Source organism: Dermacentor albipictus, chromosome 1 (assembly GCF_038994185.2).
Source record: "Dermacentor albipictus isolate Rhodes 1998 colony chromosome 1, USDA_Dalb.pri_finalv2, whole genome shotgun sequence".
Lineage (NCBI taxonomy): Eukaryota > Metazoa > Arthropoda > Arachnida > Ixodida > Ixodidae > Dermacentor > Dermacentor albipictus.
The window spans coordinates 32,775,954-33,872,272 of record NC_091821.1 but is presented as its reverse complement, the minus strand read 5'-3'; the positions used below and the strand labels follow the sequence as shown (position 1 = coordinate 33,872,272).

The following is a 1,096,319-nucleotide window of genomic DNA, read 5'->3' as shown; positions in this document are numbered from 1 at the left end:
TCCATGCTCCCGTTTTGTGTAAGAATGCCCGCGTGTAAGGGGTTAGGAAAGGCGTCGTCCTAAGCATCATACTCTTTGTAACGAAGTGTCCACTGTTAAATAGAATACTTGAGTGCAGAGTGTGTCCACATTTTCCTCTCTCGCAAGACTACAAGCGCCTAGATATGCACCATATAACTTGTAGTTGGTAGCTCCAACTCCTTTCGACACACCTGTGCAGTGCGCTGACATTGCCTCCGCAGCCGCTTGCAACTAGGGCGCCAACAAAGTAAGAGGAGCATGTTTGAGTGTTCCCTTTAACAGTGTACCGCACTGTGCATGTAGCTCACTGCTTTCTTCAGCTAGTGAAATCCTGTGGACAGGATCATGCCTCAATAAAGCTTGCGGTTTGCTCCAAGAAGTGCTAAACACTGAATATTTCTAGTTTCTGTCCTAGCTAATCAAGAAATTAATCCTCATTTGTGATTGGTGAATCCACGCATGTGCGCGCCCAAATAAGAAGCCACGGTAAACTTGTGTACCGAAAATTTACTGTAACGGGTCAAGTAATCTTAGTTCACATCCGTACGAAAGCAATGTCAGTTTGACGTTCGGATTATTTCGAGTTGTACGCATTCGAAAGATGCTCCTATATATGCCGCGCCACATCTTCTGCCTTTCTATTAACCTTACGTGGTTGAATATTTACGAAAAAGGAAAAAGGAAAGTATCGCGGCATGTCCGCTATATCAAAGACGCTATTGCAAGCCACGAACAATATCAAACTCAGCTTTCTACAAACAAAGCTTTCATAACTTCTAATGTACGGGAACGCGGACGGTTTTCACAAAGCGCCTCTCAAGGAAAAGCCTTTCCTTATTAGCCGACGTTCCATCGCCCGCCACTAATGATAGCGATAGCGGTACTAACGATACGATCGTTTTGGCCAAGGCCAATCACCGTTAGCACTCACGTAAGTGAAAAGGATAAGATAAACAGACGGGCTCGATTTTTGACAAGTTGCAACCATATGAAACCATATCAAGCCAACGTAAAATCAAGGTGGGGAAAAATATAGATGAAGTTAACTGTTACATTAAGCGTGGTGCCGTTAAGCCCAAGGGCACGGGATCAGGTCTCTACCGCGATGGCTGCATTTCGATGGCGTCAAATTACAAGAAACCTTTGTTTACCGTGCATTAGTTGCAGGTTAAAGAACCCTATAGGTTGTCAAAATTATTCCGGAGTCCCCCATTGAGCCGTGCTTCATGATCATATCGTGGTTTTGGTACGTAAAACTCAAAAATTTAACTGCTACTTTTAATTGAAATACAGGAATATTAAGGATAAGGAAAATAAAAGTGTCTGGAAAGTCATCTAGCTGTCTTTTCGTACATTGCGAATGCAGGCCTTGCGAATACAGGTGCAGGTTTCTGGGCAAGTATGTTTCGCCTATACCTACTTGAAGTGCAAGCCTCTTAACGTAATATTATTTTCCTTTCACTGACTCATCATCGCTGTCTGAAAATTTCTTACGACGCAATTGAATTCGTGTGCGCTTGCCTAATTCTTGTCCCTTTGCCAGATAAATACCATCGGCACTCAAACAAAGCATTCAAAACATTTTCGTGACTCGGGAGTCAGCATTCATGGGCAAGTTCACCGTAAACTGAAAATGGTGCAATTCGTCTACAGTACACACAAAAGGAGGTGGTGCGTTGAAATTTCGAAGAACGTGAAAAAAGGAGAGATCCATTCTCTATATGCGTCAAATTGGCCATATATTAAAAGCCTTAAGTGTAATATGAAAAGAGGATTAGGTGTTGTATTCGAAGTAAATTGTTAACATGGTGGACTGAGCGCAAATATTACGTCCGGTGCATCTTTATGCTTGGTGTGCAGATAGGTACACCATATGGCTTGCTTTCTCGGGCAAATGTGCCTCACAGTCTCGTTTGCATGGATATACACGTGGTATTATTATTATTTCTTTGACCGCGTTCACGCCGAACACAGCTGAAGGACCGCTGCTGAAGGTTCAGCTGACGTGGCCTCCTTCGTCACAGAAGATAGAAGATACGCTAGCGCTAGCTTCCCCTGTCCTCGAAGCAGGCTGCGGAAACTGCCACTCTTTCTCTTTTTTTTCCTTTTTTTACCTTCCTGGTGTGGTCGTTATCTCCTCGGCCCCCTAAAATAACGATTGGGGAACCCGAAAACTGAGAAAAAGATTGTTTTCAGGTTGCTGCCTGCTGTGACGTTGGTGACTACTATAGCGCTATCGAAATCGAGAAACAAAATGCAAAAAGTCCCATAACGTGTAATTCCCAGCACTTAGCTGCTTGTGCTTTTGAACACTTGCTCAGTGTTATCTCAAGAAGACAGTATAAGAAGAAGAAAGTAGTAGACTAAAGACCTGCGGCCTAAATTGATATAGCTATATTCCGTCAGAACTGAATCTGTCCGAATAAAACAGGCTCTACGCGCTTCATTTAGACGGCAGGTAAGAAACAGACGTGAAAGTGCCAATATAGATGTCATCCAAGCCAACTCGTGTGGGTTATGCAATGAATTGAACGCATGTCACAAACCTGTTGAGCAACCTGGCCCTTCGCAATGGCCAACGTCAGCCCATAAACAGTAAACGAGAAGACAATTAAGTTTGGGTCATTAAGGTTTCACAAGGTACATTAGTGATCACAAAGGCCATTAAGATTTCACAAGGGCTGTGATTGCATTGCGAATTGTTCAGGATTAATGCTTTCGTTCTCTTATTCCTTTCTTTGTTTCTTTCTTTCTTTCATTCATTTATAATTTTTCTTACTTGCGTGCTTCCTTAATTTATGTAGTTTCCGGCTTGGATGACAGCGACGGCTGGACGACCCTATCTATGCGAGCTAACTTTACGGCCGAGAAGTGTATACGTATACACTGTTCCTGAAACTTTATCCCAGGCAGAGCAAACGGCGCATGCGCAAAAACATAGTCAAATTGATTTCGTTGTTTCCAAATATGAAGTCCATTGTAAGTCCAGTACCCCACCTTCGACTCTGTCTCTGTGTTCCTATCGTTTTTTTCGTCTCCTTTGGCGTTCCTTTTTTTTCTGCTTATGTTTTTTTTTCTTACCATCGCTTATTTCTACCGGAAGCAAAATCCAAGTTCGTCTCGTTAACGATTGACGTCACTTGTCAGCAACCCTGCTGCCTTGCACGGCTCACAACAGGGGCTCGAGCGCCCGGACGCGCACGCCTCAGCGCATCAGTCGGAATCCATTGGGACGCTGACCAAGAGGATAAACGAGCAGCGCCTCGCGGAACTGCCGCGCGAGGGATGCGGCCGCCGGTCGTTCGCGCGTGCTGCCTCCCCCTCCGTTAGGTTACGCCGTCCCACGCTTCATTTCTTCCGCGTACACACAAACGCACACGCTCACGCTAGCCAGCGCATCGTTGTGGATGCAAGCCTGTCTTGGCTAGTGATTTCGTTCTTCCTTTTCCTCAGCGGTCTAACGATGTCGTTCGCCTTCTTTTTTTTTTTGTCCTGTTTGGCACGTTCCTTATTTCTCTCTCTCCTGTTGAAGCTGGCTTATGCAATGTTCTTCACCGAGGCGTGCTTTGCACTGTTAGTCTTCTCTCGAATAGACGCAGGGGAGTGGCCCGAGAGCCACCACGCTCGCGCGGGCGAGGAAACCGGCCAAATGGACCCGCACGAAAGAAAGCACCGTCGTGAAAGGAAGACTTTCTCCGGCTTGTTCAATAGATCGGCCTTGGATATTAGCGTGCAAACGTCACCTCTCTCACATTCATGTATGCATCTCAAGATAGGCTTTGAAAACGTTACATAATAGCGACGCACGAACCAAAATAAGTGGTCATAATAGAGTTGCTATTTAGAGTGGTCACATGAGCCACGTAAGCGGATGCAGACTTAAAGTGAGCTGCGGAACCAACCGACGTTAACTGACTTTCTTGTGCCGCGAATGCAGATTGATTACGTCAACCAAGAGACGAACTCACTAACCCGGCCGTAAGCCTGGCCGTAAGCCTGGTCGTAAGCAATTGTTCATGCAAACAGGCCCCGGCTGAAAGTGAGTGCAAACAAGGAAATCGATGGTTAGCGGCGGACGTCAAAAATTCTAAAGGAGTGAGCACTAAACAGCTATAGCGACAAAATGAATGATGAGGTTTAACGTCCCGAAGCTGTAGAGTGAGTTAGGAAATATGCGATATTGTAATGTTCCAGATTAACTTTGGCTAGTTGGAGTACCGTAAAGTGCGCCCAGAGCTGGGTATACGCGAGGTTGCGTATTCCGCTCCTACCGGAATGCAAACGCCATGGCCGGAAGTCGAACGTGCGACCACTGCACGGAAGCAGAATTCCATGGCCACTGAGCGGGGTATAGCGCAATTTGCCGATATCGACACAAGGTTATTAGAATTTTTGTGTATGTCCGACACTTGAGTGGCACGATGGGTAACCCAGTTCTTTGTATATGTCACCAACTCCCTAGCTATACTTTTTAAACCCCTCACTTCTCGCGACATTTATGACAAAGAAAAAATAAATCTTTAGTATCGAAAACGAACAAAATGAGTAGTTGTAGTGTCGGTGGGCTCCGCAGCATTACCCCACAGTTATTACTCACACAATATTATCGACACTTTTCGCTCGAGCTATTGAAACCGCCTCAAGAGGTCAAAACTGAATTTATAGTAATCGGAAAGCTGACGTACCGGGTGCAATGGCCATTCAAAATTAGTGTACGAATATATAGGCGAGATTCGCCATTTTTTTACGTTCTACCTCATACATGAGCGTAAACAGAAGCACCGAATGTTACAAACCCCATGATCCCAGCTTCGCTGACAGCTATAGGCGCTCTTCGCGCGACAGACGCAGTAACCAATATCTATACCTGTGTTACCCGACGGCGCAGCACACGTCTTTGAGGATTCCTTGGTGCTCTGACTTATCGACAAACCGGACGGAACGAGACCCCTCGCTTTGAGTACGGTCGTGCATCTGCGTACACGTGCTGTGCACCACCGGGGTAGATGAAGTGCCCGCTTCCGTATATCTTGGCGTCTTTACTTCCGGAGCTGCCGATTTCGTTCGCGTAATCCCCACCGGTGCTCATCTCTGTTCGCTCCACATTGCGAGTGCTCCTGTTTCCGGTTTCCGGTTATACCAGCCGCCTGCTCGCGCGCGCATTTGTGTGCTCTCGATTCCAAGGAAAGTAGGAGCTGCGAATACGCGCTGATTTGCATCCTCTCACGATGCTCCGTCTTCTCATGTGGCTAGCTTTCTCTTTGCTACCGGCCGTCTTCCGCTTGAGATGGTAAACACCAGCGCACCTCTACATGTGGCCCATTATACGAAAGGAGAGAGAGAGTTCTAGGGCAGCAGCACAAACCACTCGTCGTGTTGCGGGTGCAAACAGGGACAGCGGATGCGCACTGTATAGCTCGAAGTGCCGTGCGCTCTATTTTGGCGCGATAATAAACTGTCGCTTAGTGGAGGGCATCGGAAGGCGACGGAGGAACACGTTACTCCGATAACAGCAGTCACTAGTGCCTGTATGCGAAGCAGTGCAAAGTGAGAAGGTGCGCATTTATAGCGTTAGGGCAAAGTTTATTTGCGCGCGCGGCTATTTTGAGCACGGCATCCAAAGCGCCTATTCGCTAACTACCTACGTTTAAGTGCCATTATTGCGCAAGTGGTAATTATAAAGTTCTGCTCTTCAACTTTCTTTTGTTGTTGGTCTGATTTTCTTCCTTTATTTCATCTTTTAGTGGATGCATGTCATTGCGTTAAGATACACTTCCTGCCTGCGAGCGAATTGTCCAGCATATCTGACGCTGTGTTTCCCACTCCTTGCGGCGCGAGTACGGACGCAAGAAAACACGCTGGGGCAGCGTAGAAAGTAAAAAGGCGAGTGCCTTGGGCACATATTAGCAACGATAGCACTCATGCTGGAAACGCAACTTCAGCAGTTTATGCAGACATTGAATGAATAGCATTTATTGATAGGAAAGACAGAGAGGTCGACCTGAGCTAGTGCGCTCTAGTCTGCTACTCTGCACTGGGGAAGAGGGAAGGGGAGTGAAAGTATTGGGATGGATGACGATGATAAGAGAAGTGGTGAGTGCTTATGTACATGAGACAGTTGCCTCGCTAGAGCCGCTCGTCGAGCTTGGTGTCCTGCAGGAACTTCAACAATACTTTTGTGGCACGCATTGAAATTGCAGTGTCAGGCCATGGGCCGAGAATAGCTTCCTCCGACAGTAGTTGTCTGCCAACGCTGGCTAGGAAACTGTCTAACGTCCTTCGCTCCAGCATATATGCTGGGCAGTCGCACAGTACGTGTTGCAGTGTTTCGGGCATCTGGCAGTGTACACAATCAGGGTTGTTCGATTGGCCGATGAGGTGTGCGTAGCGACGGGTGAAAGCAACGCCGAGCCGAATCCTGTGTAGCAATGATGTTTTGCTCCGTGTAAGCTTCGGGGGCAAACAGAATTTACCGTCTGGGTCAATCGTATGTAGACGTCCGTGAATATTATCAGAGTGGGCTCTGTAAGCCTTTGTAAGGTCCTGCATGAGTGCCTTGATCATGGAGTTGATCATCAGAGGAAGAGGAGGCCGATCTTGCCTCACTATGCAGACAAAGCGCTAAGAGGGAAGGGAGCCGAGGAATATGTTCTTTATACTACCTTCCAGAAGTGCCCGCTTAGCCATGAACATGAACTTCCTTATCTCCTGCACACGAATATGATGCAATAAAACGTTGGCAGTAAGAGCGTGAGATTATTCATTGATGTGCGGCCGCTAAAGTGGCACCTTAATATACCCCCTCCACCTCCACCTCTTCCTCCGCACTGCGCGCTGGGTCACTACACCCCCATTGGCCGAAACCATCCGTACCTGACCTTTTGGTGAAGCATAGGAAAAATGAGCATTTACGGCTAAAACCAAAGGACAAATATAAATATACAGAAGGTACGCTTCTCCGTTGCTAGGCGACAGCTGGCTGCGCAGAGCACACGCAAAACGAGACCTTTCTGGAACGTACTGTAAAGAACCTTTCCCGCCGAGCGAGCTTGTTCTTTAGTATTGCTTGTATACCGTATCTACACGAATATACGCCGACACCTTTTTTTTTAATTAATGCATGCGAAAGTATAGGGTTGGTTTAGATTGGAGGATGTGGTTTGGCCGCAAGCGCCAGGTAAACGGTCACCTTGCGGCCACAATATTATACTTGAAGAAAACAGCGCAAATGAGACTAGGACGAAAAGAAGACAGGTGACAACGCAATATTATAGCCTGTAGACGCTTTTCGGTGCGCTTCCGTGGGCGCCGCTATTTTTGGTCACGTGATGACACTTTGATCGTTGCTTGTCTCAGCCTGCCTCCGTTGCCTCTGTTCACGGTGACAGCGCTTGACGGTGGTGCGGGTGACAAGCAGCTGTTTCGGCGACTGTCGTCAACAGTGACTGGGTGAACGAAGCGAAACTTTTCCCTAAAATTCAGAGGATATGTAAATGTCGCATATCAAGCTTTCCGTGCTCATTGCGCCTTCTACAAATGATACAAGGATTGTCGTATGACGTGCGCACTATAGAGAACAAGGCTAGAAGCTAGTCTAATACCCCTGTCACACGAGCACTTTAAAGGCATTTGAAGAAAAAGACATCTCACACAAAGGAGTTGCATCCGCAGACACACGCCAAAGTTTAATCTCTTTTTCAGAAGCGGTCTTTTCCGAAACCGGAGATCACCGATCTCTTTTACGGCTGGAAAGGCGTAGCCTCCAACGCAGTGGGCACCAGTAATTATCATGCAATAAAGAAACGAAGCAAAAGTGCATTTTTATTTCAAGTGTACACATCACAAAAAAGGGTTTTGTCTTTCGTTGAACCTTAAGTAGGCGCAGTTTTGCACTTTTTGCACGGCACTCTCGTAAGCAGTTCGAAAATATCACGTGACGCTAACAGACGATGCAAATTCGCGCCATTTTCTGCGACCATGGCTACGGCGAGCGGTACCGACGAACAGCCTCCGGCACGCCAAAGAAAACCGCGGGTACAGTGGTCGGAGAGAGACACCTGGGCGTTAATCAAGTTATGGGAAGACAACCTGCCCTCGCTGCGTGCGCAGAAGCACAACGGAGGCGTTTACGATGGCATTGCACAAGCATTGACGAGCATGGGTGTACCTCGCACAAAGGCGCAAGTGCACAGCAAGATAGAGAACCTGGGACAGACCTACAGGTAAGACAAAGCACAGCAGTAAGCTGTGAGCGCTAAATTTACCTTGAAGCGGCTTCAGGCTGTGGTCGCAAGCTGCAAGCTCTCGTTTGTGGTGTCGCGACCTCAGCATCGAACGTTGTTTCCGTAGTAGGCAGCGACGGAACCCTAATCTAGCGGACGGAGCCGTAGTAACGAAGGTTTTAAGGCAGAGACCCTTCATTTCAGCTAGCGTCGAATTTTGCAGGGCTGAACTGCGCCCTGCACACACGAAAGTCGACGACGCGCTAAAGGCTGTTTCTGCAATTCCTTTACAGTGCGAGTCGGTCTGAGTAAACGCAAATTCGCCTTCACATGCGGCGAAGAATGACAACCCGCGCAGGTCGTCAATAGCATGATTTCGTTCGTCACAAGATAACGGGAACCTTAACTTATGGACAGGCGCATTTCACATTATATTGTACGCCTTCTCACGGCAACATATAATACGAAGCAGGAAGTCGTCTGCATGTTTTCATTTCTGCAGATGTGACTACGGTTTGCATTTTTCTCGGACCATGCGCAAGCGTTGTTCTCAGACAAGAAAACATGAGAAACTTTAAATTTTTTCGAGTAAAAAGGGTTACCTTCGCTTCTCAGGCTTTCTGTACCATCAAGTCGCGTTTGTATCTATCGGCAAACGTTTTGCTCTGTGTATATCTTTACATTTTGAGTATATAAAATTTTAGTTCTTTCGTTTTCTTATCCAGGAGCTGCCTGAAACACATGACAACAGGGTCATCACCGCCGAGCTGGCCATTCTTCTCCGAAGTCCATAGGTTTCTAGGATCCCTGCCTGTTCACGATACATCTTTAATGGAAGAGGCTGGGTGCAGCGAGAGCACAACAAGCAGCACTGCCTCCGTCGAAGAAGTAAGAAATGCATAGTGGAGACTATATATGCTTTATTACAGTCAACTAAATTTCAAGACATAATGTAGCATCAGCTGTGCTGCCAAGCCCATAATCTGCACAACCCTGCAGTGTAGCGGACTGCTCTTGTTAATACTGTGGTTCATTTCTGCTTGTGCTCACGCGCTGTTCATTTTGCAAGCTTGGCAGTGCGCTGTTTGGAGAATAAAAAAAATGCAGACTCTAAAATAAAAAAACGTGAATACATACACGCAAGGAGAGGCAGCTCTCTTGCAAGTAAAAACCCTGAACTAATTGTTTACCGCTTCACACATCAACTAATGTGGTCAATGTATTTCGGATCCCTTCTTCAAACGCAGCTGATCTTCGACATGCTTGATTCCGGCTCTGCTTCTTGTGAAGACGTCGCCGAAGATTGTTCACCTTCCGAGTCGCCAGTACAACAGGTTGAATCCAGGAACCTCGCAAGTGGCAGTTCCGAATGTGCCCGCAGGAAGAGAAGGCAACCGGCTGGCGACTTTCAAGAAAGGATGCTTGAGGAGCAGCGACGGCAGAGAGAGCAGTTTGCTGATGCGCACAAAATGGAAATGGATCTCCGTAAAGAGGGGCTCAAGTTGCAAGAGAAACTTGTAGATGCAATGTTGAAGTTTTTTAGTAAAAACTGACATGGTGTTCCACAATTGTTGCTGATTCTTGGGACTCTTGCGTTCAGTTCCTTCGCTTGTAATATTCCACAAGTGCTGTCCTGATGGCGGATGCATTTCCAATTTCAGCTTCTGTTCTGCGTGATGGCTGTGGAAATGTAGCATTGGACTGCTGCACCTCACTTAACCACTGTGGGTGGACACTGTCGTTGAAGTGCTCGCAAATGTTATTGAGCACGCAGCATGCTCGTATAGCCAAACGGGCATTGCCAACAGAACACTCCATTCTTTTCGCAATGAAACGGAACCGGGCCTTTAGCCTTCCGAATGCGTTTTCAACTATCCTCCTTGCTCCAGATAAATGACAGTTGAAATTCCTTTCAGCTTCACTGATGACAGTTCGGTGTCCAAATGGCTTCATGAGGTTTGGGGTTAGTGGAAATGCTTGATCGCATAATATTATCGGTGGGACTGCTGTGGTACCCACTGCGGCAACAGGTGCTTTGAAAAGGGGACTGTTGACAATCTTCGACAGCCGTGAAACACCAAACACATGTGCGTCGTGGCAGCGTCCTGGGGCACCGACATTGCAGTATCTGAATCGATACTTGTGGTCGACCAATGCTAGTAGGATAATACTGTGCCTGCAAGAAAAAACAAAGTGCAAAGTGAATAAAGGTTAGTGCAGCATGGCACTGCTGAGTTCACTGCCTTTAGTTACTGTGATGCGATTTTACAGTTTGCTTTTATTAATAGCTGTGAGTGCAGCTCGGATTACATTATTTCACATAATGCCACAACCGGTCGCTGTTAGCGTACTCTACATCGTATAGGAGTTGCAGTCCTGCGGAGAACTCTTTTCGTCGTCGCATTAAAATTGTCGCTGCTAAACACTGCAAGACTGCGAACCAAATTACGCGTTTTCTTAAGAGCTGCTGGTAAAATTGAATAACATTTTACTTAGCAATAAAATATGGGTCAGTCAGTTACTTTTTTTTACTACTATAAAAATGGGCCCAAACAGAACACTTACATGAAATAAGTTAAATCGTGGCCACTTACCAGCCCTTGTAGTTGTAGTAGTCGGTGGCGTACTTCTTTGGAGGCGAAATAGGGAAATGGCAGCCATCAAGGGCACCGACAGCTTGAGGGAAATCGCACACGGCTTCGAACTCTTGGATGTGCCTAGGCATTTCCTCTTCAGTAATCATTCTGATCCAGTCACTTTCGAGCACAGAGACAACAGCTGCGCAAAACTCTCTGTAAATGACGTTGACGGATGAGCGCCCAACGCCGAAGAGGTTTGCCACAGTTCTATCTTCGGCAGAAGAGCACAATTTGTAGAGGCCAATGGCGACACGCTTTTCCGCAGTGATCGGGTCACGCATGTTGGTAACTTGTTTTTCGAGCACATGGCGCAGACTTTCCACGAGAAACCGGAACGTTGAGGGGTTCACTCGAAACGACTGCTTGAAGTTGTGGCCACCGAGGTGAGGCACAGTCTCCTCGAACCACTTTTCGTGGCGGATGAAAGCCCACGTCGATCGGTTGCAGACTCTCGTGGGAAGCGCCAAGGCATAAAATGTACACCCGTTGAGTAGCAACTGCCGCTTAATACGGTCTTTGACTGCCTTTGCGGCGTCTGCTTCGCTCTCTGCAGCAAGAATCCTTGCCAAAATGCATGCTATTTCGACTTTTTCCTTCGTGTCCGTGCAGTCCCCCATATTCTCGACCTCCATGTTGACTCCGATGTAAACAGTGGCCCAAGGTTGCTAGACGAACATGTAAAATTTGCTACTTCTGCGAAGACTCTTGAAGCTACCTTATTAAATCTTCTTTAATTTAACCTTTTCGAATAAACTGTATCTAAATTCACTAAAACAAGCATATTATAGTACGTTTCTAATTTCTATATTGAAATACGTTGGTTTATTCTAACTGGTTTTGTTTCAGAATCTAGCGCCATGCTTTCCATAGCGTGTTCGGAAGGAAACGATAAAAGGAGATCGCCCGCGCCGTGTGTCTGCAGCGCAACTCCTTTTAATTAGAGGTCTTTCAACTCGGTAAAGGACCGCTTAGGTAAAAGAGTTTTTGCGTGCTTGTGTGGAAAGCATGTAAGACATGGCTGGTGCCCACTTTTCATTTGTGAACTAAATCTGCATCACTCTCTCTTCCTCTTTGCTTCTGTTTTTTTTTTCATTTACCAATCATTTTGAAACCACAGCTTATCATATTTTTGGATAAATAACCTTCTTGGGAGCGATGTCACCTAATTACTCATTTTCTACCTAATCATGCGCAAGTGCGCCCAGTTGCGGTATATTTAATTGCCGCGCTCCGGGCTTGGAACATAAACGTCTTCAACTTCTTTAGCAGCTTGCAGAAAAGATGTAATATCCATCATCACTTGTTTATGTCGTGACGTAAACAATCGTTATGTAACTGATGCGAACAGCACATTTGTTGGCATATTCACAAATGAGGGCACTCATTTCAAATGTGCGAGAGTTGTAATGGGCGTCAGGGTGAGTCTCATTGAAATTGAGGGAGTGGGAGTGGACGGGAGAGCATACACCCGTAAAGCAATATTGAATAGCTTTGCTACAGCAAAACATTGGCCTAAAGTATGTGCATGGTTCAACATTTTATTCTTGCGGTGTCGTGGCGCAAAGAAACGAGCACGAAGAAAACGCATCAAGGCAGGATATGCCATCAAGAAGAGTTAGAAATAGGCGACATTCACGAGTTGTCCTGAGGGGTATACATCTTTCTTCAAAGCTTTTCTATTGTGCTGCATCTGCCAGCCCACTAGTCAGGAAGCAGCGTTACTGTTGTATGCATACGTGCACGCACATTTACCAAATTACGTTAAGCAAGTTTATGTATGTTGACTAAGGCTAAGGCTTAGGCTAAGCATTCGAACTAGTAAGGGCTACTACATGCGCTGCACTAAAGCCACTAGTCTTAACGTGTGTTTCAACTGTCCATGGTTATACAGAGTGTTTCAGCGAACACTTTCAAAAATTTTCGAAGGTTGCCTGCGGCAGATATCACAATTCTAGTTCGTTAGCTGGCCTACTCGAAGAGGCGGACATAACTTGCCCAAAAAATTGAAAGACATAATCGACTAATTAACAGAAATGCACAAATTAAGTTTATAACTAATTACATTATGGCCCATATTGCTATTTGCAAATTCTAGCCGAGGAGTTCGCAAGGCGGCTCCAGTTGGAACGAATTCTGAAGATCAGACCAGCTGCGAGATATTAAGTCCCGAACTTTGCGGACAAATGCTTTGCTGTTCCAGTTACTTTTGTGTTTGAATGCATAAAAACGACGTTTTTTAAAGAAGGTAACTGGAACGCCAATGCACTTCTCCGCAATGTTCGGAAATTAATACCTCGAAACCGGGGTCATCCTGAAAATTCAGTCCAAGTGGATCCGCCTTGCGATTGCCACGGCTACAATTAGCAAATTGTAATATGGGCCATAATGTTATTATTAAAAAACGTAATTAGTGCATTTCTGTTAATTATTCGATTATGCATTTCAAGTTTTTCTGCAAGTTATGTCCGCCTCTTCGAGTAGACCAGCTAGCGAACTAAAATTGTGACATCTGCCGCAGGTAACCTTCAAAATTTTTTTGGAAAATGTTTGCTAAAACACCTTGTATAGTTACATAGTGTCTGCCAGCTCCACCAATGCAAGTCATTCAGCAGTTGTGTGAAAACACATAGCTTTTCTTTATGTGGTGACGCGGTTTGGAGAATAATTTTGTCAGTGCCCGAGGGTAGGGTATGCAAAAGCTTTCGTTGAATAGGAGCATGAACGCCTGCTGATTTAAAGAAACATAAGCGCAGTAACTTGTAGCATGCATGTGTTTGGCTTTTCTTTCTTTTTTTTCGAATTTCGTGCACGCATAGCGTGGCACAACCATTTGTCAACACCAGGCTACTTCGAGTTAATCAGATACCGCTGCCAGGCGACCCCACAAACATACGTTTTGACAGCGGTGACATTTTGGGCTCTCAACAAGACGTTGCATTTGGCCATACGCATGAAATAAAAGAAGAAAAAACGAAACTGAAAAAGTCCGGCAGGTGTTGCACTCTTGTAACACAAGAAGGTGAAAGCCTGTTGCGCATTTGATAATACATTATGTTATACATTTGGGGTTAGACTTATTGCAAGACATATTCGTAATGCATTAGGTTGTACAATCGGGGCCTGACGTCTTGCAAAACATAACGAGCCGCAATAGGAGGTACACGTGTGGCGACCTCTTCACTCAGGGGCACGCGCTTCTTCCGCAGTGGCGTACTTGCGCGGACGTCCTCGCGAGCTGCGAGAGCGTGCACGCTGCTCCATCGTTCGCCGCCGACAACCGCCGCCGCCGCTCCATCTGTGACGTCAAAACGCAGAGCGCACGCACCCGCTTTTCTGCGCAACAACACCTGGCGCGACAACAATTACTAAACTTAAAATTCGGCAGACACTTAAGACTGCTTGCGTGTGGGAATGCGTAAAGCAGAATACCATTTGTAGACCTCGGAATGTCATCAACGCGCTCATTTTATACACTCATGACGTGGCGCCACCTCCTCCGTACTATCACGTGCGCCGCCCAGTGACGCGCGCACTGGTCAGCGAGATGGCTGCAACGCGACGTGCGCAATCAGGCACGCACTAGGCACACCTTTAGTAAGCGACAGCCGTGGAGCCGCCGTGGCGTCGGGGAAGCGTGGTCGTCTCGCACCCAGGAGCCCCGGGTCCCATTCCCACCCAGACCGTAATGTACCAAATTTTCTTTTCCAAAGCCACTAATTTGCTTTGTCACAGGAACCTCACTGAGAAACGTAACGTCTGTCCGAGCAATTTTCGACGTGTTCTTACTCTCTGCGGCGTCGGCCATTTTTCGACACGGCGCAGTTTCGCCAAGGGCACCGCGAACATAGACACCTGAGGCTTTTGCCTTAAAAGCGAGCAAGACACATGACTATCCTCTCTGTAAGGAAAAGAGTGCAATAAATATTTGTTAGCAGACAGTCTTCGGTTCATGGCGCATTTTTTATTGCGCACACGCCCGCCCACGCGCACATCGACAAAATACATGCACGCGCACGCAGGAGCACACAAGCGATCTGCATCAGCAATCTCCACTCCCGTATCGACGTTCTGCAAAACGCAATGGTCATCGTTTCAAGGTTCACGAATCGTCTACGGTCGCCTTATCGCTATCACTTCTATCTCTAGCAGCCACCCCCCAGTGGCGCGTCCACGTGGTTTTATGCTTCGCCCTTTAATGATGCCTTCGGCGACAGGAAAGTCGAGAAGCAGGTGATTTGATCTTTGGGCAAACTCACCTTCCGAATTCCATAATAAAACGTAGGAACTGAGATATCATTGTCTACGTCTGCGCCCGTCGATTGCAGTGGATCAGGTTTCAGCTGGTTCTTAGATTTCTTTAAGAAGTTTCATCATAGTATTCGAAAGGTCTCACTTCAATTGCAACGGTGACCTTATTTGAGGTAAACTCAGTTTGTACTCCTTCTCACTGTCCAACCTCTATCGCTAATTCCCTAAAGCTATTTACGAAACCACTTCTTGTTGAAACCGTGCAAGCGCTCACTACTTCATTTATTTGCATGGTCATGGCTTCCTTGAAATTTTCAATATCACTGAAACGCTGATATTGCGAAGTCAAAATGAAAAACAAACTCTATAAATCCGCCGGAAGAGGAGCAGCGGGTAAGGAAGGGAGCAGTGCCAACTGCAGTGAATAGGGCGAGTGGCCTAAAACCCGAAATCAGGGGCCTACCTGAAATCGACTTTTATTAGTTGGGCGCTTATTCAAAATTCGGGTTTACGCATTGATTAGAAAGTGATGCCTATTCTTAGTGATATTTTGCTAGGGAAAGTGGACAAAGCTTTCGAAAGTTATGCGAACGCACTCACAAAGAAAGTTTTTAGACAAGAAAGATATAGACGACTATATTGTTTTTGCAGACGGGCTTAATGTTGCCGATAAATGATAAATATTTTGAAAACCTCCAAGGAACAGGGCGATCGGCTTAATGTTGACATGCGCAATGTCTTAAGGGTATGTTAGAGTTATTAAATTTAAGGCTGGTCTTTGGTAAAACACACAGTTGCTGGGAACACGATCTTCGTTTTTCAAAGTCACTGCTTTGCTTCAACTCTACCCACTGCAAGGTCATAAAGAATGACATCACCACTTTAAACATAAGGTCGTTGACGGCCAAGTCGTGAGAGCACAAAATGGCCGCCAACGTAAAAGCGCAGATTTCAGGCTCAAAGAAACCAGGTACCCAGCCTGTGTGCTATTGTTAGCTTCTGGGAAATCTGTCCTGGAGTGTAAGCTTGCCATGGAGGGTAAAATGGAAATAGAAAGGAATGTGGCCATTATACACTACGTCCATCAGATTTCACACAGGTTAAAAAAAGGTTTGAACCCGGCATGCCACGGCGTAGTTTATTCTCCCCGGAAGAAAGTGGGTGGTGTCTTCAAAGCAGTCCACCCGAGTGTAAAACAAGGCATGGTGGCAAAATATACCTGCCCATGTAAGGCACGCTAAGTTTGTAAACTGCACCACTGCCGTAGTATACAGCATCCCTCTCACATGCGGTCGAGTGTGCGTAGGACAATCAGTGCGATGTTTAAACGTGCGCCACAGCGAACCCAAAAACGCGCTAAAATGCCCACTGTGTTCCTCACACTTGGCATTGCATTGCCGTGACTGCAGGTATACAGCGGAATTAGCGCGGACCAAAATTATGTTTCGCCCTCCAGACCAATTGACGCGATAAATTTGTGAGGCATATAACATACAGAAAGCAGGGCCAAGCTGTGTGAGTCAGCCCTCAGTAGCCCTACAGACAAAGAAGGTTTTTTCCTTGATTACGCAAATCGATGATAGTCGAGCGCCACACTGATCTTGTTGTTTTGTACCGCCTTTCCTTTTTTCTTTCGTTGAGCAGTTATATTGTGTTTACTGATTTAGCTATTATCTCTGTCATGTTCTTTCGGAGCCTCGCAGGCACATGCGCGATTGAAGTGCATATTAACTAGTTCGTTTGCTCAATAGATTTTCCAGTTGATAGTCAGTGTTTGTGTTGTGGGTGTACGCCATCCTTCTTCTTCGTTTTCAGTGCTCTGTTTGTTATTAGCCATGAATGAGACAACCGGTTTACCATCTACCGGCAATTGATTGATATAAAGTTCACCGACGACTGCGATACTCCCTAATGCGAAATTTCAACGCAGCTCTATACGTGTTTTCATTGCGCGATATATTGACTGGCGCGGACAATCTGTGTCGTGCGGCACATTACAAACAGAGTGAAGTGTGGTGCGATTGCCTCTCTTATCGGGAGATCGTTAGAGGCAGTGCGTGGGTGACGTGTGGGCTCGACTCAGAGCAGCCACCGTATACAGACCTCCGCTCATGCACCCCTTTCTTTCCATATATGGTACCGGTGGACGCGCTCGCCGCATATGCCTTATCGATGGCGCCATCGGTGAACAGAAAACGGCGTGCTACTCTGGCACCATCTCGTAGCGGTGGTCGCTACAGGGCCCGTCTTACGCGGCACTACGCTTTTTTTCTCACGCTAATGTCATACCCTCCTCCTCCGTTTTCGTTCTCGCGTTCTATTCGCTATCGCCGTCTTTCATCCCACGCTAAGCTCCATGCTCGCTCGTTCATCCTTCGCTGGGCTCATTCGTTCCGTTATGCCGAGGACGCGGAGGGACGCCGATGCTCAACGCATGAACGGGCGCCTAAAAGCTGCGCTCTAAAATTGAGGATTTTATGAAAGCCTTGCCTCCACCCGAGTTCTGCCTGGCGTGGCGGCCGCTGCTGCCGATATCTCGGCGGATGCAACAACCGACTTATGGTTGGTCGGTTTCGCATTAGGGCAATGCAAAAAAAGATCCTCAAACAGAACCAATCTTTCCAGCCTCAGGAAAACTGAACTAAAAATATCATGGAAACTGAAACTGAGCGGCGAATCTCAGCGGCATAGGCGACAGCCAACACTGTTTGCGCCTTTTCGGATTTCCTCGCCAATTATCTACGTTATCGCGAAGCCGGCTTTTTCTGGCTTTTGTTACTGTTTTATTTGGTGTGGCTTGTATTGCTGGATGCCACTTCGCCGCTCGCCGAGCCGGGCGCAAGTGAAGCCAGCGGAAATGCGCCGTCGTGCGGTGGCTCGTCCAGGAAGTATAGAACGTATGCTACACTTACTAGTGCGATTGGTCGGATAATATTGCGACCGTAACAATTTTTCTTCTTGATTTTCTGCGTTTTAGTGGTTGTTGTTGTCTCTACCGGTCCGATAAGAGCTTTTAAAATAATCTTAACCCGTATGCGATAGTTTTACATAAAGTGTTTTTTGAATCACCAGTGTTTCCAGCACGCGCCACTGATTTAGCGACAATCTCGGCAATACGAGGTAATATTTTCAGCGTTTTTCTAAAAGACTTCTCCGGCCTGCTTCGGTGGTTTACGGCGAAGAAAAGAAGAAATACGCAATTCCCCATGCGCGCGAAGAGCCGCTACAAAGTCAGGAAGCGCAAACTTCCGAGACAAGGCTAGCTTCAGTCGAGGACGCTGATGCGCTTTCCTGACCCCCATAGTAGAGATCCGTGGGCTCTACAGTTGTCGTGGCTAGCTGTGGTTTCTTTGTAGCAGAAATGCCGGTGAGGTGTGAGTTTATTTAGCATTTCCGATGACGGGACACAGTGCGCTCAAGCTAAGATGGAGATCAAAGTTATCAATTACTTCGAGAGTGACTGTTTCACTAAAATGACTATATTTTTACTAAATGACTATTCTTCTTTCTGTAATTATGTGTTGTCCTGCAAGCTCTAGTCCACGGTTGCAAAAGTTTCTATAAAGTAGAAACATTATAAGGTGAAGCGTTGTAATCGGATCTGTGGCACCTATTATCTGCTCTTGGCAATAAAGTAAATGTCACTTTGAAAAGAGCACCTAGCATATCCTCGAGCTCAATCTTTCACTAAATGGGACTCCTGATAAACGTAATTTAGTGAACTGCATGGTGCCTTGAGGTTCTGTTTAACAAACGAGAGAGACAGAAGAAAGAGGAAAGGCAGGGAGGTTAACCAGAGGGGAATATTCGATTTGCTACCCTACGCTCGGGATATATGGGAGGTGGAGGCAAAGTGGCAGGAAAGTAGAGAGACTGAAAGAAAGGGAGCACAGGATACAGAGTCACAGTCGGTCACTGCCACCGCGTACTATCACCGTACATCACAATAAACACTTACAGCAGTATAAACATCAGTTCAGGCTGCAGCCGCTTGTCCAAGTCTGTTGTCCTTAAAAACTGAAACAGTGCCCTCGTCGCCCTCCGCGGCTATAGCTTGTGATGTCGGCATTCTAAATTTAGTTGGTCAAAACGCACTATCGCGATTGCGAGCGATCGTCTCTGTAAATTGTAGCGAGGACCGTCACAGAAAAGGTTTTGAAGAGTCTCCTCACTACCACAGTCATCACATGAGGCGTCATCAGCCCATCATATGCGCAATGCAAAACATTTCGTAAAGGCCACTCCTAGCCATATTCGACAAAGCAGTGTACCTTCGCGTAAGCAGAGTCCAGCTAGGATGCGAAGGCGAAGAGAAGAAGAGTCTATGTAGCGCAGCTGGTTGCTGTTTAACGAGTCCACTGTAAGAATCTATGTATGTATGTATGTATGTATGTATGTATGTATGTATGTATGTATGTATGTATGTATGTATGTATGTATGTATGTATGTATGTATGTATGTATGTATGTATGTATGTATGTATGTATGTATGTATGTATGTATGTATGTATGTATGCATGCATGTATGTATGTATATATGTGTGTGTGTATGTATGTATGTATGTATGTATGTATGTATGTATGTATGTATGTATGTATGTATGTATGTATGTATGTATGTATGTATGTATGTATGTATGTATGTATGTATGACAGCACACGAAAGTGCTGTCATGCGTTACTGACCAGTCCTGTACAGTGCAAACTGGCGCCGAACTTTAATGCCAAACCAGACAGCCCGGAGCGGTATGTGATGTGCCCCGACGTGAGCTCCTACACAATTACGCCGCTATCTTCATTCGTCGTTATCATTTAATCACCTTCATTCCGTTGTGATCAGTCCTTCGTTGTCATGCCATCGTCATCGTTCCGCCATATTAACTCTGTCGTCCACTGCGTTGTCAATTCGTCGTCATCACGCCGTCTTCGTCATTCCGTCGTCACAATTCGATCGTCATCATGCCGTCATTGTCACACAGTCGTCATACAATCGCCATGCAGTAAGCGAACTCGCGCCGTAATGCAATTGGCACGATTTTGACGTAATACCATCGCGGACATTCTACCATCCTCATTCCAGCTTCGTCATCACATTTTCATTGTGCCCGAGTCCTTATTCTAGCATCGTCACTCCATTGTCATCCTGACGTCGTTGTTACGCTGTCGTCATCCCGTTGTCGACATGCCCTCGTTGTTCTAGCGTTGTCGTCTTTCCATCACCGTCACTCCTTCACCGTCATCCCATCGTCATCATTGCATCGTCATCGTCATTCCATCGTGGTCGTTTCATCATCGTCATTCTATCGTAGTCATATCAGCTTCGTAATCCCGTTGTTGTAACGCGATTATCGTCATGCCATGGTCGTCCCGCGGTCGTCATTTTTCACGCCATTTTCGTCATACGATCGTCGTCATGCTGTCGTGGTCGTTCAATCGTCGTCATTCCAGTGTCATCATGACGTCGTCATCACACCATCGTCTCCTGCCGTTGTCGTCATTCTTTCGTCTTGGTACGTGATATCCGCATGTTACAGTGCCACAAGCGTATGTTGAGCGAGGAGTTTCCCGATGAAAATGCATTTAACTTGATTGACAGAGATAGAACAAGGGATGAAATGCATAAGTGTCCGGTTGGGTAATCAGCCCAGGGGATTGGGTAAGGGTAGAAAATATAAGGAGAAAAGAAGAGAAGGTTAAGAAATTTCTCCGGACATGTAGTTTTTCAGAGTTCCGAAGCAGTTATGGCCGAGATCGGCTGGTATCAGGGTCCAAGCATTCTGGCTTCCGTAAAGGGATGGTTATCAATCTTGTCGAGTGGGGTGCTGAGGCCTGTTATTTTGGCACTGAAATGACGAAAATCGCACAGTAGTTGCCCACCGTCCCTTTGCACCCCCACACTCCAGCTACACTCCATCTACCCACAAACCCCAGCTACTCCAAGCCACAGACGACAAATGATAATTACCTCCCGTCGTGGTAAACCGTGCGGATGGTAGAGCTTTATTTTGGGTTTCAGGGAACAATGGGGCTGGTTTCTAAAGTCTGAAGAATTCCACTCGACCAACGTAAGCTAGCGTGCAAGAGCACGGAGCTATCCCGCTGTATCTGTTCTTGACGTGGGGATAGCAACGCAATCACCACCGTCATGGGCAGATGCAGCGGCTGCATCTGCTCGCTCGTTTCCACAAATGCCACAGTGACGTGGCAACCACTGATAGACAATGTCATGTCTTTTCTCAACTGCCTGATGGTAAATTTCTCTTGTTTCCCCGCAAGTTGTTCGGGGGGTCCATGGCGTGCTTATTTATGCTCATTCACCGTTTCAATAGAGAATAGCTTACAACATCAAGCGGGGCGCCTTCGATTAAGCATCTGCGGAGCAAGATGCACCTCAATTTCAGAAGATGACCATACCGCAACGCAAGAGAGAAAGAGTACACAGCTACAATTTTGCATAAATAAATATGTTACCACTATTATCAACAGAGAAATAGCAGATATCAAAACTGGATTGTCAGACTCCGTTGCAGCCAACTTGAACAACACGCCGAAGTTCATGGCCAATCACGCGATATAAGGGACAAAAGCAAAACGAAAAGATAAAAAAAAAATGGGACCCCGAATGGCAGCTCAATTAAACTATCAATTGCCGTTCAATACAGCGGCCGTAGGCCCGGTAGAGATAACGACCCCAGTACGTGGGCTTCTCTGAATCTTCACGGTGCCTTAGCCCATGCAAGATTTAATATTTATTTTACATTTGCCATGGCGATGTTGCTATGACCACATGGAGATATTCTAGAAGAGCATGCTGCTGGCCTAGTTGCGCTCGCTAAAGGATGCAATGAGGGCTAGAGAGACGAACTCGTAGAAGGAAATGCATTAGCATGCATATCTTGTTCGACCACATATATGGGCAGTAAGTTTTAACTGGTTCTTTCAGGTACCACAATCAGTGCTTATCGGCATACATTTATCAGGGCCCCTGTACGGATGCATGACCTATGAAAGCACCCATAACATATGTCGCTGGAAAGTCCATATAGCTTTGAGGAAACCTGCTTTTTCTATCGCATAGGGCAAATAGCTTCGAATTATGAGGTACGCTGCAGTAGTCGAAGGCACAACTGCAGTGCACCTTCAGAAAAACAAGAGGGAGAGAGTTGCTGACGAGGACTACATATTTACCTTTGTTTACGGCATGACATACTACTCCCTGTACTGGGTGCAACTTATCATATTCACAGTGATCAAACACCAAAATGGCACAAACACCCTCACATACGCACACACACTTAAAGTCTTCATAAAGCCTCATGAAGGCCTTTACTTTAAAAAAATATTCAAGAGAGTGAGAGAGATAGAAAATAATGGAGAGAAAGGCAGGGAGGTTAACCAGAGGTAGTTCCGGTTGGCTACCCTGCGCAGGGGGCAGGGTTAAGAGGGATAAAAAGAGAAACAGAGTGGAAGGGGGAGATAGAAAGAAAGGGATACAAGCACGAACAAAGCGCGTACACTACAGAGTGGTAGGGGGCGGCATTCTTAGAGTCTGTCGTGAAGCCCCCTAGACCGCAAGAACCTTAATAGCGCGAGTAAGGCCTTCAACGCGGATGTTCTTTCGGAGCATTGGCCTAAGGCTTTTAGTACTCTGCACATCACTTGTCTCCCAGCACTGTATCGCGGTCAGACACCGATAATGTGTGCGAGCGTCTCGTCGATGTTACATGTGTCGCACGTAGAAGTGGCGTAGCCAGAAATTTCGTTCGGGGGGGGCTCAAGTTGCAGCTCGGCCTCCACCTTATGAGGAAGCATTAGCTCGAGTGCTCCTATCTAAATACATGTAAAAGGAAAATTCGTTTTTCTCGACAACCACAGCACCAAATTCGACAAGGTTTGTTGCATTTAAAAGAAAAACTTAAAATGTAGTGTCTGTTGGTTTCGAATTTTCGAGTTAGGTCGGCAATTTTTTATTAAAATTGGCAATAATTGAAAATCTTCAAAAAACGAAACTACGAAGTTTACAACTCTCTAACTCAACAACAAAAAAGGGTAATTCAATTCTGTAAATTGCCTCTGATAGTACATCTAAAGCGAAGAAAATTGATATGTCAAACATGAATATAAAAGATTTAATAATATGACAATACAGCTTTTACAGAACCCTTGTACCCAACGTAACAAATTCACGTAAGATGCGAAATGACATATCGAATTTGTCCGCTTTGAATGATCTCGTGGATACCGTTTACAGAACCGTAATATCTGTTCTTGACGCAGAGCTATGGATTTGTAAACTTCGCGCTTCTATTTTTTTTTCAAACAGTCGTATATTTGAAAATCTTTTAAACAAAATTCAGGACATAACTCAAAATTCCGCTTCCAACAGTCGCTAGAACTTGACTTTCTAGCTCAAATGCAACAAATTTGATTAAAATCTGCCCAGTGGTTATCTCAGAAAAACGTTCTTGCATTTTTCATGTATTTGAATAGGCCGCGTCAGAGTTGGGCTCGACCTAAAGCTTCCTCTTAAGAGGAAGCTTTAGCTCCCTTAAATTCCTCTTTCTCGAGAACCACTGCACCAAATTTGAAGAGGTTTGTTGCATTTAAAAGAAAAACTTTAGTTCTAGTGACGGCTGTTTCGAATTTTTCATTTAGGTTGTCAATTATTTTTTGAAAATCGACCAAAATCGCACATTTTTCGCAAACGAAACTACCAAGTTTAAAACTCGAACTCAACAATGAAGAATGATAGCACAATACTGTGAATAGCACCTAATAGTACATCTACAGCGGACAAAATTGATTTGTTACACTTGAATCTCAAAAAAGATAAGTAATATGGAAATGCGGCTTTTGCAGAACACTTGTACACAACGTAACCAATTCATGTAAGATACAAATTTACGCGCCAAGTTTATCCGCTTTGACTGTTATAATATATGCCGTTTACAGAGCCGCGATATCTGTTCTTGATGCAGAGCTGCTACTTTGTAAACATCGTGCCTCCATTTTTTTCGAACTTCCGATTTTTTCAACATATTTTAAACAAGATTCAGGCGCTAAATTGAAATTCCGCTTCCAAGAGACACTAGAATTTAACTTTCTCAAATGCAACAAATTTAATTAAAAGAGATACAGGGGTTATCTTAGAAAAGCGTTTCTGCGTTTTTCATTTATTTGAATAGGCCACGTCGGAGTTCGGCCCGAGCTAAAGCTTCCTCTTAAACAATTTGTCAAGGGATCAAATACATGAATAACTGCGCTGCCATTGGCAAAGATGCTGCAAACGAATTCTTGAACGCTACGCAATGTCAAAAAAGTAAAATATTTGTTTTTTCAAAAAAGAATATACTCGTATGTGCCAAAAATTGTGCCCAAAATAACTTATATCAATGCTTTCATGTTTTTTTGTCTATTTAATAAGTAAAGAAAATATCACACGAACTTTAGAACTATATCAGTTAGAAACCAGCAAAGGAGCGCATGTAGCTGATATGAAATATGTAAAGGCCATGAAATGAACAAGTTGAGGACAAATATGTTAATGAAACTGTCGTTCAAGAACCGCGTGTTTACATTCTTGTACATATGCAACGACCAGTGAAAAATATCAATGACGCTGTCATTTTTCCAATGTATTACGTAGGATTAGCCGTCACCAGTCGAGTATCTTGAGTAATTGCACCGAAATTATAGTCGCAACAGAGAGAACGTATAAAAAGCAGGAGTTTTTCAAAATAAACGAGGGCGAGTCAAATGAAAGTGAGCCAATGCGAATATATGACAAGCGGGGTACTTCATTTAAACGTAGTCTCCAAGAGCATTTAGACAATTGTCCCATTGACTAACGAGTCGCGTGATTCCCGTCGCACAAAATGTCTTGCGTTGCTGCTTCAAAAAGTCTGCAACCGACTCTTTCACGTCATCGTCTGACATGAATCTGGTTCCCTTTAGCTGTTTTTTCGGTTGGACCATTATGTGGAAGTCGCAAGGTGACAGGTCCGAGCTGTATGGCGGATGCTGCAGCGTTTCCCACTTGAACTTTGCCAGTTTTGTATTAACCCTATCAGCGACGTGGGGACGGCCATTGTCGAAGAGCAAGATGACCTCCTTCGTCAATTTTCCATGTCGTTTGTTCTTGATTGCGACACGCAGCCGTTCCGGCGTTTCACAATGTCGGAAACAATTGGTAGCCTCTCAAGATTTAGCAAATTCTATCAGTAATGGTCCCTGACGATCGAAAAAAAAGTCAACAACACCTTCCCGGTGGAAATGACAGCCTTTGCTTTCTTTGGGCACGGTGAATTCGAATGTTTCCGCTGTAAGTTTTGCCATCGTGTTTCAGGCTCGTAGTAGTGGCACCATGATTCGTCCCCAATCACAATTGCAGAAAAGATGTCGTCACCCTCATTGCGTTACGGGATCAGAATTCTCAAGGCAGCGCCGAACTGCTCCGCCTTCTGGTGGTGGTTCAAAATCTTGGGCATCCATTGCGCACACAAGAGCCGATAACCGCGATGTTCATTAATTATGTGACTTCTGGTACCTGGGCCTTGGCGAGAAATCCAGCCTGAGTTCGCAATGTTCGCGGTGAAATGTCTTTTCGAGCGTGAAAAAGACATTCTAGACAAAATCCAGAATGATTTTCAGCGCCGGGGGTTGCTTTCGTCGGCGGTGCATAGACAGCACGAAAAAATTTCGGGGGGGGGGGCTGAAGCCCCATAAGCCCCCCCCCCCCCCCTGGCTACGCTCCTGGCACGTAGGGCTGTTGGCCATTCCTATGAGGAAAGCATAAGCGTTTCTAAAGGCAACGCCTAGCCACAGACGGTAGAGCACGGTCTGTTCACGTCGTGGTAATCCAGGCGGGAGGTGCATCCGTATGTCCGGAGACAACGAACGAAACCGACACATGGTGAAAACATTTGAGTCCCACAGGGGCAAAGTACACTCACGGGACATCAATCGCAGCTTAGCCGCAGCGTCTGTTCGCGAAAGCGGAATGAAAACTCGTTGACCACTTTCATGCGCAGATCGGGCGGCTTCGTCGGCGTGGAAAAAATATTCACAGCGTTTCACTGCGGTCATTAGCGAGCAGGGTTTCTCCACGGGTCAAGAATGTCCCACAGTTTCAAGCTCTAGTCGCAGAAATAATAGCGTAAGAACACACACATCACGGGCATACAGGTGCTGTGCGTTTTAACCTCCTGAGACCCCGCTATGGGGATTTCTCCAATATATTGGACATCAGATATGAGACAGTACTCCTGTGACAAGGCTTTTATCCTCATAAAACCACACTGTACAGCTTATTGGACACCTGCTTGCGCCATCTATGCAGCATTGATGAACATACATCGTTCAAATTCCCGCCGAAACAGTTCCACAATGGCGGCATTAGGCGGCGCGGTGTTTTACGGCAGCTGCCGGAGAAGTAAGCACTGTTTCTCGTATTTCTACCTGCGTTTAGGGCATATCTTTGATTTTATATGAAAGTTAATACAACAGCGTACGCGCAGAATACAAAATTTTAACTGTTCGCACGCTTACTTTTTTTTACTCTTCCTTCGATTTCGCGTGTCCATTACGTTGGACGCTAGGACTCAACCCGGTAATTTTGACCGCGCTTTTGCGATGGCCTTGTTATGAACAGCAGGCGAGTACTGTTGGCGTTTAGCGGCTTGTGGACGAAATCACGTCTCTTTTTTTCTTCGGGGGACCGGCCTCGCGAGTCTGATGAATTAAGCCGATAACGTTTCTTTTTTCAATCCATGGCTTGGACTCGCCAGACACCTAATGTCGCAGGTAGTCTCGTAAGGGAAAAACATATCAATATCCCTCTACCAGATATTGTTCGCATGCACAACGTCAACATGGGCGGTGTTGACAAGGCAGACCGAATGATAAGTTGCTACAGGATAAAAGCAGGCGTCAACAAGTGGACAATCAGAGCCATCTTTCACCTCTTCGACATCGCCCTCAACAACTCCTGGGTGAGAACACGCGGGACATGCGCTCCCTAAAGGAATAATGGAAAGAAATACTCAAATATATGCAGTTCCACCAATCTGGTTCTGAGACTCTCGTGGCTCAAAAGAAGAAGCAGGATGAAACGGAGAGTGAGAAGGAAGCCGAGTGGCATCCGCCATCAAAGCAGGCTCGGCTGTCTCCTCGAGAACCCCAAGGAAAGAGCACTACCCACTACTCAATACTGGCGGACACTGCAGGCGCTGCCCGTTGCAGACTACAGGGCTGCGACATGAAAACAAATTTCTTTTGCACCAAATGTTGGCTCTTCTTCTGCATCACCAAGGACAAACAAGTGTTTTGAAATTGCCCACGGGAAGCGAACACCAGAGCAAAATTTTTTTTGAGCGGAGGAATGCTCTTCTTATGTACTTTATTGACTACTTTACCTTTTGAGTTAATAAAATGTTTTTGCACACAAGTTTTGCGTAATATCTGCGGTACGTCATTACGTGCGCGCTGGGTGAAGAAAGACGGGGTAGCATCCCAGTGTCCAATATATTGGACATCACGCTGAGCTAAAATTATCGCGGCTATTGAAAAAACATTTAACACTTTTCACCTTCATAACCATACTGATTTATTCTGAAAGTTTGGAAAAAATCTGTGCACCCAAATGCATCCCAGGTCTCAGGAGGTTAAAGTTATTCTGTTCCCGTCTGTCCTGCACCACAGCCCAAGTAATGCTCAACCAACTAGCTCACCAACTCGAGGAAAAGTATCTGCATAAACTCGTGCTGGAGTGCCGTAATTTGTTGTTGTTGTTGTTGTTGTTGTTGTTGTTGTTGTCTCGGCAGCCTTGAACGACACTGTAACAAAACTTATCGAGTTAAAAAGTTTGCGGGTTCTTGCAGTGTAACTTGCGAGTTATACAAAATTAAATTACTGCCAGCGCAAGTTGCAGAGCAGCATGGTCTACACGAGGGCTTTTCGGCTGCATTAGACCACAGTAGCTCAGCGCGGAGATTACGCGGCGGGAATGCGTGCACAAGGCGTGTACAATAACTGTAGCAGCAATAAGGTTACACGTTGATTAATTGCAATGTAATTCACGGTGGATTAACGCATGCTGCGTTAGCAGTACGTCGTTTTGCAGGAGGCAGGTTTGCGCAAACACCAATCTCTGAACACCCCGTTTTCATCTTCAGGGCAGCAGTTTGTTTTCTGGTTTTGTTTCTCTCTCTCTTTTTTTTATCTTTCTCTTCTTCCTTATCATTTTTCTTAATAGCGGCTATACCTCCGCTGCTCCTCGAAGTGGAGCAACGGGCCAAGTGCCAGTTCTTCTTTATCTGAATAGCCGCAGGCGTAAAACGTAAACAGTGGCCGGCTCTGTAGCTCTGGTATTGCGGCTGTGGCAGCGGCTTGGGGCCTGAGATAGCGTAACGCGCAGGCGCCGTGGCCGCAACTGCAGACGTACCGCGTCTATACGTCTCGTTTGGTGTTTTTTTTTTGTTTTTCTATGTCTTCTCTCGCGCGACTTCCTCCGTATCCTCGTCGTCGTATCGTTATTCTTGCGTCTTCTGAGAATTCCATGTTCCTCTGCTGAGCATATTCGATTCTGGCGGAAGAAACAATAAAACTTCCTCAACCATCTTTCTTCGCTGCTTGCATCTGTATCTGCATAAAACGAAGAGAAAGCAAAAAAGAAAAGGAAAAAGAGAAGCTATATGAATTTTCTTGCTAAATTCCACTGTTTCTCCTTGCACAAAGTTTCTTCAACATTTTTCTTTCAGTTTTTTTTTTTGCTTTTTATCACTTGAGAACTGCACGCGACTCCTGCCGTGCATGAAACGGAGGAAGAAGGCCATCGCACCCCAGACCATGACAAATTATCTGGGCCAAAATTGCTGGTCCCTTACGCTTAGGCAGAAGGTACCGAAACAACGTGTTTTACCGTGCATCCTGCATTGCTGTACTGTGTTGCTTTCGATGGCGTGACATGGAGACTGAAGGTCGCCTTCCAGCACAAACTCTCTTTCCCGTCTCGTCCTCCTTTCTTCTTTCCTCTTTCGTCGCAACCCCGCTGCACACTTCTTGCGTCTTCTTTCTGGCTGCGCTTATCCATGACAACGCATTTATATTCATCATTTTTACGTCAGCGCTTCCACGAATGAAGGAGCACTTTTGCCTGCGTACATGTATAACCGTTCACTTTATTTAACTTGAGTGCTGCGGTACATTAAAGTTTGGCTTGTGTCATCCGATGTCGAAATTACGAGAAATGTTTGTATCCGTTGTAGAATTTTGGGACCTGGGAATGCGATCCAATTAAACGGGCGTTCATAATAACTGGTGTCGAACTAAGGGGAACATTTGAGTTTGTGAAGAACACGGCTGCCAATTCGCACCTTCGGACACTAAACGAGTACATAAAATTACATTGCTGTGGCAATATCGTAGTTCCATAAGAGCCGGTTTGTCGTCGTAATAACGTGTCCTTTATTATCAGGTGTACTTATAGGTTTTCCTTTCTTTTTTGTCTTTTTTGTCTTTTTTGTGCTATTATTAAGAGAGAAATCTATTAGTGGCCGTTTGGATATCTCGAACATGGTCTCAAAATGTTTAAGCACCTCAGAAAAAAAACGGGAATGAGTCTAATTTAATGCGTATGTCTGTTTCTGTGTAAGTATATATATCATAAGAAGCCAACAATGACACCAAGGACAACATAAGGGAAATTACTTGTACTCACTAATTGAATTAAAGAAATGATAAATTAATGGCAATGAAAGTGGATGACAAAAAAATACAAATTGCTACAGTTGGGGAACGACACCACGTCTTCGCATTATGCGTGCGATGCTCTACCAACTGAGCTACCACGGCGCCGTTTTCCCATCCACTTTCTTGGGTATTTACGTTTTACTATTAGAACTAACCCTGGGAGTGTTAGCCAGCGCCACTAGTCCCAAACCTTGGCGGCGGATGTGGAACATCCTTTCTGCCGCAGGCGTCGGGAGTACGTAATCTTTTTGTGTCAAGGCAACTCGTCAATGAACCCACACATGCTGCCTGAACGCATCAATGTTGTATATATATATATATGTGTGTGTGTGTGTGTGTGTGTGTGTGTGTGTGTGTGTGTGTGTGTGTGTGTGTGTGTGTGTGTGTGTGTGTGTGTGTGTGTGTGTGTGTGCGTGTGTGTGCGTGTGCGTTTCTTATTTGCTGATGAGATTTCATGGGAGCACTCACTTGGATCACTATTGAAAGACTAATACCGCCTGTATCCGCCTGTATTTTCTCGCAATGGCCTACTGAGGTGCAAGTACACGCTTAATTTGCGCGGGTGTCCCTGCAACGCTACGTATTACCCTTTCGCTGATGATAGTTGTGCGTCAGCCTGCACGGAAGCATTACTGACGACATGCTGCATGCGTTGCCGCCACTGACGGACATCTTTCAGTGCTTTTGCTAATAGTGGCATTCATTAGAATCATCAAGTGCGAAAAACATTAAGAATGGTATTATGGTATAAAATTTATTCGCCCACAGTGAATTCTGCAAATGAATATGTGGTAGCGAACAATTGTTATAACATTAGTGATCCTCAAGTGACCAAGGCACAGTCGAGCCAAAATGCTTTATGGGTTCGGAAGCCAGTTTTCGGATTCACGGCCGAGTCGGATCGAGTAAGCGACGTTGCGGGTCGGGTCAACTTGCCATGCAAGCAAAATGACAATGTGGGTGAATTTCATTAAATTTCTTTTACTTATTTATTTGAAATTATTAAATCATTACATAAACAAATAAATAAATAAATAAATAGCGCCCGAAGGCACTATTGCATGAAAGGGGGGCGGGGGGGGGGGTACATAGTGTTTGCGTGAAGCTGGCGTGGAGCAAATAACAAACTACCGCGCATGCCGTTATACATCCAAGAACAGAGCTCCAAACGAGACTTCAGTTCCCCATTCACTAATTTGTTGTCGCGGTTGATTCCATTGACTGATGATGTACGGAAAAAAAATTAGTCATGATAGACCTTCGTTCTACAATTAAATTACCTTATTTTCCATTGATAATCACGTATTTGAGATGTAAAATGAGGGGGCAAAAGGTGTGTTTCCTTGTCTAATTTAATCACTCCGCAATAAATTTTGAAAAGCATCGCTAAATGCATGTTTTTTTTTCTGCGTCTGCTTAATAATTCTCAGCCCACCCATGCTTAAGTGTGGTAACACTAGAAGTAAAGTTATAATTAGTAGAAACAAAACGAGCTGTGCACTTTTGTGCAAGTTCAAGCATATTAGAAAGTATTTTAGTTTGCGGGTCCCAGAGTGCACAAGCGTACTCTAATATGGACCTTGCATTAGTTGATTAACGTTGTTCTCTAATTTTGGGAGTCGCGATTCTGGAGTTACGTTTGACGAAATTCAGCATTCTGCAAGCTCTCGCTGTTACATGTTCAACCTGCTTAGTCCAAGCTAGTTGGGATGAAAAATAAACCCCAAGGTATTTATACTCACCCACGCGCGACAGCTGTACAGTATCTAGTGTACAATCAAACAAGTATGCGTTGTGTTTACGGGTGAAGTAGATGAACTGACACTTATAGGCGTTCAGAGACATTTGCTACTGAAAACACCAGCGCTGTATACAGTCCAAATTGTGTTGCAGATACTCGGCGCCAGCGGAACCCCTAAGGCAGTGATAAACCACGCAATCATCGGCATACAGATGTATTTTGCGTGGCACTTCCTAAGCAATATTATTGCTGTACACCAGAAACGGCAAGGATCCCAAAACGGATCCCTGCAGCACTCCCGAAGTAATCATGACATAATTAGATTGTGAGCCATTAATTACAACACGGTCCATGTGATCCTGTAGATCACACTTAATCCAATCAATTAATGAAGGAGGCAGACCAAGGAAGGATATACTGTAACAGAATGGATAACTGTGCTAGTTCATTTACTTGCATCTTGAAACTGTAGAAGCGCACAAAGACGAGAACGAAGAGAGTGGACAGGACGAAGCATTTACTCCTACCCCGTTCTTGTGTGCATATATTTGTTTCCTTTCAATAAAATTTTTCACTTGTGAGTAAGCGCTTCGTCCTGTCCACTCTCTTCTTTCTCGTCTTTGGGCGCTTTTATAGTTCCAAGATGCAAGGAAGAATTATTCCAGGAATATGTCATCAATATATACACCAAGGTCAAATGAAAGAAAAAGATCATGGCTGAATTCTAAAAGCTGTGTCGAGCAAGAATGTCCAGCCTTAAAACCATGCTAGAATTCCGTAAAAAAATAACGTTTTTTTATATGTTTTATTACTGCGCTGTACACTATGTGCTCTATTGTTTTGCTACACAGCACATGTTATAAAAATTGCTATGCAATTGGAGACAGTATTTTTCGTTCCAGTTGTATGGATGGGAACTATGTTCGCAAGTTTCCATTCCCACGGCAAAGATGGAGAGCATAGCGGGAGAGAGCAAATGATAAAGGAAAGGTAGGGAGGTTAACCAGGACTGAGCCCGGTTGGCTACCCTACACTGGAGAAAGAGAAAAGGGGACGGAAAGATTAAAAGAAGAAGAGAAAGTCCACTGGGGATATCGTTCGGTCACTCAGTCCGGATCACAGACGCTGACTCAGTCCAGTAGCCTTCAAATATCGCAGCAGAGCTTTTGTGGCCTTTTGTAGCTGCGATATGTGAGGCCATGGTCCCAAGATCTTCTTCAAGGTGAACGGTGTTCTATCTAGCTGATTCAGAGCTGTGCAGAGGTCATGTCTTTCGTTTTGAAAAGATGGGCAGTAGCACAGTAGATGTTCTATAGTTTCCTCCGCACCACAGGCATTACAGTCGGCGCTATCAGTCATTCCAATCAAAAATGTATATGCATTGGTGAATGCGACGCCCAAGCGTAAGCGGCACAGCATTGTTTCCTCATTTCGCAGAAGTCCTGGTAACAGCCGCAGTTGCATAGAGGGGTCGAGGGAATGCAATCGTTCTTGGGTGAATTCAGGTGTGTGCCACTTCTCTAATGTCATACGGTGTGCTACCTTGCTTAGGTGTTGGGCTGCGTCGGTCCGCGATAAAGGTACAGACACAAGGGTTGCTCCTTCGTGTGCTTTCCTAGCAGCCTCGTCAGCGAGGTCGTTGCCAGAGATACCGCAATGGCCAGGCAGCCACTGAAACACGACGTCGTGTCCTTTCGCTATCATACGATGGTGCATTTCTCGTATCTCCGACACTAGTTGTTCACACGACCTGCGACGAAGAGATGATAGAAGACATTGCAAGGCCGCCTTCGAATCGCAGAATATTGCCCACTGATCTGCGGGTTGGTTGTTAATGTAATCAACGGCACCTCAGAGGGCAACAAGCTCCGATCCGGTCGATGTTGTCAAGTGAGAAATCTTGTATTGGACGCTAATTGATCGTGATGGTATAACCACTGCGCCGGTGGAGCTGGTCTGAGTGGAAGAGCCATCCGTATATATGCGAACTCGGTCAAAGTAGAAAGTGTTCAAACAATCCAGAGCTGCTTGCTTCAGGGCCAAGGTAGGCAGGTCGGTCTTCTTTCTTATCCCTGGAACTGTGAGACGCATTTGAGGTTGTTCTAAACACCACAAAGCTGAGGTTGAACGTGCTGAGGGTGTGAAGCCCGATGGTAGACAGGCACGATGGACGTTGACCTCGTTGGAGAAAGACGCCTGTGGTCGTCGTTCTGGCAGGCAGGCAAGAGAGCTTGATTGCATGCGTGAAACATGACGAACATGGGCCCTAAGCGTGTCGATGCTAATGTAAGTTGTGATCGGATGGTCTCGAGCCATTATAATGGTTCCTGCTGTTGAGGCGCTCCGCGGAAGTCCTAGGCAAACACGTAGTGCCTGTGCTTGCACGCTCTGTAGTTCTCGAAGATTTGACTTGCATGTTTTAGCAAGCACGGGAGAACTATAACGTAGCAATCCGATAAAAAGTACTCGATATAACTGTAGCATGGAGCCCACTGACGATCCCCATGTTTTCCCGGCGATAAACTTGAATACATGAACAATAGATGTGAGCTTCTTCTTCAATTGGGCAACATGAGGGCTCCAAGAGAGGTCCCGGTCCACAATGACACCCAAAAACCGATGATTTCTCTTGTAGGAGATAGGCTGGCCATTAATGCATACTGGATAACGAGACATTGGTTTTCGTGTAAAAGCGACTAAAGCACATTTTTCTGTTGAGATGGTAGGGCCTTGTGTCTGAAGATAGTGAGATGCCTGTGTTGCTGCTTTCTGCAGCCTTGCGCGAACCTGCAGACGAGTGACCGCTGATGACCAGATGCAGATGTCGTTGGCGTAGATGGAGACACTCACTGTTTCCGGTAGGGATTCGGCCAGCCCAAGAAGCGCGAGGTTGAAAAGAATAGGGCTTAGGACCCCACCTCGGGGAACTCCTCGGCATATGTAGTGGTCGGTAGTCGGACCATATTCCGTACGTACGAACAAGGACCTTTGTGTCAAGTAGTTTCTGATCCATCGATATACTCGCCCTCCTAGTTCAATTGTCAAAAGTGCGTCTAGAATGGGTTGATGGGAAACGTTGTCGTAAGCGCCTTTCACGTCCAGAAAGAGCGCTACTGATAATCGTTTCCATGATTTTTGCTGTTCTACAGATGACACTAAATCGATGACACTGGCAATCGATGAACGGCCTCGTCGAAATCCCGCCATAGAATCAGGGTAAATCTTGTGGTGTTCTAGGTACCATTCGAGACGCATGAGGATCATGCGTTCCATGAGTTTCCCGACGCAACTAGCAAGTGCTATAGGGCGATACGATGCCAGTTCGAGCGGCGACTTTCCTGCTTTCAGTAGAGGTACCAGGCGGCTGCGTTTCCACTCCTGTGGGACGACACCATCTTGCCATGAATTATTAAAAAGGCTGACGAGTTCTCTTCGTGCTTCTCGGCCTACGTGGCGCAAAGCAGTATATGTTATGCCATCGGGCCCTGGTGAAGACGAACACCTACAGAGCGCCATAGCAGCTTCTAACTCTTCCATAGAGAATGGAGCCTCCATACTGGTATCTCGTGGACCGAGGATGTCGCTTAAAGCCATGGCAGGGACTGAAACTGTGCCGCCGGCGATTTTCGCGCAAAATTCCTCTGCAACGTCTATCTCGCGGCGGTTTTGATAGAGAGCAAGGGCGTTAAAAGGGTGTCGTTGCTGGGGTCTTGAGCAAAGACCCCGTAGGGCACGCCACACACGGGACAATGGCTTGCGGGGGTCTAGTGACTCGCAAAAGCATTTCCATCTTTGATTCGCTAGCTTATCCATTCGGCGTCTTATCTTATTTTGCATGCGCCGAGCTTCTCTGAGGTCAAGAATTGACTTTGTGCGCCTGTACCTCCTTTCAGCACGGCGTCGTATTGTGCGAAGCCTTTCCAATTCAATGTCATTCTCAGTACGCTTTTTCGAATGTGTGAAGCAACGCGTGCAATCTTGCATTGAGTCTGCAATTACGTCTTCTAATCTGCGGGCGATATGTTTCTTGCAGGTGTCTTCTACTCGATCTTGAAAGACTGACCAGTCGATTTGGCGAGATACATCCGGTAATGTGGCGTCTAGTCCATCAATTCTCACATAGGTCGGAATATGATCACTGCCATGTGTTTCAATATCAGTGAACCACTGCGCGCTCGAAGTCAGGCAACGTGAAACCAAAGTCAAGTCAAGGCAGCTGCTGTACGTTGTTCCTCGCAGAAATGTCGGACTTCCGTCATTTAGAAGACACAGGTTGTGGCCTGATGCAAAGGATATTAGTGACCTGCCCCTAGAATTTATCCTGGGGCTTCCCCATATATGGTGGTGAGCGTTGAAGTCCCCTGTTATTATTCAAGGACCGGGAGTAGCAGCCATAATATCTTCTAGTCTCTTGCTGTCAAACTGAATTGTTGGGGATAGGTAGACGCCAATAATAGTAAAAGACAGCCTCTTCTTTTTCACACTAACACAGACGTATTGATTACCGTCGTGTGGCGCTATGGGTTGCGAAAAATACGTGAGGTCCTTGCGAATGTACACCAGAACCTTACTACTATGGACACACGTTCTTGACACAAAAGGTTCATATCCTGATAGTCTTATGGAAGCTGATAAGTTTGGTTCACAGATCACCAGTATAGGAAAGTGGTAGTCAAATACGAACTGTCGAAAATCCGAAATACGTGACCTTAGACCTCTCGCATTCCATTGGAATATGGAGGCACTTCTGACATCATCCCGGAATGATCACTGTTGCTGTCGATGAGCCATGGTTCTGCTTTAGAAGTTCTCAAGCACTGGACTTCTGAAGGCTCGCTAGAACCGGATTGATGGCATCCAGCACTTGCAACGCACTTCGAGCTGTTGGTGTCTGTATCTTGTCCAGAAGAACACGAATAGCACTCACCAGAGAGCTGATCATGACAACAATTTGTTGATCTTGGTCCGTCAGTTTATCAGGAACAGTCGAAATGTCCCTTTCTGTAGAAGTCTGGTTTCGCTCAGTAGGAGCATGTAGCCTCGGGAGTGCAGGCCACGCGTCTGCAGCAGGGCTGTTCGTTGCATCTTTGTCCTTTGATGTGACTGCGTTTGGCTTGGGCGGAAGAGTGGGTGGCAGTGTACGTGGCTGGCGCTCTGCAGAGGCTTTGGAGGTTCGTGATCGACGTCGGCGGCGCGATCGTCGCCGCCTAATAGAAATTGCTGCTTCTCGGTGAGACGAGTGGTCTCTAACCATTTTCCTTAATATTGCCATTTCCTTACGAATTAAAGGGCATTCCTTCGATGAGGCATCGTGAGGGCCGCTGCAGTTTGTGCACTTCAGCGCACTGGCTTCGCATGTGTCAGTGGTGTGGGGCCCAGTGCAGCGAGAACAGACGGTAGTGTTCTTGCACGCACTACTCACATGCCCAAACTTCATGCACTTCCAGCACTGCAGCGGTTTTGGTATGAAGGGGCGAACTGCGTGTCGGAAGTGGCCCACTTTTACATGCGAAGGTAGGGATTCGCCTTTAAATATGATTTTGACACACCATGACGTGCCGAGACAAAACGCGTTTGTGATGATGGCGTTTTCCGTAGCTGGCCTGATTAAGATTGACAGATCGGAGTCGACAATGGTCTCATCAACATCGTAAATTACGCCACTACTGATCTGTTTGCCCAGCGGAATATGAGGGCGGACTTTCATCCCGTCAAGCTCCGTGACATTGCGCAAAGAATCCAACGCAGCCGCGTGTTCTACGTCAATCGCTAGGACGTTCTTACGGGTATTCACTCTGATGTCTTTGATTTCATTCGGAACCAGTGCCTCTAGATGTGAAGACACGGCTTGCCTGTTGAGGCGTCTCAGGTTGTCAGTAGCGAGAACTGGCGTGAACAGGATGGTGAGCTCCTCGGTATTGCGCGAAGATCTTACGGTGGACTCACTCGAATTCGAGGATGCGCTGAGAAACCTTCGTTTTGCTTTACGACTCCGCACCAGCTCGAAGGCTTCGTCACAAGAATCTTCACCGCTGACATAGTACTGCATGGTGTCGTCGCTGTCAGTGTCGCTCTCGGTGCCGTTGCGCTTCCTGGAGGCAGCCGCCGCGGGCACTGCCGAGTCCGGTGGACGCGCGTGAGACTCCATCTCCATCGCAGTCAAGGAGGAAGTAGCAGTCCACTAGCAAAGTCTAAGAAATTCACAAAAAATAAGTAGAGCTGGAAGACTCCGCGTTCTGCCTGAGAGGCACTTCGTCTTTTTTTCAAATAAGTAAACAAGGTAGTGGGCAATTATGTCGGAACGAGTCTTTAGCACATACGAAGGTATGCCATCAGGACGATTTCCAGAGGAGGCACTTATATTGTTAGGTATTTGAGTACATCACTGTATGTTACAGTAAGTTCGGGCTTAGGTTCGAACACAACGTTACCGACATCCCGAAGTTCATGTAGGCAGGAAGTTGTGAAAGTAGACTGAAAATAGAGGTTAAAGCAGGAGGCCTCATCAAAGTCATCAGTAACAAGTACATTGCCGTTGTTTATACTCGGAACCCCTGAAGATTCTGTGGTGTTTGTTTTTAAGCACTTCCACATTTCCTCAGGGTCGCTTTTTCACTTATGGCTCAGTGCTAAGAATTATTTTTCTTTAGTGACTTTGTTTCTTACTTTTATATTCTTTCCGAGACAATTTAGCATGCCAAGTATTGCAGGATTACGATGCTTTCTGTAAGCATTTAGGAGATGATGTCTCTTATGAATCGAGAGTTTGATCTCCCGAGTGACCCACGGTTTGTCTTTACGTCTTTTTGCTGTCACAATTTTATATGGAACGTGTGTGTCAATTAGTTGCGTTAAGGCGCAGCTAAATGTCTCCCATGGGCTACTGCAATAGGAGAACTGAGCTAAGTGACTGAATTGCTGCAGCTAATTAGCAAGCTCATTAGCTAACGAAGTATAATCACCCTTATAAAAATAAACCTTCCTTGGCTGATTATGTGGGCATCGGAAGGGGATGGTTCGAGCATGGGCTAGAATGCAGTCGTGGTCACTAATACCGGGAATGACGCCGTTATCAGACACAAGCGACGATTGGTTTGAGAAAAGCAGATCTAGAACAGAAGAGCTGTTAGGACCACGCCTATAGGAGGCTCGGTAACAAATTGATAAACATCATTTAGCACTATTCTCTGGCGAAAGGCTGAGAAAGTGCAGGAATAATTATCAAGGACAGGTTTATTGTTCGACCCGCATGCATGTCAGACATATTGAAGTCACCGTCGATAAGACAGTCATTGTAAACTGTAGACAGAAAATCAGAAAGGGATCGAAATAATTCAGAAGTGAAAACGGGAGGACGGTAAAGAGAATCAACTCTCAGTAACTTCCGATGGTCGAAACGGATACTGCACCAGACAGAGTCGGGACGTTCAGTTGGAATCACTAGAGGAGACGATTGCAAGCTCGAATCAACAAGAAGAAAGACATCACCGGGCTGTGTATGGCGATCGGAACGGTATAGACGTGAAAACCTGGAAGAAAACTTCGGGACTACCAGTAGATTCAGTTAGTCGAGACTCTGTATCTATAATCACATGGGGTTTAACTGAAGAGGCCAGAGTAGCGAAATCATCTGTTTTGTTTTTTATGTTTCTGCAGTTCGCCACCAAAACGGTAAGCTCTGGAATTGGGTGAGCCGAACGCCCTTTATGACTACTTCAGTTTAATGGTTCTAACCAGCTCACTCAAAACAAGGGCATAGATCCCAAAAAAATGCATCACAACGTGGTCAGTCTTTGGCCTCGTTTTGTCGCCGAAAGATCGCCATCAAACAAGCGGCTGAGCGTTTCGGTGTAGTGCACGTAACCGACGAGTCTGGTACTACATGTAATTCCACCCAATGTCGGAGAACACTCTCGCACCCTTTACACTGCTCAACTGGACTCGGGGCACCTCTGCTGACTCACTTTCTAGACGCGGGTTCGTGTGTGCACGCCCGTCCGTTCGCTGGACCCGACTCGCCATCATCGTGTAGATGTTGCTGTGATACTGACTCCCTGCCATTTTTCTTTTCATTCCATTGATAATGGCGTGTCGTCAAGGTTTCCTCGCCCCCTACCCGATGCTGCTGTTCATGCATGCGCACGTTACATAGTAACGGGCTGAACTTTAGACGCTCAAGTGTATGTACTTATTAAACAGCTAAAGCAGAGCCTCGTATCGAGTGTAAGTACGAGGCTTGCGGAGCTGTGCCAGAATTTTTGTCAGCTGACCGGGACTAAACTCTCGTCTCTAGAGCTCACATACTCGGTGTGTTATGTGATCTTATCTAGCATGGTGTGCTTTCCTCTACTTTTTCCCTTTTTCTTTTCAGCAAAACTGTTAGGGGGAACTTTTCTTTTTCTGTTTTTTTTTTTTTTCGTGCAGCGTGCGGTGACGGTAATGTGCGGCAGTAACGTGTAGTGGCATGGTCGGAATCATAGGCGCTGATTACGGGGGCGCTCTGAGTCCCGAGTCCTCTCCAAAGTTTTTCAAGGGAGCGGGGAGGCAGAGCCCCCTCCCCCCAGCGATGCCGAAGGCAACCCCCCCCTCCCCCCACTTCCAACTAAAGTGTAATTACAGTAGAGCGGCAAGTTGGGATAGTTGGTGGAAGTTCATCTTGTAATATGGGGGTTACTGCGCTCTGAACACACGGACAACAGAAGTAGAAATGGACAGGACGCGCGCAAACTCATAACTGAACTATATTGAGTGAAACATGACATATATATACAATAATCAAAATGACATCATCATGCCGATAGGCCATCCAAAATCGCTGCCATCCCAATCTTGCGTCAAGAATTTGCACCCCACAATCAGCCAGTACAGTGGAAGGATCGCTAACACATACGCGCGCTTTCTCCTTTAAAACATTTTATCCCTATGACGGTATAAAATTTTAGTTTTTTCTAGACACGGAAGGCACACCTTCTCCGTCTCTTTTTCCCAAGCCCTGCAATGTTTTGCTACGTGGGAATGCTCATGTCGCTTTTCACCCAATAAAATTCAGTTTTCGGTCTGCGCGCGTCCTGTCCATTCTACTTCGGTTGTCCGTGTGTTTCCAGCGCAGTAACCACCGTATTACAAGATGAAAGTGTCATTACCAGAGTTTTGTCATCCAGATCATTTGAGGTTTCTTTTGAGTTGCCTGTACCTTTTCACCTGAAATTTTATTGTGGCTAAAAGCTTACTGCACCATTGTTGGCGCGGACGTGCACGGTATTTAATTCATACTTTCGCTTTATTTCTGCATATTCTAACAATAGGAGGACAAGCGCATTAGAAGTACCAGCGGCGGCTACCTTATACGTATTTTCTCAGTTCAACAATGTGTTGAATTTCTACTGTAAACACCATGTACATAGATATTATATTTAAATATGAACACAGGACAAAATTTATTATATTTTTGAAAGAGAAGGCTGTAGCCAGTTAACGATTATTCGTGAAAGTATGAATAGCCTATGCCTACAGTATGAATATGCTGCGTTATGTTCACCTTGCTTCAAATTGCTTTGCGTGCTTTTTTAACCTTGAAAAAAAAAAAAACCTGCAGACTTGAGTGGCTCTTTTAGCAATGGCATGTGCAATACATGTGAATGATATGACTCTCAGTATTGCCTCTCTTTCCAGTAAGCAATACTAACGACTCATGAAAACAATTAAAAAAGGAAAGAAAATATTTTTCAATAATTTACAACGTTTATTAGGGATGGGAACATCGCTACTTGCATGCAGAGGTCATAAATACATAGAGAGGGTGTCCCAACCATCCTGAACCAAGATTTTTAAAAAGGGCATTTTTTTATTGAAATGAATATTAGGAGAGGTTGGCACCTTTATGGTGGCCCCGGCTACTCCTTGTCACTTGGGAAAGGAAACCAATTTGCGTAAAAAGGTAGAATAGTGACAAAATATTACACTCAGTAGAACACTGGATGAATAAAAAATATACAGTCCAACAGTAAATGAATCGCAAAGCTTTGTGCATGAGTTCAATTCAAGTACGCATATATAAAGTCACATATTTTGAACACCCAAAACACACAACACATGTATAATACACTGCAAGTACAGAACAGAATTTTACATATTGTGTAAAAGTTGCGATCACCACATAAATCAATTTTGAACCGAGAACAACATTTATGTTACTCATTTAGCGTATTAGGATCATCTGAAACTTAATATTTTTCCAAAATGTTGGTGTCACCCGCCGTGGTTGCTCAGTGGCTATGGTGTTGGGCTGCTGAGCACGAGGTCGCGGGATCGAATCCCGGCCACGGCGGCCGCATTTCGATGGGGGCGAAATGCGAAAACACCCGTGTACTTAGATTTAGGTGCACGTTAAAGAACCCCAGGTGGTCAAAATTTCCGGAGTCCTCCACTACGGCGTGCCTCATAATCAGAAAGTGGTTTTGGCACGTAAAACCCCAAATATTAAATTAATGTTGGTGTCCTCTAAAAACTTTTTGAGAGCAAGAAGGGCTCTTTTCTGAAGGCCCGCAGTTGGCCATGGGACAAGTATCTTTTTTAGAGTGAATGGTCTTCTGTCTAATATCAACAAATTTGCTCGAAGTACCCTTCTTTGTGGATCGTATTTCGTGCAGTCGAGGAGGAGATGATGATGCACATCTTCGTCTGCATGGCCACAAGAACACTGTGGACTAGAGACACGTTTTATCCTGTACAAGGAGTGTTCAGTGAATGCAGTACCAAGACGCAGGCGATGTACCAATGTTTCAAATTTTCTGTTGTCTCTTAGATTTTCCGGCATTGATAAGTTTAGACGTGGGTCTATAAAGTATAACTCCGAGTTCTTAGTTTGCTGATCAAACCAGGTAGTTTTGCTGAGGCGACAGGAAAGCTGTCTCAGGATCAGACGGACTTCACTACGCAATAGGGGAAGATTAGCAGCTGCGCCCGCTGCAGTATTACCAGGAATATTGCAGTGCCCAGGTGTCCACTGAAATGCAATTACGTGGTTCATTGCGCTTGCTTTTGTACGTTCTTTGAGCCTCTCATACAATAGCAAAGTGTTCAAAGAATTTGTCTTATTGCTCTGTAGTAAATTGTGTTACTCGAAGAATTATTTCCAGTAGAGCGGAGTAGCCGCCAGTAATCTTTTTGTTACTGAGATTTAATTAGGCCATTGTAATTAATTATCTAACTCGAAACGTACTGTCCTAATTATCAAAGTGTCAACGAGGCATTTAGGTGTTTCTTTCACAAACGCCTAGTCATTCCTAATGGGAATGGCAGACAGTCCCAACTCCAGCAGATGTGATGTCGAAAGAACGACCAAACATCTCCCACGTGACTGCCCCACATACGAAGACGAGAGGAGCTTCGTACAGCTTTGGGGCACTTAGATGACCGTCTTTTCACAGAGGAGAAGATCTCGGGCCCGTGGCCTCGTGCGTCTGCTATGCGCAAGGCCACAATGGCGCTGGTGGGTTTCTTGAAATGCACCAGCCTGTATGACCCCCGGTGACTGACTCAGTGGTGCACGCTTGTGTGCGTAACAGTGGAGACTGTGTCTTGTAGGCACAGCCAATAGATAGCTAACTGCGGTATTTTCAGCGATGTACTAATTGCGTACTAATTTTCTCCGACTGATAAATGAACGCTGCGAAATATGCAAAATACCACGTGACTGCTATATATTATATATATGGGGTTCGAAATGCTTGTCGGGCCCCAGCCGCCCTGCCCCCCCCCCTTCCCACATAGATGAATACTTTCAGCCTATGGTCGGTATCGAACATAAGCCAGATATTGAGCCAGCAACTCAGCCTACGCCGTAGTCCCGAAGCGGTCGTATGACCAGGACGTCGGCCAAAACCCGCAGCCGGATGTCTGCATCGGCAGTGCTGGTGCAACATACAGGAACATGCGACAGATGTAGCATAGAGTATAGAAGTACTGTGAAGTACTACAATTGTACTCGGGTATAGTGAAGCGTCCCTATAGAATCGGCTATAACGAAGGAGATGTAGTGTATATATAGTGAAGCGCTTGCTATGACTTGAGTAGAAGCTGGGCAGTGGCAAACTAGACCCGTATGATTTCCAAACTGCCCGAGGACTCTTTTATACAGCTTCCGCTATCTTTAATGCACGAGTCGCTCGGATTTACATACATCGGCGAAGGTTTTCGAACTTACTCCGCCAAAACAACTCTTAAAAGCCGCTGTAATCTACTATAAGCAACCTTGTTAATCCGGTAAGTATTCGCCATGATATATTTCACTGAGAAATGACGAAGAAAAAATGGAGATGCAATTTTTTTTTATCTTCTTCCGCTTCTTTTTTCCTTCTTATTTTCTTTTCTGTTGATTCAGGTCGGCATGCTGTTCCTATCAGGAGACAGGTGCACGCCTGTTTCTCTTTATAATAATAATAATAATAATAATAATAATAATAATAATAATAATAATAATAATAATAATAATAATAATAATAATAATAATAATAATAATAATAACATTCACATATTGTATATCGGCAACAGTGGCGCGAAGACGGTGGCTGTGCCCTCTCGAGTAGTCATTGTTCGTTTTGTGCTGCGTCACATAAACGAAGCACTAGAGTACGTGCTTGGCAAAACGGGTTTCAGTCATTCCTAAATGCAGTAATGTGGCAGGGCGCTCAAGGAAAAAGAATTTCACGACCAGTTAGAGGAAGCCGCGCGCTTGAAGTGACGAGGTTTCCGTGCGCGCTCTTAGCTCCAACCTTGCCAGGAAGTTCCAAAGTAAACTTCAACTCCGAGTGCGACAGTCGTATTCCAGTGCTATGCAATCGCTTGCTTCCAATCTGCGTGTGTTGAGTTTAACGCGGCGCTACAAGAGGGAACTTCCTTTGAGGTGGCTCAGTAGCTACCATGTCATCCAGCTAAACGCGGAGTCGTGTGCAGTATTGCCATAATTTGATAAAGCGCATCACTAAAGTGAGACGCAATATTCGCCAAATTTCCGCTAAATTTTGCTGCAACGTCGCTAAAATTGCCGCTATAGCTGTAGAGTAAATTTTAGGGAACATAAGCGTTTTGAAACAATATAATATACGCTCGCATGGCGTAAATCAGCTACCGCAGTGTCTCACGTGTGTCTTGGTCCGTGTGAGTCAGGAACAAGAAGTGAATTTACCAGCCGTGTGTGGGCTTTTACTTTACTATTATACTTGCATAACGGCGTACGATGACAGCTGGAGTTCGGTGTTTATACTAAGATTATGACGTTCCAAATGCCACATGGTTCAAAAGAACGCAAACAACTTGATTATCCTAGCACGCAGGGGCACTTCGTCCCACATTATCCCCGAAAATTCTGTAGCTCTCGGCGCTCCTGGAAGGACAGCGAAATTCTGCAAGACGCACGAGGTCGCATGTTAACACTGCGATGACAATTACGTGACCTTCATGCACGTCACATAGTATACGCTTCCGCCCCTTGGTCTACTTTAAGGCTCTTCGCAGTTCTAATTTGACCAAAACTGGTGCGATAAGGAAGCAGTTCGTTAAGGCTCGTGTGAACGAGCCCAGCAGTCGCTGTGTGTACGCCTGTCTACAGTCGATCTATCTTATTATTCCCCTGCTACGTCCTAAATCTCCCAACAAAATTTGTAAAAGTTCACTAATCAAATGCATTCTCCTTCTCATCCAGCTTCGGATCTGCTTTCGAAAGTGCAGAACCCTGAGCTTTAATGCCCATTCAAATCGGTTTCGTAAGGAATAGAAAAAAAAGCATGCATTTTGTGAGCACACTGTCAATCCTATGAAGGCAATTATTGCTTTATTATGGTCACAGGGCATACGCGCCATATGCAGCTGATTTCGGCTGCTCACATCTAGCTTTTTAATAATGAAGTGCGCTGTAGAAGGCTGTGTTCAATGCAACTTTCCTAATTTCGAAGTCACTAAAGTGTCGCCAATTGTTTTGTCACATTGTTAAAAAAACGTTGCCGGTCGTTAAATTGAAAAAATTGTCGCCAAACAAGAAAGCCAGTAAATCTAGCGTCATAAGTGCTAAAATGACAACACTGCTTGGATGTTTGATTATCGGCGGCGGCGGCGGCCGCATTCTAGTGCGTCAGTGTACGCTGGAATTTATATGCATACTTCAGAACCCCTGCATGGTGGCCAAAAGTAACCCGAAACGTTGTTCTACGGCATTTCCACAGTTAAGCTGCTCCTCGGAGACCTATAGGGCACTTGAAGGATTAAAACCAAGTAGCGAATAATCGCTGCTCCCCGTTGCAGAAGTCTACTTCGAGGGAGATCTTTCAACGAGGAGTACCATTGATCTAAAACGAAATAAACTCAGGATAGCTCTCAATATTACGAATGCGGGTTGCCGAACTTTGTCACCAGAAAAGACACGGCCACGGAGGGTTCCCTCATTCCACGGCCGTTCGTTGGTCTCCGTTCTCTTCGAGGATGTAGCTCGCGAAACGTCGACACACGCACGCGCTCGCTCGGCAACCAATACGTGTCTGTGCGTGTGTGTGTACGCGCGCCCTCTGGAGTGCGTTCCTTTATCAGAACGTTCTTTCCCGAAACCGTAAAGGACATAGCGACGAGCTAAAAGCGATGGCTTGAACTTTCACCTGTCTCGAGAAAAAAAGTCGAAAGTAATAGCCCCGCGCCGTTGTTTCTTGTCGGGCGTGCTCTGCGCCGAGGTGACCTCGTTTGCTCTTCATGCCTTTCACGTCTAAAAACAAAAACAGGGGGAAAGGAAACCAATTTTAAACGAAACCATCGCGGCGCTTTCTAGCTGGATGCGCTATGATTCATATTCATTTCTTTGCTCCCTTTTCTTTTTCAACTTCTTTCTGTGGTGAATTTTTCACTGTCACTTTTTGTTTTTTTCTTTACTGGCCTTCACACGTATTCGCTTTTTCCGACAGTCTCTCAGTTGTTTTTTTTTTCATTTTCTCTTTCACTCAAGCTATCAGCTCGCCGTCTCGCAGCCTCGCCACAAGCTTTCCTCGAGTGGCAGCCGTGTGCCGCCCCTTGGCTCAATAAACGACCCGTCATGTACACAAGGCAGCGGCGATGTTTCGAAGCAGCCCTGCAAAGTATCTTCTTTCGACCAAACCGCTAACCTACACCGACCCAATCTTTCTTTTTTTTTCCAGCTCCTTTCTCCAGAAATAACGCGCCTCTCAATTTCGCGGTACGCTGCCGACGGTCGGTCTTGCACAGCGCCATATCGTATAAGGTCAAGAGACGACGCCTGTTGATGGCCCTTCTCTTTTCTTTCTGCCCATGCGCCAACCACACCGGCAAAGAGAATGGCGCGCGTGTACGATGCTCAGTCGCGGCAGCGAATTGACGTTTCCAAGGTCAGCGTTCCGCATTACGGCAGAGAATATCCAGCGCCGCGGACAAGGACGCGACTCCGCGAGGTTTCCTTAAAAGTGGTGATTGCTGAGATCTCTTTCATCGTTTTCTTTTATTCATTTTTGGGCGAGAAAATTCGTTCCTTATTCGCCTGCGGAGGATATAGGTAAAAAAAACTTGGCTTACACCTCCTGTCGAAGGGTGGTTGCGCCGTCGCGTGGCACGCACGAACTGTGTCGCGATTGGCAGCGTCGATAGCCTTAGTAGGGAGACGGTTACACTGCTTGGCGGAGAGTATAGAGTCGGCGTGTATTCCCATTTGTGGGCGAACGATCGCGTATACGATATGCAAGGGTCGCAGTGGTAGAGGCTCCTCGCTACGCGGGGGGAATTGTTGAAATTGCAAACCGGTGGGACGTCGCCGCCTTACTTTTGCATTTAGGGGTTACCTTGTGGATATCGGCGACCGAACGCCATGTGAATGAGCCGCTCACTCAACAGCTCGTTGCGGCGCGAGCGCATTTATGCGACCCACTCCGCCTAAAGTCGTCACGTTTGCCCTCGGAGGAACACCGAGCAGATTCGAGCGGCTGACCTCACTGTGATGGCGACACAAGAGCCAGGAGACGCTGCTGGGCGTTTGTCTTAGGGTGAAGCGGCACTCGTCGTGGTGGCTCGCTAGCTATATGACATTCTCGTACTGGAATTAAGGTCGCAGGTTCGATTCCCGATTGCGAATACCGGGAACGAGAGTTCGAAAAGCAGCGGAATACAAATCCCCTTGTCTACCGAGCTTTCGGTATGCGTGAAATAAAAGCCGCAGGGGAACGATGTTAATGTGCAGCACTCCGCTGCGGCGTCTCTCATTGCCCCCTATGGAATCTTAAACTGTATCTATCAATCACTCAGACCGAAGCGAGGATTCGTTCCTCTCGTTCGCCCCTTGCTGAGCGTCGTCCCCACGCCACGTTAGCCGGTGAGCGCACTGAGCCTTTACGTAAAGCGCTAGGTTGAAGCAGCTGGATAGGCAGACTGGACTTTCCGCCTGCTCCGCTCATGTGACGAACGAACGTTGAAATGCGCAGGCTAGGAATGCTCACTATATATATATATATAAGGATACACGTCGTTTTGAGTATCTAGTATTACAGTGTGCACATACCTGCACACATAATTTCCTGCAATAATTACTAGAAGGATCTCTGGCACTGCGTTCGTGCAAACAACGTGGGAATGATGGTTTCTACATGGATTTGTCTTATCTTTGTGCTTTCGACTTCAGACGTGGTTGTGGCTTCGTTCGTTATGCTTTATCTTGGCCTAAACTACAAAGCAAGCTATACTTTTGTTTTAATGCAGAAGAAAATAAGACTCCGTGAACACGCATAATGGTAGCTAATTGCAGAGGTTCTGCTTGTCCATGCGTACGTAGCGTAGCTTCCTCCCGTTCCGAACGCTCCCGTTCCTGAGTGTCTTTCGCATCTGGACGCTTGTCCTTGTTTGTCCGATTTGCACTGTAGCAAGTGTGCGTTTGTTTTTTGTATGTATGCCTAGATGTAATGTAGACAACATTACTCATATTTCCATGAAATAAAGCAAAAGAATTTGTCCGTAGCGTAATGGTTTCAATATCGGGCTTCTGTGCCATAAGTACTGTGTCTGAATCCTGCTGTTGAAAATTTTAATAATATTTACTAATTACTTATAACGCAGCACTTTCTTGAAAATGATCGATTTGGAAAGTTGCCAAGCTGTATAAAAACGGACGCATGAAGTTTGGGCAAATCCTTGTACTAAACATCATTTCCATGCTGGCTGAAGCGCTCTGTTTGCGGTTCAGTATAGACACTAGCGGCCACAGTTCTCTCTAGTAACTATATGAAACTGTATGCCTTTACAGCTCTTGTATCGATGCTCAAAACGCTTGTTGACGGCGGCCACATAGATAAGTTGAGTGTGTGGTCGATCTATTCAATGTTTCATTCAGGCATGTTATCAGACTTTACATGAGTGGCACTTTTAAGTGGAAGTGAGCAAGATGACTTCTGAATAAAAAGAAACACGTATAACGAAAACCTAACGCCTTTCTTTTTGTCCCCGTTCTTCTTTCCGTCTTTACTTCCCCTCTTCCTTCCTCTAGTGCAGGGTAGCAAACCAGAGGCTTTAACTCTGGTTAACCTTTCTGTCTTTCTCCCACTTGCATCTCTCTCTCTCTCTCTCTCTCTCTCTCTCTCTCTCTCTCTCTGTAGGCTCCCCTGACGACCCAGCAAGGAGGGCTGCTTATCATGGTGCAGCCCTCGAGTACACAAGTGCTTGTTCTAGTGCCAAGCGCATGTTCTACGAAATTAACCCTGCCGTCATTGTTGAGGACTAACCCACGCAATTTTTGCCATGTCGTCAATGGTGATAATGGAAAATAATTTCAACTAACACTTGGTAACAATAGAAGTGGGCCCTGTGAAAAAGTTCGTACTATTCTTAATGCAACCTTCTCAGCTTCTTTTTCAATCATTTCATCTATGCTACTAGATGTTACCGTGCGTGATTTCTTCTTAATGGAACTTATTATTTCTGACTGGAGCGGCATACGCAACCTAATTAAAATTTTGAATGTGCGTTCTTCTCCAGGTGAACGTGCTGTAAGTCCGAAATGTTGGGAAAACACCGACACTTTAAATTTTGTCTAAGCTCTTCTCGCCGTCCCTGGATTCCTGCGTGCTACCGGACGTCTGGAAGGTTAGAAAGCCTTTATTCCGTTTCACACAAAGAGGAGGAGAAATAGACGGAAAGACAGGGAGGTTAGCCAGTTCTCAGACCGACTGTGCTGGAGAAAAGGGGTAAGGGGAATAAAAGATAATAAAAAGGAGATGTTACGAAAAAAAAGGAAATAAGGTTCACACAAGTTACTACTTCTAAAACTAGGCCTGCTTGACACTGACCATCATGTCTTGAAATTGATCAAGTGCTTTCTTCCTAACCGCACGCAGTTCGTAATAGCTAACGATAACTAATCGCCTTTAAACAAGGTAACATCTGGTGGGCCGGAAGGCTCGCTATTGGGAGCCTACCATTTCTTATCTACATTAGCGAGATTCTAAATAATATTTCCTTATGTATAAAGAGAGAGAGAGAGATACAAAGAGGAGGAAAGACAAGGAGGTTAGCCAGTGTAAGTACCGGCTGACTACCCTGTGCTGGGGAAAGGGGTAAAGGGAATAAAAGGAGAAAGAAGAAGAGGAGAAAAAATAAAAATAAGGAAATTCACGCAGTAACGCGATACTACGCGATACAACACTCAAAGGCGATCGCACAATTCGCATGTCCTTAAAAACTTCAGCTAAGCCCTTAAGGCCTTGAGTGCCGAAGCCCGTCTGGACCAGTGTCTTAGAGCTTTCTCCTCTGTAAAGGGGCGATTGTCCAGTTTTTCGAGCGCGGTTACGAGCACTGTTATTGGCACTTTGTTCCTTATGTATAAAACCTTTGGCAGACGACTACGGTAGCTATCGTAAAAGTTTAAACCACCCTAACCATCTTGCGCTTCAAGCTGATCTAAATAACGTTTCTGTTTGCTGCGATTGTAGTTCAAAGCAATTTACCATAAATACATGTACGATGAGAGTTTCGTTTCGTATTTCCAATAATGAGTCTTTCATGTACTTAATAAAGCTAGTTTAACGCAAGTGAACAATTGCAAATATATCGGCGTGTATATCTCTGACAATATTTCCCGGCAGACTCATATTGATTATGTAATCAGTAACGCTAACCATGCTCTTGGCAACATTCGGCGGAATTTCTTCTTTGCGCCCGCGAATCTTAAACTACTCCTATACAAAACACTCAGACGATCCAAACTACAGTATGTTTCATCCATCTGGGACCCACATATTAACACGCAGATTATTAAGCTCTAAACCATTCAAAATCACGCTGCTCGCTTCATCTGATGTAACTATTTTCGCGCTGCTAGTGTTAGTCAACGGAAAGTAAATCTTAGTCTATCTAACCTTTCACTGCGCCACAAAGTCTCATGCCTTCTTCTTTTTCACAAATTTTATCGCTTTAACCTAAGTATAAGCAATTTTCTTTTGTGCCTTCACCGTACATGTAGGTTCGCAGTTACCGTCATTTCAAGGTTGTGCCCAACAGTCGCACCAACATGAAATTTAATTCCTTCGTTCCAAATAATGGCACTGAATGGAACCACCCCCAGCCTCCATCGCCTCCATATCCGAGGTCAATGCCTTCAAGACGGCTGTTTCCGATCATGTTGTGTAAGTTTGTTTCGCTTCTTAGTAACCTGTGTTATGTACACGTTGATAGTTTTTAATATATTTATGTACTTCTGTGACCCCTACTCTTCTTTGCAATATTTCGGCCTTGAGAATAAATAAATGAAATGAAATGAAATGTCATGACACTAAGAGCTGTCGTAACAACAAGAAACTTCTCAAGTATTTGCTTTTGTTTTGCAGGAGTTACCTCATGTTCCATAACCGGATGGCGCCGATTGTTAGGAGGTGCATCGCCTCCCAACTGTACGAAACAAACTTTTGAAACATATTTGCTGTGTTGGTAATATTGTGAGGCTGAGTTCAGGTTGAGCATAAGTGCAGTTAACCTCAGGAGATGTTCTGTGAAAACTGAGTAAGTGTGTTATGGTTCTCTCCACTCAAAGTTTGTCCGCTAAGCTCAACAGAAAACACAATAGTTCATGTTTCCTAGGACTCTTTTATGGGAAAAAGCAAACGGAGCAGGGTCACACCCATAAGCACAGTATGTATCTCTCTTCTCTTTTCATTTGCATTTCTTGTGAACTTTGATATTCACAAGTGCATGCCCAGAAACGTTATCCTGAAGCACAACCGTAAAAAAGATTATAAGCAAAGCTGCTGAGCGCACCTTACCGACTGGCTCAGAGCAAGGACTGTAGCGAGTAATAAACTGCCCGTAAGCAGCTTCATTTTTTCTTCACGTCACGGGGTTCTCGTTCTCAACGAACGCTGTCAAGCGTGCATCAGCCTCGCTAAGGTAAGGATGCACTTTATCAAGCGAGAGTTTCTCAAACTACGTTTCTGCGTGCATGTTTACACATCCGTACGCATGCTTATATATCTCAGCAGCCAAAATACGCACCGTCGTCTGGGAACGACCTACTTCACTCAAGTGCATACGGCGCGCTAGATGCGAGCTCACATAACCCCTTTTCACACTGTATAGTTTACCTTTATCTAAGGCACCGACGCTATTCTTTCGCCACTAATGGCACGATAGGCTCGGTAAGAAAGGCCCACCCGTTCAGTCTGCTCTTCCTAAGCACTTCGGTGTAGATTTGCAAATTATCATGCAAATTAAATCGAACCGCGGGCCATCCGCAGCCGATGTCATTTTGGCGCAGCATTTTTGTCATTTATAGGTAAAAAAATGCGCCGGTAGTCGAACATATAGGAGTATTGTTACTAAAAGGGAAGAAAACAAGAGCGAATATGATTATATTCGTACCTGCCGGCAAAACAAGACAGAATCTAGCCATCTTGCTTTCTTCACTGCTCATGCACAAAGCGGCCAGGTATGGCTAGGGCACACAGCACATACGATTCAGTTTTAGCACAGTTAATTATGCGCTGAAGTGCACTGGTCTAAGCGGTATTCGACTGGAAATAATTTGTTATGATTCCTTTCTACAGATATGTGTCGATTTTTCCCCTCCCGCCCGAAGCCACTGTCAGCCTTCTGCATGCGATGATTTCTTTTTCTCGCAGCAAGCGGTTTGCAGGAGTAAACTTTTGCAAATGAACAGAGATGACCTACACGCGTGCGTATAACCTGGACTATATTCGGTTCAAGTATACTAACTGTACTTACTGTCCATCGGATATTTCGGAGATAGGCTTAGTACATTCCATATAGCTATGGTCACTGAAACCTGCAAGCGTGCCGCCCGTTGCGTTACCCATCTGCGCGCCGGAGGCCAGTACGTGCGCAAAAACCATGAGAGCGTGAACTTGACCTTCCCGACCGCGATTGTTTTGCTTTTTTTTGCAACAGCAGCTTTCACTCCCCTTTCGTTTTCTATAGCTAGTAAAAGCCCTCCATACCTACCCCAACCGCCGCTTGCTAACCTCCACGCCCACCACCACCCCTCCCCCTTTTTGTTCTTAACTTTTGCATGTTACTTGCGTCAGCAATAACAGGAACGCGAGTAGTACCAGGGAATGGCAGGAGGTCGGTCGTTAACAGCGCGGGTGCCTGCCCAATTCAAATAGCGAGCGGCGAAGAGAGACGACGGAGGAGGGGAAGGGGGTAGGAGGCTATAGAAACACGGCTTTACAGTCATGTCCATGGCTCTATGCGGCAAGCTGCGCTCATCTCTGGCTTTCTTGTTTATTTGCTGCTCATCTTACTGGGCTGTGAGTTCGGGAAACAACGCAAGAGGTTCTCTTTGCACCACGTGGCCACAACGCTCTCTCTCCTCTCGCCGCTGGCGGTCGCAAATGACCGGCAGTCTCTTCTCCTGACGGCCGCATATGTAATCAGGAACCCAGAAGGCAGCGAAGAGGCAACGAGCGTACTGCTGTGCAAAGCGGTTATCGAAAGGGAAAAAGAGAGATGGAAAATAATAAAATGCTTAGCTGCCTGTAGTGAAGCCCCTACTGCGACCCTCCCTCTATTCACTTCGCTCTCGCTACTCCTTCCACGGGCCATATATTGCTATTGTTGTTGCTATAGTTGATTTCTTTATATCTTTCTGTTCCTTTTTTGTTTTCTTTCTGTGAAAGGTTCATTACGTTCCAAGAAACGAGCCCACTCTTTGCCGAACATTCTCCAAGCATGCATCGTGACAAGGGAACAAGAATCCTTAAAGATCGTGTTTTATGCATTTACTTTAGCTCACAGCCATCTAGTTTGCGCATAAAGCGACCACCCGGAGAAGCACCGAACGTTTTCGGGCAGACGACACTTAGAAAAGGCGAACGCACCGGCGCTGTGCATCGGCTGCAAGCGGTAGCTTGGCAGGAACGAACGACGCACATGCGTGGGCTTCTGTCCCCCCTCCACTTCGGTCGTGCTTTGCGTCTGTTTTCTACCACCCGCTCGTGGCGGTGCCCAAAGGGCCCGCAACTTTGTCCGACCTGAGGACACGCTGGGGGAAAAACCCTTGACCGCAAACCTGTTTCGTACGCCAACAGAACCGAGGATGTGGTAGTTAGGATATACTATGTTTTTCGGGGTTTCCTCGCCGACTCCGGAGCCGGAGAAGCGCGCAATGTTTCACCATATAAAGGTGCCTGCACAACCGGCATTGTATGCTTAGCGTGGATGAGTATGGAACACAAAGCTGGTATCTTCTTATCTTATTCATTTATTTATTTGTGTACGACATAGTAAAATAATACGCGACACAGGTGCGACCCATAGCCTTATCGTTTAGTCCAGGATGCACAAAAGAATTAGCGTAAACACGACAGACCTTGCATCACTAAATCAATTCCCGTGCAAAGTTTAGGCAAAATAGTGTGCTTAAGTACTTGAACATTGTTGGAGTTCACAGAGTGAGCTAAAAATAATGCGCGAGAGGCAAATGTACAGCAGTTTGCACTCTTATATAAAGAACTCAAATATATTATCCAAGACAAAACCTTCCCAGTGACTCAAGCATGAATTTGATCGACGATAAAAAAAAACTCCTGAATTTTCAAATTTCTGGGCATTTCGTTCTAAATAATGGCTCCAGCAAATTATATACGCCTCCGTTTATACCTGTTGTGACGTGGCGCTAAGTTAGTCATGGACCGCAGCTCTGATTTCATGAGTTGGGGGTTTAAATGGTGAAAGGGACAGTGGGTCATTGGGCATTATAATAGTGTTAACTGTATAAGCGACACTTATCCTATATAACTTACTGCTTGGGGGTGCAATTGACACCTGTGTCGAATTATGTCCGCGCCATCGTTTCGATCTAGTTTGGGATTTCGTGATTATCGAGGGATACTACCTCTCTTTTCTTATTGGATATCTGTGTATTTTCGTGGCCATACTTCGCACTTCTCAGAGCCAAACTTGTCACTATTCTTTTACTTGCATTCCACATTACGTGAGTACAAAGAATTCTTTCAGTCACCCAAGGTATCTTGTCATGGCATAAGCGGAAATGCATAGAGCTTTTTGTTTTCAATTCCAAGACCTGCTTTAAAAAAAGTCAGCAAAGGTTACTCTACTTACGTCACTACAGATTATCCACCCAGGTGCGCATCATTTACAAGATACCCCAATGCAATCCATTCACTAGTTCTAATAATTAAATTAATTAATGTGGTACATGTTTATATTAGGACGTGGAAGGGCATCATTAGAAAAGTCTAGTTACGTGTTTTAGAGCGCAGCTCTTAGGCGCCCGTTCCTGCGGCGAGCGTTAGCGTAACCGAGCGAACGAGCACAACAGCGAGGGATGAAAGAGTGAACGCGGAGCAGGCTATGAAAGACGTGAGCCGCGAACGGCCGAGACCAATGAGACCGACCCCTTCAGTGACGTGCGCACGAGAAACTGGTGTCATGAGGACCCACCCAACCGCTCGATGCGTACTCGTAATCGGCCTCAGCCGGACCGCGCGTTTCGTACGATCGTCTGCTCGCGTCAGCTCTCGCTCGCGCTTGTTTGGTTTGCTTGGTTTGGTCTCTTTCGCGCTTGTTTGGACTGTCGTGGTTTGAGATTGTTCTTTTCAATGGTGTCTAAACCAAGATGTCCTGACGGCAAGGGTTTTGGAAACAAAGTGTCATATCTGATTCTGCACGACAAGATGGACCCCAGAACGTGGAAGCGACACCCAGTACCTCATTCTCCTTGACTCTGGAACGCGGCGACGCCGCAGCAGAAGAAAGAGATCACACAAACATGATTATGATTGGTGACATCCACGTCATCTTCATGAGACATGACTCGCGTTAAGAACGAAAGGCGAAGAACGTAAACACAGCGCCGACCTGTCAGCAGACGAAGGAAAAAGTACACGACATCTCGCACCTACAGAGACGCGGCGAAATTTTCAGGCTGTCACGTAACTGCTGCAGCAGCTCGCCACCAGTTGGTGTGGCGGCGCTGCCGCTGCTGTGTTTTAACGCCGGCGCCGTGCCGCGCGCGTTTTACCGCTAGTGTGTGGGGGGCTTTCTGCGGTGACAATGGCTCCAAGATAGCGCCGTAGTAGCGCGCATCGTCTATTCACCGACGACGCTATCGATGAAGCATGCGGTGAGCGCGTCAAAACAAACGCGCTGCATGAGCAGAGGTCTGCCTGCGGCGACTGCTCTGAATCGCGCCCAGGCGTCACCCAAGTGCTGCCTCTTGGAATCTCGCGATTACCCCACTTCGCTTGTTTTTAGCGTGCCGCACAAGACAGATTGTCCGCGCCAGCCAATATATCGTGAAATGAAAGCACGTATACAGCTGCGCTCAAATTTAGCATTAGAGAGCATCGTAATCGTCGGTGATTTTTTTTTACATTTCAAAACGGCCATGTAAACCAATATAACGGGCGTCAAATTATTCGTCCGAATTACCTAATAACGCACGCAGCCCTGAGAAACGTGGCTCGCAGTGCAACCCCACTCTGTCGTAATGGGACAGCGTAAAATGCAGCTTCGCTGCAGGGCTTGACAAAGAGGTCCATTTCGCCCTTGTTCCTGAAGTGGCTATGCAACTAATTGATACTTGCGCACAGCGGAAATCGGAATAACATCGTCGGAAGAGACGGAAGTGCGACAGAGCTTCATCTTTCAATCCATGCTTTCGCATCACACAGAGGTTGGACGGAGAGGTGCTTTTGGCGGGGCGGCGTGCGTAATAATGTAAATTCAACGAATAGTTTCACGCCAGTGATTCATTTTATTTTATTTCAATTGTTTACTCTCAGGGCCGAGGCGTTACACAGAGGAGTGGGTGGTATGAAATATATATATATATATATATATATATATATATATATATATATATATATATATATCATACCACCCACTCCTCTGTATATATATATATATATATATATATATATATATATATATATATATATATATATATTTCATACCACCCACTCCTCTGTGTAACGCCTCGGCCCTGAGAGAAAACAATTGAAATTATATATATATATATATATATATATATATATATATATATATATATATATATATATATATATATATATATATATATATATATATATATATATATATATATGTATATATATATATATATATATATATATATATATATATATATATATATATATATATATATATATATATATATATATATATATATATTAGCAGCATAGTAGCGTTACAACGAATTCTTAACAAGGACTTTTTTTGAATTCGTTGGCATTCACGATTGAAACAACAGAAGCGGGAAGGTGGTTCCAGTCGCCGCTTTTTGTGGGTATGAAGGAATTGAAATGAAGGTTAGTGCGGCAACATGGCACGTCACCCTTGAACTGAAGATCATTTCTGGAAGAAATGTACGATGGTGGTAACAAAAGTGAGTCGCTTAAAGTGGGATTGTAGTGATATATTTTATTAAATAGAGAGACACGTGAAATTTTGTGACCAAGCGACCGGTTAGGGAAATCAAGATTGAATTTCATTGAAGTGACACTTGCTGTAAGGGGAACAATTAGATAAAATAAAACGTGCGGCGCGGTTCTGAATGGCTTCTATGCTGAGGTTAAGTGAACTGACATGAGGAGGTGGAGGAGGAGGAAATAAAGAGAGAAGGCAGGGACGTTAACCAGAAATGCGTCTGGTTGGCTACACTACTCTGGGGGACGGGAAAGAGGGAATAGAAAGATGGGATAGAGAGAGGTAGGGGAGGGGGAGGAAAGCCGCGGTGAGCTCGCGCACGCACGCGGCGGGCTTCAGCTATACTCAAAGTCATTCACATAGGCCAGTCGCCCTCAAAAAAGACAAAAGTGTCTTCACAGCTTTGCGGGCCGATGAGCAATGGGGACGGTCTTCAAGTAGCACTTGCACAGACAACGGCCTATCGTCCAGTCGTCTCAATGCGATAGACAATGTTTGTCTTTCCGACTGAAATCGATTACAATGACACAATAAATGTTCGATGTTCTCTTCCACGTGCAGACGTCGCATACAGCACTGTTGGTCAATCTTGTCAAAGTAGTGTACGCCTTCATGAAAGCCCCTCCCAACCACAGCCGGTATAGAAGCGATGCCTCACGTCGGTGAAGCCCGGGTGGAGGTCGGAGTTGTAACGAAGGGTTCAGTTCGTACAAGCTGGTGTGGCTTATATTTGGGGTGTTCCACTCTGTTAAAGACAGCTCACGTGCGAGGTGACGAAGCTGCCTTGCAGTGTCCGTCCTGGAAAGAGGAATGGGGACGACGTGTTGTCCTTGATGTTACTCTCGGGCAGCTTTGTCTGCTTGATCATTTCCAGTGATACCGCAATGGCCAGCTAGCCCAATGAGGATCCTAAATGGAAGATGCTTATTCAAGCTTGGGCATAAATAGTGTTTTATAACACAAGAGCTTTAAGTTGGTGGGAACTAGACTAAAATTACGTTTGATAGAACCAAGAGTACCACTAGCATTACTCGTTATGTGATCAACATGAGTTTGCCAGGAAAGGTCCTGAGAAATATAAATACCAAGGTATTTGTAAATGGAAACCTGAGTTAGGAGAACGTTATTAATAGAATAAGTACATGGTGTGTCTTGAGAAGTACGGCGAGTAGCTCTCATTGCCTTACATTTATTAATATTCAGTTTCATTAACCAAGTCTCACCAAATGCATTTATATTACTTAGGTCCGATTGTAGCGTTAAATGGTCATTATCAGTTAACATTTCACGATAAATAACCCAATCATCCGCAAACAGTTTTATGGACGAACAAAGTTGTTAGATAAGTCATTGATGTAAACAAGAAAGAGCAAGAGTCCTAGAACTGGTCATTTTGAAATGCATAAGCGTAATACTAGACTATTACGCCGACACCCTTCAGCTTTTCAATATAACGTGGGCCGTAAATTACGTAATTAGGAAGATTTTAAATTTAATTTGCTTAATTACTGAGTGAATTGCTTTGTTTTTAGGGGCAACTTTGGCCCCTTTTGACAGATAATTCATCTGTAGTGACGTAATTCGAGTAATTTTTGTAGGTATACATTTTTTAATTGTATTCAAAGTAATATAAGCGCACTGTACACAGGGATGTATGCATTTTTACCAGCACTAATGTATAACTTAGGCGAGTTTCGCTTGTTCGTATTCAGGTGCAATTGTGGGCAGCACCAAGTGGTTTTTTTTTCTTTATTTAATTCATTGCATACACACAATACACAATACTGTTTGGACCCATAGCCTTGGCGGCTGATTTGGGGTCCACTAACAAAATATACATAAGAAGAACAGCGTACTTATTGTAGGAGACACCTTAAACACACGTTATTAAAGCATTTTTACACGGAAAACATAGAATAACCAAAATACTATGCTATGACATCAGGGGATACAAATAGAAAGACACTGTCAGCATTCATGAAAGCACTTTTTAAGCATTGTTCAAAGCCTGGGCTAGTCTTTACACTGAGTGGGAGTGCGTTCTATGTTTGAACACCATTGAACTCCACGAGTATGTGTCCATATAAATTGTGACATGGTGGTAAGTTAATACAATTGTTAGTAGCTGCCCACGTGTTTCGTGACCGGAAAATTAAATATTGTGAAACGTAGCGGATTATTAAAACGCATTACTGCAATAACTGCATGAGCAACATTTACTTTACACGCCTCACTGAACGGCAGAACACGAAACAATTGAAACAGAGGTTTACTTGGATCAGCATATTTAGAAAAGGTAACTACTCGCAGCGCCCATTTTTGAAGGCCGACGACAGGTTCTACATAGGTTTTCTACGTACTGCCACAAGACTCTAAGCCAGGCACGTAGCCAGGGAGAGGGGTTCGGGCCCTCCCCCTTGAAATTATTTGGCATAACTCCCCCACCCCCCTCCACTCCTCACACACATTCCTAAAGCGCAGCCAAATCAGTCTTGAGACTCGACAGCCATTCAGCGGTCAACATTTTGCTGCTTTTTTTCACTCCTTTTGGATGGCGGTAGTTATCGGCATCTCCTTGGGTGTGCAGTTTTCTCATTGATTCCGTGCCCGCGCAATTAACTCGCGTTCAGTTGTCACCATGTATTCAACGATCACGCGCATCGCTGTTGCTTCGTTAGTTCAACCATGTTTGTTTAAACAGATCCAGAAACCAGGAAAGGGATTCGGTTTGTGGTCAGCTGGTCTGCATGCTCGTGGAACGAGTTGCGGCCGGAGAAAACGCTAGTTGCGTTTAAATTTTCCCTTTGCTTCATTATTTACTCGAGTGACCGTTACGTTACGCAAGAACCGTTAAACCCATAAACGATATGAATGTAACCCGTACCTCACATGGTATTTCCCTAACTGTACAGCCCTTTTCATGCAAAATTGGCAATCGGAAACAAGAGTCGCAAGGATTTGAGAAATTAATCGATCTACTAAGGGAAAGAGCCACGGCAACAGCCAAGCAGGAAGGAAAAGCGAAAAGTAACAAATTTAACCGTTGTTTGGGAAAGTATTTATGGGTCAACATATATTTATTTAAGAAGGAAGTAGAGAAAACGCCATCGGAAGTGAAGAATAATTCCGTGTGTTTTGAATGATGCTTCTACAGTTATCAGTCGAGCCGCCTGACGTAGCCACTTCTCTGCTGTGCTTATGTGGGCGTTTTTTTTTTTATCTTTCGTGGTGGGCGCAGTACGTCTAGAACTGCAGCGTCCTGCGCTTTACGCGGTTGTACGGGACTGGCGGCCACGCATCTTTATGCAACTTCCCAAATAACAATACGAGCCTGTTTTGACACTTAATTTGAAAGAGCAGTAAACAAGACATCCAAAAGAACTGTGATTGTTCCGCAAATACATATTTCTCTACAATTCTTCCAGGGCTAATTGAAAAAACGCTACTATAGTCGGATACAACTTAAGTCTGCAGTGAAGCCCCGCCCATGCCCTCATAACTACCAGCCACTGTTCCTCCGCGAGTCTACAAATAATTCGTTCTTCAAACTTTTCCTGTTACCTAAATAAGGCGGTAACAACAAAAGTAAAGTTAGCGCGTAATTTTATACGTTTTCACTCGTCTATTATAGTATAATTTCGAAAGCCTCATTCTTTATTGTACTGAAATAAAATGCTTGCTTCGCTGCAACTATTTATTGTCAGAATAGTGGCTAGTTGGGCTTGTGGTATGAACACATTCTTTAGCAAACAGGGCCAATAACGGGACACAGAAAAGAGGCACACGACACAGGTGCTGACTTCCAAGAAGTATGTTTACTGGGCGAGCGCAGGATACATAGGTACAGAAGTAATAGTGAAAACATAAAAGGCGTGAAAACATGAAAAGAATGACTTGAAATTGCACGTGGGTGGAGATCGGTTAAATTTGCAGATACGCGATTTCCTTGTCTAATAACTGGGTGTATGGTGAACTGGTGCATGAAGGACCCCGTTGGGTGATGGCAAATGCTTCGATAATTTCACACGTATACGCTGGTCAGCGTGCTTTTGGATGACAGTGATTTTTCTAAAACAGGGGATGCATTTACACGCGCTTTTCACGCCTTTTAAGTTTCTGCTAATACTTCTGTGTCTCTATATTTGCCTGCGCTCGCGCAATAAACAGATGTGTTGCTTGAAGTCAGTACCTGTGTCGTGTGCCTCTTTTCTGCGTCCCGTTATTCGCGCTGTTTGCTAAAGAATATTTATTGTCAAGTTTCACTTCAGTTGGCAGTGAAGTTTGATGAGTAAAACGGGCTCAGCTGTGAAGTGTAGTGTACTGCAGACTTTGGAAGATTTAATTATTTAATTATGGAATTTTACATGCCAAAACCACCTTCTGATTATGATCACCGTAGTGGGGGATTCCAGAAACTTGGACCACCTGGAATTCTTTAACGTGGCCTTAAATCTAAGTACCACGGGTGTTTCTGCATTTCGCCACCATCGAAAATAACGGCCGCCGTGGCCGGGATTCCATCCCGCGACCTCGTGCTTTGCAGCCCAACACCACAGTCACTAAGCAAGCATGGCAGGTAGGCTTTTGAATAGTGAAGTGCTCAGACTCCATACACTTTGTAAATGTCTGTTGCACACCTCATTGCTTCCGTCCATGAAAAGACTCTTCAAGAACAGCAGACGCTCCGGAGGTATCAAGTACGACGCCATAGCGAAAAGGCCGCATGACGACGATTTTGTTTGCGTCAACGATTGGATGGCTGAGTAACAGAACCCCGCGTGGTCCGTGTGCCTTGGTTGCCAACTACTGCTTTTTTTTAAGTTATATGCTACTATAGAAATCTTTATTTTACACTTTCGCTTGTTTACTTGTTCTTGGCAGTATTCTTCCTGTGCGCTTCTTTCCTGCGCGAGTCCATGTGATGTGGTTCCTTGTTTGCCAAGTAAAGGAGAGGTCTATCTCAACGGCTTACCTGTGACAAACACCTTATTTCTTTTCTCTTTTGCGGGTTTAAGCGTCCTTATGGCGAATGGCGGCCGTGATTCACATGTGTATTAGAGTAAAGGCACCCCCCCCTCATTTGCATAGAAACGTTACCTTGGTTTGCCCCACCTCCCCCCGAAGAAAAATCCTGGGTACGTGCCTGCTCTAATCAGTAATAAAGGTGACTCTTTATAAAAGCAAAGTAAAGTATCTGTAAAACTTGAGGGTCCAAACATTGACTGTCTTTTGACAATACATGACAACCATATGCCAGTTTGGAACATACCTTACCAATTTCATATTTCCAATGCATATCAGGTTCAAACCAAACACCTAGATACCTGTAGTGGCATGCTCTGCTCAACAAGACATTATTCAAAAATATAGACAGGGAGTCACAATTCGTTTCCTTCCTCCTGGCCTGGAGGACTACAAAACTGGTTTTGTCGATGTTCAGCGTAAGCTTATTCTGCGTGAACAATTTCGCGACACGACCGAGTTCTTGATTTATTTTGCCCTACAGTTCTTCAATAGTGTCTCCAACAAAAATTAAAACCCTATCATTCGCGTATAATAAAACTGGGAGCACGTTAACACCGACGGAAGATCATTGACGTATAGGGAGAAGAAGACGGGCCAAAGGACTGAGACTTGCGGAGCCCCCCTCGAAACACTATGTGAGGCTGACATGAGGTAATTAATTACAACATGCTGCTTCTGGTCAGAGAGATAACTATTTCGCAGATCCTATATACGCCCCATAAAACCATAAAGTATACAAATTGTAAAATAATGTTGTATGATTAACCGTATCAAATGCTTTTTTTTCAAGTCTAGAAATACAACAGCGGCAATCTTATTATCCTATGATGCTGTATTAATCAATTGTGTAAGTGCAAGAACTGCAAATGATGTGGATCTATGAGGAGGAAACCCATGCTGATTAGGAAAAATAATATTATGTTTACCTAAAAACTCCTGCATGCGTGTACAAATTATTTTCTGAAACAAAGTATTAAATATGCTCAAAACAGATATTGGTCTGTAGTTTCTGGGGGCAGAACGATCTCCTTCCTTATAAATTGGTACTACTTTTGCTACTTTGAGGGCGTCAGGGTATTTTCCCGCTTCCAAGGAGGGATTAAACATCTACAACAGATGAATACCTAGTAAGTCTGTATTATCTTTCAATAACCTGAAGGAAATTCCATCTAGTCCCGCCGCCTTATATACTTACAGAAAGGTTTTTCACTACCATTACTATATCCACCAACTCTACACCATGCATCACGAAGCTATCACTAACAGACTGTATTGGTAAGGAGGGTTCATAAGCGAGAGGAAACTGCGCTGCTAATGACGGCCCTATGTTAGAAAAGTAATCATTAAAAGCATCTACCGTAGCTTGCAGACCGATTTGAGTGATTACTGATTACATCATTTACAATAGACCATATTTTTTGCGTGTTTCCGCCGGCCTGCTGCACCATCGAGGAGTAATATCGTTTTTTTTCCTTTCCGCATAAGAGATACTGATTTATTCCTCATCATTTAAATTGGCTTCTGTATAGGAGTTAGGCCATTGTTCCTTCCATTTGTGGTACCACTTATCTTTTTATTTCAACACAAATATAATTTCATTGGTCATCCAGGGATAGATGGGCTTACTGTAATTATTACGCGTTATCAGGATGCTACCTAATATTTATCAGATTTCTAAGAATTTCTTCAAATTTCAGATATTCAGTGTTAACGTCACTGTCATACAAGAGGTAAAAATCAGATTGTTCGAGGTTTCTGCGAAGAAGCTTATAATCAACTTTCGTATGTACGTTCAACCGGCGACTTCTGTCTGGGTGGATTGGTTTGTATAATGAGAAAAATAGGTAAATGATCAGCTATTGCATTAGAGTAAGTTCCAGCCAACACCTCAGTATCTATATTGCATAGAGCGTGATCTAATAAGGTGCTAGACGTGTCAGTAAGGCGAGTAGGCTCTGTGATAAGACTGCGTAAGGCAAGTGAGTGGAGAAGCAACGTATAGCTGTTCTGCGTATCACCAGCTAGATCAATGTTAAACTCACCTACCATAACGATATTTCTACCAGGCCCTCGAGATAGTTCTCCCAGAGTAAACTCAAGCCTGCTCAGGAAAGGTGCCATCAACGAGTCAGGAGGTCGGTAAACCACATCTTCAATTAAACCGAAATCGAGTCTTATAAATAGGGCTTCCATATATTCATCAGTACTTGAGAGAGAAGGCAGAACTTGAAAATGGATGTTTTGTTTAACATCAAATGCGACGCCTCCCCCTCGCGAACGAGAATCGCGGGGTTGCGACAAGAATTTGTATCTGTGAATATCGATTCTTTCATTAGACTTAAGCCATGTTTCCAGGACAGCAATTAGGTCAAACAATGATTTATTACGTGAAATACTTGCAACTAAGGAGTTTAAATTGTTATGAATACTGCGAACCATTACGTTAGCACTCCAAGTAGAACAAAAGTAGAAAGAAGTAATTCTTATTTCATTCCCATTGGAGAGACAGGATGTTCTATTTCCAATTTCCTTATACTACTGACCGAAGAAATCAGCTAAATCTAGAATTATTTTGACCATGCCTTGTTAACTGTGCAAATCCTGACAGCAGAAGTCGCTGGCACCCATGTGGCCTGAACAACTTACAGAGCAGGACTTTTCCATTCCCACCCACGACGCGCTTACGCAAGTTTCGGCAAGGTTTCTTACAAACTGTGAGTTCCTTGGACAGATTAACCTCGTGCATACGACTACTTCTTCCATACCTGGGCTGCGAGGATGGTTTCTAGGCTGCGCCTTGGCCACAGGCGACACGCAGGGGTGTAATTACGTCATGCCCTCATATCCTCTCGTACTTCAGGGGGTGGTTCATTGCTTAGCAGGTGCGCATCGCCTTTGCTGCCAACCCTTCCCTTTGAGTGAATGAGAGCGGGGACGCAAAGGCTAGCAAAGCGCGACGGTGCGATGCAACAAAACGAGAAGGCAGAAAACAATCCTAAGCTTTATTCTCTCGTTTTCCTTACCTCTTTCGTGTTCGCCTCACATTGCGCAATCTGGCGGACGGCAGATGCTACTACGGGACCACTCCGTTCCATCCATCTCGCGAGGTCTAATTGCGGCTGGCAGGCCCCAGAAAGATCGCCGCCAGATACGGTGGCCGAGAAGAGGGTGAGCAGGCCCTCCAGCTGCGCCACACGGCGGGCATAGCCCGTGCGATTAAGACAACTGCGCGAACGGTGCTGCGTGGCTGCGTGCTCGAGCGCGCCCACCCCGACACCACGTAGCCAAAGTCATTCGGAGTTGGGCCCGCCTAAAGACAAAAACAAATGGGGCTGCGACCTCTGTGCACTTCACACTACGTCCCTTCCGAAAAAAATAAAGGAATAAAGAGTGAGGCAACGTTCCCCTAACGGTACAAAACCAAAGTGTCATGAGCGAGTCCAACGGTGCCACAATGAACTGAATATAGCAGGTTAATTATTAAGGTAACAGGTTCTTTAAATGAATATGCCAGCTCAACGTTTTCCTCCTTCTTTCTTCTCATAATTAGTGTGAACAAATATACATGCAGAGTGCCACGTAAAGGCATGTCGTAAGAGCAACCCAGAACCGTGATAGCTGGCCCAACAAAAAGCAAGTAATGCAAGATGACAACAAAAACGACGATGACAGATTGACAACGAGGATACCACATCATGGAGCTGGGTTCTAATCCTGAGAGTGGACAGAGCTTTCCCTCTTTCTGTCTTTTTTCGCTTTTCCCCTCACGCTTTCTTCCAGACAGGGCATTTTAATGACAATATATAACGATACTAATACGACACATGCTATGAAAGCCAAACTGAGTAACCTCAAAGAGTTAACTGTAATGCTGTAGAGTAACGCTGTAGTTAACTCATTAAATGTTTATTGGTAGAGGATGGTAGACGGCCTAATAAAAGGCCAGAGATGAACTCAAAGCTTCGCCCCTATTTCCAGGTAGCCATCTGTGAGAGCTCACGTCACATCAGCTCATTTTATTTTCTGTTACAGCACTTATAAGTATTTTCGCTCGAGAATAGCTGCGCACCGATTGATTCGCGAGCTGATCGTTGCGTGAGTGTGTGCGTACTTGCGGGTGCATGTCTTTCGAGGAACGCAGACCTGTGGATCGGTCGGCACGTTCTATGCTTGGAAAGCAGTGGAAGCGTGAACAAAGTAATGATAGGCTGGTTCCAACGCTTCGAAGCAAACAAGTCAAACATAGCAAACGAAAGAGCACGCCCTTCTCCAATAACACCTGCTACATCCCGACGTCGGCGAGCAGCACGTCTTATTAAATGGGCCGCTGCCCCTGTCTACGGTTTCTGATCGCGAGTATCATCCTGCACACGATGCCGTACCACACAATTCTGTTTTTTTTTTATTGTTTGCTTGCCTCGCAGAGGACACACGCCGTTCAAAGTTAAATGAGTGATTGCTGTACAGAAAGCGAAGTCGAGGTTATTGTCCGGCCGGCCACAGAGTTCGTAACGCACGCTAAGAGAGTCTGAAGTAGCGAACGATCCAAGACCATTTTATTCCAAGGTTACTGAAGCGTATCGTTCGTAATTATGGGAACAGTTTGCGTCGTGATCGGTATAGCAGCGCATTTCGGGGTATCTTATTACTTACGTATGACCCTCGTTTCGGGCGAGTCGGTGTTATCCCTTACGGCAACACCACTGACTCATTCGATAAGATTGTAAGATTGTGAAAGAGAGAGAGAGAGAGATACAAGCTTTAATTATATGCTAGAGATGTTAGCCTGGCTGTTCACCTGACATGCTACTCCAGGTGCTGGGTAACGATTATTCTAATAAACACTTAACAGTACATACAGTCACACACGCACATAGGTCACCATTATGACTGTATAACATGCGTAGCAGCTAACGTTCTCTGTCCGTCGACCGGAACAGAACAACTGGACAGCATGCTTTCCTGCACGTAAATATAAACGCGCGAGGTCAAAATAACTGAACATGCTCCCATCTTCCCAAGAATGAAATCTGTTCTCTTAAACGCATTGATGTCGAAGAGTTTCCCTGTCTCCGATAGTCGTAACAACCGACTGTAGCACTTAGCAGAAAGGATTGAATGTCGCATTGCTGTCAACTTTCTCGCAAAGAGGAACAATGAAAAACAAAAGCATAAGGGTGCAGATTCAAATATACATGGTATTCTGGGGTCATTTTTTTCCTGCTGGCCTGACATATCTTCTGGCGTGATATTTTTCTTTCCAGGGCCAAATGGCTATAGCATCACTGCATCGGCAAATGACATAATTAACAGTCTAAGTGCTTAGACAGTTAAAAATTATTTATGTATTAGCTGTTCGAAAAGAAGAGCTGTTCTTTCCCAGGCCAAATCCACGGACAAAAAACAACGTTCTACCTAAACAAAGTTGAATTTGTAACGACTTGGTAGGAGACCGAAAAAGACTGGACATGGACGTCTGAAGTCAAAGGGCAAGGCAGTTACGACCCGTAGCTTTCCAAAACTTAACTGTTTATGTACATTGTGAAGGTCAGAAACTGTAGTGAGCAGAAATCGAAAGAGGGAGGGGGTGATTATTTTAAAGGATGGATAGGTGGAGTAGTTTGTAACAGGGGCGTAGCCAGGGGGGGGGGGGGGGGGGGGTAGGTCTTATGGGGCTTCAGCAACCCCCCCCCCCGGAAATTTTTTCGTGCTGTCCATGCACCGCCGACCAACAACCCCCGGCGCCGGAAATTGTTGTGAATTTTGTCTAGAATGTATTTTTCACGCTCGAAAAGACATCTCAGCGCTTACATTGCGAATTCGCGCTGGATTTGGCGGCAACGCCCATGTACCTGGAGTCACATAACGCACAAAGTTTCAAGGGCGTTTTGATGGCTAGCGGGCTCGTCGCGGCATCTCGCGGAGGCCGCGGAATCTATGGAGCGCATGGATTTCAATTCCGTAACTTGTGTGAGCCGGCGATGGTGGATTAGCCTTGTGTGCGCAAGGGAGAAAAGCGGGCAGAAAGCGTGCCGCCTTCCTTCACGCGCGATACGTCAGGCGGGGTAGAGGGAGTGGGGCGGGCCTCAGGATTCTGTGGTCTGTGAATCTGTGATTGCTCAACATGTTTATTTGCCTTGTTTTACGCTTTATATACCATGACCTTTCTTAGATACGTAGACTTATTCGAGACTTAAACGTATAATATTTAAATATCTTATTTGCGAGGTTTTGTGCATACGTGCAGTGAACTTTGTTTACAGAGACACTTATTTTGCCCTATATCAAGCTGTATTTCCGCATTTGTATATTCGATGGTGTCTTCGCATTTGTAATGTACGAGGGCGAGTCAAATGAAAGTGAGCCAACCAACCCCACGCAATAACGGTTTGGTTCATTATCTGCAAGGCATGCACGTAGAACGTAGGGATCTCTCATTTACAAAAGTGACAAGCAGGTGGGAGGATAAATGTTCTTTAAAGCGCTCATACACTGGGTTGAACGTGTTTTCGTGACATAATGGACGCTTAAAAAGTTGAATAGCGTGGTGTCGTGAGGTTTCTGACAGCTGAAGGCGTTTCCCAAAAAGAAATTAGTCGCCGTGTGGCTGCCATGTACGTTGAACATTGCATTTCACTGGCCACTGTGAAGCGTTGGCGGAAACGGTTCAATGAAGAAAGTGAAAATTGCAAAAATAATCCAAGACCGCGCCAAAGCCACCGTGCAATCACCCCCAGAGCAATTGCAAAGGTTGATGAGGTGATGAGACAAGAACGGAGGATAAGCATCGGTGAACTGGCAAAGCGTGTGAACATCAGACACGGTTCGGTTCCCACCATAATTCATTAACATCTCTGTTATCGACTCTTGTGTGCTCAACGGATGCCCAAAATTTTGAGGTACGTGCCGCCTGAAAACGGAGAAGTTTGGCGCAGCCTTGACTCATCTTATCTGGTATCACAATCAGGGTGACAACTTCTTGTCTGCAATCGTGACTGGGAACGAATAAAGGTGCCACTACTACGAGCCTGAAACACGATGGCAAAGCCTACAGTGGAAACATTCGACGTGACCACCCCCAAAGAAAGCAAAGGCCGTCATTTACGCCGGAAAGGTGTTGTTGACTTTTCTTTTCAATCGTCAGGTGCCATTACTGATATAATTTGGTAACCCTGGAGAGACTATCAATCGTTTCCGGTATTGTGAAACGCCGGATCGGCTGTGTGTCGCAATAAAGAACAAACGATGTGAAAAATTGACGAATGGGGTCATGTTGCTCCACGACAATGCCCGTGCCCACGTCGCTGATGTGGTTTATACAAAACTGGCAAAGTTCAAGTGGGAAACGCTGCAACATCCGCCATACAGCCCAAACATGTCGCCTTGCGACTTCCACATTTTGGGGCAGCTGAAAAAACAGCTCAAGGGAATCAGATTTGTAACGCACGATGACGTGAAAGAATCAGTCACAGATATTTTGAAGCAGCAACCGAAGGAGTTTTATGAGACGGGAATCACGCAACTCGTTAGTCAGTGGGACATATGTCTAAATGCTCATGGAGACTACATTTAAATAAAGTGCCCCGTTTTTCATGTATTCGCAATGGCTCACTTTCCTTTGACTCGCCCTCGTATATTTTGCAGAACTCCTGCTTTTTATATGTGCTCTCTGTTGCGACTATAATTTCGGCACAATTACTCACAATACACGACCGATGACGCCTGATCCTGAGCAATACATTGGAACAAATGACAGCGTCATTGAAAATTTTCACTGACCGTTAGGAGTTACAGCTCCCGGTCCCAACGTGTGAGTAGCCCGTTCTATTGGACCTTGCGCCCCGTAGCTCGCAGGACCTTTAATTAAAGTTATTCCAACCATCCACTGGCCATTGCACATGTGCAATAATGTAAACAAGGTTCTTGAATGGTAAAGTTTCATTAAAACATTCGTCCCCAACTTGTTCATTTCATGTCCTATACATTTTTCATATCAGCGGCATGCACTGCTTTGCTGGTTTCGAACTGATGTAGTTCTAAAGTTCGTGTGACATTTTCGTTACTTATTAAATAACAAAAACCATGGAAGCATTGATATCAGTTATTTCGTACACAATTGTTGGGACATACGAGTGTATATTTTTATGAAAAAATACATATTTCACTTGTCTTGGCATAGCGTAGCGTTCAAGAATTCGTTTACAGCATCTTTGGCAATGGCAATGCAGTTATTATTCATATATTGGATGACTCGACGAACTGAACGTGACCCTCCCCCCCCCCCTCCCCCCCCGAACAAAATTTCTGGCTACGCCACTGGTTGGTAACGCGTATTAATAAAAACTTAGAGCGCTAAAAACACGAAAGACGTAGAAAAAAAACGCACACCACACGTGCTCGCTCACAACTTCTCTTTAATGCACGTATGGAAAAATACATACATAGAAAGTTGACGCTTCGCGCATGTCGAGATGAGGTATAAAAACAGCATGCATTTAAGGCAGGTGTGAATATCGATTATTAAAACTGAATTCTTTTGCCAAGTAGTAATATAGATGGTTGGCTTACACAGAGCGCGGCACTTTTGGTGATATGATAGGCTTCCGAGATTTCTCGTGTGATTTGGTTAGGGTGACAGAACGGAATGAATGTGAAGATGAGCTTACACAGACATGTTTTACATTGTAAGGCGAGGTGAGAGGATGGCGAGTCATTTAATAAATTTCTGTGTTCTCTTAGCGTATGTTGACACTTCTGCTTGTTTGGTCAACGTACGTATGACCACAGGTTAGGGTAATTCTGTATACGACTCATGAGACACAATCGACGAAACGATTAACATGTTTCTGGCTGCACCCTCTATCACCCACTGACGTGACCTGTGTCCTTCTGTGCACAAGAGAGCAAATGCGACTAAGCCTGTGTGGTGCAGAAAATGCCACCCAAACACCATGACGATTTGCCACTAAGGTGTTCTGGTGGCATTCTTTTGTTCTGTCGTTTATACTGGTCGTATCAAGTTTGGTAACATTGATAACGACACCGGGCTGCGTGGAGATCGGCAAGTGGCACAGTGCTTACGCATACTTATGCAACTTCGAGAGGAGTTTCTGCGTGAATTCTTATTGCGATAGCAGTTATAGGAACAATCCAGGTGCATTTCTGCCATCATCGTGATGTTCCCTAAACCGTCCAAGGGTGGTAACATCGTGGCCGCGCGCCGTATGCGTTATGTGCCAGTGAAAGCGTGCGAGGTTGCGCTGCCGATGGTGGCGCGCGCAAGAGAGGAAAGCGGGGAGGAAGTGCGCCGTCATCCGTCGCGCTCAAGGCAACGGGGAGAAGGGAGAGAAGTGGGATTTCTACTCCGGCGGCGGCTTAATGCACGCACCCTATCTCTAAAACGATCTGCGACGCATTAGACAGAGTGCATCGAGTGCTTATACCTTCGTGTGCGCTGGGCTCTCGCCGCTTCGCGTTGAAGCGAGAGGGAGCATGAATTTCAGTTCGCTCGCTGCTGCTGCCATGCTTTCTCACTCTAGCGTTCTGACAGCGAGAGTATCCGCGGTCATCGAGTGAGATGTGTTCATGTTTGCTTGTGCGCGCGTGACACTATGATTGTTAATTTAGTTAGTAAGCGAATGTTTACAAGTTTACACTGCTGATAAACCAGTATCCTTACTTCGTATAGTTGTCTACTAATTTGCTATCGCAATTGATGTTTCGCCTTCCGGGCAGAACTGCGACTTTTTCCAGATCCAAAAATGTATATCGCTTGTCCGGAGAACTCGCTTCAATTTCCCCATTGTATACGATGAGCCCCACTGCAACTAAACGTTTATAAGGCAATGTGTTATTTTTTTTTGTAAGTTAGCGACTGATTACCCTGTGTCACCCGTCACCCCGCGGTCGCCAAAACTAGCAGCATATCTTTGAAGGAACCATCCTGTTATTTCAAAGCATCGATATTTAAATACTGCTTAAAGTATTCGTAAAAACACCCTCTATAGCTCCTTAGGACGTGGAACGGACGGTTGTGTTGTGTTGACGGCATCTCTTGGACAATCTGTAGAGAAAACCGGGAGTTTATTCACGACGTAACTCTGTCCAAGGTGAGGCATCGACACGAGCCGATGGCACATGTCACGCGTTATGAGTGTATATTGCGTCATTTTAACTTTCTCCAAGGTTATCTAAGCAAGAGCGGGAGGGGATACAAATGTACAAATTAGCCTTACGTCCACCCACTACAAAGCTGCCGCCATGTAGGCGTAAATACCACCCCGCAAATTTGTCAGAAAAATTATAACAGTGGTTGGACAATACTGGGAAGTCACACGGTTGTTGAAGGGATGTAAAGAGCTTAAAGTATAGCGAAGCGTATCAATGGCAACAAAACGTGTCAAAATTGATACGTTCTAAATAGAGTTCAAAAACGTGCCAAAATTTGTGCGTCTTGCCTTTGCTTCGAGTAGTTGAGAAATTCGACTTCGCTCTGCCATCTGCTAGCCGCCTGGTTAGCTCAGATGACAGAGCGAGCTGCCCCGGAAAGGCGGTAGTCCCGGATTCAAGTCCCGCACCATGATTAATGTTTCTTCAACTACTAAGCTGTTCTTTCGATGGACGCGTATGGTTTTCCTTTGTAGCAATTGCTACGATTGGATGGAGGTCTCATTTTCCCTTAATTAAAAAAAACGTAGTTTACTTTTACCGTTTAATAGCGTAATCATGTGAACGAACAAGAGCTGGATGTCCTCTTTGCATGGACATGTCGTTCCGAACATGTGTAGCAGACCCACACGCTCCCGTACTGCAAAACATAGAGTTCTATACAATAATTACAGGAGGTACCCTGGCGCTAGTGTCTACAGGCGCTGCAATGGGAATGATTGAGCCAGCAAGGGCAGCACATGGATTTGCCTAAACTTCGTCCTTCTGGCTTCAAACGGCTTCGTGACTTTGTAAACTCGTCATTTTGAAGAATGTACTGCGTAATAAATAGTTCAATAAACATTATTAAGGTTGTTCGAGTCCAGGATTCGAGCACAGGACCTCTAGCACAGATGTCCATTATTCAAACCACACGGACGCATGCCTCGAAAAGCGATACGAAACGCCCTTATGAATTTATCGCGGGCAAGACAGTGCCTTGAGACGCTTGGTGCGTTTCTGTTTGGCCACCACGACAAGTTGAACCATTGCAATTAGTAGCGATCATGCGTGTTCGCAGCGTCTTCTGCACTTGGAAAAGTATAGAGTGCTCTGAAATCTACAACGATGAAGGCACACAGAGCGTAATAAACGAATCAGCAAGAACTTCTGAATCGACAAGCACGAAGATCAGACAAATACATGTACTTCACATCATTCTCATGGTGGCTCAGATATTGCAGAGTCAGAGTTCCTTCTAGGATACTGTAGTAAACTATGCTGCAGCGCACCATAAGGCCGCCGGCGGTAGGCATTGCTCTCGGTGCCACCACGGCACTTGCGCTCAGCACAATATAGGCAGTATTATTCGGTTCATCTGCTCCTGCCGCTCTCTGCCCACGTGCGCAGCTTGTCAGTCTACTGTGCGCTCCATGGTTTTTTTTTTCTGTACTCGCCAGCGTTGCGCCAATGTCTTTAAAACAGAGGAAAAGCCGCAAGGCGTACTGTACGGTCGTAGGGTGCGCCAACTCTGGGAGGGAAAACAGGGCCGCCTTTTCCGATTCCCAAAGAACAAGAGGCAAGCACACTTCTACATTCGTAATGAGCCAAACTGCCGCTAACGTTATTGAAACGGCTTTTGGACGACAGCGAGGGTCTTCCGTACGCGGCACATTTGTCTGTAGTGTGCGAAGATCTTGAAGCTACTTACAAGGACCGCCCCTCCTGAGCCGAGTAAATGCTAGCTGACCTAATGACGGAAATTGCCCGTCGTTATATCTTCTATCGTTTTTTTTTTTTTGAAGAATATAAAACTGGGAATTTATCCTTGCTGAAGGTGTTTAAAGGTGTATTGCACGGACAGGATGGTTATGTTAGAGAACAGCGCTGGCCTATTGTTGTTGGTTGTGATATAGCAAGCCTACTGTCGCGCTCCACGAGGTGCAGAAACCAACTGAGCGAGCACTGCACTGGCGTGGAAAGCACGCCGAGTGGGGTCTTATACGGCACCGGGCGCCATGTGACGTTACGAGGTGAACATTTCTTGCTCGTAAAGAAACAGCCTGCTTGTCTGTTCCCGCTTATCCGATATTCAAGTGGCATGTTCGCGGATGTTGATTATGACCTAAGCAGTCCAGCAGCGTTTGCTAAGAAGGAGTGAATTCAGCTCCGCAGCAAATCGCGCTGCGCTTGGTGCTGTATCTGATGGTAGTGCGGAGGCAGTGCTTGCCGGATTCTTCGTCCAATGCGTGCGAAGGTGCAAACGTCGGCGCCAGCATGTGGCGCTGAGCGAGCCACACGTACCTTTGTTCCTACTAGGTTTTCTTCTCTCCGCACAGCACACATTCTTCTAGAGCAAGACATGCTGATGCACAGCTGCCCAGTAGCTTCAAGTTTTTCAAAGCTAGTCTTTCTGTAATATGTATTCTGTAGAATGGGGAAGATGAAAAAATGTTAAACAGTCTAACGCCTTCTTAACAAGTTCAATTGGAAAGTTACGGATCAATATAATTGAGCTGCAAAAGAAACTTCTCCCAAGTACATATTCTCAGCCAGCAATACCAAACTTGCCACTTCAATATTTATTTGCTTACAGGTACTACCAGCGTTGTTACCAGGGGAGCTATTCTGTAAGAGTCCACCTAGTGGACATGTCCATTTCGTCTGCTGCTGAAGGACTGATTGGCTGTGGCGCCTCGCTGCCGGGGATGCGCAGCCCTGCCCAGCCAATTATAGCTTATATAACCGCGGAAGCAATATAACAGCAGAAGAAATGGACACAAGTAGGTAAACTCTTACAGAATACTTTCGCAGGCCTTAAGTTTAGGGCCTAGTAAGCCTGAGGTAGTGGTTTGCACAGGCAGCCTTGACACCGTAGATTTTGCACAGACAGCCTTGACATGTAGGATCCTGAAACACTTGTGGCATTGAAGCGCCTTGGGCACAAGTGGTCGAACGACGTGTCGGAAGGGACCGACTTTGACATGCGAAGGGATGGTGTGGCCCTTGAACACTATCTTCACTCAGCGGCTGTTTCCAATGTGGCATACGTGCGTTATGACCACTCCTTCATATGCCGGTTTGATCAGAATCGGCAGGTCCGAGTTCGCAATTGCCAGGTAAATGTCGTAGATGACGCCGGCGGTACAGGTGTCTTCAATTGGTATAACGTGGCGCACTTTGATGTTCCCCGAATCTGTAACCTGTCGGAGCTTGTCTAGCGCATTTCCACGGGTCGTGTCGACAGCCAAGACATCCTTTCGCGTGTTTAGTCGTACCTCCTTAATTTCCTTTGTTCCCTCAAGGAAAACGGAGAGAACTTGCCCATTTAATCCTCGAAGGCTGATGGAAGGATCCAAAGATATGAAGAGGATGGTGTGCGGCCAGCGCTCACGCTTTGCCTGCAGGATTGATGTACTCCTAGGTGATGACATCTTGATGACCCTCCTTTTGGCCTTGCGGCTCATCACCGACACAAAGCTGTCATCTGACGAGTCACCGCCTGAGACTGAGTAAACCTCAGTGTCTTAGCTGGTCCTAGACCAAGCTCCTCGCTTCCTTTAAGAGCTCATCAAAGTAGACCTCTGGCCTGCCGGGTCGGCAAGCTCCGCGTCCATGGCCATGAGAGCAGGAGCCTCAGTGGAGTTCACTGCTGGCGGACCAGGTGGCATGTGTCAATAAAGAGCTCGCTGTCGTAGTCCTCTGGCCGATCGGGCCTGTGGGAGGCTTCGCGACCATATCTGCAAGACAGGACGCATAGAGCGCCGCGGAAATCGTGTAAAATTGGACGACGTAAAGCTAGCCGAGAGAGATAAGTTCCAGCAAAGAGCAACTTTTCTGGATGCAGATAATCATTAAGGTTTAAAAGTTATTGCTGCGGTTGCACAAATGTTTCAACAGGCTTTCAAAGTAAGCTTTCAGAAATTTCGCTACATCAAATGTGTGTCTTATTGGAAATAGTTGTGCAAACTTCAGAGGGTACAGTTAAAATATCATTTAGAACTCTTTAACTATTAACGTTACTGCACAGCTACACCATGCTGCCGCAGGAAAACTGATAGGCACTAGCCACAACTGTCACTTCTGATGAGGCGCCATCCGCCGCCAAAACCTCCTCGCTCTTTACGCATTCTGTAAACAGCCAAAACGCTTAGAGCTTCAAGAGTTGCTCTACGTTATTTATCGTATACCCCATGGCTCCGTTTGGTTCGTTGCCAGTAACGAAAGATCGCTCTTTACCCTACGGAATGACGATTCATATTCACAAAAGACCCCATAATGGAACGCTCGTAGTAATGTTTTTGAACATCAGCGAAGGTCTTTGAGCACCTGCTGACTGGACATTTAAAGCAACAACTGCAAAGATGCTTTAGTTTCACCGAATGTAGGAGTACCTGTCGCAGCTATCATCAGTGTGCTTTCTTGGCAGAATTCGCCAGAAAACAAACATTTGTCATCGATCAGAATGAAATCCTAGGTGTGCGACGTTGCCGCCGTCATTTTTACCATTGTTGTCATTCCTTTTTGTGACATTGTCGTCGCCGTTGTCAACGGTCCAACTACCACTGAATTAGGTGGAATTCAGGGTTTCTTTTCAATATTTTCTTTATTTTACGTTGTGCAAGCATTGCAGCAATGTTCGTTTGGTACGCACGCCCGAATTCAATATCCGCGCAATCAAAGCATTCGAAAGCTTAGTGCTCCGGCATTGCTTCGGCTGGCGCATACCATTTATATTAAAAATAAATCTAGTAAGCATAAATAGCTGGTTTTTCATTGTGAAACGTGGCGGCAAGGCGGGAAAAGATGAAACTAGAGGAAAGTGTGAAATTTGTGCCACAGAGAATCGGGACAATGCGTCGTAACAACATAGACAGTGACGACCTTGAGGTGAAGCGCAGCAAACATTTGGAAACCGTCTTTGCCCGTTACCTTGAACGAAACAAGGTCGCCAAGTCAGATAATTGCCGCAAGTGTCTGCCGCTATAGTATTGCTCCCGAACTATGTTTTGTAGTTTCTGGCACCTGTAGAAGCAACTAAAGGGGCCTTCTTTCCGACTTCCTTCGTTTCACGCTCTTCCCTCAGTTTCTTCTGCCCCTCCCCTCTCCCTTTTTTTTACTCGCCTCGTACAAAACGGTCCATCGTCCTGTTGCTTCTGCTGCGGTTCTCTGCATGGAGGTACAAGAAGAAAAAAAAATTCAATTTCCGGACGAGCAGGATCCGCTAGCGCAATGACGGAAGTCGATAATTTCCTTGGTGAATCGACCTTCCTGTGCTCGGCCGAGTAGAAAACAAGACGCCGGGGAACATCCGTTTTCCTGGGACCACGCGGTCATTATTACCACCTTACGCGAGTTTCCCGGACTCTCCTCCATTTTTTCTTCATCATTTATGACAGTTACCAGTCCTTAAAGGAACATCACGAGCATATAGCGACGTTATATCCTTCCCGACAGCGCTCTCAGGAGTCCTCGACTCGAAAGGACTTGATTCAAAGGAGCTCTTAGACTGTTCTCGCCGACATCGCTACAATATGCACTGGCCACGGACATTGCGGTGAGGGAGGAGACAAAATTATTGTCTACGGTCATCTCAACAAAAACATTTAGCTTGGAAGCTTGGGCTTGTTGGTGATTCATAGGAAAAAGGACACAGCGCAAAAAAGACAAGGATAGATGAGAAGGTGAGAAAATATTTTTCTCACTAAAGTATAATCCGAAGCCAAGAGGCTTTGCAATGCACTTGGCCTTGACAAACTAGCAAAATCAGTCGAAAAATCAGCAAAGCTAAGTTTGGACTTACTTTTTGCCGCCAAAACTCACAAGAATGACTGCCCTTTACGAGTAATTGTAACCGAAAAAGGGACTTGGCAGAAATCTGTCGCCATATTTCTGCAGAATAAGCTTAATCTACTAAACAATGACGACCCCTATCTGATAAGAGACTAGGACGCTGTCATAAGGTTTTTAAAAGGAAACTATGAGGGTCTGAGGCCTTTTTAGATCGATGTAAAAGACCTGTATTACTCCCTCCCATATGATGAGATGCTAAGATGTGTAGAAGGATGCATAGACAACATTAGATTGATAGAATTTCAGAACGAGACAGGAATTGCGGTTAGGGGGTTTTTAGAATTGTTGTCGCTTTATCTTAAATCTGCCTATGTGTCTAGGGACGAAAGCCAGTAAATAAAAAAAAGTGGAATTTGCATAGGTTCATGTCTTGCTCCTCTCCTCAGCGATATTTACCTCTCACATAAAGACCGCATTATTCAAACGTTTCTTGATATGACCCTGGTTACAAACGTGTGCAGATATGTAGACGATTTTTTAGTTCTCATTGAATGTCCGGAGGAGGTGTCTGAGCAGGCTGCAGGAAAAGTGTTAGATGTATTCAGAAAAAACCTGCATCCGTTAAAGCTGACGCATGAGCTACCCGAAAATTACTGTTTAAGGTTTTTGGACGTCAGGCTGTGCGTGTCTATAGTAGACATTTGTGCTGGTCGTTCGAACCAAGGAGCGGGACACCGCTTCTCTCTTTCCAGTCAGCACATTCTAAATTAGTCAAAAGAGGAATCGTTAATGTGTGCCTTGTCGGTGCCCTCAGTAGGTCATGTCCGTATTCCATGCAAAAAAGTTTTGATGCCCAGGTTGACCGCTTGTTGTCTGCCGGATACACTAAGGCTTTAGTATCAGCTGTCGCGGAAAAACTTTTTAAGCAAATCAAGTATGGTGAAGCTGATCGAGCACCGCGTCCACCAGTGGAAAAGAAAAAAACTTGCAGGACTTTCGTATATACATGATGTGTCCCACAAACTGAAGAGGGTAGGGCAACGCGATAGCGTTGCGGTGGTTTCTTCCGCTCCAGAAAAAAACTAGCAAAGCTTTGCAAGTTTGCTTCACAAGCCAGACGTGGCCATTGCATTGTGAAACACGGGAAGGGCTTCGTGCCCTGTATCACTGGCGTGGTGTATGTGATTCCGCTTTTCTTTTTTGTGGAAAAAAGTACATGGGACAGACAGGAAGGTGCCTCAGGGAGCCCCATAACGATGTATACAACACGGTACAGAGCCGTCTGGGTATTCATTGCCGTGACCGCGGGTGTAAGCCCTACTTTGAAAAAATCGAAGTGCTGGCTTAACATAGTTCACAGCTGACACGTGAAATCATTGAGGCAGATTTCATTCGGAAGTTTGATAACTCGTGCGTCAGTTCTCCTTTAATTGCACTGTCATCTCGGGAAATGATGTATCTTGAAAGGGTTTGAATGGCTAGCATTCCGTGTTTAAAAAAAAACGCCATGTGTGTGTCGCTCTCTCGTCGTGTCCCTGTCTTTTTTTTGCGCTGTGTCTTTTTTCCTATGAAAACATTTACCCGGTTTTAACCGACGGGAAGAAACGTTACTGTGCCACCTGCTAATAGGAGTTTCTTTCACAAACGCCTAGTCATTCCTAATTGAAATGGCGGACAGTGGCACTTGCAGCAGATGTAGCGTCGAAGAAACGACCAAACATATGCCGTGTGACTGCCCTACATACGAAGACGAGAGGAGTGCCCTTCGTACAGCTTTGGGGCACTTAGACGACCGCCCTTTCACAGAGGAGAAGATCTTGGGCCCGTGGCCTCGTGCGTCTGCTATGTGCAAGACCACAAAGGCGATGGTGCGTTTCTTGAGATGCACCAGCCTGTATAACCAACTGGGACTTGACTCAGCGATTGACGCTTGTGTGTGTAACATTTCAAACAAATTGTGAACTTCTCTCTTCCTTCTTCTCTTTCAATCCCCTGTCCCCCTTCCCCAGTGCAAGGTAGCCTGCCGGGCTCAGCCTGGTTAACATAATGGCACGGATAACACAATGGCAAGGTTAACACAATGACAAGGTTAACACAATGGCAAAGTTAACGCAATGGCAAGCGCAATGGCAAGGTCGATTCACGCTGGTCGCGAAGCTTGGGTACGATAGGCGGTCCCGAATTACTACGACTCTGCGAAAAAAAGTGAATTTTGAAATAGGCATTAGTGTGCGCCTTCAGCTTAGACGGGAATTCCCAATAGTAATTTTACAGAGCCATAGTTACCAGGTACTAGCAGTGTTATATGAAAACAGTGTGTGCATGCGCACGTGTGTGGTGGAGGGGAGAGAGAGCGGTCGGGCCCACGTTAATAAATACAATACACATATAAATATATTTATGTACATGTATTTGTGTTATAAGGCTTTGTAATTTATTAAGCCTTCTAAATATAAAAATCTGGCGCTCTGGCTACACTGGCTAAAAAAAGAAGAGCTTGGCGAAACTGATTCCTACTTTATTCGGCAATAGTTCAAAGTGTTCAACAAAAGATATGCTTTCTCAAATGGCTGCTCAAGTAATTAGCAAGGACCAAAATTACTGGTGTCAAGTAAGACCATTTGACATCATTAAAACCGGCAGTGGACACAGATTGGTTTCTAAGACTTGTTGTTGGGGCGTTACAAAACTCTTATGGCGCAGCCTATGTTTTTTCATCCCTGACTCGCTTTGTTTATACTTTTAGTTTCTGATTATAATGTAATGTCAGCTACACATTTTTTTCCGGAAAAGGCTGCTTTGACACAGCAATGGCATCCTGTACACTGTAACCGGTAATGTAGAGAACTCCACAGTCGAGATATATATGAAGGATATAATTGCTATAACCTAAACTATTCTGCGCGTAGCTTACAGGGGCGGGCAGAAGTAATTGTAACGCTGGAGCCGAAGCAGGCCAGTCAAACTGAATTTTCGTGTCCTAACTACACTTTGATAACGGTCGCCGCTGGACACGAATCCAACAGCTGGAGGCGCACCGTTGTTTCTTTATTGATAAATTCAATAATTCTGTAAAATAAAAGCTCGAAGCTTGGTAAATACAGCTAGGAATAAAATGCTAGCAAAGTGATAACATTCGAAATGTCCCTTTAGAATTCATTTTTACTGCGTTAACTCGGTTACTGCTGCTGGCTTTGCAATGGCGCAGCATCTACTCTCGCGAGTGGCGACTGTCGCCGAGCTGTCTGCTCTCGCCGTCGCGTATCGTCTGCGTTAAAGGCGAGATATTGCCGCAGCCCATAGAGATTCATGCTATTACTGCTGGGAACTGTGGCGCTAGTGTCGAGAGCTGCAAGCAGGACAGCTTCAGCCAGCATGGAAATGATTGCATAGATTTGCCTAAACTTCGACCTTGTGGCTTTAGATGGCTTCGTGACTTTGTAAAGTGATCATATTTAAGAAAGTACTGCGTTATAAATAATGAAATAACATTATAAAAATTGTTCGCCTTTAGGATTCGAGCACAGGACCGCCAGCACACAAGCCCGATACTGATACCATTACACCAGAGACGCATGGACAAGCGGAGCCACTGCAATTAGCAGCGATTATGTGTGCTTCTAGAGTCTTATTACCCTCTGCATTAAAACAATGTATAAATTGCTTTGAAATTTAGGTCAATTTATGCCCAGATAAAGCGCAATAAATGAAGCCACAAGAACGTCCGAAGCATCAAGCACGAAGATCAGACAAATCCATGTACTACCCATGATTCCCATTGTGGCTGAGCGATCGCAGTGCCAGAGTTACCTCTAAAGGTTACGGGAACCTCTATGCAGCAGACGGTAGGAGTGGCGTGTATGCCGGTATACTGTGCACAAGACAGTTTTGCGGCAACAACGAATCAGTAAACGACGTTTCTTTCTCTGCTCTTTATATATCTGGACATGCAATTATCGGGAATTTCCCGCCTAGCCGTGAATTTTGGACTAATTCAACCATAACCCCGAGAAGCCATTTCACCTGGCTATCCCCAGGGATGCAAAACGCCACGAAAGTTCTTCCAAATTTGAAAGAACGAAATGTATACAGTATATTATTCGTTGTAGAGTCGTTACTTAATGTGCATGCTAGAGCTATTAGCCTGTTGCGGTATAAGGCAAAGAATGAAATTATTTTGTCCAAGAAGTAGAAGTGTAAGCAGTTCGAGATGCATTTCCTACGCAAGTGGCTGGATGCATCTGAAGGTATGTACGTACCTACGTTTGAAGTCACGTTTCTTCTTTTTTTTTTCGTTCTAATGCTTGCATCGACGTCAGCTTGGTCAGTGAAAAGCTCCATGCACCATAACGTGCCGCGTTTTATGTTGTTGCAACGACAGGACACTCAAAACAAATTTGAGCAATAGTTATGGGAAGTTAAAGAGTAGCAAATCGTGTGACCTCAATTTTATCGTTTCGTTATGTGACAGCACCCTTCGATTTTTTTGCTTATCGGTTATCTGAGTACACCTGCTCCACCTCAACAGTTCCGTGGAGGGATGCGAAAGCTACAGGATTAACTCGCGACGAACATATTCAGAATCCGCAAGAATTAAGTACCTGCTTCTCTACGGGCTCTTAGCAACGGCAGTGCGCAATAGGGACGCCAGTTATGCATTGATACAAAGTTCTGAAGGATTCCTGGAACTTCAAACTTATTCAATGAAAGACCGAGAAACACGAACCAGCATACCGTTGCACCACGTGTGTTTCGCCTCTCTATATTAAGTATCTTTTTTTACATCAATGTCAGCAATTTATTGCAAAGAGCCTTTTGAATTCTTGCAAAGGCGTACAGATATTCTCCTGTAAATGTTTCCTGTCATATTTTTCAAAACAAACGAGAAATAATTTGCTGTTTTACTTACTCGTTTCTGTATACGCGTGCTGGTATACAGAGCGAAATCCGAAAGGTGAAATAAAACATAAGTGAACGGTGACAAGAAACGATTTGAATTTGGCACCTGCTTTCGAGTCTTCTTGCAGTCCCAAACGCGATGGCGTCTCCCAATGGGTATTAGTGAGCTGCCATGTTTGCTGCAATAGCCCCTACAAACACGAGGCCATGTGGTGCTGCGAACGCTGATCTCGGGGTCTATGAGAGTATAGGAATTTTCATCAGCTTGTTCGAACTGCATCCTAATTCCCTCTAGCAGCCGTGAGGCTACTAGAGGGCCATTGGCATTCGCACTGAACTCCTATGGTCACGGGCCTGTGCGCATGCGCAATTTAATTTATTTTTCCCCTTGAGGCTGCTAGGGAGAATTGGGATGTAGTTCGGTTGCAGCTCCCGTGTTCTAATTACTTTTGCCAGTACCTGTACATCTAGAAATCTCAAACGTATCACCGTGATGATTCTAAAAAATTGAAAAATTCTTAGTTATTTTCTCTGCTGGCACCCTTCAAAAAGATTGTCGTTAACCGGCCGAAGTGTGACAAAAAAAGCAGCAAAACTTATTGCGCAAGTAACGACGCGATAAATAAAACATAGGCTCATTTGTTTTATCAAACGTGTAATTACTTGAATGATACCAGCAGTAGCGGCGGACATTGAAAGCTTTCCTTTATAGTTTGCCGCAAGAAACCTTAATCATTCCGGATTCTTAGACAGTACTTCAATTTGTATTCTGCTGCCTAAGCTGCCATTATAACTGTTGTTGTGTGTTGTTAACCTACCTTGACAATGACTGGAGAAGTTTATGCCTTTAAACGTGATCTTAAATAAATGAGAGAAATGAAAGTTAGTACGCATTTCTTAAGAAAGAGTTTGAATCTTTGATAAATGAGTGCACTTAACTAAAGAATGAAAATGCGTCCCTCAGAGCAACGAGGGAAATGCTCTTGCAAGAACCTGAGGCACTGAAGAAGAAAGTTCAAGAAAACGTACTAAGTGTTACGCACGGGAACAATATTCTAGAAATAAAACATCGAGGTCAAGGAGATTTCGCAGGAATTGAATGAGAACCTCGAAGGTATACTTGGCAAAGTGGTCGATATAATTGGTGAACCGACAAGGAAAGATGATATTGAAATTTTCCGTCGGTTTCCTGTGCGAGGTACTGATTCTGACCCGAACATTGTAGTCGCTTTCAACAGCCGCACTAAACAAGTTACTATCATTGAAAGGGCAAGAAAAAGTAGGTTCACTACATCAGACATCCGCTACACAAGAAAAGCAGCCTGTCTATGTTAATGAGCATCTGTGCCCGCGACTGAAGAAACTTCTCGGAATGACTATAGCAAAGAAAAGGGAGCTGATATGGCGCTTCGCGTGGGCTAAAGGTGGCAAAGTTTTGGCGCGCCGAACGGAAACATCCTCTGCGTGAGGAAGTGCACATGAAGCTTACTTAACCCGACGTGGTTGCTCAGTGGCTATGGTGTTGGGCTGCTGAGCACGAGGTTGCGGGATCGAATCCCGGCCACGGCAGCCGCATTTCGACGGGGCGAAATGCGAAAACACCCGTGTACTTAGATTTAGGTGCACGTTAAAGAATCCCAGGTGGTCAAAATTTCCGGAGTCCTCCACTACGGCGTGCCTCATAATCGGAAAGTGCTTTTGGCACATAAAACCCTATAATTTTATGAAGCTTACTTACAAAGAATGTTTGACCAAACGTCTACTCGCTAATCACGTCACTGTCGGTGCCACAATTTCTCAGATTTTTTTGTGTTATCTATGCTTCGTAAAATACAAATGGTAGACTATGGTGACTATCTCAAATTTTTGCATTGCAATGCGCAGTCCGCGAGAAATAAATACGAGGAGTTGACTTTGTGTTTTGGCGGGTTTTCTTATAAATTTAACGTAGTAACGTTATCAGAAGCTTGACACAAATATGAAGTCGACGTGCTTCGTGTCCATGGTTATCAAACTTTAATTTTAAACAGAGCTACACGTCGCGGTGGGGGCTTGTTGCAGTTGGTCTCGAGTGAATTGTCATGCACGATGATACCAGAATTATTCCTTATAACGCCAGACTATGACGTCTTAAGCATACAATGCAAAAAACAGGTTTTCATTGGGATGTACCTCCCATCATATGGGAATATGGACGGATGTCTTTTTTTCCATGACTTGCGGCTAAGTTTCTTTTACCTAAATGACTTACCTGTATATCTCGCGATCGGTGGTGACTTCAACGCTAACCTTCTGCATACTGCTAAATACGTGCGTGATCTGCAATTTTTTCTTGAGTCATATTATTGTAGAAATGTGATAACAACACCCACCGGCCTCAGCCACACTTCCGATAGCTTTTTTTGACCTTTTTATAAAAAACTGTTCTAACGTAGACACAATATCTGGTACTAGCGTGGCTGATATTGGTGATCATTTATCCATGTATATATTCTCTCGGTTCGGTGCAGATTTTAAGGGTGCTCGTCACTCCGAGACATTTCTTGTCCAGGAAATAAACTGCGATACACCAAACATGTTCCTTGATTAAATCGCAAATGTAGATTGGGCCCCTGTGTTTCAATGCCATATCAGATTATATAACACGTTCTTGCGCATTTTGAAAGATTTATATGAGAAGTGTTTTAAGTTTAAAACCGTTAAAAATGTTCTAAGGTTCGTAAACCATGCTTACTAATGAATTCGTCGTCATGATAAGGAAATAGCATTCATTATACAATAATTTTGTAAAAACAAGGGATCCAAGTGATTTTACAGTGTTCCTGAAATATCTCAACAAGGTAACAAAGTTTTTGCGAAATGCTAAAAAACTATATATTGAAAACCTTTTCAGTCAAATAAGAAATCGGAGTGACAAGCTATGGCGCGAAATTAAGAAGTTACTATACCGCAATATTTGCCAGACTGATGAGCTTGAACTAATTCAAAATACCAGGAGCCTAAAAGGCGAAAAATTGCACATAAATTTGACGATTACCTTACCAATTTGGAGAAAAAAAAACGATCACAATGCGGCTGCAACTGCATTTCTAGGTCCGCACAATGTAAATGCAGTTTCATTTGCGCCAACAACTTCAGATGAAGTCTCTTCCACTTTTATGTCCTTGAAGAATAACAAAGCATGTGACATAAATTGGTTAGAGATAAGGCCAATAAAGTTTTGTCCTTGACATCTCATCAACTGCTCTTGCCCACGTTTTTGGCATTTCAATATCTACTAGAATCTTTCCTTTAGAAATGCAGTGTGCGAAAATTAACGTCGAATTCAAAGCTGGGGACAAAAATGTTTTCTGCAGTTATCGGCCAGTGTCCGTCCTACCCGTCATATCAAAAGAATTGGAAAAAAAATTTATTTGGAAAAGAATAACGTCTTTTTGCGAAAAACACTCAATCATAATGGCGCAGTAGTTTGGCTTCCATGAAGGAATGTCAAGGGAACTGGCTTTACTAACACCAAAGGAGATAATCTTAAACAGTTTGGAAAACAAAGAATTTATGTTAGGTGTCTTTATTGACTATTCTGAAGAATACGATAAACTTAATCACCAAAACTTATTTCAAGAACTTGAGCATTACGGCTTTCGTGGTGCGCCTATTGCGTTGTTAATTTCATATTTAATAGTATGGAAAACAATGCGTTGTCATCATGTCAGAACAGCCTGACATGAGAGAAATAGCTCGGGGAGTACCGCAAGGTAGCATACTATGGCCGATACTGTTCAATATCTACATCAATGATATACTCGTAATAAACATTTCTAAAGACACCTACTACATAGTTTATGCAGATAACACTGCGTTTTTTTTTTACAACACGCAATATCAGCAGCCTTTCGGTCATCTCCAATGCCACGCTAAAGCACTTGGCTGAATGGAGCACAGTTAACTCGCTAAAACTAAATACTACAAAAACTACAGCTAACCTTTTCACCCCGCCACAGCGGCATATCCATGAATAGTTGAGATTGCAGCTTGGACCTGATAGTATAGAACTCGCATCAATCGGTAAAACCTTGGGAGTTGTTTTTACTGATCATCAGGCCCAGAATGCTCACGTAGAACTTATCGCTACACGTTTAGCTAAAGCTTGCGGAATGCTCTGTAGATAGTGATACATTCTGCCACGTAACGTTAAACAAATTATTTACAACACCCCATTTTCCGCTCACTTAACGCATTGCCACTTACTATGGGGTAATACCTACAAAAGTCAATTTGCAGAAGTCTGACTGTGCTCCAGAAGAGAGCAGTTGCCCAGTATGATATGAACAGATGCCCAGTATGATACCCATACTCGAGAGCTGTTTTCCACCCTTAAAATTTGCCCCCTAAACATTTTTATAGTCTTTAACCTTGTTCGAAAATGCCAACAATACTTCCGCTGCAACAATCATACATTCTTGCAGTTACCTAACTTTACTACACCCATAGGTATGTCGTATAACGTTAGAGAGAGAGAAACGAAGAGCGAAAGATAGGGAGGTCAACCAAGGACGTGCCCGGTTGGTTACCCTACACTTGAGGAAGGGGAAAAGGGAAAAGCAGATAAGGAGAGAAAAGAAAATAATAGTCAGTCACTCACAGTCAGTCGCAGATGAATCTCCACTGTCACTAGCGTTCATACAATCCAGTGTCTTTCAAGAAGCGCAGAAGGGCTTTTGTTGCCTTTTGCATGCAATATTGCATAGGCCAGGGTCCAAGGAGCTTTTCTTCTGAGAGTGCTCTATTATCTAGCAGGTTGAGTTTCGCTTGCAAAGTGCGTCGTTGAGTGTCAAAAGATGGGCAGTGACACAGAAGGTGCTCTAGAGTCCCATCGTACCCGCACAAATTGCACGCTGCACTGTTGACCGTTCCTATCGGTAACGAATAAGAATTTATAAATGCTGCGCTTAACCACATACGACGTAGTAAAGCTGTTTCATGATGGGAGAGTCCAGGTGATAGGCGAAGACGCAAGTTAGGGTCGAGAGAGTGCAAGCGTGAGGTTGGTGAAAGCCGATGAATTCTATCGTAGAAGTGTGATGCGGCGAGCAAGTGATGGAAGTGGTCGCGCACCATCAGTTCTTGAAAGTGGTATAAGAACTCGCTGATGTTTTTGGTGATCCGAACGCGCAGCTTCACCTGCGTTGTCGTTGCCGACAACTCCCCAATGGCTTGGCAACCACTGAAATAAATGTGGCTTTTCTATACGACGTCGACCACAGTAGAACTTGCGGCTGTTCAAGGTTCTATCAATTACGTGCTCCAGCAGCCACCAAATCGTTGGGCCATTTCCTGCGATTCCAAAGCAGCCCTACAATCTCTGCAGTTTGCCCTACGTCATGGGTTACGCGAGCAGCTAGTGTACGAAATAAGGCACGCTCATCATCACGCGCGTATAACATTAGAGAAAAAGCAAAATAGCTGTCACCTTTCTCACATATCAAATATAGGTTCAGTAGATTATCATATTGTGTACCAAGCTTGCTCAATAAAATGGATAGAATTGACATAAAAAAAACTTCAAGGAGTGCAATAAAACAGTATATTATTGAACACCTGCCTTCGAAACAATAACATATTTTTTGTATTTATTTGTATAAAAGGTAGTATGACTGATTGTCTGTAGTGTGCTTTGTCTTGAATCTTTTGAGTTTTCTTTTGCGTTTCTGAGATAAAGGCTTTTGCATTTTTTACATTTTTTTCGCTTGCGTAATTATGGTGTTTCTGTATCTAATAAAATAAAATCATCACCATTTGCTATACATATGACAATCCTCGTAATGTTGTCAAACCTGCACTTAGGTATCTGAAAAAAAAATTGATGGATTTTTCATTCTAAGAAATTGTATATTCTTCCTGCTTTTTTTGTGCAAAATTATCACATTGCTTATATTTTATGTGAGGAAACGTATTTTGTTAGAACAATGTGGGTATTGCTAATTGACATATATTTTTCGATGTACTTTCTTTTGTACTCTAATATTCTGGTTTTGCATGTACTTTAGTTGAGCCAAATTGGTATATATGCGAACTAAAACATGTGTACTTATGTAATGTATTTATGTGTGCTGCTGTTTTTGGCTGCTAACGGTTGGAGCAAGAGCCATGGGGAGCTGCTACTGAGCAGCTTTTTATCCTCGCGTTCGTTATGTGCAGATGATGTGAGGATTTATTTATTTATTTATTTATTTATTTATTTATTTATTTATTTATTTATTTATTTATTTATTTATTTTTGTTAACTCTTGCTATAGGTCATTTGTATCTAATAACATAAATGCAATTTGCTTGCTTCCGGTCAATTGCAGTTGCTGAGTTTTACATGCTTAGTTCATGCTGCATGTGTTTTGTGCAATCATAAGATTGCTTATTGCCCGACCATAACTCCCTGCAGCAGTTTATTTTGTTCTCATATGCTTCCCACGAGTAATGAGATTCTTTCACTAAAAACTTCAATTTCCCTATATTATTTCGGCGCCTGAACCAACAATGCTGAACCGCATATAAGTTAAACTAAATATGTACAACGAATAAACGAAATATAGACTGCTAAGCGTCCTGACATGCACGGTATCTCCAATAAATACGAGGTGCCCCAAGTACGGCGATACTATCACAAGACCGCCGTCGGCAGGATCAAAATAAAACACTTTCGTCATGACGCGATTTCATTATGCCGCGCACTAAGCCCTCTGTAGCTGAAACCGCAGTTCTCTGCCGCGACAGGCGCGAAGTGCATGTACTGCATATTTATGCGCGCAAGTGCCGTGTTCCAAGGGCTTTATACCACCTCGGGCGACAAGCTCTACACACTGCGCCCTTGGCAATAAAGACGACAAGCCTTTCGCGGTTCGCCCAAGTTCCTGATACATGGCAAACTTCACAGTCTCGCTGCTTCGGGACAACAGCGCATCTTCTTAAACACACAGAGACGTTCGCGTCTTCGCCAACAAGGGGGAAGCGCGTAGAAAGAAGCTGTAGAAAGATGGGCACCGCTCGGTGAACCGCGAAGAGGAAACCAAAAGCAAGCACACACGCGCGCGCGCGTGCGAGCCAAGCAAGATTGAGAGAGACCCCGTTCTGCCTCTTTACACGGTCGGCTGGACGCGCGATCCGCATCAAACGCGCCCGAGACGATGCGACGACCGACGTCTCGCGGGGCCACTTTCTCTCTCGGGTACAGCGCTCCGCCGCCGCACATCGCTCACTCGCGGTCAAGTGCGCCCGAGCGGTCGGGGTTGCGCACTTGAACGAGAAGGAAAGTCTCTACCTGCGACCGTGCTTGCCGTGCTATGCACACAGCGTGACGCGCATACGTCTCCGCGTTCCTCCTCCCTCGTCATCCCTTCATTCCCTTTTCGCTTTTGCTTGCTCGCCTATCTGGCGTTTCTCGGCCGCCTTTCTCGCTTTGTCTTTCACTGACGTCTCAATGCTTTCTAGTACGTTTGCTCGCGCGCTTCAACTTTCTACTGTTAGAAACTCCTCTCTCTGGGAAGCCAAGGAGGCAAGTTCAGGCCAGCGGTGGTGGGTAGAAACCAGGGGGCGTGGGCAATTTTTCTGCACCGCTGACGTAGACCGTCGTTCGGGTGGTCAAATTCGCTATTCTGAGCAAAGGACGCGTTTGCTGGGACGTAATTAGTAGCGGTGAAGCTGTTCCGCCGGGGAATCGTGGCCCGGACAGAGCAACGTGACATTGGCTCCTCCAGCTACTTCCACTTACCAAAGCCGAGTGGCCACAAATTATTGTAGGCGTACATCTCTGCCATTCAGCATTCCGGAAAACCCTTTGCATGATGCGAAAAGATTTACAGGAGAAGTGGGAGTAGTATACAGCGCATTGCTGTCATTTCTATCGTCATAAAGCATAAAATGAATCTAGGTACGTTGAAATTACTCCAAGTATAATGAGTGGACGCTGTCACCCCGCATTGTAGCCGTATCCGTAATGTGAAAGCAATTACGAAGTGATCACACGAAGTGTAGAACGATATGCATGAGCACAGGGCCATATGTATCGCTGTCTGTGCACCACTGCAGAGGGCACGTAGATTCGAGTACGAGCTTCAACGAATCCACACGCTCAGCGTAATCACTGTTTTGATGTCGGTGCGTCCCAGAGCACCGTTCATCGTTCCCTCATTTATTGCCAGCCGCCCGTATTCATAGTTAGGAACAAGCCCTAAAAAGACGGTGGGGTCTTTGGTAGAGGTTTAACAGAGTTCCAGCTGGAGAGATTTAAAGCAGCAACTACTCGCAAGCGCTATTTAGCTTATCGGAAAATAGCAATTCCCGCTTATTCCTGTCGTAGACAGCATTCCGACTGCCCAACTCGCCGTTGTTCTAGATGCCGCATGCATATTTTTGGCTACGCGCTCGATGTTAAAGAGGTGCTAGGGTACCACGTTCTCCTTGCTTTCTCCTTGAAAAGAACCATGGGAGGCACTGGTCATTCAGCCATTTCTTGGTTGGCTTAATTGTATCTTGACTTCTTATCTTCTTCGTTACTACTGTTATTCCGGGAAAACTTTTGTAACTCATTCCCTCGAAGCCTACGTATACGACGTGCATTGACATATATAGGATTTCATATACGAATTGAGCCCGCGGTCCAAAATGTAATTCCGAAACGTCCCAAATTACACATTTTCTATCAGAAGCTCGTTATCGGTTTTATGCTACTGTGTGCCGCACTTGGAAAACGGGGGGTCGTCGCCCCGGGTTTCTCGCTAAAACGGCACCGCCGTCTCTGTGCCGATGCACGGCACAGATCTAGGCAGGCAGCCATATAGGTACCATTATCAATATTTCCTCGGTCGAAGTGCGGCCTTATGGCTGCCAGCCGGCACGGTACCCTGAAATATTCGGCCGAGCCAATTGCCCTTGAACTTTCGTGTAATATCATTTATCCTAATGCGCCCTACTTCTGTGCTCCAGCAGTTCTCTTTGTGCGCGCACTCGCTCTCATGCAATTGACACTGTCTAGATTACAGCGTATAGTCAATCCACAGTTGCATTCTCGGCTGTGGTTTTTCTGCTCGGTGCACCGAACTCGCCGCGGTGGCTGGGTGCCGTTCCCCTGGATGAGAGAAGCCCCGCGCCCGCAGCGTCGCGCGCTTCTGGGAGGAGGAAGTAGCCCTTCTTCTAGGTCAGCATCCCGCACGGGGCGGCTGCCCGCCCCCGAAAGGTCGCGGGGCCTTGGCCTCGCACGGCGGCCGCAGAGCACGCCGCTGCCCTGCGCGCTCTGCTCTCCGTGCCGCGTATATATTAGATAGACGCGCGCGCGCGCAAAGAGATGCGCCCAGATACGGGACCGAGCGCCTGTGGGCGCCCCTCCTCCTGGAGCAAAGGAGTGCGCGCGTCTTCCACGAGGCTCTGTGCGTTTTACGGGGAAGTGATGCTGCGTTGGGGGCTTTTCCTTACCGCATGGGCTCAGCTACAAGACGCTAAAGAGAGTTGCAACAGCCGGCGAGAAGAACAAAATACGCATGAACTGATTGATAATAATGTGTCCAGGAGGACTTTGTAAGACCTCCCCTCCCGGGAAAAAGGAATATGCAATGAAATTGCTAGCGCTAAAAGAATGTTTCAAATAGAGAACCATAAACTGGTCGCTAGAAACAATACTCATGGGTATCGCGGTAAGGTAATGCTTGCGAAAATATCACCAAAAGACACTACTGCGCGTCTTCCGGGGATGGCCATCGCCTACTTTAGACATACCCTGGCATAATGACGGTCTGCGAAAAGGCGCACATGGTTGGGAAGTTAAGAAATGATCAACATGAAGACATAAGCGATGGCTCACGGGCAATGCGTTTCATAAGGCTAATGAAAACAAGAGGTCAATAGAAATCTAGTCCAAAATAATGCAATTCGAACAATCGACCAAGTCCTCCGTTCAGCTTATGTCAAAGTGAACAAAAGCTTTACGAGAGAGAACACCAGCTCAAAGTGCTCGACAGTGTAGCATATTGCTGAAGTGCAGTTGTTGTGCGTTGCGCGGCGTGCTCGGCGTAATCTTAGATACTTGCATGAAATATGTTTCAAAGCGTGAGGCGACAGCTAATAGCGTACATAGATTCAAGTTCAAGTTCAAGTTTATTCATCAATGATGTCAGATTTACAAGAATTGTATGCAAAATGAGCACTACACAGGTGATGCATGAAGCATGTTACCATTCCACAAAATTGGAGTTGTACATCTTTTGTCAATGTCGCCGCACTGAAGGAGAGCGATTGCACTTCTGCACTGACAATGAACAGCAGCAGCCGCTAAACCAACAAAAACGCTCGTATGTTTATACCCCCCACGTGCAAAACTACACCCACGAGGCGATTTTTCATTCAGAAAAAAATTATGACGCATAATATATTACTTTTCGAATTTGTAGCTGGCCCTCTTTGGCCATGCTTTGCCCTTGCGCCGCAAAACATCACATTCATCAGCATCATCTTCGTATTTGTGTTATAGAGTTGTTATAGTTGTTTTTTTACACAACAGAGATATTTTACAGAATTGCTATGACTGTGAGACACCTGTCGGCTTCCCAAATGAGCTCTACGGCGAAGCGGAAATACTTTCCCGCTGCTTAAGCTACTCTAAAAATCCTAATTAACGAACAGTTGTTAATTATGTTTTTATTATTAACCTGAGGGCCGTTGTTCTTTATAAGGAAGGATAATTAAGAAGGGTGTAAGATTGGCCTTGGTGGTAAAACATGCTTTAAAGTTCGGTTAACCGCGCAAGGACAACAGAGGGGCCAGAAGAGAGAACATAGCAGTGGTGCTATACCGTAAAACTATTCCAAACTTTTCTATTTCAATTCTGCTATCAGCTCTCCACGATTGGTCAAAAACTTATTTCGCCCACGCCCACTTCACCTGTCTTTCACGCGGCGTCACGAAAACCGCGATACCTCCCCATCTGATATGATGTGTACACACTGATTATGCATGATTTGACAGAAAAAAAGAAAAACAGTTATTTCTGATTCGACCCCTTTTCGCCATTAGCCCTCGACTATTGGTAAAATGTTTTCGGGCTGCACCCACTTCACCTGCCTGTCAGGCGACTTAACCGCACAAACCCACCACGTCAAAGTGACGTGTACGCGATAAAGTTGCATTAATATGCCGAACAAAACTGAATTTTCTTCGGAATAGCCGCAGGCTTCCCCTTTCCGAAAGGAATAAAAGATGGCTGCCGCCGATTGCTGAGACGCTGGCTACTCGCACCTGCCGGAGAGCATGGGTGTATTTGCGTATAATAAAACTTCTTGCGTGGCCGTGTAACGTTTTCGAGCACTTTCGGCACGTTTACCACGTCATTCTGTCAACTCTTCTTTGCTGAGGGTCAGTTTTAGCGTCGTTCTTAAGCTTCCGTTGCATGCAGCCGTGATTTTCGACCAGCCACCACAAGCTAAGTAAGGGAAAGCCGACCAATTGCAGACGCCGGCACCACCTCCTTCATCCTGTTATCGATTTTCAGTGCACTGGCTCTGCCCCAGTGAATCCCTCTCCACTTGAGCGTTCTCCTCGCCTCTTGTCAACCAATTAGATACGACAAGCCGCTCAGTGTAGGTAATGTTATTCGTTTTTCAAGCAAACAAAAGTGACCTCCTATGAACGAGGAGAGCGTTTGATTGGTCTGTTCAGAAAACCCTGTGGGTGACCGCCCGGTGCATGCGTCGGTGGTTACGCAAATTTGACGTCAGGAGATTGGAATAGAAACATATTGGAGTAGTTTTACGTTATAGGGCCCCAGCTCTCTTCTGTCCCATCAGGCGTATTTGCGTTGTCAGTCGAACTGTCAAGCATGTTTGTAAGGAAAATTTGTAGGGCACCTCAATTTATGCCATACGCATTTTTGTTTAGAAATCTATGTTATCGCACACAATTTGAGACATTCATCTTCGAAATTGAAGGCCAAATCGAGGAAATACTTGAAGAGAGCGCGCGGGGAGCGCAGGAAAGGTGGCGGCTTTGTTACGTCAGACGGAAACGCCCCGTGCCGAAAGGAGGGACGAAATGCGAATGAAGGCACGTCGCGGCCGAATCTTGTCGGGTAAAACGGCAAGCCATCTGCGGTGCACGAGTGGACCGCGTATCGTTCGCACGCGATGTTTGGTGCTTATCTGATTCGCTCCGAACTGAAATATATAATAAGCGCAAGGCACTCTTTCGCGCTGCGTGCATGAGGGGAAAGGAAGGAAGGAAGGAAGGAAGGAAGGAAGGAAGGAAGGAAAAAGTGGAGAAGGAAGGGCAGGGAGGTTAACCAGTTTAGCTTAACAGGTTTTCTACCATACACATGGGAGAGGGATGGGGGCGATGAAAGATGGGGATGGAGAGAGAGAGAGAGAGAGCACATAGCACAGCACACACACATCGTCCGTTAGAGTCCATCAATCTGGCATGGTACGTGATATCACTGTCACAACCGCTTGTCCAATCCCGTCTCTTTCAAAAACCGAAGTAGTCCCTTCGTTGCCTTCACCTGCGATGCCTTCTGTCGGCGGCATGTGATAATCGTGTCGAGCGACAATGGTAGGTGCGCTAGAACAGATGCCAGGGATGTCGCGGAACATTATATAGGACAGCAAAAAATCAAGCAGGGGAAAGCGCCGCAATGGTTACTACCCCTGGAAGTTTGCGCTACTCAGCGAAGGAAAAGATGGAAAGGGTCATGGTGCGCACGGAAATGAACGGCAACTAGGCTCCCGGGTCCCGCAATCCCTTGCAAATTTGCTTGCAAATTTCTCAAAAGCCTCACTCAATATATCCCATATGTAGGCCTTAAAGGTGAGATTCCCATCGAAAAAAGTAAGGTCCAATAATTAGGTCTGCAAATATACCACACCACGCGTTCACAGACTAGCGTAACATTGGTGAGTGTGTTGTGTCAACCGCGCAGGGTTCTGCTCAGACCACTAGCACGCGTTGTGGGTGTTGACATTGCCGTCCCGAAAGAATTTCGCCTAATTTGTCCAAAGCACCCTGTCGGAGAAGCTTTATTCGTCCTGTTCTTTCATATTGAAGGCCCGGTTACGAAATCCCGCTCTTTTCTCGAAGTCGGCATCCGTGAGATAATGGTGTCGGAAAACGGCGATAAGGGGCATGACTATGCTTTTTCAATACCTTGCACACGGTGTACGCGCTGAAATCTGAGCATCGGGCAGCACGGCGTACACTTGCTTGAGGGTGGGCTCCCACGCACGCACGCCACAACTGCAATGTCAAATTTTTCATCCACGACGACACCTTTCCGACGTCTGCGGTATATAGCAGACGGAGCCAGCTTTGAGGAAGTGCTTATAGAGAGATGAAATCGTGGCATGTGCAGAGATTGGGAGACCCGGGTTACAACAACGAGTGAAACCGCGTGGCTAGCCTAGAGTTGCCGTTCATGTCCTTTCACACCACGACCATTTCCATCTTTTCCTTCGCTGAGTAGCGTAAACTTCCAGGGGTAGCCATTGCGGCACTTTATCCTGCATGCACGCAACCCGAAAGAGTGCCTTGCGCCTATTATAAACTTCACTTAGGATACGATCAGATAAGAAGCAGACATCACGCGCGAAGCATACGCGGTCCACTTGTGCACAGCAGATGGCTTGCCGTTTTACCCGACAAGACTCGGCCGCGACGCGCGTTCATTCAAATTTCGTCCCTCCCTTCTTCACGAGGCATTTCTGTCTGACATAACAAACCGGCCGCTTTTTCTGCGCTCGCAGCGCGCTCGCAGCGCGCTCGGTTCCCTTATTGCCTGTATTTGGCCTTTAATTTCGATTATGAATATTTCAAATTATGTGCGATCTTTTGGACTTCTAAAAAATGGGTAAGCTAAAATTGCGACACGTCCTAGAAGTTTTCCATATAAACAACTACCCTCAAGTTAACAATAAGACAGTTCATTAACAAATTGTCATTAATCAGTCTTTCGGGATAACTTAAGCAGCTAAAGTAATCCGCCTCGTCGTAAACCTCGTCTACGAAGACGACAGGTGTCTTGTAGCCTTTTAATAAATAAATCTGTATTGTCTAAAAAAAGCTTGCGTACCATAGCATGCCAAAGGATTCTGGAGCACTATCTTCTAACAATTCAGTTCATTTTCGATTTATTTATTTATTTTTGTTCTCTATGACCGCGACAGTATCCGATCGGTCACAGTATCCGATCGGTATCCGTCGTCTTCGTCGGGGCGGCCGCGTGCATCGGCCACAAGAAACACGCAATAGGCATGTATCATTATCCCTGGCGGCAGAAGCACCGTCCCGGGGCGTCTAAATGTCGGTGATAACAGGCGAGTAATATGGTTTGAGGCGGGCGACATGCACAACGTCAGGGGAATTCGTGTGTGCGTGCATGCATGTGTGAAAATTATAAATACCTGCCGACACTTTTTCAGCTAAGTACAGCAGCATTCCCTTGAGTTTTTGATGCGCTACTGAGCTGACGATGCTGCACTCATAATCTTTCTTTCCTTTGCCTCACGCGCCGTCTACCTTCCTTCTCGGGCTGTATATCCGTGATATAGTGAACTTGAATACTTTCATATATTCTTGTACACTGTACCCGTGACTCCGGTCACGCGCTGGAGAGATTTTGTTTTCTTCTTCTTTTTTTTTCGTTTTTGAACCACCTATGCGCTCTCACGAAGGGGGCAAGAGGCGCCCAGATACCTTTGCAAATCTCTATAGGGTCCCGATTTCTTATATACTAAATTTGAAAGTAGTAAATTTGGAGAAAGAATTGAACACAAATTAAATAATGCCGCAAGCTAATCAAATCGAACAATTTTCAAATAGTTTTCTAATATTTAACGGACTTTTCCTTCGCTAATATAACACAATGTTCACGTCACACTATTCACGATGTTAGAAGGTTTCTGCCATTATGCGCAGTCTGCCATTGTGCTGCGCATTATGAAACGTGGTTTATTGAAAGCACAAACGAAACATTAGGTGCCAATAATAGATTCCAAATAATAAAGCTTAAGATATTTGATTCGATATGCAGAGGTCGATCCTCCTGAATATTCGCATTTGATTTGATTTGAAAATTTCACTATTGGAACACCTCTGTGGATTTCCTAACTGAATAGTCCCGCTTCCTTGTCTTTTTTCACCCCCTTTTCTTATCACATACAACTTTCAATTGCTATTTCACAGCACGAAATTTTTTCCTATGCCCCCTGTAACTACCAAGCTACAGGCTTGCGTGCGCTCCGGGGAATTGCGCATGGTAACTCCTTGAATTTGCAATGCCCAAGGCTCCCTCCAAGCATTAGGTGTTTACTTCTGTACTTGGGTTGCAGCTGTTGGATTATCGTGCCATACCGTGAGTTATTTCTAGCCACCATCGGTTCGGTATGACTTCCCCGCTGCCCTGCAGCAGGTGGCAAGCTTTCTGTTGCTCTGTCATTGGCGAATGGATGGCGTACGTTCGTGTCTCCTTCAGTAGATTGTTGATTCTAATTTCAACCGACTCGGTTGCTTAGCAGCTATGGTGTTTCGCTGCTAAGCATGAGGTCGCAGGATTGAATCACGACCGCGGCGGCCGTATTTCTATGGGGAGCGAAATGCAAAAAAAAAAAAAAAACGCCCGTGTCATGTGCACTTAGAGAGAGAGAGAGAGAGAGAGAGATGCAAATCAGAGAAAGGCAGGGAGGTTAACCAGACTTAAAACCTCCGGTTTGCTACCCTGCACTAGGGGAAGGGAAAGGGGAAGTAAAGACGGAAGGAAGAGCGTGACAAAAATAAAAGCGTGAGAAAAAAATATGAAAAGGGATGAAATGGGGTCATTACAGTCTTTCTAATAGGCCACTGTCACGTAGAAAAGTCAACAAAGCCTTGACCGACTTTTGCTGCGACGACAGTTCACGTCGGCATTCCAAAACTGACTGTTCTGAAAGTGGCCTGTCGTCAAGGCGTGCCAACGTGGTCGCTAGTGACAGCCGGTGCGCGCTGTATTGAGGACAGTGGCAGAGCACGTGTTCGATGGTCTCCTCGCCGCCGCAGTGTCTGCAAGCCGCGCTGTCGTCCATACCGACTCGGAAGGCGAAGGATCTTGTGTAGGTGACACCAAGCCACAGTCGGCAAAGTACTGCTGTTTCTAGTCGAGAGAGTCCAGATGGGGGTCGAAGTCGAAGGGATGGGTCCAGTCGGTGTAGACGTGTATGCTTTAAGCTTGGTGTGTTCCATATAGTTTTGATGGCTTAGAGCACTTAGAGCACATTAAAAATCCCCAGGTGGTCAAAAATTTTTCCGGAGTAGTCTCCCACTACAGCGGCGTGCCGAATAATCAAATCGTTGTTTAGGCACATAAAACCCCAGAATTCAGTCGATTCTAACGACCGAAGCGGCTCAATGGGTGGCGACGACGCATACCGGCGCGTAAGGTTTTTTGCGTTCTTTGCACTGATGTGATGGCTACATTATAAACGACACGCTGTGCTCCATAATAGGAGATTTTACGTGCCACGACCACTATCTGATTATGAGACACGTCGTCAGGAGGACTCTGGATTAATTCTTGCACATTTCGTTCGTGGCGAAATGCGACCGCCGAGGTCGGCAGCGTACCCATATCTTCGATCTGTATCAACGCAAGAGAGAGAGAGAGAGAATCAACTTTTGTGCTGAGCCCTTAGTGACGGTTGGTGCGCGCTGGCACCAGATGGGGTGGAACCTTCTTCTCAGGTCCCATATGCGTCCAGCAGTTCCTGGCCCCTAGCCGCCAGCGCGAGCTGTTTCGGTAGGTCGGGGCTGGACAAGAAGGTCTCCCATCGCTCGGGGAGGTTGGGGCTGGGGAGGGTCGGGGGTAGGGATGGTGGGGGGTTCTTGAGCTTAGTGCACTCTGCAAGGATGTGTGCTAGAGTGCCTTTTGACCGTCTGCAAAAAGGGCATGAAGTGTCATGCTCTGTTGGGAACATCTTGTGCAAGAGCATGGGATGCGCTAGCGACCCCGCTTGCGTGCGTCGCACGATCGTTTGCTGCATTCGGTTGAGTTGCGGATGCGGACGGGGAAGCCTACATCTGCCGTTTCTGTACATTTGCGTGATTTCTTTGTAGCTTGTCACGGGGTGCGGTAGCTCTGGCTCGTCCTCGGCCCGGATTGACAGTTCTCGGGCATAGTGGTCGGCGAGTGCGTTCCACTTGCGAGTGAGCCGGGACCCAAACGAGCTCAACGGCCCGTCCCGGTGATCTGCATTTGGTGAGGATCGCTAGTGCCGCGGGAGAGATGTTCCCCTTGCGGTAGCTTGCGTAGGCGGTCTGGAAGTCTGTGACCACGGTCCTCACTCCCGGTTGTGCGAGTGCGAGGCCCATGGCCACTTCTTCTGCTTCGGCTGTATTCGTCGTCCGTATCGACGCGCCTGTGACCAGTTTATCGATGGTGATGACGACCACCGTTGCTCTGGTTCCGTGCTTGGGAAACGAGGCGTCCGCGTAGAGGACCTCGGGGTCCTCTTCCAGCTGTCGAGCCAGTGTGCTCTTGCAATGGAGTTTGTCGCGGAACTGTATTGCAGAAATGAAAAAAATGTAATAAATGCACGAGAACAAGCAACGTGCGAAAGGCGAACACAGGCATAAGCTAACAATGAGGTTCTTTTTTTTCGCTAAATTTCACTTCTATATACACTCTGTCCCAAAAATACTCACAGGTGCATCTCAGAGAACATGTTCTTTGTTTTGTTTTTTTTTACTAAGCCCGCCTGTCGCCTATATAATTGGAATGAATCATGTAACCGCGCAAACAACAAAGGACAAAGAAGGAAACACACAGGACAGGCGCGGAACTTCAACTGAGATTTACTCCGGGAAATCCCACATTTATACATGTATCATAATCACACTTGCTAATCATTAGACAACCTTCACTCGACGTTGGCATGCGGGCATGAGTGGCATAAGCTTGCATGTAAATATTTGAACTCTTTATCACACAGTGACACTTAAGAGCTGCTTACGCAGCTCTTCAGTGTCACTGAAAACCGGATAACCGGTCTACGGCGTTGCGACTCTACGCTTGGGCGGAGCTCTGCTGGACCCCGCGCTTCCTTGTCAAGGGTTTCTAGCACCGAGGTGACCATCTCATACTGAAATCCTACGCTGTGCAGTCTTTGCAACTGTAGGAACACGCTATGTTGCATTTCCTGCTGGCAGGACTTATCAAGAGCAGCACGCACGCAGTTTTTCGCAGTTCCCCTTTTTACAAGCTTCTAATGAGCAGACTGGTAGTTTAATATACCTTTTTTTGATCGAGGCTGATACCTCCAGCACGCATGGGATCCAGCAATAATAATGCAAATGTCCAGGAACTGCAGGCATCCATAAGAAGACAACTCAAAAGTGAAACTCAACCCAAAGGCGCTCTCTCGGAAAATTTCAAGAACATGGTTTACTGCAGTTGAACCGCCTCCTTCCCATACCCCTTTTAAAAAAAATGGCATTATCGTCAACATATCTAAAAATCTTAGCCGAGTAGGCTGTGTCAAGGCGTTCAGCAATTCCCTTGTCACAATATGATAAAAATATATCACTTAATAAAGAGGCAATACAGGAACCAATGCACACTCCGCGCTTTTGGACAAAGTTATTTCCTTCAAAATTAACGATGGTCGATGCCAGATAAAATGAAGAATTTCTAAAAAGTGATCCACACTTACGCCACATGCGTTCTGAAAGGCCACTGAGCCGTAGTCATCAATGAAATCCCTAATGGCGCATAGCAAGCTCGACATTTGCCACGTCCTTCGAGGAGGAGCAAAGCGGCGAAAGAATGAGGGTCAATCATATTATGCTTTAACCATATTATTATTATTATTATTATTATTATTATTATTATTATTATTATTATTATTATTATTATTATTATTATTATTATTATTATTATTATTAAGTATTATTATTATTAAGTATTAAAGATTAAGGTCTGCCATATTGCGCCGAAGGAATAGCGGGGACCGGCAGACCGCTTATCCTCCCACTACTCCGGTTACGAAAATACGACTCGCTCATCTAACGCCAAATGAAAAGTATCGAACGCAAGATATATTTAAAGCATCTCTTTTCTGCATTATTACAACAAGAGAGAGAACAAGTATAAGAAAAGTAATACAGCACTTGATATTTGCTTTACCCACAAAGTGATAACATTGAAGGTGAAATTCTGTCACCTGAGTTTTCTCGAAGGAAGAACTGTCGGATAACGAGCAGCAACATCAGTTAACCCGTATTTTTTATCTCAAATAGTACTTGGTATCAATTTCACAGAAAAAAAAACATAAGGAGGCGGCCTCGCCTCTGCATTACCGCCAGCCAAAGGTAAAACAGGAAGGGGCATTATAACCAGTTGCCAGATTGCACGTGCAGCCTTTGTAATTTGACCGTACTGATGTAAAATACAGGCATACTGAAGCTAATGATTAAAATACTGAAGCTGTTGATTTGTATAAATATTTACCACACCATGTTCACTAAAGAAGAAGACTGGGTGGACACCCTGCGAAGCGACGACCACCAGACCCAGCTCCGGGCCGTCCAGAGGGCTCACGAAAGGGCGGAGGCTCACGGGCTTCCCGTCCCAACGTGGGTGCGGCCCGCGACCCCTGCCGACCACTAAACGAAGAGCGGGTGGGAAGGGGTTCCTCAGGACCCAATAAAGTTATTTCCTCCTCCTCCTCCTATCTGTAACGCCTGAACGGCTCTGGTAGTAATCAAATAAAGAAATAAACAAATCGAAGGCATAGGGAAGGTTTCGTTTCTCTTGTTGTTCCATTATGTATAGGAATAGAAGTGTATTCGAAGGCACTTGCCTGAAGAGAAACGTCTTAGGTGAGGCAACTAAGTGCTATAAAAGCCGTAATATAACCATGTAGTGAACAAGAGCACGCGTGAATTAAATGTGCTGTAATATGACATTTATTTCCGTCAGCAAATAGGAAATTAAATGGAGGAATTTAATACAGGCAATCAGCGCAATCACAACAAAAACCCCACTGAAGAAAACGTAGGCACAGCGCTGACATTCAGCTAAGCTTTACTCGTATTTTAACGGTTGCGCACAGGAAGATGTGTATGAATGTAAAATATATGTGTCTTTATTTTACTAGCACCGTGTCATGGTCTCATCATATAGATTATAGCAACAAAGCACTGCAAAAGCTGCATTACTTACGGCGTACTTTGTGCACAGCTCCCCTAAATATTAAACTAGACACTTTCAAATCAGTTATCCAGCCACTTCGGGAGTATGCGCAGTATGCGCTTGTAGTATGGAATCCATATAAAATATTTGACGTTGAAAAGTTGGAAATTATTCAGCAAAAAGCTATCAGGTTCATCTACCGTCCAACTTTTATCTGTCATTTAAACTTTTTGCGTCAAATCTGACTACACCCAGCACCTGTCGCTACATATAAAATCGCTAAACCTTTTGCACGCATTAATTAACTCACCGAAGTTTTCCTCTCTTAGCACATACATAAATTCGCTGAACTTTCCTCATCTGGAAGGTATCACCATATTAATATTCTACCCTACTGGTCACGAACTGAAGCGCTTAAATACAGTTTTTCAAGCGAAGCTTGTTTTGCCTCATTTGTGTCGGCGTCGATGTTGGTGTTGCCATAAAAAAAAAAACTCAGCCGCGCGAAAATAAAAAAGCGCTTGGCGGGCTGCGAGACCACCACGCTAACCGATTCACCACTGTCGGGTTTTTTTTTCTTTATTACATGAAAAACAAAACTGAAGATATATTACAAAGCGGCCACAGCTACACACTCAAAACTCTGGCAAACACACACATGTGTCCAAGAAGTGCATCCAGTCTGGCGGAAGTTCCCGCACAGCGTACACACTTCTCGACTCGTCATACGCACCCTTTAAAGCGGTGTTTCGTGTGCATGAAGAAGCAGACGCAGCGCAAAGCGCGAGCCAATAAAAGGCGTTCCCTCCCTCCGGAGGAGGGAAAGGGTGTGATCGCGTGTTCCAATTCAGGCACGGCAGACAGATGGGGGGGGGGGGGGGGCGTTTGGTTCGTTCTGCCGAAGAGCAGGCTGCGCTGAAGGAACGGCAGCGGGAGCAGGCCGCGCGTCGTGAGCTCGGCCGAAGAACACGCAGCGTTTGGTGAACGCCGCCGGGAACTCTCTCGAGGAAGGGCTCGTCGTCGACGTGCCGACCTCGCCGTGAGGGAGCGCGAAGCCGAGGCGTTACGACAACGAAGAGCCGCGGATCTCGAGCTTCGCTTGCACCCCTCTTCACAGTAATAATAATAATAATAATAATAATAATAATAATAATAATAATAATAATAATAATAATAATAATAATAATAATAATAATAATAATAATAATAATAATCTTTATTACATCCAGTCATGTCATGGTTACAGATCCAGCCCGCATAAGCAACATTGCTTGTGTGCGAGGCTGGGCAGGCAGCTGGTAGTACTAATATGTGTACAAATAAATTAATAAAAAGAATATAGGAAAAAAAATGATATTGCAAAAGTGAACAAAAGATATTATTTGAACAGAAGATGTTATTTCATCTACAGGGAAAAAAAATACACATTGACATTAGAGATGAGTTCGCAATCAGGTTCGCATGCTTCAAATCCCGAAGAAAACGTCAAAGAATGTGGGCATTACTTATCACCCATGACCTTAAATGTGATTTTATTTGTTTAAATGTTCCCGCGATATCATTCTCATTCAATTTATTGAAATTAGCCGGCACGTAGAAAGCACGAGTTCTCTTGCCGTAGTTTGTGTACACACGAGGTACCACATATTTTTCTGTCTGACGTAAGCTGCGAGATTTCACGTTCAAGTTTTTGAATTCAGTAGAAAAATAATTTTTACACATGGCGTCGAACAAAACTTGTTGCTCGACAAACAACATGCCTGACTGGTACATGCTCAGCAAGTGATCTTCCCCGTGACCAAGTGTGCCATACGAGAGGCTATAGGCAATTTTTTTTAGGATGCGGTTAATTATCGTAAGTCTACTAGAAGAAGCAAAGCCATAAATTGTTATTCCGTACTTTATGATCGATTCCCCAAGTGCCTTGTAAACCATTTTACGAATATTTACATCACAGAAAGATTTTAGGGCATACAAATGAGCGCACACAGCACGTAAGTGCCTTGCGAGCTCTTCAATGTGGATATTCCATGACAATGTGTCGTCGAAGTGTAGTCCCAGGTATTTTGTGCTATTTACCAGAGCTACCGGAGGACATGAGCATGCAAGGCAGTCACTGGTGTGGAGATAAACAGGGGAAATATCCGCAACTGCTTTATATGGGCTGTGAAAACATATCATATTAGTCTTCGATTTATTAATGAACATTTTGTTATTAATGAGCCAACCAAGTAGTTTACAGACATCATACTGTAACACTCTAGCGGCTTCGTTTGAAAATTTGTTTCATACAACCAAAGCCGTTTCATCAGTAGTGGAAGGGCGGTCAATTTTTGAACCTTGCTTACACGATATTGGACTATAGGCTTACTGTTTTTCCCTATTTTTTTAGAAAATTAATCTGTGCCTATTCGTTCATTTATCACGTAAATCGGCATTATCGCGTGCGTGGGGAGTGATGTATGCAAAGAACTTCAGCATTTGAGAGAACTTTTTGCCCCTCTATTGAATATTGAAACTAATTGCTGCCTGGAGTCATTCGTTCTCATCCCTTAGGCAATTTCCTGCTCAAACTTGAGGGTAACTGATCTTTTGGTTTATGTATTTCTCTGCAGTGCTGTGTATACTTGTACCATGTTGCACAACTGTATAATTCCCCGCTCCTGTCATAGTCCTAAATAGGGCTGCAGTATGTAAAAATAAATAAGTTATGCATAACACTTACGTAAATTTAAAAATTAAATTATGGGGTTTTACGCGCAAAAACCACTTTCTGATTATGAGGCACGCCGTAGTGGAGGACTCCAGAAATTTCGAACACCTGGGGTTCTTTAACGTGCACCTAAATCTAAGTACACGGGTGTTTTCGCATTTCGCCCCCACGAAATACGGCCGCCGTGGCTGGGATTTGATCCCGCGACCTCGTGCACACTTATGTAAGTTATGGGTGCTGTAAGTTAAATCCTGTCCCCAAAGAAACAAAGCAAACAGTGCAAGAAAACGGTATCTTTCTAGATAACTAAGGTCTGATAAATGACCGTATGTGTCATATCCCTTCTACGCATGCTAAAACGTGTCACTTTTTCTTCTTGTTTTTGTTTCTGTATCTCTGCTACCTTGTTTCTTTTACCAATTCATCACCGTATTGCATCAGTATAAGTGCGATGCATTATTGAAGTGAAGATTAGTTGAAAGACAGCGCTGTTTCTACGTCCCTTTTCAGTGAGGTTCTTGTAGTGTTTGCGCTTATCTGTCATGGATTCGCCTATTCCGACTCGCCCAAATCAATGCGACGTTGAAGCGGATAAAATTAGCGGGTAAAGACAACACGGCCGCAGGCTGAGGCGCGGTATACTACAGCCTCTGAACATCGCGTGCAGTGCGCTATACTGAATAGATACGACGGCGGCGCTCCTCCTTAATGCGTTGCTCCATGATTTGTGCGCATGTATATGTAACCTATATCCCGGAGGGACGTATCGATAGCCTCGCTCCTGTTCATAGTAACGGACGCGAACCATCCTATTAGTGCGGCTTAATAAGATGTTCCACATATGCGCCGCCCGATGGTCGGCAGCCATGGCCGTGATCGAGGCAACACGATCACGACCCCGACCGGACGGCGCGCGGTAACAAATGTTTGATCTTCGAAAATGTAATGTGCTGCATAAATCAGAAGTGGCCGCTTCACGTGCAATTTGGGATGAGGCTAAGCATGAACGACGCGTCTCGCCTTATACAAAGCACAATGGTTAGTGAACCGCCGACTCAAATTTAACTAAATAACTCTTTCTTTGTTCAGTGTGGTGCACACATTCAAGTGAGACAAACCATTCCCGATAAGAAGAGGTATTGCAACTGAGGAAATTTGCCGCAAAGAACATCCATTTGCTGTCCCGAACTAGAACCAAAATATTTCGGTATAGTTTCACCTAGAGCCTCTGAAAACGGATACGTGTCAAACATTCTTGAAGGCGAAAACAAAAACATGGCCTAATTATTAATAAGATAATAATTCTGTGTTTCTTAATTATGTCTGTTCCCTGCTGGTTCTACTGGTGAAAAAAGAAAAAAGACAGAAAAAGTCATTATTCCGATACCCGCCACGGTGGCTCGGCGGTTATTTACGGCATTCTGCTGAATCGAACGAGGTTCGCGCGTTCGATTCTCAACCAGGGCTGCCGCTTTACGCCACGGATGAAATGCGGAAACGCACCAATACCAAGCTGTAGACGTATATTAGAGAGCCCCAGGTGGCGTCAGGAGCCCGCCAGTATAAGGTTTTCATAGCCTCTGTGTCGCTCCATAAGACTCTAGAGCCAATCGATCAATCAGTCAATCTCCATCGTGGTATTATTACACCTATACATTTTCTGAGCATGAACAAGGAGAGCCTCTAGCGACCGCCATCTGGAACTGGCGCGGCTTTTAAGAAAAGGCAGCTTCTTTGGCGTCTCACAGCCAACGGACTTGTATGAAATTGAGGAAATCTATTCTGCACTGGTATCCATCAATCGCGGAAGAAGCGGTGCCGAATTACTGAAGTCAAGGAAATCTTCAAATTTGACTCAGATGAGTGGAACGTGAGAACTGTGGACAGCATGGCACTGGAACTCAGAGAGAGGTATAGATATATAAGAAGGAAAGACATGGAGGGTAACCATGGTCAAGCCTAGATAGCTATTCTACACGTGGGGAGAGTGTAACGGGGAATGAAAGATAAGAAGGAAGGAGAAAAGGACAGTCACTGTGGCGTGCACCCGCAGATGAATGTTACAGCCACAAGCACTTATCTAGTCGGGTTGCCTTTGACGCACATCAAACGATATATAAATGTAGTCGTTGACCTTGAATATTTTCTTGTACATTGTATATTTACTTTCCAAATAGTTGTAAAAAAGAAACGTTGATTTAGTTTCTAGAATGTCGTATTGCATCGATTTTCCACATGAAGTAAACCATATGCATACAGGTGTGCTTAGCAAAGTAGAATTCGCGAACTGCATGTATATGGCCACCGAGGAGGTTGGAAAGACACGAACGACATGTAATTACGACAGGAAAAGAAAATCTATATTTCTTATTCTAGATGTTTCTAAGCACGGAATAGAGCTATTAAATGCCATTCTCCATGTAGATATGTGTACATACTGTTCATTTGTGCACATTCTTTGTAATATATATGTGCCTGAGCAGAAGAGACTGACGGGCCAGTCGAGCCACGCATTACGCGACGTGTAGCGCAAAAGGGGCACGCTTGGTAACAGTGAAGTCTGCGTCTTTTCATATGTGCCCCATATGCGCTATGCGTTACGTTCATATTATATGTCTAAGTTTTAATAACCCTACGACCAATAAGGCAGCCGTTTTTGTTCTTGTTTTTGCAGTCGCATATGACATACGTTACGCCAGACTTCCCACGCTTAGCATACGCAGTGATGAGTACAGTGTTGAACTGCATAACATGCGCCCACTATTCTATCGATTAAACGCTGTTGACGCGGTCTTGTGGTAAGGCATAACAGCAGTGACACGTATTGATTGACTGTCAGGGCCGCCTGGCTTAGCTGCAGCATATGAAGCAGTATCAAAAAAGTAATGAAGGCATATCACTCGGGAAAGCAAGGACAAGAGTTTTAATCCTGCTGTAGGGCTTTTTGTTTTTCAGCATAGTGTCCTTCTTATTATCGCATGAATCTATATTGTCGTTCGCTCTGATATAAATTAATTGCGATTATTGATGCAGAATTTATTTGCAAATATGAATAAAGAACAAGAACGTTTTCAAAAGCTCCCTTCAAGAAGTTTTCTAGACCTCTAATAACGTGTGGTTAGCACAGCTACAGGAGGTTTTCAGGAAGTGTACATCCAAACAACGTTTAAACTGAGACTTCCTTTAAACGTTCCGCTTATCTTTTAAGGAAGTATTTTATACGTTCTTTAGCTCTTTCTGTGGGCCATTCGAAGCCAAGTACCCAAGCTAGGACACAAGTCCAATGTTGTCCCTGTTCTTTTGTCACTGCCTGTATTGTTCGTCTCGCATTCAGGGATTACCTATCTAGATTTTTCCAGCCCAGAACTTGCCGCAAATGTAGATTTCCTTTTGAGCTTCTCGCGCTTGCAACTATACTCTGCCTATGTCAATCCATGCTTACAGGTAAGTAGGCGAAGACAGACAAAAACAAGCGAAGACTCGGCGTTGGAGCGCCTCAAAAGCCTCATATGCCAGTAGATGAAGATGGTCATGCTGATTTACGGGGCAGTGACAAAAGATCACCTAGCCTGCTTTAGCTAATAAAGTAAGCTTTACATGCTTATCAGTCTAGCCATTATGCCTATATATCTCATTAATCTTTTGTCTCTTCCTTAAAAAGTCTATAGCTACCGTGTACAGTTACCTATGTTTGCAACTGATCCGGTCCTATCAGTCTCTTCCATGCTTTTTTTTCCACCTACGCTAAATGTCTTTTGCTTATCTAGGCTGCTGACTGTTGAATACTTCCATTAACTTTAACCCCAGCGCTTCAGGAAGGTAAGTGTTATGTGCAGGTCTCTCTGGGTGAGTACATTGACATTCCATTAGGATGTGCTGTGTTGTCTCTGGAATTTTACTGCAGCATACCCATGCATCATCCCGTTGAGAATATTTGATCCGGTATGTCTTTATCCTTAGGCAACCAGCTCGGGCCTCAAATAGCAAGGTACTGCCCTTTGTGTTAGCGCACAGGTTTTCTTTTCTCATCTCTTTTTTTGCCATACTTGTAAATCTCCATGGCCTTTTTTTTATCTATTTCCACTCTTTGCTTCCAATTTACTATCTCTGCGTGTATGTAAGCAGCGCCGTCTACAGGAAGACGCCAGCAAACTGCGCTAGCCTACTTCAACGCTGCCTCCAGAGATGGCGCATCAGCCGTCATCTTTCCGTGTTTAAAATGCCAAGCGGTGCCAAGGCGCCAGACTTAAATATCTCTGTTTGAGACGTGTTACTTCTCCTTTTTCTTTATTTGTAACGCCAGACGCCCTGTAACTTTTGGCCACGGATATAATGCAACACCGGGGCGCAAAAGATTTCAGTGCATGCAGAGGAAGGTGCTAAAATTTTAAATCTTGTCACGGCTTCGCAACCCAGCCTGAAGTACAAGGACTGGCATGTTTCATTTCTAGGGCGGATGCGTTGACTGTGCAATTAGATGTTCATTTTGTATTCTTGCGGATCTCTTGCTCCGTAAACTTTTTTGCGGTCAGGGTCGCGAGAACGTAGGAACGGGCGAGCGTGTCTTTCACTGCGGCCTTTGCAACACACAACAAAGCGAAAGTGCAAACTGAGACAACGTTTACGTTTCCGATTGACGATCACAGCGCTTTTTGGCCACTGTCATAGATTGCTCATTAGAGAACGGTCTAGTCACTCTGATTATTACTTTATTTTACTGTTCTGACACACGTTTGACCAAAATAAACTGACTGGCAATGATATGTACGTATATATCGAAACATAGGTGCTCCGTTTTCTGGTACACTAATTACCTTGCTTGAACTTCACTTCCACTGTGTGCTCGCCCCCTCCACCCCCACCCTCCTCTTCTATGGCCTGTCTTCCTGAATTTATTTATTTTGGTATTGGAAGGGGGCAGCAAATACACCATCGTACGTCTCGACTTCAGACAAACTGTACATAGCAGTAAGCAGCAAATAAGAAGTTTTAAATCGATGGCACAGGCGCTCTTGGCGTTTCAGGAGTGCTTAACGCCCATATGATACTCATAATTATAATATTAATATTTATTACACTATGAGTATCGCAGTTTGAGCGCTCAGTGTGCAAATAGTCGTGCACGCAGTGTTAGATATGGAGCTGTTTCCTGCGATTACTTCGAGTTCCCCAGACCACATCGGATTGCAGTACAGCTAATTGAGGAATGCAGAAGCAGGAAAGCGCATTCCAGAGGAGACACGTGCAAACAAGTTTGTGGCACCCAGGTCGTGTGCCGCCGGGATTAGAAGGGGCCCTGGGACAATGGAGCTCAATCTTCCCCCTTCGCCTTTGAAGAAGGCATTTGCCACCGCTGCGGAGCCGAGTCACCGGGAGCAGGTGGGCCCTTGTACAATGGAGCATGAGCCCCCCCCCCCTCCTTCTCCACCTTAGAAGTGGATTGCAATTCTGCGAGGCAAGAGCGCAGTACCGGGAACAAGTGATCAAGAGTGGAGGACCAGGCGCTGACTCTCTTCGCCGGGTATGACGCCATCGCACGGGCGCCTGCCATTGGCGGAAAGTGGCGTCATCGGAGCGGACTCTCCTATTGGTCGAACATGACGTGACTTCCAGTGCTCAAAGGGTTTATAAGAAGCCTTCCAGAGAGACCTGAGCATTCTGGGATATTCCCTGATTCCCTGATTCACCTCTCTCGAACTTCTTGCCGCTGGCCGCAGCGTCCGAGTTGCTGCCGGCCCGTAATGACTGTACGACTGGTACTTGTCGCTCACCTCCTTGTAAATAATGTAAAATAAATCCCTCCCAAGTTGTGTTTTCATCCCGAAGTCCGTCCTACAACCCCTACATCTGGTTGGCAGCGGTGGGATCGCCTCCGAGTGCATCAGCTGGTGGCAGCGCTACGGATAAACCTTCGTCGAGAAAGATCCTAAGGAATCGGGAAGAGCGAAGAAGAGAGAGCCTTCGTCGAAAGAGGTCCGAAGAAACTGGGAGTAGCGAAGAAGGAGCGAGCCTTCGACCCAGGGAGTCCGGAGGAACCGGGAACAGCGGACGAATGAACCGGATGGCAGGGTGCTGCAACCGTAAGTGAGCGCGTGGTTTTTTTTCCTTATGATTCGCCAGACTCAAATGTTGTGTGTTCATTTTGATAGTTCTGGGAATCGGGAGTTTGATGCATTGTGTGTTTGCACAAATTAATTAAGGAAAACAGTTTTAACCACCTGTCGGGGCAGCTGCCATGGATCTTAGAAGGTTGACGAGGTTAGACTTGTTGTTGGTGTGCGACGATTTGGGAGTTGAGGTGGACGAACGGATGGAAACGCCAGCTATCATAAAGGCGATTCAAGATAGTGGCAATGATGATGAAAGCATTAGGCTTGCTTGGCAGGTGATACAGGAGCCACGGGAGCGTGTGCGTCGTGTACGTTTGCGGGAGCGTCGTGAACTTAAGAGTAAGAGTAGGCGTGAAAAACGCGAGAATGAACGGAAGCAGGAGCTTCAAGAACTTACTCTTAGGTGTCAGCGTCACGAACGTGAGAATGAACGCGAACGGAAGTATCAGGAACGTAAGCATGAGCGTGAGCAAAAGTATGACAGAGAGAAGGCAGCACTGATCAAAGAGATACAGTATTGTGATCAGTTATTGGCACAGAGAGAACGGCTGTCTGAGAATTCTGTAGGTAGTACAGAGCGAAAGAATGAGGAAGTGTCTAGCTGACTTTCGCCAGAAGCCGACGAGAAGAGTAGTGCCTGTGAGATTGGCTGCCGATTCATAAGCGAAGGGAAAAGGCTAGCTGCTAACGATGCCTTAGTGGCAATAGAGGCCGTTAAAGGCCAGAGTGAGAGCGACGAGGTGCTGTGCCAACAGATGACTGTGGAGACAGCTATGGCCATTCATTCATTCATTCATTCACAAAACTTTATTAGCGTCCTGAAGCCCGGTCTTTTCAGACCGAGGCGGGCCGCGTCCACGTCGGCACCGCCAGGCCGAGCCTTATGGCGTCATCGTGGACCCTCTGGACAGCCCGTAGCTGATCTTGATATGAAGAGCTTGTTATGAACTTGTGCCAGTAAAGCCATTTTTCTTCGGGGTCGGTGAGAGTCGCGGGACAGCCCGCCAGCATGTGTCTGATGTCAATGATGCCATCGCACACGTTACATTCTGTCCTAATTTCTCTTTCTTGGTGAATTTTATTTATGAAATACGGAGTGGGGTACGTCCCGGTTTGCAGTAAACGTAGCGTCACTGCCTGAGCCCTGTTCAATTTTACGTGTGGCAGAGGGAATTGCCTACGCCCCAAGTAGTAATATTTAGTTATGTCGTTGTAAGTTAGTAAGTGATCTTTATGTTCCCCGGAATGGTAGTGGGCGTCGGTTCGGTTCTGACCGGCACGGCAAGCAAGTCCTCGTGCCAGGTCGTTCGTCACCTCGTTGAGGTTGGGCCGAGTCTCGTCCACTTGTCCCATATGTGCAGGAAACCATCGGATTTCAGTTTTGATAGTTTCGACCTTGTCGATAATTTTAGCCGCAGTCCCAGCTACATAGCCTTTGTCAAAGCTCTTAATTGCTGCTTTGGAATCGCTATAGATGAAAGACCATTTACGGTTCCTGATGGCTAGAGCAATCGCGGCTTGCTCCGCCACCGTGGAATCCTTAGTGAAGATGGTGATGGCGTCCCGTACCTCGCCCCGGCTGTCGACCACCACGGCGGTGTAGGCATCTTTGCCTTTGACCCAGGCAGCGTCTACAAGGGCCGCCTGTTGTCCTAGCTGTTCAATTTCTTTCAACAAAGCTTTCGCTCTCGCTTTTCTCCTGCTAACATTGTGTTCCGGGTGCATATTTCTCGGGAGGGGGGTGGTTCTGATCGCGTCTCTAAGTTTCGCGCTCAATTCTACCTCGGATTCCTTCGGGTTCATTGATCTATTTGGGTCTGTCCCTATCGCTTTGAGTATAAGCCTGCCCGCTCGCGTTTTCGTCAGTCTTTCCTGCTGCGCCATCTGTTGCGCTTCCGCCATCTCTTCTATCGTATTGTGCACGCCTAGGTTCATGAGCTTCACGTTCGAGGTGCTGATGGGTATACCTAGGGTAGCCTTCACTAACTTTCTGATCAGAGTGTTTAGCTTGTTCAGCTCGGCCTGCGACCATTTAAATAGACCTGCCACGTAGCTGAAGTGACATAGAGCGAAGGCATGCACTAGCCTTAGAGCGCTGTCCTCACCCAGGCCTCTGTGTCTGTTGCTGATTCTCCTTAGTAATCTGATGACTTGGTCCGTCTTGTTGGAAATGTGCTGAATGGCATTCAGGTTGGTACCTCCCGCTGCTATGTGGAAGCCTAAAACTTTAATATTTTCCACCTGCCTGATCGCGGATCCGTCGTGACAGCGTAACATAATCTTGGGTTCCTCCCCGGGGACGTAGCCCCTGGGTCGTCGACCCCTGCGTCGATGTTTTAGGACCAAAAGATCCGACTTTGCCGCCGAACAGTTGAGTCCCATCTCGCCTAGCGTGCTTTCCACGGCGTGTATGCTCTCTTGCAGTCTGGTCTCCCTTTGGCCTACGTTACCGTTGGCGCTCCATATGGTTATATCATCGGCGTATATTGCAAAGTGTATACCTTCTATGCTCTCCAGTTTCCTCGCGACTCTGGTCATTGCTAGATTAAATAGCATGGGCGAAAGTACGGCCCCTTGCGGGGTGCCCCTGTTTCCCAGGTTCATCACCTTTGATTTTAGTTCACCTAGCGTGAGGCTTGCTTGCCTACCGCCCAGAAACGCCTTGACTACACTGTATAGCCTCTCGCCCAACCCCAGCTCGGACAGGACCTCGAGGATGGCCTTGTGCTGTATGCGATCGAAAGCTTTTTCGACGTCTAGTCCCAGAATCGCTCTCGCGTGCACCGGGCTAACGTGTATGAGCTGGTGTTTGATCAGGAGCATGGCGTCCTGAGTCGATAGTCCGGGGCGGAAACCGATCATGTTATACGGGAGTATGTCATTTTGCTCGACGTATCTAGTGAGTCTGTTAAGAATAACGTGTTCCATAGCTTTACCTATGCACGATGTAAGCGATATTGGACGTAGGTTATCCAGATGGAGTGGTTTGCCCGGTTTCGGTATGAGGATGGTGTTAGCTATCTTCCATTCCTCCGGATAGTCTCCCTTTCTCCACAACTCGGTGAAATGATCCGTCAGGAAAGTGATCGACTCATCGTCTAGATTCATTAAGAGTTTATTGGTAATACCGTCGGGTCCGGATGCCGATCTACTAGAGAGACCATGGAGGGCGGCCCGTACCTCACCCTCGGTGAAATCGCGGTCCATTTCCTCGCACGGTCCTCCCATGTACTCCACGCGTTCGTCGCTATCGCCCGGTTGTTCGAGCGGGAGATATTTGTCCGCGAGCTGCCTCATGACTACCTCCTGAGTCGTGCACTGGCTGACTTGATGTACCAGTTTTGTAATTGCTGTTCTCTTGTTTGACTTAGTGTCGCTCTCGTTCAATAGATGTTTGAGGATGTTCCAACTGCCTCCATGTTTGATTCTGCCGTCTGCCAAGTGGCAAACTTCGTCCCACTGCTGTTTCACGAGCGTTCTCGAATGCTCCTCGATCTGTCTGTTTAGTAACGCTATCTTTTTCCTGAGCTTTCGGTTCAGTCTTTGCGTTTTCCATCTTTGCAGAATGGATTGTTTGGCCTCGATCAGATGCGCGAGCCTACTGTCCATGCTCTCTATGTTTTCTTCTGTCTTAATTTCTTTAGTGGCCTCCCTGAGGTCCTCTTCGAGCTGGTTGACCCAGGTCTGGAAGGACTGTCTGCCCGCTTCTATCGGTTCCGATTCTAGTCTCTTCGCTCTAACTTTCCTAAAAAGGTCCCAGTCCGTGCACCGAAAGGTTCTAGCCTCTTGTTTCGGCATACCTATACCTATGTGTATGATATAGTGGTCGCTGCCTAGATCGGTGCCCGAGTTTTCCCAACTAGCTTGTTTAGAGTTGTTGACAAAAGTTAGGTCGGGCGTAGAGTCCCTGCACGTGGACGTGCCACAGCGGGTGGGGAAAGTCGGATCTGTGATCAGGCACAGTCCCAGGTCCATGGCAAGGTTCCATAACCCCTCACCTTTCTTTGTATTCCAAGCGTATCCCCACGCTTGGTAGGGGGCATTAAAGTCCCCTCCGATGATGAGCGGAGAGCTCTTTGCGACAGCGAGTGCCTTGTTGAAAAGTGCTCTAAAGCTTTGTTTCTTGTAGGTGGGACTGCTATAAATGTTCAGGCAGAAGATACTCTGCGCCCTGCCCTTGTGCCTTTTGAGTACGACTTCTACTAGGATATACTCGATTTTACTCAGTCCGAGATGGATATCGTGTTCGATAAAGGGTAGCTTTTTGTCAACGAGGGTGGCCAATCCCCTTCCGGAATCTTTTTCTCTACATACCGATTTGTACCCGGTTAGCTTTACTTCGTCCGCTAAAGTTTCCTGCAGCATAATTACTTTTGGTTTGACCCCCATCGATCTAATTAATTGGCGCAGCGATGCCTTTTTGTTGTGGAATCCGCGACAATTCCACTGCCACACACTAAAACTGTGGGCGCTATCCATGATTATTGAATGGGTTAATTTTGCTGTTACCCGCGATCGATCTCTTTGGAGCGCCCCCTGACGTTCCGGAGAGCGATTTTACGCTTTCTGATTCTGACGGCAAGAATTCGTCGTCGTCGCATTTCGTTTCGAGTTTCTTGAATCGCTGTTCGGCCGTTAACCTCCATTTCCATAGTTTATCCACTTTAAAGTTAGTCCTTTCCGTCGTTTCTCTAATTTCTTTGATTACCTCTTTCAGCTCGCTAAGGACTTCGAAAACCGAGTCAGTTTCGGGGCTTACTGCTCTTTTTTTCGGGGCGGGGGAGTTATCTCCCTCGCCTGGTTCGTTGCTTTGACCTACTGGTCTTGCTACTGCTACGCTGGCAGGGCTCGGCTGTGCCTTCTTTTTCAGTTCTGCTACCTGTTTGGTCAGCTCTGCATTAGCTTTACGCAAAGAGTTTACCTCCCTAATCAACTGTTCTATTCTGGCATCATTGCTTTCAGTCACCGCCGGCGTAGTGGCGCCACCAACGATTCTCACCGTACCTTTGACTTTATCCGCCCAGGCGGTCCCAACTGTCGGCTTGGCACCGGGTGTTCCATCTTCTAAGAGCGCCTGGGCTCCTCCCGACTTGGAGCGGCTTCTCTCCCTCGCGGCCGATCGCGACCGGGCGTGTTCCCTTTGCACCTGCGATCCTCCCGACTTGGAGCGGCTTCTCTCCCTCGTGGCCGATCGGGACCGGGCGCGTTCCCTTCGGCGAGCTCGTACCACATAGGGTGTTTGAAATCTCTGCTTGCACACCTTGTCTCCGGTGGGATGGTCTCCTCCACAGAACTTGCACTTGGGCGTGCAAACGTGGTCCGCTCGTGGGTTGGGGGCTCCACACCCTCTACACTGAACAGAGTCCGGCGTGGGGCACACGTCCGAGCGGTGTCCTACCCTACCACAAGTGAAGCACACATCAAATTGTTTCCTGTAGAGATAACATCTCAACAAGGTCGGCCCGTAGCGCACAAAGTTTGGCACTTTCAGTCCATCGAAGAGGACGATGACTGAGCCTGACGTCTTGATGCGCTTGGCGGCCAAAGCGAGCGGGTTGCGCTCATGCACGATATTCCTTGTGATAGTAGACTGGGAGTCCCTGATGTCGACTTGTCTAATCACCCCTTTGCACGTGGCGTGCGGGGCCGTCTCGTACGCATTGACCTCGTACTCCGTTTCCACGATTTTGAAGGACTTCATTCTCACGTACCTTGCCGCATGTTCTGGTTCAGGAGTGCTCACCACCACGATATTTTGCGTGAAGTTGGGGCACACCATGTCTTCACTTGCTTGCTCTGCCGTTAGGCCTGAAGCCTCGATCACTGCAGTTCCAATAGCGGTGGTACTTACTTTGCTCAAATTTAGTCCTCCTCGTGGCCTGATTATAATTTTCCGATGCTCCTCGGGCAGTTGGGGCATCCTTGAGGCCTTTACTATACGGTACTTGATCGAGCCGGTGTTGGTGGCGGGTCCCTTGCTGCCGCCGGACGCTTGCGAGGTACTTGGCGTCGCGTTCGCCGCGTTGCTGCTCTTCTTTCCAGCACGGGATCGTCGTCCGGTAGCCACTTGCCAACCGAAATCTTCCTCGTTGTTGTCCTCTTCGTCTTCCATACGGGAGTCTGTCATGTCCCCCTGGCGCGTAGGCCGGCAAGGCCTAATGGGCCCTGCTCCTCGCTAGGGTTAGCTCCGCACGTAGTGGGGTGAACAGAGAAAGTCCAATAAAATTGTCAAAAATTGGTTCCCGCCTCGAAACTTCGTATCAGTCGAGTCTGGGCAACTTCACGAATCTGATGATGTGCTTGAAATCGTCGTACCTCGAAAAATTGGCCAGCGGAACATCGAAAAAGACGGAGCCGATGTGAGAGACGTGTCTGCTCCGTGCACTTCTTCTTCTTCTCTAGCTAGGCCAGCTGCGAACAAATTGGCACAGTCACCGCGTGTGTGCGTCGCTGGTAATGTTAGCGAGGTTGCTAGCGAAGAAAAGGGTACTGCTGACCCGACAGACGCGAGCACCCATGTAGAGCCAGATGTGCGTGCAGAAGTGAAGTGCGAACTGGACGATGCAGTTGAGAGTAGTTCTCGGGATGGCGAGCTCCGTAGTCCACGAGAGAACAACTGCATTGTTCAGGGATCGGTGCGGCTCTCCGCCAGTCTAGATGGCCTAGATAGGGATGATTCAGTTGTTAATCATTCGGACTGTGCGCGTGAGACAGTGATCGATACCGACGGGCTGTGTGCCGATGCACAGCGTGAGCTGGGCAATGTAGTAGAGGGCAGTTCGCAAGAGTGCGAGTTGTCTAACTCGAAGCCTGCTGCATTGTTCCAGAGTCGGTTGGGCTGTCCGCCAGTCGAGGCAAAGTGAGAGTAGATTTAAATGTAAATCACTCAGACTGTGCGGGTAAGAGGCCGATCCGGGCCGACGAAATGTGTACCGGCCAGCACGAAACACGAGAAGGCGACATGAAAGCGAGTGCAAAGAGAAAGCGCCGTAAAAAGAAGCGCGGTAGAGACCGAAAGTCGGTTATTAATGTAGCGCCGCCAAAGATGGCAAGAACCCCAAATGGGCAGGGCGCGAGGAGAAGAAAGGTGCGGTCGTCACTGACGATGTTGACGCATCCTAAACGTTCAAACCACCGGTCCAAGGGGGACCGCGAAGCATGTTCTGCACGGACGCGGACAAAGGGCACGAGGCTGTTAAACTACTCGTCGTTCCGTAGTTCTTTTCATAGCTCAGCGTGCAGTTCGAAGAAACGCAAGGTGGCAGGACGAGGCCAGGTGGGGAGTGGCGACGCGGTCAGTCGAGTTTGTGTTGAAAGCGGGGCGCGAGGACGCAAATCGGCAGGAGACCGTAACGTCTTGGGGGAGCTGATAGTTAGTCAGCCCTTTTGTTGTCTCTCGGCAGCCAGAGTAGCTTTCAAGCCGCGACCACCGCGAGGACGGCTCAGAGTATGAGTCAGACATAAGCGTTTGGAAAGGGAGGCGAAGAGCCCTTCCGTAGAAATGGAGTGTCTTGTTTTTTTTTTTTTTGAGCATCGGAAAGTTTTTCGCGATTTGAGACTAGGATTTCTTTCAATGTGTAAGGTTTGAGCTTTGTTTGTGTTTTCGTTTGAGAAGCTCCGTGATCTGAAAGATGAGGTTTATGCAAACATGTAGTCTCGCGAGATGCTCATTAATAAGTAGATAGGTTTTTTTCTAACGCGATAGCGTTAAGGAGCTCGTGTCGCAGAAAATCCGGTGTCGTCGGCGTCGGTGTCGGCGTCGGCGGCGTTGACCGTGAGCGATAAATCACGGCAGGCGCTTCATAAATAAATAGCAACTTCCAAGATTGGCCCGGTGGGAATCGAACCCGGGTCTCCGGAGTGTGAGACGGAGACGCTACCACTCAGCCACGAGTTCGATGCTTTCAAGCGGTGCAAACGCGCCTCTAGTGAATGCGGTGTTGCCTTCGAAACGAGCCGTGGAAAGTTATACTGCGGTGTATATCGGTAATTATGAACATGTAACGTACAGAAGTCACAATTACACGAGTTGCGAAGTCCGTTTCCGCTGCATTTCTTCTGCGCTTTCCGCACACGCAGAGCCATCTTGCGGCAAACACAGAAGACCCCCTCCTCTCAATGTACGGCGCTGCCCCGACAGGAGGCGCGCCGCGCGCGCATTGGGACCGCTGCCAGGCGCGTCGCGGGACTCCCTCTCCCCTGACGACGCTTCGCCGTGCTCCCGGTTTAGATTACTATCTATCTCTCTGCCCGTGCCGATCACGACGTTTGGCTGGCGTAGATCGTTTCCCCTCCGAGACACCGAGTTCTTTGGTTCGTTTCGTTCGCTCAGGCGCACGTTTCGTTGCCGCGCCGAACGCTGCGTTGCTCGACGCTCACCGCGTGATAGGTGGGCGCTAAGTCCGATGCGGGGCGCATCGTAAGTGATTGCTGTGCCGTAGCGCATTGTCTTATACCCCTTGGCGGGTCGACGGGAACGCTGTCGCGTCCCACTCTTGAAGGCGAAGCTTAAGCGTCCTCCAATTTTTGTGTGTGTGAGTAACCTGAGGGTCAAGGTTATTGTTGAGAGGCCTATCGTAACGCGCGTGTGTTTTATTTAACCTTCTTTCTTTTCAAGTGTTGAATTTTCTAAGGTTAAGCGCGTAGATTTTCAGTGGGTGCATTATTTGCACGGAGAAGCGTTCTTAGTTCCATTAGCGCGGGTCCTGTGTGGACGGAAGGAAGCAGACTTTATGACTGGGTTGCTAGTGTGTGTGGAGGGCAGCCGTATTCTGACTTCGCTGATAAGTATGCGTGGAACGAGTTATTAAAAGACGCATTATTTTAAGGGTTCTGCGGAGTGTGTAAGTCCCGCAAGTTTAATTGTTCGTTTATGTCACGTGTCCTGCAGGACTTTCAGGGAAGAAACGTGAGTAAGCATAAATGAAAAGTTTGCCTACAACGCAAGTACGCGTTTTGTTTAGTGACCACAAGGCTAGTGCGCTTGTGATTACGTACTTGTGAGGTTGACCAGATTGTTCAGTGGCACCAATACGTGCGATAAGTACGCCACTGCGATAGATTGGAAACATGCTGTTCGTGTAGTTAGGCCACTTAAGTTATGTTCGGCTGTTTTCATTTGTTGTTTGCATCGTCAGCGACCCTTTTGTGTTGCAACAACAATAGTACTCTGGTCTTGTCGGCATTCGAGGAGAAATGGATGGCTGTTTGGAAGGGTGGTTGGAACTGCTTTGTCAAAATTGGGGAACTAAAAGATCAGGGTTGATTTTGACTCAGTAATAGCCTGGCGAGTCAGGGGTGAAGAGCCTGCGCTTACGCGTGGTGCAGCGCTGTGTTGTTTGGTTTGTTTGACGTATGTTCTCCAGGGCCCAGGATCCCGAGGGTTGTCAAACGAGGCTCGACCCCAGTACCCTGCAGCTTCTTTCAGCGTTCCTCATGGCCAGCGAATTGAGTTCACCGGCCATTCAGAACAACCGGGGCGAGGACGAGCTGTTAGATATGGAGCTGTTTCCTGCGATTACTTCGAGTTCCCCAGACCACATCGGATTGCAGTACAGCTAATTGAGGAATGCAGAAGCAGGAAAGCGCATTCCAGAGGAGACACGTGCAAACAAGTTTGTGGCCCCCAGGTCGTGTGCCGCCGGGATTAGAAGGGGCCCTGGGACAATGGAGCTCAATCGTCCCCCTTCGCCTTTGAAGAAGGCATTTGCCACCGCTGCGGAGCCGAGTCACCGGGAGCAGGTGGGCCCTTGTACAATGGAGCATGAGCCCCCCCCCCCCCCTCCTTCTCCACCTTAGAAGTGGATTGCAATTCTGCGAGGCAAGAGCGCAGTACCGGGAACAAGTGATCAAGAGTGGAGGACCAGGCGCTGACTCTCTTCGCCGGGTATGACGCCATCGCACGGGCGCCTGCCATTGGCGGAAAGTGGCGTCATCGGAGCGGACTCTCCTATTGGTCGAACATGACGTGACTTCCAGTGCTCAAAGGGTTTATAAGAAGCCTTCCAGAGAGACCTGAGCATTCTGGGATATTCCCTGATTCCCTGATTCACCTCTCTCGAACTTCTTGCCGCTGGCCGCAGCGTCCGAGTTGCTGCCGGCCCGTAATGACTGTACGACTGGTACTTGTCGCTCACCTCCTTGTAAATAATGTAAAATAAATCCCTCCCAAGTTGTGTTTTCATCCCGAAGTCCGTCCTACAACCCCTACAGCAGATAAAAACAGTTTGTGACGACTCTGCCAAGCGGTCTCAGTTAAGAGGCCGGGTTACACGCATGTGCAACTTAACCATGAAGCTTGGCAGGCAGCAAGTGTAACCTTGCAGTGCGCCGAGTCGTCGGAACTTTCACACTCAATATGGTGATGCATACTTGCAGACAGTGTAGTGTGTTGGAAGGGAGGGAGGGGGGTGACACTATGTAGGTACTGGACTTTTCACAACATATATGCAAAATGGCATGTCGAAACAAAGTTTTGCTGATGATCCGATAATTGTGCTATTGTGCGGTTAAACTCTGGCATTGCATATTTCTGCAGTGATTAGTTGGTGGCGCGATCGCAGGTTTCTGCACAGTGCGGTGCTACTTTAAGGGGGAATGTAATTTTTCTAAGAGAAACAGATTGGCCCGTACATTGAATTAAAATTTATTAATCAAAGGAAAATATTGATAACCGCTAAATTTTGAAACCAAGATGACTAAATAAACAGCTACACAGAGCGTATAGATAAGGTTTCCCTCCCATCTGCAGCTTATGGCGGCCTTAATTACGCCGTTGACAAGCAAAACAGCAGCCGGTTTAAATGAGTAAACCTGAAGCACATTCCGTGTCCTTCTCGAGAGATGAAATAATTATTTCGAACGACACCGGAAAATTAACGTGAGATAACTTTTATGTACAAATTAGCGTGTTTTGAAGAAATTATTCCCATCCGCTGGCACTCTCCTTGCCTGATTTCTTCACACCGCAAAAACTATAGTCGCAAACGCTTTACGTGTGTTTTCGTATAGGTTTCGTGATGGATACCTCGGGGAAAACATGCACGGTGTGAGCATCTTTTGCCGCGTTTGCATCTCTGCTCGCGCGTCCCGCAACACATGTCTGTTCAGTCTTCGATATACAGGGCGATCATGTTTAAGTTTTATGAAATGTTTAAAAAATCGCCTGTGACAGATAACATAATTCTTGTCCTTGAGCTGGATCATTCGAAGAGGCGGGCGTACATTAAGAGCACGAGAAATCAGAACGCATGTTCGACTAATTAACACAAATGTAATAATTTACTTCTTAATTAATTATTTTACGACATATATTGCAATTTACGGACTGTAGCCGGTGAGCTTGCACGATGCATCCACTTCGAATGAATTTCCAGTATGACACAAGTTTCGAGAAATTATTTCTCAAAGTGTGGAATGAATACATCAGCGTTACAGTTAATTTTGTGCTTCAATGCACAAGAGAGCGTTTTAAAAAGATAAGTGGAACAACAGGGCATTTTTACGGCGACTTTGATGTCTCATATCTGCAAATTAGTGTCATTCTTGTAGTTCATTCCAAGCGGATACGCTTTGCAAGCTCACCGGCTACAATTCGTAAATTGCGATATGTGCCGCAAAATAATTCGCGCATGGTGCAAAAGCGAAGTCTGTGGGCCACGTCCAGTCGTAAACGTTGTAGAAGATCCATTCGAGAATTTGATAAAGCATACTTCCCACTGCGCAGCTCAATGACAGAAACTTGCTAATGTAGCAAAGGTATGTCGATTCTGGGATGTCAAAACTGTTTATATTAATGTTATACAAGGCTTATACGAAAGCTTTTCGAAAGGCATTGGATATTCAATACCGGCCGCTTTTAACACCATTTGATTCCAATTCGATTCGGTCTCCAAATTCCTATTCGCACACCCCTAGATACTTGCTGTCCACTCAACGACCTAGATCACACAACGAATTAGTGCTTAAAATTCAAGAGCTTCTATATCATCTTGCTGAGGTAGAATACGGCATCACTTTTCGGTGGCCCCCAGGAAACTGGCATCATGGGAAAGAAACATGCCGATGAAGCTGCGCGGTCTGCTAACGGAGATGGAGTGCTGGAAACCATCCAGCTGTCAAGAACCGATAAAACAAGAACAAAAATTTGGTACTCGCGCATGATGTTACATGATCCATGTAGACACCGCCAAGTATCCGGCATACCCCGCCCGCCCCTATCCTGTGAATCCTTCCCTCCGATTCGGTCTCCCATCTTATTCCGAACCGAGACAACTGCTCTTCCCTGTCTGTCGATTGGTTTAGCTTTAACTGAAAGTAGACGACCGTGACAGTGAGAAAATAATCGAACAGCGAGGAAATCTTGGGGGTCGTTGTCATCGCTGTAGCGCGCAGAGGTGGTCATTCGCGACCGTGCTAGCTCGCTTGGATGACCGGCCGCCTTCGGAACAGGTAATCCTGCATGGTGAGCTACATATTCAACACAACCGACGGTGATCATGGCGCTACTAAGCTTCTTACGGTCAAGCGACTTATGTAAAAGATTATGACACTCCCGCGATGTCTCCACGTTTCTTTTCATGTTTTCCCTTTTATCATACCCTTCTCCCAGCGTAATGGTGCCAAGAAAACGTGCACTCGCTAAGAATAAAAGAAAAAAATTCTTTTATTTTCCTTTTACTTTTCTTTAATTCTTGGCGAGTGCACGTTATCTTGGCACCAATATATTTCCTCGCCAGACGAATTTTCGTCGAACACTTGACTATCTCCCAGCGTAAGTTAGAAAGGTGGATGTTTCTATTCTGATTAACCTCCCTGCCTTTCCCATCTCATTTATTTATCTTTCTTTCTCTCTCTTCTGAATGATGCTGACGTCTTGAGCGTTCTAGTAGAATGCTTCAGAGGCAAACACTCGTCACCTTTTTTTAAAGCCAGAGGCGTTTCTTGTAGTTCCACTTGATGAAAATAAGGCACATGAACTAACATACATCGCGAGAGGACAAGCGTGGACAACCAGATGATGTCAGCAGCAAAGTTTCCTCTAGCGAAAGCTCTCTCTGTCTCTTTTCTCGTCCACTGCATTACAGTGAAGCTTTCTTTGCCTGACCCATCGGTGTTTGGTGAACGTAAGTGCGTAGGTAACGTTTTTCGCCGAACAGACTATACTTATGTTGACTCAATGTCGACTGACAAAGTTGTGCCAGTGAGCGCACTCGCCGTGCTGCATAATCAAAGAATAAATCACGCCATAAAAGATGCACATATAATGTTGGCTCGTCGGTATTTCTGAAGCACACAGACTTCGTAATAATATAGTGCGTGATATTGAACTTCTTCCTTTATTATCTTTATATTTAGGCTACCAGTTCCTTAGTCAAATGGCCATTTGCCACCGGACGCTTCGGCTTATATATAGGTATAGCATAAAATTGGCACTCAGTGCTTACTCTCTCTTTCTTTCCTCTTTATATTCCCCTTTCCCTCGCCCCCTATGTAGAGCAGCAAACCGGGTGCTCGTCTGGTTGACCTCCCAGCCTTTCTTGTCCTTGCTCATTCTCTCTCTTTTGACCGCCAAGGTAGTGCCAGTGAGCACATCTTTCTTCGGCGGAATGAAGCAATACGTCACATAAAACATATGTACATTATAATGTTGGTTGTATATCTAAAGCACACAGACTTCTGAATGAAATAACACATGATATTCAATGGCTTCTTCGATTTTGATGAGTTTCTTATACTTGGTATACTCCGGCATAACACAGAATGGTTATTTGGAACCGTGACACAAGAGATACATAAGCCATAAATGTGTTTAGATATGTGTCGTATTTTTCTGCACACATCGCTCATCAACATTCTTCGCTTGACAAGCATCATACATTGTCTTCCTGCTCGTGACACGTAGCACTGACAGCGACAGCTATAGGTGACACGGCTGTCCGCGTGTCATCCGTTACTGATGCAACTACGCTAACTCGACCATGCCTCGCGTCCGTTAGATCACAAAATTCTGTTCGATCTGCCTCGTTTTGTACAAATGCAGTTAGTTTTCGTTCTTTGCAGAAAGGCAAACTAAATTTGGTCATTTACCCGTAAGTAGCACGAAGTTACAAGGGAAACCCATACGGGTTTCTCTGAAAAATGTAGCAGTGTTCTGATGGTTATCTGTGCAGGTAACGGTCGAGTCCGAGTTCCGAGCCCCCATTGCTGCCTTGCTCTTAAGGGTGAATGTGTGGAAGTGATTCGCCGCTTACTAATACTCTCTGGCGACGTTGAAACTAACCCGGGACCGTTGTGTTGTGACGAACGTTGTGTTGAAAGAATTGCAGAAGATTTCAGCCAGTCAGAATACACTAATCAGTGAAGTTCAAGGTTAAAAAAATCAGATTTTAAACACTGATAAGATTCTAATGGACCTGAACAAACGAATGACCGAACTGGAACATCATTACCAGGCCATGATTCCACTTCAAGATGAATTAGAAGCCCTCAAATAAGCCGCTGCTCAAACTGCCAGCGTGATATCCGGCCTCGAAAATCGCCTAGACGATGCAGACAACCGGTCCCGAAGGAATAATGTAATTTTCTATGGCCTTCCTGATACTAACCCTAAAGAAACCTTTGCACAATCAGAAAAGTTGATCATTGATGAAATCACGGATATCATGAAGGTAAACCTTAAGTCGAAAGATATTGAACGTGCTCATCGCCTTGGACGCTTTTCACCTAACCGGCACCGTCCCATCATTATCAAATTCGCGTCATTTAAAATAGAAGAATCTGTACTGTCTAACGGCCGCAAGCTGAAAGGCACAAATTATAGCGTGAGCGAAGATTTTTCACCCGCAGTTCGGAACACCCGAAAACATCTTATCGCCTACGCCAAAAGCCAGTCTATGCCTTTTTTCATGCGTTTCAAAACGCTCGTTATGGGTTCCCAGCGCTATGAATATGACGATTTGACGAAATCAGTTAAAAATATTCAGTAGCAATCATTGCGCAAAATTCATGCAGTTAATAACCGCCCTTCCGCCGCTAAGAAAAACCTTTCCTTATTTATCGTTTACACTGATGCCCGCAGTTTCATTCCCGAACGTGACGCAATATCAAATCTCGTGACGTCATCTAACAGCAACTTGCTAGTTATAACGGAAACGTGGCTCACAAGTGAAATTAGGGACGATGAAGTAGCCCAAGACTTGCCAAACTTCGATGTTTATCGCCGCGACCGTCAAGGTGCACGCGGGGGGGGGGGGGGGGGGGTGAGGCGTTCTTATTGCCTGTAGTCGTGAATTATCCTGTACACCAATTATTACTTCTTCAAACTTAGAAATACTATGCCTTCTTATTCGCTCTTCCCCTCGATATGTCCTTCTAGGTGTGTGCTACAGGCCACCTACCAGTATCCCAAACTTCTCACCAGAACTTAACAGTACTTTATGCCAGATTACAGTTAGCCATCCTAACGCTCATATCCTTCTGTTCGGTGATTTCAACTTTCCCATTATTGATTGGAATAACCTAACTTCCACAATAAATAACACTGAGGCGAAGGATTTCATCGACATCTGTTTGAATTTTAACTTAACACAGCTTTTCTCAGAGCCGACACGTGTAACGCGCGACTGCGCAAACATTTTGGACCTTATACTTACTGACCATCCAGACTTATTGTCATCGCTTACCTACCTTCGTCCTATCAGTGACCATAGTGTAATTCATGCAACATTTGACTTTGCCCCAGCACCCCGTGTTTTTTCCAGCAAAACTATCAACCTGTATGAAAAAGCAAATTTTGAAGCCATAAATGAAGAATTATGCACTTTTTTGCCGTCTTTGAAACCTCATTCAATGAACGATCTGTTCAAGACAACTGGGAGCTGTTTAGAAATAAAATGAATGAACTAGCAAGCAAGTACATTCCGAAACTAACATTCCGTGCGAATCATCAGAATCCCTGGTTCAATAACAATTTAAATAGGTTGGAAAATAAGAAAAAAAGACGTTTCCGTAGTGCCAAGTTTAAACCAAGCCCAACTTCATGGGATAAATATTACGCCACTGAGAGTGAATACTTACGTGCTGTCCGCAATGCCAAGTGGTCTTTTTTCAATAATGACTTACCTAAAATGTTAACAGACAACCCCAAGAAATTTTGGAAAGTTATTAACCCAAGTAACACACGCACTGTAACTCTTCTTGATGATATGGGTGAAATCGTGCCTGAAACTGAGTGCGCACTCATATTTAACAACGCATTTTCGTCAGTATTTTCTAATGATAATAACGTTCCATTGACTAATGTCCCCTGCAACATAGTTTCTAGCATGCCGAGCGTGGTGTTTTATCCTGATGGTGTTTTGCGCATAATTGAAAACCTTAAACTTTCATCCTCAGCAGGTATAGATGGTATAAACTTTAAACTGCTAAAAAATACAAAATATATTTCTTCATCATTTTTGTGTCTTATATTCTCGCAGTCACTTTCTACAGGTTCCATGCCTCACGACTGGAAGGTGGGGAAGGTCATTCCCATCTACAAGTCTGGTAATAAGAACACACCGCTAAATTATCGACCCATCTCTCTAACTAGTCTTCCATGCAAAATCATGGAACACGTCATCTACCCCCTGATCATAAATCATTTGGACGCGAATCAATTTTTTCATTCGGCACAGCATGGGTTCCGCAAGGGTTTCTCTACCGAAACGCAACTAGCTCTATTTCTACACGACTTACATGTAAACCTTGACTCTAACCAACAAACTGACGCTATTTTTCTGGACTATGAAAAGGCCTTTGACAAAGTTTCTCACCCCCACTTACTACTAAAGCTTTCTTCTTTGAACTTACACAGTGACGTACTCAAATGGCACGAAGCATTCCTAACTGATCGCTACCAATTCGTTTCTGTAAAGGACAAATCATCCACTCTTCTCCCTGTAACTTCTGGAGTCCCTCTGGGATCAGTTCTCGGTCCTCTTCTTTTTTTAATTTATATTAACGATTTACCCCAACACGTACCTTGTAAGATACGAATTTTCGCCGATGACTGCGTGATTTACCATCCAGTTTCTAATGCTACTGACGAAAACACCTTACAACAAATTCTTAACAACGTGCAGTCTTGGAGTGAAAATTGGCTGATGACTCTTAATCCCAACAAATGTAAACATATATTTTCACCAGTCGCCGTAACCCTTTCCTGTCCTCTTATACTATAGTAAACGTTCCCTTAGAATCAGTAGAATCATTTAAGTACTTGGGCGTCAGACTTTCTCGTGATCTCAGTTGGGGGTATACGCATATTTCCAACATACTTTCATCAGCTAACATAACTTTTGGCTTCATGAGACGACACTTGCGTGACGCCCCGCAGAACGTAAAACTCCTAGCTTTCAAATCCCTTATCAGACCGAAAGTTGAATACGCATCACCCATCTGGAATCCATATCAAGTCTATCTAGTTAACGAGCTCGAGTCCTTTCAAAACCGCGTCGTCAGATACATCCATTCCTCATACTCATACGACGTAAGCGTATCATCCTTAAAGGCAAAATCTGATCTACAGCCCCTTGCACGTCGCCGTGCTACTGCTAGCCTTTGCCTCTTTCATAAGTTTTTTTACGGTACCTTATTTCACGAGCCATATATCACACCACCCGCACGCATATCTCTACGAACTGGGCACCCATTACAAGTCTTACGCCCACGCTCCCACACAACTACATTTTCCTCGTCTTTTTTTTTCCGCACAGCATCAGATTGGAACGCCCTTCCCCCCCACGTAACTGCAATCACTTGCCCGACGTCGTTTCTGGAAAATGTGTCCTTGCTGGCTAATCAATAACCTGCTTTTTCATGTGTTATTATTTCTGTTTTTATGCACTTGCGAAATTGTAGCTTCCATGTACAATTTTTTCTGTATACCTGTGTTTATATTTGCATATTCAACTGTACCCACCCCTTATGTAATACCCCTAGCAAAGGGGTCTTTAAGGAAATAAAACTGAACTGAACTGAACTGAACCAATAGTTTTCTTCCTTGAACGCTCTGTCATCCAGTTGGCTTAAAGAGGCACGCAAAGACTGTCTTTCATCATCAAAAGAAGGGCAGTAGAGGAGGATATATATTCTATGGTCTCGGTCTTAACCACAAAAGTTGCACGAGGCGCTGTCAATGAAGCCGATAGGAAGACAGTAGGGATTTGTAATATCCACGCCCAGCCACAAGTGAAGCAGCAAAGTGAAGTAAAAATGACCGGGCTCTAGCTGCGACCGTATTTGATTGCGTGAACGCTGTTATGTGTGCGCGGCGCATCACTTTTTATGCATTTTCATTGTCCCCTTCCCACAGTGTAGGGTAGCAAACCAGATGCAACCTGATTAAATTCCACGCATTCCTTTTTTTCTCTCTCTTTGTCTTACACTGGTTTCTAAGAAAGAAAACTTCACAGTTGAAGCAAAATTTGTCCTGGTTCAAGGATCGACATCTGAGCTGACCATGAAGCTAGCAGATATCAGCACGAGGCCGAACTGCTTCGATCACAGGAAGTGCGTGAACATTGAATAAAGAACACTGTTCTGCGGGAATCCGCAAGGTGGACTTAGTTTCATGAAATTAAAAAAAAAATGCAGATTGCCGCGGAACTTATCAGCTAATTTTTTCTAATATTCTGCCATCGTATCCACTCCGATATCCTGCGTTTTATCCAACACCACCTGCATTGACAGTTCAAAGGCTACCTGGGACCTGTAGACGTTCACATCACATGCCGTAATTCCTTCATTCTTTTGTCTCAACACACACCTGGTAGTCTCATGTACGAATTAAAATAGACATTATAACATTTATTATATGCCTGAGCATGCACATGTGCTTCTTTTTTTTCTAGAGGCGCAAAGATTCCAGATTTAACTTTAAAAAGATGGGTATCAAGTTTGCGCATATCAATGGACGAGCAGCATGCTGAAGATCAGCGTGCAATAAAAAAAAAGCTCGTTGTAACTTCAAGTGCGCCGCAGCATGCTCCCGGTCAGGCTTAACTTTTTAGGCATGAAACTCTACGGAAGAATTGATGATTTTGTTTACACAGAGATAGGGCTCTCACTACACACGCAACAAACAGAGTGGGAGAGAGAAAAGAAAAAGGAACGCCGCCCTAATTCTTTGCCACCATGCACGGCTTTAGACGCCGTGTGGAAACGAGCAATTATACTGCGTATCCAAGCGCCCAGCAAATTGCCGTCATTAACCTTCAAAGTCTGCCTCTTCAATTCTCGCCATTGTGCCGAGAAGCGCGTTTTCACCTGGGCAGAGAGAAAGAAACGAGGTCTGTGTCGCGAATCAACGCATCGTCGCTATAGCCGTGGCACGCGTCGCGCGAGCATTTCGACAAATCGACTTCTCCGGTCTGCGAGGAGTAAACAGCGAAGGAAAAACGAACGAACGGCAAAGAAAGAGCCACGAAGAACGGGACCCCGCGTTGGAAGCGGCAAGAAATTATGAGATATTTAGGACGCGCGCCCTAACGACGCCGTTAGCGCGTGAGCGTGTGCCGCGGATAGTGGCTTTCGTATAAAAACCTTTCGCCAGACAGGTCGTCACTGTCAACGCGTCTTCGACAGCCCCCGGCATACGCGAGTTCGGTATGAGGCTGTTTTCGGTGAGTCGCCTCTCGCAGTTCTAGGAGTTGCAGCCCGCACGTTACAATGCATGATCTCGGCGATTGGCATACTTGCACTAATTCTGCCCTTTAGGGCGTCGGTTTGAATGTTTCCTGCTAGTCTGTTTAACGAAATCCAGCCTGCTTTCTAAACCCTGGCGCCAGTCCGAAGGGTTCTTGAAAAACAGAGGGTTGAATTAACTTGCGCATGTGACATAAACACGGCGTACCATTAAGCGCAAACTTACACTAGCATTCAATGTAATCAGTGCACAATTTGCCAAAGCCTTAGCCCACGGCGAGTCTGACACCGTCGACGCCGCGAGCTCGTTATCGATATGTTTTCTTGGGGATTTTTTCGGTACTTATTAGCTCGTATTCTTTGTTCTTGTGTCATTCTGGTGCTAAAATGCATTACGATGTATCAATGATATCAAGGAATATCATTTTTAGAAATGCCACATGCGGTCTTTTTCAACAGGTCGCTCTTCTGTGTTATTGTCGTAGTAGTTACTTCTGTGCACGTTATATGTTACAGTATTCACTTTTGGAATTTTTGGTAAATATATAGAGATAGCTGATGACATAATAAATTTATGTGCTCCGACAAGCTTATCCATGGTCAGAGCACAGAGGGCGCTATGCGTCGAAGTCCGCAAATAGTCTTAAGCTGCTATAATGGAAACTTTTATTCTACGAAACGAAACGACGCGACCTGGGATATTGCCGACTCGTTTAGTCAAGCTTGCCATCGTAAAACGCCATATGAAAATATGCACATAAGCAGCAACAAAGGACAAGTGCATTCAGAAGTTGGAAGATTAATAGGAGAGCAATTTTACTTATTTGGTGTGTTCGAGAAGAACTAGGTAACTCTAGGAGGCGCTGGTTAATCCTCTTAGATGTGAAAGACAGCTTAAAAGCAATGTTACAAGCAAATTAAAAAAAAACGGAGAAGAAGTCAAGGGTACTACTTCCTAAGTTCACAGATGTTCTCTGATAAGAAGCAAACGTGGTTTTGCATAAGCGTCACAACCTAAACAGATTTTCCATGTGCAGGAAAAGAAACGCAGTCTGTTGTCCCAACAGAAGCGTCACAACATGTCACTGCGAACACTTTCCATAAAACAAATCATGGAAGACGTGCCGATGAAACATGTCACATAATAAATGCACCCACGTAAACGTCACTACGAACGTGCAATCAAAAAGTTGAAGCCTGCAGTAGAGATTTAATAATGGGATAATATAATTCAAGGTTTATATGTTACATATAATTTGTTACCAGCACATTTAAGACAGCCCTAACTATGAATTGGGTAGTGCATTGTGGGCTGTTGTCTTGTTCTGGTGTCACCGACTATCACTTACATAGGACGTCAATTTTCTAAGAGAGAGATAAAAGTAAAGACAGGGAGATTAACCAGATGATGTATCCAGTTTATTGCCCTTTACGTGGGAAGGAGTACGAAACATGAGGAAACAGGGAAAAAAGAAAAGGAGACTAAACAACATACGATTATATGTGTGGCCAGTTTCACACAGTCTATCAACTCGCCACATATTCACACACAGTGTCAGTGTCATATACGCAGACACGCAACGTATGTGACGCTGACAGAAGTTACAATTTTTCACATAAGTTATCTTTATATAGCGCAGTAGCGTGTTTGTAGCCGCTCGCGCTGATGTCCGTATAATTTATTCGACTGTTGGCCATATCGGTGATATATGAGCACGCGTTGGTAAGGGTTGCCCCAAGCCATAGACGAGCTTGAAGGGCGCTTGCAGTCACGTCATGAGAGGATGGACGGGGACTTATTACATAATGCAAAAAACTATTTGAAATGTGTAAATTAATCAAATTCCTTACTGTCCTCCGGACATCTGGAACCAAGCATCATTCGCGAATTAATGGTATATATGTATGTATGAACGTTAAATGTTCTTTTTTTGTTGTTGTTGCTTCCTCTCCGCAGTAAGATCTCAGTTGGAACAGTAGTATAGTACATTATTTGTTTTAACACTCTGGAAGCGGTGTTGAAATGTTATAAAGCGATGAATTCACTAAAGGAAAGTATTATACTTTCCTTGTAAAAAAGAATTCAGCGGCGATTACAATCATACTCCCTATCGTGCATTTCGAGCGCAGCTGTTTAGGTGTTTTGAATTCACGATACATTGTGGCAAAGAATTTGATTCTGAACGACAGGGAGCCTCTGCTGGGGCAGCTAAACCAGCAGCGGCAGACGAAGCATTGCCACTGGTTGCGCCGTTCATTGTTCAGAAGCAAAGAGTGATCCCGGGAACGCGTGGCTCGCGCGGAGCCCATTCTGTGACTGCGGCGGCGGCGCCACAGGCGAAGTAGCGCATGCGCTGTGGGTCTGAAGCCCACGCCAGCGCTGTGTGTGCTGTGTTATGTGATCTCTCTCTCTACCCTTCCCCATTTTTCATCCCACCCATCCCGCTCCCACGTGTAGGGTAGCAAACCGGTTTAGCTAAACTGGTTCACTTCCCTGCCTTTCCTTCTCCACTTTTTCTTTCCTTCCTTCCTTCCTTCCTTGTTTCCGTGCTGGCCGCGCGGCTGGTCGCCACTGGCACTTCGTTTTCCTCCTCACCCTTTCGCCATACCCTCCTCCACTTTCCTCCTCATGTTTTCGCTGCACCATTCTCTCCGCTTTTCTTCTCGCTTAAGTTGCAACGAGGTCGTCGTTGAGTAGTGTGAAATGCGTGCATGCGCTATCACCGAATATCACCTCGCTAAAATCGTGTCGGAAGTGTTTTGCATAAGGTAACAGACGATTATATGAGATTTTTAGCTGTTCCTAACAGCGTCGGTAGCACCCAATGGCAACGACCCGAGTGATGTTGTCTCACCCACTGACGCACGTCGATCGGTGGGTGATGATAAACTTGTCGAAGCGGTAAAGCTACACTGGGGGCAAATAAAAGCTTGAGAAAGATTATGCGTACTAGTTTTGTCTGTTTCACGTTGTGCAAAAAAAAAGAACAAACTTTTTTTTTTAATGTATACCGTATATTCCACAATACTCATTTACTTCTGCTCTTTCGAGGCAAACCGAATAATTCATGGTCGCGCTCGTTCCGTCACCCGTTCACAGGTTGCTGCCAAGTCATTTCACGCTGTTTCTCTCGATTTTCTCTCGTCTTTTTGTGCGTGGTAGATCAAGCTCCGATGCAAAAAAGTCTCAAATGGCCCATTGAGCGAAAAAGCCGCCGGCGTCTGTATCAGCGAGAATACGGCACCTAACTTCCCATTGGCTCGCGCTTACTGGGTCGGGCAGCACGTACCGCTGTGGGAGTCCGAAGCATCTGCATCGTCGGTGGCCGGAGCCTCGGCAGTAGCGAAACATGCCCGTCCACGATTTTACACCGTAGACAAAGTAAGGGAGCGGAGGAGCGCAGTAGAACGAGCGATATGTTATTATTATTATTATTATTATTATTATTATTATTATTATTATTATTATTATTATTATTATTATTATTATTATTATTATTATTATTATTATTATTATTATTATTTCAATGCCCAACGCGCGCGGCTGACCTGCGTACCTAATAGGCTTAGGAACGTTGGAATCCCCATGGCATATGTTAGGAAAGCAGGAATTTATTGTGCAAACGACGTGGTGGAGGACCGGCGACGAACGTGTTTAGCGACATCAAGTTGTGAGCGCCACGCTAACTGCATGCGTGACGGACGAATGCGCATATTGTGACGAGAGTGGCTGGCACATATGAGCACCTCCGTGTTCGCCACTTGACACAAGCAGTTGGGAAGTTGCAGCTGACCGCAGGCACGTCAAGTATACTTTTCCGTCAAAATAATGCCTACTGCTTGAATATATTACGGCAAACACGCGAGTAATGAACACCTAAATTTTCATATTTTTCTTTCTTTACTTTTTTTTTAATGCAAGCTTATCTCGAACTTGAACGTGTGTGAGGCTGTAAGCAGCCAAGTGCTTCGGATATTGTTAGGGACACTTGTGATTCTTCAGTTGCCTAGTTTCCTTTTTCAATAATAAAAAAAAATGATCCACATACACAGATTTGTTTGAAGATAGTTATAATTTCAGATTCTGAAGTTTTACGCGCCAAAACTACAACCTGATTATGAGGCACGCTGTATATATTGGGGGACTCCAGATTATTTTAACCACATGTGGTTCTTTAACATGAACCCAGTGTACGGTACACGGGAGTCTTTGCATTTCACCCCTGTCAAAATGCATCCGCCGCGGTCGGGATTTCATCCCTTGACCTCGTGCTTAGCAGCGTAACGCCATAGCAGCTGATGATGAATTCTTGTAGCAAGATATATGGCTCAGCTACAGAGTCGCTGAAGGCTACTTTCTAGCCTTCAGCTACTGTGTTAAGTCCAGAAGGCTACAAAGTAGCCTTCTGGATCTCACAGGTGCGCACAACGCTATAGATTCACATATTGTATTTCGCACGTCTTTAAATTATCTTATCTGCCGCGGAATGCTATTCTTAGTCCACACCATGAGGACTTGGACTGCAAAGTGGCACTAACGTCGTGGTCCCTTTATACCCTGTGTCTCACGTAACTCGTGCCAATATATATATACATATACATATATAATAATAATATATGGGGTTTTACGTGCCAAAACCACTTTCTGATTATGAGGCACGCCGTAGTGGAGGACTCCGGAAATTTAGACCACCTGGGGTTCTTTAACGTGCACCTAAATCTAAGTACACGGGTGTTTTCGCATTTCGCCCCCATCGAAATGCGGCCGCCGGGGCCGGGATTCGATCCCGCGACCTCGTGCTCAGCAGCCTAACACCATAGCCACTGAGCAACCACGGCGGGTATATACATATATATACACACACACACACACACACATATATATATATATATATATATATATATATGCGTGTGTGTGTGTGTGTGTGTGTGTGTGTGTGTGGGCGCGTGCCACGTAGCTGCACAGAACCAAGATAATCTTGTTTGCCGTCGCTTGGAGCAAGTTAGTCTATTTATTGTATTTCATCTTATTACATAATCAGTTATTATAACGTAATCAACGTCTGAAATATATTCAGAGCAAAAGCCAGCGACATTTTATCGTGTTTTGCGGGCTTTCTTTCTGGCTTGGAAGAATATTTCATGTAGCTTGTATCGAGCAAAAGAAAGCTGGATCTGGCGTTTGTCAGGATGATCTGCAATGTTCTCATTAAGACTTTAGCTCTGAATATAATATTTTCGAAGTTTGTTAATTAATAATAACTCATTATGCAATGAAGCGAAACACAATAGACAGTCTGACTCGCTCCAAGCGAAGGCAGACAACATTACCTTGGTTCTGTCTAGCTACGCGGCACTTGCATATATATATATATATATATATAATTTTGGCACGAGTTACGTGTGACACACGGTATATACGCCTCGCTATAGTACATGCCGTAAATACCTCTGCTTACACTATTGTAATTATTCTGATATCTCATCCAACTTCCAGCCATTTGTAAAATGAAGCCCCATCTCTATTTCCCTCCCTGCTTTTTAGGAATTCCTGCTGCTGGCCTCGATTCTCGTTCGAGGCAGTCGCAGCCATCAGCCCGTCTTCCACGCTCCCCACGTCGTGAGCCTGGAGCCCATCGGCGCGGCCGCACCCGCCTGGCTTCATGGCAGTAATTACGCGCACACGCAGATACTGCCCTCGGGACCAAACTACGCGCTTCGGCGCATCTTCACCCACGGACCGCCGGTGATTCACTACCCGCACCAGGCACCAGCCATCGTCACCGTCCACAAAACTGGTGCAAGACCTCTTCTCTACAGTGGGTGGCAAGCGCCCATCGCGGCTTGCGTCAAGCCATCCACCATCGAGACGCACGTTCCGGCGCCCGTCTTCACAGCGCTGGCATTCAAGCACCCGGTGGCTACCACCAAGTTGTTCTACACGCATCACCCCCACCACGTGGTGACGGCATCCCATGCCCAGACGTACGTGCCTCCGGTTCCCATCGGGCGCGCCATCGTTACTAGTTACTTCAATGTACCCGGTTCGGGTGTTTCAGGCGCTCCCGCAGGCTTCCCGACGTTGGACACCAACGACCGCACCCCCACCTTTTCCAACGCCAATCCGCAAGCCGGTTCGGTGTCCATTGGTGACCGCAACGAAGATTACAGCCGCCGCGGCTGGATCAAACCTTCGGCACCAGTCTACAAGTCGCTTAGGGGTGTACGCGCCGAAGACAACAGAATTCGTGGCTGGACAGGACCGTCTGGCCCAGCGTACAAGCCGGGGAGAACGCCTCCTTTTGCCGGACTAAACGACCAGGAACAGTCATCCATGAGGGAGCACCCGAATTTCGAGACGCCTTCGAGACAAGTGCCGAGCTATCCTGTGCCTACAACGCTCGACGAGTCGTCGTCGTGGCCCGCATCCTTGCAAGACGATTCCCAACTGGCGCAATTCGGCTCCAGGGTGCCCCGCGGTGCGGCGAGAAGACGCGGTGAAGGAGTGAGCCCCGGCTTTGGAGACCGCGGAAAACTGCGTTGGCCCTTCGAAATCGACTTCGACGCCCTTAACAAGCAAGCAGCAGAGGAAGCAGAGGCCAGAAACAAAGCAGAAAAGGCAACCTCTGACAGGGACAGTGTCGAAAGTTCTGCGTAGTTGTTTTTGTTGTTCCAGTGCTGTAATTATCAGAGACGCTATAACGCGAACGAAGCAGGCGTGTAACATTGGCATATTACCGTGTCTCGTTTACTGTGGCAGCGAACGGAAAGAATGAGAATGCGTGGCGCAAAACATAAATGCAAACCCACTCGAATTAACCATGCGATTCAACCGCTTGAATTTCCGGACGCTTTCCCTATAGCTATCTTACGTGTAGTCCGTTACCGCTCCCTTTATCGGGCTTTGACGAGCCGATACAAACGTGAAGCTGAACCGGAGCCATCACTACCGTGATTACTATAGTAGGATACAACTTTAAAAAAATTACCGACGATTACGTTACTTCCTAATGCGAAATTTGAGCGCAGCAAATAAGCTGTTTCACCTTTTCGATAGATTGAGGCAAAGAAATCGAGCAACACATGTATGCGCTATCACAGAATTTTTTTTTATTTTTCACACGTATTCCTTTAACAAAGACTCCACTAACAGTTCTTGACAGTCATGAAGGAAGCTTTGTGGTCGGAGGACTTCCATCGGTCGTCTCGCTCATGGCTCAGAAAGAACTGGCAGATAATTTCGCAGTGGCGAACGGCAGCGGCAATTTCGGCTCGGGCGATGCACATATACAGATCCGCCGCCACCGATCTGGCTCTCTGATTGCCACCGCACAGGGCGAACGGCAGCGGCAATTTCGGCTCGGGCGGTGCACATATACAGATCCGCCGCCACCGATCTGGCTCTCTGATTGCCACCGCACAGGGGTTGCATTGGAGGAGGAGCGAAGAAAGGAATTAAGTTCGAGCCGGCGCTTTGACAACCGGAGACTCGCAGGAAGAGGGGGGAGGGGGGTGGCGTGTACACCCAGCGGCAAACGATGGGGGCAGAAGCGCGCGCAGCAAGCGGACAACACGGTAAAGGGAGGAGGGAAGAGATAGCAGCGACTGACTGATGCCGCTGACGCCGATAGTGAGTCAACCCCAGCTGCGGAGTTGGTTTCAGGGACAACGCCGCCGATGCCGACACAAACAATATGATACCCTTGCTTCCGCAGCGCTAAGAACCAGGTCTAGCCGTGGGAAGGTGGTCACGTATTCGTCGACGTGCCGGGGCCTACGTGAAATAACCGGCGCGTCGGCAACTGAAGAGCACCCTATCCGCCACACAAGAACAGGGGGGGAGGGGGACCCTTTCCTCCTCTTTCTGCATGGCGGCGACGGTGTTCTATGCAGTCACGTTATCTTGACTCTCTAGCGGCGTCAGCGGCATCCAGCGGTATCAGTCGGTCGCTGCTAGCGCTGGGGGGATGAAAGGGGGGCGGAGCTGGTTACGAGGCCGACGACAACGCCGACGACGACGCGAAACCCAGGAACGGACGCCAAAGAGCTGCGCTCTAAAAAAAAACAGCAGTTGGCAGCCAAGGCATATGGACTGCCCGGCGTTGTTACTTCGCCAACCAATCACAGAAGTAAACAGAGAAGTCGTCATGCGACCATTTCAAAATGGCGTCGTACTTGATACCTCTGGAGCGTCTGCTGTTCTTGAAGAGTCTTTTCATCGGGAGAAGCGATAAGGTGTGCAACAGACATAGGCAAAGTGTGTGGAGTCTGAGCCTTTCACTCTCCAAAAGTCCGCGGTACAGTTCATTTCACTGCTGACCCTGTTTTACTCATGAAACTTCACTGCCAACTGAAGTGAAACTTGACAATAAATAGTTACAGCGAAGCAAGCATTTTATTTCAGTTCAATAAAGAAGTAGGCTTTCACCGTTCCTTTATAATAGACGATAAAAACGCGTAAACTTACGCACTTATAATTTTATTTTTGTGCTTACCGCCTTATTTAGGTAACAGGGAAAGTTTGAAGTACGACCTATTTGCAGCATGGCGGAGGAACAGTGGCTGGCTGTTATAAGGGTGTGGGTGGGGTTTCACTGCGGACTTGAGTTGTATCCGACTATATATAAAAAAAAAACTTGGGCTGATCAACTAGGTATGTTACACGCAATACGCCCAGTCTCGCTTTGTGGTTCCTTTCTATACAGTTCACTGCCTGATAATATTATTCAACAATTGCTTAGTTACCCGCCGTGGTTGCTCAGTGGCTATGGTGTTAGGCTGCTGAGCACGAGGTCGCGGGATCGAATCCCGGCCACGGCGGCCGCATTTCGATGGGGGCGAAATGCGAAAACACCCGTGTACTTAGATTTAGGTGCACGTTAAAGAACCCCAGGTGGTCAAAATTTCCGGAGTCCCCCACTACGACATGCCTCATAATCAGAAAGTGGTTTTGGCACGTAAAACCCCATATATTATTATTATTGCTTAGTTGTATGAGATAATACGGTATTTGTATGTTCAGTTTAACGTTAAGAACTATCGTGTCAGTTATTGTATAAGTTGACGCTTGCCACTCAGGCATCGTACTTTGCCCCTTATTCATTTTATAAGAGAAGCCTATGAGCTCAGCGCGCAACAAAACTGGAGCTCATAACTGTAGATTTTGCAATAGCCCACCTCGTTAGTAAAAGAACAGACAGAACTACGAAATGCATGAAAAACGTCTTGCTCTTATCACTATAGGAACGCTGGATTGCACCAGCATGATAGATTATTCATAGCATTCCTACTGGTCTCAAGGTTTGCTCCATTCGTTTCCATGGGCACCGTACTTTACACTAACATTTTCTTGTATGTGTCAAATAAACAGTAAACTAATCCTGCCTTGTATAGAAACGAGAGCAAAAGGATGCCTAAAAATGCAAGGAGGCTTAACCAGAGGTAGCTGCTTCTGGAAGGATGAAAGTAAAAGTACGAAAAACTGCGCGGTCCTTCGAGGGAGGTCGGGGATGGGAAGAAAGTGTTGTAACTATGCCTCACTTTAATTTCACATCCATTTTTTCCCCTATGTATCCATTCCTGATAATAATCGCATCATCTTGCTTTCTGGCTGTTTCATCGGCTCAGAAGGCAATGAAGGCACTTTTGTGCTTTCTGAGAATGTATGGCTTGTGCGTGCGTCTTTGACTATGTAGCGTGATCCGTGCACATCTCTGTACCCCACTCTCTCTCCCGTCTTCCTTTCCCCCTCTCCCGTCCCCCAACGTAGGGTAGCCAACCAGACTCCCGACTGGTTAACATCCCTGCCTTCCTTTCATCTCTCTCTGAATGTTTTAAATCTATTTTCTACCATTATTTGCAGAAATTAAACGGTAATATCTATATACATTATCACCTACATAATTGATCTTTGCTGGTGATCTCCATCAACCTGTTTTCAGATTTTGTTTTCACCATCAATTTATGATTTTCAAGTTGGACGTTTAAGCAGTGGTTACGACTTCTCTGTACTTCAATGTAGCTTTGCTAAATAAATGAAATAAATACTCGTCGTCACTCGTGTTTCTTATTAAAAAAAAAAAAGATGTGACCACTTAGTGGTTCCTTCTTCTTAAGAGTTGAATTTCCATAAATGGTCTTCTCGGCACATTTATCTCGAATCCTGGCAATTAACATTTTCACTCGATGACTTGAGTGCACAAAAAAATTACGACTGAATAGGCATTGGTATTTCCTTGTTCTCACCTGGAATGCCATAGTCACAAAATGAGTGGAGATCTCTACTAATGGGGCATTGACTTAAACATTCCAAACACCCTAATCATCTTAGAAATTAACACATACGAATAGCCTCAGTGAACTTACCTGAAATCGACATCATAACACACATCAGTGGGTGAGATTTCTTGCCTTTCACCACAGTCTGCAGGTCTTCGTCGTTTCGGATGGAGACAACCTATCCAAGATGTACTCACATTCTTCCAGGGAGTTCCTCCTAACGTTTACATTCCTGTTGAACAAATTGATTTTGTAGGCACACACGAGGCATCTTCAATTCACATTACCCACAACAATCGATGATTAGGAATGCGTTCACCAACGACAGCAAGCAGCGCGAAACTTAGCTCCGCTGAAAAGATTATCTTGCTCTACGAAAAAAAAAAGTGCATTCTGGGGTTTTACGTGCCAAATCCACAATATCATTATGAGGAACACTGTAGTGATTCATTACGGATTAATTTTGACCAGCTGGTGTTCCTTGTCATGACCCAATACACGATACCCCTAGGGACGTTTTTGCATTTCACCCCTATCGAAATGCGGCCGTCGCGGCCGAAATTCGCTACACGTAGAGTGTGCTCGCGAAGACAGGGGATGAACTCGTCACACACTTGCCGTTCGTGAACCGGACGGCTGGTCTATGTATTACAAGCAAAGAAGTTGACGCCCGCACGAAGGCGCTCCTCGATTTTCTCGCAGAATGTCATCGCATCGGCGGAACCCTGTTGGTATGCAAAGGCGGAGTGACCCGTGACGCGATGCTGTCAGCTCTAAAGACTTCGTGGCTTCCTCACAGAGAACGTGATGTTTCGAGTCAACACGAGAAGTATTCTGCATTAGTTGCACCACGCTCTATCATGTTGCACAACCGTCAAGCATGCTTTACACTATTTTCGTGCAAGCAGATCAACATGCAAAAATATTGTTTGTTTAGGTTAGTAGAGGACTCTTTCTGTTCAACGCACTTTCATACTATACCGGAGACCACTCGGAAGACATTACTTTGACCGCGTAGCAATAAAAATATTGTTACATAAAAAAAAAAGAAAACGGAGGAACGCCTGCGAACATTTTATTGCGCCTTTGTACGCATACCCTTCCCCCACCCTCACTGCTCCTTTCTTTTTTTTTTCCTGGTGTGTTTAGCGCTCCAGCTACTTATTCGCTGAAGTACCAGCCAGCCTGAACTTCTCAACTTTCTTGTTTTAGTTTTAGATACATATGATGTGCTTACAGAACAAAGTATATTGAAAACGATGATCTAAGCAAAGGCTGTCGCCTGGTTTGTTCTTTAGCGCTAACTCTCATCGCTGGACGAACCTCGCCCGGAAAACGTGCTCGCTACCCATAGAAGGAGCAAAGAAAGAAAGGGTTACGCTGAACCGAATAACATGCAGGGGCGAGCTGTGTAACGTTGGAAGTAATTCAGTTCAATTAAAATTATCTTGTGAAGTTCAGCACAGCAGCACATGACTGCGTAATTTTGTTTGTCCCTCTAGTTTTTTCCGCCCTGCTATCAGACGACCCAGACCGCATTCTGAGCCAATCCTGCTAAATTAGTGCATGCATTAACGCGGCGCAGCGACCACCTCGTTTTCTGATAATGGCATCGAACGTATTTCGTGATTTGCTTAACACGTTGGGCAGCAATAAAAGTGGAATGTCTGCGGCCATCGCAGTGGGCGGCAGAACACACAGCGCGCGCTGGACAGACAAACACATGCAGTATTACAGCGCAGACGCAGTAGCTGAAGTCCAAGTGCTGCAGTTATCGTCGAAAAAGGGCCGACAAATCACTATGAGTGAGCCGCGACAAAGGAACACCAATGACGAATAACCAACACCGTACACACATGTATACACATTCACCACCATAGCAAACGATGCCAGGAGCAACCGACACTAAGTGTGGTGACGATGGCGACTCCGCTCGATTTAGCAGGAAATAGTTCCTGGAACATTCCATATATACCGTTCTACAAGCCTGCAGACACGCATTTCAAAAACTCGAACAGAACAGGTCGGTCGACAGCGCCAAGTTGCCTTCACGTAGCGAGCGCGCGCGTGGCGCGGCAGCGGAGTACCCCTCGGACGTCACACGCGAGAGGGCGCCACTCAAAGTTCTCGAGGCTAATAAAGTCTAAGAACAATAAGATCTCGGCCGCGCGCCATACGCAAAGGTGAGCCGAGAAGGATGGTGGCTTGATGCATGGCGTCTTCTCGCGCGCTCAACGGGGGCAGTGAGGAGATGACCGTGAGCGAGGGGGGGGGGGGGGGGGGGGAGGACAGGCTAGCGCACGTGTCCTATTAAACTCCGGCCGCGGCTGCACATGACGTGGCTGAGAGCGCCCATGCGGCCTATCTTGAAGGTCATCTGCGGTGGGTGCAAAGAATGGCGACCCGAGATGGCTGATGCCTTTGTGTGCGCTGTACTCGCGCGCCTTGTCTTTTGCGCCTTGCCTTTACTCATTCAAGAGTGCATAGATCTGTGTGGGCTGAATCCATGCTGATTTGTGCAAATAACACTGTGCTTTTTTAAAAAGTACTGCATACGTTTGCATAGTATATTTTCAAACAAGGTATTATTTACACTTAGAACCGATATTGCTCTGTATATAGAGATTCGTCCCATCTTTTTAGACGGGCACAACTTTTGCACCCTTTGGCACCTCATATTCACATCTATACCTGGCATCCAGAAGAAAGTAGACTTGTCATCGCTAGCTCTCAAAGGTCTTATCATGCTCCTCTTATATGGAAAATATAGGAGTACATGCTCATATACAGGATGTCCAACGCAGCTTGAGTCAAACATTAAATATATGCAAATGCCATGTAGCTGCACAGAACCAAGGCAGTGTTGTTTGTCGTGGCTTGGAGATACGCGGATGATTTTTTTTCATTCCGCCTAATGATGTAATTAGTTTTAAATAATTAATCATCTTCTCAAATATTCTAATTAGGTGAAAGTGTCAATGACAAAACTCTAGAGCAACATGAAAAACTCCCGATACAGCTTTCTGTTGCTCGATAAGCGCTACATAAAAGTTTTTTCCGATCGCAAAAGAAGCCCGCGAAAGCACGCAAAGTGCCTTGAGCGGCCCCTCGCGCGGCAATTTTGCATGTATTGGCAGGCTTCTCGCGCCAATTGTATCAAAGAGCTAGTTGGTGCTGGCTCGAATACATAGGATTAGAGCATAGGGCTGTGAGTGTGGAAAGAGAAACTATTGTACAGAGGCAGGCATGAGCCACTCGAGTGCATGTATTCTCGAAAATGAAAGTCTAAGACAAGAACAGTAAAATAACATTTGCTTTGCGCCAAGCACGTTTGTATTACGAAAGAAAGTGTTTGCATCAGGGCCAGCACTCAAGAATGTAAAGCTGGAACAGTTGGCAGTGGTTCATGATGTAGGAGAGAGAGAAACAGAGGGAAGGCAGGAAGGTAAACCAGAAAAAAAGTCTGGTTTGCTACCCTGATCAGGGGGAAAAGAAAAATTGATTTAAAGAGATAGGTATAGGGAGAAGTTGAGAAGCCGATTACCCTTTCGTGACGTAAGGTTGTGCAAAACACACGGGGACACAAGAAAATAAGGCACGTACGACTTGAGCGTAACTTTGAACTGGTATTTCAATTTAAACCCACTAATACAGGTGACGGAAACGACAGCGATTTGAGCGATCCCCTTTGAAACGGAATGGGGGTGCACTTTGTAGCACGCGTGCTTACGTTTGTTGTTTACGCTCAAGAGATGCTACGTTCAGCATTTCATTCGCTCCCATTTACACATAAAGGACACAGGACACATAAAGACTCATGACTAGCCCATATGTCCTCTGCCCAAGTTTCTACGCTTCGATTTGCTATAGCTTAACGCTAATTCGCCTAAAGCTGGGCCTTGCTTATTTATTATGGTCATTATTTCGTATTCTGGAAGTCCACTTCGTTCCGTTCCCAGCCTGCTCCTTTCGGTGTTGTGACCGCCCGAATTACACACGCAGGTCAAGTGCGCACTCTGGCGTCGCGCTACTATGCATGCGAGTGTTGCTTCGCACCGCGGGCACATGGCCGAATCGATACCATTCGGCCTGGTCCGCTCTGGTGCGATGACGCACGCTTGGTGCGTCAGCCACCGGGGCGAGTCGCACTTGACCTTCAGCTCGCCGCGGCCAGTTTACGCGACCTCCTGCAAGCGTTTCCTTTGGCGATTGCACTGCGAGCGTGAGCCTATCATGTCCGCGGACTGCACGAACGAACCGCGCATGCCAATGCACCAAGCGGAGACCTCCACCCACGCTCGGCCACGGGCCTCATCTCAAACGGGCTACGCTCCGGCGACCGCCACGTCCTGTGGCCGCCCCTGTCGCGGTACAGCCGTCGGTGGCCAACACGAAGGTGGAGTGGCGGTGCGACATTCAACTGACGTGCGCGTATCGCGGGAGGACTGTTTGTTTTGTCTCCCACAAATCGTCGCGCGAAAGACTTCCCGGCTACCCGGTAATCACAGAACGAATTAAAAGCACTGGTTAGAAAAGCTATCAGTTTTTAAGCGAACTTATTGGAATCGTGCGAATCAAACTATATTGTTAAATATGCCCGATTCCTTCTTTTTCACAAATTCGCAATCATCAGAGCAATAAACGGGGCTAGTTGGTTGAGATGCTTCGTGGTGTTTCGGGGGAAAAGCGAACTTCAGGCCCTAGAAGAAAGAAACAAAGACCGGTAGTTATCCCATGTATTCACAACATAGCGGCTCAAAAGATAGCTGGCAAACATGAGGTACCCGTCGCATTCTCCGCACCGCAAAAAACTGACAAGTTTGTGTAACAAGGTCAACGGTAAAAAAACTGATAGGAGAAGGTAAAAGACGCACCGTTGAACATGCGAAGAAGTTCGTTGGGTGTCAAGTTGAAGTCGTATACAGCATACCGCTAACATGTGAAAGGCAGTATATCAGACAAAGGTCAAGATGCATTAACGCCGGAATTAGAGAGCACAGAAACAATTGTAAGCAGGTAACCCGCCGCCGGAACCCTAGTCCCGCACTGTAATCGATGCTAATGTGCACCGGAATTTTCCAAAACAAAAATCGTTGATCGAATAAAAGAGGACAAGGAAAGAGTTATTTTCTAATCCGCAGGCTGTCAGGATTGGGGGCTCAATCACATCGCTCGTGATTCGTTGTCAAGACTGGAGTCCGGCATGAATTCGAAGGTAGCTGGCCCATGCCGTCGTCCAACATATCCACGCTGAGGACGTTTATGAAGGGAAGAACTGCTTCTCATCGAGAACGAGGAATATGGGTTTATTTACAGTATTTAAATCAGTCTAACATGACTGCTTGAGAAAAAGAGTGTCAGTCCAACATGACTGCACGAGAGAAGTGTATCAGTCTAACATGACTGCTCAAGAGAAGTGTGTCCAGCATTCGCACCACAGCAGTTTTTATACACTCGGTCCTCCCGCGATACAAGGTGACGCGAACGTTCGATTACTCATTGTCAACTTACCGCCGCCCCGCAGAACAGTTTACGCACACATAGGCGCACACATTCCGATGTCCGGCGCCGACGTCAGAGGGGCGCCGTTCCGGGAAGCAACAAAAAACCGCGGCAGCTCGTTCACATGTAGCAGATCAGGTCCGCGCTGGAGAGCTCGGGCACAATAGTTCGCCCGCCGAACTCGTTTCGTCACAACGGTGATGGGGCTGGAGGAATGGCGGCGGTGTCAGCACAAAGCCCGCTTCATCGAACGCATCCTAGCTGAAGCGACGGAGAGTGGGGGATGCGTGTGTTGTTCCCCGGTCATAACTGGGTGGCAATCTTGCCTTGCAGCTCGCCATTCTTAACAAGGCATGGGCTTCACCTGGGGGAACAAAAGGTGTGTGAGTGCACCATCTATCTGCTCATCGCATGTGGAAATTGATTTGACTGCCGGAGTGCGGAAAAACAATATGGTGTAGGGGTGTGCAGTGATGTTCTATCGCTTTCTGCCCATCATGTACCAATATAATTTTCCCAAAAGTAGGAAAAATAAACAGTTGTTAGTCGCGCTTTGTCCCGTCTAACTGTGTTTCCGTCTTGTTTATCCGTGTAGTGTTTTTAAGTCAGCGCGTTATTAAAAGAAATCGCAATCACCACACGTTGACGAAAAGACACATCGTGTGCTGCAACGTTGTTTAGCGTACGCTTGCCTAGAATATGTAACCTGTTAATGTCAAATGGGCATTCATGATTGAAGAAAAGATGGCACCACGTACCACCAAGCACCCATTCTTGTCCGCCTTCACACTTGCGTATAAAATATAATTGATTATTACCTTCAAAACGATCCTCGCATACACGACCCGAGATTGTTGATGTAGTTTACAAGGGCACTGCAACCATGCCAAATAGCAAAATCAAACGGAAGTTGGCATTGTTTGACGCTAAGGACGCATTTGTTGGGGGCTCGGTTTAGCGGAGGCAAGGAATGCACGTTTTGACAGCTTGAGAACGGAAAGTCGACTGGCTTTATTCAAAAGAAAAAGCAGGGTTGCCGAGTGGCTGTGGCGGCGCCCCTGTCGGGCGAGCAAAGGGCAATGACCTCCCACGGCGAGGCAAACTGTATTTCCGAGGACCGGGGCCAACGAAGTGACGAACGGTCGCTATACATCGTTTGAACGCTGAATAAGGGTTTAATTAAAAAATTGCAGCGCGAGCAGAATTAATCAACCTCAAAGTGGCTTGGCCTACAACTCATACTACGGCTCTTGGTAGAAATGGAATCCGTGGGCAACGGAAGTGGCACGATACCAGATTTCCGTGGAGTTATTACTTTAATCCGATGATGTTTAAGGTCCGCAAAACAGCTGATTGCCACATTATATTAAAATAATGTGAAATGCATAGGTCGGCGCACTCAGTCATAAGTCAACTTACTCTGACTTACTTACGCAATGCCACCCGTGAGTCTGAGTCTGAATGAGCCCAATTAAATACGAGGGGGTGTGAGTATGAGCCCAATGAGCCCGACTGAGTCTTAAGACGTGCAAGTCGGAGTCTGAGTGAACCAAAGGGAGCCCAAGTGCCCATGTAAGTCGGTGAGTCGAGATAAACCGGAGTAATAATCTGAGTCATTGTTTCGTGAATTTTGATTCAGTAATATATTTTCCCACCGGCTGCTGCTCCACAATATACATATAAATTATTCAGGGGAGACAACAGTGCAAACTGAGACATTCAAGTATAAACCAAAGGACAAGCGCTACTTTTATAAATTATTCAGAGATCAAAGCATAATAGCATGAGGTGAATTAAGCACATTCCAGCAATAAAGCAATTCTTGCAAATGCGCGTGGATAGTCAATTGAAAACGTAACAGAAAGAAATCGCAATGAAAACAAAAAAAAAACTAATTCAGGGGTTTTGCGAGAAAAAACCACGATCTGATTATAAGGCAGGCCGTAGTGGGCAGCTCCGGAAAAATGCCGACCACCTGGAGTTCTTTAACATGCGCCCAATGCATGAGTGTTATTGCATGTCGCCCGCATCGAAATGAGGCTGCCGCAGCCGGGATCTGATCCCGCGACCTCGAGCTTAGTAGCACAACACCAAATCCACTATACGCTACCGCGGCGGGTATCTTCATTACTAGAACAACACTAGAGTATGCATGGAAAGTTTGGGATCCGTTCACTGTTAAGGCTAACATTGCTGCCTTGGGGATGATCCAATGAACAGTTCTGCGATTCGACGTAATAGTTCTGCGGAAACCCGCAAGGTGGAGAGTAGTAATTCTTTAAGGGAAAATGAGACATCCACCCATTCGTAGCAATCGCTACAAAGGAAACTCATATGGGTTTCCTTTGTAGGAATTCCTACGCATGGGTGGATGTCTCATTTTCCCTTACTTAATTACTGTAATCAATTTTTTTATGCGAGCGCCCCCTGGCACGCTTCACCCTCCGCGGCTCCAAGCTACGCGCCGCCCTGCTTCCAGCTTCGATACCCCCGCTACCTCTTGGGTGCCCCGGAGATCCTGCGCCCCCTGCTTTATTATAACCTCATGTGCTCTCCTGGGGCCTCCGTTTGCCGGTTACATGCGGCCTCCTGGAGCAGTGCTTGTAAACATGCAACTATCGTCGCGACAAAAAAAGCGACCCACGATTTTATACAACACCATTCAGAACCTTGCCCCTTCAGACACAGCGATGACCAAATGGGGCGTCCGTGCCCACTGCCTCACCGCACGGGCAGCCAGCGGTGGAGCTTAAACAAACTCGACCGCACTCCGCAATGCCGGCATGTCTAGGGGACAAACGATACAACACGCGCTAAGAAACCTCCTCCGTAGTGCCTATGCAGAGTCACATATTCAAGGAGCAAAGGTCCCCAGATTTTCCCTCTAGCACCCACTCTTACTCGCGCCTGCACAGAAACGTCGAGCGCCGCGAAAAACGCCACGCCACGCCACGCTGTACCTACTAGCAATTGTAAAAATGCTCCCCGGTGGAGACACCCGTGACGTCACACGAAGAGGTTCGCTCGGCTGCTCAGTCAGGTTGCGGTTTCGTTTTTGAGCTTTTTTGCTTATTTAAAGTTATTTTCGAATTTGCGGAACAATTCTACTATCAGACGCGTGACAGGGGAGGTCTAAATAAACCTAAATATTCTGTTACCTTGACATGGTAAAAAAATCGACGGACTTGCACTTTAAGAACACTTTAAGCAGAAGTCGGAATGCGTTCGCTGCACTAACGACAATACGGCTAGACAGAGCAACATACGCGTTAAGTTTTCATTTTCCCGGGGAGGGGAAAATTAAAATTGCCGCAAGACTGGCCACTCGAGGCATTCGCGGGCTTCTTTCACGCTCGGAAAAACACTTTGGTGTAGCACGTATAGAACAACATAAAACTGTATCGCGAGTTTTTAATGTTGCGCAACAATTTTCTCATGGACACTTTTCATCTAATTATAATATTTGAGAAGTTGATTAAAATAATTATCTAATTAGGTGGAACGAAAAAAAATAATCTTGTGTATCTCCAAGTGGCGGCAAACATTACCTTGTTCTGTACAGCTACGGAGTATTTGCATGCCTTTAATGTTTGGCGCAAATTACGTGGGACGCCCCGTATATGCGTATATATTACATTTAATAACAACTGCACTTGAAGGAAACTTCATGTGTGACCTCGCAGTATCGTTCCCTTTAGTTACGGCCTTGTATATGAGTATTTGCAACAACAGTCCCCTTTCCCCGCCTGTATCTCCTCGCGCCACTAAAGGACTGGCATCTCTCGGATAAGCCATGGTACAGGCTGATTCATTTAGACACGTTAGGGAGATATATGCGTTTTGTGCGGGTTAAGACGTACAAATTTACCGTCAACAGCAAAAGTTTACTGGGCGCAGGATCTGCCAAGAAGCTGAATTCTGGCGAAGCATGGTCACACAGCTTCGAATTAAATGTTCGAGCATGCCTTTGCCACGTACACAGTGATTCATTAAATTAGAAGTGTCGTGCCTTAACGGTGCAGGAATTCACATTTGCAGGGGAAACCGTATCCAGTAAACTTTTGCTGTTGGCTGCACATCAATGAAAGAAGCCATGTGACGCCTTGTGAAAGTTTTAATATGCAAAAATACAATCAAGAAATATTTTCCTCGCACCGAACGTGATTGCTTCGTGGTTCGATATTTTTTTTTAAATTGGCTGTGAAGTTGGGGGTGCGGCCTTTACACTCATATATACGGTAAGAATCCTCCTTCGGGTAACTGTCTTTCTTATACTTCGCTGTCACATTCGCGTTTCCGGCAAAACTGCAGCCTCTCTCTCTCGCTCTCTCTTTTTTTTTTTCTGTGAGTCCAAGTATAAGGGCTACTGCGCATGCTGCTGTTGATTCTGATTTCAAGTGAATCCGGCTTGGCCTCATTTCAGTTACTGAGTGAATAATATGTATTTATGGCCTCTGCATGCAAGTGGCGATGTTTCCATCCCTAATAAATGTTGTAAATTATTAATTTTTTTTCTGTTTTTGTTTTTCATGAGTCGTTAGCATTGACTACTGGAAACAGAAACAATGCTGAGACGCATATCATCCATGTGAATTTAAAACTCCGTTGATGAAATGCTCTGCGGAAAACGCTCACTGAAGTCTGTAGATCTTTGTTTTTTCAGCGTAAAAAGAGCACGTAAAGCAATTTGAAGTGAGGTGAACACACAGCAACATATTCATCATCTAGGCATAGGCTATCTATACCATCAGAAATAACTGTTAGATGGTTAACTTCTTCTATTTAAAAAATATAATGAACTGTGTGCTGTGTGTATATATAGATATATTGTGTCTGTGCATGGCACTCACAGCGAAAATTTAAAAAAAATGTTGAAGGGATTATATACGGATGAGGTAACCGCCGCTGGTGCTTCTAATGAGTTTGTCCTCCTATTGTCAAGAATTCCAGAAATAAAGCGAAAGTATGAATTAAAAGCGATGCATCTCCGCGCCAACAATGATGCAGTAATCGAAAACAGTGTTTCCTTTAATGATCACTGTTCTCGCACAGTACCAGTTGACTCTGGTGTCCCTCAGGGCTCTGTTCTCGAGTCCCTTTTGTTTCTTTTATTTATAAATGATATAATACGAGACATACCTGTAAAAGTAAGGTGAAAGGATGCAGATGACTGCATCCTTTACTCGGAAATCGAAAGCCAACAAGATCAAATTCATTTGAATGAAGCACTTCAAATGGTCGTTCGTTGGTGTGATAAATGGCAAATGTCTATAATTTTGAAAATACCATTTTCATGAAATTTCCCATTAATGGAATCCTCTTCATTACACATATTCAGCTTGTAACGTCTTTCTGTTAGGACGGGAGCGCTACAAGTACTTTGGTCTTTGGATTTCACATGCCCTTAACTGAACGAAACACATAAACGCGGTAATTAGCTCATCTAGCTATAGATATAAACTATTTTATCTAAGACGAGCTCTCAAACTTTCTGCTTCTGCTGTTCGCCTTATTGCGTTTAACGCGATTGTTCAGCCAACTTTATATCACGCATCTATATATGATTTGGTACCCGTACACTCAGAAATATGTTAACCAAATAAAAAAAAATGCAAAAGAGAGTGGTGAGATTTATTTATAACAGCCTTGGGCGAACTTCGATCACATCATTCTTAGTAAAAGCCAACCACCCAACGCTAACGCAAAGAAATCGGGTCTTGAGATTGAAACTTTTGCTTCAGTTAGGTAAAGGTTATTATAAGGTAGCTATATCGCAGACACTTTCTTTACTTTCTTTTTCTACAGGTTATATCACAAGGCAGAGACACACCTTGATCATAACTCCTTTTTCCACTCGAAATAACACTTTTAAGTATTCGTTTTTTTCCTAGGACAATAACTGAATGGAATAAACTTACTAATGAAGTCGTTTCAAACCATCCGTAAGCCTTTTTGCTGTACACCTACAGCAGGGACTTGTCTGGCATGTCACACTAAGCTTATTATGTGCTCTTGTACTTGGTTCCGGCACATCATTGTGTTTACATCACCATATTATGTACTTCCTTCTCGTGCATTTCTTTTATTGTTACAATTGTTTGCCGACTTGCAAAACCCAACAAATGTAACTCCACTCTGCTAAAACCACAACTCGGGGTTGCAGTATTTATAAATAATAAATAAAATAAACAAAGATAGCAAGCTTTTAGCCACAGTAAATTTTTAAGTGAAAAGGTAGAGTTAACTCAAAAGAAACGTCAAATTATGTGGGTAACATAACTCTGGTAATGAGCGAGAAGAAAGGGAGTTAACCGAGGGGCCCGATTTTTATTAATCGTATCATGAGAAGCCAACAAACAAGGACACCAAGGAAAACATAGGGGAAATTACTTATATTTACTAATTAAATTAAAGAAATTATAAGTTAATGGCAATGAAAGTGGAGGAAAAACCAACTTTAGGGGAAGGGGGGCAACGGCATCACCGGGGGGGGGGGGGGTCACGCTCGGAAAAACACTTTTATGTAGCACGTATCGAGCAACAGAAAGCTGTATTGGACGTTTCTCATGTTGCTCTACAATTTTCTCACTGCCACTTTTATCCAATTCTAATTTTTGAAAAGTTGATTAATTAATTAAGAATAATTTTCCAATTAGGTGGAATGAAAAAAAGATAATCTCAGTATCTCCAAGTCACGGCAAACAACATTACATTGGTTCTGTCCAGCTACGTAGCATTTGCATATTTTTAATGCTTGGCTCATGTTGCGTGGGACACCCATATGCGCAGACAGCTCGTTCAACGGCTGCAGTTTCGTTCATCGTCATTGTCGTCGTCATCTTCGTCTATGCGACGGCGCTGATACTTTTTTTCGACAGGTACGTAACACGTTATCCCCGGTGGCCAAAGTACTGTGGCCCACTGTTGCGAATGCAGTCAGGAGATGTTTCTCTCCTGTCAGCCACAGAAGTCACATTTTTGCTGACAAGTCGAATGTTTAATGACCTGTCTACTCCTAAGTGGCAGCGGAAATGGTGGATGTCGTTGTGTCGACAATGGCAGGCAGCTGCGTCACGTATGATGGACTGACCTGCCGTTAATCCCAAAGGGACGAGCTCTCTTGAGTTTCTCCGGTGATATCTTGAGCTCTTGTAACAGGCTTAACTTCTTCCTATGAAGACGACACCTCTAAAAATTCGAAATATGTCCATCTGCACCTTCCCCCTGCTCCTCCTCCGTTTTGCCACCTCCACACTCTTAAGGAAAGAACATGCAGCGTTCTCGCGACACGCTCTCTGGGCATGTGCATATTCCGGTACGTCCGGTCCAGGCACGCTGATGAAAGTGAGAAGACCCACTCCTCAACGGCAAGAGAAGGCGGGTCCAAATAACAAGTAAACGATTCCCTTGTAGTGACGAGTTAAAAGTGTTTTCTTCCTCTCCTTTTGGTTTCTGGCGTTCCAGAACCACTGTTGCACTTCTTCTATATCTATATACGTATAACTGCGCGCCCACGCACAGATGTGGCTTTCCAATGGACTTCACGTCGACCGCAATCGCGCCTAATCTACTTCGCGCTCAGGGCTGCACCCGGACTCACGGTCCGGTCGCGCGCCCTGCTTGGCTTGTCATGCGCCCTGGGTCGATCCATTAGCGGAAATGGCGCAGCCAACGGACCCTGCACCGCTGCTGCCACGACCGCGGCTTTGCACTCCAGCGGTGAGCAGGCGCACGCTTCCACAGAGCCAGGAGAGACTGTTAGTTTGCCTCACTCGTTGTCCCTCAGGTGGAACGGTCACCTTGGCGCTGCTGGTATTGCTGCTGTTGCTACCGCGTGGCTGTACTCTCAGTTTTTGTTTTCTTTCTGTCTGTGCTTCTTTCTTTATTTCTTTCTTCCTTTCATTCTTTATCCACCCGACCGTGTTGCGTTTTCTCGATTCGCCTAAACTGAGGCGCCACTGCGAACCCCGCCGTCCCCCATCTCTTCTATACCCTCGTCCTGCTCCGCCCCCCCCCCACCCCGCCCCCTCTAACGCCCAGCTCGGCTCGCAAGCGGTTGTCGGAGAGTGCACAGTGAGAGGAGTACGTGTGCACACAGTTCATTTCGTGCACTGTCAAAAAGAAAATAGAGAGGCGGGCTCGCGGTACTGCTGGTTAAATGTGGAAGGGTGCCCTTAATGATGTTACAGCTGACTGACCCGTTTGATCCCTTTAAAACAAGTGGGCTTAACGCTTACTTTGTTTTAAGCTCTTTTTAATTTTGGACTATCGTTTAGGCACATTTTTCGTCATGCGTCGCTGCGTCACAATTATTCTCTTGATTCTCCCTCGCCGTAGAAGAGGCCTTTCATTTGTGCTATTTAGTATAAAGGCTGGGTCCGCTTCGTGTAGTACTTCTTTCTTTCTTTCTTTCATTGTCTATGTCAATATTGAAGTATTTATCTTGTTCAGCGAAGAACGTTCAGGTCATAACCGTAAACATGCGATTGCACATACATACATACATACATACATACATACATACATACATACATACATACATACATACATACATACATACACACATACATACATACATACATACATACATACATACATACATACATACATACATACATACATACATACATACATACATACATACATACATACATACATACATACACACATACATACATACATACATACATACATACATACATACATACATACATACATACATACATACATACATACATACATACATACATACATACATACATACATACATACACACACACACACATACATACATACATACATACATACATACATACATACATACATACATACATACATACATACATACATACATACATACATACATACATACATACATACATACATACATACATACATACATACATACATACATCTTTATTTCAGCAGCTCACAACTTATTACACATATCGTGCCCGCACAAGCGCAAGTCGCTTGTGGGCGGGTCACGGCAGACATGAGGTGCTGCTAGTTCGCTACTAGCAAAAGTACAACGTATATTATACATATCGCAACAGCTTGAAAACAGCACTAAACATGAATATTTTACTGTATTAGTAGCGCGAGAGAAAAAAAAAGCTGATTTGATAAAACAAATTTCCCGCTATTTCTTCGAGAAAATGGTAAAGAAATACATATATTAAAAGAACACAATCTTTTTGTTTACAAGACAATAGTGAAAAATAATGATTGGAACTGTTTATCTTAAAAAAATAATAAAAATAACACGCATCGCAAAAGCTTTTCAAGATTGTGTACGGATACAAGTGTACACGTGCGCTCTTGAAGTGTGGCTGACCGTCTGCCAGGAACAACCGTATTCTGGGCAATACAACAAGCGCTGTCTATGGTGCCGTCACAATACCTAGAAAAGTGAGTCCGCATTTACAAAGTATTTCTTACGCCATTAGATCGGTTCGTGTAAACAGGCACCGATGAATCGGGATATAGCGAACGTGGCATATCAGCGGAGGCGCAACCGGCAGATAAAAAAAAAAAACACTTCTTGCGACTGAAAAGATCTGTGAATTCGTCACTTTGCTTACTTGTCTATTCCAAGAAACGAATAGTGAAAGTACGCTACCATACTCGCCGGCCCTCGTTCATGTTTTTTTTTTCCTTCTCTCAGAACCCCCAGTTGGTCAAAATTAATACCGAGTCCCCCATTGTACGGCGTTTTGCCTGTAAAATCTAAAATTTGAATTTTTTTTTCTCTTGCCGCCCATGGCTCCCTCGTTGTCCACTCTGACTACCGGCACGGGCTAGCCCGCTAATGCTTGAGCGAGAAAGCGATGCATGCTTTGTCTCGGCCATCCCAGTATTCCGTTCGATGTTGCTTCATGCGGTTGTCACACGATTGTGGAGGCGCAACTTCCTACACACGAAATCACATCTCCTCCACTCAATGAGAATTGCCAATATTTGCTACCATTCAGCCAACGGGAAACGTATTTTCGGACGGCTGCTTTCGAAGACATCACTTTTCCGTGCACGCTGATTGACTTGTCGAGCCGCTCGAATCACACCGCTATAGAAATCATACAACGCGCCGTGTACTACGTCACGCGAAAGTGATAGCATCGCCGAATGCGAATCGCCTGAGAATGCGTTCTCAAGTGTTTGTAAATTTCTCAGTGCAATGCCTCCCCTGAAAGGCCCGCGCGGCGGTGCACGGTATTATAGAAAACCAGACAGTGGATGAAATGGTTTCCCTATATAGCATCAATTATAAATTGTGGGGTTTGATACCCCCAAAATTGCAAGCGGGTTATGAGTAACGCCATATGTGGAGGGATCTGAATTACTCTTGAGCGTCTAGGTATTTTTCAATGGGCACCCAATGCACGGTACATGCGGGCGCCTCGGCGGCTAGAGGAGGACAGCGGGTGTGAAAGCATTGTATCGGGTATCCTTTTATTATTATTATTGAAACTAATCTGGTGCAACAAATAGAAAAATTGGCAATTTTTCTACATCTTGCGCAATCTGTCCCATGAAAATACAAACGTGGCAGCTTGACGCAAATTTGAAAGAGCGCCTTTTTTCTTGACTGTTTCAATTATTTCGCAGCCATTTATTACTACGTATAAACCAGTTTTTGTTTTACTTTTTTTTGTAGGCAACCCATGTATTGACTCACTAAAAAAAAAAATCGGCAGCATGTTACATTTCTGTGCCGTCTCGCATTGTCGCGTTGTTGCTTTCGCAGTTCGGCTTCTTCGGTTCAGTTTCGACGCTTAGCTGCGGCTTCGCGCGTTCGTATAGCGGGGTCAGAGTCACATCAATGACGTTTCTCTTGGACTTTACATTGCATGCTCTCAGCAGGGGACTGAAACGTATGCTGTTCTGTGTGTTGTATGGGTGATTTCAATAAATGTATGCACTGTTCGCTTCACTTTGCTGAGCGCTTGTAGCCTCCGCCTTACGGAGGTATTGCATTTTTTTGCTTGCTGAGGTATGAGCTATTGAGAAGGTCATGTGGATTTTTTAAATCTTTTTTTGTACCACTCGACTAGATGCCGCGTTTCCGTACGGTGCATGAGTGATTCCAATGAATGCAATCACTGTACGCTTCACTTTGATGAGTGCTTGTGGCCCCTGAATTACGAGGGATGAGCCATTGCATTTTTTGCTTGTTTAAGGGGGTATAAGAAATTGCTGATGATGATAGTTTTTGTACTATTGGGATGGACGACGCGATATTTAGGCCATCGGAGGTATGAGCTCCTTAAGGTTTCCGCCTTAAAAAATAAAAATAAACATGTGTCGTTGCGACTATGTATGGTTGCGATGTAGACGGGCAATCTAACCCTTTTTCTAGGAAAGTGCGGCATTGAAGAAAATTTTATTGCTTCGATACTTTCTATACATAATTGCTTTACATTTTTTAAAGCCTTAAATTCGAGTTCTCCTTCAGACAGGCACTTTTAAGGTTACTGTTCCTGTTTTAATTCCATGTTATCGATACAACGGTTGAATTTGTTGCTGAGCAATAGCCCCCACACGCTATACGCATTCTCGGCGCGGAACTATTAAATTACTCCTTACAGTGGCTCAGTGTATCTGGCGCTCTGCTGGTGAGCCCGAGGTCTTCGGTTCGATTACAGGCCGAGGCGGCCGCATTCCGATGGGGACAGGACGTAAAAACCATCGTACGTTGTGCCTCGAGGAAAAAGAGAGAGAAAGAGTTTAGGCTGTCCACTGAAAAATCAGTCTGTTACGATGCTCGTGGCCTTTCCCTTTCTTTTTTCTCTTCCTGTTTTCAATATACTTGTGCGGCTGCTACAACAAATATTCCGGATTTCCGCATTTCGTCACCCTTCGTAGCCCATGAGTCTCGCTCCGGGACCTAGAGGCCTGTAATTTAAATGTCGCAAATGAAATATGAACGCGTTTGAAGGAACACTTGTCATAAGTTCATAAATCAGGGTCGTTCGCTGCGATCAGCGAGGATTTGTTTGCGCGGCAGCAAAGTAGTTGCGTTTCTTCGCAACCGGCGTCATACCGTTTCCAACAAAAACAAAACGAAGCGCAAGTAGCGCGACAGTACCTTTCCCCTCACTCAGCCGTGGAAACAACGGGGACAAGCCACAACGTGCTGCCCTCGCACTTGACTAAATGGGCCTCGGTCGTGATCCCACTCCTAACAAACACCCCGAGCCCCGCCAGCCGCACTCTGGAATGACGTCACCTCACTCCTGGCCAATCGCTCGTCGAGGGCAGCCAACCTCGAAGGAGCGAATGCTGGCCGCTCTCTACTTCTACATTTCGGTTTTCTGATTCAGCACTCTGCCACTCTTGTGACTCGATACGAGCTGCGTCGCGCTGAGAGTTGGGTTTCGTCTACTACACGAAACGCGAGACAGTCTCGATCGCTGGGCATTTTCTCGTCGCAGGAGTTAAAACAGGGTATGAGCAACCCAGCAAGTAATTTGACCGACTCCTCTCGGCCGAACAGTGGACGGAGGCCGCGCAGCTCCGTCCGACCCACCAGCGCCGGTCGTCCGGCCTGGAACACGGCACAGCTCACGCGCGAAGAATCGCGAGACTTGGAAGCTTTCGGCGCGAACGACCAGTTCGAAATCGTCGACGACAGCGAAGTCGTTACCGTTCCCGAGCAGAAAGGATGCTTCGTAAGCTGCTTGAGAGGCCTTCGAGGTGAGTGCTCGTTTGCCCACTCTCTTTCCCACGGCTGCCCGCATGCACGGCCAAGAAGCAAACGATCGTTCGCTTCTTGACCTCCTTGCGCGGCGATAATGCGCTGACAAGTCGATACAATGCCGCCTTCAATAACAGCGAAAGCTATGCGCAAATCTGACCAGAGCACAGTTTGAAGAAGCGCGCTGCCGTTTACGCGCGGTAGCGATTCAACGATTGGCTGGCGCCTGAGCCGCCGTATCGGTGACGTCTTGCGATAGCAAGTGGCGCGGACTTCGAAGGAGAAGAAGCACCTATATCGGCTGAAATGCGCGTCACTCGAAAGCGCTGCGGTCGTTCAGTGATCCGTTATCTGCTTTTGCGCTCTGTGTGGCCTCAAGAAGCGAGATAGGGGCTCTCATCGGGTAATGGGGATTGTAATTGTAAGAAAACGATTCCCAGCAGGTGGTCCATTCGCCTCAGTCACCATTGTCATGCTACATCTAGTACAAGTACGACAGCAAAAAACCTGCTGATGTCGAATCGCCTTAGTGTTAAAATATCCTTGCGCATGCCAGCGGACATACTTGCACTAAGAGAGAGCAAATAAAGGAAATGCAGGAATGTTAAAGGGGTTAACTGGGCGTAGGTCTGCTTACCACTTAAATTGACAAAGGGGTAAGCGCGTGTCAAGCTTTCGTTTTTGCACGCAAATTTATACGGGAGTGTAAAGCTTGGCTGTATGATTAAGGAAGGATTTGGTGATCAAGGAATGACGAACTGTTCATCACGACTTTAATGTGTTAGATAGATGGAGCATAATCTGGTCGCAGCATAATAATGAGCGCTCCATTTGCGCACACGCACTGCTGTCAACGTTCGCGAGAGATAGTCAAACTTTAGAGACACGACTTACAGCATTGCAGAAAAAAAAAAACGAAGCTTGACCTCTGGTATGGGCCTCCACCAGATGCCAAAATTGTTTTTATTTTTTTTTATTTTTGCGGTGACTGAAAGGAAGTCCCGTCAGTGGGCAAAGTACATTCGCACAATTGGAAGTCACAGCGCACGCGTGTGTGTATGCGCGCGCGCGCGTGTGTGGGTGGGTGGTTGTGCGCGTGCGTGCGTGCCTGTTTGTGTGTGTTTGTTTAAATGTATGGTCCTCATGGGAGCTTACATTTCTCTCTAGTGCGCCATGATTCAGCTGTAACATCAATAGCAATGACGTAACATGTTACCGACCACAAGTACGTACAAATATTAGATAAACGCAATATTTAAATCGGCAGCCCCCAGCGAAAGTCGCGCATTATGACAGGTGCTTTAAATTATTGCCGCAAGATTTGGTGTCCTGTCGGCACCATTTTATCGTTTCGCGCGGTACAAGGGGAAATAATGGTAGCACCTGAGCACGACCTGAGCAAGAGCTTCGGAACTGCAAGACCAAACTGACAGACTTCTATATAGAGCAAGTCAGGCAGCTCCCTTATAGGTGAGGTTGCTTCGGATTTATTAATATCTTTTTTTTTCAAATACGCTAAACAAAGACTAGATATTCTTTGTAATCTCGAAGTGGCTTCACTTCGCGCTAGCATGGTAACTATTCCAAATGGCTACATGTTTATTTCCCAGTGAGACAGCATGTGCTCAACAAGATGGTTGCTCAGCGTTGCCACATTTGCATAAGCTGGCAATAATTCTCGAAACCTTGAATATAGTAGTGTTTCGTAGCGGTGTTCAGAGAACCGAAGAGAACTTGCCAATATAACGGTATCTATATAACGGTAGTTCTGTAATTTGTACCTCTCGAAATACACTTGCTCTGTAATAATGCTTCATCCTACTTCGCTGTTCACATGTAAAATAAAAATAAGCAAATAACGAGCATGTTGTGTATTGGCGCCGGCAGCATTCACGAAATGCGAAGCGCAAATCTTTTTTTCAGATCTCACTATGCCGGAAGGTGCATTCGTCGGCGTTTCAAACAGGTCCTCCCGTTGCTCTACAGTTTCTACCGGCAGCGACGTCGCTTGTATCACAGAACGCTTCTTGCTTCATTGAGAATGTTTTTGTCTCCGCAGGCATTTTAGTTACGCGTTAGTAATCTCGTTTTCAGGTCCGATTTTCATTGCACAATATCATTTTCGCCAATCAAAGGCAATGTGATGCGACCGCGGTAGCTGTGGCCTCCCATCACAGGCGCCGTGATGGAATGTTACGAGAGATGCACATGAGATTCTAAAAGACCCCCAGGTTAGGGCCTCTATCGCTGCTTTCGCCAGTACCGATTCGAGAAACACAGCTGAGTGTCGTTGATCTTGGCGACCTGAGCCAGCCACCTGGTGGGGAAGTTGGGGTGGTGTTTTTGAGAAGAGGAATGCGCGGGTGGTCTGGCAGTACCGAAGTATGTTCTCTGTGAGGGGCATTTTTTCGGCATTGTTTAAATTTAGGATGTGATGTGTCTGCTGAGACTCGGATGCGGCGGAATCTAGCAGGGGTATTGGGTTGTGCTTGTCTTAGGAGGGTGCCCTGTCTGCGTTAGACAGGAGGCTGAGGCATTTTGTAAGTGTCCACTTAAGTGGACTGCCCATTTGAGCGCGCGCTGAATGGATAGGGTTGAGAGCTGGCGTTGGCGATTGGCGCCTGCCCTATCAACTCCGGGCTCCGTGCAGTCAGTGCGCGCTGAAATGGACAGTCCACTTAGTGGACACTTACAGTCTCCATATTTTTGGAAATACCCGTCTGGTCTCTCGATATTGCTTTAATGTGAGGCGCCAACAGACCTGTATGTTCTATTTCTTGAGTGGTATTCTGTATTTGCCAGTGCAGACTGATTCACTATAGCTTAATTTTGACCACCTATAGGGGTTTTGTAACGAGCCCCCAGTGCTCGGTGCACAAGCGTTTTACAGATAGCCACAGAGCCACCGCGACGGGTTTTGAATTTAATTTAATTATGGGGTTTTGCGTGCTAAGACCACGATCTGATTACGAGGCACGCCGTAGCAGGGGGCTCCAGATTTATTTTGACCATCTGGGGTTCTCTAACATACGCCTAAATCTAAGTACACGTTGAAAGGCATCTGTATAGCGCAACAAAGCAAGGACACAAGAAGAAACGAAGACGAAGACAAGCGCTTTGTTGCGCTATATACACTGATACCTTTCAATGATGACCGACCATCAAGCCCATATCGCCACCCTCGTCTAAGTACACGGTAGTTCTTTTTTTTTTTCCATTTCGCCCCCATCAAAATGCGGCATCCGTGCACCGCGACAGATGATTGCAATTATACGACAATCGGGTTCATACATGGAATACATTACTTTGTAGGCTATATTATGTAGCGATATAAGAAGAAAAGGAAATCAGACGCACAATTTTTATCTGCAGTGACGACAGCGTTAGTTGGACCTTTTGTGTGCACAGTCGTCAACACTCGAAGCCTCCCTCCCACCGCGGCGGCCGCATTCCCATGGGGTCGTTGCGGAATGCAAAAAAGAACACTCGATCGTGTACTTAAATTTAGGTGCATACGTTAAAGACCCCTAGGTATTGAAATTTAATTCGGGATCATCCACTACATCGGCTCTTGAAAACAACATCTCCAAACATCAGTAAATGCTCGTTTATTAAAAATTAATTGCTACCGAAATAACTATAAGTCGCATAGTTATAGAACTCAGCGTTGTCTCGATCTATCTTCAATTAATATTCGGTGAGAAGGTCGTGTTGGGAGGCAATGCTTGAAACTCCTTACCTCTCCCCTGTTTGTTACCCTGTCCGTCATCAAAAATCAAAGTATTATGGCGTGAGCGTAGGAGACTTTCTTATGGACGAACCAGAGAGGATCAAAGCGTCCATTTTTATGCCCTTTAAATAACAGCAGAAGATAGTTGAAACACTTTTCAAACAATATAGTGTCCGACTGGGTATGAAGGCCACAATGTGAAATTATTTCTAAGCTTTTCATTGCGTTGCGTTGTCTTCTGAAGAAATACGAACGCGTTGTCCTAACTCGTACCGATGACACGAGTTGTCAAAAGTTGCTGTCCCGACATTCGTTTTGGGGGTGAGTCAACACCGTGCCCCAGGGTGGTGTTTGGTGAGAGGACGCCTGTTTGTCTATATACGTGCTTCGGTGAGACAGCGTCATTACAGCAGAAAAGCGCCAACTTGAACGCGCAGATTTGCGGCATCTTTTTATTGATTTTTATCGTGATTTTATCGTAATATATGCGTGTTTTTGTGTGTGGGCGTGTGTGCGTGTTTTTGTGTGTGTGTGTGTGTGTGTGTGTGTGTGTGTGTGTGTGTGTGTGTGTGTGTGTGTGTGTGTGTGTGTGTGTTTTCCATTTCGCTGCTCGTTGGAACGTAGGCGGTGGGTAAATATATAGACTGAAAGATTTCACAAATTGCGCTAGACTACATTTTTTTGAAAAGTCCTTCGATTTTTCTTAGAGCCTCCATCATAAATCTCCTCGCTGACAAAAAAAAAAAAACAAACGCTGTGGCACGTGTGGTTTCTGCTCATGCCGGCTCTCTCGTTGTGCGTTGTTGCGCGCGACCCCGAATGAGAGCCGCAGTAACGTGATGCTTCTTGTGGACCTGCCCTTAAGTAGTGTGCCAACATCCGCAAAGCTCCTTTTTCAGATGACGAAGTACACTTCTATAAGAAAAGTGTATTGATGAGCATTCAGTTGACATATATAGTCTCAACCTTTTGTAACCGAAGGAAACTTATAAGGAAGCTATGTACGTAAAAATTTACTAAAAAGGAGAATATATGATCGGCCTCTTCCTTTTAATGAACTTCTCTCATTTGCGTAAACATGTCAGATCTTGCTTCATGTAGCGCCGCCGTCTCCATTTTTCGAACCTTCGTACAAAAATATATGTTGCATACTTTCAAGGCGACGTGATCGACGGTGCTTTCATGCGACCACAGCGTTAAAAAGCTAAAATGCTCACCAACTGAAGTAAGGGTTAGCCCGATTTTATTGCACGTCCTGCACTGCGCACCTTAGGTGAAAATTATTTTTATTCGACAGCGACGACGAGTTTTTACTCTCTTCGATGTCACAGTCTTGTTATTGTGCTCGATTGAAGAAACTTAATTATTTGCTAAAATAAAGTCATAGCTTCTTTTTTTCTCCTTTTTAATTTGTTAGCTCGTAACGAGGCTGTTTTTATGAATCGCCTCCGAGGCATCTACTGCCAACGCCAAAATATTGAATTTCCTCGAATGCAGCCTGGAATTGAACATTTAGCACCGACTCACATAACGTACGTGGTAATTGGTTGGCGCATCGTCTTTTCATTTATAGTTCGGCAAACCGCACCTCTGTTCAACATACAAACAAATTCTAGCTTTGTAAGTATACATATAAGCTGGTAGAATGTACTTTCACGTGAAGTCAAGCGCGCTGGTAGCCTAATCCGCGAAGCCTTGGATGTGATAAAACGAGGCTTTGGTTTTCTGACACAATGCAAGAGTGGTGTGCTGGCCCACCTTACACAAGTGTCACATGGCGCACTTTCGATCGCAATCGAGCCCGGCCGGGATCGAATTTCTCGGTGGCGATTGGCTCCTTTGCGCAAGCTGCGGGAGGGCGACAATCACGGTCGAGAATTTCGATCCCTATTGTGCCCGATCGCAATCGGAAGCTAAAGACTGTGTGACACCGGTACTACACGCCAGTTTCGATCATCATTTGTTTTCCCCGTGCATCTGCAGCAGGACTGCAGCAAGGCGGTTTAATTTGAAAAAAAGAAAAAAAAAGTTTTGAGTGGAGATGATGTCCAAAAAGTGAAGCCGACTGCCGCCATACAGAAGCTGTAGACAAGTACAGTGATTTTCTTTTCGCTTCCTGCGGCTTTATTATGGCAAATTTTGCCGTATATATATTTCTTGATGTGTCTGTTTGCAATGCGCCGCTGGTTTTAAGATGAAACTTGCAAGAACGTCTTGGCGAACAATAGGGGAGATCGTGACATCACTATTAATCAGTCAATGTTAATAGTTCAGCGCGAAACACTGAACTTTACTTTTCCCTAGAATTTGCACTAACGGAACAAGGGCAGTTAAAATGTGACCGATTTCGATAGTATAGGAGGTGGGGGAGGCGGCACGCTTTAAGGTGTGAAGTAGAGGTAAGCGCTGGCTTTACCTTTGCTGGTAAGAGTCTGTGGGAATATTTTTTTAACCTTCTTGGGCTGCAGCTGTAGGCCAGGAACAAACCGGAGAAAAGTTCGATCATGTCCTCTTTTGTGCCGCTCAGTGGGCTTCGTTCCAGTAAAATTGCCTGAAATCTTTGGTAATCTTCAGCTGTAATTATTTGTTAAAGTCATAGCATACAAATGAGCCTTCCAGCGTGGCGGTGTTTGATGACGTCAGACACGGTGCGCTTTTGCTGGTGGCTACTAAATGGATGGGTTGGATGGATGTTATGAGCGTCCCCTTTGGAACGGGGTGGTGGGTTGCGCCACCAAGCTCTTGCTGTTATACTGCCTAATGTCCTACCTAGGTTAAACAATTAAAAAAAAAAACTATGAACTTCAACAACCAAATTTTCTGATCCCCTATTGCGAACTGTGCTTTTGTACGTCTCCGTTTTTTGTCGTTTCCCTACTTTTCTTCCACCAATCCTCCAATCGCCTCTTACTAAAGCCCCTCCATCCACGCGCCACTGACGCGGCGACACATTCGCATAAATATTTTACTCTTGATGAGGCAGGACGATGGACTCAAAGTTCCCGCGCAATGTCGTATTGACCGCTCCGCTGAATTTGGCGAAGTTTGCGGTGGCGCACAGCTGAAGCCGTCAACATACGCGGGCGCGCTGCCCTTCGCAACTTCACGCAACGCGATGGACGGCGCGTTTCTTGATTGCATGTGAGTAGGGGCGCAGTCCGAAGAAGAGGAAAAGGAAACGCGGGATAAAATGCTAGGACCCAGCTTTATTGGAAACACAAAACTTCAATTAGCCGTTCTACATGTACGGCCACAAATTATCCACGGGAACGAGAGATCAAGTCTGGATCGAGTCCGGAATATGTAACGATGATCTATTTTCCAGTTCCTTCCCTTTCCGCACTTTGTGAGTGATCCGAACCGTACATGGTCCGAACGACACTCTACTTACATAATCACCAGGATCGGTTTGTCTTAAGCGATGTACGATAAAGGGATACCCCAGTCCAATGCCTCCTTTTCCCAGTCACGCGGGCCATGTTCTATCGTCTCGATCGCTATCAAGCTCGATTGAAAGTGCTCCGTAGGACGGGGAGTATCGAATTGAGTGAAAAGAATCGGCCCTACTGGACGAGAGTGACAAAGGCAGCGCATCAACAGAAAAACACAAGTTGCTGCGCAGATGAGCGACTCGAGAGCAATATTCCAATTTATTTTTGTAGTATATGATACTTTCCCGTTTGAATCACTACATGTGACGGATTTGTTGCTTGTTTGTTTGTTTGCTTGCCACCACCAGGACCGCTAAAAACATCTGCAGCAACCGCCCGTCCACTCTCGCGATTGCTGTCGCGGTTTTTGAACATTTCCACTTGACTTAAAATTACGTAGGCCGCAGCCTACATTTATAAGGCTATAAGCTCCTTGTCCTTCTGGGAGATGGAGCTGTATAAGTACTTCCAAGGAAAACAGCCATGTGAACCCTTGCCAAGGCTAATCAAGGCATTGATTCCTTTGTCAAAATTGCTGCCCGACTGACTGCTTGATGCAGTTGGCGTGTGTTTGCGGGCTGCACTCACTTTTGGAAAAACACTTTTATGTAGCACGTATTAGCAACAGAAAGCTATATCTAGAGTTTTTCATGTTGCTCTACAATTTTATCATTGGAAATTTTCATGTAACTATAATATTTTAGAAGTTGATTAATTAATTGAGACCAATTGTGTAATTGGGTGGAATGCAAAAAAATCATCAGTTTCTCCAAGTGACGGCAAACAACATTACCTTGGTTCTGTCCAGCTAAGTGGCATTTGCATATTTTTAATGTTCGGTTCAAGTTATGTGGGACACCCTAGATATATGTACATAGTAAAATACTCCAACTTGTTTATAGCACAGCTGTTTATTCTCATCACCAATTAAGGAAGGACTTCAATATTTTTGGACTAGTACAGCCTTTACCAGTGTGATGTTTATCCTCACGCCTTCCTTTATTTTATTGCAGGACTCTGGTCCACCCGTCAACTTGGAGGGGCCAAAGCAGATCGAGAATGGTACATTCGAACGACCCTGCGAGAACTATTGATTTATGTTGTCTTCCTCATAGTGCTCTGCATATGTAAGTTGTTACACTTATTGGATAATGGTTAAGATGATGGCAAGAAATTTACTGTATGCAAGAAGTGCTAATATGTGGTCAGCTTGCCAGAGGATATATTCTTTTAGTGTAAATGCAAAAAATTAAAACTTGTAGCCCCAGGCTGTCTCACCTTCATTGTAGCTGTTTTGATCACTGGACAATAGAAGCATTAATTCATATTTCAATGAAACTTAAAGGGCCCCTTACCAAGCCCCATTGCAAATTTTGTTTATACACTGGAAGATGTAAAAAGATATCTAAGAAGCATTTTAACGAAATAATGTTTTAGATCAGTTCATTATTAGGAGATAGAAAAAATTAACGGCCCTGTTACCATAGTGTTGGGAGGCTACGTCACTGCCAACAGAAACACTCTCTCTCTCTGCCTCTAGTAGCATTGCCAAGTGGGGTTCCTTCCATGCCTTCTCCCATACCGGAACCGAGGGACATACTGCAGTGTCGAGTCCCTTGTCTTTTCTTGCACCGTTGTGCTTTCCACATTGGATGGTTAGTAATTGCAAGTGACGAAACACATACTGAGAAGAGGCGTGTGTGACCACAACTCTCTGGGCAGGGAGCCAACGCCTTCAAGAGGGAAAGAGCGCAACGTTTGGTTTAGAATATCAGCTGTCATTGCACCGTGCAGCATCATAATACTTTGCAGAAACAACTATCAGCACGTCATGTATACAGGGTCCTGAATATCTGGCTGTACATGTTCAAAAAAGATATTGCGCTCACCGCTGCACTGTTCTTGCTCAAATTTTGCAGAGTGGTCGCATTTTGGCGTCGACTTCGTTTAGTATAACACTTGGCACAGTTAATTGCCTGGTTTCTAAGAAGAAAAAAATGGAAATTTGCCTGCACTTATGGGGATGCGAGCTGCTGCCACGACGGTGCAAGCATAAACTTGTGTCGCCACCTGTCGTCGTCTGCAGAAAGCAGTGTTTCAGAGAGGGCAGTCGCCTGTTCCAGGAGCGGGCAACACATGGCAGCCCTCCCTAAAATGCTGCTTTCTGCAGATGACAGCAGGTGGCGACACAATTCTGTGCCAGGGCCAGCTTTTTCAGACACCATTTTTCCCATAGACGAAAACAGTTTCTCATATTTGTCTTAAAAAAACAGGCAATTAATCGTGCCAAGTGTTATACTAAACGAAGTCGACGCCAAAATGCAACTGTTCTGTAAAACTTTAGCAAGAACAGTGCAGCGGTGAGCGCAAAATCTTATTTTGAACACGCTCAGCCAAATATTCAGGACCCTGTGCACTATGCTTGTTTGTTAAAGATGGGCAGACCTGGCGAGGAAGATTCCAGTGTTCACATTGGTTGTTTTCTTTCTGTTTAGGTACAATTTTTAGAGCCTGCAGTGGAACAGTTTCTTGTCATGCCTACTTATCTGTTCAGTCTTGTTGTAGTGTAGTAGTGTAAATAAATTTGGGTTGTGATAAAATGTTTAAATTGAACTAGAAACACCTGCTTAATTATATCGCATATCTGGTTCACAGTAACAGTGCACAATTTTATGTTCAGGAGTTTATTGCTAACTGCACTATGTGTAGTTGGCTGTCGTAATTGTGTAATAGTTAGCAAATAAAAAATATAAATGTTGCAAGTGATACCTTAACTACAAAATTCGATTTAAGAACTTATTTAGTACTCTCATGGGTATATAAAGTAAAGATCTATTGCTTCTAACTGGTTTGCCTTCTAACACAGGCCACTTCACTTCTAATCAGTGATACTGATTTTGGATTATTAAGCTACAGTTGCATAGTCTTTGTGTTTTTTTTCTTTTGTTTTTTCTACCTGCAGGGAGGGCAGAAAGAAATTGAAAAATGAAGAGAAATCTGCCAATGGCCATATCAACTTAAGGGAGCTATTAATTTTTGCTGCAAAGCTCAGAGATGTTGGCTTCATGTATCTCAAAAGCATTTTTAAATGGAATCTCTATCAAGCACACTTGATATTTATGCACATTTTCTAACACCAAACAACCCAGCTTTTTACACTCATAAACATGCTAAGTGTTCACGAAAGAACTAAGGTATGCCCATTCACTTTAAACAGTTTGGCCTCCTTACCTTAGCTTCCAGTAGATTGCTTTGCACATCCTGTTAGTCAAAGGTGGCTTATTCATCCGTTTACTATTAGTGCAGGAGGGGGCCCTGAAGTGCCAAAACTGTCGGGGGGGACCTCATATGAGTATAAACTACATGTATAACATGCATATACGTGTATCAATGTTCCATGGTGCAGTGAACCATGTACCAATGCACTATGTTATATAGATGTGTATTATATCTCCTTACAGTGACCTTTGGCATGATGAGCCCTACTATGTACTACCAAACAAAGGTTATGAGCGACCTCTTTTTGGACTCTACCTACAAAGACAACACCAGCAACCTCAGGGGCTCGACTAGCCTTGATAATTTCTGGTCGGTATGTACATTTTTCTGCTGTTCACATCACCTTTCAGTTTATAAGTGATACCAGTTATATCCAAGTAAGAACAATGCTTCTTCTGTAGAGGGTGTGAAGTGGGCACAACGAAAAAAACCCTAAGCAAATGCACCTCACTAAAAGGTGCATAACTGTAGCACTCTTATGGTGCGCAAAACTGTAAAAGAAAAAACTCTGCAATTTTATTGACAGCTATTGCATGAACTTGTGAAACTCGTAAGTAGTATTTTTATTCCTAGAGGAGTACTGGTGCAAAATTTTGAGGTTCAGATATCAGTATTGTTCAGTTTTTCCTTGTCCTAAAGACTGTCTAGGTGGCTGTCTTCAAACTGCAGGACCTCATGATATGGACATGAACACAGCAACTTTAAGGCATTCTGTGATGTAGACAATGTAACTTCTCCAATTAGTTTGCAGCGCGCTTCTACATGCCACAATGGTCCGGTCATAAAAGACGACGAGGACATGCCCAGCACGCTGACGGTGCGCGAGCGAAGGAATCGGTGGAATCAGGCTTCTGTCTGATTGAGCGGGCTTGGCTAAAAAATATAATTTGTGGACACCAGGCACCGGTGTCTGTCTGGTTTTTATTCACCTACAAATTGGTGACCTGGACGTGATTGCCTGGCATTCCAGTCAAGATGAGGAAATGAATACTGAGCCCCCCGAGTTTGCCTGTCTGAACATCCACAGTGAGGCTGCTGTGTGGCACAACCTCTGGCCTTCTACTGCACCTCCCACCAAATTCTGGTTCTCAAATATGCATCCCTTGTTAAAGCTTGTCTCGTCAATAAAGTAACTGGTTACATGTGTGAGTTTATGGGTGAGAGGCAGGTAGGCAGGGTGGAGAGGATGCAGCTATGCATGGATGCTAGGGACAGCAGACCACCTGCTGCCATCATCTCCCACTCAGGCTATGCCTTTTCCTTGAACTTGGGCTGCCCCCTCACCTTCTCTTCCTTTAAAGGGGCCCTGAACCATCCCTTGGGCTTGGTGAAAAAATAGTCTGCAGATAGCATACTCTGCTGTGAACATCTGACACAAATTTTGCAGTCACGCGTGACACATGGATCTCGCAAGTGGAGCATGAAGTCACCTTTCTCTCAAAAGTTCTCTTTTCAACAAAAACCTGCTCCTGACTTTTCTGAATACTTCATTTCGTAATACATCAGATTCCCATATACAGCTGCTATTGGCCAATAGCTGACAGCAATCAAGAAAGGTGTTTGGATCAGTGTGCTTCTACCTACTGTTACTGTGTATATGTATTGGTGCAGTTTAATAAACAGGCTGCAGTAAACGAAAATCTGCTTTTGAATTTTGATAATAATTACGTACTTCTGGGAGAAGCCCACTATCGTCTGCTCACACTTGGCCGCAGCCGTCCACATAGGAATTAAACTTTGACCACCCTGCTTATCAGTGTTGTAGCCACCGGGTCTCACTAATTTTGATTAGTTTTGAACACTCAACTATCTTTGAATCACATGAAACTCAAGGTCAGACCACACACACACTTGCCAGCATGCGCTCACTCCTGGCCATTCCTGATTAGATGCCTTGTCATGGCATACTTTGCTCTGTAATGAGCGCTTCAAAATGCGCAAGTTGGATGTGGCTTCCATCCATCGGTCAAGCTCGTGCAGGTCAAAGTCGGTCCACACCACATAGCACAGCCACACAGTAGCATATGAGCGCGAGCACGCACTCTAGCACTGTCATGTGCAAAGCAAACGTTTCCATTCCATGGAGCTGTGGTCTGCTATGTAGCGTAGATACCGCGGCCGCCGCAGGGTGCCGTGATGAGTCCACTGGCTAGGCGCACTGCGGCTCGCTGAGGACAACAACCACATTTGGTGCATCATAGGCGCCAAAATCGGAAATAGCACGGCATATACGTGAACATCAAAAATCAAATTTAACCTGCGCACCATGGTGACGTTTAGTAGGCGGAGCGTTATGGGCACACCCCGCTCCACCGTAGCCTTCGCAGTGCAAATCATTGAAGAAGCACTGGAAGCAGCATAAACGGTATGTTTGATTGTCAGCAGCTCCGCTTCTGTTGAATGCATTGAACTTTTTGTGGCAAAATATTTCTGAAATAGTCAAAATTTGTTGTAAAGTGACGTCAGTTGCAATCAGACTGCCTTGCAAGCGCTGACGGCACATGCGTTTATGGTTTGATATCTTTCCCTTGTTCTCCCTTTCCCCTTCCCCCTCTCTGTTTCGCATATATACGAAACAGAGAGGGGGAACGCGGACGATCCTTGGTGCATCTCATGCAAAAGGCATAAGATGCGACGTCGCGCCTCCATCGGAATGACTACTCACCAGCCCCAGTATAATAACCCGTGGGCCAAAGAAAGCTCCAATTTCTTGTCAAAAAAAGGTGTGATACTGGTGTTCAAGCCTTTCGTGCAGGGCGGCCAACTGTTCTTAGTGAATCGCATAACTTGACTCGGAGCAAGGTCACCAGCAGTTAACTGCATTAGCTCCTCAACTGACACAGTTCCCTCATTGAACACAGTCAAGGCCAGCAGATAGTCTGGTGGGTCCACTTCTGGTGGCTTCGGCTCAGACGTCTGTTATGGCAGTTTACTAAGGGCGTCAGCATTGAGCAGTTGTTTATTAGGAGAGTATTGAAGCTGATAGCGGAATCCGCCTAAGTACTGCACCCAGCGCTGCATTCTGGCGGCTGCCAATGCTGGAGTTGGTCGATTCGCCTTCAGCAGGGCCACGAGCGACTGGTGGTCGGTGACAAATACAAACTCTCGCCCTACGAGGTAATCACGAAATTTGGACACTCCAAACACAAGAGCAAGGGCTTCCCTCTCAAGCTGGCAATAATTTTTCTCAGCCCTTGTTAGCGTTCTGTAACGGGACCCGACAGGTTTGTTTATCTTTCCGAATGTATGGAAAAGCACGGCATCTATTCCGTCCTGTGAAGCATCACACTCTAGCTTGAGGGATCTCTTGGGATCATAGTGAGCCAGCACAGCCGCTTCCCAAAGGCATTTTTTTGCTTCACTAAAAGCTGCTTCTTGAGCATGTCCCCAGAACCAACATGTGCTGTTCTCTAATAACTTGTACAGCGGTGCAAGTACGGAAGACATGTTGGGCATGAACTTTGAATAAAATGTAATCATGCCCAGAAACGACCTCAACTGCTGAACATCTTGTGGGTTGGGGACTCACGCGATTGCTTCAACACGCTTCTCTATTGGATGCAGACCTTCACGATCAATTTTACGACCCAGCTATGTCACTGCCTCTTGACGAAAGCTGCATTTCTCAAGTCGGAGCTTCACTCCATGCTCACAAAAACGCTTCAGCACTTGTCGTAACCTGTCGGTGCTACCAATTTTCTGATACGAAAACGTCAAGGTAAGCCTGAACACTTGTCAGGCCCTGCAAAACTATTTATATTTTCCGCTGGAAGATGGCAGGCGTGGAAGCTATGCCGAATGGCAGTCGGTTGTAGCAAAACAAACCACGGTGTGTATTGATTACGCACATCTTCCTTGAGTCCTCTTCGAGGGGGACTTGGTTATACACGTCTCATAAATCCAGCGTGCTGAAGCAGTCCCCACCGTTCAGGCATGTGAAAATGTCATCAATAGCTGGTAACGGGTACTGCTCCAGTTCACAGACGGGATTCAAGGTCACCTTAAAATCAACACAGATTCTAACCGCGCCGTTTTTCTTCATTACAGGCACAATGGGAGTAGCCCACTCGACATGTGTTACAGGTGACAGTACTCCAAGGGTTATGAGCCTATCAATCTCTTTCGAAACTTTGTCGCGTAAAGCAAATGGAAAGGGACGGGCCTTACAAAATTTCGTCATGGCGCCTTCCTTGAGCTTCAGATGGACAGGGTGTCCGTCGATTAGACCCAGCTCAGGGCTGAAGACGTCTTTGAACTCTGACAGGACGGGCTTGCGTGGCGGGGGTACGGCTGCTTCCTGGACCAGAGCTTTGTTGCACTGACACGTTCAACACCGAAAATCCTGCTTCATTGAACTTGGAAATCAACTCTCGTCCGCAGAGGCCCGGACCTGAACAGTTCAGGAATATCAAGGAACTCTTGACTTCCTTGTCGTTGTAGCACACTGACATACTCAATTTCCCTAATACTGGAAGTTCTCCAAGATAATAGGACAGTTTAATGCATGCAGCTTCTAATTGCGGCCACTGTCCACGGTTTTTCTCAAAAATCTCTTTGGACACAACATAGACGGGTGAGCCGGTGTCCACAATCATAGGTACGTCAATGCCACACCGTGTGAAAGTACGAAGAATAGGTGGTGGTAGCCGACCATTGGAGGGTGCGGTTAGTGTCCAAATGTGCGCATCGTCTCCATTTTCCTTAGTGACATCCGCTGTTACTGCAAACGCTTCTCCTTGCCTGCATTGTGAATGTGCTTTTGGGCGTCCTTTCAGCATGTCGCTTTGGCACATCTTCGCCAGATGGCCGTATCCACCACAGCGGTAACACCTCGCTTTCGCCCAGCCACAGGCGTTTCTGTTGTGTTTCTTACTTCCGGAACGCCCACATACTGACACCGGTTCATCAGCTTGTCGTGCATTAACCTTGAGCACGGCTTCAATGTCAGAAGACATCTCCTTTGTATCTTTTTCTGCTGCTTCTGCTGATATGGCAATTGCTTCAGCCTCCCTCAACGTCAAATCTGTTTTCGCTAATAGCTGCTTCTGAACAGCGCTTGACCTCATTCCACAGACGATCCTGTCGCGAAGCATCCGGTCTAGCATGCCACTGAAATTACAGCCATCCGCAATCCGGCGATCTTCAACGATGAACTGTTAAATGGGCTCACCTTCCAACTGGCAGAGATTGAAGAACCAATAGCTCTCCGTTATTTCATGACGCTTGGGGTCGAAGTAGTCATCCAAAACATTGACTGCTTCCTCGTACATCAGCGAGTTTGGCTTCCTTGTTGCAACCTGTCCTGAGAGCACTTGCACGGTGCGTGTACTTAATGCTGCTACCAGCAATGCCCCCTTCTTTCCCAAGTCGCTGACGCCAGTTGCCTCAAAATAAGCTTCTGCCTTCATGATGTAGGCCTGCCAGTTGTTGGACTGGTCATCGTATTCCGGTAGTTGATGATGAGCCATGGTCAGTATTTTCGCGGTTGCTGTTTCCTGCTTAACTGCTTGGCTTAATTCATTTTTCACCTCGAGGGTTCTGTCTGGCCTCGCCGCCACTGTTACATAGTTACGACACACGTGGCGTGTCTTACCATATATGACAGCACACCGTTCGAAGGTTGGAACATGAATCTTTCTTGCTTCTGTCACAGAGCGCATATATGCGAAACAGAGAGGGGGAAGGGGAAAGGGAGAACAAGGGAAAGATATCAAATGATAAACGCACGAGCCGTCAGCGCTTGCAAGGCAGTCTGATTGCGGCTGACATTACTTTACAACAAAATTAACTTCAAATTCATTTCTCAACTTCGATAAAAAGTGGTTCAGGGCCCCTTTTAAGGTGGCTTAGCATGTGTTTTCAATATGCAAAGGAACTTGGAGTGAAGCATTTGGGTAACAATTACCTGTTAGACTGTCAACGTGCTTTAAGGCTGATTGCAATGTAACTTTAAACCATGTAAAAAGCTTCATTTTAGATAATATAGACATAGGGGAGCTTCTATGCAAAATGTTATTTTTAAAATCCAAGTTAATATACCAGCAGTCATAGAGGCATTACATAATCAAGGAGTACAGACCGCCTACATATATGTCTTGGAAAATATCTACAGATTCCACAGCTACCTTAATTCTGCACAAGAAAAGTAGGAAGATACCTGTAAAGAAGGGGGTCAGGCAAGGAGACACAATCTTTCTAATGCTATTCATTGCGTGCTTGGAAGGAGTATTCAAGCTGCTAAACTGGGAAGGCTTGGGAGTAAGGATTGATGGCGAATATCTCAGCAACCTTCGGTTTGCTAATGACATTATTCTATTCAGCAACACTGCAGACAAGTTACAACAAATGATTGAGGAGCTTAATAGAGAGAGTAGTGCAAGAGTAGGGTTGAAGATTAATATGCAGAAGAAAAAGATAATTATGAATAGCCGGGCTAGGGAACAAGAGTTCAGGATCGCCAGTCAGCCTCTAGAGTCTCTGAAGAAGTATGTTTACCTAGGTCAATAATTCACAGGGAACCCTGATCATGAGAAGGAAATTCAAAGAATAATAAAAATGGGTTGGATCGCATAAGGCAGACATTGTCAGCTCCTGACTGAAAGCTTACCATTATCATTGTAAAGGAAGGTGTTCAATCAATGCATTTTACCTGTGCTGACATATGGAGCAGTGACTTTGAGACTGACAAAGAAGCTTGAGAACAAGTTAAGGACCGCACAAAGAGCGATGGAACGAAGAATGCTAGGCATAACGTTAAGAGACAGAAAGAGAGCGGTTTGGATCAGAGAGCAAACGGGTATAGACGATATTTTAATTGACATGAAGAGAAAAAAATGGAGCTGGGCGGGTCATGTAATGCGCAGGTTAGATAACCGTTGGACCATTAGGGTTACAGAATGGGTACCAAGAGAAGGGAAGTGCATTTGAGAATGACAGAATACTAGGTGGGGCAATGAAATTAGAAAATTCGTGGGCGCTAGTTGGAATTGATTGACACAGGACAGGCGTAATTGGAGATCGCAGGGAGAGGCCGTCATCCTGCAGTGGACATAAAATGGGCTGATGATGATGATGATGATCTCATGGAAAACTAGCAAATATATATGTTCTTGGTTCTAAAACTAAAAAAATGCCACCATTTCCTCTTGCTGAAAATAAAGCAGAACCAGCAACATTGAGAATCAGCAGGGGCTGCTGGGCATGACTTGTCTGATTGGGTGGCACTCGTGGTGTACTGAAGATCTCTGAGGTCATATTCTAAGGTCTAAGTTAAATCCACTAATGACCAGGTGCACCCTTTGTCTGCTAAGGTGTCATTTAAAGGTTGTTAATTTTTTGAGATTAGACAATTACCAGTCCTTCAGCTTTGCCAAGATTGTTTCTGTAATATATAATACTACTACTAATTGTAACCAATTTGGTAAGAGAGAAATTTCATTGTATGTAGTTAGTCTCTGAGGCACCTGAGTAAGCTAATAAGCTTGTACACACTCAGCCTTCTGTGGCACAGTCTGGATGCCTCCCATATGAGTCAGCACGTTGTGATACTATGCCGTAACCTGAGCTGTATTTCCGGTTATCACTTTCAGAAATACTTTTGCGTGACATAATGATCTGTACAACACTGCAGTGGAGTTATGGGCATCACGTTTGCTGGTTATATCCGATGAGTGCACCTTGAAAGTTATTGACAGAATACAGCCCCTGTTGTACTATTAACCAGGTGCCCTGTGATGTCATGCTGTTGTTAATCTTCAAAATCAAAACTGGCTACAAGACTGGCTACAATGAAAGAGGATGTAAATAATCACTCATCATATGCAAGAGAAAATGAGGTGCCATACAGTGATTACTGGTTTAATAGCTGTAGATTGCAGCAGAAAAAAACAAAACTCTCTTGAACATTTGGGCTGGTACTCCTCTAAGGAAAACCCAGAGACATCGTTATGGCGATAGTACAGGCAGCAAGAGCTACTGGATGGCTCCAGTGTAGTCTATAATTCAGCTAGAAATATCTTAGGTTGCACAAATTATATCTGCTTCAAGGTGCCAAAATAGTTGCTTGTTGCCTAGAATGAATACTTATGTCTCGAGATAAAGTGAGCAGTGCTGTACCGATAAGATAGCTCTGTGCAGCCGAACACACTCGCAGAATGAAAGAAACTGCCCTTTCGGACAGGACCAAAAGTCAGATGACACACATGAGTGCTGGTGTTCTTTGTTTAACTGAACAAACTAATTTGCTTCATTTTTGTCTATTTCTAAAATGCAGTTTGTGGAGGATGTGATGCTGGGTGCTCTCTACTGGGAGAACTGGTACAACAACCAAAGCACACTAGCCGATGACCGCAACATCCTGTATGAAAATCGGCTTCTGGGGAGCCCCCGTATTCGTCAGTTGCGTGTGCGCAACGACTCATGCAATGTCCACTCGGACTTCAAGAAGGCCATCACCCAGTGCTTTGACAACTATTCCCCGCATTTTGAGGACAAGGGGCCCTTTGGGCTTATGAATGGCACTGCGTACGTATCTCTGCATTTGTCCTGCCACTTCTCTCTGGCTCTCTCCAGTACCTACTCCTGTAGGCTCAGTCACTCTTTGCAACCTTTGACAAGTACCTTATTAGAGACACTGATGCCATAGACTGAATAACGCTAAACTGGTTCAGTAATTCTTTAGAACTCCCACAGCATTTGTTCAGTGAGAAAATTTGACTTTGTTAGCAGAGAAATTTACAATTGAAGGCTGAACCTGGCTAATATATCATGACAGTGACGTCATCATTCTGTCGCTTCCCACATTTTGCAGTCTTTTCAGTGTTGAGCCCTGTTTGTACATATAATGCATATTTTTTCCTTACGTATTGTTTGTGCATTATGATTGCTTCTCACAGCACCTGTCACATCTGTGGTTTCTGGGGATTATGTTGTGTGTGCACTTTATTACATACTTTTACATTCATCAAATTCCGAGCAGTAAAATGGGGCACTGATATATTGCAGTCGATAATGGAGGAGAGCTTTTATCTTTTTTTTCTAAAGGCTGTTCAATGATTTGCATATTTCTTCACATTAATTTTACAAGAAGAATCATTAGTAATAAGGAAAGCTTACATTTTGTTCGATTTTATTTTCACGATTGACGTAGAGAGTGTTAGTCCAAGAGAGTATTTTACAACTGACATTTCTTGCCTTTATTGTGTCTTTTTTTTTCCCCCAGCTTCTTCTGACACACATTATGAGTTCCCAGACAGGCCTATGATAAGTGAATAGTTGGCTTTGGAGGTTTTATAAAGTCATACAGATTAACTGCTTGTTTTCATACCTTCAGATCATTTTTATCTTACTGTATGCTATTGTGTATCCTGGTTGGAAGCTTAAATTTGCCCCAAAGTCCTTAAGCAAAGCTTACTGATGGCACGGCACAGTTTGATAGCAGTGATGGGACAGCCTTGACCTTACTGTGTTTATTCAGTTGTTAAGAGTTTGGGAATAGCTTCCTGAAGTTAAATGTTGATATGGTGATCAAAGTGTGGCAGCAAAAGTGTGCCATGCCAGATTGTTGTTCATAATATTAAGATTGGCTGAATCACATCCCTGACCAAGGCTTTGTAGGTTCAAGAGCGTTCATTCTTGGCAATTTAATGTTCTCTGGGGAGCAGTTCCAGGGAGGAAATTGGGATTAAGCTGATTTGTATGGGATCAGGCTGGGTTGCAGTAGTTGGGAAGACATGTACTTTTACACAAAATGAAAGGGTCCACTCACGTCCATGCCTTTGTGCTGACCATTCTATTCTACTAAGGTCAATTGGAACTTTGGTAGTTGGTTTAGGATTTTACCACACTCTTTAGGACGCTGATTGGTATGCCAGAATACACACTAATTCTACTCAGTTCCTATAAAAGATTATCTTTGATGTGTCTTCTGTTCCGCTTGTGGTGATCATTTTAATATTGCCTGCCGGTTTCTGCTGAATGAGCATAGATGAGTGCATATGGGGCACGTCATCAGGCCCCATTGGTAATGTTTATTATGCACTGGAAGTTGTAAGGTGCCATCTAGGAAGTGTTTTAAATAACTTTTCAAATAGGTTCATTGCAAGGGGAGTTGAATGTTGCATTGCCATGCTGCGAGGATGCAAGCTTCACTGCCAACATAGGCACTCTGCCCATTTCCTTGACTAGTGCCCACAAGCGACTCTCTTTCCCTGCCTCCTCCTATACAGTAGCACTGCAGCCAAGAGACCGCACTACTTTTACGTCACAAGCCACGCCTCCTTTCTTTCTTTTTTTTTCTTTCCCCCCCTCTTTCTTTTTGCTGCGCTGCGTACCTCCTGTTGCTGGTACTGCATGTCCTGCATTGAATGATTTACCAAGCTCACATGCCATAATCGGCGACAAAGCAAGCAGTGCATTTTATGTACAGGCATTTGTGCATGTACTTGACTCTTTGGCTAGAAGTGGGGCTCCCTCGAGAGGAAGGATGTGCAGGGTGTGTGTGAAATTTTTGCAGCGGGTTTGGCACCATGCAGCTGTTTGATACTCTGTGCACAGGATTGCCACTCTGTGATGTACACGCCATTCTTGTTTGTTTGCAATGCTCAAACCTGGTGAGGGGCCCTTTAACAGCTGACACTGCCATGTGCGTGTGCCACTCATGTGCATGGCACCAAAGTAGCCAACCAAGGGAGGAGAGGATAGGATGCGACTTCTTTCAGTGCAAGTGGTCCAAAAAGCTGATGCAGGTCCCTATTCAACTGCTGCACCACAACATCAATGAAATGCAAGCACTAAAAGCAGCAGTGACTCACGAGGTAATTGTCGTAGTACTATACCAAGTGTTTCACGTAACTTGAGCGAGAGATTTTAAAAAAAGTGGTAAACCACAGCTGGATCACACCAATGACATATTGTTTGCCGTCGTGTGGCACTCCTCAGAGTACTTTCTATATTATGCTTAAGTAGTTAATTAACTAAGATTAATTATTAAAAAGAAATATTAATACTATTCACTTTAGGGCCAAGTGCGTTTTGTTACGTTGTAGAGGAGGTTCAAAAACAACCGATTCCATCTTCTGGGGTAACGCACGTCCTGCATATTGCTTTTTTCGGCTTTTAAAGAAATCTTGGGAAATATGAAAAAAGAAAAAAAGCACACATGAAAAAAAAATCATGTGGCTGCTCTCATCGAGCAAAGCATGCGCCGGACCGTGGCAAAGTGCCCTGCCGTTACTTCCAGCATCAGCTTGATAGTGTGTCGAAACTTTCCACGGGGGGCATGTCTTTTCATATTTCGCAAGCTTTCTTTAAATCTCGGTAAAAGCACCACACAGGAGGTACGCTGGCACAGAAAATGGGATCGGTTGTTTCTAAACCCCCTCCTCTACAATGTAATGAAACACACTTGGCCCTAAAGTGAATATTAAATTGTTTTTCATAATTCATCTTAGCTAATTAACCAATTAAGTGTGATATAAAAAATACCCTGAAGAGCACCACATGATGGCAAGCAATATGTTGTTGCTTTCATCCAGCTGCAGTTTACCGCTTCTTTTTAAATCCTCTGTTCAAGTTACGTGGAACAACCGGTATACATTAGACTCCCATTCAGACAAATTCAAAGGGACCATGAACATCTGCTCGTCTTAGCAGAAGTTCGTCTTAACAGAATCGATCCACAGAACTATAAATCTACTATTCTTGGTGCACTCAGATATACATGACATAAAACAATAAATGAAACAGCATTACGACAAAAAAGCAGATGTAAAAAGGGATGTTTATTTTAGTTGCACGATACAAGGCATTGCTTCATGCACACTTGTTTTGGCCATTGAGTAATTGTCGCTTGGTGGCACTGAGCACACCTGTGCATTCAGACAAAATGCTGACATTTCACCTAGTTTGCTGAAAGATTCTTCACTGCCTCCATATTGCTAAAATAAATGAACCAAAGTATTCAGGGCTTTTTCTGCATTATGTGTAAAGACTGCCAGTTGTTACGACTACTGTGCAGTGTGCTCACCATAATTACCAGCCTGCAGAAGCACATCGAAGACTTCCCCAATTATTGTTTATATGGTGTCTACCCTGCAGGTTGCACGTCATCATCAGCAGTGGCATTGCCATGCGTGTCCACAGAAACACCATTTGCTTCTTGTGTAGCTAGCGGAGCCCCTCCTCCAAATCTACCCATGGGGGCCTCTCAGTGAGCTGAGTCGCAGGCATCAGTGACTGGAAGTTTGGCTTAACCAAATTTACAGTTTGTGTTGGACAGAATTTAAATTTCTTTTTTTTTAGCATTTTGTCTTAAACTAACCAAATAGATGTTCACACAACATTCCTCATAAATGGCTTACAGAAGTACTGGCATAATATTTTTGACTTCATTTTTTGCATTGAGTAAAAATTCTAGACCTATAAACCCTAAGATATGGGCAAGGCTCAGAGCACCCCAAGTAACTTAATGCACCATGTTTTATGGACCGTAGTCCACGTACTAAACAAGTTGTAAAGTTGGAATTTCACGTGGTGTGGACTATACATTACCTTATTTCTTCAGATTGGAGATGCACTTGAAGATAATGAAGCCAGATTGTCCGTGTGAACATTTTCTGTGCTAAATCACCTAGTAAATAAGCTCTGCAATGGTCGTCGTGGCACACAAGCAATATTTATTGCTCATTCTGGCAGTATGTGATATTGTTAGGGTGTATGAAATATACACCATAAAATATGGAACACTGTGCCAATATTCAAGCGAATGCACACCATCACGGCATTGCTTAAGCTCAGTGTAGTCAACCGTGTGCAAGAACTAAAGATTCTGAAGGTGATAACAACATGGAGGAGTTGTTTGTCAAATCCGACATGCTTGATTTGTTTTTGTTCTGGCAGCCCCAACAAAAGTGGTTTTGATGGCATTTAGTATTGACTCATATATGTATGCAGTCTAATAAAGGACCGAGGTTTTTGCTAGTTGAAAATAATATTTTTGTGTACCTACTGTTTACTTGTTGCACACAAGCTAAAGCATTTAATTTCTGTCGAAGTTCGTCCTTGCGGACTATATAGCAGGTGCGGACTCATTATCATCATCATCATCAACCTGTTTTATGTCCACTGCAGGACGAACGCCTCTCCCTGCGATCTCCAATTACCCCTGTACTGCGCCAACCGATTCCAACTAGCACCCACGAATTTCCTAATTTCATCGTTCCACCTAGTCTTCTGCCGTCCTCGACTGCATTTCCCTTCTCTTGGTGCCCATTCCATAACTCTAATGGTCCAACGGTTATCTAACCGGCGCACTACATGACCCTGCCCAGATTCATTTTTTTCTCTTGATGTCGATTAGAATATCATCTATACCCGTTTGCTCTCTGATCCAAAATGATCCGACATGATGAATGCGGACTACATAAGAAAAACATTTTATTTTAAGCCCTAATTGGCACTGGATGCGGACTATAGTTTAGAAAATACAGTAATAGACAGTAAGACAGTAATAGCTTTTCTACAGCCAGTTTCGGCTCCACTTTTACTGTGTCATGCCGTCATGATGCTGAAGGCTGTCACATGGAAGTTTGACATTGCGACATCTTGACACTTGGTGTGGCTCACTCAGTTGCCTCCTGTGCTGCTACTCAATGTGAGGGCCGATGTAGCAGCATAGCAGATGACCAAGCGAGCCGGAGCGAGTGTTATAACATACTCTTTATAGGATTTTAGAGATCCTGGGCCTTCATTTACTGCAAAAAGAAAAAAAAATGAAGAGTCAATAACATAATGTCAGTACTCCTTTAACAGGGTTCTTAATAGGAGTCTACTGTATTCTTTTGCCCCAGGATGTTGCCTGCACTCACTTTGTAGCCTGCACTGTGCTAAAAACAGCTTGTGAGACAAGAGTTTATTGAATGCATTTCTATAACTGAGGAATGCACTCATAAGTGGGTCACAGTTTAAATCCTTGTTTTTCTCTCTTCTCCCAGTTGGACATACCACACTGAAAAGTCGCTGAATGGGGCGGATCACTGGGGCCTACTATCATCTTACAGCGGGGCTGGCTACTATGCTGACCTGGGCATCACAAAAGAGGCAGCAACACAGGTCATGGCTGAGCTCAAGGAGAACCTTTGGATTGGACGTGCCACACGGGCTGTCTTTTTGGACTTCACTGTCTACAATGCGAATGTCAACCTCTTCTGTGTGATCAAGTACGCATCTTTTAGTTCCTTGTCTCATGAAGATAAAATGAACACCTTTTTTGTTTATTGAATCTCATGTTAATTTTGTACCCGCTGTGCTTGCATAGTGGCTTTGGTGTTGCACTGCTAAGACGAGGTCGTGGGATTGAATCCTAGCCATGGCGGCCGCATTTCGATAGGGGCGAAATGCAAAAACACCAATGTTCTTAGATTTAGGTTTGCACTTTAAAGAATGCCAGGTGGTCAAAATTAATCCGGAGTCCCCCACTACGGCGTGCCACATAATCATATTGTGGTTTTAGCAGGTAAAACACCACAATTTAATAAATAGAAATTAGTTTCATGATGCACAGCTTTTCTGTCTGGCCTGTTTTCTGTGCATTTTGATGAAAGAGCACTTCTGTGAAGATCTAACACTTTCGGTTAATGTGCATTAACTTTTAAATGTCAGCTAAAAATTCTAAAAAAGCACTCACAAAATGACATTTTTTGTAATTGTTCATCTGGATAGCCAATTTTTTTGCAGATTCGGAATATGTATAATATGGGAGTAGTCAATTCACAGCTTGTGCCTCAGGATACGAAATAACAAGAACCATGTGTGTTGACTAGATGCCAGAGTTGATAGGGTTTAAGTTCCGTCGCAGCTGCTCAATGCTACAAGTGTATTTTAGAGCAAGCATTTGTTGAGAAAGACTTGCAAATGCGAAAAGTCAAAGTTCTCGAAGGGTGGTCATGGGGGATTAGAATGTTGCCTTCATGTGATAGATGTCAAAACACGGTACGAGGCAAAGTTCCACACCACACTCCTTATGCCAGAAGCATGCTACTTTGCAGACTTTATTATCATTGTTGCTTTGGCGGTTCCGACAGACAATGCACCACCTTGTTCGACATTCTTTGCCTGCAGTAGAAGAGATAAAGTCCATGAAGTGCTGTGCCGTCAGACGAGTAAGGCCAGCTACTGAAGAACAGGGGCAGCAACATGTGACTTGCAGCCACTATATTTTAACCCTCTGTTGGATCAATAAAGTCTGTAGGGGCCTTAGCGGTCAAAGAGAGAACTCTCCAGAGCGTCAAAATAGATTGGAAAATCCCGGCCCCTTTACCGGTACTTAGAAAAAGCACCCAAACATGTAAACAAGTAAGACTCATCGACAGCACTTAAAGGGTTAAGTGTTGCTAGCATGTTGCTAGCAGTGTTGGCTGAGTGCTTACAGTTCTTTCTGTGGCTGGTCGTAATGGCTGGCATATTATATTTGTAAAGTGTTGGAAACAAAAGAGCAGTTTTATGTGAGAACCATGTATAATTCTGGTTTTAGACCATACAATTTCTGCTCTTTGGTTTATGCACTTTGACGGAAGCAATTTTCATGGACATGTACAGTCAGCATGTGAAAAATTAACGCTTTGGCTGCCAAGTTTTTTTTCTGACTTATGGCTGCCTGGTTTTTTTCACGTTTTGGTTCAATGGACATTTCATGCTACAAGGAAGCTGGGTTTTTTTGTCGGCGTTTTCTCCTATTTTGGTATTTGTGAACAGTTCATAAATTCCTTTGCCTGTCATAGTCTGGACGGATGGACATGCCACGCTGGTTGTAGTCGTGGCTGACCTTCCGATACTTGGTCCCAGCCATTTTTTTCTTTTCTCTCTTGTTGGCTCAGCGCACATTACTTGCTTCTACATACAAACTGGTTCTCCGTTATCAGTTTCTTTCGAGTCATAATTCATCAAGTATCATAAATCTCTGTGCCTGTCAAAGTGTGGAGAGACCTGCCACACCAGTTTGTCTTGGCTGCACTGCCTTGAAAGAGCGACAGAGCACCGAGACATTTGCTGCACCTGCGATCACTAATTTAACTTTCAAGGTATTTGTGTGTTTAGATTACCTCTCCATAGATGGAACAACAGCTATGCAATGTTATTTTTCACACAAGTTGTTTCTGGAGAGGCAGGGACTACGCTGAAAACACAAGACGTGTATACTCAGGAGTGGCAGTGGCTGTGTGAGTGTAGGTGACCGAGTGATCTCAGGATTGGCAGTCAAAGGGTTAATAAAAATTTGTGAATTTACTTTTTTAATTTTGTCAGTATGATATATTATATGCTTCTATTAGGAACTTGAAGACCAGTTGTATTTGAAGACAACTCTATTCTGGTTTGGTTCTTCTAGAGTGCTTCTATTTCAATATATTCATAATAAGATTTGATCCTCAGCACGTAGCCAATTTTGTATTTAGAGGCTGGAGTGCCAACACAATTGACATGCCCACCATCTGAGGTAGCTGATTTCGTATAGCACACCAGTCCAGAAGCTGGGCAGAGCTGATAAACAACACTGCTCTTGACTGGCAAAAGAAAGACAGACTTTCTTATCCCCATAGTAATCTACACACATGGTGGGTAGCTAAAGAAAATTCATTATATGATTTATCTGCTGCTTGATCTCGGCTGCAGACCATTGTGGGCCATGAAAACCACATGCATTTAGCAAGTGAGTCATGTTGCTGGAATGCGCAGCATGCCACAGGACAGGGAGAGCATAGAAAGTGCCCACAATGGGCAGTTGGTTGCTGGTCCCGTAGCAGCTTTTACAATTACCAGGTTCCTCTATTGATAGCAAGCACTTCAGCATTGGCCCTAATTGTTCTGACTAGGTAGGTAGTTGTGAGCTTGCCGTCTGGATTGATGAAGTTCATCTCATCTGCAAGCTAAGGTTCCTGTCAGTGTTTAATGGTCATGGCTTGACCATGCCGTGGAGACTGTTGCCACTTGCTAAACACAGTTTGAGAGGTTGGCTGCATCGACACATTCCCACACTGTGGTGTCAAAATGGACAGCATCTAACAGACTTGCCTTTACAGTTCCATTCTTATTCATTTTTTCAAGGAGATGCAGCACAAAAAGCCCAGGTCGAATGAGGTGAATAAAATGCATTACAATGCCACTGTGAGCATTGCACAGACAAGGTGTGACACTGACAGCATTGCCCATTGTGGTGGCTCACGAGCTTGGCCACTCATGTCACCACTTGCAGCCTGGTGAAATGTTGGTTTTGTAGATTGCCCATCATGCATTATGAATGTGAAATCTTGAAAATCTGTAATTTTCTAAAATTTGTATCAGTATAACCATACAGTCAAGAGTCTGCTTTATTGCACAACGTCTGTCACATTCTCACAGCTAGATACCATTACTAAATCCGGATTTCACATTGTTGACCTTGTCAGCAATGGTCAGCCATTTATGAGAGTTCTTATACAAATGTAGTTTTCATTAACATCGAACCCTGGAACTTGGTAGCACTGATACAGAAGAACGTGCCTGCATCCATGGTTACAAGCGTGAATCTAGATAAAAATAATTTTTCTTCTGCTGTTTTACCTTGATGTGAGCTGACACTGCCTTTTGTTCACAGGAGCTGCACTATTTTTCTTTTAAACCCTCTTTTACTTTACTTCTTTTTCTGTAGACACTGTGACTGAGACAGGTGGTGTGGCTTGGGTTTCCAGAATTGTTTACAGCTGTAGTGTGAACAAAGTTTCTTTCTTTCTGTGTGCAGGCTGGTGTTTGAATTTCCCGCCACGGGAGGAATGATTCCATCGTGGAGCTTTCGGACAGTCAAGCTCCTACGATATGTGTCAGTTAGTGACTACTTCATCATGGCGTGTGAGTTCTTCTTCACGCTGTTCATTCTCTACTACATCGTCGAAGAAGTCCTTGAGGTGAGTGTCTTGCTGCTGAAGTTCGCACTTGGTCACTTGAGCATATATAGTTCAAAAAGTTTTTACAATGAATAGCGGTTAATGATAGTGCAGCAGTCCGCACCAGATCTGTCCAGCCATACTCTTATGAAGAGATCTGATCAACATCATGTCATCCTGATGATAATAAAATATAAGACTTCAAAAAAGAGACTCCACCAAATCCAGTATCGAATGTGAGACCTTGTCCTCTTAAAATTGATGCTCAAGCTAATTACGCCGCTACAGTATTGATGACACATGAGGGCTAAAAGACGATGAGCAAAACGAGAACAAGGTGAAAGCAGGAGCCAACGTTTCGACAAGTGGACTTGAAGACAAGTCCACTTGTCGAAACGTTGGCTCCTGCTTTCACCTTGTTCTCATTTTGCTCATCGTCTTGAATTTCCATCTCCCGCCTTCCCCGTGTTTTCCCTATGAGGGCTAAAAGTAACATAATGGGTGGTACCCATTGGGGGTACCATTGTGGTACCCTGTGACCACAAATGCAGTGTAGCTGCTGTTCACGAATCCCTCAGCCTCTTTACTGAGGGTAAAGGGGAGCTGTAGTACAGCCCTTGCTCCTTGTTGCGTCACTGTGGTGCCTGAGATGGTCATAACCAGCAGCAAGGTGAAAGAAGTTAGGTGGTACTGGCAGCTGGGGTTATGGTGTGTACGATGTGCAGCTTGTATGATGTGCAGCTGCTGCAAGCTGCACAGATAAATATTGAAGGCAATTTTGTCACATGCTAGGCCTTGGGAAACAGGCTTTTTTCATAATTGTAAAGCTAGCTTTTTCCCGAGGCAGATAGCCACTCTAGTGGTGGCTTAGTTGTTCTTGCAGTAAGTGTGTATAAGCAGTTTGCTTGTCCTGTGACATGGAAAATGTAGACGTGGCTGTCGTGATGATGAAACCGTGTGCAAGAAACAAGCCTCAGCATGTGCAGTTAGCTGTTCATCTTCATTGAACCACAAGCATGGCGCCACGATTAGTTGGGCAAAAGTATAGTGCAAAGAAGTGCACTTGCTGATTGGGAAAAACTATCTGTATTATTACTGCGAAAACTGTTGAAACAGAGTGCAGCTATTTCTTTCAATGCTAGGAAAATTAATTGGTGGGGTTTTACCTCCCAGAGCTGCACAGTGGGCTATTAGGGACACTGTAGTGGGGAGCTTGAGATAAATTTCGACTGCTCGAGATTCACCTAAGTATGCTTAAAAGAGTTTTTTTGCATTCCACCCCCGTCAGAACTTGGCCATGATGGCTGAGAACCGAAGCTGCGTCTTTATGCTTAGCAACAGAATGCCATAACCAACCAAAAGAATAACTATCAATTCATATGGACCCTTCAACAATTCGTTATTGGACTTCCTGCGTGAAACAAATATGTTTGGGCACTTGTAAACATTTTACCTACAGGTAAGCCCCTGAAGGAAAAATAAAAGAAAACTACGAGAAAGAAGGAAGAGGGCAATATGCTAGTATGTGTGAGCCAAGCAGTTGGGCAGACCCTTAGCATTGTTCCCTGTTCCTCATCCTACCTATCTACAAGTTATTATTTATACTTTTGGCTCTTATGATTGTTGATGCCTTGTGTATCACTTGAGGTAGAAACAAGCTGGTACTAATTGTTGATTTATACTACTTATGACACACAAGAAAGGAGTAGGTATAGTGCATTTTCTTGCATGCAGGTAATGTATTCTTTTGATACCTCTTGACAACCTAACAACCATTTGCACTCGCAACTACTTTACATGAGCATCGTGCACTATGTCCACATGTATTTCTTGGGGATCTCTTTTTTTCAGATCAAGAGCAACAGGACTAGTTACTTCAAGTCTATATGGAACATCCTTGACATCCTTGTCATTCTGGTAAGCTTGAAGCAGCTGTTTAGCTTCCTTTTAATTGCTGCATGTAGTAATATGCTCCAGGCCATGTATCAAAGCTCATTATCCTTAATTGTAAGTACAAGGCCTGTCTGAAAAGTATCCAGTCATATTTATTCTAGAGAAAACTATAGGGCATAGGTTGGCCACACTGGGCAATGTAGAAGGTGGGTTCATGATGTCTTTAGCCTTCAGTTTTGTTGGCTATTATATAGGAGCACTTGTGTTAAGTACTGTCACCTCATCTCGGCATGATTTTGAGGGAGCGAAAATGGCAGAGTGAATTTAACAAAGATACTGCATAAATTTATGCGCAAAGCTTGGTCATTACCAAGCAGATGCAGTTCGGAAGGTCTAAACAGTGTTTGTAAATGATGGTATGGTTATGAATCAAATTAAAATGAGGTACAACTGCTTCAAGGAAGGCCAAACATCTGTGGAGAGTGAGCTGCACTGTGGGAGGTCATCAACAAGCGCTAATGATGCAATTCTTTATCAAGTGCAAACCACAATAAGAAGAGATCATCGGCTTATTGTCAGAGAAATTGCTCGGCTGGGGATAGCAACAAAGATGCTATGGATGCCTTTTTAAAGACAAATTGCGTACACAGCAGGTGCCAACAGAATTTTGCCAAAGATTTTGACCGAGGAATTAAACGACCTGGCAACTGCACCAGGATAGCACCCCTGTTTGTGCGGCTCAGATTATTCCATCTCTTTTGGCATGGCACAGAATTTCATTGTTTCGTCAAACTTCCTAGCCTCTGGACATAAGCCCACACAATGTTTGGCTCTTCACAAAAATCTAAAGGCAGCTGAAAGGAGCACACTTTCAAGCCCAAGAGGACATCAAGTGCAACATGGCGGCTGCCCTAGCAGCACTCCCTGAGGAAGGGTACCAGAACTGTTTTGAAAAAGGGAAAGGGGCCTGAAACTTGGTGTTTGGAAGCAGGAGTTTGAAAGGGATTAGGACAATGAAAACACGAAGTGATGCTTCTATTTTTTAGGTAGCATAGTCGGATACTTTTCAGACAGGCCTTGTATGTTTTCTTTGAACACTTAAGAATTAATGTTGTGAGAGGTAGCAGTGCACATGGCCTTGTCTACTTGACGTAGGCACATTTGGTTGGTGGTTCATCTTTTAGGGCACTGTATATGTAAGATCCCTTGTTTTCAGGTAAAACTTGAGTTACCCTGATTTGTGCACCCTCAGTGATCCTTGTAAGAACTAGGATAAATCGAATTCCTTGCTCAAAAACCACCTTAATAAATATGTAATTGTCAGCAAGGAGACTTCCAGAAAAAATTGGCAATTTTGCCTGAAAGGTGAAGCACTGACTACAATGGCAAGGTTTAGCGTTGCGCTTGAACTTCTCGGACGATGTTCTAACTATACACGGATCCGACTAATGCGGACACAACATAGAATGTCAGAGGCAGCTAATAGAATGTGACGCATGGTCGTAGAGGTCACAAAACATGTTTACAAGACACACATTAAAATGCACTTCCTTGAACTTCAGGCAAAGTACCCGTACAGGAAATATTCCACAGACGCATCAAGGTCACGTAGAGGCATGTCTTATGGAGTGTCCGGCCCATCCTTCTCTGAATCCAATGTTCTGCATCCAGAAATGAGTACCTTTATGGCTGAGGCCTATGCAATTCTGTTAGCTGTGAAAAATATCAAGAAAAGAAAGATACAAAATGTCATTATACTACACTTACTAACTCCTTAAGTGTCGGTACAGTCTTTAATGTCTTTCCGTGAACTTAAAATCCCTGCACTAAATGACCTCTATTCTTTCTTGGGAAAGCATACACGTCTAACCAGCATGTAACAATATGCTGGATGCCTGGGCATGAAGGCATTGAGGGCAATATGCTTGCAGACGAAACCGCGACATCAATAGCCATAAAAGCTAGCAACTTCTCTATAGCTGTCCCTGCCATAGACTTGAACTCTTTCCTATGGAAACATCTTAGAAGCACCTGGCAGCCCTTGTGGAAACTGAAACATCTATAAAGCTGCATGTCAATAAGCCACATTTAAGAAATTGTCCACTCTTACTGAAAATATGACAAACTGAGGCAAGCTTACGAGTTGTGGCTGGTGAAAATGATGGTTGCGTTTAACTTTTCCTTTTGCTTTATAATTTTCTAGAGTGACAGCTCGCCGCGACGCAGGCAGATCCTCAAAACTATACACCCGCGATATGGGTTAGATAAGGTGGAACACAAAATAATGCAAAACAGCGTCCATCATCAAACCTTGCAATAACCGTTAAACCCATAACCAATGTGACTGTCACCCGTTACATCGTCTGGTTTTTCCCTAATTGTACAGCACTTCTTGTGCAGAATTGGCTACTGGAAACAAGAGTCCTAACGAGTTGAAAAATTAAGTGATCTACTAAGAGAGGGAGCTAAGGCAACAGCCAAACAAGAAGGAAAAGTGCAAATTAACAAATTTACCTATTGTCTAAAAATATATATGGATCAACATCTTTTTATTTACACCTTTATTTTACACCTGCCGACTTCGAATATGCCACACTTATAGCACACTCTTGTACCTGTTGACTGGCGATGAACCACCTGTCTGTGGACTGTGGTACACGTGGCAAAATGGTGACTGTCCTCCATGTGTTGCTGGGACGTTGTGAATCAGAAGATTACAGAAAAAAGCACTTTCCGTTACCACACCGTCAGCAAATTTCCCTTCACCCAGCAATGTTCCTTGGAAATGACTCGCTTTTTGACAGTACTATGTAATTTAGTCATTGCTTTTTTAAATGGCGTTCATGTAAACTGCATGTTATACTACACCCAAGCAATCCATAGCACAGCCCCTCATCAGAGGTTGCTGCTGCGATAGTAGTATTTACTTTTAAAGGGGCCCAGAAACAATTTTTGAACGCAAAAAGAAAGCAGGCACGTACCCAGGGGGGGAGGGGGAGGGGGCAGGGGAACCCTCCTCCCCCATCCTGCCCATGACACCACTGCTCACACACATTCCTAAAGCGCTGCCAAATTAATCTTAGACTTGACAGCTATTCTGCGGTCAACATTTTGCTGCCTTTTTCACTCCTTTTGGATGGCAGTATTTGTCAGCATCTGGGGTGTGAAGGCCAGTTTTCTCATCGATATGGTGCCCGCGCAATTAACTCGAGATGCGTTCAGTTGTCACAATCTATTCAACGGTCACGCGCATTGCTATTGCTTGGTTAGTTCAACCTTCTTTGTTTAGACTGATCGAGGGACCAGGAAAAGGATTCAGTTCGCAGTCAGTTAGTCTGTAAGCTCGTGCAACGAATTGCACGAGCTTACGAGTTGTGGCTGGTGAAAATGACGGTTGCGTTTAACTTTTCCTTTTGCTTTATTATTTTCTAGAGTGACAGCTCGCCGCGATGCTGGCAGATCCTCAAAACTATACACCCGCGATATGGGTTAGATAAGGTGGAACACAAAATAATGCAAAACAGCGTCCATCATCAAACCTGGCAATAACCGTTAAACCCATAACCAATGTGACTGTCACCCGTTACGTCATCTGGTTTTTCCCTAATTGTACAGCACTTTTTGTGCAGAATTGGCTACTGGAAACAAGAGTCCTAACGAGTTGAAAAATTAAGTGATCTATTAAGAGAGGGAGCTAAGGCAACAGCCAAACAGGAAGGAAAAGTGCAAATTAACAAATTTACCTATTGTCTAAAAATATATATGGATCAACATCTTTTTATTTAAAAAAAAGTAGAGAAAACGCCACCGGAAGTGGAGAACAATTTCGTGTCTTTTGAATCACGCTTCTACAGTTATCAGTCAATCCGCCTGATGTAGCCACTTCTCTGCTGTGCTTATATGGGTGTTTTTCTAACCTTCTGCGGTGGGCGAAGTACGTCTAGACCGCAGCGTCCTGTGCTCTACGCGGTTGTACGGAACTGGCGGCCATGCATCGTTACGCAACTTCCCAAATAACAATGCGAATCGGTTTTGGCGCTTAACTTGGTAGAGCAGTAAACGAGGGATTCAAAAGAACTGTGATTGTTCCACAAATATATATTTCTCTATAATTCTTCCACAGCTAATTCAAGAAACGCTACTCGAAATCTTTATTTTACACTTTTGCTTGTTTACTTGTTCGTGACAGGGTTCTTCCTGCACTTCTTTCCTGCGCGCTAGTTCATTTGATGTGATTCCTTGTTTGCCAAGTAAAGGAGAGGTGTATCTCACAGGCGTACCTGTGAGATATATACACCTTATTTCATTGCTGTTTCGCGTGTTTACGCGTATTTATGGTGAGTGATGGGCATTATTCACACTACAAATTTACTAGTGAAGGTACCCCCTCCCCTCATTTGCATAGAAATGTTACCTTGGGTTCCCCCTCCGCCCCCCCCCCCCCTCGAAAAAAAATCCTGCCCCAGAAAAAAATTCCTGCCTGTAAGAAAGCATTGCCGATCTGTTAACGAGACTCCTGGGAACATGTCGTGTCGTCTCGTGTCAAAGCAGTGAAATATTGCTTGCTCTCACTTCCGCAATGTCGTAATGCGGCGTCATCGCAAGCATCTAGACCCACAACAGCTATTGGCTGATTTTGTGATTGCAAGAACATTATCAGTAGTACAATTATTGCTAATTTTAGTTAAATAAGTAAAAAATATATATGTCTGAAATCTCAAAAAGACAGAAAAGCCATTTCATCTTTGCATTGCCGGTCTAAACACGACAGTTGCCGCATCTGCTGTGTGTGGCCTCCGTGGTGAAAAGCGTAGCATAGATACTGTGGCTGCCAAGGGGTGCCGCCACGAGCTATCTTGCATTCAACCTTTGGACGGGGCCAGCATGGCACTGCTCTCTTGTGCCCCTTTGCCATCTCCCCTGTGTAGCTTCTAGCACGCTAGTGAAAATGAAAGGAGACAGAAAACTGCTGATTGGTCTGATAAGTGCAACTAGCTTTGCTTGTGCATGAAGGATGAAAATCATTTTTTGGCAGGAAATTCGTGAGGTCACATAATCTATTAGTCGTATCATTCCGTGATTAGGTATAAGCGTGCTTCAGGGCTCCTTTGAAGACAGCACCGGGAAGCGGGACAAGACAGCATTTGTGTGTGTCTCACTGTCTTGTCCTGTTTCCGGGCACTGTTTTTCAGTTTTTAAATTATGTACCAACTAGCCCAACAGCAAACTCTCCTAAAGTAGCATTTAGAACACGTGCTTCTCACCCTTGCTTTTAATGGCCCGGGTGAGGCAATAATGCTACCAACAAACTTCTATGACTACCAAAGTTTTTAACTTACAATCACTTTGCAACATATCTTCTATGTCCATAGCACACCTCACCTGTCATGGTCATGTTTTTAATGCATATATATTTGACACATTGATACAGGGACTGATTTTAGGTCTCTGTACAGCCATGTTACATCCACACTTCATGTGCCATTGCCAATTCATTATTCTGCGTCTGGCACTCCTTATGCCAAGAAAACCCATTAATGAATCAAAAAGTGCCATTTGCTTGAAATTACTTTCTCTGTGCATAGAAATATTGTGCGTTGCACTTGAAAGGCATTTGTCTAGTACTTGTCTAAGACTTGTTTGTGTGCCCATGAAAAAAATTCAGTGGCACTCATTAGCCTTTGCCAAAGATCCACTTGTTTGCTGTTAAGTTCCTGTTTGTCTGAACTGGTTGCCATCAAATTTTTTACAAAAACTAATTGGACCCATGGCTCTAGTGTGCTCCATGATGCACATTGGTTTGTTGATATCGAGCAGTGCTAGTTGCACATTTTTCTTCTTTCTAAGACAGAAATGGGTAAAGGTGCATGAGACACACCTAGCTGCATGGAAATTTTGCCATCCCACAGCTGGCATACACAAACCATGTGCAAAAATGTGTCCCATGTCAAGTTTCGCCATAAGCAGGAACTAAAGTGTCGGGAGTTTCTCCAAAAAATCTTGAATGTTCCATGCAAATCTTTACACTTGTGCACTTATCTTATTTGCCTCTTGCCCATTCCAAATGTCAGTTTTAGAGCGGAGCTCTTACGCGCGCATTCCTGTGTTGAACGTTGGTGGTGCAATACCTCGTAACTGAGCAAATGTGGAGCACAGCGGCAGATGAAAGAAGTGCACGCGAGGAGGAAAGTTGGAGGAAGTGGCTACAGTGAGAGCATGAGGCAGGAGTGGAGGAGAGATGGCCAGAAAATGCACTTAATTGCCGGTGGCTACGGCATCTTCAGCCATGTGGGCGATTTCATCTGTGCTTCCAACGGGGGGGGGCAGGGTGGCATGAAGTGGAGAGGGCTACGCTCATCCACGGCATCAGCTGCTGAGGTCAGTCCACGGTACCAGCGTGTGTGACGGGGATCACTGCACCTGCAAGGGACGATGGCAAGAGGCTATGAGTAAGGCTCGATGTGACACTCCCTTGGGTGTGGTCGCCGCTGACACTGGTGGCACGATTTCCCCACGACGAAGGGCCGCTCTTGTCATTGGGGGAATGAAAGCGTGTGAAGAAAAATGTAGTGCTGCGCGAGATTGACTGTGCGATGACGATGGCTACGATGTGGCGCCAGAGTAGCGTGCATTGTCTATATGGAAACGAAGCGCTATATGAGCTGCATGGCGACTGCTGTGAAGCGGCACCCACGCACTGCCTCTCCATATTAGGGAGGTGGTCGCGCCACACTTCGCTCCGTTTCCAGTGTGCCGCATGAGACAGATTGTGTACACCAGCTACGCTACTCACAGCGTTCTGTTTCTAATAAAAACTGTGTACTTATATAATCATAAGACAAAATATTGACACGTGAAATGAAAACGTATATGGAGCTGCGCTCAAATTTTTCATTAAGGAGTATCGTAATCGTCGGTGAATTTTTGGAATGGGAAACAGAGCTGCCAGAAAATGCCAAAACCTTGTTTGGAGTGGTGGCGCAAGTTTTATAGTAGCTTTATTGAACTGTATTATGGCCATGACTTGCTCACAGGATCATGAGCTCTATGCTCATGTTAGATCACAGAAAAGACCATCAGCCTGCAAAATCCCTTATGAGTTTCTACGAGTAAGCTGAAAAGCCAATGCAGACCTAATTTCCTGAAACTAGTTTCAATTTCACATGCGAAGTGAGAAGTGTAAATAGTATAGCAAGCATTGGCTTTACAGAGCACTGGCAATCACTGTCCGCATGTTTAGATGGCTCCCACTATTACTTTGCTAGGTGGTAAACCTTGCATCATTCAGTTGGAAAATCAAAATATTTTTGGGAGACCAGCTTGTGCTTCGTGCTCATGCCGCACACTGTTATTTGTTTTGAGGCAACACTACTCAGAAAGGGAGACGATACACAACTTGCCCTTTGAGGAGTAGAAATATGGAAATTTCACAAATTTACTGAAGGTCCTTACTGGTGCAGCATGGCCTTAGTTGCTTTTGCACCATTAAACTCGAATGAACTAATTAGGGTCCTTGCATTCCATTACATGTCTGCAGACATCCATAATGATCGCTGTCATTAAATATTGATTCCAATTACGTCATTCGTGAAAGTTTACCAAACGCATCTAGATTCAGCGAACACTGTGATCTTACAGAACCTTGCATCTTTTCTCAATATTTCTGAGCGCCCCATGAATACAAGCTGTCTGCACTGCTGAGCACAAGTGCAATGTGTCTGCTGCCCAACATAGGGCTCAGCAATGCATCTTCCTGGCCACTTTCGAGTGGGACGTTCTCGCATAATTGCTGCCAATTAATGGAAGTCCAATTTACATACACTTTGTTAACTTAAAGTTGATGCAAAGTTACTTTACTAAATTGAAAGCAATGATATGTGGCCTTACATGAAATCATTGTAGGGGGTTGAAAAAAAATTTGATTGATAGTTATGTTAGACTAAAGTTAATTAAATCAACGTTTGATTGTATATCTATGAACGAAAACCTCAGCAAGGGCAGCACTGCAGCCATGCTGCTATTCAAAGTCGAGGCAGCACTACAACCTGGTCACCTTGTCCCATTTTGAGGCACAATGAACTGTTGTTGCCAAACCTTAATTCAGTGATAACTGGAAAAGGTAATGATACCATGTGTATTTTATCACTGATATGAAAGAGTGCCAGAGTATACAAAAACAGTAGCCTCTGAGAGTTCTGCTCTAAATCATGCATCAAATGGGCCTTTGTCACAGCATGTAGTATGTACAATGAAAAAGAAAAATTCTCCAAAACTGTGGAAATAGTAAAGTGCATACCTGACCTGATCCTAATTTAGGAATCTCTTCTGTCTGTCCTGGCACAATTTGAAGCCCTTTGGGATTAGTCAAGGCAGGAGTAGCTTCACTTTTAAGTGTGTTTGAAGTGTGACTATTGAAGCAAGTCTTCAAAAAGCAAAACCCTATGTTTCCCTTGATTATTTCTATTTATTTATTGACCTAATATTTTATTGGTGTAACTGCATTTTGCACCATGATATGTGAAGGATTACTGCTGTAAAGCTGTTCTATGTGTTATGTGGTAGCTCTGATAAGCTTTCTTTTTACTGCCAGTTCATTCTGTATCTAAAACCAACCCAAAGCCAGGTCTGGGACAGCTTATTGAAAAACTTGATTTTTCTGCAATCAGCTGGGAAAATGGTACTTAATATTTGCGATTTGAGTGTAAGGAAGTGTGGAACCTGGAAAATGAAGAACCCTTATGCCCTAAATGAACATAATTTGCATAAGCATCAACTCCCTCCATGCACAATAAACATGTCCCACTGCCTGCATTGATGTGTTATAACTGTAGAAGCTGCTCTAAGTTGTATGCAAATGAGCCCACGTGTGGTGCCTTTGCTTCAGTTGCATAGCAGCTAGCAATGATGTAACAGTGCCGATGTGCTTGTTGACTGTCGTACCTCATTAGGTTTGAGCATATCATTGGTGCATGAACAGCTGCTGTCAGACTTGACCCAAGCAATGAATATGCATCTATTGTGACTCAAATTTATTTACAAACGTGTACTGTAAGAAGCAAACATCAAATGCTTTGGAAGAAAGATGAAGCTAGTACATTCCAAGCGCCCGAACCATAAATCTCCAGCACCCTCCTCAGGGGTAGCAAAAAGACATTTAAGGCGTGTTTTGGTGATGCATGACAGTTACTGTGTGCTTTTTTCATGATTTTGTGTTATAAAAATGTTTAGAAGGTTTATTTCAGCATAATAATGTTTGGAATGTTTATTTCAGCATAAGCCTGCCAAATTAATGTTTTGCTATTCATGTTGTTTACATGTGCCATTTTACATGCAAACCCCACCCCATATGTAATGTGGTTGGAAGGTCTTTAAGAGAATAAAAACTGAAGTGAAATACTATTTTTAGTAGCAAAATCTCAAAAATATTTACCAATGTGACTGATAGCCTGCCATGTTTGTCCTCTTCTTAGATCTCTCTGGTATGCATCGGATTCAGCATCTATCGTACTGTTATGGTGAATAAGCTTCTGGCTGGCCTGCTGGACAAGCCGGATGAGTTCGCGGACTTTGGCCGTCTGGGTTTCTACCAGACACAGTTCAACAATGCTGTAGCATTGGCAGTTTTCTTTGCTTGGATTAAGGTCTTCAAGTACATCAGCTTTAACAAGACCATGACGCAGCTTTCATCCACCCTTTCTCGGGTAATGCTTTGGCCATTTCACAGCCTACCACGTTGGGCTTCTCACCTGTCTTTTGTGCCTCCTTTCCTTTTTCTTGGTATTTCGAAATTCAACCATTAGTCACACATGCGTTTACCTAAAATGTTCCTTAAATGTGCTTCACAAGTTGCCCATTATATGAAATAATATGTATACAATTTCAACTTTCAATATATGAAAGCACTTTATGTCGGCATACTCCCAGAAGCATCATTGTAAAGCACCTGTAGCTTATCTTTAGCTACACTATACATTTTAGATACCTGTTTAAGCATTACAGTAGGATCAAGTTTTCCTAATGCCTTGTTCTTTCTTTAAGCTATTATTATCCATAAGACTAGCAATACTATATATTCATTATCGTCGTCATCAGCCCATTGTATGTCCACTACAGGATGAAGGCCTCTCCCTGCAATCTCCAATTACCCCTGTCCTGCACCAACCGATTCCAACTAGCGCCCGTGAATTTCCTAATTTCATCGCCCCACCTAGACTTCTGCCTTCCTCGACTGCATTTCCCTTCTCTTGGTACCCATTCTGTAACCCTAATGGTCCAACGATGATCTAACCTGCGCATTACATGACCTGTCCAGCTCAATTTTTTTCTCTTAATGTCAATTAGAATATCGGCTATACCCATTTCCTCTCTGATCTAAACCGCTCTATTCATGCATAAATTGGCCTTGCAGTCATATTGACACACATACTCACAGTTTCATAAGTCTCTGTAACTCATTCATTACTCACAGTTCTACCACTGTCTGGTTCTTCACTGTCGCTACAACATGACAATATAATGGTTGCATAAAAATGTATTTGGTACTTAGACTTTGGAATGTTACAGAGAAAAAGAAGACTTGTGTTATATATTTTAATTCCGATTTTCGTAGTCCAGATAGACTTTCAAAACAAAATTTTAGTTGGGCAAATTACCTACTGTGAGTTAATTTAAAATCACTGGTTTTGTAATGCTGCCTCGTTCATATACAGTCTGCGCTCGTTACAACGGACCTGTGTACAACAGACTTTCGAATATAACGGACCACATGTCAGCCTTAGTTTATTCTACCTATTTTATTAATGCAACGGAGTTCGCTTTTAACAGACCGTGCTACAACGGACTATCAACGGCTACAGCGGATGCAATTAGCGGTAATTTTCAAAATCGGGCGTATAAAACATACGTTTGCCGTGTCGACATGGGCTGACAATTGACTTGCAAGGGTCAGCTGACGATCACGGCTCAATATCGCATGCGCTAGGCACGGGGGCGGGGGGTGGGGGTGAGAGGGGGGTTCTACTCTGGCAGATGCTGCTTACAGTGTGGCCGCCATACCTTGAAAGCGATCTGCGATGGGAACAAAGTGCACGCCCCTGTGGGCCTCATCTTCAAAGCAATCTGCGATGTGGGCAATGTGCACCCAGTGCCAGTAGCTGCGTATGACCTGTGCTTTCAACGTTTAGTTCGTGTTGAAGCGAGAGACAACACAAAGGTCCATTTGCTCGTTGCTGCTGCCGCGCTTATCGTGCTTAATTTGCTATCGCAATCGATGCTTCGTCTTTTGAACGAAACTGAGACTTTTTTTGTTTGTTCTTTTACTTTACGTTCATCACTCACACTTTGCAATAAAGTTGTAGACGTCGCAATGAAAGTTTCAGAAGTGAGGAGTTTCAGATATATTACAGACTTCGAATAAAACGGATGCTTTTTGTCGGATTGTCAGGGTCCGTTGTAACGAGAATCGACTGTATAGACAGAGGTTGTTGTAACTGCATGGATTGTTGAATATATAAACACACTGTAAAAGATTACAAGTGAAACAACTGTAGGAGTATGCTGCATAAATGTGTGAAATTGTTTTGTTACAGTAGAACCTGTTGAGCAAAACGAGAACAAGGTGAAAGCAGGATGACAGCAGGATGTCTTTTTCAAGGCCTTGAAAAAGACATGTCCACTTGTTTAAACGTTGGGTCCTGCTTTCACATTGTTCATATTTTGCTCATCATCTTGAATTTACATCTCCTGCCTTCCTCGTGTTTTCCCAGTAGGACCTGTTGTGTTACAGTAGTAGCAGTGAACTTTTAAAGGTCATATTGCTAAGAAAGGCAAACTAGCATACATATGCGAGACAGCATTTAACTGTCATATAATTTAGAAGCTAATCCACATACTGTGAAAGAAGACAGCAATTTACCAGGTCAGCCAGTGTTATAGAATTTAATATTGTACTTTCACGTCACCACTGGCCACATTTGAATCATCGTGCTCTTAGAGCTTAGTACACTATTATGCTTTGAAATGCTTAGCAAGCGCTTATCACACATATTAGCTTTTACATTAATTTATTTTGACTTTGGAACTCAATAACCGTGCACTTTTTAAGATGTTATTGTTCTTCCATAGTTGATCAAAATGTAGCATCCAGTGCAGATGAGATGATTAAGCATGTCATTGTGTGCTGTAATGTACACCTTCACGAATTCTGACCAGTACAGACACATGAAAAGCAAATAAGTGATCATATCACATTGGACTAGGAAGATGAAAGAATCAAAGTTTACATCTTTCGTTTGGTATCAGAAGGTCACATTTAACAAGCGTTCAAGAATAGGATAAATCATTTCTTCTCTTTGTGTTGGCATGACTACTTAAACTGGCTCTCAAGCAGTATGGCGGTTTGCATTATTCGATACCCTTATACGAGTCTGTGAGCATTACAAGCTGTTATCTTCCTTGTTTACATTCACAGTTTTGTGGTGAACACAACTGTGCATTTGCACTGAGAGTGCATTTGCATTCTTTCTTTACAGTGTTCCAAGGATGTGGCTGGCTTCAGCATCATGTTCTTCATTGTGTTCTTTGCTTTTGCCCAACTGGGCTACCTTCTGTTTGGAACTCAAATCCAAGGTTTCAGCTCCTTTGTAAATGCTGTGTAAGTGTAAAGCTTTGCTTATACTTTATCTTGCTAATCTTCGTGTTTTCTATGTTATATTTCTTACACAAACCACTAAAGTACACTGGAGAACTAAACACCAATCCGTCTTTAGCTTACCTTTCTATTTTCGTTATTGCATGTGGTGAAAATTTGAAGCACTTTGCTCGTCCTTAATAATTGCCACATGAACGTGGCAGTTGGTTGTAGGTGATGAGTTTCTTCATTAACTTGCCAGTGCACTTCTCAGTGTTTTTGAAAACTACGCTTTTGTTGTTTAACAAAGAAATGTTGGCTTTTTATGTCTGCAGCTTTTAGTACTGCAGTGTACTTTAGCAAACAGATAATGTATGACAATTATTCCCCTCTTTACTAAAGTGCTTTTATAGTAATGGTGGCAATAGCCCTAAAATATTGTCTGAACATGATAAATAAAGCAGCCTGGTTGTTCACTTATACCTTCATAAACATCTGAACCAATAGTAGTAGTATTACCATACTAGCAAGGCAGCAAAACTTCAATATTTCTCTAAAGTTTGTTTGCTTTTATCCATGCCTCTAGAAATCCCTGTCATTACTTCCTACTTAAATCATTAAGCCTATTTCTTGTGCTGACAGTTTTGATGTAGGGAATGAAATCTTTTGCATGTGGGTTTAATTCATCCACAGCAAAGTCAAGGAGACATCAGAATTTTTTCAGTAGTCAAGTTAGATGAAATCACTTAAATTCCAGGCTCTAGGTCTAGGTAAGCTTTCATCTGCATATCTGCATTTTGTTTTAGCACTTGTAACACCCTAAAATTTTGTCACTATTAATAACAGAGAAGCAGAAGAATACATCGTCTGTTTAGGAATAATTTTGTTTGTGATACGGGAACAGGTTCTTTGATTTGTAGAATGCTTGCTGTCATAATGAAATTTTCACTCTTTCTGCATACATGTAGCTGGCACATTTCACTCGCTTAACTTGTACAGATTTAAGTGGGCATTTCTGAGCAGTGATTGGATTTTAGTGGCAGCATACCAATCAGCTCTCTCATGTTCTTTGATTAACCAAACAGGTTCACTCTTCTGCGCCTGATCCTGGGTGACTTCGATTTTGAGGAAATGGAAGCTGCCAACAGAGTTTTGGGCCCTATTTATTTCCTCAGCTACGTCTTCTTTGTCTTCTTCGTGCTCTTGGTTTGTACTTCTGCTTCTTTTCTTTTTAAATTCTGAATATTTGCTGCAGTTTTTATTGCAAGCTAATGTTGTCTCCCTGAGCTTACTCAGTCTAAATGGAACACATATTATTATAACCTGGTCAGTGTGTATGTAAATAGCATTTTTATGACTTGCTTTTTCCTACCTTTTAATAAAAAATTGCCTTCATTTTGTGACCACCGTGACTGAATGAAATATATTTCCGTAGCTATATAATTCTCCTGTATGGGATGCCTTAAAAGCTAGGCTGTGATAGCTAATCATAGCACAAGCACAGCTCAAAAGACATGGAAAAGATAGAAAGTCACACAAGGCACTGACTTCCAACCTGTTTGGGTTGGAAGTCAGTGCCATGCATGTCTTTCTGTCCTCTCCCCGTCTTTTGTGCTGTACTTGTGTTATGATAGATTATTAACATACCCAAGCCTCTACCCTTGTCATATAACTAAAGTTTGATATTCATGGTCCATTAATTAACTAATTATTCACTCATAACGTCTTGCTAAAATCACCAATACCTGTGTGCAGCTTGGGCCCTCTTTTTTTCTCTTTTCTTTCCTTTCTTAGTTTGTGCACGTGCGTGCATGTGCGTGTGTGGGTGTGTGTGTGTGTGTGTAAAAACGTATCAGGTGTTGTCTTATGTGGTGAAAATGAGCATAAGAGTTTGTGTATCAAATCTGTTGCTCTCTCTAGTACCTGTAGCCTAGTGCATTTAGTATTGCTGAAAACTTGTAGATACTGTATTCATTATAACTGCAGTTTTTAAATGATATGGAATGAGAAATTTTCAGAAAACGAGCTATAAAAACTTTCTGTCATAAACTTGTTTACTCTAATTGAGATGTTATAATAAATTCTTGCCTTGTTTTTCTGTGATTGATGGGTTATTACTCTATATTTTTTATCCTCACAGAACATGTTCTTGGCTATCATTAACGACACCTATGCTGAAGTAAAATCGGAGATCTCGCAGCAGAAGAACGAGTTTGAGATCGTTGACTACTTTAAGAAGGTAAGCCTTTCACTTTTTCTCATTCTTTTCTTGTCTAGCCCAAACTTAACCCTTTCAGGGTCGATTTTTTTTGCCATATGCGACCGCCCCGGTCGATTTTTTTTATTGCAGATTTAAATTCTTCAGAGGGACGTATTTTGAGAAAAAAATTTACCAATTTTTCTAGGGTGACCGTAACATGAGAAAAAAAATAATTTGCATTGGTATATATGTACTGTTCATTAATGAATAACAACAATAAAAAAAGGAAATAAACTTGTAAGAATTAAACATTTGATGCATTGTTAAACACATAGTAGTTCAAGGCTTAGAAAATGCGCACGCAAGAATATTTCGCAAGTCTCAAATGTTCCTGCTCTTACACTAATGTTTATGTCTGTAGCCTACTCGAACTGCGTAGGTAAGCGCACTCAAGAAAACTGTAGCTGTATGCCCATCAAAAATGCAAAACGTGTGACAAACTTCCACTTATCTTCATCTAATATCACCAACCAGATGCAATTAGTTTTCGCGAGTCTCCAAGAAAAAAAAAAAAAAGGAAATGCATGCATGGTGGCATCCTTCATAGGCACACCCCTCTAAGCAATAAACGAGTAACAGGCAGTCGCCCTTGAACGATTAGTAACAAGATAGCCATCAGTTTTGCGAGCACAAGCAGCCGAAACTGCTCATGGAACAAAACCCAAACTATCTGTCCCCCGCCCGCGCGCATGCCAATGCGCGAGTGGTAGTATATAGACGCGCCGGAGCAAACAAACTATGCAACGAAAACCGAGAGAGGGAGGTGCGAGAAATAAATTCCCTGTATTCCCGCGTAGTGGCAGCACATGGCAGGAAAGAAAAAGTTAGGAAATTGGCGCGCTTTTTAGACGTTCAGACGCCGCCGTAAATATACGGCATCAACCATTTTGGACTTGTTCGTGGTGCTGTATATTTACTGTGGCAGCCATTCTCCCATTGTGATGGCAGTACCGCAGCCTCCTAGATCAGGCAGATGTTGGAGGGTTACGATACACGATGCTGAGGTCGTGTGGACTAAAGCTCGGCACAATGATAGAGGAAGCACAGCAAATATAGTCATTGACCCTGAAAGGGTTAAAGGGCCCTGCAACAATTTGTTTACATGGCACGTAGGCTTGCTTAGTCATTAAACAATACTGTCATGAATAACTGAGCCAAATATTACTGTACTCGCAGCAGTAGGGAGCCTACAGTTTCACTGCAAAAAATGTCTGCTCTTTCCTTCTTGCTGAAATTCCTGCTACTTTTCATGTGTGTTCCTATGAACTTTTTTTTCAGGCATCATGACTAAGCAGTTCTTCTAGCAAAAGCATAAGTGAAAAATCTTTTCAACGATGAGACGATGGCACTGTTCGGCAGTAAAAAAAAATTATAGCAATGTGACGATGAGTGTGATGAATAAGGGGATCTGAAGCACTTGGTTTTTTGTTGCATGGTGGAAGTTAAGTGTTACATTTAATTGAAGTGTAAAAATACTAATTAGGTAAAGGGAAATGAAAGTAGATGAAAAGAAGGGTGGGAAGATGGGTGGGCAGGTGGGAACTGAACCTACATTTTCTGCATTACGTGTTCGGTGCCTTACCAGTTAAGCTACTGTGACAGCCATCCCTCCCAATGTGACGGCAGTACTGTAGCCTCCTAGACCAGGCAGGTGTTGCGGAGGGTTGCGCTACACGATGTTGAGGTCATGTTGTCTAAAGCTCAGTGCAATGATACCGGAAGCACAGCAAATATAGTTCAGTAGTATGGGAAGATGGTGCGCCACAGGTTCTAGCGTAGCTTGAACAACGAGGAGGAGAGAGGCAGGAGAATGTGGCAGTAACAGCATTTGAGTGCCAATAACTTTGTTCATAGGGGGCACATTCAAAACCTTAATGTTGGAAAAGATTCACAAAGAAATGCTGTTTAATGATGTGCAAGTTCCACTTCTCTCAGAAAAAGCATTGCAGGGCTCCTGTATTGCTGCCGTTCTTTTGTGATAGTTGCATTTTTTCATCCCAGCCAAGTTAAGTAATCTGTATTGTCGAATCTTCTAAAAAAAGGAAGAGATAATAAGGAACAAAGGCACTGGCAATGACTGCTCCAAGCAAGGGCTTGATATTACGGTTTAAGAAAGCTTCTGTTTCATTTCTGTGTTAGTGTGTTTGTTAACACTGTAGTCATTCACAAGCAAAGATTGAAGGAAATGCTTCTTCCTATAAAAATTTGCTTCGCTTACTCTCCTTTTCTTTGTGCTTAAAGAAGAGTCCGTGTATGTCTCATGCAGACATGGAGACATGGCTTGCCTCTGCAGTGAATAACAAGCGCACCTCTATCAGGCATGTACAGCCAGAAGAGTAGGAAGGATAGTAGCTGGTGCCGCAGATGATAAGATTTGCGCCACAAAAGAATGTTCAAAGTGCTGATAACTGTTGCAGCATCAAGTAGAGCTGGTGAAGAGACCACGCCCAGACATGCTGCTATGCTCGTGGACAACTTTCTGTGACAATGAAGGAATAGCTACAGGGTGGAGCTTGTGCACATGTATAAGTACAGTAGAATTTCGTTGATAAGATCATGTTACGCACGATTTCCTGGTGCCGATGCTTGCGATAGAGAACACAAAAAGATACCCAATACAGTTACGTTTATTTTTTACCGGTTCATACGTTCGCTGAAAACACAATCTTTCATGACCAATGTTCAGTACATCACCAAACTGCAATCGTATGATACATCTTCCTGCCGCTAGATCACATTTAAAAGAGAAAATCGGCGAGGCGTGCACAATCAAGAAGAGTAGGTACCTGCCTGGTGGCTTCACTGCAATACTTGCCCGCCCGTCTCTTGTGAAAACGTCCACATGCATTCGGTTTCTTATTCCGGTACCAGCAAATCCCCTCCCGGGTCGTTGCACGCCGCATTCACAGCTATCGCCACCGACCGTATATTGCAACAAGCATATTCAGCTATGTTTCACAGCACATTGAGCCGTTAGAAGTGTACTGTGCGCTTTTAATAAGCCATAACCCAAATGCACCGTCGTTTTCTGCTGCAGACTGCAATCGTATGACACGTTTTCCAGCGGCTAGATTCCGTGTAAACAAGAAAAGGCGCAAGGCGTGTGCGGTCGAGAACAGTAGCCACCTACCACATTAGCTTCCCTGCAATACTTGCCCGCCCGTCTCGCGTGGAAACGCCGATGCACACTCAGTTTCTTATTCCGGTACCAGCAAATCTCCTCATTCGTCGTCGCACGCCGCATTCACAGCTATCACCGCTAACCCTATTGGAATAAACATCTTCACCTATCTGTTCTACATTCACGTGGGGCATCGTGCCATTGGAAGCGTACTGCACGCTTTTAATTGAAGATAACCTAAACACGCCGCCATTCCCTGCTGCAGGCGGCACAATTTGAGCGTCACTTTCGCTTCGGCGGCATCCGGCGTTGCCTACCATCTCGATTTCTTTCCGGTTTCCTGATGCTGTCTGAAAACGCCACACAATAGGAAAACAACACAAAGTGTCTCAGGCCACCAGAGCCCCACCACTTTGATGCATGTTGGCATCTCATGCCGTAACATTTTGCGCAATGCTTCGCATTGTGCAGATGTCAACTACAGTCGAGTCTGTCAAATGTTTTTGTACTTTGGATCGTATGTTTCCTGGTTAGTACGTTTTTTTGCACATTTTTTTCCCCAAGACGTATGAACGAAGTTCTGCTGTATTCTAGCAACGATTGACAGCGTTCTTGGTTTCTTGGAACAGACACTGAGTCAGAGTAACGTCCATGTGCGATGGTTTTGCATTTGCCGAAATGGAAGGAAAAATGCAGAAAAAAAGTCAGATTTAAAGCTAAGTGGTATATTCTGCCTTATTTTTCCTGTTGTAATTAAGACATTTATGTTTTCCCTACCCTGGCCTAAGGTAGTGTGGATAAGAATGTGGGACTATATTCAGGAGTGCACTTACTTGCACGTCCTTTGCCTCCGTACAGCTTCCCTTTCCTCGCTACAGATAGTCGTCTGTGAGTTTAGCCGGACGTGGACGCTTAGCACTGAATAGATTACAAACATACGCACACAGAGGCAGTACACAGTGCTGGGCTATGTGTCTTAAAAGAGGTAAGGAGTGCAATGAAAGCTTCTTTCTTGTATTTGCCCAACCCAACAACTTCCCAGAGAGAAATCCGGTGATTCTTGCTGGGGAATTGAAATGTGCCTTTGCCTAAGTACTAGGGAGGACGATGCATTTTGCTTTGCTTAATGGATGCCTAAACTAGCGTCCAAATGAGAGCATAGTGGCTGGTAGAGTCTGCAATGGCATAGTGTCACTTTTTTGTCTTCGCTGTGTGGCCCACGTCACTGAGGCACAGATAACATAAGGTTTTATCACTTTGCACTGTGTCTTCGGTGCTCTGCCAGTAGCACAGTAATCAGCAGCAGATGAGCACGCTCTGTGTACGTGCCACCCAGCCATGAGCAAGAACTTCAGTATAACCTGCAGTTGAATATCTAACACTAAAAATTTTTGCAATAACAGCGTGTTACCTGCCACGGTTGCTTAGTGGCTATGGTGTTGGGCAGCTAAGCACGAGGTTGTGGGAACGAATACCGGCCGTGGCGGCCGCATTTTAATGGGAGCGAAATGTGAGAACTCCTGTGTACTTAGATTTAGGTGCTTGTTAAAGAACCCTAGGTGATCTAAACTTCCGGAGTCCCCACTATGGCGTGCCTCATAATCAGAAAAGTGGTTTTGGCATGTAAAACCCTATAATTTAATTTTTTTAACAGCGTGTCATTATTAATTGTTCTGTGGTCACTAAAGCGGCATCTACCTAAGTCCCCCCCACCACTTCATTTTGCTCCCCTTGACAAGAACCCTCCGTATCAGGTCCGGCAGTGAAGCACAGGAAAAGAACATCTACTGCAGAAGTCAAAAGGGGAAATGATATAACAATGCAAAAACAGAGAAAGGAAGTTAAACAAGTTTATAGAACATGCAATACCAACAGAGAACCTCCCTGTCACGAGTGCAATGCTTCCGTAGTATTTATACACTGTTGCATAGTGCAGCTCAGCTAGGGCCAAACTGAGCAAAGCCCATCCTTCTCGGTGGTGTAGTTCAGTAGTACATAGGGAAATGCAGATTTCGAGAAGCAAATCTGCACAGATGACTCTCGCACAACTCATGCATACGTACAATGGTCATGCAAATGCGAGGCAGACAGCGTCATAGGAGTGTGCTTCCGCAGGGGTATTCTGTAAGAGTCCACTTTGTGGACTGCTCATTTCAACCATGGCTGATTGGCTGAAGCATTACGAACAAGGAGGAAACTGGCTGGGAGCGCCTGTCTCCTTCTCGCTAGTACAGCGCCTGTCAATCAGCAGTGGCCGAAATGGACAGTTCACCTGGTGGGCTCTTACAGAATAGCCCCCCAGATCTACCAGCAGAGGAAATACATGACGGGTCACTCTAGTAATTAAATGGGAACAAAAATGTGTGCACATGCTGGGAGATGGTAAATGAGCAAATTACCTGGTCACAATTGTAGATTTTCCTAAATTTACCAACGTGACTTCTATTTGCTGTTTATTTTTCATGGTATCTCGGCACTTCTTTCCTTAACATGAAGGTTCCGCTGCACATCAGATTATTCTAGGTTAATGACAAGATGATTTCTCTGGTGGAAGTCTTTTGGTTGTCAACTCGAAAACTTTCATGTTAAAGGCGTTGAGCCGCTGATTCACCATTCAGGGAATTCAGCACATTATGTTATGTGGTGCACGTGTGGAGGTTGACAAACATTATTTGTTCATTTGTGCATTGATGCTTGTCACTGAAACTGTTTGCATGTTGCTGTAGTGATAAACTTATTCACTTCTCCTTTTATTACATGTCTGTGTCACATTCATCTAGCTTGTGCGGTACGCTGAGTTTATAAATGCACACCTGCTTAATACATGTGTGTTAGCAATAGAACAGTAATGTACTCGGTTAATATTAGATTCTAAAGTGTAATCTTAGACTGTCTCACTTTTTTTTTCCTGAATTTATCTATTTGTTTGCATCATGTTACATTGTCAGTTTAAATGCTTTGCATTTTGTTTCCAGGGCTACAACAACATTCTTGGCAAGTTGGGCAAGCGTGATCAAATTGTGGACATTCAGAATGCACTCAAAATGGCAGACACCAACCATGACAACAAACTGACCTTTGATGAAGTCCGCAAGACACTCAAAGCGTAAGCCATTGTGTACTTGGGAACTAGATAGGCTGGCAATCTGTTGTGCCTTCTTGAAGATAAAAAGTCATTAAATGAGAATGGGAATTTTAACTAGGTAATTAAATACACTTACACAAAATGGTGTGAAATTTGGCTAGTTTGGCTTTGTCTCGAATGACAGGCATCTTGTACAAAAATTGGGCAAGCACAATATTTGGAAAAGGAAAACAACACATCACTTTCAAATAAAGCTATGATAACAGCTAGTGGTGAGTTGAGCCTCTGGTCCAAGGAGTTCTGTATACAAATGGTCTAACCAATCATGGTAATAGAACATGTGATGTTATACCTGTGTCACATAGCTCATGTAGCATCGGTAAAGTAACAAGTGGATACAGAGACTGACTAACTGGTTTGAGGATGCTTTTGCAGGAACTAACCTGATCAAGTCTCTTCAGCAGAACATATATACCAATATGTGTGCTGACCAAATTCGTGAAATCTCTACGCCTTTACATTTAACATCAAGTAAGCTGATGTACAAGCTTCAATAGGACATTGCTCATATGATTTGGTAAAATATGCGAGAAGAAATATAATAGCTGGGAAAAGGTATGACCTGCAGTCATAAAAAAATTTGGCGTCTCTACAGTATTGGCGTCTACGTAATGTGAAGCATTGTGCAAATTATTGCAGCAAGAAACGAGACACCGACGCGCACTGAGCTAGTGGGGCCCAAGTGGCCCAAAGCATGCATTGTTGATTTTGCGGATTCGACAAGCTTACGTTTGCACTCCTCGAATTTGTCCTGGATCAGCAGCTTCTTCGGGCGGGGGCATTTTGGCGGGAAGTTTTAGCCTGCTCATTTGGCAAAAATTGTTGCAGCACATGGTGCTGACGTGCATCGAGCTGATGAGGCCCAAGTGACTCAAGACACACTTTATTGTTTTCCTATTGCGTAGTGTTTTAAGACAGCAATGAAGGGAAACCGAAACAAAATTGAGCCGGTGGGCAAAGCCGAAATATGATGCTGCTAGAGTGAAACCTGATGCTTGGTTCATGCCGCCTGCAGCAGGTCACAGTGGTGCATTTGGTTTATCGCATATTAAAAGCATGCAGTATGCTTCCCACGGCACTATGCCACATGCTCGGTGAAACAGATGGGCGAAGGTGCTTATCGCAATAGGTTTGGTGGCGATAGCTGTGAATACAACGTGTGACGAACTGATAGGAGATTTGCTGGTGCAGGAAGAGGACAGAGTGAGTGCCAGCATTTTCATGTGACATAGGTGTACTGCGGGGAAGCTGTTGTGGTGGGTGCCTTTTTGTGTTCGCATGGAATCTGGTGGCTGGAAAACGTATAATGCAAGCGCAGTTTGTCGATTTACTGAACGTTGGGGCCGAAAGATTGGGTTTGCCGAGAATGTATTCACCACTAAAAGAGAAGTGCAACTGTATTAGGTCATTTTTTGTGTTCTCGATCACGAATGTTGGTGCCAGGAAATCGTATAAAACAGGATCATATCCACGAGTTTCTACAGCACCATTTTTTTCAAATCCTAAGCACCTTCTATCTCAGGACAAAAGAGAAAGAAAAAAGCTTTTTCATGAACATAAGCACCTTTCTGTCCTCTAGTGTTGGCTATTAGTGCTTGATCCAATGTCATATGGTGACATATTACAGGCTTGTTGGAACAGGACAGTTTATTATGGAATACTGGTAAACAATTGAAACTTGAGAAATGGCACAAATAACTCTGTGCCAAGTGACAGTGCCAGTCAGCTGCCTTTAGATAAGTGTGGCAATGGCAAGCGAAGGGGGATTTACCTATCCAGCCATGAATTTTCTTATGTTTGAAATGACATTGAGCTGTCTTACTGGAGTTTGTCTATGACAACATTATGTTTCTTGACCGGGCGTCACAACATTAGTTTATTTGCTTGAAATCTAAGCGCTCTCCTTCATTCTGGCCATTGTTGACTCAGTTAAAAGAAAATGCACCCACCATAATTACTTTACCTGTGAGAAGGCTGCATCTATGAAATTGGTCCTCTAGTTTGAAAGATAACGAAAAGGTAAAATCCAATGTGAGAACAGGTGTATGCTTATGTATGTTTCTTGCCCTGCTCTCGTTACTGAAACTGAATATTGTCTGCATGCAGACAAAACTTCAGCGATATGGAGATTGAGATGCTGTTCTCCAAATATGATGTGGACGGCAACCGTGAGCTGAATGAGCAAGAGACAAAGGAGATGATGGCGCACCTTGAGGGACAGAAGGTTCTGCTTGACGAAGAGATTCAGCGTGAAAAGACCTCTGGCAATGACAGTACTGGTGGTGGAGGTGGCAACGGTGGTGGTGGTGATGGGGGCGTCTCTTCTGACGAGTTTAACATGTAAGTATTGAGCATTATGCATTCCATTTGTTCTCAAGAGTAGTAGCAGTAGCAGAAATTGAGAAACCAAGGGATTGCAGACAGGAAGAGGCACTATATATTGCACTCCTTTAGGGAGCATGGCTCAGCACCTAGGGAGAGGGAAGAATGGCATGTAGAGCATAAAAAGGAAGAAGAAAAAAGGTTGTCGCTGTCGCAGAACTCGTGGCTGGCAGCAGCAGGCAGGTGGGACATTTAGAGCTTAGACACCAGTTCTGTGTCCTCCAGGAAACGAATGAGGTGCCTGAAGGCAATGCTCTGGCTGGGGAAGAGAAGTTATGACATCAAATCTACAGGAAGGCCCAGGCATTGAAACAGTGTGGAAAGAGAAGCCCTTTTCATGGAGTAAGAGAGGCAGGAGCATAGCAGGGGCTCAATTGCCTTTGTCACACCACATGATGAAAAAGAGGGAGATGGAGTGAGGCCCTTGTTGTATCTAGTAATTTATTGTTTTCCAGTAGAGAAAAAGCCAAAGGAAATAGAAAGGCAACGGGCATCCTAACTATCTCACTTTTCAGTGGACACCTGAACTGTCTCATGGCCATGGAGGAGATGCAGGGTAAAAAAAAATGCAGAAAGGACAGAGCAGTTAAAGTTACAATAAATGATCTAAAGACAGGCAATAGGTGAAACTATAAATTATACTAAAGCAATATAGTTTGTTCTCAATAGTTTGTCACTACATAGTCGGTCCATGACTGGAGAAAGAACATTAACTTCACAAAGGGATTGTGAAAAGATCAGCGAATGCATACAGCCTTAATGTCAGTGTCCCAGGCCAAAATAACGCCACGGCCATATGGCCGTGGCGCACACCCATATGGGCTGGACCCGAACCATTGTGACTTATTGTGGAGGGCTAATGGCTGATTTGGAATAAAAAGAGATTGGAATAGTTCTACATTACACCGGCCCTGGTCCCATGTGCTTACTTCTCCATCCATCTTTCATTTCCTCTGCATCTTGCCCAATCTGTGATAACATGCATTCGCTGTCTATTCACAATGTGGTACACTGATTCCCATGTAGTTTTTATTGCATTTTCTCAAGCTCTGTGAAGTTTGATTTAGGCAGGTCGTCAGCATTTCTAGTGATAAATGAAATTTTAGCAGTTAAGTGGTAAAGAGCACGTTAGGTGGAGTATGCTGTTGATAGAAAGGAAGACATGATGCATAACTTTTAAATTAATTCAGCTCTTGTCATGTGGCAGTCTCATTCCTTTTCACATAATGCACTTTTGCATAGTTGTGGGCTGAATCCTCTTTTAAGAGTGTTAACTACAATAATTGGAGCCGTTTAGTACATAGCATGTTGTGTAAAAATTCTTAGCTCTAGTGTCTTTGTAGCTTTCTATGCGTGCCAGTAAAATTGAATTTCATTCTTTCATCCATAGTTTCCTCGAAGCAAAATATTGTTCTGCCTGTCTCCGGATTTTCTGTTTTCAAACTCATTGAACAGTAGAGAAATTTGCAGACCTTGCTGTGTTCTTCCTGTGTGATAGCATGCAGATGCATGCTATCACTAGCTTTAGAACTAGCTTTAATGAAAGATGGGTGCCATGCTTCTACTTTTCTTCTCTCGTCTTTGGTCTACGTTGGAGACTTTACCAGAGAGATCACACAAGTCTACAAAAGTTTGCACAGACTTTGAGAATGCTCTCCACCGGCTACTTTGAGAAGGCCTTTGTGGGGTCCATTCGTTCTAACAAGGTCAATTAAAAATTTTGGCGATTAATTTCGGATTTTACCACACAATCTTTAGGGTGCTGACCAGTATGCCACTATGCGCACAAGCTCTACTCAGTTCCTTTGAAAGTTTAGCTCTGATGTGTCTTCTCTTCTGCCTGTGGTGATCATTTCATTATTGCTCAACGGGCATAGATGAATGCTTAACAGCTGACACTGCCACATGAACATGCCTTGTATGTGCGACATGGCACCAACATAGTAGTAAAGCCAGACAGGAAAAGATAGGATGCGACTGGTTTAGGGATGGATGAGATGTCACAGCGCAGATGGTCTTAAAAAATTATGTAAAACTTGTGCTCAACTGCTCCACCACAACGTCGACAAAGCATCAGCACTTCGTCAATGTTATGGTGACTTGGCAGCAGTGAATTAGAAATTAAGGCAATCATTGTGTTATATAATATTATGGAGCAGGTATAAACTGGCACCAAGGACACAGAAGTTAAACAAAGCTCCCAGAACAAAGCAAACAGGAGCCAGAAAAGTTGAAGGCAAAGTGATGTGTAGGGCAAGAAAGGGGGAAAGAAGCAAAAGCTGTTGTTCTCCACACATACATACAGTGCCCGACAATGATGCACAGCTTCTTTCTGTGCTGCTTCAAATGTTTTGTGCAACTTATGGTACATATGAAACACTATGAGTCTTACATACTGCATGTGGGTTATTTCTGTGCTAGCTGTTGCTGTCAGCGCTTCTCTTTTGACAAAACTTCAACATTTTTTACATGCCTGTATGTCATCAACTTGTGACAGCTCAGAGGCTATTTTTGACAGCATTGAAGCAGTGGAAAGGGTGATGGAAGGTTGTTAACATAGTAGATTTTTATAATTGCATTGCATGTGATCTCTATTTCTTTGAGGCTTGATGTATGTCCATGTTGTGTGCAGTCTCACCCGGCGTGTGGATCGGATGGAGCACTCCATTGGTAGCATCGTGTCCAAGATTGATGCGGTACTGGTCAAAATGGAAGCTATGGAGAAAGCCAAAGCCAATCGGCGAGACACTATGAGCAAGATCCTTGACACCATCTCAGAGGTCAGATAGCCCCCTTTGACTCTTCTTCCAATTATGAACAGATGCCACTTGCACGTAAATTGGTGCCCCAAGCATATTGAAAATCAAGTCTTATGATGCAGCCAAAATGAGATTAACATTGTAGTTCTTGCAATAGAATGGTTGATGTAGCTTAAAGCAAACTGCACTATGTCTGCTGGCCAGTGGATGGCATCAGCATGAATGTGGCAACATACTCAAAAGCCTTTTCTCTTTTACTTGTGCCCTTATGCTACTCCGACTGGTGTCATTATGCTCATTGTCTTACTTACTGTATGCAATTGTAGCCTTACAAGGGCTATTGCAGGAGAGTCAAGCAGGATTCTTGTAGCGAAGCAGTAAGAATCAAGAGAAAAAGGAATCTGTGAATAGAAAAAGCACAGTAAAAAGAAGGGATGGGAACAAAGTCAAGAAGACACAAAGGTGACCTTGTGCTACTTATAGATTGCCAACTCGCCCAAAGATTTAACCTAACAAAATTTCATTTAGAGAGATGGGAAACCTCTTTATGCTGAAGTTCAAGGGTGAGCCAAAATTACTTCATTAAAACCATTACTTCGTAGGAACTGTTGTCTGCTCTCATAGCCAACATTGCTTGCCAGAGTAAGGGAAGTTACAACTGAGTAAACTGAACCTGTTGTAGCAGTCCGCTGCACACCACTGAAGGACCAAGAAAAAAAGAAGAAAAAAGAAAAGAGTGCACATGTGTTAATTCATAATTCTAAATTGTGATACATGCTCTTCCTGACTGAGTGGCCACGATAAACTGCTGCATACGTGCACTCAAGTCAATGTGCGGCTCGTTGCTTTGTGCCCTGCGCTTACATTCTAGCGGCTGATGACTCGGATTGTCAATGTTTCATGACTGTGCCGACAGAATGCTGCAATCCTCTGATTTCCTACTGAGCTTATCATTGGATGCAAGCAGATGTTGCTAGTGACAACGAAAAAGCAAAATTTTTAACTGGCCTCTAGTGATGACCATTGTATGAGATCAGGGGCTTCCAGCACTCTATTGCACATTCACAAAATGCTGGTGAGCTGAGTCATGGCCAATAAAATATGACACAAAGGATGCAAGCCCCTTTACTGTGCATGGGGAGTAGTTTATCGCAGCCACGGTTAGCAGTTAGACTACAAAGTATTACACTGCAAGCCGCATGCTTGTCTGTTTGTATTTCGTTCCATGATCTGGCATGATGGTGCACGACGTTCAACCATGGTGCAGCATGTCGTGTGCACAGAGTGCGGTAGTCAGTGGTGTCAGTGGGGAGGCAGTAGCAGTGTAGTGTGGGAGTGGAAAGAGTAGAGTGCATAAGTAATGTTTTAACTAGCTTGAAACTGCAGCATCAGGCGAGTAATTAGCAATGTCATGTGCTGCTTGATTTTGGACCTAATTAGCGTGAACCTATCAGCGAGTCTTAGTTATAGATTAAAGAAAGGTTCATTATGCCTATTAGCAGAAATTTTTTGCTTTGTTATAATGGGAATTGAAATGCGTGACTTTCCATGAGAAATTCAACGGGAGTTACAATTACTTTGTTATATGTATCCATTAGTTCATTGTAATCCGTGTTATTGTAATGAGGTTTCACTACATGATGAGCAAGAAGGTTGGATAACACTGCAGTCAAAGCTGAACTGCTTTGCTGCAATGTTCTCTGGCACGGTGCCTACTGTCTGTGTCTGCTGTCATTGTAGTGATGCCCAATAATTTGCCTTGAATGTGCCTATTCGACATTCGACAGCATGGGAATGTATTTTTTACTACTGCTCCAATTACATCCAGATGTTCCATGGGACATAGATCAGATAGTGTTATGTAGGGCAGGATCACTCAAAAAGATGGCTAGTGACACAACACATGTTGCTGTACAGAGACCCAAAAGATGTAACTGGTGATCCTTTTCGCCTGTGCACTTATTAACTGGTGACTCACAGAACAGCCATCATTGCTTAGCACTACACATGTGAGATAAATCCGATCATTGTGAGTCATGTTACAATATGTGAAGTCTGGAATCTTGTTTTCCCAAGTATATTTGGCATGTGATCCAGATTATTCAAATCTTGAGTGCCTTCTGTTTATAATTTTGCCATGTGCTTGCTGGCTTTGCAGAAGTCAGATCACAAACAGAGAAATAGAAAAGTTGTCTCCAGGTATGGTAGTTGATGAAATGTTGTTGTGATTTTATTGTTTGCCAATGCAGAATGAGGGTTTGGATGAGAAGGGCAAGCGTCAGCAGATGGAGAAACTGGTTCGCGAGGAGCTTCAGCATTGGGATTCTGATGCTTCATTGCACACTCCACGGAGGGTGAGTGTTTCCTTCGCGATACGAAGCAATGATAGTGTACAGCAGCTCCCTTTTTGCATTTCTTTTTCTTATGATAATGTGATAAAATGATTGCCTCTAGTAGCCATGGCATTATGTATTACATAGCTTCCAACATACTACAGTAGGACCTTGCTAATACATTCTTCGCTAATTATTTTTGCCAGAAATTAATGTCTATAAACTCCACTCCTCATGACATTAACAGCATTTTCATGATTTTTCACACGAATGTAGATACCATATTTTTGTGCGTATAGCCTGCACCAAATACTACAAAAATTTAACTGTAAAGTCAGAATGCGGATCATATGCAAATTTGACCTTGAAGTGTAGCTTCACAACAGCGCTGGGCATGCTGCTGTGAAATCGCATCTCATGACAAAATTTGCCGGCATCTAAAGTTTCGTTATCTCCTAGGAAACCCCACTCCTATGTGTTGAAGCTCCCCTTCCCCTCTGTCATGTTTGCCCATTCTCCATGTCTTTTCGGATCGTCATTTTGCGTCTTTGCTGTTTTAGCATTTGGCGAATAGTGCACGTGGTGCAGGTGAATCAGAACTAGAATTATTTGAATTGCACTCTACGAGAGTCCTTTACAGTGTAGCAGAATATTATCAGCATTGCAAAGAGGTGGGGAACAGAGCTGCTAGCCAAAGATATGACATGGAAGAGCTACACATCCGTGAGATTGTTATTATAAAGACTTGAGTGTCGTTGTGTGCTGTTATTTCTGGTAGTTATATGCACGGATTATTTTTGTTTCTTTTCAGGGCGTTGTAATTGAGGGTGTGAGTTATATGAAGACGCAGGCTATCCACGGAAAAATACGGCGAAAATTGTGATATACAGGGGTTCAGACTTTCAGCTGAGTTTATTTTATAGCCGTTGTGACATACATCAGCATAAGTTTAAATGCAAACAAGAAAAAAAAAACTAATGTGAGCACCTCTTATGAGGTGTTCATATTCAAATTCCTATTACATTTGGAATGTAATGTGCAATCACTCCTTAGCCAGTTTCTAAGCATGGTGCAGTCCCAAGTATACAATTTGGAGCCTAAGTTAAGCCAAGGCTACAAACACAAGCAAACCTGCAAGCACAGCAACGCACTCTAGTAGGGTAGTCTTCAACTTTTTTGTGTTTGAGTTCATGCTGACATAGTAGCACATAATGGAAAGGTACAAAGATATCAATGGTAAGATACTTTAAAAAAAAAAAACTGTGAAAGTGAAGTGTGAAAAACAGAAAAGCAGAAAATATGAAAGAGGCAGCACTATAGGAAACAATAACCACATGTTTCCTAGGTATACTTTGTGACGCAAAATACATTTCTTGAAAAGGGACAGAAGAAAGGGAGACAGTGAAGCGCCAAACTACCAACTGTTTAATGACAGCCTGAACAAACGTATAGAAGAAAATACAACTTCCGCTCATTAAACTGTCATTACCAAACTACCAACTGTCATTAAACAGTTGGTAGTTTGGCGCTTCACTGTCTCCCTTTCTTCTGTCCCTTTTCAAGAAATGTATTTTGCGTCACAAAGTATACCTAGGAAATCTAAGCACCAACTTGCCCAAGAAGAAGTCCTTTTGGAATAACCACATGCTTCATTCTGTTTGATGCAGCCCTTGCGGAATAATCCTACTTTTATTTTTTTTGCTGTATAGTACTAGTATTGAATCCGCACATACACAGCTGTCTTCCGAGCGGTTGATCTTCATAGCCTCCATGATTTTTCTGGTTGTCGGTTGAGGTGTTTAGTAGCAACCATGAACTTTTCAAAGGGGAGCTCCTGTCAGTGGTTTTTTAGGTGTCCTTTGCTTTGCACAAATATGTCTGCATTGTACAGTAAAAGCCTTGTACCAAATGAACACACTAATACATTGAAAACAGTCATTATATTAGTACTAGTCCAATATACTATCAGGGCTTACTGCAGAAAACATGTTAAGAGCAATGACAATGGAGCCACTAGCAGTTGCAGTGAGGCACTGCTTTATGGCAATAAAGGAGGGAGAACTGCTTCCTTTGGCACTGCAGCGCCATGGGGAGTGTGTCCCAGGATATTCTGCTGGTCCCCTTACTTCTCGGCAAATGTGAACACACAAGCATTTGTAAATAAGAGGTGCTTGCAATCTGTTACAAAAGCCTTGTGTCACCTTGAGTAAGCAGTATGGCATGAGGTGTGGCACAAGGCAGCGCGAACTGTGGATTGGTGTGGGCACTCATGGTTAGTATGCCCCGAAGTGCACCCCATCATGCTACGACACCCACGAAACGGCTGCTTCCCAGCCATTGTGTCAGCCAGTGTGCTCACAGGCATACGGTTGGCTGGCCACGTAAACATCTGTGGTGAGCCGTGCTGCCATTGACATACATGTAGGCGTTCATGCTACTGCGTTCATGCGTTCATCCTAATGAATGTGCTGCACAGTGGCAGCACATTCATTCGGCATGTTCATGTAATGTTTTCCTGGCTACTATGTTCTGTTTATATGCTTTAAAAAATGTATCAAAGTGGTTCTACTCTGTAATAAATGCTGCACTGCCATAAGAATGTGCTTAATAATAGCCAGTAAAGATGTTCATGTCCATAACTGGGCTGACATGCTAATGCTGTGATTTTCTTCTTGTTTTAGGAGAGGAGCAACACACCTTGAGGCTAGACTGCTTTCGTCAAGCTGAGCAGGCATGAAGCAAGAGAGACAGAAAGGCATCTGCCTTGTGCAGAGCGAACAGCAGATATTCGCACGAAGCATCAATCTCTCGTGAGCTTTGTTGTGGCAGGCTCTCTTTAGTACGCTACCTAACACTGTTGCTCACAAGCATAAATGCTTGCTTTGCCAGCTTGCAAATTACTATGTGAGAAAAGTTAACTGAAAGTTTACTTTTGGAAGAATGTATACTACCAGTTTATGTGTGCTATTGGCAGTTCCTCTATTACATAGTTCATCTGTTTCAGCCTAGCTGACAGACCTCCGGTGTTCTGCCATGGCATTATTGTCAATGGCCCAGTAGGGTGCCGTTAGTACCATCAGTAACACATTTTGCCTGAAAGAGTTGTGGTAGCTTAGGGTCACATCTGTACTCATTCAAAATGGGCTCTTGCCGCCCTTATTGTTGGCACTTTTACAGAGTTTACAGGTTTGATGCATCGTGCAATGGGGCTTTGGTCTGCCTCAAACTTCTGAACTTTCTTTCTGCTTTATTGAGAGAGCACCTGGATTTGCACTACTGAGCTGTACTGTTTGTTTGTATTTAACTAGTGTAGCTTGAGCCTTGGCAGGCTGCATTGCCAAGTGGTTGTAGTGCAAACCAGTCCCAACTTTAGTGTTTCCATCATGTGCTTCTCACTTAGCTGATTGAAATATATGTCCCTTATATCACACAGCAATGTAAGTGAAGTTGGTGATAAAAAAAAGAGATTTCTTCTTCTAAAGGACCTGCAAGTACAGTAAACATGAGTGAAAAAGCATATGCTAAATACCATCTACAGCATTTCAGCAATCATATGCATTCCTGTTTAGATGAGGCAGCTTTGCAGTCACGATTCCACATTGTTTTGGGAGCCTGAGTTTTTAGTAGGTACTGTTACCTGCCTTTGATGTGTACTGGTTTTACTATAGAGGGACAAAAAGTACCATTCTCATTCTGGCTTTGCATGTATATTCCCATTTTCCCCACACATTTGCCTTGGCACATTATAGCCTGCACGGCTGCCGCGCCATACAAATCCCAAATCATCATCACCCTCCACATTTGCTGTCATTCACAATGCTAGCAAGTTACAACTGATAACTGTAGTTGTGGGAAGCCTGTTATTGGACAGCTTTTGCCTTGTAACATTGTTTGAAGTTGTTCATTGTTTGCTTGTATTAACCCCCGCTGACTGTTGCTGCCGTTGTCGCAGAAGCAAAAATCAGCCATCCCTTATTCGTCCAGTATTGGACTCAAAACTGCTGACCTTGAAGGTTCAGCAGGCACAACCACCTGACCCAATAATCACTACACCATCCTATTTATTTACTTACTTTCTTATTTACTTATTTACTTAATAATTTATTTATTTATTTATTCTGCATGCTAAAGCTTCAAAGGGGCTATTAGAGGAGTAGAGAGCGTGAAGTGCAATGCATGAACAGATTACACAACCAGACATGACCATGCAACAGGTTCCAAGTGGTTTACTTGGAACCTGTTGGAACCTTGGTAAGGCTAGATACAGCCATATTTATTTCCATGGGGCCTCGCAACACTGTGCCACACAGGTGTAAATGTTTAACTCAAACTGGCTGACAAAACTGATTATTTTTGAATTTCCATTTGAAACAGTCGGCAACTACAAAAAAATTGCTCCCACACGGCAGTTAGGACAATTATCCAGATACGTTAGTTAGTTAGTTCACCTGAAGTAGTACTTGAGGCAGTTGTTGTGGATGAAAATTGAGGCAGATCAATGAGAGATATGAGCTACAATGTGTGCTATCCAGCTCATAAAAGAGATCATCGCCTTCTTCCAGTGGACACATGCACATGCAAGTGTGCTCCCGTGTGTGAAAGTAACAGACCCCCTCCTTCGGTATTAATTTAATTTTTTCGTCAGCTAGGAAAGGTGTCATTATTTCAAGTTGAAAATGTTCTTCAAGTATGTGAATGCGTACAGCCTAAGCTAGAGTGGACAGTAGCTGCTTCATCAAGTGATGCCCAATCATGGCTTGAAAAATGTTGGAGAGTATTTAACTTTTGCTCACAATAGTACATCCTTGTCAAATTTCTACCCTGCTCTATGGGACAGTGGTGTGATATGTCACCTTGGTTCAGGGCCAGTTACCTCTTTCCTTACAGCGCCGTAGATGACCAGTCGATTTATTTGATGATTTTAATCATGCTGTGAAACAAGGTCAGAACGATTTGTGCACCACGTGCCGCCACGTGCATAACCTGAAGGCTACCGTATTTACTCGAAGATGGGCTGAACGCAAAGATAGGCAGAGCCCTATACATTGAATTCGCCGAGAAATAAAAAAATTATAATTCAAATGTAGGTTGACCTATATCTTTTTAGAAAAACAAAAAATTTAGAGCATGACGCACCTTTACTTACAGCAAGCTCGGCTACTAAGTCTTGCTAGTCGATGCGACAAGCTGCATCCTCGTCAAAAGTGCCAGAGAAGTCATCCTCGTCAGATGCTTCACCGGCATCCTTGGCACACCGAATGACGTCGCCCTCGGCGCATTTGTGTGTGTCGGGTATGCAGCATTTCCTAAAGCCAATCTAAATAATCTCCACACTGGTTCTATGGCGAGTGTGACAGAGAAGCTGCATTAGCTCGGTACTTTTGCTTTGTTCACGAATGTAGGTCGATAGCTAATTTTGGGTAACATTAAAAAAGAAAAAAAAGGTCAACCTATATTCAAATAAATATGGTACTCTCTTAGTTTTGGCATCATTTCTTATCTATAAGTACATGGAGGAGAGCAAAGAAAACTGCAGCTGGATGTAACCACTTTCGTCATGAGACAAGAGCCTGAAGTGTAGTTTCCGGTATAAAAGAAACAGCACACCCTGCACTTTGGATAACTGCTTCAGATGCAGTAATTCAGCATATTCTTTTGCTGGTCCTTTAGTGTGCGAAGATTCAGCGAACTATGTTTTACCAAATTCACAGCTCCCGCTGCTATGCTTTACTTACCCTCTATGGGGCAGCAATACATATACATTTAACTTATAGCCGGTAGTTGTATCGGGTTTTGCACAACTCGTAAAAGTATATAAAGCCTAATATGTCACATTGCTATCTGCTGAATGCACAGTGCATCTATTGGTGGGGTATAGGACATTTGCCTTTGATCAAGTTACATTGGACATGTATAGGATCCTGAAGTATGAGCTTGTCCTTGGTTGGAGCAAACCAAACACTGTTCACCTTTGTTGAATGGCATGGCAGAAGAGTCAATAAGCATACAATAAGTATTTGTTGTTCTGCAAGTTTCTATGATGATGAAGAATTGCAGATGTTAAAGGTGGCACTCAAATCCTGCAGCTGCCTTATGGTATTTACATTGTAGCAACATATATGAATTCACCTTTATCCCTTGCCAGTGTCCCTTCTTTCTCCAAGTTTGGCTTCTCAGTATATTATAGTGCTATTTAGGAAAAATCGATGGTTGAAGATGAGCTTACAAGCTCCCTTCAGCATTCCAAGTCATAAGAAAGTGATGTGTGCAGCAAATACACTAAATATCCATCTGCTGGACACATTATCCAGGAATTCCCAAAGTAGCTCATGGTGTCCAGCTAGACAAGCTTGCTTGCATAGAGATGCTGATCGAGTGGATCTTCAGTCATAAGACAGGCGCATGCTTTCTGACCTCGTAATCAGCGCATAACAAGCCTGAAGGAGACAGAACAAATGGGACTGGAAGCTCTGCTACGCAGCAGTAAAAAATATATGCTGCACAATATTGCACAGAATGTTTCACAGTATTCTCTGCAATGCCTTGTGTTCTATGCCAATATTTCACGACTAAGAAATGGCTACTTGACCCAATGACACAAACATCGCATTGGTAAACTTGCCCACAAAAAATAAAATGGCATGATGTAAACTGCATAAGGTAGAAACCATAGGCACACACATGCCATATCTGCACAAACACTTCCTTACCACATTGCGAAAACAGCTCACACTATGTTTGAAGCCATGCTGCAAAGAATATAATGCAAGGTGCTTTTCTTCTTTTTTTCTGCCTTAAGATACAGGAAACTTAACTGCTAGTGACTGACGTCAGTGTGAGAGTCGACCTCTCGATTTCCTAGTGAGAATGAGGCTCGCATGCGCAGAGTGGAGTGTGGATTAGTGGAGTAGGGAAAGCACAACAAGGAGATAGGGGGAGGCGGAGGTAAATGGCACAAAGCAGCCTTCGTGTGGTGGGTTTGAGGGTGTCGAACATTTTCACTTAGTATGATGTGCAACTTGTTATCGCAGTGTACCCTGCAAAATTGCCCAGTACATATGCAGGTGGCCTGTGTAGGTGCTCACACACACAATTCTGAAGTGTTCTAGTCTAAGCCCATGGCTTTTGTCACACTCAAAGTGTTAGTTTGTGCTTTAATTTTGATACAATATTTTTGCTGAGTTGTCAAAAGCCCCCCCTCCCCCTGCCCTGACATTCCAAATAATTGCTCAAAAAGATTTGACTGCTTCTGAATTCGATGGGGGCGAAATGCGAAAACACCCGTGTGCTTAGATTTAGGTGCACGTTAAAGAACCCCAGGTGGTCAAAATTTCCGGAGTCCTCCACTACGGCGTGCCTCATAATCAGAAAGTGGTTTTGGCACGTAAAACCCCAAATATTATTATTATTATGCTTCTGAATTGACTACATTTAACAGGCAAATGAATAATTTACGCTTTGATATGTCACATAACATGTTCTGGCTAGCATTTTTTGAAATACTACTAATAATAAAGTAAAATATAAACCCTCTGAAAATCAGCATCTTTGACTGCGGTAAGGAAAGAGTTAACCATACAGTCCAACCAGATGTTTGTTTCGTGTGCTTTTGTTCTGTAGCTTGCTTACTGTGGCCTGTGTACTTCAAGTTGTGGTGTAAACATGATTATGGTACTTGTGGCATTTAAACTGCATATACTTAACTGCCACTGAGAGACCATTGCTTCAAATTTTTAAAATATATCGAACAGAGGTTGGATTTGCATGCGGCATATGCACAAATTTGTAGCATCTGAGAACCAAACAAGAACTTATTGGAGAACAATGTATTGGAATGTGGTTGTCTAATGGAAGCATTTTTTTCATTTTGTACAGTATTTATTCCATATTTATTGCTCTGTTTGTGGAGTTGACAGCCATCAATGACGTGTAAGGAAATCAGTCCCTGTGGAAAGCAGTATAGAAGAGCGTTTTCACACTGCTTGATTGACCAAGTTTTCTGCATAATGTTGAAAATGTGTTTTCTTGCATGTTTCATTCCTCACAAGATCTAGGCAATCTTGTACAATGCTATAGTATTGCCATTAGCTGCTGGTTTGGTTCATTTCTGCCACTGACACGGCATATAATATCTAGTGCTTTCATGTCAAAATACGTAGACCAGTGCAGAAATGCATACTACAGAGCCCACAGTCGGGCATTAGAGTTGACACATATGGCATAACATGACATGTCTTCCTTTTTCGGGAGCATAATATTTTTTGTTGTTGTTGTTGTTTCCGTAAACCAGCTCCAAAGAGGCATGGTGACACATAGCGTAAGCAAAAACCAGTTGACTAAGCTAGCACTTAATTTCATTGCTGTACACCAGTTCGAACAGTGAACTTTTCTGATTGACTTTACAAAAGTTGCCCAAGTATTAACCTTGCCTTAGTATTAAGTAGTATTAAGCATTAAGCTTGTCAGAAGTCTGTTTTGCTTATGCTGAAATGCTGCCACTTGTTCGTGACAATACGTAGATCCACAGCTTACCTGTAGCACTCATTAATGGGGTCACTGCATGAAAGCAGCTCACATGGGACTGTATACATTCGTCAGTGCCATGAACCATTTGTAGTAGGGCTGCTGCTTCTAACGGATAGAGTTTGAACTTTCTGGCATATATTATGTCATAAATAGCCAGTTCAAGTCAATCTGCCTTAATTGCTTGCAGTGATACTGTTATTGATTATGCCATCTTTGACACGATGACACAGACTGTTCCAGGCATCACATGTTGTACTGGAATTGTTTTTAGTCGTATAAGAGAGTTTTAGCCTGTCTGTACGTGCATTGCATATTATGGAAATAGGAGTACGTCAGGCACCTGATAATGGCTGCTGTAGCACTGGTAGTGACCTGTGGTTCAACCACAAAGCATCAAAAATGTTTTTGTATGTCATGCTGTTCTCACTAAAGGAAAAGAAAAGAACCACTCTACATTCACAATTGTGTTGCTTCTAAAGCCTCTATGCCAGCAGTTAAGTAACACAGGCCTGTCATTGCAATAACAGTTTCATCGCAAAATGATGCCACTAACGCCACTGCTGATAATGTATTGGTGCCTTTTCTTTTGCAATGAGTGATTGTCAGATAAATTTCAGATTTGGCAAATACAAAATGTCCTCAAAGTCACTGGTGGCAAGGTACTGTAGACTGGGTGTGCCTGACCCTGCAAGTCTCTTGCACGCCACCAGTGTTGCAGTCTTCTTCTGCATTTCTTTGCTGCATCCCAGTACAGTTGTTTTTATGTGGGCTGCATCCCAGTGTCATAGTGAATCCCAGTACAGATGCTTTTTATGTCAGCTCCTGGAAACCCTGCATCATCGCTAGCAACCACTGCTTCATTAGGCAGGTTCATGTTCCCATGCTTAGGCATGTCCCCGGTGAAGCCATGCAGTTTGAGTGCTGAGTGATGGAGTATAACATGTGGTATAGACTCCTCAGCCAGGCCGCAGAGCAGGCACATAGCGTCAAAGTTGTGTGTGTACATTGCTCACAGCAGTCAGGTGTGCAGCATTCTGGATCTAGCTTCATATGGGAGCTTGCTTCTTTTTGAGTTTTTGTATAGCGGTTTTCATTAAATTTTTGGTTTGACCTTATATGTACAGGGACTCAAAGCGAGTTTCCTTGCTGCTGTCACCTTCCTTTTCCTTTTCAACATTGACGCGGTCCCGCACTTTGCCTTGCCTATCTTTTTGCGGTGGTTCCATGAGGTGGCTTGGTAGAACTCCGTACGGCCCAGCAAGGCGATCCATTTGGTGTTTCTGCAGTTCAGGTGGATACATTTTAACGCTTCACGCACCCAGCACCTGTCCGGTATCTGGCTTAGCCTTGGCTCATACGTGAGCTTTGAGACTGTATCCTGTGCTTCAAAAGAGGACCATTCCATGTCTCCTCTGTATCGCTTCCTTAAGTACCCCACCATAAACTTCTAGGGGCGTCATACCCGCTTCTCTCTATCGTGTTTCTAGTCATTGGCTTGTCACATAAGACAGGCACAGCACAGAGTTCACGAACATCAAAGCTGGTGCTGCAACTGCCTTCCAGAGCTCTCTGGCGACTTCAAGTTTGTTGGAGGGCCAGAGTGGCCCTGGAGCTCAGAAAGGTACACTTTGAGATAGCTTTTTATGTCAGCTCAGTTTGATAGTGTCGACCGTAGTTCATTGCTGGAGACAGTGTCACTCCCATGCGCTTGTGGCAGGTCGTACATTTATCAGTGTTTCCCTGGAGTATGAGCTTCATTTTTGTACATTGAGTGGTCCTTTCGTGGTTCATCACCATGCATGATGACTTAGCACAGCTGAAGAGTAGGCCAAGGAATTGTGCCTCCTCTGAACACATGTCCAACAACCGCTGCAGGTCTTTTGCATTGCTGGCCAGAAGCACGGATGTCACAAGCATAGAAGAGGGCAGGTAGGCAATGAGGGCAAGCAGTTCCCTGATCACAGTAGCTGAAAGCAAGACCCATGTCACATTCAATTAGCTTCTCCATGCCAGCAACAAAAAGCATAAAGAGCAGAAGCTAAAGAGGGCATCTCTGGCACAGCCCTTTGAGTAATCGTACTGGTTACATCCTTTTGCCTTCTCGGTGGATTACAGCTTCATTACTCCTGTACAGTGCCTCTAGGATTTTCTATAAGTTTGCAGGTATAGCTTGTTCCTTTAGCAGTGCCCACAGCAGGTAATGCTCCACCGAGTCATAAGCACGTGAGATATCCAGGAAAGCTGGTAGTACAAGATCCCTTTCCTCTTTCGCCACGATCTCAATAGCTTGTGCCACCACAAACACATTATCTTCCAGGCATTCTCCCTGTCAAAAGCCATTTTGGAACTCGCCAAGAACCCCTTCACCACAGATGCCCATACATCTCCACATGATATGGCAAAGGAGCTTATACAGCGCCAATGTAACAGCAATTGGTCAGTAGCTGTCCTGTTGGTTCTTATCGCTACTTTTCTTCAAGATAAGCCTAATATGGGAGCACTTTCAGCTTTTGTGGATTTCACCATTCATCAGAACTATGCCACCAGTGTTCTGTAAATGGTAATGCATATATGGACAAGCTAAAGCTCTCTATAGTTAGCACATGGTATTTACACAGGTTGTAGGTTTCTTAGAACAGTATATTTGATGAGAGACTACGGCGTCCTTCTAACCCACTGTGAGGTTTCAGAATTTTAAACCCCACACATTTTTTTTCTATTTAACCATGTTTGAAGCATTACATAAAACTAATGCCCCCTAATACTTTTACTTTGAACTCTGGATCGTTTGGACCTGCTTTGCATGCTGTGCATGGTGTTCTGTTGTAGGAGATTGATAGTACTATAACTGGTGCTTCAAATTTGATTGTGCTTTTGAAGTAAGAACTGGAGAACTTGAAGTTTTTGTTGTACCTATTGTTCCTTGATCTGTGCATGCTTTTTAAAAGCAAACTTGCAACATTTTCATATATATGAGGCAGCTTTATTCTTGCAAACATCACTGACTGCTCACAATGTAATAAGAGCAAAACATTTGAAAGTGTCATGCCGCATTCTTTCTTGAAAATAGAGCTGTATTGAAGCACTCACTGAGCAACATATTCCTTTGGTTGAAGGGGCATGACACAGTTATCCTACTATTCTCAGTTTATCATTGTAACTGTTGTAACTGAGAGTAGAGGGGCCAATATGGCTACACACGCACAAAAAAACTGAGCTTTCAGCGCACATTTAAACTTGAAATTTCAATTTGAAATTGCTGCCTTGTAGCCCCTCCAACCGACAGAGATCACCATTTTGGCCTATTGACTGTGTGATGTTCGGAAGTGTGGGGCCACCACTGTGTTGTCAACTTCGAAACAGTCCAAAATCACATCAGACATCTTGCACTGAATGCTCTTGCACACAATGGTGCAGCAAGGGCAGCACCGTTGAATTGTGGCCACTATTATTTCACTATTGTGATAAAAGCAGCATAAACCAGAGAATACATGCAGGAACTATCTTGTGCTGATTGTGGAGATGCACATGTGAGAATGAAAGGATGCATGGCAATCATGATGTATTTCTGGCTCCTGCAATCAATTCTGGCACTTGCAATACAATATAAACATGGCTTTTGAGGTTGGCTTCCATTACTTCGAGGGAGCCATTACTGGGAATGAATTTTCATTTCATCACCAGTTAGTGTTGCCAGATTGCTGTGTGATTGAACTGTGGCATAAAAAAATTCAAATATAAACTTTCTGCTGCACTGAATGCACATAAATTATGCCAGCTTGCTGTGGGACTTGTACGGTTTAACATGTAATGCATAATTCAAGCTAGAAAATTTGGTGTGATGGCCCCTTTTGTTACCCAATTCCTGTGTTACCCAGTCATTTTATATGCTTTTTTTGTGTGAGGGTCATAGTTTAATGTGCCTGCATGCTGATATCACAGATATGTTTTTGCTATTGAAGCCTGGACAAATTGAAACGTTTGTGTTTTACATTACTGTGATCATTGTTGTTTTATGTATGAGTGATGCAGCTACATGGGGCCCTAGATGCTTGACCAGTGCTCAGCACTTTATGGTCTTGTAGCTGCACATGCTTGAAAAACACTAGTCTACTGCACATGAACATTCTCACTCAGAAATATAGCTCAGACTTGTGTCCCTCTGTACATAGTGTTGATTTCATAGCCATGAGCAACCATTTTACACTAGCTATATATGTAGATACAAATCGCATCACTGACAAATAAAGTGGTTCTTCACTGCAGCCTTCATTGATTGCTCTAAGTGCTTTTGTGTGTGTGAATTCTCCGACACTTACTGTAATAGCTGCATCAGCGACATTTTTCAGGGTCTTTTCCATTTGGAGTTGCTATACTACTAATGCAGATTGTGCACCATAACCTACATAATGAAAAACAATAGTACCCACAAGATTCATACTCAAGTCCTGCAGACTGGAATGCTGGCCTGGCCACTTGACTAGGTCAAATTGAGGCCTTTGCAGCGATTAAAGAGATTATTTTCGTGTGCCTTGCTGGCAATAGCTTAGGTGAAGGGAGTGCAGAGGCTCTGGCTAGCTGACAGTGGCATGTGCCCGCTCTAGACAAGTTCACGTGCATAGTTATAAAGCATGTGCAGAAAAAAAAAAGCAAAAGCTTGTGCGCTGCTGTAAGGCTTCCGATTTAATTTCCAGAGCAGAACACTGGGCCATGTTTTGTAATGATTCTTTCTGTGTAGTTGCCTCCTTTGTGACTTCTTTGTATGCCACTGCACCATTGCCACATGCTGCAACAGATGGTAAGAATGTGCCGTATTTACTGGCATAATGAACACACTTTTTTCCCCAAAGACGCGCATAAAGCTGGGGGGTGCGTTCATTATGCGGGGTAAAATTTTGAGCGATTTCTTTTTCCGTGGCCACATTTAAGAACCTCAGTTTTGCCTGAAATGCAAACCATCGATTGCTATAGCAAATGTGTGGATAGCTACATGAAGTAAGGGGAGTACTTTTATCAGCCGTATAACTTGCAAACATTCACTTCAATGCAAACTGATTGGCGAGAATGCAGCATGCACAAACGTATGAGGCACCATCAACTCTGCACCCTACGCAGATTGCTTTGAAGATAGGGCACACCGCGGCCATGCAATGCACAGAATGTGGGGGGGGGGGGGGGGGGTGCAGGTGGTGTGTGGATGTAGGTGGTACACACATTATCTAAGGTATGTGCCTGACATGTGACATCAAAAAGTGAGTTGCTTGATTCAGTATACTTGACTGAGGGTTGCCATCAGTGTTGCTTTTTGAGTAGCTATATTATGCTGAGCTGAAGGTCTGAGCAAAAGGATATTAGAATTATCCTGCTGCTCGTATAAGCTGCAAATTTTCCCCCAGTTTGTTTTCTTCTCTGTTGCCGAATTTTTTGTACACAGCAAGAATAATTCTGTTCAAAAACTAGTTGCTGTTCTTCTGATATATATTCTTTTAGGTCAGGGAATTTGTCCTGCAAAAGTCAGGGAAAACAGAAAAGTCGGGGAATTTTGAAAATGAGATTTGCTAGACACCTTGAGTTAACCCAACTTGAAAACAAGCCGTCTGGAAATTTCTTGGGGTGCACAGATTCGCTGCAGTCACGACATTCACTAAACTCGTGCTCACCCAATTCCAGCGATCATTGTTTACTGCGTCACTTCGTTTCAAACTTTCAAGATGCTCGCTGCTTTTGGTTCATTAACAAATTATCCCACTTTTGTGCACTTCTCTAAGCACTAGCATAGGGTGCCTCAATCGCACCGCACAGTAGCGAGAGTCCAGAGAATGTCAGTGACTGGGTGAAGATATACGGTGAAAGCACCAAAACCTTGAAGCATCCATGTGCATCCCAAAGCGCATGTGAGGATACTGGCATGCACGCTCTCCTTTGTACAGTAAACTCCCGTCAAGACGAACCAGGCTATCTGAATCTTCAAATATGCTGAACAATGTGCAAGTGCTGTTAGTTTTTGCACAGACCTCCATTTAAAAAAAAAACCTTACCGTGAATTCTTGGTAAGGTTGTGTGATTTTTTTTTTTTTGTAGCGAGCATTGATGATGGCAACTGAATTCTAAATAGTTCTAAATCTGCCAATTAAAGAACTGCCCTAAAATTTCTAAATAAAGAAAGTTATTAATGACTTTCTATAAACAAGTCTTCTGAAACTCGCATTATTAGCAGCAAAGTATGTTTGCCTGGCCAATGGACTCCTATGCAAAAGCTTCACGTTGCTACACTCATAGCCTTTTAATAAGAAATCTATATAGTATTTTAAAAAATGTTCATCTGCAGAGGTTCCAGCATTGCGTTTTCTTTTTGCTGGCGACTATCGCCTGTCCCCTTCCCCTGCATAGGGGTCATTGAGGTCTTTTGTCGATCGCCAGAGATGCCCAGCTCACAGTATGCCACATGGATGCAATCCCTATTGCTATCCATCTATGTCACTGCCACTTTCTTTTACTGTAGCTCAAATATGTGCCTAGTTTATGCAAGTCTCTGTAAAATATTTATATTGTCACATGCACGTATATGCTTCGTTGGCCATGTACATCTCATTGGTCACTACATTGTGCCATTGGCTGTGTTAAAAGCTGTCAAAAACTCGGAACTGGAGCAGACACATAATAACCGCTATAATTAGATTGGTATATACGTACGTAACTGCACTTGTATTAACTGCAGCTCACATATGAATGCATGTTAATTCCCTCATAATTGTAATTGGTCTAGCTTGTTGCCGCTATTAGCGGCGATAATTTGGAGTGGCACCCTCTCGCAAGTGACGTCACAGCTAGGACGCCGCTCGCTCCGACTCGCTGCCGTGTGCGCTCATTCCCTTTGTGTATGCTTGGGGTAATGGTGGCTCGAGCCGTACTTGTTGAAGGATATGTCGGCTTCGTTCTGCTGCCATGCCTGAACCAGCGTTCATTCTTCAAAAGCGTGTGAGTCGAGAAAATTTACGGCTTGGATATTGCAAGCTATGTAGCGTTAAAGGGGTCTACTGGTTTTGCAATGCATATATGCGCCGTGTCTGTTCATAAATTTTGCGTAAGAAGAATGTCTGCTAATTCAACACGCGAAGTTGTGTATGATGTTTCACATTCCCTTAGTACTTAGCTATGAGAGACATTGGAGAGTTTTAGGTTAGGGGACGCAAGCGGCTTGCGTCCCCTAATCTAAAACTCTTTATTGCATTTTACATGGAAGAAAAATCTTGATGTCTGGTGCCAACATGTTATCCATGTTTGAAGGACTCTGCCCAGCGAAGCTGTCATCATTATTTTTGTTACTCTGGTAAGTTGTTCTAGTCAAATGTGGCCACTTTATTAATGCATAAAAGAAATAGGCGCGCATTTTGTATGAGAAAGTTAGCTGTTACTTTCACCGCTTTCTGAAACAGGCCCCCATAAAATGAATTGCTCTTGGCTGCTAACACGACAGCGCGTCATATACAGAGTAGTTACATATATAGTTAATTCACAAATACCATAGTAGTAATCACATGAAAGAAAAGTTTCGTGGTTAAGATCGAGAGCCAATCAATTGCAAGCAATGAAATGTTTCATGGTGGCCCTCAGCAGGATTTATCGAAAATATGGCACACCCCTCACGCAACGGTATAGCAACCGACTGTCATTATGGCTAGGCACGCATTCTTTGCAAAACCCATCAGTTCACTACAACTTTGATTTGAAACCATGAAGCAGTTTTTTACAGCGCCAATTCAATGCCTAAAGTATACTCGAGGGTACTACAGCACAGCTTAGGGTGCCTAGAAAAGAAAAATTCAAGCACCTTCTTCCTCACCATGTCTCGATCCAGCATCGTTTAATTATAAATTGAGAATTATTCATTTCGTCAGTACATAAAAGAAAACCTCGCGAACCTTCATAGAGGGTAGTCTGTAAGAGTCCACCTAGTGAACTGTCAATCCGCCTTTTGCGATGCATTGTGGCGCCATCGTGCGGTGGCCACAAGAAACAATTTGGCAGGTGCCGCTGCGGGCCGCCGACAGCCGCCCCACGCAAGACTCTCGTAGGGTGCCTCGATGCCTGCCCGCCGCGCCGCCGTTCAGGGTGGTGACAGCCCCGCGGCGCCGCCATATTGGTTTGAAGAAGCGCCTCGCGCGCCCGCCGAGCTATCGTTGCAGAGGGCAGGATTCTCACCAATCGCATCGGAAGCTGAAAATTTCTGGCATGTGTGGAATTATGCTTTCGGGCTGAAATACAGAGCTCATATTCTGTTGTAAAAAAGCACAGTAGTCATGTTGGCAGAGCGCTGCGGTGTTACAAGGAGAGGCGATTGGCGAGTCGGAATGTTAATTGAGTTTTCACTGTCGCAATATTATTTCGTTTGGACGGTGGAAAATTTTTTGACAAAACCGTTTGAGAAATTACACAACGCTTATCTGTTCACGTGTTGGTAGGCTCCCTCGAAACTTTGAAGCACATGTTTCGTTTGCTGCGTTTAACAGCAGTTCACGGCCTTATATCACAGAGTCCCAGCCGTAACACAGACGCAACACTAATTTTAAAGATGTTCTTGTGCACGCCAAACTACAGAAAAAGAAGAAGTTGGGAACCAATCCCTGTGGTCGCCCCAGGTGCTCTACATGCAAACACATTCAATCCACTACTACAGTAAAAAGTACAGCGTCGAATTACACACACAAGGTAACTTCGGCTTTCACCTGCACATCAAGCAATGTAGTCTACTGTCTAGAATGCGCCGCTTGTAGCAAACAATACATAGGTGAGACCGGACAACAAATCAATACAAGACTCAATGGTCACCGCGCGGACACAAAACACAATTTACACAAAGCAGTAGCCAGCCGCTTTAATGAACATGGACATATGTTTGACAAAGCAAGGCTCTATATACTACAAACAAATTTCCGTTCCCCTCGCGAAAGGAAGTACACGGAATCATACCTCATACACAAGTTTAATTGCCTACACCCGACAGGAATTAATTTGGCACGCGGCAACTTAGAATCTTTAAAAGCTGTAACTTAAATCTGAAACTCTCATATCATCAACCAATACACAAAACACATTAGGCCACCAGCCAACTTTAATTCTTAACCTCACCTACTCTTTCATTTCGGAGGAAAAAAGGGGAGGGAGGAGGGAAAAGAAAAAAAAAGAAAAAAAATTTCCTGCCTACTACTCAATTTAATGTACTCTTTCAGGATTTTACGTCTATACCAAGTGTACGATCCCCTCCTTCCATGTACACGTGCCCGTGCCCGCCTCTGCACGCGTCACCCTCCTGTTTGCTATACCGATTTCGCCCCCCCCCCTTCCCCCTGCCCCCCTTTTTTAGTCCTTTTTTTTGAAACCCCCTCGACAACACATTCCGAAGTCAATATGCCTTTTTCGGCGCCTCAACCCAGAGTATCGCCTTCTGGATGCCGCCGTAACGACACCTACGTTAAGCGCGTGGGGCAGTGCCCCTTGAAAGACCATGCCGCTGCCTTTCAGTCTCTCCACACATTGCACCGCAGACTCCTCGTCGCCACCTTAACTATTTCAAAATTACTCGACCTATTGCTTTACCGGCCGTTCTAATGCCTCAAAAACATGCCGCCAACGACTCCCCCTGAATTACTCCTAACCTTTCGCATCCCCAACACGCTCCCAAGCCCCCGTATTGCTTAAAGATTTCATTTTTCTCTTTCTTTTTCTTTCACCCCCCCCCTTTGTTGTGTCTTGGTACGGCCCTGGCTCCCCGCTCCTTTTTTTCCTTTTTCCCCTTTTTTCTGCTTCTATTTCTTTTCTTTCCTCTCCGCGTGCCCACTCTCACGCTCTTGTCCCTTCGTCTTGAGAATGAGGCTCACAGACGTCGGACGACAGCGCCTGTTCTCTCTTGTAATCTCTCTCTTTAAAACCAGCCGCCAGCGACAACACCCGCACGTGACGTCACTGCACTAACCCTTTAAAACTAACACGCCGAGGATGACGAGGCCGCCTTTGACGAAGATAGGTCCACCTATCGAAACGTTGGCCAGCCTGTCTGAGGTACTTCAACCCTGTTTAAAAAATTTTATACCACAGTGTGCCATTCCATCTGCCAGCCCCTTTCTTGTTTTTGGACGATAAGAATACTGTTACACTGCAAGAGCGTGTGCGAAAATGTTTTCAATGTCGGTTGCTCACGAGAGCACGAAAATGCCGCCTCACCAACTCGTCGACCGCACGGGAGACACGAGCAGCGGGCAGCAACGTCGAACCAATATGGCGGCGCGTCTGCCGAACGGCGGCGCGGAGCGGTACAAAGGCTGTCACCACCCTGAACGGCGGCGCGGCGGGCAGGCATCGAGGCACCGCGGCGGGCAGGCATCGAGGCACCCTAGACTCTCGACCAAACAAGCAGCGTGTGAGACAAGACCGAAACAACGTGTACGCGCTGTCATATTTTGTCATTGTTAGCTAGCCATTGAGCCCGCTGGTGGATGCTTTAATGTACTCGAAGGTTTCTTCAGCATGACATACGGCTAGAAGAAGAGCTCCGGCAACACTTTACAAGCTCCTCCTTGGCCTTAAACCGCTGCACCTGCGGTGTAAAGTGAATAAGTAGTAAAACAGTTTGAGTGCGCACAAAAACACATGACTCGAATAGGGCATGAGGTGTCGTTCTTAGGGTGAATATCACGTTTCACCACTGCATGTCTTGCTTTATGGTGTGCCATAGTGTTAGGCGTACAGACATTCACAGGCAGTGGGGAGGCCAACAGAATGCCAAGTTGCATACGTTATTTACACACATAAAGGGTGTGTACATCTACAGAAATGCCAAAAATGGTCAGAATGACCAAAATCGATGATACCTCCTGTTTGTGGGGCACCTGTCTTCCTCATAGAAAGCGCTGCTGTACGAACATAGTGGTCGACCGTGCCCTTTTCTTTTTTTAACTGGTGCGTGTACACAAACGGCATCGGTATTGTCACGTAGTAGTGACGGCAACGAACACAGCAGCAATTGTGAATGACGAAACTAACTTTTATTGGCTGAACCTGTGCCCCACAAAAACAGGATGCACTTAAAGCACAAGGACAGTGGCGAGCACAGTCGGCGATCGGCAAAATCTGATCAGCGGGTCGATCAAGCACGTCAGTTTTTATAGGCGAGTCATTGAAGGTTCCGGAATAATCGCTGGTGACCACGTGTCTTCCAGAAGTTCTACACCATTCGCGTCGTGCATACATGCAGTCAAATTACACAAGGTTCGGCGACAACAGACAGCGGATACAACGATCGATAACATTCGAGGAACTTCCGATGAGCGATAACGTTTGTTTGACGGTGAAAGGCGGTCACTCGAAAAAGATAAACAAGTACACGTGTCAGTATGAAGACCAGATGTCTGGGCGACAGCGAAGGTGCCCCTGAAATGTGTCAGTTACACATTAAGGCGCGCCACATATTCCAGAAATGCTGCACAGGAAAATGAGCCTTAGTACATACCGTATTACATCCAGATTCGCTAAACGAACATAAAAGCCTTCTGCAAGTAAATATTACTTGGTGCCGACAATATCATAAGAAGCCAACAAACATTGACACCAAGGACAACATAGGGGAAATTATTGTGCTTAATAAATGAAATAAAGAAACGAAGAATTAATGGAAATTCAAGTGGATAAAAAAACAACTTGCCACAGGTGGGAACCGAACACACAAGAATGATGAAACAACAACCATAGCAACGATTGCTAACTAGCACTATCAGCTACTTCCACAGCGCACGCTGTTTCCCACGTCAGCCCGGCAGTGCAAGTGAGCTTGGCTCCGACACATAACTACGCCGACATCACGAGCATTCACTGAGCGTTTATAAAGCTGCAAGTGTGCACGGTGTGAAATGCGAAATGATGCGAAATGACGGCATTCTAGCGACGGATGCACAGAGACGATAGAAGAAAAAAAAAAGAACACTTCGCGTTTCATTCAACCAGGTCGCGCTAGCTCAAACATACATTTTCGTCTTCGTCTAGATTATTCACATGAGTCAGTAATGACAAAAACAGAGAGGTAAACTGCACATGCCAATACACACGTCACAAAGTGCAGCCCTACTCTAGGCTTCACGGCGCTGTCGATCGAGTTTTACCGACGGAAATCGGAAAATCCGCATTGCCGTGCTGGGATGGTACCGAGAGGTGCAGCCATAAACGAGACACGACATTAGCATCGCGCCGAATTTCGATGGCAATAATGTTCGAAAGGCGTTCCGTGCGCGCGGCACCGAGAATGGCAAGGCTGACAAGTGGGTGAAATAAATTTATTGGAGTTCCGGCGAGCACGCAAACTCGTCGCGCACCCGGCTGCGTATTTCCAATTTTTCCAATTGCTAGTTGGTACAGCGGGGCGTGTCACTTGCGCAGACGACGGACGTTGGCACGCATGCGCGAGTAAGAGCGGGTGCGAGAGAGGAAATGTGGGGACTTTTGCTCCTTGAAAATACGACTCTGCCTAGGTACTACGGAGGAGTTTCTTGGCGCGCGTTGTATGCGCTTGTCCCTAGGCGTGCCGGCAGAAGTCGCGGGGCGCGGTAGTGCTGAACTTAGCATCGCAAGTTGGCGGCTCGACGCAATTTATATTTATTGAATCATGTTTTTACTAATGAAAACAACGTGTCTTTCGCATTATTGGCGGCGCCTCCAGGACACCAATGTGGCAACAGGGACATCAAAGTTGGAAGCCGGACTGGCTCGTGGGTTGGGGCTCGCAGAGGCCTGCGCGTGCCAGAGGGTGTTCGCATAAAAAATTGGCTGTCCGCGATACTCTCCTGGCACGCGTCCCCAGCTTTGATCCCCCCGCTACCGCTTGGGTGCCCCGGAGATCCTGCGCCGCCTGCTTTAATATAACCTCAGGTGTTCTCCTGAGGCTGCCGTTGGCCGGTTACATGTGCCCTCCTGGAGCAGTGCTTGTAAAAAATCCGATCTATCGTCGCGACGAAAAAAGCGACCCCCGACTTATACAACACCATTCAGAACGTTGCCCCTTCACACACCGCGATCACCAAGCGGCGTCCGCGCCCCATTCCTCACTGCGCTGGCAGTCAGCAGCGGAGCCTAAACAAACTCGACCGCACTCCGCAATGCCGGCATGTCTAGGGTACAAACGAATACAACGCGCGCTAAGAAGCCTCCTCCGTAGTGCCTAGGCTGAGTCATATATTCAACGATCAAAAGCCCCCAGATTTTCTCTCTCGCGCCCGCTCTTACTCGCGCCTGCGCAGAAACGTCGAACGCCGTAAAAAGCGCCACGCCTCGCTGTACCTACTAGCAATTGTAAAAACGCGTCCCGGGCCCGTTGTCTCTACGGCAAGGAAATCTCGCCGTTCGCGAGCAAAACCGCTGTCGCACGGGGGTCCGCGAACGGCAAGCGGCGTGCGGCGAGTTTCCGTGTCGGTAACGTGGACGGGCCTTCACATTGAGAAAGGCCAAGCGAACGAGAGACCGCTCCGAGCTGCCGAACAATGCGACTATGCGAGGAGATAAACGGGCAACACGAACGCCGCATATCCTGGTCCCTTTCGGAGTCGGCCGGACACTCAACGTGAAGGCCCGTCCGCACTCCAACTCGTCGCACGCAGTTTGCCGTTCGCGGGCCGCCGTGCGGCGTTCGTGTTGTCCACTTCTCTCATTTTGTGTCCGTGTCTGCACGCCTTACCCCTTCTTTGCATTAAGAAAGGATTTCTATATGCCTGTAGCTCGGTCATAGTGGAGGCTATGCTCGGTCGCTCGGCTCAGCAGGCTCCGTAATCGGCATTTCATCGCTACTCATCATACGTCACGTTTTTGTGCTAGTGTGCTATGACGTCAATATTTTCGTTCCTCTGTGATGTCATAACTGCCGCGCTAGCGATGGGTCTCGACCACGAGAAGGAGCTTTCAATGACTTTTTGGAGCTGAATTATAATTATTTTGAATTGTTTGCAGCGTCCAATACCTCGTTGTAGGTGTCCTTGCATACGGAAGCAGACTACAACATACTTTTAATAGCCTTAAAATTTGGTGTCACAACCCCTTTTACTTGCAGGTCATGAAGATATGGGTTTAAAAGTGCCATATTCCCGTATTTTTCATCCACGTAGAAGAAAACTACGCTAGGCTTCCCGCAGTTTACAGCGATGTGTCTGAGTTTGTGGCACTTAAAGCAGTGGATCGGTCTAAAAGATTCGAATTTTCTTTTCTGCTCTATTTGTACAGTTTCCCTTTTGATTTCTCCTCGCTCTTTTCTGAGGGCATTTCCTCCATGTCTACAGGCTCCGGTCGTCTAGTCTGCGAACCCTTTTTGACAGGAAATGGTTTCCGCGGTCCATTTCGACCGTCCCAAGTTCCGTCCTCGGCGTTCAGCTTTCTACGCGTTGCGTAGTCTTCGGCTAATTCAGCCGCCCTTTCCACAGTGTTTCCATTTCCGCTGTTTTGCACCCACAGTTTCACAGATTGTGGGATGCTTCTGTAAAACTGCTCTAGATACATCCATTCAATAATCATGTCTCTGCTCTCGTGCGCTTCTGCGCTATTCAACCACTCGACTAGGTTCGCCTTTAAGCTATATGCCAACTCCGGATATCCCTCACTATCCTTTTTGCCTGTGCTTCTAAACCTTTGCCGAAAAGCTTCGGCTGAAAGGCAGTACTTCAAAAGGCTAGCCTTAACTTTCGCATAATTATATGCCTCCTGTGCACTGAGTCTGGCGATTACTTCCGCAGCCTCACATGGCAACATGGACAGCAACCACTGTGGCCGGAGCCTCACTCGGACCGAAGTTCTCGCAAAACCTTTCTAAATTTCCTAGGAACAAGCCTATGTCGTTCGCGACCTCAAATGGCTTTAACAGCCTGTCCATGCGGTATGATTCTGCCTTACTTGATCATCCCAGAGCCCCTTTACTTCTTTGAGACAACTCCAAACGTTTTCTATCAAGCTCAAGTTGCATTTTCTCAACTCGTGTTCCTCTCTGTCCGGTTCTCCTCTCTCTCTGTCCCGTTTCTATCTTTTTGTAAGAAGTTCTAGCCCAATTTCTATGTCCTCCTCACTGGCCTTTTCGAAAATCAGCTTCAATAATTCCCATTTTAGCATTTCCTTGTGTAACTCTAGGCGCAGTTCCTCACCAACAATCAACAACTCGTCTCCCAGCAGTGTCCTTAACTCCATGATTGCTGCTTTACTGCCTTGGTCCTGCTCGCTAAACTTACCTAGGTAAACACAACCTAGCTAACAATTAACAATCCAGCTTCGCTACTGTTGAAAACAGAACAACCACAAAGCGAAGCCTAGAGAGTCAAAGCAAGAACCAAGCACTCACCTCAGACACAGCACCACGTCGCAAAGTCCGTCTCACCGCTGTCAGCCAGTTGTAAGGATTGGGGTCTGACATGAAATAGATGGTAACTTGCCCATGCCGTCGTCCAACTACTCATCCACGCTGAGGACGTTGTTGAAGGGAGAGACTTGTTCTCATCGATAACAAGAAATATGGGATTTATTTACAGTATCTACATGAGAACATTGCAGTTCATCAGTCTAGCATGACTGAAAGAGAATGCACACTCAGCAGCCGCGCCACGGCTGCTTACAAATACTCTGTCCTCCCTAGATCCCTAGGTGAGGGAAAACGGCCGTGCCACCGTCAACCAATTTCGTAGCTGGTCCGCCTTTGAGGGAGAGGGTTTACACACTCACTTCAGCACAGGTTTCACTGAACACACCAAGGTGAGCGGGTTTCCGCAGACACGGATCTTGCCCTCTTGGTCCCAGAGTTGACCCCGCAGACAGTGGCCGCGCGTCTGTCCATTGACTGTGACGACTTCTGGGGCCCGCGAGAAAGCAGCGCAAAACATCCTTTTCTAGGAGTTATCTTGCTCCAAGCAAACCGTGAAGGCGACAGCGAATCAGCTAACAATACTCGGTCCACCGAACGTGGCTAGATATGCCGGCGCCGTTGGGCTGTTGAGGAGGCGCATTGTTGTCTTTACAAAGCGAGTCGTTGCAGCGGGCCGGGAAAATTTCGCAGGTCGGTACTCCTGCAGGCCGATCGTAACAGCGCATGCCTCGCAGATAGCGAACCGAACCGTTATTGCGAGGGGTGGGTTGGCTTATTTTCATTTGACTCGCCCTCGTGCATTAGCAATGCGAGGATACAATGGAATATACAAATGCGAAGATACAGCTTATAAAGGGCAAAAACGTATCACTGAAAACAAAGTTCACTGCACGTATACACAAAACCTCGCAACAAGATATTTAAATATACGTATAAGTCTCCAATTATTCTGGGACCTCCCAGCCTTAATCTGAGGCGGCGGCACCCGCCCCCTGGCCTGCGTGTCGGGGGGTGGGTAGATCCCCTTATCCGTTGGAAAATAAAGTTTATTCTATCTATCCATCTGGGGGGTGGGGGGCTAAAGCCCCATAAGCCCCCCCCCCCCCCTGACTACGCCCCTGATGACTACCGGAAGCTGAACTCCGTAATGGTGCTCGACCTCTAACTCATTCCGCGAGTTTACAATGTTCTTGACCAATTAAGGAATGCAACATTTCTTAGTATGTTGGATGTAACTTACGTATGCTGCTATGTCCGAATGCATCCAGATGACATTCAGAAAATCAGTCATGACTAATTGACATGAATCTCTGGTGATGCCGTTTGAGCACTCCAGCTACATTTGAAAGAGCCATGAAGTCAATAATTGCAAAACATCAGCAAATATAGCAATCAACTGCTTTGATGTTGTCGTATACAAAGAGCCATTCGACGACCATCTGCGAAATCTCAAAGGACTGCTGAAGGCTTTTAGTGTCAAGAATGTAAAATTAGAAATGCTGGAAGTGTCAATTTTCCAAGTCCAGCATTGAGTATATGCTGGACTTGGAAAATAACGCAAGGAACTGCGACAACTAATCAAAGCAACGTTGTTGCGATAATCAATTTTCCGCCACCCAAACGAAAGAAAGACTCCCACCGTTTTCTTGGCCCCACAATACCATCAGTAAATCCTTCATTACAGCGTTATCGTTCTTACACTCACAAAACTACTCTACAAGCCACCAAATGGGCATGCAAACATTTCGCATGCAAACAAGCATTTCTGGAACTTAACAAACACGTAAATAAAGAACCAGTGTTTTGCATATAATAACCCTTTTATATTTTTTTACATTTCCATAGAGGGGGAAAGGGGTTAGAATCAGGCGTTATTTTTAAAGAGGAAAGCTTCGCAGAAGCCCAGCGTTTTGTTGACTGGCAGTCCAAAGTTTGAGATTTTAATGGTAACATTAACAAACTATTCATACAAGCAGTTCTCTACTTTTCGACATGAATTAAGATTCTATTTAAACAAGCAAAATCACGAGTAGTAGTATGTAGTGACAACGTGACCTGCTCATCAATCTTAAGATGAACTAATCAATTTAAATCGTTGTGGGCAGGCATTATTAATACACTTTAGATAAAGCACAATAACGAAAACAATAAATAAAGGAGTATTTGACAATCTCTTCTTCGTTATCCGCACATTTTAACACAGGGAAAGGTACAAAGAATAGTGCACACAGGCATGTTTTGCAGGGTGTGTGATGCATTTCCATATCTTACAAGCCTTTGTAGATGTGCATTATCATTATCATTGTAAGGATTTCTGTGTCCGTGCTAGACCTGTTGAGTCTTTGCTCCTCGTCTATTATCGTCCCATTTTACTGGTTTCCACTATGGTTCCCGCGTGTTTGATTACAGCTGCTAGTATATAGAGGGTGATTACAGTGATAGAAGCAGGCTTTACCCGAAAATTCGTGCAACGAACACAAGCCGCGATGCATATAAGTCCCCTGAGTTTTCACAGAGCGCCAAGGCACCCAGTCAAAGCGATTGACACAACGTTCATAAACAGGCATAACAGAAGAGGTCGTGATACAGTGATATTTGCAGCACACTGTCCTAAAGGACGCGACAGCAAACGTTCTTGGTTCTTCGTTTTGGTTATTATAAGCTGTATTCACGGCAGTATCTTTTTTGTTTTTGTTTAATTATCTTTTCTTTTTTTTTTTTTAGTTGGGAGGGAGCACAGAAATCGTAGTATCGCCTGAAATGCGAAGCGTCGATTGTGATATCAAATTCTTAGACAGCTATACCAACTAAATATAGTAGTTTTAACGGCCGTATAATCTTGAAAACGTTCGCGCACTAACTACATTAACAAGCATTGTCTCCCGCGCGCACAGAAAAAAAAATCAACGCATCTGACTCGATGACCACGGACACGGACCACGGACCACGAAACACTGGGGTGAGGACGAGCGGCAGCAGCAACGAGCGATTTGACATTCATGCTGTCTTTCGCTTCAACGCGAACTAAGTGTCGAGAACACAGCGCACACAAAGCTATCAACCCTCTGTGCACCTAGACCCTATACTCATCGCAGACAGCTTTCAAGATAGGGCCCGCGCGTCCGCGCCATACGCAACCGCTGCCGGAATGGTGGAGAGCTCCACCACTGGTAAAGCCGGCGCCGCCGTCGGCGTGACGTGGTGTGAGGGATCACCTGGACACAGCGGCCACGTCGGTTGCTTCGAAACCGCCGAAGCGAGCTTAAAACAAAATTTTAAAGTCCCACATGCGCTGTGGTTCTGATTAAGTGGGGAGGTTTTCCCGCTTAGGGTGTGTTCTTGACAACATTTGAAAGTCCTATTATAGGTAGTGACTGCCTTTGAAGGCGTCCAACATGGTAGGCTACTGCTCGGTGCCGCAGGGCCGGAGGTACGCACCGGGGCCTGGTGTCAGCCTTCACACGTATTCGCAGGACAAGAAGCTGCGTGAAGCTTGGATCGCGAAAAAAGCAGCCATTGGCGGCTTTTTTCGGTTGTGCAACTCGGTTGTGCAGCAAGCAGTTCCGCGAGGAAACTTTCTGATACGGCATCGGAGCTGCGATATTCGGTGACTTCATTGTAAGGTTCGTAACAGCGCAACACAAAACATGGACAAAAAACGACGACATGGCGCTGACTCTCAACTGTTGAGAGCCTGCACCATGTCGTGTTTTGTTACCTTATATTTTGTAGGTGTCTTGTGCTGCGCTGTTACGAACCTTACAATGTATCCTCACCAACTGGCCCAACTTGCCGTCTTGATATTCGGTGTGTAGCAGAAAGCGCGCACTGGGACGCTCGGCCGCCCGCGCTGCCCGGTTAATGTCATGAAGCTTTAGTCTATGAACATGTTGATGCTAGATACCCGTAAGTTCGCTGGAATGGAAAGCATATTAAATAAAGGCATGGCATATGCCCATGTTTGTGTAGCGCCAAACAATGAAATGTACTGTAATATTTGAAAGGGAAGCAGCGGGCTGTAATTGCTCGCAGAGGGGACCGATAAACGTAGTGCGACGCAACTTGAGAAATAATATTGAAAAGTCCAAGCCTTTAGAAGAAAAGAAGAAGAAAAGGCTGAATTGTTGCGACAGGGCATCAGTCGCGTAGGCGTCGAAGTCCCTATAGTTGTAACGAAATTATTTTTCAAGTTCTGATAGTGTCCACGCAACAGTGGTTGCTTTTGTACTGTCATATGCTCATATACTGCGGCCTAAAGCTCACGGCACTGTGGGAAAACGCGTTCGCAGCGAAAGCGAAACATTGTGTGCGGACATGTATACAGACGCGCAATGGGTCGCCGTGAATCCGTGCGATCGCTGCATTGAGGCTTCCCCCTGTTATGCTCCATATGATTATACAGACAGCCCACTAAGAATATATCTCACGTAGTTCGCTCTCAGCGATTGCCGACCTTTCAAGCAAGAAGCCGGTTCGGGTGACTCCATCACGGCGACCGCGTGCAGTGGGCGTTCACTGTACGTATTCGGTAAGAGATGGTGTGCGTAAACCATTCTGTGCTTTCTGTTGGCCCAAGATTATTAATCTGACAGTAAAAATCTTCCGTCGTTTCGAGAGTACTTACAGAAATACCCAGGAGGGCTCCCGCGTGGTGGTTTTATTGGGTGCCGACAGCCAAACCTACGAGAAGCACGCCGCATTATCCCTCATAGTACGGAAGCGAGGCGCTTTTGACAGTTGGTGACTCCCCAAGTCCTCGCCCCCAATCGAACGCCCCCCGGTGCCTTGCGCGCGATGGTAGACGGTGCACTTTATCCCCGCCTTCCTCCCTTGTGCGCGCGAGATCGAGCCCCATCTTCGGCTCGATCTAGTACTAGTACGCTCTACCCACAGCATATGGCGCGCGGTCACAATGTTATCGCACTTGGACTTTGTACTGAACATCATGGCGACGCGAACGATGACGTCGGAAATGTACCTGGAGTGTCCATATATATGCTATCGAAATAAAACTGGACAAGAACTTGCGTCGATCTTGTTGCCATGGCTGCGGGTACAATAGGGCCTTACGGGTAGCACACTCGACAAAGGAAAAAGAGCGACGCAGAGCACACACATACATGGTGCTAACTTTCAACGAGTTTATTTCTGGGATCGGAGCAAACATATACACCTCACTAGGTGCGTAACAGAACACGTGCTCTGAGCTCTGAGCTCTTATAGAATAAAGTCAGATTAGCCATAGAATAGCCAGATCTTTCTTTACGCCGCAAATTTGCTCGTCTTTGCCTATTTCACAAGCTTTATCACTCAAACCAGGTGCTCAAGAATCAACTTATCACCCCACCTTCCTACACTTCATCCCGTTCAGACCACAGATATAAAGTTGCCGTCCCATCCTCCCGAACGAACAAGTATCATGATTCTTTTTTACCCCGCACAAGTGTCGACCTTCCTGCTTCCATCGTTCAGATCACAGATGTAACTTCGTTCAAAACAGCAGTCTACCACGCTATCGCTTAACGTTTCCTGCATACCATTGTCTGCATATTACATTGCTTTGTATGTACCACTCCTTTCTGTAGTGCCTTAAGGCCTTGAAAGTATGTATAATAAATAAATAAATAAATAAATAAATAAATAAAGTAATGAAGCGTGTTTGCATCTTGCCCCAATCAAAACGCGTTTGTCGCGCTGTGAATAAAACCTCCGACCTAGCACGCAGCAGCAGCCCCCCTTTGTCACTGTCCCACCACAGCGGATCTTTTTCATTAGGGGTCACGATGTCTGTGTTAATGGTCCAAAAGTTTGTCAGCTACCCCTGCTAGATGGGTTAGCCCAAGATTCCGACTACACGAAGTTTCACTTTGCGTCATCGCATTCGCCAAATATTTGCCCTCAGTGATGGTTTATGACTGTTTCTTGCACAGCAGTGCACGTAACAACGCTTCCCTCGAGAAGCATTGCTGCTCTTTATGACTCGAACTTTCCCGTGGCACTTAAAATACACAATTAATCTGAGCGTAATTTGCTGAAGTGATAGACACGCACGAAGACGGGTGATTACAGTTTTCATAGACATATTATTTATAAATCAATTATCACGATTCAACGAAACTACCAAAAAGTTTTATCGAAGACATGTTCAGAGCCGCAGTGATGCTCTGCGAATAAGCCCCGAGCAGGTCGAAAATGCTGCTTTACACGCCTGTTGTTCAGCGCAGATCACTATGCAACACACAACGAGCTGGGCTCGAGCGCTCGAGATTCCGATACTGGGCCCATCTCCGTGATAGGCGACAGGATGGGAGTTGTGGACAGGACGTCTTTACACCTCAACGGACCACTGCCGCTACCGCTGCGGTCTTCCGAGCTTGCAGCAGGGCGACTTGACTACCAGATCGTCTTCGAACTCTCGCACCTCAACCTCCACTACATCAGTCCACCTTTCTACCTCCTGGAGCTTATGCTAAAGCCTTCCACTTTCTCATTTTACTCCTCTAAGAGCGCGCTCTCTGTGCATAGACATGCGCACGTTCACATTGAGCACATTCTTCTTGGCCCGCAGCTCGATCTTCATGGCCCGCTCAGCTTATACTACAGGGTGTTATACGTTCCCGTGGAGCTGAACTTCAGCGCCGTCGCTGTCCCAATCAAGAGGGTTTTGCTCGAGGTACCGAGCGAGTCCTTGAGGATGTGGGTCAGCTTGGAGTCCTGGTACGGCCCTTGCTGCGTCCAGTTCTTCGAGCAGGCGTCGATGCAGTTGCCGAGGGACAGGAGTGACAGGTTGAGCTTGGCACCCTCGCGGATCTGATCCTTTATGTTCCTACAGGCCGCAGCTGCGCCCTCCAAGCTGGCAACGTCACCAGAGCACATTGACGCGCGAATTTCTTTGCTCGGGCTCGTCACATACTCCGCCAATGCGACGTATCTCTGGCAGATGGCGTGCGACCATGCAGATTCAGCATTCACATCGGTGACATGATGCGTCCGGCTCTTGTTTCCTTTCAAGAGCAGCTGGGGGAGGGTGCCAGCGTCATTCACCTTGTTTTTGGTGAGGTTCAATAAGGCAATGGTCTTGGCCGGGTCAAGGTACAGCAGGTCTCGAACAACGTTGTTGTAGACTTCCAGATAGGCGACTGCTACGTCGCATGTCTGGCCCTCTGACTGGAGCTTGTCCGCGCGTTGGTACAACTCGCTGGCTATGAAGGAGACCACTCCGGGGCATTCCTTGGAGCCGAGCATTGGGAAAGTTTTGCTGGTGACGGTCGAAATGCGCGTGTATACAGAGCAATCGCACCCTTCAATGAGCATCGTCAGCATGTCCTTGGTGGTGCTCTCAAACGCACACACATTGTATTTTGTTTCATCAAAGAACTGACCAAAGAAGAAGCCTTGGCCTTCATTGGGTTTGACGAGAACCCCACATGTCCGCTGTTCTTGAAATTGGAAAGACTCCGCCTCACCCCTTGGGTCGAACACATGGCACCTGTCGTCCCCAACGCGGACGATGCTGGCGATCTCAGAGCCACGATCGCTCAGTAGGCGCACGCGCACTGCCACGTTCGACCGTGCCCATGGGGACGGCGGGTCTTTGTTCGATTGGCGACGTTTCAGGCCTGACGACTGCGCAGTCCCGTTAGAACGCCGGTTTGGCGGCACCATTGTAGATTCCTGCGTGGTAGCGTATCTCGATGTTGCGGGAGTCGGCCTGACCATGGACGCGGGCGTTATGACCACGCAGACGATGCTGGCGGTTTGAGAGTCACGATCGCTCGGCAGGCGCACATGCACTGCCTGTGTCCAGCATGGTGGTGGGTCCTTGTCCGAGCGGCGGCGTTTCGGGGCTGACGACTGCACCGTCTCCATATGAAGCGTTTCTTGAGGTTTGGCGGCGCCAGTGTAGATTCCTCTGTGGTAGAGTGCCTCAATGTTGAGGGATCCGGCCTGATCAAAGACGCGGGCGTGGTGATATAAGATGGCGATCGTCCAGTCGGGCACGGGCGCGTTCACTACCACGCGTGCTCGGCTAACTTCGTCCTCCTCATCACAGTTGGAGCAGTGGCACTACAGACGGGCATACCAAGCCCGCCGTGCCTTTCAGGGTGGCAACGACCACATCGTTTGCTACTGCGTCGGTCATGTTAGTGCACAGCGCACGGGTGACGCTCGGATATGAGGTTTTCAGAGCAAAGAAAAATATTTTGTGCATAGAAGAATGGCAGTAAACTGAACAGGTAAACGTTAGCAGGTAAGGAGTTCAATTGTTGGCAGTGCTACAATTTTACAAAATTGTGAAACAACAGAATTAAATTTTTCAGTGCATACATAAGGAATCCTCGTGCTCAGAGTCCACAGCCTACTTCCACCCCTTTTTCGATTTTACTACGTATTTGTAAGTGAACGCAAAGCAACGCGGTGAAGTACCCTGGTTACTCACTATTTAAATAAAGAATAATGGAACTAAACACCAGCATTTCCGCCACGAAATGAACATTCTTGTACCACTCTATATATCGCAAAGATGGCGGCGCATCCATCTTATGGAGATGAATGGCGAATTCAATGTTATTGGCTATTATATTATGATAGGCGTGAAATGGGAGATTAAATATATTTCATGCAATGATTTTTCTCAGCAGTGGTGATAAATTACGAGGGAAAATGCACGACGAGCGCAACAGTCAGCATGCCAGACGTAGAAACAGCATAGGAAATAGTTCCCGCGTTAGCCATAGCACAAACACAAGCGGACATAATCATCAGTGATTCCCCGACTGCGATACGAAACTTCGCCAGCGGTCGAATCTCCCCAGATCCACAATGACATCTCAAATTAGGAAATAACCACGACAAAAGTGTACATCTCATCTGGACACCCGCTCACACACTACCAGAAGGTAGCAATGAGGCGGCGCACTGCATGGCTCGAGGGCTTGCGGACCGAGCCTCGGTTAGCCCCGCCTCACCGACAACCGCTGAGTGGGAGTGGGAAGATCGAATCACCAGATTTTATAAAATTACACAGCACCGTCGCTTGCAGAGGCACATATTCCCACCACCGCACCTTAAATTCAGTCTGCCGAATGGCGGCAGTTACAAACCAGATCCTATCCTAGTCCAACCATCATGCACCTAATACACCGTGATTTACACATGACTGACAACTGCATACATTGCGACTCTAGAACCACCCTAAAGTATATCCTATGGCGATGTAGGGGTATAATACGCAATAACTGTGATGCAGCCTCAAACAGCGACAGCCTCCGCGCGATCGAAGTCTGCGTTGCTCAGCTCGGACTTGCAGCGCCAACCCAGTGCCATTCAGCGAGCCGAGGAAGTAGCCAAGGGCCAAGAACCCTTGGCTGAATCCTAGGCGGTGTCTATGCCCACCCCGTTAAATCACAGGGCACTCAATATATTAAGTTATTTGAATGAATTAATGATTATTCTGAAAAGCGGCACAAACCCAGTGAACCAAGTTGTGAAATAGGTTAGGCGCGGGCATACATACATACATACATACATACATACATACATACATACATACATACATACATACATACATACATACATACATACATACATACACACACATACATACATACATACATACATACATACATACATACATACATACATACATACATACATACATACATACATACATACATACATACATACATACATACATACTGTAAGAATTGGGGTCGGGCATGAAATAGATGGTAGCTGGCCCATGCCGTCGTCCAACTCATCCACGCTGAGGACGTTGTTGAAGGAGAGACTTGTTCTCATCGAGAACGAGCAATATGGGATTTATTTACAGAATCTGCATGAGAACGTTGCAGTTCATCAGTCAAGCATGACTGAAAGAGAATGGACACTCAGAAGCCGCGCAACGGCTGCTTACAAACACTCTGCCCTCCCTAGATCCCTAGGCGAGGGAAAACGGCCGTTCAACCGTCGACCAATTCGGAGCGTCCAAAGTGATTGTAGCCGACCCGCCTTTGAGGGGGACGGTTTACACACTCGCTTCAGCACAGGTTTCACTGACCACACCAAGGTGAGAGGGTTTTCGCAGACACGGGTCTTGCCCTGAGGAGGCGCCTCTTGGTCCCGAGTTGACCCCGCAGACAGTGGCCGCCGCGTTTGTCCATTGACTGACGACTTGTATGACCCGTGAGCCGGCGCCGCAAAACACCTCCTTCCAGGAGTTCACCCGCTCCAAACAAACCGTGACGGTGACGGCGATTCCTCTAATACTTGGTCCGCCGACTGCGTCTAGACATCCCAGTGCCGCTCGCTTGGGGATGCGGCGTATTGTCGTCCTTACAAAGCGAGTCGCCGCAGCAGACCTGCCGGCGCCAACGGGTTGTTGACGAGGCGCATCCTTGGTTTCACAAAGCGAGTTATCGCAGCGGGCCGGGCAGAGTTCGACGGTTGCTTCCGCGAAGATTACCAGCCCCGGCAGGTCGAACGTAACAGCTCCTCCATGGCCCGGAAAATCTCGACTGGCCAGTGCAGATGACCACTGGGCAGGAAGATATTGGCTGGTGGCAAGGGGGGATGCTTAGGCTTGCAGCGAGCAGTTGTGAAATGATGACACCGCCCCAAAACACAAGGACAGGCAACTGCAAAGCTAACCTCACAACACGACTCTGCGCCGAGATTACGTATCTTGGATCTCACTTTAGACCCGCTAGGCTTCAAAGAAAACACAAGTGCAGAAACAAAAAATGATGCATTCCGCTACGCCAATTTTTGAAGCAATTTCGTGCTGACAAATTGAGCAATCATCAGTTTACGATAGGTACCGAGGCACTGGAAGTGGTAAGGGAATACATCTACTTAGGACAGGTAGTGACTGCGGATCCGGATCATGAGACTGAAATAATCAGAAGAATAAGAATGGGCTGGGGGTGTGTTTGGCAGGCATTCTCAGATCATGAACAGCAGGTTGCCATTATCAGTCAGTCAGTCAGTCAGTTTTTATTTGCAGGAAAATCACATCATCCTGCGGGAGAAAATTGTATAACAGCTGTGTCTTACCAGTACTCACGTCCGGCGCAGAAACCTGGAGGCTTACGAAAAGGGTTCTACTTAAATTGAGGACGACGCAACGAGCTATAGAAAGAAGAATTTAAAAAAATTAAATTATGGGGTTTTACGTGCCAAAACCACTTTTTGATTATGAGGCACGCCGTAGTGGAGGACTCCGGAAATTTCGACCACCAGGGGTTCTTTAACGTGCACCTAAATCTAAGAACACGGGTGTTTTCGCCCCCATCGAAATGCGGCCGCCGTGACCGGGATTAGATCCCGCGACCTCGTGCTCAGCAGCCTAACACCATATCTACTGAGCAACCACGGCGGGTAGAAAGAAGAATGATAGAGCTGATTGGGTGAGAATGATAGAGCAGATTGGGTGAGGGAACAAACGTGAGTTAGTGACATCTTAGTTGGAATCAAGAAAAAGAAATGGGTATGGGCAGGACATGTAATGAGGAGGGAAGATAACCGATGGTCATTAAAGGTTGCGGACTGGATTCCAAGGAAAGGGAAGCGTAGCAGGGGGCGGCAGAAAGTTAAGTGGGCGGATAAGATTAAGACGTTTGCAGGGACAACGTGGCCACAATTAGTAGATGACCGGGGTAGTTGGAGAAGTATGGGAGAGGACTCTGCCCTGCAGTGGGCGTAACCAGGATGATGATGATGTTGACTCCTTTAACATTGTTCACGAAATTAACACGCTCAAATGTTTTCTTATGACTACCTACGACACTTCGTACCACTGTGTCTACTTGTGTCGTCTGTAAAAACATTAAAATTTAAATAAAATGCAAGCTCCGAGAATTTGCAGCTGAATATATTCCACTGAAACGAATTGATCTGTAAATAATAAATACAAAAGAATGTAAAACGCTCTTCAACAGGAAGTCTTGAATGCTCATTTGTGCGTCAACTGCGGTGGCAAATGCATCTGATTTACCAACACAGACACAGTACATTGTTCGTGCGCTTTTCCGACATGTCAGTTAAAAATGGCCGTTCTGACGGTATTCAATACCTTTAATCTGGCTTTCATAGCAGCTTGTCGAACCTGTGAGCAATGCATTCGCAAGTTCGCTTTTCGTAAAGACGTTGCAGAATGACTTTATTTCATTGGGTAGTCTTGTACAGTGCTAAAATAAGCCTAAACTATGTGTTTGAAAAATATACATTGTAATCATTTTTAAATTTTACGCAATTTTTAATAATCACCTGTTGCACATAGTATAATTCTGGTCGATGAGCTGGAATATTCGAAGTGGCGGACATTACTAGCATGAGAAATCGAAACACACATTGAACTAATTACCAAAATTATTAATACTTTCTTAATTATTTACTTTACGACCCATGTTGCAACTTACGAATTGCAGCCGTTGAGCTTGCAGGGCGTATCCACTTGAAATAATCTTCCAAGATGATACCAGTTTCGGTTTAATATTTCCTAAAGCGTAGTACGAGATACATGGGCGCTCCAGTTACTTTTGTGCTTCAGTGTAAAAAATGGCTTTTTATTAAAAAAGTAATTGGAACGGCAGTGCTTTTTTACGGGGAGTTTGATTGATAGCGCATATATCCAAACTGGCGTCATTCTGGAAATTCGTTCCAAGTGGATACGCCTTGAAAGCTTATCTGCTACAAATCGTAAATTGTGCCGTAATTCAGAAATTAATTAGTGATGTTTCGTGAATTAATTCAATAGATGTTTCGAATTATCGTGCGAGTAATGTCCGCCTCTCTGAATATTTCAGCTCAAGGATCATATTTATGTAATCTGCAAAAGGCTATATTTAAAAATTCCGTGAAACATAAAATTTATCCTGTATAGCAGTTTAATTCGCTTTTTAAGCCTGCATCTCAAGAAACCATCCGTGAAAATCCGCCGGAATTGAGGACGGGCAGTCAAACTCGGCAAGGGCCAGTTGTTCGAATGTTTTCGCGTCCAATACCACCAGAGCGAGCTTCTCGTTCTCCTCGTGCAAAAGGGAGCTCAGGACGACACCATCGTCTTCCTCAACAGAGCCTGGACGCGCTACAAAGACAGGTTCTGAGGGGAACCATCCTTGCCTTTCCCAGCGCAGCCAATCACCCGTAGTGACGTCAAGCTTGGAGACGAATGCCATGTGTTCTTTGCCTTCGACGTTGCTGAGGCTGTAGCAATACTTGTATGGTTTCCCATTGCGGCTTTGGTTGATTCTAGGAAGTTCCCCGCGCAGCTTGCCCATGGCTAGTTCCCGGGACTCGATGATCACACGCTCTCCCGGGTCTCGCTTCAGAGGCAGTGAAAAACGACGCATTTGTCCCATTTTGAACACGACGGGCTTTTCCACCGTGTAGTCGAGGGACCTGATGATGCTGTCGTCGGCGAAGCATATTAGGTCGACCACGATCTCGTCGCCCTGCTCGAAGGCGTTGATGTGGTGGAAAGTGAAAAATGCGGCGGACTCAAACACGGCGGGGTGAAGCTCCCCCGTTTTCTTGTTCATCACGTGAAAGCGGACGTTCTTCTGGGCATCGAAATTCAGGGAGTTCATGTGCGCCTTGTAGCCCAGGTACTTCGTCGCTAACATGGAAGGCAGGTGCATGGAAAGAGACTGCTCCAGCACGACCACCCACTTTTCGGTCATTCCAAAACTGTGGATGTATGGCACGGATATGCGAGATTGCAACGATATCGTGCCCACGGCTCTGACACGATCCACCGAGCTTTCGGATCCGCCGGGAGGAAAGTGCACAAGCACGAAGGAATGACGCGCACCTACGTGTGTACCGATATTGTACGTAGCGCCGTCGTCGGGGTCCAAATGTGGGTGGGCGGTGGCACTGTGCACAGCCACCATTTTACTCAAGGTTTTCTTCTCCATAGTCTCCAACGACGCAGGGTCTACTCGAGTCATGTGACATGTCTCCGTCATGGCGTACACCTCGTCGCCCACGGGCATCACGTTCACCAGAGCGTTGTCCGTGGTGTCCATGGAGAAATACGACGCCACCCGTTCGAATACGGTGGCACAAGGGTCAGGGTGCGCCGCGGTTCCAAACTCGGAGACGACGATTCTGTTGGCCCTCCGGTTGCGTACGTATGCTTCGGTTCGCAGGAAGCGGTTCTGGTAAACCACTCGGCCATTCTCTATGGTGAACTGCCTCAACAGTGCGGGACCGTCGAATACATGGTTGTAGTGGTCTGGGCCGATCGAAGACAATCCCGGACCGTTCCGTAAAAGCCTACCTCGAAGCCAAGTTGGCAGCTCACCGCGTAGCAGGCCCGTGACCGGCTGCGAAACTTCGGGCACGCACGAGCGCCTGTAAAACGTTCTCGCATCGATGCCTGGAGCGGTTGCTTCTTCTCTTGCGGCCATCGCTTGCTGTCGCTCGCTCCTAGTCGGAGAGAAACGCTCCCCGGCCTTTGCAGCAAAGCTACAGCGAGAATCGCGTTCGCGCCTCCAATGGCGCGCCAATCAGATTATGCGAGCGAGAGTGTTGTCAAGAGCTCAACGTCTTCCCCTCTCTAGTGGATCCGCTAAACAGGCTGCCCCGTGTAAGCTGAGTGATAGCGGGCAACGACAGCGACTTAAATAGAAACTCCTCCTCTCTCCCTTATCGACTCTGCTCTCGAACCTGTCTGGAGAGTGCCCCTGCCGCTTCTTCGTGCCCAGATCACTTTCTCGGTACAGGGGCCTTGGGCCTCGTGACACACCCCGCGGCTCGAGAGAAGACTTTTAGCGTGTCCGGTATTCGGGCAAGCGCGGGCGGTTTTCCGGTTTAACGGGGGCGTCAAGGTGAGCGGCCAGATTGGTGGCGCCAGCTGGTGGCGCAAAGCTCAACCACACAAACACAGAGCTAATTACTATATTCTGCTTAGCTGCTGGCGTAAATTTTCGACAGTGGCGTAATCGTGTTCACAATTACGCCGCTGCCAAAAATTTGCACGAGAGCAGGATATGGTGAGTTACTGCAGTTTTAGCTATGCGTTTGTCTGCTTGAGCTCTAGAACACCAGGCGGCTTCACCGCTCCGGCCCGCCTGCCCGCCCCGACCATCCGGTAATCAGCCCAAACCGCTCCCGTTTACCGGAATAGCGTACAAGCTAAAAGTCTCTAAAATGTGACTCTGCTTAGGCCCTATTGAGGAGGTTTCGAGCGCGAGTTGTATACGTTTCTCTAGCCCTAGACATGCCGGCATCGCGAAGTGGGGTTGAGTTTGTTTACGCTCCGACGCTAGCTGCCCGTGCTGTGAGGCATTGGCACGGACGCCCCATTTGGTGATCGCTGTGTCTGAAGATACGTCGGAAAGCCTTTCTCGCGCCTGCGGTGTTGGTACTGAGTCAGGCATGCCGGAATAAACCTCTCTTGCTTCTTACGGCGCTCTACCTTCACACAAGCATCACTTATTTTCCCCGCGGAGCAGTAAGGGCCGTAGTAGAGGCCCGGCTTGTTCTCCGGGTGCAGTATTCTCTCTTGGCAGGCTTTTCCTGTTTCGTTATGCCTCGTATAGTGTACGATAGGTCAGTAGACTTTGGTTAACTGAGGTTAACTGGGTTTATTAAGCATGGAGTACACAAGAATGGGTATGGGTACATGGAGGTACAGAGAGTAGAAAGTTTTGAGACGGGGCGGCCGACGAGCAGGAGAGGAGCGGGAGTGGCTGACGCAACTTGATATGTCGTCTGCTCAGAGTTCATAGAGGAGGAGGGCTGCCGCGACTGTTGGAGCGAAGGTTTCAGAAGAGGCGCGTGGCCAGTGTGTAACACTGCACGTGCAGGATGGTGGCGCCATCTCTTGACCCTTCTTGTAACATACTTCCTTTTTTTGCGATAACCCTTTACCGGACGACGAAATCCTCGAGCCTCTTGGATGTCTTGTGGTTCTTTGAGGTCTGACGGCAGGGCGGTTTGACTGATTTGTCGCTCTGGTATCCTCTTCTGGTTGCGCTGGGTTGCGCTGTAGTGTCGTGCTGTTCGTGTTGGCTTTTATCGGCAGTCGCGGAAGGCCTTGGTCTGGTAAATACTCGGTTCCTTCGCAGCACGCTTTCACCAAGTTGAACTTCATACGATCTTTCGTCAATTCTTCTAGTTGTTGTCCCTTTGACCCATGTCCCGCCTTTCACTGGTCGAACTGTGACACTTTGACCTTCGCTTAGGCTCGGCAAATCCTTGGCTTGTCTGTTGTAGTACAACGTTGCCTCTTGCCTTTTCGCCTTTCTTTTCTCGCTCACGCCGACTGCTTTGGGTTGCAGTAGCTCCGATGTTGTTGGCAAAGTTGTTCTCGTGCGGTGACTCATGAGTAATTGCGCTGGACTAGTCTTGAGTTATTACAGCGGAGTGTTTCTGTAATCAAGAAACGCCGTTTGGTGGATCTGAGTAGCTGTCTTCTGCTTTCTTGACCAGCATTTTTGCCGTCTTTACGGCTGATTCAGCCATTCCATTAGAACGCGGGTATCTTGGGCTTAACGTATTCGCAACTTTCACCGCCTATAGGTGGCGCTACTTGAAATTCAATATGGCGGTCGTTAAGGGGATCGTGTAGACGCCACCGGCTAGTGTACACGCTGGATCGGATCGCATAGTGTTTCCGACCGCAGCGTGGTATTGTCATGTCTTCATTTCAAAGACCACTGACTCTGGGATGTATTATGACCCACATCGGGGGTACAGAAACGCGTGTTCGGTGACTGGTTGAAGGTGAAGAAGTGTTGAACGTAGGACACATCGTTTGCTGCGGCTTGAAAGAATGCACAGACTCGTCGTACACCGTCCAAAGATTGTGCCTGCAAACATGACAAGTGCGGCAGAAATCGCTTGAGCTGTGGTTCGAATTTAGGAGCGACGAAACCATAAAGATGGGTTTATGTGCTATTTACTGGCTTTGTTTTTTGTTTTTTTCTTGCGAGTCCCTCGCCGAATAGCCTTCAGTGGCCGCACTTCAGGAAATTAAAACAGCTCATTGTATTTACTGCGGAGGCGTGAGCGGGCCCCAACGCTCCGTGAGAATGAATAGCTTGCTGCTGGTCCGTGTGGCATGGTGAACGTGTACTACATATTCGGTCATCCACTCTTAGTTTGAACACGCGATCACATGGCTGCGCTCTTCAGCCTGCAAGTGCGACCGACACTTGTGCATTTCCAGGCAGACTGGTTTATGCGTAAAGGGACCACGAGTTGCTGCTTCACGAAGTCTGCATTTTTGCTACGCTGTGAGCACGGCTACACGCTAAGAGGGGCCCCGTGTACTGCCGCGGCTTCGGTGTCGGAAACCTTGCCTCGCGTTGCCTGGCAAACTATGCTACCTTTATCCGCTAGTAAACAAAGGGTATTCGCTCGCATTCATTTGCTAAAGCATCGTCTATGCAGTCGTACAGCACATGGAAAACGTTTAATGATGCCACAAAACTGATTTCATCGCCGTAGGAGCATTACATTGATATGGTCATTCTCCGATGAACCGTAGAACTCGATTCGCGTGCCCACACCTCAACAGTGGTTCTTCCAGTACTTACTTGAAGTTTTTTTTTTTTTTGAGCTCAGATGCGAAAAGCCGCTAAGAAAATACTGCACGAAGGCAGCGCGAAAGGAAAAAAAAAGATAAGCAGTGACACGGGACGAAGAGCAATACATCACGTTTATTGACATAACATGAAGAGTGCCTGTCCTGCATTGGAGCAACAAATTTTTTATCTTACAGGGCCACTGCTCTTGCAAAGCAGGCAAGCAGCAGGCAATACAGCCTGAGAGCCGTACCTGATTGTGCAGCATATCCTCACCAACCAGCATGCACAAAAGTTTGAGGAACTTCTCTTTATGAAGTCGCATTCAGAGACTGGGACAAGTTAAGAATTTACAGAGCTGATATGAACCATTTGAGTGCTCAGCTAGCGAAATTTTATAAGGACATGGTTGCTGTGAGCTCAGCAGAAGCAGTTAGAATTTGTGCCGAGACTGCTGGGCAAAATAATACACAGTTGTAAAGAGAGCGAATGCTCAGAATACCAGGAAGCAAGTGCCACACATTGTAGATTTGTGCCATCAATAACAAACAGCTGGCAAAACAAAATTGAAAAACTGCTGACGCAGAACTTCTAAGGAAACGGCGCCACGAGATAGGGCAAGGCGTGCGAGAAGCCAGCTCTCGAAGAGTATGCACTTAACACATTGTTTTCGTGACAGGCTTCCCAATGCGCAATTTCACTGCCCACTCCTTTTTCATTCGTTCGTCGCAAGGAAACGAGTGAAGGCGTACCTCGCCTTTGACTGCACGGCGTGTGCACTGAGGCACACAGCCCATTTTGTTGCTCTTGTTTATCAAACACGTAACCCGTCAAAACAGTGTCACTGCGAAAGGCAACCTGTGCCTCAGCTGCGTAGATCACTGCAGAGCTCTGAAATACCGCTGTAAAAAGCGACCCCAATCAAATACAAAACAAAGGCTCCAGCGCACCGCACTAACTGAACACGGGCGACGCGGGTACGAAACGCGGGCATCCCCTCGTTGAGGCTTACGACGGCTGCCGCATGGCGTCGCTACCATCTGTGAAAGTTGCGAATTTCCAGCTTTTTAAAAAGTTGTCGAATTCCTCGCTGGTGAATTGTAGTCCGTTGTCGCTTATCAGAATTCTTGGTATTCCGTGTCTTGCAAAGTGAGACTTTAGTTTGAGTATTACTTGATTGAAGGTGATTGATTTCAGTTGGTCCACTTCCCAAAAGTTGCTGTAGTAATTACTGTGATCAAGAAGTTATTTCCGTTCAATTCGAAAATGTCGCATCCGACTGGCTCCCATCGAAAGCTTGGTTCTGGGTGAGGAGAGAGAGTTTCTCGTTGCTGGGAGTGTACGTGCTTTTGACACATTTCGTACCCTGCGATGAGGTCTTTTAATTCTGCATTCATTCCTGGTCAAAAGATACATTCACGAGCGCGTCTTAGACAGCTCTCAATCCCAAGATGTGATGAGTGAAGGGTTGCTTTGATCTGAACTCTCAGAGAAATTGGGACGATTAGACGTACTCCCTTGAAAATGAGGTTCTCTCAACTGTAAGCTCATCTCTGTATGTGAAGTACATACGCGTGTCTTGGGGTAGATGACGCTTTTCTTGTAGCCAACCTGACAAGATGATAGCGTTTAACCTTTGCAATGATTCATCTCTCTCAGTCGCAGACCGAATCTTTTCCAGGGTTTCTTTTCTCACAGGAATTTATTACAAGAGGTTGATGTTTTCAAGTTCTTGTTCATTGCTTTCGTTGGGAAGGAACGCAATTGACATTGTATCAGCCAAAAGTAATTCTTTGCCTGGTCTGTGCTCGATGACAATGCTGTATCTTTGCGTCTGAAGAATCACGCCTTGTTGTCGCCTTGGAACTTGATACAATCGTTTTTTCATGATCGCTTGTAGTGGCCTGGGATCGCTGATGATCTTTGTTTCTCTTCCGAATGTGTACTGGTGGAATTTGTTTAATGCGAAGACGATAGCCAACATTTTCTTTTCAATTTGTGCATAGCGGATTTCTGCCGGTATAAGTGATCTGCTGAACGAGATTGGCTGTCTGTCTTGAAGAGCTACTCCGAGTCCAAGATCGCTTGCATCACATTGAATTTCTAACTGCTTTCGTGAGTCGAAGTAGGCCAGAATTGGAGCTCTTGTCACAGCGTCCTTTGCCTGCTGAAATGCTTCTTCTTGCGGTTTTCCCCAGTGGCATGGTGTATCCTTGACAGTGAGTTTTCTCAATGGCTCTAATACACGCGAAATTTTCGGCACGAAACTAGAGAGATAGTTGATCATTCCGCAGAAGCGTTGTATTCCTCGGACGTCGACTGGCTTTGGCATTCGTTCAATTGTCTTGACTTTATTTGGATCAACTTTTAGTCCTTCTTTTGTCAGCACGTGTTCTAGGAAGACAGTTGATGAAGCTCTGAGCTAAGTTTTTCCTTTGTTGAGATGAATTCCAATTTGTCGGCATCTCTGGAGTAAATTCTCTAATTTCTTTTCAAAGAGCGTCGACAGCAACTTTTTTATTTTCGCCCACTCCATAGACAAGAATGTCGTCTGCAACGCAGAGAACTCCGCTAAGTCCTTCAAGTGCCACTTGAAGTCCTTTCTGGAATCTTTCGCTGCTTACCGCAAGTCCAAACGGCAGGCGGAGCCATCGATAACGACCGTATGGTGTTTGAAATGTGGTCATAAAGCTTCACTCATTATCGAGAGAACATTGCCAGTAGCCTTCTCGCAAGTCTAGTTTTGAGAAGATTTTTGCTTTGGCAAGATCAGGTAGCAGATCATCGAGGATCGGCAATGCGCGACGTTCTCGTTCGAGAGCCTCGTTCAGTGCTTGTGGGTCAATGCATATTCGCATTTCAGCATTTTTCTTGGTTGCCACAACCAATCTGCTCAGCCACTGCGTTGGCCCTGCTGCGCTTTTATAGAAACCTCTTTTTTCTAGGCTTGCCAAAGTTTGTTCTAATTGCGGTTTAATGCTGACAGGCACTCTGCAACTTGTTATAGCTTTCGCAGGCGTATATGACTTAGTAACCAAGTTTACATTTCCCGGGAGTGTTCCTAGAGTGTCTCCAAAAATATATGGGTATTTTTCCACTGTGTGAGGAGTGAAACTTTCTTCTGGAATTTCATCGAATCCAGCCACAAGGTTGTAGTCTTTGATTATCAGACCCATTTTCTCAGCTGTCGATCTTCCAATGAGAGGAGTGAAGTCGTCTTTAACCACTATGAATTCCACAGAATGTCTCTGGCCGTTTGTGGTTGTAACTTGTAGTTGCGCCTTGCCTGAACAGTGAACTTTGCTTCTATTCCACGTTCGCAGTGTAGTTGTGCACGGTTGTATTTTGTATTGCTTGACGTGTCTAGCCGGAGTGACGTCAACAGCTGAACCGCTGTCCACTTGAAGCTTCATTGTGATCCGTTCACACTCAGAAACGTGTGGACTGAGCTTAGTTTGCGTCTTTGAAGTGCCAGTATGTTTTCATCCTCGATATCTACTGCCAGGCCAGCAATTATCTGTCTATCTTCTATCTTGCTGCTTTTACAAACTGCCGCGAAGTGATTTCGTTTTTTGCACTTGCTGCATGTTTGTTTCCAAGCTGGGCAGATTTCTCTTTTGCGCTCGTGGCTATCACCGCAATACCTGCATTTTGGTACGTTAGATCTTTGTGGTTTTCCTTTTGCGTTTTTCGAGTTGGCATTGGTTCAATAAACGAATTTCTTCACTGCGTGCACGGTCTCGTTGCTTGAAGGAGTGCCCTCTTTAAATGCCTTCATTTGAATTTTCGTTGCTTCATGTGCTCGACACAGCTTTTGAACCTTCCCTAATGTCGTATCTTCTAACTTGAGAATGTCTGCATGGGCTTTTTGGTCATAGATATCACAGACGATCTGGTCGCGGATCATTTCTTTCTCTTTAGTTTCTGAATCCAAAATCGCGCGCTTTGACCTTAAAATCTGTTACGAAGCTGTCGAACTGCTCTTCCTCCTGTTGCATGTGAGTTCGGAAGACGTACCGCGAGTACGGCTCGTTGTGCTTCGGTAAGAAATGCGCGTCGAGGAGGCTGATGACATATGCATAGTTAAATTGTGGATTTCGTCTTTCCTCAGTCGGTCCCCCGAAGTCCAAAGCGTTGTAGATATCAAGCAGTGAAGAACCACCGACTGTGAAAAAAAGTACTACATGCCGGTCAGATGGCACTCTCGCTGTGTTAGTTGCTTTGAGTTTCAGCGTGAAGCTTTATTTGAAGGCTCGCCATTGTTGCGCAGCGTTTCGTCTGAAGTCGAATTTCGCAGGTGCAGGAATCTTCTCCACCGCTGATGCGCTGACGTTAGAACTAGTTCACTTCTGACACCATGTCTCGTTATGCCTCGTGCAGGAGACGGTAGAACACTGGACTTTTGTTAACGGAGGTTAACTGGGTTTGTTAAGCATGTAGTACACAGGAATGGGTGTAGGTACAAGGAGGTACAGTGAATAGAGAGTTTTGAGACGGGGCGGCCGACCAGCAGGAGAGGAGCGGGAGTGCCAGATGCAACTTGCTATGTCGTCTGCTCAGAGGTCATAGAGGAGGAGGGCTGCCGCGATGGTGGGAGCGGAGATTTCAGAAGTGGCGCCTGCCAGTGTGTAAGACTGCACGTGCAGGATGGTGGCGACATCTCTTGAGCCTTCTTGTAATATTTGCTATGCTGCTATCCGCGACTTTTCAGGGGCATTCTTGAGTGGTCACCTTCGAATGAAATAAACGCACAGCGCCTCAGCAATCGCAGTTGAATGCCAGCTGCCTGATGTCACGCTGTGAGCGCCCGCGTTAGGTTAGGTTAGCTTAGGTTTAGGTTACCTTGGTTAGGTAACGTTAGCGTAAAAGGCGCTAGGGAGGCGCGGCCTATTCTCACAGCGGTTACGCCGTGAGGATTATTGTTCTTTCGTCCCGGCCACGTTTGCTTAGGTTAACGTTAGGTTAGGTTAGCGTAACAGGCGTTAGGGCAGCGCGACGTATTCTCATAGCGGTTGCAGGGGCGTCGAGCGTCACCGCCGGCCTTTCAGAAACTTGCGTTCAAACGCAGTTGCTAAGGCGCTCTCTCTTCTAGATTTTCAATATATGCGGTCCGGCCTCTACTACGGTCCCTACTGCTCGCACGGAAACATCTGTGATGTTATTTGCAAGGCACATCGCCATAAGGCGCGAGAAAGCTATGGTCCGACGCGAATGACTTAGCGCGAACGCCGCAGGTGCGAGACAGTCTGTCCGACTCAGCGGTCGCGAAACGAGGCGTCAGTGTCCGCTGCTTCACCTATTTCACCGCGCCGGCAGCCAGTGTCCGAGCGTAAACAAACTCGACCCCACTCCGCAATGTCGGCACGCCTAGTTTAGAGGAGCCTACGAGCTTCACCCTCTCTGTTGAATAAAAGTTTTCACCACCAACACCACCACCTAGGGACAAACGCATACAACGCGCGCTCAAATCTCTCAAATGAACGTCTCGTCCCGCGACGCTGCTCTCAAATCATACGGTGAACAATGTCCGGATGTTTGGCGCGACCGCCCCGTAAACAACTTCGCCACACAGCCTTGACATTGTGCTGTTTACCTTTTTTATTTTCTGCTGTGCATTAACACATGAACGCGAATATGAACGGGCTAGCAAGTCATACATTGAAATAATAAACGCTAGGTTACCTATACAATTAATTTATATACCGTGTTTGCTACTTAAAAGAAGTAACTAAATCACCGTTGGTCACACTCAAAACTGTAGCATATTCGAAAGATGTGCGACGAAAGATGAAGCAGAAAAATATTCACTCTGTCCGCCGTATTTTGCGCCTGCTTGAGGAAAAGTATGAACCATTACGGAGCCGGCTAACCTTTATTTCCGCTGTAACTGTAGTCACTTTAACCTTCTTTTAACGCATCGGCGTGTTCACACATGCTTCCTGCGTAATAAAAATGCCGGGTGTAACAATACTAAGATTGCACAATCTTTTTTCTTGTTAACATTTTGCCAAAAGAAAGAGAGAAGCAAGAACAGGCACGGAGGTTAATTACAACCGCGTCTGGTATCTTGCGTTTGGGGAAAGGGATACAGGGGGAAAAATTATACAAAGTACTGGTAGAAGAAAAGTACCTGTCTTGAAGTACAAAAATTAAGCACTCGTATTAAGAAGACACGCATGCACACACATTGAACTATTGGGGTGTATATCTATAAGGTTACTTTAAAATGTGACTTCTCGATATCGGAATCTCGATAAACGGAATCGCCGCTTATATTGGAAAGCCTCATGGTTGGTTTGTTTTGCCTAAAGGAAATGCACACAAAAAATAGTTCGTTAAGCGAAATCACTTTTTTTTCAACTCGGGGCAAACGCCAGTAAAACCAATAATTAACATGAAACTGAGCGGCAAATCTCAACGGCGTCGCGATACGCGCCACTGTTTGCGCCGTTCCTGCCTTTCCATTTCAAGTTTTCTTGGCAGTTCTCCACGTTATTGCCACGGCGGCTTTCGTTAATACCATGTTTACGTGGTTAATGCGGCTGCAGGGACTGTAGTGTTGCTTTACCATGGTCATGGCTGGCGGTGTTTTCTTTCTGTTGGTTGGTAATGTCGATGAGCTGCGAGTTTGCATAGTGTTTCCGATGGTGGCACAGAGCACAGTGCCTGACGCTGGAGATGAAGGTCCGTGTTACCGATGACCTTGAGAGTGGTTGCTTCACTGAAACCGCTATTTTGTTTTCGACATGACTGTTTCTTTATTTATATTTTGTGCTGTTAGCTTTAGACATCGGCTGCGTACAAGCAGAAACTTTGCAAGAAGAAGCTTGTACTCAAAACTGCTGCATCTATTATCACTGTCGACAATAGAGCATCTGACGAATTTCAAAAGAGAATATGTGTCCCCATGAGCTCAATTTCTTGACAAATGGAACTCTTGATAAACGTAACTTAGTTTCATAGTCCCTTGAAGTTCCGTTTACAGAGAGTCCACTGTATGTTGGAGCATCTACCGCGTGATAACAAGGTACTCACTTGTTCTGCTGCAAAAGATATTCCGACGACGAAGAAAAGCCCATAAGAACGGAAGGACTGCCAACATTTGGAGACGGTTTTATTTCCAATAGACTAACTTGGACGGTGCAATATGAAGTCATAAGGTCCAATCAATTTGCCCTTGTTGGGAATGAAATACTGAAGATATTCGTCGCAGGGCTGCTGTTAAGATCAAGGTTGCCAGTTGTATTAACAGCCGAGCTGGTTGCATTTAGATGATGCAATAACGCTCGCATATTTGGTTCAGATACGCTAAAAATAATCCGGAGCGCCCTTCCCGAGCGCGCCTCTCATAGCTCCAGCGTCCCTTGAGGACGTTAAAATAAATAAATAAATAAATAAATAAATAAATAAATAAATAAATAAATAAATAAATAAATAAATAAATAAATAAATAAGATTCTTCAAATGGCCGCCTGTCAAAATACTGCTAGGACGCTTATCTTTCTGCTTAACTGCGTCGCCAAATCTGGTTTGTCGGTCACACATTACCCTTGCTGCATTGTTAAATCTTTACCGCAATAACTTCCACAGCAAAACTTCACTGTAAAAACCTAACCAGAACGACCCTTTAGTTGAACCTAGTCTTAACTGAAGCGTTTGTCATAGGCTTTCATCACGAACCAAAGCTCTGTACAACCGATACTCTGAATCAAAAGAACCAAAATTGTGAATGTGTAGACCATTTGAACGATTTGTGACAATTTAAGAAACAGACGGGGGGGCCCTCCTGCCCCCTCCTCGAAATTAAGCGTCATAGCCTCCTCCCCCCCCCCCCCCCGCCCCTCCGCGCGCCCACGTCACCGCTACTCACACACATCCCTAAAGCGCCGCCAGATCAATCTTGAGACTTGACAACTATTCAGCGGTTCACATTTTGCTGCCTTTTTCACTCCTTTTGGACGGCGGTAGTTACCGGCATCTCTTGGGGTGTGAAGGCCAGTTTTCTCATCGTTTCAGTGCCCGCGCGATTAACTCGTGATGCGTTCAGTTATCACCATCTATTGCCACGGTCACGCGCATCGCTGTTGCTTCGTTAGTTCAAGCTTCTTTGCTTAGACTGATCCAGGGACCAGGAAAGGGATTCGATTCATAGTCAGCTGGTCTGTATGCTCGTGGAATGGGTTGCGGCCGGAAAAAAACGTCATTTTCCTTTAACTTTTCCTTTGGCTTCATTATTTCCTACCCGCCGTGGTTGCTCAGTGGCTATGGTGTTGGGCTGCTGAGCACGAGGTCGCGGGATCGAATCCCGGCCACGGCGGCCGCATTTCGATGGGGGCGAAATGCGAAAACACCCGTGTGCTTAGATTTAGGTGCACGTTAAAGAACCCCAGGTGGTCAGAATTTCCGGAGTCCTCCACTACGGCGTGCCTCATAATCAGAAAGTGGTTTTGGCACGTAAAACCCCAAATATTATTATTATTATTTCCTCTAGTGACGGCTCGCTGCGACGCTGGCAGATCCTCGAAACCATATACCCGCGATACGGGTTAGATAAGGTGGAAAACAGTGTCCATCATGCAAACCCATAAGCAATATTACTGCCACCCATTACCTCGTCTGGCTTTTCACTAATTGTACACTGTAAACGGAAATAACTCCGAGGTGGGAGTATAACGCTTGTCCTCTAGCGACCCCCCGGTTCGGAGTTTATTATGCTCCGTATGATCGGAGTATAATTTTTACTCCGTGCGAGCGGAATTTTCGCGTGGAATTATGGGAATTGTTTTTTCTATCTTTTTTCCTTTGCAATGGACGGAGTTTTTTCGAGGTGCAACGGGAGTATAAAAAGAGGCATCACGTGAGTTTGCGCGAACATCTTTACATACAGAGGCTGCTGTCAAATTTCGAAATATGCACACGAGACCGCGTCAAATTCGACGAAACAAGTCAATGAAAGCACATATATCATGACATACACAGATATTTCAGAAACACCCAATGCAGAAACTTGAAAGACATCCCACGTACACGCGATACCCAAGAAGCAACGGTGCCAGTATATATAGCCACGATACTGTGTGCCTCTAAACCGCCTAGGAAGCAGCTGTGCTTCTTTCACAATTACGACTCCCATGCTCGTTCATACGAGATGTGCCTCTCTGATATTAACAGAATACCTTAATCAACACAAAACTGTTAATTCAGAATAGTGAGAGAAAAAAGTTAATGGCGTAAATTTTCACAATTAGCATGCCATTCTGAGTGCTGGAGCGACTTCGCACACTGCCGGCGTTCGCGGCCAAAAAGTAGTGCGTTAGTTACAGTAAGCAAGAAAAATGTAAGTGCGTTTGCTTCACAGCAAAATTAAATTTTTGCGATATAGTGGTAGCGTAGCAACAAATTATTACGTGTGAGCATGACCCGCAGCAGCCGACGTAACACCAAAAAATGCGCAGTCATACATATTATACACCGCACTACTTGCTCCGCGTCCAAGCAATACCTCTCGGTTGTGAAAAGGAGCTACATAGCTGATCTGTCGAGTGAATGCTTAAACTCGGAGCGAGCAGGCATGCGTCTAAATCAGTGTCTCGGATTGAACGTAATGGTAATGCAATATCGGAAGCAATGACGTGACCAAAACCTATATGCGCGATAACAATTCGATGCACATCGCTCAATAAGAAGCTTTATTTACAGTACGCTTACTTATGTCCTACCGTTTTTCTTCGGGTGAAAATATCCGTTCGCAGATACATAAAAACAGTTGCTTGCACTCCGATCTTTCTCACTGGCAACACAGCACCGCAACGAACTTGGGGTACGCCATACATGTGCGACTAGCACGGACGTCGTCGCTCGAACAGTGGCTGCTGTTGCCATTGCTACGCGGTCCTTTCAAACATTACACCAGACGTTGTCAGCATGTACCCAAAAGGACATAACAGTCGCATTTCACGTACTGAACAACACAAGCCAGGGTCACGCACTACGAAAACACAGTCAGAACCTGAGCCGACATCACGAGCCAGTGAGCAGCTTCGAGGTATACCTAAGCCTTTTTCCGCACTTGAAAGCGTTGCTCTTGCATTCATCGTTGTCAGCAAAGTGATCAGAGCAAACGTACTTGAAGCTCAGAAACAGCGAGCTTCAGGCATGCCTATAACACTTTCTGGAAGGAAATACGGGAAACAAATTGACGAAACGCTCTCACGGAACGACACTTCACAAATGTAAACAAACCGTCAGCCATGAGCACTGCCGACTCCGCCGAATGCGCCCGGTCGCTGGCGAGGCGCACAGCCTCATGGGAAGCGCCACGTGACCAAGCTCTTTCGGCGGAGGGGAGTTTTTAAAACTCCCTGTCGGAGTTTCACGGGAGAACAAGATTTTTAAGCGGAGTAAAATCGCGTCATGTCGCCCTAATACTCCCGCAGCCAGCCAGCGGAGTGAAACGAGAGAATGGCGCTGTTTTGCTCCCATACATCGGAGTAAATACTTGAGGAGGGGAGGTTTTAGGGTACATCACCTGTTAAAAACTCCCAGGTGGGTTTATTTTCGTTTACAGTGTACAGCCCTTTTCGTGCAAAATTGGCAACTGGAAACAAGAGTCGCAAGGAGTTGAGAAATTAAACGATCTGCTATAAGGGAGAGAGCCAAGGTAACACCCAAACAGGTAGGACAAACGAAAACTAACAAATTTAACCATAGTTTGCGAAAATATTTATGGATGAACATATCTTTATTTAAGAAAGGAAGTAGAGAAAACGCGGCCGGAAGTGCAGAACAATTCCGTATGTCTTGAATGGCGCTTCTACAGTTATCATTCGAGCCGCCTGACGTGGCCACTTCTCTGCTGTGGTTATGTGGGTGTTTTTCTAACCTTCCACGGCAGGCGCAGCACGTCTAGAACCGCAGCGTCCTACGCTCTACGGAGTTGTACGGGACTGGCGCAACTTCCCCAATAACAATACGAGTTGGTTTTGGCCCTTAGCTTGGTAGATCAGTAAACGAGGAATCCAAAAGAGCTGAGATTTATTTATTTATTTATTTTATTTATTTATACAATACTGCAGGCCTCATTGAGGCCCAGGCAGGAGGGGCATACAAAATACAGAATAATTGCATTTGCAGACGTAAGAACAAAAGGACCAAATTAGTGTGCGCAATAGCAATGGAGTCCACCAGCTGCGAGAACCAAATGGGTAAAAAGAACACTCGGTCTTGAAACCAAACAATTCCCAAAACAAAAGTGAAGAGTAAATGTACAAATGAACCATCAGTACAATTTTAAGCAATGAGAAGGAATGTAACACAAAGATCAATTTCAGTTATTACTATGAAATCAGTAGTTCAAACGGTCAATGGAATCAGTACTGTTTAGTAGCGACTGAGGTAAATTATTCCAATCGGTTATAGTGCGTGGGAAAAAAGAATATTTAAAAATGTTAGTTCTGGCATTATAGGGAGTTAGAGAGTCAGCATGACGATGACGTGTTCGGCGTGCTGTCATTGGCGTTACATAAGGCTCAGGAGTGAGGGCGAGGAGATTATTTTTAAGAAGAAAAAGAAATTTCAGCCGTTGTATTTTTCTTCGTATTTCCAATGTCTGAATGCCATGTTGTCTCATTATTGCTGTCGGGGAATCAGTCATACGGTATTTCGAAAAAATAAATCTGATTGCTTTACGCTGTACTCTTTCTAGTGCATCAATGTTCGTTTTCGTGTAAGGGTCCCACACTATGCAGGCATACTCCAGTTTTGGCCTTATTATTGATGTGTAGGCTAAAAGTTTAGTTTCAGCGGGAGCTTGTTTTAGTTTATGACGTAGAAGACAGAGTTTACGAAAGGCTGAGTCACATACGTTAGAAATATGAATGTTCCAGTGCAGGTTATGAGTTATTGTGACGCCAAGATATTTGTATTCCCTAACCTCGGTTAATGGTTCAGATCCGAGAGCGTGAGGAAAAGATAGGCTATTTATTTTTTTAGTTATCTTCATGTAAACTGTTTTGTTAGCATTTACCTCCATGTTCCAACGATTGCACCAAGAAAGAAGGTTTTGAAGATTATTGTTCAGGGTTATCTGATAATCGCAACCGGTTACCTCACTGAACAGAACACAATCGTCAGCGAACAGTTTTATTTGAACTGGTGCTGTGACAACGCTGGCAATGTCATTAATATAAATTAAGAATAATAAAGGCCCTAAAACACTACCCTGAGGGACGCCTGAGGTAACTGGAAGTTCATGGGAATGGTAAGTATCGATACTAACAAACTGTTTTCGGTTAGTGAGGTATGCTGAAACCCAATTAACAATGAAACAAGGAATGTTAATTAATCGAAGTTTTTCAATTAACTTGGAGTGTGAAACAAGGTCAAATGCTTTCCTGAAATCTAAAAATATTACATCTACCTGGCTGGATTTGTCTAGAATATTCGCAAAATAATGAATAACCGATGTTAATTGGGTGACAGTAGAAAAACCTTTTCGAAAACCATGTTGCTCAGGTGAGAGTACACTGTTATCACTTAAGAATTTAGTAATGTAGTTAGCTATGATGTGTTCTAGCATCTTACAGCATGATGACGTTAGCGATATTGGGCGATAGTTACTTATCAGCGTTAGGTCCCCTTTTTTCGGTACAGGTACTACGCGTGCAGTTAGCCAGTCAATAGGAAGAGTTGCTGTGGATAATGAAGCACGAAAAATGATCACAAGAAACTTGGACACCATTTCTGCGTATCGGCGCAGAAAAACATTCGATATATTGTCAGGACCAGGGGTTGATTTGGTTTTTAAGTTAAGAAGCATAGAAACTACGCCAGGTACAGATACAAGGTCCGAGTTTGCAACGGACAAAGAAAAAATGGGAATCGATGTATCACTTGTATTTGCGAAGACACTATGGAAGTATGTGTTGAAATGCTCTGCAATACTTTGCTTTTCGACGATAAGAACGCCGCCATCCACTATTTGTTCAATTGGTTTGTTTTTTTTTACTCAAATATGTCCAAAATTTTTGTGGCGCGGTACGAATAAAATTGGGCAGAGTGTGGTTAAAATATCGCCGTTTAGCATGCCCAATAGACGAGCTTAATTTAGCTCTTGCGGTTTGAATTTGCGTTATGGGGGCGTTCTTTCGTCTCCAGCGTTTAATCTTTCTTTTCAAGTGAATGACTTCCCGCGTAACCCAAGGGTTAACTTTCGCTGTTTTCTTTGTCTTGTTTGGTACAAAATTTTGAACACAATATGTGCAAAATTCTTTAAACCTTTCCCAAAGTTCTATAACATTGTTTCCTTTAAAGTTGCTGAGTTGCTAAGTTGCTGTTCCGCAAATATATGTTTCTCTAGAATTCTTGCAGAGCTAACTCAAAAAACACTACTAGAAATCTTTATTTTACACTTTCACTTGTTTACTTGTTCTTGCCAGTGTTCTTCCCGCGCTTCTTTCCTGCGCGAGTCCATTTGATGTGGTTCTTTGTTTGCCAAATAAAGGAGAGGTGTATCTCACAGGCGTATCTGTGAGATACACCTTACTTCATTTCTCTTTTGCGAGTTCACGCGTCTTTATGGCGAATAGTAGGCATTTTTCACATTTGTACTAGTAAAGGTACCCCCCCTCATTCGCATAAAAATGTTACCTTGGGTTGTCCCCCCTGAAAAAAATCCTGGGTACGTGCCTGGCTGCAGGCGAATAACGCTAATTAACACTCTTGCAGCAAGTGTCTCTTAGGTTCCGTGACTTAAAACTGTATGCAGGCGCCCACGGAGGTGTACGACGGCGGCGACTGTATGACCGCGGCGAACGGAATAAATCCAAAAATGGGCGCTGAACGCAAAGAACAAAACATACAAGGTATTTCTTTACCATACAGAAGCCTTGTCTCTAAGTATGATTAAATCCGACCAGACGAGCTTCGTCAACCACCACCCTCTCGTTTCCCTTCTTTACTTCAAACTAAATTAAATAAAACATTGCGGTTTAGTACCTGCTCTTCCAGCTTCGAATTCCATTAAGGAGCGTTTGCCTCTTAAAATTATAAAATAAGATAAATTTTTCCAGTGACAGGGAGATTTTGCTGCGAAAGCAGTTATTAAGAGAGCATAGCAACGGGTGTAATGGTGTTTAGCGCATGTAATGAGGCCATCAAACTGCAATATCTCCGCATTAGGTACTGACCGACTATGACGTGCTTATGTGCTGACGCTTGAGAAAACCAGCGAAAAAATTGAGACGCAGAACACGACAGAAAGAAGAGGCACCACAACACTGGACTAGCAACTTCCAGCGTTGTGGCATCTCTTCTTTCTGTCGTGTTTTGCGTCTCATTTCTTTTTCGCTTCTTTTCCCAAGTGTCAGAATGAACCAACTGGACCAGCAAGCAGCTGGCCCAGTTGCTTCGAATCCGCTGCAGTTGGTGGCCCAGTGAAGTCGGCGCCACGGCAGAGACACCCGAAAGTCTCGCAGCCGGGCCTTGAAAAGTGCACAGCAGGCGGCGTACAGCACGGCCACGTTAAAGATGTAAATGTCCGCACTGACGGCGTACACGACCGATTCAGCGGCCCACAGTATGTCTGCCCCCGCTGGCTGCAACCGTGGCACAGCTTATGTGCTGCCACGACGAGGCTTGTGGTGTTTACGCGTTCCCTTACAAGCATCCGCCAAGTTCGCCGCTATTGCCTATAAGACGATCGCGCGCGTGGAGAAAGAAAAGAAGTAGGAGGGATTACTCCAGCTATTCGAAATGAACAAACTGGAGCACTATTACGCCATACGTCACGATGGCGCCCAGCACGCGGATAAGAAAGCCGCGCGCGTGAGGTCGAACACCTTCCAGGCGGTCAGCCGGGCGTAAGGTCTCGAGAAACGGGACAGCAGCGAGAGTACCCGCAAGTGTGCCCCGCAAGTGTCGGCGTCCTCTGCGTCAAGGGTCAGTCTCTCGACCTCCGACAGCGCCAGCTCTCCCTCCTCGTTTACCGCTGCCGCCGACACCGAGAAGGAACGAGCAGAACCACGCCAAAGCCAAAACGGGCGTAGACCGCCCAGCGCCGGAGCCAGTACACGCGGTGAATGGGGCTAGCGAAGTTGTTCAGGTTGTGGTCGAAGAAGTTGTACACATTATTACAAATGTCTGTCACGCAGGCCACGCAAATCCAGAAGGCCATGGGTGATAATAGGTCCGCGAAGCGCCCTGTGCTTGAGCGAGCTAGATGCCATTGCAGCCGCTCCACGCGACGCAGCTCGTTACAGAGGGCTTCGAATCCGCTGCAGTTGGTGGCCCAGCGATGTCGGCGCCACTGCAGAGACATGCGAAAGTCGCGCAGCTGGGCCTTGAAAAGCGCACAGCAGACGGCGTACAGCACGGCCACGTTAAATATGTAAACGTCCGCACTGACGGTGTACACGACAGATTCAGCGGCCCACAGTATGTCTGCTCCCGCTGGCTGCAACCGATTGGCCTTCAGGCCAAACCATAGCTCGGCGAAGTACGCTTCTCGTGCCCTGGCGTTCATATCCGGCAAGAAGCTGTGGATGGCAGCGAAGAGCACGTTGCAGAAGGAGAAAAACCTGGCAATCCACATGAGTACGTTTAGCCTCCGTGGTCGCACGCTCGGAGGGCCCAACTGCGGAAAAGATCGGTAGAGGGAGGCTAATTGACACTTCGTTGCTGTGACCGAGGTGTCTCGTCGGAACATGATCGACGCGACGACGACGCTGCAGCCTACACGGAGGCACGCCAGAGCCCGGCGGATTCCGGAGTGTTCCTTACGCTCAATAATGGTTAGGACCAGGAGAGTCACGTGGTGCGCTAGGACTACCGCCAGCAAAACTACCCCGGTGCAGGCTTTGGTCTTCCATTTGAGGTTGCACGTAGAGTCCATGGACGTAAGTCGCTGTAGCGTGCTGGAGTTGCAGATAACGGAGTTCAGTAGCGACTCGATGTTTGGTGGCAGTATGGCTTCTTGATCCCTGTGAGGCAATATTATTGCTGGTCGTGGCTTCATGACTGCGTGCGGATCCCCCGTATTTTTTTTTTTCTGTCTATAGGGCTCTGAAATTGAACTTTATGAGTGGTCTTACAAAGAAACGTAAGTCGTCGATCGGTATAAAAACCCTGAGAGCCCTGTGCGTGCAAGAACATACGCATAAGTGTGGTCTATAGGCCCGAAGTAGCGGACTAGAATGCTTGGGCTTGCATATGCGACAAAAGAGTTGACAGGTGGGTGGGACGGCCATAATGACGTCCAGCAAGCATGGTGGTCGATTGGCATCGTTTATTAATATCGCAGTCTCGTATTGATTACGGCTTGTAGAAGGGAGGAACGGTAAGCGAAGTTGACAGGAGAGCCATGATCGGCAGGAGCCCATAAGCAAATGACCAGAAACGTTGCGCAGTATAAAAGCACCGGGGGCTTTTCTCTTGTTTGTTGAGGTCAAAAAAATTACCGACGATTACGTTACTTCCTAATGCGAAATTTGAGCGGAGCAAATAAGCTGTTTCACCTTTTCCATAGATTGAGGCTTCGGCGGTGCGAACGGCAAGGTCTTCTCGGCGGCGGCGATGAGCTTCGGCTTCAGCCTCGCTTACTGCTGGTTGCTCTCGACGGCGGCGATGAGCCTCCGCTTCGGCGGCGCGAACTGCAGGGTCTTCTCGGCGGCGGCGATGAGCTTCTGCTTCAGCCTCGCTTACTGCTGGTTGCTCTCGACGGCGGCGATGAGCCTCCGCTTCGGCGGCGCGAACGGCAGGGTCTTCTCGGCGGCGGCGCTTAGCCTCTGCTTCGGCGACGCGTACTCCTGGATCATGTCGACGGCGGCGACGGTAAGCTTCTGCTTCGGCGGTACGCACCTCTGGATTCTGACGGCGACGGCGCTGGGCCTCTGCTCTGGCAGCTCGTTTAGCAGCAGCAGCAGCAGCAGCAGCAGCAGCAGCAGCAGACGGAGGACTTCCATCGGTCGTCTCGCTCATGGCTCAGAAAGAACTGGCAGATAATTTCGCAGTGGCGAACGGCAGTGGCAATTTCGGCTCGGGCGGTGCACATATACAGATCCGCCGCCACCGATCTGGCTCTCTGATTGCCACCTCACAGGGCGAACGGCAGCGGCAATTTCGGCTCGGGCAGTGCACATATACAGATCCGCCGCCACCGATCTGGCTCTCTGATTGCCACCGCACAGGGGTTGCATTGGAGGAGGAGCGAAGAAAGGAATTAAGTTCGAGCCGGCGCTTTGACAACCGGAGACTCGCAGGAAGAGGGGGGAGGGGGGCGGCGTGTAAACCCAGCGGCAAACGATGGGGGCAGAAGCGCGCGCAGCAAGCGGACAACACGATAAAGGGAGGAGGGAAGAGATATCAGCGACTGACTGATGCCGCTGACGCCGATAGTGAGTCAACCCCAGCTGCGGAGTTGGTTTCAGGGACAACGCCGCCGATGCCGACACAAACAATATGATACCCTCGCTTCCGCAGCGCTAAGAACCAGGTCTAGCCGTGGGAAGGTGGTCACGTATTCGTCGACGTGCCGGGGCCTACGTGAAATTACCGGCGCGTCGGCAACTGAAGAGCACCCTATCCGCCACACAAGAACAGGGGGGGGGGGGACCCTTTCCTCCTCTTTCTGCATGGCGGCGACGGTGTTCTATGCAGTCACGTTATCTTGACTCTCTAGCGGCGTCAGCGGCATCCAGCGGCATCAGTCGGTCGCTGCTAGCGCTGGGGGGATGAAAGGGGGGCGGAGCTGGTTACGAGGCCGACGACAACGCCGACGACGACGCGAAACCCAGGAACGGACGCCAAAGAGCTGCGCTCTAAAATAGCGGAAGTGCAAGACGGCTAAACTAGCCATAAAGCGACGTGTTAAACTTCAAAAATGAAACGTTGTGGTGGGGATTGGAGGTAGGGAGGAGGAAGAGGAAAGAGAGGGAGAAGGAACGGATGCTAACTAGAAATGCGTCTGTTTGGCTACCTACACTGGGGGAAGGAAAATGGGGAGTAAAAATATGAGATATAGAAAGAGGGGGGAGGAAAGAGAGGGTGAGGCTAGGGGGCTTAAATGCTATTAGTGCTAGCAAACCAAATAGTAGCATAAGTTCCATCTGCTTTCGTCATAAGCCTCGTCAAATGGGGCTGTGGACGCTTTTCTTCACCGTATAGAAGCTGCTCATGAGGGATCTGTAGCTACAGCGTTAGCCCAGACCAGGTTGTTTCTTTGCGACCAGCATGTAGGCGAGAACGCTTTCACCTGCATGGGTCCCTTTACGGCAGGCTCACTCCGTCTCACTACTTTCTCCAACCCACCTCCATCTTCGTGTTTTTGGTCGCTGTACCATTCACACCTTCCTCGATCGATAATGGTCGATAACTTACATGCTAAAATCTGCAATATGGCAGTTGCGTAGTTTCATTAATATACCCGTGGAGCGGCGTCTGCAAGTACTTTGTGTTCAGAATTTTTCTGACGTATGTATCTATAGCACAGCGTATGAGAAGTTGTTAAATAGTGCTTGCACCTTTTTTTAAGGGTAATCACTAGTAATGAAGTAACACAGCATGAAGGCACGCTAGGCTAAACCGATCGGGACGAATAATGTACCACGCGAGCAGCACGCGACACATAGAGCAGGTGGAAAATATGCACTGGAATTATTGTGTACATATCCTGATCCGAGACAATGAACATTAGAATATTACTCTTTGCGAATGTGAGGAAACCCAAGTGTCGTGCACAACCATGTGCTGCGCGTCAACTCAAATTGCCTGATGGAAAGTTCGGACGCGTGCTCACTGCGAGTGTGTGAGTGAAGAAACGTTTTTGCATGTCCGGCGAGGACGCGAACTCGTTGCGTACTCGGCTAGTCCCACGTCGGGACCGGCAGGTCTAGCCCACCAGCCAAGTCGCGGGCACGCCGGACAGCCAGGATTTGCTTTTCTAGAGCGGGGCTACGCAGAAGCGAGTTCCACTCGTCCTTGGTGAACTTGGGGTAAGTCCACCCGTACTCCCAGAGCATGTGCGCTAGAGTGGAGGTCTGCCCGCAGGACGGGCAGGCGTCGTCGCGATACACGTCGGGGTAAGCCTCGTGGAGAACGGACAGACACGGATATGTGCTGGTCTGTAGATGTCTAAGTGAAAGTTGGCTTGCGCCCTATTCAACTTGAGGTGGGGTGGGGGGTGGAAAGACCCCTCTAGACATGTAGAAGAATTTAATAACCTCGTTGTCAGTAGCGGGAGCGTCTCTGTGGCAGTAGGGAGGAGGGGAGTCGGCGCTCCTTATAGAGGAAGCGCGATCGGTGAGGTCACGCGCAGCTTCGTGAGCAGACTCATTAAGGTTCGGGGGAGCACCCTCGGCTGACCCTACGTGAGCGGGAAACCAGTGGATTGAATGATGCATGAGAGCATAGGGACTCGTGCTGCTAAGAAGACGAGCAGCTTGCTTGGCGATGCAACCCTTTTGAAAAGCCCTAACAGCCCTAACACAGGCTGGCGAGACGATGTGGTGTTTCACATGTTCCCGAAGGACAAGAATCTTGCAGCACAGTGGGTCCGTGCTGTGAGGAGAGAGAATTTTGTGCCGACGAATTCAACTGTGCTGTGCTCGAACCATTTCCGCGACAGTGATTATCATCGGAGCTTGACAACGGTGCGGGCAATCGGTATTTCAATTCCGGTGTTCCGGTACCCACATTGATGCACTCGAGAAGTGCGAACATTTGAAGCCATGAACGTTTGGTAACACAGTTTTAGCGCAGCCGGATAGCCTTACGACCAATGCGGAAACGTGTTGTTGCTAGCGTTGCTAGGCTTGCCTAGCGACATTCGACGTACGGTTGCAGTTACCGTAAGGTTACCGTGTTTACCACACGGCGGTGCTAAAGCTTCCTAATATCTGTATGTCAGCACTAGCACGCAGCACGCATACCGATTCTTGATCGAGCCACAATCGCAAAGTCGTCGAACCAGAGTCTGACTATTGCACATACAACCTCCCTGGCCATTTCGATCTGGATGTGTATGTGTGATAGGAGTTTGGACTATTTGAATGTCGCGGCCGAATGCGCGTGATTGCTGTGCGGCGGCGACGGACGAAGAAGAAGAGAAGAGCCGGTGTCTGGGCGGAGACGGCAGCCATGCGATCTGCCTGAGCTGCTTGGACTGGCCTTCCGAACGAGCCGAGCAGTTCGTCTACCCAAGGCCGGTGTTCCTGGGTGTGCTGGCAGAACAGGCCGGGCTGTCCTTGGTCTTCAACCGGCCTGCTCCACTGCTGGGCGAGCATCCGACACCGGCATGTTCCGGTGCAGCTAAGCCCTCCGAACGGTCTACCCTGTGGCGGGCCGACGTCCCGACCCTGCTGTCACGCGAGTGGCTCGTCGTGTGCCGGGCACCCGCCCCGGCCTCCAACACCTGCGCCACTCGCCGCTCCAGATTCATCTCTGCGCCTCTTCGTGCCGTGAGTGTGTGAGACCGACGCACTATCGGACGCCTTCCTACATTGACGCTGAGCGCGACGATACTTACGCGACAGACATTTAGGAAAGGAACTGTGTGTGTGTTATCGTGCACGTTATCCTAGTCCCGTCCCCGTGTAATTAAAGCCTCTCTGTGTTCATTGTGCCATCCCTGTGTGCTTGAGGCCTGGGCCCACATCCTCCTATCACAAAATTTTGGCGAGCCTGCCAGGATATTCAAACGCACAGGAGGAGCGATGGAGATTGAGAGGTTGTACGCCATAGGGAAAGAGCTAGGAATGACAGGAGCGGAGTTAAAGCGTTGGATTGATACAGAAATCGTGAGGGAACGCGACCAGCGCGCCCAACATCGGGAAGACGCGAAAGCGCAGGCGCTAGAGGCCGAAGCGCAGGCAGAACAAGAGCGTCTACGACTAGAAGCGGAAGAACGAGTACTAAAGCTCAAGATCGAGCTCCAGGAAAAGACTGCTGGCGTACAAAGCGCACAGAGAGACAGCACTACGGAACAGTCGGTTACCAGGGCGGCTCCTGAGCTATTCAGTCCTCATAAGTTGATGCCGCCGTTTAACGAAGCCCGGGATGATTTAGACGCTTACTTGCAACGTTTTGAGCGAGTGGCAACAAGTCAGGAATGGCCCCGCGCAAAATGGGCGCTCTCCCTCAGCCTCTGCCTGACAGGAGAAGCGTTGACGGTCATAGGACGGCTTGATTCTAATGCAGCCCTAGACTACGACCAGCTGAAGGCTACTCTCCTTCAGCGCTTTCGGTGCACTGCTGAGGGATACCGAGAAAAGTTTCGAAACGCAAGGCCCGAAGACAATGAGACTGGCCTACAATATGCAGGTAGAATATCAGGCTACTTTGACCACTGGCTTGAAATGTCCCAAATTGAGAGGACCTTCGACTCCCTCAGGGACACCATGATTGCTGAACAGTTTTTGAGAAGATGTTCTGCGTCACTGCGAGTGTTCCTGAAAGAAAGGAACTGTAAGACCCTCGCTATGTTGTCAAAGAATGCCGATTGTTTTATAGAGGCACAAAACTTAACCAATCTAGGTCGAGAAAAGTTATCCAAGGAGATCGTGTTAGACTCTGCTCGCAAGAATGAACCTCCAACAGCTATGCCACGTGCAACTAATCGGTGCTTCCTGTGTGATAAAGCGGGACATCGAGCTTCGGAGTGCTGGTCCCGGACTAAAGAGAACTCTACAGGTCGCGGATGGTCCGGCAGAAAGGGACAAGGAGGTGAAACCTCAAGAAGGGAAAATCAAGGAGAAGCTTCGTGTATTCTGGCTCCGTCGCAAGCCGGAAAGCCGACAGAAGAGGATGGGGGATACGTAGTGCTTCAAGGTGGCGAAACGGTCCCAATAGTCAACATGACGTTAATGCGACAAGGTCCCAGATGTGACAGTGGAAATCTGCCAGTGAGAAGAGGCTTTCTCGAATCACAACCGGTGTCTGTCTTACGAGACACTGGCTGCAATACCGTGGTCGTGCGACTCTCTCTGGTACCTGAGGACAAAATGACAGGAACAAAAAGTCCAGTGTTCTTGCTAGACCGTACAATCCACTACTTACCGGAAGCCATAGTATACTTAGACAGTCCGTTCTTTACCGGCGTCGCACGAGTCAAATGTATGCAAGATCCCCTGTATGATGTGGTACTAGGAAACATTGAAGGTGCCCGTGCACCTGATGACCCGACCAATTCATGGTCTCCGCTGAAACATAATAGCGACAAGATTGGTTACCCTACCAACAGGATGTCATCCACCGCTCAAGCAGAGCTACCAGACGTAGGGGGCCAAACGTTGACCACAGCAGCTAAAAACGCAGCCGGATCCTCGAGACATAAAGAAGACTACGAATCTGGTACCGAGCTCGTTGCTGTGACAAAAGAAACGAAGATACGGTCCCTGCCTACACTGCCTGTCCCGCAACTCGCAGTCACTGGGATAGAGCAAGGCAAACTAAAAGCTTTACAGAGAGACGATGGGTCTCTGAGGACATGCTTCGAAAAGGTCGGCAAGATGATGGTCGCGGATGGCCGCGCAAGCGAATATTACCTACAGAACGACATTTTATACAGGAAGCACACAGTGCAAGGTGGGAAAATACTAGATCAGCTAGTGGTGCCAAAAGCCCTCAGGGAGATGGTCATGAAGTTGGCTCATGAAGGGATCCTCGCCGGTCACCAGGGTATGACGAGAACGGTGGACCGAATTGTTGCTGAATTTTACTGGCCAGGGGTCCAGTCGGAGACGAAACGGTTTGTTAAGTCGTGCGACGTCTGTCAACGAACGGTGCCGCGCCATTTAGTCGGACGCGCTCCACTGGGTACGATGCCTGTAATTGAGACTCCCTTTGCTCGCGTAGGCATCGATATTATTGGTCCTTTATCCCCAACTTCAGATAAAGGCAACCGTTACATCCTCATTATGGTTGACTTCGCCACCAGATACCCTGACGCTGTCGCCCTGCCATCAACCGAGTCGAGAACTGTTGCGGAAGGACTCGTCGAAATGTTTTCCCGAGTGGGCTTACCGCGGGAGATTGTCAGCGACCGCGGATCCTATTTCATGTCAGCTGTGATGAAGGAGTTCAGTCGTCTCTTGTCAATTAAGCAATTGCCTACCACGCCATACCACCCCATGGCAAATGGATTAGTGGAACGATTTAACGGCACGCTAAAGCGCGCGCTCGGACGGATGTGCCAAGAGCGACCTAAATGTTGGGACCGCTACCTCGGCCCGCTACTCTTCGCGTACCGAGAAGTGCCACAGAGCAGCATCGGTTACTCGCCATTTGAACTGTTGTATGGGCGCTATGTCCGTGGTCCGATGGCTGTGCTAAAGGAATTGTGGACAAATCCCCGTTTGGATAACGACACGAAATCTTCTTACGAATACATCATGGAACTGCGTCAACGGCTAGAGCGTACGTGCGCCATCGCCATGCAAGAGCTCACGAAAGCGAAACAGCAACAGAAAACGTATTATGATGGGAAAGCCAAGATGCGAGAGCTCAATCCTGGAGACAAAGTACTTGTTCTCCTGCCTGGTGAAAGGAATAAATTGATACTTATGTGGAAGGGACCTTTCAACGTTGTAGAAAGGAAAAGTCCGTTGGACTATGCTGTTGACCTTGGGAGCAGAACAACGGTATTTCATATAAATATGCTCAAAAAATATGAAGAGCGACCCAATAGCGAATTGCTTCAGGTAACAGCGACAGCGGTGGGTACAGATGACGCAACAGGGCTAGAGCTTGAAGAGACGACGCCGCCTTACCCGTCACTTATCCGAACACAGACATCAAAGGACATCGCCATTTTGAACCAACTGACTATGGATCACCGACTCAAAGCTGAAGTCGAGAAGTCTCGGAGCAGTTCTTTTGCAAGAACCCGACGGGCGTTTGCATCCCGTGTCCTACGGTAGCCGCAAGCTTCTGCCGCGTGAAGCTGTCTACTCCACAATTGAGAGGGAGTGCCTCGCCATAGTGTGGGCTGTACATAAATTTCATGTGTACCTTTACGGTAAACTGTTCATCGTGCAGTCCGACCACCAACAAGTGCCATACCTCCATTCGGCGAAGCACGTGTACAGGTGCGTACTACGTTGGAGTTTACTCCTTATGGACTATGACTTTCATGTGGGGTATATTCGTGAATGTGGTAACGTTGGTGCAGACTATCTAAGTAGAATTGTACGAACTTGGACTAATGTGTCATGAGAGTAATAGATTGAACTGTGTGACTTGTGATACTCCGTAGTGCTACCCTCCTCGACTTCTTGAACTTGGGGGGAAATGTGATAGGAGTTTGGACTATTTGAATGTCGCGGCCGAATGCGCGTGATTGCTGTGCGGCGGCGACGGACGAAGAAGAAGAGAAGAGCCGGTGTCTGGGCGGAGACGGCAGCCATGCGATCTGCCTGAGCTGCTTGGACTGGCCTTCCGAACGAGCCGAGCAGTTCGTCTACCCAAGGCCGGTGTTCCTGGGTGTGCTGTCAGAACAGGCCGGGCTGTCCTTGGTCTTCAACCGGCCTGCTCCACTGCTGGGCGAGCATCCGACACCGGCATGTTCCGGTGCAGCTAAGCCCTCCGAACGGTCTACCCTGTGGCGGGCCGACGTCCCGACCCTGCTGTCACGCGAGTGGCTCGTCGTGTGCCGGGCACCCGCCCCGGCCTCCAACACCTGCGCCACTCGCCGCTCCGGATTCATCTCTGCGCCTCTTCGTGCCGTGAGTGTGTGAGACCGACGCACTATCGGACGCCTTCCTACATTGACGCTGAGCGCGACGATACTTACGCGACAGACATTTAGGAAAGGAACTGTGTGTGTGTTATCGTGCACGTTATCCTAGTCCCGTCCCCGTGTAATTAAAGCCTCTCTGTGTTCATTGTGCCATCCCTGTGTGCTTGAGGCCTGGGCCCACATCCTCCTATCACAGTATGATAAGCAACTTCCATGACTGTACCTCGCAGCACAGTATGTTGTTGGAGTTGTAGGACGATTCCAGCGCTGACATCCAGTTGTTGGATCTGGAGGACAATTCCAATTGCTGTCCCCCAGATTTTGGACCTTGCCGTTGGGTGCGAAAGTTGGCCGAGGTTGAGGAGGACTTTGCGATGAAAACCGGAGGTTTATTTACATTATTTACAATGAGAGTACAAAGAAATTAACAGTAATAAAGTTATTACGGGCCGGCAGCAACTCGGACGCTGCGGCCCGTGGCAAGAAGCTCGAAAGAGATGAATGAAGGAATGCTCTCTTGCTGCTCCCGGTCTCTGGCTTTTAACCCCTTCGGTGTCTCGAAGTCACGTCCCGTTCGGCCAATCGGCGAGCCCGCTCAGGTGTCGTCATGTTCGGCCAATGGCAGGCGCCCGTGCGAGTGTACGTGACATTCGGTTCAGAGGGTCGCTCCTTGGGCTCCAATTGTCCGAGGGATTACTTGTCTGCGGTATTGCCTTCCTAGTCTGCAACTACCGTCACCATAGGCGGATGGGGGAAACAGTTTGTCTTCGCGCGACCTTTCAGTGCTGCAAAGAAGCTTCGCTCCGAACCAAGATTATCTGGAATCGCGGCAGGCTCCCCTTGCACTTTCAGGAAGAGTCAAGCAGTGGGACAATAGCTCCCCATGCGGCGCACGAGGAGGGGGGGGGGGACGTCAACTTGCTTGGACAAGCTGCGCATCGGGCACGTGGTAGATGTGCTTCTGCGCTCCTTAATTAGGTGGGACGCGATTCGAAGTGGTCTGGTGAACTCGAAGGAGGCTCAGGAAAAGGTCCCGTATCTAACAATGTGCGCGCTTTGAAGCGCGGTACTTATGTTCGCGATGGTGTATCAACACGCAAAAAAAACCACCGAACTTTAGACAAGCAGCGGCAAGGTGCTTGATATCGCTGAATTGCACTCGTGTTTACAATCTAATGAGAAGTCAGTGCTTCGGCATTCTTCCAGCAGCAAATTCCCAGTGACACTTTAGTGCATTTTTCTCCTGTCATCGCAACGTGCTGCTACATGAAAAAACATACGTATCAGCTAATATTTCCAATGCGCGAGAAGATGCACACATCGTTCTCGCTGTTGACACACTCAACATCGTCGATGCCGCCATCGCTTTCTGTATCGGCTGTCGGTTCGAACATGTAAGGCGAAAATACAAGCTGTCCGAGACATCGAGAACGTCCAGAATCTTTACAACTCATCTGTGAAGCCAGACCAGAACAACGTGCTACGCTCTGAAACAGCGGCGCCGACCAGTGATCCCCGTGAATGACGTCACAGCGGTCCCGACCAATCACGGGCAACAGCGGCGTTCGCGCGATGCCCTGAGGCGCTGGTGCGCGTTTTCTTCCAAGAAACAGCCGCGTTTGTTTCCGCGCATTTAAAGCTAGATATTCGTGTTCAATGGTCTAAAAACTGTAGAATGCCGCAAGGAACTCATTTTTTTTCGAAAAGTGTTTCAGCTTCCGTTTAAGAGGAAGCTTCAGCTCGGGCCGAACTCCGACGCGGCCTATTCGAATTGTTAGATGCGGGCCTTTTTTCCTAGCATCCTTGGAGTTCACCAGACCACATCGAATCGGCGTCGCACCTAATTAAGGCGCACAGAAGCGCATCTACCACGTTCCCGTGGCGCAGCACGTCCAGACAAGTTGGCGACCCCAACCCACCTCGTGCGCCGCACATGGAGCTATTGTCCAACTGCTTGACTCTTCCCGAAAGTGCAATGGGAGCCTGGCACGGTTCCAGACAACCTGGGTCCCGAGCAAAGCTGCTTTGCAGCTCAAAAAGGTCGCTCGAAAAGAACCCGTCTGCCCCCGCTGAGCGCTTGCAAACCGGGAGGGAACGCTGGCTGTAAGTCACCGTGAAGCCCTCTGAGACACATCATCTGCCGATTGTGAAGGCAGTTGCAGACCTGGAGGCAATACCGGTGGCAAGTCATCCCTCCGACAGTGAAACCCATGGAGCGACCCCCTAAGCCGAATGTGACTGCACTTCCACGGGCGCCTACCATTGGCTGAAAATGACGACACCTCAGCGGGCTCGACGACTGGCCGAAAATGACGTTACCCCGAGACACCGAAGCGGTTAAAAGCCAGAGAATGGGAGCAGAGAGAGCATTCCTTCAGTCATTCATCTCTTTAGGGTTGCTTGCCACGGGCCGCAGCGTCCGACTTGCTGCCGGCCATCAATGACTTTATTACTCTTAATTCCTTTGCATTCTACTGTAAATAATGTAAATAAACCTTCCGTTTCATGTCAAAATCCTCCTCAACGTCGGCCAACTCCCGCACTCAACGGCGGGATCCGACAAAATACACGTCAAACGCAAGAACGTTTTTCAGAAAGAACCACTGCACCGATTTTGATCCAATTTGTTGCACACTTGAGAGAGAAAGTTAAATTGTAGTGACTGTCGGAAGCGGAATTTCGGTGTAAGGCCTCAATTTTCTTTGAGATATTCCAAAATTCGAAAGTTCGAAAAAAATAGAAGCTCGAAATTTTTAAATTAATAGCTATGCATTAAAAACAAACATCGCGGTACTGTAAACGGTATCTATTAGAAAATTCAAAGTGGACAAATTTTGATATGTCAATTTATATCTGACGTGAATTTGTTACGTTTTGTACAAGGGTTTTGCAAAAGCTGTATCTTCATAAAACAAAATTTTTTGAGATTCACAAGTAACATATCAATTTTGTCCGCTTTAGATGTACTATTAGGTGTAATTCACAGAATTGTGATATAGTTTTTCATTGCTGAGTTTCAGAGTTGTAACTTGATAGTTTCGTTTTCTGAAAATTTTTGAATTCGCCAATTTTTAATAAAGAACAGACGACATAAATGAAAAATTCGAAACAAACAGTCGCTAGATTTTAAGTTTTTCTTTTATATGCAACAAACCTCGTCACATTTGATGCAGTGGTTGCCGAGAAAAACGAATGATCCTTTTCTATGTATTTAGATAGGAGCACCCGAGCTAAAGCTTCCTCTTAAAGGCGAAGCTGAAAGGGACACTAAAGGTTAATATTAATTCAACGTGGACTGTTGAAATACCATCCCAGAAACCTTGAAACGCTTGTTTCATGCGAATAAGAGACTTACTTTAAGAGAAAATGCGTTCTGTAGCGTCCTTGTACCTCTAGCGTAGTTCAAATCGCCCGCCCTCCGATCGAAGAGTGGTGACGTCATGGTCTCATAGTGACGTTGCGCCGTCGGTGAGTAGAACGGCGCCCGCAGACGGCGCTACGGCTTTTCTGCGCAAAACGCAAACGCGCGGCCAGAAACAGAGCCAAGACAGAGCCGACAGCAGCGCGAAAGCGCAACTATGGTGGCTAGCGGAAGCGAAAGCGCGCGACGATAACCGGGTTCCTTATTTTATGACGCCAACTTTGACGCTCGTTGCAATGGACGACCCTAACAACGACACATTGGCTCGCGATGCTGGGCTCGACTTCAGTGATTTAAGCACTGATGAACGTGACCTGCTGCAGAGGGCTCGCGTTGCCGGCGTCGTTGCATACTACTACGACGGTAACTGTATGTCATGGCTGTACATATTCGCACATTTGTAGCTTTTCCTTCGTGAAAAACTAAATGCCGCACTCACCACCTCGTCTTAGACCTGCAGTTGTTCTTGCGCTTCGGAGAATGCAGGCAAGACCGACGGAACAGCGCTACGGGAAAGCATTGCTTTGAAAGGCACTCTTCACGACTTCAGTAAGTCGGCGTTGAACTCGTAATCCTCTGGACGAAAGTGCGGCGAGCACACTATGCGATTTTTTCGGCTCTTTGCCAGCGCGCTGTGGCAGAGGTACGGCACTTAACCACTTCGAATTGAAAGGTTCACTCGTTGGCACACAGTGATAAGTAACGTTGGATTCGCCGCTGCAACTGCCCTTGGCCAAGTTCCGCGGACCGTTCGCGCATCCCACGACATCACATGGACGTGGCATTCTCGCTGCTTGTTCCAAATGCAAGTTTCGTGAGCCAGTAGAACCAGCGCAGCTCGACGCGATAACGAAACAACTGAAACTCCAAAGCTCGCGCGGCGCAGAGTCGAGCGCGCAGAGTCGAGCGAAAACGAAACCTTTCGACCAACCATACTACTCAAGGGTAACGTCAAAATGTTATTTTTCCATAGAATCAAACAGAAGTAGACAAGTAGCATTTTCTTCCGTCTTATAACCTAATGAAATGATTTTGTTAATGCGAGTAATTGAGTAGTAGGGACATAAATTATGATGACGAGTGCCTTCGTCATCGGGCTAGTACCGGAATGTCGCTGGGGGGTCTCAAATCGTGTCATGCATTTACTACAATTTCTCGGTTTCTAAAGCTCTGTTCGCGATTATATTGACGCCTTAGACGTTCTAGAGCATTGCTTTATCACTTGAACTTGACTCCATATTAACCTTTAGTGTCCCTTTAAGCGTCGTCCAATTTTTTTCATTCCTCTTTTGCGGGTTTACGGGTCTCTGTGGCGAACGGTGGGTGTTATTCACAATTTCACTAGTAAAGGTACCCTCCCGCCCCCTCCCCCTTTTCAGTTTTACTTTGAGTTGAGGGCCCCACCCCCTACCCCTAAAAAAAAAATCCTGAGTACGTGCATGCCCTGGTGCCCAAACAGTCTTGCAAAACAAACGCGCCTAATATAAATAGAGACGAGCACGATTGTGAAATCAGACGGTAAGACCCCCCGAGCTGTAACATAAGTTAGGCATTCCAGCTTTCTAATGCATGAAACTTGAGTATTTGGTTACGTGATTTCTATGCTATGGTGTGCATACGCCCCCCTGCAGCACGCGCAAGACGTTTCCCGTACCACCTGCGGCTGCGTCTCTGATACAGCCTACCCAATTTTTTTTTTTGCATTAAAATATGATGAAACGTCTACACCAGCAAAGACGCAAGATGGGACCGTTTTAGGGGGTATGTAGGATCATAAAAAATTCTAGAGCTTTACGCGCAGAACCACGTTCTCATTATGAGGCACGCCGGAATGAGGAACTGCGCATTAACTTTGACAACCTGGGGTTGTCATCCTGTTGTCAAAGTTGAGAACCTTGGGCAACCTACGCTAAATCTAAATGCGATAGCATTTGTGCATTTCGCCCCCTATTGAAGTTCGGCCGCCGCGGCCGGGATCGCAATCGCCAGCTCGAGCTCAGCAGCCCAACGCCATAGGCTGGGCAGCGGATGTGCATCATTATGCGACTAGTAATTTTTGCGAAAGTATGTCCAACACACTCATAAAAAAATTGCACCCGTTGGCGCTTACGCTGTTACCTATCGACAATCGTCATCAGTCTTGCGTGCATTTTCTTTAGGACTTGGAGGTTGCGTCCCTGGATTTGGCACGCACGTATCAATGTGACAGAAGGATCCGGACAAGAAAGTGGCATGGGTAGTGGGTCAAGTGATTGACTTGCGCATAAGACCCCCAACGATTATTGTTGGGGGGCAGGATCAGTAGCAAAGGGTGCTAAATGTTTTAGAACGAAGTTAAACTGTATTTCACAGATCGAAACAACCGAGTAACTTTGACATTTTCTTCGCGAACGACGGTACGTACGTACAGTATAGCGCTGCAAATAGCGTTGTGTGACTTGTAAAGCGTGCGTAGAATGAGAGTTATTGCTACGGGCCTCAAGACGAGTTGACTGAAAATCTAAGAGACATGGCCGGATTATTTGAATAAAGCACTTTCTGCCAGCGAAACAAAAGCTGAATTTATTATGCCACGCGCGGGCCGCAGCGGTTGCTCAAGGAGTTCCAAAAACTGGTGATGAAAGCTGCGTCGAGTTTTTAGAGAATCCTTTTCACCATCAGTGTGTGCAGGTAACATTTGCTCCATAAAAAAGTGAAAGAACGACTGACTCCTCAAAATGTTGCCGGTGTGTTGGAACTACTCTGGAACGCTTCATACGCCGCAAAGAAACTAAGTCCAGCCCACATATAACGAACTTGATCGTCACGTGGCATTTGTTCGTTGTATCCAAAGTTCGTACTAAGTGGACCAACTATAATATGGGAAAAAAGAGCAAGCGAGACGAAAGTTCACTTTATTTTTGAAAAAAGTCCGTGATGCATGTCTGCTTCTTCAAAGCTGATCGCATCACTGCCGTTTCTAATTTTTCCAGCGCGGTAATATGTTCATCGCCAAGGCCTCTGCTGCACAAGAGTTCCTTAAGCGACGCGATGTAACCGATCGCGGTTGAAGCGTTCACAGCAACCGGCGGTAGAGCAGCATCCTCGTCATAGTCCTCGTCGGTCTCTGGGCAGTCAGGAAGGGCTCGCACTTCACGCACTATAGCTTCGTCAGTGCATGGCTCCGCAATGTCGGCGTCGTCATCAGCAGAAACTAAATCGTCCCAGGCAACGTCAGGTGCGGCCAGCTGCGTGTCAACGACGCGTTGCCACAAGTCCTCGTGCGACCGGCCTTCCGGTGGGTGATCTATGGCGTCCTCGGTGCCTGTGCCCATAAAACCCGCCTTGCGGAAGCAATTTTCTATGCACTCCGCGGTGAGTTCCATCCACGCCGCTTTTAACATGTCCACGGCGGCAAGCAAGCTGATGTGAACTGGCATGGCAGCGGTTTCGCATGGCAGCGAAACCGCACCAAACACCGCCGGCTCGGTCAACTACAGGGGCCCGACAGCTTCGCGTTCGCTCTAACCGAGTGTTGAGGCCACAACAGTTCGTTCTATGTGAGACACTGTGCCATTGCCCCAATATATATTTTGACGGTAGCACCACCCTCGTTCGTACTAAGCGAGCGTTCGTTATATCTGCGGCTGTTATAAGTGGGCTGGACTGTATAACACAATGCAACTCGGGGACTTGTTGAAATTCAGTAACAATTCAGACAACCTGCCGCAAAATGCTCTTTCTCCGGGCATTTCAGCTAAGGATTTTTTGTGTGCGATTGTTCACAGAATTAACATTGGTCACGAAATTAAAGGAGTACTGACATAAAAATTTTCGATCTTGTTTTTTCTCTTGCAATAAGTAGCTAAACACCCAGTAATCACGGCACGAAACAACATTGGCTTCAGAGAGCGACAGGTAATTATTTGGAGCCGTGTTTGCAGCACTTTGTAACACCGTGGTTTGTAGCGACCATTCCATGTTTCGGTTTGAGAGAGCGAGGAGATGGGCCAGATAAGGAATGTAAACACAGTTGGACACGTGATCGCGCAAAACTGACGTACGCGCGCCGGCGTGTGAGCCATCGCGAGCTTCGTGTTGCTAGTTCGTGTGCTACGCCTGCACGTGTTTTTCGATGTCCTCGCCATCATCGTTGTCCTCGTTTTCGTCCTCCAGCGGCGTTTATTTCCTGCTTGCGGTAGTCGACGTCGACGTAGCCATGGCCAACCACATTTGAGTTGATCCACTACAAAGCAGCTACTCGGAGGAGGAGGAAAAACTTTATTTGCTCTAATGGTGTAGAAATTAGCGGTGGCAGATGTGGTCGGCCATCTTCACGGTCTTCTTCCCCATCTGCGCAGTGTCGACGCCCCTATTGCAGGGCACCACTGAGGGTGGCTACTCGGCGAGCGTTCCTTACTAGTCCATGCTGGACTTTCGGGTCGCTGCTGGAGAGCACCCTCTCCCACTGCTCCGCACTCGGGTTTTTTATTTGAAGCAATTGCTGATTCTGAACGCATTCCCATGTAACGTGATATAAGGTGGGCTTGGCGCCGCACCAGGGGCAAATGTCTCTATACTGGGTGGGAAACATCTTGCTTAGTGTGTTTAGGTTTGGATATGTTCCTGTTTGCAGCCTCCTCCAAGAGGTTGCTTCATGCTGATTTAGGCTGTTGTGGGGTGGAGGGTATTTGATTCGGACCCCCTTATAGTAATTCAATATGTCTGAGTAGCTTGGGTTGACTGGTATGGGTTCCTCAGGGTTGTGGCCGCTCGGTTTGTGTGCTCTCGAGCTGCCTTGTCCGCCCTTAGGTTCCCTTCTATTCCAGCGTGTCCCGGTACCCAGAAAATTGTATGCCTGACTTTGTTGTTAGCCCTGCAGGAGCGGAGGATGTGAAGCGCTCTGCGTCCTATTCTGCCGTTCATGTAATGCCGACACGTAGTTTGCGAGTCGGTGAGTATTGTTAAAGACCTTTCGGATCGGTAGCCCTCCACTGCCGCTAGAGCTACGGCTATTTCCTCAGCTTCCGTTACCGAGCAGTCCTTCATTGACGCGCTGCTGATCTCTTTGTAGTCCTGGCTTATTACTATCGCAGCTGTCTTTACTATGTTTGTGCCTCTTTGCTTGGCGTATACTGCAGCATCTGTGTATACTGTTGTGTTTTTTGTGGCCAGGTACTTTTCGACGTATTTCGCCCTTGCGTCCCTTCGCACCGTGTGGAGGTTTGGGTCCATGTTTTTGGGTAGGGGGCTAACAGTGAATGTTTTCCGATATTCATCAGGAATCCCCTCCGTTCTTTGGGTTTCTTTGATTGATTCCGCGAAGCCTAGCCTTATTAGCAGTTCCCTTCCCGTTTTGGTCTGCTGGAGTCTCATGAGCTGTGCGATACCTCATGAGCTGTGCGATACCTGACATACATCCGGGGAACAGACAAGGCGGTATGGGAAAACCTGCTGGAGAATCTGGGCAGCGATCACTACATCCTAAAAACGCAATTGGCAACCGGAAGAATAAAACGCAAAATTGGCACCACCAAGGTGACAGATTGGAATGCCTTCAGGAAGGAATGCAAAACTATAGAGGGAAACATCGAGTCCCTAGAAGGCTGGGGAAACAAGCTCAGGGAGGTGCTCGACAAGTACACCAAAGAAATAGAAAGAACAGAGGAAATACCTGAGGTGGACTCGCGACTACTCAAGCTATGGGAGGCAAGACGCGGGCTCACTAAAAGATGGAAAAAACAAAGGCTAAACAGGAAGCTCAAAAAGAAAATCGCAGAGATAACCAAGGTGGCGGAGGACTATGCGGCTCAGCTGACTAGGCAAAACTGGCAACAGTTTAGCGAGTCCCTAAACGGAACGCTTAGCACGGCAAAAACATGGCACATACTCAAGGCGCTCCTGGACCCAACAAAAACAAAATCTGAAAACAATAAGGCCATACACCGCCTGGTACACCAATTCGAGGGACCGGACTCTGAACTGCTAGAGCAGGTCAGAGTCAAATGTTTCGGACATGACCACCCGGCGGCCTACACACAACAATACAAAGGGAAAGAAAACGAGCTGCTGGACAGGCCAATCACAAAAGAAGAGGTGTACGCGGCCATAAGAAGCGTAAAAAAGAATACAGCAGCGGGCGCGGACAAAATCAGAAATTCACTTATTCGAAACCTAGGGGACGAACAGGTGGAACAACTCACCGCCTTCCTCAACAAACACTGGGCTGCGGAAACGGTACCAGAGGAATGGAAACACGCCGAGATTGTAATGATTCCCAAACCAGGTAAAAAGCTACAGGTAACAAACTTACGACCAATCTCCCTCACATCGTGCTTAGGCAAATTATATGAGAGGATAGTAACAAAAAGACTACAACATTGCATGGCGGAAAACGAGCTATACCCCCATAGTATGTTCGGTTTCCGATCCAAGCTTTCGACCCAGGATGTCCTTCTCCAAATTAAACATGAGGTTCTCAGCAACATACCATACAACGGAGAACACATTTTAATGGCACTAGACATAAAAGGAGCTTTTGACAATGTAAGCCACGCGGCAATCGTGGAAGGCCTTAACAGCGTAGACTGCGGGAAGAAAGTACACGGATACGTCAAAGCCTTCCTCTCTAATAGAACAGCAACAATAGGTTTGGGAGAGATTCGATCGCAAAAATTCGCCACACCAAACAAGGGGACACCCCAAGGTTCAGTAATTTCCCCGATACTCTTTAACATCGCAATGATTGGCCTAGGGCATAAACTAAGCAAAATCGAAGGCATAAAACACGCCATTTATGCAGATGACATCACCATCTGGGCCACTAAAGGCTCGCTGTGCCAAAAAGAAAGCTATCTGCAAGCAGCAGCCACTTGCGTGGAAGAATACGTCGGGGAAAGAGGCCTTGAGTGCTCCACAGAGAAATCCGAGCTTCTGAGAATTACACGGGGCAAGAAAAGCAAAGAAAGCCTTAACATATGGCTAAAGGGGCAGCCGATACCGGAAAGCCAACAAATCAGGGTCCTTGGAATGTGGGTGCAATCCAACCAGCGCTGCACCCACACGCTGAAAACACTCAAGCAGTCAACAACCCAAATAGCACGCATCATCACGCGGGTGTCACAAAAGAGATATGGGATGAAAGAAGGAGACACACTTAAGCTGATTGGCAACCTGGTGGTCAGCAGGGTCGCATACTCACTCCCGTACTTCAACTGCACCAAACAGGAAATACAAGAAGCGGACACAATTTTACGCAAAGCGTACAAAACAGCACTTCACCTGCCGAACAATACATCGACAGAGAAACTAATGGCACTTGGTTTAAGCTACTCGGAAAGTGCGGCTAGCGACAGCTATCAACGTGCGTACGCATCTGTACAAGTAGTACGAGCCATTCGTCGAAGGCGCTTTGGGAATGAAGCATATTTCGGAGCAGATCACAAGGCGAGGTAAAAGTAGACACAGCACCAGGCTTGGGGATGCGTAGTCTTGGCGGAAGATAATAATAATATTTGGGGTTTTACGTGCCAAAACCACTTCCTGATTATGAGGCACGCCGTAGTGGAGGACTCCAGAAATTTTGACCACCTGGGGTTCTTTAACGTGCACCTAAATCTAAGCACATGGGTGTTTTCGCATTTCGCCCCCATCGAAATGCGGCCGCCGTGGCCGGGATTCGATCCCGCGACCTCGTGCTCAGCAGCCCAACACCATAGCCACTGAGCAACCACGGCGGGTTGGCGGAAGATCATCGGACTGCTGTAAGCTCGGCCAGTTTTGTTTATACTATAGGCACGCTCAAAATGAAACGAGTAAATCTGGCAGCTCTTCAGTGGGGTCCATTCTAAGCGTCCAGCGGCGCGCACGAACTCGGACCACTTCTGCCGCTAATCGACGCCGACGGTATAGCCAACGAGCAAGCCAAGCGAGCTGGCGATCGCTGGGAAACGCTCGCTGGCCGTCGGATCCAAGGCGGACGGCCCTTGCGACCCATCCGCAGCTGATAATAAAGCATCTATATTCGTCAACACAAACAACGTCGGCACATTGATGTCGCTCATGAGTGACAATACAATTAGTCTTCCCGATGCCGTTGGTAGCGATGAGAAAACACGTTAGCCAGGCGAGCCGCTTCGCAGTGACGATTGCAGCTGCGGCTGCGCTGACCGCTTGCGAGTCAAGGGGTGCTATTCTCGACACGCATGGCGGCTGCACGGCCGCCATTATCCGCCATGTTGACTCTCTGATTGGTTGTGGAGCTCACGTGCCTTGAAATTTGTACAGGGAAACGGAAGTTTTGCGAAATGTCATTTTGCGTTTTCATCAAGGTGACGAAACGTGACGTGGAGCTGCAAATGTTATGGACTAATACATTTTTTTGGTCCTTGGCAGATATATTGTGATGTTAGCGCTTCAAAAAGAATGTGAGCGGTAGCGTGCAGAAGCCAGTGCAATGCATCTGCAATTGCGCGAATATGTGGTGGCGATCCAAGATATGCGCCATGCCAGCTTGCTGATTGGCTGAAGGAATATCTCGTGAGGAGCGTCACCGGAAGGGCTGTTTCGTAAACGTCATTTTGACGATGCGTGAAGTTGCGCTGGGCCGCCATTGCTGAGATTTTCCGCCATAATTTTTGCTGCGACGAGCCGCGCGAATTATGCTAATGAGCAGCCATATGCAATGGCTGCCGAGAGGAATGCGTATCGCCCCATTTCCCCCGTCGTTTGGCACCACGAAAATATTTTGTTCATAACGCGTGCTCATAGTAGTTGCATCGCTTTCGGGTGGTGTTGGCATTTGTGGTTGGGGCCATCATTTTTTAAAAGAACGCGTTTATACGAAATAATATTGGTTGAACATAGCAAACTTTCGGCAATGTTGTCCACTTTTCACTGCTGTATTTGTATTGTAATCAAGATTAATGCCTTTTCGTACAATCAAAAGTTATGAGAACGGCCTCTTTCAAATTTATAAAAAGAAATGTACGCAAGGCGGCGCCTTGAAGTTTCCTCCCTCGGTGCGAGTAACCAGCGAAATGAACAAGAGATGGCAGCGCCGGCGCTTGCGTCGCTCTAGTGAATATCTCTGGTGCGCGCAACGCTATCGGTGATATTCGGCCGTTTCTCAGCCAGCCGAGTCGGACTGAGTCACTTGCGTTTCACGAGATAGCGATAACGTGGCCTAGAACGTGCGCGCATCACCACTGGTAGGTCGCGTATGTTGTCTCAAGCAAGAAAACAAGCGCGTTGGCGCCAACATGTGATGGCTCATTCCATTTTCCGGGGACACGCATCCTAGCTATTGAAGCAGACGATGGCTTGTACGCAGCAGACGACGGAAGCGCGAAGCGTTTTCGACAGAATAATCATACGCTTTGAGATAGCTGCTTTATTTTTACTGCGGAGGAAAACTGTTTTGCTTTACCGATAACGCTATATTCAGTGCCTTCATTTCAATTTCTTAGGCGAAACGTCAAGTTGGTGTCACGTTACGTAAACAAAACGGGGCCACCAGCGCCATTTTGTTTGCGTCGCGCCTACGTCACGCATCGAAGAAAATGGCGGAATGTCCAGAATAGCGCCCAAGATCACGCCACCAATTTACTATATCGCGCAACGTTCTATAACATGCACACTTTCGAGGTCACTTTACGGGTTATATCGTGACAGAAACAAATTTTAGCCGATTTTTGTGCCGCCGTCAGCGGCGAAAGAGGTCAGCGTCACGACCAGGAAAAAAAAAAAGAAAAGACCGGCACCATCGGAGCGGTGAGTAACTTGCCCGTAGGGCCCGCCCCGACAGCAGCGCAAACTCGTGACGTAGCGTCTTTTCAGTTGTTTACATTCCTTTCTTGATGTCGATGTCGCGAGGTGCTGCGTTTTGCGGTTGGCTGCGCGCACGTACTTTAAAATTCATTTTAAATATTTTCTAAGCTGTATTCGCCATTGATATATTGCAGACGATGTGTGTATGCCCACATAAATTGATCTCACACGTTAACTCTACTTCGAAATTTTGTGTCAGTACTCCTTTAACATTGTTCACGAAGTTAACACGCTCAAATGTTTTCTTATGACTACCTACCTTACTTCGTACCACTGTGTCTACTTGTGTCGTCTGTAAAAAACATTAAAATAAAAAAAAATGCGCGCTCCGAAAATTTGCAGCTGAATATATTCCAGTGAAATTAATTGATTGGTAAATAATAAATACAAAAGAATGTACAACGCTCTTTAACAGGAAATTTCGAATGCTCATTTGTGCGTCAACTGCGTTGCCAAATGCATTTGATTTACTAATGCGTAGTTGAGTTGAGTTGAGTTGTTGTAAGCTACTGGTGGGATTAGCCTTGCAGTTGCTGCCAGCAATTGATCCACCGTAGCGACACTTAAAATAAATAAATCACATAATCAGACACAGACCTAACAATTATAAGTGGTCACTCCTCAGTTCACCACGTGGAAGCCAAATCCGTGTCCTGTAGGTAATTTAACAGAAAGCGAGAGACCTCCTTCCTACACAACCGGTTCCCTCGCAGGAAAACAATGTCCTGAAGAGAACTGTGAGGAAGTCCTGTGTTCTTGAGGGACCCGAATAACACCCTCCTTTCCGCGTTATGCACACTACAGCACATTAGGTAATGTTCTATGTCACCGCACACACCACACGTTGAACATAATGGTGTTAACGCCAGGCCAGTCTTGTACATCCACGCAGGGGTACGAGCAGAGCCCGTGCGAATGCGGAGCAGTAAGGTTGGCTTGGTTTCTTTTGAGACCCTTGATCACACATGGCTTGTGAGGTGAGCTCCACAAAGAACTGAAGTGGCACGACACCGCTTCTCTGAAGAGTCTCTTGTCTTCTTGAGGCACTTTTCTCAAAGGATTCCCAGACAGCGCTCTATGGGCGAGACTGTCCGCCATCTCGTTGCCTATGATACCTATGTGTGATGGCACCCATTGGAATCGTATGGAGAAGCCTTTGACACGGAGATTTTGCACCGAACGTAGGGAGCTTAGAGATAAGGCATCAGTAGGGAACCCGTGCTCTAACCTTTGAAGGGCGGATTTCAAATCTGTAAGAATGACAACAGGTTGAGGCGTACAAAACCATAGCTTTTTGAGAACTGCCTCAATGGCAACGCTTTCGGCCGTTGTGGAGGACACGACTGCAGTGAAGCGAACGGACCAATCATACTTCAAAACGGAATGTGAAAAGCAGCTGCACTAGATCCTCTGACCTCGTCCACAGAGCCATCAGTAAAAATTTGAAGATGACGCGCATATTCAGTTTCAAGATGTTCCAGTACGAGCGAACGCGTTGCCACCAAAGGAGAACTCCGCTTAGCACGAACGTGAGGAATTGCCAACGAACAATCGAGGCTCGCGAAAGACCAAGGTAGTTTTCAACCTCTTAGTTCGAACTCTAGCGTCAAGACCCAGGTAACCAAGAGTATTAAGGGCCAAGTACGCTCGGGACTCGGATCTCTTTCGAAGGCGCTGTAGAAGGGCTCGGCCGGCTGCCGTCTGGTTGAGCGGCCAATTTGCATCAATAACCTTTGTGAAGCGACTAGGCTAAGAGGTCTCGATAGAGACTCATAAAGTACTGCATTGTTAGGAGCAGTCTGCGGAACGCCAAGAGCCCTTCTGATGCCGTTTCTGTGCAGAACCTCAAGTCGTTCCAGCTGTGATATCGATGGGGAAATTAAAGGGAGCTAATACATTATTCGACTCGTCACTAGTGCAACGTGCAACCTAATCATTGAAGAAGGGTGATTTCCCCACTGCTCACTTGCAACTCTACGGATCACATTGAGACGCGAAAATATCGATGTCACAACCGAGTCCACTGCTCGTCGCCACTGTAGGCGGTAGTCAATAATGACGCCCAAAAAACGCTTGTGTTTCAATTGCCGAAGACAAGATTGAGTAAGGTCTATCTTCAGCCGCGCATACCTTCTTCCTCTACCTGGAAACATGATGAAGCCAGATTTTTCCACCGAGAGAGTCAACCCAACACCTTGAAGGTAATTTTGAACTGAAAGTAATGCCTGTCGAGTTATCAGAGCTAAACGCTTGTGTTGATATCCGGTTAACCAAAAACAAATGTCGTCCGCGTATATCGACATATGGACATGCCTGCAATGTTTTTGCACTTCAGCGGGAATACCAGCCATTGCAACGTTAAAAAGCGCTGGGGAAAGAACACTTCCCTGAGGTACACCTCGCGATACCGCCCTTTCGGTGCTTGTGGTACTTCCTAACCGCACTTGAATTTTACGATCACTCATAAATGAGTGAATGAATCGCAGAAGATCGCCCTGTACGCCCATGGCCTGCAAACTATTTAGTATTGAGCTCTGAAGGACACTATCATAAGCCTTTGATACGTCTAGGAAAATAACTAGTGTTGAAAGGCCGAAAGCTCTATGATGTTCAATATGGCTTATCAAGTCCAAGACGCTATCTTGCGCGCTTAAACCTGTTCGGAATCCAGTCATGCATGTTGGCAGAGCCCTATCTTCGAGCCACCAAGATAAACGCTTACTTGCCAGCTTCTCCATGAGCTTAGCCACGCACGATGTCAGTGATACAGGACAATACGAGGCCAAGTCTGTCATTTCTTTGCCGGGCTTCAGCACTGGGACAACGCAAGCCACCTTCCATGAAGGAGGAACGTCGACAGTCTCCCACACTCGATTGAGATAGCTTAGGAGCATCTTCCGGTGTTCCAGAGGTAGGTTCTGCATCATCTGGTTGGTGATGCCGTCAGGACCTGGTGCACATCGAAGCCGCAGGCTGCTGAATGCTCTCTGTAGCTCTCGAAGTGTAAACGGGGCATCCATCACAGACGTAGATGTTGCAGGCAGAGCGCAGGGATGAATTCCTGAACTTACAACTACAAATGCATCTGCAAATTCCTCTGCCAAGCACACGAGAGGTTTCTGCTTGCGCAGTGCAAGCGCTTCGAAAGGTTTACTAGGACGAGAATCTCCAGCAAGACTGCCAATGACTCGCCAAATTATCGTCATCGGTGAGAAAACCGTCAAGCTAGCGCAGAAGGATGCCCACTGCGACCTACAGAGCTTGTTCGTATGGCGTCGAATGGCAGAGTTAAGCCTATTGAAGGTCGTCTTCAAGGATCTGTCGTCCTTCTTCCGCATCAGTTGTCGCTCCGCCCTTCTAAGCGCTGCGCAAAGGTTCCTGAGTTTTAAATCCGGAGTCGGAAAATGATTAGGCAACTTGAACGCTATGGTAGCAGCCATCTTACCAGAAATCATTTTGTCTATCACATCACCAGAAACACATGCAAGTTGCTCCCTGTATTTGTCCCAATTAACAACATGGCTAATTTTAGAGTCGCGCATATGGAAGTCGGCAGTAAACACGAAAATTAGATAGTGATGACTTCCCATGCGGTCAGGTGCAGTTGACCACTTCACGCGGACGTCAGATGAATGCAAGGTTAGGTCTATGGATGTGGCTGAGGCTGGAGGCCGGAAGAAAGTGGGACTTCCGTCATTGGCCCCGCACAGGTCCAAACTGTCGATAACGTCTACAAGTTTGCGTCCGCGGGAATATGTGTTCCTGTCACCCCAGACAGACTGATGGGCGTTGAAGTCCCCGCAGATAATTCGGGGCGCTGGGCAGCGGTCACAAAGCTGCTGGAGAAACAAGTCCATTGCAACCTTCTTCCACGGAGACACGTATACGGATGCAACAGAAAGAGTTCGGAAGCCAAGCCGTATCCTCACAGCCGCTACCTCAATACTATCGGGGCAAAGATCGGTGACGTTCAAAGCCATATGAGGAATCTCTCTTCTTATGTAGAGGGCGGCACTTCCCGCGGGAAATGACATTATGCTGCAATTCTTATGGGCGACATATCCAGATCTCCCGCTTGGTAGGCCAGCCTCCGAGAGGGCTAATACTGGAACACACGTATCTTTCAGAAATAATTTAAGTTCTGCTAATCGACTTATAATCCCAGCGCAGTTCCATTGCAAAATAAACGGCACTTTTTGGTGATTTTTTGTTGCACGAGGTTGAAGAAGACTAGCCATATTATAAGGTAAAGGTCGCTTCGAAGGTGGTAATCATGGGCTCAAAGGAAAGAACGAGCTGTAAAAAGTTCTTCAGGGTGCCAGTCTGCATCGCTTTAACATATGAACGCAGGACTTCAAACAAAACTCGCAGAAGGTCGGACAGGTCCTGATTTTTGAGCTCTTTATTTTGCTCTACGCACTGCCTCACAACTTCAACAAAGGTTGCGGACTGGGACCCACTCTTGGCCACTGCAGCTGGTTTCTTCATCTCTTTTGAGGCGAGGGAATGTCCTCCATGTTGTCGAGTCTGGCTGTGGTCTGGTCGCTGAGAAACTTGGACACTTTTTGCTGCAGCAGATCGAACAACCAACTCACCCACAGAGAACTTTGTCGTCTTGCTAGGCTCAGGTCGCTCACTGACGTTGCTTGTCACCACGCTACGAACTTCCGACTCTAACGCAGGGTACTCAACTTCCGAATCTAACGCCGGGAACTCGTCACTTTCAGGTATCCGCTTCTCAGTAGGTTGTGGTTTGGGACCACTAATGAAGGACACTCCGCGGTGTAAGGCGCTTACACGGAAGGGGCAGCCACCGAAACTCGCTGGATGGTCACCACCACAATTAGCGCAAGCAAAATCTGCCTTGCAGGCTATGTAATCGTGGGCGCCACCGCATTGTTTACAACGTTGATCTTTGATGCAAACTTTAGCTGCATTCTTTGACTGCATGCTTGGTAAAACCGAGGTCAATTTTTTCGGGGCGCTCGGTGTTAGGAGCAAACGTTATAACAACAGAGTTAGTAGGTTTCGCTGCCCATTCTTTTTCTTGAGTCTCCACCCGGCGCATGAGACGTTTCACGTGCAGAACACCTTGCGGTTTCAAGTTGTCAAGAAGGTCGCTTTCCGAATACCACACTGGTACTCCCCTAATAACACATGTGTTAGTCATGTAGGAGTGGGGCAGCCGGGCTTTAACACTTATGTCACCAATCTGAGAGCACCGGAGAAGAATGTCAACTTGCCCTTCCGTTGCGATATCTAAATAAAGAGCGCCTTGCGTTGTGAAGCGGCTGCGAATCGGGGCAGATCCCAGAAGTACTTTAATGTCTTCGAAGAGCCTGATAGGGTTCCGCTCTCTTAAATCAACACCTTTCTCTTTTGGCAAAACTACCACTGGGATTCCGACCGTTTTTTGCTTCCTAGGACTCACCACCTTGAAGCCGTCGCTGTCCACTTCCGCCATATCAACCACTTCCTCGTCAGGGTCGACGATAGTTGTGTCGTCCCCACTGATCGATGATGACGCGCTGGACTGCTCATCGTCCCTGATGTCTGGAAGCTCCACACCTTGCGAGGCCATGGCCACCTCCGCCATGCACGCTGGCTTCCTTCGGATGGCGCTGTCCCTTTAAAGATGCCGGCGCCGGAGCAGCCGTACCCTTCCCATACGGACAGTACCGCCTTAAAGATGCGGCCGTCTTCCAAGGATATAAATAACTCAGTTAATGAATAGCAAAACCTATGCAAAAAGTACAGAGCTGAGGTGACAACAGATCGAACAGCGTCGCCTTCCTCTTACTAATGCACACACAGTACATTGTTCGTGCGCTTTCTCGACATGTCAGTTAAAAATGGCCGTTCTGATGGTATTCAATACCTTTAATGTGGCTTTCATAGCAGCCTGTCGAACCTGTGAGCAGCGTATTCGCAAGTTCGCTGTTCGTAAACACGTTGCAGAAAGACTTTATTTCATTGGGTAGTCTTGTAGAGTGCTAAAATAAGCCTAAAATATGTTTGAAGAATATACATTGTGATCATTTTTAAATTTTACGGAATTTTTATTAATCACCTGTTGCACATAGTATAAATCTGAATGAAGGGAAAATGAGACATCCAGCCGTTCGTAGCAATTGCTACAAAGGAAACCCATACGGGTTCCTCGAAAGAAAAGCCTCATGGTTGAAGAAAAATTCGTCCTGGTCCGGGACTCGAACCCGGGACCACCGCCTTTCCGGGGCAGCCGCTCTACCATCTGAGCTAGCCAGGCGGCTAGCAGATGGCAGGGCGAAGTCGAATTTGTCGACAACACGAAGCAAAGGCAAGTGTTAGACGTAGTAGTTCTGCGGAAACCCGCAAGGTGGAGAGAAGTAATGAATGAAGGGAAAATGAGACATCCACCCGTTCGTAGCAATTGCTACAAAGGAAACCCATACGGGTTCCTCGAAAGAAAAGCCTCATGGTTGAAGAAAAATTCGTCCTGGTCGGGGACTCGAACGCGGGACCACCGCCTTTCCGGGGCAGCCGCTCTACCATCTGAGCTAGCCAGGCGGCTAGCAGATGGCAGGGCGAAGTCGAATTTGTCGACAACACGAAGCAAAGGCAAGTGTTAGACGTAGTAGTTCTGCGGAAACCCGCAAGGTGGAGAGAAGTAATGAATGAAGGGAAAATGAGACATCCACCCGTTCGTAGCAATTGCTACAAAGGAAACCCATACGGGTTCCTCGAAAGAAAAGCCTCAAGGTTGAAGAAAAATTCGTCCTGGTCCGGGACTCGAACCCGGGACCACCGCCTTTCCGGGGCAGCCGCTCTACCATCTGAGCTAGCCAGGCGGCTAGCAGATGGCAGGGCGAAGTCGAATTTGGCGACAACACGAAGCAAAGGCAAGTGAGACGTAGTAGTTCTGCGGAAACCCGCAAGGTGGAGAGAAGTAATGAATGAAGGGAAAATGAGACATCCACCCGTTCGTAGCAATTGCTACAAAGGAAACCCATGCGGGTTCCTCGAAAGAAAAGCCTCAAGGTTGAAGAAAAATTCGTCCTGGTCCGGGACTCGAACCCGGGACCACCGCCTTTCCGGGGCAGCCGCTCTACCATCTGAGCTAGCCAGGCGGCTAGCAGATGGCAGGGCGAAGTCGAATTTGTCGACAACACGAAGCAAAGGCAAGTGTTAGACGTAGTAGTTCTGCGGAAACCCGCAGAACTACTACACATGAGGCTTTTCTTTCGAGGAACCCGTATGGGTTTCCTTTGTAGCAATTGCTACGAACGGGTGGATGTCTCATTTTCCCTTCATTCATTACTTCTCTCCACCTTGCGGGTTTCCGCAGAACTACTACGTCTAACACTTGCCTTTGCTTCGTGTTGTCGACAAATTCGACTTCGCCCTGCCATCTGCTAGCCGCCTGGCTAGCTCAGATGGTAGAGCGGCTGCCCCGGAAAGGCGGTGGTCCCGGGTTCGAGTCCCGGACCAGGACGAATTTTTCTTCAACCATGAGGCTTTTCTTTCGAGGAACCCGTGTATGGGTTTCCTTTGTAGCAATTGCTACGAACGGGTGGATGTCTCATTTTCCCTTCATTCATTACTTCTCTCCACCTTGCGGGTTTCCGCAGAACTACTACGTCTAACACTTGCCTTTGCTTCGTGTTGTCGACAAATTCGACTTCGCCCTGCCATCTGCTAGCCGCCTGGCTAGCTCAGATGGTAGAGCGGCTGCCCCGGAAAGGCGGTGGTCCCGGGTTCGAGTCCCGGACCAGGACGAATTTTTCTTCAACCATGAGGCTTTTCTTTCGAGGAACCCGTATGGGTTTCCTTTGTAGCAATTGCTACGAACGGCTGGATGTCTCATTTTCCCTTCATTCATTACTTCTCACCACCTTGCGGGTTTCCGCAGAACTACTACGTCTAGTATAAATCTGGTCGATGAGCTGGAATATTCGAAGAGGCGGACATTACTAGCATGAGAAATCGAAACACACATTGAACTAATTACCAAAATTAATAAATACTTTCTTAATTATTTACTTTAGGACCCATATTGCAACTTACGAATTGTAGCCGTTGAGCTTGCAGGGCCTATCCACTTGAAATAAACTTCCAAGATGAGACCAGTTTCGATATAATATTTCCCAAAGCGTGGTACGAGATAGATGGGCGCTCCAGTTACTTTTGTGCTTCCGTATACAAAATAGCTTTTTGTTAAAAAAGTAAGTGGAACGGCAGTGCTTTTTTATGGCGAGTTTGATTGATAGCGCATATCTCCAAACTGGCGTCACTTTTGGAAATTGCAAGCTTATCTGCTACAAATCGTAAATTGCAATATGTGCCGTAAAGCAATTAATTCAGAAATTAATTAGTGATTTTCGTGAATTAGTTCAATAGGTGTTTCGAATGATCGTGCAAGTAATGTCCACCTGTCTCAATAATTCAGCTCAAGGACCATATCTATGCTATCTACAAAAGGCTATTTTTAAAAATTCTGTAAAACATAAAATTTATCACCCTGTATAAACGGAAGAAAGGGGGTTAACCGAGAGGCCCGATTTTTATTAGTCATATCATGAGAAGCCAACAGACATTGACACCAAGGACAACATAGGGGAAATTAGTTCTGCTTAATAAATGAAATAAAGAAACTGCGCCGCGGTAGCTGAATTGGTAGAGCATCGCACGCGAAATGCGAAGGTTGTGGGATCGTCCGCCAACTGCGGCAAGTTGTTTTTTCATCCAATTTCATTTCCATTTTTTATCGTTTCTTTATTTCATTTATTAAGCACAAGTAATTTCCCCTATGTTGTCCTTGGTGTTAGTGTTTGTTGTCTCTCATGATATGACAAATAAAAATCGAGCCCCTCGGTTAACCCCCTTTCTTCTCGTTTATTAGAAAACGAGGGTCTCGAATCCGGCATCATTGATGCCTTCAGGTAGCATGTGTGGGTTTATTGACCAGTTGCCTTCACCCAAAAAGATCACGTTCTCGTGACGCATGCGGCAGAAAGGACGTTCCACCTCCACTGCCAAGGTCTGTGAGTGGTGGCGCTAGCTAACACTCCCAGGGTTCTGATAGGAAACATAAATACCCAAGTGGATGGGGAAACGGCGCCGCAGTAGTTCAATTGGTAGAGCATCGCACGCGAAATGCGAAGGTTGTGGGATCGTCCCCACCATCGCAAGTTGTTTCTTCTTCCACTTTAATTTCCAATAACTCATCGTTTCTTTATTTCATTTATTAAGCACCAGTAATTCTCACGATGTTGTCCTTGGTATCAGTGTTTGTTGGCTTCTCATGGTATCACCCTGTATAGCAGTTCAAATTGCTTTTTAAGCCTGCTTCTCCAGAAACCATCCGTGAAAATCCGCCGGAATTGAGGACGGGCAGTCAAACTCGGCAAAGGCCAGTTGTTCGAATGTTTTCGCGTCCAATACCACCAGAGCGAGCTTCTCGTTCTCCTCGTGCAAAAGGGAGCTCAGGACGACACCATCGTCTTCCTCAACAGAGCCTGGACGCGCTACAAAGACAGGTTCTGAGGGGAGCCATCTTTGCCTTTCCCAGCGCAGCCAATCGCCCGTAGTGACGTCAAGCTTGGAGACGAATGCCATGTGTTCTTCGCCTTCGATGTTGCTGAGGTTGTAGCTATACTTGTATGGTTTCCCATTGCGGCCTTGGTTGATTCTAGGAAGTTCCCCGCGCAGCTTGCCTGTGGCTAGTTCCCGGGACTCGATGATGACACGCTCGCCCGGCCCTCGCTTCAGAGGCAACGAAAAACGACGCATTTGTCCCATTTTGAACACGACGGGCTTTTCCACCGTGTAGTCGAAGGACCTGATGACGCTTTCGTCGTCGAAGCATATTAGGTCGACCACAAGCTCGTCGCCCTGCTCGAAGGCGTTGATGTGGTGGAAAGTGCAAAATGCGGCGGACTCAAACACGGCGGGGTGAAGCTCCCCCGTTTTCTTGTTCATTACGTGAAAGCGGACGTTCTTCTCGGCATCGAAATTCAGGGAGTTCACGTACGCCTTGTAGCCCAGGTACTTCGTCGCTAACATGGAAGGCAGGTGCATGGAAAGAGGCTGCTCCAGCACGACCACCCAATTTTCGGTCATTCCAAAACTGTGAATGTACGGCAGGGATATGCGAGATTTCAACGATATCCTGCCCACGGCTCTGACACGGTCCACCGAGCTTTCGGATCCGCCGGGAGCAAAGTGCACAAGTACGAAGGAATGACGCGCACCTACGTGTGTACCGATATTGTATGTAGCGCCGTCGTCGGGGTCCAAATGTGGATGGGCGGTGGCAATGTGCACAGCCACCATTTTACTCAAGGTTTTCTTCTCCATAGTCTCCAACGACGCAGGGTCTACTCGAGTCATGTGAGGTGCCTCCGTCATGGCGTACACCTCGTCGCCCACGGGCATCACGTTCACCAGAGCGTTGTCCGTGGTGTCCATGGAGAAATACGACGCCACCCGTTCGAATACGGTGGCACAAGGGTCAGGGTGCGCCGCGGTTCCAAACTCGGAGACGACGATTCTGTTGGCCCTCCGGTTGCGTACGTATGCTTCGCTCCGCAGGAAGCGGTTCTGGTAAACCACTCGGCCATTCTCTATGGTGAACTGCCTCAACAGAGCGGGACCGTCGAATACATGGTTGTAGTGGTCTGGGCCGATCGAAGACAATCCCGGACCGTTCCGTAAAAGCCTACCTCGAAGCCAAGTTGGCAGCTCTCCACGTAGCAGGCCCGTGACCGGCTGCGAAACTTCGGGTACGCACGAGCGCCTGTAAAACTTTCTCGCATCGATGCCTGGAGCCGTTGCTTCTTCTCTTGCGGTCATCGCTTGCTGTCGCCCGCTCCTAGTCGTAGAGGAACACTCACCGGTCTTCGCACCAAAGCTATATAGAGAGAATCGCGTTAGGTCCTCTAAGGGCGCGCCAATCAGATTATGCGGGCGAGAGGGTTGTCAAGAGCTCAATGTCTTCCCTTCTCTAGTGGATCCGCTAACCAGGCTGTTCTGTGTCAGCTGAGCGACAGCGGACAACGGCCGCGACTGAAATAGAAACTCCTCCTCTCTCTGTTATCGACTCTGCGCTAGAACCGGTCTGGAGATAAAGCCCCGTGATAATTTGAAAGTAGCGACACTCTCCTCCTCGCGGCGCTTTCCTTCTCTAGTCTCCTCGCCTTTTCTGCTTGGCTCCCGCGGACGAGCCGCTGCATTCTCTGGAGGCGCGTTATTTTTGGTCAGTAGCACGGCCCAGTGGCGCTGAAAATTTTGGGAAATGTTGATAACCGCATCGATAGACTCAAGGCAAGGTTTCTCTGGAGGTTGGTTTTTTCCTAACGCCGTATGAGCGGGGCATACTGATGTAAAAGGAGCTTTAAGGCTAATTCGATACTGCAGACAATTTTTCTGCCACATGATGAGATGCTTTACTTCGTGCGTCTAAACTAGTATGGCTTGTGGCCCATCCCTCTGTGTGTGGCTTATTAAACCAAAGCCCTAAATATCTTATTCAAGGTAGCGTTGTGAGATATTCAAAATATTCACGTGACCTAAGGAATGCCGGTAACGCACCAAAGCATGTCCAGACGTGTATAAGAGATGATTACTGATTAGCAAAGTTAATTAATCATTGATTAGTGATTGTATTATTATACATTAAGGTTATTAAGGAGGAATTAGGTGTTTTAAGGAGAATGAAGGTCGACGAAGGTGCATTAAGCAGGATTAGGGAGGATTAAGGTGGAATGGGATGAAATATGCTGAGGTGCTAAACATTATTGCCTGCAGAATATTTCTTGCATTACTACTTCATGACCACAATCAAGATTGTTTGCTCAACCTTCGTAATCAAAGCGCATTGATGCAATGATTTCGGCTCGTATTAAATCAATGAAAAAAATTTCCCTACAGAACAAAACCGCAGAAACGTATTTTTAAACATTCGCTATTAAAACGAAGATTTCCGGCCTCCGCCTAGAAGACCCTGCGATGAGGTATTTTAATTCTGCATTCATTCCTGGCCAAAAGATACATTCGCGAGCGCGTCTTGGCTCTCAATCCCAGGATGTGATGAGTGAAGCGTTGCTTTGATCTCACTTCTCAGAGATATTGGGACGATTAGGCATAATCTCTTGAAAATGAGGTTGTCTTCAACTGTAAGCTCATCTCTGTATGTGAAGTATACATGCGCGTGTCTTGGGTTAGTTCACGCTTATCTCGTGGCCAACCTGACAAGATGATAGCTTTCAACCTTTGCAGCGATTCATCTCTCTCAGTAGCAGACCGAATCTTTTCCAGGGTTTCTTTTCTCACAGGAAGGTAGTGCGAGACATTGACGTTTTCAGGTTCTTGTTCATTGCGTTCGTTGAGAAGGAATGCAATTGATATTGTATCAGCCAAAAGCAATTCTTTGCCTGGTCTGTGCTCGATGACAATGCTGTACCTTTGCGTCTGCAGAATCACGCCTTGTTGTCGCCTTGGACCTTGATCCAATCGTTTCTTCGTGATCGCTTGCAGTGGCTTGTGATCGCTTATGTTCTTTGGTTCTCTTCCGAATGTGTACTGGTGGAACTTGTTTAATACGAAGACGATAGCCAACATTTCCTTTTCAATTTGTGCTGGCGAACGAGATTGCTGTCGGTCTTGAAGAGCTACTCCGAGTCCAAGATCGCTTGCATCACATTGAATTTCTAACTGCTTTCGTGAGTCGCAGCAGGCCAGAATTGCAGCTCTTGTCACAGCGTCCTTTGCCTGCTGAAATGCTTCTTCTTGCGGTTTTCCCCAGTGGCATGGTGTATCCTTGACAGTGAGTTTTCTCAATGGCTCTAATACACACGAAATTTTCGGCATGAATCTGGAGAGATAGTTGATCATTCCGCAGAAGCGTTGTATTCCTCGGACGTCGACTGGCTTTGGCATTCGTTCAATTATCCTGACTTTATTTGGATCAACTTTTAGTCCTTCTTTTGTCAGCACGTGTTCTAGGAAGACAGTTGATGAAGCTCTGAGTTGAGTTTTTTCTTTGTTGAGATGAATTCCAATTTGTCGGCATCTCTGGAGTAAACTCTCTAATTTCTTTTCAAAGAGCATTGACAGCAACTTTTTCATTTTCGCCCACTCCATAGACAAGAATGTCGTCTCCAATGCAGAGAACTCCGCTAAGTCCTTCAAGTGCCACTTGAAGTCTTTTCTGGAATATTTTGCTGCTTACCGCAAGTCCAAGCGGCAGGTGGAGCCATCGATAATGACCGTATGGTGTTTGAAATGTGGTCATAAAGCTTCCCTCATTATCGAGAGAACATTGCCAGTAGCCTTCTCGTAAGTCTAGTTTTGAGAAGATTTTTGCTTTGGCAAGATCAGGTAGCAGATCATCGAGTATCGGCAATGTGCGACGTTCTCGTTCGAGAACCTCGTTCAGTGCTTGTGGGTGAATGCATATTCGCATTTCAGCATTCTTCTTGGTTGCCACAACCAATCTGCTCAGCCACTGCGTTGGCTCTGCTACGCTTTTATAGAAACCTCTTTTTTCCAGGCTTGCCAATGTTTGTTCTAATTGTGGTTTAATGTTGACAGGCACTCCGCAACTTGTTATCGCTTTCAGAAGCGTATCTGGCTTAGTCACCAATTGTACATTTCCCGGGAGTGTTCCTAGAGTGTCTCCAAAAACATCTGGGTATTTTTCCACTGTGTGAGGAGTGAAACTTTCTTCTGGAATTTCCTCGACTCCAGCCACAAGGTTGTAGTCTTTGATTATCAGACCCATTTTCTCAGCTGTCGATCTTCAAATGAGAGGACTGAAGTCGTCTTTAACCACTATGAATTCCACAGAATGTCTCTGGCCGTTTGTGGTTGTAACTTGTAGTTGCGCCTTGCCTGAACAGTGAACTTTGCCTCTATTCCACGTTCGCAGTGTTGTTGTGCATGGTTGTATTTTCTATTGCTTGACGTGTCTAGCCGGTGTGGCGTCAACAGCTGAACCGCTGTCCACTTGAAACTTCATTGTGTTCCGTTCACACTCAGAAACGTGTGGACTGAGCTTGGTTTGTGTCTTTGAAGTGCCAGTATGTTTTCATCCTCGCTATCTACTGCCAGGCCAGCAATTATCTTGCTGCTTTTACAAACTGCCACGAAGTGATTTCGTTTTTTGCACTTGCTGCATGTTTGTTTCCAAGCTGGGCAGGTTTCTCTTTTGCGCTCGTGGCTATCACCGCAATACCTGCATTTTGGTACGTTAGATTTTTGTGGTTTTCCTTTTGCGGTTTTCGAGTTGGCATTGGTTCAATGGACGAATTTCTTCACTGCGTGCAAGGTCTCGCTGTTTGATGGAGTACCCCCTTTAAATGCCTTCATTTGAATTTTCGTTGCTTCATGTGCTCGACGCACCTTTTCAACCTTCCCTAGCGTCGGATCTTCCAACTTGAGAATGTCTGCACGGGCTTTTTCGTCATAGATATCACAGACGATCTGGTCGCGGATCATTAGCTGTTACGAAGCTATCGAACTGCTTTTCCTCCTGTTGTATGTGAGTTCGGAAGACGTATCGCGAGTACGGCTCGTTGTGCTTCGGTAAGAAATGCGCGTCGAGGTGGCTGATGACATATGCATAGTTAAATTGTGGATTTGGTCTTTCCTCAGTCGGTCCCCCGAAGTCCAAAGCGTTGTAGATATCAAGCAGTGAAGAACCACCGACTGTGAAAAAAAGTACTACATGCCGGTCAGATGGCACTTTACATGTGTTAGTTGCTTTGAGGTACAGCGTGAAGCTCTATTTGAAGGCTCGCCATTGTTGCGCAGCGTTTCGTCTGAAGTCGAATTTCGCAGGTGCAGGAATCTCCTCCATTGCTGATGCGCTGACGTTAGAACCAGTTCACTTCTGACACCATGCCTCGTTATGCCTCGTATAGTGGATGATAGAACACTGGACTTTTTTTTAACGTAGGTGAACTGGGTTTGTTAAGCATGGAGTACACGGGAATGGGTGTGGTTACATGGAGGTACAGAGAATAGAGTTTTGAGACGGGGCGGCCGACGAGCAGGAGAGGAGCGGGAGTGCCAGACGCAACTTGACATGTCGTCTGCTCAGAGTTCATAGAGGAGGAGGGCTGCCGAGATGGTGGGAACGGAAGTTTTAAATGGGGCGCGTGGCCTGTGTGTAACACTGCATGGATAGATGGATGTTATGAGGGTCCCCTTTGGAGCTGGGCGGTCGGTTGTGCCACCAAGCTCTTGCTATTATACTGCCTAGTGTCCTACCTAGGTGAAACAATAAGAAAACAAGGAAAAAAAAAACACGATGAACTCCAACAACCAAATTTTCTGATCCCGTATCGCGAAGTGTGCTTTTCTACGTCTCCGTTTTTTGTCGTTTCCGTAACTTTTTTCTATCAATCCTCCAATCGGCTCTTACTAATCCCTACTGCGTGCATGTTTACTTTTCCACTGCGCTCGCTGAACCCATGGGCTTCAAGGAGGCCAGTGGTGCCTAAATCGACCGCTGGATAGACGTCTTCACATTCCAATAAAACAGGCTCCATAGTTTCCTTAGCTTTACCGTAGCAAGCACATACTTCTTCTTCCTTCTTATATCTCGCTTTACAGGTGCGCGTTCTGAGGCATCCTGATCTCGTTTCGAAAAATAATGAGCTTCCCTTTGAGTTATCATAAAGTCTTTCTTTCCTGATTTCGTTTTTTCCTCTTAAGTAGTTACTCATGGCAGGTTTCTTTTCCATTGCTGCCACCCATGAGATTATTTCAGCCTCTCTGACTTTCCGCTTGACATTCTTTGTTGCTGTGTTGCCCACCCTACAGGCCGCATACTTGCTGGTAGGCTTCCTAGTTCATTTCCTCCACTGTGAATCAATGTTTTTCCTGTACAGATACCTCAACACTATCCCAGCCCATTTACTTTCTTCCATATTCCTTAGTCGTTTTTCAAAGTCAATTTTACTACGAGCTTCCCTCACTTAAAAACTAGTCCAGCCCGTATCAACCTGCACAGCTTCATTTGTAGTCTTCCCATGAGAGCCCAATGCGAGACGACCCACTGACCTTTGGTGCCCATCGAGTCCTGATTGTACCCCTGATTTACAGCAAACAACCGCATTTCCAAAAGTAAGTCCTGGAACCATTACACCTTTCTACATACCTCGGAGCACCTCGTACATATTGTATCCCCATAGCGCTCTGTGTTTCATTATGGCTGACATTTCTCTTCGCCTTCACTGTTATGATTTTCTCCTGTGTTTCCACATACCTATTGCCTTCGTTTATCCATATACCAAGGTATTTATATTCTGTTACCCGAGGTATTTCCTGGTCCTGTATCGCCACTCTCTGTTCACTATTTTCATTGAATGCCATAACATCTGATTTTCTAACACTAAATTTCAAACCTAAATTGTTGCCTTCCTGCCCACAGATATTAGCCAGACGTTGCAAATCACTTTGCTTGTTAGCTAGCAACACAATGTCGTCCGCATAAAATAAACATGGGAGCTGCTGCTCCACTACTGTACCCACCTGTTTATGTGAGGGATCAAAGCCGATATTACTTTCTTTTAGCGCCCTCTCCATCCTCACCATGTACATCATAAACAGCAGTGGAGATAAATAACAACACTACCTAAGTCCCTTGTTGATATGAACTTGCTCATCGCTCCTCATCCCTTCCCATTCAACGGAAATTGTATTTTCTAGATAAATCTCTCTCAAAAGCTGTAGACAATCGTCACCTAAGCCTTCCCCTTCCGGAATATCTCACAAAATATTGCGGTCTACGTTGTCATAGGCTCCTGTAATGTCTAGAAAGGCCACATATAACGGTCTGCTTTCTACGTTTGATATTACAATACACTGAGTAAGAAAAAATAAGTTATCATCTAAACGCCTGCCTATTCTGAAGCCATTCTGAAGTTCTCCCAACATGCCATTATTCTCTGCCCATGCTTGCAGCTTTAGTTTGATCGCCTGCATTGCTAGCCTGTATATTACCGATGTAATGGTCAACGGTCTATACAAGTGAATTCTATCTTTCTGCCCCTTACCTTTGTAAATTAAATTCATTCTACTTTGTCGCCAACTGTCTGGTACTCGTGTACCTTTTAAAGTTTCTTCCAGTGCTTTCACCAAAGCTTCCTTACTTTTTAGTTCTAGTTCATTAATCAGCCTAACGGGAACCTCGTCTAGCCCTGTGGCTGTGCGCTTAGGAATTTCTCTTCGGATTTCGTCCAGTTGAAATTTGTCAGCACCAGCTCCTTTTCCACCTGGGTCTCTTTCATGCTCATTTTTTCTTCAAGTACAACCTCGTCATTGCCTTGGAAAGATTCGGCTGTTATTTTGCGGATGTAATTTATTACTACACGTGCAGGATGGTGGCGCCATCTCTTGAGCCTTCTTGTAATATTTGCTATGCTGCTGTCCGCGACTTTTCAGTGGCATTCTTGAGTGGTCACCTTTGAGTGAAATAAACGCACAGCGCCTCAGCAACCGCTGGTGAATGCCACAGCCTGATGTCACGCTGTGAGCGCCCACGTGCGTTAAGTTAGGTTAGCATGGTTTAGGTTACCATAGATAAGGTTACCTTAGCGTAAAAGGCATTAGGGCGGCGCGGCCTATTCTCAAAGCGGTTACGCCGCGCGGAATTCTTTCTTTGCGTCTCGACCACGTTAGGTTAGGTTACCGCAACGATAGATTAGGTTAGCGTAAAAGTCGTTGGGGTGGCATGGCGTATCCTCACAGCGGTTACGCCGTGAGGATTATTGTCTTTTCGCCTCGGCCACGTTTTCTTATGTTAATGTTTGGTTAGGTTAGCGTAGCAGGCGTTTGGGTGGCGTGACGTATTCTCATAGCGGTTGCAGGGGCGTCGAGCGTCATCGCCGGCCTTTCAGAAACTTGCGTTCGAACGCGCTTGCTAAGACACTCTCACTTCTAGATTTTCAATATATGCGGTCCGGCCTCTACTACGGTCCCTAGTGCTCGCACGGAAACATCTGTGGTGTTATTTGCAAGGCACATCGCCATAAGGCGCGAGAAAGCTATGGTCCGACGCGAATGACTTAGCGCGAACGCCGCAGGTGCGAGACAGTCTGTCCGACTCAGCGGTCGCGAAACGAGGCGTCAGTGTCCGCTGCTTCACCTATTTCACCGCGCCGGCAGCCAGTGTCCGAGCGTAAACAAACTCGACCCCACTCCGCAATGTCGGCACGCCTAGTTTAGAGGAGCCTACGAGCTTCACCCTCTCTGTTGAATAAAAGTTTTCACCACCAACACCACCACCTAGGGACAAACGCATACAACGCGCGCTCAAATCTCTCAAATGAACGTCTCGTCCCGCGACGCTGTTCTCAAATCATGCGGTGAACAATGTCCGGATGTTTGGATCGACCGCCCCATAAACAACTTCGCCACACAGCCTTGACATTGTGCTGTTTACCTTTTTTTTCTGCTGTGCATTAACACATGTACGCGAATATGAACGGGCTAGCAGGTCATGCTTCGAAATAACAAACGATAGGTTACCTATACAATTCATTTATACCCTGTTTGGTATTTAATGAAGTAACTAAATCACCGTTGATCACATTCAAAACTATTCGAAAGATGTGCGACGAAAGATGAAGCAGAAAAATATTCATTCTGTCCGCCGTATTTTCCGCCTGCTTGAGGAAAAGTATGAACCATTTCGGAGCCGGCTAACCTTTATTTCCGCTGTAACTGTAGTCACTTTAACCTTCTTTTAAGGCATCCGCGTGTTCACACATGCTTCCTGCGTAATAAAAATGCAGGGTGTAACAATACTAAGATCGCACAATCTTTTTTCTTGTTAACATTTTGCCAAAAGAGAGAGAGAAGCAAGAACAGGCAGGGAGGTTAATTACAAGCGTGTCCGGTTTGCTATTTTGCATTTGGGGAACGGGATAAATGGGGTAAAAATTATACATAGCACTGGTAGAAGAAAAGTACGTTTCTTGAAATACAAGGATTAAGTACTCGTATTAAGAAGAGACGCATGCACACACATTGAACTATTGGGGTGTATATCTGGAAGGTTACTTTAAACTGTGACTTAGACTGTAGAATCTCGGTAAACGGAATCACCGCTTATACTTAAAAGCGTCATGGGTGGTTTGTTTTGCCTTAAGGAAATGCAAAAAAAAGTTCGTTAAGCGGAATCACTTTTTTTCCAATTCCGGTCAAACGCTGGTAAAACCATTAATGGCGTCGCGATACGCGACACTGTTTGCGCCGTTCCTGCCTTTCCATTTCAAGTTTTCTTGGCAGTTCTCCACGTTATTGCCACAGCGGCTTCCGTAAGTACCATGTTTACGTGGTTAATGCGGCTGCAGGCACTGTAGTGTTGCTTTACCATGGTCATGGCTGGCGGTGTTTTCTTTCTGGTGGTTGGTAACGTCGATGAGCTGCGAGTTTGCATAGTGTTTCCGATGGTGGCACAGAGCACAGTGCCTGACGCTGGAGACGAAGGTCCGTGTTACCGATGACCTTGAGAGTGGTTGCTTCACTGAAACCGCTATTTTGTTTTCGACATGACTGTTTCGTTAGTTATATTTTGTGCTGTTAGCTTTAGACATCGGCTGTGTACAAGCAGAAACTTTGCAAGAAGAAGCTTGTACTCGAAGCCATGTTTGCTCAATGGCTATGGTGTTGGGCTTCTGAACACGATGTCGCGGGATCGAATCCCGGCCACAGCGGCCGCATTTCGATGGGGTCGAAAACACCCGTGTACTTAGATTTAGGTGCACGTTAAACAACCCCAGGTGGTCGAAATTTCCGGAGTCCTCCACTACGGCGTGCCTCATAATCAAAAAGTGGATTTGGCACGTAAAACCCCATAATTTAATTTTTTTTAAAAGGTTTGCGTCAGCAAACATGGCGGCACCCATCGAAGCGACGGCTCTAACCTAGCAATAAACTGGGTTCGATTCGTGGTAACGCGTGAAGTTCGCAAGCTAGGAGAAGTGACTGCGGTTATCACTTTTTCTCAACTAGCGTGTGTTATGAAGATTGATTCATTAGACGCCGCCGATTCTGAATTCGAGTGTTGATTTTATGGCTTGAAGACCTAACACGGCTAAGCTTAGCTGGTGAAGGCACATAAAGTTGGTTTGCTCAAAACTAAGCGCAACTAATTGTTTGCTACTTACAGAATAACCTCTAAATTGTAATTAAACGTGAATACACGCAAGTCAATATTACTATTCCTATCATAAAATTGTATATTTTATTTATTTATTTCTAATTGCTTTTCTTTGACGCCGTACTGGTGCTGTCAGCGCAAGACGCTATCCGCAAACGCAAAGCCCTATTTTAAAACACTTCACTCCTGCGTGCACCAACGCTAAACCCGCAAAGGTCTTTGTGGCCCCAAACTATTCGGGCCCCTATTCTAAAACTCTCTATTAAGAGAGCTGCGGACTATTACGAGTTACCCTCCTCCATAGTCATGCACTGTCTCCTCAACTCGTTCGCCGAGTGATCAGGGCTGAGTCCCGCCTTCACTGGCTCTGCGTCGTGATGGCACGTCGTGTCGTCGACTTCCGGTTCTCTAGGAGCGAGCGCGCGAAGCCTCTCCAAACTCTCCGCCAGCTGCCTGGCAGTCGACCCCAAGCGAGAGCTATCGAAGCAGTGTGCGTTGCGAGCATTCTGTCGCAGCGCCGAACCTGTCTGGTATTCCGGTAACCACAGGCGAGCTGGGCATTTCGACGTAACAGTGGATGCATAAACTCAAGCTGATGAAGCAACTTTAGCGTAGACGTACGTGAGCTGCCTGATCAGTCTCACGGTCCAGCCACCCATTGGCGCAGAGCTTAACCAGCAAAACAAAGAGATTATATTGCTCTAATCAAGTGCAAAACATTTTTAACATTTACAAAAACGACGTGTTACCGATCACACTCCTGCGAAATATGTACACGAGCCGCAAATAAGAATATATTTCGTTACTGCTACTGTGTGTGGTTGAGCTCGGTGCCACCAAATGGTTGCACCGTGCAGACCATTCACATTTGCGCTTCTGCTCATCCTGTGAAACGGCACGGTCAAGCGGCCAGGTCCTGTCTCCTTGCGCTTGCGTTTACCCTAATACCGGACTCGCGAAACGCTATTGCGTTAGTAATCATCCAGTGTAAAGTGACGGCCGCAAACGCGCAAATCCTGGTGCCGATCGGAAAACGGCAGTCCGATGCGCAGCAGCCAGTCCGCTCGCCTGCTGCCTTGCAGAGGGACACCATGTCGCAGCTTGACATATCGCCAGTCACTACGTTTTCAGTCTACAACGCAACAAAATCGAATCATAGTGCTCGCGAAAAGACTGAGATCGACTCTGACTGTGGAGCTATCGTCAAAATGGAGAACGTTATAACACAAGCAGACGACGTTTGCTTTGTGCCGGAAGTGTTTAAGTGTGGTGAGAAATTGTTATTGTGTTCTCTTTCTGTCACTTTCTTTTTATAGAAACAGATAAACTAACATTCAAACTATAACGAACATCATTATTCACCATAAAGGTGGAAGAATTATAGACGACGCGACCTGGGCAGCCAATCGGATAGCTCGCCCACATGACGTCAAATGGGTGATTCACGTCATATGGGTAGGGCGCCTGAAAATTCCGCCGAGCAGTGCTCTGCGATGGGCAGCGATGTACATTTTTAAAACCTTATAATAAATTACACGCTTTACGCGGAGCACTTAGATGTGTCAATTAATGATCAGAAGGACCTACTCTAACGACTCAGTACGTTTGTAGAAAATCGTCAAAAGCGTTTCAGGGTCCCTTTAATACCATGTTTACGTGGTTAGCATGGTGACAGGGACTATAGTGTCGCTTTACCGTGGTAATGGCTAGCGGTGTTTTCTTTCTGTTGGTAATGTCGATGAGCTGCGAGTTTGCTTAGTGTTTCCGATGGTAGCACAAAATCGCCCGCACAGTGCCTGACGCTAGAGACGAATCTCCGTGTTACCGATGACCTCGAGAGTGGTTGCTTCACTGAAACCGCTCTTTTGTGTTCGACATGACTGTTTCTTTATTTCGCGCTGCTAGCTTTAGACAGCGGCTGCGTACTGTGGGGATGCGCGACTCACACGCGTCCCCTGATATGTTGTTTTTTCCGCATAGCTTCCGTCTCCTGCAATGCGGCTTCGCCGCGTGGCCTGGGGCCCGAGGCGGTCGGTGTGGTTGAAGCGTAGAACGAGAGATGGCGCGAGGGTTGCGCTGCTAACGCCGCCTACCGGCGGGGTTACTTGGGCGCGAATAGGAGAAGGCTCTTCCTCTTTGGCTCGGGTTGGCAAGCAGCGCGGACGTGCTGCACGTGCGCCGATCCATGCTTTTGTGAGACCTTCTCGCGTGGCCTTTTTCGAACGTGCCACCGTTCGTGTGACTGTACACGCGAACGACCAGGCGTTGGGATGCAGCATGGGGGAACATATTCGCTCGCTATCCAGTCGCGGTGAGTCGGACTTCCTAGATTTGTCGCGCGCCCATCGGCATGTTTTGGGGATAGCAACTCGGCTAGCAAGCATTGATCTATGAAAGGTGTAATAAATGCCCTTGTGATTGTTTCCACTACTGTGTTGTCGTTCCTTTGTCCCAAGAGCACGACGGATGAGAATCCCACAGTACTATAGCAGAAACTGCAAGAAGAAGCTCGTACTCAAATCTGCTGCATCTATTATCTGGTGTCGACAATGCAAAAGCAGAGAAGTGGCCTGACGTAGCCACTTCTCTGCTGTGCTTATGTGGGTGTTTTTCTAACCTTCCGCGGTGGGTGCAGCACGTCTAGAACCGCAGCGTCCTTCGCTACACGGTTGTACGGGACTGGCGCAACTTCCCAAATAATAATACGAGTTGGTTTTGGCCTTTAACTTGGTAGATCAGTAAACGAGGGATCCAAAAGGGAATCACCCGCCGTGGTTGCTTAGTGGCTATGGTGTTGGGCTGCCAATCACGAGGACCCGAGATGGAATCCGGGCCTTGGCGGTCGCGTTTCGTGTGGGGCGAAATGCGAAAATATCCGCGTATACTTAGATTTACATGCACGTTAAAAAACCCTAGTGGTCAAAAATATTCCGTAGTAGCCCACTACGGCGAGCCTCATAATCAGACTGCCGTTTTGGCATGTAAACAGCAATAATTTTTTCTTTAACATTGGGAGGGAAATGTGCGCGGAGCGGCTGGCAAAGCACCCGAACAAGTGCGCGTCCATTAGAACCTACCGGAAACCAAAAACAGTGAGCTGAGTCTGCCGAGCGCAGTGGTGCGGTGTCATCTATAGATGTTCTTGGGTGTCGTTTGCGTTGGCCCGGCTCTTTTGAGAGAGAAAAGGCGAAGGGGATGACTTCAGAGAGAGTTGGCTTGCGATGGCTGGCTGCATGACGTAATTATTCCACGTGCCGGACGCGTTCGTTCGCCGCCGGGATGTGCTCCGTGAGATGCGAGGAAAGCCCGCGCCGTGTCTCGTATCATCTTGCGCTGCGTCTTGCCTGCTCAGCATTTGCGTCGTGTTGGCAGATGCACCCCACCCGCCTCCAACATTGTGTTTGTTGTGCGTCCGCGTCGCAAGTCACCAAATTCTGCTTATCAACTTGCAAGAAGGAAATGATTGGTTCAAGTCTCCCCGTGCGTCTACGATTTGTGTGCCTTCGATGAACGATACCGCAATCAATCAATCAATCAATCAATCAATCAATCAATCAATCAATCAATCAATCAATCAATCAATCAATCAATCAATCAAAGTGGAACTTTATTATATGGTTTTTCAATTTACATACAAGAACATGTCAACCAATGATCTACTGGATATGCTAATAAATTTAATTCAGAAAACAAAACTAAATTGGGTCAAGCAGGGCATTGAATGTGAAGCGGTCAGAGTAAGGTATCGCGGCATTGTTTTGGCTAGATAGTGTGGCTTACAATTGTCAAGACTGATTTTTATCGGCATATAAGAAAACAATAATTTACATCAAGAAGAAAGAAAAACGAACTGAAGTCGGTAGCTACTTTCTACGTAGGAGCAGTCCAAGTCGAGTGCCGACCTTGCCCGTCGAGATCGCAAATGTGCAAACTCTAGCTTCTGCTTTCTCAGCGTCGTGTTCGCGGCAGTGTCTTTATTTATCGATGCGGGAGTAGCAGCAACTATAGTCACAGTGCCGTAGACCGTACACACAGACTTACACTACAGAAGGGGGAGAGAAGGGAGAAGGGAAGAAGGAAAGGCAGGGAGGTTAACCAGACTGAGCCCAGTTTGCTACCCTACACGCGGGGAGGGGAATGGGGTGTGAAAGAGAGAGAGAGAAAACATAAGTCTATAGCGCACTTGCACATGTACTAAGCTAGGTGCAGCATGTCTATAGTCGGGCACTCAAGTCTGTTGCCCTCAGGTAGCGAAAAAGCGCTCGAACTGCTTTCTGGGCTAATGAACTGTGAGGCCAGGCTCCCAAGATCTTTGCTTCTGTAAATGGCCTGTCATCCAGTCTATTCAAGGCACACTGGAGAGTCTGACGTGGGTTGTCAAAGCGAGAACAGTGGCACAGAAGATGACTGATGGTCTCTTAACACTTGCACTTAGCGCACTATTTGCACTATTTACACCATTTGCGTGGTAATGCTTGGCTTCTGCTGTGTGTGTGTGCGTGCGTGCGTGCGTGTGTGTGTGTGTGTGTGTGTGCGTGCGTGCGTGCGTGCGTGCGCGCGCGCGCGCGCGCGCGCGCGTGTGTGTGTGTGTGTGTGTGCGTGCGTGCGTGTGTGTGTGTGTGTGTGTGTGTGTGTGTGTGTGTGTGTGTGTGTGTGTGTGTGTGTGTGTAAGCGTTGTCTCGATGCATTTTCGGTGACGTGTATGATTTAGGTTATATTGATTACAGTCGCTATATTTAGGCCAGCAGTTTATCAGGTGTACTGTAGTAAATGAAATGAGGAAGGACCCGGGTGTTTCTTTTTCTTAAACAGGCTAATCTGCTTTCAGATGATCTGCTTGAAATGATGCTATAGATGCCTGGACGATTGAGGATTATTTCTGGATTTGCTTTGAGATGATTCTATAGATGCCGGAAAGAAACAGGTGGCTTACTTCCTGTGCTATACAACCCACAGATTCTCTGTGTATATGCGTATATTAAGGTCGTAGAACCTGTCGTGTGCGAATTATTGCCATGCTACATAAGTGTGCAGGCTCATCGCTGTCGCTCGCTATACAACAATGTAAAAAAAAATATCAGAAAAAGTGTGCTCCGAGCTAAATCGATCGATATAATTCACCAAACATTGACCAAACATTCAGCAACGTTTTTTGTGTGCGCTTTCGTAGGCCTCGGCTACTGCATACATGCGCGTTGTCTCTGTACCACTTTACTTCTAATGCATGGCGCCTCGGAGCTCTCGCACAGCATAGTCGCAGGTGTTCAAGCATGTATAAGACGCGTTTTTTACACGAACGACCCTGTAAATTTTTCTATTTCGATTGCTGTGTGTACAGTGGGCAAATTATGTGGGATTAAGGGCCACCGCCATTGATAGGCTCCGGCAAACGTAAATGATAACATGGATGTAAACATTGAAACCCCGAAGTGGCGTAACTCATACTCAACACCACATCTTATGTACGCCTGAACGCCGTACTTCGAAAGGAAAAAGATGCAGACATACTTAGCAGCAGCATATCATATGGCGGGGAGGATATTCTAGCATGCATGTATAAGCAGTATATGACTTCTTACCTGTGAGGGCATGAATGCCGGAGTTAAAAGCGGGTATGTATCACTCATACTTCCATACTATATTGAAACTGAAGTGCCGCAATAATTTCGTCTTTTAATTTCAGTGAGTGCAGCGCGCGTGACGCCAATGGCGTGGCATTTGTTTTCTTTCGCTCCAATTTATGCAATAAAAAAGCTGACGCACATACGCGGTGGCCACTCCCTCACCTTAATGAGTGGGCCATGCATGCAGCGCTTCATTTCTCGCCCCTGCATTACTCCAGCTATTCGAAATGAACAAACTGGAGCACTATGACGCCATACGTCACGATGGCGCCCAGCACGCGGATAAGAAAGCCACGCGTGAGGTCGAACACCTTCCAGGCGGTCAGGCGGGCATAAGGTCTCGAGAAACGAGACAGCAGCGAGAGTACCCGTAAGTGTGCCCCGCAAGTGTCGGCGTCCTCCGCGTCAAGGGTGAGTCTCTCGACCTCCGACAGCGCCAGCTCTCCCTCCTCGTTTACCGCTGCCGCCGACGCCGAGAAGAGAACGAACAGAACCACGCCAAAGCCAAAACGGGCGTAGACCACCCAGCGCCGGAGCCAGTACACGCGGTGAGTGGGGCTAGCGAAGCTGTTCAGGTTGTGGTCGAAGAAGTTGTACACATTATTACAGATGTCTGCCACGCAGGCCACACAAATGCAGAATGCCATGGGCGAGAAGAGGTCCTCGAAGCGCCCTGTAACTTGAGCGAGACGCGATTGCAGCCGCTCCACGCGACGCAGCTCGTTACAGAGGGGTTCGAATCCGCTGCAGTTGGTGGCCCAGCGAAGACGGCGCCATTGCAGAGACATCCGAAAGTCGCGCAGCCGGGCCTTGAAAAGCGCACAGCAGACGGCGTACAGCACGGCCACGTTAAATATGTAAACGTCCGCACTGACGGTGTACACGACAGATTCAGCGGCCCACAGTATGTCTGCTCCCGCTGGCTGCAACCGATTGGCCTTCAGGCCAAACCATAGCTCGGCGAAGTACGCTTCTCGTGCCCTGGCGTTCATATCCGGCAAGAAGCTGTGGATGGCAGCGAAGAGCACGTTGCAGAAGGAGAACAACCTGGCAATCCACATGAGTATGTTTAGCCTCCGTGGTCGCACGCTCGGAGGGCCCAACTGCGGAAAAGATCGGTAGAGGGAGGCTAATTGACACTTCGTTGCTGTGACCGAGGTGTCTCGTCGGAACATGATCGACGCGACGACGACGCTGCAGCCTACACGGAGGCACGCCAGAGCCCGGCGGATCGCGGAGTGTTCCTTACGTTCAATAATGGTTAGGACCAAGAGGGCCACGTGGTGCGCTAGGACTACCGCCAGCAAAACTACCACGGCGCAGGCCTTGATCTTCCGTTTGAGGTTGTACGTAGAGTCCATGGACGAGAGTCGCTGTAGCGTGCTGGAGTTGCAGATAATGGAGTTCAGTAGCGACTCGATGTTTGGTGGCAGTATGGCTTCATGATCTCTGTGAGGCAATATTATTGCTGGTCGTGGCTTCATGACTGCGTGCGGATCCCTCGTATTTCTTTTTCTCTCTATAGAGCTCTGAAATTGAACTTTATGAGTGGTCTTACAAATAAACGTATGTCGTCGATCGGTATAAAAACCCTGAGAGCCCTGTGGGAGTGAGAACCTACCCAGAAGTGTGATCGCGAACTAGAATGCGTGTTCGTTGCTTGGGCTTACATATGCGACCAAAGAGTTGGCAGGTGGGTGGGACAGCCATAATGGGGGGGGGGGAGGGGGGGCGTGACGTCCAGCATGCAGGCTGGTCGATTGGCATCGTTTATTCATATCGCACTCTCGTATTGATTACGGCTTGTAGAAGGGACGAACGGTAAGCGAAGTTGACAGGAGTGCCATGGTTGGCAAGAGCCCATAAGCAAATGGCCAGAAACGTTGCGCAGTATGAAAGCACCGGTGACTTTTCTCTGGTTTGTTGAGGTCGAAAATAGCGGAAGTGAAACACGGCTAAACTACCCATAACGCGAGATGTTAAACTTCAAAAATGAAACGTTGTGGTGGGAATTGGAGGTAGGGAGGAAGGGCAGGAAAGAAAGGGAGAAGGGACGGATGCTAACTAGAAATGTGTCTGGTTGGCTACCCTACACTGGGAGAAGGAAAAGGGGTAATAGAAATATGAGATATAGAGAAAGGGGGGAGGAAAGACACGGCGATCTAGGGTGCTTAAATGCTATTATTGCTAGCAAACCAAATAGTAGCATAAGTTACATCTGCTTTCGTCATAAGCCTCGTCAAATGGGGCTGTGGACGCTTTTCATCACCGTATCGAAGCTGCTCATGTGGGATCTGTAGCTACAGCGTAAGCCCAGACCAGGTTGTTTCTTTGCGACCAGCATGTAGGCGAGAACGCTTTCGCCTGCATGGGTCCCTTTACGGCAGGCTCACTCCATCTCTCTACTTTCTCCAACCGCCTCCATCGTCGTGTTTTTTTGTTGCTATACCATTCACACCTTCCTCGATCGATAATCGTCGATTAGTTAGATGCTAAAATCTGCGATATGGCAGTTGCGTAGTTTCATTAATCAACCCGTGAAGTGGCGTCTGAAAGTACTTTGTGTTCAGAATTTTTTTGACGTGTGCATCTATAACACAGTATATGACAATTTGTTAAATAGACTCTGCACCTTTTTTTTAATGGTTATGCACTAGTAATGAAAGAATACAACATGAAGGCACGCTAGGCTAAACCAATCCGGACGGATCATATACCACGCGAGCAGCACGCGATACATAGAGCAGGCGGAAAATACGCACTGCAATTATTGTGTACATATCCTGACGCGAGCGCAGGCGCACGAGACAATGAACATTAGAATATTACTCTTTGCGAATGTGAAGAAACCCGAGTGTCGTGCACAACCATGTGCTTCGCGTCAACTCAAATCACCTGACGGAAAGTTCGGACGCGTGCTCACTAATACGCTTCATGGTGTAAGGAGTATCAAACCACGCAATCAACTTTAAAGGCCAATCATGTGATCTCTAGTGCGGAAACGCTTCAGTCTCTCGCGTTTCCTGACGTTCCTCTTCCTAGCATGACTCTCGCATCTCCTGGAATTCGGCTTCACCGTAAGACACAAGTGTCGGCGGGAGTCGGTGTTGTAGTTACGAAACTACCACGAGATATGGCGCGATTAACAAAAAATAAATTAAATTATGGGGTTTTGCGTGCCAAAACCACGACTGATAATGAGGCACGCCGTAGTGGAGGACTCCGGAAAATTGGACTTCCTGGGGTTGTTTAAAGGGTCACTAAAGGCAAATACTAAGTCAAGCTAAAGTGATAGATTAATGCTCCAGAATCTCTAAGGCGTGAATATTATCGCGAACAGATCCTTAATAATCGAGAAATTGATGTAAATGCAAGACATGATTAGAGACTCCCCTAGGACATTCAAGCACTTGGCCGATCGCGAAAGCATTCCTGAGTTCAATTCAGTCTTTAATACTGAACTACTTGTTGCATAAACATCCTCGTATTGTATTATCAGATGAACTAGAATGCTACTTGTCCCGTTCCATTTCATGTTTAGAAAAAAGAAATCATTGAAATTACCGTTGATAACGACGCGGGTGGCCGAAAGGTTTCGTTTTCGCTCGACTCTGCGCCGCCCACGCTTTCGCGTTTCTGTACTTTCGTGATCGCGTAGTGCTGCGCTGGATTTGCTGGCTCGCGAAAACTCCAAGTAGGAGAGAATTCAACTTCCATTTGATGTCGCAGGATGCCCGAATGATCTACGCCACTTGACAAAAAGCAGTTGCAGCGGCGAATCGACCGCTCTGTCTTTGCTCGGTGCCGCCGTCTGTCGGGCGCCGTTTTACTCACTGACGGGGGGAGAAAAGGGCGGTGATGGCGTAGGCATCGTCACCACTCCCCCGGTTGTGTGGCGGGAGATTTGAATTTCGAAATAGGTATCCGGACCTATATAATTTTCTCGTAAACTAAGTCTTTTCATGGAACGAAACAAACGTTGCGAGGTTTCTTGGAAGGTATTTAAACAGTCCACGCCGACTTGGTATTTGGCTTTGGTGTCCCTTTAACGTGCACCTAAATCTAAGTAGACGGGTGTTTTCGCATTTCGCCCCCATCGAAATGCGGCCGCCGTGGGAGGGATTCGATCCCGCGACTTCGTGCTTAGCCGCGCAACACCATAGCCACTAAGCACTAACGGCAGGTGAGATATGGCGCGATGATGCGGATAATTTTTATCGGCATCCCCTTCGAAACGCGGCGGCGGCAAACAGATCACCTATATTCTGCTTGGAACCATTCCGCGAGGGTTCCAATCCAAGCACCTGCTGACAGCGTGGATAGTTCGGGGCTGTGAGGAACTAGTTTCCTCTTGATTGGCTGTGGGACGTCGGCGAGCGTGCACCCGTAGGTGCGCGTCGCGGGACTGTCGTGCCGTAAGGCTTCTCGTTCGACTTCGGAGCGAAGCATGGGCTAGCACGACCGCTCGGACGGGCTCTCGTTGCGAATTCGCTTCATTTTCATTTATTTGTTTACTTTTATTTATTCCGTATTTCTTTATTATTATTATTATTATTATTATTATTATTATTATTATTATTATTATTATTATTATTATTATTATTTTGCTGTAGAACACAGCGAAATAGACTAGACTATCTACTTCAATATCTCCACAACAACCGATGTGTGACAGAACAGAGTTAAAACACGTTGGCGGGCTTGTTGGTTTCAATCCATGATAGAGAGTGTGAGCTCGACTGAACGAGGACGTAGAAAGAAACATACGCAGAGACATAGCTGTCTCTGTGTACCTGTTTCTTTCGACGTCATCGTTCAGTCGCGCTTACACACTCTATCATAGACAGAACAGACTTACCTTCGGTGGTGAGACGAAATTTCATCGACTCCTCAATGTGTTCCACTGAGGAACTATTCCCTATGCGCATATATTGGCTGTATTTGGCAATGCTCTATGGGAAGAACAATAAATGCCTTTTTTGTGTGTTCTCACTACTGCGTGCTGTGTCTATTGTTACCAAGAGCATTTTCGACACCACTCGTAGAGCACATAACTAGATTCACATGTCGTCGACTCAGTCTTTGTTATTTACTGCGTCTTTCGGTACTCGCTGCTCTATTGTGTGCAGTGTTGTGCGGTCGCTCCATCCCCGACCTTTTCAAGCTTAATGCCGCTAATGGCGACGCGTCCATGTGCTAAAATATGGCCGCGCCTCCATGCCACTGCGGTGCAAAATAAGGAAGTGTCTCCGCGCTCTGAATGTGGCGTCACCTAGGGAGGCGAACACTCCCCTTTTGTTTTTGATACATGATATTTAGGAGATGCTGGCGTGTTTAGGCTGGCACCGGCTACTCATGTTCTGCTTGAAAACCATGCTTTTGAAGGATAACCACGCATCGCTCGCGCCTTGTATTGGAATATGGGGTTATCGGCCTCCCCACGTGACGTCGCAATGTGGGCTTGTTTCTGATGCTGATAATGTGTTATTATAATGGGGGAAGGAAATAATAGGAGGGAGCATGCCGCAACGCGATTGAATCCGTTGTGGCGGCCCAACATGTGATAAAAACATCAGAGCGCGCGATAGGTTTTAGTAGTCCTGGTTATTATCTTTTTTTTTATTCACATTCTAAACCATGTGAAGCTCTTCAAATAAACAAAAGCATGGCTACCACCACGGCACTTTCGCTTAGTGCCACGCTCAAGTTTCTGGAATGTGGCATCGAATCGCGGTGTCGCGCTATGCGTGTCCGTTCGGCGAGCCGCATCAGAGAGAATGCCTCTCAAACGTGTCGGAAGGTGACGGCAAATGCTGCAGGCCTTTCCGAAAGGTGCGCGGCGTTGCTACACTGCTGACTGCTCTTTAGGTACGTGTGCGCTGCGGTTCGTGTTGCAGTAAACTACATAGTAATGTTTGCTGTCATTTCAGAAGCTAAGCACGCATATCCTTCCCTTATAAAGGGAGGCTAAAAACTTTTTCGTAAGCTGGTCAGTTCTCGTGTGAGGGATAAAGCAAAGTTTAGTTTGAGTTGGAGTGCACCTTTCTTTTTCGTTCGCCGATACTTGTTATGTTTTACCCGCCGTGGCTGCTTAGTGGCTATGGTGTTGGGCTGCTAAGCACGAGATCGCGGAATCGAATCCCGACCACGGCGGCCGCATTTCGACGGGGGCGAAATGCGAAAGCAGCCGTGCACTTAAATTATTCCACAGTCCTCCACTGCGGCGTGCCTCATAATGAGATCGTTGTTTTGACACGTAAAACCCCATACTTTTTTGTAATAAGATGGTATACGTCCGATGACCTACCGCTTGTTCGTATTCGCAGTGTTCGAAGCATGGCCAGTGCTTGGGAACATCGCGGTGACCTCGCGCATGACCCGGCCGTATATCGCTCTCAAACGCCAAAAACTGGAACAAACGCTGTTTGCAGTTTTCTTAGGCTATAGGGTAAAACCGGACAACTTTCTGTTCGCTTTTGTCAACTTTCTGGAAATCTACGCGCGCGGAGCTTCTGCACGTGTGTTACTGCGCCAAGTATTCCGGCAGCGTTTGACAGCGCTTTTGGTTTCTCGAATCATATAGTGATCAGCGTATCTTAGACGCGCGCTGGTTTCGCATTTTTGCAAACACGGAAGAACAAAAGTGAAAAAGCAAGTCAAACCTGACACTCACTGTTGTATATTGTTTGCTATTGTAAACAGTATGTTTGTATTTCCTCTGCCCCAGCTTAAGCTAATGCGGGTAAGATTGTAGGCCGTTTTTCAGGAGAGCTCCTGTGTGCGTTTTACTTCCATAATTTTTGCCTTCATTGCCGCAGGAGGTTGTCCGCGAGTATAGCATGCATACTTCTCGGGACTATGGAGGCTATGGATAGTTTGCAGGTGACGTCACGTACACAACTTCGCACCGTGTTAGTCCGCAAACATGGCGGCCACGATGACGTCAGTGCACCGTATCATCACACGTACATCGTTTTTATTTTTTCTCAGTGACCGTTTTTCACGGCATTAACACTGATAACACTGATTAACACTGATAGCAGTCACGATGATGTCAACCATATATGCAAATCATCTATGCTGTTATAGCACCCGCTTAGTGGCTATGGAGTTGCACGGTGCTAAGCACGAGGTCATGGGATTCAATCCCCGCCAAGGTGGCCGCATTTCGATGGGCACGAAATGCAAAAACGCCCATGCACCGTGCATTGGGTGCACGTCAAAGAACCCTAGGTAGTCAAAATCAATCCGGAATCTCCCATTATGGCGTGTCTCATAATCAGATCGTGGTTCTGACACGTAAAATTCCAGAATTTAAATTTATTAAAGCTGTTATAGCAAATAGGGTTACCTCTTGTTCGTGCAGGTTCTCGGCGAACTAGTACCCTATGATGGCGGCCACAATGGCGTCAATTATCTACGCAAACCACCTATTAAATTAAAATTAAACACTTGGGCTTTACGTGCCAAAAGCAGTAGTTCATTACGAGGCACGCGGCAGTTGGGGACTCCGGGTTAATGTCAACTACCTGGGGTTCTTTAACGGGCACCCAATTCGCGATAAGCTGGCGTTTTTGCATTTCACCCTCATGAAAATGCGGCCACTTTATACCCCCCACCCCCAACACACTCCCAGGATGAGCCAAACATCTCCCAAATTCCTGAAACATCTCCTCCCGTCTCTCTTCCTCATGTGGAAGACGTATGTTGCCAAATGCCGGATATGCTGCACATACATAAGGGCAGACAAACAAAAGAAAAAAGGAATGTCCTTGCGCCTGTTGTCTATTGACCAATGGTTCACCAGCTTGCCTAGTCAGAACGTCTTCAAAGAAAGAAGTCAGCGAGCCCGAGTCTATGGCGGCCGTCTCAGCGGCAAGAGCGTGCAACTCGTCGTATACGAAGAGCTTCTCGAGCTTGCCCAACACAAGGAAAAAATAATTGTTCCGTTCGACTACCTCGACCTGCACTTATGCTTTGCAGAAACGTTTCCATATGTTCGCAGGCCTGGAGGGTATGCACGATGTCGGCTAGGACGATGGGCCACTAGGGGACAATATTTGAGGTCGGCGCGCCGATAGCCGTTTACCTCACGTGTAGCGTGTTTTGAACCGCACAGTTGTGGCCGATACTCTTAACTCCTTCACAGAGGAACATGCCAGTGACCATATGTGTGGAAGTTCATTGTAGGAGGTGCGGATGCCGACCTGAATTTGACAAATGTGAAGTTTTAGCAGTAGAACAGCAACCAAGTGACCCGGGAAATACTCGATTAAATTTAATCAAATTTCAAACTTTTATGTGCCAAACGCACAATCTGATAATGAGGCACGCGGCTCCGGATTACTTTTGACCACCCGACGTTCATTATCGTGCACCTACACACGGTACACTAGAGTTTTTTTTTTTATTCGACTCCATCGGAATGCGGCAGCCGAGGGCGGAATCGAACCCGCGACCTCGAGCCCAGCAGCGCACCGCCATTGCCACCAGGCTGCCGCGGTGGGTGGGAAGTGATCGTACGCCATCTGTTTCGATATCTGACGAGGAAATTGCATGTTTATTTGCTAAATTAACCAATATAATTATGACCAGACGTAGTTACCGTGCGGATGAACCATTGTGTAACGATAATCAAGCAGCTTCTTCCTTTGATGTTTTTCTTGAGTTTTTATGCTTTTGACGATGCGTTCTAGCGTATTTGGCTGTTGGTCTGTCGCAACAATAAGTTGTTAGCGCTACGTGTCGTTTTCCATTGTGCATGCATCTGTGGTCATGTTAGCGCTGTTCCCGCCTAAATATATATAACGAACTCGGATATGCTGTGACGGTAATTAGCCCCATGCAGCCATTTCAACCTCACGATATATACTGGGGCAATAGTTCGTACAGCCTTTTATTCGGACCGAGGGACACGGTGAAGACAGCGAAGCCCACGATGATTATGATCACACACACAGGCGAATAAGAGGAAATACATTCGGCTGATCACGACGTACAGATAAGAAAGTGGCATAATAAAATCTCTCTCTCTCTCTCCCAACTACTCCCCCCCCCCCCCAAACCCGTCTTGGTAGCACTCCCCCTTCCGTAGCTGTCGTGGAAACCATGTCCCGTAAAGTTTTGTGGCCGATGGTAAATTCTGTAGGGGGGGGGGGGGAGGCGGCACTAAGCCGATAGTGAAATAAACACGTGTTAAAAGCTGAACGTAAGGTGTATCAAAATGTTTTATTGTACACATGGAAACATGATACATAGTCAGTACATGATATGATAATATCTCTCAATCTCACTCTATCGGAGGGTGGCCAAAAATAGTCATTTAGGTAGCACAAGGCAAAAGTCGACACATGCTTGGTGTGAAAAAATGCAGCGCACAAAGCGCCGGGTCTGCCGTCGACATGCAGACTCTCACGCACAGGAATACATGCATACTACGTGTATTGCGCGCGCACACACTCACAGACACACACACCCACCCACCGAGCTCCGCATAACAAGCGATCAACTGCACGCCCATCACATATGTAGCTCAATTGTCTCAGAACCTTCGCGATCCGAAACGTCTGGTCCGTTGATGGTTCGTTCACAGTCAAGATCCAAAGGATTATACAATACCGTGCTCATATTGTGAGCTTCCATCTAGTTCAACGAACAAACCAGAATCATTCGTGTATACAGTAGTGCGATGCTCTGCAAGGAAATATAAAATCTGCAGGCACCACACACAGCAACTTCCATGACGTTTATTTTTTTTTCAACGCGTAATAAAAACAACTCGAAAACGTTCTTTTTTTACAACTCCTCATTAGACTATCAGCATCGTAGGTAAGTATGTGAAGCTGACGGGCATAATGGTACCATGGTGCAGGTATCAGGCCAATTTGCAGAGCGTTAATCTGAAACTGCAATTCAGCAATACGACGACGACTGAAGCAAAAATTATCGCGACAGCTAAGCTTGCGGTACCTTAGACCACAAGGTATGTTGGATGGGTTTCCACGGCAATTTTTGTGCGTATTATCGTGAACCATTGGCATTACTGTACACGCATCAACGCTGAAGATAAGAATTAAGGGGGCACTCAAACAAATGATCGGAGTGGCACTACCAGTGGCCATTTCGGGTTTTTTTCATCGCCCTCGTTTGTGTTGTGCTGCCTTTCTCACGATGCCATCAAATACCAACGTGCCGTGACATCGGTTCTTTTGACAGAAACGAATCTCAGGTAACAAGTGAACAGGCAGAAAGACTTCCGGCTCTGACGATCAATTTCATATATCACAACGATCCAGCCTAGAACGCAGCCGACCAAGCAATCACTCAGTCAGTGAACAACATTCTACTAACGTGCAGATATATTTACTATAGCACACTGCGGCCCTAACGCAATGAGAACACAACAGGCAGTGAGAGTATGGGAAAGAGCGGGTTCGCTGAGGTAGTGGGCACACTATAATAAATACATAACTAATTTCTTAACTGAAGGCAAAACGGCTTCATATGTCTAAAAGTATCAGGAAACTTTCAAGAATGCGTTTGGGAGGCGGATCTTTTTTTGGCGAAATGAAATATACGCTGTCTCGCTGTGGAACGTTGCAGCACTGTGACAGCTGAGCCATGCCAATTGCAGGACTGCTGTACCACTGCACACCTTCTATATATGAATTCAAAGCCTGCGGGTCACATAACACGTCGTTCCTTAGATTACACTGATGCCCCTACCGCAAGCTATACTTCGCAGAAATAAAAAAAAATGAAAGGGAAGCGCGGCAGGCATAGCCTGTGTGTAACATTGGATGCCGTTTATGTAGAATCAAGCACCACGTCGTGTGTTGGATTCTTTAACAGGATGTGCGAATTGCGGCGTCACATTCGAGCGCGCACAGCGGGTCGTGGAACTTGCTTAACATAATCATTTCTGAACAGCAGTGGGTTGGCATGTACAAAAGCTCGTCATATTTTGGTCGGCATAGACAACTGAAAGAATGCAGAAAATGCGCACATAACTGATATTGAACACTGCCCTAAACAAAACAACTCAGAACCTGTTCCCTGAAGTGCCTGGCATGCTAAGCTCATTTGTAGTAGACGAATATATTTTAACAATGATCTTAAACTGGTGCAACGCAAAATGGAAAGAAAGAAACAAGCCGAGCCGGCTGGAAGAAGGAACAGAGCGCTGTTCCTTCTGTCTGGCTCGGCTTGTTTCTTCGTTTCCCTCTTGCGCTGTATAAGTCTTAGAATGCAATACCAACTCGCCCAATCCTCAACCCAAGTGAGCAACTATCGACTCGGATAAAAGAATAAACAAAAAAAAGAAGAGAAAGGAGAAAGGAAGAAAGAAATCAAAGACGAAAAAGTTAAATCCTGACAATATGAGCACCATACTCATTCGCGTATCTTATTTGTCCAGAGTGCTTGCCACGCTAAACACTCGATCCCCGTCACATGATCTTATCCAGCCGTATTACGACGTTGTTCATTCTGTTTATGTTTACCTCAGTGCACAAACAGTCGGAGCAACGAAAGTGACAGAGAACTTCTCGCCCTTCCTATGCACCTTTCTCATTCAGTATGTAAATAACAAGCGCTTCATTAAGAGTATTTCACAATATCCCTTGCCCTGAGAAACAATAGGCACGAAAAAGTACAAAAGGGGATGTGTTACGAACGCGGCTTTCAAAAATGAGCGTGGGGTGTTTTGACTACGCACGGTAAGCTAAAACGCGGATAACTTAAATAGAGAATAACTTATGCCATGCGACCTAGTACCTAGAAGTCAACGTAATAACGCGCTGACTTTCTGTGAACACTTTATGTGTAAAAGAACACATCCGAGTAACGCGAAAACGGCGACACCGATAACTGAAGGAAACGCGCGTGCGCGCATCCTAAAGATATGTGGTCGTTTTTTTTTTGCAGAAAGAAACTTCGTAATGCTTGATTGTTCACTTCACCTGCCTTAAGTATACCTTCAGACCACAGCTTAAGCTCTGACCCTTTGACTAACGGATATTTAACAAGCGTTCACTTTTCTAGACTCGTGATTATCGCCTCTGCCCGATATGGTTATTGACGTCGCTCAAAGAATTAATTACCTGGCTTCGCACAGTGCCACAAGGCTATCATGATAGAGAAGGGTATGAGGATCATGAAGGTTAATAAAAAGTAGTGCCGGTACAAGGGTGTGACCATAAGTGGATGCGTGAGATTTGTTATACACTATAGCATACACGTCGTCTACGTGTGCTTAAATACTAGGAGGATGTCTGTACGAAAACGCGATGTGTCGGATAATTTTTAGAGAAAGAATAAAGCCTTTCTGCGGCTAGAAGAATGCATGAACACGCGGGAAAACAAACACTTTAAGTTTTTGACTATCGTCTACAGATGCGTACCGTAGTCTTGAAGAACGTCTTAGAATGCACGTTTGAAAAAACACGAGGGAGATTGCTGCTTCGTGCAGACTCGTGTGGCGCTGCAGCGGCAAAAGCGCAAAGGACAACGTTGGTTCGCATCGCCAGGAAATGCGAACGAGGAAAACGCGGGATAGAAAATACGCGTCAACTGCAGGCTGGGCAGTCAGCGTGTTTCGAAGTGATGACAAGTGTCCTCGTAAGTGTCATGAGTGTGCAGTTGGAACGATTGTGAGAAGTGATGCGGCGCACGCAACTAGGTGCTTTTTTCTGAGGCTGAACTGCTCCACTTCCTCTCCAGGGTACCGAAATTCACGACACCATTGCACAACAGTTTGCGCCGCAAGTCTGAAACTTGGGTTTTTGGGTGACGAGAAAGGAGTAATAAAATCACACAAGAAAAGCTTCCCGTCACATACTAGTCATTCGAACAGGTTGCCTCTTCGGGCCTAAAAAATCGACGTAGGTTAAATTTTGTAAAACTGTTTTACGCTACCAAGAGAATGGAAGATATCGTATGCTATAAGAGTTAGGGTGGGTCTGTTGAGTTCAAAATTTTTTTCGGCAAGCTGAATGAGCGTGAAGTAAAACAACATTTACAGGACCAGGTGCAAGTCACTTGGCGCCACCTTCCACACGATGTCTACAACTGTGCGTGTTGAACACTCAGGACATAATTTTATGTCGTGAATCATTGTACTTTAAATTCGAAGCATAATAATGCAGGACTAATGCAGGAAGATCATCGAGACCCCATTTGCTTGGACGCAGAAGGTTGCTTCACTCTCGTCATAAAAGTAAGGGATTCAATCATTCACTGCCCAGCCAAATGGCGAAAGCAACATCCCACAGGCAGGGATCAGCGTGACGGAAAAAGAATATTACTTCATTCGGAAATATTGTTTCTCGAGCCGTGGGTGCTAAACAAGGGGAACTAGTGAGATTTTGGGGCTCTCAGAAAATGTTGGTCAAAGTATATTCATAGGTTCTTTCGGGCGCTGCAAAACACTTCCACTCCTCTTAATTTAAAATAGGTACATCCCTGCTTCGGCGCGAAGAAGTTAAGCAAACCGTTACAAAACATTTTCTTAAAGAAACCAATTAATTTCAGTACAAGATGCAGCAAACTTCTTTGTGCCTCGCTTCTCGACTGCTTCATTTACGTCGAGGAAAGCGCATACAATCAAAAAGCGGCGGCATTACAGTACGTAGGAAAGATGAACGTCTGCCGTTTCGTGATGGCAATGTTCATGAAAAAATGAATGTTCGGGCGAACAGGTTTTGTTTTCACAGCATGACTACAGCTAAGATGGCATCTTAGGAACAGTGTAAACAAGGAGCTGAAATACAACGCGAGCACAAGATGCAACAACAAATACGGATTTGTCACTACACGTTTCGCTCCAGCAAGCACCGAGTAACTGTATCACTTATACACAAGGCAGGCTGAGTGACGCTATCGAAAGATGCAAAGGCTGTGCGTAACATAACGTTTCATTCACTAGCTACCTTTGTATCGAAGAACGCGTATATTTACAGAAGGACTCATCACATCAGCATGTTTTAGCATTTTTACCCTCACAAGCCACATATCACAAAGGCGCCATTTAACTGCGTAACATAAATAGCGGCGGCAAGAAAAGGCGCTCACACATGTGGTTTGTGTCGCGTATAGACAACGACACTGCATCATAATTCGCTGGTGTATTTAGCAACAACCATCCTACTCGTCCCATTAACTCCCAAAACGGCTGTGAGTATACAAGCGGGCTCTCATATGCGACACAAAAGAGGTAATGTCTCGATCACAACTGCTCTCTACCAGAGGAACGCGACAATGCACAGGGCTTAAAAACAAAGCCAAGACCTCGGCATCACAAGTAAGCACACGATGAAGTGGTCAGAATCTGAAGTGGCTAGTCTAACCACAGTTGGGCAGGCATACTCGCAGCAGAATTTAGCGTGGTTGCCGTGATGAGCGACGTTTTCTGTCGGATGACGCTTGTGAAGCAGCCATGTTTTACTCTGTTGCGAGCGTCACCACTGACAAGTAAACGCTACTGTGAAATCTCTTGCAAATCGTGAATGGTGGTTGACGCAGCCGTACGAATGCAGCCATATTTCATGTGTAAGCAGCGTCTTTCTTCCGCATGCCTCCCCCTCTCCCCTCTGCTTTCTTCTCCATATCTCTGCGCCTGCTCGAAGTACTGAGTACAGATGGCACACAAAAAAGTAGAAGACGTGCTATCGTATTTTCCAACACAAATTATCACAAAAGCTGGCATTTCACGCATAAAGTACTGTAGTGTTTTGTTATGGCCAGAGAAAATGTCCCAACTCCCGTTCAAGCTTAAAACAATCAAAGAAGCCATGTACATAGGCACACAGAATAAAACAAAATGTTCCATTGCTCCACTGCTTCATTAAGCATATGTGTATGATAATGGTGCATGAACCCTTACGTTGCAAAGGCCAGGTATGGCCATAAAGCACCTCCCTTCCGAAGGGTAGGCAGGCGTTGTGCCCCTTCCGGTGGCAGTTGCCAGCCTCCTCCTAGCTTTCCCTTTCCTGTTAAATGTATATATGTGTTCAAATAAAGCACTAGAGCAATGTATATTGTTCTATACAATGTAGTGTCTGCTGAAACAATTTCTGGAGATCTTGAAACAATCTTCACTCGGCAATTTGAGGTTAATCACGAGTATTTTCAGTCCGACGCTCATTACGATCAAAGCCACGAGATTTCACGTAAGACTTGACGCTGACACAATAGCTAAATAGAAGTCTCATGGATATGACGTCGCGCAGAGATATAACGCGCAACTTCTCTGCTGAGAGCGAAGTACTTTTGAAGAAAGTAGTTCATTTTTGATTAAGGTATTCCATACAGCATTCAAATTAAATTCGCTGAAGTCGCGACCAATCACAGTTGAAAACGTCACAGGTGGTGGAAGTGCACAAAGTGCATGCTTACAGCGTTGTCTTATGTGCGTTTATTTTAATGGGATTGCTTATCTCGCCTTGCCTCAAGAAATGGCTGATGTTTGAACTCGATGCCATGCCACAAATTTTTCGCTAGTGGCCAGAGAAGCTGCGAGCTCACCCTAGACAACGCAGCGCTGAAGCACAGTAGAGTCGGGTGGTGGGATGGGAGCTTTATGCCTCCCATGGTGCCAAGAAGGCATCGCAAAGGTTCTCACTGAAGCTCACCCGTCTTGAAACAACGGCGCCGGCAGGCCACACCATAATGCTGGCGCTAGGATATGGCACTCTGGTCAACAAGCACGCGCGGTGCCTCAGCAAACGCGTCTCTCGCGGGCGGCAAAGCAAAGTGAAGACTGCTGAAAACGTACGCGTACCAGACAAAAGTGCCCGACAAGAGATTTTGAGTTCGGCTGGCACGCGCGGTTCCAGTGTCACACTGGTACTGTCCCTGCCGTCAGGCTCAGGAAGAACAGTGCAAGCAAAGGACCTGCGGAGCGCTTGGAAACGCCCAGAAGCTCTTTGAAAACCACAACATCGACGCCTTGGGGCGCATGCGTTGATTTTCGCATGCGTGTTTCTGGAATTAGGGGTTTGCGCTCGACTGGTTATGGCCATGCGCAGAGCGCAACTCAAGCGCGCTAGACCGTGGCAGGCGCGCGGCGTCTCGCGCACTGCCGAAGGCGGCGTTCGTCGAACTTGCGACATGCGACGCGGTTGCTCTGCGAGCCCGCCTGCAGCTTGAAGTTCAGCTGCGGCGTGCACGGCTGGTGGACGCGCGTCTTCTTCCTGCGACGAGGGGGTGAAGCTCTTCAGTTGACCCTATGGCGTGCCCTCCATGCCAGAGGGAACCTCAGCTGGCGTCATACGATCGTCCCTTGGCCCGTCGACGAAGGAGTCGCGGCCGTCACGTGGACACTGCATTCCGACTGCTGAGAGAGACGGAGAGAAGAGAATAACAGAGCAAGCGCGTTAGTCCAAGAGTAAGAAAAATTACGAGACGATTCGCTCTTGAGAGCGAACAAGATGTAAATACTTTTTTTCTTCAAAGGGTCCCTGAACCACATTTTATCGAAGTGGAGAAAGCCATATGAAGTGAAAATAGGCTACTTCAGAAAAACTTCGCCGCAAAAAGTACTTCAATGCGTTCAGCAGAAGTGGAGTTATCGGCAAACACGGCCTCCGCTGTGCTCCCGCTTCTTCTTCAATGCCTTGCTCTGCGAAGGCTACGGCGCAGTGGGGCGTGCCCACAACGCTCGATCCACCGCGGCGCCCAGTTCAAATTTAATTTCGGATGTTACCGTAGACGCCACGACTCCCGCCTTCGGTGCCTACGACGCGCTAAACATAAGCCAAATGCGGTTGTCCTCAGCGAGCCGCAGTGCGTTTAGCCAGTGGACTCGTGGCGGCATCTCACTGCGGCCGCGGTATCTACGCCATGTAGCCGACCGCAGCTTGATGTCAGCTATCGGCCAATAAAGGGAATGACGAAATAGCGCGTCCGATGATGAAATAGAGCGTCTAGAAGAGAGCGAGGACAGCACCGTCCGTGGAAAAGAGAGCGTTTGAGAGAAAGGTGACTTCGCGATCCAATTGCGAGCTCCACACACCGCGTACGACACTAAAACTTGGGTGAGATGTTCACAGCAGCGTGTGCTACTCGCATACTGCGTTATTTCTCCAAGCTCGAGGAATGGTTCAGGGCCCCTTTAATTACTGCAGATAGATGCGAAGGTTGGCTAGAATAGATTCGGCTATGTCAATACACAGTTGAGAAATTAAACTACCCATTTCTCCATACATACTCACACACATGCCACAAACAAACATACTAAGTCAAAATTTTCAGATAGTAATATTAGCAATGATAACACTTTAGGCGTCATGAGATTGCATGTGGTTAATATCTACTAAAGACGTTCAGGATAACGGTCTCGCTTGTTGGACAGAGAAACACTGTCATAGACGCTGGAGATGTTTGTCTGGCCATGCTATCATGTTACACCATGAGTAGCATGATAGCATGAATACCATGAGTAACATGAATGGCCATGCTACTGCTAGCATGATACCCCATGATGACGAGGGTGACATATAACATGACACATTCATACATCGTACGCACACAACATACGCAATCGCACAGTGTACAAGTAAATGAAGTGTCTAGTCGCGGCCAGTGTCTCTGAGGAAGACTAGGAGTGCCTTCGTTGCTCGCGAAGTACTACCAGCGCTGTTAGGGCTCAGGTATAGATAGTGCAACTCGAGGAGCTGCCACGTAACGTTAAGACACGTACGTCTGCCCGTGCTATGCGGCGTCAAGGGCTACTTTGATATAATTTGCTGCAGCGCACACATACATGTCGTAGAGGCCAGTTGTGCTTAATACACATCCGAATAATAGCTAATTGGAGATATGGCCACTGATACTGCGGGCTTGTCTCCCCCAATCAAAACAAAGAAAGACAAGCCTCTGGAGAGGCGTGCACCAACCTCGAATGCAGTCTCCTGCGGTGGCTTCGGTGGGCTGAGGCCACCGTTCTCTTGGACAGGCAGCGAGTCCGACTTGTGCGCGCTGAAGTTGAGCCGGAATGAGGGCTTGGAGCGGCCGCGCGTCGACGGGTTCTCCCGGCGGCTGGGCCTCGGCGTCTTGATGCGCACTGAGCCGTGCTTGAGGAAGATGCGCTTGCCCGAGATGGGGCTCGGGCGGATGAGAAAGCTGCAGCCGCGGAAGAGACAAAGACCGATTGAGGCGCGTGTGAAAGGCGACGAAATGAACTAGTTCTTCCCCCTAAGCTTGACACCCAGGTCGTTATGTTATAGTGAGAGATGGCTGGTTTCCTGAACTTGATGTAAGCATTCTTGGCCAGGTCGAAAGATACTGAACATATACAATTAAGCAGAACTGAAACTAAATTCTTGCCTTGATCTGATGAAATGTAGTAGTGCTTTCGTGAAAAAAAAATGTTATAACAACAAAAGGTCGAACAGTATCATTAGGACGCCACTTTGTCATCCGGCATCAATCATTATGTGCAGAAAAGTTACTGTTAAACGGAACACACAGCTTAGCCCCTCGACTTGTGTTTAAGCCGACTATGCTTTATAAGGAGAAATTTAGATGTAGTCTTCTATGACCGGCAACCATTACGTTATCGCTCTATTTGTTGGAATAAGAGAAGTATGGGATTGCAGCCGCGCAGTGCTCAGGGCCAGTACTCGCAAAAGCTTCTTAAGCTAGAATTCTTCGTAAGAGAATTCTAGCCAGTCCTGATGCTGGACATACATTTAGCGAAAGCGGCCGACCAACGCAAAGGGCACTTACGAAAAAAAAAAACCCTTTGTGAATGTACCCTTTGTGAAAAACCCTTTGTCAAAAACCCTTTGTGAACACTTTGTAGAGCTTATGTACGCAAACACATGAACATGCTATACTATCTAAGTATATATCATTGGTCATGTGCAAGTCGATGAAATAGTCAAACAAAGGTATGACTTACATGATGTCACCTTCTTCGAGCGGTAGGTCACAGTTTGGGTTGATTATCACATACGACAAACTGTGCCGCTTGTCCGATACCTCATCTGAAAACAAAAAAGTTCATTCAGTAATTAGGATGATTTACCCAGAGTCAGACGTATTTGCACTAAACTGAGTGAGATGCACATTGCAGGCATTCAAAAGTGTTCTTTTCGGTTTATATTGTCTTTTCTTTACTATTATTAGTTTAACACACGTTCAGATTTTCACTGCAAGTGAAGTGCAGTGGCCCGAGGAATGCTGATTCCATCTTGTAAATTTGGACATTGGTTAACCCTGCCGTTCTTTCTGATGCATCATTTTGTAAGGACTTTTTCCTGTTCGATTCTATACGTCGCAGATTTTCCGTCCCACTGAATGACTGATCCTTGCGAGAGTGTGGGCGTGGTTCGACTGGGCCAATGGCGAAGGGCAAAAGAGGTGATGCACTTATGATCTGAACTGTGTGCTTGGGCCTAGCATCCATTTAGCACGAGGAGGGCTCTCGTACTAATATATGAGAACTAGAAAGTGTGTACAACATTCGGTTCGCGTCATGGACGGACATCGAGGGAACTCTCCGTTGCGGCGTTATCTTTATTAGTTTCATTGTCACTTTTTCATGTCTATATTTATTTTACAGTTGTTTATTTCTTAACTGTTTCCTGTATAACATAGAAAAAACTTGGAGGACGCTTAGGCATCGCCTTTAAGAGTGGAACGCGATAGCATTCAAATATCCCTGACTGCTTCTCACGCTTCCCGGCAACTGGAGCGTATGTAACCGTAATGTTTACCGGCAAACGCTGGCCGGGAACGTTATGCGCGAAGGCGGGCTTTGTGGTGGAAACGCGGCCTCTTGCGTGGGTCGTGATGCGGTGGAGGCGAGCGCCAGATGGAGGTATTGCAAGGAACCCAGCGCGCCGCTCCGTGGCTCCTAAGACACCGACCCGCGCCCCGGCGCGCGCCAATGGCCGACGCCGTGGCCGGTCTGGTAATTGTAGAAAGGCTGCAAAAGGGGTTTCTTTGGGTTTTCGCGTAACGGAATTATGTTTTCTCGTATAGTAAAATTACAATCCGAGAGCTATCATGTCTGTAGGTTGTGTGTAAGTCGTAGTTTACGATTTTCCGCGTAATTCAGCTTGAAAAAATTCGATTATTTCTGTAAATTCCTTGCGTCACATGGAGGGCATGGGTATGTGTGGTTTGAAGATTTCTTTACCGAAACGACGTCCGACGCCGACACCGGATTTTGTGCGACACGGGCTTCTAACGCTATCGCGTTGAAATGGTGTAGTCGAGTACTCCCTACCTCAATCTCTCTACAGTAACCGATGTATAACAGTAGAAAAAAGCTCGAAAAAGTGGTTGCAAATTACGACCCCTGCATTACAGTACGTTTGCGTGCGTATAGGAACCAGTAATTATTTTTTCACGCTACGGTCCAATGTTCTTGCCCTTGATGCGTTAAATAATTTGCCCAATTACAACATCCCAGGGGACGGTAAATATAATTTTTATCTTCTGTCGCAAAAAGGAGACGCTCAAACTGCTGAAAGAAAGATAGCCCCCGGCTTCGCCCAGCCGCATTTAGAAAAAGCGCGCGTGCATCTTTCAAAAGCTGATTCATGAGCTGGCAGAGTCGTTAATCTTTCGTTTTCACGAGCCTGACGCGAGCGGGTTGAGTCGCGAATTATTTTAGAAGCGAACTAACTGACACACACCAATCGGGGAAGAAGCGAAAGAAGAAGACGACAGCACAGCGGTCTCTTGTTTTGTTACCCCTCATTGTGTGTGTGTCAGCTGCAACGTTTCGAAAAAAATGCTTCACGACTGACATCAACCAAATGGCCCGTCTTGTCATCTTGCGGGTTGAGTAAAAAAAAAAAAAAAGCCAGGCTTCCACCGGATCGTTTTTGCATTAGCTCGTTTCTGTTGGGCTTGTGTCGCAACGACGTCGAATGTCGAGGCAAGAAAAAAGCGTGCGAACAGGGCTTCATGTTAGCCTACCAAAACTATATGCAAGCTCTCAGTATTTAAAAGCGTCCGGCGCGTCTCGACTGCGTTTGAATGTGCCTCTTAAAAGGCGACACAATCTACCTCTCTCGAAGCGGGTTGACGCAACCTTACAACGCACCCGCTCAGCCTTGCTCGCCAGCGTTCAGGTGAACCTTGCAGCGAATTCTAGCAGGCCGACTAGATCCGCTTTTCCTGAGTTCACGTGAGTGCTCCTCACAACGAAATATAATGCAAACGCTCTCTGCGATAACTACCTGGGCTATAATATATATCCATTGCAGTCTATTAATAGGCGATGACGTATTTGCTTAGCTTCTGCCGTGGGCTTCATTGAACGAAGCTGTATGTCTGAGCGCCACATTCGCTCAGACATACAGCTTCGTGTCTATGAGCGAATGAACTCGCGGGCAAATCGAAACGGCATGAAGCCTCGAAAGCATGTGCACGCACCGTAATCTTGAACGGGCAGGCCCAGATCCTGCATACGCGTGCGCACCAAAGTGCTGATCTCCTGGCGCTCGATGTTCTCGTTGAACGTGGCCTTGTCGTCTAGGAGGTCCAGAGAGACCTACCGTCGAACAAAGAGGCATTCTGTTAGACAGGGAAGCACTTATGTTCAAGTCATAGGCCCCAAACTCTGAACTCTGGAGGTCTCAACAGCACCAAGAGTTTTCAGGTAGGAGTCGTGCTCGTCAAATCTTGTTAATTCGTTGATGCCGAAGAAATCCGCATTCGTAGCACTGTTCAAAGATAGGACCTGGTTTACATGGGGGTTGGCAAAAAAGCGCAACGCTGAAACGCAGGGACAAGCGCTGTGACGCACGCTTATAGCGACATTCATTGTAACTTAAACGACCAGCATTATACACCGGTTGTAAACCGGTACAGTACCACACGTATGCTGACGCCTTGCGTAGGACACAACACTTCATCGAAAACACGTGGCTGATGGTGTTCTTTCACTAATTTCCAGTGTTGGCCAATAAATGGTTCCTGTGATGTCGCAGTTCGTTCCAAGGCGGCGGTGGGACACATGTGCACGCTCTCGACTCTCGACTGCGAGCGCTGCTAAATTTTGAGATTTACATTGTGCCACTTAATGCTGTACTGCGAAAATCGTACGATAATCATTTAACAACTCTCGTCTTTCCATGGTTCTGTCTCCCCTTAACCCTCTCCCAGTGCAGGGAAGCAAACTGGATCTTTCTCTTCCTGTTATCCTTCCCTGCCCTGCACATTTCTTTTCTCTCTTTCTCTCTCAGTCTGATAGCATCACTCAAATAATCCTGCAAGAATTGTTATTTGTTTTGAAATCATATATGCACTAGACAGGAAAAGGGAAGTGAGGAGCAGGCTGGTAACTGCCACCGGAAGGGGCACAACACCTGCCTATACTCTCCAAAAAGGAAGAGACAGAAACATAGAAATGGAAGATAAGAAGAAGGAGAAAAAAATTCTGCGTTTCATGCACACCAAGGAAATGTAACTCCAGAAAGGAACATTGCGTTTGTGTCACAAGAATTGCAGGGTAGTAGGTAAGCAAGCGCCTGTGAAGGGCAAATTTAAAGTGGCTAAAATGGGCACTGAACTCGAACTGCGGGCAGACATAGGTGCATGGTACATGCATCATTCATGAGTTAACGGGAGGTGCACAATAAAAAAGAGCACAATGCGCGATTCTAGCAGGTGACCGAGTTAGACTGCTATTTTTACATTCAGAAAATCAAAACAGTGACTTGCCAACAATATGACACAACATGCGGTCACTGTTCATGCTTCATAAGTGACGCTGTGAAATACTAATGAAATGAACCGATTGCTTGCACAAGTACAGTATACTTTTTTGAGTGTTCCTTTGGCTTTATTTGACCCTTGCCTGTTTTAAGGCATGTGGTAACATATTCCAGTGACATTGTAAGAGACACTCGGGCTGAGCCGTTGCGGGCGTCGATAGCCAGCCTAAACCCGTCTGTAGCTACAATTCACCACTACCTGTTTTAAAGATGCGACGGGTGCTGTCAGAATGTATAGGAAAGCAAACGCAACTACTGACGCTAAATCTCTTTGTTGCGGATGGAACGTTGAAGGGTCGGATATTATTTGTTGCGCTTAGGACATGGCTATAGTATATGTACGTGAAGTGGTCTTCCGTCGCATTACATAAGTTATCCGCTGTGAATTACTGTACTCTGTAGCTTTTTTATGTGTTCTACCTCGATACCACTGGCGCTTCCTCTGGAAAAATGGAAGACCTAGATAAAAAGAGTAAGTACGGTGAACGCGCAAATAAAATTAAATGCTATTTGTAATACGGTACTGTGAACGCGCACATGCTGCTGCTGTCCGCGGTATGGAGATTAATTACAGTATATAGCGTACTTCAACTGCATAAAACCACAAAAGCATATCATTTCTGGGGCCAGGCACAACTGTCGTACTTATAAGGTGGGCTTTAGTCAATGTCGGTTATTGCACAGATTCATCTAGGTGGAAGTCCAACCAGATGATTCCCAGCCACCGGTCAACGGTTTGCATGAGCGGCAACTCATTTTTCACCGGGGTCGCGTGTTCGCGCGACAGATCGTCATCCTACTTTTCGAATTTCGCTACTAGAACTTGTCATCCTTTTATCTTAAGTGGCTGACGTCGCAATCCCTTGACTCATTAATAAAAAAAAGAAGTGTGTACTTCTCGGGTAAAAAAAGAAAAAAAAAAGAGGCGCACATATGTTTCAGGCCGGCAGGCTTTGTTTCAGTGGTCAAAATTTAGCAAGATGCACACCGAATTACAGAATTAAAGAAATAAATCAGTTAGTGTAATAAGATCATGTCTTGCCAGCAGAGTATCGTATAAATGCTGGTGCGCAAATGTTAATATCTTGGGTGATGTCCTCTGGAAACAAAGTCCGTTGCTTTGTCGCAGAGGTAAGTATACCAATATGGGAGTGGCTGTGGAGACGACACAATCGACGCTGTAGTTGCGTGTGCGCCCGTGTCTACCTAAAGCACTTGACTGTGAACTTTATGGGTATATTACATATTATATGCATATTTAATAATACATGTAATGTATTAGGTATACACATTACATCTATATTACATTACTGGCCCTAACAGAAGACCTGAAAACTAAGCAAAACAAAACATAAGCGTGCGGTGACAGCGTTCTGTGGGCTAGCTTGAGTGCTTCTCTCTCTCTAGCTCTCTCTCTCTCTATATGTATATATATATATATATATATATGAGTGTTGCAGTGAGTTTCTCTCGTGGTATATAATGCAGCGTTAGATCGAGAGAACATGGCCAAAAGAACAAATTCATGTTCGTCATTGTATAGTTTCCTCGTGGCACAAAACTGTCCGTAACGCTCGCTCAGATAAAGCAACTGTAAAAAAAGGCTGAGGTATGCCTTGTTTTCTTAGAAACGAAGAAGTGAAAATAACTATGAAGGAAAAAAAATGACGAAATTTTACTGCGTTTCATCTTACTGCTTTATACCGGCGCACTTTTTTCCCACGTATTACGTGGCAACGAATACGCTGTCACTTGCATTAGAGAGACCTAACGTGGAGCATCACTGAAGTTGATCCAACGTCAGTGAATACAGGTTGCATAAATCACTATTTTGCCATCAATGTACAGGCATTACAATATTTGTGTGACCACTACTGTCATGAGATCAAAAACGAAGAGAACGTCAGATTCAAGTGGGTACCAGTGTATTTGGGCATCTCCGTCATTAGAACAGTCATAAGCCGTGCTACCGACATATTATGTGGATGCGATGAGATAATCAGACACGTGATTGGGTTCTGTCATCGTTACAGAGTGTAAAGAAAAGTGGAATTAACCGCATTAGACCAACAGGGCAATCGGCGCTTATAAAATGAAAGGATTTTGGCATATCCGACGTCTGCACAGACGGTTTTAAACATGCTTTTGCTCTTCTTGACGACGTGGGGATTGCGTGATAGGCCATAACTCGTCGTGCGCTCTCTTGAGTTCATGCCGGGGATTTTTTATATATTTGTATTCGTTTGTCTATACGTTGTCATTAAGTTCGTTTGCCTCCTTTTTCCAATACAGCATATAGCCAGCGTTTACTCTGGCTAGCCCTGCTGCCTTTTTCTGGTTATTCTCTCTCTCTCATCGGGAACGACCGCGATGTTGACGCTGCTTCTACAACACATAAATGAGTCCATGGTTAATCTCCTTCCATTCCTCTATTACCTTGTCAATGTGTGTGTGTATGTTTGTGTGTCGCGTTTTCAAGCATAAAAGTGATAAGACGGCAAGCCGAACTTGGCTTGACATCGCTTTATAGTCATAAAAGGCTGGCAGGCACGCAAACAGCAAGCGCGTTACGCTTTGGCTTTACACACCACAACACCCCCTTACTACTTAGTGGTAATGTATTTTCGAGCAGAAGTTTGAACGATTGTTCACGTCGTTATTTGTGACACATCTCCCAAGACACTGGGACGTTGCTCCTCCCATCTTGGGCGGCGCACGTGATGTGAGTGCTCTGAAGAGGCAAACGTTGTCCAGTGCTCAGGCTGGGGGAGGGAAGTGGGGCAGGCCCTTCAGGAGCGAGTTGTGACGGGGTGGTGCTGGTGGTAATTGTGAAAATTGTCATCACGTGAACAAAAAAACGTGTATTAGTGCTTATTAAGGGTGAGGAGAAGAGGAGCTCTGTGCGGACACTGTAACTTTCTCGCCCAAGGCGGACACCTGAACTATATTGCGCTGCGAGGGCAGCCATCGATACTCCGCTTATTCAGCATGACCGTAATCACGTGAGCGGCACACTCGGGACCACGTGACATCTTTATTCCTCTAGTTGTGCTTCTGTGGACGGGCTCGACATGGGAGAAACTTGCTCGGTGTTGTCATATATGTTCAGACACATTGTATTGCACATAAGTCTCACCGATGGCAAACAATTTGATCGTCAACTGTCTGCAGTAGCAGCAAACTTCACCAGGAATGTTTACCGGGTCGAATACTAACAACTCTTGAGGCTGAATAGCGGCGGCTGAGTGCATAAGTACAGGAATGGGTCCCCTGAAAAGCAGAAGATTTCGCTGTGACCAACAAGGAAGGAACTAAAATACAAGCGCCCATCTGAATCTGAACAAATGGCCAACAGAATTTCTCCACTGGGCAAATTAGATTCCTCAAAGTACAATCAATCTACACGTAAGCTTTGACTTAAGCTGCGATCGAGCTACGAAGTGTGCATTTAACCTCGTGTCCGTGCTTAGAAAGACGTATAGAAATATATTAATGGCGCGCACGTTCAAACACATGTAGAACAGTTCCTACGAGCGCGTGCCTTAGAATGGAACACCCTGACAGAGACCGCATTTTCACACAGTCCAACCATATGGCCTAATCGTAGGAAGGAGACAACACAAAGGAGCATGCGAGGGCCTCTTGGAGCAGTCTGCCGATCGCGGTACGCACAGTTTCAGCACGGTTGCTGATAAAGTTTCGAAAAAGAGGAACCGCGAGAGCATGGTGCCGGTGGTTTCGTGGTCCCGCGATCGGTGCGGTGCGCGACACCGTCGCAGTGCGCCACATGCTCGCATTCCTCCGCTGTGTGCCGTCCGGCGGTGCACGGTGTGTGTGTGTGTGTATGCGGGCGGCTCACCTCCTCGGCCGAGTGTACAAGGATGGGCGGAGGATACTGGGGCAGGTAGGGCTTTCGTCTCACCGAGCCTCCCAGCAGCGGATGGAGCTCGTCGGGGCAGACGCAAGGCAGCCCCGCCGCAACGCCTGGCGCACCGGCCGGGTACGGGGTGCGCGGGTCGAAAGGGCGGCGTAGCTGCGGGCTGCCGCTGCCCCCTTTGGAAGCTGCCTCGCCCTGGCAACACAACGCCATTCGCACCAGCTGCTTGCTCGCTCGAGTCGCGGTTTCGGCCCGACTGCTCTCGAGTTTATTTGTTAGCACACGAGCGATGCAGAGTCGGCACACACACGCTCGCAGCTGGATTTGCCCGATGCGGGTCACCAATTGCTCTACGCTGGGATATCTAGGCCCACGCTCGTGGAGAGCATCCAGCTGCACAGCATCTCCTCTTCGCACGGACATCATCTAAAGTTGAGCGTCGTTCAGGCGTCTTCTAGTGGGATAATTAACTTGTAGGATATTTGCGCACAGAAATGGCACTTTTGTTTCGCGTATCGTTGACGCACATGCATGGCTCGTGGCATGAACTAATTGCACACTGAATTCATAAATGGTCGCGCGAGCGATGGCTCACCATATATGCAGGCAAGCTGCTCTGAACGTAACCTCTCAGTGAAGCGATTGGTTCTCGTGTTTTGATTTGCGGGAGCGCGCAATATCGCAAATAAATGGACTTCACAGGCCACCCTTTTCAAGAGTGAATGAAAACGACATGGAACAGATTTCCAACCTGTTCTTGCTACCAGCCATGCAAAAAACGGACACAGAAACATCAGCCAGATGGGTTATTCAGGGCACCAGTACAGGTTATTAGTTGAATATTGAACGTGTTTGGTTTATATGGGATGAAAAACAGACATAGGACTACGCGGCAGAATAATGATTTCTGCAGGTTTCTCCTCTCGTATTTCCGCATCTAACGGCAGGAATTGCAATTTTTGCATTAACTAAGCGGTCAGTAACTTAGAGGTCAAACTTTTGTCTGTGAGAGTGAATTTTCTTTCACTAAGATAAAAACGAGAAAACATACAGCTATAGTAACTAAGAAGCTGCGCGCGCCACGCATACCCGAAGCATTAAATGGCAGTGTAACTGCAGCCGCAGGTAGCTGCGATTGGCCGCAGTCCAATGCAAGATTAGGTATTTTGTACGCTACTCGATCGAGCTGCCGGCTGTTTTGAGAAAAAAGCTGGAGCCCAGCGACTTCAGGGTTAACGACAGCGCCTTGTTGAAATTAATGACCTGCAGCTCTTGTACTATACGCAGGCCTTCTAATGCTTGTCTGCCAGACCGGGATATAAAGTTGTAGTGTAGCCCGGTTAGAAAAAGGGGCTTCACTACAACTTTAACTGAGCGAACTTGCGCCAAGGAATATGTTATTATTCTTTCCACCTGAACGCTCCCTGCTACGCGCACTTCGATTCTTCGTCGGCAAGGATGTTATGTCCAAGTTATTCATCGCTTCATACCGAAACTATGGCTTTCTGTAAGACAGAAAGGGAACACAGCAAACTGGTTGCTAATATTAAATATAAAGACTTCGGCTGCCGATGACGACTGAAACGCTTCATGCAGACGACACGAAAGCACAAGGACAAGAGTGGCAACCGAAATTTGGAGGCAGAACGCACTAGGTTCTTACGGGAGGAACAGCACTAGTCACTAGCACAAGCAAAGGAGTCCAAATAAACTTGCAAAAGAAAAAAGTGAAATGTATTTCACTGAATGCGAGAATGTAGATGCTGAAATTACAAGCGGCTTTGCAGCAGAACAAAGCACGGTCAGAAGCGTTAAAACCGCATGGCGAATTTTCGCAAACTGAAAGATGCCAAGCCCCAAATTCATGCTCATTCACAACGCTCTTATTTTGTCTCATTTACCGCTTTAAAAAAATAAAAGAGAAGCACTACCCCCTTCATTTCTTTTCGCCCTTGAAGTAATAGTGAAAGAAACAGATTTAGTCACCCGAAATGCTGACGGCTGCTACTTTTCACATAAGAGAGTCAATCAATCAATCAATCAATCAATCAATCAATCAATCAATCAATCAATCAATCAATCAATCAATCAATCAATCAATCAATCAATCAATCAATCAATCAATGTGTCCAGGAACAACACTGAGGTCTGGGTGCTGGTGCGCAATAATAATAATAATAATAATAATAATAATAATAATAATCGCCTTATGCCTAGTAAGCTGCCTCATGAACTGAGAAATGCATCCTGGTAGGTACTCACGGTGGATCCTTCGGGGTTTGTTGTGCTTTGTGTCCTGTAGATGCCGATGGGAATTTCACATGTGGTTGAGCAAAGTTTTTGGTATAGACGTCCGTATGTCCTGATCCACAAGTCGTCCTTAGTAATTCGCATCTAGGTGAATGGAGTGAAAGGAGAGAAAGAGAGAGAGAGGGAGAGAATTATGATTGTGTCATTGACACTCGCTGACAGCTTCAACAATGTCATGTGCTATAGTAACAGTACAGAGAACCATGCAATAAGAAAAGATCGTAAAATGAGCGACATCATGCGCGTAAACAAAAAGAAAACTTTCTGCGCGCAGTTAATGTTGCTGTTGTTTATTTCTAATAGGAAGGGCTTGCAGGCCTAAGGAGAGGGAAAGAGGGATTAAAACAGGGCGGGTAAGCCGGCGGCATATACGATGTCCAGGGGGTTCCGGCGACAGGATTTATGCTGCCAAACACAATATGTACTCAATGAATCCAACGCCGCAGTGTTAGACTTTTGGCTAGTTATTACTATTATCATTGGGTATTCCAGTAAAATAGGCAGACTTTTATGTCACGTCGTGACGATGCTGCTAGCATGAAGGCGAGTAGACAATGTATTGTGAATGTCCGACGAAATGCATTGGCGCTCCAGTTACTTTTGTGCTTCAGTGCATAAAACAACGTTTCCCTAAAAAAGTAAGTAGAACGCCAATGTATTTCGTCGAACACGTTGAAAATTTAATATCTCGAAACTGGTGCAGTCCTGAGAATGCGTTCCAAATGGATACGCCTTGCGAACTCACCGGCTATAATTCGTAGATTTAGATATGTGCCGTACAGTAAATAATTAATAAGGTAATTAGCTTAATTATTCGAATTATTTATTGAAGCGTCTTGATTTCTCGTAGAACTAATGGCCGCCTCATCGCGTAATTTAGATCAAGGGTTAGAATTGTGCTCTCTGCCACAGGGAGCTTTCTCAAAAACGTATTGGACCTCATAAAAGCAAACACCCTATAGATGAACTCAGAACGGGCGCCTTTGAATAATAGCCGTACCCACAGGCCTTAATACAGCTGATAAAGATCTACTTACTTGAACATTTTGCACGTGAGGAAACAATCTGCTTACGAAAAATAATCATTTGGAACTCTATGCAAAATCATATTCGCATTTGCATATGCAATCTGTAAACCAATCTATATAGACAGCCTGCGGAGTTATGACCGTATATTTTGGACCAGCTAGAGTCTACAGAGGAGGCGGAGGAGGAAAAGGAAAATTGAGGAAGGAAAGGTAGGGAGGTCAACCAGACGCACGTCCGGTTTGCTACCCTACACAGGGGAAGGGGTTTAAGGGATGAAAAGAAAGGAGAGGGAGGGAAGAAGGTACTATCGGTGTGAATACGTGCGGATGTCCATAACTTCGAGCCTCGAGCCTATAATTGGTCACTGAGGCCAGTCGCTTTCATGAAACTATAATGCCTAGAATATAGGCACTATAATGCCAATACATTCTAGGCACTAAAATGAAACGTAGCAGTGCCCGCGTCGCTTCGTAAGCCTGCGACGCGTATGGCCATGGTCCGAGAATTTTAGTCTCAGAAAATGGTCTGTTATCTAATCGGTTTAACATCCTCCGAAGAACGTCGCGTTCGTTGTCATAGAGAGCACAAAAACACAACACGTGCTCGATCGTCTCTTCACAGTTGCTTGAGTCGCAGATCGGTGTGTCGGACACTCCACCAAGGAATGAGTAAGAGAGTCCATGGAATGTCTATGAGGTGGTGGGTGAAGGGACTTGTACACGTGTACGTCTTTCGGTTGTCCTCGCGTAACGTTATGCTGCTGAACCTGTATGCACCAACCTGTATGCACCAATTAACTACGAAAAATGTCGAGTTACTGTGTGCATGTAGCGTGCACATATTTTGCAAACAGTTTAGACATATTCCTTAAAGGACAGCAGCTGAAGCGGCAACGTATAGCTCGCACGCAGAGTGTGGTTCGTAAAAGCTGGCGCCACCTAGACGCGGTAGGGAACGACATGATGACTAACGACACTTTTTGCGACCGAAGTCCTTTGGGTTTGGGAATGCGACCTCACACGCAGCGTGCCACGTCTTGAACACCACAATGAAATGATTTTCAAGATGGCCGCATAGACCTTGGGACGCAACAATGCGTTATTCGAAATCGTGTTTAGGCTAAACACGCTCTATTCCACTCTGAAGGTTCCAGGAAAGCCCACACGCCGCCCACGTCTGCGTCCTGAACATCAGGACCACATGGCAAAAAGTTAATATAGTAAATGTCTACGGCCACAATTTTATTATTGCTGCACGATTGTAGCATATATAGATGAGGACGCAAGAAGGCACACGAAAGATACAGACGCGGCGCCACTTATTGCCTACTATTGCTGTTGCCTTTGGAGTCAGTAGACACGTGTCTTCCCTGTCTTTTTTTTCTGATTTTCTTTTGCCATCAAATGCCAAGATGACAATAAGAACGCCGGACTATGCGTTGAGTGATTTTATTAGACTATTTCAAAGTCGTAGTCTTCATCAATAAAAAAGTGCATTTTAAATGTGCGAACAATAATAATCTTATTTATTTATTCATTTATTTACACATACTGCAGCCTCGGTGAGGCTATTGCAGGAGTGGGTAGTAAGGGAGTGAAAAAAATAATAATGCTAATAATAATACAGTCTTAATAGGCCTATCACCTGTATTTTTTTTTCTTGTAGAAAAGCGTCATTGTGAACTGCTGTCAAAATGCTTATATGAAGCGGCCGAAGCAGGATATCGCCTACAGCTTTTCGAATGCAAACAGACAATCTGAGCAGCCCTAATGTTAGCTCGATTTTCACCAAAAACGCACAGTTACAATAACTGCCTCATAACAGACTCATGTAGCGTCACCTAATTGTTCTGCTCTACACAACTACTCGAAGTGAGGATCTGCATGCAATGGCCCACCGAGCAGCAGGAAATTCTTAAACGTCAAATGACATAAAGTTGCCTTGCCACAGTATTTATCCATCTGACAGCTCGCAAATAGCATTCAAGCTGAATTCATTTGTCACTTACGCTTAATGGAATATGCTGTGCTCGTGCGGCATTCAAATATAGGTATCACATACAAAATTTACTGATTTCAACATGTACGGCACCTCGAGACCGACTGGATCAACGCTGCATGCTGAACAAAAATCACTGTGCGACACAAGTTGGACAATTTCTGAATATTCTTCGTGCGGGCTAAGAATGCTATTAATAGACAATCCAGCGCGAAAGAAGCTGCATGTCGACAGAGAGGTCAATTTTTTTTTTATTGCTTAGCATCTTGCGCAAGCAAGGCACTGTCACATCAGTGCATAGAGCTATTGAGTTCGCGTTGGAAAAATGTAATCACTTCACAGTCTTAACCAGAGTGCCGTAATAAAGCAACTTACCGAAGACAAAAATCCTGATCCCGGTGCTTGGTCAACGCCCAGAAGCAAACGCACAAATGTTATCACATAGTCTTTGACAAAGGCCTAGAAAGCATAAAAGGTTAAAGAAGAAGAAGAAAAAAACATTTGAGAAACAAAAGTGGCCTGTACACACATGTAAATGCATTCTGTACTCATATGTGTATATATATAGTGTGATTTACTTTGCACACTTCAATGCAACAACATTCTCGAGACAGAAAATCTGGACAGTAAATAAAAGGGAACGAGTTTTCGAGCGCGCTTAGATTTAATAGCGTTCCCAATGAAGTTCGGAAACTCCAAGTCTGAGCAAAGTTTAAAGAATTCTCTAGTCTTACGTGCAAAAATCACGATATGATTATGGGGCACGCCGTAGTAGGGGAATCCGGATTAATTTGAACTACATGGGCTTTTCTAACGTGCACCCAATGCACGGTACAAGGGCGTTCTTGCAATTCGCTCCCATCGAAATGCGGCCGCCGCAGCCGGGATTTGACCCCGCGACCTCGTGGTTAGCAGCGCAACGCCAAAGACACTAGGCAGCCACGGAGGTCTGAGCAAAGTTTTAAAGAAGAAGCAAAGATACCGACCTTTAAAAGTTATCCGAGGTTGTGAAGGTTGTGTACAAAAATGTACGAATCACACTCGGGCAGTGATTCTCTCTACGTCATAAAATTTCATCACGCAGACCCAAAGCCCTTGCACAAACTCTTTGTAAACTAGCTTTGCTTTCCCTAATTTTGCAATATGTTTTTTATTCAGAAGTTGCATCCAAACAGCGTGCTTCGTTTGCCTTCGTAGAGCCTGACCAGTCATGCCTTTTTGTTCACGTTACGTTGTGCCATGTGTATCTATACAGTTGTGTAAATTGTCTTATTCTTCGTATTTTCTAAAAAAAAATCTGATTTACCTTGTCAGCTGTGGGTTTATTGTTGAAGATGCTGCTACAGCGGACTCTTGCGACGCCAGTTATTACAGGATTTCATGATTTAACATAAAGAACGTCCCGTGTTGCAGTGTAACGTGTTAACGAAAAAAAAATTATTAGACTCCATTCTAATCGTTCCCTAAAATTGCGCAAAAATTAAATTTATGCCGCACTAATGTGATGCACACGAATAAAACTCAATAATTTGATTACCGTGAGCCTAAAGGCACGTATAGTTCTGCATTATCAAACGTGGTTACAGCGCTAAGGAAGACTAAGACAAACACGAGCTGCCCAGATATGACGCTGGAGGACCTGCCGCGGTAGCTTAGTGGATATGTGGTGTTGCGCTACTGAGGTCGCGGGCTCGTGGAATCCCGGCAGTGGCGGCCGCATTTCAATGCGGGTGGAGTACAAAAAAAGCTTGTTTACTTAGATTTAGGTGCCTGTTAAATAACTCCAGGTGGTCAAAATTATTCTGAATCCCCCAGTACGGCGCATCTCATAATGACATCGTATGTTAGGCGCGTAAAGTTCCAGAATTTAATAAAAAAAATTTGGCGCTGTAGGTCGACTGATTTTATTGAAACCAACGCTTACATGCATGAAAGGCACACTCACATTGAAATTGAGCGAACAGCTTTCGACGCAGGGAAATACTCTTTTTTTTTTGTATTAGCGCGGACATGTGCTCGAAATACTAGGAGCGATTTTACACATTGTTTGCCTATATAATGTGTTACTGTTTCAACGTGCCAAACTGTCATTCTGTTTTGCTTTGAACTTATTCGTTGTTTCAAACAAATTTATATTTTTCCATACAATTCAAATGAAGTCGCCCGAGGTATACTGCTTCCGGTCTTTCCTGTGCGGCCCCATTTAACGATAACTACTTAAGAAGTCCTGCCGTCCGCACTCACTTACCTGATACAAGAGAGTGTCCAGCATGCTCGCGCTGAACACATTGCCGGCGGCAAAGGGAAGCCGAAACATGTAAGAAATGTGTGAGCCACGGTCCCTTTCTCGCTGCGTGGTAAGAAGAGGGAAAAAAAAAGAGAGACGAGCGAAAGATAACATGTTTGCAAGGGTTTGTTAACACCACTGAGTATAGGTATTACGTGCAAAAAAGCGTGCGGCACGAAAACTAACAAGTGTATATAGGGGTAGGAATTGTTGTAGACATTTATCAGAATGCACAACTAACATAACGTAACCTTATCGTTTGCCACACAATACTCTATTAACGAGTGATACTGCATTGCGCAGGAGAAACAAATAAAGTTGCGGTGCTCTTCTACTTTGTTTTCTTGCATACGTGCGCCGACGGAAGAGTGAAATTGATTCGATAAATCTGGTGGTCTCTACAAAAAGTCGAAAATATGTAAACTTTAAGGCAGAAGAAGAAACAGAGCTTAATCAGCGCTAGCTAATTACACTATGAAACGTCTAGATATAAATACTGCGAAGTACAGCATTGTCTATAAGGGACCAAGGAAAAAAACGTCTTATACTTGCATGGCTGGCAGTTTTTTGTCACGGTGACTGACGCCGTTGGTTCGCGCCGACTTAAGCCGAAATGCTAAAAAAATGAGCCGAAAGTGGTAGTAGCAGCAATCCGACGTAGAAAAGTAATTCGCTTTGGCCGAGAAGGCCTGAGAATAAGATGTAAAGTAGAAGAAAGAGATGGAGCAGGCTCCCATGGCATCAGTAGCATCCAAGAAGCAGTTAAACAAATGATAAAGAGCACGGTGTCATCTCCAGTCTCCCTCGTTGAAAAAAAAAAAAGTAAGAATGCTCAGCGAGCGCTGGCGCCTAGAAAAAAAAAGTTATAATTGAAAACGATACACTGCAAGCAGGAGGGACGCTAACGAGACCATAACCGTTTAGCCATGGTGTAGTCACTGCGTTAGCTGCCAGCCAGATGTGCTACTTAAGCTAAAATTCTCTGCAAACTGAATAAAATTGTTGCACCGTCAGCCGCTCCTGAAGAGCATGGTTACACACGTGCACTGGAATATTACACAAATGCGGCGCGCATGCTTGTGCAACTAAAGTGCGAAGCATGCAGCAGCACTTGGCACCTTCCATTGGCATCGAAGGGGACGCGTTAGGCGGCGCTTGCGAGATTAACCAGATTAGGTCTGAACTCATTCGTGCTTTGTGACACCTGAACAGAAACACAAAAATTGAGCACAGTTTGTTTCCAGCCCTGCAGCCCACGTGGGTGGTTTCGAAAGTACTGAATATGTTCGTTACTCTGAGTGTTTGGCATTTCTCCCTGCTGCTGGTAACACAAACCGTCTGTTTTATTTTTTACAGAACTGCAGTATGCTAAACGTATTCTAAAGGAAAAGAAGTTGCACTCTGTGCAGAATTGTGGTAGCCGGCGTCGAGTAATCAGGGGCGAATTAGCGCGGATGTCTGAACATGCGTAACCAACCGGGTCACGACCGACCAATCAGGGATAAACAACCATACTATACTTTGGTTAATCACGAATATTTTTATACCCAAACTCGATCCGTTCATTCACGCCCTATAGTGATGACTCGTATGCCTCATAAACCTCATATCCAACAATCGCTTTCGATCATACGCGTTTTGTATAGGATGCATACGAACATTTGAGATTAATCAATAATAACGCTGTAGAACATATGATTTCTTTTTTTTCAACGGAATTCATTCATTTATGGTGCGCAAAGTACATTGATTGGCCATGTACATTGCTGATAGGTATTTTCTTTTTCTTTCAAAATTTTCTAATGTACGGGACGCGACCTTCGCTGAACGCACTCTTTTCTATTCAGGTGTCTGTTGTTAGTAGAGAGAAAAGGGCTTGCGTTGGTCAGTTATAGCGTTAAGTTAGCGTTAAGCGCCAAGCCGGAACAAAGCGAGCGTTGGGAAAGACAAGCGGCAGGCGTCCCGTGTCCGAATGGAAGGCGCCATGGACATAAGCATAGGAGCCTGCCACATTACCTGGTTGAGCAGGCTCACCTTCTCCATCTTGGAAAGGTGAAGCGCGTACGTGTCGAACGCCCGAAACTGCATGAAGCGCATGTTGCTGCTCTGACTCAGCTCGGTGATGATGCGCACGCTCGGGAAGAATCTGACACAAAGTATGCGAGAGGAGAAAGAAAGTCGAGAGGGAGAGAAAAATAACACATTAGAAGAAGAGTAGGACTCGCTTTGAGAGTTTCTTTGTAATGCTGGACTGGTTTGAACAATACCAAACGCTATATATGCGAATTTTACATATGTATATTGTTTACGAATACAGCCTGTTCGAAAAAAAAATTTTTGTTCGAAATTAAAACAAAAAACCATAAAATAGGGAAGATACGATAACGACGCGATTTCCGCTGGATGGTTTTTTACCACTGAGGCATACATATTAAAAAACCCTAATTTTGTATTTAGATGGGTAATTAGGAATATTACACCACTGGCATTTAAACTGAAAGAGTCAGACGATTGATCCTAATGTAAAACTTGAGGCCAGTCATTCTACGAGTTGATAATTAGCTCCGGACATGTAAAAAGCTAACTCTGAATTTCTAAAGCGTAATGAATTCCTGTCAATTGCACCCTAAAGACCGAAACTGTCACGTCCTTAGCAGACGCCCGCGAGTGACGTAACTGCTTGTGCCTTACCGTCGGGCGAGCATGAAACTGTCGTGGTTGGATTAGGGCTCTGACATAAATAAATAAATAAATAAATACCGTTGATGACACTGGCAACAATGTTAGTTCGGGAGTAAGAGTGACAAATTGGCTTGAGAGCAGGAGACGTTCTCGCAAGTTATACCCTGTTCAGAATCTACTCGATGCATATATCGGCAGTCCTGAGTGGGAAGGAATAGAAATAACCAATTGTTTAGATCATAAGAAGCCAACAAACAATGACACCAAAGATAACAAAGGGCAAATCACTTGTACTTACTACTATTGTTTAGAGTTATTCCAAACGAACAAGACGTAACTTAAGTAAATGAAGAAGTAAATAAATGAAGTAATTTAAGTTGAGCATGTAGTTTTCACACTGTCAGCCTATAAACATGGATAGCTTAATGGGTACGCTAAAAACATGGTAATTCGTCTCCTTTTCTTTATCTTAATTCGAGCCTCATTACTGTACTCTATTCTGTAGCGTGATGGTGCAGCAACGTAGACAATAGTGGGTGTGACAGTACAGCTGCAATGACTTGTGAAAATTGTATCGGGGGTCAAGTACGGAACCATTGACTACCACTCGGAGCGCGTGTTCGTATGATCACGCGCTCCGAGCGGCAGTGAATGGTTCCGTATTTGGCCCCCTATGGAATTCTAATAAGTGTACCGGGCTCGGTTCAGGAAGAAAGGCATGAACCGAATTCATGAAGTATTTCTTTTGTAACAACATTTTGTTAGTGCCCTGGTCAGCTTTACCAGTAACATGTTCGCTATCATGGTTGACAGGCTCATGTCCTAACAACTTCATAGTATGAAATGCTTTATGAAAACAGGCCCACATGCTCAGTTGTACAGCTCGAAGAAACAGTAGGTGAAAGCGGTATGAATTTTACAACATGTCGAGAATGTAGCAACGAAAGAAAGAAAGAAAGAAAGAAAGAAAGAAATACTCGGCGGACAAGGCTGACCCCTAAGACGTCAGGAGAAAGTTGTCGTTGGCGACTACAGCAGCGCGGTTTCCGTGCAGCTAATCTCAGCTAGACTGACGAAACCGGCTCTTCCAACAAGTTTTATGTAATACTGGATAAAGCTTTCACCAAATTTACGCTAGTCGGATGCGGGGCGATTTGCTTTGCGCATGGTGCACAAGTATTTAAAATGGGTAATGAAAAAAAAAACGACAAGAATAAGAGGAAGACCACACAGGACAGACCCCCCAAATGGTTAGCGCAAAGCAAGTTCCGTCTTCTATTCCTGTTATGCGTGCCGCTGTTCGCGCAGATCATATTAGACGTATGGATCAACTAACCCAACGTCATATCGTGCTGAAGGCACAGGCATAACAGAACTGAATGGCGTCATTTGTCCCCCCTCTTTTCTTTTTTTGCCATGGCAACCACACAGGCGCGTCTTTCTTTCTCCATATGGGGAAGATAACTACGTTTGCTCATGCCGCCGCGCTGTAATAGAAGCCACAGCGACCACATTATTTCAGCATCACGTGTCGCGCGAGATAACCTGTACAGCCTTACTTGAACATCGTTTGCACTGCCACGATGGTGTTGCAGTCAGCCAGGTAGTCTTCTTCAGCTGAATTGGACGACTCCTTGTTCACTACTACCACGCTGTCAGCTAGGTTGATGCCTGCCCGAAGCAGGTCGTCCAGGCTGCAATGTAGGTGGTACCAGTAGCCGTGAATGTCGCGTTAGGCGAGTAATGTGGCCGTGCACTGACCCCATTGCAGCTGACTAGCTCACCGAAGTTTTGCTATCAGAGCTACGGCTTTGCTATCTGGCAGAAAACATTTGTTAAACACAGCCTGTTCAGGACTTCGCGCTGACAGATAGGCAGGACATTATGAGCCGCGGCTCGTGTGTAATGTTTTACGCAGCTCCTTGTTGACCAATGATTCTACACATTGACACTGATGCACTGACACTGATACACTGACAGTCTGCTGCACATACGCTAGTGGACTGTCAGTTGCCTACTAAAGTGGCCATCCTTGATGCATAAGAAGCACAAGTAGTGGTGACCTGGCCATTTAGCCCCCCATGCTCATGAGTGAGATATATTGAGCCAGAGGATGCGAGCATATTCTAGAGCACACATATACCCAGTGTTCTAGACAGCTTTATTGAAGGCTATGCGTTTGGTCAGGCACGGACACCGATAAATTAGTGAAAAGATGACTCACTCGTCTATAGAACCCTGCATCCAGTACACCAATGGGAAACATGAAATCGCATCTAGGAACGCCGCGTGAGGTCTGAAAAATAAACAGAACAGAAGCAGTTATCAACGTCAGGAAACTACATGGTCGCGACGAGTAAACTTGCAAAATCCTGCTCCTCATGGTAGCTTATAAAAAAAATTAATATAATGACCTAACGAAACAAACTGTTTACTTTCACGAGAAAAGCAATGAACCACTTCGTCAAGGGTAATGGCTACCGGACTTGCAAGCCAAACACATCCCTGCACACTATGCCATCCTTGATCGCGAAAGAGATGGCAAGAGCGTACACACGTGGTGTTCCAGCGAACACTTTCAAAAATTTTTGAAGGTTGCCTGTGGTAGATAGCACAATTCTAGTCCATGAGCTGGTCTACTCGAAGAGGCGAACATTACTTGCACAAAAAGTTGAAATGCATAATCGGCTAATGAACGAAAATTTCCCGAATTAAGTTTTAACTAATTGCCTTACGGCACATATTCAGTTTACACATTTTAGCGGGTGAGACTGCAAGGCATATTCACTCGAAAATAATTGTGTAGATGACGCCATTTACGAGATATGCGCCGTCAAACTTTATCAGCATGTTATCAGCAAGTCTTCAGAGCTAGCTTGTCATATGTGACCCAACTTGTTGAATTTTCACATGATATTTTCTTATCTTTTGACAATGGTAAACAGGTTGATTGCCTATTGCTGGACTTTCAAAGAGCGTTTGACACGGTATCACATTCATTGCTGTTGTTTAAGCTTTCTTGCCTAGGTTTACCGAGTAATATCTTACATTGGATAAAACACTACCTTCATGACCGCACTCAAAAAGTCGTAATCAACGGCACACAATCACACTCCGTAATAGTAACATTTGGCGTGCCGCAGGGATCTGTCCTCGGCCCACTTTTGTTTTTAATCTTTATGAATGATATTGGCTCAGGCATGCATCAAAAATTCGTCTATATGCAGGTGATTGCGTACTGTATCGAAATATAGAAAACGAGGACGATACAGCTGTTTTGCAAATGGACCTCAGTCGGATTATTTCATGGTGCAGCAAATGGAATATGACTCTAAATCCTAAAAAATGCTGCCACAATATTTTTAGTAGAAGAAAGGCAAAAATACTCAGTAGCTTCTTTTTACATAATCATCAAATAGTCACATATAAGGATGTTAAAAACTTAGGTGTGTATTTGTCCCATAATCTAACCTGGAACAAGCATATCGAATATATAGCGTTGAAGGCTGGTCACGTTTTAAACTTTATTAAAAGAAAGTTTCGCAATGTGCCTAGTGACGTGAAAGAAATTCTGTATATCTCCAACGTACGCTCAATATTAGAGTACGCATCAACAGTGTGGGATCCACCCACTAAAATGCTAATAAAGAAACTTGAAGCGATACAAAACCATGAGGCGCGTTTTATTTTAAAGTCATATGACCATCACAGCAGTGTCAGCGCGTTCAAAAAGCAGCTAGGCTGAGACTCCCTGCAACTTCGTCGTGTGTCTTTCCGAATAAATCTCTTAAGCGACATTATGAAAAAAAAAAAAAACAGGCATTGACCACGGAGCTTACCTAGAACCTCCCACGTATATTTCCCGAAGAAAAGACCATAGCCCCAAAATACGCGAAATTTCCTGTCGGACATCTGTATTTAAATCAGCTTTTTTTTCCACGCACGATATCCGAATGGAACAGCCTACCAAACGCAATAGTTACATTAAATGACAATAGCTTCTTGGCCGCGCTCAAATAGCTTTTACGAGGACAAAGTGACGCGTAAATGTGCACTGTACCATCTCATCATATTACCATTGTCTACTATATTAATTTGAGTGATGTCTGTGAGTTACCTGTTATCTACATGTTAAACTTTTTTTCATACATCATTTAGGTATTTGTTCATGCTTTTAGCTGCAGTGATGCTGGGTGCTGTCGACCTTACTTGTGTACCAGTGCTTTCGCTTATTCCTTTGTGCGCCTCCAATGCCCGTATGGGCGATCTGTGCGTACAAAAATAAATAATATAAATAGAAAACTTCCGGTAAAAATGCATTGTGGTTCTACTTACTTTCTTAACAAATCGTCGTTTTATGCATTGAAACACAAAAGTAACTGGAACGCCAATGCATTTCTCTGTGAAGTTCGGGAATTATTATCTCGGAACTGGTGTCATCCTGAGAATTCGTTTCAAGTGGATCCGCCTTGCGAACTCCCCGGCTAGAATTTGTAAATTGCAATATGTACCAGAAGGTAACTAATTAAAATCTTATTAGTCATATTTTCTTAATTAGTTGATTATGCATTTCAATTTTTTATGGAAGTGATGTCCGCCACTTCGAGTAGACCAGCGCATGGACTAGAAGTGTGCTATCTGCTACAGGCTATTTTTAAAAAGTTTTGAAAACGTTCACTGAAACACCCGGTATACCTAAAGCAAGCGCTGCTGGCAGTAGTTTCTCTATGTGTACTTTACTGAAAGTATAATTCTTGATGTGTCAGAAATGAACAGTTACTTTGGTTAACATATCTTCCTTTCTTATTCTTTTGATGTGTCAGTGACTTGTGCACGGAAAAATATTTCACAATTTTTTCGTCTGGATGCCTGTGCTTACAAATAAAAAAATATTGTGCACATCTGCAGGCTACGATTGGTGCGTATACGAGAGTTTGTTTCACTCATAGTTATTTAAGTTAGACCAAACGTGAATTGCGCGGCAGCTATACATATGATGATGATAATGAGCATTCCCTTCGAAACAGGGTGGTCTCACAGGCCACCAAGCTCACGCTCTTTAAAACTTTATGCCGCATTTAAATCTTTAAATATTTTTATACTAGAAGCTACAATATTCACTGTTAGAAGGCTCACTTTATTGCGTATTGTAAATTCCTTTGCACCAGTGAGGTTCCAGCGGTACTTTTACTTGTCTCCACAGTTCCAGTTTCATTTATGTTTCCCCTACTGTCCTTAAAACCTATAGTGCCTCGGTAAAGTGTAAGCTGCTTGCACATTTATCGCTGGATGGATACTTTGACATCCCAACAGAATATGTTCAGTGGTTTCTGCACCACTTCTGGTGCGTGTACAATGCCATCTGACGGCTCTTTGCTAACTGATGGGGAGATATGGAGCAGACACTGACAAATTTTCGCTTCTAAAGCGACAAAGAAAAGAGATATGAACGAAAACCATCTCCTTACTTCTTCTCAAGGAGTAGCACGATGGGTCTGAGGCTGTTGGGGCTGTGGAAGTGTGCCCGAAGGGGCACGATAAAGTTGTAGATGCCTTTGCTGGCGAAGTCGGCCGCCAGGATAACGCATCGGTTGGGCCAGTTGTACTGCTTCGCGTTGTGGAACTCGCAGTGGTCGCATTGCTGCGCGGCAGTAGGTAGAAATTGAGTACATGATAACTAGAATGCAAGCACTTGCTGATGTCTCCCAATATTTTCCAAATGTCTAGAAAAACTTCTTGCAAAGCAGTTGTCCTCATTTGTCTCGAAATACCGACTCCTCTCAAGGGCTCAGTAGGATTAAAAAAAAAAAAACTCTGTCACCGGAGTTTTCACTTTTTGACCAAATATAATTAATCCTCCGCAACTTTGAACTCAAACTTCTGACAATTGACATATTTGTAAACTTTACCCAGGCTTCCGACTTTATTAATCCCCAAATATTATTTCAAAACCTTGAAAGGTATGGTATAAGAGGCCTCACACTATAAATTTTCAAGTCCTACTTCACAAACAGACAATAGTTTGTGTCAATAAATAAAGTCACATTTAAAGGAAATACCTTCAGGTGTCCCTCAAGGGAGAATACTCAGCCCGTTGCTCTTCAACCTCTACGTGAATAATGTTGCACATATCCATGAAGAGGCAATGCTCATAATGTAGGCGGACGACATTAGCATATTTATATCCTCCTCCTTTCCCAGCATGTTAATTCGCCAAGCAAATGTATTTCTTCGAAAGCTGAGCACATGTTCCATGCAGAACTTCCGCAATATTAACGTCACCAAAACAAACTCCCTTATTTTCCACACTAAAGGTACACGTATTCCATCAGACCTGAACGTAACATTCAATTCAGCACAGATTGAAATAGTTGATACTGTTAAGATTGTTGGCATTTATTTTTTTTGCCATATCTATTATGGGATGGCCAAGTTAAGTTCATCGTTCAGAAAGTTAGCCGTACTGTAGGCCTGTTAAGTCGAAATAGATATACTTTTCCTGCGTCAGTAAACTCTTAATATACAGTGCATTATTCGCCTCCAATATTCAGTACTACCATTTGATATCGGGTTCGAGAACTGAATTGAACATTACCAAACTGTTACCACTGCAAAAAAAAAAATCTTGCATATTTTTGAAAGCTTACGTTATACAGTAAGTATAATCTTACTACAGTTAGACAAATATATACCCAAAGGCTATTAAAGCACTTTTATTTCAGTCATCGCAGACGTTGCAAGACATTCGCTGAAATAGCAACTTTAGAACAGTATCAACCCACACGACACTCGTCACACAGAAATACGTAAAGTTCCCCTGTCCCGTACTAATTATGGCGATCAGATGCTTCAGTGTCACCTAACAAAACTTCTGAATAGTTTCTGCGACAGAAGCATAGAAATTCGCAACCTAACTCCGACAGAATTCAAGTTGCTCACGAACCGCCACCTATAGTCAGTATGTTCAACCACTCGCTAACACATTTTAATGCTGCATTAATCTGACCAGATTATTTGACCTATTTCTGAATTGTTTGATTTTGAAGCTACATATCATCTCGAAGTTTGCAGTCGGTGGAGGAAATTTGGCCCGATTTAACCATCACTTTTGCTGCAGGTGAAGCGCCAAATTGCAATTTTCATTGTTAACCATTGTTTTTGCTTGCCACTCACTGCACTTTCGCTGCATTGCGTATGTCCTGTGCGTGAATCATGACGTCTGAGTCCTATTGCGCCAAATGTATGAAAGCGTTGCCTACTGAAGGGAAATTTTTGATATGCACAGAATGTGATGCTGGATTTCATTTTGGCAAGAGCTGTGCTGGTGTAGCTGAAAATGCCATGTCATGCAAGGGAGCTGCCAAGCGTGGCTTTGCCGGGACTGTCGCTCCCAAAGTCGCACGCCAGCTGAGGGTGATGCGGCGCAAAACTGCCATTCGCTCTCAGAGCTGGCCGCTAAAATTGAAATTCTTCTGCCATTGAAGGACGCTATCAGCTTCTTTGTGCTCAAAATTGATGAGCTTTTGCAACTCAACTCGATTGTAGTAGTTCTTCAACACTCGGTTGATTCCGTTCAAGGATCAATTAACTTAAAAAAAAGATGATTAGGTCATTGCTACTGCTGCTGCGCGACAAACCGCAGTGGAACAATTGCAAAAAGAAGTTCATGCCTTAAAATCCACTGCATCAGATCAATCATAAGAACTGGTGAGCCTTCGCAAAGAATTAAATGACGTCGAACAATACAGCAGAAATCCGAACTTAGAAATTTATGGTCTGCCGCAAAAGAAAGGTGAAAAGCTTCTACCTATCATCTCTGAATTGGCACAAAAGTTGGAGGGAAAATACACAGAATCTGACATCGAGGCTATCCATCGCCTTCCTGCCAACCGAGATCGCCCGCCAGTTCTGCTCGTTAGATTCACTTCTGTTGCGCTGAATAAATCGTGGTGGAGCTGTAGTGGCAATTTAAGGGCACTTGCGGAACAGGACGTGATCCCTCAACTTTATTTTGCAGACAACTTGACCACACATAACAGAGCACTGTTCTGGGAAGCTCGCCAAAGAGGAAAAGAAAAACTGTACAAGTTCGTCTGGGCTAAGCACGGCAAAATTTTCGCCAAGAAATCTGAGGGATCGTCTCTTGTCAGCATATCGGAGCATTCTGACCTTGATAAGCTTTTTTTAAAAATGAACAATTCCATTGACCTTAACTAATTCCACAAAATGAACAATACATTTCATATTATTGAGAGCTTGAGCGGCTTCATCAGTTTATCAAGTCAAGGGAGACGGTCCTTCAGAGTTTTACACGTTAACATCCGCAGTATCCGTAGGCGCTGCAATGAATCCCTTGGAATCACACAAAATATCGATGCTATCGTTGATTTGTTTGTACTAACCAAAATTAACCTTCGTGAAGAGCTCATTTCTTCTTTCAAACTACCCAATTACTCTAGTTCTGCAAACGCGTCGCCTCAGAAGGGGTGATGGTGTCATGGCTTTCGTACATGAACGATATGTGACGTCATCTGTGCTATCAAGGTTCACCTCAGCTGAATGCCTGGCATTGCATATTTCCTTGCGAGATACAGATATAACCCTACTTGGAATTTATAGGTCACCCTCCGGACATGCAAACGTTTTTCTAAATGAACTGGATTCGTTTTTACTGTCTTTGCCTTCAACCTTACTCTTTGGTTTGGCAGGCGATGTTAGCATAAACACTTTATCTCTGTCGCGCCGGTTGTTTGCAATTATTTAAATGTATTAGCTAAATCGGGGGTTCTTCGGTCTATCTGTTCCTGCACAAGAGAAGAATGCCTTGGAACTAAACTTAATTGTGACATCATGCATCGATCACATCCACGTCTTTTTTTAATTATGGGGTATTACGTGCCAAAACCACTTTCAGATTATCAGGCACGCCGTAGTGGAGGACTCCGGACATTTAGACTACCTGGGGTTCTTTAACGTGCACCTAAACCTAAGTACACGGATGTTTTCGCATTTCGCCCTCATCGAAATGCAGCCGCCGTGGCCGGGATTCGATCCCGCGACCTCTTGCTCAGCAGCCCAACACCATAGCCACTGAGCGACCACGGCGGGTCACATCAACGTTAGAACTCCCTTTTATCATGTTGATTCGGCTGTAATCAAGCAGAAACTGGCTGACCACTCTTTTCTGGGCTGCCATATTTATTTGCCCTTGCATAAAAAGGTATCATCGGAACACTTCCAGGCATCAATCCTCGACATAGCCAAAATTCGATAGTTTGGTTAATGACTTTGACTGGAATACACTTATGGAACGGGAAACCGTACAAAATCTTTACACCAAATTTGTTACTGTTCTTGATACATTTAAATACAGGGCACGAAATACCATAACAATTAAAAAAAAGACGCAGTACTAACTTGCTTTGGCTTACACCGGAGATCTTTAAGGCGATAAAAGAGAAAGATAAACTTTGGGAAAAATGTAAGAACTCGCCTAACAACAACGCTCTGAGCAATTTATAAAAAGTTAATAGAAATAGGGTAACTGCGTTACTTCGATCTGAGAAGTGCTCACATTACAGTAAATCATTTTACGAAAATAGGCAGAACTCTCGAAAAATGTGGTCGACGTATAATCAAATATTCGGTCCCCATCCGGGCCAATCAGTCGACGTTTACGGCAAACTTTCGATAATTTGGAATCAGCCGTTACTGATTTCGATGTTCACTTCGCTAAAGCATCGTCGATTACTCAGCCAGCTCACACTAATGATTACGATAATATTATCAGTTGAGAGTCCTCTGATTTCTTCCTTTCATCACTGCTTGCGATCTGCGCAGCATATTATCCAGTTTTAAAGAAAAAAAGGCACCTGGTTTAGATAGCATATCTATGTACGAGCTGCAACGTGACCTTCCCGTCCTAGAAAATATACTTTTATTTATGCTGAACGGTTATATTGAACTCGGTTTTCTTCCAGATGAGCTGAAAATTGCAGTTGTTAAACCATTACACAAAAACGGCTCTTTTAAACAAGTTGAGAACTACAGGCCGATTTCAATTTTACCCCAACTATTCAAATTCTGGAGGAACACTTATCCAGAGTGATGACTGGCTTTCAGCAAAAACACAATTTACTGTCAACTTCTCAATTTGGCTTCGTTCCTGGGAAGGGGACTGTAGTACTCTTGGAACAATTAGCTGATTTAATCTTCTCTGCTTTCGATAACAACGAGGTAGTAACGGCTCTTTTCCTGGATGGAAGCAAAGCTTTTGACTCCGTAGTGTACACATTACTTTTGTGCAAACTACATCTCTTGGGATTTCGGGTGCCTTTTAACAAATTATTTACTATCTTTTTAATCGTTCACAGGTATTCAAGATAGGGGATCACGTTAGTTCGAAGGTTTTCTTAAAATCTGGTGTCTCGCAAGGATCCATGTTATCTCCACTACTATTTAACGTTTATGTAAATGACCTGTCTAAAGATACATCCCAATGTCAAATGTTTCAATACGCCGATGACACTGTTCTTCTTGCCACACTCTGCTTTCACTTCATCAGTTGCAATGCTACAAAGTGACATTGTGTTTGCCATGGACTGGTTTTCCATAAACTCTATCACCATTAACAAACAAAAAAACAAATCTGCTTTATTTCCAGAATCCAAATAGACGAATTGGTCCCACAACCTCAATCTTCCTTCATGGCTCACGATGTACCAATTGTCAATGCTCTCCTCTTCTACCATCGCCGAATGTAAAGTACATGGGAATTATCTTCGAATCTGATATGACATGGAATAGTCACCTATCTATTCTCTGTAATAAACTCAGGGCGTTATCATGTACTATTTACAATAGCCGCTTCATCCTCCTTTTTTCAGTGCGCAAGATAATCATTCATGCCCTTGGTTACAGTATCCTGAGATACGCTATAACCGTATTTCATCATTGTTCTTTCACATGGCGTTCAAAAATAAACTGTATATTAAAATGACTGCTACGAAATGTGGCCTATAATGTTAACATTCCAGGTGGTATTAGCTTACTTTCTGCTTTACAGTTGCCTTCCTTTGATGCATTATTTTTTCAAACTGTTATTTGCCATCATCTCTGGAATAGTGATATTATGTTTCCTTTTGTGCCCACAAGACCACTCAGGCGTCATCCCATGTTTTGCACACCCCACTGTTATATGCGATTTGGACGTTTTGTGCGAAATTATTATGTTCCTGATACATTTAATTCCTTGCCCAAGGAAAGTTTGAAATTTTTTCCACTTCATCAAAGCGTGCTCTGAAATTGTACTTAAGGGAAAGTTCATCTGACACTGTTTGATGTCTGTTTGCTTTCAGTATTTCTTCATGTAGCATTGAACCCCAATTTACTGCCTTCTGTTCTCTTTTTCTGTGTGTGTGCTTTATGCCTTTTTTTTTCCTCACTCCTGTAGTTTATTGCATCCCTGAAACTGACTGCCGGGTACAACCCGACAAGGCTCATTGGCTTGGGCTGACCCGTTTTGTATCTGGTGCTCTTACGACAAATAAAACGTTTATTATTATTATTATTATTATTATTATTATTATATACAATTCTGTTTTCCGCATATTGTAATCCATATTGGTCTGTTACCCTGTGAAAGTGCTCCAGAATTATGTAACCGCGGGAGTATGACTCTCACTATTGCTGCTGGTGCGGGAGTCGAGGGCTCCTGCAGCTACTTGCATGGAGCTTTTACCTCAACCTCATCCATTCAGGAGAATAGGAAATAAAGAATAAAGAATGAAAAGAATGTATCGCACCAAATGACACAGCCACCCTGTGAGCTATAGACGTGGTATTGAGGGTTAATGTTTTATTGAAACATGTGACTTCAACTCTCACTTTTCTTCCCTCTTTTCACTCTGATTATTAGTTGAGAAGGAAAGAGTTTCGACGTCGCTGAGAGTCACTCTTCAATGGGAAACCTTTTATCTAGCTTCAATGAGGGAAAGAAAAAAGTATTTTTGTAGGCAAAAAACTTCTGGTCACAGTAAGTTGCAAGTAAGCTGCAAGTACTACTGTGCTCTGCGGTGACAGTATGTGGCAGCAGTGATCGACTGTGACTGGATGTGTGTGCTCCTTTCTTTCTTTAGCTCTTCTTTGTTATCACTTTACCTCCCCCTGCCCTCTTTCTCCAGCGTAGGGTAGCAAACCGGATTTTTCCCTCTGGTTAACCTCCCTGCCTTTCCCCTTTCCTCTGTCTCTCTATATCTCTCATACAGCAGTGGACGGCGAATGCATAGAAGCTTTGAAGAACTTTGAAGAAGCTGGGAAGACGACGAAGTGTCTTCTTGGCAGAACACTTGTTTCTGTGCTCTGCGAATTTTTGGTGAAATCTTCGCTATTCGAGGTGCCTCGCCTCCCCGTCTTGCGGCCATGGACGCGGAGCATGCCAGAGACCCGCCTGGCCAGAAGTCATCACGGCCGTCAACCGCAAGGAAGCGAGTTGGCTCCCCCAGTGACACCGAAGACACCGAGCTGTACTCTATGTCGGAAGACGACTCATCCGACGACGGCTTCATACCCGTCCGGAGTAAGAGGGCGAGGAGAAAAATCACCAACACAGCGCCGTCAACTCCTGCGAGCACAACGACTGTGAAGACAAGGCCTGCGCGCTGGCCACACGTCATCATCTTTATGCCGACAGAACCGTCAAGCAACCTACGATTGCTGAACAAGCAAGCCCTATCCATTTTTCTGGAATGTGTGGTGCCGGATCAAATTAAAAACATAAGAATAAATCCACGCAAGAATATACTCGCCATAGATGTGTACCACGCGAGTGCGCTTGGAAAACTCCAAGAAATCACAGAGCTAGACGGAATCAAAATGCGCCCCTTTATCCCGATCGACGACACATCCATAGCCGGTGTGATTTACGACATTGACATTGCCATTCCCAATGATGACTTACCTAGCCTCATCAAGCCGGCATACGAAGGCACGATCATTACGCAAGTGCGCCGTCTTGGGAATACGCGCTGCGTAAAAGTAATATTCAAGGGGGATTGTATCCCATCCCACGTTAAAGTCGGGCATTTCCGTCATCCGGTTCGACCATTCATCCAGAAGCCGCTTCAATGCCATCAGTGTTTCAGGCTAGGACACGTCAAAGGCGTGTGTCCCAACTCGCTACTGTGTCTCCGTTGCGCTGAACCTCATGCAGAACAGACCTGCGGTGCCACGGTCCTGAAGTGCGTCAACTGTAGCGGCCCTCACGCGGCCTCCTCGAAGGACTGTCCCCGCATCAAGAGGGAGCGCGCGGTTCTTAAGCAAATGGCCAGAGACAATTCTGCCCACAGGGAGGCAGCCGAAGTAGTCCGGCGTCGGCGACGACGTAGGCGCCATCGTACGTCTTCGAAGAAGGCGCATGAGCGAAGTGACAGTACCCACTCCACTGCGGTGCCAGTTAGCCACGCCGCGAAAAGGCCCACCACTTCCACGAAGGAAGCAGAAAAGACTCTATCTTTAGAGGAATGGCCTACGCTACCAAGCCGCTCCCTTGCGAAGGAACCTCAGAAGATCGGGGTCCCACCTGATCCTTCTCCGGCCATGGACGATTCACCTAAAACAGACCGCCAAGTCATCTCGGTGCTACGTTCTCTCATGGAGGCCATTCGAGCAATTTTAGTGGACATCGGGACACCCTGTGCTCAAAACGCACTTAAAGTGCTGGACGCCTTAAGCCCAGTGCTTGCATCCCTCAACTAGAAAGATGGCTACCCATACCCCATCCTTCCGGAAAGAAGTCAAGGCTGCGTCCGTCATCCAGTGGAACGCCAGCGGGCTAAAATCACGAATTTCAGATTTTCGGCAGTTTGTGTACACTAATCTGTTTCCCCTCATCGTCATTTGTGAGCCCAACTTGTCGAAATCAATAAGACTGTCAGGATACGAATTTATCATGTCATCAACAAATGGTGCATGCAGCAAAATCGTCATTTTTGTTCGTCGTGAACTCACCTATGTTTTGCAACCAATTGCGCCCCACGACGACAATCAATATATATGCATCACAGTTAAAAAGAACAAACTCTTGTTTACTCTCATAGGCGTGTATATATCGCCTTCCTGCAATTTCGATACCAAAAGATTTGCGGATATCTTGAGTGTTTGTCCCGCCCCATGGGTCATCATGGGAGATTTCAATGCACACCATCCAGCATGGGGAAGTACAAGGACAAATGCAAGGGGACGAAGATTAGCAAGCATCGCCCAAAATTATGGCCTTACTCTCCTGAACGATGGTAGCCCCACCTTTCTTCGAGGCGTGACATACGGCAGCTGCCTCGACCTTGCTTTCGTCTCCAACTCTCTCGCCAGATGTGTGAAGTGGTTTCCAGACATTGAGACACATGGGAGTGACCACATTCCCACCTATCTGAACATCAAAGGCTTGTCGTCTAGATCAGGCTTACGGAATACCATTCGGACGATTCAATGGGCCAACTTCAAATCTGAGATGGAAGATGCCTGCCGCGAGGGCCTACCATCAGGGTTAGAGCAAACAATTAAAATGACGATGCAAAACGCCACTCGCATGATGACGACCTCTTCCATGCGGAATGACTTCGACATAGAATTAGAGCGCCTTCGAGCGCTTCGTCGCCGGGCGGAACGTCGATATCGGCGTACAAAATCAATTCATGACCTTAGGGCAGCCAGGAGGATGCAAAAGAAGATTCAGCGTCGTATGAATAGATTAGCGTCGGAACGTTGGGCAACGTTTTGCCAGAAACTCGACCCCCGCAAGCCACTGTCTCACATTTGGAAAACGGTGCAAGGTCTGCGTTGCCTTCCGGAACGGCGTTTCCCATTCAAGGCGCTAGCGCTTTTCCAAGGGCGGCAAGACATCGATGTCGCAGAAGACTTTTGTGCGCGGATCGCAGACCAAGCGACTCGTCCAGATCCTCCAGCCCGAGCTGACGTCCCCAATTCCCGTGATGGCCGCATGGACCTTCCTTTTACAATGGAGGAGCTCGAAGCGGCTCTAGCTCTCTGCAGGCGCTCATCATCTCCGGGTCCGGATGGTATATCATACCGGGCCTTGTGCTATCTCGGAGAGTCCGCACGGATAGAGTTGTTGAGCCTTTACAACTCCTCATGGCAGGAGGGAAATGTTCCTGACGAATGGAAAGTAAGCCGCCTGGTGCCACTCTTAAAGCAGGGCAAATCCCCATTAGAACTCACCTCTTACCGCCCAATAGCGCTGGCCAGCTGTGTAGGAAAGATAATGGAACGGATGATCCTTGGCCGCCTGGAATGGTACCTTGAATACTACAAGATTTATCCGATTTCCATGGCTGGTTTCCGACGTGACCGCTCTTCTATCGACGATGTAGTTGATCTCGTTTCCTATGTCCAGCACGAAAAGTCCCGTAAGCGTTTATCTGCAGCTTTATTCCTAGATGTGAAAGGGGCATACGATAACGTACTACATGAGGCCATTCTCGACGCCCTTGCGACGGTTGGCCTAGGTGGTCGAGTTTTTTTGTGGATTGCAAGCTACCTATCTGCAAGATCATTCTTTGTGTTAACTGACGATGGCCCAACTACGCGACGCTATACCAGCACGGGCGTTCCTCAAGGCGGTGCTCTCAGCCCGACGCTATTCAACCTCGCTCTTGTTGGACTTGCTTAGTACTTGCCAACTACCATCAAAATTTCAATATACGCTGACGACATCTGTGTCTGGACTTCGGCAGTCACACGTCCTCAGATACGTGCGCGACTTCAAAGAGCGGCCACTTTGACAGCGAACTACTTGTGTAAACAGGGTCTCAGCATATCACCAGAAAAATGCGCACTAGCAGCATTTACTCGCAAACCGATGACGCCTTATATCATTTCAATCAATGGGCGGACCATTTCCTATGTCCGAACCCACAGATTCCTTGGCGTAATTATTGACCGAGACCTCTGTTGGAGCCCGCACGTGGCCTACATGAAACGGCGCCTGACAGCAACTTCCCAGTTGTTTCAATACTTGGCAGGAAAGACGTGGGGGATGTCAGTAGACGCAATGCTTAAACTCTACAGAGCTCTCTTTCTCGGTTTTCTAAGATATAGTCTACCTGTACTGACCAACACCTGCAAGACAAATATTCTTGTTCTGCAGGCAGCACAAGCTCAAGAACTCAGAGTCTGCCTTGGTTTGCCCAGATACACCTCAACAGAGGCAACTCTTGCGATTGCTCGGGACCATCCAATGCGAACTCACATTACGGTGGAAGCCCTGAGAACGCACATCAGACATTTTGCACGTGCCACCTATCACCACCTTGCAGCACTACCTTCAGACAGGCACCAATCATCATTCGCTAAAACTATCATCAAATACAACGACAAACTTCCATCGGGCTTCACCGCTGCATCTAAACCATCGATACCCCCTTGGTGTCTTATCAGCCCTACAGTCCATCTCAGTGTACCAGGAATCGGAAAAAAGTCTGAACTGTCGTCGCCTGTGCTGAAACAACTGTCTCTGCTTCTTCTGCACGAGAGGTACGCGGACAGGGAACGCATTTATACCGATGGTTCCACAAACATCCAGTGTTCGTCCGGTGCTGTGGTTGTCCCAGCAAAAGCTATTACCATCAGCTTTAGGACTGACCACCCAACAACATCGACGTCTGCTGAACTAGCTGCTCTTCACGCTGCACTTCGTGTCGTCAATCGGGAGCCACCTCGACAATGGTCAATCTTCAGCGATTCAAAGGCAGCCCTACAATCTGTACTATCAGCTCTGCATCGCGGGCCATTCGAAGAGCTCGTATTCGATATTAGATGCCTACTCCATACATCACAGGAGAAAGGACACCACGTGACGTTTCAGTGGCTGCCAAGTCACTGCGGCGTCAGTGGAAATGAAGACGCCGATAATGCCGCTCGGGCAGCTCTTGAAGACGCACAAGAAGAGGCCATACCGCTTTCACGATCCGACGCAGCTAGCAGACTTCGAGTGCTTGCACATGAGATCACGCTATCTCTATGTTGCACACCAAACAGCCAAACCACCCAGAGCAACCGTCAATACCACCTGCCCTCTTTGATGCATCTCTATATGCCAACTGGACTGCGTCGAAGAGAGGCGACTCTGCTTTATCGCTTATGGCTGGGGGTGGCTTTCACTAAATCTTACTCCTTCCGCATTGGAATGGCCGACAACGATCTCTGTAATGCCTGTCTTTGCGAGGAGACGCTGGAACATGTTCTGTGCGACTGTCCTGAATATAATGTTCAGCGACAGTCCCTGGCATCTGTTCTAGCGCGCCTTGACAGTAGACCATTGTCCCTCGACACGATTTTCACATGCCGCCGACAGAAGATATCGCAGGTGAAGGCGACGAAGGGACTACTTCGGTTTTTGAAAGAGACGGGATTGGACAAGCGGCTGTGAGAGTGACGTCGCGTACCATGGCAGATTGATGGACTCCAACGGACGATGTGTGTGTGCTGTGCTGTGTGCTCTCTCTCCCTCTCCCCCTTCCCCATCTTTAATCTCCCCCATCCCTCTCCCATGTGTAGGGTAGCAAACCGGTTAAGCCAAACTGGTTAACCTCCCTACCTTTCCTTCTCCACTTTTTCCTTCCTTCCTTCCTTGAAGAAGCTTTGAATGCATAGAAGCTACAGGATGCTGCATCTACTCACGTGATACGTGTTATCTTTCGAATTTTCTGTCGATATACAGCACCCTCTGTCACTTTTATTAGATGCCACTTAGCGGAGATGACTTTTGCAGAATGTGTAGAATGGGTCACCGAAGTAAGATTAACGGATTTGATATTGTGGAGCAAGTCAGCACTTACCTGAGCGAGCTGCATGCAGCAGAGAGGCTTTTTGTCTCTAAGTAAGTAGCAAAGCTTGGGACTGACGCCGATGTACGGAGTCACTGGAGGGAAGCCTTTTACAATCCTGACAAAGAAAAGAAAAACAAAAAAAGAGTCAGTATTGCACGTTCACTCCGAGAGTATGCTCAAATCACAGCTTTTATACTAACTGCATTTGGTAAAGTCTGCTGCAGAAAGCCAACACTGATGCCAAAACTTATTCACTGCACTCTTGAGAGTTCTCTCTCTCTCTCTCTCATCTTTCATAACGCTTGTGTTGCGTTTTCTGTCGACCAGCTGGTTGCGCGTAGCCGGCCGATCAACGAGGGCAATGCATGTGCGGTGCGGTTGCCACGAATAAAATATTCAAACAGTTTGCAACGACCGAGAAGAGAGGAAGCCTCGGATACACAAAAATGACGCCGTTAACGGACACCATTTGAAGGCGCATTTCACAATTTCACGACTGTTCTTACGAAATTATGCGCCTATGGTCTACTTATGCACGTTACCTTTGAGCGACAAACATTTTTCCCCCGTACGATCGGCAACTTTTTTCTTGTGCAAAGTTATCATCCACGTCTCGGCGACACTCACTCGGACTCCTCGGCCGGCGTGTTCCAGGAGTTCTCGAGGTACTTCTCTTCCTCGATGCCCAGAGCATCGTCCTCGCTGTCGAGCTGCGCGCCCTCCTCGCTCTGGCCTAGGTCGGGCACGGGCGCGATGCTTGGTCGCCGACCGCGCGCCTCCTCGGGCTTCGGAACCTCCAGGTGCTGCTTACGGCTCCGAAAGTCGAACCGCGATTTGCCGCTTTCTGCCGTGGGAAGCGTGGCAAAAGAAAAGGACGGAACAAAATACAAATGCCGGCATTTGCCGCAACCGCGAGTAAACGCGTGGGCCACGAAATTCTTTTCTGACGCCCACTTCAGATGTGTCACAAACGGCAATGGACCAAGGGGTATGTGTACTGCTGGCACGAGCGCTTGGTGCTGCCATGCAGTTATACTGTCATACCCGATGCGCACGAAGCTCAACGTGCCTTTAATGTTTCGCCCCGTGAATCTGATGGGTTTGCGTCTGATCACGCGAACGCATACCGCGTCAGATGGGTTTGACTGCGGTATACTTGACTCGCAAATACTCTGCCTTTGCTGCCGCTTTACGGAAGCATGACCGCGACTTTCGGTAACCTTACTACCTGCCGTTAGTGAAACAGACCGAGCGAAACACTGATCATGAGTCCTGAAATTCTATTTCGTGCGCTGCAGGTGCTCCAGGCAGAATTAAATAGGCACCGATCTTGTTAGCGGGCTGGAGCGGCCATGGCACAAGAGCTATATGCTACCAGGCTTCTAGCAACTTGTTTTGTACTTAAATTATAATCAAACTTCAGCGCTTCCTCTGGCGCTCACTAATTTGCTGCAGCAAGTTTTCACTGCGGCCATCGCAATATTTTCTGCAACTGCGTTGCGGTGCTCGCAACGCGTCGTGCTCGTGCGCTGCAGTATGTTATTTTACGGCCTCCGACATGCATCCCCAGACTCGAGCACTCTTGAGGTCTCCGTGGAGCGCAAACAATACGTAGCGTGAATGTTGTGCGGTAGCACATAGGCAGTGCGTCTGGGTACCAAGGGGATTGCCGCAAGGGCTTCAATTTGATCCCAATGACGGTGGTAAGGTATAGGCTTGCTCGGTTGCAACCGTTTACATCAAGCGTGCGCTAACAGGTGGGTAACAACAGCTACTCAGGCTTCGATGTGCGGCGACAGCAGACGCACGTGGCGATAGAAAACAGGTTTTTTTCAGAAGCCGAGTAACTGCTGAACAACTTGTGGCGGTGGGTGGAGCCGATAATAATGATGAGCTGCAGTCGCCATTGGACTGCAAGACGCGACAGTAAACATATCTGTTTACAACATTATCGTAAATATGTAATGCCGTGAACCGTTATGACGGGCAATGATGAGCTGCAGTCGCCATTGGACGGCAAGACGCGCCAGTAAACATATCTGTTTACAACATTATCGTAAATGCGTAATGCCGTGAACCCGTTATGACGGGCAATAAAGAAGGTAATTTCCATGCGTTCATTTTCTGTGATGATAGATCCTTATCTATGCAAACCTGAACGTGCTCGCACCAAAAGCGAGTTGTTGATATCGTGAGCTCTCTCTATATATAGTATATTGGCGGTATAGCACCGAGCCATACACGCAACAGCGAATCGATACGACGAGCGATACGTTTACCTCCACCACTCCGCGCGTCAGATCACGCAGCGAGTTATAAGCGCTCACGCGAATCGCGAAGCTTCGAACCGTCATCTTACTAATATTTAGAACGCGAGCATGTGCGGACACCGACCTGTCCTGGCCTTGGCATCGGCGGCGGCCTTGTCAACGGCGTCCTGAGCCTTGGCGTCGTCGCCGGCGGCGGGCAGGAAGGCGCTGTTCTCCTCCTTGGTGATGTTCATGTAAAAGCAGATGTCCGATCCTTTCATGATGTAGGCCGGTCCCGGGTTCAGCAGCACGGGCCACTGGCCGTGCACGTCTGTCTGCACGCCCACCAGCGCCACACCGTACCTGCAGAAAGGCGATGTGGTGGTTGAGACATTTGTACTCACTGGTCTTACTGTGTTCGCCTGGTTCTTTTGTTTGTATCGTGAATTGAGATACTCCAGATGCTCTGCCGTAAGAACGGAACGGCGCATCCCTCCGCCGACCGCTTCTCCGTACCCCGAGAGTCTGCTAAAATTTTCGACTTTGGTTGGGCTTGCCGGGGGCTATGCCTCGGCTGTGGAGGCGGGGCTTTAAGAAGCTGGGAGAGTGGACGGAGGCAGAACGACTCGGAGGAGTTGGTGCGCAAGCACTTTGTAGAACGGCCGCTATGACGAGATCTTAAGATGTTAAACGAAGTGCTCGTATTTGTGTTGAACATCTTATTTGTGTACATCGTATTTGTGTAACTGTAACTTGAAGAATAAACGACAGTATATGCATCAAACGGCAATGCGCTCCTGAACGATCATCAACGACAACAACGATTAAGTATTACAACAGTGGTCAATGGAGCGCGCGAAAGTGAGAGGAGATGCCGAGCTGCGCTTTTGAAAGCCGCCACTGATGATATTCCTGTGCCACGGATGACGACGCTTACGCGCGGTGAGATAATCCACAGATTACGGATTTGGTGGCTGAGCACATAGCCTCACCATCATGGCGAAAAGACAGTCTACAAAGGCTCAGGACTCGTTATGAAGCATAGCATAATCTTAGCTCAAGCGCATGTCGAAGGCCACTCTTGCACATCGTTTCTTGTTTTTTTTTAAAGAATAAAACAAGCTCAGGGCTCGTATTCACAAAAAATTTCTCACGCAATAACGGTTCGAAAAAAGGAGATGCCAGTCAATCTTGATGCTGGACATATTATTAAGAAAAGCGGCTGGCCAGTGGCGAAGGGCACTTTCGAGCAAAAAGCTTTGTAAATTGGGCTCCCAATTCCTTAAGAAAAAAAAATTCTTCAGTCTCTAGTCGCGCCTTCAATGAAACACACACACACACACACACACACACACACACATATATATATATATATATATATATATATATATATATATAGCGATAATGTTGACAACAGCCTACCCTATACCTTTTTTTTCATCACCTTTTGAGAGCCTACTAAATAGCTGGTAAGCTCTCGCAAGTAGTAAGCCAAATAGCTTACTAAATAGAATCTTTCCGCAGCTCTTTAGATCTCCTCACTTACCGTATGCGTGCCTGTTTTTATCATAAAATTTATACGCCTATAACTTCGTCTTTAACTCACATAAGCGTTCAATTTCTCAAGCGAGCCGAGAAGGTATTCTTTGTAATACACTCTAAGAAAAGTTTAATACAACGATAATCGTCATCTGCCTTGATGCGTTTCCTTTCTTTAACGCTGCGAACCCGGTGCTTTCCAGTAACGAACGGCATGCGCGTTATCAGCATGATAGCATTCCCGACAGGAAAGTAGCGGGCGCGGCGTTTTCAAGAAAGGAAACGCATCAAGGCAGATGACGATTATCGTTGTGTGGCAGAAGGGGCACTCCAAAGGGTGTAAACTTTTCTTAGAGTGTACACTCTAAGGCAAAGGTGCACCCGTTTAGGGTGTATATCTCCCACACAACAATAATCGTCGTTGAGTTGAGTTGAGTTGAGTTGAGTGGTTGTAGGCTACTGGTGGGATTAGCCTTGCAGATGCTGCCGGCAATTGCTCCACCGTAGCGACACTTAAAATACATAAATCATATAAATCAAACACAGACCTCACAACTACACAAAGTATAAGACTGGCCTGGCGTTGTCTCCATTATGTTCAACGTGTGGTGTGTGCGGTGACATAGAACATTACTTTATGTGCTGTACTCTGTATAACGCGGAAAGGAGTGTGTTATTCGGGTCCCTCAAGAAGACAGGAATTCCCCACAGTTCTCTTCAGGACATTGTTTTCCCGCGCGGGAACCAGTTAGATAGGAAGGAGGTTTCTCGCCTCCTTTTAAATTAACGATAATCGTCATCTGCCTTGCTTGCATTTACTTTCTTGAAAACGCCGCGCCCGCTACTTTCCTGTCGGGAATGCTATGTCATGCTGATAACGCGCATGCTGTTCGTTACTGGGAAGTACCGGGCTCGCAGCGTTAAAGAAAGGAAATGCGGACAAGACAGATGACGTTTATTGTTGTGTGGCAAGATACGACCCAAAGGGTGTAATTTTGTTTTAGAGTGTACACGAGACGTTCGCCTTCTAAGCCTTGCACTCGGACGGTCGTGCTGTTCGTTCTTCGCGGCGATAACATAACTTTGCGAGCGCCAGACGACTGCACCTCGCACATGCATCACGTCGTAAAATAAGTGCAAAATATAGCAAGCACACACCGGCGCTCCACTTGTACAGCGGTATATCCTGTCAACGCAACAACGCTTCCTTTCCCTTCCCTCCTCCATGCCTATAATCTCTCGGAAGACCTGGCCAGGCTATAGCAGATGCCACCTTTATCGGTGATTCGCTCTCGCCGACAGTGAGAAATGCAATAAATTTTCGCGTGCTTGTGCGCTACGATCGGAATCTGACGGATTAGGCACTCCTGCAATGCGCTGTTTACGGTGCGGCGCCTGTCAAAACAATGTCTTCTGTTGCGCACGAGTTAAGGGGGTTTAAGGATTTAACTTAGAAGGGTGATGGTTTGGGCTAGTTGGTTTGTCATTAGCTCAGTATTTCACTCATGTACCGGTGTGAACTTACCAAAAGTGAAGGCTAAGGCGAAGCAACTTTGCCGGGATTTAGATTTACACGCTTTGGAAAAACGAATCGAGAAAAGCAAGAAAGCGGGTTTGGAGATGTTCTTTTCAGCAGAAACTCATAAATCTGAGGTTCCCTTCCCCGGCATCGTTTCAGAAAGAGGAGCGTGGCAGAAACAACTGGAGTTGTTCCTGCAACAAAATCTGAAGTCGTTGTCTGCAGAATACCCGTTTTTGATTAATAACTCCCAAGAGGTGATTGATTTCCTTAAGCTTAATGAATGTCGTAAGCTTGCCGCATTCTCGATCGACCTTACGGACCTTTATTACTCGCTCCCTCACAATAGGTTGTTGGAATGCATCAGCGAATGCATCGAAGATTTAGGTGTGGTCGACTTTCAAAACCGAGCAGGGTTAAGCTCGGGAAATTTCCTCAATTTGGTACAGGTTTACCTTGAATCCACATACATGCAATGCGATGACGAAATCTAGCTTCAGAACAAAGGAGTGTCCATCGGGTCTTGTATTGCGCATTTGTTGAGCGACCTGCTTTTGGCAAAATCACACAGAGCCTAGCAGCAATTATTAGAAGGAACTAAGGTTCTGAGAACCTTGAGATACGTGGACGACTTTTTGATAGTTTTACAGTGTGGTGTCTCAGAGCTGTTTTTCGCTTCCTCACAACTAGTCGGTATACTTGAAGAATGTCTATCCCCCCTTGTCTTAACACATGAAATGCCACAAAATGATTCCCCTCTGTTTCCTCGACCTCAAGCTCGTGTTTTATAATGATCATGTCCGCTGGACATATGAACCCCGTGCGCACAAACCACTCCTGCGCTTCCCATCAGCACATAATAAACTAGTAAAGAGGGTTATTCCTCATGCTTGCTTCTCTAACTCTTTAGACCGGTCCTGCCACCGCAGACTAAATGGCAGTTTTCAAGCATAAGTTACACGCCTAAAAGCCTCGGGCTATCCTGACGGATTATTCGTCTCAGTAGCTGAGGCAATCCGCAGAAAAAGAAGAAAACTTAACAGCGAAGCCATGGTCACCGAAGAGCTCACACAAAAGGACCGTAAGGTCGCGGTGATTCCATAGAAGCATCAGATCACCTATCGACTTAAAAAAACCGGTGAGCGGGTTGGTGTACCTGTAATGTTTTCTGCCCCACACAAGCTTTGTCCGATATAAAGGAAAAGCACCCCTACCATGAAACAAAAGCACAGTTTGAAGTCAGGCACCGCAACCGTTACGTGGATTGTGTGCAGAGGGTTGTGTACAGAATCCCCTTGAAATGCTACGCATGCTACGTAGGTCAGACAGGCAGGTGTCTGAACGATCGTCTGCGTGACCATGAGAATAATGTTAAGAATGGAAAGGAAGGTTTCTTAGCCCTGCATTGTAGCGCATGGGGATGTACCTTTCTGTTTGGAAAAACAAAAGCAATGTTCACACACAGGGATGATCGAACGCGCATCATCGTTGAATCGGCTATAGCATAGCACGTGAAGAATGCCTGTGCATAAGTAAGCCATCCCTGGCCTTATCACGAAAGGAGATGGCATTCTTAGACAATGGAAGGGCGAACAATGAGCGGTGATGGCATCTTTTTAATGTTTTTCTTCTTGTTTTTTTCGTCTTTAGTGTTTGTTTTTTACATATATACTCTTTATGTGGTTTTCCCTCTGTTTTTTTCTACATAACACCTTACATCAGGCAATAATATTTCAGTTGGCAGCAAGTGCTTGTTTTAGTTTTCTCATGTGTCCCCTCGCTTGGCGCTGTACCACAGCCTAAACTGCACGTATTGCGTGCGAGAGAAGAATCGCGGGCTCGCGCTGCGAGCTGCATGTTAATTCTCCCCAAGCGCGCTCCCAACCAACATTTCGCTTCCGGCACACAAGCGTCCGCCAGACACTTTCGTCCGCACGAAATCGTCTAACGGGAACAAACTATCCGCGAAGCGTCCCAGCCGCACAGAGCCCGACAGTTTGAAGCTCGCGCACATGTTATACCAAAAGGCTGCGAAAACGTGCCCTACTCTCTCGTACGCGCAGGGGAAACATGCAAATCGGAAGCGAGAAGAGACGCGCTTACTTTCTGTGCGAATGGAAGGATGCGTAGGTGAAGCTCTTTCCCTCGTATTCGCCAAAGAAGCGGCTGTCGGCCAGCCGGATGTGGTAGATCTCGTTGCCCGAGCACTTGCCGTACAGTCGGTGCCACTCTTCGGCCGACGTCTGGCCCTCCCTGCAGGACAGTGCAGGCGGCTGAGTTAACGCCGCTGCGAGACACGCAGGTGGGAACGCGACACACTGCTGAACCGAAGTTTTAGTGATGCTCGTAAGGGGCTCCATGACAAAAACACACAAAACATGCTGAGCGAGAGAAAGCTATTTAACGAAATGCAGATAATCCTGCCGGCGTATATCTAGGCGCCCAGATGTTACTCTTCATAGGGAAGTCGACTGAAGACAAAAAGCCCTAGAAGGATGAGGGCAGGAAGAGAGAGAGAGAGAATAAAAAGGCAAGATAATATATGATCATTGTATGTACACGTACAGGTGAAACAAAGGTGTTGATGTAAACACGCTAGAGCTTGTAAATTAAGACAGTGTCTGGAAGGAATTAGATTACAAAATGTAAAGCATCACGTACGCCAAGCAACGTTGCTTTGAAGGAGAAGGTATATGACCTAGAATGTTTCCTAGATACGCGCGTCTATATTCGCTGTTGTCCAATATTGCTATGAAGATTTTCTTTTTCCTTTTTCATCATTGTGATGGACGGAACACTGAAGCAATCGTGGACGTTTTCTTCGATGTTGCAGACTTCTATAGTATCCATCGTGTAACTTTATCACAGGTATTATATATTAAACGCATGCCATTAAAATGTGGGCTGCATGCTCATTTGGCAGAGAAATGGCAGATGGCCCGGCATAAAAGTAGTCTCCCCCAATTTTTTTATTTTTCTGTGGGGGAGGGGGTTTGTGCTGTCCAAACAAGTGTCTCCTAACTTCCCGGGAAATATGAGCCAAGTAGCTCAGATGAGAACAATCATACTGGCGGAGCTACCATGTCACCGAATGCCGGATATAAACCAGCTGGACGGTTGCGCTGCGTTCACTTATAGAAAATAAAGGCGGCTGAAGAAAAGATGCCGTTCGTGCTATTGGTTACATTATACATCTCCGCAAACTTCGAAGCAAAAATACTATTTCCTTTACTTACTCGTACCGAGAGCATGGACTCGATGCGCGGGACACGTGTTTGTTAAACTTATGGACGAAACTTGCTTGAAGGATTTTGCTCGTATATGTAAGCACAGGGTCGCAATTTACGCGCCTTGTGCGCCTTTGAGTTCAACAGAGACACAACGCCTATACAACAAGAAATAAATTCAATACTGTGTACTTTACGCGTCAAAAATATAGCCACAACTACAAAACTGTCCTAAGGTGGAGAAATTGCTTCGTTACACTCTCATTGCTTATAACTATTTAATACTAATGCATTTAATTTTAATGCTGACGCAAGTGCGTGGGTCACGCGACGACACCCTGGGGGTGACAAGTAGATAAGGCGCGAATGCGCCGCACTGCTGCAGAAATTCGTTTTTTTTTCTTCTATTATTCGTTTATAACTAGTTTAATATGCGTCTCGTTTTAAAGCTATGAAAGAAACTAGTGAGAAGCAAAGCTTCATCTCGGTAGGTGCGAACTCGGAAAGATTGCTCCTGCACTTCTAACAGTACACCAGACAGGCTATAGTTATTGTATTCTATGTTTGAGGCCCGCCGACTATAGCTCTTTCGGAGTTGTCAAGCTAGACCTAAACAGAATTTTGTTTTATTTCTCTTTCTTTTTTTTACATTTTACAATATATGCTACTTTGGCTGGAGTATCTTATCGAATGATATCGCATTCAGATAGAGATATCTGCATCTTATCGGTGCCAGAGAATGCCAGCGAAAAGGTGCTAAAATGAAAACAATATAAAACAAGCAAACAAGCAAAGAAGGGAACCCTTCCGTGAGAGCAAAAACGTGGATTTACGGTTAAGAGTCAGGGGTTTACCCTTTTATTTTACTCAACCTCGCCTTCTCCTGCCATGTCCCATTGCGAACTGACGTAAAATGAAGACGCGGTAGAACCACCTTACTTTCAGCTGCGTTCGACGATTGCGCTTGCGGTTTACTTGGTTATTTATACTGCAAGCCAAGTTTGGCCGAAGCAGGAGAGGATTACAAAGTTCACAAATAATAACAGCAAAATACTTTATAGAGTACAATAACTGTATAGAGGCAGTGTTCACTCCGAAGTATAGGCGATAGTAAGTTCTCAAGCAGACGACTCCGAAAGAAGCTTTATCAAGTGGAGAAAGGCCAGCTGGCACCTCATTTTGATGTAGTATATGTATATCACGCGATACGACGTCTGCTCACATCTTGCTTATCCGAACCCATGTGGGCCAACAGCAAAAGATGTTTCAAGGCATGTCATTGCAACAAGCCTTGTCGCATAAGAAGGAGAACTGAGCCCGTCTCTCCTTGTTATGCTCGTGCTTACTATATTGGATACTGGCTTGTTCTTGCTAAAAATATGTACCGACTCCCGCATCAATTCACTTTGGGAACTGCGTTGCGCCTCATTATTTCCAGGGCCCGATTTAACCAGTATTAATGGGACATGCCAAACGCCATTACTGCTTAGTTTCTTCAGACCCACACCATGCCGCATGTTACACTTTGATATTCCTCCTCTGGTCACTAAAGTGGCTCGGGAAATACATGAATAAACCGTATGACTTGAACACTTTAGTGCACGCGCACTCATTTTGGGCCGTTATAAAAGGGGTGAATTCAGAGAGCGCCTCGTTAAGCAGAAAGGAGTGCGTAGATTTTTGCGTATTGCGTAAGTTACCGAAAGACACTTGCCTCATGAGCTATATGTGAGGTTTATGAGCCGACGCTAACAAATCTTAATGAATTTATTGTTCCTTCCCCTATTTCTGAAGGGAACGTATTGCATATTTGCTACAGCATCTTACATCATTGGGCGCCATAAGCCGTTACATCGACAAATTCGTCTTTTAGTAGAATGCTTTTCACCGTAATTTTTTTCTTTTTCTTTTGTTTCTCTAAAGGGGAGCGTGAATTCTTCGGTGTAGAGGAGGAGGCCGTTTTTTTTTTCGCCTTCTAAAGAGGGTTGTTTTTGGTCAACAATAACGGATAGTTTCTTTTCTTACTGAAGTGACTGGCAGTTACGTGCTTAAGTATCAGCGTTAGGTGGACTTCGTAAGCTTCTTCTAGAATCGATGAACCAACATTTGATTGAAGAACAGAACCAAGATATACTGCCTGGCAAAAACAATCTGTTTGAAAGACGCATACTTTACAGGTCGGCAAAGGTTCGCCCACTTCACCACACACTGGGCTGCAAACAGCGTGCGATCCATGCCTTATAGGCATTTCGTCATTATACATGAGAATTCGCGACACGTGAGGAAACGATATTATTGCCTTTGTAATTCCCAAGCAACAAAATAAATAACTCAAACGCTCTAGGATACTACAAGGCAGCCTGCAACCAAAAAAAAAAAACAAGTATTAGACCCAAAAAGAAACTCAAATTCAAATGTCGCAGCCTGTCGCGTTAGGGGGAGTGATGTCCGTGCTTGTTATCGGCATCTATACTCTAACCAACAGACCACGCATATGCAAGTTTCTGCTTAAATATTAAAAAAAAAAACGACCGCTGAAAGGCGTAAACACGCTCAGCAAGCGGTTGTGCTTCGGCAAGAGTGCCCCGCGACAACAGCCCAGCTGTGCGCATTTGTTACGCGTAGGTGGGCTTCATGCCGAGAACATTGTGGCTAAATGAGCCCATCGCAAACTTGTCTGCGCCTGGCGCTTCTCATAATGACAGCTTCATGTTTTGTCGTACGGCGAGTGGGTATATACACTTTGCTTTCGGTCCATCTCATCAGACAAGCATAGCGCTGTTTTGTTCTTGCAAAGTTTGAGACGCGGAGATCGACTTGGTAATGCAGCGACGAAGATAAACTTGCTAATAGCATTACCGAAGTGCTTTTCTAGCTTCTGTTTCATTACGCGATATAACTGAACTCCCATTGAAACCGAAAGGAAAGGAGAAAAAAAAAGGAAGGCTGATTGGTATGTTACACCTGTCATGAAAGGCGCTTCCACTGCTAGAAGAGCATGCGGCCGCTAAATAAATCTCAGAGTGCAAAAGACGAGAGACGTATCTGAAAGAGCCGCAAAGCCTGCACCGGAAAAAGAAACCACTCTTATGGGAGACGTTAAGAAAGGCTACATCAGCGGGATCGCTTCAAAAATAAATTTACCTGAGCAAACAGAAAGCTAAATGATTAATCGGGAAAGTAGCTTGTAAATTATCGACGTTTGCTCGCGTGTCGCATACGTGAAAGCAAAATGCAATCCCACCCCAAAAAAACTGATGTAGCAAGTCTGTTGCTTGAATAAAGAGAGATAAAAGAAAAAGTGCTGCTGTGAGACATAGTTGCGTAATTTATAGCAAAACTTAGATTACATAGATTACACCGGAACTATGCTTGCAGTAGCTGCTACTTTAGAGCGCAGCTCTTAGGCACCCATTTTTGCGGTGAACGTCGGCGTCGGCGTCGGCGGCGTAACCGGGCGAACGAGCACAGCGAAAGATGAAACAGCGAAAGCGGAGCAGGAGATGAAAGACGCAAGCCGCGAACGGCGGAGACCAATGAGAGCGGCCCCTTGAGTGACGTGCGCACGGGAAACTGTTGTCATGCGGACCCGCCCAACCGCTCGATGCGTACTCGTAACTGCTCGTTTCGGACCGCTCGTTTCGTACTATCGTCTGCTCGCGTCAGCTCTCGCTCGCGCTTGTTTGGCTTGGTCTCGTTCGCGCTTGTTTTGATTGCTACGGTTTGCGATTGTTTTGTAATCTGAATGTATAAGCGCGATTGTATGTGTAGTACTTTCTGGAAGCTATGCGGGCACCAGCGATTACACTGGGACCTTCGATGAGCCATGTATAAAAGCTGACGCGCTTGACCACTAGATAAAATTAAAAAAAAAATTATGGGGTTTTACGTGCCAAAACCACTTTCTGATTATGAGGCACGCCGTATATAGTGGAGGACTCCGGAAATTTCGACCACCTGGGGATCTTTAACGTGCACCTAAATCTAAGTACACGGGTGTTTTCGCATTTCGCCCCCATCGAAATGCGGCCGCCATGGCCGGGATTCGATTCCGCGACCTCGTGCTCAGCAGCCCAACACCATAGCCACTGAGCAACCACGGCGGGTCACATCAACGTTAGAACTCCGTTTTATCATGTTGATTCGGCTGTAATCAAACACAAAGAGGCTGACCACTATTTTGTGGCCTGCCATATTTATTTGCCCTTGCTTAAAAAAATATCATCCGAACGCTTCCAGGCATCAATCCTCGACATAGCCAAATTCTGCCCTGCTACATGACTCTACAGACTCTGCTACATGTCTCTTTCAAACTATTTGCCTCAGCATGCCACGAAAGGAAAACACGTATAGAGCTGTGCTCAGATTTCGCATATAGGAAGTCTGTGAATTAAAAAAAAAATGTTATTCATGTCACTTCCAGGAAACATCGACTGAACCCTTCACCGTCATATCGGTTACGTTGCACAGTGAACGTTCATGCAAAAAAAAAAAAATACTAAGAATTTTCGCTGCCAGCCTCAGCCGATTTTATTATGAGTGGTTGCGGTGCACCACGATGAAGCGTTAACAATGCTATTAAGACGTTAACTCAGTTTAATCAACGGGTTGTACTGACCACTGAGCGGTTGCCACGAGGGGAAAAAACGTCGGTTCTGTCCATGCCTTTTGTTTCATTGTCTAATCATATCGCTCGCTGGCTGAAATGTCTCATGCTCTGCCATGGTGCTGACTGCTCTCGTGCACCTGACAGCAATCACCACCGACTTCTTCTCTTTTCTTTTTTGCAAATGAGTGAAGTGTGCAAAACGCAAATGAGTATTTGCGGTATAGCCAGATATCCGGGAAACCACTTCCTGTATCGTCAACGCAAAGGCTGCAGCTGCGTGACAACTATGTGGCTCGCATTTAAAAGAAGATTGTATCAGCCCTAATCGTCGTCGCTCTCTCGATGCTCCTCGTAGGGCGGCAGTTAAAGTCCTTCCTTTGAATGATCTTCTACAGATGTGTTTTGTTCTTTTTCTATTCTTTTTTATTGCTTACAACTGATTGTTGCATAAAATGTTTATCAATAGAGCTTTAGAGAATGTAAACCTCACACAAGCGAAGAATGCGTCCAAGGGCAAATGGGTCATGCAGTGGAAGTCCATTACTGCTACCACGAGCAGAAATTTTCCTTGGAGCTTTCAATATTTTTAACGGCCGTTCCGTACAACACCTCATGGTAAGTGCAGTTCAAAGTAGGCCACCGTTGCTGCTTCAAATCACAGGCTTACCTTTTGCGTCAGTATGTGTGCTCACTAACCATGGAAGGGCATAATTGTGTCACAGAAACAAGAAACATATGACAGGAAATGAATCGGACGACAGGAAAGAGGTAGATTCAGCGTCTTCAGCACGATCAATGTAATCTTTCAAATACGATTAAAGTTCCCCTGCAAAAGAATCCCGTAGATTCTGTCGCTTTCAAATACTGCGCAGGAGCTTTTACTATAGGTGTCGGTATATAAGCGTCCAATTTAATACGAATTGAAAGCCAAGTTCTCTGTCTTAGACTTGCCGATGGAGATTAAATGCACATGTTCATAACAACATTTTATCGTAACTCGTCCAAAACCGACAGAGTTGGACGGGCTTCGAATGGAAATTTTAATTTAAAATACACCGCATGCCAGTGAAGCTGCACAGCGCTACTCCATCTGTCTGACGCTGTCCAGAAGAATGGAAGAAACTTAATTAAGAAGGAAAGAAGATTTATTTAGCCTTGGAAATAAGCGTCATCTTGCGAGCCTTTTGGTGTAGTGAAATCCCCGTGATGGCGGCTTGATAAACAAAAGCTACGGGGGAAAATGCACAGCCAGTCGAAAGAAAAGCTTATTTTCGCGTGACCTCGCTTCTTCTTTCCACTGACTTCGTACAGGGAATCCACAATATTTCTTTTGGCCCACAAAACCACGGTATCCAGAATTTGAGCGAAAGCGACGCGTTTTAAGCTATTCATCAAGGAGCGAGCCAGTTTCACCCAACTTATTTAAGTCATCCAGATATTGAACAACAGTCTGAATACGCGCGTGTGCCCTAGATAAAGCGAGATTTAAAAAGATCAAGACAGACTGAAAGATCAGCCAAAGCTATTGTATACTCGGGCAGTGAGCCAGGGAGAAGCGAGCAATACAGTCACCTAAATCGGCATGAACGAGAAGAAAGGGAACCGAGGGGCCCGATCTTTATTTATCATATCATAAGAAGTCAACAAGCATAGACGCCAAGGACAATATATGGGCGATTACTTTTACTTACTAACTGAATAAAAGAAATGATAAATTAATGGAAATGAAAATGGATGAAAAAAACCAACTGACCACAAGTGGGATACGAATCCACGCCTTCGCATTGCGCGTGCGATGCTCTTATTTATTTATTTATTTATTTATTTATTTATTTATTTGAGAAATACTGCCAGCCTTCAAGAAGGCCGTAGGCAGGAGTGGACAGTACATATGAAAAAATGATCAAAAATAACAAGACAAGAACACATTACACAAGGCTCGCACTACGCAATGAAAAGCAGCGAAAGACCGACAGTTTGCACGTCGCTTGCATACAAACCCGTGCTACAGATATAATAATTGTACAATGATATATTGATAGAGTGCTTGACAAGAAAAGATTAAATCAGAACACGGACCATTCAAGCTACGCATGCGCGTCGCTCGATATGACAAACTGCTGTAATTCATCGCTTTATCGAAGCATTTTGCGGGAGAACCATGGCATATGTCGCGAGATGATAAGTGTTGCTGAAGATTGAAGGCTGATGGAAGAATTATAAAGCACTTAAGAATGACTGCATGGTGGGTTTCTCGACAATCTGTGCACTGAGACAGTTCCATTCTCGAATAGTTCGAGGAAAAAATGAATTACTGAAGCAATCGGTTCTGCAGGCGAATTCTTGAACCTTTTTCGAGCGATTTCCTCGTGTGGAACGACGAGTCACCTGTTGAATGTACAATTCCTTATTGATACGCAAATTACGAGGATATATTAAATACATATATTTCAACCTATCACGATGGCGTCTTAGTTGAAGTGTTTCTAAATTAGCTTTTTCTAGCAGCTGAGTCGGAGATGTGTGCCAGCTGTATGAATTAAAGACGAATCTTATTGATCTTCTTTGGACACTTTCGAGTTTACTTATATTTAATTCAGTAAATGGGTTCCATAAGACGGAAGCATATTCAAGAATCGGCCTAATAGATGTTTTATATGCCAGTAACTTTATTTCTTCTGTCGACTGACGTAGGGAACGTTTCAGATACCCAAGTTTCTGCATGGCCTTTTTTTTATGTAATTGATATGCGTGTTCCACCTGAGATCAGGCGTGATCATGACACCCAAGTACTTATAACTCTCTACTGAAGAAAGACTGCGGCCATTTATTGAATATTGGAAGTGTAGGGGAATCCGTTTTCTTGTTATTGTCATTGATACGGTTTTCTTCTCATTTACCTTCATTTGCCACTCAGAACACCAACGGTCTATTTTAGATAGAGATGAATTTAGAAGAGCCTGGTCATTTGGATACTGAATTACATTATACAATATACAATCGTAAGCAAAAAACTTAGTTTTCACTGGTATGCCTTGAGTAATGTCATTAATAGAAATTAAATAGAACAGTGGTCCCAGGATGGATCCCTGCGGTATGCCTGACAAAACTGGGGCCGGACTGGAACTAATGCTGTCGATGGAAACACTCTGCTGTCGCAATGAAAGATATGCTTCTATCCAGGATATTAATGTAGTGTCTTGCCAGTTGAGCTACCACGGCGCACTTTACCCGCCCACTTTCTGGGGTATTTATGTTTTACTACTGGAACGAACCCTGGGAGTGTTAGCCAGAAACCTAGGTGACGGATGTGGAACATCCTTTCCGCAGCAGGTGTCACGATTACGTGATCGGCGCAGTGAACAAATTGGCTTGGTGCATTTTGTGACATCCGTATGCCGCCATTGCTGAATCACAATTCGGCATTAATTAAAGTTACTCGAAATAGACGTGGAAAATAAAACGAAGGCCCCGAGAGCAGCCGGCAAGCAGCGCTGGCCCAAGCTGACAAATAACTGAGACGAAGTGGTTCCAACACGTACACTAAAGGTATACGCACGTGCATGATGTCTCAACGGTAGAATAACGCGCTTTCATAAGTGACGCTTGGTCTGAGCAAACTTTAGCTGTGATGCACTGGGCGCCAGGAAAATTTGACTACAAAGAAGCTCCTCGACGAAAATACGAAATGCGAAAAGAAGGCAAGCGACGCATGCCAACGGCGTGGCAAGCACACCGTTGGAGCCTCCACCGAGGCACCTGTCCCTATAGACTTGACAGCAAATTATAACCCCCCTCTCCCTTTCTTTTCGCCCCTAAGTCTTCGGCTCTTCGCTCCTTTCGCGTGCTGCATGTTCTGTCCACCTTTGGTGAATGACTTTTAGAAGACAAAAGTAATAAAAAGAAAAGCCTCGAAATAAAATGGGCACAAATAAATGAAAGCCTACAATTAAGAAAACATCTGGGGCGGCCATGCGATCTCGTATTATTAACGGGATCATTAAAAGGACGAACGGCGGGGACGCCACTTCGATGCTCTTCGATGCTCTTCGATATCGATGCTCTTTCACGCGCATTCCGCATTTCCTCGTCCCGGACGTGACACAGCCGGCAGCTTTGCGTCCCGCAAACATTCTCAAACATTCTCAAACATTCTCAATCTGCCCCTGTGCTGTGACGTAACACTGCTATCAGTGACGTTAAGTACACCGGTTTCAGCAGCCGTTGTTTGAGTTCTAAAAAGAAGTTCGAGCTGTCAATGAATTATTTATTGAGTGTTGGCGAATTCTGCGTTGTGATACAGGATGCCAGTGTTCGCGCATATGGCAGTTCTATAGAGAAGACGAGCGCAAGCAAAACGTTGGATGCACGAATCACTTGCTTCGAGTGCACGACCGAGAGGAGCCATGCCGTCGTGAGATGATGCCCGTGGTGAAGGCGTGTACTCACTGCCCGCGCGACGTGTGCAGCAGGAGCGTTACTAGGGTGGAGGCACCGGGGCAGAGGCAGTTGTTGGCCAGCAGGGCGTACTTGAACTCGTCCTCGCAAACCACATGTTCTGCGCGGAAGCAACACAGCGACGTCACAGTTTCTGCGGGCTTATACGATATGCATGCACGTTACCTCCACAGTGAATCCGTGGAAACACCCCCCCCCAAAACACACACACACACACACACACACACACACACACACACACACACACACACACACACACACACACACACACACACATTCGCATGGTTACGTGTGTTCATACGAGATTATTGCATATTCATGATTGTACGACATATGGGTCTCTTAAAGGTACCATCGCTACAATGTGTGTGTATATATATATATATATATCAGAAGAAGCCAACAAACACTGACACCAAGGACAACATAGGGGAAATTACTTGTGCTTAATAAAGGAAATAAAGAAACGATAAATTAACGGAAATTAAAGTGATAAAAAAACAACTTGCCGCAGGTGGGAACCGAACCTACAACCGCCGCATTTCGCGTGTGATGCTCTACCAATTGAACTACCGCGGCGGCGTTTCCCCATCCACTTTCTTGGGTATTTGTGTGTACTAGTAGAACCCTGGGAGTGTTAGCCAGCGCCCCCACTCACAGACCATGGCGGCGGACGTGGAACGTCTTTTTTGCCGCAGGCGTCACGAGAACGTGATCTTTTTCGGGTGAAGGCAACTGGTCAATAAACCCACGTATGCTACCTGAAGGCATCAATGTTGCCGGATTCGAGACCCTCGTTATGCAATAAACGAGAAGAAAGAGGGTTAACCGAGGGCAACATTCGGCGATTCGAAACATTCGAATCCGGCAACATTGATGCCTTCAGGTAGCATATGTGGGTCTATTGACCAGTTGCCTTCACGCAAAAAGATCACGTTCTCGTGACGCCTGCGGCAAAAAGGACGTGCCACGTCCGCCGCCATGGTCTGTGAGTGGTGGCGCTGGCTAACACTCCCAGGGTTCTACTAGGACACACAAATACCCAAGAAAGTAGATGGGAAAATGGCGCCGCGGTAGCTCAATTGGTAGAGCATCACACGCGAAATGCGGAGGTTGTGGGTTCGGTCCTACCTGCGGCAAGTTGTTTTTTCATCACTTTAATTTCCGTTAATTTATCGTTTCTTTATTTCCTTTATTAAGCACAAGCAATTTCCCCTATGTTGTCCATGGTGTCAGTGTTTGTTGGCTTCTTCTGATATGATTAATAAAAATCGAGCCCCTCGCTTAACCCTCTTCCTTCTCGTTTGTATATATATACATATATATGTGAGTGTGTATGTGTGTTTTACGTCGAACATTTTTTAACAAAGAAGCCCATAAATATACTCGAATCATGTTACTACAGAATAATTGGTTGCTCAGGTGGACATTTCTTTCAAGAAAAACGACCTCAATTATTTCACTAATTCATATAATTACGCTAATCAAGTTAGTTACAACCACTACGGCGTTGGAGAGTTGAAGGAAATGGGCATAAATGTTTAGTCCTGCGTTTCTACATTTCAAGATAGGAATGTAGGCAGCAATCATCAGCCTATTTTTTTTTTGGTCCATTGCAGGACGACGTGCCACTTCCAGCGATATCCAATTACCCCTGTCTTGCGTTAGCTGGTTCCAACTTGAGCCTGCAAATTTCCTCATTTCATCACCCTACCTAATTTTCTGCCGTCCTCGACTTCGCTTCCCTTCCCTTGGCGCCCACTGTATAACTCTAATGGTCCACCGGTTGCCTACGCTGCGCATTACATGGCCTGCCCAGCTCTATTGTTTTCTTTTAATATCAACTAGAATAGCGGCTATGCCCATTTTCTATCTGATCCACACCACTCGCTTCCGATGTTTTAACGTTACGCCCAACATTTTTCGTTCCATCGTCCTTTGCGTCGTCCTTAACTTGTTCTCGAGCTCTTCTGTTAACCTCCAAGTTTTCGCCCCATATGTTAGCCCCGGTAGAATGCACTGATTGTACACTTTTCTTTTCAACGATAGTGGTAAGCTCCCAGCAAGGATTTGATAGTGCTTGCCGTATGCACTCCAACCCATTTTTATTCTTCTGTAAATTTCCTTCTCGTGATCAGGGTCGCCTGTGAGTAATTGACCCGGATAAAAGTACTCATGTACGGGCTCTAGAGGCTGACTGGCAATTCTGAACTCCTGTTCCCTTGCCAGGCTATTGATCGTTACTTTTGTTTTCTGCGTGCAGGCAGCAATATGTGGCGTCAAATTATTCGTTCAATTATTTCCCTGATTGTGCACGCGGCACCACGAGGCGCGGCTCTCCGTCTGAACCTATGCGTAATGTAAAAAGCATGGTCTGCAATGAAGCTGCCGTCACACTTCCCGCTCTTACCACTCCGGTTGGCGCTTTGCGCAGCTCGCACAGCCACTTCAGCAGCAGGAACGAGACAGACCGCTTTCTCGCGCCGTATGGCCAAGCTTTATTTTACGCCACATCACTACGTCACGGCGCCGTTGCATCGCGAGCAGCGCTTCGCGGTGAAACCAATATTATTCACAGTGTAAAGATGTGCCGTAAGTTCGCAATTAGAATTTTTATTGATGTAATTAGGTTAAGTTGTCAATTGACTGTTTTGGTTTACTGTATATATATTTTTTGGTATGTGATGTCCATCTGGGCAGATCATTCATCTGTATAGTAACGTGATTCGAGTAAATTTTATATGAAATAAAAAAAAGTTTTCGAATTAAAAAAAAAAACACTGTATCTGTGCACCATCGGGACCCACTGAGACGAGTCAGAATCAGACAAGCACTTATTGTGGAGTCAAATGTACAGAGCGGCTGAACTTGAACTGATCAAGCTGCGTGTTTGGGCCTGCCATGCATGCAAGTAGGTGGGGGACTCCAACACCAGCTGCTGCTAAAGACTAGCATTTGGTAGCGGCGCGGACAGATATTAGATGTCGAATGATCTCTCTTCTTGCGGGACCGTTCTTATGATTAGTTTCATTGTCATCTTTTATTTACTATTTTATTAGTATTAAATGATGTCTCTATATTTTGCTGTTTAATGTATAGAAAAATATATAGAGTAGCCGAGATACTCTCTACCTCAATATTTCTACAGCGACTCTCTGTTCGCCAGTGCTTGGGAAGTTTGCGTGATTTGGTGCATGGTATTTTGGGCACTGTTCCATGCTAGGAAACAGGCAGCAGAGCGGATACGCATCGCAACTCTGAAGTGATTGCAGCATCAAATTTTGTTTCTTTCTTTCCTGATTACGTTTACACTAACAGTACGTGCACGCTCCCGCGTAATAACTGGTCACGTGAGGCAAGGTACGAAAAAGGACAATGAAGCGCCGCTTACGATGATTTAGAGAGATGTTCAGATGGTAACAAAAAGGTGGCTGTCGCGGAAATGCCGCTCAAGACGTCGAACTGTTTCCCTTGATGTATCAACGCGCTCAGTATGAGATAGAACGCGTCACCACTTTGCCACACGCTTTCGCGTTGTAGCTCATACTGACCTCGATAGTACGGAAGGAATGTGATTGCAAGTTGCTATATAGCAACAACTTGCATACTCATGATTCATCTTCAAGTACTCAAAGAACTTCCCGTGTTCAGGAGGCGTTATGTGAGCACCGCCCTGTACATATCTGTCGTCATCGCGGGAACAACATTTGAACATAATAATAATAATAATAATAATAATAATAATAATAATAATAATAATAATAATAATAATAATAATAATAATAATAATAATAATAATAATAATAAAGGATTGTGATTTGTAATATTCCATATTACACTTATTTCTCTCTTTCGCGATGACCCTCTTCTTGCAAGTTGCGCATTCATTGCACGCGCAAATCGGGGGTTCCAGCAGAAACATGCAGACGCAGGCATGCAGGCGAGCGTATAGGCGCATGCAATAAGCCCGGCGAGTCTCCTGTGCCAACACTTACCCGCGAAGGCCACGTGCACTTTATTTTCTGGACGGAATATTTGAATGTACTGGGGAACAGTTGGTGCGAAGTCGCGTACTGCCCACGACCGCAAGATGGTGTGCTGGTCCTGAAAGGAACGACCCAGAGAGAATGCGATAATCACCCACTTCAGCCCCACTTCGCTGCTCGTCATCATCATCGTCATCATAATGTCCTCAGCTTCAGAACAATAATCACAGACCACGTTATGTATCTGCCCGTGAGTGCTTCGCTAGACATCCGTACAAATCTCAATTATTCGAACGACGCACTAAAGGAAATGCTTGCTTCGTTTCTTGTATGATGAGAATAATACACCGCATATTGGTTTTTCTGTCTTCATTTATCTTTCTCTCTGTTTTTTGTGTGTGTGATTTTTGCACACTTGGGAAAACGAGATTTTCCTCTGCTCTTTGCGAACACACGGATTTTCAATGCGTGAATCATGGGCGCAGTTGGAGTTCTCGGCAAGCAGTAGCTGAAGACAGCAGGAGCAAGTGAAAAAAAAGAAAAAGAAAACAAAAAAGAAAGAAAGAAACTGGATCTTACGGCGGCTGCGAGGTCGGCGTAATTTCGGGCTGCCAGCATGAAGCACGCCTCGGCTGCATTCATTCTACGCGGCGGCGAGCGTGAGAAGAAAAAAGAGAAAAAAGAAACCGAAGAGTTAGGACATATCACAAACTCTGTTGGAAAGTGAAAAGCAAAACAAATGACAACACTTTTTTTGAGCAACTCTTAGTACTCAGTAGTTCTAAAAAAAAAAAAGAAAAGACAATGTGAGAATACATTTTCTATTGTTTTGCTGTGGACTGACTTCACAGGAAGTGAGAACACAAAATTCGGCCCTCAGGAAATGCGTGTATAGATACATACATTGCCCTGTTTTCTTGCGCTGGAGACCTCTGCAGTAAACGAACCGAAACATTCGCCTCCGTCATTAAAAGCAAAATGAATTCTTACAAAATAAAGAAAAAAGAAGTAAAAGGAATAAGCGTGAAAATCCACTTGTACGAAATTTCCCAGAGGTGCTCGCAACGCGCACACACTAAATAATAAAAAGAAAGAAAACGAACTTCGCTGAAGCGTTTTGCTAAACTGGAAAATGTGAACACTGCATCTGCAAAAATGAAAGGTCCGTTCTTGAAACTTGTTCTGCATTGGAGTTATTTTTTAGCCTCTTATCCGGTCATGTGTCCGGTACAGTGCCCGTGCTTTCACTTAGCTCTTCTGAGATGCGCGGTAAGAAAATGCGTCTTGTCATTACGTCAAGCTGCCCGGAGAAGTTAGGCATTCGGAACACTTTTATGCGCAGCGTCAGTGTCAGTAATGATGAAGCTGGCAAAGGTGCATACGCCATCTCGCTAAGGCCCCGCATTTAAACGAGATACTTTCATCGGAAATGGTCACATTTTCGTGTACGTGTGCCAGAAACCGCGAGTTTTAATGCTTACGGCGCGATAAAAATATTGCTATTCGGGCAAGAAGTAACGTACACGCGGATATTTCTGCTCAAGAGAAGGAACGTGGCATGGCCTACTGTACTGATAGGAACAGGTCGCTATATACCGCTTTGGTTACGCGCGCTCTTGCGCAGAGCAGTCGCTGTAAGCATAGTGTCTAAAGGAACACTAAAGAAAGAAACGCTAAATCACTTTAGATTGGTAAATTATTTCTTTTTTTCAACACCAGTATATTTTTCGTCAATTTCGCGGCAAGAGGTTGATTACTATAACAGGAAATGAAGGCCCAGCTTCCATATACATATTTCTTTTCTACTTCGCGCCGGAGCCTCAGCTTGAGGTTTCGTCACACTGACGAACCGCGCGGGCATGTCAATGTGACGTCACAAATTTCAGCATATCTTGTTGTTGTATTTGGATGGTTGTGCCGCGGCAAAAGTTTTCAAAACTCGCTAAGTTCGGCCTTTGGCTCCTTTAGAATACGATATAATCCATCGTTATCAATAACAAGTTAACTAGGCCCAATCAGACACCGCCCAAATGCATGACGTCAAGGTTAGTGGGTGTAGAAACTTCCAAGGCGGCATCACCGCCAGTCTTTCACTTTTGTTTTTGTTATAGTTTTCTTTCATTCTTTTTTGTTGTTTTTTTCTGCGCCATAAAACCCCCTGTCAAGGTAGAAGTGACTTTTGTGTATTGTAGAAGAGTAATTTATTAATAGAGCTAAACTGATTTTGCTCCATTAGTGTCCCTTTAATAGTATCACAAATATTAGACGCAACATAGTTCTCAGCATCGACCAGTTCACGGTGTATGAGAAGAACGAAATGTGAACTTCGCAAGTGCACAAAGCAACGGGCTGCATTTTTTTTGTGAAGCTTTCCTTGTGGTATAAATGTTTATTTAAATAAAATCGTGGATGCACATTTACTCGTGAATAAATTGCAGGAGTGGCTTAGCATGCACACGAACGCTTTCGCTCACTTGGCACGCGCGGGAAACGAATGCATTGAACCAAGGCGCGTGCAAAGCACCGGCGTACCTGGCCCTAGTGAGGTCGGTGTCCTTGAGCGCAGAGCCCTGAATGTAGATGACCCTCTGCGCCCACATCGGTATTTGAAGAATCATCTTCATCGTCGCGTCCACTTCGCATGGCGACAGAAGTACAACGTAATAGTCCTGCGCGTAGTGTAGGCGAAGGAAAAAAAGAAAAAGATGCGCATTACTGAACTAAAGAAAGCCGCAGTTACTAAACCTGTAGCACACAATAACCTGGACATTACATGAACTTGTATTACGAGATCTTGCGGTTCTTGCTAAAGAAAATCGCAGTTTATCGCAAGGAATTCACTCCCTTCTCGATGCCTCTTCAGCTTTATCCCATATGCACTTCTTCGCTATCTCAGCAAAAAGACGCTAATGCATAAGCTGAGTCTTTTTCAGTTGACATTGCTCCCATGGTGGTTTTAACTTTCCGAAACAAAGCAAAGAGTGTGGTGGGTAATTATTACAAGGCTAACTTCATACATACACTTCACAAAATGTCAAACTCGTCAACAGATGTAGAGAGTATACAAAATTAGACATGTCTGCAGGCAACAATAACGACTGCAATTGTGATAACGAAGCAAAGTAAAAAAAAAGCCCCCCGAAAGGTTCAAAACATACGACTAACACGTGCTTTTTTTTTTTTGAACCTTTCGGGGGGCTTTTTTTTTTTGCAGTCGTTATTGCAGTCGCACAGCAACTAGCACTCTTCCAAAGTTACTCATTATATCCCCAGTACATCCACGTTTATACAGATGGTTCATGTCATAAAAATTCCTCGACTTCAGCATTCGTCATTCCACATTTAGCGCTAGAGCAAACATTCAAATTATCCCGGGAGACATCTTCCACCATGGCAGAACTATTTGCAATCCTGTGTGCTTTGCGTTTCATAACATCAGAAAAACATTCGCAAAAATGGGTTATCTTTAGCGATTCGCAAGCCGCTCTCACATTACTACAGAGCAATAAGAAAAATTCTTTGAACACTTCGCTATTGTATGAGACGCTCAAAGAACTTACTAAAGCAAACGCAATGAACCACGTAATTGCATTTCAATGGATACCTGGGCACTGCAATATTCCCGGTAATACTGCAGCGGACGCAGCTGCGAATCGAGCGCACTATAACGCAGAGACAACCAATCTTCCCCTATTGCGTAGTGAAGTCCGTCTGATCCTGAGACAGATTTCTCGTCGCCTCAGTAAAACTACCTGGTTTGACCAGCAAACTAAAAACTCGGAGTTATACTCTATAGACCCATGTATAAACTTATCAATGCCGGAAACTCTAAGAGACAACAGAAAATTTGAAACATTGGTACACCGACTGCGTCTTGGTACTGCATTTACGAAACACTTCTTGTGCAGAATAAAACGTGTCTCTAGTCCGCAGTGTTCTTGTGGCCATGCAGACGAAGATGTGCATCATCTTCTCCTCGAATGCACGAAATACGATACACAAAGAACGGTACTGCAAGATAATTTGTGCATATTAGACAGAAGACCATTCACTCTTAAAAAGATACTTGGCCCATGGCCAACTGCGGGCCTTCAAAAAAGAGCACTTCTTGCTCTGAAAAAGTCTTTAGAGGACACCAACATTTTGGGAAAATATTAGGTACCCGATGATTCGAATACGCTAAATGAGTTACATAAATGTTGTTGTTGATTCATAAGTGCTTTATGTGGTGAGCGCAACTTTTACGCTATATGTATGATTCTGTTCTGTACTTGCAGTGTATTACATGTGCTGTGTGTTTCGGCTGTTCAAAACATCTGACTTTATATATGTGTACGTGGACTGAACAAATGCACAGAACTTTGCGACTCATGTACTGTTGGACCGTATACTTTTTATTCACTCAGTGTTCTACTGAGTGTTACACTTTGTGTCGCTATTCTCCCTTTTTACGCAAATTTGTTTCGTTTGCCAAGTGACAAGGAGTAGCCGGTGCCACCATAAAGGCGCCAACCTCTCCTAACATTCACTTCAATAAAAAAGAAAAACCTAACACGTGCAGCATGCTTTACTGGCATCTAAAAAAATCGATATGCCTGGTAAGTCCAACACGAGTACCTATAGCGACCACTGTGTTGCATGCAACACAGCGGTCGCTAGCCACGAAGCAAGCTTACGCTTATCGACCCATCCGATGGGAAAAAAAGAGAGAGAGAGAGACGAGAGCGCGTGGCAGACAACTACGCCAAGGCTGTGCGTTTTTTGGCTGCACCTGTAGGAGCGGGTGCGCGTAGAACTCGTTGAGGAAGTCCATGACGGTGTCGGCGCGCAGCGTGGTGGAGCAGACTACGACGTGGCGCTCGCTCTGGGCTCGATGCATGCTGTAAGTGCCGCCCAGCTTCTGACGCTCCATCCAGGTGTAGGCGAGCTGCTCGAACTGCGTTGGCAGCACTATGAGCGCCGCGCAGATCATGGCCACCATGAAAAGCTGCGACGGCCAAACGTCTGGCTTGAAGTCGCCGTAGCCCACCGTGGACAGCGTCACCACCACGAAGTAGAAGCTCTCAAACAGGTCCACGTGCTCCACGCCGGCCCTCTGAAAGTGCTGGAACCCGCACACGCTGCAACGAATGCAAGAACGTATTTAACGCCGATGCGTCAACTTTCGTTTGTTTCCACCGAGGACGATGGAATAAAATTCTCCTAATTTGCCGTCGTTATTATAACTCTTCAGCTTCGTCGTCACTCTTGGGTGTTTCAAACTTTACAGTACCATAATGCCTAACCTCATACTTGTGTGGGTTCGTCTTTTCTTTTGCGAGTCTATTTTGTGCGTTTACTTTGTTAATAATATTTGGGGTTTTACGTGCCAAAACCACTTTCTGATTATGAGGCACGCCGTAGTGGAGGACTCCGGAAATTTTGACCACCCGGGGTTCTTTAACGTGCGCCTAAATCTAAGCACACGGGTGTTTTCGCATTTCGCTCCCATCGAAATGCGGCCGCCGTGGCCGGGATTCGATCCCGCGACCTCGTGCTCAGCAGCCCCACACCATAGCCACTGAGCAACCACGGCGGGTGCGTTTACTTTGTTCATCTACCACATTGCTATTTCGATTGAGCACTTATGCGAAGTTCTCTAAGCCTCACTCAACCCAGTTGTAACGATCGAATACTTGCGTTTATGCCTTATGGTATTATGTTCTGCCGAATACAGAACAACGGCGCTCTTTACGTAATGTCATTCGTTCGTGGTGAGTGTATTCTTACTCACTAGAGTACGCTGCTGACTTTAGTTTATCTGTGAATTATCTTTAATGCCCTCTCCTGTCCCAGATTGAAATGGGTGTGCATGACGTAAAAGCTAAGATACAAAATAATAAGAGCCAAATACTGAGCATATCATCGATCTATTTTTACACTTTCGAGATTAGTCTCGAGCTTCGAACTTTTATTGAGTGGTTTCAGTTTTTGGACGCCTGGCGCAAGACGCGCACGCATGAAATAATGGCGACAGGTCTGGTGTTGATTGTGTCGTATGGATGACTAATGGCTAATATATGCATTTCAGCAATAATAATATTTGGGGTTTTACGTGCCAAAACCACTTTCTGATTATGAGGCACGCCGTAGTGGAGGACTCCGGAAATTTTGACCACCTGGGGTTCTTTAACGTGCACCTAAATCTAAGCACACGGGTGTTTTCGCATTTCGCCCCCATCGAAATGCGGCCGCCGTGGCCGGGATTCGATCCCGCGACATCGTGCTCAGCAGCCCAACACCATAGCCACTGAGCAACCACGGCGGGTGCATTTCAGCACGTATATTCATGCGCTTCTCAATCTGTCATCCACGCTATCTGGTGACGTCGCGTACGACATCAGAAAGTTCTCGCGCATATTGTAAAGCTTCTTCTCCAATATTGCGGCGTACTTCTTCTGTCTAGGTTTGATCATCTTGGAAATGCCGCAAGTTACGCTGGAATAAAAATAAAAATATTAAATTATGGGGTTTAACGTCCAGAAACTGCACAGTGGGCTATTATAAGTGGAGGGCTCCGGCGGGTTCACTCTGACCACTAGAGGATCCTTAACGCGCACCAAAAAGAACGGTGCACAAGCGTTTTACTATTCCGCCCCCATCAGAATCCTGCTGCCGTGGCCGGAAATCAGGAAAATAACGTTTACAAATATACTGACCCCGTCATTGCTCACAATCAGTGATTGCATGCGCAGCAAATAAGCAAGAATTGTCCTCACAAAGCACGTGCTACATTTTCACCACCACCTATGTAGCAGCACTTTTACAGCGATGGATGTTATGGGCTCTTAACGGATTTGAATAAGTTCGGAGAAGTGCAGGCACGTAGTCGTCGTCTTTCGTAACACGTCGCGCAGGTTTCCGAAAAACCGCAGCGATTTCGCGAGGAAAGCACTGTGCAACACCTTATATCGGTTCGCACCGGTATACTATAGGGCCTAACGCTATGAGCCGTGTGCCTTTAGGTACACGACTGATGCGTCATTACTTGTACGCAATGGCTTGGGCCTGAAACTTGTGCGCGATCCATTCGCTCACCTAGTGAATATGAGGCAGAGTAAGGTGGCGGTGAGGATGAGCAGCCGCTGTGAGAGTGCGGACTGGGACTTCTGAAGGGCTCGATGTAAATCGTTCTGGAAAGACAAGCGGGAAAACTGCCTCACTTGCACTCACGAGCACTCACGCGTCGCGAGGTGTCAGTCCGTCGCACATAGGCCGTCTTTTGGGGCCACGGCGTGGTTAACGACCGGCTATATGGAGCGATACCACATCACAGCCTCAAGCAATTGTATACAGATTAGAGGTGCTCCCGTTTAACTTCGCATTTCAGGTCATGCTAGTAGCGTATCATTAAACACACTGATAAAAGCTATTAGAGCTTAGAGAACGCGTCATTTTTAATACTGCTTAGAAAAAGTTAAAAGGAAAACGCTAGATGGCATGCGCATCGGGCTAAGAGATTGTTGTTCAGGCCCAATTAGAGAGCAGTGTGACGAAAAGCGCCATGAAAGCGCAAGGTCGAGTTGTTTATAAAGCGTACCGAGAGTTACATGCCGTTATAAAAAAGCCTCGCGGCGGCGTTTCTTGAAGGTCCTCTATTTTTTTTTGCCAGCCCATCTTACACAGGTTGACTCGCGAACTGAATGTGAAATTGCATTAGCTTCCGCCGTGGCTACCGTCTACATACGTTTGATTAGACGAGATCAAAGTGCAAATAAGAGAGAATTGGGCATATACTTACAAACATGTTTTCCAGTACAAACTTCGCAAGCCAACAGTTAAGAAACACTGGTATAAATACATTCCGTAAAGGTGCATAAAATATCTGGAAGAAAACAACAAAAGGACGACGAATGAGATGAGGGTGACACTTTTTGTAAGCAAAGCACGGACATCGCTTTCTGGCACAGGTAAAGAAAGCCCCACTCCGCGAATGTCCAGACCCCGTTACAAACACATATTCATAATTTGTATAGGGACCAGTGTGGCCAATTTGAAAACACGAACCTAGCAGAGTAAATGAACAAACACGCACGCGTACACGTTGCTGCTGCGTAAACTAACAAATATAAGAACTACAAGAACCAACGAGGACACACGTCAATTGATGCGCTTAAAAGTGAAGCGGGAATATTATTAGCGTGTGTCTTTCTGACTGTTCCTGATCAAATGAAAAATGAATAGATAACGTGCTACCAGCAGAAAACGAACGCGCGGTTTGATCGTGAGGTGTGCCGTACGATACCATTTAAGGGCTGTCATCTCGTCAACGTTTGCGCATGAATATGCACTTAATGGGGCTTAAGGGTGTTCACTAGCGCCGCTCCTACCACCACACCATCGCCGGCAGATGTTAAAGCATAATGTTAAAGCATGCATGAATGTGCCTCGTAGAATGCAGCAGAAATTCTGGGGAGGTACATAATCTTTCAGTGGCTTCCAGGGTATTGCAGCATCAGCGGGAATGACCCCGCCGACGGAACCGCCCGATCTGCACATGAAAGTGGTCAACGTGACTTGATTCCGCTTTCGCGAAAAGACGCTGCGGCTGGGCTGTGATTGATGTCCCGTGAATATACTTTGCTTCTGTGGGACTCGAACGTTTGCACCATGTGTCGTTTGCGTTCGTTGTCTCCTGACATACGGATGCACCGACCGCCTGGGTTACCATGACGTGAACAGACCATGCTGTACCGTCTGTGGCTAGGCGTTGCATTTACGAACTCATATGCCTTCCTTATAATAATGGCCAACAGCCCCACGTGCGCCACATGCAACATCAATGAGAAGCTCGCACATATTATATGTGTCTGCCCGCGATATAGTGCCCAGAGACAAGTGCTGTGCAGAGTACTGGACCAGTTGGACAAGATTCCACTTTCAGAACTAAAAGCTTTAGGTCAGTATTGCACAGAAAATCTGCGCTGAAGGCGTTATACTCACGTTATTAAGGTTCCTGCGGTCTACGGGGCTTCACGATAGACTTTAAGAACGCCGCCACCTACCGCTCAGTAGTGTACGCGGTTTGTTCGTGCTCGTCTCTATTTCTCTCTATCTCCCCCTTCCACTCTCTGTCTCTTTTTATCCCACTTCACCCTTCCCCCCGTGCAGGGTAGCCAACCGGAACTGCCTCTGGTTAACCTCCCTGCCTTTCTATGCGTCCTTTTCTCACTCTCTCTGTGAGCACGTGGTCTGAGGCTAATAAATAGAAAAATCCAAGAATGATTGAGGCGAAGTATTCGGCTAAGCGCAAGTGCAGCACTTAAAGTGATGATTCATTTTTAGATTTTTGACATTGTGGTTTGTAGAAAGCACAACATGTTGCATAACATGATCACTGTATATTGTATTAACCGAACCTTAGGCAACAGAAAGGAAGTTCAAACCACATATGCATGAGCAACATGCTCCCTCGCTGTGTGTGCATGCATTCGCGTGGATGTGCGCACGTGTTCTCTACAGTTACACTCTTTTAAATCCGAATGCGCATGAAAGTACAATAACGTTAGCCGGTGTGGATGAATGCTTAATTTACATACATATATATATGAAAAAGTATCATTGCCGTTTTTTTTTCACATAGCTGGGAATTCATAACGATGACGCGTGCATATGTGTGTGTCTCTTTCTCCCTCTGTTCACTGGCAGAACTGCTTTATGATCTCCTTTGTTCGGTATTTCCACCAAATAGTTTTGAGCGAGAGAGAAAAGGATAAGTGAAAGGTAAGTTGGCTAAGCAGGACTGAACGCGATTTGCAACCCTGCACTGGGACAAAGGAGGAAAAGGTTATGAGAAGTCGCCAATGTAATGAACATTGTCAGCGCTGTGTCAAAATAGTTTCGAAGAAGCTGTCATATTACATGCGTGTCACCGAAAGCAGAAAGAAATACAGACGCAAAAAGAATGTATTTGTCTCTGTTAGATGTATACGTGCGGAACATTTCTCAGTGATAAGATATTCAAGCATCGGTGTTGCAGAAACAAAATGGTCAATAGCTCTATAGGCCAACTCAAGAACAAATGCGCATCTGACTGCGAAATGCTCAGCTCTGTAAGGAAGCAGCAGTAAAAATAAGAATAACCACCACATGAATTCGCCGAATCTCCTCTGCATTCTTCCACGCCTACAATGATGGTGATGCCTCAAGAGGCACAGGCCAGACTGGTCGGACAGAGGAGACCACGGCGTTATAGGAACAAAGCTTTAGGAATGATTAGTTGCATCGTTGTAAAGTCAAATCTCCCCTACTTCGTTCACTGCTGGTCACGGCCAAAGCGAAATTGCATTACACTTGCAGTACGTTATACCCGACAATGTATGCGCATTCGGCCGGTTCTGGGGAGCCGGAAGAAAAATGGCTTTTTGCTCCATTAGCATTCTTTGAGTTGCCGAGTGCTTCGCGTCTCGAATACCACGAGATACGCTGACCACAAAAGGTGGCACTGTATCAGGCAAGTGAGCAACTAAAAGGCGATCATCTGGGCATGTTCGAAAGCTATGCGATGTTTGCGCGTCCTCTCGTAAATGTGCTCCACTTGAGCGATGAGGCATGCGACGTCCGTTATGTGGTGTGGGCGGGATCATACTCTTAGGCAGACAAAGCAACGAAGCAGGAATTGTGAGAGAAGTGTAGTTACTCACAGTGACTATAAATGGTACATTGTTGACAATCTCCAGAAGGAAGCGGAAAGACAGGAGTTGTCTCCAAATGTTTCCCTGAAAGGTAAAGTGAACAGCAGGGATGAGAACTCATGAAGCTGAAAGCGTCAAAAGAAGTGAAAAACACATAAGGCTATCTACACACACAATCTTCCCTTCGATTGATTCGCGGTCGATTACAAGTTCGTGCATCGTCCTTATACACAACTGCTGCTTGTGAACAACTAGTTACGAAACATTTTGACTGTAGGCTGTGGCAACAAGCAGTGGGGTGAAGGCTGACTAAGTACCAGCATTATTACACTACGACACCGGCCTGCTATGCGATGTTCCGTTGTTGATCAGGAAAGCTTAAAGATTAGTCCCGCTGTTTACGTCTCCAATGTTTACGTTCCTTCAGTGAATATGGTCCTTACGGTGACCTCATTTCTGCATTTTGGCAGTGTGCAAATTTTCTCGACAGTGTCACTCATACGTTATACAGACCCTTCGACTGCGCATTCTTTTCTTTTCTTCGTTTTTTCAGTGGTGAACTCAAAGGATAGTCGATACCACATTTGTCTACGTAATTTTGCGCCATATGGTTCGTTGTGATTCGGAATTAAACACGATCTATTTGCCTCGTCCGTAAACACACCGCTGCAATAAGACGTTGCGACTAGCTCAAGCGATTCTCAGAAAGTACCGAGAAACTTTCATCAAACGCCTTCGACTATTTGTTCTGGAGAAACTCAGAAAAGTCGCTGGTCGGCATGTTCTTTCGTCTAAAGTCGCTGTGCGAGTGCTGCACCCTTATGTTGTGGCACAGCTCAAGCCATGTTTCGACGCGTGAAATGTGGCCAGACAACGAAAACAAATGGAGATGTCTAGGCGTAAGGGTGATTACCCCAATAAGGGCCCGGGATGACGATGCCAAGAGACAAGTCCGAGCCAAACAAACGAAACAAAAGAAACCAAGAAAGCTGAAGCATTTTGGGCTCCTTTTTGTCGCTGTACGACCCCCATATCATGTCCAGCAATCTCTGCGTTTATTGTTAGATTGTTTCTTGAACAATATTGCTTCTTTCTCAGCGCATGCACAATTATAATTAAGGCTTCGTGCGAATACCCTCTCTGGCTCACCACTGCATTAATTCAACGCCATCAACACAAAAACACTTACACACAACGCCGAAAGTGCCTGCTAATACTGGCTGTCACCTCTCACCAGTCGCATATTGACTGCGACTTACCCAACGACAATTGTTATAGCGACTTTCCAACAGCCTTCGTGGCGTCTCCAGAGGTCGTCGCCGTTTCACCTCCCACGTAATTATCATCATCACGTCGTCATGCCATACATAAGATGAGACGTTTGAAGAAAGAAAGCAAAATAGCCATTATCGAACTTGGGGACTTCACTCTCTAAAATTAACGCTCCAGCGAACTGCGCAACAATGACATCAGAGGAAAGCAAGCGTGCTAAGTGTTACCATTGGTTTACAAGCAGCTGGTTGAGTTACGCACTGCGGTGCGCAAACATAATAAAGCAGCACCGAGCTGAAAGAAGTTAAGCTACGCTGGCGACAGGAGACATATTGTTGAGAAACAAGAACAACAACACAACAGGAAACAAAAGACCTGATAGGGAAGAGAGGGAAGCAAGAAGCCGCGGTTCTGCAAAAGCAGATTGTTTGCGCGCCGCTGCGAATGTCTTCTGCAGCTGGTACATTGCGCCAAATTGAGCAAAGGTTGGTGCGCGTAATAATGCGTTAACCATCGTTGTTATGACTCGGCAGTTTGTACAAAACTGCACTTTTTTTTCTAGTCACGACTCTAAGTAATGGTATCGTTCTACTGCACTTCAGAAACAGCGCAAGGAGAATCTTTCGCAGTCGGCCAATTCGTATGGCCTCCTTTGTTTCGAGAGCTCCTGTCTTTTAATCTCGGCTCCATGTGCTGTTCGTGATTTTAATCCAGCAATGTGCAAGGGTGTCTTTCTAGTGTTTTATTCAGTCTGTGCTGCTGTGATCAGTTAGGTCTCTCGTGAGAGATTTTGCCGGCTTTATGCAGTATTTGAGCACGGTGGCGTGCTTCATTTGATGAGTATCCACTACGTATCCACTACACTACGTATATCGCCGACGAGTGCTTCGTAATTTCCCTTGAATTCCCTGTTTCTCTACCTAATCGCAAGTGAGCTGGATTTCGGCCTGACGTAGCCCGTACAACGCCTGTGAATCTTCGGTGCCTCCGACGATGATTTTCTGTTTGCTTGCTTAGAGTTGCTCTGAGCGGGGTGGTTCGTTCTCCCCTCCGCGAAACCCTATACTGATGACGTCTTTGATCTTGAATGACGCATATATGCGTACATTAGCGCCTAATATTATAGGGTAACATTGATTGCAGTGCCTGAATTGGCGAAGAGGGTAGCTTGTTGAATTCCTAAAAGTGTAAGAGTTGCGCTGACGCAATCCAAGTTCGGAAATTATGTAGCTCTTCTCCGCTCCCTAATCCACCGTAGCGTCTCCAGCATCCCTCACTCAGTTGGCCAAGAGTCACGACGCCGCGACGCGTAGTTTCACTTCAGAATGCACAAAATATTTAATATTGTTTCAAGCAACGCAATGCATGTCATTATCTCTATTTATTTACCACCGTCATTTATTTCCGCATTGATTTGTTTTTTTTTCTTTTTTTCTCGTTACTGGGCTCATGCTGGCGATATACCTTAATACTGTAGTTCACTTCCCGAGTTCACCTCAAGGCGCCCCCATTACGCATCACGTTAGGAGAACCGTCTTGAACGGATGAACCGTATGCCCTCTGCTGAGACCCATTTCTCGCTCTAATGGCCGCAGAAGCATAGCTGTTATGCTGCAAATACCGCTTCTTCGATGAAACTTTCAGGTACCAAAAAAAAATGAAGTCTGTAGTTTTACTGGCCAAAACCTCCGGTCTGGTTATCAGGTATGCCGCAGTGGAGGACTCTGGATTAATTTTGACAGCCTGGAGTCCTTTAATGTGCACCCAATGCACGGTACTCGAGTGTTCTCGCATTTTTGTTTTCATCGAAATGAGGCCGCCGCAGTTGGAGATCGAACACACTCATGTGTATATAAGCATACCACCGGAATCGAGAATATCTGAGAGAAGTGCCCAAGCACGTTCGCCTTACTCTAACAAACTTGGCGCGCGAACCCATGCAATCTTTTCTTTTAGCATTCTCGTGTACAGAGCCTTTCCGCAAAACGCATTCAATCTTGCGCGCTTCAATTTCCCCCCTTCCAAGAGCGCCCGCGAGGAGCTCATGCAGCTGTGCAAACCAGGAGTTGCTATTGCTCATCTCAGATTCTCAGAAGTGTCTTAGTCTTTTTTGTCGGGCTCGGCGCGTGTTCTTTGGAGGCACGCTCGCTTTCGGCGACGTGAGCCATTATTTATGATGGAAATTAAGCGACGAGAAATCTAATTAAACGAGAGCTCATGCAAGAGAACTACATTATCTCCGATGAGAAGAACACGACGAAGGAAGACGATACAACTTAAAAAAATATATGTAGTTTAACGAAATGCGGCGGTTGTCTCCTGCACGCATCTATGAACATGGTCTGATGCGAATAGTATAAAAGGCCATCCGAGAATCAATATTGAATTTAATTTGCAACGACTTTGTTTTCCACGCGTCTGGAACTTAGTTACAAAAAAAAAAGAAAATCACTAAGAGAGTCCTTGTGGCTGTATACTGGCGATGGCTACTCGATCTGTAATAAAATATACAAAATAATACAATATGCAGGGAGCTTTCTTAGAACATACCGATTTTTCAAATAAAAAATCCATGAGCGTAGCGAGCGTGGCGTTTTTGCAGAGGAGTTCCTAAGTGAGGCGGAAAGACATTGTCGCCAATAGCGTAAATTCCCGAAGAATAATGAAGAAAATATTTGCTAATTATCTTTTTACTAGAACTTTGAGGGCAGTTGTTTATATGGCGAATTTGGAGACGATCACATTTCAATGCACCCCCATTTATTTAAATCTTGAAAATCCCACATAATTGGAAATGTTCATCATCAATTCCAGGCAATATCGAAACCGAGCGCGCCGGGAGCGCATAAATAACCACCCCACTGTCATACGAGACGGAAATTCCCCGTGACGAAAAGCAGGACGAAATTTTAAACTGAACGTCACCGTCAGTCGCTGCACATACTGATGCATCAAGTTTTGCCTGGAAATAATCTGCCGCAACGTCACATCAGTATTTACCGCGACATGCGATCATTCAAACATCGTCACACACTACGTGACTGCATGTTACACTTGGACCGAGCAGCCAGGCGCCGTTCGTCTTTATGTTGAAATTCAATAATGAATATCGCGAATTAGATGCGATTTTCAAAATGGTGGCACATTAAAACGTGACTGCCTCCAAATTTGACACAAGGAACTGCTGCCAAGGGTCTAATAAAAAAGTTAATTTGCTAATTCTTGTTGACTAGTCTTCTAACGCTTACGTTATTAGAGGAAAAGTATGTCCGCCTCGCCTGGTGACACCTCGTCGGCAAGTACGGCACGTTCACTCATACCTTTTCTTTTGAAAATTTTGTAGTCTGAAAAACACAACAAGGTTTAGGCAGTCAGTCTCCTCTTTATTCTCCCGAGTGCGAGCCCTACCACCAGGCCCCAAAACGGTGATGATGTGTATGTGCAGATGAGAATATGAGGCGTATGCAAGATGCTCACACTAATTTCTCCGCGCGCGACTTAGCCAGGAGGGAAACGCCGAACGAATCGTCTGAGACGCGAAACGTGAACGATTTTCAAACCATGATAACGATGGTCCGAAGAAACGACTACGGGAGTAATGCGATAGTTCACGGGGGATGTTTGTTCATTAATAATGTAGGGTCCAAGGAAGCGGGATTCAAACTTCTCACACAAACTGGGTGTACGAATGGGCGTTCAAAGGAGCACCTCTCCAGGACGAAAGGAGACGTCGCGACGAAAGATTTCATAACGTTGCTTGTGATCTAGTTGACTGACTTCTGTGTTGAAGCGAGCACGTTGACGGCAGTCCTCAAGTCTCGAGACGAACTGTTCGGGTATACTGGCCGAGATGTTAGTTGAGGCATTGAAGAAAGCGACGTCGATGGTGAATGTCGGTGAACGGCTGTAAACTAGGTAGAAAGGTGAGTACCCCGTAGTTCGTTGGATAGCGGTATTGTGAGCAAAGGTCACAAAAGGTAAAAGTTTGTCCCAGTTGTCGTGGTTTGGCCCGATATACATTGATATCATATCTGTTAGTGTGCGATGAAATCGCTCTGTTAAGCCATTTGCTTGAGGGTGATATGCGGATGTCGTCTTATGAACTGTGCCACAAGCTCCGAGTACTTCTTCGATCATTGTTGACATGAAAGTCTTGCCATGGACGCTTAACAGTACACAAGGTGCACCATGACGCAGCCCAATGGCATCCAGAAAGAAGGTGGCAACGTCTGAGGCTGAACTAGAGCGTAGGAGAGCGGGTTTCTGCCTAAAGTGTGAGCTGGTCAACAGCTGTCACGATCCATCGATAACCTGCGGGCGTCATGGGCAGTGGGCCGACTAGGTCTGTCCAAAGGATGGCGAAGGGTGTGTCGGGACATTGAATGGGCTGTAAAAGGCCAGCAGGAAGCGAAGTCGGTCATTTCCGCTGTTGACACTGGACGCAAGAAATGACGTACTTAGCCATAAAGGTACACATGCCTGGCCAAAAGAAACGGCTCCTAATGCGGTGGTATGTCTTGTGAAAACACAAATGGCCAGCAGATAGGTCGTCGTGAAAGGCTTCAAGGAGTTGTGTGCGCAGCGAACGTGGAAGAACAGGAACCCGGCGGTGTCCGTCGGAATTGTAAATGTGGCGGTGCAGCACATCGTTGTCGAACTTAAGTAGTCGCAGTTGTCGACGTAATCTGGCATTTGGTGCAGAAGTAGTTCCGCACAGGCGTTGGATAATGCTGTTGCAGTAGGGATCAAAACGTTGACACGAGGTGAGCTGAGGGACGCGATTGGAAGATAACGTGCCAGTAACCGCTAGAGGTAATAACAGGAATGGAGACTTAGTCTCATCATCAAGTGGCGAGCGATGGAGAGATGTATTCGAGGATAATAGTGGCAGGGGGCAGCGAGAGAGAGCGTCGGTATTCTGATGCTTTTTCCCAGACTTGTAGACAACGTCAAAATCGTACTCTTGCAAGCGGACCACCCAGCGACCAAGGCGTTTAGACAAAGTTTTCATTGACGACAACCAGCATAAGGCGTGGTGGTCGGTTATGACCGTGAAGTGGCGCCATAAAGATATGGTTGGAATTTTTGTATGGCCCAAACTACTGCGAGGCATTCCTGCTCTGTGATCGAGTAGTTCTTTTCAGCAGCCGTTAATGCGCGACTGGCATAGGCAACAACTCTCTCTTGTGTGGTGGTATCACGCTGTAGAAGGACAGCACCGATCCCATGGCCACTAGCGTCGGTGTGCAAACAAATTGGTGCGTTTTCATCGAAGTGACAGAGGATAGGGCCGGCGGTTAATTCTTGCTTGAGGGCCTGGAAAGAAATTTCGCAGTCGTCTGTCCAAGGGAAAGCAGTGCCCGACGTAAGCACCTTGTGCAGCGTCGACGACATGGCAGCAAAATTTTGACCGTTAAAGCGGCGGAAGTAGGATGCCAGGTCCAAGAAACTTCTTAATTGTTTTTGATTTTCAGGGCGAGGGAAGCGAAGCGCGGCAGCAACCTTGTCGGGATCTGGTCGAACGCCATCTTTACTGATAAGGTGGCCGTCCAAGAAGGGGTTCCCGAAGGAGCAGGCAAGGTGGATGTAGTGGTATTGGCCTGCTGGTCTTGGGACGTGGTTGAGTGCAGTTGGTAGAGGTGGCGGCCTGAGCGGAGCTCCAGGGTTGTGGCGTAGGTGAAGCTGGAGAGAAACCGGGAGCGAGAGGCCGAAGGAACCGGACAGCACACTCCACCACTTGCGAGACAATGTTTAGGCAGCCAGGCTCTTCTTTATTCACCCGAGTGAGAGCCCCACCACCAGACCCCAAAAAGGTGATGATGAGTATGTACAGGTGAGCATATGAAGCGTATTAATAACGCTCACAATATATATATATATATATATATATATATATATATATATATATATATATATATATATATTAGTCACATAATGAGAAGCCAACAAACACTGACACCAGTCAGTCCTGGCTAACACTCCCAGGGTTCTACTAGTACACATAAATACCCAAGAAAGTGGATGGGGGAACGCCGCCGCGGTAGCTCAATTGGTAGAGCATCGCACGCGACATGCGAAGGTTGTGGGTTCGGTTCCCACCTGCGGCAAGTTGTTTTTAGAGCGCAGCTCTTTGGCGTCCGTTCCTGGGTTTCGCGTCGTCGTCGGCGTTGTCGTCGTCGGCGTCGGCCTCGTAACCAGCTCGCCGACGAATCTGCTGCTCCGCCGCCGCGCATGCGCGCTGTCGGCTCTCCGGGCGAGGGTGGATGATGGAAGGGAGGAGGAGAGACTGTGGAGGATGGCTGGCTACACAAATGGCTCTTTGGCGTCCGTTCCTGGGTTTCGCGTCGTCGTCGGCGTCGTCGTCGGCGTTGTCGTCGGCCTCGTAACCAGCTCGCCGACGAATCTGCTCCGCCGCCGCGCATGCGCGCTGTCGGCTCTCCGGGCGAGGGAGGATGATGGAAGGGAGGAGGAGAGACTGTGGAGGAGGGCTGGCTACACAAATGGCTCTTTGGCGTCCGTTCCTGGGTTTCGCGTCGTCGTCGGCGTTATCGTCGGCCTCGTAACCAGCTCCGCCCCCCTTTCATCCCCCCAGCGCTAGCAGCGACCGACTGATACCGCTTTCGTGAGTCCGCTACCGCACTCACGAAAGACGTCGTGCACTTCCTGCAACTCGCATTAACCGTCCATCGATCCACACCGATGTTAGTAGTGGGGGACTTTAATGTTGACATAAAGACAAACAGCAATTTCCTAACACTTATGCGGGAGAACATCCCGTTCCTCTCGCTCGTAACGCGTCCCACGGCTGTGACAACCTCGCGAGGCACTTGTATAGATCTCGTCTTTGAGAATCAAGCATTGGTGTACCAAGTCGAACATATATCAGTCTATTTCTCCGACCACAAAGCTTCCTTCATGACTGTCAAGAACTGTTAGTGGAGTCTTTGTTAAAGGAATACGTGTGAAAAATAAAAAAAAAATTCTGTGATAGCGCATACATGTGTTGCTCGATTTCTTTACCTCAATCTATCGAAAAGGTGAAACAGCTTATTTGCTGCGCTCAAATTTCGCATTAGGAAGTAACGTAATCGTCGGTAATTTTTTCATCCACTTTAATTTCCAATAATTTATCATTACTTTATTTTCATTTACTAAGCACTTGCAATTTCCCCTATGTTGTACTTGGTGTCAGTGTTTGTTGGCTTCTCATTATATGACTAATAATTATCGGGTCCCTCGGTTAACCCCCTTTCTTCTCGTTTATTACATAACGAGGGTCTCGAATCCGGCAACATTGATGCCTTCAGGTAGCATATGTGGGTTTATTGACCAGTTGCCTTCACCCGTAAAGATCACGTTCTCGTGACGCCTGCGGCAAAAAAGACGTTCCACGTCCGCCGCCAAGGTCTGTGAGCGGGGGCGCTGGCTAACACTCCCAGGGTTCTACTAGTACACATAGAGAGAGAGAGAGAGAGCAAATGATAAATGAAAGGTAGGGAGGTTAACCAGGACTGAGCCCGGTTGGCTACCCTACACTGGGGAAAGGGAAATGGGGACGGAAAGATTAAAGAAAGAAGAAAAAGTCCATCGGGGATAACGTTCAGTCACTCAGTCCGGATTACAGACGCTCACTCAATCCTGTATCTTTCAAATATCGCAGCAGCGCTTTTGTGGCCTTTTGTAGCTGCGATATACGAGGCCATGGTCCCAAGATCTTGTTCAAGGTGAACGGTTTGCTATCTAACTTGTTGAGAGCTGTGCAGAGATCTTGTCTTTCATTTTCAAATGATGGGCAGCAGCACAGTAGATGGTCGATAGTTTCTTCGACACCGCAGGCATTGCACTCGGCGCTATCTGCCATGCCAATCAAAAACGTATATGCATTCGTGAATGCGACGCCCAAGCGTAAGCGACACAACATTGTTTCCTCATTACGCGGAAGCCCTGGTAACAGCCGCAGTTGCATAGATGGATCGAGGGAATGCAATCGATGTTGAGTGAAATCAGGTGTGTGCCACTTCTCCAATGTCATACGGTGCGCTAGCTTGCCTAAGTGTTGGGCTGCGTCAGTACGCGATACTAGTACACATAAATACCCAAGAAAGTGGATGGGGGAACGCCGCCGCGGTAGCTCAATTGGCAGAGCATCGCACGCGACATGCGAAGGTTGTGGGTTCGGTTCCCACCTGCGGCAAGTTGTTTTTTCATCCACTTTAATTTCCAATAATTTATCATCACTTTATTTTCATTTACTAAGCACTTGCAATTTCCCCTATGTTGTACTTGGTGTCAGTGTGTGTTGGCTTCTCATTATATGACTAATAATTATCGGGTCCCTCGGTTAACCCCCTTTCTTCTCGTTTATATATATATATATATATATATATATATATATATATATATATATATATATATATATATATATATATATATATATATATATATATAAATATATATATATATATATATATATATATATATAGAGAGAGAGAGAGAGAGAGAGGGAGAGAGAGAGAAAGAGAGAGAGAGAAATTGTACTAGCTGTTGCGCGAAATAACACATCTATAGCCCTCCAAATAAGGCTAAATATCTCCCACGAAGAAGGCAGCCACATAAATTGTCCTGAAATAACATGTTCCCTGTGCGCTATTGATCGCTCCGCAATTTGTGTCGGGTTCATGGAATACCATGAGTTTTGACGGCATTTTAAGGGTATACGTTCCTCGAACCACCCAAGTTATTGCAGGAGTGCACTGTAATTGAAGCGTTTAACTCTGAATGCTGGCTTTGGTGGCAGAAATACGATGAGAAAGTGATACGGGGACTGACTGTCCACCTCCTGGATTTATATGAAAACGACATAGCAGTTGTTGCTTTTTTAGGCTATACAGAATTTAAAAAGAAATTGCCGGTGGCAGAAAGCACAATTCGAATCCTTAAACTGTATTGCTAAAAGAGACGGAAATAAATTTCGCGATAAATAAAATTCGTATTTGAATAACTAACAATATTTAACTAATTATGCTTTACTTAATTACTTTGCGGCACAAATTGCAATTTACCAATTTCAACTGATGAGATAGCTGAGCATATCCACTTGGAACAAATTATGAGAATGTCACCAGTTTTGAAATATGCGCCGTCAAACTTACCGTGAGAATGCACTGTTGCACGTTCCACTTAATTTTTTTAACAAAACACCGTTTTACGCATTTACGAACAAAAAATAACCGGGACGCCAATGTATTTGATCACACACTTTGGAAATGAATATATCTCAAAACTATAGCGTCATTTCCGGAATTCGTCCCAAGTGGATAAGCGCCTTGTGTTGTCCTCTCCCTTCCCGTCATCGTCTTACTGCGCTGTTTCGCACTTCGGAAGCCATGCAACAACAATTAGGTCAACGTCGCGCACTGTTGTAGTACCCATCTCATAGCCAGCTAGAGAGACCTTGATGAGCACACACCCGCAGCGGACACAGCCGTAAGGAAGGCGGAAATTAGAGAGATTTAGCCTCTCCATATAAGCGTTACCGTTTATAGAATAGGTGGTGTCGAAATCCACGCCCCTGTAACGGCTGTCACTGAGTAACAAAAATAGACCTTGAAGGCTATGCTTTTGCTGGCTGCATGTACCGGAAGCAACTACGGGAGCCGGAAACACGTCATAGACGCTATATATTGGACACCACTTCTATTGGGATATAAACAGAGACGTGGACGTGAGCAGCCGCGCCATCAGCGTAATCTTGTTGCACCGGAATCAACCAATGTACAATTATTTATTGAAACAATCGACTATGTTTAACTAGGCAGCTGCAGTAAAGTCTGTGGTGGCAAAATAATTACAATTTTTATAGAGCGGCGCTGCTGTTTTTAATTTTTCCTTCGGCGAGAACACTCCCGCAAGACGAAGTCGTTTGTAACGTGTTTGAGGCTGAATAAAGCGTCGCAAGATGTCACTGCCAGTACTACTGCTGGTGGAACAGGAAGATACGAGAAGTGATCGCCGAACGACAGAAAGCATCCCGACAGCACAGGAAGGCAAAACAAGTGCAGTTGAAGCAGGATGAAATAGCCAGGAAATGGGGAATATACCGGGAAAAAAATCTGTGGTTCAAATACTGGTGCAAGCAAAGATAAAATGGGAAAGTGAACGTTGGCTGTCAGAAATACGTGAGAAAAAGAAGGCCGCACCTAGAATACTTCGAAGTCTCATAAAATTATTAGGCAGGAAGTCTGAAATAATACAACAACATATCCTAGACGAAGATGGAAACTAACTGGGAGGGGACGCGGCATTAAATAATATCCAATAAATAAAAGCCGAATCTTTCCTTGGCAATGACGAGGATGTATATGAAGAAAAAAAGAGCATGAAAGAGAACCAGATGGAAAAAGAGCTGGTGCTGACAAATTTCATCTGGAAGAAAGCCGAAGACAAAATTCCTAAGCGCACATCCACAGGGCTAGACGAGGTTCCCGTTAGGCTGATTAATGAACTAGGACAAAAAAGTAAGGAAGCTCTGCTGAAAGCGGTGGAAAAAACTTTAAAAGATAGACGAATACCAGACGGTTGGCTACAAAGTAGAAGGAATTTAATTTATAAAGGTAAGGGGGAGAAAGATAGAATTCACTCGTATAGATCATTGACCGTTATATCGGTAATATACAGGCTAGCAATGCAGGCAATCAAATTAAAGCTACGAGCATGGGCAGAGAATAATGGAATGTTGGGAGAACTTCAGAATGGCTTTAGAATTGGTTGGCGTTTGGATAACTGATTTGTTCTTACTCAGTGTATTGATATATCAAGAGTAGAAAGCAGACCATTATATGTGGCCTTTTTAGACATTACAGGAACGTATGACAACGTAGACCGCAACATCTTGTGGGTTATTCTGGAAGGGTAATGCTTAGGCGACGACCGGCTACAGCTTTTGAGAGAGATTTGCCTGGAAAATACCGTTTTCGTTGAATGGGACGGAATGAGGAGCGAGGAGAAAGTTGATATCAACAAGGGACCGAGGCAGCGGTGCCCGTTATCCACACTCCCGTTTACGATGTACAAGGTGAAAATTGACAGGGTGCTGAAAGGAAGTAATATCGGGTTTAATCTTTCATACATACAGGTGGGTGCAGTAGTAGAGCAGCAGCTTCCAGGTCGATGGCGCAGCCATCTATACCTAAGCTTGCTTTAGTCCCGACTCCCGTCACGAACGGTAACGACAGTGCGGGCCGCCCGCAAAGAAACGCGTGGCGGCTGGCTCCGAGTCTCAACAGCTCGACAAGCCCGAATCATCAGTAAGTGATTGGCGCAAGGCACATGTCACGATAAATGACTGGCGGAAAGAACAAGAAGTGAGGACCCTGCTTTCTGAAATTCAAACCGGGATCCGCAACATCGGTGTTGCGGTCAATAACCTCACTGCGCGAACAGACATGGTTGAAACCCATATAGAGAAAATCGAGACTCACATAGGCACTCGCCGAGGCATGGAAATGATTCCCACCATGGGCCCTACAGTCATTCACACTAGTCCTATCTCAGGTAACGCACAAGTACAGCACCATGATGGCCAGCCCCACTAACGAGCTCCTGGTGTGGCAGTGGAACTGTTGGGGCTTCACTAAGAAGCAACCACTTCTGCAATAATACGTACGACACGCGCAATCCAAGCCCGACGTCATAATAATACAGGAAACAGTAGGTACCGTACCAAAGCTTCCAGGTTACACTGAGCATGCCTCGCCGATTTCCGTTGATCGCGGCCTCGCAATTTTAATTCGGAAAAAGATAGTAGTTCAAGAACACATCGTACGCGGCACACATGCGGAACACATGCTTGTAGAGCTCCTTCCCAGTAGGACACGCAAACGCAATACATTTCTCCTCAACGTATATAGTAATCCGGCTCAATCGCGGGGTTGTTTCCTCCCTTTGTTTCGAGGGGCGCTTGCCTTGGCGGGCGCAAGCGCGTTTCTGGAGGGGGGATACTTTAACGCCTCGAACGAGGCCTGGGGCTATGGCTACACTACAGCCAAAGGTAGACGCCTGCGGCAGGACTTGCATGATGCCGAATTAACTCGTATTACCGATCCCACGGGGCCGACCCGCACTGGCATATCAACGGCAAAGGACACGACACCGGACCTGACAGCGGTCCGACACATCCCCCAAGCAGCGTGGTGCAATACCTTTGAAGATCTCGTTAGTGACCATATGATCATAGAAACACGAATTCCTCAGGCGGGTACACCCCCTCCCCCTAAGCTATTCAAATGGACGCACTGGGACAGTTGGTGTATCCGAAAGCAGCGAGTCGAACAGAGAGATGAAGAGAACATCGATTACATCGAGGCATGGATGAAGACGCTCAATGACGACATGAACAAGGCGACACAGACGGTCACACCCGAAGTCCAAGTTGACAAGATCGACAGCCGACTAGCCCATCTCTGGGAAGCCAAGACATCACTACACGCAAGATGGAAGAAGCAAAGGTGCAACCGAAAGTTTCGTAAGAAGATCGCACACATCAATCGCCAGCTTGAAGAACATTGCTGGACCTTAGCCACCAACAGTCATATGACATCTGCAACGCAGTGGATGGGCAGCTCCACAATGGCAGCACGTGGCCTCTCCTTTGTCACCTCTTGCGGGAAACGCAGAGCAAGTCTGCTCAGCGAGCAAACCTGCAACGCCTTTTGCTCAAGGAACGGGCTACCACGAGTGATCAACAGCTCATGACACGCCTGCTGGACAAGTACTTCCCTCAACGACCCGATGTTCCACCCGGCGATTACAGTGGAGAGACAAATGTGACACTCGATGAAGAATTTCACAAGACAGGGATCCGCGCGGCTCTCCACGACCTTAATGGCAAATTAGCACCTCGTCCCGACGAGGTTACGAACAAGACTCTACGAAACCTCGATGATGCCTCGATAACCGGTCTTACGGCAGACGTCAACAAATGCTGGCGAGCAGGTCGCATGCCAGAGGCGTGGAACGCTCTAAGGCAGTCCTGATACCGAAGCCAGGTAAGCCGTCCAGCCTCGATCATTTGCGGCTCATTTCCCTCACATCCTCCGTTGGCAAGGTGATGGAGCACGTGTTCCTCTCCCGCATCAACCGCCACTTCGAGGACACTGGAGCCTACCCCCCCCCCCCCCCCCCCCGCTATGGTGGGCTTCTGGTCACACCTGTCCACTCAAGTCGTCATGCTCCAGCTCTACCACCAGATTATCAACGACCCAACTAGCGAAACCGGGCCATCCTCGGCCTAGATCTGGAAAAGGCATTTGACAATGTAGCACATGCAGCAATCCTGAGCCGAATAAGCAAGCTCAACATGGGCGAGCGAAGCGATAACTACATCAAAGACTTCCTGTCGTGCCGCACAGTCACCCTCGCGGTCGACAGCATGACACCCGACGAACATGCACTAGGAAGCACCGGCACTCCTCAATGGTCGGTCGTATCCCCGCTCCTTTTCAACCTGGTGATGCTGGGTCTCTCGGCCTACCACGACGAGATTGACGGCCTCCGTCACGCCTTGTATGCAGATGACATCACCCTGTGGGTCGACAAGGGCAGTGACGGTAAGCTAGAATCCACCTCCCAAGCAGCGGTCTCTGCCGTCGAAACCTACCTCCAAGACACAGGTCTCCGACTATCTCCACTCAAATCGGAACTGGTCGTCTACCGCCCGCGCCACCGGCCCAAGCCTACAGGCGAATCGCGCCAGTGTGACGAAATAATCCTCCATACACAAGACGGCTCCTGTATTCCCAGAGTCCCGAAGATACGCATCCTCGGCATGCATATAGCAGCCAACAGATCAAACATAGAAGCTATCCGCAAAATCGAAGGCAAGGTCACAGCGGGTTACGCGCCTGATCAAACGCATTACAAGCAAGCACACGGGCATGAAGGAGGACAGCGTCATGCGCTTCATACACTCTTTCGCAATCAGTCACATTGCTTATGTGGCTGCCTTCCCCAACTGGAACGTCACCGAAAAGGAGAAAATCAACACCCTTATACACAAGACTTACAAGATCACCTTTGGCCTACCGGAATCCACAAGCACTCCTCGTCTGCTACAGCTGGGGGTATACGACACATTTGAGGAAATCGTGGATGCTCAAAGAGCCTCGCAACTAGAACGCATGTCCCTGACAGCCACGGGCCGGTACATCCTGCAGAAACTCGGCTTCAGTTACCACGTCCAACACGATCAGAAACAGGTCGTTCCACCCGACCTCAGCAAGACGCTGATTGTCGCCCCTATCCCTCGAAACATGCATTCCGAATATAATCGGGGCCGACGCCAGGCCCGTGCCAAGGCATTGCTGCGCTCCTTGGGCGGGAAGAGGACTACGCGCTTCGTAGAGGCGGCAGAATACACACGAGAACACCGGTTCACGGCGGTAGTCGTGGACGTTAACTCCCGGCTTACGCACGCGTGTAGTGTCGCAACGGAATACCCAGAAACAGCGGAAGAGGTAGCGATTGCGCTTGCGCTTAGCGACCCCGTCTGCGAGGTAGTTCTTCGCGACTCACAATCCGCGGTTCGCAACTACGCGCGCTGTTTCATTTCCTTCGAAGCTCTCCATATCCTAAGGAAAGCTGGTCGACAGCACTTCGATAGCACCGCGATCATGTCGCGGTGTCGCGGTGTCGATCATGCCGCGACCAAGCTCACGTCGCCATCCCCACTGACAAGGGCCCCCCTAACTTGAACGAGGTAGCACACCGCTCTGCGCGAGAAGTGACCCGCCGCGCAGAATTGGAGACCGCCTCTTCGAGTTCGGAACTCCTGGTTCAAAACACGCGAGCACGCTTGGTCAAATACAATGATATCACCAAGCACTACCAGCTAAACAGGCGGTTATTACCCCTACCACACTCGAAACTGAAACGTCGCCAGGCAGTCGTCTGGCTACAACTACAGATACAAACCTTCCCCAGTCCGGTGCGACTGCGGCACATTTTCCACGCGCAATACCCGATTGCTCTTTGCAAGTTATGTTAGGAAACTAGAGCGACGCTCTCACATATGTTGTGGGAGTGTCGTGTTATATCACCTACAATGGCAGTAGCTCCGGAGGCTCTTACGTCGAAGGGGGCCGCCGCACTGTGCAGCTCCAACCTCAAGACGCAAGAGTGGGCAGTCCAGCAGGCCCGAGAGGCGGCGACGAGGCAAGGCCTCGAAGTCCCCTCATGGGAGACCTGAGCCCGGGTCGTTAAACTTTTCCGCATTAAAAAAAAAGTTGTTTCCATCCATCCATCCATCCATCCATCCATCCATCCATCCATCCATCCATCCATCCATCCATCCATCCATCCATCCATCCATCCATCCATCCATCCATCCATCCATCCATCCATCCATCCATCATCCATCCATCCATCCGTCCATCCATCCATCCGTCCGTCCGTCCGTCCGTCCGTGTTTATTTTATGCGGACGACATTGTGTTGCTAGCTAACAAGCAAAGTGATTTGCAACGTCTGGCTAATATCTGTGGACAGGAAGGCGAGAATATAGGTTTAAAATTGAGCGTTAGAAAATCAGGTGTTATGGTATTCAGTGAAAACAGTGAACAGACAGCGGCAATACAGGGCCAGGAAATACCTGGGTAAAAGAATGTAAATACCTTGGTATATAGATAAACGAAGGCAATATATGGAAACACAGGAAAAAACAATAACAGTAAAGGGGAAGAGAAATGCATGTCATATTGAAGCACAGAGCGCTGTGGGGATACAACACGTACGAGGTGCTCCGGGGTATGTGAAAGGTATAATTGTTCCAGGACTTACTTTTGGAAAAGCGGTTGTTTGCTTGAAATCAGGGGTACAATCAGGGCTCGATGAGAACCAAAGGTCAGTGGGACGCCTGGCATTGGGCGCTCGAGGGAAGACTTACAAATGAAGCTGTGCAGGGTGATATGGATTGGACTTGTTTTGAAATGAGGGAAGCTCACAGTAAAATTAATTATCAAGAACGACTGAGGAATGCGGAACAAAGTAAATGCGCTGAAAGAGTGTTGAGGTATCTGTACAGGAAAAACATTAATTTACAGTGGAGGAAAAGAACTAGGAAGCTTACCAACAAGTATGCGGCCTGTAGGGTGAGCAACACAGCTACAAAGAATGTCAAGCGGAAATTCAGAGAGGCTGAAATAATCTCATGGGTGGCGGCAGTGGAAAAGGAACCTGCCATGAGTAACTACTTAAGAGCAAAAAACGAAATCAGGAAAGAAACAATTTATGATATCTCAAAGGGAAGCTGATTACTTTTCGAAGCTAGATCAGTATTCCTTGGAACATGGACCTATAAAACGATATATAAGAAGGAAGAAGCATGTGCTTGCTGCGGTGGAGCTAGGGAAAGGATGGAGCACGTTGTATTAGAATGTGCAGATAGCTGCCCAGCGATCGATTTAGGAATCACTGGCCTCCTTGAAGCCCTTGGGTTCAGCGAAAGTAGGGGGAAAGTAAACATGTCCGCAGTAGAGATTACTAAGAGGCCATTGGAAGATTGGTGGACGAAAAGTAGGGAAACGACAAACAACAGAGGCATACAAAAACAAAGTTCACAATAGGGGTTCAGAAACTTTGGTTATGGGAATTCATCGCGGTTGCTTTTTCCTTGTCTTATTTCTTTTTAACATAGGTATGACATAAGACAAAATAACAAGAGCTTGGTGGCGCAACCCACCGTTCCGTTCCAAAGAGGACGCTCATAACATTCATCCATCCATCCTGCCGTCTATTCCTTGGTGTTCCAGTGTTTATGGATGGCAGCAGCACATATTCAGCCAGGCTCAAACTCTAATGAGTCGGATTGCGCACTTCGCCAACGTCGCTTTCAAAACCATCTCATGTGCGCTTTATAAGAGAAACAGCGTATCGCCCTCAGCGCTTCACCGCGTCCTTTCACTGGAAGCTGAAATCTCTATCTTTGCTAATTGTGCTAAATACGCGATAGAATTGCAAAGTTTCTACGCAGACAAGGTAACTCTATCGGTTTATTGTGGCATTCTTAATATAGCCTCCTCTTCAACTCCTCCTCTGCAGGTGGTTGCTGGTCGCTAGCGATGCGGCTCGCCGCAAGTATTTACTACTTTTCGTAGAAATTGAGAAACTATGTAGTGAAACTCGGCACATGCATGGGATCGAAATTATGGTATTATGTTTTTGCTCTGCGGTCTTGCCCATATTATTACTGCAAGAAAATGAAGCACACCGGAGTTCACTAACCGGCGCCTATATATGCCATGGACCCGCATACAACTTTGGAACTTTTACCTGGTTATAACCCACGGGAAGAAAACGCTACTGTGCCGCTTGCGAGTAGGAGTTTCGCAAACGCCTAGTAATTCCTAATGGGAGTGGCGGACAGTCGCAACTGCAGCAGATGTGGTGTCGAAGGAACGACCAAACATCTCCCGTATGACTACCCTACATACGAAGACGAGAAGAGTGCCATTCGTACAGCTTTGGAGCACTTAGACGACCATCCTTTCACAGAGAAGATCTTGGGCCCATGGCCTCGTGCGTCTGCTATGTGCAAGGCCACAAAGGCGCTGGTGCGTTTCTTGAGGTGCACCAGCCTGTATGACCCCCGGTGGCAGACTCGGCGATGAACGCTTGTGTGTGTAACAGTGCCAACGGTGAACTTCTTTCTTCCTTCTACTCTTTCAGTCCCCTTTCCCCCTTAGCCAGCGCACGGTAGCCTACCAGGCTCATCCTGGTTAACCTCCCGGCCTTTCCCTTACGAATCCTCTCTGCCTGTCTTCTTTTATGCGAAGCATGTTACTAGAGCTCAACCCAGCTCCTCAGGCGCGGCGGTGTCGCCTTCAATACCACGTGACACCGTGACGTCACGACAGAGGAGAAACGGGGCTGTAACTCGCGCCGTCGCTCGCGGCGACGCGGCGGTATATAAGCAGCTGCGCTTGCCTCTGCTAGACACTCACGAGGTGAGATGCCTGCTGGAGACAGAACTGCTCGTTGGAATGAGAAGCGAAGGTTGCGGCGTGCTACAGAGTCTGTTTCTAGGTGGCTTTGCTACGGCGCAGCGACTACGCGCCCCGCATCGGACGCGGAGAGCGTCGAGCAACGGAGCGTTCGGCGCGACAACGAAATGTGCGCCTGAGCAAGCGCCGCACGCCTGAGCCGACGCCGACGACACCGGCTTTTCTGCGACACGAGCTCCTTAACGCTGTCGCGTTAAAATAAAGGCTAGTATGCTTCGCATCCTGCGCTTAACCTTAGCTAAGCCACAGCCCTTTTTTTATCGAGACGCGACTTCCACAGACAGAAGTGACATTCGCGCCAGCTTTCTGACCGAGGGCAGCTTAGCCAGAGCTCCGAAAAGCTACAAGCGTACGGGAATATTGCATTCGGCCCTCGACGTTTCGTAGTTAGTTTCTGCGCCTGTTTTACGAACGATCGACATAGTCTAGTCTACAACGAGAAAATGCACAAAATGAGACAAATGAAAGGCGAGCACGGGGGAAAGGGAGAATATATGTTTAGACGGTCGACGAACAAATTCAAATTGGCCAGGAAACACGCATAAGCCATTCAAGAGCAAGCACGAGGGAAACGGAGCAAAATCGAAAGCTTTCGAGATGGCCCGGGCAAGAATCCGGTAAAAAAAAATGTTACTGGGACAAGGAGCAAGGAAAGGGGAGTGTAAAAGGCTGTGTTCTATTATGCGATATGCCGAGTTTATAGGCCGACAATGGTATGGCGTCATCACGAATTCCACGAAAGTTAGGAGCACGCACTGAAGGCACTTTGTCGAGAGCGCTCGCGAAATGATGAAATAAAGTACGGAGAAGCAAAAAAAGAAGAAGTTACGTATTGAACGGAGCATTCTTTTCCTCACGACAATGCCGGCCGGCGCACATCGACCGCGGCCTTGCGCAAGCGAGGGGCCGAACGCGCGCGCCCCTATAAGCGCGCTCGGTCGCGCGACGACGCCATTCGTCACCGTCCCCGTCAGCCGTTCGCCGTCCTCTTCCTTGTCCCGTAGACGCGCGTAGATCGCGCACGTCACGTGCACAGCGTCGCTCTTTGAGACGCAATGCGTCCGCGTCCACCCACTTGGCGACGGCGGCGAGAGGCCGGCTTGTCCGAATCGCGGTGGCGCGCGCACGTCACGCCTGCACGCGAGTCTGTCACGCCTGCACGCAAGCGAAGGCGATCGCGACAAGGGCGCCCGCTTCGCGCCCCCGTAGCGCTGCCTCAAGTTTTTTTGTTGTTGTTGTTTATGACATTGGAAAAAAAGACGAAAAAAGTAAGGAAAAAAAAAACACTTTTAAGGACGGACCGCGTACCATAAAATAAATCGGTAGGCCTAAGTCCTCGCTGATTAATTCAGGAAGTAAAAAAATAAGAAAATATAAAATAATAATAATAATAATAATAATAATAATAATAATAATAATAATAAAAATAAAAGAAAGACAGAAATAGGAGAATATGGAAATGTACGTAATAGGAGAACAAAATATTCCGTGCGGAGGAGGTACATATATACACGGTGTATTCTCACGCAAGAGCCAGCAGTAATGAGCCTTCGTGGCGCAACGTAGACACAGGACGGGCTTTCTAAAGTCCAAGTCTCAAATACAAACGTCTCACAAAATACAAAAGTCTCCAAAACACAAACGATACCGTCGCCTAATAACAAACTCTCCAGTCAGCGGGTCGTACATACATCGTGTAAATGCATGCACAACAGCACAGTAAACATAACATAATTCACAAACACATGCATATATACAGCCACATTGAAATGAAAGGAACAATACAAGCGTTAATAACGTCCAACAATGCCACTGTCTTCAAGAAAAGTCTTTAGTGCTTTTAAAGCGCTCTTTTGCAAGGACGTTGTTGGCCAAGAACCCAAAAGTTTCTTTAATCTGAAAGGTCCGCGGTTTAATTTGAGGTATGTCGTGATGTGGGTAACCTAGAAGGAGGTGATATATATCTTCGCCTACAAATTCACAATCACATTCGGGGGTTTCCGCACGGCCAATTTTGTGTAAGAAATGCTTTGTATAGGCAGTGCCTAGCCTTAATCTATGAATAAGGGTTTCCATAGTTCTGTCTAATCACAGTGAAAATTTGAATTCAATAAACCTATCAATATGGTATAAGTCCGAGCTCTTAGAATTCTGGTCAAACCAAGTGTTTCTACCCATTTTGAAAGACGTTGTCCTTATAATGCAGTGTAATTCATTCTTTGATATTGGGAGCGGAACCGCATCATCTTTGAGGTGTGCTTGTCGTGCTGCTTCATCGGCTGCTGTGTTGCCAGGGATGTTGAAATGCTCTGGTATCCACTGGAATGCTATTGCAAGTTTCGCTTCACTTGCCTTGTGATGTTTTTAAGTGTTTCGTATATTACACTATCACGGAATGTTTTCCCTTTTGTGCTGCAGATTGATGTTGGAGCCACCTGTGAATCGCTGGAAATTACCCATTTTTGCGCAACTATTACTGACAATATAAATTTTATCGCACATACGATTGCGAACAGTTCGGCCGTTGTGGCCGAAGTCGCACGAGATAACTTAAATGATTCATGTTTGTTGAGGTGTGGTTTATTGAATGATGAAGTTCAAGATGTTGCTGTACTGGACCCATCTGTATAGACGTGCGTGTATCCTGAATACCGCATATATATCTGGTAAAGGGCTAGTTGTTGAGCAGCTTGAATGAACATGTCTCTTTTTCTGAATATCCCATCTACTGACAATTCGATTTTTGGAAGTGTAAGCAAGCAACCATGGAGGATATTCGACATCTGAGTTCCAAAATTAATTTCTTGGCAATATGTGAAGATTTTCTCGAATTTCTGTATGAACATAAGTTCTACCTCGTTTCATTATGTCTAGAGGCAATGGGTGGCTTTTATGCTGTGTTTGAAGACGGAAATAATGTCGGCATGTTTCTGTAGTTCGCATAACTAGAAATGGTGATTCGCGAGCCTCAGCTATTACAAGAGAGCTAGAAGTCGCTCGTGGAACTCCTAGAGATATGCGTAGTTCTCTAGCTAAAAGTCTTTGAAGTCGCTCTTCTGACATGTGGGAAAGTCCGTGTAAGATGGGCGCGGAATATGCAATTTTTTGTCGTATTAATGCATCGTAAACAGTCAGCATGGACGATACTGATACGCCCCATGATGTGCCTGCAAGTCTGCGAAGTACAGTAACTGTGGCATTTACCTCGTTTTCGAGTTTTTTTTTTATGTGGCGTGCCCAGGATAGCTGCCTATCGAGTATTACGTCAAGAAATCGATGCTGTGTGACAATCATTAGAGGGTGTCCTTCCAGATTAGGAGTGCAATTTTTTAACTGCCTCCGAGTGAAGGGCAATACAGCTGCCTTTGTGTGTGGTAGAACCATTCCTCTCTCCCTAAAAAGTTGGTTAATGATATTTATGCCGTCTTGCAATGCCATCTGAAGTAATTGAGCATTAGACACAGATGTCCAAATACACACATCATCTGCATACAGCGAAAACTTTAACTGTGATGGCAGCCTTCTTGTTAAATCAGTCATGACGCAGTTAAAAAGAAAGGGGCTGAGTACGCTTCCCTGTGGTACTCCCTGTTTGACAACATGTTCAGCACTCTTTCCTTCACCCACCTGAACAAATATTTTGCGACCTGATAAAAATTCAGAAATTCATCGTAAGGACCTGCCAGACAGTCCAAGTTGCAACGTACTTAGCAGAACATGAACGTGACTAACAGTGTCAAATGCCTTCTTAATGCATAGGAATACTGCTATCGTCATGTTTCCACGTGCACGCCCGTGTTCCGCACAGGTTACTATATGTAATATTGAATCCATTGTGCATCTATGTTTTCTAAAACCTACTAAGTAGTTGGTCAACACATTCGTTTCATTACACCTCCATTGAAGCCACGCGTCAATCATTTTCTCCATTACTTTGCATAAACAACTTGTCAAACTAAATGGGCTGAAGGATTCAAGGCACAAGGGCGTCTTACTCAGTATTAAAATTGGTATGATTCGAGCGACTTTCCAAGAGTCAGGTACAGTTTCTTCTATCCATAAGTAATTGTAGATGTCTAAAAGAGCATTTCTACCTGTCGGTCTGAGATTTCTTAGCATATTTACGTAATGCCGTCCGGCCCAGCAGCGGACTTTTGGCGACATGATGAAATTGTATATTGAAGCTCGCTTAATGTGAAAGTATGATCTAATTGAGGATGTTGGGTCCAGTAGCAAGCAGTAATTTTTTGCTTAGCTAACATTACTGAAATATCAAATTCTGCACATTCCGATGAAAATGGAGATCTGGAAATAAGCTCACAAAATTTATCTGCAACTATTATTTTACACGTGTCCCGGGCTACAGTGAGAGCACGAAATGGGAAGCTTTGTGTTACAGGTCCGCTTAAAGAACGAATTACTAGAAAAAATTCGCGGGACAGACGTGTGAGGAGACAGCGTGCCGCAGAAATCGCGCCAGCGCCGTTTGCCTAAATTTTCCATTCGTCTGCGCATTACATTGTGTATTTTCTGAGCGTTTCTGTATGCTTCTAAACTTCCGCTCCGTCGGTAAGCTCTTTCGGATCGGCGTCGGATGGCTCTTAGGTGTTCATACTCTGCATCAACTGCAGCATAATCTTTGGAATTGAGACCCTCTTTGTGCATAAATTCATATTATCCTGCAAAATTTCTGTAAATCTTTCCACTGTTGCATGTTCATTAATTTGATCCAGTTAGGCGTTACCGAAAAGCTTGCCAGTTGGTTAATCTGCTGTAACGCCTGATATCATAGTGCATGCTAGGGTGATTTACAAGGATGGGAAAATGATCACTTCCGCGCGCTTCCATATCTGTTGTCCATTCCACACCATTCACTAGATCATGTGAACACAGAGTAGCATCTATTCAGCTTGAATATTTATATCCACGAAGAAATGATGGCGACCCATCGTTTAAAACAGTCAAGTTGCATTTATCTATGGCGCAATCAATAGCGTTACCACGTGCATCACAATGATCACTGCCCCAGATAATGTTGTGCGCCTTGTAGTCTCCACATATAGATACATTAGAAGGAGCTATCTTGAAAATATCTCGCAGCGCTTCTACTGAAATTAGATTTTATGGTTGTACGTATATATTAATCACTGTTATGCAGAGCTTACCAAATTTGATAGTATGATAAGTCCTTTCTGACGCACAGGAGCACTCTGATAGCAGCACCTTGACGAGACGTCTTGTGTATCACTTAATTCGAGAGGCGAAAATCGTCACTGATTCCCGCCTCTTGAGTACAAAGCATTGGAAAGTTTTATTGTACAAGCAGTTTACGAAAGTCAGCACACTTCCTTCGAAGAATGTTGGCATTCCATTGAAATATGGGGACATTTTTGTAGCGGTTATTCATGTACTGCTTGCCGCAGTTTCGGCTCCGATTGTTGACATATTAGTGCTTCCAGAGGCAACAAGGCTTTCAATTCTGGTAGGTTGTTTGCTTCTGGTAGAGCAGATAGGATTGCCTTAAGAGCTGCGAAAAGCATTGGCAAAAGCCGCTGTGTCACTGATACGGTGGTGTGTTCGGTATTAGCTGGCGTTACTTCTGCAGTAGGTGCGTAAGGTCGCTGAGAAAATGTGTGCGAATAATCGAGCTTTCTTGTGTATTACTTTCTGCCTGTTGTCGTCTGGGTTTCCGTAACATTGATGCATGAGACTCGGCGCTTGACTGTGATCGTCTTGACTGGTTTCTTGATTGCAGTGTTGGTTGTTCTCTTGAGGAGGAATAGCTTGTTGGTTCTCTTGGCTTTGGTGGCTCCGGTACCCGCTGACGTGAGTGATCTTGCACTGGATGGACAATCTCAAGGTTTGGGGCGGGTTCATTGCGTCGCGGTTGTCTTTCGTGGATTAGTTCATGTCGACGCATTTGTGCCGCTGCCTTTTTTTGAGGGCAGCCTGAGAAGGAGGCGGCATGGTTTCCTGCACAGTTTGCACACTTTGGTTGAAGAAGTGACTTGCACTCCTTGTGGTCATGATCTTCTGAGCAGATTTTGCATCGACGTGTGCTGCGGCAGGTTTTCGCCATGTGCCCAAATCTCTGGCAATTATAGCAACGAAGTGCGGGTCCTAGGTATTCCTCGACAGGGTGACTGGTGAAACCCAAGCAAATTCTTCCTGGAATAGGGCGATCGTCTCTGAAAGTCAGAATTACCGTGTGAAGTGGATGTGACTTCACTGCTCCATCTTCTTGGCGGGAATACCTTATCTGTCTGGGTGCCGATACAACTCCTGTGTCTTTCAAGAAGTCTAGGAGTTGTTCGTCTATATACTGCAGAGGCACATATGTCTTACGTTCCCGACATTTTGCGTGTATGACTCTGGGATAAAGGGCTTGACTTCCAGGCCGCGTACACTTGAGAGCATCAAAAGGCGTTTTGCGGATGCTAAGGAAGCAACGCTGACACTGAAACTTCCATCTCTGGTCGTTCTGAAAGACTACTTTTTCTTTCGCAGCGAGAATTCGGCAGGCACTCGGTTCGGATTTAACTACCAAAAAGTAGTACCTTCACTTGTTGGGCGAAAGACAACCGGAATGCCTTCGGCTCGCTTTTTCTTATACGTGACCAAAGTGAATGGTGCATCTTCACCCATCTATTCTTCATCACTTAGCTCATAATTCGATGTTGTATTATCATATTTGCTGTCTTCTAGGCGTGGTTTCTTGGTCTCGGCTTCGCCGTCAGCCATTATTTCTGAATTCGCCGAAGTTGATTCCGAGTTGTGGAGAACCAAACGTGCCGGCTTTATGAAGCTTTGTGACACTTGCAAGGCCCCAGGCTTTTCATTATACGGCCTGTAGCATCATTCATACGGCTTGCTACACATGGACGAGCATAAGGCTCGTGACGATGTTCTCGGCTTCCGACCGTCGTAGTGGCAGGGTAATAGCCAGGTCCTCAAAAAATAAATGGCGTACCTGTAAGGCGCCTGGCTCGCTAAAAATTCAGCCGACGTCTTGTTAATCAATCGTCGTCAATCGTCGTATTTGTTCCATTTGAAGAGGAGTAGCCAGTTTCTAGTTTTTCTAATAATAATAATAATAATAATAATAATAATAATAATAATAATAATAATAATAATAATAATAATAATAATAATAATAATAATAATAACATTTATTATTATTATTATTATTATTATTATTATTATTATTATTATATTTATTATTATTATTGTTGTTATTAGAAAAGAAAACAAGAATCTAGAGATCGTAGTGGCGATTATCGCGCCGATCACGAAGACCACGCGGCTTTTTCTATGCTCGGTCAAAAAGCCCTATCATTTTGCCTCGAATCCCCTATTTTTTAAAAATAATTTGAGACACTCGTCGCCAGAAAGAACGGTATTTCCCTGTGTGGTGCAAGATGTCTGTAAACTCCTGTCATTCAAGTTACTTTCCATCTGGCGCTTCCTAGCTTGGAAATTGGACCAGAACTCACCTCGGTATAGCTCAATATACGCACATAGCGGTGTGCTGCTGAACGCTAAGTCACGGGCCCGATTGCCTGCCACGGTGGCCGCATTCCGATATGGGCGAAATGCAAGAATGCTTGCGTGCTTATTATGCGTAATCCTCCGCTATACGGCGTGCCGCATTAACGCATTCGCAATTTGTGGACGTTAACGCTTACAATTTCATAAATTGGACAAGAAAGGTCGGCGCAATGAACACGCCTGCATTTTTTTTTCCCAAACTTTGTTAGCTAAGTTTTTGTGTGATTGCCCTGTATCTCTCTCTCTCTCTTTTAAGTTTTCTGTAACGGGTTGAAAGCGCAGATGTATTGTAAAACTACCGCGTATAAGAAAATAAGTCTTCACACAATCTCTGCGATCGAATTTCCACGGATTAATAATCGCAGTGTATCGTGCTTCAACGCGGATTATTCGATGCGCAATGACAATCTTATGTGCTAGATATGTGAAATATGTACAGCTGCGCCTTTTTCCTAAGCCTACAGCAGGACGACGCGACCGTTTCGCTGTTTACACACTTAGGTCCTAGACGGCTTCCAGTTTTGTCTACTGACATAGCCCGATAAATTTAGCGCAGGCAAAGGAAGACAAGTGCTAGCAGAAGGAGTGCATTAGTCATAACATTCGTAACATAACACAACCAAAATTTTAGAAGCCATGTTTGGTTTGTGTTATACGCAAGTATAAAAGTATGGGACTTGAGGCATTACACGTCATTTTTTCTTTCGCCTGAAAACGTAAAAATAGGCTTTCGCTACATCAAAATAATTTTAAAAAAGGGTACGTAATAGACTCGTAAAAGTCGGGACCGGAAGTGCCTCGGGGCCACAGACTCGCTGCTGTTATCGCGTGCTGGAAACTGTGTACGCGTTTTCTTCAATGTATAAGTGCTGCAGTGACCGGCCCTAATGTGTGTGACCTGTACTGTGTGCTATACTTTATTCTTTGACAGTTGTCGTCTTGCTCTTTCGTTCCTCTTTCCTCTCCTCCTTCCTATCTTCCATTTATGTGTTTCTGCTTCCTCTCTTCCGAAGAGAAGGCAGACGTTGTGCCCCTTCCGGTGGCAGTTGGCAGCCTGCTCCTCGCTTTCCCTTTCCTGTCAAATATATATGTATGTTTTCAAAACAAATAATAATAATAGGCGCTGAGGCAAACATTGTCGTGTAGACTGCCTTCCAACAACGCTGTTTGTGTGGAAAGTGGGTTCTTGAGTGGTCAGTCTACAACGCATGTGCGCCTTGCATTCGCGAGAACCAGTGATACTAGCAAGTTTGCGGTGAATGATGAAATGGATTCACGCATAGACAACATTTAAAACGTCAATTCTATTAATAAATTCTGGGGTTTTATGTGCCAAAAATACGTTATAATTACGAGGTACGCCGTGAGGAGGGGCTCCGGATCATATTGATCACCAGGTGTTCTCCAGCGTGCTCTAAGTGTTAGTTGAGTACACGAGCGTTCTTGCATTTTCTCCCGTCGAAATGCGGCCGCCGCGACCGGGAGCGAGCTCGCGATCAGGGGAGGTATTCTGTAAGAGTCCACCTAGTGGACACGTCAATTTCGTCTGCTGTTGAAGTTCTGATTGGCTGGGCTGACCTGCGCGTCTGCAGCAACCAGGTGCCACAGCCAATCAGCACTTCAGCAGCAGACGAAATGTGCGGGTCCACTAGGTGGACTCTTACAGAATACCTTCCCAGGTGCGAATGATATCCAGGCCGAGTTGTAATGATAAGTGAAGCAGCCGGACGCACGTTGACATGCGTGTGGCATACCGTCGCAGTTCTTGTGATCTAACGCACTTAGCCTTCTTCTTGTTCTCTTACTCTTTCCTTCCCCTTTTCCTCTCCCCCAGTGCAGGGTAGCCAACCGGGATCAGTCCTGGGTATCCTCCCTGCCTTTCATTTATAATTTTCTCTCTCTCTCTTCTTCTAGGCTGAACGAAGACGATCATTCGTGAGTTCGCGATACGCCACGGGTGGCTTTGTAGGAAATCACGCAGGAAATCCTCACAGCTCATGAGAAAGAGAGAGAAAGGAAAGCACAAATGGAAGGAAGGCGCGAAACGCAGCGGCTCGGGCAATTGATGGCGAGGATGGACTGGTTGGTTTAGGATCACAAAAGAACAGCGCGACCTAAAATTAAATTAAATAATGGGGTACGTTTTACGTGCCAAAACCACGATCCGATTATGAGGCACGTCGTAGTGGGAGACTCCGGAAATTTCGACCACCTGGGGTTATTTAACCTGCACCTAAATCTAAGCACACGGATGTTTTCGCATTTCGCCCCCATGGAAATGCGGCTGCCGCGGCAGGGATTCAATCCCGCGACCTCGTGCTTAGGTAGCCCAACACCACAGCCACTAAGCAACCACGGCGGGTCCACAGCGCTACCTGTCGGGACAGTGCAAGAACGAGCAAAGAGACACAGCGTTTTTAATTTGGAAATGAAATGTGCAATGCATCCGACAACTGGAGACATGGCTGGTTGAATTAAGGTAGACTCCCTTTAAGACAAATGCGATTGGATCACGAAAATTGGTTCGTCTTATCAGAAGAATAATTGGCAACATGACCAGGTGCATCCAAACATCTTACTTCCAAAGGGTAAATGAAGTAGACTTAAAACGGGAGAAACCGACATAAAAAGCATTTATTTAGATGAATTCGATAGAAAACATAATAAAAAATGGAAAACGAAGCGAAGCGTAGCAGAGGAGGAAGGTAGGCGGAGGCGAACTGGGCTGACCTCGTCTAGATGTTTCTACAGGTTTTGTTTACAATACGGACGTATACAGGCTTCGTCTACACCATACTTGTTAATTTAGTTAGTAAGCCAATGTTTACAAGGGGGTGTTCTACACCGGCGGCTGCTACGTACGGCGCAGCCACGCGAGCCCTGTCTTGAATACGATCTGCGATGCAGAGACAGTGTAGGCATCTAGACACACCGAGGGCCGATAGCTTCATGAGCGAGCTCGCGGGTTGGCCATACTCAGTGGAGCCTTGGACTAGGGCACCAACCCTGTGATTGCAGACAGAAGAATCCATCAGAAGATGGAAGACGCCGTCTGAAGCCGCGAAGATCTCTTTTCTAGAGCCCAATAAATGTTTTCCGATCCGATCCGATCATGTGCGCTATAGCGCCCATAAGCTTGCGCTTCACCCGCGTTCACGAAGTGAAACGTCATTGTAACTTTTTTTCTTTCCTCCTCTTGTTTTCGTCTCTGTCTACGGGCGACGTGCGACGCAGGCCTCCAGGCGCCAAGGCCCCGGGCGCGGCGCATCGAGGCACCATAGCCTCCAGATCCGTAGCGGTGGCGGTCACTCCGAATGTTCGTCTTAACCGAAGAGTACGCCTCAAGTCGTTCGTCTTAAGCGGATTTTTTTTTGCCATTGAGTCTATGGAAAACAAAACAAACGTTCTCATGTTGTTCGTTATATGCGAGAATTCTGCTTAACCGAATTCGTCTTAATGAGAGCTAACTGTATATAAATTTTCTCCAGGAGATGCATTCAAGTGCTTGCTTACTATTCTTGAACATCCTTATGTTTGCTGCACAGTCTTCTTTTTTTAGACGGCGAAGTGCACTGCCCATTACAGTACGACTGCTTCGCTATTTCTTTTAAATAATTTCCCTCGCTGTTCTGCGGCCACAGAATGACAGCTGGCTGATTCTGCAGCCGCAGTTAAAGACAGGGTACATAACAGGTTCGTTCGCTTGCACCCCGCTTAGCTTAGCAGAGCTAGGCTATCGCGGCTGTATTTAAGTTATGTTTTTAGGTGCTCTAAAACGTTTAGACAATCGCATTATAGAAGATGATTGTCAGTTCCACATTAGTTACACAGCTCTGTCGCGCTTAATATGGGACATACGAAATACCATAAGCAGGCCTTCCTACACAGTGGACTGTGTAGGAAGATAGAGTGAACTAGATACTAGAGATAGAGAACTAGATAGAGTGATAGATCAGGCCTTCCTACACAGTGGACTGTGTAGGAAGATAGAGTGAACTAGATACTAGAGATAGAGAACTAGATAGAGTGATAGATAGAGTGGACTGTGTGATAGAGTGCTGCATACGCAGCACTCTATCATCCTCCCAAAATCAAGGCTCCAAAGAGTAACCACGTGCAAAAATCTGAAATTCGAAATCACTTTGCGTCGCTTTGGGTTCCACCGCATATGCCCTGCGTAACCAAGAGATTGCACCGAGAGGAAGCCTCACTTCTATATCGTATAAGGACATGATCTGCTAACACACCGGCCTGGTTATTTAAAACGGGGCGAATCAATTCTCCCAACTGTACGGCATGCAACGAGACAGGAGACATTGAGCACTTTTTGTGGTCCTGCCAGCAATTCCAAGATGAAAGAGACACTCTCCTGAAGAATTTGCAAAACAAGGACCTTCCGCATGCGCGCCTGCAACACCTTATATTTCCCGAGGGATCAGCGATGGCCCGCAAAGAAACTCCCCGTCTCCTGATCGAATTCTTAAGAGAGACTGGGTTGATGGACATATGGTGAAACCCATCAGCGGTATTGTGCGAGACGCTCGGGCAGAGCAATTGCCGGCCTTGTTCGCCAGGCTAAACCCGCCTGTTGCTACAATTCACCACCACCACCACCACCACCACCACCACCACCACCACCACCACCACCACCACCACCACCACCACCACCACCACCACCACCACCACCACCACCACCACCACCACCACCACAGTGGACTTGCCCTAAACAAGATGGCCGCGTTCCAACTGGTAATACTGTTAAACCTGAGACAGTTTTTTAAAGTCTGGATGGTGCGAGGGAGCGAAGGCGGCAGGATTGGTGTCACCAGCCCGCATGTTGACACCCTCAATTGCGATTCTAATCCGAAGTCCGCTCTTGTCGTTAGGCCAAAGTAGGTGTGCGGGAAGGACCGTTTACAGAATTTCGCACACCCCCTATATTGGGCGTCGCGAAACAATTTGCTGCCCCGTTCAGGCCACCAGCGAGCACCTGTCGCATCTGCGCTCGCAAATAAATTTCCGTGCAATGAAGTTTTTTGAGGTCACTGATACTGCGCAGAAACACTGAGTTTCGCTTGGTGAAAATACTTACTGCACGTATACGCATTGCACTTATGTGTACCGTATGCATTTTTCTCTCATGTGTCATTTTGTGCATCTGTATTGCAATTGTAGTGTTTGCAACATTTATAATGGTTAATTTTACTATGTACCTTTATCGTTTGCACCATTTGTGCATTTGTACTGTTTCTGTGAGGTTCCAAGCATTAACGTGAGTCAGTTAATAATGTGCCATTATATAATGTACTTTTTTTTAATCTTGTGAAATTACGTATATTATGTGGTATTTGTGATATTATGTAACTGCATTTGATTATTGTCACCCATGTCAAAAGGAGTAGCCGGCACCATATTTTGGTGCCGACGTCTTATTATTTATTCATATCAATAAAAGAAAAATAACGGGGAGGGGGAGCTGCAGGGGAGGAACTTTTGCATACGTGCTACCGAGCCCACGTGTCCGGCAGCATTCAACAACGCCTTTGTTTTGTTTTTTCAAACAAATACTGAACCAGCTTAGTCTCTACGTGTGACGATTTTGCATTTGCCCAGATGCGGAAGAGAAAAGCAGGAAAATGAGGCAACATTAACATTCATGCGGTGTGTTTTGCCTTAATTTGCTGTTATAAATAAACTGTTTACGTTTTGTCTTTCGCAGCCCAATCTAACGCGTATGCAAATGTAGAACTTTATTTCTGAAGCGCTCTCGCTTGTGCGCGCTTTGCCTCCGTAGCTTTGCCTTCGTTGCCCCGGAAAGTTGTCATTCGAAAAATTGACAAACAATTGACATTCGAAAAATCACAAAACAAAAACAAGCGTCAATTTCAGGTTGCGGTAATATATCTTATGGAACAGGTGAGCCGTACAGCCCATATACAGCGGTCGTCGTTAATAGATGTACTGAAGCGTAAAATATTTGAGTTGGAGCGCACCGACCTGTTCAATGCGTGAGAAAACAGAGAGAGAATGCCGATATCAAAGTAAAATAAAATAATAATAATAAAGCGCCGCTACGTGTGCAATAAACGATTACGTAGAAAGAAATATCTTGCAATAGAAAAAAAAAACAGAGAGCGACACTCGAAACACTCTGGATCGGCCGCGGTTCAGAAAGATTGAAAAACGCTGCTTTAAGACCCCTGAAAGTGACAGCGCACTCAGTCAAACCAAGCGCCTGCGTAGCAGGTTCCCATCCAAAGCTTTCCGAGGGGTTGCCGTGAGATGTAGTCGCAGGCACGCAGAGCGACAGCCGAAATAGCGAGGAAAGGAATAATATATAAAGAAGACGTATATTCCCGAAACACTAAGTCTGCAGAGCTTAACGCGCAATACCATCAGCTCCTTTCGATAAGACTCCGAGCAAGAATGCTTCATATTTACACGGAACAGTGGACGCACGCTAAGGTTATGTAATGCCGCGTTTTTTTGTTTTGTGTTTATTGCGATGAGATGTTAAGTGCCGGTTTCTTTCTTTCTTCTTAAGTAAGGAACAAAATATAGCGTGCTCTTTCTACAAAAAGCAACCAAGCGTACCGAAACCGAAAGCAACGGTAGAAGTAATTTGTGCGAAGATAAGTGACTGTGCCAAGAAATCGGAGCGCGCTATCAAAAAAGAAAAACAATGAAGGGCGGGCTGTTACAAAGAGCCGTATACACAAACCGTGGTGAAGCATTGCGGTCAGCGTTGCCGTGGGCTCAGACAAAATGTACGCGGAAGTTCTCCTGGCGTTCTAGAGGTGTCGGCAAAGATGTACATATTAAAGCAAATACCGACCATTTCTTCTAAAAATCCACACCATCTGCTGCTCGAGCGCTCTGAATTCACATAATTGTTTTTTCGCATGTCAAAAGCAGCGACTATTTGTTTTAGAACGTCTTATGTTGCGGCGGTGCAAGTTCCAATCTCCGTGCGAATACTGGACCAGGGGCTGGTAATTAGCAAATATTCAGTTGCTCGGACTGCTCTCAACTCTGGACAAGATCGTGAGAAGGGAGTAGGTTGCGCGGTCTAGGTGTTGGTTCAGCAGTCACTTGCTTTTCGCTTTCAGCCCCTTGAAATGACGGTCAGCCTAGGAAAGCTTTAGTACGGTTCTAAAGAGAGGCCTCAAAAGAAAACCAATGACCTCGTCTTCAGGCAGTTACCCTTATACGGGACAGAGACTTTGCAGGGAGTGACATGTGTAGATGGTTCAATGAAGAGCCTCGGGCAAAGCGCGCACAAATTAGCGTGTTCCTGTCCGGGCAACTACCACCAGTTATTTGGGAGGTGAAAGCGCGTCCTCCGTTGTAGGGTGAATGTACAGCCTCTCGCATTTTTTAGCTACATCGCTCGAGAACACTCTAACATTCTCGTGCGTCGTCCTGAAGGGAACATCGTATTAGACGACCCTTGCACAGGAGAGTGCTTAGTGGGCCTGAGAGTACTTCTGCCGTTCTCGCTGATTATCACCCCTTACGAAAATGGGTGTTGAATTTCCATTGTCGATTTGTTGTACTATAATTGAGTCAAGTCAAAGTACACGGAATTTCAACACCAGTTGACTCACCACAACGAGAGTTCAACGGAATTTCCGTTGTCCACTGCCAATGATTTTTCCGTTGAATGCTTTCCAATTGATTTCTCGTTGTATTTTCACGTTGCGATTACACCGGTACCACATGGTCACTTTCAATCGTGATCTTGCTCCATTAGGATCAATAATACGCGCATCGCGTTCGAGCCTCTTTATCGCGATCATAGGCTGACTACCATTTGTTTGATACTGTGTCTCGATGCTTAGCCAAAGGTTAGTGTGGATCCAAGCACTATAAGTAGCATTGAATTTTTTTAGGACAATTGTTTACATACTGAAGACTACTGAAATCATAAATATAGAAATGAAACAGAAAACTAAGAGAATGAAGGAATAGCATAATTGAGCGAATAATAATGAGGAGCAAGAATATGTCGAGAACAGTGTCATACAATCAGCTGATGATAACGGCCCTATTCACAATGACAAACGAAATATTTTCCTTTAAAAAATGTTTTATGTTGAAATTTTTACAGCACATTAGACAAATTTGACAAGTCCCTTGGACCTGCAACACCTGAAACTCCATGAGCATCACTTAAGTGGACAGTGTTATCAGCTGTCACTGTCAATTGCAATCAAATTTGATCCATATCAGGCTTGATTGCAATCGAAAGTGGCTCTGTGACACCAGGTATTAGATGGAATGACGAAAGCCAGGCGTTCTTCAGCTTGTGGCTGTTTGCGCTTGTTGTTCCACATGTTGACAAACTGAGCAGAGAAAACACAGACAGAAAGAATGATACGAATGCTTGTTTGTCATCTAGTTTCTTTTGTCTGTCCATGTTTTTCTGCTCTACATTTTCTCAACAGGCATCCATGTTTTCTTAATATTCCAGAGGTGTAAATTAGGATAGAGTACAGGCACACTGCAACAAGGCAACAGCAACTATCTGCAAATTACTGACAACCATAGTGATTGCTGCCCGAGGATCAGCTAGGTCACACTCGTTACAGTATGAGTATGCATCCTATCCTAAAGGGAGTCAGGATAGCCGTCTGCTACAATATGAAAGAAAATACACCTCTGACTCTATTGCACTGCTTGTTTCTTATTAAATGTAAGTGTCTATATGCAGATTTACAAGCCCCCTGCTTGTATTGATACAAGTGCAATGCTGTTTAATGATGTTTGTTAGCATGCTGCAAGTGTACATTTCAATTACCCTAGCTATTTCACTAAGTGATTGTTGAATAAGAAACGTGTTTTTGTCCTCATATGAAAAAGCTCATTTGAAATATGTCACACTGCTTGGACTTATAATATATTACCCAATAGACCTATATTTTGCAAGTTAGATCTAGCATGCAAATGATGACTGCTGTTGGCCACACAGTGTTGCTGCACCAATTTTCAGATTTGCAGACGTGGATAAGCAAATGAAGAGAAAATGAAACGCATGTTCTGTGCCACCCCATGATTTCAATGTATTGCTTGTGATAATATGAGGGGCCACTCGTGAACCTGTGTGCTACTCCCCCAAGCAGCGATTACTCAAGGAACCAGACATATAATGCTCTTTATTATTTACAGGCATCGCAAAAGTGTACAAAAGCATACTATACATGAAAAAAATCTGTATATATCACTTTTGCTCACAGCACACATCATAACAAAGCATAAAAATGTGGCACAACATCACGTAATAACTTAACAAAAGCAAGCATGGTTAAATAGGATGTGCTTAATTCAAAAGAGTCCATAGAGCTTTCCAACAAAACTGAACTCTGTTGCAAGGTAATGTAACATTTTCTATGGTGTTGGAAAATCAAAATGCAGCTGCAGTATTCATTTTGTAACAAGCGATGAAAGTGACTGTAAGGTCTTGTGAGCAACTTCCAGACAGCGAATAGCTAAAGCAAGTCTAAAGCCCTTTGATGGCATCTCATATTACTCATCTTTTATTATGTAGTTTAAGGAAAATGTTACTTCACCATGCCATTTCGACAACTATCACTCACTTATCTCAAACAAAATATTACGCAAACATCTAATTTTGCCAGCTACAGTTGGCAATCTGAAATTGTGGATATCTGATGCCATTGACTTAGCGTCTAAGTGTACCATTCAAAAATTCAAATGGAAAAAGAGGGTGACTCCACAAAGGACCCCAGTTTACGGCACTGTCGACAACATGCAAAAGAGGAGAGCATTATATGTCACGTACGTGACACCGTACAATTCCTGGTACTCAAGAAGAAACTTCTTCATCTTTCTCCTAACTGTAGCAAGCTCCTGAATGCAGATGCAAGGGTCAAGAAGGTAATGCATGATCACAAAGAATTTCAACTAATGGTTGTACTGTCTTTCTAGAATGCGTCCTATTAATGTGACTGGGGAACAAAACAGCAGCCGATTCCTCCAACCGGCAGCTTTCCACTCCTTTATGTCCTTTAAAGACCTTGGCAGCCTCGTGAGCTCCCATATGGGGGCGAGGCTCAGAAGACATTTGTCTGCATCAGGAAGATGTCGGCATAGATGAAATCGGTGGCACTGTCTGGACTTCAGCCACATAAACATTGTTGCCCGAACAAAACCAGAACAAACGGCATGCACGTAGCGTACTACAAAGGCCTCACTAAATGAAAAAAAAAATGAAAGAAGTGTCAGCACACTTGCTACTTTGATGCCACAACTAGGGGCCTGCACGGCCATTTGTGCATGGCACAAAAATGGCTCGTGTTCTGAGCTTGTTTGCAGAAGCACTTGGCAGACACACACGACAAAACCCATTTCCTTTTGAAACAACCTGCCCAGAGTCCTCACACGATGCACAACCATAAGCACTATTGAATTGTGTCATACTAGTTAGTTCACATTTGGAAACGCTGTCTACAGTACGGGGACCAGAAAATGTCTTTGACGTGTGCGATACACCCCTGCTGTCCCTCCAAACAACTCCAGTGGATGATATTTCATTCATTCTTTTCACAAACTGTATCAAAAAAGAGTTCATTGATGGCCTCCCTGTGCCAAACCACAGCCCAGACAACAAAAGAGTCTGTGCACATTCTTTGCATGGCAGTTCACTAATCATCAAAAGAAGAGACCACATGCTCGCATCAGAACTTTCGAAAAGGGGCACACCGTCAGTATTCAATGTCAATGTAATGTTATTCGAAGTCACAGGCAACTTGTACTGATAGCTTTTTGTGATGTCACACACATCAAAGGAAGTGCCTGTTCTACTGCATTGCAGCTTTCCTGATTCTAACACATCTGGAATTTGGCCCTTCAGATCCATTACAAGAAAAAATGATGAGCTTTTCAGTAAGCTGCCACTCGCATAGTTCACATTGCACCGACTGCCAACCACATCATTTCCTGGTAATTCTGGTAGTTCACCAATATACCCAAAGCACACACTGCAGTATAAGTGCTTAGCATACTGCTTTTTGGATCCGGCAAAGTGTCAAAAAAGAAGTATACTTTGATGTTGGGTACGCGACACCTTCTGGCAAGTGAGCTCTGAGAAGCTGCACTAAGCTATCGGTGGCTTCTTTTGAGCAGCCATGGCGCAAGCTGTGGGCCATGACCATTAAGAGGCTTTCGGCTTTCGTAAGCTTGGCTCCAGGAAACAGGTCTTCATCCTAAGCAGAGAGGAATGGTAGCAAACAATGGTGGTGTTAGAAAAAGTACAACATTACAATCATACACTTGTAGATGCCTGTTTTGTTACCTGCACAGTAAATTGGACAGAAAGTCCTGCCATGACAAGGGCTTCATGAGTTATCTTGTGGCACTGAGTTTATACTGGCTAACATGTTACTTAACCTGGCAACTAACTTTAATGCACCATTTTAAGCTACCCCTTTTACTTTGTGAACCTGCCTCGAAATAATGCAAGTGCCAACTGTGCATGGTGAACACCAGATGGCCACCAAAGAAACCTCTTTAAAGCAGCCATAGTATACATGCAGCACAGTGAGACTAAGCACTGTCTTGCCATGAAATGTGTGCTTCGGGACAGCAGATATTTTTAACATGTACTTTTGGAGTACTATTAAATAACGACAGATGTTCAAGGAAGATTTGAGGGCTTCATTTGCAAACAACCCCCAAAAAAGCAGGCTTTGGCCACAACACGACAAAATTACACACACACACACACACACACACACACACACACACACACACACACACACACACACACACACACACGAACGCACGCACGCATTATGTATATATGCTAGAACAGACGCCAAGATAACGCCTGAACGTTAAAGGAAAACCCTAGGAAATTCCATCAGCACATTACGTATTCTAAGGCTCTGCGGTGCTCTGTTCCTGCCTCAGCTCCACGTTACCAGCACCGGTTTACTAATGCTTTACCATCAGTAAACACAGTTTACTGACGTAAACTGTGTTTACATCAGTAATATGAATTTAACAGCGCGGTTTTCTCCTTAATTGGGAGAAATAACTGCTGCGAGCAATGATCGCATCGGTACGCTCCCTACTTCATTCCATCACGTCAATATTTTCACTATACGACTCGGTCACTACGCTGCATAAGCTCCAGGAGATAACCTGCGGCAGGCGTTACAGCGGGGCAAAATAAGACGTCACAGCAACAAAACAATATCTGGAAATTACGCCTGACACCACAACGCTTACCAAGCCGTCCTTCCAGGCTCTCGGAAAATGCTGCTCGCCGGGGTCAGGATACACGTCAGCGCAATCAGCGTCACATTCCGATTCGCTGCTCTCAGACGACGAGGTAGACAAGGTTTCATGCGTGCTTTCCAATGGATGACAGTCTTCAGTTGCAGCGTCAATTGAAGGGAATGGTGCGATGTGGCCTGCGTCTGCTTCGTTTTCGCAGAAATTCTGTTCACTTGCATCAGTAGAACCCAGTTCACTGTCCAACGCGGCAGACGAAGCACCGACTGATGTACGTTTTTGAACCTATTTTGAGCGTATGGGCACGTCGATGGACGGGTCCCATAAGTAATTTCCGAATTGTCTTCTCGGCGACATTATTCGTGAACGGCGCTGGGCCTTGCACGATTACTTTACGATAAAATATAGAGCGCAACACCCAAGTAAAACATAGCGAACAGCGAATGCGGAGTACAGCGGAGTAGTCATACAATCACGTAGTAGTGCACCCGCTGGCTAGAAAACCTAAAGCGTTGCCAGACGGTCAACTGCCTCGACGCTCAATGACTCAACAGTGAAACGTTAGATCAGCGTATCCAAGAGGTAGGTCTGGAAAATGCATTTTATATTATTAGGCAATAGTGTGTGGCTCACAGGGCCGCAAACATTTATTAAAGTTTTGTTTCAAGCTTTTGTTATGAGTTTTTAAAAAAATAATTTTAAGCCAAACACAGCCATATCTAAAAAGTGAGCAGGAAACACTGATACCATCTCTTTCGTTTGCGTATAGTTTGCGTCGTGTTTGCATTTGTCCGTCGCCATTTCGTACGTATTTTTGTTAGTTGCCTCCCGTCAAGTTGGTTCTTTATTTTATGTTCCGGCCTCGGCACGTGCGTTTGTTTGCTCGGACAGCTGGAGCGTAAGATGTCTCACGTCCTTGCGAAGTGAGTTGACGATAACAAGTGGGACGTGTATCCCGTGAATGCGTTGGCCGACACGGATGTGGCCTTCCGTCTCATATCGCAGCAGGGGTCAATTAAAGAAGTATTCAACTCATCAGTTGGAAAGAAGGAGCGCCACCGGACCCGGCAGTACTCCTTGCCTTCGGTGAGTACATCTCGTGTTTTTTGACGGCTGTCCCTACTAAAGTAACATATTTAACAGGGAGAGGCGAGCTAGTTGGTGGTCGATATTGGAATGCATCATGTAACCGCGAAAACGACAACGGACGATGAAACATCCGCGCCTGTCCTGTGTGTTTCTTTCCTCGTCCGTTGTCGTTTGCGTGGTTACATGATGCATCCCAACTAAAGGCACGTTACACGGAACCTGTCTCAGAAAAGTTTATGCGCTGTCCAGGTTGCCGGTGTAGCGTGTTGCACGTACAATCAATTGATCACTAAGACACGGGAAAAAAAAAAAACATCTCATAGCGAATATGATCGACGCGACCAGTTTGTGTGCTAGACCTTGACATTTTTCATACGTATGCCCGAGCAGCGCAATGTAATACAGCCTAGCCACAAATTCGTGCCAGCTTGCCCGCTTATCAGTCATTCTGCTCGATATTTCAGCAATGTTCTGACTGGTGTCGCATAAAAGTCGCGGGCCGCTTTTATCGTCGCGACGAGAGATTGGAGAATTTTTACAAGCACTGCTCCCGGAGGGGACATGTAACCGGCAAACGAACGCTTCAGAAGAGCACTTGATATTATAACAAAAGAGGCGGCGCAGGTTCTCCAGGGCACCCAAGGGGTGCGGGAGGATCAAAGCTGGAAGCAGGGCGGCCCGTGAGTTGGGGCCGCGGAGGCCGAAGCGTGTCAGGGGCATTCACACTGTAAGGCATTCGTATTTCGAGCTGCCGGTCTTCTACAGGTGGATGGTCACGCATTTATGAAAAAGAAGTAATATTTATTTATTTACAATATCGCAAAGACCCCAGTAAAGGGATTTTACATGAGGGGTGGGCTATTTACAAATGCATTAAGTGTTATATACAATTTTTTTTATTACTGTATTGAAGTCGGTGCTACTGGAGAGGAGCGCAACGTCAGAGGGAAGGTAATTCAAATCTTGCAATGTTTTGACAAAAAATGAAGAAAGATTCACAGTGGTTCGAGCAGATGGTGGGTATACAGCTGTTTCGTGATTGGTGCTGACTTGATGGCAGGAGTACAAGGTGACGTGTGATAAAACTTGAACAATAGGCACAGACGTGCTATTCTGCGGCGTGCTGAAAGACTTCCAAGGTTTGCACGAGATTTTAGTTCGGTGAGACTAGAATGGTATGAGCATTCTGAGAAAATGAATCTGGCTGCATGGTTCTGTACAGATTTTAGCATTTTATTAGGGTTACTTTGGTGAGGGTCCCAAACAGTACATGTGTATTCCAGTTTGGTCTGATTATTGTGTGATAGGCGAGAAGTAGGACAGAAGGATGTGGTAGATAAAGGTTACGATGTAAACAACCAAGAACGCGGTTAGCTTAATTAGTAGTGTGCATTGTATGAAAGGACCGTGTTAAATGTGATGACAAATGAACACCTACGTACTTGCACGCACTTACACATGAAATTGTGAAGTTATAGATCAAATAATTCAGTGATGAGTAATATTGCTGGCAATGAAAAGAAAGTAGTGATGTTTTATTTGTGTTTAGTGACATGAGCTACTCGTTGCACCAGATTTCGATCCGTTGAAAGTCAGACCGAAGGGAGTGAATGTCAGACAGGTTGTTAATTGGACGATATATGTAGTATGCAGTCGTCTGCAAAAAGTGTGATGTTAGAAGAAGTATCACTCGGTAAATCATTGATATATATTAGGAATAATAGTGGGCCTAGGATCGTGCCCTGAGGCACGCCCAAGCTGACAGGAAGGTAGGCAGAAGACTGTTTATTGGCGTGCACGAATTGCTGGCAGTTAGTTAGAAAGTCACAAATCCATTCAAAAGCAAAAGAATTAACGCATGAAAGTTTTAGAAACGGGCGTTCATGAGGAACGTTATCAAATGCTTTCTCGAAGTCCCCCCCCCAAAAAAGGACACACACTCACACGATATATCTCACGTGCTCCTTTCTTCCGCATTCCAAAGAAAGCCTGCGAAATATAAAAAAATACCATGTGACGGGGCAATGGTGCACTGTTATTGTGTTGCTTGCTCTCAAGCGTGCGATGGATGAAGACGTCGGCTGCAGCGAGACTGGCCCGTGACAGGGCGTTACGTCTGGTGTAGGTGTCTGGGCGTGCGGCTTTTATCGCATGACGGCACAAATGCATGCTGCTGGCTGAGCGGTGCCGAAGCGATAAAGCATCTAAGGAGACGAAAGAGAACAAGAAGATAGCTTTATTTCTTTTTTATTCTTGAAATGGACACGAGCTGGCGGCCTGCCGATGGAGTGTAATGGGGTTGGGCGGGGAGGCGGCGTTAGGGCCGGAATGATTTTGCAGTGACCTTCAATCCAAAAAGTGCCTTTCGATTATGATGCGTGTTCGAAGAGGTCACCATCTCATAGGCACATTTTCCAAGCCGTTCTTGATCATGGTATCAGGGATGGAGTTGCAAACTTGTCTTACTTTTTCTTTTAGGTTCTCTGATGTTGTAGTTGGTGTCCGGTATACTTGATCCTTGATGTAGCCCCAGAGAAAGAAAGCAAGGGAGTTAAATCTGGCGACCATGCTGGCCAAGCAATGAGCCCATGCTGTCCAATACACTGCTGCGGGAATAATTCATGCAGTCATTTGCAAGCTTTGGTGCTGCCATGTGCATGAGCACCATCATGCTGATACCAAATATCCTAGCCAATGGAACTCGGCAAAGAAAATCCTCAGGCGCCCCATCAAGGATGTCATTCATATGTTTCGCCTGTAAGCATGTTATTAAAAAACAGGGGGCCAATGATAGTGCCACCGTAAATTCCACACTACACGTTAACCGACCGCTGATATTGGTAATGTCTTCAAAACCCAGTGAGGGTTTTCGTTGCTCAAATAGTGAGTGTTGTGGATGTCCACGTGGGCATTACATGAGAAGGTAGCTTCATCAGTCCACAATGTTTTGTTGGCAAAGCCCGGCTGAAGATAATCTTCCACCTTGATTATAATCCAGTTTGCCAAGTGCTTTCGATTTTTGAAATAGCGGGGCTCCAACATCTGGTGCAGCTGCATGTGGTATGGATGAGGCTGCCTCTTCTTAAGTACTCTTCACATTGAAGAATTTGGCACTCCAGCTTCAGCACCAACACTACGAGCGCTTGCATGTGGTTCTGAAGAAAACTGACACAGTATCTATCTCCACGTCCTCGTCCAGGATTGAAGATTTATGTTGCTTCTTCGTAAAAGTCCCAGTCTGTCTGAGCGTTTCATATGCATGCACAATCATCATTGAGCTCAGATGCTTACCTGGATGCCAGTGTGGAAATAGCTAAAGTGCCCGCCTTCTATGTCCACTTGACGCACCTAGAGCCAAAACCATATCCTCCCTTTCCTCATTGGAGTAAGCCATATCCGCTGCTCAACGTTGGTCACAGCTGAATAGTGTTGCTGTAGAGAACACGCAGGGATATGTGTGCCTGAGGAGCTCTGGATATTGGGGGCGAGCTCCACCACTGGAAAAGCTCATGCCACCATTGGCGTGACGTGACATATGAGAGGTCACGTGAACACAGTGGCCGCATCGGCTGCATTGGAAGCACCGAAGCGAGCTGAAAATGAAAGTTTAAAAGTGCCACCTGTGCTACAGTTCTGATTAAGTGGTGAGGCTTTACCGCTTGACAACATTTGAAAGTACTCTAATAGGTAGTGGCTGCCTTTGGAAGCGTGCAGCAAGGTAGGCTGCTGCTCGGTGCCGTTGTGCCGGACGTACGCAGTGGAGCCTGGTGTCAGCCTTATTCACACGTAGCCACAGAACAAAGAGCCACATGAAGCTTGACTCGCGAAACTTAGAAGTGGCAGACAGCCATCACCTACAACTCCGGTATGCAGCAAACAGGTGCGAGGAAGATTTCTGCTATGGTGTCAGGACTGCGCGATGTTCGGTGAGTAGCAGAAAACGCACACCGAGACGCTTGCCCGCGCCCACTGCCTAGCTAATGTCATGACGGTTTTGGTCTAAGAACTTGTTGACTCTAGATACTGGCAAGTTCACTGGAACGGAAAGGGAGCGGCAAGAAGCACATTAAAAAAAGGCATGGCATATGGTCACGTTTGTGTTATGAATTATTGCACTGGATTACGACGAAGAAGCACAGGGAAATCGCACGCTGAGAAGACCGATAAGCATACAGTGCGATGCAACTTGAGAAATAATATTGGAACGTCCAAGAATTCAGAAGACAAAAAAAGATTTAATCGTTGCGATGGCACATCACAGTCACCATAGGTGTCGAAATCTCTATCACAAAATTATTTTTGAACAGTTGTGATAGCGTCCATGCAACAAAGATTGCCATTGTACTGTAAAATGCTCATATGCTGCAGCCTAAAGCTCACGGCACGGTGCGAAAACGCGCTCACAGCGAAAGCAAAACATTGTTCACAGACATGCATGCAGACGTGCAGTCGGTCGCCGCGAACCCGTGCGATCGCTGCATTGAGGCTTCATTCTGTTGTGCCCCATTTGGTTACACAGACAGCCCACTATAAGAACATATTTCGCATAGTTTATTCGCAGCATTTGCCTACCTTTCACGCAATTAGGGAGACTCCATCCTGGCGACCGCGTGCAGTGGCGCTCACTGTACATATGTATTCGGCAAAGAGATAGCGTCTGTAAACGATTCTGTGCTTTCAGTTTGCCCAAGATTATTATATCGACAGTCAAAAACTTCCCTCGTTGTGAGAGTACTTACATAAATGTTGAGGAGGGCCGCCACGTGGGGTTTTTTTTAGCGCTGTAAGCGAAACCTATGAGGAGCGTGCCGCGTGATCTCATACTACGCAAGGGAGGAGCTTCTGACAGATGGCGACTCCGTAAGTCCTCGCCCCCAACATTGCAGTTCGCTGGAATTGGTTCAGACGAGGTACATAAGGTATGATCTACATCCGGTAAACTGGAACAGCCTGTGGGCGCACTCTCTCGGGGACTGACACGCTGGTGACGGTGCACAAGTGTGAAGCCAGACGCGGCCACCCGATACTGCGACCACAAAGTGATGTGCATCCGTGGGGTGCGAGATAAAAAAAAAAAGTCTGGTAGACAGTAAGTGCGAGAAGGAGAGCAGACGGGGCCAGTATGGAAAGAGTTGCCTGAAGAATACATGTGTAATCTTCCTTGAATATAGCCAAGGTTTTTTTACCATTAGTTAGTTTTGTCCGCATGCGACTTATCCGCTGTTATTCGAGCCCTAAGGTTTAAAATTGTAGCATCATCGTTCAATTTCAAAACTTTTACAAGGTCATTTGTGTACAAAGGCAAAATTCCAGCAGCAGTAATTGCTTTCCATCATTCCCACGCACTTCGCCCTTTCCTTCTTTCAAGCAGAATCAAAATGCTGCTTTCATCTTTTCTCTTTTGTGGCCTTAGATGCTTTATTGCTTTGGCAACATTTGGCCAGCAGCATGCATTTGCACCGTCCTGCAATAACAGCCGCATGCCCGGATACCTACACCAGGCATAACACCCTCTTGTGGGCCAGTCTCACTGCAGCCGACACTGTTCATCCATCGCACGCATCAGAGCAGCACAATAACAGTGCACAAGTGCCCCGCCACGTGGTATTTTTTCATATGTTGTGGGCTTTCTTTGGAACGCGGAAAAAGGGGCCATGTGAAATATACCGTGTTGGAAACAATTTATTGAGAGGTTTCTGTAAATGCTCTACAACTTTGCATCTCACACTTGGGGTCTGCAGCCAATGCTTAAAAAGTTGATTAATTAAACATAAATAATCCGTTAGTTAAGGGGAAAATAAAAAAACAGCCTGAGTAACTCTAGAACAGTGCCAACATTATGAATTTGGTTCAACTTGCGTCCGGAGTGCCTTTCATTTTGAAAACTTTGGCTCAAGCTATGTGGGACAAGCTGTATATATAGTACAGGAGGGAGATTGAAAGGTTAGATGACATAGCTGGCTGTTCATTACACTATTACCAAAAAAGTTGTTTGTAAATTTAATAACTAACCCTCATTTATCACTAGTTGCGAATAAGCTCATTATGTAAACTAGGTTGGTACTTAACCAGACTTACTTAGTCAAGACAAGCATGGGCCGGTTTTTGTAGCAATGCCTTTTCCCATGGAGGAAAGAAACAAAGTAGGAGGGCTTGACGTCACATTTTTGAAGAAGTGACTAGCGCAAGGGTGGACATGAGACAATGAGACACTAAAAAGATGACAAGGACAAGCGCCTGTCCTTGTCGCCTTTTAGTGTCCACTCTTGCCCTAGTTACTTCACCATGGAATACCAACTAGCCCGGTCTCGCACCCCACATTTTTGAAGCCGGAAATGCAGCCATGTTGGTGTGCCATCTCCCTTTGTGCCTCCACTCAGTTTGCCAGAACAGTTAGGCACGAGCTTTGAACTTGCATTGCTATGAGCTGCCAGAAGTGTGTGCTGCTGATGCGCATCAGAACAATGCCTGTGAAACTTCTTGATCAGTTTTAGTGAAGCAGACGCGATCCTGTGCCCATCTGGGGCATGTTGAAGAAGATGACAAAGACCTGCACCGCAGATACTTGAGTACGTCTGTTGCTGACACTTGCACTCACAGACCCAAAACATCTTTCGAGCTTACACACCTCGCTTCAAAGTCAGCTTGTCTTGCGAACATAATGTGCTGCGAGAAAGACGCGGGTCGAACAAGCTTATTTCACTTTTCAGAGGCCTAGCACAGCAGCGAGAGCTTAAGGGGCATGGTTGCTATGGCAAGGTTTTCATTTGGGGCACCATTACCAGTGCTGCATTGCGAAAAACAGCATGCGACTTCCGTCACACTACCTCCAACACGTCTGTGTTGGCCGGCGCCTCTCCTACGCTCTCCTTCCTCCATGCCTTTTCCCGATAACAATGCCTTTCAGTGCGCTTCGCTTTAGTGAGTGGTCAAGCGAGGCTGTGTATCGGGCGGAGCTTTAAAAGAGGCCACTCATAAATGCGAAAAGCACTGAAAGGCATTGGCATCGAGAAAAGGCATCGCTACAAAGTACTGGCCATGCTCGCCACTTCTTTCTGTATAAGTAAATACAAATAAAAATTGGCTCACATATGTACAGGACTTGACACAGCATAAGAATTGGGGATAAGAGTTAATGGAGAATAGCTTAGTAACTTGCGAATCGCTGATGATATTGCCTTGCTTAGGAACTCGGGGGACCAATTGCAATGTATGCTCACTGACCTGGACAGGCAAAGCAGAAGGGTGGGTCTAAAAATTAATCTGCAGAAAACTAATGCTTAACAGTCTCGGAAGAGAACAGTAGTTTACGATAAGCAGCGATATACTGGAAGCGGTAAGGGAATACATCTACTTAGGGCAGGTAGTGACCGTGGATCCGGATCATGAGACTGAAACAATCAGAAGAATAAGAATGGGCTGGGGTGCGTTTGGCAGGCATTTTCAGATCGTGAACAGCAGGTTGCCATTATCCCTCAAGAGAAAAGTGTGTAACAGCTGTGTCTTACCAGTACCCATCTACGGGACAGAAACCTGGAGGCTTATGAAAAGGGTTCTCCTTAAATTGAGGACGATGCAACGAGCTATGGAAAGAAGAATGATGGGTGTAACATTAAGGGGGATAAGAGAGCAAGTTGGGTGAGGGAACAAGCACAAGTTAATTACATCTTAGTTGAAATCAAGAAAGAAATGGGCCTGGCTAGGGCATGTAATGAGGCGGGAAGATAACTGATCGTCATTAAGGGTTACGGACTGGATTCAAATAGAAAGGAAGCGTAGCAGGGAGCAGCAGAAAGTTAGGTGGGCGGATGAGAGTAAGAAGTTCGCAGGGACAACATGGCCACAATTAGCACATGACCGGGGTAGTTGGAGAAGTATGGGAGAGGCGTTTGCCCCACAGTGGGCGTAGCCAGGCTGATGATGATGAAGCAAGTGATCATTGTTAGCATTGTGTTCAGTGGGGCTGGTTGGTTCATGTTTAGAATAAAGACAGGGACAGCACATCACGGAGTACAAGACAGCGCTCTGTGCTGTGCTCTTTACTTGCTCGCCCTGTGTTGCGCTGTTCCTGTTTTTATTCTAAAGGGATCATTGTCTGTGTTTATATATTTTTAAATAAGGTTTCCATTGAAACCGTTCAACGGTGTGGAGTAAACAAAAATATCGGCACATCTGAACATTAGAATATTATTCATCAAACAACCATGCAGGCTGACTGATCACTGGTTGTCCAGTTTTAATCTTTGAATAAGTTGGGAATCAAGCAACCGAACAACTGGTATTGCCAAAGGCCTGATTTAATGGTGCTTTTATAGTTTGTCAACTACCATTGGCAATATTGAATTAAGGCGTGTTTGTAAGAAGGCATTATGTTGATAACTTCGATGACAGTCTGTGAAAATGCACTGCCCACAGATAATTTTCGTGCGCGTGATACTGCTAAACCAATTGTTCTTGTATGTCTTTAAAAAAATAGATGCTTTCTTTTATTTCAGATATCAACCCATGCAGCACCTGTACTGTTCAGGTAAAGGCACTTCAAGAAGAAAATCGGGAATTAAAAGATGAAGTGGAACATATGAAGCGGATGGCAGAAAAACACGATTACGTTTATGGTAAAAAGCCTTTAAACATATGTTGCCACAACATTATACAGTCAGCAGCTGTCCTAACCTTGGTGCTTGACCACTTGCCATTGGTTTTGAAAAAGTTGAAGACCCTTCAAAATAAGAAAGAAGTTAATTTCATGAAACATGTTTTTCAACGGAAAGGTTTTTGCTTCCGTTATTACCATGTGAACTTGGTCACAAAGTGCCAAACTATGTCATAAAAGGCGCTGGTAAGAACACTCTTCCTTTCCTATGAAAGCACAACAAAATTTTTCAGGTAAATGAAGAGAAAGAAGTTTTATACCATAATGCATTCGTCGATTATCAGCCATTTCTAACATATTTATAGGCCATTGAAAGGCAGTACAATGGCCTGTATTTAGGATTTTTTCCAGTAAAAGCTTAAATTTTGCATCAGGCAAATGGTCAGGACCTGTACAATGCTGAAAAAAAAATGCTTGGACGGAATATGGTACAATAGTGTACACGTGACGACCACTCAAGAAAGCTGATACGGTGTGCTAATTTAACAATGAATTGAAAAATATGCAAACACTGCCTCTTGTGATAGCTCATTGTGTTATTAAACTGAGAAAGCTTTGTTAGAATAATTTTTTGCTTAAAGGGAGAAAAAAGGATATTGAAGTGCTATTCCGCCGATCTCAAGATGTACAATACATCTTCTCACTTCAGGAAGCCTCTTGGCGCCAAAGACGGAATGCATGGATACGAGCGCTCCTGTGCCAATAAATAGAGGTTAGTCTAAACTGATTTTAAGGTAATTGCTTCATTGCTAGGGTGGTTATGAGCCTCTTCAGTCAAGCAGGGCTGCTAGATTACTTGTGTTTACCAGCATGTCACTGTCTGCTAATTTCCTGCTTGGTGCCCTTACACAGCATTGGGCAGTGCATTGATACCGACGTATTTGCTACCCGACTACTTGTGCCAGTCTAGTTAGAATTGGGCAGAATGCAATAAATAAAATAATAATAATAATTGCAGATTCTCGTAAATATCAAACGAGTAAGTTGGTGGGAATGAGCTGCCCAGTATTGCGTAAGGATGATGAGCCGGCCGTTAGTAGACAGCGACATGCTACTAAATACACGTAATCTAGCAGCTCTGCTTGACTGAAGAGGCTCGTAACCACCCCAGTACTGAAGGAATCAACATAAAATCAGTTTGCACTACCCTTATGGCACAGTAACGCTCGTGTTTAGTACTACAGGCTCAATATATAACAAGAGATCAAAGGACGAGAGAAAAGAAATAAAATGTGCATGCATCCGCTAGCACAAAAACTTTGAAAAGGACAGCAGAAGCACAATGAGATAAACAAAGTGGCGAGTGATCGCTTTTTCATTCTGCGTAACTTGTGCATTTATCCACTTCCAGTTTCATTTCACATGCTGCCATGGCTCAGTGGCTGCATTTTGACTGTGGTGCAATCCAAAAGCACCTGTCTGTTGTGATATACTAAAGAACCATAAGTGATTGCTTTCATAATTTCGTAACCAATTTATTTTGCAGAAGCACCCAAATTAGTCAAAACGAACTAAAACGGCACTTGGCAAGGTTGTAAATCAAGCCAAACAAACAGTTGGACCTTTTGTTGCTTGCCCAAAGGTGCATATATCTATCATATCCTCTGTCTTAGCTAGCTAACATAAATGCATGAAATGGTACTGTTAGAAAAATGAATTTTTCGCACTATCCTTAAACTTGTTCTCTGCAAGCTCCAAGTCTCTTCAAGTCAAAGGCAGGAACATGCACATTGGTATAGCAATGCATCATCAGAAATCGCTGTTTATTTAAAAAGGCAGGATGACCTCTCATTGATAGGCTGCATTTTTCATATCAATTTTGTCTGTGAAAGCACACATTAGGGTTGATGCCTGAGGAAACTTGTCACTGTCTTCACTGTAATTATGCATTTATGTTTCTGGCTAGAAACGTCATTTATAGTCCTAATATAATGTGTGCTGTGTAGCATCCATGTCTGAACCTGTACTTACTATTGCCAAAAAGCACTCGTCCTGTCTCCCTTTCTCATCCGTGTTTTCTTCGATGAATTCATAACAGTGAGCTTGCGTTTGAATCCTTTTAAGCCACTGATAACTTACACCATCACCAGACAGTAACTTTATTGTCATGAGCTTGTACAATTTCACTTGATGGAGCTCACTTTAGTGTTACATGACAAAAAAGTGTCACCTTATATTGAGGGCTATGGTGCTTATCAGAGTAGTATGCACTTGAGCTTTTCCTGTGCCTTTATGCTGTGTGTAGATGTCATAAATGGATATGAAAGTGCCAGAAAAACCAAACTTGCCTCCGGTGGGAGCCAAACCCACAACCTCTTCACTACAAATTGCGTTACCGCGGCAACTGTTCCAACTTCTAGATTCTTGGGTATTTTGTTTATGTGTAACTGTGGGTGTGTTAGCCAGTTCTATTCATGCCAATCCATTGGATGTGGACCATCCTTTTGGCCAATGGTGACGCATATGTGAACTTTATGAGCAGGCAGCTGACCAATAAACTCTTGTATGCTATTTGAAGACATCAAACCTGCCTGATTCAAGACCCTCATTATGAAATTAAAGACAAAGGGAACTGAGGGGCCCAATTTTGTTAAACACAATCATGTGAAACCAACAGATAATAAGCCAAATAGAGCATAAGGGAAGTTATCTGTATTTTTTTATTTAAGTGTAGAAATGATAAAGCAAAATGATAGTCGATGAAAAACAACTTGCTGCTGTAAGTCATGTCAGTAACTGCTGCAGGTTACCGCATTGTTTCTCTCCTTTAAACTTAGCTATTTGTTCCTAGATGTGTCACCCGCTGTGGTTGCTTAGTGGCTATGGTGTTGGGCTGCTAAGCATGAGGTCGCGGGATCGAATCCCGGCCACAGCGGCTGCATTTCAATAAAGACAAAATGGAAAAGCGCCAGTGTACTTAGATACAGATGTTTAAAAACCCCAGGTGGTCCAGATTATTCAGGAGTCCCCCACTACAGTGTGCCTCATAATCAGATCGTGGTTATGGCATGTAAAACAGCATAACTTAATTTTTTGTTAGGTATGTCATTGCCAGCAAATTCTGAATCTTACTCTGCAAAAGGTTATGGGCTATACAGCTCCTACATGATATTTTTTTTTTCATGTTCCCAGGTGGACATTGGGGCCGGTGTGAGTGTTGAACAAGGCACCCTAGAGAAGCTATGCTGAGCATGCGAAAGTGGCCTTGGCAAATTTGCCAGGGCTCTTTTGTGGAATGTATTCACCCCTGAGGAGCTACGGGACGAACCGCTCCTGGGTGAGAAGAGCAACTTGCACTTAAACCAGCCATTCAAGGAGGCCTTGGACCCTATTCGTATCCGAGCTGTGATTGGTATGTACGTCAGTCCTAGTGGTACAACTCCAAATTCCAGTCTTGGAACATTATTTTAAAAATTCGCATCTCCTCGTGCGTTACTTAGCAAGAGATATGCGCCAGCACAGCAATATTAGCTTTTAGTTTGACTGGTCAAGCTCGGCACCACCAGGTAGCTGGACCGTACAGAGCGATCAGGCCACTCACGGACGTCTAGGCTAAAAGCTCCTTATCACAGCAATAGTAGCATGGAGAGGATTTAGTGTACGCCTCCACCTATCCATCAAAATCTCCAAATCTTGCCTGTGGTTAACAGAAAACCAAACACGCTTGGCATTGCGACAGAATGCTTGCAACACATGCTGCTTCGAAAGCTCGCTTGGGATCGACTGCCAGTCAGCTGGCAGAGAAGTTTGAGAGGCTTGGTGCGCTGGCTCAAGACAACTAGAAGGAGATGACAGGATGTCCCATCACGATGCAGAGCCAGTGAAGGCGGAGCTTAGCCTGGCGAATGACTTGGAGAAAAAGCATGGCTATGGAGGTGGGTAACTTGTAATTGGCTAAAGTTCTCTTAAAGGGCCCCTGAAACAGTTCGGACAAATTTTGTAGACGCGTAAGATACAGCTAAAGTTAATCATTCACACCACAATTTGTGTGAAGCCTTGCTTATTAAGAGAGCCACTGACGATTACAAGTTACCCTCCTCCGTAGCCATGCGTTTTCTCCTCAACTCGTTTGCCAAGTGATCAGGGCTAAGCTCCGCCTTCACTGGCTCTGCGTCAGGATGGCACGTCGTGCCGTCTACTTCCAGTTCTCTAGGACCGAGTGCGCGAAGCCTCTCCAACCTCTCCACCAGTTGCTTGGCAGTCGACCCCAAGCGAGAGCTATTGAAGCAGAGTGCATTCTGAGCAGTCTGTCGCAACGCCGAATGTGTCTGGCATTCCGGTAACCACAGCTGAGCGGACTGATTCGTCTGCACGGTCTAGCCACCTGTTGGCGCAGAGCTTAACCAGCCAAACAACGAGCTCATATTGCTCTGTCTCGGCGTAAAACAATTTAAGCATTTACAAAAACATGTTAACGATTACGCTCGTGCAAAATATTTACACCAGCAGTAAGGAAGAATACACTTTGTTACTGTTACTGTTTTTGGTCAAGCTCTGTGCCATCAGGTGGCTGCGCCGTGCAGTTTGCGCTTCTGCTCATCCTGTGAAACGGCACAGTCAAACGGCCAGGCCCTGTCTCCTTGTGCTTGCATTTACACAAATACCGGACTCGCGAAACACTATTGTGGTTTTTAGTAATCCTCCGGAGTAAAGTGACGGCTGCAAACGTGCAAATCCTGGCGCCGATTCGATATCGACAGTCCGACGCACTGCAGCCACTTCGCTCGTCTGCTGCCTTGCAGAGGGACATGGTGTCGCAGCTTGACATTGCCAGTTACGTTTTCAGCCTTCAACGTAACAAAGGCGAATCGTGTTTCTTGCGAAAGGACTGAGACCGACAATGACTGCGGAGCTCTCGTAAAAATGGAGCACGTTGCAACACAAGCAGATGACACTTGCTGTGCGCCAGAAGTGTAGTGACAAATTTTTCTTGTGCATTCTTTTTCTGTTACTTTCTTTTTATAGAAACAAATTAACTAACATTCCAACTATTAAGAACAACATTGGTTCACCATAAAGTTAAAAAAATTATTGATGAAGCGCGCTGGGCGGCCAGTCGGATAGCTTGCCCTACCAGCATCATTAGGACAGTTTACATCAAATGGTTAGATGCGGCTGAAAATTCAGCCGAGTGGTGTGCTGTGATCGGCAGCAATGTAAATTTTTGAAATCTTATAATAAATTATGTGCTTTAACCGGAGCACCTACATGTGTCAAATAATGATCAGAAGGACCTATCCTCTAATGGCTCAGTATGTTTGTACAGAATCATCAAAATCATTTCGGGGTCCCTCTAATGTAAGATGCTTTACACAGATTGTTGTGCGAATGTTTTACTGTAGCTATGCCCCACGTGCCTACAAAATTTGTCCGGACCATTTCGGGGACACATAAGTGTGTCTTAGCAACAAGGCTGTATGTCAACGCTTATTAGCCTTCATATAGCTGTGATACTTTAGTGTTGCTATCATTGCTTCCACTTTTGGGTGAAGCTTCAACTGTTTTTGTCATTGAAATTCATTTTTTCTGATTGCCCGATAATTTGATAAGGTTTACGCACCCTTTTGGGTAAGAGAAATTTGCTGTGAGGATAAATGAATTTATAAAAGGTCAAATTTTCATTCAACGAAATTTTTATACAACGAAGTAAAGTGCTGGTTTTACTGGCTTCGTTATAGAGGATTACCTGTACGTGCAAATGAATTATATAAAATTCCAATGAATAGCTGCTAACACACTGACCTGTTCTTTATGCATGCCAAAGAGCTTGGTGCCAGTACTGAGATGTTTATCTTCATTCTGCCTCTGCTCTTTACAATATTGTGGTGCACACTTGATAACTGCAGACCCTGGCTCAAAGTACACAACGTAGCTAAATTACTCTGTGATGATGTTTTATGACTGACACTAGCAGTGTGGCCTGCACTTAAACATAGCATAAGGCTTCAATTTGTTATTATTTTATTAGACAGCTAGAAAATCCTGTATGCATCGGTAATCTTATGCTGTATTTCTTTTCCAGACTACACATGCTCCAAGTTTCCCTCTGCCAGCCTCTCCTACATAAAGAACATCATCTCCCCAGTACTGGCAAGAGAAATGAAAGAGCCTGAAGCTCAATAAATTTGTGGCCTATTGTATAAAAGGAATGATTCACATGCTTTTTGTTAATCACGAAGTTGTTTCTTTTCATAACACCACAGGGAAAGAGGCCTTGCAATGGAAAGCTAGAAAATGCACCTTGAAGATGTCCCGAGGCCAAGCCATGCCTCAATGGCGAATATCAACATTAGTTAATTTCATGTTGCATTGCACCTTAAAATCCATAAATTTAATATTGCATTCCACTTTACAATCCATAAACTTAATGTTGCATTCCACTTGAAAATCCATAAACTTATTGTTGCATTCCACTTGAAAATCCATAAACTTATTGTTGCATTCCACTTTACAATCCATAAACTTAATGTTGTATTCCACATTACATTTCATGGAAATACAATTGTTCGTCCATGGGAATTCCATAGAAAGTCAAGGCAATAACTGGTAAATGAAATTACAATGGTTTCACGGTGGCCACTTTTCAATGCTGGTCAACAAATCTGCAATAGTGGGACAATGATATTTCAACAAAAATTTTGTTGATTGAGCAATAGGACGGCAATGGAATATCTACTAAAATTCAACACTAATTTTCATAAGGGACCGTTTTAAGGCCTTAAAATGACGCGCGATGGACCCTCACGTAATAGAGCTAAAGATTCGGGAGGCTGTACATAGCATGAGTAGCGTGATCTGCGCTCCGCGCTACACGCGACAGCTGCCATCTTTACATATATGGCAATTGCTGCTCAAGAGGCGAGCATCAAAAGAGACGAAGCGAGTTTCGTCCTAAACTTTGAAAAGAAAAGAAAGAAAGAGAGAGGGAGAAAAGATCTGGAGACAGATTTCTCGGGAGATCGCGATAAATCTGTAAACGTGGCAACACTACGACATTTCCGCTCCATGCATCTGCACTCCAGCTGAGATTACGTAACATCTGCTCGGATTGTGCGATGTTCTCTTCTGCCGCATGGGGATACGCTTCGCAGCCTCTGAAACGGCCATGACACAAGTTGCCCAACACTCGTTCCCGGCTGTTGCCTCGCACTTTAGCGTTCTACTTGAAGGAACAGACACATCTGGACTAATTTTTGCTTGCAAAGTGAGTCCACTCGTGAAAATGCGCGTATCAATTATCACTCTGAAAGTCGGAAACATCGGTTCCACATCTATTGCTTTCTTTCTTCTTTGATCATACACGTTTCAAGCATAGCGGTATAAGCTTCCACCTTCTAATACAAAGGCACGTCTAGGCACCCCCGCCATCGGCACACCGGACGATGGTGGTGCTGCACATGCAGCTGTTCAGAAGGACATTTCGCAAGACGCTACACCCTTGGGCTGATCACTGTCCTCACGTACACACTTGCTGTGACTCGTGCATAAGCGAGAACACTGATCAAAGCAACTCACGCAAGAGCGCTTCCTATATTGGCTGGCGTACTGGCGCCAGCCACTCTTGATATCGATTGCTGTGATAACGGGGCGATACGCGTGGCGATGACCAATGGAGGACGGTAATTCCATAAGAAAAGTTTTGTGGGCCTGGGACCAGGCTTTCGCGAAGCACCCACACACATACAGCAGCTTATTCACTGAGCGTTTGTCTCAATGTTTTATTAGGATGCAGCTCGTGTGCAATCAACGAGTGACTGCTCTTCTTTCAATAACTTCGTGAATTATATGCATAGACTGAGACGAGAGCGAGGATATATTTCTCTTAGTCAAGACGGTCCCAGAAAATAAGTTCGCGGTTAGCCGACACTATGGCTTCAGTATAGCAGGCTACAACGACTGACCAGAGTACCAACGGCGCGGAAATCACCGATCGTTATTATGAACGAACTGCATGAACACTTCTCCACTTCCTAAGGGATGCAAAGCTCGTCTCCAGGTTGGCCAACGCCAACTTTAGGTTCTACGGTGCTGTTGATTTTAATGGTAAGTGAGCACAGTGATTCGGCGTGTGTGAAGGCAGGATCATACAAAAGTAGGACAATCAAACCCGATAAAGGCCAAGTTATAGTAACTAGAGATCAATGATACAAATGCCGAATCCTGAATAAGTACACTGCATGAATATGTATGTTACATTTTCACACAGCAAATCAGATTTTTACGAAACCTATTAAGAAACCGCAACGTTCAAGGACGTATATCCTAACCATCTGCCCAACTTTTTTTATTTCTCGCTTATAGCCCAAACAAGGGGTCACACGTTGTTTGACACATTAAATTTTTCAAACTGCCATTTAGCAGAGCTGGGTACATCTTAAGTGCACTTTGTTATTTATGTTGTTTTGCTGCACGGGTGGATGTCTTCAGCGCACCGCCATGCATACAGTTGCTGCATTTGCAAGCGTAGCACTACCTGCTCGTGATACTTCTTGCTTTGCCCATGCCTTCTAACAATTTTTGTAAGTTATCTTCAATGAACCAATGAATAATAAAATAAAGATACAAATTGCTATCTTTTTCTTTTCTTGTGTAATTGCCCATGATAACTTTAGTTTGAGTGTGCACAGAACAGTTTCCAGGGAGTCGGACCGGGATATAAGAAAGAACTGTGCAAATATGTCGCACCCACAGAGATGCAGCCTCTTGGCACATTGTTATTATGATTACCAGTAACTGAAATATTTTCTCTGTCCTTTTGTACTCTCATTCGCTTTCTGTATGCACACGGTAGCAAATGGGATGTGTTTCCAGATGACCCCTTTCTTTCTCCATTTCTCTTAAATTGCCACTTCAGCTGACATAAATGAGACCACTGCGCTTGTATTACATGGGGAGCAGTATAGTATGCTCATGTCACACCTGTGATTATTAGGTCTCGGCCATATACTCAACAAGATACCCCAGTGGGGTCACTGATCGTGCAATAGACACGTACACGCTAAATACAGACCGCGAGAGAGGCATAAAAAATACATATATCACGCAGTTCGCAGTTTTGTTGAAACACAGTCGCAAATCTTAGCAATCAAAACAGTCGCAGAAAAAGAGCGATTTGTTCACGGCTAACAGAAGGGTCTAGAAAAGAAAGAAAAAGAAAATTTGTTCTATCGTTGAGAGTGTGACTGCGCCAGACAATTGGCTAGAGCTGATTGCTTGTATACAATTTTAAACTTACGGTGCGATGATGCAGACGTCAGCGAACCCGCACGTTGACCATCGTAATTAGGCTGTCGTCTGAGTTTGTTAATGCACGATGAATATATCACCTAGCGACGCCGCACGTACCAGGAAGGCCTTAAATTTTTCGTGAAATTCCTCGTTAAAACGGTACTATTATTGCTTCATGAGTGCATAAGCAGATAGCGTCGTGCTGTTAGGAAGACTGTGACAGCGCGTTAACCCATTAGTGTTTTCTGTTTTTGTAGGAAATATTCACTGCTCGCTATAGTATGTCGTTTTCTTCCTATATATATATATATATATATATATATATATATATATATATATATACGGAGAAAAAAATTCAGTGAAATGATTCCGACCACGCCGGATCACTTCCGTCACAATGAGCGGTTACAGCCAACTAGACTATATCTTTAATAAGTGCTTAAGCAAATAAAGTTTATTAGGAAATTGGCTAAAATTGAAACAAGAACATTAGAAAGAAAGAAAATTATCAACAAAAACAAAAACACAGGTGGAAACACCTATGATATTCTGCTGGCCCCACCAGAACCGCGAAGCTTTAAAACAGAGTATAATCCACATTGCCTGCGCAGTTCAATACATTACTCATGGTGGGTACACGTTACTGACTTTGAGGTTGTCACTACCGTCATCGTCGTCATCTTCATCATCAAGAACAACAACAACGACGACGACGACAAGAACAAAGAAACATTTTCTCAGTCACTGAAATATTTGACAAGAAATATGTCTTACGTTTGACCTCGTCAAAAAGTCTACTCTCGCTACTTGAGTCTATAAACAACTATATGCATGGAATGCATTTCAACAGATACTGAGTGTCATCTCTCGATGGGACCAGCACGCACAGCCGGCCGCCAAAAGTTTACTCAGTACAGGGCTGCTTTAGAAATCTGAATTTTCTTGTAGTTTCCTACAACAAACAAAACTGAAACGAATGTAAAGGAGGGACGACAGATTGATGTGCTGCCATATTTTTAGTCCCGTATAAGCTACGCTTGTTTGCCCACTTGACGTTGAACCAAGTGATCCCACACCACACACCATTTTTTGAAGCCTAGACATGCATACTCAAACGTTGTATTCTTAACCTGCTTGCGCAATTAACCCAGCGCGTCCATTACTGACCACTCCGCCTTACTGAAAAAAAACCCGTATTTCCAATAAGTCATATATACAATACCATCATATGACATATGCGAGGAGTGGGTTTCCATATGGGATCCTATATATTTCATATCGGGTTATTGGATTTCTGTGTTATGGGGCATATGAGGTTTTTCAATGGGGTGGTTAGGATAACATTTGGCTTGAATTAATTAATTACGTGATGCTTCCGCACTCAGGGCAGCGTGGCCGTTTATGCTGCTGTTTTTGTTAGTAAACTATTTCAATGAAATGATATCGGACCTCTTATAACAGTTAACCAGTAAATTATTCTTACTTTGTAGAGACATGAAGAAGCAAACGCTGTCAAAACTGCGAGTTCATACCACGTGTTTAGGACTCTTTATTGGGTGAAACTTGTGCCCAGAAAGACAAAAAAAGGCACTTAAATCACAAGAGTAGGTCAAGTCCAGCTGCTATTTATGTACGCATCACCGTACATTGGCGAGTAATCACTTGCGCTCGAGTATATTCTAGAATGTACAGCATTATATTCGCGTCGCGCGTGAAATCTGATCAGAAAAAGGCTCTTTCGGTATAAAATCGGCGTCAACATTAAAGAAATTTTGGAGACAGTAGACGCGTCTTGCATCCGGCGGTAACTTGATACGAATAATATTCCGATGAGAGACGGTCACCGACAGAAAGCAAAACAGTGTAAGCGTGGTGGTATGAATCGGCAGCCTTACCTTGTAGGTGAGATATACAACCAGACAGGCCTCGGAGAAACTTATGATGGCCAGTATAGTCTGAAAGCAAGAGAGAGAGGAAAAGAGAAATGTGAAGTTGATAAACGGCATGAAAGACAGATGCTTTTCACTGGTAAGCGAAAACTCAGCTTAACAGAGAGCTGACACAATATTGCAGACTTGGGTCGCCATGACTGTTTGGTTCTTCTCTGTCGATATATTCAACTCACTATGAGAGAGGAGGAGAAGGAGGAGGGGTGTTACTTGCTGCAGGCGCATCTAGCCTTGCACAAGTTGCTGGCGATTGCACCGCCTGAACGCAACTTAACAACCGCGATTTATATTTAAATTACATCTTCGTCTTAGCTCTTACATCTTCGATACCTTCGAATAATGTATCGCGGCATTGTTTTGGCTAGATAGTGTGGCTTACAATTGAGAAGACTGATTTTTATCAGCATATAAGAAAACAATAATTTGCATCAAGAAGAAAGAAAAACGAACTAAAGTCGGTAGCTACATTCTACGTCGGAGCAGTCCAAGTCGAGTGCCGACCTTGCCCGTCGAGATCGCAAATGTGCAAACTCTAGCTTCTGCTTTCTCAGCGTCGTGTTCGCGGCAGTGTCTTTATTTACCGATGTGGGAGTAGCAGCAACTATAGTCACAGCGCCGTAGACCGTGCACACAGACTTACACTACAGAAGGGGGAGAGAAGGGAGAAGGGAAAAAGGAAAGGCAAGGAGGTTACCCAAACTGAGCCCAGTTTGCTACCCTACACGTGGGGATGGGAATGGGGAGTGAAAGAGAGAGAGAGAAAACATAAGTCTATAGCGCACTTGCACATGTACTAAACGAGGTGCAGCATGTCTACAGTCGGGCACTCAAGTCTTGCCTTCAGGTAGTGAAGAAGCACTCGAACTGCTTTCTGGGCTAATGAACTGTGAGGCCAGGCTCCCAAGATCTTTGCTTCTGTAAATGGCCTGTCATCCAGTCTATTCAAGGCACACTGCTCACATATACGCACCATCATGTGAATCAATATCAATCAATCAATATATATATATATATATATATATATATATATATATATATATATATATATATATATATATATATATATATATATATATATATATATATATATATATATATATATATATATATATATCTTAATGTTGACACGAGGCTCATTACGTTGCGCTCTGTCCAAACCACGACCACCCACGCGGCTCCCACCGATCACTTCCCAACCCTGTAGCACGGAGGAATTTTAGGAGGTGCCGAAGTGCCTCCCTCCTAAATGTGTAATGTCCTCGCGAGAAAAAAATATAACTGGCATTTCAGTGTGGTGCCGTCTTGAGATTGAGTTCCTCTAATAAATTCTTACATTCTGCGTCAAATTCAGGACACTTTAATATGTAATGTTCAATGTCACCAAGAGCTCGACAATGTGCGCACGACGATGATGAGACAAGTCTTGTCTTACATCGCCAAGTTGGAGTTTGCGCTGACCGCTTACGGATGCGATATATGAGAGCGGAATCAGTTCTGTTAAGTCCTTTAATCACACATGGTTGATGCGGTGGAGACCACAGCGAAGGGAAGTGGCTTAAGGTGGCCTTCTTCATGCCTCGTTTTGCGTCTTGGGGAGCCTTCTTCTTTGGTTTGAATTGCAGCCCTTTGCGCGCCAGATTATTAGTGGCCTCGTTACCTGCTATGCCGATAGGGGAAGGTGCCCACTGAAACACGATGGTAAACCCGAATTCGTTTAATTATTTAACAGCATGTAACACACGCTGAATACTCTTGTAAAGGGGGAACCCGCGCAATTATAATTGCAGCGCTGCAGCCCCTCTGCCTGAAACGACAACCATTGAGGAAATGCGTCCTTTATTACATCATTAAAGACCGTGCCAGCGACTGATTTTGATGTAGCCAGGGAACGAATTCTGTACTTGGTACGCCACTGGCGCGTCACTGGTCTGCGTGCTCACGTGATCATTAGCTGTGAGATCATCAACGGTGTTTTGGCCGACAACGTCACGGTGTAGGAGGTGGCGCTTGTTTCAAATCAAATATAGCATTCCTTGCTATACGTTATGCGTTGGAGGAAATGAGGCTTTATTTGAGCGAATAATTGTCATGATGATCATCATAATTTTTAAATTGATTGCAGGCCAGAGTTCTTCCAAGGGATTATTAGTTATTCCTGTCCATCGACGTGCATGGTCGGAGTGTTCTCCACGAGCGCGCGCACTATTAAACAGTTGTGAGTGTAACGCTTGTCTTTACCTTTTTTTTCCCATGTGTGAGTTGTCTTTTTTGTTCGCGCAAATTTTTTCTAGTCAGCGCGTAGCAAACACGCGGTCTGTGAATTCGAACTTTGTGGTGCCTGCTCACACGAGCTGCGCATAAGCGCCTCAGAATTTACCCCTCTATTGGGCGATGCTAACTAGCTAACACGACATAACGTACAGCCGATGCAAGCCAAAAGCGCTTCGTTCGCGCTTGACAGCTGCTTATACGTCATCATGAGCGCGACAAGTACTGCTTTCTCAAGTCACTTTTTTTCGTGACATAAACGCACTCAACGAGGGTGAAATTCGTGAAACGTGCTACAGGGACACAGGACCCAAATTCTAGGAAGCTAATAAACAAAGTATAGCATTGCGTCGTGCGTCACATGAAGTTGGTGAACGATCATTTCGGATATACGGTGTTAAACAGCTCCTTCTGTGAAATAAGGGCGAATAGGTGGGTGGGTAGGATGCGGCTGTGCGCAAGGCGGTGACAGGCAGTACAGATAACATACTACTAACCAGTATATGGTTAGTAGAAGATCGGCTTTCTTTTCCCCAGAAATGTAGAAGTCACGAAGTTTAGCTCTTCAACTAGAAATCAGCGTAAGCGGTTCTATGCGGCAAGTGACGTTTGCAGGAAATATTTATGGTTCTCTAAATATTGGAAGCGTGCTATTCGGTATTGCATATTGAGTAGCGTTGCAGTGCAAAAGAAAGAAGGGGATGCCAAGGACACACTCAGACAGGTACTGCGAGAGAAATGGTAGAGTCGGCAATAATGTCACATCCGCGATATATATCTGCACCAGTATGGGGTCAGTCCACCCACTTCAGAAGGAATTGGCCTTTCTCGGATCTTTCACGTGCCGTGCAGCACGTCTAGTGTTGAGTTGTGCACGCTTTGATGGTTGTCTGTTTAATGTTTTTTGTAGCGATTCCCGTGTATGTATAATCGTTCTGTACCACTGAATAAAATGTAGTTGGAAGCTAACGCCTTTGCGCGTCTGTCCTGTAGTCGTCTTCGCCTCCCTGTCACGTTTCAACGCTATACTCAAGACTATTAGGCCTCCCCCGTAGGAGTATTTGGAAGTGCAGTCCCTGCTTTCTTGGAGAAGCCCGCTGAGTGCAGCGTCTTGGTCATAACATATGTCTTCGCTGATCCTGCCGCAGTGGCTCTGTGGTTAGGACATTCTATTGCTCAGGTTGAATTCCCGGCCGCGGCTGTAGAATTCCGACGGAGGCGTAATGCAAAAACACCTGTTTCATAGAGATTGGGGTGGACGGGAAGGACTCCCCATATGGTGAAAATTATTCCGCAGACCTCCACCACTTGGTGTGTCTGCTATGAGATGCTAAACTCAATCAGTCAACTGAAGAGGTTTCCTGCGCAACCATCGGTGATTCAGTTACGTGTCGCACTTTTTTTTATATATATATAACTATAACCGCGCAAGCTCCGTAGCATCAGCGGATGGTTATTATTATTCATTCGCACTGCTTTGAGCTCATTTAATTCAATTCAGTGCTAAATTGAAGTACTTTAAGAGTGCTGTTTCTTGTACGAATTGCGTACTGGTATGAGTTGCGCTTTCTAAAACACGGTCACACTAAGACACACGGATAAAACAAATGGGCTTGGATTGTCATCAGCTGATAGTGACACACGCGCATTGTTTATCTTGACGACCACTACAACGTGACAATATGCAATTCAGGGATACGTTGATTATATCGAATTACTTAAAAAGGATAACACTGGGGGCCGATAAATTGATCACGAGTTCTTTTATTTAGCTAACGTAAGGTGTCACTGAACCCGGAAGTGAAAGGCCGATAGGTCTGCAAGGCTTTCCATGGGGCCCGATGCCGCTTTTGGGCTTGAAACAGCGAGACCACCGCAATGGTGTTACCCTGAAGGCGTATAGCACCTCAAGATTCGCCAAACTGCGTTATGGTCGGCTCGTGGGAACTCGATAAAACGGCCCCCACGAGGAATGGTTCGCCTATGCAGCTTTCAACAGCTTTCCCGCCAGCACCGCCAGTCTTTCAATCGGAGAGATCACGGAGCTCGGAAAACACGGGAGCGTTGCTTGACCTCACGTCATAAAAGATTACAAGGGAGACTGCGCCGCTTTCCACATAATGTCGACGGAGTTCAATGAAACTATTTGGCTTGACATAGTCATGCCCATTCACAGCTAGTTTCAGTCAAAATATTCGCAAGAACCTTTGAGAATGACATTTCTTCCGGCATTGTTTGAAAAATAATAAAAGGTCGCACTAAAATCGTTATTTAATGCGCTTAAACTACACATGAAGAAAGAAAAAAAAAGAAGAGAAAATGATAGGACAAGTATCCGCCTGATTGATTGAGGGATTCGTGTGAAAGAGAATGAAAATGCTACGAGTGGCTGGCGTCTCATTTTTCACGCTAAAAAATAGATGGAACTAGGGGGCCATCTGTCTGAAAAAATAAAAATAGCTTGCTCCGTGCTGTCACTCGCAAGACGTAAGGATCCGAGAGCTTAGATTCAGCGAAAGTGATTGATAGAAAATAAAGACACGCACGCTGACATTCACAGATGTAGAGTTATAAGCGTGGAAGGTAGAAGGCACGTGACTCTGGTAAAAAAAAGAAAGAAAACGAAAACACATCACGGTCAAATGAAGTCAATTGTAGAAGAAGCATGTAAGTTGTGGAATAATCATGTATTTTAGCGAAGTAGCAACTGCGGAAGAAAGTAATGTCGACGATCCTTTACCGATTTACTAACTGCTCAAGTTCCCAACCAAAGTAGGTAGACGCAGAAGCTGCAACAAACGAATCCTTCAGGACCACTGCGGTTAAATCAATATCAGTGAGTAGCAAAAAGTATTATTTATTATATAGTAGCCTTTCCAGTAAACTGTTTCTTCCACATAATAGTACAGCGTAGCTTGGCCTGGTGCTCTTCATCGTCATCCGCATCGACCTCTAGAATGTGCCCAACCTAATGATACTTGCACTGCCTGTCCATGTCTAGCAGGTCTTAAGCGTCATCAGCCAACTATTCTCCACATTGATTGATTGACTAATTGATTGATTCATTGATTAATTAATTGATTTATTGATATTCTAGGTACGAATGAATGAATGCTATTCCAAGCGAGTAAGAATCATTTTTTTCCATCACTTCGCCGACGCAGCTCGAAAGCGACATCGGACGAAATGATGACAGACCAAGCAGAGAGTTTCCAGGTTTCAGAATGGGGATCCAGCGGCTCAATTTCCATTGTTTACGAACGGCGCAGTTCTGCCAAGACTCATTGTAGTAGTTGAGTAGCTCACCACGTGAGTCACGTGCAAGGTGGCATAGGGCAGCTTACGTCATGCCATCTGGTGCTGGTGACGAAGAACGCCGGCAGATCGTCAACGCAGCGTCGAGTTCTTCGAATGAAAATAGCACGCTCATTTCTGGTACACGTGCCTCAGTGGTGTCATTCAGTGCGACGTTAGTAATGATGACCACGGACCCAGCAACCCATGCACAGGACTCTTCAGCCACTTCAAGTTCCGAGCGGAGTTGGTAGAGGGCCAGAGCAACAAAAGGCTTCCTTTGATGCGGAGATGAGCGAAGACCCCTAACCGTTCTCCATATGTGCGAGAGCGATTTTCAGGGATCAAGCGACTGACAGAAAGTTTTCCATCGCTTGTCTTCCAATTTATGCATACGACGTTGGACTTTCTTTTGTATGCGCTGTGAAGCCCTCAGATCTATGACGGACTTCGTGCGCCGATACCTTCTCTCTGCCTGTCGGCGTGCCGCACGCAGCCTCTCCAGCTGAATCTCCAAGTCTGTTCACCTTGCTGACGTTGTGTGCGAGCAGATGGACGTTTTCAATGCTTCTGCGATTGCATCTTCGCTATTGTGTGAAAGGCATCCCCGCCATGCATCATCGATATCCTTCTTAAACCTTGACCAATCAACTGTACGCAAGACTGTAGCGGAGCTTTGCTCAACTGCTCCAATCTTTATGTATGTTTGGATATAGTCGCTTCCATGTATTTCTATGTCCGTAAACCATTGGATGCACGAGGCAAAGCGCCGTGAGACCAAAGTTAAGTCCAAGCAGCTACTATAGATCGTGCCTTGCAGAAATGCAGGGCTTCAGTCATTGACACAGCACATGTCATAATCGGCAGCAAAGAAGACAAGACTCCTGGCTTTGGAGTCAATTTTACTGCTTCCCCATAGCTGGTGATGCGCGTTGAAGTCACCTGTGATAACCCAGGGGCCATTGTTCATTAGTAATGTTTTCTTAAGTCATTTGTCGTCAAAGTGACTCGCTGAGGTTATGTAGGCTCCAATTAGAGTAAATGACACATACTTTTTTTTTTTACATGCAGGCAGACATGAGGCTTTACGGCGTTAGCGACATATGTAAAGTCCGTGCGGATGTAGATGATTACTTTCACTCTCGCACCGCATGTGGACGAGGCGAAAGATTCGTAACCGCACAGTCTGAGTGAAGTTGATGTATTTGGTCCAACAATGACCCGTAAGGGGAAGCCATTTGCAAAAATGAATTGGCGAAAGTCTGCTATACGGGTCCTTAGACCTCTGGCATTCCATTGGAAGATCGACGCAACTTCATTGTGAAAGGGGACTACCGGTCGAGCCATGATGCTTAAACGATGCTAGCAAGCACTGAATTTAGTGCATGCGGTATTTGCAGAGCACTTCCAGCTGCTGGTGTTTGCAGCTTGTTCAGTATGATGCGTATTGCATTAATTAGCTATTGCAGCATTACAGCCACCTGCCTGTCTTGGTCGCATCAAATCACCGACAGTAGACGCCGGGGGTTGTCCAGCAAAAGTTTGCTGTGATTCTGTTGGTGAATGCTGTCGTTTTGGTAGGGCCGGCCAAGATTCGGCAGGTGTGGTCTTCTCAATTGCCTTGTTCTTCGCGGTCCTTTCCACAGTGTCCGGCCTGGGCGGTAGAGGAGGAGGTGGTGTTGTAGGAAGTGGCATGCGCGTTGCAGAGGCAACAGCCTTCCTTGAGGAGCGCTGGCAACGGGAACGTCGCTTCCTGATTTTATCGGCGGTCTCGCGATGAGATGAATCATCTCTCGCCATCTCTTTCAAGATGGCCATTTCATTCCTAATACGTGGGCAATTCTTCGATGAAGCTTAATGCGGCCCTCCGCAGTTCGAACACTTCATTACAGTTACGCCACGCTTATCTGCAGCGTGGGGCTCGGCGCAGCGGAGGCATGCTGCCTGATTTTCGCAGACACTGCTTAGGTGCTCCAATTGCATGCATTTGCGGCACTGAAGAGGTTTCGCAATGAAAGGCCGCACTGCATGTCTGAAGTGTCCCACCTTAGCATGCGAGGTTATATATTTACCCTTGAATGCAATCTTCACGCAGCGTGAACTACCTAGCCGCTTAACATCAACAATGACCTCATCATGTGCTGGCTTCATAAGAATCGGCAAGTCGTTTTTAAGGATGGGGACGTCTACGTCGTAGATAACGCACGTGACTACGTCGGACCACAGCGGGATGTAAGAGCGCACCTGGATGCCATCGAGGCCCGTTACGCTGCGTAGAGTGGTCATAGCAGCCGCATGCTGGACATCAACCGCTACTAGATTTTTCGGGTGTTCACTCGAATGTCTCATATTTCGTTTGGCACCAGGGCTTACAGTGACATCGACACAGATTGCCTGTTAAGTAGCTCCATGTTGACGGTGGGAAGCACGGGCACAAATATGATAATAACGGTGTCCGGCCTCTGCGTGTGTCTTACTGTTTGCGTGCTTGACGATGACGACGTCCTCGTGTTCCTTCTCTTCGCTCCGCGGCTCTGCACAAGCTGGAAATATTCATCGGAAGGGTCCTCACTGCTGAGAGAGTAAACATGGGTGTCATCGCTGTCGCTGTCGCTGTGTTGACCGATCCGCTTCCTGAAGGCGTGTGCACCGCTGACGCCACCAGCAGACGTGCGGGGTGGTCCACTTCCATCACGACCGAGCAGGGAGCGAGAACCAGCGCATGCACTTAGATTTTCACAGAAATAAACCGGAGCTAGAAAGAACAGCACTGTATAAAAAAAAATCACTTCGTAGGACGCGCACAAACACAATATGGCGTGATGGATTAAATTTTGATGTTCTTTTGCGTATTCATGCTGCGTCGCAGTTCAAATATAGACGGTTATAAACGTGCAAAGGATGCGCGCAGATTTTTTTTATTCGAATCCAATTGTCACTTAAATGTTAACGCGACAAAACGGAATGATAGTCTGTCGAACGAACCCGCTTTTCTGGCTTGGTATATTAGTTAGACGGAGTAACTTGCGACCGCCTGTAATGGAAGCCCCCGTACCTTATTTGACAGTGTAATCAAATGGCATCTATAGGACACGGAAACAGCGTTTATGTGAGCAAGCATGTGCGTATAAGCTACACGCTAAGTAAAATTGCACCCTGAAGGGTGTTTTCTCGTGTCTATAACTTTCTCCCTTACACCAAAAGAAAAGGTTGTGTATGCGAAATAATATGCCCATTTGAAAGGGTGATTTTTTGGGGGAATTGAACCCTTTCCTCCAATGTGTGCTTTACCAATATGCACACTACGTTTTATTTTTTCGGAGAAAACTTACTCTTTCGGTCGTCCACCGAACTAATCCCGAAGAGTTTTCCGTGGCGTTTTAGAAAAATAAAGCGAAGAAAAAAACAAACAAAGCCGGACAGCCTGCATTGGAATTGTGGACCTACAAAGTGCCAGTCGAAAGCGTGACCTCTGGACCAGACCGCTTCTTTTTTTTATACCCTGCCACTGTGTAGGCGGACTGGTCGAGAGGCTGCACGTGATCGTGGACTCTTGACCCCTCCGCCTACACAATCGCAAAGAATAACACAGCACCTTAGGAATTCAGTAGCCCTTCTAGCTGTTCTGACAGGCTGGCGCCAGGCTCTTCATTGCTTCAGTTTACCTATGATTCAGCACTAAGGTGAACCAATTGAAGCGAAGCCAGCAGTAATATGTGAAAGGCAGGCATGAGAGAAGAGGACAGAGTAGTTGTGCCTTTCCACTTTACTATACCGGGGTGCGCCACCTCCACAAGAAATGCTGCGTTCTTATCGGTAGCAGATTGTTCCGCATGCACTTGCGAATGTTTTTCCCAACCGATATTGCATGAAATTGCGCAATGTTTAATGCGTATAATATCGCACTGCCTCCGATGCTATATCAGAAAGAACGTGCGCCTGAAAAACTATGATTGGCTGACGCGCTATGATTCGCTGACGATTGGCAGCTGATTTATGAAACAACACCGAGTTGAGAGAACTTAAAGCCTGTGATAAAAACGAAAGGCATGGAAGAAATACGAGAAAAAGATGTGTTTCCTCTTAACTACTCAGGACGTCATCTACGCGAAGCAGCGGGAAGACATCCTTAGCTTACTGTGATCATATGACGTCCTCGAACAACAACTTGGCGCAAACCACTGGGTAATAGACACTTTTGGCTTTTTACTAGTTTCACGTGTTATGTGTATGTGTGTTCACATGTGTATGTTTCGCCCGAAACACCCTTTTAGCACCCTGAAATTATTGAAAGGGCACGCTAAGGCTTTTTATGCTAACGAATGCACCCATTTCCGAAATTTTCGGAGTAAGAGTACAAGAAGGGTGTTTCGACATCTAATTCCCGAGTCTAATCCCGTAATTTAATTCCCGTAATTTTCCCGAGTGGGTAGCAGTGTGCGCATGTTTCTGTATGTACGTGCGAATGTGTCCAAAGACAGCCGCGGGCTCTCGCTGACGGGTAAAATGACCAGACGCGTTACTAAAACCGGCCGCCTACCGCCATCACATTCGTGTGCCGAATACCGAGCCGGCGGTCGGATTGCATCCCAAATCGGCAGCTGGTTCATGCAGGAAATTAAGGTTTCAGCGCTGGAGGTTTAGCGAGGCTAATTTATTCGCACGTGCGAGGAGCCTTCGCGGTCCCACGTTTTACGCAAGGCAATTTCGCGCGCAATGCACTTTGACACTGAACGAGGGTTCGTCAAAAGGCTGCCCGGTAAGCAAGAACTTTTCGATGTTCTCTTGTCGCTTCTCTCAGGAAACGACTAGAGAGAAAAGTAAATGCCTCACGTCAGTGACCTACTTCCAATACGAGAACTAAGAGACAATACTTTTTTCCTATTTGTTTGTTCAAGGTCCCCTTGAGTACGCTGCTTTTTTCCAACCATCGCCAAATGCGGATACGTCGTTCCTTTTGAGCACACGTATGCGACTAAAATGAGTAATTGGCAAAGTTAAACGAATCGAAATCAGCACACAGCAAATCTATGTTAATGTACTTGATCTCCTTGCTGCTTGCATGGACCGCAAGCAGAAATTTTGAACTCGAGACACGAAAAAGAAAAGATCGCTAGGCTTCGTGGAAAAGCAACGGTAGATAACGCTACGTCTGAAGAATTTCTTCCGTGGAGTGTTTTCGCACCCCTCCGTTATGCCCATTCGGTTGTTTTTAATTAGTACCCTTACTTATTTAGTGAAATACGTCGATTAAGGAATGGGGACAAAGGGGTGGTGAAATTTTTCATTTAATTTCGTCAAGTGTTTGTGCATTTCACGAAAGGAAAAAGTGGCATCGTTATGAAGGTAGCACGCAGTAAAACACAAACACACGCATGATGGGAAACATGCTTATGGTTCCTTGCAAACAAACTTTTGACGCATACTATAGTTCTGTCCTGATCAGAACTTTTTTTTGTTTTTCCTTCAAACGCGCTGCTTTGTTTTTCGAGAATCAGTATAGGTTTCCTTTGTAGCATCGTGTTATGTACCCGCTCGATAGTAACTGTTCCTTATAAGAATCCACATGCACCTATAGCAGATCTCCGTTCGTCATATTGTTTGCCTTCTTTTTTCGTGACATCTTAGCTAACCCGGCTCAATTAGGGTGAGTAATAATTAATTGGTAAGCATGTTAGCCGTAGTTTCTCCTTCTTTATTTTCAAGAAGTGCGTCTAAACCCTCGAAGCAGTCAAAGAATGATCAGCACTCAAAGAAACTGCTGCTGTAGCTCCACGCAGTGCTGCGCCTTTCTGCCAGCCCGATGGAGCAGGACTTGGCTGCCACCCAGCGGAGGTCTTACGGTTTGAAATTCGACTTTCAACGATCCAACTTTCGCGTGCTGAACGGATATTTCAGTCATGCTAATTATACCGCCAGGCTGCCTGCGTGCACACACCAGAGACGTTAAGGTGGCGACATGAAAGGCAAATACTCCTCAAAAGAGCGGGAAAAGAGGATTGTGAAGCGAGAGAAGAGCGGCAGTTTGTCGCCATAATTTGCGACACGTACCTGGATGCACCAAAGCACGAAAGGACGCTCCACCCAAAATATGGCATCCCTGAAATAGAAAGAAAAAAAAATAAAGACAATGTATTAAACATAAAACAAATAGCTGACACAGAGAAAGGAGTTTATGAAGCATACCTTCTAGTGTTTATTTAGTCACTCTTTCTCAAAACGCTGAATAGACTGTGGCACGTCGGAGTCGTGTGAACGATTTATTAAAAGCTTAGACACAGAGAGCGTAGGCGACGAGTGCGAAGCTCCCCCTGTCTCTCTCCTTCCACACTCAACATGCACGCACATCGGGACAGAAAGAGAAAGAGCGAGCGAGCGAGCGAGCGAGCGAGCGAGAGAGAGAGAGAGAGAGAGAGAGACTGGTGTCTAATAAGAAATATGAAGAACTTTCTCCGTTGAGGATCTTCGAGAAAAACCAACAGGCCGATGTTCGACACTCTTCAGCATTCGTTACAAAATTTGTTGTGCCTCGCTCTTGTTCCGAGATATGTGGGAGTCTTGTATAGATGTGTGTTGTGTTGTGATATGTGTTGGATAGCTATAGCTACAGAGCGAGGCCATAATATATATATATTTCTGTTACATCCGTACTCAACGCGCATTTATTTGTTTTCCTGCTAAGAATAATGTGCTGAACGTTCACTTGATGTTTTGTTCTGTCGGCTCTTAGAGTCCACTTGACCGCCAAAGGTTATCCTTCATCTTTTTCTATCTCCGGCAACCAACCAGTTGTGAAGAGAGTACAAACGCCGACCAAGGTGAAGAAAGTATTGGAAAACTTGACATTTCGGCTCCCACACGGTAACCTTTGCACTCGTGAACGAGACTCCCGCGCGGGGGCCGAAACGTCAAGCTTTAATATAATTTATTCACATTGGTCGTCGTCTGTTCTCTTTTCTTGATGGCACTTATCGACTAGCTGAGATTTCCTCAGACTCTCGATTTCTTAAACGAACCGGTAAATCACGATACACATATTCCCAGTTTCTAAGGTTATTTTTTTTTCTTCTCATTATTTTAGTAATTCTCAGGCGTTCCTGTACCTATCTCCTTGTACACACCGAGCAGCGGGTACGTAATTATGCGCACGTTGCCTTAGCTGTATTTAATTTTCAGTGCAAAGATATAAAGTGGTTTTTATTCTCTTCGTCTAGAGGTAGCAGCTAAGCAGCTATCCCAGTCAGAGCTCATCGTTCATATGGTAATTGCCACGTGCAGTGTGCTATTACCACTTGCCGAAAACTTGCAATACGTCTGAAACCGTCTTGAAAAGCGCTAGAGTGACGTGCCACGATAAGTAAAATAATTATCATGGAAACGGATCGAAATCCGCGAGGACGCAATTTTAAGAACGGCACGCTGTACGTTCTCCCTTGTTGTAGGAAGAAGTAATTGGGTCTGCGCAGCGGCTTATGCCCTGCGTTCGAGAATTTCTTATTCTTTGTGGAAACGCCCCTATTCCTCTCGCGAAATGGTGCTTTCGAAATAAGCCTCATATGGCCCCTATTTTCTTATCCCAAAACAAACGTATCCAACCGTTTCAGGCCAACATCCAACCGTTTCAGGGCAAGATAGTTCAGGCTGTAGCTGTAAGAAAATGAAACGCGGACAGCTCTCTCACGACAGTGTTGTTATAAGAACCTTGCGCACTAAAAGCGTTGCACGCAGAAGCAAGTTTTTTTTTGAAGCTGCCTTTTTGTACCACTCTACTGCAGTAATTAATTCACGATCATTAATAAAATTATATTGACAGTATAATAATAGACTGCGCTTTTCCTAGTGAAAAAGAAAAAGTTGGGGGTGGGGGGGTGGAGTGACGAAGCACCGTATATGTTGTTGCTCCATAGATTAGCTTCTCTAAGCTCAACCTAAAAAAAAAGCAGCTTCTTAACTGGATTCGCAACTACTTTCAGGGCCGGACGCAAAGTGTTTTGGTAAATTGCTCTAATTGTGACCATGTTGCTGACATGCACGGCGTGTTACAGGGGCGTGTCAGTGATCATTTGGTATACGCGAATTTAAGTGTGCAAAACCTGACGCGGAACGAACGATGGGCTATACGCCCGACGGCCGCTTCCCTTATTGTAGTGCACAAAGTGTCCCTCATATTTAAAAACTTCAACGAGACTTAAGTAGAAGAAGAAGAGAGAGAGAATGAAGAGGAAAGGCAGGGAGGTTAACCAGATATGAGTCTCCGGTTTGCTACCCTACACTGGGGATGGGGGATAGGGGTTAGAAAGATGACAGAGAAGAAAACGCTAAAAAAAAGGAAAAAAAAACACGCACACATGGAGGCACACACACAAAAAGGCGTTCCAGTTAAAGTCGTTCACTCAGGCCGGTAGATCGCAAAAAGCGCAATAGCGCTTGCACGGCCTTCTTCTGTGACGGTAAGTCCTTTCGATGTTGTAGAATTCTGTTTTCGGATAGCGCTTGGTCGTCCAGTTTGTCAAGTTCGTGGCGAAGGCATGCCCTCTGTGTACTGTACTGCGGGCAGGCACACAGAATATGGCCAATTGATTCTTCATGGCCGCAGTGGTCACAGGTTGGGCTGTCGGTCATCCCTATGCGGAATGCATAGGCTTGAGTAAAGGCAACGCCCAACCAAAGTCGATATAAAAGCGTGGCGTCTCTACGGCGAAGCTGTGATGGCGCTCGAAGACTTAATGTTGGGTCAAGTGAGTACAGTCGCGTGTTTCTTAAATGTGGCTCATTCCATTGCGACGCGGTGCACTGCCGAGCAAGTAGGCGGAGCTTCCGTGCTGCGTCAGGTCTAGAATGAGGAATCGGGACGCAGCGCTCCTCAGTATGGGCTGAGCGGGCAGCGTGATCCGCCCGTTCATTGCCGATAATCCCGCAGTGACTTGGAAGCCACTGAAAGGTTATCTCATGGCCTGCTTCACTTATATGTTGCAAAGTCTCTGTAATATGGAATATTAGTTGCTCGTGTGGTCCACGTCGTAGAGGTGACAGTAGAGACTGCAGTGCCGCCTTCGAATCACAGAATATTGTCCATTTATGTGGTGGTTCATCACCAATGTGATGAAGGGCAGTAAAGAGCGCTGCGAGCTCTGCTGCCGTCGATGTTGTCGCGTGGGTCGTCTTAAACTTGATTGTTGTAGCTTTCGCCGGTATGACGATTGCCGCCGCGGTGCTACTTGGAAGGACAGATCCATCAGTGTAAATATGCGTAGAATCACGGTAGTTCTCGTACAAATGTAGTAGCGTGAATTGTCTAAGGGCTGGCGATGATAGATCAGCTTTTTTCGAGATACCAGGTATTGTGAGGTTGATTTTTGGTTGAGCGAGGCACCATGGAGGAATCGAAGGTCTCGCAGCCGGGGTAAAACAAGCTGGCAATGATTCGTCAAATGCGTTTATCGTCCGGCTGAAAGATGTGTGTGGTCTGTCCGCTGTTAGGGAGGCCAAGTGGTGACGAGGAGTCCTGGTCAGATGCCTTATATGGGTCCTGAGCACTTCAATTTCAATGTGGGTCTTGACAAGGTGATCTCCAGCGATTGCTATCGTAGCCACTGTTGAAGCACTCTGAGGCAGGCCTAGACAGATCCGGAGCACTTGACCCTGAAGACTTTGTATTGTGCGTAGATTTGTTTTACCAGTGTTGTTTATTGCTGGCAAGCTGTATCGCAGAAATCCTAGGAAAAGCACCCTGTACAGTTGCAACATCGCACTTGGCGACATTCCCCAGGTCTTGCCAGCGAAAAACTTGAACAGGTGGCAGATGCCTGTTAACCGTTTTTTCATGTATGATACGTGTGGGCTCCATGACAAGTCCCTGTCGATTATTACACCTAGGAACTTGTACGATCGGACCCGTCGTATTATTTGGCCATTTATCATTACACTGTAGTTGGCCATGGGTTTGCGCGTAAATGGCACTAGTGCGCATTTCTCTGAGGAAATTTCCAGGCCTCGATTACGAAGGTAGACAACAGTTTGTGTGGCGGCTTTCTGGATTCTCGCTCGCAGCTGTAGGCGTGTTACTGCAGATGCCCATATGCAGATGTCATCCGCGTACATTGATACCCTGACTGTGGCTGGCACGTGCTCAAGCAGAGCAATTAGTGTTAGATTGAATAACACGGGGCTAAGTACACCGCCCTGGGGGACGCCGCGGTAGCTATAATGTAGAGAAGTATGGCCTTCCTCCGTGCTTACAAAGAAGGATCGCATGGATAGATAGCTCCGTATCCATTGAAACATCCGCCCACCCACTCCTACCTCTGCGAGAGCAGAGAGGATGGCTTCATGCGTAACGTTGTCATATGCCCCTTTAACGTCGAGGAATAAAGACGCGCAGAGACGCTTACGGCATTTCTCATGTTGAATGTAGGTGACCAGGTCGACGACGTTATCGATCGATGATCGACCGCGTCGGAAGCCCGCCATGGCATCTGGGTAGGTGTTGTGGTACTCCAAGTACCACTCCAGGCGTCCTAGGACCATCCTCTCCATTACCTTGCCCACACAGCTCGCCAACGCGATCGGGCGATATGATGAGAGCTCCAACGGCGACTTGCCAGGCTTCAGCAGTGGAACAAGGCGACTTGTCTTCCAGGTTGTTGGTAGCGTGCCATTTCTCCAAGATTCATTGTAAACCTCAAGAAGAACACCTCTCGCTCGCTCCCTCAGGTGACACAGAGCTCGGTAGGAAATTCCGTCAGGTCCTGGCGCTGATGTGCGGCTACACAAAGCTAATGCTGCCTTAAGTTCGTGGATCGAGAATGGTAGATCCAACCGGTGATCACGTGGTGGCGGACAGCTGATCGAAGGCGACGAAGTGTTGGTAGCTATGAGTTGGCCGGATAATCTGGCGCAGAAATCCTCTGCCACGTCAATCTCCGATCTCTTTTGAGAGAGGGCAAGTGCCTTGAATGGGAATCGCTGTACGGGAAGTGTCCGCAGTCCGCGCACCGTTCTCCATAGTTGCGATAAAGGCTTGCGTGGATCTATCGACTCACAGAAGGCAGCCCAACGTTGCGATTCGAGCTTGTCTAACCGGCGCTGTATCTTCTTTTGCGTGCGCCTGGCGGTCCGTAGATCGTCCATTGTTTTCGTACGTCGGTACCTTCGTTCAGCACGTCGTCGGATTGCTCGAAGTCTTTCTAGTTCCACGTCAAATTCGTTCAGTTTCGAAGAGCATGTGAGAGTGCGCATAGTGTCTTGCACCGCGCTCTTAATTGCCTCTTCCAAGTCGAAAGATGGATTGGCGTCGCAGTGGTCTTCCATTATAGACTGAAATTTAGGCCAGTCCACTCTTTGGATTGTATCCCGTATTTTGGAAGGGGACAATCCTCTGATCTTGATGTACGTGGGGATATGGTCACTTCCGTGCGTCTCTATGTCCGCAAACCACCCTGCACGTCTGACAAGGCTTCGTGAGACGAAAGCCAAGTCAAGACAGCTGCTGTAGGTGGAGCCACGTAAGAAGGTAGGACTTCCATCATTCAGCAGCCAAAGTTCATTACTGGAGGCGAAAGATACCAGAGCTCTGCCTCTTGCGTTGATCATCGGACTTCCCCAGAGTGTATGATGGGCGTTGAAATCTCCAATGATGACCCAGGGATTGGAGGTTGAGGAAAGGATGTCTTGCAGTCTTTTGTAATCAAATCGACTTGACGGAGATAGGTAGGCGCCCACAAAAGTAAAGGCCAAATTCTTTTTCCTTACGTTTAGGCATATATATTGATTATTGTCATTAGGTGGTACAGGCTGACGAGTGTAGGTGAGGTCACGGCGAATACACACCAAAACCTTACTGTTTTCATAAACAGTTGACGACATAAATAATTCATATCCAGAAAGCCTGATTGTGTTCGTTAAGTTCGGCTCGCAAATGACGATAATGGGAAACATATTGGCGTACACGAAGCGACGGAAATCCGAAAGGCGCGCTCTGAGTCCGCGTGCATTCCACTGGAAAATAGCTGCTTGTCGGACCTCTTCCCTAAAAGACCGTGGCTGTGGAGCCATGATCTACTCAAGGGTTGCCAGCACCGGACTCAGAGCGTCCAGTACTTGAAGCGCACTTCTGGCAGACGGTGTGTGCATGTTGCTTAGCAGCACGCGAATGGCATTCATTAAAGGCCTAATAAGTGCTATCACTTGCTCATCTGTGTTCCGCGACTGCTCGGGTACAGCACCTTGCTGCACTGGGGGCGGCTTCTGCTGCGGCTCCTCTGGCGGTCGTGTACGTGGAAGTGGCGGCCATTCCTTTGTGGAGAGAGATCTGGCAGTTTTCTCCCTTCCAACATCGGTGTTCGGAGGGCTGGAAACTTTCGCTGGTGATGCTGCTTGACGAGTTGACTGTTCTTGAAAACTTGATGTTTTCCGTCGTGAAGACCTTCGACGGTGACGTCGAAGGTCTTCAAAATCGCCCAACTCACGGAGTGAAAGCCTTGTTTGTGCCACCTCGTTCAGCGCCGTCGTCTACTTCAAGTATGACTACTTCGTAGACCAGATCTCAGTGTTACTTAAGTCTCGGCGGAGACTTAAGTAACACTGAGATCTGGTCTACGAAGTAGTCATACTTGAAGTAGACGACGGCGCTGAACGAGGTGGCACAAACAAGGCTTTCACTCCGTGAGTTGGGCGATTTTTTACTCAACATGTACACTCACAAAGCAGTGCTCAGTTACTACGCATGCTCAGTGAGCGTACGTTCTCTAATCTCTTTAGCGTACGTTCTCTAATCTAATTTAACGCGGTTCCCTTTAAAGGGACACTAAAAGGCACATATTAGGTGAAGCTAGAGTGATAGATTAGTGCTCGAGAATTTCTAAGGCGTCAATATTACCACGAACAGAGCCCTCATAACCGAGAAATCGAGCTAAGTGCAGGATGTGGTGAGAGCCTCCCCCGGGACATTGAAGTACTTGCCCGATGACGTAAGCACTCCTCAGTTCAATTCTGTCACTAGTACTCAACCATTTGATGCAAAAAAACATCCTTGTATTGTATTATAAAGCGAAAAAAAAAGCTACTTGTCTGGTTCTAGTTCATTTTTAGAAAAAATAACTAATTGAAATTACCCTTGACAACGACGCGGGTGGTCGAAAGGTTTCAACTTCGCTCGACTCCGTGCCGCTAATACTTTCGCGTTTCACTAGTTTCGTTACCGCTTAGTGCTGCGCAGGTTTTGCTGGCTCGCGAAGCTCGCACAAACTGCAAGTAGCAGAGAATTCAACTTCCATGTGACGTCGCGGGATGCCCAAACGGTCTACGCCCCTTCACCAAAAAGCAGCTGCCGCGGCGAATCCACCGCTCTGTCTTGGCTCGGTACCCCCGTCGGTCGGTCACCGACGGCAGCACAGGGTGGTAACGGCGTATGCAACGTCACCACTCCCCCGGTTAGGTGGCAGGAGGTTTGAATTTAAAAAAAAAAAAGGCATTCGGACCCTTCAGATGCACTTTTCTCCTAAACTAAGTTTTTTCTTGGCGGGAAACAAGCACTACGAAGTTTCTCGAATGGTATTTCAAAAGTCCACATCGACTTATAATTTGCCTCTAGTGTCCATTTAAGTGCTTCACCAACTACCTTCGATTCCGACTTTAGCATGAAATAAAATATTTGTTTTTTTAACAGCGGAAAGCATCGCCGTGTATCTTTTACGCTTAGGTGCGCTACGCTTGTGGCATTCGACTTGTTAGATGGGCTCCCTAAAGAGAGTTAACAAGTACAAATAGTACAGCTAGCAACGACTGCTAATGCTAAGTGCTTCTAATAAGCAAATGTGAGAGTTGAATCGCGGTACTGCAGCTGGCCCGCTAAGCCTTCTACAAGCGCCAACTGAGAAGGAAAAGCTGTGCCTCGGCAAAGCAAAAATGGAAATAGGTTGGGTGCGTACCAGTTGATTGCGCCGTTCCGCACGGCTTCGTCGGTGTAGCGCGAGGTGTTCTCGATGCGCAGGGGACACTGGTAGCAAGTGGCGTACCGGGGCCCTCTGTCCAACGCCACTCGGCCCACGTAGAGAAGGCAGGCCACGATTTTCACCACGAGCCGGATCACTCGGATTCGGAGGCCTGTGGAAGGTGCAGACACGGGGCGCAAAGCATTGAGAACAAGGGCGACTTCGCGGTCATTCGCAACTGCGAATCCGCAAGTACATAAAAAGACGAGAAAAGCGGCAGCACAAAGGAAACAAAAAGAAAGAAAGACGCAGCAAATGAAAGGGAATTGAAGTTGCGGTAGACACATACCGTGAACATCTATGCTGAAGAAATTGCAGCTTTTTGGCTGAAACTAGTGCTTTAAGTTAAATGTGTGTCTATATGAGTGCGTTTGATTTCGGCCTACGTAGAACGCGCTCGTATTAACCTCATGCGGTGCTGCTACTATATATCTTGCCGTTGGCACCACCCTCAATTGTGTGGAGAAGACATAGACAGTATTAAGCAAGACGTGCACCTAACCTGCAACAGGCCGCCGGCACTACTGTTTTTTTTTTATTTACCTCCTCTTCCACTGCGCACACATTTTCTTTCTTATCATCGAGAGCAGCTGGTAAGACGACAGAAAGATTAGTAAAACTTTGTTCACCATGTTGACGGTCTCGTGGCTATTCAAGTATATGAATAGCATTACGATGGCTCTCTCAGCTTTGGATGTGTTTGGCTTTGCTATAGGCCGCCGTCCGCCCGTAAGCCCTTTTTCTTTTTTAGGGGGCAATATTCGTCGGCGTACGTGTTGGCACTAAAGCGATGCTCTGAGCAACTGATGCCGGCGCGCTCCTTGTTGTATCTCCAGGAATAGTAATGTGAATAAAACGACGGATAAATGCCACACGTGAAGTCCGGCTTCCACCGCGCTTAACACATTTATCATGTGCCAAGGCTGATGAAGACTTAGATCCGCTTGTATTACACTGCGAAAGATATCATACTCACCGTAACAGCATTTCCGCCAACCTACGCTCTCTGCGTGGGAGACCACTATATATGCTGTACCTTTCATCCCGGTAAACTTCTGCATCGGCAGACGTACGTTTTCCTTCTGGAATCGCGCATATTCTTGGTTCTTGTGTGCGTTTTCGCACACATAAACTGATGCAGCTCCTATTTTTTATCTTCGTTTCTGTAATTTGCATCATTTTGCGTCCGTCTATCGAGTCAGAAAAGATTTGGGGCGCTGTAACGCAAAGCTATTCCAAACTTTTCCATTTCTGCAATCAGCCCTCCACGATTGGTAAAAAAATGTTCGAGTCATCACCCACTGCGTCTGTATGCCACGCGACGTCACGAAAACGGCGAAAACACCCCATCTAATAAGATATGTGCGCACTGATTATGCACGATTAGATGGAACCAAAGAAACATAACAATTTCTTAGTCGACCCCTTTGAGCCAAAAAGGCGTCGTTTAACCAATTGCTATCGGTCAAACGTGTTTGGGCTACGCCCACGATACCTGTCTGTCACACGACGTCACAAAACCATGAACACTCACCAAGTCAAAGTGACGTGTACGCATTAAAGACACATTAATATGCCGAACAAAACTGTTTTTCTGAATAGCCGGAAGCTGCCCCGTTCTAAAAGGAATAAAATATGGCTGCCGCCGATCGCTGTGGCACTGGATACTCGGAGCTTCCGAGGAGCATGAATTTATTTGCGTATAAGAATTTGCGTGCCAGTATAACGTTATCGAGACCTTTTGGCACGTATACGACATCGCTCTGCCAACTCCACTTTGCTGAGGACCCGCTTTAACGGCATTTTTAACCTTCCGTTGCACGCCGCCGCGATTTTCAACCAGCCACCACAAGCTAAGTAAGGGAAAGCGTGCCAATCGCAGACGCCGGCACCACCCCCCTCATCCGGTTATCCAGTTTCAATGTGCTGACTCGGCCCCATCGAATCTCTCTCCACTTGAGCGTGCTCTTCGCTTCCTGTCAGCCACTTAGATAAGACAAGCCGCTCACTGTAGGCAATATTATTCGTTTTTAAAGCAAACAAAAGTGACCTAATATAAACGAGGAGAGCGTTTGACTGCACTGTTCAAACAACGGTGCGGTTTACCGCCCGATGCTTGCATCGGTGGTTACGTAAATTTGACGTCAGGGGATTAGAATAAAAACAGAGTGGAATAGGTTTACGTTATAGGGCCCTAGTACACGGCTTAGCCTACAGGTGCCACCACCTCTTTAAACACAGCTAAACGAAAGTGTTGTCCCCCACTTATACGAACCGCATATTTACAAACCAACGGCCTTAGTACAGGCATAAAGTACTGACGACTACGTTCACACTCCTTTTCTTCGCTGTTTGCCGCTGCAAACAATTATATTTGCTAGGCAAATTTTGTGAACTTGGCCGCGCCTATTAATTTTGCCTGCCGAGAAAATTGTCATTAGAGTTTCTCATGATTATTTGTTTTTCCCTGTGCAGAATGCGACAGCCGCGTCGTCGCAGCATGTTTGTTACGCTACGCTCTGCAGCTTGTCTATACGAAATAAATAAATAAATAAATAAATAAATAAATAAATAAATAAATAAATAAATAAATTGTCATTGCTGTAACTCTCAGCAAATAGTTTTCACTTCATGCTTCCTCTTTGATCCTACCTCCTAAGAGAAGAGCATCTCATATAAAGTCAAATTTTTTACGATATTGCAATTTGGTGCCGCTTGCTCCAAGCTGGCATTCTTATCGAAATTTTGATGTTGCCTAGAGGCGCTTGGTTTTTAAACACAGGAAGCCACGTGTACACACACGCCGCGGTGGCTTAGCGGCGATGGTGCGCTGCCAAGCACGAGGTCGCGGGATCAAATCCCGGGCCGCATTTCGATGAGGGTGCCGGTGTCCCGCGCATTGGGGGCACGTTAAAGTGGTGGTCAAACTTAATCCCGAATCCCCCACTACCGCGTGCCTCATAATAAAATCGTGGTTTTGGGCGTAAATCCCCAGAATTCAAGGAAGCCACATGTGGCTAGCAGTGGAAATGCAGTTGCCACAGTTCTATTTGCGATCATGATGGAGCTTGTTGATAGCTTTGTGGAAAGATGTACTGACAAGCATGAGAATGTGTCGTCACATAGAGTTGGCGGCGCTACTGTTGGTTGGTGTGTAGGCATACGAACACGATGGCGGCCATCCCGCAAATTGAGATGAGGCGTGCTGATGAGCCTGCGGGAATATCCTTGGGGGAAAGCCACTTTGAAAGGTATCCTGCTGAAAATTCTTGTCAAAAGCGACGGACAACGAGGAAACCGAGAATTAATGGATTCGCGTGTTCTCTCTTCTGCGTGTGGTACTCTATTCTTCGTGTCAGGTGGAGGTCGTGGGCTTGGCTAACCCTGGCAGCAAGGTGTATGTATGTATGTATGTATGTATGTATGTATGTATGTATGTATGTATGTATGTATGTATGTATGTATGTATGTATGTATGTATGTATGTATGTATGTATGTATGTATATGTATATGTATGTATGTATGTATGTATGTATGTATGTATGTATGTATGTATGTATGTATGTATGTATGTATGTATGTATGTATGTATGTATGTATGTATGTATGTATGCATGCATGTATGTATGTATGTATGTATGATAATTTCAACGAATGTGCCCCGTTATGTCAGTCTGTGAAGTTTCAAGTACGTTTTTTAGAGGAAACGCAGAACCCGTACTTAGCGAAAATAATAGAAGCGTCATCTTAAGGTGTTGCATGATTTGGATAAAAAAAAATTATGAGCTACATTCAGCATCCAGAAGCATATGCACTGAGAATACAACGATAGTTTGCCACATAAGTGAAATAGTCTTGTAATATGGCAGACTCGCAATCGCCTAGAAAGTAAGTTTAAATTAGCGTGAGTAATAAAAATGAGTGAAAAGGATAAACATTTTGCATATGTTGTTTACATTACAGCGCCTTCATTTCCCGCTAAGCGTCGCAGCTAAGCTCTCTTCGCGCACGCACAGAAGTTAATGAAGAAAATAACTTTATTTAGGAAGAGATGGCTCCGTGACTTATACTGGAGTGCGAGAAGATGGAAAGTGGTGCATAGAGAAAAGGGGTGGGCGAACTTTACCGCCGCTGCCCAAGACTGAATGGTCCGAAGAACGTCGCAGCCTCTGATGGCGACGCAAGGATCCACCCGGTCTCTAAAGGCCCAGATCCAGGCAAATATGCAAGTATCCAGGACAAAGTACCAGAGGGACAGAAATACGGTACCTATAAGTAAGTTCTGATTTCTAAATTTTCTTCTACGAAGTACACCTAGGTAAATTTAATGGCTAAGAAAGACAGAGAGAGAGCAAGGACAGGAAAGGCAGGGAGGACAACCAGACGAGCACCCGGTTTGCTACCCTAAACTGGAGTTGGGGGAAGGGGGAATAGAAAGAGGAACAAAAGGGAGAAAGTTACCACTGAATGCGTGTGGGAGGATGCACAGGGACACTATAAGCGGTCTCTCAAGCCGGTGCACTTCAAGTATTGTACTAGTGCACGAATCGATTTTCGTGCCAGTGACGGGTGTTGCCACGGTCCGAGTATCGTTGACTGGGAGAACGGTCTTGAGTCCAGTCGGTTTAAAGTTGTCCTCAAAGAGAGGCGTTGTACGTCGTAGCGAGGCCAGGTACACAATAGGAGCTCGATGGTTTCCTCGCACCTGCAGGAGTCGCACATCGGGCTCTCAGCCATTCTGATACGATAGAAGTAGGCGTTCGTGAACGCCACTCCCAGCCACAAGCGGCACAGCAAGGTTGTTTCGCCGCGGGAAAGTCTAGATGGCAGTTGTAGCCGCATGGGATCTAGTTTACGCAATCGGCAATTGAAGGCACTTGAACTCCAGAAATCTTGCGACTTTTTGCGTGCAAGCAGGCGAAGTTCCCTGGCAGCGTCCGACTTCGCCAAAGGTATTGGACGCTTCTGGGTGTCTTCGTGGGCAGACCGGACATCCCTGTCAGTAGAGTTGTTGCTGACGGTGCCACAGTGAGCAGGAATCCACTGAAAGATAATGCTGTGCCCTGTTTCCAGAGCATGGTGGTGTACCCTTCTTGATGTCGGATATCATCTGCTCGTAAGTTCTGTGATGTAATGCAGACTTAATGCTGTGAAGAGCTGCCTTAGAGTCACAAAACACAACCCATTTCTCTGTCGGCTCTTCGGTGACGTACGTCACAGCGGCTTCCAGAGCTGAGAATTCTGCCCACATAGATGTAGTCATGTGTGACAATTTGAATTTAACTCTAACCTGTTTAGTTGGAACAACGAATGCGGCAGTTGAGCTGGTAGGTGAGGTTGAACCGTCGGTATAGATATGTATGTAGTCACGATACGTCTGGTGCAGTAATAGGAGCCTAAGTTGCTTAGAGCCGGCGATGGATGATTGGCCTTCTTTGTGATTCCAGGAATAGCAAAATTCACTTGAGGCTGTCGCAGGCATCACAGGCGAGATGAAGGTTTCGCCGCCGGTGTACAAGATGACGGTATGTGCTCTTGATGAGCGCTAATCACTCGTGAAAAGGTCGCTTGAGGTCTCACGGCTGGTAGGCAGGACAAATGATGGTCGAGGATCCTTGATAGATGGCGAATGTACGCTCTGAGAGAGTCGACAGCTACGTGTGTCTGGATCATATGGTCTCCCGCGATGGCAATTCTTGCTGCTGTTGAGGTGCACCGAGTCAGCCCTAAACACGTGCGTAGGGCTTCACATTGTATGCTCTCCAAAGCGCGAATGTTCGTCTTGCGTGTATTTTACAAAACTGGTAAACTGTAACGTAGTTTTTCCCGCAGAGAAATTTCAAGACCTTAGCAATAGCAACTAACGTCTTCTTCAGATAGACGCAGTGAGGGCTCCACGAAAGGTTCTGGGTGTCAATGATGACACCCAGAAAGCGATGCGTCTTAACATAGGACACAGCTTGACCATTGATTAATACGTGATACAATGACATTTGTTTGCGCGTAAAGCCAACTATTGCGCACTTTGCGGGAGACACACGGAGGCCTTGTTCTCGGAGATAAGACGCCGTCATGGTGGCCGCCCGCTGAAGCCTGGCTCGTACCTGAGGGCAAGTAAGCGCAGAGGCCCAGATACAAATGTCGTGGGCGTATATTGAGACATTAACTGTCCACGGTAAGTACTCCGCTAGTCCTAACGGGACGAAGTTGAACTATATGGGGCTCAACACTCCACCCTACGGTAATACAACGTAATACAGGGTAATACAACGTAATACAGGGTAATACAAGTAACCCAGTTGAAAAACACAACAGGAAATTTTAACATTCTGTTGTATTTTGGGACGTTGTTTCTGTAGTTCTGTTGTCTGTAGTTCTGTTGCCTGTAGTTCTGTTGCCTGTAGTTCTGTTGCCTGTAGTTCTGTTGCCTGTAGTTCTGTTGTCTGTAGTGTGACGTCCTGTAGTTCTTGATCAATATTTAATTAAAAATTGACAGAGACGTCCGTAAGATTATGCAAATTTGTTAGCACAAAAAAGAAAAACATAAAAGTTAAAAAAAAATTAAAAAAACGTCCTTGTCTAGGATTCGAACATGCGACCTCTCGATTCCTAGCCCGGCATCTTACCACTGCACCACCCCTTTTTTTTTTTCTTTATTGCCGACTTCAACACGTCAGTTTACAAAATCAGTCCGCGCGAAGAACACAACACGTATGTTAAAAATACGTCACCCTCACTTGGGGTTACGTGATGAGATTAAAATTCACGCATGTGTAGCAAAGCTTCCATTCTTGGAAGCCACTCAGGCACTGGGTCTTGTATCTTGTATCCTTCAATAGCTCTGCTAACAGATTCACAAAAATACTGTCTTATGGGCCTGGCATCAATGTCTGCGTGGCTGACCGCCATCCTGGATCGCCAAATACTGTGCAGGCCCAATATCATAATCATGTCAAAAGGAATCCCGTCTTCACTCTCGACGGGCAGAAATCTAATTCCGAAAGCATCAACCGGTAAGTCTTTTTTAATCGTGCGTTGGAGAATGTCCCAAAAGAAAAGGGCTTCCCAACAATCTAAGAAAACATGTTCGATAGTTTCCGGCTTCCGGCATATGAAACAATGATTTCCCCAAGGCACAAAGAAACCCTTCGCTTCCAAATACGTCTTGACCTTGACCTTGACCTTACCTTGACTTCAAGAGTGTTCGTATGGAGCTTAAAGAAGAAACTTTTAACTCCGCCTGGTACAGTCATTCTTTTCACACGTTTTAGAACTGACTGCCATGGACCTGCACAGTACAACGACCTGTACAACGGTACCGGAAGAAAGACCTCACACAGGTCCTTATAAAGTTTCTTTCGCGACACCACTGACAAATATTCAAACGAAAATCGCACTTGCAAGACGCGACATGCCATGTACACCTCTTTAAGGAAGCCAAAAATGCTCCCTTGCATACTCTCCGAACTAACAACCAAATTTGGCAAAACCCTGCCCAACCTAACCTGACACACAGTTCGCAAAAAGGGGTCATTCGTGTCACGAAAAAACATAAATCGGTTAACCAACTGGCGCAGATATAGATGGGCCAAACCTAGTCCTCCAGAGCGGACGCGGTGAAACAGATTGGTGCGTCGTGTCCGCTCCCAAGTGCTTCCCCACACAAAAACCGCAAATACACGGTGCAGCTTCTGCACATTGACGCGAGAACAATGAATTGCTTGCAAGACATACCACAGCTTGGTTACAAAAAAAAGGTTACAAATTGTGGCACGCGCGAAAATAGACCAGCTGAAGCCTTTGAGCCTGTCGGCCTTCTCACGCATTTCAGCAACTTGGCATTTCCAATATGGCTCACTGTCGCGATAATTCTCCAGCGGCACTCCTAAATATTTTACTGGGGTTGCTGTCCAAGTCATGTTTGCGAAATTCGTTGGGGTTAAGGGCCAGTCGCCGTGCCAGAACCCCAAACACTTAGCCCAGTTCACAGCACTCCCGCTCACAGAACAAAAGTCTTTCACAATTTGAACCACAACACGAACGCTTTCGTAGTCAGCACAGAATACGGCAATGTCATCAGCATACGCGAGAATGCGGACCTCCGCCGCATGCAAACGAAAACCATGAACGCTGTTGCTTTCAATAACGCTCAAACAAAAAGGTTCAATATACAAACAAAAAAGCAATGGTGACAGGGGGCAACCCTGACGCACAGAGCGTTGCACTTGGATGCGCGCTCCCACCCCCTTATTTACTAACAACCGCGTCGTGCATCCTCTGTACGCCATGGTTACGCCTTGGCAGATGACTGATCCAACATTAACGTGCTCTAAAACAGAGAACAAGAGGTCATGCGGCACCCTGTCGAAGGCTTTCTCTAAATCGAGCTGGAGCATTGCGATGCTTTCATGCAAAGCATCGCAACACTCGAGCACGGACCGGGCTGTGTGTATGTTGGTATATATGGTGCGACCTTTGATACCACAGGTCTGATGTGGTCCCACTAATTCTTGCATCACGGCTTGGAGTCTTTCAGCCAGAATTTTCATGAAGATCTTGTAGTCTACATTAGTCAGGGATATGGGTCGGTAAGCGGTAACCTGTCGCAGTCTAGCTTCATCTTCGCTTTTTGGTATTAAAATTGTATGGGATGTTAAAAATGAAGGAGGAAGCATATCCTTGTCATAAGCCTCATTAAACAGTGTAGCCAAAACCGGTGCCAAATCATCTTTGAATGCCTTATAAAGCGGTGCTACTAGCCCGTCTGGTCCTGGGGACTTTCCCGGGTTGAGGTCTTCTATGGCTTTCCGCACTTCTTCTGTTGAAATGGGCAGTTCTAGCCGCTCTTTCGTATCATCACTAAGCCGCGGCATTAAAGAGAGGAAACGGGTCTTGAAGTCTTCGGTTCTTACTTTGGTGTAACCAAAGAGCCCGCTGTAGTATTCATAAAAGGCCCTTTCTATATTTCCTTTGTCTACGTAGATTACACCGTTCCACTCTATTTTTGGTATGTCATTCTTGCGGGCGTGCCTTTTTTCCAAGCCGAGAGCACGTTTTGTGGGCATTTCGCCCGCTATCAGCCGCTGTGCCCTCGCCCTCACGATCGCTCCTCGATATCGCTCCGTATCTATTGCCTCTAGTTTCTGCTTGACGGTGCGCATTTCTTCGGTGCAAGTGCCTGGCTGCTTTCCTTCTTGCATTATCAAAAACTTTAGGTCATCTCTCAGCGTGTTTTCCTGCAGCCTTTGCTTTTGCTTTATAGCGCACGATCGTTCAATTGCCATCATTTTCATTGCCTGCTTAAATCTTTCCCACTTCGCTCCCAGAAGTTCGTTGTCCGCCATTGGCAGTTCGTGTATCGCCGACGTAACGCGATCCACGAAGATATCATCGTTTAGAAGCTTCTCATTAAGTTTCCAGTTTTCCCACACAAATTTGCTTTTCGTTCCTTTTCTTTTACCTACATGGAAGACAACAAGACAATGGTCACTGAACGGCACTGGTTGTACGCTGTATTCGCCGCAGTACGGTATCAGTTCAACAGATACGTACGCCCGATCCAGACGCGCGTGACTCGTTCCTTGGTAATGGGTAAACCGAACGCCAGAACTACATCCGAGACAATCACCAACATCCTCTAGATGACAGCGATCAATTATGTCACTTAAACAGGCTGTACTCGCATCTCGGTAGGGCGTCGCACTGGTTTTGTCGCGTGCCATGCTTACGCAGTTGAAATCGCCAAGTAAGACAAGCAGACGGTCTGTGTCACAATGGTTGCCGACTGTCTCGAAAAGGTTTCGCCTCTCTTCCGTGTTAGTGTGTGCGTAAATACAGATAATACGCAATTCCACACCAGCAAGTGTGATGTCGCAGACAATCCATCGACCGAAAACGCAAGTCGCAACTCTTTCCACAATCGCTCCCAGAGACTGGCGAATCAACAGCATGCAACCTGCCGAGGTACCCACGGCATGAGACACGCAAACATCATACCGACTACTGAACGAGAGCACCATTCTGTCGGTCTGGTCTTGACTCTCGATTTTGGTCTCTTGTATCGCTACAATATCCAATTCCTGCTCAGTCACGAGTCTCAGCAGCTGATTTTGCCTCCTCCTGGATGAAAGACCCCTGACATTAAGCGTGGCTACTACGAGGTGTCTTTCAAATGCCGCCATCGTTAAGCAAGACCAGGCCGCCAGTGCGGCGCTTACCTTCATGCGCACAACGCCGCGCCGTGTAGTGCCGTCCCTCCATTATTAGGTCTTCGGGTTGTCGTCGCGAGGAAGCGACGACGATCGTTGCCCGCTGGTGACACGCTGCTTTTTCCCTTCACCTACGCCCCACTGGCGGTCTAGGAGACGCAGTCGTTGCTCCTGGCTCATTGCACTGACATCGTCGTGGCGTCGTTTCGCAGCCGCAGGGTCAGACTCCATGGGTTCCTCGTTGCTTTTTTCAGAAGGGCGTGGAATATCTTGCGGTGAATTGGTATCCATGCTCGTGGTTGCCGACTTGGGGGTGCTGGGCGCTGACTCACGAGTCCCTGGCATGGCGCCTTCCTTTTCATCGCTCAGCGCTGCGGCCGTTGGGCTCTCGACCACTGGGTTGGAGGCAGCTTGCTCAGCTTCATCCTCGTCCATGTGCAGCTCACTATTATCGCCGAATGTTCCTCGAGTCGCGGCGCGGGCGTATGACTTCGTGCATTCAGCCTCTTCATGCCCGAAGGCGTGGCACTCGCTGCACTTGGGCACCTTGCAGTCCCGCCTAATGTGGCCTGTGTTGCGGCAGCGGAGACATATCGGCGCACGCCCGGGCACGACGACTAATACTGTACCGTTTCCGATACGCAGCTGATGGGGTATGCGCTCGAGGCTTGCACCTTCTCGAAGAACCAGCCGCACAACACGAGTAGTCGAGTCGGCGTTTTCAAACCCGCCGGTCTTCCATCTATCGCTCGAAACTTCTTTCACTTCGCCGTACTCGGCGAACGCCCGCCTCAGAGTTTCGTTGCTGACGTTGAAGGCACACCAATGCACCTTCAGCCGCACTTCCTGCCTTTCAGGGTCAAAGACAACGCAAGTCTTCCCTTTAACAACAATATGCCCGATGTCGAGCAACTTTTTCTTGGCTTCTTCACTACGGAAGTTGACTAACCAGACGTGCGACATCTGGTACGCTCCGATACCGCCCACCTGTTCAATGACGCCGGCTTCTTTCATCGGCTGGCGGAAATCTTCTATCCTGTAAGGCCTTCCAGCGGTGTCGCAGTGAAGAACAACCATTGTTTTCAGTCCTTCTCCGGTTGGCAGCGGCGGCAGTACAATCCTGTAATCTTTCAGGCCGTCCAAAAACGATGTTCCGCGGCCAGAATCGGCCGTTATCACAGCTCGCGAAGAGCCAGCCATCCTACGTCCTTTCACGACCGTGGCCGGAAGCACCACCCCTGACATGCTTTTCCAGTGTACGTTTTGGCCATGTGAATAGTACGACGTGCTGATGCGCTGATGTTTACATTTGCATTTTGAGAGCCAAGATCCGCTATCACTCCACCGCGTCAAGTGCCGCATCTCTAGAAGAGCAAGAGTGTTCGTACCATCGACAGGTACATCGTGCAGTGCTAGAACATCGATTTTGATGTACGATATCCATATTAAATAAGAAATTCAGAAATAGACAACGTTGACTTTTAGGGTTATTACTGCTAGTTTCGACAGTTGTCTCTCGTTCTTTACACTTTTGAGCGCGCATATAATTCGTGTGTTCAATGCAAAATAGCTACATAAACATTCGTGGATGAGAGTTCTTTCTGACAGCATACTGGCTTCTCGCGGCAGCACTGTATCAGATTAATGAGACCCGAGCGAGACAGCTTTTCACGCAACTTTGTGGAACAACCGAAATCTTCTTTTCCGCTTCGCATAAGCTTGTGAAATATTCCTGGGAAATTAACTAATGTGTCAGTGTAACAGCACATGTAAGTCCACAGGCCTGTGTGCCACATCTTACCAAAAAAATAAACGGATACGCAGCCATTCCCGCAGACGGTATGATTTTGATCAGCGGCCGATTTCGAGGAGGCCGGTAGGGCGTTGCTGGTGCCGCGTCGTCACGGCACAATTATATCTATTCGCCACGTCGACTTTAATACCGGTGTCGGTGCCATCGGTGTCAGCATTGGCGGCTTCAGAGAAGCGCGATTGAATACCGCGCAGGAGAAAAGTACAGTGTACACTACCGATGCAAAAACATACAATTTTAAAGGACCGCGACGGGAAGCGCTTCTGTTGCGACTTCGGAACTCTTGGCCGTCGCGACCGAATGTTTCTGCTGCGACGTCAGAATTGGTGTCGTAACGTCGGAGTCGCTGTCAGGATATAAAGCTGTTGTTCCGACTTAATAACTCTTGTTGTCGCGACAGAATGCTTCTGTTGCGAAATCAGAATTTCTGTCGTAACGTCAGAAATGTCTCCCAATTAAGAAATGTCAACAACTTCTGTCGTACAACAGAATTTCTGTAGTTGCGACAGGAATTCCTTTTGTCTTTTTCAACCGGGCACTACAGAAGCTTGTCGCATCACACAATTTCAGTGCACTTCTGTTGTCATCATTGGGTATATGTTGCGGCGATAGGTTTCCGTTGTAGAACAGTTCTCTGTAGTACAACAGAAGTTTGTCCATTACTTCAGGAACACTTATGTTATGACAACTGGGGGCCTGTTGCAATGATAGGTTTCTGTCGTACAACAACATTTTTCTGTAGTACAACAGAAGTTGGTCGCATTACATCAGGAACACTTCTGTTGTGACAATTGGGGGCCTGTTGCCACAATAGGTTTCTGTAGTATTTCAACAGCTCTCTGTAGCACTACAGAAGTTTTTCGGGTTACTTCAGGAGCATTTCTGTTGGGACAACAGGGTGCCTGTAGTGATGACAAATTTTTCTGTAGTACTACAAAAATCTGTTGTAGAGCTTCAGCTTTCTGTTGTAACAACAGACATACGACAGACTGTACTTCTGTAGTAGCAACAACAAATGTCTGTTGTACATCAGAAAAGTCTGTCGCTCCATCAGGAATCTGTAGTTACTACAGAAAAATCCTGTTGTACAACAGAAATTTCTGTAGTACTGAACACAACCTCTGTTGTCATTTTCAACTGGGAATGCAAGTTAAGAAACCAAGTGCTCTTGGCACAGGCTGGCACGCTATGAGCGGCACTAAACACTGCGCGCACGAGAATCCCTTTATCTCTCTCGAGTGTTTCCAGATTGTCGTTGTTCCTGTGGAAATAGAACAAATGGTGACTCTTACGACGTTTCATGGTGCAGAGAACGCTGGCAGTAGTTATCATCACCCACGCTTGTTTTTATTATTTTTATTCTTTCTTTCTTTAATGGCATATTTAGTTTTTCACTGCACTATGCTTTCGACACTTAGTTCAATGACTTCAGTGTTCATGGCCGTCGTTATGAGACCACCGTAAGCGCGTACTAATAGAGAACCACGCGAAAGTGCTTGCGCCGCCTTTATGCTGCGTCCTCATTGACGCCGCCCAAGTTCCCTGCTCTGAAGCTAAAGGGGCCGTGAGATTTAAATGCTTCTGCCAACCACGCGTCGAGCATTTCAGTCGTGATTAGAGCGTTGCAGTTACACGGCGTGTAATAGACACACCGGCGCGCAGGCTGTAAATACGTCGGAAATATACGTTACGTGCGGCTGGCCCTTTCATTATGTAATAATAATAATAATAATAACAGAGCACGCCTAACATGTTATAACACTCTCTTCAGCACTTTTACTTATATACAGAATTGTCTACGTCTGCGTGTGTTCTTGTATTTTGTTCTTACTGGTGTGCGAAACTTCGCATGTGTCTGCTCTCAGATTGCCTACAGCGTGTTTCAGTGCATTTTGTGCTTTGAAATATTTGTCTTCCCAGCGGTATAGAATAGACGGCGTCAAACTCTCCTTCAATGTTGAAGATTGTACGAGTTGGTATCGCATATACGTGCCGATTGATAGCGCAATAATTAACAGAACTCAAAAAAAGAGCCTGTGGGTAGCGGTCTGCCTGTGTATATGCGTATTCTTTTAAAGCGAAGCTTGCTTTGCCTCTTCTTTAGACTTTTCCACTACTGCTGCTGGTGCTGCTGCTGTCTTGTGCGCCGCGTTGGGAGGTGGTTTAGAGCATGCATATACGTATCAGAGGCGTGGCAGAGAGGAAAGGCGGTGCGAGAAACTGAAGCAAATTCGGAGCTAGGGCGCATCAAAGTGCGTTCCTATATCCCAATGGATGATGCATTCACAGCAGATGTAATTTATGACTTTGATGTCGCCATTCCCAACGCGGACTTGCCTATCCTTGTCAAACCAGCAAGTGAGGGTGTATCATCACGCATATGAGCCGCCTTGGAACTTTGCGCTGCGTCAAACTGATTTTCAAGGGAGACTGCCTACCATCTCACGTCAAAGTCGGTCACTTCCGACACCCTGTTTGCCCCTTCGTACAAAAGCATCTTCAATGCCATCAGTGCTTTAGGCTTAAACATGTCAAGGGGGTCTGTCCAAACTCGTTACTGTGTCCGCGGTGTGCTGAACTTCACGCGGAGGACACGTACCGGGCTACTGTCCTAAAGTGCGACAACTGTAATGATTGACATGTTGCCTCGTCTAGAGAGTGCCCGCGCATCAAGAAAGGGGTCGCTGTTCTCAAGCAAATGGTTCGGGACAATTCCACACACAGGGAGGCTGCTGAAACGATCCGGCGTCGGCGTCGGCGTCACCGAACCTCCTCAAAAAGGGCAGAGACAAGAAAGGAGAGGGGCCCTTCAATTAAAGCACCGACATTCTCCAATCAGGCCACAAAGGGGCTGAACAGCACAAAAAAGTAAGCTGAACGGAATCTTTCTGAATAAGAGTGGCCTGCGCTTCCGGGCCAGCAACTTCCCAAAGAACCACAGATTGTTAAGCCCGCCCGGGAGCCTACTCCTGCCGCTGATAACACGAAAAAAGCAGATCGTCAAGTTATTTCAGTGCTGCGTCCCCTCATAGATGCCATTCGAGTGATTCTGTCGAACCTTGAAACCACGTCTGCTCGAAGTGCACTGAAAGTACTGGACGCCTTAAGCCCAGTGCTTGAGTCTCTCGAATAGAGACATGGCCAACCATCGCCCATCCTTTCGAGAAATCAAGGCAGCGTCAGTCATCCAGTGGGACGCAAGAGGACTAAGGTCACATCTTTCAGACTTTCGTCAGTATATATATACTAATTTGTCCGCAATAATTATCATATGTGAGCCTAACGTGTCAATACCAGTCAGATTATCTAGATACGAAGCTGTTATATCCGCAACAACTGATGCATGCAGCAAAGTCATCGCTTTTATTCGTCGAGAAGTGACCTATGATCGCCAGCCGATTCCGTCTCATGATAACAATCAATATGTTTGTCTAACAATTTAAAAGGGCAAACTCATGTTTACACTTGTAGGCGTTTATATATCGCCTTCAAATAATTTTGACCCCAAAAGTTTAACGAACATCTTGTCGGTGTGCCCTACGCCATATGTCATCATCCGAGATGTTAATGCGCACCATATAGCACGAAGAAGCACAAGGACAAATGCAAGAGGGCAAAGACTTGCAAACTTCGCCTGAAACCACGGCCTTTCACTCTTGAATGACGGTAGCCCAACGTTTATACGAGGCGTGAATTATGGCAGCTGTCTTGACCTAGCTTTCGTCTCGATCCAGCTCTTTCACAAGATGTGTTAAATGGTTTTCGGATATCGACACACGGGTGTGATCACATTCTCACGTACCTTGTCATCAAAGGGATGTCTAGGTCCTTCGCACAGAACACCATTCGATTAATAGACTGGACTAATTTTACTTCCACCATGGAAGATGCTTGTCGGGGGGGCTTGTCTTCTGGATTAGAGGAAACAATCTAGTCTGCAATACGAGACGCCACTCGCACGGTCACGGTTTCGCCGAAGCACACGGAATTGGATATATGGTTGGAGCGACTTCGTGCGCTCCGTCGTCGTGTGGAGCGGCGTTACCGGCGTACAAAGTCCTTGGAAGACCTTAGGACAGCCAGACGACTACAAAAGAAACTTCAACGTCGCATGGATAGATTGGCATCTCGACGTTGGGCAAGATTTTGCCAGTCACTAGACCCCCGAAAGCCACTTTCCCACATCTGGAGAACCATACGTGGTCTACGTTCCTTCCCTGAACAACGCTTCCCATTCAAGGCGCTGGCGCTCTTCCAGGGGCGGCTAGAGGCTGATGTTGCAGAAGACTTTTGTGCAAGGATCGCTGGCCAAGCAACCGGTCCAGGCTTTCCAGCCCCCAGTCGCATCCCTGTTTCACGTGACGGCCGCATGGATCTTCCATTCATAATGGAGGAACTAGAAGCGGCTCTTGCTCTATGCAGGCGTTCTTCATCCGCGGGACCAGATGGAATATCCTACCGCGCCTTGAACAACCTGAGTGATGGCGCACGGAGAGAACTGTTACATCTCTACAACTTATCTTGGCAGGATGGCATGGTTCCTGAAGAATGGAAGATAAGCCGCTTGGTCCCTCTCCTGAAGCAAGGCAAGTCCCCACTTGAAACAACCTCATACCGCCCAATAGCGCTGGCCAGCTGTGTGGGAAAGATAATGGAAAAGATGATCCTTGCCCGCTTGCAGTGGTACCTGGAGCACTACAACATGTTACCGAATTGCATGGCTGGTTTTCGTCGAGATCGCTCTTCCATAGACAGTGTTGTTGATCTCGCTACGTACGTCCAGCTTCAAAAGTCACGCAAAAGATTATCTGCAGCTCTGTTCTTGGATGTCAAGGGGGCATACGATAACGTATCTCACGAGGCTATCCTCGATGCTCTTGAGATGGTTGGCCTAGGTGGTCGAGTTTTCCAATGGATCTCTCATTACCTTTTTATGAGATCGTTCTTTGTCTGTACCGGTGATGGTAAAACCGCACGACACTACACCTACCGAGGTGTTCCTCAAGGCGGTGTACTAAGCCCTACCCTATTTAACCTCACACTGATTGGTCTCGTTGATCATCTGCCAACAGCGATCAAGATATCCATGTACGCACATGACATATGTATATGGATGTCAGGTGTGACACGTCCTCAGATACGTGCAAGACTTCAAAAAGCTGCTACTCTGACAGCTATATACCTGCGCAACCAAGGTCTTGAAATCTCGTCAGACAAATGTGCACTGATGGCATTCGCTCGCAAACCAATTACACCCTACGCAATATCAATAAATGGCCAGATAATTTCTTACGAGAAGATTCACAGATTTCTTGGAATAATCATTGATAGAGATCTCTCATGGAGCCCACACGTGACCTACTTGAAATAGCGTCTGACAGCAATCTCCCAGCTCTTCAAGTTTCTGTGCGGAAAAACTTGGGGAATGACAGTGCATGCAATGTTGGAATTGTACAGGGCTCTTTTTCTGGGCTTCTTGAGATACAGTTTGCCCGCACTGACCAACACTTGCCAGACAAATCTTCGTGCTCTACAGGCTCTTCAAGCTCGGGCTCTCAGGGTTTGTCTTGGTTTGCCAAAATGCATATCGACAATAGCGACTATTGCGATCGCCCGGGACCAACCCATACAAACACACATTGCTGTGGAAGCGTTGAGAGTGCACATTAGGCACGTTGCCCGTGCCCGTTCCCACCTTCTGGCAACACTACCGTCAGAAAGGCCACAGGCATCATTTTTTACTACAATTTCGGATTATTACACCTGCCTTCCATCAGGCTTCACCCTAAAAACTAAGCCATCGATTCCTCCATGGTGTTTGGCTCGACCCCCAGTGCACCTCACCGTACCAGGAATCAGGAAAAAATCTGAGCTGTCATCACCTGCTTTTGAACAACTAACTCTGCTCCTTTTGCACGAGAGGTACGCCGAACACGTACATATTTATACTGATGGATCGGCAACTCTCCAGTGCTCCTCTGGAGCTGTGGTCTTCCTAGCGAAAGCCACTACTATCAGTTTCAAGACATGTCACTCAACGACACCGTTGGCTGCGGAACTTGCAGCTCTTCGTGCTGCACTTCGTCTCGTCAGCCAAGAACAACCTCGAGCATGGTCAATATTCAGTGACTCGAAGGCAGCACTGCAGTCTTTACTATCAGCCCTACGACGTGGACCACACGAACAACTGGTATTCGAGATTAGAGAGCTAATCCATACCTTGACTGAGAAAGGACACCACGTGACATCTCAGTGGCTTCCAAGTCACTGCGGCGTCATAGGGAACGAACACGCCGATAACGCTGCTCGGCCGGCTCTTCAAGGCGATGAAGAGGAACCGATACGATTATCAAAGAGAGATTCCGCTAGAAAGCTTCGAATGCTCAGCCGTGATATCACGTTCTCCTTGTGGAATGCAGGAAGTTTTCAAGACAACTGGCTGCACAACCTAGACTCCTCTCTGCACCTTTGCATTCCAGCTGGACTCTGTCGTCGCGAAGCTACCCTGCTTTGTCGAATATGGCTAGGGGTGGCGTTCACCAAGTCTTTTGCTTTCCGAATCGGATGGGCTGACCACGCCTCGTGTGATGACTGTGGTGACGAGGAGACTCTTCAACACCTTCTCTGTGATTGTCCTCGCAATTATTTACAGAGACGATCGCTCGCAAACGCGATAGCGCGCTTTGACCGAAGACCTCTAACAGAGGAACTTATTTTAAAATGCCGTCATCACAAGCTATCGCAGCAGAGGGCGAAAAGGGCACTGTTGCAGTTCTTAAGGGCAACAGAATTGAACAAGCGGCTGTAGCATGAACAGATGGTTCATAGTGCTGCAAGTGCTAATGTGCTATGCGGTGAAAGTGTGCGGTGACAGTGACCGACTGTGATTGTATGTCTGTGCTCCTTTCTTTCTTTATTTCTACTTTGTTATCACTTTACCTCCCCCTCTCCTTTTTCCCCAGCGTAGGGTAGCAAACCGGATCTTCACCCCTAGTTAACCTCCCTGCATTTCCCCTTTACTCTTTCTCTCTCTCTCTCCAGCGTATAACCAAAATTTGCTATGGGGGATGGTGAGGGGCCCTTTAAGGAAGTCTCTAAAAAGGCTAGAATCACGTCCCTGCAGATGAATTATCTGCCCATACGAGTCATTATTAGCAAGAAAAACCAAATAAATTATATTCATGATTAAAGTAATTGCATCAATTACCTTGGTATTAAAACCTTTACGGCACAGGTTTGTATTGCAGAGTTAGAGGGAACCGAAACAAAAGTCTAGTTACGTCGTTCTATATTTAGAATGGTCACGTATATCGAAATAATTGGCCTCAAATTATTCGTCCAATTACCTACTTAGGCACGCAGCCCCGTGAAGCGCCGCTCTCGGTCTAACCCATCTGTCACCTAAAAGCGTGGCTTAAAATGAAGCTGCCGTCGCACTTCCCTTTCTTCCCACCAGCCAATTCTGATTAGAGCTTCGTGCAACTCCCGATTGAACGCATAGCAAATATAGTAGCAGGAGCGAGACTGACCGCTTTATCGCACGATGTGGTGAAGCTTCCTATTAGCCCCTCCCCCTCCCCCCCCCAACACACACACGCGTAACATGGGGTTGGGGGGTTGCGCCGCAACCCGCGCGCTGCGGTACCGTGTGCGTAATCAGGTAAATTGAATGAGTAATTTGACCGCAGCTATTTAGATCTGCGTGACCATATTGAAATGTAGAAACAGGTAACTAGTCTTTTATGACAATTGCCCCCAACTCACCATATCAACATGGGTCGTAAAGTTTGCGACTAAAAGGTTAATCATTGTAATTACGGTAATTCGTGGCATTATTGCTTTGTTTTTTCACGCAAAATAATGCCCACCTGGGCAGATAATTCATCCGCAGTGACGTGACTCACGTAAATTTAGAGCAGGCCTTTCTTTAAAAAAAGAAAAATAGAAAAAAGAACATGTTCAAAGTAAAAACAACGCACACACATATAATAGCATTGTTTACTATCTCTAACAATGTCATGACCTTGACATTATTGGGTTTGCATTCTAATTTGGAGCTACTTATTTATTTATTTATTTATTGTACCCTCAAGGCATACAAGCATTATAGAGGGGAGGGGGTCAATCATTCAACATAAGTTCACTTATTTGCACATACACAATCAAAAATTTCAAAAAATGGGAATGAATGTAATTTCTAATAACAAAAATTCACACTGTCATGCACGGCTTGTACAATGATTATGGCAAGAACATACCGTTGCAACCGATTGAGACACTAAAAGATGAACTTTCCAACCAACATAGAGAAGAAAAAAAAATGTTGGAATGCGTTAAATTTCGCTGGAAAGAGCTTGACGAAAATGGTCACAGTTGGTAATGTTAACTAATGAGGCGGGAAGATTGTTCCAGTCGAGGCTGGTTTTGGGCAGGAAAGAGTGCGAGTATGTTGCAGTGTTTTGGTGAGGGACATGGACTTTATGGTTGTGATCAAGTCGAGATGAAACAAAATTAGGCGGTTTAATCAGACGGGTCCTAAGAACATGATTATGATGATAGATCTTATGAAACAATGCAAGTCGAGATAGTTTCCGTCTATTTGCAAGCGGGGGCAGATTAAGTATCGATTTCATGTTAGTTATGCTGGAAGTTCGATGATAGTTACTTGGGATAAAACGTGCTGAGCGATTCTGCATTGCCTCCAAGTTATTGGTAAGAGTTGCAAGGACAGGGTCCCAGATTGACGATGAATATTCGAGATTAGATCGGACATAAGTGTATACAACTGTCGCTTGAGTGATGAAGGTGCGAGAGAGAAGTTTCTTTTCAGGTAACCAAGCATGCGATTGGCCTTTGATGTTACGTGCTCGATGTGGTACTTCCATGAAAGGTCATTAGTAATATGTACACCGAGGTATTTATAGGTAGTTACAGATTCTAACGCCGTGCTGTGAAGAAGGTAGTTTGGGCAAGGCACGTTATTACGCGATACTCTCATTGATTTACATTTAAGAATGTTAAGCTTCATTTTCCACGTTTGACACCAAGCAGAAATATTATTTAGGTCACTTTAAAGGATTATTGTGCCAGTGTAATTAGAAATGTTGTGGTAGATAACACAATCATCAGCAAAAAGACAAGGTTTCGCCTATATTTTCGTTTTTGCTTCAGTTTCTACACAGAAAAGCATACTACGGAGTTAGCGGCGTACGTATATTTAAAAGTCGGAAGCACATAACCATTGTTCACAAAATTCTCTAAAACTGTGGATCGCAATTCAGGAGAAGTGAGCTACAAAAAAAAAAAAAACACTGCTGCTCATGCAACCAGCCTCCCTGCCGAAAGTAATAACGCTCGGGATGGCTGACACGCTCCCCGCAAACCGTGATGAAATTGAGACCTATATTAAGCGGAAGCGTATAGGCCTATAAAGAGAGAGAGAGAGAGAGAGAGATTATTATCTCGGGCCTGGCGCCAAAATGCCCAAGCCTTAGACGTTCGAAGAAGGCGTGTTTTCATCTTGAGAGTATGACATGTGGCTTGTTTTCATTATCGTATATTTCCCATCTAACGTGCGCGGGCGCGAGCGCTGCGACATTTTTTTTCATCGTTATTCCTGCTTATACTTTTACATGTGTGAGCTATCTCTAGGGCGCCGCCATAGGGTTTTGTTGAGCTTGGGGCCTCATATGTGCTTCACGTTGCTTCGGCCCACTCAGGTCATATGCACAGCAAAACGCCATATGCATCTCGCGTTCGATAGCACTCTTCCGCTGCCCTCCGTTAGTCCACAGGCATCTGTCAGGAACGGAGGGCCGCGTGGGTCCCCTTTTCTCATTTGTTTTCTCAGAGCACAATGGACGAAGGCGTCCTCGCTATCGAGCGCGCCGGTGCACCACACCGTGTAGTATAGTAACGCCTGTATTGACAAAGCGATCGGCAACAAATAGTAGCCCGAAGCTAAAAAACAAAAAGAAGTAGAGTGGCATGCCGCAAACAGCCGCCGTATCGACCGTGGCCGAGTTCGTTATTAGTCGCGGGACGCTTATGGAGCGGTTGCTAAACGCCCCCCCCCCCCCCTCCCGCCCCCTTGCCAGTCTGCTATATAGCACCGGCCGCGGCACGTGTACATCCCGAGGCGTTTATTGTTTGCAGGAATCGGAATGAGAGAGGGCGAGGGCGTGCAACTGGGCAGAGATAGAGAGAGAGAAACAGGGGACATCACGAGACGGTGGCGAGACATTCTTTGCGGTGTAGCTGTCTCAGAGACCACAAAGAATGGGACTGCGATTAGCACGAAAGTCCACCTGACGAGACGGAAGCGGTATGGGACGGAGCAGGAGTTTCTCGCGGGAAAAGACGATGAATATAAAAAAAATTACCGACGATTACGTTACTTCCTAATGCGAAATTTGAGCGCAGCAAATAAGCTGTTTCACCTTTTCGATAGATTGAGGCAAAGAAATCGAGCAACACATGTATGCGCTATCACAGAATTTTTTTTTTATTTTTCACACGTATTCCTTTAACAAAGACTCCATTAACAGTTCTTGACAGTCATGAAGGAAGCTTTGTGGTCGGAGAAATAGACTGATATATGTTCGACTTGGTACACCAATGCTTGATTCTCAAAGACGAGATCTATACAAGTGCCTCGCGAGGTTGTCACAGCCGTGGGACGCGTTACGAGCGAGAGGAACGGGATGTTCTCCCGCATAAGTGTTAGGAAATTGCTGTTTGTCTTTATGTCAACATTAAAGTCCCCCACTACTAACATCGGTGTGGATCGATGGACGGTTAATGCGAGTTGCAGGAAGTGCACGACGTCTTTCGTGAGTGCGGTAGCGGACTCACGAAAGCGGTATCAGTCGGTCGCTGCTAGCGCTGGGGGGATGAAAGGGGGGCGGAGCTGGTTATGAGGCCGACGACAACGCGAAACCCAGGAACGGACGCCAAAGAGCCATTTGTGTAGCCAGCCCTCCTCCACAGTCTCTCCTCCTCCCTCGCCCGGAGAGCCGACAGCGCGCATGCGCGGCGGCGGAGCAGCGGCGCATGCGCGGCGGCGGAGCGCGGCGGCTGAGGCGAGCTGGTTACGAGGCCGACGACAACGCCGACAACGCCGACGCCGACGACGACGACGACGCCGACGACGATGCGAAACCCAGGAACGGACGCCAAAGAGCTGCGCTCTAAAACGTTGCTCCGGCCAGAGACGGTGATGGGTCTCGTAATCAAGAGCTATAGAGTGGAATTCGTGGCACCGAATGAACGCTCCATCGATCCTCGACGATTCGAAGCCAGTGGTATATACCGCATTGCTGCCGTGTGCTTAGAAGCGAACTGTGACTCAATGAGTTGCTTTATGTCAGTCTTTTTACCACAGAGCTTGCACCCTTGCACCGACATGTATTTATGTTGCTTGCGATTTCTGATCAGGCCACATCAACGCCACCGCGCGGTCTCTCATCGCCCATATGCATACTAGCGTACCATTCACCCGTCTTGACTCCCACATGCGCGGCGTGGCTGTATAGGCTTCTATCGCTGGCTGACTGGTGGTTGACGAGTCTCGAAATCTGACAGGATAGGACAAACAAAAAAAGAGAGAGAGAGAAAGAGAGAGGGAGAGAGAGAACGCACAAACTCTTGGAGGGAGGGCGTGTTCTCTGACCAGCGGAATAGCTGATTTCCTACGCGGCGTGTCTTAATTTGTGAACGAGTCGTGCGAACATGTCGTGGTAAACTTTATTCTATTATTTCTAACATATTTTTTTGAATATGTAACTCTCTCTTTCTTTCTCGTAGAGCGAGGCGCATGTTCCATGCGTCCACCCGGACTTATGGGAAACGCTTCACCAGTCGATTCGCATCAACTCTGCGTGGTACTGCTTTTCTTGCATCGCCGAGCAGGTGTAGATTCAAGGACGAGCCTGTCCATAAGAAAAGTGTTCGCGTCCGTATATTGAGGAACGCATGTTCCCGTCCTTATAGAGCTTTGGGGAAGGTCGTTGAGTGCCTTTGCCGCGCGAGAACTTTGGTTTCTGCTATTGTGAACACACTTTAGGCGACGACGCACACTTCAGGAGCGCATGAAAGCAGAATTTTGCTGACACGGGAACTGCGTTCCCACGAAAACCAAGGTAGCCACAGTAGCGCGTGAATGGCTTAAGTGAGATGTCACTGCGGTACGTGGTGTCGCATATCGGGCTCCGTTGTGCCACAGCTCTGAACCTTTTTTTTTTTTTTGTTGAGCAGCAGGTGCAGGAATAAGGACGTATTTTAAATATCTGCCTCTTCCACTGCATACCAGTGCTGACGACTGCGTGGTTCCTGCTGTCACCGTCTTGCGCAGCCTTCGTCAGCGGGCAGCTGCACGCCTTCCTGCACCTGCTGCCTCATTGCGCCTCCCCCTAAGCCCCACTGCACCTGCGCTGCCTGACTTTAAAGGGATATAAAGATGAACCACTGAGGCACTCGGTCAACTTCTGAGCAGCAGCTGCAGGAATAAGGACGTCTATTAAATAACTGCCTTTTCCATGGCAGGTTTTTTTTGTTTATGTTATTTTTCCCACTTTGTGCATCTACCTGAGGCTGCTGCTCACTAGTGTTTCCTTGGGTTATTGCCTGTGCCATAACATGCCTTCAAATGGCGAATTGGCTAAAAAGATGAGCAACTTGAATCGCTGCTTAATAATAAACTCGATAACGTTGTTGAAGACCTGGCTTCTAAAAGTGCAAAACAGCTTGATGACCAGTTGTCTTGGTAAGCTTACGTGTCTGGCCGACAGTGTACGTTACGTGAGTGACCAATACGATAAAGCGGGGACGGCTGTCGATGAATTGGTAAATTCAAACGAAGATTTGAGGGCCGAGAATGAAGCGCTCGCCAGGAGGATTGCAGACATCGAGCAGTACAGCCGGTTAAATAACATTGAAATCAAAGGCATCCCCTGTACACAGGGTGAGGACTGCGCTGTCATCTTGGAAAGAATTGCTGAAGTTGTTGAATGCGCCATTTCATAAACACACATCGGCGCAGTTCACCGTATCGTCAGCAAAACAGCAGAAAAAAAAACATCATCGCTCGTTTTTGCTCGCGTGACAGGAAAAATGAATTGCTTCGGAAAGCTCGGATATGTCTGACTTGAAGTAAGGATAGCGCTGTTTACGTCAATGAACACCTTGCCATTGACAACAAACGACTATTCAACAAAGCACTTGCTCTCAAAAAGGAAATTAAATGGCATTACCTTTGGACCGAGAACTGCCATATCAAAGCGTGCAAGACTGATGACAGCAAGGTCTTCAGGATAAGTGCCGAGTCAGATCTACGCATCTCCACGGAGATATCAATCTCAACATTTACCATTTTCCTAATCTGTTCCTGAAAGCATCTTTGTATGGCATTGCTCCCAACAGTGGAAACAAAATCGTTGCTCGTTGATTCTAAGTGCTCATTACTACCCATCAATGTGCGAAGTTTATGCAAAAACCAAGATAATATTACTGCCTTTATTGATCCACTTGATCATTCCTTTTCATTCTTTTTTTTTTTGCATTTACGAAACGTGGCTTGGCTCTTATGATGACAACTTATACCGTTTACGGTCGTTCCATTCCGAATACTGTCACCGCAGTTCGGATCGGCATGACGGTTCGGCTATTTTCATATCATGTAAAATCAAGTACGAACGTAGCCTTGGCCTGTGTTTAAACGTATCTAACTGTCAATCAGTGTGGATCTAAACTGACCTGTCACCTTCTAGTATTCGCGATGGTTTAATAATTGGTTGCATTTATCGCTCCCCATCTTCACCTATTCCTAATTTCTTGCACCTTTCCACAATTCGCCAGAACATATCAGCTGTAAACAAACATATTAATAGTTGGTGATATTACCATTAATTTAATGGATACTGATAATAGTTCAGTAATATCATATAGCGATTGTGTTGTTGGACTTGGGCTTGAGTCTTTAATTACTTCTATTCGACTTTCCGCTTCTGAAACTAACACTCTTCTTGATCACGCCTTAAGCAATATCACACCGTCTCCAAGCGCAGCTGCCATTGACATGCCTTTCGAAGATCATCTTCCAATTTTTATTACCTTCGCCACAGAACCTCACTATGACACTAGTTATTTTACTTCCAGCTTCAACCGGGATAACTTTGTTAATACAATAAGTGGTACCACCTAAGCATCAATTAGTACTCTGTCTGATCGTGAAAAGGTGCTCGAAAAAGTCTCCTCGTTATTTTTGAAAGCTGTGTACCCTAGGACTACAATTGTCAAATGCAAAAAAAAAAGTTAAGTTTCCCCTTGATTCTTGGATAACAAAATGTCTGTTAACCAGCAAGCGTAAAAAAAAAACATAATCTTTACAGGAAGGCTAAAAAGCAGCCGTTCAATCTAAGTCTAGCACATCGCTACCCGCTGTGGTTGCTCAGCGGCTATGGTGTTGGGCTGCTAAGCACAAGGTCGCGGGATCGCATCCCGGCCCCCGTGGCCGCATTTCAATGGGCTAAATGCGAAAACACCCGTGCACTTTGATTTAGGTGCACGTCGAAGAACCCCAGGTGGTCCAAATTTCCGGAGTCCTCCACTACGGCGTGCCTCACAATCAGATCGCGGTTTTGGCACGTAAAACCCCATAATTTAATAAAAGTCTATCATATTGCTATAAAAAATGCAATACCATGTTGAACAATCAACTGAAAAAAATCGAAACGGCTTTATTATGAGAAAGAATTCTACAGGGCTAAAAAATAATCCTATAAAACAATGGCAACTTTTTAACGACTTTTTGAATACACTCCAAGCTAGTAGAACCATTGATAAAATAACTTATAAACGTGAAACCTGCACTGAATCATCTTGTATAGTCAACTCATTTAGTAATTACTTCTATGAAGTGTACAGTAATAGCCCGATAGCTTCTCCCTATCCGTGTAACAGTTGTAATTATATATTCTTTCTTTTTCCCGTCTGAGCCCATGACGTTTGTTCTGTTATATTAAATCTAAAAAAAAAACACTTACCCGAGTCTAGATAATGTATCTGCCTATAACTTGAAACTTGTTACCCTTGTATTGCGGAAGCACTGAGCAGCATATTTATTCTAATTTTTGAATGCGGTACCTTTCCTAGTTCGCATAAGAAGGCAAAATTAATTCCCGTCTTTAAAGAAGGTGATAATCTTGTCATCCATTCGTAAACTTATTGAGAAATTATTTCCGAAACGTATAAACAGTTTCCTAACAAAGTTTAAATTCTTGAAATCTTGCCCATTCGGTTTCCGTCCTGTCAATTCGATCAGCTTTGCTTTTACTGATTACATAAGGTGTTCTATTGACTGCGGTAAATTTGTTGGCTCAATATTTTTAGATTGTACTAGATCTTTTGACACTGTTGATTATACCCTTTTATTTATCAAACTGGAATCTTTAGGTATAACAGGTCCAGCTTTAACTTTTCTAAAACATTACTTAGGTGATCGTGAGCAAACAATCTGTGTAAAAGGCGCTTATTTCGTGTCGAAAGTTATTAATCAAGGCGTACCACAGGGCTCAGTACTGGCATCCTTGTTGTTTTGCATTTACAACTTACCTGTTGTTCTTAATTTTTCTAATGCTATTCCGTATGCTGATGACACCACTATTTCCATGTCAGATAAGTATTTAACAACCTTAGCCTTCAAACTGAACAATAAACTAGCGAAAGTTGTAGAATGGTGTCAGTTAAATTATTTAAGTTTAAACACAGACGGTGCCGTGCATCCGCCAAGTAGCCCTCGACAGTCACCTTATTCTTGCAGCGGACTGTGTGTCGTTCCTTGCCATAAAATTAGATCCTGGTGTGAAGTTTACTAATCATATTGCATTTGTTAAACAAAACAAGAAAGCAGCTTCTGGGATAAAAGCACTCATTAAATCACGTGCATTTTTTTTTCAGAACACGCATGATTATATTTATACTTTGCGTTCATTCATAGTCGTATCACCTACGGTATTGATTCCTGCGGAAACGCACATAACTGTCACCTCTCGTCTCTTGAACACAGACATAACCAGGATATTCTCATAATCACCAAGAGTTCATTTTACTCAAATGCTGTCCCGCTACTCCAAGCTAACCTTACACTACCTGTATCTGGCTTGTTTAAGAATCATTTAAGAATTCTCTTTGTTGAATTACTTAAAGGGCTCCTAACCAGGTCTGGCTGTTTTGAGCTGACAAGCGCAGAGCACACATTGCGCGATAACGATCGTGTTTACAAAGTATTACATCGCTACGCGCCGTGGAAAGCCCTGAAATTTCAAACCGAACGCTGTTTTTCCTTCTCCTTGCGGCCGCCGCACTCCAAGCCTGAGGTGGACGTACACCATGCTAGTGCGCCTACTTACACGTGTTTGCATTTTGACGTCGCTAGTGGTGGCACGTGACTTCGGGTATTATTCAAGGTAACATCTGTTATTTGTGTAATGTATCGCTTGAATAGAGGAATTAAAGCTTATAAAAAAATAAAACACACAAACCGAATGTCTGCATGTTTTGTTTTACTTCGCACCGCAGCAACAGAGATTTACTTCCGTTTCGTCTGCTTGTTCCCACGTCGTGCCGTCGCGCGCGCAGAGACCAAAACTATGTCATTTTGTAACGTGTTCCCTCGCGAGATCATGCTCTGTGATCCGCTTGTGTCTGCCTCAGTATTTGTGTAGCACAGACTTATTCCTCTTGTCAGGCGTCCTCGTGCATAGCGCGCAAAATCATGCGCTGCGCGAAACGAGACAATCACAACAGCTCGCGCGCGACGCCGTCGGCGGAAGTGCGCCGCGACTCAAGAAAGCGAGGAGAAAAAAAAAAGAATGAAGGTGGGCTCGTGACGTATGCGACACGCGGTCCTCGAGGTCCGGTATGGGAGAAGGCAAGGAAGGAATTTCGCTTGCGGAGGTAAGACGGGTGAGTGGAGAGAGTGTTTCGCTTGGCAGTGGAGCTCGCCTGCTGCAATCATGGGTTCGCGGCACTGAAATATTTCAATCTCGGCTATTAATGAGCCGACTTGGATTTTTTTTTATGCGGCAGAACGCTCCCTAGAGGACACGTAACAATTTCCAGCGTATAACCAAAATTTGTTATGGGGCCTGGTGAAGGGCCCTTTAAGAAACAGCTTGTTTATGAATTTGTGGGCTACAGATTACTCACTTATAACAATCACACTAAGTTTGCTCATATCTTCAACTTTTTACTACCTAAATGTAACACAAACTATGGAAAAATTACATCCTCGTTTTCTGCATCAAAAATATGGAATGGCCTACCACATTCACCTTAACTAACGTCATCTTTGAATGCATTCAAACATGAATTAAAATGTTTTCGTTTTGATAAATAGTATAATCATCCTTGTTGTTATACCTCCTTTTTTGTTTCTCTTGCAATGTATTGTATTACGTGCGTTCATTTGTTTTCCTTGTACTTTTTTTACTTTTGCTGCTTTAACCCACGTTTTGTATACATCCTTCTTTTTAGAACCGAGGATCCATACAGTGATTGACTTTGGGACTTTCGTCTGCACACTATTTGTTACTTATTCATTGTTATTGAATTGAAAATAAACTGAAACTGAAACTGGTGTTGTTGGGTGTGGCGGAGGGGAGGGGAAGGGGGTCACCGGCACTGTGACAGGAGGGGCATATTTAGTCCTCGCTCACACTCAAATTGTTACTCCGCATGCTTTTGGCGCACGTAGAGAAATGAGTCGCTGCGCTGACACTGCCTGGAAATGATAAAGATAACGATATAGTGCGGAACTCGCGAATAGACGAAAAACTTACCTGCAGCTAATATACCCCCAGCGGAAATTGCGCTGGCGGTATGCTAACTCTGCGTCATCGGAAACATTTCCGAAGGAACGAACGGAAACTCAAGATCATCAAAAAAAAAATGTAGCCTCTGTACAAATGACTTCAAAATATTCATAGAAAGCTAATGAAAACTGCTATCTGACAGCCACCGGAGGGCACAGTCGTTGCTCCATAAAGCTGCTCTTAACCCTCTAGGAAAGAGAGAGAGAGAGAGTGAACTTTAATGAGCACCAGCAGTTTAGTCGGCTGGGCCTAGGCCTCCCACGATGGGACGTCGAGGACTTGCCTCTTCGCCGCTTCGTAGGCCTGCTGGGTCGCTCAGAGTTGGTAGTCGAGATGAGAGCGGCGCAGGGCGGCGTGCCATCTCGACGAGAGGGTCATGGAATTAAGGTCTGGGTATTGATGTTTGCACTCCCATAGCATGTGGGGGAGTCTTGCTGATTGAGTTTTACAGACCTTGCACGTCTGGCTCGGGTAGATGTCAGGGTATATGGTGTGATAGCGTGTGAGGGAGGGGTATTTATTGGTCTGTAACAGGCGAAGGGTGGTTGTCTGTGCTCTGTTTAACTTGCAGTGAGGGGTGGGGAAGGTTCTTCTTGCGAGGTAAAATGACTTTACAAGGTCGTTGTACCTTGTAAGGCGGTCGCATCCTGCGGGTGCACCTGCATTGTCTCCGGCACGGTTGACTAGTCCTCGTGCTACGGAGTGTGTAACCCCGTTGAGTTTGGTGAGGTGCGGGTGGACAACGCCGGCGTGTGCTTGGATCCCGACGAGGGTGCTTTGATTTTCAGACGAATGCGGGGCTTGTTGTAAGATACGGAGTGATTGCTGAGAAATACGACCCTTGATGTATTTGTTGACTGCTGCGCGATAATCGCTCAGTATGGTGTGACAGGCTGGGTCAAGAGTGGCCAGGGCGATGGCCACTTCCTCAGCCGTCTCGGCATTTTGGGTAACGATGCTAGCAGCATGTCGGAGCAAGCCGCCTGCTGTGGTAACCGCCGCAAACCGCCGTCCATCTTGGTACTCAGCTGCGTCGACGAAGGTGACGCCCGCGGTGTCGGCATAAGCTTTGATGAGAGAGGTAGCTCTTGCCTTCCTGCGTTCTTTGTTGAGGTCTAGGTGCATGTTCTTGGAAATAGGGTCGGCGCGTATCCATTGCTGAATGTCGCGTGGTATTGGGCGTTTGTCTCCATGTTGACGGTGGTGGGTGATATCAAGCTTAGTTAGAATGCTGCGGCCCGTTCCCGTGAGGGTAAGCCGCGCTAGTTGGGATCGACGTTGCGATTCGATTAACTTGTCTAGCGTGTTGTGGATACCTAATTGTAGTAGAAGTTCCATGCTGGTGTGGTTGGGGAGTCCTAAGGCCTGCTCATAGGCTCCTCTGATGATGATGTTCAGTTTAGTCTTTTCAGCTTTGTACCAGTTCAGAAAGGGCGCACCGTAAGTAATGTGGTAGATGATAAAAGATTGGACAAGGCCGATGAGGCTTTCTTCCTTCATACCTCCTCGTCGGTCGGTCACTCGTTTCAGCAGTCTGGAAGTATTAGCGGTTTGTCGAAGGATCTTGGAGATAGCCGTACAGTTAGCTTCGTTGGCTTCTATGGCCATACCAAGAACGCGGATGCTAGGGACCACGGGTATGGGTTTGCCGTCCCTCAGGTGGAGTTCGATTACCTCGTATTGGCGTTTATTCGTGGATCCCCGTGGGGGCCGTCCACGGAGTGTGGGGCGGTATAGGAGAACCTCCGACTTTTCAGGGGAACAGCGGAGTCCCGTGCCTTCAAGATAATTTTCTACGACGTCAATGTCGTCTTGTAGGGCAGTTTCGATTTGGCCGTCACTGCCCTTTGCAGCCCAGATTGTAATGTCGTCGGCGTATATGGTGTGTTCAATGCCGTCGAGTTTTTGTAGTTCTTGTGCTAATCCGAGAATAACCAGATTAAACAGTATTGCGGAAATGACAGAGCCTTGCGGTGTGCCCCTGCTGCCGAGGGAGAGTTCCTCCGATCGAATGTCTCCGACCGACAGGAAGGCGTTCCGATTGAATAGAAAGCCTTTACGTAGTTGTAAGTGGGTTCTCCAAGGTTGAGCAAGGAGATGCGTTCGAGGATGGTGGAGTGCCTGATGTTATCGAAGGCGCGCTCGGGATCGAGGGCCAAGATCGCCTTCGTGTGACGGGATTTGCCATCTAGGATTTGATGCTGAAGCTGGAGCATAGCGTCTTGGGTGGAAAGATGCTGTCTAAAGCCAATTATTGAGTGGGGGTAAAGAGATGTGTCTTCGAGTTGAGTGTTTACACGGGGTAGGAGTGCGTGCTCCATGACCTTGTCTACACATGAAGTTAGCGAGATGGGCCGGAGATTGACGAGGCTAGATGGCTTACCGGGTTTGGGGATGAGAATTACTTTTGCGTTTTCCATGTCGGAGGAATGAATCCTTGGCGCCAGCAGTTGTTGATGTACTCGGTGAGTTGTTGCACCGAGGGGTCATCTAGATTTCTTAGTGTTTTATTCGTAGCACCATCTGGGCCTGGCGCCGAACGGCTGTTCAGCTTGTGCAGCGCAGCATGAATTTCTGCCACGCTGAAATCTTCATCAAGGGCAGGGTTGGAGGTCCCTGTGTATGGCCCGTGAGGTTGAGTGGGCCCAGATGGGATGTACTTTTGACATAAGCAATTCTTAACGTGGTCCTGGCCATGCGTCTTGCTTTCTGTGAATAAATCTGGAGATCTTGTAGATATGAGCGGCTGATGGTGCTATCAATCAAATGTTTGAGGATTTTCCACGAGCGGGGGTGGTGGAGTTGCCCGTCTAGAGAGTGACAGAGCTCTGTCCATTGCTGTTGACTTAGAACGCGGCAGTGTGCTTCAATTTCCTTGTTGAGAAGTGCGACCTTCCATCTGAGTCTTCTATTGAGCCATTGTCCCTTCCACCTAGAGAGCATGGATGATTTGGCCTCGATAAGTTGGGCGAGTCTGCTGTTCATGCGCTCAATCGGGGCATCTGTTGTGATAATGCGGGTGGCCGATTTAGTATCAGAAAGTAGATCCCATGACCATGATTCTATGTCGGTAACGGGAGTGTCCGTCGTTGCTGTTACACGGCGTTTACGGAACGCATCCCAGTCCGTCCAAGTAAAGTCCCTTGTTCTCATAACGGCTGTTAGGTGCGGGAGAGTGATTTCGATGATAGATTGATCACTCCCGAGGTCGTGTTGGGTGTTGCATCAATGGGTGTTGTCTGCGTTTTTGGTGAAAGTGAGGTCTGGTGTCGTGTCTCGTTCAGTAGAAGTGCCGAGGCGAGCGGGGAAAGCTGGGCCAGTAATGAGTGTAAGCCCGAGATCATGGGAGTCTTGCCATAAGTTACGACCTGCAGCAGAGCTGTGTCTGTAACCCCATCCCGTGTGGGGGAGATTGAACTCGCCTCCAATGATAAGGGGGCTGCTGCCTGCAATGTTAAGGGCCTTTTTGAAGAGGGTTAGAAATCGGCTATGGCGTTGACATGGAGTATTGTAGATAATTAGGGTAAATATTCCTTCCTTTCGTTTTCTGTACAGGATGAGCTCAATAAAGAGGTCTTCGATGCGCCGATCGTGGAGATCGTCTTCGACCGCGGCAATTCGTTTTTGAACGAGTGTGGAGACTCCGTGTGGAGAGTTGTTCCCGGTGAAAGGTTGATATCCTGGAAGGTTGACCGGAGTGTCGTGCGTTTCTTGGAGTAAGATTACGCCGGGTTGACATGAAGTAGTATGGAGGTGTTGACGGAAAACTGGTTGTTTATGGAGGTAGCCTCGGCAGTTCCACTGGCAGAATGTTGTGTCACTGTTAGTGTGGGCCATGATGAAGGATAGAGGATGCCACAAGTGGCAGGGTGGCGGCGACGGTTCCTGTGGTGTACATGGCTACGGCTTGAGCGGTGGAAGCGGTTTGTGTGAAAAGGGTTTGAATATTAGCTTCCATGGCGGTGACTCTGTGCATAAGGGTGATTAGAGAATTGTGTAATGTTTCCACCGTGCTTTGGAGTGTTACGAGCATGTCCTTAAATTCGGAGCGTACTTGGCCCTGAGCTCTTTCTTGGAGGGCTCGCTTTTTTTTTGCTGGTCTTGAGAGTTCTTCGGTTTGGCTGTTGGTAGCGGGTTCTGGGGTGTTGGGTGTGGGTTGGGTTTTGAGTTGTTTGAGGCTGTGAGCCTCCTGGGTAAGCTTTTGGATTAAATCACGCATAACTGCGTTTTCTTTCTTAAGGTGTTCGATATCTGTGTTGTCTGTGTTGGGTTTAGGCAGTGGGAGGGGGGGGGGGGGATTTTACATGACCCTCTCGCGAGACGCCCGTCAGGGCCTCTGCGAAGCTCACCTTTTCTGAGGTATATCTGGCTCCTGGAGTCGACGTGGATCTTGAGCTGGAACAGCCCGCCCTCGCTCTGGAGAGGGAGCGGCACCGGGAGCGGTGCTTGGTCACCATGGACGGGAAATCTTCTGATTGAAAGGCTGAATGCTGTGCTACTCGGTGTTCTCCGAGGCGTCTTCGTATAACGTACAGCGTTTTGTATCTGGCAGTACAAGCTTTTTGCGCTGTGGGGTAGGGTCCACCACACAACGTGCATATGAGTGTACACTGATGATCTTGATCTGGGTGGCGAGCTCCGCAGCCCCGGCAGTTATTGTTATTAGGGAACGGGGAAACGTCCATGCGGTGCCCGAGACGGCCGCAGTAGTAACATATATATCGATCTGCTTGCGGTACATGCAGCATGGGATTAGTGTTGCGCCATACCGAACCATGTATGGTACGTCAGGTCCGTCGAAGGCAATGACGATGGTCGTGGTGGAACCGATTCGCTTTGCGGCCAGGGCTAGAGGATTACGATCATTTATGATGTTAGCGTCGACTTGTCTGGCGTTATCGGCGAGAGGGATGCCTCTGATGACTCCTTTCGTACGCGCTGACCTCGAGGCTTACTCCGTTGACTTGGATGGACTTGATTCTTACGTACCGGTCCACATTTTGCGGGCTGGGCGTGCTGATCACCATGATGTTTTGCCGGTTGTTCGAGCAGGTTGCGTCGATTTGACTGTCTTCTGAGCTAAGTTGTGTTGCTTGAAGAGTAGCTGCAGTCACTGTAGGGCTGCCGACCTTGGAAATATTGAGTGCTCTTTTGGGTCTGACGTTGATCATGATCTCATTTGCTGGTAGTGGGAGCATGCGCCCGACCTTGAGAACCTAAGTCCTAACTTGCTGCCTGGGTCTATAGCGAGAGCGAGAGTCTTGAGTCCTAGGTTGTTGTTCTTGGGATAGTTTTCGGCCCCGTTGTTCGTCGGGGCGACGAGCGGTACACCGACGGGAACGGGCGGTACACGAGCCCATCTCGGCGGTTAACTCTTCCGGGGAAATATCTGAAAATGAAATTATCGGTTTTTACGTGCGAAAACCACTTTCTGATTATGAGGCACGCCGTAGTGGAGCACTCCGGAAATTTTGACCACCTGGGGTTCTTTAACGTGCACCTAAATCTAAGTACGTGGGTGTTTTCGCATTTCGCCCCCATCGAAATGCGGCCGCCGTGGCCGGGATTCGATCCCGCGACCTCGTGCTCAGTAGCCTAACACCATCGCCACTGAGCAACCACGGCGGGTGGGGAAATATCTTTGCCACATACTTGGACTTCCATGCTTCGTGGATTTGACCAAGGGCTTGTGCGTTGTAGCAGAGCTCGCACGGACGCGCCCTGGAACGCGCCAGGTAGCCTGGTAGGCCGAGCACCTGGCGCACGCGCTTAGCCTTAGCGCGGCAATGGCGTGCTCATAACACAAAAGTGGTCGCAGTCTCGGAAAAATAAATATCGCACCTGATAACTTCGTATCTACAGAGTCCTGGTGGTCTCACGGTTCGAATGGTACAAAATTAGGGCTGGTATTCGCAGAAAATTGCGACGAAAATATTTCAAGAAGAGAGAGCCGATGTGAACATAAGCTATGGACGTTGCACTTTTTCTTCTCCCCTCTAGGAAAGAAAGAAAAATTAAATCTGCGGTTCCTTTTTTTTTAAATGAGAAGGTTTTCTGGCAATACTTCTGCTAAATCAGAAGAAGTACATAAATGTGAATGGTCACACGGGTGGTGACGAAGCTGCTGAGGGCAGCCCCAATGCATTACAGAATCCCCACTTTTATGAGCTAGCTCAAAGCAATGCCTATATACCGTGTCTAGCCTCAAAAGTAGTGAAAACTAAATATACAGGCGGTTCGTGGCATGGTCCACAAATACGTGCTTGACATCCTGACAGGCGCACATGTATTTTGGTTTCATGCAGCCTTGTCTTGCTTCATACCGCGGCGAAAACTACATGTGAGTTGTGATGTACATCGATCTCGTCTGTGGGAAATAGAGCGTATGCTATTATTTTTCTCTTCGCCCCAATTCTAGCGGTAGCACGCTACGCTCGCAGACAAAAGCAGAAGCAAAGGAGCTTTCATTCCTTACCATATTACCTGGACTAGCATGCCAAGCCAGTTGCTAGGCTAACCTGTCCCGATACCATAAAACTTTCTTTCTCTCTAAAGCAGCTTCCGAAGCTCCCGCGAGGCAATAAAGTCCCAGTAACGTGGTTGGCCAGGATACCTTTCATTTTCCAAGGCTGCATGCTCATGGAAACCAGCCAGCTTGTCATGCGGTTCCCATGTAACGCTTTCCCCATCACCTGGACAGTCACTCGACAACGTGGCTTTACCACATCGAAAACTTTCGCGGCAACAGAATTAACTCTTTCCATCTCGGACTACCTCACTTGTTGACGAAATCAGTCAAGCCATTCCAACACACGACCACGGGACACTGCGTCCTGCCTAGTAAACCATAACGACCAGTGCGAATGTTCCTGCTGATTATTTCTCTAAGCGTGAGAAAAGCACGATGCTCTTTCATGGCTTAATATGGAAAGCACGGTGGAATAACATCAGTACGTATACGATTGGACTTTCGCAGAGTGAAATCACGTTTCACGTTTTCTACAGCTTTAGTGAGGAAAGAAGAACAGGGTTTCGGTTTGGCACGCCACATAAAACGATTTCCTTTCTGCCTGGGATAAAAGAACATAGCGAAAGATCCGGAAACTTATTGTGAGACTGCGAAATATCCGCCTGACTTCTCCCGCGGCAGGTATCTATTGTAAACGCTCAGGGCAAAGCACGGCGGTGTTTTCAAACCTCGACGTTTTGTGTTTTTCGTGGGTTATAGCTGTACACTGAGCGAGAAAAAGAATTCGAGAACTACAGTTTGCTTGGCGAAAGGACTTTTACGGCTTCGGAGGTCTGGCGTGAAATATGGCCCTGTTGGCGTTGGTTGACGTGCCGCGGTCAAAGACGGAAATAATGGGAAGCACAGTTGAGCATCGTTGTATCCGTGTGGTCATGGTGTCCGATATCCAAGAGGCCAGTCATAGACGACTTTTCTTTTTACATAGTCAGCGACGCGTGTGACATAGTGCGTAAAGTTAGTTATCATTTTGTGGAACAGTGTCATTAAAAAACACGCAGATCCAACCTTGGAATCTAAATGACTGAAAAGTCCTTAAAATTGGTCTAATGGGGTCACTTGCTAAAAATCGCATATCACGGAAACATGCTATAGTATTATCGCTTACGTCCTTGCAACCATACTACTCACGTGCCTTACTTAGGTATCGTTGCGTAGGGGAAAAAAAGCCACGATTCGGTCATAGCCCTAAGATACCCGCTAGATGTAACATATACAAGGGAGGCATGTAAGCTTTCTTATCCATGAACAAATGCAACTTGCGTAGTTACTGATGTCATTTTTTTATCATATTGCCCATACACCCTCTGCAACACGCACAAGAGGTTTCAAGTACCCCACGTATATGGCTGAGTAGCTGATACAGCCTACCCATGTTTTTTTTTTTTTTTTTTTGCTGGAATGAAAATAGAAGAGATGCAGTCACCTTATAATGGTGACGGCCACTCATCTGCCCATAAAATTATTGATAAAAAGTATCGAATAAGAAGTGTCACAGGTTCGGGACGTCTAGAGCGGAGTGAGCTAAAGAGAGTAAACGAAGTCTGCATACTATAGTCCGTTGGCACACTGGAACATAGAGAGAACACAAACCACAAACAAAACCTAAGAAAGAAAATAGGAACACACATAGAAAGAAAATAGGAACACAAACCGCAATCCCTCCTCAAGTACCGTATGCGGCCACCTTGACTGTTAGCTGTGCCGGATACCACTAGACGAAGTCTCTGCAGGCGTATCTATCAGTACTCTCTCGCGTTGTATGTGTTTCCGGCCCTGAATGTGCCGCCTAGTTCGATGGCCCAAATGGAACGTAACCATCGCGTTGCCCGCTGACTGACTCTTGCTTTACTCCGTGAGGCGCACTCTGTTACAGTACTGGTCAAATCACGCCAGTTGCCCCTGATGCTGCAAGCAGACCAGAAAACTCTGTATCATATCGAGCGTCTGCACCGCACACCGAATGGCCGAACCCCCTCTAATCGGCTCGTTCACTGTCAGTTCGCTGGGACAAAATGGCGGCAATGTTTATATCCCTTGCTGGCAGTTCTGAAATGCCGGCTTCAGTTACTCCTCCGAAAAATACCAACAAATGTGTATTTCCGATTTATCTATGAATTTCTGAAATACACAAATAGTCTCCACTGTCTGTTTCGGCGCTATTCCGATCGGACGAGTCACACTTATTCTAGACACTCGGAGATTACCTTTATGTATTCAAAGACCCGTCTGTCCCTAGCGACGGCCAAGGCTCTTCTGCCGCTTTTCTTTTGTCATACCAGAAAAATCCAATGGGTGTTGCACATACTGCACCCAGCCTCATCAACGATTGCCGAGCTGGCAGTGATTGATGGTGGACTGTAGTGCATACAAGAGAAGCTAACAACACCGAAGATTGCCGTTCTTAGTGGTTCTCACGTTGCCCCCAACATACTACAGAGAAGTGACGTTGATGATCCAGTATTGCGCAGCATTACTGACTCTGCCAGCAAAATCACGTCTCGCGGGGTACCCTTCGTTGGCCTGTGGATATCTTCGCACGTTGGGATCGCCGGAAATGAAGAAGCTGATTGACTGCCTTCCACTTGTGCTCACGACTGTAACTAACCGGAAATTTCGTTTAAGCTTCACGACGCTCGTCTGCTGAGTCTTCGCTACCTCCCCGAGCATCACCCCGACCAGTGTGTCGTAAATGAGTCGTTTCCTCCCCGTGTTCGTGGGCGAGGCTTGCTTGTCGCGCTATAGAGAGCTGCTACGCAAGTTAATGTTATGTTGTGGCCTGGATTGTGAACTTTTACACCAAGAAGAACGTGCGGATCATCCATCGTGTACTGCTTGCTGTCCCTGCGAAAACCTCGAGCACCTGATACAGGAGTGTCCTGCTTTTCCTACACGCCGCACGCCGCTGCTGAGAAATATTATTGCCTTCTCAACCTGCGGTGTGCGACCCTCGATGAATACTTCTGTTCGAGAGGTGGTGCAGCATGACCAGGCTCATCCCAGCCTTCTTGTTAGAAGAAACTGACTCAACTTCCCGGTTGTAGCGTTTTGTCGTTTATTTGCAAGTTGTCGCGGCCTTACTTTTTTGCGTTCTTTTTGTGCTTTTATGTACTTACCGTGCTCTGCGATGCCTTTTATTTGTTCCCACTGCCGCTCTCTATTGTTTGTCATTGTTCTATTCAGCCGTTGTGAGCTGTCATATATAGTCATCTCTTTCCTTCCCTTTTTCCTATGTTTCCCCCTTCCTCGCCGTCTGTATGTTTCTATTCCGCCTTTTCTGAAGAGTAGGCAGCATTGTGCACTTCCCGGTGGGAGTTGCCAGCCTATTTCTTCCTTTCTTTTCCCCCCTCTGTCAATCGTATATATGTTTTCAAACCGAACAACAACAACAACAATTTCGAAGTATGCGTGGGCATGAAATGGTCAACCGTGGTGAGCGCATCCGTATGCACGGGAGTTTGGCTCGCGTGCAAGCGCAAAAATAAAAATGAACAGCGCCACAGAAGAGCTGTCTTATTCATTGATTCGCTACAGCAATAAACCCGCCCCTGGGCTGTGTCTAGGCCTGCGGTGATCTATGCGAAAATTTCGGAGTCAACATGTGTCAGATATGACGAGCGTCAAGGCGGTAATTTGTGCTGCAACTACAAACCAAAATGTTTTTTCCTTCATTTCTGGTTGATGCATTTCATTCCTAATTTTCGCCTTGTATCTTTACATTTTTTTGAAGACAAGGTCTTCTTTCCTGATTTCAGATGGATTTGCGTTTCATATGGGTACGTGGCCACTTCCTTGTCATGAGCTCGACGATTTCAGGCCTTCTTGTGCACGTATAGGACAACGAAAAATGCGTCAATATGAAGCATGGAAGAAAAAATACGTACCAAGTTAGCGTAGAGTTATATGTACGGGGTAGTAATAATGTGTCATCATTAAAAAAAACGAAAAAAAAGACGCCGGAAAGAAACCCATATGGTTCGTTCAAACTGCACGTGTCTAAAACCGGAACTGGAAGTATGGCTTTGCTCAATAAAAATGTGGGCTGATACCGGAGATAGTGCAGTCTAAGAAGAGAGAAAGTGAAGTAAAAAAAGAGGAAAGGTTAAATAAAGGTCTCTATGCAAGAGTAAGAAGTACTAAAGCAGGATTACGTGGCGTAGATGAAGTTAAGGCGACTCAACAGCGGCTGATATCGAAGAAACAGCGACAAGGCCTTCTGGGGGAGCCTCTCTTCCCTACCTGGTAACGAACATGAAAAAAAACATGGAACAACGATATACAGGGCACACTAATGCCCCCCGGAAGACTTGGTCTTTCTTCGATGTCAACCGCTGTTGACTCGCCTATGTTTTCCTTTTCTTGTACTTTGTTTCACTTGAGTGCAGTAGATGGGCTTTTACAAGATGTACTTTTTATTTATATTTAATAGTTCCCGCTTTTTGTCAAGGGAGAAGAAATTCAATTTGGGCAAAATAAAGTGAAGCCATAAGAAGCCTCGAGAATCTCCTATTATATAGATACGAGAAACTTTCTCTGAACTTTAGTATATACTTCGTCCCAAATGGCCTTGGAAAGAAATGGCAAATTGAAACAAAGAGATTGAGTGTCTGCTACTCTTACTCTGTTGAGGGCATGTGTAATGGGCCCTAAATACACCAGACAAGTACATCTTCCCTGTTGCTTGAAATTAACAGCGTTTTCTGTTCTCTTTTAGAGAACAGAAAAGCGAAGAGCATTCCATGTGTAAATCGGCGTATGTTAGCAGCGTCGTTAACAAATAATTAGTGCCAAGATATCAAAGAAATGTTCACAACTTTCACCTAAAGTTTTACAGAGTTTCAATTAAGTAGAAAGGGAGCCAGGATCTTTACTTAACGTGTCGAAGCGTACTTACTCTTTTATTTTTATTATTATGGCATCTCTGTTTATTATTGTTTCGACTTTAGTGCGTTATTAGCACCGTGCACCGTGCGCCTGCACCTCAATATAGTCGTTCCAGCTGTATAGGATTGGTGAAAAGCTTAAGGGATATAAAAGCCGTCCCAGTACTATCCTATAAGCTTACTTTACGCTTTCGTGACACGAGTCAACTTACACAGCGCCAACCTATCCAATTACCATTGTTGGGGAGCAAACAATGGATAGTTAGTCAACTGCAGTTAAGGCGGCACTATTCTCCCAATAAGTACACCTAATTAACCCACAATCAAGCGGTGCATGAACCCCGAGTGTGCCTGTGGCCCTTGAGTTCTAGGCGCTTTTTATTTTGAGTCAACATGTGTCTGCTCCAGCATACCCTTGTGACTGTGGCAAAATGGATCTTAATACAGTAAAAGCTCGTTAATTCGAACCGCAAGGGGAAGCCGCTTCAGTTCGAGTTAACGAAAGTTCGAACTAACGAAAGTGAAGGAGAGCAACAGTACACCGCGATTTGGAAGCAGTAGGGCATGTCAGAAATTTGGCGTGTCAGAAAGTGATGGCGTGTGCCGCGGGCACACGCCATCTTCAAGTCGAAGCTTTGGGTCCGACTGTGCCACACCACCGATGTCCACCGAAACGAACGTTAGCCGAGGCTTAACACCATCACAATGAATTGCGACGGCCGATACCTCCTAAGCTGAAAACAGAGGTGCACAACCGATGAAGACTGCCGAGATAAAGACGCGGAACAAGTGAAGGTGGCGAAGGCCCTGATTAGTTGGTTCTTGATTACAAGCGCAGCTGCGACGTACTTGATTCACTGTGTGTTGGCGCTTGCCGTGCCATCTCCGCACTGTACAAGATTTGCAAAGCCTCCGAGATTCGCAACGGGCAAGAAGTCTCGGAGGTTACGTAGAACGGAGAGGCGGCAGCCGCCGCTGCCTTCTGGCTCACCACGCGTCGGTTAGATTTTTTTCCGATTTGGCCTTCTCTCGCCGTTCTCTCCGTTTCCGAGGCAATACAGCCTTGTGTGTAGGCAGTAGGCGCGTTTCTCTGGCTGTGTGCCAGGCGAGCGTAGTTCGAATTATCCGTGAGGGAAACTTCTCGCGTTCGAATTAACGGACTTTTTTATACATAGACTTCTGTGGAGCTTGGCAGGACCAAATCGTACAGTTCGAATTATCCATAAATTCGAGTTATTGAAGTTCGAATTAACGAGCTTTCACTGTAATACCTTCACCAAACGACGCCGTCGTGCCACGACATTTGCGGCCAGGACGTATGATGCCTGCCTCTCGTGTGTGCCAAGCACACTTCACAGAGACAGCTGATACACCCACGGAAGTGCATGCACGCATTAGTGGTCTTCGTCGTATCACAGGTTACGATCGGCCAGCGGGGGTAGCAACCTTCTAGCCTCTCCTAGCCAACTGCCACGAATCGCTTCGTGAAGCCAACAATGCATCTCCCTCGCACAGACTACCGGCGCCGCAAAGCGACACGCGTTTGGCGGACCGAGTATTGTTAGCTGGTTCGCTGTCACCTTCACGGACCCAGCAAACTCGTGGAAAAGGATGTTTTTCGGCGTTCCCCCACGGACTCCGGTAACCGTCACGGTCGTTTTACAGACGCGGCGGCTAACTGCGGAGTCAGCTCAAGAAACTAGACGTCCCAGCTTGAGTCAAGCGTGACAACCCCTGTCTACGAGGCCCCTCTCCTTACGGTGTGTTCAGTGAAACAAAAGTGCGGGAGTGAGTGTGTGAACTCTCGCCTTCAAAGGCGGGTTCCTTCGACAACTTTGGACGCTCCGATTGGACAAAGGTTGGACGGCAGTTTCCTGGCCTAGGGTTCTAGGGAAGACAGAGGGTGTTTTAAGCAGCCGTTTTCGGCTCCTCGGTGTGCTTCGTTTTCAGTCATACTAGACTGATGAAACGTAACGCTCTCCACTCTTCAAGTAAATATTGGAAATAAATGCAGTACTCCTCGTTCTCGACGAGAACAACTTCTTACCTTCAACAAGGTCCTTAACGTGGATTAGTCAAACGACGGCATGGGCCAGCTACCCCTTTTGACATGCCCGACCCCAAATCTTACACTTACTAAGTCATGCAGTTTTAAAAAATACTAGAAGTCATTTTGTTGTGCGCAATGCGCCAGCAGTGTTTCTCCACGGGCCAAAAATGTTCCGCACTTCCAAGCTCCAGTCGGGGTAGGTACAAGTGCAGCGCAGCCTTCAGAGATTGTCAGGCTGATGAGTAACGACCGCAGTCACATGAAACATTCTGCAAGACCTTAGGAGCATCCCACAACGAGCACGTCGGTGAGCTCAATAACTGAAGTTTGCATTTGATATAGTTGGTTCCGGCTCCGTAGAGCCGGATGAGGCGAAGGCATGTTTTGTCTGTCCGTAAGCCAGACAGCTATTCCAGCTTTTCATTAAAACCAGCCAGTATCCCTCTCTCAATGACAGGTATTAGTAAAAATATTGTCGAGTGCCGCAGAAAGGCTGTCGCGAAAAAAATGCGTCCCACCAGTACTTGTCGTACATCCACTCTCATAACAGCCATGCAATACTTTGAACAAACAAACAAACAAACAAACAAACAGACAGACAGACAGACAGACAGACGGACGGACGGACGGACGGACGGACGGACGGACGGACGGACGGACGGACGGACGGACGGACGGACGGACGGACGGACGGACGGACGGACGGACAGACAGACGGACAGACAGACAGACAGACAGACAGACAGACAAGTAATAATAATAGATAAATAAATAAGCAATCAAACAAACCATGCAGCACAATAGTCGCGTGCACTCTTCCAGTGCTGCTAAATGTCAGTCTTACAGATAAACCAATGCATTTCCACTTACTCTTTCGAAGAGTATTAGAGCTTTCATTTCGTAAATTATGCTACATCTGTCACACTGATGTCAGCTACGTTCCTCCTGTATTTTCTTCCTCCACCACCTGGACTAACCGGACCCGAGACAACAGTACTTGTCCGATTGTGGCTTGGCGTCGCATTTACGAAGTCGTTCGCTTTCCGCATCGGGCGGGAGAACAGTTCTACGTGTGGCCACTGCGGCGACGAGGAAGCTATCGAACACGTTCTTTGTCGTAATCACCGAATCAGCGTACACAAGGAGTCACTCGCGACAACGCTGGCGCATTTTGACGACCGGCCACTTTCGAAACAGACAGTCCTGGAACGCCGACCTACACAGTCGTCACACCACAAGACAGTGAAGGCGCTCTTGAAATTTTTACATTCGCGTAGCCTGTTGGAGAGACTGTAGTTGTAGTGGACATTGACGACCATCCCTATCCTTTCTTTTTAATTTCTGTGCTTGTTTAGTGTCCCTGTGCATAGTGTCCCTCCCACACGTACTCTGTGCTTACTCGCTCCCTTTCTTCTTCTTTCTATTCCCCTTTCCCCCACCCCCAGTGTAGGGTAGGAAACCGGATACTCTTCTGGTTGACCTCCCTGCCTTTCCTGTCCTTGCTTTCTCCTCTCCTCTCTGTGCTTGTTCTCTCTGCCGTTATATATATATATATATATATATATATATATATATATATATATATATATATATATATATATATATATATATAATCTCACATTGCATATAATCTGATTCTTTGTATATGTGGAAAAAGAAAAGCGATGCGCTACGCGCAAACGAGGTTGTACACTGTTGTTACTGTGAAAGAAGGCAGCTACATGGCTATGCTGCTGATATAAGTCGTTTTTGTTTTATGGCTGCTGCTTCACTGCAGCTTTTATACGAAGATATCAAGTTCAATATCAAGATTTAAAAAAATAAAATAATTCAGCCTTTACAAAACTATGAAATGATGACATCATGACTGACATTCAGGCGAACAATTGTGTACTGTGTTCCAAAGGCAAGCGTTAAACTATATTTATGCAGAAAAGCGATGTCTGCTGCTGCAGGTTTTGCGAGATGTGCAGCAACCACGTCTGCTGTTTTTCCAGCAATTTGTCGCCTTTGTAGAATCAGAAATATCTGATTTCATTTCACAGCATATCTCAGATGCTCATGCGAAAAGCTGCTGACAGGCTTGAATCAACGAGAGATGATTTACGTGTCGATCTCGCATACTTCTCCTCCGCAAATGCACGTTCACATGCGTATAGGTCAATACAATCGAACTCCAATTTTACGAAACCTTACTTTAAGGAATTCTCAATTTTACGAAATAATAAAAATTCCCAAGGTTTTCGAATTGGGTACAATGCATTTACCAATTCGATTACACGCATCTACGCGCGAATGGACAAGAAATTGCTTATGAAACAAAGTACCGTTTCCTTGGAGTCATCACAGACCGTGATTTGTCTTGGACGCCACATATTTCATATATGGAAAAGTGGTTGACTGCAATGCCCATATATTGAAATTTGTCGGCGGAAAGTCTTGGAGCGCATCTGTGCAATCGATGCTACAGCTGCACCGAGCATCATTTATGGGCCTCCTATACGATACAGCCTGCCAGTGCTGGGAAGCACCAATAAAACGAAGCTTCGCACACTCCAGAGTATACAAACCCAAGGTTCTACGGACGTGCCTCGGCCTTCCTAAGTGTGCATCCACAACAGCCGCAATCGCCATAGCGCGTGACCACCCTTTAGCAACGTACATTGCAGTCGACGCACTAAGAGTGCACATTCGACATGTCGCAAGGACGCCATTACACCATGCATCTTGCCTGCCTGCCACCGACTAGGCCGCATACGAGTTTCAGCCGTCTAGTGACTACTCACGGAGCATCGCTGCCATCGAATTACGTCCGAGCAGCATGGCCTTCGCTGCCACTGTCGTCTCTGCATTCCCCTCGAGTATGCCTTACCATTCCAGGCACCAAGAAGAAAGCACAAATGCCGTCAGCAGCATTGAAGCAGGCGGCATTATTGCTGTTAGATGAGGTCCGCAGTGACCTGTTACATGTATACACCGATTGGTCGGTCATGCACTCTAGTTTAGCAGCTGAAGTATTTGTCCCATCAAAATCTACAGTGGTAAAATTCAGGACATCGCACTTGATATCAACGACGTCTGTCGAACTTGCAAGTCTGCGTGTAGCAATTCGATTGGTTGATCAGGAAACGCACCAGATTCCAAGGCTGCCCTCCATAGTTTGCTCTCTGCATTACACCGTGGACTCCACGAACTACTTGTCGTAGACACACGTGAAATTTACAATCGGGCAGTTGAGAAAGGACATGACATTCTATTTCAATGGTTGCCAAGTCATTGTGGTATTCTTGAAAACGAGCAAGCAGATGCAGCCGCTCGATCTTCACATACCGGTGTCGATTGCGTCGCTATCCCGCTGTCACAACCGACGCAGCGGGAAAGCTCCGTGACCTAGCTTGGCCGTGAGCTTACGTTGGTCCAGTGGAATTCTGCAGACTTTAAAAACCAGATCCTTTGTTCCCTGGATCCTGATTTGAAGCTCCACCTTCCAGATGGCTTATTTCGACGGGAGGTAACTCTCATCCGTAGCGTATGGCTTGGAGTAGCGTTTACCAATGCGTACTTTTACCTCATCGTTATGGCCACAAGTACATATTGCGAAGTTTAAGGGTGTAAAGAGACGATAGCGAACCTTCTGTGTGATTGTCGTTGCTTCAATGCACAAAGAAAATTCCTCGGCATCACGCTCGACAAGATTGACAACTCTCCCCTTACGAAAGGCAGAACTTTTGGACCCTGGTCCGAGCCATCGTCGGCACGAATTGCTTTAAAAGGGCTAGTATGCTTTTTAAAGGAAACGGCCGGGACTCATTGAAATAATATATAATGTGCAAATTGATGCGTTTTTCGTTTTTCCCCTTTTTTTGCTTCGCTTGTTTTTTTATCTTTTCAGCCCTTAGCCCATCCCCCTGTACAGAGTGGTCAACCGGACACTTAATCTGGTTAATATCTATGCTTTTCACCTCTCTTCACCTATTTTCAGCTCTTTTCACCCTTTTCCTTCCTTCCTTCCAATTCGATCTTACAAAGGAAAATTGACCATCGGTCCCGCTTTTACGAAGCTTCTCCAAAGTAACTTCTCCAAAATGCACAGTGGGTATGAGAGATGTCCTAGTGGAGGACTCTGGATAAATTGTTTTTCGACCTGGGTTGCTTTCACTACACCCAAAGTGCTGTGCATAAGCGTTTTAACATTCGGTGCTCATCAAAACGCGGTCGTTGTGGGTGAGAATTGAACCCACGACCTCTTTCTCAGCAGCACAAGACCATAGCCACTGAGTAACCGTGGCGCGTTGCATGAAATGCAGTACCTATACCACATTCGGCCACACGGAGTTCTGGAATATCCTTGGAATCGGTCCTGCAAAACTTCTCCATACTCGCTCACGCAGAACGGTCACACGAAGAACTTTCTACGGGATAAGTCAATTTACAGCGACCTGGTACTCTATCTGACATTGTCAACATATTGTAGCTCATATTTCTGCAGAGACACTGTATGCAATTCACCTATGTCTGCTATAGAGCAAATGATGAGGTAAATTTATATTCTTTCTTATTAAAACCTGTAGACGGTAAACAGGGTTAAAAAAACGTTCTCGTCAAATTATGCGAGCCCTGAAATAAATTCAACTAAACTATCTCATATTTAAAGCAGGGACACCGCTTTTACTGAGCTGAGTTAAGCTGCAGAAGAATTTCATTTCGCCCTTAATAGAGGCTGGTTAAGATAGTTGGCATCGGCAGAGAGCAATGCGTATCGACGAAAGTGCCATTGAGGGTGCCGAGGCCACTACGAACGAGCGGAACAACAGAAATAACTAAAGCATACTAGCTATTTTAAATTGACGCCACACAGGAATACGGTTAAAGCTCACAATCTTAACCGATGCACAGAACTGTTCTTACGGTACGTAGGTCTCCTCTGCGCTGCCATCTACCAGAAAATCTTTGCGCACAGTCATTCGGAAAACTTTTCCTTGCTCCTATAACGGCAGTACAGCCTTCCGCCAGGTTCGAACTCTGAAATAAGATTACTTCAGAACGACACGCAATCAAGCTTTTAGGCTCGTCCGCTGCTGCAACTCCGTCCATACCAGAAAAAAAAAAGTGACGCAGTTGCGGCACTATAAACGTGGCATGCGCATAACGGACCTTCCTGTACTTGATCGCAGGACGAAAAAAAGCACTTCCCTTTTTCTAGCTCACACAAGTGCGTGCCCAGACATAGTTATTCTGCGCTAAGGCCGTGCAGAGGCTGGTTAAAACGCTGCTCCAGCGCTGGCAGGACGACCGATTCGCCGGCACGGTTGGGTTGCTCTGCACTATTTTGGCCATGCTCTGATCGCAGTCGATGTTGCCGAACCGCGTACAATGGTGGAAAAAGTAGACACACAAACGGGCGAAGGCGAACGAAAAGCAGTTGACGAAGTGTCGTAAACAGCTAAAGGCTGTACACGCTGCTCTGTGCGTAGATCGATTCAACGATTGTTCCCGAATCGAGTAACCGAGTGAGGAAAACTGGCGAGGAGGAGTGTCGTTGCAGCAGAAAGCTACAAACCACGCGTCGTCGATCGCACCATAGCGAAAATGACTTGGCAATATAGAGGCGGTGTAGGGAATGCAGGATGGATTCCCGCAGGCACACTGTCTTTCATAATTTTTTGCTTAATTTTCTTTCTGCTTTTTTTTAATATTTTGCTTAAGACACGATGTTACAAGCGTTGCAAGGGCACATTAAAGTCTTTCTTGCCTATTTACCACGTTCTTGTTTTTTGGCGTTTCTAAAATGAACAGCGCCATCTTAGACGAACCAACTAGCTCAATGTCGCACCCTGTCGCTAAGAAACCCATTGAGGTCTGCATGACTAATATGACGTAGAAACATGCGACGCCGGTAGCACGTTGAGCTCACTTGAGAATTGCTGCAAAAGCACAGTGAAAGACAATACGCGAACTCTAGTGTGTTCTTCGAAATTCACTGAATTTGATATAGAATTAGAGCGACTTCAAGCAATCCGGCGACGTGTCGAACGTAGATACCAACGCACGAAGTCAATGAACGATCCACGGACAGCTACACGCCTACAAAAGAAGATCCAGCGCCGGTTATATAAACTGGAGTCACAACGCTGGACTGCTTTCTGTGAATCGAGAGACCCTCGTAAGCCCCCATCGCACTTATTGAGGACGGTGCTAGGGCTTAGGACACCACCCGTACAGCGGTCTCCATTCAAGGCTTTGGTCCTCTTCCAACAGCGACCAGATACTGATGTCGCAGAAGACTTCTGTGCCTGGTTATTCGGGCAACTCACAACTTCCAAAAACTTGTCACATTCCATCAGCTTCCCGCCACCACGTGACCCCTACATGGATCTAATATTCTCCACCCACGAACTCAAGGCGGCGTTAGCTTTGTACAGACGCACGTCTTCACCAGGACCTGAGGGAATTCCTTACAGAGCTCTGTATAATTTGGGTGAGCCGGCGAGGAGTGTTCTGCTTGAAATGTACAATGAATCCTGGCTAATTGGCACACTTTCCACAAGCTGGAAGACTAGTCGCGTAGTTCCGCTACTGAAGCCTGGCAAGTCTCCGTTGGACTTTTCATCGTATCGCCCGATGGCAATGGCGAGCTGTGTGGGCAAAGTGATGGAGAAGATGATCCTCAGACGCCTAGAGTGGCGCTTAGAATATACAACGTCTATCCAGATGCTATGGCAGGCTTCCGACGTGGCAGCTCGTCGAGCGATAACGTCGTTGACCTGGTTACCTAAGTTCAGCCCTAAAAAGGATGTAGACGTCTCTGCTCTTCTTTGTTTTTGGACGTCAAAGGGGCGTACGACAACGCCACACATGAAGCCATCCTCGCCGCTCTCGAAGAGGTAAGCCTCGGTGGTTGAATGTTTAGATGGATACATAGCTATCTCTCTATGCGATCTTCTTAAACTGTTCTTAAACAACTAACTCTGCTCCTTTTGCACGATAGGTACGCCGACCACGTACATATACTGATGGATCGGCAACTCTCCAGTGTTCCTCTGGAGCCATGGTTTTCCCAGCGAAGGCCACCACCATCAGTTTCAAGACATGTCACCCAACGACACCGATGGCTGCGGAACTTGCAGCTCTTCGCGCTTCACTTCGTATCGTCAGCCAAGAAGAACCTCGAGGAGGGTCAATATTCAGTGACTCGAAGGCAACACTGCAGTCTTTGCTATAAGCCCTGTGGCGCGGACCACACGAACAACTGGTATTCAAGATTAGAGAACTAATCCATGTACCTTGAGTGAGAAATGATACCACGTGACATTTCAGTGGCTTCCAAGTCACTGTGGGGTCATAGGGAACGAACACGCCGATAACGCTGCTCGGTCGCCTCTTCGAGGGGACGAAGTGGAGCCGATACCATTAGGAAGGACAGATGCCGCTAAAAAACTTCGAATGCGCAGCCGTGATACCACATGCTCCTTTTGGAACGCAGGATGTTTTCAAAGCAACTGGCTGCACAACCTAGACTCCTCTCTGCACCTTTGCATTCCAGCTGGACTCTGCCATCGGGAAGCTACCCTGCTTTGTCGAATATGGCTAGGGGTGGCCTTCACCAAGTCTTTTGCTTTCCGAATCGGATGGGCCGACGATGCCTCGTGTGATGACTGTGGTAACGAGGAGACTCTTAAACACCTTCTCTGTGACTGTTCTCGCTATAATTTACAGAGACGATCGCTCGCAATCGCGATAGCGCGCTTGGACCGAAGACGTGTAACAGAGGAACTTATTTTAAAATCCCGCCATCACAAGGGGTGGGGCATCGCAGTAGGGGGCGACGAGGGCACCGTTGCAATTTAAAAAAAAAAAATTGGACAAGCGGTTGTTGCCTGAACAGATGTTTATAGAGCTGCAAGTGCTACTGTGCTGTGCTGTGACAGCATGCGGCGACAGTGAGCGACTGTGATTGTATGTCTATGCTCCTTCCTTTCTTTATCTCTACTCTGCTATACTTTACCTCCCCCTACCCTTTCTCCCCAGCCTAGGGTAGGAAACCGGATCTTGCCCTCTGGTTAACCACCCTGCCTTTCCTCTCTCTCTTTCTCTCTCTCTCTTTGTTAGCACCGAGAAGGGCTACACTCCTATACATTACACCTACCGTGGCGTCCGCCAGAGGGGCGTACTGAGCGCTACGTTGTTTAACCTCACGCAGATTGGTCTCCTTGATCACCTTCTAAACAGAGTTAAATAGAAAGACTTGGCAGCGGGGCAGCGCACGGAGCAGGGTGTGATTTTCGTCAACTTGCATTTTACAGGCGAAACGCTCAACTTCTGACCAAGTGCCTGCGGTACAGGTGCATCAAGATACAGCGGCGTCGTCCTCATGCGCCGGTGAATTGACTGGTTTTGTGGACACGTGACACGCTTTGCCTGGCTTAAAAGGACGCCAAGATCATCGCTGGAACCACTTGGCAGCGGGGCAGCGCACAGAGCAGGGTGTGATTTTCGTCAACTTGCATTTTTCAGGCGAAACGCTCAACTTCTGACCAAGTGCCTGCGGTACAGGTGCATCAAGATACAGCGGCTTCGTCCTCATGCGCCGGTGAATTGACTGGTTTTGTGGACACGTGACACGCTTTGCCTGGCTTAAAAGGACGCCATGATCATCGCTGGAACCACTTGGCAGTGGGGCAGCGCACGGAGCAGGGTGTGATTTTCGTCAACTTGCATTTTACAGGTCTGAACTCTGATTACTTCTGCTAATTTTTGTACGTACTGCCTCTGCTGCCTGCTCAAAGTTTTGCTGCCCGACTGTCAAATTTTTGTACGCCTGTGTTTGAATCGTAACCTGTCCCAATGGGAACCGAGATAGCAGACCTAAAACGCGAATTCCGGAAGGAGTTAAGGGAACTAAAGCAATCCTTGGAATTCATAAACAAACAGTATGAAGACATGAAACAGAAAAGTGCTAGCGTCAAGGAGGAGAATGCAGCTTTAAAGGTGTCCAATGATCTTTTGGCTCAGGAGGTGGACAAATTTAAGGCTCAGGTCCGTGATAATTCTCTCAGGATAACAGCTCAGGATCAGTATTCAAGAAACAAGAACGTCGAAGTGAAGGGAATTCCAGTTGCAAATAACGAGAACCTCGTGAACGTGCTTGGAAAAGTAGGTGAAGCGCTGGGCGAGCCTATAAATGAGCAGGACATTGAGGTCTGCCATCGTGTTCCTGTGCGGAACAGTGGGACGGATGGAACAGATGGGTCGAATCAGAACATTGTTGTGGTCTTTAACCGGCGGTCGAAACGGGACGCAGTTGTCGAAAAAGCACGAAAGACGAGGTTCACTACAACTGAGCTAGGATTTGCCACTGAGCAACCCGTGTTTGTTAACGAGCACCTGGCCCCTCAACTAAAGAAGCTACTTGGAATGACTGTGGCGAAGAAAAAGGAAATGAAATGGCGCTATGCGTGGGTGAGGGGAGGCAAAATTTTTGCTCGTAAGACGGAAAGTTCCCGTATGCTACGTGTAACATGTGAAGCCGACTTGGAAAAGATGATGTAGTTCTTTCCTACTTATTGGCGCGTTCATTCTCGTACTTCTTGTTCGGATGGTTATGCCACGTGACGTTGTCCGCCCATGTGGCGGTGCCTATATCTCATTCTTGCATTGCTATACGCAATCAGCTAGGCACAAACATGACGAACTAATGATGTTTCTTGCTGAGTTTGGTTTCAAATTTGACGTCATCATGTTCACAGAAACATGGTACGAATCTGAAGGGGAAGTACTTTACCTGCCTGGTTTTCGAACTTTTTTTCTAAAACGATCACATCGCCGTGGTGGGGGTGTTTTGCAACTTGTATCCGAGCACATGCCATGCAGCTTACTCACCGAATTCTCGATAGAAACGCCAGATTATGAAGCCTTATCCTTACAGTATCAGAAATCTGTATTTGTTGTGCTGTACCGCCCACCGAATGGTAAACTGGACGCATTTCTTTCTTTTCTAGATAGCGTGCTCAGTTTTGTGTCATTAAATAGGCTGCACATTACAATTGGGGGTGACTGTAACATTAACCTATTGCAAAATACATATCAGTCACGAGAATTGCAGGTAATTTTGGATTCATTTGGTTGCAAAAACGTTATAAATGAGCCAACACGCATCAGCCACTCTTCTGAAAGTCTTCTGGATTTATTCGTAACTAGCAGCATTGAAGACACGATACAATCGGGTGTTGTCTCAGCAGCCGTGAGTGACCACTTACCTATTTATTTCTTTTGTAAACACGGTGAAATTATGAAAAAAGTGTGAATCATTCTGAGTCATTCATTGTTCAAGAGATAAATCCGAGAACATAAAACAACTTTAGGAAAGAAATCCAAAAAATAATTTGGAACCCTGTCTTTGAGTGTGTAGACGCTAACAAAGCCTACAACATTCTCATTTCTATCCTTACTGAAGCCTACAGAACCTGCTTTAGATTCAAAATGGTAAAGAAATCCAGGAAGATACGTAAGCCCTGGCTCACAGATGAATGTCTCAATATGATAAGAAAAAAAATATGCGTTGTATTCCGTATTTCTGCAAAAAAAAATCGTGCAGACTTTCTTGCTTATAAAAAACACAGAAACCTGGTGACAAAGTTTTTACGGAATGCTAAAAACAGCTATTTTGAAAACCTCTTGGGGAAACCGGGCGCTCGTGGTAGTGAAATCTGGCGCGAAATGAACAAACTATTACAAAGGGGAAGCCGCCAAAATGAAGGACTTGAAATAATAATTGATAATGAAGCATTTAAAGGGCAAAATTTGGCGAACGAGTTTAATGAATATTTCACAAATCTTGTTGATAGCGTCCATGATGACACTGCCACGAGCTTCCTGGACATGCAGATTACGAACATTGCTTTTTTTGAGCCGGTATCTCCGGAGGAAATATTCTTAGTATTTTCATCACTAAAAAACAGTAATGCGCGTGATATAGATGGACTTCAAATAGGACCTATTAAGTTTGTACTCAATCTCCTGGTACCAGTTTTCACCCATCTGTTTAATACTTGTTTGTCTACAGGTGTTTTTCCAGACAAAATGAAGCTTGCAAAGGTTTCGGTGTTGTATAAGTTTGGAGACAGAAACGATTTATCCAATTACAGACCAGTGGCAATATTACCTGTTATTTCGAAAGGTCTGGAAAAAGTTATTTGTAATAGAGTGACAACGTTTTGTAATAGGTTTTCGATTATAACGTCTCAGCAATACGGTTTTCGAAAGCAGGTGTCAACCGAACTGGCTCTATTGTCGCAAAAAGAGTACATACTTAATGGATTTGAGGAAAGGAAGTTAAGCCTTGGCATATTTGTCGATTGTTCGAAGGCGTTTGACAGGATTAATCATACCTCTTTATTATGCAAATTAGCACATTATGGGTTTCGTGGAATACCTTTAGAATTACTGAAATCATATCTCGAACAAAGAAAACAGTGCATTGCTATTTCAGGCGAATATTCATCTTTGCTTCCTGTGAAGGCTGGGGTTCCGCAGGGCAGTATACTGGGACCGATCTTATTCAATCTTTATGTTAATGATTTAATAAGCATTAGTGATCAAGCATATTTTGTTATCTATGCAGATGATACCAGCATTTTCTTTCAGTCCAAGGATAACTCACAAGATTAGCAAATACTACCCTTGATAGATTGTTTCAATGGAGCACAGTAAATTCCTTAAAAATAAACGCAGCGAAAACCAAATGTATTTTATTTGCGCCGGTGCAAAAGCAAATAAAACGTTGCTTGGATATCTATTTTGACAATTCTAAAATCGAACTTGCAAAACAGGTTAAAACACTAGTAGTCATTTTTCACGAAAATTTAACTTGGGACGCTCATGTTGACCTTGTAGCTAAATATTTGGCGAGGGCATGTGGAATGATTTGCAGATTGCGACAAGTGATTCCACCGAAACTCAAGCTTCTTCTATATAATGCCTTATTCCTCCCGCATATAAACTACTGTAACCTTGTTTGGGGGACAACATCTCAAACAAACATTCACAAATTACTTGTAATACAGAAAAAAGTTATTCGCCATATCGCAAATGCCCCATACGATTCCCATACGCGGGATTTGTTTCAGTCACTTAATGTCCTTTCTGTCAAGCATGCATACATATTTAACCTGTTCTTAAAATACCAGAGCAGCTTAAGACGCACAAATGAGCATTTTCTTCGAATGAGCTGCCTCAAAAAATCATTGCAGCTGCCGTACAGCGTAAGGCAAAGAGAAATATGGGATTTGCCATTTTCCCCAACCAATAATGGTTTTAACAGGTTACAATATCGTGTACCATTCCTGCTAAATAGCCCTGAAAAGAGGCATATAGACCCGAGGACCATCACTAGAAAACAATGGAAAGAATTTTTAATGGCAAACGACGGTCTTCAACCTTAAAAAAAAGAAAGAAAGGGGAAAAAGGCGAAGGGAAAAATGTAATGTAAAAGTTTTCTGTTATATTGCAGGTCACTTGTTTTCGTATTACCTTTGTATGATTCTTTATTGTCTGTACGACCTGAGTGAAAATGGTCTAAATTGGACCAGAAATGCGTTTTTTCCCTTCCATTTCCTTTATATGTTTTCAGACATGTTGGCCTGCACGTGGGATGCTATTGTACGCGAATACATTTGTCTTTTTTTTTTCTGTGAGATGCAACACATATATGTAAACAATATGTATTTACAATGAGTGTAAAACTTTCTCGCTGCCAGTCAAACAGGGGCAAGGGCCTCGTCAAGCTGCTTATAGCAGCCTTTTTGCTCTTGTCCTAGCATTGTTTTTTTTCATACGCGAAAGAATGCTGAATACAGATTTGATTTGATCAGTGTGTGCGGAAGACATATGCATTTGAGCGTCTGGTGTGACACGCTTACAGCTGCGCGAAAGGCTCCAGAAAGCTGCCACTCATACTACATCTTCGCAATCAAGGCCTGGAGATTTCATCGTATAAATGTGCACTTGTGGCATTTACGCGTAAGCCTATGACGCACTACAGTGTATTAATCAATGGGCAGATGATACCGTTTGTACGTTCTGACAAATTTTGGGTGTCATAATTGACAGACATATCTCACGGAGCCCCCATGTATTGTACATGAACAAGCTGTTGACAAGCATCTGTCACCTTCTGAATCTCTTCGATGGAAAGACCTGAGGTATCTCCAGAAGCGCTATGCTGCAACAATATAGAGAACTTTTTCTCAACTTTCTGCGGTGCAGCATGCCAGCATTGACTAACGTAAGTAAAACAAGTATACGTACTATTCAAAGCGTTCAGGCTGAGGCGCTCAGTATTTGTCTAGGTCTTCCTCGAATTGCGTCAACAGCGGCAAATACTGCAATCGCCAGAGACAACCTCATCAAGACCCACATCAAAGTTGAAGCACTCAGAATGCACGTAAGGCACTTTGCCCACACTCCTTGCCACCATCTACCCTCCATACCTGCGGAGAGACCACGTACCTCGTTCTGCCGAAGGATAACCATCTTCCTTCACACCTGCCGTTAGACCTTCGACTTCTCCTTGGTGCCTCATTCAAACAAAAATCACTCTTACAATACCTAGTGTCCGGATAAAAGCAGATATGTAATCGCTGGCTCTTAAACGGCTTACCTTACTCCTATTAAATGAGAAGTACCGGTATTACACCCACAAAAACACCGACGGCTCCGTCCTGCTGAAGAGCTATACCGTAGCTGTCATCATTCCAGCAAAAGCCACCACTATAAAGTAGAAAACCTCTCACTTGACAATGTCGACGGCAGTAGAAGTCGCCGCGCTTCGAATCACACAACAATTTGTCAATGACGAACCAACAAACAAATGGTCGATCTTTTGCGACTCGAAGACTCCACTAATGTGTTTAATGTCAGCCTTACGGCGCGGTCTGCATGAACAGTTGGCATTTGAAATCACAGAGGCCATACACCACCTGACTGAGAAAAGAGATGAAATAATTTTTCAGTGGCTACCAAGTCACTGTGGTATCATCGGCAATGAACGTGCCGATCAAGCTGCTCGCTCACCTCATGCAGAAGGCAACCACGTATCGATCCCGCTGTCTAGGACAGATGCTGCAAGGATGTTCCGCCTACTTGTACACCAATGTACTACATCAGAGTGGAATGAAGCACATTTTATGCACGCCCATTTGTACACCCTGGATCCAACCTTAAGCCCCCGACTTCCACCGAGACTTCCCCGAATAGATGCGAACGTTTTGTGTAGGCTATGGTTGGGTGTCGCGTTTACCAACGCCTACGTGTTCCGCATAGGCATGGCCGACACCGCAGCATGTGGCTATTGCGGCGACATGGAAACAATTTGTCACGTTCTTTGTCAGTGTCCGCAGTACAGTGTGCATAGACAAAATCGCTTTCCGTCATGCTGAACCAGTTGGATGACCAGCTTCTATCGGAAGAATTTTGAAACATCGACACGACTTAACATCGCATCGGAAGGCCGTGCAAGCGCTACTGCGCTTCTTGAGAACGACCGGCCTGTGTGAACGCCTGTGATTGGAGCGCCTTTCCTGTTACCTGTTTTCTTTTTCTTTTCTTTCTTTTCCTTTCTTCTTCTTGTTCATTTTTTTCTACTCTCGCTCTTTGTCGTCTTTACAACCCCTATATCCCCCATCCCAGTGCAACTCGCCTCTGGTTGAATTCCCTGCCTTTCCCGTCTTTCTCTCTCTCTGTCTCTCTCTCTTTCTCTCCACAGCAAAAGAGCGAGCTAAATTTTCGGCGCACGTGCTACTCAACGCCCACAGCTTTGCTGCTTGAAAAAAAGACATAAGCTCCGCACACTCTGATGGGCAATCAAGCCAGCGTCCTATACAAAGTCGAAGACACATAATACGTAACGCTGCACCGAAAGAAAGCAGTCGAGAAACACACAGTAACGCGCATATTTATAAGGTATTTTTGGCCACGCTACTGAATAGAACTCATCGTTGGGTGGGTCCAAAACACCCGCGATAGACACTGTGAAATTCCACCATCCGTATTCATGCGCAATTGCAATGGTTTCGGATGCTGATGCACATCGTGGTAGCCATAGTCAAGCCGTAAGCGCCTGGGCCTGAGCACTTTCGAGTGCACGAATGTTAGTTCTGCAGGTATTGGTCAGCACTGCCAAGCTGTACCTCAGATACCCGAGAAATAGCCACTGAGCACGTGCTGGTGCGCGAGTTGGTTATACATGATTACAACGAAGGCGCCAAATAAAACAACGGACGAAGGAAGGCGACACGGGAAAACCACGTAGGGACAACCACAACACACACGATTGTGGCTTGTTTTATTTGGCGACTTCGTTGTAATCTAGAAACAGCATACGGTACAGTTGCATCATCCCGTGTACTGAAAAACCCCAGGTTTTTCCGCGAGCCGCGATCGCCAGTAGAGCCCCGTCAGAGGGAATCACCCAGGAATAAACCGCGCAACGGTTTCTGCAATAATAAAGTACCTCCTCCTCCTCCTCCTCCTAGAAACTTGAATAGATGAGAGATGGCTGTCAGGCGCTTTTTTAGGTAGCCTACATGGGGAGTCCAACAGAGGTCGCGGTCGACAATTGCCCCTAGAAACCTGTGCGTCCTTAGATCAGAGATAGTTTGTGCATTGACAGATATGGCGTACGAAGTCATTGGCTTCCGGCTAAATTCCACCAATGCACATTTATCTGCCCAGCCAAGATTCACATTGTTATGGAAGCGCTCAGAGCACACGTCAGCCACCTTGCTCGCGCCCCTCTCCACTATCTCGCCTCACTGCCAGAAGACCGCCCTTGCCTCTTTTTGTCAGACGATACTGCCTTATCCTGTATACCTGCCATCAGATTACACAGCTGCAGCGAGAGCTTTGCTTCCGCCTTGGTGCTTGGTTCAGCCACAAGTTCGACTGACAGTACCGGGGATTCGAACGAAGGCACAACTCTCATCGCCAGCTCTCAAGCAACTTTCGTTGCTCTTGCTGTACGAACAATACAACAATCATACCAATATGTACACCGATGGTTCAGCCACCGTGGACGTTTCTGCAGGATCACAAATTTTTTTCCTGCTAAAGTCACCACCTTGATGTTCAAGACATCGCATCAAACTATATCGACAGCCACGGAGCTTGCTCCTCTTTGTTGCGCACTACGCATAATTACTACTACGCAAAAGTGGAGCATTTTAAGCGACTTTAAGGCAATTCTACATTGATTGCTTTCCGCCTTAGGCCATGGACGCTACAAACAACTAGTGCTACAAATCCGAGAGCTCCTTCATCGCCTCGTTGAGCAAGGACACGACGTCACATTTCAGTGGACCCGCCGTGGTTGCTCAGTGGCTATGGTGTTGGGCTGCTGAGCATGGAGGTCGCGGGATCGAATCCCCGCCACGGCGGCCGCATTTCGATGGGGGCGAAATGCGAAAACACCCGTGTACTTAGATTTAGGTCACGTTAAAGAACGCCAGGTGGTCGAAATTTCCGGAGTCCCCCACTACGGCATGCCTCATAATCAGAAAGTGGTTTTGGCACGTAAAACCCCATAATTAAAGAAAAAACATTTCAGTGGTTCCCTAGCCACTGTGGCATAAAGGGTAATGAAGAGGCCGATGAAGCTGCTCGATCTGCTCATGAAGACGGCGTGCAGGAGCCAATCCCGCAGTGAAGAACAGATGCGCAGCAGCGCAACTATGAGTGCTTGCATATGATGCCTTACAACCGTTGCGGAACACACCTAGTTGCCAGCCCACACGTCTACATCGACTGGACCCCCTATCTCGACCCGAGACAACGGTACTTTACCGATTGTGGCTTGGCGTAGCATTTAGGAAATGGTTTGCTTTCCACGTTCGATGGGAGGATAATGCTGCGTGTGACCACTGCGGCGACGAGGAAACTATCATACACGTTCTTTGTCATTGTCCGTGATACAGCACACACAGGCACTCACTCGCGACCGCGCTGGCGCGTCATGCCAACCGGCCGTTTTCGCAGCAGAGAGTCCTGGAACGCCGACCTATAACAGTCGTCGCACCACAAGCCAGTGAAGGCACTCTTGAAATTTTTACGTTCGAGTGGCTTATTGGAGAGACTAATTCTCATGGAGGTTCACGACCTTCCCTACATTTTTTGCCGTTAGTTTGCTATTTCTCTCCGGTGTTCTTTCTTTCTTTCATTTTTCTTTCCCTTTCCCCCAGTGCAGGGTAGAAAACCAGAATTTCATCCGGTTAACCTTCCTGCCTTTCCCATCCCGTTTATTTCTCTCTCTCTTTACCATCCGTAGCAATCAGAGGCTTTCCTGCTTATCACATTCAAGCTCAATTTACGAGGGAAGGAATGTGGCAGACATCAAGGCATTCGTATGGTACGAAAATTGTCGTTCTCCTAAAATAATACGGAGATTTAGAAATAGGGGGCCCTGAGCTAGGAGGCGCTATCGGCTAGCTGTACAAAAGAACGCAAATAATATATGAAATAACGTAAAAGGCGCACAAACAAGTTTCAGATTTTGGGTACGCAAAGCCGTTCGGAGATTATATTTCTAAAACTTCCCAATATGTATACTGTATACATGCTTGTATCGCTATATTCTTTCAGCGTTGATTTCACGCACGTGTAAAAATTCGTGGCGCGAGTTGCTTATGATGTCAGGAAAAACAAGAAGACTTTATCAGTACATTATTCGCATGACATAGTCCTTAATTACAAGCAATTTACATTAAACACAACACAAAAGAATATGCTTTAGGTCTCGATTAATGGGTAGCAGTTGCGCAGGCATATACCTTTTGTCTATTTTTCGGGCTGTGTTTTATATAAAGAGAGAAAAATGATGCATAGAAAGGTAGGCAGGTTAACGAGAGGTAGGTTCCGTTGGTCACCCAGTACGGGGGGAAGGAGTAAGAGTTCGTAAATGGGACGCCTAGCCACAAACGGTACATCATGGTCTTTTCCTATCGTGGTAACTCAGGCGGTAAATGTATCTGTATGATCGCAGACAACGAAGATAAAGGCTACATGGTGAAAACTTTCCCAATCCCACAAGAGAATCGTACATTTATGGGACATCAATCGTAACCGAGCCGCAGCGTCTGTTCGCGAAAGCGGAATCAAAACACATTGACCCCTTTCGTGTGCAGATCGGGCGGCTTCATCGGCGTGGTCATTTCCGCAGATGTCGCAGTGTTCTGAAAGCAATGAACATATCATGTCATGTTCCTTGTCATGGCTGCGATGATGTGCCCGTCGAATTTCTGAGGTGTGCTGTATAAATTTGCAGCAATGTAAGTCCCCAGTAGCTGCGGAGCACCTCACCAAGGCGGCGGTACGACCTGTAACGGAGCAGAGAGTGCTAAGAATTTTTAGGTCCGGACAGGCCGCCAATGAAAACTGACCCGGTCAACCTTTAACAACCGAACTCTGTCGAGTGAGGCTAGCTTAGCAGGACTCTTTGAGGAAATATTAGACATTGTTTGGGATATCATCGGCCTTAGTGAGATTAGAAGGACTGGTGAGGCTTATTATACATTGTGAATAACGGTCACGTCGTCTGCTATAGAGGCCTCCCAGATAAGAAGCAATACAGGGTGATATTCCTAATCCATAAGGACATAGCGGGCAACATTGACGAATTTTACAGCATTATTTGGAGGGTAGTAGTAGTAATAAAACTTAGTAAGAGGTATAGATTAAAGGTAGTACAAGTCTACCCTCCAACATCCAGTCACGATGATGAGGAAGATCAGTTTTATGAAGATGTTGAATTAGCGATGAGAAAAGTGCAAAGCCAGTATACTGTAGTAACGGGCGCCTTCAATGCAAAAGTGGGGGAAACGCAGGCGGGTGAACAAGCAATTGGCAACTACGGTGTCGATTCTAGGAAGCTATAGGAGAGATGCTGGTAAATTCGCAGAAAGGAATAAGCTTCGAAATATCAACGCCTTTTTCCGCAAGCGTAGCAACAGAAAATGGACCTGGAAAAGCCCGAATAGTGAAACAATAAATGAAATTGATTTCATACTTCCTGTCGATCCCAGCATAGTTCAGGATGTAGACGTGACACGTAGGGTAAAGTGCAGTGATCATAGGCTACTGAGGGCTAGGATTCACCTCAATTTCAAGAAAGAAAGAACAAAATTGGTCAAGAAGAAACAGGTCAACTTAGAGGCAGTAAGGGTAAAAGCAGACGAATTCAGGCTGATACTTGGAAACAAATACGTAGCCTTAGAACCGAGAGATGAAGATGACATAGAGGTAATGAATGAAACCCTAACTAGGCTGGCTTCAGAAGCTGCAATTGAAGTGGAAGGCGAGTCACAAAGGCAACCAGTAGGCAAGCTCTCCCAAGTAACAAAGGACCTAATAAAAAACGACAAAGAATGAAAGGGTTCAACTGAAGAGATAAGCTAGAATTCGCAGAGCTGTCGAAACTGATCAACAAGGCGAAAACAAGTGATATTCGAAATTGCAACGTGAGAAAGACTGAAGAAGCCGTAAAAAATGGACGCAGCCTAAAATAGTGAGAAGGAAGCTTGGCATAAGACAAACCAACATGTATACTCTGAAAGATAAGCAGGGTAATATCATCAGCAATCTCGAAGGTATAGTAAAAGAAGCGGAAAAATTCCGTACTGACCTGTACAGCACCCAGAAGAGTCAGAATACCTCCATTAGAAATAGTAATGAACAGTATACAGAAATTGCTCCTATAACTAGCGATGAAGTCAGAAGGGCCTTGCAAGACATCAAACGAGGAAGAGTGGCCGGAGAAGATGGAATAACAGTCGATTTAATCAAAAGATGGAAGAGACATACTGCTTGGAAAACTGACCGCTATTTATAGAAAGTGCCTATCGACTGCAAAGGTCCGAGAAAACTGGAAGAATGCAAATATTATACTAATCCACAAAAAGAGCGACATTAAAGAATTGAAAAATTATACGCCCATTAGCTTACTCCCAGTATTATATAAAATATTCACCAAAATAATCTCCAATAACATAAGGGCAACACTGGGCTTCAGTCAATCAAGGAAACAGGCTGGCTTCAGGAAGGGATACTCTACAATAGATCACATCCTTGTCATTAATCAGGTAATCGAGGAATCCGCAGAGTACAATAAGCCTATCTATGGCTTTCATATATTACGAAAAGGTATTTGATTCAGTCGAGATACGAGCAGTCATAGAGCTATTACGCAATCAAGGAGTACAGACCGCTTACGTAAATACCTTGGAAAATATCAACAGAGATTCGACAGCTACCTTAATTCTAAACAAGAAAAGTAAGAGAGAGAGAGAAAGGCAAAGGAAAGACAGGGAGGTTAACCAGAGATTATCTCCGGTTGGCTACCCTGTACTGGGGGAGGGGAAAGGGGAAGCGATAGGTGAGAGGGAGAAGGATTAAAAAAAAAAAGAAGAAACTACACACACACACGCACGTACACACAAACTGTTTCTGTGGGCACTGTCACGCAGCCCGCAAAGGCGTTCCTACTGTGATGCAGTGCACCGTATAATCCTGAGTCACACAGTGAAGTCACAATCTGCCAGAAAGTCCAGTGTCTTTTAAATACCGCAGCAGTGCCTTCATAGCCGATCGCGCTGATGTTCGCGTAGGCCAGTGTCCAAGGATCTTGTTTTCTGACAGTGGGCGCTTGTCCAGTTTGTCTAGGGTGGCTGAGAGGACTGCTCTTTGCGGGTTGAAACGAGAGCACTCACAAAGAAGGTGCGCGATTGTTTCGTTGCACCCGCAGAAGTCACAAAGTGGGTTGTCGGACATTCCGATAAGAAAGGAGTACGCATTTGAAAATGCTACTCCAAGCCATAGACGAACTAGAAGGGTACAGTCGCGTCGTGGAAGTTCGGGCGGAATACGGAGTTGTAAAGTAGGGTCCAGGGTATGAAGTCGTGCACTTCTGAAATCGGATGAATTCCACTGAGCTAATGTCAGGTCGTTTGCCAGTACGGCAAGTTTTTTCGCTGCGTCGGCTCTCGAAAGAGGAATGGCAACGCACCTGACGCCGTCATGGGCAGATCGGGCAGCTGCGTCTGCTCGATCATTGCCGTGTATGCCACAGTGACTAGGCAACCACTGATATATGATATCGTGTCCTTCGTCAACTATGCGATGGTGTACTTCTCTGATCTCTGCGACGAGCTGTTCATGTGATCCATGGCGCAGTGCTGAGAGTACACTCTGTAGGGCTGCCTTGGAATCACAGAAGACTGACCATGCATGCGGTGGTTCCTCCTGAATGAAATGGAGAGCCGCACGCAAGGCTACCAGTTCAGCAGCTGTCGTTGATGATACATGCGACGTTTTTAGCTGTATTTCGATGGATCTTGTTGGTATCACCACAGCAGCAGCTGAACTTGCAGATGTGACTGAGCCATCGATGTAAACGTGTACGCGGCCGCTGTGCACCTCATGTATAAGTTGTAATGTGGCCTGCTTCAGGGCAAACGACGGCATGTTAGCCTTTTTAGTGATTCCTGGGATGGTGAGGCGTACTTCAGGTCTGTGCAGGCACCATAAAGGTGTGGATGGTCTTGCTGCAGGCGTGTAGTTCATTGGCAATGAGGTGCGATTGGCAACAATCATACGACTGATAGCGTGTGGTCTTTCTGCGGGTAGAGCGGCAAGGTGGTGAGAAGGTAGTCGGGCAACGTGGCGAATATGCGCTCTGAGAGCGTCGGTTACCAAGTACGTTGTTATTGGGTGATCTCGAGCTATGACAATCGTTGCCGCTGTAGACGCACACCTCGGAAGGCCGAGACACGTCCTTAGGGCTTGAGCTTGTAGTCCCTGGAGTACACGCAGGTTTGTTTTGCAGGTGTTTCCAAGCACAGGGAGGCTGTATCTTGCGAATCCGAGGAACAAGGCGTTATAAAGCTGCAGCATTGATCGCACCGATGTGCCCCATGACTTTCCGCCGAGAAACTTGAGGAGATGTATTATTGTCAGCAACCTCTTCTTTAGGTACGAAACGTGCGGGCTCCATGATAGGTCGCGGTCGATAATTACCCCTAAAAAGCGGTGTTTACGTGCATGTGCAACTGCTTGGCCGTTGACACTTACAGAATAACGCTTCATTTCCTTCCGAGTGAAAGAAACAAGGCAGCATTTCTCTGAAGACAGCTCTAAGTTCTGTTTTCGCAAGTACAGTGATGTTAAGGTAGCTGCCTTTTGTAGCCGTGCTCGTACCTGCAGTCGTGTTACAGCAGACGCCCAAATGCAGATGTCGTCGGCATAGATTGATACTTGAACTGTGTTGGGCAAGCATCTGACTAGGCCAACGAGCACTAGGTTGAATAGCGTCGGGCTCAACACTCAAAAGTAAGAGGATACCTATAAAGAAAAGGCTCAGACAGGGAGACACAATCTCTCCAATACTATTCACTGTGTCGTTTATGTATTCTCTTCAGCTGTCACCGTCTTTATTTGCGGTCAATACGATATGTATTCACTGTGTGCTTGGAAGAAGTACTCAAGCAATTAAACTGGGAAGGCTAAGGAGTAAGGATCCAGGGCCAATATCTCAGGAACCTTCGGTTTGCCTGTTCTATTCGGCAACGCTGCAGACGAGTTACAACAAATCAGTGAGGACCTCAACATAGATAGTGTAAGAGTGGGGTTAGATTAATATGAAGAAGAAAAAGATCATGATGTATAGATTGGCAAGGGAACAAGAACTCAGGATCGCCAGCCAGCCTCTAGAGTATGTGAAGGAGTACGTTTACCTAGGTAAACTAATGACAGGGAACCTTGATCATGAGAAGGAAATTCATAGAAGAATACAAATAGGTTAGATCGCATACGGCAGGCATTGTCAGCTCCTGACTGGAAGCTAAGCATTATCATTGAAAAGAAAGGTGCAATCAGTGCATTTTACCGGTGCTGACATATTGGGCAGAGACATGGAGATTGGCAAAGAAGCTTGAGACCAAGTTAAGGACCGTGCAAAGAGAGATGGAACGAAGAACGCTAGGCACAACGTTAAGGGACAGAAAGAGAGCGGTTTGGATCAGAGAGCAAACGGGTATAGCCGATATTCTAATTGACATTAGGAGAAAAAAAATATGGAGCTGGGCAGGTCATGTATTGCGCAGGTTAGATAACTGTTGGACCATCAGGGTTAAAAAATGGGTACGAAGAGAAGGGAAGCGCAGTCGAGGACGGCAGAAGACTAGGCGGGGCGATGAAATTAGGAAATTCGCGGGCCCTAGTTGGAATCAGTTGGCGCAGGACAGGGGTAATTGGAGATCGCAGGGAGAGGCCTTCGTGCTGCAGTGGACGTAAAATAGGCTGATGGTGATGATGAATTCAAATTAAGTAAGTCAATTTACTAGCCATTCAAATGTTACTTTAATCACCCAGAGATATCCCTGACTGGGGGGGATCAAGGGGAGAGGTTGGATACATTGACTCCCTGCAACTACATCTGAGCCATTTGAGCCATACGAGCCATTTGAGGTACATTTGAGACATTTGGCTTGTGCGACGGTAATTGCGATGAAGGGAGGAAGAGAGAAAGAAGAAAAACGACGAAAAGAAAGAAAGTTATTTTTTTTAACTCTTCCTCATCAGCACATTGCTCTTCTTCTTTTCACATGACGAAAAAAGAAGCCTAAAATATGCCGTCTTCGCAGTATTTTTACTGCGATCGTTAATTATGACGCGCACTTTAACATCTCAGACGGGTAACTAACAGCATCTAAAATGGTGTTGTGGTTTTTGAATCCTTAATTTTTCGTGGAGTCCAACGTTTACGGAACCGGTCGTGAACATGACCATCCAACTTATAATCCCGAGGTAAACAAGGAAAATGCGGAGGAGTTGGCACCTGTACGCAAGAAAATGCAACAATAAAGAAAAAAAAAACAGTAAGAAACGTTGTACAGTCTCTCAAGACACATTTTCTTGCCTGACCGCAAGAGCGTCTCCTGATATCGATGGTGGCCCATCTCATTTTCTCGTTCAAGAAAGGAGATTATCGGAGAGAGAAACTATCAGTGCGATTTGCGTTTCTTTTTAGTTTTTTTTGCATCTATGGGAGGTCTCAGACGGAAACGATTAGCATACAGTAAATAATGAGAAAAGGTGCAACTACTGCGTATTATCGGCAAAGTGCGTTTCGCCATTAGCTAATGACAATAAGGAGCGGGGAAGACGACGAGCGAACGAATTAGATGAAGTGTCGCCGCAGCGCGCAACCTGCGGCCTCGAGGTTCCGCTAATTTGAGGCTCTTGAGGGAGGAGGAACACAAACATTTTCAATCACCTCAGTGCTTCCGTATAATATACTATATAACCCACTGCCTCATCCACATTATCGCCGCCCTCTGTATGTCGCTCACTATATAGCAGGAAACCAAATACGGCATCCTAGCCGATTATCCTATGGTATATAGTTTCCTGCCTTGCACTGCCGCCTAATTATCTCTTTTCCCCGGCTTTCGATTACTCATCATAACCAAGATCATGTACTCAGAGCAGGACCACGAGAGCTCGATAAAGAAGGGATGCTGCAGATGATGCGAAGTACGAGGCTAAATATGGAAAGGTGGTGTGCGCTGCGTAAACGAATGACGCAAAAAGGTTTTAGTAAGAAAACCGGGATGAAATCATTCATATAAACAAAAAAGAGTCCTTTTCCAAAAATGGATCGTTTACACGGAGAAATACGTGGCCACCAGGTTTAATCACGGTGGGGATGGATGCTGTCAAGCCTGAAAATCTAGACTACCTTATGCGGCGGCATTAGCTCAACCAAATTGACCAAGTAAATGGCAGCGAGGGCGTCATATTCACGCTTTAGTCAGATCCCACTCCTAACGAAAGCTGAAAGGCTGATGCTTTGCGCTATAGAGCGTAGGCTTTAGCCTCTTTCATTCATTCTTTTTTCAATATAGAAACGGGAGAGCAAGCACCATGCATCATTGGCACATCAAACATCAAACGCCAGCTGTTGCAAGGCTGAAGAAGAAATTTCCAAAAGTGCGCTCCTGCCTCCTTATATTCGAAATTCGCAGAAGATGGGCTTAATTTATCGGAGGAGTGAATATCAGTCCCACAGAGGAAAATATCTGTGGCGTGTTACGAAAATCGATGTGAATGGAAATCAGCTGCCTTGAGTAGACGTTGTACAGTAAGCGAAAAAACATCAAAGTAGTGTTCCTGTACTGGAAATATATTTAACTGGGGCGTTCTTTGCAATATTTCCTTATATTTCGGCTGAAAATTTCCCACTTGTGTTCACTCTGGGAAGAAAGGTGAACTGAAAAATGCCATAACCTTCAGTTTTTTAGTGAAAGTGGGCATATCCGACAATGGGCTTCTGCTGCTTCTCTAGCCGGAAATACCTCTGGCACTGATTGCAGAGCTATTGTTTAGCGTGTAAAAGCTAAAGAAATATTGTCAATGTAGGTTGACGTAGTGCAAATAGAATACAAGCATCTGGCGTTGCCTGAGCATTTTTTTGTTTTTAAGAACTGCCAGAAACGAGACAGTTCCGGCTGATGCAGCCCTCAGTGATTGTGTTTTGCTTAATGAAATTGAAATTATTAGCAACAAAAATTGCTAGCCCCTGCTCAGCGATAAATTCTCGAAAACTTAATTAAAAAGGATGTGATATGGAGTTAACTTATTGCACCGTTAAATGAGCAGCGCGGACAGCAACGATCCCGTAGCGTTCACTTCACCACGATTCGTACCTACCTTGCCTGGAGACTGAGGACGATGCGATAATACCTTCAGGGGTAGTAGCTTATATACTGCACTAAAACAAACATACAAGTTTTCGACCATATAATAGATTTCACGACGGATATACAGAGTATTTTATTTAACGTTAGCAAAATTTTTATAGATTGCTAGTGGCATTTATCGCAACTCTATTAATTGAACTAGAATACGCGAAGAACTATACATTAATTGCACTGCAAATCAATAAGCATAAATGACTGATTAAGAAAACTTTACTAATTGACTTTGCAACTAAATATTTTAGTACATATGTTGCAACACACGAATTGAAGCCAGTGATTTCACAAGGCACATCCTCTTGGAACGCAGTTTGAATCTAACACCAGTTTTCAGATGAGCACAGTCAAACTTGTCGTAAAAATGAACAGTTTCATTTATCCAATGCGTTTTCTCGGAAACACCCTGAACGCATATTTTGAAACTGGTTTCATTCTCAGAATTCGTTCCAAGTAGATATGACTTTAAATGTCAACGGCTACAATATGAAAATTGCAGTATGGGACGTAAAGTAATTAGTGTAAAATGTAATTAGCAATAATGTGTTAATTAGTCAAAATTATTATGCCTTTTATATCTGCCTCTCAAAATAATTTAGCTCAAGAAGGAGAATTGTCAAAGGTGATTATTAAAAGTTCTGTTAACGATAAAATTAAACACCCTGTGTATCTGATGACGGTTATCAAGCAAACGACACACAGCTTCATCGACCGGTCTTCCGCGCACAAACGTTTCATTGTATTGATGTTTTCCTACATTATAATAGTGCTGCGTGCACAAAGGCAGTTATAAAAGCATCGGGTCATTTTCAGCACCACTCTGCACAAATGACATTACCACGGGTAGGTTGCATGTATGTAAGGCATTCGCTCGCACCTGCAATTCACAGTTCAAGGTATGTATGTTTCATGGAAAATGAAATTGCTCGGAGCCTCACAACGGCTATTATACGCGTATCAAATGCATTTCCGATATCCGGATTAGTTTTGAGCCATATATGGTTGGTTAGTGACAAACTAATTATTGTAGCTCTACGTATGTCATCCCAGAATGGAAAACAAACTTAAAGCTGCCTCACACAACATCGTCCACCACAGCGGAACTTTTCCCACGTTATCGCTGCAACGATTAATAAAATATGTATAGAAAGCGAGTGAAATGGTAATCGTCTGCGATTCCCAAGCAGCATTATCGCTTCTTGATACTATGAAACAAAAAAGGCCACATAATTCAGCTTTTAATGTAAAATGCAATGAAGTAACTCTCAATAATGTCGCAGATATTCATTGCAATATAATATATGACCACATTGCAGCTCTGAGGCATCACTAAAACAACATAACATCGGGTCTTTCTACATCGAAACACAATTTGAGCCACACATTCAGGAGGAAATAAGCCGGGAATGCGCATAGACATGGTGGAATCAAAGTTACACACACACAGACACACACACACACACAGACACACACACACACACACACACGCACGCACGCACGCACGAACGAAGCCTCAATTTGCCGCTTTAGGCTTGGTTCACCGTCTTTGTACAATATTTGCTTTGTTAATTGTCCGTATTGCACTTGCGGCCACACGGTTCCGAAAGGCGATTCTGAAACGGTTCTGAAAGACGTCGTAAGGGGTCTAATGGCATTAGACGGAAGGCTCCCTATAATAATAATAATATATGGGGTTTTACGTGCCAAAACCACTTTCTGATTATGAGGCACGCCGTAGTGGGGGACTCCGGAAATTTTGACCACCTGGGGTTCTTTAACGTGCACCTAAATCTAAGTACACGGGTGTTTTCGCATCTCGCCCCCATCGAAATGCGGCCGCCGTGGCCGGGTTTCGATCCCGCGACCTCGTGCTCAGCAGCCTAACACCATAGCCACTGAGCAACCACGGCGGGTGGAAGGCTCCCTAGGAAAAGGCTCATCGTCCACAGGCGTATGGAAAATTCGAGCGTTAATGCATGGCCCTTTAGACACTCCTTGAATGGACACCAAAGGAAATTAATAAATCAATTTTTATTGAAGAAGTGTTCTTTGAAAACTCTGTTGCCGTGAAATGCACGATAATAGGTCGATTATTAGAAGAGAAAATGAAGCTCAAAGTTTCATTTTTTTTTAATTTCGCGCCGTAACCGCAACGCCAGTACGTCAACGAGACATCACTGATTTCAAAGTATTATTGCAAAAGCAATTATATGGACACTCCAGGCGCATTTGCGACGTCGCCGTCGCCGTGATGTTTCGTGTAAAGTCCAAGGGCGATAACATCATCGCCAGGCGCCCTACGCTGTCTGTGCCAGTTAAAGTGTACGAGGAGAGCCGACAATCGCGGCTCAATCTCGCACATGTGAAAGGAAGCGAAGCAGGGACGAAGCGCGCCGTCTTCCGTCGCGCGCGAGGCACCCAACGTTGCGAAGCACCGAGGGGAGGGAGGGGGGCGGCGTTCTACTCCGGCTTCAACTGCGCATGTGGCAGGTGCGTGCGGTCGTGCGGCCATACGTAGAGAGCGATCTGCGTTAGGGGCAGTCTAGGTGCGTTGGCGGCACGCAGCTTTGTGCGTGAAGTGTGTTCTGATACCACCTAGATTAGCTAATCTAGGTGGTATTGTGTGTTCCCGGCGCTCAGTTTGCGTTGAAGCGATAAACTGCACGATGGTCATTTCGCTCGCTGCTGCTGCCGCATTTCCTCACGCCGGCGTTTTGAGAGCGAGTGTCCGCGGTCACCGAGTGTGATCTGTTCATATCTGCTGTGCACGCCAACACCATGCTTGTTAATTTAGTTAACAACAGCATGTTTACAAGTTGATACGGCCGATAAAAGTACTATCTATACTTCGTATGGCTGTCTGCTAATTTGATATCGCAATCGATATCAAATTACCCTTGCGGGCGAAACCGCTACCTTTATTTTTAGTTGAGCCGCGTTGGCTCAGTAAAAGTTCGCGCAACTTGCCATATTCAGTCTTTGGCTCCTTTAGAACTCAATGCAGTCGATCTTTGCCGTTACGGGATGAACTAGGACTTAGCAGACGCCGTCAAAATGCATGACGTCACGGTAAGTTGGTGCGTGAACTTCAAGGCAGCGTCGCCACCCGTATTTTGTGCGTTTCGTTTTTACTGACTTACCTAGTGAATTGTGGCGGTAAGAGTGGTGCTTTTGGTATTCTGTAAGAGCAATTTACTGATACAGAATAAAACCTTTTCCTTTTTAGTTTCCCTTTAAAGTGGTAAATATTCTCGAAAAAGGGTTATGGTGTAAATTATTCATTGTAAGATGACTTTATGTGCTTAGATTTTATTCTGATCTAACTCGGTGTGCACGTTTGTGGCTTCCATTCTCTTCGTTGCTGCCTTGCGCTATTTTTTAAGCACCAACATCTCGGGGCAACAACCAACCAAACAAACAATAATAATAATAACTAAAAAATAAATGAATACGTAAATAAATAAATAAAAGGCGGGTACACGAACATGTCCAACATTTTGGCATATATAAGCGCACGGTGTCTTCGATGAGTTGCTTAGTTCTAACAACCATCATCTGAACGTGTTGGCCGAAAACACTAGACCATGGCATTGCATCGCTTCAGCTATTACACAATGCCTGCGCAGTCACTGCGCAAGAGGTTTCTGTGTTTTTCATGTGCGAAACTTTCTCAATGAAGCTGCAAACGAAAGGTATGCGACCACAAATCATGAGCACATGGAAAATTCAATATGACACAGCTTCTGTAGTTCCTCTCAAAATTTATGACTTGCAAGGCTGCTTTGGATTTGGTATATCGAACTTCTATACGGTTTCTGATACACCTACGCTCACGGATTGGAACCGAATCACAAAATGCTTTCTCAGCCGCAAAGACCCGTAGTGCCAAGTCGTGGCATCGTTCCCTACCTGCGGCAAGTTCTTGTTTTTTTTCACCCACTTTCACTGCCATTAATTTATCATTTCTTTAATTCAATTTGTAAGTACAAGTAAGTTCCCCTGTGTTGTCCTTCTTGTCTGCTGGTTTCTCATGATACGATTAATAAAAATCGGGCCTCTCGGTTAACCCCCTTTCTTCTCGTTCGCTACATAACGAGGGTCTCGAGTCCGGCAACATCGATGCCTTCAAGTAGCATGTGTGGGTTTATTGACCAACTACCTTCACTCAAAAAGATCACGTACTCGTGACGCCTAAGGAAGAAAGGATGTTCCACATCCGCCGCCAAGGTTTGTGAGTGGTGGTGCTGGCTAGCACTCCCAGGCTTAGTTCTAGTACTAAAACATAAATGCCCCAGATAGTGGGTGTGAAAACAGTGCCGCGGAAGCTCAATTGGCAAGAGCATTGCACACGTAATGCGAAGACGTGGGATCGTTCCCTACCTGCGGCCAGTTGTTCATTAATCCATTTTCGGTTCCATAATTTATCATTTCTTTACTTCATTTAGTAAGTATAATTAATTCACCATATCTTGGCCTTGGTAGCTCATGATGTGATTATATATATATATATATATATATATATATATATATATATATATATATATATATATATATATATATATATATTGTTACGTCCAAGCGCGTCAAAGGGACGCGGGGATCAAGAAGAGAGGGGAAGAGAACGAAGACTGTGCAGCGGCCATTCCTGTTGTTCGTAGCCTGCCGTTCCTGCTCTCGCACGCCTGAATAAACCCCTTTTCCCCGTGCTTGTAACAATATATATATATATATATATATATATATATATATATATATATATATATATGTAATTTTAACGTTAACAGTCCTTTTAAATATGCCCTGTGGCATTTCTACCTCTTCGACCTGGAATACTCGGAGGGGTTTACATTACTTACAATGGAAACTAATAGGCATACCTGACTAATTAAGAAAACATAACTATTTTTTCCATCTAGTTACGTTACCGCACATATGACAATGCACGAATTGAAGCCAGGGATTTAACAAGGCACATCTACTTGGAACTAATTTAGAGCTAAGCACAGTCAACGTTACCAGAAATATGGACTCTTGTACCACTTAATTTTTTGTCAAAACGCGCTTTTAAGCATTGAAGCTCGAAAGTCAGTGGAACAGCAATGATTTCGTCGCACACTTCGGAACGAATATCTCAAAATTGGTGTCATCTCTACAATTAATTCCACGTGGATATATGACTTCGAAGTCACAGCCATTATCAAATGGTGTTGCATAATCAAAAGATTTTAAGAAAAAGTAACTGGAAATTTGCTTTCGTTTATGGGGATGCGGGCTCCTGACGCGACGGCGCAAGGAAAAACTTGTGTCGCTGCCTGCTGGCATCTGCAGGAAGGGGCGTTTCAGGGAGCGCTGCCGCATGTTCCAGAGGAGCAGGCAGCATGCGGCCACCATTTCGGCCACCGTTTGTCCGGATGCTTTCTGCGGCTGCCGGCAAGCGGTGACACAAGTTTATGTTTGCGCCACCGTGGCAGCAGCTCACATCCCCCATGAACGAAGAGAAATGTGCACTGTTTTTGTAGAAAAATCTGGAAATTAACTGTGGGAAGCGTTATATGTTACAACGTAGACTCCAAAAATGCTATATATTTGCAAAATTTTAGCAAGGACAGTGGAGCGGTGAGCGCAATTTCTTTTTTTCGAACACGTGAAAAGCAATAGAACCGTATATATATATATATATATATATATATATATATATATATATATATATATATATATATATATATATATATATATATATCGGAGAACGTGTAAGAGTGGTGTTGAAGTTTAATATGCAGAAGAAAAATATAATGGTCAATAGCCTGGCAAGGGAACAAGAATTCACGATCACCAGTCAGCCTCTAGAGTCTATACAGGAGTACGTTTATCCAGGTAATTGTTCACAGGGGACCCTAATCATGAGACGGAAATTTAGAGAAGAATAAAAATTTGGAGGACGCTTATGCTTCGCCTTTGAAGTGGCACGCGATAGCATCCAAAGAACCCTGACTGCTTCTCACGTTTCCCGGCAACTGCAGCTTATGTAACCGCAATGCTTACTGGGCGACGCTGGTGGGGAACGCTAATGCACGAAGACGAACGACCTGGTAGAAACGCGGTCGCTTATGTAGGCTGATCCCGGAGGCTGTACACAGACGGGCCAAACAAATAAAACTAAAACATTATTTTCAGGTTTCTGGTATTGTTTCGGATTTTTAATATTTCAGCCTGAGAAGATTTAGCATAAAAGACATGCGCTGCCGGTGTTTTGTTTCGTTACATTTGTTTACACGTTACATTTGTTTCGTTACACGAGGTCGCTGAGAACTCGCGACCTCGTGCTCAGCGGCAAAACGCTATAGCCGTTGAACCACCGCGCCAGGTGAATAAACAAACCCGCTTTTACTTCCTTACCTATAACTAGAAGGAGCTTCTAGTATTTGGTTCGCCTGTCGTTTGTTCTTTTGAACACTGCTTACCACGGGCCGTTCTGCATACCTTACGTAGTAACACGTTGTGTATACGAGGGGTTAATAACATGGTAGTGTACTCTACCACCTTACAACGGTACATCCATTTTTATAATAGATACTGGTTTGTTTACACTGACGTCTTACGTCTTTCTTTTTTTTTTGGCGCACTCCGTAAACGACAATACGTTATACTATGTGAAGTTGCAATTAACAGAAAGGTACTGCGTCATAGGAGTTTTCCGGACGTTTGTTACGGTTGGTCTGCACAACTGGCAGTGAACGTGGTTCATTACCTTCTCTATGATCGATGCACTATCATCGCTATGTCCACTTTGTCGTATTCACAGGCCAAACTGATTACAGGTCCACTCGAATGTTTACAGCAGCGTTCTTTGTCCTTAGAAGGGTATCATAACTAAGACGAGCAGGGTAAGCGAAAGATAGAAACAAGGCGCATTGCAGTCCAAGAAATGTGCAAGTTGTCATCTTCGCAGGAGCGCGCATGAAATCGTACGCGAGGAAATTAAAAGAATAAGACACTTACTGGATCGCTGGTTCTTGATAAAGTAGAGGTGAAGCCGCTCCTTTAGCGTGTTCTCGTTCACATAGAACTCTACCCGAACCCTGCGAAAGGAGAAACAAAGATGAAGATTCCGTCTTAGTGCATAGTTTTATGCGGAAGTAGGATAAACAGCTCCGATTTGAATTGCGAGATAAATGGAAATACAAAAGCACATACGCACACGCGCGCAAGCGTTGCCAACATCAATGCCTGTCAAAAGTGTTGGACTGGTTTGCCGCAGAGCAACACAGGTGACGATTGAGCGAAGCTCTTAGGTTTCAGAGACAATGCTCATGTCCACGGATATTGCACCGTGCCATAGCAAGAAGCAGTTCTGAATTTGCAAATTTCTTCAAATCCCGCCTGTCTTACGTCAAAGTTCCACTCAAGCGTGTCTATAGACAGATGTGACGGAGACTCTACAATGAGGGACATCTTAGACATTGCCAGAAGTTTTCCCTGCTTGGGAAACGGTTGAGACTTGTTACTTCGCCATTACCCTAATGTTTGCGTATTACTGATGTAAATTTTAAAAAATATGCAGGTGCCTTTAGTGGAGTAATCTACTCCTCGTCGCAGGGCACACACACACACACACACAAAAAAACCGTAGAGAAAGTATTAGGCCCAAACAATGAAATCCTCCTTACCTCCGTAAGGAAGCCTTCATTGTTGTGAGGTCGCCTTAAAAATATATATGTCACTCTAAAAGCGTCCTTACTAAGGGGCCCTTCATGAAGGCTTCCTCGGTGCTTCCTCAGCCTAAGGTTGCTCCGAAGCTACGTTCATGCGCCCTTATGCTGCCCCTGGCCCTGAACGAGCGCGTCACCTCACCGCTGGCCCAAGAATTGCTTGCGCATGCGCGCTGTCACCCGCCTACGGAGAAGCGCGAGCACGATGCCAGGGTTGTCAGATTGGGCTATTAATAGCCAAATTGGGATACTTTTTATGCGGGTTGGCGTCGAAAATTTTGGGCTGGCTACATGGCTATAGTTGGGCTATTTTTGTCTTAAGTACTTCCGAGTCCCGAGGACCACGTCAACACTGACAAAATTCAGGAACGCCGGTTTATGAAAACACAAAGCTTATTGCTGCTGGAAAGATATGTAGGCAATCTCGAAGGCTGTGTTTCTAGGCAATGCCGGCAATCGGAGGATGGCGGCATGTCATGGCTGCCATTTTTATACGTCATTCCAGCACTACGCTCTCCTCTTTTTATTTTGGTTTCGGCGCCATCTGCTGCCGGTTCATGCGTGGTTCAGTAAGAAAAACGTTGAGGCTGCCAGCTGTCGAGTACATGTTCCATGCCGGCTGCCATACAGCAAACTATTATGTAGACTTACACAACAGCTCAAGTATTCGCACGCACGCCGTGACGCGTCATTTTCGCCCATTGGTCCTTCAATGTTTATCAAGGGCTCCTTGAAGCCTACTGTTTGATTATCCAGCAAATCCCACAAATCCCAGAAATCCCACAAATCCCGCATAGTTGCAGCGCGCCCTAGACGATAAAGGATTAAATGTTCTGTTTAACCCCAGAAAAATCCAAATACCATTCCACATCGAACAAAAGTATTACTTGTTCCCATTTAGTTCTGGTCAGGGAGAGAGTACATTTGTACGAAAATCAAACATTGGTTACGGTAATTAAATAATTAAGTAATTATTGGTTTGCTGAATTACCCAGAACTAAATACTTCCTGCAGCGTACCAAGAACGGTACCACGGGCTTTGCATAAAGTTTACTGCGCTTAAATCAAATCATGGAAGTCCAAAATCAAGAAAGGGGCTGACAGATGGAATAGCACACTGTGATATAAAGTTTGTAAACAGGGATAAGGTGCCTCAGAAAGGCTAGGCAACGTTTCGATAGGACTATCGAAACGTTGGCCAGCCTTTCTGAGTCACCTTAACCCTATTTACAAACTTAATTTCAGGACATGAAATTCAGTGTATCAGAAATGGTACCTTGGAACTTGTGGGGTGAAAAGCAAAATGATGGAATTGAGACATTAGAAAAATGAAGCGTAGTATAATCGCCCAGCGTCGTTACAAATACTGTGCACAGGATGAAAACAAACAAACAAACAAACAAACAAACAAACAAACAAAGAAGCAAACAAACTTCTCAAAACTACTGACAGCGCGAAACGACACGAATGACACAGAACAGATACGCGGGCAAATTAAGCCCAGTGTCCTCCCTGTGTCATTCGAGTCGCTTCTCGCTGTCAATAGTTTTCAGTATGGTTCACCAACGTGCCCAACGTACCGTCCTTTTGAAACAAACTTCGCAACTAGACAAATGTTTGCACGAGTTTCGCGTTTAGTCAGTGCAAGTGGTAAAACTGGGCTCATCCGAAATAATTCGCGCGAAATCATTCGAAAACCATCAGCATGATCTAGCAGGGCGGAAATATCGGGAGTGTTCGCGCAGCAGGGCGGATGCGAACGACAGGCGCAAACATCGCGCGAGAAAACATCAATATCGGCCCATGCAATGCGAAACGGCTTTTATATATATATATATATATATATATATATATTCTGGTCGCATTTTTTGAGAAGCAGCCGTGCCAAGGCACATTAGGAAGGGCCACCTAATTCAGAGGGGATGAAATACATGCGCGCTAACGTCAGCTTCTGTCGTGGGATCGAATCCCGGCCACGGCGGCCGCATTTCGATGGAGGCCAAATGCGAAAACATTCGTGTACTTTGATTTAGGTGCACGTTAAGGAACCCCAGGTGGTCCAAATTATTGCAGTCCCCCACTATGGCACGCCTCATAATCAGAAAGTGGTTCTGGCACGTAACACCCCATCATTTAATTTCACATTTTAACGTCAACTTCTGAAGAAGCGGGTAAGAAGCCCGTCACTGCGGGAAAAGAAAGGAAGAAAAATAAAAAGACAAATTTAAAGGGACTTTCTTCAGCAGCTATCCCATTATAAAAAGCAGACTGCATGTTTCGCTACTCGCTGGCCAGATACAGGTGATCGCAACTACTATCTGTGCTCGCCTGAGGCGTTTCTCGGTGTCGCACAAGTACCGCGAAGGATCGCGAATTTTTTCGCTCTCAGTAGTGAACGGCCCGTCCCTGACTCTACCTGTTCACCTTTACCTAACACTGCGCTAGTTCCATGTCATGTTTTATATAATGACTTTCTTCTTGTGCCACTAGTGTACTAGAGAAGATTGACGATGCTAAGGACTTTTTCGAAGTATAATTCTATGCAGAGACGCTGAGCACGCGCCACATTCTTTCGTCTCACTTTTTATCTCTTATTCGTTAGAAGTAAGGCGTCAGGGTAAGAAGAGCTTTGCGACTTGAACTGCTTGAATAAAGTAACTCAGTAAAAGCATCACAAAGCAGACTTATAGTAAAAGGCACGACGTCATCAAGTCAACGTCATCGATTCGCGACGCTTAAAAGAAGTCACGACTTTGTATTTCGCATCACAACTTTGGAAGAAGAATGTTGCAGCAAAGAAAGAAGGTAGGGAAGGTAAACTGAAAAGCGCCTGGTTGGCTACACTATACGCTGGAGGAGGGAACAGAAAGTTGATAAAAAGAGAGCAAGGAAGGACGAGGTATATGCGTGAACGGGGGCGGACAGCGCCACGCAGAAACCACAAAAGTATCTCCACCGCCTTCTGGGCCGACGATCGGCGGCAGCTGTGTTCCAGTAACGTATGTATACGGGCAATGGATGAGCGCGTCCAGTCATCCTAATTCATTGGATATAGTGGCTGTATTCGTAAATCAATTCGAGGACGTGGCACAATGTCCTCTTCGCAGTTACAGACCTCGCAGGCCGCATTGTCAGCCATTCTAATTAGTGCGGAATGTAAACTTTCGTGAAGGCAACTCCCAACCACAACCAACCCAGAAAAGGTGCCTCGCGTCGGAATAGCGAAAGGTTTAGTTAGGGGTTAGGAGATCGTGCACTCTGGGGTGCCTTATGCATCTACAGTACGCCACTCGGCTAACTAGAATGCAAGTGCCAGATGGCGAAGCTGCCTCGCGGCGTCTGTCGCATAAAGTGTAATCGGTACGCAGTGGCATCCTTCACGTGACTTATTTAAACGTCCTGACACTCCCGCTGCTCGAACAGCGGGAGTATGAGAGTCGTTTAATTAAGTAGCGTGAATGTAGGAAGCTTGCATTCCTGCTGGAACATGAGGACGTCCGGCACCTGGGTGAGACAGCTGCAGCCACTCGGGCGCGTCTTTTGTTTTTGTGTTTTCTTCGCTTTGCTCTTTTTTTTTAAAGAGAGAGAGAGAAATAGCTTTGCGAAACGGACAAAGCTAACCGAGACTAAGAACACACAAACCGGGAGCTTTCAGAGCGGCGGGTGATTAGCCTTCTCGTGAAGGGGCTCACTCCGCTATCAAACTTGGCGTTGGGCGCGGCTAGGTGCTTTGCATGGTTCTGCCTAGAACAAGTCTGAACTGCAGAAAACAGGCAGGCGTGTTTTCTTCGGCGGCTCAATACTTATCTTCGTTGCCTGTTTGTTTGTCTGTAATGTCATAATGCTTATTTTATAAAGCGAGAGCACCCAACGAGAAGCCGTACGATGGTGCCAAAACTGCGATCTTTTATTCTTAGTTAATGCTGGTCGACTTAGTATTTTTCTGACTTTCCTCAAGTTCTTGAGCTTGTCCCATGGCGTGCTATTAGAAAATGACAAACGAAAGGTTGTAGACACGCTTCCTAAAGGGGCAATGCTAAACTGTGCACCGCAAAAGATGTTGCCAACCACACAGTGCTGTCAGTTCCTAATCACAGCCAGTTCGTAATGCCATGCTCGTGTGTGTATCCTCGTCCCGGCTGTTTTTCTTGCAGGCAGTTACAGTAGCAGACGGTGAGGATTTGCTAGAGGCCTAATGCTTGTCATTTATGAGCTGTTTTTACTGCGTGACAGACTGAACGTTGTAAGGTGTCTCATGGCGTGTAGGTGGTTCTTTCTTTCTTTCTTTCTCACTTTCTTTCTATTTGTCTTGCTTTTTTTTACGTCTTCGTTTTTCTTTTCATCTACCATACCCTTTCCCTCACTACAAGGTAAACAATTGGGCACCTTTTTCTAGCTAATCTCACTTCTTTCCTATTTCTCCCTTCTCTTGGTGGGCCGGCTTGTAGCCTTTAAATTGGTGTTTGTAGGTGAAATCTGCATGATAAAATTTGAGTGCTAGCGTGAATGCCGGTGCTATCATATTTCGAAGTCGTTGGCCGTCAATCAGATCAAAGCCACAATCAAATGTCTTTTTTAATTGTATCACCACGTTTCATCTTATTATTTGTTTAGGCTGCCGCGGTGCGAAATACGTAACTCACACAATTCTATTCCCATTGCATTACCACAACAATTTCAGTCTGCGCAATTTCTCGGAAAGATAGGCCTGTTCCAGTTCTGAGAACCAAGGAGACCAGTTAGAATCAGAGTGTAGTGTAAAAGAGACAGTAACACCAATCTATTGGAAAATATTGCGCGATCATTTGATGGCCGCCGCAAGACGTCGTAGACTGTCTCCATGCAGTGACGGAAGCGGAGTCCGCAGTGGCTAAAACAGGCGCTGGTGTTTTTAAACCGTGCACTACGAACGTATTGGTGTAAAAAATACTGTTGTTATCTCTATAGATGCAATAAATAATAATAATAATAATAATAATAATAATAATAATAATAATAATAATAATAATAATAATAATAATAATAATAATAAAGAAAGTAGCGGCGGTCGAAAGAGAGCCGCTACCAATACGAGCTGAAGTGAAATCCATCGCCGTTAATCAGAGTGGCAACGCGTAGCAGCCATCGCGGGAAAGAAGAATGAGAAAGGATAGGGAAGAGAGAAAAGAATAGCGAATGAAACAGCTAAAAGAAAAGGAAGAACAAAGGCACAGTTTATTTATGTGCCTCAGTTCGTTGCGTGCTGCCAACAAAAGCCTTTCCCGTGCTTCGATTGAAGTTTCCCGTCGTGCCTCTATCCTTGCCTGAAGCTTTGTTTTCTTGTTCCTCCCGAATTGGGTCGAGAGGTGGTTCTTTCCTAATTTCTGTCCGCGCAAGAGACAATTCCTGCGGGACCTTAATCTTCAGACGGGTTTAGCGCGCGGGCAGACGGTAAATCCCGTTTGTTTTTTAACGCGAACGTGGGCGAGGAGCGGTGCTGTATAAGCCCTCGTAAAAGGCGGCGTAGCAGTGGGCACTGTGCCCCATCAAAATGACTTTCACTCCCGAGCTTTCGCTCTGGCTGCCTAGAACTACTTTCATTTTTGTCTCTTTCAGCATCTACGTATGCGCGCACGAGAACGCCGCTTGGGCGTTGTATGCTTCTTTCACGGCGTTCTTGAGTGGAGATATCGAGCGATGTTCTCCTTTCCTGCTGGCTATTGTTAATTATAAGGGGAACCCGTAAGACACATCACATTTCAGAAATTGTAAGTCATGCGTGGCTTTAGCGTACGTAATTCTCTACATTAGATGCTACGCAATGGTATACTTAGTTTAGGCCTGACAGACGCGCTTACGTGTTCGCAAACTGACGGGATACGTTTTTAAAGCGCCACGTTTCGTTCTTGCGTCTTCATTGCTGAAAACGCAAGTCCTATTTTTTTGTTGAAACGGAGCCTTGTAATAGTAATACAATTGGCATGATATAATGTACCAGGGTGGCAAAAAAGGCCAATGAGGGAGGCAGTAGTCGAAGGCTGAATATTTTTACCACCTGGTGTTTTTCATGTGCGTTTATACTTAAATGCGCCGACTTCCTTACAGTCGGCTCCCATTCAAATGTCAACGCTGCGGCCAAAATCGACTGGTACCCACACTTAGCAGTGCATCGCAGTAGCCACTGAACTTCTGCGGCGGATTAACTGTAAAGTAATTTACACCCCTAAATATGAATAAGGGTGTAGGTGTGCCTATAGCACACACCCTAGACCCAAATAAGGATATAAAGGCGTGAGTTATAGACACATTTACACCATTATTCACCTTTAAGGGTGTAACTTATTTTATATTGATAGCACGATCTTAACACTTGTGTGTAACGTAATCTTCTCTGTCTTAGAAAGAGAAAAGTGCTCATATTCATTTTATGAAAAGGAGGCATTAAAGTGTCAACACTGCAGTACACAAAAAGAAAACTACGGATCTGTTGTGCAACAAGTAGTACACAGTTTCATTTCGCAGTTCTGATATTCACTAACAAAAAAAAGTGGGCACTTAACATCTTGGAGTCATAATTAGGCCAACAATACCCAAGTGCTTTCCACTTCTGTTGTGCAACCATAAACAAACATAATTATAGGTAAGCGACAGCGTGTAATCCAACATGAATCATCCGTTATAATGCGCCTTTAGCAGGATTTTTTTTTGTTACTTCCAGCTCTGGCGCTGAGTGGGAGACACCCACACAACCCCACAATAACACGCAGAAGTTCATTTATTCATTGAACTTTTCTTAAACAGAGACATGACCAATAGTCACTTTATAAGTTGCTCCTATTCTGGATGAGCGACCTTATTTTTTCGGTTTCAGACGAACAACTGCCGATCTTCGTTGGCGCATAGGTGCAAGTTCTGCCATTGCACGACGCCTCGCTCAATCGCGCTTACACACTCTATATCATGAATTTTAACGAAGTATCCGCCAACGTGTATTAGTTTATGCAACCCTGTTCCGCCAAGTACTCGCACTCTAACCAGCCAAATAACCAACCCTTCATTTTTACGCTCACTGCGGTTTGAATACGATTTGTTTGTTTTACAGTGAAGCTATTTCTACCGTCGAAGGAAATTTTAGTGTCGTTGGGGGTAAGGAAAAAAAAAAAAAACTCCCCCTACCTGGGGCGATCCCGAATATGGTGCAATGCCGGGCCGACCCGCGGCGGAGGTGAAGCAGGCGTTAAGCACTCCCCATACGCGAGCCGATCCCGAATATGGTGCAATGCCGGGCCGACCCGCGGCGGAGGTGAAGCAGGCGTTAAGCACTCCCCATACGCGGGCCGATCCCGAATATGGTGCAATGCCGGGCCGAGGCGCGGTGGAGGTGCGGTTCGCCATTAAGGGGCCCACATACACACCTTCGCTTGTCATTCTTCTTCAGAGGGTGGAAGGGCACTGAGATTTTTTTGCCTCCAGTTTCAATGAAGGCGTGTCCACATCCCTCTTTTGGTCTTTTTCCGAGTAACCTGCTTGCTCTCTCGCCTTTCTAAATCTATACTTTGCAGCCTCCAGAACTTCAAAGCAAGGAAAGAGGGCCATTGGTTTGCCTCATTCTTCCTGATTCCGGTTCTTTGCTGACACGTATGCCGGCCAGAGAAGTTTCGGGTTCTCCTTCCCGTTGGACAGCTAGGCCTTACAGGGTTTTTTGGTTGTCTGTTTTATTTATTTGTGTTTTTGTTTTGTTTTATTTTGTTTTCATTTGCTTCGGTAAGTGAGTTCTCCTATAGGGCCCCCAATCTTAGCTCGAGCGACGTTCTGCGGCCGCACGGGGCTTTTGTCGCACGTCCCGTGAGGGCCGTGCATCTCGGAAAACACGACAAGCCGGACGCCGTTCCTCGAGACCAACCGGGGTCTCTCCAAACGCAGTCATTCGCCTTCTTACGGCGCAGGAAGGCTCTACCGTATATATATATATATAGCGGCAATATCTTTCTGCGACGTTCCACTGTCGCTTTGCTGCGTATTACTGCATGCTGTGCGGCGACAGCATGTATATAGCAAGATGAGTCTTGTTTGCTTGCAGAAGTTCCCGTGGTATATGTCATGCTTTATTTGCGCATTTTTCGTTCCCGTGTTTGCACTGAGGGAGCGTTGGGTGGAGGTATGGAGGAAAAAAAGAAAAAGATGAACAATAACCAAATCGCCGAACTACTACAAGGTAAACAGTATACCAAATAGACAGTAACGCCATACTTTTGGAGAGACAGAATGATACCCGCTGCTTGGGGCTATATATATAATGAGTCGCATAGTATGCGACGTATATAGCACGCGACGTAAGAGACGAATGCCTGCTTCAGTGAACGCCGCCTGCTGGCTATTATATGCTTGTTCTAACCGCGTGCGCGTCGTGTTCAGTGCGTTACTTTACATGATGGTTGAGAAACATTGGAAACCGAACGTGGAGTCCTGTGCGTAGCAAATGATTCGGACGCAATCAACCTGCAAAAGGGGAGACTGCCTCGTAACCAACTGGTCTTGAATTGAGAGACGCTCAGGTGCAATTGAATTTATTCAGAAAGGAGAAAAAGGAAGAATGCTAAAATATGGACTCAAGTTCTCGGCTCTTTGTTGTCGGCGACAATTTAAAGATATACTCAGGAATCTGTCATTCCGTGGAACATGTCTGGGCCCGTTGTGTGCTTGTTCCCTTGTAACTTTACCGCAGTCACTATTGGAAGAAGCACACACCGATGCACATCCACCACTTGTGACGTAGCTGTTAGGGTCGGTCCTTTATTGGACGTTTATATATATATATATATATATATATATATATATATATATATATATATATATATATATATATATATATATATATATATATATATATATATATATACATATATATATATATATATATATATATATATATATATATATATATCACTATTATTTTAAGGCAATGAGACTTTTAACATCACCTGAAGAAAGGGGTTAGCCGAGGGGCCCGATTTTTTATTAGTCATATATCATAAGCAACCAACAAACACCGACACCGACGACAACATAGGGGACATTACTTGCGCTTAATAAATGAAATAAAGAAACGATAAATTAATGGAAATGAAAGTGGATGAAAAGACACCTTGCCACAGGTGGGGAACGGTCCCACAACCTTCGCATACCAGCGCCACAGACCTTGGCGGCGGATGTGGAACATCCTTTCTGCTGGCGAACCCAAGAAAGTGGACGGGGAAACAGCGCCGTGGTAGCTCAATTGGTAGAGCACAGCACGCGAAATGCGAAGGTTGTGGGATCGTTCCCCACATGTGGCAAGCTGTTGTTTCATCCACATTCATTTCCATTAATTTATCGTTTCTTTATTTCATTTATTAGGCACAAGTGATTTCCTTTATGTTGTCCTCGGTGTCAGTGTTTGTTGGTTTCCTAGAATATGACTTTTAAAATCACCTGTGTCGTATAGCGCAAATCTACTCAACGAGCTGGATTATTCTCTGAAATTTAAAATGCATAATTGACTAATTACCAAAATTTCGCTAATAAGTTTCTTTACTATTTGCATTAGCACAGATATTTAAGTACACCATTCAATACATACGTCAGTGATTTCACCAGGCACACCAACATGAAACCAATTCTGTTAAGAACGACAGAAAGCTGAGCTAGTTAAGATATTCATAATGCAAAGAAGTTGTAAGTCGTGCAGACATGGACACAAGAGAAGAGAAGTGGAGAACACGAACGCCGACCATCAGCTGAAGGAAGCACTGAGGCGAAAAAAAAAAACAACGAAGACACAAAACTCCACAGTCCATGGCTTCTCTTCTCTTGTTTCTGTGTCTGCACGCCTTATCGCTTCTTTGCTTCATGAACCAATTCTGTACCTAGCACCAGTTTTGAAATAAGCGCTGTCAAATTTGCAGTAGAAATGCATGGTTGTAAGAATTACTTTTTTTCAGAAAATGTCTTTTGATGCACTGAAGATAAAAAAAGAAGAAACTTGAACGACGCCTATGCCTCGTCTTTAAAAATCGAACGAGACAGCATTTAAAGATCCCTGGCTGCTTTTCACGGTTCCCGACAACCGTTCGCGTCGCCTTCTCATTCTCTTGCCATGGTCTTGAGTCACATAACTACGTAAATACTAACGAGCGCGGGCACCGGCGTTTTATGCCCTAGCGCTGACGTCATCGCTCCTCCTCACGGCTTCCGCGAGGAGTGCAAGCGTTACGGTCCTGTCTCAGTATCACGCGCACAGGCGTTCCTTTCCTCACGGCACGGCTGCGGTGTCCACCGAAAAGCGAGATGGTAACTTCCCTTTCCTCCAAAATCGAATTTTAATGCGATACAAACGCACCCGATTGTTCAAATACAATAAACTATCACAATCGCCATTAATTTCGTATATTTACCTAATTAATAATTAGGATATTCATAACTACTCATTTGAACATCAGCACAGGGCTCTAACACTCTTCATTAGGTTAAAGACAACAACCCACTCTCAAGGTCCCCCTAGTAACCGCACCTATAGCGTCCGCGGCCACTAAGACAGGCCTCAAACGGCAGCTGGAAAAGGGGTTTGTGTTTGAGTTTCCGTGTGACAGAATTATGTTTTTCTCTTATATTCAAATTACAATCCAACGCCATTGTGTATGTAGGTTGTGTGTAAGTCGTACTTTACAAAGTTTTTCAGACATTTTACTTTGAGAAATTCAATTAGTTCAGCAACGCCTCTGCGCCACGCGGAGAGCCTGCGTGGATCGGGATGCGTACATGGCTCGGGATGACTTTTCTCTAACGGACAACGCCGCAAACGCTGACACCTGATTTTCCACGACACGGGGCCCTTAACGGTTAAAAATAACCCTATATATATTATGTAATGCGCATGCACACTGAGACGCAAGAATTGGCGATTACGGTGAAAAAAAAAAAAGGTTGCTTAAGATATGCTTGTTCCATTCAATTCCTTTGTGTACACGTTCAGAGTTACGGATGACGAATTACAGCTCAGGAATCTCCGAGGAGCGTTTATTTAAAGCGTAGCGATTGCTTCAATCTAGAGCTGGCGCTGTCCTCGTTGGAATCGATAAAAACCAGAGGTTTGAGACATGTTTGTGGATGCGATGCTGAGAGTCGCGCACACCATAGCGCATAGCGCAAGCGCATAGCTCATACCGAGCGAAGGGCCCAGCAAACAAAATACAAGCATGACTCACATTGTGCCCGCATCCCAGGGCATGCTCGTAATGCCCGAGTCCTGCGATTTGGATACGTGAGCCGACAAGTGCCCTCGCTACTTCTGTGCCTGGCGCGACATTTGTGAAGGCGATGACATCTCGGCGCATAATTTGGATGTGCAACGCCTGCCAGCCGATCAGCGAGGCTATAGGCAAGTGCCCGTCGAAATGAGAGCGGAAATGGCAGCCCTACTCTGATGCAACCCAATGCAAATAATAGAGACAGCCGAGGCAGCCGTCATTCGAGCAACTGACGGCATCTGATAACATTATCGGAGTCGCAGATTTCCGAGAGCATTCACGCAGGTGGAATCAACAGAGGAGTCCTTGCGAAAAGTAGGGCGGTACAGAATATCGAAGGCACCATCATCGTGCGGATAAGAGAGGGGCAAAAAGCAACCTCTAGGTTATCTTTCACATTCGTACTTGAACTTGAGGAAAGTTGTTTTTTGGTGGCATCTTCGCTCTGCATGTGATTGACCACAAATTAACTGGCAACAGATGAAGTGAAAGATAAACGACACTTCTGCATGCAATTTCGCACACGTATACCGTTAGTGCCTTTAGCGCAGAAGACGGTTTAGTTATTTCCGCGACATTTCGATGTAAACGCCTCATTGCTAACTCCAAGCTGCAGCGAACCACATTGCCTAATTTTGCTCACCAGAAAACAGTTTCCAGAGGCTGCTTTGTCCAGTGCACTTTCCTGACTCAATAAGCTGCTTAAAGAAGTGTGCGTGGCCCTCCTATCGCAAACACCAGGGAACAGCGGAGCTGGGGGAAGTTAAGGCTTCAGGAAAATCCATGACGTCTTCCTGTGTGGGGTTTCGGTTGAGACGGCGCGCCATTTCAGGCTCCCGTAGCAACAGAAGCGATTTGTTGAGACGCTATATGCGTCGGTGTCGTGTCCCAGACGCTGCACCGACGCGACGCGGCAGCAACCACCGCGCCTTAGCTCTGATGCATGCTAACTCCAACGCCGAGTACCTGGTAGCTTCTTAACATCCGCCGAAGCGAGCACGCGGGTTTTTGTCGGAGAGCACTGACGTCACACCACCTGTGTCCCCACCGCGCCGCTCCTTCTCCCCCGGTAGGTTCCATTCACCATGGCCGCGTCGCTATGCTGTGCGATGCAATTTTTATACTCTGCTGTCACTCTCTTTCAACTTTCTCTCTCGCAGCTCGGCCAAGCTGCGAACGTCAAGAGAAACCTAGCGAAGTTCTAACAGCTCCACTGTAATAAAAATGTTTCTTGCTTCTATATACCTTCATCCAACACCCCCACCTATAGCTATAGTTGCTTCACTATACACTTTGGAAGTGACGTGGTCCGAAATTTCGTTGCAGTTGACCCATTCGCTAAACCATATTATCGGCTTACCGCAGTTCAGCTAATAGTGCGCATGAAATCAAAGCGGAGTTACTCCTTTAGATATGTTTAAGTGCGCATACAAGTGTGCTGAAACATCGGGCGCCAATAGCATTGCCGTAGCCCACAGCGCAGCGAGGAGTATGCATACTATATGCATACTCTGGCACTAAGAAACATGAGAAGCAGAAAGCAAAGTAGCTTGCCATCGCAGCGAAAGTGTTACAGTAAAGCTGAATATTACCTGAAATGAAGCCGTTCCTGCAGTAATAAAAGTTGTAATAACGATGTAACGATAACGTAACGTAACGTAACGATGTAACGATAATAACGTTGTAATAATAATAATAGTTGCATAACGTTACGGAATTTACGAAGAGCTTAAGTCGTAATTTTAGTATAGTTAAAGGTATAAAAGAAAATTGTAGTTGACGGGCATTACCTGCCATACTAACACATTTTGACACGTAAAAATATATTCCAGCTGTCTCCAAGAAGTGCTAAAACAACCGAAAAAAAGAAGAAAGAGCAAGAAACGGTATGGCGCCGTCATCGTAATTTCACTCCATGGGCGTTAGTGCAATTTCGACGAAGCATCCGAGACAGCTACGACATATGACCATATAGCATATACCGCTGGGAACGTTAACAAAAAAAAAAGAAAAAAAAACATGAGGTGCCGACCTAGATATCCGATCGTTCTTTGCTCACGCCTTTTATACGGGGAGCTTTGCTCGCTGTCGCCGACTGTTCGTCGGCGGTGCCCTTGAAAAATTCGTGAAGAGGCAGCCGACTTATTCGAGGGCGTAAACCGTAAATCGTTTGTCATCGTCCTTCTCATCATTCACTCGACTCTAAAGGGCGAAAGGCGGTTATATCGCGGTACCCTAAAGCACTACTGAAGAATGCTCGTGCGCCTCGGTCCTCATTACGTTGCTCCCCAACCATTCTTTGCCGTTTTCATTTTTTCTGCTGTTTTTGAAAGAGTTTCAGTGACGACAGGGAGGGTTGCGCTGCTCTACTTTTGGCGAGGACTTAACATGCACCGTCAAGTTGTGATACACCGCATATCGGGTGGTTCTTTGCCATGTACGTAATGAATACAACAGAGTACCGATGGCGGTACCTTAAGCTAAGCTAAAGCACATTGTGCTCCTCGAGTTCGTTGATTCATCACACATCCTGAGCACTATTGGTGGCTTTTAAGGCAGGGAGTCTCAAAACTCGCATCAAACATCGTGCAGTATGATATATGGCTCTTCGCGGGCCGAAACTGCTGCAATCTGGGCTAAAGGAGAGAGTATTCTAAAGCTTGGCTACATTGAAAAGAAGTGTGAGCGCTGAGGAGGGAGAGCGGGCCACGCGGATTAGCTCCGTGGGCCTCACCTGGCTCGAAGGCCGCGTGGTGAGACCCGAGAGCGCGTTAAATGCGCAAAAAATACAATTTCTTAAACCTAACTTATGCGCTTGCAAGTAACAATATAAAATAAAACAAAGTGTGAAAAATACGACTGCTCTGAATCGAGGCTTTCCAGCACTTAGAAGGTGCATCAGGGCACTCGTGCAGAAGCCCGGCGTTTCTTATTATTTATTTACGACAAGTCCGCCTGCTCATAAACAGAGCACTCAGTCCGATTGATTCCATCATGGGGTATGATTTCTCATAGCAACGGCAGCTGCTATAACGACGCTGCAGCGTAGGCATAGCGATTAAGGTTGAGTGGCTGTCATTCTTTAACACGCCACCAATGCTCGGCACACTGGCTCCTCCCCATTTCACCGCCATCGGAATACGGCCGTCGCAGCCTGGGATTAAACCTGTGACTTCGCGCTTAGCAACAGAACATCTTGAATATCCGCTAAGCCACATGTCAAGGCGGCGTTCCGCTTCGGTTTCACTTGGCTTCCATTCGTGACGCAATGTTTTCTGCATCAAAGTTAACGAAGCTAGCGCTGACTCCTCCGTCGCGCAAGTTTTGTTGTCAGCACAAAATGTCTGCCTGCGTCTAGCAAAATAACCCCCAAAGAAGTGCTCCCAGATGAAGCCTAAGTGGAAGCGGGGTAATAGCTGAAGTTATAGCGTCAGCCTCCTAATCAACGTTAACTCTCGAATAAAGCTTATTTAATAACAGCGGAGAGTAAAATTACCTCCAGCTGATTGAAAATTCAGCATTATTGCGTCTTCATGCAGAAATCACAGTTTATGCGCTTCGCTACCATATTCGCACACGTTAGTTGCTCGTTTACCTCTGGCCTGCCAAGCGCTTAGCGCCACATCCGTGACCAGTTCCATGTTACAGTTAACACTGGTGAGCTGATAGCCGCCCAAACATACAACTCCTTACTTTTCCACTGCCCCTTCTGTTCATCCAGTGGTAGGACATTTACGTGAGAAAAGGTAGGGGAGGGGGTGGGGAGCCATAAAAACAAGAAAAGAAAGAGTATGTCAGCATCTGTAAAGGAACAGGTATTCAACGTCTACCGCTTCAATATAGCCCAGACGTGGTTACTCTCCTTGTGTTGCTAACTCCGACTTTGTATAAAGCAAAATAAATGTGGGGAATTGCTCGGCGAGAAGGCATAAAATAGGAAAGCGAAATGCTTAGTGAACGGACAAAAAGACACCTGCTACGCACATGTGCGGACAGCGCTGTAACAAACATGTTTGATTTATCACACCCGGAAGCACAACGAGGCGCAACGGTGAGAGCACTGCCAAGAGAAATAAAAAAGCCGATATACACGTTCGCATTGTCTAACAACCAGGCCAGTACTAAGAGGGATATTCAGCACCGGGAACGCAAGAAGCGCGCACACACAAACAGCTAACTCACGGACTCGCGAACACGCAACGCAGACGCGCAAGCTTTGCGAAGCGAAAAGGGCCAGATGGCAAATCCCACTGAGAATTTCCGGGTGCAGAAGAACAAATAATAGTGAACGGGCTGAAAAAAGGTAAAGAAGCAACCGACGCTAGGAGAATAAGGAGGGGAAGAAGAAAAAGAGAAACGCCTCTGAAAAGCTGAATTTAGATGGGTCAATGGGCATGAGAGAAAATGAAACGCGAAAGGCACAAAACCTGCGAGCGTGCGCACGCTGATAAAACCGTTGAGCGAAGTATAAAGTCAAGGATTACCATCGGTCACCCGCTAAAAGTTTGCACAACACTAATTACTCGCGTCTTCGTCGTTTCTTAGAGAGATTTCAAGAGTGAAATGAGAAAATGTGAAAGGTGCGCCTTCAGAGGGTGGAAACAGACGGATGCTGTAGCACGGACTAGCAGCTTGGCGCCTCAGTGAAAAAGAAATCGGGAAGGAGGAAGGCAGTACCTGTAGTGACGCTCCGTGTAGCCATATCATCGCTTGCGTGATAGGAAGAACGCGAAACAGCGTGGTCGGTGCAGTGAGAAGAAAAAGAAAAAAAAAGAAAGAGAGAAATATAACACATAAACAAAAGAGAAAACGCGGGGAAAACACGAAGGATAGGGGACAGTCGCGTCGGTTGCGCAGACACTGTCGAGGTGACATAGGCGGGGAGGGGAGAGCGTAAACAGAAGAAGCAGCAATGCCGGTTGCCCAGGCAACCACGGAACGTGTGGAGGCGTCAGCCAGACGACGACGAGGGCGACGACAGAGTCGTTACGAGCGAGCCCGCGAAATTAAGGCCGCGCGGAGGGCCCACCCTGCTGGCCAAGGGGCTCACCACTATGACTACTACGCACTGGCGAGAGAAAAGCGCGCGCGCGAGAAAGAGGCGCATCGTATACACGGCTTTCGGCAACACTGCACACACGGAGCGAGAAGATTGCCGTTCATGCCTCCGCTATGCTGTGATATGCTCCCTCCTCTGCGCGCTCTTTTTCGTGGCGCACTTCGTTTTGTGCCTGCTTATGTCCCAGCCGTTGAAGATAGCGCACGTGCCTGGCTCTCGGCTTGCTATTACTCACAGTGCTTAGAAAATGAGAGAGAGAGAGAGAGAGAGAAGAAAAAAGGAAGAGTAACACAGTACGGACATTCGCTTTCTCTCGCAATGTTTACGCTCTCACTCACTCCTTTTCTATTACGTCTGCGGTCTGCCCTGCGGCACCTCGAATCCACGATTCTTTGTTTTCGTTCTTTTGTTCAATGTGCGAAGATAAAAGCCAGTCTCTTTCTTTCTTCTGTCTTTCGCTCGCGAACTTCGCCCTTTCGGTTCTCTGTCACGTCGCGTCTGCGCTACAGTGCGGAAGGACGTAAAAGGGAGCGACGGCGCGATGGAGGAGGCGAAGGGGGGGGGGGGGAGGGGGCAAAGCGTGACCGCGCGCGAGCGCCTCATGCCACGCTGTCACTGCGGCATTTTAAGCTGACAGCCTCTTCCATCGTCGCGCGGGAAAGGTGGAACTGCGTTAAGCATTGCAGTTGCCGTATAATCGTCCCCCAGTACACGTTTGGATGACAGAATTGATTCTTTCTTTCTTCTACCCACCATCTATGTTCCGAGTGATTGGTCTCGTGTTAGCTTATGCCGCAGAGTGGCTAATACCGTACTTAGGTCTGAAACTCTGCCTTTTTATCTTGTCCGTGGTGTTACTGCGTTATCTATCGCACATATCGACTGGCTGAGACGCAATAGCGACACATATTGAGTCTTAATAATCCTGTTCGCAAACAGGCGCAGAACAGAACAGAAAATCGAATCTAATCCAATTAACTCGCTCATAAATTTGATGCTTATCCGACCGCTTCTGAAGGATTCGTTAGTTATCGTCAAAAAATTCATGCTGAAATGCACGCTGCAGAGCCACTGTCAGCACAGTTTTTAAATAAGACGCCTGTCTCTAATGAATCACAAGAACACTCAATATTAGAATACAGGCGCGTTTAAAAAGAATATAAAGAAAAAAATATTATATGAAGGCTCAATGCATCGGTTTAACATGCTCGCTGCTTTCCACGTGGGCATGCCATGTACACAGCACTGCATGACATCTGGGAAATTTTCGCGAGCCAGAGCGTTCGAGTTACATTACTTTGATGCAAAACGACTGATACGTTTAAGTATAAGAAAAATCATAGGCTTTTTGCTACTTCTCGGCAAATAACCGGGTTGGCTTTCAACATACACAAGAAACACGAGCGTTCTCGTCTTCGCGCATTTTTTGCGCTGCTTTTCTTTCCTCCTTTGCCTTAGGCGCTATGGTAGCCCCGTGGCTACGGCATTTTTCTACTGAGCCCGAGGTAGCGGGTTCGGTTACTCGCAGTGAGGACCACGTTCAGATGGCGGTGGAATGCAAAAAGGCTCGCGTACCGAGCGTTTGGTGCACGTTGACGAAGATCAGGTGGTCAAAATTAATGCGGAGCCCTCGGTGCCACCACGGGATTGTTCATTGTTTCTGAGTTTCTTTGGAGTGCTAAAGCCAATCAATCAATCAATCAATCAATCAATCAATCAATCAATCAATCAATCAATCAATTTCACCTTCCTTCTCCGAAAGCTAGTTAACAGGCTATCAAAACGTGAATTATGAAATGGACCTCTTGGCTCTCCTCTCACTGATGCCCCCCTCTCACTCCCAAAGCGGTTAATCGTACTACTCAACATTAGAAAACCGGCACCTCGTTTAGCCTGTTCTTGCGAGCATATTCCTTGCCGTTCTGCTATAAATAAGACGTCTAGTATTTGATATGCTCTGACCCGATCGATGTTGACCCCCTTTTGAACATATTTCCGTTTCCTTCGTGGTCGTCACCCACCCAGGCTCGCAAGACGATATGTGCCTTTCATCCTATATTTCTTCTGTTCTTCTTCACTTCTCAACAAGGCAGATTTTCATGGTCATAGCGCCTCAATATTCCGGTCTCGCAGAATGGATGGCGCTGGATGGTGCTGCAGATAGCGTTCGTCCGCGGACGGCATGACTTGCATTCCGCGGCTTGCAGACGAACCGCTGTGTCATGCTGACTTCCCTATTTTCAAGCGAAGCTTTTTTTGCCTGTTATTTCGGCTTTTCTACTACTGCTGCTGGTGTTGCTGCTGTCTTGCATGCCATGTCGGGAGGTGGTTCAGACCGTGAATATACATGAAGGGAGCGCGACAGAGAGGAAAGGCGACGCGAGAAGCTAGTTTGAATATTTGCACCCAAACACATGTGCACATTGGAGCTCCCTGGGCGTCGCCACAATATCCTCTTGACTGCTGTAATTATCCCTGACCGCCGAAAAACGATTGTAGAAACTGTAGCACTTACCTTTCTACAACGTGCAACCATCCAGAAGGGAGGTGGATATAATGGTAGAGAGCAGGTAGGCGAGAGCAGGCAGAGAATGGGTAGAACCGACGTAGTCACGAAACGACTGAATGACAGCCCTCTTCTCTCGCCATTAGCATACATGTGAGGAGAGCGGGAGAGGGAAAAGGCGACGTGACTCCCCCCCCCCCCCCAAGGCAAAGAAACGCTACTACTAGACACGAAAGCTGTTGCGAACAAACTGGATAAATTTCAGATAAGTACGGTACGGCACGTTTCTGCTATTACTGAAAAATAAACACCATGGGAATTCGTCAAGCGGACAACTGACGCACGGCGTGCAGACTCAAAGCCGCATAAAAGCACCGTAGCGTCTAGGCGACATCGTATAGCGCCGTACCATCTAGGCGTCGCACGTCACTTCAACACTTCTGTGCCCACCGTGGTAGCTTTGTGGTTATGGTATTGCTAGAGGTCGCGGGTTCAATTTCGACCGCGGCAGCCACATTTCGACTGTGGCAAAATACAAAAACGCTCGTGCACTTAAATTTAGGCGCCCGTAAATGAACCGCCGGGGGTCAAAATTAATCCGCAGTCTGCCACTACGGCGTGCGTCATAATCCGATTGTGGTTTTGGCACGTACAGCCCCATAATTCAATGAAAGTTTAACACTTCTGCCACGATGCGATGTGCTCTGTGAGGGAACGACAATACCAACCTTTTCAGAGGTTTTGAACAATGGCGCACAACAATGCTTCAAGCAAACTCGCTATGTGTTTTGCGCACTACGCAGACAAACAGCAGTGGTTTGTAATAGGTAACGTTTAACATCAACTCACCACTCTCGTATTGAACTAAACGTTCAATAAATTAAGCATTCGCCATCAACATCACCGCTACTTATCGTCAATCAAAGCAAACATCGCAGTAAGCTTCGCTTACATCTATTCCCACAGTGCGTGAGATCCGCATAATTTCTTTTCTTTATTCTTTTTTTTTGAGGTAACGAAATGGGAGGTTAACGCAAGAGAAGATGTTTCTCGGGAAATAAAAGAGGGTTAGGCGTTATTGCGCAGACACAGTGAATGTTCTTTAAGCTTTTCGTTAACCAGGCATAATTTATGCGCATAGCTTAGCACGAGAACTTACGACAGCGGCGGGAACATTCAACAGGAGCCACACTAACTCGCAAGTCAACTCTGAGACCCTGTCAAGAACGAGTCGCGAACGCCATATGTTCAAAGAAGCGCCGTCTCGTGCCACGCACGTCCCGCCGCCTAATGAAGAGTCTCAAGCTGTCAGCACTCGGACGCTTGTCTCACTGCGCGAGGGTCGAATTGCGGGGCGAGGACCTGACGCGTTTGCGGCCTGAGATTAGCGCATTTGTGCAGCGATGCAAATCATCGCCGGCTGCAAACTAATTCGAGCGTTCGCCGCTGCGGCGCAGACTTCCCCTCTTCTGCAACAAAAGCGGCGTAAGGTCACGGCGGGTACTGTTTCGGGGTCGTAAAAGGGCAAGCCTCCCTTTGCTTGCAGCTACGTGACTCTCGTTGCACTGCCATGGCACGTCTCATGGCTCCTCTTGTGTATCCTAAGCGCAAAGCTCTTGATAACAATGCTGAATGATTTTGTAGTTCTGGTTTCTGTGGCTTCGTGGGGGGCTCTAACCACACAAACACTTAACGTGGGACGTTTATGTAACCTTTCTATATACAGGCTGCCCCACGTATCTTGAGCCAAACTTCAAAAATATGCAAGTGCCGCGCATCTGGACAGAACCAAGGTAATTTTGTTCGCCATGGCTTGGAGAAACTTCGATTATTTTTTTCATACAGCCTAATTATATAATTAGTCGTAATTAATTAATCAACTTCTCAAATATTGAAGCAAGACTGCGAGTCGGCCTACTTGAAACAGATTCATCTTAAAACTTATTGTGCGCAAACAAACAGGGACGAAGAATAGAAGAAACACAAGGACGAGCGCTATTATAATTAGATCAAAAGTGTCGAAGAAAAAATTGTAGAGCAACACCAAGAACTCCCGATGCAGCTTTCTGTTGCTCAATACATGCTACATAAAAGTGTTTTTCCGAGCGTGAATAGTAAAAATGTCATGTACGTACGGCCTGGAAGACTTCCAGCGTTATCCTATTCCCAAAGCCTGGTAAACCATCTAGCCTCAACAACCTAAGGCCCATGTGCCTCACTTCATGCGTAATGTTGCACTTCAGGGGCGATCCCACCGCTCGCAACCAGTTTGTTGCGTTAGTAGGCGATCCCACCGTTAGCAACCAGTTTCTTGCGTACTCCAGGGTAGCGTACCGTACTGCTGCTGAGAAGTAGCGACGCCTGCCTTTAGAAGCTCGACCGACATTACTTATTGGGTAGCGTAGCGTTGTCGGCGGGCTGCAGGCATCCGGTAGACCATGGCGACCGAGCAAGGGCGAGACGAGATGCTAGTGCGAAACTTGCACTGTTTATTCAAAGGTAGTTGAAAGAAAATAAGAAGAGCAAGAAGAATGAAGTATATCACAAGTACATTTCGGAGCCCCTTAAATAGGCTCTCTACAAGTGTGGGCGGGCTCTTGATTCTGTCGAAGACACGTGACAGGCACAGAGAGAGGGCCCCTCCGCCAGCATTACCGAGCACGGGAAGGAGAAGTCGATCCTCTTTTCGACGAATCCTGGGAGAAGGCCCTTTGTGCGCAAGCTGACTGACGTTGCCCCTCGCAGGAGAAGTCAATCCTCTTTTCGACGAATCCTGGGAGAAGGTCGGGTGAATGACCTCTTCGGCGCCGTGGGGTCCGACCAAGTAGAGGGTACGGAGATGACGTATCGCCCGAGTAGAGGGTAGGGGGATGACGTATCGCCCGATATGAGGGTAGGGGGATGACGTATCGCCCGAGTAGAGGGTAGGGGGATGACGTATGGCCCTTGGCGTCCGACCATACCTAACAGTAGGCAAGGTGATGGAACACGCCTTCTTAGCACGCAGCAACACTCACCTGGAAGACAACTCTCTCTATCCCCACACCATCATTGGATTTCGCCCTCCCCTTTCTACTCAAGAAGCTATGTTGCAGCTCAAACATCAAGTGCTAAACGACCGTTCCTGCAACATGAAAGCCATCCTGGGACTAGACCTCACTCAAGCCTTTGACAGCATTTCCCATGCAGCTATCCTTGACCAGGACTCCCACCTCCACCTGAGAGAGCGAGCCTACAATTACATCCGTGACTTCCTCTGCAATCGTACAGCCACCCTCTCGGCCGGGGATTTACGATCAGAACAGCAGCAAAGGCACCCCGCAAAGTTCAATTATCTCTCCCATGCTCTTTAACTTAGTCATGGGCCTTGCCCAGCAACTACAACGAGTCGACAATATCAACCATACCATCTACGCCGACGACATCACCATCTGGGCGTACCGAGGCAGTGATGGTCAAGTGGAGAAAGCCCTCCGAACGGCGATTGACACGGTTGAAGCCTAGCTCCAAGGAACCGGACTGCGCTGTTCGCCGGCTAATTCGGAGCTTCTTCTCTACAAAACCATTCAGAGGGGTCGCCCTCCCAAACGCCAATCTGATCACCGGCTCTGTGACGCCATCACCCTACGCCTTCAATATGGCAGTCCTATCCCACACGTCCCTAGTATCCGGGTCCTCGGTCTCATCATCTCTACCAACGGCTCCAACGCCTTGGCTCTCAACAAGATCTGTGCCCAATCTCAAAACACCCCACGTCTTCTTAAACGTATCTCTAACCGACGAGGGGGACTCAAGGAAGAAAGCCTTCTCCGCCTCGTACGATCCTTTGTCACATGTGTCATTACCTACGTTGCTGCGTACCTCAACTGGTCCCGGGCTGAGCAAAACAAGCTCGACACCCTCATACGAGGGGTCTACAAGTAAGCACTTGACCTCCCACTTTGCATCAGCACTGAACTCTTCAACCAACTGGGAGATCACAACACCCTTGCCGAACTCTTTGAAGCCCAACAACGCTCTCAGCTTGAACGGCTCACCCTTACTGAAACGGGACGCTTTATTCTATCCACGCTTGGCTTCCCCTACCATCAGCAACAGGGCCCCAAACAACCGATCTCGACTGACCTCCGTAGCTGGATCTACACAGACCTTATCCCTAGAAACATGCACCCTGAATATAACAGGGCCCGGCGATAAGCACGGGCCGGAGCTATCATAAAAGCCTTTGCTCATGTACCTGGCGTCACATTTCTTGATGCCGCCCAATATTCCCATGGCACACAATTTGTGGCCGTCGCCACACGCGATGGAGTCCTACACCATCCCTCCAGCGTCACTACCCGCACTGCTGAGACGGCTGAAGAAGTGGCCATCGCCCTGGCCACTTTAGATCCCACCTGTCACACCATCGTGTGTGACTCTCGCTCAGCCATCACTAATTTCAGCAAAGGCCGTATTTCTCTCCAAGCTCTTCGCATCCTCTGCCAGGCACCACACTCTAAAGACAGCATGATCTCCCTGACATCGATCCCGGCCCATGCGGGCCCTGTCCACCCACACCTCCCCAATCTCAACGAGGTCACCCACTCCAATGCGCGAGCCCTAGTCAACCGCGCCGGAATCACTGGAGGCGAGTTGGACACCAGGGACAATCTGTCCACTTATAACGATATCGTTAAGGCCTTTTACCTCAGTCACCGAATCTTCCCCCCACCTCACCCCAAGTTCAGCCGGGCGCAGCCTACCACCCTGCGTCTGCTACAAACAAACACGTACCCTTCACCCGCCCGCCTCCACCTTATAGACCGTTTCATCGGGCGAGGAGGATAGGGCGCGCGGAGAGCCTTTCCTCCTCTCTGGCTTGGGCGATCCGGCGCGGCGCTGCTTGAAAGTATTGCTGTCGCGTGGTGCGGAACGATTTCTTGATGTCTTTGATCGTACTCTGTGAAATTTACGCCGTGTCCGTTCATATAAGGTCGTCAGGGAAGCCTTTCGGTGCATCGGTAACTACAGTAGGCGGAAATATCTCTTGGGGGCGCAAAAATGTGACGCGTTTTATCAGCCGCGGTGTACGCACATTATCAGTCGCAGTGTGTGTATGTGTTGTGAACTATTTTGCTTATATCGGTTTTAATTCAACAAAGAAAACCGGTGTCTCTGTATTAGCAGCATCAAATAGTAAATCTGCTCAATATCTAATCGCTTGGCGTAGGGAGTAAAACATAAAGCATAAGAGCACATGCTCGTGCACGGCCAACCTAAGGCAACCACGAAACATCTATAAGCGGCAGGCGCAATCAAATATTTGTGATGCACCGGCATCGTTCTCGCTCATTTCAAGTCTAGTAGGCTTGAAATTACCATATGTCTACGCTAGCCTTCCTGCATGAGGCCGATGGCGCTGCTCAACACAACGATCACATCGGTTGGTGAGGCCAGCACGATACAAATGTAAGCTGTGTGCTTCGGCATTGCCTTTTTGGCCTGTGTACAGCCATAATATGTGAAAGGGATCGCATAAAAAGAATGCGATGGCTATTTTTGAGGACAAAATTTCCGTAATACGTGTGAGTGCGTCGTAGATAACGGAACGAACACAACCGAAAAAAAAATTCAGTTATCCTCTTTCTGGAAAAAGCAAGAGAAAACGGGCTAACGCAGCAATAGGACCTCGCATAGTCACGCCGCACAGCGTTTATAAATATATAACCGCTGATGCCGTATGCTTGGACCATGCGGTATATAGAACAAAGATATATGTAATCCAGCACCCACTGCTTAGGACGCTCGCGCAGTTCGTAAACAGTCCCTTTGCTGGACAAGCGTAACTCAGACTGTAAGGTATGCTGCTATTACTTGCCAAAACTATTTTATTCAGGGGCGGAAACCTCATACATCGAACCAAGTTGTCACGCAATGTAACCTGTAGCGAACAGTTTGAACGTATAACATCACAGCTCCTATATCGTAGCAGAACGGTACCCGCGCTCACGCTGTTACGATCGTCGCGTATGTTTTATGGCTCATAAAGCGCAGCTTAAAAATAAAGGATAATACTGCAATAAGGCCACATTAGTGATTGGAACATTCAGAAATACACTATTTATCTCCAAGGCTGATTGTCGGCTCAAATATGCGCGCACACATCGCGCTGCGTGTTCCATGCACCTCAACGCCAGCAGAAATTCCGGCCATGACGCCTTAAACCACTTCAGCACGTCTCACAGAACCGTTTACCACGTACAAGACGCACGTCATACTAAACAGACCGCACGACCGCGAAAACAAACGCCAGAACCTACCGCCGAGCGTATACCTGCCATGCAAAAGACCGCTTTCACCCAAGCCAGTATGGCGCTGCTCATAGGCGGCGCCACTGCGCTCACAATATGGCGGCGCCTACGAAAAAACGGTCTATATTCCCAGACGTGTACACTACCCCCAACTGCCGGTGCTGTGGCATTCACCCGACTACGCTTCCGCATATGCTGTTGGAGTACCCAGCACAGTACACACACATTAACACCACGACCCTCTAGTCAAGGTTGTATGAGGCTCTGCGGAGCTCCGCCCTCGTCGACCAAACCTGTGAGACCCAGCACGCCCGTGAGGCGGCGGCGAGGCAAGCCCTCGACGTCCCGTCATGGGAGGCTTAGGCCTCGCCATCATAAAGTGCTGGTCGTACAATAAATGTTCATTCCTCCCCCCCCCCCCTCCCGAGCGTGAAAGAAGTCCGCGAATACACGCAAAGTGTCTCGAGCGGCCACTCGTGCGGCAATTTTGAGCGTATTCGCGGGCTTATTTGGAGACACACAAAGTACAGAAATGACTAATTATATAGCTTCGACGCCTTATATAGCGGGGAACAACGTCCTCAGTAAAGGATTCTATCCACAAAACAACAACAACTGTTATTTATGAAGTTTACTAACCTTCTGCGGCAGATATATAACAGAACTTCCAAGTTTTGAAACGCCTTTTTCAGAACAACATATGGAACTCGAGGAAAGGTGGGTACGTAGAATAATAAAAGAAGAATTTGCGCACCGTCCAGGACATTGTTGCTTAATTAAGTTTCGTCAATGAGCTAAATTGAGCAAAGACGGCGCAGGAGAACCCGGAGAAGAAAGGTAGAAAACTTGGCGTTTCTAAAAATGCGCACGTGCAGGCATTTTGATCGCTGCCGTGCTCTGAACAGGATTGTGCCAGACTAAACGAACTTCCTAGAAAGTTGAAACTTTTTAACCTGAGTTTTGCCCTTTCGGCATTTTCACAGATGCTCTCGCAAATACTTTTTTTACCTTTGGACGTTCGACGTGTCACTGTGCGTGGTGGGCAGAGAGCAGAGAGGCAGAGAGGCGCGAACTCGGAAACGGCGCCTTGGAAACAGCGCCAGCCCATGATTTCTAATTAGGCTGTCGGAGTGTCGACGCGCTTAATGAAAATTACCTTGACTGAATGACAAAGGGAGGGGAACGTAAAAACGGAAAGTATATACATATGTGGGGCACATACAGGCTAACATTATAACGCTCACAGGGCGTGCATGCAGCGGGTGCGGCCAAGGAGAAATGTGTATAATGGAAGCCGACATGGTCCCATATAGCTTCCATCTTTATAAAATTTCACTCTCATGCAATGCGTGCGTATGTGCGCTACTTTTGTTTCCGCGTATGGCTGGAAACAGGGGCTTAAATCGACTCAACGTCTTCCGCACGTCTGATCCTTTTTTTACAAAAGCTGTCTCTTTAATCGCAAAATCTTTACCGCCTGTGCCGCCCCCGGAATAAAACGGAATCAAAACAAAGAAGACAATTAACTCTGCGAAGAAAGCTGTTCTTTTGAAGCGATATTTTGAGAGAAGGCTTAGGCGCTCGCTTGAATTTTTAGGTGTAGCCAGGAGATGACAGGATGTAACGGTTTCAGAAGGAAGGATAAAAGCTGCAGCGAGATCGTTGGCAGAGTATAAGTTCTTTTAGATCATTCAGGCGCTGAAGTGTGTGTGCTTGTATGTGCGTGCGCGTCTGTGTATTTGGGTGCGTATTCTTGCTTGTTCTTTTGCAGGGGCGGATTGCGCTTCTGTCTCTCTATTTATATATTTCCTCTCATTTTCTCTGCGACATGCAGGACGAGAAAATTCTTAACATGCACTAACTACCTCCATTTATTGCATTGCCGTATACACACGAGGGTGAAGATCGCCGGAAACCTGTGTAGATCTGCATTCAATCAGGTGCACAAATTGTGAGGTGGCCGAACTGGTGCACTCATCGGAACAGGAACGCCTCTTATGATGCATTCTACAATGCGTCACAAGACGCAAGGGAGAAATACGTGACTGCAGAAGAAAAAAAAAATGATTGTAAATGGTTTTCGCCACATGCCTGTTTCCGGGTTTCTCCACAGAGCCATAAAGGTCTTCCATTAGGGCTACAAACGGCTTTAAAATAATGTTGCACGCTGTCCCCAACATGCAAATACTTTGAACTTAAATTGGGATACCTTTTTTTTTTCGCGCAAATGATTCGGCTTATAAGAGGTGAAATATACTGTTTTCTTGACGTTGCTAAGTACACCCGCCTACTGGAAAATATTACACATGGATATAGTAAGAAAACTGCGGGTGTCGTTTACGATATTACGGGACGTTTATGCTCTCCGAGAGTCCACTCGGCCGTTTCTTGGAGCCTGAAAATGCTGAGCAAAATACGAGAGTGGCCGCAAGAACGCGGTCGCAAGAAACACAGCCGCAAGACATCTCGACGTGCGCGCTCGTCCAGACATAGTATAGCTTACCTCTCCCCCCAAGAGCAGGTTAGCAAACCAGGTGCAACCTGGCTAACCTCCCCCTGCCTTCGTGTATTTCACTCCCTCTTTCTTTCTCTTTATTATATACATATATATATATATATATATATATATATATATATATATATATATATATATATATATATATATATATATATATATATATATATATATATATATACACAGTGAAGTAGACGCGCGTATGAAGCGGTTTATTGACGTTTCGGCCGGGGTCCGGCCTTCATCAGAATACATTGCATGGTGTCACTACAGTTAATATACATGCGCTTATCAACCAAATGAAGATACGTTAACATCAAAAACGAATAAAATGGGCGAACAAAATACATCCGAATCGTTCAAAGGATAGCTGACACGTGTATAGACCGATGGCGATTGCAAACATATAATCTAAGATACAAAGTATAAAAACATACCGAAATGCATTGTAAGAACCAATCGCCACGTGACAACAAAACGTCGATATGCGCTCAATATGTGCTATGTTATCAAGCAAACACAGAAACAGAAAAAGGGGAATAGCGACGTACTAGTAGAAGAAGGGACAAGTGACGGGCTACAAAGACAGGCAACTCAATTTTCCTACGCATTCATTCATACCACACGCGACAGTATCAAACTTATAGATAAGGAAGGATTCGCGGGCTTCTCTGTCATAATTTGAGCGAAATCCAGATTCAAGCAACGTGACTTTCAGTTTATCAAATGAGTGGTCAGGAAGATGTACGTGTTTTGAGATGGGCAGGTTGGGCAACGTGTTAGCGTGGGATTTATGATTGTTAAAGCGGAATCTGAAAGGCCCTTCTGTTTGTCCGATGTACCGTTTTTTGCAGAGCGTACATTCAAGCATATATATTACGTTTTTTGTGTCACAATCGAAATCGCCTTTGATTTTTAAACAAAAGTTTGAAGACGTACTAGTAACCTGTTGCGATGTGGCCATGTAGGGACATATTTTACATCGCGGTTTTCGACAAGGATGGCATCCGATGGCATCAGGGCAGTCAGTCTTAGATGATGATGCTAGTATATCTCGAATATTTCTAGCTTTACGGTATACTGCTTTAGGCGGATCAGAGAATATGTTTTTGAGGCGTTCACTTTGCATTAGAATATTGTGGTGTTTTACTAGCATCATCATCTAAGACTGACTGCCCTGATGCCATCGGATGCCATCCTTGTCGAAAACCGCGATGTAAAGTATGTCCCTACATGGCCACATCGCAACAGGTTACTAGTACGTCTTCAAACTTTTGTTTAAAAATCAAACGCGATTTCGATTGTGACACAAAAAACGTAATATATATGCTTGAATGTACGCTCTGCAAAAAACGGTACATCGGACAAACAGAAGGGCCTTTCAGATTCCGCTTTAACAATCATAAATCCCACGCTAACACGTTGCCCAACCTGCCCATCTCAAAACACGTACATCTTCCTGACCACTCATTTGATAAACTGAAAGTCACGTTGCTTGAATCTGGATTTCGCTCAAATTATGACAGAGAAGCCCGCGAATCCTTCCTTATCTATAAGTTTGATACTGTCGCGTGTGGTATGAATGAATGCGTAGGAAAATTGAGTTGCCTGTCTTTGTAGCCCGTCACTTGTCCCTTCTTCTACTAGTACGTCGCTATTCCCCTTTTTCTGTTTCTGTGTTTGCTTGATAACATAGCACATATTGAGCGCATATCGACGTTTTGTTGTCACGTGGCGATTGGTTCTTACAATGCATTTCGGTATGTTTTTATACTTTGTATCTTAGATTATATGTTTGCAATCGCCATCGGTCTATACACGTGTCAGCTATCCTTTGAACGATTCGGATGTATTTTGTTCGCCCATTTTATTCGTTTTTGATGTTAACGTATCTTCATTTGGTTGATAAGCGCATGTATATTAACTGTAGTGACACCATGCAATGTATTCTGATGAAGGCCGGACCCCGGCCGAAACGTCAATAAACCGCTTCATACGCGCGTCTACTTCACTGTGAATATTTACCCGGACCCAGAACTGCTTTTTTTCTGGTATATATATATATATATATATATATATATATATATATATAATGATGATTTGGGATTTTTATGGCGCAGCAGCCGTGCAGACTATAATGCGCCAAACACAATATATATATATATATATATATATATATATATATATATATATATATATATATATATATATATATATATATATATATATATATATATATATGTGTGTGTGTGTGTGTGTGTGTGTGTGTGTGTGTGTGTGTGTGTGTGTGTGTGTGTGTGTGTGTGTGTGTGTGTGTGTCAGTATCTTCAAGATCCTCTAGGGAGGTCTAAATCTTGAGATCTCAAGATCTAAAGCTCGAACCACAGAAGAAATGATGGTCCGCAATGACGTTCTGCCAACTCGGAGTTTGACCACGAGTACTTAGCGCCTAAGCTCAATTTAAAGAAATAAAGCATCGAAGGTAAAACCGAAATATCGCGCTTCTGTTGCGGCGCAATTCACTTTTAGAATGCGTCAAACAGAAAGTTAAGATGCGCGTTCGAGCTTTGTCGGCCAGAAACAACAATTCAGCATTGAGAAGAAAGAGAGAGAGAGAACGGAAGGCCTTCTTTAAAAACTACAGATTTATGCTGTGTTGTGAATACATGATCACATATATGCAGCTCTGCGTGGGGAAGGGGATGCACGATTGAAAGACCCTAGGAGGGAGATAAGGTACCCCCAGTTACCTCGGCAACTGTGCCTACCAAAGAGAACGAATGAATTAAACGAATTAGTGCCACCATTAGGAGACCTTTTATCGTCTCCTTTCGCGTTTAATGGCTAACATTTATTGTGCAAGGAGAAAAGACTCAAACCTCATTCGAAAGACTATATATATACAGCCGGAGATCAATGCTTTTAAAGAGAACCATTAGCTATCACGTGAGTTATGGTGCTAATTGGCGACTGTCATTGAGGGGAAAGTGTGGCACTATGTCTAGCTAGCACACACAGACAATAAAAGAAAGTTTGACAGCATCGAAGACTAATGATGCGAGTCGCTCTACGAAGCAACACGCGTGTCAGCCGAGCGTATAAGTAGAACCAACTCGCCCAAAAGTCGGTGCTCTTGAACGTGTAAGATCTTCCAGTAATGAATTTGACCAAAATAAACGACAGAACGGCTAGACGTTTTTCGATCTGCATGGCATGTAATTTGCTTTTGGAGTGTAATTTGTAATTTGCACTGAACGAAGGAGTAATCTCACAGCATTGCCTCCTGTCAAAACTAGCTTCTTGCTTTGTTTTCCCGCTACCCATTGTCGTCTTGTTTTCACAACCATTTTCCTTCCAGTCTTTCAATGACTACGACCATGTCCCTATAGACGAGAAACGTTCGTAACTCTAGAAAAATGAAAGAAGAAAGTTCGTTTCACTAACACTTTTCAATATTTCAAAAACCGCAAGTGTCTATTGTGTCTCTGAATTTAAGTGGTGGCATGACGGAACCACGGCCATTATTCACGAAAACAAGGTTATTACGCTAGAATTGTTCATAAGAGAAAATACCAGTCATTCCTGATAGTGGACATACTAGCGAAAGCAGCCAGCCAATGGCGAAAAAGGGCACAAGCGAAAAGCTCGATGAATTCACGAAGCTTTTTGTTCGTGAGCTGCTCCTTTACACTGGCCCGCTACGGTCGCTAATATTATGTTTACCATCAGGATTTTGTGGTATTTGTTATTACGAATAATTTTAGCGTGAGTGACTTTTTGTGAACACGGGCGTTCCTCTTTTTGCGTCTCTAACGATTCTACCCGTCTCATCACTGGAGAGTTCACATAAAGATAATAAGCAAAACGAGGTTATAAATCAAAGCAGGTTCAAATAATGCAGATTTGACGCCCCAACTATCACAACAATAGAAGGACGAGGAAAAAAAATTCACGGACGATTACGATACTTCCTCATGCGAAATTTGAGCGCAGTTCTATGCGTGTTCTTATGTCACGATATAGTGTGGCAAAGAACTTGAGAGAGGAATGAAGCAAAGTCGGCGATCTGCGGGTCGCATCAGCTTTTACACACGATTCGTCGCAGATTCCAGTGTAATCGTTGGTACCGCGTGGCTTCCAGAAAGTAGTACACAATTCGCGTCGCGCATGCAATCAGATCACAAAACAATCGCAAACATTACAATCGAAACATGCGCGAACGAGACCCAACCAAGCAAAACAAACAAACGTGAGCGAGAGCTAACGCAGCCAGACGATAGTACGAAACGAGCGGTCCGGCTGAGATCAGTTACGAGTGCGCATGGAGCGGTTGGGCGAGTCCGCATGACACAGTTTCCCCCACGCACGCCACTGAAGGGGCAGCTCTCATTGATATGCACCGTTCGCGGCTCGCTTCCTTTCACATCTCGCTCCGCGTTCGCTCTTTCATCGTTCGCTATGCTCGTTCGCTCGGTTACGCCGCCGACGCCGCCAACCCTCGCCGCAGGAACGGGCGCCTAAGAGCTGCTCTCTAAAACAAGCAGAATTCTTGTTAAATTAAGAACAGTGAGAGAGAAGGGAGGAGAGAAAGAGATAAGGAGAAGGCAGGGAGGTTAACCAGAATAGCGTCCGGTTTGCTACCCTACACCGGGGGAATGGGAAAGGGGAAAACAAAGATAACAGGGAAAGAGAGGGGGGAAGGAAAGGGACAAACTAAGAAAGGCGCACACACAGCGCTGTACGTCAAGTGCCAGAAAAAAAGACCAAGGCTACAACTTCGACAAATAAGCTCTCGAGCGAACCAGAAAGAACAGCGAGAAAAGAAAAGAATGTTGAATGGGAGAAATGCAAGAATAAATATATTAGCTGGCCCGTGACGCGGGCATGGCCACAGCGAGGCCGGCACGCGACGCTCAGGCGAAGCCATGGGCGCGGATAAAGCAAGTGCTGCGCAGAGCCGGCATCTCGTAAATCCCGTTGATACGCTGTGCTAACCGTGGAATCAACCACATAAGTCAGCGGCATAGGGCCATGTCATGTGTAGAACAGCGAAGTCCTGAGAGAATGAGACCTAGGGAACATAGACGGGCGTCCTAAAAGCAGAGACCTTGGCCACGTGCATGCACCTGCAGGTCAGCATTAGGCGCTGCTGGTGGAGGCAACGACCATATATATATATATATATATATATATATATATATATATATATATATATATATATATATATATAGAGAGAGAGAGAGAGAGAGAGAGAGAGAGAGACCAGTAGTAGTAGTAGAAAACATTTATTCACAAAAGAGGAAAGAACTACGGAGAGAAAAAAAAAAGAAATGTACAGTGAGTGGAGTCTTCATTTCAAAACTCCAGTGGCCTTGGCTGCTGCTCTCGCCTGGATTACCAGTCCGCGCTGGGTCTCTAGGTCTGAGCTGGACAGGGTGGCCTCCCACTGCTCCTCCGGTTGTTGTGTTTGTATGTCTGGCGGTTTGGGGCCCGTACACCCCCACGTGACGTGGTAGGCAGTGGGCTGTTCGTTGCACCAGGGGCATGCGTCTTTGTAGTGTTCTGAGAAGAAGCTGTATTTGTGTAAGTTGGGGAAAGTCTTGGTCTGGAGCTGTCTCCAGTCCCGCGCTTCCTGTGCGTTTAGCCCCTTGTGTGGTGGGGGGTAAAGCTGTCGTTGTTTTCGCAGATATTGAAGTCTGGCGCCGTAAGCCGCGGGGACGGGGAGGGTGGTTGTGGAATCGAGGATTGTGGCCGCTCGGTTTGTGTGACCTCGAGCTAGCCTGTCCGCGACCTCGTTACCCTCCAACCCCGAGTGCCCCGGGGCCCACGTAATCTGGTGTTTGAGTGTTGAATTTGTAGCCAATGGATTAGTCGTGAATCTAGCTAATTTTTGAGGTATTCTGCCTGCTAGAAGGAGCCGACATGCCGCTTGGGAGTCGGTTACTACTTGTAGTTCTCGGTTGGTCGCGTCCCCGTATTGAACAGCCAGCACGATCGCCGCCGCTTCCGCTTCGGTAACCGTACAGTGCGGAATGGAGATACTGGAGACTTCTGTGTAAGTAGAGTCCACCACCACGGCTGCTGCTGCGTTCGATGCACCCTGATAGAGGGAAGCGTCAACGTAGACCGTCTTCGGGCTTCGTCCCGCTGTGCGTTTGAGGTAGTCTACTCGGGCGTTTCTTCTGCCTTCATTGTGAGTTTGAGACATGTTTTTTGGGAGCGGGTCCACGTGTACTCTGGCCCGGTACCGTGGAGGAATGTTCGTGGTCGACTGGATGGTGTCAATGTCCGCCGGGTAGCCGATGCGCTTGAGGATGTGTCGGCCTGTCGCTGTGGAGAGCAGGCGTTCTCTCTGGGACAGGAGGACCGCCTCTTGAATTTCCTCGAACGTGTTGTGTAGTCCCAGAGCTTCCAAGCTCACATTGGATGTATACGGTGGGAGACCAAGGGCATTCTTGTAGGCTACACGTATCATCGCATTGACTTTGTTTAGGTCTGCTCGGAGCAGGGTGAGGTATGGGAGCCCGTAGGAGAGGCGGCTGATGACCAGCGCCTGCACCAGACGGATCGTGTCCTCCTCCCGCATGCCTTTTCTGTTTCTGGCCACCCGGCGGATCATCTTAGAGATCTGCTGTGTTGTCGTTTTGAGCAGTTGAATTGTGTGGTTGGCCTTTCCGTCGCTCTGCAACCAGAGACCCAGGATCCGGATTACTGGCACTTCCCGGATGGGAGCCCCGTGTAGGAGGATGCTCAGGTTGCCTGGTGATTTGTAGTTGTGTCCCTGTATGCGGATAACTTCGGATTTGTCGGGCGAGCAGCAGAGCCCACATCGAATGGCCTCGGTTTCGACGCAGTTTGCTGCAGCTTGGAGCGTGTCTTCCTTCTCGGCTAGGGAGCCGGTGTTTGTCCAGATCGTAATGTCGTCCGCATACAGGGTGTATCCAATGTTCGGAACCTGTTGCAGAGCCCTTGCGACTCCGATCATGGCGATGTTAAATAGGAGCGGGGAGATGACCGATCCTTGTGGCGTGCCCTTGTTGGGCATGTCTTGAGGGTCCGATCTCGTGTCACCCATTCCTATTGTTGCCGTTCGGCTGGATAGAAAGTTCTTGATATATTGGAAGGTGCGCTTGCCGCAGTTGAGGTTGCTGAGCTCCGAGAGAATGGCCTCGTGAGACACGTTATCAAACGCACTTTTGAGATCCAGCGCCATAATGATGTGTTCACCACCCCTCGGGATGTTGGAGAGAACCTCTTCCTTCAGGAGAAGGAAGGCGTCTTGCGTCGACAAGCCCGACCGGAAGCCAATCATGGAGGGGTGAAAAAGATTGTTGTCTTCCATGTAGTGTTGGAGGCGCGTCTGGACGACTCGCTCGTAGAGCTTGCCCAGGCACGATGTGAGAGATATAGGTCGTAGTGCTTCGATCACCGGCTTCTTGCCCGGTTTCGGAATTACTATGATCTCCGAGTGTTTCCACTCGGGGGGAATTTCATTCTTCTCCCAGAGCGAGTCATTGAGGTACTTGGTGAGGTCCCTGATCTGTGCCTTGCTCAGGTTGCGGATCATGGCGTTGGTAATTCTGTCTACTCCCGTCGCTGTGTTTCGGGTGCACGATCGGATGGCAGCATACACCTCGGCCGCAGAGATGGGAGCGTCGAGTGCAGGATTTTCCTTGCCCTGGTAGGTCGCCGAGCACGGTGGGGCGGTACTAGTGCCGATGTATTTGTCCCTTAGAGCCTGAAGCAGTGCTGCGTCGTCTCCCGGGAAGAGGTGAGCAATGCGCTTCAGGGTGCGTGTAGATTGTGATTTTGATTTAGAGGGGTCGATGAGGTTCCGCAGAATTGCCCAGGTACGGGAAGTTCCCAGCGTTCCCCGCAGTGACTCGCAGAACTGTTGCCAATTTTGCTGTGCTAGATTGGTGGCGTATGTTTGAGCTTCCTCCGTGAGCTGTGCAATCCGCAGGCGGAGGGGTCTGTTTAGGCGTTGCCTTTTCCATCTTCCCACGAGCCGGCCGCGCTTCTGCCATAGCTTGAGTAGGTGGCGGTCTACTTCTGGGGCTTCCGGTGTGCGGTGTATTGTTTCTGTTGCTGTTCTGTATGCTTGTCTGATGCCTTCGCTCCAGGCGTGAATAGACTGAATGGGACCTGACGGGAAGGGTGCATTGCGGAATTTGGGCCAGTCTGTGATATGGGCGGTGCCCAGACCCCTTCTAATTTTGGATGATGATATGGACGTGCTGAGTATGCAGTGGTCGCTGCCCAGCGTTTCGCCTAGGTTCGTCCACGTGGCGTCGGCGACATTCTTTGTTAGGGTGAGGTCGGGGCAGGAGTCACGGGTGACACTGTTGCCTTCCCTGGTCGGATATAAAGGGTCGGTGAGGAGTTCCAGTCCGAGGGTTTCTATTGCTCGTGCGACTGCCACTCCTCTTGCTGAGTTTGACTGATACCCCCAGTCATGGTGGGGGGAATTGAAATCCCCAACTACGATGAGCTGGTTAGCTTGCGCCAGTCGATTGGCTTCGGAAAGGAGGTTGGTGAAATCGGCCTTTGCAGGTTTTGGTGGCTTATACGTGTTAACCACGAACGTGCTCTTCCGGCCCCGTTTATTGGGCACTATCTCTATGGCTAAGTGCTCAATGTCCGGTTCCGATAAAGAGTGCTCGATGACAGTGATGTCTTTTGCGACGAGGATTGCAACCGTCGCCATGTGGGGTTGGTGGATTGTGTAGTAGCCGGCTAGCGTTGGGGTTCTTTCGGCTCCTATCTCTTGCAGGCAGATAAGGTCAGGTCTTATGGGGGTGGTGCAGAGGTATTGCTTAAGGAGTCCTTGTTTTCGTCTGAAACCTCTGCAGTTCCACTGCCATATTTCTATGTGTTCGGTGTTGTTTGGCTTATGGTTTGGGGCCATATTGGGCGGCTAGGTGGGCTGGCGGGCCGGCATCGCTCCCAATGGAACTGGCACGGCTGCGATTGCGGGAGGGACCTTGCTCGCTTGACGAGGCGCGTTTGCGGCTTCGAGTCTGGAGCGCCTGAATTGAAATTGAGTGTGAGTTCTGTGCAGCAGTTACCTGCGCGAGGTTGCCCGCTATGGTTTCGATTTTAGCTTGAAGCACGCTGAATAGATGGGTGACATTTTCGGTGAGGGAGCTGACTACTCTCTTCTCCATGTCCTGTAGTGTTTGCTGTAGCGTTTGGTGTGTCACTACTTCATCGGGTTGCTGTGGGGGTGTGGTGGGTGGCGGCGCAGTGTTTTGTTTGACTACTTTGTCTAGTTTGGCCATAAGCGCTGCGATCTTGGCGTCTTGTTCTGCTATCCTAGCATTTTGTGCAGTTATTATCGCTTGTAGTTTAGGGATTCGGGTGTCTGTTGGAGGAGCAGAGGAGTCCTTGCCCCTGCTTTCCCAGCTCACCTGCTTGGTTGTGTCTTGGGCGGGTTGCTGCTTTTTTCTCGGCATCGGTGTGGGCGGTGTCCGCATTTGTTGTGGGTGTGGCTGCTGCTGCCGGGCTCGGGTTCTCGACCTGGATCGGCTCCTGGATCGGCTGCGGCTGCGGCTGCGGTCGGCTGAGTCCCCGTCCTCGGAGTCGAACCAGCGGTTATTGTGGATCTTGGGGAGGCCGTCCCATCGAGACAACCTTTTCTCTTCGTTGTTGCGGGTGGGTGGCAGCTGAAGCGCTCTTGGTGGCTTCAGTCTCTTAGGGCATTCTTTGGTGCCGGTTTCGTGCTGACCACCGCAGAGTCCGCATTTCGGCTCACAAACGTGGGTGGGGGGTGGGCTCGGCATGCCGCACCGGCGGCAAACCGGCGTGTTGGGGTCTGGACACACATCCGGGCGATGTCCCGGCTGCATACACATCCGGCAGAACTGCCGGGCCGGCCTATACTGGTAGCATGGGTATTCACACCCTCCGTGGTAGACCAGCATGGGTAGGTGGGATCCTTCTATGGTGAGCAGCGCCGTTGTAGATGCGCCCAAGATGCGGGCGTCCAGGATCTTGATGCGGGTGTCCCGCACCCACAGTCCTTCCATGAGGCTTTCCCTTGTGTTGTTGGGGTCGAGTCCGTGAATGATCCCTCTGATGGTTTGCGGTGAGAACGGGACGTATGCTCTCACCGGGTGGGCTTGGTTGTCCAGCTTAAGGTGGGTGAGTTGGCAGATCTCGTCAGCGGCCTCCTCGTGCGGGGTGCTGACTATCAGGATGTTTGAGCCCATGTGGGGCCGCACGACGTATTTCCCCTCCGCACGGGTGGGGTTCTGGCAGGACTTGACAATTGCTGCCGCGATAGCGTGGTTGGGGTATTTTTTGAGGGCTAGGCCTCTCGTCGGCCGGATGACTACCTTCAGATCTCCCTTTGGTAGGGGTGGCAGTCTGGGGCGACGAGGACCGGGCTTTCGGGTTATGCCTGGGGACAGGAGGTTGCAATTGGACGGAGGGCCACTCACGGATATGGCTGACTCCGGTGATGAGGAGGTCTGTGTTTCCCGGGCGGCCCTGCGGAGCTTCTTCGCCCGATGCTTGCTGAGAACGTACTCCCACGCGGGACCGTGGGTAGGGAAGCTCGCAGCTGAATCGGACGACGATGTCAGGAGGCCTGGTTCTTGCGTGAAGTAATCACGAGAGTCCATATCGGAGTCTTCGTCAGGGAGGTTGACCATGGATGGTGTACGTTGGTGGCCGTTGGAAGGGCCCGGATCATCGGGCGAAACTTCGGGGGCCATTTCAGCAGTCGGGGCGGTGGTTTTACAGTCGGAGAGCCTGGCGCGCCAGGGCCGCGCAGGCAAAGTCCGATTGGCAACCGGTTTAGCGGCTTTGCTCAGCGGCGGCGGGCCAAAAAGCGTGGGTGTACAGGCGGCGGCGAGCCCGTCGGGCCGTTCGGCGGGATGTGACCAAGGCTGCCGGAGGCGCGATAGCAACCGTCGTCGGTACAGAGGGACGACTCGCAGGTTATTGGGGAGGGGCGGGAGCCCATCCGCAACACGTCTGCTCCGGTCGGCTGTCGCGGAGCGAGTCTTCGAGAGACCAGGAGCCCCAATTGCTCATCCCGGCTAGTGCAAAGACCTCACGGCGCAACCATTATAAACGCCGTTCCGCTCTCGCTTGTGAAACGAGTGAACGCTTTGTTTGGTTCGGTTACTAAAGTCCTTTATTTTTTTTCTGTGAAGAGAGCGAAACAAATTAAGAAAAACATGAGAAACTTCAGGAATGTATAGGGTGTCCAAGAACGCGCGTTCCCAAGAAATATGTTAACGCTTGAGGCAGTTTGAATTCTCCTCTTTTTTTTTATTTCTCGTGAATTTCATGTTTACAGGTTTCATTCAGTACGTGGTTCCCGCGCTCTCGGGCCTCTGAAGCCTGCCTTATAGCTTCTTGTTCGTTCTTGGAATCCTGAGCTGCGCACAACGAGCGCTGCCTGGCGTTCGCGCGAACAGCGGTACGCCTGTGTGGCTTTGAGGCATTAACCTCTTTAACCTCGCCATGTTCTTGGTTTCATTTTTGTCTTTTGCTTCCTCTTTGCCAAGCATCTAAAGTAAAATACGCAAAAGTGGACGTCAAGAAAACGCTTATGGACGTTCCCCTGCAATAACCGCGCTTAGTTCGCTGTACGCAGCTGCCCTTGGCGGTGCAAAGAAACGAACAAATTCAGGTTGAAGCCGCATATTTTTCAAAGCTACAGTGGGCGCGATATCGATAACGAGGAGGCGAGAGAGAGAGAAAAGCACTAGCGACGCTGGTGACGATAATGTATGCATGACAAGGCGCGTCACTATCATTATTTGATGCTTGTAAATCAAGTGCATTCGACCACAAAGTTGGTTCTAAATTTTGTAGTTGCGCAACGCAGAAGCCAAGAGGTTTCCCAAATATTTTAGCACGTTGACTTTCCGTTGGCGTGACTTGAGTTATCCCGCAACCATGACTCTCTTCCAAGGTTCAAGCTATATGCACTGGCATGAATTATTATCCATGAGTGTCAGTTACAGTGAGGTTAAAATCTGCTTTGTCAAACGTAGAACGCATTTTATTTTAAAGGGACACTCACCAGGTCTGTCCATTTTGAGCTGACAAGTGCATAGCATACAATGCGCGCTGACGATCGTGTTTGCAAAAAATTACATCGCTACATGCCGCGGAAAGGGCTGAAATTTTAATCCGAACGCCGTTTTCCCTTTCTCTTTAGGCTACCGCGCTCCAAGCCGGACCGTGACATAGTCGGGTCCCTGCGCCTACGTAGTCGTGTCCGCAGTGCGACATCGCTCGTGGTGACACGTGACTTCGAGAATTATTCAAGGCAATACCTGTTATTTGTGTGATCTGTTGCTTGAATTGACGAATTGAAGTTCAGAGAAATAATAAAACACAAAAACGGAATGTCTGCATGTTTTTGTTTTACTTCGCACCCAAGCAAGATAGATGTGCATCTGCTTCGTCTGCTTGTTCCCACGGCCATGCAGTCACGTGCGCAGGTACCGAAACTACGCCATTTTCAACCGTGTTCCATCTGAAGCAAGGTTTGAGTACGGGCTAGTTGGTATTCCATGTTATCAAGCGTCATTTACAGCGCGTACATAGACAGAGGACAAAAAAGGACGACGTAGACAAGCGCTGACTTCCAACTGATTTTTATTTTCAGAAACAAACGTATATACACTGAAACAACAAGACAAAAGCGCCCTCTACAAGCAGCAACCCGACATGAGAATGCATTCAGAATTTGTTACCTAACATGAACGAGAGCGCATCTGCGACCTCAGGAAAATGAGTTCTTTGTCAGTTAGTGCGATTGAAGGCTTACTAACCGAGTCGCCATCGGCAATCGCTGCTGCTTCAATGATTATTCTGGTACTTTCATTGGAATGCCTAGCTAAGATAGTCGTCTCCTCGAAAATTGGGACGCAGCCGCATTGTGCTCAGTGAACACCTAGGAAGCCTTCCCGCCCTTTTCGCACTTTATTGCTGTGTTCTTGTAACCTAATGTTAAGACATCGACCAGTCTGTCCTATGTAAGACCTACCACATTTCAGGGGTATCTTATACGCTACACCTTTTGAACAACCTGTAAACTTCTTCCTATGATTAATGCTGCAAATACTACGTTTCTTAGCAGCAGGATTGGTTCTGACACAAAGCTGGGCAAGTCTTTTTGGAGCAGAGAAAACAACGTCGATACCTGCTCTTTGTCCTATTTTCTTAAGTTTGTGGGATATTCCATGGATGTACGGGATAACGGCTGTTTTTTTACTTCGTTCATGTACCTGAGACACAAAGCTGTGAGGATCGGTACTAAACTTATTACACAGGCTTTCCGAAACTGAGACAAGAAGGTTGCTCGGGTACCCTGCAGCCCTCAACCGAGCTATCTGCGCACTGAAACTGGGTTCTATCAAATGATAAGATTTCGTTAGTGCATTATGCAGGCAAGCCTGAACGATCCCTCTCTTAACGATTTTTGAATGGGCAGATGCATAGGATAACAGAGGCTTGTTAGCTCGCGGCTCGTACATCCAGCAAACATGTTGCCGGGTAAAAGAAAACTTCAAATCTAAAAACCTAAGTGACCCATTATCCTGAAGCTCATGAGTGAGTGTGAGGGGAGATAAGCATTCCTCGAACAGGCCTAACACTTGACGAACAGAGGCCGCTACACAGCTCTCCTCACAATCAAACAGAACCAAAAAATCATCGACATAGCGAAAGGAAAGTAGAACCCTTTTCGATAGCGAAAGTAGAACCCTTTTCCTAAGCCTCCAGGTTTCTGTGCCGTAGGTGCGCACTGGTAAGACACAGCTGCTATACAATTTTCTCTTACGAGGAAGCTTTAGCTCGGGCCCAACTCCGACGCGGCCTATTCAAATACATGTAAAACGCAAAAACGTTTTTTATGAGATAACCGCTGGACCGATTTTAATGTAATTTGATGCATTTGACAGAGAAAGTTAAATTCTAGTGACTGTTGGAAGCGGAATTTCGGTTTAGGGCTTGAATTTTGTTAAAAAGCTTTTGAAATATTCGACCATTTGAAAAATATAGAAGCACGAAGTTTACTAATTCATAGCTCTGCATCAAGAACAGGTATCGCGGTTCTGTAAACGGCATCCATTAGATCATTCAAAGCGGGCAATTCAATATGTACTTTTACATCTTTCGTGAATTTGTTACGTTGGTTACAAGGGTTCTGAAAAAGCTGTATTTCCATATTGCATTTTTTTTTAATATTCACGAGTAACATATCAATTTTGTCCGCTTTAGATGTACAATTAGATGCAATTCACAGAATAGTATTATCATTTTTCGTTGTTCAGTTACAGAGTTTTAAATTCGATAGTCTCGTTTTTTTGGACATTTTCGGTTTTTGCCAATATTTGATAAAGAATTGACGGCCTAACTCAAAAATTCGAAACCTACAGTCACTAAGTTTTAACTTTTTCTTTTAAGCGCAACAAACCCCGTCTGATTCGGTGCAGATACCGAGAAAAACTAATTTTCCTTTTACATGTATTTAGATTGGAGCACCCGAGCTAAAGCTTCCTCTCAAGGGATCAAGGCAACCTGCTGTTTATGATCTGAGAATGCCTGCCAAACGCTCCCCAGCCCATTCTTATTCTTCTGATTATTACAATCTCATAATCCGGATCCGTGGTCACTACTTGCCCTAAGTAGATGCATTCCCTCACCACTTCCAGTGCCTCGCTAGCTATCGTAAACTGCTGTTCTCTTCCGAGACTGTTGAACATCACTTTAGTTTTCTGCAGATTAATTTTTAGACCCACCCTTCTACTTTGCCTGTCCATGTCAGTGAGCATGCATTGCAATTGATCCCCTGAGTTACTAAGTAAGGCAATATCAGCAGCGAATCACAAGTTACTAAGGTATTCTCCATTAACTGTTATCCCTAATCCTTCCCAATCCAGGTCTCTGAATACCTCCTGTAAACAGACTGTGAATAGCATTGGAGAGATCGTATCTGCCTGCCTGACGCCCTTCTTCATTGGGATTTTTTACTTTCTTTATGGAGGACTAAGGTGGATGGTGGAGCCGCGATAGATATCTTTCAGTATTTTTACATACGGCTCGCCTATACCCTGATTCCGCAACGCCTGCATGACTGCCGAGGTTTGACTGAATCAAACGCTTACTCGTAATCAATGAAAGCTATATATAAGGGTTGGTTATAATGCGCACATTTCTCTATCACCTGATTGACAGTGTGAATATGCTCTATTGTTGAGTAGCCTTTACGAAATCCTGCCTGGTCCTTTGGTTGACAGAAGCCTAAGGTATTCCTGATTCTATTTGCCATTACCTTAGTAAATACTTTGTATTCAACGGACAGTAAGCTGATCGGTCTATAATTTTTCGCGTCTTTGGAGTCCCCTTTTTTATGGATTAAGCTTCCTTCCAAGATTCTGGTACGCTCGAGGTCATGAGGCATTGCGTATACAAAGTGGCCAGTTTTTCTATAACAATCTGCTCACCATCCTTCAACAAATCTGCTGTAACCTGACCCTCTCCAGCTGCCTTCCCCCTTTTCATAGCTCCCAAGGCTTTCTTTACTTCTTCCGGCGTCACTTGTGGGATGTCAAATTACTCTAGACTATTCCCTATTCTATTATCGTCGTGGGTGCCACTGGTACTGCATAAATCTCTATAGAACTCCTCAGCCACTTGGACCATCTTATCCATATTAGTAATGATATTGCTTGCTTTGTCTCTTAACGCATACATATGATTCTTGCCTATTCCTAGTTTCTTCTTCACTGCTTTTAGGCTTCCTCCGTTCCTGAGAGCATGCTCAATGTTATCCATATTATACTTCCTTATGCCAGCTATCTTACGCTTGTTCGTTAACTTCGAAATTTCTGCCAGTTCTATTCTAGCCGTAGGGTTACAGGCTTTCATACATTGGCGCTTCTTAATCAGATCTTTCGTCTCCTGCGATAGCTTACTGGTATTCTGTCTAACGAACTTACCACCGACTTCTATTGCACAATCCTTAATGATGCCCATTAGACTGTCGTTCATTGCTTCAACACTAAGGTTAAAGCCGAATACCTGTTCTGTAGCTTGATCCGGAATTCCTATATTTTCCCTCTTACCGCCAACTCATTGATCGGCTTCTTATGTACCAGTTTCTTCCATTACCGCCTCAAGTCTAGGCTTATTCGAGATCTTACCATCCTATGGTCACTGCAGCGCACCTTGCTGAGCACGTTCACATCTTGTATGATGCCAGGGTTAGCGCAGAGTATGAGTTCTATTGCATTTCTAGTCTCGCCATTCGGGCTCCTCCGCGTCCACTTTCAGTTATCCCGCTTGCGGAAGAAGGTATTCATTATCCGCACATTATACCGTTCTGCAAGCTCTATTAATAGCTCTCTCCTGGTATTCCTATAACCTATGCCATATTCCCCCATTGACTTTTCTTCAGCCTGCTTCTTGCCTACCCTGGCATTGAAATCGCCCGTCAGTATAGTTTATTTTGTGTTGACTTTACTAATCCCCGATTCTACGTCTTCATAGAAGCTTTCGACTTCCTGTTGATCATGACTGGATGTAGGCGCGTAGACCTGTACAACCTTCACTTTGTAGCTCTTTGTAGTTTCACAACAAGACATGCCACTCTCTCGTTAATGCTATAGAGTTCCTGCATGTTGCCAGCTATATCTTTATTAATCAGGAATCCGACTCCTAGTTCTCGTCTCTCGGCTAAGCCCCAGTAGCACAGGACGTGCCCGCTTTTTAGCACTGTATATGCTTCATTTGTCCTCCCAACTTCACTGAGCCCTATTATATCCCATTTAATGCCCGCTCATTCCTCGAATAGCACTGCTAGACTCGCCTCCCTAGGTGGACTAAAGTTTGAAGAAATTAAACATTCGCTGTCAAAATCACTGGTAATTATCGTCGATGGAAGCAAACCACACAGAAAGCTTCGCTTACATCGATTCCCATAGCGTGTATAGATCTGTAAAATTGTTTTTCAATCACTATTTTAACGTACATTATCTAAAGGCGTTGAGACCCGTTCAACTGAGTTTTCGTGCACACGTCATCAGTTCAAACATGCTTAAGCCGCACTGTGTACACTGTGTTGCTAGCGATAACAAGGCTTGTGGAGTCAGAGTTTACCTTCAGGTTGAAATAGAACTCGAAACGAGGATAGCACGAAATTAAGCGAGCAAGAGCTTCATTCTTGCTCATTTCTTTCTTTCTTTCTTTCTTTCTTTCTTTCTTTCTTTCTTTCTTTCTTTCTTTCTTTCTTTCTTTCTTTCGTTTCAGAATTCGTCGCTTTTGGTGGTGTTTCTGGCATAGAGGTTTTGGAATGTAATATTATATGGAATGATGCTTGCATTTCAACTTATTCAACAGTTGAACAGACATCAGGCTCGAAGTATACGCGAAGTATACCGAGTGAACCGGTGTTCGTCTTAAGTGCTCGTTTTTGTCTTCAGCTAGGCAGTACGTAAGCGTCAACCCCACGCAATAAAAGACTTAGCTTGGATAAAAGGGAGAGGGAAGGCACTTGTAAACGTTTATTAAAGCGAATATTTTGTGAACCTTCCCTGACTTTCCTCACCGTGACAAGTACCATGGCTGTCGGGTGCTGCTGCAGTCTTGCCGAATAGTTCACACTTAAAAATAAAAGAAAGAAAACGAAATACGTGCGCGATGGTGGGATCAAACCACGGTACCCCAGCAGCCCGATGCTCTAACCATGAAGCCACAATCGCACGTATATTTCTATCGTGTCAACGATAACTATCTCTTTGAGATTATCGCTGCCTATAAGTGCTTGCGTACCCGCGCTTTCTAGAATGCGAGCGTGGCGCGTAGTTGAGCAGTGAATTTTCGTGGAAAGCGAGCGGTTCGAATCGCTCCATCCGATATGTGAGTAACCCTATAGCACACCTTGATTTCGCCGGTGCAAATTGTTTGGCTGACTGGTTTGTCTTTCTTTTCACTTGTCTTCGGGCAAACGTGTGCTGGTTATCATGCACGAGACGCTTCTTCGCCCTATTGTGAGCCTTCTGTGATGGGTATATCCACAATTTCGTGAAAGCCATTATGATTTGCAACGATTACCCAAAGAAAATTCGATAGAATTTATTGCAAATTCATGCGTTTGCCTTTAGGTAAAGGAAAATAAAGCCTTCCTCGCATGTGCCACTCGTGATCGAGCTCAGGAAGCGGCAGACCGTATCAGCGGCATACGGTGGCCGGGCAAAGCCTCCGCGGACAAAGTCTGCCTGGTGTGCAAGGTAATAATGAATCTAGTAGAGATCACTTCGTGTGATCACGTAAGTTATCAAGCCGACTTCGTGTCATGACGTGCAGGTCCCCTATATACGGGTGCGACCCCGTCTTTTTCTAGCGTAACCACAACGTTCACGCAACACCCTGACGCGCATATATGTACGCCACTCATCCCGTATAGTACGGGACGTGGAACGAAGCATGCGCGTTGATTGACGTTCAGATTAAAGTAGCAACTCATACTTGCAGCCTGGGTAAACGGGCAATTTTGCGAGATGATATAAGCTCGATGGATTAAATGCTTTTAGTTCTCGTTGTGGGTCACCTTCAAGTGACCTTGAGCCAAAAGCCAGAGCCGTTATGCCGGCAAGTTCCGAGAAAAAAACGAGATCATCCGTGTAACCAGTCAAAACTTAAGAACATGCGGTCACTGGTGCGCAACCCTTTCTACATGACCGCATTGCATACGCAAATTGCTGCCCAGACAAGTTACACAAAATATTGCTTCCGAGTTCTTCCTAATGTTTGTTCACAGTATCACACAAGCTGTAACTTCTAGTACGCTGCATTTTTGTTTGTCATTTCCAATAGGGGGGGTGGGCGACGTTGAGGAGGCAAATACAGTGCACCATATACTTTATAATTATCTTTTGGCGCTGAGACAGGGTTGCCTGTGCTCTTTTGAACGCCAGTGGCCCGCGAGTTCCGCGACGTGGGTTGCGCCTCTAGAGATGGCGCCACGCTGCGCGGCGTCTACTTCAGGTGATTTTCTTCTTCTAGCTGGGCAGTGCGCTCCGTCTTCCTGGGGTCTTACGCTACCTGTCGTGCCACCTTCAGCCGATTTTCTGCTTATAGCTGGGCAGCGTCCATATGGACCACTTCACAGCATGGCGTGGTGCGGTGTGGTAAGGTGTGCCGTTGCGTGCATGCACTACACCCATATTAATCTTTTGGATAGTACCTACTCCAACCAATCTGCTTTGCAGGTTGCCATTTCATGCTTACATCCACTCTAGATTACGGGAGAGCCAGCACTCTTTTTTTTTTAATGCGAACTCTAAATGGAGTAAACTTATATTATTTAGTGGTTTCTTTTAATTATACAAGTGATCATTCTGATTCACTGCGGAAGTTCAGAACGCCGATACACAAAATTTTACTGTGGATGTGGAATCACGACTTCTGCGATCAGCTATTCTTCAACAATATGTTATTTTAAAAAATAAACCATGAATATATAAAATGATCAAAATCAAGATACAGCAGGAAAATATCGCACCGCAATTTCTCAGCAGGACAAGTTTTGATTCTCCATGATTCCCATGAGAGTCAGAGCACGCGAAAGCGTAAGACATCACAAATACGGCGCACTTTGCGGCAGCCACATCTTCCTCCAGCTGCCGCGAACGCCAACGAGTTTTTGTTGCGTTACGCTCTGCTACAGCAAAATGGGGAGCTATACGACTTGACAAACCCAGCGCCCTGGCGAGTTTCTCGTGTCATTTTTTTCAGTTTTATTTATTTGTTCATTTATCTTTTTGTTTCAGCGTTGTACCAATAGGGTGCTAGAGAACTTTCGGACCGCGCACTCTCAAGAGAAAAGGTTGTCCCGAGAAAAGCCCAGCGACGATGCGCCCACTAAGCACCTTAGCACCCACGGCCCAACGCTACATGCACTACAAACATACGCCTGTTGGGCTCCTGTGCATCTCGAACCGCCTTTACCTGTACAGGTACATCCGGCGGAAAGGGCGAACGGAGTCGGGTTTGCTCAATCACGCGGTATGCCGCCATCGGTGTATACGTGGAAGCACCAGTGTCAAAAAGAGATACGCTTTTTCGTGCCGCTGTGTCCACGCTCGCCGCAGGCTCCATCCTCCGAATCGCCCGAGTGACCGGCACACAGTACACGCTCGTGCGGTGAGCAAGAGCACTGCGGGCCGCCGCCGAAGTCATGGTGTCCCCGAAAGCGCGGGGCACGAATTCCTGCGCCTTGAGGGAAGTGCGGTGCGAGCTATATGCTCCATCTCGTCAACTCCGTGCAATGAAGCGAAGGCTATAGGACACGAGTTAGCCCACAAGTAACTAAAGCCGATTGTGCATTCATAGAAGAGAGGAGTGCTCGCCCATTGTGCGCAGGTAATCCGTCCAACGAGATTCCAGTCAATGAGCGTCGCGCGGAGGGTGATTACAGGCGGACAACGGAGGAGCCTCTCTTCTGGTTCCCTATTCTGGTTGTCTGACGCGTTTCGTAGCTTTAGCTGCAGTGCACAGAATTCGTGAGGCAGAGTGTAGTAGAAGGGGTTCGGGACATCGCATGCGGCGGAGGATAAAGAGCTGCTTGGCGAAGTCGGTCCCTATAGAAGAAGAAGTGGGAGGCGGCGGAGAAAGCGCGCTGACGCTCCTGCCACCCCCTCATTCCTTTTCGCATGCTGCGCGTTCCCTCCCAATAGTATACTTCACAGGCATGGGCGTGAAGGGAGCGTGCTTGGTCGCCGTCTCTCGAAAACGCGTGGGCCAATTTGGTGGCCACCTAATGGGCGCCAGCGCTCCACCCAATCACAACGCACACTCTCGGGCCCGATAGAGGAAGGGGACGTGATGAGCAGCCGCCTGCTCGGCCGAATCGGTCTCGAAGCGAGGAGACATCGAAAGCAGCAAGCGTGCAAGGAAAGAGGGCAGTCTGGTCGCAGCAAGTCTTGCGAGACAGCCGTGTGGACTTATGCGGGTGCCATTCTATTGGCGAGGCGCAGCTTCCCGTAAGACCGCAGATGTGGCCGGTTCTGGCCGGTTCTTCAGGATGAGTCGTGAGATTGTTGGGTCGCGTTCGCTTTCCGTACACTACAGTTAGGCACCGCCGCGAAGTGAGACCGCCGTATTGAAGGCTAATGAAAGCAGGAGCAAGATGTAAGGGTGCTTCCATTAATAATGTTTACTCGTTCGCTACCGACATAGATTCCAGCGCAGCGATGGCTTACGAGAGCTTGAAAGATTCCACCACCATAGTGGAATTTTTTTTCCGGAAGCAGGGGGGGAGGATATATATATATATATATATATATATATATATATATATATATATATATATATATATAGAGAGAGAGAGAGAGAGAGAGAGAGAGAGTGTGTAAGGATTCTCGTCTTACTAAAGCGAACCTTTCTTGGTCCCGTCCTTCGATTTTCCCACTGCTGCTGCTGTTGCTGTGGCTGTCTGGCACACCGCGTCGGGGGGTAGTTTAGAGCGCGTGTATACATGCAAGGAGCGCTGCAGAGAGGAAAGGCGACGCGAGAAACTCGTTTGGACCTTTGCACCGCGTCCAATGTGCACAATGTCCTCTGGAGCTCCCTGGGCGTTGCTACATTAGCCTCCTGTCAGCTGTAATTATCCGTGACCCCGCGCAAAAGCATAGCAGAAACTCAAGCGCTTACCTTTCTACTAACGTGAAAGTCGAGAGGGAAGCTCGATAGAATGGGAGAGGGGGCAGATAATGTGTAGAACCGACGCATTCGTGAAACGAGAGGGTAGCAGCCTGGCCACACTCGCAGTTACCATACACTGGGAGGGGGGTTGCAAAAATGTGACTTGAGAAGGCAAGGAAACGCTACTCGACATCGTTTGTGGGGAAACTGGATAAATTTAAGTTCAATATACGGTACGGTGCATGTCTGCTATTTCTGAAAAACAAACCCTATGCAAATATCTCAAGCGGGCAACTGCTGAAGCAGAGCCGCATTAATGAAAGCTCACCCCAGGGTCTAGGCGACACCACGGAAGCGGTCGCACGTCAAATCAACACTTCTGTACTCACCTTGGTATATTTACGGCTATGGCTTTGCTCGAGGTCGCGGGTTTGATTCCGACCGCAGCAGCCCCATTTCGACGGGGGCGAAATAAAAGCACACCCGTGCACTTGGATTTTGTCGAAATGCATTCGGAGTCTGCCACTACGGTGTGCCTCATAATCTGATTGTGGTTTTCGCACGTACAGCACCATAATCCAATTCAAGTTTAATACTTCTGCCACGATGCGATGTGCCATATGAGGCCATGAGAATGCTCAACATTCTCTGATGTTATGCAATATAGCGGACAAGAACGCCTCAGGTAAACACCTCCCCCTACGCGTGCTGTGTGCAACGCAGACAAACAGCAGTGGTGCACACAAGGTAACGTTTACCATCAAATCACCACTCTCGTGTTGCGCTAAACGTTGAAGAAATTAAACATTCGCCGTCAACATCACCGCTAATTATCGTCAATTAAACAAACAGCACAGAAAGCTCCGCTTACCTCGATTCCCACAGTGCGTGGGATATAACTAAGCTCAATTAATTAATTATTTAATTAATTAATAAATCATTTAGTGCAAGGCTTCTGCTCAACACTTGGGCCAAGAAAGACGTTGCATAGGAGGGCACCAGTTTACACTTCCCCATGAGGGATTTTTTAATGTGTACGTACATCTATCTGCACGGTCGCTTATTTATTTTGCCGCCAAGGAAGTGCGTCCTCCGGAGCTGTGAATCGAGCACGCGACATTGTGTTTAGCAACAAAACTCCGTAGTTACGCGGCAGCACTACACGGCAGCGCATCTGGAAACGGCTGCAAGCGGGCCAGCCGAAAAATCGAACGCTACAGCCCACGTATCACAGAGCATGAAGCCGGCCAATCAATGGCTCTATTGGCGTCGCTGTTGGCATGTTGAAATGCTTTCTGCGTAGCTCAACTTGTATATATATATATATGGAGGTTGGCATGTTGAAATGCTTTCTGCGTAACTCAACTTGTATATATATGGAAATTGGCATGTAGAAATGTTTTGCGCGTAGCCCAACAGCGGCGGCAAGAGAGCCATTGATTGGCCGGCTTGGCCTATGAGCCAGACGCGAAGGCCTATACTCCCGTAAAGTGAAGGTGTACCGACCTATCGTGAATGCCTCCAACGCATGACCGACGTCGTGAATCTGGCTTCAGAATGGTTGACGCCACTCATACCGATTTCAAAATGGTGGCAGTCATTGAGTAATTGGGTAATTGGGTAAGTCATTGGGTAAGTCATTGGGTAATTCGTCGGGGTGTACGAATAGTGATTTCTAGACCGAATCGAATAGCCCCAGAAACGAAGCGAATCGAATATCGAATACTTAGGAAAAGATTGCGAATAATGAAAAGCTGTTATTAAAATTAATATAAAACCATGTTTACATCTCGATAATTTTAAAGCTGACAAATTTCTTTCATTACGCAGTACGTTAAGGAGCGTTGTTTGTTAGAAACAGAAATGGAGCATTAGGAGCCGCCAAGAAGTTTCTTCACATTCACAGGGTTCTTTAGAGAGTGTGAATGATCGTTGTGCAGCCTGTACAGTATAGCTACCTAAGTGATGTAGCCTGCTCGTCTACGCAAGCTACTGACTCGTCCTTTGCGTAACAATATTTTATGTCTATACTGCCTCGGGGGGGGGGGGGGGAGGGGGGGCGTTTACCGTTCTTGTGCTCCAATTTCGTGTTTATTTGGACGCATTTGACGTTTTCAAATATACCTAAAATATACGAAAAATATTTGTGTTTACGAATAGTAACTATTCGATTCGTTATTCGAAAGTTTCGAATATTCGTGCACTCCTAGTAATTTGATTTTCGGGGGAAAACTTTTTAAACTGTAGCAACAAGCGATCAATTCAATGCGTGGCGCCTATGGGGCGCGAATTCGAACAAAAAACGTGCATGCACAACATATGTTCACCGTCAATTTAATCATGAATAACACAGATGTGCCCCCACAGTAACAGCAATTTGACATTTGAAGTTTGTTTCAGAAATAGAAATTTTGCGATGTGTTCTGTGGATGTTTTTTTTTTTTTCGGAACTCGGCTAACAGCGGAGTTTGCATAGAGAGACTCACTCGGCACGCACGCAAACCTAGACATACGCCGCCATGTGCGGGGCTCAATTCTCCATAGTTTACACACAAACGTAGACTATAGATGAAATGGGCATGTCCGCATAACGCGAGCTTCAAGACTGCACGGCGCTAGTCTTTTTGGTAATTTTCAGTGAAAGTAGTAAGCGGCGATAAGACGACGCATGATAACGGGCACGACTCACGGTCTGTATCATCCCTGTTTGAACGTATCCCCTAGCGTGCGCTTGACATTTTCAGTCTAAATTGAGATTTCTTTTCGCCTCATTCATGTAAATCAACAAGGCTGCTTGGAAGACCGGAATGACATCCTACAACTTAAAAAAAGAAAGATTAAAGAAAGACGCCTGAGGTTATCTGAGTAATTGCGAAGCGAAGTAGCTAATAAAGGGGCCTTGCACCGACTAGCGTCTAAAAAGAACAGCACCCCTTCACTTCAGTATTTAAAAACATTGCCTCTATGGATGTTGGACACGCACGGAGCATTGCTTCTAACGCTGAGGGTGTACGTCGCAAAAGAAAGGAGAAGGCTGGATACGCAGGTTTCCGAAGCATGCAGACACCACGGGAAAACGGGAAAGCGGCTACAGCCAGAAGGAATAGAAGAAAGAAATGAAACGCGTAGGATACGACGACACTCTGCCGCTCGAGAAGAAAGCCAGCGGTGTCCCTCGAGCACGTGCGAGAGCAGTAATAAAAGGGCAGGACGATCCTCCCCTCGGCCTGGGGAGGACAAATTGGGCTCTTCGTCTCCGAGGAATTACATGGCTCCTTGAATGAAGGGCGCCAAGCTCTCTATAAGGCTAGTCGGCGCACAGAGATTCACTTAAAGTTTAAGCGCTTTCACTTCCGCTTTTAACTTCGTTGAACTTGACACACATTCATCTTCTCGCGTCTAAAAAATCCACCGCTAAAAAGCGTCAAAGAAAAAAAAAATGCGACGCCTCGGATATAGTACAATAAGGGGGAAAAAGTGATCGCAGGCTTTTCTTCATATTTTTTCGAGGGTCCAACATCTCCTTGACACGAATGTCAAGGAGATGGTGGGCCCTCGAAGCTCCCCTGGGTACTTCTCGTGTCAGATTGTAAGTGAAGTGCATGTAGATACTATAAAAGTGACGTCGCTAACATACACTAACAACACGTACGTACTACACTAACGTCTTGAAGCAGCCACACAGAGAGGCTTAGTTCTGACTTTCAAGATGTGCGCCTTTAATTGGTCACATCTGCCACTTTTCTTTTTAGTTGTCTCTGAATGAGGCAGTGAGAGGCAGAGGGCACGAACAGCATTGACTTATGTAGCTACAGCGTTGTACTGGACTCTTTTCCGTTTAGTTCGACCTATAGGATCAGCTATTCTCTAGCCATGATCACACACTAAAAAAGAACTTCTCTGAAAAAAAAAGCGAAATAAGAAAAGCACTATAGAAATGCATATAGTGGCCAAAGGAAGCACGTTCGCTATTATAAGATGCGAAAATACGAAGAAAAAGGCGCACTTACTGTTATGCCCCAAGTAAGTATACATGTGTGGTGCAGAGAGTAAAAGCCATTATTATTATTATTTTATTTTCCTGTTTGCTGGCAAAAGGCGGCGCCACAAAAGAGGCGTTTGCCTTCAACGCCTCGCAAGTGCTCCCCGTGTTCTGTTGCCCTGAAGGCCTGATGCGTCCAGCATTTCTATTGTTCTCTTAGCTACGTAACGTTAACGCGGGTATTCTCTGTGGGAGCATATAAAGCTACCGTAGATGTATCTCTTTCGCAGTCATTGTACAGGGCACACTCTGTATCAGGCAGTACGCTCACTGTCACAGTATGCTATAGCTAGCTTCACTATACGTAATCTCTCTCTTAACACGATTGCGTTAAGAGGAAGCTTTAGCTCGGGTGCTCCTATCTAAATACATGTAAAAGGAGAATTCATTTTTCTCGGCAACCACTGCACGAAATTTGACGGGGTTTGCTGCATTTAAAAGGAAATCTTAAAATCTAGTGACTGTTGGTTTCGAATTTTCGATTTAGGTCGTCAAACCTTTATAAAAATTTGGCAAAAATCGCAAATTTTCAGAAAACGAAACTATCAAGTTTACAACTCCGTAACTCAGCAAGAAAAAATGATATCGCAATTCTGTGAATTGTACCTGATAGCACGTCTAAAGCGGACAAAATTGATATGTTACACGTGAACCTCAAAAAATGTAGTAATGTGTAATTACAACTTTTGCAGAACCCTCGTAAATAACGTAACAAATTCACGTAATATATAAACTGACGTATCAAATTTGTCCGCTTTGAACGGTCTAATGGATGCCGTTTACAGAATTGCGATATCTGTTCTTGATGACGAGCTATTAGCTTGTAAACTTCGTGCTTCTATTTTTTTCAAACGTCTCAATTTTTGAAAATCCATTCAACTAAATTCAAGCCCTAAATCAAAATTCCGCTTCCAACAGTCACTAGAATTTAACTTTCTCTCTCAAATGCAACAAATTTCATTAAAATCGGTCCAGGGGTTATCTCAGAAAAACGTTTTTGCGTTTTCACATGTATTTGAATAGGCCGCGTCGGAGTTGGGCTCGAGCTAAAGCTTCCTCTTAAGGACCACGTTTTACGAAAAAAAAAAAAAATCTGCTGTCGGTGTCGGACGTCGTTTCGCGAAAAGCCAATCGGAGCCTCAGCCACGCAGGCTCCCCCCTTGGCACCGAGGCATTACGGAACGGGTAAACAAAATAGCAAAGTATGGCCTAAACACAACCAGCAGACATGACAGCGTCACAGTTTAATTTGGATATATGAGAAAACATAATTCTGTTGCGCGGAAACTCAAACGCAAACCCCTTTTCCAGCGTTTTTACCATTTATAGAGCGGCGCGGCCCGCTCGGTTCCTTGCTACACCACCATGGCGCTTTGCCTCCGCGCATACGCAAGAAACCTGATTTTTTTTTTACGCGTTAATTTGTGTTATGGCCATTCATTACGGCGTCGTGCCGAGAGTCATGAGTCTGCTATTGCATCGTGAGCATGGGGAGCTCTTTAATAAATACAAATGTATTTGTTAGAGCAAGCACGCGCATTGCGTGGTACAGTGAAGCTGCGGCTGAAGATTTCAGATTCAAAATTTCCTCGATGCACTTTACTTGCCGCTGGAGACGTCCAGTGTATATTCACGGCCGGTTTAAGCTATACACGTTTGCAAGAACCGATAAAGTTGGGTGGAGACGACTTGTCGAGTCGAACTTCGGTCGACGGGTTCGTGTAGACGCTAGCGTGTCGGGCCAAGCGAGCGTGGTTTGGCCTGAGAGCGAGAGTGAGCACGCGGAGGGGGTAGGTCGCCCCCTCCGCGTGCCCCCTCGCCCCCTCTCCCAACCAGCTTGGCAAGATGCACGTAAACGCGCTCCGTTCACAAACTTATAGTGAATAGCCGTACGATTTTCTTGAGATCCAACGTTAAAAAAAATAAATTATGAGGTTTTACGGGCCAAAATCACTTTCTGATTATGAGGCACGCCGTAGTGGAGGACTCCGGAAATTTCGACCACCTGGGGTTCTTTAACGTGCACCTAAAATCTAAGTACACGGGTGATTTCGCATTTCGCCCCCATCGAGATGCGGCCGCCGTGGCCGGCGTTCGATTTCACGATTTCGTGCTCAGCAGCCCAACACCATAGCCACTGAGCAACCACGGCGGGCTCGAGATCAAACGTCAAGAGTAGCGAAGATGCCTCAAGCACAAAGCTGCTAAAGGCTGTAATTTGTATTCCTCAATTCATACCGTGCTGAACGGAGGATTTGCCTCTCCTCCAGTAAAAACTCTTGCCTACAAATCTGTGGTAAGGCCCAAACGTGAATACGCATGCTCAATTTGGGACCCTCATCATACTAATCTTTCTAACATGCTTGAATCTGTCCAAAACCGCGCAGCCCGATTCATCTTCCATGACTATTCTTCATATACAAGTGTCACAGCACTAAAATCTAATGCGAATCTTCCTACACTACAAGCGAGACGTCAAGTGTACAGACTCATTCTATATCACAAGTTTTATCATGCCCCGGTTGGTAACAGCGTCATATCGCCAGCTCACCGCCATTCATCCCGGACTAATCATTCAAAGTCAGTGTACCCCCCGCATGCGCGCACATCATCCCATCTTCATTCGTTTTTTTCCGCGTACAGCGAGAGACTGGAATGATCTACCTGAAGAAGCAGCGGACCACTCCAGTGTGACTGCATTCAGAAATGCCATCGAACGCATTTTCCTTTGAAGCAGCCCACCCCTCATGTAAAACCCCTCTCCAGGGGCATTTGAGGAATAAATAAATAAAATAAAAATAAGAAAATAAATGAGGCAATAGGCATAATAATGAAGCAAGCTACAATAAAGAAGCAAAAGGGCTTCAAGAACTAAAAAAGGAATAAACGCGAACAAATTCCTAATATCATTTGGCGTTTCTCGCGTAACAATTATCGCAATCTCTTCGTCTAACATGTTATTTTTCTTGTCAGAAAAAAAAATAGCAGACATATGTTTCATGCGAATAGATCGAACTATCAATACTTATCTAGGCCAGCGCCGAAGAACATAGCACCGTGTGTAGAATTTCTATTGCCGCTTATGCAAACATATCGTAAGCCAGTGTCCCTATAACGTGGAACTATTACAATATGTTTTTATTCCAATCTCCTGACGTCAAATTTGCGTAAGCATCGCAAGCATCGGGCAGTGACCAGCATGCGTTGCCTGAACAGCCCAACCTAATGCTCTCCTAGTTTATGGGAGGTCACTTTTTTTGGTTGCAAAATGAATAATATTGCTAACATTGAGCGGTTTTTCGTTTGTAATTGGCTGTCTGGAGGCGAGGAGCACGCTCAAGTGGAGAGGGATTCGATGGGGCCGAGCCAGCTCACTGAAAATAGATAACCGGATGAAGATGGTGGTGTTGGTGTCTGCGATTGGTCCGTTTTCGCATACTCAGCTTGCGGTGGCTGGTAGAAAATCGCGGTGACGTGCAACGGTAGGTTCAAAATGCCGTTAAAGCGGATCCTCAGCAGAGTTGGCAGAACTTGGCCGTAAACGTGCCGAAAGTGCTCGAAAAGGTTACCCGGCCGCGCAAAAAAAAGATTTATTATACGCAAATAAACCCAAGGTCTCCGGCAGGTACGAGTAGCCAATGCCTCAGTGACGGGCGGCAGCCATCCTTTTTTCCTTTCAGAACGGTGCAGCTTCCGGCTATTGAGAGAAAAATTCAGCTTTGTTCGGCTTAATTAATGCATCTTTAACGCGTACACGTCACTATGACGCGGTGAGTTTTCGCGGTTTTGCGACGACGCGTGACAGGCACGTGAAGTGGGTGCAGCCCGAAAACTTTTGACAAATAGCCGAGGGTTAATGGCTAAAAAACGTCCAACCAGAAATTTAAAAAAAAATTATTTGGACCAATGATGCATAATCAGAGTGTACGCGTCATAGGAGATGAGGAGTTATCGCAGTTTTCGTGACGTCGCGTGACAGACAGGCTAACTGGGGGTGGTTCAAAAAAGTTTTTGACCAACCGCGGGGGGCTCATTGCAGAATTGAAATAGAAATGTTTGGAATAGGTTTACGTAATAGCGCCCGAGGGAATGATTCCGTGAGCGAAGAAAAAAAATAACCAAGTTACACTTACAAGCACTGATAACTAGGTTTTTTTTTCTTTTAACATCAGTCAAATATATTAAACAGTTCATAACAATTTTAGACAATTGAAGTCTTTGGCTGGAGTCAGAATAGTAGTCGCCTCTTTTATTTCGCTCACTTTCTTTACCACATGCCCGCGGAATCATGGTTTCGGAGACAGGTGCCGATCAAATCCAAGGTACGATCGCTCGTAATTCTTTTCAAATTGCTGAAACGCTTCGTGACTTAGGTACACGGCTTAGATACTCGCTGGAGCCGAATATACAACACAGAGCTGTGGTTAAGTAAATCCAGCTACATGAACAAGAACTCAGTGGCAGTATTTCCGTCTATTCCATTCCTCCTCCTGCAACGCAAACCGATGCCAGCCACCAATGGCATATCGAACTTTTTTTGTGCCTACTTTTATATAAAGCGTCGCTCCGAATGCATGCCACGCTTCGCGTCTGGATGGAACAATGACTTCGTAATCCCAGCCTCATTGGCCAAAGCACCTCACATAAAAACACCGACAACGGAAGCGGCAAAAGCGAGGCGCCTTCTCTGGGGAATACGAGACAGTTTCAGCTGCTCTAGTTCTCTTCCCTTTTTGCGGCTAATCAGAGAACAGTGGCCGATACTGGAAAAGTTCCGGCTTAGCCCATAACGAAAGCAGCCGGGTCGCGGCAACGGTCTTTCTTCCGGCGGATGTGCCTGCATGGTACAGAAACTAATGCGTAAAAAGCACTTTGTCCTGTCGTCTTTCTTGTGTCCGTTGTTTTGCGCTAAACAAACTCATTATGGATTCGCACCAACTAGTCCGCCAACGCATTGTACAGAAACCAAGTCGTAAAGCAATCTACGCCATCGATTTATTTATTTATTTATTTATTTATTTATTTATTTATTTATTTATTTATTTATTTATTTATTTATTTATTTATTTTTGAGACCTGCTTACGTAGGAAGGGTCGGTTTCATTAGATAACAAATAAAAGGTAAGCATCATGCTCCTGGCCCCTTCATTCTGTGTGTCATCACTTGATGTCAGCGTTGCAGAAGCGTCTTGCATTCAGTTAACAGACGTTTTGCGATAGGATTTCTGCGTCCGGATCAGGTAGCCGTTCAAGCGATGACGGCTCCATCAGAGGTGACTGCAGACTCCCAGCTATATTATACTGCAGCCGGTTGCTGATGCACATGTAACTGTGCATCACATCACAGTGCGCAGTTATTATTATTATTATTATTATTATTATTATTATTATTATTATTATTATTATTATTCAATGTCCCCACCCTCGCTTCTACTCAAGAATACCGCTCAGGTCACATTTATGGCTTTTTTGATGTTGTTGTTATTATTGGTTTTCAACTACATGCAGGGTCAACAAAACGCGCTCCCGTCTTCCACAGGAATATACGTGAGGGCGCTGGAAATGCACTTTTCTCCCTATGAAAAAAAAAGGAAAAGATTAAACTAAATAAAGCGTGGAAAAACTTCTTTAAAAATTTTTGTTCTAGCTGTGCACAAATAAAGTTTATTCCTCCTCCTCCTCCTCCTAGTTCATTCCACATCGAATAAGAATATATTCCGAGCGCTCGTGTATATCGATAGCTGAGGAATGCATAGAACGGATTCGCGCCTCTGAAGCAAGACCACGCCCTTTTTCATCTCAATTTCAAGCTGCGAAAGTTCGCGAACATTCTCTTGCTCATTCTCAGTTCAAGTCTCGGGAAGTCGTAAACAAAGGAACAGAGAAAGCAGAAGATAAGGAAGAGAAGACATTAGGCGAGAAGAAAAGAAAATCTTCAGAAAGAAACGAAAAACAAACAAACAAACAAACAAACAAAATAAATGCAGGCGTATATAGTGTATAGCCTAAGCTAGTTCTTATACATTCAGGCGCAAATAGGGTAAGCACCGCCGTGCTCGACCGAAAACCACTTCCGCTCGCGTTCCATCGGTATCGCTTTTTTTTTCTTTTCCTTGGCTATAGACAAGCGATCAGCAGGAGTTTGGTTCGGCACAACAGAATTGCTTTTGCTAGGGAAGTATGGGCCTTTGCTATAGGTATAGAAGGTGTAGAAAGAAAGAAAGAAAGAAAGAAAGAAAGAAAGAAAGAAAGAAAGAAAGAAAGAAAGAAAGAAAGAAAGAAAGAAAGAAAGAAAGAAAGAAAGAAAGAAAGAAAGAAAGAAAGAAAGAAAGAAAGAGGAAGAAAGAGAATATGACGGTTGCATCGAGCTCTCCACATAAGGGAACAGGACTGCGTCATTCTCAGTTTTGGAGGTAGCAGAAGGAAAGGAAGTTTCACCTAGTCACTTGAAAATGCCGCGAAAAAAGAAAGAAAGAAAGAAAGGGGAAAGAAACAAACCAAGAAAAACAGTACATATAAAGAGACGTTTACGGGTCTTGTTATTCTTCTTGCTTCTGGTGGTCTGGCGATTTTTCTTTACTCGCCAGACAAATTGGCAAGACAAAAATTCAACTAGGTTCAGAAAAAAAAAGCATGCAAGGTTTGTGCCAAGAGACAATACGATGGAGTATAGGAATGATGTGTTTATATTTATACTGGTGGAGGGAAGTGCAGCATGACGTCAAGACCGTGACTGTGATCGAATGCTTGAATGCGGTCTCGCTTTTGGTTGTATTTTTGTTTTCGAGCCTCTGGGAAGGGCTTTGTGCGAAACCAACACGACGTCGTGGTTAATTCACAGCGGGAAGTATATATGATGAAATTAACTTTCAGACACATCAGCCAACCTTTCTTGACGCCTCACATGGTTACAAAGTTATTTACCCATCTTATATGTGATGCGTGACACAACATTCTGGCGCCAAAAGTGCTCTCTTCTCTTCCAAACCGGCTGCTGTGGAGAGATTGAGGTAGAGAGGGCGCCGACTACTCTATTTCTCTTACCTTGATGTTAACTCAAATATATCGTTTTGCGAGAATACCTTATCAGTCTAAACTGAGTGCCCCTTCGTGTTTTTTTATTCGGTGGCACACCATGCCGCATTCGTCCCTCGGGGAAGCTGCCGTGCTAACTTCGTACCTTTTCATAGAATTGGGGAAAAAAATGAACCAGGAAGCAACTTTTTCTTCACGCACGATGCACCAAGCAGAAAGAGCGCAGCGTGAATGCGCGCGAAGTGCGTGCGCTACAACACGCCGACAGGCGGAGCTTGGTGTTTTCTGCCTTTTCCTTGTGTTGATATTGTTACTGTTTTTTTTCTATGCTTTTTTCGCTCGCTGCGAGATATATTATGTAGCACTGCTTTCCCTTTCGTTTCGTCCGTGCGATAAAACGCAGACAGTGCCGTGTCCACTCTCTTATTTTTAGTACGGGTGCAAAAGGAAACAAATGTAGGAAAACAAACAAACAAACAAAAGGTGGCAAGGCGGAATGTACTGCAATAACCAGTGCGACTGCCGGCGAATCTGAAACACATGCTGAACCGTAACAATGTGTGGCTACAAGCTGCGTCGGAATCGTGGTAGAGAAATGCGCACTACAAGCAGCGAAAGTGTATAAAACAGCAGGTGACAAAGTGCAGGACCGGCATTTGCGTGAGCTCCAGCTGCCCTGGAATCCGTCACGAGGGCGGTTGCCTTTTTGTACCGCAGGCGCGTTTTCGCCCACCAGCGCGAATACCGCTTCCTCTTCCACTGGCCGTCGACGAGAAGTCCCCGGTTGCTGCCGAGAGGCATTACAATTGCGCAGTTCTCGCGAGCCTTTTAGGGCCTGGCGGCCTCGCAACTCGTGCGTGGACAGCGATTCCTTCTGAGGCATTGCATGCGGTATACGCGTAAGTAATGACCATCTTATATACGACGTCTACGCCTGTTCTTGTAGAGCTCTCGAACGGCACATTGCGAAGCAAGGAAAGCTACATTTTTCCGTATTGCAAACATCACTAAAGGCACGTACGAGTCAGAAGAGGGCAAGGCGAGTCTTAATATAAATACCGGGTGTTTTTGCGAAGAGTAATGCATATTTAAACCTTAGCTGCGGCAAATAGCATAATTCTGATCTTGGCAAACATCACGTACAGCGCGTACCCAGACAGAGGGACCAAATGTACGTGCTGTAGGTGACGTTTGCAACGGAATACCAACCAGCCCGCACCCAAACTCTGACCTTTGAGCTGGATTGCTAAAACGGGAATACATTTGCACGAGAAATTAAACTGCATAATAGACTAATTACCGAAAATAATTAATTAGTAGGGCTGGGCGAATATTCCAAGTTTAGAACACGAATACGAATAGTTAGGGTGTAGCACTCGATTCGTATTCGAAAAGTAACTATTGGATGTTTTCGAAAATTTCAAACTAACAAAACATTTCGCAACAACCGACTGTTTAAATTTGGTTACGGCTCTCAGTCTGCCACGCAAAGTATCCTTAATTATCAAAAGTGTCACAGCCAGAAATTTTTTTAAGCAATGCAGAAAGAAAATGGGTTTGGCAGCGAAAGCGTACATGACAACCTGCGCTTTTTGATTGTGCGCTGTCATTTTGTGCTCCTGGCAGTCTACCTATGTAGAAGTTTTATATTTTATGTTATAACTATGTGATGTTTTCCTTGCAACTGGCCCTTTTACAAATGTCTACGGCACACAAGTCCATCTGCACCTTTTGTTTCCCCGCGGCTCCTGATATTTCTTTAGACAGTCATCTATTTAGCGCTTTTTGAAAGCTATTCCTCCAGCGGCCATTCTTTATTCGAGAAGCCATCGATTCCTCCATGGTGTTTGACTCGACCTGCAGTGCACCTCACCGTACCAGGAATCAGAAAAGAAATCTGAGCTGTCATCACCTGCACTGAAAAACTGCTGCAGAAGGGCTTTCTTGTTGGAATACCCCCTGCAGTTCCATTGCAAAATGCGAAAGCTCTCTTTGGATCTATTCATTATTGCGCTGACCAGACGTACAACCGCCTAACGGGGCAGTTAGGGCTGCGCAAAGACTGGGACCGCCTGTCGCCACACTGGTGGAATACTGAAGTCTAGCTTCCTCCAGTATGGCGGGAACAGTTAGCGGTTGTACGACGGTGGCGGGTGAAGCCATTCGCGCCTCAATGGCGTCGATGCAATCTGCGAGCGCTCCGAGGCCCCTGTTGGGGTCCCCGAGCGCAACCACGTGACATTTCAGTGGCTTCCAAGTCATTGCAACGTCATAGCTAACGAACACGCCGATAACACTGCTCGGTAGGCTCTTCAAGGTGACGAAGAGGAGTCGATACCGTAATCAAGGACAGATGCCGCTAGAATACTTGCGCCGAAAACAAGAATGTTTCAATGCAACTGGCTGCACCACATAAACTCTTCTCTTCGCCTTCGCATCCCATCTGTACTCTGCCGACGCGAAACATTGTCGAATATGGCTAGGAGTGGGCTTTACGAAGTCTTTTGCATTCTGAGTCAGATGGGCCGACGGCGCCTCGTGAGATGACTGTGGTAGTGAGGAGACTCTTCAACACCTTCCCTGTGACTGTCCTCGCTACTATTTACACACACGATCACTCGCAATCCTTATAGTGCGCTTTGACCAACGATCTTTACCTGAGGAAATAATTTTATAATGCCGACATCACAAGCCATCACGGCGGAGGGTGGCGAGGGCACTGTTGCAGTTTTTAAGGACAACAGACTTCGACAAGCAGCATCATCAGCCTGGCTAATCATGATGTTTATAGTGCTGATGTTTATAGTGCTATAAGTGCTACTGTGCTGTGTGGTGATTGTACGCGGTGAAAGTTACCGACTGTGAGTGTGTATCGGAGCTCCCTTTCTCTCACTCTCTCTCTACTTTCCTGTCACTTTGCCTCCCCCCTCTCATCCCAGCGCAGGGCAGCAATATAGTGCACGTAGAACAACAACAACAAAAACTAAAGCGTTGCGCGTCTTCCTCTCGAGGAAGGCGCGCAGCGTTGGGTTTGACATTTCAGCTGTTGCTGCGGGGGCAGCGGCGGCCGTAATATTTTGCAGTCACAATCGTCAGCGCTTCATGTATGAAGCTATGCTTGTTTAAAATGGTCAAACCTGGTATGGGGGCCCTTTAAGCGCGACAGTTACCGCTCTCAGAGATACCGTAGCGGAGGACCCCAAAATCGCGCTGCATGAGTGGTATTTTATTGAACTCTCATGCTAATGCAGCCGCCCTTGGGGCCGGGAGTCGAACCACTACCTCGTACTCTGCAGCAGAACGCCATAGCCACTGAGACGTCACCAGCGTGAAAGAAACACTACGCGCTAGAAGCGCAGCATCGCAATGCCAAATAGCCAGACCTTACACACGAACTATACTTCGCGTAATTACCTTGCTCGTCTATCATGCGTAGCCAGTACGAAACACGAAGAAGAAGAAGAAGAAGAAAAATATGCTCTGGGAGCGAATGCTCACGCCAGCGACAGGTAGCGCGGTGTCCCGAACAGCGGGACCCACACACAACGTCCTCGCCGGGCGGGGCGATGCACGCACTGCTGGCAGCGATCGTTTGTTCCACCTACCACGGAGCAGCGACCGCGCGACGCAGAGCCATTAACGACGACCGTACTGGGTGCACCAAGTGCGAGGACACAGCGCCCACGCGGCGCCCCATACGGAAAGGTGCCGAGACACAGCCCGGAGCAACACAGCCGAAGGAGCGGCACGCCACTGCGGCCGCCGCCGCCATCGCTAAAACCCCTCGTTATTCAGAACAGAGGGGCTTTACGCTAAATTTATGTTGGGGGTGGCGGTGAGTAAGGAGAACCAGCATGCCATCACCCACGAAACAGCGCGAGCTAACTTGAAATCCCAGGCAGAGTCCCAGCTACGGCATGCCTACTTTTTCGTTTCTGTTTAGCAATAGGCAAGAAAGAATACTTATAACCACAGTATACGCGTCGGTAACGCTGGCTATTTCTTTGTTTTTTTTTTCACTTACGAGCACGCAAACAATCAGGCGACCGATAGAATTTATGCATATCAATACAAATGTGACAAGCTTACTTAAGTGCGAATTTACGCCTTAGATCTCGAGCATGAAGGAGCTGTTAATCGTGTTCCTCGCTGCGGTGCGCTTAGAAGTGCTTTAAGTAAATAAATATAGGTGCGCGCACCTACAATCAGCAAACATCGCATCAACTCACACGCAAAAACACATATACACGCGCACAAGCATCAGAAGCGCAAAACCGTGAGAGCAGCGGCAGTCAGCTAAATTGCGAAAAATGGTACGGAATGCTATGCGTGTAGTGGAAAAACTTTTCGACAATTACCAACGAATTTTTACTGCATGCACGCGCCGCTGAGGTGGTGAGGAGTACGTACTGATGCCCTTTTTCATTCGGAAAAATAATTATGGGCTTCTACGTGCCAAATCCTCTTTCATCCGAGCGGGTTTGTATTAGGGTATGATGGTAAGCACGTTAACTATGATAGATTACGGCCGCGTTTTGTCTGAGGACATTTAGGAGATGAAAGTGAACGAGAAGTGCACGATGTTAGGTGTGGGGTTTTTATTCGCACCCGTCATTTTCTTCGCAATGCTTTCAAGGAAGAAACAAGAAGGCAGAAAGTGGCAAGATAGCTCAGCCTTTTTTCCACCTAAAGTTTGAATTTCCCGCCTGAAAAAAACCAAGATTCATTGCAGCGGGAAAGCCCATGGGCCGTCATGGGCCCGGCCCCTTGTTTCGTGCGTGCGTGCGTGCGTGTGCGTGCGTCTGTGTGTGTGTGCGCGCGCACTCGTGCATGCGTGTGTGTGTGTGTGTGTGTGTGTGTGTGTGTGTGTGTGTGTGTGTGCGTGTGTGCGTGCGTGCGTGCGTGCGTGCGTGCGTGCGTGTGTGCGTGTGTGTGTGTGTGTGTGTGTGTGTGTGTGGGGGGGGGGGGGGGTACACATCCGGTAATAGTCTCGCGCTCGAGCTGTTGCGTTTGTCTCGTTTCGCGCAGCGGTAAATTTTACACGCTCTGCACGAGAACACCTGATCAGTGCCACATTCACTAGCAATGGGGCAGGAGTGAGAGGGGCATGATCGCGGCCCTGTAACATGGTAGAAAATGAGGTAGTTTCGTTCTCTGTGAGGGCGACTGCACGACGTGGAAACAAGCAGATCGAATGGAAGTACATCGCTGCTGCTACGATACGAAGTAAAACATAAACACGCAGACATTCGGTTTGTATGTTTTATTACTTCTCTAAACTTTAATTAGTTTATCGAAACAACATATAAAACAAATAACTGATTCTACCTTGAATAATTCTCGAAGTCAAGCGTCACTATGAGCGACGTCACAGCACTGCAATGTAGGTAGGCGCACTTGTTCGATATAGGTCGACTCTCCGGTTAGCAGCGCGGCGCCCGCGAGGAGAAGGGCAAACGACGTTTGGTTTGAAATCTAAGCTCTTTCCCCGGTGCGTAGGGATGTAACACTTAGCAGACACGATCGTTATCACGCGTTGTATACACTGCGCTTGTCAGCTCAAAATGGCCAGACCTGGTGAGAGGCCCCTTAAGAATGCCGCGCCCCCTATCGCTCCATAGTGTACGCGGTTTCTTCGCGCTCGTCTCTCTTTATCTCTCTCTCCCTCTTCCGCCCTCTTTCTTTTTTTTAACTCCCTACTCATACCCCCATGCAGGGTAGCCAACCGGAACTACCTCTGGTTAACCTCCCTGCCTTTCGTTGCATCCTTTCTCTCAGTCTATCTCTTGGACCCCGCTCCCAGCCGCCATCCACCCGAACCGATTTAAAAGCGCTAGGGCCCTATAAGGTAAAGCTATTCCAAACTTTTCTATTCCAATTCTGCAATCAGGCCTCTGCGATAGGCCAAAAAATCTTTTTGGAACCACCCCCACTTCGCCTGTCTGTCATGCGACGTCACGAAAACCGCGATAGCTCCGAATCTGACATGACGTGTACACAGTGATTATGCATGATTCGACCAAACAAAAGAAAAATAATTATTTCTGATTCGACGCATTTTCGCCATTAACTCTCTGTTATTGGTCTAAAGATTTCAGGCTGCACCCACTTCACCTGTCTGTCACTCGAGGTCACAAAATCGCAAAAACTCAATGCGTCAAAGTGATATGAACGCGTTAAAGATGCATCAATATGCCGAACAAAGCTGTATTTTTGTTCCGAATAGTCGGAGACTGCTCCGTTCCGAAAAGTATAGAAGATGGCTGCCGCCGATCACTCAGGCACTGGCTACTCGCACCTGCCCGAGAGCATGGGTTTATTTGCGTATAACAAAACTTTTTCCGTGGTCATATAGCGTTATAGAGCCCTTTCAGCACGCATACGACATCGCTGTGCCAGCTATTCTTTGCTGAGGATTCATTTTAGCTATATTTTTAACTGTCCGCTGCACGCCACCGTGATTTTAGACAAGTCACCGCAAGCTAAGTAAACGAAAGCGGACCAATCGCAGACGCCGGCACCACCGTCTTCATCCGGTTATTGATTTTCAGTGCACTGGCTCGGCCCCATCGAAACCTTCTCCACTTGAGCGTGCTCCTCGCCTCTTGTCAGCCATTTAGATAAAAAAAACACTCAATGTAGGCAATGTTATTCGTTTTGAAAGCAAACAAAAGTGACCTCCTATAAACGAGGAGAGTGTTTGATTGGGCTGTTCAGGCAATGCTGCGGGTCACCACCCGATGCTTGCGTCGGCGGTTACGTAAATTTGACTTCAGGAGATTGGAATAAAAACATATGGAATAGCTTTACGTTATAGGGCCCCTAAAAAAGCAACGGGACTGATCGAAAAACTATAGTGTGTGCGAACTGATGCGTTCATTTTTTAAAATCTATTTCTGTTTTCTTCTCATTTTTCCTCCCCTTACACCATCCGCGTATGCAGAGTAGCCAAACGGACACTTAATTTGGTTAATCTCTTTGCCTTTCAACCCTTGTTCTCTCTCTCTCTCTCTTTCTCTCTCGAAGATTCATTGCGCTGTAGCATCTATAGGGGAATCGCTGTTTTTTTTTTTGTATTCGAGAAATGGCTCGTGAAGATGTTCAGCCGGGCATACAAATTTCAAATTATGATAAGCCGCTTAAGTGAGCTAGTAAAGAAGTATAACTGTACTAGTTTGGCAAATTAGTTCACTAGTCAGTACACTGATGCATTTTCACACTGTCTTAAAACCTTATGAATATGTTCAATAACATCATGAACGCCATTAATAGACGCGTATTTCGAACACGCCAGTTGAATGCTGAACTATGTAATAGGTAGTCAGGACTTTTGTCAAGTCGCTGTTGCGGTGTTTAGTCCGGTTTCGTTCTTTCTGACTAAATAAATAAATAAATAAATAAACACCTTAATTAATTAATTAATTAATTGGTCAGGACACAGTGAGCAGGAAACAGCCTGACAAGGCTGCTATTAGGAAACCACCAGGTCAGTGGTTAAGCCCGCCCTTCGCATTAATTGCTGTTCTTAAAGCATTATAGGGGTTGAAAGATTCCTTCGGTAACGTTTATCATAATTATTAGGCGCCATTAATTCCAAGCAGCGCGCACAGGTACACACAAACACGGAGCCACAAATAGGCAAGTAGGGATGCCCGACAGCCAACATTGTGTTTAGAGAGCGTCGATGACTTTCAGCGCATAGAAAAAAGTTGCACCGTATGTCCGTCCTGTCACAAAGCGATAGCATGAAAATAGTGCTTGGTGCTTTTTTTGTAATGACTTTCGCGGTTATCACCTGCTTATCCTCACCTACGGTAAATATCAGTCCCCATTACTCCAGCTCTTGACTGATGAGGAATTCATCGTCCACACACTCAGCGGCATTCCGATCGATCGATCGATCGATCGCAAGAAGGGCAAAGTCAAGGAAACAAGGATATTTGAAAGACAGAAAAAAAAGGAGATAGCTTTAACGACCGTGAACGCAATGACAGGATACCGGTCGATGAGAAATTTCGAAGAAAATTTTCCTCCTTTATGCCGATCCTGGAAGCCTTGGCGTCAGAATAAAGCCTACGCGACGAACGTCTTATTGCTTCCATAGCATGGAACTTTTTGTGTCTGTGCGCGTATTTGGGTGGGGATAATAAATACAAGCGCGCGAAAACCTTACGCGCCGATGTAGAAGATAATTCAAGAGAAGAGCACATATTTGAACTTTCTTGATTAGGGGAAGCTAGAGGCTGTCAAGAAAGACAGCCTAAGCTCACCGGCTTTTCCAGAGAAAGTACCTTTTACCTTGTAGGAAATCAATCAGAGAGCATAAAAGAAAAATGGAGAATATAAGTGCGGCTTAATGGCAGAGAAGTGAACTGACTTGCTCTGAGAACAAATGGAAGAACAAAGAAAAGGGTAGGAATAGGACCTTGTGCCCCCACGTCGGTGCAGGGCCAGAAGAGTGAACGTTCTGTCAGGCTTGTGTTTACTTTTCTGCACAGTTTATATCGTGTTCCCCACTTACAACTCAAACTTTCCCAATAATTTCTAAATCGGTGAAGGAACGAGTTTGTTACTTTTTGTGCTACGAACGTGCGTACAACGTTTCCGAGACCCAGAACGCCTTTCAAGGCCACTCCGCAAGACAGCGCAAAAGCATGTATCGCTGTCTTCGAAGCAAGTCTGGAAAGAGTAGGACGTGAGGGAATGGATGTGTGCAGAAACTACGCGCGCCATAACGAACGCAGTGCCTTGTGCTGCAGACAATGCATTGTGGTACCAGTTCTAAGAGACAGCAGTTGTCACGAAGGCAGGCAAAGTAGTAGGCCGATTTGGGGCAGTGTGATTTTATTAGGGCATAAGTAGCGCAAATCCCCTACACTGTATGACCAATACAGTTCAGACAAACACCTATATTTGCACTGAAAGTACCACAACGGAGTGAGACTGTCAAGCAGCAGCTGGCCCGTACTTTTGTGTTAACTTTAACAGTGCGTCCCGATGTGTACGAGTTATTTCAGCGAACACTTTCCATTTTTTTTCAATTGCCTGAGGCAGATAGCACAATTCTGTTCATGAGCTGGTCTCCTTGAACAGTCGGAAATTACTGCAGAAGAAATTGAAATGAATAATAGACTAATTAACAGAAATCCACAAACTTATTTTTAAGCTTCTTACCTAATGGCACATATTGTAATTTACAAATTCTAGTGGGCGAGACTGCAAGGTATATCCACTTGAAAATTATTTTGTGAATGACACCATTTACGAGATATGCGCCGTCAAAGTTGCAGTAAAAATGCACAGACGTTCCACGTTCTATCTTAACAAAACCTCGTTTTACGCATTGAAGCACAGAAGTAACTGGAATGCCGATGCATTTCCCCGCAAAGTTCGGAAATGAATATGTCGAAACTGGTGTCATACTGAGAATTCGTTCCAAGTGGATCTGCCTTGCGAACTCCCGGCTAGAATATTTAAATTGCAATATGTGCCTTAAAGGGCCCCTGAAACGGTTCGGACAAATTTTGTAGGCGCGTAGGGTACAGCTTAAGTAGAACATTCGCACCACAATTTAAGTGAAGCGTTACGTATTAATGGAGCTGCAAGCGATTAGAAGTTACCCTCCTCCCTAGCTATGCTTTTCCTCCTCAACTCGCTCGCCGAGCGAGCGGCGCTAAGCTCCGCCTTCGCTGGTTCGGCGTCACGATGCGACGTCACATCGCTCACTTCCGGTTGTTTAGGAGCACGCCCCCTCCCGCGCGAGACCTCTCCGCTAGCCGCTTGGCCGTCGACCGAGAGCTATCGACGCAGCGTGCGTTGCGAGCATTCTGTCGTAGCGCCGAACGTGTCCGGTACTCCGCTAAAAACAGGCAAGCTGGTCATTTCGGCAAATGACTGGAGGCATAAACTCAAGCTGATGAAGGAACTTTAGCGTAGACGTACGTGAGCAGCCTGATCGGTCTGCACGGTCCAGACACTTGCTGGCGCAGCGCTTAACCAGTCAAACAAAGCGCTAATATTGCTCTAACCAAGTGTAAAGCATTTTAAACATTTATAAATCAACGTGTTGATGATTACACTCCTGCGAAAAATACACACCAGCAGCAAAGAATACACTTCGTTGCTGCTACTGTGTATGGTTGAGCTCTGTGCCACCAGGTGGCTGCACCGTGCAGACCGTTCACATTTGCCCTTCTGCTCATCTCGTGGCTCATCCTGGCACAGTCAAGCGGCCAGACCCTGTCCCCTTGCGCTTGCGTTTGCCCTAATACTGGACTCGCGGTTTGCAGGTCGCTAGGTTTGCAGTCCACAAGGCAACAAAGTCGAATCATAGTGCTCGCGAAAAGACTGAGACCGACTCTGACCGCGGAGCTCTCGTCAAAATGGAGTACGTTGTAACACATGCAGACGACACTTCCTGTGTGCCGGAAGTGCTGAAGTGTACTAAAAAACTATTCTTGTGTATTCTTTTTAAGTTATTTTCTTTTTACAAAAACAAAGTAACTAACATTCCAACTATTACGAGCATCATTTGTTCACCATAAAGTTGGAAAAATTATCGACCACGCGCCCTGGTCAGCCAATCAGATAGCTCGCCCATGTGACGTAATATGGGTTATTTGCATCATATGGGTAGGGGCGGCTTAAAATTCCGCCGAGCAGTGCGCTGCGATCGGCAGCGATGGGTATTTTTAAAACCTTATAATAAATTACACGCTTTACGCAGAGCACTTAGATGCATCAATTAATGATCAGAAGAGCCTACTCTAACGACTCAGTACGTTTGTAGAAAATCGCCAAAATCGTTTCAGGGTCCCTTTAAGATAATTAGTTAACGTTAATTATGGTATTTTTGTTAATTAGTTGATTATGCATTTCAATTTTTTTTTTCAAGTAATGTCCGCCGCTTGGAGTAGACCAGCTCAAGGACTAGCATTGTGCTATCTGCCACAGGCAATTTTTAAAAATAGTTGAACCTGTTCGCTGAAACGCCCGGTATAATCGCTCTTCTCAAATAGCAGTATTCAAGGCATCACGGGATCTACCGGAATTGTAATCCGTAAGCGTGTCAGCGTCAAGAAATACGCGCGCTATCGTGGTGGCTGAACGACATTTCGTGCATTTATGTTTACAAATTTCATTCCGTCGCTACCTTTCGTCGCTAATTATTTTCACCAATAGGAAAATCAAAGTGGTTTACGTCTTTGCTTGCATCGTCGCAGGAAGTTCGAATACTGCTTGAAATTCTGCTTAGTGCTAGTGAAGTTACCGCACCACATGAGAGCGGCGCGAGCAAACTGAATTTATAAGGCCCTTAGAAAACACATGTTTTATCTAGGGACCGTAACTGCACCGAATATTCAAAGTTTCTGTGCATGGACTTTAATTCTCCGGTGAGATTTGTTTCACAGGTAGGCTCACTACTTGCTAGGTTGCCCGCTTAACCAAACTAAACGAACAGGTGGACGCACGGCGGCAATGTGCGTTTGAGTGCGTGCACTGCTCTTGTTATCGCTTCCCATTCGCGTAGCCTTGTATTTCCAGCCAATAAGTCACATGTGATGTAGATCATAACTCGTCCACCACGCAATAGATCGTCTAATTCCACAGCGCCTCGTCTGGGTCACAGATTTCTATGAAACCATGGCCGACTGATTTCGTTAATATTAATGTAATTTGGAAGCTGACTGCATTCGTCGTGGGCGTATCGTTCTAATAATTCGCCCATGGTCCGAAGCAGTCCCCATTGTTGTCTCGTGCATCCTCCCATAAGAAACGCTGTCGTCACCGCGCAAAATGGACACAACCACCACTGAGCACCTGGCTAGCGCCTTTCATGAAAAGACGATGGAATGAGTGGAAGGGAGTCGCGATTGTTTTACGTTCCACTACTCAGTAGGCTGCCTATGTGACACCGTAACGTAATGAGCACGCGCGCGGAATGATCAATCGATCGATCGATCGATCAATCAATCAATCAATCAATCAATCAATCAATCAATCAATCAATCAATCAATCAATCAATCAATCAATCAATCAATCAATCAATCGCCAGAACACTGCAACTATACAAAATTAAGGCACACCGGCCATGAATGAGCAAGTTTGAAGTTCGGGTTCAAAAGACTGCCTTTGGATCGGTACGACTATCTTGGACACATACGTACAAATGATTGCATACTCAAGCAACACGCAGCAAACGCCAGCCCGGCGGAATAGATTAATACCAGTAAACGACTATGAAAACATTGCTTCAGTTGAACTATCTGCTTCGGAGCGTTATTCATGTATAGTAGGAGCCGCTACCACGAATTCAACGAGGCATGCGTGCGGTGCTGGCTCAGATGGCTGCATGACGCTTGACGCGATCGTTCGTTTCAAGAATGATCTTTAAAAATGGCTGCACGGACGTTCTGGATATTGGATTTCCGTAGAAAATTGAAAACAGCGGTAAAGGCATACGAGCGGGAAGCACAGCACTGGATGAAAAGGAATTCGACCAGTGACTCGAGGCGAAAGAGACATATGACTCGTTCCATATTCCTACCTGGCTTTTCTTTCGCTTCTTTCTGAACCATGCCCCGTTTGAGAAATTCCAGCAATATCGTGCAGTCAGGCTACCAGATCGAACGTAAAACACCTGCAGATTTGTTTACGACAGTGTCTTCTTTTCTTTCTTTTTTTTCCACTCGAACGCACGATTCCGTTTTGCGAAAAATACTTTACGCACTGGGCGTTCTTATCAGTGTTTACTGCTGCTCCATATGATGAAAACATCTCGACATAGACGTCGGTATCGGGCCCTGTCATCGCAACAAAGGTTCTTAGTTCACAACTGTTGACAAGAGTAGATGCCAGTCAAACGTGATGCTGAACATATTAAGGGAGGTGGCTGGCCAATGGGAAGAAAGCGCTTACGAACTAAAGGCTTCATAAGTTCGGACCCCGCTCTTTGTATTGTTTACGACTTGGCCAATTTAAAGCCTTCATGCGTTACGTGGAGCGACACTGAGTTGATTATTTTCTGACGCGTGAACTCCATGGACAAAAGCGTGACCCCGATTGTGGCAAAATGCTTGCAGCATATTCTGGCATCTGAGGTGCGATCTTGTACGCGTTCCAAAATAGAACGGAGGCGGTTCGTTCTTTACGTCACGAAATAGGCGGTATGTTCCGTTCCGTTCGTCCGATAGCAGACGACACGGAATGATTGATAGCAGATATCACGCCGCAATTGACGTCATGGCGTTCGGCACGGTTCAAATTGACGAATCGTATTTGGCTTGGTGGAACGAACCGCCTCCGTTCTATTTTGGAACGCGTACAAGATCGCACCCCTGATTTATGCGGCCTCATACACCGGAAGAACTTATTTCATGTATGTTACCACAGGCTCAGTCTAATAAACACCTCGCACCGAAAATGTAATACATAGCGCCCACAAAGCTCGCACTTAAGACGAGCTTACTGCGGGAAGCCGCACGCAAGCTTCGAAGCAAAACAAGGGCTAGTCTGCAGAGGGCGTTCATCCGTTTGTCGGCCTACGCCTGAAGTCTTTTGATGCCACATGGTTTCTCAAAATTTTAGAGAGGCGTCAAAAGTGATCTACGCTCCGCCTGGCCGGCTATGCTGCGGACAAGGAAAGCGGCTACAGGGTCAAATTATGCCCGCTCATTGCGGTCACGTGTGAAGCACTCGACGTGTAGCCGTAAAGCACTGAGCTGTTCCCGACATTGTACCCCTCAGCCACCATGGCGGGATCATAATGACTGCCTGTCACTGCGCTCACTGTGCATATACCTGGACAGCTCACTAATGGTCAAGTGAACGCTTAGGGCGCTTCTCCCGCTATTATTATTATTATTATTATTATTATTATTATTATTATTATTATTATTATTATTATATTTTGCGTCGTTGTGCGTTGAGAACAAGCTGGTCATAAATGCATCAAAAAGGAAAGTAAGCTTCACGCGGAAGACTTACCAGGGCTTTATTTCCCTATAGCCTTAAATATGCTCTGCCAAGAGCTGAGGGAACGAAGAACCTTGGAGTGTACTTCGATAGCTCTCCGAGTTTCTTGACCTACGCTCAACAGACGAGGCCGCGTGCACTTCTAACACTCGACACAGTATGCCGGGTGACCAGAGACTTCAAACCTGGGTCACTTGTAAATATACATAAGAGCGCATGGCTTCCAGTTCTTGAGTATACGCCTCCGTGCTTTGGGGCGGCACTTGTAGGTAAAATTGTGAGCTTCTCGAAAATGTGCAAAAAAAGTTCAAATCTATAATTAAACATTGATTCTGTTAAACGCCTTCCATCTCCATAGAGCTAACACAGACACTCACGTTACCTACCCTCACCTGTACACGCAACAAATCAGATGTTCCTTTTCTTCACAAATTATTACATGGGAAAATCTGCTGGTCGCACTTGCTTTCTAATATACGCTTTTACATTCCGCAGCAAAGCACAAGGAAATAGCGCCCCTTTCAGCCTTCACATTTTGTGACCCTCTATCTAGAGTGCAGGCGATGTATAACGCCCATTCAGGGTGCCTGGATATCTTCAAGCCTAATTTTAATATTTTCCTCAAATGAGTTGCATACGAACTTCAATAACTGAATAAAAACTTTCATAGCTTCGTGTGTTTTGTCATTCCGTAAGCCTTTTTTCTGTTTCTCCACTATTGCTTTGTATTCTCTTCGTGTACACATTTTATGCTCTGTTAAAATGTGTATTCACGAAATTATTATTCTTTTTTTATTGTGCGCGCGTGTGTATGTGTGTGTGATTTTGCATTGTTCTTCCTGTGCGTTGTTTTACCGAGTGCGCCTGCACCAAGACCCTCAAGGTTGTTCCTGGGCACGTTAATAAACACATTTGATCGATCGATTGATTGATTGATTGATTGATTGATTGATTGATTGATTGATTGATTGATTGATTGATTGATTGATTGATTTTAACAACCTAACACTGTTGGATTGCCATTGCCATTACTTCGCTCCCGACGTAATCGCGCTGAGCTTCTGCTTCTTTTCAAACTCCTTCACGGTATCCTCACCTGTACCGAACTCCTCAGTTGTAACATGCTTCGTATTCCGCGCAAGATCACCAGATACCTTTCCGTGTCCCTAGCTGTCATCAACAACACACAACCGTCCACAGAATACAGTGTCTTTATAACGCCGATTTTCACAATCTTGATATTTTTCACAACTCGCTGTCGTCATTCCTTTCCGAGCTTTGCCTTGTTGTGTCATAGTTTCATGCATTGTTAAACTGCCCTTCTCATCCTTTTCCTTTTGTATTTTTATCGCGCTTTGTTGTATCTACTCACTTCTTTTCGAAATTGTTCTTTTTATTCATTGCTTTTTAGTGGCACAAGTATCGAGTGACACTCTTGTGTCTTGCGTAGCACATCCGGTTTACCTCCTGAGACGACAGGGGAAGACATACACAATGAATGAGAAAAAAATAGTACAGTACAAAATTCATGGGTTTCATTAATAGATATGACATCAGAGCATAAGTTTAGTTACAGGTTGAGTTGCCGAAGTGTCTGGAATAATTAGAGTTCATTAGAAATCACTGATTACCGCACACCAAAGCACAGAATCGCTGACTTTAGAGACCCGCCACGTGAGCATGACCTTGGCGAAATTCCTGGCAACCCGGAAGTAGGGTATGTATGTATGTATGTATGTATGTATGTATGTATGTATGTATGTATGTATGTATGTATGTATGTATGTATGTATGTATGTATGTATGTATGTATGTATGTATGTATGTATGTATGTATGTATGTATGTATGTATGTATGTATGTATGTATGTATGTATGTATGTATGTATGTATGTATGTATGTATGTATGTATGTATGTATGTATGTATGTATGTATGTATGTATGTATGTATGTATGTATGTATGTATGTATGTATGCTTTATTTCCACAAAAACTAAATACAGCTTTGCGGGGGTAAAGTGGGGAAAAAAGCTGCTCGTAGCAGCTTGACTAGCCCCAAATACCCTTGAAAATACAAAAAGAAAATAAGGGAGCAGCAGCGCGGAAATACAGTTTTCCCAAGTACACACATATTCAAGCATTACAACATATAGCGGAAGTAATGACATTACTAATGACGACACACACACACTATGGTGGCGCGATATTTAACCAAATAATTAATGGAAAACAGTTCTCCACGAGCTCAGTTAGTGCGTTGGGTTTGCCTAAAGTTAACCCAAAGAACATCAGCGCCGAGGTGCGAGTGCCACTAAGAGACACCTAAGTCAAGGATTAGGGTCGCCTAACATTTCTTTTTAAATTCTATTCCCCTGCAGCGTTCTTGTTTTTTGTTTTCTGGTTTTTAATGTATGCGTGCACCAGCAAACTCAGACTTTAGGGTTGTTGCTGGGCATGTTAAAAAAACATGGTTGACTGATTGATTATTCTTCTTATTATTTTTTGGACGAGCTCTGCGCGCGGAAGAGGAATTTACTTACACCATAACAACCTAAAGCCATACACCGTAGATGTCGCGATAGAGTGTTATGGAAGTTCATTATGATCGCTGGAGTTTCAAAATATACGGAGACCAAAGAAAAACAAGAAGAGTAATTATAGGTGCCCTATTAAAAACGTTTTGTCTTCCGTAACTGCTGTCTGCCACTGGCTGGCCGCCTTTGCTAATATATGTTCATCAATACAGGAGCATGGCTCTGCTTCGACAGACAGTTTTAGCGTAAGTACATTTAGTGAATACGATATTAAAACTACAGCCCAACAATACACAGTCTACAGTGCAGCCTCCCGGCTGCTCATCGGAGGTATGCAGGTTGCCCCAACTACCATGCGCCAAGATTTAAAAGATATGCGAATTCCACGTAGGTGGACAGAACCAAGATAATGTTTGTCGTCGCTTGGAGATACTCAGATTATTTTTTTTTGCATTCCGCCGAATTACATATATCGTCTCAATTAATTAATAAATGTCTCTAATATTGTAATTAGATGGAAAGTGTCAATGAGAAAGTTGTAGAGTAACATGAAAAACTCCCGGTACAGATTACTGTTACTCCAATACGTGCTGTAGTATTACATAAAACTGTTTTTTCGGAGCGTGAAAAAAGCCCGCGAATGCAGGTAAGATTGCCGCACGTCTGGCCGCTCGAGGCACTGGTGACTGGTCAGTTGTTGTTTTTTTTATACACTTTCATTTCCATTTATTTATAGCTTTCTTATATCAATTGAGCATCACGGATAATTTAGCCGCCATGGCTGCTCAATGGATATGGTGTTGGGCTGCTGAGCACGAGTTCGCGGCATCGAATCCCGGCCACGGCGGCCGCATTTCGATGGGGGCGAAATGCGAAAACACCCGTGTACTTAGATTTAGGTGCACGTTAAAGAACCCGAGGTGGTCGAAATTTCCGGAGTCCTCCACTACGGCGTGCCTCATAATCAGAAAGTGGTTTTGGCACGTAAAACCCCTAACTTAATCACGGATAATCCTCCTATGCTGTCCTTGGTGTCATTGTTAGTTGGCTTCTTATGATATCACTAATAAAAATTAGGCCCCTCGGTTTCCTTTCTTCTCTTTCATTACAAAGCGAGGCTCTCGATTCTCGCAGCATTGATGCCTTCAGGTGGCGCGTGCGGGTCTATTCACCAGTTGCCTTCATGTAAAAAGTTCACGTACACGTGGCGCCTGAGGTAGAAAGGATGTTCCGCATCCGCCCCCGCCAAGGCCGTGAATGGTGGCACTGGCTAACACTCCCAGGGTTGGTTCTAGTAGATAAACATAAATACTCTATGTGGAATGTGGACAGGAAAACGGCGCCGCGTTAGCTCAATCGGTAAGAGCATCGTACGCGCAATGTGTAGACGGGTTCGTATCCCACCTGCGGCCAGTTGTTTTACATCCACTCTCATTTCTATTTATTTATCAATTCCTTAATTTAATTAAGAATCACGGAAAATTTCCATATGCTGCTATCCATTGCGTTTGTTGGCTTCTTATCATTTCTTTAACTCACTTAGTGAGTACAATTTCCCCTATGTTGTCCTTGGTGTCTTTGTTTGTGCTGGCTTCTCATGACTATATATATATATATATATATATATATATATATATATATATATATATATATATATATATGGCGTTTCAGCGAACCCTCAAAAAATTTAAAGGTTGCTTGTGGGAGGTAGCTCAATTCTAGTTAATGAGCCGGTCTGCAGGAAGCGGCGGACTCTACTTGCGCAAAAAATTAAAATGTAATATGGCCTAATCAACAAGATTTCACCAACTAACTTTTTAGCTATTTATCTTATGACCCACATTGCAATTTACAAATTCAAGCAGTAGACTTCACCACGCGGATCCACTTGGAAAGAATCCTTAGGACGACACCAGTTTCGAGATAAAAAATCGCGAACTTTGCGGAGAAACGCATTGGCATTTCAGTTCATTTGTTAACAAAACGTCATTTCATGCACAGAAGCACACAACTAGCTGTAACGCCAATGCATTTCTCCGCAAAGTTCTGGATTTTTTACCTCGAAATTGGTGTCATTCGCAAATTCGTTCCAAGTGGATCCGCCTTGCGAACTCCAAGACTTTAATTTGTGAATTGCTATATGGGCCATAATGTAATGAATTAAAAACTTAACTAGTGAATTTTTATCAATTTTCGATTTTGCATCTCAATTTTTTGTGCAAGTATTGTCCGCCGTTTCGTGTAAACCAGCTCATGATCTAGAATTGCGATATCTGCCACAGGTAACTTTTAAAGATTTTTTGAAAGAGTTCGCTGAAACACCCAGTATACACCAACGCAACGTCTTTTGGGCCCGTATTCAGAAGCAGATCTCACGCTTGGGAGTTGTTCGTAACAGGAAATGCCAGCCAATCCAGAGGCCGGACATGTTACCGAAGATGGCCAGCGAGTAGTAAAGATCGCTCAGGAACGAAATATTTTTGTGAAGTCGCGGCTCCTAAAGAAAGCTAGCACGGATGCTGTCGCAGAGTGTAAATGTAACGTTCCATCACACTTAATTTATTCCGCGCCAGGAACGCGGCCCGACGGCCACGAACACTGCACCGTAGAAGACCGGCACGAGAGTCATAAACAAACGGGCAGGATTCGCAGCGCAGCTAACGAGCGCGGCGCATCACGCAACGCGCACTGTAGCGCGAGCCCCCCCCCCCCTCCCCCCCCCTTTGCCAGCCACGCGCAACCCCTGGCGCCTCTCAAATTGCGCCCGCAGTGAGGAGTTGAGCCCGCGGCACACGTATACCCGAGCACGTGAAATTTTTTCGCCCATTAGCCGGGAGGCTAGCGCGAAAACAGTCGGCGCGATATCGGGTGCGCAATTTAGACGGGCTGGAGGCGTCGCCATTAAACAGGCTTCACTGTCAGCGATCCCTGATCCAGGCTTTCTTGCACAACCCCCGCGCGGTGCGGTACGTGCCGGCAGGCACATCCTAGCTCACTCCCCTGAGCTCTGCAAGTTGGCGCGATGCAACAGGACGACACATCCGGCGCCAATCTCGCCCCAGCTTAGATACGTTTAACCTTTTTAACTGTGTACTGTTATTAAGGCAAACTCATTTGTTAATAGACAAAATAAATAAATAAATAAATAAATAAATAAATAAATAAATAAATAAATAAATAATCAATGCGTTCGGACGTTGACGTGTGGTGGCCAAAGACGACGCAGAATGGAGACGTCGCGTTTGTAGCCGGCGCAAAATTAGCCACTATGAGTGCGGTGTGAAGGTATTGGATCGAGAGCGGGTCAACGAACCTGAAAAATAATTTGTGCGCGTCCACTTGATCATGCGGAGAGGGAAGGGGAAGGAAGGGGGGCTTAAACAAGTACCCGGCAGATAGAGTGTATACGGCTGGATCATCGCAACACACAGTCTTCTAAATAGAGATGTTACGTTAGGCGTGTGTTCCGTCATTACTTTCGTACCTTCTCCATCGAACCGCAGCCTCCACCCCCTGCCTACATTTTTCATACAGAAGTGGAAGTTAAGCTCTTTGGCGATACGAACTAAAGTTCTGCAAGTGACGAGGATTGATACAGTTCAAGAAAAGACAAAGTAATTTTATTCGTTTTATACGTAAGCAAACGCTGTTTTCACTCAACTGCGTAAGCAGTTCGCGCAGGGACAGCGTATTCGCCCCAGTTGTTGGAGCGCAAGTCGATACTGTACTCCACGGGCTCGCCCATTCTTTTACCTATGGGCATGTGTATTGAGCTGGTGCGCTTTGCTTCTAATACAAGTTACCAGCTTTCAAAAGACAGATGCCACAGTATTTGTATTTTACCTACACGAGAGATGGTGCCCCGACAGAGGCAACGGTGGAAACTTCCACTGGGCCAGCTGACGCTCCCAAATTCTTCGAAAATAGTAGACATTCAAAGTGTACATTTATAGCAAAATTCTGGCGAGTATATCTGCAGGATTTCTCCAAACTGAGCACGCTTAAGGCTGCGCACGGAGATCCGCACGTAACTTCAGCGAACAAGTACTTCAGTTCGGAGTGAGCAAAACGTCCACAAACGCGAGGCATCCCGTGTCCTTCTGTGTTATACGAGACTCGAAATGCGCCAATTTCACTACCGCGGCGATACCAAGCTTCCGCCAGCGCCCGTCCGCACTCTGCGCGGTAATTAGTCCGCGCTAAACCTTCCTTTTTTTTTGCAGTGCAGCGCAACGTCTCTTCCGAACCGAGGCGAACGTGGTTAAAGCGCGAACACCGAAATTACATCAAAACCGCATCGGTCGACAGGAACTGAAATGTCCTCATGCGCATAAAAGTGCATCTGCACCCCGGAGCAAAATCATGAATTCATGCCGCACCCTCGGTCTAGGCAGAACGCTGCTATTCCCGGTTTTCAGTTGTTCCCCACGTTTACCGACGCTTTCGTGACGCGCTCGAAACTTCGATCGGAGCCTCCGCCAACATTTTACCCGCCCTCTCTTTCTCCTGATGGCTTCATCAGTCAAAGGAGCAGCCGTCGTCGCTGTACATCGCGTTAGAAGGGAGGAGCCGTGGAATTGAAGTGAGGGGGAGACTCGTGTTGCAGGGCAGGCCCGCGAGAGCGTGTGCGGAAGCGTGGACGACGTACACGCGAATCCGCTGCGCCTAGGTGGCTCGTTTGCGCAGTAGGCGCCGAGAGAGGACCAAACGCCGTATCTCAAGTAGGCACCAATTAGGAGTTGTTCGTCTTGTGTTTGCCACGAGAGAGCCTCTCTTCCTGAGTATAGCTGTGCGCAGTAAAAGAAAGCCCCAGTGGCCAAGGGGATCGTGAGAGTGAAGCGCAAAATAGTGAGCATCGAATATAGGCAGATGTATGCGGGTGAGGGCAAAACCTGTGACGCGAACCCGTGTATTCAAAACGGCACGTCGCTGTGGTGACACAAGCGCGCAAAGAACGGCGGGTCGTCAATGATTAATTAGCGAGAACGTTGGACCGCATCTCCTTGTGCCAAATGAGAGCCCATATAGTAGGAAAGCCTTCATTTGAGAATCTATTTTACTAGACTCTGGTGCATCGGGGACGAAGGCGGAGAGATGTGCTGCACGCGTGCGCACATTACTTCTTCCGCTCAAATCTGCACAGTGCAGCCCAGTGGTGCAGCCATGTAACATGGTTCGCGACACTTATGCAGCGTAGAAAGTCGAAGTGCTGCCCTGCGAGCAGCACTTCAATTCATCAATCAGGAAGCGCTCCAGCAATAGTTTATTCATACTTGCGATTCTATAACGCAGCTTCACTGCTTTCCTCCCCGCTCTCCCATTCAGAGTTCCCTCTTTGCATTACGTCATAGATCCCACGAATAACTTGTCGCGGACATAATACAATGTTTACCATCGGGCAGTTGAGAAAGGCCACGGCATCCTTTCAATGGCTGCCAAGTCACTGCGGTGTCATTTGAGATGACAAAGCAGATGCAGCCCCACGATCTGCCCATGACAGAGTTGACTGCGCTGCTATGCCCTTGTAAAGCGCAGATGCAGGGGGAAAGCTCTGCGCGCTTGCACGCGAACTTATAACACTGGCCCAATAGAATGTAGCGGACTTGACAAACTAGCGCCTATGTTCCATGAATCCCCACCTAAAGCTCCGCCTTCCGCACGGCTTACAACAACGTGACGTAACTGTCGTGGTAAACAATCTGCCATGTGTAATTTGGAGTAGCATTCACTATTGCCGACTCCTTTTTCATGGGAATGTCCCGAAGGTAACGTTTGTGGATGCAACGAGACTATTTCGCTCCTTCTGTCCTCGCTTCAGCGCACAAAGAAAAGCGCTGTGCACCACGCTCGAAAAGTTTGACAACCATGCACTTACAGTCAGTACTAATTGCTCTAAATGAGCTAGTGTGTGTTTTAAAAGCATCGGGACTGAATGAACTACTGAAGCCGTTATCAGTAGCTTTCTCGGTGCTCGTGCGGACAGATTTTATTCATGTCTGATCTTCTTTTCTCGTATTTTCTAGTGTTTATCTTTCTCAAGTGTAGAGTAGTGATCCGGACAGTTAATCTGGCTAACCTATATATCTGCCTTTCATCTCTTATTTTCTCTCTCTCTCTCTCTCTCAAGGTAGCAGTGTAAGAAATATTTACGCTGGGAAGGCGGGACGCGGGAAGTCTTGATGAGCTGAGCTGCCGCGTCGGGTGCGGCAAAACTGACACCCCTGAAGGTGGGCAATGTATGGCGCACGGATACGTGCAATTTAGTTTAACTTGAACGAAAGTGGAAACAAAGTGGTCATTTTTACGCTTTGCCCTTTCGCAGAAGGGAGCAGCAAATGAATAAAGGGCTAACTGAGCCAATTTATTTAAAACGTACGGAACAGATTATTACGCAAACGAAGGAACATATACTGAGCGTGCACGCTCTTGCAGAGCCGTGCGCTCGGATAACATATATCGGATCGAATCCTTCTGACCATCAGGTATCGTAGCAGCGAAGAAGCGATGGAATAAAAGCAGGCTAAACGGGAGACTCATCGTCGTTCTGGAACCACGGTTGCGTTAAAAACCGCGAGTTATCAATTCACGTTCGCTAATGCAGGCTATAACCCCCCGCCTGCACCAACCAACCAAATAGTCGCTTACATATAACGTCGCGCCTTTGTGCTTCTTGTTTTAAGCTGCGTGTTGAACGGGGCTTTCTCCCTCACTGCGTTTTATGAATCCTGCCATTCAAGAGCTGGCTCTCAAAACGCGAATGAGGGCATGCTATGACTGGAACCTGACAGGATCTCGAACAGCGTGTCGCATTCGCCGTCACATAATCGTTTTGTTGAAGAGACATACACGGGTAGTTCACGTCCCTCGCAACCAACATGTCATTTCACTCGCATCATAGCCGGTCTTCCACAAAGAGACAGCTCACGCGCAACGCGACTGAAGAATAGGTTTCGAAGATAACGGGATTTTGTTGTTCTCAACTTCGTTCTTCCATTCTGTGCCCCGAGTGTTTTTTATATAGTCTTTCGCTGCCTATTGTGTTCGAAGTTTACTTATATTTATTATATTTATACATATATATTTATACATATTTGCATTGTTATGCCGTTGGATATGTTATTTTATGGGCGAGGTTATGCGAGAAGAACTCGATTTGTAACCCTGCTCTTGCAACATATAAACATTTTATGTGCCTGCTGAAGCGCATATTACTTACGCCATGAAAAGAAAAAGGAAAGCCAGGCATAAGAGGATTACACCTTACGTGAATGTTGAAATTTTCGGCACCCTGAATGGTGGCCAAGAAGGAACTTCGAAATCAAAACAATTCAAGCTTTTTTTATAGGATGAGACACCACTTATTACCAGGGAACTATGAACGGTCAAAATGCTTGTCAGAAAGAGCCTTGGAAATTCCTTACTGAGGCAACGCTAAGGTGGCAATGCGCACTTATGATAAAATTACTAATTTTCCCCAGTTGACAGGTTCCTTTATAGAAAAAAAAAGACATATGCATATATGCATATATAAGGAGCATCGCATGCCGTATAAAGAACGCAAAATTATATTTGCACAATATGTACAAGTTGCTACTCATAAAATCTTCCAGCCAAGAAATACATTTGTGAAGCAGGCATCATCGGTGAGCGATAAATGATGACAGCAGAGCGCTGGCGAGATGATAATCTCTAACGTTGTGTCCGTCACTTCACGTCAGACGCATCACGGCTCACACGTAAATAGCGATGACACAAACGCAAGGGAAGTTAGAAAGGCGAACGCGATTGTCGAAGACACGGTGACATCTGCTTACGTGTTCATTTCATGCTTCACTAAAACAAAACAAAAAATTATGCATATCCAGCCCACGTGCTGCAATCTGAGAAGCGCCTTGAACTTGACTTCCTGGCAGTTTTTAAAGCGCACTTGTACCTCAGTACAACACAAATGGCGCACAATCTTTCTGTATTGGCATTGCTACCTGCCGTTTTGATTATACATATATATAAGATCACATATACATATACATATACATATACATATACATACATATAAGATCACGCAGTGACCAACTTCAAGTCAGCCACTTCGACTCTCACCTCGTAACCCGCGCCGCACTCGTTATTGACCCTTTTCACGCGATCCCGTCGGTGCAGCCATGTTTGATCACGTGATTACGCGTTCATTGCTTGCCTCAGCTGCCTCCATTGCCTCTGTGTTCCCAATGGATGTACATGACGCCGGTGTGGCTCTGCGAGCCTCTGTTTCGGTGGATTTTGTAGACGGTAACTATAGGTGGACGACACGCGAAGCTTCTACTACAGCTTCAAAGGACACGTATGCGTTTTCAGAGCTCATTACGCTTTGTCCAAACGACGCGAGCGGCATATACGGCGCCTGTAATAAAAGCGGGACTAAAGATGCATTCCAAGCTAAACTTGCCGCTTATGAATTGAATCAGTATCAGCATATATAGCTCTTCGTTCTTTATTTAGCACATACTTGTATGCATCCGCTTGTCACGTTTCTGACTCAGTAAATTTCACCGGACGCTCACTATCTGATTGTTTATTTTCTGCCTGAGCGCTCGCACGTGTTCTTGCTGGGCACACGGCTTGTAACGTAGATGTTCTGTACGTTGTAATACCTTGTCGCAAATACGTATTATCGCTAATCACTCGCTTACTGTGCGGGCCGTTACGAAACGTTCAGCTTCAAATGTTAGTGTGCTGTCGTCACCGTCACCGATGCTTCGGCGCATTCTAGTGTACTCCCGTTCATTTATTCTTGATACGTTGGTGATAGAGCGGGCGGAAGTTTGAGCGTGAGTTTGGGTGGATGTGTGTAGATAACGTGAGAGAAACTTGCTATATGTCAAGAATTGGCACTACTCTTTTTGTCAAAGTAAAACCAGCGGTACTCAATCGTGCAGACCTTCCCGGGGTTGAAGTCCTTTCCTTGGAGGTTAGCGCTACAACGTTGGCAGATGAGTGAATTTTTTTTTTTATTCCCGAGGCTGAAGCCGTGCATCACGGAGAGTCGGCAATACAAGCAGTCCTTATGTAGCAGCGGTCCGTGAACTTAGACACACAAATTCATTTCATTCCTTAATATGGCAGTCACAATTTTTGCAGCCAACTACTGCACAGGTCTTCGCTCCACCGCTCCGTATTTTGCAGCATGAATGGAACACGGCGCGTTAGCGAAAACCCAGCTGCATTTCCGACAGCTGATCGCACTGTAGCAGAGCAGAAGACGTAATGGCTTCGCATTTGTGCGCTTTCGCTGAGGCAACGTGCGGCGCACCGCCGAAAGTGCCATCTCGTTTCTCTAGAGCAAACTGCTTCGCGAAAAGGATCAATAAAAAGCCCGCATATATACGGTCAATTATGCTGCTGTACTTGGAGGTTATATAAATCGATAAATTGAAGTTGTTCCCCAAGGTTCGCCGTATAAACATGTCGATGCAACTTGCATGCTTCTTCTCTATTCAAGGCGGAGCACTTTAAAGGACACTTTTCGCGCTCATACACCGAGTTAAATGCGAAATGCAATATGTAGGGTATTATTAGAGAGAGAGCGCGCGCATAAGTTTCAGGGTCCCAGATGCTCATGTCTTCTTCGGACTTCTCCTCACCCTGGCCTCACACCGATAAAATGGTTTTGCGGAGGTTATAGCAGCAATGCACTTGTACAAGAGCCTGCAGAGCACCCCGGCGAAACTCATTATATCACTTGTATGGCAGCGAGCTTTGAATAATGCGTTGCGGTCACAACTGTATGTTAAGCATTCAGTGTTCGAGGTGCATAATTAAAGGCGCTCGTCTCGGAAAGAATTCCCGGAAAGCATAACAAAAAAGGAAGAATAAATAAGGAGGAGCTCCTTTATTCTCGAGTGCCTAATTATTCGAACAGTGGGTCCGTAAAGCTCTAAAAGAAAGTGTACCTTTTGTATCGGGAGTCTGCCTCGATACGGAGGGTAGACAGGAACGTTAACCAAATTGAAACCCATTCCGCACGACAGTCGAATTAGTCACGCAGAATAAATTTTACGCGAATCCCTTATGAAAATGACTGTTGAAATGTTGTTGGCATATTGTTGACGAACTGTTGACTCAATAGCCTTTCAACAATACCTCAACAGTTATTGAAACCACAGAGCACTAATTCAACAGTAAAGTTGTTGGGCAGTTTACAACAAAAAAGTCGTTGACTAAATTCTGTTGGTATAGTGTTGAATAGTATTGAGTATTATTGAGCCATTGTTGAGTAGTTTTCAACAATAAAGTCGTTGACTAAATTCTCTTGATATATTGTTGAATAGTATTGAGTATTATTGAGCCATTGTTGAGTAGTTTCCAACAATAAAGTCGTTGACTATATTCTGTTGATATATTGTTGAATAGTATTGAGTATTATTGAGCTAATGTTGAGTAATTTTCAACAATAAAGTCGTTGACTAAATTCTCTTGACGTATTGTTGAAAAGTATTGAGTATTGAACCATTGTTGAGTAGTTTCCAACAATAAAGTCGTTGACTAAATGCTGTTAACTTATTGTTGAATAACACTGAGTCACGAGCAATATTGAGTTTCGAAGTACATGTGAAAAACACACGCACATATGTATGTGTGCGTCTTTTGCACATATATGTTGCTTTACTGATCACTTGATCACCATTGCATATATACAGGGTGTTGTTTCACGTTACTTGAACCATAGACGTATATACACGGGTTTCAGCTAACTTTACTCAGAGTTTAAAAATATGCCGATGCACCATAAGACGATGCGACCAAATGCATGTTGCTCACTCTTGTACGTGTCACGCTATTCTTGTATTTTTCCTAAGTAGCTAACTAGTCAAGAAAATTAGCCATTCTGAATGAACAAAGTTAGGCGAAAAATTCCAGTTAGAAAGTTCTAGAGCACTTTGCAAAACGTCCGATTAGGCAATTTCTAACTTTCTATCTATTAAGTGTTAGTGTTTTTCAGCTTACTGCGGATGCCCGAGCAATACAAAAAATATCACCTGACATACCCGCTTGCGCGCCGTGCGTGCAGCGCTCACAAACGAGCATACCATCGAGCAGGGTGTGTTGCCGCTTAAAAGGCGACAGGGCAGTGACGAAGGCGTTGGCTGTGGTATTGATCGCCAGCGACGTGCTTCCCTCGCTGCGGTTCACGATGGCGATAAGCAGACGGGTGTTCACACCGGTTAAATGGTATGTTTTCGTTTGTGCGCAGAAGGCTTAGGAGCCGTGCAATCACGACTCGCAGGCGGGCATGTCACGTGGTGCTTTTTGTAATTTTGCGAGCATCCGCAGTAAGCTGGAAAACACTAATACTTAACAGATAAAAAGACAGAAACTGTTTATTCGGACGTGTTGCCAACTGCTCTGCAACTTTCTAATTGGAATTTCTTCGCAACTTCCTTGCTTCAGAAGTTGGTTAATTATCCTTGACTAATTATAGCCAATTAAGCAATATATAGAAATAGCGCGACACGCTACATACCAAAGGGGGCAACATGCATTTAGTCGCGTCGTCATAGAGGGCATAGAGTTTACACTTGGCCTAAAGTTAGCAGAAACACCCTGCATATATATATATATATATATATATATATATATATATATATATATATATATATATATATATATATATATATATATATATATATATATATATATATATATATATATATATATATATATATATATATATATAGTTTGAGAAGACAAACGTCGCTACAAGCAGTGATAAACAACCGATGATTGGACGCATCCTGCATTTCTATCGGCGTCCATTATAAGGGGCCAGTGCCCTGACTGAGTGTTAGGAAACGGCATTGCATGCCTCCATGTTAAATATGGTCAAGGTGGCGGGGAACGTTAACAAAATTCAAGTCTGGGGTTTGACGGGCCAAAACCACGCTTTGATTATGAGCCGCACCGTAGTAAGAAACTCCATATTTATTTTGACCATCTGGGGTCCTTTAAACTGCACCAAATTTGGTGCAGGTTAAACGCACAGTACGCGGGCGTTTTTGCATTTCAGCCCCATCGAAATGCAGCCGCCGCCGCCGGCATTAGATTCCAGGCACTCGGGTTAGTAGCGCAACACCTCAGCCGCTGTGCCACCACGGCGGGTGCGGCGGAGAAAGGAGTGAACATCGTTTTTACAGAGTAATTTAGCTTAGATGTTACCCGTTAGCGCGCTATACAGAACGAAACGAAAAGCTTGGCGGATATGTACAACATGGTGCTCATATTTCACATGGAGGCCAAATTCTTCTCTGTGACCTAGACGGGGTGCTGGCGAATGTGTTGGGAATCTGCTCGGCCACCAAGCACAACCTGCGCTGCTATACGTTCTCGGTGACAACTCGCACAGCGCAGAAGCACACGCACAAATGTTTAAAGAATGGGACGACAGACCGCCTGCAGTTTGCCATGACGTCGAAATAAGAAGCACAAACAGCGACGTTTCTGTACTTTTGTGGTCAATAGTTCAGTTCGCATGGTTGCGGCACGCATTACTTTTTTTTTTAAATACAAACGACGAAAACTGTGCGCGGAAACATTAGCACGGCGTTTGCGACGTTTGAATTTGGCGCCTTTTCCCGCGCATGCCATTAGCTCCGGCCGGTGCACTGCGTTACTGCGCCAAAGAAAGTAGTTCATCAAAGAAGTGAAGCAAAAAACTTTTATACACTTCCAACGCGCTACAATTTTTCTGTAATAACATGACATCACAGAATTTGTTATCAAATGGTACAATTTATGATAATATAAGCGTGTATTTGTATGAGTGTACATGTATGATTGCGCGTTTGCGCTGTTGAGGCTTGTAGCATTCCGGCGTGATCGTGCATGCCGGTTGTGTGAAAACTTCCTGCGTTTTCTGCGTTCTTTGTGTGCTTCGCTGTGACATCTTTGGAATGTTCCTGCGTGTTGCTCGCTTTTTATGGGCTTGTTGCCTCGAAGATCGCCATGATCGCCTCCGACTCAGCGACATCAAAGGTGAGTTAGTGTTTCGAATTCCCCTTGTTCGTCCGCGCCGGAAGGGGAATTTCAGCGCCTGTGCGTGTTTTCATTCCTAGCACTATCCTTCCGTTGCCAGAATAGGTTGTACCGCACTAGATTCGTGGTATATAACATCGAGCTTTGTCCTGGTTTAACTTTACACTCCGCTTGTGGTGACGTAAGGCAGCTATGTGGTGCCAGCTAAAACAGGGCATGTTGTACGCCATGATTTCTGATACGGTATTCGAGCACCGATTGAGTTAGCCTTATTAATGAGCGCAAAACAATGCGACGTGAAACCATCCGATCTGTACTGTAATCGGAAGATATTTCGTTTGAGCCACGCTAGTACAAGACGTGGGAGCGAGCTTGTAGCGGCGTGGGGCGGTGGGATCGGCGAAAGTGTATTCTGTTGCGCTGAATTCCCTTCAGGAACGAGTGACTAGGCTGCTATCTGACACGCCGTGCGGCCGATGTTCGCGCGATCGGAAAACACAGAGGAGGCTGTCGCGCAATAATAATAATGAATTTGAAGGGTGTACATGTGATTCTATGCGATACGTGAGATACAATAGAGGGGGATGCCACAGAGTGCTGCGAAATCATCGAGTTATACGCCTTGCTAACCGCCTGTGTTTTGTTTTCCACCAGTTCGCGCGCATTCAGCTTTCTTTTTTCATCTTCGTTCGACGCCATCGAGTGCTTCGCCCCAAACGGCTTCGCGTAGGCGCTCTTAGCATTCACGGAAAGGCAGATTTCATGGCACTCCAGGTCCTACAACATTCAAAATAACGTAATTTCGTGAAATTGCAGCTTTTCGCACTTCAGTAAGTGATTGATTTAACAAAATTTTAAAATCAGTAGAGGAACGAGATGCCTGGCATATCTGCTTTGTCGTCCCACTGGGTTTCGAGGCGGCGTGTATACGTTATCGGCAACATAAACATCAATAATTAGCATTGTTTCTTGTGACCATAGAAGTAGCTAGTTATGTCGAAAAGCTATTTTTGCTTTGAATCCGAGCACTAAATAGTGAACAGATTGAAAGGGGAGCGCATAGTTGTGAACTAAATGACAACGCTTTGCCACAAGCTTGGAATAATGCATTGTCGAAAGAGCAGTTCTGTGAAATTCTTTCTTTGAGAGTAAGCAAAACTTCAGTAGCATCAGGTAGACGGGGAGTAAAAGAATGCAACACTGTGGTTTTATATGAAGGAGCATCCTTTAATATGTGGCCATAACAGTTCAGTAGATGCATGGAAATAATTTTTAAAATAATAGAGGAATGTGAAATAAATTATTTGACAAGCTCACACTGCCATTGGCAAGAGCGGCCACACTTTAGTGTATTCAATGACTAGTCATTTGTATCCGTCTATTTATGTCAGCCTAATGGTCCATGTAGCTCTTTTGATTGTTGATTTTGCTGCATTGTGGCTTCACATTTTAATACTGACATCTTTTTTCAGATTCAAAATGAGCTGAGAGACACCCAAGCTGGAATGCTAAAGGTGAATTCTTTGGCCATCCATTCTGTAACGTCACCATGATCAAATACAGTGATGCCGTGAAAATGTATTGCAGGAAGCAGAAAAAACAACATTGCTGATGCAACTGCAAGGCATTTGCTCCAGTGATCAATTGGTGCAGAGTGCCTTCATTAGGAGACATGGTGCTTTTAAGCACTCAGCTGAAAGACTGCAACTGCACCGGGACTGGGAGTGAATTTCAATGTCACTTGTGAACATATTAAAGATAGAATGTGCCTTCTTCAGGGTATATGCCTGATATGGGAGGGGTGTTCAGAAACAGTGTGGACATTAGTGGTCTACGTGAGTGCACATCTTCCTAGTTTTACCTATGTCATGCAGCAGTGCACTGCTAGAGGTATCAAACCAGAGCAGCAGCACCCTTTGAGAAAGTTGGCTGAAGAACGAGCAGTGATCAAAGCTTTCTGCATTTCAAGGGCCAAATTCCAGAAAGATTGATGCCGAGCTGGACGGTGTGAAGTGCCGGTCACCACATACTGTAGCCAGCATGGCATGAATCTCCTTGGCATTATGCCTCGTTAGGATACAGAAATTGCATCACTGCTCATAAAAAAAAAAAAATGGAAATTGGGAGGTTGAGGGGAAGTGGCAGGGCTCCCCTCTGGAGTAGCCAGTGCATGCCCATTGCTATACTGATAATCCTACCTTAATGAGAACAAGTGATGCATGTTAACCTATTACGCAGCTAAGTGCATTCCTTGTTTTGTATTAAGGGGACACTAATGACACCTTAAATGAATTTAAAATAAAGCATCGTTTTAAATATCTACTTCTGTAAATTTCTTGGTAATTGCTTGATTATTAGAGAAAATAAAGCTCAGCGTTCAATTTTCTGAGTATCGCCCCAAAATCTTCGTGCTGACATCTCATTGTCACATCGTGGATTTCAAGTATTTTTTACAAACTTGGGTTGTATTGTTTCAGTAAAAGTTCCTGACGGTTCTTATTTTAAGTTTTTGGAATACAATGAAGAACATCTTTATTTGTAAAAAAAAATTGCTGCACCTGAACAGACATCAAAATCCATGACGTCACAGCAAGCGGGTGTGGTAACTTCAAGGCAGCACTGTCACCAATTTTTCCTCTTGCTGCTTTTACAATTTACTCACCTCATGGTACGAGTGAATCTCTTGAATTGTAGGAAGGTCATTTACAGATACATCTAAAATAATTTTTCTCTTTAGTGCTTTCTTGCCATAGTTGCTTAGGGGTGTTGGCACAGCGCCGCTAAGCACGAGGTCACATGATCAAACAACCGCATTTTGATGGAGGTGAAATACAAAACTGCCCATGTACCTTGCAGCCTGATTTGGTAAAAATTAATCCAGAGTTCCCCACTATGGCGTGCTTAAAGCCTGCTTCACATGCAAGCGAAAATGCTTGCAAATCCTGCCGCCGCGCCGCAGAAATCAGTTTCAACGGTGGGAGCGGCAAGGTTCGGGCAAGTTGGAATTTCATCGCAGCGGCAGAGCGGCAGCACTGCTTCCGAACGACCCACCTCGACACGTGACCAGCGGAGGATTAGTGCTGGAAAGCCTGCGCATAGGATGATGTTTATTTACTTGGTACACGTGGTACAGGCAACATGCCAAGAGAGCTTTTCAACGAATTGTTAAACTGCTAAGCGCAGGATATGTATTTATAAAATAAAAATTTGAGAGGCAGAGACAAAGCTATGTTTATGTTGGTAGTCGCAAACTACCGAAACTGGCTGAAAGTCCTGTGTTTTATGCCAGCAACATTGCTATTCGCAGCAGCGGAAAATGCGCGGCGGCAATGCATATGAAACGAAACTTTGCGATAAGCTTTGCAGCGCCGCGTCGTTGTTCGCTCCATTCGCTGAATCGCTTGCATGTGAAACAAGCTTAAACATCAGATTGTCGTTTTGGCACTTAAAACGCCAAAATGTAATTAATTTAATTTTACTTTAGTGCTCCTTTAAGCGGTAGAATTCATGATCTCTGCAAAAACTCATGCTCAAAGTATTTTCCGTAAAGATTAAATAAACAGTAGATATAAGTGTCTATTTATATTTTGAATTCTGTGATACGTGATGACTATTAGTGGTACGAGACAGAATTGTAATACAATGTGTGACGGCACGATGATGCACATCGAGGAAATGACCGAGTCTCCCTAGAGGTCCTTGACATGGACATCAACTGACTGTCCACAAACTTCTGAGTTCACTCCGTGATCTTGTGCAGCCTGTGCTTTGCGAGTAGATTAATTTAATTGAGGTTTAATTTAATTAATTTAATTTACTGTCCTTGTGGCTTATGTACATTTCATACCGTGGAGTGGAATCTCGCATTACTTCTGGAGCACAGCAAGCGAACGTGATGTGTAGTGGTAATCTTAGTAATGATCGACAATCATGTCCCACTTCGAGCTCCTAATGCTGCTTGCCAACACAAGCAGCAGCAGTTGCCCCAGATAGCGGGAAAGAAATCCATTGAAAAGTGGCATATGCCCAGGGTCACATACCCAGTCACCCAAGCTGTTCCAACGGTTGATCTTGAACTCTTCCCTCAACATAGCAGCCCAATCTCCCCATTAGACCATGGCTACATATTCACACAAATGGATGGGACAATCGAGACAAACACCTGAAAATATGAAGTATCCCAAGAATGGTAATCACAATAAATAGTACTAGATGTGCATTAGCGCAAGCTCTTGGGCCAGTTGGTGCATGATGAACTTGAAAAAGGGGGGTACCAGCAAAACAAAGGACGCGCACACATGGAAAAGGCGTTAGACAGGGACGAACGCTGGTCCGTCCCAAAGTCCGTCCCAAAGTCCGTCCATGTCTAATGCCGTTTCCTTGCGTGCGTGTCATTTGTGTTTCGCTGGTGCTCCCCTTTTTCAAGTACTAGATGTTTGGATACGTTAGTTTATTTTTCTTGTTTGTGCTGGATTGTTTTTCTGAAACATGGGGCATCCAGACAGCATCAGAAGCTTGTAAGAAGTCAAGTTTAGCATTTTAGATTTGCAACAGGTACTTTTGTAATTGATTTGCAGTAGGGCTGTTGTGTGAATGTACTTGAAAGGCTTAAAACTGTTTTGCTAACATTTACTTAAACATGCAGGTTCACATACGCTGTAAGAGTGCACATTGAGAAGGTTATCCTGGCCCAGCTTACCATGGCCTGCCATGGTGGACCAGGAAAGTTTGCAAGGGCCTTGCTTCACCATGTGTTCACAGAGGAGGAGCTCATGGGCCATTTGGGCTTTGGAAATAACACCAAGGGGCAACAGAGGCTCTTGACCCCATCAGGGTCAGTGCTGTTATAGGCAAGTACCATATACCCTTTCCGGTTGCATTTTTACATTCACATTTCTTTTCTAAATTTATGAACTTGCCATTGGCATAACAAACGACTTTCATGTAGCCTGTGTGTGCAGTTGTGTGCTACAATAGCCTACCATTTGGAATGACTGTTCATATGATCTTGAGTGCCTAATGCCGCCATACTCAAATGCTTCCAAATTTAAAAGCTGCCTTCACTGCCGAAAGTTTTTAGCATCTCCACCAAATAAAATGAGCTGCATTTGTGCATTAGCAGTGCTACTTGGCTGTCATTGCAAGGAATAGTCTCTGAAGCACGCTCCAAATCTGTTGGCATGGAGGACATGGTTAAGTAGCCTGAAAGTGTTAATACACGAATTGCGGAGAAGCTATGCTCAAGTGTGGTTACTGCTCAGCTCGAGCAGGAGCACGTTCACCAAATTGCAGAAATCAAAACAAAACAGCTCTCCATGTTCTGAGATGTGAAACAGTAGTTTCACCAATTTTAACAGACCACATCAAATCAAAGTTGCTCCTATCTTGAAGCAGGTCCATGTGATCCGAGACGGCAACCTTTCAGCGGAGGGAACCTGAGTGTTGTGGCAATTTTCTTTTGGTAGTTTCAATCAAAGAAACAACAGGGACCGAGTTGCCAGCTTCACAGTCAACAGTACTATGTTTAGTGGATGCTTACTTATTCTAAGCTCCTAACCTATGACTCGTATTTATTAACATGCACTGTATCACTTTGTATTCTAAGATAAGAAAAAATATTTATGTGGCTTTTCCTCATATACTTCAATAAATGGAGAATAGGCTCTTGGGGCCTAATGTATAAAGCTTCTTACAGACCATCGGACATGTCCACTACTCCCATTCTGAAATTGTTAGAATTGTTTCCTGCTTCCTTACTTCACCTACCTGTTAACATGGTTATGAACCATTGCCAAGTAGATTATGGGCTTAAATTTATCAAAAAGATGAATGGGCTTTTCTGTCGCTCTTGTTTAGCCCGTTGAGGATCACATTTTGGGGAGAAATATGCCTCTAATTTAGGAGTTATATATCTTTTGTAGTGTGCACATACTCAAAACTTTCGACTTGAATAGTGTCCTATTCAATTTAGTCTTTGAATGGTCACTATTTGTAAATGTGAGTATTATTCTAATATTTCGAAACACAAATAAAACATGAGATTTGAGCCAAAGTACGGTAAATTTTCACCTCCAATAACATAGTATAGACGTAAAACGTAAGAACTTCTAAAAATAGCAGACCAGGCTACGTTACTAAAGTAGCTGTACTTTAGAGGCTGTACAGCAATCATTCATGCTTACTGAAGAGTCCTGTGCATGTGAAGAAACTTTTTGCTGCTCCATTTGTGCCTTTAATAAACAGCTCTTCATAACATAACAATGACAGAAACTTGCTAACCTTAAGAATACTAGTATGTGAACCTCATCTTACATTAATTGTGATATCAGCTGTTCATTATTCAGAAGCTATCCAATATTTGATTTGCTTCTGGCATTATTCGGTTCAGTCTCAAAAATCACTTTTCGCGCATCCTTAATATTGTTATTGCAGATTTAAGTTCTTCAGGGCGACTTTCCGAGAAAATAAACTGGTAAATAATTTTTTTAAATAACAATAAAGTGGCAATACCATTTCAGTATTTGCAGTTTTACATGTTTTATTGTTTTATGCAGGATAAAGCAGCATAATTTTTTCTGTAATGAAACTTACGGAAACTTGTGGCAGCACTCCCAAATTAGTGCAATGACAGACACCAAGGAGCTAAGTGAAAAATCAGTTTGGGAGAAACCCAAGGAGCGACAGCACTATAAGAATATTTTCTAGAAGTCTCAGAAGGTTGCAGCACCTCCAGTGGGAGGCTAGGCAACACTTTGTTCTGAAAAGGCAAATTTTTTCAGAACGTTCCATCACAGTGACAGATGTATGGCAGTGAACCCTAAAAGGGTTAAAGAAGTCAGTCCTATGGCATATGGCTCTTAAAAGACAGCATTTCTTCGTATCTGTCACATTCTGCATGTGTCATGCTAAGCAGTTTGGCGCACAACTACACGGAATCCTCATTATAACAGTAATTCAGTCGTTGAGGAAGAAAACATACTTCGCTGTAAGCAGTGTCTTCTTTAATGTGGAAAGTCCTAAGTCATTGTAAGGCGAGAAGTACGTTCCGATTGCATGTGAACTCAGGAAACCTAACATCAAATGAAGCTACACTCAATTATAGTGACATGAGACTATTGTATTTGAAGCATGGAAAAGCACAGTGAAGTGCTGCACATTTTAATTATGAAACTTACAAGAAATAATTTTAGTTGTCAGTTCAGGTTTATTTATGAACGACATGAATTTTTTTCACCATTTTGTTTATCAGCAAGCAAAGTTCACATCTTTGACATTGAAGATATTCATAAAGTTATATTGCTACAGTGTTTTGTTCCTCTTTGCCCTTTCCTGCATTTGACACTTAGTGGAGTCCTGTGCCACACTAAATAAATTTAAATGGTCATGCTGTAAAGCTGTACCCATGGAAAATTGGAATAAAGCAACACAAATACATAAATCAATTTCATTGTAACAAGGGCATATTGCATGCCATTCTTTTGCATGTGGAAGTTGCTTTTTAAAACTTATTCTGGCTTGTTTTTGCAGGCTTCACGTGTCGCAAATTTCCTGGTACCAACATGCCCTATGTAAAGAACTCTGGCCTCGCTTCTCGCATGGGACCCTGCCCCTGAAGCAACTGCCCCTGCCCCTTCACCTCTGAAGAGCCCAAGTTGGACAGCTCAAACCAAAACACAAGTGTTGTGCTTTTGTAACTCTCGACATTTTTATGTTTTATGTTAGTCTCCTGAAGGGCCCAATTTGGATTTCTCAAATGAGCATACAAATGTTGTGCCTTCCTATGCCTTGACATTTTTATGTTAATTTTATTTATGTTAATTATGCTAGTCTCCTGAGAAGCCCACATTGGATTGCTCAATCCAGAATACAAGTGCTGTGCTTTGTTATAGTTCACTACATTTTTATGTTAGTTTTTGATATGGTTCCAGTAAGGATAGTGTTTCCTTATTAATATATTTTTTAAGTAGCTTAAGTCATTTCATGCCAAACCACCCAACAATTTTCTCAAGAACTGTTCCATTATGGCAAACCATTTCAAGTTTGCTTGATTTTGAGTAGGTACAACGAGAAAATTTTTGAGAAAATTTGCTTTCATACATACTCTTAAGTAATTCCAGGGCAACCAACCAGCGTTTTTTTGGCCATCACAGATATAGTTGAAGCTCCGAACTCTTGCTCCCCATTTATTTTCCTTCACAAAAATTTTTTTGAATTTTGGCAAAAATTTATTGTTCTTGCCCAGCTAAGCTAGAAGCCACTGATACACGTTTCTTCTGAAAGGGAAATTGTATGATCCAGATATTCAGGTGGTGTTCATGTCAAGAGACTGAAGTGGTGTGACTGCCAAAATTTGCAGTTTGAATTTTCTTCTAACGTAGGGAAATACAGAAGGCACAAAATGAATATAAAATCAGACTTCTTGACTTGGGATAGCAGCAAAATATTTCAAGCCTTGGAGGTTCAGTTGATCAGCTAAAAAAACTGTAACGTTGAAATTTTTTGCAAGCTTCGTGTTGAAGGTAAAAAATTAGCTTTGGTGGTTGGCACAAAAGTATGTCACCCATCATTACACAGCCGTACATGCCTGCTATGCATGTGACATGAAACAAAAAGTGATTATTCTTTAAGTGCGATAAGGTATTTTTTATAATGTTCCTTTGTGGATCACACATACAGCATAAATATAGCATAAATATATGAAGCCATGTCATCTAGCAAGGAAAGGTTGTTAATATATTAGCCACAAGAACTACTCAACAAACTGACTTGCCTTTTTTATCATTACGAAGGCAGGTGACGTCAAGCGCTGCTGCTGCAGTCTCAGCTCGTATTTTTTTAACACTGAACGCAAAAGGTGGTCGCCAATGGTGTCTGACCACATCAGACTGAACATGGCACATATGACTTTTATAGATGAGCATGTTCCAGCTCTGAAACAGTGGTAGCAAACAACACCACAAGAATTTGTTCATACTCATGTAGGTTTTCAGTCTTAATTATGAAGGTGTTTTCTACTTGCATCATCATTGGGCTTCAGGGAGCAGGGCACAAAGTGTCCTGCTCCCTCTATGTTGCATTGCAATGCGACATGCCCTTTAGGATGCTTTGTATGAACAATATCAGTGCTCTTTATAGATTTACTGTCTACATAATAGCTGATATTTCTTTTTCTAAACTGCATGAAACATATCTTTTAGCACTGCAGGATTCCCTCACATATTTATTACGTACGAGGTCTGTTAGAAAAGTATTCGACCTTTTTTTGCGAACACCTGATGAATATGAAACAAGCGCGTTTTCATCAGCCGCCCTTGAACCTTTGTGCTCATGCATGAATTTTTTCCCACCTGCCAATAGCGTGAATTGCTGGGACGCAGCGTTTGAATGAGGTAGTACGGTGCTCTCGTCGGTTTTTTATCGCAAGGAAAATGGCAGAGCGACTGGAGCAGTGCTACTGCATCAAATTTTGACAGAAACTGGGCGACAGCCAAGTGGAAACCATCTGGAAGATTCAGAGTGCTTTCGGTGACTGTGCTATGAGCAGCACACAGATTATGGAGTGGTACAAGTGGTACGGCCACACATCGGTGGAGAGCGAGCCACACTCCAGTCGGCCATCAACATGCCGAAATGACCAGGTCATTGCCGAAGTGAACCCCGTGGTGATGCGGGACCGTCGTGTAACTATCCAAGAAATTGCGGAAGAGGTGGGCATCAGCACATTTTATCCACATTCCATTATCACCGAAGATTTGGCCATGAAGAGAGTTGCGCCAAAATTCGTTCACAAGCTGCTCATGGTGGAGCAAAAGCAACTTTGTGTTGAAGTCTCGCAGACATGCTGGATTCCACAAACAGTGACCCCAACTTCATGAACACCATAATCACTTGTGACAAGTCTTGGGTGTATGTTTACGACCTGGAAACCAAATCCCAGTCGTTACAGTGGAAGCATTCCACGTCACCAACCAAAGACTGCTAAGTGTGCAGCAACGTCAAAGTGTTGCTGACTGCTTTCTTTGACTCCCGCAGTGTGGTACACCACGGATACACACCACAGGGTCAAACAATCACTAAAGACTACTACAGGGATGTCCTCCATGGCCTATGTGATGCTGTATGGAGCAAGATACCGAAGTTGTCAACAGGAAATTGGCACATCCTTCAAGACAATGTTTTTCTCGCATTTGATTCAGACTTTTTTGGCGAAAAACCAGACTCCTGTAGTTCGACAGGCTCCTTGCTCTCCTGATATGGCGGCCTGCAACTTCTGGCCGTTTCCTAAAATCAAGGGGCCATTGAAACAAGCATGATTTCAGACAAAAGAAGACATTATGGCTGCAACGACAGCTGAGCTAAAGTCCATTTGGAAAGAAGCCTTCTCGGAATGCTTCTAACAACGGCAGCACCGCTGGGAGAAGTGGCTGGATTCCCAAGGAGACTACTTTGAGGGTGATTAGGTTTCCAACACTTCAGTTATGCCAGTTTTTTTTCTTCAGCCAAAGGTCGGATACTCTTCTAACAGACCTCGTATTGATATTTTATGTGCAATGGCTGTATGGTTTACCTGGCCCACACCAAACACAAGCCTCGTTGCATTAGAGCATGTGTCCCTTAGCAATAAAATGCAGACCCTAACACCGCTTATCTGTCATCTGTGCATACGAAGCCAGCTTTGTCGTCTGCATTCCCGGCCAGCAAGCTGTGCGCACATCAGAGAAAAGTCAGTGCTGACAAAATTTCAAAAAGGAATTTCTCGCTTTTAAAAATGACTTTTTTAACTTCACACATGCATAGCAGACATGTAGAGCTATCCAATAATGTGTCACATTTTTTTCGCCAACTACGAAGGCTGTTTTTTCCTTGAACATGAAGCTTCTTGCAAAAGATTAGAATTTTTTTTTTACAGGCGATCAGCTGAACCTTCAGAGCTTCATATATTTTTCTGCTATACTATGTCACTTGGGCTACCATTCTGTATTTAATTTCTGTCCTGTGAATTTTTTCTTGCGAAAAAAAAACTAACGGATTGCAATTTGACTCATTTTTGCCGGTGCCAAAAGCAATTGTACTATGCAAATATTTGAAAAATTGGCTATTTTGGCAGTTGCATCACTTCACCATATTTTCACGCACACCTTTTGAAGGCCTCGATCAATACAATGTGCATTTGAAAAAAAAAGCATTTGAAGCATTTGAAAAAAAATGAAAAGCTAGAGGACATTTGATGCCTCTAGCTCAGCTGAACAGGAAAACTAAACTGTCACCTAAAATGCTACAAAATATCTGGCAGAAATAAATAAAAGTGGGTAACAAGCTTTGAACTCTAGTAAACATATGGCAATGTTTCAGATTTATGTGCGGTGTGAAAAAAATGCTTGTCGATTCGGCATGGAATTGCATACCTGCAAGTGCATCTGTGCCATTTCCAGAGTTCAGTAAGAACGGCATTTTACATAACTTTGTAAAAATGGTTTATTGCTATCTAAAATACATGAGTAAAATTAATAGGTATAAGTCGGCTTAAATTTAATATGCAACAAAACATCTCCAGTAATGGCAATGATGTGCCTCTCATGTTTGCATAAAACCATATCTTCTGAATTCTTTCGTTATTTTTTGTGGCAGCGAATAAAATTGAAATGGAACTCGCACAAGGAGTAACTTTGCTGTATTCCAGCACATCACTAATAGCTGTCTTTGTTTCATATGAAAATCTGAAGCAGTCAATATGAATAAGTCGCTTGATATGGAATTACCTGCGCAGCAACGTTATCATGGCAGAAAACACAACTGGATCATGCAACAGCAATGCGGCATAATAAACTGCTCCCATAGGCATCACTTATTGTGATTGCCATGTTTCAAAAGTATGTAAGGTTTACTGAAATTGGCACACACCATTCAACCAACAAATAAGGATTGTACAGTGATCCTTTTTCAGTTTTACAGATATTTAAGTTGTCTGCCAGGTAGCATAATTCTTGTTCTTGAGCTGGATTATTCAGAGGTGGACATTACTAGCACAAGAAATGGAAACATTAAACTGATTGTCATAAATTTATTAATTCACTTATAACATCACAGCACATATTTCAGTTTGCAAATTGTAGCCAGTGAGTTTGCAAGACATTCACTTGAAATTAATTTCCAGGATGACACCAGTTTCGATATTTTTCCATAAATGTGAGAGAAATACAAGGGCATTCCGGTTACTTTTGTACTTCGATGTATAGCAGTGCATTTCTACAGCCAGTTTGATGGCATGTGTCTCGTTACTAGTGTCATTCTGGAAATTCATTCTAAGTGCATACACCTTGTAAAATTACCGGCCACAATTTGTAAAAACTTTATTAGGAACTGAGTTTTTGTTAATCAGCTGACTATGGTGTCTTGTTTCTCATGCAAGTAATGTTTGGCACTCTGTATCTAGAATTATGTTAGCTGCAACAGTCAGTCTTCAATAAGTTCCATGAAACTTAAAGATAACCACCCTGCATATCAGGTCTCAGTTGAGTGCTGTGGGCACAAGCAAATTGTGCCATGGTTATAGTACCACTGGCTAGAGAAAGCAAGTACCTTTTTTGAGTGTTCTTATTTACAGTCATGTCAGTCTGCTTGTACATTTATTTATTTAGGCATTTATTTTTTAAAATTTATTTCTTTTGGGAAATGTGTTTTACTTGAGAGCCACACTGACTACATCTTCAGTATTCAATTTTGTTATGGTGTCAAGCTGCAGGAAGTTTGTACTGTGCGATAGTTTTTAAGAAGTTTCTGATCTCAAACTACAAAGGGTTGTACATTTACAGAGATGTTTGGTTACAAATAAACAGTTCACCTAGAAAAATGGTTTTTGTCTGCATCAGTTCAGCACTCTTGATTTTTCGGAGGACCATTCACTCTGACAATTGAAAAAAGTGGCATAACAGTACTGCTAGCAGTTTTACAATATGGTTTATTACAGGCAATCTAGGAGCATGCTTTTGAGCCCAGGGTGACAGAGGTCTGCGGTACAAAATGCCTGTATTTAAATTTTATCCTTATCCTCTCACAGCAGACATGCCACCGTGACATCAAAGGTAATTATATGCAACATAGCTCAGCAGTATTTTAAGGTAAGTGCAGGTTTAAACTGCTAAATACCCAGTGGGGCATAAAGGGCTGTCAACGTAATTTGTGTTGATGTTCAACAGATCTGCAACAATGCTTCCCTGGGCTTTCAATATTGACGAACTACACATTTCAACAATACCTCCATGGGCTTTCAATTTTGAGGCTCAACACATCTGCAACAATGCTTCAATGGGCTGTCAACATTGACAAACAACACATTTCAACAATACCTCAATGGGCTTTCAATTTTGAGCTTCAACAATGCTTCAATGGGCTTTCAACATTGACAAACTACACATTTCAACAATACCTCAATGGGCTTTCAATTTTGAGCTTCAACAATGCTTCAATGGGCTTTCAACATTGACAAACTACACATTTCAACAATACCTCAATGGGCTTTCAACATTGACAAACAACACATCTTCAACACTGCTTCAATGGGCTTTCAAGAGTGAAATACACCATAGTTTCAACGATATGCCAACGATCTTTCAAATTGAGAGGCCACAATGATGTTTCGACAAAATGTCGCGGGCCAATTATCAACACTTGTCAACAATTTCCTCAATGATGTTTCAACAATTCGCCAATGATCTTTCAAGGTCATTTGTTGACGTTGACCAATGATATCTCAATAACCTTTCAACAATTTTTTTTGTAAGGGATTGTCCAGATTATTGCGCAAAGCAAAACTGATAGTCATCGCTCGCTTACCGTAAAAAAAAAAGAATCACATTTCGTGGCTCTTATTTCTATAGACGCTTCTCAGTGTGAAGAGGTTTTGCTAGAACTGTAAAATAACCAAAAAATTAGGATGATGTTTTTGTAGCAAAGACTAAGTGAACAGTAGCAAGAAAAACTTCTAATTGGTTGCAGTATGGAAACAGATCTCTGTTGCCGCAACAAACGGATATTCCAGTGGACGTGGAGATTTTCTTTCTTCTTCCTTTTATTCCTTTTACGAAACTGTCGCCCCTTGAACAAATCTTTCTCAACAGTAAACCTGGTGTAACTTCAAGAGGTATTGCAGAATCAAAATGGGTGGGCCGTTGAACCTTTGCGATTGCTATAGTGCGCTGAGCCGTTGCTTATGCCACTGTACAACGGTGATTGCCAAGATTTGGTATCTTTTTAACTACCGAAATGATAAAAAAATTTCATTTTATATTGATGACGGCTAGTATATTGATTGCATTAGCAACAATTAAAAATGTTTGAAAATATGAAACTGAGCTAAGGAGATGAACGAGGTTATCATTTATTCAGAGGCACTCTGGAACATTCGTGAAGTGCCGAGGATGCAGCTGCACATGGCAGACAGCTCCTCTAATGCGCATGCAACAAGGACCTCGTTCCCTCTCTTTAGCTCAGTTTCTTATTTTCAAATATTTTCACGCAAATTCATGTTGATACCCAATGCATTGTGGCACATTTGTCTGAATGATAAAACAAAAAAGTGCTTTTTGTTCAAAGTTCGAACCAGTGATAGCTAGGGCAATATTACTCGCAGCACGGCTCTCAGAATGGCCGGGCATCATCATTTGCAGAAAACATTCCTAGTAATGAGCGCGGCGTTTTTAAGTGTCGTGTGAAATGGCAGTGGCGGTATTTTGCCGAGGAAATGCTGGGTAACGTGTGCGAATTTCTTGCGCAGCAAGACGCACGGCGAGGCTCACATTTCCGCTCTTATGGAGGAGGTTAGCGTACACATAAATTTTAACTTATTGCAACTCTGCTAAAACGCGGACCTCTGGGACATCCACCGTGGGAAAGTCGCAGCGGAAAAGAATTGGAGCAGTAGAGTTAAATCGTCCCGGCTATGACACTGAAAAGCCAGCACAAGAAGATGGCAGCAGAGTGAGCTAGAGAGAAACGCTGTGGTGACTCGGTGCTTGACTGTGACGTTAAATTGTGCTGCTGTTGTGACGAAGTCGCGGGTTCGATTTACAGGCGCGGCAGCTGCATTTCAATAGAGGAGGAGAGTGAAAAACGCTCGTGTACGTACATTTAGCTGTACGCTAAAGACCGCCAGGATCCCCAGGTAGTGCCCCCCCCCCCCCTCGTCTGGCGCGGCACTACACTTCTCACGCTTTCGCCACACCCTCCACCTTCGTTATCCTCGCCTTTCATCCCCCGCTGGACTCCGCGTTCGCTCTTTCATCCTTCGATATGCACGTTTGCTCAGTTACGCCAAGGGAGGACGCCGAGTGACGATACCGACGCGAAATATAGGAACGGGCACCTAAGAGCTGCGCTCTAAAAATTGCGAAGACGAAACGTAAAACCTGCGCACGATTAATCGAAACACCACTGCAGCCATGTCACGTGCGGGTAATCAGAGCGGTTGACGTGCGCTTTCTCCTCGTTGCGCAGCATGGCAGTAGGCTGACTGATCCAAACGCGGCACCTGCCGGCAATAATCTGCCACGCTTGTCGGTAGGTGGCAGCCGTCTTTTGCAGGGTCTGCGGGAAATGGCGGAACTAACGGCCGTGACAGCCCTCAGCCTGTTCTCATCACATTACCTTGCTTGGGCCATGCCGACAGATGGTGACGAAGATCGAGATTAAGGGCGCTTGCTCTAAACGCAGGTGCGAGAGCTTTAATATCTGATGTGCTTCTGTCAACAAGCGCGCTTCTTCATCATTGTGCGTGTACAAAATACCCCAGTCATCTAAATATGAAGTCCACACTCGCTACAGTGCAAGGGTACGTTCGGATGGGTCTCATTAGATAAACTGCTCTTATGTCCTTGCAATCGCACTTGTGAACGCATTCTTATCTGTCCTTTATTGGCCTCCAGGGCCACCACTGGAGACACCGGCATCACTATCGCTATTACGTATAAAGTGACACCTCGTGACTCGCTTTTACGCCTTTGCGCATTTGCCGCAGCCAACGCAGCGTTCTCGCTGGGCGTTGAAGCTTTGATTCTAGGGTTGTCGACAAGGAGTTTGTTGCCCGCTCTGACAGCATGATTTACTGCTTGATGCCGCAGTGCCGGAAGTATTCAACCGAGCCCAGTGTGAATTTTCGCGTGTACCACAAAACGAAGCGTCATCTGCAGCGAGATGCTTAGCTGATAAAGTCCCTGCAAACTAAATAATATGGTGATCGTAAGAGTCGAGTGAGCGATGCACACAGGGCTCGTGGCGTGCTCGCTTTATATGACATCAGTCAAAATACCCTGGGCCGAGAAGCATGCGACTTGTGTAAGTGACACGGTGGAAGAGCAGGTACAGGAGGCAAAAATATAAGCGGTTGAAGTTCCACGTATTATAATAGACCAGTGATAAATCATCGTCCCGCGATAATTCTGGCGAAAGTGGCAAGCCGCACTTCTCGCAACCAATGGTATGAACAGTCTGTTATTGCAGCAAAAGTGCGCATAACAACTTTTGTGAAAGATCAGGGGTGCGATCTTGTACGCGTTCCAAAATAGAACGGAGGCGGTCCGTTCTATCGAGCCGCACACAGTTGGTCAGTTTGAACGGTGACGAACGCCATGACGTCAATTGTGAAGTGATATCTGCTGTCAATCATTTCGTGTTGTCTGCTATCGGACGAACGCAATGGAACGGACTGCCAATTTCGCGACGGAAAGAACGGACCGCCTCCGTTCGAGTTTGGAACGCGTACAAGATCGCACCCCAGGCGAACCAACGTGAAAGTATCACGTTGCTCGCTGGCTAAGAACCTTTGCTGCCATACACATCAGACTGGAATGCACGCGCTAGGTTGTTTTGCAGCCGAGACGCCATACATACAACGCTTCAAACATGCAAACACTCGGAATTAACCATGGCTGAACCGCTGAAGATGCCGAACACTTCGCAGTCGGTATCAAGTGATGTCGCTTTGTACGTCACGGATCGATTCCCGCAGATGGTGCCACGGAATGTCCTCGAGGCCAATAGAAATGGCCGGAACTTATAGAACCATATTCGCTGTACACCTGGAACTTGAGGAAGCGGAAACGCATTACATGCATTTCGTATTCTTGTTTCTTCGGCGCACGTCAGGGGCAAGCAAAAAAAAAATAAATATTGATGAATATGATAATGATTGGAGTTTTTTTTTATAAAGATGTAGCCAAAGGGGGCTAAAAATATATTTTTTCTTTTAAAATATGTTGGCAGGCGCCTGTTATAACAGAGAGTACACCAGCACCACACGTAACGTAGAACGTATGCCAGGTATGCATAACGCGAAATAACATTAAAATATCTTACTAATTTCGTATTCCTTAACGCTGAAGCGATACAATCAGGTGCAATACACAAAGAAGCTCACGAAAATCACACCAGTAGATAACAGTGATAGGATGCCACCTTGCCACAGTGCAATTTACTTCGCATTAATAAGTTGAAGCTACTTGCAAGGCGGTGTGACTGTAGTCTTTAAGCATGCGATCAACGCTCTACAACTTGAGCTAAGAAGTATCGGCTCACTTTTAACCTTGTTGTTAGTGATGTATTGTGCGCCTCGTACACTGAAGCAATCGAAAGAACATAAAAAACCTCAGCTGAAAGCAAACACTCCATTAAAACGTTCAGCACATGCACCCTTAATTCCATATGCTGCGTATACTTTCTGCAGAAATGACATTGAATCGTTATCAGTCCCGTAGGAGTACTACGGAAAAGATATGAGACTAGTAGATGGCCTAGGGAAGCATACAAGAGCGTAGGCAAAGACAGAGAACCTAAATTTGATAAAAATTGCATCCCTGCTCGGTGAAGTAGTAAAACAAGCCCATAAATGATGAGCACGTAATTAAGAACGTCAGCGCTCGCCGTCTTCTTTCCTCGCTTAAACTGCTGATATTTCACAGCATAGCTTTCCTGCGCGCCGTTAGTCCGGCTGCAGTTGGCGCAACGATTTTCTCTTCAGACGTAATCACCAGTTTTTCTTTAATTACGTACTCCTAATTCCGTACAAGGAAAATTAATACGTCACTACTTTAGCTCGCAGAATGAGCATTTGGGGGGGGGGGGGGGGTTGCGATGTCAGCGTCAGCAGAAAGGTACCAGGCCAGTGTGCGCAAGACGCCCTTTCTACACATTAGGTCGTGTCACTTTACCCATTACCATTTTCACTATAGTATAAAAATAATTACCTCCGCTTCTTGTTTATCGGCTGAGTGGTAGTATATCGCAGAAACTAAGCTATTCAGCCAAAACATTAAAAAAAAAAAACTCATAAAAGTGTTGTTTGGTGGTATGAGTATATATGACTGAACTCGAGAAGCAATGGCAAAGAACTGAGCGATAAATCTCACTGCTCAGTAATCAAGTTTTCATTGTGACACTTAGATCCTAGGAAATAAAGTATCTGTTGAAACAACAAAACGTATTTAATGTAATAGCACATGAAAACTTTGTTTCAACAAAGTTGGAACGACTGCGCAGAGAATGGCCAATAATAAAATAAAATGCTTTGCGTTAGGGCGGCTCCCAGTAGCCCGCTTTTTCGTATGCGCTATCTCTTAACAGGCAATGATAACTACAAAGATTGTTATTGTCTCATAATTGCAAGAGTATTCATATCTCGTGGTGTAGAGAGATGATCAGAAGAAAGATTGTGCAGAAAACGTAAGCGAATAGGTGTAAGCTTATGCTATGTTCACACTACGGTCGTAACGCGCGTAACAGCTCTTTTGGCGTATCGAACGTAACGGCTGTAAAAAACGTTACGGCAGTTAAGCCGGCACCTTTGTTCACATTTACAGCTGCTTAAATTACGGCTTTTACAACAGGCCAATCAAATTTGGAGCTGCAGAATCGACGTCACCAGCGGCCCAATATGGCTCCTGCCAATATGCGAGCGCTGGCCGAGATCGAAGAAATTCATGCTCAGAACAAACTTATAGCCATGTATTCAATCGCCCAAAGACGACAAAGGCGACGCAGAAGGGTTTGGGTGCGGCAAGTATTTCTCGACAGGGCCGTGGACGGCGATTTTTACAACCTTTTCGCCAAGCTCCGAGTTGGTGACGCTGCGATGTTTCATAACATCATGCGCATGTCGCCCCAGCAGTTCCGCTTCCTTGAAAACCTAATGAGACCACTCATCGAAGTTCGGAGCACGCATCTGCGGCCATCGATTTCCTCGGCGGATAAACCAGATGAACTGAAAACAGTCTCGCAAGGCGCACTGCAAAAATTTTCACGAACACAGCCAATCGTGCGCACGGAATGGCGGAATTGCACTTCCCGCGCCCGGAGCTGTCTCATGGCTGTCTGCAGACGGGAGGACGGAAGTGTCGTCACCGGTTGTTGAAAGCCGAAAGCTTATCGGTCATTGGCTGTGTCGCAACGGTCGTAACATAACAGTCGTAAATGTTGCCGACCCTTTAACACTCTCACCCACGATTTTTGCGAGAATTGCGCACGTTGGTACCTTTACGTTCGCAGTCTGAACTAGACGCATACGCTTGTTGCGCTTCCGCTTACGTATGTTACGAAAAATCGGCGCCTTACGAACGTAGTCTGAACATAGCATTACTGACAACATTACGCTTACGTTTATAGAAAGCGTAAGCGAATAGCCCAACTCTTCAAAAACAAAAAAGCTATTTCCTTTATTAAAGGAATGATGCGCTTGATGACGCATATTTGCTACGGTGAGAAGATAGGTATATTTAGGCAGCGCTTGTTGTGTCATTGCGTAATACCGTACTGTAATACCTTAACAAGCCTTTAACCATCGCATCTGCAACGATATAGCGTAGCTGGCGCTTCACACACAAGCCGATTCAACATATGCGTGTTGTCTCCAGCGGCGCGAGCGCTGGCGTGAAAGGCAACTGCCATTATTTCTCTCCCGCTGGAGCAATGTACAGCAGCTGCCACGAAGGGAGAGAGCGCCGGGAGAAGAGGAGGGCCGCTGTTCCTGCGCGCTGCAGTGGAAACATCAGACTCCCTTTGCATCAGCGCCTCTGTATCGGAAGTGAAAGTCCGACCTCCAACCACCAACTACCGACCACGAAAACGGCCGAAAGAGACGAAGAAAGCTTTCTGCGTACTGAGCAACAGAAAGCTGTATTGGCAGTTTTTATAGTGGCCCTACAAGTTTCTCATTCACACAAAGAGAGGGAGGCTAGTAAGAGTAAAAACCCTGCGGCGGGCTCGCTTTTCCCACAGCAAGCGGTAGCACGAAACTAGGACACACACACGCACATAGAGGCAAACAAATACACTCTCTTGTCCTATATACTGTACGATCTCCGCGAATCACTCAGCAGGAAATATATTCACCACTGGTAGATTTTAAAAACAACGACTGTCCGGTCATTGTGCCTCTATGGGAGCACAAAAGAACACCTCTCAACGCTTGTGCGGTTCATAAAGCAAATAAACCTGACGTTCCGACTTCACCAGAGCCCTCTTTTTTTTACCCTTCTTATTTCGCTTACGTCTCGCGGAACATCACCGAGAGGACAAGAGGAATGCTCGACCACACGATCGGGATGATTCCTCTTTGACAGAGAACACTACGCTGCAGAAAATACAACGGCCTTGTCTATCGTCTATATACCACGTCACGCGATGACAATACACCACATTACAGCGCAAAGTAGATAAAGAGATGACTAAGAAGTAGTGTAAGAATGCTGCAATTGAAAAGAAGCTTTATAAAAGAAACACGAGAAGAGCGTGATCGGAGGGACTTCCCTGTATCCTTTTTTTTTCTTTGAGCGTCTTTGCTGCAGCTGGAAGACGACGGCGAACCATTGGTGTCTGTACGGTGTGTCCGTGATTGATTTATTGGGTTCTTCGTCGGAGTGTTCTCCAGCGAAACGTTGTCAGACGAATCAGAACAATCGCGGACGGCATGCCCCTTCGTTGTAACGCCCTTGGACGAAGCAGCTCCGGCATCTCGATGTCCTTTCGATCAGTTCGCCTTTCAGTCCGTCCATGGAGCGTCTGGCCCTGTCGGTGTCTCGCGTGTAAGTGCCTTGTCAGCGTGCCTCTCCTCACCCTTTACCCTTCTTCATCTACCCCTGCTTATACACCATTGTATTGCACTCTTGGCGTTTCTGCTCTCTCTTTGTCCCGTCTCGTTGAAGGCCGTGTGCAAATGCAGTGTTGCAGACGGCTGTTCGCGAACGGTCGCGTCCACATGCGTCTGCACTAGTCGCAATGATGTCGACGTTGTGACGCTTCGCAGACTCCGTCTATATATCTGGCGCAACGCCCCAATTCTTCAAGACCCACGAGGGCATTTTCCGCAATTCATGTGCATCCAATTATAAACGTGGCCTCTTACTTAAAAAAAAGGAAAGCCCGAATAAACAAAACAAAAAGTAAGACAGACAGAAAAACACACACAAGTAAATATGTTTGCATACCTAAAGATGACTCCTACTTTGCATACATGTCCACCTTTTGCGTCTTTTGGTTCCTGAAAGACACTTCAGCACGTGACACTGGAGTGTCCTGCATCCCCTGCGCAGTCCACGTCGCTATGATGAGGGACTATCCTCTTCTTGGCCTGCGGTGTACGACTCTCGATGAATGCCTGCACCCCAGTGGCTGCGCACCTTGACGCGACCAGACTCATTGCGCCCTCATTACTTTTAAAGAGGAAACTCACACGGCTTCCCTATTGCACCATTTTACAGCGTAAGCTGTTGAGCTCATTCCGATAGCCGTTTAGGTTGGCGATGGTGTCCGCGGCCGCCGGTGTCCGTCGCAGACGTCGCCACGAATGAGCAAAAAAAAAAATGCCCAGTTCCCGCCGGGACCAAACCCTGTCCCTCTGCGCAGGAATCAGCTATTCTACCACTGCGCCACGCCAGCGCTTGCTAGCTTGCAGCGGAAACATGAGCTATACAAGCGTCTTAGCACGTGAGGAGTCAAGCGATGTAAGAGGCGCCGCGTAGCGTCGATACGTGCACACTTTGCATTGCAGTTGGATATTATTACCCCAGGTGGCACGCCATGTGGCAGTTGTATAGGTAGCCGTAGCACTGGCTGGTGGTTAGGGCGTGATATTTGATACAGAGGCCATCAGAGCGCAAACCATACTCGAAGCTGAAGAGGTTGCCATCGCTCAAGGCACCAACATGCCGGTACATGTTATATAGTGTAGGATTCAATGACAGCCATTAAAAATTACCGCACAGGATGTGTTAGTCGCGCAGCCCTGCAAAAACTATGAGAGCCAGAGGCGACCATCACACTTCTCTGGATCCCAAGCCACGAAGGAAACCCGGGTAATGAAGCTGCCCACCTAGCCACCCGCTCACACAGGAACCGGGGTAGGGGCAGCTCGCCTAGGTGCTCATGAAGAGGCCTCAAAAAGCTATGGGGACAGGCTTAGACAACAGCGCCAGGAGTGATGCGCTTATCTACCTCCATATAACACTCTGGAACGATACCAAGCCGTCGCCATCCGGAGGGCTCAGACACACAGTGTTCTGACTACCCGCCTGGCGGCATTCTGATAGATGACAGCGCGTCCGGTTACACGCATTGTTGCTTGACGGTGGCAGGGCAGGAGCATATAACGTGGCGGTGCACCCATAACCCGTCCCAGGTGACCTCATGGGATCAGCCCCCTCTATAGAGGTCTGGGAGCGCGCGTTCCGAACTTAAAACCATCTACTCCAAGCCAGGCTGGCAGAGTGGGTGATGAAAGTTGCGGCCTCATGAGCCCCGACCTTGCCCTCCCTGCGGCCCTGCCCCCGTCCTCCCCTTTCGGTTACAATAATGTTGTTACCAGCACCGCCAGCAGTACAAGGTAGATCGAGAAGCTTTGAGGGAAAAAAGATTAAGGAAATGAATACAAAAATGCTATCATCAAAAACATGTATGATAGTACGTGATTAAATCTGGCAGGTTACGTGACTTTTGTCCAATAAATTATCATCATCATCATCATTAGCATCATATCGTGCCACTTGTCACATGATGTGAGATGCGCGCCGCGTCGATACGTGCCAGCTTTGCATTGCAGATGCGTTGTATTCCACCAGGTGTAGCAGTTGCACGTAGCATATTGCATGCTGCATGCAGCGGGACCTGATTAACTCAAGCAGGCTAGGTGACTCTTTGTGGCTGTCCCGTTTCAAAGGGAATGCCAATTAAATTATTATCACCATCATCATTAGCAGCATGTCGTGCCACTTGTCACATGATGTGGTATGCGTCGATAAGTGCAAACTTTGCATTGCAGTTGCGTTGTATTCCACTAGGTGTAGCAGTTGCACGTAACAGAGAGAGAGAGAGAGAAAGCAAAGGTAGGGAAGGCAGGGAGGTCAACCAGAACAGCATCCGGTTTGCTACCCTACACTGGGGGTGGGGGAAAGGGGAATAGAAAGAGGAAGAAAGGGAGAGAGTCAGCACTGAGTACATGTGGGAGGGACACCTTACACAATGACAGTTGCACTTTGCAGTTGCATGCTGCATGCAGCTGGACCTGATTAACTCAAGCAGGCTAGGGAATGCCAATAAATGACCATCATCATCATCAGCAGCAGCATCGTATCATGCCACATGTCCAGGGATGTGAAAAGTGCGCCGCGTGGTCCCTATACCAGTGTTTACTCTTCGGTACACGTTACCCATGGCGCCTCCTCGAAAGGTACGAACAGCTACTGAAGAAGCGAATCATAGAGCTACACGCGCGGCTGAAACTAGGCAACGTCGGGCTCAACAGACCGCTGTAGAGAGAGCAGCACAAGCCGCAGCTCACCGCCGACGCCTTGAGGACTGTTCAATTCATCCTCGTGAAAACGACGCAAGGAGACCCCACCGCGAAGACCCTCTAGTGTGTGGTGCCGAAATTGGAACTCCTATGGAGCCGCATCTCTAGCTTACACTGTGACTGTTCTCCGTGTGCCGCTCAGGTCTGTGATTTTTTTTATTTATTGGGATACCAAATATATGGATACTCCAGGCGCGTTTCTGCCATCGTCATCGTCGACGCCATGGCCGCGAAGTTGCGTATAAAGTCCAAGCACGATAAAATCGTCGCCCCGCGCCGTATGCTGTATGTGCGAGTGAAAGCCTGCGAGGGTGAATCGGGGATCGCGGGTCAATATTGCGCACTCAAGCGAGGAAAGCGGCGAGGAAGCTCGCCGTCTTCCGTCGGGCGCAAAGCTCCGAGGGGAGGCTGGGAGCTGGGTGGCACATTCTACTCCGGGCCTCTGTCTATGGAAAACCATCTGCGACGGGGACAGAGTCCACCGCGCGCTGTGCTTTCGCGTCTTAGTGCGCCTTGATGCGATCCGCAGTGCGAAGGTCAATTCGCTCACTGCTGCTGCCGCGCTTCCTCATTCCAGCGTTTCGATGTCGATTTTCTGAGGTCGTCGAACGAAATGTGTTCATGTTTGCTCGTGCGTGCGTGACAGCATGCTTGTTAATTTAGTTAGTATACCTATGTTTACAAGTTTATACGTCCGATAAAACGACTATCCTTACTTCGTATACACCCGCCGTGGTTGCTCAGTGGTTATGGTCGTGGGATTGAATCCCGGCCACGGCGGCCGCATTTAGACGGGGGCGAAATGCGAAAACACCCGTGTACTTAGATTTAGGTGCACGTTAAAGAACCCCAGATGGTCAAAATTTCCGGAGTCCCCCACTACGGTGTGCCTCATAATTAGAAAGTGGTTTTGGCATGTAAAACCCCATATATTTTTTTTTACTTCGTGTAGCTAACCCTCCACTGATCTGCTGTCGCAATCGATGCTTCGCCTTTCGGGCGAAACTGCGACTTCGTTATTTTGGCGACTGACGAGACCTCGGACATCATTCCTTCTATTTCTTACCATCCTTTAAGTAAAAAAAACGACCTGCAGTCACTTGTTCTGTTCCTACTGCCGTACATTACACTTTGTCGCTGATCTATTTAGTATTCTTTTTTAGTGCAGCTTGTCCGTGTGCGCCGTCCTTATTCGACACCAAAGAACCAACCAGCCCAGAATTTCACATTAGAAAAGGATTGAAAATAAAGACAAAAGTCATTTTCGTCGGCATATCTGGTCTTTGCGTTATATGTAACAAGCAAAATGAGCTTTATGAAGCGCAATATCGCAGTGAGACTAAAAATTCCACGCGAATGTTGTGGTCTGCATACGTTTTTCATGAACTGAAAAAAGAAATAAAAAAATGACAAACGTTTAACTGTTTGACCCGTCTTTTAATTTGACGTCGGTATAGCCACAAGGGCTTCGGTCGTGATTTTGACGTATGTTGCAAATTTGTGTTAGTGCCGTCGTCACTTTTACAACCATGTTATGGTCATATATTTCCGGAAGGATAAGTGGGAGACATGTTATGCATTTTATATGTGCGAAAATAAGAGCAGAATAGCTTAGACGTCCAATATAATATTCGAAATGCCTGCTAATAAAACTCGTTTTCCCTCCTCTTTGTTCTTAAGCGATAAAATATTTGCTTCGGACTATCACTGGCTCTATCAGGGAACGCGCATCGAACACTTCATTTTAACGCCAGTTTTCATTTATACATTTGTGTGTGCAACAACGAAATATGTCAGCTATCGCCGAGAGAAATCCTACGGCCACTGCCACTGGCAATTTTTCAGTTCCGTATTTCCTAAATGTTTCGATAACCACACGGCAACCCGTCTTCCGAAAGCAGCATCGAGTCGCAGTATACTAAGGAATGCTAGAAAATCCCTTAAATCAGAGATATAGAGCATACAGGAACGAAGTATGGATCCCGCCATTGGTATAATGACTTCAATGCATTCCGTTGCTACGCTGGAGTTCTAAACTGAGGCATGAGTTATTCCTGCTGGAGACGTGTATTTCAGATTTCGGGATGGCCGGCCCTAAGGAAGCTTACACAATTCTTTTACATTTGAAATAAACAACGACAACAACACGCGACACGAGAAACAATCTACAATTCGCTAACAGAGTGCTCAAGAACAGAGACTAATATCGAAAAGAAAAGCTTCATCCGAAACGTGCCACGACATTAAACTCCGAAACTCCAAGCGTGCGTATACGTCGCTTATACAATACGTATACAACGCATATAGCTCGCCAACGCGTATACGTCGAAGCGATAGAAGCATGCAAGAGGTGAGATAACTTGTCTAGTCTTCTACCCCCTGTGCGCTTTCGTCTTTGTTGCCGGGATTTAATTTTGTCGCAAATTATATTCCGCACGCGCAATAAAGTTCGACAGCAAAACACAGAAGGGGCCTTGCGCTACGTGTGTATACAACAAAGTATTTCTCGGGGTGCCTGTTTATTTTTTTCTCTCTGCTCGACTCCCCCACCAACAGACGAATAAACTGCACGGACGGAAATGACAAAGCAGTATAGGGAAGGATGCGCGCAGACATCAAACACGCCTAGTGATCCTTTCGCACTTGAATCTTTAATCACAGATCACGGCAGCATGCCACAACACGAGCCACGAAGAGGGTGTCGGCTGGCTCGTGTTTCATTAAACATGCATTCGACGCGCCAATCTGTACGCCTTCCTTTATCGGAGCTGCTTTCGTGAGTATTTCTTCGGAGTACGTACCTTTTTTTTTCTCCCCGTTTCAGGCGAGCACACGGTGAACGCCAATTAGGAACGACAACTACGTTCCTTTCTTTAGGGCTTATTTTGTGCGAACCAGTTTCTGGCCTGTCATGACCTAATTTCGAGAGGTGTCCTCTTTCCGGACAAAACAAACAAGTTCGGAGAAAGCGAACCTACGTTGAAGGAGCTCGCCTGCAGGATCAGGAACGGAGAACGCGGATTCGAAGCGATCTCGCTTTGTTTGGGCTTGGGGGGTTGTCGCAGCTACACACGTGGCATCAATTCTTTCCTTGCACAACGGAGGCTGAGCTTGAACGTTGAAGCCGTACACTGTTGTCGTCTTTCACTTTAAACAGGTCCATTTATTTTCTCCGTAGTTATACCCAGCTTTTTTGTCTTCTGGGACCGACGCCGCGAGGCAACTTGGCATTCTAGCACGCACGATCTCCTTGGCAGAGTGGAACACCGCACATACAAGGCGCACAAGACTGCACAGGCTAAACCCGTCACTTCAACTCAAACCTCCAGCGGGTCTACACCGACATGAAGCGTCTCTTCTGTGTAGGTTATGGCTTGGAGTCGCCTTCACAAATGCCTACCCAGCACTAATTGGAATGGCTCATGCTCCTGCATGTGATGTTTGCGGATGCGAAGAGAAAATTGACCACTTATTGTGCCATTGTCCTCAATTTCAAGCACAAAGACAGTCTTTGTCCAACACATTGAGGAAACTAGATGATCGTCCTCTGAGTGAACAGACCATATTAGAGCACCGTCCCGACCGATCATCGGCTCAGAAGGCAGTGAAGGCACTTTTGTGTTTTCTCAGAACTTCTGGTTTGCTCGAGCGACTTTAACTGAAGTGCTGTCCGTACACGTATCTACACCTTCTCTCTCCTTTCTTTCTCTTCCCCTTCTCCCATCCCCCAGTGTAGGGTAGCCAACCAGACTATTGACTGGTTAACATCCCTGTCTTCCTGAATTCTACTCTCTCTCTCCCTTGTCTTCTGGGTAATTTATAATTATTTTGCAAATGAGCACCTATGGAGTTGTTCTCTGAGCATATCCACCAACGCCTATCGAGTGATTCTGCAGCCGCACAGCAGTGTCTGAAATGAATCACATAAACTCAATCAATCTTGTCGTCCCATATTACATCGGCTACGGAGCAACAAGACCGAAGTTTTTATTTTAATACTGTAGCAGACTACGAGACACGGGTTAGCGCACACGCGCGCAGGCACAAAACGTCCTTGCGTTAGTGCGCAGACAATGAATTAAATATGTGAGAACACCCCACAATGATTACTTTGTCTCTTCTGGCATCTTCAAGGGTGCATTTCTACAGCGAAGCTGTATGCCTCTACCGTTCAAGGAAGTTTTCGTGTCGTTGGCGTGGTAAGCAAAAAACTCGCCACACGTGGGTCGATCCCGCAGCTAGTGCAATGCCAGACCGACCTGCGGCGGATGTGAAGCACACGTTAAGCCGATCCCGAAGATGGTGCAAAGCGCGCCAACCCGCGGCGGAAGTGAAGCAGGCGTTAAGCACTCCCCATACGTGGGCCGATCCCGGTGGTAGTGCAATGCCGGGCCGACCCACGGCAGAGGTGCAGTTCGCCATTAAGGGGCCCACATACACAGCTTCACTGGTCATTCTTCTTCACAAAGTAGAAGGGCACTGTTTTTTTTTCTATTAAAGGCTTCATAAACACAGCACAGCTGTAAAAACAAAGTAGAAAAAAATAATATTAGCGGAAGAAATACTGCCGGCGTTGAAGTTAACAGCGCTCGAATATTTCCGCGCTAAGAGGTCAGGATTCTGATTCAGCACACAGCCTTATTTTGCCGCTCAAAAAGGAACACACACAAAAAAAGACGGCGAAAGGACGGCTCAAACCAAAGCGATTTTATCTCTTGTTTCTTTGACCGAAATGGGAAACATCGACATAGATCACTGTGACCCAGAGCTGTGTTTCAGTAGCACGAACATGTAAGCAATGCCTGCAGTTTTCCGATGCATTTAGTGCGCCAAAGAGAAAGGCATAATGAGCTCGCCCTCCCCCCCCCCTCTCCCTCTCTCCCCAGAGAACGGGGCTCCGAATTTGTACGCCCTCATTTCCGAATCTGAAATTGTAGTCCGAGGCTACGACACATGCCGTGTGCCAAAGCGAATGGAAAGAGTCCGCCTCGATGCAATTTCGCGCTGTGGAATCTATGCGCTATAGTCGTAAAGCAATGCATGCGACATCCCCTGCTTTTTTACGGTCACTTATTTACGACGGCAGCCAAAGGCTGCAACGATTAAGTTTATATCGCGTGATTTCAGTTCATATACCCAAGGGTCGTAAGCTCAGTTTCAGTTCTATTACCTTTTATGCGTGCGAGTAATGCCAGCTGAAGATAGTGGGATGCGGAAGCAGTAAAGAACGCCGTAATCGCCCGTCGGTTTTCCCTAATGCATTCAGTGAAGAAATCACCCTCCAGGGACACGGCCGCTTTACTACTGCAGGACAGTTTCGCGGGTGATTTAGAAAAGCGATGCGCGATGTGGAGCAGGTAGCGCCTGCCTAATATTCTGGAACCTTCAATTTCAGTATGCGTACCAAGTTCAAAAAGAAGTTCGAGATGCCTAAGCGAACGCGGCCCGTGTCTAGGATACTGTGTAACACATATCGTGTAGAAAAAAAAACTAACTAAATACAAAATATAGAAAGGACGCTCCAATTTTAGTAATTTTTTCCTGCCCTAATTATCGTGTTAGGCAAGTGTGAGCGAGCGCCAGTGCTGCAGTGCCGGTGAGGACCACCGAAGCGTTTGTTGTCGATGAGAAGGTCTCAAGGCCGCCCAACGAAACGCGCCAGGAGAGGATTCGGCCATTAACGACACACTAAAATATCTCTCCCATGAAATATATATATATATATATATATATATAGGTATTCAAGCTATTAAACTAGGAAGGCTTCGGAATAAGAATCAACGGCGAATATCTCAGCAACCTTCGGTTTGCCGATGACATTGTTCTCTTCAGCAACAATGCAGATGAATTACAACAAATGCTTGAGCTTAACAGAGAGAGTGTGAGAGTGGGGTTGAGGATTAATATGCAGTCGCCAGTCAGCCAGTCAGTCGCCAGTCAGCCTCTACCAGATCGCCAGTCAACCTCTACAGTCTGTGAAGGAGTACGTTTACCAAGTTAATTATACACAGGGAACCCTAATCACGAGAAGGAAATTCATAGAAGAATAAAAGTAGGTTGGGTCGCATACGGCAGGCATTGTCAGCTCCTGACTGGAAGCTTACCATTATCTTTGAAAAGGAAGGCGTACAATCAGTGCATTTTACCGGTGCTGACATAATGGGCAAATGACATAATGGGCTTGGAGATTGGCAAAGAAGCTTGAGTAAAGTAAGTAAGTAAAGGACCGCGCCAAGAGCGATGGAACGAAGAACGCTAGGCACAACGTTAAGAGACAGAATGGGAGCGGTCTGGATCAGAGAGCAAACGGGTATAGCCGACATTCTAATTGACATTAGGAGAAAAAAAATGGAGCTGGGCAGGTCATGTAATGCGCCAGTTAGATAACCATTGGGCCATTAGAGTTACAGAATGGGTGCCAAGAGAAGGGAAACGCAGTCAAGAACGGCAGAAGACTAGGTGGAGAGATGAAATGAGGAAATTCGCCGGTGCTAGTTACCCCTTGTCCCCTGTCCCTGTGCCATTACCCCTGTCCTGCGCCAACCGGTGCTAGTTAGCACCGGTTGGCGCAGGAAAGGGGTAATTAGAGAGCGCAGGGAGAGGCCTTCGTTCTGCAGTGGACATAAAACAGGCTAATGATGATGAAACGATCTCTCCCACGAATGCGGGTTTACGTATATATATATATATATATATATATATATATATATATATATATATATATATATATATATATATATATAAGGTCGCAACATAAGCAGCCAACAAACAGACTCAGCTTCGAAGGAGAGCATGGGAAATATTACCATGACTAGTAAAGTTAATGAAAATAAAAGTGGATGAAAAAACAACTAGCTGCAGGTGGGGAACGAACCCAGGTCTTCGCACTACGCATGCGATGGTCTAACCACCTGACCTACCACGGCGTCATTTTCCCATCCAATTTCTCAGGTTTTTACGTTTAACTCCTAGAAGTAACACTGGGAGTAATATCCAGCGCCACCACTCACGGCCTCAACGACGGATGTGGAACAGCTTTTCTGCCGCAGGCGGCACGTGTACGTGATATACAGGGCGTTCCAGCTAACTTTAGCCAGAGTTTAGTAATATGCAAATGCCAATTAGCTGGACAGAACAAAGGTTATGTTGTTTGCCGTTGCTAGGAGATACACAAACTAATTTTTCATTCCACCTAATTAGATAACTAGTCTTACTTAATTAATAAACTTCTCGAATACTATAATTAGATTAAAAGTGTCACTGAGAAAATTGTAGAGCAACATGAAATACTGCCGATGCAGCTTTATGCTCCTCAGTACGTGCTACATAAAAGTGTTTTCTGAGCATGAAAGAAGCCCGCGAATACACGCAAAGTGCCTCGAGCGGCCAGTCCTGCGGCTAATTGCGGCCCAAGTGTGCCCCATGGCTCACATGGGAAATGAGTTCACAAGACCTCATTTCCATTTTAAAAAAAACAAGAAAAACAACGAAAAAACATTTCTGCCTTTTTGAAACAGTGCAGCTTTCTACTTGGCACTTCAGTATCACGTGTTTCTCATGCATGAGTTCTCATGCATCACTTGCCGTCCGAGGGATGCATCGGCGTAGTGTCCCCATTTCTTCCCTAAAAATTTCGCACGCATTTATATTTCGCGACATTTATTCAAACACGAAATTCACCTAAGAGTGGGTGAATATAAAGGGTTTTACAGTATCGGGGAAAAAATATTGCTTCCATAAAATATACTCATTTTGGTTTGTTGAAAGAAAGAGGAAGGAAGAGGAAAGGAAGAAAAAAGAAAACCCAGAAAGTTGAAAGCTTAGAGAGCGAAGCTTCTAGCATTTACAGGTCCTCACTGAACGCGGAAATTTTTTTCCTATTTATTTCAGAAAAATAAAGAAACAGACACTGGTATTTCCTAAGCCTGTTCGACGTAGCAAAAAAACAAACAAACTAGAAATAAAAAGAATTTTACAAAGATAGTTGAAGCCAATAACAAGGATGGCTCGTGTGGCCTAAGCTGGGGGGATGGTCCAGCGGTGGGGATCATAATATAAATAATGGAGCAAAGAAATATATAAAAGAGACACGATTATAACCTTCCCGCAAAGCACAGATTCGCAGGAAGTTGGCCTGATGGGGTGGGGCGGATCTATGCCTAAAGTAATGCCACGTCCTTCGCGCTTCTGCCCTACTATCGCGGGTCCGAAAGTATAAGCCGAGTGTACAACAACACTTGTGCGGACTTAGCGCGGAAATTCCGCCGCGAAGTGACCAGTGCAACAGAGCTGCGATTACCGCGCGCCGTTTACCAATCGCGCCGAAGCGAAAGTGCCGGAGGCTGGGGAAGCATGGGGCTAAGGTGCGCGCGAATCACCCGGAAGCGAAAGCAGGCAAGAGAAATGTCGCCGTGGCTCTCGTCCATCCTCTCCACTTCTCGCTGCCTGTTTCGCAAGCTTTGCTTTGTTCTGCAACAGCGCGCCTCAATCGGCAACAGTGCGCGTGGAGCTTTCCGCGGCGGGCCGTCACGGCGCTTCGCAATAACCTGACGAGAAAAAAACGAACGCGAAGTACGAACGCCACGTAGGAAACGGAAATAAGGTTCCTAGTGTTTCGCCCTCGGTCGCGCCAGCCCGCTCAGCGCTTGGCAGACCGAGCGAGAACTGCTGGAAAAACAGACGGCCGCCTGTCACCGACCATGCGCGCAGTGGATCTGAACCATCGCATTTCGGGCGAGCTGTACGGCCTCCGGTACAGCGGCGGCTCGGATTGGCGCATTGTTGCTACGATACACGTTATCGAACAGTGATTTCATCCGCGCGCGTAGGAAGCGGTAAACATGGCGATGTGCCTGGTATATATACTGCGTGGGCCCCGCGCCCGTTTGGCGGCTGCGATGAATTTCCGTTCCGTCCCTCGAAGCGAGTTTCGGCAACATTTCGTTAATGTAGTTGTTACGCTCAACTGCCTCGAATAGATAAGGTCTGAGCGAGTGTTGTTGTTAATAATAATAATAATAATAATAATAATAATAATAATAATAATAATAATAATAATAATAATAATAATAATAATAATAATAATAATAATAATAATAAAATTAATAATAATAATAATAATAATTATTATTATTACCATCCTAGAAATGCAGAACAACACGAACAGGCCGGTTTAAGCCTCACTTGGCTTGTAGGACCGCGCCTAGAACACGATACATATGGCGAACGAAATACAGGCATCGATGACACATGGAGAACAAAGAAGAAAATAAATGACAAGAAATGGAAAAGAAGAACAAGACAACATCTAGTTATTCTACTTAAAACAAAAGAAATTGAAGCAGTAAATATTACGATGCCAAAGTGTACTGGAAGTTAACCAATTTCCCCATAGCTTCTTCAATAACTCTTTCAGCTTGCGTTTAGAAGTCGCGTTAAAGGTATCATCGGGTGATTTGTTAAAAATGTTCGGCACAGATACACAACGTCTGGCCGCACCATACCTTGTGGCTAAACGAGGAACTACATGACGGACGTGTTTTCGAAGTTCCCTTGTAGCGATATATATATATATATATATATATATATATATATATATATATATATATATATATATATATATATATATATATATATATATATATATATGTATGTATGTATGTATATATATATATATATATATATTTTTTTTCTACTGATGCTTCACTACAACTGCTTCGATGAGCAAGGCTTGAAAACTCGGTAGAACAAGTTGACGCAAAATATTTGCAGCTGTTGCTATTCGAGAATTGTAAGCAACATTTTAAAGAATATATTGCATAATCTAGTTCACCTTGAATCTCCAACGATTCGAACTGAAGTCGAAGACTGTAACTCCATATATCAACACACTGCAATACAATGAATGTACAATCATTTTTTGCAGACAGGGGCGCAAAACTTTTGATACTAAGCAACATCCAAGCGACTGACCTCAGTTTTGAACAAATAAGTGACAAGTGATGCTGCCAAGATAAGTTACTATCGAAAGCTATTCCAAGATAGTTAACACAATCCATGTATGGAATAGGCGCACATTTACAAGAAATGCAGTTCAACTTATGTAAGTGGAGAGGCATGTTAATTACAGTAGCCTTGACTGGAAAGTGAAAACCTCCGTTTTTTTTTTGGCATTGGCAACAATTCTATTGTTAGTGACCTGAAGCATTGTACACGTCATTTAGTAACATTTCATTGGACATTTTATAAGAAAGATGTTTTGCCAGTAACACAGTGTTATTAGCATACTGAAACACCGACCCTTTGGAAATGGCCAAAGGAAAGTCATTCACGAAGACGTTAAACAACACTGGTGAGAAAATTGAGCCCTGCGGAATACTAGCATTCAGGCGACAACTTATAACTCAAAACGCTCTTATAATCCATAGAGATCACTTGAAATCTGTCGCTCAAGTAATTTTCGAGAATTTTGAGAAAGGCCCACGAAATCCCCCCCAAAATATAGTTTACTTAACAAAATTTGAAGGTTTAGGGTGTCAAACGCTTTCGCTAGATATAGCAAGAGAGCACACGTCAAAAGATTTTGATCGAATGCTGAGAACAGTTCATCTAAAAATTCCTCAAACAGTGCAACAGTACCATGCCCAGAAACAAAGCCAAGCTGCCGATAAGTCAGGATAGAAAATTTGCTAAGAAAAGAAGACATAGTGTGGAAGAGAATTTTTTCTAATAACTGTGCAATAGCTGGTAAGACAGAAATTCGCCGATATTTTTCGATCTTTCTTCCCTGACTTCTGTAGAGGTACAACTGCAGTTTTTAAGCATTCTGGAATTTAGTCACCTTCCAAAAAACATTCAGTATATGAAGTATAATGCCTGACAGTGCATTGAAATTGCTTCGGATGATATGTAGTAATATTCCATCATATTCAGGGGGCTTGTTAGGAAGGAAACTGAAAAGAATTTCTTCCAAAGCACACCTTGAAATTTTCGGAAGAAAAGGTGACGCAGATATAGATTGCGTTAACGACCGCGTCTTTGTGGATAGAGAGACATCTTACGAAGTTCCTGTTGAAAGCATCAGCCACTGCTGTGGGAGGTTGCGCAGAAGAATCAAAAACAGACCATTTACTGGAACTCACACCTCTGAGATCATTTACCAAAGACCAAGCTCTGCTTACATTATTGGAAGAATGCTTGAATTTATGAAAAAAGTAAAGGCATTTGGCGCCACGAAGAGTAGCAACAACTGTATTTCTTGCCGGCTTGTATTCTTAATAATAATAATAATAATAATAATAATAATAATAATAATAATAATAATAATAATAATAATAATAATAATAATAATAATAATAATAATAAAGGCATGAAAAACGCCCTACCTATGGCTCATAAAATTCAGGACACTAAGTCTATTGACCATGTGGGTTGCGCGCGATACCCAATACGTACACAGCCTATTCATGTATTAACTAACCCTAGGGTCAAAGAATGCAGCAAGAAGAGTCAGGTCGCAAGGCTGATATATTTCCCACCAGTTAAATAGAAATATTGCTTCGCACTTTCTCCGCAGATCTGCAAAAAAAAAAGGAAACTCGGATAAATAAATTTCGTATACAAACTATCAAGTTGCTATGGACAGCGCGTCTTCAAGCATGTGGATGCGTTATACGTGTGTGGCGCGCATCGGTGGATAGGGCGCCTGCATGCCTCCTTTCCCGTCTCCATTGGAAAGCAGCCGCTTCAGCAATAAACTGATTTCGTTACTGTAGCATATTACTTCCGATATTGTACCATCCCACCAATTAGCACTCGTCTTCGATTACCAGGCCCGGTTGCAGCGGTGTGGTGAATGTAAAGGAATCTCTCTCACATAAACTTGTTAACATGGCGTTACCGCTGCCGTGTCCGGTGTCATCCACGCATAATTAGCGCGATTCAAAGAGCTCCGGCTCAGCAGCTACAGTCTAGATTAAGTGGTAACAATTATACTAAGGTGGCAGAGCCATGCTGAAGTGCGACAACGTGTCAGTAAAGAAAAGTAAAATCTTTAAACTCATATCTCACTCTCACCAAAGTAGCTCCCCCTGGTCGTTTGGATATTGCATTGCACAGCGCACATTTGTGACGACTCATTCATCATTTTCGTGGAACGAAGTTCCCGCCCACCGTTTCACACGAGGAGGTGCAGGAGGAGAAAAAACGTTTATTGGAAAGAAAAAAAAAGTAGAAGCAGGTGTCTTTTCTGCTTGTGCGGGGAGGCGCCCTCAGTCCAGGCCTCCTGCGGCTCTTGCTCTCTCCCAGGCCCACCGCACCAGTTGCTGCTAATTACGAGGGTCAGCACGGCCTCCCGCTGCTCAGGTGTGGGGTTGGGTATTCGCGGGTCGTCCTTTACGTAAGGGCACGCCCACACGAGAAACTTGCCAACAAAATGATATTGTAACGCGTGCTCTGCCACATTGTGGTTGCAACGAAGGAGAAGCTTATCTTCAGTGTTCACGCTCATTTCGTTGGTACACGCCCTCTTCAGTCCACTTAACTGAATATTCTGCATAAAATGAAAGTAAGTATATAATTTAGTTTACGACGAGATGAGTAGTGAGGACTGTGCGTGAGCAAAGCAAGAACAGAGAAGTGAAAGTTTTGTTAACGTGGATGCGTATACAACAATTACAGATGTTCGTTCAGCTTTTCCCAGGATATGGAGCGTGTGAGTTTCAGAGCATGTGCTACAATGTCGACATGTTTCTTTCATTCTTTCTTACTTTCTTATTTATATAGCTCGATACGTGTTTTAGACTGCGATGACCTCGAACTTCTGTAGGGAAATTGCAAAAACGACTTCAGTGACATAACAAATTATTATTCGCGAAGAGACCATTACTTCTATAAATGTAACCCTGCCTATCACAACGACAGTAATCTGTTCCAATGCTCTTTCTCCAGCCTTATTCAACCTCGCTAGATTCGTTCCCCGGGGTAGGTCAAAAGAAGACCCTCTGGCATTCACATTTTGTTTCCAAAGGAATTACAATATCAGCATAGAATACAGCCAGCCCCTGTCTGCGGTACCTTCAGATTTGACAAAGACTGCTGGTTGTGGCCTGTCAACTGAAATCGTGTCGCCTTTGAACGTCGCTTAGACAACTGAAGAAGTGTCACTTTCTCCGACCAACTTTAAGGACGATCGAAGCGAGGACAGCTAAACTTGACTCGGTACAGCTTAATCTACGCGGAACCCGAGCTCCAAATGAAAGGACGGCAAGAGGAATAAGGAAGGATAATGTAAGGAACGTATGTTCTTGCTGAGCTATATATTGAGCAGTAAACTTACTCTAGTTCCAAGCCCATATCTCACTTTTTCTACTTCCCGACAAACCTGTAATTTCCACCTTCTGATTTCTTATTTTAGCAGGACTAGCCTTTTTAAGTTTTCATTCTTTCCAAAACGCATCGAAGAATGGAATGCCATAACTTTCGACTACATTGACTGCATCGCATCACCGGAAGCTTACGCTTGCATAGGTTTATTTTGTGTCATACTGAGGGGTCTGTTTTGTGCTGTTTTATAGTTTTCTTATTATTTATTTCTATTGTGCTATGATACGAGTGTTCTAGTCTTTTGTACTGTGTTTTTATATTGTTACTTTGCCTTTTCTGATTGGGCCTCAAGGCTTGCCGAATGTTGTAACTAAAGAAATGTAACGTAAATAAATAAATGATGCGAGGGAAAGCAATAAATGAACGGATAAAGTAGAAGAAATACAAAATGTCAGACGATCAATGCACACGATAGAATAGTGGAGCTTGCGTGAAACCCGCGGATGACCATCAAAATGTCTCGTCATTTTCGTTTCCATGTGCCGGCTGCCAAGTTATTCTTTTGTTATATCGTGAGGCCCAGCCCATCTGATTGTTCACCTCCAGTAGCGATATTTATGTAAGGGCTAACACGAATAAATAAATAAATAAATAAATAAATAAATAAATAAATAAATAAATAAATAAATAAATAAATAAATAAATAAATAAATAAATAAATAAATCCACGAATTAACATTTTTGTACTCTACGCATCCAGCGCATCAATAACTTCTTCTCGTTATTTCTTTAAAGAAAATGAGCCTTCGTACAAAGAACGACGTCCTGATCCCCTCTATCTCAACCTAGTCTAAGTTTGTCCTTTATCGATAGCTGCCCTTTATTTCCAGTATCTGTAACCCTTCATCTCTTAGGCTAGAGCATTGCTAGTCTCAGTGTTGGTAGTCAACATATTAGGGCAATTACATAAACGTGAGCAAAAAGAAGAGGGGGGGGGGGGTGAGTTCGTTTAATGTCTGAAATATTTTCGTTCATTCTATAAAAGAAAAAAAAAACACAACGTCGGTGAATAATTTCTTTCTTATGTGTTGAATGAGCTTATGATATTTGTCACCACTTGGCACACTATGGAAGCCTCTATTTTAATCACGGTGACCTTTATAAATACATACATTTTCACATTTAGTGGCAGGAGACATAGTGGTTTTCATGTTGTGCCTAAATTTCATCAGGCCTAAGTGCAATATCAACCGAGGTAAAACTTAGAATAGATGCTCATAGTAAATTTTGGCTTAATGCAACATGCATTAGATATTTTAAATAACGTCTGATGCCACAGTAACTTGCGTCTAGTGTTGCAATAGGCCTCTTAATTACAAAACTTAAGTCAGATACGCGTGCATATCTGAACAGCTACGCACAGCGTCCCGCAGTTGACCAGTGCGCCTCAGGAAGGAAACGGCGACGCCCCAGATTAAGCTAATCTATCTATCTATCTATCTATCTATCTATCTATCTATCTATCTATCTATCTATCTATCTATCTATCTATCTATCTATCTATCTATCTATCTATCTATCTATCTATCTATCTATCTATCTATCTATCTATCTATCTATCTATCTATCTATCTATCTATCTATCTATCTATCTATCTATCTATCTATCTATCTATCTATCTATCTATCTATCTATCTATCTATCTATCTATCTATCTATCTATCTATCTATCTATCTATCTATCTATCTATCTATCTATCTATCTATCTATCTATCCGTCTGTCTGTCTGTCTGTCTGTCTGTATCTGTACGTCTATGTGACTTGTCCCAGTGTTAAATTTGTTTCTATAAAGGACAAAAAAGGATGCTGGTGCAGAAATTCGGTGCCAACTACTCCTTGTCTCGTTAAGAAATGGGGTTTTACACAAGGTCCAGTGCACTTCGAGAAATAGCTCTGTTACTCTTGTTGTTATAGCGCGTAAATGTAATATACTGCATATTATATATATATTCTTAGGTTTATAACATTCGCCCTCTTATAAAGTATTCTAAACAATACAAGATTAAACAGAAGCTCTCCATGTCATTGCACTCTTGGAACTTTGCTCATTACTGGAATGCAGATGTGGAGGTAATGTTCTTGTGTTGACACATGCAGTTCCTACATCCATTATTTTTGATCGCAAGGCATTAGTTTTGCACGTCACGACTAGTTGTGCCTAAATTAATAGACAGACAGACTAATCAGTACGAGAGCGAGCGGCCAGTCATATAGCAGAGAAAGAAGGGTGATAAGCGGCAGCGCAGCATAACGAAGCCTTTCGTTTTCAGGAAGCAATTCTTTCACAATTGATGGAAAAAAGAAAAAAAGAAAGCAAAACTGTTGAAGTAGTGGACGCATCTAGTGAATGTAGCTGTTTTCTAGTTTTCAATTGGAAAGGTGCAATAAGCCATCCCCTGCATCATACAAAGCGCTCGGAGAGCCGAGCAACATACTGTGGTTTCAAACGAACAGAAAACTAAGGAGCGCTCGGTGAACGAAGCGGGCGAATGAGAAATTCACGCTGGTCAAAGGGGAGCAAACCCCACGCCGTGGAAGGACTCAATCATTTCAGGGGAAAAGTATACAGTACTCCCGCCTTTCTCGATTCTCAGCGTTGGTCATGAATAAACCAGGCTGGAAAAAGAGGGGCGCTTACAAAACAATGGGCGCGTCTGCCTTTTGTGTGGCTCTGAAAACATAAGTGTTCAGAGAAAAGAAAAACGACGAAAAATAAAACAAATAAAAGCGCGACTGCGCTTACATAATTGCTTTGAAGTTCAGCTTTGAATTTTTGAAAGCGCAAGAGCAGTCACGTATTGTGTGCGCTCGCCATCCTGACAACTGAAGAGAAATGAAACGCGCGTCTTCGTCGTGGTTGGGCCTCGCGACCACTGCGGAATGGCATCTCGTCCCCTTTCGTAAAGCTCAAGCTCGGTCGCTAGCTCGATTTCATGTTCGATTCATCATTTCTTCATCCCATTAGGCCCAATGTTCCATATGTAACACGAAGCCTTATTCAGCGCTCCTCGCCACCACTGACCCTGGATGATGGGAAGCGAGGGACGGACACAGGTGACCATGCCCGGCGGTCGGCATTCATGACCACTTGTTTTTACCGGATAGGCCAGCAACTCCGAGGACACTCTAGATGGCGGAGCAATCTTTCCTAAGTGCCCGGAGCATCCTATTCTGCGAAAACAAGATTGCCCCGCCCCCTTCCCCCCATCTGCCCTCAATCTGCCACGAGGCGAAGTGCAGCGCACGCGATTGCATTACATATAGCGAGCTGCTTCGTCCCTTCTAGCGGAGTACAGGCGACCCATCGTCCCAGCAGCGGACTACATGCGCCTGCTACAAAATTGCTGAACCAGCATAGCAGCCACGGGAAGTTGCAAGTGCCGGTTGGGCCGACGCATCTGCGCTTTCCTGTAGGCGAAATAAGAAGCAAGCTTGGCAAAGAAACAAGATGCAGCTCGAGCTTGCGTGTTAGACGAAACGGTCGAAAGTAAAAGCCTAGCTGCTTAACATGCCGCGAGAGGCAGTCGGCACGTATAGTTTGAATACATTATTCACGACGATGATTTCGAACAACCACGGACAAAGAAACCTGTCTGTACGTGAAATATGTTTGTCTCGAGAAAGGGCTCAGCGCGCCGTTGATTGTTTACACGAAAGACTTTAATTAGGCCTATGATTAGCGTTAACACAAATTCCGGCTGAACCCATCTCACGATGAATGTCGACGTTAACGCATTAGCAGTGAATTGTAGTTCTTTCTTTCTTTCTTTCTTTCTTTCTTTCTTTCTTTCTTTCTTTCTTTCTTTCTTTCTTTCTTTCTTTCTTTCTTTCTTTCTTTCTTTCTTTCTTTCTTTCTTTCTTTCTTTCATTTCGCCTTCATTTATCGCGCCGCCGCACTAGATATGCCTAGTTGCTAATCTCAGAGCTCGTCACCGCCTCTGCCTCATGCTTACCTTTCAGACAAAATTATTTTGCCTGTTGAAAATTTTGTTTTTTTTTTGCCACATATTTTTTGTTTTTGGTTTGTATCTCAAGTCCACGAGTGCATTCCAAAAATTTTGAGCTACATGAGCAGGATCAATTGTTTGCGAACGTAGCCAGCGACGACTTCGACCTATTCCTTAGTAACTTGATCGGGCCCACGATAAAATAATGTTTACTTTGCCCCGTTAAAGCTACAATAAAATACAATTACAATAAATACAATAACAAATACAATTAATCATATTACAAATACAATAAAGCTAGCTGATAACAAATTGAATCTGTCATCAACTGGTCTACAAGACTAACCAGACATCACCACCATGAATGTTTAACTCCCTATTAAACAAGAACTCACTATTTTAAATTTTCCATTTTCCCCCGTACTGTTGAAGAATTGTTGGGATAAGAAAATAGCAGATTGGGTGAAGGAACAAACGCGATTTAATGACATCTTATTTGAAATCAAGAAAAAGAAATGGGCATGGGCAGGACATGTAATGAGGAGGGAAGATAATCGATGGTCATAAAAGGTTACGGACTGGATTCCAAGGGAAAGGAAGCGTAGCAGGTAGCGACAGAAAGTTAGGTGAGGGGATGAGATAAAGTATGCAGGGACAACATGGCCACAATTAGCACATGACCGGGGTAGTTGGAGAAGTATGGGAGATGCCTTTGCCCTGCAGTGGGTACAGCCAGGCTGATGATGATGATGATGATGATGATGATGATGACGACGACGACGACGACGACGACGACGACGACGACATTGAAGAATTGAACGCACTACCATTGTCATTGTGAAGCAGCGCTGACTCAATAGAGCTAATTATTTTTGCTATGTTAATTTCTCAAGAGAGATGTGATTCCTTTGTTTGTTTTCTTCTGAATGGTTGTATGCTTAATTTTGGCAATTTCACCCCTCCTGCTTGGGCCCACAGTATTTTGTAATTAAAATAAAATAAAACTGAAATAAATAAAAACTGAAACGCAACTGCAGCGTTGCGGAATGCCATCGCTCGAAGGCATTCCAAGTATATTAAAGAAGAAAAAGAAGAAAAATACGCTATACGGTGTATACTCCTGCAGAAATGACAAATGTTGCAAAAGTTTATCTTGGCCGTTTACAAAAGGGGAAGACGGACGATAGTAACTTCGCAGCATTTAAAACGTTGTTAAAAGAAAAAGAAATGAATAAACGAAGACAGTTTAAACAGAAGACTATTTGAGCGTGGTCCTGCGATACAGTGCAATTGTCTGGCAAGAATAAAAAATAACGACCGACGCTATGTCGCGGGCGTGCGTGCCATAATTCCTCAGCCGGGCGTATGAAGGAAGCCTTGAGTTTTCTTTTTTTCTGTGTGCGAGAGTGTGTTCAGCAATATCTAACAGCTATACGAACTAACAAAGGCCTCGTGTTGCCAAAGCGGAAGGCAGCGCCACGCTTTCTCCAGCCATTTCCGGCAGTGGCGCGGCCAGGACACAGCCTCTGCGGTGACATTATTGTCCCAGAAGCTTTTACGTTACGCGCGTCAGACTCGGGTTTTGCAGGCCATCCATCAACTAGCTGGCCCGAGTTTACCATCTCCGTTTTGAAGAGAAATAACAGTTTTCCTGGCGGTCTTGTTGTTCTTCTTAGTTCTTTTGCCAGGCAGGCAATAACGGCAAGTAATCTGGTCGCCGCGGTTATCAATGATCATAAAATGGGCTCCCGCAATGAAGGCTTAATGTGACCGCGCTCTGCAGCAGAGCGTGTTCCTTCAATGGCGCGTCGTCGCCATTTCAGTCGAGATTACTAGCACACATGGTAATGACGACACTGCCGCATTTGGACGCCGTTCCTCTCGTCAACTTTTAATGAAGTCGGTGTCTGTCGAAAAAGTTTAAACTGAGTCGGTGGTACGAAGCCACCATCATGAGCGACGGCGAGCACTGCTGCCATACTGTGGCCATCAGTCTATACCGAAAAGTTCGTGTAAAAGCTCCCCTGGATGCATTCAGTATACGTGTGCGGGTGAAGAAACATTTAAAAAATGCACCCTTCTCCACCCGACTCGTTTCAGTGCCCTTTGCAGAACTTGTTCCCTAAATGCGAGCGTAAGTCTTCGCGGCACAGCTACAACACGCCTTCATTTGTTTGCGTCGCCCAGCGTCAGCACATCGTGTTTGCATCGTGTTTCCTCGGGAAACTCGTTTAGGCTTCCCGCCATTGGAGGGGGAGGAGGACGCACTCCTCTCCGGATGCAACTGCGCATGTGGCGGCTGCGCGCGGTAGCGTGGCCGAATCTTGAGAGCGATCTGCGCTGGGGCAGAGTCTAGGTGCGTCGGTGGCTCGTAGCTTTGTACTCGCGTAGCGTAGCGTGGCTCGTAGCTCGGCGCTCGTTTTGCTTGAAGCGATAGACACCACGAATGCCACTTTGCTCGCTGACACTGCTACTCTGTTCCCTCACGCCGGCGTTTTGACAGCCAGTTGTCTGCGCTGATCAAGTGAGATGTGTTTACATTTGCTTGTGCGGGCGTGACACCATGCTTGTTAATTTAGTAAGTATGCCTATGTTTACAAATTTATATGGCCGAAAAAAGTACTATCCTTACTTCGTATAGCTGCCCACTAATTTGCTATCGCAATCGATGCTTCGCCTTTCGGGCGAAGCTGGCTGGTGCCAGCTGTCGAGGCCTTTTGCGCGCGGTCCAAGTTCTGCGCTCACCAAAACCCTAGAGTACCTGCTACGTACGGGTTACCCAGTGTTGATATCATGCGCAAGCTTTCAGCTGTAGACCCCCTTTTTTTTCGCCACCTGAGATAAACTTTACTACTGCTTGCATATCCTGCATCATGGTATAGAAGTTCGCGACAATATCAAGACTGGGTTCATGCCCGTTTACAGCATGAGGTACAGAAAATTTCCTATAAATGATACATAATTGCTACCGCCGGCAGACCCGCTTTGTTACTTTACAAGTGGCCATGCCATTTCTTGCTTGAGGAAAGATTTCGGGGAAATCATGCAACGTTTTTATATACAACTCCAGGAAGGTGACATAATAAGTCGCATGAGGCGAGGTCGTCGAAAGTGAATGCAATGAATGGGCGTACGTAAGGTACACAGTTACTTGCTTGTTTCCGAATCTTGCAGTGTGCTTTTGTTCCCACCGAAAAGTTCGAAGGTCGCCAAGATAAAGGGAATTGAGAAAGTAGTAGAATCCGGTTGCGTCCTGTCCGGAAAATCTCCGCAAGGGTACCTGTTAAGTTCAGAAGGAGTCAAACTGGACAAAGCCTCTGCCCTCCGGCTTTCCTGAAATTCATGGTCGATGAATTGAAGATCTTTTTCCATTTTGTAACACCCATGCATTTTTCACACGAATGAAAAATACCAGGAAAATTGCCGTGCAGTTAAAGTGCTGCGGTAGCGTAAAAAGGACGAGTGAGAGAGAGAGAGAGAGAGAGAGAGAGAGAGAGAGAGAGAGAGAGAGGGGGGGGACAGGAAAGGCAGGGAGGTCAACCAGACGAGCACCCGGCTTGCTACCCTTCACTTGGGGTGGGGGAAAGGGTAATAGAAATAGGGAAAAAAAAGGAGAGAGTAAGCACTGAGTGCCTATGGGAGGATGCTCAGGGACACTATAAACGGGCTCTTAAGCCGGTGCACTTGAAGTATTGTGCTAGAGCGCGAATCCCTTTTCGGTGCCAGCGACGGGTATGGCCACCGTACGAGTATCTTTGACTCGGAGAATGGTCTTGAGTCCAGTCGATTTAAAGTTGCCGGTAGAGAGAGGCGTTGTACATCGCAGCGAGGGTAGGTATAGAACAGGTGCTCGATGGTTTCCTCGCACCCACAGGAGTCACAGATCGGGCTCTCGGTCATGCCCATACGACAGGAGCACGCGTTCGTGAACGCCACACCCAGCTACAAGATGCACAGCAAGGTTGTTTCGCCGCGGGAAAGGCTAGATGGCAGTTGTAGTCGTAGCGTGGGGTCCAGTTTATGCAAGTGGCAATTGAAGGCACTTGGAACTCCAGAGATATTGTGGCTTTTTGCATGCAAGTAGGCGAAGTTCCCTGGCAGCGTCCGACCTCACCAACGGTGTTGGACGCGTCTGGGTGTCTTCGTCGGCAGGCCGGGCAGCCTTGTCAGTCAGGCTGTTGCCGACGATGCCACAGTGAGCCGGAACCCATTAAGTGATAATGTTGTGCCCTCTTGCCAGAGCATGGTGGAGCACTTCCCTGATGTCAGATATCATCTGCTCGTAAGTCCTGTGATGTAATGCAGACTTGATACTGTGAAGAGCTGCCTTAGAGTCACGACCCATTTCTCTGTTAGCTCTTGGGTGACGTATGTCATATCGGCATGGAGAGCTGCATGTTCTGCCGACGTAGATGTAGTCATATGTGACAATTTGAATCTAACTGTAACCTGCTTAGCTGGAACAACGAATGCGGCAGTTGAGCTGGTAGGTGCGGTTGAACCATCGGTATATATATGTATGTGGTCATGATACCTCTGGTGCAGTAATAGGGGCGTAGGTTACTTCAGAGCCGGCAATGGATGATTGGTCTTCTTTTTAATTCCGGGAATAGCAATATTCATTTGAGGCTGTCGCAGGCACCACAGGGGAGACGAAGGCTTCGCCGCCGGTGTATAAGATGACGGTATGCACTCTTGATGAGCACTAATCACCCTTGAAAAGGTCGCTTGAGGTCTCTTGGCTGGTAGGGAGAATAAGTGATGGTCGGGGATCCTTGACAGATGGAGAATGTGCGATCTGAGAGAGTCGACAGCTACGTGTGTCTGGATTATATGGTCTCCCATGATGGCAACTGTTGCTGCTGTTGAGGTGCACCGAGGCAGCCCTAAACACATGCGTAGGGCCTCACTTTGTATGCTTTCCAAAGCGCGAATGTTCGTCTTGCATGTATTCGAAAAAACTGGTAGACTGTAACGTAGGAGTCCGAGAAACAGTACCCTGTAGAGCTGCGTCATAGGATGGACTGGTGTACCCTAGTTTTTCCCGCAGAGAAATTTGAAGACAATGGCAACTAACTTCTTCAGAGGTTGCGATCAATGATGAATACCACAAAGCGATGCGTTTTAACATACGACACAGCTTGACAATTTATCGAAACGAATTACAATGACATTTGTTTTCGCGTAAAGCCAACCATTGCGCACTTTTCAGTAGACACACTGAGGCCTTGTTCTCGGAGGTAAGACGCCGTCATGGTTGCCGCCCGCTGAAGCCTGGCTCGTGCCTGAGGGCGAGTCACCGGAGAGGCCCAGATGCAAATGTCCTCGGCATATATTGAGACACGAACTGTCCGCGGTAAGTACTCCGCTAGTCCTACCAGGACGAGGTTGAAAAACATGGGGCTCAACACTCCACCCTGCGGCACACCACGGCAGATGTAATGTTCCGAACTTGGGCAGTCTTCGATCCGTAAGAAAAAGCACCTCTCAGTCAAATAGCCCCGAATTCATTGATACATCTGGCCACCAGCTTCCACAGCCCCAAGTGAGTTCAGTATGGCCTCATGGCGACGTTGTCGTATGCTCCTTTGATATCTAGAAAAAGGGCCACTGATAGGCCCTTGAGGCTTTTTTGATTTTGGACCCAGGTTACAACGTCAATAACGTTGTCGATGGACGGGCGAACTCGACTAAAGCCCGTCATGGCGTCCGGATAGATGCTGAATCACTCTAGGTACCATTCCAATCGAGCAAGAATCATTCTTTCGATCACTTTGTCGACGCAGCTCGAAAGCACAATCGGACGATATGGTGATAGATCAAGCGGAGACTTTTCAGGTTTCAGAATGGGGATCAAGCGGCTCGATTTCCATTGTTTAGGAACATCTGCCAAGACTGCCAAGAACATCTGCCAAGACTCATTGTAGTAGTTGAGCAGCTCACCACGTGCGTCATATCCAAGGTGGCATAGGGCAGCGTACGTGATGCCATATGGTCCTGGTGACGAAGAACACCTGCAGGTGCCAACACAGCGTCGAGCTATTCGAGTGAAAATAATACGTTCATTTGGGGTACACGTGCCTCAGGGATGTCATTCAGTGCTGCTTCAGTAATGATGACCACGGACCCAGCAACCCATGCACAGAACTCTTTAGCCGCTTCATGTTCCGAGCGGGGTTGGTATAGGGCCAAAGCAGCAAATGGCTTCCTCTGATGACGACATGAGCGAATTCCCCTAACCGTTCTCCATACGTGCGAGAGCGATTTTCGGGGATCAAGCGACTGACAGAAAGTTTTCCATCGCTTCTCTTCTAATTTATCCATATGACAATGGACTTCCTTTTGTATGCGTAATGAAGCCCTCAGATCCAAGACCGACTTCGTGCGACGATAACTTCTTTCCGTCTGTTGGCGTGCCACACGCAGCCTCTCCAGTTCAATGTCCAAGTCTGTTCGACTTGCTGACCTTTTAAGCGAGCAGATAGATGTTTTCAATGCTTCTGCGATTGCATCTTCGATAGTTTGTGAAAGGCTTTCCCGACATACGTCATCCATATCCTTCTTAAACATTGACCAATCAACCGTACGCATGACCGTAGAGGAGCGCTGCTCAACTCCTCTAATGATTATGTATGCTGCAATATGGTCGCTTCCATGCGTTTCTATGTCCGTAAATCATTGTACGCTCGAGGAAAAGCGCCGTGAGACCAAAGTTAAGTCCACGCAGCTGCTATAGATCGTGCCTTGCAGAAATGTAGGGCTGCCGTCATTCACACAGCACATATCATGGTCGGCAGCAAAGGAGGCAAGACTCCTCTGCCTCTGGAGTCAATTTTAGTGCTTCCCCATAGCTGGTGATGCGCGTTAAAGTCACCTGTGATAATCCAGGGGCCATTGTTCATTAGTAATATTTTCTTAAGTCGTTTGCTGTCAAAGTGATCCGCTGGGGTGATGTGAAGGCTCCAATTAGTGTAAATGATACATCCTTTTTTTGACATGCAGGCAGATATATTGGTTATCTTCATGAGGCTCTACCGCGTTAGCGCCATATGTAAAGTCCGTGTGGATGTAGATGATTACTTTCGTGCTCGCACCGCATGTAGACGAGACGAAAGATTCGTAACCGGACAGTCTGAGTGGAGTTGATGTATTTGTTTCGCCAGTGACCAGTATGGGAAGCGATTTGTAAAAATGAATTTGCGAAAGTCTGTGCTATACAGGTAATTAGACATTTGGCATGCCATTGAAAGATGGACGGACTTATAACTTCATTGCGGAAAGGGCTATTGGTCGAGTCATGATGCTTAAACGATGCTAGCAAGCACTGTATTTATTGTATCCAGTATTTGCAGAGCACTTCGAGCTGCTGGTGTTTGCAGCTTGTTCAGTAGGATGCGCATTATAATAAGTACACAGCCACCTGCCTGTCTTGGTCACACAAATCGCTGACAGTAGACGTCAGGGGTTGTCCAGCAAAAGTTTGCTGTAATTCGGTTGCTGAATGCTGTCGTTTTGGTAGGGCCGGCCAAGTTTCGGCAGGTGTGGTCTTCTCAGTTGCCTTGTTCTTCATGGTCCTTTCTACAGTGCCTGGCCTGGACAACAGAGCAGGAGGTGGTGTAGTAGGAAGTGGCAACAGCCTTCCTTGAGGAGCGCGGGCGACGGAAACGTTGCTTCCTGATTTTATCGGCGGCTTCGCGATGAAATGAATCATCTCTCGCCATCTCTTTCAACATAGTCATTTCCTTCTTAATATGTGGGCAATTCTTCGATGAAGCTTCATGTGACCCGCCGCAGTTGGAACACTTCTTTGCAGTCGCGCCACATTTATCTGCTGCGTGGGGCTCGGCGCAGTGGGGGCATGCTGTCTGATTTTCGCAGACACTGTTCACGTGTCCCAGTTTCATGCATTAGCGGCACTGAAGAGGTTTCGCAATAAAAGGCCACACTCCATGTCTGAAGTGTCCCACCTTAACATGCAAGGTTATATATTTACCCTTGAATGCAATCTTCACGCAGCGTGAACTGCCTAGCCGATTAACATCAACAATGGCCTCATCATTTGCTGGCTTCATAAGAATCGGCAAGTCGTTATAAAGGATGGGGACGTCTACGTCGTAGATAACGCGGGTGACTACGTCGGGCCCCAGAGGGTTGTAAGAGCGCACCTGAATGCCATCGAGGCTCGTTACGCTGCGTAGAGTGGTCATATAGCAGCCGCATCCTGGACATCAACCGCTAGTAGATTTTTCGGGTGTTCATTCGAATGTCTGATATTTCGTTTGGCACCAGGGCTTCCAGTGACATCGACACAGATCGCCTGTTAAGTAGCTTCATTTTGACGGTGGGAAGCATGGGCATAAATACGATGGTATTGGCGTCCGGCCTCAGCGTGCGTCTTACTGTTTGCGTGCTTGACGATGAAGACGTCCTGGTGTTCCTTCTCTTCGCTCTGTGGTTCTGCACAAGCTGGAAGTATTCATCGGAAGGGTCCTCACTGCTGAGAGAGTAAACATGGGTGTCATCGCTGTCGCTGTCGCGGTGTTGACCGATCCGCTTATTGAAGGCGGCAGCCGCTGACGCTGCCAGGAGACGTGCGGGGTGGTCCACTTCCATCACGACCGAGCAGGGAGCGAGGACCAGCGCATGCACTTTGATTTTCACAGAAATAAACCTTAGCTAGAAAGAACAGCCATTGACTGTTGTATGCTGGTGGCGAGCGCTTTGTTTTATTAAAGATGACATATTTTACATCAGGAATAATCCTTAACACGTACGCGAGTGGTAAAGGTGGGATGGTTTTTTTTCTTTCTTCAACGTGAACTTGGTATACTGTTCAACGAAGAGCTAGCTACTAGGCGTGTCGTTGGCGCAGGAGAGTATCTACGTGAAGTTTAAATAGTCTGAAGCATATTCTGATCGCGTGGTTAACTTTTATAGTATGTCATGAGAGGTGAGTACACGAACGAGACCTGGCACATTTGCGAGCCTTCGAATTTGGACAGTAAAATGCACAGCTCCAGTGCTTGGATAGCTAGTTGCAGTCCGAACAGGGCAATATTGTTCGGCGTGCGTGGGCATTCATCCGTTTAAGACAAGGTCGTGTTTTGAACAGAAATGAGCTGCTTATAAGCGTGCACACGAGTTTGCAATGTGCTACATTCGTTCAGGACATTGGTAAGCGAAAGTACAGGGGAAATATGCGAACCTGGAGCGCTTCTCAAGCCGTTCTGCCCGTGGATAACGATGATGTAACGCTTCTGGAGCGTAGTCTATTACGGCAATTAATTACAGCGTCGAATATCTCTCCCGGAAACGGCTTTTATTTCTCCTAAAAGGAGGACGCTAACAAAGCACACCGCTTTCATTGGGACTTGAAGGAGGCACAGCTCGTGTATCTAGCCTCCCAGTTGGTTTCTTCGTGTCTAAGAGAATAAAAACTTGCGGAGCAAGACGGCTCCTTTAACCAGCGAGCGCCACGATGAACTACCACAACCGCGCCTGGCTGCAGCAGACAACGCTCGCACAACTGGCGCAAAGGTCGACCGCAGCGCTGCGGTGGCGGGGACGGAAGCGGGTCGCGCCTGCTTCTCAGGCGAGGAGTTCGGGAACTGAAGATGTGTCGACAAACGTTGCTGCAGCGAGTGTCCAAGAGGGTCTGCTTCCGGCGCGTGACGCAGTCCACAGGAAAATTACACTGCACACGGCGACATAGGACCGAAAGCAAGTAATAAGGCCTTAAATCGGACGATGGGAGAAAGAAAGCAAACGGATTTAGGGAGCGGGGCATCGCGCGGAATGTCCCGAAAGGACGCCCTAGAGGACGCTCAATTTGCTGCTCTTTTGTCCATCTCCATGGTGGGAGACAAGTCCCCGTCGTCCTCTTAGGGTAAGCAAGGAAGGTGTCTGCGGATCTAAGCCATGCCATAATTTCCTTTTTTTTCTTCTTTCTGAAGCAAAGAAGCAGTACTATCACAATTGCGACAGTATAACAGTACATATTACATAACGTTAACCTGTTATAACAGTGATCCGTTACCGGTCCGCCGAACTGGTTTACTTATTACAATTTATCGCTTCAGCATTTTAATTAGCGATGAGTGATAATCTGAACGCGTTTCAATGAACCAAATAATGAACCGAAAACATAAAGTTTTATTTGAAAGAAGCCCACGAGAAGTGCCGGCAAAAGTGGCTTTCTTTCCGGTTTGGAAAGAAAAAAGCTTTTATGTAGCACGTATAGAGCAATAGAGAGGCGGATCGGGAATTTTTACGATGGCCTACAATTCTCATCCGATTATAATATTTGAAAATTTCATTTATAATAATACCTAATTATGTAATTAGGTGAAATACAAACAAGAGATAGTCTGGCTTACTCCGAGCGACGGCAAACAATATTACCTTGGTTCTGTCCAGCTAAATGGCACTCGCACATTTCTAAATGTTGGCGAAAGTTACGCGGCACACCCTACAGTCACCAACATTTCCAATTCAAGCAAAATAAATCAATTCACAAGTCGCCAGGCTCCAAGTGGCCACGAGTGGCCCATGACACGCATACTAAGAAGGGAGGACCAGGTGCCTAAGCGACGCGGCAAGACCCGCACATCTCTCTCGGGGAGCCGTGGAACAAAGCGCACGGGGCCGCTGAGTAGAATTAACGACCGTTGCCATGAGCCCACGTATGGCAGGGGGAGGGGTCTGTCGTCTATTTGCAGCAGCCGGCGCCGCTTTTGCCGCGCCGTCTTTCTCTCGCCGTAATCGTCTTAAGGCTCACCCAGCAAAGAACTGCCAAGAGGTTGGCCCCAGTTAATTATGAACGCGGCCTGTCTCCGCGGGTCTTTAATGCGCGACCTGTTCGGAATGGCCGTGGGCGGCAGAAGCGACCGACTTCGAGTCAATATACTGTAGTGAATCCCTAATACATGAAAGTCGAGATGAAAGAAAAACCTGCATACGCGGAAGTGCACGTTCTGATTGAATATTATGCTAACTACTATTTGACTGTCCGGACAATAATAATAATAATAATAATAATAATAATATTATTAATAATAATAATTAGTAGTAGTAGTAGTAGTATATAGTAGTAGTAGTAGTTGTTGTTGTACAGTAGCAGCTTGGCCACTTTATAGGGCTTCCGCGCTAAACCTAGGCTACGAGGAACATCAGTAAAGGACTCAAGATTACTTTTTTTCACTTGGTGCATCATAGTGTCGAGGAACGCCAGAGGAAGAATCAAATTTCAAAAGATGAAGCAAAGCGGCGATCACTATTAATCAAACAATTAAATTCTAGCGTTTTACGTGCCAAAACCACGATATGATTACGAGGCACGCCGCATTGGGGGATTCCGGAATAATTTTGGCCACTTGGGGTCCTTTAACCTGCACCCAAATGTAAGTACCCCCCCCCCCCCCCCCCCCACCACCCTCCGAGTGTTTTCGCATTTCGCCTGTATCAGAAATGCGGCCGCCGCGCGGCAAAGGTAGCACGGTGCGAGGTACGCACTGCTCGCCTTTGCAGCGGCTCACGACCGGTTTCGCGTGACACTGTGAAACGACAAGTTCGACGAGTTTTTGCATTTTTTTTCCCACTTCACTTCCTAAGCACAAAGCTTAGCTACTGTTCGGCACCCCCTCTACTGATCCGCGCTATGGTGCGGGATTTCTTGTAAACTATGTCTCAGACAGGGCAAACAACGCTACAGTCGTCCTGTATACGCAACTTGCCGTAATAAATGAGACCCACCGTCCTGTAACCAACTGCGATATAGATTTAGGCGTGCGTTAAGGAACTCCAGGTGGTCCAAATTTTCGGAGTCCCCCACTAGAGCGTGCTTCATAATCAGAAAGTGTTTTTGGCACGTAAAACCCCGTAATTTAATTTTAAATTAAACCAACTGCGATATGGTCAAAACAAGGCTTACATATTAGTTTCGGTATCAAAGTTCTTTATGTCCCATTCCACACTCTGTTTCCCCTACTGCAAATTGTTCTTCCTTGGCTTTTCTGTTTTTTTTTTCAGAATAAATGGAGAGCTCTTTGGCACGCTTGGACGACGGGCCACTTTCTGAAAGCCTTTTAGGTCCATGGCCAAAATACTCATGTATCAATCAAAATGTATCATGTACGCTGACGATACCACGCTATTATTTTCAGGTAAATCTCCTGGAATATTGCAGAACACTATAAACAGCGAGTTATCCAACATATCAACTTGGTTTGCTTGTAATAAATTAACACTTAACAGAGATAAGACAAAATACATAGTATTCAACTCCCGTTATTCCAGGGGTGACACAATTGGCATGCAAATTCACCTTCTAGGTGGAACAATAGAACAGCTCGATCACATAAAATATTTAGGGGTATTATTGGACTGCAACTTGAACTGGAGACCACATATATCTAGTATATGCGCGAAATTAGCTTCGGCTTGCTATTTATTAATAAAATGCAGGGAATATCTTGACCTTAGCGTACTTAAAGTTGTTTACTTTTCCATATTTCACTGTCACATCACATATTGTTCTGAATCATGGTCAAGCACATATAAAACATACATAGATCCCGTTTTTCGGTTACAGAAAAGGGCCTTGCGCATTATGACATACACAAGCCCACATGATAATACTGACATGCTGTTCTGTCGTCTCGGTATATTACCTTTATCTCTGGCATGCGAAATGAAAGTTGCAATTTTGATTAACAATATCTTACATGGGAATCACTCATTATCACCAAGCCTGTTTGTTACACCTAATCGCAATACAAGGGGTGCAACAAATATAAATTTTAACCTACCAATCGCTCGTAACACGTATGGCCAACGACTACTTGAGTTTCATGGTGCTAAAATTTGGAATACAGTACCTCTTGAGGTAAAAATGGCCAACAATTTCGTGTCTACTGTTAAAAAGCTATACCTATCAAAAAGTACGTGATTTTTTGTCAGTCTGGTTCTCCACCTGTTTCATACTGTGCTGGATCTATTCAGAAAGCCTAAACACTTCAACACAGACCCTTGCAAATGTGTCACTTCTACGTATAATATGCTATCTCGGTTTTTTCATTGTGTATGTGCATGTATCCTCCTGACAGTTCTGTTTTATTACCATTGATTGATATGCACTGTTTTTCTTTTGTAATGTTTTTGATTGTATGTATCCACCTAACTGTATTAGGTTGTATCATTAAAAAACTAGATAAGCGCATGACATTGTAGCTGCTACTACAAATATGACTATGGGCCTACACTAGCCTTTGGCTACAGGCCCAACAGTTCCTTTGTACAAATTATTATCAATGAAAAATAAACTGAATTGAATTGAAAAATTGAATTGACTCCACGTGCCATGCCATCAAGGCCATTGAGGATTTTATTGCGAGACAGTAAAAGTGATATACGACTGTAGTAAATGTCTCTGGTTAATTTTCCTTTTTTTATTCATGCTTTTCTTTATTCAGCAACATCACAATCACTTTCCCCCCTTTCTTTTGTCGCCCCTACCCCAATGACGAATAACAGCTTAGAACACACTGGTTCAGGCCAACCTCTGATCTTTTTTCTTATAATAAATCTTTCTCTCGCTCCTTGTTTCTCATTCAGCACACCAAACTTCTGGTCTGTCAGAGGCTAAGTTTTCTTTTCCTTTTTTTTCATTTTTTTTCTTTCTTTTTACTGCTCTGGCTATTACATGCTGTTACAGCAGGCTGCACGCAGACAGAAAAGGCGGCAGCCCTGAACAACGTTGTGAAAACTACGATGGTTTGGTGAGGCATTTTTGTTGTGTCTTCAACCAGTACTGAAACTGAAGTGGCATAGACGATGTGGCTAGTAAATCGGTGCCAAGGCAGGTCGCCTATAACAGCCGACTGTGTCGCGATATTTGATGACAAGTATACAGTCAATAAATAGTGAAAGAAAATGCGGGGGAAGTTAGCGCGTCTAAGGGCCGGCTGGCTACTCTGTATCGAGATAAGGGTGTAAACGGATCGAAAGATGAAAGGAAAGACAAGATTACGAAAAAAAAAGACGTCCCCACGTAAGCGCCATTAAGAGCGCAATAACTCGACGTGTATAAGCCTCTGTCCGTATCTCCTCAAGATGCGAAATAACGCGTTTGTAGCGCTATGTTGTGATGACGATCAGGCACAAAGTCCCTGGGATCATTTTCTCCTACAAGAGCAAATTTTCGCCGACAAAAGCCGTCGGAGCTATCTTGAGCAGTCAAGTTTTTTTTTTTTATGCCCATTATGGGCATCACAGCCTAGCGACTATTGCCTTATAGTGGCGAACACTCCAAGTCGTGGGATCAGAGGCCCTTTCCCAGCACCCCTGTATTGGTGGAGGCTAAGTATAAAAAAAAAACTGAAAATAAATAAAGACAATGAAAAAAAAAGTCCTTGTCAGCACAAATTTAGGAATGCAATAATTAAATAAACGGGGTTAAAACTAATCTAGGCCCCTCTGCAATGCCGTTTCTCACGGCACGCAATGCAAGACGCTGAGAGCCAAAGCACGCTTGCCTGTCCTGCTCATTTCCTCGCACTCGTGTTGTCTCATATCAAACCAAGTATCCCAACTTTAAATCGTTCCTCACGGCACACGGTTTGAGTTCTCAGACGCCAAATTCTAACAGCCATTCCTGTTTAATGTCTACAAAATATTTCCACATTTACTGTCAGAGAGAGAGAGAAAGACAGAGAGAGCCAGCCTCTCCATTTGACTCGCCAAATAAACCCACCCACGTGTCTCGCAAAAAAAAAAAAAAAAAAACCAGATATAGACCAACTAGTGTGAAACAGTGCGAAATGAAATACTTTCCGGCAAGCTAAGCTGTGCAAGAAATTTACAAAAACGCTTTATGGCCCAGACCATTACCCCATCCTATCTCTGTTAGATCGCCCTTACTTTTGTATCAAAGCAACGGCCATAACGAAAACGGGGCAAAGCCAGCGCATCCATGCAGTCACACAGCTAGAGCCCATCCTGAAGAAAAACCGCAGATAACTTGGGAAAGTGACAGTGATCTGCTGCAGAAGCATTTTTTTATTCATGTTCTCATGCTTGCCTCGTAAAAGACGCAGTGAAAGCAGTAAAGGCTGGTTCAAGAAGGCAAGAGTCGCTTTAAACCGCCATGAAGGAACCAAAAAGAAAGTAGACGACATGGAGAGAGGAATACATGTTTTAAATAAGCTGCACCATGAGACACTCATATCACGCGACGCTGGCTTAAATCCGACGAACTTTAAAAAATAGATGAAGAAGAAGCCGAGAGTGAAAAACGAGAGTACTTTTATCAGTGCAAACTCGGTGTGTTTACGTGGCCGTGAATCGTCGTCTCGTCAACGTCAACTTGTAAACACTAGCGCCTCACGAAATACAGGCATCTGATGCAGCTATGTAGTATAACATGAACTATAATGGTGGTAGAGACTAGACTGTAAAACTGATTAGCTAGCTAGACAATAGGGAGTCCAGCGCTCTCTTTAGGAACTATTCCTGGAGCATGGTTTTCTCCAGGCACTGCCAGGAGGGCATTGTGTTGTGCAGATGTTCTCTCTTTATTTTTAGCGATACCTTGCTTCAAAGTACTGCCAGTGTGTCTCTGTTCAGACTTTTTTTTTGTACTGAATGTGCGTCCATTTGAACTTTATTTCCATCAATATTTTTTAACCTCGAGCCTTTAAATTTCATCTGACATCACCTCATCAACAATTTTTTTTCTTTTCTTTCCCTTGTTGATCAGTATTCTGTTTTTTTATTATTAATGTTCATGACACATAGCACCTTCGGCCTGATACGTTATATAGTGTGGAGTGGCATGGAGAAAGTGCTTCCAAACTATCCCCTTGATCCCCTATCTAAATCTATTCATCTATATACAATTTTAAGCACATGACGTGCAAAATGTCCTTTACACAGTCCAAATTTTGACACCTGCGGCGATAAGGGTGGAGGGGTTGGCAGCTCCTGCTGCAGCTACTCAATTTCACTTGTTTGTGAGCATAAGCTAAATATGCAGCATCTAGCTGCATGCTTCACGTGATTAAACTGGTGAGTGACGCAGCTAAAAAGCGATCGGTCACCGCGGTGGGCCAAATCGTTAATACTAGCGACTGCGTGCTGTCGCTCCAGCAGCACGCACATTATTGCTATATATACGCAGCGTCGCGAATTTAACTCCGGCCCATAGTGCATGCTCTGATGGGGAATCTGTTATAAGGCCAAATGAGAACGCGAATTCTCGGTGCCTCAAAACTTGCATAGAGAGACAGAATTTCGCTTGTTCTCATCGCTGTCGTTGTGATCGATGTTGTTGCTGTCGTTTTTGTTATTTGATGACCGTAGGTAAACGGAAAAGCATATATCTATACATATATATAAATATATATATATATATATATATATATATATATATATATATATATATATATATATATATATATATATATATATATATATATATATATATATATATATCAGGACATAAACTTGGGTGAAGTGGTTGTTAGTTGACAGGCACATTCGCCAGAATAATAGTGTGAAAAGAGTGACAAGGGAAATGCAAAGAGATTAACCAAGAGGAGTTTGGTTGGCAACCTTGCATTGGTGAAGGGGAGTGAAACATGAGCAGAAGGAGGGAAGTTCACAGTACGTACAGTCAACAGCAAAAGTTTACGGCATACGGCTTCCCCTCTAAATGTGAATTCCTGCAATGTTAAGACATGACACATCTCATTTAATGAATCACTGTGTAGGTGGCGAAGGCTACTACATGCTGGAACATTTAATTCGAGGCTGTGTGGCCACGCTTCGCCAGGATTCAACTTGTTGGCAGATCCTGCGTCCCGTAAGCTTTTGCGGTTGACGGTACGTACGCACACGCAATGAAGCGCTCATAGTTCAGTCCATCACATGCGTTTTGAACTTTCCGATTCGGTTCCGCATGAGAAAGTGGGGTGAATAAAAAAAGTTTGGTATACCGGGCGAATAAAGAACACAAACGCCACAACACCGTGCTAGATTGGTCGTAAAATAGCGTCTCGATTGGTCATAAGATACATTTACCCCCGCATCCTGGCAAGAAAGGACAGAAACAAACCATTTTATCACCCCCTTTTTTGTTACTTCAGAGGCACTTTACATATGAATTGATCTACAATTCTGTGTATCTTTTCTATTGCCTCGTGCCCTCTTCCTGTTCAAGCAGCACCTACAACAGCTACTCGCGCACTCGAGTAGCGTAGCCACATCTCTCTATATTATAAGTTTTTCGGTTGATACTCTACAGCCCGTATTACGCACAATCTCTCTTCGACTCCAGCTTTCTTGCCAATACACGAACGTGCAGGCCCTTCATTCCCTCCCCGTCTTCGTCCTTCTCGCACACATTTCTACGCGTTCAGGTGCTTTCGCCAAAGCTGGCCATTTGCCGGCAAAGAGCGACAGACGACTGGTGCTTGGAGGAAGGCATTACGATCAGGCTTCCAGGTCGACGAGATGTGAACGAGGATACCAGATGCGCGCAAAATGAACGGGGGAGAGATGAATTCAAACGCACCAAGTCGTTAGCAGACAAGAAAACAATATCGTAGGAAAAGATTAAGCAAAAGTGGGCGACTAACGCGGGTTAGGCGACCTTGCACGACTGAAGTGAAAAAGAAGACAAAGGGAAATTGAGGGAGAAACAGCGACGGCAGTTTGATTGGGAGCGTAAATGATCTGGGGGCGTGCGTTGCCTCGCCTCTGCGAAAGGCCGTGCCGGTAAACGTTCGCAGAGTTCCAAGTTATTGTAAGACACAGTTCTCTACGAAAGTAAAAGCAAGGAGACAGACTTTACCGCATGCGAGGGTAGCGGAGGAAAATCCCAGAACCCCTCCCCATCCTTTCCATTTCCACCCTAGCTCCCTTATGTTCTACCGATCACTCCACAGCGCCGCAGCAAACAAAATAACCTGGTAATAAAGTTAAGAAGCTGCGAATGCCGTATCATTGTGAGAAAGCACCTGAACAGACGGATAACACGAAGGACGACATAAAACATCACGAGCCATGAAATGCGCTTGCTGATAAAAAAGGCTGGAGATGAGGCAACATCATGAGTGCTCTGTGATGACGGTAAATTCCGACGAGCCGAATGAACACGGGAAAAAAAGAAAAGGTGGGGAAGCGACACTCTGCAGGATTTGGAAGGAGCCTCTTCATGCCTGCCACAAGAAGAGATTGTAGAAATCCCAATGATGCGCGCGTGGGCGGTTATCTCTGGCCCGCAGGAACGAGAAACATCTCCTTCTGGACATCAAGCCCATTTTGTGAAAATTCTGCCATGAGCATCTCTCAAAGCTGCAAAGCGAGAGATAGAGAGGCAGGGCAAAAAGAGTGCTTTTCGGTGGTTACAGATAAGAAACGGCGGCTCGTGATGTCCCTTAGCCCCTCAGACACCGCCCTAAATCTACGCGGCAGCGTACAGCGCTGGCGTTGAGGCCGCTACGCTCGACTGCTCCGATAGCATGTCTGCGACGCAAGAGCTGCCGCTAGAATGGGCGCAATTCCTTGCATCCATTTGATACAATCACTTCGATGATGGACCACATGACCTTGATGTGGCTTTCGGGAAAGGCGACACCGTTTGGACGCTCACAGAACTTGAAGGGCATCATACAGTTAGAAAATGTTCAGCGCATTCGCAAAAGAGCCCACCCCACAACGACGAATCCCCTCATGGCTTCTTTCTCTTTGTTGAGCTCATTTGAAGCAGGTCTTCATACAGCACAACAATGCTAGGCACAGATCTTTACACATGGAACCAAAATGCATAGGCACACGTCGGCGTAGATGAAATTGACGATAACTTTTCTCAAAGCTAACGATGTTTTTTTAGCAAAGGGCAGCGTTTTCTAAGTTGTCTATTAGCTCCTAATTGCTGTAACTTAGAGCTTAAGGCGGCTGCTCAATGTGCACTGTGCGTAACATTCATATTGCGAAGTCACTGCACCGATCGATCTGTCCATGCAATCGTCCATGCAATCTCATCAAGCGCATGTGGTGCAACGCCAGCATAACGCTACGCGTCACCGAGCGCGCGTAGGAATTGAGAGGCTTAACGCGTAACTTCATTCGTCATCCGAAAATTCGGCTGGCACGCTATTTATTAGAGAACCTTAAGCCAGGACACATTTCTGCAAAAGCGCAAAACAAAAGCTCAGCGAAGCTGCGTGTATAGAGCTGGAGGAAACGTTTCGGAGTAGCTCGAGCACGATAGAGAGGTAGGAAATGACCCGAGGACTAATCAACCCCGTTCATGTTTCTATATAGACGAGGCTGAAGAATGAAATAAAAGAAAAGATGGGGAAACAGTAATCTCGGCAGCTGTAGAAGACAACAAACACGGCACAAGCACGGTTGCGAAAACCGCCCTCATAATGGCTGCAGCTCCTGCTGCCACTGAGGCCGATGTAGTGCACGTTTCCCAAGCGCCGGCAGCTTTGCAACTAAGTTCTGGAAACAAGTAGTCGAGACCGACTCGCGCCGGCTGCATAATTCCTCGTCCCAGGGTCGCATGGTCACTGGACCCCCTCCTTAGACACGTAATCCCAGCAATCTCAAGGTCTGCCAAGCGCTTTGCTCCCGCGTTTCGCGGTAATAAGCAGTGGTTTTTGCGGTAAAGCCGAAAACTGATCGCAACCCACTGACGCTGATGGGCCAGGCTCTCACAAAACGGTACGTACATGGCCTCAGTCTCGCGAACGATAAGCAAGTCCCAGAGACGACAACAGGCTCGCTTGTCTCTCGTAACGGAGTATATATACCAGAGGGCGTGCAATGGACGATTAAACGGGTCATTATTGGGTATCCGAAACAGGCTCTTGGTCCTCACGGTCTGGTGCATCCTTTCATTCGAATGACTTGTCTAATAAAAGATAGCTAAGCGACCCTTCTCGATGTTTAACTAATCGGAACGAACCTCTGGTCACCATGGTCCTCGCCTCCGGCTGTCCCCATTTTTGCATTCACATTGCATTTTACAATTTTACTTTAGGGAAAAGCAAATATAAAGTCGCTGTAGTCGTTTTCGTACTGGCCATCTACGTCGCTTGAAAAGTTATATACCGTCAAGAGTATACAATTAGATGGATTAGTATCTAGGGTAGAAACACAGCTGATTGTGGAGGTATGCAGCAGAGGCATAGGCAGAAAAAGAAACCGTACAGAAGTTATGTGTGGCCGAAATATCCCTTGACTTCAAACGCCAGAAGACGACACGCAGGTAGTCATATTAGTATATGGTTATATATTATCGATCTTTCCCGCGTACAGATGCGAAAGCCCCGCTGTCCTCGGAGAAGGCGTATTGGTTATGCAGATTACATATACGCCACAAAATCATGCTCTAGGTGTGAAAGTGGAAGTTTGATATCAAGCAAGTGGTGATCCTCGAGAGATAATGTATTACAAAGCAAAACACAAATTTATAATTTTCTGTATGTTATGAAATGCGTTTTGATAACAGGCAGCGGTATGCTTCTGGTATTATCACGCATAAAGGCGCTATTCTCAGCGCTGAACGGCTGGCTAAAAGATATCGGCCAGCACAGCTTGTTCATTTTCGCCCTCCTACACTGTTAGCGTGGGGAGAGTGCTTTTTCTGTCAGGTATTACGGGTGTTGTATTCGGTGTATGTGAGTGGAGTGTATGTACGAGGGAAAATTTACCCATTTTATTTTAAACACGCCTTAAGGGAAAAGCCTTTCCTGTCGATGCACGGCTTTGCTGAGGTAGAACTTAATGCAGAGTATACCACCGCCATGCATCCTCGTGTCGCGATGGAGCTGCGTTTGTTTCAAGCGGTATTAGCTGCAAACGTAGACGAGACCTGATTCTTGACGTGCCCGATTGAAAGGCAGTTTGGATCAACATCGACAGTCCTGACTTCAAACCGCAATACACGAAAAACTGCATTCGCTTGCGTATATCGCTCACTTAGCTCTTTCCATGACCAACGTTTGCTCTTCGCTCGAACGCACTCGGACGAAAATCAAAATTTAATTACCATTGGAGGCATAAGATTAACATAACGGATGATACATGCTGAAGCACTCATTATTACAACAATACTTTCCTTGAATATGGCCTTCATTTATTGGACCAAACAGCTCGCTGTCTTGGTAACTCCTGTGGTTGACTACGCTTTAACGAGCCTACTTACTACTCTTGAGGCTTTTATTGCCCGTGCAGATATAACTGACCACTTCGTGGTGGCACTTCGGTTTCGACGCAGTAGCTCACCTACTCACCTGCTCGCTTTTCTAAATTGGTGTAAAAAAAAAGAAAGGCACAATGTTTATGGAATCGATTGGAAACATCGACTGGTCACATGCCACTTCATGCACAGATCCGGAATGGGGCCTACAGAAACTTTTTTTCTCTCATATTTGATTCTATATGCTCATAAATTTCTATTCCTTTGCGCCGAATAAAATGTTCCCCGCCCCCTTGACCCTAATCTCTTGGCTAAACCCAGGACTAAACAATCATTCGCGTAAGAAAGGCAACTTATATATATATATATATATATATATATATATATATATATATATATATATATATATATATATATATATATATATATATATATATATATATATATATATATATATATATATATATATATATATATGTGTGTATATACATATATGTATATATAGAAGAAACAGCCATTTAATATGCCACTGACATAACGATGCAAGAAATATAGCAATACAATAACGGTGGCATTAAAAAGGGAAAAAAGAGATTATTATCATTATTAAAAAGGGATTATTCTAACATTTACTATATGAAACCGGGAACAACACAGGAAAGCAGTGGTGCGCACTAAATTTGTTTCTAAACAAAGATAGCATAGTCAGCAACATCACTGAAATTTCTCACGAGACAAATACATTTCACGTCCCTAATGACATTGAAAATGCATTCAGTCGATTTTTTTCTAGTCGGCCAACAACGCCCGCTCAACATTGCATTGGTAACACTCGCCGTCTGCCGCACTCTTTTTAGCTTTTTCCAACCACTCCAAGCGAGGTACCCAATACTAAAGGGATGTGGATATGTTGCTTCACGTGTTCAAAAAATGATTTTGCACTTACTGCTGCGTTGCTCTTGCTCAAATTTTACTGAAATATATCATATTTTGGAGTCCGCGTCGTTAAGTGTAACGTTTTCGCACAGTCAACTGCCTGGTTTTTCAGAAAGAAGTGTAACTTTCTCTTCTTTTAGGAGTTTACGAGGATGCAAGCTGTTACCGCGATGGTGCAAGCGTAAACTTGTGTCGCTGCCTGTCGGCAGTTGCAGAAAGCAACCGGTCAGGGAGGGTTGTCACGTGTTGCCCACTCCCTTATCTCCCTCCCCCCAACCCCCCACCCAGCTAATTATTGACTACTTATTTAGTCGTACTTGGGCTGTTTCCGTTTCAGGCGTGTTGTCTGACACCAAAACTATGAGAACATAGGAGTTGCACAAGGATCTATAATAGGACCACGGTTATTTCTCATCTATATATATTGATCTTCGATAACTGGTCTCCATGCACAGGAACATTGCGTTAGTCGGATGGCATCACCATTTTCACTTCACATAATTTCATTGCCGCCCTGGCGACACAGCTAAACGGGCAACTTCACAGTGTTATTATGTGGTGTAATAAAAAAAAAGCTACTTGATCAAGCTCTCAAAAACACAGTTCGTTATCAGCTCATGCTAAAAAAATCGTTGTAGCTTACCTCCGGTATATGTCAATAACTATGCAGCATTCCCCTCTGACCAAAGCACATTTCTCGGTGTCGAACTTGACAGTTTTTTTTTTAGGTTTAATGCGCATAATAATAATAAAAAAAACATTTGGTTTACAAAGCCGGTCCATATATTAGCCTCCCTACTCTAGTTACACTCTATTATGCTTTCCTTCATAGTCATTTTAACTATTGCGTCGAATAATGAGGTATCACGCACCAAACTTACTTAGGCCCACTACAGCACGTCCATAAACAGACACTCCGTATCACGACGTACAACATTTATGACGCTCACTCTGCTCCACTCTTTCGTCTACTAAACATTTTATCCATTACAAAACTTAATTCTTAAACTCAAAGTATGGTTGCTTATCTCGTAGTACATAACCCAAATAGCCTTTATATTAGAGGAAAAAAAACCATGGCAAATTCTGGTGAATAGCGTTTCTCCTTACAAAATAATACTTTACCGACAAAAGCACGCACTAATCCCGGACAAAAACTAAGTTTCGCTGTCATTAAGGCGTGGAACACTATACCCTTAGGGGCTAAGAATTCGTTTTCATTAATATATTGTAAGCATGCAGTTCGCTTATTTACGAACAGTTTATAAGATTTCTACGCTTCTTTTTTATCGCTTTCCTAATGACCACCACATCTCATTGTAACTCGTGCGCCCCATGTTGAATGAAATATAGTATGTATCATAATGTGATTATAACAACGACACTGATTATTTCGTGTCACTTGTGCTAGCCTCTAAAGCTTTTCTTTTTTTGCATAAGTTTAATATATTCCAGTTCCTAATTCTGTTGTTTCTTTGTTATGTATCCGTCATATCATGATATATTCCCTCCCTCTTGTGTATGAACATTTGTTGTGCATTCTTAGTTATATGTGAAGTGTACCTGTAAAACAGGTCCTTTAGTAATTAAGGTTTTATAATAGTAGTCGGTTTAGTGTAGTCTGACCCAGGTTCTTCTTTTTTTTTTTTACTTCGTGAACATAGAGATACCCTTTTACCCGTTCATTTTTTTTCTTCTTTGTTGTTCTTATCCTCGCATGTTCTGGTGTACTACCAGAAAGCGACAGATGTACTTTTTTATGTTTCGCAATCGCTTATGTTCTATTTTTTTTTTCATTTTTGATGTATGCTGTTTTTTGTAACATTGTGCAATAATGTATCATTATTAATTGTTATTATGCATACTATAACAAGAGGTCCCATCGCAGTGTTTACACTAAGGGACCTCTTTCGGTATATTCTATTCCATCTGTAATCGTACAAGTTGATGATCAATAAACTCGAACTCACACAGAAAAGAAGAACACCAGAACTGAGTCGTGTGATTGAAAACCTCGTGGACATGTAACGACCACGACGACAAAAATAAAGCGCACTCGTAACTTCAATATCACGCTGTACCTAGACTAACCTGACTTTGAGAAAATTAAAAAAAAATTATGGGGTTTTACGTGCCAAAACCACTTTCTGATTATGAGGCAAGCCGTAGTGGGGGACTCCGGAAATTTCGACCACCTGGGGTTCTTTAACGTGCACCTAAATCTAAGTGCACGGGTGCTTTCGCATTTCACCCCCCATCGAAATGCGGCCGCCGTGGCCGGGATTCGATCCCGCGACGACTTTGAGAAAACATCTCATCGCAGGACAATTAGGGATACCGTATCGGGGAAATAACGCAAACATGGAACAACAGTTTATAACGAAAGAGGACACAGCGCTGACTGCCAAATGCAATTTATTCGATAGACTGAAATATATGCACTTATCTACTCATTGAAAGCCAGCGGTCACCGGAAGAAATCGTCAGTCGGTATTCTAAGTTGTCCTGTGTCCTTAAGCTCTTTTCCTAGTTTAGCACTATTTTTTCGTCATGATATTTACGCAACTAGCTCGCATTTATACTTTACAGCAATTTAGTTAGAGATACCTAAGCATGAAATTACTATGTCACAATGCGCGACAAAAAGGAGATGCCGAAATGTCTGAAAAAAAAAGATTAAAGAAATCTGCACACGTACAGTGGAATACGGAACTACTTAATTACGACAGAGTACTTAGCCCATTGCTTAAGAGAAGTGATGTTACCGCCTGCACGACCTCTTACTCACAAAAGCTGGTCCCAATTTGGCGCAGCAGGCGAGCTTTCAGAATAACTTATTTTCTGTTTCATGGTACGAACACTCTTAAAAATTCCGCAACGCAAGGTTAAATAAAATCACCCGTCAGTGTAACATTAAACCACCTAAAGAATAGATGTTGCACTATCGAATCCACGTAAATATCATTTACCGATAAAAGCTCCTCCCGGGATTTTCACGACAGATTGTTCGTGTGGAGGCAGAATTTTGTTAACAACGATGGATTTAAACACTTTGTAGTGGTATGGGTGAGGACTAGCGTCCTAGGATTATTTTCCCGGGGCGATCGTTCTGTACTTACAGCACGACCAAGAGAGTTTTTGTATTTGTTCCTCACTGTGAAATTACAATAACAAAAAAGATGTCTGACTTTCTTCTCAGAGCCGCAGCTATCACAATCACTGTTCTCGGCTATTCCAGTGCGTATTAAACGAGCTTTCTAGAATGTCACATCACACCGCGCATGACACAGAAGTGCTGCTTGAGTTCGTGGTACCCCAGGGAAAGGACGCAGATGCAGGCGAACATTCGTCCAACTTTTAGGAGAATTACGCGCCTCCTCACTTTTAATGGATATCTTCTTCTTTTGCGTTTCTCTTTCTGATATCATTAAATCCCTCCAGCCCCTAACCTGGACACAGGCTAGCCAGCTGGACCTTACACTGACTAAGCTCGCTGCGTTTCACGTGTGCATATCATCCTGAGGTTTCGAGCAGGGAAGATAGCCCCATCAGTGCATGAACAGACAAGCCTGCATCACTCTCATACCACCTAGGTGCCTTACCCGGACAACCCATTTCTCATTCCCTGGAAACAAATAGCCCAGAACGGAAGTATTCTAAAAAAAAAAGAAACATGACAAAAAGGTTTTCAAACAAACAAACAAACAAACAAACAAAGTGCGTTTTCTTCGCTCTCTCTCGCATATGTGTAAGTAGCATCTGTGTCTTGTTACAAGCTGTTTATTTGAGAGGATAACATAAATATTTAGCTAATAACAATAACATTAAAATCAATGTACCATGTACAGCGTCGGCAAAACCGCGCTGATGAAATTGTAGCTCCGGAAGCCTATGCAGTCACTCAGCAGAAAGAAGAGAGAGACCTAACAGACCATTACCGCTTTGCGACTGACTTTCATTAAAAAGAAAATGGAATGGGGGCCCCCAGGGTAGTTTTCTGACGAAGAAAAAAAAATATATATATATATATATATATATATATATATATATATATATATATATATATATATATATATATATATATATATATATATATATATATATATATATATATATATCGCCTTAAAATTTTGTGAGGCATACAGAATCATCGCGGCGCCCAGTCTGAAACCGCGGAAGCACCGTGCTGACAGTGCGGTACACTTTCCCATCTCCAGCTGGATCCGTGTGCCATTTCGCACGTATCCATCACATGAAACCCTTCTACCCCGGCCACAAGAACACAAGAAGATGTAGAGGAAAACTGCGCTCCGTATTTTGTATCAGCAGGAATACAGCAGGTAGTGAATTCTGACTCAAATTGGTGTTTTTATGAGGGGCAGTACATAAAAGAAATCAGAGGAATATTTCAGCCTATTGCCATCGAAGTTCGTTCTTTTTTTTTTCTTTGTCGCAAACAAACCCGAAGGAGAAATGCCCGCTCACCCACACACGCATACACATATAAACACACAGATAGAGGCAGTATAGAAGAACTCCAAGTCTCCAACAAAGAAATCGATGGGGGATGAGGTGGCCACCGTATTTTCAGGATGGAGTCCGGCTTCAAGATTTTATGTCATTTGGGCACTGAACTGGCCGTTCTGTTCCCATCTAGGAGCGGGACATTATTCGCGGATCATTTTTCAAACCTTAGTGCCCTTCCTTCGCACCGGGTGATTTAAAATCGTTACGTGTTTACTTGTTTCTTGTTTCTTTTCGATCTGAGTTTCCCTGCTTTCCTATGTACATTTCTGCAGCAAAGATTGAAACAACCAACTTGACCAGTGAAAAAAACAGGTAGATGGGGATGAATTCTTAGTTCGGTGCTTTTTTTTTAACTCAGCCTGTAGATTGCGCTGTCTCGCTCGCTATGAGTTGCCGCTTCCATATCCCGTGCAAAAAAAGAAATGAATAAGCGGCTTTAAATGGTGGCACAGCTTCGGAAAAGGCTTTGCATAAGGTTATTGCATTTTCGTGGGAAATAATGTGAACATAAAACAGAAAAAAAGAAATGATGTGAATGCTGGCAGTCACCTAGCTGGGAGGAACATGGGACGAGGAACTGCTATTGGGCAGCGAAGGTGCGTGTGCTTAGCAATGGAATCCCCTACGTTCACTCAGGACTTCGCGCCATGATGAAAGAGACAATCACCTGCAGAGCCAGCCACCTAACCAAGTTTACAGAGGGCGTTTCCGGCGTTGTCTATGTCATTCCGCTCAGCTACCGTAAGGAACTCATTTGCCAAACTGTCCGATGCATCAATGAAAGGACGTAGAACTCATGTGAAGAACAGCTACGGTAGCAACATGGCTGCGCATATAAAGAGCTGTGGGTGCTTCCCTATATTCCAGCAGTCGAGGTTCATTGCTAAAACCCATTTTAGGACGTAGGAGGAAGTGACTAGAGAGTTCCACATCAGGCAACGGGGATCGACATATGTAAGCAATAATTCATTCTCTTTACTTAATAACCAGGTGTCGTTTCTGGTAGGGCGTTTGGCCTCGTCGTAACGCGCTCATTGTCGAGAGATGCATTTATGTTCCTTTGCTGCTCGTGCGCATACTGTACTGATAGCAATTGCAGTATCAATGCTCGTTTCCTTTAAGGAATACAATCAGTTGGTAGTCTAGCGCACGTCCTGTTGATTGTTTCTTTGTCTTTGTTTTTGCGTGCCATATTATAAATGTGAAATAGGAAAATAGTTCATTATACTAAACACGGATGTTTGGTACGCCAAAAATTGATAAAAGAAAGAAGTCAGCAGGCTTTGGTGATTATTCTGACTTAGAACTAACTGATGCAGCCGCAGCCTCCTTACGCATAAACAAACGACACGAACATGTTCTCTTTCTTTCTTCGTTTAATATTAGGCGCATCAGTTTTTGCAACGGAGTAAGCCCATCAATTCCTCCAAATTGATATTCGATAACAAACAAAATCGACAATTTCTGAACTCTCGCGCTGCACTTGGAAGTAATTGTCGAGAGCTGCGTGTACAAAGTGTCGCTAGTACTTAGCGCATAGGCTTGGTTTCGTTACACCAATTGGCTTGCAGCGTTAGGTTGGAAGCCAGCTGAAATGAGCGCCGCCTCCTTCTACAACATTTCCATCACTGAGAAAACACAGTCCCCAAAACTGTCCACCCTTGTTGGCTCTCGCATTAACCAGTCGGTATGCCGCCACGAAACGGTTGTGCTGACGGTAACCATGTTGTAAACACACGTGAGCAGTCCATGTTGTAGATTGATAATTACAAGAAGAACAAAGATAATAGAATGTGGTAAGGCTATCTAATAAAAAAGAAGGTTCTCTTGAAGACTATAAGAAATAAGAAGAGAAGACACTGGTCTTTGTATTCGATCGGCCCAGCTCAAATACTAATGCGACCGCCCAAGAAAATGCGGTGTCTATGGAGGAAGCCCAAACAAAACAAAAACTAAACAAAATCATCAAAACGAAAAAAGAAATGAGGAGAACGGCCAAGATTTCATTTCTGTTTGTTGACTTTTGTTTTTGTTAGCTGAGGGTTGAGGCCGCATAAACCGCAACGTTCCCAGCATCGTGCGTCATCCACCGGCAAGTGCGCCTCTCTTCGTTCCGCTTCTTTATCAGACACGTAGTGCGGACAGTGGGAAATGTATTCAGAGGTGAACACACAGGATTCGACCCTCACGGCGCACTTGAGAACCATGAGAGTCGAATTCATGAACGTGTTATCCATCTGAACGTTGACGCGCGCGTACATGCGCACACAGTAGACGCAGCCACATCCAGTGCCTTATTCATGATGACGCCCGATAGCAGACGGGGTGATCATTCAGGCTAAATGTCTGCGCGAAAGAAGTACGCGTGAACCAAAGGAGGTAAAGAGCACTGTCGAGCCTGATACTATCTCTTTAATGGAACTGATAAGGCGCTGAGAGTAGAGAACTTGTTGCTGCGATCCGAGCTACACCTGCCAGAAGGCTCACAACCTCATCCCGAGTTCGCCCGTACTCCGGGTATCGAAAAAGAGCGCGGAACGTAATAATTTGGTTTTGTCAAAGCAAGCGGAAAACGCAACTGACCTCAGCATGTAAACATCGGAAACCGACAACATAAGTGAAACGCCCACAGAAAACGAATTTGTGACCTGGGGCTTGCTAATTTTCCAGGCGAGGAGAGAAGGGGAAAAAGATCGATAAGTAAAAGGGGCGACGTTATGGAGAGCTCGTTTCGTACAGAACTGGCCAACTACCATGGGTGAGCATGTCTGGAACGCAAGCTTAGCGACGGCGAACTGGCTGAGAAAAGTTCGATGCTGCAGCGCCCCTGAGGCCGTTTCTACCTGCATGACTCTCCAAGGACCACTATATGGTGCCCCAGTTTCGGCTTCGTACGGCGATACTTATTGATCGCGGCGGCAAGGCGCAATCACTTCCGTTCCACCTTTGCGCCCGTCTTTCTCCGGTGGGCTGCCTCTCTTGCAAGGTGCGTTCCACTGATGTTGACACGCTTCGTGCAGGCTAAACACAGAGAAATGTTGCGCAAGCACTTTGCTTGCTTTCGCTCACGGGAGAGAGAAAGAGAGGTCTTGCTCGAGTTGCACTTGTCATTTGTACCTTACGGTATCATTCGGCTAGCCACTGACGAAGAAAAGCAAGCGCGAGACGCATTTTGCTTTCCCCCTGCGACTCTCACCAGTGCTTCTCCTATGTTCTTATTTTTTGGGCTTTGCTTTCACTGTTGACCGATACCTCAACGTCAGCAACTGCCTCTACGGAAACGTGACGTTTTAAAGCTGTTTCGTGATACTGGTCCACTCGCAAACGCTTAAAGCGTGGGTCACTCCAAATGAGGAAACGATGTAGTAGGCAGGACGGACAGGGGGTAGTTGCAGCTTAAGAACGTCAGTGCTTTATGCTGGTGAGCTAAAGGTAGAATCGTTTAGCACTGGTGTGCTAAACATATCTGTAGGTAAAGAATATCAAGGAAGATCCCTGCGTTTTTTTCGAAGAGAGACCTGTGTATATAGAGTGAGCGTACATGACGTGTCCCTCTGCCTCCCTGCCTATTTCCCTTTTGCTCTCTCTCAGGCGCGCACACACAGTAGTCACTAGATTTATGCATCAGGTATTTACCGGAAACCCAGTTTAGCTTAGGGCCGGACGGCGCTTTTACAGATGTCTACTGTTATCGCATCGCCATAATGGACATTGTCTCGGCCAACTTTTGGGATTTCGACGCATATATTTATGTTTTGCTCTTTCGAGGATTAAATACATGCTTTGCGTGCCGCTTTAAGCATATGGGACCTCAGAGTGTTCACGAAAAAAATAAAGATATTGGCGCCATGGACTCTACCATCGTTTGCACAGAAAGCCACCAGAGCCCTGCTGCACGTTTTAAAGACGACTGGGCTCAGCGACCGCCTTTGAATGCGCGTGCATCATCTGTCATTCCTTGTCTTTATCCTTTAATTCATGTTCCCGCTTCCCCCTCTACTAGCTTGCACTTGGCAAGCAGTTGCAACCTGGTTACCCTCCTGCTTTTCCTTCTCTCTCTCTCTCTCTCTTTGTGTGAATCGATGTAACACTGGGTGATTACAGTAACACTGGGTGATTACGGTAGACCCATGCTTTAAGAAAGTTCCTTCAAGGGAGGAATTAAAGCAAGTCGCATGTGGTGCTCGAGGCCAATAGAAATGGCTCTGAAGAATGCATCATAGTTCCACATTGTACATGTTCGCAAAGTATGCCACCTGAATATTTTTAGACGACAGATGATGTGCACGTTCGGCACAAGCAAAACGACCTAATTACTTTGTTCTGTTCTACTTAAAAGCGACAAAGAAAATAGAAACATCGATTTTACGCAAGCAAAAAGGAAGGGGCCTTGACGTACCAGTCATGACGGGGCCATATGAAGACGCAAAACAAACGAAAAAATAAAAACAATACCGAATTGTACTCTCAAAGCTCTGGCAAAATTTCGCGTAGACGAGTGCGCGAGGCCACTGACTTAAGCGTCCTTTGCTACAGAACACGTTTTGTCATGCATTCCCACAGATGTAATTTCTGCTAAAGAATGCATTCAAATTGTCTACCTGCACACAAATCACAACAGTGACGAATAGAACCAGCGGAAAAGGATATAAACAACTGTATAGATTGAAATTCAGCAAAGGAGGTGATGCCTTCTGAAAAAAAAGGAAACAGCAACAAAAAAGAGAGAGAAGGTTTATTGCTCAAAGAAGGCACAAGCCCGACCATTGCGCAGATGGACGAGCGCATACAAAGACACAGAGAAGCACCTACGCCAACACAAGGGACGCCGGAAGATGTCGTAGACGGTTCGCCACCGCATGCTTCTTTATCCCCTTGTACGCTTCTTTCCAGGCCGGCACAGGCATCTTGGCATCGGCCGGCGCTTTTTCTTTGTTCTCTGGCAGCATCAAAGGTGGGCAAGAGCGAGCCGCAGGGCCTTTTCTTTGTCGAGGGAGCAGGGAACAAAGCCGCTCAGTTACTTATTCAAACGGCAAGCGTCCTCGACGAAGCAGAGGAACCGATCCTCAGCGGTAAAGCGAAGAGTGTGTGCCACGTCAGAGAAAAGCGCCGCCGCCGCCGGATGAAGCAGCAGCAGCACGAAGAAGACACAGCGACAGATACAGGGCGCCACAGAGGCCCGATTCTCGGCGCGTATCTCAGCAGGGCAGCACCGCTAGCACTGCGTGCACGCGATGAGGTAGGAATTCGCGCGTTACAAAGGTGCCTTGGTATGCCTGTCGACATCTATGCACCCACATTTCTACCGCGTACATGTCAGAAGGAAGAACTCTAGACTATAGGCAGCCCGTGCTTTCTCCGATGCGTTAAGAGGAAGCTTTAGCTCGGGTGCTCCTATTTAAATACATTTATAAGGAGAATTCGTTTTTATTGGCAACCACTGTACCAAATTTGACGAAGTTTGTTGCATTTAGAAGAAAAACTTAAAATCTAGTGACTGTTGGTTTTGAATTTTCGAGTCAGGTCGTAAATTTTTTATTAAAAATTGGCAAAAATCGAAAGCTTTCAAAAAACGAAACTATCAAGTTTACAATTCTGTAACTCAACAACGAAAAATGATAATACAATTCTGTGAATTGCATCTAACAGTACATCTAAAGCGGACAAAATTGATATGTTACACATGAATAAGAAAAAAATTTAATAATATGTATTTTGTAGAACCCTTGTAAACAACATAAGAAATTCACTTAAGATGTAAAATGTCATACCAAATTTGTCCGTTTTGAATGATCTAAGGGATTCCGTTTACAGAACTGCGGTCCCTGTTCTTAATGCGGAGTTATGAATTTGTAAACTTCGTGCTTCTATTTTTTTCAAACTGTTGAATATTTAAAAATCTTTTTAACGAAACTCAAGCCCTAAATCAAAATTCCGCTTCCAACAGTCACTAGAATTTAACTTTCTCTCTCGATGCAACAATTTTCATTAAAATTGGCCCAGGGGTTATCTCAGAAAAACGTTTTTGCGTTTTACATGTATTTGAATAGGCCGCGTCAGAGTTGGGCCCGAGCTAAAGCTTCCACTTAAGACGTTAAAGCAACAAAAAAGTAAAAAAAGAAACAAACGAAAAACAAACGGACAAAGACTGCAAATCCATGTTGTAATTTATGCTAAAGGAACCTTTGCTGAAACATTATATTTAAGTGCTATGCAAGGAGACACGTGATGTTTGTGATTTTATTTGATATGCAAGTACGGAGCAACGAAAGTTAATTTTCTTCTCTCATCGCATAATTTCTGTATTGTTTGGCTTTGCGGTGACGGGAATACTTGCTTTTCGCAACGAGTTTCGCAGAACAGCCAATGCGTAGCTGCCTGGCAAGACGCTTCATTCCTTTGAAAATGATCTTCGGCCCAATGACACAGGTACAAATGCCACACTGTTACGACCGGACGTCGACGTTATTGAATTGCTCACGAGTTACAGCATTCCTGCCGCAGGGCGCATCTTCGCTACTCAAGCGACTCGCCCGCGCCGTCATTGTGGAACGCCATCGACGATAAATGTTCGCTTTAAAAAAAAAAAAATCTGTCAGGTTAGTTGTGCCACATACGGCGATGCTGCGACAGAGTGGTGTTCGTTTCTAGAGTGCCTGTTGATCATATCCTGCCTTGGCCATGATGTATGGATGAAGCTGGTGGCAGCTTGCAATTCGGTGCCTTATTTCTACTGCCAATGTTCGTAAACCTCGTGCATACTAGTGATCTATCGTGTATGACTTTGTAACATAAACTTGAAGGAGCTCCTTGAGGTGGCACCGGCTACTTCTGCTCGCACACTGTGTGGATAAGCGGGATACGGGGAAAAGAGGCCTCCACATTGGACTCGCACACGTATTATACTGTTACAGTTTTCTTTTCAGTTGCCATCCATGTAGTGGAGTCGCCCTGTTGCGACCCGAAAGAACTTGCCAAGCTGCGGACGATAAAAGGCCCCGGTACCTTTAGCGAAGCCCCGTTGCGCTGTGGATAGCAGCGCATGTGCATCTATGGACTAGGGAAGTAGCACCATCGGAGCATGAACTACCGTATCAGAACTCAAAACAAGAGAGCGAAAATATCGAGACGTGTATAAAAACTACTGGTGAACGGCGGGCGGATCATATAGGTATCGTCAGCATATTGATAAGTATACATGGATAGACGGATGCTATGAGCGTCCCCTTTTAAACAGGATGGTGGGTGGCACCACCAAAACTTTCTTCTTATTTTGCCTGATGCCCTACCAACTTTTAAAGAAGAAAGCAAACGAAAAAGAAAACCCGCATCAAGCTTTTTGAACCACTATTGGGAACCTTGTTTTTGCTCGCCTCCGTTGTTTGTGGTCTCCCTACTTTTCTGCCACCAAACCTCCGACCTCCTTTCCCTAATCTCTACTGCGGACATGTTTACTGTCCCGCTGCTATTCCTGAACTCAAGGGACTCAAGGAGACCAGGGCAGCCTAAACCGACAGCTGGATACAAGCTTCACATTCTGATAAAACATGTTCCATCGTTTCTCTAGCTTTACCGCGCCAAGCACAGGCTGCACAGCGCAGTTCTAGTTTGTAAGCCCTGCAGCGGTCAGTTCCAGCAAAATTTAAATAAAGGAGGCATGCAGCGCATCATAATGCAGCCTACCAAGGACATTTACGATGTTCTGCGTCACCTCTAAAATGCGGTCCTCTTTCTTTTCACACAGCAAATGGAGACGTTCTTCTCAAGTTCATTTTCCTAATGAGGAGAGACCAGCGTAACGATGACTTCTACAGGCTGAGCAAAGTGCACTAGTGTTACACAAGACTGCAGCTGCCTCCTATGGAGATTTTTTGCTCGTTTATTGGATTAGATATTTTACGTTGTGTTCAGGCATTCGTATATGCCGGGGATTACTGGTGCCGAAAAGTGTAGCAGAAAAATCTTTGCCGGTTCATGGGCGTTTGCGCGGATACAACACCACCCTGCGAAGAATGCATTCACTATTTGGCCTTCATTGACTAGTCGTGAAACTTAACATTTTAAATATCACCCTAATTCTGCATGTTATGATTGTAAAACACGAAGCAGAACGCGTTATTCTGGAGAGGAACACTTTTTACTTTTATTATTGATGTACTTCTTAGGAAGGGTAAACGCGGGGGCGAAATACACTACATAATCCAAATTATCGACATCAGTTTCAGAGAATACGTATCAGAACCATAACGTATGAGTCGTACGAATGAGCAGAGGTGCTGAACAAATGATGAGACTCGAGAGCACCTTCCGTGTCACTGTCCATGCTTTGACGCTCAACGACGTGCTCTACAAGCTGAAATCAGCCTGTTACATAATAGAGCGCTCTCGAAGGAAACGATCCTCGGACCATGGCCTGTACTTTCTTGCTTTCAAAAGGCCACAAAAGCAGTTCTGCACTTCTTGAAGGCTGCTGGACTGTACGATCACTTGCGACAGTGGACATTCATTTGCGGATATGTTTACGATGACTGACTCTTTAATAATTTTCTTCTCTTTCATTCTTACCTATTCTTCTCCGCTTGGCGTATGCTAACCAACCAGGTATGTCGTTGGTTAACCTCCCTTCCTTTCCATCTTAGTTTCTCTCTTTCTCTCTGAACAAATTTTGGTAATGGTCGCCATGTGAGCTCTCTCTATATATGGATACCTCAAACAGCCGTTAATCACCGTTGTTGATTCCATCGCATGCATCAGGACCAAAAGTCAGTTAACAGAGTCGCTCACAGGCAACGTTGGGGAACGAATAGAGCCAGCCGGCTAATCAAGGCGAAAAGTGTAATTGAAGCCGGTCCATGACAAGTTGCGGCCCAAACAATTAAAATACATGTTCTGGAAGTCCAGCTGCCGCATTTTAAGGACTAGTTTCCGCAAACACTTGTGAACGTGGGAAACCGTGCGTTGTTTTAGTGACTTTTCTTCAGTATTTATCTCGTTCGCTATATCGCTGCATGGCATGTGTTTCTGCTAATAATGTCAGCGCATTTGCGCGGCGAAGTATCCGGTGCTACTCGTCGGTACACGCAAAGGAATATTTCTATTTGTATTCCTAATATAAATGGTGCAACATCCGTCCGTCAGATACGTTTAATATGCAATCTAGCGTACTTGACAGGCCGATATAAAGCGGTCTGAACGTGCGCTTATCGCTTGCGTCATATCCAGCATGGCTCCTGGATGCAGTAACTATACAAACCGTGGTTCATTTGGTGCTTGAGGTTGCGGACCTCTGCACAACTCTGCAGGTGGCGTATACTGTTTCAGCGCGTACTCCACCTGTGCTTCGTCACTGAACTTTCAAGAATAAAGTGTCTGGCGTTCGTGTGGTAATTAGCTAGCCTGGGCGCCGAACGCGAACAACTTCATAAAGAGCCCACCTAAATTAATCCAGCCGTGCATTGGCTTGCCTCGGCCGACGTTAAGACACAATTGATGTACCTGTCATGCTACGCTAAGCACTTAGTTATTCAGAAACGAGTTTCTCAGGTAAGATGCTTATTCAAGCTTGGATAAACTTTTCATAGTATAGTTAGGTATTTACCCTCACGCAGTAAACTTAAGTTGCTGCTTTGATGATAACACGTATCCGAAGAAAACACGATTCAATGTTCCTCTCTATAACCTCCATTAAAAGTAGTGCCCATAAAAGGACGGGTGTATGGTAACGCTTTGTAATAGCGCGCGCATGCAAATAGTAATAGAAAAGAATCTCACAGCGTTCATTCCTCTCACATTGACGCCGCACGTTACGAAACAGCCGACTAATGGAATGAGTGATGGGAATTAACGTCACGAAGCCGCAGCAGGCCTGCGAGAAACGCTGTATAGTATAGGGTAGCAAATTAATTTCGACCAGCTGCAGTTCCTTAGTGCGCACCTAAATACTAGTCACGCGCTTATTTACGCTTCGACTCCATCGGAAAGACGCCAACGGTTAACGCTCCCATCTCCCACATGGCAGCGTCCGGCAATGCGAGCGCTTCGCATTAACGCACTTCGAGCCACTGAGAGTGCCGTTGGAGAACCCACGGTTGTCCGTGCTTTCACGCAGGTCCGCTTTGAGTGCCGGTGTCCACTTTCGGCGTCGTCGCTGAATCCGCTTTTCTCGGCGATTGACCGGAGTGTCACCACAAGGCAAGCGCCACACCCGGTAAGATGCCGGTTCATCGTATATTGCGCTAAAAAAGCAGCAGCGCAGAGAACGTCAGGCACTTGACAGGTTGAAAGTAAAGGGGGGCACACAATGCGCTTCGTCGCACTCTTTAATGCGTCTTCTCGGGAATGGAGTCAAAAATGAGACGAAGGGGAAGACCGCGACGCACAACGAAGGAGTCTCGGAGTGAGTATCTATTTACAATGGCTGGGCGGAAATGTCCACTGATTGTTAGCGCAAGGCCTATACTTCGAGTCTGCCGACTCACAACAACATATACATCGCCGCAGGCACCGGGTTCTAGCTGTTCGAGAATCTATATCTGAGCAAGAAAATTGAAACAGAATTACCCGGTTTAGCGCGAGGTATGAATTCACGGGATACGAGATATTTTGTGCTTCATTGCGTAAAACGACGTTTAGTTAAGAAAGTACGTGGAACGACAGTGCACTTTTACCGCAAGTTTGACGCCGCATATGTCGACACAAAATTGATTTCAAGTGGATATGCCTTGCAGCCTCACCCGTTAGAATACTTAAATTGCAATATGTGCAATAATTAAGTAGTTATAAACGTAATTAGCGAAGTGAAATGATATAGTGAAGTAGTTCTTTAACGCTGTTAGTGCGTTTAGTTAGTGTGTTTAGTGCTGTTCTTTAACGTTTACAGATTTAAACAGAAAATCACCTGTCGGATTACACTTTTACACAATACTTGCACTGCAAATCAAAATGAATAAGTTATTAATTAACAAAATTTTCCTAACCAACCTTTTAGCTACTTTAATTATTTCTTTAGCGCACATATTGAAATACACGAATTATAATCTTAATCCCAAGGCACATTAGCTTAGAATGAATTTTGAAACGAGCACCAGTTTTGAGATAAACTCTGTCAAATTTGCGATAAAAGTGCACCCTTGTTCAACTACCCTTTTTTTAGACGCTTAAGGATTGCAGCTCAATAATTATTGGTGTTAAATGCACTTCGTCGGAAACTATGGGAGCGCAAATTTCTAAACTGCTGTCACCCTCGGAATTTGTTCCATGTGATATGACTTTCGATGGCCCCGGCTGGAATTCGTAAATTGCAATAAGTGCACATGGCGTAAATTGGTTTAAGAGTAATTAACGAAACTTAGTTAGTCTATGTTTATTTTTATTTCTGGTACAAATAATGTCTGCCCCTTAGAGTAACATAGCTCAAGAAGTAACATTCTGCTACATGCCGCGGGTGAAGTTTAGAAATCCTGTTAGGGTAAAAAAGAATACCCAATTTATAGAAAAAGAAAGAAGGGGACTGACATACAATGAAAAAGGTTTGCTTAACAAACACACGCTTCGGCCGTGGGCCCGGCCTTCGTCTGAGTACGCTACAGTAATACAGGAAATCTAAGTATGCTGGAGCAATATCTTGGATTGAGCTAGTTGGTCAAACGTATCGAAAACACTTGGCAGCGCTAGAGACGGGAACGAAACGCGTACAACAACACGGGCTTCGACAATGCTATATGTTCCAAACAACGCTAAATGGACGAAACAAACATGGGAACGCGAGTAGCGAGAACGTCCCGTCGACTAGTGTTGCTTCTCTGGCCGAAAGCGCAGCTCCTCCGTCTCTCTGTGAGCCGAGACAACAGCCCGTTTATACTACACGCACGGTGTTTTTTTCTCAATCACATTTTCGGTTCCCGGTTTCGTTTCCGCAGTACGATTGCGATTACTTTTGTTATTGTCGAAATGGATTGATCGCTGCTTCGTTCCGTTACATCGCAAGACCACTGTACTAATCCCACGTGATATAGATGGCGTGCAACCTCGTATTCCCCTCCCCCTAAACGCACATGCACGCGCGCGCTTTTTGCCTGTCGCTTTCTCCTACCCGGTCTCCGTGATGAATACAGCCTAATGATGACATATAGGCACCTTTTCACTGCTTCCCAAGTCCTGTCGATGTCCCTATGCCGCACAGCCACCGCCACGGGAGACGAAATGCTCAAGCACCGGGGCCCCGCTGGCAGGCACTCAGCGCAATGTTTGCACTCCGGCGCTGCCCCGAGAGTGTCCGGAGAGGCGTAAGACCACGCATCTCATGAAATTTTCGGCCCTCTACGTGTCCCTTACAGACTGGTGTCGCGTAGAGACAAAAGGAACAAAAGACACCGTTTTAGTTCTAATTGATTACTTAAAAATTGTTTCGAGCTTTCAGGCAGATTTCCCGAACAAGCGGACGTAACCCGCACGATAATTCCGATGTCCAGGCGGCTAATCAGGAAGAGTTGCTGATTAAACTTTTAAAATATTCTCTATGAGGCACGCATTGAAATTGCGAACCTTACGCTGAGCAACGGTAAAGTCACGTCCCCTCGGCAGAAATCCTGACGCGCTAAATTTCGAGACATCCGTCCTTAAGATTTGCTACGAAATAGAATGGTGTTCCACAAAAAAAGTTTTCCATGGCCTAGTTAGAAGGGTTAAATGGGGACTAACTGGAGACTATGGAAGCTATGCGCCTACGGCTACTACATTACCCATTACATTACGCGTATAAGACGGACGTGCAACAGAAAGTGCTCTATGTCCATTTTTTGCGCTACGTTTTTGCGCTACCTTTTGCTACGAGAATAGAGTTTCAGTTAACCGTTTCCCAAAAGCCTCTCTCTAGCAGTTCGAGACGGTCCTTCGGCAGCCACATCACGGCATCGCCGTCCACTCAGCGAATGAAGTGATAGCGTTTAGGGCCTCTATTATTAACAGCGCTTCCCTGATGAAAAGTGGGAAGGGAAGGCATGAACAAAAGACACGAACGACGGTTCGAACATTCATCTTTGTTAAAGGAGTTTCTTCCTTTCGTTCCCCCCTTTGCTCAGGCCACCCCAACTGAGGCGCGTGGGACGGCCCTTGTTTTCACACCTGCCCAAGAATTGGGACACACTGGTGTATGATGACCCCGAGGGGAGTCATTAATCGAATCCTGTGTCAATATTTGTGGAACAGCGCCAGATTGTATGAGTGCCTGCGTCCATACGCGTCTCATTATATCTATCTCCTGTAATGCGGGAGATTTTTTCTTTCTTTTAGCGTTTCCGGAAAATGGCCTCTAATTTCAACAGGCGTATAGATCGGTATCGAGAAAAAAAAAGAAAAAAGAAACAGGGGCGCCAAGCAGAAATTTTTGCATAAAAAAGCAATTATGGCAATTAATGGCGCTGACTCACATTATAGAACAGACTAAATGAACCTACCGAAAATGCAGCTACTTTCCCAAGAAATGCGTATTATCAGACACAAAAAAGAAAGTATAACTCTTGCAATGCCCCCGCTGTGGTACAATCTGTCATCAACGGTCGATGTCGCCCCCTTTACACCTAACCGCCTACCGGATTCATCCTTGCTCCTTATCTGCATTACTGTCATCTAGTGTGGGCTACTGGTACTAAAGAATCATTGCACAATTTAGCAATATTGCAAAAAAAAAGATTCATTTCTTTGTACTACGAGTCTACAGTATAATGCACATACGTCCGACTTATTTATTAAATGTATTGTTTTAAACATTACAACCTCTTACGAGTGTCACATTTTAAGAACCTTGAGGTCCGAATTATTTCACGATAGCCCCCCCCTCCCCCCCTATACCCACGAAAGCAAATTTTACTCTTAATCCCTTCTCACGCTAAACAAAACACACCGACCATTGGCACATCACAAACGTCAACCAACTATATAGACTGAAAATGCAACATTATTCTTTCCCTAGCGCCTTAAAAAAGTTAACAAATTCCTTGAACGTTTACGTGAATTATCGGAGAACTATATTCTCAATATGGTATAGTGAGTAAGGGAATAAAAACAGAGCGAAAGACAGGACCAAAGTAGAGACGACGCAAACAGCGCTAACATCCACTTTTTATTGCATTTTCTGTTGCAATGTATAGGAACCCGTATGCGCAGAAAGGTAGAAAAATACGTATGCGACATGCCACTGTTGTCTGCAGTTTACATTTGATAAGTAGCGAATTTCGCTGCAATGTAAGGGTACACAGAGGGCACGCTTACACATGAATCACCACGTTCGTGTATTAGGGAAGCTTCACATACGGATGCACCTACCGCCTGGGTTACCACGACGTGAGCAGACCATGCTGTACCGTCTGTGGCTAGGCGTTGAATTTACGAAATCGTATGCTTTCCTTATTGGAATGGCCAACAGCCCCACGCGCGCCACATGCAACATCGATGAGACGCTCGCACATATTATCTGTATCTGCCCGCGACATGGTGCTCAGAGACAAGCGCTGTGCAGAGTACTGAACCAGTTGGACAATCGTCCCCTATCAGAACTGAAAGCTTTAGGTCAGTACTCCCACAGAACATCCACACTGAAGGCCTTGCTCGCGTTATTAAGACTCCCCGCGGTCTGCGGGGCTTCACGTAAGACTGTAAGAACGTCGCCCCCTACCGCTCTGTAGTGTACGCGGTTTGTTCGTTCTCGTCTCTATTTCTCTCTATCTCCCCAGGCCTTCCGCTCTCTTTCTACTTTTATCTCCCTTCACCCTTACCCCCGTGCAGGGTAGCCAACCGGAACTACCTCTGGTTAACCTCCCTGCCTTTCTATGCATCCTTTTCTCTCTCTCTCTTCACGTATTTCACAAGCACGTTGTTCTAGGTAACATTTCTTAAGAATGCCGTGCAGTCACAGTTTCTGCAGTGATCTGCCAGGGGACTTGCGACTGAGCCCCTGAGCGAGTGTGCGCTTTCACGGAAACGATGATTAATACATTGCTCAGTTTGCTCTATGTAGCAGCGCCCACATGAAAACGGTATCTTGTATTCGAATTTACATGCGCAGTTTATGAGTAATCGTGCATTTTTCTTGTCACATTTCCGCTTTGTGCAACTATCTTTGTTCGAGTTACGGCAAAGAGCGGAAAGTTTAATGCGTGCAGTGAATACAACTTTTATTCCAATTTTTCCTGCAATATTCTTTAGCCTATAGGAAACGTCATGCACGTGTGGAATCGCAGCAGCACTATGATATACATTGTTTGGATGTTCTCGTCCACACTATCTATTTGCCGTCTCATAAAGTCTGACAGCCGTCCCGCTATGGAGGTCTAACAACGGTGTCGGGTAGCCAGCATTGTGTAGTCACTGCACTTGGTGTAGAAAGCTACTTGTCATCTGATGATGACATGGCCAGTTTAGTGCTGCTTTGAGACAGGATTGAGCGATGCTTCCTTTAAAGAGTTTTGAAAGAGCGGACGATTAAGATAAGATGCTTTTGCAGGAGCGGGATTCATAACGCCAGCACACGTGCTCCTACCCAAATTTCAATTGCACTTTCAAGAACCGCAATTTATTGTCAGATAGTAATTCAGGTGTCAGTACTAAACGCTTCATCTCAAAACAAAATACACCAAAAATATCATCTACAGAAAACAGTTCCTCAGTTTGGCTATTCCGGTGAAAAACTAAGAAGTCATCAACAAAGCGGAACACTTTAACTGCCTTTGTCTTTTGGAGGCTAGCCATAAGGCACGCACCTGTCATATCGCGCTAATAAATGATCGCTGAGCACCGGTGCTAGGCATGATTTAATGCAAATGCCTTCGTGTTCAATGTAAAAAGTACCCTTATGTCTGACGAAAGTTGGAGTGAAGGTAAAAACTAAGCAATTCAAGAAACCTGTCTACATGAATGCCGCACATATTTTGAAAATTTGGGCCCTAAACCGCTCCATGCACTTGCTAGCTTAACTTCCTCGCTTACGAGCTCATGTGGCAAAGAATAATACGGGTCCTTAACGTCTACTGAGAAGGCGCTTACTCGCCCTGGGCACTCGGCCCGGAGGTACTCCGTAACGGCTGCTGGGCTTCTTTAGCAGCTTTAGCATATTTCTACGCCAAGAGCTGCGGCTACAGAATGCTGGCTATCCGACACTGTTGTTAACCTCCATAGCAGAACCGTTGTTAGCCACTATGAGATGGTAAAAAAGATGGTGAAGAGAAGAACGATCCAAACAACGTATATTCTAATATGGCGGCGATTCCATACGTGCATGATGTTTTCCGTAGGTTAAAAGAGATTGCAGAAAAAGTTGGAATACAAAATGTATTAGGAATTGTATTAAGCTCTGGGGTTTTACGTGCCCAAACCCCGATTTGATTATTAGGCACGCCTTAGTGGGCGACTCCGGATTAACTTTTGACCACCTAGGTTTCTTTAACGTGCAGTTGTATTGCCTGGACGCCCTAAACTCTATCCTGTTTGTGCAAGAGTGAACAAAGACCGATAAAAAATATCGCCAATGTGACAAGAAACATGGCCGATTATTTATGAACTGCACATGTAAAGTCTTATATAACATACTGTTTTCAAGCGGGCGCTGCTACATAGGGCAAAGTGGCTGATGTATTACTGATCCTTTACTAGACAGAGAGAGAGAGAAGTTTGCTACTTTACACTGGGGTTGGGGATATAGAGGTTAGAAAGAGGAGAGAGAGGAAAGGGTTAAAAATAATGCACACAGAGAGAACGCGCATACTCGCCAACGGGCTCATTCGCAAGTCACCTGGCAGATAGCTGCAGATATCTGCAATAACGCTCCTAGAGGGTGAGGGGTATATATATATATATATATATATATATATATATATATATATATATATATATATATATATATATATATATATATATATATATAAATAAATATATATATATATATATATATATATATATATATATATATATATATATATAACTGTATACATTCCTGCGCATAGGGATTTCCTATACATTGCAAGTGAAAATGTAATAAAGAGCGTTTGTCAGTCAGCGCTGTGTACGTCGTCTCTATTTTGGTCCTGTCCTTCGCGCTGTTCTTATTCCCTTCGTCATGAATCAACCAGCTCAATTCGGCACGCTCCGGTATCTTCAATGTTGTTTTTTTTCCGTACCTTGTGACGTAATCATTGTGCGAATTGTATAGTTTAATAAGGCTATTGTTTTGCATTGTTCTGTGCCACCTGTTTTCGTTGCTTCCTTTGTAACTAGGGCGTGGCGGGATTAGTCAAGCTGCTTAAATGGAGCTTTTTTCCTGCCATCCTCGCCATTTATTTACATTCTGTTCTTTACTGATGTATGGATTTGGAGAAATAAACCAAATCTCAGAATCTCAATTTAGTGCGCAAGAAAAAAAAATCAACAGAGGTATTATGCAGCCTGCCCATGGACTGGGAAGGACACCGGTGTTTTCTTTACGCTTAATCGTTTCATAATGTTCGTTGCTCTGGTCTTCAAACATACGTACCGGTTGTTTCAGGGAGGCTTTTAACTGACAGACGAACAGAGAACACAATACAAAAGACAAGAGACAAGACCAAGGCATTATACGCTGTGGCGGGTGTCAGGATCTCTAAGATAATCATTGAATAAAGATAAAATTGGCTAATATACACTAATAACGTTTTCATTACAACATCAGGGGTCATGTAATTGCGAAACTGACATAAGCTAGGACGCAAAACACGTACCATTCGCTGGTAAAATGGTTGCAGGCACCAGATCCGATAATTATGTCCTCAATATATGATGGGTGTTTATCTAACTTGAAGCGTGGTTTTTCTTTCTTCTTTAAATAAAGAGTGGTACATCTTTAGGCAACTGAGATTAGTAGCGTATTGCTTGTAGTCGTCATCAGTTACTCTGATTATTTTTTTAAACACGATCGCATAGCTAACTATAGTCGGGTACAACTTTAGGAGGCAGCGGCATATGTCCCTCAAAGGCAGATGCGCAAGAACCTTCCCCAATGGGCGCGCACTTCAGACTGACGTCATGACCCGGAAGGTGGTGGTGACGCCGCCGACGACATGGCAGCCCACGCGTCGAACTGGGCCGAGTCGCATCAGCGAGAACTATTTCTTTGGTCGCGGAGGCAATCGGCTGCCGAGCGTCGGTCATCTGGGCGGGGCCTCTCCTGCCTTCTTAAGTTGTACCCGACTTTGGTTAAGCTCAGTTATGCAAAGTCTCAAATATTCGTTTTAGATCACTACTTCCTATGGGAAATGTTGTACATCATGCTCAGCAGCACACCATAGTTTGTTGCTAATCCGTCGTGTTTTACGTCTACGTGTTACTTTCCAGGCTATGTAGAAAAGCCTAAATGAAATCATGTCATCTATATATATAATTAGAAAGAGAGAGAGAGAATGAAGCATGAGTGAGCAAGAAGGTGAGGCAAACAGATTAAATAGGCTTGTGTACTTTGGAGTTAAATACCGCGTAATTCGGTGCATCCTTTCGGCTCTTCCATATTTTTGCTCGTTTCTTTTTTTTTGTTCGGCGTCGCTTCTTCTTCACGACCTTGAGGGGTTGCTCAGGAAATCACCACGATAACGTGCTCGTTCTCCCCCCCCCCCCCCCACACACACGCACACTTTCTCTGCGGTAGAAGCGCGCGCAACCAGCCACTCGAGACACGGACTGCCCGTTCCCGAAGCACGTTTGTCCCTCGCACTCGCAACGAGAACTGCGCCTCTTCGGGGAATCATTTATCGTCCGCGTCGTCTAGAGCTCCTCGGCGCGAACATTAGGAAGGAAGCTTACAGAGCGAATATTTTTCAGAATTACGGCGCCCATCGCAAATATTGAAAGATGGACGTATGTAGTGTTAGTGCTGCACTTCGTTACCAAACTTCGCCTGACCGATCGTACTTCTAGAAACGCAAAAATAACAAACGATATTTGAGCGAGAGAAGCGTGCAAAGTAAATCCGCGCACGGGGTGCGGCACTCACAGGGGAGCAATTAGGCCAGGGTGCTCTCAAAGAAAAATAACTTTGGTTTAATGCGCTCGTACGACGTAGACTCTTCTGCGTGCAAAGTTATGGCGGTATATGAGTTTCCGATTGATAAGAAGCTATCGCAGTTTCTTTTCTCTTTTTTTTTGGCCTTCTTTCGATTACATAAACTCGAAGATGTCGGCATTTTGTACTGACCGGAGACGGCGGGTAGTGGGATAGTGATTTCTACGTAGGTGGGTGTAAGCAGTTGGCGCGCGCAGAAGGTGCAGAGGCAGGAACTCGAGGCGATAGGGGAGTGAGACGAAAGCGAAGGACACCCCGTGGAATGCGCCGAAACTAGAATGTGGAGATAGCGTTGCGGAACAGCTTGGAAGAAAAGAAAACATGCAGGGCGTGACAATGGATGACGAGAGGCGGTGATGAGCACATTTAGGTGGCGTTCGAGGCTGTCACTCACTTTATACCCTCGCCCCATCTCGCAGTTCTGAAGTCGATGGAACGGGCGGAACAGACGATGGACAGGTGAGTGTCGAGGCAAAAGGGGGGAATAGGGGGCAGGAATAACGGCGCGGGTGCTCAGCAGGGGCTGGAACTCTGCACGCAAACACAAGCACGCACGCACGCACGCACGCACGCACGCATACGCATACGCATACGCATACGCATACGCATATGCATACGCATACGCATATGCATACGCATACGCATGGCCAGGTAGAGAAATATCCTGGTGCTACAGAGCAACCACAGCTAGTATTGGTTTCCAGGATCTCCAGAGTAAATATGAAGCCGAAAGAATAAAACGCCATTTTAAGGAGCGTTTCAAAGGGCCTGCGCTTCAGAGACGCAATAAAGAAAAGAAGCTTTTTCTTTTTAAGCGTTCGTGCTAGATACATTACATTTGAATATCATTCAAACTGACTGACGTTAGCGGACGCCTAAAACGCCCACCTGATAAGAACAGTTGCTCAACGGTAGCAGCAAGAACGCAAATATTAGTGATTTCCTGTCAAGCTTCTACCATTTCAAATGTGGCCATCTAGCATACAGAAAGTGCCCATGAAGTATACCTCGAAAGAGCGCTCAGCGGGGAACATGCCTTCTGAGGCGCTCCTTCCTACGCCATTGTTGTTTTGCGCATGGCTGTTTGGCCATAAAAAAATTACGTTTTGTATTACCAGAATCCATGCTTCCTAGTCAGCCTTTTGGTAAGAAACCTACCAATTTATGGAAGTTTCCGCGAGCTTTCACGGATTCGGAACGATGTCAATGCCTTTCCCTAACGAGAAATGCCCTCACACAGCAGCAAAGTATGTCCGCCTCGCCTAGGAACTTTTCTGCAGAATTTCCACGTATAAAGTTCAAGGGCGATAAAATCGTCGTCGCACGCCGTATGCTGTATGTGCGAGTGAAAGTGTAGTACGAGGGTGAGCCGGCGAACGCGGCTCAATCTGGCGTGTGCGAGCGAGGTAGGCGGGCCGGAAGCGCGCCCTCTCCTGTCGCGCGCGAGGCACGGGAGTGAGGCGAGGGATGCGGGGCGTTCTTCTTCGGCGGCTGCTGCTTGAAAGCGATGCGCGAGGTGGCCAAAGTGTGCGCCCGCGTGGGCCTCATCTTCAAAGCGATCTGCGATGTTTGCAGAGTGCACGTAATGACGGTAGCTTCGTATGTGCTGGGCTTTCGATGTTTCGATATACGGCAAGCTCCAGGCAAAATAAATCCGCAAATTAACCCCGATTGAGTAGTTTTGCGCTAAAGAGCTGCCAGGGCCACATTTCGCTGCTCCCTATTTCAGGATACGATTGAAATGTGGAATGAACTTGCAAACGCAGTTGCTGTAGTGAAAGGCGTCGGTGAATTTGAACGTGCTGTGGAAGTGTATACTTAGGTGAATGTAGTAATGTGGCAATAGATTTGCATAATTTTGATGCACTTTATTCAGGTCATGGCAATTTTGCTTTGTCTTCCCTGCTATGAGGCTTAGTCAAAGGCAAGCAAAGGCAAGACAGGGAGGTGAACCAGATAATATTTCTTGTTGCCTACCCTGTACCGTGTAGCCAACCCAGTAAACAAAAAGGGTGCGAGAGATGAAAAAAAAGGAAGAAACGAAAAATAAAGCAATATAGGTATATAACTGTCTCCGTGGGCACTGTCATAAAATCTGCGAAGGCGCCGCATTGTCATACTCGGTGTCAACGTCCCACTAATACATTCAATGTCACAGAGTGCATAGTGACAACTTGTGACACAGATTTAGTATACAACTAAAATAAATAACGGCGCAGGTGAAGCAAGGCATAAACGCTTCGCCACCTCTCAGGAAAAAAGTCGAGCTCGGATAACACGTATTAAGGGCGAATCAAGTAACTGACACAGCTAACCTAAAATAGTAATAAAATGACCCCGCAATGGCGGTTCGTCTCTTCTCTGTCCTGGTCACGGCAATCCATGTCAGTGATCTGGCCATAGTAGAAATGCACCATGCCAATCGCTCCATGCGTCAATAACCGCGGAAATAGAAAAGCGAAATAGGCTAACGGTACAGCCAGTAAGCATCCCCTAAGAGGAAGCTATCGCAACGTCTTTGTCGCTATTCGTTTAGCCCGCAAGGTTTGGCTGCCAGAGATTTACTACATTGTTAGCCCCCTCGGCAGCACAAAAATTTATGGAGGACCTGTCGTGACCCCTGATGAGCCGTTTCGTTTCGCCTAGCTAATATTGTGTCTTTTCTTTTTCTCATAATTGTGTCCGAAAAGGAAGTCAACGAAAGGGAAAAAAACTATATAGCATATACAACGCGCAAATTCCGATGGCATTTCCATTTTGCTGAACCCAGGGAACTCCACTTCGTGTCCACACAGAATGCACCCAGAGCGAGCAGCAGCAAAAACGAAAGAAACGAAAGCTTGCAACGCCGGAGAGCACGCTTGTTCCACTTCGCGCGTCAGCGACCTGGCTAATACATCCCGAAGGGCTTTCGTATTCGCCGCATCGTACAGCGATGGAATCGATAGAGACTGCTGGATGTATACAACTCTCGCTGCTTTGGATACGGTCTCGTCAGTTACCCCTTGAGGCGTGACATCAAACAATTATAAGCGTGAACGCAGAGAAGAGCCTCCGCACACAGGTGACAAGACGCCATTTCATGCTGGCGTTTTTTCTTTCTTCTTTGTTCCTTTTTCTTTTCTTTTTTCTTTTTCAGCTGAGGAGCGACCATACTAGAAAAGTCCTTACTGTTATGTTATTGCTAAACGAGGTACCGACAAAAAGTTAAGGTAGAAAATATACAAGACTTTCAGACTTTTTTTTTTCTTGTGAGTGGTGGCTGAAAAAGCGAAACTTGAAAATTCCGGCGTGCTTGTGCAATGACTCTGCGACGTGCACGTATACAGCATTCGATGATAGTACCAAGTAGGTGGCGGCTACGAGTGAAAACGCACCGAGTAACGTAAAACTTTTTCCTTTTCTTTCTTCCATTTCTCTGTTCTCCCCAGTCATAACCAGATAAAATTCAATATGTACCCTTTAGAAATACAGCCACTACTTCAGTGGTGAATACTAAACGTAACAATAAAGCATTTGCAATTTTGCTTTTCAGAAGGGTCACCGTTTGTTGTGGCTCACTCAGAGCCGCTGTGATATACGTTTCAACCACTATTGAATGCCAAATGTTCAACAGAGCCTCCTCATAAGCAGGCACCAAGCTTTTCTTCATCGCGTGTGCCAGTGAACAGGTGTATGTTAAGGTCACTTTGATATAGATAATTTCTAATTTCTATAGATAATATAGATAATAGGCAAATGACACTTTTTGCATTTCCCTTCTTGAATACTGTGTCCTTGAACAGGCCCTCCTGTTTTTATTGCTTATAAGCCCCGCTATTGACGGTCGCATGTATTATGTAGTTGGTCGTGAAGGTCAGTCGTGCCTCGCATAAGACGACCATGCCTGACCACCACCTGCGCAACATCGTTCCGAGGCTCAAACAAAACAAACAATAACAATGAAGGTGCGAAACTGGGTGGCACTACTTGAATCAACCTGTGTAGGGTGTTCCTGCTAATTAGCCTAGCCGCTAAGAAAGAAAGAAAAAAAAAGATCGAAGAAACACGGGACAAAATACGATTTTAAGACCTACCATGTTAGGTTGTGAGACCTCTGACGACCGAAAATCGCATCTTGTCTCGTGTTCTTGTTTATCTTCTTTTTTCGTTGAGCAGCTTGGCTGAGGTTAGCTGAGACACACGGTATAGCTTCTGCTAGCGAGAAAAAAAAAAAGAAAGAACGCAGTAATGATCGCATGTGGTGACGACAGTTGATGTTTCTTGTGCCGTACATTTACTCGTGTCTAACCAAGGGCCAACAAAAAAAAAAGGGATTTTTTACCAGAAAAAAAAAAAAGAAAGCGGGCAACGGAAGAAAGAGCTGCCAAGAAACAAGTATCAAGGACGCGGCGCAGTGCATCGCGCGATAACGACACACTCCTCCGAGTGCGCGGGTTCCACACACGCGCGGGTGTGTGGAAACCGGCAGTGAGTACACGCACACACGTGAAAGAGCAGCTGCTCGCCAGGTCTCGCACCTGGAGAATGGCGGGGAGGCCGCGCACGCGGCGCCCAAACAAGCAAAACGCGAGTGCGCAGCTCCCCGAGGCGATGCGACAGACCGACGCTCCTGGCGCTACGCCACGCGCCGCTGCCGCCCAGAGGGCCACACAAAGCGACGGGACAGCACGTTGCTCTTGTGGTCCCAGCCGTGGCTCCAGCGCGCACTCCGCAATGCAGGCTGGGAACTCGCGCGCTGCGTTACGCACTGTTGTGCCCCGCCGAAGCTCGGGCGGCCGCAACGCTGCTTCTGAGTGCACGAGCGCGCACGCATCAGACGGCGACATCGCCCGACCGTGCACGCTCCGTTTCCCACTTGGCGGACCGCGCAGCGGAACGCACTTTTTCGCCTTGCCTGCGTGTTGGCACGTTCCACTGTGGTGTAAGCCTGAGCGCCCTGCTCGGGTATCTCTTTTTTATGTATTCGAGTTATCCATAGTTGCGTTAGTTATTTGCAGGCTGTTGCCTCGGCTTCAACAGGGGTAATGAATAAAGATCGCTCTCCGTGAGGTTCTTGGTTGTATTCCACCGTCCTGTCTCGGCTCATGAAATGCGTTTGAACAGCACAGCATTCCTCTGGCAGCTCACTGCGCACGCGAAGTGCGATGCAATTTCTTGAGCACCCTCATTACATGCACTTGCCTATGGTGTATGTAAAAGAAAAAAAGAACGAGGAAAACCGAATTCCACACGCTCAATGCTGTGACACGTACTCGCCTAGTGGTCGTAGTACGGGCACCAAGCGGGCGGCAATCTAATGGCGTAAAACCACTGCGGTCCATAGCATGCGGCAGCACCGTGGGGTTGTCGCAACAGCAAAAGGGTTGCCAGACCATAAAATACCCTAACTTTATTTCGTGGGAGTACCATCCTTACCCACTTCGCTGATTCTTGCGGGTGCGTGACGAAACTATACAGATCGCATTTTGTTTTACCCACTGCCCTTCTTCCTTCGACGGCCAACGAGATTATCTGCGTGCTCTTCTCTGCTGCTTACATGACAGACGATTCTCGGAAGCAAAGATCCCGGGACCTAGGCTGGAGCCCTATTTATGCAGAAAGTATTCAAACACTAATTGGTTTCTAAAGGCAACTGAACTGTGCCAGTATACTTTTACGTGAGTGAACATTCATCTGAGGGTGCGCGCACACTGACTCTCCTTCTTACATTTGTTTCCCCTTTTCTCCTATCCCTACCTACAGGGCAGCGCCAACAGGACCTCAATCTTTGTTAACTTGCCTGCCTTTACTCCTGCTCCTTTCATTCATTCATTCATTCATTCATTCATTCATTCATTCATTCATTCATTCATTCATTCATTCATTTCAGCATTTATTTTTTATAAGAAGAAGAGTACAAATGCCTTCTTCTCACCATCGTTCTACTCTTTCTTCTGGGAATATGTAGAAAGGTAGCAGCTTTCGTTAGTAACGGCTGCTGTCGGGCTAGTTGGTGCATGGCTAGAAATTGTGTTAGGCGTCAAATAAGACACGGGCAAAGAATAGACATGGACAGGTGCACACTCACAACCCATTTTTATTTTTCCCGATGCTTGGCTTCATAGACTGATACTTCATATACTGTACACTTCATATACAGAAATGGGACAGGCTCGTATTTGCCATATCGTTGTAAGGTGTGCACGTGTGAACCTCTGCTGCTAAACACATGCATACGACGGGAAAGTAGAGATAGGTGACAGGGGAACTAGCAGAGGCTTTGTATATTAGAAAATTTGGAGACTAATATAACAGCGTTCCGTCGTTTTTTTTTTGTTGTTGTTACGCGAATGAGTTTAGTTTTGTTGCTGATAGGATGTGATTAGGCCTGGTATAATTATCATGTAAACTCATTTGTTTATGTTCTTGTGCGCATGCCTGATGGTATATGAAGCCAAGCATCAGGGAAAATAAAAATTAGTTGCGAGTGCGCACCTGTTCGTGTCTATAGTCTCACGTATGTGCCTTATTTGGCGCATAAAATAATTTCTATTGGATTTTTTTGTTTACTGCATGCGTATACTACTGACTTGTTACGTGAAACAAAATCTACAGCCCCATCCAAGCTTTACTGAAGTTGGAACGACTGCACTATCTACGTATGGCAGTGTGAATGCAATTCAAATAAACGACTTCAGTCGCTATAAATGAGCGTGTAATTCCGTAGCTCGCAGATTCGTCGCTTCCTAAGATGCACGTGGCGCAAGCAGGACAGAGAGATTTAGTGGCGTTGTTAGCGCAAGTGATCAAACTTGTGAACCCGGGGGAGCTTACCGGCGGGATTACTGTAACCTGCTGTACCATCCAACATGGGCGAGCTACAGAGAACGCTGGGATGGCGCAACTCAGTGTCAAACGCTATCCCGTGCCGTGAATTGCACTTTTCACAATGGTCGCTGTCGCGAATCACCGCCTACCAAGCGTAAGTTGTATATCCGCGGTGCTCGTGGCACTTCGCCAAGTCGTATTCTCGTCCCTGGGAGAGCGACTATTGACGAGACGTCACGATTAGTCGGTACACCACTATTCGAAGTCGGACCACACATCGAACACCTGCTTTCGGGTTATGCTGTCGCACAGGATACAGGAGAGAAATTCACCGCAACAGGTTGCGCCACCACCTACGAATAGTGGATGTCCTCACCGCCTCATCTCCCTCTGGACACACAGAAACCTCGTCTGCTATCTTTATATAAATTCGGCACAGATACCAACCTCAGCGAACTGACCTGACCTGACCTCAGAAACCTACGGTGCAACCGCCTCCACAACGCCGCCCAGCGACCCCGATACCATATCCAGGCCCTGGAGCGATCGCTTTCGCAAGCTGTACGGCTCGCAACTGAGATACTGGCAATCCATTTCAACTCGAAACTATTCGTGCGAGCTGGAAAATTCGAAATGGGATAAGGCGAATGCGACAGTTTACATACGACAGAACTGGCGCTATAGAGCCCCTTGTAGGAAAAACTTTTGGCAGCAATACCTTGGTTTGGGTGAGTTGATTCATCTTGACTGTTTTCATAAAAACGCGCTAAAGACGAAGACGACACATAGGACAGGACTAGCGCTTATCGTATGTGTTCATTTCGTCTTCGTCTTTAGCGCGTTTTTATGAAAACAGTCAAGATGAATCAACTCGCCCAAGCCAATGTATTGTTGCAAGAATGCTACGCGACATTTGTTGGAACCTAGAAGAGAGAAAATTAAATTAGATTATGAGATTTTAAGTGCCAAAACCACAATCTGATCATGAGGCACGCCGTAGTGGGGGGCTCCAGAAATGTGGACCACCTGGGGTTCTTTAACGTGAACCTAAATCTAAATACACGGATGTTTTCGCATTTCGCGCCCATGAAAATGTGGCCGCCAGGGGATAACTCCCGAAAATGTGAACTAGAAGACAGGAACATCAGGATGCATAAGGCAGGATAAAATGAAGTGCAGGGAAACGAGCTGCGCCATGCAGAAAAAAAAGCGAGGAAGGTGGCGTAAACATGTGCAGCTGCTGGAATCGAGCTGCGAGACTGCTGGTTTACGAGAACAAATGGTAAGTAGGGGAAGGGGGCGTATGCTGCCGGGGACTGTAAGAGTCGTGAAGAGCGCTTGCTGCAAAGCCTGCTTCCTGGGTGGGTCGATAAAAAGCTTGAAATAGCCGGCACGTGGTACTAGAGCGCCGTCGCGTAGCGCTGAATAAAGCCACGAGCGAAAGAAAACTGCGTCAGTAAGCATATTTACATACCGTGTAAGCGCCGAAAGTCCAGAGGCTGCTTTACAGGGCTGCGCTCCGCGAAAACTCTAACGTAATTTTCCGAGTACGCTGGGTTTGTCATTTGCTTTTCTTCTTTTTTTAACTGTAGATTTCTTTCAGGCAATGCACAATGCTGAGATTGCGTACTGCCTACATGCTGCAGAGTAGCATTGGGTGAGTAACGAAAAAGAGCCACTGCCCCCCCCTCCCCCACCCTCCCTCCAAATGTAGCGAGAAATACACCTTTCCTATTTTTCAAGTGAACTTCCCTGCATTTGTACTTTTGCCAAGTTAATGGCAACATTTGTCATGGTTAAAAAGTGGACAAAGCATTAACTGACAATGTGGACAAAGTGGTAACTGACGAAAAATAGTTACTTATACATAGACCATGTCATAAGACAAACAAACTTTGCTCGTACCACCCCACTGAAAAAAACGACTACGCCGAAATTAGCGTAGCAAACTGCCCGGCGGGATAGCTAACTTTGCAATTAAGAAAATGGTCCGTTCCTGGTGCCGCAGTCATGAGTAATTAACTTAAAGGATTAGCATTAAGTCGAGAGAGAAACTGTTTAAGCCATAGTTAGAAGAGTAACTTATACAAAAAGTCTGACGTGCTTCCGAGAGCTTTCTTAGTTGATATACATATCAGTATGAATCTTTCTCATCTCTGTGAAGATAGCTTCGTCAAGCTGCCTAACAGCACTTTTTTTCTCTCGCTTCTCATATTCTGAACAGTTCAAGAATTAAACTGTACTATATCCAATTCCATCAAAATGGGGTATTAGCATATCCTGATTTTCGTTGTACGCATGTCGACTACACTCTAAAAAATTTCACACTTAATCTCGCGCTCTAATGTAAGTTTAACCGTGACGCGCATGTAAGTCAGTAAATGAGCACGTAAGTTTCAAGCACCACGTGACCGAAAATAAGTGTGACATTCCTTCGTGTAAGCGTGAGGGCAAGACTGCCTGCCATGGTGGCTCTGTCTTGCGGGAGCGGGAGCAAGCCGCGTACGCGCGAGAAACGCAAATCACACGTTCAACATCCCGCGGAGCGCTTGCGCGGGAACTCTCCATCACGCTTATAAAAATCCCAATAAGAGATCTGTGATATATCACGTGGTCTTCGCGGAGCGTGGACGTGGGAGAATAACGCTTCGCGTCTTCTCACTGCCCTGCGGGGAATGCGAAACTTTTCTTGGGTAGGCTGAAGGAGTTCGTGGTGTTTTGAAGGTTGTGCAGGGCCATTTTTGGTGTGGATTTTCCGGTGGAATGCCGCGAGTGACGTTCGTTCATTGCATCACAGAGCTTCCGGTCTAATTGTCAGAGTTGGCGTGCATCGCCATGTTCACTTCTGCAGACATTCATGGCGCACAACGCGGGTGGTGCATGCATACATTGTGCACTGTGCCGAGTTTACGAGAGTTGCGAGAGAGAATCCACCGAGGTCTGACGGCTCCAGAGTCATCATCATCATCAGCCTGGTTACGCCCACTGCAGGGCAAAGGCCTCTCCCATATTTCTCCAACGCCACCGGTCATGTACTAATTGTGGCCACGCCGTCCCTGCAAACTTCTTAATCTCATCCGCCCACCTAACTTTCTGCCGCCCCCTGCTACGCTTCCCTTCCCTTGGAATCCAGTCCGTAACCCTTAATGACCATCGGTTATCTTCCCTCCTCATTACGTGTCCTGCCCATGCCCATTTCTTTTTCTTGATTTCAACTAAGATGTCATTAACTCGCGTTTGTTCCCTTACCCAATCTGCTCTTTTCTTATCCCTTAACGTTACACCTATCATTCTTCTTTCCATAGCTCGTTGCGTCGTCCTCAATTTGAGTAGAACTCTTTTCGTAAGCCTCCAGGTTTCTGCCCCGTAGGTGAGTACTGGTAAGACACAGCTGTTATATACTTTTCTCTTGAGGGATAATGGCAGCCTGCTGTTCATGATCTGAGAATGCCTGCCAAACGCACCCCAGCCCATTCTTATTCCCCCAATTATTTCCGTCTCATGATCCGGATCCGCCGCAACTACCTGCCCCAAGTAGGTGTATTCCCTTACGACTTCCAGTGCCTCGCTGCCTATTGTAAATTGCTGTTGTTTTCAGAGACTGTTAAACATTACTTTAGTTTTCTGCAGATTAATTTTTAGACCCACTCTTCTGCTTTGCCTCTCCAGGTCAGTGAGCATGCATTGCAATTGGTCCCCTGAGTTACTAAGCTACTAAGCAAGGCAATATCATCAACGAATCGCAAGTTACTAAGGTACTCTCCATTAACTTTTATCCCCAATTCTTCCCAATCCAGGTCTCTGAATACCTCCTGTAAACATGCTGTGAATAGCATTGGAGAGATCGTATCTCCCTGCCTGGCTGAATGCGGCCCGATGAATGCGGCCCTTCTCCTGCCATTCATCGACGATTGAAATATACAGTTAAGAACAATAGTTATTGTTCGCCTTTATTAAATAGCGGCTAACTGCCAATTTGTGATGATTTCCCGTAGGTGGTCGTATGATGTGTGGTGCGAAATTTGCCGTAATGGTACATTTATTGGAAAGCGCGAACATTTTACGCGATCAGTAGCGTTGATCGAAATAGAGGCAAGTGAGCGTCGTGCTTATTTAACAAGTTTTAACATCGGGCTGTTGATTTCCTCTGAATTGTTCAGTTCATTGTGTTGAAGTACAATTCCAACGATTTCTGTTGTTTTTATTTTATATTCGCAAGCTCACCGTTCTCTCTGTGCCCGCTGCCATTTCTCCTCGGGAAAGGGTGGTGAGCTGAGAGTTGCCACTCGGCATTTCGCACCGTGCTTCTTCTCATTATTTAGAACTCCGTTAGTGGCGCATCAATGTGGTATGTTTGTGTAGTTGCCACGTATGGCGCTCATAGTATACCGGTGCCTATAAAGTGAAAATTCATAATTTTGTGACCTATTTGTCGACTGACAGTAACCAGCATCTCCGAGGCGCTGCTTGCGAAGTTGTGACCACACGGGCTACTTAATTTGCAAACTCAATTGCACTCTGTATTAGGATATATATCTAGTGTAGCTCCGCATATTTTTTAAAATTATGGTGTTTTACGTGCCAAAACCACTTTCTGATTATGAGGCACGCCGTAGTGGAGGACTCCGGAAATTTAGACCACCTGGGGTCCTTTAACGTGCACCTAAATCTAAGTACACGGGTGTGTTCGCATTTCGCCCCCATCGAAATGCGGCCGCCGTGGCCGGGATTCGATCCCGCGACCTAGTGCTCTGCAGCCTAACACCATAGCCACTGAGCAACCACGGCGGGTAGCTCCACACATTCTACATTTTGGGCTTTAAAAATAGGAATGGTGACTGTGTTCAATGAACATGAATATACTCTGCCCGTTGCAGCTCTTGATTTCCAGCTGCAAACCCATCTATGCCCGCAGTGAGAGTTGACGTGTGATAAGTTCATGTAGAATGTCATTCTTGTCGAAAGTTCTATCTCCATTGGCTTGGGAATTAAGCGTAACTACGTTTTTCTAGCTCATGTTTTCTTAGATATTAAAAGGTTTTATCGAAAGCGTTGCCCAGTTGTGTTCAAGTTTGTAAATTTTTTTATGAAGAGCATGATGGAGTAAAATCAGTTACAGCTATGTGTCTCACCTAAATGCATTTTGCACATTGTTCTTTTGTTTTACAGGTCATATTTGAAAACTAATAATGGTTCGGATGTAGGATTGATGAAAATTATCAAAGATGAAAAAAGTTCCCTCTGGTCTTCTCAAAAATACTGAAATTTTCGGAGCCTGCATACGTCGCTTTAGAAGCGTGCCTGCGACCCAGGCTTGCAATGCATGCGCTCATTACTGCGGTCATTTGACCATCTTTCCTCTATAGCCTACTTATAAAAACTTCCAAACTGCAATATTTTAAAAGCCGTCAGTAGGAGAAATGTCAGAAGAAGTGCAATTAGTGTCAAAGAAGTGAAAAAGCAAGCGGTCTTCATTACCACATTTAGTCTAAAATAAATGTGTTTTCACCTCTAAAGCACAATACTTTGGGTATTAGGACATCTTTTTTTTATTTTTCAGATCGCTCTAAGAGACCTTATAAGACCACGCATTGTCTGGGGGGAAACAAGGCTCCTCATCTGCGGTTGTGAGCAGGAAAGCATCGAGAACAGTGACGACACATCCCTTGAAAAGGCACTAGTGATGTGCCTATGTCTTTATGGTATGGAATATATAACATATCCGGCGGCATATGGCCAATTTTTGTGCAACCAACTTAAAGCCAAGAACAAGCAAAGAAACATCATGGACGCAAACAAGATTAAAGGATTTGTTCACTGCGTTGCACATTTAAATCAAACTCATATAAAGACTTCAGCTTTCTCAGTCATCTTAAAACGCTTTAATTCCGTAAGTTTTGTTTTTAGCATCAACGTTTCATTCTATCATATTTTCTGGGAATGAATACTATGAATAAAAGATTTACCCCAGGAAGAAGTATGTGTCTAATACTTTTTTCGCTGCCTAGAATACTCGTCTTTCTTAGAGAAAGAGGCCAGTGCAAAATAATTTGATCAGGTTGTTTGGGCCAACAATCAGAGTTAGAGTGCAATAGCACGATGATATTAATGCGGGAAATTCTGTCCTGACGTCCCTATCCTACACAGGGCTTGCTGTCTTCGAACGCGCGGTGCCGGGGAGCTTGGTTGAAGGACATTCGTTCTTTTGTGCAAGGAGACACCGGCGGGCTTATTTACGTTTTACATTCCTTGGCGTCGTTGAAATGCGCGAGGGCTTTGCAAAGCCCCTTCTTAGTGGATTAGTTACAGTGTCAGCGGCGGAAGCGTCTTGCGCCATCTCTCTGCAGCATACTCATCTTCTACTTCACCGGCATGCTGTCACTGTCACGGCGTCTTAGTTCGTCACATTCTGCGCCGTCGAAGCAGAAGTTAAGGAAGAGGACTGCGAAGAGCTTGGCGAACCCCGTGTTGGTGAGCAAAGTTCGCTTCAGAGAAGCGACCCAAGCGCCCTCGCCGATAAGGGCCGGTGCTTCTTCGTTGCTTCCAACGCATGCAGAGAAGGGGCGAGGGGGGACTGGAAATGCTCCTCACTCCATCACTCTTGCCCCCTCGGGAACCCTCTGTAAGCGTGGAGATTGCAAAAGGATAGACAGTTGGGCGAGTTGGTACGGTAACATGATTTTGGCTTCTAGCGCGAAGTGAAACACGGACACAGAAAGGAGCAGACACGACGAGCGTGGAGATTGGTCACGCCATAATAAGAGTGGGAACAGGGGTCCTTATCACGCCCGCTAAGCGTGAAGAGGAGTTACCGATCAATCCTAGCAGGCGTGATCGGTAAGCTTGGAGTAATATCACGATCAGAATAAGCGTGCAAAAAAACTGCAAACCCACGCTTAGATAAGCGTGGATTTTTTTTTTTTTTACAGCGTATCCTTGAAGTGAGGCTGTATGAAGGGAATGTGTGTCGTTTGCATTTACACAACCGTGATAGGTCAGAATAGAACCTATAGGGACAGCTACATGGCAAACATTTATACCAGCCGTTCGTCCAGTTTTTTTACGGAGAAAATCAGATTACTGCTGGCAAATTACTTGGTTGCACGCTGTATATGCAGCTGCGTCCGTATGTAGCAGGCCCGTTATTTTTTTTTCTGCAGCGGTAGAACGCAGGAACATGAAGTAACCTAGTCGGTTGTAGTTCCTACTATTTCCAGGAATAGTAAATTAAATAGAGCATGCTTGCACTAGGGAGGTCTGCTTTATTCCGCCAAATGATGTAACTCAAGGCAGTGCTTGCGTCTATAAAGCACTACAAAAAAGTTCACGCCGGTCTATGCATTGTATTTGCCTTTTGTGCGCACCACTTCAGGGAATCTGAACCCGGCCTTCGTTTACGAAGAACAAAAGTGAAAGACTTCTCGAAACATTCCTTCTATTTCGCCTCATAAGAAGCTCCCTGTCCCTGCTCCATCTTCGCCGAGCGAACAGCGCTCGAAGTATACGACGCGTTCAAGTGTAAGATCCTGGTCCCCACACGCACGATCTTTTTTTTTTTTCCCCGCAATGCAAATACATGCGTCAGACGGGAGCCCGAGAGGCAAGTTCTGGCGATCTACACTAAGCTGTCTATTGTCCCTTTATTTGCCGCACTGACAACGCAATCGCTCGCTGTCCCAGCTGATAAATCACGCATGCTATAGACTTGAGCGGCGCAGCCTGCTGACGCGGCCGTCCGTCCCCTCCCTTCACCTCGCGCAACAGGAAGCGTGCCGAGTCTGCGTTATTTTTCCTGTGGCCCCCACTGTGTAGACACCCTCGTCCCGACGTCCCTCTGCCTCTCGATCTTGGGGAGCGCTGCGCGTCAAAACTGTAGTCATTTGCCCCCTTGAGCAGGTGCCCTCGGCGCTGTTTTAACTGTTTCGTTGCGCGCCGTTCTGGTGCCGTTACTTTCTGTGCTGGTGTCGCGCTGTAAACGTTACACATTTACTACACCAGTCATAACAGCGCTTTTACGACCATATAATTAAACGCTGACGTTTCTAGTACGTGCAGGTGAGATTTACACGGAAGTTAAGGCGAGCGGGCCTAATGAAGGTATACGTCAGTTTGCCCGCCATTAAATTAAGACCCGCGCGCGCAGGGGGATACGCGATGCTTCGTGTTATGAGGAGCCCCTCGCTGCTATGTTGCTGCGCAGATGCCGACGCTGTCACTGCGAAAGGGCGCAATCGAGCGAAAAATGTGTCGCGTCTCTCGGGCCATGTCTGTGAGTGATGGGCCTTAGCCTCGTTCACTACACGGAAAGAAGCGTTCGGAGGGGCTGGAGGCCGAAACCTATTAGCAAACACGTCGTCCAGCAAGGCAACGTGCCCTGTCGGGAAGGCATGATAGATAGTTTTTTTTTCTTGAACGGAAAACATAAAAACCCGAACCGCAATTGGACTCCGCTTTGGACTCCATCTCGCACGTCACCGCAATATGACTCTACGTCACGCGGTTTCATTGTATCGCGAGTGTGTATTAAAAAGTAAAAATGAAATTAACTTCTGAAGTTTTTACGTGCAGCAGCCACAATCTGGTTATGGGGAACGTCGTAGTGGGGTGACGCTGGAACAATTTTGTCCACGCGGGGCTCTCTGACGTGCACCAAATGCACGGTATGTACGAGCGTCTTTGCATTCTGCTCCCATCGAAATGCTGTCGCAGCGGTCGGGATTCGATCTCACGACTGGGCTACCGCGGCCAGTCACCAGTGTGCTTTCGGTACATTTTTTAGGCAACTATAAAGAATAAATATGAAATATTGGTGACAATTCCTCCATGGCAGGCGACTGTTCAGCGGTCGAATTCCCTAAAATTTCGTTCGACGCAATAACCGTCGCCCGACAGGAGAGGAGTTGATGGGTTTCCTGTTTAACTGTTTCAATTTTATTGTCATGGCAGCTTATATGAACGAGAAGAAACTGGTCTTAATTTGCCTGGACATGCACCGCACGACAGCTGCTTAGTGAATTCGTCAAATAGGCGCATCACTTCTGTTTTTCATCCTTGTCCGTTTACACAAATGCTAGCCCAACTGCCCCCTATAAAATGAAACAGGAAACTTTGAAACAAAGAGTTTCGGATAAGATAATGCCTTTGAAATCTCGTCTCCACTTTTATAATCCTAATGCTGCTATTCTTCCATACAAGTCTAAATCCACCGAGACATGCAATAATGCCTGATGCTGAAAAAACGAGACATGAAATATCAGTCTTTCTAGATGGAGAGGCAGCACGACATTTACGTACTATAGTGACGCGTCGAACAGGAAACGCGAAGAACCAAGCTAGTCTAAATTAAACAAACCGACAACAAAACGAAATAGAACACGAACAACGCTATCTGCGCGAAGTAGCGTGAATAATGCGCATTATTTGCATTCACTCTGACGAATACCCCCTCCCCCCTTGCACTCCCCCCCTTCCAAAACCAGGATTTTTATAATCCAATCACACTGGCTTGAGGTGTCAACAAAAGAACCTCTTTCTCTTTATCTCTCTCTCTCTCTCTGTGATACTCCTGATTCTACGCTGGAACGATGGCATAATTCTGTGCGCGCATTTTTGCGCCGCATACCACGGACCCCGAAATGGGATTTCACAAGCAAACCGCCACTGAAAAGCCTCTCAGGTGTTTCTTTGCTTTTCTCTAGCTGCTGCTCGCGCTTTGACGAGTGAATTCCGGTGGCGCTGCTAAGCGTTTGCGCAGGCCTCTGCAACTCAGGCCCCGAGTTCGTTGTCGTGTTCGTGACATTAAGCAATCATTGTTCACACAAAGTGCCCAGGCGAGCTCTCCGGCCTCTTTTACCCCCATCCATTACTACAGCGTGGCCTCTTACCATTTACATTACTCGTTAGAAAAATATTATTAACAATAAATAAGCAAATAATAAAACAAAAATAAACACAAGCGGCGGTATTCTAACGAAATAAAAACTGACTATGGCCACTGGCTTAGCACATGCAATGCATTGTGAAAGGAAAAAAACAAAAAAAAAACTGAGCCTGGATGTTTTGGCAAACGTATGCAGCTCGGTACAGCATGGCGAGCTTTAATGGCGGGCATTCCAAGAACATGTTTTAAAAGCAGACGAATATTACATTTTCCGGGACGTCTGGTCAACACGATGTGCTTCTTTGTCTAGGCAGCACATAGCCAGTGATCTTATTTAAAAAATGCTAGAGAAATTGTGCGAATTGTCTACTAATGCCTAAGCATTCTTAGGCTCAGCTGCTACTTTGCTTCTGCTTACAAATTTAGCTACCTCATGCATGTCTACTCGTCGCTGCCAATCATCTACTATTACACTATTATAACTATTAGATATGTTAACTTGAAGAATTACGCATTCATTTTGCAGACATGTCGCATCAACTGAGCCGACACGCCGTCACAGCCGGTTTCTTTTGGCTACACCACAGCCTTTTCTTTCTTTCTTTTCGTTCCATTTTTTTTGTTACTACCATGAAGCGGCGATCGCAAGGTCACCAGTTTTTCTTCTGACGCTGCAAATGAACTGCTATTACACTATTACAATGATTACATATGTTAACGTCTTTATTTTCCTTTTTTGTCACGACTTCGACGCGGTGACCGGTGACATAAGCAGTCTTTCTTTTTTTGTTATTCTAACACTGCCAAAAATCTACCATTACACTATTATAAAGATTCCATGTGTTAACTTGACCGTTTCTGTTTATATTGCAGATATGAGGAGTCACTGGACGTGCAGATATTGCTGGGGTACTCGCCAAACAATGCTTATGTATTAAATACATATGGCCCATATCCGCATGTCATATCCCACGGGGTCTGCACAAAACCCATATCTATCGGATCGCTAATATGAGGCACACATGTGTTTTTTTTGGTCTTTTTTCGAAACAGGGAGGGCACTGAGAAACACCATGATGTTTTTAACGCGGTGCCAGACTTTATAGCAACTACGGAGATAGGTGTGACAAACGGCAACCGTATCTGAAAAGAAAAAGAAAGAAATGTCGATATCATGTTTATCCGCTCATTCCCAAGGCGAAAAAAAAATTCATGGTTCGAAATAAAATTTCAGATATATGCGTAGTCATGCATATGTTCAGCGGCCATCGATAAATCGATAAGCTCGAGGCACCCGTGCTACGAGTCCCGACGTCGCGCTCGCTAGTAAAGATGTCACGGATTGCACGTGGTCAAGCTAAGAAAATAAGTTTAGGCCAAAGATGTGCTCCACAAATAAGAAATTGGCGGCAACAAAAAACCACTGGTCATATGCACCATATTGCCCTTATTTCTATGGAAGAAAACGAGACAAAATTTAGTCATGGCAGCGCGTATTCAGAATACTAATCCTGTTATGTTTGACTCTCCCTTCAGAGTTCCGAGTCTCCTGTAGTCTGTGTACCCCCCCGCTCCTCCTTCCCCCAACCGACCGCCTGACTTCCTTCTAACTCAGCATGCGTGGAATGGCGTCAGCATAATAAATATCAGAATGCTATATCACGTTAGGTTACGCATGTATGGTTAATATATAGCTATAGTATACCGCGAAGTCCAACTTCCGGCCAGTTGGAAGGACACATTTCTGCAGCGCTTTGAAGTGGGGCGACATTATTTTTCGAAGGTGTAGGTCATGGGTTTCAGCGCGCCGTATTCAGATTGCAATAGAAGATAAGTGAGAGAAATTGGACGCCTGAAAGGAAAATAAAATTGGGCACAGCAATAATTCAGTCCGTTTCCTGCTTCTAGAGATCACAGCATGCGGAAATTATCTTTAAGTTCATTCCTATTTGAAGACACCCGCCGTGGTTGCTCAGTGGCTATAGTGTTAGGCTGCTGAGCACGAGGTCGCGGGATCGAATCCCGGCCACGGCGGCCGCATTTCGATGGGGGGCGAAATGCGAAAACACCCGTGTACTTAGATTTAGGTGCACGTTAAAGAACCCCAGGTGGCCAAAATTTCCGGAGTCCTCCACTACGGCGTGCCTCATAATCAGAAAGTGGTTTAGGCACGTAAAACCCCATAATTTAATAATATTTGAAGACGCCGGTGTTAGAAACGTTTATTAGGATGCTATAGTTACGTATATTGTGCATCGAAAAAAAAAGCACATCACATCAACGACTTCCTCCTGAGGCGTTAAATAAATAAATAAATCGAGCGATGCTCAGTATTATTAGTTTTTAACTTTTGCTGCGAAGAACCGCTGCCTCTTCCCAGTGTACACGACGCACCACCGCTATCAGTATTTCGAAGACACACGGTGAGATGATGAGAAATAGAACGGAACGGCACCGAGCTGTCGAGTGCTGCAGATGTAAGAAACAAAGTCGCAAGTGGAGCCAGAATTTCCGAAGGATTAAACGAAACGACTTGCTGGTGTATCGTAATTCAAGGAAGAAGTAAGACCATTACTAAATTGACAACTACGGCAAAAAAAGTAAAAAAGAAAAGCGAAAAGAAAAAAAAGAGAAAACACTAAGCAGCAGCTCGCATCGACTTCGGATGAAGACGAGCGCTTTATTTCTCGTTTTCTTCTTCTTTTGTGTGTGCCATGTGACCAGAAAATCCGCAGAGTTGAGCGTCGTAGCAGAGAAATCTGTTCTAAAGGTTGCGGTTATTTAACAGAAAGCAACTTGTCGTTCCCTAGTGCCCGGATTCTCAGGCTTTTGCACGGTACTCACCATCTGCGCTTTTTAATTAGAGCAACTAGTTTCTTCTATGCTTTCCGTGGCGTAATAGTCTGTTGGCTTCATATGGTTCTGACTAAACACAAATCAGGCCCCTTAGTTCCCCTGTGTTCCTTCAACCCCCCCCCCCCCCACACACACATATATATATATATATATATATATATATATATATATATATATATATATATATATATATATATATATATATATATATATGTATATGTATATATATATGTATATAGATATATTGTAATGACACTATGTAATTACACCTGGGCTACACTTTCTCTCTCTCTTGCTCTCAACGTCTGGTGCAAATATGAACGCTAGCGCTTTCTCTTCCCGTCGCTCCAAAGCAGATGGTCGCGGTGTCGACTTATTGTGCGTAACAAGTGCTCTAGCTTCGTTTGTGCATGATAAGACCTCAGGCGGACTACTAGATGCCTTTTTAATACTACACGTTCTCTGTCCCTCTTCTTTAAAAAAAAATTAACGCAACACTTCGCTCGTGGTTTCAAGACATGGTTTCATGGTTTCAGGTTTCAATACATGTACTTGTTCGTCACCAGCACCATTCAACATACCGTTCGTTGCCAATCAAGTTTCCATTCACTGAAGTCGTTTTACGCGTGTGAAAAAAAAAAAGCTAGTTGTGTGGTTCCGAAACTTAATAGTGGGTCCTGAGGAATGTCTGTTAATGTAGTGGCGGGGGAAGAGGGAGGAGGGGTCGCCAGAATAACTTAGACCACAAGGGGTTCTTTGACGTGTTACCTAAATGAAAGTGCATGAAGGTTTTGCATAACGCCCCTATCGGAATGTGTCTGGCACGACCATGAATCAAACCGACGACCTCGTGCTCAACGGCAGTGCGCCATAGCCACTTTGACAACGCGGCAGTACAGATCGCGTATGTGGCCGAAGTTCAGGGCCTGCGGCCGACTGCGTTATTTTTTACGTGTCCACTGGCGACCTCACAACAGTCTTCGCATCATTGTTAAAGGAAGAAACGTAAAACAGGGGTGTCTATAATTACATAGCGGTCAGTACAAGCCCGCCCCCTCTCCGAAATTAAGCGGCATACCTCCTCTCCCCGCCCACGTCACCACTCCTCATACACATTCCTAAAGCTCCGCCAAATCAAAGCTGAGACTTCACAGCTATTAGGCGGTCAATATTTTGCTACATTTGTCGCTCCTTTTGGATGGCGGAAGTTATCGGCATCCCCTGGGGTGTGAAGGCCGGTTTTCTCATCGATCCGGTGCCCGCACGATTAACTCGAGATGACTTCAGTTGTCACCATCTATTCAACGATCACGCGCATCACTGTTGCTTCGTTAGTTCAACCTTCTTTGTTTATACTGATCGAGGGACCAGCAAAGGCATTCGGTTCATAGCCAGCTGGTCTGTATGCTCGTGGAACGAATTGCGGCCGGAGAAAACGCCAGTTGCGTTTAACTTTTTTTTTTGCTTGATAATTTCCTCGAGTTACGGCTCGCCGCGACGCTGGCAGATCTTCGGAATCCCGCAATATGCGTTAGGTAAGGTGGAATATAAAACGATGCGAAATCGCGTACATAATCAGACCCTGCAATAACCGTTAAGCCCATAAGCAGTATTACTGTCACCCGTTATACCTTCTGGCTTTTCCCTGAATGTACAGTACTTTTCGTGCAAAATTGGCAACTGCAAACAACAGCCGCAAGGAGTTGAGAAATTAAGCGATCTACTAAGGGAGAGAGCCAAGGCAACAGCCAAACAGGAAGGAAAAACGAAAATTAAGAACTTCAGCCGTTGTTTGTGAGAATATTTATGGATCAACATCTTTTTACTTCGAAAGGAAGTAGAGGAAACGCTGCCGGAAGCGGATAATAATTCCCTGTGTCTTGAATGACGCTTCTACAGTTATCAGTCGAGCCGCCTGACGTAGCCACTCCTCTGCTGTGCTGATGTGGGTGTTTTTCTAACCTTCCGTGGTGGGCGCTGTACGTGTAGAACCGCGGCACCCTGCGCTCTACGCGGTTGTACGGGACTGGCGGCGGCGCATCGTTACGCAACTTCCCGAATAACAACACGAGTTGGTTTTGGCACTTAAATTGGTAGAGCAGTGCAGGAGGGATCCAAAAGAACTGTGATTGCTCCGCAAATATATATTTCTCTATCATTCTTCGAGAGCTAATTCAAGAAACGCTACTATAGTCGGATACAACTTACGTCTGCAGTAAAGCCTCGCTCACGCCTTCATAACCGCCAGCCACTGTGCCTCCGCGAGGTTGCAAATAATTCGTACTTCAAACTTTTCCTGTTGCCCAAATAAGGCGGCAACTACAAAAATAAAATTTTTAGCCTGTAATTTTATACGTTTTCCCTCGCCTATTATAGCGGAATGGCGAAAGCCTAATTCTTTATTGAGGTGAAATAAAGGGCTTGCTTCGCTGCAGCTATTTATTGTCAAGTTTCACTTCAGTTGGAAGTGAAGTTTCATGAGTAAAACGGGATCAGCAGTGAAATGAACTGTACCGCAGACTTTTGAAGAGTGAAATGCTCAGACTCCATACACTCTGTACATGTCTGTTGCACACCTCCTTGCTTCCGCCGATGAAAAGGCACTTCAAGAACAGCAGACGCTCCGGAGGTTTCAAGTACGACGCCATTTTCAAACGGTCGCATGAAGACGATTTTGTTTGCTTCTGTGATTGGCTGGCTGAGTAACACAACCCCGCGCTGTTTTTTTAAGTTGTATTCTACTTTAGAAATCTTTTACGCTTCTTTTCTGCGTGAGTCCATTTCACGTGGTTCATTGTTCACCAAGTAAAGGAGAGTGAGTGAGTCAGTGAGTAAAGTAAGATGCATCTCACAGGCGTGCCTGTGAGATGCACCTATACTTCCTTCCTCTTATGCGCGTTTACGCGTCTTTATGGGGAATGGTGGGCGTTATTCAACTAGTAAAGGTATACCCGCCCCCCCCCCCCCCCCCACCTCATTCCCTTATTTGCATAGAAAAATTACCTTGGCTTGGGCTCCACCCGAAAAAAAAATCCGTAAACATAGCCTCGAAGTAATCATGATGACGGACTATATTCTGAAAAAGAAAATGTTATCCGGTATGCTGCGTAGGAGGCGCAGCCGCAGTGGGGTACGTGAAAAGTTTTCTGCGTGCTGCCGAGGCTGTGTGGACATTGGGGTACAGATATGACGTAACCAAATACACAAGTGGCCTTTATTCACTCGGTACAAGGCTTAACTTATGGTACGGATACAGTGGGTCCTACAGTCTAACCTTGCAATCGTGCTCGCTTCCTATTCGTAGAGAGCCCGTCGTGGTCAAAGGTGATGGGCGCGAATTGGCATCTCTCTATTTTGCTGCACGAGTCTCTTCTCGACATTTATGGACCCCACCTGTTGAACGTGGAGGGTGCCATAGATAAGGAACCGTGAAATTTCTGCAACAAATTGCGCATGTGTAAGCCTTATAGCTCCTGATGAGCACCTGTTCAACAGGTTATACCTACTATGCCTGGAGTGGGCTATCTCAAACGTGAGCTACCGCTCGGATCGGCAAACGCATATTATGCCTCTCTGAACGCCGAGCGAGAGGCTAAACTTAGCTTAGATTGCTTCATGCGAGGCGCGACAGCGGCACTAGCACCATCTGTGCACGCGCCTCACGCATGATCGAGTAATGGCGTCTCTCCTCTATTCAACGATGCCAAACTAAGGCGCGTGGGTATACTGCGGTTGCAAAGATATAAGCGATAATAGTATAACATTATTCCGTGACATGCGATCTTATGCTATGCTGACCAAACTTAGACATTTCACGTGAAAAGAGAAAAGAAATTTTTAAATTTGATTAAAGAACATATTCAACTCGCATCGCCTCCATGCATGTACACGTTCATATGCACAGAATACTCGTGTGGACGTGCAACGTTGCACAAGTCGGAACGGTGGCCGAAATCAAATTAAACATGCGCAGCCAACACTTTATTAGTGGTTGCATTTATAGAAGGAAAAACTATAAAGGAAAAACTATAAAGAAAAGCCCACCATGTTGCTGTATTTCGGTGCCACATTCGTACATTGGTTCCAGCAGCGCGGATTTACGAACCAGAAATGCAATCTGAATAATAGCGAAAACATCGTTTTGTAAATGCGGGAGATGAGGTCATGTTTCAATTACGAAGGAAGAGAGAGAGAGAACTAAGCAGACATTGCAAATGCGACGTACAGTAAATTGAGAACTGAACCCGTTAGCTAAACACCACGGACGCACGGATAGCACAGGGCTCTGCAATCGCTGCGTTTCGCTCTCCCAAAGACAGTCTATACGCGAATCACGCCGGCCACTCTAAGCCACGTTGCTCCTCAATGTGCGCTGACGAAAGAGGAAAGTGACCACTAGGTACGCTCGCCTCGACACAGACATTGCGTGATTCACGCACCGAAGAGCCCCACAATGTCCTCCAGCGCGACAGGCGCGCACCAGGTCCCCGTGCAAATTGGTCGCCTGTCGGACAAAACTCCCCGCGCTGTCAGCGCGCAAAGGCACGCGCGGCTTACGGCCCAGCGCGGTTGGTCCCGACAGGATGTGATGGTCCTGGGAGTCCAAGAAGGAGCCTTGTACGGTAGTCCAGCACGGAATTATTTCGTTGCCCTCTTTTTGTACCTAATTATTAAGCCGACGTCATAGTGTGCCCATGGGAAATTATGTAGAGACAATGCTGCTGGTGGTTGCGGATTGTAACAACAAGGGGGCGATCGATGCCGGCAATCACTCCGCATGAGCGCGTCTTGCAGCGTCTTCGGGGTATCGTACCACACGTCACGCGAACCTGTCTCTCTTGGGAATGCAAGAACCCGTGAAGCTTCCTTGCGGGTTATAATTATAAAGGTCTCCTTCCTTCTCTACGCTATCAAGGAAAGCGCCCCTATTATGACAGTAGTTTGGGCAGAACCGCGATGTGGAAGCTTTACGTACCGCTACAAAAAGGCACATGCAGCTAGCGGCCACGCGCGCCAATTTGCTGGCGCTCTTTCCTTCAAGGGCCGCTAGAAGCCAAGCACGTAATTAAAATGTCGTTACTAAACAGAACGAAAGGAAGTAAACAACTCTCAGCAAACTTATGCTAGCTTGCAGAATCAGTGATCACAGACCAGCAAAGGCGCCACAGTTCGCCGCCAAGGGAAATCATCATGTCCTTGTAACGCACCGCGCAGTATGGACACTACTTTATTTCCATTGTTAATTGCAATTAGCGAGATTTTGTCATTTATCGTGACTTCCATAATTAGCTCAAATCTGTAAAATTTGCTCTGTCCTCGGTGTACCTCAGTGTCTAGCGTAGCATCTAGCGCTTAGCGTCTTCGGTGTTTGTACGAAGCTTGATCGGGATCCGAGTGATAGTTTATTTGAATTAGTGCGAACGTTCTTTAGTCGCACATTTCTTTGTACATTTTTTTGCGCACGCTTTTCACGCTTGTGAAAGGTGATTCTAGCAACTCCAAATGCTTTCGCGTTTTATTCTTTCCAGCTTTCTCGCGCGTGTAAAGTTGTTTTCTTAAATCCACAAAACGTGATCTGAATTCAGTGACGTCCAGCCAAATTTTTTCGGGGGTATCAAAGCGTATATTGTGTCGTACTATATAGCGTGGTTCTGCGAAATGACCCAAGTATCCGAATGTGAGAGATCTATAAAGTGTAAACATATATAGCGCCAGAAGGCATATATGACTGGGAAAATTTAGGTACTTTATAATGCTCAGTTCTTTTATTACAACAATATTTCCAGTGCGTAATCACTAGCTAGAGTGGCCTTCTTGTCGATCAACCATAGCGAGGTGTCTTCCTTGCATATTTCAGATAATTTCTTGATATTTCTGCTCATCAGCAGCGGGGCCAGAGAAGCAATGTCTCTGGCCTTTTCATTGTATTGCAGACCAATCGCCTTGTCATGTTACCTTCGTCTGATTGCTTCAATGCACTGATATATATATATATATATATATATATATATATATATATATATATATATATATATATATATATATATATATATATATATATATATATATATATATACATATTGACCATTGCCTTGTTGACCAGTTGCCTTCACCCTAAAAGATCACGTTCTCGTGACGCCTGCGGCAAAAAAGACGTTCCACGTCCGCCGCCAAGGTCTGTGAGCGGTGGCGCTGGCTAACACTCCCAGGGTTCTACTAGGACACATAAATACCCAAGAAAGTGGATGGGAAAACGACGCCGCGGTAGCTGAATTGGTAGAGCATCGCACGCGATATGCGAAGGCTGTGGGTTCGGTTCCCACCTGCGGCAAGTTGTTTTTTCATCCACTTTAATTTCCATTACTTTATCGTTTCTTTATTTAATTTATTAAGCACAAGTAATTTCCCCTATGTTGTCCTTGGTGTCAGTGTTTGTTGGCTTCTTATGATATAACTATATATATACATATATATATATATGTATATATATATAGCCGAACGCTGTACAGTATGCTCCGGGAACAGACGCCAGCCAATTCATAAGCAACGCATGCGCTTGGACCGCCTCGCCCCCGTGAAACACGGTAGTTGGCAACATCCCGTGATCACACTCCAACTGGATGTGAGAGCCTATATCCTAACTGAATGTAACGATTTCGGGGGACTGACTATCCCGAAAGAAAGCAACGGACTCGAGAGCAGCCGTATGTGGAGACGCGCGTGTTAATTCTCACCACCAGGGGCTTCTTCGGCGTTCCCACACTGCTTGGTTCACGGGTGTTATTGCATCCCACCCGAACTAAACAAGCATCAAAGTCGTATCTCTCGGAGCCGATAAAGTCTACAGGGGATCTGACGGGTGCCATTCGCAGCAAACAGCCAGAAACGGTCTCCTTTCTCACCAGCCCCATACATGGAGCGGAATTGCGCTGCACGTCAGAACGCTCGAAAGTCACCACGCCAGGACAGCATTACGAACCGAGTTGCGTAGGCGTTTCACTAGTACTGTAGCCAAAAAATAAAAATAAAACAACGCTAGGCAACGGTAAATTATGTGAGCAGCGTATATACAGTAATACCACGCTATTCGGCCGTCGAAATATGGCGCACGTCGATTCATGTGAAGTTGCAACTTGCGCTGTACATAAACGCAGTATCGGAGAAAAAAATAACACGCGGTGGGTGGCTGTAGCAAACAAAATTTCCACAAGAGCGCGACGATGAACGAGGCAGAGACTGCGCATGTGTGTGAGCCCGACATCCGGGCTCTGATTAGGTACAGGAGCCCCCCACACTAGTCCCGCACTCGCCCGTCCAGGCCACCGATGGGCGGCCTGAACGCCGTTCAAAACAAGTGACTTTGACAGCAAGGCGTCGCAGCAGGCTTACAGCGCGAGGGCCCTTTGATCAATTATGCGAGCGCACTTCCGCCCTAATCGGTTCGCCTAAGCGACCTAGCCTCGGAGGCCGTTAGGAATGCCGCGATCGAGCTCGTAATACCTCGCCGCTAGTGGCGCGCTCCCTGTTCAAATTATTTCTTCTTTAGCGCCCGTCTCAGGCGCAAAAGTTTATGAGATTCATGCGTGACCTTCTGCGACATACACACGCACAAAAAAAAAGGTAAGAAGAAAAGAAACCACGTAAAGTAAGGGCGTCCTTTTAGTTTCGCTCACAGTCAAATTGGAGGTTCATATCGCACCTCCATACGGCGATACCGCGGACGACGAGTGCTACGAAGTTAATTGCGTACCATTTTGAGGCTGAAATTCAATTCAGCTGAATATGTTGACACGCCGCATAGGCTGCATGCGGAAACTGCACTCGGAAATGCGGGCCCGTCTCGCACGCAGCGTTCGCCTTTAAGGACGCGGAATCGAATTACGCGATACTGCGCGGAAGAGAGGCTCGTGTTCTTGAGCTGTTTAAGAATTATGTTTTCAATTTCTCCTATTTTCGCCGAAGGTAAGAAATTGGCATTGTGGAATTTCCTTACTTTGCCCCCCATCCCCCATACTTTCTTTATATATATTGACAGGAAAAAATGAGGCGCCGGCTACTGTACTCACCTAATAAAATTATGGTGTTTCACACATATGCTCCTATGCATTCTTACACATAACTGTAATATTCTTCTTGTAAGAGTCCTTTAAAATGCGGAATACCTTTGGCGAACAATTCGAACAGGCTATATGACGCATTTTGCTCTTCCGTTGTTGCACCAGTTATAATAATAATAATAATAATAATAATAATAATAATAATAATAATAATAATAATAATAATAATAATAATAATAATAATAATAATAATAATAACACCATTATTGATGAATATATGGGGTTTTACGTGCCAAAACCACTTTCTGATTATGAGGCACGCCGTAGTGGGAGACTCCGGAAATTTAGACCACCTGGGGTTTTTTAACGTGCACCTAAACCTAAGTACACGGGTGTTTTCGCATTTCGCCCTCATCTAAATGCGGCCGCCATGGCCAAGATTCAAGAATAACACCAATTTCCAGACATTAATTCCCGAACTTTGCGGAGGAATGCATTGTCGTTCCAGTTACTTTTATACTTGAATGCATAAAACGACGTTTTGTTAAAGGGAAGCTGAAGAGTTAGTCGAATTCAATAAGACGCTCATATACGGATGCGGGAACCTCATAAACCATGCAGGTAAAACTTTGGGGAGATTTTTCACTAAGGAGCGCCGTAACCGTCGGTTAAAATTGCGCTGTGGCTCCGCCTCCCGTGGAGCGCCGCGCGCTGCTGCTGACGCTGACGATGCGAGCGGAGACCGGAAACCAAGGCGTGGTGATGTCAGCACTGGTGTTCTGTTCCTTCGCAGTCTCCGCGACCATGCCTGACCATGCTCTGCTTGTTTCTGCGTGCGTGCCATCATAATCTGCTTCGCTCGACTCTGCATTCCTTTGTTTGTGTGTAGGTAGAGTGGTAGTTGACTTGCGCAGCATCAATTGAAGTGGTGGGCCGATCATGCCGGCGTTCTGTGCAGCCTACGGTTGCGCGAACACCAGCGACCACTGACGCTGTTCCGATGTTCCATTACTTCCCGCAAGACAAGAAGCTTTCAGCTAAGTGGGAGGCTACTGTGAACAGAAAGAACTGTAAGCGCTCAAGAACAACAGTGCTGTGCTCTAACCACTTCCGTGACGACGATTACTACCAGAGTTTATCAATAATGCGTGAATAAGCGAGTACGACTTGCTGTTAACAGGCTTTCTAAACGCAGCGCGAAAAGGTCGGGGCAACGAACACACAACGGCGGGACGGGTGCGGGCGGACGGATGGTAACTGGTCTTGGAAGACCTTATGAATACACGAACTCGTCCAGACCTGGATATTTATTTACTGCTAGCTCCTTCGTGTTAGCACGCTGAACGGAAGGTACATGTTTATCTCCCACCCCTGACGCAAGTTTCGTCGCAAACCGCCGTTAATTTTCTATTCGCACATGTGTTGTGAAACAGCCTACATGCAGCTACCATGACGTAGTGCCAGCGTAAACCTTGCATGTGTTTGAAAGCCGGCGCACGCCAGGATGCTGCGCTCCCCCTCGCGCACAGAGAGAAACTGGCCGTCTCACGTAGCCGACGGAACCGCCGCCTTTACGGCTCCGGTTACGAGTAGCATGCGGATGGCGCGCTGATGACGGTCACTACACGTGCTACAAGAGCCGGAAAACTTTTCCCGCATGTAAACCGTCTGTGTAGATTGCCGACAGCTTTGGAGCAGCGCACAAATGCCGACGATGGCATCTCCGCTTACGTTACACGAGGAGGCATGCAGGAACATAACAGTACAGTTGTTTGACCCTAAATGAACTCACTGGATGGCTGAATGGAGCTTTGAAAAAAAAAAAAAACACACATTCACCAAAGAACATTTCTCACACAAGGAGATGCTAACACTTCGCTTTTGTTTGCGTCTAAACCACTGTTTGCTACCTGCATCTTTTGCTTCTTTGAGAGGCCGACTCCTCGCAATCGGCGGCTCGTACATGTAGAGAGCAACGCCGAACTCCTCAGAGAAACGCAAGCTCTGTAAATTTACCATTACCGTCTCAGCAAAACAACAGCACCAAACCACCTTGCAGCGTGCTTCATGTGTAGTGGCAGCGGTTTCTCCGGACGAACACCATTGTTGAACTCATGAGACGCCCGACCAATCACAGGCGAAAATGAGGCGCGTGAGCTGCCCTGAGTCTGCTGCTTCACTTTTCGTCGAAATAAAATGTGTTTGCGCTTTCTTTCGGTCAATTTCGATGCGATATTCGTATTCGGAGGGTTGAAAACCATTATGTACAGCTCTTCACTCATTTTTTCTGGAAAACCCTTCAGCTTCCCTTTAAGAAAGTAACTGGAACACCAATGCATTTCTCCGCAAAGTTCCCGAATTAATATCTCGAAACTGCTGTCATCTTGAGAATTCGTTCCAAGTTGATCAGCCTTGCGAACTCCACGACTAGAATTTGTAAATCGCAATATCGCATAAGGTAAATAGTTATAAACTTAATTGAATAATTTTCAACAACTATTATATTATGCATTTCAACGTTTTGTGCAAGTAATGTCCGCCCCTTCGAGTAGACAAGCTTATGGGCTAGAATTGTGCTATCTGCCACATGCAAGCTTTAAGAAATTCTTTAATGTGTTCGCTGAAACACCCTGTATTTTATACACAGAGAACAACTTTATACGCATGTACACTCGAACGGTGAACATAAATGGGGCAACATGCCTAAGTATCCCCCTGTTTCGTGCGACCTGTCATCAAATAGAATGCGACGAACTTACTACATATGACGGTCTTCAAATGCGCCCTACTTCTCTAATACGCCACGAGTATCTGTACGCTCTACGCTGCGCGACGGATTTCCCCAAGTGAGGCGTCTTCTCCATATGTTGCGCACGTCGCCGCCCACGCGGCTGGCGCTCGAAGAATCTATGTGAAACGTGTGCGCTGGCAACACCACTCGAATCGCGCAATCCTGTTCTAGTGCATATGCGTGTTAGTGCTCGAATAAGCACGTGTGAAAACGCGCGCGTGCAAGCACTCGTGCGTGCGCGGCGCTTGCGCACGCTCGTCAGTTGATAAATGTGAGCCTGTCACGTGACATCGCGTACGAGTGCTGCGTTCACCGTATACTTTTCGGCGAAGCACCGCTGCTATCGAAGCTCTTTAGTTTACAGAGCACTCTTTATTTTAGCTCGGACTGGTTTTCAGTGCACATCTTAAACTTATACGGTAAACATCGTGACTCCGTGACATACGCTTTTGAGGCGTGAAAGAAGAGAGAGAGAGAGAGAGAAAGCAAGAGAGAGAGAGAGAGAGAGAAAGTAAGAAAGAAAATGCGTGAGCGCGCATTTCGGAGCAAGCAGAAAGACCTTATTGCGGCTGAAGCGTCAGCTATTCCGGGATTGTTTAAACAAAGACTTTCTTTATTGCAGGCCTCGCCTTTCGGCTCAGAAAAGTAAAGAAACTGCAGCCGCAAAGTGAGTGCAGAAATGAGGCACTTTGAGTTGTCACTCTCCCTCGAGGTCCATGGTCAAAACGGCGTCGCGCCGCTTGGCTTGCATCCCACTTTCTGTTCGAAAAACCTGAATATAAGAAATCCGTCCATGGACCGCTGAGATTAGGCTGTAGCGCTAGAGCTGTATTGCTTTGGAGAGCCAACTTTATCAGGTATATTCCGTAACCTCCGTACACGAAAAAAAATAAATGTAAGCAAAAAAATATTATTTCCTTCCTCCGTATTGACGATCGCGAAACTTTGGAGTGCGTTTAATAATGAGCTCCTGGCGGGAAAAAAGTGCACAGCTTAGAAAAAAAAATGTAGTTATCCTGTTTCACGTGCGATGGCAAAGAGTGTCCGTGAGCGGCGCAGAAGGTCTCGGAAGCGGCGTTTCGAACCATCAATAGCTTGCGGCCATTTTTATTTTGCAGTTTGACGATCGGCAAAATTCGGAGCGCGTTTAAAAATCGCCGCTTGCCAGGAAACAAAGAGCGAACTGCTTAGGAAACAAAAATATAGTTCTTCTTCAGGTCCGATGGCACCGGGTGTCCGTGAGCGGCGCGGAAGGTCTCGAAGGCGGTGTTTCAAACCATCGTTAACGGGCTAACGATGCCCAATGGGCGTGGTATGGAAAGAGTTAATTCGTGCTGCAAAACAAATGCATAACTGGTTAACTTAACACAAGTAATTGTTATATTAGTGTAATAGTATATGATTGGTAGCGATGGGTAGGCATGCATAAGCTAGCAAAATACGTATGCAAAAGCGAACTAGCAGCCGAGCCAAAGAATGCTTAGGCATTAGTAGAGAATTCGCACAATTTCCATTGGCATCTTTTAGCACAACACCGCAGATGGAGTGCGTGAGCACGTTTTATGGCTGTAGGCGTATTGCTGACGCAAGCAGAGCGCCATGGAAAATATATGATCCTCGTTTTGAATACACCGACAAATGCGACAAGCGCATAAGCACGTGCGCTGGGCATTTCAGCCGATAGAAGCAAGCGGCCAGTTTGAATTTTAGTGAACGTCTTTGCATAAGCCGCTGTCGTCTGCGCATGAAAGATGTACGGCCCACGGCGGTCGGTCCGCATGGCTGTCACGCATAAAACATTTTCGCCGAGTGGGTGAAGCGATCGCATTTGAATTTCGATCTACAAACCTTCGTTTACCCTTGTAGGTCGGTATGGAGCGGTTCAATCGCACGAGTGAATCCTATCGGAAACGATGCGCCGACATGACCGCGAAACACAATTTATTCTATTTGCAAAGCTCTTCAGAAGAAGGCTATGGAGTCGATGGGTCGAGAAAAGCTGCACAAAAAATGTGTTTCGGCGTGGTATAAATAAAAAAAAACGTAAAAAGTAGCCTAGCATGCTTTGTTTACGTATGACTGTTACGTAGGCATGCTATACCGATACTAATTGAAGAAGCATCGAACTGGACGAATTTATAGCAGCAAGTTGGGAATACGTTTTGCAGCCCATAGGGGCCTATTGACCCCTACTAAGTAGCATACTTGCTACTTGGTCACTACTATAGGAGATGACCCAATATCACTGAGCAAGTCAAGTTGTGAAGAAAGGAGGGTAAAGAGTCCACACGGGTTCTTTAGTCGCTGGCATAGTTCAATTATGACACCCGATCAGACAAACGTTCATTGGTCCCATCGGGTGTCAGACGACAGCGCCTGAGCGAATTGTGTTGAAGAAGTGAAATGCTTTGCTATGTCTACGATGAAGCCAACAATGACGGAGAAGTGCAATATGAAAGCGCAGTAATTTGTGGAGTTCTAACAGCCGACTGTCACCTCGGAGTACCGCGCTTGTGAGGTACATATGCACGATGTATACGTTGTTCTCACCAACGTTGTACTCCTTATCAAAACTCGTTATACTTCCGCATCTATATTTCTATTGTGCGCGGGTTTTTATGGAACCTCCGAGTGGTTTATGACCGCTCTTCACCTAGGAGGCTCGTGACGTTCTTTATTGAAAATAAGGGAATGACTGAATGTTGCTCGAGTGATTGGCTTGATGCTTTAACTGAGGAGAAAAAACAGAAGGTAATGTCGTTTAGCCACGCTGGTCATCACATTTGCCGCCCTACAACCCTATTTATTTATTTATTTATTTATTTATTTATTTATTTATTTATTCATTTATTCATTTATTTATTTATCTGGCTACCCTTAAGGTCACAAGACGTTACAGATGGGGCGGGTTACATTGCAATGAATTACTATAAAACAAAACAGAAAAAGAAAGATTATATCCAAATATAGATCCTAATATAGGTCATTATATACATGAAATAGTAGAACAAATACTCACATAGTAGAATAAACAAAACAAAATCAACAAAGCAGGATCAAAACAGCTGACTATATTTATACATATTACAGAATAATATGTAATACAGAATCGTCATTCGTAAGGCCTTTCCTTCTTCCCGAGTACATACACCCCTCTTTTCGCATCTTTTTCAATATTCTTCGTGAAACTCATTTCCAGTTCATTTATTTCAATTGGCATATCATCCTAGTGCACGGTGCTACAAGTGGTAACATAATTTTTTTAGCCGATTTCCTATAAATCATCTTTATCATGGTCTCTCCTATTAATGCTATATAACGAGACTGATTTGGCCGGGTGATCCTTCGTCTGACACATTTTAGAAATTGAAAAAATAAGGTAAAGAAAAGCAGGGTGGTGAAACAGAAATGACTTCCGTAGACTGAAATGTTATAACAATAGGAGCAGCTGTGTTATTCGAAGTATGAAATACTGATAGCAATAGCTCCAGAAACTTTACGTGCGGCGTGAACTTATGTGCATCGTTCTTAAACAGATGTCGAGCTTTAAGTGGCTGTCCGTCCGACCCAAATTTTCGGGTGTGTGCCTTCGGTTCTAGCCAAGTTCGTGCAGCGACTGTGTCTACATGTTGACACAGCTGCAGTTGCTAACTCTAGCATCTCCCGCAATGGTGCAACATTGCTCTACCACCAATGGTTTAGAGTGGAATTCACGAAGTCCTATTTTTACCGTATTGTAATGGCCGATACACCAAGGTGCGACTCTCGTGGATCTGAAGAAATCATCGAGCGCCTGTCGTGCAACTTCACTCATTGCGACGTGGAGTGTACCGCCATTATAACCGCCGGACTCCAGAACAGACGGAAATACCTGCACCATGGCCATAACCGTCGCCTAGGCGGAAAGCTATCCGTGTGCAGTATTTGAATGGCGCCAGTCTCAGTGACCCTTCATAGTCCTCGTTTACAACTCCCGTGGTTCGCACAGTGCTCACTCTACTCCTCTGTTGCCATTCCAACTTTCCCTAATTCCCTGTGTAGGGTAGCAAACAGGACACTCGTTAAATTTCCTCCCCTTGCTTTTCCCCCTCCATCTCGTTGCACACCATCATTGTTGCATGTGTTCTATGAAATTTCGTTATTAAAAAAGTATTCCTGTAGTAAATGTGACAAGCGCGAAGAACGTGCAACATTGACAATGCATTTCAGTTAATTCTACAGAAAACCGTAAATTTGTATAGCGGCAGGCTTCTTTTTTTCTTTGAACAGACGACGACATCTCGGAGTTTTCGGAAAAACACGGCGCCGACTATAACGTTAATCCCGCATACCAAAAAAGGGATATATAGCTATAAAAAAAGTAAGAAAACTAAAGGTGAATAGGGAGAACGTAAAGCGCACAGAAAAATGTGAGACACAACCATAAAGCGTACGGTTCGGGATCATTCAACACACAGGGAGGCTACTACCGCTATGCTTAGGCGGCGACGGTATCGCCTTCGAACGGCGCAACAAAAAGCCGCGCCAAGCGACACGGCGTCGTCCACCACAGCGGCTGCTGCATCAATGCGGAGCGCCACTATGAAAGATAGTGTGAAAACTGAGAAAGGGGCATGGCTCGATCGTCCTGAAGCGTGGCCCGCACTTGCAAGCGCACAACCTGCCACGAAAACACCTCGAATACCACCGCCATTCACACCCTCACCAAGCGCTGATGCGACGACATCTGATGAACGCCAGGTTATAATAATGTTGCGAACACTGATGTATGATATGCGTGTTCTACTCAGGAACATGAAAACCGCGTCGGCGAAGAGCGCGCTGCAGGTGCTGCAACTGGACTCAAGGCGTCCAGGATCGTTTAAATGTACAGTAAAAGCTCGTTAATTCGAACCGCAAGGGGAAGCCGCTTCAGTTCGAATTAACGAAAGTTCGAACTAATGAAAGTGAAGGAGGGCAACAGTACACTGCGATTTGGAAGCAGTATAGGGCATGTCAGAAATTTGGCGCGTCAGAAAGTGATGGCGTGTGCCGTGGGCACACGCCATCTTCAAGTCGAAGCTCTGGGTCCCACTGTGCCACACCACCGATGTCGACCGAAACGAACGTTAGCCGAGGCTTAACAGCATCCCAATGAATCGCGACGGCCAATACCTCCTAAGCTGAAAACAGAGGTGCACAACCGATGAAGACTGCCGAGACAAAGACGCTGAACATGTGAAGGTGGCGAAGGCCCTGATTCGTTGGTTCTTGATTGCAAGCGCAGCTGCGACGTACTTGATTCGCTGTGTTTTGGAGCTTGCCGTGCCATCTCCGCACAACATTAGCAGCTGTACAAGATTTGCAAAGCCTCAGAGATTCGCAACGGGCAAGAAGTCTCCGAGGTTACGTAGAACGGAGAGGCGGCAGCCGCCGCTGCCTTCTGGCTGACCCCGCGTCGGTTAGACTTTTGTCCGATTTTGCCTTCTCCCGCCGTTCTCTCTGTTTCGGAGGCAATACAGCCTTGTGTGTAGGCAGTAGGCGCGTTTCTCTGGCCGTGTGCCAGGCGAGCGTAGTTCGAATTATCCGTGAGGGAACCTTCTCGCGTTCGATTTAACGGACTTTTTTATACATAGACTTCTATGGAGCTTGGCCGGACCAAATCGTACAGTTCGAATTATCCATAAATTCGAATTATTGAAGTTCGAATTAACGAGCTTTCACTGTACTTCGCAGGTAAAGGTGTATTTGACTACGACGGAGAGAAAAGTCGCTTTCACAATTTTGGGAGCCTAGTTATCACCATCAAGTCGTCTAAACTGCGAGCGCATGCGACAAATATTGACGACTCCACAGCCGTGGGCGGTCACTGGGAATTTCAATGTCCGCGATTATTTCTGGGGAAGCTCCAATGTTAACTCGAGGGGCAGGTTTGTGTTTATTGCCCTTGAATGAGAACTATTTTTTGTTAAACGATGGAAGTCCCACCTATCTGCGAGAGAGAGAGAGGCAAGAGAAAGACAAGGACGTTAACCAGAAATTATCTCCACATGGCTACTCTGTACCGGGGGAGGGGCAAAGGGATGCGATAGGTAAGAGAGAAAAGAATTTAAAAAAAGACACACATACACGCACGCGCGCGCTAACACACGCACACGCAAACACACACACGCACACACACACACACACACACACACACACACACACACACACACACACACACACACACACACACACACACACACACACACACACACACACACACACACACACACACACACACACTGCAGAACTGTTTCTGTGGGCACTGTCACACAGTCTACGAAGGCGTTCCTAGTGTTACGCAGTGCCACCGTCCAATCCCATGTCACACAGTGTACAGTCACAATTTGTCACAAAATCCCGTGTCTTTTAAGTAACGCAGCACTTCATAGTGGATTGCGCTGATGTTCGCGTAGGCCAATTTCCAAGGATGTTGTTTTTCGCTGTTTTCCGCTGTCCAGTTGGTCTAGCGTTGCTGAGAGGGCTGCTCTTTGCGGGTTGAAACGAGAGCACTCAAAAAGAAAGTGTGCGATTGTTTCGCATGCACCCGCAGAAGTCACAAAGTTGGCGGTTGGCCACTCCCATAAGAAAGGAGTACGCAATTGAAGATGCTACTCCAAGCCATAGACGGACTAGAAGGGTGCAGTTGCGTGGTGGAAGGTCGGGTGGAAGACGGAGCTGTAAATCGGGGTCCAGGGTATGTATCTGCGAAGAACAGCGTATAGTAGCTGCCTAGACCTTCCCTTTGTTTCGCACTCCTTTAACAGAAGGGTTCAATGGCTCTAGCACTTGGAAGCGCAGGGAAGTGACCCCACCCCGAATTATCTGATGACTGAGGAGCTGACTAGCTCCAAGTTGTCTGGAGCCATCCAATGCATCGACTGGCCGAAGTTTAAATAAATCCTGGAAGACCGCTGTCGAGAGGACTTCCCATCCACCCTAATGGACGCAAGAAAGGTGTCTTGCAGGTTGCTACCCATTCGATTTTGAAGAGCTCTGCACGCACCGACTTCGACTTTGAGGTAGAGCAACTTCGCGCTCTTCGCCGCCGATCGGAACGAAGAGTTAGGCGCAAAAAGTTCATTAATGATTTGATATTTCCCAGACGCACGTCGAAGAATATGGCGCGTTGTATGAGTAAGCTGGCTTCACAACGATGGGTGTCTTTTTGCGAGTCTCAGGATCCCCGAAAGCCTTTGTCTCTTATATGGAGAAATGTTCATGGCCTCCGTGCAACCCTTGGACAGTGCCACCCATTGAATTCCCTGGATCTTGCAGATAGATTTAAGCCGTAGAATCCTTCTGCAGGAGGATTGCCGGTGAAGCAAGTTCCTCTGGAACGCAGACTCCCGACCACTCACCTTTCCAACTTGATCCCCGTATAGAGTGACCTTTTTTCTCTGGACTAACTAGAAGCTGCGCTTGCTTTATGCTGTCGTTCCTCAGCACCAGGACCACATGGAATTACACAGCGCGCTTTGTTCAACTTTGGTGAATGAGCTTAAAAAGCACTTCTGCTTCTGTACACTGACTCCTGGAAGACTGGCACGGTTCCCCAAGAATGGATGTCAAGTCGCCTGATTTCGCTCCTCAAAATTGGCAAGTCGCCTTTGGAAATTGCGCCATACCGTCCGATCGCACTTGCTAGTTGTGTAGGAAAAGTAATGGAACCGATGGTTCTAAAGCATATAGAGTGGTTTTCTAGAGTACTAAGGAATTTATCCAGAAAAGATGACAGGATTTTAGGCGCGGCTGTTCATCTACAGACAACGTTATCGTCTTGGTAACGTACGTCGAATACCAGAAGGCCTGTACACGCTTGTATGCTGCCTTCTTTCTAGCCGTCAAAGGCGCATACGATAGTGTCACCTACGAAGCTATCTTTAAAGCGTTAGAAGTAACAGGACTTGGCGGCAATATATATCTCTGGGTTCGTAGCTGCCTACAGATCAGATCATTCTACGTGCTTTCCGGGGATGGCCCGACATCCATGTATTAAAGTAGCCGCGGAATCCCTGAGGGCGGTGTACTAACTCCAACGCTTCTTAATTTGGCCCTCATTCGACTAATCGAGAAACTACCAAGAACTGTTGGACTCTCTATCTTCGCCAACGCTTTTATCTGGACGTCGGGGGTGACACAGCTTCAACTTCGCACTCAGCTTCACAAGGCGGCCTCATTGACATCCTTCGTAACCTCCAGGCCGACCTCTCCTCCTTTCTCTCCATTAAAATCTACTCCTCCTCCTCCTTCGTAACCAAGGACTGGGGGTCACGTGGGAAAAGTGCACAGTGAAGGCGTTTACTCGGAAGCCAATGTCTGCATGCGGCGCATCAATGAACGGACAAGTGATATCACCCAGCAGAAGTCATAGGTTCTTGGTGGTTGTGATTGACAGAGACCTGCCCTGGACTCCTCACGTGAACCATGTGAAAAGCGACTGATCTCTATTTGTCATCTGTTCAGGTTCCTTGCAGGAAAGAACTGGGGAGTGTCCACACAATCTATCTTACAGCTGTACAGGGTGTTGTTTGTTGGGTTCTTTCGGTACAGCCTACCTGTTATATTTAAAACCTGCAAAACCGATTTCCGTACAATTCACAGCACTCAAGCCAAAGCTTTGAGAATATGCCTTGGATTACCACAGAGTGCGTCAACGGCTGAAACAATTGCCATTGCTCAAGATTACTCAATCACGACGCACATCTCCGTCGAGACAATGCGTGCAAATGTCAGGCACATTGCCCGTACCCCTTGCGACCACCTCGCCACACTGACGTTGGAAAGACCCCGCACGTCATAAAGCACAACTGTCAGTGCATATTGTGCTTCGCTTGCATCGGGGCACACACCTGCGGCCAGGTCGGTGTCCTCTCCATGGTGTTTGTGCCATACTGAAGTACATCTCAGAATTCCAGGACTTCAGAAACAGTCAGATCTACCATCGTTTGCACTAAAGCAATTGAAGTTACTCATGTTGTACGGGAGGTACAGTAACCAGTTCTGGGGTGCTGTGTTTATGCCGACGAGAGGAATAACACTGCGATTCAAGACGTCACATGTCACGACGTCCAAGGCTGCATAACTCACGGCTCTGCGCAGTGCTCTTCAATTTATTGACACAGAAAGTCCTGGTACATGGGTCGTATTTTCTCACTCGAGACCGGCTTTACACAGCATGCAGTCAGTTCTCCAACGTGGAGCTCACGAACAGCTAACATACGAAATTGTCAAACTTCACCACGGCGTCGAAAGAGAGGCCACAATATTATTTTCCAGTGGCTACCTGGCCATTGCGGGATCAGTGGAAATGCTCAAGCAGACAAAGCTGCCCGAGCGGCACATCAAGAACAACACAGCGTACTCATTCCTCTTTCCAGGACAGGCGCTACAAGGCAGCTTCGTCACCTGGCACGCAAGCTCGCTTTTACAGAGTGGAACACTCCAAATATAAGGCGCACCGGGTTGCACGCTTCGCTCCAGCTCCCACCTCCACCCGGGCTGCACTTATGTGAGCGATCGCTTCTATACCGGCTGTGCTTGGGATGGCCTTCACGAAGGCGTGCACTAATTTGAGTGGAATGACCGAAAGTGCTGCGTCTCACTTCTGCGGCGGCGAAGAGAACACCGAACATTTATTGTGCCCCTGTTATCGATTTCAGTCGGAAAGACAAACATTATTTATCGCAGTGCGACGACTGGATGATCAGCCCTTGTCCGTGCAGGTGCTACTTGAAGACCGGTCCCCATCGCTCGTTAGCCCACAAAGCTGTAAATGCACTTTTTTCTTTCTTTAGGGCGACTGACCTATCTGAACGCCTTTGACTTGCTCAGGCCCTCCGCGTGCGTGCGCGAGTTCTCAGCGGCTTTCTTGCCCCTCCCCTATCTCTTTCTATCTCATCTTTCTATTCGCCCTTTTCCATCCCCGAATGTAGGATAGCCAACCAGAAGCATTTCTGATTAACATCCCATTCTTCTCTCTCTCTTTCTCCTCCTTTCTGTAGCTGAATAGTTCACATTAGATGTCTTACATAAGCGTTATTTTTGCGATGTCAATAAAATGCCAAATGTGGAACAATAAACCGTACATCTAGTTGAATATTCTTTAATTACCAGAATATATTTTAATTACGGGAAGAGAACTTGAGCTTTTTGTGTGCCATTTATCTTTTCTATGTTAACTGTGGACTCCACACCAAGTACCATAGAAACAATTACGATATACTTAATGTCGTGGATTACAGCAAGCAACACAAATATGTCCCTTGCCTTCAACACTACTTAATTCTCTATTACATCCTTTTTACGTATATTCTCCCCGTGTTAAATTTGTTTATTTTCTTAGTTCTTTTTTCCTTGCCCTTTTTTTTTCTTTCTTCTCTTAATGACGCGTCTGACAAGATTGAGAGGTTTTAAGGCTTATGTATAGTGCCTGTACGACATTTTGTATTGTCCAGCGACGCACACAAGCACTTGTGCTTATGCTGGCTGATTATTACTTGGTACAAATGGTATGGGAAACAGTAAACTTGAAACTTCATTTGGATAACCGCTTCACTTAAGCTTACATCTACATAGGGTCCAACAAGTGCGTTGGAACCGCATATATTTTTTTCTCTGTGCTGACCACTCATTCTTCCAAAAATACGATACATCCGTAGAAGAGAAAGTGTTTTTCCTAGCATAACCCGATTACGTTTCCTGAGGTTCTTTCAACGAGCTGGTACATGATGTTCCTTGAACGTTCAATCCTCCTGGCAGTATTCCAGATTTCTCGTTATTCTCCCGTTTCCACAACCCTTCTGATCGAGATCTTTGCCTTTTTTCACTGCTTACGACACCTCAGTTCCTTACGAAACCTATCTCTAGATGAGTGTTGTTCATCTGTGATAGGGTCGTTCGGGACTGCATCAAATATTTGCCGAGGCCTGAATGGGACCACCTCACAGGCCTATATAGGAACGGCCATTGCTTAGTTTTCTTGATGTTCTTGCTTTGAACTTGATGTTGTAATACAAGTGGCAACGCCAATGCTTTATGTCCGGCGTCACGTCTATCTTCCAACTTGCGACTATATACTTGAGACCGTAGACACTTCCATTACGAATTTCCTTGCGCCTCCACTCTAAAGCAGCAGACAGCAAAGTCACCTGCACATAATTCCGCTGGTGCGTACGCGAGAAAACTTTGACAAAGTTTCAATAAAAATGAAGCTGTTGAAAACTGAACGACACGTCTTTGAACCGCAAGTTGGTTCAAACAAAGGTGTTTTATAAAGCACTTGACGGCCACTTTTGTGAGGCTAGGTCTCTCTAGAGCAAGAAACTTTCTCTTTATCCTGCTTCATTTAAAAATAGAAAGAAAGAATGTGTCTGGAGAACAGGTTGGAATCGTGAGTGAAGCCGGAGCTACTCCTACTAGCTTAGCTACGAACGAAAGTTAGGCCTGCTCAAGCAAAAATGCAAACAAAAGATAATATTGAAGTATAATAAGAATAGAAGCTGGACTACGCTAACGCACATTTGCCAGAAAGTTCTAATTTATTAGGTCTTCCGTTGTGCCGGACTTTCGAGCAGTAATATTTTGCGCTTGGAACACATCTCACACACAAACGAGTGAGAAAAGCGCTCAAGAATTCTCTTCGCTTGCTAGAACACCGAAAGCGACGCATTTTCTTAGTTACTAATTGGTTTCTGCTTAAAAAATTGAGCACAAGCAGGCCCGATAATAATAACTGGTGAGCTATGAGCTTATAGAAATAGTGTGATGAAGTTCATGTGAACACAAGAAACATCGACTCTCGCATGCAGGTTTCGAAAAGTAAAGCCTTACGCAGAACTATGCCTTAAAGTTGGGGGGCACTTTTTGCATTACTTTTTTTGCCCATTTTACTTTGCGCAACGCGTCTAGCAGTTGCATTCTAGTTTTTCGCTTCCAAATTTCTGAACAGAAAAGCAAAAACAAAAACAATGTGCCTCTTCCCTTTTGATCAGCCAAGCCAAGTTCAGTACGTGAAATTATAGTGACGCATCTGAGAACTGTAGATATATTTACCAACAAAGGACCCGTGCAAAAAAATTAAATAAATATGTAATTCTTTTTTAGAATAAAGTGTAAGTGCTCCTGCGCTTTATGAACGGCTGACGTAGGCAAAACACGTGTAAATGCATTCAGAACGAAAACCAGGCCTTGCACAACTGTTCCTACTGAACATGACTAAATAGGAGTCAACGGCTTGTCGGTTCGAAAAACTTTGTGCCAGGAGTCGAAAACTTGCAGCCCGATAATCAAAGTTTCACTGAGCAATGTTTTCCGTGTTATCATGAAGATTAGCATTTTTGTGAGACCATTGTGAACCTAGCTGCTATGCACTGCATACCATTTCCGTGTTTTCAAGCGCATACCAATGCCACACGCGAAAGTGCTCGGAACCTTGACCTATTGAACCGTCCAGTGCAAGCAGACGTTCTGTGCTGCCAAGAATTATTGAGTCGAAATCGCTACAGCGCGCGCTCTGCAACCACGGTTTTCATGTAACGCGCCCCAACCATTGCCTACAGTACCGGGGCTCTACAAGAGGATCAGTAATAAACTGTAATTTTCATTACTGCAAAAGAAGAAACTGCGTGTGTAGCATGCGACATTTTATCGTTATGTGACCGTTTGCTAGAGATAGACATCGAGAAAGGCAAGGAGGCCTATGGGAGTCATACTTCCTAATCTCTAAACTTTCAAAATTTTGTTTTCTTTCTTTCATTAGTATTTAGGCGACGACAACAACTCTCGTCGTTCCGTAGGATACGTGAAGGTCTGTAAATATATTGAATACATGTTTATAAGAATCAGCTGCAACGAGCAAGTTTACTTCTGAGACCCGACAACGTTGATACTGTGGCGATGGTTCTTGTGTCATTCTACTGCTCAGATACATATTGTCCTTCCGCACTGGAAGCGTTTGATGAAGAATACAGCGGCCGCGACAACTGTCGCGCACCCGTCACATGCATTCAGGGTGCGGTCAGAAACCGCGGTGCTTCAGTGGCCGATGAAACACCGCGGCTGCAGGCGGCAGCCCTAGAGCAGATGAAAATCGGCGCTTACCTTTCCTCAGAACGTGCGATGGCCCTTAATCCCACGCCATCTTGGGACATGCTGCGATCCACAGTGCCCATGATCTCCGGTGGTCACAGCCTCTCGCACTCAAGATAAACCAAAACAAAGTGCTCGCCGACGACGATCAGTTCGTAAGCAGGAACGACAAGCTGAAGACAAAGGTGGACTTTTTTTAGGCCTTAACTAAGACGCTGTGCAGCGACACCTACGTCGATGGTCGCTTGTGAACCAGTGTTCTTGCTTACAGTGAAAGAGAAGGAACGAATAACGCGGCGCTGACTGAAGTTCTTGTTTCACGAGGCAGACGGAAAAGATAAGATTACCAAGCGGGTGCGAAGACGGAGGTAATGAACTGGCTATATCAGAGCACCCGAGCAGCTGACTCTGCAGACTTCCGAAAAATTTAGGAGTCGGCCAGACGGAGGATGCGCCTTGAACGCGTTAAGCTGCTTCCGAGGCAGGGGCAGGCTTGATCGAAGTCGTGACGACGGACGAGCAGTGAGCAGGTGTTACGAAACAAAGAGGCTGCGAAACGAGAACAAAGTGCCGGTAGCACTACCTTTTATCACTCGTCCGACCGAGGTAGCATGTAGATGGAGACGCACACGAGAAAAAGTGACGTCGGATGCGCGCACGGAGAGAGTTGCTCGAGAGGCGCTGTACTGAAAAAGAAAATGATACGTAGAGGTATGCAAACGTGTGAATGTATAGAGACGCGCGTGTGTGAATGGTCCCTGTAGTGAAGGGGGCGTCGGACACCTGACAAGCGGGGCCGCGCGCGAGCGAAGCCGGCACCCCGGCGGACCCGGGTTGAGTGCGAGACGCGGACTGGCACCCGGAACGGCGGCAGAAGCGCTGCCTCGTGTCCTCCTTTCTTTCTTTTTCTCTCCCCCTCCGGCTTTCATGTTAGCGCCTCCTATTCCCCCCTCTCACGCCCTCTTGCCATTCGGAGCCCGGACCCGGGCTTCTCGCGCGCGCGCGCGCGCTATGGGCCCAGGAGTGGAAGTGCGCTCCCTCTCGCTTGGCTCCCCCCCCCCCCGTCTCAGATACCACCACCCTCTCCGTACTCTAACGCTGATGCGAGCAGGGCGCGCCTAGCGACGCGCGCCGGAAAGCGTCCTCGGACCCGCATCCGCCCGCATTCTGCAAAACTTCTGCCGGCACGCTGCCGGTGGGCACTAATAGAGCCCTACTTACTACATTTCCGCTGTACGACGTGCACTCAACGCGGCGGCAGCCCCGCCCACCGCATTGGCGAGGCACTCGAATACGGCAAAGTGCTAAGTAGTATAGAACGGTTACTGGCAAGCGCACAGCAAAGAATTAATTGCAGCCGTCGGTGGTGCAAGGTTTACTGACGCACAATCATATACCGATTCATTCAAAAGATCCGAAATCTGTGGACTCCTACTGCGTCAGTAGAGGCACACGGAAGGAAGACCCTTCTAGTTCCGAGCCTATAGTAATGTAATAGAGGCTCAGAATACGTTATTAAAGGCGCCCTCAACCAACCCTCGGGCTTGGTGAAAAAACACAGTCCGCGGATGGCGTGCGCTGGTGTGAACAACTTAGACAAATTTTGTAGTCGCGCGCGGCGCATGGATCTCGCAAGCGGAGCGCCAAGTCATCTTTCTATCAAACGCTCTCTTTTTTCCTAACTCTTTTATGGACGCTTTATTTCGTAATATCGCAGATTCCCATACGCGGCTGCTATTGACCAATAGCTGGCGTCAATCAAGAAGGTTGGATCAGAGCGTGTTTTCCTACTCTTAGTGTGTATATTTGTTGACGCATTTCCAAAAAACAGGCTGAAGCAAGCGACAATCTGCTTTGCGATTTTGATAATAATTACGTACTTCCCGAAGTATAGCCGACTATCTTCTACTCACGCTTGGCCGCGGACGCCCGCGTAGGAATTCAACTTTGGCCATACTGCTTATCGGTGTCCCAGCCATCGGGTCTCGCTAATTTCGACTAGTTATAAACCCTCGACTAGCGCCGAACCACGCGAAACTTAAGGTCAGACCAGGCGCACGCTTGCCGGCGCGCGCTCACTCTTGGCCACTCCTGGTGAGACGCCTTGGCAAACTTCTCCTCGTATTGGTTTATTGATAGCGCTTCAAAAATGTGCAAGTTGGATGTGGCTACTGTCCCTCGGTCAAGCTGGTGCAGTACAAAGCCAGCCCGCACCACGTGGCACAGCCAGAATGGAGCATATAAGTGCGAGCGCGCACTCTAGCCCCGTCATGCACAAAGCAAACGCTGCAGTTGCAAGTAGCTGCGGTCTTCTACGTAGCGTAGATACCGTGGCCACTGGCTGAGATACCACTGGCTGAGTGCACTGCGGGCTCGCTGAGGACAACCGTGTTTGGCAGGTTTGGCTTGTAGTAGGCGCCAAAATCTGAAATAGTGGCGCCTACACGTGAACATCCAAATTCTAATTTGAACTGCACGTCACGGTGACGTTGAGTAGCCGCAGCGTTGTGGGTACACCCAGCTCCGCCGTAGCCTTCGCAGTGCAAATCATTGGAGAAAGAGCGGAAGCATGGCGAACGCTTTGTTTGCTTGCCAATACTTACACTTCTGTTGCACGCATTGGAAAACGTTTTGCGGCAAAGTATTTCTGAAATAGTGTGATTTTACTTAAAGTGCATTTCTGGACATCTATAATAAGTGGTTCAGGGCCCCTTTAAGTTTTCTGCAGGAACGGAAATCAAAACACGTATTATAGGTCGCCCAAAATGCGCGCTTTGCAACTGTAGCTTCTTCGTCCTTACTCTGCTGCATTTATCTGCTCATTCGGTCATAGTTCGCGTTTGTGTGCGGCCATACTCCACGATATTCATTTGATCATCCGCTGGCGATTGGACACGCACATGAACGTATGCTTCCATTTGGCGTTTCCTTGTTCCACCTACACATAGCAGTGAGCTTGGATAGAACAGGTAGACAGTACATCCAGTCATTTTTTAATACCTATCTACCTTCACTCCTTTCTACAAATCCGTCAAAATTTTGGAGCACTGTTCAAATAAACAAGAAAAATATCATATCTCTTACAGATACGAATGGTAACACCATGAGCAATGCAGAATGTTGCAATGTCCTAAATGACACTTTCGCGAAATCTTTTTCTATTTGCTGTGTTGATACAGTGCCGCACATGCGCAAAGAAGATTTTTTTCCCATGGATCCACTTGTTGTCAATTTTGGGGGGATTTTGAAGTTAATTGAAGAATTAAAACTATCGTCTTCCTGTGGTGCCGACGAAATTAATTCTAAATTTTTGAGGAATACTGCTGTCTACTCTTCTATATTTTTTATGTATCTTTTCACCCAATCTATTGAGTGCTCAACTTTGCCCGCAGACTGGAAGGTGGGGAAGGTGGTCCCTCTATTGAAATCAGGTAACCCGCATTCTCCTCTCAATTACAGACCCATTTCACTTACCAGCGTGCCTTGCAAAATCCTTGAACACGTAATATTTTCCAATCTTGTCTCATTTCTTGAATCCAACTCTTTCTTCACTTCATCTCAGCATGGCTTTCGCAAAAACTACTCCTGCGAAACACAACTAATATCGTTTATACATAACATTTCTTCCTCTTTAGACAAAGGCCAAGTTATTGACTGTATCTTTCTAGATTTTGCGAAAGCGTTTGACAAGGTGTGTCATCACTTACTGCTTCTTAAACTTAGTACTCTTAATATTGACCCTAATATTCTGAAATGGATAGAATGTTTTCTCAACAACCGTACCCAGTTTGTAACAGCTAACAATTCCAAATCCCCGCGCTGCGCCGTGAAGTCAGGTGTTCCTCAAGGCTCCGTCTTGGGACCGTTATTATTCCTAATTTATATAAACGACTTACCTGCCGTAGTTAATAGTTCTATTAAACTTTTTGCCGACGATTGCGTTCTATACCGTGAAATAACTAATCAGCATGATAACTTTATTCTTCAGAAAGATCTAGATAACATTTCAAGGTGGTGCTCACAATGGCTAATGTTCTTAAATCCGACTAAATGCAAAATTATGTCTGTCTCACGTCGCTCGAACTCACTAACTCCTTTCGGCTATATTATCAATGAAACTAACCTTGAGCACGTGACTTCCTATAAATATCTTGGAATCCAGCTAAACAGTAATCTTTCATGGCATGCGCACATCGAACATATCACGAACAATGCAAACAGATCTCTTGGCTACATTCGCAGGAATTTCTCAAAAGCCCCACCCCATTTGAAGTTACTGCTCTATAAAACACTAATTAGACCGAAGCTAGAATACGCGTCATCTGTGTGGGACCCTGGTCAAAAAACACTAGCAGATAACATTGAGTCAGTTCAGAACAGGTCAGCACGATTCATCCTTTCTAATTATTCCCGCACATCTAGCGTTTCTTTAATGAAGTCGAACCTTGGCCTTATTAACTTGCACATTCGAAGAAAAATTTCCCGTCTCTGCCTTTTTCAAAAAATCTTTTACCAAAACAGCTCGCTTAAACAAGACTTAATTTCAGAGCCTTCGTACATGTCGTCGCGTCTTGATCATCGGTTTAAAGTGTTCATTCCTTTCTGTCGCACAAATGTTTTCTCTGACTCATTTCTGCCGAAAACCAGTGCCGAGTGGAACCGCCTTCCCCCCTCCATCGCCTGCATCGAGGAGGCATCATCTTTCAAGACTGCAATAACTGATTATCTTTTGAATTTATCACCTTAATACTAATAATTGTTTGAGCATGTATTTTTTATTATTATTGTACCCACCCCCCTCTGTAACGCCCTTTTGGGCCCTGAGGGTACTGTAAATAAATAAATAAATAAATAAATAAATAAATAAATAGGCATACGTCTTCTAGGAAGTAGGCGTACAAGAACAAAATGGAGTGAGAGAGAGGCGTTCAGCACTTGAAGAGTGGTCTTCAATAGCAAGGAAAGTTTTCGGTTTTTGTGGCGCACACAGAGCCCGTATTCACAAAACGTTCCTACGCTTGAATTGTTCGTATAAGAGCAGATACAAGAATCGCGATGCCGGGCACTTTATTAGCCTAAGCAGCTAGCCAATGCAGAAATAGCATTTACGAACGATAAAATTTGTGAACTCTGCCGGTCTGTTCGTCTATAGTACTAATGAGCACGGATAGAGAGCGACATAACGGATCCGTATCATTGGAACTTACTGAACAACTACGATTTCTACGCTCAGTTTCTCTATGTACAATTCCGTTTTGAGTTTAGGAGGGGCGTCGAAGTAGGATCACTTCAACGATTGTGGAAAATACCGTCGCAGCAGTGCATAAGCTGGCAGATGGGACACGTATATCAAGCTGGAGCTAAATGAATGCGCCGGCTTGGAAACCCAAATTGTTTGGGAAATTTAACACGGCCATGTGAAGGCCGTATTCGTGGCGATTCACGACACTAACATCAAGCGATTCGAGAAACACACGTCTCTCTAAGAAATGTATATAAAACTCTATACGCGAATGTCTTAAGGCAAAATCACGTCGCACAGCGCCGCATCACGCAGTCTAAAATATTTCGTTTGCCTTAATTTAGCAAACGTCGTCAATAAAGAACTCTATATTAAAGTTAATTAATGTAAAAGAGGGTCTATTATTTGGGCAATCATTTTCTGAAAAATTCCGGTGAACTGTTGGCTCTCTTTTACGTGCAGCTTCACTTGGCGTCTCATCGTGGAGAACACAATCAGCCGCATACCGAACTAGCCATGGACGTGGTTAATAATTTGTGGAGGCTGTTCGACGCGACGTTACTTTAATTCCGGCTGCAGAGTTCTACTTTAGTCTTTAGATTTGTCCTGTTGCAGTGTTCTACTTTGGTCTTTAGATTTGTCCTGTTGCTCTCCTTTTTCTTTTTTCCTCCCCTCCTTCCTATCTTCCATTTCTGTGTTGCTGTCGCCTCCCTTCAGAAGAGTAGGCAGGCGTTGTGCCCCTTCCGGTGGCAGTTGCCAGCCTGCTCCTCGCTTTCCCTTTCCTGTTACCTGTGTATATGTGTATATGTGTGCAAAACAAATAATAATAATAATAATAATTGCAGCAGGTCTTCCTCAAAAACTCAAAGTCCAGCACTAAATGAGCATGCGTAAAATGCAAATCTTGCAGACAACTATAGTTGAAGCGCCAAGACTTTCGTACCGCGCAGCACGAAGAAAGCCTTGCACCCAAATGATATGTGAGACATTAAGGGGTTCCCGCCGTATATGTTTTAGGTCGAGCATCTTCATTATTGTGCTAGTCTCGCAAGTAAAACTAAATGGTCAAACCAATGAGCATCTACCTGCATTATTCCACAATTGCGAGATATGCGTTAACTTAAACAGATAACTATAATAGTTTAGTTAATTTGATCATTGGGGCTACTCGCTGAAGGTCTGTCATCCACTGCAACAAATGATTGTTTTGTAGAAAAACAACTTCTTGATTTATAGCACACTGCTTTTAAGAATTACTAAGTCTTTAAAACACCTGCTGTGCGTGTGTGTCTCTGGGTGCGCAAGTGGGTATGTATGTATGTATGTATGTATGTATGTATGTATGTATGTATGTATGTATGTATGTATGTATGTATGTATGTATGTATGTATGTATGTATGTATGTATGTATGTATGTATGTATGTATGTATGTATGTATGTATGTATGTATGTATGTACGCGCGTGCGTGGAAGACTAAAGTTTATTTCAGAACCAACCATTGGCACCGAAACAGCTGTGTTGTGATATACTCGTAGATGAGCACGCTGTGTTCACCTTCAAAAGGAAGCAATAAGAGCCAATTCCACGGCGAGAAACATGAGTACCGGAGACCAGCCCACCTGGCAACGTATACTTAAAGCAAGCTATTCCTCGGGCGATGGACCCCTGGCAGCCTAGCGCTGGGCACCAACAGCAATAACTGTTGGACAAATAAAGTTCATTCCTATCCTATCCTATCCAAAATCAGTGGTCTACGCTAGAGTACACAAACACACTTGAGAACGCGCCACACCCCCCAGTCTAGGCAAGTGTGCCAGGGATTGTACATGCGATCGATTCCTGATCAGGGCCACTATTTACAAATATGCTATTACGATAAACTGCGCATGTTCCAGCCAATTGTGGTTTTAGATATACAGGGTGTTTCAGCGAACACTTTCAAAATTTTGAAAAGGTTGCCTGAGGCAGATAGCTCAATTCTAGTTTATGAGCCAGTCTACTCGAAGTGGCGGACACTACTTGCACAAAAAGTTGATATGCCTAATCAACTAATTAACAAAATTCACTAATTACGTATTTAACTAATTATCTTGTAGCCCATATTGCAATTTACAAATTCTAGCCGTAGAGTTCGCAAGGCGGATCCACTTGGCACGAATTCTACGGAATACACTAGTTTCGAGATATAAATTCTCGAGCTTTGCGGAGAAATGCACTGGCGTTCCAGTTACTTGTGTGCTTCAGCACATGAAACGACAACACTGGAACGCCAATGCATTTCTCCGCAAAGCTCGGGAACTTATATCTCGAAACTGCTCGCGTCCTGAGAATTCATTCCAAGTGAATCCGCCCTGCGAAGTCCACTGCTCGAATTTGTAAATTGCAATATGGGTCATAAGTTAATTAGGTGCAAAGTTAATTAGCGAATTCCTTATTAATTAGTCCATTTTGCATCTCAATATTTTGTGCAAGTATTGTCCGCCGCTTCGAGTAGACCAGTTCATAAACTGGAATTGTGATATGTGCCACAGGCAACTTTTAAAGATTTTTGAAAGTTTTCGCTGAAACACCCTGTATAATTAACAGAGGTGCTCGGCCCGTGCTAAATAGTCCTTACGAACAAACGCCTTTGTGAATTCACCCCCTGATAATTACTTGACCCAAATCCTTAACAAGTTTCCGGTTTTGCCATCGTTCCTTTGTGCTGAGAGCCACATTTATAACTCCCACTTGGCCTTTGCTTTGCCCACCTTTCCGCGAGAGCGTGATAGAGAGCACGGTGGCGCCGAAAGAATGGGTTTTGCTGAAAATCATTTGCTTTACGCTCAGCAGTTCTGCCTCCTGCGCACTGCATACTGCCTGGAGCACACTGTGGTCACTGTGGCTAGGTACGAGCACGGCGATCTCAGCTACAATCGAGTTGCTGATCAGCTTTTGATGCCACTAATAAGACTACCGCATCATACAGCAACAACAAGCGCAGAAGGCGGCAAGCAGCTTTTACAAGTAGTGACACCGTGGGGAGGGCCACCCTTTGGAATGCACGAGCACTGGCCACGGCGGCCCCGAAAGAAACCGATTCGCTGAAAATCCTCTTTCTGCCGTGCGGTTGAGAAAACATTACGGCAAGCGCTACCATTCAAACGATCCTTATCTGCTAGTGCTGCCGTGCCGATGGCTGTGTTGCTTGCTTGTCTTTTGTCTCCGGAAGTTACTGCTTTTGCGAGGCGACATTAAGCCGACCCCGGTCCCGACAATGATCAGATATTAAAGCATCTTAAGGAAATCGCACCTTATATTAAAGATATTGTGGTGAAGAGGAAGACGAAGAAGGCGCTCTTGTTGCGGCTGTGCGCGTGATCAGCGTTTGTCGACTGCCAGCGCTACCAGACTGTGCCCAGTGCCTCTTAATAAATCGCCTTATTACATTTGGTGGAAGGTGCTCCACTCCCCGACCTCGCCCTGGAACTTCGCAGCCGAACTTTAACATCTGCTCCAGCCGCTACTATGACCGACGCTCCCAACAATCCACTCGGCGCATCTGCCGCTCCTGTCATGTGCGGCGCCATGCAACGGCAGCGGGACCCTCCTGTTTTTAGCGGATCAGGTGAGACTGACGTAGAAGACTGGCTCTCTACCTACGAGCGCGTCAGTGAACACAACAAGTGGGATGACCCGACGAAGCTCCGTAGCGTCATCTTCTGTCTTGCTGACGTTGCGAACCTCTGGTTCCACAATCACGAACGGGAACTGCAAACCTGGTCCGCTTTCAAAACTGCCTTCGCGGAAGTCTTCGGTCGCCCAGCCTTGCGAAAACTCCGTGCAGAACAACGCCTCCGCCAGCGCGCTCAACAGCCCGGCGAGACTTATACAAGTTACATAGAGGATGTCGTCGATATTTGCGCCCGCGTCGATTCCACCATGACTGAAGAGGACAAGGTGAAGCACATCCTCAAGGGCATCGAGGACGACGCATTTCAAATGCTCCTGGCGCGGAACCCTACTTCTGTGGCAGCTGTCGTCACTCTTTGCCAGAGCTTCGATGAGCTGCGTCGACAAAGGGTCCTTGCGCGCAGCGCTCTCGCACCTGGCGACTCTCTCTCGCGCCTCACGCTTCGCTCGAACACCACGCCAGCAGCATCGCTCTCTCTTGAGATTAAGGATTTCATTCGTGAGGAGGTGGCACGCCAATTGTCTATGCTGCCTCTCAATGATGGACCTCCCCAGCCTGACACATCTCTGGCTGCTCCCATTAGGCGGGCCATTCGCGAGGAACTTGCTGGGTCTTTACCTTTCGCCCACCCCTGCCCTCCCGTGGCTGCACCTCTGACCTATGCCGAAGTCGCCGCGCGACCTGCGCCGCCGACGTTCTCGTTTCCGGCGCCAATGCGACTTCAAGCTGCACCTCCTCCCGCGTCGCCTCCCGTTCCATCTCGACGCCCAGTTCAGACCCCTTGGCGCACACGCGACAACCGACCCATATGCTTCGCTTGCGGTGTCGCCGGCCACGTTGCGCGCTTCTGCCATCGTCGCATGCCACCTGGTAACGCTACTATCGCACCGCCTGGATATGCCTATTCCCATGACACCACCGGGCATGCGGCTCTTCCCGACCACGAGTTTTCGCCGCCTCCTCGACGCCCTGTCGGCACCCATCGTTCGCCATCAGCACGTCGTCGCTCACTTTCCCCCTTACGTCGCCGCCAGTCACCTAGCGAGGGAAACTAGTTGCTGCAGTTCCGCAGGCACGAACTGCAAGCTTCGCGACTTCTACAAGGCCTGCACAGTCGCCACGCAATTTATTGGACGTTTTGGTCGATGGAACCGCCGCAATTGCGCTTATTGATACTGGGGCTGCAGTTTAAAAACCAAAACAAATCCTGGTCCCGACAAAGTTTCCGAATGTGTTTCTTAGACAACAAGCCGAAAGTGTTGCCAAGTGGTTGGTTCTATTGTTATTCAGAGCATCTTTGTTATGCGCAAAGGAGCCTAAAAATTGGAAGATGGCTGGAGTTGTTCCGGTCTTAAGAAAGGATATCGATTATTGCTCAGGAATTACCACCCCATATCACTGACATCATACCACTGCAAAATTTTCGAGCACATAATCAGAACTCGCATTAATTAATTCTTACAAGATAAATGAATGCTAACATGTGCTCAACATGGCTTCAGAAAGGGCTGTTCCACTGTCACGCAATTAGTAATAGTAATCGATTCAATTGCCAGAGCTTTGGATGCTAACGGTCAAGTTGATGCTGTGTTTTTGAACCTCAGTAAAGATTTAGATAGGGTAATTCACTAAAAACTAATTTAAAATTAAAAAAGCATTAACCTTCCACAGATCACGATTACTTGGCTCACAGAGTGTCTGGATAATCACCAAGAGTACGTTTCAGTTGATCACAACTCGGGATATCTACCAGACACTTCAGGTGTTTCCCCGGGTAGTTCCCTGGGTCGATTGCTCTTTCTGTTCTATATTAATTACATTGTTACCGTCGTCAAGCATGGAACACAAATACGATCGTTTTCACATGACTGCGTTGTATTTCGTACTGTTAAGTCAGCGGATCATCATCATCATCATCATCATCATCATCATCATCATCATCAGCCTGGTTACGCCCACTGCAGGGCAAAGGCCTCTCCCATACTTCTCCAACTACCCCGGTCATGTACTAATTGTGGCCATGTCGTTTCTGCAAACTTCTTCTCATCCGCCCACCTAACTTTCTGCTGCCCACTTCTACGCTTCCCTTCCCTTGGAATCCAGTCCGTAACCCTTAATGACCATCGGTTATCTTCCCTTATCATCACACGTCCTGCCCATGCCCATTTCTTTTTCTTGATTTCAACTAAGATGTCATTAACTCGCGTTTGTTCCCTCAACCAATCTGCTCTTTTCTTATCCCTTAACGTTACACCCATCATTCTTCTTTCCATAGCTCGTTGCGTCGTCCTCAATTTAAGTACGGAACATCAGAGGCGACTTAACTCTAGCTTGAATAATATATTTTTGTGGTGCAAAGAACGCGGCATGGCTTCAAACACAGATAAACGTGTCTCTCTTCGCATCACGCATAAACAGAACCCCATGGAGTAGGCGTATCAAGGGGGATCTATTCCATTAAAGCATGTTAAGAGTTACAAGCATCTTGGCGTAACCTTCAATAAGAATTTTTCATGGAACCTTCACAATAACAACACATGTATTTCTGCCATCCGCAAGCTAACTTATCTGCGACACAAACTTAGAAATTCCCCCTGAAACATCAAGATGCTCACTTACCTAACCTATATCCAACCAAAACTTGAATATGCTTGCATCGCATGGGATCCCTATACTAAAGTCAATGTTAACAAACTCTAGAGAATACAGAGAAAGCCTGTTCGTTTTATTTATTCCAAATTGAAAAGTTTGGACATGCCATCAGAGTCGATGTTGGCCAACGACATTGCTTTGTTTGAACAAAGAAGACAAAAATACCGGCTAGATTTTTATTTATAATTTAATTAACCACAATTTGGCTCTGGACCATTCACTATATGTAAGCTCTATTTCCACAAGGAATACATGACACCATCGTCCTGATACACGCGCTTAACGCTGTCTATGCTTGGACAGACAGCTTAAAGTTCTCCTTCTTTCCACGGACTATTTTCGAATGGAATTCTCTGCCTGCACCGTACAACATGCGACTGTCTTTTTTGAATATGTACATTCTTTTTAAGCTCAGTGTTTCCGTTGCACTAGGGAGTGTGTCTGCATAAATTTGTTCTCTTTGCTGTTGAATGGTCATGGCAAGTCCTCGTCTCTCAAACACCCGTGCCTTTGGCGTGCAACGCTGAATTGCCCATTGTTACTGATCTGCTTTTTTTTTTTAGTTTTCATCACTCTGTTCCTCCGCCTTCTGCTTTCCATAATCGACCGGGAAGAATGGATCGATTAAGGCTTCGTGTTTTGATATTTTCATGAATTGTTTTATGAGCAATACGTCATAGAAAAGTGTATATTTTTTTCTGTATATATATATATATATATATATATATATATATTATTGCGATAAAGACTTGCCCTTAAGGCATAATTCTTGGAGCGTATATGTGTATTATATACAGTATGTATATGAATATATCTATGCATCTTTGTATTTTTATATGTCTAGTCTTGCAGTTAATTATGTGTGCCCATCCTGCAAGGACCACAATGTAGCATGTGCTAAATAAAGTAAAATAAATAAATAACAGGAGCTAAATGTACTTTTGCAGAAGCACCCCGTATTCACGAAAGGGGAAAACGGTGTTTGATGAAAAACTCGCAGCAAGAGTTTCGATTTTAATTGAATACAGCACACGCCACGTTGACGTCGCATTTTACAAAGCCCCGTTAAGTGACCCTTACGTTCTTACAAAAACTTACGACGTTTTGTACTTGAAGTGCACGGGCTTAAGAGACCGCTTATAGTGTCATTGTGTAAGGTGTCCCTCCCACATGTACTCAGTGCTGACTCTCTCCCTTTCTTCCCCTTTCTATTCCCCTTTCCCCACCCCCAGTGTAGGGTAGCAAACCGGATGCTGTTCTGGTTGACCTCCCTACCTTCCCTCCCCTTGCTTTCTCTCTTACGACGTTTCACTTCCTCTTCAGTCAAAAAGAAAGAAAGAAAGCACGTCACTAAACCGGATTATATCACTGAGTCAAGTCTACGACGCACCATGTTCCATTTTTCTCAATCAAACTGCTCTTACTGTCTCTATTTTCCACCCACACGGCCGTATATCTATGCACAAAGACCTCCTCAGATAAACCAGCTTCCGAAACCAGCCACCTCAATTCAGTCACATAAGGTTTACTTAAAATCTGAACTGATTTAGACAACGACGGCGCTGATCTTGCTTTTCTGTACAATGCCTATTCATCGAATTTGTCCTATACTCCGACACCCCACCCTGCTCATCTCTGAGTTAAGCAGTCTACTACACTAACCAGGACGATAGCTCTTGTAGTGGCGTCTGGGGTCCTAAATCCCGTTTTTTCCTCCGCTCATATATTAACATACCACCGGTGGATAAATGATTCGCTTCAGCAACTGTCCTTGGGAACTATTGACATAAGAACTCGCAGCTGTGTTCTTGCACACCTACGAGTTTGCACACCTACGTAGATGTGCTTGCGCTTCGCACAGCGTGTATCCCGAGGCTAATTCGCTTAGGACGAACTTTGAATCAAGAAAGAAGTTTGGCCATCATTTGAGTTCGCCATAAGCAGGCGTCATAGTGGGTGCACTCAACTGTCGAAACAAGTGAACCGGTCTTTCCTCTCCCACGACAGGAGATGAGGATCCCCATTTCGTTAGCCGTTCTTCGCATGCAAAGAGGGGGCTCGCCACCATAGATCTTCATTTACTATCGTCCCTGCGGGAGTAGCTGGCGCCGTAGGCATCGATGCTCAGTGTATTAAGCAAAACCGCGCAGGATTGCGGGCTCCGCAACGCGTGTCAGCTAATAGGAAGCTGAGTTCCGGAAACAGTTCGCTCGTTGACTGATTTGTGATAGGGCGCCGCTCGCCAATGGTGACACAGCAATCACGGCGCTCTTAGGTGCAGCCGACTTTGCGAATACATTCGGCTCCTGAATACAGCAGAAGCAGCAGCTGAGCTACTCACGGCTCTGCGTAACCGTAGGGGGATGACGTATACTGCCAAAGGAGCTGGTTCCAGTGACTCACAATTTCTTTTCTTAAAGGATGAGATCCTGTAGGGTTGGGAACACCGACAGCTATACGTAGGGATGCCTATTCGCGAGCTAGAGAGGAAAAGCACAACACCACGGAAAATGAGCACGGCTAACAAGAAAAGGTGTAAATCACGGGACTTAATGTCAGCCTGCAAACCTTTAAATACGAAAAACAGGCATATCTATGCGCGCTAGAATGGAGGAGCTTATGAGGAAATGACAATGAACGAAGCACCAGACCTGGCTTACGGATTCTGTACAGTCTATTACCAATGTAAAAAAAAAATAACAGATATATATATATATATATATATATATATATATATATATATATATATATATATATATATATAGAGAGAGAGAGAGAGAGAGAGAGAGATAGAGAGAGAGAGAGCGAAAGAAGAGAATGTTTTAATTACAAAGTTGCAGGGACTATTTTTTACTGTGAATCATGGCCTTATTAGGCATTGTAATACAAAAGAAAGCACAGTGCCATTAGGCACTTTCTTTCAGGAGATTAACCAACGCCAGTGCTTAATCCGCCAGGGCATGGGTGGCCACATGCACCTATCCTAACACGTGTGTGTGTGTATGTCTGCGTGTGCATGCGTGCGTGTCACCCACCCCTCTTCCCTAGCCGCAACTATCTACCGAACTGCCCTAGAATGTAAGGACTGGGGACGCGGCGCAACTTTTTCTACCAGCTCGCCGTCAGCTGCAGCGCCGCGTATCGCGATTCCGCCGCTTAGATCGCCGGTCACTAGTGCAATTCTTTCCCCTTGCCACTATACTTCAGCCTTTCAAGCTGAACTTTAAAGCCAAGTATTACTGTTTTTACTTGGACAACCTTTCACAAGATGGACCTTTAAGTGCTAAATGAAGGGTGAGTAAAGTCATCGAGAGCGTTAGTAATCAAAAACATTGTTTAGTTTGTCCATTTGTTTCCTCCCCACGCTACTGTCGAAGCTTACTAGAATCAGGATTGACACGAAAGAACAAAGAGTAGGTCAGAAGAAACACATATTGCACTCGCACCTTCGCTTAGGTCTGTGCGTCACTTAAAGCAGCAGCTGCGTGAAACCAGACGCTACCGAACAATTTGCTCCTGTACACGAGTACAGAAACACGATAACATCGCTTGAATACCACAGTGCAATCACCTGATCTCTTCTCGCTCTCAGCGCGTAAAGGACACGAGAGTCCCAAGACTGAGCGTGTATTCCATTTACTGAGAAAACTTTGCAGTTCTCAATCACCAGACCCGTTCTATGTCGAAAAAAAGAAGGAATATCACGCATGAGAGCAATATGTGAGACAAAGTGGCACCGCCGGCTGTGTGATAGATGTGAAATAGGGAGCGCGTATCTAACTTGTTGTTACAGTTTCTGGCTATTTTTGTATCCGAGCAAGTGGCCGGCGGCTGAGCTAGGAACTCCTGAAGCTTTTCTCAGGTTTATGTTAGCTAGAAGGCGCTAGGCGACTCGGCTCTTTATTGGACAGACGACTTTTAAGGTGACGCATTGCGCAATACTCGTATCTTGTTTCCCCCTCCCTCTCAGTGCAGAAATGAAAGCACGAAAATAAATCTAGGGCGCTATAACGTAAAACTATTCCAAACTTTTCTATTCCAATTCTGCTATCAGCCGTCCGCGATTGGTCAAAAACTTTTTTCGACCACCCTCCACTTCACCTGTCTGTCACGCGACGTTACAAAAACCGCAATACCTCCCCATCTGATATGATGTGTGCACACTGATTATGCATGATTTGACAGAAAAAAGAAAAACAGTTATTTCTGATTCGACCCCTTTTCGCCATTAGCCCTCGGCTATTGGTGAAAAGTTTTCGGGCTGCAACCACTTCACCTGCCTGTCACGCGACGTCACAAAACCGCACGAACTCACCGCGTCAAAGTGACGTGTACGCGATAAAGATGCATTAATATGCCGAACAAAACTGAATTTTTTTCGGAATAGCCGCAGGCTGCCCCGTTCCGAAAGGAATAAAAGATAGCTGCCGCCGATCGCGGAGACGCTGGCTGCTCGCACCTGCCGGAGAGCATGGGTGTATTTGCGTATAATAAAACTTCTTGCGTGACCGTGTAACGTTTTCAAGGACTTTCGGCACGTTTACTACCTCATTCTGCCAACTCTTCTTTGCTGAGGGTCAATTTTAGCGTCATTCTTAAGCTTCCGTTGCATGCCGCCGCGATTTTCGACCAGCCACCACAAGCTAAGTAAGGGAAAGCCGACCAATCGCAGGCGCCAGCACCACCCTCTTCATCCGGTTATCGGTTTTCAGTGCAGTGGCTCGGCCCCATCGAATCCCTCTCCACTTGAGCGTTCTCCTCGCTTCTTGTGAGCCAATTAGATACAACAAGCCGCTCAGTGTAGGCAATGTTATTCGTTTTTCAAGCAAACAAAAGGGACGTCCTATGAACGAGGAGAGCGTTTGATTGGTCTGTTCAGACAACCCTATGGGTGACCGCCCGGTGCTTGCGTCGGTGGTTACGCAAATTTGACGTCAGGAAATTGGAATAGAAACATATTGGAATAGTTTTACGTTATAGGGCCCCTACATGGTCTTACAGGGTAAACACCATAGGCTTACTGGGGTACGAAGAGGGGGCTCAATCTACCTGCCGTTGTATACGAACTTAGCGCCTTTAGGGCAACCTTGGAATTGCATATAATGTTCTTTTTATTATTCAAGGCACCGCTTACTGCGTGACTGGGGCTAGTTCTTCAAAAAGATAGAGTGGGCTCGGCTACCCTACAGAATCTTCAAAGTACCATCACTCAAGTCACACGTCTGATGAAACGAGTGGCGAGCAAACGAGGCGGGCTCAAGAAAGAAGACGCCGTAAAATTAACACAACCCCTAGCGACCAGCCGCATCATATACGGCACCCCGTATTTGGGACTGAACATGGCGGGAAAGTAGAAGTTGAACATGCTCATCCGCCAGGCACATAAACTTGCAATGGGGGCTCCCGGCAAAAACCTCACTTGAGAAGCTATTCCGACTGGGTGTTCACAATACCTGGGCGGAGTTAGCAGAAGTTCACAGAATCAACCAAATCGAGCGACTCAAGCTAACGGAACCTGGTAGAGCCACCGTGCGCCCACTTGGATACAGAGAAGGGCTGGAGCGATGCAATCGACACAAACGCATAAATTTTCGACTGAGAGAGCGGATTCCAGTTTCTAATATACCCAGAAACATGCACAGGTGTATCACAAGAATCACAAGAGCAGACGAGAGGCAAGAATCAGAGCCCTCAAGAAGGCGTACGAGGAACATTCCGCAACAAGGTACGTCGACGCCGCCCAATAGCTGAGCAAGACGACGCACGCGGTGAGCGTCATAGACAGAACCGGAAAAGAGATTAGTGCAGCAATATTCCTTCTGAGCGACCCCGACTCGGCAGAAGAGGCAGCGATTGCGCTCGCCACAAGAACCTGTCAGGGACAAATAACAATTTTTACAGACTCACAAGCAGCATGCAGAAATCGTCAAAAAGGTATGCCAGAAGATAGACGTGGTACCCGTTATACCAAACCCGAGTGCGGAGCAATAGGAGGGAGTGCTCTCCAGCGATCGCCAGGTCGACCAAGAAGGTCTGATTTGGCGAGCACAACTGGCAGCAGCATCCAGCAGAGCCCTGGACTAAGAGCAACCGACCGTAGTGCTAGAAGATGGACGAAGCTCGCTCGCTCGCTCACTCACTCACTCACTCACTCACTCACTCACTCACTCACTCACTCACTCACTCACTCACTCACTCACTCACTCACTCACTCACTCACTCACTCACTCACTCACTCACTCACTCACTCACTCACTCACTCACTCACTCACTCACTCACTCACTCACTCACTCACTCACTCACTCACTCACTCACTCACTCACTCACTCACTCACTCACTCACTCACTCACTCACTCACTCACTCACTCACTCACTCACTCACTCACTCACTCACTCACTCACTCACTCACTCACTCACTCACTCACTCACTCACTCACTCACTCACTCACTCACTCACTCACTCACTCACTCACTCACTCACTCACTCACTCACTCACTCACTCACTCACTCACTCACTCACTCACTCACTCACTCACTCACTCACTCACTCACTCACTCACTCACTCACTCACTCACTCACTCACTCACTCACTCACTCACTCACTCACTCACTCACTCACTCACTCACTCACTCACTCACTCACTCACTCACTCACTCACTCACTCACTCACTCACTCACTCACTCACTCACTCACTCACTCACTCACTCACTCACTCACTCACTCACTCACTCACTCACTCACTCACTCACTCACTCACTCACTCACTCACTCACTCACTCACTCACTCACTCACTCACTCACTCACTCACTCACTCACTCACTCACTCACTCACTCACTCACTCACTCACTCACTCACTCACTCACTCACTCAGAAAGGCCGTATCTCCACAGTGGCACTTCATATATTACTCAAGCTGCCCAACCCACCAGACATTCAAATCGTGCGGACGCCTGGACAAGACTCCTTTGAGCGGAACATAGCGGCTGATGCTGCAGCACGAGGTCATACCAACCGGGCATACATGATGCCGATCATAATCTGACGCCCATCCCAAAACGATGCAGATACATTTTAGAACAATACAGATTACACAGAAGAAAATACCCATCACCTCATCGCAGGCTTAGTAGGGAGGAAGCCGTGCACCTACGAAGACTCCGAACAAATTCTTTCGCACACGCCGCATTATTACACAAGATACATGCCACACTATACAAATACAACTTCCAGTTCTGTGGAAAACATAATACACCCTATTGTATGTTTTAGCACTGCAATGGTGTCACGGAGGTGCCAGAAAACAGAGCGCCACCTGAAGAGCAGTGGGAAGACCACCGTTGACCCGGAGGACCAGACACGACTGGTAGGCTGCGCAAGGCGGACAGCCGAGGGCTATGGCATTCTGATTGATTGATTATGGGGTTTTACGTGCCAAAACCACTTTCTGATTATGAGGCACGCCGTAGTGGGAGACTCCGGAAATTTCGACCCCCTGGGGTTTTTTAACGTGCACCTAAATCTAAGTACACGGGTGTTTTCGCATTTCGCACCCACCGAAATGCGGCCGCCGTGGCCGGGATTCGATCCCGCGACCTCGTGCTCAGCAGCCTAACACCGTAGCCACTGAGCAACCACGGCGGGTGGCCATGGCATTCTGGGCTAAGAAAACCACCCACCTGAGGGCGACATGCAGAAAATTCCCAGCTATATATATATATTTTTAAATAAAGTTTATTTCATGAAGGAATCGCTTATCAGCAGCGTAATAAAAGTGGGATTTATTATTGCGCTGCTTCGACGCCTCCAGCGTCGCGCTTCCTGCGGCGCCAAGTTCGATGCACCATCTCTTGCAACTCCCGAGACCTGGCTGCACATTTATTTCTACCTTGCTGCCACACTTCCATGCTTATGCTAAACTGCGAGTAACACGGAGCTTCGTGGGAAATTCATACGGGTCCCTCAAAAACAGAGCTTTGCAAATGCAGTAAAAATTTTTCCCTAATCCAGGACGAATCTTTATTCGATTGTCATAGCATAATTTCAGAAAAGCTTGCGTGGGTTTCCTTTCTTGCTTCGTGCCACTCTCAAGTGGCCCTGCCAATTCTGCACCTTTCATTAGATTTCATCCACTTTGCAGCCTTCTGAAAAAGTCATTTCGTTGACTCGCATTTGTAAGTGCGTTTGCCTTTCCGAGGCTCGTGTGCTCCGTTGTCTACTGCGCAGCTTGTTCGTTATTCATATTAGAAGAGATAGACACCAGCTGTGAGTCTGCTGCTGACAAAAAAATATGCTTGGGCAGGCGAGGAAACCAAGGAAGGAGACGATAAATTTGAAGTTAACTTGATTAGTTCTAAGCAGGCTGCATGCAATTACGCTACATTATTCGTAAAATTGAGCACTCGAACTGCGGCCACTAAGCGTATTTATTGGTGGTTACCCTGAATACGTTTCCGAGTTCCCAGAGTCATAGTATGTAAACAGGCTATCTCGATCAGCATAATTTGTGGAGCAGTCGAGCCGGCTCCCGATCATGCTATGGGGTAAGTCATTACCACCGACACATAACGCGTCTACAGTAAATGTCTGTACTGTTCTGACATTTGAAACATGCACATCACACCGTCAGCGGCGCTACGGCCAACTGCCATAGGGATATGACGGAAAGGTTCTGAAATGAAAATTTACCACATCTCTAACACTCCAAGTCACGCCTCTCACGCGATTTTGGCGTCTTTCGTGTGCCAGTGCTCTATAATTATGGCAGACTGTTGCCGATGGGCGCAGTATCTTTAAATAAAGAATGGAAAAATATACGACGACTCAGATATGAAGTGCACCAATAGCATGGCAAGGTGCAACTAATTTTTGGCGCGTCGTGCTCAGGCATCACTAGACTAGCTTTCCACAGAGCGCACACACGTCGTAACTCATAATTATCGCGTAAGTATGTATAGAAAGCAGACTGAATATGCCATGTAACTCTTCGAAGTAGATGAATTCAGGGAGTGTTACTTGAGCTGACTTACATGTCACAACGATGTCTGCAAAAAAAAAAGTGCAATTAAAGCATTAAACGGCTTCGTGATGTCGACTCGCATTTACCATATTTGTAACATTTATCTCCACGAGTTTCTGACTGCTTTCACATGAGAATTTCGTTATTATTTCGTTAGCTTCGATAACAAAAATATCGTTAAAACTTTTTTCCTGTAAAGCGTGCTCCGCCCTACTGGTCACCACATTCAGGAGAAGCACACATTTTTACCGTATAGGACAATAATATACTTGTATATATTTTGCTTATTTTCTGTCCATGTTGTGTTTACTAATTTCATTTACAAATCTGGGACTAGCTCCAGAGAATATTGACACTCCACTCGTTTACAAAAAGGAGCTAGTGCTGGGAATGCGCAGGATAAACCATGGTCCGCCTACGTACATTTATTTTCTCACGCGTTTAGCACCTTAAAGAAATCCTTATTGACATGATATATATTCTTTACCGAGTTTCTGTAGCTTTCCAAAAACCTAATTTACTAAACCTGTTCAATTAAATTTTCATGTTTCGAGCTAGTTCGTGCTTCCAAACAGGAAGTAACTTGGCTCATGAGGCGACTTTCGTTTTCCGTACCCGGAAGCCCTTTAAAACTAAGCGTATTCATTTTCTCCTGGATGGACAAACTTCAACTAGGAATTCCAGAGCCGTTCGCACGCGCAACAATGATTCCCAACAACGGGGGCACCGACCCGCAACAGCAGCAACGGAAATGCCTTCTGCGAACTCGGTCCCCGATTTCCTGACCTGTGATGCTTAACGCTAGTGCACTACATTCTCCTGCGCCACGAGACGCTCCACGTGCTCACCATAGAAGCTGCGGCGTCGCAGCGGAGCGCTAATGACGCGCTCCCATTCGCCGTAATCACAACTCAAGCGCCGCGTGAATGGGAAGGGTGAGCGGACGGATGAGGGGCGGCCGTCGCTGCTGGCGGCGGATCCAGCCGGCATTCCGTCTGTCGGATTACCGATCTCGTGGGCGTGCGCGGGGGCGTCCGCCTGGGCGGGTTCATTATTCACGAGGCAACTTGCAATGCCGCCAGCGCTCGCTAATGCCGCAGGCGATTTCGACTATGCGGCGAGCGTGCGCGTGCCTTCCTGCTGCCGCAGGGATGGACGGACGTCGCCCTCCTGCGGGCCTTCCGTGTCGGGCGCGGCCGCGTGATTCCGATGTGGCCGCCGCGTTTCGTGCTCGTGACACCGGCGTAATGCATACGCGGGCGCTCCTCCAGCGTTTGCCGCGTCGCGCGTCAGCCCTTTCTCGGGCGTCCTAGGCAGCGCTTTTTTTTATTACGTGATAGCTAGGAGATCTTGACCCCATTAGGCGGTGCTGGCTACTCATATTCACATAGAACAAACATATAATAAATATGGAATAACAAACCGACACTGAACACGCGCTCAGTATCTACAATGTGGGTCGTCAGCTTTCCCGCCCAAGTGCAGCGTGATGCCCTCGCCCCTCAATGCTATTTTTCTGTGCAACCTAAGCGTCTCTCTAATAGTCAGGAGTATGAGCTGACTCCAGGCTCTTACGCATGACGCGTAGCTATGGTGCTGCTGTCGTGTGTTCTCTACAGGGCCATGTGTGTGTGTGTTTGTCGTTATTACACTGACGAAAATGCGCGCATGCTTTTACAAAGAAATAGCTGGGAAAGCAAAACAGCGGTCGTTTGCTTAATACAAACACATGTAAAAGGATTCGACGACCCTCCACGGTGGCTTAGCGGCTATGGTGTTGTGCTGCTAAGCATGAGGTCACGGAATCAAATCCCGGCCGCGGCGGCCACATTTCGACGGGGGTGAAATGCCGAAACCCCCGCCTATCGTGCAATGGGGGCGCGTTGAAGATACCGTGGTGGTCAAAATTAATGCGGAGTACCTCACTACGGCATGCCTCATAATCGAAACGTGCTTTTGGTACGTAAAACTGCAGAATTCATTCAAGGATTCAACGATAATGTAAAGAAGAAAATTCGCTTTGTACGCATGTAGAATGCCAGTCGTACCTTGGGTCAGTAGTCGTTTCGCATCTAGCATTTGTTTTTCAGCTCAATAACTACATTAAAGGGGCCACTAAATCTCCGAACTGCACTCCATTTTTTTATGCGGTTTCAAACGGCCCTTCCCAAGAAGGCCTCTCAACCACTACTTCCGCGATATTCGTTCACTGATTGTTCCGCTTATAGCAGTTCGCTTTCCGTCCCTGTGCTTCCATTAGCTTCCACCAACATGGACCTACAGATCCAGTACCTTTTGTAGCTGCTTTTCGTCGCCTGCGCTTTGAGCAGGTCGAGTGTTTTCGAGCATTTGTGGCTTTCCTCAATGAAAGCAGACATTTTAGATAAACCGAACGAGACAAGAGGACCGATAACGTCGTTTGTTTACTCCCGTTCTGAAAATTTACCGTTTCTTCCTTTCCTATAATCACCGGCAGCCTTTGGCGCCGTGCAATGTTGATAGTTGACTGCAACGGTAGAACCTCATTGGTGGTCTTCTTGGTCTTTGCGTCACCTTTAAATATAGTAAAAACTTACATTTGCTCATTATCAATAAATGTGTGTGTGTGTGTGTGTGTGTGTGTGTGTGTGTGTGTGTGTGTGTGTGTGTGTGTGTGTGTGTGTGTGTGCGTGCGTGTGTGCGTGCGTGCGTGCGTGCGTGTGTGTGTGCGTGTGCGTGTGTGTGTGTGTGCGTGTGTTACTTGATAAGCCTCAAGAATGTATACGTCAAACACAGGGAGATTATTTTCCAGCACAGGGCCGCAATACTTATTTTAGGATTAGACATTTATTTTACGACAGCGAATGTTTAATGGGTTCTTTACTTGCTTTGAAATGATTCTAGAGTATTTTTTAAATTTATTTTTCATTCCTCGCCTCGTAGTTGTAAAAATAAAATTGCGCCTTTGAATTTGCAAGCAGGATCACGGGGCCTGGAACCGCAAAAGTTATATCAAGATTCAGGCGACAGAGGTGCCCGTATTTCAAGCCTGCTGGGTTCAATAAGCCGCGCTTTAACTTGCGTAAAAAAAGTAAATCACCCTTGCTTCAAGCTTGCATAAACTTAAACTGATATGTATCTTACCGCACAGCCATTACTGAGAATGTAAATGCTCGAGTTAGTCCCGCGGAGCCACCTCAGAGGGCCGTGGTGGACGCCGTAGTGGTTGCCTCGAGATTTATTTTTGACCAGCTGGGGTAATTCCTTTACATGCACCCAAGGCACTGCATATGAGCGTTTAGCATTTCTCCACCCGTTGGAATGCGGCTGTCGAGGCCGGTTCTCGAAGCCGCGACGTCGGTGGAGTAGCAGACGGGTGTTACTGATCTACCCAATTTGAGCACACTTCCGGAATGTACTATTTAAGTAAAAAATCGTGAAATGTTGCATGCCATTCATCTACGTAGTCACCGCTATTGTGGGCTCAATAAAAAAAAGTGAACTATGTCGATTATATCAACCTTATTCGTACAAGAAGCTATACATGACACGGTAAGTACGCTCCTTACTGTCACGCATTTCGTACACTGAAAGCGCTATTGACTCACAACTAAACTAAGCGTGAATGAGTTGCAATTAGCTCAGAAACACACACACACACACACACACACACACAAAAAGAAGTACAGAGCGACCTGCACTGGCCTTTTTCCTCCGACGCAAAAAATGTGTTTCCGGAACCTGGTTTAGGCCGATAAACGGTTGCTAATTACTGCTGATAATTACGTGGCGGTTCAGATCATTTTCTTTTTTTTTATCCTTATATAGCACTCGTTACTCTATCGCGTGCCTTTCCACAGCAGCTCCATCACAGTTTTATTTTATTTTATATTTCTTTCGAGAACTCGTCCTAAATTGCCCCCCCCCCCCCCATTGTCTTCATCCCACATTTATTCGATAATGCGCTTTCTATATATACAATCTCCCGTTTTTTTTTTACTTCGCATAGTATTATTACGCGTTCTTTCTTTCTTTCTTTCTCTGTTACTTCGTCGGCGCGAGCCGAATGGAACTTGTTCGCAGGTAGCAGGAGCTCGAGCAAATGAAACCGAAACGAGTTTGCAAGGCACGCGAACGGCAAGAATTCGCTGGGAAGCATATTAGAAGGAAACGGTCGAAGAAAATGGAAGTCGCCTACGCGGACGGGCATTAATGCATGGCGCCCGCACGCTCATCGGTAGCCCACCAGGCGGCAGCAATGAGCCAACCTTTCATATTTTCGCCGAGCACAAAAGGACCGCCACCCGTGTGAAGGTGCGCGCGTCACACGGGAACCTCGGGGCCCCCGATAAGCGTGCTCCGGTGGCGCGATTGAGCCGCGGTCGATGCAACGGGACTTTCTCCGGCTGCCGCGGGGCTTGCGCTCTCTCCTCCTCGCCACTCGAATCTTTGTTTCTCCCTTTTATTTCTCTGCTACTTCCATCTTCGATTATGTGCTTCCCCTTACCCGCGATTACAGCCCAGCGAACTTCTTTTGTGCTCGCTCGAACGAATCAGCGGCCGGCTCATTTTCTGTTGGCGTACTATCTGTTGTCCGTAGCCTCGACCCCTTTCCTTCCCAAATCCCTTTCCGACCTTGCCCTTCGTTCGTCGCTCCTTCGCACGACCGAGAAAATGGAAAGGATGCCACACCTTATTAGAAGAGGACCCAGTGCGGTCGCGCGCGTCAGCTTCCGTGCGCGGTTATCAGCGTTCACGCTCACCGAACGGAGTCAGTCGCTAATTTCTAAGAATGAAGTGATAATAACAATAAAGAAAAAAAGAGACGAAATTGTCGGAAAGAGGCTGGGCGAATAAAGGCGAGACGAGTAGGCAAAGCTAGCACGGGAAAGAAGCAACAACAAAGAAAGCAGTCGCAGCCATACATGATTGGCTACACCTTTTGCCGCGGCGTGTCAGGAAGAAAAACGGAAGGTCCATTGTGATGGTTGCGCGCGGAAGTGATTCGCTGGTCAGGCGGCTGACCGGTGGACGACACGCAGAGACATCACAACCGCACAACGGATGAAAGAGGAAAAAGCGATATCACTGTGCGAGTCACAGGCACCATACGATTCCCATTGATTTCCAATATTTCGTTACCATTCCCTTTTTTCTTAATTGGCTAAAAATTTAGGATAGCCGGTCCTTTCAGTGACCAATCTTTTCATATGGCGCAGCTTTTCGTGACACTAAAGCAGAAGAAGCATACGAAGAAGAAGAAGTGGTTTTTAATTGCTTATACCAGAGTCCTTCCATTTTTTTTCTTGTCACGAAACTGCCACCTCAGTTTCATATAGAGCCAGCGCCCGCCGCTAGAGGTGCAACCGTGCATGAGAGGGCATGCGAACGCCGCTACCGCTGTGGTTGTGTGTGGGGCAGCCTCGGTATTCTAGCTTTCTCAACTTCATCAACCGTCGCTTTAGTTTCACGCAACTGTTTTTAACATTGAATATGCTTAAATACTGCCTGAGCGCGTCTTCTGCCATGACATGAGCGCTAGGGAAGAAAAAGAAGCCGCTCATAACATGGAGCTTGCGGCGGTCTAAGACCAAAAAAAGAAAAAAAAAGAAATCTGGCATTTTAAGAGCCAAAACCACTACACGATTATGAGGCACACCGTAGTGGGGGACTCAGGATTAATTCTGACCTCCTGGGATCCTTTAAGATGCACCTAAATTTAAATAAACGAGTGTTTTGCATTTCGCCCCCGTCGAAATGCGTCCGCTGTACACGGCCGGGTGGTCTCGGTCCAGATTTCTTCATCATCGCCGTTCGCCTCAACACTTCGGTGAGCTCCGCTTTTTAATATTTGCCTGAAATGAAACACCGCGCATTGGCAACAAAGCGCCAGTGGTCCCACTTATCACCAGATGCAGACATATGGGCTGTTGCACCCCCGCTTACCCGTAAGTAAGCGCCAACTCTCCGCTGCGCATAGCGCCAGATGGTTCGCCGAGCACAGCTGTTCACTTTCTGTTAAACTGTGGCAGAGAAGGACTCTGACTGTGGGCAGTATATTATAAGGAGATCCAAAGAATGAAATTGTTATTGCAAAGGGCTGCTACTGTAGAATACTTAATGACAAAGAAAAAGAAATTGAGCTGCTCCGTGCGCTTAAGATTTCTCTGCAAAGCGATGCCATTTCTGAATGAGATTTAGCTAGGATTAATGCAAGACAAACTTCGCTACTAAATGTCTTAGGTGCGGCTTTTACCAACGGATTAAGGCGAACGTGAAGTGTTAGGACCTGCATAGTTGAAACTAGCTGTATTGTAATTAGGCAATTGCCTTAGCAACAGCAATCGTTTAGAAGCGTCAGTAAGCCCAGCACTTAATCAAGCTGCTCGTGGTTCTGACGCAGAAACTACGAGACTAGGTATTTTGGTTCTTAATGCGCAACTATTTACAATATGTTAAAGTGCTGCAATCACCGGTCCTGATATTCTTACCATAGTCGAAAAATGAGAAGAAAACTATAATTCGATTAAGAAAAGAAATAAAACGTGTTGGTGCAAAAACAACATACAAGCATGATCATTTATTCATCATGTAAAATAAGCGGAGCGAAATACACACAGCACAGAGGCGTCCGGTCACGAATGGTCCACCATTCACAATGCAAGAAGTTTGTTAAAAGCATGACACTGATACATTAAGCATAAAGAAATAACATCAAACGTGATAGATATGCATTGGGGGGCAGGAAACAAACACCAGCAAACGAATGGAAATAAATACGGAATGCATCATCGATTGCTTCTATAAATAAGAAAGTGTAAAGCATAAGCATTTCATAACGCATGGCTAAACAACTCTCGAACGAACACAAGTAGCCACATCACAAATACAGCAATTTTTTTAAAATGGCTTGTCAGAGATACCACCATTCTACTTCTTCAGCTGTTACTTGCAACACGTGTTCGGCATCGTTGTCCCACCCCGCCACTTCAGCTAAAGATCCCAGCACTCGAAAAATAGCGCAGCACATGCACAGAACGCACCCGTTCACTCAGCTCGCCTAGCGCTGGTACGCTAACGATGCCCTCTGTGGCACAGTGGCGCCGCGTCGCGGCACCTTTAGGCAGCATATGAACCTCTCCCATAGCGTGACGGCGGAGTTTCGTGACCAGAAAAACATGGAAGGACTCTGCTTATACTATCAACGTGGCTTCATTTCATCGTAGCGGCACGTCTACTGGACTAGAACTCACATATCTGCAATCAGCTTTTCCGTAGTTACTTTCTTAATAATTCACCTTATTATGTTGCTACAAAATGCAGGAAGCTGCCTATAGATATGCGTTCTTGTTTCGCATAACTAAATTGGCGTGGCTGAGGCCATAGTGAGACAGAACCAAGTTCAAGAGATAGGCCCAGATGCCAAGCTTAACCATACCTCGTTGTGAAGTTTGCCCCGATTTGCCTACAAGCTGCTCGTAATAGCCCTCACGTCGTGTCGACATTTGACGGTATCGCCGTGGGCGGTGGCCGCAGTGCGCGGGCATAGCCCGCGGATCTGCCAGCCACTAACTTCACCACCAGAAAAGGGACGCCGTCGCGGGCGGCATTTACGCGGAAAACACTTCGGGCCCAGACGCTCTTCGCGATACGGCTGCACACTCGAGAGGAACGATCAAGTTGCACGCGGCGTCGCCCACGCTAGGAAGACGCCGTGAAAAGCAGCTGCTCAACTCACAGTCGCTTCGTCCTTCAAAAGTTGATGCCGGGCGCAAGGATGCAGGCGGATCTGTGACAAGCATAGTCGCAAGCACTTTTCGCTGCGTCCGTGCATGTGCCAGCAACAGCGGTCTGTTGATTGCGGCAAAAGCTCAGTAGAATGCCTAAAATGCAATTTGAGTGTTCTTCTGTCAGCCGTCGTAATTTTTCCCAACGTATAGGGTTTTCCTGGACGGTTTTAGACAGGAACGTTTGAGTGAGCACAACTATTTCTGATTTTTAAATATAGTTTGTAGAGATCACAGTAGCGCTGTCACACATTAGTAGTTGTGCAAGATCAACAATGAGCCTTCTATAGATCCAATTTCAGTGGCTACGTTTTACCAATAGCTGTAGCTCACGTATTTCAATTGAGGAACCGAAGCTGCGGCCAGTTTTCTAGGCATGCCTATGGAGCAGGAATAACGACACTAGCGCAAATATCCATATATTCGTCTTGAACATCTGGCACGAAATACACTTATGCTCCACATAATGTCATTTCCCACATTGTTATAAGGAGGGCATTTCGGGAAAATAAATTAAACGCCAGCGTGTGCCTTCGCAGTATTGCAAATGCATATCTCAAGATTACCGCTAACTGCAGTGTGAACAAAGCGCACAGGCCTTAAGCACTCACCAGCTTAAATTCCCCATTTGTGTGCGCATGAATGTTAACAATTACACCATATTTAACAAGCATGTGTAAGTTAAGAAATTCATATGCGATGATCGCATGGTTTCTGTTGCACGCCACTGCTCTGAACCTCGTATCCACTACTCTGAACTCGAATCCCGTATATTTTATGACATTCATCATTAAAATAACCAGTTGGCCCACTTTACGCCATTATACGCTCTCATTATCTTTCTGGAGTACATGTGCAATGTATCAAATACTGTGACGTCCTTGCAGCACGTGTTGAAAAGTTTCATAGAGTTATATGTGTGTCGCTACTAGCAGTATTCCGTCCAGACCTTTGAGAAAACGGACATGTCGTGCGAAGTCCTTCCGCTTTTAATCAGGAGCCTCACCTCTGAAAGCAATTTTAATAGCTAATTTTCTTTCCTCTCGTACTTTTATCATTAATAAAGTTCCTTGTCTTTCTCTCGTACTCTTATCGCGTATTTGAAAGGGTAAATGAATCTCGAAATCAAGATGGGGATAAGGGCCCTCACTCTAAAGCATTTTGCGTGCAGCAGCAGCGAATGTACTGACAGACGTGCAGGTGGACCCTTACATAAACGAATATCCCGGAAAATGGTAAAGCACAGCCATCTGCAAGGTTTTTTACAGAGCGTAATTTTAATGTGAAATCCCTGTAAGTACAGTATGGTCCCCTTTTGAAGCGGGCAACTATAGCTGGTTTCGTAGCGAATGCATAAAAGACGTGACGACGCCTAGGAGCCTCACGCTGACGACACGTCAGAAATGCTTCCTACGTGCACGATTGCCACCATAATCCGTCCTGGTGGCGTAGTGGCTATTGCGTTGCGCTCTCAGCCCGAGGGCGCGGGATCGAAACCCGGCCGCGCCGGCCGCATTTCGATGGGGGCGAAACGCAAGAACATCCTTGCACCGTGCATTGGGTGCATGTTAGAGAACCGCACGTGGTCGAAATTAACCTGTAGTGCCCTACGACGGCGTGCCTCATAATTATATCGTGGTTTTGACACGCAAAACCCAAGAATGTTTTTGCTGCCAGAGACTTGGGAGGCCATCTTTGCAATACGTTCCAAAAGGACGCGCTCTGCGTGTGCTCCGACCAGCAATCGTGTCGTCTAGCAACTGGAACACACCTTTTCTGTATATATGTATATCAGTTTTTCCCTTTGGCTTCTGTAGTGCATGTTCTTTTTTTTTTTTCCTATGCTTGCCGCCAGGCGGTCGGGGAGAATTCCAGCCAAGGGGAGCAGAGCGACCAATCATGCAGCACGGGAAGGAGTTTAGACAGGTCCCATTTTAAAGACCGCAAACCAATAAATAATGAAACGCTAGTAATCGCTGCCATTTTTTTTAAAACCTATCCATCTGGAAGCTAGTCTATGCTGAAGTTCCTGTTCATGGTTGGTAGGAGCACACGCAGAGTGCGCGCTGTTTAAACGCACTGCAGAGATTGCCTCCCTGGGAATGATGGTTAGTACACCATCGATTTGTCTAAACTTTGTCCTTCTGCCTTTAAAACGTCTTCGTGACTTTGCAAACTGATCATTCTTCAACAAAGTACTGCGTTATAAATGAACATAAATAAATCAATTAAATTGTGGCGCGGTCGGATTCGAACAGAGGATCACCAGCCGAGAAACCCGATATTGAAACCATTACGCCATGTTCCAATGTGTCGGCAAGCAGCATACAACACCCTTAAGGATTTCCCGCGGGCAAGCCGGCGCGTTCAGGCGTTTGCTGCGTCTGGCCACCTCGACAGGCGGAACAAGTGCAATTTGTAGCTGTTATGCATGTTTGCAGAGTCTTACTGCCTTCTGCATTTAGAAAAGCATACATCGATTTGTTATTTAGGCCAATACAGGCAGATAAAGCATAGCAAACCAAGACACAGGAACGTTTGGAGCTACAAGCACGGATATTATCGACGAATCGTTGCCACGGTGGGTGAACGATTGCAACGCCAGAGTTCCCTCAAGTAAGTTTTGTAGGAAACCCCATGGTTGCAGTTGAATGGAGCCGCACCATATATATTATGCACGACGCTTCTTTGCGCATAGCTTTCGATTGGGCGGTCTGGTCGTTAAATAACACGATGACACTGCACAAACTATACACATATACCAAGCATAAGAACGTTAGGCCTAACGCCAGAACACTCACCAAGTCACTGCAACACGCGTTCATATAGAACGGCTTTCATTCACTCTATTTCCTTTGTTTTGGGAGTCGCAGGCTCTAGTGACCAGAGCTTCCAGAAACTAGTTAGAAAGTTCTATGTACTGTCGGGCCAAAATAAAATGCGGCCACAAAAAGAAATGATAAATAAATATATAGATACGTAATCGTTATTATTAATGATAACCTATAATGTACGCGTTTCTGCACTGTTATAAATTTTACGCTTCCACGTGCCTTCGGCATCAGCGCCGCTAATTCTCTAAAACTAATTAGACGTGTTTACCAGCCGGCTACATCGCGATGCCGAGCCGCGCTTTCAAGCAGTCACGAGTGTCAAGTGTCCAGATTGCATTACACACGCTCACATTTCATCCTGGCCGCATAGTAAAACAGGTATGCGTGAATAATCTTTTGTCGATACCATTGGTTACATGCCTCTGTTACATGCCTCCAAGACGTTTTGCGTGATTTCCTAGCCCAAGCTTTCGTTGCTTCATTGACTTACGTACGTTTTAAATGCGTTCATTAATATAACACATGGGTCATTGCACACGTTTATTTTGCATTTGTGACACTATATGGCAAAAGTAAGCAATGAAAGAGCATCCATTCTTGTTTGTGTCTTGCGCGATTTACAGTTTAGAGGGACACTAAAAAGAAAAATTATCTCTCCCGTATTAGTGAATCACCCTTCTACAATAACCGAAACGCCAACTCTTACCGCGAGAAAACCTTGGTGAGCCAGAAAAGGAGCACAGAAAAGAGACGAGTGGCGACGCCGCCGTCAAGTTCTCACACCAGCTTGCCGTGACGTCATCGATTTTGACGCCGTTTTCTAGGGCCTGCTTTATTGTTTGTCGTTAAAAATGGACTACGCTGCGTTTTAAAGAGGCGCAAGATTGAGAATTGCACGTTTTGATAACTTTTGCTGAGCCCCAACGTCAGGCCCAAATAAAAAAAAGAAGGAAAGAAAAGGTATACTTTGAAATTTATGATGCAACACTGACGTACCGGCGCCGGGAATTCGGAATTAAAAATTGATTGAATAAACTTACCCGTTTATTTTCTCTTCCAATAATCAACCTATTATCCCTACCTATTATCGCGCAATTACCGAAAATGGAGTTTCCGTACAATAATTTATCTGTCCAAACTGATCTAGTTTGACTTGCGTTTAATTCACGTGCCATGGCTTGTCTAGTAGCGGGGCCACGACACATAACTTGCATAGCGCACGCATTGTGAGAAATGAGGGGCCCAATTCACGAAGATCCTTTTATTGTAGAACAGGTTTGTGGCTGGTTGACAGCTTTTGCATTTCATATCTCGAACATCGAGATCGACTGGTAGCTGCTCTTACAAATAGTTTTCGTACGTTTACAAATAATTTATTGTGAGCAAAAATTTTTGTGGGTTACGAGTCCAGAACTCTAGGCGCGACTAAGGCGATGCTTCTATCCTGTGGCAAACAGATGGCTTAACACAAAGTTATAGTTTTTCTTTTTTATTATTTTTTTTACTGAGGCATTACCACAGTCAATGTAAGCCAAAACATGTACTGTCGGTGCAGTAGACTGTAAAAGAGAAAGGCAATACTTATCTAACACAGAAACACGAGCATTCCAAACTAAACATTCGTCTTCGGCAAGAAAGGAAATTATACGGTACGGTGCGCCAAAAATTTTACAAATGACCAACATAAGCGACGGTACGCGCGGTCACCTTAAGCATGCTTGGGCCCTAAATGGAAGAAAGAACAGCTGGAAACACTCAAAGGGTCGCGGGCCACAGAAAATTTCCACATCGTCCGTGTATGTATCATATACATATACATACGATGTCTCGCGAAGGGCCGTATATCAGATTCTGCTGCACGAAAATCAAACGGTAGAGAGCGGCGCAAATACTGTACGCATCAGGGTCAACGCGCCGTTTACATGCTCCGGCGTGTTAGTGCGCATGACTTAGATTAAGTTTTTGGGAGCACTAAGTCAGGTTCTTGAAATGGCCTGCTAGCAGCAGGCGTGGTGCAGGGGAGTAGGAAGAGGGAGAGGGCATGTGTTGCACGAGACTTGTTCGTTAAACGTGGTGCGAAATGGCCGAGCCAGTGCGGGCGCCGCTTTAGCTGACACGTTCGTGAAATGTTCGCAAGCTTATAACAGCAGAACTTGCGAAATCGCGAGGGACGACGACAGCACGTAATAAATGGGCGCGTGGATTAGGACGATATTGTTGCCTCCCCGTCGCGCAGGCGGCCGCGGAAAACGGGCCCGCCTAGCGGGAAGAACGCGGAGATATGCACCACGGCGCCTTGATTTGTGTGCGACAGCTTCGTAAACTTTTAAGCTACACTTTTATAGGTTAGCGGCAAACCTATCAAGAGCAGCCTCATAATTTATCAGCTATGGCTTTCATTTTTTCGCGTTCACTGTGCGCATTCACGCATCGAAGCAATGCATGTCGAAAAGGCCCAAATTTGTGTCCACTATGCTTTGCTTAAAACAATAGAGAGGTTTAGCTTGTCCGGTAGCAGGTGGACGGGGTGTTGGGGCGTTGGGGCGGAGGCGTAAACGTGAGCTGTCTGCATGGTGCAGCCACCTGGTGGCGCAGTGCTCAAACAGACAGAAAGAGCTAATCTTGCATTAACCGAGCGTATGCTTCTTCCCTGCTGGTGTAACTTTTCGGCACTGGCGTAATCGTGTTGCTGCCAAAAATTTACAGTCGTTGCTTGGAGATACTCATATATATATATATATGTGTGTGTGTGTGTATATATATAGCTCGACCTTGCGCTAGAATTTTTCGCAAAAGAAAATTCAAGTCGATTCTGATGATGGACATATCAGCGAAGGCGACAGGCGCATTTCAATAAACATCTACGAACGAAAAGCCTTGTGAATTCGGCTCCGGATGTTTCGCAATTCACTGGCTTCGTGTCCATTAGGTTATTAGCCATCAATGACGATGGCTTCCACAGACCGCCAGTTACCGTGGCTATATGCTTCGAGGGCGCACAAGAGCTGTCCACGCACTAGCGCAGCTCTTGAAGTTCAACGTGCCTGATTGACCACTTATAGTCCTCGCGTTCAGCTTCCGCCGTGCGCACACTCTGCCCCTCTTTTTCTCTTTCCATTCTCCCCCTCTTCCTTACCCCCTGTGTAGGGTAGCAAACCGGACGCTCGTCTCGTAGACCTCCCTGCCCTCTCCTCTTCTTTCTTTCTTTCTTTCTCTCTCCAGAACAGTCAAGCAAAACAAAGCAACGATAGAAATGACAAAAAACACACCAAATTTGATGGACAGGGCACTCCCACTCTCAGGCACTGTCAGTACCTCTTGCGGCTAAAAGGACATACTTTCCCAGTCTGCAGTCACCTCGCTGTGGACATGTTGCGCGCCTGTGTACGAATGGGAGGCTCGTCTTGCGGCCAGCTGTCACCCGTCGTGACCCGGTCTTCTTTCCGGACAGCTCAGCAAAGGAAGTTTGACGCATAACAGTGGGACGAAACTGGCCAGTGCAATCGGCTGCATGACGCTTGTGCACGGCCCACAGGCGCCGATCTATATATGTGCTTCACTGGAGCTGCTGCTGGCACGTGTAGAGGTGTCGCCAGCCGCCGACGCACCACGTCATAGGTGATTAATGGCTCCCGAGGCGCCCGCTTACGGCGGTTTGTTTTGGCTCGAGAGCAACCGTAGTTTTGTTTCGCTTTGCTTGAACACCGATCAAGCGTAGCGCTTCGCCGATCCGGCGGAAGGCGGGCTAATTGATATCTGTGATGCCAGATCCTAAAGTATGCGTTCAGTACAAATGGAAATGATAAGCGAACGTCCCGAATCTCCTAGTTTTTCACTTCGCAATCAATTGGACTCGCTGGACTCTATCGAAAAGCTTTGATAAAAAAAAAGATGCATTAAAAAAAACAAAGCAAAACTAAAAAGAACAACATGATTTTACAAAAATATTCCAACTTATATGCAAAAGTGATGAGGATTGTTTGAATCTCTTCAATGAAAATATACGCGCAAAATTGATGACTCAGGGGTAGTTAGGGCCCCTTCAATAATTATTCCTATATAAGGCATAAGATATATAGGCCATTATATAAGACAGGTGTATATGTATTTGGAAATTGCAAATAAAACGCGAAAATCGCACACTGTTTCTCTAATTAAGCCGACAGTGTTTTTCTCACAGCTGTTGTTTGTCCCGAAGACATTCTGCGATACTGGCTCAACCGAACGGCGCCAGGGACAGCTTTATGTTGACTGCAACGGTTAACGCTGTGCGGCTGTCGCTGACGTAAAGGACGAAGCAGAGAACAAGAAGGACTAATCGAGAGCCGGTCCAAGGCCAAGCTATAGCAGGGAAAGAGTGTGACTGACACGTGGCGGCTTAAGTCAAGGTCTATACGACTAATGGAGATCCTGGTTTCTCCGGACAAACAATTAAAGGCCACGGTGCATTGAGCAAGGACTGCGCAAACATCCCCTAAGGAAGCAAGGTCATTGCGCTCTAAGCCATGTAATCACGACTGATCGATTGTTGGCGTGCAACGTTCGAGTCCTGCACGGGCCGTTTCTTCTGACCGGGCCCGGCACGAGCACGAAAGTGCCACGTGCTGGCCCGACCCTCTGGTCTCAAATCTGGCGCTATAACGTTAACCTATTGCAAACTTTTCTATTCCAAGGGCCCTATAACATAAAACTATTCCAATGTGTTTTTATTCAATCCCCTGACGTCAAATTTGCGTAACCGCCGACGCAACAATCGGGCTGTGACTTACAGGGTTTTCTGAACAGATCAATCAAAAGCTCTCCTCCAAAGTTTATAAAAGGTTACTTTTGTTTGCTTTAAGAACGAATAACATTGCCTACACTGAGCGGCTTGTCTTAACTAATTGGCTGACAAGAGGCGAGGAGCACGCTCGAGTGGAGAGGGATTCGATGGGGCCGAGATGGTGCACTGAAAATCGATGGCCGAATGAAGAGGGTGGTGCCGCCGTCTGCGATGGGTCCGCTTTCCCTTACTTACCTTACCGTGGCTCGTCGAAAATCACGGTGCAATGCAACGGAAGGTTAAGAATGACGTTGAAACAGATCCTCCGCAAATAAGATTTGGCAGATCGAGGTCATAAATGTTCCGAAAGTGCTCGATAACGTTACACGGCGACGCAAAAGGGTTTATTGTACGCAAATAAGCCCATGGTCTCGGCAGATGCGAGTAGCCAGAGCCTGAGCGATCGGCGGCAGCCATCTTTTATTCCTTTTGGAACGGTGTAGCCTGCGGCTGTTCAGAAAAAAAATCCAGTTTTGTTCGGCATATTAATGCACCTTTAACTCGTACATGTCACTTTGACGCGGTGAGTTTTCGCGGTTTTGTGACATCGCGCGACAGGCAGGTGAAGTGGGTTGAGCCCGAAAACTTTTTGCCAATAGCCGAGGGCTAATGGCGAAAAGCGTCGAATCAGAAATAACTATATTTCGTTTGTTCGGTCCAACCATGCATAATCAATGTGTACGCGTCATATCAGAGGGGGATCGATCGCGGTTTTCATCACGTCGCTTGACTGACAAGTGAAGTGGGGGTGGTTCGACAAAGTTTGTGACCAATAGCGGAAGGCTGATTGTGGAATTGGAATAGAAAAGTTTGGAATAGCTCCACGGCATAGCGCCTCAATTCTGCAATCAACCCGGTTAATCCGGCTATCGATTTTCAGTACACTGGCACGGCACTATCGAAACCCTCTCCACTTGAACGTACTCCTCGCCTCTTGTCAACCAATTGATTAGACAAGCCGCTCACTGTAGGCAATGCTATTCGTTTTTAAAGCAAAGAAAAGTGACCAGCTTTAAACGAGGAAAGCGTTTGGTTGGTCTGTTCAGACAACCCTGCGGGTCACCGCCCGACGCTTGCATCGGCGGTTACGCAAATTTGACGTTAGGAGATTGGAATAAAAACATATGGGTATAGTTTTACGTTATAGGGCCCCTGGCCCGTACCCGGTCTAGGCCCGAAAGATTTGGTCCCGGCCTTAACCGACCCAGCCCTGTCTCGTTCGGTACTTTAGCCCTTGAATAATTCAGGGGTAACGAGCCGAACCAGGCCGAAAAAATAGTTAAATTCTCGTTTACTACGAAGTTACCAGCCACACACACAGTATTTGCTAGAGACAGTCCTGACTGTGTCAAGATTTTCACTGACGTTGTTGCTGACAAATGAACAGACAAAACAGAAAGAAAAATTATATATTCGGTCCACTACGCTCGTGAGTTTACGCTTGATGTGATCGGCCGTACAATAGTTGTCAAATAGTTACACTGCAATTTACAGTGAAGGTATGAGTGACTACTTAAGTATGCACCATTAACCACTTAACCTGAACATTATTTTTCGAGGAACCGCTGCAACGTACAATGCTGGAACTCGAGCCACTATGCTAGCGGGAAAGTTATAGCTTTGTAAATCGTATATTTGTGACACCGCAAGTGTGACGCTTGACCCCATTTCACATGGAACAAGCAAATGTTTTTTTTTTGCTTTATGCTGCTTCTAATTCTAATGGCGGCCACCTTTCACTCAGCAATTTATATAGGTATACAGTTTCGTAATATGAGTGAACTTGTACTCTCTCTGTTTTTGTTTCAGCAGTAAAGTGTTTATTAAACACATCGCAGTTATACGGCACAGTGACTTTGAAAATGCGACTGTGTTGGGCTGCTAAGTAGTAGGTCGCGGGATCGAATCCCGGCCACGGCGGCAGCATTTTGATGGGGGCGAAATGCGAAAACACCCATGCACTTAGATTTAGGTGCACGTTAAAGAACCTATGGTGTTCCAAATGTCCGGAGTCCCCCACTACGGCATGCCTCCTAATCAGATCATGGTTTTGACACATTAAACCCTATAATTTAACATGCAACGGGAAGCCTGATGTTGTGATGCCGCCAACACAAACAGTGGCCGCACAATCCTCTGCCTGGTCCTGCTTTACAGTGAAGTTCTTAGCAACTAGTTGGTCGGGGATTTTGAGTCGGCTCGTGCTTATCCAAAAACAGTACCGCCGCCTAGCGACCGTGACCACTCACACAGACCTGAAATGGCGGCACGAAAGGGCTTTGTCTTTGAGTTGTCGCGTAACGTAATTGTTTTCCCCGTATATTCGTATTACACTCCGAAGCTATCACGCCTGCAGCTTGTGTGTAAGTCGTACTTCACGAATTTTCTGCCGCAATTTACTTTGAAAATTCAATTAGTTCAATAAAGCACTTGCGCTTGGCGGAGAGCCTAGAAGAATGACGATGTACGCTGCACCTTCACCCACGTGCGTGCGCGCGAGACGTACGTGTACGCACAATGTCTCTGTCCTTGATGCCTGGGCGCTCTGCCCGTTGCATCTGTCGCACAGCTTGTGCTGCGACCGCAATCGACAGTATGGCAAACTGTCCAAAAACAGTACTGCCTCCTAGCGGCCGTGACCTCTCAGGCAGACTTCCAACGGCAGCGCGGAATACATCAACAGTATACAGGATATGAAACGTCAACCCAGGCACAGGCAAAACATATAGCGAAAGCTTCTCGAAAAAACACTTTGCCTGGGTTAAACAAGAAAAGACACACCGGTTGTACGAGGCGTGGTGTGTTCGAATCGTGCCCTCGGACAGTTTTAACGCTGTTTATTTAGTCATTTATAAAACAGTACTTTGTATAAAATTATGAGCTTACGAAGCCGGTTGTAGCTAGAAAGACAAAGTCTATGCAAATATATGTGTTAACACTCACTCCTATGGCAACTGACAAAATATGGCGTCGGAAATTCGTGCGCCAACAAGTAGGTGGCGGTAAGCGTGCAGAAGTTCTAAAGCTCCTTAAACTTCGTAAAGTACTGCCACGCTTTGAAGATTGCCGCCTCCTCCTCGCGCGCTCTGGCCGAGGCCGACGCCGCGTCGCTATTGGCCTAAAAGCATCACGTGGGCCCTCGCGCCGTGCATCAGCGCCATTTTTGCTCGAGAAGCGTCTACGGAGTGGCGAGGAGTGCATGTTGGCGCCGTCGCTACACGCGAGCAGTGTAGGCGCCGCCACGGTCGAGGAGGGAGCGCGAAAGAGAGGAGAAACGAAGAGGAGTGAAGGCGGAGTAGGAGAGCGTCGTTACTTTACGAAGTTTAAGGGGTTTTAAGAAGTTCCTGTATTAACAGGAATTCACTTATTCAAGTTTAGATGGTGGTACGGGTCCTTTGGGACACGATACGTAAGGATGAATGGAACGGAGCAGAAAATTATCCCGGGAATATAGCAAAGGGATGCTATGCATTAAAAGGAAAATTTCCACAAGGCTCAATATTGTGAGGGAACGCGATGCCAAACACGTAGTCACTTTTGCAGCGACTGCGAAAATCTAGGTCGTTTTTCCGTTTACAAACACTGCGCTGAACAGAGGGCTGATGGCGCAGGTAACATATTTAACAGGGAGAGGCGGGCTAGCTGGTGGTCGATATTGGAATGCATTATGTAACCGCGCCACGACAACGGGATCCACTCTTGTCCTGTGTGCTTCCTTCTTCGTCCGTTGTCGTTTCCGCGGTTACATAATGCATTCCAATAGCGTATGTATAATCGCGCTCCCGTATGCAACAAAACAATTGCAGTAGGAGTAAAGCTGAACAACGAAGCAACAGAGGCCATGGAGGCTGGCATATTCAATGACCGCTGAAGTAGCATTGATCCTGACGAAAGCGTTCCATGCGCTAAAGTGCCATAACGTATGCAAAACACGCCAAACTTCGCGCCGCAACGCCGGAACTTCTACGGCGGGATCAGTAGTGGCCGCGAAAGTGGAGAATCGGTGCCTTCCTCAAACCACGACAAACGCAGTACTCCATGCTTTCGAGAATTCTTGGGACTACGCCGTTCTTCAGATTGCGCTGTCTATGAAACAAAAAAAAAAACAATTTCGAAACAGAAAAGCGAAAAATTTTGCCCAAATAACATAGAGAGCTCGACGTAAAGCTGGACTTACTGCCTGAACTTGTTTACTACACTTTCATCGGGATGCGCCCAGCATTCGTTAGGGAAAGATATGCAGAGAGGTCTAAAGTACCTTGAGAACTGTGCTTCTAAGCTGAAGCACAAAAAAAAAAGAACCGCCTTGTATGTGCCCTCATCACCACTCGGAAAACCGCTGAAGCCGGCATTTCGAGCACCAGATTAAATATATTAAAATAAATAAAGATACGTTAAAGCCTCTTACACTTATGATACTATCATAAACACATTCCACGACGGCAGGCTTTGCCGAATGAACTAGGGGACGCTGACAACAGACGAGAAAGACACAAGTGAAGCAAAAACGTTCAACTGAATTTTTATAGCCGAGCAGAGTGCCATTTTTCGCAAAGACGAGGTATAGCGTGCATCTGGTTGGTACCAAGAAAACATCAAAGAAAGTCTAAGGAAACAAGTCAGTAGTAAGAATGCCCATACGTGCGGCACGTACCAAGAAACCTTCTACACCAAACATGGGCTGAAAAGTATTAGTTTCACAGGCATGACGATGGATAACCTAGCTTTCTTTTTTTTTCTATTACCTCTACTGATGCAGCACTGAGGCATTTGATTCTCAGGTGATTAATCTCCCGTGCTTCAATAATTTATCTTGCTGTTTGGTTGGGGGGCTCGACAACCACTAACCTGAATGCATCTTTAAAAACATTTATACTACTCATTTAGAAAAATAATCAATATATCAGTTTTGCACAACTGCATTGAAAGCAATTCCCAAAAGAATTGGATAAAATGATGATCTATTTGCTGCAATGGGTGCCGATCTTTTGCACGCTCTGTCGGCGCCTTGAATGCCGCTCACACTACTGGCAATAAAAACACATCGTAGTCAGGCGCACCCCATGCAGCGAAGGTGCCGCAGTTAATGCCCCACACATTTCGTGGCACTGCCTCGCAAAGCGCTAAGTTGCGGGCAAAGTGCGGGCGCACACACTTGCACGTGATGCGCCATAACCCTTTCGAGGAGAGCACGTCGCCCAGCAGAGACAGGTATGCAGCAGAAGCATATTAGTCTTCCTCTCGGACTTTGTTTAGGAAGGGGGCTTCCCTATCCATTTCTGACTGATCACTCGTTCTCAACATCCCCAATTTCCCTATCCCTTTTTACTACATATGACAGCAATCAAGGCTGGAATGCCAGCAAGGTGCTCCGCGTGAAGTAAACCGCTTGTTATTTCTATACGCCAATACCTCCGGCGCGCACAATTGTCTTCGTTCCCGAGACGCCCGCAGACAATCTCAACCGCACCAATAGACAGGACATTACTGTTCATATTGGAACGTCTCGTTCCAGGCTAGATAAGGGACGTCAGAGTTAATAATCGCAAGAACGTATTCGCCATCGACGTGAGTAACTGAAGCGCGCCGTGGGTCCGTTGAAGAATATTTCGCCAGTTGAACATCAAACACACTAGCGTATTCCACAGAGCCGTGAAATCATTGCAGGTGTGGCTTACAACATTGATTTGTTCGTCTGCGACAATTACCTTCTTATTTTCGATCAACACGAGGCGAGATAGTATTTCCATATTGAAAGCTCGTCGTATTTGGCAGTTCGTGTTGTGGCGTGAAACTCTTGTTTAAAGGTGCATGCAGGTGACAACGTGTGGAGGTTGAAACCCGAGGAAATAAAGGCACTTGCGTCTTTAAAGACATTTACCCGTCAGAAACCTCTATTCGCCCTCCCTTCCCACGTCCCTCTCGCCCGTCTTCACTGAAGCTAGGGAGAACTGCAGTGCAACACTCGTCCTTCGCGGTGCCATGGTGCACGAGACATGCAGGCATAAGCAACGACCCAGAAACTGTGAAACGACAGCGACAGTAGTGTTTTCGGCAGCCGGTGAAACAGCCATGGCAATTGAAACCTGGCTTCATCCTTGTGAAAATAATATTTCATAATGCGCGAAGAAACAGAAAAGCAAGCACGTATATGTTCACGCAAGCAAGCAAGCAAGCTGTAATTTATAAAGTTCCACTGGCTTGAGTTGAACGACACGTCGGCCAAACAGGGCGGTGCCTTCATGAAATGTTAAGTGAGCATGACTACCAATGCGGAAAAGAAAAACGATGGCCACCTTCCCATTCAGTGTAGGGATCGTTCACGCAAACCGAAATTGGACGTTTGTTAAATCGTAGACCAGAGCGAGCATAAAATTACGGGAGAAGTCAGTGAAGGTGTCATTGTGCCTCCGCCATACCTCTATATAACAAGCAAATTGGTTTCATCAAATCATCAGGGGCGCTATAACATAAAGCTATTGCAAACTTTTCTATTCCAATTCTGCAACGAGCACTCCGCGATTGGTCAAAAGCTTTTGTGGACCACCCCCACTTCGCCTGTCTGTCACGCGACGTCACGAAAACGGCGACAGCTCGCCATTTGATATGACGTGTCCACACTGATTATGCATGATTGGATCGAACAAAGGAAAAAAAAAGTTATTTCTGATTCGACGCCTTTTCGCCATTAACCCTCGGGTATCGGTAAAAAAATTTCGGGCTGCACTCACTTCACCTGCCTGTCACGCGACGTCACAAAACCGCGAAAACTCACCGGGTCAATGTGACGTGTACGCGTTAAAGATGCAGTAATATGCCGAACGAAACAGAATTTTTTCTTAATAGCCGCAGGCTGCCCCGTTCTGAAAGGAATAAAAGATGGCTGCCACCGATCGCTCAGGCACTGGCTACTCGCACCTGCCGCAGAGCATGGGTTTATTTGCGTACAATAAACTTGTTTGCGTGGCCGTGTAATGTTTTGAAGCACTTTCGGCACGTTTACGACCTCGCTCTGCCAACTTTCTTTTGCTGAGGATCTGTTTTAGCGGCATTCTTAACCTTCAGCTGCATGCCGCCGCGATTTTGAACCAGCCCCCTCAAGCCAAGTAAGTGAAAGCGGACCAATCGCAGACGCCGGCACCCCCCTCTGTTTCCAGTGATCGATTTTCAGTGCCCGGGCTCGGCCCCATCGAAATCCTCTCCACTTGAGCGTGCTCCTCGCTTCTTGTCAGCCAATTAGATAAGACAAGCCACTCACTGTAGGCAATGCTATTCGGTTTTAAAGCAAACAGAAGTGACCTCCTATAAACGAGGAGAGCGTTAGATTGGTCTGTCCAGACTACACTGCGGATCACCACCCGATGCTTGCGTCGGTGGTTACGCAAATTTGACGTCAGAAGTTTGGAATAAAACATGTTGGAATAGTTTTACGTTATAGGGCCCCACGGCACTGCAAGCAGCGCATGGTATATGCAACTGTATAAGTCTGTTTTCTTTTTCGTAATAAGTTACCTGTAAGTAGTGCTTCGTGTGCCCGCACCTTTTTCTTATGTATTGGCCCGTTAGTGCTACGAAACATTCAAACATGACTATGCAGTATACAGGGCCGCTATTTTGTAGCGATGCCTTATGCGTTATTCTATGCTATTCTTATCATCCACCACACGCGGCCGCCTGATCGCTTTGATAATGTGGGCAGACCGTCGCTCTGACCAGTGGCCAAGCGCGAAAAGTCTGAAAAAGCATAGAATCGAAAAAGGCATCGCTACAAAATACCTGCCCAGTATAATATATGCATTACTCATTCCAAATTCTTCAATAGTGCGCAAGATCGTAATCTGGAGCCGAATTCACAGAGCTTTTCGTTCGTAAGTGCTTTTTGCCGCTGGCCTTTGCTAACGGTATGTCCAGCATTAGGTCTGGCTGAAACTTTCTATTAGGAAAAATTCTAGAGTAAGAGTTTTTTGTGAATACGGACCCCGTTTCTACTAAGATATTGTAGGAATTTCCGGCAGCTAAGGAAACCTGTTGTACTTATTCCTGTCACAAAATATTACCCTGCACATAGCGCTTCACTATGACCTGGTACTTCACTCGCAAGGGCGTTGACGATGGCGCTTGATTATGTAAAAAAGAAAAGCAGGGATGAAATTGATATAGGACCGGATCCGTTACAGGCATGGGTATAACTACACATTACCGACATCTAAGTTTTAAGAAAGCGAGAAACGATTAAGGAGGCATAGACAAAATGCTAGACTGAGAAATCTCTAAAGATTACTTGATTAGCTCAAGTAGGCTAGGTGAGTATCTGTCACCGCGCCTTTTCGAATGGGATGCCGATAAGCCATCATCATTAATAGAAAAAGCGCGCAGGCGGAGCAACGGGGGGTCACAGGTGGCTGCAGGACGAACGTGGCGCACGGGAAACAGTTGCGGCGGTTCGCCGAAGGAAGGCTTCGCGGTTGATTTGCATATGCCGTGACGGTGTGGTGCCACTTCCTACAATGTTCACGTAAATATTCACTCTGTCTGATTCCTAATGGCATTTAATTTTGCTATCAAAATAACAGTCTCGCTTTACGCCTGCTATATCTCCGGAATCCACGTGCCAAATAAGCAGAACTCGCATTAAAAAGACCGTACCTGAATTCCGTCCCAGTTCAACACGATGCGGGCAGAGCGCGGGACGCAAGATTACACAGCGCTTCACCGCTGCTTTCAAATTAATAATATCGCCAGGTGCAGCCGGCCGAATTTGGCATTTAGTCGAGTCCGAGGCACGGTTCCTGCGATCGTACATAATCCGAAACAATGCTGTTAACCGCCGCGTTCCGAACCTTGTGCAAACACCGCAAGCTTCACTGCGTACTTTGAGTTTGTTGCTCGGTAAGTGTATACTTGAGAAAACAGTTTCGCAACGCCGTTCTCAATTTGGTCCACTTGAGCGGAAACGATATTTGTACCTAGCCGCATATTGCTTCCAGTGTCACTACCGCCGGAGGGTTCATTTGCATTGAGAGGAAGTTGGTCAAAGAAGCTTGTTACCACTAAATTTAATTAGCGTAGGAAAACGATGATCGCTATCTCTCTCTAATTGGGCGCCGTATAGCGGAGCAATGGTGGGTGACCAGCAGGCTCGTCGCAAGAAATTACGCGCAACCTTTATTTCTTTACTCTCCTTTCTTTTTTTTCTCGAGAGAGTTTTAAGGTGTGCTTTCGAACGAAGAAAACGCGAACGGATAATTAGTTTCCGAGGGCGTCTAACCTGAAGACACCGGGGCGCGCTGCTAACAAGCGTAAGGAGAGAGAAAAAAAGCAAGAGAGAAACATTCCGTTTGCGGCGCGGACTCGGCACCTCATATGCAAACAATTTTCCTCACGAGGCGTACAGTATAATAAGCACGCACCAACGAGATCTCGCGCCATGTGCACGCGAAGGAGAGGAAGTTGTTCCGCTCCCGAGGGCGACGGAGTTTTCGCGAAGGCAGCACCGCGAATTCTTGCGTTTCCGGATTGCGTCGTCGTTGGTGCTGCTGTGATTGTCTTCGTCGTCATCGATCGTGTGTTTTTCACTTCACGTTTCTTCCGAGAATCTTCCTCCCCTTTGGATTTCACAACTCCTAAATCGATACTACGTCATTCGTCCCAAAAGCTCTGGGTCTACTGGCCGTGTTCGTAGTGACATGCGGCGTCCTGATACTGGTCGTCGTTCCAGATACGGAGCGTCTTTATCGCGACGGCATACACTGCTCTTTGTAGCGAATTATGTTGTGAGGTACGAATTTAGCGCTACATTCCGCTGAATATGCCACACGTTTAAACTTATAACGAATACCACTGTGTGTATGGATTACACTGAGGGGTATTTTATAACCATGCGCGTCATAATAATGATGATGACGATGTTTGCTCCAAAAATGGCATAAACCCACTGTGAGGGATCTGACCAAGCCGGGTGCTATTCTGATAAGAAAACACAAATCAATATATGAACAAAACCAACAATAAATGTAACAAAATTGTGATGCAGTAGTGAGTATTACATAAACAAGCATTGATAAAAAGAACCAATAATAATAATAATAATAATAATAATAATAATAATAATAATAATAATAATAATAATAATAATAATAATAAATTCAATCGATCAAATATATTTATTGTAGTGCCTAGGAACACCTATTGAGCATTCGTACTGATGCGCTTAAACGCACAACAAAATGTACAAAGAAGACATATGTGGTAGACAAAACAATGGGAGATGGAGAAACAAATTGGTAAACACAAAACGAGAAGGCGAGTATAAAAGGGAGTCAATAATAGAACATGATTATCTACACTTATACAAAACACCGGAAATTAACTCTAAAAGATGTCACTACAGGCAGAATACTTATTAAATTTTTTTTTTGTTTTTAGTTTAGTCACAGGGCAGTCTTTAATGTAACAAGGCCGGGCAGAAAATGTGGAGAGTTGCCTGGTATACCTCTGCGGAACGGGAAATTGCACATGATTAAGAAGCTTCGGGCAATGTATAATGCCACGAGCTGCTTTATAGGGGAACAAAGGGTCTGATTTAATACGTATTGATTTCAAGGTGTGAATTACGGTATATTTGAGAGGGCTGGACTGTCGTCGCCACAATAGAAAAAGGGGTGCTTGAAAATAGATATCAGTTTATTTTGGACGCGTTCAGTGAGGTGAGAATGGGATTTGCACGTTGCGCCCCAAACTACACAGGCATACTCTAGTGGTTGAAGGCACACGGTATAGGATACAACTTCAAATTGGCAGCAGGGGAGTGGAAGTCATGCGGTATGCGACAAACTGTACGAAGAGCACGAAGGGCACGTTGTTGTGCATATTTAGCGTGTGAAGAGTAGCTTAGCGTTTTGTCGAAGAACACACCAAGATTTTTCACTTCATCGAACCTGGGCAGTGGAGCATCCGAAGAGTGTAGGAAATTGCGCATGGTGTGTTTTGCGGGTGTAAATTGACACCATACATCTTCGTAAGCATTTAAGAGTAGCATTTGTATCTGCACCAGTTTGAGAGTTAAAAAAAAATTCATTTTGGAGGTCGGTACAGTCGTGAACACTGTTGACAGACTTAAATAGCTTCAAGTCGTCAGCATATAGAAGGAATGACGAGTGTTGAACTGCTGGCGAAACGACATTTTTGAGCAGTAGGAAGAGAAGACGGCCAAGAAGAGATCCTTGAGGAAATCCGTCGGTGACCTCATAGCTATTAAATCTGTCCATTAATGCCAACGAAGGTCGAGGTATTCAAGTTCTTTATTGATTACATGAAGATATGTACATTGGGTATGGTATAAAGGCGGGGCCCTCTATATCTCGTAGGAGTTGTGAAGCAGGCCTCTATGTTATATATTGTTATATAAACACTAGAGCACGTGAGAAAAAAGAACAACGTGTGCGACAGTACAAATGTGGTACGTACTGATTTAGCAAGTGACGCGAGTATAAATGAGCGAAGGTTAGTTTTGCAGCTGAGAAATGGCTGTTGTGCGTTAGACCTGTTGGTAATTTCTTCCAGACATGCGATGCGGCATGCGAGAATAAATGATCCATAATTAGTGCGAGATTTTGAAACTGTTAGCGTTTTCGAGGTGACTGATTGCAATGGGTATGTGGTATTTCGATAATTAATTTTTACCGAAGGACATAGTTTAATGTTGTGCATGATTCTGTAGAACAAAACGAGAACGTGGTAAATAACGCAATGTTTCACGGGTAGTGTATTAAGTAATTGGTACGCGAATTTGATTGAGTCCAATCTTTTTAGGAAAAAAAAATAGCTCGAAGCGCTGCATTTTGTGATGCCATAATTGACAATAAACTGGTGGGGTACGTGAGTCCGTATATGGTAATAGGATACATAAAATGCGAATGTATAGAACTTATATAAAGAGTACAGAGTGTGTTGAAAGTAAGATTTTACGCAGTTCATACAGTACTGGCATTTTCTTACAACGGGTGTTCAAAATTAAGCTTTATCGTTTTCTTAAAATTAGGCACTGGGAGGCACGCGAAGATCACCTGTGCAAATAAGTTATGTGGCCAGGGAAGCATAAAGTGAGATTATACTTATCGCTGTCAACAGCCCAATTAGCTAAAATTGAATAATTAACTTTTTGCTAACTGCAGTAAGCGGGTATGTTTGTGCTGAAGAGTTAGAAGCAGTCGTGTTTCCACACAGTAACAGTTGGAAGAATTCTTCTAGCGTGTCTGTGCTCCGAGATATCCGACTCCGAATTTCAATTGTCCTTCGCACGATTACGCATGCAAGAGAGGGAGGATGGGCGCAAAGCTCCTCCCTAACTTGACGCGGCTGTTGCGTGCGGCGTTTAGTCTGACAACAGGGCAGAGGCATAGGCAAAGATGATAACCGTTCGCCTTCCCCTCTCGGCTGCCGAAATCAAGATATGACAGCGCGGTGTGGCGTGCATTTGTTGCTCTTGATTTCAATAAAACTTGCAGCACTTGGAAATCAGCAGTCACTTTATTTGCGTAGCCCAGGCAAGGACCATGCCCGCTCGTCTAGTCACCATTACGCACGCGCGCGGTCGCCGTGCTACTACAGCGGTTCCGGGTGCTTCGATTTCTCATTTCGTCAGCCGAGAGGGCAAGGGGGACAGTTATCATTTCTGCCAATGCCTCCACCCAATAATAATAATAATAATAATAATAATAATAATAATAATAATAATAATAATAATAATAATAATAATAATAATAATAATAATAATAATAATACTTTTTATTCCCAAATTCGTGCAAGCTCCCCTGCACAGCTATGGGGGTTTACGTCTTTACACTTGTCGCCTTTTTAAGGCCCGGCTCTATTCGTTCTCTTCTGGGCACCGTCCGTCGGCGAACACCCGGAGGAGACTACTTTGAATCTCGGATTTGCGAGCGCCATTGTCACTGGATTTTCGAGACCTACGCGTGCGTTTGCTGTCCACATTTCTTCTTCCATCGGCTCTCCAATTCTTGTATGCAAATCACTGCCAAAAAGCGATATATAATGCAGTTCCCATCTTCTTTGGTCTCCCATTTTTTATAGATATATAGCAAGGTTTTTGCGGAACTTTTCATTTTGAGCAGTATATATATATCAAAGCTTTGCAGCATCTCTTTTTCTTTGTTCAGGCTGCCGCTACCTGAGGGCACTAAATTCACCTTTTCAGTGCAAAGGAGTCAAACATTTCCTTTATGCCAAGAGAGAGAGGGAGAAAAGAAGCCGTTCTGCCACCGACAGGATCAATTCCGAATAGGCCGCCCCTAAGGAATGAACGCTCCGTCGTCCACAGAGATCGCGGTGCAAGTTGGGGATGGCATGTAGCGCTAGGGTTTAGCAAAACGTATTGTAGCGTAAGACTACAAGAACGAAATCTGGCGCTACGCCACGTATGATTTAGCTGCGCCAAGGTTTTTTTTTAAGATGCCTGTGGCAGATAGTAAAATTCTAACCCTTGAGTATAAATACGTGATGAGGCAGTCATTACTTCTGCGAGGCATCAAAATGGTTAGTTACTAATTAACATGATTGCGCTAATAACGATTTTAATTAACTATTGTACAGCGCATACTGCAACTTACGAATTGTAGCCGGTGAGTTTTCAAGGCGTCTTCGCTTGGAGCGAATTCTCGGGGAAACACCAGTTTCGAGATACTCATTGCCAAGTGTCCGACGAGATACACTGGCACTCCAGTTACTTTTGTGCGTAAATGCATAAAACAGCAGTTTCTTACCGCATTTTTACCGCAAGTTTGATGGTGCATATCTCCAAACCAGTGCCATCCTCAGAATTTATTCCAAGTCGATATGCCTTGCAAACTCACTAACTACAATTCGTAGATTGCAATATCTGTAAATTGATTAGTCAGAAAAGGTAATTAGTCACGTATAGTTAATTTCTTCATTCTTCGTTTCATTACTCGTGGAAGTAATGTCTGCCTGGCCGAGTAATTTATTTCAAGGGTTAGAATTGCGTTATGCGTGACATGTGATTGTGAAAGAAGAAAGAACACCCTATATGGAGTCGACGAGGACAGCTATAGGGGCTTGTTGGTATGGTAAGATATCTTATATGGTGTTTGCGTGCGGCCATCTTTTTCATCTTTTTTTCATAGAAATGAAAATCAAATAAATAGATAAATTGGCGACGGCTACTCCTTTTCACCGCAACAGTAATATTGGGAATAAAAATATTGTAGAATAAGAAGCAACGCCACTACATTCGGAAAGAGTAGAGCGGAGTTAGATCAGGGAGTAAATGAAGTTCGCCCACAGTCCTAGACACACCGGACGCACAGATACAAAAGATGAGGACACCTTGGACCACACACAATACTGTGCACTCTACTGTGCCCATTACACTGGTCACTCTGCGCCCCACACTATACTGTACGAAGGCGTATAGTGAATTCCGACCGCATAAACGAGGCCGTGGTGCAGTCCAACATGTACAGGCGTGTAGATGGTACAAATGCGCAGATACACAATTCCGTCATTAGTTATGTGTGCGCTATTTGCCTAACATGTGCAAAATACTCGTTTCTGTGCGCCGTGAGTGATGAAGACCGAATTTGGCTGTTATGTCTATGTGTTGTGTGTTACGCTATCGTGCGGACGTCGGTATCGCTGTTCAGCCAGCATGGCAATTATGGGCCGAGTGCAGAGTGTTGCCTAAACTTTGCCTTTCTCTCTTCGAATGACCTTGCCGGGACCTTTACATTAACCATCCCCAAGTTAATTTTTCATCGCAACTTTGTTCTATGCCAAAAGTTATTCGCATATATATAGTTTCTAAATTCTACGATTCGATCATCTTCGGAATATTACGAATACAATTAACCATTGAGATTCTAGAAAAAGTGAACATTTACGTACAGTGAGTGTCACTGGAAACTGTCGCAGTTTATTTAAACGTTCAAGTTATCTAACAAAATCAATTAGCTATGGACGTAAAGCACCCAACTGGTTAACTTAACCACGTCAACCACGGCGCAGGCTAACAGTCCAAGTGCTAATGTTGCACGCATGCACAAATACCAAAGATAGTGGGCGCGAGGATGGCTGCCCCGGTAGTTTAATGGTAAAAAGCAGGCCCAGTATCGACAAAAAGTTATTGCGCTGGAATTTTTCGTATGAGCAGGAGCCCTATTGGCAACTCCAGAATCGGTGACTTATGCTGGAAACTGGAAACACTGCCCAATAAACAAGGATGGCTAGAACATCCAAGTTCACGGCGGTTTTGTCGCTTGGTACTGTGCTCGCGTTTTTTTTTTTTTTTTGGCATCGAGTCGAGGTGTTTCGTGGAAGCCGAAGAGGCCCTTGCTTCCGATCACCTTATGTAGATCTGTCTCAAGTATTTCAGTGACGAAATCGCTGAAATAGGTGCGCTGTGCATGCAAACGTCTGGCCTGCCCAGCGAGCCGCATCGGATTTTTCAAAAGACAGAGAGCCTTTCCCGCGAGCCAGGGCTTAAAGAAAAGGAAGTGTGTGTGCTTAGCAAGCATCTCCGAAAGGCGCAAGCACTTGTTCGCGGCGTTACTCCACTGCTACAGGTACGACACGACTGTTTTCGACCTACTTAGGCAACTCCACCCTGCGACTCGCATTGCAGTTAATCGCATATCACATTTCACAATGTACAGGCAGTAACGTTTGTCGTGCTTTCAGAAGCTAAATAAGCATATTGTGCACTGATAGAACGAGGCTAAATACTGTAAGTTTAGCTGGTCACAGTGTCATTGGATAAAAAGCAATGAGCATTCCCTTAGCGAGTCGGGGCGAACCTTCTTTTTATAGTTAGCTAATACCTGTGATAAGATGGTCAGCGTCCGAAGACTGACGCTTGCTCATGCTCGTAGTAAGTAATGTTCAAGGCAGGGCCTCGGCTTAGGAACACAGCAGACACCTTCCACCCATAGAAATTCTCAAACCAAGTAAAACGTGAGAAGTTAATAAGAACCAATCGGACCAAGTTGAGTTTCTTCCAATATGTTTCCAAAATTTATCGAAGTCTTTCTTTTGGCAAAGTCAGCTGTATTAGTGTAAATGCATGACTTGGAAACAAACTGAACCAGTTGTAATGAAATTAAGCTGTGTGCAAAGTGTCAGAAAGCAAGCTAGCGGTGCTGTGCGCAGGTCAAACGCTCCGAAGCTGGAACAAGCGCTGTTTGAGGATGCCTCTAAATTTCTGGCGAGCTAATAAGCAGACAACTCCCCGCGTTGAATGAGAAAACAGCATACTCCGCTTGCACCGCTACACTAAAGCCTGCTATGAAAACGATGTCGCCTCGCGGCATAATATGTGTCATGACCAACATTCGAACTTCCGAGGTATAGTTATCGTTTCGGCTGCCGTGCCTCTAGACAAAAGTACATTAACGGTAATATCCCTGCTGCTTAACACTGCTGCTGCGGCAGAAAACTATAAGCGAACAAAACCAAATTAAGCTTAAGCGTACATCACTATAATTTATCAAAGTTCCTGTCCGAAAAAGTGCACTCCGCGATTTGAAACGTCAGCAAGATAGTTAAAATAAATGAAAAGAAGGCAACTGTCTACTCAACGGCAAAAAAAGCCGACATCCCGAGACAAGTTTTTCGAACAAAATAGTATTGTATAAGTTGCCTTTTCCCCAATGCGGAAGTTTCTTGTCCAAGTGGCTCTCCGATGCGCGCCGTCTGCTGCTTTCTAGAAACTGTGAAATCATACATTGCTCTCTTTCCACCGCGATGACACGCATAGTAGTATACAAGTATTTCAACATCCGCCTTTTTTTTTCATTTTCGGACTCGTGCGCGGGTGTATCACGACGATTTTAGAACTACGCCTCCTCCAGGCTCTGGTGATCAGCAGAGTAACGTATAGCCTGCCGTATCGCTACCACTCGCTAAACAAATGCGACCAAGAACAAGTCGATGCCATCATCAGAGGCGCGTACAAAACGGCCCTGAGTCTCCCTGTCATCACCTCAAACGAGAAGTTAGCGGCCCTCGGGATCCACGACACCTTCGCTGAGCTCTCGGACGTGGTATGGCTTCGCAAAAGGCCAGACTACAGAACACGGCGGCGGGCAGGGCCATCCTCCACCGGACCAGAACGGCAATGGAGCTCCGTGCCCTGAATGGGCAACGATCACTCCCGCCTGAGGTCAGGGGCAAGATCAAGGCCAACCCCATACCGAAGCACATGAGTCATGAACTCCATGAAGGACGACGCAAGGCTTGCTTTGACAGACAGCGCCGACAATTCAAGGGTGACCCGTACGTAACGTACGTGGACGTGGCGTCGTACCCTGTAGGGGGCCTCTTCGCGGTAGCCGCCGTGATCGGGAGAGACAACTCCTTGACCCTCGCGGCCTCCATCAGGGCAGAAACCCCAGCTGAGGCTGAGACCATAGCCGCGGCGCTAGTAATAAAGCAAGAAGACAGGGTAGGCAGGGAACTTCATGTCATTACAGACTCGCAACAGGCCTGCCGTAACTTTGCCAACGGACGAACACCGCTGCTGGCGGCTCAGATTCTAGGCCCGAGGCTGCAAGAATCCCATCAAATCACGTGGACGCCGGGCCACGCGGGTCTGGAGGGGAACGAAAGGGCGAAAGTCTTAGCGCGAGCGCTAATCAACTGAGCGGGGCAAAACCAATCGTCTCATAAATCCTCACCCTTTATCTTCGTGCCCTTGCTATCCAATTAGTGCGACCGACTCGAAATCCAGCGGCTCAAAAGCAGGATTCATCCTCCCCCTCACAGAAAGCTCAGCATTGAAGAGGCAGTAACTCTCAGATTTATTCAGACCAACACATTACCAAACCTACACAGATACAGCAAAATGTTCCCACATACATATCGCGGCATCTGCCCCTGGTGCGGCGACACACTCTTTCACATCTCGTTGGGGTGCGGGGGCAAACCTCAACAATTAAAGCACGTCATTTGAGCGGTGGGAGGTACAGCTGACCGGCGATACCCTAGCGGGACAAGAATCTCTCGTCCAGCAAGTACGTTGAGCAGCCATGACCAGTGGAGTCCTGGAATGAGGACCACCCACTCGACCTCAAGAGCAACGACCTCGATGGTCCAACTGAATGTTTTCTCTCTCTCTCTCTCTCTCTCTAGGTATCGAGCATTTAATTGGAGTCGCGAATAATGTAAACTATCCCAATCTGTTTTATGCCAATCTCCTGACGTTAAATTTACGTAACCACCGAAGCAAGCATCAGACGGTGACCCGCAGCGCTGTTTGAAAAGCCCAGTCGAACGCTCTTCTCGTTAAAAGGAGGTCACTTTTGTTTCGTTTCAAAGCGAATGGCATATGCCTACCTTAACAGGCTTTCATCTACTTAGCTGACAATAGGCGAGGAACACGCAGAAGTGTAGAGGGTTTCGCTGGAGCCGAGCTAGCAGAGGGAAAGTAGATGACCGGATGAGGAGGGTGCTGTCGACGTCTGCGATTAACCCGCTTCCCCTTAGCTTGGGGTGGCTCCTCAGCGAAGGAGAGTTCGCAGAGCGATGTCGTATACGTATGGAAAGGGCTCTACAACGGTATACTGCAGAGCAAAAATGTTTATTGCGCCAAAACAAATCCGTTCTCTTCGGCTGCTCCGAGTAGCCAGTGCCAAAGTGATCGGCGAGCAGCGATCTTCCATTCCTTTTGGAACGGGCACTCTCGGCTATTCCAAAAAAAAAGGTCTGGTTTCGTTTGGCAATATTGTTGCATCTTTAATGCGTAAACACCACTTTGACGTGGTGAGTTTTCGCAGTTTTGTGAGGTCGCGTGACAGACAGCCGAAGTGAACGCAGCCCGAAAACCTTTGACCGATAGCGGACAGCTAAAGCGAAAAATGCGAAAAATTGGAAATAATAATTTTTCTTTTGTGTGGTCTAATCATGCATAATCTGTATGTACACGTCATAGAAGATGAGGGGTTCTCGCAGTTTTCATTACGTTGCGTGACAGACAGGCGAAGGTGGGACGAAAAAGTTTTGACGGATCGTGGAAGGTGACTGCAGAATTGGAGTGGAAACATTTGGAACAGCTTTATGGTATAGCGCACCAAGTATCGTCCAATTCTGATGTTGGACGTATCATTAGCCAAGGCAGCCGGTCAATGGCAAGCAGCACTTACGAACGGAAAGCTCTGTGAACTCGGCCCCGCACGCTTAATGCAGATGTTGTCTATTCGCCCGCTTTTATTTCCCTTGCCGTTATAATTTCGATATTGCAATTAAAGATAAAATGTTATTTACCACATACTTTCTCTGGCTTCAGTGCCTGTTTGCTTCATATTGTTGTAACTGATGTGCTGCCAGACAGCCACAATTATTCCAGAACACCGTTTCCTCTGGGTTAAGGGTACAGTCCCAAATGAGAAAAATTAGAATCGGCATGTAGCGAAACTATGACGGCCGGTAAGCAGATGTTAACACCGCCGCCGCTGTCAGAACACTTGTGAACTGAGAACAGTTTATTGCGAATTCGCTGAGCCGGTATTCTGCTCGTTGCGACATCTTTGATCTTTCTTTAGCGGCTCTTATTGGCAGAATAGGAAAATGTTACGAGTGGTCACTGACTGTAACTATATCGGTATACTTTTCTTCAAGCTGACATACAGAGCGAAACCACACTTGCTTCTTTGCCTGTAATAATCTCTAAATACATTTCAAGAGAAATTATGAACAATATAATCATGCGTTGAAGGCATCGCACTAGCCTTTGTATGTTGTTGTTTTTTTCATTGTTCAGGCATTCTGTACTCTATTGTATATATATGAAACGTGTCTTGAGCCTTCTTGACTCCGAGATTTTTATCCTTAGACGGGGTTAACCACCTACTTATGGCTACACTCTCGAAGCAATAAGGCTACACTCTCGAAGCTCCATCTAGTTGGAGGAGGCCGTGACATCTAGTGTGGGACAATACCTGTAACATAAAAAAACACCCGAGAACAATGCGTCTCAAACACTACATTTCCCGACCGCCTGCTGCAAGAGCTTCTTGCCAAAATGTCCCTCTAATTGACTTCTCCTCTGCAAAATAGTACAACTAATTCTAAATACCTACAATGTAAACCTGCCATTTCCCGCCGCCCTTTAATATAGAGTTGTCACCTTTATGTGCCAGCGGAGGCGTGTAGAGCAGATTGCAAAAGTTTGATTTACGTAAAGTTTTCGTCCTTCGCATATTGAGATGAAGAAACTTAAGTGAATGCACGGACTTACGTACGCAAGGACAAGCCACCAAGTGCTTGGACGTGTCGTACAATAACTGAAAAGCGAAAGTTATTGAATAAGTCAAGCTTCTTCGGATGTCATCCACACACTAACAAGTATAATCTCAGGATTAAGCTACTGCACATTTTTGTTTGAAACAAAATAAAGAAATATCAAAGAAAAAAAAAGGAATTAACACCATAGCCTTTTTATGGCAAGCTAAGCGCTGTTCCCTGTTTCGTGGAGCTCGTCGTCTGCCAAGACAAAACATTTACTGTGCGTCATAGCAGAAATGTTCGTTTAATGCCGAGTTTTCTCGTTGTGGAGGAACGAAAGCAGCAATCTTATTTTTAAAGCAAAGCTCGATGTTCATATACACATCTTTTCGATTCTCGCTACTACGGTTGCGTAAACAAACTGAGGGCAACGTTGGGGTATACTCGCTGGGGCCACTCTTTGGAAAATTGGTCATGCAAACAAACAGTGGAGCTGGAGGGGGCAAGCGAGCGGGCTATTTGCGTACGCAACTAACATCAAGGGCGCCCCGCACCGCTTGCATCGAGGAATGCTAATGGCGCCACCGCGCCATCCATCGTCGGTGGGGGATTACCGTGTGCCTCGACTCAGTCCTCTCCACCCTCCCAGAAGCGAGCCCTCCCCGTGCGGCTGTTCTTCCTATGTGCGTGACTCGACAAACTTTCTTCAAACGCTAGCGAGGCATGCTGCAGTATAGAAGCGTAAAATGCGGCCGGCCAGGCGCGCTTTTCATGGCATCGGCCGTATCAGAGTTTGAGGGAAGCGAGTGCGCTGCTTCTCGCGGCAAAGCGATAGTGTTAAGACATTGCTTCGTGCTCTGTGTCGACCACGTCCTCGTCCATCCCGCCAATCCATTTTCCTAAACCCATCGTAAGTCCTGCTTCGCGGACTCTGACGCTGAAAATGACTCGTAAGACTCGCCCAGTAGTAAGTTAAGAGGGCTTTTAGTATATCAAGGTTCGCGATCTGTTGCAATGAGGGGCCGGACAGACTGGCCGGGTCGTCTGTGCATGCGTAGTGACTACGCGAGCGAATGTCAGTAGCGTGGCACTTTGGGCTTTGGTGATGTCATACCATTAGGGTTGAGCGCTTACGCTCCGTTTCCTTACTTTAAATATTTGACGTACTTTTCCGGCATGTATACGAGTTCTGCGAGAAACAATGCCCACTAAATATCACTTTGCATCAACAACAACGCTCTAGGTACCGAGAAAGGAAAGAACAGGTATTGAGAAAGAAATGGAAAGGTGTCGAGTTTTGTTTGTCCCAACAATAACAGATTGCATGACCTTAGCGAAAGAAGCTTCAGTAATGCGCGCCGGGTTTAATGGACCATGCAGAACACGCGACGTCTCGAAACGCAGCTCATAGTAGTGATTCGCTGGTCTATAGCCGGATATCTACTCATAGTATCAGTTTAAAGTTTACAAAACGAGTTATGTTCCGATATTTTGGGGCGGCATATACAAGCCGTGATAGCCCATACACAAAATTAATAAATAATTTGTTCCTGTGCGAACCGATAAAAGAGCTTAGCTGAAGCCAACAACTAGCTCCATAGCAATGTTTTTTTCGGATACCGGGACCGCTGTAACCAATCCTCTTAGAAACGTTACTGCTGATGCGGAAGCACTGCCAGCACGCAAGGGAAGCGCAATGTGCGGCCTCCTACATTCATATTAGGTCAGGCCTTGTCTTGAAGTCTCATCTATTCGCACTACTGGGACATTGTTCCACTTCTATTCGAGCACTTTCTTCCCCTTTCTTTATTTAGTAGCATTAGCATTAGCAGTCGGCTCCATTCACTTCTGGTAACATCTCCTTATGTTTCACTTGTCGATAAAGAAACAAGAAAGCGCCATGTTTCAATAGAACATAATAAACAATACATCCTTAAAATAATCTGGAGACAGATTAACAGTTTTTCTCTTTAGTGCGAAAGCACTACTTGGTCCAATGGGCGTTTTGCGGGTGTCGGGCGGTGGTGGTAAATTTAATGGTAGGAACGCTAAAATGTACTTATAGTATGTATAAGATCGATGTAGAGTATAGAAAAATGCCATAATGGGGGGTATGGAAGGTGGTTATGTAGACATATCCAGGTATAATAAACCAAGAGATTTGAAGTGAGAATTCCGAATGCATTTGTCCGTAGGCGGATTCGAACCCAGGCCATCCCGAGGAAGCTTTGCAATGAGAGCCACAGCTGTTAGCTCTACTCCACACCAGAAGGTGTTATTGGCGAGACGAAGGAGCGCCTAGTTCGCGCAGTGCCTAGCGGTTCATGACGTCATCGGAGAGGGCCCGCCACTAGTATATATAGAAGGACGCGCACGTTGGCTTGTCACCATTGCGTGTTACAAAATGGATCCAGGAGCATCTACCTCGGCGACGCCTACACAAGGAAACAAAAGTGAACCTTAATAGTTTCCTGATGTAGTCCCCCTATCCGTTCCCCTTAGCGCTCTATCAGTAGCCCCTGGAAGTGTTGCGGGCTCCCCAATTTTTTTTTTCTTTATGCTTGTAAGAACTGGCTGTCGTTGGCAGATGTAGTCGTTGTTATATGTTCACCCTCAGTATCAAAGACAATGTTGTGTCGAACCAGAAGTAGGATTTACTATACACAAAGTCGAAAAGCCAAGTTTGCTTTCTCAGGGATCACGTAACGGCAGATGGCAAGCAGTGCACCTTTAGTTAACTCAGCAAGAAGGGTAGTTATTTCGTAATGTTCAGGTTTTCGAAACAACAATTGTTGGACAACAGTTTCTTCGAAAGTCTGATCCCCATTGACCAACGATTCGTAGTCATGATTTTCAACACGCTATCCTGCACTAGTGTGACAGCATTTGGACTGTTTCTCGCATTTATGACTGGAGAGATGGATTCAGAGTGCACTTAAGACACGCCAAAACGTAATCTGGGAGAGTAAATTCACGAAAGCGATTGAAAATAAAATTATATTTTAAAAAATCCACGCACAACACCAAACTATCACTTTCGTACGACGCCCATGAACACCCCCGTGTACACGGGCAAACAGAATACATCGGGTCTTTCACACCGTAGTTAAAGGCGTCATGATGCTAGGCCGGGATAATGTAATGATTTTATTCCGATGTTAATTCTTTCCAAGCTTCATCAGTGGAACGAGCGGCGCTCCGCATACTTTATCACAGGGATCATACGGCAATGAACAGTGGAAGATAAGAATGGGAAAAGATCAACCGAAATCAGAGGAGGTGAGGGGAGAAGAAAGAAAGAAGGCAGGGATGCTAACCAGAAGAGCGCCTTGTCGGCTACCCTACGCTGGGGTAAAGAGAACAGGGGAGCAGAAAAATGAGAGAGATGGCAAGGAAAGATGTGGCGAGCATTTGCATGCGCGAGGACAGCGCCACGCAGTCAAAGATGTTCGTATGGGCCAGTTTTCCTCAAGAAGCCCAAAAGTGCTTCACTGTCGTGTGGGCCGACGAGCCTTTGAGATTCAAATCGAGAACAGTGGCCCAGTAAATTCTCTATATTCTCTTCGCAGCCGCAGACATAGCACGCGACTCTGCCGGTCATTCCCATTTCAATGTAAAGGAATGCTTACTTTATACAAGCCCCGAATTCTAATGACAGATTAGGAGAGCTTCCGCAGCAAAGTTTTGTGCTCTTTCTTGGGAGCATGTCTGTTCCAGCGGTACCTCGGGAGCAGATGTCGAGCTGAGATATGCCTGCAAAGCAGTCTAGAACGCTCGAGTTTAGACTGGAAGTCTGTGTGACGTAATTCCTTCAGCTGCCGTCTACGGGGAACGTTCGTATATCAGGCGTACAAAACAGTAAGCAAGGCCTTCGATTTTAGGCTGCAGCAGTGAGTAATGAATCGCAGCTGGTGCAGCTTTTTTATCTTCAGAAAATTACCAGTCGGAAAGCACGCCTCTGGGGTGTCGGCTGCCATTACGTTGGTAGCTTAGTCGTCAACAGGGTCGTCATTCTATCATACGTGCAGAGAAAACCGTGTAGTAGTTTTTTTTCCTCACACATCTTTGGTTGCCATTAGGTCTCTACTTAGTGCGTGTAATATTAATTTAGCGCACTGGATTTCAAGCGCAAATGAAAAAAAAAGTAATGAACACGCGGAAATGAGCACCTTACAGACGAAAGAAAAGGAAGACGCCATGCTACCAATAAAGACGCCATGCTATCAATAACACAGTTTTATTTCGAACTCTGCTGCCCTAAGACTCCAGTTGTTTCTCCTCGCTATATATGCATTTCCGTTTTGTCTTGTTTTTGTGTTTTTCTACAGTAAATATGTTAAATCATGTGCCAGCCCTCTGTAACACCCATCGCCTTGGCCGCTTGCGACGCAGCGACCTGATAGGTCTCCCTTGCATATTTCATGTAAAGCTATGGTCATGCCTTAACTATTTGTTTTCACAATACTTATACATTAACCGCTACAATGTACTCTAAAAGAAATCACTAGTGATATTGGAACTGTTTGATATTCAACGATAAATCGAAGCCAGGCCCTCCACAGTAAGGCAACACGATGACCGCTTCGGCCAACGACAAGCGCTACGCTATGTGCTGCTGTGACAAAAAAAAATAATAATAATACCGAGTTTAACGAAAAAAAGAAGAAAACGACAGAAACGCAACTGAAGCGAAGCGCCTAGGGGCAAAAAATCCTTCATGATATTTCCTAGTGGCACCACAACGTCGGACATTGTTGATAGTGCTTTCGTAGGAAACATGTGCGAGAGACTATATCTTGATGCGAAACAATAGCATTCAAACTATGCAAATTACAGGCAGAGCACTCGTCGAAGCAAAACTGAAAAAAGGCGTGGCGAGTGGACTAGAATTTTACGATTACAAAAAAAAAGGAAACACACACACACTAGCGGCGGCACGAAAGAGCGCGAGCAATATCGGTCACATGACAGCTTGAAAACATGCTGGTCGCGCTCCACGTGACAACCATGCGCGCGCTATCGGTTACAGGCGCTGCTGACATCCAGGCTCCGAGCTCGGAGTCAGTCAAGACAGAGGGCCACTGCGTGCCGCATTGGACCGAGCTGCTCGGAAGAGCGAGATTACACGAGATTCCAGCGGGAGACGCGCTATGCCATAGTTGTGATGGACGTGGTGTTCACTCATCGAGATTGGGTGGGCGCGCGATGACGCCCGTCTCTTATAGCTCGCGGTTTCAGACAGCGCGCGAGAAGAGCGGCAAACAGCGAGGCGACACTGCGGCAACGCACCTTGCCCCGCTGTGGGCGTCCGAGAGTTTCTTCATCGCGCCGATCCTTGGAGAGGCAATGCCCGAGGGACGACCACGGAGGAGGTGGCGGCGGCCAAGACGCGCAGCTTGCGAAGACAGCAGCCGACGAACGACGACACTTTTGAGAACGCGACGACGAGGACCAGCCGCGCGAGCACGCCGCCTACACGGCCCGGGAGCTGGCGAGGACCCCGCCGTCCTCCGAGGCCGCCCTGTCTGCTCGCTCAACTTTGGCAGCCGCCGAAAAAAAATGAAAGAAGCTGGAAAAAAAGTGCGAAGCGTAGCATGCGCCAGCACAGACGCCCAAGTGGCTTGCGCGAGCGGGAGGGAGGGGAATCGCAGAGGAAAAGTGCACTCCCAGCGCGGGATAGCTTGAGGGAGGATGGGGGAGCGGGAGCGCTACCGAAAATTCGGCAGAATGGAGCTTCGTTCCTCTCACCCGCCGCCTGGTCCTAACATCTAGAAACACGTCGATACCGCAGCGGGATCCGTGCCTGTGGCGCCAACCGTCGTACGAGGCTGAAAGCAGCGCCGCCAAGGAAATTTTCCTTTTTTTACCCTCCGATTGCGTCAGTGCTGTGACAGTTTACACGGTTTCGTTGCGTGGTTGTCGAGTGAACGATGTGAGTTGGTGTATATTTTTACCGAGTCGGTTCGGCGCTCCACCATGACGTTTACTGCGTCACGTGATCAACTTGAGACAGAAACAAAGATGCATAAAAGAAGGCCAAGGACGCTCCAACGTCGGCGCCCAACCGTAACTGTGTCATCGACCGGCTCAAGGCTTTGGCGCGGAGGGCATCCTCGTTTACGGGCTTCTCGTCTTATATATATATATATATATATATATATATATATATATATATATATATATATATATATTTGATTGAGATCGGTTCATGACCGCACGCGATTTCATCCATATATAGTGTCGCCGAACTGAAATTATATAGACTGATATAGATCCCATCGAGCGCTCTTGATTCATCTTTTTTACAAATTCAGTGAGCGATTTCTCTGTTCTTATCCCAATGATTCGATAGTTTCAGTTCTCGCTTTGAGATTTCATGATTATATGTTTTCACATAACCATTTTATTCCCATGTTTCCGTATAATGCGGGTTTGCTTCATCTTAAAAAAAATACGCAATACTTCAAGTGGGCATTCCAGGCGCAGCCCACAGTCTGCTTCTTTTCATCAGCGAGAAATTGCTGCACTAGCAAACAATGCACAATGTAAGGATGCGGCCTTTCTGTCAGAGACACAAGCGAGGGCGATGTCGGCGGCACATGGGGTATGTGTAGCATCGGCGAACTAACCTATAACACGACATAGCGCCTTTTTCGTTCCCATTATACAAACGTAAGCGAAGGCCATGTTTCCGGGAGCAATGCATTGGCGGCGCGGCCACTTTTCTTTCCCCAATACCCACCATATGGGGTCAGTTATAACGGCTGCGTCATTTAAGCAAAGCAGCACAGGTAACAATACAACTGTCCGACAGCGGCTGTACTGATAATGAAACAAAGTGTATGCGCCCAAAATGTATCGACAAACGCACAGAAAATCGTGGCGTGTTAACATCGGTAAGATGAGATGCTCAAATGTTTTGTCAAATGAACATAAAATTATTAATGTATAAGAAATATAGCTACAGGCTTCAAACTTCAGTTCATCTATAATTATAACGCAGGTGACTTTCGCTTTGACTCCTATTCGTTAAAATGCATGATCTCACCACGATTAATCTTCCATTAATAATATTCATTGAAACTTCAATGTTGGACAGTTTTTGATAATTGTCTGCACGTTCGTTATGATTATTATTTTATGGCTGGGTCATACTGCACTCCAATGTTCATTGTTAGCGATGAAAACACGGTCTTCAAATGTGAACTTTGCGTACGCCTTTAATTAGGTGTATCGTTTGTCCCAACTCAAGTTGTTTAATCCTATATACCATGCGTTTTGCGCAAGAGCACTCTTGCTGTAGTCGGTCACCATAATAGCAGGCAGTTTAAGGGCATATACCGTTGGTGTTAAGAGGCCACACAAAAGAATAACAAAAAAATAAACAGCTTGGCATGATACGTATGCACAGTTGCACAAGTCTGCGTTAGCTTTTAACTCTAGGTTAGTGAGACAGTGTGTGACACTGTAAAGCCGTGTAGCATGCGTGAATAGTCTGGCGCGCGTCAAGAAGACTTGCTTCACGATGAATGCGCCATTATTCCCGTATTGAATCACGCTCACAGCAAGCAAAGCGCGCGAGAAGGTTTAAATGTTTCTCGTCTTTACTCGACGGCGACTTCTTGCGAAAGCTCGTCACTTTGTTCTTTTTCTTTTGATTAATATACATTTCAAGCTTCTCTTAGGCGGTCGCCAAACACTGACGCTGCCAAAATGAGCGCCACATAAATGCCGCACTTGTTGTTTCGACCGTTTGACTGCTTCCGTAAGCGCTTGTTTCGGGAGCGGAACCAGGTGGCTCAACCAGGGCAACCTGCCTCCGTATTTGTCGCGCAGGTTTCGTCATTTGCAGACGCCGACTGCAAGAGTGAATATAGATGGAGAGTTTCAGATAAGGTTTTATATTATTATCCTCTTCACAAGTTAATAGCGACGTAGTCTTGACAGCTGTTTCTTGATTTCGCTTCCTGGGCTGCATTTCTTTTTTTTTCACAACGTAATGTGCGTGCAGACATTTCATATGCACTACACTACTCGACATTGAAGCGCAAGAAATTTTCCCCATTATGCAAAGACAGCTACAGACGATCTGATTCAAGCACTGGAACCGAGCTCTGCCGTTGACTAACACCATTCAGTCACCTGAGAAGGTCTGTGACATCGTACAAGCCCATCCTTTACGTCAAAGCAAGCCTTACAATTTCGCGCGTTGTCACTGTCAGGTGAATTAGAATAGGTTACAGTAGCAGGGGAATTTTGAGCACTCCTTGCACGGCCAAGTTCTGTTGCCAACACATAATAATTTAAGGTTTCATTCGGACTAACTGAAATTGCGATTGAAAATGAGCAACAATAAGACTCCACAGATTTCGACATAGATTTGCGGTTAGAGAAGCTCGCAAGTGGTTTTTCCGCTGCGAAGGAAGGAACAGCTCCAGGCTCGGATGGAGTGACTTATGCGGCCTAAAAAAAAGTTTTGTGTTTGGAACAAAATCTAGAGCAGTGTAAAGACGCTAACCTCATGAAATATATAAAAAACTGATCCCGTGTTGAAGCCAGGAAAGAAGTCCCGTGGCTCTTGAATGATTCCGGCCAACATGCCTCAAAAGCTTCATCTGAACAATTATGGGAAAATGGCCAGTGAACGTGTGCTGTGGTGGAACGAAGCCCACGGTTTCTTTCCCCACAACTTGCCTTTCCGCTGCAAAGTCAGTGGTGCTGCCTTTTACTATGAAGCGGCTTAAAAGAGTTCAAGTTATGCCTCAAAACCATCCTTCGGACATTGTCAAAAACCATCGCTTTCTTGCAGTAGCCCTGAATAGGTGTATTTCGTGGACAATACAGTTACAACTGATGGAGACGAAAGTAAACAACGTGGTACGTGTTTTGCGCATTGAGCGGGTGTACGATGGGGGAGTTATACAGAAACGTTGTTCGTACTCCATGTGACTTTGGCACAGTCACTACGCTGGTACTCGTTACCAGCATACTGCAAGGAAAATCTCATTCGAAAGAGAACAAGATGCGCTTGATAAATGGCAAGGAGCTTTCGTGTAGCCCTTGTTGTGCCGCAGACGAAGTTAAAGTACAATAGCTATGGCAGAGGCACGATAGTCACCCATTACCGTGCTGCAACCACTAGAAGCATATCGCCACATCTCTAGGCATCACAACTGGCATCCTCTATCGACAACGCTACCTTCAAGAAGTGGGTCTCAAGTGCATGTTCAGTTACCAAGACGACAAGCAAGCATTCCCAGATATAAACGTTGCAAGGATCGCCAGCTACCCCGGATTCACCCGCAGCCACAAGTGTAGGTAGAAGTCGAAGATATTAAGAAGAAATCCGAAGTTCCTCCCTTGGTGGCAGTCCAGCTTGGTTGGATGGAACTTCACGAGAAACATGCAAGAATAAAACTGATACGTATACGTATAGGTTCTGTATTCAGCATATCTCAGCGTGCGCTATTGTAATTCCAGCCTCGGGTGAACAGCGTCTATTTAAGATCTCTCGCTTGACATGCATTGCATCCGAGTTATGTACCATACTGGCAACAACGAAGTTCACTGCCCAATGTGACGCATCTGAGAACTGGATGGTTCGTTCGAAATTGAAGTCGTCGCTAGAGCTTCTGAGTAACATCCACGCCAGGGCATCACACAGTGAAATTATTGTTTCAGTTGCATAATACGTGCTCAGCAAGGCATGTTGCGGACATTATGCATTTCAATTTGTGCCAAGCCACATTGGATAATTCAGAAACCACCGGTCTCACTAAATGGGAAAACTGGCTCATGAACAAGGTGAAATGTGCGTTATTACTATCTTCACTCATGGCGTAAAACACATTATGAAGAAACTCTATGTGGAATTGCCTTTGACAGCGTGGTTCGATAACGCAGTGAAAAGATCGCTTCTTCTTGCAGTGGACCCTGAACTAAAACTTCAATTTTCTTTTAACTTACCGAGAGATGTAGAAACTTCGTTTCATCTATTTAAGCTAGATAGGGGCTTCAGTAGCCACTAATTTTACATAAAATAGCACGCGCTGAATCAGCATCATGTGCCGTTAACTTATCTGATTTATGCCTAGCAAAGGCAAGAAGTGCGTATCAAGGGTAAAGCAATAGGGAGTCGTGCACTCATTTAGGGACCATTGTTGGACCGTGGCCTTCTCCAGACACTACAAGGAGGGCATTAGGTGATGTGCGAAATTTTTTAGTGGCACGCGCATCGAGTGACACTCTTATATCTTGCGCAGCACTTTCGGTTCACCTCCTGAGACGACCGGGGACGAAATTCAAAATCAACCAGAAAAAAAAGAAGGAAACAGTACAGTACAATACTGATGGTCGTCATATAGATCTGATATCAGAGCATAGGTTTAGTTACAAGTTGAGTTACTGAAGTGTCTGGAATAATAAGAAATAATTGGAAATCACTAATAACCGCACACCAAACACAGAATCGTAAACTTTAGAGACCCGCCACGTGAGCAAGACGTTGGTGAAATTACTGGAAACCCTGAAGTAGAAAGCGGAAGTAATGACGTCACTAATGGTGACTAGAGGGCAGTGTAGAGGGCAGTGTAACCCTATTGAAGGCAACACGCCATGGTGGCGTAGTGGCTTTGGCGTTGCGTTGCCATGCCCGCGGGCGCGGAGTCAAATCCAGGCCGCGGCGGCCACATTGCGATGGGGACGAAATGCAAAAACACTAGTGCACTGTGCATTCGGTGCACGTTAAAGAACCCTACGTAGTCAAAATTAATTCGGAGTTCCTCGCAACCATGTGCCCCGTAATCGTATCGTGGTTCTGGCACGTAAAACCGCAGATTTTGGTTAAAGAAACTACCAAGGACGTTACAGAAAAATATGTCGTTCAGTAAGTTTTCTCTTCGGTCTGAAATCGGTGCTTAGTTTTGTTTTTCCTGTAACACTTCTTGGAAGCATTGTTGTGCCAAAAAAAGTCAAATTCGCAGCTCTAAGAACGTATTGAAAGTGCAAGCCCATCAGGCATTGTGTTTCCTTCTTGTACAACATGCTAATGCTGGATTTAATCTCTGACTTCACAATCTCATTATTAGGACGGTGACCAAGTGTAGTGACCTACAGTGACCTGCAGTGACCTGCAGCCAACACCTCTTCAACGTCTGCAACCCGATCGCAGAAATCCTTCCAACGCTTCGCCTTTAAAATTCAAGCAGGTCGATACTGTCTGTTTCAATGCAGCAAGTATGCGATGCGTTCTGGAACATATGAATTGTATGTGCCTCTCCTCTGGATTCCATCGTGTGGCTGGGCACACTACAAACTGCGCAGAAGAATTCAGACAACACTTCTTATTGTCGAGGAGCTTTAGTTTAGCAGATATTTGAATAGTTTGGACATACACTAATGCATGAAGACCAAGCTCAGTGCAACGAAGAAGGCAGGAAATCGCATAATAAGAAGTGTGGGATCCTACGTTCACTGTAAGCAAGGTATGATGAAAGTATAGATGAGTTCCCTATATATGAGAATAACAGTACAAGCATGCCGTTGTCCAAGTTGCAACTGAGCATAGCCGTCTTCATCACCAAGTTGTTTCTAAAGAACAAAGGAAGTTCGGCATAAAACGTACACGTTTGATGGATGGGCCACGTAATGATTTATTCTGCAAGTCAGGAAAAGATGCGCAGTATAAAAATCGTCACCGTTACATCAACCGATGTGCGTCGGGGACATGTTGACTTCTGGATGCCTTGGTGACGGTGTAGAATTACGAAACGTGAACTTTCGCATTTCACCCGAGCCATAGCATTCAGAGTAAACAACATACATATGTGCCAATACTCGAGTGCTAGTGATGTCGATATGCTAGAGTCGCCATATGCGGCACGTTTCCTGGTGTCTCCGTGTTGCCCTTCCATTCGTGACACTTCATATGTTACAGTTCCCGAGCGTTCTTATGGATGTTTGAAAATTGTTGCAGCATCGAAGATGAATCACAAAAAAAAAAGAAAGAAAAAGAAAACCGAGGCCACCGAGGTAAGCGAGGTTGAAAGTTCACCACAGTAGATTATTTGCAACCGATTTACCATGCAGCTGCAAAAGAAAAAAAAATCACGGCAAAACGGTGATCAATATGACATCACGCTGTTAAGAAGGCGAATCACGTACGCGACGACAAATAAACTCTGCTTTTATGCAGAGTATTCAAACCTATAGGAAACAATTCGGATGAGCTCAAGTACCCGCCACCCCCCAAGTGCAGACAGTCCTTTGAAGTGCAGGAGTTTTTGGAAGCTCAGTGTATGCGTTGGCACGTCCGGTAAACTCAAAACCAGCAAAAATGAAAAAAAGGGCTTAAAAAAAAGAGCGCAGCCCTTTCTCAGAAGCAGCGAGACGGTCGAGAACCAAACTGTGCCGCTTGTTGTGTCAAGTTTGGATGCCGGGGTGCGAACGGGTCGTCTTTAACGCAGAGTTGGAGTGGTCAGCGTGCTCAAAATAGCCCCGTTCGAAAACAAATAGAGTGAGTTACGACGGCTCACTCAGTCATGCAAGCAAGCTTTCAGCCTGAGGAGCAAGTAGAGAGGAGGGCTTTGCCTTTCGCGAGCACATGCAGGATGTGTATAATTAGCAGAGCGTGGTGGGCCAATGAAGAACGGAAGGGGCGTGCTACATTGTATCAATATAAAAACGATATTGCAGCTTGCTGGCAAATAGCTGTCTCATTCAGCCTGTTCTCCCCTTCAGTTACGACTCGTTCGTTTCTTTAAAACCGTTTGGGCTCGTAATTACAAGTAACGGTAATAAATGTTTTCATTACTTCGTAGAAAACCTGTCAGCCGCTGATAGGAAATGGCAATAAACAGCGCTTCGTTTTAATAACAAGCATTATTGGCCTCTTACATCGACATTTCAGCCAGTAGTTTGGTATCTGGGTATCTGGGTATCTGTCATGCGCGGTGCGGCGCGCCTGTAGGCAGTAGGCCCTGGCTGTCTGTCACGTGATCGCCGTCATTTAGTCGTTGTCGCGCCGTCGACTTGTCGCTTTCATCACACACACAACTGCACGCCATCTGGTAACGCTTTCCGGAACGCGAAACGAAGCTGATAGCCAACTTAACGTTGATTGCTACCAATGCGTGTACGCCACACATTTTTTTAAGATCTTTTAAAGAATATTGACAGTGCGCTGGTTAGCCTTTTCTGAAGGACAAATCAAAACACCTACACAATTATAAGCTACAAACTAGGTCATGCGTTTTGGGCTGTTTGTGGCCAAAAGTGTGAGCGCACTTCCGAAGGAATACAACCATATCGATTTCCACATGCTTGACCAAATGACCAAATGCGATTCGTATGTTTCATTATCAGGCTCCAAGCCCCATCCCAACAAATGAAGGAGATCCCACGCTATGTGGGAATTGATGTTATGCGAAGCGTTTTCCTCGTAGCTGACTACCCAGCATCGTTTGGGTTTGCACAAAGCGTTACTATGTGGAGCCATGTGCCTGACGCGAGCGTGTGTGTGACGAAAGTAGCGAGACGATGGTGACGACCATCGTGTGACGCCGATGACTTGATTTCTGCTCCGGCCGTTCGATGCGAGTTTACGAAGTACACATTGTGGGGTTTTACATAGGTACTGGACGAGTGTAAGCAATAGAAACCAGGATTGCGACATCATCAGCGACAACGTGTTATGGAATCGTATGTACCAATGGCTGTGTCATGTGGTGTACGTTAAAACGACGATGGCATTTGTGCTCCAGCGATGAAACGTTAAAATCTGTTCGACCTGAGTCGATTATTAAGGTGGTACAGCGTCGCACAGTTTCTACGTAGCCTTGGGAGCTACGAGAGAAGTGCTGGGGCCTGTAGGCCCATCCTCGAGATGTTGCAGTCTAAGATAGCGTCTCAAAGCCCGACCAATCGAAAGGAAAGAACACGCACGCGCAAAAGGTCTCAAAGAACGAGTCGGCTTTGGCACGAGAGAAGCATGCGTGCGATTGTGGTCTAATGTAATAAACAAACAAGCAAACAAATCGATTGTTGCCTAATGCTTAGAGCATTCAGCTGCATTGCTCGAAGACACAGGTTTGATTCGACTGCAATGCATTTCTTTTTACTACAGAGGTCCGAAGCGTAGTGCGCCAGATAATACCTACCTACTTCCAGCAAGGCGCCTGGAATGAGGCAAAGAATGCTTAGCATTAAATATATATTTTAAGAGGGGAACAGGAAAGAAGTATCTGCACTGTACATATTATATGAAGAAGGAAAGAGTGTGCTGCTGCTTAACTATATTCCAACCTTACCTCAACATTTGTGCGTAAAAATCTGTTCCAGACCCTACTGTGTTTTGTTGTCCCGTTATATGAAGAACAAATGACACAAATGAAGAACGGAAGGGGGGCGCTACAATGTATCAATATAAAAACGAAATTGCAGCTTGCTGGCAAATAGCTGTCTCATTCAGCCTGTTCTCCCTTTCAGTTACGACTCATTAGTTTCTTTAAAACCGTTTAGGCTCGTAATTACAAGTAACGGTAATAAATGTTGTCATTAGTTCGCAGAAAACCTGTCAGCCGCTGATAGGAAATGGCAATAATCATCGCTTCGTTTTAATAGCAAGTATTATTGGCCACTTACAGCGACATTCCAGCCAGTAGCTTGGTATCTGGGTGTCTGTCATGCGCGGTGCGGTGCGCCTGTAGGCAGTAGGCCCTGGCTGTCTATCACGTCATCGCCGTCATTTGGTCGTTGTCGCGTCGTCTACTGTGTTTTGTTGTCCCGTTATAAAAAAATGTGTATGAATGAAACAGATATTCTTTTTTTGTAAAGAAAATGCAAAATTCCGCAAACGTCTGGGCATGGGAGGATCGTATTACCAGTTTTCACGACATAACGGCACACTACCAATTACAAAGACGCATATACCCATTCCCTCACGCTAGGTTAGACAGGACGCAAGCAGTACACTTCAGACAATTACAAACAGACTCTTACAGAAACCCCAGACTCATGCACGCCATGTATCCAGACATGTACACTACAAACATATGCACATCGTGTGGCGAGGTTGCCACACTAAATCACATGTTATGGGAGTGTCGGGACCTAACAAACAAGTCGGGCAGTGCCGTCTCTTCCACCGCCAGCCTCAAGTCACGCTGGATGATCGCACTGCTCAGCTCTGACCTGACAGCACAACTCTGGGCCGTCCAGCGAGCCGAGGAAGCCGCTTCGAGACAAGGTCTCGGAACCACGTCCGCGGCGGGTGCCCAGACCCACTAAGAGACGCCGGACTCAAATCTTGCTGATTTGAAATAAAAGTTTACGCACTCTCTCTCATGTAATGAGATCTCGAATATAACACGACCGTCCGGTCGAACTCGGTAAAATAAGGGGACAAGGAAGTTTATCCACGTACATACGACCAAGATGCGACCAAAACAATATAAAACCGAGAAACACTTAAATATCGAAAAACTGTGAAACCTAATGCCTGAGACGAAATCCAATTAAATATGTACGAGTAAAATCAGCATATGCCACCTCGCTCCATCACAACCCTAAATAAGTGAAGGAAGTCATAGAACGACGACGCAATGTGAAATGGCACGCAAATCCTTCAGTAAGCCACATTGCCGCGAACTATGCACGACACGCGCAGCAACTACCTGCACCTGTAGGCCGACAGGTAAGAGAATAACACGACATCTGCTGGCCCTCGCCTACGATGGATGTCCTTCTCACGCTACTGGCATATCATATTGTGACTCCAATAACGTTGTTATAGTTGCGCATGCGTCCCACGTTATCATTGCCGGCACCCTGGTAAACTGGTGGGAGCTCTGGGTGAGCCCGAATATAACGATCGTCGGAGTGACGGAAGGCACATGTAGAGCTAATCCAGTTTAAAGCTTTTCTTTTGTTAACTGTTTTGAACTTGGTGTCCCTTAAACTTGGAAGAAAGAGGCCCGCATAATTCAAAACCAGTCCTAATCTTTTGTAGGAGTCATTTCTGGGCTTCGTATAGTGCATCGTATCCATCACCTATTTATTTATTTATTTATTTATTTATTTATTTATTTATTTATTTATTTATTACGATACTGCAACGTTTCGCAGATATATCCTTGGCCTCTCCATAACGTTAAACTTTTGCACGCATGAATGAATTCGTTGCAGAAATTATGGAGTACACCGATTCTTTCCAGCTGCTACACAGCGAGACAGAGGGAGAAGTAAACACAGAGAAAACGAATGCAGGCTAACCATAAAAAAGTCAGGTTTGCTACCGTGCACAGCGGAAAAGGGAAAATAGATTTAAAGAAATAAGAAGGCAGCAGGATGAGTAGCAATACGGAAATCGGCGCACAGTGTTACGAGACGGCACAAGTCGCTATCACAGACTACCTCGCCGGCCCGTAGACCGCTGGAGAGGCAGGTACTGTGCACCGCGTTAGAAGTACTGAACAGCTGGCCACTGTCAGAGCAAAATAAAGAGGGACAATGGTCACAATTTACGCATACACTGAAGGTAGCCAGAGCGCTACTTGGCTTCTATAAAGCTTTCTTATGCAGCTTCTATGGAACAAGAACAGAAATGTTATTGACATATTATTGTATTGGTTTTTTATTCATGTTTGCATAAACGTTTGCTCATAAGCCACTGTATTTTCATGTGGCGCGAAACACGATGCAGTTCAGTGTAACTAATCTAGCTCCCTCTCCCATTTCCCCAAGGAAGGGAATAATTACCACAAGTCACCGCAAGATGAGCCTTAATCAAACGAAATGCGTCGGAGAACGTAAAAATGCGAAGAACAAGATGTCAGTAGGCTAAATCCGCTCGCAGTTGTGTTCTTCAAGGTGCGATGACCACGTTATGCATGAATGGTACCGACATATGCACGTTGCCCGCCCGCGTCAAAACAATCTACGTAAACGGCCACAGCAGCGTCACCTTGTGTAAGATGGCTTCCGAGAATTGGAACGCGCTCGTCATTGAGGAACAACAGTGCGCCGCCTTATCGGAGGCCATTTTCGGAGAGAACAGAGACGTCGTTTGCTGAAGCCGAGTGCACCGCCTCATCTGGTGGCGAAATAGCGCACCAGTGGGATCGCATCGATCGAAAGAGGTCATTCGCAGTTCCACAGATGGCGCGACGCGAAGCGCGTCCATCATGCCTCCTAGCAGCACGCTCTCGCCACTTCATTATTAACATTTTATTCCACGCGTTTTCAGACGACTCAACACTTGCAGCAAAACGAAGTTACGGGAAATGTTTGAACAGCTGTGAGCCAAACTTTTCGCTGTCGTCATTGCCGCATGCGAACGAACTGCGAACGCACTGAGTCTGCAAGCCCAGTTTGTTTCGTTTCATAAACATATTTTTTTTCATCTTCGCGCCCCATTTGCTTTCTCGGCCTCGTTCGGTAGTTCTGCAGCAGCAGAGGGTGTAAATATGCACACGGGTGCCCTTCTTACTGTGTGTTTGCTCGCAGGAGCGCGCCTCTGCAGCGGGAGCTTTGAACATGCGCTTTATTTAACCACCCGCAGTAAGGGCGTTCCTATTCTTCGCGCTTACACAATGCCGCTGAATTGAAAAGAAAAAAAAAACGCAGTAATGCTTTCACAGCCTTCTTGTGAAATGATGACTCCCTTGAATGCTGTAAAATTATTTGCAACCCATTTATAACTTTATTTGCAACCCATTTTCCCCTAGCGCAGTGGATTGGAGCAAACCGGAAACTCATCTACCTTCCTTTCCTCTTTCTCATTTTTACCTCTTCACCACCTGCACGAAGTGCGAAGAGACGTGATGCTCACGCGAGCCAGAGATGGGGCGCTATGTAGGTTCAGTAAAGCACTTGCCTGTAGATAATAAAAACTCTTTCAGCGAGGTTGACACATCAACTATGAGTGAGCTTGTTTACCTGGCGGTCCAGCGAATTGTGTGAATATTCACATGTTTCCTAGTTTTACTTGCCAGAATAAATATGTGCCAGAAAACAGGTGCACTGCACGACTTGCGACTTTCTAGTTTGTTTTGGGGAAACCACATGTTAACGACTCAGTGGCAACTCGGCAGGAGCTTTCTTGCTGGCCTCCACTCGCATCGAACAAGGTCGGCGCCTGTAAAGCTGGCTTCCTTAAACAAAGATGTGTAAAAGAAGCAGCCGCCTTAACCGGGAGCTGCTACTCGTGGCGAAAGAGTGCCCAGAAGTTTCTTGAAAAAAAGAAGTGACGCTGACACGCTGCGCCATGCTAACTTAAGTTCCTCAAGATGCTTAAATTATAGAAGTATGAGGCCTGCGACTTCAAATTGGGCATCTAAAGCTGTTCCGTGTCCCGTACATTAATTACTTTGATTACTATGGACATTTTGTTAGTCTCGAAATGAGAGTGCGCAAGTGTTGCCACTTTTTCCCCCTCTTTACGTATGTTCTTCTTAGCTGAAATTCTTCGCCTGCGTATAGTACTGGACCAGTTACATGAACTAATGAACTAACTCTGCCTAGAGGCTCTTATTTTAGCAGATCACACTATCTCGCTTTCTCTGCGTGCGTGCGTGCGTGCGTGTGTGTGTGTGTGTGTGTGTGTGTGTGTGTGTGTGTGTGTGTGTGTGTGTGTGTGTGTGTGTGTGTGTGTGTGTGTGTGTGTGTGTGTGTGTGTGTGTGTGTGTGTGTGTGTGTGTGTGTGTGTGTGTGTGTGTGTGTGTGTGTGTGAGTGGGTGGGTGGGTGCGTGCGTGCGTGCGTGCGTGCGTTCGTGCGCGCGCGCTTGTCTGCTGAAACTAGTAACCTAGGAGGGAAAAAAATATTGAAGCCTGCACTGAGCCTCGTATCTTAGAATCTCCGTAAGGGTGACTTGCTGTGACAGCATTGGTGACGCTTATTATAGGCACATAGAAGGAGGATTTTGAAGACCATTTCTTAAATAATGTAGGGAAATACAGTGGTTTATAGTAAAACACCGTGCGCACAAGAAATGAGGGGAGGGGAGAAAAAAGAAGTCGGAAGGGGAAGTCACCGTTTTATCGCGGCGGCTGAAGTAAGTAGCACATCTCTGTGCTACAATCAAGCTACAAACGTATCTTCCATGACACGGTATCCACTAGGAACGCAACTCGTGCGTACCTTGTTACGATGCAGCGCACGATCACAGGCTGCAGCGTTTGCACGTCAGTCTATCTGCCCCCTTCTGCGATGGGCATTTCATTACACTGAAAGGAATGAGAGAAGGGTGCCGTAGAAACACCACACAATGTGCCCTGCTGGTAAATCGAATTATTTTTTATGCTTTCCTGCAGCAGGTATGAAGGATGACTCCAAACGGCTATTTTTAGGTGCGGATGTGAACGAAATTTCAAACATAGTGTACCAAAAATCATGCGTGCGGGTTGTGTAATTTTGCTACAAATCAGTTTTAAATGCACACTTGCCCACTCGCGACGACCCACGCCTTTAAAGGGAACATTTCTACTAGCTACCCTGCTCTTTCCTTTCGCGATGGAAGCACTGAAGCAGAACCACTAGTGCCGAACAACGTGTTCAGGACTCTTATTGCCTGGACGGGCTGTAATAAACTGGCCTAAACGCTTCGGTAGAAAGAACGCTTTCAAAAAGCAACCCTTTTTTATTTATTTTGTTGCGTCAAGAACAGTCGTGTGGCATAATAGTGTTCAGCACTATAACCTACAGTTTCGCTACTGGCGCCCCTCTTCTCCATGCGTTCATGCCCTGACGCCACCACTGACGTCACGAAAGGCAGCCCTTGTGGCAGCCTTGTCCAGTTTCGATTTCAATGTGATGCTTCTTTCATGCTGTTTACAATTATTTCAGGGCCTTTATACCATACAGACAATATTAAGCATGACAGGAGGTGCAGAGAAATCTAAAAGAGCCACTTCTCTGACCCGATGGAAACATCGCCGAAGTTTCCCTTTAAGGTACGGTAAGGACGGGTTTGGACGAACTTTGGTAAAATAATCAGCAGCGCGGCCAAACAACGAATCAAAAAATTATGCAGATCCCTCGCACTGTGGGAATCGATCTAAGCGAAGCTTTCTGTGCTGCTTGCTTTGACTGACGATAATTAGCGGTGATGTTGATGACGAATGTTTAATTTCTTCAGCGTTCAGTCCCGCATGAAAGTGGTGACTTGATGTTAAACTTTACCTTGCGTGCACCACTGCTGTTTGTCTGTCTAGCACACCGAACACACAGGAAGATGTGTTTGCTTGAGGCATTGTTGTGCGCCATATTTCATAACTTCTGACACATTCAACGCGGTGCAAAGGTCAAATGAGTTTCTCGCGTCTCCTTTCTTCTATGCCACGCTCTTCCGATGTATATACACATTCTGAACCACCCCCGATGCTGCATGCGAGACAGCAGCAGCAGCAGGAGCAGCAGCAGCGCGAAAGTCGAAGAGGCAAAGAAAGCTTCGCTTTAAAAAGCAAATACGAATGTGCGATTGGACGATGGTGGAAGATACAGAGGTGTGTCGAGTCGCCTATCTTCAATAAATTTAGCGCATCAAACTATGGACGCACAAAAACGTACATCTGTTACGTGTCACCGCCAAGTTTTTCATCATGCTTTGCCTCTAATTGGCTCCTCGCTTCCTCGAGCCTTTGTAATTCGGTCACTCCCCTTTCTTTGTTCACTAGTTGTCAGCACTAAATGTACGGGCCGCCGTGCGTATAGGAAGTAAAGTGCAGGAACTAAAAATTACCAGATCCGAGAATGAACGGTGTTTGTCGGCCAGTTGGTTCACGCCAAGGTGGCAAAACCCGATGGCCTACGGCAAAATGAGCGTCAACGAAGCATATTCGTGACTTGTTATCTGCAGCTGGGAGACAATATGATATGCCTATTGACACACTTCAGAGCCCACGGATGTTATTGGTGCTTTGAGAGGGCGGAGACGGCGCGCTGCGCGGCAACTGCAAGCGCGAGTGCTACATTCTAGCACCATCTGTGTGTTACTCTACAAAGCTATAATCGGCTAGACGTTGTTGAGCCGTCTCATCGCGGGAGTTGGCACTCCTACCCGTCTTGCTCCGTTGTGCGAACGGAACTAATGAATTCGCTTTACGCGATTTTTTTTTGAGCGACAAATGGAAATGATTTGCCACGATCCGTTAACGCTTAACCAGCATTTTAGGTCCAATGCCGCGGCGGGTTTTGGATTTACTGTTCGAATACCTGTTAGAAATTGGTCTAATCGGAAAGCTTTCAAGATTCAACATTTCGTGTAGAAAAGCCTAAGTCTACCCCCCATCTCACCTGTAAGTATTAGTATGAGGTCCACTTGCGCATTTCATATTTGCTTTTATTCTTCTGTCTTCACTCTCCTCTGGAATGTTTTGATCCCATTCCCCATCCCTATTCAGGCTGGCATGCCAGCGGTTGTTTAGGCGCCTGCAAAAATCTGTTTTTCTAGTAGAGAGCCTCTCTCTCTCTCATTATGCGTTTTCAAAAACTTGGGTGTGCGATCACCAAAGCACTCACTCGACGCGTGCTCGCGCCGTTCATGGCACAGATAGGTTTATATGTAAGTTTCTACGTGACTTTATTACTATGTTCTGGAAACTTGCAATGTGTAATCATTTTTACGCGGTTTAGGAATGAGTCTTCTTTTAAGGAAATAAAAACAGTTATTTCATATACGTATAACCACTTCTACATTGAAATCCATTCAGTAATTTGTTTTTCAGCCTTTCTGTCCTCCGCAAAACGTAAGATTATCTATAGTAGCATATTTAACAGGGATAAGCGGGCTAGTTGGTGGTCGTTATTGGTATGCATCATGTAACCTCACAAAAACAAGGGACAAAGAAGGAACACACAGGACAGGCGCGGAACTTCAACTAAGGTTTACTCCGGGAAATCTCACATTTATACAAGTATCGTAATCACACTTGCTAATCATCAGACAGCCATCACGTGACGTTGGCATGCGGGCGCGAGTGCCGCAAATTTGCTTGTAAATATTCGAACTCTTTATCGCTCAATGACACTGAAGGGCTGCTTACGCAGCTGTCAGATTGCATTTTTATACAGTAAGCTTCAAAGATTTCTCGGCTCAGTTGTGACGCAAACATCTTCAAGACTTTAGTGTCGCGGAACCTGGGCGTGCAATTACGACAGTGGCGACAATGGTCAGCCAGTTTGCCACCCCCCGCCAATCCTTCTACTCCTGCGCGGTGCTCCTGCAGTCTGACATTTAGGCACCGTCCCGTCTGCCCTATGTAGCCATTGCCACAAGAGAGAGGTATCTGGTACACTACCCCTATTCTTCATGGGACGAACCTGTCGACGTGCTTGATATGACATTCATTTCTTTTTTTCTTTCCGTGCACCATGTTGCACATGCCCGCCAGTTTTTTGGGCGCCGTGAAAACCAGCGGTACTTCACATTTTTCGGCCACCTTTTTGAGGCGGTGGGAGATTTGGTGGTAGTACGGGATGGTAACAGGTCTACGACGTTGCGGCTCTACGCTTGGGCGGAGCTCTGATGGGCCCCGCGCTTCCTTGGCAAGGGTTTCTAGCACCGAGGCGACCATATCATGCTGAAATCCTGCGCTGTGCAGTCTTTGCAGCTGTAAGAACACGCTATGTCGCATTTCATGCTGGCAGGACTTATCAAGAGCAGCACGCAGGCAGTTTTTTGCGATTCCCCTTTTTACAAGCTTCGAATGAGCTGACTGGTAGTTTAAAATACCCTTTTTTGATCGAGGCTGATACCTCCAGCACGCATGAGTTCCAGCAATAATAATGAAAATGTCCAGGAACTGCAGGCATCCATGTGTAGGCAACTCAAAGGTGAAATTCAACCCAAAGGCGCTTTCTCGGAAAATTTCAAGAACACGCTCTACTGCAGATGAGCCGCCTCCCTCCCCAACCGCTTTCAAAAAATGGCATAATCGTCAACATATCTAAAAATCTTAGCCGAGTAGGCTGTGTCAATGCGTTCAGCAATTCGCTTGTCACAATATGATAAAAATATGTCACTTAATAATGGGGCAATACATTAATGGGGCTCGACTTATTTAGGTTCTGTTACATCTCTCGCTGTCTAGCATATTGACACGTGTACTTATATTTATCGGGCTACCACGTTTAGCCGCCTAACAAAAGTTATCGCACAGCGCGGGACGCGCCTGCATGTATCCGAAGTTTCTGGAAAGTTATCGATGCTTCTCTTCGCTGTCTGTTGTCGCCGAACCTTATGTTATCTGATTTCATGACCTGACGCGAATGGCGTAGAACTTTGTGGAAGGCACGCGGGTCCCAACGATTAGTCTGGAACATTGGACGATCGATGTATAAAAGCCGACGCGCTTGACCCATTGATCAGATTTCGACGATCGCCGACCGTGTCCGCCGCTATCGTTGTGCTATAAGTGTAGCCTGTTTTGTGGGCACAGGTTCGCCCAATAAAAGTTAGTTTTGTCGTTCCCAGTATTGCTACTGTGTTCTTCAACGTCACCACCACGAGACAATATTGCCTATCTAATCTCGATCTTAACATATCCCACATCTCATTAAAGCTTGTTTCTCTCTCTCTCTCTCGATCTTTACTTTTGTTTTTAAAACATCGATCAGTATACCATACCATTATATAAACTTGCAATGACTGAGGTTCTATCAATCTCTTTCGTGCATTTGTTCCATCAATACTCACATCATCTATTACTTATCTGGATTGCTGAGCCAATAATCCTTCCATTTTCGATAAATCCCAGCGCTTTTGGAAGTTGGGACACTGTCTACGGGTCTCTCTGGTTTAATATCTTGGTATTCCATTGCCATATGCCGAGTCATTTCCTTTATTTCTTTTTATTTATTTTTTCAGCACACATGCCTCATCCTGTGGTGCATATTTGCTCTGATATGTTTTTAGAGGAAGAGGATGTCAGCGCTACCCCTAGACAGAAGTACTCACTGCTCGTCATTGCCGCTTCACGGCATTTCTACAGAAGCGTAGCGCCATTTGCCGTCGAGTGGCGGCGCTTTGCTCAGCTCAGCTTTCGTTTCTTCCTTTTTAACCTAGATAGCACATTAAGCAGTATAATAGCAAGAGCTTGGTGGCGCGACCTACCACCCAGTTCCAAAGGGGTGGTAGGTCCGTCCGTCCGTCCATCCGTCCGTCCATCCACCCATCCATCCAATCAGGGGTTCGACCGTAAGAGAGATAGAGTGATCACAACAGCGCTGGATGCAGGGCGTTTTCTATCTTCTCGAATAGATTCAACTTTGCGATTTCTGTGATTGGGCATTCAGATAAAACAGTGTTTCCGGGTCCATTTCAAGCTCTCGCACGCTATAGATGCTCCTTATTCATACCCGCAATTTCTGCCCCCTATACTGGCGCTACAAACGAAGTGCCGCTACACCGGCACTTCGCAACGTTTCTCGAGTTTGTTCATAATACGCAAAGGTAACTAGAACAACAGCGAAACAAGAAAGTCTTGATCATAACTTCAAAGCTACGTACATAGTTATGCATAACTGGTCCATGTCTGTATAACTTTCTGAGATCTTAACCCCAGCTTCGAAACTATAAGTATGTACGTTTCGCTTGTATGCTTTAAGTGCACCGTAAAATCTGAAATGCGTTTTCTGTTATGTTTGGCAGAGGATACACCGTTATAAACATGCCGAAATTTAACCGTCATTCTCAGCACGGCTTTGGCCTCCACGAATACGCGACTCCGGGAAGCCGCTCTTTCTGATTTGCCTCAGGCTATGCGCCAAACTTCTGTTCAAGTTCTGTTGTATGTTTCATGAGCAACGGCTATGCGGCAACTGGCAGCCGCTAGACGTGCGCAGAGATTTCAGATCAAAGTTCCAGCGGCACGTATAAGATTAAAGGCACCGAATAAAAGGGCGCCCGACAGACGAAGGATCCGCCTAGGTACGCAGTCGGCCACGCATTACGGCACATGCACAAGGTGGCATTACGGGGAACGGAAATGGGTGCGTGGAAAAGCGGACATCAAAGTCGAGGAATGGCGGCAGCTGCGCAGTGGCTTTGCCATTGGTTACCCGATAGCTCATCGGTTAATATTTTTTACAGCGAAACTGTATATGGCTAGGGTCCCATGCATTTATAGTGTCCGTGCGTCAACATTAGAAAACTTGAAGCAGGCTTGAAGCACTACTCCCATAATAGGAATAATAATAAATAATAAGAAGAAGAAATTAAATAAATAAGTCAAGCTGCATTGTTTCAAGTCGATGGGTATACTGGAATCGTTTGTGAACAGCACACGGACTCACGATCAGGAGGCGTTGCCATGTAAGCAAAGGACAAAATCTATGTACAACCATACACCCTTGACTCGCAATAGCACAATGGCACCGAAAGTGTGGATGCCCCTGCCGTACAAACGGAAGACGGAGTTGTGATATCCACTGTGTATATATCTCTAGGCACACCCAAGTGTGATACTGAGAAGTTCATGACCACGCACTTTTCATGGGCTAGCTCTGATGATACTACACCTGTGATCATCGTTGGAGACTTCAATGTGAAGATTTCAAAACCAGACAAGAAGTGGTTCACCGACAGTGTGCTAGAAGAGTTTGGTTTGAAGTGCCATCGAAATCCAAGTCACTCAACTACTCAACAAAGGTCCTGCATAGATTTAACTTTGGCCAACAAACTGTCTAAGGTTGTAACCGAACCAATCAATGGATATCACAGTAATCCCAAAACTGTCGTCACTACCATTACCAAATTATTAAAATAAATACATGTACCCTTGTCTAACCCTGTGTGATGTGCTACAGCTTCGCTGGTCATCTACGTTCACGTAGTGGAATGGCTCCTCAATTTTTTAACCTCATCTGTTCTATTCTCTATCGTTCACCGCTGGCGCATTTTGGTTAAGTATTGAGTTTTTGCTATTAGTTCAATTTCTTATAACATGCATGTGTAAGAAGCTAGACATGCATCGGACAATACACAAAAACACACGTTAAACCTTGCTGTAAGAACCTTGCTGCAGCAAGGTTTTTACGTATATACATAAATATGGCTGTAGTTCTCGTGGCCTCCGCAGGGCGCTCGGAAGGTGTCCTCGCCACCACATCACAAAAATATGTATGCAGATCTATGAGACGCAGTAGTGAAGGGCTCCGGATGAAATTTCAAAACATTGACTTTCTTAATGTGCGCGCACAGCTCGTTATTACGAGCGCGGTTGCTTCCTTCCCACCTAAAAAGTTGACCCCCCCCCGCCCCCCCAGCCGTGAATCAAATCTGCGAACTCATACTCAACGGCACAAGGACTTAGACCCATAATACGTACAAAATTGCCACCGATGGCCCCAGAACTCACAATTAATTACCTGGTATTCTAAACGCCTGCTCGATGAGTTCGCAACTAAAAAAAAATATCAAATCACATAACAGCAACCACGTGGCTCCACTAAATATATGATATAAGTGATTAAAATACATATGGCGTGCCGTGACACAAACGTAGAGCATGCCATTTTACTCTGAAGAGACCGGCATGATTTGCCTGAGCCCAATTGTATTAAGATGAGTGGTACGAGTTCGGCGTGAGAATGAGTAAACCGTGCGGCTTGTATATTCGATAACTGAGGTGGTTAGCCTAAGTGCAGGCTCGGGCATGGCATGTGAAGTACAATATAAGATAAGGGAAGAAAGAGAGTGGGAAAAAAGACACGCACACACGCACGCACCCTCATAGAGAGAGAGAGAGAGAGAGAGAGAGAGAGAGAGAGACAGAGGCGCACCTCACTTGCTCGAGAAATCTCTATCCAACTCCCAATTCACTACCTCCGCCATAAATAACTTAAGCTCAGTTTTTGTTTATTAAAAATTCAACACATAATAGGTGACTACAAAATTCGTACAGGCGAAAACCCCAAAATCAAAGAAGTTACTTGCCGTTATTAGGCCAAGAGAGGAAGTGAATGTGCTTCTTTTGCACAAAAAAGAAAGAAAGAAAGAAAGAAAGAAAGAAAGAAAGAAAGAAAGAAAGAAAGAAAGAAAGAAAGAAAGAAAGAAAGAGTAGAATGCATAAACAAGGCAAGATTAAGAAAAATCAGCACACTTCAGCGATATTTAAGGCTCTGAACTCATCTACAGCGATAGAAGCAGCCTCTGATCGTGGACTCAGCCAAATTATCAAAAGTAATTTATCTTCTTGCGATACGGTAAAACGTTGCTTTATCGGCTACGCTGTACAGCTTGCTCTGGCCTCAGAAATACGTGCACAGACGCCACCATTTCCAGAGTCTGCGTGGCGCGCAATAACCCGCGCAAGTTGCCAAAATGAAAGTTGCGCGTTAACTCAGTGGTTACTGCTTCTGCCTTCCGAATGCGCAATGCCACAGGGACACGGGTTCGTTTCCTAAAGCAATGGCGAGCAAAGTTTTCCTTTCCACGTTGTGAGGATGAAGAGGAGCAAGTGGCCTGACGACGAAGAGCGGATAGCGACGACGGTGTAAGCCAAAGGGCCACACGGACGGATTCAGCAAAGCCGTCTTCCAGCTCTTAACTGCTGGCGCAGTAAAAGAAAAAAAAAAGAAATAAAGAAAAAGGCGGAGAAGTAGGCAGGAACGCATGTTGTCGCAATTTAGGCAGCGACGTGCACGCAAGATTGCCGTCTCTCTGCGGGTCGTTCGTGAACAGAGTTAAATGCACGTAACCATTTCGGGGCAAAACCGAAGATAGTTGTATCGAAAGTTATGGCTGAACGAGTTTGCCTGCGTGCAGAAGTGCCCGAGAGCTCATCGGTAGATTACACCAGTCTGTCAAGTATAAAAGTAGTGGGGCACTAGACCAGCCCAGAATGCTTCTAAGATTGCATGTTTTTTTTTTTTTATTGTCCTGTGCCCCTATAGCTATGCTACTAATGACAGAAGCAGACGAGCGCAGATGGCCGGATAAGTGTAACGAAGCGCTCGGCTTAATGGACGACGAGTGCCCGTGCAGCTAATCCCCAACAGGAGCAGGTGAATACAAAGTTTCTGATCATTATCTCGTCTTTTCCTGTTCGAATGACACAGAACGAATGCACGTCGGCTTTGACTGGTCAATTCCTTCCAACGTTTCCCTTGGAAAAACTGCATGTGCGTGCGTGTGTGCTCACTGCGATCGGCTTACGTGAGCGTATTCAAACACACACACACAAAAACAATAGTAAGAAGGAACACTCTTGTATTTCAAGCGCACCGAATAAACGATGACGACCGGCTCATCCGGAATCTGATCCTCACAGAAGTGCAGCAGTTGGGGAACGAAAGGAAATATATAAATAAAAAAATTCGAGGTTGCACGTGCCGAAAGGCTGTGTTCTTTTGCTACACTTTTGCGTGATGCACATAAATTCACACCATGCTCCGCCCATAAGCAGTGTTTATATAGGAAGGGTCAATTAAAAACAAAATGACGACACTTTAGATCAAATCTCTTAGGGGCTGTTGTCACGCCCCAGTTGCCCTGTATCTCCGAGTTAATTCTTCGAGATGAAGTGAAAACACGCAAGCTCTTGTTTCCTGACAGGACAAACATAATGGATTTTCACCGTGTTCTATTTTGCGGTGCCAATACGGCACAACACTTGACATCGCGCGCACTTATGACGGGGGAATCGCGGAAGTATTCGGTTTCAGTCTGAAAGCTTTGTGCCGGAATGTTTTGCTTACGTATGCTCGGACAAATAGACGAACCCGACCCGACATTCGTCCTTTCTTGTTGCTGTGCCTCGCTCTTACGACGTTAAACTTGAGGAACACGGTGCGGGTGAAAATACGTTTCCTGAGTGTATAATTTCGAAGCGCGGAGCATCGAGCTTTCGGTACCGCTCTTGTAATATGTAGACATACTCCGGCCACGAATGTAATGTTTCAGCCACTGTAAAGGTAGAAATTCACAAAGAGGAAAAAGATTAAGTATCAGAACTAGCTCAACATGGTTCTATCGGTGGGAGTTCAGAAAAAGCAAGCCAAAGTATATGAACTCAAGGAGAGTGTGTTGGCAGGCTACTTGGTAAGACATACTTTTGGGAACTTAAACTGCGCTAGGGCCCAGACACCGAGGTATAAGAAGACAGGACGAACACAGTGCTGTCTGCGTTCGTTACTCATGTATGCGCTTTAGAATAATTCGTTCGGTTACCACCGATTGTCCCCAAACAAATGCTTGTGTGATGACGAACGAACAAGGCACACTTCAGCCCCTCCAGAGCAGTCATCTAGGGAAGGCCGCGAATGTGACGTTTGGGCAGTCTTAGGAACACGGCGACAATGTTATCAGGATTAGGGTGACCATAGCATCCACCTGCTTTGACTTTTCTATGCATTGCGTGTGATAGGTGAACGGCAGAGCTGATGTCATTTCGTTGCGGCCTAGCTTAAAGCATCAGTGGCACGCGAAGTCAATGGGAAACAAGCGGAAATGTAAATTAATCCCATTCGTCCTACGGGATGTATACGATTTAGTTTCTTGGCAACGCTAAACTTTGCGTCAGCAACTGGTCCAAGTGCTACGTAAGATGCGAGAACGTCGCATAGTGCCTATGAGGGACGTCCAACTACACAACAAGTCATCAAAACAAGCACTAGTCATTCTTAAAGAGTTTTGGAGATCACTCCAATGCTAGGATAAGAAATGCACGTGAAAGTTTGCCTGATCAAAATGGCATTGTACGTATATGGAATGTATGTAGACAATATGTAGATACTGCACGCGCTTTTTCCTCTTGTGACGTCTTGTGCATCTGTACGTCGAGTGTTAGTGACATATACAATGTGTCACATTGTAATGTATCATTTCGTTCTGTCTTTCTTTTTGCTTTGTCAAGTTGTCTGATATTTTTCCATGTTACTCATTCATGTGAAAAGGAGTAGCGGTACCATCCACTGCTGCAGGCATCTCCTATATATATATATATATATATATATATGTATATATATATATATATATATATATATATATATATATATATATATATATATATATATATATATATATATATATATATATATAAGAAGTAAGGGAGTTAACCGCGGGACCCGATTTGCATTATTCAACTCATAAGCAGCCAACAAGCAAAGACACCAAGGACAACATAGGGGAAATTACTTGTATGTTCTATTTGAATTAAAGAAATTATGGATTAATCGCAATGAAAATGGGTGAATAAACAACTTGCCGCAGGTGGGGAACGATCCCACGTGTTCGCATTACGGGTGCCATGCGAAGACGTTGGATCGCACGCGTAATGCGACAACGTAGGATCGTTCCCCATCTGCGGCAAGTTGTGTTTTCATCCACTTTCATTTCCATTCATTTATGATTTCTTTTCTTCAATTAGTAAGCACAAAGTAATTTCCCTTATATCGTCCTTGGTGTCCTTGTTTGTTGGCTTCTTATGACATAATTAATATATATATATATATATATATATATATATATATATATATATATATATATATATATATATATATATATATATATATATATATATATATATATATATATATATATAAACATTCCATATACACAATCAAACAATACATTGTAGTCAAGGATTGGGCACCGCAACCCGCGCAAAATCGACATAAAATTTGCAGGAAACAACAGCCGGGAACATTTCAACTGGGTTTGACGGTGGTTATTTTAATTCCACTGCTTTGATCAAAAGTAAAAAGATGATGTGGTCAGACTTTAGCGTCGCTTCTCTAAAGTCGCTGCCTAACTCGAATCATTGGTTCGACGATGCTACAGGTAGACGTATGAAATAGCTGCTGTAGAGTTCTTCTACGATGCGTGTGGGGCCGGATGCTGCGCGCCTTCAGGAGAAGGTTATGTATATCTCAGTCAACCGCAAGCTCCAGTGAGTTGGACGCTAAATATTATATTGAGCTTGTTACTATGTAGTGTACGGGGCTTTCCGCTACGTCAGAGGTTTATTGTAGTGACGTCACCTGACCGTGTTAGTAGGCCCCCTTTTTTATTCGCGTTTACTTAAAGGTACTCTTCGCGTGCACCTCAGGAACTCGTTGGCGGGACTCGAAAATTTCGTGCAAGGCATTGCAGTGCAAGGAGATGACAGTGCTGACTTTGTCATCTACTTGCATTGTAACCTCATCCCTTCCGACAGCCCACGTATAGGTGATGGACGTTACACGACCTTAGCCGTTGTCGCCTCCATGATGACGCTTAGTTTTGTTTATTGAACGTGGCAGCTTGCCCACCAAAACTTGAACTTTTTGTGTCCATGTTTATCTGCAAGTATAGTTTGAACAAGAGAGGAGCGGAAACGTCGTTCCTTATGTCTTCATAAGCGAAAGTAAAAAAAAACAAAAGAGCTATCAACTAAAATAAATTTCAAGGGCAATGTAGACACCTTCGCTGAGTGAAAAGCCGAGTGACGCTTATGGAATCGCTGTGGTGCCTATCTGTCGCTTGGCGGCGACACAACATACGAACGACGTCTGCAGATGACGCGAGGAGGCAGCACCGGGCAGTGGCATACGCTTGGACGTGTGCTTCAGCGCTTTTTGATAGTAAATGTTTCTCAACGACGGGCTCGAACTTTCCCCTCCAATTTGTCGTGAATATGCTAACTACTGCCGACAGTTGCGCAGGCTTTCTTCGAATTTCGCGTCGGGTTGCACAAGATGCAGCGGCAACGGGCACGAGAAACACCATGAGGTGCGCCGACCAAGAAGACATGCTCCAAAACAGCACACGAAGTCAGCCAGTCGGAGTCTTAGTCCCATTGGCTATATAGCCGCTCAAAGTGCTTCCGGGCCACGAGGGACGGATCCTAAAATTCCATCACCCAACGATCGAGCGACTATTACGGGCGATCTGCGGAGGTATTCTGTAAGAGTCCACCTAGTGGACACGTCCATTTCATCTGCTGTTGAAGTTCTGTTTGGCTGTGGCACCTAGCTGCTGTAGACGCGCAGCCCAGCATAGCCAATCAGAACTTCAGCAGCAGATGAAATGGACATGTCCACTAGGTGGACTCTTAAAGAATACCTCCCCTGGTCACCCGACAACTCATCTGGGCACTCGTCACCGTCGGAAAGTCGTGTCGAGTGCAGAATCGCTTAAATGGTGTTCCAGCTTAACACTGAGCGTAAAAGAAAAAAGAGCTGTCAGCAATTTACACAACACCTCGCTTGTTGCTAAGTATATATATATATATATATATATATATATATATATATATATATATATATATATACATATATATATATATATATATATATATATATATATATATATATATATATATATATATATATATATATATATATATATATATATATATATATATTGTAAGGAAGATAACGAACATGCGCGCTGCGTCAGCAGCATCAAGCGCGCAGCAGAAGCTCGAGCTCGGGGACTGTGCTCGGTGCATCGTAGAGCCGGCGGCCGTTTCGAACCCTAATAAACCTCCTTTATAATATATATATAATATATAACGTTTGCTGCAGCTCACTTTTGCAATCTACGAATCTTACCCTTACAACGCAGCCTGCGAAGGTTCTGTGCCATGTGCATGCCCTTCATGGCTATAGCGGATGTGAAATTCCGGGAACATACCTGCAAGGGACAGAAAAACAAACACATTAGGGAGAAATGAAGCTTCATTGTGTGGCTGTAGGGTAGAAACCTAAAAAATATTACGAGTTGTAGAAAGAAGAAAAAAATAACACAATGCAGATTTTTTTATGTGAAAGTTAAGTTCTACCCGTACTGCACGAATCAAAACAAATCTACTAATGTATCAAAATAATATTCACATGTAACGCACATGTTGAAATCTATGTGTAGCGAAGCCTAATCAAATGCTATACAGTGGAGTGGGATGCGTGCAATTGCGTTAATTTTAATCCTATGCAACGCGTGATTTCATGCAATGTTAATATTTATGCACCACATAGGTAACAGCATTAATCTCATGCAATGTTTATGCACTACACCGTTCAAAAGCCAGAGAGAGAGAGAGAGAGATGAGAGAGAGATTTTATGTAATAACGCAGAGGTTTGCGACGTAATAGTATTCGCCTGCATGCTACTCTGCAAGCGAAGAGGAGAGGGTACAGAAAGGCTATAGGGGGGGGGGGGGCAGAAGAAAGTGAAAAAGATAAAAACTAAAAGAAAAAAAATTACGCTTGAATTTAGCGCTGCTAACTCTCTCAGAATGTGATAAAAACCCGCATACGTAGCAAGCTTCTCTCGTGCCAAAAGCACTCTTTGAAACCTCTGGCGCGTTCGTCATGCGCCAATTTCTCGTATTCTTCCCTTGTGACAGCTAGCTCTTTGAGAGGCTGTGTTGGCCGATCCCGGAGCATGTGCAATCCAATATCTTGCGCGCGTAGAAAGTGAATGAGGCCCACGTATTATAATATCACGTTAAATAAACAACATAACTCGATATTTCGATTCGCCTTTTGGCACCTTAACTGATAATCACTTGAGTCCGCCTTGTGATCTTGATAAGAGCTAGCAGCTCTTATTGAGATGTATATTTAAAGTCTGAATGAAAGCTACAATTTTCTAAGGGAACATGTTTATTCAAGTTGAAAAACACGAAATCGAGCGATTGACGTCGCATTAAAAGAGAGCGCCAGGAGCCTAATATGCACCTAAACGTCTAAAGGGATTGGCAGTGTGTAGCCATAATGCAGTGTGTAGCCGTACGTATATGGCCTTTTCTTCATTGTTCACTGCACGCTATACAGTCTAGTAGACTGTTTTTGACATTTTCTACATAGTCACAGTTGTTTCACCAGGCTCTTGTAACTTGGCCAAGTCACTAGGGTACGCAGGGCGACGTGAAGTCGTAGCCAATGTTTCATTGTGTTTGAACCCAGGGTAGTCATGGTCTAGAGTCTTGACTGAAGTTCAAGGTCAATATAGTAGAGGAACTCATAGCGCCCGAGTTAGGCAAACCAGAGTTCATTCCGTTCCGTGCCAATGCGGATGCATCAGTCCTTTTGGAAATTATATCGTGAGGTTCTGTGCTTGTTCACAATCTATGACAACATGCAAAAATCGCATCAGGCGAATGCACAGTGTGAGACTTCAAAGCAGCGATGTCACGAGGAAGAAGGCGATGTGTGATGCTTGTTGAGTGAATCGAGAAGTACATGTTGCTGGGCTAGTCGGTTCATATAGCTGAGTAGACGGAAGAATGGTGATGAGTGGTGTATGGCACCTCATCACCATTTTCTCATGCACAGAGGAGTTCGACACATATCTAACTACATCTAAAGGTTCTCTACCCCTTGTGTCGCAGTAGCACGTTGTGATAGGAGTTTGGACTATTTGAATGTCGCGGCCGAATGCACGTGATTGCTGTGCGGCGGCGACGGACGAAGAAGAGAAGGGCCGGTGTCTGGGCGGAGACTGCAGCCATGCGATCTGCCTGAGCTGCCTGGGCTGGCCTTCCGAACGAGCCGAGCAGTCATCTACCCAAGGCCGGTGTTCCTGGGTGTGCTGGCAGAACAGGCCGGGCTGTCCTTGGTCTTCAACCGGCCTGCTCCACTGCTGGGCGAGCATCCGACACCGGCATGTTCCGGTGCAGCTAAGCCTTCCGAACGGTCTACCCTGTGGCGGGCCGACGTCCCGACCCTGCTGTCACGCGAGTGGCTCGTCGTGTGCCGGGCACCCGCCCCGGCCTCCAACACCTGCGCCACTCGCCGCTCGAGATTCATCTCTGCGCCTCTTCGTGCCGTGAGTGTGTGAGACCGACGCGCTATCGGACGCCTTCCTACATTGACGCTGAGCGCGACGATACTTACGCGACAGACATTTATGAAAGGAACTCTGTGTGTGTTATCGTATACGTTATCCTAGTCCCGTCCCCGTGTCATTAAAGCCTCTCTGTGTTCATTGTGCCATCCCTGTGTGCTTGAGGCCTGGGCCCACATCCTCCTATCACAAATTTTTGGCGAGCCTGCCAGGATATTCAAACGCACAGGAGGAGCGATGGAGATCGAGAGGCTGTACGCCATAGGGAAAGAGCTAGGAATGACAGGAGCGGAGTTAAAGCGTTGGATTGATACAGAAATCGTGAGGGAACGCGACCAGCGCGCCCAACATCGGGAAGACGCGAAAGCGCAGGCGCTAGAGGCCGAAGCGCAGGCAGAACAAGAGCGTCTACGACTAGAAGCGGAAGAACGAGTGCTAAAGCTCAAGATCGAGCTCCAGGAAAAGACTACTGGCGTACAAAGCGCAGAGAGAGACAGCACTACGGAACAGTCGGTTACCAGGGCGGCTCCTGAGCTATTCAGTCCTCATAAGTTGATCCCGCCCTTTAACGAAGCCCGGGATGATTTAGACGCTTACTTGCAACGTTTTGAGCGAGTGGCAACAAGTCAGGAATGGCCCCGCGCAAAATGGGCGCTCTCCCTCAGCCTCTGCCTGACAGGAGAAGCGTTGACGGTCATAGGACGGCTTGATTCTAATGCAGCCCTAGACTACGACCAGCTGAAGGCTACTCTTCTTCAGCGCTTTCGGTGCACTGCTGAGGGATACCGAGAAAAGTTTCGAAACGCAAGGCCCGAAGACAATGAGACTGGCCTACAATATGCAGGTAGAATATCGGGCTACTTTGACCACTGGCTTGAAATGTCCCAAATTGAGAGGACCTTCGACTCCCTCAGGGACACCATGATTGCTGAACAGTTTTTGAGAAGATGTTCTGCGTCACTGCGAGTGTTCCTGAAAGAAAGGAACTGTAAGACCCTCGCTATGTTGTCAAAGAATGCCGATTGTTTCATAGAGGCGCAAAACCTGACCAATCTAGGTAGAGAAAAGTTATCCAAGGAGGTCGTGTTAGACTCTGCTCGCAAGACTGAACCTCCAACAGCTATGCCACGTGCAACTAATCGGCGCTTCCTTTGTGATAAAGCGGGACATCGAGCTTCGGAGTGCTGGTCCCGGACTAAAGAGGACTCTACCGGTCGCGGATGGTCCGGCAGAAAGGGACAAGGAGGTGAAACCTCAAGAAGGAAAAATCAAGGGCAAGCTTCGTGTATTCTGGCTCCATCGCAAGCCGAAAAGCCGACAGAAGAGAGTGGCGGATACGTAGTGCTTCAAGGTGGCGAAACGGTCCCAATAGTCAACATGACGTCAATGCGACAAGGTCCCAGATGTGACAGTGGAAATCTGCCAGTGAGAAGAGGCTTTCTCGAATCACAACCGGTGTCTGTCTTACGAGACACTGGCTGCAATACCGTGGTCGTGCGACTCTCTTTGGTACCTGAGGACAAAATGACAGGAACAAAAAGTCCAGTGTTCTTGCTAGACCGTACAATCCACTACTTACCGGAAGCCATAGTATACTTAGACAGTCCGTTCTTTACCGGCGTCGCACGAGTTAAATGTATGCAAGATCCCCTGTATGATGTGGTACTGGGAAACATTGAAGGTGCCCGTGCACCTGATGACCCGACCAATTCATGGTCTCCGCTGAAACATAACAGCGACAACATGAGTTACCCAGCCAACAGGATGTCATCCACCGCTCAAGCAGAGCTACCAGACGTAGAGGGCCAAACGTTGTCCACAGCTAAAAACGCAGCCGCATCCTCGAAACATAAAGAAGACTACGAATCTGGTACCGAGCTCGTTGCTCTGACAAAAGAAACGAAGATACGGTCCCTGCCTACACTGCCTGTCCCGCAACTCGCAGTCACTGGAATAGAGCAAGGCAAATTAAAAGCATTACAGAGGAACGATGGGTCTCTGAGGAGTTGCTTTGAAAATGTCGGCAAGATGATGGTCGCGGATGGCCGCACAAGCGAATATTACCTACAGAACGACATTTTATACAGGAAGCACACAGTGCAAGGTGGGAAAATACTAGATCAGCTAGTGGTGCCAAAAGCCCTCAGGGAGATGGTCATGAAGTTGGCTCATGAAGGGATCCTCGCCGGTCACCAGGGTATGACGAGAACGGTGGACCGAATTGTTGCTGAATTTTACTGGCCAGGGGTCCAGTCGGAGACGAAACGGTTTGTTAAGTCGTGCGACGTCTGTCAACGAACGGTGCCGCGCCATTTAGTCGGACGCGCTCCACTGGGTACGATGCCTGTAATTGAGACTCCCTTTGCTCGCGTAGGCATCGATATTATTGGTCCTTTATCCCCAACTTCAGATAAAGGCAACCATTACATCCTCACTATGGTTGACTTCGCCACCAGATACCCTGACGCTGTCGCCCTGCCATCAACCGAGTCGAGAACTGTTGCGGAAGGACTCGTCGAAATGTTTTCCCGAGTGGGCTTACCGCGGGAGATTGTCAGCGACCGCGGATCCTATTTCATGTCAGCTGTGATGAAGGAGTTCAGTCGTCTCTTGTCAATTAAGCAATTGCCTACCACGCCGTACCACCCCATGGCAAATGGATTAGTGGAACGATTTAACGGCACGCTAAAGCGCGCGCTCGGACGGATGTGCCAAGAGCGACCTAAATGTTGGGACCGCTATCTCGGCCCGCTACTCTTCGCGTACCGAGAAGTGCCACAGAGCAGCATCGGTTACTCGCCATTTGAACTGTTGTATGGGCGCTATGTCCGTGGTCCGATGGCTGTGCTAAAGGAATTGTGGACAAATCCCCGTTTGGATAACGACACGAAATCTTCTTACGAATACATCATGGAACTGCGTCACCGGCTAGAGCGTACGTGCGCTATCGCCATGCAAGAGCTCACGAAAGCGAAAGAGCAACAGAAAACGTATTATGACAGGAAAGCCAAGATGCGAGAGCTCAATCCGGGAGAGAAAGTACTTGTTCTCCTGCCTGGTGAAAGGAATAAATTGATACTTATGTGGAAGGGACCTTTCAACGTTGTAGAAAGGAAAAGTCCGTTGGACTATGCTGTTGACCTTGGGAGCAGAATAACGGTTTTTCATATAAATATGCTAAAAAAATACGAAGAGCGACCCCACAGCGAATTGCTTCAGGTAACAGCGACAACGGTGGGTACAGATGACGCATCAGGGCTAGAGCTTGAAGAGACGACACCGCCTTACCCGTCACTTATCCGAACACAGACATCAAAAGACGTCGTCATTTCAAGCCAACTGACTATGGATCAGCGACTCCAAGTTGAAGCTGTCCTTACAACCTACGACGACATATTCTCCGATCTACCTGGAAAGACTGATGTCCTGCAGTGTCATTTAGAATTGACTACTACTGCACCCATACAAGTCCGGCAGTACCCCATGCCATTTGCTGTCAGAAATGCCGTGGAAGAAGAAGTCCAGGACATGCTGACGTTAGGTATAATAGAAAAATCAAAGTCAGCATATCAGGCACCCCCTGTGGTGGTCAAAAAGAAAGACGGCACAGTGCGCCTCTGCATAGACTTTCGAAAACTTAATCAAATTCTAGTTCCCGACTGTGAGCCCATTCCTAGAGCAGAGATGATGTTTGCCAGGCTCACTGGAAGTCATTATTTTTCTAAATTTGATTTCACAAAAGGGTACTGGCAAGTACCCATGGCCCCTGAGTCCAAAGAAGCCACTGCATTTTCATGCGACTCTGGACTATACCAATTTAAGTACATGCCTTTTGGCATTAAGACAGCACCTGCTGTCTTCAACCGATTGATGAGGGAGGTTGTCGGAGACATCCCTCACGTCTACCATTACTTCGACGACGTTCTTGTGGCAACAAAAACATGGCAAGAGCATTTAGAGACTTTAAAGTGCTTGTTCCATAGAGTGCGCACAGCCAAACTAACCATAAAACCCAACAAAAGTGAAATCGGCTGCCCAACAACATGCTTCTTAGGCCATCTGGTAGGGCAAGGCGTTTTACAGCCCTTGAAAGACACCGCCAACAAGATCAGCACTGCCAAATGACCTGGAACGAAGAAGGAGCTCAGGGCCTTTTTAGGACTAACGGGATACTACCGGGACTTTGTTCCGAACTACGCTGAGCTTGCCCATCCACTCACCGACCTTACGAAGAAGGGCTCTCCGAACCGGCTGAATTGGCAGACACCACACGAAGAGGCATTTATGCGATTAAAGGAGCTGCTGTCACAGCAGCCTATATTAAAGGCTCCCGACTTCAGCAGACACTTTGTGCTACGCACAGACGCCTCTTCGAGAAGTCTCGGAGCAGTTCTTTTGCAAGAACACGACGGCCGTTTGCATCCCGTGTCCTACGCTAGCCGGAAGCTTTTGCCACGTGAAGCTGCCTACTCCACAATTGAGAGGGAGTGCCTGGCCATAGTGTGGGCTGTACAGAAATTTCATGTGTACCTTTATGGTAAACCGTTCATCCTGCAGTCCGACCACCAACCACTGCGATACCTCAATTCGGCGAAGCACGTGAACAGTCGCGTGCTACGTTGGAGTTTACTCCTCATGGATTATGACTTTCATGTGAAGTATATTCGTGGATGTGATAACGTTGGTGCAGACTATCTAAGTAGAATAGCTACGGACACGGACTAATCTGTCATGAGAGTAATAATTTGAACTGTGTCACTTGTGATACTCCGTAGTGCTACCCTCCTCGACTTCTTGAACTTGGGGGGAAATGTGATAGGAGTTTGGACTATTTGAATGTCGCGGCCGAATGCACGTGATTGCTGTGCGGCGGCGACGGACGAAGAAGAAGAGAAGGGCCGGTGTCTGGGCGGAGACTGCAGCCATGCGATCTGCCTGAGCTGCCTGGGCTGGCCTTCCGAACGAGCCGAGCAGTCATCTACCCAAGGCCGGTGTTCCTGGGTGTGCTGGCAGAACAGGCCGGGCTGTCCTTGGTCTTCAACCGGCCTGCTCCACTGCTGGGCGAGCATCCGACACCGGCATGTTCCGGTGCAGCTAAGCCTTCCGAACGGTCTACCCTGTGGCGGGCCGACGTCCCGACCCTGCTGTCACGCGAGTGGCTCGTCGTGTGCCGGGCACCCGCCCCGGCCTCCAACACCTGCGCCACTCGCCGCTCGAGATTCATCTCTGCGCCTCTTCGTGCCGTGAGTGTGTGAGACCGACGCGCTATCGGACGCCTTCCTACATTGACGCTGAGCGCGACGATACTTACGCGACAGACATTTATGAAAGGAACTCTGTGTGTGTTATCGTATACGTTATCCTAGTCCCGTCCCCGTGTCATTAAAGCCTCTCTGTGTTCATTGTGCCATCCCTGTGTGCTTGAGGCCTGGGCCCACATCCTCCTATCACACACGTGTACATTGTGGAGGAAGGCGAGGAAATAACTTTTATTTCAGTGAAAGAATATTCTTCAACACGCAACGTACGCAAAACTATACTCACATAAGAGGCTACACTGTGACGAGTACGCGTTACAGAAGTGCCGCGTGACTAGGGCCGAATTTACTAGGATGGTCTACAATTTTCTCATTGACACTTTTGCTATCGTATAATATTTAATGAAGTTGATTAATTAATGATAACTAATTATGTAATTAGGCGAAATAGAAAAACAAGTCTGACTTGCTCTAACCGACGGCAAGCAATACTATCTTGGTTCTTCCCAGCTACGTGGCAATTGCGTATTTTTAATCTTTGGCGCAAGTTACGCAGGGTTCACATGATATATAAATCGATAAAGTGTTTAAGGTGGCAGCCCACTAAAAAAAGTTTTTTTAAAAAGGAGCTAGGTTTTGTATAAGTTTTTCTTCAGAATAAGCATGGTTTATTTACCTTACCTAGCTGTTTAGAGCGAAAAATATTGCTTGTTTATATTTTGGCAGGTAATTTTTTGTAAAAGAATAGGCTAAACGTGGTAGTCACGCCAGCCGTGATAAATTACTCATGAAAGGCTTAATTGAGTAAAACTTTGGAATTTGTGTAGCTAAATTTTGGGGCTTTGCAGTGAACCAGGATAAATATTATACAATAAATATTAATGAGGTATTGTTCAAAAAAATGAAAACAAAATGGCAATTTTTATTAAACCTTTTTGCAAAATGAGCTCTGAATTCAAACTAGCGTATTGCGTCATTTTCATTTATTCTGGTTCATTGCGCAGGCATATATGTTGTAAATGAGCATATAAAATTTCAGTTCAATATACACACCCAGAAAAAGGCTATGAAAGTTTCCGTCACATGAGCTGAAGAAAAATCTTGCTTTGAGAAAAACGTAAACAAAGTTTTCAGACCTAGCGAAACATGCGCAAAACACGACATACCGACCTAAAATGCACCAGTTTCATAGCTGGGTCCCTCGCGAGATGCATTAGAGTCTCCTTTAGCTCGTGTAGCCCCTCGTCTTTTCTTCTTGGCCTGTTTTGTCCCGTCAGTTGACTTGCGCTGAGCATTCTGGATGCGCTGCTGATCTCTGGAGATGAGAGCTATTGCCTTGTAGTATTCTGGTTCGATGCCAGCCGTCCTGAAGACTTCCAGGGCACTAACATCGTCATTATTAAAGTGTGCCACAGCATCATTCAAGGCAAACAATAATGTAGGCAAGGTTACGCAGACCTCCTTGGGAGCCCGCTGCCATGTGAGATAGTTGAAGCACTCATTTGCATTTTGTGCCTTTCCATGCAGATACTTCATCAGAAGTTCATCCGAACACAAATCATTGTACAATGCTTTCACTTTGTGAAGCACGCCGATTGGAAGCCCTCCTTTGTGCACATACTTCCCTGGGCCGACTGCTTGCGCAAACTTGCGCTTCCTTGTTTTGCGCGCTCTGAATTTCGCCATGCTGGTCGGAATGTGGTCTAGATGGCCTGAACACACTGCCACAGTTGCACTAGCACTTGGAAATTCGCGACACGAAGCCTGACGTAGCCACCAAGGTAAACAAAACAGATATTCTACGAGCAATGCGACCAGTGTCGATCGCCCCCCTTGTGCCCGTTTCTAGAGTTTCTAAAGATTCTTTTTGTATAAGGCCGGATGAAGGGCGCTTTCAAAGTACACTTGCTTTCTCTATCCACTTATAATTCTGGGGTTTTACGTGCTAAAACCGCGACTTGATAACGAGGCACGCCATAGTGGAGGACACCAGATTAATTTGGGCCCCCAGAGGATCTTTAACGTGCCCCCAATTCACGGGACACGGGCGTTTTTGCTTTTCGCCCCCATCGAAATGCGGCCGCCGCGGCCGCGATTTGATCGCGCGACCTCGCGCTTAGCAGCGCAACACCATAGTCGCGGTGGGCGCTGTCTGTCCATACTTCGGTGTAAGGAGGTATGAAGAACTCCTCTCATGAGGTTATGGAAAATGGCCCAAGGAAATGAAGCCTTTAGAATTTGGTCCATAGACTTGCTTTTTCTCTCTCTCTCTCAAAAATAATGGAGGGCAAGATAGTCAATTATGCTGGAGGAACTGCTGTTCACCATTATCATCTATAATTTCGATAGTTGTAGTTTCCCGAAATAGCGCGTTTACTTCGTTTTCGCAGATGGAATAGGACTAGAATTACTCGTTAGATGATTAATAGAATGCCTGCAATTTAAATTAAATGCGCAACCAGCCGTTACTACCTCGAACAGGGCTGTCAATGCTACCTTTGTTCTTAGAGCACAGGGATGTCATGCGTAAAGACTTCAGAGCTAAGGTATTCAGCCTGAATGTATGAACAGACTTGTGCATCGACACCGTGGCAAGAACGAAACCAATGCATCTTTACGGAGCCAGTTGACACGAATATTTATCAGCATAGATATCTTGTAGTAAAGCAGTCGTCAATTATTCCACTGGTAAAGACGGAATCACTCCGTGCGCAACTAATAAAGTTTCGAACAGCTTTGCAAGTCCGAGTCTTCGAAACACAGGAACGTGACAGCATGACAATAAACGATATCTTATATAACACAAAAGAGATCATTTTGGCAATAACAATATTGTTAAAACCCAGTAATCATGGAAACAAACAAGCAATCAATTCTTCGTGTGATCTTTGCTAACTTTCTTTCATTTTTCTTTGTGTAGCGGTGAACGTGTGGCTCCTTCTCTGCACGTGACGCCCTAATAATGACGTCCTACACACGACAAGCCGGGTCGACGTCTTTCAAGTGGGCTGGCGTCGAGAAAGGTACACCCGTCCCCTGACTGCAGATGGCGGAAGGTCGACTGCTCAGTGCCAAGAGCGATTTCCTCCTAGTATAGGAAGCCTTTCAATGCACGTCTCTTGCGTAGCCTCCTCGAAAGGAACACCGCCCCGAGCAAACTCGTGGTGTTTACCCGCTCGGTGTTTTCCTTTCATCTGCCGCCGCACAGAAGCAGGAAGCCAAGCAGGATAAGCTGCAGCCTTCCAAGAACAAGGAGGCGCCACCCACTCGCTGACTTGTGAGCTGGTGCAAAACATGGTATCCTCGTTCTTCATTTACCGGAACCTTCGGCGGAAGTTCCGAGGAGGGTGAACATGCGTCACAAGAGTTCGCTTTGATACACGTACAGGAATTCCAACGACATGCATGACGCAGCTTGATTCAACTATTCCGGCTTAAAAAACGAGCTTGCTTAGCCTAATCAGTAGCGAGCGCAATAAATAAATAAATAAATAAACAAACAAATGGACAAACAAACAAACAAACAAATAAATAAGTAAATAAATAAATAAATAAATAACTTCACTGACGATTAAGATACTCTCTAATGCGAAATTTGAGCGCACCTCTATATGTGTTTTCATTTCGCGATATATTGGCTGGCGCGGACAATCCGTCTCGTGCGGCACGTGCCAAACGGAAAGAAGTGTGGCGCGGCTTCCTCGCTAACCGGGAGATCGCGATAGGCAGCACTTGGGGGACACGTGGGTGCCATTCACAGCAGCCGCCGCAGACAGACCTCCGCTCATGCAGCGTTTCGTTTCCATTTATGTACGGTATGATGACCAATCATGATGACCAGGAAGCCGAAAGCTTCTATATATGAAAACGTGGAATCGGCGATGGGTAAAGTCAAAACAACATACACTATACTGGTGGGCGACATCAATGCCAGGGTACGCAAGAAGCAGGATGGAGACAAGTCAGTTGGGGAATATGGCATAGGCTCTAGGAATAGCAGGGGAGAGTTATTAGTAGAGTTTGCAGAACAGAATAATATGCGGATAATGAATACCTTCTTCCGCATGGAGGAGCCGTGGAGGAGCCCGAATGGCGAAACTAGAAATGAAATAGACATTATGCTCTGCGCTAACCATGGCACCATACAAGATGTGGACGTGCTCGGCAAGGTGCGCTGCAGTGACCACAGGATGGTAAGAACTTGAATTAGCCTACACTTGAGGAGGGAACGGAAGAAACTGGTACATAAGAAGCGGATCAATGAGTGTGCGGTAAGAGGGAAAACAGAGGAGTTCCGGATCAAGCGACAGAACATGTATTCGGCTTTAACTCAGAAAGAGGACCTTAGTGTTGAAGCAATGAACGATAATCTTATGGGCATCATTAAGGAGTGTGCAAAAGAACTCGGTGGTAACTCCGTTGGGCAGGATACCAGTAAGCTATTGCAGGAGACGAAAGAACTGATCAAGAAACGCCAATGTATGAAAGCCTCTAGCCCTGCAGCTAGAATAGAACTGGCAGAACTTTCCAATTTAACCAACAAGCGTAATACAGCTGACTTAAGGAAGTATAATATGGATAGAATGGAACATGCTCTCAGGAACGGAGGAAGCCTAAAAGCAGTGAAGAAGAAACTAGGAATAGGCAAGAATCAGATGTATGCGTTAAGAGACAAAGGCGGCAATATCATTACTAATATGGATGAAATAGTTCAAGGGCTGAGGAGTTCTATAGAGATTTATACAGTACGAGTGGCACCCACGACAACAATGGAAGAGAGAATGGTCTGGAGGAATTTGAAATCCCACAAGTACCGCCGGAAGAAGTGAAGGAAGCCTTGTGAGCTATGCATAGGGGGAAGGCAGCTGGGGAGGATCAGATAACAGCAGATTTGTTGAAGGATGGTGGGCATTGTTCTAGAAAAACTGGCCACCCTGTATACGCAATGCCTTATGACCTCGAGCGTACCGGAATCTTGGAAGAACGTAACATAATTCTAATCCATAAGAAAGGGGACGCTAGTGACTTGCAAAATTATCTCACCATATTACGTGACCTCCAACACACCGCACGCGAGCCAAGCGGAGTCGGCGGATCCGGCCGCGCATGCGCCTCGCATTCGGGACAGTGCGGCGGCGATGAAAACGCGCCACGAGTCTCCGTATAATCGCTCTCACGATAAAATTCCTTCTACTCATTCTACCAATGATTCCTTATATAGTATACCCTGAAGTCATTCACTGCGACAGTAGCATCTTCCTATAGGAGAGACAATTTTTTCTGCTTGTTTGCTTGCTTTAAATAATGGCGCTCGCGCACTAAAGGGGACTGGCCAGCTTTCAAGGGGTTATAGAGTAGTTGAGGGAGGGAACGGGGGGGGGGGGGAGGCAGCTTGCAGTCGATGAATAACGTAGTAACTTGAAGTATGCCTAGTGTGTACGGTAGTGCTGCATCGCTTCACGAGTTACTACGTTAAAGGCTTCTCGCTTCTAGTTTTTAAAGCGCCGGCTTAGGCTTATCCAAATCGAACGCCATAATTTCTTCGGCAAGTGATGTCGCGAAGCTAAATGATGCAGCGCCACCCAGGAGATTTTCGTAAAAGCATGAGCTTTCTGCCTCTACATTTTCAGTGATGTTGTATGGAGAACTTGGTCACAATTAACCGTGTGAGCCACTTCGTAGATGTAATTGCGACGCCGTCGTTGCGGATGTAGTTGTTGGGAGCGACGCCGTCAGTGCTTCCGGCGTTGTTTTCCGCCAACCGCGTGATTCTTGACGTGTCCTCCATTCTGGGTACGTGGCAGAATGGAGGATCACGTCATGCTGTTATAAAATACGTCTTCCGTAAGCGCGCTTCAGCTATAAAAAATTCGGCGTATTTGAATCTTCTCCGGCGACTAGTCAGGCGCAGTAAGTGGATACAGCAATGGCATCTTAAGTAAGTCTTTGCGATTGTTGGTGCTCTGCTTCAGAGTAAGCAGCTACGTGCCTTTTATATACCGCGCTGAGGGAAAGAATAAAGGGTCCGAAAGGATCAATTCTTTGTTGGTCACACTCATACGAGAGAGCGAGAGAGAGAGAAAACAAGAATAGGAAAGGCAGGGAGGTCAACCCGAAGAGTATCCGGTTTGCCACCCTACACCGGGGGCGGGGCAAAGGGGAATAGAAAGAGGAAAAACGAAGCGACAGATAATGAAGCCAGAGACTGTGAAAGTTAATTGCTACGTCCAATTGCAGTGTAGAAATAATCAGTTAAAGGAAAACAGAAAGTCGATGTAAATATCAATTGCCGCAGGTGGGGACCAAACCCACATCTGTTCTGCTGTGCTATGCAAGGGTTGCGGGGGGGGGGGGGGGAGATCGAGGTGAACAGCACCTTGGCTACTCCATTTCCTTTTATGTTAGGCAGCAAAGAATATGGGAATAAATGGTAACACTAAAATATATAAATAATTAAAAAGATGACTTAAATATAGTAAATATAAGAACATCCTCCGTGCTACGCGTGCGATGATTTACCGATTAAGCTGCGCGGGCGGTCATCCTGTCACCCACTTTCTTGAGTGTATGTGAACGAGATTAACCCTGGGAGTATTAGCCACGCCCGATCCCCCACATATATGTTCAGCATTACAACTAATTTGTGCGCGTGCGAATCACCAAGTAAATTGGGAGCTTTTGTACTGGCTATTTTAGCCTGTGCAGTGCGTCCCATATTTTTGTGCGGCAGCATTGCCATTCACTTATTGAAACGCGCGCCTGCCGGGTGTACTTCGTTTCTCTTACGTTTTTCTTCCTGCTTCCTGCTGTTCTGTTTAAAAATTGTAAATGTGACGCCACGAAAATACATATTGTTTCCAGCCTCTTCTCAGCAACCAACACCAAACAGAGCAACACGACATGGTGTTTTTTGTATGTCATCTCGCTACGGTCTTGTCATGAGAAGCCAACAAAGACACCAAGGAAGACATATGGGAAGTTACTTGTACTTACTAAGTGAAATAAAAAAATATAAATTAATGGCAATGATGATGGATGAAAAAACAACGTGCCGCAGGTGAGGAGTGATCCCGCGTCTTCGCATTACGCGGGCGATGCTCTAACCAATTGAGCTACCGCGGCGCTGCCTCGCCATCCACTTTCTTGGGTATTTATGTGTTACTACTAGAACTAACCCTGGGAGTGTTAATCAGCGCTGCCACTCACAAACCTTGGCGGCGGATGTGGAACATCCTTTCTGCCGCAGGCGTCACGAGTACGTGATCTTTCCGGGTGAAGGCAACTGGTCAATAAGCCTGCACATGCTACCTGAAGGCATCAATGTTGCCGGATTCGAGACCCTCGTTATGTAAGAACGAGAAGAAAGGGAGTTAACCGAGGGGCCCGATTTTTTATTAATCATGTCATGACAAGCCAACAAACAATGACACCAAAGAAAACATAGGAGAAATTGCTTGTACTTACTAATTGAATTAAATAAATAATAAATTAATGGCAATGAAAGTGGACGAAAAAACAACTTGCCCCAGGTAGGGAACGATCCGACGTCTTCGCATTACGCGTGAGGAAAGCATAAATAAAGCATACGTGACCGAACCCTACAAAAGCAAAAGAAACGCGTCATGAAATGACACATGCACAAAAGATCGTCAAAAGCGCAATATTTTTAGAATCGCTTTGGGCATAGGTATTCCTTTTGCGAAGCATAAATGACTTCAAAAGAAATTGTCGAGTTTATAGCGCAGAGTGCGAATCCAGAGCCATTGTCAGCTACGCTCGTGCGGCAAGACCTGCAAGCCAGGAAGCAACACTCGCTCCCCAAGGAAAGAAAAAAAAAAGGAAAAAAACGGACGCTGAACTGCACCTCCTTGTGTGCAATTATCACGGGTAAGCCGAGATTTAGCAATGACGAGTGCCGCGAGGAACATCCTTCTGGGAAAAGTGTTTCGGTCTCGACATAGCAGAAACAGCGTGAGAACAGGAGAGAAGCAACCAATATGGGAGGTGCACGAGGCAGCCCACCCTGGCATAAGACAAATACCGGCTAGTGTTGACAAAAACGACATCGAAGATTGCGCAAATGTTGTCTCTGCAAGGTGCGCAAACTAATCTGTCATCCTTCCCATGGCCCGCAAAAGTTGTTTTGCTAAACTCAAGCAAGCGTTATTCGCGGAATGTTCGCGCTTGCAGTGTTTGCGCGATTTCGCATGCAAAATAATTCTTGATACGATTACTTTTTTGTCGTTCTCTAGAATAAGCAATGCAACCGAGAGAACACTCTTTCAGCCATATTAACAGCAACTAACTTCGCGGGTAAATTATGTTTGTTCATACCGCAATATGTAATTGCGGTGTCGGTTTAACTTTTATTGGCGGTTTACTTCGATCTCACCATTGCAGTGACAGCGGCCTATATATTCAATAAAAAAAAAACGTTGTTATCAGCAGTTGTTATCGAACAAAAGTTTGTGCGAGGCGTATATGAAACGCTGACACAGGAAAAGTTGACGTCACGTTATTATATTACTGCCAAGGCCTTTAGTGAAGTACGGCCAGTTGTGAGCACAGCGGGACTGACCCCAAGTCAGTGTTATCCGCTGCGTGATTTATAACGGAGCACTCAACCGGATTTGTGCGACTATGTTCAATTGAAGACGTGTTATTACGAGACGTATACATATCAGAGCGCGCCAAACGTCTCAGGGCGCGGCTCCGATCTGCTTAAAATATCAATTGCACCAAAGCCTGGGCGATCGGCTTAGAATCTAGAATTTCAACCTTGCAACCAACAGTGTGTCGTACTATGGGTGCGGTCAGCCCCAGACCGGTTTATTCTTAAAGAAAGTTCAAGACTAAACAGCGCCGTGAACCAGAACACGCAAACGTTTGGCACCAAACGCACATATAGTGTACGGGAATACTGAAATATAGGGCCCTGTAACGTATAACTATTTCAATATGTTTTTATTCCAATCTCCTGACGTCATTTTTGCATAACCACCAACGTAAGCATCCGGCGGCGACCCGCAAGGTTGTCTAAACAGACCAACCAAACGCTCTCCTCTTTTATAGGCTGTCACTCCAATTTGCTTTAAAAATAAATATTACCTACAGTGAGCGGCTTGTCTGATCTAATTGGTTGATAAGAGGCGAGGAGCATGCTCAAGTGGAGAAGGATTCGATAGGGCCAAGCCAGTGCACTGAAAATCGATAACCAAATGAAGAGGGTGGTGCCGGCATTTGCGATTGGTCGGTTTCCCTTACTTAACTTGAGGCGGCAGGTCGAAAATCACGGCTGCATGCAACGGAAGCTCAAGCATGCCGCTAAAGCGGATCCTCAGCAAAGAAGAGTTGGCAGAGCGAGGTCGTAAACGGGCTGAAGGAGCTCGAAAACGTTACATGGCCACACAAAAAGCTTTATTGTACGCAAATAAACCGTTGCGTTCCGACATGTGCGAGTACCCAGTGCCTGAGCGATCGGCGGCAGCCATCTTTTATTCCTTTTGGAAAGGGGCAGCCCGCGGCTAGTCAGAAAAAAATTCAGTTTTGTTCGGCATATTAATTTATCTTTAATGCGTACACGTCACTTTGACGCGTTAAGTTCTCGCGGTTTTGTGACGTCGCGTGACAAGCAGGTGAAGTGGGCGCAGCCCAAAAACTATTGACCAGTAGCCGAGGCCTAATGGCGAAAAGGCGTCGGATCAGAAATAACTATTTTTCTTTTGTTCGGGCAAATGATGCATAATCAGTGTGTACGCATCATTTCAGATGGGGAGCCGTCGCGGTTTTCGTGACGTTTCGTAACGAAGTGGGGGGTGATTCAAAAATGTTTTTGACCAATCGCGAAGGGCTGATTGCAGAATTGGAATAGAAAAGTTTGGAATAGTTTTACGTTATAGCGCCCATAGTGGCGGCACCGAAAAAAATATATATATTTTAATTTCTCATTTTCATCTTGCCTGTACGCATCTTCCCTTGCATGTATTGACATCGTCTTGAGGAGGCAGTGCAGGTATATGTTGTTTAAATTTCAGCTATTTCTAAACTGATTCTGCGTTTTGTCAGCAAGAAGGCGGTAAAGTAGCGTGGCATATGGTAAGCAAATAGAATGGACGATATTTCCAGATCAACGTAAAAGCTAGGTTCAACGTAGCTTTTAGCTAGATCATACCGCCAACATAGCCAGATCAAAGGCAAGCAACGTAAAAAAGTTAAGGCCGCAAGCCGAATTGTTTTCTAACAGCCCACAACCAGCACGTCGAGTTTTATTCTGTTTTGGGCTGTTCTCACGACATCTTGAGGGAAAAAGCGCTCCGTTTCGGCACTGCCAATTCGAAGCAGAGAAAATTTTCAGGGCGACCTTTGCAAAACGGCGAAAAGGAAATGCGCCAGGAATATCTCTGCACGCGGTTGCCCGGTATCAAAAGCTCGAACAGGCTGTATGGTCTAACTCAGCTCTCCGATATAGCAAAAAAAAAAAAGAAATAAGACCAAACTTCCGTGACCATTGACCGCCTTTTCCTGTTACTATTAAACGCTGATTTTAGGTGCTGTTTTCACCCAGACTGAGAAATAAACAGTGCATATAAATGGATTCTCAGCAGGCTTGTAAATTTTGGGTAAGTAAGCCGGGAGCATTCGTAGGTTATGCTGTGGCGATTGTGCCTGCAAAATAATAAACCTATATGTACGCCGCAAGAAAAGAGCTAAAAATTCAAACATTAGCCCGTAAGTGCCGCCAGTGTCTTCGCCAGAACACAAACAACGTCACAAGTCTCCCTTCCTCGTCCTGGCGCCCGCCCGCATGCAACGTCAGGGGTCAGGAAGTGGCGGAGCTCACAAATAGTCAGCAACAACGTGACGAACATGGACTTCCCGTAAAACGCAGAGCGGCGCAATGCCGTGTCAGGAAATACGTCACACTGCAACAATTAAAAGTAAAAAGAACGACGACGGGACATGAGACAGGGCTCGTAACACGTGAACACTCTGAAGAAAGACGAGAAGGCAGTAAAGGAAAATCACTTACGGACGCTGGTCGAGGCAACGGGCACGAGTCTCTGCTCGGTAGAGGGTAGCCCGCCTCGTCCCACTGCCGGCTATAGCAACATTTCGTTTGCTTCTACCTCCGCTATGCTATACTAATTTTTTTTCAAGGATTCTCGCGGTAAGACGCGCACTGGGGTGGTGCTTTGTAACTTCCAGCGCGTAACAAATACTTGCCATGGGCCCAGGTGAGGGGCCATCCAATACCGGATGTGATTGAAAGTATTTGGTCAGGCAGGCAAAATAAAGATTACCCGCGCAACGCCCACGCTCGTCGCTATACACACGTACGATGCTCGGAGATATGAGAACGCTGCCACGGCAGCAGACGCTAACGTGGTTGTGGTCCCACGGTTGGAAAGTGAGTGCTCCCCGTCATGGTGCTCACGAACGTGTCGCCAACGCAGAGCGCGTGGGTGGAGATGAGGCGAACACTAGCGCACACCAATGATCCTTGTAATGATCGATTGGATTTCTTGCTGACCCGCTAAGTAGCAGTGATCCGTTTATAGACACTGTGTCGTATGTCGTTTCCTAATTTTGCCTATGTAGCAATAAATATTGACACTCTAGTACTGCCTTGCGCAAACAACTAAGTTAAGCCTGTATTCCAACTGGGTAAAGGTTCACGCCGGTGCTCTTCCTCCTCAGAAAAAAAAAGAAATATCTTATTGTGCTCGAAGGGTAAAGACAAGATTGATGTCAAGCTGTCCATAAATCTCTTAGCAAAGTTTAATTCCGCCTATGAGCGAGCAGCAGTGACATATTGACATAGCGGTTGTTCAATGTATTCGTGTCGGTGTATGCACGCATGTCCGATCTTATAGTGAAGTCGCAGGCTATGAGTCAGCAGATGTCGTCGTCAACGATGAAATCCTTAGTCTACTTGTCCAGTCTATGAGAAATGTGGAATTAGCACGTCGGATCACTACGAATCACTCGCCGACCCACGGGGTAAAGGTCTCTGTAACGAGTGAGTAGCGTGCACAATTTTTGAGGAGAAACCAGAAATCTGCTGCACTCTCGAAGCACGAGGAGTTTGTACTTTCGGCTTTACAAATATCCCTCGTGGGTGGTGCCGCCTGATCTGATGCTGCTTATAGTGCTGTAGTAATCGGGCATCTAGTCGAGGTATACTCGTGCCAAGAGTTCCGATACGCTTGGTAAAAGGTTTGTAACTGGGGCCGCATATTGTAACACGACCATTGCGCTGTATTTTTTTTTCCGGAATATCAGATCCCAAATATGAGTACCACTTATAGACTGAGGACAACTGTCGTGAGCTGTAGACATCTAAACGACGCACAATCTCCAAGACCCTAGCGCACTCGCTATGAAAACGGATTCTTGAAAATCGGTATACGTCCGTGGCGTTGGATGACCGCACTAATGCCGTTAATCTCATATACAAGCCGGAGTATGATGGATTGGGCATTTTCGGCCACGTGCTGTGCATGGTGGCTGAGGCTTAAACGAGACAGAAACGAAGAGGGAAGTGCTGGGACGGTTTTTTTTTCATTTATTTACCCTAAAGGCCCAGCTTGGGCATTACATAGGGGGGGAGAACAATTGATATACAATATAAAATGATATACAATATACATTGTAAGCCGACTATCCTTATATGAAGTAGTACATGCTTACAACCTATACATCACTATACAACCTTTACATCACTTCTAATTCGACAACATCATACGCCAATAATTATTAAATTATACAAACAATAATATGACATCTGAAGAAAGGCAGGAAGAAATGTTAATGTTATTAATTCACGAATGTTTCATTAAGTGCTTGTTTGAATATAATATGGTCAGTTATTTCAGCTATATTACTTGGGAGATGATTCCATTCCGAAATGGCTAAGTGCAGACACGAAAACTGCAATAGTTTAGTACGTGCAAATGGTTGTTCGACCTTAAATTCGTGATCAATTCACGAGAATTTTCTTATGGCTGGTAAGATGTGTGCCTGAGAGAATATATTTGGGTTATGAAAAAGCTGGTGGAAGAATGGTAGCCGAGATATCTTTCTTCTAGTCTGCAATGGGATGAGTCCTAGGTCATGTTTTATTTTGGTGATACTTGAATGTTGTGAATAGTTACCTGTAATAAATCGCGCTGCCGTGTTCTGAAAAGATTCTAATTTGTTAATAAGATGCGTTTGGTGCGGGTTCCATATAAATGAGGCATACTCAATCTTTGAACGAAGTACGGTGGTATATGCAAGAAGTTTAGTATCACTATTAGCCTGACGAAGCGTTCGACGAATGAAGCCAAGAGATTTGCATGCAGCGGAAACAATACAACCCACGTGATTATGCCAAGACAAAGTCGGAGAAAGATGAACACCTAGATATTTAAATGATTCTGTAGTTTCTAGAGCCTCACCATTAAGAAAGTATGTGTGTTTCGTAATTTCACTGCAAGTAGTAAATCTCATAAGTTTAGTTTTCGAGGTATTTACGCTCATTTGCCAGTCTGAGCACCATCTTTCAATCCTGTTCAAGTCATTTTGTAACTTATCACAATCACCCTTACATTTTAATGGCCGATACAGAACGCAATCGTCGGCATATAACCGGATTTCTGAGTCTATACCCTGAAGAATATCTTTTATATAAATTAAAAATAGAGTGGGTCCCAAAACGGAACCTTGAGGCACACCGGACTGAACAGGTTGAAATGAAGAACGGACATTATTGATTACGACAGCTTGTCGTCTGTTACTTAAATATTCTTTAACCCAGTTTGTTACTTTTTCGTCAACATTAATCAGTTTCATTTTATATATGAGGCGGTTATGAGCCACTCAGTCAAAGGCTTTAGCAAAATCTATAAATATGGCGTCAGTTTGTGTAAGTTCGTGAAGGTTAAGGTGAATGTCTGTAGTTAGTTCAAGAAGCTGGGATTCACATGACCGGCCTCGTTGAAAACCATGCTAGTTTGCAAAAAGAATGTGGTTGCTAGCCATGTACTGCATGATTTGAGAAGATAATACGTGTTCAAATAGTTTGCATACAACAGACGTAAGGGATATAGGCCTATAGTTTGTTAGCTAGTTTTTAACCAAGGACGTGCCCGGTTGGCTACGCGACGCTTGGGGAAGGAGAAACCCCTTGCTGACGTATGGCATGCTACACTGCCGGCATCTAAAGTGCCCTTGTTGTCCTCGATATTGACCATTTACTCTAACTGCACGCAGAAAAGAAAATTTGTAGTTATCGACCGTGTACCGTGCAGCAAGGTATACCTGATCGGACCCGTCGTTTCTCACCCCCTTCCGCCGTACACCCTTCGCAGGCGTTTCTGTCTGGCTGGCAGCATGCGAACGCTCTCTCGTGCCCAGGAGCACGCGCAGTAAATTTAGTTAGCCACACAGTGTCTCGCTGGCGCACACCCGACCTGTAGCCTTACGCGTGCAATTCTGCCCTAGGGACGAGCCCAGAGGCTGAGGAAAAGTACCAATTGTGTTAGGGAGCCCGCCTGCTCTCTTTATTTGCTCCGCTCTGCTGATCCACGCTTCCCGCTTTTCGTGGATAGGTCTATCCAGGAGGGAAAGAAAATGCGAGCGGTGACGCAAAACTAAATGTTGCTTGCCCTTACTTTAAATAATGCCTAGTGTGGTCTGGTTGGACTGAAGTGACAGGGACTTACCCACATTCTCTTGTCATGCTGGCGGAGAACACTGCTTCTAAATGCTACAAGTCGTGTGCTTGAATTATACGCCATACAAACTACACTTGCATTATCCATGTCTGCTATTCGCTCAACAACACGTGTTTATCGGTGCAGTGGGAGTCTGCGTAAACTAATTTTTATGGTGCTTGAACGGTGTGAAAGCTGTAAGCTACGCCTGCGTTCTGATGGGCGCCTGATAGTATGTGCTCGAGGCAATTTTCTCAACTTAGAATTCTATAAAGAACACCTCGATATCAGTGCGCCAGAATTTCCCCCCTCATTCACAATGTGCATGTGTGCATGAAACGCTGCATTTCTATCATTATATTTATTAAAATTTATTTATTCTTTTCATATATTCTATGGGCTTAGGCAAAATAGAGTAGCCATCGTCACTATAAGGTAACTGAATCTCCAGCACTATATCCAAGTGAAAAAAAAAATGCGTAGGTATGCGTGGTGTGCGGGTGTGCGTGTATTTGTCACAGAGAAATAAAACGCGCCATTGGAAATGTTGCAACAGCATCAATGATGTGATTCGCGCTACACATCTCGGCTGGGACAGCCTGTGTAGAATTGGCAGAACATAAAATGTTATATATTTTCTGTCTGTTTAGAAAAAGGAATGTTCTGATGTAATAAGCTACTTCAAGAATAAGTAAGAGCCTGGCATGCCACCACGATATAGCGAATACTAAGATGGCATGCATAGTGAACGCGCAAATATAACATACAATCAGCATAAGCACACATGGACGCACATAGACGTTAACCCTATTTACAGAGTTTTGTTCAGACCTGTAGCCCTCAGAAAGGGCCAAAGCGTCTTCATAGCGCACGACGCGCAGGCAATGCTTCTCTCTGGGTGATTATTAGCATTTGTTTCGAAGACATACCGTATTTACTCGCCTATAACCCGCACCCCTAACTTTGAACTCCACGAAAAAAAAAAAACCTCGCCCGCACGTGTACTTGAAAAAAAGAAAAGATCGCTAGAAAGATACAACTGCACCCTCAGTGATCATTTCGTTTTTCAGAACATTTATTCAAACGACCACCACCACGTCACTGGTTATGCGATTCTCAATCGTCGCCGCTCTCACTGCTGCCATCCGAGGCTTCACCGCCACTGTGAAAGACGTAGTCGTCCGTGGAACCATCCAAGCTGTTACTGATGGCACATTTTGTAAAGCTTTTACGCACCAAGTCGGCCGGTATCGCTTTGCACGCATCCACGATCCAGTGGCACAGCAAAGGAATATCGGGCCTTCGTACGTGTCCCGTCGGTGTGAGAGCGTAAAGCCCGTCGGCAATCCACTGGACATACAGCCGCTTCACGTGTGCCTTGAATGGTTTGTTCAGACCATCGAGTAGTTGTAGCATGGACGTCATGCCGCCAGTTATTATAACGATGTCGGTGCCGGTCTCGGCGAGGCAAGCCTTCACCGCATCAGTGCAGTGGCCTCGCGGAAGGAATCGAGTACGAGCATCGACCGGCGTGCCAGCAAGGCACGTGGTCTTCGTTCCCAGATTACTCGAAGCCAGTCACCGACTAGGCCACTGTTCATACAGGAATTTTCTTCCGCACGCACAACGATTCCTGGGGGCAGTGGAGTGCTAGGTAGCATTTTGCATTTGAAAATGACACACGGGCGCAGTTTCGTGCCGCCAGTCAACGCACATAACAAGACTGTGCAGCGAAGCTTAGCATTGCCGCCGGTCAGCACGCTGACGGATTTGGAACCCTTCTTTTTCATGGTCATGTCCATCGGCATCTCAAAGTACACAGGTGTCTGATCAGCATTTCCCCCCTGAGACAGCAAATAGCTGTGCTCCTTCCGAAGTGCGATGACATATCGGTGAAAGTTCAACATTTATTCCTCGTAGGCATCAGGAAGCCGCTGGCACATGATTGTTCGCCGCCGCATCGAAAATCCATGTCTTCGCATGAAGCGCTAAAGCCATCCACGGCTTGCACGAAACTAGCGTGGAATGTTCATTTCCCGGGCCAACTTCAGGGCTTCCATTTGCGCCATCGCAGTCGAAACAGCGTGGCCACTGCTGCGTCTCGAGCTGGGGGTACGCGCGCCAGTCTTCGCACGAAGCGCTTGCCTGTCCCGGTTCGTTGTTTCAAGACTCTATTTTTTCTTTCTCCAGTACGAATGCACGACTTGTCGACGTCATGCTCTCTCGCAGCAGCTCTGTTGACGATTTCTTCGGCAGTGGCTATAATCTTTAGCTTTTCTTTCGCTGTGAAAGACTGCCGCCGAGTCGCACTCATGACGCCAAAACAAAGCAGGCAAACCGTGCAAACTGGGGCGTCGTACACGAAACAGCGCCTGACACTAGGCTCAACAACGCTGGATGAAAAAAACGTGGCCAATGGCGTCGGCAAGAATAAATGAACTATGAATGTGGATTTGGCTGTGCCTTTCGTTGGCCGCTCATCGTCTTGACAAGCGTCGATGATGATGGGGATGGCGGGCTACACAAGGGAGGCCGCCGCGCATTGCCGTGAAGCCGACCCCCCCCCCCACCCCTCCCCCAAAGAAAAATTCGCAGATAACCCGCACCCCCACTTCTTAAACGCGTCACGCGTTTTTTTTTTTCAAATTTTGGAGCGGGTTATACGCGAATAAATACGGTATATACACATAGCAGGAATGGGAAAGCGAGGAGCAGGCTGGCAACTGCCACCGGAAAGGGCACAACGCCTGTCCACTTTTCAGAAAGGAAGAGGAAACAGAAACATGAAAATGGCGGATAGGAAGAAGTGGAAGAAAGAGGAAAGGAAGAGAAAGATTAGAAATCTTAAAGAATAAAGCAGAATACACACAGCATAGGTCACACAAAGCACAGGCCTCACACAGTAGGACCGGTCACTGCTGGTCACGCTGTTAAAAAAACGTTAAACTAGAACAGTGTATAAGGTATTTTCATTTGAAAAATAGAAATAGGCTACACACGTGAACCTAAATTAGTTACGTCTAGAAAAGTACGGAGATCGCGATGACCCTCATCATGTCCAGACGCACAACCATTGTTGTACAAACATTCTTCGAGTGTCGTACACCGCAGGCCAAGGAGATGATAGTCCCTCACTAAAGACGTGCGCTGTACGCTGAAGGCGGGACACTCCAATATCAGGTGCTGAAGGGCCTAGAAGCAACCGCAAGACGCACACGATGGACTGGCCACGCGTCCTTGCCTCTATAAACGTTCGCACACGTTCACACAGTCAACCCTCAGCTTGAGTAGCTGTGCTCTTGCGCGACGAGCCAAGCCTCGACCGCGAACACAGGGCGGGAACGTTCTAATTGCAACGCGCTGGTCTGGATGCTGCTTGAGCAGGTGGCGACGAATCAGCAAACGAGCGTCATCAAGCTTCCACAAAATTTCAGGGCAGACGCAGTCGCTATGAGCATAAGTTGAAGCCAGCCGATCAGCCTCCTCATTTCCAGGTGTGCTTTTTCTTGATTTTCAGAAAGCATTTGACTGTGTTTGTCACAAAAGACGAAAACTGAAGCTACAATGTGCGCTGAAAAATGAACAAATTCTTCGCTGGCTTGACTCTTACTTAACTAATCGAACACAATATGTCTGAATAGGAAACTCGATTTCTTCACCTGCTCCCGTACTTTCCGGTGTACCGCAAGGTTCAGTACTTGGACCTCTTCTGTTTTTGATTTATCTGAATGATCTGTCCTTTGATTCCCCGGTACGATGCCGGTTCTTCGCTGATGATTGCATTGTGTACCACAACGTTCAATCATTCCATGATCAGACTGCTATACAGGATTACCTTAATGCAATCGATAATTGGTGTCAGTCCTGGCGTATGAACTTAAATGCCTCAAAATGTACTCAAATGATGATTACAAGAAAGAAAGCACCATAAATTTGTACGTATAAAATCAATAATGTAGCAATTAAGAAGGTTGACAAGTTTAAGTATCTGGGTGTAGCCATTGACTCAAAGCTAACCTGGAACGCTCATGTCCAATACGTCGTTTCGGCGTCGCTAAGGAAGCTATGGCTAATTAAACACCGGCTCAAACATTGCACTAGTAGGACTAAACTCGCTGCCTACACTACACCCATTAGACCATTGCTTGAATATGCCGATGCTGTGTGGGATCCCCACACAAAGACCTGTGCCAACAACATTGAAAGCGTGCAAACGAAAGCCCTTAGATTTGCTCATGATATTTAGAGTAGACGAGTCTCGATCACTGATCTCAGAAAACGGTCCGGCCTCCCATCGCTAGAATTTCGGCGCAGGCTGCATCCCTTACAAACTTTGTTTAATATCGTTAATAAACAAATAAAAATGGATCCCGACATCTACATCAATTTTAATAAAACAAAAGAAACCAAACGCAAGCACAGTAAAACGATTGTGATGCCACAGACTAAAACTACTGCTTACCGTTTCTCGTTTTCCCCTCAACTATAGCAGAGTGGAAAGCTCTACCGCAAAAAGTCGCTTGTATGTCCTCGGTCGATTCCTTTGTGTCTGCCGTGCAATCTTTGCAATGAAGCGTGTTAGATTTAGAATCACCAATTTCCTATTTTTGTAATGTTGTAGAAGCTGCCTTTACCGACGCAATAGTCTGTATTTTTAAGCATTTTTTTTTCGTGGTTCCTTGTAACTCACGTTCTTGTTATTTTTACTTGCAGTGCCGACTTTGTACTCACTCGCTCCTGCCTGGACTGCCAAGAGACAGTTGGTAGTATCTTATAAATAAATAAATAAATAAATAAATAAATAAATAAATAAATAAATAAATAAATAAATAAATAAATAAATAAATAAATAAAACAATAAATAAATAAATAACGTTGTTGTCCCACCCGGCTTATCGGGGTCTCGTCAAGGTACACTCGGCTCATTGTTCGACGAGGGCCTTCTTTAAGATGATATGCTATTGCAGCCATCTTGGCAGCTGATATCTGCAGGCCAACTTCACCCAAGTACTCTAAGAGTGTCAAGAATGTAACGCACTTCAAGACACGAGTTACTGTGAAGAATTTGAACTACCTTCATAGACTGTTTCTGAGAATGTCTTAGATAATGCAAAAGAAAGTTTCTGCTAATGCGACTACTTCGATCTTATCGTGAGAAGCCAACAAAGACATCAAGGATAACATAGGGGAAATTACTTGTACCTACTAATTGAATTAAAGAAATGATAAATTAATGGCAATGAAACTGGACGAAAAAACACCTTGCCACAAGTGGGGAACGATCCCACGTCTTCGCATTATGCGTGCGATGCTCTAACCAATTGAGCTACCGCGGTGCTGTTTCCCCCTCCACGTTCTTGGGCATTTATATTTTACTTCTACAACTAACCTTGGGAGTGTTAGTCACTGCCACCACTCGCAAACCTTGGTGACGGATGTGGAACGTCCTTTCTGCCACAGGAGTCACGAGTACATGGTCCTTTTGGGTGAAGTCAACTGGTCAATAAGCGCGCACATGCTACCTGACGGCATCGATGTTGCCAGATTCGAGACTTTTTTTAAATATTTCCTTCTCCCCTTCCCCCTTCTCCAGGGCAGGGTAACAAACTGGATATCTATCTTCCGGTTAACCTCCCAGCCTTTCTGATATCTTGTACCCTTCTTTCTATCTTATCTTTCTATTCCCTCTTTCCCGTTCCCCAGAATACGGTATCCAACCAGACGCATTTCTGGTTAACAACCCTGCCTTCTCTCTTTATTTCTTCCTCCTCTTTATTTCTCTCGCTCACTCCCAATGCAAGATAAAAAGGTGGCCACTTGTCCGGTTGCAAGCCTGAGGACGAGCACCACCTTTCATTGAACCACCCTATCCTACATCCCGGAACTGAGCTTCCGCGATCGTATGAACTACATGCCCTTACAAGATTTCTACCGGCCGTGTCAACGTTTCACTTCACAATACAGCTGCACTTTAATTACTCCAGCCGACGACAAGAAGTGTCTCGCGTGTATTTTTAGCGCGCATATTGCCGCGGTTCCATCCTCCTTCGAGCCTAGGTGGAGGGGAAACTGCGGAGTAGGTAGTATGGAAGGTATCTCACACTTTCTTCCCTTCACCTGCGGCCTTCCCCAATGAAATGACCCCGGCAAAGTGGATTAAGACCAACTGACCGATGCCGCCTAGTCGCTGCATGGCCCCCCGAAGCGACGACTCTGTTCGTAGCAGAGAAGAGCCGAGCCGAGGTACAAGGCCATATCGTAAAAGGGCCGCACGGCCTTTTGTTCGCACTGCGACGACGGAACCCTGCGCTTTGAGTACGGTGGGCTTAGGGCAGGTTCGCGGAAAGAATAAAAGAAACGCGTGTCAGTCGGAAAGGTTGAAGGTTTAATTTCCGGTCTCCTCCGACACCTCCATCTGCGCCACGTAAAATGACGCAGTGTTTAAAGAGGCGCGTCAAACGCCTCACTTCAAATTGAATACGAGTGCGGCAGTCGTCGTACCGTGTTAGGGGAACCACTTTCGAGCCGCCAGGTGTCACTGCGCGCAGCCTTCCAGGTAAACTCGCTTCACACATATTGAAATTTCTTGTTGCGCCAGTGCGGAGGCTAACGATAAAATGAACAAGGAGTACCACTCGTTCAATTACAAGAAACAACAACCAAAGAAAAAACAAAGAAACGAACGTGTTTGAACGAAGAATACAGTGAACTGCGCGTACACGGGGTTCCACACTTCACGCACTCTCCTTTGGAGAAGTAGGATAAGCGCGCACGAACGTTGTTGCTTAGTCGGCTTCACTCGTGTTACGCGAGGCTCATCGTGCCCGCGTGCTGCGTTATTTGCGAATACCAAGGCCGTATATTTCTTAAACTAAGATCTTGTTGTCTTGTTCTCTCTTTCTTTCTTCTTTTTTTCCTTTTTGCATGTAACCGCTTTCCGCATTACAGACTGAAGATAAGTCTCGCACAGCGTTCTCCTTAAATAAGTCAGCGGAAACTGCTTCTTCGTATTGTGTTCGGGGCCCGTCTTTTTTAACTCTTCATCTCACTTTTCATTCCTATCTTGTCAACGTCGCACTTAGTGCCGGACCAGAAGGACAGCGCAGACGCAGAGGCGTTCGGATTGCAGAAGGAGGGCGAAAACAATGGAAGAATGACATGCATTGTAGCAAAATATAGCGCTTGACATGCTTTATTCCACACAGTGAATGAGCAAAAATAAATTAAGAGAAGGAACACAAATCTCAGACTTTCTGTCGCAATGTTTTCTAGGAAATTTTACATTGAAAACTCTTGGACCAGTGGATACGACCTGAATCATACGTGCAATATAGAATCGTTTCAGGCTTATTCCAGAAATAATTTTGTACCGGAAGAAAAATGACAGTTTGAGCACGTTTTCGTCTTTAGTACATTTACCAAATTTGGTCTGCGCAAAGCGCATTCCTTCTGTCAACATTTCTATGCCGCGCGCAGGCAGCATTGAATGTTGTGTGTGCATAGACGGCGAAGGAAAAGTTAGTTTCTTCGGTTCGATATTCTTAACAGCACTGTTTAGGGGAAAAAAAAGAAAAGGTATGGAAACGAGAAAGGTTTCGTAATGTACGGTTTCGGGAGAGAACAAACGAAAACAATTAAGAGACCCGGTGTTGGACAATTGAATTAAACCCGGGAGTTCCAAGATCGCTTTCGCGCGGATCTAAAAAGTCAACCCTGCAGCTGCAGAAGACCGCTGTCTTGAGAAAGCTTCGTGCTATGCAAAACGGAGTCTTGTCAAATTGCTAATATGGTTACCATTGACCTTTTCCTTCGGAGTAGAGTCGGCTAATTTTCTCAGAAACGTCATGGCGGCTCCCGCCACCGGCTCTCACCTCTGCCCCTGTAGCGCACGAAAGAGCAGTCGAGAGGCTTTTTTTTTTTTTCACTGGGAATCAGCCCGTGCCCGTGCTGTTACTTTCTTATATCACTCGCTTTTTGCTTAATCACGGAATATCTCCTGATATCATATTAAAAAAAAAGGTAGCAGTCGAGCGTTCAATTCGTTACTGCGAGTGTGCCAAGTAACGTCCGCACTGGTAACACAAATGATCTCCCCGATTTACTTCTCAAGGTGCGCGAATGAAATCAACATTCACGCTAGTTTATTGCCATAGCAAATATATAGACGCTCCAGCCGCATTCACGCGGCCGCGTGAGGGTTGAAAGGTTTCCAGAGACGCGCAGTGCGTTTTGCTGCAAAAACGACAGAGCGAAGTGGACTCATCGACACGTTCCGCTCAATCGACTCGGTGCCAGGGCAGCGTTCATGCCTTGCGCTGCTGGCATAAGCGTTGCGCGCAGGCAGCCGACCAGCGTTGCGGCTGAGCTGCTGTGTGTATGAACTGGTACAAACAGTAAATGTCAAGCTAACGTTATCTAACCTTTAACCGGGCGCTGACAGACGCTGCCGGTTTCCCGTCGGCGTCACTTCGAGAATTATCGAGGTGCGCCGCATCTGCAACGTCACTGGCGGCGCTCATCACCATGCCAGCGTTGTGCGACGCCTGGCTGGCGCTAGGGCGCTGTTTCTGCTGACCCCCCCCCCCCCCCCCCCACCAGAAGTTGTTTTGCGTGCTGGGTCGTGCCAACATGTCGCATCCACGTATTTAGTTGGAACATTTGTCCAAGGAAGTCAAGCGCATCGCAAAGCCTAATGCTTCGTCGTTCGGCGAAACTGCCACCAGGTTTCCTCACAAAAGGTCGAAAGTCACCATTGTCTGGTGGCGTCGGACAGGCTATGGAAAAGTATCAGTACCGCATTTCTTGGAGAACAGTCCGCAAAGTATACATGCACGAATGTTCAATTTCTACGGTACGTGAATTCTACGGTAAAGGTGCACACTGCGCAGACATCTTGTTTCGAAAATCACTCGCTATACGCCTGAACATCGGCCCTGCTATAGTGGGTCCCATATTTAAATATACCCCTCATGTATATCTTGCACGAAACGAAAAAGCGCGGAAATGATAATCGGCAGCTGACTGCCGCAACTCTCGCGCGGTTCTTTGCTGATAAGTAAATCCCAAGACAATGCATATCTCGTTCCTTCCTACAAGAAAATAGTTGGTCGCTTCTATTGACGCAGCGAGCCTTGCGTGACTTAACATCAAAGCTCTTATTAGCAAGTTACCTTACGGGTGATATGTGGCGTCAAGTGTCATTCCCAATGTCGAGAGATAGTTCGTTTGAAAACAACGTCGCGCGAAGCTCCGTTCTAAATCAGAGTGATCCAAAAATACAATTCAATATTTTAGTAGCGGTCGGTCGTTCTGTCGCAACACCAATACGCAGGTTGCGTCTAGGCATTGAGTACGCAAAATATATTTTATATTGAATAGGTCGAGCCAAAAGTGCGATGCCTCAGGAGAATCAGGAGATATTAGCACCTCTTGTTGCACAGCAGTATTAATACTCACAATCGAAAGAAATAAAGAGATAAATTGCTCGCTATGGACAACAAGGATCTCGGATTTAAATAAAGATGGGGCTATGTCCAACAGTTGAACTGAAAAGGCGTACAGTTGAACATTAAAATAATTGTTATGTCTTGTTATGAATGAAGTTATGAAGTTATGAATGCCTCGCGGCCAAGCGCGCACGTTGATGCGCTTGGCCAACGCCTCCTAGATAGCAGCTTGACGCGTTTTGATTTGGTCTTGCCGAGGCGCAGTTAGAAAGCAGGCGCGACCTTGCGCGGGCAAGAAACGGGCGGATAACACAGGCTTCCGAGAGCGAGAGCGAGGGCGACGCGGTAAAGCCCTCTCCCTCTCACGCTACACCTGGCACGCTATCGCAGCAGCAAGTGTTCCATTTCGCCCATCCTGCTACGTCGAGGCGTTCTCGTGACGTGGCGTCGCAGCCAATGGGAATTCAGATACCGTTTCTAGCTTTTCTAACGACAGACGCTGGTTTTTTCGCTCAATGGACCATTTGATGATTTCGCACACACACACAAAAAGCACGTTCAGGAGTAAATCGGCAAGAACGAAATCATCAGAATTTACAAACCAAAGTTACAACCTGCCAGTCATAAATTGCGTATTGGAGACTTCAGATGAATCTTTAAAAAAATTTTAATTATGGGGTTTTACGTGCCAAAACCACTTTCTGATTATGAGGCACGCCGTAGTGGGGGGCTCCGTAAATTTGGACCACCTGTGGTTCTTTAACGTGCAGCTAAATCTAGGCCCTCAGACTTCTTGGGGCCAAGTCAATCACGCACCCCTTCATTTATTGGTTTCCCGCAGATCAGGGTCAGATAAAGGTAGCTCCTCCCAACCTCAACGAGTCGGCCCACGGAGCTGCGCGTGAACTTGCCTAGGGTGCTACCCTCGACCAATCGGAAGCCGACTCCCCAGAGAATAGGTACACGCCCTCTACCTACACTGAGATTGAAACACTACTAAACACTACTATCTCAGCCGTTGAACCTACTTCGTTCCTCATCCGCGGGTCAATAGAGCTCAAGCATTAACGCTCCGTCTACTACAAACGAATACGTGTCCCAATCCGTCGCTCTTACATAAAATCGATCTGGATACTTACACCAGTGGTTACCGCAATTGTGGAGAAATAGCCACCCTAGAACACATGCTCTGGCGGTGTGCCCGGTCACGCTCTATCATCGATAACAGCTCGGCCAGATGGGAGGCGGTTCCCCGCAGCCCTCTTCTGGCTGACCAACTCTGGGCTGTCCAGCAGGCCCACGATGCGGCCGAGAGGCTCGGCCTCCCGGTTCCCACGTGGGAGCGGCCCGCTTCGTGAAGACTCACGATCTGCAGGACTTCATTAAAGTTTTGCCATAACATACCATAGCATACCATACCATACCATACCATACCATACCATTCCATACCATACCTTACCATACCATACTTTATCATACCATACCATACCATACCTAAATCTAAGTACACGGGTGTTTTCGCATTTCGTCCGGATCGAAATGCGGCCGCCGAGACCGGGATTCGATCCCGTGACCTCGTGCGTAGCAGCCCAATGCCATAGCCACTAATCAACCACGGCGGGTCTTTTGCCCCTTAATGACCTTGGTGACTCATCGCACTCTCAGGAGACGAGTTCTTCTCCTGAAATAGCTTTATTATAGCGCGAACTTCAAATATTTGTTTCAAATATTACTCGTAGAATGACCAATAGTTTTCCTCTTCGAAATAAAAACAGTTACAGAGGCACTAAAGTGCCTCTGTAACCAAGTCAATTTCGGAAGAGGCACATGAGTGCCTCTGTATTGAACGTGGTTCAACTCAATTTTCGAATTGGCAAAGTCAATTTTGTGCGTGGGCCACCTACTTTTTGGGGGTGGGCCAAGTCACTTTTGGGAGTTAACGAGGTCGGTTTTGAACGTGGGACAACTCAATATTCGAATTGGGCAAAGCCAATTTGTTGTATCTGGGCCACGGCGTCCGTCTGACGCCATGACTGTTCATCGTGGGATTTGGCAGTGCGAGCCGCAGCAGGTACAGCGCCGGAAGCGTGACGCCATCACTTGGTCACGTGAATTTTGGTACTCCCTGATGCTAACAGCGGACGCTCGCCGGAATATTCCGCTACATGGCCCATATAACAATTTCGCATTAATATATATATATATATATATATATATATATATATATATATATATATATATATCACCTCCCGGCTCTGGCTCTCCTCGTGGCGCCTAGCCGGGGTGCCGGGATGTTTGCAAGCAGGGCTTAAAATTTTACTGAACGAACTGTCAAGATGCGTAGAGTGCAGATGGCGAGTTCCGTTCGTTATTGGTAGGCTTTTATGCAACATCGAATGCAACGATATACATTATTTTCACGAACAGGTACGCAAAATACGCTTACTGCAGCGAACACCATTATAGCCCTTGCGACGGTGCAATGCCCATTGGCCCTGCCCAGCAACTTTAGCACTGCATGACTGCAAATTCTATTGGGTCGCATGATTCTATTCGTCGCACCATGAGAAGGAAATTCACAGAAGAATAAAAATGGGTTGGATCGCATACGGCATACATCGCGAGCTCCTGAATGGGAGCTTACCGTTATCATTGAAAGGGAAAGTATACAATCAGTGCATTTTACCATGTGCTGACATACGGCGCAGAGACTTGGAGGCTGACAAAGAAGCTTGTGAACAAGTTAAGGACCACGCAAAGAGCGATGGAACGAAGAATGCTAGGCATAACTTTAAGAGACAGAAAGAGAGCAGTTCGGATAAGAGAGCAAGCGGGCATAAACGATATTCTAATAGACATTAAGAGAAAAAAATGGCGCTGGGCAGGTCATGTAATGCGCAGACTATATAACCGTTGGACCATTAGGGTAACAGAATGGCTACCAAGAGAAGGGAAGCGCAGTAGAGTGCGGCAGAAGATTAGATGGTGCGACGAAATTAGGAAATTTGCGGCTGCAAGTTGGAATCGGTTGGCGCACGACAGGGGCAATTGGAGATCGCAGGGAGAGGCCTTCGTCCTCCAGTGGACATGAGTAGGCGGATAATGATGATGATGATTAGGATGATGATGATGATGATGACCCTTTCTATTGCATTTTGATGTATTTCTCGCCGTTGAATAATGCCGATGGTGGCTGTAGTATTACCAAGGTCGATCCAAATTGGTCGCGAAGCTTGGGGTGAAAAGCTCATCAGAACAAATTGTCACCGACATCACCAAGGGTGGTTATGGAAGCAGCGATTGAAGCGCGACTATATTTGGAGAGGACAAACATTGGGAAATAAAAAAGGGGTTTTAATTAAAGCGAAACACAGTCAGATTAATTCAACGAAAATAAAATTCCAAATCAATTTTATATATGCGTGACGAGCACAGAAAAAACGCATCTTTTGTTTTATCATTATCAATGAATACCTTTTTTTTGCGCCCACTTGGAATGCATCTCTTGGAGTGTGCAGATAGGCGCGCTCGTGAAGTTCACCTGTTACAATACGCACCCCTCACACGTTTTGCTGTTTTGCTTGTCGACGTTTGTGTGAAGTTCGCGATGCGTTTCTTGACCTGTTCAGTCAAAATTGGTGAGTTACGACGGCCAGGTAATTGTTTACTTTAGTGTTTTTCGTGCGACTGCGCAGGCCGACGGGCTTGGCGTCCGACGATAGTACCAGCACTCCACACCTAAAGCTTTCGGCGGACTCCAAAAAAAAAAAAAGCATTTTCTGTGGAGAGGCGCGATTTCGACACCCGTACAGCGGACCTTTTCCCGCACCACCGAATGGCGGGGCATTTGAACACACAGCCCTGATGGCAGGCGACCAAAACAAGTTTCGCGCCTTTGAGAACAAAATGACATCACTTTAGTGTTTAACGGATATGGCGTCACATAATTTTTTTCTTCCGCCGGAAGCGTTCCCTCGTCACACAGATGGCGCTAAGCCCGATGAACCGCACTGGAACCGCCGATGAACCACCACGTTTTGAACGTATGGGCTTCTATGGAAGCTTCGCTACCAGGTATATTTACTTCGGTAGTAATGCGTTCGCATATACGATAAAAAAAAAATTTAAAAACGTAGGAGGCAACAACGTATAAATATGAACGAAAGAGGAAGATGTAGGAATGGCTGTCCTACCCTCCCATGGTTCATCAAGTGTTCTTGATACGATTTCCCTGTTTATGCAGCAAAACTACCAATGGCTCTTTTGTGTTACAGGGTACTCTGTAGCAAGCTATGTGCAACGTGCTTTATGTTACATCGCGCGCACACGTGTGAAGTTCCGCATAATCGTAGCTACGTCGAACTAAGGAGCCGTTTTAGGGCAGCAACTGTACACGTGTAGCTAAGCGCCCATATCGTGGCCTTTATATGGCTGCGTGGCATTCGCTGTCCTTGAACGTATCACAACAGCGCATGTTACGAGCTCTTACTTTTGTTAGTAGTGACTATCCTAGATGGAAAAGCGCACGTGGCAAAGAAGAAGGTGGTTTATCGACGCTTTTCAGTTTTGCAAGCTGAAAAATTTAAAGTATTACGGGGTAATCTCCTCGACAACAAGAGCGAGCGCGTGCGATTGCACGAGCAAAAACAACCACTTGGAGTTCACATTTCTGATGCCTACACTTTACCGCTGTGTCAGCGTTCCATTTTTGCCCCGTCTTCTGTTATGTGCCATAATTTTACAGTGGCCAGAAGTTCAGGTCTCTTAAGTGGTTTATAACTCGTCCGGGCCTGTCGTAAAACTGTTTTCTACAGGTTTTCTTTAAAATAAAGTCTCAGCAGTTCGGCACACGGACCATAGTTCATCACATGCGCTGTTGCTAAGCTGTGTGTGTTCTTTCTTTTACAAGTCTCGCGCGTCATTAAAATTTGTTCACTCAATAATAATTGCGTGCTACGGTTTTTGTTCTACAGCTGACCTTTAGTCAATAAACGTGGCATAGGTAGCATGAGCGTAGCAACTTTTAAGTAGCGATAAAGGCAGGAGGACCTGCCGCGTGAACTTATTTCTTCCATGCTGAGCAATACATTCGTCCCGAAGAGTGGCTGCAATAATGACCCTATGAAACTCTACAATGGAAGCCTTGTAATTATCACTAAGTCTGAATTAGCATAAACTTCATGGAATTATACACATTATTCTAGAAGAATATGCTGGGAATGGCCCTTCTCCGGCACTTTCGAATACCAATGCCCCACAAGCTCGAAAAAAAATTACTAAATGCTTAATACCTTAAGGTTTGATGTCATTCACGGGGGTGCCATCCACTCATACCTTATAGTATTAAACCTTAATGTCATTTGAGGCATAGTGCGTTCTCACAACTCATTCGGCTGTGGAATGCATACTCTGGCTCCAAATATTAGCTGTTAGGCATCATTTGAAAGACACACTGCTGAAGTAAACTAAAATAGTGACACATAAAAGAAGCCTAGTAATACTTTAGTGGTCATTTCGTGAACATTTGCACGCTAAATATATTTGATATTAGGATTCTCAAGGAAACTGGAGTTATTGTCGTCGCGTCGTTTGATGTCAATAATAGTGTGCGCGTGGCAGCAAACTGGTATATCACGGCATTAAGAAACTTAAGGGCCTAGACACTTAATATCATTAAATTCGCACGTGTGGCACGGTTATAAGCTTAATTTTGGCCCCATTTTTCTGAAGAAAAACTTGAGGTAAAATACAAAATGTTGCCGTGAACGTGAACCAAAATGCAGTTTCATTTCCTAACGAGCAGGCAATTCGCAGTTGTTGCGTTAAATGTGAGTTAAAAAGGAGGCTTACGACTTCACAAAAAGTAAAAGACAAAAGAGTGTGCCAGAATATGCGTGATCAGCCAGGTGAGAACATGTTAGCTTTCCAACGTGTACCACATTAGAGGCTGTGACATCATTTTATTAATGTAATGTTTTTCATTTACTAATTTTGGCTGTAAAACACAGAAAACAATAGGATATTTTCTACCTAACCTTGTCAACAGAAACTTGTTTACAACAGAGGAGGGGCCAAATTCCCGAATCTTTTCGTTCGTAAGTGCTGTCTGCAACTGAACGGCTGCCTTCACTAATGAATTTCCACCATCCCAATTTGTTGTAAGCTGCTCTTACGAATAGCAGCATCTTAAACATTTCATTGTAGATACAGAACGAGAAACATACGAATGACATGTGTAAAAATTGCACTGTGCAAAGTGAAACATAAAGTAAAGAAAATAAATAAATAAATATTTAAAATTAAGCTCGTGAGTGTTCCCATGGGCTCCCAAACCCGGTAATTCACTGTATAGTATTAGCAGCCGGAGCATTCAAGATCAGGGGTCGAATCTACAAAGCTTTTCATTCGTAAGTGCTCTTCGCCGTTGGCCGGTCGCGCCTAAGCTCATATGTGAAGCATTAGGACTGTCTCGAACTTTCTCTTACGGACAATTCTATCGTAAGAGCATTTTGTGAATACGGGCCCTGCAATGAACTGGCTGACCCACGATCCACCGCCACAACCTCCGATCCCCTCGCCAACCCTCCCCCTCATTGTTCAATTAATGTGCAGGTAATTACTTTTGAAAAGCAGAGTCTACTTAGGTGAGGGCCAGGAGCATGTACATAACAAGCATCAGGGTCTTCGGTCATACGGAATGCAACTTCATTTTTTTTTTACTCGTGGTATGGTACCTGTTGAACTAAATTTCCCCGTCGATCAATGGGCAGGACAATGACGCTCAGTTTCTTATATGAAACTGGTGATGCTTCTCTGACAACGGAGAATTGCTTTCCAGTGAAACTATGAAATAGTGTATGTTCCACATATGTCGTGGCCTGTCTCGTTGAGACCGCCAGGTACTCCCTGTCGGTCTCTGCGTGGGAGACGCCTACTGCGCGCTGACGTGCGTCCTGCAATACATTTATTAAAGTTTGTCCAATCCAAACTACATGTGTCGAAATTCCAGCGCAAATCCTAAGTTGTGTTAGCACTGTATAAAGATGTATATGCCAACGTTTTCAATGACAACTGACTGCTTTCTGACCGATTTGTGCTGTTTCATTGTACACTTATTGTTTGTATACTTAGCTAAGTGCAGTATGACTCCTCCTATGTCGGTTTATGGAGCACAGACTTGTATTCCCAGAACTTCTCGCACGTAAGCACGAATGACCATTGTAGTGGCGATTGTCTCGTTATTATGTCAATCCCTTTCACGACTGGCGGTCACTCAAACACTGGCCAAAGAGGCAGCACTCTTATAAGTTGTGCGAATACGAGCCCGTGTCTTTCGACAATGCCATTCGTTGCCGAAGAGAACTGTGGGCTAATCACGTGGCTGCTCACATATTGTACAAGACCACGTGCCCCATCGTCGTTAGAATCAGTTGTGCGAACGGGGCCGCATTATGTAACCATTCTTCTCATTTTGTATTGTTTTTCGGCCTTCGTCCTTTCTCACAGGAAGCCGGACCCTCCTACTACTATATGAACTAGCTGCTCGGAGAGACAGTTAACAGGAAAACAATAGAATGTAAGGGAAAAAAAATCCCTACGAAGTATGGCCACTACGTAGCAAACTAAACATGAATAAAATGAAGTTGAAGCTACTCCACTGATGAACTACTCCGAGCGTGAGACTCGTTTGATTACTTTTCTTGTCGTCGACCCCACCAGACAGAGAACGACGTTCGTTTGTGCTGATCACAACTTGGGACGGCGCTGACAAGGTAGGAACAAAATATATGAAGGAAAAAGACAGTTGCCTGAACAGCAACGTGCACAAGGAGGTTACTCCTTGTTTTCGCGATCACGCACTAAACAAAACAAAACAAAAATACTAGAAAACCAAAGCGCTCAAATAGGCGTCGGGTGCCAGGAATGTTTATTGAGCCTCCAAGTCGCTGCCTGCTCCGTTACATGGACTTTAACGCAAAGTCCTCTCTGCTGATAACGCCAGAGAACACGCCCATGCATGGTTTGTAAACGTGTACCTGGATACTGTAGAGTTGTGTAATCAGTCGTGAAGCATTTTACTGTACGAAGTGTAGTTCGTCTTCCTATACTGACTAAAAAATAAGAGATAGAGCCCCGAATAAGTAAAATATCTCCTTTTTGTTATACAATTCCCTGCATCAATATGTGCGCGCGAATACGTTTGGTGGCTTGTTTCTGTTTTCTGTTCTTTAATGATTATATGCCAATGGGGCCATTGTGCGAAGTGAGGCCCTTATGGCGAGGCCAGATGCCTTACGTGCCTAGCCGACACGCCAATCCTTTGACATGTTCAGCTCTGCACGCCGCGAGGGCGTCTGGCATACTGACTTGAACAGGCATCAAGGGACACAGCGTTAAGTCGGTAACGCGTACCAACGTTGCCTTGCTAGAGCTCACCAATTGCGACCGTTGCAAAACTATATAATGGGAGAAATTCGGGCGCACTTACGTCGCGCTGCTATATTGGCCCTTGTTGCGCAAGTACAAATTACACAGCGCCTGCTGCAACAAGATTCCGCAGACTGGCTTCCTCACGGCATGCTTGCTGCACGCGTTCATGCATGGATGAAAAAAAGAAGACGCTCAATCTTTACTTTACGTCATCATTTCAATAAAGCTTGTGATCGCCATGCAGGATCGTCGAGCTGCCAGATTATACTGCCTCGATGCAAGACTCCGACTGCTGCTGATGTGGCCAACGGGATAATTCTTACACTAGCTCTTTTGCAACGCACAGCCAAAGCACACGCGCACACTCAAAAAAAAGGAGAAAGAGAAGAAAAAGAAGTAGAAATAGAAAACAAATTAAGTGGATTTGGTGCAACAGCTGTAGAAGGTAGCTTAAAGAGGAGGCACATAAAACAAGACTACATCGACAGAGAAGAAAATAATGCTAATACATAAATGGGGTGAGTATGTGGGAAATTGCGCAACTGTCTTTTGATAAGGTGCGCTCAGAGCTTCGCGCCGAGCGGCGTCTTAGAAGCGTTTCACAGATTGGCGATATGAAAAAGTAAATGCCATCGGAGAGACAAGCACGGAGACATCGGGTGCAGGCTTGCGACTGTCTGAAGCAGAGGCTATCGCGCCGAAATCGAGCATTATTTACACAAAATGTGAAGAGACTGCAGCTGACAGGTTGCCGGCACAGGCTAGCCTCTATGCCCAATTTATACATGAAAATCGGCTTTGTATTCTGCGAGAGTGTAGCTCACTAGAGGAAAGCCGTTCTTGAAGGTACAATAGGGTGCCGCATTTTGTAAGCGTTCTTTTGAGCAACTGTATTCGAAACGAGCGTTGTAAGGGTGCATTTATCTATTAAGGTACAGTTGAGGAAAGCACTTGCTAACAGAATGCTTACATGGACTTGTTCGCTGCCTATAGATCATGCTTACTGTCGACGCAAGCAAAAACAATGTAAGCGACAAGAATGAGGAAGCAAGCCAGCTTTTCTCTTGGCGCTTGTTTGCACTCAGCTCCGCTCCCACTTAAATGAGCTTGTTAGCTGATTCTCACTGAGTTGTTAATTTTTTTCACTGCAGTCTTTCAGTTAAACATGTTGTTTCTAGAATAAACCTCTAGGTGCGAGTAAGCGCTTTTGTCGTCGTATTCTATAGCTCATTGCCCGTGTGTATATAGCTGCCTATTTTTTTTTTAATCGAAGAATCGATGTGCAAGAAGTTTTTGCCAGTAAGAATAAATAAATAAATAAATAAATAAATAAATTTATTTATTTATTTATTTATTTATTTATTTATTTATTTATTTATTTATTTATAAATAGCAATAGTTGGGCGGAGGTAATGTGAAAATTCTATTCAACTTCGTGTCCTTTTCCTTTTTGCGCTTCGTCAGTGATCTGAGCAGCGTTCCGCCTGCGCTATCACCAGGATTGGTTGGTCTCGAGCGATGGATGATCGGAAAAGAATAACATCGCGCGAAGGGAATCCTTACGTTACACCGACGCTGAGGCCTTTTACCGAGTCTGATACAGAAGGGAAAGGAAAGTAGGACGAATAAGTTCCCATGCAAGGTCTTCATATTCATAGCACTCCGTGCTCTAATTGGCGTGGTATGAGTAGGGTTGCCAACAGTCTTGAATTTACTGACTTTTGAAATCCTGACTTTTGAGTAAACGTCCTGAGTCCCGACTTGACCCAGTCGGGACGGCCAAATGTCCTGACTTTTGCTATTTTTTTCTGCTGAATAACAATGAATACACCGAATTTCCTTTTTATAACGCCTGTCAGCTCGCTTGCACATGCTTCACTTTTCTGTTCTGTTACATTGTCATAAACATAAAGACGGTTTCATTTTTTGCTGCAATCTTATATTTGTGTTGTTGCACCTCACTCTTCGCAATACCTCCCTCTGTATTAATAGCTGTGTTAGCCAGGAAACTACTGCACATCTCTTGTTGTAAATCGTGACATGGTAGGTTTGAAAGACAAAAAATTATACAACTCCATTTGTACGTATATATACTGGCGTTTCCTGATACTTATAGGTTCGACCCTCGCTAGCTGCCCCCACACCCCGACTTCGTCCACTAAAGAGTTGGTAACCGTAAGTATGATGGGTTGGCCACACAACTTGGCTTTTCTTGCGCCCAGAGCTCTTGCGATAACAGGTGTTTCTGACCGTGGTAGGCCAGCGGTTTCTAACAGCGTCACGCGTTGTCCCTGTCTAATCGTAGAGCAGCGATACGGACGCCTATCAAGCAGCACCTAAACTAACGTACATTTAAAGCATCCCGCACTTTCTGTACTGAATCTGCACCTCAGTCAACAATCTCGCGCGCACGAAAAAGAACAGGGAGAGAGGATATGAAGTGATTGTAGAGTAGAAGAAATGAAAGGAACCAGACGTTTGTTTCGTAGCTCTATAGCGTGTCAGCCCCACCTATACAGGTTATATGGCCAAGTCGTTTAGTGACCAAAACATAGGCGGTGCCGTATTACGCTAGCCTTTCTCCTGTTTACGTGTCATTAGTCATTCTTCGGCATTGATAACTTAGCGAGAACCTTACTAAATTTAGGAAGATTTTACAGCGAAGCTGGTAAGGGGACTTCCAGGACCGTTTTCCTGCGACTGCGGTGAAGGCTGACGGCGCCCGGCGGCACGCTCGGCCTCAAATGCCAGTCAAAAAAGAGAAAATAAGAGACCGTAATTAACCCTGAAATGTAATTGTCAACAATCACAGAATAAAGGTTACCTCGCGTATGCTATACAGGGTGTCTCAACTATCATGCGCCAAGGTGACAGAACCAAGGTAAATGCTGTTTGCCGTCGCTTGGTGATACTCAATTTTTTTGCGCTACGAGTAATTACATTATTATTCCTAATTAATTATGGAAAAAATTAACTTCTCAAATATTATAATTCGAATAAAAGTGTCACTGAGAACTCTGTATAGCGACATGGAAGACTCCCGATGCAGCTTTCTGTTGCTCGATACGTGCTACATAAAAGTGTTTTTCCGAGCGTGAAAGAAGCCCGCGAGTACACGAAAATTGCCTCGAGTGGCCAGGCGCGCGCCAATTTCTCTCTACAATTTTCACGTTGACACTTCTAATCTAACTATAATATTTGAGAAGTTGATTAAAATCAATACTAATTGTCGCATGAGGCGGAATGAAAAAATAAGGTGGGTATCTCCAAGCGACGGCAAACAATATTACCTTGTTTCTGTCCAGCTACGTGGCATTTGCAAATTTTTAAATCTTGGTACATGATAGTTGGGGCACACTGCATACATCACTACAACAGGAAACTTTTTTGCCGGTGTTTATCTTAGTCGGTATTTCACTTTTGTTTGTCACATCTCGTGTAACTAAGGGCTCCACCTTGGAGGTCCGCTATGGGGAGGGGCCCAAGTCAACAAACAATTTGCGGGTCTGACGTCTGAGCCTTCTAGCTTAGATTTGGGCGGATATGCCAAACATCTCAGGGCACTCGCGTTCCCGCGTGCGAGATCAGCGTCTACGGATCTGCCGAGGATCCTGCCTGATGCCAGTCGTGCCTCAGTTCATCATCGCCGGCTCTTCCGGTAGGGGTCCTGCGAGGATGGCGTCGAGACCTCTGGGTGGGGATGCTCCAACAGCTCAGGGGTCCAATTCACAACACTCTTCTTTCGTAAGTGGTCTTCGCCATTGGCGTACCGCCCTCGATAATAATACACCCAGCAACAGGACTGGCTGAAATTATGCCTTACGAACGATCCTATATCAAAAGAGCTTTTTGTGAATACGGACCCAGAACCTTAGCAGGGTTTTTCTTTACCCCCGCCTTTTCTTCCGCTGGTACATGTCCACGTCTGTGGGACTTTTCTTCAGGACACAAGCACTGGCCGGACCCTGTATATCGCGTCAAGTTCACTTATTTGTGTAAGTTTGTGCGCACGCGTGCATTTGTTGACAGTATTTATTGCCTTTTCTTCGTGTTCATCGATCTTCCACTGCAGACATTCACAGATAGCGCACTGGGCGCGTAGCTATACAGCCCTGACACCTCTCCCATTCTGATTAACTTTCTTCCTGCCACGACGTAGAACTCAATCAATGTGATCGATCGTGTGCGACGCGATGCCAAACAGTGACGTCGGCAATATTCGGCGAGCAGTGCCATACATCGGAGAGCTTGAAGGCTATTTTTACATCTTAGGTATTGTTTACCGTTTTGAGGCTGTTTCGGACGCTTTCAGAGGCCACAAGAAATGTTGTCCGCTGGCAGCCGCATTTGTTTTCAAAACTGGTGCCTGTCGAGCCCGCGTCATGCTTTGCGACACCAACGCTCCCGCATCGTTGACCGTGCTTCTAATAGGCCAAGCATCAGCGAACGCCGGGCCACGTCAACCAATTTTCAGGACTATTACGCTTTCACCAACTTCACGGCTGAGTCTCAATCAGCGACGCACGCTTAAGGGTGAGAAAGCGTTTGCATTTTGTGCAATCGCCGTTCTGTTGCGCGGTCGGTAGATTATCTTCTTTATGTGTGCATTCTACCGCCGGGGCGCTGGAGAAGCACCGAGGGCTTGCATACACGATGCGCACAAGGCTGTATTGCTTGAGAATCGTTAACACGGAGCAGTTTGAAGAATGCAACCATTTCGTATCGCCCCTGGTATGTTTAAACCGGGTTCCTCTGCCTGGTTTGGAAGCAAGTGCCGGGCTAATGTAAAAAAAAATTATTCCATTCATTTTCCTTTTCGGCGCTATTTTCACTTGTCCAAGCAAAGCGGGTCTCCCCCTGCGTTGTTGCAGTATCCGCCGGTCATCAGCGGTGAATGATAAAAAAAAACAGATTCGGGCGAGAGGAATCGTTACATCACATCACCCAGCGCACTTACCAGTCCACCGCGACACCAGTAGAGGGACCATATAGGCCGACTTCACAACGATTCTCGTTCATATAGGAACTCTTTGTGATTGGCTAGCCACGTTCAATAATGATAGTTTCGCACACGATTAGGCGGTGCCTGTATTTAGGAACCGACAAAGCGTACGAACTGCTTTGTGAATAGAGGCCCACGCTTTAAAAAAGTTTACACCCTTAAGGGTGGTTAAGGGTGTTTTCTTGTCGCACTGTAACACCCTTACCGTCAGGGCCCTAAAGAAATTATAGAGGACAACAGCGGAGCTCTGACGAGACGTGCGATGGCAAAAGACGTAGTTGAAAACTATGTAATCGTTCTGACAGCCTTGGGCTCATAGAAATATCCGACAAGAGAATTTCACAGGGAGAGATAGCAAACTCTCCTGTCGGATATTTATATGCGTCCAAGGCTGTCAGAATCATTACATAGTTTTCAAATATGTCTTTTGTTACCGGACGTCTCGTTAGAGGTCCGCTGTCGTCCTCTATAAATTTTTGTAAGGCCCTGACGGTAAGGGTGTTACAGCGCGACAAGAAAACACCCGTAAGGGTGTAAAAATGTTTAGAGTGCAGCTTCCTAGGCTCAATTCTTATGTACCGCGAATTGGAATATAATTGAAAAAAAAAAGTTGCACACTGATACCTTTAACTGGGGGAACAGGAGGAAATGTTGGATGCATGTGCTTCTACTCCATATCACTTCTATATCTGCTGTGGCCTATATCAGTGATAAAAATTACTCGAAAAAAAAATAATAAGAAAGCTTGTTTCTTGTGACAGAATGTAGCAAGATTAGTAAAAATGACGACTAAGAAAGCAGAATCTGACTAATGCTATAAATGCGAAAATTAAAAAAAGGAATTCAGCAGTTGGACTGCTGTCGTGATTTGCATTTTTAAAGAAATTAGTATAGCAACGTAAGTCCAGCTCGTGAGGAGCAACCGCATACGCGTTTGATATTGATTGCTCGCTTGAAGTTGGGCCCCTGCAATTTCAAAATTTGGGTTTATTGCTTTGCGTATGCATAAATACGGAATGGAAAAATATACGCAGACAGATCGAAGTGGTTGCGTCTGTATTGGTCGAATCTGCACGTAATAACCAGTATTGCGCCAGTCAGTGAGCTGTCGCCGCAGTCATGCTCCGTCCCCGCACCCATTGCCCTACGAAAACAGGCCTAGAACCTCGCATCATGACATCAAGACATTTTGCTATGAGGGAATGTTCATTTCAATTTCCAGCTCCTTCAGCTATGTCTGCCAAGGATCCTCTGGTGAAAACTTACCAAATTTGGTGATATGTATGAAGTTACCCACAGCTCTTTTTGTTCACTAAAGATCTGCTATAAGAGCATTTATATTACCCTGAAAGCTTCACAGCAGTTAAACGAACTAGAAATACGCAAGAAATTCTATGCGATAATTTACATTGCTTTAATAGCGCTATTAATTATCGATAGTAATAGAAAAGCTGCTAAACAATTCGCTTAGCACGATGGATGGATGGATGGATGGATGGATGGATGGATGGATGGATGGATGGATGGATGGATGGATGGATGGATGGATGGATGGATGGATGGATGGATGGATGGATGGATGGATGGATGGATGGATGGATGGATGGATGGATGGATGGATGGATGGATGGATGGATGGATGGATGGATGGATGGATATAATTTTATTGTACGTCCGGCAAAGTTTAACGCGACCCGGGCTCAGGTCTCCCATGGGGGAACATCAAGGCCCTGCCTCAACGCCACCTCACGGGCTTGCTCGACTGCCCATGTCTAGGTTCCGAGATCTGAGCGGCGAGGTTAGAGGTCTAGCTCCACACCCTCTAAAATGGCAGACGCTTCTAAAGTGTAGCGCGAGAACGCGCTCGGGATATTTGATCACACACGATTCTGGAACGTATAGTAGTTCAAAAAAGATGGGCTCGGCGTTTAACCATTCGCAGGCGCGCCAACAGATGATTGTGGCAGGGCCACAATCATCTGTTAGAAGGCTTTGCTTCCGTTTAGAAGGCTTTCCTTCCGTTTGAGTCAAGCCATTCTAAGTTGGTAAAAAGAAGTATACAGCCGCGTTATGTTTCCGGCGTGCTCTACAGAAAAGCTGTTGTCACGTCTTCCAGGAAAGCCTTGACTGTCAAATTCAGAGGATAACTACAGCGGGTTTTCCTGCACAGGTGCTTAAGGCGGTAGCTGAGAGCTTACGTGTAAAGCTTAAAAGATAAAGCAAAGGCGACCGAAAATATGACACAAACAAGGAAGCAAGAAAACTTCATGTGATGCCTCATATCCGCAAAGTGTCGCACAATATCAAGAAAGTCGCTGGGCGACATGGTGTGCAATTAGTGTTTTCCGCTCCGTGTAAGCTGTAAGGACTGTGCACGTGCATTAAAAATGCTGGAAGGAAGAAGGAAGCCTGCAAAGCGACGCACGTGAACAAATACGTTAAGTGCGCGACGCATGTTATCTACAAAATACCGTTGAAGTATGGTAACGTCCAGATTGGCCGAACAGGCCGATGCGTCAATGACCGCATGTGCGAGCATTGTGCGTTGACCAATACTCAAGGAGCTGGTCACCTGGGTTTTCATCGTCATCACTGTCGTCAGCGTGACTGTGCACCATTTTTTGAAAATGTGACGATTCTTGGCAAGGGAAGAACAAAAACCGAAAGAGAAATACTTGAGGCATTTTGTATCAGTACACAAGAGGAAGAAAAATGGATCAATGTTCCTTCTATCTGTCTGAGCGATAAAGAGATAGCTTTTCTAAAAGGCTGAATTTAAATATGTAGTAGTTAGGGCAAAATGGTGTGCTCATCAATTTAAATAATTTGTACTTTGCTAAGTGAATTTCACATGCGTCGGCGGTTTGATGTTCGAGGGTTGATCTGTGTTTTCATATATGTCAGTCGCTAGTCCAGCGTTGCAGTGTCTCTTGATTCTGTCGTGTTTGCGCCTCAATTTTTTTCGCTGTTTTTTTCAAGTGTCAGCATGAACCAACTGGCCCAAAAAGCAGCACTTCTACAGTACAGGACAGTATATTTATCGGCTGTATAAATTTGTAAACATTCGCTTATTAACTTAATTAACAAGCACGGTGTCGCGCTCACACACAGGTGAACATGAACACAACTCCCTGTCAACACGCTGGAGTGAGGAAGCGCGGCAGCAGCAGCGAGCGAAATCGTCTTCGTACGGCGTCTCGCTTCAGCGCGAACAAAGGATCGAAAGCAAAGCGCATACGGAGCTACCTGCCCTCGGCGCACTGTGTACGCATCACTGATCTCTTTGAAGATGAGGCCCACGCACCACGCCGTAGGTCCGCCGGAGTAAAACTAAGGTCCCTTAGATCTTAAGTAAAAACTCTAAAGATAAAGATCTTAAGTAAAGCGCCCCGCCCCTCGTACCTGCCCTACTCCCGGTGCCTCTCGCGCGACGCAAAACGGTGCGCTTCCTCCCCCCCCCCCCCCATTTACCTCTTCTGCGCGCTAGATTGAGCCTCTATTGTCGGCTGACCCTCGCAAGCTAGGTTTCACTCGCACACACAGCGTAATGCGTGCGCAGACGGTGTAATCACCCTTAGACTTTATACAGAACATCACGGCGACGCCAATGCCGACGGTAAAATGTGTCTGGAGTTTCCGCATAGTTGCTATCACAATAAAAACCGGAAGCAAATGCTATATAACATAAAGTTCGTACATCATTATTACACATTTTTCTTGTTCTTAATAACAGCTGTAATGGCAAGGTACGTTAAAATGACAAGGCCAGCAAGCTCGTTGCGCAGCCACCATGGTAACTTAGTTGCTATAGCATTGTGCTGCTAATGCCGAGGTCGGAGGCTCGATCCTGACTACGGCCGTTGCATTTCGATGGGGGCGTAATGTGAAAACGCTCGTGTACCACGCGCATTTGGTGGACGGTAAAGAAGCCGAGGTGGTAAAATTTAATCCGTAGTCCCACACTACGACGTGCCCCGTAATCAGATCGTGGGTTTGGCACGCCAAATGGCATCATTTAACTGAATTTTATTAAAGCTCGCTGCACAACAAGGAATCGACATCGCCAAAACTCGCGTCATGTACTAAGTGTCTCTTGAGTGTGCAGTTTTCCATAATGCGCTCTCCGGGTCACGCGCAATACGCGACACACGACACACACCATCTCAATAAGTCAACATCCTTCTTCACAGCAGCAAGCACAGCACGGAACTCCTTGGGGTGGTAGTAGTGCCACGTATCACACATTATAGGCGTCATTTCTAAACATACCAAATGAAGCAGAGAGAAAGAAAAGTGTTTCGCGCAGATACCGAACGCTGGGTATTGCACCTGTCGAACGAAGAGTCAACGATGGCATATTCAGGAAGGTAGCACAGCAAAGTTAATTTGCATCTTTGTAGCCATGGTACGTCGTAGCGATCAATAGCAATATTCCGTGCCATCACACGGAATATTGGACCCCAGATTGAATGGACCGGTTTGTTGCATTCGGTAATAAAATTTCCACGTCGATTGCGCGTCTCTCTAACAGACTAGTATAACCATAGTAACGGTGCAAAGATTAGGCAAATAAATAAATCAGTTACTAACTTTTTACTCACCTTTTTTTTTATAGGGAGTCTACGGTATTCTTAGAGCCGCTAACGTGTGCCCTGCAGAAAGACGTCATAGCCCTTAAGCCGCTGTTATTTACGAAGCTCGCATAGATATCAGAAGACAGCCGGATTAGACATAGCCTAATAAGTCCGCACTGGTACTCAGCGCTCAGCCTAATTGGCACTATAGCAGCCAAAATAGAAAGCAATTGGCGCTAAGAATAGCTCTAATTAGTTGACCCAAAACCCGGGCAGAACCATCAACTCCCACCAGCTCCAAAAGTTGCCCGTGGTCGTCACGACAGAAGCAAACATGTCGAACGGAATGCAAGAGAGTAATGTCAAAGGCGGAAGTTTTATATATCTATGAGTGAGTGCATAAAAAGCGCCATAAATTGACACGTTCGTTATTTCGTATTAGCGGCTGTGACCTTTCCCCACGCGTAGGGGAAATCAACTTTGTTGATACCGAAGTTTCCCATCGGCGAAGGAGTCGATCGCTCGGTTCCCGCATTGCCTGTGGTCTCTCTTTTTTGTATAGCGAGAACGAGACTCTTCTGCCTGCTAATCAGATTAAGCCAGCAGCTTACGGTAAAGGACACGAGACGGGCAAAAGTACGCAGATTAATCCTTATTGCTGACGCAGCACGTCGGTCGCGGAAGCAGTCGTTGTACGGAGCTTGTTTTTCTTTTTTTTTTCAGGAGTAGCCGAGAAATCACACCCGGATGATGACTGGCCATTTCAGTTCTTTGCCTTTCATGTAGAAAATAACGTGCACTGCTTGAATTTCAAACAAAAATAATTAGGAATCCTCGATTATTACCTCAGTGCCTAGCCGGCACTGAGGTAATAGCACTTCTGTCAGTAACAGTTGCGAAAAATGCTTTCCTAAAGTTGTAAGCCATCGCGACTTGGTCGACTCGCCGTTAGAATTATGCTTGCGTTGCACTTAGGCGTGGCACTATCCTTCGGGTATTTTCAAATGATTCCACATGTTCTAGGAAAGACGACATATTAAGTAGCCAGGCAACGGGCAGTTGGTAAATTCGGTCCCATTTTGATTACTTCAATACCAAGCGGTCATGTGTATTGGTCACCCAATACCCTGCGTGGTCACCCTGCAAACGGATGAGTGTCTGGCCCGCATGTCTTGCTGCCATGCACATTCGAAAAAGATTGAAGAGCGACGTTATGGCGGAAGGAAGCTAAAATGATGTAAAAATGTTCGCAAGAAGCGCAGAAATGAACATTCGCTGAAGAAGAAAGCGCGTGCGTGCGTGCGTGCGTGCGTGCGTGCGTGCGTGCGTGCGTGCGTGCGCATGTGTGTGTGAGAGAGCACGAAAGAAGGAGGTAAATTTAAAGAGCACTGCAAGAACGTGAAAAAACTCTTAACGCCTAACAAGTTGCTCCGTATTCGTCGCGTTGCTCTGAACGGGCCGCGATTAGGTATTTGAGAATTCGCCTAAGTGCATCGATGCCCTGTTTGCTTCCTGCGCTTTCATCATCATTATCGTTTCTTAACGCTGTAGTCTTTTTCTAATTGCTGCGCGCTTATCGGTATACGTTTCTAAGGAGTTGGGGAGCAAGGTGACGTCTCGAAAATCCTTTTTGAGGATAACGTTAAGCTGCCGGTCACGATTTAGTAATACCTACTGTATGTGCCGCAACCCGATTTTATTCTGCAAATTTTCTTTCTCAGAATTTGGGTCCCCTATTACTAACCGGTCTAGACAAATGGACATTGCTAGATAGCTCAAGTGATTTTTGTGCTCTTAAACAATGTTCCACTGGTTACAATACCTTAAATAAATTGTTTCTCCATTAGGCTGGAGTCAAAGTTGTGTATTTAATTATTACATATTTTTTTTCTTGCGATTCATATGTGACCATCTCATCCTCAGAGAACGAGATACGGCCTATCGGTACTATTAGGAATTCATTTCAGACTTGAAACGAAACTCAGTCCGTGGTAGCGAGGGTTTTTCCACTAAATGGCACTGAGTTTCAAAAACAAATAAGCTTTCGTCGATTAGTTTTATATGTTTACGACCGCATAACTTGAACAACATTAATAATGACATCTTTATTCGTATTGACGGAGTAACGAGGTCTCACATCACATGTTTCAAAACGGAACACAGTTGTACACAACATAGGGATGTAAATATAAAGGGTGTCCCAGCTAACTTTAGCCGGAGTTTAAAAATATGCAAACGTCACGTAGCTGGATAGAACAAAGTTAATGTTGTTTGCCGTCGTTTGGAGATACTCAAATTATATTTTCATTCCGCCTAACTAGATAACTAGTCTTAATTAATTCAATAACCTCTGAAATATTATAATTAGATTAAAAGAGTCGGTGAGTCGCATTCGCATATTTTTAAACTCTGGCTAAAGTTAGCTGCAGGAGACACCCTGCATACAACCTGCAATATAAAAAAAAAAATTCGACATGGAAATTCTTGCTTCACGAGTATTCGAGTTAAATGCATTGTATTTTATCGGTACCTTTGATTGTGATGATTGCAAGATATTGAGTGGAATACTATTTTCAACTAAACTACTGGGAATAAAGTTTACTACATTATTCTGCTTCACGGCTCAGCTATCACAGCATTCGCAAGTCCTCAAAAAATGGCACCCGCGCTCACTTCTGCGGAGACGGAAAGCTAAAAACGCCTGTGCATTGAGACTTACGTGCACGCTCAAGAGCCCCAGGTGGCGGAAATAAACACGACTTTCAGAACTATGAAACTACCACTAGCTAAATAGAAGCTGCGACACCTTCAGGACTACTTTAAGAATATGAAAAGCACAAGTGACCGGAGATGCGAAATCAGTGTTCGAAGCAAATCTATTTGGACAAGAGTTATGGATTACCGGAAGGCAAATTACGATGTACATAATAACCTACGCAAGAAGATCCTACGCTTATCCTCGCAAGGGCGTATAATCTACAAAGAAACTGGACCCTTGCACAGGAAATCATTTGCCCCCACCTCTCAAGTTCTTAGAGGTGAAGCTCTATACGCATCGAGATACAAAAGGGGATAGGAAGGAAAATATTGCCATCCATCCAACAGTTCATGAAGCTATCTACAAAGGGAACCAATGCAGGTGTAAATAGGTTGCAGTGGTGAACTCAAGTCAGAAAATACCCCGTTATCTCTGTTCTGCAGTAAAAACAAAACAAAGGCTATTTTTATCTATACATCAGTCACCTTCATCTGATGTAGAAAGCACTGCATGCACGTGTCCGGACCCGACATCTTTTTATTTCAATAAGCTCTCCCTCCCCCTCTCTCTCTCCATTCAATTTATTTGACCCCCTGTGCTTCACTGCGCACTCTGACAGGTGTTTCTCAGGTCTCTCGGTATATTTATCTTCTATTTTAAAACACTGTAACACTGGGTGAAATAGCTATAGTAACAAACACAGATGACAACAACGCTTTCCTTTACCAATGCTTTTACTCACATCTCTTATCAGTTGCTTTTTTATTTTTACTACAGCTACACCACCCGCAGGGGTATAGACAAATTGACGCACCCCGAGCGAATGCTTCTCTTGCGACTTCGTTGCGGACGGGAAATACGCAGCTGACGCGCAGTTCGCGCCAGCTCTATTTCGGGCTATCGGCGCTTTCTTCAGCGCAGTTGCTATACGGTAGCAGCGCCGTCAAATCAAGCGTGTCTCGTAGCCAATATAGCGTCGCCACACTCTCTCTTTGTCTATAGCACGCCGCTGCAGTAAAGCGCCGCGCGCTGCCCGTCCACTCGCGGTCGAACAGGCGAAAAATTTCGGTGCGGTGCCGGCCGCGTCACGCTGCCTGCCGGGCTGTCTCGCCTAGTCGATATGGGCGTCGAGGCAGTTTACCAGCGCCGACAGTGCTGCCTACATAACTAATTGCGGATGATAATTAGACAAGCTGGCACATTGGCAAGCGCTACAGAAACAACGAAGAGCGCCGTAAGCGCGAGGATGGGGTGTCGGTGAGGTGGGTTGAGGAGGACGACGAAGAAAGAAGAAGCGGCCAGGCGGATTCCCGGGTGTATTGCCCGCCCTAATAGCGCTATGTGTACTGCTCATGATTATTCACGAGGCGAGCTCAGATTTGGTGGCCGCGGTTACGCGTGAGCTCACTCCTTCTAACTCGCAGCGCTCTTTTCCCGTCTTTTTCATTGCAGCTGCGTGCTTTCTCGCACGCGACGTACTGGGAGAAGACTTTCGTGTGTTTCTATTTTTTTTTGTGTGTGTGTGTTTTCTCATTCCTTGCAGCGAATATCGTGCACGCCTTGCTGTCTCACACCCTGCCCGCTCTTGATTCCACCCCCAAACACCCGACGTGGGAAGTCGAGGAGAGGCAACCGCTGCTGGGGAACCGCTTTCTTTAGCACTCGCACGCGCGCTGCTGCCTGCCCCGCTAGTCTCGGCAATGCTATAGTGGTTATCATTGTTTACCTGGCGGACAGTCCCTGATGGTTTGAATAGAGAGCGCGTCCACGAAAACTTCTTACCTGCCTCGTTTACGGGGACAAAAAAATTGTTCGGTGGTAATTTTGTTTTATTTTTGCTTTTGGCTTGTTTCAGGGGTCGATTTGTGCAAGCAGTGAATGCAGCCGGTGCTAACGTGGATTACTTTGGGAATAAGAATACGATTTGCCACAGGGTAAAAATTAGCTCCCAGCGCCAGTCCTTGGGTGCGTCTGCTTGATAGATTTTCGCCGAGGCCGGGGTACACATTCTCAACATTTGAACCTTCTTCGGTTTACACTCGAGTGCGAAGACTTTCGTGCGCTCTACCCCGCTTTCACTTCCCCCTGCCGGTCCATGAGTCCACAAAGTCAGCCGCAGACCAAACACTCAAGCCAAGCATAATAGTGCCGCGTTCTTAGGTTTATAAATGTGCAGATGGGAAAATACAGTCGTTTGTTTATTATACAAACACATGTTAATCTTTCCACCACTACTTAACTTTAACACACTGTTGGCCATCTTTTCCGTCTTTGTATACGCGATGTAGAGTCCGACAAAACGGAAAATTGAACAGCTATCTTTCCTATCCCTAGTGGTAAAGCACTGAACGCGCCATCTGTACATGGTGTGCTTGACTCAGACAGGTGTTCCGGTTGTTCCTTTTTTTTCCTGTTCCCTTCCCTCCCCCTCTCAATATGAGACGCATAAATCTAAACGGCAAGAATGTGCACTCCACGTCCTTATATACAATAAAAATACGTACATACATTCCCCCAAGCTTTCCCTGTATTTAGTGACTGTGGGCTTTTTTTTTTGGGGGGGGGGGGGGGGAGGGCACTTACCGTGCTCGGCTAATATGCTCGTTTACCCTGAATCAACTTTAAAAGGTCCCTCACAACGATTTTCCACGGTAACAAAAAAGGCCACGGGCACGTGCATGAAATAAAACAAATAACATAATATAACCTGGCATAGCATACCATAACAGATAAATAAATTTATATCTGTTAGTGTGCGACATGGGGTTTAGCGTCTCATAGCCATAAATTTCGCGAATACGGAGAAGCATCGTTAATTTGTCCCACCCTTTGGTCCACTCATCAGGTCATTATACATTTCACGTCAACTCTGTTTTTTTGTATCGTTCACTTTCACTTTGAATACAACGCCTCACTATGTCCTTCGTGACGTCCTCCGTATTCTTGAAGCTTTTACAGCGAATGTCTATATATAACCCCGGCGGTGGTCGATGTCCGTCCGTCTACGCATCGCGTCTACACCAAAAACATTTCGTCTCCAGTTTCTCGCTAATGGTCTGAAGCTCTCAATCTAATGTAGGTACCTTGGAGGAAAAAAAAATACACTCAAATTGGCTGCTAAGGAGACTCTGTCATTATGCCAAATTTAATTTACTTGTATTAATTAGTTAGTTCACAGTGAAGCTGTAAACATTACAGAATCTCCGTCTGCTGTCAATACATGACCGTCTACTAAGGGATTAGGATTACAGAAAACTGCTATAACTCTTGTTTTATTGAAACTATCCAGAAACACATTATATGGCAATTAGCCGCTAAGACGACTCTAACACTCCGCCGAGTTTTATTTAATGTTAGTAATTACGTAGTTCACAGTGAAGTTGTAGATATTGTGGAGAGAGAGAGGGGATAAGTCATAAGGGGAAGGTAGGGAGTTTAACCAGGCTGAGCTCGGTAGGCTACTCTGCACTGTGGCAGCGGGAAAGGGGATCGAAAGACGAGAAGAAAGCAAGAACCTCACAGCCTCCACTGTTACGCACAGAAACGTGCACGACTGAGTCAGTCACAGGCGGTGATACAGGGTGGTGCATTTCAAGAAACGCACCAGCGCCTTTGTGGCCTTGCACATAGCAGACGCTCGAGGCAACGGGCCCAAACTCTTCTCCTCTGCGAAAGGACGTTCGTCTAAGGGCACATTCACACCGGCGACTTGAGGAGGTCGCGCGACCATTTGCGACTCGCGACCAAAAAGCGACCGAAGGCGACTGATGTTCACACCGGCAAGCCCGGCTGAGCGCTACCCGCAATTCGCAATCCCGGAGATTATCGTTCCCAGCGAGAACTCTCGGAATCGACGCAGAATTTGAACGCGACGCAGGAGGAGGCCGGATGTAGACACACGAAAGATCACTTCCGGTGCGCATTGATTGGTTTATCGGTCGCGCGACTGAAAAATCGCGCAGAGAGCGACTGGCCCAAAATGGTCGCTTTTCAAGAAAGGCGACCATTTGCGACCATTTGCGACTGGTCGCTTTGCGACCAACTTGGTCGCGCGACCACTGTCAGTAGCGGTGTGAATGAGCCCTAAGTGCTCCAAAGCTGTACGAAGGGCACTCCTCTCGTCTGGGCAGTCACACATGATATGTTTTGTCGTTCCTTCGACACCACATCTGCTGCAGTTGAAGCTGTCTGCCATTCCAATTAGGAATGAGTAAGCATTTGTGTAAGAAACACCTATTCGCAGTGGCACAGTAGCGTTTTTCTTCCTGTCGGTTATAATCAGGTAAAAGTTGCAATCTCATATGTGGGTCCGTGGCATATAGGCGCCGGTTGGTGGAGTCCCGTGTGTTAAATTTCCTTACAGTAATAATATGGGCAAGACCGCAGAGGTGTCGCGCTGCATCCGTTCTCGCCAATGGCATCGAGGTGCGTTCACATACATCATGTGCCTCACGGGCAGCTTTGTCAGCGCTTTCATTGCCGGTAATGTTGCAATGCTCAGGTAGCCACTAGAACAAAATGTCGTGGCCTCCGTCCACCGTTTGATGGTAAGGTAATTGTATCTCTGCTACCAATTATTCACGTAAATATTGTGGAATTCCCGTCCGCCATGTGGCTATACTTGCACACGTCGCTACTTTATAAAAGAATAAGAATAAATTATTCCATAGTCAAAAGATATATTCGTTGTCTATCGATGTCCTTATATATATATATATATATATATATATATATATATATATATATATATATATATATATATATATATATATATATATATATATATATATATATATATATAATATATATATATATGCGTCGATTGGGGTACAATACACAGCTTCGCTGCTCGTCGTTCACCGAGTGCGAGGGCTGCGGAATTTTTTTCGCTTTCTTTCTTAAGCTGTGTGGCTCCATGCTTTAACCTATACAGGCTACGACAGTTTTTTTTTTTTTTGCACGTGTTTGCTTAACCAAGCACTACAAGTACTACTTGCTGCCAGTGTGCGCTCCTTCTTCGTAATCGTGCAGGGCGGCAAGCTGCCATATAGGACCGCTCTGCATGATCCGTGCTTTATCCTTTATACATACAAAGTAGAAGCAAGTACTTGTGCCACTACAATGTCGCACAAATTCTATTTTTATCCCTTCCAAGAAAAGACGGAGAAAAAATTGTAGGACTCTTAAGCATCGCCTTTAGGACTGGAACGCGATAGCATTCGAATATCCCTGACTGCTTGTCACGCTTCCCGGCAACTGCAGCGTATGTAACCGTAAATTTTACGGGGAAACGCTGGCGGCGAACGTATGCCGAAGGCGGGCTTTCTGGTAGAAACGCGGCCTCTTGCGTGGGCCGCGATGCGGCGGAGGCGAGCGACAGCTGGAGATGTTGCAAGGAACCGGGCGCGTCGCTCCGTGGCCTCGAAGATATTCGCGCGCCGGTTGCGCGCAAATGGTGGACGCCGTAACGCCGTCTATGCGTGGGAGAAACGTTGGGAAGGGGTATGTTTGAGCTTTTGCGTAACAGAATTACGTTTTTCCTCATATATTCAAATTACAACCTGACGTTATCATGTCTATAGGTTATGTGTAAGTCGTACTTTCCAATTCTTCTACGTATTTTAGCTTAAGAAATTTAATTAGTTTTCCAACTTCCTTCTGCCACCTGGAGGGCCTAGGTATGTGCGGTTCGAAAATCTTTCTGCTGAAACGGCGTCTCCAACAGGACACCGGATTTTCTACGACACGGGGTAAAATGAAGACAGATCTACCGCCGTATAACCCGCATTGTTGGCTGAAGCATCAGCAAGCGCCCCGAATCGCATGAACAAAAATAAAATGAAAAAGTTGTTCCTTCCTCGCCGTAAGGTTTTCCATTTTCGCGCCCTTGTGGCCTAGCAAAAAAGAAAAGCAATTGGGCGATTTCGGTTTCCACTAACATGATGTGTGGACGTTTGGGCTGCACCATGACGCAAAAAAAAATACCACAAGATAAAGGTAAAACGATGTATTAGGAAAGAAGAATTGGCATAAAAATATCCGTGACGGGTTTTATTGCATTCCTGTTTACACACCCGCTCCAGGGATAATAAAGGTGAGTCTCAAGACATCTGGTCGCTTCGAGGAACGGTAATGCGGCTGATATTAAGTGCTGGCACTGGACATCTTCTTTCTTCCTGCAGGCTCTCTTTTTTATTTTTTTGCATTCGTTTACAAGCCTTCACTTGAACGGCAGCCCCCTCGCAAAATCACGGAAGCGCACACACTTCCCGTGTTCGACAAACGCACCATCCAACGCTATACGGCTTGCAGGAACAAGGAACTTTTACAGCCGTGGAATTCATTTTTCTTGCGCCAAGGGCTGTAAGACGAATGCATGGGGACGAAACAAACAATAGGTTGCGTCTTACAGTACTTAGCGCAAGAAAAATGAATACACGCCAACTAGCCCAATTCACAGCTCTTCTATGTAGGCCGTGGAAGCTGGCACCAGGCAGACGCAGTGGTACCGACGCTGGCGCGCTGACCTTCGTCGTAACTGACAATAAAAAATTATCTGCCTTGCTGCAAGTGGGGAAACACAGGGTGCTTTCCCGCCTGTCAGCTGTGGTGCTTTGGACCCCCGCGATGCCCATATGTTATCCTATTCTTTAAGGTTAGTTGCAGCTTTAAAAAAATAGAATGAAAAATATAAATGTTCATGTTTTTTTTTTTTGCGCTACAATGAATTCAAAAACATATCAACCAACACCAACTCGCTCAGGAAGTTTTACAAACCCCATAAGGTATGAATACTGGCGAACGCATATACTTAAAGAGAAGATAGAACTGCAGGGGAATAAAAGTTAAATAAAGAACAAGGCAAAGCTCCGAAAACAATAATGATAATAAAATGAATGATGAATAATAAAATATCGATATCATTAAAATAAACGTTATAAAGACTCAGAATTCTGTAGGCGCTTGAGTGGTGGTGATGACAGGCGGGAACATGGAAAGGTCTATGTTCTCTGGTGACCTTGCGGGGAGTACGAAACTTAATACAAGTGAGGAGTTCGGAGCACCTGAGGATACCGTGAAGGAGTTTGAAAAGAAGCAGAATGTCAGAGTGACTACGTTCGCAGCGAAGTAAAGGTATACTGACAATTATCCAACAATGCTAGAACAAGGTCCAGTGTCCATGTTAGCAAAGCGGTGATGATATATGCTTAGAAACTTTTTACTAGACCACATTTCTAATGTCACTCTTCTACCTAAAAGTGCCAGTCCAGACGTATTCAAGTTACGGAAGACAGATTGTTGTGTACAACTTGCGAAACTGTAGCAGGACTGAATCCCCTTGATAGTCTGCATATGGAGCCAAGAGCGCGCATACTCCGCAGGACAACGAGTTTAGTGTGATCAGAAAGGTGTAAGGTTGTATAAAAAATCATGAGCCATTCCACTCTGTGAAGGCGGTTGACCAGCGAAGCTGTTTAGCACACGACACCAAGGTCACACATAATTTTTAACAAAGGTACGAACTCATTTATTGTCTTGATGGGTGGCTATTATTTCGCTTGCAACTGCAAGATGCACGTACGCTGCTGGGTGGTCTGTTGGGCCGGATCAATGTGGCATCGCAAGGGATGTGTCTGCAACACGGAACGCGTACACCACTCCCTTTTCGGCCCCGACACATCCACATTGAATATCACCGTCAACGACAATAGGGGTCGTGTCATCGCAGCTAATTCACGCAAAGTGAGTATCCATGAACCTTACAGGACTTATGAGTCATTGCATTTTTTTTGCTTGCGTACGCTGGCCATTGCTCACGGCGGTGTGAGTCATTGATGATGACACTTTTCGGCATGCTGTTCTGTATGTTGTACGTGTGATTAGAAAAAGTTTAGGCACTGTTCGCTTCACTTTACTGAATGCTTGTAGCCTCTGCCTTATGGGGCTACGAGCCGTTGCAACTTTTGCTTGGTTACGGGAGTATGAATGCTTACGGGGGTATGGTGGTGATAGTTTTTGTTCACGGAGAACAAGAATGCACGGAACACTAGCCATATCCAGCTTCTCTGTAAAAGTACACCGAAATCATTGATCTCACAGACCTTACACAATGGTACAGGTTCTACAGAATAAGAAAACGAAATGATTGATGTTTTGCGTGTGAAAGTCGTGACGTTGGTCTTAGCAGCATTCAAGCTGACGTTATTAGCTTTGCACCATTTAGAAAAACAAGACAAGACAGACCGCAGAATGCGACAATTATCAACAGTATGAATTTCCCTAAAACTCTTGATATCATCGGCATATGGAAGGAACAACGAATTCCGAATAGCGGAAAGAACGTCATTAAAAAAATTGGTCTCAAATCCACGATGTGAAAGTGGTTGACCAGTGAAGCTGTGGTATCGCCTGATCCGATAGACTAATGTGACGTAGCCTTGAGCGACTGTACATTGAACAAAATGAAATGATTGACACCAAGACAATTAAATGCACTTCGTCGCTTGGCGCTTGCACTGAGCCTCTTGGGCACGAATCACCGGGCCCTTACGAGCCTGAGTGCGACGCCATTGTGCATATTGACTTTGCTGTTACCTTCGTCGCTCATCCTATTCGCGCTGCTCTTCAACTGTCCTAACTGTGCGTGGCTTGCTTTGGGCAGGAACCGCGGCGTCCTAGCTAACCTGAGCACGACACCGTTATGCATATCGACTTTGCTGTTCCCGTCACCGCTCATCGTGTTCACGCTGCTCTTCAAGAGTGCTAACTATGTGTGGCCTTCCCATAGCGCTATCAAACACAAATAAAATCACTTCCTAGGCCGGTTCCTCTTTTACATATGAAATTGTAGCGATGAAACTCCCTTCTTTGTATGCTACAGCAGCCGCTTCCCGGCAACTGCAGCTTATGCAAGCGTAATATTTACCGGGAAACGCATGAGGCGAACTATACGTCCTTAGCATTGTTCGAACGCACCTTATCATTTATAATGTGGCTCTGACATTCATTTTGTGCGTTTCTACTGAAAATACTGGGGTGTGTCTTGCATGCGTAATTCCAAATGGAGATAGGCAGTTTTCGCTTCAATTCGTGAAATGCTTTTCTGTCGACTGTTCTGTCGACGGAGACGAAGAAATACCGGGATTCGAGTCATGTAGAGGTTCGCTGTCTAAAAGAAAAAAGAAAAAAAGGAGTGGTCCTATAATACTGGTCCCTGAGTGACGCCGCTAGTTGTCGTGTAAGAAGAAGACATTTGGCCATTGAAGTTAACATAACATGATCTAGCAACAAGATTGACGAGTCAATATCATAGTCCGTAAGCTTGATCAAAAACAGTGAGTGGCTGACTACATGAAAACACTTTGCTGGGGTCTCGGTAAATGGTGTCAACTTGCCCCCTTTGAAGTACCGGAGCGGAGATCTGTGTCATAAAGCTTGCGAGATTTTTGATAGTGGAGCGACTGGTGAGAAATGCACGCTGATTCGGAATCAATGAATTCTTCACAGTAAAAAAAAAAAAATATGTTCCGAAAGGCAACCTCAAAAACCTTAGACGTGGCACTGAGAAGAGAAATCGGGCGATTATTCAAGACATCGGCTTTAAAACCACACTTAAATACAGTAAAAAAACACAAGCAGTTTCACACATGTGAGGGGAAGTGGAACTATTCAAAGAGTTAATAAATACAGATGTAAATACTGAGGCAAATATACCGCTGTAAACTTTTAGAATTGCGGAGGGGATGCCATCAGGGCGGCATAATAGGGAAGGCTGCAAGCGTTTAAGGCATTCGCTGACGAGCTTGTCATCAAACCGAACAGCACTAGATGTAGTAACCGTCATGTGCTGCGAATTGACACCAGCGTTGAAGCCTGAAGCTTTATAGTTTAAGCATGACAAAATGGCAGCAGAACATTCCGTGACTGGTTAGACTTCTCCGCTGGAGTCGAAACAAGCGAGAACACTCTTCACCTTTACTAGGAGGGCTTGCGGATATACTTCCAAAATTTCGCCGGCCGCTTCGAGGCGCTCTTTTCGAAGAAAGCAATATATGAGTCGTGATCCCGCTGATAGAGACATTTGCAGAGAGTCCAAAAACAAGCGGAACTCTTCTTTCCAGTCATTAGGCACAGAAGTTGTGGATTTTTGGTGCGCGCGATCTTTATACCTTAGGGGAGTTATAAGTTCAGATGAGATCCAGTGGCGATATTTAGAGAATTTAGGTCTATGCTGGGGAATGTACTTGCGCATACTGCTCAAATTAAGCTCCGTCAACTGATCTACATGGCCATCAACATTGGTTTTGTCTATAACCAGTGACCAATCGGTGGTGGACAAGAAATCATATAAACCAACATAATCACCAGGCTTGAAAGCAAAGCGAGACGATTCATTTATGCCACTGTAGGAGCTCTGCCTCAGGCCTGACACAGAGGCACTTATATCTTTAGTCACGGGTGAAACTTATCGGAACGAACAACGGAAATGTCCGAACGAGAGACATCTATGACTTGAGCATTCGAGAGACAAAGATAGACGTTTCCACTGGAATGGGCGATCAAGTTATGCTGCTGATAGGAATAGAAGGACAGAAAGTCCAACCGCAGGCTGCATTAGTTCTCTGTTTAATTATTGTAATGTGAATATTTAAGCATGCTCGAATCAATTTCGGTTGTAATAATTTCATCAAGAAGCATTACCCTGTGCTTGCTATGGGAAGATATTACAGTTTCAATACAAGAGATGACCTCATCAAATGAGACCGGGGAAATATTAGGTGGTGCATAGAAAGAACCAATTAGCAATTTTTCGCTGCAGACTATAGGCTGACTTCTAGCAAAACTGACTCCTGTACACTTTCTATGTCGTTGCGTCGAATACATCTCAGGGAACTGTGAATAATAATAATAATAATAATAATAATAATAATAATAATAATAATAATAATAATAATAATAATAATAATAATAATAATAATAATAATAATATGATGATGATGATGATGCTCACGATACATTTCTTCAGGAACAGCGGACCCAGTTAAGAACAAGTCGCACTTCACGAGAAAAACGAGTGAAAAAAAAATACAATCCACGGGAATCAACAGAGTGGGCGTCCAGCTTACATATGAGACGGGAAAGAGCAATACTGCTGACAGTGCATTGCCTGCGGTGTACCGCCAACACCCAGCAGCAGCAGCGTTCTGCTTATCGCTTCCTGGCTGCACAGCCAGCAGCTTGGTCAAAATGGCGGGGGCGATATGTTTTCGCTTGTTCCGCCCTCCACGAGCAAACATTTTCGATTAGGCCCCGATCGAGCTTCCTCCCATAAGCGCTACGTCGCGCGCCGCTCATCCACCTGGTGTTGAGCATGAGGGAGCCTCACTTTTCGTACTTGTACGCCCATTCGTCTGCGGGAAGCTATCGCTCTGGTTATGATGCCCGACATTTACCTGCCTTCGCAGCTTGACAGGAGGAAAGAGACGAGAGAGAGTCGAGCACAGATGCAAAAAAAAAGAAAAAAAATGAGAAAGCACAGTTCAGATGGCTCGGTCGGCGACGTCGTTAGCCAGTATATGCGTTCACCCGCCTCACCACTTCGCGCCTCGACAAAATGGTTTTCGCATTTACGTTCCTCAGCGTAAGCGTCAACCGTTGCGATGCTTTTTTGCGGTAGGCGGTGCGGTTCCGTGTGTTCTCGTCGTTGACGCAGCTACGTACTGCTGTAGCGAACGTGCCTCTACCGAGGAGAAAGCCCGTCTACCTGCCGTGTCTGCGCACATACGTTCATCAAACTCTGCACAATAAGGAACATTTTGCTGACAAAAGTGCGTGCCATTATGAGAACCCCGGAACGTCTAAAAGATAGCATGCTATATGTTCACAATGTAGTGAAAGAAGTTTTCACTGCACTGATGTATACGGCCTTTCGGGCACTGAATTCTAGCTCGAGCGCGTACGCCATGCGTTCGGCCTTTCGCTGTCACAAAACGGCGTGAAGCGTGAAATTCATGTGGAGAGTGCCTGTGCAATTTCATCCTATTTCTTTGTTTTCTATTCAGCGTTAAAGCATGTGGTAACGTATACACTATGAGTACAAAAGCTGCATATTCACAAGGTTGGGCGCCTATAATTTAATGTTGGTAAAGTAATGTAATACTAGTAATTCATAATTATATTCATATTATATTATAATTCATATTAGTAATTCATTACGTCAATATTAGTAATGTTGTAGACTCTAATGCACTAATAGTAAAGCATGTATATTATCGTAAACGAGCGTAAGAACTGAGAGTGCAAATGTCTGGAACGTCTAGTTTTTCGTAGCCGCGGTACCTATTCTGTATATTATACTGTTTTGCACACTGACAGTCTCTCGAGGTATGTCCAAGACGCATTTATGGCCAATTTATTGTGTAGTCACCGCAAGTTTGACGAAACGGAAGCTTTTTTCATGTGAAAAATTTCCGCCAGGTTTCATACACTCGCTTTGGGATGTTTACCAGATATCGAATCTCCAGCGCCTTCTGGGTATTGATTGAAGAAGGAATTTGGCTTGCCTTGACATCACCATCAATACAGAGGGAAGGAGGCTTAATTGAAATGCCAGAACGTTATCATCAAGAGTGAAATACGCTCAAGACATTTAATGTGCGCAGCACAGCACACTTATGCTCACAAAGCAATTAGAGGCTGTTCTATAAAGTGGCAGTACTCTGGCATCGTTCTACATGGATGACGGCCGAGGACCATATTCCAGGACATTTAAGTATTTAATGAATAATTCTTCGTATAGCCGTGACAAAAGAAACTAAATAAGTTATCTGGTCTTGAAAGGAAGGGAAATGAAGTCGTCAACCAGGTATCAAAAAAAAAAAAGAAACAGCGCTCTACAGTTTCGTAGTCCAAACTACAGATGAAGACGATGGCTTATATAGAATGCTTCGCTTCGATTCGTTTTAGCACAAAACAGCGCGATCACGCTCGACCATATCTCGCAGTAGACGACACGGATCTTTTAAAACAAATGACACTTGGCTTTAGTACGGGTACACGCTTAGATGGCGTGAGGATCAGTTAAATCAGACCATAATCATTTCCTAAACCATAATTGCGACAGGATTGAAGGGCGAAGGTTAAGGAAGGGGAGCGAAGGCTGTCAAGCGGAGGTAATGCAGCGCCGTTGGAAGTCCGTCACAATGTTATCGTACGTCCTCATAACATATTTCAATCCCTCCCCCCGCCCCACGTTCTCTCTTCCTTTTTTTTCTCTTCTCATTATTATCCCTTACTGCTCAAGACTGGTCAGCGCAAGTCCTGAACACCGACGCGCTGGTAAGTTATTAAGCACGACTTGCCACTTACCTGCGCGGACACCTCTACCCACCGCGTAAAAGGGTGGCTCAATAACTGCACGCGACAGTGGGCGCGAGAGCGCGCTGGAGAGGACGAGAAGTCGGAGCAAAGGGGGCGGAGAGAAAGGAAAAAAAAAGCTGGCGACGCGAAACGACAATCGTCCCGACGAAAGGAAGGCACGCGCCGCGCTAATGCGCCGTCTTTCATTAGGTAGAGGCGCATGGCGCGTCTCATTCGTTTAGCCGTCGGGCGGCCCCCTGGCACGCGACGCAGGACAACTGCGACCGCCGGCATTTAGCAGTGAGGCAGAAGGGCAGCGCCTGAGAGATCGTTCAATGAGAGGCACACGGCTGGGGAGGTCGCTTCGATGAAGGCGCGCACGAGTTAACCCTCGGTGGAAGATACCACGTTCACTGCCGCGTGACTAACACACGAGCTACAGTTGTGGGCCGAACACACGTCTGGGACGAGCATCGGGACGGAGGTTTGTCTGCAAGCCTAAGCATAAACGCCGGGCAGAATTAAAAAGGAAAAAAGAAACGCTGTCACATGCTGGCACGTTTACAAACACGAATGATTTGGGTCAAAATCCCGTCATTCTAAACACATCAGGAACACCAACGGAATAGAGAGTTTTAAACGGACGGGTAGAAGCGGGTGCTTGTGACAGAGCCGACTCAGGCAGCGGCATGTCGGCTCCTTTATTAGAGAGTTTTAGCTTGCGCGTTTTTACGGCCAGCGGAGCGGAGCGGGCGAGCGCAGACGCCACTGCGCATGCGCACGTCGCTGGGCCGGCCAGCGTTTTTACGGAGCGCAGCTTACGCCCGCTGGGAAGCACTCTCCAGCGGAGCGATAGGCAGCGCGCGAGCGTGCGTAAAAGCGCGCGGGCGTGTATGGGTATTCAAGATGGCAGCCGTCAACACAAGCGCCGGCGCTGCTGCGTTGTCGACGGCGACCGCTGCTCAGGCCCGTTTAGAAGTTTAACCAAATAACTAACTAAAAACACATAACCTACCTTTATTAAACAGTTTCAGCGCATTATTAGCAGGTTTAATTGATATTCTTTTCACTCTAACTCGAATTGTGACCAATAGGTGGAGCAGCAGAGCAAGTGACTCTTTCTAGTGACTCTAAGTGACTCTACTCCGCTCGAAAAGACGGGCGTCCGCCCGGCTAAAACTATTTTCTCGCGCGCCTCTCCGCTGGTGTATCCGCTCGCCCGCTCCGCCCCGCTGGCCGTAAAAACGCTCAAGCTAAAACTCTCTATTATCGGTTGTTTGTACCATCGGCGGGAAACTGTCGAATGTGCGTTTTCGTTTTTTTTTTCGGCAAACACTAATGCGTAAGCGTATATGATGAAATAAGACCCGATCATACTTGAAGACAGCCTCCATTCTCTAAATTACCGTTCATTTGACCCTGCAATACTTTCGTCATCTATCGCTGATATACATGTGGTCGGCGTCGTCAACAATATGCTAAGTCAATAATATCATCACTTTCGGTCATTTATGTATGGGCTACTCAACGAACAAACGGTCAGGAAAAACAGAAAGTAGGTAAGGAGATAAAGAGGGCGGCGGCAACGTGAAAGAATTGTCCAACGTTAGTCTCCAAAAGAACCTAAGACAGAGAAGAGCTGCAACACTGCGGCAGCGCAGTGATACTGTATTTTGCAGCTTGTGTGTCATGTCATATATGTGCGCACGGATGGATCATCGAGAACAAACGTGAGAGGAAGCAATACGAGGAACTTATTTTACGCAGGGCCTGGTTGCCTACAGTGCTTTTCGTGCACAAAGGGCGTCGATAGTCAGGAGTGCAGCTTGAGAGTTTCGCAAGATATTGTCAAAACTTTATTTTGCGCTCCAAATAGTTCGCGGCGAAGACGACACATCACGTAGAATTGCAACTATATAAAATTTTGCGGTCTTTCTGGCCTGGGGTATTCTTTGCTTAAAAATATTTCAGTGGCTTACCATTCTGAAGTCACTTAAGTCACAAAAATTGGAAGTCCGTTATATAGAAGGAAGTTTGCAACTACATGCAGTATACCACCTGACTAATCTTAGTAACAAGCTTAGTAAATGTTTTCGCTGACCTTCGCAAAGCAGTCAATTAAAGAGCCGCAGGCTCCTGGAAGCCTCACTGAGCCCGCGGACTTACGTACACATTCCAAGCCGCAGGCTTCCAATACAGAAAAAAAAAAAAACAGCGGGAAAAAACAGTAGTCATCGTAAGAAGAAATGGTGGCTACCTTGGATTTCTAATTATTTGTCCTGTCTTTCGTTAATCAAAGGCATGAATATAAGTAGCTTGACAAGCCCACCCATAGCAAATAAACTTGATGCTCCAGTTACTCCTGCGTTCCGTAGTTAAATCCCGAACACTTTCACAATAAGGAATGATATCCACCAGCTATATACATGTTAGGCGTTTTGTGCACCCTTTGGCTGAGGAAGGCGAAGTGATTCTTTGCAGAACGCTTGTACTTTTGTCTCCGCTTTTTCACTTTGTTTCCCAGAATTTATGGGAGCTGCCGCTTCCCCCTTGCGGCAATGGATGAAGAAATATTCGAGGACCTTCCTGCTGCACAGTTATCAGGTCGGATAGTGTCCAGGAAATGTGGGAGTGCGTGAATCGATACAGAGAGCGAGGCCACTGAGTTATGCTCGGACAGCTACGACTCGACGGACGATGACTTCAAAGTCGTGATGAGTACATAAGCAAAAAAAAAGGAAAGAAAAGAAAAGAAAATACTACTGCAGGCATCCTCGTCGCCAAGTGCTTCTTCCATGAAGAGTGCGCCGCAGCGCTGGCCGCATACTGTGCTCTTCGTGCCCGTGGACCCGGCGACCATTTTGCGGCTCCTAAACAGGCAGGTCCTCTCTTCGTTACTCGAGAGAATCGCACCAAATGAGATTAAAGACGTGCGAATAAACTCGCGGAAAAATGTCCTGGCAGTTGATGTGCTACATCGCAGCGCCCTACAAGACCTATGTAATATAACTGAGATCGACAAGGTAAAGGTGTGATCAATGATCCCTGCAGGCGGCGATAGTACTGCGGGTGTCATTTATGAGATCGACGTTGCCATCCCGAACGACAACTTGCCAATACTGATCAAACCAACGACAGAAGGCATTTTCATTACGAGGATTTTCAGACAGGGAAACACACGCTGCGTGAATATTTTCTTTGAAGGAGACAGCCTTCCTTCCCACGTCAAAGTAGGACACGTCCGCCATCCAGTACGACCATTCGTGCCGAAGCCTCTCCAGTGTTTCAAGTGTTACAAGATTGGCCATGTAAATGATGTCTGCGTGAAAAACGTCGAGTGCCCGTGGTGCTCTGAGCCCCATTCAGAAGACACCTGCAGCGCAGATGCTCTAAAATGCCCTAACTGCAGTGCTGCTCACAAGGCCTCATCAAAGGATTGACCGCGGGTGCGGAAAGAATTCGCGATCCTCAAACGAATGGTTAGCAACAATTTCATGCATCGAGAGGCTGCTGCCGGTCTTCGGCGACGTCGGCATCTACACCGATAACGTTCAAGAAATACCGCAGCTGCAGATAGTGGCACGCCATTTTCCGTCAGAAGGATTGCCGCATCAACGAGCAGCACTACCAAGACAGATATAAGGAAAGAAAACAAAGCGGAGAGGCTCGTCCGTGCTGAAGAATGGCCTGAGCTACTGAGGGCACAACGCCCTGCTTAGTTACATCGAAACGCACAAACCACGACGGCTTCGGCAACTGTTGAAGCGACGCTGGCTGATGATCTCCAGGTCATCATTCTGCGGTCGCTCATTAATGCCACTCACGTTATAATTAACTACACGAAATCTTCTACGCAAAGCGCGCTACAGGTTCTGGACACTTTGAGTCCAGTACTTGCAACATTTCGTTGAAATCATGGATTTAGAGAAGCCATCGTTTCGTGACGAGGTCCGAAACGCGTCGATATTTCAGTGGAACGTCAGAGGACTTAAGTCACGCATGTCGTACTTTCGACAGTTTGTGTTCATGAATAAGTTCCCCATCATCGTCGTCTGCGAACCCCTATCAGCTAACATCAGACTATCCGGGCATGAGTGTTTCATGTCCACCACCCACGGAGAGTGCAGCAAGATCATCGTTTTCATACGACGCGTTCTTAAGTATGTCCATCATCCAGTGCCGCCTGACCAAGAAAACCAGTACGTATGTCTGACAGTGAAGAAAGACAAGCTCACTTTCACAGCAGTTCGAGCCTACATATAGCCCTCAAGACGGCTGGACTGCGAGCGGTTACGACGAATAACGACAGCGACTCCGCAGCCTTTGGTGATGATTGGAGATTTTAATGCCCATCATATCTCTAGGGAAACTCTAAAATAAACTTGAGGGGGAAAAGATTATTGTCATTTGCCTCCGAACAAGAACTGTTCTTGTTAAATGATGGAAGCCCACCCTTCTGCGTGGAGGAGGAGGAGGAAGTAAACTTTATTACTCTAGAAAGAGTAATTCAGCGGTCGTGCCGGATGTCTTGATCTTCTATTGGTTGATGAAGATCTCCGGCCTGCATGGTTGGCGCCCCTATTCCAGGGCACCACTGAGCGTGGCTGCTCGTCGGGCATGATCCACCAGCTTCCGTTGGAGGCTAGGGTCGCCGCTGGAGAGCACGCTCTCCCACTGCTCCGCACTCGGATTTTCTATTTTGTGGAATTCCTTATTTGTATTGCACTCCCATGTGATGTGATAAAGTGTGGGTATTGCACCACACCACGGGCATGTGTCCCTGTATTGACTTGGGAACATTTTGCATAGTATATGTAAATTTGGGAAAGTTCCTGTCTGCAGCTTTCGCCAGTAAACTGCCTGTTGTTGAGTGAGTGTATTGTGGGGCGGGGGATATCTGATTCTCGTCCCTCTATGGTAATTTAGTATGTCAGAGTACGTTGGGATCACTGTCATGAAATCCTCAGGATCTCTATTTAGGTCCGCTCGGTTTGCATGCTCGCGAGCGATCCTATCAACCCTTTGGTTGCCCTCAATCTCAGTGTGCCCAGGTACCCAAAAGATGGTGTGTCTGATGCGTTTATTCTGTTGGCCAGCGCGGAGGAAGATTTGGAGCGCTTTTTGACCGATTCTGCCATTAATGTAGTTTCGGCATGCTTCCTTGGAGTCGGTTAGAATTATAAGGGATCTATTTGTGCGGTAGCCCTCCACAGCTGCTAGAGCAACAGCCATTTCCTCTCCCTCGGTTACCGTACAATCCCGTGCCGACGCGCAAGCGATTTCCCTATAGTCCGAGTCTATTACTGCCGCGACAACTCTTTGTTGTGTTTCCCGTCATTCTCGAGGATACACCGCGGCGTCCGTGTATACCGTGTTCGCTTTTGTTGCTAGGTATTTTTCCACATATTCTGCCCTAGCGTTCCGCCTGGCTGTGTGTAAATTTGGGTCCATGTTTCTTGGTAGGGACCCTACCTTGATGGTGCTGCGATACACATCGGGTAGGTTTGCCGTTCTTTGTTCTTGCCTTTCAATTTCTTTGTGCCCCAGTTTTTTTAGGAGCTTTCTGCCCGTGGTAGTCTGCTGGAGTCTGAGTAGCTGCGACCCTAATTGTGCTTCTCTGAGCTCCTCGAACGTGTTGTGGAGTCCGAGGGCCAGGAGCTTCTCTGTCGAGGTGTTGGCCGGCAGGTGAAGCGCTGTTTTGAACGCTTTCCTTATGACGGCGTCGGCCTGGTCCCGTTCGCCTTTGTTTGTGTTGTAATATGGGAGGGCGTACGTAATCCGGCTGATTATGAGGCTCTTAACCAGCTTGACTGTATCTTCCTCCTTCATGCCGCTTCTTTTTTGCGAGACGCGGGTGATCATACGTGCCACCTGTGCCGTCGCTTGCTTGAGTAGGTTTATGTTGTGTGTGCAGCGTTGATTGCTCTGCACCCACATTCCCAGAATCCTGACGGCTTCTTTTTCTGGTATCTGTTGTCCTTGTAGGGTGACGCTGATTTGTTCTTCCGAGCGTTTTCCTCTTCTGACTCTCAGGAGCTCTGATTTCTGCGTGGAGCAGGCGAGGCCTCTTTCCCTAACACATTCTTCCACGCATGTTGCTGCGGCTTGTAGTCGTTCTTCTTTTTGGCTGAGCGAGCCTTGGTTAGTCCAGACGGTGATATCGTCGGCATAAATGGCGTGATGTATGCCGTCGATTTCTTCCAGCTTCCGGGCTATCCCTATCATGGCAATGTTGAAAAGGATCGGTGAGATCACGGATCCCTGCGGGGTTCCTTTGTTAGGCGTGTGGAACTTGTCTATCCGCAGGTCTCCTAACCGCACCGTGGCTGTTCTGTTTGATAGGAATGCTGTCACGTAGCCGTGGATTCTTCTTCCGCTGTTGAGATCATCCAGTCCCTTGAGGATGGACGCGTGGCTGACGTTGTCGAACGCCCCTTTGACATCGAGTGCCATTATTATGTTTTCTCCGTTGTAGGGGATCTTGCTTAGAACCCCCTCTTTAATTTGTAGTAGGACGTCTTGGGTTGATAATTTGGTGCGAAAGCCGAACATACTGTGGGGATACAGATCTTCATCTTCCATGTATTGTTGTAGCCTCCTTGTCACGATTCGCTCGTACAACTTGCCAAGGCACGAAGTGAGTGATATCGGCCATAGGTTTTCTACTAGTAGCTTTTTCCCTGGCTTGGGGATCATAACTACTTCTGCATGTTTCCATTCCTCTGGCAGTGTCCCCGCTTCCCAATGTGTATTGAGGAAGTTCGTCAGCTGTGTGACCGCCTCATCACTTAGGTTTCGGATTAGGGCGTTTCTAATCTTGTCCGTTCTGTAATCTTGTTCTGCGTGGAACTGTCTACTGTAGCTGCCTGGACCTCACCTTTGTTTCACGCTCCTTCACTAGAAAGGTCAGGTAATTTCCAGATATTGAAACGCGGGGAAGTGACCACCTACGCTCTTATGTTAGGTTTGAAGGGTTTGACGAGCTCTAAGTTAGCCAGCGTCACTCAATGTATCGACTGGCCGATGTTCTAATCAGTTGCCGTAGACAGCAGTCGTGATTCTTTGTCCTTAAGCCTAGAGGACATCATAAATGGAGCCCTAGAGGCTACCATGCATTCGCTTCCGAGAACGTCTACACGCACGGAATAAGACATTGAGCTGGAGAAGGTTCGTGCAATTTGTCGCCGTGCAGAGCGAAGATGGAGGCGCACAAAATCTGTACATGATTTGACGATGGCCAGAAGAACTCCAAAGAAAATTCAGCGTCGCATGGACAAACCTGCATAGCAAAGGTGTATGTCATGGATCCACGAAAGCCTTTCTCTCACACATGGAGAACTGTTCGCGGACTCCGTGGAACCCCTAAGCAGCGCCACCCTTACAAGTATTTGGTCCTTCCTCAACAATGCAGAGAGATTGAAGTTGCTGACGATTTATGCAGGAGGAATGCTGGCGAAACTAGATCCGCTGAAACATCGACGCTCGACGACTCGCCGATTTGACGCGATCCCCGCATGGACAGTCCTTTCACCATGGACGAACTCGAAGCTGCACTTGTCTTGTGCAAGCGTTCATCATCACCAGGATCCGACGGTATAACGTTCCGTGCCCTATGTAATCTTGGCGAAGAGGCTAGGAAAGTGCTCCTGCTCTTGTTCAATAGCTCCTTGCACACAAGTACGGTTTCCCAGGAATGGAAGACCAGCCTCCTAATTCTGCTGCTCAAGCCTGACAAGTCTCCTGTAGATATTGCATCATGCCGACCAAATGCGCTTGCCTGTCGCACCGGCAAACTTATGGAGAGGATGGTTCTAGCACAGCTAGAATGGTACATGGAATATTGCCAGGTATATCTGGATATGTGCAATGTCCGGTGGCAGGCGTGGTCGTTCTTCCATAGACAGCGTTAGTGGCTTGGTGACTTACGTCGAGCATCGTAAATCCCACAAAAGATTATCTGCTGCCTTGTTTCTGGATGTTAAAGGAGCATACGATAACGTAACGCACGAATTGATTTTCAACACGTAAGAGACAGCAGGACTTGGCGGCAAGACCTATTTCTGGATTAGTAGCTATCTACATAAGATATCATTTTCCTTTTTACCGAGGATGGCCCAATCTCCCAGCATTGCAGTAACTGTGAGGTGCCTCAGGGTGGAGTACTGAGCCCAACGCTCTTCAATCTAACACTCATCGGACTCGCCGATATCCTTCCATGCACCATTCGGCTCTCCATCTATGCCGATGACATCTATAATTGGACGTCGGGTGTGACGCGACTGCAGCTTTGCGCGCGGCTTAAGAAGGCAGCCACTTCAACATCATTCTACCTTCGAGAACAAGGACTTGAAGTATAATGTGAAAAGTGTGCAGCGGTGGCATTTACCAGGAAACCAATGTCTCCAAACGTGATATCCGTCGACGCACAGCTGATCTCGTTCAGCACAAGTCACAGATTTTTTTCAGTGGTCATTGACAGAAATCTCTCCTGGACTCCTTATGTGAATTATCTGAGAAAGCGCCTGAGGGGAATTTGCCATATGTTTAAGTTTCTAGCAGGAAAAACCTGGGGCGTGTCAATAGAGTCTATGTTGCAACTGTATAGAGTCCTCTTTATTGGATTTCTGCGGTACAGCCTACCGCTCATCTCCAACACCTGCAGAACTGACCAGAATACAATCCAAGGCATCCAAGCCCAAGCCGTCAAGATGTGCCTTGGGATACCGCGGAGTGCATCAATGACTGAAGTTATTTCCGTCGCTCAAGATTACACTGTTATAACGCACATTACCATTGAAACGATGCGTGTGCACGTAAGAAACTTCGCCCGGACCCCTAACCGCCACTTCGCAATTCTCACAGCAGAAAGGCCCCACACAACATTCAGTGCAACTGTCTTCGCGCGCCGTGCCTCCCTCAGGTCAGGTTACGCACCTGCGGCAAGACCTTCCCTTCGATACCTCCATGGTGTGTGAGCTGTACTCAAGCAAACATAACAACCCCAGGCTTCAGAAACAGTCGGACTTACCACCATTTGCACTCAACCAACTTAGTTTATTCCTCCTGTACGAGAAATACAGCGGCTACAGACACGCCTATACTGACAGATCAACTACATCAACCAGTTCCAGTGACGCTGTAGTTACACCAACAATGGGGAAAACCCCGCGCTTCAAAACTTCCGCGCCTACAGTTGCAGAGCTCGCGTCTCTTCGCCACTCGCTTCATGATGTTACGGGAAGGAAGAAGCGTTCGTCTATTTACAAGTGGCTTTTAATGGCTGAACCAACAAGCGTAGAGCATCGATACTGTTAAACACTTCGTCGTCTCTAAGACCACCATCAGCGTCGTCTTCTTTCCACGTTACCGACTGTGACAATATGATAACTGTTGAAAGTCCTCAAAAAAGGGTAGCCTTCTGCGATTCAAGGCCGGCCTTGCAATGTGTGTAGTCGTTTCTCCGACATGGAACTCACGATTAGCTCACGGACGAAACCGTGAAACTTGTCAATTACTTGAGAGAAAAAGGTCATGATATCTCTTTTCTATGGATACCAGGTCACTGCGGTATCATTGGAAATTATGACGCAGATAAGGCAGCTCGGACGTCAAACAAAGAAGAACGCTGCGTCCCCGTTCCTCTCTCAAGGACCAACGCTGCGGGACAATTTCGCATTCTAGTACACACGCTCTCTTTAGCGGAGTGCAATACCGCACATGCAAGGCGCATCAGACTGCACCGACTAAACCCTTCACTGCAACTCAGACCTGTTACCGGACTGCACCAACACGAAGCGTCTCTTTTGTGTCGGTTGTGCCTGGGAGTTGCCTTCACGGAAGTTTGTTCAGCAGTTATTGGAATGGCTGATAGTCCTGCATGTGATGTTTGCGGACGCGAGGAGAACATTGACCGCCTTATTGCGACCCTGTCCCCAATTTCAAGCCCAAAGACAATCTTTGTTCAACCCATTGAGGCAACTAGATGATCGTCCTGTGAGTGAAAAGACCGTACTAGAGCACCGTCCCCACCGATTATCGGCTCAGAAGGCAGTGAAAGCACTTTTGTGTTTTCTGAGATCGCCTGGTTTGCACGAGCGGCTTTCACTTAAGTACTGTCCGTGCACGTCTCTATACCCTCTCTCTCTCCCTCGAACAACTGGCCTCAGAAATTCGAGGCCAGTTGTTCATCGCAGTCATGATGTCATCGCAGTCATGACACGGGACACAACATAATCTTTCAATGGCTTCAAGGGCATTGCAGCATCAGCGGGAATGACCACACCGACGAAGCCCCCCGATCTGCACATGAAAGTGGTCAACGTATCTTGATTTCGCTTTCGCGAACAGACGCTGCGGCGGGGCTGCGTTTGATGTGCCGTGAATGCACTTTCCATCTGTGGGACTCGATCGCTTCCACCATGCGTCGTTTGCGTTCGTTGTTTCCGGACATACGAAGGCACCTACCGCCTGGGTTACCACGACGTGAACAGACCATGCTGTACCGTGTGTGGCTAGGCGTTGCATTTGCGAACTCATGTGCTTTCTTTATTGGAATGGCCAACAGCCCCACGTGCGCCACATGGAACATCGATGAGGCCCTAGCACATATTATCTGTGTCTACCCGCAATATGTTGCCGAGAGGCAAGTGCAGTGCAAAGTACGGGACCAGTTGGACTATCAGAACTCAAAGCTTTAGGTCAGTACTCCCACAGGACATACGCGCTGAAGGCCCTACTCGCGTTCTTATGGTTCCTACTGTCTACGGCCGGGGCTTCACGGTAGACATTAAGATCGCCGCCCCCTACCGTTCTGTAGTGTACGCAGTTTGTCCGTGCTCGTGTCTATTTCTCTCTATCTCACCCTTCCGCTCTCTTTTTCTTTTTATCCCCCTTCACCTTTCCCGCCCTGCAGGGTAGCCAACCGGAATTGCCACTGGTTAACCTCCTTACCTTTCTATGCACACTTTTCTCTCTGTCTTCTCTCTCTTCCCCTTCTGCCTTCCCCTAGCGTAGGGTAGCCAACCAGACTATTGTCTGGTTAACATGCCTGCCTTTCTTATATCCCTCGCTCTCTTGAACATATGAATATCTAGAATTTTGTCCAAGTTGCTTGCACGAAAGGCACGCGCTAAAAGGCGTGAGTCGCGCCACTCCATGCGGAGCATTCACTCATCTCTGCCCCCATACTTCGCCTGCCTTCCTTCCTGAGTACGATTCGTAGCAAAACATGCACTTTATATGCACTTTATATGCACTGTTTAGATATAACAGCACAAAGAGGACGGAAAGCCATAACATGACTATAGGTATGGCAACATCAGTCTGTAGTCAGGATGCATAAAATTACAGAAAAGAAATTTCATTCTTCGGTGGCATAATGTCGCTGCAATTGCGGCTTAAAGCTTATGCAACCCAAAGCTAACCATGTTGATTCCATACTACCATTAAAAAAATCTCTAATGGCTATACCAAATGCTGGATAAAGTAACAGCCGCGGAATTCGTGAGTGTGTTTGGTTTTCGAACATTGAGACTAAAATATTTCCAGTTAAGGGAGAGAGAAAGAGAGAAGTGGAAAGGCAGGGAGCTCGACAACACGTACTTCCGCTCTCCTACTATACGTGGGAAGAAAAACTATACAGAAACAAAGCATAACAAGCAGTGAGCAAGCGAGAACTATAGCCGCGCATACACAGTGCATGCCCCCCACGTCCACCACGAATGATCGGATAGGCCAATCAATGACACGAACTACAGCACTGCCGGCGTTGCTGCTTTTAACGGAAGTTGATGGACGTCGCACAAAGACGGGAATCGGGTAGACGCGAATCACTTCAGTGTACATGCACCTTTCACAAAACTATGACACCAGTAATGGTTATGGAAGACTTGGGAGTAAACAAAAACGCGACGGACCTCAAACAGCCGCAAAGCTCACCGACGTTAAAGAAAGAAGCTCAACTGCAGAAGTAGACACGGCAATGCATATATCGTGGCGTATTTTTCGACCTTGCACGAAGAGACAATGATTAAAGAAAAAAGAAAGGAAAACAAGAATGAGAATTTGGACGCCAGAAAACGACGGCAGTCGTATAAACTATACGTGCGCAGACGACGCGAGATGCCCAGTAGCATGTCATCAGAACAAGAAACAGCTCAGTAGCTATCAGCACTGCGTTCTGGCAAGTGGACGGCAACGCGCTTCTCATTTCCAGAACATCGGGGCTTCAGCTGAGATGATTGCGGCGCAGAATGATTGCAAAGTGATTTGTGGCCAGCGAGCCTCGCCTAACATTACACAGATCTCCGTGACGGCACAGGACAGTAGCGCACGCATTTTGGACTGTGCAACGCGTCAGCGCTACCCCCCGAAATAGGAGCATTCGCTTTATCGAGCCGCGTCCGTAATGCCTCCTGCGAAGAACGCTTAGGAAAAGCCAGCGGACATATCCCTTAGCAATCGTGGTCGCCATCGTCAATTTATCATTACGCCCCTCTTTTTCCCTATTTGCTCTCGCCAAGTACGCACGAGAAATTTATTGTGGCTTTGTTTTTCTTTCACTATTACTACAAGGGGGGGGGGGGGGGGGGCTTGGGTACTCAGTCGAAACTGAAAAATACTTTTCGTGAAGAAACGAGTTTGATGTTGCTTGACCAGAGTTTATGCCCGAGTGATTCAATATATATATATATATATATTGACAGTGTGGTGTCAGAACTTTGCGGATTTTCCTGGCATATTATAAAGACGGGGGAGGGCGAAGATGAGACCGGCGACGTGACCCCGGAAATAAGCTGATGCCTCATGGCCATTGCAAGTCCAACGGTACTTCTACGGTAGTAGTTTGCTTTATGGTTGTGCTTCGGGTTTCTTTGTTTTGTTTTCTCCTATCACAGCTTGTGGCTTGGACACATTATGGGTTCTGACGCGCTGCGGTGACTTAGCGGCTGTAGTGTTGTTATGCTAAGCACGAGGTCACGGGATCAAATCCCGGCCGCGGTGGCTGCATTTCGATGGGAGCGAAATGCAGAAACACGCGTGACCCGTGCATTGTGGGCACGTTAAGATCCCCTGGTGGTCAAAATTAATACGGGGCCCCCCACTAAGGCTTGCCTCATAATCAAAGCGTGGTTTTGGCATGTAAAACCCCAGAATTCAACTACATTCAACGTTATCGGTCCAGAAGAATCCGCCTATCGTGGGCGCACATTGAAAGTTAATGTAAACGTTAGCATATTTCAACACCAAATACGCTTCCAGTCCACTCAGGCCATTGATTTTAGGCGACCTCTACCAAAGGCTTCACTGTGTACCTACAGTTTTGTGCTTAACGAGGAGAAGCCACCGACGCCTTGTCATGTGTCTCCGGCGTTTTCGAATTTGCTTAGTAAAAATATCTTATCATTAAATAATAGGAGATGATTCTCGCTGTAGAATATTTAGTTTTCTTCCCGTATGGCTTGTAAGAAAGCGTACTATAATTATGTAAGTTATACACGTGTCACACGAGCACACACGATCGCCTTTAGGATAAGGGAGGGCGAGATTTCTTAAGGGAAATCGACCTAAAGCAAGTTCTGGTCGTGTCACACGGCCATAACGAGTTTTTAAAAGCCGCCAAAGGTGCATTCGGTGGGGTTTGGTTTTTGTACAAATACAAGAACGTAACTCCTAATTGCGGCCGTAGCTATTATAATTAACGCTTCTTTCATAAAAATATATTCCGATATACTTGCCGCAAAAAAAACCTCCGGCTTATTAAAGATCAAAGTGCGCTCGCTAAACGTAGAGTGCTGACAGCAACGCTAGCCACCCTGTGCTTCTCTGTGTTTTCCTTTGTGAAGTGGCGAATAGGCTGTGCGTTCTGCTACCGCACTGCTGCAAACTGTGCCAAAAACGCAACATTTCATGCACGGTGACCTCGTGAGCTTTCCTTTTATTTTTTGTGCTGTGCCGGTGTAAGTTATGACTGACCAGCCCGACGGCTGCACGACCAGCACTACAAAGACGAGAAAACCAAGGCGCCAAGCGGCCTATAGGTCACGATTATTGCGCCGCAACAATTATAACTGTTCCTGAATTGTGCTTGAACTGTTTTTTTTTCATTTAATATAAACGTTGTAAACGCAAACAACATCAATTTTAATGCCAACAATAATTAAATTCTGAATTTTACAACAGTAAGTACGGGGACGAGAGTACTCCTTTCAGCCCCGGAGGGAGATCGCCGATCGCCCTTGACCAAACACTCCAATAAACTCCCTTAGCGGAAGAGCCGCCGCTTGACACCGAGTGCATCTCTCTCGACGTAAAGACGACGGAGTTAAACGGGTGCCCATGTGACAGGAGTGCCAGGCACTTCCCCACTTGAAGCTATCACCAAGTACAAATACTTAGGAGGCACTCTCACTTACAACCTGCGCCTTCATGTCAGTAACCTATTTGTCAATGCGTTTCATTAAATGTTTCAATAAATGTGAACTTAAGAAAGGTACACCAAATGTTAAGCTTCTAGCTTATCTTCATAAACTAAACGCAGGCTCGAATATCCTTGTATTGTACGAGACCCCTACAGTCAGTAAAATATTAGTAGGCATGAACGAAGCCGAAAACAGGTTGTCCGGTTTGAGCACAAGAAATTTTCGGCTTTCAGCACTGCAACTGAACTAATGAAATGTAATAACATTCCTTTGCTCGCATAACGCGGAAAAGAAATGACGGTTGGAATTCTATTCTCGACCACTTGGTAATAGCCTAGCACTCGGCCACCCCACATTCTATATATAGCCACTAATGACGAGCCACGCTCAGCACAACCATCAAAGTACATTAGCCCCATATTGTGCGCGAACTAACACATTTAAATAGGTTTTCTTTTTTAATTGTTTGCTTCTTCAAGGGGAGTATGGTAGCGCGATTCAAAGACGGGACAAGAGAAGACACAAAGGACACAATAGCGCTGTGTGTGTCCCTTTGTGTCTCCTCTTGCCCCGTCTTTGAATCGCGCTACCGTACTCCCCTTGAAGATGCATTACCAACAAGCCCACATTGCAACCCTCGTGAACTTAATTGTTTGCATGCACCATTACTGAATGGGATTGCTTGGGTCCTTAACCGCATCGCATCACTCAGTGGCGATGGTATTTGCAGTTTTCACTCTTTTTGTACTCATATGTTTTGTGCCTTGTTCTTTTAAATTTCAACCCTGCCCTGAATGGAAAATAATAAATAACATGCCCATTCCAACGCAAATTTATCACGCAAAAAGGCATGGATACCTTTAGAACAATTCAGTACATCTCTAGAAGACTTAACGGCAAGATTCCTGTTAGAATATTAAACTTTCTTTCGGTTAAATAACACTGCCTGCTTTTTTTAATGCTTATTACCAGTGAGCTAACTTCACTCCAGTTGTTTAGTAGAGCAAGTACATTATTACATCTAGTAAAATGCTTTGGCAGTCCAGAATCTGCACGAAATAAGCTCGTCTCGTCGGCATAAACCTTCAATCTCGTTGATATTGATGGTCATCAGGCCATTCGTATGAGTTTTCGAAAACGAAAGTCCTACTGCCCTGAATGACTCATTTACAAATTGAAATTAAGCGAGAGTTAGAGCTCTTCAAGTCGACTTGCTGTAGGTGATATTGTAATTCGATTCTTGAAGTATGCTGAACGTTTCTTTCAAAGCCATAATAGGTAAGATTAGTAACAAAGCTCCGTGATTTATGCAATCAAAGGTCTTGGAATAGTCAACGTAGTATTTCGAGCACCTAACGGCCGTCTTCGAAAGAGTCTGAAATAACTTTTTTTTTGTTATTCTGTAATAGACAGTGAGCTCTCTTTGGTAGGTTTCCTGGTGAAACCAAACTGAAAAGCTGCCATAATGTTAGTCTTTTCAAAAAAAAAGAAGAAAATAGAACATATCTATCTAGTAAGACTTAGCTCCATGCTAATTGGAAAAACAGAGGACTATTGTTACTTTTTAGTTACGATATACCCTAAACTGAAGCCACCTGAATCCACCATAGAAAATTTTCATAAAAATATGATTATAAGTGACGCGTTCTTTTTACTGCAGCACGGAAGTGCCAGAGTCAATAACGTGCATAATCAAATGGATTACATTGTCTCAGTCCCGAAATATTTAGTTGTACTAAGCACGTGGATCTGATTTCTGCTGCTGTTGCCGGAATTAGAAATATCGGTCATGGGACACGCTGAGCAATAATTGCCTATAGTTAGCCTTATGCGTGCTTTCTTCAGATCTACGCTAAAATAATTTTGTTGAAAGCGACTACCAGTTCTACGCCTAATGAATGTTTAAACGTAAACAGTTATCTTGGTATGACTGACATGTTGATCTGGGCATTGATTCAAGCGATCTTTTAAAAATACTTTCGCAATAAGCAGAATTTGTTCCATGATATCGTTCTAGGGCATGTTTTCGGAATATACAACTTCTACTGGCGCAGAAGGCTCCTTTGTTTCTATGTTCTTTCAAACCGCAATATAATTTGCGTCCCTTTTCAGAAACCGTTAAATATAGTGTGTTTCATGCGTATTTCCTAAAAGTAATCTCTCGTGGATCCTCAACTATTTTCTTTTTTTTCTGTGATTTATTTATGTCTACATACTTAAAAATAATAATAATGACCCTCATATTGATGCTTTTCAGAAACATAATTTGATTAGACAAACTCATTGCACATGTTTTTACTTCATTTTTTCCCCCAAAAGATATCGTGCGCTAAGTCTGCGTCATTGCTACAAAATATACCTCCCCATTAGGCGTTTGACAAAATCCTACCAAAACGTTATATTTCGGTTCTTTATATGTCCTTAAAGGCAATTATAATGATTTTTGAGTTTCGGATTCGAAACATCCAGGGCCGGTATGCACAAACGTTTTACACGAGAGCAGTCAATGTTTATAATCTTGGACACGTGCAGCAGAAGCCACTCATCATCATCATCATCATCCTCCTGGCTACGCCCACTGCAGGCAAAGGCCTCTCCCATACTTCTCCAACTACACCTCATGAGCGAATTATGGCCATATTGTCCCTGCGACCTTCTTAATCTCATCCGCCAACTGCTGCGCTTCCCTTCTCTTGGAATCCAGTCCGTAAACCATCATGACCATCGGTTATCTTCCATCCTCATTACATGCCCTGCACATGCCCATTTCTTCTTCTTGATTTCAAATAAGATGTCATTAACTCGCGTTTGTTCCCTAACCCAATCTACTCTCTTCATATCCCCCCCCCCCCCCTTAACGTTACACCTATCCTTCTTCTTTCCATAGCTCGTTGCGTAGTTCTCAAATTAAGTAAAACCCTTCTTGTAAGCCTCCAGGTTTCTGCCTCGTACGTGAGTACTGGTAAGTCACAGCTGTTATACACTTTTCTCTTGAGGGATAATAGCAACCTGCTGTTCACGATCTGAGAATGCCTCAGATCGTGAACTGTGTTTTCTTCCGAGACTGTTAAACAATACTTTAGTTTTCTGCAGATTCATTTTCAGACCCACCCTTCTGCTTTGCCTCTCCAGGTCAGTGAGCATGCATTGCAATTGGTCTCCTGAGTTACTAAGCAAAGCAATATCATCAGCGAATCGCAAGTTGCTAAGGTATTCTCCATCAACTTTTATCCCGAATCCTTCCCACTCCATTCCTCCGAATACCTCCTGTAAACATGCTGTGAATAGCATTGGAGAGATCGTATCTCTCTGTCTGACGCCTTTCTTTGTAGGGATTTTGTTGCTTTCTTTGTGGAGGACTACGGTGGCTGTGGAGCCGCTATAGATATCTTCCAGTATTTTTACATATGGCTCCTCTACACCCTGATTTTGTAATGCCTCCATGACTGCTGAGGTTTCGACTGAATCAAACGCTTTCTCGTAATCAATGAAAGCTATATATAAGGGTTGGTTATATTCTGCACATTTCTCTATCACTTGATTGATAGTGTGAATATGGTCTATTGTTGAGTAGCCTTTACGGAATCGTGCCTGGTCCTTTGGTTGAGAGAAGTCTAAGGTGTTCCTGATTCTATATGCGATTACGTTAGTAAATACTTTGTAGGCAACGGACAGTAAGCTGATCGGTCTATAATTTTTCAAGTCTTTGGCGTCCCCTTTCTTATGGATTAGGACTATGTTAGCGTTCTTCCAAGATTCCGGTACGCTCGAGGTTATGAGGCATTGCGTATACAGGGTGGCCAGTTTCTCTAGAACAATCTCACCACCATCCTTCAACAAATCTGCTGTTACCTGATCCTCCCCAGCTGCCTTCCCCCTTTGCATAGCTCCCAAGGCTTTCTTTACTTCTTCCGGCGTTACTTGTGGCATTTCAAATTCTTCTAGACTATTCTCTCTTCCATTATCGTCGTGGGTGCCACTGCTACTGTATAAATCTCTATAGAACTCCTCAACCGCTTGAACTATCTTATCCATATTAGTAATAATATTGCCGGCTTTGTCTCTTAACGCATACATCTGATTCTTGCCTATTCCTAGTTTCTTTTTCACTGCTTTTAGTCTTTTTCTTTTATTGATATGATATAAGGAGATGTTGGCGCGCAATTTAAGGCGCCGGCTGCTCCTTATATCTTGGGTGGTTCCGTCATACATCATTCAGGGTTCACGGTTACATATCAAATAATCTTTTCACACAAGCACCAGGACTTATAACGCAACGTTTCCACAGGAAGACTGTCCTCCGTTCCTGAGAGCATATTCAATTCTAACCATATTATACTTCCTTGTGTCAGCTGTCTTACGCTTGTTGATTAACTTGGAAAGTTCTGTCAGCTCTAATCTAGCTGTAGGGTTAGATGCTTTCATACATTGCCGTTTCTTAATGAGATCTTTCGTCTCGTACGACAGCTTACCGGTATCTTGTCTAACGAAGTTACCACCGACTTCTATTTCACACTCCTTAATGATGTCCATAAGATTGTCGTTCATCACTTCAACACTAACGTCCTCTTGCTGGGTTAAAGCCGAATACCTTCTCTGCAGCTTGATCCGGAATTCCTTTATTTTCCCTTTTACCGCTACCTCATTGATCGGCTTCTTATGTACCAGTTTCTTCCGTTCTCTCCTCAAGTCTAGGCTAATTCCAGATCTTACCATCCCATCGGCACTGCAGCGCACCTTGGCGAGCACGCCCACATCTAGTATGATAGGCCAGGGTTAGAGCAGAGTATGAAGTCTATTTCATTTCTAGTCTCGCCATTCGGGTTCCTCCACGTTTACTTTCGGTTATCCTGCTTGCGAAAGAAGGTATTCATTTTCCGCAAGTTATTTCGTTCTGCATACTCTACTAATAACTCTCTCCTGCTATTCTTATAACCTATGCCATATAAATGTGCTACTTATATCCAACCTGCTTCTTGCCTACCCTGGTACTGATGTCGCCCATCAGTATGGCGTATTTTGTTTTGAATTTACCTATCGCCGATTCCACGTCTTCATAGACGCTTTCGACTTCCTGGTCATCATGACTGGATGTAGGCGCGTTAGCATGCCAATTGCTATAATGATTATCCGGAGCTTGACCACTGACCGATGACGAAACACTTTTAAGATATGTTTTGGCATATGCATCCTGCGCCTTAACATGAAGTCGATTGCACGTGTTGCAGTTTTACAGGGCAAGATAATTAATTTACGCCGTTGGTAATCAATTCATCATTCGTGTGCATTATTTATTTGCAACTTAGGGCACTACTAACAAATGGCAACGTCCCGCCGCATCTGTTTTGACATCGGCCAAGAACTCAGATGCGTAGCCAGGTGTGTTGAGCAAGTCACATCCGTCGCGACAGAATGTTTCTGGCTCCGTTGACAGGTGGAAAAAAATTCAAAGCCATCAAGAAACGTATGCTTTCATCTTGTGTTTCGGGCAGACTTAGCATGGTCATTGACGAGGGTAAAATGAGCTCACGAGGTGCTGACAGACCTGTATCAGTCGTTATATAAGCAGCAGAAACGGAAAATAAATGTACCAATTTCTGCCTGACATTAATAAATTGGTCTCACGAAGTATTGGAAGACTTATATCGGTCGCTATGTATAAGTAACTCTAGCGTTCATTACGCGCACGCTGTGGTACTCCTTTTTTAATATCTTTGACAATAGCAATGTGCAACGCAAAAAGGACATGTTCCAGTTTTATGTGCAAATACATCTGCTCCGTTGGACCACGCGAAACACCAGTTTCTTCATCATGGCGAATGTCATGACTATCATTTCCAGCTGCCAAAGAGAATGATCCATTATTATAAATAGATGCCACATTTTCACGGCGAAATTCGGCAGATGAGAAGCGAACTTTCCGTGCCTTGTCAAGAAGAGCGTTCCGTTCTGTCAGACAGGGGAACAAGAAGTTGTACAACAATAGGCGGCAGACTCCCAGCAATTGCTCGAGATCACGCATCTACGGCGTATAGCGTGACAGGCTCATCTTCGGGCTCCCCAATTTTCTTCCCGAGGACCTAGGGTAGGCCGCCATTTGGAAGTACAGAGACGTTTTCTGCTTCAGTGTTCTTCGCTCGAGAAAAGTGCCTGCTCGCCGCAGTTCTGTATTCGTTCTCGTCTACAAAGTCACCTCTGTTGTACACATTCATAACAAAGTATTGCGCTGCTTTCTGGTGGACACCAACTTTTCATTTTACGAAACTTCCTCAACCTTGTGGTCTAATTCTGCAGACTCGGTCTTCATTTCGAGGGCATTTCCGCTTTCGGCTTTAGTTACCCGCCGATGTAGCTCTGTGGTTATGGCATTGCGCCGCTGACCTCGAGCTCGCGGGTTCTATCGTGGTCGCAGCAGTGGTGGAGGCAGTGAAAACTAATCCACAGCCTTCCACTGACGGCGTCCCTCAAAATCCGCTGTACAGCTTCTGGAGGTTAAACTGGCAATTTAATTCACTTCGACCTTTAGTTGTACCTTTAATTTTTCAAGATGCGTGCTGTGAAAAGTAATATCGAAATGTTTAATGACATTTTCAAGCCTGGATATCATATCGCTGCGTTTATTTTGCTGTTACCTTTCAAGGTTTGGAGCACACAACAAGCAGTTTTTCACGATGGATAAGCAGCATGAGGGACAGGCTTAATACAGGGGGAAGAAATGATAAAACAAGACGGGGTGTAAATTGTCCAAGGCTCCTTGAAAAAAAAAAAACCTAGCTACTTTAGTCGGTGGCATACCAGCCGACTGCGCTATAGCATGGTCGAGCAATCATAGCTTTGAAATGACGTGAAAAAATTGTCTTAGGTCAGACAAATACCGAAATTTCGGATATGCATGTTTCAGTGCAAATACAGACGAATCTGACACTGCTCACAAAATGTGACGAAAAACGCAAAACGCAGCTCGCAGAAGCCACGGGGGTTTGTCTGCGATAGCACGCCGAGACGCTATTTTGCAATTTCGTTGGTGGCCGCGAGATTGCGAAGAAAAAGATTTCAGAGATGTAGACTTCAGTACAAGTTCTTATAGTACTCCTGCCTCTGCTAACTAGGGTTTTAAGTTTGTAACTGCAACTATAGCCGTTACCGCGGCGTCATCACGCCGATCGTTATGAGTGGCGAGCACTCGACTTGCGCGCGGTAACGAATAACGGCACAACTTAGAAAAAAATGTGTGAATATGGACGCTGATTATTTCCGACATCACCACATAGTGTTGTGCTCCCGCGGTGTATTCATATTAAACTGATCATGTGAATGACCATGGACGCAGGCTGTTCATCCCCTGATCTGGTTGTGTTGACGTCTTTAATTCCGCCATCGTATAATGGCGGCGCGTGCTCCAGCTGACGGCTTATCACGGCTTTTCCTGCTTCAAGACAGCCTTTCATATCGGTGCTCAAGTTTCAGAATACTGCAGCTCAAATTGCCATCAAGCAAGACAAAATAAACAATGACGTTATGTACGAGAAAACAAATATGGAAGTAAAATATTGACACGTGTACTTGTTTGTCTCTCTCGGGTGACGGCGTTTTCAGCTGCTAACAAAAGTTAAACGTTATCGCTCAGCGCAGGACGCGCCTGCATGTATCGGAAGTTTCCCGAATGTTATTGATGGTTCTATCCGTTGTGTGTTGTCACCGAACCTTGTGTAATTGTGTAGTACTTGATGGAAGACACGCGGGCACCAGCAATTATAGTGGAACCTTCGATGACCCATGTATAAAAAACCGACACGCTTGCCCCGCAGATCTGATTTCGACGATCGCCGAGTGTGTTCACTGCTAGCGTTGTACTTTGAGTGTAACTTGCTTTTGTGGGCAGAGGTTCGCGATATGAAAGTTATTTTCGTCATTCGCAGTTTTGGGACTGTTTTCTTCATTGTCACTACAACGTGACGATGTGAAAGTAAGTAAACCTTGCACACGATCTCGCATGAGATTGAGTCAACGGCTGGTGGACAGCTGTAGTGGCTATATAATTCAAAATACGATACCTTCAGCGACATCCTTCTTTCCTTTTCTGCCTAGTGCCAGCAAGAAATGTTTACAGATAAGTATGGTACTCTGTTATTTACTGCGTCACATGCGTAACCACGATTGGCACTATGCTTTCTGCGGAATTAATGTTATATAATGTTTAATATTCTTTTCTGAGAATCGATATCACTATTACGTTTTACTTAGTTCGGTGTCACAGAAGTTTGTTAGAGGAGATTCGACGTGGAAAAAACATCACGAAGCATTAAAAGTAACCGAACCGAGCAGCCTTCTTGTTGCCGCTACGTTGCTACTAAGTGAAAAAATGTAATTTCTCGCAAAAAATTTTCAGAGCCTCTGAGCCGAACTCCCTAAAGATTTCATGTGGGACTGACGTTATTGCGTTAACACACGATTTGTAACGGCGACACGTCCCTGTTTCTTCACACACCTCTGTAGCTTTATCAGTACTGTGGTTCTTTGAACAGAAACGGCGTGCAGTGCACTGGATCCGAAGCTGACATTGCAAAGACTTGCTTAGCGACTGTGGCGTCGCACGGCTAAGTTCGAGTTCACGGGATCAAAGCCGCCTTTCGATGGGTGCGAAATGCAAAAACGCAGGTGTGCCCCGCATTAGGCCATAGCCACCTAGCACAAGCCCTGTGCACTCTGCCTTTTGAAGTGATGCTACTGTGCCCGAAATTTCCATTGCCAAGCCTGGCGTGACGAAAGCAGTGCCATCAAAATCAGCGCGGCTTACTCGTAAGCATTTCCATTGGATGATGTGGCCGTCGGGCCAGGCAGCATGACGCACTATATCGGAGTGCACAGGCCGTGTGCTATCTAGGTGGCGTTGATTGGGCGCGCGTTAAGAGACACCCAGGTGCTTGGTCCCAATTAATCCGGAGTCCCCAACTACGGCGTTCCTCATAATCATTTGGTCGTGGTTTCGGCACGTAAAACTTCACAATTCAAATTATTAATTGCCAGGGAAGCACCACAAAACGAATTCCTAAAGCTTTTCGTCCGCAACTACTGTTAGTGATTGGCCGGCTACCTCTCCTAATATCCTACTCCTAATCCTAATATCCTAATATCTTAATCCTAATATCCTAATATCCAGCATCACGATTGTCTGACATTACCTCTTAAAAATATTCAAAGAAACTTTTATGGAAGCCCGTGGATTTCCGTACGCTCAGTGTAAGTTCTGACACAAACACACAGTACTGTATGCATGCAGTCAGAATACCTGCGCAGAGGTAGCGCAAGCTCAGGTGAGCCCGGTGCTATCACGGAAGCGGTGCCCACTTCAGTGCACGCGCTGTGCTTGGGTCTTGACCTGAATCAGAACCTCTCAGTCTCGCAAAATTTACACCAGAAAGAAAAGAAAACACATTCCAGGGGCTCCATGTCTTCGGTAGTTTTTCCTGCTCTCAGGATAATAAAGAACTGTGTTCTCTACTTTACCCTCCCCAGAAGCCGTCATTCTTTAGGTACTGCGCTATTTGTTATGCTTGCCGAGATTCCAAACTAGTAACCATTCGATCGAGGCCAAAGTAGCCATGTTGTGAACAAATAGACGATTTCTCCTACCGAAAATCGAGTGAAATAAATGGTCGCCTGTTTTAAGACACGCAGCAGGTTCATGTAGCCGGCGAGGAACAGAGCACCGCTATTTGCCCGGCAAGAACCGCGTTGAAATGGCCACTATAGTGAAACAACCAGGAGCGTTGAGAAACATTTCGGCATCAATGTGTTTGTACTGGCCCGTGCACCGACTTAATGGTCCATTAGCGTCCGATAGTCGAGACAACGATAGTGGAGAAAAATGCTTCGTCGTTGCTCCTAAGTGCGCTAGGCGTGTTTGCGTCAATTAATACAAAGTAGAGAATGGTCAGGGAAAGCAGGTGAAGCGCATGCGTCTCCGCTTGACAACACGCGGCATGTGTGTGCCGATGCATGCGCGCTCACGCGCTGTTTTGATGGTGCTGCGGAGCAAGAACTAATCCGCGTTGCTTCAGCGAACATCACCGAGGTTCACGCGATACTGCTCTTTAAAGCCAAAGTTTATTGTCAAGCGAAACGAAACTTTCTTTGCCTTTTCCTTCGACTTTTGCACTGCTGCTGATCGATGCTGTCGTCTCCCACGCCCCGTCCGGGGGGGGGGGGGGGGGTGGAGTGGAGGGAGTTCAGAGCCTGTATATACATGGCAGGAGCACGGTAGAGAGGAAAATCGACGCGATAACCTCTTTGGACATTTACATCGCGTCGCACGGGCACAATGCTCTCTGAAGTTCACTGCGTGTCGCCACATTAGCCTATTGACAGCTGTAATTATCCGTGACCTCCCTCAAAAGCATTGCAGAAACTGCAGCGCTTACCTTTACATTAACATGCAAGCCGAGAGGGGACATGGATAGAACTGTGTAAAGGAGGGGGAGGGGGGGGGCGAGGAGAAGAGGTAGAACCGACGTAGTCGCGGCGAAACGAGTGAATAGCAGCCTTGCCACCCTGGTATTTCCCATACAGGAGGAGTAGGCGGGAAAGGAAAAATATGGCATGAGTAGGCGAGGAAACAGCGGTTGAGAGCAAAGTTTAGGTACGGTACGGTACGCTTCTGTTATTTCTGAAAATAAACACCATGCAAACTTGTCAAAGAAGGAAGGAAAACAAGAGATGAAAGGCATAGAGGTTAACGAGAATAAGTGTCAAGTTGGCTAGTAACACTTGTCAAGCGGACAACTGACGCAGGGCATGCCGACGCAAAGCCGCATTAAAACAACGCAGGGTCCAGGAGACACTACGGAAGCGGTCGACCGTCAAATCAACACTTCTTTGCCCGCCGGCTGTTGCATTGACGGCTGTTGCATTGCTCGAGGTCGCGCGTTAAATCCCGACTATGGCAGCTGCACTTCGACGGGAGCGAAATACAAAAACACCAGTGCGCTTAGATTTAGGTGCACGTTAAAGAACACCAAAGTGACAAAATTAATCCGGAATCCGTCCCTATGGCGTGCCTCATAATCCGATCGTACTTTTAGCAAGTACAGCTCCATAATTCAATCAAGTTTAACACTTCTGCCACGGCACGATGTGCCATTTGTGACAAAGATAATGCTCAGCCCTCTCAGAGATTATGAACAATGGCACACAACAACGCCTCAAGCAAACACGTCTCCCTCTGTGTTCTTTATACCATATGCAGACAAACAGCAGTGGTGCGCGCAAGGTAACGGTTAACATCAACTCACCGCTCTCGTATTGGACTTTAACGCTGAAGAGATCACACATTAGCCGCCAACATCACCACTAATCATTGTCAATCAAAACAAACAAAACAGAAAGCTTCGCTTACACCGATTCCCACAGTGCGTGCGATCCGCATATACGTATGTATTTCTTTTTTTCGAGCGGGATCAGAAATCTAATCATGAATTGAATGCGGAGGTCTCACTTTTCTTGTGGCAAACGGAAACGAAAAGATGAAGAAACACAGACACTTCGGGAACGACAGCAAAATTCGAAAATTAATTTCCGGGGTTTCACGTGCTGAGAGGGAGAGAGAGAAAGCAAAGAGAGGAAAGACAGGGATGTCAACCAGACGAGCGACCATATTGCTACCCAGCGATCTGATCATGAGGCCTGCCCTGGTCGGGGTCACTACGGATTAATTTTGATCCCATATTCAACCCGCGACCTCAAGCTCAGGAGCGTGACCCCACAGACACTGTAGCTATACTGCCGCGGGTGTGGGAACGAAAGGAAGAAAGAGAGACGAAGAAAGAAATGCGGGGTGGTTACCAATGTGTGTCGGTTGCCAAGCACACACATGCGGAAGAGGAAAAGGAGAAATATATGTATAAGAAAATGGAACGTGGTCGGGCTTGTATGCTATGGAGTGCGCGAAGGATGTCACACATGCAAGAGAGACAGGAAAATATTTCGTATACTCATTCAAGATGGCGAAATGTGTTATTAGCGTTAACCGCAGCGTTCTGTTTTACAGGTCTACTTCGGTAGTACATGCACATCACAATAACTACTTTAACTGCCGATCAGCACATTATAATTTAGCAATTGTAAAGGCATGAAATGGTTTTGAAGTGTTCCCAGTAACAAATGCATTATCCAGAAATGTTTGCTTGACTCTAGAAAGCTGCAGAAAACGAAACAATGTTAAGCTTTAAAACAGCTAAATATTTCGGATGACCCCTTTTCTTAAAGTTCACTTACCGCAATTTTCTATCGTGTAAGTTGTAGCTTTTCTGAAACAAATGCCGCATAAAACTAAGCAAACCCTATAAACACTAAACAGTGCCTGAACAGCGCATGTCGCCACAGTCCTTCAGGAATGTGTTCATATCACACCAATTCTGCAGTTGTGAGTGTGAGCTCGTGTAAAGTGTCTTTGACTATGCGTGGATGTGTCAGTGCGAGTCAGTCATCTTGGTTAGGGCGAATGAAGGCGAGAAGTCAACGGGCGAATGAAGCCATGTGCAAGTGCTGCGGTAAGATAGCTATATAGCCAGTCAAATCTTTAGCATGGGCTGTGCAGCCACCGAGTTTTCTTGCAGCGCCTCACGGCAGAAATAACTTGCGAGACATTTTGAACAAACTTCCTCAATAGCATCGCCTTTGAATCCCACAGACTGCGGTCATGCATCGCTCTCACAATATTTGCGCCAAAGAAGCGAGCGGCCAGGTGTAGCACGACACGCGTCAGAAGTGTGCTTGGTTCGATGCGGGTTTATATTTACTCGGATCAGGAAGCAGTCGGTGTGCGAGATTAAGCAGCTGTTGAGAAAAATTCTCACGGAGCATGTTTTTCTACACGATCTCCGACTCTTTTCTCACTCGAGAACATTTGTCCCTGCAGCTTCGCTTATTTCAATTTTCTTTCCCGCTCTTTCTGTCCTCCCCCGCGACGTTTTTTGCGGCTTCCTTACCTCGCCGGTGTACCTGGCCCCATTCGCAATGCCGCGCGTCTGTATTTTTGAAGGTTTCGCATTGGATACATCATTGCACATCTACATCAAGCACGTAACTTCTCTTGGTCACTATGATAAGTAACAATATAAGTTTTGGCTTATCTGCCTTTCTGTAAATAAATCTCTCTTTCTCTAATATAAATTTTTAAATTTATATTGGACGGTTTACGTGCCAAAACCACAATCCAATTATGAGGCACTCTGAATAGTGGGGGAGTCCAGATGAATCGCGACCACCTGGAGTTCTTTAATGTGCACCTAAATCTAAGTACCACGAATGTTCTTGCATTTCGCCCCCATCGAAATGCAGCCGCCGCGACCGGGATTTGACCAGCGACCTTGAGCTCAGTGGCCCTATAATCTACTAAGCTAACGCAAGGGGCTGACAAAGGAGCTCTATCATTCTTTGTCCCTATATTTCCCACACTGTTGTTATGAGTCCTCTAACTACATTTGTAACGCGCGCAACCTTTCCTCCTTTTAGCTCCAACACTGGCTCCGACATCGGTCATAAACGACATCATAAGCCTTCAGCATTTGAGAAGACTTTTCGAAGAAGGCGGCGAGTAGCCTATACGCCAAGAACCGACCACCCATTATTCGTCGGCTACGACTAGCACGACACTAAAATGGGATCGATATTTTGCTCGAATATGGGAATGAAATGTGGAACACAAAAAGGAGCATAGTCTGAGGAACATGAAAAGATGCATGATCTGAGTAGACAGGCGTGCCTGTGAGAAATTGGGATGGGGGAGTTTGGGGGGGGGAGGGGGGAGGCAGTATTCGTACATAGAAGTTTACTTCCGGATCACGCCCCTCGCCTCCGAAAGCGCGACCCCTTTTGCTCCGCGGTCGAAGCACTCGGCATTGCGTGCGGCGCACATGGAGGAATATCGACCGCTTTCTTTATCTTCTTGAAACAAATGTCGCGACAGCCCGTTTTGTGCTGGTGATATCGCGAACGCGATCGAGAATGCCGCCACCAGGCAAGGTTCTCTAGCAGACCAATGCATTCCTGTAACCTCAAAATCTGAACAGTGGCTGCTTGTTCAGTTTTTGGCGTCGCAACGCACTTCTCCGGTCTAAACATGTGCCACAAGCTGAATCAACTGGGCCGTACAAATTTCCGTCGTGATGTTCGCAGCCACAGCCTCTATCAGTGAAGTTGCGTCGTGCAGTGAAAGTTACTGGTGGCGTCAGCTAATCCAGAACAAAACCCACGAAGCCTTTACTACGTAATGAACGTAGAATTCGAGATTGAGCAGTGCATGCGGGCACTCCGATCACGGGAGCCAACAATACGGTATGTATCTGGGGGAGGGGGGTGGGGGGGGGCGTGTTCTGCAACATTTTTCTTCGTTTTTCAGAAAGCTGTATCGGAAGTTTTTCATCTCACTTTACAATTTTCTCCCTGACAATTTTACTCTAAATGTAATATTCGAGAAGTTGATTAATTGATATAGATTATTTATCTTATTAGGCACAACGAAAAAAATAATTTGAGTATCTCCAAGCGATGGCAAACAACAATACCTTGGTTCTGTCCAGCTACGGCGCATTCGCATATTTTTAAACTCTGTCTAAATTTAGCTGGGGCGACCTGTATAATGAACGTTTACAATTTTTCATATTTGATTTTAGTTAAGAACTAATCATGCGGTATATTAAAATACTCTTGGGAGCTCCACATGAAGGTAAACTATATGTCGTTAATGTCACGAAGCTACGGTTTAGGCTTAGGGTTTCTTCTTTTTTTTATCTATGGCTCAAGTTCAGCCGCCATGAAGGGCGGGCGAACCGTGAAGCATCCGGTACAACATTGGCGTCGATTATTGCCAACCTTCCCCCCTCCTCCATCACCCGATTTATCACATCTTGTTTCTCTCGGGGGAAGCGACATACGGTGCGCATCCACAAAGCGACCACAATAGCCGGCCGCAAGAGAACAAACGGTTCGCTGTGAACGAGCGCTTAATATCAGGAAAACTGAACATTTCTGCTGTAATAATCATGCAAGCAGCCGTTAGTCTTTAACGTAGGTAACACTCACAGGAAAAGAAAACTCCCTCACGCTCAAGCGAATGCGCAGTATGCCGGGCTTCTGGACAGACACAACGCAGCTAAGGCAATCGACATTGTGCTCACGTCCTGGCATCTATGGCCAGCGCTAACCGTGGTCCCCGGGGCGTCAGTCTGCATTCGTAGCCTACAATGCAGAATCCTGGTTGTGGTTCATTGCGCATCCTTCTTTCGCTACGCCACAAAGACAGCAACAACACGCTTTTGTTTCATGGATATCTTCATTGGTTTGCTATTGATGCCTGAGGATAGCCTATTTCCTCATACTTGCAATCCATAATAAACAACAACGTTGTTTCATATAAATGAGCGCGCGTCGCAGTTTGCTGAAACGCAAATCCTCGCCAGATTGTACCTCCTCTACTCAGTGAAATGCTACTCTGCCGAATTCTGCTCCGCCAGGGGATGTCTGTACAGAGGTAAAATATCCCTCTCGAGAAAACATCGTCCACTTAATCAATCCGTCTTACATGACGCGAACACTGGCATGAAGCACGAAGGATCGAGCACTTCAGCACAAGATGAGCACGGAGATTTTATGCTTCGTGTGGGCTCAAAATAAAGAAGACGTTCAGTGCGCCTTCATAGCAGACCAAGGATAATCGAGAAGAAAACGCAAGATGTAGGTGTTCCATCGGGTCGCAATAAATAAATAAGAGCAAAATGAACCTAAAGCAGCCGGAAGACGGAGGGCAAGCGTCACACAGATTGCACCTTACTTTTAAACTCTTGCTATTCTTCTCATCGCAGTGCAAAACGAAATGGTTCCCATCACCTCTGTCATGAGTGCTTCGATGTCGCGCTATTTTCTTAAATGCCGAAGTGCAATCCTTTGGGGGTTATTTGCCAGAATATTGTTTCGAAGTGGCATCAAGAAAAGTTTTAAACGAAAGAGGAAACGCTATTTGTTACACTTGCCCTGGAAGCGCTCCAGGCACAGAGAGGCCTACGTATAGAATAACTCAAAACGAGAAATACCACGCTTAAACATTGTCAGAGTCTTCGATTCAAATATTTTACACTTTATTTTTATTATTATGTTCTTGCCGGATTTTCCCACAGGCAGCACTACATTTCCCTGTGCTCTTTACAGACAAAAACTGTTTTCAGTCAATGCAGTTTATGTGCGAAAATGATGTAATCTCCTAATGCATATTACACCAGGTCCCAAGTAAAGCCAAAGGTATCTTCCCTCTGATCCGGAGCAGGAAAGCAGCGGAAATGCGCTGGAGCGAAAGGGAGGCGGGGACGAACGAATATTATTTTTTTTTGTTCCCCAATCACGTACGTCCTCTTACGAGGGAAGGGGGTATACGAAACGGGAATACTAAGTGGATGACACGTAGTGGGCCAACACAACAACAAACCATATATAGCACATGTGTAGCTTCTTAGTATACAGACAAAACCAATGGCTGTGCTCGCCCTTTCGTGGTCCCAACTCCTGTTCTTTCTTCTGTGCGGTCAGTTTTAACTATCGTAAAATGGCACACCATCGTATAAGCAAAACACGAACCAGAAGTGAAATATGCTCAATGTAAGGGCGAAGAAACGTTATTAGTTGCCAAAGGGACATTAGGCTGAATTTCAGTTTTGGATGTAAGCAAAAATTCTGGACATTGCCCCTTAGGCTATCTTCAGAACTCCACCGGAATGCACCGAGGTGACTCAAGGGTCAGCATTTGTATAAAAAAAGAAAAGGAGAAGGATATTTCAAATGATTAGTTATTTGATTAGAATTTCAACAACTTTCCAATATCGAGAGGATACTTCCTTCTAATAAGATGTGCATTTGTGGCAATTAGTTTTAACTCTCCTGCCAGGACGAAAACATTGCTGCAACGCCGCAGGGAAATAGGATTGATTGACGGAATAATTAATTAGTTAATAAAATAAATCATTATTAATAATTAATTATTAATCGACTGATTGCTCGCTCGCTCGATTGATTTATTTATTTATTTATTTATTTATTTATTTATTTATTTATTTATTCACTGTATCTAACGTTCCATTGCAACACTGCAGCTATGAGAGACGCGTTAGTGGAAGGCTCGGTATCAATTTTGACTGCAACGTGGGCTTCTTAAACGGGTCATGAAACACTTTCGAGAAATGCATTTGAAGTTAAAATAGTTCTATTTCGGAAATATTTTGCAGCAAAAAGTACTTCAATGCACTCAGCAGAAACGGGTATAGGCAAAGATCGCGTGTGATCGCTTCGGGCTCCTGATTCTTCTTCAGTCCCTTGTACTGCGGTGGCCATAGCAGAACGAGGCGCTGCCCACAACGCTCCGCCTACTGAACATCCCCATGGCACGCATTTCAAACTTGAGTTTGATGTTCACGTGGACGCTACTACTTCCGATGTTGGCGCTGTGCACGCGGTCGTCGTCAGCGCGTCGCAGCGAGTACAGCGAACGGGCACGTCGCCGTACTCCGCGGCGGCCGCGGTGCCTATGCTGAGCAGCAGACGCAGCTAAAGGAGCACGACGTCTGCTATGTGCACGACAGGGCTGAGTGCGCGCTAATGCTCACGTGCTCAAGTCTGGCCGTGCCACGTGGTGCGGACCGGCTTTGCCCTCCACCAGCGTGACCGACGGACGGCAGCCAAATCCAAATTGAGCATTTTGAAGCGCCGTCAATAGTTCAATAGGAACCGATGTTTGACAAGGTGTCAAGCCAGGAAGCCAGGAGTGAGCACCGACTGGCTAGCATACGTGTAATCTGACCTTAAGTTTCGCGTGGTGCGAGTCTAGTTGAGCGCTCAAAACTAATTTAAATTGAGTAGATACCTCGGGTCAGACACCGATAAGCAGTGTAGCCAAAGTTCAATTATTACGCGAGCCGCCGCGGCCGAGTGCCAGCAGACGATAGTTGGCTTCTTCTGGAAATACGTTATTGTTATCGAAATTCAAAGCACGGGCTTTCGATTAATTGAGCACTCGTTAAGTAAACTTCGTCGGTAAGTATACACAGTAACACTAGGAAGAAGCGCACTGAACCGAACACCCTTCTTGACTGATGTCAGCTATCAGTCAATAGCAGTGGTGTATGGGAATCTTTCATATGTCCACATATCTAAACGGGTGAGCTGAAAGCTTCGTTTGAAAATAGAGTGTTCTAGAAAAAGGTGACCTCGCGCTCCGCTTGCGAGCACGACTGCAAAATTTGGCTGACATGTTCACAGAAACGTATGTCATCCGCGAACTGCGTTTTTTCGCCAAGCCCGAGGGGTGCTTCAGGACCCTTTTAAAATGCGCCTAAATCTACGTACACATATGTTTCTGCGTTTCGCCCCCAACGAAATGTTTCACGATGTACATATCATGATGCGATTTTTTTGTGGCCAAATATATCTAGAAGGAGGACAAGCACAACTTCACGGTTGTCTTGGGTTCGTTTGCCCAACAGCTTCGGCCGGTGGACGGACCCGACCTTTACGTGCGTGCGTGCGTGCGTGCGTGCGTGGGTGCGTGTGCGTGTGCGTGTGTGTGTGTGTGTGTGTGTGTGTGTGTGTGTGCGTGTGTGTGCGTGTGCGTGCGTGCGTGCGTGTTCGTCAGCTCCATTACTCTAAGGTGTTTGGCGCGAAATAGGCAAAATACATCGTCATAAATCACGCATAGAACACAATACTATAATATCATTAAAAAGATCATTAAGCAGATTAATTCATCACTCATAAGAGTGCCCATCACGCTTTCAGCAGCCGAGAAGAAAAATAACCGTTAACTGACCATCGGGAACGACACAAACTTTGTGATTCCGCTGTTAACGGGCCAATTGTCTAATTCATGCTTCATTTTCATGCGACAGAGATATCCAAGTAAGACGGACGACAAATGGAGAAAAAGAAAGAAAAGCTAATTGCTTCAAAGGGCGACACTGCATTGGTGAACATAAGCCACTTGTCAAAGAGTCGGTCTCACCAACGCTCCGCGTCCGAACCCGCATCCCGCAGTTGCCGGACACGTTGACGAATTCAAACACCGGAAAAATTACTTTTCAGCTTATCGTGACGTATTCACACGCCACCTTACGTCACAGTGAGACATCCCAACGATCCGTAGTGATAAATACTGACTGCATACGGCCCAACTGAGAGCAACGGACGCAGTAAACGTGAAAACACTCCGCCATCTGCATTATCAACTGCTACACCTTCCTCGTCGCGCTTACTTCCTGCACGAACACCAATTAATTCCTGCTTTTTTATCATTTGCAAGACGAGAGTAACCGAGAAAACAGGCACAGTAAGGTCAAGCATTCGGTGCATAGGTACCATTGTAGTGCATGGTGAAGCGCAAGTTCAGGCGAGCACCGAGGAGCACGTGCACGCTACGGCTCTCTCACGAATTCACTTACTCCATCTGCCCTTTCTTCTATCGCTCTCGTATTGGGAAGGAAAACAGAAAATAACGATCGCAAGAACAACTGCAGTATTGCCAAACGATATTCCGAGGAGGAGGCCAGCTGATCGGCTTAAGCTAACAAGATCAGGGCGCCTGATCCGCTATGTCAGAGGATAAGGTACATGGCGCCGGCCGTTCAACCACCGCGGGCTCTTTGTTCTGCTGTCCTTTAAGCACAACGCCGTTCTTTTCCCTTTTTTTTTCTGGTCCGCTTTTCTTTCTGTCTTTTTCTCTCTTTTCAGCAGGCATGTTTCCAGCGCCTTCGACCTTTCCAAGCAGGGCACGCGGAACCCCGACGTCTTATAGGTGCTTCGCAGTCGTGCCCATTCACGGGTGGGGTGAGAGAGAGATCGAGCGCATGCAGCGAACACGAACGGCGGTCGTGTATGTGACCAGCACTCGAAACGAGAGAGATAGGGTCATCGGCATTCAGTGCTGCGTGGTACCCGAGACGAAAGCAGCAGAGATAGGTACAGCATACGACTGCAAGGCAACCCACGAGAACATCCGGACGACAAAAACGCATTTGGTTGAAATAGTGAGCGACTCAGCATACATGCAGCTACGCAGGATAAGCTATACATATAAGACATATGTATTTTGTTGGCGTAGCAAATAGTAAACAAGGAGTGAAATGTGCGGAAGTAAGGAGAGGTATGAGTCGAGTATCGGCACGTTTTTTGACCCATGAGACAGAGATGACTGCGTACATCACGAGTAAACAAACTCACTTCTCCTGTCAAATGCGCAGTTCTCTTTCTTTTGCTTTTTCTAGTGTAGTACCAAGTCCCGTTTTGACGTGCGCTGCCGTTATGAATTGGCGTTGATATATGCGCAGGTCGGTATGGTTTTCGTATTCGCCGGTCAGTGCCGTCAGTCTTTAGCCATTGATATTCGTATGACGGCAAGTGGCTACCTGTGAGAATAACAGATTTGATTTGGCGTACCACAGCAACGAAAGCATTGTGAAGGTTTAGGAATGACGTCTTTAACGTGTACCTAAGTCTCACAGTGCACGAGCGTTTTTGGCATTGCAGCCCCGTTCGAACGCAGTCGACCTCGTGACCTGCTGGCGCCTGGCATGAAGAAGGCCACATATCATCATCACCACCATCATCACCACCACCACCACCATCATCATCATCATCATCATCATCATCATCACCACCACCATCATCATCATCATCATCATATTCATTTCCACTGCATGATGAAGACCTTCTCCAATTACCCCTGTCCTGCGCCAACCGATTCCAAATAGCACCCGCAAATTTCCTAATTTCGTCACTCCATCTAGGTTTCTGCCGTCTACTGCGCTCCCCTTCTCTTGATACCGATTCTGTAACCCTAATGGTCCGACGGTTATCTAGTCTGCTCAAAACATGACCTGCCCAGCGCCATTTTTTTCTCTTAATATCTATTAGAATATCGTGTATGCCCGTTTGCTCTCTGATCCAACTGCTCTCTTTCTGTCTCCTAAAAGTTATGCCTAGCATTCTTCGTTCCATCGCTCTTTGCGCGGTCCTTAACTTGTTCTCGAGCTTCTTTGTCAGCCGCCAAGTCTCTGCGCCGTATGTCAGCAGCGGTAAAATGCACTGATTGTATACTTTCCTTTTCAATGATAACGGTAATCTCCCATTCAGGAGCTCACGATGTCTGCCGTACGCGATCCAACCCATTTTTATTCTCCTGTGAATTTCCTTTTCATGTTCCGGGTTCCCAGCGATCAGTTGACCTAGACAAACGAACTCCTCCACAGACTCTAGAGGCTGACTTGCGATCTTGAACTCCAGTCACCTTGCCATGTTATTTATCATTATCTTTGTCTTCTGCATATTAATCTTGAGTCCCACTCTTACACTTTCCCTGTTAAGGTGCCGAATCATTTGTTGTAACTCGTCTGCATTGTTGCTGAATAGAACAATCTCATCGGCAAACCGAAGGTTGTTGAGGTATTCACCGTCGATCTTTACTCCTAAGCATTCCCAGTTTAATAGCTTGAATACTTCTTCTAAGCAAAGAAGTGAATAGCATTGGAGAGATTGTGTCTCCTTGTCTGACCCCTTTCTTTATAGGTATCTTTCTACTTTTCTTGTGTACAATTAGGGTGGCTGTGGAATCTCTGTAGATATTTTCTAGAGTATTTACGTAAGCGGGCTGTACTCCTTGATTACGCAATGCATCTATGACTGCTGGTATCTCTACTGAATCAAATGCTTTTCCGTAATCTATGAAAGCCATATAGAGAGGTTTATTGTACTCTGCGGATTCATCGATAACCTGGTTAATGACATGGACGTGATCCATTGTAGAGTAACCTTTCCTAAAGCAAGCCTGATCCCTTGGTTTACTAAATTCCAGTGTTGTCCTTATTCTATTGCAGATTATTTTGGTAAATATTTTATATAATACAGGGAGTAAGCTAATGTACCTATAATTTTTTAGTTCTTTAACGTCGCCCTTTTTGTGGATTAGTATAATGTTTGCATTCTTCCAGTTTTCTGGGACCCTTGCAGTCGATAGACACTTCGTATAGAGAGCCACCAGTTTTCCTAGCATTATGTCTCCTCCATCTTTGATTAAATCGACTGTTATTCCATCCTCTCCTGCCGCTTCTCCCCGTTTCATGCCATGCAAGGCCTTTCTGACCTCATCTCTACTTATAGGAGCAGTTTCTGCATACTGTTCATTATTGTTTTGAATAGAGCGCTCCTGAGCCGTCTGGGTACTGTAAAGGTCAGTATAGAATTCTTCCGCTGCATTCACTATATCTTCGAGATTGCTGATGATATTACCCTGCTTATCATTTAGTGCATACATCTTGGTTTGTCTTATACCAAGTTTTCTTCTCGCTGATTTCAAGCTGCGTGCGTTTTTTACGGCTTCTTCAGTATTTCTCACGTTATAGTTTCGAATATCACTTATTCTCGCCTTGTTGATCAGTTTTGACAGTGCCATGAATTCTATATTATCTCTTAAGTTGGACACTTTCATTCTTTGTCGTTTCTTTATTAGGTCCTTTGTTACTTGGGAGAGCTTGCCTACTGGTTGCACTGTTGCCTTGGCTCCCATTTCAATTGCTGCCTCTGAAGCCAGCCTCGTTACGGTTTCATTCATTACCTACATGTCATCATCATCATCATCATCATCATCATCATCATCTCTCTGTTTTATGGCTGCATATTTGTTTGCAAGTACCAGCCTAAATTTGTCTGCTTTTACCCTTACTGCCTCTAAGTTGACCTGTTCTTTCTTGACCAATTTTACTCTTTCTCTGTTTAAATTGAGGTGGATCCTGGCTCTCACTAACCTATGATCACTACATTTTACCCTACCTATTACGTGAACATCCTGCACTATGCTGGGATCAGCAGAAAGTATCAAATCAATTTAATTTCTTGTTTCACCATTAGGGCTTTTCCAGGTCCATTTTCTGTTGCTGCGTTTCATGAAAAAAGTGTTGATTATTCTCAGCTTATTCCTTTCTGCGAATGCTACCAGCATTTCACCTCTAGCGTTTCTAGAGTCGACGCCATAGTTGCGATTTGCCTGTTCACCCGCCTGCTTTTTCCCCACTTTTGCATTGAAGTCCCCCACTACTACTGTATACCGCGTTTGCACTTTTCTCATCGCTAATTCAACATCTTCATAAAACTGATCTACTTCCTCATCGTCGTGACTGGACGTTGGAGCCTAGGTTTGTACCATCTTTAATCTATACCTTTTTGATGAGTTTGATTACGACTACTGCTACCCTCTCGTTGATGCTGTAGAATTCGTCAGTGTTGCCCGCTATGTCCTTATGGATTAGGAATCCTACCCCGTATTGCTTCTTATCCGGGAGACCTCTATAGCAGAGGACATGGCCGTTATTCAGCAATGTGTAAGCCTTACCAGGTCTTCTAATCTCACTAAGGCCGATGATATCCCAACCAATGTCTGATAGTTCTTCAAAGAGTCCTGCTAAGCTTGCCTCACTCGAGAGGGTTCGGATATCAAACGTTGCAAGGGTCAGTTTCTATTGGCGGCCTGTCCGGACCCAGATATTCTTAGCACCCTCTGCTGCGTTGCAAGTCTGACCGCCGCCTTTCAGGTGCTCCGCAGCCACTGGGGACTGAGGGCCATTTCATTGAGGAGATCATTTCATTAGGGAGGTTGCAGCCGAGTACTGCACCAGGGAGGCCAATTCCTGTTCTGGTGAGGGAGTGTCCTTGTTAGTAGGCCTTCGTAATTTGGTTGTACCTGGATTAGTATATCCCCACTCGCTCTCGGCATCTTCGCCGGTGTCAGGCACCACTCCAAGCCTGCAGATGTAGTGCCACATATTGTGACTGAAACATCGTGGCGAGTTATCTTAGGTGCAAGCCCCGAACATATATTTGCCTGTACTACCTGTAGGTATACGCATCTTGAAACTGAAGGGAGTAACGTCAAACACTGGGCTAGGGATTCTGCATGATTCAAAATGCAGACACGGCTTTTCACGAGGAGAAAGCGAAGAGCAGACAAGTGATGTCCTTGTCTGCTCTTTGATTTACCTCTCGTCCAAAATCACGCTGTGGCATTTTGTGCTGAAGTGGGTCTGTATGGAACTTCCCCCTTTCCTCCTCTTCTTTCTCTTCCTCTTACTGCTACTGATAATAACAATAATCACAATAATTCAATAATCAATTTAACGTCTTTTCTGGATTGTCAGGCAAGCTCCGTGGTATGCAGTAGTTCACCGCGAAATCTGTTTGTCGCCTTTTGGCGCTCCTTGTTCAAATGCGTATGCAGATGCGCCAAAGAATGACGGTGCGTTCTCTAACAGTTCGGATATGTCATTCGAGAGGTTTGTTGAAACATTATAAATCCCTATTTTTTGCGAAAGGAGCAGATCGAGCATATATGCAGCTACAAAATTTCGCGGGTTTTCCGACCTGCTTAAAAAATATGACCCGCCCTTTGTTCTTTTTTTATTTCTTTACAAGCCACTGGAGTTGCAATGCTGCGAACTTGAGAGCATTTCCAGTGGAATACATCTCTGAAAACGCCTCCAAAGCACCCTTTGTCAAAGCAGCTAATGTTATTTTGGGCGCAACATCGTCTTGACGCTTGATGAAACACGTATAAGGGCTGATCAATAGTCATAACCATGCAAAAAAGTCCCGGAAGTACGGCTTGGCAAATGAAACGCAGGAGACTCGGAAACGAACTCGCTATTATATAGGCAGGATAGTCACTGAATGGCTGCCTGATACGACTTTAATTAACAAGTTCCTACTTCCAGGTGAGTTAATGGGCACTGAGGATGGACGTCCGAACAGGTGAATAATGAAACATATGACAGTGTGCGTAGGCTTTCATTAACTTCGCACCACTGCGCTGCCGTGGGATGAGTAATTGCATTCCCACTGGGCGTAAACATTTTCCTTTCTTTATTTTGCGTTGGCGTCTACATTTGAGAGGCCTGTTCCTCTCAGAATAGTGTTCAGCATGTACAGGAGAATACTTTTCTGTCATTTATACAAATCCCAACTAGAATTCTAATCGAATGACACCACATCTCGCGTCAGACCGTGATCCGCGCCTTGCTAGTCTGCAGCGCGCACACAACTTCCGTTATTTCTTTCCTGATTACTTGTACTGGCAGAACACTCGCTCGAGTCACGTGGCGCATATAGAAGACAAATGGTTTTAATCTCGCTCGCCTGTTTAGAGCAAGTGTACAGAATCTCGAGCCCAGTCACCATCAGTCCGCGAGGCATGATAGACTGCGGGCTTGATGATGTGACAGCTCACGGCAGTTGAAAACTCGCGACGAGCCTGCGGTAAGAACAGGCTAAGCGCTATCACGGTCATTCGTTTTGCATGTTCTTGCAGTCTAAGGCAGAAGATGGCTGCCACCTACAAGCGCTGAAAATTCTGGTCTCTATACGGATCCCAGGTAGCACGAAAGAGATACGTAACGTTTTCGTAGCGTTTATCCAAGACGATAAAAACGGGGTAAAGAAGACACGAATGAGAGAACTTCGGCGGGAAAACGTCGTATATCTCTGCTAATGTCCGGCTTAATTACTTTCTTGAGACGATCTAGAACAGGTCTGCAAGACGTATTCGAAAAGCTGGTCTAGAAATAGGATTGGGAAAGACACAAGTAATCCCTTTGCCAAAACTATTCGTAACCAATTTCTAAACGTTTTTAGGAGGTTATCAAAAAGGTGGTCTAGAAGTGGTCTTGAAAGGTTTACGATCATCTGAAGCTAATTTTCGCGGGTGACGGGTGCGATCAGACATCGTTGTTCAAAACACGCGTTTAGTTTCGCCTCACGCGACTGGCCTATGCCGCGCAGACGTCGTCAGCCGCACCCGTCGGCACGGCCTAGGCCAATCGCGTGAGGTGAAACCGATCGCCCGTTTCGAACAACGATCTCCAATCGCGCCCCAGATGAGTAGAAGCGTCGTGTTGACTGTAAGAGCCTTGGCGCAGTGCCAAGCACTGTTCCCCGCATGGCCGGCGTATCCTCTACCAAGTCCCACGAAAATAAGCCTGTTAGGAATAATGAATCCTTAATACCACCTTCAGTAAGCTACGATGCTTACAACCAAAATGGGAATGACATCCTGCAAAGAACAAATGGTCATGACTTGGCAGGCGGCAAGACCAAGCCCTTCATGCCAAAAGTGAATGAAATGAGAACATTGTGACCAAGCAAAAACACTTTATTAAAATGTAATGCTTATGCAAGCTTCGAACAAACTGTGTGAGAAATGCAAATAGAAGTAAAAGTACATCAACAATGACAAAAGTCGCAGAAAGGATTCGTAATGAACTCGAAAGTGAACATTCACTAGCACATAAACAAAATTCCAAGTACACATACAAAAATGAACAGAAGAACCTGGAGTGTACTAAAGTTTCTCATTTATCATAGTAAAGAGCACGTGCGATTAGATGGACTAGAGTTATGCAGAAGTGACATTCGGAGAGATTGGAAGTAGACTGAAAAATGCAAGAGTATGAGTCGGATGGTAACTGCCTCCAAGCAATGTTACCAATCAGCTAGAAGCTTGAAAAGAGCACAAAAAGAAATACCACCGCATACCATCATAAAATAATCCTGTGACAGAAATAAAAAAATGGGAACAATGCAAAATTGGAAATATCGCCTTTAGGATATATCAAAGAAGGTAATGGTGAGAAAAATAACCATACAACAAAAAAGCAATAAAGTGAAATTAGTACAGAATACTTAAACGGGGGATTCAGTGTAACAAGTGAACACTACTGTAGTACAGCGAACGATGAGACAGTAATGCTGCATCTTGCCACTCCAGAACGTGAGAAATGAATGTGCAAGCCTCATATTAGTAACTTACATAAACATGGAAATAAACTGGAATGCACTGGAAGCTGCATTTGTGTAACAAAGGAAGCAATGGTGGTAATAAATAGTAAGTGTTTTATCTAAAAAACCCTGTACAAGAGGCAAAGTTGTACCTCTCTGGCAAAGACAAAGTTGCAACGAATAATTTGCAAACCAGCAAATACATTGATTAGCACACTGACATGTCACACTTTGCGCACATCTTCAGTCTCCTAAAGTAAAAAAAAAGCACTCTTAATGAGAAAAACGTTTAACACATGTAGCCCAGAGCAAATTCTTTGCCAGTTCACCCACACTTTCACATCCAAAAACATTTGCCACAAAGTCCAGGCACAGTTCCACTGATGTTTACCAATTCACCCCCACTTTCACGTCCAAAAATATTTGGCACACAGTCGAGGCAGAGCTTCATAGATAAACAGCTTGAGCGCACCCTACTGATTATTCTGCAGTCCCGCTGGAAACAGAACTGCCGCACAAGCTGGTAGTGGTTTAAATGTAGACACACTTGCTGCCCTGGACAGGTCTGCTCAGATATCTGCACTGGTGCTCCGTTTTGTGAAGTAGACACATTGATGCACTACGCTGGTAGTTGAAATGTTTTGAATGCACAAGTATTGGCTTCACCAGAAAGACTTGCCCACATACCACCACTGGCATATACATGCACTTGCTCTTCACTCAGTATAGCATTGAACTTAAAGTGTTCCCTATGTGGGAGCCATGTGTAAAACCGGTGTCACACGACCACTCTCGATCGCCATCACGCCCGATCCGGATCGAAATTATCCATGCCGCTTACTCACTCTCGTAGCCTGCGCAATGGAGCCAATCACGACCGAGAACTTCGATTTGTAACGGACGGGATAGCGGCTAAAAGTGCCCCGTGTGAAACCGGTATCAAATAATGCACAGGCGTACGCTAGGAAAATGTGTTGCACAAGGACAAAGAACTGCGGCATGCCCTGCTGTGCGAAGCGCGCGAACAGAACACATATAAAAAAAACCGCGCGAGCGCTTCGCAAACTCCATGCGCACACATGGCACCCGCACGAACTCGGCAGGCCGCCGTAAAGCGCGAAGGGCGCACAGCGTACATTCCGACACATGTCCCAAACTGCAAACAATCGTACTACCTAAAGCATAGAAGTTATTTTATACCAAGGGCATACTCGACTCACGTACGCAGTATCCACAAGGGAGTTATGCAGCGTACATGCTGTATCCATTCGCCAAGTAGTAAAATTCATAACAAGCACAAAGCTACAAGGGACTCAATACATTAATACCATTTGAGGCGTCAAATAAAATAGAGTTGGGCCGTTTCATATATTGGACACAATATATGGACACACGTGGTACCCCGTAAGACCATGAAATACCGCTCACGTGGGCAAAGGGGGCGAAAACACAATCGAGAACCTGAAGCGCAAACGATAAAAGCACGGTATATATGGTGCACGCAAACTTCTGTCAGTGCGCTGTAGCGCGAGGGAAGAAAATAGGGCGAGCACTTGACCTCACCTTTAGGGATACCGTACTAGTACTGAATCATAAAAAAAGCCTGTTTGAACCAGTTATCTTGTCTGCAACACTCTTGCTAAACGGGAGACTAAAATACCACGATGACGGCTCTATTGCGGAGATTGGCAAGGTGCGCACAGACAGCAATTTTGCCATCTTTCTTCGCATTCTGCAAAATGCTTTCTTGTTAGGATCACGCATAGCGGCCGATCCCGACGCTAGGGACACACAGGCACGATTTCTTCCCTCTAACTTTCGTCCTTATACTGCCCTTAACGCCTGAATTACAGCGTCAGTGAAAAGGCGCCTCAAATAACATGACAATGAACTTGAAGAGCTGATTAGTGCCCTCCACTCGGCGCCCTGCAATTGAAAACACTACTGAATTCGAAATCAAAACTACACAAACAGATCGCACAACCCAAACTAATCACAGAATGTCGTTTTCTTGACGGCAAAACATTGCAACACTTACATGACAAAGGGCAGCGGCAGCACATTCAGAACAGCCGCAAACATACCACAGCGCAATGCAAGTGCGATAACGCAACTATGCCAGGCTTCACGAATAACGTGGCCGCCATGGTCCGATAACAATTGAAAACACTACTGATTTCCAAATTAAAACCACACAAACAATTTCGCACAACCCAAACTAATCACAGAATATCGTTTTCGTGACAGCAAAACACTGCAACACTTACATAGCAAAGGGCAGTGGCAGCACATTCAGAACAGCCGCAAACACACCACAGCGCAATGCGAGTGCGGTGACGCGACGATGCCATGACGACGCGACTATGCCCGGCTCGCCCGGCTGCCCGGCATCACGAATCACGTGGCCACCTCGGTCACATGATAACTAAAGAGATAGAGCGAGTCATATGAAGTCGTTTTCAAAACGTATTCACCCCTCGTTTTTAAGCTGCCTGGCTTCCAACGTTATCCAAACGTATTCACCCCTCGTTTTTAAGCTATCTTGTTTGGAACGTCTTTGACGCGTCGATTTTGGTCAAAAATCCGTTTCAGACGTTGAATCCCTTAATACGACGTTTTCAAGACTTTGTGTGCTACCTGGGATGATTCCTTTACTGATACTGCAGGTTGTACCGTATTTATAAGGATCACATATGTTCTCGCTCTATACATATGGTTCAAAATGTTATCCGAACTGTCCTCGATAAATTCTGACTTCCGTAGGGCACATTTCACATAATTAATTTATGGCACTTGAATTGTTGAAAAGACTACAAAATTGCAAAACATAAAAAAATAAAAATTCTTGCAGAACCCATCTAAATCATTGTTTAATAGCACGTTGCATTGGGCCAACAGGAGCACTCGAAAGCATCCCCAAAGTGCTCTCTCAAGAGCAGCTGCGTACCAATGGGTGAACAAGAACAGCGCTATGATCCAAAGGGAGAATAGGAGCAGTTTAGCGACACCGAGAGCAGCCAAGAGCAGCTCGAGCTGCTCCTCCGAAAAACGGAGTGCGAAGGAAATCACGCGAAGCAAATGCGTGATATACTTTACTATTGCTACAACAAATGTATGTACATTCCAGGCGCACTCCTGTCGTCGTCATCGTCGTCGTGATGTTGCGTATAAAGTCCAAGCATGATATCACCGTATGCTGTATATGTGAGTGAAACTTGTGATAGTCACCCGATGGTCTCGGCTCAATCTCGCCTGCAAGGGAAGAAAGCAAGGAAGAAGCGCGCCGTCTTCCGTCGCACGCGAGTAACCGGTGAGAAGGGGGAACGGGGGGTGGGGCGAGGCATTCTACTCCAGCGGCTGCTGCGTACGACGCCGACGCACAGGCGCGCTATCTTGAAAGCGATCTGTCATGCGGACAAAATGCGCGGTTACGCGGGCCTCATCTCCATAGCGATCTGCGATGTGGACGAATTGCGTCGAGTGATGCTAGCTTCGTATGCGCTGCGCGTTCGATGCTTAGTTCGCGTTGAAGCGAGAGGCAGCACGAAGGTCAATTCACTCGCTACTGCTGCTGCGCTTCCTCACTCCAGCGGTTTGACAGCGAGTTTCCGCGGTCATCGAGTGAGATGTTTTCGTGTTTACCTGTGGGCTCGGAACACCTTGCTTGTTAATTTAGTTAATAAGCAAATGTTTACAAGTATATACGGCCAATAAAACTGTTATCCTTACTTCGTATAGCTGTCTACTAATTTGCTATCGCAATTGATGCTTCGCCTTTCGGGCGAAACTGCGATTTTTGTTGTTTTCGTCATTCTGGTTCAGCGCAAACAATCTGGATCACGTGAAGCCACCTTCGCCCTCGCACCTGCTTTCGTAACGCATGGAACGTTAAATGAGGGAGGAAGCAGTCGCACTCTCGCTGCGCTACTGCTCACTGCCTGTGCACCTGTTCTGCCAACGGAATGTGCCATCAGTTCTGCGAGAGCAGTTATCTGTTAAAGTGCCCCGACTATAATGATCCAAAGCGCTTATGTATCTTACGTGGGGCTAAATGTAGATGAGTAGGAGTCTCCGAAAGTGGGGCACAAAGCGGCGCCTTACGAAGAAGAGGTCTGGAGAGATCGCTTCGGACACATGAGGCACTGGTAAGCAAAGGTTCAAGTTGAGCATTTCATGGGTAATTTACAAGAAAATCGATACCCTATGTGTGACAACCAATAAGAAGCTAAAGCTGCAATTACAGTACGAATTTGCATGGTGAATGGCAACGTACATAGCTTAAAAAAACGTTCAGTCAAAACTTGCTATATGCTATTGTATTTTGTACCACGCGTTCTCGCTAAGACAGTGTCTTGCACTAGGAGAGGCATTTCCATAGATACTTTCTACTTTGCTCTGTGTGTTACGACGGTGCATTAAACTGTGCTTAGTGGCTCAAACTTTAAGCGCGTAGATTTTTTTTTGTTTGGGGGGGGGGGGGGCAATCTTCCCGTTCTTTTTGACACTTCTTTCGTGCAGCTCAGCAACTGGGAACATAAGCCAGCATCCATAGAAGCAGCGAGCTCGACAGCACGGTTTCCTATGGAAGAGAAAATTTCTGCGCAAAAACATAGAGAAGGAAATTCAACAAGAAGGGACACTCGGCGAAAACTGGCAACAGGAAACACGTCACGCCTAGTGTTAATTCTATCCGTTAGTTAATGCGAGCATTGGAAAAGAAGAATGTGAAATGAACTTACAGACGTTTTATTTATTTTTATTCTTTCCCACTAAACTAAAAAGTTTTGCGTATAAATGAACTTATACTTCGCGACCTATTTTTCTTGAATAACCTAGCAACAAGCTAGCGGCACGCCAGACGCGCCATATGATGCGTCATGCGCCAGACGTGCCACCGAAGCGAGCAAGGCCGGCTGCGCATGTGAAGTTCATCTGTTCGGCGACCCGTCTCTTTTGGATGTAGCCTGTTTGTTGAGCTCCCGGCGTATTCTTGCGTTCCTCCTGCACTTCGATACGGCAACACTGCACTATTGGACTACGGCAAGGTGAGAAAGTTTGTTTGAGGGTCTGCGACGGCATTTGAAGCAAATTTCGGCTTACGGCACAAAACCGAGACTGGTAACGCAGTTAGCGAAAAACAGCTCGGCTATTCTGGCGCAGTTAAAAAGAGTTAATGACTGGTACTGGGAAATGTTTGCGACGCTATCTATGGGTCCCAACATTATTGTAGCTTATTTCGGTAGTTTTTGGGCACGCTTGCCGCACCCGTCTATGTGACGCAGTTAGCTAAAAAGCAGCTCAACCATGGTGACGGTTCCGCCTGTAATGAAACTTACATGGGACAAGTTCGTGACGCTTTCCCTGACACTCAATATTATTGTATTTCGCTACTTTTTGGGGATACTTCTGAGGTACGCGCGCCGCGCCTGGCGTTGTGCTGCAGTCAGCCAAAAGAAGCTCGGCTGTGTGCCGCAGTTTCGCGTGTGCTGAATCTTACTGGGACAAGTTCATCACGCATTCTCTGACATCCAAAATTAGTGTAATTAATTTCGTAACTTTTTGGGATACTTTTGAGGCCTGCTCGCCGCGCCTGGGGTTGTGAAGCGGTTAGGAAAAAAGCAAGCCTGCCGTGGTGACAGTTAGTTTGGCGTGCACTGAATTTTAGTGGGACAAGTTTGTGACGCATTTTATGGTTCTGCAACAAAATATACATTCTTTCGGTACTCACGCTTTGTCGAAAACGCGACGAGCGATTTCCAAGAGTGATAACACGGGAGTGTGTTGCTTGCCCCGGCAGGACGTGCAAAAAACGCCGAGGAGTTCAAAAACCAAGAACTTAAATTCTGTGTTTTGACTGACTTAAAACGGGCTTTGCACCCACGAATTTGTCTTGAGTGCGCCTAGAAGGCTTTTTGTGAGCGTGTAACATGGTCTGGCTGAGAGCCTGTGTTGAGGCCACCTCTGCGTACTTGGCGTACTATTGCGTCGACTGGGGCCAAGTTGTTTTGGAAACGCGCAGTCACCCGTGTTTGTAAGTGAAGGAAATAATGCCCCAGAAGGGAGGGATGCTTTAAAATGATATATTCTCTTCATATTTTATGGCATTGTTTCGGAGGAGCCTACATGCTACGAAATGTATGTAAAAGTCAATTTATCTGTAATGTCGCCCATTCACGACTTAAGCACGCTTTGCCTCTACACGCAATATTCCTATTAGGTCAATATAACAAAATTATACACGCTTGTAATGAACTTTTTTTTTCAGCTGATGGCTTCCGGTGGAGCCTTCAACTGTGCGCGAAACTGTGCTCTCTCTCTCTCTTTTCATCCCCATATCCCCTTCCTCCAGTGCAGGGTAGCAAACCGGACGTGCGTGTGGTTAACCTCCCTGGCTTTCGTCTTCAATTTCTCTCTCTCTCTCTCTCTCTCTCTCTTCCTACGGCAGCGACTGCTGCTTTCCTGGTGCCACAACTTTGGATGAATGCACAAAAGGCCCGGAACGAGCATTTATATAGAGCAAAATAAACATTTAATCATTTCAGAAGGCTCCTTGTGTTTACCTTGTTAAACTGCACCTGGCACAGATTTGGTGGAGGCCTGTAGAAATCGTTCCCAATCACTTTTACTAAATTATACAACGATTCTGCGCCAAGGCCACGCGTAGTTCAGTAGCAGAAGCGAAAAAAAAGAAATGCCGCGCCGATCACCGGAGCAGGCGTCGTGGCGTGTACCAGCTGGCGTTCAAAACGCGCGTGCCCAAAACCGAGATCGGAAGGTGTTAATCCAATCCGCTTGATGCGCTACAGTCAATTCGGCCGCTGGGCTCTATGGGAGTGTCCGCTCTTGTTGAAGTTCTTTCTCTATGGCAAAAACGGGAACGTACAGTACAAGCAACAAGTCGGAAATGATCTATCCCCCCTTTCCCCAACTCAATACCGTTATTCTCTCCCTCTCTCTTTCTCTCTCTCTCTCAGAAAATAAACTGTTCGCGCCTATAAGTTCACATGACGCATGAGCGGCACCATTCTTTTGTGGCTGATTACTTGGTCCAAATTGCATGTGGTCATTGAAGCACAGAAATAGGTGGAAATCGCTCAAGTTTGTCGCCATAGTGGCGCAAATAAACATGATTTGAGAGGTAACTATGGCGTAACTTATAATGTTCCAAGGTCCCTTACGAAGCTCGAAGGTCACCTACAGATCATTAAATCAACGTATCTCGAAACGAACAAAAAAAGAGAGGTAGTTTCGACATTTCTGCCTTCAAGCAGTCCCAAACTCGAAAAATGAAATTATGGGGTTTTACGCGCCAAAACCACTTTCTGATTGTGAGGCACGTCGTAGTGGAGGACTCCGGAAATTTCGACTACCAGGAGGTCTTTAACGTGCACCTAACTCTAAGTACACGGGTGTCTTCGCGTTTTGTCCCCATCGAAATGCGGCCGCTGTGGCCGGGATTCGATTCCGCTACCTCATGCTCAGCAGCCCACTCAAACTCGAACGCAAAATTAGCTATTGACATAAGTCTGCTTGTGAGCCAGCGAACTCAGTTGGGCAGTGCAATACAAGTGACCGGAGTTCAAACACTCCGATAAAGTGAACGTGAGCTCAGAATCAGAATTAGAATTTTTTTATTATTGTGCATAGGATATATGTTACATGTACATGATATATACAGGAGGAGGTCTCATAGAAAAAGACTGAAGGGAGGACTTCCCATAACATGAACTTTAATTACTCATATAGTGCAGCGTCTGCGGTGGAAACAACAAGAAATAAAACGTGTCAATTCTACTTAATACAGAAGTACACGATTGGAATTTTTAACTAACCGACACCAGTTTTTTTCTGCCAATGGATCTTGTTCTGCACTAACCCGTGTGAAGCCTGGTGTGCCGCAAGGTTCTGTATTTGGGCCGATTTTCATCCTTATCTATATTAATGACATAAGCAGCAACCTTACTTCTACTATTAGACCATGTGCCGGCGACTGTGTTATCTACAGAAAGGTCACTGACCCTTCTGATAATAATGCATTGCAGTCCGATCTTGACAAAATCGCTAAGTGGTGTGAACAATGGCAGACGGAGATTAATGTTTTCAAAACAAAAGCTGTAGCAGTTACCACGGCTAGACTCACTGCGTCCCCCTTTTATTCTATCGATAACGTGGCCATTGAGAAAGTTCCTGCAGTAATATACTTAGGCGTTCCCATAGACCTGACATGGCATAAACACATTGATTACATCACCACCAAAGCTTCGAAGAGCCTGGGTTTTATTACCCGTCATATTCCGCAAATCAGGAAACCAAACTATAAGCATACACAACTTTAGTCAGATCGCAAGTGGAATACGCCATCATCACCTGGAACCCGCATCACGCATACCTTGACGGGAAACTCGAATCATTGCCGAATAAGGCCGCTAGGCTTATCACGTAATTGAGTGGTGTTCTAATTGGTGCATGCAACTAAATTCAAATAAATGCAAGGCCATGCGTATATCTCGTAACACTGCCACGCACACCTACTTTATTAATGGTTCACCTGTGACGTCAGTTAGCTCTTACAAGTATCTCGGCCTTCACATATCAGATAACCTTTCTTGGCACTCGCATATTGACTATGTTACTAAAAACGCTAATAGCATGCTTGGTTACTTACGCCGTAATTGTAGCTCTGCCCCTTCTACCCTGAAGCTAACTCTTTATAAAACTTTAGTTCGCTCCAAATTGGAGTATGCTTCAGTCATTTGGGATCCGACTCAGTCTTCACTAGTTTCTACTCTTGAAAGTATTGAAAACCGCAGTGCACGCTTTGTCTTATCTAATTATTCTCGCTATGCAAGTATTTCTTCAATGAAACGAACTCTTAACTTACCTGATCTTTCGTCACGCCGCAAATGTTCCCGTCTCTCCCTTTTTCACAAAGTTTTTCACTTGAACCCCCTTTTAAAAGAGACCCTTCTTGCCCCTCCGTCTTATATTTCGGCCCGTACTGACCACAGCCTTAAAATCGGGGTGCCATTGTGCCGTACTAACCGGTACAATGACTCATTCATCCCCAGGACAAGCACGGACTGGAATCGCCTCCCCGTCTCAGTCGCACTTATCACCCACCCTACTAACTTCAAGACCGCCGTTCAGAATGCCTTTTGTTAATATTTTTTGTTAATACTTTTTGTTTGTATTTGTTACTGCATTACTTCTCGTTTTCACTCCACTCCTTTCTGTAACGCCTTCGGGCCTTGAAAGTACGTGAAATAAATAAATAAATAAATAAATAAATAAATAAATAAATAAGTACTCTCACTACTCCAGCATTACTGATATCAAATCGCATCTAAATTTATGTTCACTGGAAACGCTAAGACTTGTTACCTTGTTATCTCACTTTCACCGCCTTTATTACAATCCTGCGCCATTCACAGAGTCTCATATCAAACTGGCTCATCTCATCTTTCCCCGGATTATGCCACGGCTTTAAAGTACAACAAAGGATCGCTCGTACCAAGCTTACGCGTCATTCGCCATTGTTCCTTGCCATTTACCATTGGAATAAGCTGCCTGCGGAAATCTTTTCTGTCAACGACCACGACGCTTTTGTTAGCAAACTGGAGTGTTTATTGCGTGCCGACTGCTTAGAATTCTATTAGTCTCTACTGTTGTCATTGCCATTATAGTTCAACTTTTTTCGGTATGTTCTCAGTGTTTGCAGTGTATTTTTCAGTATGTTTTATCACGTTATGTTTTTCAGCAAATGACGATCGTTTTGCTTCTATGTCTTCATTATGTATTCACCGTGATATGTTATGTAATGTTCTGTAACCCCCTATGTAATACCTGTAATAGGGCCTTTAGGGTACATGAAAAAAAAAAACCATGAAGGTTGTGGTGGGTCTTGCTTAAGGTTCGGCGGTAACGAATTCTATACCTAAGTAGCAGAAAACGTAGCTTAAAACTTGCTATTGTTAGTCTTGGGCATACGAAGCAAGTGGCTATTATTGGAAAGAAATCGCGTGGATATAGAATGGATAAGCAAGTTGTCCTCAGTTACCTTAACGTAAAGTTTTACACTGAAGGATTTGTGCATCAGAATATCTGGTGAGTATTTGTGAAGCTTCTGCACAGATAATATGCTGTGAGTACCTAGAAGTGAGGAGAAGTTATTCGTGGGACTGGTGAAAGTTATGATGAGTAGCGCTTAGTTCTAAATATGCTGCAATGAGCGTAAGTGTGAGGGGTATTACCTCAGGTGAAAATGCAATAATCAATATGACTATGAATGAAGGCGTAGTAGAGAGAGAGAGAGAGAAAAAACATTTATTTGGACCACCGAGGTGGTTGCTCTTGAGGTCGAGTGGGTGAGGTCCTCATTCCAGGACTCCACTGGCCGTGGCTGCTCGACGTACTTGCTGGACGAGAGCTTCTTGTCCCGCCAGGGTATCGCCGGTCAGCTGTACCTCCCACCGCTCAAATGACGTGCTAGGCGTCTTTAAGTGTTGAGGTTTGCCCTCGCACCCCCAAGAGATGTGAAAAAGTGTAGGGCGTGTGTCGCCGCACCAGGGGCAGATGTCGCGATATGTATGTGGGAACATTTTACTGTATCTGTGTAGGTTTGGAAATGTGTTGGTCTGTATAAGTCGGAGAGCTACGGCATCTTCAGTGCTGAGATTTTTGTGAGGCGGGGGATAAATCCTGCGGTTGAGTCGCTGGATCTCCAGTCGGACGCAATAATTGGATGGCAGGGGCATGAAGGTAAAGGGTGGGGATTGATGAGACGATTGGTCTTGCCCCGCTCGGTTGATTAGCGCTCGAGCTAGGGCGTTCGCCCTTTCGTTCCCCTCCAGACCCGCGTGACCCGGCGTCCACGTGATTTGATGGTGTTCTTGCAGCCTCGGGCCTAGAATCTGAGCTGCCAGCAGCGGTGTTCGTCCGTTCGTAAAGTTACGGCAGGCCTGTTGCGAGTCGGTAACGACATGGACTTCCCTTCCTACCCTGTCTTCTTGCTTTATTACCAGCGCCGCGGCTATGGTCTCAGCCGCAGCTGGGGTCTCTGCCCTCACGGAGGCCGCGAGAGTCAAGGAGTTGTCTCTCCCGTTCACGGCGGCTACCGCGAAGAGGCCCCCCACAGGGTACGCCGCCACGTCCACGTACGTCACGTACGGGTCGCCCTTGAATTGTCGGCGCTGTCTGTCGACGCGAGCCTTGCGTCGTCCTTTATGGAGTTCATGACTCATGTGTTTCGGTACCGGATTCGCCTTGATCTTGCCTCTGACCTCAGGCGGGAGTGATCGTTGCCCATCGAGGGCACGGAGCTCCGTTGCCGTTCCGGTCCGGTGGAGGATGGCTCTGCCCGCCGCCGTGTTCTGCAGTCTGGCCTTTTGCGAAGCCATAACCGCGTCCGACAGCTCAGCGAAGGTGTTGTGGATCCCGAGGGCCGCTAACTTCTCGTTTGAGGTGGTGACAGGTAGACCCAGGGCCGTTTTGTACGCGCCTCTGATGATGGCATCGACTTGTTCTTGGTCGCGTTTGTTTAGCGAGTGATAGTGATACGGCATGCTATACGTTATTCTGCTGATCACCAGAGCCTGGACGAGGCGAATCGTGTCCTCTTCTCGCATGCCCTTGCGGCTTCTTGTAATTCGTTTTATAATCCGCGAGATCTGGTTGGTGGCCGACCTTAGGGTTTGGATGGTGTGGGAGGCTTTCAGGTTCCTCTGGATCCAAAAACCCAGAATCCTAGTCTTACTGCCTTCCGTTATCTTCTGGCCCTCAAGATAGAGGTCGATAGGGCCGGGGGACTTGTAGATTCCTCCTCCGTGCACCCGGATCACCTCGGACTTTTCGGGCGCACAACGCATCCCGCTCGCTGCCGCAAATCTCTCCACGGCCGTCGCGGCCTCTTGAAGGGTCGCCTCTTTTTGCGCTAGAGAGCCCTTGGTGGCCCAGAGCGTGATGTCGTCTGCGTACAGGGCGTAACCTAGGTCGGGGATCTTCCGCAGCTCTTTGGTCAGCGCTAGCATCGCGACATTGAAGAGAATCGGGGAGATTATCGCCCCCTGCGGTGTTCCTTTGTTCGGCACGTCGATCGTATCCGATCGAGTCGTGCCTATTCCGATGGTTGCTGTCCGGCCCGTCAGGAACGATTTAACGTAATTAAAGATGCGCTCCCCGCAGCTGATGTCGTTCAGTCCCTTGAGAATGGCCTCGTGGGAGATGTTATCGAAGGCCCCTTTTAGGTCGAGTGCGAGCAGGAGGTGTTCTCCTCCCTTCGGGATGCCCTTGAGAACTTCTTCCCTTAGGATTAGGAACGCATCTTGAGCCGAAAGTCCCGGCCTGAAGCCAAGCATGGTGTGCGGGAAGAGGTCACCGTCCTCTATGTAATGTTGGAGGCGGGTTTCGATGACCCTCTCGTACAGCTTGCCGAGGCACGAAGTCAGCGAGATGGGACGCAGTGCGTCGATCGCGGGCTTCTTGCCGGGTTTGGGAATGGTCACGATTTCCGCGTGTTTCCACTCGTTTGGTACGTGGCCCTTGCTCCAGAGTTCCTCGTTTAGGTATTCGGTCAAGTCCTGGATGTGCATCGGGCTCAGGTTTCTAATCATGGCATTGGTGATTTTGTCAACTCCGGGAGCTGTGTTGCGCTGTGAGGCTCGTGCCGCGGCATACACCCCTTCCTCCGTGATGGGAGCGTCCAGCGCTGGTCTTGGTTCTCCTTCATATTTTAGGAGGCAGGGTTGTATGGGGTCGCTACCCAGGTATCGGGTTTTTAGGGTGTCAATCAAATCCTGCTCGTTTCCGGGGAACTTGTGAGCGATTTCTAGAAGCGTCCGACTAGTTGTCGATTTCGCCTTGTCGGGCTCGATCAGGCAGCGTAGGATGGCCCACGTCTGCGCCGTACTCAGGGTACCCTTGAGCGAGGTGCAAAACTGTACCCAATTTTGCTGCGTCTGCTCGTTTGCGTAATTTCTGGCTTCGTCTGTTATTTTCTCGATTCGAAGACGTAGCTTCCGGTTTAACCGCTGTCGCTTCCACCGTTTGAGGAGGCCCTCACGGGCTTCCCATAGGTGTAAGAGCCGGCGGTCGACTTCGGGCGTCTCGACCGTGCGCTGGATGGTTTTAGTGGCTTGGATGTGGGCTTCCCGGAGGTGCTGCATCCATTCCGCTATGTCTGTTATACCGTTTTCGGGCGGGGGGTACTGCCTGAATGCCTCCCAGTCCGTAAGCCTAATTTCGCCAATTGTTCTCTTGAGTTTCGGCGTGGATACCGAGATGCTGAGGATATAGTGATCGCTGCCCAATGTTTCGCCCAGGTGCGCCCATGAGTATTCCCTTACGTTTTTGACAAATGACAGGTCCGGAAACGTGTCTCGACTTACACTGTTGCCTACTCGGGTTGGTTGGAGGAGGTTGGTTACCAATTCGAGGCCCATTTGGTCAACCGCATCGAGGAGCGACCTTCCCTTTTGCGTGTCTTGTTGGTAGCCCCAAGTCGTGTGTCTAGCGTTCATGTCTCCCACAACTACCAGCTGGTTGCAGCCAGCGGCTCTCACGCTGTCGTAAATGATGTTGCGGAAGTCGTCTTTCTGAGCCCTCGGCGGACTGTACAAATTCAGGATGAAAGTGCTACGTCTACCCCTCTTCTGCGGGAGGACTTCCACTAGCACGTGATTAATGTCATGATGTTGATAATGTTGTCCCACTGCCGTCACCGTTTTGTGCACTAAAACCGCGACTTTCGGTGATCCCGCGTGTTTAATTACGTAGTAACCCCGTAGCCTGATCGGCTGGTTCCCGACCTCCTGAAGGCAGATGACGTCGGGGGGGTATAGGTGATTTTGGATGAAGAGTTGGAGTGAACTTGCCATCTTGTTGAAAGAGCGACAATTCCACTGCCAGATCCCGAGGTGTTCGGGCGCGCTGCGTGTGGTGTTAGCCATTGCTGACGTTCATGCCACCACCGTCGCAGTTGTCGGCGTCCCTGGCGTCACCCGTGTTGTTTATGCGCCTGTACGCCTTGATGCGTGGGTTGCTGATCTCGTCGTCGACCCGCTTGCGCGAGCCAAACTCAACCTTGCGTATTCTTCTTTCAAGGTCTTCATGGCTTAGTGTGTTCTCCTTGACTTTATTGTTTAATTCGCCCATCTGGTGAAGCATCTGTTGTATCGTAGCATAAATACCTTCGAGGGTGACTACACTTGACTGGACTGCCGCTGCCGAGGCCGCACCGGGGAGCGATGAGGGCGTAGTGGTTCTTGAGGGGGGAGGAATGGAGATGGCGGGCTCGTGGCCTATCGTTCCGCTTTGCGACCCTGCCTGTGTGTTGTTGCTGGTTTTGCTTAGCAACGCTTCTAAGCGTTGCATGCGTTGGTTTAGGTCGTTAACCTGAGCCTTGAGTTTTTTATTTTCTTCCCTGATGCGCGTACATTCTGGGGAGCATTTACTTTTTTCACTGGTGTTTTGAGCGGAGGAGGTACTAGACTGATTCCGGCTCACCTTGTTGTTGTTGGCTTGCTTCTTCTGTTTAGACGTGGATGTCGAGGTAGAAGGCTGCCGCTGCCCTTGCTTCTCTCCTAGCTTTGGCCACTCCGAGCGGAATCGGGACCTGGACCTGGACTGGGACCGGGATCGTGACCGGGATCGGGACCGGGACCGGGACCGGGACCGGGACCGGGACATTGACCTGGACTGGGCCCGGGACTTCGAGCGGCTCGCCGAGGATTCCGAGCTGAACCACCGTAGGCGGCTTCGCCTTGGTCTTCCTCCATCATTGTCGTCGTCTTCCTTCCTCCTTCCGGGTGGAGGATGCTTCTTGGTGGTAGTGCTCTTGTTTTTTAGCTTTTGCTTGCACTCGCGAGACCCCGTGGCGTGGGCTTCGCCGCAGACGGCGCACTTGAGTGAGCACTCGTGGCCGTCCGTCGGGTCGCGCGTCCCGCAAGCGAGACAGATTTTGATGTTCGGGGTAGGACAAACGTCCGATCGGTGTCCCATGCGCTGGCACACATAGCAGATTTGTTTTGTGGGCTTGTAGGTGTGGCACTCGGTCTCCCCTCCGTAGTAGTAGACGTATCGTGGAACTACGTGAGAGTTGAACGTGATCAAGGCTGTCTTGGTCTTTCCCAGCATGCGGGCCTGCACGATTTCCACGCCTTGGGTCCTAACCCTTAGGTGAGTCATAAGCTCCTCGGGCGGGGTATCCGGGTCGATTCCATGAATGACGCCCCGGGCCACTCCGTCCGGTGCCGCAACGTAAGAGTTGACTTCGTAAAGGTTGCCGCCCAGCACAATACGCGTGATCTTGCGCGCAATATCCGCGACCTCCTGATCTGGGGTACTAACAATAATTATGTTGGAACCGGGTCTCAATCGCACGATGAAATGCGAATCGTCAACTTTAGTAAAGAGAGAGAAGTAAAGAGAGATGAAGACTGTCGATGTGAAGTATCAGCGAACTTTAATGAGTACCCTAATGTCAAGCGCTACTTCTTTTTTTTGTTAGTTGCAGCAATATGGATGTAAAATTTTAAGTAATCGTTCAATTCAACACCTAAAGAATTAGCATGGTGAGACGCAACAACAATGCTGCCATTACGTATAGCGGGACTGCTGGGGACGTTTTTTTGCGTACATGTGAAAATTGCAAAGCAAGATTTTTAGCGTTAATTAAAAGTTCCTTTATTCGACAACAGTTTGATATATTTTCTGCATCGGCATTCAGTTTGGCTAACAAAATATCCACGAGTTAATCAGAAAAAGCATTGGTGATGTCGTCAGCATAGAGTATACATTTATAAGGTACTAAACACAGGGGTAAGTCACTATCATAAATTAAGAATGAAAGTGGGCCAAATGTCGAACCAAGTGAGACAGCAGTGTTATATTTATTAGGTTAAGAATAACTTCAAGATAAACACACAATTTGTACCCGATAAAGTACGTAGTTGAAGCACAATCTTAATGAAGGCTTGGCCAGTGACCCCAATGACACTTCATTTCTAAAACAGTAAACTCTTACTTGTATGAATGTCGGTTTAACGCATATTTCAGAATAACGAACTTTTAGGAAATCCCGGCGGGTTTCTTATTTATTCTATGCAAAAAGAGTTAAGTTAAACAAATTTCTGAATAGCGAATATTTCAGTTGAACGAACTTGAGGCTCCTGGTGGACAGTAACACCGGCTAGAATTAAAAACTGCTGGCATAAATTTGGCATTTCCCCCCTGCGCGGTGAAAGCGAGCAAGAGGAACAGCACAACGAGATTATCGACCCCGTGATGTGGACACAGGTCTGTCACCAGCTGGATGTTGACAGCAACACTTCGTTTGAAGACTATGTGCAGCGACAGGGAGCTTCTCACGTGTGCTGAACTATTAGATCTGGAAACTGTTTCCAGTGTTCGTCCCTAAAAAGGGCGCGACGAGGAATATGCACTAGTAGAGGCAGATTCAAAAACTCTAACTCTAGCCGAGGCTGTAGGATGCATTGGGAAGTTGCCAGACTTCGTGTCTCAGCAACAAGCTGTGCGAGAGGAAGTGCACAAAAAGAGACTCTGGAGAGCTGTGTTACTTCTTGCGCTTTAATAGTACCAGTGCAAATGAAAATTACATTTTCTTTTCAAAATGAGATAAACTTCAACGTAACCGTTGTGCACTTTGTATATATTGCTAACTCCATAACTTGCATATTATAACTCCATAAATTGGTTTTCACACTTTTGACTCATTGTCTGCTGTGCCCTATGCTTTTCCATATTCTAGGGAATACTCAGTTTAGTGAACTTTTAGTTAAAGAGACACTAAATGCAAATATTAAGTCAAGCTGAAGTAATATGCTAGTGCTCTAGAATCTCTAAGGCATCAATATTATCACGAACGGAGCCTTAATAATCGAGAAATTGAGGTAAATGCAGGACACGATTATAGAGACTCCCCCGGGACATTCAAGTACTTACCCGACGGCGAAAGCACTCCTCAGTAAAATTTTGTCACTAGTACTCAACCACTCGTTGCAAAAAAGCATATATGTATGCTATTATAAGACAAAATAAAATGCTACTTGCCTATTTCTATTTGATTTTTAGAAAAAACAACTCATTGAAATTACTCTTGACAACAACGCGGGCGGCCGAAAGGTTTTGTTTTCGCTCGACTCTGCGCACGCCCACGCTTTCGCGTTTCAGTAGTTTCGTTATCGCGTGGTGATACGCTGGTTTTGCTGGTTTGAGAAATTCGCACATACTGCGAGTAGCAGAGAATTCAACGTCCACGTGATGTCGCAAAATGCCCCAATGGTCTACGCCACTTGACCAAAAAGCAACTGCAGTGGCGAATCCACCGCTAAGGCATCCATTACACTGAGTGTTCCGACCAAGTGGAAAGGAGGAACACAAGTGGAATACCCCAACTGCCCTGCGATCAACGTCGATCTCAAACATCTGATCTGGTCCTCTCCTGCCACAGCCAGCCTCAGGGACAAGCACACCCTGCCTGTAAGGGTGGCGTAGTACGAAGACTGGGTCGCACCGCAAGCAGAAGCCACCAGAATAATGAACGCTTTGCTGTCCTTTGCTAAGGAGGCAGGCATCCTGCCTTTCACCTTACCCCTTACCCACATCTTAGGCCACGGGCCATCCTTTCGAATAAACGTTTCAATCAGTGGTGATGGCGTACGCAACGTCACCGGTCCCCCGGTTGAGTGGTGGGAGGTTTGAATTTCAAAAAAGGTACTCAGACCCTTCAGATGCAAATTTCTTGTAAACTAAGTATTTTCTTGGTACGAGAACAGCATTGCGAGGTTTCTGGAATGGTATTTCAACAGTCCACGTCCACCTAGTATTTGTCTTTAGTGTCCCTTTAAGTGAACTATTTCCTGGGGTCCCTTGAAGTTCACTCAAGTGAGAATTCACTGTATTTCGTGCAGAATGTACATTCGTTTCAGGTCATGTAATGCGCAGGTTAGATGACCGTTGGACCATTAGGGTTACAGGATGGTTACCAAGAGAAGGGAAGTGCAGTCTAGGACAGTAAAAAACTAGGTGGGGCGAAGAAATGAGGAAATTCGCGGGTACTAGTTGGAATCGGTTGGCGCAGGACAGGGGAAATTGTTGATCGCAGGGAGAGAGGCCTTCGTCCTGCAGTGGACATCAAATAGGCTTATGATCTACATTCGTTTTATTCCGGCATATTGTTTATTATTATTATTATTATTATTATTATTATTATTATTATTATTATTATTATTATTAAAACTTCTTTGCTGAGGCTGTGCTCAGTGCCCTGAATTGTCGCACAAGTTGACAAGCGTCACTGTTTGCGCCATCGCGAAAATTTTGAATATTGAATGGCGAGGTGCACCGTATGGTGGTGGGATCGGTGCACTCCACACTAATGTCCTTAAGTCCTGAATAATTATGATGACAGTCGGGGGTGCCCTGTCCATACAATATCACAATGTCTTCCCACAATCCTTTTGTATATCACTTTCATTTCACCGGGTGTTCTATCATAAGCTAATCAATGTACTAGAAACAGCGGCTAGAACATTTGCGTCATTTCTCCTGTATTCTAAACGCTAGTGCATGGCTCTATTCATATTTAACTAAGCGACTAGGCAGAACTGACGCTCCATGTTTTATCGCATCTGCATAGGGTCAGCGCGAATTCCAGCGTCATCATCCTGTATGCGCTGTCAACTGGGTGACACCAAACATTATTACATTAAACATTAAACATTAGGTTAGCATGTCCGGAATTTGATAGAAAACGCCAAATGCTACAGATTGACTCAAGCGTAGAATTGCTCCACACACAAGTGCGAGCGGCACTTCGTTCGCGCGAGGACGTTGGATATTTACGAAGGAGGTGTTCCTGTTCCTCCTGAAGTTCCTCCGCGATACGGAGCCGGAGTGTGAACGGGGATATGCGCGGGCGGGCTACCAGGGCGTGGAATGGATGACGCGCAGCATGCTGTATCCCGATTGAACTCCGTCCTCGCCGTTGGTCTTCCCTGTAAGTGTTGTGGCGTGCTTCAGACCCTATACCGCACTTGATAAGTGAGACTCGGGCGGAGCAACTGCCGGCAGATTTTGCAAGGCAAGGTACACCTGCAGCTAGCAACATCCCTCCCTATCTCCCTCTTTTTGTTTTTATCATTACTTCGCATACTCTGAGTTAATCCGCAGATACAGCAACTATGCCTTTTTGTCCTCATATGTTGCTTTTATATCTTCCCTGGAGACCACCCAAAAGCCGGCCGTAATTTATGGCGAGGTGGAATCTGACTGAGTTTAGGGAATATTTTCTTTTACCAACGTTTGCACGGAAACGCACGACAAATGTTTCGACATCAGACGAGTGGTAGTACTGTATGCCTTGTCTGTCACTAGCTTACCCACTCTCGCTTAGTTACGTGTCTCTGTTTATTTATTCTTTCCTCTACTCAGAATGCTTAATATTGACTTGCTAAAATTCTCGCACGGCCCAGCGAACCGTCCTTATTAGAATACATCACGCGCTGCACAGCGGAGAGAACCGGCGTATACAGGCCAGCGTGGTGAAATATGGAGAGCCCGCTGACTCAGGAAGTTGGGTTTCTTTCTTTCTACTACAGAACATTTCAGGAAAGGGTGGAGCCACCCGTGGCGGCAACAAGCACATGTCGGCGCCATGCGCGCGCCAAGAGGGAGCGATGAAATAAAGAAAACAGTACGCGGGAAGAGCGGGCACTAAAAGCAGCACAGTGCAGGGGGGAAGCGATGCGACCGCTGCATCGGCACCCAAGTGGCACGGCCGCGCATTAGGGAATGAACAGCGGTTCTCGGTTGGCTACTGCAGGCGCTGTTGTTGCCTTGGTTACAACGGCACCTTACCTTGTTCACTAGGGCAGGCACGGCATCGTGTCAGATTTAACAGCACACGCGAGCTGGTCGACAGAGTGTATACGCTATTATACCGCCAACGGGCTCGGCCGGCTGAAAACGAGGCGGAGAGCTGCAGCGCACCTAATCGTGACGTGTGCACATCATCAGAACGAGACAACAAGGAACGCGTCGGCACTCCATCCCGAGAAACTATAGCGCGGAGAGGGTTCGCATTTGAGAAACGATCTCCTATGATCGTGCTGCGACATGGTTCGATCTCATGCTTCCTGGAATCGAATTAACGGGACTTGACGGAGGATACATCCAGAGGTCGCTCTGCTGCACATTTCTGAAAAAAGCAAATTTAGTTTTGAAGAAAGACTCAAGAACTTCTATGGAAAGAAATGGGCGGCTAAAGTGTACGACTATACCTGTACCTCAAACGCTCGGACATGGAATAGAGGCCAAGAAAGTTGGCAACAAAGTATAGTGTAATTTGAAGTTCAAACTGACAACCCAAGGTCATCTATAAGAAAGTTTGGAAAAGGAAACAGTAAATTCGTTGTAGGAGATGTAAACAGAAAAGTGCATGGTAATCTACAAAAACAGCAAGCAAGAAATCAGGAGAGGAGATTTGTAGGATAACGCCAAGGGGCAGTGCCTTGCTATGTGAGGACAAAAGCATACCGGAGAAAGTGTCAGCTACAGGATGAGATATCTGAAAGAGAAATAGAGAAAGCTAAAAGCAAAGGAAAGACAAGAAATCCGGAGAAAACTCAGCACATTGTAATGAAATGCCAAGATGTCAAGATATTCACCGAGCGAGGACCGCAGGGGACGTCCATTTTCCAGAAACACTGGGATTCAAAGCTTATGCTAAGCAGTCCAGAAAATCAATATAATTTTGAAGTGCTAGTGGCGGGAAAGAAAGCAAGCGGAGGCGGAACAATAACAGCTATAAGTAGCTTTACACTATAGAAATGTTTTAATGAAGAGAAAGAACATAAAAATATGGATAGGAAAAATGCTAGACCGCTATAGGTTAAGTAAGACCTGATTGGCTCGAGAAGGCTATAGGGTGACTATTAGTAGTTGCCCCGTTTCCAAGGAGATGCCATTAGAACGGAGCTGCGGTAAGTGCAAAAATGTTTTCTTACAACTTTAAGGGAAAGACGCACGTATCTGTATAGGACCTCTTTCGACGGTGCTCACAGTGACAAATAACACTTAAAAAAGTGCTAATTTAAATGATTTTTCGATCTTTCAAGCACGTTGGCGGAATATTTGTACATATAAGGAAAATTCAGGAAGCTTTCGCCAGACTTGCTGGCCTAAAATAGCAAGAAAACGCTTGATCTTACTTGCGCCCGCCACAACGTCCATGTGATAGCGTCCATGTGTTACATGGCGGTAACAAATGACAGCGGAGTCGGCGCGCTGTCCATTAGATTAGCGCGCTGTCGTTCGTTAGAGTTAACACCGCTTAACTTTTTTTATCAGTTAGCTATTTAGTTAGTGTGTTAGCTTGTTAGTTAGACAGCTTGCGTGTTTGTTTGTTTGTTTGTTTGCAGCCATGCATCTTCATTTCAGCTTATTTCACGATTTTCGATTCCCATGGCAACGCCGACGCGCTGGTCATTTCTCTCCGACAGAGCTGGCGATGGATTCGTTCCACCTGCGTGGAATTTCCTAGCGCCCGCAATAATTCATGCATAGGCCGCCCAAACACGGCAGCCGGTGCGCTGTGGTCGCCAGATTACATGTATAGCCTACGCGTCCTGCCATCGATGCACTTCTATTCGCTTCCAACATGCATATGTCATTGCGTTCGCATACGAAGAGCTGGTGATCTTTCTCCTGCGTGAAAAGTCTGAGTATTCAATTTCCGGTCGTGCGTATTTCTCACCGATGGCGGCATCAAACTATACCATAGTTCCACAGCAGCCATACTCTTTCTTTCTACTTGATTTTTCTTCAAGTTTAACGTCTAAAGAAACGGGTTATCTTTGTTGCGCTTGCTTTTTATTTTTGGTTTTCTTCTCAGCATTACACGATCGGCGAACCCTGTTCTCAATCACGGCTGTCGATCTTGACATTTTCCGACTTAGATGAATACGCGATTCCAATGATGCGGCCACAGTAAGAAGCCTAGAAGCAAAAGCATGCATACGAAGCACATAAAAATATCTTCGCCTCTCTATGTCATTACTTCCTCCCTTCTATCATGACGGTCATGCCTGGGCGCAACCACATGGTGGGCACGCCATCTTCCATATAGCGTACGGTTCAACCGAAAGTTAACTGACGTGAGGGATGGCGAAACGTGTGACGACCAACGGCTCTGTTTCTATGCATTTTTTCTCACTCCCCCTCTCGTTGTGCGTGCCTTTGTGTTTGTTTTGGGGCGCATGCGTTCGCAATACAGACGCCGCTATACAACTTTATGCTTTCGCTGCTACGGCGCTCGGACAAACAGCCTTATCGGCGCACACGGTGTACGGCGTTTCATCATGTGGGTGGCATAGTACATCCCCCCCATAATAGACTTCAAGGAGAACATGTGCAGAACACTTTTTTGGGAGTATTGAGTTCACTTTCTCTGCTCTACGTACAGGCTTCACGATGGATGGGTTGATCAGTAGTGTTACAGGTGCTACACGTAGGGCCTCGTCTTTATGCGTAGGCACGTCCCTTCTCCATGGCCTCGTCATCATCTTTCATCATTCTTTTTTGCATCCATTCCTACTTCCCCTGCTCAGAGTAGCAGACTAGCATATATATATATGCATGCCTTTTCTATAATAAGTGATTACTTCCTCAACCTTTTGTTCTATTTTTCGCGCATAGCTATATACACATTTACAGGAGCGAGCGAGCGAGCGTGCGAGCGTGCGAGCGTGCGAGCGTGCGTGCGTGCGTGCGTGCGTGCGTGCGTGTGTGTGTGTGTGTGCGTGTGCGTGTGCGTGTGTGTGTGTGTGTGTGTGTGTGTGTGTGTGTGTGTGTGTGTGTGTGTGAGAGAGAGAGAGACAGACAACCATCGCTGTCAACTATATCGCTGTATCAGAAAATCCGCTTTGAAAAACAAAATTTTGTATATATATATATATATATATATATATATATATATTCTCCTCAGCAAAGCAATGCTTATACAAGGCTGTTTCTAAACGCGACGAAAGCAACTTCCAAATTGAGTTTTAAGAAACATTTCCCCTTCGAAGAAAGATGCTACTCCCGTAATATAAATAGAAATGTCTAGAATAGAAATGGCATATGCCTACGATCGAGAGCAAGCAAGCTTGCCGGAGTTGAAGAGGTCGCCGTCTCAGTGAGTTGCCAGTTTGACGATCGCTAGGGGAGTATTTATACGCAACGAAATTATCGAAGGAACAAAATACAGATAAGGAATGAAAAGGTACAGGCCGACTGCACAAGCTCGTCCTAAGAGCGCAGACTTAAAGAACTGTAAAACTAAAATTACGTGGTTTAACGTGCCAAAAGCACGATCTGATAATGAGGCACGTCGTGGTGGGGGACTCCGGCATTATTTGCCCCAACTGGTCTTCTGTGACGTGAACCTAAATCTAAGTACGCGGGTGTTTTCGCTCCCATCGAAATGCGGCCGCCGTAATTCGACCCCGCGACCTCTTTCCTTAGCAGATCAACACCATAGCAACTGAGCAACCACGGCGGGTACCATGAAATGCAACTACTAGATTTTGTTCACTTCGTGCAGCCCCGAAAGCCAGTTTATCTCTCGATTAACTGAAGCGCTTCGCCCATCCTTGTAAAAAAAATTATGCGGTTTTACGTGCCAAAACCACTTTCTGATTATGGGGCACGTCGTAGTGGGGCACTCCGGAAATTTCGACCACCTGGGGTTCTTTGACGTGCACCTAAATCTAAGCACACCGGTGTTTTCGGCCCCATCGAAATACGGCCGCCGTGGCCGGGATTCGATCCCGCATCCTCGTGCTCAGCAGCCCAACACCAAAGCCACTGAGCAACCACGGCGGGTCCCATCCTTGTATTCGCATGCAGTGGCTGTCTCGCAAGTATCGCGCGCTTCGTCCTCACGGGAGACTGTGTTATATAATACTAGTTTCGCCAGACAGGCAGTCGGAAATCTACCGTGCGACCCCAGTACACTCGGCGCTCGAGAATATACCTCGCGGCAGTGAGAAGTCAGCTCGCGCCGCAGCCCGTAGTCTTCAATCAATATTCAACAGACGTTTCCTATAAAATGACGTTCCTCTGGCGCCATTACAACACAATTCATGTGCATTGACTTTTCAGATAGCTAGCCTTCGACGCATACGTTAAACGCGCCAGGGGACCTACGTAACGATGTGTATAGACGCACTTCTAGTTTTTCTTTTTCGTTTCTTTTTTTTCTTACTTTCTTTCTTTCCTTTATTTTTTGTGTTGTTTTGTCGTAAGCCCAAACGATAGCTATTGCTCGGTTTATATTTTTTCACTTTGTAATACTAGATTTTTTCTGCTATCAACCTCGGAATATGCCCTGGTTTATCTCTTCGCAACGTAGCAATTCGTTATTCTGCTTTTTTATTGCTTAATATTGAATCACTACAATCAGTTACCGTGCTCAATGCGCATATTTGAATGCACATTCTGCTCCTTTTTGCCAGTGTCCCTAATTATTTCTTCTTCAAGGGACCTTGTTATATTCTCTAAAGAGCCTATTCATTCCTCGCAATTAAGTTAATGCTATCGGATGGCCTTCCTGTTAGACACATCACTACTTTACTTTATTCAAGGTGCTCTGAGAACGGGCAGTTGCGGCTCTGTGTTGCCTTTTCTTTATCTTGCTTTTTTTATTTTGTGTTACCAAACAAGTACATGCCGAGTCGTCCATGCGGACAATATCGACACTTATGAGTGGAAAAAGCTGAGTTGCAAAAGCGCGAAACCAGTTATACAATCACCAATGATTGTAACAACCGATTCTACCTTATCATATAAGAATTTGACATTTAGAGATGATATGCAGATTATGACTAAACAAAACCTCCACGGTGGCCTAGCGGCTATGGCGCTGCGCTACTACGCACGAGGTCGCGGGATCGAATCCCTGGCCGCGGCGGCAATTGCATTTCGATGGGGCAAAAAAAAAAAATCAAGAGGTATTCGATCCGCGTTACGAGAACCCCAGATGGATCAAATGTTTTCGGAGTCCCCCCACAACGCCATGGTCTTGGCAATTAAAATACCATAATTTGATTTCAATTAGGACTAAACAACAAGGCGATCTTATCCAAGTACGGAGGTGTGAAGAAATTCAAGATAAAACACTCATAAATTGGCATCAGGAGATGATGAAAAGAACGGCTCTGAGTAATATCTGTGTTTTCCTTCCTTTTTTTTTGTTTTACAATATCAGCTGGTGGTGGTTGAGCTGGTGGTGGTTGGTTGTAGGTACAAGCGTGTTTAGCCTGGCGAACGAGGCCGGAAATTGCTCCACCTGAGCGTCTCATACACATGACATTATGGCTGCGATCTTGTACGCGTTCCAAAATCGAACGGAGGCGGTCCGTTCTTTAGGTCACGAAATAGGCTGTCCGTTTCGTTGCGTTCGCCCGATAGCAGATGATAGGGACTGATTGACAGCAGATATCGCCTCACAATTGACGTCATGGCGTTCGTCATGGTTCAAATTGACCAATCGTGTGCGGCTCGGTGGAACGGACCGCCTCCGTTCTATTTTGGAACGCGTACAAGATCGCACCTTAGTTGTCTGAGTGCTGGCAATACAAATGCAAAAAAGACTAGAGGCTTCAGTGCTAGACAAACCTTGCGTTATGCAAGCAGTGACATATCAACAGCTACGAATAGAATACGGTCCGAAGGATGAGATTCCACTTATAAAACAATGTTGTCCTTCTCAAATTTTTTACCTTTATTTGAGCTGCTACCAAAACATGAAAATCGTACTTTCATAAACGTTGCTGAGGAATAATTGCATATTTTATAAATGTAATTACCGCTACTTTGCGTTATGTAAGCTATTACGTATCAACAGCCATGAAAGGAATACGGTCCGAAGGCTGAAATTGTTCTCCTTTTCAAATGTCTTACCATTCTATGAGCTGCTCCCAAAACATGAAAATTATACTTTCATAAGCGTTTCCGGGGAATTATGATCACATACTTAATGAAGGTAAATTCTGCTACTTCCTCCTGAGGAGGAAGTCGTACGAAATATCAAACAGACCACCAATGCCGTGAGCATTAGATTCAGATAAACACGTTTGTCCACTTACACGTGCGTGGTCTCAACGCGGATTCTCAAAGAAAGCAAAACGTATTACGTGCATTGAGACGCTTCACAAACAAGGCGCCAAGCCGATGGCACATAGAGGGCTAATTTTGGTATTCAAGCCAAACACTGGACTCGGTGGTAGCTTCTAGTATTTCTTATTCTTTTTTTGCCCATGTTTCTACAGTTTGCACAGATTCTACCAGTATACAGCAGATCCTTCTTTGACATCAATTGATCACTCGTTTCCTCCATTTGTTCAAAGGTTTCACTGAAGTTATCAAACCTAGCCTATAAAAACATCTGTCGCGCTTTCATCCTCGCATTTCTCCAAAGCGAACGGGTCCCTACCACTCTTACTTTTTGCTCTGCAAGCGCATAAATGGTCCATTAATACACATCCTCGCATTCTACAAGCGTTGCGACAATCCTTTGAGTGAATTGTTAGGACTCAGTCGTGGATTAGACAGTACTGCATCTGAAGTTTCTCAACAGGGTAGCTTGAGTCATGTTTAGAGCATCTCGCTTTCCGAGCTCGTTCATTCACGAGTGCGCTGAGGCACGATACCCATGCTGCCCCTGTTTTCATCGTGTTAGTCGGTTTCTAAGACCTTGCATCGCTGTCTGACTGCCAAATATTCCCTTTCATCTATCTATCTATCTATCTATCTATCTATCTATCTATCTATCTATCTATCTATCTATCTATCTATCTATCTATCTATCTATCTATCTATCTATCTATCTATCTATCTATCTATCTATCTATCTATCTATCTATCTATCTATCTATCTATCTATCTATCTATCTATCTATCTATCTATCTATCTATCTATCTATCTATCTATCTATCTATCTATCTATCTATCTATCTATCTATCTATCTATCTATCTATCTATCTATCTATCTATCTATCTATCTATCTATCTATCTATCTATCTATCTATCTATCTATCTATCTATCTATCTATCTATCTATCTAAATTTTACGCACAGCCCAAATCTTTTTGCGGTCGCGGTCGCGTTCGCCATCTGACGCCCTACACGGTTATGTCGCATAGCCCCCAAATCCAAAAAAGCTCAAAAAAGAGGATAGGATATTAACCGGAGGTATAATCAACATGGGAAGGGAAGACTTTTAGCGTAGCAGAACACAGCGTGCCGTCAGGCGGCCACTCGAGAAGGCTGATTTCGAAGACCTCCCTATTGACCGTGTAGAGGCAATATTAAGATGCATCGAATACTAATTTGGTTAATCACTATCCAAATATTTCTGTCGGGTGCATGAAGTTAACAGGGACATTGGAGGAAGAGTTTGTCAGCAGTTCATGTATTAATCCCCTTAATCCAATTTATTTGTAGGGGGAAATGAATGAATGAAGAATGAATGAATGAAGGAATGAAACTTTATTGAAGATGGCTCGTGACGTATTGGAGAGGCCAATGACTAGAAATAACCAAAGGCGTTTGCCTCTCTGGCGAAGAGACAGAGGACGTTGAGGAGTGAAAAAATAATGACACTTCATTTCAAGCAATACACACGCAGCGCAGCATGACAAAATCGACAAGACAAGCATTAAGAACTGGCATAAAGACATAAAAGTCGCAGCTTCGCTCGAAAGGCGACGCATTGGTAGTGATAACAATGCATTAAACAAGTACCTGAAGTGAGGTTTTTACTTTCATTGACCGTATAAACTGCAGTAAGCATTCACTCGCTAATTGGTTTAACAATGACGGTGTCACGCGCGCACACGCAAAGACTAACAGATCTTAATCGATGACCACGAACACCCGCCGTCACAACGCTGGCGTGATGCAGAATGCCAGCCTCGGGGAGCCATCATTTCTGCCTGCTTCTCGCTTCAATCAACGCGTGCCCGACTCTTGAGATTACGCAACCTCCAACACTAAGCGAGCAGGAAGACAGCGCACGTGAAGCGACCAGTCACCTCGGCGACCGCCGCAGATTACCGCCGAAATACGGCGCGAGGCCGGCGTATGCGCTCAGCCGCGCGAGCAGCCATGTGCAGACACGGCTGTGGTAGAGGAGGAGACGCGCAGTCACCTTCCCCCCAACCCCGCCCTAGCCACTCTAGCGCGCATTTTATCACGTGATGTCCAACGCTGGGCACGGGAGAGGACGGCGGGCATCAAACCACCATCCTTCTCGGCTCGCCCTCGCACGTTTTCCCGCGCGCCCACAACAAACGGCGCGCGGGAAAACGAACTTGGACTTCATACGATACTCCACGCCGGCTCTAACGGTGAGAATTCGCCTGTAGCGTCCATATATTTACTATCGCAAAAGAAAAGGAAACCATAGTGGAGATGAGGAGACAGATGAGCTCTGAGGCTCACAAGTACACTACGCAACCTAATACAAAGCAAAATACAGGGTAACATAATTTAGTGCATAGGCCTGTCCAAACATAAATTTCTGAATTCGAAGCGAAGTCAAAGTGAAGAGCAATCAGTGTTAAATAATTTTGAAGCCAATAGTTTGGCTTCAAAATTTGAATTAGAGCTTAACCCAAGTGCCAGATGTTGAAAAATCTATTTAAAAAAGGTTATTGCCAAAAAGGAAACAGATACGTCTCTGGAGTGAATTTATTTTCAAAGTGCCATTATTCAGATATTTTCATGCAAAAATGCAAGCCCAACATTTCTTGAAATACAGCCCAAAAATTTGTTTACAGACTACTGTAAGAAGCCCGCGATTCCACGCGAAGTGCCTGGAGCGGCAAGTCGCGCTGCTATTTTACGTATAATCGCGGGCTTCTTTCACGCACAGAAAAACACTTTTATGTAGCTCTAAATTAGTGCCCTCCCCCCCCCCCCTCCCCCCAAAAAACAATGCCGGCTAAACGTGTCCGCCATGGCTTCAACTTGAAGGAGGAACTCACTAGAAAAACGGATACTGCCTACTCTAAACAAGCTTCCAGGCGTGACCATTAAGTAAGCAAAAATGTATCAAATTAAATTAAAAAGGAGTATACGCAGAAACCAAGTTTATTAACGCCGGTAGCGATAATAGGCAAGCATCGTGAGAATAACTACACCGGGCACGCAACTGGCGCAAGGAAGAGTCCAGGCGTTCTACCGGAGATGAAATTCAGCGTGAAAGCGTCGAAGAATGGAGGCGCTGCCAAACCGGTGCTCAAGGAATTCATCTCCGAGTTCCAGTTAGGCGCTCACCCGTGTGGATGTAGGGGACCGATCATTATAGCGGCCGCCCAAATGACGCGGGCCTCGATAGGCATGGACTCAGAGTCACGGCTCGAGTGACCCGTGCGGGTCAGCTAGCTTGCCTCCGGGGCCAGCTACCATGGGGGTGAACGTAAAAATAAAATCTCGGAGTGAGCCAAATCGCTAGTAGGGAAAGCAACTCTTCTATTTCGTCATTTCTCCGATCCGCAATACTTCCCAGGAAATCTTGATCGTAACCTTTGCTTGGTAAGCGCTCCAATTCAGCTTCTGCAGCCCAAAGGGGTGTTAAGTGCAACGCTTATCACCCACAGCCTCCTCTCTGACACACACCATACGAACGTATGTATTTTTAAAGTGAAGCTTTCTTTGCCGGCCATCCCATGGTTTAGCGTGGGTCGGACGGTCGGTCCCAGGTCGGGTTCTCGCCAAACAGATTCATCCTCACTCTTAAAAAAAAGCGAGTCCGGCGGCGGGACGTTCAACATAGACAGCAGCCCAATGCTGTAAACATTATCAAGATGGTTGCAATGTGGGCTTGTTGGTAATGCATCTTCAAGGGGAGTATGGTAGCGCGATTCAAAGACGGGACAAGAGAAGACACAAAGGGACACACACAGACGCACACGTTAGCGCTGTGTGTGTCCCTTTGTGTCTTCTCTTGTCCCGTCTTTGAATCGCGCTACCATACTCCCCTTGAAGAACATTATCAAATCACATCAGTTTATTTTCACCTCAAGGATGAGGGCACACAATAGCATGGATGCCACAATAGCACATATGCTTCTATTGTGACAACGTCAAATAGTTTATTTAGATTATCGCCGCGTTTTGATTATGATATTGATTTACATATTATTGCACATACCCAAAACGGGGGATTGGCCAAGATGCGGCCTGTATATTTCTATGAGCCCATCCGCTTTCGCCGTCCCCATACGTCACAGGTAGAAAGGTTGCGTTAAACCTAGTCCAGAAATGCCTAAGTCTATACTAAAAGGGGGAATATCAAACAGTGTGGGACGCCCTGGTAAACACCCGACTAGTGATAATGGAAGGTGACTAAAAGGGACCCACAATGAGACAATGCTCCACTTGTGCAATAATTACGCATGCACGCGCAGCCACTCCCCTCTCCGTTGCCCATGTCGGCGTGAACACGCTGGTTATGTTGCACCGGGCATCGCGCAAGCAAATTAAGCGGAACCTCCCTGAAGAGGAACTGTCGAAGATATGAGGGGCATTATATGGTGGTCAGCGTGGCACGGAATGTATAAGCTCGGCAATGCAAATATGTGCATCTCTCTATTCATGCTTCTCACGCACACATGAATAAATAACGCATACTACATCACCATAACCCCTCACACACATCATTACCACGCATAAGACTCCGCACCTCGCCGACCGCCATATAATACTACGCATATCTCGCACAGTTCCCGTTCACGGAGGTTCCATTTAATTGTCTTTTTTCTCGCGGTCACCTTTTTTTTTCATATGACCACGCAGTTTGTTTATGTAGGCTAAGAACTGTCACAAAGTTAGAACTCCTTGCGTTGTTCACTCTGGCTCAGACCATGTGATTCGCCTTTGCAGATGAATAAAAACCACAAAGGGCTGCCCTAATAAACGTTTTAAACATATATCATGACACACGTCGTAGTGGTGGTGTCCTGGCACTGCTTTTCGCGCTACTATAATTACGCTTCTAGCATTCTTGCGGGATACAGGTCTCAAGAAGACTGCGTAGATAACTTAGGTGCTCGAGTATTTCGTGTGTATTTGAGTGTGCACTTTTTGAAAGGAAGCTTTCTTTGCTGCCTCCTCCCACTTAGCGGTTACCAAGCAAAGAACTTAGGCCACTGGATATATGCGACTAGGCGTGTGACACCGGGTATATACCAATCTTTGGCTAACGCCTTAGAAAGGGCATGCGCTACAAGTATGTGCCCGTATGAAGAAGCAGAAAAAGAGACGAGAAGTGAAGAAGTAGGCTACAGAAAAATTGAAGAAGTCGGCTACAAAGAAACGAAGAAGCAAAGGCAGTCGTCAACTGCGGAGAAAGAAGTGAAGCGCGCAAAATTTGACCATATAGCGCACGCTGAGCACTCTATTCATGCCCGATCACCCGTAAGGGGATGACCCGTACCATTACGCACCAAACCAAACTAAATTGAGCGTGGAGCAATTAGGCTACAGAGAACTGAAGAAGATGTTGGCAACAGAAGCAGTTAAGTGTGTAAGACGAAGTGCAGCCAAGGAAATGGGACCCAAGCTACGTCACAATAGGCTCTATATCTGCATCTGCGAAGCGTGAATTGAGTGCGCAACCGACAAAGGCCCGAAACAAGTGTTACGCCGCGAATCGTGGCGCACTACGTAAGCACGTAGAGGCTCACAAATGCGAAGTGAGACATTTGCGCAAGCTTCAAAGGAAGCTTCGCTTAACAGTCATTTCCGCGTAAGCGTGGTTGGAACTCATCATGTTTTATGCCTCATCATCTATTAAACCTGGAGTAGGAAGTCAAGCCTGTCGCTATAAGCTAAACCATCCAGCAATCATTCATCTTTATTTCTCTCGCTCTCTGTATCAAGACCGCGGCGTATATTTGAGAAATTAACTGTCGTTGGTCATTCAATTTCACAGCAAAGCTGTATATGGCTAGCCGATTCGTCCGTAATGTCTGTCTGTCGCCTGTACGCCGAGAACTCCTCCGGCACAACCCCATGCGCATGCGTGAAAAACAAAAGAGAAAGAGAGGCGCGCGATTGGATGCGCCAGTGGGGACGTCGTTGCTCTCCGTCGCTGCCGAGCGCCCGCGCAGCAGTTTCTCTCCGGCTCTGAAATGGGTAGGCCACGCGTCATACGTACTCCTGAGGAGCAGGCAGCTTTCGATCAACAACGCCGCGAGCAGAATCGGGAATGAGCCCGTCTACGCCGTGCCGATGCTGCAGCCCGGGCACAAGAACAAGCTCGTGCAGTGCAGCGCAAGCAGCAACTGCGTACCGAGAATCCGGCAGCCGACCAAGCCGTCATTTAATGAACCATCGGGATTAACCCAGTGATAAACAGCGGGCCGCATGTTTCAGCTTCGCTGGTTAACCATGTGTACGGAGTGCTTGGGCGGTGATTTCTTTACACATTATTCCGACGCCTCACTTTGTACGTTCGCCTTCCACAGTATTGATATTTCTTAGCTACACACGACACATGCGTTTCGTACATGCTATGTGTGTAAAGACTTCTGTTTCCGTTCAAAAGCGAAATGAATTGACGCGAAACAGGTTCCTACTAACCTCTTCCAGCATCCTACAACGAAGGGCTCTCTAAACATGTTGCAGGACGCGAAGGTGTCCCCACGTATTTTGCTGTGCCAAATTGTTTCATTTATATGTCTCAGAACTTTAGTGGATCACGAAAAGGCATTACCTTGATAGAATATAAAATTATATGTGGCAGCACAAACACTTCAATAATTTTTAATTCATATCTATGCTAATCTCTTCAGAAAAGAGCATGTTTTCCGCCCAAGATATAGGTGTATACGGTAGCTATATCACCATATGTGGGCATGTAAGCTTATATGTAAGTTCGCAGTAACCATGCCATAGATTCAATAAAATTATGTAGCGTATTTTTGTTTCACAACAGAATTAAATGCTGTAGAAGGTTTCATTAGGGGGCTGCTTTACGAATAAGCGCCAGAAGGCCAATAATGCAATAGTAATGAAAAACTCTGCACATTACTGATACTCATATCCCTACACTGTCAAGTATATTGATGCAATATGTAACCAAGTCCATACATGTAATAGCTTTCAAATGTTCTTGCACGCCCTTCAGAATACATACTTATACGTAACTACTGAGTAAGATTTAATACAACTGAGCCCGAACCTAGAGTAATGAGCCGAACGGCAGGCAAATGCCTCAACTCCCACGCTGACTGCTAGCTCGAGCAAGAATATTTGCTGACAACTGGTCCGAGATGTCGTCACCAGTATAACAACAGAAAAAGGGTGTCTATTTTCACGCTTGTCGGCTAATAATAACAATAAAAAAATTGACTCGCCATCTCGGCCTTGCGAAAGGGGATATCCAGCGAAGCTGTTGAAAACCAGCACTACAACTGCTTAGGGGAGTATGCAATGCTTTATTGCTTTATATTAGGGTAATTTAGAGTAATGAGAGTAAAGGTAATTTTGATAGCACGCCGCAGCTGGTCGTATTTACGTTTCTTTTTACCTTTGCCGCTCCTCGTATTCACGCTGTACCTCGGGTGTCCTAACCATGCGTTGCCTACCCATAGGGGTGCTGCAACAACAATGAGATCAATTGCTAGGCTGGTTCTTTTGTATACGAAAGGCTAATGACATCACTCCCCACGTCACAGGCTGCCATCGCCGCGGCAGTTTGCGCAGCAGTAATCTTTACCGGTAAACGAATGCAGGGAGCGCCCCCTCCTTCGCATTGTTATCTAGAGCACCTAATCGTCAATTATGTGATTCGAATCCTTGTTTTGTGCTTTTTTTATCGAATCGAATGCTGTTTTGTATGTTGTATGCGTGATTCCAAAGAATATATGCACTTTTCGCTTCATTATGCTGAGTGCTTGAAGCCTGCTTCACCTCCGCGCCACTCGGCCTGGTATTGCACTATCTCCGGGACCGGCCCACACTTTTGCTAACAGGACGAAAAATGAAAAATGCTAACCAGCGAGTGGTTAACAGCTTCGCTGTAAAATAATTAAGGACAAGATGGCACTGAGGCTCCTGGTACAAATGCACTCAAAGAACAACGCAGAAGCTGAAACCCAACGCCTCCAACTCGCACTGAAATTGACAGCTGTATAAGGCTAACGGACAGTTTGACTTGGTCTTCTGCGCCATGGGCACATAGCAGCCTTCTTTCAGGTAAGGTGTTCTTCCCAAACCTAACGCGCAAACAAACCCAATGGCATATAGCCATTTGAACTATCTTTGTCTTTTCCTACGGTGAATGCAGATCAAAGAGGCTGCTATTGCAGCAAAAGCACCTCCACTGAAGGGCTTCCCTCGGGTCATTCGTCTTGATTTTGTTGCGCACCGAAGCCGGCGAGCGGGTCGCTACTACACCCTGTCCGCTAAGGCTGGCCTTCCCTGCGGAATAGCCTTGACGCTGTCTCACCTTTCTCCGCGCTCCAACCTCACCCGTCCGTGCCATGGACGAGCACTTCCAGACGTGCCCCGTGAGAAGTCGGACGCCGGTGCGGGTGAAGCAATAGCCAGTAAATCGAAATGGAATGCGTGAAAATGCCGGCCCAGCTTTCCGGTCAGCTCAGTTTGGCCTCTGAGAATGTGATGGAAGGGTCTGTCTCAAAGGGATGAATAGAACAGCACAAACTCAGCTTATTCATCGTGTATGTCTGAGCGTTTGACCTCTCTTGTCTTGCACTTTGGTCAGGGGCAGCTGAAGCTTTAGTTTTCTTCGATAAAAGACACTTATGTTGCCCCGTATGCAAATCTCAACGTGCATAACATTGAGCGAATCCGGTGCTTTAGATGGAAAGGATATATTTATGAAAACCCCGAAAAGCTGTCAAGCCCTGGCTTCTCTCTGTTAGATGGCGTCGTCTGGAAGGAACAGGGAGTCCGAGAAAGAAAAGGTTGAAAGAAAGAAAAAGTGATACGGAACAGGGAAGACAGAGGTGTGGGTAAATTATTTTATAAAATTGCGGGTATAAAGGGCGTCCCTGAAATTAATTTTTGTGAATGCTTCAGTATAGACGGTTCCAAAATGCCTTCGGCACTTTGGCTCGCTGTGGTTGTCTTCGCAGTTATTCATTATTAGCCGGACAACGCAGACGGAGACAAAGATGAGGATAATACAGCGCATGCGCTGTGTTATCTATGCTTGGCCTTTGTCTGTGTGGTGTTGCGAACCACAAAATCATTTTATGTAGCTTCGTACAATCTGTACCAGAGTAAAACAGCTTATAAAGTGGACATGCGCCGGTAAAGAAACCTCTCGCCCAAGCTGAGACGAAATAGGTACAGGAAAAAATTCGAGGGTGGCTCAAGTCAAATCCTAGCTGATTTTTCGTAGTATTCAAATGCACATACACGCTAGCACCACTTGTTTGCCATGCTTTGACAAGACATTTGTCGGCTATCACACTATGATGCACAAATGTCGTCTTGCACCAAAAGTTACATGTTGAACAAGAAGGCGGGGGAGCCTCTTAACGCAGTTGTGGAAGAACAACTTTCATTGAAACCCTCACCACCGAAGGCCAAAAACCTGCTGCGAATCACGCCAGACTTCAAGCTCAGCATGCTGACGCGATGCTAAGCCACAGTACACTATTTGAGTGGTGCAAACAATCTTTAGACTGCCGGATGTCAGTGGAAGACGATGCCGCACAAGGCAGCTCGTCGGCAACAAAACACATGGCATAAGTTTTTTTAGATGACTGCGGCATCATTTATGTTGATTTCCGCCCGACTGATGAGACCATAAAAAACGAGTACTGATGTGAGTTCTTCCAACATGCCCACAGTGTACTCAGGAAGAAATGACCTCTTTTGGTTATTACGGCCGTTCACACACAGCACACACGACCGTAGCACGCAGCGCATCGCACAATGTACACTTTGCAGTATTTCGGTTGGGAAGTATGCTGCTGCTTCCACCATACAGTTCCGACCTCGCTCCAAGTGTGTAACATTTGTTTGGACCGCTGAAAGAGTTTATGCGAGGCCGACCCTTCAGTATCATTGCTGAAGTCAAATGGGCTGTCGGTTCATGGTTGTGCGAGACAGAACGCAGGAATAAAAGCAAAGGTATTCGACAGAATTGTCAAGAAGGCGGTGCGAGAGTCGGCGGCTATTCGCGTTCCTCGAAAAGAGAGAGAGAATGAGAAAAAGAATATGCAGGTCCTACACACTGTGGGAATCAATGTTATGCAATACATTTTGCAGGTGGCTCGCTATCCAGCATCGCTAGGGGCTTCGCAAAGCGTTACCAGGTGGACTAATGTATAGGTGAGCCATTGTGTGCGTATGACGCGAGTTTGTGCGTCACGAGAGCATCAAGGCGACGACGCCGGTGGCGACGATCGCTTGAAGGCAACGTATAAGTTTCTACTCCGGTCGTTTGAGGCGGGTGTAAGACATGTTGATTGCTGAGTTGCGCATAGATAGTGAACTCGGCCTAAGCTAAAGAAACACGAATTGTGACGTCATCTGCGATAAAGTGTTATACATTTGTATACGTACCTACGTATATGTTGCGTGGTCTATGTTAAAACAACAATGTCATCTGTACGTTAAAACCAGTCAGTACTGTGCCTATGACGAAGGCGGTACGATGGCGCGCACCTGTTACGAGGAAACTACTAAGGAACGTGTGCTGATCCCGAAGTCTTTGCAGTCTAGCACAGTGTTTTAAATTGCCAGCTGCCACGAAGGAAGAGTGCGAAAAAAACTGGCGCGTGCGCCAAACGCCTCAAACATCTATTTGATTTTGGCGCAGTAGAAGTATGTGTACGATCATGGCTAAATGGTTACATCATCGGGCTGATTAATGGAAGACAGAGGTTCGATTCTACTATCCGTCACGTATTCCTTTTTCATTTTATGTGGCCCAAAGTGAGGCGAGACAGGAAGCTAGCTACCTATGCACCGAAAAATGACTGGAAGGAGGCAAAGAATGCTTCGCATGAAAAAGCGGTAGCTGTTCAGAGCCAAGTAAAGCTATCACTTTAAAAAAGATATTTTGTGAGTTAGTTCTGTTTATTTTGCCGACCTATGAGCACCGATAAATGTCATTCATTTCAAAAGCTTTTAGATTGTCAATGTGTTTGAAAAATATTAGTATGTAGGCCTGCGCATTTCGATTGTTTACTGCAGGTGCCATAAAATCCTGCTGCATAAAAGTGACGCAGCAGGCTAATGTCAACGTGAAAGCTAAGACGTTATACTATAATAATTCCTATTGTCAGTGAAAATCCATTTCGCGTGCACCCGACGAAGTACGAAACGGGGATTCCCGTGTGGAAAGCAAGGATGGAACTAAGGATGAGGCATATGACAAGGGAAGCGGAGGACACGTATGTCAGGACATACAAACTGAAGAATGGGGGCATGAAGTACAGTGGATCGCAACCGCAGTACACAAGATGATAGAAGAAAGGATCGCGGCGCTTGATTCTTGATCTGATACTTCTCAAGCATTGCGTAGCTAAGACTTTCATTCTGGCCGACTTGATACCTTGAGGCAGCATAGATTATCATCTGCTTGACCATGACTAATATATGCGGTGACGTCTGTGGCTGAAAGCATGTTTCGCATCCGCCGACTTAGCTGTGAGTGCCGTTGAATGCTGCTGGCTAACACTCTCCCTGATGGATTTAGTAGACGTACACAAGGAATTGGATGGTCGGACAACCGCCGCCGTACGTTTCCCAATTGGTAGAGCAGTGCACGCGTCATGCAGAGGTTATGGGTTTGGATTATATATATGATATACCACGGAAGCGAGAAGAGCGAGAGTGACTCTCACATGCGTCTGCCACCTTTATAGGTCATGTTCACAGTGTACCTCATTTATTCAACTTTCATACCTACAGAAACAGAATGATCTTTCTTTAGAGGACGCCTGGCACAGACGTGAAGGAAGCAACACACGTGGAAATGCACGAACATACGCGTTCAAATGAGCTCAGTCACAAGAAAATCATGCAACACACGGAACCTCCATAGCGCTCACAGTAGGGCAAGAAGGCGGCGAGGCGTCACGGGGCGTTGCCCACGAGGACATGTGTTCAGCGGGGAAAAGAAAACAAAGAAATAAAGCAAAAAGAGCGTGAAAAATAAACTCAAGCGTCCTATTTATCTAGCAGGAAGCCTGATTCGACCAGTGCTCTCTGGCCAGCGGTGAACACGGGTCATTTAGCATTGGCAGTGTCATGAGGCGAGGCAGACTCGCATGATAGTGCTTCAGTCAATGCCCGACATCCCACGCGCGTCCAAATGCCCTACTCGGATATGTTTGGTGTCGAGAGGAGTGAAGGTGACCATCATCTACAGACATCAGGCGTTGCTAGTCAGGCAGCACTTGTTCCAGTTAAACGCGCATAGTGCAGCAAGGAACAAATTGAGTGCCTCAGAAACGAAGGGAAAGCGAAAAACAGCGCATTGCCAACAACAGCCTTACTATAGATTGTTGCACGTACTATTCAGTAGGCGCACAAAATTGTATGTTCCTTGTGTACACAAGCAAACAACAAGCAGAAGTTTTGCATTTCCGCTTAGACAAGGAGTAAGGATCCAGATAGGGCGTAAGCAGGCCAGCACCCTATAAGGGCCCCCCATCTATCGCTCCTCAAACCTCGAACATTGCGGCAGGAATCTGATGCGAGAACAAACAACACCGAATCCCGATGCGAGGACTTACTGCAGGGTATCCTCCTGGCCTGAATACATTTTATTTATACAATCTATAGAAGTTTTATGAACGTATTCCTTTGAAGTCCATACACAGCTGTCTACAAACAACATATGCACTGATAGTTTTAATTTTTTTTCTCAGCTAATATTTGTAGACATTTTGCGTACTACTCGTTCGCAAGTCAATGTATAGAACTGAGCGAAGAAGTCTTTTTTTGCGTAACTATTGTAAGTATACATTAGGTAAATATAAAAGAATGCTATAATAAGTTAAATTGGTCTGCAAGAAGGCCGTAGCCAGTCTACAGACTGTCTAAATTTGTCTCTATAAGGGTGTACTGACTACGCTCAAAAGCATGATACGCGTGGAGCAGCGACGTTCAGTCACGTGGTGGGAAATCTATACCCGAAATCGACACCTTTGCTCAGTGCGTGCATCGATTTCAAGTTCAGTACATCATTGCATTAGACGCCGAGAACGGTTCCTTGTCTATGAGTACCAGCATAGTCTTCCAAAGACTTCCCTTGTAGAGTGCCGCATGAAACCACCTTATTTTCTGCGTAAACGGCGCGGGCGAGTCACGTTTGCACTACGTGCGACCCTTCGTGAATACAATGGAGCATTCACTGAATGCAAAACATGTGCCCTTTGCGTAGTCACCCATCTTGTTTCTCTTAACCTCTGTGGGAAGAAAGGGGGTTAAGCGAGGGGCCCGATTTTTGTTAGTCATATCATAAGAAGCCAACAAACACTGACACCAAGGACAACATAGGGGAAATTACTTGTACTTAATAAATGAAATATATATAGAGAGAGAGATAAAGAGGAAAGGCAGGGAGGTTAACCAGATATCATCTCCGGTTTGCTACCCTACAATGGGGATGGGAGATAGGCGTTAGAAAGAGGACAGAGAGCAAAACGTTTAGAAAAACACGCACACACGGAGGCACAATAAATGAAATAAAGAAACGATAAATTATTCGAAATGAAAGTGGATTAAAAAACAACTCGCCGCCGATGCGGAACGATCCCACAACCTTCGCATCCTCTGAGGATAACATTACGCTTTTTTTTAAACACGAATCTGACTCGCACAGAGACAATCGAGCGCATTTCATCGAGCGCGCCCCTCATCAAATACACTCACCAATATTCGAGCGAGTCGCACTCTCCATGGAACTACGACGTACATATGTACCCTCTACCGCGACAAAAATCGAATAGAAAGAGGGAACAGGCAACACGTCAATCTCCTGCGGTTGTGTTGGACTAAAGCAGATGCAAACTTGCGCTAGCGCGCAATTCTAGGCAGTAACGCTGTTTTTCGAAACATCTACGTTTACTCATTCTCGCCAAAAATAGTAGCGCAGCATAATGTTTATGGTGTCCTGGCGCGGTAGCTGCGACTTGTGAACTGTTTGCAAAAATCGCTACGACCTCACTCTTTGCAGGGTTTCTGTCGCACGTCTGAGCAGTGCTGTGGCAGGCGGCTCTATGGAGCTCCAACATCTGCTTACATAGATTTACTTACAAAATAATATTTCTGACGAGTTCTGGTTGAACACAGCGCCGGAGTGTACGTCACCGCCAGCATCGCTGCTTCGTGCTGCATAATGATACCACGGTAGCCAGGAAACCACAAAAAGCGGCGTTCAAATTGCGTCAAGCGGTTTCCAGCTACCTCAAAATAATGCAAAATCCTATTGCAGGTAGCGTCGGAAGCAGGTGAAATGATTTTAGACATGGCTGTCCACTGCGATTTTCTGTGCTGATGGCAGCAAACCAGGCCAGGAATAGAGATGGTACAGCGTTGTCCAGCCATCCCCTCCCCAACACCCAAGAAAAACAGAATAAAAAACGTGGCAAAGCTCTGCAGGAGTAACAGTTGAGCGATGCATTTGAGGAAGTGGCAAACTATTATGAATCAAAGCACAGAGATTTACCTGGCTCCATAGTTTTGGCGTACGGCGATAACCACTTCTGCGAAATAATGTGTCAGAAAACAGGTGAACCATATTTTTAACAAGCATAGGCGTCGCAAAAACCCAGTTTCTTCCGACCCATAGTATCCTTAGGGCAAATGCTATATTTGGCCCTCTTTTCCAGAGAGCAGTTGAAAACTCTGATTTGTATCAGCTTATTAAGGCGATTACACGCGCCATAGCAGCGGGCGCCGGAATATGGCGGCGGACAAGAAGGGAAAGTTAAATTACCTGTAGACTTATATACAATCCAAGCGCAAACACCTTTTTGAAAAACTGTCATCGCAACGGCTTAAATTATTTAGAGCGCTGAGCCTGAGCTTTGCGGAACGCCCTGCAGGAAATGCAATATGGCCGGGCCTGGACGCACAAAGCCTCAATCGAAAATTCGACGTGCCCCGCTTGCAGACTGGTTTAGCCAAAGGCGGAGCAAAAAATGACCTCCCCGTCTTCCTCCCCTTCCTCCATCGCCATTATACCCACAAACAGACATAAGCCGGGAAATGTAGTTGGAGTTCACGCCGTAACATATCTTACATACGGTGTCCGCCAACAAGAACAAAATTTAAGGGTTTCGCTAACGCATAGAAACAGTACGAAGAATTAAAAAAAAACAATAATAATTAAGTATTGTAGGTACCAAAAGCACCAGGACAAAACAGCCGCAAACACTTGGCTTTCACCTCGGAATGATGACGCAATGGCACCTATGGACAAGGAAGCGAGTTTGTAGTTGTACGAAAGTACTTTATACGAGGGCGAATCAGGGCAGTCAGTAACGAAGCCAAGAGCAGGATATGGGATGTGAACACGCACCGAACAAGAAAATTCGACATGGAGTACGTGTTTTCGAGTAGTTGCTTTTTGTTGGCTTCCTTTATATTTGCTCGATTTCGGTGTAGTCTACTACGAAGATACTAAAAGTAGAGTCAGAAAGTGTAGGGTGGGAAACTTTAAAAGAGGCAGAAGAAAACCCAGAATGAAGAGCGCAAAACACTGCGAACACGACTTCGCACAGCCACTGCAGCTGGCGGGCGTGCACTCCCTGCAAAACGCGCTCAGATTTTGAGACGTGGCTTTGGTCGAGTCACTGCTAGACAGCATCGAGTTCCTTTGGTTTACGTTTTTCTTAAGCACAGGAATCGTTGCCGAAATTTTTCTTTGACGAGGAACCGGAGAACACGCCTTTCTTTACCGTTCTTCTCACATTTTTGTGTACATTTCCTGCCTCCGATTTGCCGAGAATGGATGTGATCCAGGATGCTGCCCATGCTACAACTGTCTAAGATTTTTGTGAAGAAAGATGTTTTTCTATTTCTTTTTCCCCATTTGCAACATGAAGTATTGAAGACGCCACATAGGGGTAAAGAAAAGCACAGAATGGCAGAGAGATAAGCCAGAACAGATGCCGGTTGGTTAACCGTCGGGGGATAGAGGAGTGAAAAGATGACGCGAACAGTAGTTAAAAAGGCCTGCACTCACTCAAGTCAGGGAAATCCCAACAAAAGCCGCAGGTGTCGTGCCATCGCGATGTTTTCAATAAACACCGCAGGGAGGCGATTCGACCTGACAGTATGGCAGGCCTTGCTCGTTTTTCAGCACGGACTACAGTCGTACCTTATTACTGTGTAAGACAATCAGAAAGCCTTTTTAATGCCACATTCTCGTGGGTATACGCGCTAATGAGGCCCGCCGCTTGGCCTGTCGGTGCTTACTAATACCATGTTCGACTGGTGGTCTTTGTTAGTGTATCCGGCTTCTTAACATCACGTGACTCTGGCATGCACGCCTGATAATACGTACGTCATTTCAAGCTTCCTTCCGGCAGCTGTCTTCTGATCCCGCCTTGTTTCGCCATTACTTGACTTCATTCTGGCGCGTGCCCCTTGTGGTCGACGTCACGCATGCCCGGAACAAGCCTGTCTGAGTTTTTTTTGGCGTCGCGCACTCGCTTTTGTTTTCTTCGGCGTGCTTAGCCAGCGGCTAAACCGGCCACTTGAATCTAAGCATACTTGATCAAAAAGCGGAAGTGTTTCGAAACTTCGCTTTTCCGCTTCTCTTTGTCTGGGTGCTCCGAGAATGCGAGGTGAAAAACAGCACAAGTTGAATAGTTAAATTAATTTCACTTTATTTCACATAATGAAGAATGTGTTTTATGACCAGAGACGGAATTGTCCTCGCGCGCGGCTCATATCGCTATTACAAGCACTCCAGATATTGCCTTTTTTTTTTCTGTAAACTCCTTGGGACTGCTATAAAAAAGCAGTTCTGAAGTAAGCGTAGGTAAGCAAAACGAAACACTAAGAAGCATCGGTTTTCGCGCATTTTCTGTAACCAGTATTTGGGACGGCGTCGTCCAGAGCCACAAAAGGCCCTGAAAGAAAGTTGTACGTAGCAAAAACAAATAAGTGTTTACGTGATGCCTTATTATTATTTACATATACTCCAACCCCGTTCGGGGCTATAGTATGAGTGGAACACATGTGCACGAAGAAAAAAATAATAAATTGCTGGTGTTGTACCCGTATGAAATTCGCACATTGAAGATGCAAATAACATATCGGAAAAAGCAAGAATGGTCGGGCAAAGGTTTAAATGCAAATATAGGTTTCAAGCACAATACACCGTTTATCGAATATCTACTCTGATTAATGCATGTAAACGAATCAATTGCTTGAAAGAAGTCATACTGTCATGTGCCCGCTTTAAAGTGCCGTTTCTTCTGTCATAGACCTACATGCAGCTGCAAGTCAGCACGCTGCCTCGCGTGTTGTTTTTCTTTCTTCATTATTTTTTTTTTCATTTTATAGTTAGAGAAATAGGTTTAGCCACTTTATAATAATGGCGGCTACTGCATTTCCCGTAGCAGTGAAACAAAGACATAATAAAAGATAAGAGTAAACATCACAAGCTCGGAAATCAAGCACTAAGAGAGAGAGAGAGAGAGAGAGAGAAAGCAAATGGGAAAGACAGGGATAAAGATAGCCAAAGACCGTAAACCAGGTCCCGGTATGATCCGTTACACATAGGAGCCATGAACGTATAAGGTATAAGGTATATATATATATATATATATATATATATATATATATATATATATATATATATATATATATATATATATATATATATATATATATATATATATATAAACTTTATTTGACAGGAGGATATCTTAAGGAGGGGTGGTTGGAGCCCCCCAGTCCTTAAGCTGACAAGACATCGAGTACGAAATGAACATAAAGACAGCCGTAGAAGCTACACCTATAGACTTATGTTAGTTGCTGCACACCATATGAATAATTCTGCGCTTGATCCGCAAAATTTAAAACGAAACGATAGTACCCCCTTCTTCTTCCCCTCATGGTGTTGCCGTAAGAAAACTCTCCCATCGGACACGTGTAACTGCACGCCATTTTTCGGAGTACCTTATAAAGCCCAAAGTATACGCAAGATAGGATGACACTGTATTTAATTAAGTGCATATTTCATCTATAACGCGGGTGTCTTTAACGACATAATTATAACGCTCTTCAGCGCAAAAGGAACGACAACACCGCCAACCCAAACAAATACCCTTTCGCTAAACCTCATTACTGGGTTAAATTGCACAGCAAGTCCACCCGCCGACGGTGTACAAGATTGAACTTCGCTTTATGAAGAACTAATGCGCTGCACGTATGTAAAGCGGATATGCTCTGTAATCGGCAATTTAAATGCAGAAGACATGTAAATTTTCGCGCGAGCGTAGTTGTTCGGATGTTTTGTATTTATGACTGCTTCCTTCCATCTGAAACCTCTTTACTCTGATAAAAGAACTATGCTATGTACGGGTGCAGCGCGGACACGCTGCAGAGGAGCTAATTGCAATTTGTTGCTTATCTCAGCCTGATAAGAATCTAAAAATGCGCACGCTATGATTTAATGTCTGGTTCCACGCAAGAGTTCGTCACTATTCTTAATTTCTCTCTTTCACTGTTCTATGTGATTTGGATCATATGGAGTGTCAACCACAACTAACTCTGTTTAACTTCCCTGCATTTCTAGAAATCTTTTTTTATAATTATCATTACTAAGATGATGATAAGAAGATGGCCCCTGATTACGGCGCCGCCTACTCCTTGTCTCAAGATGATTTAGCGTTTTTCACCATATCCTCCTATAAGCACTTCAACATATCTCTGATAATCTTGTACATGTAATATATAGGTATAACATATACGCACTCTAAATTCAACATATCACTTTTGTATTGATCTACATATGTGTAGTACACATGAGTGCATGTGTTATGTCTCCTTAAATTTCTATCTCACTTCTCTTGCTTTGCCGTACAGTGTGCTCTGATAATAGAGACTTTTAGCAGTGCCTTATTACGGTACGGTAAGCGCGGTATACGGTACGGTATTACTGTTCCGTACTAAATTACCGCAATGACCGAAGACGTTTTAGCTGCGTGTGCCGCTCGATGCGTACGGTAATCTGATAATGATGATAGCGGCTAACATTGGGGCTTTACAGAGTACAATAACTATGCGCTGAGCGCGAAATATTCATTTTGACGAATACTAGAAAGCTGTAGCTTGTTCATACACGCATCATTTTTTACAAAAGGGCCCGGCTACGGCAAACTTAGACACCAATCACAAGGCCGGTGGCGACATCTTGTGACACTTCGTCCTGCAACACGTGAAACCTTTTGTTACATAGGTGTTTTTATCTAATCAATACATAAAAAAGGGTTTGTTTCTTGTAAATTGCACCGCTGCTGACAATTTACACCAGCAGATAAGTTGAATATAGTTAGTTACTGCAATAAAAACTCTGTGTCCCCTCTAAGTAAACTCTGCATCACTAGATGGCGCCACCTACCTGGGTTTTTTTTTTATGCCACTGTTTACTTGTTGTCACTTCGTCGCCCTGCAGATGTTGGTTTAAAGTAACCTCTTGCCATGGTATTATCATGGTAAAAAAAAGCACGCGAGAGGTGGACTCTGTGGCCGACATCAGCTTCTCACTGTTTTGGCTTGGTGCAGCTCAGCTCGCGACACACGGTGCTAGCCGAGCCTTACCGCCTCGTATGCCGTACGGAAAGTCATACCGTACGGTACAGTTCGCGCATGCGCAGTCCTCGACCGGTACGGTATTACGCACTTACCGTACCGTATACCGTACTTTCCGTAGCACCGCTAAAAGTCCCTAATATGCAGTTTTAGTTGGGCGTCCGCAAGAGCTCTACGCACGCAGGGAAATCTAGGAGATTGAAGTGCGCATGCGCATTACGCAGCAGCATGCCAGGCGTCTGGCGCGTGCGCGCAGCTTTAAAGGCGCAGCGCAAAGGACGCTGCGGGCTCTGCGTGACGTATACCCGCGTGCCCACGAGAGGACATTTTCCTAGATTTCTCCGAAGGAAGGAAGGCGCGTGAGTTGGCTACAGCAGTTTCTGAAGCTGGAGTATGGCGGCGCTGAACAGCACGTGACCGCATCCCGCAAATGCCCAGTGAGAGATTCACCTCTCAAATTTTGCGTCCGGCCACGCTTCTTCGTAGGCGCGCGCTTCGCTAAGTACGCACGCACTCGCGCGCTCCGTGCGTGGGTGGTTGTAGACGGGCATCTGTCCAACGCTTCAGAATCACACACGTATGGCCTGCGCCGAAATTATTTGCGAACGGGATCTCATACAACACGCAAGTGTGAACGCTTGGACGAGTTCGTAACGGTACATTCCGATAGTGTTCGCAGCGCGCACAGACTTACAAGAATAAGGGAAAGGCCGACAGTGAAATAGCGCTAGCTTCCAAGAGTCGACATAAATAGAACGCATTCCATTAGTACGACAACATCCGAGACGCACAATTTATATTAGCATGACAGACATCCAAATCAGGTTGACGCGACCTCGGCAAATTTCCATTGGTCGATAAGTATATATGCGGCGCAAGGCAGCATTCCAGCATTCGAGCTGCATTGCAAGAATGAGATGGCCTCATTTAATGCAATCCGCTTAATTATTGTCGCAATGAAACATGGCCCCGTCATGCGTGTCCATCGGAGCGCTGCGCGCTGAAACGACCCAGTGGCCGATTCCCTATAGTTCCCCGCTGTGTCACGTTAAACCAAAGGCGCACAACTCTCGCCCCGCTTGACGAGAGCGCGCGAGCGGTGCGCTCCGGCTCGCGTTTTCTTCGTTTAGTCCGGAGACTGCTGGAACCGTGTTTCCTGATCAATCACTTTCGGCAGTGCTATCGCTATAGCTCACAGTAGCGTCTAGCGCGACAGCTCACTTAACCGATCGGCAACCTGTGCACGAGTTTGTACGAACTAAAAGTGGACACCAGCGGTCTTTTTCTAGGCATTGTACCAATTCCTCCACATTGCCGAATTCATTATCTGGACAGTTATGATTCGCTTACATGGCTTCCACGACATCCCTCGCTGGCTCAAAACGCCAACATGGCAGAATTCGACAATATAGCGTAATAAGAGAGGGTGCAGAATTACAGCCCTGGTTCGGTTCGGCAGCTTGCGGCTCTGCCAAGAGTACCAGAGCAGCTGGCCTATAGTGTTCGCACCTATCGCTTTTCAGTGCCTCTTGCTAAGCTTGCTCTTATCGTCAATCCCACGAGCCTTTGCCTCCGGCAGGGTGTGAACCGTACATGTGTGTCAGTTTCTTTTATTTTTGTTTTTAGTGTAACAGTCATCATCATCATCATCCTATTTTATCTCCACTGCAGGACGAAGGCCTCTCCCTGCGATCTCCAATTACCTCTGTCCTGTGCTAAGCGATTCCAACTTGCGCCTGCGAATTTGTTAATTTCATTACCCCACCTATATAGTCTTCTGCCGTCTTCGACTGCCATTCCCTTCTCTTGGCAGCCATTCTGCAACCCTAATGTTCCACCGGTTATCTAACCTACGCATTACATGAACTGCCCAGCTCCAATTTTTTCTGGTAATGTCAATTAGAATATCGGCTATCCCCGTTTGCTCTCTGATCCACACCACTCTCTTCCTGTCTCTTAACGTTACGCCTAACATTCCTCGTTCCATGGCTCATTGTGCGGTCTTTAACTTGTTTTCGAGCTTCTGTGTAAGCCTCCAAGTTTCTGCCCCGTATGTTAGCACTGGTAGAATCCATTGATTGTACTTCTTTCTTTTCAATGACAATGGTAAGCTTCCAGTCAGGATCTGACAATGTCCTCTAGCACATTTTGTACTTTTGTGAATTTCCTTATCATGATCCGGGTCCCCTGTGAGTAACTGACCTAGCTAAACGTACTCCTTCACAGGCTCTAGACGCTGACAGGTGATCCTGAATTCTTGTTCCCTCGCTCGACTGTTGGTCATTATCTTTGTCTGCATATTAATCTTCAACCCCACTCTTACACTCTCTCTGTTAAGGTACTCAATCATTTCTTAAAACTCATCCCCAATGTTGCTGAACAGGAAACGTCATCTGCAAATCGAATGCTGCTGAGATATTCACCGTTGATCCTCACTCCTAAGTCTTCCCGGTTTAACAGCTTGAATACTTCTTTGAAGCACGCAGTGAATAGCATTGGCGAGATTGTGTCTCCTTGTCTGACCCCTTTCTTTATATGCATCTTCTTACTTTTCTCGTGGAGAATTAAGGTAGCTGTGGAATCTCTGTAGGTATTTTCGAAGATATTTACGTAAGCATCCTGTATTCCTTGATTACCTAATGCCTCTGTGTCTCCTAGTATCTCTACTGAGTCAAATGCCTTTTCGTAATCTATGAGTCATATAGAGAGGCTGATTGTACTCTGCAGATTTCTCGATTACCTGATTAATGAGATGGATGCGATCCATTGCAGAGTATCCCTTCCTGGAGCCAGCCTGTACCCTTAGTTGATTAAGTCCAGTGTTGCCCATAATATATTGAAAATTATCTTGGTGAATATTTTATGTAATACTGGGAGTAAATTAATGGGCCTATGATTTTTTTATTCCTTAACGTCTCCCTTTTTGTGGATTAGTATAATGTATGCATGCTTCCAGTTTTCTGGGACCCTTGCGGTCGATAGACACTTTGTATGAAGAGCCGCCAATTTTCCAAGCGTTATGTATCCTCCCTCTTTGATTAAATCGACTGTTGTTCCATCTTCTCCTGCCGCGCTTCCTCGTTTCATGTCTTGCAAGGCCATTCTGACCTCATCGCTAGCTATAGGAGGAGTTTCTATATGCTGTTCATTACTGTTTCTAATTGAGGTATCCGAACTCCTCTGGGTACTGTACAGGTCAGTATCGAATTCTTCCGCTGCTTTTACTCTATCTTCGAGATTGCTGATGACATTACCCTGCTTATCTTTCAGTGCATACATCTTGGTTTGTCCTATGCGAAGTTTCCTTCTCACTGATTTCAGGCTGTGCCCATTTTTTACGGCTTCTTCAGTCTTTCTCACGTTATAATTACAAACACCACTTATTTTCGCCTTGTTGATAAGTTTTGACAATTCTCCGAATTTTATCTTATCTCTTGGGTTGGACCCTTTCATTCTTTGTCTTTTTTTATTAGGTCCTTAGTTACTTGGGAGAGCTTGCCTAGCGATTGCCTAGGCGCCTTGCATCCCACTTCAACTGCTGCCTCTGAAGCCAGCCTGGTTTCATTCATGAAGCCAGTTTCATTCATGACCTCTATGTCATCTTCATCCCCCTGTTCTAAGGCTGCATATTTTTTTGCAAGTACCAGCCTGAATTTGTCTGCTTTTACCTTTAGTGCCTCTAGGTTGACCTGTTTCTTCTTGACTAATTTTACTCTTTCTCCCTTCACATCGCGGTGAATCCTAGCCCTCAGTAAACTATAATCACTACACTTTACCATACAACACTTCTACATCGTGCACTATGCTGGGATCAGCAGAAAGTTTGAAATCAATTTCATTTCTTGTTTCACCATTAGGGCTTTTCCAGATCCACTTTCGATTGCTACGTTCACCCATCATGCACCTCTTTCTTCCCTCTTTCTTTCCCACTTCCCCTTCCCCCAATGCCGAGTAGCTGGCTAGAGGAATATACCTCAGGCCGACCTCTCGGCATTTCGTGTCATTAAACTTCTTTCTCTCTCTCTCTCCTCAAAAAGGTGTTCATTATTCGAAGCTTATTCCTTTCTGCGAACGCTACCAGTATCTCTCCTCTACCGTTCCTAGAATCAACGCCGTAGTTGCTAATTGCTTGTTGACCAGCCTGCTTTGTCCCCACTTCTGCACTGAAGTCACCCATTACTGCAGTATACTGAGTTTGCACTTTTTCCATCGCTAATTCAACATCTTCAGAAAACTGATCTATTTCATTATCATCATGACTGGAGGTTGGAGCGCAGGCTTGTACTACTTTTATTCTATACCTCTTATTAAGTTTTATTACGACTATTGCTATCCTCTCATTAATGCTGTAGAATTCGTCAATGTTGCCCGCTATGTCCTTGTGGATTAGGAATCCTATTCGCTACTGCTTCTCATCTGAAACTCCTCTATAGCAAAAGACGTGGTCATCTGTCAGCACTCTATAAGTCTCCCCAGTTCCTCTCACCTCACTAAGACCAATGATATCACAAACAATGCCTGACAGTTCCTCAAAGACTCCTGGTAGGCTAGCTTCACTCGAGAGAGTTCGGGTGTTAAACATAGCCAGGGTCATTTTTCATTAGCGGCTTGTGCGGGTCCAGAGATTCTTAGCACCCTCTGCTGAGTTACAGGTCTGACCAACGCCTTGGTCAGGTGCTCCGCAGCTGCTGGGGACTGAGGGCCTTTGGTTGATCAGGTGAGTCAACTAAGGGGCAGTGGCCGCATACTGCACCAGGGAAGCCAATTCCTGTTCTGGCTAGGGAGTGTCTTTTGTTGAAGCTTGTAGGTCTTCCTATTTAGTTGTACCTGGATTAGTATTGCCCCACTGGCTCTCGCCATTTTTGCCGGTGTCAGGCACCACTCCAAACTTTGAGATGTAGTATACTGGAGGAGGTGAATTCGAGCTTCCCACCTTCAGATTAAAAAAAAAAGAAAGAAAGAAAAACGCGAGTATTCAAACCTCTGACTATCACAACCGAGCATCCAAGCTAGCTCAATCACATAACCCGGCAGGCTGTTAGGCCACCTTATGTCGGAGAATTCCAGAGGATTCGACATGCCTGAAAACACGCTAGTATTTATTTATTTGGTACATACTGCCGGCCTGAGTGTCAGGCCTTGGGCAGGAGTGGGTATATATAAAACAATACAAGAATAGATCAATACAAGGGTACAAAAATTCCTTATCAACAGCATCCTAACATTGCGCGTGACAGCACTCGGCACTGCGCATAACAAAGTGAGTATTCGAGATCACAGCTCAGAACGAACGCACATGAATGAAAACGCATGAAAAAAAAAGAACGCTTGAGAAATAGAAGGCAAATACTTATCGCAAACGATCGAGCGCGTACATGAAAGACGAAAAAGTGTGGCTTTCAACCTCCTCAGCGGGCAGGTCGTTCCAGTTACGGATTGTACGCGGGAAGAACGAGTATTTAAAAGCATTCGTTTTACCAAAATATTCACCGACTTTCCTGGAGTGGAAGTATAGAGTTTGCCGTCGCTGTACTTGTTGAAAGTGTAAATTCTTATCTATTCCCAATTTGTCATGATACAATAAATAGAAGACTTTTAGTCTATCACGATACCACCTCGTCCCCTCCAAGCTCTCCAAGTATGGTTCTAACAGCGTGGTTTCGGAATCGCCCGCACGCATGCCGCCAAGAACGCGGCTAAGTACACGATGTATTTCGGTGAATTTTAACAACACTTAAGAGGTCCGTGAAAAATGTTTTAGCGCTTACCGGGAATCCACGAGCCACGTATGCACGGAGATGTACCCATCTGCTTGCTGTCGCGTCTGCCTGGCTCTGGCATCGGAGAAGTCCTTTCAAAACGAGTCTAAATTGCTACGCACTCGAATTTTGCGCCCCCGAAGGACGAGTCATCGGGTGTGAGAAGGGTGCATTGGCAAATACACATACCAAAAAATATAGCGAAACTTTCGCTCACGGGCAAATCCTAAGAGTGGCGGGACGGGCCGCAAGAACAATATGGTTCTGAGCAGCGCGTAAACCAGGCAACCTTGGAAGCGGCCTTTCTATATGCTTGGACAGCACTTATACGACGCCTCCTTTAAGCTACAGCAAACGCGTACAGCGCAGTAAACTGAACGATGCGAAGGAAAGGCTGCCGCCTATCGTCGCACGGGCCCTATTACCTGCAGCAGTAGATGTATTCGTTGCGCAGCAAGGAGCAGTTTTATCGCTTGATGCCGCGTGTTCAAATGCAGGCACTCTGGTACCTGTCCCCCTGCTGAAGGCTGGGAAGTAAGGGCCTAGACGAGTGCACCGCTTTTACCCTTCTTGAAAGTGTGCTGGAAACTGTATGAACGTCGCCAGTTCCGCACAAGGTCGGGATGGGCCACTGAAAGCGCTCTTCGATTTGCGAGAACAGCGTTTCGCGCAATTATGGCCCCAACTTGGAGGAAGTATTTTCTATTGACCCCTCTGAACGTGCAAATTGTTAGCCAGTATAGTCGAAACGTAACTACCCCATCAATCTGCGAATAGAAGCTTGAAAACCTTCAAAGTATGTTTAAATAACAAAAATGTATTCGAATGAACCCAATGTTGTGCTTACTCTGTCTATAGGACAGGCAGCCTGTTTTTATCATGCTGGGGGTGGGCAGTACGATCTGACGGAGAAGTGGGCGTACGAGTCACTTTTTTACTTGTAATCTTTGGGGGCAAGTGCACATAACAGGCGAAAAGTGTAATTGACGTTAGGTTCCCCGCAAGACAGAAACTTAATAGAGTTCTACATTGAAGTTGGAATAAGTAGCCAATTTGACAAGATGTGCGCGCGCACGAAAGAAGGACGGGAGGAGAGGCGGTTTAAAAAGAACCAAGGCTTTGTTGCCCATCTCCGTACTTTTCAACAATAGTGGCAAGTTGGCATGGTTAGCTATGGATGGAAATCCCGCTCCATTCGCAAAACTCTTTTCGTTATTGTAAGTCGTATCGGTAGCAAAGGCGTTGCTGCTTTTACTGCGGGTGCAGCGCCAAAATGATTCATTCATTCATTCATTCCAGTACATGTGTCTTGCCCAACTGTAATTACTGTGGCGAGCACGTTCAGTGAAAACTTCATTTCCAGAGCAGAGGTAACCAGCGGCAACGTTACTAGACTAGCTTCAGTTGTAAAACTCCCCGCCCGCGCGCATACAACCGCTGTCGCCACTTTTGTGACAGCCGCCAGAGGGCAACGCTGTTCCATCGGGCTCCACTGCAGATGCCTCGTCACAGCCTTGAGCTCGTGCGGACGGGCCGCCGTTGGTGCGTGTTTCACGCTCGCTGGCGTTCCCCTTGTCCGAATTAATGATACCACGAGAAAGCGATATCCACCTACAGCAATAAGATTTATCGCACCAGTTCGTTAATACTGAAAGAAGGGTAAACTGCACGAAAGGAAGAAACGCATACAGCGAAGCGCAGAAGCTGCGTCTCTAAATGTGTGCTTCTTCCTGTCGTCTTAACGTTTCGCGCAGTTTAGGCTCAGGAGCCTGAATATCTGGCCAAAGTGCGTGATTTTAGGATGATCTTCATCCCCACCGAAGCTTGTCACCACGCCAAAGAAGCGCTACAAAAAGAAAAATGAGGTCGGTCTTTGTACACACAAGCCACACACAAACACAAAAAAAAAGGAAGCCGGATTTTTCATTCCTTCAAGATGTTTAATCAGCGAAGCTGAAACGTGCGGCCCCTGTGTTTAGCACTGGGTTAATCCCGAGGGTTCATTAAAGTATTTCTCAGCTATGAGGTTGCACACACAATCGGCTGCGAGAGAGAACGACGTCACTGATGGTATGCGGGCAGTCCGCAGTTGTTGCTTGCGTTCGATGTCTCGCGTTTTCTCGGCGGCGTAGTTAGCAGCCATCGCCTGCGATTTGCCGCTTGTGATTCTTTGAAATTAAATTTCTTCAAAATTAAATCTTTCCGTTACGTAAGACCATGAGTGGCTCAGACTCCCTTAAGCAATGGCTCATACCCCCGTAAACGCGGCCTCCCCATTACGACGACAGAAGTGAAGCGAAATTCTACGCTGGAAAGATGAACTGCCATGCAGCCAGCTGTGGAAGACGATGACGACCGCGGGAGCAGTGGCACGAGCGCGTGCTGTTGATTTCGCAGAGTGTTCCCGGTCTTCTTTCGTTCGGAGCGTCCACTTTGGGATTCAGCCTCAGGGATGCATGCTTCGCTGTCGGAACATTCCTTACGGAATCTAAACGAATGCCCTGCTAAATTCCTTGCTTTTTGTTTTTACTATTAAATAATTATTACTCATTCAAGATGACCTTCCTGATTTTATTTAACAGGTAATTCTGCGCTATTCAATGCTATTTCAATAGCTATTGGGAAATTTATGCTCCATAATAATTTCGAATAATCCACCTATTTCTTGGCCAATGCCACATCGTGGATAGGAGCCACACGCATCACAGGCTACAACAACAACAACTGTTCGCGGTCGGCACGAGGAATCGCTCTTTTTCACGCCTAGCGAAGCATCGCATTGCTGGGAGCACAGAAAAAGTGGTGCGCCACACTGTTGACATCGTTCCGATAGCGGCCTATGCAGCCAGGTACGCAGCACGTCGGCATCGTCAGCTGATATTCTTAAGAAACTCGGCGAAGGCTGCAGTTCCAAGGATGACACGCTTGCTGAAATTCGCCGTCAACAACGAACCACAGGATACACGAACGTTGCACCGCGTGCTTTGTCCGGCCCGTCCGCGTAGCCGGCTAGTGAGGAAGTGAAGCCGGGCGCGACTGCAGCGCCACGAAGGCGCGGGCGGGTGGCGGTTCCGCGCAATGGCGCCGAGTTTTAAAACTGAAGCTAGTCTAGTAACGTTAACCAGCGGGGCCAAACGTAAGATGTCGCTAAGACATAAGCGGATCAGGTGGCGCGTCGGCAAGAACAACGAAAGTTACCTTCTTGTACTCGATGGTCTCCTCACAGTCGCATCGGTCGGATATTTGGGAGCCAGCTATTTCTATTAGTAATGAGCACGAAACTGTGAATTGGCAACGTCATCGACCTTGTTACGTCAGTCCAACAGATACAGTACTTCAAGCGCATATCAGTAGCTTTATTGACATAAAAGGAATAGAAATGAGAACTGAAAAAGCGTATGCGACAAATGTTTTTAACAACCTTGGTGGAGAATGCAGAGCTGAAGCTGTACAATAATTCGTGGAAGGTGAAATCCATCAGTGACATCAGAATCCCAGAAATTTCAGTTCTTTAATTGTGATTAGCATTCTTAGCCTACTTCCCCGCACTTTGGCGTGCTGCTGTCTTCTATCTAGCCCCTCAAACGTCGCTCTCGCGAGTGAAACAAAAGAAGAAAATTATATGCCCGACGGCTAGCTTTATGCCAGCAGCCCGATGCTCTGCCCATTACGCCACGGACGCACGCATAGAAATCCTACATAACAACCCTACCAGCTTCGATCGTGCGAGCCTGCGCTTTGAGACGCTTGGCACGTGAGTCGCGTCGCATGGCAAGAGTTTAGTGATAAAAGTGAGAACGCGCGCTTATCTGCAAGAGTGAAGTACAAGACACCCTAGCAGATGTGCTCAGGAGAGTCTTGAACGGGCGTGGTTTTCTTTCATGACAACGTTGCATCGTAGAGTATTACTTTTGTTTTTCTGGACAAAGCCTCTTCCGTCTGCTCCATCTATTGATGAGGCCCATGTGCCAGTACGCCACGTGGAACCGACAGTCGTATATCATTGTCATATGAAAACGTTGTATGGATTGTCCCCTTGGGAACACACGTGTTCGGTCTCTTTTCACAGATATACCATAGCGAGAAGGCACACCGTAGACAGGACACTGAACTTGAGTGGCGTGCTCTGGCGGCCTTTCTGGCCATGCGGACGAAATCTCGTGCGTCACGCCAGCTCCCCACGTCAGACAGAGTGCCACCTGCTTGCCTTATTCAACGGCGAGAGCCGATGCTGCATTGCGCGCCCACCCGATGCGTGCTCAATCTTTCAGGCGATCCTCGATGCTACTCGCTGCTTCACCTCGATGCTCCGCTTTCTCGCGACGCCTTTAGTGTGGGTATCTTATTTTAGCCCTATTTATTTCCGCTGCTGTTTGCGACTCGCGGTCGTCGCTGTATCCGAAACACATGCGTGCAAGCTGAAAGAAACCGCATCGCACAAAAACAGTTATCAGTCGCAATACACGAGACTAAGGAAACTAGTGAGCAAAATACGAAATCACGAAACGATAAGAAATCATCCGGATAATCCTGCTTCTGAGAAATGGATGCGTTAGGATAAAGATTGCAGAATTAAGAAGTAAACCGGAGTATGAGAGAAACGGAGACAGGAAAGGAAAGGCAGGAAAATAAACTGGGCTTTATCAGGCGGTCGGACAGGAGCTTTAAGTAGGAGGTATGGCAGAACCGCGTTCGCTGTGATCAGCACAAATGGTGGTTGAAGCAATTCTCCCAGGCTCTTCTGTTCCCGAAGCGAGCACTTTTCTTTGACATACGTCAGAAAAGGGGAGCCGACACGTCCATAAATAGAAGCGAGTAGGAAAGAAAATAGGGATAAAGATAACTAACATAATAAATGGAAGGCGTCACAAACAGTTGATGACTGCTCGTGTTTGAAGGCACCGTGGGTCTTGCTGTTGGTCGTTTCTGACAAGGTGTAATTGGTGTTCAGAGCTTACAGAGGCTAAAAAAAGAGATGCAAATGAGAGAAAGGCAGGGAGGTTAAGGGGCTTTTTTTTTGTCATCGTGAGTGTGAATTTAGCCTTTCTTTCTAAACAAGGGGACGTATAGAATGCACTTTTTGGAACCGCAGTGAAACACTGTTTTTTGCTTTTTTGGTATGTCGCATGTGTTTTACCACTAAGGCTATAGAATAAATGACGCAGTCATGTAGTCATTCCTAGAAAAAAATTAATGAGTGAGGTGATTTGTATAATTCAGCTTAGTTCCAAGAAGGAACGAACTGTGGTTTCGTAGTTATGAGAAATATACGTATAATAACCGCAAAAACGCTGCTATCTAAGCCTCACGATCAAGTTAGCTTAACTAACGACGCTGAGGTAGCGAGAGCCCACATCAAATACTAAAACAACGATATTTAACAGTTTATCACGATTAATGACTGGTTTCGAAGGAGACGGATCATTACTACGAATATTAATCCTGGTCAAGCAAGGTAGGAACCTTGATTCTCTGCCGTTTGTTGGAGGAACACGAAGTGATTTTTTGAGAGAACGCTTGTACCTTTTTTCCCCTATTTTGCTTTCCTTCCCTTGCATTTCTGGGAGCTGCCACTCCCTCCTTGTGGCAATGGATGAAGAGAACTCCGAGACCTGGTGCGCAGCCGTCAGGTCGGATAACGTCCAGGAAACGTGGAAGCGCGTCAAACGATACAGACAGCGAGGCCAGAGTTATGCTAGGAGAGCTACTACTCGTTGAACGATGACTTCAAAGTAGTGATGAGTAGAACAGCAAAAGGGGCAATACTACTGCAGGCATCTTCGTCGGCAAGTGCTTCTACCGTGAAGAGTGCACTACAGCGCTCGCTGCACACGGTGCTCTTCATGCCCGTGGATCCGGCTCCTAAACAGGCAGGTCCCTTCTTAGTTGCTCGAGAAAATCGCACCAAATGAGAATAAAAACATAAGAATAAACTCGCGCAAAATGTCCTCGCAGTTGGCGTTTTACATCCCAGTGCCCTGCAAGGCCAAGGTGATATAACTGAGATCGACAATGTAAAGCTACAATCAGTGATCCCTACAGGCGGCGATGGCACTGCGGGCGTCATTTACGACGTCGACATTGCCATCCCAAATGACGACTTGCCAATACTGATCAAACCAACGACAGAAGGCCCTTTCATTACGAGAATTTTTACACCGGAAACACACGCTGTGCGAAAGTTTCGTTTGAAGGAGACAGCGTTCCTTTCCACGTCAAAGTATGACGTGTCCGCAATCTAGTACGACCATTTGTGCCGAAGCCTCTCCAGCGCTTCAAGTGTTGCAAGATTGGCCACGTAATGTGTGTCAACAACGTCGTGTGCCCGCGGTGCTCCGAGTCCCATTCAGAAGACGCCTGCAGCACAGATGTTCTAAAGTGCCCTAACTGCCGTGGACGTCCCAAGGCCTCATCAAAGGATTGCCCGCCGGTGCGGAAGGAGTGCGCGATCCTAAAGCCGATGGTGCGGTACAATTCAACGCATCGAGAGTCTACAGCCGCTCTTCGGCGACGTCGGCATCGACACCGAAAAGGTTCACGAAATACCGCAGCTGCAGATAGTGACACGCCATTCTTCGTAAGAAGCATTGCCTCATCAACACATAGCGACACCAAGACAGATACAAAAAAAGCAAACAAAGCGGAAAGACTCGCCCATCCTGAAGAATGTCCTAGGCTACCAAGGGCACAATGCCCTGCCAAGTTACCTCACAAAGCACCGACCTCGACGGCTTCGGCAACTGTTAAAGCGACACGGGCTGATGATCTCCAGGTCATCAACATTCTGCGATCGCTCATGAATGTCACTCGCGTTATACTTAACAACATGAAATCTTCGTCTCTGCAATGCGCCCTACAGGTGCTGGACACTTTGAGTCCAGTACTTGAAGCACTTCATTGAAATCATGGCTCTCAAAAAGCCGTCGTTTTGTGACGAGGTCCGGAACGCGTGGATATTTCAGTGAACAGCCAGAGGGCTTAAGTCACGTATGTCGACCTTTGGACAGTTTGTGTTGATGAATCAGTTCCCCATCATCGTCGTCTGCGAGCCTCCATCAGCTAACATCAGATTGTCCGGGTATCAGTGCTTCTTGTCTGCCACCCATGGAGAATAACGCAAGATCATCGTTTTCATACGACGTGAGCTTACGTATGTCCATTGTCCAGTGCCACTTGACCAAGAAAGCTACGTATATCTGACAGTGAAGAAAGGCAAGCTCACTTTCACAGTAGTTGGAGCCTGCATATCCCCCTCACGTCGGCTAAACTGCGAGCGGTTACGGCGAATCACGACGGCGACTCCTCAGCCTTTGGTGATGACTGGAGATGTTAACGCCCACCATTATCGCTAGGGAAGTTCTAAGATAAACTCGAGGGCGAGAAGATTAGATTTATTTGCCTGCGAACAAGAACTGTGTTAAACGACGGAAGCCCCACCTTTCTGCATCGAAATGTCTACTGTAGCATGCCTGGACCCCATCTTGGTTTTACGCTCATTCACTAGAAAGGTCAGGTGGTTTCCGAATATTGAAAGGCGGGGAAGCGACCACCTATCCACTTATCTTACGATTGAAGAGTTTACTGGCTCCAAGTTAGCCGACGTCGCGCATGGTATCGACTGGACGATGTTCAAATTAATTGTCGAAGACGGCTGTCGTGATGACTTGCCCTTTAGCCTAGAGAACACCGTAAAGGCTGCCCTAGAGGCTGCCACGCATTCGCTTCCCATAATGTCTACATGCATCGAATACAACATTGAGCTGGAGGTGCTTCGTGCAATTTGTCACCTTGCAGAGCGAAAATACAAGCGCACAAAGTCTATACATGACTTTGTGCGCTTGTACATGAAGAACTCAAAAGAAAATTCAGATAATATTGTGGTGATATATCTGCCATTGCATCACATCGTAAATTGCAAAGTTGCAAGTTGTATTAACTCGCAAAATGCAGAGCGCCGTTCGTCGCATAGAAACGCCATGGGCTGGAATGATGATAATGATGATTGTTATGGTAGTGTGGGCTGTGGTGGTCACATTGGCCTACCATTTCCGCTTTGTTGTGTATGAGTTTTTCACACAACGACTGCAAAAACTTTCCAGTATGGCATATCATTTGCAACTACACGGTTAGAAAGCAACTGCGATTTCACGCGTCACTGAATAAAGTCTAAAATAAGCGTGAAATTTGTTTTCAAAATAAATGTTGTTTAATATGCATACACATTTTTTCCCTTCGTTTATTTGTTCAAGGCTGCGCACTGCGCTTGACCAACCTCATTTAAGGTTGGTTTTCATGCTTTCGCCATAAAGGTCACTGCTATTATTACGCATAACCACCAATAACATGACCAATACGTGGCTGGTGGTGTTACAGACCCTTTTAATGTTGGTTTTTATCTTTCCATCGTTAGCAACCGCCTGTGAAATCAGGGTTGAACTCTTCGGTCAACTACTCAACCTCAAAGCAGCAAAAAAGAAAAACTGGGGCGTGCGTGCACTTCAAGACTCCCTTACTCTCTTATTTCTTCTGTCCACATGAAATGCACGTACAGAACTGTAGCAGTAATATGGCTCCACTTCTCGTGTTGCCGCTTGAGGAGAGAAACCAATTAGCTTCAATGGGGAGACGAGGCTTGCGTTAGCAATGCTCTACCGCCGAATTCACTTCGCGTCTTTTGCCTTTCGGCCCTAATTTGCCTTTTCGTTGTGAACAAAGTAACAAAAGTGAGAGAAGGAAAGTAAGACACACCAACACAGAAGGCAAACATTGAGGGTGCGTGTATTGGAAGAGAAAGGCAGCAAGGAAGGCGGTAGAGAGTACAGCGCGAGGAACAATTAGTCTATTCTGTACAGAGACAGCCACGTTTACGTTTAACACCTCATTCGTATTCAAGCGCTTGTAGCGACCTAAATTTCGCATGAATTAAGAATATTCGTAAACTTTCATCCGTATGAGGTGTAGTATCAAGCCCAGAAATTAAATGATTTATATTGATAAGCATAACTCAAGCTTATGAACCTTTTCTCTGATGCCATTAGGGCACGTTTGAGCGGGAGAAATAATGATCTCAAATAATTTCTGACAGCTTAGCGCTTAAAATAATACAGCTGATGTGGCAGAATTGCGCTGACGTGTCAGAGATATTTTGTGCGCGTGTTTCCATTGAAATGAACCTTTGATGCGCGCGTGCGTGCGTGTGTGCTTGCGCTTTGTTTGCGCATTCGGAATTATAGAGTATCACCTTTCTAATCTTCAAAAGATAATCATGAATAGCTAGGCAAGGGAACAAGAGTTCAGGATCGCCAGTCAGCCTCTAGAGTCTGTGAAGAAGTGCGTTTACCTAGGTCAATTACTAACAGGGGACCCTGGTCACGAGAAGGAAATTTACAGAAGAGTAAAAATGAGTTGGAGCGCATTCTGCAGTGCTGACATATGGGGCAGAAACTTGGAGACTGACAAAGAAGCTCGAAAACAAATTAACGACCTCGCAAAGAGCGATGGAACGAAGAATGTCAGGCATAACGTTAACAGACAGGAAGAGAGCGGTGTGGATCAGACATCAAACCGGGATAGCCGATAATATAATTCAGGTCATGTAATGCGTAGGTTAGATGACGGCTTCATTAAGAAATTAAATTAAGAAATGCGCTGGCGCTAGCTGGAATCGGTTGGCGTAGTACACGGGTATTTGGAGATCGCAGGGAAGAGCTCTTCATCCTGCAGCGGACATAAAATAGGCTGCTGCTGCTGCTGATGATGATGACCTTTCTAATATGATTGCTGTCATTTTTTGCAGCACTTGCCGTAGGAGAGGGACGAAGGAAAGTGGTGACTTCAGTGGTGCTACGGGAAAGCATATATATGTATATATAAACGAGAAGAAAGGGGGTTAACCGAGGGACCCGATAATTATTAGTCATATAATGAGAAGCCAACAAACACTGACACCAAGTACAACATAGGGGAAATTGCTTGTGCTTAATAAATGAAATAAGGTAATGATAAATTAATGGAAATTAAAGTGGATGAAAAAACAACTTGCCGCAGGTGGGAACCGAACCCACAACCTTCGCATGTCACGTGCGATGCTCTACCAATTGAGCTACCGCGGCGGCGTTTCCTCATCCACTTTCTTGGGTATTTATGTGTACTAGTAGAACCCTGGGAGTGTTAGCCAGCGCCCCCACTCACAGACCTTGGCGGCGGACGTGGAACGTCGAATCCGGCAACATTGATGCCTTCAGGTAGCATATGTGGGTTTATTGACCAGTTGCCTTCACCCGAAAAGATCACGTTCTCGTGACGCCTGCGGCAAAAAAGACGTTCCACGTCCGCCGCCAAGGTCTGTGAGTGGGGGCGCTGGCTAACACTCCCAGGGTTCTACTAGTACACATAAATACCCAAGAAAGTGGATGAGGAAACGCCGCCGCGGTAGCTCAATTGGTAGAGCATCGCACGCGACATGCGAAGGTTGTGGGTTCGGTTCCCACCTGCGGCAAGTTGTTTTTTCATCCACTTTAATTTCCATTAATTTATCATTACCTTATTTCATTTATTAAGCACAGGCAATTTCCCCTATGTTGTACTTGGTGTCAGTGTTTGTTGGCTTCTCATTATATGACTATATATATATATATATATATATATATATATATATATATATATATATATATATATATATATATATATATAGATATATGTCTAAGAACTTGCGTGGTGCTTCACGGTAAGCAGAACAAGTATTTAATTTCAACAGTTTCGATCGGTGGACCAATCTTCATCAGGGTGTACATCTGGGTGGTTTTTTTTTTTTGGTACACCCTGATGAAGATTGGTCCACCGATCGAAACTGTGGAAATTAAATATTTGGTTCTGTTTACTTTGTAACACCACTCCAGTTCATTACGTTTGAAAGGTAGCCTGAAGAATTGCTCTCTTTGCCTACTATATATACATATATATATATATATATATATATATATATATATATATATATATATATATATATATATATATATATATATATATATATATATATATATATATATATATATACTACGTTACGGGATCAGGAAAGAGCAGATTGGGTGAGGGAACAAACACGAGTTAATGACATCTTAGTTGAAATCAAGAAAAAGAAATAGGGCATGGGCAGGACATGCAATGAGGAGGGAAGATAACCGATGGTCATTAAGGGTTACGGACTGGATTCCAAGGGAAGGGAAGCATAACAGGGGACGGCAGAAAGTTAGGTGGGCGGATGAGATTAAGAAGTTTGCAGGGACGACATGGCCACAATTAGTACATGACCGGGGTAGTTGGAGATGTATGGGAGAGGCCTTTGCCCTGCAGTGGCCGTAACCAGGCTGATGACGATGGTGATGATGATGATATATTACGCGTCTCTTCGCTTTTGAGAGCAAACGAGATGCAAAAGGCTATAGTCAAGGTTAACACATGCTTACACTCTGATATATTAACTTTTACAAGTACTTAACAGATTGTTTTATGTCAGCTACTATCCGCCGTGGTTGCTTAGTGGCTATGGTGTTGTGCTGCTGAGCACGAGGTCGCGGGATCGAATCCCGGCCACGGCCGTCGCATTTCGATGGGGGCGAAATGCGAAAACGCCTGTGGTACCTAGATCTAGGTGCACGTTAAAGAACCCCAGGTGGTCTAACTTTCAGGAGTCCCCCACTACGGCGTGCCTCATAATCAGATCGTGCTTTTGGCACGTAAAACCCCTTAATTTATTTTTTTTATGTCAGCTACATAGTTTCGGCAGCATCTTGAGATGTGTACAAAATGTTGATTCACTGACATTCCTTCAGACAAGTTATCTAAATTTGTTTATTTTTATTTATTTATTTATTTATATATAATTTATTTATTTATTTATTTATTTATTTGTTTATTTATTTATTTAACATTCTGAGCCCCTTACTCGGCGTCATACAGGGAGGACAAGAAAAAATGAAAACAGCATAGTTACAGCAACACTAAGTCGCAATAATGCAAAACAATCAATACAACAAGAAGAGGCAGCACATTCGTGACATAGTGCATGTTCACCGCGTATTCAAAAGTCTATAGGCATCATCTAAAGCAACAAAAGTTTTATTTATTATTACTCACATGCGTACTTAGGCTGCGCACAAAAAGAAATATGTTATCGCTGTCACAACATAACCTTGCTTTGCTAGCAACTCCAGAACAATGCTTGTAGCGCCATGACGCCATACAGGAATCGAGGAAACGAAGTGGTCTGATAACGACCCCTTCTCCCCCACGGAGGCCTTGTGCTTTCCCACTTTACCAATAAAGGACCGTCAATCGATCAATTCAGCAATTTATTAATTGTGTCGTCGAACACATTTCTTCCACCGTTTTGCCCCGGGAGCATCTGTACGTGGGCAACCTTAAAATGCAAGCGTTCTACAAAACTTGGTGCGTACATTGTTAAATTTCAAGTTCAATTATTGCAGAAATAAATGAGCACGAATCATGCCTCCGGCACTTTATATTGTAGTTACGCGGCTGCAAATTTTCAAATAATCTTCCGTCCAGGACGTTTTATATTATGTCACCGTGACACTAAGAATCTTTTCGGTGCCAAACTGAACAAAGTTCTTTCGTCTACTCGTTTCCATTATTTCGCGTTTCTGAAGAAAAAAAATTGCAAACGTTTATTAAACCTCGCCTTTATAATGAGGCCTCAGCCCGCGAAATCATTTTTCTTTATCGTTCATCGAGATTATGTTTGCCCTGTTTTGTATACCGCTCTCACGCGGTTCATTAAAAGTGTAATTTGAACCATTTCTGCGGGCGCGGTTGAAGTACGTTCAATGCCAGACCATCCGACCATAGGCAAAATATGAAAAAACAAAACAAGCTTAAACTTAATAAAAGCCTCAAGGACGAGCAGAGAGCACTGCGAGGTTTCCTAAGGCCCGACAGTCTGAGCACCTGCCGCCCTTAGCTGAGCTATATGCTCCAACCGGCTAATTGCGTGCAGCGCCTTTGAAGCCACCCTTGCTAGCTGTCCGTTCATTTGCGAGACCACTGTTATACGACCACTGATTTACTCGGCGAATTTTTCTTCTCTCTTTCTTTTTCTTTCTTTGAATTTGATAAAAGAAGAATTGGCAGCCTTGCACTTTAGTGCACAGCTCATTCAATTAATATCGGCTCAGTAGGACTATGACCGCCGCAGAGTTGAAATTGAGATGAGACGGCAGAAAGGGCGAGCGAGCTAGTGCTGCTTCACACGTCGCAGATGGACGCAAGCATATTCGCACGCTCGGGAGCTAAAACGCTCTGGTGCGCCGTACTACGCGAAGCATACAGTGGATGCGGCGCTTCAAGACCCGGCAAAACGCCGGATCCGCATATATTAAACGCGACCGCGGCTTCCTTCCTGTTCACAGTGAAGAATAAAATAAAGATTCAAGTAAAGCGAGCCAACGTCGTAATTCTATACTCCCTCGCGTGAGGGCTCTGCTGGCCGGGGAAGCTCTAAGCCTTCCTCTGTCGTCGGAGTCGTCGCCGAGGCAGCCGTTCGGAGAAACGTGCATACATTACACCGCCGAACAGCGCGTATATCCGAGTGCGTCTCACAGCAGTGGCAGCTTGCGATGAGCGTGAAGCCACGCTAAGGAGGATTCTGAGAGACCAGAAATTCACTTCTATGCAGCCACTGTAACGCGACGGCTGTTTCGAGGGGAACGGAGCTTTGCGAGAAGCGCTTTCACGCAAGTATAGTGCGGTGTACCATTGTAATGGGCGACGGTGAGCTGCCCAAGTGCATTCGGCCTCAGACATACGGAAAAGCGATATCCGAAGAAAAAGCGAAACGAGGCCCCTAAATCGCTGCGGCTCACTGATCCGAGTTCTTGTCGGATGTTGTTGTAATGCGGTCTAAAGCAAATCTCATGCTTCGCGCGCATTTTAAGCTCGCTTGATTTAAAAGCGTGCTTAAGCCTGTGCCATCCATTGGTTTCTTGACAGAATATGTTGCTGCGCTATTCATGGAGGACGTTGCTAACCGAGTACCATATAGCATGTGAACTGGCGACTACCACTCGGACAAAATACTGTAAAGAAGCCGGGTAATGCTGATTTCGTTGCTACAGAGGTGTTCAACATGGCACTCTGGACCGGCGATTCCCTTGCTTTAGTATCGCTTTTTTGTTGTTGTTAATTATTTCTTTTTTATGTAATTTTTTTCATGCATTTCTTCATGCATTTCATTTTGTCGATGGACTGTTGAAGTGGTCGTAAGGATACTGCGTGAAAATTAGGAAGCCTTAGAAGCTGTAGAGATTGGTGAATACGCCTTGCGCTGGATAAGCAGGTATTTGAATGGAATATCTTTCTTTATTTTTACTGAAGCTGGACCAACGCCATCTAGCTATACCAGTCGTGGTGTACCGCAAGGCGGAGTACTCAGCCCGACCCGGTTCAACCTGGTGCTCATTGGTCTCGCAGTTTCGTTACCGCAAGCCGTTCAGGTCTCCGTATATGCAGACGACATTTGCATATGGGCTTCAGGAGAGACACGTGTACAAGTCCGCGCACGACTTCAAAAGGCTTCAACGGCCATGTCAAAATACCTAAGAAGGCAAGGCCGGGAGATTTCACCTGAGAAATGTGCACTCGTTGCTTTTACTCGCAAAGCGACGGCCCCGCATGCTTCGCGGATTAATGACTAAACTGTCTGATACAGCCGAACGCACCAATTTCTTGGGGTCATCATTGATAGAGACTTGTCTTGGAGCCCTCACGTCTCGTACATCACAAAGTGTTTGGCCGCCATTGTGAACCTCCTTGCGTTTCTCGGCGGGAAATCCTGGAGCGCAACAGTACCATCAATGTTGTAACTATATAAAGCACTGTTTTGGGGCTACCTGCGGCACAGCTTACCTGCCCTAGGAAATACTTTCACTACAAGTATCCGAAAACTCCAGAGTGCGCAAGCGCAAGCACTCGGCACTTGTCTCGGTCTCTCCAAAACTACGTCATCGATTGCAATAGTGGCCATTGCCAGAGACGCTCCTTTGACAGTCTACATTGATACAGATGTCCTGAGAGCACTCATCCGATACCTAATTCGGATTGCCTCACGCCATCTTGCTTGCTTGCCAGAAAAGAGGCCACATTCAACTTTCGCCTAAAGTATTGGAAGACATCAGTCCTACTTTCCATCATAATTTAGGCCTGCTACACGATTATCAGACACATTGTGGTGTATACACTGGCCGCAATTGCAATTGACAATTCCAGGTATCAAAAATAAAGCTGGATCGCCGTTGCAAGCTTTGAAGCAAGCAACTTTGGAACACATTCACAACGTGCACAGATTCCGGGGCACATGTCTACACAGATGGTACAGTAAAACTCAATAGCTCTGCTGGTGCAGTCATCATCCCGACAAAATCTGAAGAAATCAAATTGAAACATTCATGTGTGAGTGCATCGACTGGTTCAGAACTTGCGGCATGGACTTGATTTAATTCATCAAGAACCGCTAAAAGAATGGACAGTCTTTAGTGACTCCAAGGCAGCCCTTCAGTGCATACAAAGCCCAAATGAGCCACGGACCCAATGAACAACTGGCCTCGGAAATTCGACAGATATATCATCGCAGCCATGACAAGGGACACAATATAATCTTTCAATGGCTTCCAGGACATTGCAACATCAGCGGGAATGACCACGCTCGACGAAGCCGCCCGACCTGCCCATGAGAGTGGTCAACGTGTCTTGAGTCCGCTTTCGCGATCTCACTGCGATTGATTTCTCGTGAATGTACTTTGCCCCTGTGGGACTCGAACGCTTTTACTATGTGTCGTTTGCGTTCGTTGTCTCGAGACATGCGGATGCACCTACCACCTGGGTTACCACGACATGAACAGACCATGCTGTACCGTCTCTGGCTAGGCGTTGCATTTACGAACTCATATGCTTTCATTATTGGTATGGCCAACAGCCCCACGTGCGACACATGCAACAGCGATGAGACGCTCACACATATCTGTGTCTGCCAGCGATATAGCGCCCAGAGACAATTGAGTGCTGGGCAAAGTACTGGACCAGTTGCAGAATGCTCCACTATCAGAACTCAAACCTTTAGGTCAGTGCTCCCAAAGAACATCAGAGATAAAGGCCTTACTCGCGTTATTAAGGTTCCTGCGGTCTACGGGGCTTCACGATAGACTTTAAGAACGCGGCCCCCTACCGCTCAATAGTGTACGCTGTTTGTTCGTGTTTGTCTGTTTCTATCTCCCCCTCCCACTCTCTTTCTCCTTATGCTCCCTTAACCCTTCCTCCCGTGCGGGGCAGCCAACCCGAACTACCTCTGGTTAACCTCCCTGCCTTTCTATGCATCCTTTTCTCTCTCTCTCTCTCTCTCTCTCTAGGAAATGATGCCGAAATGGTTGGCCGATTCAGACAGCGTGAATAGCGATGGCAGATAGCGAGGAACGTTACTAAAAATAAATGGCCTTATTCATGCGTTGAGCCTCAGATCTGTATCCTCATCTACCCTGCTGAGCCCAAAGCAGCGCCATTCCTCGACTGAAATTCAGGCCCTTGGCTTCATTAGCGCTGCTAAGTGATTCCTGCGAGATCAACAATTTTCAGCTTCAAAGTGCTGGAGTGTGGGGATGTTTATCAAGCAACTACTCAACGCACGACTCGAGAAGGAGCATTATTTAAGCGCAAGGATGAGATACAGGCCAGAGGCTGGTGAAGCAGTCAACTCAACCACCACAACGGACACGTTTATATATGCTTTACGAGTTAAGGCTAGCGCTTCACAGTACTTGTCGAGATCCAGGATCAGCGTAGAGTCAAGAAATGTTTGTAAGTGGAACTACGTGTCATTATTCTTTACCAAAGATGACATATTTTGATAAGTTTCCGGCGCGGACTTCTCTAAAGCGGCATGAACTACTCGCGATATTAATTCTATTGATACGAGATGCCACACCACGTTGACTTTCGCGGCACGAGTTACACCGAGGGTAGGCGTTTCTGCTGTGGCAACATTTCGCATCTTCGTTCGCCTTATCCTGTTTTTCATCTAAAACGCTCCCCCTCTTCTTCATAAGAGGAAGATCTCAAATAGGACGCCCTTTTTTTAGAAGGGGGGAGACGAGGAAGGGCTGAACAATATATGTGCCTCGATTAGATCGATTCAAAAAGACACAAGCCCACAGAAAGATGGAGGCTTATCAACATGTTTATCACAGTTATCAATAGCAGTCGAACAAGGTCAGGGACAATCCTTGTTCGGTCGCTGTTTAAAACTGAAATTACTTCAATGTGTCACAAAATTGTCTTCACGAGAACGCGTGGGCGTCTTACACAAATCGTTTTTCCATTACCTGGTTTCTCTACTTAAGGTAGCTGCTGAATAAACAGTTGCCTGAGCCCAAACGACAGACACTGTCTAGAGCGAAGTACTATATTGAAACAATGTTTTTGATCACACCAAGTAAATGAAGCCGCACCATATAGAAAATCTTACGGGTGCTCGGAATAGAGCAATGATAAAGCGACATCAATTGTTTGCGAAAGCTTTACGACAAGGTGCACATCAACCGAAGAATACGGGTCTTTCAGTGATGGTTCATAATATGCTCAGGGGCGTAGCCACGGGGGGAGGGTAAGCTTAGGGGCTTCAGCGCCCCCTCCCCTCCCGCGAAATTTTTTCGTGCTGTCATGCACCGCCGATCAAAAGAACCCCCGGCACCGGAAATCATTCTGGATTTTGTCTAAGAATGTCTTATTCAGGCTCGAAACGGCATTTCGGCACGAACATTGCGAACTCGAGCTCGATTTCATGGCAACGCCCATGCACCTGGAGTCACATAACGCAATGAGACCCGTCCGAGCACAAAGTTTCCAACGGTGCTTTGATGCCGGGCAGGCTCGCCGCGGTATCTTGCGGTGCCCGCGGAATCTACGGAGCGCATGTATTTCAATTCCGAAACTTTATGGGTACAAAAATCTCATAAACTTTTGTTGTGAAAGGTGCGTTAATATTTCCAATGTCATGCTTTAGATTTTCAATTCCGGAACTCTGTGGGTTTAATGTTCTTATAAACATTTGATGCCAAAGGTGCATTGACTTTTCTAAAGTCGTAGATCGGACCATACAACGAGACAAGCCAAATCAGCATACTTTCAGAGAAGTTGGCAAAGCACGCAGCGACGTACGATGAGACGAAGCGTTGTGGCGTTTCATTTGTGCCGCCATGTCACAGAAAAGAATATCAACATTCTTTTTCGCCTGCGCCAAAGCATCAATGTCACGACACTAAACCCAGGAAAGGTAACTACGTTCTCATTTATCTTTCCTACTTTGGCTTTTGTTTGCGAGGACACATTGAGCCTCTTTAATTTTCTTGTTCTCGCTACCCGCGGGCTACCCGCCGTGGTTGCTCAGTGGCTATGGTGTTGGGCTGCTGAGCACGAGGTCGCGGGATTGAATCTCGGCCACAGCGGCCGCATTCCGATGAGGGCGAAATGCGAAAACACCCGTATACTTATATTTAGATGCATGTTAAAGAACCCCAGGTGGTCGAAATTGCCGGAGTCCTCCACTACGGCGTGCCTCATAATAAGAAAGTAATTCTGGCACGTAAAATCTCATAATATAATTTTTAATTTTTTCCACGCGGGCTGCCAGAGCGCATGCGTTTTTCTCGTGTTGCCCCGAAAACCGCGCGGCGCACTTCGGTGCGCGTTCACTTTTCTCTGGCCGAGTGGATTTTCGCCTGGCAGAGTTTTGGACACTTTCTGGCTAGCAGACGAGAAAAAGAAACAATGGTACGTCGCTCGCCGCCATCACTGTGGGTACTCGACGGATTGCAACGCATTCGCTTGAGGGCATCACCTTCACTTCGATGTTATTGCAACCTCTCCAGAAAGTCCTTTGTCTCCCCGGTGTAGGATACCGATCAGTATGCGTATGGTTCTCTGTGGACCAAGCATCTCACGTTTTCTTCGATATTCCCTCGGTAACCACATTAGGCGCCCAAAGTAGGCATTCGATTGTGGCCAACATGCTTTCCTTTTCCTTTTCCTCCTCGCTTTTTTTTTCATTTCTGTGTCCCTGCCCCACAAAATAAAAAAAAAGACATTGTTGCAGCGCAGCGAATTGTCGCAAGGTGAAAGTTAGATTTTGTTGCTTCTTTTGCGGAAAGTAATAGGCCACCGGATTTTTCAGTTGCCGGACATTGTTATGATATTATTGCGATAGCGTTTATATGGACACTGCAATCGCATTCCTGTCATTGCCGTCACTATCCGTATAAAGTCCAAGGGCGATAACATCGTCACCGAGGGCTGCATCTTTTGCGTGCGAGTGAAAGCGTAGGGGGGGGGGGGGGGGCGACGGATTAGCCGACAATGTTGGCTCAGTTTTGTGCGCGCAAATGAGAAATGGTCGGATGGATGGATGAATGCTATGAGCGTCCCCTTTGGAACGGGGTGGTGGGTTGCGGCACCAAACCCTTGTTATTATATTACCAAATGTCCTACCTATGTTAAAAGACAAAGAAAGAAAAAAAAACAACGATAAATTCACATAACGAAACTTTCTGAACCCTAATTGTGAACTTTGTTTTCGTACGCCTCCTTTGTTTGTCGTTTCCGTACTTTTCTTCCACCAATCTTTCAATCGCCTCTCACTAATCTCTATTTCGGACATGTTTGTTTTCCTCCTTCTCTCGCTGAAGTCAAGGGCTTCAAGGAGGCCAGTGACTCCTAAATCGACCACTGGACAGATATCTTCACATTTTAATAAAAGCCGTGAGGAAGCGCGCCTCCTTCCTCCCCACGCGATGCATCGTAGGGAGTGGAGGGAGGGGCCTTGGGATTCTGTGATCTGTGAATCTGATTGCGCAGCATACTTATTTGCCTGGTTTGACGCATCACGTACAGTGACTTTTGCTAAGATACGTAGATTTATTGGTGACTTCTGCTTATATTTAAATATCTTGTTGTGAGGTTTTGTGCATACCTGTAATGAACTTTGTTTCCAGTGACACTTCTTGCCCTTTATCAAGCTGTATCTTCGCATTTGTATATACCATTGTATCTTCGCATTTCTAAAGTACATTTTGCAGAACTCCTACTTTTTATATCTGCTTTCTGTTGCGACTATAGTGTTGGCGCAATTACTCGCAATACACGACCGGTGACAGCTGCTACTGGGCATTACATTGGAACGAAGGACAGCGTCATTTAGATTTTTCCCTGGCCGTTGCATGTGTACCAAAATGTGAACAAGGTTCTTTAATGACAAAGTTTCATCGAAGTATTTGTCCTCAACTTGTCCATTTTATGGCCCTTACGTTTCTCATATCAGCGGCATACACTGCTTTGCTGGTTTCGAACTGATATAGTTCTAAAGTTCGTGTGATATTGTCTCTAGTTATTAAATACACAATAAACATGGAAGCATTGATAGAGTTAATTCTGGCCGTACGAATTTTGAGACGTACGAATATATTCTTTTATGAAAAAATACATATTTTACTTGTCTTGACAGTGCGTAGCATTCAAGAATCCGTTTGCAGCATCTTTGACAATAGCAATGCAGTTATTATTCATGTATTTGATCTTTCGACAAATTCTATAAGGAGCAGGCCGAGCTGCAACGTGAGTGCCCTCCCTTAACGAAATTTCTGGCTACGCCACTGCATATGCGTCTATCCTGCGTTATGCTTGAAAGTGTCAAACCTCAAAACTCATAGTAGCATAGATTATAGTAACTAGTACCAATGAATGACGCTGAATGAAACTGAATGAAGCTCTTCGTGCGAAAATGTTGGGAGTGAAGATGACCTGAACAGAAGTGAGAGGACCTGCTGAAGTATCGGTGTAAGTCGAACGCAGAGGCAAGATCATACAGAAAGCGACAGCAAGAATGTAAATTACACGTCCTCATCTCAGCCAGAGCTGCAAGAAGTTATCATCGACTCCTCCTACAAGAGCTCTTCGCATTTCACAAGAAGGCAAGTATTTCTCCAGGAACATGCTTACTTTGTTCTGCCAGAAACCAAGGGTTCAATCAGTGCACCTTCGACATTCGCTTCACGGGAAAACGGTAGTGGCTCAGCACGAATGGTCGATGCTTGAAGAGCAATGTGAAGGGTCGCTTCGTGAGCCAACGTCGCCGCAGTGTCCTGTGTAGCACGCGCATTTGTTATCATGCTTCAAGGATGTGCAACGCTAGCGGTATATAGCTTCTACAGCAATGAAGAAAACTCACGATGTTGTCATGCACATTGTAATAAACCGGACCATGACTCCTTTAGCTATTGATATTATCCTGAGGACGTTCCACCCATGGCTAACAACTTAGAAAATAATTACCTTATGGGGTTTTACGTGCCACAATCTGCTTATGAGGCACGCCGTAGTGGGGGACTCCGAAAATTTGGACCACCTAGGGTTCTTTAATGTGTACCTAAATCTAAGTCAACGGGTTAACTACTTAGACGCCGACATGTTATGACCGTGGTGTCGTGGAGAACGGGAGTCGGTAAGCGTTTCTGCGAGAAGATGTGTGCCTGAAGCTCGAGCTCTGTCGAGTTCGACTAATTTATCTGGGGCCAATCAGCACGTTTCGGATTCTCGCTACCAATACATTCTGCGGGTTAAGGTAGTGAGTGTCAGGCTTTGCAAGCATTGTGACAGGAATCACTTGTCGTGCCGCTCATCTGTTAACAAAAGGAACGATTGGAGTTCTGCCAGAAATGTGTGTGTGTGTGTGTGTGTGTGTGTGTGTGTGTGTGTGTGTGTGTGTGTGTGTGTGTGTGTGTGTGTGTGTGTGTGTGTGTGTGTGTGTGTGTGTGTGTGTGTGTGTGTGTGTGTGTGTGTGTGTGTGTGTGTGTGTGTGTGTGTGTGTGTGTGTGTGTGTGTGTGTGTGTGTGTGTGTGTGTGTGTGTGTGTGTGTGTGTGTGTGTGTGTGTGTGTGTGTGTGTGTGTGTGTGTGTGTGTGTGTGTGTGTGTGTGTGTGTGTGTGTGTGTGTGTGTGTGTGTGTGTGTGTGTGTGTGTGTGTGTGTGTGTGTGTGTGTGTGTGTGTGTGTGTGTGTGTGTGTGTGTGTGTGTGTGTGTGTGTGTGTGTGTGTGTGTGTGTGTGTGTGTGTGTGTGTGTGTGTGTGTGTGTGTGTGTGTGTGTGTGTGTGTGTGTGTGTGTGTGTGTGTGTGTGTGTGTGTGTGTGTGTGTGTGTGTGTGTGTGTGTGTGTGTGTGTGTGTGTGTGTGTGTGTGTGTGTGTGTGTGTGTGTGTGTGTGTGTGTGTGTGTGTGTGTGTGTGTGTGTGTGTGTGTGTGTGTGTGTGTGTGTGTGTGTGTGTGTGTGTGTGTGTGTGTGTGTGTGTGTGTGTGTGTGTGTGTGTGTGTGTGTGTGTGTGTGTGTGTGTGTGTGTGTGTGTGTGTGTGTGTGTGTGTGTGTGTGTGTGTGTGTGTGTGTGTGTGTGTGTGTGTGTGTGTGTGTGTGTGTGTGTGTGTGTGTGTGTGTGTGTGTGTGTGTGTGTGTGTGTGTGTGTGTGTGTGTGTGTGTGTGTGTGTGTGTGTGTGTGTGTGTGTGTGTGTGTGTGTGTGTGTGTGTGTGTGTGTGTGTGTGTGTGTGTGTGTGTGTGTGTGTGTGTGTGTGTGTGTGTGTGTGTGTGTGTGTGTGTGTGTGTGTGTGTGTGTGTGTGTGTGTGTGTGTGTGTGTGTGTGTGTGTGTGTGTGTGTGTGTGTGTGTGTGTGTGTGTGTGTGTGTGTGTGTGTGTGTGTGTGTGTGTGTGTGTGTGTGTGTGGGTGCGCGTGTGCGTGCGCGTGTGCGTGCGTGTGTGTGTGTGTGTGTGTGTGTGTGTGTGTGTGTGTGTGTGTGTCTTCATTCGGTGTTTTTAGATATCGTGTCGTCGTTGGAAAAAAATAAGCCCGGGCGATCTCGTAAGAAGTTTATCACCAGGCAGCCTGTCCCAAAAAAATTTATGGCGCTTCGGCCTCAGAGGCGACCACACAGAAAAACCAGCAGGTAGACGAGTAGCCTGCGTCGCAGGCCTACAAGGCAAGGCAACCATTGCTGCAATTTCTGAAGTCGTCTGGTTTCAGTGATCGACTGTCGGCACGACGGACACACCCGTGTGTGTTCAGCAATAATGCCCCATCTCCCTCTCTCGTTTTGCTCTTTCATCCCTTTGCGCCATTCCCACTCTGTAGAGTAGCGAAACGAGACGTGCGTGTCCTTGACCTCTCTATACATTACCTTTCTCTCCCTTCCTCGCCCTTCCTCGCTCTATCACGGTATCGTAGTTCTATAGTTAGTGTGGACAAAAATAAAGAAAGGACCAACTACCCAAACGAGGTATTAATTGAGGCGTTCATGATATATTTTTCTGTCTCGTTGTTTTGATCATCTGTCAACTTTTGCATCACATGCCGTTCCCCTTGCTTATCCCTAACAAAGTATTATATTTTAATATACTTTTTACAAGTATCGTTTTCATCATTTTCCTAGACGATCAAGGACGTTATGACGAGTGAATGCGACGCTGGCTACTGCTTGTCTCATAATCTTGAAGTATATATTACTCAAGAAAGGAACTAAAGTTTAAGGTGAATTATATGGAATGCATTGGAGCTGCGCGAACAACACATAAATACTGCCTAGTCAGTCCGATACAATTTCCAAGTATATGCATAAAGGCATCATTAAATATCAGCAACTCATTGTTCATAATTTAACATCTCGCAATGTATGCGTATTGTGCGGCAGCGTTAAAGGCAGTGATTACCAGCGCCCAAATAATTTCGCACACAACCATAGCATAAGAGCACGTGCTTTCGAAATATTCCGCGTCGAAAAACCCTCGGTCCGTCTCATTAAGCCGTTCAGTGCGTGAACCACCCCCTTCGACTTTTTCAGAAAACGTAAGCGTGGTGAAACTGCAGGCAGTTTAATTCTCTTACAATTCCAAAACAACGACGATGTGTCTACTGATCATCGCGAAACTATACCGGCTACTAAGGCCAGTCGTCGTATACTTGTCCGGCTTAATAGATTATTATCATTAATTAAAGCAAAGATAACACAGGCAGATACGTCAGCCTCGTGACCCTGAGATTCGCTACATGCACCGGCTACAAAAATTTAACAGAGGAAGTCAAGAGCTGGTGTACAGGCGCGCACTAAGAGTCACGACGGACAACTTTCGGTCTATATACCGACGAGATGTCATTTCAATAGAGTAAAAGACATATAAAACTCAGTGCCCTTCCACTCTGTGAAGAAGGATGGCTCGCGAAGCTGTGAATGTGGGCCCCTTAATTGCGAGCTGCAGCTCCGCCACGGGTCTCCCCGGCATTGCACTATCTTCGGGATCGGCCAGCGTATGAAAAATTGTTGGTCTGTGTCCACGGAGACGAGATCCGCAAGAACGTAGCCATAAACAGCTTCGCTGTAAGATATATTTGACAGAGTAAGGACTGACGGCTCTCATAGCACTATAGACAGAACTTACAGAAGCACATGACATAAATATATATTTATCTGGTGAATCTTATCAAGTGCTCTGCTTCTTTTTCTTTTTTTTTCCATTCTTTCTTGAAAACCTTAAAGCCCTTTGCAGTATGCTCCTAAACAGCTTGGCGCAAACTTTTCTCAGCGAAATGTGGGTATCGGAAGAAGCAGAATCACTCACGTCAGGAAAGCAGAATGATCGCAATACACAACAGACTCCAGATATATGGACCGTATCCGCATAATCATAGTACGCGCTGTGGAGTGAACGATGCGATCCGCAAGGCCCGTCCGATCCAAGGCACAATAAAGCAAGTTTGAATGAATAACGATCGAGCGTGCTGACAGTGGTCGAGTTCCTGTTCTTTCCCAGGAAAGAAATACGCTGAGAGCACGCGAAACCTTTCCGTTCCGAATAGACTGTGAAACACTTCAAACCTTAAAGTGTATATCTTGATTTCAACTGCGACGCAGAGTTTAAGGAATGTTTCTTTGTCGGCAGTAACTTTTTTTCCAGCTACGGAGATTTCTCATTTACTTAAGTGCGCGGGTTAAATCCAGGGGTGTTCGCATAGTTAAATATCCGAATCGAATCGAATACTAACATTCGAGAAAAACGACCTTCGGATATCGAATGAATTGCCCAGTTTTTTTTCTGATTTCTAAAAAAGTCAAGGAAGGCTTATTTACATAATTTGATGCATTCAATGCCAATAATAGGACTGGATGTCCGATCAACTCAGGAGCTTATAAGTAGGAAACAGGCGAAAAGTGAATGTATTTGGAGCACCATCACAATAACAGTAATAAGACATAGAAACAGTACGCCGGCAGTTCGACTAAAGAGTGCTGTGTTCTGAAGGAGCGAAGTAGCACTATCACATTGTTTTAGAGTGATGCAAACACGGTGAGCTTGCTCAATTAATAAATTGCTTCTCCCAACTATAAAAAAAAATCGGTAATGCTGCCTAAAGGCGAGGTGTTCTCATTAAAAAAAATACTAAACATTTTGTAAGTGCAACAATTACTCTCTGTAATCGTTACTAACTTTTTACAAGCGTCAGAGATCCACAGGTGCATGTAGGTTAAGAAATATACCACTTCTTGCACGCGTTAAAAATGCTGAAAAAGAAGAACAGATTCCAGAATAAGATGGCGAATTGTAAGAGCTTCAGGCATATTAAAAATCTTGATAAATGCGTTAAAGAACAAATACATAGCTTTATAATTTATTATAGCGCCCCCTACAAGGTGAACAGAGAGAGCTTTAAGTACTCTTTTCGCATCCCCAGGAGGATTATATCTCATTGTACCACAATCCAGTCATGCTTCATAAGGTAAGCAGCGCCGCCTGCTTAGGGTGGTATATTTTCGGTGTCATTTTGCTTGTGTACTTGTACGATGTAATAACAGAGATATTCACATGTATACGGACACTCTAGACGAGACTCATAGGCACTGACGCTATGTGACGCTTTACAGAGTGGAATGAAATCCCAATAGCACTGGTTGAGGTCATGTGTTATCGCCATGAAACACCCATAATACATCATCTTATTACTTACGAGAGCGCTTATATATGAACACGACATCGCTCATAAATTGTGAACATCACAGACTGCGAGGTCTCTGAAGGAGCCTAATCCTCCAAGACACGCTATTTCCCGTAGAGAAATTCGGCGATATATTGGACGGAAACATCCGCTATGTATATATAGCTGGTCAATTAGTGCCAGGTGGCACGCATCACACGCGTCACATATAAGCGTTCAAATTGCGCCATGTCCACGCCTCACTTGTATATAAGACACTACACAACAAGATGAAGCTAGTCAGTTTGTCTTTGAGCTGTAGGAAGGGTTGATAAACTAGTGCACAAGAAAAAGGAAAGACAACGACAACAACAACAACAACAAAACATCTAGGTGGATACAAAAAGCTCAGCCCGGAATGTCGAGAGAAATGCTGTCAGCTGTCACAGTCGGTCGCTCCTATTCGTGTTCTTGAAGAACCCCTAGCAGTCACTTTTGGTGCTCTTTTCTCGGGAATGACGCTTAAAACCAAGCCGCAAATATTTCTCTCGGAGAATGGACTGTCGTGCGAACGACGTGACACGAAGCGTTCCGTAAGGGAAAAGAAAAGGCGTTCGGCGGCCGAGGCAAAGAAAGTGGTGGACGAGAGACGTTTGACAAGTTATTTTCGAAAACACTAGTCGCGCAAAAACTGTCAGTTCAGCAAGGAAAAGAAAAGAAAACAAGAAAGTGTTCACGAAGGTTGAAGCGAAACGTCCGCTGTAGCGGTGATGGGACTTTATCTGTGAAGGCAACGAATTCGATTGACAGCTGCAGTTATTGCGCTGTAATGGGCATTGTGCGAGTTGTACACATTATGACAAGCATAAGTTGAGAAGTCAGGCACCAATGCGTTTCCTCGTCTGCGCGCACATTCTGCAACTGAAAGTTCCTCACACAAGTGTGGCACAATCGAACGCGAAGACCATTGCAAATATATGGGGAGAGCCCTCACTGCAAGTAGTTTTTTTTTTGTGTAATTCGTTACCACCAAAATCTATTTTCCCTATACCACAGAGATAGAAGCATTTCATGATCAATTATTATGTAGTACATACGGTCTGGTCACTGCAAGCCGGTACGCGATAGAGCGAAATTTTATGGACAGTAATGTTTATTAATATCCGCGGATTTGCATTTCCGTGCTGGTGATTTACGGATATCGTGTGCGAAGTGTCACCAACACGATCTCCGATTTGCTGGCGACATCTTTAGTTATCAAACCACTGTGTGGTTTTTTTTTCATGAGTGATATAGGAGACGCTTTAAGATGCGAAAAAGGACACGGACGTCTTGGCAACCACTAGCCATTTACTGAGCAAGGCATTCCACAAGACTACAACGACATCACTTTGACAGCAACGACGACGGAATGACGATGACGACACTAGAACACTTCAGTTGAGTGGTTAAATCCAGTGGCTATAACATAATGTACACAAAGCAAGAAGACGACGAAACCAAGCCGTGGATTTCGCCAATTAATGGTGCACCAACTAGTCGACTAAGAAGCCTTCGTAGCCTAAACTGCAAAATTTTATCTCTGTAGTGCTCTTAGCCTGCCCATGAGAGTGGTGTATTACACTACAGATGACACAGCAGTTTTGCACTTTATGTTTAGGCTACTAACATTACATTCAAACTCATTCTGGATATTATTGCTTTCCTCAGTAAACCTGATGGTCTCAGAAAAACAGGCAGACGAGGCCGGTAACTGCTCCGTAAGAGCGTCTCCTTCCTTGTCAAAAATTTAGGTCACCCTGAGTCCGCGACGTATAAATACGAGCCGAATGTGCGACACCTCCATGCGCGCTATCCGCAGCCCTTCCTGGAAGATGCCGTTCTGCACGTGTTCGAGAAAGCCTTCTTTTCAAACTGTCCAGAAGCCTCTTTCTTTCAATGCTGGTACGATGGCAGGACCAAATGAAGTGCTCCATATCACCCGCTTCGCCGCACTGAGTGCAGCAGAGAAAAGCAACGCATCTCGCATAACAACGATCATACCGGAGTGCAGATATATTCTGTTCTTACACTGTATATGATGGTGTCTTCCGTGTGTACAGTCCCTTTGCAACACAGGGTTGGTGTGGCGATGTCGAAAGCGATTGAAAGTAGCCGCGGATTCTTAACTCACCGGTCTGTCATCAAGTAAGTTGGCGAGTCACAGGATTCATCGCTCTTGGCTGCCTTTAAAGCCCTTCATTGTCAAAAGCGTGTGCTCTTTCGTTACCAGTGGCAGCTACACGCGAATGTATCCACGGATACGTCATCTTATATCCCTTTGTTGGCGATTTCTTTAAAGGCAGCCAGCGAATCGCCACAGAAATTGCACTCCACTAAATAGTAGCTGAATTACCAACTTCGACCCCGAGAGCAAATATATTCTCTGCTGGTCTATTCTTCAGTTTCCGAAGAGCAACAGCCGCTATAGCGGTAGCCTCTGTCATAATGCAAGAGAACAGGCACATGTAGCCCTGAGAGAATAGTAAGCTTTCATCTAGTGTCTGCATGGTTTATTACTGCCGCTCTGTTTTTCGATCGAACGTTGAAAATATAAATACCGTGTGAGCACAGTGACGGCGTGCGTTTTTTGCCCGCACCACAAATAGCAGGTTGGCTTGTTTGCTTGATTTGATCTCAATCCGAGTCGGCGGGCAATGCCCCTATCGCAATCCAATCCTACTGGTTCCGCCAATTTACTTGGGCGAGATGCTGCGTGCTTCACCCTCGGAAGCGAGCACATTTTGGCTGGGCCCCGGTTGACCGCGTATGAGTGCCAAGACAGAACACTGCAGTGTTAATATCGTTTGCTTCCGGCGGACGAGTTGCATTTCGGAAAGCCTACTTCCGCAATTTACGCGACAAATGTACTTTTCTTAGCAGATTCGCGTATAAGGTTTGAAGAGAAAGAATAAGAACAAAACTTGCTCGAACACGCAAGATATTAGGTGCAATTGAATCTGGTTCTCTACCGCACCGAGGGAGGCCGGCCACATTACTAATGGGAAATGCAAAAAGAGAGAGAAAGAGAACGCTACGAGCACGCATACATGCTATAAAGCGCTTCTATAGGAGTGACCGGTTCCGATTATTGAAAAGCATTTGGACGTGTTGTTTTTTACTAGCATTTTGAATGACATTTTGCTTTACAGGAATGTGACTAAGCACGCTGCGTCAGCAAAGCCGCAAGTGAACAATTTTCCTTCCTTTACCAAACTTTTTTCTTCGAAACTGTCAATACCTTTTCGTTTTGTTTTTTCCTAGCAAAATATTTTTTCTCGTACGAATACCTCAGTTAAAAATTTAATAACTAAGTTAATGCCTAACTCATTCTCAATAATTGCACGCGCAAATTTTAAGAAAACTCGTTTGATGTTTCGAATTCAAAACAACGCTGTCCAGTCAGGCGTTTAGGAACAGTGGTTTCGCACAATAACTGCAAGTGCGTTAAATGAAGTTAAATTAACGTTTACTCATAAATTTGCATAAAACCTGCTTACGACCTTATATACACGCATATTGGCGGGCCGGCGCCTGTTCTTACGAGGCGCTCTGGCGCGTGAACTGCATTGTGAATGCGCACGATCCTTTTCTTACGTCATCATCTCTCACTGCTCGGTCTCGCCTTTGCTCTATAGCACTGAGCAGCAGCTAGAGATCAGCAGCACTTGTATGCGTCCCTGTAAGCATACTAGATATGTTTCCATCTTTCCCCTGCCACGGTGGTTTCGTGGCTGTGGTGTTGAGCTGCTAAGCACGCAGTCGTGGATTCGATTTCCGGTGGCGGCGGCCGCATTCAGATCGGGGCGAAACGTACCGTGCACTGAGTGCATGTTACAGAACCACAGGTGGTTGAAAACTATCTCGGTGTCCCTCACAACTGTGTGCCTTATAAACAGATCATGGTTTTGTCACGTAAAGCTCCTGGGGCCGTATAACGTAAAACTATTCCAATATGTTTTTATTCCAATCTCCTGACGTCAAATTTGCGTAACCACCGACGCACGCATTGGGCGGTCCCCCGCAGGGTTGTCTGAACCAACCAATCAAATGCTCCCCAGGTTCACAGGAGGTCACTTTTGTTTGCTTGAAAAATGAATAACATTGCCTGCACTGAGCGGCTTGTCTTAACTAATTGGCTCCCAAGAGGCGAGGAGCATGTCCAAGTGGAGAGGGATTCGACGGGGCCGAGCCACTGCACTGAATATCGATAACCGGATGAGGACGGTGGTGCCGGCGTCTGCAATTGGTCCGCTTTCTCTTACTTAGCTTGCTGTGGCTCGTCGATAATCGCGGCGGCATGCAACGGAAGCTTAAGAATGACGCTAAAACGGATCCTCAGCGAAGAAGAGTTGGCAGAACGAGGTCGTAAACGTGCCGAAAGTTCTCGGAAACGTTACACGGCCACGCAAAAAGTTTTATTACACGCAAATAAACCCATGCTTTTCAGCAGTGGCGAGTAGCCAGAGCCGGAGCGATCAGCGGCAGCCATCTTTTATTCCTCTCGGAACGGGGCAACCTGCGGCTATTCAGAAGAAAATTCAGTTTTGTTAGGCATATTAATGCATCTTTAACGCGTATGCGCCACTTTGACGCGGTACGTTTTTGCGGTTTTGTGACGTCGCGTGAGAGGTAGGTGAAGTGAGTGCAGCCCAAAACCTTTTTACCAATAGCCGAGGGCTAATGGCAAAAAGGCGTCGAATCACAAATAACAGTTTTAGTTTTGTTCGGTCAAATAATGCATAATCAGTGTGCACACGTCATATCAGATGGGGAGTTTCGCGGTTTTCGTGACGTCGCGTGACAGACAGGTGAAGTGGGGGTGGTCCACAAAAGTTTTTGACCAGTCGCGGTGGGCAGATTGCAGAATTGGAATAGAAAAGTTTGGAATAGTTTTACGTTATAGCGCCCCTGATCTAAAAAAGAATATATTTCCATATTTACCAAGACATTGCATGCAGCCTCAACCTGGCCCTTTTCGAAGCAGCCCTTGGGGCACCATTCTATCCCTGTGGCCCCGATAACTGCACGATCTCGAACACTAAGATCTAACATTATTTTGCTGTACAATGTATTCTATACACACGAATGTTAAACTTAGAGGTAGCGAAGCCCTCCACAACTAGCTTAAAACTTCAGTGACACCAGGTAGTCACGCAACGAGCAAAGTAATAGAAGCATCCACTTTGCCGATACGCAAATTTGCATAGAAAAAAACACACACAAAGAAGTGTGAGCAGATTCATCTTACATATCTGCCGAATAGCTATAGACTATTTCTATTGATTATTATTAGTGTCTAATTTGTGCACAGACACTCTTTTAGGTAATAAAGGTTCTAAATCCACAGATTATCTATATAGACACCAGGCCTCACATCTTCATTCAACTGCGTTATCATATTTACATAAGCTATTTATGCAAAAAAATATCTTTAAGGAACGCGGTTAGATAGCAAGACCTTAATAGGCAGACTCACAACTGCTTAAGTATATTCTAAATATTTAAGAGTAGCTGTTGCGTGATTGCTCTTTGTAACCCCGGCACGAATATGGTTAAGTGAAATGCTCGTCATGTATAGTAACTTAAAAGGTTGTAGCCACTAAACCCGCATGCATCGTCCTACCGTTTGAGCTGTACCGGCACAGTTAAAGGGACACTAAATGAAGATATTAATTCGAGCTAGATCGATACTTTATTCGCCTAGAAGTCTATCAATTTTTTGTGTGTGCCAATATTTTCATTTGGTGCAGAAAATTGCCACCGAATGTACGCTGCTACTCTTCATTTTGAAGCACCCATGCCAAAGCACCCTCCCTTTATGACACTCTCCGTGAATAATACCCGTGTCACACGGGAACATTTATTGTCATTCAAATCGAATGGCATTCGATGCATCAAATGCCATTCGGTCTCTTGCGGTGCTACACGGTAAAATATAATGGCACTCGCAAATGATAACAATGACGATCTGGAACAAAATTTGTGAAATTCAAAGAAATTTTGTGCCTATTAACCGCGTTTAAGAATATTTGGGAGTACTTTTAAAACGGACGAAAACATTTTGACACCAATTATTCACAACTAAAAGCACTTCGATCAACACATCCAATATGGCCGACCACCGCAACATACTCCTGATGCAAAGAGTAATAGCGCTTGAGCCCAGCCCGTGGTGAAAATATCACCTAGGCAAAAATAATTATTCCTTTTTATAAGTCTAAAAAATATCTTCTCACTTTGCTGATGCACGATTTACTTTTTCGCATTGCGTGTCGCTGTTGTCCATCTAGGCTCAAGAGTATATATTCGGTTCGAAATCGAATATGAATGAGTTCCCCTAACTCATTCGAAGGCAAATATCATTCCATTCGAATGACATCAAATTTTCTAGTGTAAATCCCGATTAGTGGGATTATATGCGAATGGCATTAAATCTTCCCGTGTGACAGGGGTATTAGCCAGTGCTGACATGACATGAGAAATATCATAGCCCAAAACAGGTGGCGCCACTCCTATTCTTCATTTTCGTTATTTTCTCGCGTATACTAAAGCGATGTTCTACTGACTGCGAATGACAATTTTTTTATTACTGAAGCGTAATGTTTCAATCTTGCTCCACTTAATATTTTCCATTAGTGGCCCTTTAAGTAATCCAGCGCAGGGCGCTACTAGCGCAGGTGCTGGGTCAGTTTTCCCCATTAATTCACTTCATCTACAGTCGAATCTAAATCATAAAAAATAAACGTAATCCTACAATTTTTGAACTCTTGCATTCTTGAATTCTGATGTGCTTCGCTTACATTCAATGTATCCTATTCGCCAACGCTCCGCGATCAGCAATGTTGACTTGAAGCGGCTAAAGTGTTTCTTTTTCTTCTGGTCGTAGCCGGCTTGCTAATCACGAGAACAATGGCATTATCTACAACTGTATCGGTGCTGCTTTCTCTTGCTGGCCACCACCACATTTAATGGGGCTGTGGGTGGCCTCTAACTCAATATGGGGTTCAACGTGTCCTCTGCTGCCACGCACATCGGTAAAAAAAAAAAAATTGCAATCGTGTGGCTGTTCGTAACATGCAAGCCCGCACATGAGGCCTTGCGCATGCTATCTCTGTTTGGCGGATATATGAGCCGTAGAATGGTGTCGGAAAGGGCCACACGCGAGAAGCCCGTTCCCTCCTTCATTCCGTCGAAATCGGACAGCTAAAGAGACGGAAGAAGCTATGCTTAGTCCTTTGTGCCAAAATAGCATCAAAACTAAATCACTGATTGCGACGAAACTACTTTGCGATATCGAATGGGGGATACCACCCACCATATCCCTTGGGAGGCTTCCATCAATTTTTATTGCTCCAGCCGTTCCGTTCGGGCACTCTGTTCAACTTCAGGGGAGCAGAAAACGCCGCGTTATTCCTGCAAGCCTATACGATACTCGTCGTTTAGGAGCCGCAGCGAGAACGTAAATGTATCCGCCCGCACCTACGCGCTTGCTCTAAGCCTCGGCGCAAAAGTGCGCGAAGCCATACCCCAGTGCAGATACGTGGCCCATCAGTTATTGTATATAGATGCTTCCCGGAAAACAGCAACCAGCGTAGCCCGACCGCAGGCGAGCTTGCGAACCGGCTACTTGGTACACCAAACCAAAAGCCCACGCTTATGCTCGAGTTTTGGGTAGTTTTCATTTTTCCACGTACATTTACTTTCTCTTGTTTTGTACCTCAAGTAGCCCAGCGACGGTGATTCAGCAAGCCAGTGGACGTGCTAACTTGCGCGAAGCCACGCATACCATTGCACCCTCTTGCTCTCTTCGCGGACCCTGCGGCCAATCCTGGCATCCCCGGAGAAAAGTGTTTCAAGGAAATCCCGATGGGCAAAGCTGAAGCCGGGACTATATGCCTGCAGCGCTCGCGTTTAGCACGTAATGTCCCTAGAAAATGAAGATCTTTTGTTTTCTATGCCGGCTCCCCATCACGTGCTTGCAAGTGGCGCCTGGCCAGAAGCTGACCTGGCTGCAGACCATTTTCTTAAGACGCGCAGTATATTTCCAAAGTGTGGCACGGCTAACGGGCGAGCTAAGCGTGTAAGGAACAGAAAAGGAGAAAAGAAGTTATCAGATGCGAGGGTGGGCTGTTGCACTCACGCATCCCTTATCTCTCCATGCCATCACGACCAATTTGTTTTCGCCCATTCGCTTCTGCTACTTACTCTCCTACTCTCCGTAGTATAGCGAAAAGCGGTACCCTTAGAAGCAGAGGGCGCTGCAGAGCTGCGACGGGAATTTCTCTGCGAGTGCATTGTGCTGTCTTACAGGAGCGAAATTGGAACAGTTCAACTGTGCTCGGTATGAACGCAGCGGAAGAAAGGTTGGGCCGAGGGCAAGTAGAACGCACAGCGTCTGCGATAGCAGCTTTTGTGAACGCGGCGATGCTTATACTAGCCGAACAAATCTCCCGGATCTGCAAAAGGTGCGGGGCAGCTTAGAAGCTTGCATTCTGCATTGGGCAGTGTTCCTTTCTTTATTTTTTACGCGCCTCGTTTGGTACAAGCGAAAGTTTCAGAGATGTCAAAGTATTAAAAGTGAATCGTGAGCCCACGTTCCAGCTGCGAAATTAACATTAACATTAACGAAGATAGAATGGAACCGCGAGAAAGATCGCAGAGCTTTAAGTTCAGTAGAAAGCTTGCTTGGTTTCGGAACTGCAACCACTGTAGAATGTTTCCACTCCAGAAGTGTTGACTGTTAGTTTGTAGCCTATGTAAGAATAATGAATGGTATTGTAAACTGAAGCGCCTGAATTTTGTTATTTGTGTACAATATGATTGCATCAGCCCCTCCCCCCCCCCCCCTTCCCACCACCACCACCAGTCTATACTGTCCCCGTGAGGGCATTTAGGGGTAATATGAGTAAATAAATAAATAGCGAGGCAGAGAGGGTGGTTGTGTATTCTGTATTTTAATTATCATGCCATACTTTTAAAATGCAGTTCGCGCTTAAGCAAAGTAAGGCATATATGCCACATGGCGAATAATTTCTTTTCGCAGAAGCAAGGTTTTCACTGTCTTCGTCTTGCCGTAGCTGCCCAGACTGAGCTGCATTGTGTACCACGTCACAATGGCTAGCTGCATTAAGCGCTTGTTGAGCAAGGCGCAACGAATAACTTTGATCGCTCAAGTCGATCTTGTCGGAACCTCTCTGTACAGTGGATATTTCGATGAACTCAAGGGCACTAAATTACGTAAATTCTACATTGCTTAACAGCGGGCGAACAAAGGAAGCCTTGGCGAGAGGGCAATCTTTCGGCAACGGGACAGGTCTTCTCCGGGACATGTCATGCTGAAGACAAAGTGAAGCGATAGCAGGATTAATGCGACACTGTCTTTTACCACAGATAATCATTTAGACATTCTCACTACCGAATGCGCTGCATTCCACTTCGCAAGCCGGGTCAAAACGAAATTACTCTGAGGCCAAATTTATACAAAGCTTCTCGTGGTTCTTTCTTTCTTTTTTCAGTGCAAAAGTTTCTTTTTCGAGCGGGGAGCCGCCTTCGCTAATATGTCCGCCATCAGGATTGGCGCAAATGTTCGCTTACGAATAACTCAAGCGTAAGAACGTTTTGGCGCTCCGCTTAGTCGAGGTTGAGTAACGTGAACGCATTCCACAAGCCCCGCAATAACAGACGGCCCTATATTCCTTGCTATTCGACCATTCTTAAGACGAGAAAAAGAAACATCAAAAATAGGAGAAATGTTAGCCTGAGAGCTGAGCTTTCGATTCTCCGCGTATCCGGAATAGCTGGTAGCAAGCGCGCCCACGGTGCTCCAGCGCAGTGGGCCTCGGAAAACCACGACGCACGCTGCCGTGCTCCTATATAGCTGCGCGCGGCACCATGCTTGTCACGTTCCGAACGCTGTGTTGCCCTGCTCGCAGACGCAAACCGTAAACCTTGCTCCAGATGTGCTGGGAGGCACCGCACCTATTCGCTTCGTAAAACGGTCTAGGAAGATCCACGCCGCACGTACATAAAATGCTCGATTTCTTTGTTCTTTAATCGACCGCCTGCGTTAATGTCTCACGTATCGCATCGGTTGCCATGACGCATTTGTTCTTGCTCTCACTCGCGGAATGTTTTCGTATTTCTTTCTATTTCTTTCGCGAGCGAAACGATTTCGAGGGACATGCTGCAGTGCATCGCCGCAACCACAAACGAGCGCGAAAGTGCCATAACAGGCCGCAACAGCTGAGAAAAGGACAAGCAACCGCTTTCTATTTGTCGCGGAGCAGATATGCGAGTGGAAGTAAGCTGAGACACAGCAACTTGTCTTACATTGCATGCCAAATCAATGGCAGAACAAAGAAAGAACACTTTCATGTGGACGCAACGCCAAGAAAATTGTGCAGAGTGCCAAAACGAATCTGCCCTGTTGTGTCATGAAAATAAACGGTCTGAAAAAGAGCTTCTTATATCAATAAATTCCACACAAACGAAGACACGACCGCGAGGGTAACAACAACAACAAAAACGAAGTATAGGCTACTGAGTAGGAAAAGCTATCACGCTCATCGAGTTGCTGTGATTGCATTCTCAGCCGTAAGCAAAGGCATTGAAAATAGTAGCGCGGGCACCATTTACCTAAATACACGCTCTTTTCTGAACAGTGTGGTCCTAAATATTGTCCAGATTACATTGCTTTGTGGCAGCCATCATCAATCCCCCCTCTCCAAAAGAAAGAAAGAAAATGATACGCGTAGGATTGATTGCCGAGTCAATGAAATTGGTGGCAGACAGTGCAATATAGACGCTGCTCGTGCAGCTTTTGAGAAGGCTGTAGCCATACCGTCCGGTTAACACAGCAGATACTGGAAATGTCACTCGGAGGCAGATCGCCTATACGCCAGTTCTTTGTTCGAAAGGAAAGGGCGAAGAAAGGTAGGCGCAGGAGGCGAAGAGGAGCTCGAAAAGGCTGCGGCGCGTGAGGAAAAATGGCCTTAGATACAGCTTTGCGTGCATGTCCACCCTGCAGTGAAATAGTGTAGCAATGCTTGACCGTTGTTGTTTTTATGGATTGACTAAAACGAGCTTGAAATGGCTACTCCAACGGTAACAGTATTAAACCGGAAGTTTGGCATTATCTGCAAAGGAGATTCTTGCTAATACGAGAAATGCGAGCATGTGTTTACCATAGGTCGCTTACCGACCACTTTGGATTCGGTACTCGGGGTCGGCGAGCTCTTCACGATGCAAGTGTACCAACTCGCTGCAGTTGTCTTTCTGCGCTCTTCTTCTTCGCGATCATTACGCACCTTTGCAGGCTTGCAGGTAAACACTTTGGTCCACCCTACCCGTCGCCACGAACATTGGCATCCCTACAGTATCCTCGTATTCTAGCACGTTCCTCCACTCGACACTGCACCTCGTCTCAAGAAAGTAGGTATTAGCGCCACCCCTCAACAGAAGTGAGTGCTGCGTTCTTGACCAACCAGGGCAATTCTTGCGAAGTGTAACATCTTCATCAGTCGAGGGGCGGCGCTGTACTCAGCTCGGTACAATGGGGGCAGAGCTTCACATCGAAGATCGTTTGAGAATACGAAGGTAGTCTCACACATATTCTGAACAAGCGTAAGTTAAGGAGGAAGGATTACGCGCCCTGTAAAAAAAATAAATTGCGTTAAATCTTGTTGTGACTGATTACTGCATATCGTACTGCGTTAAGCTGTTATAAGCGCGGGCGTATGTGCGTGTGTGTATGCGCGTGCGTTTCCAGCATAAATGATACCACTTAAAATGGTATCAACTTGCATTAAAATCGCTCGTCCTAAACCACCTACCCTCAGATGGGTCACTAATTGATATTTTTACATATGCCACCGAATAAGCACAACGCACTTAACCTTTAGGGTAGTATTTGTCCCACAGAATGCAGTTGCTCAGGGTTACATGCCCCAATTTTATTTTATTTCATTCTTGGGAGAAGGTAGGGGGAGGGGGGATGCCAGACTGTGCTCTTTGGCAGACGTTGCTGCTCTGTTATCGCGCACTGAAATGTCCCCGTTTATTGTCACTGCTTTTATCCGACCATACCGCAAGACGCTGTGCTTTGAAGCTCCTTGATCTCTCCGTAATACAAAATACATTATTTTGTTTGCTTCATTCTCAACACAATTCCGCACATCATATTATTAATCTCAGTTCGTTCTGAAAAGCGCTCGCTTTTGATTTTCCATACACGAGGTCTCAATCGCATCAATTAGTGTTGCATTCTGTTATATTTTACATTATTTCACCTGACACAAAGATTGAGGCGTCCTGTTAGTCAGCCAACTTAGTGAGTAAGGACATATGTGTTCGTATGTATACTATCCGCAATAGTAAGAGTCCCGAGGGATCTTGCAAAAGCTTCTTTTCACGATTGAAACTAAACACCGAAGTCACTATTGTCAAGGGGTGGCGATCGCTATTTCTTCTCGGCCGTTTACAATTATCAATGTAACGAGTGAGGAATGTAAAAATCCACTGAAATAGAAACTTTCTGTGCAAGCCTGTGGCAGCTCTTAGTTCTGTTTGTGGACCATTAAGAATAAATATAAATTTTAACGATACATTGTCAGATAGGAAGGAGAAAAACTTGGAGAGCGGGAATACGTCCGCGGATAACGGAAGTCTAGGAGCATGCCTTACGCAGAGTTACGCTTGTAAAAAGAGAGCGAGAAAGAGAGAAGAAGAAGGGAATAAAAAAAGGAAGCTACGTGTTCTTGCGAATTATAAGGGCTAAAGAAAAAAAAATACCCAGAAAACTAGAAAAGACAGGCTGTTATGAAACTAATCATCCAAAGGTTCCGTGCCTGAGCGCGAGCACTGCGCCGTTATAGCTCAGCTCGGAAGTTCGTGACCGCCCCGTTTTGCTCGTAACGACGAGCTGAGCACACGTTCGGTGGACGTGCTGACTACTTTGGTTCCACGTCACGCATACGCCGTTAAAAACATCAGAAAAAAAAAGAGCTCTCACTGCAAGCCCCAAAGTGCCCCAGAGTGCTCGCCGCCGTTGAGTGGCTGCGCGACCCGTAGAGGTATGGCTAGTTTGTTCGGAAACGACCCGGAAGCCACAAGGAGCGCTCGATCAGCTAGAAGGGTGGTAGAACCAACGCGTAGTTAAATTATAGGAAAGCTTTGGGCCTCCTACGAAAAGCTTCTTTCGAGACAGTGATTAAATGAGGATTGCTCCGTTATTGAACTGCTCTAAAGTGCACTGATGCAGTATTAAATCTCGAGCGTGTTTCGACGAAAAGCTGTGTGCTTATGCGTGCGTCCAGGTACGGCACAAATCTGTCAGTATGCTTTGAGAAACCACTGGCAGCAAAAAGCTAATGTTCTCTCGAGAGGTCAAGTCACCCTTTTAGTCAGGGTGCACACGTTTCTGTATGCGACTTGTTACTGCCAGTTCTGTGCATTAAATATAGTGACGAGAAAACAACCACAGACATTAGGCTGCAGGTAAATTGAACACTAAGTTTATCTTATGAGGATTTATTTTATCTTATTGTGCCTATTGTGCTATTGTGCTTTACCTTTTAGCTTTGCCACAAGCCCGACCATTATACTGAAGAGACAACCATGTTTGACAGACTGCTCAACGTGCCGCGTTGCATCAGCAAGGCTGAAGAATTAGCTTTTCGTTTGTCGAAGTGCCTGCAGCCTATTAGTGCGCACGTGCATTGTGCACGTGCATTGAGCCGGTGATTCGATTCAGTTTATGAAAAAATGGGACGTGAGTGACTGCACACTATGCAAAGCTATAGTTACTCTGTAATTCCGAGGGCATAAATGAAAATCTACAAAAGGATTGTCCTACCATCTTTAATGTGTTTCACTGGAGTCAGCAGAACCTTGGAACAAAACCATGTAAGTTTGACACATTTATTGGAAGTCCATCACAATTCATGGCTGAAGGGGCAAAATTTGCTCGAAGCGCACAGTTTCATACAAAATGTTGGAGAAAAAAACTCGATAAATACGCCTATACACGAGGACCTTCTTGAAGGGGCAGCGCAATATGACGAAGACAGAAGGCAGGAACACACGGGACAACGCTGAACTCACACAACTAACTTTATTCGAAGGCATACACAAGCCTATGTACCACAACCTATGGCCACCTCTGGGCAATCCAGAGCCTGCCGACAAAAAAAAAATACTGGTTGTAATTCCATATCTACATAAGCTATCACACAACCTCAGGAATGTAGCAGGCAGGCTTGATGTAATAGTTGTTTTTTCTGCCCTTAACAAGATTATCAAAATTTGCGGTAAGAGTGATATGAAGTTGGCCCAGGCTGCATCCACTCATGCCGGGAAAGGCTGCTCTGTTAAGCATACGTCCCCGCTTGTGCACTATAGAATGGGAGTTGTTCACGAGCTTCCATTTTCCTGCGGTCATGTCTATATATCGGCCGAACAGGTCGTTGCCTGAACATTATATTGTCTGAGCTCGCTAATGGGTAATTCCTACTTACATGTCGCGCGGCATTGCTCTGAGCATGGGTGCACTCCAATCTATGAAAACGCCACAATGCTTTCCGCGCATAGAAATCAGACTAGGAGGGAGATTATTGAGGCCGACTATATCAGGAAGAAATGGTCGCGTTGTGTGAGCATGCCATAGTTAAATTTGTATGACAGTGAATTTGAATTTTTAAGCCACCTCATAGGGCAGCATTAGATTACAGGATATTGCGTTTTTGCCTGCGCACTGATAATGACGCCATCGATGGGAGAGCACGTGGCCATGGGTTGTAGTACATGGGTTTGTGTATGCCTTCGAATAAAGTTAGTTGTGAGTTCAGCGTTGTCCTGTGTGTTCCTGCCTTCTGTCTTCGTCATATTGCGCTGCCCCTTCAAGATGTTCAACCAGCACCAACTCACCCAAATGTCGATCCTTCTACACTGTACACAAGGATGTTGGTCGATGATTTGAGAAGCCAGCTGCAACCAGTTAATTCCGGTTATATTTGAGCGCTCAAGGGATGGCTACAGCGAAACTGCGTGAATTGGATGACTGGGGAGTTCGTAGGAGCTAAATACAACCGTACGCAGCGGCCACTCATTGGAGAGATTGTGAAGTGGTTGACAACGGGGCCGACCAACTACTAAATGTCTATTCTTCCAAGCGGCAAAGTGATTCGTTCAACAAGATCAGTCGAACGAAGGAACTTCCGTAGCGCCTTCGTCGCCTTCATTATTCTTCCTCTCTGTCGCAAAGTGATGTGCGACCGTCCTTACCAGGGCTATTTTATTCTTCTGGTTTATTCCCTTTTTGTGTTCTAGAGAACACGAGGAAAAAATTATGGGGTTTTACGTGCAAAAACCACTTTATGATTATGAGGCACGCCGTAGTGGAGGACTCCGGAAATTTTGACCACCTGGGGTTCTTTAACGTGCACCTAAATCTAAATACACGGGAGTTTTCGCATTTCGCCCCCCATCGAAATGCGGCCGCTGTGGCTGGGATTCGATCCCGCGAACTCGTGCTCAGCAGCCCAACACCATAGCCACTGCGCAACCACGGCGGGTAGAACACGAGGAAGTACAGCAACCGAGGTAGCGTTTACGCAGCGTCTTTCGAGCTATCAATTAATTTAGATCCCGAGAGAGTGTGAAGCTTCTTTGCATAGTTACAACAGTTCAAGCAAAGAAGTACCTTGACTCTACATGATACAATATAGACTCGTATAAGGGTTACATCAACAACTCGACGATCCTGGCTGCCAAGAGCCACCACCGGCCCCGGCTGCTGCCGGGACCGGTCGAAGTAGACGCGGTTTCGGAAATTAACAGCGCAGATCTCGCGTAGACCTCTTACTGTGGAGGTGGCCCCGAAAGTGGATACGAACTCAACCCTTACTCGAACCTAGATCCCGAATGGCTCTTGCGTCACGCACTGCCGTGCGCCAGTAATGGCCCCCGATATCAGCTACTGTGCACACGCCCGAAACATAATTGGGAAGTTTTGCCCTCCGCGGGAAAAACGTATGTGTAGGGCGGCACACGAACGTCGACGGGGGCAACTGAGAGAAAACAAACAAAACGATTTAGCCGACCGTGCTATACAGCGAGTGCGCTAACTGACGTTATAGTTAGTGGTTCTAATAGCGTGTTCTCCTGGGCGCCTCGGAACTCCGCCGTATATAGTATTTCCTTACGGGAAACTCAACGCTTTCTTTATCTTTATCTGCCTAACTCTAAGTATCCTCATTAGGGTGGATATGGGACTCAAAACGAAGTTGCGTGTTTGCCGATGCCTAGTAGTGTCGGGTGGCAGTGCCTCGATCTCACATTATTTTGGCGTTGATCGATGTACAAAAGTTATGACAAATAAGACTTTAAAATCTCCCTCCGTATAAAGACGACAGAGATGAAAATACGAGTGAACAGACAAACCTCCACATAAAGCCTGTGTGGTCTATGATTCTGCAGTGAAGAGGCTGAACTGCCTCGAACTTGCTTCGCCAACACGCAGACTTGGTTATCTGCGTCAGATTAGTGCGATGTCTGGCACGGAACACTGTTTCTGGATTTGCCCGCAGTTCGATATGGGAAGAAGAAAAACTCCTACATAGCTTAGAGAGGAGGGATATTCCCCACGTGAGCTCCAAGCTGTAGAGTATTCCCCGAAGTGACCGTAGTAACTAGATAACGAGCTCTACGCCTGTTGATTGCCTTCCACCGAGGCATCGAGTAGATGAGTCTGGTGAAGCACCTGCGTTATCAATGTAAGAGGTGTCCAGACAAAAGAATGGCCGACCAAGCAGGTCATGCTAATGCCGCCTGTTGCAACGCTACCACCAACTGCACTTGTGAAGTGATACTATCGAAGTGAAGCTTTATTCAGGCCAATATATTACTTATCTCCACAGAATTATTGAGGGAGACTGGAAAGCAACAGATGCTGATGAGTAAAAGTAACGACTCTTTGTTGCTTGGTTGCAATAGGGAGTGTAATTGGACGAGTTGGCTCGACTTCATTATGACGGCAGCGTAAAGAGGACGATGGCACACAGAAACGAAGCTCACGGGACAAGCGCTGAACTTGGTTGAATTGGGATAATAATCTAATACTCTCCCCATGAGAACGCTTTTAATAATGCATGCTATTAGGCACAGCCTTTTCTGTTTCTTTCTCTTGTGAGCAGTGGCGTAGCTAGGTTATCTGGCACCCGGTGTCCATAGTCTTCTGTCAGTCTCCAGCACCAGCACAGCCGCCTTGGATACCACTCATGCACCCCCCCCCCTTTCGCTTTTGTTCCCAGAGGTCGCGAATGTAGCGGGCCTACATTTTATTTTATTTTCCGCAGCAAATAACACGCGGTACTGCACTGAAAACTTGTGGTAAGCGCATTTGTACATCTGCTGTCAGAGTGTAAGGCTTGGCATCCAATACAGATGCGGCATCGTGGAAAATATGGCTCACAAGGACAAAAAATATTTTAATGAAGTTTTAATTAGCGATTTTAGAGGCAATGTTCCATTTGAAAAATTAAAGCCCGACAGTCATATTGTCCCCACTACTGCAGGTGGCAGATCGAGGTACTGGCAGATCGAGGTAGACGAACGAGACCGCGGCAAAACTGCCTTCGTCACTCCCGACGGCCTCTACGATTTTAGAGTGCTCCCTTTCGGCTTGTGTTCAGCTGCAGATACGTTCCAGCGAATGATAGATACTGTCCTCGCTGGACTGACGTGGCAGACTTGTCTCTTGTATCTTTTCTGAAACATTTGAGCGACATCTTCATTGCCTGCGGAACGTGCTAGAAGCGATCCGTTTGGCTGATCTTACGCTTAAACCAGAAAAGAAGTGCCACTTTGGCTATGAAGAGCTCAGGTTTCTCGGACACGTCGTAAGCGCCAGAGGAGTCCGACCCGATCCCGACAAGCTTGCCGCGGTAACAGCTTTTCCTCCTCTGGCCGACATGAAGGCCGTGCGGCGTTTCCTAGGCTTGTGTGCGTATTATCGCCGCTTCATTAAAAACTTATCGCAGATAGCGGAACCCCTGACTCGCCTTACAAGGGATGACACGCCATTTGCCTGGGCGACTGAGCAACAGGTGGCCTTCGCATAACTACGACAACGCATGCAGTCAGCGCCCGTCCTGGCACATTTTGATGGTGACGCTGACACGGAGGTGCATACTGACGCCAGTAATATCGGCCTTGGCGCAGTCCTCGTCCAACGTCAAGACGGCAATGAAAGAGTAATGACTTATGCTAGTCGCTCGCTGTACCCTGCCGAGGCAAACTACTCTACCACAGAAAAAGTGTCTCGTGGTTGTGTGGGCGATCACGAGGTTTCGCCCTTATCTCTACGGCCGTGCATTCAAAGTGGTAACAGACCACCATGCCCTATGTTGGTTGGCAAATATACGTGATCCTTCAGGACGACTGGCAAGGTGGAGCTAGCGGCTACAGGAATTTGACGTCGCTATCGTTTACAAGTCTGGCCGCAAGCATGAAGACGCTGACACTGTCGCGTGCACCCGTCGAATCTGTCAGTCAAGAGCCCGAGGACGATGACGGCTTTCTGGGCGCCATTACTGCATCTGACTTGATAAGACGGCAGCGTGACGACGTTGAAATTCGACCTATCATCTACCACTTAGAGGGCCGGCCAACAACCATTCCACGGTATCAATCGTCACTTATAGCGCATACATAGACGAGGGACAAAAAGGACGACGAAGACGTCTTCGTCGTCCTTTTTGTCCCTCGTCTATGTATGCGCTGTAAGTGACGATTGATACCGTGGAATACCAACTAGCCCGTACCCAAACCTTGCTTCAACCATTCCACGTCATCTATGTCGCATATTGATGTCCTTCTGCCTACGAGGCAACGTGCTTTACAAGAAAAACGCCCGTTCGAATGATCGAGCCTACCTCCTGGTGGTTCTAAAAGACTTGCGGGACGACATTCTTTTCGCTTGCCATGACAAGCCCACATCTGGCCACTTAGGCTCCTCACGAATGCTTGCCAGAGTACGCGAGATGTGTTACTGGCCCGAGCTTTCGGCAAGCGTCAAATAGTATGTTAAAGGCTGCCGCGAATGTCAGCGGTGGTCGAATGTCAGCGGAATGTCTCCGCCCATGAATCCCGCCGGGTTACGACAACCCATCGAACCACCTCATAAGTCATTCGGCCAAGACGGCTTAGACATTCTTGGACATTTTCCTCTATAAACCAACGGCTACAAGTGGGTGATTGTCGATACTGACTGTTTAACCCGCATATGCCGTGACAGAGATGCTCCCACGAGCCACGGCTTCTGAGGTAGCGCAGTTCTTCATGTGCCACATTGTATTGCGTCATGGTGATCTGTCCACTGTAATCACAGACAGAGGGACGGCGTTCACAGCACAGCTCATGGAGGAAATTTTTCAGTTGAGCAACTCTAGGCATCGAAAGACTACTGCTTACCACCCGCAGTCCAACGGACTTACGGAGTGCTTAAACAAGACCATCACGGACATTATATATATGTACAGGGTGGTACTTTATGAAAGGGAATACGCGAGCGCGTGGCCTGTGCTCTGCGGAGGCTGCTTAGAGCACCAGCAACAGGCAGCAAGGGGAAGCACATCCGCTTGTAGCTCGATCTATCGGCGGCCAGAATAAACAGACACGGCTGATAGGCAAGCGACTGTGGACTGCCTCCAACGCCAGGTGGATGCGCAACACGTGGGACCTGCAAAGCAGTGTCTGCCACTATCAAACCGCACTCGGTACGCTAGCACATTGGAAACGTAAGGACCAACATATGCCTGCTAATTAATAGGCACTCCCAGCGTATTTTAATGCGTAAGCATTCTTTGGCTAGTAGCGCAGCAAGATCTGTCCGCCACGCGAGAAGTGTACTGCCTTGTATCTGCACAAAAATGCGTAATGTGCGAAGTTACGACATTTAATCAATAGTGTAATTGTAGATGATTGGTAGCTTTATAAGTGATGAGGAACAATGGAAAAAGAATGATTAGAGAGAATAACGATAGAGATAATAATAATACTTGGGGTTTTACGTGCCAAAACCACTTTCTGATTATGAGGCACGCCGTAGTGGAGGACTCCGGACATTTTGACCACCTGGGGTTCTTTAACGTGCACCTAAATCTAAGCACACGGGTGTTTTCGCATTTCGCCCCCATCGAAATGCGGCCGCCGTGGCCGGGATTCGATCCCGCGACCTCGTGCTCAGCAGCCCAACACCATAGCCACTGAGCAACCACGGCGGGTTAACGATAGAGATACATAGGGTCCACAGAAAATGCATAGGGAAGCCTATACTAGGGGCGGGCCAACTTGAACTTTGGGTGTAGGCCAGCATAAATTTGGGAGTGGGCAAAATTAAATTTCTGGGTGCGTCAACTTAAAATTTGGCGGTGGGCCAGCTTGAAATTTGGGGGCGGGCCAACTTGAAGTTTGGGGGCGGGCCAACTTGAAATTTGTGGGTGGGCAAATTTAAATTTTGGGGTGGGCCAACATAAAAGTTGGGGATGGGCCAACTTGAAGTTTGGAGAAATTTGGAGGTGGGCCAACCTTAAATTTGAGGGTGGGCCAAGTTAACTTTGATAGTGAGGCAAGTTGAAATTTGGAGGTTGGCCAACTTAAAAAAACACAAAAAGAACACAATTTTTTGCTTACAAGACAATAGTGAAGATAATGATAGGAACTGTTTAAAAAAAAACACAATACGCACACAATACCCGTCAAGTATTTTGAAGATAAAGTAACCTTTTATTTTTGTAAATCTCCATGGTCTTTCTTGTTCCCATTTTTTGCATCCAATTGATTGTCTCTGTTTATTTCACTTTCTATCTGATGACTCGTGGTTATTTTTTGTTTTTTTACGCTTTCAATCACCCTGTACTCTGTTGCCAGCTTGCTTGACTTCGTACATTCTGTGTCAGCGCTTTTCAGGTACCGATACTTGTGCACTTTATCCACCTATTTAATTTGATCTATATTCCTGAGCCTTTCTTCAAAACTAATTTTTACTCTGCGCTTCTGTGACTTCACACGACGCCCCACCCATGTCTCCCTGCACTGGCTCATTTGCTGTTTTGCCGTGGGCTCCCACAGCCAACCGGCTGACCTATTGTTGGTTAACTTGCATGCGATGCGACCTATGCGACCGCCGACGCTGCCACGTGGTGGTGGTGGTAAAGTGAAGCTGGTTTTTCCAAGTGGGTCACAGCTAAACCAGTCACGGGCCTACCCATATTTCACGCACTTAATACAGGGGAAATGAGACACCCACCTAAGTGTAGCCATTGCTACAAAGGAAACCCATACGGTTTCCTCGAAAGAAAAGCCTCGAAGTTGAAGAAGAATTTGTCCTGCTCCGGGACTCAAACCCGGGACCCCCGCCTTTCCGGGGCAACCGCTCTACCATCTGAGCTAACCAGGCGACTAGCAGATGGCAGGGCAAAGTCGAACTTGTCAACAATTCGAAGCAAAGGCAGGAGTTTGACGTAATAGTTCTGCGGAAACCCGCAAGGTGGATGAGCCCGTATGGGTTTCCTTTGTAGTAATTGCTACGATTCGGTGGGCGTCTAATTTTCCCTTTATTAATTACTTCTCCCCGCCTTGCGGGTTTCCGCCGAACTATTACGTCAAATATTATGCACGTTGGCTCTTGTCTAGTGCATGGCTCGGTGAACGTCGATTCGGTCGTGCTCTCAGGTGCTGCCTTTATGTCATCTGTTATCCGTTTTACTCTAACTCTTATTTTGTTCTACTTCCCGCTACTCAATACGTCGACATATCGGCGCAATATATTTCGAAGGATAGCGTGCGGCAACGTTGAACAAAGGTTGTTTACGGGCACCCCTAAATGCAAGTAAGTAAGCAAGCAAGCAAGAAAGAAAGAAGCCAAAATTTTACCAACCCTTCCGCTACTAAAATAGTAGGGGTAAGCGGAGCTTATCCTGCGTGCACCTGACCTTCATTACGGTTAAGTGACCCTCAGGTAATGGTGCCGGTTTGCTTCGGCCTCCCACTCCCTCAGCTCCGGATCATCTTCTCGTCGCTGTCGGATTGCCTGGGCTCGGGCGGCTCTATAACGGCTGGATCGGTGCGCCGGCGGCGAGCCCTTTCACGGGCCACTTATCGCCGCCGCTCGTCGAAGGCTGCCCGTTTCTCCGGGGAACGCACAACGCGTGGCCCTCCCACCCGTTTTCCGATACTGAACTGAACAGAAACGAAGCCGGCACCGCGCACGCGAAACCCTTTCCTGCCCTTTTCGTCCCCGGTGGAAGCGAAACGGCTCCGATTCGTGGTGCGCGCGGTGTGAGCGCGCAACCAATTAAGCCACCTTATTGTGTGCGCTTTCCCGCAGCTGCCCTGCTCTGGGAGCAACCGTTCTTTTTTTTCTTTTTTTTATTATTACATGACTACATCGCCATTGAGACTTGCGAACCAATACAAACTTCGGTTGAAAAAAAAAACGACAGAAGAAAATCGTTACAACGGGACCGATCTAACGTAGGTGGGAACTCGGCCCGCGCCCTAAAGAAACACGTCATCAAATTAATGTCTCCCATAAATAAAGCGAATTCCTTTGGCACACGAGCAAGGCCACACTACGGCTATACACTCAGACGGAGCAGTCAAGGCTCGAGCTCCGTAGCTCTGAGAAAGAAACAAGATTTTATGAAATAACGACCAGAAGAACAACAACAAAAAAAAAGCTGAGGCCACAGGGGACACGGCGATCGACTTTCGCTGCCTCCATTCATCGATTGCGTCCTTTCGCTGCCGTGGGGCACACAAACCCGGGAAACAAACACGCCCGCGCGGTTACACGCTCCGACAGTTTTCCGGATCTTTCCCATTTCCCCACGACCCTTGCTTGGAGTGGCACTGAAAGAAGGAGCGCCGCGTGCTTCTGGCGCATCGACGAGCACCGAGAGTGTATATGCACATAGCACGAAGCGCAGTGGTGCGCATCGAGGGCGTTCGCGAAGAGCAAGACCAGGAGTCGTGTGTGAAGACGTCAGTCGAAAGCGAACGAAAAAGTCACTTCGCGCTACGAAAGGAGGAAGAAAAAAAAGGGGGGGAAAGGGAACGGCTGTAACGTTCAGGAAGGCGCGTCTATCGCTTTCAGAAGACAGCGTTTAAAGTGACATTGAAGTACACAAAGCGAGTCTACAACATAGCGCACTGTAACCAAAGGAACGCCGAACGTGTCAGGGAAAGTGTCAAGACGGCGCGACGAGTCTAGTGCACGCGATCTCAGCTGCCCTTGCAAGACCTGGAGGAAGGCTCACGGAGTGATGAAAGTGGAGGTGCAGTAACCAAATGCGATCTCAAGTTTAATGAAAGTAAAAAAAAACACAGAAATAAAACAGCGACGCGATATACCAATCACGAGAACACGAAACGGACGAGAAAACTCGAGGGAACCTTTCTAAGACGAGACGCCCGCAATGCAGTTTTTCCCATCGTATAGGAATCCGGAAAAAGCTTTTCCAACGCTGCGCCGCGAATTTCGAAAGTACGGAACTAAGTTTCTTTCTAATACTTCTTTTTGTGCGTGCGCTGTATGTGCTGTTTTATTTGGCTGTTTTCTTTAAGTTAGTAAAACAAATGGTATTCTCCTTCGATTTCAATCTGCATGGGAACCCGGAAACGCGCTCTCTGTTCGGCGCCGCTATCTGCACCGTTTTGCGCTTGCAAATCGCCGGCTTTCGTGCGCCGGAATTTCCTGTCTCGATGCAAAAAAAAAAGAAAGAAAGAAAAACCCCGAATAGTATAAAACACGCAAGCTCTCACTCATTCACATATCGCGTGTCTCTCGATGGTTTGTGCAATTTCTTCCCGCCAGGGGTAGTGCAATGTGGTATGGCGTAGCTGCAACAAAGTTTTCGCCACGCTTACAGTATAGGGTCAAATGCCGTACTGTCGGGCCTCGCTGTTTGCTCAGCTGCGAAGCTCAGTCATACTTTACGAAAGCGCAAGTGTAAACAAGAAATAGTGATGTAAACGACTAGAACGGTTAGATAGCACGCGTCGAAAACGTGGGCGTAAACTTTAAACTTTTTCCGGGGTTGTCACTGATATATGCCTGTTCCGAATGTTTTTTTTCTTTTTTTTTGCTTTTTGCCAAGCACGTTTGTCGCCGGCTGCTTATGATGCGTTAGAGTCTAGCTTGTTTGACGAGGCAGCCAACGGTCACAATTAAACGCAGACACTCACGGTTTTTTTCTTCTTACTTTCTTCTTTATCCTATGTGCTGTAGCTTTGATTATTATTATTATTATTATTATTATTATTATTATTATTAATATTATTATTATTATTATTATTGTTGTTGTTGTTGTTGTTGTTGTTGTTGTTGTTGTTGGGGTTTATTGGCGCGAATGGCTGTAGCTTTTGCGTTGCTTTTAGTACTTGTCTCTTCTTTATTTTGCGTTATTCTTCCCCCTCTTTAACATTTCTTTTTTGAGTTGCTCTTTATTTAAGCAGCTATTATATCCACAGCTTTTGGAAAATGTCAAAACTAAGAACCGCAGGTTTTCGAGCGACAGCAGAAGTCTTCTAGCTCTAAATGTTTCGTTTTGTGCGACATCTTGCTATATAGGCTCATGTAGCGCGACAACGGTGCCATCTACACTGAGACTTCGACGTTTTCTTTTATTTTTCTCTCTCTCTCCTGCTTTTTTTTTTTTACATCGTCGAGCACCTATTCACCCTCACCAATTGTAAGGAGGCGAAACGGGTAACGCACCGGTTAGCCCTCTTGCCTTTCCTTCTTTATGGCATGTCTCTTTCTCTCGCCTTATTCATACATACTATAGCATTCACATCATTTTGTTGTCTCAAACTGATTTCCTGAACATGTAGCCCTGTGATTACGTCGATAATTTAACACTCGCCGTCCATCGACTGAGCGCCGAATGCATCGCTTGGCTGCGCGCTGTGTGATATGTGCACACACTGGCGGAAAGTTAAGCGCATCATGCTTATCCACTTCACTGTCGAGCCTAAGCAGATCGAAAATATGATTAAAGTGAAATCGATGGTTCTAGGCCATTGTGACGAGACGTTCTTACCTCTGATTTTTTTGGGCTGCAGTTATAAAACGGGCCTGATATATATAACAAACTTAGCAGGGCCTAAAACAATCAGTCCCGTCCCGAAAAAGGAAGTGAGCCAGGATTGAATTAAATTGACTTCTGGGATTTTACCTGCCAAAACCACGATTTGATTCTGAGGCACGCCGTAGTGGGGGTCTCCGGAATAATTTTGACCACCACAGGATCCTTAACGTGCCCCAAATGTACGGGACACGGACGTTTTTGCATTTAGCCCCCATCGAAACGCTGCCAAAGTGGCCCGGATTTAATCCGGCGACCTCGTGCTTGGCAGTGCAACACCACAGTCGCTAAGCCACCGCGGCGGGTAAATGAGCGAGAAATAATCAGCCACTAGATATGTGCCACTATGAGGCAACGAGTATATGTCCCTTAAATGTACTTTGATATGTGTCGTCCGCTAGCAGCATGCATCCTCGTGACATCGCTGCGTCGACGTCCCCCACAGTGTGCATATAATCAAGTCAATTTATCAAATTGTGGTGTTTGACGTCCTGAAACCGCAGAGTGGGTTAAAGAGGGACGCTGTAGGGGAGAGGCTCCAGATTAATTATGTGTCCACTTGGTGTCTCTTAACGGGCACCTAAATGTGAGTACGTGAGTGATTTTGCATTTCGCCACGGTCGAAATGCAGCCGCAGCCACCGGGAGTCGAAACCCATGACCTCGTGCTCAGACGCAGAACGCCATAGCGGCCGCACCGCCGCGGTGGCTCACTATATGCACCGTACTGGTTTGGGCTTTCATTTCGGCGTAGCCTCGTGAACGGCGTAGTGCATAAACACAAACATTGCACGAGATTAAAATCGTCAACTGCGCGGTGCGCAAACAAACGTTGCACGAGATTATGCATCTTGTAGGACTGACATAAACACGATCGCACGCATCCAACCAGCTTCGTAGCATTTAATTACTCGCTTTGCACAGACTCGAAAACTTGAGTTTTTCTTTGTTTTCTAACTGAGGCGAACGAGAGGCAAAGAAAACGAGGGAGGTAATTATTTTGACACATACAGAAAGGATTCTACAGTGAAGTTGCAGCTGATTTTTTTAGCACCATACGCAGGCTACATCAAATACGATATTAGTAAGCAAAAAACAAGCATGAAAACATAAGCCTGACCTTCTTTACCAACTTCACGTTCCTACAACCACAGCGTGTTGTTCTTTATTCGGTCTATGGAGATCTTAGCTAAACAAAAGTGTATTGGAGCAGCGAGCTCGGAAGTATCTAATTTGTTACACGTGATGGCAAACAATATAAACTGCAAAGGAGCAGCTACCGGCTGGCTAAATAATAAATACATACTTGTTAGCTTGTTATTCTCCTCTTTGTTGGCGGGTGGCCATATTGCTAATATGAGCGTAGTCGCTGTTACTGTGGCTTTTTGTTAAAAAAAAGAAGGAAGTCAAACAAACGCGCACTGCTAGATGTTCGATAATCGCACTCTGAAACAAAGTGTTCTAGGTGTTTGAAGATGAGAACCCCATTTACCTAAGCTGAAGAGCAAAGCCCTATACAAGAAAAACTGCTTCGTCAATTTCAATTGACCACAGCAGCAGCACTGCACGGAATTTCGGAAGAAGAGCCAAGGAATCTTCGCCTTAAAAAAACAATCACGCAGATCCAATGCTTATCCTGGCATCTATGTGAAGCGAAGCTTCCGTGAAGCTGGTAAACAACTGCTCTAAGTTCGCCCATTTCATTCCTGCGTAGTTAGCGCAAAGGAAACTGGCGCGCGTGCATGTACTCTCCGCACACCCGTGATACGCAATGTCACACACGCGACGATCATCTAAGAGAGTTAATTAGTGTTGGCGCGATGGAAGTGTACGTGCGGTTGTGGCCTAATGGTTTGAACATCGGTCTGCTGCGCTGGCGAACCAAGGTTAGAGGACACGTTCCTTTTTTCCCTGTTCTTCTTCTCTTTTTTCTAAATTGGGACCTATTCAGCAAAACAGCAGCAGCATCCTCGGTCAGGAAAGACCGGAGGGTTGGCAAAGAAAGCTTCGTTTTAATACCCTGATTTGCTTCGAGTAAACATGATGCGATTTTCGTCACGATGCGTTTCCGCACACCGCAATAAGATATTGTCCTTTCGCCATGCATTACCCGAGCATTTGGTGCGGACAACCGCCGCTTTCAACTGCGTAAATTGGATGATGAGTATCTCACAGTACGAGCGCTTTCCAGATTTTTTTTAAAGCGAAGCTTTCTTCGCGATATTTTTCGGATAGCTCATTCCTGCCTTGCCGAATAGCTCCTTCTTAAAAAAAGAAAAAAAACGAATTACTTCCTCAATGGCGGGATCGGACCTCGATCTCTCAGCACAATAGCCCGACGCGCCAACCATTAGGCCCGGGGCACTTCATTTTTTTTTTAAATGTAATGCCTTGCTTGGAACATTACGACAACAAGCAGACAAATATGGTAAAAATATCAGTGATAACCGCTCTAAGCCGGACACGATTTATTTTAAAAAATTATATCTATCATCATATAAAATACATTTAACCCTTCAGGAGGCTCAAACTGTGCCCTTTTCACTTTCTTCAGTACATTCTTTCCATGAGTCACTCCACTGTAAAATGAGCGATACATGGGTAGAGGAAACACGGTATCAAAGAGGCCCTTGCGTAACTCCTCTTTAGTTGCTGTACTTAAGTATTCCATAGAAAATCGGGCATTCAGTACTCCACACGCGAGGACTCTTTCCCTAGATATATCCTTTTACATGACCGCTTACTACACTGCATCGCGAAACTGCAAATGTCAGGAGACGACCATGTAATCGTCTCTGCATCACAGGCCACAGTCGCGCGTATACTTGTATCATGGCAACGACAACTAGCTCGTGGAGATGATCGCCGTGTGTGTCACATTAGGCAGCACGGGCGCGCGAGCGGATGCGAAGGGGCTGCGCTTGCGCAGCTTGTAACGTGGACGATGTGATTTGGCCTTGCACTGGCATTGCAATAACAAATGCCAAAAAGTCAAAGCAGGTTTCACCACTATTTATGTATTTGAACAAAGCCTTCGCTGTATGTAGATTCCAACAAAGTGTTTAAGGCAGAGAATTGGGCTACTTGGCATTTGGACAAAGAATTCACGCAGAAACTCCTATGGGAGTTGTCATAGTATGCGTAAGCATTGTGCCCTTCGCTCATCTCCACGCAACCCGGTGTCTTAATCAATGCTATGAAACTTGATCCAACCAGTAGAAACGACAGCGCTGCGGCGAACGCACCGATGCGGACAGCAGCGCAAGGTGAATCGATGGCGCAAGCAAACTGCTGCAGATGGTGGCGCCAGGTGCGCTGATCGCGCTCCGATTATTATAGGCCGTTATCGTTCTTTAGCGCCTTATCGATCCGCGTCGAAGCATCATGAACCGTGATCCACCGTACTCTGAAAGCGGCTGCGTATGGCGCGGGCCCATGGGCCATATCTTGAAAGCAATCTGCGATGGAGACAGAGAGCGACGAGTGCTGAGAGCTTTGTCTGCGCTGTGTTCTAGTCGCTTAGTTCGCGTTGAAGCGAGATGCGCGGGCGCCTATATAGCTTGAAAGCGATCTGCGATCGGGCAGAGTGTGGCGAGTGCTGATAGCTTCGTGAGCGCTGTGTTCTCGCCACTGATTTCGTTCGCGTTGTCGCGAGAGGTAGAACGAAGCTGAATTCACTCGCTACTGCGGGCCCTATCTTGAAAGCGATCGATCGTCTTACGAGACGGACGGAGAGACGGACAGACGGACGGCTTTTCTCGTTAGGCAAACATAGAAATGCTTACGTATTTAAAAACGTGTTTCAGCATGAAAGAAAAATGATGAAGACGCAGAGACAAAAAGAGTACATTTTCGAGCGTCTGTGCATTTTTCGTTTTCCTTAAGCGCTGGTACACACATTTCGCCAACAATGTGCACTGAATCTCGCGCAATTTCTTTTCTTTTCTCTTTTCTTTAGGAAAAGAAGACAGGCTAGCCTTAAAAGATGACAACATGCAAAATGAACGAATGAAAGAACTTCCTCGAAACAGTTAATTAGATCTTAATAATTTTTAATTAGTTACAAGGTAGCCCTATTCATTGAATATAGTTATGTCCGCCTGCTCGTCTACTATGTCTTCGACTCAAAACCCATCTGTGAGCTCTAGGAAAGATACAACCTGTATTTCAGCGCCATTGCAATTAAGCTCTTCGTATCGCGCAGATATCCTGTACAGTACAATGCCTTCAAGAGGGATGAAAAAAGGAATATGCAGGAAGAACAATGCTTCAAATTAAGATGGATTGCGCCAGCGAAATTCAACGTTCTTTCAGCTCCGCTATCTTGACGATCCCAGAGTTACGAAATAACGACGTCAATCTCTTTGTGAGTTCTATAAAAGCTTTTAGCTGTCTCACATTTCCTTTTCCTTTATTTGCTAGTGGCAGTGACAGAGTGAGCAGAGATAAGAAAAGGTAGCTGAGAGGTTACGCGGAAGTATTTACGCTTGGGTATACTTTTAGCTTGGAAGGCTGATGGAGAAAATGTGAGGAAAAATGAAATAAAAATATGGGTGGTAGTCGTGAAATGGGGGTCCTTATTACTGATATACTCGTCGGCATAGGTTGATATTAGTTGCAGTGTGCAAAGTGAATGACACCAACGCTTTATTTTTAAATCCATTTCACTGTCTTGAGCAGCCTGGCGTGGCATTGTGCGAGGATTATTTTCGCACACATCTATCCATCCATCCGTCCTTCTGAGTAGCCGATCTCGGCAATAACGGCTGCACAATTTCGTTCGAGTCAAAGCAGAACGCATTAGAGACCGGAAACTCAAAGGATTCTAATGCCATCTATAAGGCATGGAAATATTCCGATTCCTTCAATCTTGTAAACATTATATTTTGGCGCGAAAAGAGACATACGAAAGAAGGACACGCATACAAATTATGCGTGGCCAACTTGCCCAAGAATGAGTGCTGCTGTCTTTTCGCTTTGGCATTTCAGAAAATGGCCGGCGACACAATTTGTGAAGTGCATAAAAATAATACAAGGGTCCGAGCCTTATATTAACCTATTACTAATTAAGCATATTTTCTTGGCAATGACAATCTTGTCGTTCTGTTCATTTCAGCAATTAAATCCTGCGCGCGTTTGTTTGTTTTCTTCTTCTTTATTCCTAATATCCGTATACAGGTAATACGAGAAGCCTATATAGCTGGACCAATTTTCTCATGTCGCTTTTGCAAGAAATGTGCAACAAGGTCTAGTCCTTTTCTTTCCATCAGAAAGACACGAAAGCAAATTCTAATTGCGTAGAATAACTCGGCGCTCGTTTTTTTTTTCCAGTTTTTTTCCCCTTCTGCATTTTAATCTGTTCAAATTTCTTAGATATTAGGGCAATAAAATGACAGGCTGCGTGGAAGAGAACGGGGCAGACGCTGAGTTGAATTCCTGTCCCTGTCCGGCCTCAGGCGTCTTTATCTTTTTATCCAGGTAAAATGTATCACGTTAACTGTACAACAACCTACTACCCCAGCAAAAAGCTTTAGTTACAGCACGTCGTTCGGTAACGTTTTTCTTGAATTACCATCAATGTACGAGTAGCTCGTAGCGCGAGACAAGCACTGTAATTATGCTGCCAAGTTCCGTGCTAGTGCACCTACTAATAAAGAATCATCAACTACTCTGCTATTTCTCACCCCGGCTACAAATTGCCTATGTCCCATGATTGCTTAGTGCACATTTGCAGAACGTGTTTCTGTTTCCTTGGGCAGGCTGGAAAGAGCATTGAAATGGCAGTGATAAAAAAATAGTAAGGAGATGAAAAAGCTGTCATTAGAGTGACGATGGCCTCATTGGCAGCTGATGTTTTATGATGTAAATACGTCGCCACGGTACTCGGGCCAACTACAGCGTTCTCTGCGGAAGCGCATTTCTTTGCCGGCCTTTCTGATTGGACTCTGCTTTGACTTTCGATCGAATTCACACTGCAGGAACGGCAGCCTCTTGCACGTTTGTGAGGTGGGTATAAGCGGAATAATGTATTCGAGAGCTGGAGGGGATGTTTCGACGAAATAAATTTATGCACGCACAGATAACGTAATGGCGTGCTACAAGAGCACCGGTACTCCCAGAACATCGCGATCAAGCATTTATAACTTGCTTAAATTCTTCCGCGAATCGATCTAGAAGCACAAAGAAAAGCAGATAAAAAAAAAAGAGCAACAGAATGCTTTTCCGTAAGGCCAGTTTTAGAAAGCGCGGTGTTGACGAGTGCCGAGTGGTACTCAAGAAAATGTGCCTGAAAGAGCGGGATCGAAGCATCTTGCAAGCTGGCTGACGTGGCTTATGCAATAGTATGACCTGAAATGTTCGTTTTTTTTTCGTTTGACTTTTTCTCAGTTCCTACCTTCTCTTCTTTCATTCTTTTTTTCTTTTTTTCTCTCGCGTTTATTTTTAACGCATTACCTCGCATGTGTTTCATGTGGAGTATAGGTTGAAAAAGCACCAGAGAATTTTTGAAATACAAAAGAAAAAAAAGAAAACGATGACAGAAGACTGCTTTCATCGTGACAACAAAAATTTTGTATCGTCACCACAGGACCAGTCTAGTTGCAACATGAATAAGTCAGGCTCGCAATAGAAGTTGCAAGCGAAATGACAGACTCGGCTTTGTTTTGACGACGAGATGACATTTCGCACTATATACGAAGATTTCCGTGGCTACAACATAATACAAGACAAAACTTTTCTGCTGTGTCTGTTGACCGGTATGAGGCGTACTTTACTTGCCCCAGAAACTCTGTTGGTTACCTTTGCTCAGTTGCTTTCCGTTACCTTCTTTCCAGTAGAAGGGAACGGAAGAAACTGGTACATAAGAAGCCGATCAATGAGTTAGCGGTAAGAGGGAAAAATTGAGGAATTCCAGATCAAGCTTCAGAACAGGTATTCGGCTTTAACTCAGGAAAAGGACCTTAGTGTTGAAGCAATGAACGACAATCTTGTGGACATCATTAAGGAGTGTGCAATGGAAGTCGGTGGTAACTCCGTTAGGCAGGATACCAGTAAACTATCGCAGGAGACGAAAGATCTCATCAAGAAACGCCAATGTATGAAAGCCTCTAACCCTACAGCTAGAATAGAACTGGCAGAACTTTCGAAGTTAATCAACAAGCGTAAGACAGCTGACATAAGGAGGTATAATATGGATAGAATTGAACATGCTCTCAGGAACGGAGGAAGCCTAAAAACAGTGAAGAAGAAACTAGGAATTGGCAAGAATCAGATGTATGCGTTAAGAGACAAAGCCGGCAATATCATTACTAATATGGATGAGATAGTACAAGTGGCTGAGGAGTTCTATAGAGATTTATACAGTACCAGTGCCACCCACGACAATAATGAAAGAGAAAATAGTCTAGAGGAATTCGAAATCCCACAGGTAACGCCGGAAGAAGTAAAGAAAGCCTTGGGAGATATGCAAAGGGGGAAGGCAGCTGGGGAGGATCAGGTAACAGCAGATTTACTGAAGGATGGTGGGCAGATTGTTCTAGAGAAACTGGCCACCCTGTATACGCAATGCCTCATAACGTCGAGCGTACCGGAATCATGGAAAAACGCTAACATAATCCTAATCCATAAGAAAGGGGACGCCAAAGACTTGAAAAATTATAGACTGATCAGCTTACTGTCCGTTGCCTACAAACTATTTACTAAGGTAATCGCAAATAGAATCAGGAACACCTTAGACTTCTGTCAAGCAAAGGACCAGGCAGGATTCCGTAAAGGCTACTCAACAATAGATCATATTCACACTATCAATCAGGTGATAGAGAAATGTGCGGAATACAACCAACCCTTATATATAGCTTTCATTGATTACGAGAAAGCATTTGATTCTGTCGAAACCTCAGCAGTCATGGAGGCATTAAGGAATCAGGGTGTAGATGAGCCATATGTAAAGATACTGAAAAATATCTATAGCGGCTCCACAGCCACCGTAGTCCTCCATAAATAAAGCAACAAAATCCCAATAAAAAAGGCGTCAGGCAGGGAGATACGATCTCTCCAATGCTATTCACAGCGTGTTTACAGGAGGTATTCAGAGACCTGGATTGGGAAGAAATGGGGATAAAAGTTAATGGAGAATACCTTAGTAACTTGCGATTCGCTGATGATATTGCCTTGCTTAGTAACTCAGGGGACCAACTGCAATGCATGCTCACTGACCTGGAGAGGCAAAGCAGAAGAGTGGGTCTAAAAATTAATCTGTAGAAAACTAAAGTAATGTTTAACAGTCTCGGAAGAGAACAGCAGTTTACAATAGGCAGCGAGGCACTGGAAGTCGTAAGGGAATACATCTACTTAGGGCAGGTAGTGACTGCGGATCCGGATCATGAGACAGAAATAATCAGAAGAATAAGAATGGGCTGGGGTGCGTTTGGCAGACATTCTCAGATCATGAACAGCAGGTTGCCATTATCCCTCAAACGAAAAGTGTATAATAGCTGTGTCTTACCAGTACTCACCTACGGGGCAGAAACCTGGAGGCTTACGAAAAGGGTTCTACTCAAATTGAGGACGATGCAACGAGCTATGGAAAGAAGAATGATAGGTGTAACGTTAAGGGATAAGAAAAGAGCAGATTGGGTGAGGGAACAAACGCGAGTTAATGACATCTTAGTTGAAATCAAGAAAAAGAAATGGGCATGGGCAGGACATGTAATGAGGAGGGAAGATAACCGATGGTCATTAAGGGTTACGGACTGGATTCCAAGGGAAGGGAAGCGTCGCAGGGGACGGCAGAAAGTTAGGTGGGCGGATGAGATTAAGAAATTTGCAGGGACGGCATGGCCACAATTAGTACATGACCGGGGTTGTTGGAAAAATATGGGAGAGGCCTTTGCCCTGCAGTGGGCGTAACCAGGCTGATGATGATGATGACCGTCTTATTCATGTTTGTTAAAGAAGTGTGTAAAATATATTTACATACGCATTTTTGGAAGCTTATTGTAAAATTACAGGAAGGCAGCTCAGAAAAATGACATTTTCATTTGCTAGAAACATAACTCAATGGAACAGCCTATTTTGTATGTGTTACCATAAGAAGTCCATTTCAGCATTTTTCTTGTTTACTAAGTAATGAAATTCAACAAATTTTTCTCCAGAAGGCTACCACAGAAACCCGGCAAATATATTTCCCCTGAC

The 1,096,319-nt window shown here is 45.7% G+C and overlaps 8 protein-coding genes, 2 long non-coding RNA genes, 2 other non-coding genes and 2 pseudogenes across 19 annotated transcripts; 4 read left to right on the top strand and 10 right to left on the bottom strand.

Annotated features, from left to right (window-relative positions):
- Positions 1-7,629: 7,629 nt before the first annotated feature.
- On the top strand, positions 7,630-9,811 carry LOC139060790 (myb/SANT-like DNA-binding domain-containing protein 1). The gene is made up of 3 exons (XM_070539940.1): positions 7,630-8,243; positions 8,969-9,131; positions 9,491-9,811. The coding sequence occupies exons 1-3, from the start codon at positions 7,999-8,001 to the stop codon at positions 9,794-9,796; spliced, it is 714 nt and encodes a 237-aa protein (XP_070396041.1). The 5' UTR covers positions 7,630-7,998; the 3' UTR covers positions 9,797-9,811.
- LOC139054748 (uncharacterized) lies at positions 9,146-11,514 on the bottom strand. Its single transcript, XM_070532319.1, has 2 exons — positions 10,838-11,514; positions 9,146-10,452 (listed from the first exon to the last, which is right to left on the bottom strand). The coding sequence occupies exons 1-2, from the start codon at positions 11,512-11,514 to the stop codon at positions 9,840-9,842; spliced, it is 1,290 nt and encodes a 429-aa protein (XP_070388420.1). The 3' UTR covers positions 9,146-9,839.
- Positions 11,515-132,062: 120,548 nt separating this feature from the next.
- On the top strand, positions 132,063-139,109 carry LOC139060822 (uncharacterized). Its single transcript, XM_070540011.1, has 2 exons — positions 132,063-132,108; positions 137,676-139,109. Exons 1-2 carry the CDS (start codon positions 132,094-132,096, stop codon positions 138,786-138,788), a joined length of 1,128 nt encoding a protein of 375 aa, XP_070396112.1. The 5' UTR covers positions 132,063-132,093; the 3' UTR covers positions 138,789-139,109.
- A 21,154-nt stretch (positions 139,110-160,263) lies between these two features.
- On the top strand, positions 160,264-232,271 carry LOC135901038 (polycystin-2-like). Of its 6 annotated transcripts, none has more exons than XM_065430666.1 (16): positions 160,264-160,606; positions 168,782-168,895; positions 171,230-171,360; positions 179,320-179,570; positions 185,039-185,263; positions 188,818-188,980; positions 190,811-190,876; positions 200,323-200,553; positions 203,383-203,504; positions 204,566-204,686; positions 205,621-205,719; positions 211,837-211,967; positions 214,113-214,346; positions 217,021-217,168; positions 219,397-219,501; positions 222,162-232,271. In XM_065430666.1, the coding sequence occupies exons 1-16, from the start codon at positions 160,360-160,362 to the stop codon at positions 222,180-222,182; spliced, it is 2,409 nt and encodes an 802-aa protein (XP_065286738.1). In that variant the 5' UTR covers positions 160,264-160,359; the 3' UTR covers positions 222,183-232,271. The 6 variants fall into 6 exon arrangements, with proteins under 6 accessions (XP_065286738.1, XP_065286740.1, XP_065286739.1 ...); XM_065430668.1 differs by lacking the exon at positions 160,264-160,606 and adding an exon at positions 167,336-167,478; XM_065430667.1 differs by lacking the exon at positions 160,264-160,606 and adding an exon at positions 167,493-167,683.
- A 17,174-nt stretch (positions 232,272-249,445) lies between these two features.
- On the bottom strand, positions 249,446-253,777 carry LOC135901130 (kinesin-like protein KIF18A). The gene is made up of 2 exons (XM_065430801.1): positions 253,748-253,777; positions 249,446-251,449 (listed from the first exon to the last, which is right to left on the bottom strand). Exons 1-2 carry the CDS (start codon positions 253,775-253,777, stop codon positions 249,980-249,982), a joined length of 1,500 nt encoding a protein of 499 aa, XP_065286873.1. The 3' UTR covers positions 249,446-249,979.
- Positions 253,778-255,536: 1,759 nt separating this feature from the next.
- LOC135901103 (beta,beta-carotene 15,15'-dioxygenase pseudogene) lies at positions 255,537-257,928 on the bottom strand (annotated as a pseudogene).
- Positions 257,929-291,943: 34,015 nt separating this feature from the next.
- On the bottom strand, positions 291,944-292,486 carry LOC135901102 (tigger transposable element-derived protein 6-like). The gene has a single exon (XM_065430781.1). It carries the CDS (start codon positions 292,484-292,486, stop codon positions 291,962-291,964), a length of 525 nt encoding a protein of 174 aa, XP_065286853.1. The 3' UTR covers positions 291,944-291,961.
- A 15,444-nt stretch (positions 292,487-307,930) lies between these two features.
- LOC135901090 (beta,beta-carotene 15,15'-dioxygenase pseudogene) lies at positions 307,931-309,707 on the bottom strand (annotated as a pseudogene).
- A 26,218-nt stretch (positions 309,708-335,925) lies between these two features.
- Positions 335,926-850,838, bottom strand: SLO2 (slowpoke 2). 3 transcript variants are annotated; one of them, XM_070539983.1, is made up of 28 exons: positions 850,028-850,838; positions 567,421-567,500; positions 491,212-491,386; positions 483,335-483,383; positions 471,668-471,727; positions 411,679-411,753; positions 408,777-408,860; positions 408,074-408,168; positions 405,768-406,116; positions 403,529-403,665; positions 401,576-401,639; positions 401,006-401,114; positions 397,002-397,110; positions 386,820-386,969; positions 381,804-382,021; positions 380,037-380,253; positions 379,419-379,524; positions 367,035-367,207; positions 363,791-363,862; positions 363,126-363,260; positions 360,901-361,030; positions 358,846-358,947; positions 356,973-357,056; positions 353,523-353,654; positions 346,041-346,158; positions 343,552-343,636; positions 342,545-342,770; positions 335,926-340,983 (listed from the first exon to the last, which is right to left on the bottom strand). In XM_070539983.1, the coding sequence occupies exons 1-28, from the start codon at positions 850,060-850,062 to the stop codon at positions 340,915-340,917; spliced, it is 3,438 nt and encodes a 1,145-aa protein (XP_070396084.1). In that variant the 5' UTR covers positions 850,063-850,838; the 3' UTR covers positions 335,926-340,914. The 3 variants fall into 3 exon arrangements, with proteins under 3 accessions (XP_070396084.1, XP_070396066.1, XP_070396075.1); XM_070539965.1 differs by lacking the exon at positions 850,028-850,838 and adding an exon at positions 788,481-788,647; XM_070539974.1 differs by lacking the exon at positions 850,028-850,838 and adding an exon at positions 788,481-788,647 and having other exon boundaries at positions 360,919-361,030.
- LOC139060787 (uncharacterized) lies at positions 447,681-451,544 on the bottom strand. Its single transcript, XR_011515045.1, has 2 exons — positions 450,797-451,544; positions 447,681-449,769 (listed from the first exon to the last, which is right to left on the bottom strand). It is a non-coding gene; the product is annotated as an uncharacterized lncRNA (long non-coding RNA).
- On the top strand, positions 451,629-466,831 carry LOC139060784 (uncharacterized). Its single transcript, XR_011515037.1, has 4 exons — positions 451,629-451,888; positions 460,387-460,506; positions 463,677-463,896; positions 466,567-466,831. It is a non-coding gene; the product is annotated as an uncharacterized lncRNA (long non-coding RNA).
- On the bottom strand, positions 501,179-502,693 carry LOC139060820 (uncharacterized). The gene has a single exon (XM_070540005.1). It carries the CDS (start codon positions 502,681-502,683, stop codon positions 501,538-501,540), a length of 1,146 nt encoding a protein of 381 aa, XP_070396106.1. The 5' UTR covers positions 502,684-502,693; the 3' UTR covers positions 501,179-501,537.
- A 53,883-nt stretch (positions 850,839-904,721) lies between the features above and the next one.
- TRNAM-CAU (transfer RNA methionine (anticodon CAU)) lies at positions 904,722-904,794 on the bottom strand. Its single transcript has one exon. It is a non-coding gene; the product is annotated as a tRNA-Met (tRNA).
- Positions 904,795-1,045,923: 141,129 nt separating this feature from the next.
- On the bottom strand, positions 1,045,924-1,045,996 carry TRNAS-UGA (transfer RNA serine (anticodon UGA)). The gene has a single exon. It is a non-coding gene; the product is annotated as a tRNA-Ser (tRNA).
- Between the last annotated feature and the right edge of the window lie 50,323 nt (positions 1,045,997-1,096,319).

Coding starts and splice junctions, on each gene's coding strand:
- LOC139060790 (XM_070539940.1), top strand. CDS start 7,999: ATGGCTACGGCGAGCGGTACCGACGAACAGCCTCCGGCACGCCAAAGA. Junction 8,244..8,968: donor AACCTGGGACAGACCTACAG/GTAAGACAAAGC, acceptor TTTCTTATCCAG/GAGCTGCCTGAAACACATGA. Junction 9,132..9,490: donor GCACTGCCTCCGTCGAAGAA/GTAAGAAATGCA, acceptor CTTCAAACGCAG/CTGATCTTCGACATGCTTGA.
- LOC139054748 (XM_070532319.1), bottom strand. CDS start 11,514: ATGGAGGTCGAGAATATGGGGGACTGCACGGACACGAAGGAAAAAGTC. Junction 10,453..10,837: donor TACTACAACTACAAGGGCTG/GTAAGTGGCCAC, acceptor GCTGCACTAACC/TTTATTCACTTTGCACTTTG.
- LOC135901038 (XM_065430666.1), top strand. CDS start 160,360: ATGAGCAACCCAGCAAGTAATTTGACCGACTCCTCTCGGCCGAACAGT. Junction 190,877..200,322: donor TTGACATCCTTGTCATTCTG/GTAAGCTTGAAG, acceptor TCCTCTTCTTAG/ATCTCTCTGGTATGCATCGG. Junction 217,169..219,396: donor TCCTTGACACCATCTCAGAG/GTCAGATAGCCC, acceptor TTGCCAATGCAG/AATGAGGGTTTGGATGAGAA.
- LOC135901130 (XM_065430801.1), bottom strand. CDS start 253,777: ATGCGCCTCGTCAACAACCCGTTGGCGCCG. Junction 251,450..253,747: donor TCAACAACCCGTTGGCGCCG/GCAGGTCTGCTG, acceptor GCCCGTCTGTAG/TGCCACTGCTCCAACTGTGA.
- LOC135901102 (XM_065430781.1), bottom strand. CDS start 292,486: ATGCCAGTTCACATCAGCTTGCTTGCCGCCGTGGACATGTTAAAAGCG.
- LOC139060820 (XM_070540005.1), bottom strand. CDS start 502,683: ATGGCTGGCTCTTCGCGAGCTGTGATAACGGCCGATTCTGGCCGCGGA.
- SLO2 (XM_070539965.1), bottom strand. CDS start 788,551: ATGGGCACTGTGGATCGCAGCATGTCCCAAGATGGCGTGGGATTAAGG. Junction 397,111..401,005: donor AGTGCACGTGGCCTTCGCGG/GTAAGTGTTGGC, acceptor GCTTCCGCGCAG/AACATGTGGTTTGCGAGGAC. Junction 343,637..346,040: donor CCTGCCCGTTCAAGATTACG/GTGCGTGCACAT, acceptor TTTTGTTTTCAG/ATGAGGTATCGGACAAGCGG.